Source organism: Pristiophorus japonicus, chromosome 5 (genome assembly GCF_044704955.1).
Source record: "Pristiophorus japonicus isolate sPriJap1 chromosome 5, sPriJap1.hap1, whole genome shotgun sequence".
NCBI classification, from domain to species: domain Eukaryota; kingdom Metazoa; phylum Chordata; class Chondrichthyes; family Pristiophoridae; genus Pristiophorus; species Pristiophorus japonicus.
The window spans coordinates 79,773,067-80,926,499 of NC_091981.1; the positions used below are offsets into that span (position 1 = coordinate 79,773,067).

A 1,153,433-nucleotide genomic window follows, 5' to 3' on the forward strand; every position below is an offset into this window, starting at 1 on the left:
CCAGCATTCAGGGACTAACTTTGTATTGCACTTTTCTTTGACAGACAGGTGTCCGTCCAGCTTTCCCCCCCCCCCCAACCCCCACCCATACTGCACTTTTTTGACCAACAGGCGACAAGCCCCGCCCACTGTCCCTCCCCAGGCCTCGAATCATTCTGTCCACATGGTGCCGAGAAGGAGGACCTGAGACTCCACTGATTCCCTCGCCGACTCACTCCCCCCTGGACTCGCTCGGCCCGCCGACTCTCTATCCCCCCCCCCCAGGACTCGTTAAGCCCACCGACTCTCTTTCCTCCCCGCTCCCCCCCAGGACTCGGCTAAGCCCACCGACTCTCCCCGCCCCCCCCTAACCCCCCCAGGACTCGCTAAGCCCACCGACTCTCCCCCTGACCCCCCCCCCCAAGGACTCGATAAACCCACTGACTCTCTTTCCTCCTCCCCCCCCCAGGACTCGCTAAACCCACCGACTCTCTTTCCTCCTCCCCGCCCCAGGACTCGCTAAGCCCACCGACTCTCCCCGCCCCCCCCTAACCCCCCCAGGACTCGCTAAGCCCACCGACTCTCCCCCTGACCCCCCCCCCCCCAAGGACTCGATAAACCCACTGACTCTCTTCTCTCTCCTCTCTACCCCCCCCCCAGGACTCGCTAAACCCACCGACTCTCTTTCCTCCTCCCCCCCCAGGACTCGCTAAGCCCACCGACTCTCTTTCCCCCCCCCCCACCACACCCCACCCAGGACTCGCGAGGCCGACCAGGCCTCCCACTGAGCTACGAGCCCTGAACCTCCGACCGGGCCCCGAGCCTCCCGTAAGTCGCAAGTTTCGAGAGAGAGAGGCTGGTGTGAGAGAGGCTGGGCAGAGTGGGGGAGAGTGGCTGGGTGGAGCGAGAGAGGGAGTGGCTGGGTGGGGGGGGAGAAAGAGAGGGGCTGGGAGGAGAGAGAGTGTGAGTGGTTGGGTGGAGCAAGAGAGGGGCTGGGGAGGGGGGGTGGAGAGGGGCTGGGTGGAGAGAGAGGTGCTGGGGAGAGAGGAGGCTGTGTGTGGGGGAGGGGGTGGGGCGGTAGAGAAAGCAGGAGGGGCGGAGAGAGAGAGGCTGGTGTGGGTGGGGTGGGGGAAAGAAAGAGGCTGGGGGTGGGGGAGGGGGGAAATTGGAGGGGAGAGGGAACTCAGGAAAAATGGATCACGTTCTTTCAACCCCCTACAAGGAACATCGTTGGAGTGGATGATATCCAATAGTCACGGCAATGTCACTATTCACTTCACACAATGCCCCATCTATGGGGGAGCGGGGGGAGGGAGGATGCACTTGCTTGGATAAGGCCCTTCGGCTGGGGGAGGCATGCACGTGGACTGGGTGGGGTAAGGCACTTTGGCTGGGGAAGGCATGCACTTGGACTGGGGTAAGACACTTTGGCTGGCCCTTGCTATCTTCTGAGGAGCTCTGTCCTCTGTCGCTTCAGGAAGTCAAAGTGGATCGAGTTACAATTTGCAAAGTCAGTGAGACCTTGGGATCGTCCAGTGACACATTCCTGTGAAACTTCAGGGTGTGGCTTATCCTCCAAGGGGACCAATCAGAAATAAGGGGTGGAGCCTGCTGGCCATTTTTGCAGTACAAATAAGCGTGTCTTAAATTCAAGTCATAAATGGCTTGTTTGTCTTTTAGCTCACATTGCATCATAAACTGATATGGTATAAGACAATTACTTGGTACCCTATCAGTATCAGCTTTGCTCAGTTGGTAGATATCCTGTCTCAGAGTTGAGGGTTCAAGCCCTGCTCCAGGACTTAAGTTTATCAGCTTAAACTATGCACTGAAGTGCAATACTGAGGGAATGCTGCATTTCTATCAGTATCAGCTTGTCTCAGTTGGTAGCAATCTTGTCTGAGACAGGGATGAGTTTTCAAGCCTTGTTTCAGGACTTCAGCGTATACGTCAATGCAATACTGAAGGAGTTCCGCATTTCTAAAGGTGCAGTACTTCAAGCTATAATATATTAAAACAGGTCCTGTCTGCCTGTCTGTTCAAATGGGCATTAAAGATACCACTTTCTCAACCAAGTAGAGCAACTGATCATTCATCTCACTGCTGTTTATGGAACCTTTGTGTGCAAAATGGCTTCCACGTTCCCCTACATGGCAACAGTGATTTCAAAGTAGTCATTGTACGAGAAATGTTTCAGGAAGTACAAGCGATTTTATAAAGTGCTACATAAATGCAAGTTCCATCTTTAATTAAAAATATTTATTAAAATAATTAACCTTTTATGTGTCAGGTTAGCTAAATTTTGTGGCAGCAAATGTCATTCATTTCAAATACGTATGAACTTCAAAAGAATGTCACCTGTTCATTTCATGGTAAAATACATTCAACAGGCTTGCTGCCTCCAATTTGATTGCAGACATTTATTCAATAGATGCGTAACGACAGGTTTTGACAGTTGAGATTACCAGTGATCCGACTACTCCACATCAAAGCGGTCAGCAATTGTCACTTCCAAAGTGTATTTCAGAAGCTGCATTTCAGTCTAAAATAAAATGACAGACGTTTTTAGCTATTCCATGAGTGGTAGTTCTAATTCTATTTTATTAACAGTATGAAAAACAATGTGCTGCAACATAAACTGAATAACTAATTCTTTCATGAAAGCAGCCAATGAATGGCCTTCAAATATTATGGTCTGTGAAACAATTTTCCAATACATTTAGCTAAGTGTGTGTAGACATGTACAGTGATTTCACTAGAGGGAGCCAGTACAGCAGAACATTAGGTGATCATGGCAGTGACTATAACAGGATTGCCACAGCCCTTCTGAAGAATAAAAGAAGAAAAATCTGGGGGCAAGTAGTATAAATGGTAAATAATCTTTAGATATGTTCCTGGTAATTTTTTAAACAGCTTTGTTTACTAAATAATTCCATGTAGTCTCTGGATTCATCCATTTCAGCAGCTGAACATGGTGACCTGTATATAAACTGAGGGATCAGTTTCAGTGGCACCACTGGCATGAAGTCATACATAGGATATACGGCACAGTAACAGGCCATTTGGCCAAACCAGTCCATACCGGCGTTTTTAATGGCACAGAAACGGGCCATTCAGCCCAAACAGTCCATGTCGGTGTTTATGCTCCACTCGAAACTCCTCCCGTCTTTCCTCATCTACATTGATCAGCATAACCCTCTATTCGCTTCTCCCTCGTATACTTGCCTAGCCTCCCCTTAACTGCACCTATATTACTCGCTTCAACCACTCCCTGTGTTAGCGAGTTCCACATTCTCATCACTCTGGGTGATGAAGCTTCTTCTGAATTCCCTATTGGATTTCTTCCCCACAAGTGGAAACATTCTCTCTGTATCCCCTCTATCAAAACCTTTCATAATTTTAAAGACCTCTATTAAGTCACTCTTCAGCCTTCTTTTTCAAGAGAAAAGAGACCCAGCCTGTTCATCCTTTCCTGATAATGTAGACCCTCACAGTTCTGATATCATCCTTGTAAATCTTTTCCGCACCTTCTCCAGTGCCTCGAAGTGTACGCAGGACTCCAAGTGTGGTCTCACCAAGGTTCGCTACAGATTTAGCATAACTTCCCTACTTTTCAATTCTATATCTCTAGAAATAAACTCGTGTGCTTGGTTTGCTTTTTTTGGCCTTGCTAATCTGTGTCACTACTTTTAGTGATGTGCATATTTGTACTCCGAGATCCCTTTGCTCCTTTACCCCACCCAGACTCGCACCCTCCAAGTAATAAGTGACCTCCCTATTCTTCCTACCAAAATGCAATACCTCACATTTATCTGTGCTAAATTTCATTTGCCAATTATATGCCCATTCTACAATTTTATTAATGTCCTCCTGCAATGTCTTGCAGTACTCCTCAGTATTATCCCCCCACCCCCAATTTGGTGTCATCCACAAATTTAGAAATTGTGTTTTTGATTCCAAAGTCTCAATCATCAATATAAATTCTGAACAGTGGTCCCAGCATTGATCCTTGTGGAACACCACTACCCACCTTCTGCCACTGTGATTAGCTACCCTTTGCCCCTACACTCTGCTTTCTATCTTGAAGCCAGCTAGCTATCCATTCTGCTACTTGTTCCCTGACTCTGCATTCTCGGACCTTGTTCATCAGTCTATTATGTTACCCTTTATCGAAGGCCTTTTGAAAATCTAGATAAATTGCATCTACTGCATTAACATAAGAAATAGGAACAGGAGTAGGCCATGGGGCCCCTCAAGTCTGCTCCGCCATTTAATACGATCATGGCTGATCCGATCATGGACTCAGGTCCACTTCCCTGCCTGCTCTCCATAACCCTTTATTCGCTTATCATTTAAGAAACTGTCTATTTCTGTCTTAAATTTATTCAATGTCCCAGCTTCCACAGCTCTCTGAGGCAGCGAATTCCACAGATTTACAACCCCCTGAGAGAAGAAATTTCTCCTCATCTCAGTGTTAAATGGGCGGCGTTATATATGTAAACTTGTATTTACTCTGTATAGCCACCAGAGGGCTCATCCCCTGGAGTCCCAAGGGATCCCATAATCCCTTAGGAGCACAGGTATTTAAAGAGGCCTCACAGGTTGGAGAGGTACTCTGGAGACCTGCAATGAAAGACTAAGGTCATACTTTACCTTGAGCTCACAGTGTTCAGTCTGACTCTTTCTCCATACATAACAAATGGCGACGAGATACAGATACTGAACCCAAAGATGCAGAGAACAGTGGGCATCCTGGAGAAATTTTCGGAGCCAGCTAATTGGGAAACTTTTGTGGAGCGACTCGACCAATACTTCGTGGCCAACTAGCTAGTTGGGGAAGAGAACGCTGCCAAATGAAGGGCGATCCTCCTCACTGTCTGTGGGGCACCAACGTATGGCCTCATGAAGAATCTGCTCACTCCAGCGAAACCCACGCAGAAATCGTACGATGATTTGTGCACACTGGTCAGAGAGTATTTGAACCCGAAGGAAAGCATTCTGATGGCGAGGTACCGGTTTGACACCTACAAAAGGTCTGAAGGCCAGGAAGTGGCGAGTTATGTCGCCGAGCTAAGACGCCTTGCAGGACATTGTGAATTTGAAGGACATTTGGAGCACGTGCTCGGAGACTTTTTCGTACTTGGCATTGGCCACGAAACCATACTTCGCAAACTTTTGACTGTAGAGACCCCAACCTTGAGTAAGGCTGTAGCGATAGCCCAGGCGTTCATTGCTACCAGTGACAATACTAAGCAAATCTCTCAGCACACAAGTGCTGCTATAAGTACTGTGAACAAAGTGATGTTGTTTTCGAATCGTAACGTACAAGGCAGGACTCACATGCCTGCAGCTGCACGTCCGCAGATGTCTCAGAATCCACCATCAAGGGTGATGAATGCAAGGCCATTAACACCTTGTTGGTGCTGCGGGGGTGATCATCGTTTCCATTCATGCCGATTCAAAGGATACATTTGCAAGGGCTGTGGAACAATGGGACACCTCCAACAAGTGTGCAGATGAGCTGCTAGGCCTGCTAAACCTGCAAACCACAACGTTGCAGAGGAGGACAGATCCACGGAGGATCACGACGAAACAGAACTTCTGATCGAGGAGGCAGAGGTACAAGGAGTGCGCACATTCACCACAAATTGTCCCCCGATAACGCTGAATGTTGAACTAAATAGACTCCCGATGTCAATGGAACTGGACACGGGCGCGTGCCAGTCCATCATGGGCAAAAAGACTTTTGAGAGACTGTGGTGCAACAAGGCCTCAAGGCCAGTCTTAACTCCAAATCGTACGAAACTAAGAACTTACACTGATTCCCGTAATTGGCAGTGCTACCGTAAAGGTCTCTTACGATGGAGTGGTGCACAAGCTACCACTCTGGGTAGTCCCACGCTGCTCGGCAGGAGCTGGCTGGGAAAGATACGCTATTGCCCGCTGACGACACTTCGTGTGCCCAAGTCTTAAACAAGTTCACTTCGCTGTTCGAACCAGGCATTGGGAAATTCCAAGGAGCAAACGTGAAGATCCACCAAATTCCGGGGGCATAACCCATCCATCAAAAGCTGAGAGCAGTACCGTACATGATGAGAGAAAGGGTAGCGATCGAGCTGGACTGGCTGCCACAAGAGGGCATCATTTCAACGATCGAGTTCAACGAGTGGGCCAGCCCGATCGTTCCTGTCCTCGAGGGAGATGGCACCGTCAGAATCTGTGGCGATTCTAAAGTACCTATCAATCGTTTCTCCCCACAGGACCAATATCCACTACCAAAGGCGGGAGGAAAGACGTTCACGAAGCTGGATCTGACTTCAGCCTACATGACGCAAGAATTGGAGGAATCATCAAAGAGCCTCACCTGCATCGACATGCACAAAGATCTTTTTATTTATAACAGATGCCCATTTGGAATTCGATTGGCGGCGGCGATATTCCAGAGAAACATGGAAAGCTTACTGAAGTTGGTCCCGCACACCGTGGTCTTCCAGGACAACATCTTGGTCACAGGTCGGAACACAGCCGAGCATCTGCAGAACCTGGAGGAGGTTCTTAGTCGACTCAACCCCGTGGGGCTCAGGTTAAAACGCTCGAAGTGCGTTTTCCTGGCGCCTGAAGTTCTTGGGAAGGAGGATTGCGGCAGACAGCATCAGGCCCACCAACGCGAAGACGGAGGCCACAGAATGTGACGGAGCTGCGGTTGTTTCTGGGACTCCTGAACTACTTTGGTAACTTCTTACCGGGTCTCAGCACACTGCTAGAACCACTGCATGTCTTACTACCAAAAGGGGACGAATGGGTTTGGGGCAAAAGCCAAGAAAATGCCTTTGTAAAAGCGAGAAAATTGTTATGCTCAAACAAATTGTTTGTGTTGTAAGATCCATGTAAGCGTTTGGTACTAGCATGTGATGCGTCGTCATATGGTGTCGGGTGTGTATTGCAACAAGCTAATGATTTCAGGAAACTGCAACCAGTTGCTTGTGCATCCAGGAGTCTAAGGCTGAGAGAGCCGACAGCATGATTGGGAAAGAAGCGTTAGCGTGTGTCTATGGGGTAAAGAAAATGCAACAATACCTGTTTGGGCTAAAATTCGAAATGGAAACTGACCATAAGCCACTCATATCCCTGTTTTCCGAGAGTAAAGGGATAAATACCAATGCATCGGCCCACATCCAGAGATGGGCGCGTACGTTGTCCGCGTACAATTATGCCATCCGCCACAGGCCAGTCACAGAAAACTGCGCCAGTGCTCTCAGTAGGCTGCCATTGCCCACCACAGGAGTGGAAATGGCGCAGCCCGCAGATTTAGCCATGGTAATGGAAGCATTTGAAAGTGAGAAAGCACCCGTTATTGCCCGGCAGATCAAAACCTGGACGAGCCAGGACCCCTTATTATCCCGAGTCCAAAACTGTGTGCTTCATGGGAGATGGTCCAGTGTCCCAGTGGAAATGCAGGAAGAGATAAAGCCGTTCCAGTGGCGCAAAGATGAAATGTCTATATAGGCAGACTGCCTTCTGTGGGGCAATCAAGTAGTGGTCCCCAAGAAGGGCAGAGACACCTTCATCAATGACCTCCACAGTACCCATCCAGGCATCGTATTGATGAAAGCAATAGCCAGATCCCACGTGTGGTGGCCCGGTATCGATGCTGACTTAGAGTCCTGCGTTCACAGATGCAATACATGCTCGCAGTTAAGCAATGTATCCAGGGAGGCGCTGCTAAGTTTATGGTCTTGGCCCTCCAAACCGTGGTCTAGGGTACACGTCGACTATGCAGGCCCGTTCTTGGGTAAAATGTTCCTTGTGGTTGCAGATGCGAGATAATGTCGGCTAGCACGTCCGCTGCCACTACTGAAAGCCTGCGGGCCTTGTTTGCCACACACGGCCTACCTGATGTCCTGGTGAGCAACAACGGGCCATGTTTTACCAGTGCTGAGTTCAAAGAAATCATGACCCGCAACGGGATCAAACATGTTACATCTGCCCCGTTTAAACCAATGTCCAATGGTCAGGCAGAGAGAGCAGTGCAAACCATCAAGCAAGGCTTGAAGAGGGTAACTGAAGGCTCATTGCAGACTCGCCTATCCCGAGTCCTGCTCAACTACCGCACGAGACCCCACTCACTCACTGGGATCCCACCTGCTGAACTGCTCATGAACAGAGCACTTAAGACAAGGCTCTCGTTAGTTCACCTGATCTACATGAACAGGTAGAGAGCAGGCAGCTTTAACAAAGTACATACCATGATCACGCAAATCTGTCACGTGAGATTGAAATCAATGATCCTGTATTTGTATTGCATATGGACAAGGTCCCAAGTGGCTTCCCAGCACTGTCGTGGCCAAAGAGGGGAGCAGGGTGTTTCGGGTCAAACTTTCAAATGGACTCATTCACCGGAAACATTTGGACCAAATCAAACTCAGATTCACGGACTATCCTGAGCGACCCATTTGAACCCTACCTTTTTTGACCCACCAACATACACACCAGTGGCAACTGGCACCACGGTTGACCATGAAGCAGAACCCATCATCCACAGCAGCCCAGCAGGACCCACCACACCAGACAGTCCAGCACGGCCAGCTGCACAGCAGCCCAGTGAGGGCCCAACAAATGATTCAACAACACCAGCTTTCACCCCAAGACAATCAATCAGGGCAAAAAGAGCCCCAGATCGACTCACAATGTAAATAGTTACACTATTGACATTGGTGCGGGGAGGGGGGGGCAGTGTTATATATGTAAACTTGTATTTACTCTGTAGAGCCACCAGAAAGCTCATCCCCTGCAGTCCCAAGGGATCCCATAATCCCTTGGAAGCACAGGTATTTAAGGAGGCCTCACAGGTTGGAGATGCACTCTGGAGACCTGCAATAAAAGACTACGGTCACACTTTACTTTTGAGCTCACAGTGTTCAGTCTGACTTTTTCTCCATACATAACAGGCGGCTCCTTATTCTAAGATTATGCCCTCTAGTTCGAGTCTCCCCCATCAGTGGAAACATCCTCTCTGCTTTGTCAACCCCCTTCATAATTTTATATGTTTCTATAAGATCATCTCTCATTCTTCTGAATTCCAATGAGTAGAGTCCCAACCGATTCAACCTTTCCTCATAAGTCAACCCCCTCATCTCTGCAATTAACCTAGTGAACCTTCTCTGAACTGCCTCCAAAGCAAGTATATCCTTTCGTAAATATGGAAACCAAAACTGCACGCAGTATTCCAGGTGTGGCCTCACCAATACGTTGTACAACTGTAGCAAGACTTCCTTGCTTCTATACTCCATTTACTTTGCAATAAAGACCAAGATTCCATTGGACATCCTGATCACTTGCTGTACCTGCATACTAACCTTTTGTGTTTCATGCACAAGTACCCCCAGGTCCTGCTGTACTGCAGCATTGCAATCTTTCTCCATTTAAATAATAACTTGCTCTTTGATTTTTTTTTCTGCCAAAGTGCATGACCTCACACTTTCCAACATTATACTTCCAAAATTTTTGCCCACTCACTTAGCTTGTCTATGGTGGAAATGGCGCAGCCTGCAAACTTGTTGATGGTGGCGCAGCCCACAGACTTGTTGATGGTCATGGAAGCATTTGAAAATGATAAATCACCTGTAATGGCCCACTAGATTAGGACTTGGACCAGCCAAGATCCTCTGCTGTCCCTAGTAAAAAAAACTGTGTGCTGTATGGTAGCTGGGCCAGCATCTCCGTTGAAATGCAAGAGCCAATCAAGCCGTTCCAGCGGCGAAAGGATGAGCTGTCCATTCAGGCAGACTGCCTGTTGTGGGGTAACCGCGTAGTGCTACCAAAAAAGGGCAGGGAGACGTTCATCTCGGATCTCCACAGCACACACCCAGGTATAGTAATGATGAAAGCGATAGCCAGATCCCACGTGTGGTGGCCCGGTATCGACTCTGACTTAGAGTCCTGTGTACAGCAATGCAGCGTATGTGCTCAGTTGAGCAACGCGCCCAGAGAGGCACCACTAAGTTTGTGGTCCAGGCCCTCCAGACCATGGTCGAGGATCCATGTCAACTATGCGGGCCCGTTTCTCGGTAAAATGTTCCTGGAGGTGGTGGATGCTTTTTCAAAATGGATTGAATGTGAAATAATGTCGGGAAGCACCGCCACCATTGAAAGCCTGAGGGCCATGTTTGCCACCCACGGCCTGCCTGACATACTGGTCAGTGACAACGGGCCATATTTCACCAGTGCCGAATTTAAAGAATTCATGACCCGCAATGGGAACAAACATGTCACCTCGGCCCCATTTAAACCAGCCTCCAATGGGCAGGCAGAGCGGGCAGTACAAACAATCAAACAGTGCCTTAAACGAATCACAGAAAGCTCACTCTAAACCCGCCTGTCCCGAGTACTGCTCAGCTACCGCACGAGACCCCACTCGCTCACAGGGGTGCCCCGGCTGAGTTACTCATGAAAAGGACACTTAAAACCAGACTCTCGCTGGTTCACCCCAACTTACATGATCAGGAAGAGAGCAGGCGGCAGCAACAAAATGTAAATGATGGTTGCGTCACTGTGTCACGGGAAATTGATCTGAATGACCCTGTGTATGTGCTAAACTATGGACATGGTCCCAAGTGGATCAAGGGCACGGTGATAGCTAAAAAAGGGAATAGGGTGTTTGTAGTCAAACTAGACAATGGACAAATTTGCAGAAAGCACCTGGACCAAACGAGGCTGCAGTTCACAGACTGCCCTGAACAACCCACAGCAGACATCACATTTTTCGAGCCCACAACACACACCCAAAGGATCAACGACACCACGCCGGACCAGGAAATCAAACCCATCACGCTTAACAGCCCAGCAAGACCAGGCTCACCTAACAGCACTGCAGGGCCAACAACATGCCAGCCCAGCGAGGGCACAGACAACACACCAGAACAGACATCTGTACCGAGGCGGTCCACCAGGAAAAGAAAGGCTCCCGACCGCCTCACCTTGTAAATAGTTTTCACTTTGACTTTGCGGGGGAGTGATGTTGTGTATCTGTAAAGCATGCACTCCCATGTTCCGCCACCAGGGAGCTCATCCCCTGAAGTCCCAAGGGATCCCTTGGAAGCACTGTATATAAGCCGGCCCCTAAGGCCTGTTCCTCACTCTGCAGTGTCTTATTAAAGACTGAGGTCACTGTTACTTTAACCTCCCTGTATGCAGCCTCATCTGTGTTAGGAACACAATAATGTGAACATCTCTTTAAAAACATCTTGACCACACTGTGGCTGATTGGAATTGAAGAGTTGTGTTCGTCGAGACATTCCTTGTTTGTGACCAATCGGTGGAAAACAGAGTTGTTGCAATGGGTCCTGTCCTTTCTCACCATCTCTTGGTGACCAATTACATGCAGCAGACTCGACATCGCCGAAGGAAAGCTCCACTGCATTATGTGCCCAATGAACGAAGTGACAGACAGATGAGGAGGACCAGACATTACACCCGCAAGTACAAGGAGAAGCATTTTTACTTCGACTTCCCCGACAACCGCTGCCTTCGGTGACTGCGCTTCCACAGAGGTTATCACTGAGGTGTGCCAGCTGATAAGGGCAGATCTGCAGCCTGCCAGCACCATCAGAACTGCACTGTTCATCGAGGTCAAAGTCCCCGCGGTACTGTCATTCTACGCCTCGGGTTCTTTTCAGGCCACAGCTGGCGACATTTGCAGACTTTCTCAGCATGCCACACATCGCTGCATTAGACAGGTCACTGAAGCCCTGTACGCATGCAGGAGGGACTTGATCAGCTTCCCTATGACCAGGGAGGCACAGAGTGAGAGGGCTCTAGGATTCTCCAGAATTGAAAATTTCCCCAAGGTGCAGGGTGCAATAGACTGTACGCACATCGCGATGCAGGCACCTTTTCAGGATACTGAGGTTTTCACGAACCGCAAGGGATTCCATTCCCTGAATGACCACATCCTGTGTAAGAGCACTGTATCTGACTTGTTTAACAAGGAGCCACAAGGTCAATGCTGATTGCTTGGGGACAAAGGATATGGCCTCGCCACCTGGCTGATGACCTCCCCTGCGTGACACCCACACCTAAGCCGAGAGGCGATACAATGAGAGCCACAGAGCAACTCGCAGTATCGTGGAGAAAACCATTGGAATGCTGACGCTGTGCTTTAGATGTCTGGAACACTCAGGAGGCGAGCTCCAATACCACCCTGAGCAGGTAGCTCAATTCGTGGTGGTGTGCTCCATGCTACACAACTTGGCTATCAGGAGGGGACAAGAATTGCCTGATGAGTCTGACAGTCCACCTCACCAGAGAGGGGAAGAGGATGACGAGGAGGCAGACGCTGACATCGGGCCAGACAATCAGGCTGATGCTGAAGCCATGCCCCCGCCCCCCGGTGGACTGCATGAAAGAGCCCATGGTGGCATGATAGCTGCAAGAGCTCATCAATAATTGCTTAGCCAGAAAGAACATTGGTGTTATTTACAAGGCTGACACACTGCTCGGTATGCAGGTCATACATCAATGGTGGGCATCACCTTGGTGACAGTTAAAGTTTAAGTTGGTTGAAGTTAAGTATGATTATACCCTTTGATGTAAAGGAATCACCAGCGTGTAATAGTGCAGCTATCTGAACCAATGCACTACAAGGTTTTGTTAAATAAAAGACATTTAAACCGAACATTAGTCTGAAATCATCAGTATTTCTGTACAAACCAACCCTTCGCCGCCTCCCCCACTGCTTCTCCTCCCCACCTTTACCTTTACCCTCCTGACTCAAAGCCGCCTGGCCAAGGAGGTCCTTGCTTCATTGGGCAGGGCATGGTGACGGTCAAAACGTTGCTTGGATGGATACGGGAGAGGACGGTCCCGAGGTGGGAACATGCTCCGAGCCATAAGCAAGATGTTGCTGCTAGCTCTCATATGTGGTTGGCAATGGGGGTGCATCACCTTCGGGTGCAGTGTGGCGCGCTGGGACCACTGGGAGTCCTCTGCCACCAGTGATCCTGGCTACCAGCTCCAGGGCATCCTCCATCCCTTCCATGTTATTTCTTATTTGTTGGACAAAAACGGTGCCAACAATGTTCTTGGTGCTTAGTAGGCTTTTTGCTGCTGGTGAATCTCCGTCGTTCCTCCCGTAACAGCCAAACAAGCACACACCACAGCCACACACGCTTTCAGTGCCTCTGAGCTCTCCCTCTCTGTCTCCTCTTCTGCGCATGCCATGGTGACCCTTGACCTCCAGAATCACGGGAAACGAGCGTTGCCATGCCGTTGCCAAGGACGGCCACACTTTACGGCAGAAGGTCAAAATATTTAACGCTACCGCCCATTTGATATCGCTCGCGGTAACGTCCATTTTCAAAAATGTAAACTAGGTGATTTGAGAATGGGCGAGAAGCCGGCGATCTGAAAACCCTTTTTGAACGCCCACGCCGGAAATAATACCCATTTTTGGGCGATTAGCACAAAAGTGGAGGTTCTAGCCCATCAGGTTTCAGACTATGTCATAAACTACCTAAACTATTTGCTAACTGTCCTCTGAAGCCAAAGATGACATTATTAGACAAGATAGAAAGGGCTGGGGGGGTTGCAGTATTGATTAAAGAAACTATTACAGCGGTGAGGAGGGATGATATGTTAGAGGGATCATCAAATGAGGCTATATGGGTCGAATTGAAAAATAAAAAAGGGGCGATCACACTGCTGGGCATGTATTTAGACCCCCAAACAGTGGGAGAGATATAGAGGAGCAAATATGTAGGCAAATTGCTGTGAAGTCCAAAAACCATAGGGTAGTAATAGTAGGGGATTTTAACTATCCAAATATTGATTGGGACAAATTTAGTGTGAAGGGTATAGAGGATGCGGAATTCTTGAAATGTATTCAAGAGAACTTTTTTTAATCAGTATGTAGCAAGCCCAACACGAGAGGAGGCGGTCTTGGATTTAGTTTTAGGGAATGAAGCTGGGCAGGTTGAAGGGGTATTAGTGGGAGAGCACTTAGATGCCAGTGAACATAATTCAGTCAGATTCAAGTTGGTTATGGATAAGGACAAAAATAGGCCTGGAATAAAAGTTCCGAATTGGGGAAAAGCTAATTTTGCTAAGTTAAGGAGTGATTTGGCCACAGTGGACTGGAAACAGCTACTTGTGGATAAATCAGTGTCGGAACAGTGGGAGGCATTTAAGGAGATCCGGAAGGCTCAGGCCAAACATGTGCCCTTAAAGAAAAAGGCTGGGAAAAATAATTCTAGAGCCCCCTGGATGTCTAGGGACTTACAGGGCAGGATTTTTTAAAAAAGGGACGCTTATGTCATATATCAACGGCTAAATACTATAGAATCTTTAGAGGAATATCAAAAGTTAAAAAGCAAGATTAAAAAGGATATTAGGAATGCTAAGAGAGCGCACAAGAAATTCTTGGCCAGTAAAATTAAGGAAAACCCTAAGATGTTCTATAAATATATTAAGAGCAAGAGGGTAACTAAAGAAATGGTAGGGCCTATTAGAGACCATGAGGGTAATCTTTGTGTGGAGGCGGAAGATGTTAGTAAGGTTCTTAAGGAATACTTTGCATCACCAAGGAAAGGGGTAATGCAGATACTGCTATTGAGGATGAGTGTGATATTCTGGATGAAATAAATATAGTGAGAGGAAGTATTAAGGGGTTTAGCAGCTTTGAAAGTAGATAAGTCCCCAGGCCCAGATGAAATGCATCCCAGGCTGTTGAGCGAGGTAAAAGAGGAAATAGCAGAGGGCTTGACCATCATTTTCCAGTCCTCTTTGGATCTGGGCATGGTGCCGGAGGATTGGAGGACTGATAATGTTTAAGGGAGAAAGGGATAGGCCGAGTAATTACAGGCCTGTCAGCCTAACCTCAGTGGTGGGAAAATTATTAGAAAAAATCCTGAAAGACATGAGAAATCTGCATTTGGAAAGGCAAGGATTAATTAGGGACAGTCAGCACGGATTTGTTAAGGGAAGATCGTGTCTGACTAACCTGATGGAATTTTTTGAAGAGGTAACCAAGAGGGTCGTTGAGGGTAGTGCGTACGATGTAGTGTATATGGATTTTTGCAAAACTTTTGATAAGGTCCCACATGGTAGACTGGTCATGAAGGTCAAAGCCCATGGGATACAAGGCGAAGTGTCAAGTTGGATCCAAAATTGGCTTGGAGGTAGGAAGCAAAGGGTAATGATTGATGGATGTTTTTGTGACTGGAAGGATGTTTCCAGTGGGGTGTCGCAGGGCTCAGTACTGGGTCCCTTGCTTTTTGTGGTATATATCAACGATTTAGATTTGAATATAGGAAGTATGATTAAGAAGTTTGCAGACGACACTAACATTGGCTGTGTGGTTGATAATGAAGAGGAACGTCATGGGCTGCAGGAGGATAGCAATCTACTGGTCAGGTAGGCAGAGCAGTGGCAAATGGAATTTAATTTAGAGAAGTGTGAGGTGATGCACTTTGGAAGGGCTAATAAGGAAAGGGTATACACATTAAGCAGTAGGCCACTTAATAGTGTAGATTAACAAAGGGACCTTGGAGTGCTTGTCCACAGATCCCCGAAAGCAGCAGGCCAGGTGGATAAGGTGGTTAAGAAGGCATACGGAATGCTTGCCTTTATTGGCCGAGGCTTAGAATATGAGCAGGGAGATTATGCTTAAATTGTATAATACTTTGGTTAGGTCACAGTTGGAGTATTGCGTGCAGTTCTGGTCGTCGTATTAAAAGAAGGAAGTGATTGCAATAGAGAGGGTGCAGAGGAGATTTACTAGGTTGCTGCCTGGAATGGAGAATCTTAGTTATGAGGACAGATTGGATAGGCTGGGTTTGTTAACATTGGAACAGAGGAGGTTGAGAGGAGACTCATTGAGGTGTACAAAATATTGAGGGGACTAGACATAGTGGATAGTAAGGGTCTATTTCCATTGACGGAGGGGTCTATTACGAGGGAGCATAGTTTTAAGGTGGTTGGTGGAAGGTTTAAATGGGATTTGATGGGGGCTTCTTTACGCAGAGGGTTGTGGGGATCTGGAACTCGCTGCCTGGAAGAGTGGTGGATGCAGAAACCCTCACCACTTTTAAGTGATGGTTGGATGGGCACTTAAAGTGCAGTGACCTGCAGGGTTACGGACCTAGAGCTGGTAATTGGGATTAGACTGGATGACCTTTTGTTGGATGCCGCAGATATAATGCTAAGTACTGCAGGGAATAGAATACGGCCAGAGTGATTTCCTAGACTAGTTTCGATCGCCTGTATGGGGTTGGAGAAGAATTCTCCCAGACTTTTTCTCCCTAAATTGGCCTGGGTTTTTAATCTGGTTTTTGCCTCTCCCAGGAGATCACATGGCTCCGGTTGGGATGGAGTGTAGAATGTTTTAGTATAAGGGATGTCGCAGTTGTGGTGAGGCAGATTGGTTGGGCTGGATGCTCTTTGCCTTTGCGTCATTGTTAATAGGTTTATACGTAACCTTTAGGGCTGCTGACCAAGGGCCATGTGGCTCTTTGTCGGCCGGCGCGGACACGATGGGCCGGAATGACCTCCTTCTGCGCTGCACATTTCTGTGTTTCTATTAAAGAAATAACTTGAATTTATGTCGCACCTTTCACATCCTCAGGCTGTCCCAAAGTGCTTTACAGCCAATGAAGTACTTTTGAAGTTTAGTCACGGTTGTAATGTAAGAAAACGTGGCTGCCAATTTGTGCACAGCAATGTCCCACGAACAGCAATAAGATAAATGACCAGATAATCTGTTTCAGAGATGTTGGTTGAGGGATAAATGTTGCCCAGAAAAATCAGGAGAACCTCCTTTTTCTTGGTGCCAAGGAGCTTTTGTGTCCACCCGAGAGGACAGATGAGATCTCAATTTAATGTCTCTGATTTAATAAACTGTTGGCACCTCAGAGTGCAGCATTCCTTCAGATCTGTACTGAAGTAATGTTTTACTAGTCAAAGGTGTTTAAACCTAAGTTGTGAAATACAGTGGAAATTTGTCAACAACTTAAACATTTGCCTTAAAGTAGTTGAACACAGCTATGAAGTACAAAGTGCTGGGAATGCTATAACTCAAAAACTGTGTCTAATTCACAACTACAAAACATTTACTGCAGGACTTAGTGAGATAACACAAAGGCAGATCATGCACAGGTTTCCATTTTTTGCAGTAACAATTCCAAACCATAAGATTACCACACTTTGGGCTCAATTTTCCCCAGTGATTTGCACCGTTTTTTGAGTAGGCTGCTTTTTTTGGCGTATTGAATTAAATTTTGCGAGTACTTTTTTTTCCAGACATTCCTCCTGCGATCTGCGCCGGCGTAACGGACTTAGTTACAATTTTTCTAGGCCAGTTTTTTTTCACCTCAGTTCCCTCATGTCTGCGCCGGATTTTTCAATTGTTCGCAGTTTGGCCAACATTTTTCTCCATTACGTTGGCGTATCTGGCCACTCCCAAAAAACCTTCTGGTGAGTTAAGAAACCAGCGCACATTCACAAATCTGCACTGAAAAGACACCGCTGTTTTTAAATCAAAGATTTTGGAGGGAGTCAAGAACACTGTCAAAATCAGTAATAAAGTTCAACTTTTTTTTACCTGTCAACGTAGAAGTGTAAATTTGTTGGATTTCACAAGTTTTCTCATTTTTTAAACTCACTCACACACCACCACCGAACATCTTGAAGAAGGCCTGGAGGGTTGTTGGTTTGGCTGGCAGAATTAGCCTTGCGTTCAGACACAGCAGCTCAGGGTTCGGTTACAAAACAAGCTGTGGGGGGCGGGGGGGAAGAAGAGAGAAAGGAAGAATAGCCGATCTTACAGCTTGTAGCCCGGGGAGGGAGCGAGATAACCGATCTTACGGCTTGTAGCTCGAGGAGGGAGAGGGAGAGAGAGAGAGCCAATCTTACGGCTTGTAGCCCGGGGAGGGAGATAGCCGATCTTACAGCTTGTAGCCCGGGGAGGGGAAGGAAGATTCAAGGAGGGGCGGGGGAGAAGAGAGAGATCACAAGACCTTTGTGTGTGGCCCATCTATAACAGACCTTGGGGAGAGAGAACTGCGAACCTGTGCTGCCTGCATTCCTGCCGTTTTGAGCTTCTTTGAAACTTTAACTAAGTATGGGGGCAATATGGACAACGCCATACCTTGGGTGAGTCTTCTGCATTATGGTGCTATGTAGGAGACAATTGATTAGAGCTCATCGCATCAAGAACATCAGAGCCTGTAGGGTGCTGGGCAGGAGGCCTTACCCACCTCGGGTATATCAAGACAGGCGTTCGTACCTGCACCTGAGTGATGCAGTCTGTGTCAGAAGGCTGCATTTCTGCAGAAGTTATCCGAGAGATCTGTGAGTTGGTCAAAGCAGACCTGCAGCCGAGAAGCGTCAGGAGGACTGCTTTGTCAGTTGAAATGAAGATTACAGCTGTACTTTCATTCTATGCCTCTGGATCGTTTCAAGCTACAACTGGGGACGTGTGCGCCATCTCTCAGCATGCAACACATGTCTCCATTCGCCAGGTCATGGCTGCACTGTACGCGCGTAGGAATTACTTCATAAAGTTTCCCATGACTGCCCAAGTAATCTATGAAGGGCTGTGGGCTTTTCAAGGATTGCTGGCTTCCCAAAGATACAGGGCTGCCTTTCGATCATCTTTGCAGGATTCCGAGATGTACAGGAATAGAAAAGGCTTCCAATCCATTAATGTGCAGCTCTTGTGTGACGACATGCATCGCATCATGTCAGTCGATGCAAGATACCCTGGCAGCACCCATGATGCATTCATCCTATACGACAGTGATATATCTGCCATGTTTCAGCAGCAGCCAGAAGGGCAGAGCTGGCTACTGGGAGACAAAGGGTACGGCCTCGCCCCCTGGCTCATGACGTCCCTATGCGTAACCCAGACGGAAACTGACTGCCAATACAACATGTCGCACATTGCAACGCGCAGCATCATTGAGAGGAGCATTGGCATATTGAAACAGCATTTCCGATGCCTGGACCATTCCGGCTACTTGCTGTACTCCCGAAACTGTCGGTCAGTTTGTTGTAGTGTGCTGCATGCTGCATAACTTAGCCATCATAAGGCAGCAGCACCTGGTAGTGGAAGACCCTCCTGCAGTGAGAGTGGCTGATGCTGAAGATGCAGGTGACGAGCAAGAGGAGGAGGAGGATGAGGAGGAGGATGAGGATGAGGATGAGGAGGATGAGGAAGCTACGCTCGTGCCTGAGGCCGGAGCATGACGGCTGAAGAGGGCGGGCCATCGTGCTCCTTTAACGATCGCTCGAGCCTTGCGCCAGCAGCTCATCTGTGAACGCTTTACTGATGCCTGAGGGCTCAGCAACAACTATTCCACATGGCTATGTCTATTGTTTGGAGCTGTTCCGCAATGTTGTGTTGATGGAACATGATTCAGTTTTAATGTAAAATATATTTTATTCAAAAGTTTACAATTAATAAAATTATTCTTGTATCAAACTTTAGTATCACTCTAAGATCACTTAAAAATCACTTATAAACTTGTACATTTACATAACTTACAAAAAACTTTTAATTTGAGAACAGTTACAACAGTAACAATAACAATAACAACAACAACAGGAAAGAAAGGCTGCAGCCATCTCTCATCCCCCTTATTCTAAGACCGCCCGCAGCGCTTGGTCTTGGACTCACCACCACCCCTGCCCCCAGGCAGTGGCGCAGTGTTTTTGGGCTTGGTACCAAGCTTATTCCTTTTAACATCTCGTGTACTACGCACCTCGAGGGTGGGGGGCGTCAGTGCCAGGCGGCAAGTTGGAGCGCCGAGGCGGCAAGTTAGAGGGCCCGGCTTTGGGCTCTTCAGAGGCTGGTGTGGGGATTGGAGTGGGAGTGACAGTTGATTCTGTCAATGGGCGCGGGATCTGGGTATGTTCCCTTATTGCAGCAGCTAACTCCAACATGCCGCCTGACAGTGTCTCAGTGGATTGCAACATTCACTCCCTAATGGCCAGTACTACCTCTCACATTCCCTCACTCAATGCCAATGTCGTGGTTTGCATTACCTCTGACATTCCCTCCCTCATGGCCACTAGTCCCTCACTGATGGTCCCGGCGAGTGTTGTTACTTCTCCCAACAGTCCCGCTACCTCATCACTCACCCTACCGATGGTGTCCAGGAGTGATCGAGTAAGGTCAATGCTCTCTGCACTCAATTACATCATCTGAACCACATCTGTTACATCCTGCATCTCAGGAGAGCGTGGTCGAGCTCTCCCTCCCCTCTCCCCATGGGTGTGGCTCGCACCAAACCACTGGAACCCGCAGCCTGGGATGGTGGAGCCCTGGGTGTGCCTCGCTGCAACCCAATGGAACCCACAGCCTGGGACGGGGGGACCCTGGGTGTGCCTCGCTGCACCCCACTACTGGGACCCACAACCTCGGACGGTGTGAAACCATGGAATGTCCCACCAACACTCAAACCACTAGTCATGGAAGGGGCCGTCACCTCCATAAGCGGCACCTCTTCAAAGTCAGTGCAACAGTGGGAGCTTCATCCAGCTCCAACCCCACCCGCTCACCCCCATGTTCTTGGTCTGGAGGGTTGGATTAGAAGACGTTCTCCTCTTCAGGCTCATCCTCGTCTGAATCTTCTTCTGCATTGTCAGGGTTGGCCTTAAGTTCTGCAAAAGATAACAGAACAGTCAAATGGTTAGCAGCAGAGGTGGGGGCAGAGTGGGTGGCATGAATAGGCTCACACATCACAGGCCAGGCTGCAGGCTGATTTGAAGGACGGCAATGAATTTGCAGGACTTACCCTCTCCCTCGAGTGTGGGCCCAGCTTGTGCAGTACTGATTGCTTTTTTCCAGGCAGGATCCATCAAAGCAGTGACCCTCTCTTCCAAGGGTGTCAGTGGGTTCAGATTAGCGGGCCTCCTCCTGATCGAGTTCTTTCCCTTTTGTTGTGTGCCACTTTCCTCTGCAAAGATGAAACTTTTTAAAGAGGGTGTCTTTCTGCTGGGTAGGACATATACAGCTGGTCACACTGAAAATGGCATTGAATAACTGAAAATATTACTTACTTACTACTTGACCACGGTCCTGCCATTTCTTTTTACACTGGATTCCAGATCTCATGGTGTTCACCATTGCGCAGTTTGGTTCCAGCGTTTCTTAATTTCTTTTGGTGGAACCTCTGCTGATGTGACCTCTGCTGACATCCAGCTCCTATAATCTGTTCTCAATCCACTTCTTCCAGCAAGAAATTCTTGGGGCTAGATTTGACACTTTTGTGCAGATCGCCCAAAAGTGGGCGGTATTTACAGCTTGGGCGGTAAAAATGAGTTTTCAGATCGCCAGCTTGTCGCCCATTCTCAAAGCCCCTAGTTTCCATTTTAAAAATTGGGAGTTACCGCGAGCGATCTGAAATGGGCGTTAGCGATAAATCTCTCTAACCTTCTACCGTAAAGTGTCGCCATCCTTAGCAACGGCATGGCAACGCTCATTTCACACGATTCAGGAGGTCAGGGGTCATCATAACATGCGCAGAAGAGGAGACAGAGAGAGGGAGCAGAGAGGGACTGAAAGGGTGTGTGGGTGTGGTGTGTACGTGTTTGGTTGTTGTGGGAGGCACGAAGGAGATTCACCAGTAGCAAAAAGCCTACTAAGCACCAAGAACATAGTTGGCACTGAGTTTTTGTCCAACAATTAATATATAACATGGAAGGGATGGAGCAGGCCCTGGAGCTGTTAGCCAGGAACATTGGTGGCAGAGAGCTCCCAGTGGTCCCGGAGCACGGCACTGCACCCCAAGGTGCTGCACCCCCATTGCCAACGACACGAGAGCCAGGAGCAATATCTTGTTTCTGGCTCGGAGTATGTTCCCACCTCGGGACCGTCCTCTCCCGTATCCATCCAAGCAGCGGTTCGGCTGTCATCCCCACCCTCCAATGAAGTAGCGCCTGGAGTTCCTCGGCCAGGCGGCATGGAGTCAGGAGGAGAAGGGGAAGGGGTAGAGGTGGGGATGAGAAGCGGGGCGCGAGGGAGGTGGAAAGGTGGGTTTTTACAGATATACTTATGATTACAGACAGATATTAGGTTTAAATGTTTTTTATCTAACATAACCTTGTTGCGGATTGGCTCAGATAGCTGCACCGTTACACACTGGTGATTCCTTATCAAAGGGTATAAGTACACTTAACTTTAATCAACTTAAACTTTAACTATCACCAAGGTGATGCCCACCAGTGATGTATGACCTGCACACCGAGCAGTGTGTCAGCCTTGTAAATATCAACATTCTTTCAAGCAGAGCGCTATTTATGAGCTCCTGACGCAAGAGTCTTGCAGCTATGATCTCACCACGGGCTCTTTCATGCGGTCTACAGGGGGGCGGGGGCTGGCTTCAGCGTCAGCCTGAGGTCATCATCCACCTCCTCGTCCTCCTCTTCCTCTCTCTCTCGATAGACCATCACATCCTTCTGGCAATTCTTGTCCCCTCCTGATAGCCAAGTTGTGCAGCATGGAGCACGCCACCACAAATTGAGCTACCTGCTCAGGGTGATATTGGAGCTTGCCTCCCGAGTGGTCCAGGCATCTAAAGCGCTGCTTAAGCACTCCAATGATTGTCTCCACGATATTGCGAGTGGCTCTGTGGCTTTCGTTGTATCGCTTCTCGGCTTCAGTGTGGGTGTCAGGCAGTGGGGTCATCAGCCAGATGACGAGGCCATATCCTTTGTCCCCAAGCATCCAGCATTGACCTTGTGACTGATTGGTAAACAAGTCAGATACAGTGCTCTCATACAGGATGTGAGCATCATGGATGCTGCCCGGAAATTTAGCATTCACTGCCATAATAATTTGCTGGCGGTCGACAACGAGTTGCACAGTGAGTGGAATCCCTTGCGGGTCATGAAAACCTCTGCATCCTGAAAAGGTGTCCGCATCGCGATGTGCGTACAGTCTATTGCTCCCTGCACCTTGAGGAAGTTAGCAATTCGGTAGAATCCTAGAGCCCGCTCAGTCTGAGCCTCGCTGGTCATAGGGAAGCTGATAAAGTCCATCCTGCGTGCGTATAGGGCTTCAGTGACCTGTCTAATGCAGCAATGTGTGGCATGCTGAGACATACCTCAAATGTCACCAGCTGAGGCCTGAAAAGAATCCGACACGTAGAACGACAGTGCCACGGTGACTTTGACCTCAACGGACAGTGCGGTCCGGATGGTGCTGGCAGTCTACAGATCTCCCCTTATGAGCTGACATATCTCACTGATAACCTCTTTGTGGAAGCCCAGTCTCCGAAGGCAGGTGATGTCAGGCAAGTTGAGGTAAGACTGCTTCTCCCTGTACTTGTGGGGGGTGTAACATCTGGTCCTCCTTGTCAGTCTGTCACATCTTACATTGAGTATTCTTGACGGCAAAGCTGACTCCATGAAGGTGACATTCTTCCTCTGGTTTTCCTTTCCAGAAAAGGTTATAAGCTCCACCATGTTCCTTCAACTGGCCTTCCCCTGCCCGCCGGGTCTCGCTTAGGGCGGCGATGTCAATGTCAAAATGTCTGAGTTCCCGGGCAACTATGATGGTGCGGCGTTCCGGCCTGTTGCTGTTGGATTGTCCATGAAGATCCTGACGTTCCAGGTCCCGAACTTCATACTGACGAAGTGGAAGATGCCTGTGCGTGAGTTCTTTTAACGTGTGGTGGCTGAGACGACTGGAGACCAGGCACAGCTGTATAAGCCTAATTGCCTACGGCGAAGTGTTGGCCGCAAGCTCGGCACCGGGTAGTGCCATTGGTGGGAGATGGCCCGAAGCTAGGTTGGGGGGCAGGTATTAGGAAGGTCACTTCCAAAGTTATTTTAAGAGTTAAAAGTTGATAAAAATTCTCAATTTGTTTAAAAAGTTTCTAAGAATTGTTAAAAAGTCTAAGATGTATTTTAGAAATTTAAAAATATTTCTAAATTGTTTAAAAAGATTCAGAGTTGACTAAAAGTTGATAAAAATTCGCAATTTATTTTAAAAGTTTCTAAAGGTTGTTAAAAAGTCAAAAATGTAGATCAATAATAGATGCTTAAAAGTATTTTGATTAAAAGTCTAAAATGTAAGTTTTAAAAGTTCTCTCAAATTGTTTAAAAAGTTTAAGAGTTGATTAAAAGTTTAAAAACTGATTAAAAGTTGGTCCCTTCAGCCGGTTGAACGCTGCCTCGGAGTCCCTTCGGCCGGTTCGACATCCCCCTGAATCTGTCAGCACAATGAACAGGTGATGTGCAACCACAGGGACAGGCGTGGGCCGGTGTGGATCCTTTCGGCCCAGGATAGAAGCGGGCTGGCGCGGGGTCCCTTCGGCAACTGCAAGGCAACGTTTGTTTGTCGTCCCGCTGGTCGACCGCCTCAAAGACTCCCCTCTGTGGGGTTAACGAACGCCTCATGACTCTTCGTTTCACCCTATCCCGGAGCCAATGCACCACAGTCATCAGTGCGTACGCCCCTACACTCGATGCAACGCATGAGGCCAGAGGGGGTTTTTATTCCAACCTCGAGACATCCACACGGACGACAAATTGATCCTCCTGGGTGACTTTAATGCCAGGGTCAGCAAAGACACAGTCCTCTGTGGAGTAATGATTGACAGAGAGGGAGTAGGGAAAGCCACTCCAGTGGTACTCTACTCCTGACAAAATATCTAGAACATGAACTCATCACAAATACCCTGTTCCGCCAGAGGGACAAACACAAGGCATCGCGGCAACACCCTCGCTCCAAACACTGGCATCTGCTTGACTATATCATCGTCCGAGCCAGGGATCGCAAGGATGTGCGCATCACCCGCACCATGATAGGAGCTGACGACTGCTGGACGTACCACCGTCTAATCCGATCCATCATCAACATTAACATAGCCCCAAAGCAGAGGGGACAGCAGAAGCAGTGCTGCAAAAAAGTTAATGCCGAGGCACTGAGAGACCCAGCTAAAAGAGCCCTATACAGCCAGCCCAGCGCCTCACAGCCAATCTGGCGTGCCTTCACTGAAGCATATGAAAGCTTGGGCGTTACGCTTAACATCCGTAAGACAAAGGTCCTCCACCAGCCTGTCCCGCCGCACAGCACTGCCCTCCAATCATCAAGATTCATGGCGTGGCCCTCGACAACGTGGACCATTTCCCATATCGCGGGAGCCTCTTATCTACAAAGGCAGACATTGGTGCGGAGATTCAACATCGCCTCCAGTGCGCTAGTGCAGCCTTCGGCCGTCTGAGGAAATGACTGTTTGAAGATCTGGCCCTCAAATCTACCACCAAGCTCATGGTCTACAGGGCTGTAATAATACCCACCCTCTTGTATGCATCTAAGGCATGGACGATGTATAGCAAGCACCTCAAGTCGCTGGAGATATATCACCAACGATGTCTCCGCAAGATCCTGCAAATCCCCTGGGAGGACAGGCGCACCAACATCAGTGTCCTCGTCCAGACCAACATCCCCAGCATTGAAGCACTGACCGCACTCGATCAGCTTCGCTGGGCAGGCTACATAGTTCACATGCCAGATACGAGACTCCCTAAGCAAATGCTTTATGCGGAGCTCCTTCATGGTAAACGAGTCAAAGGTGGGCAGTGGAAGCGTTACAAGGACACCCTCAAAGCCTCCCTGGTAAAGTGCGACATCACCACTGACACCTGGGAGACCCTGGCCGAAGACCGCCCGAGGTGGAGAAAGTGCATTCGGGAGGGCGTTGAGCACTTCGAATCACAACGCAAAGAGCATGAAATGGTCAGGCGCAGACAGCGGACGGAGCGGGCGGCAAACCAGCCCCACCCACCCCTTCCCTCAACGAATATCTGTCCCACCCGTGACAGAGTCTGTGGCTCTCATATTGGACTGTTCAACCACCAGAGAACTCACTTTGGGAGTGGAAGCAAGTCTTCCTCGATTCCGAGGGACTGCCTATGATGATGACATTGGACAGATGATGCTGTCGAGTGTACCTTCTGCCATCTCGAGTCTGCAGCATGTAAGTGGTCATCAAGAGAGGGTGAGAAAGGACAGGCCCCATTCCAATAGCTATCTGTTTTCCACTGGTTGGTCACAAAGAATGAATGTCCCAATGAATAAATGTCCCAATGAAGATACCCATCATACTGTGGACGATTGGAATTTAATAAAGATGTTTGTTCAGATGTTCACATCACCTCCAAAGACCTCCAGAACTCATCCGAACTCCCCCGAGGTTGAAGCAGAGCAGCCTTTTAAATGATGCAACATGTGATTTAGAACATGGCGTCCATGCCGCCGTGAGTAGTTCCGGTTAGTTGCACAGTTTCCCGGAGATTTTTTGGGCGAGCGATATTGTGGGCGAGATGTGTGCGAGATGGTGAAAGTGACGCTGGACGATCTCCTGGGCGTTCGTTTCGGCAAATGTGATCATTACGACGCCCATTCTGATGATTCCGCCCAAAAAAAGTGGTTGGGCGGTATTATTTTTTCCTGGCATTCCTACATGGGGAAAGTAACGCTCGCCGATAAGTGTCCGGAAAATGGACGTCAGTGTCCATTTTGTGGCTAAATGGCCGATATCTGGGTGTTATACCTCATTTTAGCTGTAAAATGGACGTTCAGTGGGCATTATGCGTGCAAAAAAAGTCTAAAATCTAGCCCTTGGTCCGCGTTGCATCTTGTATTGCTACAGTTGTGATTTTTCCAATGCTCTCACACAGCACTCCTTCTCACACAACTGGCTCTTTAAAAATGGCCGATTGCGAAATCCGAGCTGTACTGAGCATGCGCGTCCATTGGAACGTCAAAAATGTTTTTAAAAATTCCGCGCGTGCGCAGAAGGTGCAGCATTGTTTTTTGGCGCAGACAGTAGGCCCCACCCCTCGAGGAGACTGGACACATTGCACGGCACCAAATTAGAATTATACAGCGGGGAAAGTTTGGCAAAATATTTCTGGCGCGTTTCTGACCTAGAAAACCCGGCGTAACTCTACCAATACGCCAGAAAACGGGCTTGGGGAAAATTGAGCCCTTTACTCTTAATATTTAGAATAAATGACTTGGATTTTGACATCACTGGAATACATAACCCCAGATAATTTTTTCTCATTTCCATAGTTCAAGTTAGCTAGATCAAAAATACATTACAGAAATTGATCTTACATTCTCCAAAAACTTTTGGTGCAGCTCAACCAAGAGAGAAATGCTTACTTAGTGTTTTCTTACTGGACAATCATACTGGCTCTTCAGAGTGATTACATACTGCATTAATTTTCAGAAACAATAGAGCTTTTGTGCCCAAATTACTGGCATTAATGAAGTCAGTACAATGGCTCACTGCTCAGCACCCTGGATTATTTACATCTCTAATGAAACACCCCAGGTTGTATTTAGTAACAATGGGGGTCAATTTCCACTGAGTTTCTCCTGCTCATCTGTCATAACTACAGCAGAAGAGCTGCGGAAACTCAGGAAACAAGGGGAGAACTCCAATGGAAATTGGCCCCCAATATGTTTTTGGATATTACATGAAGCACAGAAGGCCCGGTAGACAAGCAATCACATCGCTACAGGTCATCGTACTGAATTAGTCATTTCTTTGTTTTTAAAGAAAACACTACATCAGGATTTTGACTGATTCATCAGACCCTGCAAGAACTCAATTCAAATTATTCACATGCTCTCGGATTGGCACTCCTTACGTCCTACAAAAAACCTTACTGGGGTGTGGTCAAATAGGTGCTGCCCTCTGATGCCTTATCCAAATGCTATTCTTCATGTGAGCTTAAACAGTGAGTGTTGATTTACATAAGAACATAATAGTAGCAGGAGTAGCCTGCTCTGCCATTTAATACGATCTTGGCTGATCTGATCATGGAATCAGGTCCACTTCCCCGCCCACTCCCCATAACCCCTTATCGGTTAAGAAACCATCTATCTCTGTCTTAAATTTATTCAATGTCCCAGCTTCCACAGCTCTCTCAGGCAGTGAATTCCACAGATGTACAACCCTCAGATCAGATCAGCCATGATCTTATTGAGTGGCGGAGCAGGCTCGAGGGGCTAGATGGCCTACTCCTGTTCCTAATTCTTATGTTCTCAGAGAAGAAATTTCTCCTCATCTCAGTTTTAAATGGGCAGCCCCTTATTCTAAGATTATGCCCCATAGTTCTAGTCTCCCCTATCAGTGGAAACATCCTCTCTGCATCCACCTTGTCAAGCCCCCTCATAATCTTATACGTTTCAATAAGATCACCTCACAATCTTCTGAATTCCAATGAGTAGAGGCCCCACCTACTCAAACTTTTCTCATAGGTCAACCCCCTCATCTCCGGAATCAACCTAGTGAACCTTCTCTGAACTGCTTCCAAAGCAAGTATATCCTTTCATAAATATGGAAACCAAAACTGCACGCAGTATTCATCATGTGGCCTCACCAATACCTTGTATAACTGTTACAAGAATTCCCTGCTTTTATACTCCATCCCCTTGGCAATAAAGGCCAAGATTCCATTGGCCTTCCTGATCACTTGCTGTACCTGCATACTATCCTTTTGTGTTTCATGCACAAGTACCCCCAGGTCCCGCTGTACTGCAACACTTTGCTATCTTTCTCCATTTAAATAATAATTTGCTCTTTGATTTTTTTTCAGCCAAAGTGCATGACCTCACACTTTCCAACATTATACTCCATCTGCCAAATTTTTACCCACTCACTTAGCCTGTCTATGTCCTTTTGGAAAGGTAAAGACAGGAAACCCCAACAGTCATAATGCCACTCCCAAATTCGTGCTTTGATAAGTGGCTTTCTTGTCACTTAGTGCTTTTAATTATTTTCTTCTCAAATTGCTTTAAACTTTAAACTCGTTTGTCCTTATTTTGCAATATCAGCTAAATTTTAGTTCTTTTCAATTTTATTTCTCTCATTTTTCTCCTCCTTCCTCAGTTACCTTGCATTTTTCAACTTCTCTTTTACTTCCTTCCATTTCTGTGTTATGAAACCCATGACCAGAGTCACAAGGCCATATGGAAAGCAAATATGATGCTACAGTGTATGGCTAGGACAGTTAAATACAAAACTAGAAATACGATACTTGCATTGTGAAAGGCCTTGGTATGTTGCATGCGGAAAATTGTCAAGTTTTGGAGGTTATTGGTGGAAGGGTGAAAACAGGCACTAAGTGTACTAATAAAATACACCTGTTGAAAGTATGCAATTTTGCGCCCCTAATTGCTGAATAGTATAATTTGCATTTGCCTGGAGGTACGAAAACAGACACCTGCAGGTTTAGCATTCAAGCACTGATTAGAAGTAATTATCGTGGAGCAGTGCATGTGGACTCCATGCACCCACTTCCACTTCTAACAGCATACTTCCGATGGCTCAGGGACAGAGGGAGAGGGTGCACAGGTTCTCTGACACGGCACTGGTGGAGGACGTCCAGAGGAGGAGAGATATCCTGTATTCGCAAGGGAAAAGGAGCCCACCTTGCCCCTCCTGTCTCTCTCTCTCCTGCAGCAGCTGGTGCTGCTCTGCCTGGCCTCGTATCCTCCTCCAGAACAAGGGGGTCCCCTTGCAAGATGCCCATGACCAAGCACTTCTTTTCTCCTGGTGACTCGTATAAGGTAGAGTAGCACAGCACTCGTTTCTTTTCAGGTGAAATTCACAAATTTCTGGAATAAATGTTTGAGGGTGCTGTTGAAGTCTTGACAAACTGTCACAAAAGTCCTCTTCAAACCTCCAGCGGCAAGTGAACTGTTATATATGCAGACTATATACTCTCTGTGTAGTCACTGTATAGTTGCATAAGACGGAGACTTGTTACCTGATGTACTATCAATAAGATTTACTGTGTGTATATACAATGCTGGCACCACTAGAGGGCGCAACTGTGGAGACGGGGGTTTCCTGCCCCTGTGGCAGAGGCTGTCCACCAGAGGGCACTGCGGTGAGAGACCTGAGGGTCACCTGCATAGGTGTGCAGGGCCCAATATAAAAGGCTGTCCACCATGCTTGTGCCTCACTGGAGTTACGAATAAAGGACCAAGATCACTACAGTTTGAGTACAACACATTGCCTCGTGGAGTCATTCATAAGCGCATTACAGACATAACATGAACAATGAAAGCTGAGCATGACTTTTAATAGTGCTTGAAATCCTCAGCAACGACTTGTTTACTCATATTCAGCTGATCGCTGTTAGGAGAGGGTGATGGTTGAAGCGCTCACCACCAAAATGCAATGCAACCCCTTTAATGAGCGCTAATAGGCAATTTAATTGCCAATCGGCCTCTTAACGATCCTAGGGTGCACTTCACTCCTTTCCTAAGTTGGAGCCTAGTGCTAAACACAGGCTAACTGGCACTGCAACTCAAGACCCCATCGTGGCCACTTCGGAGGCTCTTTAATGCCTGATGTATCTGGGGGAAAATCACCCCTGATATCCTCCACCATATACGAGAAGTTATCACAGTAATGCCAACCCCACTGTCTCATAAATCATGAGATAAACTCTTGAAAAATCATTAGATTTGGTAAGAAATCATGAGTTGCAATTTATTTCAAACATAAACCAATATAGATTGATAGTTCATTTATAAACCTCATTAGTGACTTTATCAGAGAGCTTGGGGATGGCTGAGAGAGGGCGTGGCGTGTGATCCGCTTGCCTCCGGCCGGGTCCCTAGCAATGCAGCCCATGGTGCGCACGAAGAACACAAGAACATAAGAACTAAGAAATAGGAGCAGGAGTAGGCCACTTGGCCCCTCGAGCCTGCTCCGCCATTCAATAAGATCATGGCCGATCTGATCATGGACTCGGGTCCACTTCCCTGTCCACTCCCCATAACCCCGTTACTCTCTTATCGCTCAAAAATCTGCTTCTCTGCGCCTTAAAGATATTCAACGACTCAGCCACTGCAGCTCTCTTGGGCAGAGAATTCCATAGAATTCCAAACCTCAGAGAAGAAATTCTTCCTCATCTCAGAGCGCTGGAACAATACATAGAAAATAGGTGCAGAAGTAGGCCATTCGGCCCGTCGAGCCTGCACCACCATTCAATAAGATCATGGCTGATCATTCACCTCAGTACCCCTTTCCTGCTTTCTCTCCATACCCCTTGATCCCTTTAGCCGTAAGGGCCACATCTAACTCCCTCTTGAATATATCCAATGAACTGGCATCAACAACTCTCTGCGGCAGGAAATTCCACAGGTTAACAACTCTCTGAGTGAAGAAGTTTCTCCTCATCTCAGTCCTAACTGGCTTACCCCTTATCCTTAGACTGTGTCCCCTGGTTCTGGACTTCCCCAACATCGGAAACATTCTTCTTGCATCAAACCTGTCCAGTCCCGTCAGAATTTTATATGTTTCTATGAGATCCCCTCTCATCCTTCTAAACTCCAGTGAATACAGGCCCAAGTCGATCCAATCTCTCCTCATATGTCAGTCCTGCCATCCCGGGAATCAGTCTGGTGAACGTTCGCTGCACTCCCTCAATAGCAAGAACGTCCTTCCTCAGACTAGAAGACGTGAACACAATATTCCAGGTGAGGCCTCACCAAGGCCCTGTACAACCTCCCTAGTAAGACCTCCCTGCTCCTATACTCAAAACCCCTAGCTATGCAGGCCAATATACCATTTGCCTTCTTCACCGCCTGCTGTACCTGCATGCCAACTTTCGATGACTGATGTACCATGACACCCAGGTCTCATTGCACCTCCCCTTTTCCTAATCTGCCACCATTCAGGTAATATTCTGCCTTCGTGTTTTTGCCACCAAAGTGGATAACCTCACCTTTATCCACATTATACGGCATCTGCCATGCCTTTGCCCGCTCACCTAACCTGTCCAAGTCACCCTGCAGACTCTTAGCATCCTCCTCACAGCTCACACCGCCACCCAGCTTAGTGTCAACTGCAAACTTGTAGATATTACACTCAATTCCTTCATCCAAATCATTGTTTATTGTAAATAGCTGGGGTCCCAGCACTGAGCCCCGCGGCACCCCACTAGTCACTGCCTGCCATTCTGAGAAGGACCCGTTAATCCTGACTCTCTGCTTCCTGTCTGCCAACCAGTTCTCTATCCACATCAGTACATTACCCCCAATAACATGCGCTTTAATTTTGCACACCAATCTCGTGTGGGACCTTGTCAAAAGCCTTTTGAAAGTCCAAATACACCACATCCACTGGTTCTCCCTTGTCCACTCTACTAGTTACATCCTCAAAAAATTCCAGAAGATTTGTCAAGCATGATTTCCCTTTCATAAATATGCTAACTTGGACCGATCCTGTCACTGCTTTCCAAACGCGTTGTTATTTCATCTTTAATAATTGATTCCAACTACTGATGTCAGGCTGACCGGTTATAATTACCCGTTTTCTCTCTCCCTCCTTTTTTTAAAAAGTGGTGTTACATTAGCTACCCTCCAGTCCATAGGAACTGATCCAGAGTCGATAGACTTTTGGAAAATGATCACCAATGCATCCACTATTTCTAGGGCCACTTCCTTAAGTACTCTGGGATGCAGACTGTCAGGCCCCGGGGATTTATCGGCCTTCAATTCCATCAATTTCCCTCACACAATTTCCCGCCTAATAAGGATATCCTTCAGTTCCTCCTTCTTACTAAACCCTCGGTCCCCTAGTATTTCCGGAAGGTTATTTGTGTCTTCCTTCGTGAAGATAGAACCAAAGTATTTGTTCAACTGGTCTGCCAGAATGGAATTGCTTTTCAGAAGGCTACAGATTTATATAGATTACTCGACAGCACGGGTGTAAAGCTGGCTGGAGATAAAGCCAGTGAGGGCTCAGGAGAACCTGACTTTGATCACTGGACAATTGGCAAACCTCCTCTCACCCCGAGATTTGAGGATTGGTGGGATTTGTCTCGACAGATTGGAGAAATGATGGAAGAAGGCTTGGAAGTCTGCTGATTCTAAGCTGAGGATACAGTGAATGCTCTGCCATTAAATGCAAGTCATGGCATGTGGGGTGGGGAAATCGCTGGCTTAAAAATGAACAAAGAATCTACCCCCGAATCCATTTCAGATTTAACGCAAATTTAAGCAATCGACTCAGACCTATTGAGCATTGCAGGCTGTGGATAAACCATTGCACTCCATAGGGTTCTTGAAGAATGCGTTGATGCAGGAATCTGGCTACTGCTGTTCGGCAACCAGTGATCCCTCAGAGATATCACGAGTCTGTGTTCAGATTGCCAGCCCAGTCACGGCTCAGGAACTTAGATCCCCTGCCAACCATCAGTGGCTGAATCATACGGAACAGAGAACTGCAATCTCCTCTCAAATAACCTCTCCTCCACCTATAAATATTGTTTTATGGGAAGAGATAGTGAACATCCACTAGCGAAGGTAGTTTCCAATCTCGGTGGCCAACACTGCTGTGCATTGACCTATCGGAGTCCCGCCCAGCATCATTCCCTGAGTAAATAAAACGCTGTTAAATCACGAGATTGCGAATTGGGTTACAGTTTCATTAAAAATCGCATGTCTTGTGATTAATTTGCGAGAGTTGGCATTACAGATATTACAATCCTGCAGAAGGTCCAGAGGAAGATCACCAATGTGATAACCAGACTCCGGTCACTTAATTATCGAGATAGGCATAGGGAACTGGAGCTTTTTCACTGAAGCATGGGCAACAAATTTGGCTCCCAATAGTTTTGGCCAGTTTTTGTAAAAAAAGGCTTCTGCCCACTTCCGCACTGTTCACCTTGTTGCTGAGGACAAAAGCGTGGGCATTATGTGCTGCGCCAGCAGTATGCAGAGTAGGCATATAACGTGGAACACTAATTTGACACACGACCTGTCATTTTGATGTCGCTGCTCCATTGAATGCCCTTTCCTAAACACAAACAGCTGAACATGTATTCAGCTGCACGGGGGGGCCCTCCCACCAGCGCTACTTAAAGGGTTACATCCAACTTGCAGGCAAGTTGATTGTTGCTTTTATACTGGTTCTTGCAGAGTTTGTCGGAGTACTGTTGCTAAAAATATTTTAAAGGTTGTTAAAGTGTGCAGAGAGTGCTGCTAGACGTTAGGAAGGCATTGGCTGCTACTGGAAGGCCTCCGAGTACACCACTTGCTCCCAGTCATGGGGACTCTACTTGTAGCCCCAGAGCAGGACGACGACTGTGCTGCCAGTGATCCTCAAGATGACCGTAGCCCTGAATGTTTTCACCAGCGGATCCTTCCAGGCTGAAACAGGCGACATAGCAAACATCTCGCAGTTCACCATCCGTCACAGCAACTGGGAGGTCAGAGAGGCTCTGTACACTCGAAGAGGAAAGTTCACCCGTCTTCTCTCTAAACAGAGAAGCAGGAGCGCGCACATGGCGAAGCTAGGATATTGGGCTTCCCCACGGTGCAGGGTGCCATCGACTGCACACACGTGGCTTTGCGGACACTGTATCTCAATGGTGAGATGTTCCATAACCGCAAAGACTACCACTCACTTAATGTGCCGTTGTTGTGCAATCATGCCCAGCACATCATGATGGTGAATGCCCGCTATCCTGGCAGCAGTCACGATGCCTTCAAGATGTGCCAGTCTGCTATGCCAGCAGTCTTCCAGTCACCACGTCGAACCAGAGATTGGCTGCTTGGCGACAAGGGCTATCTGCTCTCCACCTGGCTAATGACTCCCCTCTGCAACCCCACCCCTTGTGGCCAGTACACATATAATGAGTCATACTGCCACAAGGAACATCATCGAGCAGACCATTGGGGTGTGCAAGCAATGGTTCCGCTGCCTTGACCGCTCGGGAGGAGCCCTCCAGTACTTTCCAGAGCGTGTGTTCCAATTAATGGTGGTGCGCTCCAGTCGAGACTGGATCGACTGGGTCTGTATTCACTGGAGTTTAGAAGGATGAGAGGGCATCTCATAGAAACATATAAAATTCTGACAGCACTGGACAGGTTAGATGCAGGAAGAATGTTCCCAATGTTGGGGAAGTCCAGAACCAGGGGACACAGTCTAAGGATAAGGGGTAAGCCATTTAGGACGGAGATGAGGAGAAACTTCTGGTTAGCCTGTGGAATTCCCTACCGCAGAGAGTTGTTGATGCCAGTACATTGGATATATTTAAGGGGGAGTTAGATATGGCCCTTACGGCTAAAGGAATCAAGAGGTATGGAAAGAAAGCAGGAAAGGGGTACTGAGGTGACTGATCAGCCATGATCTTATTGAATGCTGGTGCAGGCTCGAAGGGCTGAATGGCCTACTCCTGCACCTATTTTCTATGTTTCTATGTTACTCCACAATTTGGCCATCATGAGGGCGCAGCCCTTGCCACCATGGGTTCTGCGACCACCTCAGGAGGAGGACACGAGTGAATAGGCTGTCCCTGAGTGCATCAGACTCTGGTTCCCCTGAATGAAACCCCAGATCCCCGTTGCTCAACGCTTCCCCACCTTGCCACCCCCATCATAGAACATCACAGCATCCTCTTGCTGAAATGAAAGCCACCACAAAACAAACATTCCAAACCACATTTATAAATCATTCAATACAATACTACATAACAAAAAGTTAACTAATCACCCTTGTGTATTTCCTTCGTGCCCGTCTTACATGTGCCTTTGCTTATCCAAGTGCTCCTACAAAGTGCTCCCCAGTGGCTGCAGCATGGCTGGTGGAAGGCTGCAGACTTCTTGGTGTGGGAGACCACGATGGCCTTGCAGCTTTGGGCCCAGAAGACCCGGCTGTAGACTGCACCACCTCGGCATGGGCGGCAGTAGTCTGGTTGGCTGGGACAGGCAACAGCAAGGGCACTGGCAGACTGGCAGGAATGGAAGTATGAACGCGGTCATCCTGAGAAAGGACAGCAGGTTTATGCTCCACAGAGCACTCCTCCTCAGTAATCCTAGTAATCTGTTAGAGGACAGATTGCTGTGACACCCTGCAAGCCCCTTTGAACACTGGCAGCAGTCTGAGCTCCATGGCAACAAGCTGAGCCTGAATTATGAAAAGACTGAGCTTCCACTGAAGCACTCGGACGTTGGGTCACTTCTGCATGTGCTGCAATGGAAGCTGAGATATTGGCCATCAGACCCTGCGTCATGACTGAGTCCACAAGTGCTTTAATGGAGTTGCCCATCAATTCCATCCTGGAAATCTTGGGCTCCAAGCTCTGCGCAAAGCCCTGTGCAAGATTGGTGCCAGACTCCTCAGTGCTCCTTGACCGGGACAGCAGGCTGGTCTGCCAATGCACCAAACATTTCTGTGTGCATGTCCATCACTCTTCTTCTGAAGGCCGTGCGATTGAAGTCCTCATCTGAGTCCTCTGCAGCTGAACTCGTGTGCAACCTCGCCCGCTGGGGATCTGGCATCTGCGCTATCATTTCCCCCTATCCTGGCAGCTGGCCACTTGTGCTTGGTGACTCACCAAGTGCAGATCCTGCCTCTATACTACCCTTCAAATAACCCGCATTGCCAATTTCTGAGCTGGTGCCTGCAAGTGTGAGATCGAGTGACTGTTTCTTCTCGATCACTCTCCTCTTTGCTTTTCCTGCACTGGCTGGGAGCTTGGAGTTCTTGGATATTTGAAAGGAGAAAGGCACATGGGTAGGGTTGTGGTGAGGGGAAGGTGTGAAAGCAAAATGCTTACACCATCAGCAGTTTGTAAGTGAGGAGATTGTGGGATGAGGGGAAAGAGTATGAATGAATCGTTATCAATGGTTTCAGCCTCGCCAATCGCCACAGCCTCAGTGACGGCCCCTCCAATGATGTCAAGCGCGGTCTCCTCCAGTGGGGTCAGGCTATGCAGACTTGCTCGTCCCCCGCCGATTAGCTGCTGCTGTCTATGGTTGTGAGCCACCTTGACCTGCAAGAGAGAGGTGCATCAATGAGTGTGGTGCAATCTATTTGGATAATGCGCCTGTCATGATTGAATAGCTGGAAGTGTGTGCATGGTGTTATGAGATGGCGTGAGGCTTGCAGCAGTGGTAAGTGTATGAGGGTGAGGTGAAGCTGTGAATGTTAGGTATGAGTCGTTATTGATCAAGATTTTGGTAGTTGAGTGATGGGGGTGTGGTGCATTGAGCAGTGTGAGACTAGTGGTGCTATTGGTAGGAGACGGCTTTTGAAGATTCATTCACTGACCTTGACCACCCTTGTGAAGTCATTAAACTTCATTCAGCACTGGATGCAGTTCCTCAGGGCAAGACTGCTGCCAGTGACTGCTTCAGCTGTTCTTATTGTGAGTCTAGAGGGCATACTGGCCCACTGCTGGTAGAGAACCTATCTCCTCCATTTTACCCTCTGCACCAATGCCTCCAGTGCTGCGTCTAGGTACCTAGAACCTAGGTGTCCAGAACTTAGGTGTCCTTTCACTGACCTGTTGAGCCATAACTATCTGACACAAACAGTTCTATGAGCTGCTGAAAGCAGTAAGCGCCTCCCCTTTCGTACCTCCAGCACAAATGTCTGCACTTACTTTCAACAGATGCCGGCCGATTGCGATCTCCGTGCCCGTTTCCGGGCCAATCAAATTTTTAGCCCATAAATTTTGAGAGAATACGATTGAGATCTTTGAAATGATGAGGGGCATGGATTCTGTTCAGGTGGATAAGTTATGAGTTGGATAGGACGAAGGGGCATCAGTGCAAAATAAAAAGAGGTCTAGTAGACACCAAGAAGTACTTTATTTTAGAGAGTCAGTGACCTCGAATTGATTGGCAAAACATGTAGTGACTATGGATTTGCGAGGGGCCTTCAAATCTGAACTGGATGGTTCCTATGATTGGAAGACTTCTTCAGCTATGGAAGGTCAATAAAGCTGTGACTAGTGATATCAGTTACTCCAGTGTCCGAGAACTTGGTTGATTGTCTTCAGGGATCAGAGAGGAGTTTCCCAGAGTTTCTTTCCCTCTCCCAGTAGATCATGTGATTTTAATGGGGGTGGCGTGGGGGTGTGGAAGATGGAGTTGATAGTGCATTTGCACTATGTTTAGACAGGACAGCCTAGATGAACCAGTTGGTCCTTTCCTGACCGTTTTCATATATTTCATTAAGACAGCAGGTGCTGAATGGGCCTGATGGAGTTCTGTTCAAGGAGTGAGGAACAATTGAACCGAGTCAGCTCTGAACGTTCCTCCAGATCTCCAGTAATCAGTTCTGGAAGGCATTGCCAGAGGTCTACAAACAAGCTATCTGCTCTGTCCTTTCTAGGTCTGTGAATGAAATGCAAAATGTTGGAACCTAACAAAAAAGAAAAGAAAACTATCCCCCAACATGAGCTGAAATGGTTATTGAAAGACTATATAGAACTGCCCCCAGTCACCAAGATCCACAGCGCTGCCCTGGACACTGTGGACCACTTCTCATATCTCGGGAGCCTCCTATCAACGAGAGCAGGCATCGACGACGAGATCCAACACCGCCTCCAGTGCACCAGTGCAACCTTCGGTCGCCTGAGGAAAAGAGTGTTTGAAGACCAGGCTCTCCAAACTGCCACCAAGCTCATGTCTACAAGGCTGTAGTAATACCTGCCCTCCTGTATGGCTCAGAGACATGGACCATGTACAGTAGACACCTCAAGTTGCTGGAGAAATATCACCAACGATGTCTCTGCAAGATCCTACAAATCCCCTGGGAGGACAGGCGCACCAATGCAGTCCTCGGCCAGGCCAACATCCCCAGCATTTAAGCACTGACCACACTCGATCAACTCCGCTGGGCAGGCCACATAGTCCGCATGCCACTCATGAGACTCCCAAAGCAAGTGATCTACTCAGAGTTCCTTCATGGCAAACGAGCCAAAGGTGAGCAGCGGAAACGCTACAAGGACACCCTCAAAGCCTCCCTGATAAAGTGCAACATCCCCACTGATACCTGGGAGTCCCTGGCCCAAGACCGCCCTAAGTGGAGGAAGTGCATCAGAGAGGGCGCTGAGCACCTCGAGTCTCAACGGCGAGAGCATGCAGAAATTAAGCGCAGACAGCGGAAAGAGCGTGCGGCAAACCATTCCCACCCACCCCTTCTCTCAACGACTATCCATCCCACCTGTGACAGAGTCTGTGGCTCTCGTACTGGACTGTTCAGCCACCAAAGAACTCACTTCAGGATTGGAAGCAAGTCTTCCTCGATTCCGAGGGACTGCCTATGATGATGAGAACATTGAAGCTATAGATGGTTAGATTTGGAATACATAATCTATGTTTTACTCAAGCTATTCCTTACCTATCCAATTTGGTACATGATTATGTATCATTGCTTACCTCTTCAAGACTTCTGGTGTGGCCAATCAAATTTAGATGGTTGACCATGAGATAGTATGGGTAAAGCGATGTATTCCTTACAAACAGATGCTTACAAAATTCAGGAACATTTCTTCCATTTTCCAGGGCATTGTAAAGGTGAATGGCTTTGTACAACATTAGAAACTTCATAGCTTCATAGATTCTTTGCTCAGTTACTTCATCTTCAACCAGATTTCCACATTCATTTGCTCTTCCTGTCTCACTTTCTATGCGACATATTGCTGTCCACTGTAAAAAGAGAAATTGTATAATTGTTCACACCGATATTTGTTTATTGAGAAGTTATGCCAATATGTTTTATCTATCATCCTTTGGAATAACTCAAATTACTGTGTGCAATATTATTGTACACTTAACACATTTGTATGAATCTGTTGTTTTAATAGAAGCATATTCCATTTATATTACTTTATTCCAATAAATTAAAACTTCTATTAAAATAATTAAAACATTTGATTCATACATGTATGGTAAACTGTAGAGTTTAATTTCCAAGCAATAGTTATATTTTTTTAAATTATGTTCTTTCAGTGTACAGAATCCAAAAATCTAAATTTTTAATAAAAACTGTCATTGGATAAGACTAGCTAGAAAGTAGATTCTCCTATTTTGAACAGCCGAGATCTGGTGATATCCTTGATTGGAATTTGAACATGATTTTCTGTAATACGAGATTCACTGGTTTCTAGTTTGCTTGCTGGTTAGACATCTTGTCATAGAGCAGAACTTAATGTTAAGGGGAGGGGGTTAGGCCGGAGGACGTACCCCCAGCAAGAGTTGCTGGATGGCCATTGTATGTGGGAATCCTGGGTAATCTCTCCTCTCCCTAGACATGGGGATGCCGAGACCAGTTAAGGAACCCTCACCCCTCAACCAGTCCCGTAATAAGTATTCTTGGGTTCTGGGCACCATTAACAGTCGCCACCACTGTCCCCACCCGCCCCCCCCCCCTCGCGTCCCCGTCCTCCCCCCTCCTATTAAAACACAAATATGTAATAAAATGCCTCAGATTTAATACCAAACCTTGTGAAGAGCCAGGGGAGCTTCTAGAAGTTTTTCCACAAGGCAGACTGGTCACGAAAGTAAAAGCCCGTGGGATCCAAGGCAAAGTGGCAAGTTGGATCCAAAGTTGACTCAGTGGCAGGAACCAAAGGGTAATGGTTAATGGGTGTTTTTGTGACTGGAAGGCTGTTTCCAGTGTGGTTCCGCAGGGCTCAGTACTGGGTGCCTTGCTTTTTGTGGTATATAGTCAATGATTTAGACTTGAATGTAGAGAGTATGATTAAGAGGTTTGCAGATAATACAAAAATTGGCTGTGTGGTTGATAATGAAGAAGAAAGCTGCAGACTGCAGGAAGGTATCAATGAACTGCTCAGCTGGGCAGAACAATGGCAAATAGAATTCAATCCGGAGAAGTGTGAGGTAATGCATTTGGGGAGGTCTAACCAGGCAAGGGAACACACATAAAATGGTAGGACACTGAGGTGTGTAGAGGAACAAAGGGACCTTGGAATCCATGTCCACAGATCCCTAAAGGTAGCAGGCTAGGTAGATAAGGTGGTTAAGGAATACAGAATACTTGCCTTTATTAGGCGAGCATGGAATACAAGAGCAGGAGGTTATACTGAACTGTACAAAACACTAGTTAGGCATGTAGATCTGGTCACCACATAACAGAAAAAATGTGATTGCACTGGAGAGGATACAGAGGAGATTGACGAGGATGTTGCCTGGACTGGAGAATATTACCTATGAGGGAAGATTGGTTAGGCTGGATTTCTTTTTTTTTCCCAATAGAGGAGGCTGAGAGGGAACCTTATTGAACTGTATACAATTATGAGGGGCATAGAGTGGATAGGAAGGACCTATTTCCCTTAGTAGCGGGGTCAACAACCAGGGGCATAGATTTAAAGTACAGAATCCGGACACCGGGCCGATCCGTGGCGGGATCATCCGGAAACCAGAAAATGTTCCAAAATCCCTCCCTCGGCCTTGGCCCGACCTCCGGCCGCCCGACCTCCCCTCACCTCAGCCGGACCTCACCCGGCCTCCCCCTGACCTCTGGCCGCCCGACCTCAGCCCGACGACACCCCCCACACCCCCCCAACCGACCCCCAGAACTCCGGCGACCTGACTGACCACCTCCCCCAACCTCCGGCGGATGACTGTCCTCCCCACACCCACCGACCTCCAGCGGCCTGACCGATCCCCCCCTACCTACCTTCCTCGACTCAGGCAAAGACGTTCCAAAATCCGGAATCCAGAACGGCCTCGGTCCTGAGGTTTCCAGATTTCGGACGTCACATCTGTAATTGGTAGGAGGTTTAGAGGGGATAGGATTGGAAATGTTTTCACCCAGACAGTGGTGGGGGTCTGGAACCCACTGCCTGAAAGGGTGGTCGAGGCAGAAACCTTTACCACACTTACAAAATATTTGGATGTGCACTTGAAGTGCCGTAACCTACAGGGCTCCGGACCAAGAGCTGGATAGTGGGATTAGACTGGATAGTTCTTGGTCAGTGGGCACAGACACAATGAGCCGAAAAGTCCTCCTTCCGTGCTGTAAATTTCTATGATTCTATGATTTTATGATCTTCTGACCCTGTTGTGAGGATCCGATAGTACCTTCCACTCTCCATGCTCCACTCATAAACCCACTCCAGCGCTCAAATCCCAGTCACTACCTGCCGTGGATTGCAATTAATGCAACTGGCAGGCTGCACTGTTTTAGGTTTATAGTGAGATCTGTGCATGGGGCCCCTGGCAGAGTCTCCATATTTAGATATCAGCCCTGGAGATTTATGTGTTAATGGAACCCTGATATCAATCTCACCTTCTGCTAGATCAACCAAGGATGAGCACTGAGTGTATCCAGAAGGATCTCTGTAGGTCCTATCATCAGATTGAAGGAAAATATGAACTCAAAAGGAGGGAAGTGGTTTAACATTTGAGGGGGGAAACTAATTGTTTTAAATGGTTCACACCTTTTAATTCTACACAAAACATCTTTCAACTTTGACACATCTACTGCTTTTTGTTTCTTTGTTTGACCCTGTGGCTTCGTTTATTTTCATAGAAACATAGAAAATAGGTGCAGGAGTAGGCCATTCGGCCCTTCGAGCCTGCACCACCATTCAATAAGATCATAGAAACATAGAAACATAGAAAATAGGTGCAGGAGTAGGCCATTCGGCCCTTCTAGCCTGCACCGCCATTCAATGAGTTCATGGCTGATCATTCCTTCAGTACCCCTTTCCTGCTTTCTCTCCAGACCCCTTGATCCCCTTAGCCGTAAGGACCATATCTAACTCCCTCTTGAATATATCCAATGAACTGGCATCAACAACTCTCTGCAGCAGGGAATTCCACAGGTTAACAACTCTCTGAGTGAAGAAGTTTCTTCTCATCTCAGTCCTAAATGGCCTACCCCTTGTCCTAAGACTATGTCCCCTGGTTCTGGACTTCCCCAACATTCTACGCGCATCTAACCTGTCCAGTCCCGTCGGAATCTTGTATATTTCTATGAGATCCCCTCTCATCCTTCTAAACTCCAGTAAATAAAGGTCCAGTTGATCCAGTCTCTCCTCATATGACAGTCCAGCCATCCCTGGAATCAATCTGGTGAACCCTCACTGCACTCCCTCAATAGCAAGAACGTCCTTCCTCAGATTAAGAGACCAAAACTGAACACAATATTCCAGGTGAGGCCTCACCAAGGTCCTGTACAACCGCAGTAAGACCTCCCTGCTCCTATACTCAAATCCCCTAGCTATGAAGGCCAACATACCATTTTGCCTTATTCACCGCCTGCTGTACCTGCGTGCCAACTTTCAATGACTGATGTACCATGACACCCAGGTCTCGATGCACCTCCCCTTTTACTAATCTGCCGCCATTCAGATAATATTCTGCCTTCCGTGTTTTTGTCCCCAAAATGGATTACCTCACATTTATCCACATTATACTGCATCTGCCATGCATTTGCCCACTCACCTAACCAGTCCAGGTCACCCTACAGACTCTTAGCGTCCTCCTCACAGCTCACACCGTCACCTAGTTTAGTGTCATCTGCAAACTTGGAGATATTACACTCAATTCCTTCATCTAAATCGTTAATGTATATTGTAAAGAGCTGGGGTCCCAGCACTGAGCCCTGCGGCACTCCACTAGTTACTGCCTGCCATTCTGAAAAGGACCGGTTTATCCCGACTCTCTGCTTCCTGTCTGCCAACCAGTTCTCTATCCACATCAGTACATTACCCTCAATACCATGCGCTTTGATTTTGCACAACAATCTCTTGTACAGGACCTTGTCAAAAGCCTTTTGAAAGTCCAAATACACCACATCCACTGGTTCTCCCTTGTCCACTCTGCTAGTTACATTTTCAAAAAATCCCAGAAGATTCGTCAAGCATGGTTTCCCTTTCATAAATCCATGCTGACTTGGACCGATTCTGTCACTGCTTTCCAAATGCATTGCTATTTCATCCTTAATGATTGATTCCAACATTTTCCCGACTACTGATGTCAGGCTAACCGGTCTATAATTACCTGTTTTCGCTCTCCCTCCTTTTAAAAAAAAATGGTGTTACATTAGCTACCCTCCAGTCCATAGGAACTGATCCAGAGTCAATAGACTGTTGGAAAATGATCACCAATGCACCCACTATTTCTAGGGCCACTTCCTTAAGTACTCTGGGATGCAGACTATCAGGCCCTGAGGATTTATCGGCCTTCAATCCCATCAATTTCCCCAACACAATTTCCCGCCTAATAAGGATATCCTTCAGTTCCTCCTTCTCACTAGACCCACTGTCCCCTAGTACATTCGGAAGGTTATTTGTATCTTCCTTCGTGAAGACAGAACCAAAGTATTTGTTCAATTGGTCTGCCATTTCGTTGTTCCCCATTATAAATTCACCCGAATCCGACTGCTAGGGACCTACGTTTGTCTTCACTAATCTTTTTCTCTTCACATATTTATAGAAGCTTTTGCAGTCAGTTTTTATGTTCCCTGCAAGCTTCCTCTCGTACTCTATTTCCCCCTCTTAATTAAACCCTTAGTCCTCCTAGGTTGAATTCTAAATTTCTCCCAGTCCTCAGGTTTGTTGCTTTTTCTAGCCAATTTATAAACCTCTTCCTTGGTTTTAACACTATCCTTAATTTCCCTTGTTAGCCACGGTTGAGCCACCTCCCCGTTTTATTTTTACTCCAGACAGGGATGTACAATTGCTGAAGTTCATCCATATGACCTTTAAATGATTGCCATTGCTTATCCACCGTCAATCTTTTAAGTATCCTTTGCCAGTCTATTCTAGCCAATTCACGCCTCATACCATCGAAGTTACCTTTTCTTAAGTTCAGGATCCTAGTTTCCGAAATAACTATGTCACTCTCCATATTAATAAAGAATCCTACCATGTTATGGTCACTCTTCCCCAAGGGGCCTCGCACAACAAGATTGCTAATTAGTCCCTTCTTATTACACATCACCTAGTCTAGGATGGCCAGCTCTCTAGTTGATTCCTCGACATATTGGTCGAGAAAAACCATCCCTAATACACTCCAGGAAATCTTGCTCCACCGCATTACTACCAGTTTGGTTAGCCCAATCAATATGTAGATTAAAGCGCCCATGATAACTGCTGTACCTTTATTGCACACGTCCCTTATTTCTTGTTTGATGCGGTCTCCAACCTCACTACTACTGTTTGGTGGTCTGTACACAACTCCCACAAGCGTTTTCTGCCCCTTGGTATTCCGCAGCTCCACCCATACCGATTCCACATCATCCAAGCTAATGTCCCTCCTTACTATTGCATTAATTTCCTCTTTAACCAGCAACGCCACCCCGCCTCCTTTTCCTTTCTGTCTATCCTTCCTAAATGTTGAATACCCCTGGATGTTGAGTTCCCAGCCTTGGTCACCCTGGAGCCATGTCTCCGTGATGCCAATCACATCGTATCCGTTAACTGCTGTCTGCGCAGTTAATTCGTCTACCTTATTCCAAATACTCCTCGCATTGAGGCACAGAACCTTCAGGCTTGTCTTTTTAACATACTTTGCCCCTTTAGAATTTTGCTGCAATGTGGCCCTTTTTGTTTTTTGCCTTGGGTTTCTCTGCCCTCTACTTTTACTGTTCTCCTTTCTATAGTTTGCTTCTGCCTCCATTTTATTTCCCTTTGTCTCCCTGCATAGGTTCCCATCCCCCTGCCATGTTCGTTTAACTCCTCCCCAATAGCACTACCAGACACTCCCCCCTCGGACATTGGTTCCGGTCCTGCCCAGGTGCAGACCGTCCGGTTTGTACTAGTCCCACCTCCCCCAGAACCGGTTCCAATGTCCCAAGAATTTTAACCCCTCCCTTTTGCACCACTCCTCAAGCCACGTATTCATCGGAGCTATCTTGCAATTCTTACTCTGACTAGCACGTGGCACTGGTAGCAATCCTGAGATTACTATTTTTGAGGTCCTACTTTTTAAATTTAGCGCCTAGCTCCCTAAATTCGTCTAGTAGGACTTCATCCCGTTTTTTACCTATATCGTTGGTACCTATATGCACCACGACAACTGACTGTTCACCCTCCCTTTTCAGAATGTCCTGCACCCGCTCCGAGACATCCTTGACCCTTGCACCAGGGAGGCAATATACCATCCTGAAGTCTCGGTTGCAACCACAGAAACGCCTATCTATTCCCCTTATAATCGAATCCCCTATCACTATAGCTCTCCCACTTTTTTTCCTGCCCTCCTGTGCAGCAGAGCCAACCACGGTGCCATGAACCTGGCATATTATTCATTTTGAATTGCCTGATCTCACTTGTGCTCACTGTAGCTCGGTGGAAATGTAGACAAGCAGTTTATATAGCATCGAGTCAAAAAATGCACCTTCTTCTGGAGCGTTTCCAAACACATCTCCAGTTTTTCAATGGAATTTCCACAAAGTTTATGTTCCAAACACCACTGATTTATCCAGTCATAGCCTTCCTGGGACAACTTTTTGGGAATCTATGGATGTGAAAACAAAGTTAGTTAATTGGTGCTATAATTCCAACAAATTTGGTCATGGCATGTTCACTGGGCTCATGAAATCTTTTCTTGTTTAATGCAAGTATAGTCTACTCCCTTTAATTTAAAGATGCTTAATTCGAATTATCGATTAATTCAAATTGGAAGTGTGCAAAAAAGTGGCTCCTGTCTGGATAATTAGATTTTCTTTCAAGCAAACATTGACTAATAAGTGTAAACTGTACAGTATATAATCAGAAGCAAAATACTGCAGATGCTGGAATCCCCAGCCCCCTCAGAGCCTGTTTCTTTATTTTTTGCTCTTTGTCTCTAATGGCAGTTGGTTATTATCCCACCATTCACATCCTATCTTGACTAATGTTTTTCTAACTCCTGGCATTACCATTTGAATTTGGGCCATCATCCCTTTTGTCTCTCTAATCTCTCTTGTCTTCCAACCTATCACAGATCTTCCCTTTTGTTCTTTCTTCCCCTCCCCCTTTCAGTGCTTTTCGAACACTCTCCAGTTCTGACAAAGGTTCATCGACCCGAAACATTAACTCTGCTTCCTCTCCACAGATGCTGCCTGACCTGCTGAGATTTCCAGTATATAATCAGCAAATTCAAACTGTGGAACAAAATTAAATCAGCCTAGCACTTTACAAGGGATGTCAAGACCTTGGAGAGGGTGCAGAGGAGATGGTACCAGGGATGAGGGAATTTAGTTATGTGGAGAGACTAGAGAAACTTGAATTGTTTTCTTGGAGAAAAGGTTAAGCGGAGATTTAGGAACACAAGAACAGGAGGCGGCCATTCAGCTCCTATACCTGCTTCCGCCATTCAATAATCTGTATTCTAACTCCATCCGTCTTGGGTCCATATTCCATTAATACCCTTGGCTAACAAAAATCTATCGATCTCAAATTTAGAATTATTAAACGAGTATCTACTACATTTTGTGGCAGAAAGTTCCACACTTCTACCACCCATTCCATGAAGAAGAGTTTCCTAACCCTTCTCCAGAATGGCCTGGCTTTCGTTTTAAGGTTATGGCCCCTTGTCCGAGACTCTCCCACCAGTGAATCGCTCTATCTACCCTATCAATTCCTTTCAAAATCCTAAAAACCTCAATCAAATCACCCCTGAGCCTTCTTTCGAGGGAATACAAGCCTAATTTATATAATCTCTCCTCATAATCGCTACCTTGGAGCCCTGGTAACATTCTGATGAATCTGCGATCCACTCCTTCCGAGGCCAATATATCCTTTCTAAGGTGCAGTGCCCATAACTGTATTAACCAGGGCTTTGTATAGCTGCAGCAAAACTTCCTCTCCTTTATATTTCCAGCCTTCTAGTTATAAAGTCTAACATTCCATTAGCCGTTTTGATTATTTTTTGGACCTGACCACTACATTTTAGTGATCTGTATACACAGACTCCTAAATCTCTTTGGACAGCCACTGTTCATAACTTTTCACCATTTAAAAAAATATCTGGATTTATCCTTTTTTGGTCCAAAATGGATGATCTCCCCATACCTGTATTGAAATCCATCTGTCAGTTTTGCCACTCACTTAATCTATCAATGTCTCTTTGTATTTTTATACTTCTGTCTACACTACTTATTATGTCAACAATCTTTGTGTCATCAGCAAACTTGGATATATGGCTCTGTATTGTTTTATCCAAGTCATTAATGAATAAATCTCTCATCGTGCTCTCTCCAAGCTCATTTTGTCCATGAGATTTATCTCCTGCTCACGTGACCCTATTCCCACCAAACTGCTGACCACCCAACTTCCCTTCCTGGCTCCCATGTTAGCTGATGTTAATGGTTCCCTCTCCTCGGGTACTATCCCCCTCCCTTTCAAATCTGTGTCATCACCCCTCTCCTCAAAAAAAACCACCCTTAGCCGCTCTATCCTTGCAAACTATTGCCCCATCTCCAACCTCCCTTTCCTCTCAAGTCCTTGAACAGGTTGCCACCTCCCAAATCCGTGCCCATCTTTCCTGCAATTCGATGTTTGAATCCCTTCAATCACGTTTCTGTCTCTGCCACAGTACTAAAACAGCCCTTATCAAAGTTACAAATGACATTCTATGTAGCTATGACTATGGTGAACTATCCCTCCTCATCCTTCTTAAGCTGTATCTCAACTGCATGCTGCTCTTCGGCAACATCATCCATAAACACATCAGGTTCCACACATACACTGATAACACTCATCTCTACCTCAACATTACCTCTCTCGATACCTCCACTGTCTGATTTGTCATACTGCTTGTCCAACACCTAGTATTGGATGAGCAGAAATTTCCTTCATTGTCTTCGGTCTCCGCCACTAACTCTGTTCCTAGCAACTGTCTGAGGCTGAACTATACCGTTCGTAACCTTGCTGTCATATCGGACCCCAAAATGAGTTTCTGACCAGATATTCGCTCCATCACCAAGACTGCCTACTTCCACCTCCACAACATTGCCTGACTCCATCCCTCCCTCAGCTCATCTGCTATTGAAACCCTCATCCATGCCTTTGTTAGCTCTAGACTTGACTATTCCAATCCTCTCCTGGCCAGCTTCGCATCTTCCACCCTCCGTAAACTTGAGCTCATCTGAAAACTCTGCTGCCTCTATTTTAACTTGCACAAGTCCCGTTCACCCATCGCCCCCGTGCTCACTGACCCAAATTGACACCCGGTCCAGGAACATCTCTATTTTAAAATTCTTATCCCTCCATGACCTCACCTCTCCCTGTCTCTGTAGAATACTCCAGCAATACAAGCCTTCGAGGTCTCTGCACTCCTCCAATTCTGGCCTCTTGTGTATCCATAATTTTAATCGTTCCACTATTGGCGGCTGTGCCTTCAGCTGCATGGGCCCTAAGCTCTGGAATTTTCTCCCTAATCCTCTCCACCTCTCTCTCTCTTCTTCTTTAACATGATTCTTAAAACCTTCCTCTTTGTCCAAGCTTTTGGTCATCTGTCCTAATATCTCCGTTTTTGGCTCAGTGTCAAATTTTGTTTGATAACACTCCTGCCTTGGAACATTTTACAATGTTAAAGGTGCTATATAAATGCCAGTTGTTGTTTTTGGATCTGGTCTACAGTACAAATAAGACAACTCCATTCAATCTTACTGCGCTGCATAGATTCAATAGTTAAACCTAGATAACAGGACAGAGGGAATCTCAACTTTCAACAACATGAGCAGGACTCAAATCCTCACTTTTCCGCTTGGGTAATTTGAAGACAATACAAAACTGTATACAATTTGACTTGTGAGGGTAGAACTGATTGCTGAAGCCCATGTATGAATATTTAATGCACTCGTACTAACTTCCCTCTGTGCTACCATCTGTTTTAAATGGCTAATGACTTGTATAAAAAGTCACACAAGTGCATATTACAAGTACATTAGCATTCAAATGTGAACTATGCTGATCAGAAATTCTACCCTGTGCAGTGTTTTGGAAATGCAATTGGAACTTGATTTTTTTTTAATTAGAAATTTCAAATTTTTACCCATCAGTCTCATGATCTTTACACATTAGGCTGGCAGAACAGTGCAATTGTGGATGCTAAGGTTGGATTAATACTATGGAGCTTTACTTCATTACTCTCAGGAGAGTGGTAAAAATATCACAGAAGTTATCTTCTTTTAGGTTTACTTGTGGTTGGTTGCCTCCATGCTGCTCCATGGCAGCATAATTTGGTCTGTAGAGGGAATGCATTTGGCTTTATCTTGTTCTAAATTTTCCTACATTCTTATAAACGGGGAGTTTTATCTCCAAAATCCAATGCTGAAAGTAAGAAGACTGCAGAAAGGGCTGGTAAAGACCGGTGGTTTGGGTCACTGGGAACTGGTGGTATAAACAAGGCAGTTTCACTACTGGAGTTTCAGCTTAATTTACAAGTGCTCAGACTGATGAGACTGACAGGCCCTAGCAAGCTGTTTGCTTTGTGAAGCTTTAGTATACTACACAAACTATATAGGACAATTGAAACATCAGTTATTGAAATTACCTGTGAAGCTTCCTCAGCCATTATCCAAGATGGGAGCTGCTTGCCTTTGACCAGTGCCTCACACATGACTTTCCTCAACTGATGATAATTATCATTCTTCAAATTTATAGAATGTAACACTGAGCTTTCAGCCTTATAAAAAAAAATGGCAAGATATTCAATTAAAAACCGCAACTTTAAATACAAATATTGGTACAAATATTATTAAAGTAAACTTAATAAATCTCAAAACAAACATTTTCCTGCCCTTGGTTTCAGTTCAATAATGTGGTGTTCCCCTTCTTAGATTGCCTCGAAGCAAAATTCAATTTATCCCACCCTACTTGTGTGGAGTCACCTGACTTTTGCTCAGTTCCTGCTAACTGACACATCAGAGATTGGTAATGTACCACATGGGCATGACCCATATTTTGTAACACTTTCTGTTCGCACATTGGAACAACAAAAACTTGCATTTATTTAGCACCGTTAAAGCACCGAGGCATAAAAGAAAAATGCCAAGGAAGGAGGTATCCAGATGGGTGGCCAAAAGCTTAATTGAAGAGGTGGGTTTTAAGGAGAGTGTTAAAGGAGGAAAGAGGGTGGATAGGCAGAGGGATTTAGGGAGGGAAGTCCACAGCTTGGGGCCAAAGTGCTAAAAGTACGGCACCCAATGATGGGCAACCCTACTGCCTTCGCCTCAAGAGGCTAAAATCAGGAATGGGGGTGGGGGGGGGGGTGATTTGCATGGCTGAAAAGGAAAGGACTTGCATTTACATAGTGCTTCACGGCCAATGAAGTACTTTGAAGTGTAGTCACTGTAGGGAAACATTGCAGCCAATTTGTGCTCCAAGGTTCCACAAACAGCAATGATTTTTTAGTGATATTGGTTGAGGGATAAATATCGTCCAGAACACCGGAAGATCTTTTACATCCATCTGAGGGGGCAGACGGGGATTTGGTTTAATGCCTCATCAGGAAGATGGCCTCAGACAGTGCAGCACTCCCTCGGTACTGCACTGAAGTGACAGCCTAGATTACGTACTCAAATCTCTGGAGTAAGGAGTGGGGCTTGAACCCACGGCCTTCTGACTAAGATCGAGAGGGCTACCACTGAGCCAAGGCAGACCCCTTGGAGGAGGTTAGAGATCATGAAGAGATTTAAACATAAGTATGAGAATATTAAATTTGAGGCATTGGGAGACCTGGAGCCAACATAGGTCAGCAAGAACCACAGCGATGTATAAGTGAGGCGGTGTAGGGTAGGATACAAGTAGCAGAGTTTTGGATGAGCTGAAGTTGATAGAGAATGCAGGATGAGAGAGCATTGGAATAGACTAAGCGGAATATGACAAAGGCATGAATTAAGAGTTTCAGCAGGAGGTAGGTGGAGGCAGGAACTGTTATGGAGATGGAAGTACACAATCTTTATGAGGGAGAGGATATAGGGTGGGAAACTCAGCACAGGATCGAATAGGATGCAGAGATTGCAAATAGTCTAATTTAGCCTGAGACATTGACCGCAAGGGGAATGGAATCAGTGACAAGGGTATGTAATTAGAAGACAATGGGTTCGGTTTTGCCAATATTTATCTTGAGGAAATTATGGCTCAGCTAAGACCAGCAGTCTGACAATACAGGGACAATGAAGGGGTTGAGGCAGGTGGTGGAGAGCTGGGTGTCGTCAGTATACATGTGGAAGCTGACCCCCTATGTCTAGAGAGGATGTCGCCAAGAACCAGCGTGTAGATGAGGAGGAGAGAGCCAAGGATAAATTCTTGAGGGACTTTGGATGTAATGGTGCAGAGACAAGGAGAGAAGCCATGCTGGAGGTGCTCTGGTTACGACTAAATAGGTAAGCGTGAAACTAAGCAACGGCAGTCCCGCTGAGCTGAACAGCACTGGAGGAGAATGGCATGGTGCACCGTGTCAAAGGCTGCAGAAAGGGTGGGGAGGACAAGTAGGGATAATGCAGCAGTCACAGAGGATGTCATTGATTAGGGCTGTTTCAGTGCTGTGGCAAGGATGAAAACCTGACTAGAGACATTCAAACAGGGATTTGTGGGAAAGATGATTTGGGAGGTAACAACTCATGAAGGAATTTGGAGAGGAAAGGAAAGTTGGAGATGGGATGGTAGTTTGCAAGAACGGAAGATTCAAAAATTGAGTTTTTTTTTTAAAGGAGGGGCATTATCAGTATTGAAAGAGAGGAGGATAGAACCTGAGGAGAGGGAATATTTACAATGTCAGCTGACATGGGGCCTGAAAGCAGGAGCTGGGCCTTATGGACAAGGTGAGCTCAAGATGGGATGGGGGAGATGGAAGAGAAACAAGACAAGGATTCAAGGCTAGGGCAGGGCGAGCCTGAGGGGTAAGTTTGGTTTGGTGGGAAGGGAGGGATACGGCAGGGACAGTTCAATAAATGGTCTCAATCTTAGTTACAAAGAAGTTCATGAGCTCCTCGCACTTGTTGGAAGTTTCAGGAGCTGATTGGTAGTGATAAAGAGGCAGGGATTATCTTTGCTCTCCAGGATGATCCTGAAATGATGGGTAGTTTTGGTAGAGGCCCAATAGTGCATGATATGGCCCAACTATATCTGGTGATAACTTGTGATAGGTGGCTAAACCAGATCGATGCCTGTTACACTCAAGCCTACAATCCTTGGACTTGAAGGATTAAGATGAAGGCCGTATAGGTGGTAAAACCAGAATGAAAGAGAGTAAGGCCTTGAAATTTAACATTGATAAATATCTGCCAATGCCACCGCAGGTCAGTGTTAACGTCTGCTGAAATTGATGGCGCTGACAGGACCAGTAAACTGTCACTGGTAGCTAATTAACATTAGCCTAGCGCTAAACTTAGTGTGCAAAGCCATTTTGGTGGTGGTCGTCCTGGCAGGAGGCCTAATGTAATGTGGCTATAGCATCATTGCAGCAAGAACAGTCTTCTCTTAAAGCCATGCTATCATTTCAGAAAGCAGTTCGGCCTCAAGGAGAACTGCCTTCTGAAATGCAAAAAATAAAAATCGTAAAAATATGCAGTTTCTAGCCTTTACAACTCAACTGCCTTCTGAAAAAAATTAACATTAAGAAGAATTCCCAAATGGGAGTTTTCATCTCTTAAAGCTGAATTGCTTTCGGCACCTAAAAATGCTAAAAGTGTTTCAGCAGTAACATTATCATCATAGGCAGTCCCTCAAAATCGAGGAATACATGCTTCCACTATAAAAGTGAGTTCTCAGGTGACTGTACAGTCCAATATGGGAATTACAGTCTCTGTCACAGTTGGGGCAGACAAGTCGTTGAAGGAAAGGGTGGGGAGTCTGGTTTTCCACACGCTCCTTCCGCAGTCTGCATTGGTTTCTGCATGCTCTCGGCAACGAGACTCGAGGTGCTCAGCGCCCTCCCGGATGCTCTTCCTCCATTTAGGGCCGTCTTGGGCCAGGTATTCCCAGGTGCCGGTGGGGATGTTGCACTTTATCAAAGAGGCTTTGAGGGTGTCCTTGAAATGTTTCCTCTACCCACCTTGGGCTCGCTTGCCGTGTAAGAGTTCCATGTAGAGCGCTTGCTTTGGGAGTCTCTTGTTGGGCATGCAGACGATGTGGCCTGCCCAGCGGAACTGGTCAAGTGTGGTCAGTGCTTCGATGCTGGGGATGTTGGCATGTCTATCCTCCCTGTGGATTTGCAGGATCTTGCGGAGACAGCGCTGGTGGTACTTCTCCAGCGCTTTGAGGTGTCTGCTGTATATGGTCCACGTCTCTGAGCCATATAAGAGGGTACTAACACAATTGGCTCAACAAGCAAGGGAAGGGGCCAGGGTCTTGTACTCAGCACTCCAGCTTTGTGCAGGGTCAATACTGCAAGAGAGGTCCTCTACCCACAGGGGCCAGGAGGCCCTCCAGAAAGAACGACGTGGGACCATATCACCCAAGCCTTCACGGTCAGCAGTGTCAGTCCCATGACCTGGTTCCAGTTCCCAAAGAAGCTTCATGACCTCAGACCAGTGGTCAGGGTAAATGCATCTTCAAATGCCATTCCCTACCAAATGCACTACTAACCTCACATACTTCTCAATGCATGACAAACCCTTCTCCCCCCCCCCCCCCCCCGCCTCAATCACTCACCTACCAACAATTTGTACTAAACACAAGGCACACCTCCCATTTCTAGCTTTGCCTCACTCCCTTAGAGGAGATGGTGCACGCCATTCTTGGCAGGGGCAAGGGTGAGCTCTTGGCCAGAGGCAGGACTAAAAGGATGCAAGATGCTGGTATCTTCATGCGTTATCCTCCTTCTCACATGCACCTCTTGCTTTCCCTGCCCTCCCCTCACCACAACTCCATTCTAGTGCCTTCCTCATTTCACGCATGCAAGAAATGCAGCCTGCCTAGCCAGTGGGTGACCAAGAAAAGCGAGAGGAGAGTGAAGAAGAAGAAGAAACACCATCACTTGATTTCACACTCCAGCCCCCAGTGCCTCAAGGTCGACCAGCAAGTCCATTTACAGTGTCCCCCACTGAAAGTCAGCAGCCTTCCACCAGTCATGCTCCAGCCACTGGAGTAGTACTGTATGACATTAGTATGATAGGCAAAGCACACACAAGACTGTCACTAAGGGAATGCATAAGGGTGATGAGTTGATTTTTTTGATGTCATATTGGATGGATTGAACTATAAAGTTGAATTGGAAAGTTTGCTTTGTGGTTTTTATTTCAGCATTGTGGCCAGGAGGACGCTGTGATGGTCAGTACAGAGGTATGGGACAAATGTTGAAAGGGGAATTGATGTTATGGCCACTGGAACCGGGATATCCATCACGGATATCGCAGCCACAAAGGGGCTGTCTGGGTTGCATCCTTCCTTCTGCATCTTCCTCTTCCCCTCTGCAAGTGGATGCTGGAAATCTGAAAAGCATAAAATGCTGGAAATACTCAGCCAGTCAGGCAGTATCTTGACTTGAGACATTGTTGCGTATGGAGAAAGAGTCAGACTGAACACTGTGAGCTCAAAGTAAAGTATGATCTTAGTCTTTTATTGCAGGTCTCCAGAGTGCCTCTCCAACCTATGAAGCTGTACCTGTGTCCTTAAGTGCCTGTGCTCCCAAGGGATTATGGGATCCCTTGAGACTCCAGGGGATGAGCCATCTGGTGGCTGTACAGAGTAAATACAAGTATACATATATAACAGACGTGAACTCTGTTTTTCTCTCGTCACAGATGCTACCTGACCTACTGAGTATTTTCAGCATTTTTTGTCTTCGCAAAGGCCTTCCTTTACCATCTAAGGCCTTGCAAGCATCCAGCAGCACTCCCTGCATGCACACTTCAATAAACCAGCCGTTATTTCAATAAAATTTTAAAAATCCAGTACAAAAGTTTAAATACAAACTTACCTGAAAGATGCGTGTGTCCCTTTAAGAAGTGCTGACAGTGGCTCAGTCTGCTGCACGCTCACTTTTCAGGGCGAGCTTATGGCCCAGAGCTTCGGTCAAAGTTCGCAGAGCATAATGTTAAAGTCTCCATATTTGCATCTCCAGGGTCAGCACTGCAATCAGCAGCGCTAAGGCCCTCACCAGAATGACGGACATCCAGTCCCGCACCAGAAAGGGGCATTAGAGTAGTGGCCGTCATTTTTCGCCAGTTTGCAGCGCTAACTCTTGGTGGTAAGGTAAGGAATTTCAAGCCCTAAAGGCTTTGGAAGGCACAAGGGCAAAATGAAGGTGATGGTGTGATTCGGAAAATCAACAGCTGCACAAGTATCGTGCTGAATGGAAGGCCAAAGGCTAGGGGCTGGATTTTCCGGTCGATTTCGTCCCGGAGCAGCGTGAAAGGCGCGATCCTCCGGTCGGGTTTTGCAGCAGCGCTGAGCAGCTGGGAATAGCTGCACCGGCTGTGTAATGCCCCTGGTTGTGACACCGGCGCGAGTTTTGAGTCTTGTGCGACCCGTCCACCCGGAAATGCGTCCGCAGTTACCGCCTGGGAAATCAGAGCGGTCCCATGATGGCAGAGAGTAAAGGTAATGTACTCCAAAAGTAAGAGTGACTGTTTTTTTTTAAATTTTGTGCGATGTGTGTTGTGATGGATTGGGCAATGTTTTAGGAATGTTTTGCTTTTTTTTTTAAGACTCTCCCCCTTAGCACCCTCCCCTCCCCCCCTTATTCCCCCACCCTTGGCCTGGCTCTTAGCTCGTGAGTTTCCCATCCTTGCGCCAAGAGAGGTGTACAATGCCTCCCTTAGCGCTGCGACTCCTGACGCAGGGCCCAGATGCCCAAACTTACATACTAAAGCGCAAACTATTCCCGGCTAGTAACTTCCCCACCCCGTCGCCACTATCATCCCAAAAACAGAAAAGCTGAAAATTCAGCCCTAGGTGTTCGAAAGTGCTGTTGTAAATGAGTTGGGGGAGAATTTTTCTGAGGATGGGCGCAGAAGGGACTGGGGTTGGAAGGGGGGATGTGTATAGTGAGAGATACAAGTGGTCGGAGATGGCCTTGTCGGTGATTGAGACCAATGGAGACACAGGAGACATCAAGATTAAGGTTGGCCATGAATATGGTTAGGAGAGTTTATATGGAGGATAGTGATGTCAGAGGAGAGAGAAGGGGAAGGCAGTGAAGTCAGAAGAGAGAGGGGAAGGGGAGATGAGCTGCCGGTTCAAATCACCAAGGGTAAGGAGTCTCTCAGTGTATTGTGTGAGGAAGGAGGATATCTCCAGGAGAAACTCAGGTTAGGGCTTGGGGGTGGGGCGGGGAGGAATGGGACACGCAATGGTAGACAACATGGGGGCTAAATTGGATAGCCCCCGAAAACGGGTGTGGGAATTATGATGCACGATTACCCAGTGCCCATTCAGTGTAATGCAGACAGCATGCCATCTTCATGATGCCTGCTCATTATAATGATTGCTGCATGCAGCCAGCGGGGGGCCCAATATTGTTACTTGCTAGCACTGTTTAAAGCTAATCTGCAGCTCTTAAAGGGAAAGTGCATTGTGGTTGCTGGAGGTGCTGACATCATTCAGAATAGTGCTGTGCAACAATCAACAATGGCTGACCATTGCAGAGAGCATGCCTCAAGGTTTCCAACACTGCACTGGAGGTGGAGGAGGTGGAAATGGAGAGCGATGTCCTATATCCTCAGGGGGGCAGGAGCCCCACTATACACATGATGAGAAGGCAGTTGGAACAGATAGCTGCGGAGGAAAGTGCCAGGAGTTTAGCCTTGGAGGACCTGGATGTAGTGCCACAAGACGTTTAACGATCTCACATGTGGACTAGATCAGTGAATACATCTCCAAATGCCATATCCTACCACTTGCAGCACTAGCCTCACACACTGTTCAATTCACCACACCCCCACCACTCACCTACCAACAACCTCTATCAATCTGGACTCATGCCTAACATTCATATGCTTCACCTCACCCTTAGCACTGTTGCAAGCCTTACATCCAGATCTCACAGCTTGCACACACTTCCAACTCTTCATCCATGACAGCCAAATCACCCAAAGATATTGCACCACAAGCACTGACACACTTTCCTCTCTCTTGCAGGAAAAGCTGGTGCACAACCTGAGGCAGCAGGAACTAACTGGAGTAGAGGTACGCCGGCATGTTCTAACCCCATGGAGGAGACATTACTGGCCATTATCAGAAGGGACATTGCTGAGGTCGTGGGCAGCGGTAGGGTTGAATCCATTGAAGATGATAGTATCCTCATACCTAATCCTCCTACTCACATCCCACTTCCCCCTCATCCCACAATCTCTTCAGACTTACAAGTTGCAGATGGTGTAAGCATGCTGTTCTTGATTTCCCCTCGCCCCAATGTTACCCTTAATCCTTTTCCTTTCAGATACCCAAGAACTGCAACCTGGTTAGGCAGTGGAGGAAGACTAAGAAAACAGTGATAATGATGAAGATACGCCATCACTTAATTTCACACCCGCAGCCACTAGCTCAGATACTGACACTGCGTATCTTAGAGGATAGCATAGAGTCATGATCTGCACGAGGTGAAACACCGGGCACAAGTGTGTTGCAACCAGGGCAGGGGGCAAGGATAGCGCAGGTGCCAGCTTTACAGAGGGTGAGGTCGCACTCGAGTTCTACTCCAGAGGACTCAGGTGAGGACTTCGATGGGCCAGGCTACAGAAGGCAGCTGATGGGTGTACACAACAAAATGCTTGGTTCAATGTCAAGGAACACGAGTCCAGCACTAACTTGGTACATGGCTTTGTGCAGAGCTTGGAACCCATCCTTTCCAGCATGATACTGGGGGCCAACTTGTGAACCCAACCATGATGCAGCGTCTGATGGCCGATGTCTCAGCTTCCATTGCAGCACAAGCAGCAGCCACTCAATATCTGAGTGCTGCAGTGGAAGCTCAGACTGATGTCATGCGAGCTCAGCTTGCTGCTATGCAAACTAAAACTGCTGTCATCGTGGCTGTGGATACCAGTGTTCAAAGGGGTTGCAGGGTGTCACAGCAGTCCAGCAATCTGTCCTCCCAACAGATTACTAGGACTGCTGAGGTGCCCCCGGGAGAGTGGCAGCGGCTCCAGGGAACAAGAATTTGCTGTTTTCTCGCTCACGACGACAACACTCATGATCCCACCACGGGCACACTGCCAGCGCCCTTGCTGTTGTCTGTCATCATCTTCGTCCCCCCTCCTCACAAAACAGCCGCTACCGAGCACAATTTGCCCCCCAAAGATTTTAAAAGAATGTCGACAGAGGTGGAATTTGATAAGATGCTTGAAAGAGAAAAAAAGTACCAGAGATGTACGGGAAGAGACCAAGGTGATAAGGGCAGTGACGGGTTGGGTGGGGGAGATGGTGACTAGTGCAGCCAGGTCAAGCTTCAGTCAAAGGCAGGATGTCAATGCAATGATCCACAATAAGGCCATGGATGGCAAGGATCTTGTTTCCGAGTGAACAGATGTTCTGGGGGGGGGCGGGGAAGGGGCGGAGAGCGACAGTGATTTATCCACTGGCTGAGTCCAAACGGGAAGCAGAGAATGGGCTAATGGACTGGGAAGGAGGTTGGCAAGGATATATGTTACCTATCTAATAGTAAGTGATTAATAGAGATAATGTATAGAGAATATCATCCCTGTAGCTACAATGGCAGAACACTGAGTTATCAATTATGATTAAATCTAGTCTTGTCTATTCTCACATTCAGTTTCACTCAAGGTCAAGTTTACAATCTTTATAAGAAAAGAAAAAATAGTTTCAGAAGGTTCCCTTCCTGTTAAATTGCACTGCGATTCTACAGGCTGGAGTATCACACCTTCCTCATTGAACATTGTTCTATAAGCAAGAAAATTGTGTGGGAGGAGAGTGGAATCACATAATCAAGTAATGCAAAACTCATTGGGGACTGAGAAAGCAGGTCCTCCTGTCAAAGATCCAATCAATCAAGGGTTGAACTTGTTTCCCCAACTTTATCCCTTTAATGCAGTTTGAAATAATATAATTTCCATTTTTGTATATGTTACCAATGAACTGGAAGCCTGAGTATTTTATGACATGCCACACTTTACAGCTCAGTTAAGTGAATATAGTACAATGTACATGGAATTGGATGCATGAAGCATAGACCCAGCCTCCCAACTGAAAATAGCATGGATAAAGTAGAATAGGAGAGCAACTCAAGAGGGAAAAAATAGAAGGAACTGACATTGGTATGTTCATAACATGCCTTCATGGGTAAACATGAATCAACTGGAATAGTTTCTGATGACTTCATACAAACACGTCACAAATACCTCCAAAATTTGCTGAGAGACCATTAAAGAATTATCATACACAAAAAACATCATTGATTACTTGGATAAATTCAATACAATGTTCTTCATCATCTTACCTCCATTCGAGTCGTGTTTTGTTGACTTTCATTCTGTAAAATGAGGTCATATTTTAGACCACTACCTAAAAGTGCCAAAAATCAAACAGAAAATGTCTTTTGGTATTGCATCATCATTCACATTTGAAAGTTTATTACTCTTGACTTCTTTACTACTGGTAGGATATTTTCTGACCACAACCCCCAAGTTAAAAAATATAATAGAGCGTAAAAATGAATGAGGCCATTCAGTTCATTCCATATGAGGCAGTATTCTGAAATTGTGTGCCAGACATTCACTTCTAGCTTTTCCTCGGCGTTTAACCATCGGAATCAGCAACTGTTTAGTGATCCACCAGTTTGTGCATTTATTAAACTGCTTATTCCATAATTTCACAAATGTTAGAAAAATATAGATGTGTATCATAAAAGATAACTGACAGTTCAAATGTATTACAAAGGTGTATGTTAGCACAACTTATTTTTCAATTAGAATGTACATAAATAACATGGCTGCAGTTTGGAGAAAATCCATTTCTAGGCCCACCATACACTGTCCCCCTTGCTCTCCAAGCTAATAGACAGCTGCACTGACAGCAGAAGTCTTGTGAACAGAAGAAACTAACAAGTGACAAAATACTTTCCACAAACTATTACACCATACTAGGACTGAAAATCCTTGGGCCATGATCCTGGCACTTACACTAGGGACACATCCATGGTACCCACCAATACTCCACCAGAGTTTACATAGGAACACAAAAGATAGATATATGGCACAGAAACAGGCCATTCGGCCAAACCAGTCCATGCCGACATTTATTCTCCACTCGAGCCTCCTCCCATTTTTCCTCATCTAACTATCAGCATAACCCTCTATTCCCTTCTCCCTCATATGCTTATCTAGCCTAAACTTGAATGTATCTATCTTCTTCTTAGGCAGTCCCTCAGAGTCGAAGATGACTTGCTTCCACACTAATATGAGTTCTCAGGGTGACTGATGAGTCCAATGCGGGACCTGCAGTCTCTGTCACAAGTGGGGCAGACGGTGGTTGAAGGAACAAGTGGGTGGGGTGCATGGGTTGTCGTGCGCTCCTTCTGCTTGGCTTCCGCTTGCTCCCAGCGAAGAGACTCGAGGAGTTCGGCGCCTTCCCAGGTACTTCTCCTCCACAAAGTGTCTTGGGCCAGGGATTCTCAGGTGTCAGTGGGGATGTTGCACATTTTCAAGGAGGCTTTGAGAGTGTCCTTGAAGCGTACGCTCTGCCCACCTGGGTCTCGCTTGCCGTTTTGGAGCTCTGAGTAGAGCACTTGTTTTGGGAGTCTAGTATCGGGCATGCAGACGATGTGGCTTGTCCATCGGAGCTGATCAATGCTTTGATGCTGAGGATGTTGGCCTAAGCGAGAACTCTGATGTTGGTGTGCCTATCCTGCCAATGGATTTGCAGGATCTTGCGGAGGCAGCATTGGTGGTACTTCTCCAGTGCTTTGAGGTGCTTGCTGCACATAGTCCCTGTCTCTGAAGTATATAAAAGGGTGGGTATCATTACTGCTCTGAAGGCCATGAACTTGGTGCCGGGTTTGAGTGCTGGTCTTCAAACACTCTCTTCCTCAGTTGACCGAAGGCTGCACTGGCACACTAAAGGCAGTGTTGGACTTCGTCATTGACGTCTGCCCTCATTGACAGTAGGCTCCCGAGGTATGGCAAATGGTCCACGTTGTCAAAGGTCTCGTCATGGATCTTGATAATCGGAGGGCAGTGCTGTATGGCGGGAGCAGGTTGGCGGAGGACCTTTATCTTACGGATGTTTAGTGTAAGGCCCATACTCTCGTTTGCTTCGATGAAGGTGTTGACGATGGTTTGGCGTTCGATCTCCAAGAGTACACAAGCATCATCTGCATACTGTATAATTCAATGACAGAGGATGGGACGACCTTGAATCTGGACTGGAGGTGATGGAGGTTGAACAATTTCCCGTTTGTTCTGTAGATTAGCTCCACTCCAGCGGGGAGCTTATTGAGGGGTAGATGGAGCATTGCAGCAAGAAAGATCGAGAAGAGCGCTGGTGCAATGACACAGCCCTGCTTGACCCCGGTCCGCAAGTGTATTGGGTCTGTGGTGGATCCATTGGTCAGGATCGCGGCTTGCAAGTCATCGTAAAGCAGGCGGAGGATGGTGACAAACTTTTGAGGGCAGCCGTATTTGAGGAGGACACTCCATAATCCCTCACGGTTGACAGTGTCGAAGGCGTTTGTGAGGTCAAAGAAGGCCATGTACAGAGGTTGGTGCTGCTCCCTGCATTTCTCTTGAATTTGACACGCGGTGAAGATCATGTCCATTGTGCCCCTTAGTGGGTGGAATCCGCATTGTGACTCTGGGAGGAACTCTTCAGCCACTGGAAGAAGGAGACTGAGGAGGATTCTTGCAATGACTTTCCCTGTGGCAGACAGCAGGGAAACTTCTCTGTAATTACCATAATCAGACTTATTTAGCCTAACCTTAAATGTATCTATACTAATTGCCTGAACTACTACCTGTGGTGGCAAGTTCCACATGCTCACCACTCCCTGGATAAAGAAGTATCTTCTGAATTCCTTATTTGACTTCTTGGTAACTATCTTATATTGATGGCCTCTAGTTATGCTCTCTTCCCCACAAGTGGAAACATTCTCTCTGTATTCCCTCTATCAAAACCTTTCATAATTTTAAAGACCTCAATTAGGTCACTCCTCAGCTTTCTTTTTTCAAGCGAAAAGAGACCCAGCAAGTTCATCCCTTCCTGATAGGTAAACCCTTGCATTTCTGGTATCAGCCTTGTAAAATCTCTCTCCACCCTCTCAGAGTCTCTATATCCTTTGTATGATATGGCGACCAAAATTGTACGCAGTACTCAAAGTGTGGTCTAATCAAGGTTCGATACAATTTTAGCATAACTTCACTACTTTTCAATTCAATCCATCTAGAATTAAACCCTAATGCTTGGTTTGCTTTTTTTGGCCTTGTTAGCCTATGTTGCTATTTTTAGTGATTTGTGTATTTCTACTCCGAGATCCCCTTGTTCCTCTACCCCACCCTCCACGTAATAAGTGACCTCCCTAATCTTCCTACCAAAATGTAATACCTCTCATTTATCTGTGTTGAATTTCATTTGCCAATTATATGCTCATTTTGCAATGTTAATATCTTCCTGTAATTTCTTGCAGTCGTCCTCAGCATTAACTATCCCCCACCCCCAATTTAGTGTCATCCACAAATTTAGAAAGTGTTTTTGATTCCAAAGTTTAAATCATGAATATAAATTGTGAACAACAGTGGTCCCAGCACTGATCCTTGTGGAACACCACTACCCACCTTCCGCCACTGTGAATAGCTACCCTTTACCCCAACTCTCTGCTTTCTGTTGAAGCCATTTAGGTATCCATTCTGCTACTTGTCCGAACTTCACATTCTCTGACCTTGTTCATTAGTATATTATCTAAGGCCTTTTGAAAATCTAGATAAATTACATCTACTGCATTACCCTTGTCTATTCTCTCTGTTACGTCTTCATAAAATTCAATGAGGTTGGTCAAGCAAGATTTTCCCTTTTGAAATCCATGCTGACTATTCATTATTATACATTGGTCTTCTAGATGTTCTATTTTCTCCTTCAGTAAGGAATCCATTATTTTTCCTACCACCGAAATTCCATGGACATGTTTTATCACCTTAAATATAGCTATTATGTTAGCTATCTGCCAATCCTGTCATTACATCTTTTTCTAATGAATTATTAAATATGTGTAGTAATGCCTCAGTTATCTATTCCCTAGATTCTTTAAAATGTGTGGATGTAATCCATCCAGACCAGTGTTTTTTCCCTCTGAGTTTGATTTATTTATTTAATATATATCCTCTTTTTATTTTAAATGCAGTTATTTCATTACTAATCTCATGATCCATCGTCATCATCATAGGCAGTCCCTCGAAATCGAGGAAGATTTGATTCCACTCTAAAAGAGCGTTCTCGGGTGGCTGTACAATCTAATGCAGGAATTACAGCCTCTAACAGGTGGGGCAGACAGTGGTTGAAGGAAAGGGTGGGTGCAGAACCTGGTTTGCCGCACGCTCCTTCCACTGTCTGCGCTTGGTTTCTGCATGCTCTCGGCGACGAGATTCAAGGTGCTCAGCGCCCTCCCGGATGCTCTTCCTCCACTTTGGGCTGTCTTGGGCCAGGGATTCCCAGGTGCCGGTGGGGATGTTACACTTTATCAAGGAGGCTTTGAGTGTTCTTGAAGCGTTCCATCTGCCCACCTGGGGCTCGCTTGCTGTGTACGAGTTCCGAGTAGAGCTCTTGCTTAGGGAGTCTGTTGTCGGGCGTGCGGACGATGTGGCCTGCCCAACGGAGCTGGTCGAGTGCGGTCAGTGTGTCCACCTCGCTCCCCGGTGAATACGGAGGCAAAATAATGATTTAAGATTTCTGCCCTCTTTCACTGTTTGTGGTATTATCATGTCCATCCCTTAGTGGCCCTATACCCATCCCAATATTCCTTTTTTAATTGATGTGTCTGTAATATATTTTACTATTTTGTTTTATGTTCTTTGATAATTTAATTTCATAGTTCCTCTTTGCCTTCCTAATTTTTTTTTGACTTCTTTCCTAATCTCTATTTTCCTTTATCATGCTCTCCCCTGCTGTCCCTGTACTTAATGTGTGCCTCTTTTCTTAAGCTCAATTTTTCTCATGACTTTATTGATCCACGATGTCTCATTAGTGTTTAGCTTTTTTTTGTGTTTTAGCAGAATATATTTTTCCTAGACTCTGTTGAACACCATTTTAAATGTTTCCCATTGCTGTTCTACATCATTGTTTGCTAATATTGTTGTCCATTTTATTTTCCCTAGTTCTATTCTCAGCCCCTCAAAATCAGCTTTTCTCCAAACTATTATCCTGGTCTTCGCCATACTTATGTACTTCTCCATTATTATTTCAAAGCGCATTATATTACGGTCACTATTGCCTATATGTTCCCCTACTTTTATTTCTCTTATCTGCTCTAGTTCATTCCGCATTACTAAATCCAATGGCGAATCCTCCTGTGTTGGTCCCTTTACATATTGGGTTGGATCAGAGTCGTGTACACATTGTAGGACTCCATTCCCTTATCCCCTTTACCAATCTCTTCTGTCCAATTAATAATTGGGTTAGTTGAAATCCCCCATGATTATTATTCTGATTTTTACCCATTTCTCTAATTTGTTTGCATATTTCTTCCTCCACCTCCCTTTCATTATTAGGTGGCCTATAGATTACCACCTATTAGTGAGATTATCTTTTATCTCTATCCATATGAATTCTATTTCTGTCTTGCTGATAGCTGCGTCACTTTTTTTGATGACCATTATGTTATCCCTAATAGATACAGCTACTCCACCTTCCCTTTTTCCCCTCTATCTTTTCTAAATATGCTATACCCTGCAATATTTAATTCCCAGTCCTGATTTTTTTCTTTAGCCATATCTCAGTAATCCCTACCATGTCTGGTTCCTCGCAACGCATGATTGCCTCCAGCTCCCCTGTTTTATTACAGACACTGTGTGCATTGCTGTACAGACAGTTTAACTCATTTTTAATAACAGTTCCTTTCACTTTATTTTTCGCCATCTTTTTACACTCCTGTTACATAGGATTACATAAGATACACGGCACAAAAACAGGCCATTCAGCCCAACTGTTCTATAACTCCATTTATTCCATTGATCAGCCATGATCTTATTGAATGGTGGTGCAGGCTCGAAGAGCCAAATGGTCTACTCCTGCACCTATTTTCTACGTTTCTATGTTTCCCTGGCCATCAGTATCCTCCCTTACTAGAGTCTTTTCCATGCTCTCCTTTCCGGTTTTTTTTATATTTAGACTGGTTTCATTTCTTTTAGATCCCTCCCCCATCTTACTAGTTTAAAGCGTTTGCCACCTCCCTATTTACCCAGCTAGGATACTCATTTCCCTAATTTGTTCAAGTGGAGCCCGACCCATCAGTACAGCTCCTTCCTGCCCCAGAACTGGTCCCATGAAAAGGAACCCCTCTTTCCCACACCAGCCACGTGTTAATTCTCCTGATCTGTCTGCTTCTATGGCAACTTGCCTATGACTCGGGCAATAATCCAGAGATTAGTACCCTCGAGGTCCTGCTTTTTAAATTTAAAGCCTAACTCCTGATACTCTTTCAGCAGGACCTCCTCCCTGCTCCTACCTATGCCGTTTGTTCCAACATGGACCATGGCAAGTGACCGTATTCTGGATAAAACTGTCCAGAAATTCCTCCCCCTCCCTTAAGTTTCAGAGTGTCTCTAACTCGCACTCCAGCTCAAAGACTCTGCAGTTCAGAGACATTTCCTGCAGATGTTCACAAACTCGTATATACTTACGATCCCGACACATAGCCTTCCCTGCCATTCTTTAGAGATTTTTATTTCTAAGTTTATTTAAATTAAAGATTTTAATCAAGTGATTATTTAGTTATATTATTAATTAGGTTATCTAGTTATGTTATTAATTTAATAAATTATTAGTTATTGTTCCCCAGCTCTATTGTTCCCCTAGCTTGGAGACAAAAAGTTGCGGGGTCAGTGAGCGGACACCTTCATTTTCTTGGGACTGATATGCCCACAGCACCATAGGCACCGCTTGAGAGCGCGTTGTGCTGAAACTCCAGTGCCTGCCAGTATCCGGGGCTCGAGTAGGCCGGGAGTGTCCCAAGACCCCCTAGTTAACCTATACACTATTTGAAGCTCCTTTTAGCCCTTCTGTTAATAGGGCTTACACTGAAACATGGAGAGAGAAACAAATGTGTCCATTTTTGGGATGTCAAAGTTATTTCCCTGGACTCCCCCCAGTGGGGCCCACTTGTGTCTTTCTAGAGGGCCGTATGCTTCACCGGATTCCAGTTTTATGCCTAATGCCATATTGGCCAGGAAAGTGGGAATTCCGTAACGTAGTTGACACTGTGAAAGGGCTGGTAGAGTTGCGCTACTGGTGGCAAGGATCTGCAAGTCTGAGCATTTGGAAAAGCAGCATTATTTTTCAGCAATATTTAATTTTATTGTGAAGAGTAATGCCTCCATTTTATATTTTTGTGATAAATATGATATAATAGATATCAATGTAGTACCCTTGGTACAGATTGAGATGTACAGTAGAATCATTTTCAAGGGACAAATCTATTTGCCCAAATACCTGTGCAACCAAACAGTACACAATACCCACTCAGCATTTTGGGTTAAAACAAAAATAGCTAGCCAATGCTTGCATAAATTTTTACAACACTGGAACAACAGGGGATCAGTCTACATATTACACTCGCTGTGGGTGCAGTCTGGCCTTGTAGTTTCTCACAATCAAAGCTGTGCTGTGCCATCTTTGAAATTTAACACACTAACTACATACTGAGGTACCTATACTGCTAACATTTACAAGTAAACATCCAATCAGTACCTGATTTACTGAGCCAACTTTTCTTAATGTCATCCACACTACGGTATAGATCTTCTTCATCACTACTGGATAAAATAGAAGACACAAAAATCAATGCACTGAAACATATTTCACACATGGACATCAAATATGAAGGGTAGAATCTATCTTCAAGTTCATCCATTTATCAGGTAACAATATAGGTCATAAATACAGCTTCACTCACTTATAGTATAAGAACATAAGAAATAGGAGCAGTTGTAGGCCATTTGGCCCCTCGAGCCCGCTCCACCATTTAATAAGATCATGGCTGATCTGATCATGGACTCAGCTCCACTTCCCTGCCCGCTCTCTATAACCCTTTATTCCCTTATTGCTCAAAAATCTGTCTATCTCTGCTTTAAATATATTCAATGACCCAGCCTCCACAGCTCTCTGGGTCAGAGAATTCCATTGATTTACAAATCTCAGAAGAAATTCTTCCTCATCTCAGTTTTAAATGGGCAGCCACCTAATACAGGCCTTATACAAGTAAATGAGGGGCCTAGCTTCTATATTAGGCCCTCTCACCAAAATTTGCTATCGCAGAGTGGAGAAGCCGGGCCAACAATGCAGCAAGCAGCCAAAAATTAATTTCTTCAAATGGGCGAGCCGCCAATAAAAGCACCAGCAACTCACCCAATTAATATTATTGAAGCCCGACGCCCACTTTGGAACGATCTTGGACACAAATTGGGGCCACATCACTGTCTTCACACCTGAAACCGGGCGCCAATGAATTTATACATCATTGTCTATGCAGGGCACCATATTTATCTCCAAAAAACAAGACATCCATATTCATATAATCTGCAATCAGTTGTCTCAGTCAAATCCAATTCATAAGAACTTAAGAACATAAGAATTCGGAGCAGAATAGGCCATACAGCCCCTTGAGCCTACTCCGCCATTATTATCATGGCTCATCTTTGACCTCAACTTCACTTTTCCACCTGACCCCATATCCCTCGAGTCCTTGTTTGTAATTTGCTTCAGATCTGTTCACGAGGAACAAAAACCAACCTCCACCCCTCTAAAAACAAACCCGAGTTATGGAATATCTATGGATCCATATTGAGAAAAGAATTTCTGAAATTATTTTAAAAAAACGATCAGTAGTATCTATGAGGAAAATATCTAATGTATCATGTTACTCCAGTTTAAAGCATAAATTTACAAGGCTCACATTGATTCAGATTCAATGGACTAATCAGTTTAGAAAAATATTGACTTATAGTCCAATGATTAAGTGACACATATTTTTGCCCTTGGCTGATCTGGAAGAGAATTTGCATACTGGTGCAACTTGTGTGGGTCAGGGATGGAGCATCCACAGGAATGAGTGAGATAAGGGCCCAGATATTAACAGGCTGAAAAAGGCCGAGGACGCAGAGGTCCTGCTGATCTTAACTGTAGCATCTCCTTAACATTTTGTAAGTCCGTCATCTGCCTGGCAATCGGCCAAATGGACAGCCTGGCCGGTTGGCGGGAGGCAACACCAGTGGCAGGAAGCCACTGCCGGGAACCCTTGGGGCTGGTAATCAGGAGGATGGGGGGGGGGGGGGGGGCTGAAAGAGTCAGCAATTGGGGCTGGGGGAACACTCCTGCTCCTCTTAGCCAACAAGCCCATAGGGACACTTGCATTGGGTCATATTCTAAGTATTTCACTTTTTAAACCCACCTGACCTGCTCCCACCCGTCACGGGTGATGGGTGAATAGAGGCCACGGTGTCTGTTGAAATTTTGGAGCACAGGTATGGTTGAAGTTCTTGTGCTTATACCTTAAAGAACTGTGCCTTTGAAAAAAGTATGCCTTTGACATATGCATTTTATACTTTTTGCCCTCCAAACACAAACTTAAAATGTGTGAAATTTAAAAAGATTTTAGAATCCAACATTGTTTACTATTTGGATACTGTTGGTGTTTTCCCATGTCAACTCCTCAACATGGTAAGATTTAAAACCGATTTAAAAAAAAGACTTGCATTTATATAGCGCCTTTCACGACCACTGGACATCCCAAAGCGCGTTACAGCCAATTAAGTACTTTTTAAAAAAGTTTAGTCACTATTGTAATAAGGAGTCGTGATAGCCAATTGCGCACAGCAAGCTCCCACAAACAGTAATGTGATAATGACAAGATAATCTGTTTTCGTGATGTTGATTGAGGGATAAATATTGGCTAGGGCACCGACGATAACTCCGCTCTTCTTTGACAGTGCCACGGGATCGTTTACATCCACCCGAGAGCAGGCAGGGCCTCGGTTTAACGTCTCAACCGAAAGACAACACTCCCTCAGCACTGCACTGGAGTCAGCCTAGATTTTCTGCTCAAGTCATTGGAGTGGGACTCTGAACCTACAACCTTCTGACTCAGAGGTGGGAGTGCTACCAACTGAACCACAGCTGACACTGTTACAAAGCAATTTTACTCCCCTGAAATATCATCCAACAACTGCTACCATTCTAATCATTCTGTAACATTAGCTTCTATTGATGTGTGAAGAGAAAAAGATTAGTGAAGACCAATGCAGGTCCCTTGCAGTCAGAATCAGGTGAATTTATAATGGGGAACAAAGAAATGGCAGACCAATTGAACAAATACTTTGAATCTGTCTTCACTAAGGAAGACACAAATAACCTTCCGGAAATACTAGGGTTCGAGGGTCTAGCGAAAAGGAGGAACTGAAGGAAATCCTTATTAGTCAGGAAATTGTGTTAAGGAAATTGATGGGATTGAAGGCCAATAAATCCCCAGGGCCGGATAGGCTGCATCCCAGCGTACTTAAGGAAGTGGCCCTAGAAATAGTGAATGCATTGGTGGTCATTTTCCAACATTCTATTGACTCTGGATCAGTTCCTATGGACTGGAAGACAGCTAATGTAACCCCACTTTTTAAAAAAAGGAGGGAGAGAGAAAACAGGGAATTATAGACCAGTTAGCCTGACATCGGTAGTGGGGAAAATGTTGGAATCAATTATTAAAGATGAAATAGCAGCGCATTTGGAAAGCAGTGACAGGATCAGTCCAAGTCAGCATGGATTTATGAAAGGGAAACCATGCTTGACAAATGTTATGGAATTTTTGAGGATGTAACTAGTAGAGTGAACAAGGGAGAACCAGTGGATGTGGTGTATTTGGACTTTCAAAAGGCTTTTGACAAGGTCCCACACAAGAGATTAGTGTGAAAAATTAAAGCACATGGTATTGGAGATAATGTACTGACGTGGATAGAGAACTGGTTGGCAGACAGGAAGCAGAGAGTCAAAATAAACGAGTCATTTTCAGAATGGCAGGCAGTGACCAGTGGGGTGCCGCAGGGTTCAGTGCTGGGACCCCAACTATTTACAATATACATTAATGATTTAGATGCAGGAATTGAATGTAATATCTCCAAGTTTGCAGATGACATTAAGCTGGGTGGCAGTGTGAGCTGTGAGGAGGATGCTAAGAGGCTGCAGGGTGGACAGGTTAGGTGAGTGGGCAAATGAATGGCAGATGCAGTATAATGTGGATAAATGTGAGGTTATCCACTTTGGTGGCAAAAACAGGAAGACAGAATATTATCTGAATGGTGACAGATTAGGAAAAGGGGAGGTGCAACGAGACCTGGGTGTCATGGTACATCAGTCATTGAAGTTTGGCATGCAGATACAGCAGGCAGTGAAGGCGGCAAATGGCATGTTGCCTTCATAGCTAGAGGATTTGAGTATAGGAGCAGGGAGGTCTTACTGCAGTTGTACAGAGGCTTGGTGAGGCCACACCTGGAATATTGTGTTCAGTTTTGGTCTCCTAATCGGAGGAAGGACGTTCTTGCTATTGAGGGAGTACAGCGAAGGTTCACCAGATTGATTCCCGGGATGGCAGGACTGACATATGAGGAGAGACTGGATCAACTGGCCTTGTATTCTACTGGAGTTTAGAAGAAAGAGGGGATCTAATAGAAACATAAAATTCTGACAGGATTGGACAGGTTAGAGGCAGGAAGAATGTTCCCGTTGCTGGGGAGTTCCAGAACCAGGTGTCACAGTCTAAGAATAAGGGGTAAGCCATTTAGGACCGAGATGAGGAGAAACCTCTTCACTCAGAGAGTGGTTAACCTGTGGAATTCTTTACCGCAGAAAGTTGTTGAGACCAGTTCATTAGATATATTCAAAAGGGAGTTAGATATAGTCCTTACAGCCAAAGGGATCAAGTGGTATGGAGAAAAAGCAGGAAAGGGGTACGGAGGTTGAATGATCAGCCATGATTTTATTGAATGGCGGTGCAGGCTCGAAGAGCCGAATGGCCTGCTCCTGCACTTAATTTCTATGTTTCCATTACCCATGAACTCATCAATGTCTAAATTAAAAACAAGAGTGTAGATATGTGAGTATGAGAAGTGTGTAAATCAATTGCCATATTTAACAGATTCATACCAGATTAGAATAAATCATGATATCATACAAGTTGCAAAGGCATCAATTATTACAACTATCTGGTATTAATATTTCATCTCTTTCAGAGTCCTCTTACATTAATCATTTTTTATGAGATTGAGTGGGTGTCCTTTATCTGAACCCATCAACAATTCCTTGAAAATGGTCATCATTACTGATAGTTGTTACTGATGGGATTTGAGTAGTTTAGGGAATGGAGAAACAGGGGTCGTAATTCGGTACCGCTGATTTTGAGGCGGTGTCACCAGCTGAGAGGATTTTTTTACTGCCAAGCGTTAGGCGCGGCCCCGAAACGCAAAATTCAGTTTTAGCGCCTGAAAAACGTATTTGCAGCATTAAGTCATGGCGTTGCACACTTACCTGGAGGCGGTAAGCGACATTGAGTGGCCCGTTAAGCAGGGCCTCGACATCCGGGCGTTAGGCAGCATTTTGAGCTGCGTCAGATATAGTGGCGCCACCTGGATTCCATTGAGGTGTTGATTGGCCGCCTCAACACCTCGTGCTTCGATTTGCTTCCTCCGCACTCACTCAGACGGTGAGGATGGCAGACCCAGCAGCAGCAGGTCAGCGTGCCCATCGGTTCTCGGGCGCCGCAGTGGATGCACTCCTTGTCCTGGAGAGGCGGTAGGAGTTGCTCAGGACAGAGCCTGGGAGACCACCACAACCGCAAACTTTCAGATGGCAATGGAGGGAAATCGCAGAATGAGTGTCTGTGAGTGACATGGTGGCCAGGACAGCCACTCAATGCCACAAAAAGTGGAACGACATGATGCGCTGGTGAGATTGAGTATCTTAAACTTTCAATGTCACCATGCTATGCTCTGAGCTCAATGTGCACTCTCTGCTCAATGTAGTGTTTCGGGATCCATGCTCTACATGGGTGATGCCAGATGCACGTTTCACATTTGAAGTCTCACCCACGCGCTGTGAACGTTCCTACTCGATTCTGCAAACCCAGCCCTGATGTTCTTAACTCCTCAGTCTTATCCGTCTGGAACAGGGTAGCCATCTCGTGGCCCCCTAATTTAAGCATTGCCACAGCAAGTCCACACAGCGAATGTAAGTTACCTCGAGCTGTGAAGACTCATACAGTAACATCTACTAAACTATGTAAGGCACTGATAGAAAGGCTCTGACTCAGACGTTCGCTTTAATCTCACAGGACAAGCTCACCTACAACCACAGAGAGCAGATAAGGACTGGAGGAGGAACTTACTCCGTTGCATGAGCGTGTCTCGGCCATGACAGGCATTCAAGTTGGCGGAGGGTGAGGCCGAACGCCCCCGGGACAGTGACGGTATGTTGAGTTCCTTTCAGTGTCCGGCAGGCTACTTAGGCCTGAAACCACAATCCTTCAGCTCTTTCCATGAGATTGGCATTCTCAAATGCTCCTGGCCTCCTCCCCAGCAGGTAACCAGTCTTCTATGAGTTTGTGCTTTCAGATGATCAACCAGATGCACCGGGGCCTTTACGACAGCCTTCCACTGGTGGAGATGCTGCCGAGGAGGAAGACAACGACTCCTGTTTCGATGTCACACAGGAGCCAGTGGAATCGGAGAGCGGGACAGCATCTTTGTTGAAGAAAGGATGGTCGGGGAGGCAGAAATGGGTAATGCTCCAGGACCCAGTGGCCTTCAGCAATGCCACGAGGAAGGGGAAGCCCGGGAGCCAGTTCCCCGGGTGGTGAGTACGCGCCTGAGTGATGCTCAGCAGCACTCTGATGATGAGCCGGAACTAGAGGTTGTCGCAAGACAATCCCTACAGTTGCATAGTGATCTGTTGGGTGCACTAGCAAGGGTGCCACAGAGTCTGGATGTGAGGATGGAGGAGTCCGCCTCATGCTATTGTAGGCCTGCAGACTATAGTGTGTGGTGGTATTAATCAGCTCTGCACTGTGCTGCAGTCGCAGTCAGTCTTCATGCAGAGGAAACTTGATTCCACAAACGCACTGACCGCTGCCACCCTGTCTAGAGCCTCCATCAGTTCAACAGGAGCTAATCTTACTGAACCCGAGCAGCAATCTGTGCTCACCCAGATGATGAGGCTCTGCCCCGGGAGTAGCACCATGACAGGCCTGTTGGAACCTGATGTCATCTCTTAGGACGACATCACTCCACCTTTGCACCTGCCGCTCTCTGCAACCCATCCACAATAGCGTGCTGTCGCCCATGCTGAGGTGAGGCAGTCCGCAGCTGGGCCTTCCAGGGCCCGAGCTGGTTGGGGACTTCCTCATAGGCCATCATGTGTGACTGCGGCTCCAAATCAGCAACAGACTACTAGCCTTGCTGCAGGCCCCGAGGCCCCATTGAGGAGTAGCAGCAGGTGTAGGGGGGGGGGGGGGGCAGGGGGAGGAAAGGAGTGGTAAAGCACTGTACAAGAGCAAATAAAGATCTGTGGGAAGGTGGCCACATCTCCTCACCTTGGTAAGATATGAACTCATAACTAGTTGCACTTGTATGACGCAGCAAATAATTGCTTGATAGTCAACAGAGATGGCTACCTTGTTGGAATGTGAACTGATGTCAATAGTTATACTTGGATGTCATTGAGAATGTTTGAAGGGATCTTGTGGGTGTGATTATTTGTTAGGGATGAAGGTGTTGTCTTGTGCTTGTTTTCAGCACAGCACTGTCAGGCTTCCTCCTTCTTGGCTGAAACTCCTCGTCTTCCCCGAGGTGGGTCATCCATCCCTGGTGGTAATAGCTAGCCCCTCATAATGGCCAGGCTGTGCAGCATGCAGCACAAAACAGTGAACATGGAGACTCTATCAGGAGTACTGAAATGCCCCTCTAAAGAACATAACATAACATAAGAAATAGGAGGAATAGGCTATCTGGCCCCTCGAGCGTGCTCCGCCATTTAATAAGATCATGGTTGATCTGATCATGGACTCAGCTCCATTTCCCTGCCCGCTCCCCATAACCCTTTACTCCCTTATTGCTCAAAAATCTGTCTATCTCCACCTTAAATATATTCAATGACCCAGCCTCCACAGCTCTCTGGGGCAGAGAATTCCATTGATTTACAACCCTCAAACAAAATTCCTCCGAATCTCAGTTTTAAACGGGCGGCCCCTTATTCTGAGACTATGTCCCCTAGTTTTAGTTTCCCCTCACCAATGTGTGGCCTCACCAATACCCTGTACAGTTGTACAGCAGGACTTCTCTGATTTTATACTCTATCCCCCTTGCAATAAAGCCCAACATTCCATTTGCCTTCCTGATTACTTGCTGTACCTGCATACTAACATTCTGTGTTTCATGCACAAGGACCCGCAGGGTCCCTCTGTACTGCAGCACTTCTCAATTTTTCTCCATTTAAATTATAATTTGCTTTTCTATTTTTTTTTCTGCCAAAATGGATAACCACACATTTTCCCACATTATACCCCATCTTCCAATGTTTGCCCACTCACTTAGCCTGTCTATATCCCTTTGCAGATTTTTTTATGTCCTCCTCACAATTTGCTTTCCCACCCATCTTTGTATCATTAGCAAACTTGACTACATTACACTCAGTCCCTTCATCCACGTCATGAATACAGATTGTAAATAGTTGAGGACCCAGCACTGATCCCTGCAGCACCCCACTAGTCACTGTTTGCCAACCGGAAAATGACCCATTTATCCTGACTCTCTGTTTTCTGTTAGTTATCCAATCCTCAATCCATGTTAATATATTACCCCCAATCCCGTGAGCTTTTATCTTGTGCAGTAACCTCTTATGTGGCACCTTATCAAATGCCTTCTGGAAATCCAAATACACCACATCCACTGTTTCCCCCTTATCCACCCTGCTCATTACATTCTCAGAGGTCCTGAAAATTTGTCAAACATGATTTCCCTTTCATAAAGCCATGCTGACTCTGCTTGATTGAATCATGCTTCTCGAAATGTTCAGCTATGCTTCCTTAATAATGGACTCCAGCATTTTTCCAACGACAGATGTTAGGCTAACTAGTCTATAGTTTCCTGCTTTTTGCTCTAGAGCAGTCAAGACAGCAGAAACATTGTTTCAGGATCCCGATAGTTTGCCTTATAATGATCCTGGTCGCGATATGACTGCTGTTATAGCATTGCTCGGCAGGGGTGTTGGGATTGGCAGGCGGCAACACCATATCCTTTGTCGCCGAGGAGCCAGCCACGGCCTTCATGCAGTGGCTGAAAGAGTCGCGGCACAGTGCTCTCCCACAGGATGAAGGCATCGTGGCAACTGCCAGGACAGCGGGCAATGGCACAGAGGATCATCTGCCTATGATCGCAGACCAGCTGAACTTTGAGGGAGTGGTATCCCTTGTGATTCCGAAACAGCTCTCCAACTTGGGGTGGGGCCCTCATTGCGTACAATCAATGGCCCCCTGAACCCTACGTCTTCCCTGGATATGCTGAATTTGATGTAGTCCATTCGTTTGCTATGGAGAGCGTCGGTCACCTGGCGAATGTAGCAATGTACTGCAAACTGCAAGATGTTGCATATATCACCGACATAGCATAGACGTGGAGGGCTGCTGTCACTGTCACTGACAGCGAGGTCCTGGTGCCGATGTGAGCTGCCAGATATGTCTGCAGGAGGTGGCAGAGCTCCGTTACCCCCTCCTTGCAGAACCTCAGCCTTCTTAGGCTCAGCTCCTCGGATACCTCAAGGTAAGAATAATGTGCACGGTAAACCCCGAGACCGTACGACCTCTTGCCCCGCCATCTGGGGTCTCTCCTCTGGCAAGCATCTACATTTGCTATAAGACATCTCTGCAGCGGGCGCCTTTCAAGTCTTTGCCGAGGACGACGTGGTGTGCGATCACTGCTCCCATAACTTTGCAGCGGTAACAATGATATGCTAGTTCCAAATTTATACGGTCTTCAACCCACCAATGTCTCCGAAATGCTAGCACTGAAGCTTCGGAGTCAGTAGCCGCAGGACGCCAGCACCTTCGAACTGTGGCTGCAACCCTCTTTAAATAAAGCCCCGGATTCGTATCCCCCACCTTGTGCACACCAACTTTTTCATGTGTCATCGCCGCCAGCCGGTAAGTGAGGCGGAAAAAGTGAATTTGACGAGACTGGCGCCAAGGAGACGTTGCACACATACTAACATCAGGATTTTCATGGCAGCAGTCAGCTAGGCAGCAAATCTTGAAGCCTTTGAATTTCCCATCAAGCAGCACCCACACCCAACACCACCGGCCAGCCGCTCACGCTCCGTTGCCTCCTCACTCAGGAGGCATCAGCTGGCGGTAGCAACCGAAATTTGACCCTAAAGTATTTCATCCTTCATAGACCATGGGCTAGAACATCCACTTTTGTGGTGGGTGATATTTCCGGCGTGGGCATTAAAAAAGGGTTTTCAGATCGCCGGATTCTCAACCATCGTCAAAGCACTTAGTTTCCACTTTTGAAAATGGGCGTTACCGCAAGCGATATAAAATGGGCGGTAGCATTACATTTTTTTGACCTTCTGCCAAAAAGTGTGGCCATCCTTAGCAATGGCATGGCAACGCTCGATTCCCACAATTCTGGAGATCAAGGGTCATCATGACATGCGCAGAAGAGGGGACAGAGAGAGCTCAGAGGGACTGAAGGCGTGTCTGGGTGTGGTGCAGCTGCTTTGAGAGGAAGGAAGGAGATTTTAGAGCTTCACAGCAAGAAGCCAAACAAAAAGTAGCTGTTGCCATCCACATATTTGACCGAATTTGGCCTACAATGGAGAGAGAGAGAGGAGGCATCACAGCACGCTGTGGAGACTGACGCTGGAGAGAGCAGTGAGGTGGGAGAGGAGCACATTGGAGAGCGCAAAAGAGCCAGGAGGTTCTCAAGTGAGACAAATGCCTCCCTCCTACAGGAGGTCGATTTACGCTGGGGTGATTTGACACACGGAGGGCATAGGAAGCACACCCCAAAGGCATACCAAAAGATATGGACCGAGATAGCAGAGGTGGTCTCGTCGGCGACCAACGAGGTGCGTGAGGGCATCCAATGCCGCAAACGATGGAACGATCTTGTGGGATCCACAAGAGTAAGTATTACATTGATTTACATGTACTTATATATTTATATAATTTGATGTGTAACATTTATGAGTGACTATCAGCAGATGTGAGGTCTTTCACTTTTATCGGGAATGTTTTACTCAAAGCCTGCAGTCACGGTGTATGTCTTTAGGTAAAGAATGATAATTATCATAATAATCATGATTACATCTGTCAGTTATGTGTTGTATCAGTCTCTGTGACATTACCTAGCAATGCTATCATGCAATGATCTCATGTCATGTTGTCCTGTCACCTTTTACAGAAGAAGCTATCGACGATGAGGTCCGTGCAGAGGCGAACGGGTGGGGGGCCACCAGTCCCCAGCGACATCACTGAAATGGAGGATCGGGTGCTCGTACTCGTGGGGAAGCACCCCCGAACAGCCACGGACGCATCTGCAGACCCTGAAGTGATGCCACATGAGTAAAGCTTACACCATTGCATGATGTAAAGTCAATAAATGCCACACCCACTCAATAGATGATTTCTAAAATTGTCATATAAATAATGATAGCCTAATGAAAATCATTGCAATGCAAATGTGTTGGTCATGAAATGTGATGGCTGCGATGATTTTGAGAGCGGTGGTGCTTTTGTTGTGCATATGCTGTGTATAGCGCTGGCTCAACTTGTCACCCTAGCACCCCATTCTCCTCTAATAACCACGTTTGTGTTTTGCAGCTCAGCCAGCAGCGCGGCCCAAGGCAAGACCACAGAAGCCAGAAGGTGGGGTCATGGGGCAGGAGTCGGCAGACGATCCTGCATCTGGTGCTGGGGAGCTCCGATTCTCGCCCGTCAATCCACTGGGTCTGTTCTCCACGGATGACAGCGCGGACTTTGAGGAACCTGCATCGCCACGCTCCAGAAGCCATTCCATCCCATGGCCATCTAGTGGTCCTCCGGTCATTCCCGCCTCCACTCTGGAGGTACTGGCCACAAACACCTCACCAGAGGGCACCCCATTTGTCCCCAGGACGGCGCTGACCCCACCGAGGTCCTGTGGACGTGGCAGGTCTGTTCCATGAGCGCCACATGACAGCGGAGAGATGGTACAGTTGTCCAGGAGGACTGTAAACATTGGTGACCAGCTCATCGAAGCATTGGGGGGCATATGCTGATAGCTGGCCACCATCTCCGGCACCACGACTGAGTACATTCCGTGGATGGCGGAGTACCTGGGTGCGATAGCCAGGAACACTGCTGGCACAGGCCTCTCAGTGGTCCCCGAGCTTGGCACTCCACCACTCGGTTTCTTACCACCAGTGCGAACGACAGAAGAGAGCAAGGACCAAGGTCCTGCTTCTGCATCAGAGAATGTTGCCCCCTTGGCACCCTCCGCTCCGGTACCCGTCCAACTACCGCATCTGCCTTCATCCCCCCTCAATGAGGCACCACCTGAGGAGCTCCTCGGCCAGGCGCCGTGACCAAAGAGGGGAAGGGGTAGAGGTGGGGAGATGAAGGGGAGGGGAGAAGGAAAGTGAGGTGCATGTCCGCAGGTGATGGCTGTGTTATATCTCCATCTGGGTGTATGCAATTTGTTGCAATGCATGGGGGCTGGGGACCATGCTCCTGCTTTGCCTTTGTATTCTGTGTTGCTGAACATGTTGAACATTTGATTGATGTCAACGGTGGAAAAAGTGGGGTGTGGGCGGGGGTTGGGTGTTACTGCTTGTGATGCTTATGATTTCAGACCAATGTTGGTATAAACTTTTTGTTACTGAACATAACCTTGTTGCGCATTGTCTCAGATAGTTGCACCGTTACACACTGGTGATTCCTTAACATGAAAGGGTTAAATACAACTTAACAACAATCAATGTAAACTGGCACCAAGGTGATGGGCACCATTGATGTTTGAGATGCACACACACACACACAGCAATGTGTCAGCGTTGTCACTCCCATCAACGCTCTTTCAAGAAAATCGATGCGCTATCAGCTCCTCACGGAAGAGTGGAATTTTAAAAATGCCAGCCATACTGCTGGCTTTCATTCAGAACAGTTCCACTTTTTGCGGGCGTTTTTTTGGGTGGGCAATGTGTGCGCGAGGTGGTGAAATTGACGCTGGGCGATCTCCTGGGCGTTAGTTTCGGTAAATATGCTCTTCACGACAAAAAAAAGTGGGCAGGCAGTAATATTGAAACTTGGCGTTAAATCAGTGCGGAAAGTAACGCTGGGCAATATTATGGGCGTTGATTTCGGCCATTCTGATGATTCCGCCCCAAAAAAAGTGGGCGGGCGGTAATATTTTTTCCCAGCGTTAAGCACATGGGGAAAGTAACGCTCAGCGATAAGTTTCCTAAACTTGAGCGTCAGTTTCCATTTTGTGGCTAAATGGGCGATATTTGGGTGTCATATGTCGTTTCAGATGTAAAATGGGCGTTAAGCATGCAAAAAAAATGCAGTTTCTAGCCCCATGTGCCATGCAAAAACAACCTACAAATTTACAATGATGGTGAAATTGACGCTGGCCGATCTGTTGCAGTCCATTATTAAAGAAGCAGTAGCAGGACATTTGGAAAAGCAAAATTCGGTCAGGTAGAGTCAGCATGGATTTATGAAGGAGAAGTCATGTTTGACAAATTTGTTGGAGTTCTTTGAGGATGCAAAGAACAGGGTGGATAAAGGGGATCCAGTGGGTATGGAGTATTTGGACTTCCAGAAGGCATTTGACAAGGTGCCACATAAAAGATTACTGCACAAGATAAAAGTTCACGGGGTTGGGGGTAATATATTAGCATGGATAGAGGATTGGCTAACTAACAGAGAACAGAGTCGGGATAAATGATTCATTCTCTGGTTGGCAACCAGTAACTAGTGGGGTGTCGCAGGGATCAGTGCTGGGACCCCAACTATTTACAATCGATATTAACAACTTGGAAGAAGGGACTGAGTGTAACGTAGCCAAGTTTGCTGATGATACAAAGATGGGAGCAAAAGCAACGTGGGAGGAAGATACAAAAAACCTGCAAAAGGACATAGACAGGCTAAGTGAGTGGACAAAAATTTGGCAGATGGAGTATAATGTTGGAAAATGTGAGGTCATGCACTTTGGCACAAAAAATCAAAGAGCAAGTTATTATTTAAATGGAGAAAGATTGCAAAGTGCTGCAGTACAGTGGGACCCGGAGGTACTTGTGCATGAAACACAAAAGGATAGTATGCAGGTACAGCAAGTGATCAGGAAGGCCAATGGTATCTTGGTCTTTATTGCAAAGGGGATGGATTATAAAAGCAGGGAAGTCTTGCTATAGTTATACAGGGAATTGATGAGGCCACACCTGGAATACTGCGTGCAGTTTTGGTTTCCATATTTACGAAAGGATATACTTGCTTTGGAGGCAGTTCAGTGAAGGTTTACTAGGTTGATTCCAGGGATGAGGGGATTGACTTATGAGGAAAGATTGAGCAGGTTGGGCCTCTACTCATTGGAATTCAGAAGAATGAGAGGTGATCATATCGAAATGTATAAGATTATGAGGGGGCTTGACAAGGTGGATGCAGAGAGGATGTTTCCACTGATGGGGGAGACTAGAACTAGAGGGCATGATCTTAAAATAAGGGGTCGCCCATTTAAAACTGAGATGAGGAGGGTTGTAAATCTGTGGAATTCACTGCCTCAGAGAGCTATGGAAGCTGGGACATTGAATAAATTTAAGACAGAAATCGACAGTTTCTTAATTAAGGGGATAAGGGGTTACGGGAAGCGGGCGGGGAAGTGGAACCGAGTCCATGATCAGATCAGCCATGATGTCATTGAATGGCGGAGCAGGCTCGAGGGGCTGCTTGGCCTACTCTGTTCATATTTCTTATGCTCTTATGAGATAGTAAATATAAATTGATATAGCTTTTTACATTTACTATTTTTATCCTGAGGTGAAAGGACAATGTTCTAACTCACTGAAACAATCAACCCTGTTGATCTATTCCAGTTCAAGCTGTAAGACCTATTTTCATTTACACAGTAACACCTCAATATTTGAAAAACCTGCATAACAATATTTGTTTATCTCATGAAAACAAGCTCAGTTGTGCTCTTCATAACATATCGGGGGTAATTTTATGAGTCCACACTGTCAGTGGAAAATCCTGCCTGCCAGCTATAGGGAGATTTGAGCATGCACTGCCTATAATTTTCTGGCTGAATTTCTGATAAACGTACCTGGTGGGCAAGGCTCCCCACTAGCAGTGTGGATTCATAAAATCATCCTCATACAATCCCAAGTTTTGGAATCATCTGTGCTGCTCCTCTTTGAATCCTCTTTAATGGATCAATGTCATTACAAAGACAGGGTTCCCAAATGGTGCTCAATATTCCAGATGTTCCATCACTAATGATCAAGTCACTGATTTGTGATTTTCAAAGAAAAATAGATGGAACATGAGATCCCAAAACACCAGTAAAAATCCCTAGATCCTATTTAATAAAAAAAATAATTTGACTTATTCTGTCGTTATATGGAGTGAGCTTTGGCAAAGTGGTAGTATTCCTGACTCTGAGTCAGAAGGTAATGAGTTTGAGTCCCACTCCAGATAGATCCAGTCAGCAGGGGACCAGAGCTTCGGCCTCCGAATAGTGGGCTAACATCCAATGGGGTATTCGTGTCTGATGACAAGAGAGTTTTGACTCTTTCATCAATTGCATCAGCCAGTCCTCCCTGGTCATGCTTACGATTTGTCCACATAAAAAAGGGTCTTCATTCTTCTTCGACAGCACTTCCTAAACCCGCAACCTCTACCACCTAGAAGGACAAGGGTAGCCTGCACATGGGAATACCATCATCTCCAAGTTCCACATCATCCCAACTTGGAAATATATCGCCGTTCCTTCATCATTGCTGTGTCAAAATGCTGGAACTACCTCATTAACAGCACTATGAGAGTACCTCCACCACGTGGACTGCAGCAATTCAAGAAGGAAGCTCACAACCACCTTAAGGGAAATTAGGGATGGGCAATAAATGTTGGTCTTGCCAGTGACGCCCACATCCCAGGAATGAATTTTAAAAAATTACGGATCAACCCAGAGCATTAGGAAAGAAGATAAATCATGACCTATACAAGGTTAAATTAACTTGTTTTGACTTAGCTCAATTAATTAATTGTAAATAACAGCCTTACAATGACTGGATACTTTGTGGTTGGTCATTAATCACAGCATCCTTTTCTGCCATTGCTAAGGAACGTTTCTTTGGTGTGTAAACCCCTCAATGTCTTTTTATATCATGATCTAAAGGTTAGCGCAATCACTGGCAACGCTTGTGCTAGTAATCGTCGTGCATTTACAATGGCTGAACACTAGTTTCAAATCAACAAGGAATAAACAAAATTGAAGAATGCAAGCTGTGTATGACACAGGCTGGAAAGAGGGATGCCTGACAATTTTATCCCACAGTCTCTCGAAACTGGCTAAGAAATAGCAAGAAAGTAAAGCAGAATGAAAGGATTTGAGCACCATGCCATACATAGAATGTACACTACAGAAACAAGCCATTCCACCAAACTGATCCATGCCAGTGTTTATGAGCCCAAGTTTCGGCCTGAGTTGTTCCTGTTTTTTTGGAGCAACTGGTTTAGAATGGAGTACCTTAGAAATTGCAATTCTCGGCATTTAGTTTGCTCCAGTTCTAGTCAGTTAGAACAGTTTCAGTTTGGAACAGATTATTTTTTTCAAAAGGGGGCGTGTCCGGCCACTTACGCCCGTTTTGAAAGTTTAGGCAGTGAAAACTTACCCCAAACTAATTTAGAATGGAGTAAGTGTAGATTTTTGTACACTCAGAAAAACCTTGCCTACACTTAGAAAATCAGGCGTAGGGAATGGGGCGGGGGGTTTAAAGGGAAGTTTACAAACATCAAACACTTCAGTTTTACAAATAAAAAATCATCAATAATAAATGATAAATACATCAATAAATCAACCAAAAAAATTAATAAAAATTAAAAAAAAATTAAAATTAATTAAAAAAAATTCTACTCACCGACTGCAGAACCGGGAGCCCTCCAACAGCGTGCTGGGACAGGGCCTCCCCAGTGTGTCTCTCTCTCTCACTCTCTGTCTGTCAGTGTCACTCGCTCTGTCGGTCAGTGTCGATGTGTTTTTGACAGCGAGGGGAGGAGGAGGGGGGAAAAGAGGAGGAGGAGGGGGGAAAAGAGGAGGAGGAGGGGGGAAAAGAGGAGGAGGAGGGGGGAAAAGAGGAGGAGGAGGGGGGAAAAGAGGAGGAGGAGGGGGGAAAAGAGGAGGAGGAGGGGGGAAAAGAGGAGGAGGAGGGGGGAAAAGAGGAGGAGGAGGGGGGAAAAGAGGAGGAGGAGGGGGGAAAAGAGGAGGAGGAGGGGGGAAAAGAGGAGGAGGAGGGGGGAAAAGAGGAGGAGGAGGGGGGAAAAGAGGAGGAGGAGGGGGGAAAAGAGGAGGAGGAGGGGGGAAAAGAGGAGGAGGAGGGGGGAAAAGAGGAGGAGGAGGGGGGAAAAGAGGAGGAGGAGGGGGGAAAAGAGGAGGAGGAGGGGGGAAAAGAGGAGGAGGAGGGGGGAAAAGAGGAGGAGGAGGGGGGAAAAGAGGAGGAGGGGGAAAAGAGGAGGAGGGGGGAAAAGAGGAGGAGGGGGGAAAAGAGGAGGAGGGGGGGAAAGAGGAGGAGAGGGGGAAAAGAGGAGGAGGGGGGAAAAGAGGAGGAGGGGGGAAAAGAGGAGGAGGGGGGAAAAGAGGAGGAGGGGGGAAAAGAGGAGGAGGGGGGAAAAGAGGAGGAGGGGGGAAAAGAGGAGGAGGGGGAAAAGAGGAGGAGGGGGAAAAGAGGAGGAGGGGGAAAAGAGGAGGAGGGGGGAAAAGAGGAGGAGGGGGGAAAAGAGGAGGAGGGGGGAAAAGAGGAGGAGGGGGGAAAAGAGGAGGAGGGGGGGAAAAGAGGAGGAGGGGGGGAAAAGAGGAGGAGGGGGGAAAAGAGGAGGAGGGGGGAAAAGAGGAGGAGGGGGGAAAAGAGGAGGAGGGGGGAAAAAGAGGAGGAGGGGGGAAAAGAGGAGGAGGGGGAAAAGAGGAGGAGGGGGGAAAAGAGGAGGGGGAAAAGAGGAGGAGGGGGGAAAAGAGGAGGAGGGGGGGAAAGAGGAGGAGGGGGGGAAAGAGGAGGAGGGGGGGAAAGAGGAGGAGGGGGGGAAAGAGGAGGAGGGGGGAAGAGGAGGAGGGGAAGAGGAGGAGGGGAAGAGGAGGAGGGGGGAAGAGGAGGAGGGGGGGAAGAGGAGGAGGGGGGGAAGAGGAGGAGGGGGGAAGAGGAGGAGGGGGGGAAGAGGAGGAGGGGGGAAGAGGAGGAGGGGGGAAGAGGAGGAGGGGGGAAGAGGAGGAGGGGGGAAGAGGAGGAGGGGGGAAGAGGAGGAGGGGGGAAGAGGAGGAGGGGGGAAGAGGAGGAGGGGGGAAGAGGAGGAGGGGGGAAGAGGAGGAGGGGGGAAGAGGAGGAGGGGGGAAGAGGAGGAGGGGGGAAGAGGAGGAGGGGGGAAGAGGAGGAGGGGGGAAGAGGAGGAGGGGGGAAGAGGAGGAGGGGGGAAGAGGAGGAGGGGGGAAGAGGAGGAGGGGGGAAGAGGAGGAGGGGGGAAGAGGAGGAGGGGGGAAGAGGAGGAGGGGGGAAGAGGAGGAGGGGGGAAGAGGAGGAGGGGAAGAGGAGGAGGGGGAAGAGGAGGAGGAGGGAAGAGGAGGAGGAGGGAAGAGGAGGAGGAGGGAAGAGGAGGAGGAGGGAAGAGGAGGAGGAGGGAAGAGGAGGAGGAGGAGGAGGAGAGAGAGGGAGGGGAGGAGAGAGAGGGAGGGGAGGAGAGAGAGGGAGGGGAGGAGAGAGAGGGAGGGGAGGAGAGGGAGGGAGGGGAGAGGGAGGAGGCTGAACGGGAAGCCGGGCCCAAGACTTCGGGCGGGGCCCGCCCCCAGCAAGAGTTAAAGGTCGGTGGCCGGGGGGAGCGAGAGGTCGTCGGAGCGGGAGCTTTGCGGGCGGTGGGGTGGGTGATCGTCGTCAGAGCGGGAGCTTTGCAAGGGGAGGGGGGGTCGTGGGAGCAGGAGGAGCAGAGCAGGAGCTGGGGAACTGGGGGGGGGGGGGGGGCGCGGTTGAGAGAGCCAGCTGGAGCCAGAGCAGGAGCTGGACGAGGGAGGTGCAGCCTGATCCTCGCAGCCCCAGTGAGGCCATTCGGCCAGGGCTAGGGGCTGCGTGCTTCGGGCCCCTCCCACACAGATTCAGGCACCTGGAGCTAATGCACATGCGCGCCCACTGTAGTGCACCTGTGCAGAGGTCCCAGCACTGATTTCAGCGCAGGAACCTGGCTCCGCCCCCTACAGCTCGTGCTGCGCTGCTTCGAGCTCCAAACGATCTGCAGGGAGCCGGAGAATCTGCAGGTATCTTTTAGGCGCACTTTCGGGTGCGAAAAACGGGTGTCCAGGACGGGGCTGTGCCGTTCTAGGCGCGGCCCGAAACTTGGGCCCTATAAGCCTAGTTCTACCTCTCTTCATCTAACCCTATCAGCATATTTTTCTATTCCTTTATCCCTCATGTGTTTATCTAGCTTCTCTTTAAATGCATCTGTGCTATTCATCTCAACTAATCCCTGTAGTAGCGAGTTCCATATTCTAACCACTCTCTGGGTAAAGAAGTTTCTCCTGAATTCCCTACTGGATTTATTAGTGACTGTCTTTTATTTATGGCACCTAGTTTTGGTCTCCCCACAAGAGGAGACACCTTCTCTATGACTACCTTATCACATTCTTTCATAAAAAGAAAAAGACTTGCATTTATATAGCGCCCTTCACGACCACTGGCCGTCTTAAAGCATTTTACATCTAATGAAGTACTTTTGGAGTGTCGTCACTGTAGTAATGTGGGAAACGTGGCAGCCAACTTGCACTCAGCAAACTCCCACAAACACAATATGATAATGATGAGATCATCTGTTTTTGTTATGTTGATTGAGGGATAAATATTGGCCAGGACATCGGGAATAACTCCCCTGCTCTAATACCAAAGATTTATATCAGTATACCCCTCAGTCTTCGCTTTTCTAGAGAGAAGAGCCCCAGCCTGTTCAATCTTTCCTGATAGGTAATAACCTCTCAGTTCTGGTATCATCCTTGTAATCTTTGTTGCACCTTCTGCCATGCCTCTATATCCTTTTTATAATATGGAGGACTGTGTACAGTACTCCCAAGTGTTGTCTAACAAAGATCCTATACAAGTTTAACATAATTTCTCTGCTTTTCAATTCTGTATCTCTAGAAATCAACACCAGTGCTTTGAATGCTTTTTATGGTCTTGTTAACCCATGTAGCTACTTTTAGTGATTTGTCTATCTGTAGCCCTAGATTCCTTTAATCCTCTACCCCATTTAGACTCTTATTTTCCAAGGAATATGTGACCTCCTTATTCTTCCTACCAAAATGCACCACTCACACTTATCTATATTGAAATTAATTTGCCAATTATACACCCATTCTGCAAGTTCACTAATGTCTTCTTGTATTTTGTTGCAGACTTCCTCAGTGTTAACTATACCCCCAAATTGGTGCTATCCGCAAATTTTGAAATTATACTTCCAATTCCCGAGTACAGATATTCTTGTACCAGTAATGCTGCTTTACAGTACCTGTTCCACTGCTTTGTGTTGCTAGTATCCCCACAGGTCACATCAGCATGGCAACCCTCATCATAGCTTGTGTAGATATCAAACATATCTGTTGGTTTCCCGATATACAGTTCAACGCTCCTTAAAGAAAGATCTTCAACACAATTATCTTCAGTTAAAATACCAAGTCTATCTTCTCTATTACTGGGCTGCAGCAGCAGATCAACAGAGTTGCTAGGAACATCCTTGTTGTTTTCACTCGTTAAGATTTTCCTGTGGTTTTCAGTCTTGGTGCCACTGCAGAAGTGTTCCTTTTCCTCAGATGTTTGCTCATTGGTTCTGTAATCTCTGCTAGATATGGTGTCCTCTTTAGATGTTAATCTGTCTTTGGTCAAGAGTTCTGTGTAAGTGTAACTCATGACCAATCCAGTGACTGATATTACAATAAAATAATACAATATATAATCTATTGCACAAGATATTCCTTGGATCCCAGCATATATCCAATTCAGAATCTGCACAATGTATTCCATTTCCAATGTTTCCCACATTGCAGGAAGCTGTAGCAAAAAGATAAATACACTGTAATCCTGCAAAAATTAAATAATTTTCAATTAGAAAAAGAAATTACTGATTTTAGCACCAAATCATTAAACATGGCATCGCTCATCATGGTTAAAGCAATGTGGAAATACATGTTAGTGTATATTAGCATATTTGATTTTTTTTTGACAAAAAGCCAACAGCAACAGAACTGCATTTAAGCGTGAACACTATAAAAGGATCGCTGCAATAGAGGAGCTTGAATTAAAATGTCCCTATTCTCACTTACCTGTTTCCTCCTAATATCGCGCCCCCCCCCCTCCCTCCCTCCCTCCCCCAACTCCAATGGCAATCGCCAGAAACTTGAACTCACCTGATGGCCCCACAGACAAGAAAAAACAGCAAATGCAGTCTGCCGGGGCAGAAACTGTTTAAGTGTGCATATGCATTTTAGATGCCCTCATCGCAAACATCAGAAACCCATAAATGGACCCACTTGATGAATCACAGTAAGCTGAAACTTCCCAGCATCTGCACCTGTAGCAATCTCCACCTCCTCACTGGACCTCACACTCACGAGTTCTCCCCTCCTTGCTAAGAAGAAACTCCAACTTCCCTGCCCGCTTCATAAGGAGGGCCCAAACTTGAGCCTTTTCCCACCAACTCTCTGATGCTGAAAAGAACTTGGAAGGAAGCTGAGCAGAATTGTCCACTCAGCAATTTTGATTGAAGATGAATACAAACACTTCAGCCTTGTCTCTTGCATTCATGTGTTGAGTTCGGTCATGGTTAAGGATGGGGATGTTCATTGCACCTCTTTCCATTACATGCCTATTGTCCAACACCACTGTCAACTGAATGTGGTAGGGCTACAGAGCCTTGCTTTGATCCAATGGGTGCAGAACCACTTAGCTTGGTCTACAGCCCGTGTTTATCATGCAAGCAGCCCTGTATTGTCAATTCACTAGTTTGGTGCCTGATGCAAAAGTATGTCTGGTGCTTCTGTGGGTACAGCCTTCTATACTCCCCATTGAATCAGCATTGGTCTCCCTGAGAACAGAGTTGTGCCAGACCAGGAAATTACAGGTAATGGCAGTTGTATACAAGTCTTGTACTTGTACAACACTCGGGCGCTTTACAAGAAGGTGCACCACTTTTATCTTTGTGAACCACAAAGTTACAGTTTATTTCCCATTAACATGTACACATTTCAAGTTGTTTCTACTAACAGATCTTGGTATTCTGGTTTAGGATTTATTCATTAATGAAGTAACAGTGTTAAAAACATTTCTAACCAAAAGTCCAGAAGAGTCCTTCTGATTGCTTGCCACTCTTTCAAGTGCATGTGTGCACTTGGATGATCTATGAGAGAGATCACACGGTTTCTTTATGATTACTGAGTATGGTTGAAGCCTTCCTCGACTGATGGAACACTGCTGGATACAGTTTACATAATTGACAATGAAAATCAGATCTTGATCTAACTAAAACATTTTAGTTTAAATAGGCCATTTTTAGTTGTGGTGCCCTCCTAATGGGGAAGACACTTGTTGAGTGTGTTTTTACATAGGATATACAGCACAGGAAAAGGCCATTCGGCCCAACCAATCCATGCAGCTGTTTATGCTCCACTCGAGCCTCCTTGTGTCTTTCCTCATCTAATTATCAGCATAACCCTCTATTCCTTTCTCCTTCATATGCTTATCAAACAACCCCTTAAATGCATCTATACCACAGGTATTCGCTTCAGCCACTCCTTGTGATAGCGAGTTCCACATTCCCATCACTCTCTGGGTAAAGAAGTTTCTTCTGAATTCTCCATTTGATTTCTTGGTGACTATCTTATATTGATGGCCTTAACTCTTCCCCACAAGTGGAACCACTTTCTCTGTATCAACTCTATCAAAACCTTTCATGATTTTAAAGACCTCTATTAGGTCACCCCTCAGCCTTCTCTTTTCAAAAGAGAGAACCAGCCTACTCATCCTTTCCGGATAGGTGGTATCATCCTTGTAAATCTTCTGTGCACCCTCTCCAGTGCCTCTATATCTTTTTTATATTATGGTGACCAGAATTTCACACAGCACTCCAAATGTGGTCTAACCAAAGTTCGATACAAGTTTAGAGGGAAATGTTGAGCAGGTTGGGCCTGTACTCATTGGAATTTAGAGAACGAGAGGTGATCTTATTGAAACATAAGATTCTGAGGGGGCCTGACAGGATAGATACTGCGATCAGGATGTTTCCCCTCATGGAGGAATCTAGAACTAGCGGGCATAATTCCAGAATAAGGGGTCGCCCATTAAATAGGAGATGAGGAGGAATTTCTTCTCTCAGAGGGTCGTGAATTTTTGGAATTCTCTACCCCAGAGAGCTGTGGAGGCTGAGTCGTTGAATATATAGAACGCAGAGATAGACAGATTTTGAACTACAAGGGAGTCAAGAATTATGGGAACAGGCAGGAAAGTGGATTTAGGCCCAGCTCAGATCAACCAAGATCTTATTAAATGACGGAGCAGGCTCAAGGAACCATATGGCCTACTTCTGCTCCTATTTCTTATGTTCTTAGCATAACTTCACTACTTTTCAATTCTATCCCTCTAGAAATAAACTCTAGTGCTTGGTTTTCTTTTTTTATGGCCTTGTTAACCTATGTCGATATTTTTAATGATTTGCGTATTTGTACTCCGAGATCCCTTTGTTCCTCTACCCCATCGAGACTCGCATCCTCCCTATGTGACCTCCCTATTTTTCTTACCAAAATGTAGATTTGTCCTGGTGGCATTGGGCATACCACAGTGCCACCCTATTAGCCTTTTCAAAGTAGTCGCAATGGTCCAGACAGGAAAAAATCCAAACAGGACAAATCAGCAATTAACAAATACAAGTGCAAGTAGCACCGAGTTGCCTGGGCTTTGTGAACTGGATCGTCAGGGCTTGGAGTCCCTATGCCCATGGATTGGACACCTCTGATTATGCAGTTGGGGAAGACAAATGTTCCAAGAGCTACTGAGCTAGGAAGGGAAAAATCAGCAGATTTGTCATTCCTGATTAATAACCAGAGGCTCCTGCGGGAAGGTATGGGTGTTGGGCGAAAACAGAATTGGGCTTGGTCCTGATGCCTCCCAATGGAACAATCTGTTGACACTCATTCTTTATTCTCACATATGTATAATACCAGATGGTTGCCAGTACCCATATAAGAATCACTGTAGAGTGTGTTTTCTCACCTTCAAAAGAGGGGAGAAAATTGGAAAACTGAATTAGCAAGTTGTGAACATCACAAGCTGCAGAATAATTTTTCTCTCTTCTTTTCTTATCTTTCTTTTTCTCCATCTTTCTGTATTTTTCTTTGCTTATTCATAGCCCACTTGGATGTGGGATTTGCTTTCTCTTGAAGAGCCAGAGAAAGAAAGAGCCAGCTGTGGAGGCAGGTCCATCCAGTATTTACAGCAGTAGCAAAAGCTCTTGGTTAAATGTTTAGGGTTATAGTTTCAATAAAGGGTCTGCATTATATTTATGATCACAAGGTTAGCCTACTTCCATAGGGATGTTTTGCTTTCTTTGGCTGTCCAGAGAGAGGAAAGAAAGAAAAATTCCAGAAATATTTCAGTTTCAAAAGCTACCCTCCCCTCCCTAAAGTGTGGAGCATTCTCCCTATAAAACTGAAACTAAGCTCTGTCCAATCCACTATGGACATATTCCTTAGGGGGCAAGAATAGGGAATTGTGATTGGTGGTATATACAGATTACAGTTGTCATTTAAAGACATCAACAATGATTAATATAATAATTCTACCATTTATTATTGATACTTTGCTAGAATACAAAATGTTATTTTTTTTCCAAGAAGTATAACTACTCATGTCTGGCTTAATATATTAGAGACCACAAAGGATGAGCTCTGCACCATGGAAGTCTCATCCCTCAAGTCCTCCCATCTGATATATACACACACACACCACAGGACATTTTTTTTGCTGAAGGTTTTTCTCTGAGGTGACACACTGCAGGAACCAGATATTCATCTAGTTGTGTGAAGGTGAGAGAGAATAGTAGTGATTATGGGAAATTCCCGGTTTCCATTGAATGCCTTCTCATAATAGTACAAATTAATTGAGATTGGGGAGAATTATACCTGCATCCAACCACTCCGTGGCACTGCCTATTAATGTTCCAACAAACTGCATCATTCAGACTTTTTTTTTTAAACTTTAGTTATTTGACTAGACACGTTAATTTCCCTATTTAATAAGTTGACAATCAAACTATCAATTGCATGATCAGTCTGACATTTGCTTTCTGAGCTCCTGCACCAATTCACAAACTTTCCAAAATAGACAGGAATGTATGCACTTAAAAAAAAGTTTAAAAAAATACTAAATCAACAAACTCTTTTTTGGGCAGGAGGTTACATTAATCGTGATACACTGAAAAAATAGCCTATACTTAGAATTTTATAAAGTATACACAACAATTAAACTTTACACGACAGCACCTAGCTACGTCATACCTAAGTGATTGTCAACAGGAGTTACAAATTCCAAATACATTCATTCTTGTGGTCTAACATTTTAGTTTAAGCTTTTTGTTTAATACTTGATCTGGAATCACATTTGCTTGCACAACATGCTAAAATATATTTAGAACTGTATTTAATGTAACAATCCTTCCAAAAAGAGGGACATTTTTATACACAGGAACGGAAGACCTGAAGCCTGCAGGGGGTGACGTCGAACGGAGGGACTGTGCTGTGAACTGCAGACACTCACCCAGCTTCCGTGTATCCTATGATGGTGGGAAATGAGTCGCCCTGTTCATACATAAATTGTAACAAAAACACTGCACTGAGCCAGAGAGCTCGGTGACACCGACTGCCTCCACCCGGACCGAGAATGTCAGGGCTCCTCTGAAAGTGAAAGTAAAATCATCTCAATGGTCCCAGTCTGCAGTGCAGTTTATTCGGGGAGCGTTGGAAAACAAATTAACTTTGGAGAATTGGAATTCAATTCCATGTTGACGCATTTAGTGAAATAACTGATTACAAATAATTTCCATAATGGGCACTCTACGCAGGGGTCCTCCCACTATTCATCGGGGACTTGGCCTGGAGGGTGGTGCACGGAGCAGTGCCGTGCAACAAATTTTTAAGCCGGTTCACGGACTCCCAGGCCGCCTGCAATTTCTGCGGTCTGGAGGAGTCCGTGTTCCATGTTTTTATTGAATGCACGAGGTTGCAGCCCCTGTTCCACTATTTGAAGGGGCTGCTCCTGAAATTCTGGCTGCACTTCAGTCCCACTCTCCTGATCTTTGGGCACCCTGTGCGGAGGGGAGCGGGTAGGTCCGAGGGCCTCCTCGTAGGACTGCTCCTGGGCACGGCCAAGGGTGCCATCAGCCGGTCCAGGCAGCGGGCGGTCGAGGGGGTCGTTCAACCTGACTGCCTGCCTCTCTTCCGCTCTTACATCCGGTCCAGGGTGTCCTTGGAGATGGAGCACGCGGTGTCCACCGGTACGCTCGCGGCCTTCCGCGAGAGGTGGGCACCGGAGGGACTGGAGTGCATCATCACGCCCGGCAACCAAATTTTAATTTGATTTTACGTTTTAAAGTTAATTTGTTTTAATTGCCGGTGCTTTTAGTGTCCCCTTCCCTTTTATAGGGGGCACTGGGGAAAAATTGTGATTTTAGTGCCCAAAAAAAAAACAAAAAAAAAAGAAAAAACACAAAAAAAAACACAAAAAAGGGGGAAAAAAAAAATGGGCCTTGTAAATGTCTGGAGTGTCACCCAGGTCGGGTGGCACCGTTTAATGTTTTATGTTTTCACAGATAAACTCAAAAGAGTTTCATTCTTGTGGTCTAACATTTTAGTTTAAGCTTTTTGTTTAATACTTGATCTGGAATCACATTTGCTTGCACAACATGCTAAAATATATTTAGAACTGTATTTAATGTAACAATCCTTCCAAAAAGAGGGACATTTTTATACACAGGAACGGAAGACCTGAAGCCTGCAGGGGGTGACGTCGAACGGAGGGACTGTGCTGTGAACTGCAGACACTCACCCAGCTTCCGTGTATCCTATGATGGTGGGAAATGAGTCGCCCTGTTCATACATAAATTGTAACAAAAACACTGCACTGAGCCAGAGAGCTCGGTGACACCGACTGCCTCCACCCGGACCGAGAATGTCAGGGCTCCTCTGAAAGTGAAAGTAAAATCATCTCAATGGTCCCAGTCTGCAGTGCAGTTTATTCGGGGAGCGTTGGAAAACAAATTAACTTTGGAGAATTGGAATTCAATTCCATGTTGACGCATTTAGTGAAATAACTGATTACAAATAATTTCCATAATGAAAAGCTATTCGTTGGCAAGTAGCCGCTTTAAACTGAGCTGGAGTGTGTAACTGTTGCATTTTGAATAAAGAAGTCAAAATTCATGTTGTTCCCCGGGGGGAACGCATGGTTTCATTTAGTTCCCAATCGCCGGGCTCCCTACCTGTTGTCCGCCGCTCCTCTCCGCTGGTTGCGGCGTGCTGCAACTGTCAATCACTGCGGGAAAGGCAGGGCAAGGACTGGGAGCTGGACACCTCCCGCTGCCAATCCATCGCAGCAGAATTGCTCAGCGTGAAGACTTAGACAAGGGTCAAAGGCGAATTGTGTAGTCAAATTGATTGGAGATTCAAAGGCTCATTAAACTCCCCTCCCCTGAAACTTTGGGTTGTCACAAACTCTGCTTATTCTGAAAACATAACTGAGGGTCCCTCAGCATTTTTCAAGGTCTATACTCGAAGCCTTGACGCGTCTTTTCTCTTAGAACAAATACTGACCCATCTGTTGTGTATTTTCACATAGGGTTGCCACCTTTGGTTAGAGGTATTCCTTTAGGTTTGATCACCTGGGTGGTTCTAACCACATGACGTCTGATCACAGGACATGCAAATATTGTATCTCTTTCTCTTTTGCGATATCCTTGAGGTCCGAAATTCAGCCTCCGGCTAAGGCCTGTTACCCCACGCGGCGGTGTTGTGTGGCTGCTGATTTGTGATCGAGTAGCTGTCACTTGCAAAATTCTCCTCGGGTTTTTTGCAGCAGTTTAGAGGTCCGCCCCTCTCCCCCCACTTCTGCCCCGCTCCTGCAGTTGCGTCGTTAAAGACGACATCAGAGGGCGCACCGCAGCCTCTCCGTCCCAGAAGCTAAATTCAGTTTTCGAAGTCAACCGGTCGCTTGTCGGTGACCCCGACAGTTTTTTGTGTCGGTGCACTGTGCCGGCTCAAGACCGCCAGCGAGCGGACTTTAAAGGCATGTTGCGTGCATCTCCATTTTTTTGCCCGATAATTTATGGGAGCTCTCCAAGCTCTTGTCACTCGCTCTTTTTATAGAGGCATTGGAAAGTATTAAAGCCAAGGAAGTGGCATACAGATTGGCCAGAAATAGCAGCGAACCCGGGGACTGGAAGAAATTTAGAAGGGCAAAGGAGGGCATAGGAGGACAAAGAGTTTGATTAGGGCAGGGAAAATAGAGTACGAGAGGAAGCTTGCAGGGAACATTAAAATGGACTGCAAAAGCTTCTATAGATATGTAAAGAGAAAAAGGTTAGTAAAGACAAACGTAGGTCCCGTGCAGTCAGAATCAGGGGAAGTCATAACGGGGAACAAAGAAATGACAGACCAATTGAACAAGTACTTTGGTTCAGTATTCACAAAGGAGGACACAAACAACCTTCTGGATATAAAAGGGGTCAGAGGGTCTAGTAAAAAGGAGGAACTGAGGGAAATCCTTATTAGCCGGGAAATTGTGTTGGGGAAATTGATGGGATTGAAGGCCGATAAATCCCCAGGGCCTGATGGTCTGCATCCCAGAGTACTTAAGGAGGTGGCCTTGGAAATAGCGGATGCATTGACAGTCATTTTCCAACATTCCATCGACTATGGAGTGGAGGGTAGCCAATGTAACCCCACTTTTAAAAAAAGGAAGGAGAGAGAAAACAGGGAATTATAGACCGGTCAGCCTGACATCGGTAGTGGGTAAAATGATGGAATCAATTATTAAGGATGTCATAGCAGCGCATTTGGAAAGAGGTAACATGTTAGGTCCAAGTCGGCATGGATTTGTGAAAGGGAAATCATGCTTGACAAATCTTCTAGAATTTTTTGAGGATGTTTCCAGTCGAGTGGACAAGGGAGAACCAGTTGATGTGGTGTATTTGGACTTTCAGAGGTCTTTTCACAAGGTCCCACACAAGAGATTAATGTGCAAAGTTAAAGCACATGGGATTGGGGGTAGTGTGCTGAAGTGGATTGAGAACTGGTTGGCAGACAGGAAGCAAAGAGTAGGAGTAAATGGGTACTTTTCAGAATGGCAGGCAGTGACTAGTGGGGTACCGCAAGGTTCAGTGCTGGGGCCCCAGCTGTTTACATTGTACATTAATGATTTAGACGAGGGGATTAAATGTAGTATCTCCAAATTTGCGGATGACACTAAATTGGGGGACAGTGTGAGCTGCAAGGAGGATGCTATGAGGCTGCAGAGTGACTTGGATAGGTTAGGTGAGTGGGCAAATGTATAGCAGATGAAGTATAATGTGGATAAATGTGAGGTTATCCACTTTGGTGGTAAAAACAGAGAGACAGACTATTATCTGATGGTGACAGATTAGGAAAAGGGGAGGTGCAAAAAGACCTGGGTGTCATGGTACATCAGTCATTGAAGGTTGGCATGCAGGTACAGCAGGTGGTTAAGAAAGCAAATGGCATATTGGCCTTCATAGCGAGGGGATTTGAGTACAGGGGCAGGGAGGTGTTGCTACAGTTGTACAGGGCCTTGGTGAGGCCACACCTGGAGTATTGTGTACAGTTTTGGTCTCCTAACTTGAGGAAGGACATTCTTGCTATTGAAGGAGTGCAGCGAAGGTTCACCAGACTGATTCCCGGGATGGCAGGACTGACATTTCAAGAAAGACTGGATCAACTGGGCTTGTATTCACTGGAGTTCAGAAGAATGAGAGAGGATCTCATAGAAACGTTTAAAATTCTGACGGGTTTAGACAGGTTAGATGCAGGAAGAATGTTCCCAATGTTGGGGAAGTCCAGAACCAGGGGTCACAGTCTAAGGATAAGGGGTAAGCCATTTAGGACCGAGATGAGGAGAAACTTCTTCACCCAGAGAGTGGTGAACCTGTGGAATTCTCTACCACAGAAAGTTGTTGAGGCCAATTCACTAAATATATTCTAAAAGGAGTTAGATGTAGTCCTTACTACTAGGGGATCAAGGGGTATGGCGAGAAAGCAGGAATGGGGTACTGAAGTTGCATGTTCAGCCATGGACTCATTGAATGGCGGTGCAGGCTCGAAGGGCCGAATGGCCTACTCCGGAATCTATTTTCTATGTTTCTATGTTTCTATTGAATGCTAGTGGCCTGGGGGCCTCAATCTGTACTCCACAGAGGTCTCATTGTGGAGGTTGAGCTTGCAGAGGCAATGGGCTCAATACTGACAGTAGAAAGCCTCGCACATTGTGCGCAGCAGGGAGGCACGCAGAGAAGGCGGCGCCATCAGCAGTAGCTCCACAAGCAGTGGGCAAGGGATGCAGCAGCCATTGATGCCCAAAATAGAGAAGGAAATGGCGACAGATCTCAATGCAGAGAGGTTGCCCAGGAAGGACCTGCCGTGAGGAGGAGGATCAGGTACGCTCCCCCCCCACCCCCCGCCACCCCCCCGCACCAGATAGTAGGCGAGATAGAAAGAAGGCAGGATGCACAGGAGGCAGATGCTCGGCAGCAGCAGGCTGCAGAGGCCGAGGGGCATGAAGAGGATGTGGGAGAAGGCAATGAGCCAGCTGCCATAGGAGAAGCCGACCATAGAGTTGGGGGAAGAAGGCCCTATCGTGCAAGGGTCTACAGGCAGCAGTTTTCCTTCATGGACCTTACGATGACCAATGTCTCCGCAGGCTTAGATTCAGGAAGGATATCGTAAGAGAGCTTTGCAATCTCCTGCGGCAAGATCTGCAGCTTCAGACAAGGCTGAGGAGAGCTCTGAGCATCAAAACCAAAGTGACCATGGCACTAAATTTCCATGCTACTGACTCCAATCTACCACTTAAGACATTTCGAACATTTCTCAGTTCTCTGCCCATTGCTCCATCCATCAAGTGACAGATGCTCTCTATAAGAGAAGGCATGAATACATTTCTTTCCCGATGGGCAGGGAGAAGCAGATGGAGTGGCAGACCGGATTTGTGTGCATTACGGGCTTCCTCAGGGTTCAGGGCGCCATTGACTGCACCCGCGTCGCATTGAGGGCGCCGCAAACCAGTGCGCAGATATTCATCAACCGAAAGGGATTCCAATTGCTCAGCTTGCAGCTGATGTGCGACCACCACCACAAGATCATTGCAGTTGATGCCTGGTATCCTGGCAGCAGCCACGATGCCTTCATCCTGCGCCAGACTGGTGTGCCCGGCGTGTTTTCTGGGCCAAACCAAAATTACGGGTGGCTGCTTGGTGACAAGGGCTACCCATTGTGCACTTAACTGCTGACTTCCCTTCGCAACCCCAGGACTGCTGCAGAGCAAGCTTACAATGACTCTCATTCAGCCACCAGGTGCCTAATTGAGCAGTGCATCGGGATCCTTAAGCAGAGATTCCTTTACCTGGACCGCTCTGGTGGAGTTTTGCAGTACTCGCCTGAGCGCGTCTCCCCATTCGTGGTCGTCTGCTGGATGTTTCACAACCTGGCAATAAAGAGGGGTCAGCCATTGGAGGACAAGCCAACAGAAGCACCTGAGGAGGAGGACCAGGAGGAGGAGGAGGAGGAGGACCAGGATGAGGAGGAGGAGGAGGACCAGGAGGATGAGGAGGAGGAGGACCAGGATGAGGAGGAGGAGGAGGACCAGGATGCAGGTCGGTGGCCACACAGGAGACATCGTCGCCGTCAAAACCCTGCAAGGGAAGTGCAGACCCATCTCATTGCTGTTCATTTCCGATGAGTTAATGGCCACTTCACCCTTCATCTTTGCATTTAGATGTCCATTCCAATTAGCTCTTTCACTCATCATTGCCGACAGTGAAATGATACACCTGCACAGCTATGGGAACACAAAATAAAGATTTATTACAGAATAAAGAAAGGTGCAAAAAACATACACATAATCATTTCTCACCCTTGTGCATCTCCTTGTAACCCTTCTCACGCAAACCTATTCTGGAACTATGCTGCAGTGTCTCCCCTGTGATTGCTTCATAGGTCTGGGAAGGCTGCTGTCTTTCAGGTGTAGAAGTTACAGATGTCCTTCTAGATGGCCCTCAACTAGCTCTGGCCCTGGAAGGGCCGGCTGCAGACTGGACAGCACCCTCCTCGGTACGTTCAGTCAGCCTTGGCTCGGGCGAGTCCATGGTTCTTGGCAATGTCATTGTGATGGGGCTGGGGTCAGGAACGCTGTGATTCTGAGAGAGCACATCATCATCATCCTGGTCCGATGAGCCTACACCACTTACCGGAGGCAGCACATCACCATCGGCACCAATTTGAGGGACCACAGGTCGGTGGTGAGGCCTGACACCGGAAGGTCCCCCGTGGACCCAGCCACGATGGCAACAGTCAGGTCTCGCATGGCATCCAGATGAGACTGCATGAGAGCAGACACAGTCTCGATGGCACCAGAGGCGACAGCAATAAGACGCTCTGTGGCCTGTTGCCCAGAGTAGATAAGAAGATAAGAGCATTCTGAGCATCCAGGGCTGCGGCCATCCTATCGAAAGCAGCACTCAGACGCTCGTTCCTTTGTGCCTGTGCTGTAATGGCAGCTGCCACATCCCCAATGAGTCACGGCATCACAGCTGGATCCATACGGTCTCTCTGGGAGTCCACCATCGTCTGCACACTGGCAATGATTGGCTCCATGGTGTGTGTAGAGCTGTCTGCAATGCGGGAGGCGGACTCCTGCATGCTGCTGACCACTTGCGACAGGCTCTCTAGCACCCGCAACATCTGGGAATGCATGGCCTCCACCCATCTTTCATAAGCCCCAACATCGATGGACTAGTCTGAGTCCTCGTCAGCAGAACTTGCGTGCACACTCGCCCTCCACCCCCCGGAGAGATGGCATCTGAGGTTCCCTTTGCCCCTTACCATGCTGCAACCGCTAGGCCCTGGTACAACACCCACTGTAGACCCCTCTGCTATCTCTAACTGACCCAACCGCATATTCCCAGTATCTGAGCTGGCGCGTGTGACTGTAGGAAGCAATGACGCAGTGCTGCCAGCAGTGTCCCCCTCTTCCTCCGCCTCATCGGACGTTGCGCCAACATATGGCGTGGCCTCCAGGGTATCGTCCAGGCTTGCGCTCCCAATGGTCTCTAGGGTGTCGGCATGGCCATGGCTGCCAGTGCCCTCAATGCTGTCATCCAGGCTTTGGCTCCCAATATCAGCAGCAGCCTCCTCATGGCCACGGCCCTCAAAGCTGTCTTCCTGGCTTGCCGTCCCACTCGAATCAGCGCTCTGTCCCTAGTCTAGGTGCACTCTCGGGCTCTCATCTGCAAGCATAAATGGCACAAGGGCTGCAGTGAGGGGGAGGTAGGGCATTGACACATGCAGGCTGCAACTTGCACACTATCATAAGCAAACGCGCGGTAGGCACTGGCGCTTTCAGGGAGAGATAGCATTAAAGGAAGGCCTTCACTTACCCATGCTGCCCACAGTGGGATCGGCATGACCGGCGGCCACAGGGAAGGCAACATGTGGGCCCACTAGCGCCTGGACCCTTTCTTCCAGGGAAGTGAGCTGCTGTATATCTGCCTTGCCACCACCAGTCCTCTGTTGCTCCACATGGCTGTGAGCAACCTTCGCCTGCAAAACAAAGAAGGCTTGCTGAGTAGCAGTGTCATGAGGCCTCAGCAATGAGTGCACAAGTGTGTCCCTGACATGCAGCTGTAACTGGGACATGAAAGGGAGCCTCCATTGTGAGAACACACACATATATATGCTGGCCTCAACAATCAAATGCTGCTTCAGTGACTATATAGTGAAGGCAGGAAATAAGAGAAGGTGAAGAAGAGGCTCGCAGATGGCAGGTCAGGAGTTGGGGGAACATGTACTCACTTTCATCAGGTGGATGATGTCATTCAGCCTTTTGTGGCATTGGGTCACTGTCCGGTCATGAATGGAGGTCCCCAAGACCTTCTCAACAATCTCTCTCCAGGCATTCATGAACATATCGCGAGTCGGAAAATCTGCTGGCCCCCCTTGCTACTGCTGCATTAGCCATGGCTTCCACTCAAATGGCTTCCCTGCTCAGGGTCTAGTTGCAAACCCTGCCCTTTAAGAAGGCCAAGGAGCAGCTGTCTCATTAGCAGCAAATCAGCAGTAGGTGTATTTCACGGTCCAAACGCAACTACGCACCCACACCGCTACAAACTGCCAATTCCCACCAATACCGCTCCACTCCATTTTTTCAGCAAAAATGCTAAATTTCGCTCCAATGACCGCTGCAACCATTGACCGGCACAAACCGGTAGGTGCACCCCATTTCGGGCGGAGGTGAATTTCTACCCCGTGCACTCTGGTTTGGACTCAGGCTCTGTGTGGAGGTGACAACTCTGAACATGAAACATGGACACAATGGCCGAAATGGCCTCCTTCCATGTTGTAAACTTCTATGATCAGTCAAAGCAGATCAAAACCAGCTGGCATAAAATGACTTTCACCAAACCGAGAGATCTCACAAAGGGCAGTGGGACAGTGTTTGGGGCATTTTTTCATCCTAAACTCAACTCATCACCAATATTTCTAAACTGGGTTTGCACTCAATAAAGGAGAGTTTTCATAGAATGATAGAAATTACAGCACAGGAAGAGGCCATACGCCACCTGTACCTGTGCTGATGCTCTCTCTCTCTCTCTCTCAGAGAGAGAGAGAGAGAGAGAGAGACAGCATTTATTGCCCATTCCTAATTGCCCTTGAGAAGGTGGTTGTGAACCTCCTTGAACCGCTGCAGTCCATGTGGTGAAGGGACACCCACAGTGCTGTTAGGGAGGGAGTGCCAGGATTTTGACCCAGTGATGATGATGGAACAGCGATATAATGCCAAATTGTTTCAAAAAGCGTTATCAAACAAAATCTATGCATGGCCTCACACATACCTATCTCTGTAACCTCCCCCAGCTCTACAACTCTCCGAGAACTCTACATTCCTCCCATTGTGATCTTTTGTGCATCACCAATTTCCTTTGTCACATCACCAAGCTCTGCAATTCCCTCCCTAAACCTTTCCGTATCTCTACCTCTGGTCATCCTTTAAGACGCTCCTTAAAACCTACCTCTATGACAAAGCATGTTGCAGCTGTTATCTTAAACAGTGTTCTGTTTTTCACTTGAGTATTAATGAATTCAGTCTTCTGGTTTTAATGATTTTATTCTTTAAATTCAGCACAAAAAGCAATTTACAAGCGGTGTATGAAGTTAGAACACGCGAACCTAGGCTTCGCTCTTTTCATGCTCCCTGAACAAAGGAAAAAGGTTTAATTATATATTGTTTTCATATCAAACTGGAACTGGCATATGTTAGTCTCTGGCTGCTGTTTGGTCCAGAGACACAAGTCTACATTTTCTTCAACAATGTTAGATGCACGTAAAGTACTGTGCCTTGCTGTGGTAAACATAACCCTTCTAGTCTCCAGACATTCTTATCATAATATAACATTTCTAATCCAAACATTCTACTATGAAAATATCCTAGGCCGGTTGATTGTGAAGTGAAATCTGTATCTCTTTCTCTCTAATGATACCAACCACATTTGTCCCCTATATTGAATGAACTAAACATGTACATCTTTCAGAAGCCAACATGTCCTACTATAAAAAAAAATTCCCCGATGGGTTACATTACCTCTTTATATCCTTCTTTGTCTTTAATAATCCTGGCTTTCTTTTATTGCCATTGCTATCTCCTCACCTTTCCTTGTTGTGCGAGGACACTTGGGGAAGAGTGACCATAATATGGTAGAATTCTTCATTAAGATGGAGAGTGACACAGTTAATTCAGTGACTAGGGTCCTGAACTTAAGGAAAGGTAACTTCGATGGTATTAGATGTGAATTGGCTAGGATAGACTTTCGAATGATACTTAAAGGGTTGACAGTGGAAAGGCAATGGCGACATTTAAAGATCACATGGATGAACTTCAACAATTGTACATCCCTGTCTGGCGTAAAAATAAAACGGGGAAGGTGGCTCAACGGTGGCTAACAAGAGAAATTAGGGATAGTGTTAAATCCAAGGAAGAGGCATATAAATTGGCCAGAAAAAGCAGCAAACCTGAGGACTGGGGGAAATTTAGAATTCAGCAGAGGAGGACAAAGGGTTTAATTAGGAGAGGGGAAATAGAATATGAGAGTAAGCATGCAGGGAACATAAAAACTGACTGCAAAAGCTTCTGTAGATATCTGAAGAGAAAAAGATTAGTGACGACAAATGTAGGCCCCTTGCAGTCAGAATCAGGTGAATTTATAATGGGGAACAAAGAAATGGCAGATCAATTGAACAAATAATTTGGTTCTGTCTTCACTGAGGAAGAGATAAATAATCTTCCGAAAATATTAGGGGACCGAGGGTCTAGCGAGAAGGAGGAACTGAAGGAAATCCTTATTAGTCAGGAAATTGTTAAGGAAATTGATGGGATTGAAGGCCGATAAATCCCCAGGACCTGATAGTCTGCATCCCAGAATACTTAAGGAAGTGGCCCTAGAAATAGTAGATGCAATGGTGGTCATTTTCCAACATTCTATAGACTTTGGATCAGTTCCTATGGATTGGAGGGTAGCTAATGTATAAAATCACTTTTTAAAAAAGGAGGGAGAGAGAAAACAGGGAATTATAGACCAGTTAGCCTGACATCGGTAGTGGGGAAAATGTTGGAATCACTCATTAAAGATGTAATAGCAGCGCATTTGGAAAGCAGTGACAGGATTGGTCCAAGTCAGCATGGATTTATGAAAGGGAAATCATGCTTGACAAATCTTCTAGAATGTTTTGAGGATGCAACCACTAGAGTGGACAAGGGAGAACCAATGGATGTGGTGTATTTGGACTTTCAAAAGGTTTTTGACAAGGTCCCACACAAGAGATTAGTGTGCAAATTTAAAGCACATGGTATTGGGGGTAATGTATTGACGTGGATAGAGAACTGGTTGGCAGACAGGAAGCAAAGAGTAGGACTAACCGGGTCCTTTTCAAAATGGCAGGCAGTGACTAGTGGCGCCCGCCCACCCCGCGGGTGACATCACCAACATGGCAGTGATTTGAGCTTCACTGCAAGTGGGAGCTGCAGCCGCGAGAAAATATCCCGAGAACCGAGCCCCACTCCCGGCCTCTGCCCTGCCCGTCTCTTTCTCTCTCTCAATGTCGGATAACCAGAGCTGGAATTCTTCTTCCGAAGGATCTGGACATGGAGTCCGGCTGCCTGTTGAGCTGTGCGGGATACTGAGCAAGTGGACCAACTATATCCTTGGCTGGCAGGACCGATGGGTGGTTTTAAAAACCAATACTCTGAGTTACTATAAATCTGAGGATGAAATGGAGTATGGTTGTAGGGGATCACTCTGTCTGAGCAAGGCTGTCATTATTTTCAGGTAGTCACTTACTGCGATTGAAAGGCTGCATTAGAGGGAGCAGCATGCGGTGGCCTGCCCGGAAATCGGCACGGTCCCGGCCTGCAAGACCATCAGCAGGCTGGGAACAGCTTGTGGCGGCATACCACTGCAAGAGGGCAACGGCTGCGAAGCCAGGTCGCTGATTGCAGTGCGAGCAGGCACAGCAGGAGGGGCGAAAGAGCGGCAAGAGTTTGTCGATGGAAATGACCGGGGCCCAGGAGAGTCATGATTCTGGAGCCCAGAAGAGAGGAGGGCCCAGGGGCAGCACGGGCCAGCCCACACTGCGATACGTGTGCGCACTAGGTCCGTGCACCAGAGCTCGTCTCTAGTTGTCTTGGTTAATCCTTGCCACTGGACCAAGATCTAGCTCTGTCAAGCCCGTGTGATGGCTGGTGTGCAACGGCCACCGCACATTAAAAAAATCCATGCACAGGCATCTCCCACCAAGATGTAGTTCGGGATCTGGAATCTTAGGTCCTTCATTGAAACACCTGTGAACTCATTCCTTTTTGGCATGGAAGCAAGTCATCCTCGCTTCGAGGGACTGCCTATGATGATGATGACCGCAAGGTTCAGTGCTGGGACCCCAGTTATTTACAATATACATTAATGATTTAGACAAAGGAATTGAATGTAATATCTCCAAGTTTGCAGATGACACTAAGCTGGGTGGCAGTGTGAGCTGTGAGGAGGATGCTAAGAGGCTGCAGGGTGACTTGGGCAGGTTAGGTGAGTGGGAAAATGTATGGCAGATGCAGTATAATGCAGATAAATGCAAGGTTATCCACTTTGGTGGCAAAAACACAAAGGCAGAATATTATCTGAATGGTTTAAAAAGAGGCAACTTGTGCAGAGCACGGAGTGCAGCAGCATAGAGTGGCATTCATGAATTTGGCAAGTGGGTGAGTTCGGGCAAGTGGGGGTGGCAGGTGCTGTTTTGTCTTGTTTTTCCTACCAGTGCTGACACGAGAGCAGCTGATAAGGAGTGCGAGAGTAGGAGACGGAGGCCCAGAGACCAGTGCAACCAGCTGCAGACAAAGATAGATGGGTGCGAAATCGAGAGGTGACGTCACAGCCAAACTGGTAAGTGGTTGGCTGTTCGACTGGTAAGTATAACTCTCTTTTAGACTGACTTGTAGATTGGTTTAATTGGCAGCGAACTACTAAGTAGCTGTTTGATGTTTAAGTACATTTTAGTAAGTAAATTAATTTAAGGGTTAAGTCATGGCAGGAGAGCTCAGACCTGTGTCATGCTCCTCCTGTGCTATGTGGGAAATCAGGGACACTTACAGTGTCCCTGACTACTATGTGTGCGGGAAGTGTGTCCAGCTGCAGCTCCTGACAGACCGCATGACGGCACTGGAGCTGCGGATGGACTCACTCTGGAGCATGCGCGATGCTGAGAATGTTGTGGATAGCACATTTAGTGAGTTGGTCACACCGCAGGTAAGGGTTAGGACAGATAGTGAATGGGTGACCAAGAGACAAGGCAAGAGCAGGAAGGTAGTGCAGGAGTCCCCTGCCGTCATCTCCCTCCAAAACAGATATACCGTTTTGGATACTGTTGGGGGAGATGACTTACCAGGTGAAGGCACCAGCAACCAGGTTCATGGCACCATGGGTGGCTCTGCTGCACAGAAGGGCTGGAAAAAGAGTGGGAGAGCTATAGTGATAGGGGACTCTATTGTAAAGGGATTAGATAGGAGTTTCTGCGGCTGCAACCGAGACTCCAGGATGGTATGTTGCCTCCCTGGTGCAAGGGCCAAAGATGTCTTGGAGCGGCTGCAGAGCATTCTGGAGAGGGAGGGTGAACAGCCAGTTGTCGTGGTACATGTAGGTACCAACGATATAGGTAGGAAGCGGGAAGAGGTCCTAAAATCTGAATTTAGGGAGCTAGGGGTTAAATTAAAAAGTAGGACCTCAAAGCTAATAAACTCTGGATTGCTACCAGTGCCACGTGCTAATCAGAGTAGAGGGAGCAGGATAGTTAGAATAAATACATGGCTTGAGCAGTGGTGCAAGAGGGAGGGATTCAAATTCCTGGGACATTGGAACCAGTTCTGGGGGAAGTGGGACCTGTACAAAAGGGATGGTTTGCACTTGGGCAGGACTGGAACTGATGTCCTGGGGGTAACATTTGCTAATGCAGTTTGGGAGTGTTTAAACTAATATGGCAGGGGGATGGGAACCTATGCAGCGAGACAGGGCGAAGTAATATGGAGTCAGAAACAGATGGTAGAAAGGTAAAAAGCAATAATGGAAGGCCGAGTAAACAAAGGCAAGAAACAAAAAGGGCCACACGACATCATAATTCTAAAAGCACAAAGGCTGTTAAAAAAACAAGCCTGAAGGCTTTGTGTCTTAATGCAAGGAGTATCCGTAATAAGGTGGATGAATTAACTGTGCAAATAGATGTTAACAGATATGATGTGATTGGGATTACAGAGACGTAGCTCCAGGATGATCAGGGCTGGGAACTCAACATCCAACGGTATTCAACATTCAGGAAGGATACAATAAAAGGAAATGGAGGTGGGGTAGCATTGCTGGTTAAAGAGGAGATTAATGCAATAGTTAGGAAGGACATTAGCTTGGATGATGTGGAATCTATATGGGTAGAGCTGCAGAACACCAAAGGGCAAAAAACGTTAGTGGGAGTTGTGTACAGACCTCCAAACGGTAGTAGTGATGTTGGGGAGGGCATCAAACAGGAAATTAGGGGTGCATGCAATAAAGGTACAGCAGTTATCATGGATGACTTTAATATGCATATAGATTGGGCTAACCAAACTGGAAGCAATATGGTGGAGGAGGATTTCCTGGAGTGCATAAGGGATGGTTTTCTAGACCAATATGTCGAGGAACCAACTAGGGGGGTGTTGTGTAATGAGAGAGGATTAATTAACAATCTCGTTGTGTGAAGCCCCTTGGGGAAGAGTGACCATAATATGGTGGAATTCTACATTAGGATGGAGAATGAAACAGTTAATTCAGAGACCATGGTCCAGAACTTAAAGAGGGGTAACTTTGAAGGTATGAGGCGTGAATTGGCTGGAATCGATTGGCAAATGATACTTAAGGGGTTGACAGTGGATGGGCAATGCAGACATTTAGAGACCGCATGGATGAACTACAACAATTGTACATCCTTGTCTGGCATAAAAATAAAAAAGGGAAGGTGGCTCAACCGTGGCTATCAAGGGAAATCAGGAATAGTATTAAAGCCAAGGACGTGGCATACAGATTGGCCAGAAATAGCAGCGAACACGGGGATTGGGAGAAATTTAGAACTCAGCAGAGGAGGACAAAGGGTTTGATTAGCGCAGGGAAAATAGAGTACGAGAGGAAGCTTGCAGGGAACATTAAGACGGACTGCAAAAGCTTCTATAGATATGTAAAGATAAAAATGTTAGTAAAGACAAACGTAGGTCCCCTGCAGTCAGAATCAGGGGAAGTCATAACTGGGAACAAAGAAATGGCAGACCAATTGAACAAGTACTTTGGTTCGGTATTCATTAAGGAGGACACAAACAACCATCGGCTATAAAAGGGGTCAGAGGGTCTAGTAAGAAGGAGGAACTGAGGGAAATCCTTATTAGTCGGGAAATTGTGTTGGGGAAATTGATGGGATTGAAGGCCGATAAATCCCCAGGGCCTGATGGACTGCATCCCAGAGTACTTAAGGAGGTGGCCTTGGAAATAGCGGATGCATTGACAGTCATTTTCCAACATTCCATTGACTCTGGATCAGTTCCTATGGAGTGGAGAGGAGCCAATGTAACCCCACTTTTTAAAAAAGGAGGGAGAGAGAAAACAGGGAATTATAGACCGATCAGCCTGACATCGGTAGTGGGTAAAATGATGGAATCAATTATTAAGGATGTCACAGCAGCGCATTTGGAAAGAGGTGACATGATAGGTCCAAGTCGGCATGGATTTGTGAAAGGGAAATCATGCTTGACAAATCTTCTGGAATTTTTTGAGGATGTTTCCAGTCGAGTGGACAAGGGAGAACCAGTTGATGTGGTGTATTTGGACTTTCAGTAGGCTTTCGACAAGGTCCCACACAAGAGATTAATGTGCAAAGTTAAAGCACATGGGATTGGGGGTAGTGTGCTGACGTAGATTGAGAACTGGTTGGCAGACAGGAAGCAAAGAGTAGGAGTAAATGGGTACTTTTCAGAATGGCAGGCAGTGACTAGTGGGGTACCGCAAGGTTCTGTGCTGGGGCCCCAGCTGTTTACACTGTACATTAATGATTTAGACGAGGGGATTAAATGTAATATCTCCAAATTTGCGGACGACACTAAGTTGGGTGGCAGTGTGAGCTGCGATGAGGATGCTATGAGGCTGCAGAGTGACTTGGATAGGTTAGGTGAGTGGGCAAATGCATAGCAGATGAAGTATAATGTGGATAAATGTGAGGTTATCCACTTTGGTGGTAAAAACAGAGAGACAGACTATTATCTGAATGGTGACAGACCTGGGTGTCATGGTGCATCAGTCATTGAAGGTTGGCATGCAGGTACAGTAGGTGGTTAAGAAAGCAAATGGCATGTTGGCCTTCAGAGCGAGGGGATTTGAGTACAGGAGCAGGGAGGTGTTACTACAGTTGTACAGGGCCTTAGTGAGGCCACACCTGGAGTATTGTGGACAGTTTTGGTCTCCTAACTTGAGGAAGGACATTCTTGGTATTGAAGGAGTGCAGCGAAGGTTCACCAGACTGATTCCCGGGATGGCAGGACTGACATATCAAGAAAGACTGGATCAACTGGGCTTGTATTCATTGGAGTTCAGAAGAATGAGAGGGGATCTCATAGAAACGTTTAAAATTCTGACGGGTTTAGACAGGTTAGGTGCAAGAAGAATATTCCCAATGTTGGGGAAGTCCAGAACCAGGGGACACAGTCTAAGGATAAGGGGTAAGCCATTTAGGACCGAGATGAGGAGAAACTGCTTCATCCAGAGAGTGGTGAACCTGTGGAATTCTCTACCACGGAAAGTTGTTGAGGCTAATTCACTAAATATATTCAAAAAGGAGTTAGATGAAGTCCTTACTACTCGGGGGATCAAGGGGTATGGCGAAAAAGCAGGAATGGGGTACTGAAGTTGCATGTTCAGCCATGAACTCATTGAATGGTGGTGCAGGCTCGAAAGGCCGAATGGCCTACTCCTGCACCTATTTTCTCTGTTTCTATGTGACAGATTAGGAAAAGGGGAGGTGCAACGAGACCTGGGTGTCATGGTACATTAGTCATTGAAAGTTGGCATGCAGGTACAGCAGACGGTGAAGAAGACAAATGGCATGTTGGCCTTCATAGCAAGAGGATTTGAGTATAGGAGCAGGGAGGTCCTACTGCAGTTTTACAGGGCCTTACCGAGGCCATATCTTGAACATTGTGTACAGTTTTGGTCTCCTAAACTGAGGAAAGACATTCTTGCTATTGAGGGAGTGCAGCGAAGGTTCACCAGACTGATTCCCGGGATGGCAGGACTGACATATGGATCGACTCAGAACATAAAAACATAAGAATTAGGAACAGGAGTAGGCCATCTAGCCCCTCGAGCCTGCTCCGCCATTCAAAAAGATCATGGCTGATCTGGCCGTGGACTCAGCTCCATTGACCCGCCCGCTCCCCATAACCCTTAATTCCCTTATTGGTTAAAAATCTATCTATCTGTGATTTGAATACATTCAATGAGCTAGCCTCAACTGCTTCCTTGGGCAGAGAATTCCACAGATTCACAACCCTCTGGGAGAAGAAATTCCTTCTCCACTCGGTTTTAAATTGGCTCCCCCGTATCTTGAAGCTGTGCCCCCTAGTTCTAGTCTCCCCGACCAGTGGAAACAACCTCTCTGCCTCTATCTTGTCTATCCCTTTATTATTTTAAATGTTTCTATAAGATCACCCCTCATCCTTCTGAACTCCAACGAGTAAAGACCCAGTCTACTCAATCTATCATCATAAGGTAACCCCCTCATCTCCGGAATCAGCCTAGTAAATCGTCTCTGTACCCCCTCCAAAGCTAGTATATCCTTCCTTAAGTAAGGTGACCAAAACTGCACGCAGTACTCCAGGTGCGGCCTCACCAATACCCTGTACAGTTGCAGCAGGACCTCCCTGCTTTTGTTCTCCATCCCTCTCGCAATGAAGGCCAACATTCCATTCGCCTTCCTGATTACCTGCTGCACCTGCAAACTAACTTTTTGGGATTCATGCACAAGGACCCCCAGGTCCCTCTGCACCGCAGCATATTGTAATTTCTCCCCATTCAAATAATATTCCCTTTTACTGTTTTTTTTTCCAAGGTGGATGATCTCACATTTTCTGACATTGTATTCCATCTGCCAAACCTTAGCCCATTCGCTTAACCTATCTAAATCTCTTTGCAGCCTCTCTGTGTCCTCTGCACAACCCGCTTTCCCACTCATCTTTGTGTCATCTGCAAATTTTGTTACACTACACTCTGTCCTCTCTTCCAGGTCATCTATGTATATTGTAAACAGTTGTGGTCCCAGCACCGATCCCTGTAGCACACCACTAACCACCGATTTCCAACCCGAAAAGGACCCATTTATCCCGACTCTCTGCTTTCTGTTAGCCAGCCAATTCTCAATCCATGCTAATACATTTCCTCTGACTCCGCATACCTTTATCTTCTGCAGTAACCTTTTGTGTGGCACCTTATCGAATGCCTTTTGGAAATCTAAATACACCACATCCATCGGTACACCTCTATCCACCATGCTCATTATATCCTCAAAGAATTCCAGTAAATTAGTTAAACATGATTTCCCCTTCATGAATCCATGTTGCGTCTGCTTGATTGCACTATTCCTATCTAGATGTCCCGCTATTTCTTCCTTAATGATAGTTTCAAGCATTTTCCCCACTACAGATGTTAAACTAGCCGGCCTATAGTTACCTGCCTTTTTTCTGCCCCCTTTTTTAAACAGAGGCATTACATTAGCTGCTTTCCAATCCACTGGTACCTCCCCAGAGTCCAGAGAATTTTGGTAGATTATAATGAATGCATCTGCTATAACTTCCGCCATCTCTTTTAATACCCTGGGATGCATTTCATCAGGACCAGGGGACTTGTCTACCTTGAGTCCCAATAGCCTGTCCAGCACTACCTCCCAAGTGATAGTGATTGTCTCAAAGTCCTCCCTTCCCACATTCCCGTGACCAGCAATTTTTGGCATGGTTTTTGTGTCTTCCACTGTGAAGACCGAAGCAAAATAATTGTTTAATGTCTCAGCCATTTCCACATTTCCCATTATTAAATCCCCCTTCTCATCTTCTAAGGGACCAACATTTACTTTAGTCACTCTCTTCCGTTTTATATATCGGTAAAAGCTTTTACTATCTGTTTTTATGTTTTGCGCAAGTTTACTTTCGTAATCTATCTTTCCTTTCTTTATTGCTTTCTTAGTCATTCTTTGCTGTCGTTTAAAATTTTCCCAATCTTCTAGTTTCCCACTAACCTTGGCCACCTTATACGCATTGGTTTTTAATTTGATACTCTCCTTTATTTCCTTGGTTATCGACGGCTGGTTATCCCTTCTCTTACCGCCCTTCTTTTTCACTGGAATATATTTTTGTTGAGCACTATGAAAGAGCTCCTTAAAAGTCCTCCACTGTTCCTCAATTGTGCCACCGTTTAGTCTGTGTTCCCAGTCTATTTTAGCTAACTCTGCCCTCATCCCACTGTAGTCCCCTTTGTTTAAGCATAGTATGCTCGTTTGAGACACTCCTTCCTCACCCTCAATCTGTATTACAAATTCAACCATACTGTGATCACTCATTCCGAGAGGATCTTTTACTAGGAGATCGTTTATTATTCCTGTCTCATTACACAGGACCAGATCTAAGATAGCTTGCTCCCTTGTAGGTTCTGTAATATACTGTTCTAAGAAACAATCCCGTATGCATTCTATGAATTCCTCCTCAAGGCTACCCCGTGCAATTTGATTTGACCAATCGATATGTAGGTTAAAATCCCCCATGATTACTGCTGTTCCTTTTTCACATGCCTCTATTATTCCCTTGATTATTGTCCGCCCCACCGTGAAATTATTATTTGGGGGCCTATAAACTACCCCCACCAGTGACTTTTTCCCCTCACTATCTCTAATCTCCACCCACAATGATTCAACATTTTGTTCATTAGAGCTAATATCATCTCTCACAACTGCCCTGATATCATCCTTTATTAACAGAGCTACCCCACCTCCTTTCCCTTCTTGTCTATCTTTCCGAATTGTCAGATACCCCTGTATGTTTAATTCCCAGTCTTGGCCACCCTGCAACCACGCTTCTGTCATGGCCACCAAATCATATCCATTTGTAATGATTTGTGCCGTCAACTCATTTACTTTATTTCGAATGCTGCATGCGTTTAGGTAGAGTGTTCTAATACTAGTTTTTAAACCATGATTTTTAGTTTTGACCCCTCCTGCAGCCCCTTTATATTCATACATATTGTCCCTTCCTATCACCATGTGGTTTACACTTACCCCAGTGCTACTCTGCTCTGTTGCTTCCTGCCTTTTGCATTCTTTCTTGTGGTCCTGTTCATCTGAGCTCTCACCCACTCTAACTAGCTTAGAGCCCTCTCCTGGGTTCCGAATACTCCTCGCATTGAGGCACCGAGCTTTCAGGCTTGCCTTTTTATTACACTTTGACCCTTTAAAATTTTGCTGTACATTGGCCCTTTTTGTTTTTTGCTTTGGGTTTCTCTGCCCTCCACTTTTACTCATCTCCTTTCTGTCTTTTGCTTCTGTCTCCATTTTGTTTCCCTCTGTCTCCCTGCATTGGTTCCCATCTCCCTGCCATATTAGTTTAACTACTCCCCAACAGCACTAGCAAACACTCCCACTAGGACATTGGTTCCGATCTTGCCCAGGTGCAGACTGTCCGGTTTGTACTGGTTCCACCTCCCCCAGAACCGGTTCCAATGCCCCAGGAATTTGAATCCCTCCCTGCTGCACCACTGCTCAAGCCACGTATTCATCTGCGCTATTCTGCGATTCCTACTCTGACTAGCACGTGGCACTGGTAGCAATCCCGAGATTACTACTTTTGAGGTCCTACTTTTTAATTTAGCTCCTAGCTCCTTAAATTCGTCTCGTAGGACCTCATCCCTTTTTTTACCTATGTCATTGGCACCAATGTGCACCATGACAACTGTCTGTTCTCCCTCCCTTTTCAGAATGTCCTGCACCCGCTTCGAGACATCCTTGACCTTTGCACCAGGGAGGCAACATACCATCCTGGAGTCTCGGTTGCGGCCGCAGAAACACCTATCTATTCCCCGTACAATTGAATCCCCTATCACTATCACTCTCCCACTCTTTTTCCTGCCCTCCTGTGCAACAGAGCCAGCCACGTTGCTGCTGCTGCCCTCCCCTTACTAGGCTTATATTCACTGGAATTTAGAAGAATGAGAGGGGATCTCATAGAAACATATACAATTCTGACGGGATTGGACAGGTTAGATGCAGGAAGAATGTTCCCGATGTTGGGGAAGTCCAAAACCAGGGGTCACAATCTAAGGATAAGGGGTAAGCCATTTAGGACCGAGATGAGGAGAAACTTCTTCACTCAGAGAATTGTGAACCTGTAGAATTCTCTACCTCAGAAAGTGGTTGAGGCCAGTTCGTTATATATATTCAAAAGGGAGTTAGATGTGGCCCTTACGGCTAAAAAGATCAAGAGGTATGGAGAGAAAGCAGGAATGGGGTATTGAAGTTGCATGATCAGTCATGATCATATTGAATGGTGGTGCAGGCTCGAAGGGCCGAATGGCCTACTCCTGCACCTATTTTCTATGTTTCTATGTTTCTATGTTTTCTATGTCCCTCATCAATTTCCTCATTCAACATAATGCAATTGCCAGGATCCCAAATGCTATTATTTGGGCTATCACCAATCCCATCTGAAATAATCTAACCCATACGTGTAACTCCACACCGTTCATGATTTCCTCGTTTCTTAATTGTCTATTCTATTTGTTTATTATTTTTCAGCATATGCGAGGTTCTCATTCTGTAGATTATGGATTTCAAATTGAGGGATGGAGTGCTTATATAACATTGATTGTGTGAGCTTGCTTGAATCGTCTCATTCTCCAAAACCTCTTCACTTGTAAGTTGGTCACATTATTGTGATGTACCAGCACCAAAGTGTTAACATTGATTTGGGTTTTCCCCAGCTGGAAAAACAGAGAATCAATATGAATCAGTATGAATCTTGTTAACCCAACAGTCATAAAAGCAGCTGTGGTGGTCACACAGTATCTTTCTTTGCCTTTATAGGCTATATTAGGCATCACTCTTCCCAGATCTTACAATTGGGTGATTCCTCATCAATTATAAACCTGCAGGAGTGGTATATTTTTGTAATGACTCAAGAGTTTGGTTACTTTAAATTCACTCAGGTGCAACCTGCTGCATCTTTATTGCAGCCCAAGAGTGCCTGCGTGACAAAGATACCCAGCTGATATGCAGGTGACCAAGCACACATGCCACATGCATACAGCCCGATGATCTCCGACCGCGGCGCCCTCTGGTGTCTGGTGACCCCCAACCATTAATACATAACAACATCCCCCTTTTAAAATCTTAACAGTGTTTTTACAAATTAAGACGGTTTGGGGCTTTCCTCTCACGAGTTGATTGTCTCAGTTCAACTTTGGCTCTGGGCAAGCATTCTGAGTCCATTGAGACTGAGGGCTGAGTAGCCGATCTGATGGGAGTGGTCATGACCAAATCAGAGACTGAAGGTTCAGAGTCAGTAATGTCAGCAGAGTCCTCTGATGGTCATTGACTGCATCTTCCTCACTCGGTTCCAGTTCATTCGTGTGCCATAGCTTAACCTGGTCAAGGTGTTTCCTGCATGTTTGCCCATTCTTGAGCACTCTGTTACCCTCCTTTGCTGTAATTGTGCCGGCGATCCACTTTGGATCCTGACCATAGTTCAGTACATCAACTGGATTGTTGATCGAGATGTCACATGACATGGCAACACGATCATGACACCATTGCTGACTTTGACGTCTGTTTTCAACACAATCATTCAAATCAGGATGAACAAGAGAAAGCCTGGTCCTGAGATTTCTCTTCATCAGTAGTTCAGCAGGAGGAACCCGAGTAAGCGTATGAGGTCTTGATCTGTAACTGAATAATATACATGACAACCGTCTCTGCAGTGAGCCCTGAATTACACGTTTCACACTTTGCTTGATCGTTTGAACGGCATGCTCTGCTTGACCATTAGAAGCAGGCTTGAATGGAGCTGATCTCACATGTCTGATGCCATTGAGTTTCATGAACTCCTGGAACTCAAGACTTGTGAAGCAAGGTCCGTTGTCGCTAACATCAATGTCAGGCAAACCATGAGTAGCAAACATAATACAAAGGCTCTCAATGGTAGCTGTAGATGTTCTGGATGACATAATAACACAATCTATCCACTTAGAATAAACATCTTTCCTAGGAACGGGCCTGCAAAATCAATGTGGATCCTCGACCATGGTTTGGATGGCCACGACCAAAGACTCAGCAGAGATTCAGCTGGTACTTTACTTAGCTGCATACAAGTATTGCACTGATGCACGCTTGATTCCAGATCAGTGTCAATTCCAGGCCACCATACATGAGACCTAGCAATGGACTTCATCATGACAATACGAGGATGAGTGCTATGAAGTTCACGTACAAATTTTTCTCTACCTTTCTTAGGCATGATTACACGATTACCCCACAGTAAACAGTCTGACTGAATGGACAGCTCATCCTTGCGACGGTTGTAAGGTTTGGTCTTCTCACGCATCGCTATAGGTATGGCAGACCAATCACCACTGAGTACACACCGTTTTACAACCGATAAAATAGGGTCATGGCTGGTCCAGATCCTAACTTGTTGAGCAGGGGTTCCTTCACTCTCAAAAGCATCCATTGCTAACAGTTGATCTGCAGGTTGAGGCATCTCCATCTTAGTTGTGGGTAAGGGCAGACGACTCAGTGCATCGGCACAATTCTCAGTGCCAGGTCTATGACGGATGACGTAATCAGCGGCAGACCTTTGAATGCAGGACGATGCATTGGTATTAATAGCATTGTTTTCCGCAAACAATGAAATGAGTGGCTTGTGATCCGTTTCTAGTTCAAAACGAAGACCAAACAGGTACTGGTGCATTTTTTTTTACCCCATACACACAGGCCAAAGCTTCTTTCTCTTCCATACTGTAAGCTCTTTCTGCTTTAGACAGACTTCTCGAAGTATACACAACAGGTTGTAGCTTGCCCGATTCATTTGCTTGTTGGAGTACGCAGCCAACCCCATATGATGAAGCATCACAGGTCAATATAAAATGCTTACACGGATCATAACGAACAAGCAACTTTTTTGAACATAGCAGATTCTTGGCTTTCTCAAAGGCTGTATCTTGAGACGCACCCCAGACCCAGTTGTCGCCTTTTCATAGTAGCACATGCAGTGGCTCTAGTAAAGTGCTCAATCTGGATAAGAAATTAGCAAAGTAGTTGAGTAGCCCAAGGAACGAACGCAGCTCCGTCACATTCTGAGGCCTGGGTGCATTTTTGATGGCCTCGGTTTTCGAATCAGTGGGCCTGATGCCATCAGCAGCAATCTTCCTCCTGAGGAATTCGACTTCAGGTGCCATGAATACACACTTTGAGCGTTTCAGCCTGAGTCCCACATTGGCCAGAAGCTGTAGGACTTCAAGATTGTTCAGATGTTCAGCAGTGTCGCGACCTGTGACTAGAATGTCATCTTGAAACACGACAGTTCTAGGAACGGACTTCAGTAAACTCTCCATATTCCTCTGAAATATGGCTGCAGCTGAACGAATCCAAAAGGAGACGAACAGTCCTTTATGGGTGTTGATGCAGGTGAGTTTCTTCAAAGTGTTGACAAGCTCCTGGGTCATATAAGCCAATGTCAGATCCAGTTTCGTGAATGACTTTTCACCAGCTATCATGGCGAACAGGTCATCAGACCTCGGTAACAGATACTGATCCTGTTTCGAAAATCGGTTAATCATAACCTTGTAGTCTCCACAAATCCTGACAGTGCCATCACTCTTCAACACAGGAACAATGGGACTAGCCCACTCGTTAAACTCGACCGGTGATATGATCCCTTCAAGCTGGAGTCTGTCAAGCTTAATTTCAACCTTCTCCCTCATCATGTACGGAACAGACTGAGCTTTGTGATAGACAAACCTTGCATTGGAGTCCAGGTGAATCTGCACCTTGGCTCCCGTAAAATTACCAATGCCCAGTTCAAACAAAGAAGGAAACTTTTTCAATACTTGAGCACACAAAGTATCATCCACCGAGGACAACATCTTGACATCGTTCCAGTTCAGCTTGATTTTCTCGAGCCAATTCCTGCCGAACAACATTGGACTATTACCTGGGATGATCCATAATGGTAGCTCGTGAACCACACCGTCATATGACACCTCGATTGCTGCACTGCTGAGCACCGGTATGTATTCCTTAGTGTAAGTACACAACCTGGCATTGACTGGACTCAGCTTCGGTTTCACATCTTTAGTATCCCACAGCTTGTTGAATGTCCTTTGGCTCTTTATCGACTGGCTCACACCCGTGTCCAGCTCCATTGATACAGGCACGCCATTCAGCTTCACATCAGGAATGAATACAGTCCAGTCACTTCCTCCTCGGGTTGCGTATCCTGAACTGGTCCTCATCAACCACGTGGTGAGCCGCACCACGCTTGCTCCGTTGTTGACACATCCTGTGAAGATGCCCCACTTTCGAACATCCATTGCATGAGTATTGTCTAAACCGACACTGATGAGGCCAATGATTGCCCCCACAATGCCAATAGGGTGAAATCTGGTTCAAACCAGTTGGCGGGCTCTGAGCAACGGCAGGTTTTGCGTAAGCAGCTCTGCCCGAAGATGACGCCATCTTGTTTAAAGTACTTGCCGTGGAACTCTGACTCATCGATGATATCTGCCTCAAATTATCATCCGTCATCATGCATACCTGGGCGGTCGCGATGGCCTTTTTCAAATCCAGCGTCTCTGCAGTCAACAGCTAAGGATCGCATCATGGCTGATGTCTATCATGAAGACATCATGCAGCATGTCTTTCAGCCTGTTCCCGAACTTACATGGCTCAGCAAGACGTCGCAGGTTGGTGACAAATCCCGACACGACCTGGCCCTCAGCACGAACATGCATGTAGAAACGGTAGCGTGATATGATGATCTCCTCTTTTGGCTTCAGATGGTTACCCACCAATGTACACAATTCCTCGTGCCCTTTTTCTGCCGGACGTACAGGCGAGAGAAGTTTCTTCATGAGGCCGTAAATTTTCAGACCACAAACAGTGAGCAGAACTGCTCTGCGCTTAACTGCGTAGGTCTCTGCCTCCATGCCGTTGGCCACAAAATACTGATCCAGGCAGTCGACAAAATCCGCCCAATCTTTGTCCTCCACGAATCTCTCCAGGATTCCAACAGTGCCCATTGTGCATGCGAAGGTTCTTAAGTTACCTCGTCGCCAATTGTAATGACTCAAGAGTCTGATTATTGTAAACTCACTCAGGTACAACCTGATCCATCTTTATTCCAGCCCAAGAGTACCTGCATGACAAAGACACCCAGCTTATATACAGGTGACCAAGCACACATGCCACATGCGTACAGCCCGATGACCTCCGATCGTGGCGCCTTCTAGTGTCTGGTGCCCCCCAAGCATTAATACATAACAGTTTTCGTACCACATCACACCTACAAACTCAAGTGGTCCCATTTAGGGTGTAGCACTCTATGTCCGGTGCTATCCAGGTTCCAGCGTTCTTCATCAGATGGCTTGGGTATGTATCGGGTATATTCCAGAGTCTTTACTCACTTTGATAGACTCTCCTGGGTCATCATAGGCCCTCGGAATTGAAAAAGACTTGCTTCCACTCTAAAAATGAGTTCTTAGGTGACTGAACAGTCCAATACGAGAAACACAGTCCCTGTCACAGGTGGGACAGACAGTTGTTGATAGAAAGGGTGGGTGGGATAGATTTGCCGCACGCTTTTTTCGCTGCCTGCACTTGATTTCTGCATGCTCCCGGCGATGAGACTTGAGGTGCTCAGCGCACTCTCGGATGCACTTCCTCTGTGGTGTCCCTGCACCATACTACAAACTCACACGAGGCATGTACTGCAGACACAGTCACTACGTGACCTTAACCTTTATTCCCAGGACCAAGGAGTCCTGACCCTGGGTGGGACCTTCCCTTTTATACCTGGAAACCCAGGTGAGGAGTGTCTCCCACAAGTTCACTCCCTGTGGTCAGGGTGTGCATTTCTAGGGTATAAGTACAGTGTACAGGAGTTGCATGAAGGTTACAGTTACATGAAGATTACCGTTGCATGATGGTTACATACATGACATCACCTCCCCCCTTATGTCTTTTTGTGTCAAAGGTTAAGACTTTCAGGAGGTCTTGGCTCCGGTGGCTGAGCCTTCGCATGCGTCTCTGTCACCTGAGGTGATTCCGGCCTGTCCAGGCTGGCCGCAGGGACTGTGCATGCTGTGAATTGTCCTCGTTGCTTGTCCACTGGCAGTGATATGGGTGACATCTCATGCTCTTCTTCGGGTTCTTCCGTGTCTATGCTGAATCTTTTCTTCACTTGGTCCAAGTGTTTGCGGCATATCTGCCCATTGTTTAGTCTGACCCTATGACTCGATTCCCTTCTTTGCCAATTACTGTGCCCTCAAGCCACTTGGGTCCCAAAGCATGGTTAAGAACAAATACCGGGTCATCCATTTCTATACACCTCCCCCTTGAGTTTCGATCATGGAATTCGGTTTGGGACTTGCCCTCAACAATGTCTGCCAGGGCTGGGTGAATGAGGAACAGCCGCGTTTTAAGCGTGCGTTTCATGAGGAGTTCCGCTGGCGGGACTCCCGTGAGCGAGTGCGGGCGGGACCTGTAGGCCAGCAGGAGGCGCGATAGGCGGTACTGAAGGGAGGGTCCTTGGATGCGTAGCATGCCCTGTTTTATGACTTGGACCGCCTGGCCATTAGAAGCCGGCTTGAACGGCGCTGTACGGACGTGTTTGATACCATTGCCCGACATAAACTCCTGGAATTCATGGCTGGTGAAACATGGGCCATTGTCGCTGACCAGGATGTCCGGCAAGCCGTAGGTCGCGAAAACCGTACCCAGACTCTCCACAGTGATGGATGTCAGGCACGAGTTTAATATGATGCACTCGATCCATTTCGAGTATGCATTGACAACGATCAGGAACATTTTCCCCATGAATGGGCCCGCATAGTTTACGAGAAGATGTGACCATGGCCTGGTGGGCCATGGCCACGGGCTGAGTGGGGCCTCCCTGGGGGCAATGCCCAGCTGGGCATACATCGTGCACCTGCGAACCCAGTGTTCCAGGTCTGAGTCAATCCCCAGCCACCATACATGTGACCGGGCAATGGCCTTCATTAACACGATGCCAGGGTGCTCGCTGTGGAGTTCCCTGATGAACGCTTCCCTTCCTTTCTGGGGCATGACTACCCGGCTGCCCCATAGCAGGCAGTCGGCTTGGATGGAGAGCTCATCCATCCGCCTCTGAAACGGTCTGACCTCCTCGGGGCATGCCCTGTGTGCGGGCACCCAATACCCAGTCAGGACACATTTCTTTATCATGGATAGGAGGGGGTCTCTGTTGGTCCAGAGTTTGATCTGGCGGGCTGTGATGGGGGAGCCCGCAATGTCAAAAGCCACAAAGGCCATGACCATCTCAGCGCTTTGCTCCGCTGCCCCCTCGGTGGTGGCCAGTGGGAGCCTGCTGAGCGTGTCAGCGCAATTCTCCGTGCCTGGCCGGTGCTGTATGGTGTAGTCATATGCAGCCAGCGTGAGAGCCCATCGCTGTATGCGAGCTGACGCATTGGCATTGACAGCCTTGCTGTCAGACAACAGGGATGTTAACGGCTTGTGGTCCGTCTCTAGCTCGAACCATCTACCGAAAAGGTACTGGTGCATCTTTTTCACACCGTAAACACAAGCGAGTGATTCCTTTTCGACCATGCCGTAACCACGCTCTGCCTGGGAGAGTGACCTGGAGGCATAAGCCACCGGTTGGAGTCGGCCGTCGTCATTACCCTGCTGCAACACACACCCAACCCCGTAGGACGATACATCACATGTCAAAACCAGTTTTTTACAGGGGTCATACAAAGTCAACAGTTTGTTAGAACACAGCAGGTTCCTCGCCTTATTGAAAGCCCGTTCTTGTCAGTGCCCCCAAAGCCATTCACAACCTTTACACAGGAGCGTGTGTAACGGCTCCAACAATGTGCTTAAGTTCGGCAGAAAGTTCACGAAATAGTTCAAAAGTCCCAGGAATGATCGCAACTCCGACATGTTGCCAGGCCTGGGCACCCGGCAGATCACCTCCGTTTTTGATTCAGTGGGCCGGATCCCGTCTGCCGCAACCCTCCTACCCAAAAACTCGACCTCTGGGGCCAAAAACACATACTTGGCCTTTTTCAGCCGCAAACCGACCCAGTCCAGTCGGCATAGCACCTCCTCCAGGTTGTGGAGGTGTTCCTCGGTGTCTCAACCTGTTATAAGGATGTCGTCTTGGAATACGATTGTTCCAGGAATGGATTTGAGCAAGCTTTCTGTCATGTATCTCACACTACTGTACATAACTGTATCTTACTAAGCTATACATGACTGTTACTAGATATGACCTGTAACCACAAGCATACTTTACCACCAGGGGTGCACTTGCAGGAGACACTGCATACCTGTTCCACACAGGTATATAAAGGCAGGTCTCAGGCAAGTGTGGCACTCGAGAGCTGTGAAATAAAGCTGTGCAGGTCCTGAGTGACCTTGACTTCAGTATGTGCCTTGTGTAAGTCTGTACTGCAGGGTCAGGACTTTACAGTGGCGATGAGTTACGGGATCACAGAATCCACAGAATGGCTACCAAAGGCTCAGATGAGAAATACAATGCTGGAGACAATTGGAAGGACTTTATAGAAAGGCTCCAGCAAAGCTTTGTAACCAAAGACTGGTTGGGCGATGATAAGGCAGACAAGAGAAGAGCCCATCTCTTGACCAGCTGTGGCTCGAAAACATACGCCTTAATGAAGGACCTGCTGGCACCCGAGAAACCAGCAAGCAAGTCATTTGAGGAGTTGAGCACACTGGTGAGAGACCACCTGAAGCCAGTGAGCAGCCTACACATGGCCAGACACAGGTTCTACAACTACAGACGCTGTGTGGGCCAGAGCATACCCAACTTTGTGGCGGAACTTCGGAGGCTGGCTAGTTTATGTGAGTTCTCCGATGAACTAAGGAGAGAAGTACTGAGACTTTTTTATTGAAGGAATAGGCCACGCAGGCATATTCCGAAAGCTTATAGAGACCAAGAACTTGACCCTAGAGGCAGCAGCACTGGTCGCACAGACATTCTTGGCAGGAGGAGAAGAAACGAGGTTGATCTATACTGCGGGTACGACAACTAACGAAACATCGGAACAAGGGGTTCACAGCGTGAAACAAGCCGCTACCCCCACACATAGACAAAGGCAGGAGAGCAGGCCTTCAACAGCAGGCAGTGGCGCCAGAAGCCATCAAGGGCCACATGAACGGCCGTTCACACCTCATCAACCCACAATGCGAGCAATCAACTACAGACTGAGAGAAGCTCAAGAGAGATCAGCCAGACGCAGCTCATCCTTTGGAAACAATGGAAGCGGTCTGTGCTGGAGATGTGGGGGAAGGCACTCAACAAGGGGGTGTCGATTTCAGCATGCTGTTTGCAGAAACTGCAACTATACAGGGCATCTGGCTCGCATGTGCAGAAAAACAGCAGCTCGGCTGGTATACGAATTGGAAGAGTTGGAAAGCGGACCAGAAGATGGTGGGGACAGTGCCCGGGACACCGAGGTACAGCGGGTCAACACGATCAATGTCCACTGTTCTAACAACAAACGCCTCCAATAATGATGAGGATCCTACTCAACGGGATACCCTTCAACATGGAACTGGACACGGGAGCTAGTCAATCTCTCATTAGCGTCCAACAATTTGAACAGCTGTAGCCGCACAAAAGCAACAGACCAAAACTCACAAGGGTCAACACCAAACTAAGAACCTATACCAAAGAAATCGTCCCAGTCCTTGGCAGCGCCATGCTCTCAGTCACACACAAAGGGACGGTGAACCGACTTCCCCTGTGGATTGTCCCCGGAGATCTCCCAGCACTGTTGGGGAGAAGCTGGCTGGCAAAACTAAATTGGAAATGGGATGATGTTCACGCCATGTCATCAGAGGAACGGATCTCTTGCTCTACAGTTCTAAGTCGTTTTGAACATCTCCTTCAGTCAGGTGTGGGCTAAAGTTAAAATCTACATCACATAGGATGCCAGACCGGTCCATCACAAGGCTAGAGCTGTGCCTTATGTGATGAGAGAAAAGATTGAACATGAACTGGACTGGCTTCTGCGGGAAGGCATTATCTCACCCGTGGAATTTAGCGACTTGGCAAGTCCCATCGTCCCCGTCATGAAGCCTGATGGATCCGTACGAATCTGTGGGGATTACAAGTCTACCATAAACAGAGTCTCCCTACAGGACCAATACCCGCTGTCCAGAGTGGAGGACCTATTTGCCATAGTGGCTGGAGAAAAACTTTTCTCGAAACTAGATCTCGCATCTGCGTATATGACGCAAAAACTGACCGAAGAGTCTAAGCTACTCACCACCATCAACACACATCGAGGCCTTTTTATGCACAATCGATGCCCATTCGTCATCAGGTCGGCAGCTGCTATATTCCAGCGCAACATGGAGAGTCTGCTCAAGTCCATCCCGGGGACGGTTGTGTTTCAAGATGACATACCCATCACGGGCAGGGACACCGACTCCCATCTCCGCAATTTGGAGGAAGTACTAAGTCGACTGGATCGGGTAGACCTAAGAGTTAAGAAATCCAAGTGTCTGTTTCTCGCACCCGAGGTTGAATTTTTGGGCAGAAGGATTGCCACTGATGGAATCCGCCCAACAGAATCCAAAACCGAAGCAATTCGTCTGGCACCCAGGCCCCGGAATGTCTCGGAACTGCGCGCCTTTCTCGGGCTACTCAATTACCTTGGGAACTTTATGCAGAACTTGAGCACGCTGCTGGAGCCTCTCCACATGCTACTCAGAAAGTGGTGCGATTGGTTTTTGGGGGACGCCCAAGAACGCGCCTTCAATAAGGCACGCAACCTCCTATGTTCCAACAGTGTTTTGGCTTTTTTTGACCCAGGTAAAAAGCTAGTTCTTACATGTGATGCGTCAGCGTACGGGGCCGGGTGCGTTTTACAGCATGTCAATGATGCGGGTAAATTACAACCCATTGCTTATGCCTCCAGGTCACTTTCGTGGGCGGAGCGCGGGCACGGTATGGTTGAGAAGGAGGCGCTCGCGTGCATGTACGGTGTCAAAAAGATGCACCAATACCTTTTCGGGGCCAAGTTTGCGTTAGAAACCGACCACAAATACCTCACGTCCCTACTATCCGAGAGCAAGGCAATAAACGCCAATGCCTCGGCATGCATTCAGCGGTGGGCACTCATGCTGGCGTCTTACGACTACACAATAAGGCACAGACCAGGTACAGACAACTGTGCCGACGCATTTAGCAGGCTACCCCTGGTGACCACGGAAGGGTCCAACGAACAGGACTGTGAGATGGTCATGGCAATCAATGCCTTTGAATCCACAGGTTCGCCCATGACGGCTCGCCAAATCAGAGCCTGGATGACCAGCGACCCCACGTTGTTCTTAGTCAAAAGATGTACTTTAACTGGTGACTGGGCAGAGGCTCGCAATGCCTGGCCCGAGGAGATCAAACCTTTCCATAGGCGCATGCATGAACTATCACTACAGGCAGACTGCCTGATGTGGGGCAGCCGAGTAGTTATGCCCTTGCAAGGCAGTGAGGCGTTTGTCCGGGAGCTCCACCGCGAGCACCCAGGGATCATTCTGATGAAGGCCATAGCCAGATCCCACGTCTGGTGGCCTGGCGTTGACGCGGACTTGGAGCTCTGCGTCCAGCGGTGCACCATTTGTGCCCAACTCAGTAATGCCCCCAGGGAGGCCCCCCTAAGCCCCTGACCCTGGCCCACCAAACCGTGGTCGCGGGTGCATGTAGACTATGCGGGCCCATTCATGGGCAAAATGTTCCTCGTAGTCGTCGATGCATTTTCAAAGTTGACCATTTTAAACTCGCGCACCACCTCCACCACTGTGGAGAGCCTTAGAACCATGTTTGCAACGCACGGAATTCCTGACATATTGGTCAGTGATAATGGTCCGTGCTTCACCAGTGCATAATTTCAAGATTTTAGAGTTGACCACGGCATAAATCATGTTAAGACGGCACCCTTCAAGCCGGCCTCCAATGGCCAGGCGGAGCGAGCAGTGCAAATCGTTAAACAAGGCATGCTAAAAATCCAAGGTCCCACGCTGCAGAGCCGCCTGTCGCGACTGCTGCTGGCATACAGATCTCGTCCGCATTCGTTGACTGGGTTTCCCCGCGCAACTATTGATGAAACGGACCTTAAAGACTAGGCTCTCTTTAATCCTCCCAGACATGCATGAAATTGTTGAGGCAAAGCGTCAGAAGCTAACTGAGTACCATGACCGAAATTCAAGGGGGAGGTGGAATGAGATAGGGGACAAAGTGTTTGTGCTAAACTATGGCAGGGATACCAAATGGCTTGCAGGGACAGTAACAGGCAAGGAAGGAAACAGGCTACTGGTTGTACAAATGGACAATGGCCATACCTGCCGGAGGCATGTAGACCAAATAAAAAGTAGATTCACCAACAACACTGCAGAACCAGAGGCAGACTACAATGTGGAACTCACACCACACCTGGTGGACAGACAGAGGGAACAACCTGAGGAAAGGGCAGTCTCAACAGACAGCCCAGGCGAGATACCAGCAATCACACCGAAAGACAAACAGGCACCAAGGCAAACAACTGTACCACAACTAAGACGCTCCACGCGAGAGCGTAGACCCCCCTGAGAGATTGAATCTATAAAGACAATAAGACCTTGGGGGAGGGTGATGTCATGTATCTCACACTACTGTATATAACTGTATCTTACCATGCTATACATGACTGTAACTAGATATGACCTGTAACCACAAGCGTACTTTACCACCAGGGGTGCACTTGCAGGAGACACTGCATACCCGTTCCACACAGGTATATAAAGGCAGGTCTCAGACAAGTGTGGCACTCAAGAACTGTGAAATAAAGGTGCAGGTCCAGAGTGACTCGTGTAAGTCTGTACTGCAGGGTCAGGACTTTACACTTCCATGTTCCGCTGAAAGATAGCTGCCGCCGAATGAATGCCAAACGGACACCTGTTGTAGATAAATAATCCCTTGTGCGTCGTGATGGTGGTCAGAAGTTTGGATTCTTCAACCAGTTCCTGAGTCATGTAGGCCGAAGTGAGGTCCAGCTTCGTGAACAACTTGCCACCTGCCAGCGTGGCAAAAAGGTCCTCCGCTCTCGGGAGCAGGTATTGGTCTTGCAGCGACACTCGGTTGATGGTGGCTTTGTAGTCGCCACAAATCCTGACCAAGCCATCTGCTTTAAGGACAGGAATGATGGAACTTGCCCAGACGCTGAATTCAATGTCTGAAATTATGCCCTCTCTGAGCAGCCTGTCCAATTCACTTTCAATTTTCTCACGCATCACATACGGCACCGCTCTGGCTTTGTGGTGCACTGATCTGGTGTCCGGAGTGATGTGTATCACTACTTTAGTGCCCTTGAACGTTCCGACATCGGGTTGAAACAGTGATGCGAATTTTTGTAGGACCTGTGAGCATGAACTTTGCTCCACAGATGAAATGGTGTGCACATCCCCCCAGTTCCAATTCATCTCGGCTGGGCAACTCCTCCCCAAGAGCACGGGGCCATTTCCCGGGACAATCCAGAGTGGCAGCCGGTTCTGTGATCCATTATGTGTTACCACCAAGTTTGCACTGCCTAGCACTGCGATGATCTCTTTGGTGTAAGTCCGTAGCTGTGTGTCAATGCGTTCCAGTTTGGGCCTGCTAGCTCTGTGTGGTCATAGTCTCTCAAAGTGTTGGGCGCTCATAAGTGACTGGCTGGCTCCTATATCCAGCTCTATGTGCACCGGGATGCCATTCAATAAAACTTTCATCATCATGGGTGGCTTTTTAGTGTATGAGCTGTGGACGTCAGCCACGTGAACCCGCTGAACTTCAGCATCCATGGCTTTTCCCCAGGCATCATCCTGCATTGCAGACCTCTCGTCTGGTTCCTCTGTCTTGCAGATTAACCTCGCCACAGCCTTTTTGCACATCCTGGCCAAGTGTCCACTGATGTTACAAAACCTACATCTCAAGCCGGCGAGTAGCGTACACATGGCCCGGCACTGGTCCTACACACACCGGCGTCGGGAGGGACAATACATCTCGGACTTCATTGCGGATCTGCGGTGCTTGGCCAGTCTCTGTAAGTTCACAGACGCCTGCAGTGGGAAGATGTTCAGGGACTTTTTCATTGAGGGCATTAATCATGCCAGGATTTTCAGGAAGCTCATAGAGGCCAAGGACTTGACTTTAGAAGGGGCGGCGTTGATAGCTCAGACCTTCATGGCAGGGGAAGAGGAGACCGAGCTAATTTACGCGCACAGCTGGAACCTGCAGCTTTTCACAGTATGTCCACCCCCGCATCTCCAGCATGAGCTGAGATTATTGTTAACAAAGGGACTGTTACCAGGCATTCCTCTCTGATTGCCCATTTGGTTGTTTCGAAGCACTCTGATGGTGGGTGTTAATGGTCCCATCGTGGGACGCATTGTTCCTCATGACGGCGTGAATTGCTGATCCCCTTTCCATTGTCCCTGTTGCGGGCCCACCCTAGAGTCTGTTGCTGCCTGGGCAGTTTCGAAATGCCCTTGACTGCCTGCGGGGTCTAGCCGTGTTCACAATGTTAACTCCCTGGTGCATCGCCACGTTGGGACCAGGGCTGTGTGTGTAAATGAGCTTGGTCTTCTCTTCCCCTGCCATGAAGGTCTGAGCTATCAACGCCGCCCCTTCTAAAGTCAAGTCCTTGGCCTCTATGAGCTTCCTGAAAATCCTGGCATGATTAATGCCCTCAATGAAAAAGTCCCTTAACATCTCCCCCCTGCAGGCGTCTGTGAACTTACAGAGACTGGCCAAGCGCCGCAGGTCCGCAACGAAGTCCGAGATGTATTGTCCCTCCCGACGCCGGTGAGAGTAGAACCGGTGCCGGGCCATGTGTACGCTACTTGCTGGCTTGAGATGCTCACTGATCAGCTGGCTGAGCTCTTCAAAGGACTTGTCTACTGGCTTTTGGGGTGCAAGCAGGTCTTTCATCAGCGCATACGTCTGTGATCCGCAGCTGGTCAGTAGATGCGCCCTCCGCTTGTCAGCTGCTGTCGCTCCCAGCCAGTCCTTCGTGACAAAGCTCTGCTGGAGTCTTTCCACGAAGTCGTTGCAGTCCTCACCCACACAGTAGCGTTCCTCTGTGCTACTGGTGGCCATCCTCGTGGTTCGGTGATTCCCGTTTCTCGTCGCCAAATGTGGTGTCCCTGCACCATACTACAAACTCACACGAGGCATGTACTGCAGACACAGTCACTACGTGACCTTACCCATAATTCCTAGGACCAAGAAGTCCTGACCCTGGGTGAGACCTCCCCTTTTATACCTGGAAACCCAGGTGAGGAGTGTCTCCCACAAGTTCACCCCCTGTGGTCAGGGTGTGCATTTCTTGGGTATAAGTACAGTGTACAGGAGTTGCATGAAGGTTACAGTTACATGAAGATTACCGTTGCATGATGATTACATACATGACATCCTCCACTTAGGGCGGTCTTTGGCCAGGGACTCCCAGGTGTCAGTGGGGATGTCGCACTTTATCAGGAAGGCTTTGAGGATGTCCTTGAAATGTTTCCTTTGCCCACCTTTGGCTCGTTTGCCGTGAAGGAGTTCCAAGTTGAGCGCTTGCTTTGGGAGTCTTCTGTCAGGCATGCGGACAATGGGGCCTGCCCAGCGGAGCTGATCGAGTGTGGTCAGTGCTTCAATTCTGGGGATGTTGGCCTGGTTGAGGACTCTAATGTTGGTGTGTCTGTCCTCCCAGGGGATTTGCAGGATCTTGTGGCGACATCGTTGGTGGTATTTCTCCAGCAACTTGAGGTGTCTACTGTACATGGTCCACGTCTCTGAGCCATACCGGAGGGGGGGTATTACTACAGCCCTGTAGACCGTGAGCTTGCTGACAGTTTTGAGGGCCTGGTCTTTGAACACTCTTTTTCTCAGGCGGCCGAAGGCTACACTGGCGCACTGGAGGCGGTGTTGAATCTCGTCATCAATCTCTGCCCTTGTTGATAACAGGCTCCCGAGGTATGGGAAATGGTCCACGTTGTCCAGGGCCGCGCCGTGGATCTTGATGACTGGGGGGCAGTGCTGTGTGGCGGGGACAGGTTGGTGGAGGATCTTTGTTTTACGGATGTTTAGCGTAAGGCCCATGCTTTCGTACGCCTCAGCGAATATGTTGACTACGACTTAGAGTTCAGCCTCTGTATGCACGCAGACGCAGGCTTCATCCGCGTACTGTAACTCGACGACAGAGGTTGGGGTGGTCTTGGATCTGACCTGGAGATGGCGCAGGTTGAACAGGTTCCCACTGGTTCTGTAGTTTAGTTCCACTCCAGCGGGGAGCTTGTTGACTGTGAGGTGGAGCATGGCAACGAGGAAGATTGAGAAGAGGGTTGGCACGATGACACAGCGCTGCTTGACCCCGGTCCGGACGTGGATTGGATCTGTGATGGATCCATTGGTAAGGATCACGGCCTGCATGTTGTCGTGGAGCAGGTGGAGGATGGTGACGAACTTTTGGGGGCAGTTGAAACGGAGGAGGACGCTCCATAGACCCTCGCGGTTGACAGTGCCAAAGGCCTTTGTAAAGTCAAAGAAGGCCATGTACAAGGGTTGGTGCTGCTCCCTGCATTTTTCTTGCAGCTGTCGCACTGCAAAAATCGTGTCCGTTGTGCCCGTAGGGGCTGAAATCCGCACTATGCCACAGTGAGAAGACAGTTCTTTATATTGTTTATGTATCGCGTATATTCCAGAGTCTTTACTCACTTTGATAGACTCTATTGGGTACAGTTCCCAAAGTTGACTCCCATTCTTTGCTAACAAGAGTAGTGCTAGTACCAATGGTATGATTTCCTCGTCCCCGTCCTCATTTCAGAAGGCCATAAATCATAAATACCAGTTCCATCTGGCGCATCATATTGTCATGGTTCCTTAGAACCATTTTCTCAGTTGGTCTTCATGAATAAACAAAGGGATTTGATTACCCTCTCTGTTGTCCAGTCCCTTCCATACCACATTCATCACAAATGTCACATAGAGGCTACACACAGTACCTCTAGTAAGATCTTGATTCTGGTTAGACTCATTGTTTGCCAATAATCTTTTTATTTGCCTCTTCATTACCTCATCATGTTCCCACATACTTTCTATATCTATTCTGTTTATTCCTGCTAATCGTGCCGTGGCTCCTATTCCTAGCCATTCTGTCAGCCTTCACTTTCTTTTTGATTTAAACTGATTCTTCTTATGTACCCCCCATCTTCCTCAGCCCTTGGTTCCTGTTTTCTATTCTTTACTAACACATCCTTTACTAATTCTCTTACCAGTTTGTCTATTAATTGTGAATAACTCGCTTCACATAATCTTGTTGACAGATTCAAGCTCGTGTTTAACACAACCGATACAACTTCAAAACGCATTGTTATATAATACATTTTCTGATTCAGTTTCTTCTAGTCCATTAACATTTGGGTTATTTTGCTAGATCAGACAGGTTGAGTTCATTTTGTGAGGTGGGATGTCTTTTCTTTGGTCCCACATATGTTTTAGTGTTATGATGATCACCAGCAGCGTTTGTACTTGGCAAACCAATAGTTAATATTACTTATCAACATAAGACATTTCTTACTTTAAAATAACCTATCGTTACCTTTTAAGTTTGTATTGAAGTCTTTTGCAATGTTCTTGAATCACTTTTTGTCCTAAACATAGAAACATAGAAAATAGGTGCAGGAGCAGGCCATTCAGCCCTTCTAGCCTGCACCGCCATTCAATGAGTTCATGGTTGAACGTGAAACTTCAGTACCCCCTTCCTGCTTTCTCGCCATACCCCTTGATCCCCCGAGTAGTAAGGACTTCATCTAACTCCCTTTTGAATATATTTAGTGAATTGGCCTCAACTACTTTCTGTGGTAGAGAACTCCACAGATTCACCACTCTCTGGGTGAAGAAGTTTCTCCTCATCTCGGTCCTAAATGGCTTACCCCTTATCCTTAGACTGTGCCCCCTGGTTCTGGACTTCCCCAACATTGGGAACATTCTTCCTGCATCTAACCTGTCTAAACCCGTCAGAATTTTAAATGTTTCTATGAGGTCCCCTCTCATTCTTCTGAACTCCAGTGAATACAAGTCCTAGTGTAATACTAACTCTTTAACCTATTAAGTCCATGACAAATTTGGTGTTTGAGGTCAGGACGTGTCCATCCTACCTGGTTTAGGGGAATCTTCCTGGTCTGCCACATACGGGACTCCCAATCTTGCCAAGGAGACCGCTTTAGGGTTCTTTCTCTATTAACACTGAAATTATGCTTTTGAGAGAATATGGGCTAGATTTTCCATTATTTTAGCATGCATACCACCCACTTAATGTCCATTTTAACACTGAAATGAGGTGTAATGCCCATATATCACCCAGTTAGCTACAAAATGGAAATTGATGCCCATTTCTCGATCACTTATCGCCGATACACTTGTAGCGTTACTTTCGGCATGTATGTAACGCCGATAAAAAATAATACCACCCGCCCACTTTTTTGGGGTGGAATCATCAGAATGGGTGAACCCAACACCCATAATATCGCCCAGGGTTACTTTCGGCACGTAATTAATGCTGAGATTCAATGATACCAACCGCCTACTTTTTTTTGTCGTTACCATCACATTTGCCGAATCTAATGCACAGTATATCGCCCAGCGTGACTTTCAGCACCTTGCACACATATCGGCCACAATCTTGCTCGCCGATAAAACCGCTGTGAAAAAGTTGAACTAATCTGAACTAATCACAGCGGTGTGAACGCCATTGTGTAAATCGCAGGTCACTTCATTGAAAAGGCTGCTTCAACTTCTGGGGAATTTGGATGTACTCTGGAGTTCTTTTAAGGTGATGTGACCATCTGAACAGACAGCTCATCATACTGTGGATGATTGGATTTTACTTTATGTGTCATAGTGGGGAAATTTATTGCCTGTGAACAATTGGCATTATACTTATAGTTTTTGGAATGGGGCCAGCCATTTCTCAGCCTGCCTTGATGACAATGCAGATGCTGCAGAGTACAAATGGCACAACGTCTAATCCACAGCATTATGTGCCCAATCTAAGACGTGCCAGACTGATGAGGAGGACCAGACCATACACCCACTGCACTTACAGGGAGAAGCAGTCTTACCTTGACTTATCCGAGAACACCTGCCTTCGGAGACTGCGCTTCCACAAAGTGGTTATCAGTGAGATATGCCAGCTCATCAGGGCAGATCTGCAGCCTGCCAGCACCTTCAGGGCCTCACTGTCCATCGAGGTCATGGTCACCGCAGCACTGTCATTCTATGCGTCCGGTTCCTTTCAGGCCTCTGCTGTCGACATTTGCGTTATATCTCAGCTTGCCATACATTGCTGCATTAGACAGGTGACTGAAGCCCTGTACGCACGTAGGATGGACTTTATCAGCTTCCCTATGACCACGGAGGCTCAGACTGACAGGGCTCTAGGATTCTATCGAATTGCTAACTTCGCCAAGGTGCAGAGAGCAATAGACTTTATGCTCATCGCCATGTGGACACCTTCTCAGGATGCAGAGGTTTTTCGCCACCGAAAAGGATTTCACTCCCTGAAGGTCCAACTCGTTGTCAACCACAAGCAGATAATTATGGCAGTGAATGCCAAATTTCCAGGCAGCATCGATGAGGCTCACATCCTGCGTGAGAGTGCTGTATCTGACATGGTTATCAATCAGCCACAAGGTCAATGCTGGATGCTTGGTGACAAATGATATGGCCTCACCACCTGGCTGATGACCCCTCTGTGTGACACCCACACCGAAGCCAAGAAGAGATACAACGAGAGCCACAGAGCCACATGCAATGTGGTCCAGAAAACCATTGGTGTGCTTAAGCAGCGCTTTAGATGCCTGGAGCACTCAGGAGGGGAGCTACAATACAACCCTGATCAGGCAGCTCAATTCGTGGTCGTGTGCTCCATGCTGCACAACCTGGCTATCAGGAAGGGGCAAGAATTGCCAGAAGGGACTGATGCTCCACCTCAGGAGAGAGAGGAAAAGGAGGACGAGGAGGTGGATGCTGACCTCGATCCAGACAATCAGGCTGACTATGCAACCATGCCCTCGCCCCCCTCCAGACCACATGAAAGGGCCCGTGGTGGCTGCATAGCTGCAAGACCCTTACTTCAGCAGCTCATAAATGAGCGCTTTGCCTGAAAGAACGTTGCTGTTATTGATAAAGCTGACACATGCTTGTGTGTGCAGTTCAGACATCAATGGTGGGCATCACCTTGGTGCCAGTTAAAGTTTAAGTTGATTCAAGTTAAGTTTAATTATACCCTTTCATGTTCAGGAATCACCAGTGTGTAACGGTCCAGCTATCTGAGACAATGTGCAACAAGATTATGTTGAATAAAAAACATTTAATGCGATCATTGGTCTGAAATCATAAGTATCACGGGCAAAAACACCCCATCCCCACCCCACTTTTTAGAACATTGATATCAATTAAATGGTCAATATGTCCAGCAACACAGAACACAAATGCAAACCAACAGGGTGGCCTCCTCCCCCCATACATTACAACAAATTGCATACACCGAGATGGAGATATAACACAGCCATCACCTGCGGACATGCACCTCACTTTCCGTTTCCCCCCTCTCCTTCTTCTCCCCACCTCTACTCCTTCCCCTCTTCACTCCACACCACCTGGCCGAGGAGCTTCTCAGGCGGTGCCTCATTGGGGGGGATGAAGGCAGAGCCGGTGGTCGCACGGATCCGGGAGGGGGGGGGGGGTACCGAGGTGGCAACATTATCAGATGCAGAAGCAGGATCTTGTTCCTGCCTCTCATGTGTCATTGGCACTGGGGGTGTGGAGCCTAGTGGTGGAATGCCGCGTTCCGGGACCACTGGAAGGCCTGTGCCAGCAGTGTTCCTGGCTATCACCTCCAGAGCCTCCGCCATCCGCAGTATGTACTCGGTCATGGTGCCGGAGATGATGGCCAGCTGTTGGGATATGCCCCCCAATGCATCTATGATCTGGTCACCTATGTCAACAGTCCTTGTGTACAACTGTACCATGTCTCCGCTCTCATATGGCACTCGTGGAGCAGACCTGCCGCGTCCACGAAACCTCCGCCAGGTCGGCATCATCCTGGGGACACCTGGGGTGCCCTGTGGTGAGGTGATTTGGGCCTGGTACGTCCAGAATGGAGGTGGGAATGGCCGGAGGTGCACTCGACGACCTTGGGATGGAATGCCTTCTGGAGCGTGGAGATGCAGGCTCCTCAAAGTCTGCGCTCTCATCCGTAGAGAACGGACCCAGCTCATTGACGGGTGAGAATCGGAGCTCCTCAGCAACAGATATAGAATCCTCCGGCGAACTCGGCCCCGCGCCCCCACCTTCTGGCCTCTGTGGTCTTGCCTGGGGACGCACTGCTGGCTGAGCTGCAAAACACAAATGAGGTTATTAGAGGAGGAGGGGGTGCTAGGGTCACAAGGTGATTACAGCACTACACACAGTATATGCATGACCAAAGCACTACCGGTATCAAAATCATCACAGACATCACACTTCATGACCATCAACACATTCTGCATTGCAATGATTCTCATGAGGTCAGCATTATTTCGAGGACACTTTTAGCAATCATCTGTCATATATTATTGTTCGGATATGAGTGGGTGTGGCAACTATTCACTTTACATCACGCAATGGTGTATACTTTACTCATGTGGCATCACTTCAGGCTCTTCAGCTGCTTGCATGGCCGACCGGGGGTGGGTCCCCACGAGTGCGAACACTCGCTCCTCTATATCGGTGAGGTCGATGATGACTGGTGGCCCCCCACCCATTCGCCTCTACTCGTCCCTATTCCACAAAAGCTTCTTCTGTAAAAGGTAACAACAGGATGACATGGCATGAGATCATTGCATGATATCATTGCTAGGTCACAGAGACTGATACACATAAACGGCAGATGTAATCATGATTATAATGAAAATTCTCATTGTTTACCTAAAGACCTACACTGTGATCGCAGGCTTTGAGTACAACATTCCCGGTAAAAGTGAAAGACCTCACATTTGATTTTAATCACTCATGGCACTTACAAATCAAATTATATAAATATAAAAGTACATGTAAATAAATGTTATACTTACTCTGGCGGATCCGTCAAGGTTGTTCCATCGCTTGCAGCAGTGGTTGCCCTCACGCACCTCGTTGGTCGCCAATGAGACCACCTTGGTTATCTCAGCCCATATCTTCTCGTAGGCCATTGGGGTGGGCTTCCCACATCCTCCCTGGGTCAATTGATCCCAGCGTGACTCGATCTCCTGCATGAGGGAGGCATTTGCCTCATCCGAGAACCTCCTCAATCTCTTTCATCCTCCCATTTGTTCCTCTCCCAACTCACTGCTCTCGCCAGTGTCAGTCTCCACAGCGTGCTGTGTCACCTCCTCCTCTCCCTCCATTATAGGCACCAAATTCGACAAAATATCTGGCTGGTAACAGCTAACTTTTTTCTCACAATTTTGTATTAACCTCAAAACTCTCCCTCCTACCTCCCAAAGTAGCCACACCACACCACATATGCCTTCACTCCATCTCTGCTCCCTCTCTTTCTGTCTCCTCTTATGCGCATGTAATGATGACTCCCGATCTCCTGAATCGCGGGAATCGAGCGTTGCCATGCCGTTGCTAAGGACGACGACACTTTACGGCAGAAGGTCAGAGAGATTTAACTCTAACGCCCATTTCAGATCGCTCGCAATAACGCCCATTTTATAAAATGGAAACTAGGGGGTTTGAAAATGGGCGAGAATTCAGCTATCTGAAAACTCATATTTACTGCCCACACCAGAAATAACACCCATTTTTGGGCGATCTGCGCAAAAATGGAAAACCTAGCCCTATACCTCGGTTTATCTCTTATTCCAAACCTAACTCTTTTGAGGTCCTCTGTTTCCTCATGGAGGTCGCTTCTCACTTGGATCCATGTTTTGTTATGGAGCCTGTAAGATATGGGCTCCTTCAGTTGTAGCTGATTTGTATACAACCATGGCCCCCTTGTCCCTGATTTGTTTGTTTTTAGCCTCGTACAAGCGTTCTTTGTTCAGCACTTAGTGGAGGCCTTGAAACTGATGACCATTCTAGTTGTAAGGAAATCCTAATTTGATCCGCAAACTCTTTACTTTTCATTTTAATCCCTCTGACAGGTAGCAGTGTGTTGAACTCTTTCCTGATTATTTCAAAGTCACTTTCTCGGTATGGAAAATTTGTCATGGCCTTGATGATGTTAAAAAGTTGTCTCACTGTCCTGAGCCACATTAGTTATTTCATGTTGTGCTGTTGTTGATAAAAATGAGCATGTCTGAGACCCGTTCTTCACTGCAAATTCAACATGCACTCCTGCATGCTAGTTACTTCACACCTAATACATTTGCACACACATGACATCTGATACAAGCCATTCTAGGGCTTTCAGATGATCTTATCAAAAGATCGTGTAGTGTCTGCAGATCTTTGCTCATCTCCCTCTGCATGGTCCCAATGTCTGAGATAGTGGCCAAGCTATCAAAGGCAGATTTCTTATTGTTCAGTATAGGCAATGACACAAACATCTCCAAGAGAAAGCTTATTAATTTCACAAGAGTGTACATCAATACCAGATTGCACCCAGATGATTTATTCTAATTCACCGAAGAACAATGATTTAAGAAAAATTCCCATTTGGTGGTGTAATTTTACTGTATTCATCTTCTATCTTCCCTCACTTCTTCTGATTCAATTTTATAAAGTATTCACCATTTCATTCGTGAGCTCCGGAGGAACTTTACTGTCTAATACAATATTATCATAATATCTTTAAAATATAGATCAAATGCTTCCACTTGGTCAAAGTTTTAAGACATTTTGTTTGTTGAATTTTATTTAACCGAACCTCTCCTTGTATCTTTTATTGTTCTAAAAGAACCTGACAATAAGCCAGATGGCAATTCAGTCTCCCCCAAAAAATGGAATTCTAAATAGATAGTTTGGACGGAACCACATAGACTGGACCTTTTCAAAAATAAAATGTGATTATTCCCTTAAATTTCAGATAAATTTCCCTTCCCGATTGCTTGAACAGCACAATTTATCTCATCAATTTTAATTTCACAAACAAATTATGCCCAGACTTTGTGAATTACAAAGGAGAGAAAAGTAACAATTGTGTTTGGATGTGAGTCGCTTATCTTCCCCTTTGAGCAATGTGTATTGGAAAACAACAAACGATCCCAATAGCTTAAAGTCTTAGGTCCAATTTTGTCACTACGCTGCGACATTCGATGTCTGCAGATAAATTCTTAAATTCTTAAAACTGCTGGATCTCTTGCTATGCCATCAACTTTCATACGGTCCGGGAAACTGTGGTCCCCTGTTTATAGGAAAAAAAGAAACAGAGAATCCATTGTAGCTCTGCTTAAGAGCCCAAGGGGTTAATTTGACAATTCATAATTTCCTTCTGTCACCATGGGGAAATATCCACTCAAATTAAGAAACTTAAATTTAATAACGCCCCATATAGATTTACATCCAGCAGTACAAAAGTGGTTCCTTGCTGAATTAAGAAAACAGCTGCCAGCGGAAAGAGTTAACTCCTTTGTAGAGTTATAAGAAGGCGGAGCAAAACATTGCGTCACTTCAGGTAAATTTAAGAAAACGTTCCCAAACGGTATCTTTTTAATATTGTTTTTCCTCGGTCATTGTATCTTTAAAAACTTGCACAAAATTTTCTGATGCAATTAAATTCATAAATAAATTTCAGCTCTTCCTTTAGTTCCAACTTTCAAAATGTGAGCCACAAAGGCACAAAAATGTAAAAAGAATTCTATACATATGAATTAAAAATCAGTTAAAACCAACAAAAATCATTATCAACATCACTATTAACTTCAAACATTCTAAGAGGGCTGGAAATTCATCAGCTTTCTGCCCATTTACCGCCCATTTTACCGCCCGTTTACCGCAGAAAAACAGTTTAGTGCTGAAATGCCACCCAAAGTAAAAATTACCGACCATTTACCGCCCAAATATCACCGGCGGAAAATTCATTAGTCATTTAACGCCGGCGATAAACAACACTACCTGCCCATTTTTTTCATAGTTATTTTGATGTCATTCAGTGTGCAATGCCTAAATACCACCCAAAGATACCGCCAGCGGTAAATTCATCAAATCTACCATTTTTACCGCCAGACTAAAATACTGCCCAGAAAACTCGGGTCTTACCTGATCGTAACTCAGCGGTAGGGACGCCATTTTGAAAATCAGAGGCTCTTAAAAGAAGGCTGATTGAGGATAGAAAGAGCTTAAAAGTTAAAAGAGTAGGATTTAAAGGGTATTAGAAGCTATTTGAGATTGTCTGAGCACATTGGAGTAAATTTAAAGGTCATTTGTGGTTATTTGAGGACATTTGAGGATACGAGGATATTTGAGGACATTTAAAGGAATTTTGCTGCCAATTTTGCTGACTACTTATATTAGTAAAAAGGGAGGTGCAACAAGACCTGGGTGTCATGGTACATCAGTCATTGAAAGTAGACATACAGGTACAGCAGGCAGTTAAGAAAGCAAATGGCATGTTGGCCTTCATAGCGAGAGGAATTGAGTATAGGAGCAGGGAGATCTTGCTGCAGTTGTACAGGGCCTTAGTGAGACCACACCTTGAATATTGTGTACAGTTTTGGTCTCCTAATCTGAGGAAGGACATTCTTGCTATTGAGGGAGTGCAGCGAAGGTTCACCAGACTGATTCCCGGGATGGCAGGACTGACATATGAAGAAAGACGGGATCAACTAGACTTATATTCACTGGAATTTAGAAGAATGAGAGGGGATCTCATAGAAGCATATACAATTCTGACAGGATTGGACAGGTTAGATGCAGGAAGAATGTTCCCGGTGTTGGGGAAGTCCAAACCAGGGGTCACAATCTAAGGATAAAGGGTAAGCCATTTAGGACCGAGATGAGGAGAAACTTTTTCACCCAGAGAATTGTGAACCTTTGGAATTCTCTACCACAGAAAGTTGTTGAGTCTAGTTCGTTGGATATATTCAAAAGGGATTAGGGGGTATGGAGAGAAGGCAGGAGTGGGGTACTGAAGTTGAATGATCAGCCATGATTATATTGAATGGTGGTGCAGGCTCGAAGGGCCGAATGGCCTGCTCCTGCACCTATTTTCTATGTTTCTATGTTTCTATGATGCGGAATAGAGCTGGAAGAAGGTTTATTGAAGAGTATTATGTGCCTAATCAAAGAGGTCACAGATTTATGAGGAGCAAGAGGCCTTACCTCCAACGAATTTACAGGAAACAGCGCTCATACCTGCACCTGTCTGATACACAGTGTGTTTGAAGGTTGCACTTCCAAAAAGAGGTGATCAATGTGATATGCCAGCTCATAAAGGCAGACCTGCAGCCTACCAGCACCAGCAGGACCACACTGCCCATCAAGGTGAAGGTGACTGCGGCACTTGCCTTCTATGCATCTAGCTCTTTTCAGGTATCAGCTGGGATATATGCTGCATTTCTCAGCACGCCACACATTGATGCATTCGCCAGGTAACTGATGCACTGTACACATGCAGGATGGACTTTATAAACTTCCCAATGATCAGGGAGGCACCGAGTGAGAGGGCTTTGGGTTTTGCACGAATTGATGACTTCCCCAAGGTTCAGGGTTCCAGTGACTGTACGCACATCACCCTATGAGTACCTTTACAGGAGGCAGAGGTGTACTGAAACCGTAAGGGATTCCACTCCCTGAACATGCAGCTCGTCTGTGACACATGCAGTGCATCATGGCAGTAAAGGCCAATTTTCCAGGGAGCATCCCTGATGCTTACATCTTGCGTGAGAGCACTATCTCTGACCTGTTTAAGATTCAGCCACAGGGTCACAGCTGGATGCTGGGGGACAAAGGATACAGCCTCGCCAACTAGCTCATGACCTTCCTCTGCCACACTCAGACAGAAGCCGAGCATCGCTACAATAACAGCCATATAGCCACACGCGATATCATTGAAAAGACAATCGGAGTGCTCAAGCAGCGCTTCCGATGCCTGGACTGTTCTGGAGACAGCCTGCAATACCACCCTGAGCAGGTCGCTGAGTTCATTGTGGTGTGCTGCATGTTGAAAAACTTAGCCATCATGAGGGGACAGGAATTGCCACAGGGGACTGCAGGACCACCTCAAGAGAAGGGGAGGAGGTCAAGGAGGATGAGGAGCCTGGCACTGAACCCATGCTACCCCCCCCCCTCCCCCCCGCACCAACACCACAGGGGAAGCCTCGTGGAGCTTTCGTGACTGCAAAACTGCTACGTCAACAGTTCATAAATAAACGCTTTGCTTGAATGGTGAGAGTTATAGTTCACCTTTGCCTGGCCACTGTATAAAACCCTTATAATGACTGTTAGCCCTCATTTTCTAAAAGTGAGTGAGACAATGTACAAGAATAGTTAAGTTGAATAAAAAGAGTTTTGTCAAATTTGAAATTTTGTAAAACTTTGAAAAATTAAAGTTAATAAATAATTTTTTTTAAATAAAATTTGTACACAAAAATAAAATTTTTGAACAAACAATAACAATAACAGTAGCAATAGTAACAAGAAAAATAACAAAACAACTAACACCCCCAACACCCCGCATCCAGCATCAATTTTTGAACAAACAATAATACCAACTGTAATAAGAACAATAACAAAAAACAACCAACATCCCCAACATCCCCCACCCAGCACCAATTTTACCTGTGGCCACCACTCCCACTGCCTTTCCCCCCTTGATTCTTACCCCCATTTGCTTCTTCCCATTACCCCTACCCCTGCCCGTACCCATGTTGGGACCTGGACATTGTGCAGCAGGGCATCCAGAGTGCTGCTGCTGTTGGGAGATAGTCAATGGCAGCGCCATGTGTGGGGGTACTGGAGAAGCTCGGGGTGTGGAAGACCCGACTTCTGAGACAGAAGTTAGATCTACCTCCCAACCCTCAGGTGCTGTCTGCTTGAGTGGTATGACACTGTGGAGTGCAGAGCCAAATGCCGAGACCATCAATTGCCGCATAGCATTGACGGACTCGGTGTTTTGCTGCACCGCCGCAATCAGCTCCGACATGTCCTCCGATTGCCGTGCGGATTGTGCGGCAATGTTCCCGGCTTTTCCACCCATGGCCTGGAGGAGCTCTCGACCGACATCAACTCTTGCCCTTGACAGTCCCACCATGTCCAAGTCGGCCTCTGCCTGTCTCAGAGCATACCTGCTTTGCCGGATCAACCTCCGCGGATGTGGCATACAGGCTTGAACACTCTGGGTGTGCTGTTGCACGTCGCTTGGTCCTGCTACTTCTGAGGAGGGGAACCCAAGAAAATTGGATCCCAATGATGAAGCGGTGGCCACAGGTAAAATATCAGAGCACAAAATAACCTCCTCCCTCTCCGCCACCACCTCCTCAACTGCTTGCGACATCTCCCCACAGCCCCCCCACCCCCCACCCCCACCACAACTGCTTGGAGAGGGTGCTCCGGGTGCCCCTCTTCGTCCTCTTGCTCCTCAACCTCAGACAGCCAATAGTGCCTGAAGGAGGCAGAGGTGGAGGATCCCGTGATGGGCTGGAGTGCATGCAACACCTCATGTGCAACTAGAAAACAAAATATAAGTTGTTACCAGCAGGGGAGGGGTCAGGATGGCATGAGTACGATCACATAGCGCAGGCTTATTCAGAGGACCACCCCTACTGCATTATATGTTGCCGAGAGACACTACATGAAATTAAGCTAACCCAAATGCACAGAAACTGCATGGCATTACATTACATGACCCCAGCATTACATTACGTTATATTGACATAACATTACATGACCGCAACACAGCCCAGGGATTATGCAGGACTTACCCTCCGCTGTCACTGGATCAGCACCACCATGGGTAGCCGTCCTGTTGTGTGCACTCAGCAGTGCTGCGGCGCACTCCTTCAGGTCCGTCAACTCAAAGATATTTAGTGGGCCTCCCCCTGTGAGCCGCTGCTCCGCACGATTGTTGGAAATCTTCTGCAAAGATGACAATAGCAATGTTTAACCAAATTGCCCATCTGCTCTTACGGCACACACAGGTAGCCACCTAAGCACTAGTAACATATTGGGCCCAAGTTTCCACATGATTCGCGCCTGATTTTTAGGAGCAACTGGTGGAGAACGGACTATTTTAGAAATCGCAATTCTCCACATTTTTTTTTCTGCAGTTCTAGTCAGGTAGAACAGTTCTAGTTTAGAACAGAATTTTTTCTTCAAAAGGGGGCGTGTCCGGCCACTGACGCCTGATTTGAAAGTTTCCACAGTGAAAACATACTCCAAACTAACTTAGAATGGAGCCAGTGAAGATTTTTGTAGAACTGAAAAAACCTGTTCTACACATTAAAAAATCAGGCGCAGGTTACAAATTAGGCGTCCAGAACGTGGTGGGGTGGGGGGAACTCATTAAATTCGACAATAAATCCTTATTTATACTTCTACAAATATTATACAAATAAATCCAACCTGAATAAACATTTATAAGCCAAGAAAAGATTAAATAAACCATCTTCCTACCTGTGTGAAAGTGCTTCAGCCAGGGAGAATTCTGCAGCTGTTCGTGCCGCTGAGCGAGGGAGGGAGAGGGAGAGAGAGGGAGGGAGAGAGAGAGGGGGGGGAGTGAGAGAGAGAGGGGGGGTCGGGGGAGCGGGTGTCGGGTCGGGGGGAGGGAGCGGGTGTCGGGTCGGGGGGGAGCGGGTCTCGGGTGTCGGGGAGGGGGGGGGTGGGGGGGAGCGGGTCTCGGGTGTCGGGGCAGGGGGGAGCGGGTCTCGGGTGTCGGGGCGGGGTGGAGCGGGTCTCAGGTGTCGGGGAGGGGGGGGTGGGGGGGAGCGGGTCTCGGGTGTCGGGTCTCGGTCGGGGCGGGGGGGGAGCGGGTCTCGGGTCGGGTCGGGGGGGGGGGGGAGCGAGTGTCGGGTCTGGTTGGGCGGGGAGCAGGAGCTGTCCGTGGGAGGAGCCTCATTCACGCAGCCCCAGTGAGGCCATTCAGCCAGGGCTAGGGGCTGCGTGCTTCGGGCCCCTCCCACACAGTTCGGCGCCTGGAGCTACTGCACTTGCGTGCCGACTGTAGCGCGCATGTGCAGAGGTCCCGGCACTGTTTTCATCGCAGGGACCTGGCTCCGCCCCCCCCACAGCTCGTGCCGGCTGCGCCGAGGGCCATAGGACCTGTAAGTCGGTGGAGACTACCGAGGATTTTTTTAGGCACCGTTTTCGGCGCGAAAAACGGGCGCCCAGCTCGGAGGGGCGCCCGTTTTTTTTCTTGTGGAAACTTGGGCCCATTGTGTGCATTTAATACAGTTCTTTGTTCAATGTCCCATTAATGTACCATTCAGCTGCACGTGGTCCATGAGGAACACATCTAAGTGCACAAACATCTTTTAAGATCTCAGAAACCCATCGTAATAAGATCATTCATGGCAAATAAGGCATGACACTAAGCCTACCTACATCAACAGGTGTCAGATTAACATTTTAAGTAATGAGGGAGAGCATGATTAAAAATATTACTTACTCTCGCGGCCGAAACTAGGTTGTTCCATCTCTTCCGGCACTGGTTGACTCCCCGATGGACTTGTGCCACTGAGGACATCGCCTCTGAAATATCGTGCCAGATCCTCTGGTAAATGGCCTGGTCAATTGACCTCATCTGGCCTCCACCTCAGACACCAGTGCCTGTTGGGCATCCAGGGTAAATCTCCTTACCCTCCTCCTCCCCTCTACCTCACATTCCACCTCTCCTTCTTTCTACATTTTATTTTGGTGTAATTCAAAACAATAGTCTGCTTTATGTGCAGTAATCCTTCTCTAATTACTATTTTTCTTCCTGTTTTGTTTAATTATCCTCTCCTGTCGACCAAAATATCCACTCTCCTCTCTCTCTCTCTCTCTCTCTTGGTGAAAACGGACCTTCTGCGCATACGCAGGTGAGGCCTGACCCCGAATCGCGAGAAAAAAGGACTTTGAGAAAAAATATTGTGCATGCGCAGAAGGCCCATTTTTCCCAGCCTCCAAAAACCCCCAGTTTTCCACGACTATGAATACCACCACCGCTGGACACATTCCTCTACCGCTACCGTTGGCCAACTTTTAATGAAAACGGCGGCCTTCGTTCTTAATGGTATTCTGGCAGTACTAAAAATGCAATCTGCGATTACTGCCGGAATACTGCCGAGAAATTGGCAGTGGTGGTACTTCACGAAATTCCAACCTTCTGTGAATCAATTCTGTTCCAACTATAAGATGTCTTCCCCTTTTTCTCAATGTGAAAGCCTCATGTCCGGAACTAGGGACTCTCACACAATTTATAATAACCAGGTTTAAATCTGGTTTTCATCATTTAACAGGTTATTTAAACCTCAGTAGTTCCAATTTAAGTCAGACCAATATTTTATTGACTAATCACAATACAGAACAGATAAAATAAAACCAAATAGCATGTGCTTACAGTAAATTACATCTTTCCTGTTCTATCTTCAGTTGCCTTTCCAAATGACTGTAAAAATATTGAATATAAATGAACAAAAAATTAGTTTCTTCTAACATTGGTCAATGTGATCAATCTGCAAATTTCTCTCTTAGTTCCCCTTAATCTCTTAATATCCCCCCTTTTTTAAATTCCAAGGAATACAACTGTAGTTTGTGTAATCTCTCCTTGTAATTTAACCATTGAATTCTGGTAAATCTCTGTACTCCCTCCAAGGCCAACATATCCTTCCTACGGTGTGGTCTAACCAGGGCATTGTATAGTTGTAGCATAACTTCTACCCCCTTGTATTTTAGTCTTTCAGGTATAAAGTCCAGAATTCCGTTAGCCTTTTTGATTATTTCTGATTTTAATGTTCTATATGGATGGATCCCCAAGTCTATTTGGACCTCCACTGTTTCTAGCTTTTCACCATTCAGAAAGTATTATCCTGTTCTATCCTTTTTAGGTCCAAAGTGGATGACCTCACATTTGCCTACATTAAGATCCATTTGTCACAGTTTTGCCCATTTATTCAATCTATGACTATTTCATTGAAATTTATGCTTCCATCTACACTGCTTAGACGGTTGCCTATCCTTGAGTCATCACATGTCATCTTTGAGACTTGCAATGGCAGCGCTTTGTAATTGTTCAAGCTTTGTAATTTGAAACAATAGCACGGGGTCTTGTAACAGGGTTATTTTAACTCGAATCCAATGTGTTGAGAAGTTCAAATTCATTTTCTACCATGTCAGCTGTAACTTCAAGGCTGAAGCTTGGGCTGGAACTTACCTTTTGTTAAACAAACTTCTTGTTTTGGCTCCGTGGACTAGACTTTCCATTAGTTTTGCATCGTTACCGCCCACTTAACGTCCATTTTAATGCTGAGATGAGGTATACCGCACAGATGTTGCCCATTTAGCAACAAAATGAAAACTAATGCCCATTTATCGCTCACTTTCGAGAATTAATAATACTGTCCGCCCATTTTTTTTGCCGTAAAGGTGAGAATAGCCGAAACTAACGCCCATATTATCGCCGAGCGTTAATTTCGGTATCTCGCCCACATATCGGCAAAAATATCACTCGCCGAAAAAAACGCTGAGAAAAAGTTGCTCTCACCTGACCTTAACCGAGTGGTCTGGACGCCATTTTGTAAATCGGAGGACATTTCATATAAAAGGCTGCTTCAACTTCTGGGGAGTTTTGATGTACTCTGGAGTTCTTTTTAGGTGATTTGAAAATCTGAACAAACATCTTATCATACTGTGGTTGATTTGAATTTATTTTAGGTGTTTTAGTAGGTAAATTTATTGTTTGTGAACAATAGGTATAATACTGATTGTTATTGTAATGGGGCCTGTAATTTCTCAGCCTGTCTTGATGACTGCGCACGTGCTGCAGACTAGAGATGGCAGAAGGTACATCGAAGAGCATTATGTGCCACATCAAAGAGGTAGCAGATTGCTGAGGAGGACGAGAACTTACACCCCACGCACTTACAGGGAGAAGCAGTCTTGCCTGAACTTGCCCGAAAACATGTGCCATAGGAGACTGCTCTTCTGGAAAGAGACTATCAGTGAGATATGCCAGCTCATCAGGGGAGATCTGCAGCCTTCCAGCACCATCAGGACCACACTGTCCGTTGAGGTCAAGGTAACTGCGGCACTTTCCTTCTACGCATCGGGTTCCTTTCAGGCCTCAGCTGGCGACATTTGTGTTATATCTCACCATGTCACACAATGCTGCATTCGACAGATCACTGAGCCCTTTATGCACACAGGATGGACTTTATCAGCTTCCCTATGACCAAGGAGGAACAGATTGAGAGGGCTCTAGGATTCTCCAGAATAGCAAACTTCTCCAAGGTGCAGAGAGCAATTGACTTTTTCAGGATGCAGAGGTTTTTCGGAACCGAAAGGGATTCCACTCCCTGAATGTGCAACTCATTATCGACCACCAGCAAATCATAATGGCAGTAAATGCAAAATTTCCAGGCAGCATCCATGATGTTCACATCCTGCGTGAGAGCGCTGTATCTGACATGTTTACCAGTCAGCCACAAGGTCAATGCTGGATGCTTGGTGACAAATGATATGGCCTCGCCACCTGGCTAATGACGCCCCTGCGTAACACCCAGACAGAAGCCGAGAAGCGATACAATGAGAGTCACAGAGCCACTCGCAATATTGTCGAGAAGACCATTGATGCCTGCACCACTCAGGAGCTGAGTTACAAAACCACCTTGAGCAGGTAGTTCAATTTATGGTGGTGTGTTGCATGCTGTGCAACTTGGCTATCAGGAGAGAACAAGAATTGCCAGAAGGGGCTGCCGGTCCACCTCTGGAGAGAGTGGAAGAGGAGGACAAGGAGGTGGATGATGACCTCGGGGCAGACAATCAGGCTGAGGATAAAGCCATGCCCCCGCCCCCTGTAGACCGCAGGGAAGGGCCCATGGTGGCTACATAGCTGCAAGACTCTTACGTTAGCAGCTCATAAATGAGTGTTTTGCTTGAAATAACGTTGGTGGTATTTACAAAGCTGCAAGACTGCTGTGTCTGCAGCTCACACATGAATGGTGTGACAGTTGAAATTAAAGTTGTTTCAAGTTACGTTTAATTATCTCCTTTCATGTTAAGGAATCACAAGTGTGAGAAAATGCGCAACAATGTTATGTTAAATAAAAAATGTTTAATGATAACATTTGTATAAATTCATAATTATAACTCTAAAAAACACCCCACCCCTCCCTCACCACACCCCACCCCACAACAAATTTATAACATTTATATAATTTATTAAAATCTTAACATTTCCAAGAAGACTACTAACACAAATAACACAAATGCAAACAAGCAAGGTACGCCTCTCCCCCTCCCCCTTCCCCAAACCTCCCAACATTTATTCACTAGCAACAAAAGCAACATCAATAATGTCACAACTCCTGCGGCCAGGCACCTCACTTTCTTTTCCCCCCCCGCATCTTCTCCCCACCTCTAACCCTTCCCCTTCCCCTCCCAACTCCAAGCCGCCTTGCCGCTGTGCTCCTCAGGTGCTGCTTCATTGAGGGGGATGATGGCAGATCCGCTGGTTGGCCGGATGCTGGAGAGGACATTCCGAGGAGGAGGGAATGTCCTCCGAGCTGGAAGCAAGAGCTTCCCCCTGGCTCACATGTGTCATTGGTAATGGGGGTGTGGCACCTTGTGGTTCAGTGCCGCTCTCCAGGACTACTGGTAGCCCTCTGGCACCAGCATTCCTGGCTATCATCTCCAGGGCCACCACCATCCACGGCATGTACTCGGTCATGGTGGCGGATATTGTGGCCAGCTGTTGTGATATGCCCTCCATTGTCTGGAGGATCCGCTGACCTATGTCAACACTCCTCCTGGACAAATGAAACATGTCCCCGTTGAGCTCTGCCGCTCGTGGAGCAATCCTGCTGCGTCAAACCAACCTCCGTGGGATCGGCGCCGGCATGGAGACTTCTTGGGGTGCCCTGCGGCAAAGTGCTTGGGCCTGCAACCTCCACGGTGGAGGAGGACATGGCCACAGGAGCACTAAATGTCATTGGTGTAGTAGACATGGAGCTTGTTTCTGCAGGTGTGATGTATGCAGCACTCAAATCACTGACTCCACACAGTCTGGTATTGTAGTAACTGCTGTGACCTTAGTTCTTTATTGTGTAACTCCAAAGTGCCCCTCAGGTGTGGTGGGCAGCCTTTTATACTCTGTCTTGCAGGTACTTTCAGGTCTCCCACCACAGCGCCCCTCTGTGGCGCACCATTGTACTTATACATTTAATGTACCTGGACAATACATAACATCTCACTCCCCCCCCCAGTTCCAAGAGCCATTGCCAGTAACCTCGGCCTTGTTGATCCTGGTTGATTTGTGAGTGTGAGTCCATGACCATCCACTTCCCTCTCCCCCCCCATGTAGAGATTATGCTTGTGATCCGGTGCAAGCATGTGGTATTAGCAGTCCTTACATGGGTGATGAAGTCACGAGTATAACCTCCAACAGAAAGCAGGTATACATGGACAGTACATTTGTATGGTACATATATTGTATGGTACAGATGTTATGTCAAAAGGTTGCATGTACACTGAACAGTTATTTAATCCCAGCTCACTGGGTGAGGTATGGTGGCGGTACACTGCCCCTTTTTGCCCGAGGTAATGGGCTGCGCTGAGACAGGGTATCGCAACTAGTGCGTTGCCTCTGTTCTCAGTAGTCGCCTTAGCGGCTCATCTGCAGCCGCTGAACCATTGCATGAATCACGTAAAATCGAAAATCGCCTTGGTCCATTAGGCATGTTAGTCACGGACCCCTTAACCCTTTTACTTGTACCTCGTGGTATTAACTCTTTTTGTAAATCATTCATATCCATCATTTTAAACACAGTACCCATATAGCATCAAAATATTAACTCTTATCCTAAAGCACGTCATCATACAAATCACATTACTCAATTAGACTCGCTCTTGCCTTACAAAAGTTTCTTTGTGGGGACCGCCAACGGTGTAAGGCCCTTTTAGGGCTCCCGGGTGCATTCCCCTTTTAAGACGCCATCTTGTGGTTCCCACGAGGCTTTCACTGGGCGCCGCCATTTTAGTTGCTCTGTTTGCCTTTGTTCTGCTGAACTCTGCTGCTCTTGAGCTCACTGGCATAGCGTTTTAGGAAGAACTAGAAGGGGTAAAGAAGGAAGAAAGAAGAAAAATGGCCAAGAACGATTGAATCTTGGAATCGTGGCAGAAATGGTTCTTTGGATTCGATCAGTCATAGTCCCTGTGGCCTCCGTAACTGCCATAACTGATGCTTAATCCGCCGCTCTGGCTCTTGTGCCCACCCGAGTAGCTGTCGCGTTCTCCCTGGTCATACCTGCCGCCGCTGTAACCTCCTCTCCTGCCATTCCGGCCACCGCTGTAGCCTCTGCCACCGCTGTAGCCTCCTCTCCTGCCATTCCGGCCGCCGCTGTAGCCTCCGCCGCCGCTGCCCGACTTTCTTTCCGCGTGGGCCCCCTCACTTTTTTTGGGCGGAATCAGCAGAATGGGCGATTGCAACCCTCATGTTATCATCCAGCGTTACTTTCCTCACGGAATTAATGCCGAGATTCAATATTAACGCCCTGTGACTGTTTTTTGTCATAAAGAGCATACTTACCCAAACTAGCGGCCATGGAGATCGGCCACCGTCAATTTCAGCACCTCGCACACATTCATCCAGAATATCGCCCGCTCAAAAAACGCCCACAAAAAATGGAATTAACCAGAACGGATGCCAGCGGTGTGGCTGGCATTTGTTAAATCCCACTCTTACGTGAGGAGCTGATATCGGAAAGATTTGCCTGAAAGAGCGCTGTGTGTGTGCAGCTCAGACATCAATGGTGCCCATCACCTTGGTGCCAGTTAAAGAGCAAGTTATTATTTAAATGGAGAAAGATTGCAAAGTGCCGCAGTACAGCAGGACCTGGGGGTACTTATGCATGAAACACAAAAGGATAGTATGCAGATACAGCAAGTGATCAGGAAGGCCAATGGTATCTTGGCCTTTATTGCAAAGGAGATGGAGTATGAAAACAGGGAAGTCTTGCTACAGCTACATAAGGTATTGGTGAGACCACACCTGGAATACTGCGTGCAGTTTTGGTTTCCATATTTATGAAAGAATATACTTGCTTTGGTGGCAGTTCAGAGAAGGCTCACTAGGTTGATTCCGGGGATGAGGGGGTTGACTTATGAGGAAAGGTTGAGTAGGTTGGGCCTCTACTCACTGGAATTCAGAAGAATGAGAGGTGATTTTATCGAAACGTATAAAATTATGAGGAGGCTTGACAAGGTGGATGCAGAGAGGATGTTTCCAGTGATAGGGGAGACTAGAACTAGAGGGCATGATCTTAGAATAAGGGGCCTCCCATTTAAAACAGAGATGAGGAGAAATTTCTTCTCTCAGACGGTTGTAAATCTGTGGAATTCGCTACCTCAGAGAGCTGTGGAAGCTGGGACGTTGAATAAATTTAAGACAGAAATAGCTTCTTGAACGATAAGGGGATTAAGGGGTTATAGAGAGTGGGCGGGGAAGTGGAGCTGAGTCCATGATCAGATCAGCCATGATCATATTGAATGGTGGAGCAGGCTCGAGGGGCCATATGGTCTACTCCTGTTCCTATTTCTTATGTTCTTATGTTCTTATTTTATGACAGAAGAAAAAAAAATACTGCTAACGCCCATTTCAGATCGGTCCCGCTAACATCCATTTTATAAAATGAAAACTAGGGTTTTTGAAAATGTTTGATAATCCGGCGATCTCAAAACACATAATATATCCGATGCTAGAAATAATGCCCATTTTTGGGCAATCTGCACAATAATGGAAAGTCTCGCCCTTCACATTTCCACACCAGCATTTGTAACTTAAATTGTCGTTCACGGTTTTTTTTCCAATTCTGGGTGCATAAACATAAATTAAAATGAGCATATCCAATCAACTATATTCGAACTTTTATGCAACTTAGAAATATAATTTCTAATGATTCTATTGATTTCTTATCTCTAACATTTCTTAACATTGTTTGAGTCTGTCACCTTTAATTCTGTCCCCTTTTAATATGAATCCACATCTGGACTGCTGAAAACGACACTGATTTCTTTCTGGCTCTGGTTCTTTCCCGTTTGGAGTTGGCCCCATATACTTGAAGTGACAAGTCACCCCTATTTTTACTTCCATTGATCACTGCAATGGGTTATGAACTCAAAGTGCCAAAATGTATGTGATATTCCCTGGTTGCAAGCTAATTAACACTCACCCACACTTGGAAAGTTTTTCCCTTTTTTTAAAAAGAAAACAAAACCTGCTGAAGACACTTATCCTATGACTTCCTCATAACAATCCTATAGGGCTAGAAATTCATTTTTTGGCCAGAGCTGTATTTTTTCGGCATTTTTCGCCAAAAATACCGCTAATCACACCGCCATTTTTTAAAGGCCTAAGTCTCATTACAAAATGCGCCCAGCGGTAAAATCGGTGTTGCACGAGGATTTGCAGCGGAAACCTCGGTCCTCGCCAGCTTTAGTCCGAGGCCGATTACCGCTGTGAGAGGGAGGGAGGAAAACAGAGAAAAAAAATAGCAAAAAACAAAATATAAAAATCACAAAACATTTACAAGACCCTTAACTAAGGGTTAAAATTTCCTATCAGCCCGCCAGCGCCCGATCGCTGCCCAAAAAAACGCTAAGACTGGGAAGATTATCACCGGCGAAAACATCCCCCCCAAAAATAAAAAAATTCGGCAAGCGAAAAATATGGGCCCTGTACCCCCATTCTAGGCAAAAAAGTGCAATTTAGGGTCAATTGGGCGGTTCGTAATCAAATTGGGCGAAAATTTAAAAAATCAATAAAACTTTACCCCGAGGCTGCAGGTTGGGTCGAACACGAGAAAAACAATAAAAATAATTTTTCAAAAAACATCAACTAACAAATCAAAAAAACATTCCCAAGACACTTTAAAATTAAATCACCACGGCACATTTTTTAAATAATTTGTAAAAACCAATTACTAACCTTTTTCTTGAAGAGCTAATCACCTACCGCCAAGCTTCGCTGATCCTCGTGGGCGTTTTTAAAAAACTTATCTACGAGTCACCGCTCAGCCAAATATCGCGCCAGGGCGATCTCAGCACGCCGGCGGTCCGCTCCGAGCGGTACCTCGGAATTGCCGGCATAACTCAGGTAAGGACATTTTCGCTCACCTGATTACCGCCCACCAGAAACCGGGTGGTAAGCCATTGGAAATTCCATCTAATCGTTGCAAAAAATTTTAAGAATAAAAACTTTGTTACCTATTTTGTAAGTCTTCATTCGTACCACCCTTTTAGGGGCTGCAATGCAGGTTTTTCTTGGGCGGTTTTCTTTGTCCAGAATACGGGTGTGCCAAACATCCAAACTACAGTGATAGTGGTATTTAAAGTCTTGCACATGGGTGTCACCGCGAGCGACATAAAATGGATGGTAGCGTTACATTTTTTTGACCTTCTGCCATAAAGTGTGGCGGTGCTTAGCAATGGCATTGCAACGCTCGATTCCTGCGATTCTGGAGGTCAAGGGTCGCCATGACATGTGCAGAAGAGGAGACAGACAGAGAGGGAGCTCAGAGGGACTGAAGGCATGGCTGGGTGTGGTGTGGCTGCTTTGGGAGGAAGGAGGGAGACTTTAGAGCTTCACAGCAAGTAGGCAAACAATAAGTAGGTGTCACCAGCCACATAGTTGACTGAATTTGGCCTATAATGGAGAGAGAGGAGGAGGCATCTCAGCACGCTGTGGAGACTGATGCTGGAGAGAGCAGTGAGGTGGGAGAGGAGCGCATTGAAGAGCGCAAAAGAGCGAGGAGGTTCTCGGATGAGGCAAATGTCTCCCTCCTGCAGGAGGTCGAGTTACGCTGGAGTGATTTGACACAGGGAGGATGTGGGAAGCCCACTCCAATGGCACACTAGAAGATATGGACCGAGATAGCAGAGGTGGTCTCGTCGGCGACCAACAAGGTGCGTGAGGGCAACCAATGCCCCAAACGATGGAACGACCTTGTGGGATCCGCAAGAGTAAGTATTACATTGATTTACATGTACTTATGTATTTACATAATTTGATTCGTAACAGTCATGAGTGACTATCAGCAGATGTGAGGTCTTGCACTTTTACCGGGAATGTTTTACTCAAAGCCTGCGGTAATGGTGCACGTCTTTAGGTAAAGATTGATAATTATTATAATAAGCATGATTACATCTGTCGGTTATGTGTTGTATCAGTTTCTCTGACAGTACCTAGCAATGATATCACGCAACGATCTCATGCCATGTCGTCCTGTCACCTTTTACAGAAGAAGCTATCGACAATGAGGTCCGTGCAGAGGCGAACGGGTGGGGGGGCCACCAGTCCCCAGCGACATCACTGACATGGAGGAGCGGATGCTCGTACTCGTGGGGAAGCACACCTGGACAGCCATGGACACATCTGCAGACCCTGCAGTGATGCCACGTGAGTAAAGCTTACACCATTGCGTCATGTAAAGTCTATAGATGTCACACCCACTCATATCCGAACAATCATATATGATAAATTATTTCTAAAATTGTCCAAGAAATAATGCTGGCCTAATGAAAATCATTGCAATGCACAATGTGATGATGGTCATGAAATGTTATGTCTGCGATGATTTTGATAGCGATGGTGTTTTTGTCGTGCATATGCTGTGTATAGCGCTGAACTCACCTTGTCACCCTAGCACCCCTTTCTCCTCTAATAACCTCATTTGTGTTTTGCAGCTCAGCCAGCAGTGCAGCCCAGGCAAGACCACAGAGGCCAGAAGGTGGCAGGAGTCAGCGGACAATCTTACTACATCTGGTGCTGAGACGCTCCGATTCTCACCCGTCAATCCGCTGGGTCTGTTCTCCACGGATGAGAGCGCGGACTTCGAAGAACCTGCATCGCCACGCTCCAGAAGCCATTCCACCTCAAGGCCATCTAGTGGTCCTCCGGTCATTCCTGCCTCCACTCTGGAGGGTACCGACCCCAAGCACCGCATTTGTCCTCAGGACGGCGCCGATCCCGCAGAGGCCTCGTGGATGCGGCTGGGCTGTTCCATGAGCACCACATTACAGTTGAGAGATGGTACAGTTGTCCAGGAGGACTGTAGACATTGGTGACCAACTCATCGAAGCATTAGGGGGCATATCCCGACAGCTGGCCACAATGACTGGGTACATTCTGCGCATGGCAGAGGCCCTGGATGCAATAGCCAGGAACACTGCAGCCACAGGCCTCTCAGTGGTCCCCCAGCGTGGCACTCCAACCTTAGGTGCCGCAGCACCATTGCAAACGACAGATGAGAGTAAGGGCCAAGATCCTGCTTCTGCATCAGAGAATGTTGCCCACTCGGCAACCCCCGCTCCCATACCCGTGCAACGACCGCATCTGCCTTCATCCCCCCAATGAGGCACCACCTGAGGAGCTCCTCGGCCAGGCGCCGTGGAGCGAGGAGGGTAGGGGTAGAGGTGGGGAGAAGAAGGGGAGTGGGGAAGGAAAGTGAGGTGCATGTCCGCAGGTGATGGCTGTGTTATATCTCCATCTGGTTGTATGCAATTTGTTGCAATGGGGGCTGGGGACCTCGTTCCTGCTTTGCCTTTGTATTCTGTGTTGCTGGACATGTTAAACATGTGATTTATGTCAATGGTGGAAAAAGTGGGGTGTGGGCGGGGGTTGGGTGTTATTGGCTGTGATATTTATGATTTCAGACCAATTTTGGTATTACATTTTTGTTATTGAACATAACCTTGTTGCACATTGTCTCAGATAGCTGGACCGTAACACACTGGTGATTCCTTAACATGAAAGGGTATAATTAAACTTAACTTCAATCAACGTAAACTTTAACTGGCACCAAGGTAATGGGTACCATTGATGTCTGAGCTGCACACACACAGTAATGTGTCAGTGTTGTCACTCACATCAGCGCTCTTTCAAGCAAATCATTCAGATATCAGCACCTCATGTAAGAGTGCGATTTAACAAATGCCAGCCACACCGTTGGCATTCGTGCAGAACAGTTCTACTTTTTGTGGCCGATTTTTGGGGCGAGCAATATTGTGGGCGATATGTGTGCGAGGTGGTGTAATTGACGCTGGGCGATCTCATGATCACTAGTTTGGGTAAATATGCTCTGTACAAAAAAATTTTTAAATATGGTCCCTAACCTTTTTTTTTCCGTTCTTCATACCTACCGTCGGGGCTAGACCTGCCTCTATGCAGCGGTCCTTCCCCCTGCTGGCACTGACTCCCACACGCACCAATCTGGCAGCTCAGCGGGCGGGAGGCCACTTACGCTAATTGGTCGCCAGCAGCCATCAGCGGGCAGTTCCCGGCGGTACTACCCTCCCGCCTGCTCCAGCCCAAGTGGAAAATGGCAAGGAGAGGAAAACGGCAGCAAAACTCGCCGGCAGTCAGTGACAGCAGGCGGCAGTGGGCAGAAAGACCACCAATATCGGGGCCTTAATCTTTTTCTTCTCTTCTGCTCTTCCCTGTCTCTCCTCTCTCCATTGCCTTACTACCTCTCGATCCTTGTTTTCCTGCGACAAATTCTATAGTTCTCAATAAATTATTTTGGTATCCTTCAATTTTCCCTGCATCTAGGCTATTGTTTCTGAAGAATTCAGCAGCTGGACGTGTAATTGATGCATCTCCAACAGTTGGTTGGCGGCTAATCTCCATTCTACCTGTACAGCACCAATTCATTTTCAATCTTTGTACTTCTGCCTGTAGAGTCTGAGCCTGGCTATTCTCTTTAGTGAATTTTTTATTCAAACTAGTTAATATTTGCACCATTGCCATTATGCAATTGGCCTGTCATGCTTTCTTAGTTTTTTCATTTACATTTTGATTCTCACACTTCATTGAAAGGTCTCTATAAGGGTCATTAGTGTCACCCTTCTTGTTATGAATGTAAACATTGTAATTGTGTAAGACTTGCCACCAGAGGGCGCAATTGTTGGAGGCCCAAGGGTCACCTGCATAGAAACATAGAAACATAGAAAATAGGTGCAGGAGTAGGCCATTCGGCCCTTCTAGCCTGCACCGCCATTCAATGAGTTCATGGCTGAACATTCAACTTCAGTACCCCATTCCTGCTTTCTCGCCATACCTCTTGATCCCCCTAGTAGTAAGGACCTCATCTAACTCCTTTTTGAATATATTTAGTGAATTGGCCTCAACTACTTTCTGTGGTAGAGAATTCCACAGGTTCACCACTCTCTGGGTGAAGAAGTTCCTCCGCATCTCGGTCCTAAATGGCTTACCCCTTATCCTTAGACTGTGACTTCTGGTTCTGGACTTCCCCAACATTGGGAACATTCTTCCTGCATCTAACCTGTCTAACCCCATCAGAATTTTAAATGTTTCTATGAGGTCCCCTCTCATTCTTCTGAACTCCAGTGAATACAAGCCCAGTTGATCCAGTCTTGATAGGTCAGTCCCGCCATCCCGGGAATCAGTCTGGTGAACCTTCGCTGCACTCCCTCAATAGCAAGAATGTCCTTCCTCAGGTTAGGAGACCAAAACTGTACACAATACTCCAGGTGTGGCCTCACCAATGCCCTGTACAACTGTAGCAACACCTCCCTGCCCCTGTACTCAAATCCCCTTGCTATGAAGGCCAACATGCCATTTGCTTTCTTAACCGCCTGCTGCACCTGCATGCCAACCTTCAATGACTGATGTACCATGACACCCAGGTCTCTTTGCACCTCCCCTTTTCCTAATCTGTCACCATTCAGATAATAGTCTGTCTCTCTGTTTTTACCACCAAAGTGGATAACCTCACATTTATCCACATTATACTTCATCTGCCATGCATTTGCCCACTCATCTAACCTATCCAAGTCGCTCTGCAGCCTCACAGCATCCTCCTCGCAGCTCACACTGCCACCCAACTTAGTGTCATCCGCAAATTTGGAGATACTACATTTAATCCCCTCATCTAAATCATTAATGTACAGTGTAAACAGCTGGGGCCCCAGCACAGAACCTTGCGGTACCCCACTAGTCACTGCCTGCCATTCTGAAAAGTACCCATTTACTCCTACTCTTTGCTTCCTGTCTGACAACCAGTTCTCAATCCATGTCAGTACACTACCCCCAATCCCATGTGCTCTAACTTTGCACATCAATCTCTTGTGTGGGACCTTGTCGAACGCCTTCTGAAAGTCCAAATATACCACATCAACTGGTTCTCCCTTGTCCACTCTACTGGAAACATCCTCAAAAAATTCCAGAAGATTTGTCAAGCATGATTTCCCTTTCACAAATCCATGCTGACTTGGACCTATCATGTCACCTCTTTCCAAATGCGCTGCTATGACATCCTTAATAATTGATTCCATCATTTTACCCACTACCAATGTCAGGCTGACCGGTCTATAATTCCCTGTTATCTCTCTCCCTCCTTTTTTAAAAAGTGGGGTTACATTGGCTACCCTCCACTCGATAGGAACTGATCCAGAGTCAATGGAATGTTGGAAAATGACGGTCAACGCATCCACTATTTCCAAGGCCACCTCCTTAAGTACTCTGGGATGCAGTCCATCAGGCCCTGGGGATTTATCGGCCTTCAATCCCATCAATTTCCCCAACACAATTTCCCGGCTAATAAGGATTTCCCTCAGTTCCTCCTCCTTACTAGACCCCCCGACCCCTTTTATAACCGGAAGGTTGTTCGTGTCCTCCTTCGTGAATACCGAACCAAAGTACTTGTTCAATTGGTCCGCCATTTCTTTGTTCCCCGTTATGACTTCCCCTGATTCTGACTGCAGGGGACCTACGTTTGTCTTTACTAACCTTTTTCTCTTTACATATCTATCGAAACTTTTGCAATCCGTCTTAATGTTCCCTGCAAGCTTCTTCTCATACTCCATTTTCCCTGCCCTAATCAAACCCTTTGTCCTCCTCTGCTGAGTTCTAAATTTCTCCCAGTCCCCAGGTTCGCTGCTATTTCTGGCCAATTTGTATGCCACTTCCTTGGCTTTAATACTATCCCTGATTTCCCTTGATAGCCACGGTTGAGCCACCTTCCCTTTTTTATTTTTATGCCAGACAGGAATGTACAATTGTTGTAGTTCATCCATGCGGTTTCTAAATGTCTGCCATTGCCCATCCACAGTCAACCCCTTAAGTATCATTCACCAATCCATCCGAGCCAATTCACGCCTCATACCTTCAAAGTTAGCCTTCTTTAAGTTCTGGACCATGGTCTCTGAATTAACTGTTTCATTCTCCATCCCAATGCAGAATTCCACCATATTATGGTCACTCTTCCCCAAGGGGCCTCGCACAACGAGATTGCTAATTAATCCTCTCTCATTACACAACACCCAGTCTAAGATGGCCTCCCCCCTAGTTGGTTCCTCGACATATTGGTCTAAAAAACCATCCCTTATGCACTCCAGGAAATCCTCCTCCACCGTATTGCTTCCAGTTTGGTTAGCCCAATCTATGTGCATATTAAAGTCACCCATTATAACTGCTGCACCTTTATTGCATACATCGTGCAAGGGAGTATAAAAGATTGTCTGCCATGCTGCTTAGGCACTCTGGAGTTGTATTAAAGAGACTATGGTCACATCAGTTTTAGCTCACAGTACTCAGTCTTGGGAGTTATTCCATACTTAACAATTGGCGATGAATAATAGATTACAAACTTTCACATGGTCATGGCTGCCGTTGGTATTTTAAAGAGATTTGTAGAGGGTGATGATCGGGAAGCCTTCGTTGAGCGTCTCGACCAGTACTTCGTGGCCAACGAGCTGGATGGGGACGATACAGCGATCAAGCGCAGGGCGATTCTCCTCAATATACGCCCTCATCAAGATTCTGCTAGCACCAGAGAAGACATATACAGAGTTGTGTACGCTGGTTCGGGAACACCTCAAGCCGAAGGAGAGCGTCCTAATGGCCAGGTATCGCTTCTACACGCACCACCGCTCCAAGGGCCAGGACATGGCCAGTTATGTCGCCGACCTGAGATGCCTTGCAGGAACTTGCGAATTTGCTGGATTTTTGGGGGAAATGCTGCGGGACTTTTTTGTGTTTGGCATCGGCCACGAGGTCATTCTTCGCAAGCTGCTGTCCGCCGAATCCCTAGACCTGAGCAAGGCCATCACGATAGCCCAGGCATTCATATCCACGAGCGATAATACCAGACAGATATCTTCCCAGCATCGAAGCTCACCGGCAAGTACTGTGCATAAAATAACATCGCTAGCAGGCAGAACTGCATATGGCAGGGCCTACACGTCTGCAGCTGCAAGACCTAGGATGACTCAGAGTCCGCCATCGGGCATGGCTGCAAATCCATTAGCATCATGTTGGCGCTGCGGGGGTAATCATGAAGTCCATCAATGTCGATTCAAGCACTACGTGTGCAAACGCTGCGAAACAATGGGGCATCTCCAGCGAATGTGAAAGAGTGCTGTGGCTCGCCACGTGGCAGAGTCGGCAGAGGATGATCGATCCGGCACGGATCACGAAGAACAAGCAAGAGAGGCAACTCAAGCCAAGGAAGAAGTGTATGGGCTACACACCTTCATCACCAAGAGCCCTCCAATTATGCTGAAAGTCAAACTGAACGGTATGTGGTATCAATGGAGTTGGACACCGGGGCGAGTCAGTCAATTATGAGCCAGAAGGCTTTTGAGAAACTGTGGGGCAACAAGGCACAAAGGCCCAAACTGAACCCGATTCAGACAAAGCTGCGCACCTCCACCCAAAGAGCTCATAGCAGTCATTGGCAGTGCGGCAGTTAAGGTATCGTACGATGGAGCTGTGCATGATTTATCACTGTGGATTGTACCAGACGATGGCCCCACGCTATTCGGCAGAAGCTTGCTGGGAAAGATTCGATGGAACTGGGACGACATCAAAGCTCTATCTTCAGTGGATGATGCCTTGTGCGCCCAAATGCTGAGCAAGTTTCTGTCGCTATTTGAACCAGGCATCGGCAACTTCACAGGCGCCAAGGTGCAGACCCATCTAATCACCGATGCAAGGCCCATTCATCACAAGGCTCGAACGGTTCCATATATGATGAGGGAGAAAGTCGAGATCGAACTGGACAGACTTCAACGAGAGGGAATCATATCGCCAGTCGAAGTCGAGTTCAACGAGTGGGCCAGTCCGATTGTTCCGGTGTTGAAAAGCGATGGCACGTTCAGAATCTGCAGATACTACAAGGTAACAATCAACAGAGTCTCGTTACAGGACTAGTACCCGCTACCCAAGGCGGATAACCTGTTCGCAACATTAGCAGGGGGGAAGACGTTCACCAAGTTGGACCTAACCTCTGCTTACATGACACAGGAGCTGGCTGAATCTTCGAAAAGATTGACGTGCATCAACATGCACAAAGGACTCTTTATATACCACAGGTGCCCTTTTTGGGATTCGCTCGGTTGCTGCCATCTTCCAGCGGAACATGTAGAATCTGCTGAAATCAGTTCCGTGCACCATTGTGTTTCAAGACGACATCCTGATCACCGTTCGTGACAGCACCGAACACCTGCACAACCTGGAAGAGGTTCTAAAGTGACTGTACAGAGTGGGACTCAGGCGGAAACGCTCCAATTGTGTTTTCCTGGTGCCAGAGGTCGAATTTTTGGGAGAAAGATTGTGGCAGACGGCATCAGACTCACGGACTCAAAGACAGAGGCCATCAAGAATGCACCCAGACCACAGAATGTGAAGGAGTTGCATTCGTTCCTGGGACTCCTCAACTATTTTGATAACTTTCTACCCGGGTTAAGCACTTTGCTGGAACCGTTGCACATGTTGCTACGTGAGGGTTTTGGGGGAAAATCTCAAGAGACAGCCTTTGAGAAAGCCAGAAACCTACTTTGTTCTAATAAGTTACTTGTACTGTATGACAAGTGTCAACGATTTGTGCTAGCTTGTGATGCATCTTCGTACGGGGTCGGCTGTGTGTTACAGCAAACCAATGTATCGGGCAAATTTCAACCGGTTGCATACGCATCTAGAGGTCTGTCTAATGCTGAAAGAACCTACAGTATGATCGAAAAAGAGGCGTTAGCATGTGTATATGGGGTTAACAAAATGCACCAATGCCTATTTGGACTTCGGTTTGAGCTTGAAACCGACCACAAACCGCTCATTTCGCTGTTTTCAAAAAGCAAAGGTATAAACAACAATGCTTCGTCCCGCATCCAAAGATGGGCACTAACATTGTCTGCCTATGACTATGTTATCCGCCACAGACCAGGCACGGAGAACTGTGCTGATGCCCTCAGTCGGCTATCATTGTCCATTACCGAGGTGGAAATGGCTCAGCCCGCAGACTTGCTTCTGGTCATGGATGCTTTTGAGAGCGAGGGGTCACCTGTCACTGCTCGCCAGATCAGGACCTGGACCAGCCAGAATCCTGTGCTATCACTTGTAAAAAATTGCGTCCTCAATGGGAGCTGGTTGGCCATTCCCGGGGAAATGCAAGATGAAATTAAGCCGTTTCACCGACGCAAAGATGAAATGTCCATGCAGTCGGATTGTCTCTCATGGGGTAATAGCGTGGTTTTGCCAAAAAAAGGCAGGGTAACGACTATACGTGCCCTACACAATACCCACCCAGGCATAGTCATGATGAAGGCTATAGCCAGGTCGCATGTTTGGTGGCCCAGCATTGACTCGGACTTATAGTCATGCGTACACCAGTGCAACACGTGCTCACAACTGAGCAATGCACCATTGAGTCTGTGGTCATGGCCCTCAAAACCGTGGTCCAGGGTCCACGTAGATTTTGCTGACCCCTTTCTCGGAAAGGTGTTTCTAGTTGTAGTGGACGCTTTCTAAATGGATTGAATGCGTAATAATGTCATCCAGCACATCCACTGCCACCATTGAAAGCCTCCGGGCTATGTTCGCCACCCATGGTTTGCCCGACGTCCTTGTCAGTGACAATGGACCGTGTTTCACCAGCTCGGAATTCAACAAGTTTATGACCCACAATGGCATCAAGCATGTCAGGTCTGCCCCGTTTAAGTCCGCATCCAACGGTCAAGCGGAACGGGCAGTCCAAATCATCAAGCAGAGCTTGAAACGCGTGACGGAAGGCTCCTTGCAGACCCGCTTATCTCGTGTTCTGCTCAGCTACTGGACGCGACCCCACTCGCTCACTGGGATTCCCCCTGCAGAATTGTTAATGAAGAGATCAAATTGAATGCTACTCATATGTTCTTTTATCCTGAGTCCTGTTGTGTCGCCTTGGTTTGTGGATGGTGAAAGTAGACTACTTCCTGTCCCTGAGCTCGATCGCGATTTAGTTTTTGATAATTGAGGTTCGACATCAGTTCCATTTCGACGCCCCTGGTTTTCAAACAGCAACAAGATTAGGTCCTTCGCTCGTCTCATCAATGTTGTCTTAAACGGTGTTCTGTTTTTCACTTGAGTAGTAATAAATTCCGTCTTCTAATTATAATTTAGCTAGGAGCTAAATTAAAAAGTAGGACCTCAAAAGTAGTAATCTCGGGATTGCTACCAGTACCGCGTGCTCGTCAGAGTAGGAATCGTAGGATAGCGCAGATGAATACGTGGCTTGAGCAGTGGTGCAGCAGGGAGGGATTCAAATTCCTGGGGCATTGGAACCGGTTCTGGGGGAGGTGGGACCAGTACAAACCGGACGGTCTGCACCTGAGCAAGACCGGAACCAATGTCCTCGGGGGAGTGTTTGCTAGTGCTGTTGGGGAGGAGTTAAACTAATATGGCAGGGGGATGGGAACCAATGGAGGGAGACAGAGGGAAACAAAAAGGAGACAAAAGCAAAAAACAGAAAGGAGATGAGAAAAAGTGGAGGGCAGAGAAACGCGAGACAAAGAACAAAAAGGGCCACTGTACAACAAAATTCTAAAAGGACAAAGGGTGTTAAAAAAACAAGCCTGAAGGCTTTGTGTCTTAATGCAAGGAGTATCTGTAATAAGGTGGATGAATTAACAGTGCAAATAGATGTTAACAAATATGATGTGATTGGGATTGCGGAGACGTGGCTCCAGGATGATCAGGGCTGGGAACTCAACATCCAGTGGTATTCAACATTCAGGAAGGATAGAATAAAAGGAAAAGGAGGTGGGGTAGCATTGCTGGTTAAAGAGGAGATTAATACAATAGTTAGGAATGACATTAGCTTGAATGATGTGGAATCTATATGGGTAGAGCTGCAGAACACCAAAGGGCAAAAAACGTTAGTGGGAGTTGTGTACAGACCTCCAAACAGTAGTAGTGAGGGAGGGCATCAAACAAGAAATTATGGGTGCATGCAATAAGGGTGCAGCAGTTATAATGGGTGACTTTAATATGCACATAGATTGGGCTAGCCAAACTGGAAGCAATACGGTGGAGGAGGATTTCCTGGAGTGCATAAGGGATGGTTTTCTAGACCAATATGTCGAGGAACCAACTAGGAGAGAGGCCATCTTAGACTGGGTGTTGTGTAATGAGAGAGGATTAATTAGCAATCTCGTTGTGCGAGGCCCCTTGGGGAAGAGTGACCATAATATGGTGGAATTCTGCATTAGGATGGAGAATGAAACAGTTAATTCAGAGACCATGGTCCAGAACTTAACGAAGGGTAACTTTGAAGGTATGAGGCGTGAATTGGCTCGGATTGATTGGCGAATGATACTTGAGGGGTTGACTGTGGATGGGCAATGGCAGACATTTAGAGACCGCATGGATGAACTACAACAATTGTACATTCCTGTCTGGCATAAAAATAAAAAAGGGAAGGTGGCTCAACCGTGGCTATCAAGGGAAATCAGGGATAGTATTAAAGCCAAGGAAGTGGCATACAAATTGGCCAGAAATAGCAGCGAACCCGGAGACTGGAAGAAATTTAGAACTCAGCAGAGGAGGACAAAGGGTTTGATTAGGGCAGGGAAAATGGAGTACGAGAAGAAGCTTGCAGGGAACATTAAGACGGATTGCAAAAGTTTCGATAGATATGTAAAGAGAAAAAGGTTAGTAAAGACAAATGTAGGTCCCCTGCAGTCAGAATCAGGGGAAGTCATAATGGGGAACAAAGAAATGACGGACCAATTGAACAAGTACTTTGGTTCGGTATTCACTAAAGAGGATACTAACAACATTCCGGATATAAGAAGGGTCAGAGGGTCTAGTAAGGAGGAGGAACTGAGGGAAATTGTGTTGGGGAAATTGATGGGATTGAAGGGCGATAAATCTCCAGGGCCTGATGGACTGCATCCCAGAGTACTTAAGGAGGTGGCCTTGGAAATAGCGGATGCATTGACAGTCATTTTCCAACATTCCATTGACTCTGGATCAGTTCCTATCGAGTGGAGGGTAGCCAATGTAACCCCACTTTTTAAAAAGGAGGGAGAGAGAAAACAGGGAATTATAGACCGATCAGCCTGACATCAGTAGTGGGTAAAATGATGGAATCAATTATTAAGGATGTCATAGCAGCGCATTTGGAAAGAGGTGACATGATAGGTCCAAGTCAGCATGGATTTGTGAAAGGGAAATCATGCTTGACAAATCTGCTGGAATTTTTTGAGGATGTTTGCAGTAGAGTGGACAAGGGAGAACCATTTGCTGTGGTATATTTGGACTTTCAGAAGGCTTTCGACAAGGTTCCACACAAGAGATTATTGTGCAAAGTTAAAGCACATGGGATTGGGGGTAGTGTGCTGACATGGATTGAGAACTGGTTGTCAGACAGGAAGCAAAGAGTAGGAGTAAATGGGTACTTTTCAGAATGGCAGGCGGTGACAAGTGGGGTACCGCAAAGTTCTGTGCTGGGGCCCCAGCTGTTTACATTGTACATTAATGATTTAGACGAGGGGATTAAATGTAGTATCTCCAAATTTGCGGATGACACTAAGTTGGGTGGCAGTGTGAGCTGTGAGGAGGATGCTATGAGGCTGCAGAGCGACTTGGATAGGTTAGGTGAGTGGGCAAATGCATGGCAGATGAAGTAAAATGTGGATAAATGTGAGGTTGTTCACTTTGGTGGTAAAAGCAGAGCGACAGACTATTATCTGAATGGTGACAGATTAGGAAAAGGGGAGGTGCAACGAGACCTGGGTGTCATGGTACATCAGTCATTGAAGGTTGGCATGCAGGTACAGCAGGCGGTTAAGAAAGCAAATGGCATGTTGGCCTTCATAGCGAGGGGATTTGAGTACAGGGGCAGGGAGGTGTTGCTACAGTTGTACAGGGCCTTGATGAGGCCACACCTGGAGTATTGTGTACAGTTTTGGTCTCCTAACCTGAGGAAGGACATTCTTGTTATTGAGGGAGTGCAGCGAAGGTTCACCAGACTGATTCCCGGGATGGCGGGACTGACCTATCAAGAAAGACTGGATCAACTGGGCTTGTATTCACTGGAGTTCAGAAGAATGAGAGGGGACCTCATAGAAACGTTTAAAATTCTGACAGGTAGATGCAGGAAGAATGTTCCCAATGTTGGGGAAGTCCAGAACCAGGGGTCACAGTCTAAGGATAAGGGGTAAGCCATTTAGGACCGGGATGAGGAGAAACTTCTTCACCCAGAGAGTGGTGAACCTGTGGAATTCTCTACCACAGAAAGTTGTTGAGGCCAATTCACTAAATATATTCAAAAAGGAGTTAGATGTAGTCCTTACTACTCGGGGGATCAAGGGTAATGGCAAGAAAGCAGGAATGGGATATTGAAGTTGCATGTTCAGCCATGAACTCATTGAATGGCGGTGCAGGCTAGAAGGGCCGAATGACCTACTCCTGCACCTATTTTCTATGTTTCGATGTTTCTATAATCATTTTATTCTTTAACTGAAGCGTAAAAAATAATTTACAAGCAAAGTATAGTCACAGATAAAGCACACGAACTTAGGCATGGGTCTTTTCGTGCTGATTGAACAAAGGAAAAAGCTTATACCTATACACTGTTTTTATATCAAACTGGAACTGGCATTGCTGAATATGGTAGTCTCTGGCTACTGCTTGGTCCCAAGACACAAGTCTACATTTTCTTCAACATACATCAACAACATTAGATGCACGTAAAAACACCTTTGCCTTGCTGTGGTAAGCATAATCCTTCAAGTCTCTAGACATTCTTATCATAACATAACATTTCTAATCCAAACATTCTATTGTGAAACTATCCAAGTCCGATTGGTTGTGAACACTAGCTATTGCTAAGTGAAATCTGTATCTCTCTCTCTCTAATGTTACCAACCTATACTGAAAGAACTAAACATGAACACTTTTCAGAAGCTGAATTAACCAAGTTACATATGCCAACAGCAACCAGTCCTAATATCTCCTTATGTGACTCAGTCAAATGTCGTCTTCTCATCATCATAGGCAGTCCCTCGGAATCGAGGAAGACTTGCTTCCACTCTTCGCATGAGTTCTTAGATGGCTGAACAGTCCAATACGAGAACCACAGTCTCTGTCACAGGTGGAACAGACAGTGGTTGAAGGAAAGGGTGGGTGGGGAGTCTGGTTTGCCGCACGCTCCTTCTGCTGCCTGCGTTGATTTCTTCATTCACTCGGCGACGAGACTCGAGGAGCTCAGCGCCCTCCCGGGTGCACTTCTTCCACTTAGGGCGGTCTTTGGCCAGGGACTCCAAGGTGTCAGTGGGGATGTCGCACTTTATCAGGGAGGCTTTGAGGGTGTCCTTGTAACGTTTCCGCTGCCCACCTTTGGCTTGCTTACCGTGAAGGAGTTCTGAGTAGAGCGCTTGCTTTGGGAGTTTCGTGTCTGGCATGTGAACTATGTGGCCTGCCCTGCGGAACTGATCAAGTGTGGTCAGTGCTTCAATGCTGGGGATGTTGACCTGGACGAGGACGCTAACGTTGGTGCGTCTGTCCTCCTAGGGGATTTGTAGGATCTTGCAGAGACATCGTTGGTGGTATTTCTCCAGCAACTTGAGGTGTCTACTGTACATGGTCCACGTCTCTGAGCCATACAGGAGGGCAGATATTAATACAGCCCTGTAGAGCATAACCTTGGTGACAGTTTTGAGGGCCTGGTCTTCAAACACTCTTTTCCTCAGGCGGCCAAATGCTGAACTGGCGCACTGGAGGCAGCGTTGGATCTTGTCGTCAATGGCTGCTCTTGTTGATGGGAGGCTCCCGAGATAAGGGAAGTGGCCCACGTTGTCCAGGGCCACGCTGTGGATCTTGATGACTGGGGGGCAGTGGTGTGCAGCAAGGACAGGTTGGTGGAGGACCTTTGTCTTACTGATGTTTAGCGTAAGTCCCATGCTTTCGTACGCCTCAGTAAATACGTCGACTATGTCCTGGAGTTCAGCCTCTTTGTGTGCACAGACACAGGCATCGTCCGCGTACTGTAGCTGTATGACAGAGGTTGGGGTGGTCTTGGACCTGGCCTGGAGACGGCGAAAGTTGAACAGGTTCCCACTGGATCTGTAGTTTAGTTCCACTCCAGCGGGGAGCTTGTTGACTGTGAGGTGGAGCATGGCAGCGAGGAAGATTGAGAAGAGGGTTGGGGCGATGACACAGCGCTGCTTGACCCTGGTCCGGACGTGGATTGGGTCTGTGATGGACCTGTTGGTAAGGATCACGGCCTGCATGTCGTCATGGGGGTATCCGAAACAGAGGAGGACGCTCCATTGACCCTCGCGGTTGACAGTGTCAAAGGCCTTTGTAAGGTCGAAGGAGGCCATGTATAAGGGCTGGCGCTGTTCCCTGCATTTTTCCTGCAGCTGTCGCGCTGCAAAAATCATGTCCGTTGTGCCCCGGAGAGGACGAAACCCACAATGTGACTTCGGGAGGAGCTCCTCGGCCACAGGGATAGCTGTCTGCTATGATGCACCTTGGGACGTTTTACTATGTTAAAGATGCTATATAAATGCAAGATATTGTTGTTAATAGGTTAGCCAACAATAAAGACCAGACTTTGAAAATGTTTCTTGAGTTTACACTCAGTGAGTACATATTTTTTCATATTGTGAATGAACTCAGTAGCACGACTGGGTCTATCTGATGCCAGTTTGGTGGGATGCACTATTGGATTGGAATTCATGAAAAGTCTTGGCTCCCAGATTTCACTCAGTACATGGATTAAAGTTCAATGATGTATAATAATTAAAGTAATTATTTTAAACCAAAAGCACAAAAGTGAAAGAGGAGAGTAAAAAACAGCAGTGAAAGAGAAGAAAGACATTTTTTGCCAACTGTATCCCAGACATACCTTAGCTAAGAGGGGCATTAAAAAGATGAGAATTCTTATGGCCCAGCCCAAAAACATTGAGATCCGCTGAAAGAAAATAAAGAAATATTTGCATTTATATAGCACCTTTCACAACCTCAGGGCGTCCCAAAGTGCTTTACAGCCAATGAAGTGTAGTCACTGCTGTAATGTAGGAAATGCAGCAGCCAATTTGCACATAGCAAGCTCCCACAAACAGCAATGTGATAATGACCAAATAATCCAATTTAGTTGAGGGATAAATATTGGCCAGGACACCTGGGATAACTCCCCTGCTTGTCTTCGAAATAGTGCCGTGGGATCTTTTACATCCACCTGCGAGAGCAGACAGGTCCTCGGTTTAGCGACTCCAAAAGATGGCACCTCCGCCAGTGCAGCACTCCCTCAGTACTACACTGCAATGTCAGCCTAGATTTTTGTGCTCAAGTCTCTGCAATTGGACTTTTAACCCATAACCTTTTGACTCAAAGGCAAGAGTGCTACCAACTGAGCCAAGCCTGACACAGAAAGTTTTGTTCAAATTTATTGTTATGAATGTGTGTTTGACCTCCCTGGCATATGGTTTGATATAGGACCTATAGTTTTAGAATCATAGAATCATTGAATATTACAGCTCAGAAGGAGGTTTTTTTTTGGTTCATGGTATGTGGACGTAACTGGCAAGGCCAGCATTTATTGTCCATTCCTAATTGCCCTTGAGCCGCCTTCGTGAACCACTGCAGTCCGTGTGGTGAAGTTAGTCCCACAGTACTGTTAGGGAGTCCCAGGATTTTGACCCAGCGACAATGAAGGAAAAGCAATATACTTCCAAGTTAGGATGGTCTGTATCTTAGAGGGGAACTTGGAGTTAGTGGTGTTCCCATGCACCTGCTGCCTTTGACCTTCTAGATGGTAGAGGTCACGGGTTTGGGTGATGCTGTCCAAGAAACCTTGTCAAGTTGCTGCAGTGCATCTTGTAGATGGTACACACTGTAGCCAAGGTACACCGATGGTGGAGGGAATGAATGTTTAAGGTGGTGGATGGGCTGCCAATCAAGCAGCTGCTCTGTGCCAGGTGTTGAAATTCTTGAGTGTTGTTGGAGCTGAACTCATCCAGGTGAATGGAGAGTATTCCATCACACTCCTGACTTGTGCCTTGTAAATGGTGTAAAGGCTTTGAGGAGTCAGCAGGTGAGACACTTGCCGCAGAATACCCAGCCTCTGACCTGCTCTTTTTGCCATAGTATTTATGTGGCTGGTCCAGTTAAGTTTCAGGTCAATAGTGACCCCCAGGATATTGTTGGCGTGGGATTCGGTGATGGTAATACCGTTGAATATCAAGGGGCGGTGGTTAGACTCTCGGTTGTTGGAGACAGTCATTGACTGGCACTTGTGTGGAGCGAATGTTATCAGCCCAAGCCCTGAATGCCATTCAGGTCTTACTGCATTCGGACATGGGCTGCTTCATTGTCTGAGGAGTTGCGAATGGCACAGAACATTGTGCAGTCATCAGTGAGCATGCCCACGTCTGACCTTATGATGGAGAGGTCACTGATGAAGCAGATGAAGTTAGTTGGGCCGAGGACACTGCCCTGAGGAACTCCTGCAGCGATGTCCTGGGGCTGTGATGATCGATCTATAATCACCACAACCATCTTCCTTTGTGCTAGGTATGACTCCAGCTAATGGAGAGTTTTCCCCCTGATTCCCATTGACTTCAGTTTTACTAGGGATCCTTGATGCCATACTCGGTCAAATGCTGCCTTGATGTCAAGGGCAGTCACTCTCGCCTCACCTCTGGAATTCAGCTCTTTTGTCCATGTTTGAACCAAGGCTGTAATGAGGTTTGGACCTAAGTGGTCCTGCCTGGCAGCGGTGAGCAAGTTATTGGTGAGTAAGTGCCATTTGATAGCACTGTCGACAACACCTTCCATCACTTTGCGAATAGGCTGATGGGGTGGTAATTGGCTGAATTAGATTTGTTCTGCTTTTTGTGGACAGAACATACCTGGGCAGTTTGCCACATTGTCAGATAGATGATAGTGTTGTAGATGTACTGGAACAGCTTGGCGAGAGGCGTGGCTAGTTCTGGAGCACAAGTCTTCAGCATTACAGCCGGTATATTGTTGGGGCCCATAGCCTTTGCTGTATCCGGTGCGATCAGTGGTTTCTTGACATCACGTGGAGTGAATCGAATTGACTGAAGACTGACTTCTGTGATGCTGGGTTCTGAGGAGGAGGCCGATATGGATCATTCACTCAGCTCTTCTGGCTGAAGATGGTTGCAAATGCTTCAGCCTTGTCTTTTGCACTCATATGCTGGGTTCCGACATCATTGAGGACGGGAATATTCATGGCGCCTCCTCCTCCCATTTGTTGTTTAATGGTCCACCACCATTCACGACTGGATGTGGCAGGACTGCAGAGCTTTGATCTGATCTTTGATTGTAGGATGGCTTAGCCCTGTCTATAGCATGCTGCTTCTGCTTTTGAGCATGCATGTAGTCTTGTGTTGCTGCTTCCCCATTTATAGGTACATCTGGTGCTGCTCCAGGCATGCACTTTTTCCCCATATCCCTGCAATTTATTCTCCTTCAAGTATTTATCTAATTCCCTTTTGAAGGCTACTATTGACTCTGTATCCACCACCCTATTAGGCAGTGCATTCCAAATTCTAAGCATTCATTGTGTAAAAATGTTTTTCCTCATGTCGCCTCTGGTTCTTTTGCAAATCACCTTAAATTTGTGCCCTCTCGTTATCGATCCTTCAGCCATTGGAAAAAGTTTCTCTTTATTCACTAAATCTAAACCCTTCATGATTTTAAACATCTCTATCAAATCTCATCTTAGCCTTCTCAGCTGCAAAGAGAGCAACCCCAGCTTCTCTAGTCTATTCACATAACTGTAATCCCTCATGCCTGGAACCATTCTCGCAAATCACTTCTGTACCCTCTGCAAAGCCTTCACGCCCGTTCTAAAATGTGGTGCCCAGAAGTGGGCACAATACTCCAGCTGGGTGCGAACTAGTATTTTATATAAGTTTATCATAAGTTCCAGGCTTTTGTACTCTATTCCTCTATTTATAAAGCCCAGGATCCCATATATTTTATTAATTGCTTTGTTAACCTGTCCTGCCATCTTCAAAGATTTGTGCACAAGCATCTCCAGGTTTCTCAGTTCTTGCACTCTCTTTAAAATTATTCCATTTAGTATATGTTATGTATTTAACCCCTTGCAACCTGTATCACACTACCACCAGAGGGCCTACCTGTTGGAGTCCCAAGGGATCCCAGCATCCCTTGGGAGCACTGTATATAAGCAGGCCACCCACGAGGTACCTGCATGCTGGAGTCTTATTAAAGGAGTTAAGGTAACACTTGCTCATTGTACACAGTATTCAGTTTCATCCTTTATTATGAACACATCAATTGGCGACGAGGTAACGAACAACCGCGCGAAAATGCAAAGAACAGTTGGTATCCTGGAGAAATTCTCAGAAGGGGATGATTGGGAGGCCTTCGTGGAGAGGCTCGACCAATACTTTGTGGCCAACGAGCTGGAAGGGGACGAGAACACTGCCAAACGAAGGGAGATCCTCCCTACTGTCTGTGGAGCAACAACTTATGGCCTCATGAAGAATCTTCTAGCTCCGGTAAAACCAACAACTAAATCCTATGAAGAATTATGTACGCTGGTCCGGAAGCACTTAAATCCTAAGGAAAGCATTTTGATGGCGAGATATCGGTTCTACACATGTCAACGGATAGAGGGCCAGGAAGTGGCGAGCTATGTCGCCGAACTAAGGCGTCTCACAGGACATTGCGAATTTGAGGGATTCCTAGAACAAATGCTTAGAGACTTTTTTGTACTGGGCATTGGCCGTGAGGTAATCCTTCGCAAACTGTTGAATGTTGAAACTCCGAATCTAAGCAAAGCCATAACGATAGCCCAGGCATTTATGTCCACCAGCGATAACACCTGTAAAGTCCTTACTCTACAGCATGAAACCACACGAGGCACATTCCAGGGACAAGGCCACTCTGTGACCTTCTCTTTATTACAGGACTCCAGAAGTGATGACCCTGCGTGGGACCTCCCTTTATATACCTGTGTGATCAGGTAAGGAGTGTCTCCCACAAGTTCACCCCCTGTGGTCAAGGTGTGCATCTAAGTTGAGTGTATACTGTAATACAGTGGTGCTACATTGTAGTTACAAACATGACATCACCTTCCCCCCCCCGCTCCCAAAGTCTTACTGGGATCTTAGGTTTAGTTTTTCAGGTGGTGTACGCTCCCTTGTGGAGCGCTGCAGTTGGGGCTCTGGTTGTTGGACATTGACGTGAGTGTCTGTCACCTGTGGTGATTCCGGCCTGTCCGGGCTGACCTCAGGGACTGTGCATTCTTCTGATTGCTCTTGTTGCTCGTTCACTGGCGGTGGTGTGAAATCCATCTCATGGTTTACTTCAGGTTCCTCCGTGTCCATGCTGAACCTTTTTTTCACTTGGTGCAGATGCTTACGGCATATCTGGCCATTGTTGAGTTTTACCACGATGATCCTATTCCCCTCTTTGCCAATACAGTCCCCTCAAGCCATTTGGGCCCCATGGTGTGATTGAGGACGAATACAGGATCATTTATTTCTATACATCTCCCCCTTGAATTACGGTCATGGTACTCATTTTGTGACTTGCGCTTGCCCTCAACTATGTCGGTCAGGACTGGGTGGATGAGGGACAACCGAGTTTTGAGTGTCCGTTTCATGAGTAGCTCTGCGGGCGGGACCCCTGTGAGCGAGTACGGGTGGGATCTATAGGCCAGCAGGAGGCGCAATAGGCAGCAATGTAGGGAGTGTCCTTGAATCCTGAACATACCTTGCTTAATGATTTGGACTGCCAGTTCCGCCTGGCCATTGGAGGCCGGCTTGAACGAGGCAGTCCTGACGTGGTTGATGCCATTGCCCGACATAAACTCCTGGAATTCATAGCTCGTGAAACACGGGCCGTTGTCACTAACCAGGATGTCCGGCAAGCCATGGGTTGCAAAGATCGCACATAGGCTTTCCACGGTGGTGTATGACGTGCATGAGTTCAGGATGATGCACTCGATCCATTTCGAGTACGCATCTATTACAATGAGGAACATCTTCCCCATGAACGGGCCCGCATTGTCAACGTGAATGCATGACCATGGCTTGGTGGGCCAGGGCCACGGGCTGAGCGGGGCCTCTGTGGGGCATTACCCAGCTGGGCACAGTGTTCCAGGTCTGAATCAATTCCAGGCCACTAAACGTGTGACCGGGCAATGGCCTTCATCATCACAATGCCTGGGTGCTCGCTGTGGAGTTCCCTGATGAATGCCTCCCTGCCCTTCTGGGGCATGACTACCCGGCTGCCCCATAGTAGGCAGTCGGCTTGGATGGAGAGTTCATCCATCCGCCTGTGGAGCGGTCTGACCTCCTCAGGGCATGCTCCGTGTGCGGGCGCCCAATCCCCAGTCAGGACACATTTCTTAATCAAGGATAGGAGGGGATCTCTGTTTGTCCAGGTTTTGATCTGGCGGGCTGTGATGGGGGAGCCTGCACTGTCAAAGGCATCGACAGCCACGACCATCTCAGCACTTTGCTCAGCTGCCCCCTCGGTGGTGGCCAGTGGGAGCCTGCTGAGTGCGTCGGTGCAGTTTTCAGTGCCGGGCCGGTGCCAAATGGAGTAGTCATAAGCAGCTAGCGTGAGGGTCCACCGCTGTATGCGAGCTGATGCGTTGGCATTGACAGCCTTGCTGTCTGACAACAGGGATGTGAGTGGCTTGTGGTCCGTCTTTAATTCAAACTTCCTACCGAAGAGGTACTGATGTATTTTCTTTTACACCATAGACACATGCAAGCGCTGCCTTCTCGACCATCCCATATCCCCGTTCTGCTTGAGAGAGCGACCTGGAGGCATAAGCCACAGGTTGTAGCTAACCCTCAGCATTATCCTGCTGCAACACGCACCCAACCCCATAGGACGATGCATCACAAGTCAGAACTAAACGTTTATAGGGGTCGTACAGGGTCAACAATTTGTTTGAACAAAGGAGGTTTCGTGCCCGATCAAAAACCCGTTCCTGACAGTCCCCCCAAAACCAATCACAACCCTTACATAGGAGCACGTGTTGCGGCTCCAACAACGTGCTCAAGTTCGGCAGAAAGTTCCCGAAATACTTCAACAGTCCCAGGAATGATCGCAGCTCCAATGTGTTTCAGGGCCTGGGTGCTCGTCGAATCGCCTCTGTTTTGGATTCGGTGGGCCGAATCCCATCTGCAGCAACCCTCCTGCCCAGAAACTCAACCTCAGGAGTTAAAAACACACATTTAGACTTCTTGAGTCGCAGGCCTACCCGGTCCAGTCGGCGTAGCACCTCCTCCAGGTTGTGGAGTTATTCCTCGGTGTCTCGACCCGTGATGAGGATGTCGTCCTGGAATACGATTGTTCCAGGAATGGATTTAAGCAGGCTTTCCATGTTACGTTGAAAAATCGCGGCCGCTGATCGAATGCCAAATGGGCACCTGTTGTACGCAAACAGTCCCTTGTGCGTTGTGAAGGTGGTCAATAATTTGGAATCGTCGGCCAGTTCCTGAGTCATATAGGCTGAAGTGAGGTCCAACATGGTGAACAGCTTGCCGCCTGCCAGCATGGCGAAGAGGTCCTCCACTCTTGGGAGCGGGTATTGGTCTTGTAGGGACACCCGATTGATAGTGGCCTTGTAGTCGTCACAGATCCTGACAGAGCCATCCGCTTTTAGAACGCTGAATTCAACAGGCGAGATGATGCCCTCTCGCAACAGCCGGTCCAACTCGCTCTCGATTTTCTCCCGCATCACATACGGCACCGCTCTGGCTTTGTGGTGCCTTTGAAAGTCCCGATGCCCGGTTGAAATAGTGACTCGAATTGTTGTAGGACTTGTGAGCACGAACTTCGCTCCACCGAGGACATTACGTGAACATCCCTGCATTTCCAGTTCATCTCGGCTAACCAGCTCCTCCCCAACAGAGCGGGACCATTGCCCGGGACAATCCAGAGTGGCAGCCGATTCACTATTGTGTGTGACATCCATCATTGCACTGCCTAGCACCAGAATGATTTCCTTGGTGTAAGTCTGTAATTGTGTCTTGATACGTTTTAATTTGGGTCTACTGGCTTTGAGTGACCATAGCTTCTCGAATTGCTGAACGCCCATGATTGATTGGCTGGCCCCAGTGTCCAGCTCCATGTGTACTGGGATGCCGTTCAACAAAACCCTCATCATCATTGGTAGCGTTTTGGTGTATGAACTGTGAATATTCGCCGCATGGACCCGCTGAACCTCAGCGTCCATCGATTTGCCCCAAAAGTCATCCTGTCTCACAGAACCCTCTTCTGGTCCCTCTGTCTCATTTATCAGTCTGGTTGCAGGTTTTCTACACACTTGAGCTAAATGGCCACTGAGATTGCAGTTTCTACAGACAAAATGTTGGAATCTGCAAGATCTGGCTGAGTGTTTTCCCCCACACCTCCAGCATGAGTTAAAGTTTCCATTGTTAGGGACAAAGGGACTATGGCCAGGAATTCCGCGCTGACTGTCCCTTTGACTGCTCTTAAGTACCCTATTAGTGGGTGTCAATGGCCCCATCCCGGGCCACATTGTCCACTGTGATGGCGTGAATGTCCATTCAGCCTGCCATTGTCTCTGTTGAGATCCTGCTCTGGGATCTATTGCTGCCTGGTAAATGTTGGACTGCCCCTACCTGCCTGCGGGGCTCTGAGTAGCATTGATGATGTTGACTCCCTGATCCATCGCCGCGTTAGAGGCAGAATTGTGCGCGTAAATCATTTTTGTCTCTTCCTCCCCCGCCATGAAAGTTTGAGCCAACAATGCTGCCGCTTCCAAGGTCAAGTCCTTGGTCTCAATTAACTTGCGAAAAATTCCCGCATGACCGATACCCTCGATAAAGAAGTCCCTTAGCATCTCTTCCCTGCAGGCATCTGTGAACTTACAGAGGCTGGCCAAACGCCGGAGGTCCGCTACAAAGTCCGGTATGCTCTGTCCTTCACGGCGTCGGTGGGTGTAGAATCTGTGTCGAGCCATGTGTATACTGCTCGCCGATTTGAGGTGCTCCCTGATTAATTTGCTGAGCTCCTCAATGGTTTTGTCCGACGGCTTTTCGGGTAATTTTGTCCCTAATTGTTAAGTTCACATTGTTTTTGTATATGGTAAATAAAAGTAGCCCCATCACAGCCCTACTCACCACATCTTACCAGTCCAATAACTTTCTTTCAGCCTTAAACTTTGCTTTGCCCTCCAATTATCTCTCTATCCTTCTGGCCACAGACCGCTTACTTCCATTTGCCATTATCTTTGCCATAAATTGATATGTGGCACATTTTAATCCTTACTGCCTTTATAACCCTATCTGTTCACTCAGTTATTCTGGTAGGTTGAACCTCTCTTATCCGGGACTCTTTGATCTGGCACCACCCCTCGTTCGGCATCATCCCTGGCAGTGGGTGGCGCATGCACAGATAATTGTTTTTCGTACTCACCAATATTCTCTGTTCTCCTGAAGATAGAGATTCCTTCCTCAGTACGGTTCTGAAGGCACTGATTGCCTATGTGGCCTTGACAGTGGTGGGTATTCAAGTCGGAGGGGTGGGGGGAGGGGGGGCACGGTGCGGGGGAAGTTCATCCTGTACTGCTAATAATTATATTTTGAATTAAATTATAAATAAAAGCTTGATAAAAGTTATTTTTTTAAAGAAATCCCCTAGCAAGTTTTTCGCTTTCCTGCAGCCACAGAGCTGCCATAGCTCCCCTTCATTACTTTAAATGTTCTAGGAGTGAGTCTTGGAGATGTACATGCTGGTGTATCCTGTGGGGTAAGCCATGGCTGGGCAGTAGGAGGCCAAGCGTTGCAGAGGCATCGAAGCTGGGCCCAAAATGCTGACTTCCCCTCGTCCGAGGTTCAACCTGTAGGGTTTATATATATCATTCGGGTGGCCATTGTTCACAAATTAACTGAAGCAATGAGCATCAGCAAATTATTTGACTGTGGTGGGGGGGTAGGGGGGGGAAATTGGTGGGGGCGTTCAATTCAGTGAACACTAATCTTCCCCGCACTTAAAATTCATACACATGCAATTTCTAAAGGGAGTCACCGTAGAAATCAGGAGTGGGAACCAGGGCTGGTTTCCTGCCTCCAGTCTAGGAGTGCAAAGGGCAATTGTAATATCGCTACTGCTGAATTCAATCAACTCAGCAGGATGTGAACACTGAATCTGGGATATTCCTGGTATATGGGGGAGATTTTCAACATTCACCCATATCGGGCTGGAGGTGGACGGAGTGATTGACCTATTCACCTGATACCAGTAGACTGGGTCTCATTTGCATTAGGCTGGTGAGCTGCCGAGCACTCGCTGATCCAGGGCACAGGAAACCCACTGTATAGTGTGGGCTGTGCCGAACGCCATCTTGGTGAGGGCATTAGCACACATGCAGGGAGTGTTCGCCAGAAGTATGCAGAGTCTGCAGGTCATGACGTTGCTGATTTGACGCCAACACTGCCATTTTGGAGCTCCATTCTCCACTTAACTCTCTGACCACGCACAGCTGACCACGAGTTCAGCAGCAGGAAGGACCCCACCAGCGCTATTTAAAGGGATCACCAACTACTTACAGGTTAGTTGTTGATTGATTTCTACAGGCTCTTGTTGCGTTTGTAGAAGTGTTTGGTAGTTTCTAGAGTTATTTAAAATTACTAAAGTCAACAGGGAGTGGTATGGCAAGTGCTGAAGGACTTGGTCCTGACTTCAAAGATTCTGCACAGACCACTTATTCCCAGACATGGCTGCAGTAGTAGGTATTCCACTTGGCCTGCAGCATGACAGGGAGAAGGAACAGAGGTGACACAGAGCAGGACAAGCTGCTGGAAGAGGGAGGAGGAGGAGGAGGGCTCTCAGCAGGAGGCCATACCTGCTCATGGTGTTTAGGGAGCAATTCTCCTACCTGAACTTCAGCGAGGAACAGTGTGTCAGACGTCATACTTCACGAAGGACATCCTCACTGAAATCTGCCACCTGCTGCAGCCACAACTGCACCTCAGAGCAGGGCGAGGACCGCATTGCCAGTGGTGTGAAGGTTACGGTGGCTATGAACTGTTGTTATGCATCGCACTCCTTCCAGGGTGGAGCAGGAGATATTTGTAACATCTTCCAGTCTGCCATGCACTATTGCATAAGGGAAGTAACTGAGATTATGTATTCCGAGAGAGCTGAATATATTTCATTCTCTCTTGCCAGAGATCAGAAGGCAGACGAGGCTTCCCCAAGGTGCAGGGTGCCATTGACAGCAAGCACTTCGCTTTGCGGGCACCGCAAGTAAACTCTGAGATGTACCGCAACCGAAAGGGATTCCACTCTCTCAATGGCCAGCTAATGTGCGATCATAATCAGCGAATCATGCAAGTAAATGCCCAGTATCCTAACAGCAGTCATTATACCTTCATTCTGTGGCAGTCCGCTATGCCATCTGCATTAGCGTCACCACGACAAAGCAGTGGGTGACTACTGGGCAACAAGGGCTATCCGTTAACAACATGGCCTTTGAGTACGGCTGCACATACGTGGACACCATGCATATAACAAAGGCCATTCTGCCACACAAAATATTATCGAGCAGACCATTGACGTGCTGAAACAACACTTCCGCTGCCTGGACTGCTCTGGAGAAGCCCTGCAGTACTCAACAGAGCTGATGTTGGGATTCATGTGGTCTGCTGCATGTTGCACAACCTTGCCATCATGAGGGCACAGCCCTTGTCACCAGCTATATAGTGACCAGCTCAGGAGGAGGTGGAGAAGGAGAAGGAGGAGGAAGAGGAAGAGAAGGAGGAGGAGGAGGAGGAGGAAGAGGAGGAAGAGAAGGCAACCCAGGTAGCCCCTTTCTGTCTAGACTGTCTGTGTCTGACTCATCCGGGTGCGATACCAGTAAACATAACCCCAATTCCCCATTCACCAACAGTCCCATGCCTTACCTTCTCTCTGTCACTGTCACTGACCATCACAATGCAAATATAAAAGTCAACACAAAATAAACATTCCAAACCAAATTTAGAAATCAAACCATGCCGATACTAATCACCCTTGTGCATTCTCTTCGTGCCTGTCTTCCGTGTGCCTTTGCCTGTCCTAGTGCTGCTACACAGTATTACCCGAATGGCTCCAGCATAGCTGGTAGAAGGCTGCTGACTTTCTGTGGGGGAGACTTCAGATGGTCTTGGAGGACGACCTCGAGCAGCTCTGGGCCTAGGATGCCCAGCTTCGGACTGTACCACCTCGGCATAGGCAGCAGCAGTCTGGGCTGGCTGGCTGATTGGTAACAGCAAGGGCACTGGCAGAGTGGCAGTGGTGGGAGGATGAATGGTGTCATCCTGAGAGAGGACAGTAGGTTCATGCTCCATGGAACCATTGTCACTCTCCTAGGGCAGATCCTCAGCAGTCCTAGTAATCTATTGGAGGACAGGTTCCTGGACTGCTGGGACACCTTACAAGCCCTTTTGAACACTGGTAACTACGGCAGCTAAGATGGCAATAGTCTGAACTTGTGTGGCAGCAAGCTGACCTTGCATGACAGAAGGCTGAGCTCCCACTGCAGCACCCTGACGTTGGGTGGCTTCTGCTTGTGCTGCAATGGAAGCTGAGACATCGGCCACCAGACGCTGCATCATAGTTCAGTCCACAATGTGCTAGTGGAGATGGCCACCACTTCCTTGCTGGAAAGGATGGGTGCCAAGCTCTGCGCAAAGCCCTGTGCCAAGTTGGTGCCTGACTCTTCCATGCTCCTTGACATTGCATGCAGGCTTTCTGGCAGGCCTGTGAATGCACCAAGCATCAGCCTTTTTCTGTAGCTCACCCCAAAGTCCTCATCTGAGTCCTCTGCAGTAGAACTCATGGGCAACCTCACCGTCCGGCAAGCTGGCACTTGTGCTATCCTTGTCCCCGGCTCTGACTGCAGGCCACTCGTGTCTCACCACATGCACATCCGGCCTCTAAGCGATACTCTAAAATATGCCGGGTGTCAATATCTGAGCTGGTAGCTCTGAGTGTGAAATCGAGTGACAGTTCTGTGCTTCATCAGCACTACCTTCTTCCTCTTCACCTGTAGCCCTGCAACCACTGCCTGTCCATGTAGCAGTTCTTGGTATCTGAAAAGGAGAAAGGCACAAGGTTAAGGTTGCGGTGCAGGGAAGGGAGAAAGTAAGAGGTGCATGCTTACACTATTTGCAGATTTTAAATCAAAAGACATTGTGGGATGAGGGGGAATGGAGGATGTGAGAAGGAGGATTCGTTAAGAGGATACTGTTGTAATGTATGTAGCACTCAAATCACTGACTCCACACAGTCTGGTGTTGTAGTAACTGCTGTGACCTTGGTCCTTTATTGTGTAACTCCAGAGTGCCCCTCAGGTGTGGTGGTCAGCCTTTTATACTCTGTCTCGCAGGTACTTTTGGGTCTCCCACCACAGTGCCCCTTGTGGCGCACCATTGTAACTATACATTTAATGTACATGGGCAATACATAACATCTCACCCCACCCCCCACCCCCCCCCCCCGTCCCGAGTTCCAAAAGCAAATTGCCGGTAACCTCGGCCTGGTTCGTCCTGGTTGATTTGTGAGTGTGAGTCCATGATCATCCACTTCCCTCTTCCCCCACATGTAGAGATTATGCTTGTGATCCGGTGCAAGCATGTGGTATTTGCAGTCCTTACATGGGTGATACAAGTACACAAACATAATCTCCAGTGGAAAGCAGGTACACATAGACAGTACATTTGTATGATACATATAGATGCGTTGAAGAGTTATATCAAAAGATTGCAGGTACACTGAACAGTTATTAAATCCCAGCTCCACTGGGTGAGGTGTGGTGGCGGCATACTGCTCCTTTTTGCCCGAGGTAATGAGCTGCGCTGAGACAGGGTATCGCAACTAGTGCGTTGCCTCTGTTCTCAGAAAATAGTTGCCTTTTGCGGCTTGTCTGCAGCCGCTGAACAATTGCATAAATCATATAAAATCAGAAATCGCATTAATCCATTAGTCATGTTAATCATGCTTCCTGTGCTGCTATCCGATCCGAAGGTGGAGGCCTGCTCTGCCTGTGAACACGGGGGACAGCAGTCTGTGGAGGAATGAAGTATTCCCAGCTCCCACGGACCTTCCCCATCCATTTCTTGCCGAGTAGCATCGGCACATCGCCTGCAATGATCCACAAAGTTAAACCGTGCGTCTCGCCCCCGTGAGATACCTGCACATCCGCTCTTCCAAGGACAGGTATCAGTTCCTTGGTGTAGGTGCGCAACTTCACCGTGACCAGGACCAGCTTGGGTCGTGCAGCTGGGTTGATCCACAGTTTATCAAAAGTTTCCTGACTCATCAGCGACTGACCCAACTCCGTGTCCACTTCCATACTCACTGGGACTCCGTTAATCTTGACTTCACTTGGGCTGAATCATCAGTATACATATACAGTCCAAACGTATCATCTTCTTCTACCTGGGGCTGGGATGCCCGTCGAGCCAAACCGCAATGCTCCTCACTGGACAGCAGATCATCCCCCATCTCCTCAGCCACACGGTGAGTCGTGTTTCTTTTGCACATACGCTGAAGGTGGCCTTTCCTGTGGCAGGTATTGCATGTATACTCCGCAAACCTGCACCGGTGAGCCCCATGGCTTCCTGCGCAGCGTCAGCATGGTGCTACTCGATTAGCCCCTCTCGGAGGACTCTGAGTTCCAGGACCCTGAGGTCCGTGCTCTCTGCCCTGGGCAGAGCCACGTTCTGCAGTTTTGTCCGTGACGGGCGCTATCCTGTGAATAGTACCTGCCGGGTTCGAGACTGTGTGGATCATCTGCTTGGTGCTGCAAGTCGAGGTCATAAATGCCCGGCTGATGTTGATGGCTTGCTGCAGGCTGACTGTAGGTTCAGTAGATAGCAGCTTGTGAAGGAGACCCTCATGGCCAATCCCCATAACAAAGATGTCTCGCAACACCTCGCTAAGTTGTGTGCCAAAATCACACGACGCCGCAAGTCTCCTGATGTCCGCAGCATATTTTGTGACATCCTGGCCCTCAGGTCTGCAGTGGTGGTAGAATTTGTGCCTGGCCGTGAGGATGCTCTCCTTCGGTTTCAGTTGGTTATGAATGAGTTCAATCAGCTCCTCATATGACTTGTCCTTGGCGCTCACGGGTGCCAGCAAATCCCTGACGAGACGGTAAACCTCCTTGCCACAACTGGACAGCAATATCGCCTTACGCTTCTCTATCAGTGCGTTCGTGTCCCCCGTCAGGTTGTTTGCTATAAAATAGTACTCGAGCCTTTCCGTAAAGACATCCCAGTCATTACCCTCTGTGAAATCCTTTAGCATGCCCAAATTAGCCATGGTTGCGTGAAGAGCTCATCCGTGTCCTTGTCGCCAATTTGTAATGTATGTAGCACTCAAATCACTGACTCCACACAGTCTGGTGTTGTAGTAACTGCTGTGACCTTGGTCCTTTATTGTGTAACTCCAGAGTGCCCCTCAGGTGTGGTGGTCAGCCTTTTGTACTCTGTCTCGCAGGTACTTTCGGGTCTCCCACCACAGTGCCCCTTGTGGCGCACCATTGTAACTATACATTTAATGTACATGGACAATACATAACAACCGTCATCTTCGATGGTTTCAACCCTGCTCAGCAATGGCAACTCCAATGATGGCGAGCACCGTCTCCTCCATTGGGGTAAGGTCATGCAGGTACGCCTGTCCCCAGCCGGTTAGGTCTTGCTGCCTCTGGTTATGCGGCAACTTGTCCTGCAAGAGGTAGGGAAATGTGTCAGTAAGTGTGGTGCAAACTGTTTGGGTGATGTGCCTGTCATGGTTAAATAGCTGACAGTGTGTGCAAGTTGTGAGATGTGTGGGTGTGAGGATTGCAGCAGTGCTAAGTGTGTGAGGGTGAGTTGAAGCTATAAATGTTAGGTATCAGTCATGATTGATATTGTTGGTAGGTGAGTGATGGGGGTGTGGTACATTGAGCAGTGTGTGAGGCTAGTGGTGCAGTTGGTGAGATGAATTCACTGACCTTGGCCACTTGTTTGAGGTTTTTGCGACACTGCCTCGAGGTCCTTGGGGCTTGACTTCTGGCATTGATCGCCTCGCCTACCTGCTCTCACTGCCTTCGTAGAGCTGTCTGGAGGGCCTCCTGGCCCCTGTGGATAGATAATCTCTCTCCTCCACCAAGGCCTCATGTGCAGCATCTGAAAATCTTAGAGCATGGTCTCTCCCCTTAAGAACATAAGAAATAGCAGGAGTCGGGCATTTGGCCCCTCGAGCCTGCTCCGCCAGTCAATAAGATCATTGCTGATCTGATCTTGGCCTCAACTCCACTTCCCTCCCCGCTTCCTATGACACTTGACTCCCTTCAGTATCACTGTCCTTGCAGGACAGTCCCTCTCACCCAGCCACATCTAGCACCTGCTCCAACCAGAATGCATCTCATATTTAAGAGGTACAGGCTGGCTTTAAGTAATGCAGACTAACTTTAAGTGGTGTTAGCCTTTCATGGACTTGGGCCTTCCGCTGAGGTGTGCAGCCCATTCGACAGCACATTTAGCGCTGGGCTGCACGCTACAATCATTTGAATTATTAAGCAGCATGAATAATTTAAAGCAGTATGTGCAGGTTAATCACGCAGAGCGATCCCCACACCTGTTTTCAGAGGCTATCGAATTTAACACCCCTAGACTCAGAAATTCAATACAAACTGATCAAATCTGCTCATGAGATTGAACTAGGTGGAATTAGAGGAAGCAGCACAGAAAATACAGAATGAGTTGAACAAAATAAATATGTGGGCAAATAAATGGCAGCTAAAATTTAATGTAAAGTACTGCACGTAGGAAGGAAAAATAAAGAGCTTACGTACTTCTTGAAATGTGGTGAAATAGCTCAGGATGAGCTGAAAGAATTGGAGGAGTCTTAGTATTTTTGACACAGGGAATGGCTCCATAGTAGTTATGTTACTGGACTAGTAATGCAGAGGCCTGGATTAATGATCTGAAGATGCAAGATCAAATCCCACCATGGCAGCTGAAGAATTTAAATTCAGTGAATTAAATAAATCTGGAATAAAAAGCTGGTTTCAGTCATGTTGACCATGAAATTATCAGATCGCCATAAAAACCCATCTGGTTCACTAATATCCTTTAGGTAATGAAATCTGTTGTCCTTACCTGGTCTGGCCTATAAGTAACTTCTGACACACAGCAATGTGGTTGAATCTTAACTACCCTCTGAAAAGACTTAGCAAGCCACTCAGTTGAAACAAACTGCTATGAGAAACAAAAATAAGAATAAAACCAGACAGGCCACCTGGCATCGACTTAGGCACCGGCTTCACACACAACAAAGGCTCACCCGACACAGTTGACTCTGCAAAGTGCTCCTCACTAACATCCGGGGATTTGTACCAAAATTGGGAGAGCTGTCCCACAGATTAGTCAAGTAACAGCCTGACATAGTTATACTCACAGAATCATGCCTTTCAGCCAATGTCCCAGACTCCTCCATCACCATCCCTGGGTATGTCCCACCAGAGGTGGCAGCACAGTTTGGAGGGAGTAACCCTGGGAGTCCTTAACATTGACTCCAGACCTCTCATAGCTTCAGGTCAAGCATGGGCAAGGAAACCTCCTGCTGATTACCACATAACGCCCTCCTTCAGGTGATAAACCATGTTGAACACCACTTGGTAGAGGCACTGAGGGTAGCATGGGGACAGAATGTACTCTGGGTGGGGGACTTCCATTACCAAGAGTGGCTTGGTAGCACCACTACTGACTGAACTGGCTGAGTCCTGAAGGAAATAAATGTCAGACTGGGCTTGTGAAAGGTGGTGGGACACAAGGAAAAAACCTAATTGACCTCATTCTCACCAATTTACTGTGGGTGATGCAACAGTCCATGACAGCACTGATAGGAGTGATCACCGCACACCCTTGTGGAGACAAACTCCCGTATTCACACTGAGGACACCATCCATCATGTTGTGTGGCACTACCAGGGTGCTAAATGGGATAGATTCAGAACAGATCTAGCAGCTCAAAACTGGGCATCCATGAGGCCCTGTGGGCCATCAGCAGCAACAGAATTGTATTCCACCACAATCTGTAACCTCATGGCCTGGCATATCCCTCACTCTACCATTACCATCAAGCCAGGGGACCAACCCTGGTTCAATGAAGAGTGCAAAAGAACATGCCAGGAGAAGCAGCAGGCATACCCAAAAACTAGGTGCCAACCTGGGGAAGCTGTAACACAGGACTAGTATTAGGCAGTCCCTCGTATCGAGGATGACCTGCTTCCACATCAAAAATAGATGAGTTCACAGGTGTTTCAATGAGGGACCTGACAATCTAGGTCCCAAACTACATACTAAAGGGTGGAAGATGCCTGTGTATGGATTGTTTTAACATGGGGTGGCCGTTGCACACCAGCCACCACACGGGCTTGACAGAGCTAGGTCTTGATCCAGTGGCAAGGGTTAACCAAGACGATTGGAGACGAAGCTCTGCTGCACGGATCTAGTGCGCACGCCTGCTCCTAATATCCATAGATCACAGTGTGGGTTGGCCCGTGCTGCCCCTGGGCCCTCGCCTCTTCTGGGCCCCGAACTCTCACTGCTCCTCTGCCTCGATCAAAAATGGAGCAGTCAGAAACAGGACATCAATTAGTCTCCTCTTAGCTTGGAGACATCAAATATCAACACTGTTATTTGAAATATCAAAATATTAAACTCCAGCCTAGTTGAAGGGTTATTAACATCAGCAGAAACAAACGGCAACTAACAGAATGAACACGATTCAGTAGGATGTGAATAACAGCAGCAACAACAGCAGAATCCAAACCCTGCAGTCACTTGTGAACTCACTGGTGTTTCAGCAGGTTAGATAACTGAGTGAATCCCTTCCCACACTCCAAGCAGGTGAACGGCTCTCCTCAGTGTGGACTCGCTGGTGTGTCAGCAGGTTGGAAGAGTGAGCGAATCCCTTCCCACACTCAGAGCAGGTGAACAGCCTCTCCCCAGTGTGAACTCGCTGGTGTATCAGCAGGTGGGATGAATGAGTGGGGGGACTGTGGGAAGTGATTCAATTATCCATCACGGCTGGAAATTCATTGGCGCAGTCACACTGGGGAGAGATTGTTCACCTGCTGCATGAACTCGCTGGTGTATCAGCAAGTGGGATGACTGAGTGAACCCTTCCCACACACGCAGCAGGTGAACGGTCTCTCCTCAGTGTGGACTCGCTGGTGTGTCAGCAGGCTGGAAGAGTGAGTGAATCCCTTCCCACACTCAGAGCAGGTGAACAGCCTCTCCCCAGTGTGAACTCGCTGGTGTGTTAGCAGGTTAGATAACTGAGTGAATCCCTTCCCACACTCAGAGCAGGTGAACGGTCTCTCCTCAGTGTGAACTCGCTGGTGTGTCAGCAGGTTAGATAACTGAGTGAATCCCTTCCCACACTCAGAGCAGGTGAACGGTCTCTCCTCAGTGTGAACTCGCTGGTGTGTCAGCAGGTGGGATGACTGAGTGAACCCTTCCCACACACGCAGCAGGTGAACGATCTCTCCCCAGTGTGACTGCGCCGATGAATTTCCAGCCGTGATGGATAATTGAATCACTTCCCCCATTTCCACGATTTCTCCGTGGTTCGGGTGTCCTTGTGTCTATCCAGGTTGGACGATCAGTTGAAGCCTCGTCCACACACAACACATGTACGGTTTCTCCCCACTGTGAATGGTGCGATGTTTTTTCAGGCTGTGTAACTGGTTAAAGCTCTTTCCACAGGCAGTGCACTGGAACACTCTCACGCGGGTGTGTGTGTCTCAGTGCTTTACCAGTCACACTGATGTTTGAAATCTGTTCCCACAGACAGAACAGACAAACATTTCTCCTTCCACATTCAAAGGCCGATAATATTCAGATCCTGAGGAATCAAGTGATTCCGTCAAATCTTGACGTGATGTTTAGTTTGAGTTTCCCGTCTGCAAATCCTCCCTTTCTAATACCTGACAGGCCGACTCAGGATCTACTCCTCAAGCACTGTGATTGGTTGCAGAACACGCTGCTCCCTGGGCCCTCCGGCCTCTGAGCTCTCTTCCTGTTGGTTTCCAGGGCAATCAATCACCACTCGCCAACATTGCACTGCCAGATGAAGTTGAGGGCCTCAGAGGAAGAAATAAAATGAGGCCGTGAATCTGAGTCTGCCCATCCGGGCCCCCGTGGCGAGATTGAGCAGTTGGGCGGAGCGTGCTCGAGGGAGCTGCAACACAGGACTACACACGTGCTAAACAGCGGAAGCAGCATGCTATAGACAGAGCTAAGCAATCCCACAACCAATGGATCAGATCAAAGCTCTGCAATCCTGCCACATCCAGTCGTGAATGGTGGTGGACAATTAAACAACTAATGGGAGGAGGAGACAGAACCCAGCACGCAAGTGCAAAAGGAAAGGCTGAAACGTTTGCAACCATCTTCAGCCAGACGTGCCAAGTGGATGATTTATATCGGCCTCCTCCTGAGGTCCCCATCATCACAGAAGCCAGTCTTCAACCAATTTTCTTCACTCCACGTGATATCAAGAACAGGCTGAGCGCACTGGATACAGCAAAGGCTATGGGCCCTGACATTGGCACAACATTAGCATCTACCCAACAATGTGGTAAACTGCCCAGGTATGTCCTGTCCACAAAAAGCAGGACAAATCCAATCCAGCCAATTACCACCCCATCAGTCTATTCTCAATCAGCAGCAAAGTAATGGAAGATGTTGTCAACAGTGCTATCAAGGGTCACTTACTCACCAATAACCTGCGCACCAATGCCCAGTTTGGGTTCCGCCAGGACCACTCAGCTCCAGATCTCATTACAGTCTTGGTTCAAACATGGACAAAATAGCTGAATTCCAGAGGTGAGGTGAGAGTGACTGCCCTTGACATCAAGGCAGCATTTGACCGAGTATGGCATCAAGGAGCCCTAGTGAAATTGAAGTCAATGGGAATCAAGGGGGAAACTCTCCACTGGCTGCAGTCATACCTAGCACAAAGGAAGATGGCTGTGGTTGTTGGAGGTCAATCATCTCAGCTCCAGGACATTTTCGCTGCACGAGTTCCTCAGGCAGTGTCCTAGGGCCAACCATCTTTAGCTGCTTCATCAATGACCTTCGTCCATCATAAGGTCAGAAGTGGGAATGTTCACTGATGGTTGCACAATGTTCAGTTCCATTTGCAACTTCTCACACAATGAAACAGTCCATGCCTGCATACTGCAAGATCTGGACGACATTCTAGGCAGATAAGTATTTCCAACAAGCGAGAGTGTAACCACTGCCCTTTGACATTCAACAGCATTACCATCGCCGAATCCCTCACCATCAACATCCTGGGGTTCACCATTAACCAGAAACTTAACTGAACCAGCCACATAAATAACGTGGCAAAAAGAGCGGGTCAGAGGCTGGGTATTCTGCGGCGAGTGTCTCACCTGCTGACTCCCCAAAGCCTTTCCACCATCTACAAGGCACAAATCAGGAGTGTGGTGAAATACTCTCCACTCACTTGGATGAGTACAGCTCCAACAACACTCAAGAAAATCGACGCCATCCAGGACAAAGTAGCCCACTTGATCAGCACCCCATCCACCACCTTCAACATTCACTCCCTCCACCACCAGCGCACCATGGTTGCAGTGTGTACCATCTACAAGATGCACTGCAGAAACTCGCCAAGGTTTCTTCGGCAGCACCTCCCAAACCTGCGACTTCTACTATCTAGCGGGACAAGGGCAACAGGCACATGCAAACACCACCACCTCCAAATTCCCCTCCAAGTCATACACTATTCTGATTTGGAAATATATCGCTGTTCCTTCATCGTCGTTGGGTCAAAATCCAGGAACTCCCTCCATAACAACACTAGGAGTACCTTCATCACAAGAACTGCAGCAGTTCAAGAAGGACACGTTTATTTATACTGACAAAATGGCCAACATGCTCCATCCTTTGTTTCTATTGGTCCCCTTGGAGGATAAGCCACACCCTTAAGTTTCACAGGAATGTGGAACTGGAACCATCCATCCCAAGGTCTCACTGACTTTGCAAATTATAACTCGATCCACTTTGACATCCTGAAGTGGCAGAGAACAGAGCTCCCCAGAAGACAGTAAGGGCCAGCCAAAGTGCCTTACCCCAGTCCAAGTGTATCCCTCCCCCAGCCAAAGTACGTTACCTCAGACCAAATACATCCCTCCCCCAGCCAAAGTGCCTTACCCCAGTCCAAGTGTATACCTCCCCCAGCCAAAGTACCTTGCCCCAGTCCAAATACATCCCTCCCCCAGCCAAAGTGCCTTACCCCAGTGCAAGTGCATCCCTCCACCCGCCCCTCACCATTGATTGTGTACGGATTGTAACAGGTTTATTGGGTATGAAGTGAATAGCAACAGTGCCGTGACTTCTGTATATCATCCACTCCAACGATGTTCCTTGTAGGGGGTTGGAAGAACGTGATCCGTCTTCCCCGAGTTCTCTCTCTCCCCTCCGACCACCCCCCCCCCCCCTCCGTGTCTTTCTCTCTCTCTGCCCCAGCCTCTCTCTCTCTCTTCCCCCCCAGCCTCTCTCCCCCCCCCCCACCCCCCCAGCCTCTCTCTCTCTCTCTCCCAGCCTCTGTCTCTCTCCCCAGTCTCTCTCTCTCTCTCTCTCCTCCAGTCTCTGTCCCCCCACCCCCAAGCCTCTCTTTCGCCATCCGGACCCCCCCCCCCCCCACCGCCATCGGGCCCAGAACTGCCGCCATCGGCCTCCTCCTGCCGCCATCGGGCCCAGGCTGACCGAGGGGGAGAGAGTTTGAACCTCAGGTCCTGCTTCCCGGCACCACGTGCATGGAATGATTCGGTCGGGGGTGGTGGTGGTGGGGGTGGGGGTGGGGCGGAGGGCTGAGCTTGACAGGGGGTGGGGTTTGTTGCCTGCCAGTCAAAAAATAGCAGTACGGGCAGGGGGGCTGGACAGACACTCAACTGTCAAAAAAAGTGTAGTACAAATAGTTAGTCCCATTCAAAAAGTTGGCTTACCACCACCTTCTCAAGGGCTATTAGGGATGGGCTATAAATGCTGGCCTTGCCAGTGACACCCACATCTCATGAATGAATAAAGAAAAAGATACATTCAACCAATACAAACAGGAATCAAAGCCAACAGAATGTTGATCTATATGCTATAGCTCCATCACTTGCCCTGAACAAACCAAACCTTGGTCTCTCCCCCTCACCCCTTTCCTTTAAAATCGTAATTGTCTTCTACTCCCCAAACCCTACCTTGAGTTTTGCCCCAAGCCATCCTCCCTGTATTCCTTTCTTAACTACTACACTGAGTGACTCCTCATCTCCTTCTCAGCTCCCCATGCGCTCTATCTTCTGAATTTACTGCCCTTCTGTTTTTCCTAAATCTCTCCCTCCATATAAACTCTCCTATCTACATCCACGTCCACCCCTTTGCTTTTGTTGTGGACTCTCTACTCTATTGGTTCCCTGTCGCTCAGCACCTCTAATTTAAAATTCTCATCCTATGTTAACTCCCTTCATGGGTTCACTCCTCCCTAACTTCATCCAGCACTACAACCACAACTCCTTGAACTCTCTGTTCCTCTGACTCTAGCCTTTTGTGCATAAGTACAGGAGTTGGCCATTCAGCCCCTTGAGCCTGTTTTGCCATTCAATTAGATCCTGGCTGATTAGTATCTTAACTCCATTTAGCCACCTTGGTCCATATCCTTTAATACCATGACCTAACAACAATCTATCAATGTCTGTTTTGAAATTTTCAACTGACTTAGCCTCAACAGCTTTTTGGGGGAGAGAGTTCCTGATTTTCACTACCCTTTGTGTGAAGGAGTGCTTCCTGACAGCACTCCTGAACAGCCATACTTGAGAGCAGGACATGCAGACATTGTTTGAAATGACTAAAGACAAATTTAAGACTAGTATCTGAAAATTCCTTTTCACACAAAGTGTGATCAACACTTGGGATGGACACCCAGATCAATTAATGGAGGTGAAAACCCTGGAATAATGAGAAACAATTGTGATGCAATGGGGAGATTTTTTCTGGATGGATGAATTAAAATGATCAAAATGGGCCCAATGGCCTTCCTCATTCATAATAATTTTTGATCTATAATATCTCAATTCTTTTGTGTTTATTGAAAGTAATCATCATCATAGGCAGTCCCTTGGAATCGAGGAAGACTTGCTTCCACTCTTAACATGAGTTCTTAGGTGACTGTACAGTCCAATACGAGAACCACAGTCTCTGTCACAGGTGGGGCAGGTAGTCGACTATCTGAAAGTAATAGATACATGCTGGGCACCCATTGATTACAATATTCATACAATGAACAAGGCAAACATGTGAAATTGCAAGTGTATTATGATATCTGGAGTCTTTTTGAATAAATAGCAAATTCAATGGGTCGCCCTGTATATAGTTATAATGGAAAATCAATTCTAACTTTATTTTCCATGAACTGTATTAGTCTAATACAGGATACTGTATAAAAAGAATTATGTGTTGAAGGAACATCCTCACCACCAGTATGATTGCAGATTTGATCGCTGTGCTGTGTTATCCATTCTCAGCCAAGGGGACAATTGGTCTCAGCTTCCCTAGGCTATTCCTCTTGTAATGTTTTTGTACTGAGCTTGTTTATCTAACTTGGTCAATTGGATGTATTCTACAATGATAATTCTGAAGCTTTGGCATTGATTTCATAATAACAGAACATTTGGGTGTTATTTCAAATCCAGCAGGTGGCAGCCATATTTTCCATTACACTGTGAGCAATATGTAATCGTCTAGAGAAAACAGGCCTCTACCTAATATATTCAACCCCAGCTATTACATTTCAGTGTTATAATGGCTTTAAAAAATAGATAAATATTTAAGAAAAATCAGGCTTGGTGTGTCGGTGTGGAACCAAACCATACAATCCCTGGTCTGTGCTGAGTTATTTGGTTTCAGCATGGGCAGCAGTAAAGGGTGCAATAATTGGCTATAGACTTCCAAGACCAAAGAGGTTATAATCAGTCCCTAGTGATCTTGGATGTTGGGTGAGGACCAAATGTGGCCAGGTTGGCCACACCACACTATAACATGCCACTTTGAGGGGTCTAAAAGATCCTTCTTAGTTTAAAGAATTTGTGAAACAACAAAAAAATGATGGAGGTTTTCTGACAGTTATGCAGCCTTGAGACTGGGCCTTTGTCCACCAAGTTGCCAATGGATGAACAGTTTAGATATACACTATCAATATACTGGCTGTTTAAGCTCTTTAGGCGGTGGCTCTGACAAAGTGAACATAAGGATAACACAAAAAGATTAATGAAAAACATTTTACAGAAATAGAGATGTTACACAGAAATGAGATAAACAGTGGCCCGTAATTTGTGGTCAGCAGCGAAGCGAAGATGTTCGCCGCTAGCCCCGAAGGTGCCCACAAAGATCTCGCAATCTCTGTGCCGAGAGGTTTGGCTTTTTCGACATTCAGTTGAGATCAGTGCTGTGTCGTGGGAATCCCATAGCGTGAGCTGCTGTGACGTCAACAAGCTGTCTCAGCAGTCAATCTCAATGCAGAATTCTCTCAGACCAGGAACCAGGAAGTGAATAAGCACCCTTTATTCTGACTTTTAAAAAATGTTATAGAGAGCAAAACAAAGATTGGTGCTTTTTTTTAAGTTTCTTGAAAATTGTTATTTTTATTTAAATGGAGAAATTTGACACTTCACAAACTTAAAATTAGTTTTTCAGAGAAATAATGTTTATTTACCAGTCAATACATTGTTAAAACCCCAGTTACACCTAATCCAACAAGGTCTAACTTTTAATGGAGTATTTAACAGCGATATTACCTGGGAAGAGTCAAAGTTTCATCAGTTTCACTGATTTCCTGGAATACACATTGCCAGCAATGGGGTGGGGAGTGGGTGGGGTGGGGGGGGTTGGGGGGGGGTGTGTGGTGGTGGTGCAGTGTCGGAACAGTGAATGACTGACCGTAACTGCAGGATTTCTCTGTTCGGATGCGCATGCACCAAATCCTGGCCACCAAGCTGCAATCATTTTTATTTGTTCATGGGATTTGGGCGTCGCTGGCAAGGCCAGCATTTATTACCCATACCTAATTGACCTTGAGAAGTTGGTGGTGAGCCGCCTTCTTGAATTGCTGCAGTTCATGTGGTGAAGGAACTCCCACAGTGCTGTTAGGGAGGGAGTTCCAGGATTCTGACCCAGCGACTATGAAGGAACGGCGATATATTTTCAAGTCAGGCTGGTGTGTAACTTGGAGTTGGTGGTGTTCCCATTTGCCTGCTGCCTTTCTCCTTCTAGGTGGTAAAGGTCACACGTTTGGGAGGTGCTGCCGAAGAAGCCTTGGTGAGTTGCTGGAGTGCATCTTGCAGATGGTACACACTGCAACCACGGTGCGATGGTGGTGGATGGGGTGAGGTAATGCATTTGAGAGGGCTAACAAGGCAAGGGAAAACACAACAAATGGTAGGTTATTGAAAAGTTTAGAAGAACAGAAGGACCTTGTAGTGCATGTCCACAGATTCCTGAAGGTAGCAGGACAGGTAGATAAGGTGGTTAAGAAGGCATACGGGATAATTTCCTTTATTAGCTAAGGCATAGAATATAAGAGCAGGGAGGTTATGCTTGAATTGTATAAAACACTAGTTCAGCCACAGCTAGAGGACTGTATACAGTTCTAGTCACCAAATTACAGGGAAGACGTTATGAGGATGTTGCCAGGACTGGAGAATTTTAGCTATGAGCAAAGATTTGATAGGCTGAGGCTGTTTTCTTTGGAACAATGGCGGCTCAGGGGGGAGACTTAATTGAGGTGTATAAAATTATGCGGGGCCTAGATAGAGTGGATAGGAAGGACTTATTCACCTTAGCAGAGGTCAATAACCAGGGTGCATAGATTTAAAGTAATTGGTTGATGTGTATTAATGACTTGGACTTGGTTGCACAATTTCAAAATTTGCAGAAGACACAAAACTTAGAAGTATGGTGAACAGTGAGGAGTATAGTGATAAACTTCCAAGCAGACAGGTTGGTGGAATGAGCGGACACGTGATAGATGAAATTTAACGTAGAAAAGTGTGAAGTGATGCATTTTGGTAGGAAGAACGAGGAGAGGCAATATAAACTAAAGGTACAATTCTAAAGGGGGTACATTAACAGAAAGATCTTGGTTTTTTTGTGCACAATTCGTTGAAGATAGCAGGGCAGGTTGAGACATCGGTTAAAAAAGCATACGGAATCCTAGGCTTCATAAATAGAGGCATAGAGTACAAAAGCAAGGAATTTATGATAAACCTTTGTAAAACACTGGTTCAGCCTCAACTGGAAAATTGTGTCCAATTCTGAGCACCACACTTTAGGAAGGATATGAAGGCCTTAGAGAGGGTGCAGAAAAGATTTATGAGAATGGTTCCAGGGATGAGAGACTTCAGTTACATGGATAGACTAGAGAAACTGGGATTGTTCTCCTTAGGGCAGAGAAGGTTGAGAGGAGATTTGATAGAGGTGTTCAGAATCATGAGGGGTATGGACAGAGTAGATAGAGAGAAACTGTTCCCATTGGTGGAAGGGTCGAGAACCAGAGGACACAGATTTAAGGTGATTGGCAAAAGAACCAAAGGCAACATGAGGAAAAACTTTTTTACACAACAAGTGGTTAGGATCTGCACTGCCTGAAAGTGGAGGCAGACTCAATCGTGGCTTTCAAAAGGGAATTGGATAAGTGCCTGAAGGAATAAAATTTGCAGGGCTACAGGGAAAAGGTATGGGACTGGGACTAGCTGAAGTGCTCTTGCAGGGAGCTGGCACAGGCTTGATGGGCCTCCTTCTGTGCTGTCCGATTCTATGATTCTATGACATAAGGGAAAAAAAATTACACAGCGAGTTGTTATGATCTTGAATGCACTGGCTGAAAGGGTGATGGAAGCAGATTCAATAATAACTTTCAAAAAGGAATTGGATAAATATTTGAAGGGAAATATTTGCAGAGCTATGAGGAAAGGGCAGGGGAGTGGGAATAATTGGATAGCTCTTTCCAAGAGCTGGCACAGGCACGGAGGGCTGAATGGTCTTCTTTGGTGCCATATCATTCTGTGATGTTGGGAGTCTATATGGATCCCAGAGGACTCTTATGCACTCTCTCTGGTTATAGCAGATACAACATTTATCGGAGAAAGAAAGATTAGATTAAGAGAGTGATAGTGAAGATTCAGAAAGGAACAGAAAAAAAATTTAAATGGCATTTTTAAAATCTCCACAAAAAATTCTAAACCTGAAGGAATGAGACTCCACACTTGTAATAGTGAATTTTCAGTGCCATAGCAGTTCATTGGCAGTCATTAACACTTATCATGTTAAAAAGGTATTTGGGTTTGTAATTACTAACCCCAAATATCTGCAGCGTGTTTAGTTTGCATCTACCGTGCAAATACAGCAATACTTGCATCGGAGGATGCTCAGAGAAGTTTAACTAGGTTGATTCCGGAGATGAGGGGGTTGACTTATGAGGATAGGTTGAGTAGGTTGGCTATACACATTGGAGTTCACAAGAATGAGAGGTGATCTTATTGAAGCATACAAGATAATGGGCCCAAGTTTCCACACGCGCCTAGAACGGCGCAGTCCCGACCTGGACGCCCGTTTTCCGCGCCTAAAAAAATCCTCGGTATTCTCCACCTACCTGCAGGTCCTCTGGCCCTCGGCGCAGCGCAGCATGAGCTGTGGGGGGGGCGGAGCCAGGTTCCTGTGCTGAAAACAGTGCCGGGACCTCTGCACATGCACGCTACAGTCGGCACGCAAGTGCAGTAGCTCCAGGCGCCGAACTGTGTGGGAGGGGCCCGAAGCACGCAGCCCCTAGCCCTGGCCCAATGGCCTCACTGGGGCTGTGTGGATAAGGCTCCTCCCACGGCCAGCTCCTGCTCCCCCCCCCCCCCGACCAGACACTCGCTCCCCGCCCCCCTCCCCGCCTCCGGACCAGACCCGACACCTGCGCCCCCCCCCCCGACTGACCCGACTCGAGTTCCTGTTCCCGCTCCCCGCCTCGACCCGCGCTCCTGTTCCCGCTCCCCGCCCCCCCAACTGGACCCGACCCGACCCGCGCTCCCGCCCCCCGACCCGACCCCCCCCCCCCACTGGACCCGACCCGACTCCCACTGGACCCGACCCGACTCCCGCTGCCGGACTGGATCCGACCTGATCTTCCTCCCTCTCCCTCTCTCTCTCTCCCTCCCTCGCCCCCCTCTCTCTCTCCCTCCCTCTCTCTTCCCCCCCCCCCACCGACCCGAACCGAACCGAACCTCCCCGACCCGACCCAACGCCACCTACCTGTAAATCTGTTGCTGGGGACGGGCCCTGCCCGAAGTCTCGGGCCGGCCCGTTCAGCCTTCGGTCCCGAAAGGCCTGCCTGAAGCACTTTCACACAGGTAGGAAGATGGTTTATTTAATCTTTTCTTTGCTTATAAATGTTTATTCAGGTTGGATTTATTTGTATAATATTTGTATAAGTATAAATAAGGATTTATTATAGAATTTAATGACTTCCCTTCCCCACCCCCTCCCCCCCATCTCGTTCTGGACGCCTAATTTGTAACCTGCGCCTGATTTTTTAATGTGTAGAACAGGTTTTTTCAGTTCTACAAAAATCTTCACTTGCTCCATTCTACTTTAGTTTGGAGCATGTTTTCACTGTGGAAACTTTCAAATCAGGCGTCAGTGGCCGGACGCGCCCCCTTTTGAAGAAAAAATTCTGTTTCAAAGTAGAACTGTTCTACCTGACTAGAACTGCAGAAAAAAAAATGTGGAGAATTGCGATTTCTAAGATAGTCCGTTCTCCACCAGTTGCTCCTAAAAATCAGGCGCAAATCATGTGGAAACTTGGACCCATAGAGGGGGCTCGACAAGGTGGATGCAGAGAGGATATTTCCACTCATAGGGGAAACTAAAACTAGGGGACATAGTCTTAGAATAAGGGGCCACCCATTTAAAACTGAGATGAGGAGAAATGTTGTCTCTCAGAGGGTTGTAAATCTATGGAATTCTCTGCCCCAGAAAGCTGTGGAGGTTGGATCATTGAATGGCAGATGGAATACAATGTCGGAAAGTGTGAGGTCATCCACCTTGGGAAAAAAAACAGTAAAAGGGAATATTATTTGAATGGGGAGAAATTACAATATGCTGCGGTGCAGAGGGACCTGGGGGTCCTTGTGCATGAATCCCAAAAAGTTAGTTTGCAGGTGCAGCAGGTAATCAGGAAGGCGAATGGAATGTTGGCCTTCATTGCGAGAGGGATGGAGTACAAAAGCAGGGAGGTCCTTTTGCAACTGTATAGGGTATTGGTGAGGCCGCAACTGGAGTACTGCGTGCAGTTATGGCCACCTTACTTAAGGAAGGATATACTAGCTTTGGAGGGGGTACAGAGACGATTCACTAGGCTGATTCCGGAGATGAGGGGGTTACCTTATGATGATAGATTGAGCAGACTGGGTCTTTACTCGTTGGAGTTCAGAAGGATGAGGGGTGATCTTATAGAAACATTTAAAATAATGAAAGGGATAGACAAGATAGAGGCAGAGAGGTTGTTTCCACTGGTTGGGGAGACTAGAACTAGGGGGCACAGCCTCAAATACGGGGGAGCCAATTTAAAACTGAGTTGAGAAGGAATTTCTTCTCCCAGAGGGTTGTGAATCTGTAGAATTCTCTGCCCAAGGAAGCAGTTGAGGCTAGCTCATTGAATGTATTCAAGTCACAGATAGATAGATTTTTAACCAATAAGGGAATTAAGGGTTATGGGGAGCGGGCGGGTAAGTGGAGCTGAGTCCACGGCCAGATCAGCCATGATCTTGTTGAATGGCGGAGCAGGCTCGAGGGGCTACATGGCCTACTCCTGTTCCTAATTCTTATGTTCTTATATATTTAAGGCAGAGATAGACAGATTTTTGAGCAATAAGGGAGTAAAGAGTTATGGGGAGTGGGCAGGGAAGTGGAGTTGAGTCCATCATCAGATCAGCCATGATCTTATTGAATGGTGGAGCAGGCTCGGGGGGGCCTGCTCCTATTTCTTATGTTCTTACGTTCATGATATTCAATGCATTTGAACGGTGAGGCAGACAGCGATTTGCCGTTTTTGCAAAGCTAACGGCGGAGCGGTGCAACTCGGACAGCAACTTTTGGGTTTTTGCATTTAACTGCGAATCTGCCTTTGCCTGAACTTGCTGTACCATTTACGTAAAATAATGGTGAGTGCCATTAGCCTCACTATTATTTTGACAGCAAAGTCCAGTCCAAGATACCTGTTCCAAAATTCCTGTCAAAACAGTTGTGTGTCTGTACTGAACCTGAAACTGAGGTCTCTTTATAGTATAGCCAGTGTCTTCAACTGCACACAGGATGGCAGCTCCCTAGGGGGCTCCGCTGTTCAACGCCGGCCCCGGAGTCTCTTCGGTCAACTTGGAGCCGGCTTTGGCGGCGACCCCGGAGTCCTTTCGGCTGGCGGCCCAATCGGTGGAGACAAAAGCAGCTGGAGGAGCTGCGGCGGAACCAGTTGGACGCATGGCGCGGGTAATGGCAGCAGCCACTCTGATTTCTCTCACGACCCTTTGAGTAGCTAAAATGGAGCAGGGCCCCAGCGTCCCTCATCTCCACCCCTCAGATCTCCCACCACTTCTCCTGAAGGCCGAGCTTACGGTCCATACAGTAGAGCATGGTCTCCAGTCGTCTCGGACTCCCTTGCCACTGGACCAAGACCTTGCTCTGCTAAGCCCGTGTGGTAGCTGGTGTGCAGCGGCCACCCCAATTGAAAGAACTCAGACACAGGCATCTTCACCTTTCACCCAATAAATGAACAGTCACCTGTCATGGCCAACTTTCAGTACAAGGACTTGACTCATCTAATGAGTTTGAATGAAACTGCACACGTTGAAAAGCTGTCCATAATAGAAGGCAGGTATTACATCAGTTGATCATTGGGAAGCAGCTATAATATTCTGCATAAATTTTGAAACTTGGAGTTGGCATTGGCTGGAAGTTGGGACTGAATCAATTGAGATTAGACACTGTAATTTTAACTGGGGTAAATTTGATGGGATGCAGTGTGTTGATACCCAAGATGGGAGCGGTGATTCTATGAGAAAAGTTTTACAACCATTACAACAAAATAAACTCAAATAAAATGTTTTTGATGAATTCAAGAGATTACAGGTCAACTTGGACTGTAGAACAGAATCAAAGAAACTGGTATGTAATGACTTCACTCATCCTGAGAGATAAAGAATAGACCTATGATGGGAGTAAATGAACTGAAAGCATAGCCCAGAATGATGTTTTGTATAGAATGGAGTGGGAGAGTGTATAGCGATAGCTACAAGAACAATGTCCATAAATTAGTTTTCTCTGGAATTTCTCTTATTTGCATTTAGACACTGGACAAATGAGAAAGAATAGAGAAATTAGAATATTTTAGTTGCAACAAAACTTTAGTGCTATATTATAGGATTAGACTTCAACAAAAAGTATGTATGGGGCATCATTGTGATTATTAGTGATAGACAGTAAATGTGAACTCGTACAGATGTTGTTAGACTTGGTCTTGATCTGACAGATAGGCCCCGATATTAACGGGGAGGTGGGCAGTGTGGGGAATCCCGGTACCGAGTGAAGAACATGGACAGGCCATGGAGGTTCTGCTGGGCATAATGACAAGGCCTCATTTAAATAAAAGTATGCAGTGTCCCACCGGACACCTGGCCAGATTAACTACCTGGTCGTCGCGCGGGATGGGGGAATGTTCGATAAGAGGCTGCAGCCGGGGATCCATGGGAACGGTTCCCGGCAGTTAGTGGTGATTTTAGGAGGGGAGGGCCTCTGGCCGTGATCGGGGTGAGGAGGAAGGCCGACACTATCGGGACAACAGTGGCCGGGTGCAAGGGAAGCCCAAGGCTTCATTGTTAAGCCCGGAGGAGCACTCCTGGCCCACAAGGAAACCTGAAATCTAACTTTTGAACTTGCCTTCTGGCCCAGGATCCGATTCCCGACAGGTTTGCCTGACGGTGGAGCTGACTCTGCCCTCAGTTTGAATTTGTAGATCGAATCCTGATGACATCATCAGACCCAGTCTGCATATTTAAAACAGGACCCCATTTCATTCCTGCAGGTGTCCAGCACGGAAGAGCAGTTTAATATCAGGGCAGGAAAGCAGCAGTATCTGAGTGGATAAGTGACACGTTATTTTAACTGCTCTCCCTGCTCGGTTTCCGCCAAGTTGGGGGAAGAATTAAAATCAAGTGTGCGTTAGGATCTCCTTAGAGATGCACCAACGTCTTGAAAAATTGTTGACGTACTTTTCTTCTCCTACTTGCATATAAATGCACAATGAATGGTGTAAATCATTTTCAAATGCATCATAGTTGTTCTTTCTATCCAAATAAAGCCTTCATAGGATGGGTCCTTTAGAGTTCAAAACTGGCAGGCATATTGCTGGTTAACTCCACATAAACATTGTATGGACAGTTGTGCAAATCAAGGTTTGTCTTTCTTTGGAACCATTTTAAAAGCGATTATATTGCACACCTTTTATCATTATTTTCTCAGTAGCTCCAATAATAACCCTCTTCTTCACTGAATCACAAGGAATAGACAAACTGAAACGGATGCAGGAAAAATAATAATCTGTGTTGCATACGTTTAATTTTAACAAACAGATGGCAGAGAATTTTTTTTACAGCACATATTCGGCGAAATACTTAATGGATGCTGTACAAAAGAAATATACATGCAAAAATAGATTTCAAACTTAAAATGATGAACAGGCTATAATACATTCAAAAATAATGCGAGGTTGACGTGACAATACATCCAGTTTTGAGTTCCTGTTTTCCTTCCCTCGCAGATTTGAAAGAAAAAGACTTGCATTTAAATAGCGCCTTTCACGACCACTGGACGTCCCAAAGCACTTTACAGCCAAAGAAATTTGTTTCTTGACAATACAAGTTTATGCTTGATATAAACATACTGCATAGCTAAAAAATACTGAGTTTGGTTCATTGTTCATGTTCCACAATAACTAGATTGTGATGCAATTCCTAACGGTCAAATACTTTTCTAAAAGGTCAGCGCGATAAAAAAATCAAACGACTGTATAGTTTGCAGTACGAAGTACGTAATTTTTTAATATTTATTACAGGTACAACAGAGGTCTTCATAAATAGAGTTGCATAAAATGTTAAAGCCACAACATTGCACATGATATGAATTAAAACATAAAATACAATGAGTGCATTTACAGTACATATTCCTCCTTAACTGCTCTGCAATCTGATTGGCAGGTGCAACTCCAAAATCCCCCTCCAGAAATAAAAGAGCATTTGCGGCTTGACTTGGGGGAATTTGGGGGGAGGGTTCCAGAATGGCAAACCAGCATTAAAAATACAGACTGAAGGCAGATAACGGTCTTTATACAAGTAAGGCTTATATATAATCAGAGCAACACAATTTGTTTGTATTATACGCAAAAGGTCCGTGGTTCAACTTGCAGCAGTAAAAACTTGAGCCGTATCTGGCTAAATGCAAGGGATTATAATTTAAATATATCAGTGACACAATTGGAAAGTTTTATGATCAGTAAAAATCAGATGTTTCACAGAAGGGCATTTTATATTCAGTGGCTGTCTTGGTTAAAATCAGTCAAGGGGGAAAATTTTAAAGCAAAATGGTGTTCTTTGTTGGCTAATTTTTAATCACATAATTAATGTTTCAAACTCCAGCAAGTTTAATTAAATATAATAACAATGATGATTTGTTCACTAAGTTTTCCTAGGCGATGTGTGAAAAATGGTTTCCAGCGATCAGAAACAGAATACTGTCAAAATAATGAGAATTCAGCTGGTTGTGTAGAGCTTGTGTAGTCTTCCCCACCAGCTTTGCATTGCATGGGTGGTACTGAATTCCAAGTACTTTTGTGCAAGTTTCCTTGGCATGCAATTCCACACAATGACACATGTATATAGCAGCTGATATGCTGTCAGTTTTATTTCAAGTCAACAGCTGACTGGCTGAAGACAGTCTCCAACCTTATTGGCAGGTGAAAGAGAATGAGCAAAAAATCTCCACATTTGGGTCACACTCTTGGCAAGAGTCTACTTTGTAAGAAGGTCTTTATACTACCAACTGGCCGAACATCATTCTGGTGCTTGCGCCGTTCAATGAATGAAGTCAGTCTTGACGTGTTTAGTGTTTCGGTATTTTTGTTGACACCTGGCTGCAGCCAAGGCTCCTGGAGGCACACTGCAGCCGAAGGACGTTTGTTTGGATCTCCCTGCAGTAAGAAGCAAACAAATTCTTTGGCAGCTTGGCTGACCCCTTTGAAGTAGTCGTCAGGGAAGCTGAAGTCCAATCGGCAAATGTTTAAACATGTTTCCTCAACACTCTCATCCAAAAACGGAGACACACCGCTAAGAAGTACGTAGGCAAGTACCCCAACACTCCAGGTATCTGACGTAAGACAGGCAGAATTTCCTAAAATAATTTCTGGAGCTGCAAACTCAGGGTTTCCCAACAACTGGTGGGTGTAATATGTTGTGGTTAGCTGCATGGTATCCCCAAAATCAGCAAGCTTGATGAGTGGTTTGGCTCTGCTGTGGTCCACCAGCACATTTTCAGGCTTTAAATGATGGAAACATATCAGATTAGTAACAGAAAACTCACTAACCCAACAGCTTACCATAATAAACCAATAATAATTCACTAAAGAAATCATTTAACAAGCACATATATTTCAAGGTACGATTTCATTAGTACTAACAAAATATAGTTTCAATTTCTCACTTTTTAAACAGCACTGACTGAGAAGGAAAAAGGCAGCACACTGAATTCGCAACAAGCTGCGCCATGAAATGGTTGGATGCAAGTTGGAATAAAATACTGGGCCATATTTTGCTGTGAGCAGCGAACGTTTGTTAGACTTGCACATGCCCACTGACTTTCTGTGGGGTTTTGCACAGCAAGTTGCTGTCAGCGGGACATAGAAACGGTACAGCTCCTAAAGGGCATTTGGGACTTGTGTGAACAGGACAGCAACTGTGTAGCTCCTTAATCAATCAGATTGAAGAATCATTAATGAGCAGCGCAGAGTCTGAACCATGAAGTTGTTAGAAATTAGGGCTGCCTAAAATGTATACGGTTATGTGAATGAAACTGTGATGTGAATAATACTTTGTTTAAATGATTGTATGTTTTTGCTCGATACAAGTAAGGGGTTAATGTATAAGTTGTCTTTTACTGGAACTGCTTAAGTTTAATTTTCCTGGAAAATGGGTGTGAGACAAGGGGAAGACAGTCCTCAATATGCTGTAATTGGTCAATTACAGAAAGCATGTGTAATGGTTGTGAGGACACCTGATAGGTGAGAGATAACATGAAGGTTGGCCTCTTTCCATAGCTTAAACAAAGAATTCGACATACCATTGGGCACTTTGTTTTAAGGGGATCCTCCCTCTATGGGTTAAATAGTCCTGTCCATATTCTACCCCAGGCCCACCCCTAAAAAGAGAATAAAAGCAAGACCTGAAAAACCCTTAGAGTAGGCAGTGGAGTGAAGAGCTCCCGAGGGTGGATACCATGCTGATTCTGGTCTAACACTCGGGTAGTTCAAGGAGAGAGAGAGAGAGACACGTGAGACAAGAAGGAGAGCTGTTCGATTGGGTCCTGTACCAGCTGCTTGTCACAGTTGTATGTTTTTGCTGTATAACTAGTGTGTTATACTCCGATTAATCGCAATATACCCACCATATTGGTTTGCACTCGAGCCTCATTATTTGAAAGACGAGAGATAAGAATCTCAATAAATTATCATAGCATGGTTACAGCACAGAAGGCCATTCGGCCCGTCGAGTCCGTGCCAGCTTTCAGCTAGTCCCACTCCCCTGCCCTTTCCCCGTAGCCCTGCTACTTTTTTTCCTTTGAATACTTATCCAACTCCCTTTTGATAGATAAGATTGAGTCTGCCTCCAGCACCCTTTCAGGCGCTGCATTCCAGATCTTAACTACTTGCTGTGTAAAAAAAGGTTTTTTCTTACATCGCCTTTGGTTCTTTTGCCAATCACCTTTAATCTGTGTCCTCTGGTTCTCAACCCTTCTGCCAATGGGAACAGTTTCTCTCTATCTACTCTGTCCAGACCCCTCATGATTTTGAACATCTCTATCAAATCTCCTGTCAATCTTCCCTGCTCCAAAGAGAATAATCCCAGCTTCTCCAGTCTATCAGCATAACTGAAGTCTTTCATTCCTGGAATCATTTTCGTAAATCTTTTCTGCACCTTCTCTAAGGCCTTAACATCCTCCCTAAAGTGTGGTGCCCAGAATTGGACACAATACTCCAGTTGAGGCTGAACCAGTGTTTTATACAGATTCATCATAATTACCACACTTTTGTACTCTATACCTCTATTTATGAAGCCCAGGATCCCGTAATCCTTTTAACTGCTTTCTCAACCTGCCCTGCCACCTTCAACGATTTGTGCACACACACCCCCAGCTTTCTCTGTTCGTGCAGCCCCTTTACGATTGTACTATTTAGTCTATATGTCCTCTCCTCATTCTTTCTATCAAAATGTTTCATCTGCAATGTGTCTGCCTATTTTACCAGTCTGTCAATGGCTTCCTGAAATCTATCACTCACCTCCTCACTGCTCACTATACTTCCAAGTTTTGTGCATTTGCAAATTTTGAAATTGTGCCCTGTATACCCACAGCCAAATCATTAATATATATCAAGAAAAGCAGTGGTCCTAGAACCAGACCCTGGGCATCACCACTGTATACTTTCTTCCAGTCCGAAAAACAATTGATCACCACTACTTTCTATTTCCTGTCACTTAGCCAATTCCGTATCTATGCTGCTACTGTCCCTTTTATTCCATGGGCTTCAACTTTGCTGGCAAGCCTATTATGTGGCACTTTGTCGAATGCCTTTTGGAAATCCATGTACACTATGTCAACCATATTATAGCTCTGTCAAGCCCGTGTGGTGCTGGTGTGCAACGGCCACCACACGTTAAAAAAATCCACGCACAGGCATCTTCCACTGTCCAAGATGTAGTTCGGGATCTGGAATATTAGGACCTTCATTGAAACACCTGTGAACTCATCTCTTTTTGGCGTGGAAGCAAGTCATCCTCTCTTCGAGGGACTGCCTATGATGATGATCTCTCTGTTACCTCATCAAAAAACTAAATCAAGATGGTTAAACACAATTTGCCTTTAACACCTGAAAAGGGTGGTAGAGGCAGGGACCCTCACCACATTTAAAAGATACTTGGATGTGCACTTAAAGTGACGTAACCTACAGGGCTATGGACCAAGAGCTGGAAACTGGGATTTGGCTGGATAGCTCTTGGTCGGCCGGCCGGCGTCGACACGGTGGGCTGAAATGGCCTCCTTCCATGCTGTAAATTTCTATGATTCTAAATCCATGCTGGCTTCCCTTAATTAATTCGCACCTATCCAAGTGATTGTTAATTTTGTCCGCGATTACTGTTTTGAAAAGCTTCCCCACTACCGAGGTTAAACTGACTAGCCTGTAGTTGCTGGGTTTATGAACAATGGTGTAACATTTGCAATTCTCCAGTCCTCTGGCACCACCACTGTTTATCTAAGGAGGATTGGAATATTATGGCCAGTACCTCCGTGGTTTCCATTCTCAATTCCCTCAGCATCCTAGGATGCATCCCATCCGTTCCTGGTGATTTATCTACTTTAACATAGAAAAATAGAAGTCTATAGTGCAGAAGGAGGCCATTTCGGCCCATCGTGTCCGCGTCGGCCGACAAAGAGCCACACGGCCCTCGGTCAGCAGCCCTGAAGGTTACAGAAAAACCTATGAACAATAAACAACGTCAGAAAGATAAAGAGCATCTGGCCCAACCAGTCCGCCCCACACAACTGTGACACTCCCTACACCGCAACATTCTACATCCACCCCAACCGGAGCCATGTGATCTCCTGGGAGAGGCAAAAAAACAGATTTAAAAACCCAGGCCAATTGGGGGAAAAAACCTGGGAAAACTCCTCTCTGACCCATCCAGGCGATCAAAACTAGTCCAGATCATCACTCTGGCCATATTAGATTCCATAATGTACTTACCATCGTGTCTACGCCAGCCAACAAGAGGTTATCCAGTCAAATCCCAAATACCAGCTCTAGGTCCGTAACCCTGCAGGTTACAGCACTTCAAGTGAAGCCAGCCTTTCTAATACCAATTCTTTATCAATTTTTATCTCATCAAGTGTCTCCACTACCTCCTCCTTCACTATGTCCATGGCAGTATCCTCTTCCTTGGCGAAGACAGATGTAAAGTACTCTTTTAGTAACTCAGTCATACCCTCTACCTCCATGCATAGGTCTCCCTTTTGGTCCCTAATCTTCCTCGCCCCTCCTCTTACTACCCTTTTAATATTTATATGTTCTCTCGCAGGTCGGGGGACCACGATGTTCCAGGGCCCGTTGCTCCAGCTCTTTCACTTCCCGACCTGCGATATGTGTGCGCGCGCGCGAGGTTCGTGCAGCAGAGCAGGTCTCCAGTCGTCTTGGTTAACCCTTGCCACTGGACCAAGACCTAGCTCTGTCAGGCCCGTGTGGTGGCTGGTGTGCAACGGTCACCACACGTTAAAAAATTCACACACCGGCGTCTTCCATCCCCTCAATTGGAGTTCAGGACTGGAACATCGGGTCATTCATCGAAACACCTTTGAACTCGTGGAAGCAAGTCATCCTCGTTCAAGGAACCGCCTATGATGATGATTATGATGATGACTATTTATATGCCTACAGAAGACTTTTGTATTACCTTTTATGTTGGCTGCCATTCTATTCTCATACTCCATTTTTGCCCCTCTTAATTTTTTTTTTCACTTCTCCTCTGACCTTTATTTATAGCCTGATTCTCAGATGTATTTGCAACCTGACATCGGTCATACGCGCGCTTTTTCTGCTTCATCATATTCTCTGGGGTGGAAATTCGGTCGCGTCTCTGTTGCGAAGTTAAACCAGGTGCAGTGGTAAATTTTGCGCCGGGAAATGGTTTGCGTCTCCAGCCGCAACATTCACCAGCTGGGCCCTCAGTTTGGAACGTAGCACTACAGGAGGCGCTCCATCCCTCTTTTAGGGCGCTAGGCCGGCTGAGCCACTGAAAATCCTGAGCTAAACAGCCGATCTGGAGCGTCCTAACAGAGGCTTTCGTGGAAAAAAAAAACTGAAAAAAACCCACCAAAAACATTCCCAATTCATTACTGACGTGACCCCAATGTAAATCGCAAAAAGAAAAACAATCACAGTTACCTGAGGTAGACATTCTGTCTCTCACTTTGGCCATTATAGCTTGGAACGCCAGCTTTCACCGATGTTCCCACTAGGGCGTGCTACGGAGCGGGGCGTTCCAAATATTGAGCCGGTGTCGCAACCAGAGGCGTTCCACACTAGCTCGCCTCTCCCGGGCTGTACTGCCACGCACCCCTGCAAACTCGGCACCGAATTTACCGCTGGGATGCTGGAAGCTGGCTGCCCGGGTGCAAGTGCTTTCCACTGCCATTGCCGGCCCTCTGGGGCTTTAGGAGGGGCGGCAAAAGGTGAAAATCCAGCCTCCATCTCTTTCGTCACTGCCTGTTTAGCTGCCCTGTTTTTCCCGAGAGGGAATGTACCTGAACTATTTCCTCTTTAAAGCAGCCCATTGTTCCATTACGGTTTTGTCTGCCAATCTTTGATTCCAGTTTACCCGAGCCAGATCCGTTCTCATCCCACTAAAATTGGCCTTCCCACAGTTAAACATTTTTACTCTGGATTGCTTCCTGTCCTTTTCTATAGCTAATCTAAATCTTATAATACTATGATCACTGTTCCCTGAATGTTCACCAACTGACACTTGCTCCACTTGACCTACCTCATTCCCCAGAACCAGATCCAGCAATGTCTCCTCACTCATCAGGCCAGAAACGTACTGATAAGAAAGTTTTCCTGAACACACTTCAGAAATTCTTCCCCTTTCTCAGCCCTTTACAATATTACAATCCCAGTCTATATTAGGATAATTGAAAGCTCCCATTATTACTACTCTATAGTTCTTGCACCTCTCTGTAATTTCTCTGCAAATTTGCTTCTCCGTATCTTTCCCACTATTTGGTGGTCTATAGAATACATCTAGAAGTGTATTGGCACCTCTATTATTTCTTAACTTTAGCCATATAGATTCTGTCCTTGACCCCTCCAGGACATCCTTTCTCTCCAGCACTGTAACATTCTTCTTAACCGATACTGCCACACCACCACCTATTTTTCCTTCCCTATCCTTCCTGAACACCTTATAACCAGGAATATTTAACACTCAATCATGCCTCTTTTTTGAGCCAGGTCTCAGTTATTGCCACAACATTATAGTCCCATGTGGCTATTTGTGCCTGCAGCTCACTTCCCTTGTTTACTATGCTTTGTGCGTTCACATACATACCCTGCAAGCCCATCTGAGACCATCTTGTATTCTTTCTTAGTTTGACCCCACCTAATACCTTACCATTTTTTACTTTAGTGCTTATTACTTTAGCACTTTATTTCCCCTTTCTAGTGTTACATCCTGGTGCCCATCCCGCTGCCAAATTAATTCAGACCCTCCCCAACAGCACCAGCAAACCTCCCGCGAGGATATTGGTTCTGGCCCTGTTGAGATGCAACCAGTCCGGCCTGTACAGGTCTCACTTCCCCCAGGACTGGTCCAAATGTCCCAAGACTCTGAAGTACTCCCTCCTGCACTATCTCTCCAGCCATGCACTCATCTGCTCTATCCTCCTATTTCTATACTCACTTGCATGTGGCATGGGGAATAATCTGGAGATTACTACCTTTGAGGTCCTACTTTTTAATCTCTTTCCTAGTTCTACAGGACCTCATCCTTCTTTCTACCTATGTTGTAGGTACCAATATGGACCACGACCTCTGGCTGTTCACCCTCCCCCCTTAGAATGTTCTGCAGCTGCTCAGAGACATCCTTAACCCTGGCCCCAGGGAGGCAACATACCAGAAATGCTTGTCTGCTCTCCTAACTATCGAATCCCCTACCAACTATTGCTCTCCCACTCTTCTTTCTCCCCCCCACCCTACCCCCGTACAACTGAGCCACCCGTGGTGCCGCAGACTTGACCACCTCCTGAAACGTACTATCCACATAGCTCTCAGCCTCACGGATGCACCGCAGTGACGCCAGCTGCTAATCAAGCTCCAAAACCCGGAACTCGAGCTCCTCCAGCTGACGACACCTCCTGCACGTGATTGTCCAGGACATGCGAAGCATCCTGGATCTCCCACATGGCACAGGATGTGCATTCCGAGCCAAGCCAGGAGTGCAAAAGGGTTATTGTGGAGAAATGAGTTAAAGACGGACTTGTGCTATAAACACTAAAGGTACCAGGCATTGTGAAACCAAAAACAAAAAGGTGGATGTGTATTATAGAAACAAAGTTGCGAACAGTCGCTCGGATAAGATGGGAGTCCTGGATGCCCAAGTGATGATCGGAATAGTACAGAGTGACGAGAAGAGTTGCTCTGAGATTTAGGGCGAGATAGCGTCCCAGGTTGGTGCAAAGAAATTTAAAGTTAAGGAAGCCAGAAATAGGCTGGCTTACGCAACCCACCTCTGTGCTAAGCATGGAGACTAAAGAAATGAACAGGTGAGAGAGGAGAAGTATAAAGAGCAAGAGAGAGTGAGAGATAGAAACATAGAAAATAGGTGCAGGAGTAGGCCATTCGGCCCTTCGAGCCTGCACCACCATTCGATAAGATCATGGCTGATGATTCCCTCAGTACCCCTTTCCTGCTTTCTCTCCATACCCCTTGATCCCCTTAGCCGTAAGGGCCATATCTAACTCCCTCTTGAATATATCTAATGAACTGACATCAACAACTCTCTGCAGTAGGGAATTCCACAGGTTAACAACTCTCTGAGTGAAGAAGTTTCTCCTCATCTCAGTCCTAAATGACCTACCCCTTATCCTAAGACTATGAACCCTGGTTCTGGACTTCCCCAACATCGAGAAAAATCTACCCGCATCTAACCTGTCCCATCCCGTCAGAATATTGTAAGTTTCTATGAGATCCCCTCTCATCCTTCTAAACTCCAGTGCACAAAGGCCCAGTTGATCCAGTCTCCCCTCATATGTCAGTCTGGCCATCCCGGGAATCAGTCTGGTGAACCTTCGCTGCACTCCCTCAATAGCAAGAACGTCCTTCCTCAGATTAGGAGACCAAAACTGAACACAATATTCCAGGTGAGGCCTCACTAAGGCCCTGTACAACTGCAGTAAGATCTCCCAGCTCCTATACTCAAATCCCCTAGCTATGAAGGCCAACATACCGTTTGCCTTCTTTACCGCCTGCTGTACCTGCATGCCAACTTTCAATGACTGATGAACCATGACACCCAGGTCTCATTGCACCTCCCCTTTTCCTAATCTGCCACCATTCAGATAATATTCAGTCTTCGCGTTTTTGCCCCCAAAGTGGATAACCTCACATTTATCCACATTATACTGCATCTGCCATGCATTTGCCCACTCACTTAACCTGTCTAAGTCGCCCTGCAGCCTCTTAGCGTCCCCCTCACAGCTCACGCTTCATCCTTCATCCAAATCATTGATGTATATAGTAAAGAGCTGGGGTCCCAGCACTGAGCCCTGCGGCACTCCACTAGTCACTACCTGCTATTCTGAAAAGGACCCGTTTATCCCAACTTTCTGCTTCCTGTCTGCCAACCAGTTCTCTATCCACGTCAGTATATTACCCCCAATACCATGTGCTTTGATTTTGCACACTAATCTTTTGTGTGGGACCGTGTCAAAAGCCTTTTGAAAGTCCAAATGCACCACATCCACTGGTTCTCCCTTGTCCACTATACTAGTTACATCCTCAAAAGTTACATCCTCAGAGGGGAAAAGATCTAAGCTGCATGCTCACCCCTCTGAGAACTCAGCAAAAGGAGGAAAAAAAACAGGGAATTAGGGAATAAGTTGCTGAGACAATTTATAAGGCGAAAAAGAGAAACTTAATGTTACAACCGACAGGGAAGCTTTCAGCTTCTGTGCCGGGAAAAATAAAACACAAGATTTGCTGAGTGAAAGGAATCTTAAAGAATGCTGGAATTTCAGTTTGTGTTAAAGTTTTCCTGACTATGAATGTTTAAGAAGTTACAGTATTCCTTTTGTCTGAAAATCTGTTTTTAGACAAAAGTGACTGTTAGGTTTGTTTTAGCTCCATAGAGCTAAAAGCTGTTTAATATTTCATAGTCTTGTCTTGGATGTTGGAAGTTTTAAGAAAGTGTGCATATGTTAAGTATGTTTATTTCAATTTAAGATTGTGCACCTAGAAGTGGGAGAAACTTTGTGATCTATATTTTAAATTAAAGACGCCGTCAGCCTCACCATTATTTTCACAGCAAAATCGAGCCCAATGTAAATGAGGTCTAAAATGGATCTAACCCACACTAAGCCTGCATATTTCATTTTCTATTATATTAAAAGTAGTGTTATTATAGTAAATTTTATAATTGGATTACAAAATATAGATCAGAATTTGGTGTTTTTGTAAGGTATTTATTATTTTTCTGCTCTTTGTTTTCACTGGACTTGTGCTACACATTATCTCTGCATAAGATGGGGGAACCCAGGTTTCTGCCATTGCCTCTGCAAAATCAGAGTAATTGTGGGAGACCTTTCCTCTGGTTTCCCATTCTTCTCGACAGAGGTACCTGGCCCTTACTTAGCACTTTCTTGCAATGCATGACTGAAGTTGGCAACTGAGAATGTTAACCCATATCCTACCATTCCACAACACGGATTTATGAAAGGGAAATCATGTTTCACAAATCTGTTAAGAGTTTTTTGAGGTTGTAACTAGTAGAATAGATAAGGGGGAACCAGTGGATGTGGTGTACTTGGATTTTCAGAAGGCATTCGATAAGGTGCCATACAGCAGTTATTAAACAAAATTAAGGCTCATGGGATTGGGGGAAATATACTAGCATGGATTGAGGATTGGTTAATGGACAGAAAACGGTGGAAATAAAGGGGTCATTTTCAGGTTGGCATGATGTAACTAGTGGGGTGCTGCAAGGATCAGTGCTTGGGCACCTGCTATTCACAATCTATATCATTGATTTGGATCAGGGGACCAAATGTAATATATCCTAGTTTGCTGAAAAAGGGCAAGAAAAAGAGTGGGACAGCAATAGTGATAGGGGATTCAATGGTGAGGGGAATAGATAGACATTTCTGCGGCCGCGTCCGAGACTCCAGGGTGGTATGTTGCCTCCCTGGTGCAAGGGTCAAGGATGTCTCGGAGCGGGTGCAGGACATTCTGAAATGGGAGAGAGAACAGCCAGTTGTCGTGGTGCACATTGGTACCAACGACATAGGTAAAAAAAGGGATGAGGTCCTACGAAACGAATTTAAGGAGCTAGGAGCTAAATTAAAAAGTAGGACCTCAAAAGTAGTAATCTCGGGATTGCTACCAGTGCCACGTGATAGTCAGAGTAGGAATCGCAGGATAGCGCAGATGAATACGTGGCTTGAGCAGTGGTGCAGCAGGGAGGGATTCAAATTCCTGGGGCATTGGGACCGGTTCTGGGGGAGGTGGGACCAGTACAAACCGGACGGTCTGCACCTGGGCAGGACCGGAACCAATGTCCTAGGTGGAGTGTTTGCTAGTGCTGTTGGGGAGGATTTAAACTAATGTGGCAGGGGGATGGGAACCAATGCAGGGAGACAGAGGGAAACAAAAAGGAGGCAAAAGCAAAAGACAGAAAGGAGATGAGGAAAAGTGGAGGGCGGAGAAACCCAAGGCAAAGAACAAAAAGGGCCACAGCAAAATTCTAAAAGGACAAAGGGTGTTAAAAAAACAAGCCTGAAGGCTTTGTGTCTTAATGCAAGGAGTATCCGCAATAAGGTGGATGAATTAATTGTGCAAATACATGTTAATAAATATGATGTGATTGGGATTACGGAGACGTGGCTCCAGGATGATCAGGGCTGGGAACTCAACATTCTGGGGTATTCAACATTCAGGAAGGATAGAATAAAAGGAAAAGGAGGTGGGGTAGCATTGTTGGTTAAAGAGGAGATTAATGCAATAGTTAGGAAAGACATTAGCTTGGATGATGTGGAATCTATATGGGTAGAGCTGCAGAACACCAAAGGGCAAAAAACGTTAGTAGGAGTTGTGTACAGATCTCCAAACAGTAATAGGGATGTTGGGGAGGGCATCAAACAGGAAATTAGGGGTGCATGCAATAAAGGTGTAGCAGTTATAATGGGTGACTTTAATATGCACATAGATTGGGCTAGCCAAACTGGAAGCAATACGGTGGAGGAGGATTTCCTGGAGTGCATAAGGGATGGTTTTCTAGACCAATATGTTGAGGAACCAACTAGGGGGGAGGCCATCTTAGACTGGGTGTTGTGTAATGAGAGAGGATTAATTAGCAATCTCATTGTGCGAGGCCCCTTGGGGAAGAGTGACCATAATATGGTGGAATTCTGCATTAGGATGGAGAATGAAACAGTAAATTCAGAGACCATGGTCCAGAACTTAAAGAAGGGTAACTTTGAAGGTATGAGGCGTGAATTGGCTAGGATAGATTGGCGAATGATACTTAGGGGGTTGACTGTGGATGGGCAATGGCAGACATTTAGAGACCGCATGGATGAATTACAACAATTGTACATTCCTGTCTGGCGTAAAAATAAAAAAGGGAAGGTGGCTCAACCGTGGCTATCTAGGGAAATCAGGGATAGTATTAAAGCCAAGGAAGTGGCATACAAATTGGCCAGAAATAGCAGCGAACCTGGGGACTGGGAGAAATTTAGAACTCAGCAAAGGAGGACAAAGGGTTTGATTAGGGCAGGGAAAATGGAGTACGAGAAGAAGCTTGCAGGGAACATTAAGGTGGATTGCAAAAGTTTCTATAGGTATGTAAAGAGAAAAAGGTTAGTAAAGACAAACGTAGGTCCCCTGCAGTCAGAATCAGGGGAAGTCATAACGGGGAACAAAGAAATGGCAGACCAATTGAACAAGTACTTTGGTTCGGTATTCACGAAGGAGGACACGAACAACCTTCCGGATATAAAAGGGGTCAGAGGGTCTAGTAAGGAGGGGGAACTGAAGGAAATCTGTATTAGTCGGGAAATTGTGTTGGGGAAATTGATGGGATTGAAGGCCGATAAATCCCCAGGGCCTGATGGACTGCATCCCAGAGTACTTAAGGAAGTGGCCTTGGAAATAGCGGATGCATTGACAGTCATTTTCCAACATTCCATTGACTCTGGATCAGTTCCTATGGAGTGGAGGGTAGCCAATGTAACCCCACTTTTTAAAAAAGGAGGGAGAGAGAAAACAGGGAATTATAGACTGGTCAGCCTGACCTCAGTAGTGGGTAAAATGATGGAATCAATTATTAAGGATGTCATAGCAGTGCATCTGGAAAATGGTGACATGATAGGTCCAAGTCAGCATGGATTTGTGAAAGGGAAATCATGCTTGACAAATCTTCTGGAATTTTTTGAGGATGTTTCCAGTAAAGTGGACAAAGGAGAACCAGTTGATGTGGTATATTTGGACTTTCAGAAGGCTTTCGACAAGGTCCCACACAAGAGATTAATGTGCAAAGTTAAAGCACATGGGATTGGGGGTAGTGTGCTGACGTGGATTGAGAACTGGTTGTCAGACAGGAAGCAAAGAGTAGGAGTAAACGGGTACTTTTCAGAATGGCAGGCAGTGACTAGTGGGGTGCCGCAAGGTTCTGTGCTGGGACCCCAGCTGTTTACATTGTACATTAATGATTTAGACGAGGGGATTAAATGCAGTATCTCCAAATTTGCGGATGACACTAAGTTGGGTGGCAGTGTGAGCTGCGAGGAGGATGCTATGAGGCTGCAGAGTGACTTGGATAGGTTAGGTGAGTGGGCAAATGCATGGCAGATGAAGTATAATGTGGATAAATGTGAGGTTATCCACTTTGGTGGTAAAAACAGAGAGACAATTATCTGAATGGTGACAGATTAGGAAAAGGGAAGGTGCAACGAGACCTGGGTGTCATGGTACATCAGTCATTGAAGGTTAGCATGCAGGTACAGCAGGCGGTTAAGAAAGCAAATGGCATGTTGGCCTTCATAGCGAGGGGATTTGGAATACAGGGGCAGGGAGGTGTTGCTACAGTTGTACAGGGCCTTGGTGAGGCCACACCTGGAGTATTGTGTACAGTTTTGGTCTCCTAACTTGAGGAAGGACATTCTTGCTATTGAGGGAGTGCAGCGAAGATTCACCAGACTGATTCCCGGGATGGCGGGACTGACCTATCAAGAAAGACTGGATCAACTGGGCTTGTATTCACTGGAGTTCAGAAGAATGAGAGGGGACCTCATAGAAACGTTTAAAATTCTGACGGGTTTAGACAGGTTAGATGCAGGAAGAATGTTCCCAATGTTGGGGAAGTCCAGAACCAGGGGTCACAGTCTGAGGATAAGGGGTAAGCCATTTAGGACCGAGATGAGGAGAAACGTCTTCACCCAGAGAATGGTGAACCTGTGGAATTCTCTGCCACAGAAAGTAGTTGAGGCGAATTCACTAAATATATTCAAAAGGGAGTTAGATGAAGTCCTTACTACTTGGGGGATCAAGGGTTATGGCGAGAAAGCAGGAAGGGGGTACTGAAGTTTCATGTTCAGCCATGAACTCATTGAATGGTGGTGCACGCTAGAAGGGCTGAATGGCCTGCTCCTGCACCTATTTTCTATGTTTCTATGTTTCTATGATACAAAGCTAGGTGGGAATGTAAACATAGAAAATAGGTTCACCAGATTGATTCCTGGGGTGGGGGGGTGGGGGGGGGGAGATTGTCCTATGAAGAAAGATTGAGTAGACTAGGTCTATATTGTCTAGAGTTTAGAAGAATGAGAGGTGATCTCATTAAAACATACAAAATTCTTACAGGGCTTGACAAGGAAGATGCAGGGAGAATGTTTCTCCTGGCTGGGGAGTCTAGAACCAGCGGTCACAGTCTCAGAATAAGGGGTTGGCCATTTAGGACTGAGATGAGGAGAAACGTCTTCACTCAGAGGGTGGTGAATCTTTGGAATTCTGTACCCCAGAGGGCTGTGGAGGTTCAGTGTTTGAATATATTCAAGGCAGAGATCAATAGATTTTTGAATATTAAGTGAATCAAAGGATATGGAGACAGTGCAGGAAAGTGTAGTTGAGGTAGAAGATCAGCCATGATCTTATTGAATGGCGGAGCAGGCTTGGGGGGACGAATGGCCTACTCCTGCTCCTAATTCTTATGTAAACACTGTGCCATAACACTGTGCCATAGAGAAATTTGACACCTTACAGAAATTCAAAGTAAAAGAACGAAATTATTCTCATTATTTGCAAGATATGTCAGTAATGATTAACAGCAGTGTAGTGCATCAGTAAAAACAATGACCACTCTTTGAGATATGAATTTTACAAAGCTGTTGGAGTGAGCTGATATCACCAACCTTTATATCTAGGTGAGCTATTCTGCAGTTGTGTAGATACTGCACGGCTTCCAGAGTCTCTTGGAGGTATGATGCCACCTTCTCTTCAGTCAGATTCCCCCACTCGATTATGTAGTTGAGAAGGCGACCTTGGTCTGCTCTGAAAAATAAAATGACCAATTAATTTAACAAACACTATTTTGTAATTATGGTGAAAAAAATTATATTTTTTTAACCTTTTTTAAAAATGTATTTCCCCTCTTTTAAGACTTAGTATGCACTGATCCTGAGGACAGGCAAATGATCAGCTCTTACATCCCTATCATTACCGCTCTCAAGCTAACCACAAAGAGATGTGCAAGGTCGACTAGGATGAGGCACCTTTCAATTTTCCCTACTTGCATTCTGAGATGTAACTGACCGCCTCTTGAAATCGCTCAATAGATGGTATCGCTAAGATCTGAAGTTGGACCTGTTCAGAATTGCTAGTGTAAACCTTAGGCCAGAATTTTGCCTATCTTGGCGGGTCTGGTGTGGACGGGTTGCGACCTTGTTGCTGAAAATGAACTTATGTTAATAGGGCCTATTAAGCTCGCCCAGCGCGTTACCCGGCCCAATTAAATGGAGCAGGTCTGGTGACATCATTCATGGCATGTTTTCAGCCAGGATCTTTAAAGGGACAATAGCCACATTAGATTTGACATTTAATCTAACATAGTGCTGTTAGTGCACTACTGCATTGGAGTGCTGCAAACACTGACAATGACTGCACAAAGGCAGAGAGCTGCACCCAAGTTCTCTGATGACTCCCTCCAAATGCTTCTGGAGGGAGTCAGAGATCGCAGGGAGGTCCTCTTCCATTCCAATAAGGTGGGTGGGGGGTTGAAGTGACCTCCCCAAGAGACCAAAACAGCATGGTTGCAGATTGCGAGGTCACAAGCAGGGATGTGGTCAGGAGGACCTGGGTGCAGTGCTGCAAACCTTTCAATGATCTCAATAGGGAAACGTTAGTACCAAGCCACACTTAACCTCATCCTGCTGTGCCTCTCAGCACATCCCCATCACTTTGCCTTCCCAACCCTACTTCTGTACATCCTTACTCATACCAACATACCTTGTATGTCCATCCATCTCGCTCTCTCTCTATATTATCACATCCCCGTCTCACTAGCCATGTCTCCCACTCACCCTCATCCTAGTGCAATCATAATTGCCTATGAAGCTTTTTGGGACATCTTGACGTCGTGAAAGGCACTATAGAAATGCTCGTTCGTTCGATATTTTACCAGTTAGTTTAAAATATTTTTCTTGGGTCGAAGTTTTACTAACAACACACAAGGATAGTCACTTGGGTATTTTATTCAATGTTCATGTAAAGTTTCTGTTAATGTAGTGTTAAACATAAAAATATTTATTTTCAACACTTTCCGATCTTGGACAGATTTGTGTGCACCTTTGGAAGTGGCTTACAGTGAGTTAATCAGCTGGAGCAATTGCCACGAAACTCCCGCCTCAGGTTGACAGACGTGCTTCCATGCAGCGTGGTTCCCGTGACCATGCAGTTAAATTTAAAAAGTAAGTTTTTTAAAAAGCATGTTAAAGGTCTGGCAACTAGCTATTGATCATCTCAATTGGGTCGCCTGCCACTGATGGTCGTGTTGGCTCCTCGATGACAGATGTGCCTGGGGGAAAGGTGCGTGGGGCGGGATGACAGCAGGTTCCTGACCCATCCGACCCGCCATCGAATGCACCCGTTACCACCCAGAAAATTCCGGCCTTAGATTCACAGTTCTATAGTACAGTGCTTGTGCACTTTATTTAAAAAGTAAACAAATACTATAACATTTTCAGGACATCAACACTAAAAAATAACTTTTTAAAGGGGAAACAAATCAACATTGAAGAAATTACGAGTTTGGCAAATCTGATACAAACACTGAGCTTTGAGGCAGTGGCGTAGAAAATTTCTGTTGATGAATTCTGCTTTTCTTTACATTATATTTAACCCAAATATTGATCACTGATAGCTTCAGCACTCTGCAGAGTTCATTATTTCCACAGGACTCAAAATGTTCCTGAAAACGTACTGCAGAAATCCCAGCATGTCTTTTCAGTTTCTAAACTCATTGCCCTTCTACCCAAGTAAAATATTTTAAACTAACTGGTAAAATAACGAACAAACGAGCATTTCTATAGTGCCTTTCACGCATCATGATGTCCCAAAACACTTCATTAGCAATTATGTACTTTTGAAGTGCAGTAATGGAGTAACTATTAGCTGGCCAAAGTTGCCTAAATGGGCAGAACTGGCGTAGGTGGCTGGTAACGCCCCTTTTTGAGAGAAAAAAATAACTTAATAAAAACGTAACTAAGTGAGTTACGCTGGTGCAAATTGATTGGGAAAACTGGGGATTTTTAAGTTACGCCAGAAAAAGGTTACTCCAAAAAAAATGGAGCAACTCCTGGCCAAAATTGAGCCCACAGTGAGGTGTACAGATCAAGTCTGGAATTAGTTTTGTACCATAAATTTATGTGCAATCAAGGTAATATTGTAATTCCTACATGCTACAGCTAAATGTACTTTAGGTTATCTGATTATCTCATTGCTGTTTGTGGGACCTTGCTGTGCACAAATTGTCAGCTGTGTTTCCCTACATTACAACAGCGACTGCACTTCAAAAGTACATAATTGCTACTTAGGCCAGCGTATGTGGCCACTTCAGAAAACCCTAGCAGAGAGTTAAAGAAATCGGCGCAGGTAGGTACATCGGAGGCCATTCGGCCTGGGATAGGGATGGGAAGCGGAGAGGACGTGGACCTGAACCAACCAAGCTTTAGGGAACAGCCATCCTTCCTTCGCACAGTTAAAATAAGAAATAAAAAATTAAATTCCTACCTTCATCTTCAAAATGCAATGCAGCTTTCTGCACTCAGCCTGGGCTAGGGTCGGGGCAACGCAATAGGAGGCCACTCGGCCTGGGCTAGGGGCGGGAGCAATGGAACTGGCCGGCTGAAATTCAACGGAGGGGCTGCGGGGGGGGGGAGGGGGCGGAGGGAGGGAGCGACCTGGCGAGCATCGGGGCCCACAGAGAGGAGGCTGAAAATCAACGGAGAGGCTTGGGGGGAAGGGAAGGAGGGAGCGACCTACCTGGCAAGCATCAGGGCCCATTGCCAACTCCCAGTGCTACTGCGTATGTGCGGACATTACCACTATCCACTGCGCATGTGCAGAAGTCCTGGCACAGTTTTCGGTGCAGAACGCTGGCTCCGCCCCCCGAGTCTACTGGCCACGCTGCGCGGCTGCAGTGAAGAGGCCAGGCAGTGGCCAAAGTTGCAGCATTTTTTTCCGGCGCATCTCGGCACGTAAATAAGCGGCGCAACTCCGGTAAGTGTGCCGAAAAACGAGCTCGGCCAAATTTGGGCCCCATGACTTTTTATTTAACAGCACATTTTTACATTTGAGATTTGTAAATATTTTCCCTCATACACAGTGCAAATGTTAGCTATCTCTCAGAAATACTATTTTTTTAGAAATATTATTTAAAACCAGTATATAAATATGTGTTGAGAAAATTTACAGGAAAACAACACATCTGATTGCGATAACCACATCAACAGCTTGGAGAAGATCAGCAACGGTTCATCAGAATTCAAGGACTTAATTATGGTTAAGAGACTGGACAAACTTGGCTTATATTCCCTAGAGATGAGGAGGTTAAGGGGTGATCTGATCAAAGAGTTTAAAATCATGAAAAGAATTGCTAAGGTAGATAAGGAATGTCTTTTTCCTCTTGTGCGAATCCAGAACAAGATGACAATCTTAAAATTTGAACAAATCCAGTTAAAAGTGAATCCAGGAAAAATGTCTTCACACAAAGTGTTGAGAGAATGTGGAATTGAGATGTTTAAAAGGGAGGTAGATACTTACTTGGGAAATAAGGGAATTTAAGTAATTGAAAAAAGAGCGGGAGAGTTGGAATTAAAGACTTTCATGACCACCAGATGTCCCAAAGTGCTTTATAGCCAATGAAGTACTTTTTGAAGTGTAGTCACTGTTGTATTGTAGGAATTAGAAGATAAAGTTCTGATTCCTACAATACAACTAATAAAATGGCAGAGCAGACTTGAAAGGCTGAATGGTTTACTCACAGTTCCCACGTAAGAGTTACTGCTGACATAAAAATACAATAATCCTTTCTCCACAACACACACAGTACGTATAATATGACACCAGCGAGTGAGTTTGTGGATGTAATCTCATCTCAAGGAGTTAAGATGATGGCCATAAACTGCTCAAACCTTGTCTACAGGGTTTATGATTTCTGAATTGCTTCATTGGATTATATTAGTCATGCAGTTAGCTCCCAGGTATTTATTACTCTGTATGGAACTGATAACGTATATGTTCATATTACTCCACTTAAAATATACTCTTAAAGCTGATGGAATTTGGGGATTTTTTTTAAAATTTAAAGACTATGGGGATGAAATTGCGCCCTGATTGGGCGGCAAGTGGTCGGCGCGCAGCAATGAGGGGTCTCCGAGCATGGGGTAGCGCCCCCCCACCCCCGGGCGAAAAGTGTCTTCCGCCCAGGCCTCTGAAAAAGGGGAAATTTCTCCTATATATACGCACATAAAATTTATAATTCTATCCTTGATGGGATCATTAAATAAAAACAATTAAATCAGTTAGTCACAGATGCGTTTTTAGTAACCAGACAGTAAATCTGTATTGCTTTATATGTACACATAGTAATATTATATTTTACTAAATGACTATTTGATATAATAATCAGACCTGTTTTTTTGGCAAATAATATTTGCTTTTATCCAAAATATACACACATCCTTGTGATGCAGCTACCATCTGTTATTTTCACATGCCAAAGCACAAGATGTCACTTGTGTATTAGCAACTTCTCAACAGAATAAAAGAGAAGTGTATTTTGCTGAATTGCCGCACAAAGCAAAATGTTATAAATCTGCACCCTAATTGCTGTGTCTCAGTTGTTCTTTGTTACCCTCATTTCTGCTTCAGAATTGTTAGAGGCAGTCAGCGCACAGACATTCATGTCACAGGATGTTTCACTGTATTAAGTGTGCTATATAAATAATGCCAGTTGTAGTTGTTGAAAGAGACTTCTTCATATCACATCAGGGGTGCTACTCTAAATATTTCCCTCCAGACTTCCACTAACCAGCAAGTTTTAACACATATATCATGGTAACAAGGGCAAGTAAGAGACATTGGTAATTATCAAGCGATCTCCCTTTGTATAATTTAGGATTATAAATAACAAATCAGTGGAAGGACCTTTCCCTTTAAACAATCCATGTAACAGGGAACACATCACCACAGATGCTGTATCCTGTTATTCGTAAGCTCTAGGAAGTCTACAATCATGAATTTATGTTTTGTCTTCAGCCACTCATGACCTTTGTGAATTCTACAGCTGCCAACAACACATTTATGTGAATGTTCACAGCAGTAGAATTATTGTCAGTGAGATGGAAATGGTAAATTCAGCCATCACAATAATCTTTTGTCAATTTTTTGAAAAAACTCAGAAGCAACCATGAAAATTCTGGTTTTGTGGAAATTAAACATTTTAATAAGTTCTATGCCTACAGAAATTGAATGATCAATCCAATGCTGAGGCAACACCACAACAAGACTTTATTACAGGTTTTTCAATTTCTGTTTTTAAACATAAAAATTCTTGCCCGAAAACTGGTAGAAGCTTGTTTCAATTAAGAGGTGTACATTTACAAATCCTAAAGGAAATGTTAATCTTACCCATGGAAACCCGCAGCCTTAAAACGAAACAGAATGTACCTCTTATTACAATGGAGAATGAAAAAGTACTATATAAAAGTGAAATATTTTGACAAACAAAACATATGGATAGATATCGTAGAGGGGTATTCAGGAACATTTTAGTAACCTGCTTTTTCTGAGTATGTAAAATTTTTCTGCCTTGTTTCTTTTTGCCTGTTCTGCTTGAAATTTATTACTGCACCGTAAAAGTATATGGCCTAGAGATTTGACCGTGCAGTGCCTGTTTTTCGGCGCTAAATACATTGATTATTTTGATGAACACAAAAAGGCTGCATACAAAGAAATCTTGACTTAAAAAAATAAACAGATGGTGATGACATCATACAAACAGTAAGCCAAATTAAGACTTCTGCAAAAATCTGGTTGAAATACTCAACTGTGAATACATGCAGAATGATACAATTTTTGAAAAGCTTAAAATAATTTTACAATAGGGTAGTAATAGTAGGGGATGTTAACTATCCTAAGATGTACTCAAGGCCTGCGTTCACGGTGTACGTCTTTAGGTAAAGAATGATAATTTTCATAATAAACATGATTGCATCTGTCGGTTATGTGTTGTATAAGTCTCTGTGACAGTACCGAGCAATGATCTCACGCAATGATCTCATGCCATGTCGTGCTGGTGTTATCTTTTACAGAAGAAGCTTTCGAGGAATAGGGCCGAGTAGAGGCGAACGGGTGGGGGGCCACCAGTCATCAGCGACCTCACCGACATCTGGAAGCGGGTGCTGGCACTAGTGGGGAGCCACCCCTAGTCGGCCACGCAAGCAGCAGCAGAACCTGATGTGATGCCACATGAGTAAAGTATACACCATTGCGTGATGTAAAGTCAATAGGTGCCACACCCACTCATATCCAACCAATAATATATGATAGATGAATGATAAAAGTGTTATCTAAATAATGATGGCCTCATGAGAATCATTGCAATGCAGAATTTGGTGGTGGTCATGAAATGTGATGTCACTGGTGATTTTGATAGTGGTGGTGCTTTTGTCGTGCATATACTGAGTAGCGCTGGAATCACCTTGTGACCCTAGCATCCCCTTTCTCCTCTAATAACCTCATTTATATTTTGCAGCTCAGCCAGCAGCGCGGCCCCATGCAAGAACACTGAGCTCAGAAGCTGGGGGCACGGGGCCAGACTCGCCGGACAATCCTCCATCTGATGCTGAGGAGCCCCGATTGTCGCCCGTGGATCTACTGGGTCCCTTCTCCATGGATGATAGTGCTGACTTTGAGGAGCCTGCATCGCCAAGCTCCATAATGCAGTCCACACCAAAGACATCTAGTGTTCATGCGGCCATTCCCACCTCCACCGTGGAGATACCGGGCCCAAGCACCTTGTCACAGGGCACCTGAACTGTCTCCAGGACGGCGCTGACCAAGCGCAGATTGGTTCGACGTGGCAGGTCTGCTCCATGAGTGGCAGATCTGAGCGGGGATATGGTAGACTTGTCCAGGAGGAGTGTTGAGATAGGTCAGCAGATCCTCCAGACAATGGGGGGCATGTTCCAACAGCTGGCCAGCATGTCCACCACCATGACAGAGTATGTGCCCCGGATGGCGGAGGCCCTGGAAGTGATAGCCAAGAGCACAGGTGGCAGAAGCCTCCTAGTGGTCTCGGAGCGTGGCAGTGCACCCCATGGTGCCGCACCCCCATTGCCAATGACACGAGAGCCAGGAGGAAGATCTTGCTTTTGGCTCAGAGCATGTTCCAACCTCGGGACCGTCCTCTCCCCTTTCCGTTCAAGCAGCGGTTCTGCCGTCATCCCCCCTAATGAAGCAGCGCCTGAGGAATTCCTCGGCCAGGCGACTTGGAGTTAGGAGGGGAAGGGGTAGAGGTGGGGAGGAGAAGCGGGGGGGGGGGGGGGGGCGGCGGTGAAGGAAAGTGAGGTGCATGGCCGCAGGTGTTGCCTTGGTCATATTTTTATGTTGTTGGTGCTATTTTGTTGGGAGGTTTGGGGCAAGGGTGAGGGGGCTACCTTGTTGTTTTGCATTTGTGTTCTGTGTTGTTGGAAATGTTGACCATTTTATTGATCTAAATGCTATAAATTTGTTGTGGAGTGGTTTGGGGTGTTTTTTACAGTTAGAATTATTATTTCATACAAATTTTCTCATTAAATGGTTTTTATTTAACATTGTTTCAGATAGCTGCACCATTACACACTGGTGATTCCTTAACATAAAAGGGGATAATTAAACTTAACATGAATCAACTTAAACTTTAACTGTCACCAAGGTTATGCACACCACTGACGTATGAGCTGCAGACACAGCAGTGTTGCAGCTTTGTAAATACCAGCAACATTATTTCAAGCAAAGCGCTCATTTATGAGCTGCTGACATAAGAGTCTTGCAGCTATGTAGCCACCACAGGCCCTTTCCTGCTATCTAGAAGGGGGCGGGGGCATGGTTTCAGCATCAGCCTGATTGTCTAGCCCGAGGTCAGCGTCCACCTCCTCGTCCTTCTCTTCCTCTCCTGAGGTGGACTATCAGTCCCTTCTGGCAATTCTTGTCCCCTCCTGATAGCCAAGTTGTGCAGCATGGAACACACCACCACAAATTGAGCTACCTGCTCAGGGTGGTATTGTAAGTCGCCTCCCAAGTGGTCCAAGCATCTAAAGCGCTGCTTAAGCACTCCAGTGGTTTTCTCGATGATATTCCATGTGGCGCTGTGGCTCTCGTTGTATCGCTTTCTCGGCTTCTGTCTGAGTGTTACGCAGCAGGGAGGGGGGGGGGTCATCAGCCAGGTGGCGAGGCCATATCCCTTTGTCACCAAGCATCCAGCATTGACCTTGTGGTTGACTGGTAAACATATCAGATACAGTGCTCTCACGCAGGATGTGAGCGTCATGGATGCTGCCTGGAAATTTTGCATTTACTACCATAATAATTTGCTGGTGGTCGACAACGAGTTGCACATTCAGGGAGTGGAATCCCTTTTGGTTCCAAAAAACCTCTGCATCCTGAAAAGGTGCCCGCATGGCGATGTGCGCCTTGGGGAAGTTAGCAATTCGGTAGAATCCTAGAGTCCTCTCAGTCTGAGCCTCCCTGGTCATACGGAAGCTGATAAAGTCCATCCTGCATGCATAAAGGGCTTCAGTGGCCTGTCGAATGCAACAATGTGTGGCATGCTGAGATGTAGCGCAAATGTCGCCAGCTGAGGCCTGAAAGGAACCCGATGCATAGAAGGAAAGTGCCACAGTGACCTTGACCTCGATGGACAGTGTGGTCCTGATGGTGCTGGCAGGCTGCACATCTCCCCTGATGAGCTGGCATATCTTACTGATAACCTCTTTGTGGAAGAGCAGTCTCCTAAGGCACGTATTATCGGACAAGTTCACGTAAGACCGCTTCTCCCTGTAAGTGCGTGGGGTGTAAGTTCTCGTCCTCCTCAGCAGTCTGGCACATCTTAGATTGGGCACATATGCTGTTGAATATACCTTCTGCCATCTCTAGTCTGCAGCATGCAGGCCCCATTCCAATAACTATCAGTATTATACCTATTGTTCACAAACAATAATTTTTCCCACTAAGATACCTAAACTAAATTCCAATTGTCCACAGTATAAGATGTTTGTTCAGATGTTCAAATCACCTTAAAAGAACTCCACAGTACATTAAAACTCCCCAGGAGTTGAAGCAGCCTTTTAAATGAAGCAACCTGCGATTTACAAGATGGCGTTCATACCGCTGTGATTAGTTCAGATGAGTGTAACTTTTTCACAGCGGTTTTGTCGGTGATAAATATTTTCGGCGATATGTGTGCGAGGTGCCGAAAGTCACGCTCGGCGATATTTTGGGCGTTAGTTTCGGCAATTCTGATCTTTACGACAAAAAAAAGTGGGCGAGCGGTAGTGTTAAATCTTGCCGTTAATTACATGCCGAAAGTAACGCTCGGCGATATTTTGGATGTTAATTTCGCCCATTCTGATCTTAACACCAAAAAAAAGTGGGTGGGCGGTATTATTATTTCTTGCCATTAAGTACATGCCGAAAGTAACGTTGGGCGATAAGTGGGCGTTATTTTCCATTTTGTGCCTAAATGGGCGATATCTGGGTGTTAGACCTTATCTCAGCGTTAAAATGGACATTGAGTGGGCAATAGCGATGCAAAAAAAGTGGAAAGTCTAGCCCCATGTTTCTGAAACATTCCAATGCAGCAAGATTTTGTTGTGTTCATTACATTTGTGTGGATTTTCTTGTAGCCATGCCACACTGCAACAAAAGCCCTAAATGTTTACAGATCTAGACTTCAAAACGTTTGCCAGTGGGCTTTAATAACATTTGGGCACTCAAAGATATAGGCTATCAAAGAAACACAGTGCTCCATTTCAGAAAAGGTTAGTGGGAGCAGAATCTGCTGCTTTGAAGTGAAATAGATAACAGAGAATTCAACGGGGCTATAGTAATTTTCACTTACAGTTCTAGTATGACTATGTAGTTGGATGAAGTTTCAAAGGTATCCAGAAGGCCAATGAGCTGGGGATGCTGGAGATTCTGCATAATTCCAAGTTCATGAGTAACCTGGTCCCGTTTCATCATTTTTTTGTTGATGAACTTTGCAGCCACCTCTCGTTTAGTTCCTTTTTGGTCACATCTTTTAACCACAGAGAACCTACCCCTGGAACAAAAACAAATTACTGTCAATTTAATTGTCGACTATATCTCACTAGCTATTATTCAAATATACACATAGTAAACACTCGTGTTCAACATATTTCATTTTTTAAACAATTGGAATTTAAACAGTTGTGGGTATATTATCATTCATAGAGTGGTGGGTTCAAATTTTAAGCCAGGACTTGAACCCATAATCTAAGATGATACTTCAGTGTAGTTTTGAGGGAGTGCTGCATTGTCAGAGGTGCTCATTTTTGAATGAGACATTACATGTCTGCCTGTTCAGCTGCATGTTAAAGATCCCATTGCAGGATTCAAAGAAGAACAGAGAAGTTCTCATGGTGTCCTAGCCAACATTCATCTCATTGTTGTTGTGGGATCTTGATGTGTACAAATTGGCTACTATGTTTATCTACATAACAGTGACTCCCCATTTCAAAAGTAATATAAATGCAAATCTTTGCTTCAGTTTAGAAAGAAAATTAGAACAAATCAGAACTACCAAGAAATCTGTAACAGATAATTTGCAATCATGTTGTTAAAGCAGACTCGAATGAAATAAATCTCAATTACTGTGTCTTATTGGCCTGGAGTTTGCAGTCCAGATGAAGGCGAACTGGCAGCGTTTGCAGTTATTACGCATTTGAAATTGACCGCAACGGGATTTCCTGAAGTGCCAGCCTGTCATTCACTGCTCCTCCATAGGGTGCGCTGTGCCCCCCCCACCCCCCGACAGAGCCGGCAATCAGTGAAATCACTCAAAGCAGGGAAAATTGTGAAACCTTTGGCTCTTCCGCAGTAATTACACTGTTAGGTTTCCTCACTAAAAGTTAGATCAAAAGGGATTATGTGTAATTGTGGTTTTAACAGCCTGATAAAACTAATTTTAATTTTGTGCAGTTCAAATTTATCCATTTTAATAAAAATTAATTTTTTTTTAAGAAACTTTAAAAAAATGTTGTTCATCTTTATTTTAGGTTTGCCTTTTCCCCATGCTCTCTCTAACATTTAGAATTTTAAGAGCTTACGCCCTTGTTTGCTTGTCTGAGAATTCTGCATTTTGTTTGGTTGTTTCGAGATCTTGTTGATGTCACAGCCACTCACGTTTGGGGATCCCCACTATACTCTGTAGATTTGAATTACTTGTCGGAAAACCCAAACTTCTTGACACAGAGATCATGATTTCTTTGTGTGAAGTTTACTTCGGGGCCAGCGGCGATTGCCTTTGCTTCGCCGCTGACCACAAATTCCAGGCCAACATCTTCCAGCAACACCATCATAACAGCATAAGAACTAAGTTATATGGTTTATGTTCGGTCACATATAGGGCTGAGTCATTAAATCCTTAATAGCAGCATCTGAAATATGTCCACAAGAAAATTTTAAAACAGAGTAACTTCACTCTGTTTCACTTCATTGTCAAGAATGAAACACATCTTCAAAAGCTCCAGAAACTCTTGTTTACTCCACTACACTGAACAGACTAGGTTTATATAATTTACAATTGTGGCTCTCCAGTATTTTAATTACAATCACACGTTTATTCTATGCTTCTTAAACAATTATACACCACAAGTCACATATTGGTCATGTGGAATAACTGAACTCAGAGTAATAATTAATTACTGATGTGAATGTCAACCCTTTAAAAGGCCATCACTATTTATCATAGCTAACACAAACTTAGGAAAACAAGTGGAATAGGGTCTTGTGGAAAATTAAAGTATTAAAAATCTGAATCCTGACCTGAACCCACCTCCAAACCTGCCACTTCCGGTTTTAACGGAGGCGAGTCGGGGGGCGGCAGCCAATCCGCTGTGTGAAACCCATCACCTAATGCAAGGCGAGGACTGCTGCATCCAGGATGCAAGTGTCTTTATACGAGGCCTCCGATCATACTCCCAGGCCTCAGATCGTCCCACAGGTGTCTGATCCCTCCACGAGGACCCCCTGCCACCCAGCCTTCCTCGTACTGCTCCCGGCTCCCGATCTTCACCAGGCCCTCCGCTGCTCCCAGCCCCTCACCGACACCCCCCAGCCCCGCACCACGTGCTGCTCCCAGCCCCCGATTCTCACTGACCGCCCCCCACCTCTGCACCACATGCTGCTCCCAGCCCCCGATCCTCACCAACTCCCCCCCCACCCCACTGTTCCCAGCCCCGATCCTCACCGATCCCCCTCCCCACTGCTCCCAGCCCCCGATCCTCACCGACCCCCCCCCACCTCTGCACCACATGCTGCTCCCAGCCCCTATCCTCACCGACTCCCCTACCCCCCCCACCACATGCTGCTCCCAGCCCCCGACCCTCACCGACCCACCCCGCCCCCGCACCACGTGCTGCTCCCAGCCCCCGATCCTCACCGACCCACCCTGCCCCCGCACTACCTGCTGGTCCCAGCCCCCGATCCTCACCGACCACCCCCCACCACGTGCTGCTCCCAGCCCCCGACCCTCACCGACCCACCCCGCCCCCGCACCACGTGCTGCTCCCAGCCCCCGATCCTCACCGACCCACCCCGCCCCCGCACCACGTGCTGCTCCCCCCCCCCTCCACACTGCTCGCAGCTGCCGATCTGCACTGATCCCCCCCATACCTGCACTGCTCCCACCGCCGATCTCTTTAGACTCTCAACCGCCCCACCCACCACGGTCCGTGTTGGTCCCAGTTCCCGATCCCTTCGGACCATCCCCACCCAGATACCTTCAGACACCCCCTGCTCTTCTGGCCACCGATTCCTTCAGGCCCCCCAGCCCCCATCACTCCTCATCCCCCGTCCCTGGCTGCGATCCCTCCCTCCCTCTCTCCTCTCTGCAGGCTACTACGGCACGCCTGCTGGCCCAGAGCCAGCCAGCCTCTCAATCTGGCTGGCTTTGGGTGGGAAACTGAGGCTTCCCATGCAAACCAGGCCCTGCCATTAAATTTGGTATCCCAATCTCTTCAGATACACCCCTTCTCCTTATTGTGTTCCTAACACAGATGAGACTGCATACAGGGAGGTTAAAGTAACAGTGACCTCAGTCTTTATTAAGACACTCCAAAGTGAGGAACGGGCCTTAGGGGCTGGTTTATATACAGTGCTCCCAAAGGATGCTGGAATCCCTTGGGACTTCAGGGAATGCACTCCCTGGTGGCGGAACATGAGAGTGTATGCTTTACAGATACACAACATCACTCCCCCCCCAAAGTCAAAGTGAAAACTATTTACAAGGTGAGGCGGTCGGGAGTCTTTCTTTCCCTGGTGGACCACCTCGGTACACATTTCTGTTCTGGTGTGTTGGCTGTGCCCTCGCTGGGCTGGCGTGTTGTTGACCCTGCAGGGCTGCTGGGTGAGCCTAGCCTTGCTGGGCTGTTGGGCGTGATGGGTTCGATTTCCTGGGTCCGGGGTGGTGTTGTTGATCCTTTGGGTGTGTGTTCTGGGCTCGACAAAGGTGGTGTCTGCTGTGGGTTGTTCAGGGCAGTCTGTAAACCACAGCCTTGTTTGGTCTAGGTGCTTTCTGCAAATTTGTCCATTGTCTAGTTTGACTACAAACACCCTACTCCCTTCTTTAGCTATCACCGTGCCCGCGATTTACTTGGGACCATGTCCATAGTTTAGCACATACACAGGGTCATTCAGATCAATTTCCCGTGACACAGTGGCGTGACCATCATTTACATTTTGTTGCTGCCGCCTGCTCTCTACCTGATCATGCAGGTTGGAGTGAACCAGTGAGAGTCTGGTTTTAAGTGTCCTTTTCATGAGTAGCTCAGCCGGAGGCACCCCTGTGAGCGAGTGGGGTCTCGTGCGGTAGCTGAGCAGTACTCGGGACAGGTGGATTTGGAGTGAGCCTTTTGTGACTTGTTTAAGGCTCTGTTTGATGGTTTGTACTGCCCTCGCTGCCTGCCCATTGGAGGCTGGTTTAAACAGGGCTGAGGTGACATGTTTGATCCCATTGCGGGTCATGAATTCTTTAAATTCGGCACTGGTGAAACATGGCCTGTTGTCACTGACCAGTATGTCAGGCAGGCCGTGGGTAGCAAACATGGCCCTCAGGCTTTCAATGGTGGCGGTGGCGGTGCTTCCCGACATTATTTCACATTCAATCCATTTTGAAAAAGCATCCACCGTCACCAGGAAAATTTACCGAGAAACGGGCCCGCATAGTCGACATGGATCTTTGACCATTGTCTGGAGGGCCAGGACCACAAGCTTGGTGGTGCCTCTCTGGGCGCGTTGCTCAACTGAGCACATACGCCGTACACAGGACTCTAAGTCAGATTCAATACCTCGCGTTGCAGCCTGTCCAGCTCGATTTGTACTCTCTCCCTCATCATGTGTGGTACCACTTGCGCCTTGTGGTGAATGGGTTGTGCCTCTAGGACCAAGTGGATCCGCACCTTCGCACTGGAAAAGTTTCCAATGCCTGCCTCAAAAAGGGAAGGAAATTTGTTAAGAACCTGGGTACATGAGGCCTCATCGACATGTGATAGCGCTCGGATGTTATCCCAGTTCCAGCGGATTTTGCCCAGCCATCTCCTTCCAAGCAGTGTGGAGCTATCGCCCGGGACAATCCAGAGTGGCAGTACGTGCACCGTAGGTGACCTTGACCATAGTGCTGCCCAGGACAGTGAGAATCTCTTTGGTGTACATTCTCAGTTTCGTGTGGATGGGGCTCAGGGTTGGTCTGAGTGCCTTGTTGCACCACAGTCTCTCAAACCTCTTTTTACTCATGATGGATTGGCTAGCGCCAGTGTCCAGTTCCATGGCTACGGGTAAGCCATTCAATTTTACATTTAGCATTATATGTGGACATTTCGTCAAAGATGCATGCACTCGGTGTACTTCAGCATCTGCCTCCTCTGTCTGAGGCTCGAAATTGCTTTGATCCACCATGGACCGATCTTCCTCTGCCACGTGGTGGTTAGCAGGTTTTGCAGAGCTTGCAACTCGTCTGCAAGCTCGTTGGAGGTGCCCCATTGTTCCACAGCTCTTCCAAACATAACCTTTGAAGCCGCATGAATAGGCTGAATGGAAGCCTCCACAATGCCAACAAGGTGTGAATTGCCTTGCATTCATCCTTTGTTGCGGACTCTGAGTCATCTGGGTCACCTGAGGCAGTTGCAGACTGGTGGGTTCTGCCCTGTACATTTCTGCTCGCAAACACAGTTCCAGTTAATTTGTGAACATTGCTAGCACTTGTGTGCTGAGAGATTTGTTTGGTGTTATCACTGGTGGACATAAACGCGTGTGCTATCGCAATGGCCTTACTGAGGGTCGGTGTCTCTACAGTCAAAAGTTTTCGTAGGATGGTCTCGTGGCCAATGCCCAGTCCAAAAAAGTCTCTGAGCATTTGCTCCAGGTAGCCATCAAACTCATTGTCCTGCAAGTCGCCTTAGCTCAGACTTCAGATCGCTGGCACGTGTAGAACCGATACCTCGCCATCAGCACGCTCTCCCTTGGGTTAAAATGCTCCCGAACCAGTGTACACAGCTCCTCATATGACTTATCTGTGGGTTTCACCGGAGACAGAAGATTCTTCATGAGGCTGTAGGTCGGTGCCCCGCAGACCGTGAGAAGGACCGCTCTCCTTTTTGCAGCGCTTCCTTCTCCGTCCAGCTCGTTGGCTACAAAGTACTGGTCTAGCCGTTTGACATAGGCTTCCCAGTCCTCACCCTCCGAGAACTTCTCCAGGATGCCCACAGTTTGCTGCATCTTTGCGTTGGATTCGTATATTCGTCGCCAGTTATTGTGTTCCTAACACAGTTGAGACTGCACACAGGGAGGTTAAAGTAACAGTGACCTCAGTCTTTATTAAGACACTCCAGAGTGAGGAATAGGCCTTAGGGGCTGGCTTATATACTGCTCCCAAGAGATCTCTTGGGACTTCAGGGGATGCACTCACTAGTGGCGGAACATGGGAGTGCATGCTTTACAGATAAACAACACTCCTCACCCACCCCCCACCCCCTCCCCCTCCGCCCCCCAGCTCCCCCATTAAAATTCAGCCCAAAAACAAAAGGACATAGTCATTACAATATTTATAAAGTAACATGTACTTAGAATCATGTAATCATAGAATAGTAAAGCACATTCGGCCCATCGAATCCAGGTTGGCTCTTTCGAAGATCAATCCAATTAGTCCCACTCCCCTGCTCTTTCCCCATATCCCTGCAACTGTTTCTCCTTCAAGTATTTATCTAATTCCCTTTTGAAGGCTACTACTGAATCTGTATCCACCTATCAGGCAGTGAATTCCAAATTCTAACCACTCGTTACATAAAAAGGATTTTCCTCATGTTACTCTGGTTCTTTTGCAAATTACCTTAAATATATGCCCTCTTGTATCGATCCTTCAGCCATTGGAAACAGTTTCTCTTTATTTACTCTATCTAAATCCTTCAGGCTTTTCAACACCTCTATCAAATCTCATCTTAGCCTTCTTTAGTCCAAGGAGAACAACCCCAGCTTCTCTGGTCTATCCTGTAAGCATCGGCTCCCCAAGGAGTGTTGGATATCTGGACATTGCGTTTTCATATTTCTCACTGCAGAAAAAAGCTGGCAGTCTGTTGTGGGAGGTACTTTTCCATGTTGTACTCGTGGTGGTCTGGGAAGTTACAATGGCCAGAAGGCAATGCATCACAGGTAATGGGCAAAGATGGAGGGTCCATTGTGAAGCAATGTAAGCTGGTCAGTGATCAAGCCATTACCTGGAATGGGATAATCCCGAGAGGCGGGAAACCAGAACAAAAGAAAGCCATTAAGCCCCAGACCGGTTGGAAGTGAAACCCCATCACCAGCCATCACTGGAATATGTGGAGGCCCGATCTGCGAGAGACCATCAGCGGCAGGTCGGGGCTATAAAACGGGCGGCGAGCAGCAGCCTGGGAGCAGCATGGCGGCGTACCACTCCAGGGAGCAGCGCGAGCTGGTGCAGGAGGGCAACGGCAACGAAGAGTGACGTCAACAAGGTCCAGGTCGGTGATTGGCGCGTGGGCAGGTGCAACAGGAGTGATGAGATCGGAGCGAAGGACCGGCGAGAGACTGTGGAGGGATGTGATCATGACTCAGGGGAGGCGTGAGTTCGGGACCAGCCCACACTGTGATATGTGCGCGCACTGGGGCCGTGCAGCAGAGCACGTCTCCAGTTGTCTTGGGTAATCCTTGCCACTGGACCAAGACCTAGCTCTGTCAAGCCCATGTGGTGGCTGGTGTGCAACGGCCACCACATATTAAAAAAATCCACACACAGGCATCTTCCACCCTTGAGGATGCAGTTCGGGTTCTTCTTGTGAACTCATCCTTTTTTTAGGCGTGGAAGCAAGTCATCCTCGTTTCGAGGGATGATGACACATGGGCCATTCAGACAGAAGCCTCGATCAAAACAAGGAAAACTTTATTGGGCCAGAAGAAGCAAACAAACAGGTTCCTCGAATTTGGCCAGAAAAGGCAAACAGACTTTGGATATAAAAGGTGGCCGCATGGCCATAGCTCTCTCTTTTTGCTCTCACTTGCTTCACCTCTATAAGGACCGAGCATTTCGTCTGGGACGGAGAAAGGAAATCACTTACAATCCTCATCCCTGGAATCATTCTAGTAAATTTCTTCTGCACCCTCTCCAAAGCCTTCATGCCCTTCCTAAAGTGTGGTGCTCAGAATTGGACAATACTCCAGCTGGGGCCGAACTAGTGTTTTGTATAGGTTTAGCATAATTTCCTGGCTTTTGTACTCCATGACTCTGTTTATAAAACCGAGGAGCCCATATGCTTTATTAACACCAGCTCTGATGAAGGGTCACAGACCCGGAATGTTAACTCTGTTTCTCTCCACAGATACTGCCTGACCTGCTGAGATTTCCATTATTTTTTGTTTTTATTTCAAATTCCAGCATCTGCAGTATTTTGCATTTGCTTTATTAACTGCTTTATTAACCTGTCCTGCCACCTTTAAAGATTTGTGCACAAACACCTCTCCCCGGTTTTGTTCGTGTACCCCCTTTAAAATTGTGCAATTTAATGTGTATGGTCTTTCCTCATTCCAAAATGTATCACCTCACACTTCTCTGCATTGAATTTCATCTGCTGAGTATTTATCCATTAGAGCCTGTGGAATAAGTTCGGAGATTTAGCTATGCACTTAAAAGTTTAGTTTGACACTTCTGAATTGCTTTACTCTAAATATGAATTAACTTAGACAAGTTTAATACTTTACTTTCTCTGAGCTTTATTTCAACAGATTCCCTTGCATTCTCTTGTTATAATGCTGTACCAGTGTAATTAATGAGGCCCAATATTAACCTGGAATATGGCCAGTTTCCAACAGACCACACTTATCTATTTGCTTTTTTTATGGGTATATTTGAACTTCTCTTTAGTGGTTTGGTAGTTTTCCAAGTGTGCTCCGATCCATAGACCTAGCTCTGTCAAGCCCATGTGGCGGCTGGTGTGCAACGGCCACCACACATTAAAAAAATCCACGCACAGGCATCTTCCACCCTTCAACATATAGTTCGGGACCTGGAATATTAGGTCCTTCATTGAAACACCTGTGAACTCATCGCTTTTTGGAGTGGAAGCAAGTCATCCTCGATACGAGGGACCGTCTATGATGATGATATGAGTCCCTACTAATCATGTTAATCTCAGATTCACTGTCCTATGAAACAAGATACATGGGGCTGCTGAGTACTGTTACCATTCTTCACTGAAATATATAGGGCTCAATTTTCCCCAATGCCCGTTTCTTTTGGTCTCGAGTACTCCAAAAAAATAACTAGCAACTTTTTGAAATTGTCGCCATGCAGCCTATCCTTTAGCTTTGCGAGGTGGCGCCAAAAAAAGGATGCCCCCTCCCCCCTGCGCATGCACGAGACAAAAAACATGTTTGTGACGTGACTGCTATGGGTGCACATGCCCAGTACAGCTCCCAGTCTGCATTCGGCCTTTTTTAAAGAGCCAGTTGTGTGTGAGAACTTTAATTCTCATTGGAAAAATCGGAATTGCAATACAATATGCAATGCAGCTCAAGGACCAAGAATTTTTTACAGGATGAAGTGGAGGCACTAGTTACTGTAATTGAGGCCAGATGGCACAGGCTGGACACCAGCAGAGGTCACATGAAAGTTTCACCAAAAGAAAAGAAGAAACACTGGAACCAACTTGCAGAAGATTACTGTGCAATGGTGACCACCCAGAGGTCTGACGGCCAGTGCAAAAAGAAGTGGCAGGACCTTGGTCAAGTAGTTAGTGAAAGTAATATTTTCATTTATTCAATGGAATTGCAATTGTAAATGTGACCATCTGTATATGTCCCACCCAGCAGAAAGACACCCTCTCTAAAAAGTTACATTTTCATCTTTGCAGAGGAAGGTGGTACACAACAAAAGGGAAAGAACTCGAACAGGAGGAGGTCCGGCAAATCTGCACCCACTGACACCCTGGAAGACAGGATCGCTGCTTTGATGGGTCCTGCCTGGAGAAAAGCAACCACTACTGTACAAGTTGGGCCCACACTCGTGGAAGAGGGTAAGTCCTGCAAATTCCGCAGTCTGGCTTTGCTAAATGTTAAATACTGTGCGGGCTACCCATGCTTCAGTTCATGGGGATGTTTCCGTCAGCTATGCTTCAGTTGATGCAAAGTGCTATCATTCATCGTGGTCCTTCAAATGAGCCTGCTGCCTGCACTGTTTGAGCCTACTCATGCCATATCTCCTCTGCTGCTAACCATTTGTCTGTTCTGTTATATTTTGCAGAACTTGAGGCCAACCCTGATGAGGCTGAAGCCGATGCAGAAGAAGATTCAGACGTGGATGAGCCTGAAGAGGAGAACATCTTCCAATCCCACCTTCCAGACCAACAGCATGGCGGTGAGGGTGAGGGTGAGGTGATGAATGAAGCCCACACTGTTGTACTCACTCTGGAGGAGGAGGAGGTGCAGGTGCCACCCATTGAGGCACATTCCATGGTTTCTCACAGTCCGAGGCTGGGGATTCCAGTGGGGTGCAGCGAGGCACACCCAGGGCCCCATCGTCCGAGGCTGCGGGTCCCAGTGGGATGCAGCAAATCACACCCAGAGCCCCACCGTCCGAGGCTGCGGGTCCCAATGGGATGCAGCAAGGCACACCCAGGGCCCCACCGTCCAAGGATGCGGGTCCCAGTGGGATGGAGTGAGCCACACCCAGGATGAAGAGGGGAAGGAGAGCTCGACAGCAATCTCCTGAGGAGCAGGATCTAACAGATGTGGATCAGATGATGGCAATGAATGCAGAGAGCATTGAACTTACATGATCACTCATGGACACCATCAGTGGAGTGGGTGATGAGGTATCAGGACTATCGGGAGAAGTAACAACACTCTCACGAGAAATGGGAACACTGTCCGGGAACATGAGGGAGGGAATGTTCCAGGTAGTTAACACACTGTTGATGAACATGAGGGAGGGAATGTCGCAGGTAGCTGATACATTGTTGGCGAACATAAGGGAGGGAATGTTGGAGGTAGTTGAGACACTGTCAGGGCACATGGGGGAGGGAATGCCAGAGTTAGCTGCTGCAATAAGGGAACATACCCAGACCCCACACCCATTGACAGAATCAACTGGCACTCCCAGTCCAATCCTCAGACCAGCCTCTGAAGCGTCCCAAGCTAGGTCTTCCACATTATCGCCTCCCCTCCCCCCAAATCAAGAAGTGCGCATTACCCGAGATGTTCGAAAGAATAAGCTTGGTACCAATTCTAGAAACGCTGCGCTACCGCCTGCGGGCAGGGGTGGAGTCAACAAGACCAAGCGCAGCGGGCAGTCTTAGAATAAGGTGGAGGAGAGATGGGTGCAGCCTTTATTTGCTGCTGTTGTTATTATTGTTGTTACTGTTTTAACTGTTCTCAAATTAAAAGGTTTTTGCAAGTTATGTAAATTTACAAGTTTAAAAGTCTGTAAGTGATCTTAATGTTTTTAAATGATCTTAGAGTTTGTAAGTGATATTAAAGTTTGTAAGTGATATTAACTGAATACTTTAAAATTTGATACAAGAATATTTTTTATTAAAGTTAAGTACAAACAAGTGTTTGTTAAACTTTTGAATACATTATATTTTAACTTATAACTAAATCATTTCCATTATTTGTTCCATTATTAACACAACATTTTGAAGTAAAGAATCATTTCCATTATTTGTTCCATTAACACTACACAACATTACGGAACAGATCCAAACAGTAAACATGGTCCATTTGGAATAGTTGCCGTTGAGCCTTCAGGCAGCAAAGCGTTCATTGATGAGCTGCTGGCGCAAGGCTCGAGCAATCGCTAAAGGGGCACGACGGCCCGCCCTCCTCCGTCGTCGTGCTCTGGGTTCAGGGAGTTGCATGGCTTCCTCGGCCTCCTCCTCGTCATCTGCATAGTCCTCCTCATCATCAGCCACTCTCACCTCCGGTGGGTCTTCTACTACCAGCTGCTGCTGCCTCATGATGGCAGCATGCAGCGCACAACAGTGAACTGACCGATAATCTCGGGGAGTACAGCAAGTAGCCTCCGGAATGGTTCAGGTATCGGAAACGCTGTTTCAAGATGCCAATGGTCCTCTCTATTATGCTGCGCATTGCAATGTGCGACATGTTGTATTCCCGGTCAGCTTCCGTCCGGATTATGCGTAGGGGTGTCATGAGTCAGGTGGTAAGGCTGTACCCTTTGTCTCCCAGCAGCCAGCTGCTCTGCTCTTCTGACTGCTGCTGAAACATGGCAGATATAGCATTCTCGCATAGGATGAACGCATCATAGATGCTCCCAGGATATCTCGCATCAATTGACATGATGCGATGCATGTCATCACACACAAGCTGCACATTCACGGAGTGAAAGCCTTTTCTGTTCCTGTACATCTCAGAATCCTCCAAAGGTGCTCGCAAGACGATGTGGGTACAATCAATGCAGCCCTGTATCTTGGGGAAGCCAGCAATCCTGGAGAAGCCCACAGCCCTTTCACGCATTGCCTGGGCAGTCATGGGGAACTTTATGCAGTCATTCCTCCGGGCATATAGTGCAGAATTCACCTGCTGAATGCAGATATGTGTTGCATGTTGAGAAATGGTGCACACATACCCAGTTGTGGCCTGGAATGATCCGGATGCATGGAATAAAAGTGCAGCTGTACCCTTCACTTCAACTGATAAAGCAGTCCTGACGCTTCTAGGTTGCAGGTCTGGTTTTACTAACTCTCAGGTCTCAGTTACAGCTTCTTTATGGAAACGCAATCTTCTCACACAGTCTGCATCACTCAGGTGCAGGTATGAACGCCTGTCTCGATATACCCAACATAGTAAGGCCTCCTGCCTATCATCCTACATGCTCTGAGATTCCTCATGTGATGACGTTGAATCAATCGTCTTCTCCGCAGCACCATCATGCAGAAGGCTTGCACGAGGTATGGCATTGTCAATATTGTCAGTAAGGTAAATTGTACCTTTGCAAGAAGCTCAAAACAGCAGAACAAGTTCTTTGTTCTCTCTCTCCCCAAGGTTGATGCCCTAGTATGGACCACACCCAGGTCTGCGCAGGCGCAATAGGCTTGCTTAGAACGGGAAGCTAGGCATTCAAATGAGGACATTTGGGGCAACAAAGTCTAATGCAATTCTTTAATTTAAAATTTTTTTTCAAAGTACCACCCCACTACCGACCAAACGTCTCCTCACCGGGCTCAAGGGTCGGCCGGCAAAACCGCTCACTGGCACAGACACAGGGGCTCGGCAAACACCCCCCCACCCCCCACCCACCCACGAGCTTCCTTTGATGCTGCTGCATAGTGTAAGGGTCCTCATCCCTTCAGTTCAGCCACCACCACCCCCCATCTCCGCCGGGCTTCTTTTGAAGCCGAGCCCCTGTGTCCAGGCGAGGGAACGATTCTGCATCTGAGTGATGCAGACCCCTCGAGCCCGGTTTGGAGACGTTCGGTAGTGGCGTGGTACTTTGAAAAAAATCCAAAATTAAATAATTGCATTAGACTCCATTTTCTGCATTTTAAGTTTGAAAAAATTAAGCTTCATGATGCATATTTAATGTGTTCTTGACTCCCTTCAAAACTTCGCCTAAAAAAAATGGCGTCTTTCTGCACCAATTTTTTAATGTGCACTGGTTTTTCTTAAGTGCCTAGAAGGTTTTTTGGGAGTGGTCACATACGCCGTCCTAGGAAAAATGTAAGTTGGCCAAACTTGCATAAATGTGAAAAACTAGCACAGACATCACGTTACGCCCCCTATGACACAAAAAAAAATGAACCTAAAAAAATCGTAACTGAGTTACGCTGACGCACAATCTTTGGGGAAACTTGAATATTTTAATTTAGGCCAAAAAAAGCGGCGCACGCCAAAAAAAAGGCACAGAAAACTAGGGAAAATTGAGCCCATAGGAAGTAACCACTTATTCTGCATTGCTAGAGGACACTCATAGGACTTGAGATATCTTTTCCATTGAAGAGGTTGCTTTAGGAAAGTAAAGGATGGCATGCCATCTGCTTTAAGCTCTTCTTGGTAGTTCTAATTTCTTTAGTTTTTTGTTAGACATGTATCTTAGTTGTTTTTTTTATTAGAGAAAACAGTGTTTGAAAAATCTAAATGATCATATATTATAAAGTTCTCAATGTGTTTTACATATGAGTGTCTGTGACACAAATTAAATCTGAATGGTGCATCAAACAACAAGAGTATTGATCAAGGTAAGGAAACGATGTACCACATACAAGAAACTGACAGGACTACTGAGAGTTTGTAGAGGACAAAATGGGACTGAAGGCTTTTCAAAGAAAAAATAAGATCAATGGGAATGATGGGAATGGAAAAGTTACCTGCCAATTTCTGCTACTTCAGTGTAAATAGAATCAAAGTTATCCTTCCAGATGACCCGTATTCCATCACTTCCAGGTCCTGAAAGATGAATAAAGAAACCATTTCTAATATTAATCAAGTCGGAGTTTAAGAAATTAATTCAATTTCTTCTTTTGAAGTGAAAGCAGCCAGAATATCAATGATTCCATCCACTAGCTTCAAAGAATCATATCTGCAAATCACCTATTTTACCTATTGTACATTTCCACATAATACTGTGACACTTGATATTTGAAGGTACATAGAGCATTTGAAGCACTTAGCCAACAGGCAGGTTGCTTTTTATCTCCTCTAAACACCTGCTCATTTTCTACTTGCCTCTGTATACTATGGGCTGGAAATTTGGTGATTTTGCGACCAGGGTTTTGGTGCTATTTCACCATTTCTGGCAGAAAATTCGGTGATGTTTTGTGGCGGTGGTTTTCAAATACCGCTGGAGAGAGGACCGCCGCCTTGCAAGACTCGAAATATTGCTTTCGCCAAAAATTTAGCTGAGCGCATCCGTATTTTGCACGAAAAATACCGACAGGGAAAAACCTGTCGTAGCAGGCCTGCCAGCAGCGGAAAGTATAAAGACCTGCAAAAAGGTCAGTTAAAGTTTTTATTTTTTAATTCTTTTGCAGCGATTTGAGAGATAAATGTCTTGTAAATGTTTTGTGAATTTTTCATTTCCAATTTATTTTTTAGGTGTTTTTCCGCCCTCCCAAGGCCCAACTTGCAGCGGTATCGGCCTCGGACTAAAGTTGGCGAGGATCAAATTTCCAGCCCCCAGTGATTAGATTAATTACAGCATACGGAGGAGGTTGAGCATTCTTAATTCTAGATAACGAAGCAGCATTATTTTACAGATTACTGGCTGGATCGGCAGAGCTGGAGATTTGAGTGGAGTGAGTGGTCAGGGATGTAGGGAAATAAAAGACTTATAGTAACGTAGTAAATAATCCAAGGGAAGTGAGAAAGTAAACTGGAAAATTTATGGTTGAGGCATAATGAGGGGGAAGATCAGAGACCATCGTGGATGAAAGGGAGAACAAATCAATTGTTATTATTTGCAAGATTATCTCAGATTACATAGAATACACAGAAATTACGACACGGAAACAGGCTATTCGGCTCCACCAGTCCATGTCAGATTTATCCTCCACACAAACAAATAGTTCAAATCACATTTACCCACCCTATTCTCATATCCCTTCATCAACCTATTTCCCTCAGCATTCAGATTTCCCCAGTTTACCTCTAACCCTTGTATCAGCATCTACTGCCCTGGACAAAATTACCCCCCCCCCAGCTTCCTTCCCAACACATAATTTAAATTGCAACTTTCTCTCCTCTGGCTCTTCATGAGATTGTTGTTCCTGTCAACTTACTCAAAGACTCGCACTGTCTAGCTCTTGTGCTGCTACTGCTCAGCATCTGTTTTTCACCTTCGTGAAGGGCCTTGTGACATTTATGACATTAAAAACACTATGGCCTGTATTTTGCAGTCAGCCATGTAGGAATGGCGCTTTCCATCACTACTCTGACAGCTGCCCGGAGAGTTTTTGCAGGCTTTTGAGCGTAGACTTGCTGTCGTCGGGCATCTGATCTAATGTGGTGGCCTCTACAAGGGTTCTGTGGCGTGTCTAGAGCAGGGAAAAGTAACAGCGAGGCTCTTCAACCAATCGGATTGAAGAATTCTCACTGAGACACGCAGATCCCGATACTGACTGGGGCGGGTTGCGTAAGCATGTGGGGGAGGAGTTTTGATCGGGAAACCCGGAAGTCCAGTTTTCCCCGCAAGCTGTGGAACATGTGTCTTTTTTAAAAAAAACAGGATCTCCGCCTGGAAGTCAGCCTGATTGACATCCTGTCGGATGGGGAACACTCTCGTGGTCGCAGGAGCTGATACGGAGCCTGCTGCTACATTAGTGGAAGCGTGGGGATTTGAACCCTGAGGGATGGTTTTTGGATGGGGGGGGCGCGGGGGGCGATGGTAGGGAAGGTGGTGAACTGGGGGGCCGGGGAGAAGCACTCCTGCTCCTCCTGCCCCACAAGCAGTGCTGTAAAGGCACTTACCTTTTCCATGAAGCAGTCCTCGCTTCCCTTTAGCTGCCGGGTTAAACCTGGAAGACAAGTTAAATCTGAGGCACATAGCCTCACCTTAATATTTAAATGGAGTTGGTCACCTGCCCCCGTCCCACCTTCGTTAAACTCGGAATTGGGCGGGTTGGAGGCGGTTTGAGATTAATACATTTTTTACATCTCACTCGACTCCAACCCACCCATTTTTGGGGGTTAAACTTACATCCGCAGAGTCTAAACCAGGAAGTATGAACTTGGAAATAAAAATATATTTCAATCATGTACAGAAAGCAAAATAAAAATTGGGTAAGGAAGATGAGATTAAGAGAGAGATAAAAGAGACACAGCAATAGCAAAAAAAAATATTTTAATGAATTAAAAAAAAAATCTCCAACACTAATTTAATTCTCACTAATAACTACACTTGTAAAATTAAATTTTCAGGACCAGAGAAGTTGTTTGGCAATAATTATTACTTATGCCATTAAAAATTCACTTACTCCTGAATGCACCAGTACAAACTTTTTCTGCGGTGTTTAGTAGTTAACTGGTGGGTAAGTACCGCAACTTAACAGATACGGCATTGAAATAAATGTGAAGTATGGAAGATCTCCACAAGACTGAGTACTATGAGCTAAAACTGATGGTACTGCGGGTAATGTACTGACGTGGATAGAGAACTGGTTGGCAGACAGGAAGCAGAGAGTCGGGATAAATGGGTCCTTTTCAGAATGGCAGGCAGTAACTAGTGGAGTGCCGCAGGGCTCAGTGCTGGGATCTCAGCTCTTTACAATATACATTAACGATTTAGATGAAGGAATTGAGTGTAATATCTCCAAGTTTGCGGATGACACTAAACTGGGGGGCGGTGTGAGCTGTGAGGAGGATGCTAAGAGGCTGCAGGGTGACTTGGACAGGTTAGGTGAGTGGGCAAATGCATGGCAGATGCAGTATAATGTGGATAAATGCGAGGTTATCCATTTTGGGGGCAAAACACAAAGGCAGAATATTATCTGGATGGCGGCAGATTAGGAAAAGGGGAGGTGCATCGAGACCTGGGTGTCATGGTTCATCAGTCACTGAAAGTGGGCATGCAGGTACAGCAGGCGGTGAAGAAGGCAAATGGTGTGTTGGCCTTCATAGCTAGGAGATTTGAGTATAGGAGCAGGGAGATCTTACTGCAGTTGTACAGGGCCTTAATGAAGCCTCACCTGGAATATTGTGTTCAGTTTTAGTCTCCTAATCTGAGGAAGGACGTTCTTGCTATTGAGGGAGTGCAGCGAAGGTTCACCAGACTAATTCCAGGGATGTCTGGACTGTCATATGAGAAGAGACTGGATCAACTGGGCCTTTATTCACTGGAGTTTAGAAGGATGAGAGGGGTTCTCATAGAAATGTATAAGATTCTGACGGGACTGGACAGGTTAGATGCGGGAAGAATGTCCCCGATGTTGGGAAAGTCCAGAGCCAGGAGACATAGTCTTAGAATAAAGGCCATTTAGGACTGAGATGAGGAGAAACTTCTTCACTCAGAGAGTTGATAACCTATGGAATTTCCTGCCGCAGAGAGTTGTTGATGCCAGTTCATTGGATATATTCAAGAGGGAGTTAGATATGGCCCTTACGACTAAAGGGATCAATGGGTATGGAGAGAAAGCAGGAAAGGGGTACTGAGGGAATGATCAGCCATGATCTTACTGAATGGCGGTGCAGTTTCGAAGGGCCGAATGGCCTACTCCTGTACCTATTTTCTATGATTCTATGACCTAGTCTCTTTAATACAACTCCAGAGTGCCCAAGCAGCATGGCAGGCAACCTTTTATACTCCCTTGCACGAGGTGTGCAGGTGACCCTTGGGCCTCCAACACTTGCACCCTCTGGTGGCAAGTCTTACACAGTTACAATGTTTACATACATAACATCACTCCCCCACCCCTCCCGAAAGTCTTTGATACAAGTTATTTACAAGTTGAGACAATCCGGGGCCCTACGCTCCCTGGTTGATCATCTGAGTTCAAACTCTGGCATGGGTGAGTTGGTCGGACCATTGCTGCACTGCGACGCGGCTGGTCTGACAGGACTGTTGGGAATGGTGGGTTCATCCTCTTGATTGACCGCGAGGTCGATTGCTGGTTGGGTGTGTGTTGGTGGATGATGGTGATGTCCTCTTCAGGTTGTTCCTGGTTGTCGGTGAACCGCAGTTCGGTCTGATCCAAATGCTTTCTGCACGTTTATCCATTCAATAGTTTGACTACAAACACACTATTCTCTCCTTGGCTTAGACAGTGCCAGCAACCCATTTAGGACCATGACCGTAATTCAGGACAAACACAGGGTCGTTAATATCAATGTCACGTGTTACAGCCGCACGTTCGTGGTACATGTTTTGCCGGTGATGCTGATCATTTAGATCCGGGTGGACTCGGGAGAGCCTGGTTTTGAGTGCTCTCTTCATTAACAATTCTGCAGGGAGAATCCCAGTGAGCGAGTGAGGTCGCGTCCGGTAGCTGAGCAGAACCCGAGATAAGCGGGTCTGCAAGGAGCCTTCCAACACGCATTTCAAGTTCTGCTTGATAGTTTGGACTGCCCGTTCCACTTGGCCGTTGGATGAGGGCTTAAACGGGGCAGACCTGACATGCTTGATGCCATTGCGGGTCATAAACTCGCTGAATTCCAAGCTGGTGAAACATGGTCCATTGTCACTGACAAGGACGTCGGGCAAGCCGTGGGTGGTGACCATAGCCCGAAGGCTTTCAATGGTGGCAGTGGATGTGCTGGATGACATGATTACGCATTCAATCCATTTAGAGTGAGGGTCCACTACAACTAAAAACATTTTTCTGAGAAAGGGGTCAGCAAAATCTACGTGGACCCTGGACCACGGTTTGGAGGGCCATGACCACAGACTCAATGGAGCCTCCCTTGGTGCATTGCTCAGTTGTAAGTACGTGTTGCACTGGTGTACGCATGACTACAAGTCCGAGTCAATACCGGGCCACCAAACATGTGACCTGGCTATAGCCTTCAACATGACTATGCCTGGGTTGGTATTGTGTAGGTCGCGTATAAATGTTTCCCTGCCTTTTTTTGGCAAAACCACGCTATTACCCCATAAGAGACAATCCGACATTTCTTTGCGTCGGTCGGCTGGAAACGGTCGACCAGCTCCCATTGAGGACGCAATTTTTTTTACAAGTGATAGCACAGGATCCTGGCTGGTCCAGGTCCTGATCTGGCGAGCAGTGACAGGTGACCACTTGTTCTCAAAAGCATTCATGACCAGAAGCAAGTCTGCGGGCTGCACCATTTCCACCCCGGTATGGACAATGGTAGCCGACTGATGGCATAAGCACTGTTCTCCGTGCCTGGTCTGTGGCGGATAACATAGTCATAGGCGGACAATGTTAGTGCCCATCTTTGGATGCGGGACGAAGCATTGGTGTTTATACCTTTGCTTTCTGAAAACAGCAAAATGAGCGGCTTGTGGTCGATTTGAAGCTCAAAGGTATTGGTGCATTTTCCTAACCCCATATACACATGCTAACGCCTCTTTCTCGACCGTAGTGTAGGCTCTTTCAGCCTTAGACAGACCTCTAGATGCGTATGCAACGGGTTGAAGTTTGCCCGACACATTGCTTTGCTGTAACACACAGCCCACCCCGTACGAAGATGTATCACAAGCTAGCCCTAATTGTTTACACGGGTCATACAAGTAACTTATTAGAACAAAGTAGGTTTCTGGCCTTCTCAAAGGCTGTCTCTTGAAATTTACCTCAAACCCAGTCGTCACCCTTACATAGAACATGTGCAACGGTTCCAGCAAATTGCTTAACCCGGGTAGAAAGTTACCAAAATAGTTGAGGAGTCCCAGGAACGAACGCAACTCCGACACATTCTGTGATCTGGGTGCATTCTTGATGGCCTCTGTCTTTGAGTCCGTGGGTCTGGTGCCGATTGCCGCAATCTTTCTCCCCAAAAATTCGACCTCTAGCGCCAGGAAAACACACTTGGAGCGTTTCAACCTGAGTCTCACTCTGTCTAGTCGACTTAGAACCTCTTCCAGGTTGTGCAGGTGTTCGGTGATGTCACGACCGATGATCAGGATATCGTCTTGAAACACAACGGTGTGCGGAACCGATTTCAGCAGATTCTCCAGGTTCCTCTGGAAGATGGCAGCAGCCGAGCGAATCCCAAAAGAGCACCTGTGGTATATAAACAGTTCTTTGTGTGTGTTGATGCACGTCAATCTTTTCGAAGATTCAGCCAGCTCCTGTGTCATACAGCCGGAGATTAGGTCCAACTTGGTGAACGACTTCCCCACTGCTAACGTTGCGAACAGGTCATCCGCCTTGGGTAGCGGGTACTGGTCCTGTAACGAGACTCTGTTGATTGTTACCTTGTAGTCTCCGCAGATTCTGACCATGCCATCGCTTTTCAACACCGGAACAATCGGACCGGCCCACTCGTTGAACTCGACTGGCGATATGATTCCCTCTTGTTTAAGTCTGTCCAGTTCGATCTTGAGTTTCTTCCTTGTCATATATGGAACCGCTCGAGCCTTGTGATGAACGGGCCTTGCATCGGGAAGAAGATGAATCTGCACCTTGGCGCCTGTGAAAGTTGCCGATGCCTGGTTCGTATAGCGACGGAAACCTGCTCAGCATTTGGGCACACAAGGCATCATCCACTCAAGATAGTGCTTTGATGTCGTCCCAGTTCCATCGAATCTTTCCCGGCCAGTTTCTGCCGAACAGCATTGGGCCATCACCTGGTACAATCCACAGTGATAAATCATGCACAGCTCCATCGTAAGATACCTTAACTGCCGCACTGCCAACGACTGGTATGAGTTCTTTGATGTAGGTGCGCAGCTTTGTCTGAATCAGGCTCAGCCTTTGTGCCTTGTTGCCCCACAGTTTCTCAAAAGCCTTCTGACTGACTCGGTCCCGTGTCCAGCTCCAGTGATACCGGAATACTGTTCAATTTGACTTTCAGCATAATAGGAGGGTTCTTGGGTGTGAAGGTGTGTACCCCATACACTTCTTCCTCGGGTTGAGTTGCCTCTCTTGTTTGTTCTGCTTGATCCGCGCCGGATCGATCATCCTCTGCCGACTCTGCCACGTGGTGAGTCGCAGCACTCTTGCGCATTCGCTGGAGGTGCCCCATTGTTTCGCAGCATTTGCACACATCGTGCTTGAATCGACATTGATGGGCTCGATGATTATCCCCGCAGCGCCAACATGGTGCTAATGGATTTGCATTCACGCCCGATGGCGGACTCTGAGTCATCCTAGGTCTTGCAGCTGCAGACGTGTAATCCCTGCCATATGCAGTTCTGCCTGCTAGCGATGTTATTTTATGCACAGTACTTGCCGGTGAGCTTCGATGCTGAGAAGATATCTGTCTGGTATTATCGCTCGTGGATATGAAAGCCTGGGCTATCGTGATGGCCTTGCTCAGGTCTAGGGATTCGGCGGACAGCAGCTTGCAAAGATTGACCTCGTGGCCGATGCCAAGCACAAAAAAAGCATTTCCCCCAAAAATCGAGCCAATTCGCAAGTTCCCGCAAGGCATCTCAGGTCGGCGACATAACTCCCCACGTCCTGGCCCTTGGAGCGGTGGTGCGTGTAGAAGCGATACCTGGCCATTAAGACGCTCTCCTTTGGCTTAAGGTGGTTCCGAACCAGCGTACACAACTCTGTGTATGTCTTCTCCGTTGGTTTCTCCGGTACTAGCAGATTCTTGATGAGGCCATATATTGTGGACTCACACACTGAGGAGAATCGCCCTGGGCTTGACCACTGTATCGTCCCCATCCAGCTCGTTGGCCACGAAGTACTGGTTGAGACATTTAACAAAGGCTTCCCAATCATCACCCTCTACAAATCTCTCTAAAATACCAACGGCAGCCATGACCACGTGAAAGTTTGTAATCTGTTACTCGTCGCCAATTGTTAAGTATGGAAGAACTCCACAAGACTGAGCACTGTGAGCTAAAACTGATGTGATCGTAGTCTCTTTAATACAACTCCAGATGCCTGAGCAGCATGGCAGACAACCTTTTATACTCCCTTGCACGAGGTGTGCAGGTGACCCTTGGGCCTCCAGCAGTTCCGCCCTCTGGTGGCAAGTCTTACACAGTCACAATGTTTACATACATAACAGCATCTATTGGCGATATTCTGTTATAGCGCAGCTTGTGGAGGAGTGGGGTATCTCTGACAGCAACTTCCAGATTTTCATGTTTAAATGCGCATGTGCGGATGTCAGAAATTGCTGCCCAATTTACTCTGTAATAACGGTGAATGCTGATAGCTTCACTATCATTGCAAAATCCAGGCCTATGTAAATGCACATCATTATTATTACATCCTAGGGTTCTAATACTGCCTTCGGAGTGTTTTTTTTAGTCATTCTGAGGATCTGGGCTTCTCTGGCAAGGCTGGCATTTACTTCCAATGCCTAGTTGCCCTGAGCAGGTGGTGGGGGGTCTTCTTCAGAGAATCATAGAAAGTTACGGCACGGAGGAGACAATTCAGTCCATCGTGTCTGTGCCGGCTGAAAGAAAGCTATCTAGCCGAATCCCACTTTCCAGCTCCTGGTTCGTAGCCATGTAGGTTACAGTACTTCAAGTGCATATCCAAGTACTTTTTAAATGTGATGAGGGTTTCTAACTCTACCACCTTTTCAGACAGTGAGTTCCAGACCCCCACCACCCTCTGGGTGAAAAATGTTTCCTCAACTCCCCTCTAATCCTTCTACCGTAACTCTATGCCCCCGGTTATTGACCTCACTGCTCAGGGAAATAGGTCTTTCCGATAGACTCTATCTAGGTCCCTCATAATTTTATACACCTCAATTAATTCTCTCCTCTGCTCCCTCTGTTCCAAAGAAAACAACCCCAACCTGTCCAATCTTTCCTCATAGCTAAAATTCTCCAGTCCAGGCAACATCCTCACAAATCTCCTCTGTACCCTCTCTAGTGCAATCACATCTTTCTTGTAATGTGGTGACCAGAACTGCATGCAGTACTCTAGCTGTGGCCTAACTAGTGTTTTATGCAGTTCAAGCATAACCTCCCTGCTCTTGTCTTCTATGCCTCGGATAATAAAGGCAAGTATTCCGTATGCCTTCTTAGCCACCTTATCTACCTGGCCTGCTACCTTCAGGGATCTGTGGACATGAACCTTTGTTCCTCTACACTTCTCAGTGTCCTACCATTTAATGTGTATTCCCTTGCCTCGTTAACCCTCCCCAAATGCATTACCTCACATTTCTCCGGATTGAATTCTATTTGCCACCTATCTGCCCACGTGACCAGTCCATTGATATCTTCCCGCAGTCTATAACCATCTTCCTCACTATCAACCACATGGCTAATTGTCGTATTATCTGCAAACTTCTTAATCATGGCTCTTACATTGAAGTCTAAATCATTGATATATACCACAAAATCAAGTTATCTACATCTGAGCCCTGCGGAAACCCACTGGAAACAATCTTCCAGTCGAACACTACTCTTTGCTTCCTGCCACGGAGTCAATTTTGGATCCAACTTGCCGCTTTTCCTTGGATCCCATGGGCTTTTACTTTTCTGACCAGTCTGCCATGTGGGACCTTGTCAAAAGCCTTGCTAAAATCCATGTAGACCACATCAAACGCACGACTCTCATCAATCCTCCTTGTTACCTCCTCAAAACAGTCACTCAAGTTAGTCAGACATGACTTTCCCTTAACAAATCTATGCTGACTGTCCTTGATTAATCCGTGCCTTTCTAAATGACGATTAATACTGTCCCTCAGAATTTTTTCCAATAATTTGTCACCACCGACATTAGGCTGACTGGCCTGTAATTACTCGTGAACTCAGAGACGAGTGTGCTACCAACTGAGCCACTGGTTGACACTCAAAAATAGGCAATGGACGTTGTCATTAATTCAGATAAACACTGAGGATGTAAAACTTCAGTAACTGCAAAAGTCAATAACTAGTCAGTAACTTATGGGATACTCTGGAACAAGCTATTAAACAGCCTTTTGTAATGTTGTCTCCTAAGAAACTAATAACACATGCCATAGAGCCCTTAGGGAGAATAATTTAGATCAATTGGATTATTACATTATCAAGACAATAAAAAAGCTCAGAAATCTCACCTAGAACTCGCAGGATTGCAGAAGAGGAGGCTGATCCCACATCATTTACGGCTACACACGTGTAAGTGCCATCATCGTCAGTGGTCACATTGAGTATTTTAAGTGTAGCTTCACCAGAATCACTGCAACCACCATCACATAAGAAAATGATCACATTAGTTGTGAAACTATCCCGAAAACCAGCAACATACTTTCTCGTAACAGAAGATTTGTCCTTTACCTGTACATAATGTTGTAATGGCCATCATTGCTTAAAATGCTGTGGTCTGGGGCCTTCCATGTTATTGCAGCTTTGGGACGACCACAGACTTTGCATTTCAGTGTAACTGTCTCCCCTGTCTCACAGGTCACATCAGTCAGTGGGTTGATGAACTCAGGGGGAACTGGGGGAAAAAATAATTTGCAGAATTAATTAGTAAATATGTAATACATGAAAAGCTGCAAGGAAAACATGAAGTACTTTACAATATAATCCTATTCCAACTGAGACATATGACTGTTGCATAGATGGCACACTCACTTTCATATGAATAAGGTTAAGTATTTACAAACCAGTAACGTTACAACCAGCTACATTTTTTCAATTAACCGGGATAGTATTACAAGAATTTGCTTGACATTTTATAGGCTTTTATAATTCTATGCCATGACTCTCCTGCCGAAAAAAATGTGAGTGTCCCATGGCAGGAAAGGACAAAAGTTAAAGCAATGGGCAGCACAGAGCTGACATGACATAAGGAATGGGCAAAATTAGGCTGAAATTGACAATAAACCAGATGAGAGTTTCCACTGCACACCATTGCCTCTGAACTGTCTGACCCAGAGATGAGGTTATGACAGAAACAAGTCAAAGTGAAGATTTATTTTGCTAACTAGAGCCTGAATTTAAGATCTACCCAATCTTGATGAGTGCAAACAAGGTAATAAGTGTATCCAAGTGTAGCGATTCCCAGTCTCCTGTTAGAGATTCCTTATCGGTACGCAATTCTGATACATTACTGCAGAATATTATATAGCAAGACCAAAAAAGAACTTAAACGTTTGGCCCAAACTACGCCGTCCAATTGAAAATAGCTAGGGGCCAAAATTGCCCCCTGACTAAGATTAGGCGCACTTAGCGATATTTAAGATTTTTCTCCGCCCCAATCTGCTGAGGGACGGAAGTGCCCTTCGGTCGGGTCAGGCTCTCCAACGAGCTGTCAGCGTCGCACTGATGACGTCAGCGCAACGCTGACGTGCCACATCGCGCTGCTGCGTCATAATGTCCCTTCCCTTCAGTTAAGGTGGGGGGGGGGGGAGGCGCGGCGCGAGCTCTGCAAGAAGTTTCGTTAGGGCCCACTAGGCCACCAGGGAGGATTTTGGCCTGGACAGCAGCCTGGAACCCAAGAGGGGGTGCAGGGCTGCCTGTTGGTGGTCCGGTCGAACCCATGGTCACCATTGTCGCCTTGGCAGTGCGCCCTCCCCAGCGCACACAATTTCCCGCAGGGGAAAGCTGTCAGTGGCATCGGCCGATGGCGGTGCAGCTTCTACGGGGCAATTTCCCACTGGGGTCAGTAAGGGGGTCACTGCCAGTTGGTGTGGGGTTGGCGCGTGCCCGACAGGGTGGGCAGCATGGGCGGCACAGAAACCTGTTCCTGCCGCTCACGGCCTGGGGGCAATTTCAGATGGGTTGGCCCATCCGCCTGCCCTCGGAGGCGGTAATGGAACTTAAAGAGGGGTGGACTTTCAACCCCCTAATATAGTGGGCACAGAGCTTGAAGACATAGCTGTGTGAAATGCAAACAGAGTGGTAGCTGAAAATTTGATGATAGTGGGAATTTGGTGGAGAGGAGGAAGGTGGTTTCTCACACCCAACTCAAAAGGAATGCAGCTGCAGAACCCAAGAATTCTAAGGTAAGTATCTAGTTTAAGTTATTTGTGTTTAGCATCTCAGTGGTTCTTGTTAAGCTTGAGTAAATAATTTAGGGCTAGACTTTCCACTTCACTGTCTATCGCCCAAAAAATGGCCTTACTGATCGCTGGGACATAGCCCAGTTTTTAGATATTGATTTTCTACTCGGCGATAGGCCAGCGATGTGAAATGGGCGATGCGAAAGAGCGGCGATGTGACGTTCGCCCACCGAACGGCCAGCGATGAAGGAAGGCCAAAGCTTCCCCAGCAACGGCCTACTACGCATGCGATTAAAAACATTTTTTTTTTTTACTTGACTGGTTTTCCCGCGTTTCGGGAGGTCAGGGGTTACCCACACAAAGCACAGGGAGGGGCAGAGAGAGAGAGAGAGAGGATAGAGAGAGAGGAGGAAGGCAGTGACAGAGAAAGAGTTTAATTAAGTGGTTGAATTGTGAAAGAGTTTAAATAAGTGCTTTAATTGTAAACACTTTGCAATATTTAAATGTTTTTTTGTGAACACTTTACAATATTTCAAAACATTTTTTAAGTATGTCGGATTTGTATCATGATGCTGAGGGGGTGAGGAAGAGGGCAAAGCCCTTTAGTGATGAGGCCAATGAGGCCCTAGTCAATCAGGTCCGCGTAACTCCCACAGGGTACTGATCTTCTCGGGAGGGGCGGGGGGAGTGGGACCATGGCTAGATCGCCAGGCTGATTGGCCTCCCCGAGGTCCTCACTAGCCTCCTCTTCCACCTCCTCCTCCGCCTCTTGCTCCTCGCCGGTTGGCTCTTCTGTCTTCCCTCCTTCTGGAGATGGACCTGCAACCCCATCTGGCATTAGTTGTCCTCTCCTTATAGCTAGGTTATGCAGCATGCAACACACCACAATAAACTCAGCGACCTGGTCAGGGTGGTACTGTAGGCTGCCACCAGAGTGGTCCAGGCATCTGAAGCGCTGCTTTCGGACTCCAATTGTCTTTTCGACGATGTTGCGTATTGCTATGTGGTTTTCATTGTAACGTTTCTCTGCTTCAGTGACGGGATTACGCAGTGGAGTCATCAGACAGCTGGCAAGGCCATATACCTTATCCCCCAACATCCAACTGTGACCTTCTGGCTGATTGGCAAACAGGTCAGGGATAGCACTCTCACGTAGGTTGTGTGCATCATCGATGCTGCCAGGAAATATAGCATTTACTGTCATGATTATTTGGTTGTGGTTGACAGCCAGCTGCACATTCAGGGAGTGGAATCCCTTTCTGTTGGGAAACACCTCCACGTTCTGTAAAGGGGCTTTCAGGGCAATGTGCATGCAGTCTATTGCTCCCTGCACTTTGGGGAAGTTTGCTATTCTCGAGAAACCCAAAGCCCTCCCGGTCTGTGCCTCCCTGGTCATAGGGAAGCTTATAAAGTCCATCCCGCGAGCGTAAAGGGCTTCAGTCACCTGCCGAACGGAGCAGTGTGTGGCATGCTGAGAGATATGACAGATGTCACCAGCTGAAACCTGAAAGGATCCCGACGCGTAGAAAGACAGTGCCGCAGTAACCTTCACCTCAACGGGCAGTGTGGTTCTGATGGTGCTGGAAGGCTGCAGATCCCCCTTGATGAGCTGGCAAATCTCATCGATGACCTCCTTCCGGAAGCGCAGCCTCCTAAGACTCGCTTTTTAAGACAAGTTGAGTTAAGATTGCGTTTCTTTGTACCTTCGTTGGCTGTACCCTCGCCTCCTCTGTCTCCTCTGTTTCTGTCGACGCATTACTTTGCCACCTCTTCGATTGATCCTTTCAGAAACCAGTGTGCGAGCAGTTACGAGTAATGGCACAGAAAGTATAGGCCCCATCACTATCAATAATTATTTTCACTTGCTATAAATGCACTTTTCGGTAAAAAATGCCTAATCTACTAAGCTAATATTAGTACAATTAAATATAAGTATAAATCTGAGTGTATCTATCCATAAAAGACCCTTAAATAACTCACAAATATCTTAGCTCGATTTTTTTTAGCTGCCTCCTCCCTTCCTCCGAAATTCAAAATGGTTCCATAGTGCCCAGTTCGGTCAGGAAAGCCCGGAAAAGCAACTAATATACAGCGATGTTCTCGGCGAGTGATCAGCCCGGCAATGTGACGACGATGTGCCGGAAGTTCAAATCGGTGATGTGCGGGCGATCAGCTCGGCGAAGTGAGCCGAAACTTGGGGGCTTAATTTTCCGGCGATGTTGAGGCCTGAGTTTCCATTTTCTGCTCAAAATGGGCGATAGACATCTGTTTTGGGCGATATATGGGCGATGTATGGGTGATGTGAGGTGGAAAGTCTAGCCCTAAGTCTTTGGTTAGCTCACTTTGAGAAGTGAATAGAAAAATAGCAATATATAAGAAAGAGAAAAGACTTGCATTTATATAGTCTTTCACAACTTCAGGACGTCTCAAAGCACTTTACAGCCAATGAAATACTTTTGAAATGTAGGCGATAGCCAATTGTGTACAGCAAGCTCCCACAAACAGCAATGTGATAATGATCATATAATCTGTTTTAGTGATGTTGATTGAGGGATAAATATTGGTCAGGACACTGGGGATAACTCCCCAGCTCTTCTTCGAAATAGTGCCATGGGATCTTTTATGTCCACCTAAGAGAGTAGACAGGGCCTTGGTTTAATGTCTCATCCAAAAGACGGCACCTCCAACAGTGCAGTACTCCCTCAGCACTGCGCTGGAGTGTCAGTCTAGCTTTTTGTGCTCAAGTCTCTGGAGCAGGACTTGAACCCATAACCATCTACTCAAAGGCGAAAATGCTACCCAATGAACCACTACTGACACCCAAGTTTAGGACTAGTTAACAACAATTATATAAATAATCACCTTGTATCTAAGGAGTTTATTTTAAATTTCTAATTAGAATGAAGGGACTTCTGAGACCCGTAGCTTGCAATTCCTGCGCCATTTGGGAACTTCAGGATGCTTTGTGTGTTCTGGAGGCCCATGTTTGCAGGAAACCTCATCAACAGCTCAAACTCATATTGAGGGTTTCTGTGCTTGAGGGGCAGCAGGATTCATTGCAGGGCACACGGCTGGCTGAATGTTTTCTGGATCGCAGGTTCCCGAAGGTGGTCACCTGAAAGCCAGACAGAATTCAGGGTGGCCACGCGGAAAGATCATCATCATCATAGGCGGTCCCTCGAAACGAGGATGACTTGCTTCCACGCCAAAGAAAGCATGAGTTCACAGGTGTTTCAATGAAGGATCTGAACTACATCCTGAAGGGTGGAAGATGCCTGTGCGTGAATTTTTTTAACGAGGGGTGGCCGTTGCACACCAGCCACCACACAGGCTTGACAGAGCTAGGTCTTGGTCCAGTGGCAAGGATTACCCAAGACAACTGGAGACCAGCTCTGCTGCACGGACCTAGTGCGTACACGTATCGCAGTGTGGGCTGGTCCGTGCTGCCCCTGGACCCCTGGCCCCGAACTCGCGCCTCCCCTGGGCCCTGATCACGTCCCTCTACAGTCTCTCACAGCTCCTTCGCCCCGACCTCGCTGCTCCTGCTGTATCTGCCCACGCTCCAATCACCGACCTGGATCTTGACGACGTCACTCTTCACAGTTGTCGCCCTCCTGCACCAGCTCGCGCTGTACCTTGCAGTGGCATGCCTCCACGCTGCCCATGGCCGCCACTCGCCGCTCCTTTTATGGCCCCGACCTGCAAAGGAACATCAGCGGCAGGTCTGGGCCATAAAAGGAGCGGTGGCGGAAAGATAGGAAGAGGAGGGCAGTGCATGAATCCTTCAGGAGTGTGGCACTCTCAAACTAACATTCAGCTCTGAATACTGGTGAGGGTGATGACACCTCGAAAGAGTGCAATCCTCAGCCTGGCACTGTCAGGCAAAGGACTGCACGGGGGGTACAGCAAAGTGTAGGAAGGAAGCAGAATTTTCATCATCGGTATGTATCCTGTCCAACGTGGAAAGAGGCATGACTGGACCTAGTCCTGGGGAATGAAGTAGGTCAAGTGGAGATTGTCACAGTCAGGGGGCACCTCGGGAATCATAGTGATCATAGCATTGTAAGGCTTAGATTAGTTATGGAGAAGGAGAAGGAGCAATCTAGAACAAAAATACTTAACTGGAGGAGGGCTAATTTCAGTGAATTGAGGAGGGCTCTGGCCTGTGTAAGTTAGAGTCAAAGACTGGCAGGCAGAAATGTAATGGAGCAATGGGTGACCTTTAAATAGGAGATGGTTTGGGTACAGTCTAGGTACACTTCCATAAGGGGGAAAGAGAGAGGGCAACCAAAGCCAGAGCTCTCTGGATGACAAAGGAGTTAGAAAGTAGGATGAAGCAGAAAAAGGGGGTGTATGACAGACATCAGCTTGATAATACAAGGGTGAAACAGGCGGAATATAAAATGTATAAAGGACAAGTTAAAAAGGAAATAAGGGGCAAAGAGACACTAAGAAAACAGATTGGCAGCTAACATAAAAGCAAATTGAAAGGCCTTCGATAGACATATTAACAGTAAAAGCGTTGTCAGGGGAATGGTGAGGGTGATTAGGAACCAAAATGGAGATTTATTGGTGGAGTGAGAGTACTTACCAAGGAAGTGGGACTTTGCCAAAGCTATGTTAAATGAGGAGATTGCCGGTTTACTGGATGAGATAAAAATAGATAAAGAGGAGGTACTAGGAAGGCTGGCGGTACTTAAAGTAGATAAGTCACCCGATCTAGATGGGATACATCCTAAGTTGCTGAGGGAAGTAAGGGCAGAAATTGTGGAGGCAATGGCCACAATCTTCCCATCCTCCTTAGATACGGGATGGGGCCAAAGGACTGGAGGATTACAAATGTTACAACATGTTCAAAACAGGGGAGAAGGATAAACCTGGCAATTACAGGTCAGTCAGTTTAATGTTGGTGGTGTTTTTAGAAACAATAATCCGGGAGAAAATTAACAGCCACTTGGACAAGAATGGACTAATAAAGGAGAGCCAGCACAGATTTGTGAAGGGAAAATCGTGTTTGACTAACCTGATTGAGTTTTTGGGTGAGGATAGATGAGGTAGTGCAGTTGATGTTATGTTTTTGGACTTTCAAAAGGCGTTTGATGAAGTGCCATTTATTAGTACCACGCTGCACCGCCATAGTTGATATTGACATCGCCGCCCTAAGCGAACCCCAGCAGGCAGGGGAAGGCCAGCTCAAGGAACAAGGTGGAGGTTACACCTTCTTCTGGAAAAGGAAGAACGCCGCCTCCACGGAGTCGGCTTTGCCATCAAAAACGAGCTGGTCGACCGCCTCAAAGACTCCCCCTGTGGGGCTAATGAAAGCCTCATGACTCTTCGACTCACCCTATCCCGGAACCAGTGCGCCATAGTCATCAGTGCGTACGCCCCAACACTCAATGCAACAGATGAGGCCAAAGAGGGTTTTTACTCCAACCTCAAAAAATCCCTGTTCTGCATCCCCACGGGCAACAAACTGATCCTCCTCGGTGACTTCAACGCCAGGGTCGGCAAGGACACAGTTCTCTGGGAGGGTGTGATTGGCAGAGAGGGGGTAGGGAAAGCCAACTCCAGTGGTACCCTACTCCAGACAAAATGTCTAGAACATGAACTCGTCATCATCAACACCTTGTTCCGCCAGAGGGAGAAATACAAGTCATCGTGGCAACACCCTTGCTCCAAACATTGGCATCTGCTCGACTATGTCATCGTCCGAGCCAGGGATCGCAAGGATGTGCGCATCACCTGTGCCATGACAGGAGCCGACGACTGTTGGACGGACCACCTAATCCGATCCATCATTGACATCAACATAGCCCCAAAGCGGAGGGAGCAACAGAAGCAGTGCTGTAAAAAGTCAATGCCGGGGCACTTAAGGACCCAGCTAAGAGAGCCTTATACAGTCAGCGCCTCACAGCTAACCTGGCATGCCTTGATGACCCCGAAATGCAGAATGCCCACAGCGCTTGGTCTGCCCTCCATAACCAGTGCTTGCAAAGAGACGTTCCGTCAGTCAACCAGGAAACACCAGGACTGGTTTGATGAGAATGATCAGAAGATCCAAGAGCTAATAGATCGCAAACGCAGGGCATTTCTGAATGCAAGCGCAGGGCATTCAGGCGCAGAGCCTGAAACAACAACCCAGCAAAGCAGCATTACAGACGGCTCAAGGCTGAGGTCCAATAAAAAACCTGGGACTTAAAGATCAAGTGGTGGATGGAGAAAGCACAGGAGATACAGCAGCTGGCTGACAGCCATGATGTGCGAGGATTCTTCATCACAGTCAAGGCAACCTACAGTCCAAACACCCAAGACCCCACCCCGTTCCTGACCAAGAACGGGAAAACAATCATCAAGGACACCGAGTCAGTCAGGGCCTGCTGGAATGAGCACTTCGAAGATCTCCTCAATTGAGACTCTGCCTTTGACTCGAGTGTTCTCGACTCCATCCCACAGCATGCTACCCGCCACCACCTCAGTAAGACTCCAACACTGCACGAGGTAGAAAAAGTCATAAGACAGCTTAAAAACAACAAGGCTACGGATACGGATCAAATCCCTGCTGAGACACTGAAGTATGGCGGAGAGACACGGTTGGCGCAAATACATGACCTCATCTCTCTCATTTGCAGGGAGGAGAGCATGCCGGGAGATCTCACAGATGCAGTGATCGTGACCATCTTTAAAAAAGGGGACAAGTCCGTTTGTGGCAACTACAGAGGAATCTCCCTGCTATCAGCCACCGGGAAAGTCGTCGCTAGAGTCTTTCTCGACCGTCTTCTCCCTGTAGCCGAGGAGCTCTCCCAGAGTCACATTGCAGATTTCATCCCCTATGGGGCACAACGGACATGATTTTTGCAGCGCGACAGCTGCAGGAAAAATGCAGGGAACAGCGCCAGCCCTTATACATGGCCGTCTTCGACCTTACAAAGGCCTTTGACACTGTCAATCACGAGGGTCTATGGAGCGTCCTTCTCTGTTTCGGATACCCCCAAACGTACGTCACCATACTCCGCTTGCTCCACGATGACATGCAGGCCGTGATCCTTACCAACGGATCCATCACAGACCCAATCCACGTCCAGACCGGGTCAAGCAGGGCTGCATCATCGCCCCAACCCTCTTCTCAATCTTCCTCGCTGCCATGTTCCACCTCACAGTCAACAAGCTCCCCGCTGGAGTGGAACTAAACTACAGAACCAGTGGGAACCTGTTCAACCTTCGCCATCTCCAGGCCAGGTCCAAGACCACCCCAACCTCTGTCGTCGAGCTACAATACGCGGACGATGCCTGCGTCTGCGCACATACAGAGGCTGAACTCCAGGACATAGTCGACGTATTTACTGAAGCGTACGAAAGCATGGGCCTTACGCTAAACATCAGTAAGACAAAGGTCCTCCACTAACCTGTCCTTACCGCACAGCACTGTTCCCCAGTCATCAAGATCCATGGTGTGGCCCTAGACAACGTGGGCCATTTTCCATATCTCGGGAGCCTCCTAATCAACAAGAGCAGGCATTGACGATGAGGTCCAACACCGCCTCCAATGCACCAGTGCAGCCTTCGGCCGCCTGAGGAAAAGAGTGTTTGAAGACCAAGCCATCAAAACTGCCACCAAGCTCATGGTCTACAGGGCTGTAGTAATACCCGCCCTCCGATATGGCTCAGAAACATGGACCATGTACAGTAGACACCTCAAGTCACTGGAGAAATACCATCAACGATGTCTCTGCAAGATCCTACAAATCCCCTGGGAGGACAGACGCACCAACGTTAGCGTCCTCGACCAGGCCAACATCCCCAGCATTGAAGCACTGACCACACTTGCTCAGCTCTGCTGGGCAGGCCACATAGTTCGCATGCCAGACACGAGACTCCCAAAGCAAGCGCTTTACTCGGAACTCCTTCACGGCAAACGAGCCAAAGGTGGGCAGCGGAAACGTTACAAGGACACCCTCAAAGCCTCCCTGATAAAGTGCAACATCCCCACTGACACCTGGGAGTCCCTGGCCAAAGACCGCCCTAACAGGAGGAAGTGCATCCTGGAGGGCGCTGAGCACCTTGAAACTCGTCACCGAGAGCAGGCAGCGGAAAGAGCGTGCGGCAAACCAGTCCCACCCACCCCTTCCCTCAACGACTATCTGTCCCACCTGTGACAGGGACTGTGGTTCTCGTATTGGTCTGTACAGCCACCTAAGAACTCATGTTACGAATGGAAGCAAGTCTTCCTCGATTCTGAGGGACTGCCTATAATAATGATAATGATGATGATGACGACGACATATTAGGCTTGTTAGCAAAATTGAAGCCTATGGGATAAAAGGGACAGCAGCAGCATGGATACAAAATTGGCTAATGGATAGAAAACAGAGTTGTGGTGAATGGCTGTTTTTCAGACAGGAGGGAGATACAAAGTGGAGTTCCCCAAGGTTCAGTACTAGGAACCTGTGCTGTTTGTGATATACGTCAATGACTTGGACTTCAGAGTACAGGGCACAATTTTGAAATTTGCAGACGACACAAAACTTGGAAGTGTAGTAAACACTGAGGAAGTTAGTAATATACTTCACAAGGCTGGTAGAATGGGCGGACACATTGCAGATGGAGTTCAACGCAGAAAAATGTGTGGTGTCACATTTTGGGAGGCAGAATGCTAAATGGTACAATTTTAAAGGGGGTGCAATGGCTGTTCTCAGGTGTGCAACTGTGGAAAAGCTCAGGAAAATTACATTGTAAAAGGGAAAGAAAATAATAGTGTATTGTGCTGAATCACTTCACTTCTACTCAGCAACACTCTGCATGTGGAATTGTTGACATGAATCCATGTCTTACAAATCCACAGCATATGGGAGCAGCAACCTGCTGTACAAAACCCCAACCTTTAAAAAAAAAAATGTTTATTTGTGCTTTATGAAGTGTGAGAAGTTATTTCAATAACTTACCATCATAGATATAATTAGGGTTCAGGAGCTGAAAAGAAAATGAGAATAATTTAATACATATAGTTGTACAATTTATTAATTTTTCATTCCTGAAGTTCTCTGCCTTTGCACAAACAGTTTTGAAATCTCCAAAGTTTTCTGAATTAACAGGACCTTTTATTATTAATCTTTATTGCAGTGTTTGCATTTCTCACACCTTTCACATTAATATCTGAAAAAATGTCAGTAATGTAATGGCCAGAATATGAATACCATAGACAACATTAGGTTAACAGTAAAATTCATTTTAAGCAAAATATTTGCTTTGGCATAACTTTTATTCATTACATAGTCGAATGGGAAACAATCTTGACAGTGGTTACTAGGTAGTCTCAGTCTTAAAAAGCCGACTCCTTATCCTGAGACTACACCTCCTAGTTCTAGACTCTCCAGACAACTGAGGGACACGATAACATAAGAACATAAGAATTAGGAACAGGAGTAGGCCATCTAGCCCGCTCCGCCATTCAACAAGATCATGGCTGATCTGGCCGTGGATTCAGCTCCACTTACCCGCCTGCTCCCCATATCCTTAATTCCCTTATTGGTTAAAAATCTACCTATCTGTGACTTGAATACATTCAATGAGCTAGCCTCAACTGCTTCTTTGGGCAGAGAATTCCACAGATTCACAACCCTCTGGGAGAAGAAATTCCTTCTCAACTGGGTTTTAAATTGGCTCCCCCGTATTTTGAGGCTGTGCCCCCTAGTTCTAGTTTCCCCGACCAGTGGAAACAACCTCTCTGCCTCTATCTTGTCTATCCCTTTCATTATTTTAAATGTTTCTATAAGATCACCCCTCATCCTTCTGAACTCCAACGAGTAAAGACCCAGTCTACTCAATCTATCATCATAAGGTAACCCCCTCATCTTCAGAATCAGCCTCGTGAATTGTCTCTGTACCCCCTCCAAAGCTAGTATATCCTTCCTTAAGTAAGGTGACCAAAACTGCATGCAGTACTACAGGTGCGGCCTCACCAATACCCTATACAGTTGCAGAAGGACCTCCCTACTTTTGTACTCCATCCCTCTCGCAATGAAGGCCAACATTCCATTCCTTCCTGATTACCTGCTGCACCTGCAAAGTAACTTTTTGGGATTCATGCACAAGGACCCCCAGGTCCTTCTGCACCGCAGCATGTTGTAATTTCTCCCCATTCAAATAATATTCCCTTTTACTGTTATTTTTCCCAAGGTGGATGACCTCACACTTTCCGACATTGTATTCCATCTGCCAAACCTTAGCCCATTCGCTTAACCTATCTAAATCTCTTTGCAACCTCTCTGTGTCCTCTATACAACCCGCTTTCCCACTAATCTTTGTGTCATCTGCAAATTTTATTACACTACACTCTGTCCCCTCTTCCAGGTCATCTATGTATATTGTAAACAGTTGTGGTCCCAGCACCGATCCCTGTGGCACACCACTAACCACCGATTTCCAACCCGAAAAGGACCCATTTATCCCGAATCTCTGCTTTCTGTTCGCCAGCCAATTCTCTATCCATGCTAATACATTTCCACTGACTCCGCGTACCTTTATCTTCTGCAGTAACCTTTTGTGTGGCACCCTATCGAATGCCTTTTGGAAATCTAAATACACCACATCCATCGGTACACCTCTATCCACCATGCTCGTTATACCCTCAAAGAATTCCAGTAAATTAGTTAAACATGATTTCCCCTTCATGAATCCATGCTGCGTCTGCTTGATTGCACTATTCCTATCTAGATGTCCCGCTATTTCTTCCTTAATGATAGTTTCGAGCATTTTCCCCACTACAGATATTAAACTAACCGGCCTATAGTTACCTGCCTTATGTCTGCCCCCTTTTTTAAACAGAGGCGTTACATTAGCTGCTTTCCAATCTGCTGGTACCTCCCCAGAGTCCAGAGAATTTTGGTAGATTATAACGAATGCATCTGCTATAACTTCCACCATCTCTTTTAATACCCTGGGATGCATTTCATCAGGACCAGGGGACTTGTCTACCTTGAGTCCCATTAGCCTGTCCAGCACTACCCCCCTGGTGATAGTGATTGTCTCAAGGTCCTCCCTTCCCACATTCCTGTGACCAGCAATTTCTGGCATGGTTTCTGTGTCTTCTACTGTGAAGACCGAAGCAAAATAATTGTTTAAGGTCTCAGCCATTTCCACATTTCCCATTATTAAATCCCCCCCTTCTCATCTTCTAAGGGACCAACATTTACTTTAGTCACTCTTTATATATCTGTAAAAGCTTTTACTACCCGTTTTTATGTTTTGCGCAAGTTTACCTTCGTAATCTATCTTTCCTTTCTTTATTGCTTTCTTAGTCATTCTTTGCTGTCGTTTAAAATTTTCCCAATCTTCTATTTTCCCACTAACCTTGGCCACCTTATACGCATTGTTTTTTAATTTGATACTCTCCTTTATTTCCTTGGTTATCCACGGCTGGCTATCCCTTCTCTTACCACCCTTCTTTTTCACTGGAATATATTTTTGTTGAGCACTATGAAAGAGCTCCTTAAAAGTCCTCCAGTTCTAAATCATCATTTAGAAAGACACGGATTAATCAAGGACAGTCAGCATAGATTTGTTACGGGAAGGTCGTGTCTGACTAACTTGATTAAATTTTTTGAGGAGGTAACAAGGAGGGTCTATGAGGATAGTGCGTTTGATGCAGTGTATATGGATTTTAGCAAGGGTTCTGATAAGGTCCCACATGGCATACTGATCACAAAAGTAAAAGCCCATGGGATCCAGGACAAAGTGGCAAGTTGGATCCAAAATTAGCTCAGAAGCAGGTTGCAAGGGTGATGGTTGATGGGTATTTTTGTGACTGGAAGGCTGTTTCCGGTGACGTTTCGCAGGGCTCAGTACTAGGTCCCTTACTTTTTGTGATATATATCAATGATCTAGACTTAAATGTAAGGGGTATGATTAAGAAGTTTGCAGATGATACTAAAATTGTCTGTGTGGTTGATAATGAAGAAGAAAGCTGCGGACTACAGGAAGCTATCAATGTACTGGTCAGGTGGGCAGAACAGTGACAAATGGAATTCAATCCAGCGAAGTGTGAGGTAATGCATTTGAGGAAGGCTAACCAGGCAAGGGAATACACATTAAATGGTAGAATGGTAGGACACTGAGAAGTGCAGAAGAACAAAGGAACCTTGGAGTGCAGTCCACAGATCCCTGATGGTAACAGGCCAGGTAAATAAGGTGGTTAAGAAGGTACACTGAATACTTGCCTTTATTATCCGAGGCATAGAATACAAGAGCAGGGAGGTTATGCTTGAACTGTATAAAATACTAGTTAGGTTACAGCTAGAGTACTACGTGCAGTTCTGGTCACCACATTACAGGAAGGATGTGATTGCACTAGAGCGGGTACAGAGGAGATTTGTGAGGATGTTGCCTGAACTGAAGAATTTTAGCTATGAGGAAAGATTGGATAGGCTAGGTTTGTTTTCTTTGGAACAGAGGAGGCTGAGGGGAGACCTTATTGAGGTGTATAAAATTATGAGGAGCCTAGATAGAGTGGACAGGTCTGACCTTTTTCCCTTAGCAGAGGGGTCAACAACCAGGAGGCATAGATTTAAAGTAATTGGTAGAAGGTTTAGAGGGGATTTGAGGGGAAATTTCTTCACTCAGAGGGGGTGGTGGAGGTCTGGAACTCACTGCCTGAAATGGTGGTAGAGGCAGAAACCCTCACCACATTTTAAAAGCACTTGGATGTGCGCTTGAAGTGCTGTAACCTACAGGGCTGTGGACCAAGAGCTAGAAAGTGGGATTAGGCTCGATAGCTCTTTGTCGGCCTGTGCGGACAAGATGAGCCAAAATGGCCTCCTCCTGTGTTGTAAATTTCTATGATTCGAAGGGAAACAATCTCTCAGCATCTACTCTGTCAATCCCCCTCAGAATCTTACATGTTTCAATCAGATCACCTCTCATTCTTCTAAACTCGGAGAATATAGGTGCAATCTACTCAATCTCTCCTCATAGGACAACCCTCTCATCCCATGAATCAATCTAGAAAATCTTCATTGCACCGCCTCTAAGGCAAGTATATCCTGTCTTAAATAAGGAGTGAAAAACTGTGCACAGTAGTCCAGGTGTGGTCTCACCAGAACCCTGTACAATTGTAGCAAGGCTTCCTTACTCGTGTACTCTACGCTTCAGCAATAAAGGCCAACATGCCATTTGCCTTCCTAATTGCTTGCTGTACCTGCATGTTAACTCTCTGTGATTCCTGTACAATGCCTCTGAACACCAACATTTAACAGTTTCTCACATTTAAAAATATTCTGTGTTTATATACTTCTTACCAAAGTGAATAACCTCAAATTTCCCCACATTATACTCCATCTGCCACCTTATTGCCTACTCACTTAACCTGTCTATATCCCTTAGCTGCATCCTCTTCACATTTTGCTTTTCCCGTAGCTTTGTATTGTCAGCAAACTTGGATACGTTGTACTCGGTCCATTCATCTAAGTCATTAACATAAATTCTACATAGCTGAGGCCCAAGCACTGATCCTTGCGGCAACCCACTAGTTGCAGCCTGCCGATCTGAAAATGACCTGTTTATCCCTACTCTCTGTTTTCTGTCTGTTAACCAATCCTTTATCTATGCTAATACATTACCCCTGTAGTCAGGCCTGCAGGAAGAACGCATTTAACTTCAAGTAAGCCAACAGTTAAAGGGTTAATAGGCTGTACTGTGAAGGCAGTTTTGTAATTGACCAGCCTCGTATGAACTTGATGGCCACGGCCCAACCAAGGGGTCAAGTTTCGGGCTGTGCCTAGAACGGCGCAGCCCCGTGAGCCATGCCTGATTTCCGTGCTCAAAACCGCACCAAAAACTTAACTCGGTATTCTCCACTCCCTCAGGTCGATCCAGGCCTTTGGCGCGGCACAACACAAGCTGTGGGGGGCGGAGCCAGGTCCCTGCGCTGAAAACAGTGCCGAGAACTCTGCACATGCGCGCTACAGTGGGCGCGCATGTGCAGTAGCTCCAGGCACCCGAAACTGTGTGGGAGGGGCCCGAAGCAAGCCGCCCCTAGCCCTGGCCGAATGGGCTCACTGGGGCGGCGAAGATCAGGCTGCACCTCCCTCCTCCAGCTCCTGCTCTGGCTGTGGGCTTCAGCTTCTTCCCCTGTTCAGCTCACGCTCCCTCTGGCTCTCTCACCCCCACCCCCCAGCTCCCGCTCCGCTGCCCGACCCCCCCCAGCTCCCGCTCCGCTGCCCGCTCCCCCCACCAGCTCCTGCTCCGCTGCCCGCTCTCACCCTCCCCCCCCCCCCACCCCAGCTCCCGCTCCACTGCCCGCTCCCCCACCCCCCAGCTCCCGCTCCCTCTTCCTTCGGCGGGGCCCACCCGCCCGGCATCTTGCTGGGGGCGGGCCCCGCCCAAAGTCTTCGGCCCGCCTTCTTCACGTCGGCTGGGCCCATTCAGCCTCCTCCCTCTCCTCTCTCCTCTTCTCCGCACCCCCCCTCCTCTCCCCCTCCCTCCCTCTCCTCCTCTCCCCTCCCTCCCCCTCTACTCCCTCTCCCCCCTCCCTCTCCTCTCTCCTCCCCTCCCCTCTCCCCTCCCCTCGCTGTCAGAAACACATAAACACTGACAGACAGAGAGAGAGACAGACACACTGGGGAGGCCCCGTCCCAGCATGCTGTTGGAGGGCTCCCGGTGCTGCAGTCGGTGAGTAGAAACTTAAGTTTTTATTTATTTTTTAAAAAAAATTTTATTAATTTTTTTTGATTGATTTATTGGTTGATTTATTTATCATTTATTATTGATGGCTCTTTATTTGTAAAAGTGATGTGTTTCATGTTTGTAAACTGCCCTTTCTCTCCTCCCCGCCCCCCCCCGATCTCTCTTCCCTACGTCTGATTTGTAACTTACGCCTGATTTTCTAAGTGTAGGCAAGGTTTTTCTGAGTGTACAAAAATCTACACTTACTCCATTCTAAGTTAGGTTTGAGTAAGTTTTTACTGCCTAAACTTTCAAAACAGGTATAAGTGGCCGGACACGCCCCCTTTTGAAAAAGAAAATCTGTTCCAAAATGAAACTGTTCTAACTGACTAGAATTGGAGCAAACTAAATGCCGAGAATTGCAATTTCTAAGATACTCCATTCTAAACCAGTTGCTCCAAAAAAATAGGAGCAACTCAGGCCGAAACTTGACCCCCAAGTCTGGAGTGGTCGCCTCATCCTTTTGAAATGCTAATGTAAACCTTGTTGCAGGAGTGAAAAACCCATTCGCCAACCTTTCAAATGTTGATAGACCTGAAACTTTTACCCATAAAAACATTTGTTTGATAATGTTTGAACATCGAACAGAATGACATGTCTTTGTGTGATAATGGACTATTCACTGACCCAGGATAGGGAGGTGATCAAATGGTACATCAAAGGGGGGATTGCTTCATTCATTGTCACGGGTAGAACCGTTGTATTATAAAAAAGGTGTGTTTAGGGACTAATCTTGGCAACTTGCAAGGGAACTATGGGCGGAGTTAGTCAACCACACACATGGAAACATGCTCCTCTGAATGACCCCTGGGGCGAGTAATATTTAAAGTTATTGTTTGAAGTTAAAGGGAACAGTCCAGTGACGTTTGTTATCAATAATATAATAAACAGTTAAAAGAATACTGAGTTGTGAGCCGTGACCATTGTTACCCCACCCAGACGGGTTCAGGTTGGATTCTGGAATTAAGGAAAGAGAAAGATGAGGGTTCATCTACCTACACCCCCAAACCCATGCGCCCTTATCTTGCTTAACAACCTTTTATGTGGCATCTTATCAAATGCCTTTTGGAAATCCAAATATACTACATCCACTGGTTCCCCTTTATCTTTTTGCTATGTGAAATACCCTGGAATATTTAGTTTCCAACCTTGCAATCATGTCTCCATAATAGCTATTAGATCTTATGCATTTATCACTATTTGTGCCACTAATTCATCTATCTTGTTACGAACGCCTCGTGCATTCAGGTAAAGAGCCTTTATCTTTAACCGTTAACCATTATTACCTGCTTTCATTTTATTGGCTGATGCACGATTACCTTTAAACTCTCTGTCCCTTCCTGTCACACACTGCTGATCTTTATTCAATTCGCTACACTGCTCCATTGCCTTGTCTCTTTAGATTTCTAAATTTCCCCTCACCTGACCCCTCCCCACCCCTTTTTTAGTTTAAAGCCCCTAGCTACTGCACTAGTTATTCAATTCACCAGGACACTGGTCCCAGCCCGGTTTAAATGGAGACCGTTCCCATGGAACAGCCCCCTCTTTCCCCAGTACTGCTGTCAGTGCCCCATGAATCGAAACCTCTTCTTCACACTCTACACTTTGAGCCATGATCTGCTTATCCCTATGCCAATTTACACATGGCTCAGTTAACAATCCAGAGATTATTACCTTTGAGGTTCTGCTTTTTAATTTGGATCCAAGTTCCCCAAACTCTCTCAATAGAACCTCATTCCTAGTTCTACCTATGTCATTGGTTCCTACATGGACCATGACAACTGGACCCTCCCCCTCCCACTCCAAATTTTTCTCCAGCTGTGAGGAGCTATCTTTAACCCTGACACCAGGCAGGCAACATTTCGGAAGTCCTGGCCGCAGCTACAGAAAACAATATCTATCCCCCTGATTATACTGTCCCCTACCACTACAACATTCCTTTTCACCCCCCCCCCACTTGAATGGCTTCCTGTACCACGGACCCACGGTCAGTTTGCACATCCATCCTGCAGACTCTGCCCTCATTCACACAGGCAGCAAGAACCTCATACCTGTTGGAGAAGAGTAAAGGATGACACTCCTCCAGCACTGCACCTGGGGTCTCCTTACCTGCCTGAGTTGCAGTTTCACCCTCCTATCCCTGACCACTAACCAGACCTGTACCACTACCTAACCCAAGGAGTGTAACTGCCTCCTGGATCAAAGTGTCCAGGTAACTCGCCCCCTCCTTGATGCCCTGCCATTTCTGCACCTCGGACTCCAGCTCAACAACTCTGAGCTGAAGTTCCTCGAGTTGCAGACACGGCCGTCTGGGATCGCAATGCTCTCCATAAACTCCCACATGCTGCAGTTGTGGCACACCACCTGCACTGCCACAGAAACATAGAAAATAGGTGCAGGAGTACGCCATTCAGCTCTTTGAGCCTGCACCAATATGATCATGGTTGATCATGCAACTTCAGTACCCCATTCCTGCTTTCTCTCTATACCCTTTGATCCCTTTAGCCGTAAGGGCCACATCTAACTCCCTTTTGAATATATCTAACGAACTGGCTTCAACAGCTTTCTGTGGTCGAGAATTTCACAGGTTCACAATTCTCTGAGTGAAGAAGTTTCTCCTCATCTCGGTCCGAAATGGCTTACCCCTTATCTTTTGACTGTGACACCTGGTTCTGGACTTCCCCAACATCGGGAACATTCTTCCTGCAGCTAATCTGTCCAATCCCGTCAGAATTTTATATGTTTCTATGAGATCCCCTCCCATTCTTCTAAATTCCAGTGAATATAAGCCTAGTCGATCCAGTCTTTCTTCATATATCAGTCCTGCCATCCCGGGAATCAGTCTGGTGAACCTTCACTGCACTTCCTCAATAGCAAGAATGTCCTTCCTCAGATTAGGAGACCAAAACTGAACACAATATTCAAGGTGTGGCTTCACCAAGACCCTGTAGAACTGCAGTAAGACCTCCCTGCTCCTATACTCAAATCCTCTCGCTATGAATGCCAACATGCCATTTGCCTTCTTCACCGCCTGCTGCACCTGCATGCCAACTTTCAATGACACCCAGGTCTCGTTGCACCTCTCCTTTTCCTAATCTGTCACCATTCAGATAATATTCTGCCTTCCTGTTTTTGCCACCAAAGTGGATAACCTCACATTTATCGACATTATACTGCATCTGCCATGCATTTGCCCACTCACCTAACCTGTTCAAGTCACCCTGCAGCCTCTTAGCATCCTCCTCACAGCTCATACTGCCACCCAGCTTAGTGTCATCTACAAACTTGGAGATATTACATTCAATTCCTTCGTCCAAATCATTAATGTATATTGTAAATAGCTGGGGGCGCAGCACTGAACCTTGCGGTACCCCACTCGTCACTGCCTGCCATTCTGAAAAGGACCCTTTTTTTCCTATTTTTTGCTTCCTGTCTGCCAACCAGTTCTCTATCCATGTCAATACATTATCCTCAATACCATGTGCTTTAATTTTGCACACTAATCGCTTGTGTGGGACCTTGTCAAAAGTCTTTTGAAAGTCCAAATACACCACATCCACTGGTTCTCCCTTGTCCATTCTACTAGTTACATCCTCAGAAAATTCTAGAAGATTTGTCAAGCATGATTTCCCTTTCATAAATCCATGCTGACTTGGACCGATCCTGTCACTGCTTTCCAAATGCGCTGCTATTACGCTTTTAATAATTGATTCCAACATTTTACCCACTACCGATGTCAGGCTAACCAGTCTATAATTCCCTGTTTTCTCTCTCCCTCCTTTTTTTAAAAAGAGGGGTTACATTAGCTACCCTCCAATCCATAGGAACTGATCCAGAGTCTATAGAATGTTGGAAAATAACCAGAAATACATCCACTATTTCTAGGGCCACTTCTTTACTCAGGGATGCAGACTATCAGACCCTGGGGATTTATCGGCCTTTAATCCCATCAATTTCCCTAACACAATTTCCTGACTAATAAGGATTTCCTTCAGTTCCTCCTTCTCGCTAGACCCTCGGTCCCCTAGTATTTCCGGAAGGTTATTTGTGTCTTCCTCAGTGAAGACAGAACCAAAGTATTTGTTCAATTGGACTACCATTTCTTTGCACCACTTTAGGTAGTGGTACAGAATCACCTGATTCTGACTGCAAGGGACCTACATTTGTCTTCACTAATCGTTTTCTCTTCACATTCCTATAGAAGCTTTTGCAGTCAGTTTTTATGTTCCCTACAAGCTTACTCTCATACCCTATTTTCCCCCTCCTAATTAAACCCTTTGTCCTCCTCTGCTGAATTCTAAATTTCTACCATCCCCTTAGAACCCGGTTTTAATTATTTAATTAATTAAATTTTACGTATTTAAGTCATTTAGCTTCCAGTTTAGTTTTTAATGATTTACTAGATATAGTTTAAGTTCTAGGTAGATGAAATTAAATATTTTCCTGTCACACAAAGCACTCCCAAGTATTGGTGGCAAAAAGCAGCACCTTAGTCGACACCAAATTCTCATTCTCTCCAAATTCCCAAGTTCAACAGTCTGTTTAAGTGCACTCCATTTAAGACACCTCCCATCTTTTCTACCTCGTTTCACCCTATCAATATATCCTTCTATTCCTTTATCCCTTATGTACTTATCTAGCTTCCCCTTAAATACATCTATACTATCACCTCAACCACTCCATGTGGTAGTGAGTGCCACATTCTCACTCTGATTAAGTTTCCTCTGAATTCCTTATTAGCCAGTATGACTGAAATAAAAGAAAAGCCAAAATTTGTTTTAGCTGCATAAAAATCATAAGTCTATTTTTAAAACAGACAGTTCAGTAACTTCAAGTTGAACCTGTTTATGTTATACTTCTGCATTTTGAGAATATATAAATGGCAGTTATTCTACATGTCTTTCATTGGCACAAAGCAACTTTTATTGTGTACAGGTTTTATAATTTTAAAAATGTAATTTGCAGCTGGTGAACCCAGCTGTATTCATGGGCCCAAGTTTCGGGACGTGCCTAAAACGGCGCAGCCCGGACCTGGACGCCCGTTTTTCGCGCCAGAAAGTGCGCCTAAAAAGAACTTCCAGATTCTCCGGCTCCCTGCTGGTCTTCTGCAGCCGGGCGCAACGCAGCACGAGCTGTTGGGGGCGGAGCCAGGTCCCTGTGCCGAAAACAGTGCCGGAACCTCTGCACATGCGCGCTATAGTGGGCGCGCATGTGCAGTAGCTCCAGGCGCCCAAAGCTGTGTGGGAGGGGCCCGAAGCATGCAGCCCCTAGCCCTATGGCCTCACTGGGGCTGAGTGAATAAGGCTGCCTCCCACGCCCAGCTCCTGCTTCCTCCGGACCCGACTCGACTCCCGCTCCCCCCCCCCCCCCCCCCCGGCGACCCGATCTCCGCGACTCTCTCTCCCCCCGTCCCCTCCCGGACCTCCACGACTCTCTCTCACCAACCCCCCCCACCCCGGACCTCCGCAACTCTCTCTTCCCCCACCACCCCTCCCGAGACCCGACACCACCTACCTGTAATTCTAGCCCGAGGTTTTGGGCCCGGCCGTTCAGCCTCCTTCTCTCTCTCCCCCCTCTCTCCTTCCCTTCTCCCTCCTCTTTCCCTCCCTCTCTCCATCCTCTCTCCTTCCCTCCCTCCCCTCTCCTTCTCCCCCTCTCCCCGCCCCCCACCTCCCTTCTCCCACCCCCACCTCCCTCTTCTCTCGCTGTCAGAAACACAGACAGAGAGTGAGAGACACACACACAGACAGAGAGAGAGATAGAGACACTGACAGAGACACACTGGGGGGACCGTCCCAGCACGCTGTTGGAGGACTCCCGGTGCTGCAGTCGGTAAGTAGAAAATGTTTTATTTATTGATTTTTAAATTTTAAAAAAATTTTTATTAATTTTTTTTTGATTGATTTATTGGTTGATTTATTGATGTATTTATCATTTATTATTGATGATGGCTCTTTATTTGTAAAACTGAAGTGTTTAATGTTTGTAAACTTCCCTTTAAACACCCCCCCCCCCATTTGTAACCTACGTCTGATTTTCTAAAATGTCAACAAGGTTTTTTCGAATGTACAAAAATCTTCACTTACTCCATTCTAAGTTAGTATGGAGTAAGTTTTCACTGCCGAAACTTTGAAAACAGGCGTAAGTGGCCGGACACGCCCCATTTTGCAAAAAAAATTCTGTTCCAAAGTGAAACTGTTCTAACTGACTAGAACTGGAGCAAACTAAATGCCGAGAATTTGAATTTCAAAGATACTCCGTTCTACACCAGTTGCTCCAAAAAATCAGGAGCAACTGAGGCTGAAACTTGGGCCCTATGTGTTTAAGCATGCATGTGTAAGAACTGTGCCCTGTCTGACTAGCAAACAGTGTGAGCAGGCAGCATAATTGTTGTTTCCTTCTGCTACTCTAAAAATGGCACAAGTATCATAACTGCAGCGAAAGACCTGCAACTCATTCACCAGGTTCTAGAGCAATTATCAGAATATTGCACTGTGGCATTTTGTAATGACTGTTAGTTGATATTTCAAAAGCAGATGGAATATTGAGTATATTTTGCATGGCCTCTTGCTAGTGCACAATACACACACTGCTAAGGCAGCTAACCAGGTAGATGCATTTCTGATGGTATTTACTTACTAGTGTATTATGGAATATTCTTCACTGAATTCATGATATTAGCCCCAATCTGAGGGAAAATAAAAAAACTAAGCCCAGGTACTTGCCCACAACGTAGGGGAAAATTGAAATGAGTTGTCCCATTGCTGCTTTCGCAGATCATCCTGCTGTCATTTCAAGAATGACATTGACAGAGGCCTGTTCATGTGTTGCGAACCTGCTTAAATCTGAATGGTGTATCAACAAGCAAGGGAGATAAAGGGTGGTTTACCCATATATTTGAGCGCTAAAATAAGAAGCAAATAAAGGATGGGTGCTCCAATTAAAAGATTTCTAAATGTATATTAAAGTAGTTCCAGGATTTTCTAATTAATTGAAAGTGGCAACATTGTTATATTTTTATTTATAGTGTGAAACTGGCCAAACTGCACAATCGACAATTTTTGCAGTTTGTTAACAGTTGTGAGTTTAGTTAAAGTTAACAATCAGAAACACAGGCCAAGGTGAATTTGACCTAATTGACTGAATGTTTGACCAAACTTAGTCAGCAAAGCAATTAGCTTTACTGAAGCCAAATATCTAGCATAAAAGCGTGCTTGAAGTGACGGATGTAAAATGTTCCAAATACTACACATTACAGACAAAAATAATCCACATACACTTAAGAAATTCAAATAATAGTTTTGCAGTTATAACTTATTTTACACTGTTTTGCTATTTTAACATACACGCCAATCCATTTCCTACTGATCATAATCAGTTATATGGAAGACATTTTGTCTGAGAAAATCAAGGCACGTAAAGAGAAAAACCTTCATTATTCTACCCATACTCTCAATCAGATTCACAGACAGTACAAATACAAACTTAAAAAATACAAACATCGAATGAAATATTAGCAGCAGATGCAGAAATATTAAAATAATTTAGCATTTTTTTTATACTGATCCTGTAGAATCAAGTTTCTTTGGGGATACTGAACATGCAACAATTTCACCTGGGCCCTATATTAGTTGTTAAGCAATTAGGAGTTGGAATGTATACTGGTCAGTAAGTGGGTACAGGGGCTTCTGAGTCCTAGTTATCTAAATGCAGACCTACTGCTTCCCTTTAACTGTCTGCAACATACACAACTGCTTTCCCCTACTTATCTTGATGGCATGTGCAATTAACAAAGAAAATTAAGTAGTATGTTATGGCATTTGTGCATGCATAATCATTTTTTACTCCCACTTTATATTTCACAGGTTAGTCAATTAGTTAGTCGCCAAATGAGTTTGGAGAAGGTGGAGATACTGCAGTGAGGCACAACTTGATTATAAGTGGGAATTGGCAGTGAATGCATCTCCCATCCACTCCCAAAAAAGTAATTTCATTTACCAAAGAGAAATGGACACAAAACCTTTCAGTGATAATGGTTTGCTTGTGAAAACTTTGTTGGAATTGTAATCTCATTGTCGGTATGTTTAGCCTTTAACTTTAAAAGATGCTGGATGGAATGTGGTCTGATACACCATTGTGGAGATTTCCAAAGAAGTACTTTAGCCAATGGCTGGTACCAGGACCTACCTTAACTGATACCTTATTGGGTAATCCTTCTCGTGACTTTCGGAAGCCGTTCTCCAGCTTTCCTTCTTTCTTGCCATCTTTATCCTTCTTTTCATTTTTCTTTCTTAAACGGAGTGCAGTGTGCCAAGATGTTGACTTTCTAATGTTGCCAAATTTCAACCCAGAGAGGACAGGAGGAAGAATAACATATCCCATTTTAGAAATTCAAATGTAAAAAACATTGATAATCAGGGCACATAAAACACACTCTATTAGTGATAATATTTACTTTGGGGTGCAGCACATTGGAACACCAACATACTGACTCAGAGTGATGGGATGTGGGTTCTCCCACACACTGATGGAAATGACTGGAAGCACTTCCCCTGTAGCCGGGGGCGGGGGAAACGGAGAGTAATTCCCCAAGTTATTCTCATCTAGCTCCTAGCAACCATTTCAAAACAGCAATGACAGTGATATAGAAGGAGTACAACTTTCAGCTTCTTTCTCACAGATGGTGCGTGCTGTGGATAGAACAAGGGAGGCAAATGATGAATAAAAAGGTGACTCCCCAACCCCCACAAAGTACAATAACTTTAACCACCTCTCACATAGTATCGTTGAACATAGTCTGCCATTACAGGTTTTCCGCAGTCTCACTAATTTATGGCCAATTTCTAGTATATATAAACAGTGGTTTAATTAAATGTATAGATCAAGAACAGCTAGCAGCTATTCAAATCAGGAATTTAAAACATTTTAGTAGCTTGATGTTGGCAGTGATGTTTGCCTCACAGTGTTACTTTATATTTTGGAAATCAATGAAGTCACATTATAAAACTGCTTGATTTTAAATGTAAAGATAATAATGGGTACCATACCACTCAGTGGGGAAATGTACCACGAGATGTGGTATTAAGACATATGGGCCAGGAAAGTTCCAGGTTCAATTCCCAGTGTGTGTTAAGGTCACTGATCTTAGTTGGGGCAATATAATTGGCCTCAGTGCTCCTGGATTAGAGATGGGGAAAGGGGAAAGCAGTCAGCCCTATTGCTTCTGATTGCTATCCAGTGATCTCTGCTGGAAAGTGTGCATGTGTGACTTGGGCTAAGGTGAGGATGAGGTAAATGCTCTTCCTCACTACAACACTCCTTGTCAATATTGACTGTCAAGGCTCGCCCACAAATTACAATCACTTGCATCAGGTACCAGAAAGTTGCCAGCATCCATGTAGCCATATCTCAGGCAAGAGAGGATAGGAGAAAATTAGGAAAAAGAATCGAATCCTTGCCTACTTGTCATTAGGTGTAACGAATCTTTTCTATATTTTCAAATAAGAGAGACTTTTTTGGATGATTTGGAAGAAATTGTCTGAGAGATTGACAATTTAGAGTTATGCAACCAAACTATAAATGAAAACAGACTAACTTTAATGTTCCTTCAGGGTTGTCTGGGATTATAATAGTTGTGTGACCTAGTACATAGCCAGGAATCCATCCCTCAGCTGCAGGGCACTGGTCAGTGGCTGCCCGAAACACCAAAAACATGTTCTGTTGGTTGCTGGCCAGGATCTGTACTACCTCGCCCTGGCAGACATTGATCTCATCCTCTTTCACGGCGGTGTAATCATGTGTTACCAGCATGGTGGAGATATTACTGCTGCTGCTACTTTCACTCTACAGGGGAGGAAAAGACAAGGTTGGAAAAATAAAATGCGCTTCCGAAGCAGTTCATATAATAATAATGCACAAATTGGTAATTTAAACAGGGTTCACTGCTTTAATTTCACAAAGAAGCTGCTTCCCCTTTCTCCGCCATTAAATAAAAAATGGCTTTAAACATGAACCTGATTTTATTAGCTTGTAACACTTCAAATAATGTGAGTAATAGTCTTGTTTTTATTAAGACTTACACAAATACACAGATACAACAAACTGACAAGTAAAACATTAAAAATGGCCACAGCACATTGGAAAATATCTGTTCAGGATTCTAATACCTTTAAACAATAAAGGAAAATGTTTCAATCAGATAATACTTCTTTTGGGATGGAAGATGTACTCGTTTCCTAATATCTACCTCTCCAGTGTAACTGTAATCAGCTCTTTTACATTGGCCACTCGAAGATTAAATATGCAGTTTTAACAAAGATGAGAAAACTCTGGACTGTTTGCAAGTTTTGGGTATTCCCCATTTTGATAAGCCTAAAACTAATACTTTAAGAATAAAATGCTGCCACTTTCCAGTTTATTTTAAAAGTGACTAATTGTTTTCCTCCTTTCTTTTTCCACCAATGTTTTCTCTTCCCTTCTTCCTCTTGAAGGGTTGACTCTTTGTTGAGGTATGGTTCCAGAGGTAGCAAATACCTCAGTTACTTGGTACAAGTGGTTAGACTGCATGTATTCACCAATGGGGGGGCATCACAGCTAAACCCAATTCTGTCCCCAATTGGTGTCCACACAGGCTCATTTCCAGCAGGAATTGGTGGACTGTGGTCAGGAGTAGGAACATTGGCTTACTTCCCCTTCCCTTAGCCAGAGATATTGAAGCCAATTGTAGTGCCTCTACCGCTGCCCTAGCTAAGCTCAGTACAAACTGTGGAACAGAGCTGTGACCTTCCTGATCTGTATGGCTCAATTACTTAATGTGTTAAAAACCAATTGAGCTGTTGAGGGAGCTCTTCACAATAATACGACCTCCCTATACATGACTCAAACAACTTATGAAAGAGTGATAAGTAGCCCTTATTTTAGTAATAGCAGGACAGTTCCAGGAAACAATAAAAACATATTGACAAAGTAATGTTTCATAAACAAGGCCTGCCAAATTCAAATGTACCCCTTCTCCATAAATTTGTAGTTGGAACAGAATTTGGAGAAGTGGTTTTAAGTTCAATTTCTAACTTTGTCCTTTATAGTATTTAGTGTTTAGTTTATTTAGTACCACTATAGGTTATTTTAAAACCTAATAGCCTGTTCCATTTGTGCTATTAAGTTTAAAACTAGTGGGGACTTGCAAGGACTCAATAATACCTATCAAGGAGCATTTATATGCATCTGACACAGTGAGAGCGAGGCTACATATGGATATAAAACAAATAATTCAGCTGGAAATCACATGTTGTAACTGGCAAAAGGGAGGAATAATATTGTTTGTTTTCCATTGAATACCCTGTTTTTACTATTCATATTTCCTCAGTCAAGAAGATGGGCAGGCAAGCTGCTGTGTGGTCTATGCAACTACCCTTCATTAGGTAGCTGCGAGGAAGTGAAGAACATGGATTAGAGTGATTCACACTCTTATCTCTTTGTGTGTCAGAATTGTTTCACCTCTGCTTATGATGTATTCTTTCCTGCACCATGCCTCAATAACCCAGTTGTCATTAGGTTATTTATGGCATGTACCCGTGTCTGTGGCATAGTGTATTGGTAATATCAATATTCTTCCCCTTTGCACTGCCTGGAGGAGGAACAGAAATATAAGATTTTTTAAACAAATTCTCATGCAAGAGAAATATCTGCCTTAAATTTTCTGTGCTTAATGCATGAAGTCAGGCCATTATTATGAAGAAGAACCATGTTGTTCAACCAAGGTGAAGGTGTCATCAAAGTGACTTCCAGTTTCTGACCACAGTGTTTCACAATTTCATTCCCACCTATATGACAACTCAGCACCACGAGTACTCTGCACATTTTAATTGTGGATTACATACGACCATTTTTGACATACAAAATACAACAAGAATAATTTTTTTTTCAAAACACAACTGGTACAAAGTTGCTCCCTTAATTGAGACAGAAAAAACATACAAATTGAAACAAACAAAGATGAAGGGGAAAAAGGAAAGTTAAAGACTAGAAAATGTAAAGTGGAACAGCGGAATGCCGTAGTTTACATATTATTTTAGCATCTGCTAATGCATCAAGAAGCACACGCTTTGAAGCAAATTGGATCAATACAGTGGAACTTAATATCCTATCCAAAATGCCATGCTTGGAAACTGAAGGGACATGCAATGCATAGTAAGCATGCAAGAGTTTAAAAGAAATAAGCTAGGCAAAAAAATATAAGTAACAATGTTTTTGAGAATTTTGTTACACTGTTCAGTGAAACATTTTCATCCTGATTATTTGCATTATAATTGATACAATGATTTCTAATCAACGAATGATGGAAAAATAAACAAATTTTGGAAAGACATTAGATAAAATTGCTTTTTCTTCGGAAAGGAATACTGTGTCCCATACCCATAAGATAAAGCATTACAGATTTACAAGATGTTGAAAAACAAAATGTTTGTGAAGACTTCCGTGATTAAAAAAAAAATTAATCTGAGACTGTCAGTGCATTAAAACCTTCAGATGTAATAGCACCCTTAAGCAGTTTCAATGTCTTACATTGTAAGCTGGACAGCTTCTTGAACAGAGGACTCCATATGTCAGCTTCAGAAACTGGGCTGAACAAGATGGGGAATGAAGCATTGAATCAGCAACTGGCAATAAAAAAAAAAGTTGCAACTAGCAAATTTAAAGTAGCGCTACCAGTCCAGAGAAATGCACCGTTAATATATGCAGTATGTTGGTCTATAAGGGAAAAGGGTGAAGCTGCAGGTGTTTTTTTTTGCCAAAAGTTGAGTAGCTAGAAGTTTGTAAGTATCTGCATTAGTTGTTATTTGCCTTCTGCAAGGGAGGCAGTTGCAAAGCAGTGATTAGTAGATGTTTAGGCTGATAAGTTTTTTTTTTAAAAAGATCTTGACAGGTAGACAGTCACAGCGATGAGTAGTTAGGCAAGTTTTTAAAGTTTCAAAACAGCAGTTTTTTTGCAGAGCCAGGAGGAATTAGTACGGAGAGTGATACTGACGCACAGAAGGAGAGCGTGGGAAGGTTTTAGAGGAGCTCACAGGACAGACGTGCTCCGCTCTTACCCCGTTGCTCTGGGTGGAATGCACCGACTGCTCGCTGGTCGAGGAGCACGTGCTCATACGATCAGTGTCCTTGCTGTGCGTGGAGTGGCGGTGGACCTGGCGCTGCAGGGAGTCCATGTCCCCTGGGAAGGTGAAGGAGCCGGGGCGGCTGGCAGGTGAAGCTGGGTGTGAGCTCCAGAAGGAGCCCTTAAGAATCGGACTGCTGGGAGGGAAGGGTTCTTTGCTGAAGGGAGAGGAAGGGAAGGTTGTAGACAGCGGTGAACTCAAGGGTGAAGTGGTGCCTGGCCGTTGCTTTCCTATTGTCAGAGAGCTCACACTCCCTCTTGGTGACCGGTTCTCTTCTAGACTACCTCGTAATTCCTTTAGGCTTCCATCTCCTGTGTTGGTGAGCGGTCCTAATGTTTTCCTGGGGCTCTCAAGGACTTTTGTCCTAGGAATCTGTTCCAAGTCCCTTTCGCTGTTTTCTCGTTCCAGGTGCCTGTCAGATTGGCTGCAGCCAGAATCTAAGGTGTTGTTGAGGGTCGTCAGGGTAGGGTTGCGAGCAGACATACCTGTCAATCTGTCTGCCTCTGCCTGGGCCGAGGCAGCAGAGGAGACCAGGACTGGGGAATGGTGCCGGATGGGTTGGGGGATCCGAGATGGTCTGGAACGGCTTGTGCTGCTCATTCCACTACAGCTATTGGGTCCACTAGGGCCGACATGGTTCCTCTGGTACTCAATCGGAGATGTCAAAGCTGAAGCCAAAAAGAGATTAATGAGACAAATTAAACATTGTAAGGTTGGGATGAATGATAAGTGTGGATTAGAAAGGCTTTCTCAAGGGTCATTCTCAGCCATTTTCAAATATTTTCTGATTATGTGAATACAGTACTTTTTGTGAGGATAATATCATGTATGTTTATCACTGACATGGATTAGAAAAATAACTCATTCATAACAGGTCAAATTCAGTGATGTATTGAGACAAATGCAATTTCTTAAAAAGTTCAAATTGCAGAGGACTGCCGATGGAAAGAGTTAAATAATTGATCAGTATCCTTTCTATAACTTTACCACAGATGAGAATGCTGCAGCAAATTTCTACAGGGAACTCTTATACAGGAGCAGCCCATTCAGCTCCTCAAGCCTGCTCTGCCATTCAGTTACATCATGGCTGATCTGTACCTCAACTCCATTTACATGCCTTAGCTTCACATCCTTGATACCCTCATCCAGTAGGTGATTTTGAAAAATGTAATTAGAACACAGCTAAAGCTGAATCACCACAGCATACCTGTGCATTTGAAATAGTTTTCCAGTTTTTTGGGACTCAAAATTGGCCCACCTCTTTTTTCGGCGCGCTCACCGGAGATGCACTGCTTTTCTGCGTTGAAAAGTGCTCCAAAAAAAAAAAAATCGCTTCCCATTGTGGCCGCTGTCCGGCCTCTCCCGGGTCTTCGCGCAGCGTGGACAATCGGGTCGGGGGCGGAGCCAGCGTCCCGCGCTGAAAACAGTGCTGGGAGGTCTGCACATGCGTGTTGGAATGCGCAGTAGCTCCTCGCCCCCAGCCTCTCAGTGTGCATGCTGCAGCGTGGGACCCGATCATCATCATCATCATCATACCGGCTGCTGGTGCGTCCCGCCCCTATCCCAGGCCAAGTGGCCTATGCAGAGGTCAGTCCGCTGTCTTCCCGGGCTGAAGATGAAGGTAGGGTAGGACTTACTTCTATTTTTTAATTCGGATATTTTGAAAAAATTATGTAAATATGTTTTGTCTCTTGTGAATAGTGGTAACCATTTGTCAAGCCTATTTACCTGGTGCTATTGTGAAAGAAGAACATAAGTGACGGAGAAATACTGAGAGAATATCTTATTTATTGAAGTAGACTTTATTTAGATAATATGGGCTCAATTTTGGCCCAGTATAATCATTGAAAACAAATAGTTGCTAAATTTAGTTGTGAGAATAGGGCAATTTAATTCAACTATCTTTTACTTCTTTGATTTTTGTAGTTTAACCTTCCATGAATGCTTCTGTTGTATAGTAAATTAACTTTGCGAAGTTTGTCATATGATGTCCTGTATAGCTGTTGGATTCTATTCACATTCTTTAGTCAAGTCATTAAGTTCTGCTTGCCTCCGACGTACCTACCTACACTGATTTCTTAACTCTCCGCAAGGGTCAAAAGTGGCCACATACGCTGGCCTAAGTAGATTTGGAGTAACTATTAGCTGGCCAAAGTGGCCTAAATGGCCAAAACTAGCGTAGGTGGCCCCTTTTGAGAAAAACTAAACTGAACTAAAAAAATCGTAACTAACGCACTTACACTGGCGCGAATTGAATGTGCAAAATGGGATTTTTAAGATAATCCATAAAAATCAAGTTGCTCCAAAAAAAACGGAGCAACTCCTGGCCAATTTTGAGCCCCTAGTGCTGAATTGGCTTAATTCACAATATTTACTGATTACACTGAAGAAGTGTTAAATTTTAATGTTAGGAAGTGGCTACATTTTCAAATGCTTTAAAGTTAAAAAGCTGCTCTTGCTAGGGAATCCATGGATGGTGGGATGCAAGTTCAATCTTCCTCTCTGCTAAGTTCCCAATTTCAGCCATGTTACTGTGGGGATATAATATTTCCAAATGTGAGGAAGGATGATAATCGGTGAATTGAGTGCACCTTATAGTAGCTAATTCATAGAGACCACTTCCTCTCCCCCTTGGCCACAGTTGCTCCATCTCTTGGGGAAATCAGGACTGAAAAATGGGATGGGGGGGAAAATAAGACTTCACCTAATATAATTTAAAAAATTGTTTTACAAAACCATTAAACATTCTAACATATCCACGCTCCACAAAAATATAGTAAACACCATTTATGCCTATACAAATACATTTATATATAATTAAATAATGTCCATGAAAACACCAGTTTAAATAAAACTCATAATCACTATTATTTTCATAGAACCCTTGGGGGAAGAGAAAATATCAGCCTGTAAGTTCCAAGACAGTGGAGAACATTACAGCCTAGCCGTAAATGATTTAATGCCATACTGACTAGACTAACCTGAATATAGTCTACAAATCACAATGTGGGTTGTGTAATAACTAATGTAGATGTATATGTTTGAAGAGTTAACAGGGAAGAAAAACAATGAGGTTATGTTCTTCTTAAGAAAAATCTGTAAGTACCATTTAAAAAGTTCCGCTGGTTTTCCAGAATTTGGTTGATTTCATGGATCCACATTTGTCGGACTGTAGGATTTGATGCTTGTAGAATGTAGGTTTCCACACCGCCTTCAGCTGATCGTGAGGTAAGTGCAAATTTACATGGATCATTATCCACAATCTCTTCCAGGCCAAGGCAACTCACCTGGAACACAAACCAATAATCTCTCATGCATTAAATGGCCTGACTTCTTGGTCCAGAAGATCACATTTTATCTACCTAAAATGCCACTAGTCAAATCATTCATACATAGGTAAAAATTCCACTTGTGTGCTTCATGACATATTGCAAAATTGTTTAACCCCAGGCCATGATTTTTGTCTATTAAAATTAATGGACAGAGAATAATGGTCTGTCAGTGCACAATTTCACAGCAAGTGCTTTTGGCTTATGTTGGGAGCACAGCAGAATTTTTACCCTATAATATACTAACACTTATACCCTGTGTTGCAAGGTCAGACTATTTCTTTAATGTAATATATTCATTTAGAATATAATTATATAAAAAATTATTCCAACAATACTATTTTTAAACAAATGATGAGAAAATTATTTTTAAATGGCATATTGAATCTGAAAACTTTATACAGAACAATATGCAGACAGGTGAGACAGCATCTTCATTAAAGAGTGATGCTCAAACAGTTTATAACCATTATTTGAACCCTGAAATTAGATTAGCACCTAATAACTATGGTAACTTTTTTTTAGTAATGTATTCTATCGTTGCTGTAATGGTGGACATCGATGGTGACAATGTTCCAGCCAGCTGCTGATCCATGATGAATGAGCTCAGTGAAAGCTCAGACAACGGAGGCAGCGCGAGCCTGGAGCAGCTGGAGGGAGATTTAAACATCAGCATCTCCCCGACAACGGAGGCAGCGTGAGCCTGGAGCAGCTGGAGGGAGATTTAAACATCAGCATCTTCCTGACAACGGAGGCAGCTTGAGCCTAGAGCAGCTGGAGGGAGATTTAAACATCAGCGTCGCCCTGATAACGGAGGCAGCTTGAGCCTAGAGCTATTATCGGTCCAGTCAAGAGGACAATATGAGGAATAAAAATAATAAAATTATGACATCACAAGGATGGAGGACATTGGTTCTTCCATATTAATTGAATCACTGGACAGGGAATGAATCTTAAAGAAAGCTAATAACTGATTTAATTTGATTCAATTGCTGATTTCCTAATTTTAATTTAATTTGTAATTGTAGTATATATTATTTCATTTTGTTTAATTATAATTAATCTTTATTATACTGATTTTACTATTGTATACTCCTTATTGTATTATTTACAATGTAATTTGAATTTCTTTTCTTTTAGTTTTTTTCGCCTGTGTCTATCTGCGTGTGCATTTTGGACCCAAGCCGTTAATCTCTTTTTACACTTCCTTCTCATGCTTTTTCTCTCTTTCCCTCAATGGTCACTATCTAACCTGTTGTAAAATTGTTGTGAAGCACCTTGGGACGTTTTACTACGTTAAAGGCGCTATATAAATAAAAGTTATTATTATAAGGATTAACAAGTGTGATGTAATCACTGCAAGTTTACTGACTGATGACCAGAAAAAAACAGATATTAACAAACCTCTGCCAATGGCACTCTCTAATCAGGAGCTGGCAGGTATGAGAATGGTGTGGATTGATTTGTTCTCTGATTTATTTCTCCTCAAGGAAAGTGTCTTGTTTCAGCAGCCTACTGAGATCAGGAATGAGGCTGGATTGTACCATATTGATACATTAATACCTTGTGCCACCAAAAGCAAGAACATGGTTGTGACATTGGTGTTTAACTGTTACAATACCAGGAGTCACATGACAGTTTGTGCACAGTAACTCACCAATGGCGATATGGCAAATTTCACAGCGTGACAATCTGTGATTAGATTGCATGATACATCTGAAATGACTGACCTCCTTCAAAATGATACTACAATAGATTCAGCCATCCAAACTGGAGACCAAATCCTTTGTAGATTTAAAAGTCAGACATCAATTGGAGCATAAGCAAGATAGATAGCCATAAATAAATTAAATTTGCTTAAAATATATGGAGTAAATGCATTATTCTTGGTGTATTTATAATAGCATGAAAAGGTATCCTGGAACTCTACAGATAGAATATTGGATTACCTTGACACTGTTTTTAAATAAATAGCCAGGCATGGAGAAGCCTTTTTTCTTATCTAAAGGCTCGCTGAATATTGCAATCTGCTCAAACAGGAAGACTCTCCGCTCTTTACTCCGTGAAAGAAGCCCAGCATCCTGGTCTGCAACAAAGAATGTGTCCTGGAGAAGCAATCTCCCCTGGGCTATAATTTTGCCCTATAAACAGAGAGAAAAACATCATCTACCTTTGCAATTCCATAGATGAATTCAGTATGTCCAATATAAAGATTGAAAAAAATACCTCAATCGCACAACTCAAAAAAGGGCTGTGTATATAGCCAAAAGGAACTGACACATCTAATGGTTTAGATTTGCAGTAAATGAATGAACTGCCCCGGTTCCCTGTCTAACCACCTCACCCTTTTTGACTTAGCTGCAGCCTTTGACACAGTTGACCACTCTATCCTTCAACGCCTCGCCACTGTCGCCCAGTTGGGTGGGACTGCACTTGCCTGGTTCCATTCTTATCTAATCGTAGCCAGAGAATCGCCCATAACGGCTTCTCTTCCCCCCCCCTGCTATTTCTCAGCTACATGTTGCCCCTTGGTGACATCATCCGGAAACAGAGTGTCAGTTTCCACATGTACGCTGATGACACCCAGTTCTATCTCACTATCACTTCTATCGACCCCTCCAGAGTTTCTAAATTGTAAGACTGCTTGTCCGACATCCAGTTCTGGATGAGCAGAAATGTTCTCCAATTGAATATTGGGAAGACTGAAGCCATTGTTTTCGGTCCCCGCCACAAACTCTGTTCCCTAGACACTAATTCCATCCCTCTCCCCAACTTCTGTCTGAGGCTGAACCAGACTGTTCGCAACCTTGGTTTCATATTTAGCCTGAAATGAGCTTTTGACCACATATCCGCAGCATAACTAAGACTGCCTATTTCCACCTCCGTAACATCGCCCGTCTCCGTCTTTGCCTCAGCTCATCTGCTGCTTAAGCCCTCATCCATGCCCTTGTTATCTCTAGACTTGACTATACCAACGCACCTAACGGGCTAGCCTCCCACATTCTACCCTACATAAACTAAAGGCGATCCAAAACTCGGCTGCCCGTGTCCTAACTCGCACCCATCACCCCTGTGCTCGCCAACCTACATTGACGTCCTGTTAAGCAACGCCTCGATTTCAAAATTCTCATCCACATGTTCAAATCCCTCCATGGCCTCGCCCCTCCCTATCTCTGTAATCTCCTCCAGCCCCACACCCTAACCGCCCCCTTCCCCCGCAGCCCCCCCACCCCCGAGATTTCTGCGCTCCTCTAATTCTGCCCTCTTCAGCATCCCTGATTGTAATCACTCAACCATTGGTGGTCGTGCCTTCTGTTGCCTAGGCCCCAAGCTCTAGGACCCCCTGCCTAAACCTCTCCACCTCTCTTTCCTCCTATAAGACGCTCCTTAAAACATACCTCTTTGACCATGCTTTTGGTCACCTGAGCTAATTTCTATTTATGCGGTTCAGTATCAAACTTTTATTGCATAATATTCCTGTGAAGTGCCTTAGGACGTTTCACTACGTAAAAGCCACTTTATAAATACAAGTTGTTGTTGTTGTCTATGCGGAGATCACAATCTGATTAGTAAACCATACTTTTCTCAAACATAGAGAAGAGAAATTCTCATTCACACTGCAACTATCTCTTACAGGATAACTATGGTACATCAAAACTGATTTTTAAACAATGCAGCAAGCTAAGTTATTCTGAAGGGTTACATTATAATCCTCTTGAGGTTGGTTGTATCATTATACATTAATTATGTTGTTGTGAAGTACCCAAGGTCCTGAAAATTATTATACCTTTACAAAATACCAAACATTACAATATATAATTTAAAAAATCACCCATTTAAACTCATGCTATTTTCATCCTTGATGTTTTGCTTGATGTGACACATGGAATATTACACAATAAAACAATGCACCTCAGATTTAGAAAATGAAGTCAAGCCATTGCAAATAACAACAGGGACGGCTTTCCTAAAACAGAATGAATGAGGGAACAAACTGTCAAATTTACATCAAATCCTTGCAGCCGTCCAACATTCATCATATCGTTGCATCGTTTTGGTACAACGCACATGACCTCCACAGCTTTCTATATATAAAAGACAAAGGAAAGAAAGTAGCAGGTTTTAACATTCGCAGCTATTACTAGTTTAAGGCATTTTGATAAATATATAAAAAATATATTGTCATCCTTTCATGTGTATCTTTCTTAATTGTATTATTCTCTGCTGGTTATGAAAAGTAAAATTAGAAGTCCTTATGGTTAAGGTTACATTCGCTTACATTACATGTTCTGAAAACCTATTGCATATAGAATTTTCCCTTTCTCTTCATTAATAGTCTCCCAGATCCTTATTTTCCACTTTCTCCTATCACCCTCACACACTTAATTCACAAATGCAAAAAACAGGGAGTCAGATTAAGCTGTGCCCCAAACAGCTGCCAAACATTTATTTAAATTGGCCAATATGAGACACGATGGATTTCTACTCTTGCTCTGGAAACACATCATGGCCTCTGATATGTCCTTTCATTCTACAGTACAAATGCACACGAGGCCCATACTTGAGAGAAGGTCACTCTGTGACCAGTAACCTTTATTCCAGCACTGAAGTGATGAAGGTGGGTGGAGCTTCCCTTTTATACCTGAAAGTCCAGGTTAGGAGTGTCTCCCACAAGTTCACCACCTAGTGGTCAGTGTTCTCACGGTATACAACTTAGGTCAGTTTATACATGGATTACAATGACAGTTGAATACATGACATCACCTCCCCCCCAAAGTCTTATTGGGATCACAGGTTAAGTCTCTCTGGTGGTTTACGCTCCCTTGTAGAGTGCCTGAGTTGGGGCGCCGGTCGTTGGGTGCTGGCCTGAGTGTCTGCCGTTTGCGGTGCCTCAGGCCTGTCCGGACTGCCCACAGTGACTGGGCTCTCCTCCACTTGGTTCTGGTGATCGGTCACCTGTGGTGGAGTGAACTCTACATCGTGTTCTTCCTCTGCTTCTTCTATGGGTTTGCTGAACCTCCTTTTTGTTTGATCCACGTGTTTGCGGCAGATTTGTCCATTGGTAAGTTTAACTACCAGAATCCTATTTCCCTCTTTGGCAATCACAGTGCCTGCGAGCCATTTGGGCCCTGCAGCGTAGTTGAGGACAAAGACAGGGTCATTGACATATATACATCGCGCCCTCGCATTCCCGTCATGTTAGTCACATTGTGACTGGCGCCTGCTCTCAACAATTTCTTTCATGGTGGGGTGTATGAGGGATAACCTGGTTTTGAGCGTCCTTTTTATTCGCAGCTCTGCGGGTGCAACCCCTGTGAGCGAGTGTGGTCGGGATCTATTGGCCAACAGGAGGCGTGATAAGCGGCTTTGTAGGGAACCCCCCTTGGATTCTGAGCATCCCCTGTTTGATCATCTGCACTGCTCGTTCCGCCTGGCCGTTTGAGGCCGGCTTGAACGGTGCTGTTCTGACATGGTTGATACCATTTCCTGCCATGAAGTCCTGGAACTCGATGCTTGTAAAGCACGGGCCATTGTCGTTGACCAAGACGTCCGGTAGACCATGGGCGGCGAACATTGCCCGTAGACTTTCTACCGTGGCAGAGGATGTGCTTGAATTGAGAATGTCACACTCGATCCATTTGGAGTAGGCGTCTACTACAACCAAAAACATTTTTCCCATGAAAGGAACTGCGTAGTCCACATGGATGCGTGACCACGGCTTGGCGGGCCAGGGCAAAGGGGGGCTTCCCTGGGCACATTGCCCAGCTGGGCACACTTGTTGCACCTACGAACACAAAGTTCAGGTCTGCATCTATCCCTGGCCACCAAATGTGTGACCTGGCAATTGCCTTCATCATGACAATGCCCAGGTGCTCCTTGTGGAGTTCTCGGATGAACACCTCTCTGCCCATCTGGCGGTTACCCCATAGTAGGCAATCGGCCTGAATCGAGAGTTCATCCTTGCGCCTGTGAAATGGTTTAAATTCCTCAGGGCATGCCCCGTACGTGGCTGCCCAGTCCCCATTCGGGACACATTTCTTGACTAAAGACAGTAGTGGGTCTCTATTAGGCCAGACTTTGATCTGACGGGCTGTCACGGGTGAGCCTTCGCTTTCGAAAGCTTCAACAGCCATGACCATCTCAGCAGCATGCTCGGTTGCCCCCTTGGTGGTGGCTAGTGGGAGCCTGCTGAGTGCATCGGCGCAGTTTTCAGTGCCTGGTCTGTGCCGAATTGTATAGTCATAGGTGGCTAACATGAATGCCCACCTCTGTATGCGGGCCGACACATTTGCATTTATAGCCTTGTTGTTGGCCAAAAGGGACGCAAGGGATTTGTAATCTGTCTCCAGCTCAAATTTCCTGCCAAACAGGTACTGGTGCATTTTTTTTAAAACTGCATATACACATGCAAGCGCTTCCTTTTCTACCATCCTGTAACCCCTTTCTGGCTGGGACAGACTCCTGGAGGCATAAGCTACCGGCTGTAACTGAGCCTTGGCATTGACATGCTGCAACACACACCCGACACCATAGGACGACGCATCGCGCGTTAAAACAAGTTTCTTACATGGGTCAGATTGTTAGAGCATAACAAGTTGCGTGCTCTATCAAAAGCCCTTTCCTGGCTGTCCCCCCAGACCCATTAGCGAGCTTTGCGTAGAAGTACATGTAGCGGCTCTAACAGCGTGCTCAATTTGGGAAGAAAGTTACCAAAATAGTTCAGGAACCCCAGGAACAAACGCGGCTCCGTCGTGTTATGGGGTCTGGGTGCTCTCTGGATCGCTTCCGTTTTGGACGCAGTCGGTCTGATCCCGTCTCTGCTACCCTCATCCCCAGGAATTCTACCTCTGGAGCTAGGAAGACGCACTTCGCCTTTTTCAGTCGCAGACCTACCTGGTCCAGTCTGCGTAGCACCTCCTCCAGGTTGTGGAGGTGTTCTTCAGTATCGCGACCCCTGATGAGGATGTCGTCTTGAAAAACCACCGTCCTTGGAATCAACTTGAGGAGACTTTCCATGTTTCGTTGAAAGATCGCGGCGGCCGAACGAATCCCAAACGGACATCTGTTATACTCAAACAACCCCTTGTGTGTCGTGATGGTGGTCAGCTTCTTCGACTCACTCGCCAGCTCCTGGGTCATGTAAGCTGAGGTCAGGTCCAATTTTGAAAAAAGTTTGCCATCGGAGAACATCACAGAACACCCGCTCTCAGTAGCGGGTACTGGTCTTGGAGTGACACCCAATTGATGGTGGCCTTGTAATCGCCACATATCCTGACCGACCCATCCGCCTTGAACATCGGCACAATCGGACTTGCCCAGTCACTGAATTCGACTGGCGAGATGATATCTTCCCTCAGCAGGCGGTCCAATTCGCCTTCTAATTTTTCCCGCATCACGTACGGCACCGCTCTGGCCTTGTGGTGTACTGGCCTGGTGTCCGGGTTTATGTAAATCACTACCTTGGTCCCCATGAAAGTGCCGATGCTGGGTTGAAATAGTGAGTCAAATTTGTCCAGGACCTGTGAGCATGATATTCGCTCCACAGAAGAAATTGCATTGACATCGCCCCATTTCCAGTTCATGACAGCAAGCCAACTCCTCCCCAGCAGTGCGGGACCGTCCCCTGGGACAATCCAGAGTGGCAACATGTTCTCCGAATCTTTGTGGGCCACGACTACCATGGCACTGCCTAGACCCGGAATGACCTCCTTTGTACATGTCCGTAGCTGTGCGTCAATCGGCAATAATTTTGGCCTCCTGGCCTTGGAAGCCCACAACTTGTCGAACTGTTTGATACTCATCAGGGACTGGCTGGCCCCCGTGTCTAGCTCCATTGATACTGGGATGCCATTGAGGAGCACTTTCATCATTATCGGTAGCGTCCTGGTGTATGAACTGTATATGTGCTCCACATGAACTTGCTGAACTTCAGCTTCCAGCGATTTCCCCCAGTGTCCATTTGGCCTCGTAGGGCTTACAAAAAGGGACAAAGGGTTTGATTAGGGCAGGGAAAATGGAGTATGAGAAGAAGTTTGCAGGGAACATTAAGACGGATTGCAAAAGTTTCTATAGATATGTAAAGAGAAAAAGGTTAGTAAAGACAAACGTAGGTCCCCTGCAGTCAGAACCAGGGGAAGTCATAACGGGGAACAAAGAAATGGCGGACCAATTGAACAAGTACTTTGGTTCGGTATTCACGAAGGAGGACACGAACAACCTTCCGGTTATAAAAGGGGTCGGGGGGTCTAGTAAGGAGGAGGAACTGAGGGAAATCCTTATTAATCGGGAAATTGTGTTGGGGAAATTGATGGGATTGAAGGCCGATAAATCCCCAGGGCCTGATGGACTGCATCCCAGAGTACTTAAGGAGGTGGCCTTGGAAATAGTGGATGCGTTGACAGTCATTTTCCAACATTCCATTGACTCTGGATCAGTTCCTATGGAGTGGAGGGTAGCCAATGTAACCCCACTTTTTAAAAAAGGAGGGAGAGAGAAAACAGGGAATTATAGACCGGTCAGCCTGACATCGGTAGTGGGTAAAATGATGGAATCAATTATTAAGGATGTCATAGCAGTGCATTTGGAAAGAGGTGACATGATAGGTCCAAGTCAGCATGGATTTGTGAAAGGGAAATCATGCTTGACAAATCTTCTGGAATTTATGAGGATGTTTCCAGTAGAGTGGACAAGGGAGAACCAGTTGATGTGGTATATTTGGACTTTCAGAAGGCGTTCGACAAGGTCCCACACAAGAGATTGATGTGCAAAGTTAGAGCACATGGGATTGGGGGTAGTGTACTGACATGAATTGAGAACTGGTTGTCAGACAGGAAGCAAAGAGTAGGAGTAAATGGGTACTTTTCAGAAAGGCAGGCAGTGACTAGTGGGGTACCGCAAGGTTCTGTGCTGGGGCCCCAGCTGTTTACACTGTACATTAATGATTTAGATGAGGGGATTAAATGTAGTATCTCCAAATTTGCGGATGACACTAAGTTGGGTGGCAGTGTGAGCTGCGAGGAGGATGCTGTGAGGCTGCAGAGCGACTTGGATAGGTTAGGTGAGTGGGCAAATGCATGGCAGATGAAGTATAATGTGGATAAATGTGAGGTTATCCACTTTGGTGGTAAAAACAGAGAGACAGACTATTATCTGAATGGTGACAGATTAGGAAAAGGGGAGGTGCAAAGAGACCTGGGTGTCATGGTACATCAGTCATTGAAGGTTGGCATGCAGGTGCAGCAGGCGGTTAAGAAAGCAAATGGCATGTTGGCCTTCATAGCAAGGGGATTTGAGTACAGGGGCAGGGAGGTGTTGCTACAGTTGTACAGGGCATTGGTGAGGCCACACCTGGAGTAGTGTGTGCAGTTTTGGTCTCCTAACCTGAGGAAGGACATTCTTGCTATTGAGGGAGTGCAGCGAAGGTTCACCAGACTGATTCCCGGGATGGCGGTACTGACCTATCAAGAAAGACTGGATCAACTGGGCTTGTATTCACTGGAGTTCAGAAGAATGAGAGGGGACCTCATAGAAACATTTAAAATTCTGACGGGGTTAGACAGGTTAGATGCAGGAAGAATGTTCCCAATGTTGGGGAAGTCCAGAACCAAAGGTCACAGTCTAAGGATAAGGGGGAAGCCATTTAGGACCGAGATGCGGAGGAACTTCTTCACCCAGAGAGTGGTGAACCTGTGGAATTCTCTACCACAGAAAGTTGTTGAGGCCAATTCACTAAATATATTCAAAAAGGAGTTAGATGAGGTCCTTAATACTAGGGGGATCAAGGGGTATGGCGAGAAAGCAGGAATGGGGTACTGAAGTTGCATGTTCAGCCATGAACTCATTGAATGGCGGTGCAGGCTAGAAGGGCCGAATGGCCTACTCCTGCACCTATTTTCTATGTTTCTATGTTTCTACATCGGTCCTGTCCTCCTCGTACATCAACCTGGCTGCAGGCTTCCTGCACATATGCGCCAAGTGACCACTGCCGTTGCAGTTTCTGCAGGTATATTGCTGATACCTACAAGCTCTGGCTGTGTGTTTGCCTCCACACCTTCAACATGAGCCGTTGTTGGAAACAAAAGGTCCATTACCAGTCAATCGTCTCTGACTGTCTCTGTAACTGTCCTTAAATGTACCATTGACAGGTGTTGATGGCCCCATTACTGGCCGCATTGTCCCTTGTGATGGCATGAATCGCCGTTCAGCTAGCCATTGTCTCTGTTGAATTCCCCCTTTGGGTTCGATTACATGCTCGGGCATGTCCGATTGCCCTTGGAGAACTGTGTGCTGCGTTAACAATGTTGACCCCCTGTCCATTTGCTGCATTTAAACCAAGATTTTTGTCAAACATCATTCTGGTCTCTTCCTCACCTGAGATGAATGTTTGGGCCATCAAAGCCGCCGTTTCCAGGGTCAAGTCTTTGGTCTCAATCAGTTTCCTGAAAACCCCAGCATGCTCGATGCCCTCAATAAAAGTCTCGCAGCATCTCCGCTCTGCATGCATCTGGGAACTTACATAGGCTCGCCAGTCGCCGGAGGTCTGCCACGAAGTCTGGAACGCTTTGCCCTTCTCGCCGCCGGTGTGTGTAAAACCGGTGTCTCGCCATGTGCATGCTGCTCGCCGGTTTAAAATGTTCCTCGAACAACTTACTGAGCTCTTCAAAAATCTTGTCCGCCGGCTTCTCTGGCGCTAGAAGGTCCTTCATCAGGGAGTACGTCCTGGATCCACAAACCGTCAGGAGATGAGACCTGCGTTGGTCGGCCGAATCCTGACCCAGCCATTCCTTAGTGACGAAACTTTGCTGTAGTCTCGCAATAAAATCGTCCCAATCATCACCAACACAGTACCGCTCGTCTGTGCTGGTAGTGGCCATGCTCGCGTGGTTTAAATCCCAGTTTCTCGTCGCCAATGATATGTCCTTACTATACAGTACAAATGCACACGAGGCCCATACTTGAGAGAAGGTCATTCAGTGACCAGTAACCTTTATTCCAGCACTGAAGTGATGAAGGTGGGTGGAGCTTCCCCTTTTATACCTGAAAATCCAGGTTAGGAGTGTCTCCCACAAGTTCACCACCTAGTGGTCAGTCTTCTCACGGTGTACAACTTAGGTCAGTTTATACATGGATTACAATGACAGTTGAATACATGACAGCCTCAATTTGAACTGGGGGGTGAGGGCAGGAGGTAAATCCCCACAGGGTGCTCAGCACGAGGCCTGGGCCAATTTAACTCCCAAGCATCATTTAAATATTGCAGCACTGTCTCCCTCCAGCGGCAAGACTAACATCAGGGTTGGTGGGCAGCAGCGGGAAATTGGGTCGGGAACCTTAGGATGCTGGGGAGCTAAAGGAGCGGTCCTTGGTACCAAGGGCTTTGGCAGCCAATTCCAGCGTGTAGAAGGAGTAACAAGGCTGGGGAGGTCCAAGGACTGAGGAGCCTGGGGGAAGCCCACAAGAGTTTCACACAAAAGTACATTTTCAAAATTTATCGTGGTCTCTTCTGGCCAGTCGGTGCCTCCCTCCCCAGTTTGGCAGTTAGATTTGATGTTGCGGCATCAATTATGTCATTTGGCCGCGACTTTTGAATTTACATCTGGCCCCCGCCTGCCTGTAGCGGGAGCCTCGGCTGCATTGTAAGTCGGCGAAGATTAAATGGCGCCTGACGGGAATGGAGCAACCTCAAACCAGTAAATGGACTCAGCCAAATATTAACCTCTCCCATGTACCATTCTCGCCGGGCAAGGGGATTAAAATCAAGGACCATGTCTTTCCCCAGAGAACTCAAATGATATTGCAAAACTTAGTCCTATCACTTCATGGAACACAGCAGCAATATTAGTTCTTTATTACCTTGTACAAGTATAGTCTTTTGCTGCAAAATAGGCAAAAAGCATGCCACGCCAAATTAATTATACCCTTTGTAAAAAGCCGGCATCTATATTATACTGACTTCTAAACTAACCATACTGCTTATGTCATGTTTAGTCTCTGCTCAGTATGTTTAAGATTTAGCTTTCAATTGTCTGTGCATTTAGCCAAGTATGCACAATCGAGAGGGAAAAAATGTACACATACCCTACTCTAAAGTAATATGAACAGTATGCTACTTGCTCGTGTTTAGTGAGCAAACTAGAAAATCTTGTGAAATTTACTTACAAAGCCACGTACTGAATGAATACGTCCATTCATCATAGAGATACTAACAAGCTAAGGCATCAGTATGTAAAATAATACATTTCCCATAAAAAATACAATTAATAAAATTGGGCTTTCATGATGCAGGTAGGCTGTGGACTAACCATCCAAAATATCTGTAGTCAACTCTGACTGCACAAATACAAGCAGTCATATCCATAGGCAAAGTGCACTTGTATGTCTCTTAAAAATGTGACAGATGTAAGAGGCAGCAATTTGCAGCAACAAAACTTTTTTTTTTTTGATTACACCTCTGTGAAGCGCCTCGAAAAGTTTTTCTATGTTAAAGGTGCAATATAAATGTACGTTTTTGCGATATGTATAGATTTACATATTGTCCTATGGGTAAAATAGTTTATTCAATTTAACGATGCTATGTAGTTTGAGATTATATATTGATAATTTTTCCATTACATGCTAATTATCAATTTTGCTACTGGTGTGATAAAACAATACCTCCAGCTCTGTTGTGTCTACGGCAGCCTTCCTGGAGAATTTAAGGAAGTCCTGCACACAGAAAAGAAACATAATTAGTCAATGTGTCTCTGCTAATCCAGAAACCTAGTCTCAAATAATTATCCCCATATTGTTGAAGTTCAAGAAGAAATTTTCTAACATTATACCAACTGCTTTCCCCTCAACATTGCATAGCTTATTTGTCATTTTCATTGTCAAACAATTATTTAAATATATTCAGAATTTCCTTAATGCATTTTAATATCAGAGGATTTCTACAATTATATCAGTGGACTGTTCACAAAATCTTTTGGCTAATATTATAAATATGAAAAGTCTTAAAGTCGTCATAATGTAATTTAGATTGTAGAATCAAATCCTAGAATAACTACTGAAACAGATGTAATATAGAATGCATTGTATGTTCAATTGCAGGCTTCCCATGAAGCACGTACCTTTAGCAGGAGCTGGTATTTCATTATCCGTTGCACTGGTTTTATTAGCAGGTCTGTAAGTTGCAGTCGATGACCAAGTCGCTGTTTTAGGTCCTTAAGATCAAATTTTAAAATATGATTGAAATCTGATTTTTTATGCAGGTGTAATAAAGATGCTTCTTTTGTTACTCAGATTCTATTTTTCTTCATCTCAGTTGCATTATATTAAGTACCACACATACTGGATGATTATCTTTAGAGTCTTAAACATAACTGCAGATGTACAGTAGAGCAAACACAATCATAAAAATGCCACAGATTCAAGACTTGCAGCTTTTTGCAAATATTATCATTGCCTTGAATTATAATATAAAGTATCTCCTGCATTTTAGAATGCCAACAGATCGGGCACAAGCTGGACACCCTTGCTGGTGAGTTCCTCACTTAAGGAAGTGGCCATAGAAATAGTGGATGCATTGGTGATCATTTTCCAACAGTCTATCGACTCTGGATCAGTTCCTATGGACTGAAGGGTAGCTAATGTAACCCCACTTTTTAAAAAAGGAGGGAAAGAGAAAACGGGTAATTATAGACCGGTTAGCCTACTATCAGTAATAGGGAAAATGTTGGAATCAATTATTAAAAATGAAATAGCAGCACATTTGGAAAGCAGTGACAGGATCGGTCCAAGTCAGCATGGATTTATGAAAGGGAAATCATGCTTAACAAATCTTCTGGAATTTTTTTGAGGATGTAACTAGTAGAGTGGACCGGGGAGAACCAGTGGATGTGGTGTATTTGGACTTTCAAAAGGCTTTTGACAAGGTCTCACACAAGAGATTGGTGTGCAAAATCAAAGCACATGGTATTAGAGGTAATGTACTGACATGGATAGAGAACTGGTTGGCAGACAGGAAGCAGAGAGTCGGGATAAACGGGTCCTTTTCAGAATGGCAGGCAGTGACTAGTGGGGTGCCGCAGGGCTCAGTGCTGGGACCCCCAGATCTTTACAATATACAGTAATGATTTATATGAAGGAATTGAGTGTAATATCTCCAAGTTTGCAGATGACACTAAACTGGGTGGTGATGTGAGCTGTGAGGAGGATGCTAAGAGAGTGCAGGGTGAATTGGACAGGTTAGGTGAGTGGGCAAATGCATGGCAGATGCAGTATAATGTGGATAAATGTGAGGTTATCCACTTTGGGGGCAAAAACACGAAGGCAGATTATCTGAATGGTGGCAGATTAGGAAAAGGGGAGGTGCAACGAGACCTGGGTGTCATGGTTCATCATTCATTGAAAGTTGGAATGCAGGTACAGCAAGCGGTGAAGAAAGCAAATGGTATGTTGGCCTTCATAGCTAGGGGTTTTGAGTATAGGAGCAGGGAGCTCTTACTGCACTTGTACAGGGCCTTGGTGAGGCCTCACCTGGAATATTGTGTTCAGTTTTGGTCTCCTAATCTGAGGAAGGACGTTCTTGCTATTGAGGGAGTGCAGCGAAGGTTCACCAGACTGATTCCCGGGATGGCAGGACTGACATATGAGGAGAGACTGGATCAACTGGGCCTTTATACACTGGAGTTTAGAAGGATGAGAGGAGATCTCATAGAAACATGTAAGATTATGACGGGACTGGACAGGTTAAATGCGGGAAGAATGTTCCCGATGTTGGGGAAGTCCAGAATCAGGGGACATAGTCTTAGGATAAGGAGTAGGCCATTTAGGACAGAGATGAGGAGAAACTTCTTCACTCAGAGAGTTGTTAACCTGTGGAATTCTCTACCGCAGAGAGTTGTTGATGCCAGTTCATTGGATATATTCAAGAGGGAATTAGATATGGCCCTTACAGCTAAAAGGATCAAGGGGTATGGAGAGAAAGCAGGAAAGGGGTACTGAGGTGAATGATCAGCCATGATCTTATTGAATGGTGGTGCAGGCTCGAAGGGCCGAATGGCCTACTCCTGCTCCTATTTTCTATGTTGCTATGTTTCATCTCAGTTATGCTGCTGTGAAAAGGAAATGTCTGAAGGACAATCAATCTGAGGCTGCTCAAGCACCTCTTAGTTGCTCAGAGCCGCATTGGAAGTAGCTGGAAAGAAAACCACAGTGGTCTAGCCTGGGGAGGAAAGGGTAAGTGGGAAGAAAACAGGGGACTTCATATTCTCAAAGCAATGAAAAGTGCTGATTTTGTCTCAATATACAAACCACAATATTTCATAACAGAAAAACACAGAATAGAGAATATTTCACATAAAAGCATTATATTAAATCTGAGCTTGTTCAAGTTCTGGCAATATCAAATGTAAGTATCAAATCTCACATCTATAATCTTTACTTAAAACAAAATATTTCCAAAATTCTCACCTCAAAATAGGTATCAATATATTCAGACACAATGTACTCAGATTTGGGCTTATTTTGACAGTAAACTATATACATATGTAGTCTTCTCTCCTTTGTTGTAGATGGGAGAAATAGAAAAAGTTGTAAGTAACAACATTAAAGAAAAAGTACATTTTTTAATAAATAGCTAAACTTACTCTTTCCTTAGCTATCCTAATTGGAGGAAACACCTTCAGTTTAGATTGCCTGCTGTCATTATGGCTTGAATTGAATTTCCCAGAAAACCCTGCTGGCTGGCATTACCATGCTTGCCCTGCTACATATATCAAGATGTGAGAAACTATTAAAAGAATGAAGCTACAATTATGCCTTGTTAAAGAAAAATCAACAGGTAAATCTATCATTGAATGTCAAGAGTACACTGAACATTTTGGTCTGTTAGTAATGAGTACTTTGCTGTAATAATGGCCTGACTTTGTGGCATCAATCAGACTGAATTAAATTGTGCTGTACGATTGTAAAAAGCATCCAAATCTGGAAGGCTGAAATCGTTTTTCTGTAGTTACTGTGGCAATATAAAATCTCTGCTTTTTAACTATTCTTTGTTTAAAAAGGGAAGGATGGGAAGGAGGAATTTCTTTTTTTGCAAAAATTGCAGCTTACATGTTTGACAAAGAGGGAAGCTAGCTTATCAGGATCCTCGAGGCACTTCTCCAGCTCGCCAAGAAAGAAGCTAAGAATCAACAAAGAAAAGAACAAAAAATGAATTACACAATAGGCAAGATTTTGCTGTCAAATTAACCGTAAGGCTAATGGTGCTCACTGTTATTTAAGCATAAATGGCACAGCAACTTGAGGCGGAGAACAGATGCGTGGTTAAATGTAAATATCAAAAAGTTGTAGTCCGAGTTGCGCTGCTCCGCTGTTAGCTTTGCAAAAACGGCCTTACCATCGAAGTGTATTGAATGCCATGTAGTTGCTGCATTTGCGTGGTAGATACAAACTAAACTCACCACAGAAAGGTGAGGTTCAAGCGTCAAGTATCCTTTTACAACGTGATAATTAATTCCTGCCAATCAACCTCTCTGGTACTGAAAATTAACTATTACAACTGTGGAGTCGCATTCCTTCAGGTATTAATTGTTGATGAGAGATTTCAAAAATGACAAATTTAAAAGTATTTTTTTTCACTTTTCCTTTCTGTCTCTTATCTCTCTCTTAATCAAGTCTTTCTTTCCCCCTCTATTTCTCTTTCTGTGCCCGATTTGACATTGAATTCACTCACTCTAATTTAATTTCCTTCTCAGTCTTTGCCTTGTTAATTTCACAATCCTTCAATCTGATTGTTTAAGGAGCTACACATTTGGTTGTCCTGTTCACTCAGGTCTTAGATGCCCAGTTTTCCTCGCTGCCCCATTATTAACTTGCACTTTCAACAACTTATTGGGCTAAACGTTTTGAGCTGAAGGGTGCAGGGGCAAATCTAAATAACAACACCCGTTGTTAGATGCCCTGCTACAGCAAAATCTGGCCCAAAATGCCTTTTGCTAAAACACTACTATGCTAGTAGAATGCAGGTGGAAAATGTTTGTTCGTTTTTAATATTAATCATTTTGCACTTGAATGAAGGAAATCTTGCTTGGCTAAGCGAGCTTTCTCAAGAGCCAAGCGAAACAGAAGCTCTTGGGAGGACTGTACCATATTGGGGTTGTATCTACAACAACAACTTACATTAATCTGGCAGTTTTAACATAGTAAAATGTCCTAAGGCACTTCACAGGAGTGATTATCAATCAAAGTATGACACCAAGCCACCTAAAGAAATATTAGGATAGGTGATCCAAAGCTTGGTCAAAGAAGTAGGTTTTAAGGAGCTTCATGAAGGAGGAGAGAGATGTAGCGAGGGGGAGAGGTTTAGGGAGGGAATTCAAGAACATAGGGCCTGAGCAGTTGAAGGCACGGCCACCAATGGCCTATGACAATAGATCCAATCTGTAAGACATCAGAAGGCTAAGCAGTTCTCAGATAAGAAGGTCCAAGAACCAAGTTTCCTCAGCCAGAAAGGAACTACTAAGATGACTGGTGTAATCTTTTGCTTGGGACTGGGTAAGAAAAGAAGTGAAGAGAAAGCCCTTTCCAGGAGACTATGGAACCATTAATTCCACAACTTGACTGTCCTGACTCCTACGACTAGCTACCTGAAATCTCTGAAGAAAGATTATTTCCTCTAATTGTGGAAGCAGTAATAAGAGATTATCAATTTAAAATTGTCACACAGAAAGTGAGGAGAGAGCTTACATGAAATTTCTTCACACAGAGAATTGTTGGAGCATGAAATGCTTTGCCATAAGGCAGAGACGATGGAGAAGGGATAAGTATTTGAAGCAGAGGAAGATGGAGGGCTATAGGGAGAGAGTGGGTCAGTGAGATTTGTTTCGGATTGCTTCAGCAAAGAGCTGACAAAGACATGATATGCCGATTGGCCTCCTTCTGCACTGTAAGCTGCCTTAAGATCTCTTTTTAGGTAACCTTCCTGCTTGAAGATTTAAGTCTCTTGATGGAAAGTTATCTTTTATAGGTGAACCATATCCTTATTAAGGACATTCACTGTGACATTCAGTGTTATGTGACATGATTGAGTGGCCAAGGTCGTGATGTTTTGCTGGCATCAGTTGTCATGATATTGAGGGGAGTACAGTCATCCTATGAAATGAGGTCCCACTTGTCTGTAGATGGTCTGATGTAGTCCTCTAACATCAAGCTTGCCAGCAGTAATACTGGAAGAGAAAGCAGCCAAGCCTACTTCCTTTCTGAATCTTGACTGTACTTCTTGTCTGAATTTGAATATAATGCTTCCTTTGGCACAAAAGATTCTTTCCGTGATTTGGAAAGCAGGATGTTACGCCACACATGAAGTGGTGCGAAACTTCCAAAGCTTCCCAATGTACCTTGAATTGGCTGCTCAACAAACTTATCTGAGAGAAGAATCGCCTAAAGTCTGAAGTGTTGGTGAACAACAAAATCTGATATTTTGGTACAGTAGCGACTGCTAGTATTAGATGTGAATAAGGTTATGCATGGTTAACGAATAGAAATTCTGCACTGACTGACTTGCGCCATGACCTGACCTAGAAATGTTTGACGCAGATTTGTGATGCAAAGTTAATAAAGAATATTTTTTTCCCCCCAACACCACACTCTAATAAGCACAAAGCAATGAAAATAAATAAGTTTACATACTCTCTGTGCCAGTCGTAGATCTGATGTATGTTACCAAACACAATTTTATCTTTTCCCTTCATATCATCAGGGACACCGTCTTCCTTCATCACTGTTATGTAGCCCTGAAGAGAGAAAGAGTGGGCTGAATAAACACTCTTTGTTCTATTAAACTTCTGCCTTGAAATTGGGCTGGATTGCCGGCCTTGATGTTTTTGGGGCAATACTGGCGGCGGGGCGGGAAAGTTAGTGTCCTGGAATAATTTGCACCTCAGTACATAAGTTTGGGCAGCTGGGCCCTGAGTCAGGGGGCGCAGCGCGAAGGAGGCGTTGTGCAGGACGTTAGGATGGGAAACTTCTGAGCTAAAGAGCAGGGCCGGGAGTGCTCAGAGTGATGCTTGGGGGGGAGGGGGGAAAACTAAACAAAAAACACAAAAACATTCCCAAAACATTCCCCATGCCACCATAACACAAACCACAAAATTTAAAAAAAACAATCACTTAGGAGTTAATTCTCTTCGCTGTCGGAATTGTTTGACTGCCTGATTTCCCAGGCGGTCAGTGCGTACGGGTCGGGCAAGAATCAAAACTCGTGCCGGTCTCGCAAACAGGGGCGTTGCACACTGGGTGCAGCTCAGCGCCACCGCTAAACCGGAGCCGAGGATCACTGCGGGGCGCTGAAGGCTGACCGTCCAGCCAAAACACCTCACTGCCACCATTGACGTCACTCTAGGGTGAAAAACAGAGCGGAGAAGACCCGAAAATCCAGTGCATAAACTTGTACACATTTGTCATGGAAAACAGTCGTGGCATTCACAATTGCATTTGTGTACAAGCAATAAATTGAATTGGTGATTTACTATTGCTGTTGTTACACTGATGGTGACAATACATTATCGGCACTCTTTGTGCAGTGGTGTGAGGATGAAGCACACAAACATGCTGCATATGACTGGGATGAGGGCAAGCTGCAATATATTTTCCATTGATTGAAAAAGAAAAGATGGTCCAGTTTGCTGTTTATTACCTGAAGCAAGTAGTCCAAATTTATGATGAAATATAAATAGACAAGAAGTGAGCTTGCACCAGAAGTAGTTATACTTCACTGGTATGAAGCAAAGCCTTTGGAAGGTCGGTTTATTTAAGCGGATACATTCAAGATCAAGTTGGCATGCATCAGGAGTGTTGTGCTGCATGTTTTCCACCTGGATAATTAAAATTTTCACCACAGAGCTCATGCTAAATATGTTATATAATGACGGCATCTGTTGCTTTTCAAAATATGGACATCAGGATTTTTTAGTTATAAAGTACAGACTAAATGCATAAAATTAGCAATTTCTTACAAATCATACACTAACTCACCTCTACCACGCATCCCAGGTCCCGTACATAATCGCGCTCAGTTTCCACCAACTCCTGTAAGACATAGCTAGAAGAAAAGACCAAGAGGGAAAAATTGAATAATTGTGATCTTAAGGCGCTAATATCGCCTGGGCGCTAATTTTAATGCTGGAAATTTTTTAGCGCTGGCGGCTGCAAAATTGTTTGTTAGTGCCCCAAGAGTGGAGTGGAGTGTTCCACACTTTTCTTTGGGCGCTAAGCCGGTAGAGCTACTTAAGCTCTGGCGCTAAAAAATCAGCAGCATAGCGCTATAAGAGCGGGATCGCTGCAAAATAAATGTTTCTTAAAAATTACAAATCTCATTTTAAACATCAAGCACCTCAAATGAAGTTAAACCATAGCAAATAAAATGAAGTAAAATCACTAAAACTTACCTTGCTTCACTAATCCCTTTCATTAGCGCCCCGGACAGCTCTGCAGGCCAACTTTATCCGGCAAAATTAGCGCCAGGCGTTAAGGCCGACGAAAATATTAAAGTTGGCTTCTGTGCTGCTACACACCGACGCAACATTCCCTGGTGCTAATTATTAGTGCCACCGCTAAACCCCAATCAAGTTGATGAATGGCGCTGATATCGCTGCGTGCAGGCGTTCACCCTTTAGCGCCCCTCACAGCTGGTGCTAAGCTGTTCAATTTTAGCCCCAAGATTATAAAATTAGATTATATTTTATGTGGATGTGGCGATATTTAAATACCTTTAAACCCACCTAATAACGTTATATGGAAGCTATAAACTAAAATATATATATTTTTCATTAAGGAATAATTCTGTTCTACCCTAAATACTGACTGCAATAATTCCAATTGTAGCCCACGTTACAAATCTTAGCTTGTCTAGTAACTACATTTATGGCTCAATCTACAATTAAACACACAGAAAATTGCCAAATCTCTGATTGGATAATGGTCTGAAACTAATTCCTCTGAAATGAATTTCCCAATTCAAGATCATTGAAAAAATGCTATTTTGTTAATCAAAGATGACTTACTGGCGCCTCTTTAAGGAACTAGATTTCCTTTCTTCCATTTCATCAATGGGAGAGGAGGAGGAAGTACACAGCAGAGAGTTGTCAGATGGGTTGAAAGATGGACTGCTGCTGTCTGCCTGATCAACAGATAGGGACGTTGGACGATCCTCCAGTGCCTGCATGTTTTTTTGGATGAGTAGAGGAGGAAAAAGCATTGAATATTTTTAATAGCTATAACATAAGGGAAAATAATGAAAGAAAAAAATTAAAATAGCGTAATTCCAAACATCCATTAGATTGCCCTGTCACCATATTTACGTTACATTTTAAAATATAATTATTTGGGATGTGGGCACTAGCAAAGCCGACATAAATTGCCCATCTCCAATTTTCCTCCAGATGATGATGTTGGGCCTTCTCCTTAAACTGTTGCAGTCTCTGTGGTGAAAGTACCTCCACAATACTGTTATCTAGGGACTTCCAGCATTTTACCCAGCGACAATAAATCATTGGTTACTGGATGGAGTGGGGGATATCACACTGATTGCCCTTTCATGACTGAGACCTGAGTTTGAATCCAATCCTGACAAATAAGATGAAAGTCACCTCTGTCATATCTTGTGGGCAAAGGACCACAGCACTGCTTGTAATTTGGCAGAAATTGGTGAAAATTGGCAATCAGACTCAGAATAGCCATAAGGAGAACTAATATGGGAAATACGAAATTCATGATAATACATTAAAGGGTGCTCTTCTGAGGTTGGAATTAAGCTATGCTGAATCAGACAGTGGGTTTAATGCTAGTGTGAGTGCTAATCATTGGAAAGTGTTCCATTTCCCAGCATGGATATCTTCACTATGAGGAGCACCAAAAACCCTAAAATATAAATGTAAAAGAGTAAGGTTTAGACCACATATTGCTAATTCTCAACTTTTTTGGACCCACTTACATGAAGAAATGGCATATACACTGTTGGACTAAACATTCAAAGACAATATTGAGTGGTAAAAAATATTTGGGAGAGTCTGCTTGAATTTCATTTGTGACATTAAATGGGTAGTGTTTTGAGGTAATATCTCTTACCATTTTACTTTTCACAAGTTCTTCAATAGCACTAACAAGCTCTGCTGCGCTGGGCGTCTCTGAGCTTGTGGGGCGCACTGATAAACGAGAGGACGTCTGAGAAAGAAGATATAGAGAATGTTCACTGACAGAATAATGTGACTATTGGGAACTCCTGCACTGATAGTAGCTAAAGAAAAAATAAACAGAACATTACAAAAATACTGTATTTAATAGCTTATGAAGGGTATCCAGAAATTTTATTAAACAATTGTTGAGTTTTACTTTTTTTTTTAAAGGGGACAAGGCTCACCATTTCTGAGGCATCCTCAAAGTACATTCGCATGTATGGATTTGTTTCCAGACCAGGACTGCAGGAATTTAGGAGAACTCTGGCCTCAAAAGCAATCTGACGTCAACTTATGTCTAGTTGCATGGAATTGCATGTAGCTGGTAGAATATTGGGGAACCAAAAGTAAGGATTTCTGGGTAGGGACACTTAGTCAATCAGAGTAAAGTATAAGTACATGGCTTTTATGTGCTTCATGTACCATTAAGTGCACAACAGACTGGATTTCCACATAATGACTTTTAATAGAAAAGGAAAGGTATTTGCGACACAGGAGGTTCATTCAGCACAACAAACAACTTCCAACATTAATTCTTTTTTTTTGAAAAAAAAAGATTGATATGGTTAAGTTGAACCTTGCAACAAAGCAAGCTTCACACAAATTTTGGCCAATATGGCATAGAAACAACAAAAGCAATTTAAGAACAAAAGGGCCAAGACTGGGGAAGCATAATGATTTAAATAGAAAGATACGGAAACTGAGAAAATACAGAGACAGAACATAAATCAACATAATGCTGTGATAAGAGTACATTTAAAAAAAGAGAAAACAAAGCAATTAGTTATAGCATATAAGTTATCTTTTCATATAATGAACAGACTTCATGTGATACGCCATGACAAACTAAATATTCTTCAGTAACTACAAATTTCTGTGAAGTTATAAGCAGACTGTATGCTAATTAGTTAGGAAATGTCTAGCACTGGAAGTCAAAACCGCTGATTTAAACTTCAGTTTTAAATACAATGAAAATAATTTCTCTTTCATTGTATAATGTTAGTCTTAACACCTAATATTCACTATTTATGTATGCATTGTATGGTCAGCAATGTAAGAATTATGTTACTGAAGGGAAATTTATTTTGATCTGGTCAGATTTTCATTATTTGTTTACATAGTTGAAAAAAATACATTTTTCTATGTTTTACTTACGGTGCTAAAGATCAATACGTCAGGGATTTAATTTACTTTAAATTGTATGGGGAATTAAACATCAAGAAAAAAATCTTTAAAATTAAATATTTAGATCAGAAACTTTGATTTTTGAAAGATACGCCCGACTGGTGTACCTCACAAATATTATAATTAGCCCTTTGTTGATTAAATATGTAGGCTGTGATGGTGATGCCTATCTTACCTTATCATCCTGGGAATCAGGCTGGAGAAGACTGTGTTGCTGAATTGCCATTGGAGGGGGAAGAGGCACTGCATCTGCCCCCTCTTCACCTTCCTCTTCCCCACAGCTCTGCATTCCCGAAGAAGAGGATTTTGACAGTGTACCACTACTGAGTCCTTCATTCCGGCCCCTCTGTGAAAAAATATCAATACAAGTAAAACCCTGGGTCACCAGTGCAAACTAGTTGTTAAGTACTGCATAATGAAAGCAGTTCTGCAAAAAGATATTCAAGCCACGTGTACTTATATAGGGCCCAAATTTGGCCAGAAGTTTCTCCATTTTTTTTGGAGCAACTTGATTTTTCTGGAGTATCTTAAAAATCCCCATTCTACACATTCCAAAAGGGGGCGTTACCAGCAACCTACACCTGTTTTGGCCATTTAAGCCAGTTTGGACAGCTAATAGTTGCTCCAAACTAACTTAGGCCAGGGTATGTGGCCACTTGTGGCCCGCACAGAAAACCCTTGCGGAGAGTTAAGAAATCAGCACAGGTAAGTACATTCTAAAGCACCAAGCACTAAACAAAGCACAAAAATAAGCATTCAATAACAAATAAAAAATACAAAGAAGCAGAGAGGACCTACACCGAGCACCAAGACTTACAAAGTACTAAACAAAGCACAAAAAGTAATAAGCAATTAATTAATAAAAAATAGAAGGAACCCTGCACCTAAAGCATCAAGACCAAAGTAACAATCAATCAATCAATAACAAATAAAAAATAGAAGTCCTACCAAAACACACCCGGAAGGTAGCGGGCCGCCGATGAGGGAGACCATTTGGCTAAGGCTAGGGGCGGCACGCTTCAGCCCCTCCCACACAGCCTGCAGCACACTCTCAGATTCTGGGGACGAGGAGTTACTGCGCACTCTAGCGGCATGTGCAGAGTTCCCGGCGCTGTTTTCAGCGCCAGGATCTGGCTCCGCCCCCAAATCCAGTGGCCACCATCGAGGAGAGGCTGGGAAGCGGCGAAGCTCGGCCCGAAGATTTTTGGAGCACTTTGAGGTGGACAAAAGCGGCGCACCTCTGGTGAGTGCGCCAGAAATCTGTACTGACCAAATTCTACCCCATAGTGTAGAGCTCGGTTCTGCAGGTGCAGGCAGTTTCTAATTTTATTGGTGAGATTTGGAATTTTTTGTCAATTTTATTAACCTAGATTCCACTATGGAATTGCGTGTCTGGATTCTGCTGTATTTTAAAATTGATCATTTCTGTCTTATCTTTTTATCTTCTGAAGTGAATACAGATCTTTTTAGCTAATTTTTCTCCTCCAACTCTAAATTTGATAATCTTGGTTAACACATTCTTGCAGTTTAATTACTAACAGGTCTGTTTGATCCTCTGCTCTTTAGACTCCTATAAAACATATGGTTATGAAGATATCTCTCCCACTGCCCACAAGATTTTGTCTCCAAGCTAATGCCAGTCCTATGCTGTTTATTATTGCTAGTCTACCTTTCCTTCTTGGAAATCTTCTAGGGTTCACTCTATCCCTAAGAAAGGTGAACCCACTGATACTTCTAATTACTGCTCTATTGCTGATATACCAGTACTTTATTAAACTTACGGAATTTGTTGTTAACTGTCAAATTAACCATCACTTTGAAAGTTCTGATCGTTGGTAAGATTTTCAGCAAGGTTGTTCTGGTGGTAATTTTATTGTCCACATTATGGGGGAGAAATTCGGATCAGTTGTGCGCAAACGACTTTGCGACTGGGCGTGGCGCTGCTAACGACGGCAGCAAAATTTGGCGGTTGTTTACTGCCCCAAACGGAACGCATCCCGTAAAGCTGTCGCTGTCATCACCGTACGCAGTGCCCCGGACCCTAAATTGGATATCGCCCCCTAAAGCTGCGCCAGGCGATGACAGCGACAGTTTTGTGTGTACCGGGCAGCCAGCCGCTAGTGGGGCGAAAGTTAAAGGGGAGGTTGGCTGATGTTCCTAAAGAAAGGCTGGTTTTCTTGTGCACCCTGTTGCCGCTTTGGGATCTGTGCCACGATCGGTCAGACCGGCACTGTTTGCGTGCCAAGCTGTTGGCATGGCACCCCCGATAGTCCAGGTAGAACCCTCTTTTCCTGCAGAGTATGCAGCTTAGGCCCTTACCTTTAATTCAGGGAAGAGCCCCTCCTACGCGGCAGCGCTATGCAGCCCAAAGCGTAGCACTGCTGAGCTGTGCGCGCTGCTCCCGGGTCGTCCGCCCCAGAAACGAAGTGGAGTGCTTGATCCTTTCGGGGGCAGTAATCCAAATTTCTTCCAAGAGGCGAGACTTCTGCGCCTGGTGGAAAGTCTTGCGCCTCTTGACTGTTACTGCCCCCAAACGGAACTCACCTGAATTTTTAGCCCTGTATGTTTCTGGAACTCTGCTCCTGAACAGTTTTGGTCATTGGACATCTTCAAATCTTTTTACAGGCACTTCCAAACAAGTAATCATAAGCAGTTCATCAAACCTACGTTCATGACCATTTAGTTTCTTTCCAAAGTTTTAGATGGTGGCTCATCCTTCAACATGTTTTACCATTAACTCAGGAGTCTCTGTCCTTTTAGTAACCTCCTTTATTCATCATTCAACACAATTCCACTCTACATTCATCAACTTCCTTCAGATTGCACAAACTCAGTGATCACAATCGCTAGTTCTTCTGGCAGTAGAAGATTGAATCACTATATTGAGACCTCAACCAAGCTCTTCCATTGGGCAATAAATACTTGTCGCTCAGCAGCTGACCAACAGCTATCACCTCTTACCTTTGATGGTTCTATTGTTGGTGCTTCTTTATCTATTGACACTCTTTCTCACCAATCTCACATGGAATACCCACATTTCTTCCATTGTTAGTTATCCTTAAAGAAGCATGGTTTCCATTTCATCCCACTTAATTTTCCTTTAACTCATAACTGTCTATGAATTCCAAGTCTGTCCAAGACTTGAATACTGCTCCTATATCTGAAAGGCTCTTTTAACATCTTACTTGCACTTCTAGATAGGATACACACAAAAAGCTTGTTGTATGATAGGTAATACCTGCCATTTTGTATTTTATCAATAATATTATGTTTAGTGCTCCTCTGAACTTTTACATTTTGTCTCTTCAAAGCTGCAAAGATGCCATCCTATGCACTCGTTCTCTTCTTGGCATCCCATAATGTTGAAATTATGGCTCATCATAGTCTCCTATTTTAACTCATTCTTTTCTATAATTCTAAAACTGTGGAACTTTTTATGCCACCATTCTTTCCTACCTTCTACAATCCTTATGCTTTTAAAATTCAAGCTTGGCATCACCTAAATACTGCTTTGCAATTTGAAAGATATTCAACAGAGTGGGATGTTTCTGTTAAAGCATCAGGGGTTGTTGTTATTAGTGCATAAAAATATCACAAAATCACCAATTATCAAAATAAACTGAGAAATATGATATATTTAGATAGTTTAAAATTATGTAATTAACTTTATAATGTTTGTGTTTAAATTCTGGCCAGATGAAACCTGTTTTATAGGTTTTAGAAAGAAAAATGCAATGCCTTTTTGACTTTCTGCGTTTTTAAATCATGTCGCAATTTAGCCTGCTTAAATTGGGCAAAGTTTCAACCAGATTTTTAAGTTATCTGTTACTCACCTCATCTACAGTTTCTTCCTGAGGTGTAGCAGCACTCTCATCAGAGTCTTTCTGAGCTCCAGTATCGGCACTTTTCCGGACATCCCTGCTCTTTTTATGTTTGTGAGCCAGTTTCTTCACATGACCATCTGCTTTTCCACTGCTGAGACGCCTTACAGGGCTGGTGAGCCATTTCCGTAGTGTGTTACCAGGGCGCTTTGGGCCTGGGGAGCTCTGCGTTGTACTCACAGAGTGGGGTTGAAGTGAGGTCACTGAGGCAGGAGGACTTGCATCATTGCTGGACACTGAAAGCGAATCTGTAGAGCACACACAATAAAGATAACACTGGATTCATAAGTGACAAAGTATTAGATTTATTTTGGAAAGCCATTTTCTTCAGACAGAACAGTTGTCAATGAACTACAATAAACAGTAAGTACACAATATTCACAAATGCAAACTATTCAAATATTGTACAATCCTACTTTAGATTCCATCTGCTTCATTTCTTTTTTTTAAAGTGTTGACAACCACAGTCATCTCCCATAAGTCATTTAACTGACTCACTTTACAATTTCCCCTTTCCTATAGGAAGTAACAAGTCTGCACTCAGCACTTCCGTTGATAGACTAGATTTGAGCGGAAGTTCATTACGTTGGATGCTAAGATGATAGTGCTCGGGTACCATAGGGAGGGACTTGGGTTGAATGACCTTTTCGCGTTCTCGCCTTTTTTGTGTTGTGTGGTGCATTCTGGGAATAAATGGGTTAAAACATAGACAATTGGATCTAAATCTTTACATATACTTTTTCGTTGAACAAAAAAATTCTTTGCCAGTTCATGAAAATATCCTATATTGCACACCTTCATCTAAGTTGCTGTTTACCCAATATCCTAGAAATGCTCACAGTAGTGGCAGCTACTGCTTATAATTTCTTCGAACATGGTGTACTTGACAGTTAGAATCATAGAATCATATAGCACAGAAGGATGCCATTCGGCCCATCATGCTTGTGCCGGTTCTTTGAAAGAGCTATCCAATTAGTCACACTCCCCTGCTCTTTCTCTATACCCCATTCCAGATCATCATAACACACTGCATAAAAAATGTCTCTTCATCTCTGTTTTTTTTTGCCAATTATTTTAAATCTGTGTCATCTGGTTATTGCCCCTCCTGCCACTGGAAACAGTTTCTCCTTATTTACTCTATCAAAACCCTTCATAATTTTGAACACCTCTATTAAATCTCCCTTGAACGCCTTCTGCTTTAAGGAGAACAATCCCAGCATTTAACACTTGGCCATTGCTTATTCTTGCTGGAAAAAACATTGGTCAGCGGTAAAGGAATGGTGTTCGCTTCAAAGAAAGTTGGCCACAATGATTTAGTGGGCACTAGAGCGTAGACTTCCACTTTTCCGATGTCAGTTTGAATTTGGTGCTTTCTATAGGGGATCTACGGCATCCAGCAACAGGGCATGCAGCAGGCAAGCTGATCAACCAATCAGATTGAAGAATTTTCAGACAGCAAAGCAGGAAGTAAAAAGCAGGGAATATAAAGTGATACATAAGCGACGTCTAAATCATTCAATCTGCAAAGACTGCAACAGTGCATCCTGTGGAGGAGCATGGTATCACTGACAGCATTTTCCAGATTCCATGTTTATCTGTGCATGTGTGGACGGCAGAAGTTGCTGAGAGTTTTACACAGTAATAACAGCAAGCGTTGACAGCCTTGCTGTTATTAGTACTGCAAATTCTAGACCATTATTCTCACCTGCGTGCACACATTTTTCCTATGGACTGTTTAGACCACCTACGCTACACAGTACACCAATCTGAGATTACTTCAACAGCCGCAAGACAGAAAACCTCTGTAAACTGACACAAGCAATTGGGTGATCAACTTTCATGTTCCCGTGTACATTCAAAGATGGGAAAACAGAGGGCTTAACGCATCCTCTTTCATGAGTTAGTGTATAAGTGAGTAGTTGGAACATACAAATTCTTCTCTCTCTTGTCCCTTAAATACATCTATGCTATTTGCCTCCATGTGGTAGCGAGTTCCACATTCCCACCACTCTGTGTGAAGAAGGTTCTTCTGAATTCCTTCTTGTATTTATTAATGGCAGTCTTATTTTTATAGGCCCTAGTTTTGAGCTCAGCCTCGCGGAAACATCTTCTCTATGTCTACCCTGTCGAACACCTTCATAATTTTAAAGACCTCTATCAGGTCACCCGTCTTCTCTTTTCTACAGAAAAGAGCCTGAGCCTGTTTAGTCTTTCCTGATATAGGTTGGACCTCCCTGGTCCAGCAGCCTTGGGACCAGAGAATTTTCCAAACCACAGGAGGTCAACTGGTGACAAAGCTGTGTTCTGTGCATGCGCTGAGCAGAAGCCTACTGCGCAGCATTTAGTCACTCAGTTTAAAAAAAATCCTCAGGCCCAGCTTCGGCGCCTCAGTCAGCCAGCTTCCCTTCCCTTCGCTTTCCTTGTCCGGCCCGCTTACCTCAATGAATACCAAAACACCTTAAAATATCACATACATACACACAAAAAAAACTAGAGATCGGAGATAAAGTGGAGGATAAAGTCAAGGAGAGATGCCAACCCTTACCCATGATCCTACTCCCGGAGCCAGTCCGTGTGTAAACCGCGAGCAGAGCCTGACTGGTGGAAGTGGCAGCCTCCTCTCACCGAGACACACACACACACAACAACCCCCCCGAGACAGGGGTGGGGAAGGGAAAATGTCGGTTCAGCCCGGTGCTGCAGCTTTCAGAGCATGCGTGCCCGCTGCCAATCAGGCAAGGAGAGGTGGTCTCGGCAGTGAGAAGCACGTGTCAAACCACAGCATCAGCCAGTGTGTAAAACCTCCAGTTGGCTAGGGCAAGGCTGTCAAGATTTGTTTTTTTTCCAATGAACGCCACCCACACCGGGACTGATGCCAGACCAGGGATGTTTCCAGACTAACAAGGTACAACCTGTAGTTGTACCCTCTCAGTTGTGGCATCATCCTTGATAATCTTCTTTTCACATTCACCAATGCTATTACATCATTTTTGTAATATGGAGACCAGAAATGTATACAGTACACTGTGGGGCTGAAATTTCCCCCCTCCTTCAGCTCCATTACCGCCTCTAAAATGCAGCAATGGAGCAGATAGGCCTCAGCGACCGGGGGTAGACAGATGGGTCGACCCATCCGAAATTGCCCCAGGGCCGGGAGCGGCGCCAACAGATTTCCGCGCCGCCCCTTCGGGCACGCGCCAACAACCCCCTTACATACCCCAGTGGGAAATTTCCCCACGGGAGTGCTGCCGCCGCTGGTCGGTGCCACTAACAGCTTTCCCCTGCGGGAAGTTGTGTGTGCCTGGGTGGCACATCCGCCCTAAAAGCCCTTTGTTGCAGTTAATTAGGATGTCAATTGTGACCCTGTTAATAGCAGTTTCAGTATTGTGGCAGGGCGGAAGCCGGATCGGAGGGATTCAAACAAGAGTTCTGGGAAAGATGGGCACAGATTTGGAAGGCGACAACACATTCAAGAACTTTGGAGAGGAAAGGGAGGTTGAGATGGGGCGACAGTTTGCAAGGATGGAAGGGTCAAGGATTGTTTTTTTTGAGGAAAGGGGGGGATGCTGGCAGATTTGAAGGAAAGTGTAACAATACCGGAGAAGAGAGAACCTTTAACAACATCCGCTAACATGTGACACATACAACTATCTGCTTTGTCGTAACTGCAAGATCATACCATTTTGTCAAATAAGAATAATTAGCATAATCAGTGAAAGATGCACAATTTAAAAAAAATCAAAGTTATATAGCTGCAGAAGTAGCAAATTTGATTTGGAGAATAATTCTACCATGATATCAGCATTTTTTAATCAAGATTCAAAAGTCGAAAAAAATAACCAGTCTTTCTGGTTTCAAACTAACCCTGAAAATCTCCAAGTCCAAAAACTTGTTTAGCTCCAAAATGTAAATATTTAAAAGTGATAATTTATAAGCTTCTTTCTCATTGTTTGCTCGAAATGTTCCAACGTCCAACATTGGACACTAAATCATGTATAAGCAGTTCATAGCATTCCCTTGCAAATCACTGATCCCGTTCCATATGGACCATGAAACTTTTTTTTCCCTTTTATATAATTTAGTGCCTCATCTTGTAACCGATACAGGAAGACAGCATCAGGGCTATGCTATTTTATTTGTAACACAGGTCTGACTCCCAACTGTGGCTGAAGCAAAAGGTCAAAGGATTCAGTAACAACATACATCTGGTTCTGTTTAACAGAAAGGAGGGCAAGAGTAAGAAGCTCAACAGCCATATATCCCCCTTCGCCTCCCTTTCACATCTGGTTATTCAGTCCCCAAGCCTACTGATGAAGTCACAGTTCATACAAAGTCCACACTGGTCAGTGAGTTATAAAGCTGAGAGTACTGATCATATGCCAAAGTCAACACAGTCTTTCATAATATATGAAGCACATGAGTGGGCCTAACCTTACTCATAACGGATCAGATCAAAGCTCTGCAGTCCTGCCACATCCAGTCGTGAATGGTGGTGGACAATTAAACAATTAACGGGAGGAGGAGGCTCCATAAACATCCCCATCCTCAATGATGGTGGAGCCCAGTATGCAGGTGCAAAAGACAAGGCTGAAGTGTTTGCAACCATCTTCAGTGAGAAGTGCGAAGTGGGCGACCCATCTCAGCCTCCTCCTGATGTCTCCACCATCACAGAAGCCAGTCTTCAGACAATTCCATTCACTCCACATGATATCAAGAAACGACTGAGCACACTGGATACAGCAAAGGCTGTGGGCTCAGACAACATCCCGGCTGTAGTGCTGAAGACTTGTGCACCAGAAATAGCCACGCCTCTGGTCAAGTACAGCTACAACACTGGCATCTACTCGACAAGTGGAAAACTGCCCAGGTACGTCCTGTCCACAAAAACAGGACAAATCCAATCCAGCCAATTACCGCCCTATCAGCCTATTCTCAATCATCAGCAAAGTGATGGAAAGTGTCTTCGACAGTGCTATCAAGTGGCACTTACTCACCAATAACCTACTCACTGATGCTCAGTTTGGGTTCCACCAGGACCACTCGGCTCCAGGCCTCATTACAGCCTTGGTCCAAACATGGACAAAAGAGCTGAATTCCAGGCAACATTTGACTGAGTGTGGTATCAAGGATCCCTAGTAAAATTTAAATCAATGGAAATCAGGGGAAAACTCTCTGCTGGCTGGAGTCATACCTAGCACAAAGGAAGATGATTGTGGTTGTTGGAGGTCAATCATCTCAGCCCCAGGACAATGCTGCAGGCATTCCTCAGGGCAGCATCCCAGGCCCAACCATCTTCAGCTGCTTCATCAATGACCTTGCCTCTATAAGGTTGGAAATGAAGATGTTCTGTGTGTTCAGTTCCATTTGCAACTCCTCAGATAATGAAGCAGTCCATGTCCGCAAGCAGCATGACTGGGACGACATTCAGGCTTGGACTGATAAGTGGCAAGTAACATTTGCACCACAAATGTGCCAAGCAATGGCTATTTCCAATAAGAGTGTCTAACCACCACCCCATGACATTCAATGACATTACCACTGCTAAATCCCGCACCATCAACATCCTTGGTGTTACCACTGACCAGAAACTTAACTGGACCAGCCACATAAATACTGATGTGACATTATTTTCTCAGAGAGTACAATATTAAATGACCCATTTATTCAGCAATCCATTCAGATACCAGTTATGACATCATTCAAACAGGTTCAACTGTCATCTTGGACCATTTTATATCAGTAGTTAAATGTCTGAGAACAGTGAGGCAAAATTTTGAAGATATTTAAACTTCCTAGCTTTGAACGGTGAACTCTACCTTTGTTCCATCGGGATCACCGACCCTTTCTACGCGTCTGAAATAAAAACCATAAAAATAGAAAGCTTTTCAGAGTTAAAAATACAGAACTTCAAGCAGATTTTCATTCAAGAGTTCCATTGACTCTTGTTTTTCAAACTGCTTCAAGAGAAAGAGAGTTTTAGTTAAAATCTATATATTCCCAAAACATCCAAATAACACTCCATTCATCATCATCATAGGCAGTCCCTCGGAGTCGAGAATGACTTGCTTCCACTCAAAGTGAGTTCTCAGGTGACTGAGGAGTCCAATGCAGGACCTACAGTCTCTGTCACAGATGGGGCAGATGGTGGTTGAAGGAAAGGGTGGTCGGGGAGTCTGGGGTGACGCACGCTCCTTCAGCTGTCTACGCTTGGTTTCTGCTTGCTCTCGGCGATGGGACTCGAGGTGCTCAGCGCCCTCCCGGATGCTCTTCCTCCAATTTGGGTGGTTTTGGGCCAGGGATTCCCAAGAGTCGGTGGGGATGTTGCACTTTGTCAAGGAGGCTTTGAGGGTGTCCTTGAAGTGTTTCCTCTGCTGTGTCGAAGCTCCGCATAGAGCGCTTGCTTTGGGAGTCTCGTGTTGGGCATGCGGATGATGTGGCCCGCCCAACGGAGCTGATCGAGCGTGGTCAATACTTTGATGCTGGGGATGTTGGCCTGAGCAAGAACACTGACGTTGGTGCATCTGTCTTGCCAATGGATTTCCATCAAGGCATCAAACGCTGCTCTTCAGTTGACACATTAGATAGTATGCTGCAGCAATGGCTGAAGCAACCATTTCCTGGACAAGGTTTTCTTCTTTCCACCTACCAGACAAGACTGATGAAAATACCAAAAATAATAGGGAACCAAGGACTGAACAAGAGTGAGGAATGTAGTAATTAAGATCAATGGAGAAAAAGTACTTGAGAAACTAATGGAACTAAAAGCCAACAAATCTCCACGACCTGATGGCCTATATCCTAGAGGTGGCTGCAGAGATAGTGGATGCATCGGTTCTGATCTTCCAAAACGGTCCCAGCAGATTTGAAGGAGCAAATGTAACACCCTTATTCAAGAAAAAGGGGAGAGAGAAAACAGAGAACCCCTACAGACCAGTTAGCCAGGCATCAGTTGTCAACAACAACTTGTTTTTTTATAGCACCTATAAGGTAGTGAAATATCCCAAGGCGCTGCACAGGAGTATTATGAGATAAATAATTTGACACTGAGCCACATAAGGAGAAATTAGGGCAGGTGAGCAAAAGCTTGGTCAAAGAGATAAGTTTTAAGGAGCGTCTTGAAGGAGGAAAGAGAGGTGGAGAGGTTTAGGTACGAAATTCCAGAGCTTAGGGCCGAGGCAACAGAAGGCACGGCCACCAGAATTAGAGGGCAAAATTAGTGGAGCGCACACATCTCAGTGGGTTGTGGGGTTGGAGGAGATTACAGAGATAGGGCGGGGTGGGGCGAGGCCATAGAGGGATTTGAAAACAAGGATGAGAATTTTGAAATCGAGGCGTTGTTTAACCAGGAGCCAATGGAGGTCAGTGAGCACAGGGGTGACAGGTGAGCGGGACTTGGTGCGAGTTAGGACACGGGCAGCCGAGTTTTGGATCACCTCTAGTTTACGTAGGGTAGAATGAGGGAGGCCAGCCAGAAATGCGTTGGAATAGTCAAGTCTTGAGATAACAAAGGCATGGATGAGGGCTTCAGCAGCGGATGAGCTAAGGCAAGGACAGAGACGGGCGATGCTACGGAGGTGGAAATAGGCAGTCTTAACTATGCTGTGGAAAAGTGGTTGAAAGCTCAGTTCAGGGTCAAATATGATACCAAGATTGCGAACAGTCTGGTTCAGCCTCAGACAGATGATGGGAAGAGGGATGGCTTCAGTCTTCCCAATATTCAATTGGAGAAAATTTCTGCTCATCCAGTACTGGATGTCGGACAAGCAGTCTGACAATTTAGAGACCTAGGAGGTGTCATAGTGAGGTAGAGTTGGGTGTCATCAGTGTACATGTGGAAACTGATGCTGTGTTTTTGGAAGATGTTGCCAAGGGGCAACATGTAGATGAGAACTAGGAGGGGGCCAAAGAGAGATCCTTGGGGGACACCAGAGTTAACGATGCAGGGGCGGGAAGAGAAGCCATTGCAGGAGATTTTCTGGCTTCGATTAGATAGATAAGAATGGAACCAGCAAGTGCAGTCCCACCCAGCTGCACGACAGTGGAGAGGCGTTGGTGAAGGATAGAGTGGTCAACCGTGTCAAAGGCTGAAGAGAAGTCAAGAAGGATGAGGAGGGATAGTTTGCCTTTGTCACAGTCACAAAGGATGTCATTTGTGACTTTGACGAGAGCTGTTTCGGTAATGTGGCAGACATTGAAACCGGATTGGGGGGCATTCAAACATGGAATTGCGGTGAAGATGGGCACAGATTTGGGAGGCAACAACACGTTCAGCTTTGGAGGGGAAAGGGAGATTGGAGATGGGACAGTAGTTTGCAAGGACGGAGGGGTCGAAGGTTTTTTTTTGAAAGGGATGATGACAGCAGATTTGAGGGAGAGGGGCACAGTACCTAAGGAGAGAGAACCGTCAACAATGTCAGCTAACATGGGAGCCAGAAAAGGAAATTTGGTGGGAATGGGGGTCAAGGGAGCAGAAAGTGGGTGTCATGGACTGGATGAGCTCGGAAAGGTCATGAGGGGAGATCAACGAGAAACTGGAGAAAGGTGTGAGGTCAGGGCTAGGGCAGGGGGGATCCTTCGAGGAAGTTTGGCCCAGTGGGCTAGGGGAAGGAAGGGAAGGGGCGGCCGAACGGATGGCCTCAATCTTAGAGACAAAGAAGTCCATGAGCTCCTCACACTTATTGTCAGAGGTGAGGGTGAAGGCTGAGGAGAGATAAAAAGACGGTTAGCAATGGAGAATAAAAGCCAGGGTTTATCTTTACATTCCAGAATGATTTGGGAATAGTGAGCAATTTTGGCAAACGAGAGCAGGACCTGATAATCATTTATGTGGTCCAATCGGACATGGCAATGAATGGCTAAACCAGTTGTCCGCCATATCCATTCAAGTCTACGTCTCTTAGACTTAAGGGAGCAAAGATCAGGGCTGTACCAGGGGAAGGGGGCCAAAGTTAAAGAGAGTAATTGTTTAAACTAGGACTAGGGCATCAAAGGTGGTGGTGAGGGTGTGATTGAGCAGATCGGTAGCTGCAGAAATGTCATGGTGAATGGAGGGCCAAAGACTGGACAGTTGGGAGTTCATAAGTGCAGTTGTAAGAGTCGGGAGAGAGTTTTTTCCAGGGGCGGATACAGAAGGAGGTAGGGTGAGGGTGGGGGTGAAAGGGGGATGTGTGTGGAGAGTGATATGAGGAAGTGGTTAAAGATGGCCTTATTTGCAATTGACACGATGGGAGTAGCAAGGCCACGAGAGATGGCAAGGTCGAAGAGTGGTTGTGAATATCGGCTGGAGAGTTTATATGGAGGGAGAGATTAAGGGAGGGTAGTAGGTTCGTGAACTCAGAGAGAGAGCATGATGAATTGTGATGGAGGTTGAAATCACCAACGATGAGAAGTCGTTCGGTGCAGAGACAAAGGGAGGAAAGTAGTGAAGAAATATCGGTAATAACATTTTTTGGGACTTGGGTGGGCGGTAGAGAACAAGAATTTTAAATGAGAGGTGAGGGGGTGGAATAAGGTGAGATGCTCAAAGACATCAGTTGTCGGGAAAGTGCTGGAACCTAGGGCATTTTGAAAATCATAAAATGATTAGGCAGCGTCAACATGGCTTTATGAAAGGGAAATCAGGTTTAAAAAATTTATTAGAGATTTAGAGGATGTAACAAGCAGGCAAGATGAAGGGGAACCAGTGGATGTAGTATATTTTAATTTCCAAAAGGCATTTGATAAGGTGCAACATAATAGGTTGTTACCCAAGATAATGGCTCATGGGGTTGGGGGCAATATATTAGCATGGATAGAGTATTGGTTAATAGACGGAAAACAGACAAACGGGTCATTTTCAGGTTGGCAGGCTGTTACTAATGAGGTGCCGCAAGGATCAGTGCTTGGGCCTCAGTTATTTACAATTTTTTTGATGGCTTAGGTGAAGGGCCTGAGTGTAATGTATCCAAGTTTGCTGACAATATAAAGCTAGGTGGAAAAGTAAACTGTGAGGAGGACACAGAGAGCCTGCAAAGGGATATAGACAGGTTAAGTGAGTGGGCAACAAGGTGGCTGATGGAGTATAATGTGGGGAAATGTGAGGGTATTCACTTTCCTATTAAGAATAGAAAAACAGAATCTTTTTTAAATGGAAAGAAACTATTAGATGTGGTGTTCAAAGAGATTGAGGTGTCCTCATACAGGAAACACAGAGTACGCAGGTACAGCAAGCAATTAGGAAGGTAAATGGCATGTTGCCCTTCATTGCAAGAGGGTTGAAGTACAAGAGTAAGGGGGGTCCAAATTTACCCCCACTGGAAACAGGATACACCTACTGTGTTTCAGCTGTTTTCACCGCCGCAATGGATGCGGTGGCCTCTTGTGCGAAATTCAGTTCTTTGTCTTTTTTTTCCAGCGGGGCGGAAGCCGGTCATAATGGGGGCAGAAGTCGGGGTGGGAGCAGAGTGTCCGTCAAACTGGGAGTGGAAGCGGCGTGTTCGTCAAATTGGGAGCGGAAGTGTTCGCCGCTGTCAGTCATTAGAGTAGCGCTTATGATGTCATCACTCTGGCACGTCGCCATGTCTCTTCCAGGGGAGGGCCGCTGCAAGCTCTGCGATTAATTTAGTTAGGTCCACTGGGCCACCAGGGAGGGTTTCGGTCGGGTCAGCGACACCCAAGAGGGGTTGCCACGCTGCCTGTTGGCGGCCCGGTCGAACCTGGGGGCATAATTGTCGGACCGGCCAACAAAAAAAAATAAGATGGCGGCCGCGGCAGTGCACCCTCCCCTTTAATGGCGGCCTCACCACCATTTTGCAGACACTACAAACACAGTGCACCGACAAAAAAAGCGGTCGAAGTCAGCGAGTGGTGAGCCGATGATTACTGAAGATAAATTTCGCTTAGGGCGGGAGATCGGCGCTGCACGCTTTGATGAGGCACTTAGGAGGGCTCGGCAGCAGTGGGGTGGAAAAGCCGAGGTGAATTTCGCGAGCGATGGCCATTTGACAAAAAATCGTCGGCCATTCGACTTTGCGGCATGGTCAACGCTTTCTGGCAATAACAGGCCTTATCGGAAGGCTGAATTTCGGCCCCATACAAGTCTTGTCAGAATTGTACAGGGCTGTGGTAAGACTACACACCTGGAGTACTGTGCACATTTGTGGTCTCCTTATCTGAGGATGGATATACTTGCCTTACAGGTGGTGGAACGAAGATTCACTCGATTGATTCCTGGAATGAGAGGGTTGTCCTATGAGGAGAGATTGAACAGATTGAGCCTATTTTCTCTGGAGTTTAGAAGAATGAGAGGTGATCCCATTGAAACATATAACATTCTGAGGAGGTTTGACAGGGTAGACGCTGAGAAGATGTTTCCGCCGGCTGTAGAGTCTAGAACAAGGGGGCATCTCAGTTTAAGGGGTCGGCCATTTAAGAGGAGAAATTTCTTCACTCAGAGGGTTGTGAATCTTTGGAATTCTCTACCACAGAGGGCTGTGGATGTTAAATTGTTGAGTACATTCTCAGCAATTTACAATCTATATCAATGATTTGGAAGAGGGGACCAAATGTAATATATCCAAGTTTGCTGATGATACAAAGCTAGGTGGGAATGTAAGTTATGAGGAGGATGCAAAAAGACAGGGATATAGACAGGCTAAGTGAGTGGGCAAGAACATGGCAAATGGAATATAATGTGGAGAAACCTCGAGTGTGAAAGCAGTTGAGACTTGAATTCTATTTTGATTCCTCGTTGTGATGTGAATTCTATTTTGGCTACAAGAGCCCCTCAATATACTTTCGCCCATATTTTGTGGTGGGTGTGGCAGCATACTCAGAGTACACCGCCATACCTCCTTTGAAATCCACTGCAAGTTCGGCATCCCGAACTTGCCGTCTGTCAATGTACACATTGACAGGCCATCTGCATGGCCCACGAAAAAGTACTTGCTGGCACAGAGTTAGGCTACTTGCCCACTAACGGCCCAGCAATTGCGTATGGAAAGGTTACGGTTGATGCAATCAGACACCATGGTTAAATAAAGTCACGAGAAAAATTGAGGGTAAGGAAAGAGACATAAATTAAGTACATGGACAGCAGGAGAGAGCATAATAAGGGAAAATATGAAGAGATTGAGAGAGAAATAAAAAAAATATTAGGAAGTTGTAATGTATTTGCTTCATGGATTCTTTGCTTAAGAATTCATAGCAACACTCTGCATTAAGAACGAGTTGGTTTATTAGCAAAAGGTTTAACAATTACACTACATAGTAGCAGTTCATCCACCAGGCTCACAACCACCTGCCTCATCATGGATCCCCTGAACCCAACTGACTGGGGTTTTATTGCGTCTTGTGAACATCACGTGACTGGTTAAGTCACTCAACTCAACAGCTCAACAAACCTGTGAGCATACTCACGGGTGCATACATTACGGAAAGCAAAGAAGAATTATGAAATTAAATGATCAAGGAACATAAAACAATTAACAGTAAAATATTTTACAGGCACATCAATAAAAAGATCAGATGTGAATAGGGCCACAAACAGATGGACAGGATAATACCACTGGCAGTGATAGAGAGATGGCAGAAATATTAAATAATTATTTTGCCTCAATATTCACCAGGGAGATAGAACAGGTGGACAAGACATTGGATCATGAGATTAGCAATAAAATAACTGCATTTAAAATAAAAAAGGAGGGGCCGAAATTGCCCCCTTTTTCAAGGCCCATTACCGTCTCTAAGGGGCGGTAAGGCCGTTCCGACCGGGGGCAGGTGGATGGTGTGACCCATTCGAATTATCTGCCCGAAATGGGGCGGAGGGCAATTCTCTTTCCCCCGCTGAACCCCCCTCCCCGGACATATATTGAACAAACTAATCAAACTCAAAGAAGAACAAAATCCTGGATTACATCCGAGCCTTTTAAAAGAATCTAGGAAGAGGTAGCAGAAGCATTACTACACATATTTAATAATTCATCAGAAAAAGTTGTAGTGCCAGAGGGCTGGCAGGTAGCTAACATAATACCTATATTTAAGAATGGAGCTAGAACACGTCCAGGGAACTACAGGCCAGTCAGTGCTGGGAAAAATAATGAAATCCCTACTAAAGGAGAAAATAGAAGAACATCTCGAAGTCAAAAATATAATAATAGTCAGCATGGATTTCAAAAGGGAAAGCAATGCTAGCGGCTATCACTAGTATCTTATAAAAATATGTTACCACCCATTGTAATTTAGTAAACCAATACAGTACCTGTACTAAAACTAATGAACCTAGGTTACCTCAGGTAACTATAACTACAGACTTGAACTCTGATGGAATCTTTAAATAGACGTTAAACAGAATTTTCTAGGAACAAGAAGGCACATCCTGCAAGATCCTTCGACCTTAAGACATAGCAGAAATTAAGTAAATATCATTTTTAAGGTACTAGCTGGGTCTAAGTTGCTGTTCTACAGCTTCACAATTAGTATACTGTGAATCAGATTATTTTATATGAGATTCCAGTATTTTTAATACTGTTTGAGGACTGCATTCACAATTATATCTGTTTCCCTGCGAAAAGCAAAAAACAGAGGCCTTGACTATCTACTATTATATCATAACTGTATGCAAACTTACATACAGAATGAAATGAAACATTAGCTATATTTTTCTAAACCCTTTCTACTGTGACAAAATGCAATTATTAGTTTTTCCATTAATTCAAATAATAATTCATAAATAAATACTTTATTTAATATATTTTTAAATTCTACTCAAACGCTGGGAATCAGAGAAAACAAAGGATTTATCTTGAAGGCATTGGAGAAACAATTTATCATACAGTTCCGATAAAACCAACAGAAATACAGCTGTAAAACATTTTTGCTTGTGAAAATGTCACAGTGGAATACTGCACATTACCAGAGAATGTTTAACACTCAGATAGACCAGCCTGACCACACCATAAATCTTGGAGGATTACCCTTGTGATATAGTTCTTCAATTACTCTTGTACAGGAGTTGCCAACCCTCTCTTCTCTCCCATTTGCAGTTCATTTGAAAAATAGACAATTAGGCTTGTGTAAATATAGTTTATTTCAAATACATAGAAACATAGAAAATAGGTGCAGGAGTAGGCCATTCGGCCCTTCGAGCCTGCATCACCATTCAATAAGATCATGGCTGATTATTCACCTCAGTACCCCTTTCCTGCTTTCTCTCCATACCCCTTGAGTTCTTTAGTCATAAGGGCCAAATCTAACTCCCTCTTGAATATATCCAATGAACTGGCATCAACAACTCTCTGCGGTAGAGAATTCCACAGGTTAACAACTCTCTGAGTGAAGAAGTTTCTCCTCATCTGAATCCTAAATGGCCTACCCCTTATCCTAAGACTATGTCCCCTGGTTCTGGACATCCCCAACATCGGGAACATTCTTCCCGCATCTAACCTGTCCAGTCCCGTCAGAATATTATACGTTTCTATGAGATCCCCTTTCATCCTTCTAAACTCCAGTGAATAAAGGCCCAGTTGTTCCAGTCTCTACTCATACGTCAGTCCAGCCATCCTTGGAATCAGTCTGGTGAATCTTCGCTGCACTCCCTCAATAGCAAGAACGTCCTTCCTCAGATTAAGAGACCAAAACTGAACACAATATTCCAGGTGAGGCCTCACCAAGGCCCTGTACAACTGCAGTAAAACCTCCCTGCTCAAATCCCCAACTATGAAGGCCAACATACCATTTGCCTTCTTCACTGCCTGCTGAACCTGCATGCCCACTTTCAGTGACTGATGAACCATGACCCCCAGGTCTTGTTGCATCTTCCCTTTTCCTAATCTGCCGCCATTCAGATAATATTCTGCCTTCGTGTTTTTGCCCCCAAAATGGATAACCTCACATTTATCCACATTATACTACATCTGCCATGTATTTGCCCACTCGCCTAACCTGTCCAATCACCTTACAGCCTCTTAGCATCCTCCTCACAGCTCACACCGCCACCCAATTTAGTGTCATCAGCAAACTTGGAGATGTTACACTTAATTGAATCATCTAAATCATTAGTATATATTGTAAAGAGCTGGAGTCCCAGCACTGGGCCCTGTGGCACTCCACTAGTTACTGCCTGCCATTCTGAAAAGGACCCATTTATCCCGACTCTTTGCTTCCTGTCTGCCAACCAGTTCTCTGTCCACGTCAGTACATTACCCCCAATGCCATGTGCTTTGATTTTGCACACCAATCTCTTGTGTGGGACCTTGTCAAAAGCCTTTTGAAAGTCCAAATACACCACCATCCACTGGTTCTCCCTTGTCCACTCTGCTAGTTACATCCTCAAAAAATTCTAGAAGATTTGTCAAGCATGATTTCCCTTTCATAAATCCATGCTGACTTGGACCGATCATGTCACTGCTTTCCAAATGCGCTGCTATTTCATCCTTAATGATTGATTCCAACATTTTCCCCACTACTGATGTCAGGCTAATCGGTCTATAATTACCCGTTTTCTCTCTCGCTCCTTTTTTAAAAAGAGGTGCGACATTAGCTACCCTCCAGTCCATAGGAACTGATCCAGAGTCAATAGACTGTTGGAAAATGATCACCAATGCATCCACTATTTCTAGGGCCACTTCCTTAAGTACTCTGGGGTGCAGACTATCAGGCCCTGGGGATTTATCGGCCTTCAATCTCATCAATTTCCCTAACACAATTTCCCACCTAATAAGGATATCCTTCAGTTCCTCCTTCTCACGAGACCCACTATCCCCTAGTACATTCGGAAGGTTATTTGTGTCTTCCTTCGTGAAGACAGAACCAAAATATTTGTTCAATTGGTCTGCCATTTCTTTGTTCCCCATTATAAATTCACCTGAATCCGATTGCAAGGGACCTATGTTTGTTTTCACTAATCGTTTTCTCTTCACATATTTATAGAAGCTTTTGCAGTCAGTTTTTATGTTCCCTGCAAGCTTCCTCTTGTACTCTATTTTCCCCCTCTTAATTAAACCCTTTGTCCTCCTCTGTTGAATTCTAAATTTTTCCCCAGTCCTCAGGTTTGTTGATTTTTCTAGCCAATTTATATGCCTCTTCCTTGGATTTAACATTATCCTTAATTTCCCTTGTTAGCCACGGTTGAGCCACCTTCTCCGTTTTATATTTACTCCAGACAGGGATGTACAATTGCTGAAGTTCATCCATGTGATCTTTAAATGTTTGCCATTGCTTATCCACCGTCAATCCTTTAAGTGTCCTTTGCCAGTCTATTCTAGCGAATTCACGCCTCATACCATCGAAGTTACCTTTCCTTAAGTTCAGGACCCTAGTTTCCGAATTAACTGTGTCACTCTCCATCTTAATAAAGAATCCTACCATATTATGGTCACTCTTCCCCAAGGGGCCTCGCACAACAAGATTGCTAATTAGTCCCTTCTTATTGCACATCACCCAGTCTAGGATGGCCAGCTCTCTGGTTGATTCCTCGACATATTGGTCGAGAAAACCATCCCTAATACACTCCAGGAAATCCTCCTCCACCGCATTGCTACCAGTTTGGTTAGTCCAATCAATATGCAGATTAAAGTCACCCATGATAACTGCTGTACCTTTATTGCACGCATCCCTTATTTCTTGTTTGATGCTGTCCCCAACCTTACTACTACTTTTTGGTGGTCTGTACACAACTCCCACTAGCGTTTTCTGCCCTTTGGTATTCTGCAGCTCCACCCATACCGATTCCACATCATCCAGGCTAATGTCCCTCCTTACTATTGCATTAATTTCCTCTTTAACCAGCAACGCCACCCCGCCTCCTTTTCCTCTCTGTCCATCCTTCCTAAATGTTGAATACCCCTGGATGTTGAGTTCCCAGCCTTGGTCACCCTGGAGCCATGTCTCCGTGATGCCAATTACATCATTTGCATTAACTGCTATCTGCGCAATTAACTCGTCCACCTTATTCCGAATACTCCTCGCATTGAGGCACAGAGCCTTCCAGGCTTGTCTTTTTAACACACTTTGCCCCTTTAGAATTTTGCTGTAATGTGGCCCTTTTTGTTTTTTGCCTTGTGTTTCTCTGCCCTCCACTTTATTTCCCTCTGTCTCCCTGCATAGATTCCCATACCCCTGCCATGTTAGTTTAACTCCTCCCCAACAGCACAAGCAAACACTCCCCCTAAGATATTGGTTCCGGTCCTGCCCAGGTGCAGACCGTCCAGTTTGTATTGGTCCCACCTCCCCCAGAACCGGTTCCAATGTCCCAGGAATTTGAATCCCTCCCTTCTGCACCACTCCTCAAGCCACGTATTCATCTGAGCTATCCTGCGATTCCTACTCTGACTAGCACGTGGCACTGGTAGCAATCCTGAGATTACTACTTTTGAGGTCCTACTTTTTAAATTTAGCTCCTAGCTCCCTAAATGTGTCTCGTAGGACCTCATCCCGTTTTTTACCTATATCATTAGTACCTATATGCACCACGACAACTGGCTGTTCACCCTCCCTTTTCAGAATGTCCTGCACCTGCTCCGAGACATCCTTGACCCTTGCAGCAGGGAGGTAACATACTATCCTGGAGTCTCGGTTGCGGTCGCAGAAACGCCTATCTATTCACCTTACAATCGAATCCCCGATCACTATCGTTCTCCCACTCTTTTTCCTGCCCTCCTGTGCAGCAGAGCCACCCACGGTGCCATGAACTTGGCTGCTGCTGCTCTCCCCTGATGAGTCATCCCCCTCAACAGTACCCAAAGCAGTGTATCTGTTTTGCAGGGGGATGACCGCAGGGGACCCCTGCACTACCTTCCTTGCACTGCTCTTTCTGTTGGTCACCCATCCCCTATCTGGCTGTGCACCTTTAACCTGAGGTAAGACCAACTCACTAAACGTGCTATTCACGTCATTCTCAGCATCGTGGATGCTCCAGAGTGAATCCACCCGCAGCTCCAGTGCCGCAATGCGGTCCGTCAGGAGCTGGAGGCAGATACACTTCCCGCACACTGGAAGCGTCCCTGACTTCCCACATAGTACAGGAGGAGCATAACACGAGTCCGAGCTCTCCTGCCATGTCTTAACCCTTAGATTAACTTAATTTGGCAACAACAATGCTAAAGGTTAAATACTGATAAAGAAAAGAAAAATAAAAGCTACTTAAAAATCACCAGCCAATCACTTACCCCCTTGGCTGTGATGTCACCTTTCAATTTCTTTCTACTTCTTTTTTGCCTTCTCTCTCTGCTGTAGCTGCACTGGCTGGTCTCTCCGACTGACCACGCTGATCCACGAACTGCTGGGCCTTTTATAGGCCGCTCCCGTTCCGACCCCCGCCTCTCCGGCTGACCACGCTGGTCCCTGAACTGCTGGGCCTTTCATAGGCCGCTGCCGTTCCGACTCGCGCCTCTCCGACTGACCACGCTGGTCCACGAACTGCTGGGCATTTTATAGACCACTGCTGCTCTGACTCCCGTCTCTCCGACTCACCACGCTGGTCCACGAACTGCTGGGCATTTTATAGACCGCTGCCGCTCCGACTCACCAGAGTAAAATTTGGATTTTTTTTAAAGATTCCAGCCAGCTTGCTAATCCTGTATAGACTGGAGCTGTGCTTCACTTGTTTTTGAAATACGGTTATCTTGGTCTGAAGAAACTACCTCCAGATGTTTATCTTTGACCTTGGCACACAGCTCATACTGCCCAGCAGTTCTGACTGCCTGGTACTCTGATGAATTTGCTGGGGAAGGAGGTGTGCCCACCCAAAATTCAAACACTTCCTGCCAGTTCAGTCTTGAGTTTTATTGCAGCTCTTTGGTCATTGGCTTGCAACTGGGCTGAATCTTCATGGAAATATGAAATAAGTATACTTTCTCTATTTGTACAAAAATAGGAATGGCCATTTGGGAAAGTGAAATAATAATTACAACGACTTCTTAGGTAAGAAAATTGCAAAATCTTTTGCCTAGACATGAAAAAGTTACTTGGGCAAAGTAGAGAAGAATAATCAACGCAAAAACGAAAGAAAAAGCAGAGATGATAAAAGAAGTAGGGAAAATTTATATATACTAGAAAGTCTTCCAGGGCATTGGAGTCAGAGCTATCTTTCTTGCTAACTGGAATTCTTTGGAAGAATGGATTTCAGTGCTGACAGTTGGAGGAGATGATGATTACAACAATATTAAGGAAGGAAACAGATTTAAGTTGCTAAGAGCCCAAATAACTGGAACTTCTGGAATTGATCAAACTGAACAGGTACTTTGAAAGTCTGTTGGTTAGTGGAGTTCTAACTGCAGGTGGTAAATCAATGTCATGGAGCCATGTTATTGTGTCACTAATTGCTCTAATCTTGCTTTTCTTTGCTCCTAGTACTGTTTAAGTAATCCATTCACCATGAAATCCAAACCTTGATAAAGAGATAATAAAATAAAATGTAAGCAATACTAGTCTTTCCTGCATCTAATTAGTCACGTCCAACCAAATCTCTGCCAAAATTGTTTTCTTCTGTACAAAGATTATTACAATGAAATATAAGAACATAAGAATTCGGAGCAGGAGTAGGCCATAGGGCCCTTCGAGCCTGCTCCGCCATTCAATAAGATCATGGCTGATCTTCGACCTTAACTCCACTTTCCCGCCTGATCTCCACATCCCTTAATTCCCTCGAGTCCAAGGGATCGAAATTCGTTTTATTACGCCGCCCATTACCGCCGGAGAGGCGCGGCAAAGACCTACCGTCGGCGGTGAGCAGCATCCACACCTCAGTGGAAATTGAGTTGCTTATTAGTGGAGGTGCCTAGAGGTAATGCTGTGCCCTGTAATGCCACCCACATGGTGATGTTGTCCAGCGTACAACGCCCCCTTGGCGCCGCTGCTGCGCTTCTTGGTGTGTACAGAGGCCTAACGGACAGGTGTCCATACAGTCAAGAAAAAGTGGAGGGAATATCGCGGTGCTCCTGCGGAATCGCCCAGAGATCAAGATACGCTTTTTTCTTTATTTATTTCATCTTCTATTCATTAGTTGTACCAGTGGGGAAGTATGTGTGTGGCTCGGACAAGTTTTCGGGTTTTTTTCTCCCCACTTTTCCAGCTCGCATGCCAGCAGCCTTCTGTCACGAAATTCAGGCCTCCCGAGCTCCCGCCCTGTTAGCACCCGAGGATGAGTGTGCAACGCCACTTTTAGCGCTGCTCTCTTATCTTTGGGCGTTAAAACTGAATTTGACATTTTGAGGCTGCATCTAACGCCCGTCGCTTAAATCAGCACTCGGGTGGCAACAAGGCCTCAAATACGGCGATAGCGAATTTCAACCCCCAAATATTCAAACAAGTTGTACTTCTGTGGTATTAGTAGATATAATACTACCAAAATAATGCACAAAAGCTGCAGCATGACCACACTGCTTCTATGAAATCAGACAGAATTCCATCCCCACCAACTTATTGATTTTGTTTCTTTCAAGAATAGAAAGCGGTATGCATAAAACATGTTTGTAGCGCCTAGTTGTTATCCAACCATAAAAATGTACAAAAGAGGACAGGATAAGATCAACTCATCCAATGAGCCCATCCCATCCTGGCGAGATGTAACCTCTGCACAATCAGGGTGAATCGAAAGTAGAGTGGAAGAATTTGGTGATGATAGGAATCGGTGGAGAGGAGGAAGATGGTTTCTCGCGTCCAACTCAAAAGGTGAATTCTAAGTTAAGCATCTAGGTATCTAATACTTTTTTCTTTGTGTTTAGTATCTCTGTAGTTCTTGTTAAACGTGGTAAGGATTTTGTCTTTTTTCTCTAAGTTAAGTCTGTGAGTTAAACTAAAGTTTAGTTAGTAGTCTATTAAATAGAGGCATGGCAGGGAACCTCAGTCCCGTCGAATGCACATCCTGTGCCATGTGGGAAGTCCATAATGCTTCTCGTGTCCTGGACAACCACATGTGCAGGAAATGTCTTCAGCTGGAGGAGCTCATGGCTGGCATCACTGCAGTGTATCCGCGAGGCTGAAAGCTTCATGGATAGCACGTTTCTGGAGGTGGTCACCCCGCAGCTTAAGAGTTTGCAGGTAGAGAGGGAATGGGTGACCACCAGACAGACAAGGAAGACCAGGCAGGTAGTGCAGGAGTCCAGTGAGTGCATTTTGCTCTCCAAACGGTATTCTGTTCTGAATACTGGTGAGGGCGATGGTTCTTCTGGAGAGTACAGCCAAAGCCAAGTCCAAGGCACCATGGGTGGCTCAGCTGTGCAGGAGGGGAAGAGGAAGGTCAGAAAAACAATAGTGATAGGGGATTCAACAGTTAGGGGAACAGGCAGGCATTTCTGGGGCCGCAGATATGACTCCAGGATGGTTGGTATGTTGCCTCCCTGGTGCCAGGGTCAAGGATGTCACTGAGCAGTTGCAGGCCATTCTGAGGGGGGAGGGTGAACAGCCAGAGGTAGTGGTCCATATCGGTACCAATGACATGGGTAGAAAGAGGGATGAGGTCCTGCAGGCAGATTTTAGGGAGCTAGGAAAGAGATTAATAAACAGGATGTCAAAAATAGTAACGTCCGAGATTTACGAAAATGTTACCAGGACTGGAAAATGTTACCTATGAGGAAAGATTGGATTGGCTGGGGTTGTTTTCTTTGGAACAGAGGGGAAACTTGATTGAGGTGATTAAAATTATGAGGTGCCTAGATAGATCGGATAGGAAGGATCTATTTCCCCAAGCAGAAAGATCAATAACCAGGGGGCATAGATTTTAAGTAATTAGTAGAAGGCTTAGAGGGAAGTTGAGGAGAACATTTTTCACCCAGATGGTGGTGGGGGTCTGAAAGAGTGCTAGAGGCAGAAATGCTCATCACATTTAAAAAGTACTGGCATATACATTTGAAGTGCTGTAACCTACAAGGCTACGGACTAAGAGCTGGAAAGTGGGATTAGGTTGGATAGCTCTTTTTCGGCCGGCACAGACATAATGGGGCAAATGGTCTCCTTCCGTACCGTAAATATCTATGATTCTATGCACAGCATCAGCTCCTTGGAAATTATTGTTACATACTTTTCAAGTATAAAGCCCCAGTTCTCTGAAGGCTCTTCGAATATTACTAAGGCCTGACCAAGGTCTTATACAATGAAAAGATAGCATGTCTTGTCTGATAATTAATTGTTATGCAAAACATTCTAACACATGGCTGTACCCTATTTTCTTTCAATAGCAGCTTCACAGCATGGATCTTCAATGACTCATGCAATATAACCCTACATGGTGCACACATGCATGGAGCTGCCCCTACCCAAGTGCATAATGCTACAAGATGGGCGCTCCGGCCACAGATGCTTTAACAGTGACCAAAGATCAGTAACAGGGCAGAAAACTCGCACACAACTCCTGTTGACAGATGCACCTTGCCCCATTTAACAAGACTATGTTCTGGCTGTGAGAACACACTCCAGGTAAGTGGCTGATATGAACTTATGACTGAAAAGCTCAGATGTGGGACCTGCCCGATATTGATGACTCTGAACTGGACTCGGGATCCACATCTTTGAACATTCTCTGACAACCACAGATTTCAGCAAAGTAAGGAGATGACACATCAAGACTGACCTGCGCATCATAGACTGGGGGAGAAACGCCCTGCTTTTATTCTAGACTGGTTGGAATTCTAACAGTGGAATCTTGCAATCTGGAACTAACCCTAACCCTAACCCTAAATTAATAAACACCAGCGTACAAAATACGCCAATTCCGGTCGGTGCGTGCTCCAGTCGGCAAGGTAGGACTTCTAATTTTTATTACTTGATTCATTTATTGTTATTTAAAAATTATGATGGTTTCTATGCATCTTTATGGTTAAAAGTGAAGTGTTTAATGCTTTGTAAAATCCCCTAACTTCCCTTCCCCCCCCCATCTCTCGCTACCTGCGCATAATTTATAAAGTGTAGGCAAGGTTTTTCTGAACATACAAAAATCAACACTTACTCCGTTCTAAGTTTCGCTGCCTAGACTTGCAAAACAGGCGTAAGTGGCTCGTAACGCCTCCTTTTGAAAAAAAAACTGTACTAAAACGAAATTATTCTAACTAACTAGAACTGGAGCAAACTAAATGCCGAGAATTGCGATTTCTAAGATACTCCATACTAAACTAATTGCTCCAAAAAAAGAGGAGCAACTCGAGCCCTATGTGTTATTGCATTTTCAAAGTGCCAGTGAAAACGCTTTTCACATGACCTAATGTACTTTAAACTAAGTGCATTCATAACTTTTATCAAACATTTCCCATATTTCATGTAAATTATGTCACATTACACTCTTATTACTGCAATTGTTTTCCATTGAAAAAATGTTTGAAGAGAATGTGTGAAGTCTGAACTTAAGAAGCCATACAATTTAGCAGGCAAAGAATTATCCTCAGACTCTGGCATTTTCACTTTACTGTTACATTTGGTCAATATTCAATTTTGTGAAAACCAAATCTATTTTGAGATAACATTAATGATATAAATGCTGAGCTCTCTCGCTCAAAATGTGGAGAGATTTACATTACTTTTAAAAACATTTTTTCTTCTTTATGGCAGCCGAAAAGCAAATTATTAGAGACCAATTGGCCTGGAATCAGATCTAAGTATACAAGTAACAGCATTCAAAACATTTTTAGATTTTCTACTAAGAACTGTTTCTACATGTTATTCAATCTACTATCTTATGCAGCGGGTTTAATATACAGTTTTATGTACGTAGAGGCTTTTTTGAAATTTCAGCATAGATTCCATTCTGCATCTTTGGACATATGTCTACCTTTCCAAAATTGTGGAGACAAAAAATGAAACAAGGCTCTTTGATGAAAATAATTTTCACGGGGAGTAACCATAGGTTTGCTTGCTGTGAATACGCGTCTGCATTGCAACAGACAGAAAAGACTTTATTTGACTATTCTAAAGAATCAACGTCAAACCAGAGAATGGATCGATTTCCCATTGCCACCAGAAGAACTAGAAACCTAAACACATAATTCAATCTATGATCCTATTAAAGAGATTGTTATGATGGCATTTATATTGTGTGATGTGCACAATGTGTGTTGCATGCTTTGTTACGGCAGTGATTTGATGACAGAATCTAGAATTTGCTTTATGTTCTTGTTGATCACAACTGGATTTGTACCAATTTAATTTTGGAAGCTGTTTCTTACTGCTATGCTTATAATAATCACAGCCATATCTGATTTGTCCAAATATTCTTTATAGGATGACTTTTAATTTACCAGTATAGTTTGATGCAGTAGCTCCTTGATGTTTTTCCAAGTTAGCCAAGGGATACCTAGTAACTCTAAGCAACGTACTTTCGAGATTGCTGGATGTGTGACCTTCATCTTTCCGCCTTTCAACAATTCTGTGGTGCATTTTTGTACTCCTTAAAGGAAATTTCAGTGTTGGCTATACCTAGACTGCCATCACTTTGATCTACCACTCAGTCACTTTGGCCGAGATTTTGCTCACCTCAGCAGGTCTGTGGCGGGCGACGTTAGTGGCGGCTCCAGACCATGTTGTTGGCTCCATCCCGCTCTGTGAAATGAATTTCCCTTGATTGGGCTTGTTAAGTCTGATATGCGCATTTCCTGGCCAATTAGAGAAAGCAGGTCTGGTGACATCATTTAATGATGCTTCATTGGCTAGTTTCCTTAAAGGTACATTGTCCAAATTTATTTTGATATTTGTGCTGTCAGTGTTCTATAGCACTGAGGTGCTGCAAACACTGACAATGACTGCACCCAAGCTCTCTGGAGGGAGTCACGGCACGCAGGGAGGTCCTCTTCCCTTCCCATGGACAAAAGAATCCTCCCCAGGAATGTGGTCAGGAGGATCTGGGTTCAATGCCGCAAACGTTTCAATGATCTCAGTAGATCACGAGATGTTAGTGCAAAGCCTTACTCAACCTCATCCTGCTGTGCCTCTCCTCACATCCCCATCACTCTGCCTTCTCTACTCCTGCACATCCTTACTCACACCAACTTACCATGGATCTCCACCCATCCCTCTCTCTATCTATATTATCACATCCCCATCTCACGAGTCACCCCTCACACTCACCCTCATCCTAATGCAATCATATCAACTAACAACACATAAGGATAAGCACTTGGGTGTTTTATGCAATGTTCATGTAAAGTTGCTGATGCCCTCTGTCCTGTGCAACATCAGTTGATTGCAGAGAAGGTTGGTGTTGTTGTTGGTGAGGTCCAAGGTGAGAGTGTGTAAAAGGTGCCCATGCTGATGGAATAAATGGCAGGTGAAGTAGAGATGACAGAAGCGATCTGTCAATGGTGAGAGAGGTAATGAGGTCAGACTGGATGGAGACTTGTGTAAAGACTTGCAGCATTTTGAATCTGTTGTGGAAATGCAGTGAGGAACAGCCTGTGGATGAGGGAAGATTTCTTTGTAAGGTGGGAGCTTTTACTTTACATTTGAAGCTGTCAACTCAACAGCTGATTCAATGGTCACTGAACTTATGCCTCAGCTTGACAGACATGGTTCACCACCAGCATGGACCCTGTGGGCGAGTGTCCAATGCAAAAATGTAAGCTGAAAATCGTTCTTAAGTTGCTCTAAACAAGCCACTAATTACCTGAATTGGGTCACCCACCGTTGCCAGTCAGGTCTGCTCAGTACTGATAGACCTGACATCAGGGAAGGCGCATGGGAGTGCATTGACAGCTGGTTCCCGGTCCGCTGTCAAAAATATCAAATTTCCCACCTGACCCACCACCAATCCCACCTGCTGACCCATATGGAGAATTCCAGTTTTAAAATTAGAGGTAATCTGTTCCAGCCTACTGTGCCCACACCTAGTTGCTGCTCTTACTTGATGAGCTTCAGGACTGTGCCTCAGTGTTTTGCTGGCTTCAAATCGACTCAGCTGCTGTGTTGAGTCCAAGACAGAAATTCACTTTCTCCTGAGCTGAAGTCCATTTCTCGACGGGCTTCTAGGATTTGCTGTGAACCACCTTCATTGCTGCTTTCTACTGAGACTGTATTCTCTGCTGGACTGTATCTATTCCATTACCTGGTCTGCTTTTGTAGGCTCTGTTTTCTACTCTTATGCTGAGAATTTCTCACTCAATGCTGACCTAGCTACAATATGTTCATACTGGTTCCGATCCTGCTCGGAATTATCTAGTGTGCTCCTTACCTCCCGACAACTGTTTTCAAACCAGCTCTCAGCTGCATTATTCCCGTGGATTTACCATTCACCCTCTCCTCGCTTCCTGGACTTCACTGCTCTTGGTCCTTGGGTTTCATTCCCTCTGCTCCATAATCCACTGCTGGTGCACACTGCTAATTTGTGAGGCTACTATGCATCTCCGCTGGATCAATCCCTATTGGCTCATGATGGACTCTTCATTCTTTTTCATCCCTCTGTTTCCACTGGACAACTTTCAGCAACGTCCCCAATGATACCCTGACCCTCAAACAGTTCAAGGAATCCCCCTCTTCCCAAAACTCTCTCCGAACTGGACAATGATTTGTTGGTGCTCCAAGCTGACTCCTCCCCGTCTGCAAGTTAACTTCATGCCATCATATGCTCTCAGACTTTAACTGTGAACTCTCTCATAATGTCTCCTCCATGTCCATTATTTATAACTAAGACTTGTCTGTCCTAATCTTTGCCATTCCTATGTAACCTAATTCTCTGTGTATCCAGTAATTTGTGCATTTTGGCTGCTGCTCCAGACCTGAGCTTATTCTTCTAACTTCCTTCTTTTTTTCTCCCTCCGTCAGGTCCTGCTCTTTTATTTACTTCCCTTACTGTCACCCAATCACGCAACCTTTTATTTCTCCCCTCTCAGCTACTCCCTGCCACCTGTCTTTCGGATGGGATGTTAAACCGATGTCTGCCCTCTCAGGTGGATGTAAAAGATCCCAGGTCACTGTTTCGAAGAAGAGCAGAGGAGTTGTCCCCGGTGTCCTCAATCAACCCTCAATCAACATAACAAAACAGTTTATCTGGTCATTATTGCATTGCTGTTTGTGGGAGTTGCTATGCGCAAATTGGTTGCCCGTTTCCCACATTACAACAGTGACTACACTCCAAAAGTATTTCATTGGCTGTAAAGCGCTTTGAGATGTTCAGTGGTCATAAAAGGCGCTATATAAATGTAAGTCTTTCTTTCTTTATTTCTATCCCCCCCCCCTCAAATCCCTACTGTAACTTCTACCTTCCTATTCTCCTGCTGATCTCAGACTTGGATAAGTCCAAAGCTATCTTTCTGTTTCTCTCTTGACATTCTCTGAAGAATCCATCCAGGCACTCACCTGAATATGAAGACAGGAGGTGCAGGAAAACCGTTGCTGGACATCACTTGTCCCCCACCTGACCTTATACTCCCCCACCTCCCAGCCTCACTGTAGGTCAAGTGCTAGAGTCCTCACCAGCTGAATTGTCATCATCTTCATGCACTGCCTCTTTGGGTGCGATTGGCCCCCCCAGCACACCACTCATGTCCCAATGATGGAAAAGGACCAATTTCACACGGTCCTCTTGTGCACCAGTTTTGGCATGACAGTTCATGGATACTGTTGGATTTGCACCTGAAGTTGGGTGAGAACCAAGTTCTCGGCAAATTAGTTTGTCTGGGGATCTATTTCTATTAAATATATTTAGAAAACATTTTGGAGGCTACTATAATGTCCCAGTGCATAACTACGATGTTCCTGGTGGCACTGAGCCTGAATTATCAGGAAGATCCCAGGTTAGACCTTGTTTTGTTCCGAATTATCCAAACTTAAGTAAAGATGTGAGGGCATTTGGATAAGAAAGGCACTAAAATTGCACTCAGTACCTTCAGGCTAAGAAGGGCTGCTAGCTGGGAATTATGTTCCTGAATACCATCTAGCAACCTCTGCTGGAAAGTCCATCTGTGTGGATGTTTTGTGAGGGCACAATTAGTTGTGACATCCCTTCCCCCAATCAAATAGCGGCCTTTGACTCATGTGAAGAATGGCCACTTGACTGATGTGTCTACAGAATTATACTCTAGCAAGGCTTACTTTTAAAAGAGGGGAGAGAGGAAAAAGATATTTACAATGGATGAATCTGTATTCTCTGTGATCCATTAGTTTTATTTGTCTCTGTGATCTATTAGTTTTCCTGGTAATAATGACAGGAATTCTTTTCTGATGCCTGGCAGCTAGAGCCTGTTTTGCATCATGTGGATCTCTAAATATATATATTGCATATAGATTAAGTGTGTCTTTTTAGTGTTTCTTTTCCTGAAAAGATCCTTAAGCTAGTTTCAAAAGTGCCATGGACGTTCTCAACAGAATCATAAGTTGCCTCAGGCAAGCTCTTAACAAGGAGGCTTTGCAAAACTCCACACAATTTAGCTATAATTATTGGCTTCATCTTTAGTCATGTAATTATTCTTTCTCTTTGGTCCAAAGTTGGGCAGCAGGGAGGGATTCAAATTCCTGGGGCATTGGAACCGGTTCTGGGGGAGGTGGGACCAGTACAAACCGGACGGTCTGCACCTGGGCAGGACCAGAACCAATGTCCAAGGGGGAGTGTTTGCTAGTGCTGTTGGGGAGGAGTTAAACTAATATGGCAGGGGGTTGGGAACCAATGCAGGGAGACAGAGGGAAACAAAAAGGAGACAAAAGCAAAAGACAGAAAGGAGATGAGGAAAAGTGGAGGGCAGAGAAACCCAAGGCAAAGAACAAAAAGGGCCACTGTACAGCAAAATTCTAAAAGGACAAAGGTTGTTAAAAAAACAAGCCTGAAGGCTTTGTGCCTTAATGCAAGGAGTATCCGTAATAAGGTGGATGAATTAACTGTGCAAATAGATGTTAACAAATATGATGTGATTGGGATTACAGAGACGTGGCTCCAGGATGATCAGGGCTGGGAACTCAACATCCAGGGGTATTCAACATTCAGGAAGGATAGAATAAAAGGAAAAGGAGGTGGGGTAGCATTGCTGGTTAAGGAGGAGATTAATGCAATAGTTAGGAAGGACATTAGCTTGGATGATGTGGAATCTATATGGGTAGAGCTGCAGAACACCAAAGGGCAAAAAACGTTAGTGGGAGTTGTGTACAGACCTCCAAACAGTAGTAGTGATGTTGGGGAGGGCATCAAACAGGAAATTAGGGGTGCATGCAATAAAGGTGCAGCAGTTATAATGGGTGACTTTAATATGCACATAGATTGGGCTAACCAAACTGGAAGCAATACGGTGGAGGAGGATTTCCTGGCGTGCATAAGGGATGGTTTTCTAGACCAATATGTCGAGGAAGCAACTAGGGGGGAAGCCATTTTAGACTGGGTGTTGTGTAATGAGAGAGGATTAATTAGCAATCTCGTTGTGCGAGGCCCCTTGGGGAAGAGTGACCATAATATGGTGGAATTCTGCATTAGGATGGAGAATGAAACAGTTAATTCAGAGACCATGGTCCAGAACTTAAAGAAGGCTAACTTTGAAGGTATGAGGCGTGAATTGGCGAATGATACTTAGGGGGTTGACTATGGATGGGCAATGGCAGACATTTAGAGACCGCATGGATGAACTACAACAATTGTACATTCCTGTCTGGCGTAAAAATAAAAAAGGGAAGGTGGCTTAACCGTGGCTATCAAGGGAAATCAGGAATAGTATTAAAGCCAAGGAAGTGGCATACAAATTGGCCAGAAATAGCAGCGAACCCGGGGACTGGGAGAAATTTAGAACTCAGCAGAGGAGGACAAAGGGATTGATTAGGGCAGAGAAAATGGAGTACGAGAAGAAGCTTTCAGGGAACATTAAGACGGATTGCAAAAGTTTCTATAGATATGTAAAGAGAAAAAGGTTAGTAAAGACAAACGTAGGTCCCCTGCAGTCAGAATCAGGGGAAGTCATAGCAGAGAACAAAGAAATGGCGGACCAATTGAACAAGTACTTTGGTTCGGTATTCACTAAGGAGGACAACATGATCGAAAAAGAAGCGTTAGCGTGTGTTTACGGGGTAAAGAAAATGCATCAATATCTGCTCGGGCTCAAATTTGAACTAGAAACTGACCCTAAGCCGCTTATATCCCTCTTTTCTGAAAGCAAGGGGATAAATACGAATACATCGGCCCGCATCCAGAGATGGGCGCTCACGTTATCCACATACAACTACGCCATCCGCCGCAGGCCAGGCACAGAAAACTATGCCGATGCTCTCAGCAGGCTATCATTGCCCACCACAGGGGTGGAGATGGCACAGCCCGCAGATTTAGTCATGGTAATGGAAGCATTCGAGAGTGAGCAATCACCTGTTACCGCCCGACAGATTAGAAAAAACTGGACGAGCCAGGATCCCTTACTGTCCTTAGTAAAAAACTGTGTGCTCCATGGGAGTTGGTCTCGTGTCCCGTTAGTTGGTCTAGCATCCCGTTAGAGGTGCAGGAAGAAATAAAGCCGTACCAGCGGCGCAAAGATGAAATGTCTATACAGGCAGACTGCCTCCTATGGGGAAATCGGGTAGTGGTGCCAAAAAAGGGCAGGGATACTTTCATTGGTGATCTCCACAGCACCCACCCAGTCATCATAATGATGAAAGCGACAGCCAGATCCCACGTGTGGTGGCCCGGTATCGATACAGACGTAGAGTCCTGTGTGCACAAACGTAATACATGTTCACAGTTAAGCAAGGCACCCAGGAAAGCGCCACTAAATTTATGATCCTGGCCCTCGAAACTGTGGTCCAGGGTCCATGTCGACTATGCTGGCCCATTCTTGGGAAAAATGTTCTTAGTGGTTGTAGATGCATACTCCAAATGAATTGAATGTGTGATAATGTTGGCAAGTATGTCCGTTGCCACCATTGAAAGCCTACGGGCCATGTTTGCCACGCACGGCCTGCCTGATATCCTTGTAAGTGACAATGGGCTGTGCTTTACCAGTGCCGAGTTCAAGGAAGTCATGACCCGCAATGGGATCAAACATGTCACATCTGCCCCGGTTAAACCAGCGGCCAATGGTCAGGCAGAACGAGTAGTTCAAACAATCAAGCAGAGCTTGAAAAGCGTAACTGAAGGTTCACTGCAGACTCGCTTATCCCAGTTCTGCTCAGTTACCGCACAAGACCCCACTTGCTCACTGGGGTCCCTCCCACTGAACTGCTCATGAAAAGGGCACTTAAGACAAGGCTCTCATTAGTCCACCCTGATCTACACGAACAGGTAGAGAGCAGGCGACTTCAACAGAATACATATCATGATCGCACAAATGTGTCACGCGAAATTGAGATAAATGATCCTGTATTTGTGTTGAACTATGGACAAGGTCCCAAGTGGCTTCCTGGCACTGTCGTGGCCAAAGAGGGGAGTCGACTCACCAAAACCAGCATTTGCACCGAGATGATCAACCAGGGAAAGGAAGGCCCCAGATCGACTCACATTGTAAATAGTACACTATTGACATTGGGGGGGGGGGGGGGGGGGGGGGGGAGTGTTGTTATGTATGTAAACCTGTAAATACCATGTCTAACCACCAGAGGGCTTATCCCCTGGAGTCCCAAGGGATCCTCACAGGCTGGAGAGGCACTCTGGAAATCTGCACCTTACTTTGAGCTTGCAGTATCTAGTCTGACTCTTTATTCGAGACATAACAAAACCGAGATCAGCATCACACACAATTCTGCTTTCTGAAGATAGGTTTGTGATTCATGGGAGCTTGCTTTCTACAGATGCTATTAATGTGTCTATGCCCTTGTTACCTCTAGACTTGACTATTCCAACGCGCTCCTGGCTGGTCTCCCACATTCTACCCTCTGTAAACTTGAGGTCATCCAAAACTCTGCTGCCTATGCCCTAATTCGCACCATCCCGTTCACCCATCACCCCTGTGCTCGCTGACCTACATTGGCTCCCGTTTAAGCAAAGCCTCGATTTTGAAATTCTCATTCTTGTTTTCAAATCTCTCCATGGCCTCGCCCCTCCCTATCTCTGTAATCTCCTCCAGCCCTACAATCGTCTGAGATACCTGCGCTCCTCCAATTCTGGCCTCTTGAGCATCCCTGATTTTAATCTCTCAACCATTGGTGGCCATGCCAAGGTCCTATGCTTCGGATTTTTTTCCCCTAAACCGGTCCGCCTCTCTTTCCTCCTTTAAGAAGTTCTTTAAAACCTACCTCTCTGATCTGTCCTAATACCTCCTATGTGGCTCAGTGTTAAATTTTGTTTGATTACACCCCTGTGAAGTGCCTTGGAAATCTTACTGCGTTGAAGGCGCAATATAAATACAAGCTGTTGTTGTTATGCAATTTGGCCCTCCAATTTTCTCATCTTACTCAGCCAACAAGGGAGCAACTTTGCTGGAGAATAGGTAGTGGCAGTGGACACACACCAGTGCCTTGCACAATAGTTGATTTTCTAGTTCTGATGAAAGGTCATCAACTTTAAACATTAACTCTGTTTCTCTCTCCACAGATGCTGCTTGACCTGCTGAGTGTTTTTCAGCATTTACTGTTTTTATTTTTATTTCAGATTTATTTTTGTTTTGTGCATCGACTTTACTTTGCTTTTGTTTTAGTCTATTTTCCGTAATTAAATCTGGGCACTTCATTGCTCGTGCCCTCCCCAAACGTCACCCAGCATACTCATATATGGATTTCCAAAAGGGGTCATTGAATATTAATCAGAAGTGGGAACCCTGACTAATTTTTTCTTCTTGCTGGCCCATAAGGTGCTAAAGCCAATTATGGCAACACTATTTTTGCAGCACAATCTGGGATTCAAACCTAAAATCTTTCTAGTTTGTGTGGCTCAGTGGCATACTATTTAATGGTTCTCCAGTGAGCCACTTGAATGGAACTGCAGTTTAAGAAAAACATTTACTAATAAAGAGTTGTACCATCTTGTAATCTACAAAAAAGAGATAATCTTAATGAAAAAATACCATTTTATCACTTATATGTTTCTCAACATGAAATCTGGTATGTAACTTGCACTGTCAGTGTTATTAATGTTGTTTAAAAATAAGGGAGTGATTTACAAACTGATACAACTTCAAGGAGCTTTATCAAAATGGTAACTCTAAGACAGGGGAGTGACTTATGCGCAGGTTTAATATATAAACCAGATCTCTGATTTCCTGAAGCCATCACTCAAATAGAACAGTTAAATATGTGAATGAAACAGACCCATTACAATTGATTTATTCTATTTCATATCTCATGCACAAAATACAACTAATTTTATTATATAGCTACAGAAACATAAAGATGGAACAGAATTCAATGTGCAAAGGCCAAAATCGTAAATAGTAAGGGTATGGAGCTGCAGGATACATTAACTATTCCATTGCTGAGTTATACAATACATAAATTACTTTGTGCACTCATCACTTTCTTCTTTATTACTTTGTATTTCTCCAGCAGTATAAATATGAAGCTCTGTTTCAGTAATGGATACAGCCAATTAAATAAAAATACTGCTCGTGAATACCGTTTTAACCCGCCTGTTTTTAAAAAGTCTAAAATAGATCCTACCATCGTGTTCATAAGAATTTTTTCAAAGACACAAAAAAGGTAAAAACCTGACTCTTACCTAAATCAAGAATCCAGAACTTGCAGTTGCTGGAGGGTCTGGGACTACAAGAAGAGTTCACAGAACAAACAGATTGCAGTGTATGGATCTCTTTTCTGCCTTTTGGCATGGTTAGGGCTCAGCAGCTGATAGCATCCAAGTTAAATATCGAAGAGATTGCACTCCTCTTTATCCTACACCTCTTCTTCAAGCTTTTCACAGAAATGCTTTCATTGTTTAATGTTCTTGATCCATTATCATGACTTCATGAAGCAGCAATTCTCTCCTGAGGGATACTATCCACAGAGTGACTCAGACACAGCTCTGGAGGTTAAGCCTCCCATCTGGGGTAGTTATGCATGCATGATTCACAGACTACCGTAATTACTTTAGTTACAGCTCCAAACTGCCATTTTTTTTAGTTGTATTCAGTATGAAAAGCCACTAAACTAAGAAATATGTGCAATATTTGTTTAGATACACTAAGTCTGATGAAGTTTACTACTCTATTGACTCTGATTTACTGATTACATTCTGTTCAAGCTGCACTTTGAGGGGTGTTGGCATTTTGAATCAATTTGATAAACAACTACATGTATGTACATATTGTTCTGATAAATCAGAAATTGGAAGCTTTTTCTTCTTTTAAAAAAAAGAAATTTAAAATATGCACACTTTTATTTAATCAAATCAAAAAGGTAATGGGCTAAAAAATTGAATAGCTTAGTGCCACCCGTGAGGCGTGCAGCGATATCAGTGCCGCTCGACAATTTAATTGGGTTTTAGCGGCAGCGATAATAATTAGAACCAGTGAATGTTGTGCCGGTGTGTAACGTCCTGGAAGCCAACTTCAATGTTTTCGTCTGCCTTAGCGCCTGACGCTAATCTCGCCAGTGAAAGCTGGTGTGCAGAGCTGTCCATGGGCACGAATGAAAGGGATTAGAGAACCAGGTAATTTTTAGTGAATTTACTTCATTTTATTTCCATGATATAATTTTATTTGGGGTGCTTGATGTTTAAAATAGGTGATTTGTAATTTCTTTTCTTTTTTTTCTTTTGCAGCGATCCTACTCTTAGAGCATTATGATGCTGTTTTTTTAGCATCAGAACTTCCGTAGCGCTACCAGCTTAGCACCGATTTAAAGTGTGGAACGCTCCACTCCACTTTTGGGGTCTAACAATCAATTTTGCAGCCGCCGGCGCTAAAAAACTTCCGTTCTAAAATTAGTGTCCCTGCGATAATGGCCCCGTATCTTCAATTTTTCCCCCAATGTAAATTTAGTAAAATTGGAAAAACAACACACTATCCTTAATAAAACAGAAAATGCTGGAAATCTCAGCGGGTCAGGCAGCATCTGTGGAGAGAAACAGAGTTAACGTTTCGAGTTGACGACCCTTCGTCAGAATTGGAGAGTGTTCGGAAAGAACAGATTCTTAACAAGGACTGAAAGGGGGAGGGGAAGAAAGAACAAAAGGGAAGGCTGTGATAGGATGGAAGGCAGGAGAGATTAGAGACACAAAAGGGATAATGGGCCTAATGCCAGGAATTAGAAAAACATTATTCAAGATAGGATGTGAATAGCGGGATAATGACCAGCTGCCATTAGAGACAAGCAGAAAAAAAGAAACAGGCTCTGGGGGGGGGGGGGGGAAAGAGAGGAATGGGGGAAAGGGAGCCAAAGATTGGCAGCGGTTACGCTCTGAAATTGTTGAACTCGATGTTGGGTCCAAAAGGGTGTAAAGTACCAAAACGAAAGATGAGGTGCTGATCCTTGAGCTTGCATTGAGCTTCGTTGGAACAGTGTAGGAGACCGCGGACGGAGAGGTCAGAGTGGGAGTGGAGTAGAGAATTAAAGTGACAGGCGACCGGAAGCTCAGGGTCACACTTGCGGACTGAATGGAGCTGCTCCGCAAAGTGGTCACCCAATCTACACTTGGTCTCCCCAATGCAAAGGAGACCACATCGTGAGCAGCGAATACAGTATACTAAAATGAAAGAAATACAAGTAAATCGCTGTTTCACCTGGAAAGAGTATTTGGGGCCTTGGACAGTGGGAAGGAAGGAGGTAAAAGGACAGGTGTTGCATCTCCTGTGCTTGCACGGAAAGGTGCCGTGGGAAGGGGAGGGGGTGCTGGGGGTGACTGTGGAATGGACCAGGGTGTCGTGGAGCGAGTGGTCCCTTCGGAATGCTGAGAGGGGAGGGGCGCATATACCATTTCAATTCAGCCCATCATCCCTTTTGTCTCTCTAATCTCTCCTGCCTTCTACCCTAATTGAACAAATATTTTGGTTCTGTCTTCACTAAGGAAGACACGAATAACCTCCCGAAAATATTGGGGGACCGAGGGTCTAGCGAGAAGGAGGAACTGAGGGAACTGAGGAAAATCCTTATTAGTCAGGAAATGGTGTTAGGGAAATTGACGGGATTGAAGGTCGATACATCCTCAGGGCCTGATAGTCTGCATCCCAGAGTACTTAAGGAAGTGGCCCTAGAAATAGTGGATGCATTGGTGGTCATTTTCCAACACTCCATGGACTCTGGTTCAGTTCCTATGGATTGGAGGGTAGCTAATGTAACCCCGCTTTTTAAAAAAAGGAGGGAAAGAGAAAACAGGGAATTATATACTGGTTAGCCTGACATCGGTAGTGGGGAAAATGCTGGAATCAATTATTAAAGATGAAATAGCAGCGCATTTGGAAAGCATCGGTCCAAGTCAGCATGGATTTATGAAAGGGAAATCATGCTTGACAAATCTTCTAGAGTTTTTTGAGGATGTAACTAGTAGAGTGGATGAGGGAGAACCAGTGGATGTGGTGTATTTGGACTTTCAAAAGGCTTTTGACAAGGTCCCACACAAGAGATTAGTGTGCAAAATTAAGGCACATGGTATTAGGGGTAATGTATTGTCGTGGATAGAGAACTGATTGGCAGACAGGAAGCAAAGAGTGGGAATAAACTGGTCCTTTTCAGAATGGCAGGCAGTGACTAGTGGGGTACCGCAAGGTTCAGTGCTGGGACCCCAGCTATTTACAATATATATTAATGATTTATACGAAGGAATTGAATGTAATATCTCCAAGTTTGCAGATGAAACTAAGCTGGGTGGCAGTGTGAGCTGTGAGGAGGATGCTAAGAGGCTGCAGAGTGACTTGGACAGGTTAGATGAGTGGGCAAATGCATGGCAGATGCAGTATAATGTAGATAAATGTGAGGTTATCCACTTTGGTGGCAAAAACAGGAAGACAGATTATTATCTGAATGATGACAGATTAGTAAAAGGGGCGGTGCAACGAGAACTGGGTGTCATGGTTCATCAGTCATTGAAAGTAGGCATGCAGGTACAGCAGACAGTAAAGAAAGCATGTTGGCCTTCATAGGGAGAGGATTTGAGTATAGGAGCAGGGAGGTCTTACTACAGTTGTACAGGGCCTTGGTGAGATCACACCTTGAGTATTGTGTGCAGTTTTGGTCTCCTAATCTGAGGAAGGACATTCTTGTTATTGAGGGAGTGCAGTGAACCAGACTGATTCCCAGAATGGCAGGACTGACATATGAAGAAAGACTGGATCGACTAGGCTTATATTCATTGGAATTTAGAAGAATGAGAGGGGATCTCATAGAAGCATATAAAATTCTGACAGGATTGGATAGGTTAGATGCAGGAAGAATGTTCCCGACGTTGGGGAAGTCCAGAACCAGGAGTCAGTGTCTAAGGATAAGGGGTAAGCCATATAGGACTGAGATGAGGAGAAACTTTATCACACAGAGAATTGTGAACCTATGGAATTCTCTACCACAGAAAGTTGTTGAGTCCTGTTCGTTGGATATATTCAAAAGGGAGTTACATGTGGCCCTTACGGCTAAAGGGATCAAGGGGTAGGGAGAGAAGGCAGGAGTGGGGTACTGAAGTTGCATGATCACCCATGATCATATTGAAAGGTGGTGCAGGCTCGAAGAGCCGAGTGGCCTGCTCCTGCACCTATTTTCTATGTTTCTTTTGTTCTTCCCTCCCCCTTTCAGTGCTTGTTAAGAATGTGTTCTTTCTGAACACTCTCCAGTTCTGACGAAGGGTCATCGACCCGAACCGTTAACTCTGCTTTCTCTCCACAGATGCTGCCTGACCAGCTGAGATTTCCAGCATTTCCTGATTTTATTCCAGCATCCGCAGTATTTTGCTTTTGTACACTATCTATCCTGATCGGGATGGCTTCTAGAATGATTCTAAACATAATATAAAAATAAATATCTGCAGAGAACAGAACTGAAGTTTGGTTTGGCACGTTTAAAACTAGAAATGCTTCTTATTTCATCTTACTTTTTGTAAGAGTTTTGTACTGCAGCTATCTCTGCAATAATCTGATTCAGTTAGTGCTTAATTCAGAATTGCAGGAACCCAATGCATGACACAAATGATGCATAAAATAAAACAAAACAATCCAGTTTTAAAAAAAACAATTTGAACAGACTTTCCACTATTATTAGCCAGCATTATTAGCAAAACTCAGAGTAAAGAAGTTCTTTGCAGGAGATGTGGTAAAAGCCAAATGATGTCAACAAGAATATAGAGGCTGAAGTATTCGACTTACGCATAACATTTTGAAAGTGGAATTGCTAAAGATGCTCAGTTAATGTATATTAACGGTATTACTTTTCAAATTCATCTAAAACTAGATTATTCCACAAACTAATTCCAGAACTGGTAACATTCTCAACTAGTCAAAGGATCTGTTGTTAGTATGATATTAGATTATCATTGTTGATTAATTTAGTTACAAAAATGTTTACTTTAGTAATATTTCATTATTATGTGGGGTGTTACGATTGAAACAGCAGAATTACTAACAGAGTTTCATTTTTCAGGGTAAGGGAAAAAACAGGCAGCCTCACAGTGCAAATGTTAACTGTAATAACAGTACTAACACGATAAAATGTTCATGACTATCATATTCTTCAGACCACTAAATGGTCTTTAAACAGGACTATTGGAAGCAGAAATTCACTAAGTTATTGCACTAGCATGAAGCAGCAATTTTGTAGATTAATTACTTAAATCAGATATCCAGGAGCAATATAATTATTATTCAACTATTAATACTTGTTATACTGCAATTATATATATATGGTTTGGTATACATATACAGGTATAACGTACCGAAACCAGAAACCTCAGGACCGAGGCCATTCCATTTTTTTCCGGATTTCGGAGAAGAAATCCGACGTCCCGAATCTGGAAACCTTTGGGCCAAATTTTTATTTCCGGATTTCGGAGACAATCCGATGTCCCAAATCTGGAAACCCCTGGACAGGTTACCATCTGAGTTTTGGCACTCTCCTGGCCCAGTACAGCGACAGGTAAAACCTTTCGGTGCAGCCCTGCCAGCAGCGGTAAGTTAGAAAAGCTGCAAAAAAGGTAAGTTATCATTTTTTTTTGCAGCGATTAGTTAGTTAAGGGTCTTGGTAATGTTTTTGGAAGTTTTTTTGAATCCCCTCCTCGCCGTCACAAGGCCCCTCTTGCAGCGCAAACGACCCCGCACTACACTTGGCGAAACTCGCATTTTGCGCCACAAATAATTGTGCAACGCCTCCCTTTGTGATGCACCCCAGCGAAAATAAGTAGCGCAGCGAAAACAGTAATTTTCATGTATCGCTACCATTTTCGCCCAGAAACCCCAAAATCAGAAAATCCAGCCCAAAACCTGATCACTTGAAGGTCTTGCGTTCTGTATTTGCATATATACAGGTCGGTACATCCAAACCGCAGTTCAGTTGAAGGCTTAAGGCTGAGACTGGACTTAGAGTGTACAGTAAGATGATTGGGAGAGAACATATTTGACTTGTATAAAAAAAACTACAAATCTATAAGTCAGAATAATTTTTTTGCCACCACAGACCTATTTTAGTTCTGGATGGCTTAAACCTATATTTACTGCTTGCCATATAGAAGCCATGCACAATGAGTGCAATTTTATATGTTCTTTAGTTCGTGCATTAAATTCACATTAATATGATAAGACTGAATGGGATTAACAAAATTATAAACTAATCAAGAAAACAAGATCAAAAAAGCATTCAGAAACAATACACAGTAACCTCACGGTATTGTTGTACCAGAAATGGCTTGCCTCCGATCACAATTTGCTAGTTAAATAGCTAATGCGAGCTATAATTTTATATTTTCTATATCCCTATAAATTCTATTTTAACTAAGGAAATGCACTGCAGATTAGTCATGAAGTTCGTAAGAAATACTTCCAACCACTCATCTAAACTAGCACAGATGTGTGCAGTGAACCTTAGCTGCAGTGAAGACAATTCATCTTTCACATACTGACTTGTTATGCAAAATTAAACCATACTCCCTCACAGAGATTGTCACTTGATCCCATGCTCAATACATAAGAAACAGCAGATCTGATTCTAGCTTGTTCTAGCCTTGCTCTGCTTAAAGACCAAATTAACCCTAAAGGGCTAGCTGCACGCCATAACATTAGAAACACATTTGTTATAATGAAAAGCCATGTGGACTTGCTGCTCATATGCCATCAACTGTTTGTGCTTTTTTCCATTCAGACCATGGCATATTGTCGTTAGCTGCTTTTATAAACACTGCGTCAATGTGCACTATACTTTAAGCTTGGGACCTTAAATTCAGTTGGTGTCAGGCAAGGAAATGAAAAGATTCGTGCCAAAATTTATCACAAAGTTCTGCTCTTTTTCTGAACTGGTTTACAGAAACAAGTAACCTCTCAATTTGCTCTGGAGACTTTACTTTACAACAACAACTTGTATTTATAGAGCGTCATTAACGTAGTAAAACATCCCTAGACCCCAAGACACAAACTTTGACACCAAGCCACATACGGAGAAATTAGGATCGGTGGTCAAAAGCTTGGTCAAAGAGATAGGTTTTTAGGAGTGTCTTAAAGGAGGAAAGGTAGAGAGGTTTAGGGAAGGAATTCCAGATCTTTAGGGCCTAGGCAACAGACGGCACAGCCACAAATGGTTGAGCGATTATAATCAAACTTAACTTTAAAGATAGGGTGGATTTAATCTTAGAATAACGTATGTAGAATAAAAAGGTTGAAACATGGCACATGCATCGTAGGAACCTGGCTCTAATATCACATCTAGTCCATAAATGGGTTTCTTTGTGACCACAATGCCAACATGACAGACAAAGATGTTGCTGTTCTGGGAGGTAGTTTTTGCTGAGTTTACTTTTTCTGCAGTACTGAAGAGATGTAGAGTGGACCCTTCCTATATAATTTACATACTGCATTACTTCTTCTCATTGCTTCATTCACTATGGCCAAAAACAAAGAAAGCTTTATTGGAGAACTCTTCCTAAAGTTTCAGACTACAGACCCAGGCTTTCAACTGTGAAAGCATTAGCACAGCAGTCAGCAATAACATTTTGGACAAGCTGGAGACAACATACATGGTTAGTAAGAAAGCAAACCTGACAGCACCCTAAACTATTTCATCTAAATAGGTGAAATTTTGTTTAAGTATTTTTTCATACGACAGCAAAGAATGACTAAAAAAGCAATAAAGAAAGGAAAGATAGATTACGAAGGTAAACTTGCGCAAAACATAAAAACGGATAGTAAAAGCTTTAACGGATATATAAAACGGAAAAGAGTGACTAAAGTAAATGCTGGTCCCTTAGAAGATGAGAAGGGGGATTTAATAATGGGAAATGTGGAAATGGCTGAGACCTTAAACAATTATTTTGCTTAGGTCTTCACAGTGGAAGACACAGAAACCATGCCAGAAATTGCTGGTCACAGGAATGTGGGAAGGGAGGACCTGGAGATAATCACTATCACTAGGGGGGTACTGCTGGACAGGCTAATGGGACTCAAGGTAGACAAGTCCCCTGGTCCTGATGAAATGCATCCCAGGGTATTAAAAGAGATGGCGGAAGTTATAGCAGATGCATTCGTTATAATCTACCAAAATTCTCTGGACTCTGGGGAGGTACCAGCGGATTGGAAAGCAGCTAATGTAACGCCTCTGTTTAAAAAAGGGGGCAGACAAAAGGCAGGTAACTATAGGCTGGTTAGTTTAACATCTGTAGTGGGGAAAATGCTTGAAGCTTTCATTAAGGAAGAAATAGCGGGACATCTAGATAGGAATAGTGCAATCAAGCAGACGCAGCATGGATTCATGAAGGGGAAATCATGTTTAACTAATTTACTAGAATTCTTTGAGGATATAATGAGCATGGTGGATAGAGGTGTACCGATGGATGTGGTGTATTTAGATTTCCAAAAGGCATTCGATAAGGTGCCACACAAAAGGTTACTGCAGAAGATAAAGGTACGCGGGGTCAGTGGAAATGATTTGGATGGATAGAGAATTGGCTGGCTAACAGAAAGCAGAGAGTCGGGATAAATAGGTCCTTTTCGGGTTGGAAATCGGTGGTTAGTGGTGTGCCACAAGGATCAGTGCTGGGACCACAACTGTTTACAATATACATAGATGACCTGGAAGAGGGGACAAAGTGTAGTGTAACAAAATTTGCAGATGACACAAAGATTAGTGGGAAAGCGGGTTGTGTAGAGGACACAGAGAGGCTGCAAAGAGATTTAGATAGGTTAAGTGAATGGGCTAAGGTTTGGCAGATGGAATATAATGTCGGAAAGTGTGAGGTTATCCACCTTGGGAAAAAATCAAAAAAAGGGAATACTATTTGAATGGGGAGAAATTACAACATGCTGCGGTGCAGAGGGACCTGGGGGTCCTTGTGCATGAATCCCAAAAAGTTAGTTTGCAGGTAATTAGGAAGGCGAATGGAATGTTGGCCTTCATTGCGAGAGGGATGGAGTACAAAAGCAGGGAGGTCCTTCTGCAACTGTATAGGGTATTGGTGAGGCTGCACCTGGAGTACTGCGTGCAGTTTTGGTCGCCTTAAGGAAGGATATACTGGCTTTGGAGGGGGTACAGAGACGATTCACTAGGCTGATTCCGTAGATGAGGGGGTTACCTTATGATAATAGATTGAGTAGACTGGATCTTTACTCGTTGGCGTTCAGAAGGATGAGGGGTGATCTTATAGAAACATTTAAAATAATGAAAGGGATAGACAAGATAGAGGCAGAGAGGTTGTTTCCACTGGTCGGGGAGACTAGAACTAGGGGGCACAGCCTCAAAATACGGGGGAGCCAATTTAAAACCGAGTTGAGAAGGAATTTCTTCTCCCAGAGGGTTGTGGATCTGTGGAATTCTCTGCCCAAGGAAGCAGTTGAGGCTAGCTCATTGAATGTATTCAAGTTACAGATAGATAGATTTTTAACCAATAAGGGAATTAAGGGTTATGGGGAGCAGGCGGGTAAGTGGAGCTGAGTCCACGGCCAGATCAGCCATGATCTTATTGAATGGCGGAGCAGGCTCGAGGGGCTAGATGGCCTACTCCTGTTCCTAATTCTTATGTTCTTATGATCACAAATGTTATTCGAGCATTTAAATGATAGATTGTTCCAGCATTCATAACATTGTAACCATTCTCCTTCCTCCCTCCATAACATAAGGTGAATCTGAATTATAGTTGTTGTTTATAGACTTCTTCAAAATATGCAGAAAGGGCAAATTCAGCAACAAATACACATTTTTCAAGAGTGCAGACAGGAAATCAAGATGCTCTTACAATCAGCAATTTTCAGGGACCAAAACTTGAATTTTATTTCCTTATAATGTCATTTCAACTGAGTCTCAGAATACCAAAACTCAATGTGCTATTTTGTATGCTAGAGTGTGAGGTTTCAGAAAGGGGAAAATAAGAATGCTGCTGATTTGATTAAAAGTTCAAATATTGAGGTTCAAATTTACATGAAGTCAGATAAGGCTATTGTAACAGTTCATTTGAAAGTGAGTACAGGTGCAACATCCTGAATCCAGAACTCCGAAAACCAGAATTGTTCGAAAACCGGACATTTTTAGGCAAAACCCCAAATCCAGCACAGATTTGGTCGAGGATTCCGGATTTCAGACAAGAAAATCAAGTCTGAAATCAGGAATCCTTGACCGAATCCGTGCGGATTTCGGGCTGTGCCGGATTTCGGACCTCGCCGCTCAAAACCCGGCACGGATTCAGTCGATGATTCCGGATTTCACACTACTTATTTTCTTGGCTGATATCCGGAAAAAAAACAAAAAGCGGAACAGACTCAGTCCCGAGGATTTCTGACGATGTACCTGTACACAGATTATATAGAGTAGCAAAATGTTTCAGTTCATCATTTAAAGTGGGAGGAATGTCCAAAAGGAGTACTTCCGTTCATTGCAGATCCCATCTCTATGCGAAAAAGATTGATAAACATATTACAGGTAGAGCTTCCGAAATCCGGAAACCTTGGGACCGAGGCCGTTCCGGATTTTGGGTATTTTCAGATTTTGGAACGTCTTTACAACATCCTGAATCCAGCACCGCCCGGGCCAAGGTTCGTGTATTTCCGGATTTCGGAATGTCTTTCCGACGTCTCGAATCCGGAAACACCTGGGCTGAGGTAAGGGGAGAGGGCAGGGGGGCAAGGATGGAGGGGGTGGCCCAGCGGGGGAGGCGAGTCCAGCGGCCTAGTGGGGGAGGTCCCGAGGCGGAGGGTTGGCGGCGCGGGGACGGGGAGGGGGGTGGGGGGTGGCGAAGGGTCCAAATTTCAGAACATTTTCTGGATTCCAGACGAGCCCGCCACAGAGCGGCCTGGTGTCCGGATTCCGGAACATTCAAAATTTCAGAACTCCAGATTTCGGACGCTCAACCTATAGTACTAAACTATAATTGAATATCTTGCTTGGTGAAGATCCATCAATTCAAGTTTGTTTCTTTTTAAAGCAATTTGGTGATATCAAGTATCATCATCAGAGGCAGTCCCTCAGAATCGAGGAAGACTTGCTTCCACTCTTTAACATGAGTTCTTAGGTGGCTGAACAGTCCAATACGAGAACCACAGTCTCTGTCACAGGTGGGACAAATAGTCGTTGAGGGAAGGGGTGGGTGGGACTGGTTTGCCGCACGCTCTTTCTGCCTGTGCTTGATTTCTGCATGCTCTCGGCGACGAGACTCGAGGTGTCCTCCCGGATGCACTTCCTCCACTTAGGGCGGTCGTTATCCAGGTGTCAGTGGGGATGTTGCACTTTATCAGGGAGGCTTTGAGGGTGTCCTTGTAACGTTTCCTCTGCCCACCTTTGGCTCGTTTGCCGTGGACAAGTTCCGAGTAAAGCGCTTGCTTTGAGAGTCTCGTGTCTGGCATGCGAAGAATGTGGCCTGCCCAGCAGAGCTGATCAAGTGTGGTCAGTGCTTCACTGCTGGGGATGTTGGCCTGGTCGAGGACGCTAATATTGTGAGGAGGGGGAGGGGAGAGGGGGGGAAAAGGGGGAGGAGGGTAAAGGGAGGGGGAAGAGGAGGAGGGGGGAAAGAGAGGGAGGGGGGAGAGGAGGAGGGGAGGAGAGGAGGGAGAGAGGGGAGGGAGAGAGGGAAGGGAGACAGGGGAGGGGGAGGGAAGGGAGACAGGGGAGGGGGGGAAGGGAGGGAGGGGGAGAGCAGGATGGGGGGGAGAGCGGGGGAGAAGGGGGGGAGAGGGAAGGGGAGGAGGAGGGGAAGGGAAAGAGGGGAAAGGAGGGGGAGGGGGAGAGGAGGGAGGGGAGGGGGGGAGAGAAGGGAGGGAGGGAGAAGGGGGAGGAGAAGGGAGGGGGGAGAGGAGGGAGGGGAGGGGGAGAGGAGGGAGGGGAGGGGGGAGAGAAGGGAGGGGGGAGAAGAGGGGGAGGGGGGAGAGGAGGGAGGGGAGGGGGGAGAGGAGGGAGGGGGGAGAGAAGGGAGGGAGGGAGGGGGAGAGAAGGGAGGGAGGGGGAGAGAAGGGAGGGAGGAGGAGAGAAGGGAGGGAGGAGGGTGGGAGAGAAGGGAGGGAGGGGAAGAGGGAAGAGAGGGAGGAGGGGGGGGAGGGGGAGAGAGGGAGGGCTGAACGGGAGTGGGTGGGGGAGCTGAATGGGCCCCGCCCCTGACGAAGAAGAAGCCGGGCCGCCGCCGGCACTTCAGGCAGGGCCCGCCCCCAGCGAGATGCCGGGCGGGCCCCGCCGACGAGGGGGGGCAGGGGGCTGAACGGACCCCGCCGCCGCTGACGTGGAAGCCGGGCCGCCACCGCCGACACTTTACTAATCTTTTCCTTTTTACATACCTATAGAAGTTTTAGTCTGTTTTTATGTCTCTCTCTAGTTTATTCTTGTATTCTAATTTCCCTTTCTTTATCAATTTATTGGTCCTCTGCTGAATTCTAAAATCCTCTCAATCCTCAGACTTACTACTCTTTTTGACAACATATTGGGGCCAATTTTCCACATGGCTGATTTTTGGCGCAGATGTAGATGTACGTCCGATATTTTAGTGGGCGTCTAGGCCAAAAAAAAAGTTGCAAGTTTCGCTGGAGCAAACTTTCATTTTGGAGCGACGCAGATTGTCCTTAAGCTCTGTGGGTGGAGCTTAAGGTCTGCGCCGAAGAATTGAGGTTGCCAGGGTATCGAGGGACACGGGATTTCTCCTGTAGTATCATTGCTGATTTTTCTCTCCCCAAGAATTTCTATTTTCATAACAGGTGTAAGCATTCCAAGAGTCTAATTTTTAAAAATTGATCTGTCTCTTTGTAAACTCAACCATGACGGCCCCCCTGCCCCGCTTCTATCCTGGGCCGAAAGGCTCCCCCGCCCCCGTGTCTTCAGCTCCGCTAAAACAATGGCGTCTTCTCTGCTCCGATTTTCTTAAGTGCAGGTAAGATTTTTCAGAATGGTGCACTGCTCCGTTTTTCAAAAAAATACTACTTGGCCAAACTCGCTTAAATGGCAGCCCCAGTGACGTCAAAAAATCAGATAATAAAAAAAATCGGCTGTAAGTAGCTTAGGATGGTGTAGAAACTTTGGCGAAACATGCAGATTTTAGTCCGCTCCAAAAAATCCAGTGTAGGCCAAAAAGACGGCGCAGAATGGTGGTGAAGATTCAGCCCTATAAGCCTCTTCCTTTGATCTAATACTATTTTTAACTTCTCGTTAGCCACGGTTGGACCACATTTCCTGTGGCGTTTTTGTGCCTTAAAGGAATGTATGTTTGTTGTGAATTATGTATTAATTCTTTAAATGCTATCCATTATTTGTCTACTGTCATACCGCTTAATGTACATAGAAACATAGAAAATAGGTGCAGCAGTAGGCCATTCGGCCCTTCGAGCCTGCACCACCATTTAATATGATCATGGCTGATCATACAACTTTAGTACCCTATTCCTGCTTTCTCTCCATACCCCTTGATCCTTTGAGCCACAAGGGCCACATCTAACTCCCCTCTGAATATATCTAACGAACTGGCCTCAACAACTTTCTGTGGTAGAGAATTCCACAGGTTCACAATTCTCTGAGTGAAGGTGTTTCTCCTCATCTCAGTCCTAAATGGCCTACCCCTTATCCTAAGACTGTGTCCCCTGGTTCTGGACTTCCCCAACATCGGGAACATTCTACCCGCATCTAACCTGCCCCGTCCCGTCAAAATCTTGTATGTTTCTATGAGATCCCCTCTCATCCTTCTAAACTCCAATGTATAAAGGCCCAGATGACCAAGTCTCTCCTCATATGTCAGTCCAGCCATCCCGGGAATCAGTCTGGTGAACCTTCGCTGCACTCCCTCAATAGCAAGAACATCCTTCCTCAGATTAGGAGACCAAAACTGAACACAATATTCCAGGTGAGGCCTCACCAAGGCCCTGTACAACTGCAGTAAGACCTCCCTGCTCCTATACTCAAATCCCCTAGCTATGAAGGTCAACATACCATTTGCCTTCTTTACCGTCTGCTGTACCTGCATGCCAACTTTCAATGACTGATGAACCATGACATCCAGGTTTCGTTGCACCTCCCCATTTCCTAATCTGCCACCATTCAGATAATATTCTGTCTTTGTGTTTTTGCCCCCAAAGTGGATAACCTCACATTTATCCACATTATACTGCATCTGCCATGCATTTGCCCACTCACCTAACCTGTCTGTCACCCTGCAGCCTTAGCGTCCCCCTCACAGTTCACACCGCCACCCAGTTTAGTGTCATCTGCAAACTTGGAGATATTACACGCAATTCCTTCATCCAAATCATTGATGTATATTGTAAAGAGTTGGGGTCCCAGCACTGAGCCCTGCGGCACTCCACTAGTCACTGTCTGCCATTCTGAAAAGGACCCGTTTATCCCGACTCTCTGCTTCCTGTCTGCCAACCAGTTCTCTATCCACGTCAGTATATTACCCCCAATACCATGTGCTTTAATTTTGCACACCAATCTCTTGTGTGGGACCTTGTCAAAAGCCTTTTGAAAGTCCAAATACACCACATCCACTGGTTCTGACTTGTCCACTCTACTAGTTACATCCTCAAAAAATTCTAGAAGATTTGTCAAGCATGATTTCCCCTTCATAAATCCTTGCTGACTTGGACCGATCCTGTCACTGCTTTCCAAAATGCGCTGCTATTTCATCCTTAATAATTGATTCCAACATTTTCCCCACTACTGATGTCAGGCTAACCGGTCTATAATTACCTGTTTTCTCTCTCCCTCCCTTTTTAAAAAGTGGTGTTACATTAGCTACCCTCCAGTCCATAGGAACTGATCCAGAGTCGATAGACTGTTGGAAAATGATCACCAATGTATTCACTATTTCTAGGGCCACTTCCTTAAGTACTCTGGGATGCAGACTATCAGGCCCCGGAGATTTATCGGCCTTCAATCCCATCAATTTCCCTAACACAATTTCCCATCTAATAAGGATATCCTTCAGTTCCTCCTTCTCACTAGACCCTCGGTCCCCTAGTACTTTTGGAAGGTTATTTTTGTCTTCCTTCGTGAAGACAGAACCAAAGTATTTATTTAATTGGTCTGCCATTTTTTTGTTCCCCATTATAAATTCACCTGAATCCGACTGCAAGGGACCTACGTTTGTCTTCACTAAGCTTTTTCTCTTCACATATCTATAGAAGCTTTTGCAGTCAGTTTTTATGTTCCCGGCAAGCTTCTTCTCGTATTCTATTTTCCCCCTCTTAATTAAACCCTTTGTCCTCCTCTGCCGAATTCTAAATTTCTCCCAGTCCTCAGGTTTGTTGCTTTTTCTGGCCAATTTATATGCCTCTTCCTTGGATTTAACACTATCCTTAATTTCCGTTGTTAGCCTCGGTGGAGCCACCTTCCACGTTTTATTTTTACTCCAGACAGGGATGTACAATTGCTGAAGTTCATCCACGTGATCTTTAAATGTTTGCCATTGCCTATCCACCGTCAACCCTATAAGTATCATTTGCCAGTCTACTCTAGCCAATTCACGCCTCAAACCATCGAAGTTACCTTTCCTTAAGTTCAGGACCCTGGTTTCTGAATTAACTATGTCATTCTCCATCCTAATAAAGAATTCTACCATGTTGTGGTCACTCTTCCCCAAGGGATCTCGCACAACAAGATTGCTAATTAGTCCTTTCTCATTGCAGGTGCAGGCTCAAAGGGCCGAATGGCCTACTCCTGCACCTATTTTCTATGTTTTCTATTACACATCACGCAGTCTAGGATGGCCAACTCCCTGGTTGGTTCCTCGACATATTGGTCTAGAAAACCATCCTTAATACACTCCAGGAAATTCTCCTCCACCGCATTGTTACCAGTTTGCTGAGCCCAATCAATATGTAGATTAAAGTCACCCATGATAACTGCTGTATTGCATGCATCCCTTATTTCTTGTTTGATGCTGTCCCCAACCTTACTACTACTGTTTGGTGGTCTGTACACAACTTGCACTAGCGTTTTCTGTCCCTTGGTATTCCGCAGCTCCACCATACCGATTCCACATTATCCAAGCTAATGTCCTTTCTTACTATTGCATTAATTTCCTCTTTAACCAGCAACGCCACCCCACCTCCTTTTCCTTTCTGTCTATCCTTCCTAAATGTTGAATACCTCTGGATGGTGAGTTCCCAGCCTTGGTCACCCTGGAGCCATGTCTCCATGATGCCAATTACATCATACCCGTTAACTGCTATCTGCACAGTTAATTCGTCCACCTTATTCCGAATACTCCTCGAATTGAGGCACAGGGCCTTCAGGCTTGTCTTTTTAACACACTTTGCCCCTTTAGAATTTTGCTGTAATGTGGCTCTTTTTGCCTTGGGTTTCTCTGCCCTCCACTTTTACTTTTCTTCTTTCTATCTTTTACTTTTGCCCCCATTCTACTTCCCTCTGTCTCCCTGCATAGGTTCCCATCCCCCTGCCGTATTAGTTTAACTCCTCCCCAACAGCACTAGCAAACATTCCCACAAGGACATTGGTTCCGGTCCTGCACAAGTGAAGTGTTTAATGCTTTGGAAAATCCTTAACTTCCCTTCCCACCCCCCATCTCTGGCTTACCTGCACCTAATTCTGAAGTGTACGTAAGGTTTTTCTGAGCGTACAAAAGTCGACACTTACTCCGTTCTAAGTTAGTTTGGAGTAACTTTTCGCTACCTAAACTTGCAAAACAGGCGTACGTGGCTGGTAATGCCCCCTTTTGAAAAAAAAACAGAACTAAAATGAAAGTAAACTAAACTAATTCTCTAGAACTGGAGCAAACTAAATGTCGAGAATTGCGATGTCTAAGATACTCCAAACTAAACTAGTTGCTTCAAAAAAAAGGAGCAACTCCACCCGAAACTTGAGCCCATTTGAGCCACGCATTTAATCCTCTAATCTAGATAGAATGGTTGACACTGGACAAACATTGATAAGCATCCTACAATGGCAAGCTGCTCTTTTTTAGCTGGTTAAACTCCAGCAGTACTTCTGTAGAGCTGAAGATTCCTAAGCCCTCACCAATTTATGTTTAAATTCTGTGGGCTTCTCACAGAAATTATAGCTCAGGAAGCCATTTAACTCATTGGCCCCGATATTTACTGGGGTGCGATTTCCAAATGGGGGGAGGAGTTCTGTCCAACGCCAGGAAGTTTTAACACCACAGCGTACATATATATATTTTTTACTGCTTATTTGTACTGCCAAAATGGCCACATTGTCTCTGATTGGATCTCCATTATCACATGACCTATTGCTGATTGGTCCCCTTGGAGGATAAGCCACATCTTGAAGTTTCTTTGGAATGTATAACTGGAACCTCCCAGCCCAACTTCTGACTAACTTTGCAAAGTGTAATTTGATCCATTTTGACTTCAGAAGCCAGAGAGGATAGATCTCCCCCAACCCAGCAAAAACCTTCCAAGCTCCAGCCAAAGTCCATTACCCCAGCATAAATGCATCCCTTCCCCAGCCGAAGTCCATTACCCCAGCGCAAGTGCATCCCTACCCCAGCCGATCCCTTACCCCAGCGCAAGTACTGCCTCCCCCGGATGATCCCTTACCCCAGCGCGTGCATGACTTTACCCACCTCCCCCGCCACAGATGGGGCATTTAGTGTGGGTCACGGATTGTTAACAGATTGATTGGGTATGAAGTGAATAGTGAGTGTCATGACTTCTGGATTTCAATCACTCCAACGATGTCCCTTGTAACACACGCACCGAGCTTTCCGAAAAATTTGGTGTGGGTGTAAAGGGGGTTGGAAGAACTTGATCCTTCTTCCCCCTCTCCTCTCTGATCCCCTCTCCCACTTCCCTGTGTCCCTCCCTCTCTCTCTCCCCACCATTTCCCCCCCCCTCTCTCCACCCCCGTGTCTCTCTGCCCCTCCCCCCCCGTCGCGTCCCTCTCTTCGCCCCCCCCCCCCCCACACCCCCCGGTCGCGTCCTTCTCTCTCCACCCGTGTCTCTCTTTCTCTGCATCCCCCCCCGCATCTCTTTCTCTCTCTCCACTCCCCTCGTGACTCTCCCCCGTGCACCCCCCACCACGTGTCTTTCTCTTCCCCACCACCCCCACCATGTCTCTCTCTCTCTCTCTTCCCCCCCCACCCCCCGGACCGTCTCTCTCTCTCCTCCTCCTCCCCCCCCCCCCCCACCCCACACACCCCCAGCTTGGAGGAACAACGTGGTCAATTGCGGGGTTGCACTTCCGGTTTCGGGTGGCGGGGGCGGAGTCCAGAGGGCGCAGACCACAGAAGGCAGAAAAAAGACAGTACAAATAGTTACTCTGTTTCTTCAAAGCCCTCCCGGTAAGTTTGTAAAAGCAACCTGGGAACTTACTGATCTGGGTTGTTATTCAATTTAGAATGAATTAAACTGTATTGTGAAACTGTAAAACATGCTGGGCAATGTATTGGGTTTATTTGTTGTTGAAAGTGAGAATTCGTCTTTTTAGGTTTCTTGGTCCCCCAACACCAGATATCATAGCTACCAAGATGGTGAGTAACATGTTGCCAGGCCTCCACTGCTTCTGTGCTGAACCTAGCTGGTAGGAGCTATGTAGAATGACCAGGAATAACCCTCCTTTTTTACGGAAGCACCAGACCCCATTTGCTGCCTCTCCAGTGAGATGTAACTGAGATTGGTGTTCCAATATGAGCCATAACAAAAAAAATTTGGAACCATTATATTTGAATAGTACATTACATTATGATTAATAATTCAAGAAGTGACAATATTTCAGAGATGCATGTTAATGGATTCTCTTCAGCATCATTCTTCTTTTGTCTCATCAGGAAATAAACATAAAGCTCGCAAGGTCAGTATCGCAGCTTTGAAAAATGGCACTAATGCTTCCCAGCTTTCAAAAAATTAACTTTAAGGCTCCAGGAAGGAAGTATAGCGCTAAATCAAGCGCTCAACTTCCTTCTTGGAGCACTAAAGGACGTAGATAGGGCAGAGACCTCAGCAGCGATGCAGACTGGGCCGTGCAGCGCTGCTGCATTCAAAGAGCCCTTCCCTCCCTTAAAGGGAAGGGCCATCACTGCAGGCTCTGCAATTTCAAAGTCACCTATCTGGACCACCAAGGCAGCGGTGATCCCGCAAATCCCTGAACAATCGCGGACATGATCCCACGAAGAAAACGGCAACAACAAAGTGACGGTTTTTAAAAAACATACCTAGGCCACCTCGCCTTTAATCATCATCCCCATTGCGGCTGGCCACCCGATCTACACCTCCTGCAGCTGCCAGTGCTTTCACCCGACGTTGCTGCAGGGGGCAGAAGCGAATTTCAGATCCAGGGTGCTAAGGGGGCGATGCGCATCACAAGTAGATGTTACTGCACCAGCAATTAATGGGGAAGGTGTGTCAAAGGTGAATAATTTTTGTGCAGAGTATGCTTCTATTCTATAGAAAAAAGTCAATTATTTTCTTTGACAATTTTATACCCACCTGGAGAATCTCAAGTCAATTTTCCTCCTTGTTCGGCTGTTCTGGTAATATCATCCTGGAGCAGTTCCATTAGAAATAGGAGATATAACTGTGGACCAGCCTTCAGCCATAGGATCTTGAGAAATCATACTATAGGCTGGGCACTAGGATCTCTTACCAGCCTATAGAGAGACAGAGTTGAACTGAGATGTCGGTAAATACTATTGAGTATATTATTTTTTTCACTATAAAATTTTGGAGTACTTTGAACAAAAAGTATCTCCCTAGACTTGACTTTCTCTCTAAGCATCAGATAACCAATATTTGAAACTATTTGAACATCTAAATAGTGAGAAGCTAGGAACTGTAGAAAGTTCACGTACAGAAATCACTAAAAACACGTGGATTGGTTCAAAAAACATTTTAAAGGCCAATGGAATGTTGGCATTTAGCTCATGTGGGCTGGAATATAAAGGGGTGGAAGTTATGCTCCAATTGTATAGAGCTCTGGTTAGAGTAATCTGCAGAGAGAGGTCTTAAACGGAGTGGAGTTAAACAGAGTGGTTTATTCAGGAATTTGGAAAGAGTGGGAATTCGGAGAAGAGGGGAAGATTAATTTAAAAATTAAAAATAGGTAAGTGATATTTCACAGAGGCAGCGGACCTGCGTGGGAGCAGCAACGGGAGCTCAGGCGGAGGCGGAGGCTTAAAAGGCAAGGCTCAACAGGCAACATTCAAAAGGGACATCAGAGTTTAAAAGTGACGCCGGCACAAGGGAAGTAGCTAATTGGTGAGTGTTTTTTTTTCTCTCTGTTAAGTTAAGGCAGCTTATAAAGGCAATGGCGGCGGCTAGATACTCCAGGGAGCAGCGCGAGCAGGTTGGTGACTGCGACGAAGTGGAACTGGGCGACTACATTAGATGTCACAGGAAAGCAGGGACGTGATTGGTTGGTGAGTTCCGTCTCCTTTCTTGCTTAATTGTTTAATTAGCTGTTTTCTAAATAGCAGTAGTGTGTGTTTTACTAAGGGTTAGAATTCTGTGGCATTGGTGGGACTAAAAATAAACCGTAATGAATTAATTAAATACATTAAGATGGAAGGACGGGTGATGTGTCAGTGCTGCAACATGTGGGATCTGGTGGACCCCATTGAGGTCCATGGCGGCCATGTCTGCGCTAAGTGTCTGTAGCTCGAGGAACTTCGGCTCCGCATTAATGAGCTGGAATCCGAGCTGCAGACACTGCGACACATCAGAGAGGGGGAGAATTACCTGGACACTGTTCCAGGGGGTAGTCACACCTCTTAGGTTAACTAACTCAGATTTGGCTAGTGGTCAAGGACAGGCAGGTGTGACTATGAGTAAGGAAGGTATGGGGATCCAGGAGTTAGTGATGAAGGAGCCTCGGCCCTTGCTCTTGTCCAACAGGTTCGAGGCTCTTACTCCCTGTGTGGACGAGAGCAGGGACTGCAGGGAGGATGAGCAAACTGACCGCAGCACCATGGTACAGGAGGCCATTCAAGCGGGGGGAGTAAAAAGAAACATTGTAGTAGTAGGGGACAGTATCATTAGGGGGATAGATACAGTTCTCTGCAGATGTGAGCGAGAGCCCCGAAGGCTGTGTTGCCTGCCCGGTGCCAGGGTTAAGGACATCTCCTCAGGGCTAGAGAGGAACTTGGAGTGGGAGGGGGTAGATCCAGTTGTCGTGGTCCATGTGGGTACCAATGATATAGATAGGACAGACAAGAAGGTTCTGGTAAGGGATTATAAGCAGCTAGGGGCCAAATTAAAACCACAAAGGTAATAATCTTTGGATTACTACCCGAGCCACGAGTAAATTTACATAGGTTAAGATCAGAGAGCTAAACTCGTGGCTCAAAGACTGGTGTGGGAGAAATGGATTTTGGTTCCTGGGGCACTGGCACCAGTACTGGGCTAAGAGGGAGCTGTTCCGTTGGGACGGACTCCACTTTGAACATGCTGGGGCTAAGGTCCTGGTGAACTGAATAACTAGGGCTGCAGAGAGAGCTTTAAACTAGTTATTTGCGGGGGGGGGAGGGTTCAGGTGAGCAGAAACCTAAAAGCTCAAAGAACAAGGTGAAGGCAATAGAGCAGGGTAGCATTGGGGGAAATTAAAACCAGAGCGTGACAGGAAGGGACAGAATCTATAAACATAAGAATGTATCAGAAACTGGAGCCACAGCAGGAGAAAATGGTAAGAAAACACATTTAAAAGCTCTTTATCTGAATGCACGCATCATTCGTAACAAATTAGATGAGCTGTCGGCACAAATAGTTACAAATGGGTATGATCTGGTAGCCATAACAGAGACGTGGTTGCAAGGGACCAGGACTGGGAACTAAACATTCAGGGGTGCTTGACAATTCAGAAGGACAGACAGAAAGGAAAAGAAGGAGGGGTAGCTCTGTTGATAAAGAATGGAATCACTGCAATAATGAGAAAGGATATTGACTCAAATGATCAGGATGTTGAAACAGTTTGTGTGGAGATAAGAAATAATAAGGGAAAAAGTCACTGATGGGCGTAGTCTATAGGCTCCCGAACAGTAACAACTCTGTTAGTCGGAGTATAAACCAAGAAATAGTGAGTGTATGTAAAAAGGGAACAGCAATAATCATGGGTGATTTTAACCTCCATATTGATTGGACAAATCAAATTGGTCAGGGTAGCCTTGCGGAAGAGTTCATGGAGTGCTTAAGGGATGGGTTCGTATGTAACGGAATCAACCAGGGGGCAGGCTATCTTAGATCTGGTCCTGTGTAATGAGACAGGATTAATAAACCATCTCCTAGTAAGGGATCCCCATGAAATGAGTGATCATAGCATGGTTGAATTTCAAATTCAGATGGAGGGCGAGAAAGTTGGATCTCAAACCAGCTTAAATAAAGGAGACTACAAAGGTATGAGGGCAGAGTTGGGAAAATAGATTAAAGTGTAGTACTGTTGATGAACCGTGGCGTACATTTAAGGAGACATTTCTTAACTCTCAAGAAAAATATATTCCAGAGGAAGAAAGGGTGCAAGAAAAGGTAGCCATCCGTGGCTAACTAAAGAAATAAAGGATGGTATCCAATTAAAAACAAGGGCAGACAAAGTGGCCAAAACTAGTGGGAGGTCAGAAGATTGGGAAGCTATTAAAAGCCAGCAAAGAACGACTAAAAAAATGATTAAGAAAGGGAAGATAGACTATGAAAGTAAACTAGCACAAAATATAATAACAGATAGCAAGAGTTTCTATAGGTATATAAAAAGGAAAAGAGTGGCTAAAGTAAATATTGGTCCCTTAGAGGACGAGACCGGGGAATTAGGATGGGGAACATGGAGGTGGCAGAAATGCTGAACAAATATTCTGCATCAGTCTTTACGGTAGAGGTCATTAAAAATATACTAGTGGATAGTCAAGGGGCTATAGGGGGGGAGGAACTTAACACAATCACAATCACTAAGGAGATGGTACTCAGTAAGATAATGGAACTAAAGTTGGATAAATCCCCTGGACCTGATGGCTTGCATCCTAGGGAAGGGATTGTGGATGCATTGGTTGTAATTTACCAAAATTCCCTGGATTCTGGGGAGGTCCCAGCAGATTGGAAAACTGCAAATGTAACGCCCCTATTTAAAAAAGGAGGCAGACAAAAAGCAGGAAACTATAGACCAGTTAGCCTAACATCTGTGGTTGGGAAAATGTTGGAGTCTATTTGTTACGCTGATAATAAAGGATGAAACTGAGTACTGTGAGCAATGAGTGTGACCTTAGCTCCTTTAATTAGACTCCAGAATGCAGATACTGCGTGGGTGCTTATATACAGTGCTCCCAAGGGATGCTGGGATCCCTTGGGACTCGAACAGGTAGGCCCTCTGATGGTGGTGTGATACAGGTTGCCAAAGGTTAAATACATAACATCACTCCCTCGTAAAATCAATAATACACTTATTTACAGGATGAGACGATCTGGGGTTTTTCGCTCCATTGTCGATCGCCTCGGTACAAATGCAGGTGTGGGTGAGTTGGTTGGATCGTCACTGGGCTGCTGTGCAGCCGGCCTTGCCAGTCTAGGATCTACGTTGACTACGCGGGGCCATTTCTAGGCAAAATGTTCTTGGTTGTCGTGGATGCTTATTCAAAATGGATTGAATGTCTAATAATGTCGGTAAGCACGTCCACCGCCATCGAAAGCCTACGAGCCACGTTTGCCACACACGGCCTGCCTGATGTCCGAGTCAGCGACAATTGGCCGTGTTTCCCCAGTGCCGAATTCAAGGAATTCATGACCCGCAATGGGATCAAGCATGTCACATCTGCCCGTTCAAGCCTGCATCCAACGGCCAGACAGAACGGGCAGTCCAGACCATCAAGCAAAGCTTGAAACAACTGTCGGAAAGCTCCCTGCAGATCCGACTGTCCCGAGTTCTGCTCAGCTGCCGCACCAGACCCCACTCACTCACCAGCGTTCCCCCAGCCGAGCTGCTCATGAAAAGGGCGCTCAAAACAAGGCTCTCTCTTGTCCACCCTGATCTCCATGATCACGTTGAGAGCAGGCGGCATCAACAAACTATGTACTATGATCGCGCAAATTTGTCATGCGATACTGAGGTCAATGATCCTGTGTTTGTACTCAATTATGGACAAGGTCCCAAATGGCTCACTGGCACAGTCACAGCCAAAGAGGGGAGTAGGGTGTTTCAGATCAAATTGGCCAATGGACTAACGTGCAGAAAACATTTGGACCAAATCAAATTGCGGTTCACCAACAGCTACGAATAACCCGAAGAAGACACCACCAACTTTGACCCTCCAACACACACACACACAAAGTGGCAACTGACATCATGATTGACCACAAAGCCAAACACACCATCCCCAGCAGCCCGGCAAGGCCGGCTGCCCAACAACCCAGTGAATAACTAACCAACTCACCCACACCCGCATTTGTACCGAGATGATCGACAAGGGAGCGAAAAGCCTCAGATCGTCTCACCTTGTAAATGATTGTATTGTTGACTTGACGGGGGAGTGATATTACGTATTTAACCCCTTGTAACCTGTATTACACTACCACCAGAGGGCCTACCTGTTGGAGTCCCAAGGGATCCCAGCATCCCTTGGGAGCACGGTATGTAAGCAGGCAACCCACGAGGTACCTGCACTCTGGAGTCTTATTAAAGGAGCTAAGGTCACACTTGCTCATTGTACGCAGTACTCAGTTTCATCCTTTATTGTGAACACATCACTATTTGCAGTGAAAAACATTTCTAGCCGCTCCACATATGCTCCAAAACTTTCACGTCGCATTGAAACTTCCCCAAGCGCCCTATTATTCTCTTAGGCACAGCCATCTGGACTCTGGCAGTTCAGCCAAGTGTGCTTGTAATTTACCTTGGCAGTGTGAGCTGCGAGGAGGTGCTAGGAGGCTGCAAGGGGACTTGGACAGGTTAGGTGAATGGGCAAATGCATGGCAGATGCAGTATAATGTGGATAAATGTGAGGTTATCCACTTTGGTGGCAAAAACAGGAAGGCAGATTATCTGAATGGTGACAGATTAGTAAAAGTGGAGGTGCAACGAGACCTGGGTGTCATGGTACATCAGTCATTGAAGGTAGGCATGCAGGTACAGCAGGCAGTAAAGAAAGCAAATGACATGCTGGCCTTCATAGCTAGGGGATTTGAGTATAGGAGCAGGGAGGTATTACTGCAGTTGTACGGGGCCTTAGTGAGGCCTCACCTGGAATATTGTGTTCAGTTTTGGTCTCCTAATCTGAGGAAGGACATTCTTGCTATTGAGGGAGTGCAACGAAGGTTCACCATACTGATTCCCGGGATAGCAGGACTGACATATGAAGACAGACTGAATCGACTAGGCTTATATTCACTGGAATTTAGAAGAATGAGAGGGGATCTCATTGAAACATATACAATTCTTACGGGATTGGACAGGTTAGATGCAGGAAGATTGTTCCCGATGTTGGGGAAGTCCAGAACCAGGGGTCACAGTCTAAGGATAAGGGGTAAGCCATTTAGGACCGAGATGAGGAGAAACTTCTTCACTCAGAGAATTGTGAACCTGTGGAATTCTCGATCACAGAATGTTGTTGAGGCCAGTTCGTTAGATATATTCAAAAGGGAGTTAGATGTGGCCCTTACGGCTAAAGGGATCAAGGGGTATGGAGAGAAAGCAGGAACGGGGTACTGAAGTTGCATGATCAGCCATGATCATATTGAAGGTTCGAAGGGCTGAATGGCCTACTCCTGCACCTATTTTCTATGTTTCACTACGGTGAGTTTATTTTAAACATAATTTAATTTTTTTTTTTTTAAATTGGAATTTTATTTTCCCTCGAAGAATTTATTAATTTTAATTATGTGAGGTGTGTTTTTTATTATGTGTGTTTAGTGTGATTGTTTTTTTTCCTCATTAATAGCAATGAGATACGGAGTTCCCATTGCTACTAATGGGATTGCTGTGGAATACACGTGACTGCATTTTCTGTGTTCGAAGCTGGAGGACGGGAGCGCGCTTTGCAGCACGGGAAGAGAAGGCCACCCCACCGGAATCCCATGATCCTCTGGGACCAGGTACTTTTGTAAAAATTCTCAGGTCAGAGGCGTTCGTCCGAAAGAAGCCTCCGACCGGAAGTTCAGGGCCATATACTTGCTGGGAAATTAAGAGGGAAAAATATCTGAAAACTTAGGATGTAATTAACTTTTAGTTTTCAAGAATTGGCAGGGGAAGCAAGGTTAATTCTGGCGCCACAGTATATGGTAAGGGAAAGAGACAATGCAAGATTAGATCAGAGCAGGATAGATTTATTGTGCAAAACATTTCTCAATTTCCCCATTTTTAAGGCATTTTGTTGTCAATGATGTGGACCTTCCCAGACTGAGAGATTGGGAGATAACGTGCTTCTGAGTTTTCTGTCAAAGCTGCTTTAACCCACTAATTTCTAAAGGGAAACATCCAGGTTACATGTCTGCTTCAGTAGTGCAACACACTGTCTGGAAGTTGTCGGCAAATACCATTGTGTGGAATTACGTTGCAGTACATTAAAAGGCATGTGCCACTCACACTCAGTAGAAATCTTAGTTCTGAACATCAGTACGGTGAACAAAGTCCCAGCTTTGCAAAAGTAGTGGTCAAAATTTGCACCCGATTTAAAAAAGAAATTCAGGAGAAGCTTCATTGAAAAAATGGGTGCCTTCTAGCTGGAAAGTGCGTGTTTTTTTTGGTCTTCTACAATTCTCCTGCTAAAACATGAACACGAGAACAAAATAAAACTGCTTGGAAAATAGACACCCAACATGTCCCAGAATACTGGTCTGAGTTATGATGCAATCAACATATATCTTTATGCTGTAGACTGCCTACTCTTAGCAATCTACAGAATACCTCATCATGTCAAAAATCCAAGAATAACAAAAACTAAAAAAAAGATAACATTGTCAACTATCTCCCTGTCCCAGTGTTCATGAAGGAGGTTGTGGAAACCACTGGAAAGTCCATTCTTGATGAAAAGGAAAGTACAAAGTTTAGATTTTCATTGTTTACGCATAATCTGTTGGTACAATACAGTTGTGCAAATATAAAATAAAACATTTGAATCCATTGTTAACCACATGTAGACAAAATATTTAAATTACAGCAATTGATGCCCTCTTTGGAATATTTGGTACTGCAGGGACAAGTACTCCTTGTTACGAAACGCAGAGCCTGAACTGTTAGAAGCTGTATTGGGTTACCTTGTGTCCCTCAGGAGAAAGTTATCTGTGTGGCTGAATCATAATTAAACTATAGAACATTCCACTGGTTTTAGGGACTTTTAACCAAAATCACAGAGCTGAAAACATTTTTGAAATTCCAAATGTTGGTTTTTGGAATGGGATGTCCAGACAGTTCCCTGGATGCTAATTTTCTCAAGGAATTCCTGTAATTATTGAAAGTCATTAACTAAAGCAGTGGTATTTTTAAATGGCCCTGGGTCTTGCTGAAAACTTTCCCTTCACTTGTGGCCCTTGCAGCTCATTGTGTAGTAAAAGGAGGGGTGGGGCAGATTAGGGACCAAAATGGACCTACGCATGGAGGCAGAGGGTATGTTGAGGTTAATGAGGGCTTTGAATCTGTCTTTACCAAGGAAGAAGATGCTGCCAAAGTCATAGTGAAAGAGGAGGTAGTTGAGATATTGGATGGGATAAAAATTGGTAAAAAGGAGGTACTAGAAATGCTGGCTGTACTTAAAATAGATAAGTTACCAGGACCTAATGGACTGCATCCTAGGATGCTGAGGGAAGTAAAGATGGAAATTGCGGAGGTACTGGCCGTAATCCTCTAATCCACCTTAGGTACAGGGGTGGTGCCAGAGAACTGGAGAATTGCAAATGTTACATCCTTATTCAAAAAAGGGTGCAAGGATAAACCCAGCAACTATAGGCCAGTCAATTTAACCTCGGTACTGGGGAAGCTTTTAGAAATAATAATCTCGGACAAAATTAACAGTCACTTGGACGTGTGGATTAATTAAGGAAAGCCAGCACGGATTTGTTAAAGGCAAATTGTGTTTAACTAACTTGATTGAGTTTTTTTATGATGTAGCAGAGAGGGTTGATGAGTTGATGTGGTGTATATGGACTTCCAAAAGGTGTTTGATAAAGTGCCACAAAATAGGCTTGCCAACAAAGTTAAAGCCCATGGAATAAAAGGGACAGTGGCAGCACGGATATGAAATTGGCTAAGTGACAGGAAACAGAGAGTAGTAGTGAACGGTTGTTTATCAGACTGGAGGTGGTGTTCCTCAGGGGTGGGTACTAGGACCACTGCTTTTCTTGATATATATTAATGACATGGACTTGGGTGTACAGGGCACAATTTCAAAATTTGCAGATGACACAAAACTTGGAAGTATAGTGAACAGTGAGGAGGATAGTGATAAACTTCAAAAGGCCATAGAACAGGCTGGTGGAATGGGCGGATACGTGGCAGATGAAATTTAACGCAGAAAATTATGAAGTGATACATTATGGTAGGAAGATTGAGGAGAGGCAATATAAACTGAAAGGTACAATTTTAAAGAGGGTACATTAACAGAGAGACCTGGGGGTATATGTGAACAAATCATTGAAGGTGGCAGGACAGGTTGACAAAGAGGTTAAAAAGGCATAAAGGATCTTGCGTTCCATAAATAGAAGTATAGAGTACAAAAGCAAGAAAGTTATGATGAACTTTTGTAAAACACTGGTTCGGCCTCAACTGGAGTATTGTGTCCAATTCTGGGCACTGCACTTTAGGAAGGATGTGAAGGCCTTAGAGAGGGTGCCAAAAAGATCTACAAAAATGGTTGCAGGGTTGAGGGAATTCAGTTACATGGATAGACTAGAGAAGCTGGGGTTGCTTTCCTTAGAGCAGAGAAAGTTGAGAGGAGATTTGATAGAGATGTTCAAAATCATGAGGGGTCTAGACAGAGTAGATAGAGAGAAACTGTTCCCATTGGCAGAATGGTTGAGAACTAGAGGACACAGATTCAAGGTGATTGTCAGAAGAACCAAAGACAACATGAGGAAAATCCTTTTTACACAGCGAGTGGTTAGGATCTGGAATGCACTGTCTGAAAGGGTGGTGGAGGCAGATTCAATCGTGGCTTTCAAAAGGGAATTGGATAAGTACCTGAAGGAAAAACATTTGCAGGGCTACGGGGAAAGCTGGCACGAGCTCAACGGGCCGGATGGCCTCCTTCTGTGCTCTAACCATTCTATGATTCGATGATTGTATCTCTAGGCTTCCATTCATAGCTATGATATTGCCAGATCCACAATTTAGTGCTATTGCCCCTTTTGTAAGCCAAGGAGAAAAAAATAAATTGTGCTATTAGAAAGTAGGGGTTTCCCAACATCCACTATAGGTCCTGTAGTTTTAAGAGAAAAGTTAATCCTGTGCCTCCCGACTACCCCCTTCCCCCTGGGTGAGGAAGTGCAGCATATTGCAGTGCTCAGAATGGTCTTTGAGCAAGATAATAAGATTGTGACATAAACTTATTGAAGTATACTGAATTATATAAATGGTATTTGACTTATTTCAATTGTGAAATCTATGTATGTTCATTCCTCCCGTGATTGTCTTTTTATAGTTAGGGAATTAATTCTTTAATCCATCTGTTCCCATCTCCCTCCACCAGCTAAGTCACCGGGCCAAGGGTAATTGGTAGTGGAGGGAGGTCTGTTACTGCTTGGATTAAATCTTCAGATGTGCAAGAACTTGAATTGATGATGGTCAAATCTAAAAATGAATTCCAAGCGTCTTTAAAAAAAATGTAAGCATCTGGATAGGAGAAGATCAGGATAAAACCACACACAACAGATAAATCACAGAACCATAGAATATTACAGCACACTCAGCCTATCATGCCTGTGCCGGCTCTTTGAAAGAGCAATCCAATTAGTTCCACTCCCCTGCCCTTTCACCATAGCCCTGCAATTTTTTTTTTGCCTTCAAGTATTTATCCAGTTCCCTTTTAAAAGTTATTATTGAATCTGCTTCTATGTTCTTATGATTCTATGGTAGTATGATTCTAAAAGTAGTAGGAAATATTTAAACCAGTTATCAATAAAGTTCAGGTGAAATATATTCCTCCAAAAAACATGAATGAACTAGCCAATAAAGAAACACTATGGATGAATAAAGAGATAAGGGTAAAATTGAAATTGAAGAAAAAGGAAAATAAGTGTCTAAATGGGGTAGAAGTGTAGAGGGATCTGGGGTTACAGATACACAAATCACGAGAAGTAGCGACGCAGGTCAATTCTAGTGGGATAGAATTGAAAAGCAGAGAAGTCACGTTAAATTTGTATAGAACGTTGGTTATACCACACTTGGGAGTACTGTGCACAGTTCTCGACTACATATTATATAAAGGATACAGAAGCATTGTAGAAGGTGCAAAAAAGATTTATAAGGATGATACCAGAACTGAGACATTATAACTATGAGGAAGGACTGAACAAGCTGAGGCTCTTTTCTCTCGAGGTGACCTGATAGAGGTCTTTATGAAAGGGCTTGATATGGTAGATATAGAAAAGATGTTTCCACTTTTGGGGAGACCAAAACTAGAGGATATAAATACAAGACAGTCACTACTAAATCCAATGGGGAATTCAGGATAAACTTCTTTATCCAAATAGTGGTAAAAATGAGGAACTTGCTTCACATAGAAACATAGAAAATAGGTGCAGGAGCAGGCCATTCAGCCCTTCTAGCCTGCACCGCCATTCAATGAGTTCATGGCTGAACATGAAACTTCAGTACCCCTTCCTGCTTTCTCGCCATAACCCTTGATCCCCCGAGTAGTAAGGACTTCATCTAACTCCCTTTTGAATATATTTAGTGAATTGGCCTCAACTACTTTCTGTGGTAGAGAATTCCACAGGTTCACCACTCTCTGGGTGAAGGAGTTTCTCCTCATCTCGGTCCTAAATGGCTTACCCCTTATCCTCAGACTGTGACCCCTGGTTCTGGACTTCCCCAACATTGGGAACATTCTTCCTGCATCTAACCTGTCTAAACCCGTCAGAATTTTAAACGTTTCTATGAGGTCCCCTCTCATTCTTCTGAACTCCAGTGAATACAAGCCCAGTTGATCCAGTCTTTCTTGATAGGTCAGTCCCGCCATCCCGGGAATCAGTCTGGTGAATCTTCGCTGCACTCCCTCAATAGCAAGAATGTCCTTCCTCAAGTTAGGAGACCAAAACTGTACACAATACTCCAGGTGTGGCCTCACCAAGGCCCTGTACAACTGTAGCAACACCTCCCTGCCCCTGTATTCAAATCCCCTCGCTATGAAGGCCAACATGCCATTTGCTTTCTTAACCGCCTGCTGTACCTGCATGCTAACCTTCAATGACTGATGTACCATGACATCCAGGTCTCGTTGCACCTTCCCTTTTCCTAATCTGTCACCATTCAGATAATAGTCTGTCTCTCTGTTTTTACCACCAAAGTGGATAACCTCACATTTATCCACATTATACTTCATCTGCCATGCATTTGCCCACTCACCTAACCTATCCAAGTCACTCTGCAGCCTAATAGCATCCTCCTCGCAGCTCACACTGCCACCCAACTTAGTGTCATCCGCAAATTTGGAGATACTGCATTTAATCCCCTCGTCTAAATCATTAATGTACAATGTAAACAGCTGGGGCCCCAGCACAGAACCTTGCGGCACCCCACTAGTCACTGCCTGCCATTCTGAAAAGTACCCGTTTACTCCTACTCTTTGCTTCCTGTCTGACAACCAGTTCTCAATCCACGTCAGCACACTACCCCCAATCCCATGTGCTTTAACTTTGCACATTAATCTCTTGTGTGGAACCTTGTCGAAAGCCTTCTGAAAGTCCAAATATACCACATCAACTGGTTCTCCTTTGTCCACTTTACTGGAAACATCCTCAAAAAATTTCAGAAGATTTGTCAAGCATGATTTCCCTTTCACAAATCCATGCTGACTTGGACCTATCATGTAACCATTTTCCAGATGCACTGCTATGACATCCTTAATAATTGATTCCATCATTTTACCCACTACTGAGGTCAGGCTGACCGGTCTATAATTCCCTGTTTTCTCTCTCCCTCCTTTTTTAAAAAGTGGGGTTACATTGGCTACCCTCCACTCCATAGGAACTGATCCAGAGTCAATGGAATGTTGGAAAATGACTGTCAATGCATCCACTATTTCCAAGGCCACCTCCTTAAGTACTCTGGGATGCAGTCCATCAGGCCCTGGGGATTTATCGGCCTTCAATTCCATCAATTTCCCCAACACAATTTCCCGACTAATAAAGATTTCCTTCAGTTCCCCCTCCTTACTAGACCCTCTGACCCCTTTTATAACCGGAAGGTTGTTTGTGTCCTCCTTAGTGAATACCGAACCAAAGTACTTGTTCAATTGGTCTGCCATTTCTTTGCTCCCCGTTATGACTTCCCCTGATTCTGACTGCAGGGGACCTACGTTTGTCTTTACTAACCTTTTTCTCTTTACATACCTATAGAAACTTTTGCAATCCGCCTTAATGTTCCCTGCAAGCTTCTTCTCGTACTCCATTTTCCCTGCCCTAATCAAACCCTTTGTCCTCCTCTGCTGAGTTCTAAATTTCTCCCAGTCCCCAGGTTCGCTGCTATTTCTGGCCAATTTGTATGCCACTTCCTTGGCTTTAATACTATCCCTGATTTCCCTTGATAGCCACGGTTGAGCCACCTTCCCTTTTTTATTTTTACGCCAGACAGGAGTAGTTGAGGCAAATAGCATAGATGCATTTCAGGGGATGCTAGATAATCACATGAGGGAGAAAGGAATAGAAGGGTAGTTTGATAGGATTAGATGAAGTGGCTTGTGTGAAGCCAAAATGCTGGCATAGACCAGTTTGGCCGAATGGCCTATTTCTGTGCTTTAGACTCGATGCAACACTTTCAGTTAGTGTATTCCTGATCATAAGAACTCACTGTGAAAACAATTCTCATCTTGTTGTTTCTTTCGCCAATTATCTTAAATCTGTGTCCTCTGTCCTCAACCCTTCTTCCCCTGGAAACAGTTTCTCTTTACTCTATCAAAACCCTTCAGGATTTTGAACTTCTATTAAATCTTCCAGTAACCTTCTCTGCTCTAAGGAGAACAATCCCATCTTCCCTAGTCTCTCCACATAACTGAAGTCCTGTATCCATGGTGCCATTCAATACATTTCCTCTGCACCCTTTCTATGGCCTTGACATCCTTCCTAAAGTGTGGTGCCCAAAATTGGACACAATACTTCAGCTTGGGCCTAAGCAGTGATTTATAAAGGTTTAGCATAATGCCCTTGCTTTTGTGCACTATGCCTCTGTTTATAAAGCCAAGGATCCCATATGCTTTAATAGTCTTCCCAACTGGTCTTGCCACATTGAAGGTTGGTGTATGTACATTCCTAGATCTCTCTGTCCCTGCAACCCCTTAAAATGTTAACATTCAGTGCCTCTCTTTATTCTTCCGACCAAAGCATAATTTCACACTTCTCTGTTAAATTTCACCTGCCAAGTGTCTGCCTATTTCATCAGTCTGTCTATGCCCTCCTGAATAGGGGTATAACATTTGCAATCCTTTAGTCCGAAGGAAGATTGTGGCTAGAGCCTCTGCTATCTCCATCCTTACTTCCCTCAGCAACTTAGGATGTATCCCATCCGGAATGGGTAACTTTTCTACTTTGAGCACTGCCATTCTTTTAAGTACTTCTTCTTAATCTATTTCTTATCCTATCCAATTTTTCTGCTACCTCCTCCTTTACTGTGACATTGGCAGCACCCTCTTCTTTAGTGAAGACAGATGCAAAGTATTTATTTAGTACCTCAGACATGGCATAAGAACATCAGAAATAGGAGCAGGAGTAGGCCATACAGCCCCTCGAGCCTGCTCCGCCTTTCAATAAGATCATGGCTGATTCGATCATGGACTCGGGTCCACTTCCCTGCCCGCTCCCCATAACTCCTTATTCCCTTATCGTTTAAGAAACTGTCTATTTCTGTCTTAAACTTATTCACTGTCCCAACTTCCACAGCTCTCTGAGGCAACGAATTCCACAGATTTACAACCCTCAGAGAAGAAATTCCTCCTCATCTCAGTTTTAAATGGGAGGCCCTTTATTCTAAGATCATGCCCCCTAGTGGAAACATCCTCTCTGCATTCACCTCGTCAAGCCCTCTCATAATCTTATACGTTTCGATAAGATCACCTCTCATTCTTCAGATTTCCAATGAGTAGAGGCCCAACCTACTCAACCTTTCCTCATAAGTCAACCCCCTCATCCCCGGAATCAACCTAGTGAACCTTCTCTGAATTGTCTCCAAAGCAAGTATATCCTTTCATAAATATGGAAAGGTTTTCCTTTTGGTCCCTAATCAGTCCCACCCTTTGTTTGAAAACTCTTTTACTTTTTATATGCTTATACAAAACCTTTGAGTTCCCTTTTATGTTACCCGCTAATCTATTCTCAACAACTCTCTTTGCCCTTCTTATCTCCTTTTTCAGTTCTCCTCTGTACTTTTTGTACTCAGCTTGGTTCTCTACTGTATTATGAGCCTGACATTTATCATAAGCCTCCTTCTTCTATTTCATTTTAATCTCTATATCTTTAGTCATCCAGGGAACTCTCGCTTTGGATGCCGGTCCTTCCCTCCTCCTTTTCGAAATGTGTCTATTCTGTACTCGAACTATCTCCTTTTCGAAGGCTTCCCATTACTCATTTGATGTTTTATACCTATATTTCAGAGAGGAAAAACAGTTTGCTTTTGTAGAAAATTTCCAGCCAAGAATTTGTCAGCTCCAGCACATGATGAGTTTTCAGCTTTTCAAATTGTGAGAAAAGATGTTTTTCCCCAGCAGTCACTCAGGGGATTAGTACAAAACTTTACTGAAACTAATGTAATGGCACAGGAAACACAGGAATGCGGTAATCCCAAACCTCTTAAATTTACACATATGTTCTGGGAAACAGAAAATATATTGGCCAACAGTCCTTTGGAGCAGTACGGCTTAAGTAGGAGACATCAGAAAACATTTTCCAAATTTAAGAAACAACAATGTTTTCCTTTATATGATTTGCTCTGTATGATTTCACATTCAATTTCATGCACATAATGAAAATGAGGTAGACCATAATCTTGATGCCAGATTTGAGCTCCTGGTCTTCGAACACTCTCTTCCTCACACGACCGAAGGCTGTGCTGGCACACTGGAGGCGGTGTTGGACCTCGTCGTCGATGTCTGCCCTTGCTGATAGTAGGCTCCTGAGGTATGGAAAATGGTCCACATTGTCCAAGGCCGTGCCGTGGATTTTAATGACCAGGGGGCAGTGCTGTGAGGCCACAAGATGGCAGCACTACTGCCCTTATAATGATGAACTGTGATTAAATATCTTGCATATTCAGGGAAACACACAATGTTCATTTCTGATTAAATAATTACAATTGAAATGCTCTTTTCCAAGATAACTGTTTGTTTGTAGATTAAACATAAAATAATTAAATAGAAAACATTTATTCCATTGCCCTTGATCGAGCAACTAAAACAAATAAGGGTAAAATTTCCACTGTTCATCTTTAATAGTAAAATCATAAATGTAAAACACGGTAGCATGAAACAAGCTCATAGTGTATAAGAAATCCATTTTACACCGTGTCTGGGTTTCTTTTCCACTGACTTCAATGGAAAATAATTCATCACCATAAAGTCTCATTTGTGATTACAGGTGTGACGTCCGAAATCCGGAAACCTCAGGACCGAGGCCATTCCAGATTCCGGGTATTTCCGGATTTCGGAACATCTTTGCCTGGGCCGAGGAAAATAGGTAGTGGGGGGGGGGGTTGGTCGGGCCGCTGGAATTCTGTCGGCTGGACCGCCGGAGGTCGGGGGTGTTGGTCGGGCCGCTGGAGGTGTTGGTCGGGCCAAGGCCGTGGTGTCGGTCGGGCCAAGGGGGTGGGAGGGTCAGATGGCCAGAGGTCATGGAGAGGTTGGGCCGAGGCTGGGAGATCGGAAGTCGGGCCGAGGCGGGAGGCCAGGTCAGGGCCGGGGAGGTCGGGCGGCCCGAGATGGGCGAGTCCGGATTTCGGAACATTTTCCGGTTTACGGACGAACCCGCCATGGATCTACCCGGTGTCGGGATTCCAGAACATTCCCGATTCTGGAATTTGGACGTCGCACCTGTACTTTGTAAATAGTAAACATCGGAAATTTATTACAGTAAAAATATTAAAATTGTCCAGAACAGTGCACATGTTCATATCCTTCTGAAAACTCAAAATCTCCATTCACAATTGATGTTACATTAAAATAACAGGTTTTGTTTGGTCAGCTAGGTGTCAGACGTGTGCAGACACCTACCACCAAGGAAAAGAATATCCAGAGAGGAAGATGGGAAATCCATTCATGTAAAAATGTTGTTTTCCCAATGTGAAATGCACTCTAATCCTGCAGGGAAGCAGCGGACTCAATTACATTTTTTGTCAAGTTTTTGCTATACAACACTCCTGTGAAGCGCCTTGGGACATTTTACTACGTTAAAGGCGCTATATAAATACAAGTTGTTGATGTTCTCGGAAATCTAGACACCTTAGGTAGGTTGGCAACGGCTAAGATTTAAGGACACCCAAGTGCAGGCAGGGGTATTGCTGGAGTTGAACCAGCTAAAACCATGCATCTTACTATCATGGAGCAATGGTTAGCTTGCAAAGCTGTCTGCAGTCATATAAGAAAAATCTGTCTGAATGCAAATTTTATGGTGTTTCTTTAAAAAAAATAAACCACAGCCAGTTCTATTCCTTCTACAGATTACCTGGTTGAGAGACTGGCAAAATTTGCCCACTGTGGGAATCACAGGTATGTGAATGTCAATGGAGATAGGGATTTGCATTCAGATCTCTCTAATTTGGAGGCCAATTTTCCATGGATGCTGCTTCCAAACTGCCCACAAGGACAAATTCAACATTAACCAGAGCTGACAACATCGTGCAAATTCTAGGTTTGACATTTTCAGTTGTGACTCAGCCCTATGTTCAAAGTATCACCTCCGCCCAAAAACAAAATATAAACATGGTTAAAAACAGCAAGTAGTGTGACATAGGTTGCCTGACCCTCCACCTAATCCCTCTTTGGGTGCTTTTTCACTCTGCCTTCTCTTCGGTTCTCTCTTACTTAGTGTGCCCCTGTGCTTTTTTCTTTTGACTAGATTTATTTTTTCTTCCCAGTCGTCTTCCGATTTATAAGCATGCACATTATCTTACCACTTGATTCTGTGCTTAAAGTAAATTGTTGCCCAGGGTGGAAGTTTATTTCATGAAAAAAACAATGCCACAAGGGCAGTGGGTTTTCTTTCGGTTTTGCTTCAAAAAGACTTAACATTTCATTTTGAATAGAAAAAGAAGCCGATTTAAATATGCCACAGAGACGATGGTGGTGAATCAGAAGTGGCGCAGCCAATGGCCACTAAAGGTCACAAATCATATCGCACCTTTGTAAGATTGTCAATACTCAAAACGATCAAGATTAGTGAATTAAGAAAGGAAAAGTAACATTCATTTTGATAGCTTTTAATTTGTTTAGTAGTAACAGCTTTTAATTTTGATTAGTGGCAGGTGGTGAGGGAATCAACACGAGGGAAAAACCTACTTGACCTCGTCCTCACCAATCTACCTGTCGCAGATGTATCTGTCCATGACAGTATTGGTAGCAGTGACCACCGCACAAGTCCGTGTGGAGGCGAAGTCCTGTCGTCACACTGAGGACACCATCCATCATGTTGTGCCGCACTACCACCATACTAAATGGGATAGATTCAGAACGGATCTAGCAGCTCAAAACTGGGCATCCATGAGGTGCTGTGGGCCATCAGCAGCAGCAGAATTGTATTCCAACACAATCTGTAACCCGGCATATCCCTCACTCAACCATTACCATCAAGCCAGGGGACCAACCCTGGTTCAATGAGGAGTATAGAAGAGCATGCCAGGAGCAGCACTGGGCGTACCTAAAAATGAATGCCAACCTGGGGAAGCTGCAACACGGGACTACATGCATGATATACAGTGGAAGCAGCATGCTATAGACAGAGCTAAGCGACCCCACAACCAACGGATCAGATCAAAGCTCTGCCGTCTAGCTAAATCAAGTCATGAATGGTGGTGGACAATTAAACAACTAACAGGAGGAGGAGGCTTCATGAACATCCACATCCTCAATGATGGCGGAGCCCAGCAAGCAAGTGCAAAAGACAAGGCTGAAGTGTTTGCCATCATCTTCAGCCAGAAGTGCAGAGTGGATGATCCATTACAGAAGCCAGTCTTCAACCAATTCAATTCTCTCCATGTGATGTCAATAAATAGCTGACCGCACTGGATATAGCAAAGGCTTTGGGCCCCGACAAAATCCCAGCTGTCGTGCTGAAGACTTGTGCTCCAGAACTTGCCTCGCCTCTAGTCAAGCTGTTCCAGTACAGCTACAATGCTGGCATCTACCCAATATGGTAAAATGCCCAGGTATGTCCTGTCCACAAAAAGCAGGACAAATCCAATCCGGCTAATTACCACCCCATCAGCCTACTCTCAATCATCAGCAAAGTGATGGACGGTGTCATCGACAATGCTATCAAGCAGCACATACTCACCAATAACCTGCTCACTGAAGCTCAATTTGGTTTCTGCCAGGATCATTTGGCTCTAGACCTCATTACAGCCTTGGTCCAAACATGGACAAAAGAGCTGAATTCCAGAGGTGAGGTGAGAATGACTACACTTGACATCAAGGCAACATTTGACCGAATGTGGCATCAAGAAGCAAATGTGTCTAGTTGCAACACCAACGTTCTGATTAGTCCCCTGGGAGGACAAAACACACCCAGCAGTTTCTTTAGATTGTGTAATTAGATCCTCCCTGCCTACGTAATCAGTTACTTTGCAAAGTGTAATTCGAGCCATTCTGACTGCCAACTCCAGACAGAACAGAGCTTACATGCGACACACAGAACTAACCCTCGCGGATTAAGACCTCCTATCCCCCAATCAAGTTTCTGCCCCCACCGCCCAAGTTCCTGACCAACCCAAGTTCCTGACATTCTCCCCCTGCATAAGTGCCTGACCACCCCCCCCCCCCACCCCCAGGTTACTGCTTTCACCCCTTTTATCAAGTTCCTTCCCCCTCCCCCATGGATTCCTGACCTCCCATTGCCCAAGTTCTTGCCCCCCCGGGTTCCTGACCTTCTCCCCCCAACAAGTTCCTGACTTTCCCTCTGCGCAAATAATCACTCCGTGGTAAAACTAAAGTCAATGGCAATCAGGGGGGAAACTCTCCACTGGCTTGAGTCATCCATAGCAGAAAGGAAGATGACTCTTGTTGTTGGAGGCTAATCATCTCAGCCCCAGGATAGCATTATAGGAGTTTCTCAGAGCAATGTCCAAGGCCCAATTATCTTCAGCTGCTTTATCAATGACTTTCCCTTCATCATAAGGTCAGAAGTGGGGATGTTCGCCGATGATTGCACAGAGTTCAGTTCCATTCACAACTCCTCAGATAATGAAGCATACCATGCCCGCAACCAGCAAGATCTGAACGATATTCAGGCTTGGGCCATAAGTTGCAAGTAACATTTGTGCCACAAAAGTGCCTGGCAATGACTATCTCCAACAAGAGAGAATCTAACCACCGCCCTTGACATTCAACGGCATTACCTTCGCCAAATCCCCCATCATCAACATCCTGGGGGTGGGGTCACCATTTACCAGAAACGTAATGGGACCAGTCACATGAATACTGTGGCTACAGGAGTAGGTCAGAGACTGGGTATTCTGCAGCGAGTGCCTCACCTCCTAACTCCCCAAAGCCTCTTCACCCTCTACAAGGCACAAGTTAGGAGTGTGATGGAATACTCTCCACTTGCCTGTATGAGTGCAGCTCCAACAACACTCAAGACAGGACAAAGCAACCCGCTTGATTGGCACCCCATCCACCACCTTAAATATTCACTCCCTCCACCACCGGTGCACCGTGGCTGCAGTGTGTAGCATCTACAAGAAGCACTGCAGCAACTCATCAAGGCTTCTTCGATAGCACCTCCCAAATCTGCGACCTCTACCACCTAGAAGGACAAGGGCAACAGGTGCATGGGAACATCATAAGCTCCAAGTTCCCCACCATCCTGACTTGGAAATATATCGCTGTTCCTTCATTGTTGCTGGGTCAAAATCCTGGAACTGTGGGAGTCTCTTCACCACAAGGACTGCAGCGGTTCAAGAAGGCGGCTCACCATCTTGTCGAGCATAATTAACGATGGGCAATAAATGCTGGCTTTGCCAACTACACCCATATCCCAGGAATGTTTATAAGGCTGACTGCTTGTAACGCCTTCATCTCACACTCGCATCAGGTGCTGATTCGTGTATGCAAAGACTCACTTTAGCCACAGTAATACAGGGCCAAGCTGCTGTATACCCGATGTACTGGGTTCAAGTTTAATGCACATGGAGACATAACCCCAGGAAATAAACTCTCTGTAGCTGTTATTCTATCTGACAGAGAAGAATATTTCACAGAAAATCTTACAGTGGCCCTCTAACTTAAAGGGAATCGAATTCTTTGCTTAAGCCTCTCTAGAAACAGCACAACAATATCCATTTACTAATCAGACCGAACAATTCCACGGTCGTCATTCTTAGTCTCAATGACTGAGGTGTGTGCACGCCTTTCTTCGGCAGCATGCCTGCAAACGGCTAAAAAACAACTGCCGTAAATCAAGGAAATTTGCTATCACAGCTGTTTTGAATGGTATGGGGGGGGGGGGGAGAGAAGAGAATTCCAATTAACTTTTACCTGTTTCCATAAAGATCTAGGCACAGCAGCACAAATGGCAAGTAAAGAGCATAACTCACTTACACCATACTTTCCAGGAACTTCTGGGCAAGAATAATGGCATACACCATAAATGCCTCATTATGATGGCACAAATTCTCAAGAAATTCCAGGCCATTGCTTTAGAACAATTTTCCTGTGCATAGACACCCAACTCCATCACACCCACCCCCCTCCCCATCCCACATAAATTGCTGTAATTTCCACATGCATGTACAATTTTAAAGTAGGAACAACATGTATTTTTTTTGCAACTCTACATTATGGGAATTGGAATCCTCCATTATAATCAAATCACAATCCTCAGCTGGGAATAAGATTGTATTACTGCATGGGAGTTGTTAGATTTGCATTTCCACAAACAGTTTGTACATATTCAGCATCAATATTATGACAGAACGAAACACAGCAGAATCTTTATCTGCCTTATTGTGGGGCCCTAGTAGATAATAGAAATTAGTAATGACAATGGAGAGTTCCCAAATTATAGTTTTTATTAGAGATGAGGTTTAGATGTGTTGCTTATCTTCACCCACTTGCTTCAGTCTTCTCTAACAGTGTTCCCCTGTGTTACTCTGCTTTTTCTGGCATGATCACAGTTGGCACAGAAAAAATTGAACTAGCAGCTCAATTTTTTTCCATGCACCCACTTGTGACTTCAGCCATTGGACCTGTGCATCCCCAATGCCAAAAATAGACACACACAGGTTCAGAAGTGAGTGCTAAAGGCAATGTGCTTACCCTCCAGCAAAGCTGTCAATGGTTTATACTATCAGTGAAGCTGGAATGGACTCGATGCTGCTTTTGCCACTTATCTCTGTAGTTGGGAGGCTGTGAGTTTTGGCTGTCTCTCTTGGGTCTGAGGGAAGTCCAGTGGCTGGAGTTGCAGGTGGGTGGCAGTGGAGAGCTCTGAGCCAGCAAATCAATTAATTATTCTAGTGCCAGCTAGCTTTGCCGGCAGGAGCAGAATGGACATAGCCCTGACCCGAGAACCACTCAGCTCCTAAAATGAGGATAATAAGTCTGGATAATTGGGGTTCCACTGTAAATCCAAATACATAAAAACTAAACACAAATACCTTGTATGGCTTATTGACTTCTAAACACCTCATGACGGTGAACCAGATTCCGCATTATGATTTTCCCATCTTTCCATCAGCAAAGGTAAACAAAATATAAACAGGAATCATAATTAATCAATCCTACCTTTGTGGTTGAAAATGCCCTCCATTTCCATACTGCTACGCGAATGTGCAATACATAGAACACTGCTAGGAACCACTCCTTCTGCAGCAGGGGATCGATCAGTCGTCCGCACCAGGCACCAATCCGGCTTATCATGAGGCCTCTCTAAAACCTCCACGGTCTGACCACGGCGAATGCTCAGCTCATTGCTGTTGGTTGCTGAGAAATCATGGATGACGACTGTTAACTCGCACCCACCAGACAGCTGTGCGGAGGTAAAGAAACACACAAGTGATGCAACATACTGACCCTGACAAAAATAACATCTTTTGAGACCTTTCCGAGCTCATCCTGTCCATGAGACCCACTTCCTGCTCCCTTGATCCGATTCCCACCAAACTGCTGACCACCCAACTTACTTTTCTGGCTCCCATGTTAGCTGACATTGTTAACTGTTCTCTATCCTCAGGTACTGACCCATCTCCCTCAATTCTGCCGTCATCACCCCTCTCCACAAAAAAACCCTTGACCCCTCCGTCCTTGCAAACTGCCATCCCATCTCTAACCTCCTTTTCCTCCCCAAAGTTCTTGAACGTGTTGTCGCCTCCCAAATCCGCGCCCATTTTTCCCGCAATTCTATGTTTGAATCCTCCAATCCGGTTTCCGCGCCTGCCACAGTACAGAAACAGCTTTCAAAATCACAAATTACATCTTTTGTGACTGTGACAAGGGCAAACTATCCTTCCTCATCCTTCTTGACGCCGTTGACACGGTTGACACTCTATCCTTCTTCAACGCCTCACCACCGTCATCCAACTGGGTGGGACTGCACTCACCTGGTTCCATTCTTATTTATCTAATCGTAGCTTCTCTTCCCACTCCCGCATCGCTACCTCTGGTGTCCCCTAAGGATCTATCCTTAGCCCCCTCCTATTTCTCATCTACATGTTGCCCCTTGGCGACATCATCCGAAAACACAGCTTCAGTTTCCACATGTACGCTGATAACACCCAGCTCTACCTCACTACAACTTCTCTTCACCCCCTAAATTGTCAGAGACTGCTTGTCCGACATCCAGTTCTGGATGAACAGAAATTTGCTCCAATTGAATATTGGGAAGACTGAAACTATTGTTTTCGGTCTCCGCCAGAAACTCTGTTCCCTAGCCACTGACTCTATCCCTCTCCCTAACTTCTGTCTGAGGCTGAACCAGACTGTTTGCAACCTTGGTGTCATATTTGACCTTGAAATGAGCATTCGACCACATATCCGCAGCATAATGAAGACCGCCTATTTCCGTCTCCGCCCTTGCCTCAGCTCATCCGCTGCTGAAACCCTCATCCATGCCTTTTACCTCTAGACTTGACTATTCCAACGCACTCTCCTGGCAGGCTTCCCACATTCTATCCTACGTAAACTAGAGGTGATCCAAAACTCAGCTGCCCGTGTCCTAACTCGCACCAAGTCCTGCACACCCATCACCCCTGTGCTCGCTGACCTACATTGGCTCCCAATTAAGCAACACCTCGATTCAAAATTCTCATCCTTGTTTTCAAATCCCTCCATGGCCTTGCCTCTCCCTGTCGCTGTAATCTCCTCCAGCCCCACAACCCCCCACCCCCGAGATGTCTGCACTCCTTTAATTCTGCTCTCTTGAGCATTCCTGAATACAATCGCTCAACCATTGGTGACCGTGCCTTCTGTTGCCTAGGGCCTAAGCTCTGGAATTCCCTGCCTAAACCTCTCCGCCTCTCTTTCCTCCTTCAAGACGCTCCTTAAAAACCTCTTTGACCGAGCTTTTGGTCACCTGCCCTAATTTTTCCTTATGCAGCTCGGTGTCAAATTTTTTTATCTCATAATACTCCTGTGAAGCACTACATTAAAAGTGCTATATAAATACAAGTTGTTGTTGTTGTTGACAGAAGAAACTTACTACCTCCAGAAGGAACTGCTACCAAGAAGCATGATGCAACTTTCTTAAATAAATCAGATGCCACAAAATATTTAACCATTACATAGAACAAATCACACAATTTATTTCCAATACAATCATTCAAAAAAGCTTGTGTCAGAAATCTAAACTAAACACTTTTTTTACATTTCTACCAGTGGATATTTTCAGAGTTGGCATCTAGGTTGAAGAGGAGACTGGCCTGCAGTGCAGTGGTGTCATTGTGCATAAGGTGGTCTGGATGGAGGGGTCTCTTGGATCGGTTTGCGATGCCACCGTCTCCTTCATGGATACCTCATTTATGCAAGTTCCCCACTTTGCTATCTCAAGGTGTCAGCAGTGGCTTAGTGGTAGCATTGTAGCACCTGAGTGAGAAGGTTGTGAATTCAAATCCCACTCCAGAGACTTGAATGCATATCTAGGCTGACACTTAAGTGTATTACTGAGGGAATACTCCACTGTTGGGCGGTGCAGATGAGATGATAAACCGAGACCCAGTCTACCCTCTCAAATGGATAGGAAGGATCCCATGACACTATTCGAAGAAGAATAGTGGAGTTCTCCCCAGTGTCCAGGACAATATTTATCTCTCATCCAACATTCCTAAAAAAGATTATCTGATCATTATCTTATTGCTGGTTGTCGGACTTTTCTGTCCATGTTTCCTACATTACATTAAGGAATTCTTTACTCAGAGTGTATAGAATGTGGAATTAATTGCGCAATGGAGTGATTGAGACAATTAGCACAGATGAATTTAAAGAAAAGCTAGATTAGTATAAGGAATAGAAGGTATGTTGATAGGGTGAGATGAAGTAAGGTGGGAGGAGGCTCGTGTGGAACATAAACACTGGCATAGACCTGTTGGGCCGAATTGCCTGTATCTATCCTGTAAATTCCACGTAATACAACAGTCACTACACTTCAAAAAAAAGTACTTCATGGGCTGTAAAGTGCTTTGGATATTCTTGAGTGGTGAAAGGCATTATATAAATAAATGTTTGTTCTTTGTTTGCTTGAAGAAATCTTCTCCACTGGTTGTGAAGCCCAATCTTCTTTCTGAACTTATGTAGTTTGGAACTGGCAAGTTACTGCTATTAAGGCCAATGGTGAGCTCCCAGTCGTGCTTGAATTCCCAGCACCATCCAAAGAGTCTCTCTCGCTCTTCTCTCTCTCCTTCCCATCCAAGAACTCAGACGGGCAGAAATCCAATGGACTGAGGTGCGTGAGGTTGAGTTACAGGGAAGGGAGTCTGAGACCTGGAGCTTTAAAGTAACAGAACCCAGCGTGGGATAATGTGGACCCAATTCTGGGAGCAGAGCTACAATATTCAGGACAGTACTTCCTGGACTGGAGTGGAACATATAGTGGTCGCTGAGAGAATGGGGGATTTGGTACCAAGACCAAGGTTGGGCTGCAGAGTCACTGGCCATGGAGCAAAATCACAGCTGCTGATAATCTTACACACCCAAAGCTCACATTTAGCAGTAATAAGGATCGAGTTTGATTGTGTGACAAGGTAAAACATGTGATAGCAAATCGACAAGCCATTTTACATCTCTCCCGGCAGGCTGCCGATTTGCGATCCCCTATTTTACACTATCGTACAAGTTAAAATCTACTCTATGATACCATGTCTCAATAATGGCACTCAAAGCAGATGGACACAATCATTTAGTGCCGTTTTTATATATATATATATATATATCTAGACTGCTTTAACTATTCAGGTATTGTCCTTTTAATTAAACTGTACAGCTCCTTTAATTACTCCTACAAAATGTGGTGGTATGTATAGCTTTTTTGGGTTTATCAGTCCAAACACAAAGTATTACATTTGTTAAGAATGTAACATCCTGCCTCTCTTACATTACAACAGTGATTACATTGCTTTGAGACATCCGGTGGTCGTGAAAGGTGCTATATAAATGCAAGTCTTTCTTTTTCTTTTCTCTGCTCGTCAATCACTTCTGATGAAAACTACACGTCCTTGTAGATGAGGCTGACAACAATGTGTGCATGTGTGGGCAGAAGTTTTTCTGCGCAAGTTTTCCACAAATATACCAGTTACAAATTTTGGGTCTGCCTTATACATCATCTCAAGGACAAAGGTGCTGATCACTCCAAGCATCTTTTAGTAAGTAGTGTGCCCACACAGCCCAGTATCTAATTGTAGAATAGCATAATCCAGGGATGTAAGAGTAAGATCTCTTGTGATCTGAACTGAATATTGTATCTTTAACACGTGCCATTCTCCAATCTTTCTGAGTGCGACTAAAACAATTAGTGAGAGAAGGCCAATTACGAATTAATTTCTGCTTTTTTTTTTATAAATAGCAAGTGAATGTATAGAGAAACTGATTCAACTAACTACAGAAATCTGAAGAAGAAGAAAACTAATAAAAATGCACCACACTATCCCCAAGTGTGGGCTTGCTTTATTTTTCCTGGTCACCCTCCGATTCTGATCAGTTCTGGGCTTCAAATGAATGAGCTTCCCCTCGCTAGATCAGCCTTCCTCCCTGGACCAAGCTGGGTGACTGACTTATTATACATCCCTTTATCCTCGACTGCATTCGCAGTCAGTGAGAGAGCTGCTCTTCAGAATCCTTCACCAAACAAAAATTCACCAGTAGGCCTGCCAATAAAGATGGCTAATCTGCTAATCCCAATCTCTTTCCATGAAAAAAAAGAGAGAAAAAAAAAATGACCTCACCATTTGCTATGTTAGTAAGGCAATAGATGTTTACATATGTACTAGGAACCACACTGCCTTTGGAGTCATGTACTTCAAATCAGATGAATGTAATATATGGGGTTTCAAACATGGGCATGTTTGTGATATTTAGTCTGACCATGGTGGTGGTTACTATTTGAAGCACAGGTTTAGTGGACTAAAAGATAATCTTTCATCTATGCTTTTCTAATGTCTCACATAATAAGACTTCATGTAGTTATCGTCAAAGTGGTTAAGATAATGATTCCCCTCCCCCACCCCCGAGTATTTCAGTTCTGCACCTGCCTAAGACAGACATCTATATATTGGTACAGGAGGTGGGTTCACTTGGTGTTACCTACACCAAGCTCTAATTAATCATTCAGCCAATTTTCTGCAATCCAATTGGTTCTTTACAAGATATAGATCATTCAGACCGCATAAAAGGTTATAAAGAGAAGGACTCAATCTTTTAATACAAAGAAAGATACAAACAGCAAGCAATTAGGAATGCATATGGCATGTTGGCCTTTATTGCAAGGGGGTTGGAGTACAGTAGTAAGGAAGTCTTGCTATAATTGTACAGGGCTTTGGTAAGACCACACCTGGAGAATTGTGCCCAGTTTGGTCTCCTTATTTGAGGAAGGATATACTTGCCTTAGAGGTGGTGCATGAAGGTTCACTAGATTGATTTCTGGGATGGGGGGTTGTCCTATGAGAAGAGATTGAGTAGATTGGGACTATGCTCTCTGGAGTGTAGAAGAATGAGAGGTGATCTAATTGAAACATATAAGAGGGGGATTGACAAGGTAGATGCCGAGAGGTTGTTTCCACTGGCTGGAGAGTCTAGAACAATGGGGCATAGTCTCAGGATAAGGGGTCGGCCACTTAAGACTGAGATGAGTAGGAATTTGTTACTCAGAGGGTTGTGAATATTTGGAATTCTATACACCAAAGGGCGGTGGATGTTGAATCGTTGAGTATATTCAAGACTGAGATCGATAGATTTTTGGACTCTGAGGGAATCAAGGGATATGGAGATCAGGTGGGAAAGTAGTGTTGAGGTCGAAGATCAGCCATGATGTTATTGAATGGCGGAGCAGGCTCGAGGGGCTGTATGGCCCTCTTGTGTTCCTAATTCTTATGTTCTTTAATTCTTATGTTCTTAAAGGCATGGATTATATTTCTATGAAACCTTTACAACAACCAGGGATTAGTGTATCTAAACCTAAATAAATTAAATAGGAAAGCAAAAAAGCATCCTCAATGGAATAAGTCTGTGCATTTTATTTGCATATTTGTAACAAGACTGATTTCTAAGAAACATTTCAATAAACAGGGTCACATATGCATTAGGAATCATAGAAAACACGCAGAAAAAATATGTCTGACCCTCTTGCCTACTAGAAGTGGTTGTGAGCAGCAGCAATTTCATCAATATTTACTCAATACTACAAATGAAATACAGTATGTAGAAGCCAATTTTTTAAAATTAGTGATTGTTGCTATAGCAGCAATGACGAACAGGGTATGAGAGCAGATGAGCAGTGATAAACAAAGAACATCCATGTTGTAGTATTAAAGGTTTATTGCCTGAGAATTCTACTTTTAATCTGTTTTTATTTTTAGCTGATATCATTTCAAAAATCAAATATTTAAACATTGGTATACGAATGGTGGGATGGAGTGGAGGGAAAGGGAAGAGAGAATGAGTTCAAGTTGCACATTTTTTTAAATCACAAAGTCAGCACATTAGAGCAGATTTTCTTGCATGTCGCGGCAGATTTTATAGCACAAATCAGAACATTATAATCCCACTACGTGAAATGCTTTGAAAGATTTACCCGCATAAACGCACTAAGCTCACAGTTTCTGCTCTCAGATCAGCTGAAGAAATGGTGTGTATTTTGCCGTAATTGCCTAAAATGTATAAGCACATTATTATATAAGGTCAAAATTAATGAGCATTTTGAAATGCATGAATTAATCAAGAACAGACAGCAAGGATTTGTTAAAGGCAAGTTATGTTTGACAAATTTGTGAGTTTTTTGAGGAAAGGTGAGGGAATTGGATAGATGAGGGAATGCAATAGATGTAGTGAACGTAGATTTTCAAAAGGTGTTCGATAAAATGTCTGACAGGTGTTTTTTAATTTAAATTTGAGGCGCATGGTCAAAAGGAATTGTAGCAACACGGATAGAAAATTGGCTTGCAGATAGGAAACAAAGGGTTAGGGTTAATTGATGTTGCTCCTGTTGGGTAAAGGGTGTAAGTGGTGTATCCCAAGGATCAACAACATTAATAACTTGCCTTTAATGTGGGAACACATCCCAAGGTGCTTCACAGGAGCGTGATCAGACAAATATTGGCACTGAGCCCAAGGAGGAGATATTATGATGGGTGATTAAAAGTTTGGTTAAATAGTTGGGTTTTAAGGAAGTACTTAAAGGAGGAAAGAGAGCTGGAGAGATTAAGGGAGGGAATTCCAGAGCTTAGGGCCTAAACGGCTAAAAACATGGCTGGCAGTAGTTGGGGAGGTGGGGGGTAGGCAAAGGAAGTGGGGGCTGCACAAGGGGCCGGAGTTGGAGGAACGCAGAGTTATAAGAGGGTTGTAGGGTTGGAGATCACAGAGATATGGAGAGGCAAGGCCATGGAGATTTGAAAACAAGTATGAGAATTTTAAAATCAAAGTTTGGTGGACCATGAGCCAATGTAGGGCAGAAAGCTCAGCAGAAACGGGTGAGCGGGACTTGGTGCGAGTTAGTACATGGGAGGCAGTTTTGGATCACCTCAAGTTTATGGAGGTGATCCAAAACTAGGGAGGCAGGCCAGGTGTGCATTGCAATAGTCAAGTCTAGAGGTGATAAAGGCATGGGTGAGAGTTTCAGCAGCAGGTAAGTTGAGGTTAGGGTGGAGATGGGCGATATTAGTAAGGTGGAAATGGGCAGTCTTAGTGATAGAACAGATATGAGGTAGGAAGCTCAATTCATGATCAGATATGACACCAAGATTGTGAACAGACTTGGTCAACCATAGACAATGGAAAGGGAATGTAGTTTCTGGCATGAACCGAAGACAATGGCTTTGTCTTCCCAATATTTCATTGGAGGAAATCTCTATTCATCCAGTGCTGGATGTCAGACAAGCTGTCTGATATTATAGAGATGGCGGAGTGTCCAAGAGAGGTGGAGGAGAGACAGAGCGGGTATTATCAGCGCACTTGTGAGTGGTGAGTGGGACCTGGTGCCGGGTAAGATATGTACAGCAGAATTTCGGATAAGATTAAGTTTATGCAGGGTGTAAATGGGAAGACAGCCAGAAGAGCATTGGAATAGTTGAGCCAGGAGTTGATAAAGGGTTTCAACAGCAGACAAGCTGAGGCAAGGGTGAAAACGGGCGATGTTATGAAGGTGGAAGCAGGCGGCCTTTGTGATGGAGAGGATATGGGGTCGAAAGCTCAGTTCAGAGTCAAATTCTCACATTACATTACAACGTTGACTACACTTCAAAAGTACTTCATTGGCTATAAAAACTTTTAGGACAGCCTGAGGTTGTGAAAGGCATTATATAAACATATGTCCTTTCAAATAGGATGGAAAGTTTGCAAACAGCCTGGTTCACCTTGAGACAGTGGCCAGGGAGAGGGATGGAGTCAGTGGCTGGAGAAACAGAGTTTATTGCGGGGGTCTTCCCAATGTTTAATAGGAGGAAATTGAGGCTCATCCAGGACTTGATATTGGACAAGTAGTCTTACAACAGAGGCAGTGGATGGGACGAGAGAGGTGATGATGAGGTCGGTGTTATCAGCATAAATGTGGATGATGTCACCGAGTCACTGCAGAGTCCACTTTTGTTCTTGACATATAAACAATTTGGACATAGGTGCAGGGAACATTATATTGAAATCTGCTGATGACATGAGTGTGGGGGGTTGGTGGTTGGCAAAGAGCAAGGTGTAGTGCAGAAGACTTCAACAGAACATAAACAGATTAGCAGAATATGCAGACAGGTGGCAGATAGAATTTAATGCAGACGTGAGGTAAAACTTCTTAGGCTATATAAGGGAATTAGCTGGCAGATTTTGGGTCGGATAAGGAATTGGTTGCTTAATTTTAGACACGATCGTTATCAATGGCAGTGGTTCGGCATAGAGATTGGTTACGACTGAACTCCCACCGGCATTGGTGACAGGGCCATTTCTCTTCATCATCTTTGTGATCCAGTTGAAGGTATTAGGGGAACTGTCTGCAAGGTCATGCATGATACAAAGATCTGTGCAGGTGTTATGACCTTAGATGAGAAAAATGGATTACATGCAGATCTAGATGAGATAGTGGAATGGTCCTGCATCTGGCAGATATCATTTAAATCTCGTTTCATGCACATGGGTAGAGCCAAACACGTGTTCGCCATGCAGAGTTGCAAGCTTAAGACTGTTGAGCGTGTTATTGTACATGAATCTATGGAGGTTCACGAACAGTGCTGTGAGGATATTGCAAAAGCAAACAGAGTGCAAGGGTGTATTACAAGGGGATTAAATACAAGACAAAAAATATACATTATCCTTGTATAAGGACACAAAGTATTATACTGTCCTCATATAAGACAATAGTCAGGCCTCATTTAGAATACTGGGGGTAACTTTCCACTTGGGGGAGGCATAAAACTGGTGATATCAGAATTGCCAATTGTTATCCACCCTGCTATATTTTCATTTCCATTGACTTCAACGTATAGGAAGTATAACGGGCGGCCAATCTAAACCCGCAAGTTTTGCCAAAGTTGAAAGTTAGCCCCCCCTCACCCCCATTCTGTGTCCAATTTTTCCCTCCTCACATGGTGGGTGATATAGAAGCCCTGAAAAAGCTTTAGAAGTGGGCCAGTGGATTGATATCCAGTTTAAAGGCCCCTATAGTTACCACAATACGATGAGACCTGAATCTAGCAAGTGTTGATAACCCTGTCTAAAACACACATGGGTTGGTAAGGTAATTAATTGTTGAACCAATTAACATTAATCTATAGTTGAATGGTTTCTCAATTTTGTTTAAACATATATAACCCCAAAATATCTCTTCTTGTCCCAGCTGTCTTCTATCCATTGTAGAGATTGATTGATTTGTTCATACTAAATTCTCTGAAACTTATCCAAAATGCTGTCCAAATACAATGAATGTAAAGAAATGCAAACAAGCAAATATTTTAAACAGAAAATCTCATTGATGAATTATAAACTTTACCACACATTTTCCTGATTATGTGATGGAGTGAAAGACAATCCACTAAAGCTTTCTTTAATTGTGAATAACTTATATGGAATTTGTAGAGATTAGATGAAAAAAGAGAGTAGAAAAGATTATTTATAATTAAGGAAAACCATATGATGAAATAATGACAGGAAACATTTTAAGTAACAGAGGATGTGAGATTGGTCTATTCTAATGGAATTTGTAAATTGGGCACAGTGTAAAATGGGCTGCCGAATCGCAATGAGCCTTTTTTGCACTACTGATGTTGACCAATTTTACCCCGAGTCTCTCATTTTCCACCACTAGTGGATCCTCGCTGGCTTGTGGAGGATAACAAAAATAGGAAACAAGCAAAACATTCGATACTAACGGACTTAGATGTCCTGTGGCATTTCTGATGGGACTTGAAGTATGGTTTCTGACATTTATCAAGGTTCCATCACAGCAAATTTGATGAAATAATCACAAGACTGACAAGTAAAAAATATGACATCTTAAAAAGATTCAGGGCCTCAGATACATTTGCAATAGAATTTTATTTACCCACAACTTTTCAAAATTCATTTAAGATGTAAGTAACTTTGTTCTTCTCTCCTCAAAACCTCTTATTCAGCTATTTTTCATGATATATATTATTTGCCCTACCACCCATGATGGATTTGTAGTATTTCCTTTAGATACTTATTTGTTTTAATCTTCTCCATCCCCAGAAAGATCTTTCTTCTCATTTGTATTTTTCAGATGGATTTGTAGATTTTGCTAAAGCAATTGTCAGTGTAATGCAGCACTAAGGTGGTTTTCCCAAATTAAGGTCTCCAATGACCAGCAATTTGAACAAGTGGTCAATTACTATAGTGCAGGCCTAACTACATTATCTAAGTTCAGCATTAAAGCCTTTCTGACCCCAGTGCAAACATCAGTCAACCTATCCCAAAGTAAGACATTTATCTCAAACTTATTTAAATTAAAGTCTTAAATTTAATAAAATGCTAAAAAAAACCCTGATGTTTTATTCCCCCTCCTCCTTGCATTGCATGGTTGTTTTTTGTGAATCTTCTGTATGACTGATTTGAGATTGTTGTTCTGAAAACTGGGTGGTTCTACAGAAAAGATGTGAAAACTCCAATTATGGTGCTTCCTCTCCCGTTCACATGCACACATTTGTCAATAGAAGCTATAACTCTCTGGGACTGAGTTCAATTTGAAGGATTCAAGGTCTGAGAATAGAATGGAACAAAACCCGTCAACATAAAAAGAGCAGGCCTGAGGTTCTTGAATCTTTTTTTAATTTGTTATGAGGATATGGAAAAGACTGCATTGATTGCCCATCTCTAGTTGTCCTAAGATAGCGATCAGCCTTTTTGAACTTCTGCAGTCCTTGTGATGATGATGCTCCCATAATGATGGTAGGTAGAGATTCCAGGATTGTGACCCAGTGGCAAGGAGGAAACGACAAAACATGCCCAAGTCAGGATCGAATACAACTTGGAGGAGAATGTGGATATGATGGCGTTCATACAACATTGCTGCTCTTTTTCCTCTTAGTGGTAGCGGTCATAGAAGATAGAAGTGCTGTTGAAGTAACCTTAGTGAGTATCAGCAGTGCATCCTGTTGATCGTATATATTGCATCCACAGTAAGCCGGTGGCGGATGGGAGAATATTGAGTCCAGTGCCAGGGCGCCATTCAAGTGAACTGCTGTGTCCTGGGTGGTGTCGACCTTCTTGAGTGTTGCTGTGGCTGCACCTATCCAGGTGAGTGGTGAGTATTCCATCACAGCCTTGAGCCTTGTTGATGGTGGAAAGGCATTGAGGGAGGTGAGCCACTCGTTGCAGAGTACCCAGTTATGTAATAACATCATAGCATAGAAATTTAATTTCGAAAAAAGATAGTGACAACTTGCATTTATATAGCAGTACAAAAAAGTTGCAAAGTGCTTACGAGGGTGTAATCCAAAAGATTAGCACTGAGCCAAAAGGAGCAGATACCAGAAGGGATGACCAAAAGATTGGTTCAAAAGATGGGTTTTAAAGGAGAAGTAGGTAAGAGGATGAAGTAGCGAGGGAATTCCATAGCGTGGGGTCTAGGCGACTGAAGGCGCAGCCATAAATGATTGGGGAGGGATGCTTAAAAGGCCAGAGTCGGAGGAGCAGTGTTCTCGGAACAAGGGAGTTTTAAGGCAGGAGGAGGTAACATGATCGGGAGGGGCAAGGCTAAGGGATCTAGACATGAGAATTTGAGGGAATGGGAGCCAATGTAGGCCAACAAGGACAGTGATGATGAGTGAGTGGGACTTGATGCGGGATAAAATACAGGCAGCAGAGTTTTGGATGAGCTGTAGTAGATGAACAATAGGAGCCTGGCCAGGTGAACATTAGAATTGCCAAGTCTGGTGATCGTAGGCGGTTTTCGTGACAAACAGGATATGGGGCCACAAACTCAAGTTTAGATTCGAATTGAACACCAAGTTGTGAACAGAGTGGCTTAACCTAATACAGTGGCAGTGGAAGGGTTTGGAAACGGAGGAGAGGGAATCCGTTGCAATGTCAGGTAGCATGGGGGCTAGCAAGGTTTGAATGATCAACAATTTAGTTTTAATGGGTCAAGGGAGCAGCAGGTGAATGTCATGGGCAAGATGAGTTGAGTGAGGACAAGGGGGAGAAAAAAAAGAGAGAAAGATAGGGTTCAGGGCTAGGGCAGGAAGGTGGAGCCTTGGGGGGTGGGGTGGGGGAGGGCTTGCTCGGTTAGTAATGGGATGATTGAGAAGCAGCAGAGGCAGTTGAATGGATTGTCTCTACCTTAGTGATAAAAAAAGTCCATGAACTCCTTGTACTTGTTGGAGGCAAGGACTGAGGAAGCAGGGAGACTGGTTTAAGGAGAAGGTGATAGCGTAGAAAATAAGCCAGGGGTTATCACTGGTTTCCAGGATGTTCCTAAGTTGTGGTCAGTTTTGGCAGAGGAGAATGAGACCCGATCTGGGAGATGGATGGCAAACCAATTGTGTGCTAGATACAGTCAAAGCTGTACACTTTAGAGGTAGAAAACTTGGGGACCATACCAAGGGACAAGGGCAACAAAGGTGAAAGTGAGGGAATGATTGAGCAATTCGATGGCTACAATTCGATGGCTACAAGAGTATTGCAACAAATGGAGAGCCAATAGCTAGACAGTTGGGATTTTGAAAGTGAAATCAAAGTGACTTGGGAAGAGGCATTTGTGAGTTGTGTAGGATAGAACATGGCTATTTAAAGGACAAAGAAAATTATTGGTTTATTTTGTGGTAGCTGCTTTTTTTGATTGCTAGTTTTTTCACAACTGCATTCATAGCTTTTGGGTGAATGCAAATGTTTGTAAAGAGACACAGTGAATTCTTTAAAAAAAAATGAGTGTTTTGTGATGAGTACATAGTTAGTCAATAGGGCACTTGAGCTAATCAGCATGGTTTGCTTACCAGATTATGTCGTCATTTTTTTGATCATTGGGACATTAGAAACAACCAGAACTTGCTGCCGTTCAGAGGCTTTTAAGGTGAGAACTCAGACAGATTTTCCCATGCCTTATGCATTTGCCATTAGATGCAAACTCAAGTCTGTGGCCACAGAAAGCAACATTTGATACAAAAAGACTTCCTGTGCTCCCAGTTACCGTTAAGATCAAACATGTATTTGCACAGCTGTCTAGCTGCACACTGATATGCGAGACACCAGAAAAATCTATAGAACTTTAGGTTTATGCTATAATATTAAGAAAGGAAAAGTTCTTTGCCAGTTCACTTAGAAAGTAATAATGTGCAGAACATTTGTGCTGAAGACATCTAGTTGCAGCTGAAGTGCTGCAGCCAATGGGGTCAAGTTTCGGCCTGAGTTGCTCCTATTTTTTTGGAGCAACTAGTTTAGAATGGAGTATCTTAGAAATTGCAATTCTTGGCATTTAGTTTGCTCCAGTTCTAGTGAGTTAGAACAGTTTCATTTTAGAACAGATTTTTTTTCCCCCAAAAGGGGGCATGTCTGGCCACTTACGCCTGTTTTGCAAGTTTAGGCAGTAAAAACTTACTCCAAACTAACTTAGAATGGAGTAAGTGTAGATTTTTGTACGCTCAGAAAAACTTTGCCTACACTTAGAAAATCAGGCGTAAGGAAGAGAGATGGGGGGGTGGGGGGGCGGGGGAGGGAAAGGGAAGTTTACAAAAATGAAACACATCACTTTTACAAATAGAGAGCCATCATCAATAATAAATTATAAATAAATCAATAAATCAATCCAAAAAAATAAAAAAATAAAAAATAAAAAAATTGTTAAAAATCAATAAATAAAACATTAAATTTCTACTCACCAACTGCAACACCGGGAGGGCTCCAACAGCGTGCTGGGATGGGGCCCCCCTAGTGTGTGTGTCTCTCTCTCTGTCTGTCTATCTGTGTCAGTGTCTCTCTCTGTCTCTCAGTGTCTATGTGTTTCTGACAGCGAGGGGAGGGGGGGGGGGGAGGAGGGGGAGGGAGGGGAGAGGTGAGGGAGAGGGGGGGAGAGAGGAGAAAAAGGGGGGAGAGGAGCGAGGGAGAGGAGAGAGGGAGTGGAGAGAGGGAGTGGAGAGAGGGGGGAGAGAGAGAAGGGAGAGGGGGAGGGAGAGGAGAGGGAGGGAGAGGAGAGGGAGGGGAGGGAAGGGAGGAAAGGAGAGGGAGGGGAGAGAGGAAGGGAGGGAGGGGGGAGAGGGAGGGAGGGAGGGAGGAAGAGGGAGGAGGCTGAACGGGTCCGGCTGACGAGAAGAAGCCGGGCCGAAGACTTCAGGCGGGGCCCGCCGAAGACGTGAAGAGGGAGCGGAGCAGACCTGAAGGGGGGTGGGGTGGAGTGGCAGCTGGGGGTGGGGGTGGGAGAGAGCCAGAGGAAACGGGAGCTGAACAAGGGGGTGGTGGGGGGAGAGCCGGAGCCAGAGCCAAAGCAGGAACTCGAGGAGGGAGGTGCAGCCTGATCCTCGCAGCCCCAGTGAGCCCATTCGGCCAGGGCTAGGGGCGACGTGCTTCGGGCCCCTCTCACACAGTTTCGGGTGCCTGGAGCTACTGCACATGCGCACACACTGTAGCGAGCATGTGCAGCGGTCCCGGCACTGCTTGTGCTGCGCTGCGCCGAGGGCCTGGATCGACCTGAGGGAGTGGAGAATACCGAGGTAAGTTTTCGGCACGGTTTTGAGCGCGGAAATCAGGCGTGGCAGTGCCGTTCTTGTCGCGGCCCAAAACTTGACCCCAAAATTTCTGTGTCACATATGACCCAAATGGCTGCACACAGTCTTCAGTATCTCTGTCAAGCATTAGAAAATTAATAGATTATTTGTTTTTGATGTCTAGTATTAAAGACTTGATGAAAGTTATTTGGCAAAACCTCCAAATAGGATGAGACAATTGTCACTGCATCATTTGGCCTCGTTTGTGCTGTCCTATTCTATGTTTTGAGTACCTAATTGTGTATACACTTGACATATACACGTGCTCAGCAAGAATCTGTTTAATAATACACCTTGCAAACTAACGAAAACAAAACTTTGATCCTGCAATCATAAATCAGGAGTCACCTTAAATAGCTTCAGCTCTGCCTGACGATGAGATACAATTAAATGCACATTGCAATCCTAGAACAGTAGGCATAAAAAGGAGTGATTCCTCTTTTATATCAATCAGATAATTAGAGGACTAGCACAATTCTCAGGTGCTGCATTGCATGTATCTAACAAACTGCTGATGAGGCTTAAACAAGAAATATACAGTCAAAATGGATATTGCTTTCAAGATGTAATAGAAAAGTCATCTTTGAAGCTGCGCGACTAATAAATTGAAGCTTCTTTGGGCTGGATTTTCGGTCTTCTACTGCCCCTGTTAGCGCCCCGGAGGGGCGACAATGGCAGTGGTAAGCACTTTCATGTGAGTGGCCAGTGTCTAGTGCCCCACCGGGACTTTCGGTGTCGGTTTCGATGGGGCGCAGAGCATTACCGCCCGAAAGAGGCGAGCCGGTGTGCAACGCCCCTGGTTGCGACACCGGCTCGATTTTTGGCAGCTCCCCGATCCATAGCGCTCCGTAGAGCACCCTGCTGCGACCGCCTGTGAAAGCGGGTGGCTAAGCTGTAGCGGCCGCAGTGAGGTAAGTAATGTCGACCTCAGGTAAGTGTGATTGTTTATTATTTATTTTTTGAGATTTATGTTATGGTGGCAGGAATTATTTATTGGGAATATTTTTGGTGTTTTTTTTTCAGGTTCCTCACCCCCCTGCCCCCAGCCTGTCTTAGAGCGCTCCGAGGCTGGCTGTTTAGCTTGGGATTTTTGTTTGTTCAGCCGGCCTAGCGCTCTAAGAGAGGCGTGTAATGCTTCTCTTAGCGCTCCATCCCACACTCGGCCCAGCTGATGAAGTTTGCTGACCGAGGCGCAAACAGTTCCTGGGCGCAAACTTTACTGCTCCCTGAAAATCCAGTCCGGAGTGTTTTACTAACAATTATATTACAAGAAAATGTGACCACAAATGTTTCAGGTCATAAAAACATACATAAACATAAGAAATAGAGCAGGAGTAGGCCATTTGGTCCCTCGAGCCTGCTCCGCCATTCAATAAGATCATGGTTGATCTGATCTTGGCCTCAACTCCACTTTCCTGCCCGTTCCCCATAACCCTTGACTCCGTTGTCTGAGTGGAACATGGAGGTTGGAAAATATGAACCAGGGGCCGAACATTTTAATGAGCTCCTGGAGAACCTACATAATGATTACTGAAGTAGACTCAATAAAATTGATAAATTAATCTGACCAATTTGTTTGAGGTGATTTTCTATTTCCAGTGAAATCATCACTCAGAATGAGAAAGGTACAAAGATCGAGGTGGGGTGTGGGAGATGGAGGACTCATGCAGTGCAATGCCACAGGAATCTATGAGTGTCATAAATGATTAATTGTTCACTAAATATTTATTTAGGATTTTACTTATAGTTTGGTAGAATATGATAGGTGTAGGGTTTGGGAAAATAGACATATAGTCATGCTTAGTTATTAGTGCTGCAATTCTCGATAATTCTATAATAAATTTAAATTATCAAATCTAATATTTGGTGGAAATAACTGACAAAATTAGAACAATTGCATCAAAATGATGAGTGTCTTTTTGAAATGAAAGCAGCCATAATTCCTGATGCACTTAGAAAAAAAATTACAAGTCATTAAACACCAGAAAGTGCCAGTGTAACTGCTTGTGTCTTGTATTTGAGTATTTGATTGGCTAACATAAGGATAGGCTGACTTAACATAAGAACATAAGAATTAGGAACAGGAGTAGGCCATCTAGCCCCTCGAGCCTGCACTGCCATTCAACAAGATCATGGCTAATCTGGCCGTGGACTCAGCTCCACTTACCCAGCCGCTCCCCGTAACCCTTAATTCCCTTATTGGTTAAAAATCTATCTATCTGTGACTTGAGCTAATATTCAATGAGCTAGCCTCAACTGCTTCCTTGGGCAGAGAATTCCACAGATTCACAACCCTCTGGAGAAGAAATTCCTTCTCAACTGGGTTTTAAATTGGCTCCCCCGTATTTTGAGGCTGTGCTCCCTAGTTCTAGTCTCCCCGACCAGTGGAAACAACCTCTCTGCCTCTATCTTGTCTATCCCTTTCATTATTTTAAATGTTTCGATAAGATCACCCCTCATCCTTCTGAACTCCAACGAGTAAAGACCCAATCTGCTCAATCTATCATCATAAGGTAACCCTCTCATCTCCGGAATCAGCCTAATGAATCGTCTCTGTACCCCCTCCAAAGCTAGTATATCCTTCCTTAAGTAAGGTGACCAAAACTGCACGCAGTACTCCAGGTGCGGCCTCACCAATACCCTATACAGTTGCAGAAGGACCTCCCTGCTTTTGTACTCCATCCCTCTCGCAATGAAGGCCAACATTCCATTCGCCTTCCTGATTACTTGCTGCACCTGCAAACTAACTTTTTGGGATTCATGCACAAGGATCCAAAAGAGTTTCATGCACAAGGACCCCCAGGTTCCTCTGGGCCGCAGCATGTTGTAATTTCTCCTCATTCAAATAATATTCCCTTTTACTGTTTTTTTTCCCCAAGGTGGATGACCTCACATTTTCCGACATTGTATTCCATCTGCCAAACCTTAGCCCATTCGCTTAACCTATCTCAGGATAAAGGGTTGGCCATTTAGGCCTGAGATGAGGAGAAATGTCTTCACTGGTTGTGAATTTTCTATCCCAGAGGCTTAGTCGTTGAGTATGTTCAAGGCTGAGATCGATAGATTTTTGGACTTTGAGGGAATCAAGGGATATGGGGGTCGGCAGGAAAGTGGAATTGAGGTCGAAGATCAGCCATGAGGAACAGTTATTGAATAGTGGATCAGGCTCAATAGTCCACCTGGCCTACTCATTCTCCTATTTATTATATTATAAATAGTCTTTCTTCTGAATGAAACTGAATGAGTAAGGAAAGGAAAATCCAGAAGTTTACTTTTTGTATTTGAATTCTAGTCAAGAGGACTAAAGCAAGCTTAATTGTCCATTGTCACTTTATGCTATTGTCACCAAGTTGCAATTTGAAATTAAATAGTATTGAATTCACATATTCAATAAGAAAAATAATTACAGGCAACAGTATATGGACAAGAGAGCTTTGTACATTTCCTGAAGCCTACTGTTCTTCTATGTACCAGGGAAAAAATAAACCTTATATCAATACCTAGTGGCAGTGACAGAAAACCACCCAGTAACCAATAATTACAAAATAACGTGCTAATATTTTCCAAATATTATCAGCAATGACCAATGTGATTCTTAAGGTCAATCCTTTGCAATTCACAAAAGAAAGCTGGAATCTAATACTTTAGACCCACCCCATACTAAAAAAGAACACTGAGAAAGTGAAAGAATTGTCACATTTATTTTTTCACCACAAAACACCAAAATGTTTCATGATCATTGAACACTGGTTCAAAAAACAGTAGTTATTAATATTGAAAACACTACAAATGTTATATGTAATTGTTCTGTTAAATCCAATTGATGCAATGAAAGACATGCCATGTGCATTTTTTAAATAACTTGAATACTGTAGTAACTAGAAAAAAGCTAGATAATTGAAACTTTTATTGAAGATGGGCTACAGAAGGAAAATGAGTAGATTTAATGATCGATGTATTTTATGGTAGTGAGTCAGACTAAGAATACCATGTGTGTATAAAGGCAAGGTTTTAGTAAATGTTTTAAAATGATAGCATTTTATTTTAAGATTAAGACACGGAAATTGTAATGACATAACATGACCCACAACTGCTTGGTTGGTGTGTTAATGTTGTGGTTTGAACGGGGGAGCTGGGGAGATCCGGATGCTGATCAAATTGTATGATAACCTCAAATAGTGCTGGGAAGTTTTTGATATGTGCTACAAGTTAGGCTTTCATAGTAAGTCTGTGCTGTAAATTGATTGTGGATTGCACAAGTTTCACATTCCACTGTATATTTGCTGCATGTTGTTAACTCCACCGTGGATTATAATCCATTTGATGGTAACCAGGTTGTTGCATTCCGTTAACACACTAGGGGAAAATTAATAACAATACTGTCTGTTTTGCTTTTAGACGAGAATCCAGCAGTGATAACTGTTAAAGGATCTTTCATATCATGTATGTAAAAGACTTGGTGGAATCTGGCTTGATTTAGAAGAGTTATCCAACAGTACAAGTGATAGAACTCAACTAATTAAAATGCACTCATAATGTGAAAGTTAAAATGTTTGTGCATCATGAAAGTAGCGAGTCTGTGGGTGGTACAGAAGGAAGTTTGCATGAGGTAATCATCAGATTGATGCCGGTGGACAATGAAACAACTAACAGAAGGAGGAGGCTCCATGAACATTCCCATTCCCAATGATGGAGAAGCCCAGCACATGGGCACAAAAGACAAGGCTAAAGTATTTGCAACCATCTTCAGCCGGAAGTGCCCAGTGAACGATCCATTTCAGCAACCCTCTGAGGTCCCGACCAACACAGATGCTAGTCTTCAGCCAATTCAATTCACTCCACATGATATCAAGAAATAGCTGAGTGCACTGTATACAGCAAAGGCAAGGGGCCCCTGACAACATCCTGGCTGTAGGGTTGATGACGTGCTCCAGAATTAGATGCGCTAGCCAAGCTGTTCCAATATAGCTACAACACTAGCATCTACCTGACAAAGTGGAAAATTGTCCAGGTATGTCCTGTCCACAAAGTATGACCAATCCAATCCGGCCAATTACCGCCCCATCAACCTACTCCATCATCAGCAAAGTGATGGAAGATGTCGTCAACAGTGCTATCAAGTGACACTCACCAATAACCTGCTCACCGATGCTCAGTTTGGGTTCCGCCAGGAGCGCTTGGCTCGACACCTCATTACAACCATGCTCCAAACATGGAGTTAAGAGCTGAATTCCAGAGGTGGGATGAGGTCAAGGCAGCATTTGACCGAGTGTGGCACCAAGGAGCCCTAGTAAAATTGATGTCAATGGGAATTCGGGGGGAAAACTCTCCATTGGCTGTAGGCTTGACAGGGTAAATACAGAGAGGATGTTTCCCCTCATGGGGGAATCTAGAACTAGGGGCATAGTTTCAGAATAAGGAGTCGCCCATTTAAAATGGAGATGAGGAGGAATTTCTTCTCTGTGGGTTGTGAATCTGTGGAATTCTCTACCCCAGAGAGCTAGACAAATTTCTGAACGATAAGGGAGTCAAGGGTTATCGGAAGTAGGCAGAGAAGTGGAGTTGAGGCCAAGATCAGATCAGCCATGATCTTATTAAATGGCGGAGCAGGCTCGAGGGGCCAAATGGCCTACTCCTATTTCTTATGTTCTTATGGATTGCTAGACTTAGAACACTATTCAGCTTATATGACATTGAGAATAATTTCTCTTTTATCAAAAATACCACCAGGAAAATTGACGAGAAGAAAAGTTCGAATGCAATTTTCCAACATGTGTAACTTTGACTTGGATAAAACTGATGGACGACAACTATTCAATTGGATTAAATTGAAGATAAAAGGATTCAAACAACTCTGGGTTCTGTTTTACTTTTGTAAAAAAGAATGGAAACGCTGTATGTATTTACTTTAAAAATTCACAATGTATTTTAACTGAATATATTATGGTTGAAATTGCCTCTATAGAATACTACATCCATCAGCTTTCAAAAATCAAGTGTTTTGTTTCCATACCATTGTTATTTTTCACTTATTCATTACAATTTGCATTTACCTCTTGGTGAATTTATTGTGAACTTTTATAATGACTGACCCTGCCCCCAATTAGAAGGCAACATTTTACTAAGTGAAAAAATGCAACTAAGCTCACAAAGCTTTCTAATGACTCATTATTAAACTTACGGTGAATATTTTGTTTTCGACTTTGCAAAAATGGCATGATGACAAATTACTGCACTTAGGTATATATAACTCAAGTGTGTAACATTTCAGAATCCACAGCCAGTTCCTAACACAGTTCCATATAATTGACATCTGTTAAGTGTTTACCAAATACGAGTATATTCTGATCATTATGCATGGAGTGAAAACCATAGGCAGCTTGCAATTAAAGCAATTAATGTCTTCAGTCTGTCAACTGAGCTTTTCTTATACAATTGGATAATGTTTTACGGTATTTAAATACAAAGGTCAGCCATCACCTCAGATTACAACTTTCAATTTTTATTTTCAATTAATTATTAAGCTGAGTTGTTCATATTTAATTGAACATATACTGCTGATTATTTTGTGAAACTACATTATGAAACAAAAAGGCAACAAACTTCCTTTAAACTGTGTACATCTACATTTTCATTTCAGTTCTCTACATTTCCCTGATAAAAAAAAGCATATCTGAGATTAGTACAATTTCATAACAAGATTGTAGTGCACAGTTGTTCCCCCGCCCCGCAAAAAAATTTGAGTGCCACTACTTGTTACAATATGGCTCCAAGATTGTCATTCACTTTCTAATACCTTACCCAAATGTCCATTATTCCTGAGCGAGCATTGGCTTCCATTTCATTTTCGAAGTGTAATCTTAAATGAAGTAAATGACTTAAAATATCAGTCTGCTTATTTTGATCACCTGCAAGCATGATGCCAAATTAAAATATTAAAAATATTTCTCTTTTTTACTAACCCAAACAAAATGAAATAGATAACACTGCATGTGAAACAAAAACAAGGTTTGTAGAAATTAAGTTGAACAGTGATATATAACTTGACATATTGTGTTACACCTGTCAAGCTTGGCAAATGTAGACATTTTTTAAATGGGCACTATTTTCTCCCTTGGGTCTATAAATGCAAATTATTATTTTGGATCAAAGTGGATGTAAATAATTTTTATAAACCCCTCATCCACATACTCAATATGTCAATACTCAAAGTTTAATAAAGCAACAGAAGATTTTTATGTTATTAAAGGAAAACATTTGAACTGTGCAATCTATAACAGATCCTGGAGATATTTGAAGAAAAAGTCCTTTCACAAAATATACTTTATTCTCTTTCATATTTGCTCCCAAAATTGGATAATTTCAAGAAAGTGTTCTTAATTATTCCGGACTATTTGAGTTGCACAGAAATGAAAATCACAGAATGTTTGCAGGAGGAAGTCCAAACTAGCAGAAAAGGAATAGGCCAGCGTTCAAATCTATGGATATTAAGTGTCCTTCCACCTCATGTAAATGTTTAACACCACTGAAAATAAAATTTGAATGTCGCAGAATTGAAAATTCAACCATCTACATGGGCCTCAATTTTCCCCAGTGATTTGCGCTGTTTTTTTTGGCCTAAGTTAAAAAACCCAAGTTTGCCCGATCAATTTGCACCAGCGTAACTCAGTTAGTTACGATTTTTTTTAGGAATTCTATTTTTCAGCCAAAGGGCGTAACCTGTCACCCGCGCCAATTCTAGCCAGTTAGGCAAGTTTGGCGAGCTGAGAGTTACTCCAGTTTTTCTTAGGCCAACGTATGTGGCCTCTGTAGAAAAACCTTCTGGTGAGTTAAGAATTCGACGCCGATAAGGAAATCGGCACAGCTAAGTGCCGCAGATGCCCGGATAGCAGCAGTGGGAGAGGTAAGAAAGAGAGGAGGGGGGTGGTGAGGGGGGTGGTGGGGGAGGAGGGGTAAGCCTTTCAGGTATAGTTAGGTGCAGGGAGGAGGCCATTTGCCCTAGGATAGGTGTGGGGGAGTGGACCGAAAGGCCAGTTGGCTTGGGATAGGTGCGGGGGAGTGGACCGGAAGGCCATTTGGCCTGGGATAGATGCGGGTGAGCGGACTGGGAGGCCACTCCGCCAGGACTCGGTGCTGGGGAGCAGACCGGGAGGCCACTCAGCTAGGGCTAGGTGCGGGACCGGGAGGGAGGAGACCACTCGGCCAGGGCTAGGTGCGGGGGAACGGACCTGGAGGCCACTCGGCCAGGGCTAGGTGCGGGACTGGAAGGGAGGAGACCACACGGCCAGGGCTAGGTGCGGCACCGGGAGGAAGCAGGCCACCCGGGAAGGGCTAGGTGCGGGACTGGAAGAGAGGAGACCACTCGGCCAGGGCTAGGTGCGGCACCGGGAGGAAGCAGGCCACTCGGCCAGGGCTAGGTGCGGGGGAAGGAACCTGGAGGCCACTCGGCCAGGGCTAGGTGCGGCGGTGCGGAACTGGAGGCCCTTCAGCCTGGGATAGGAGTGGGGATTGGCATCGGTGGGGGGGGGAGGGGGAGACTTTAATAATTTAATGGCGGTTAAGTTGCTGCAATGTATTTTAAGGTGCTTGGTAAGTTGCTGCAATGTATTTTAATGTGCTTGTGCAGGTTATGAGCTGGCTGTATGTTTCACTTTCCAGCCTCAGCCCGCATTGTGTCCCTGGTTACCATGGCAACCTGATCATTTTGGCGCAGATCAAGGCTCCACTCCCAAAACTAAAGGACAAGCTAGGCTGCGCCCGTTCAAATGAAGAAATTAAACGGGGAAATTTGGAACTTTTTTTTGCGTACTTAGGCCCCCAAAAAATGTGCGTAACTCTTCAAGTACGCCAAAAAAAAGCTTTGGGGAAAATTGAGCCCATGGTGTTGCGATGTTATAATAGGACTTACATAAATATTCAGAAACATAGAAAATAGGTGCAGGAGTAGGCCATTCGGCCCTTCGAGCCTGCACCACCATTCAATAAGATCATGGCTGATCATTCACCTCAGTACCCCTTTCCTGCTTTCTCTCCATACTCCATGATCTCTTTAGCCATAAGGGCCATATCTAACTCCCTCTTGAATATATCCAATGAACTGGCATCAACAACTCTCTGCGGTAGGGAATTCCACAGGTTAACAACCTTCTGAGTGAAGACGTTTCTCCTCATTTCAGTCCTAAATGGCCTACCCCTTATCCTACGACTATGTTTTTTGGTTCTGGACGTCCCCAAAATGGGGAACATTCCTCCCGCATCTAACCGGTCCAGTCCCTTCAGAATCTTATATGTTTCTATGAGATACCCTCTCATCCTTCTAAACTCCAGTGAATAAAGACCTAGTTGATGCAGTCTCTCCTCATATGTCAGTCCAGCCATCCCTGGAATCAGTCTGGTGAACCTTCGCTGCATTCTCTCAATAGCAAGAACGTCCTTCCTCAGATTAGGAGACCAAAACTGAACACAATATTCCAGGTGAGGCCTCACCAAGGCCCTGTACAACTGCAGTAAGAACTCCCTGCTCCTATACTCAAATCCCCTAGCTATGAAGGCCAACATACCACTTGCCTTCTTCACCGCCTGCTGTACCTGCATGACAACTTTCAATGACTGATGAACCATGACACCCAAGTTTCGTTGCACCTCCCCTTTTCCTGATCTGCCGCCATTCAGATAATATTCTGTCTTCGTGTTTTTGCTCCCAAAATGGATAACCTCACATTTATCCACATTATACTGCAATTACCCACTCACCGAACCTGTCCAAGTCACCCTGCAGCCTCTTAGCGCCATCCTCACAGCTCACACCGCCACCCAGTTTAGTGTCATCTGCAAACTTGGAGATATTACACTCAATTCCTTCATCTAAATCATTGATGTATATTGTAAAGAGCTGGGGTCCCAGCACTGAGCCCTGCACAAGTTACTGCCTGCCATTCTGAAAAGGACCCATTTATCCCTACTCTCTGCTTCCTGTCTGCCAACCAGTTCCCGATCCACTACATTACCCCCAATACCATGTGTTTTGATTTTGCACACCAATCTCTTGTGCGGGACCTTGTCAAAAGTCTTTTGAAAGTCCAAATACACCACATCCACTGGTTCTCCCTTGTCCACTCTGCTATTTACATCCTCAAAAAATTCCAGAAGATTCGTCAAGCATGAGTTCCCTTTCATAAATCCATGCTGACTTGGACCGATCCTGTCACTGCTTTCCAAATGCACTGCTATTTAATCCTTAATGATTGATTCCAACATTTTCCCCACTACGGATGTCAGGCTAAATGTTCTATAATTACCCGTTTTCTCTCTCCCTTCTTTTTAAAAAAGTGGTGTTACATTAGCTACCCTCCAGTCCAAAGGAACTGATCCAGAGTCGATAGACTGTTGGAAAATGATCACCAATGCTTCCACTATTTCTCGGGCCACTTCCTTAAGTACTCAGGGATGCAGACTATCAGACCCCGGGAATTTATCGGCCTTCAATCCCATCAATTTCCCTAACACAATTTCCCGCCTAATAAGGATATCCTTCAGTTCCTCCTTCTCACTAGACCCACTGTCCCCTAGTACATTCGGAAGGTTATTTGTGTCTTCCTTCGTGAAGACAGAACTGAAGTATTTGTTCAATTGGTCTGCCATTTCTTTGTTCCCCATTATAAATTCACCTGAATTCGAGTGCAAGGGACCTACGTTTGTCTTCACTAATCTTTTTCTCTTCACATATTTATAGAGGTTTTTGCAGTCAGTTTTTATGTTCCCTGCAAGCTTCCTCTCGTACTCTATTTTCCCCCTCTTAATTAAACCCTTAGTCCTTCTCTGTTGAATTCTAAATTTCTCCCAGTTGCTTTTTGTAGCCAATTTATATGCCTCTTCCTTGGTTTCAACACTATCCTTAATTTCTCTTGTTAGCCACGGTTGAGCCACCTTCCCCGTTTTATTTTTACTCCAGACAGGGATGTACAATTGCTGACCTTCAAATGTGATCTTCAAATGTTTGCCATTGCTTATCCACCGTCAACCCTTTTAAGTATCCTTTGCCAGTCTATTCTAGCCAATTCACGCCTCATACCGTCGAAGTTACCTTTCCTTAAGTTCAGGACCCTAGTTTCCGAATTAACTGTGTCACTCTCCATCTTAATAAAGAATTCTACCATATTATGGTCACTCTTCCCCAAGAGGCCTTGCACAACAAGATTGATAATTAGTCCTTTCTCATTACACATCACCCAATCTAGGAGGGCCAGCTCTCTGGTTGGTTCCTCGACATATTGCTCCAGAAAACCATCCCTATTACATTGCAGGAAATCCTCCTCCACCGCATTGCTACCAGTTTGGTTTGCCCAATCAATATGTAGATTAAAGTCACCCATGATAACTGCTGTACTTTTATTGCACACATCCCTTATTTCTTGTTTGATGCTGTCCCCAACCTCACTACTACTGTTTGGTGGTCTGTACACAACTCACACTAGCGTTTTCTGCCCCTTTGGTATTCCGCAGCTCCACCCATACCGATTCCACATCATCCAGGCTAATGTCCCTCCTTACTATTGCATTAATTTCCTCTTTAACCAGCAACGCCACCCTGCCTCCTTTTCCTCTCTGTCGATCCTTCCTAAATGTTGAATACCCCTGGATGTTGAGTTCCCAGCCTTGGTCACCCTGGAGCCACATCAAGTCCGTTAACTGCTAGCTGTGCAGTTAATTCGTCTACCTTATTCCGAATACTCCTCGCATTGAGGCACAGAGCCTTCCAGGCTTGTCTTTTTAACACACTTTGCCGGTTTAGAATTTTGCTGTAATGCAGCCCTTTTTGTTTTTTGCCTTGGGTTTCTCTGCCCTTCACTTTTACTATTCTCCTTTCTATCTTTTGCTTCTGCCTCCATTTTATTACCCTCTGTCTCCCTGCATAGGTTCCCATCCCCCTGCCATGTTAGTTTAACTTCTCCCCAACAGCACGAGCAAACACTCTCCCTGGGACATTGGTCCCGGTCCTGCCCAGGTGCAGACTGTCCGGTTTGTACTGGTCCCACCTCCCCCAGAACCGGTTCCAATGTCCCAGGAATTTGAATCCCTCCCTTCTGCAGCACTCCTTAAGCCATGTATTCATCTGAGCTATCCTGCGATTCCTACTCTGACTAGCACGTGGCATTGATAGCAATCCTGAGATTACTACTTTTGAGGTCCTACTTTTTAATTTAGCTCCTAGCTCCCTAAATTCGTCGCGTAGGACTTCATCTCATTTTTTACCAATATCGTTGTAGTCTATATGCACGATGACAACTGGCTGTTCACCCTCCCTTTTCAGAATGTCCTGCACCCGCTCCGAGACATCCTTGACCCTTGGACCAGGGAGGCAACATACCATCCTGGAGTCTCGGTTGCGGTCGCAGAAACGCCTATCTATTCCCCTTACAATCGAATCCCCTATCACCATAGCTCTCCCACTCTTTTTCCTGCCCTCTTGTGCAGCAGAGCCACCCACGGTGTCATGAACTTGGCTGCTGCTGCTCTCCCCTGATGAGTCATCCCCCTCAATGTACCCAAGGAAATAAACGAGAGTATCAAATTAAAAACCAATGCATATAAGGTGGCCAAGGTTAGTGGGAAACTAGCAGATTGGGAAAATTTTAAACGACAGCAAAGAATGAATAAGAAAGCAATAAAGAAAGGAAAGATAGATTACAAAAGTAAACTTGCGCAAAACATAAAAATAGATAGTAAAAGCTTTTACCGATATATTAAACGGAAAAGAGTGACTAAAGTAAATGTTGGTCCCTTAGAAGATGAGAAGGGGAATTTAATAATGGGAAATGTGGAAATGGTTGAGACCTTAAACAATTATTTTGCTTCGGTCTTCACAGTGGAAGATACAAAAACCATGCCAAAAATTGCTGGTCACGGGAATGTGGGAAGGGAGGACCTTGAGATAATCACTATCACTAGGGGGGTCATGCTGGACAGGCTAATGGAACTCAAGGTAGACAAGTCCCCTGGTCCTGATGAAATGCATCCCAGGGTATTAAAAGAGATGGCGGAAGTTATAGCAGATGCATTCGTTATAATCTACCAAAATTCTCTGGACTCTGGGGAGGTACCAGCGGATTGGAAAGCACCTCATGTAACGCCTCTGTTTAAAAAAGGGGGCAGACAAAAGGCAGGTAACTATAGGCCGGTTAGTTTAACATCTGTAGTGGGGAAAATGCTTGAAGCTATCATTAAGGAAGAAATAGCGGGACATCTAGATAGGAATAGTGCAATCAAGCAGACGCAACATGGATTCATGAAGGGGAAATCATGTTCAACTAACTTACTGGAATTCTTTGAGGATATAACGAGCATGGTGGATAGAGGTGTACCGATGGATGTGGTGTATTTAGATTTCCAAAAGGCATTCGATAAGGTGCCATACAAAAGGTTACTGCAGAAGATAAAGGTACGCGGAGTCAAAGGAAATGTATTAGCATGGATAGAGAATTGGCTAGCTAACAGAAAGCAGAGAGTCAGGATAAATGGGTCCTTTTCGGGTTGAAAATTGGTGGTTAGTGGTGTGCCACAGGGATCGGTGCTGGGACCACAACTGTTTACAATATACATAGATGACCTAGAAGAGGGGACAGAATGTAGTGTAACAAAATTTGCAGATGACACAAAGATTAGTGTGAAAGCAGGTTGTGTAGAGGACACAGAGAGGCTGCAAAGAGATTTAGATAGGTTAAGCGAATGGGCTAAGGTTTGGCAGATGGAATACAATGTCGGGAAATGTGAGGTCATCCACCTTGGGAAAAAAAAACAGTAAAAGGGAATATTATTTGAATGGGGAGAAATTACAACATGCTGCGGTGCAGAGGGACCTGTGGGTCCTTGTGCATGAATCCCAAAAAGTTAGTTTGCAGGTGCAGCAGGTAATCAATAAGGCGAATGGAATGTTGGCCTTCATTGCGAGAGGGATGGAGTACAAAAGCAGGGAGGTCCTGCTGCAATTGTATAGGGTATTGGTGAGGCCTGCGTGCAGTTTTGGTCACCTTACTTAAGGAAGGATATACTAGCCTTGGAGGGGATACAGAGACGATTCACTAGGATGATTCCGGAGATGAGGGGGTTACCTTATGATGATAGATTGAGTAGACTGGGTCTTTACTCGTTGGAGTTCAGAAGGATGAGGGGTGATCTTATCGAAATATTTAAAATAATGAAAGGGATAGACAAGATAGAGGCAGAGAGGTTGTTTCCACTGGTCGAGGAGACTAGAACTAGGGGGCACAGCCTCAAAATACGGGGGAGCCAATTTAAAACCGAGTCGAGAAGGAATTTCTTCTCCCAGAGGGTTGTGAATCTGTGGCATTCTTTGTCCAAGGAAGCAGTTGAGGCTAGCTCATTGAATGTATTCAAATCACAGATCGATAGATTTTTAACCAATAAGGGAATTAAGGGTTACGGGGAGCGGGTGGGTAAGTGGAGCTGAGTCCACGGCCAGATCAGCCATGATCTTGTTGAATGGCAGAGCAGGCTCGAGGGGCTAGATGGCCTACTCCTGTTCCTAATTCTTATGTTTTTATGTTATGTTATGTTCAAAGCGGTGTGTCTGTTTTGCAGGGGGATGATCACCGGGGACTCCTGCACTACCTCCCTTCCACTGCTCTTCCTGTTGGTCACCCATCCCCTATCTGGCTGTGTACCCTTTACCTGCGGTAAGACCAACTCGCTAAACGTGCTATTCACGTCATTCTCAGCATTGTGCATGCTCCAGAGTGAATCCACCCGCAGCTCCAGTGCCGCAATGCTGTCCGTCAGGAGCTGCAGGCGGATACACTTCCCGCACATCGGAAGCGTCCCTGACTTCCCACATATTACAGGAAGAGCATAACACGTGTCCGAGCTCTCCTGCCATGATTTAACCCTTAGATAAACTTAATTTGGCAACAACAATGCTAAATGTTACTTACTGATATAGAAAAGAAAAAAGAAAAGCTACTCACCAATCAACAGCCAATCACTTACCCACTTGGCTGTGACGTCACCTTTCGATTTCTTCTTTCTTGCCTCCCTGCTGCATCTGCACCGACTGACCTCTCCGACTCATGAACTCCCGAGCCTCTCCTCAACACTGGACCTTTTGTAGGCCGCCTCGATCTCCCCGCTCCACCTCTCCGACTCACGAGCCTCTCCTTGATGCTGGGCCTTTTGTAGGCCGCCTCGATCTCTCCGCTCCGCCTCTCCGACTCCCGAACTTCCGAGCCTCTCCTTGATGGTGGGCCTTTTGTAGGCCACTTCGATCTCCCCGCTCCGCCTCTCCGACTCACGAACTCCCGAGCCTCTCCTCGACGCTGGGCCTTTTGTAGTTTTGCTTCCCAATAGGCCCAATAGGCAATGTTTAATATTTTGGACACAGTCTCTCAAAATAAAAAATCTATCTCTGTTTTAAGTATATGAAGTGCCAAGGAGGTCCAAGGATTTCCCTGGGCACTTTTATACTTCATGTGATGTCAAACCCAAGTGGTGTGATGTAACCTCTGCAAGGCAATCTCTCGCCACTGAAATGCGGAGTCAGATCAGAACCTAATTCTGTAATCATACTGCCACCCTTATTTTTTTTTTTAAATAACTCTATGCAAAGTAATTATTTAAGAGAACCGACTAATGTCAATTATACACCCTCTTCGTAATCACTATCGTTCACCCTCAACACACACAAGTGCTTTTTAAAAATGCTCTGCATTATTTCCTGTGGTGCGTTCTGCTGAAATACCTGTGGATATCTGCATGCAATAATAATGAAGGATACAAATACTCATTTCATCCCAGAGACAAAAATCCTCTTTCATCAACTGTATCAAAAGTACATGAAGCAAAATTACCGTTTCTACAATTTATGATGACCTTTCACCAACTCAAACTTCACTGGGCTTTACAATCTTTTAAAACTTTAATTAGAAGTTATGACCAAGGTGGCAAACCAGTGCTGGGAATTGTTTTGTTGGGCTCTTGTTTTTGCAAAGATAAATGAAATGAAATATAAAATGCTATTCTTTTCTTGATTTTGGCTTAGAAAGTGTACAGTTTAATTCAATGATTAACTTACATTGGGTTTCAACTTAGGTTTGGACAGCATTTTAATTTCACATATTAAAAATATCAAATTAGAAGAAAGTAATGTCAATAAAGATTTCATATTTTATTGCACAGTGCACTGGCAATGTAGTTTATCTATAAATCAAATACCAGTTGTAAAATTTATATTTTTATACTCTTATCTATGGATGAATAAGTGGCAATAAATTAACAAACTGAGGTTTATACAGTATAGGCAAATGCATCTGCTTCTTATTTGCCTATTTTGTGTACCTTAATTTCTGTTTTGAAAAATATATAGGTTAGGATCTCATGCAGTGTCCAAAATAAAGGAGAGCAATACATTAAGTGCACGAAATAGCATTTCATCTAACACATGAATTCTAATATGCTAACACTGTCAATAAATCAGTCATGTGAGGTGTTTAGCTTTTAAATATCCACTTCTCATTGGATTCCCTTATTAGAATATCCAATTAACCAGGACAATTCTAATGCAGTATTAGTATGTTGTGGCAATAGGAGCTTTGCACTAAACGTACAACTGTAATAATTTAAAAAATGGCATAAGAATGAAGCACTAAGAATGAAGTGTCTTTCTATAAACCAAATTAGAATTGATGAAAGAGTCGTATTTAAGATAGAATGCTCTGTATTTGTAACAAGATTAATTGAAAGGTTAAGCGGATAACTTGAAAGATCACAGTTGATCTATGTATCTGTGGATGGAGACACTGCTGAATCTAACTTTAAAGGAGGCATGGATACTTGATATTGTAAAAGAATAAAAAACCTGCATTTATATAGCGCCTTTCATGATCTCAAACTGTCCCAAAGTACTTTACAGCCAATGAAGTACTTCTGAAGTGTAGTCACTATTGTAATGTATGAAACGCAGCAGCCAGTATGTGCACTGCAAGCTCCCACAAGCAGAAATGTGATTATGACCAAATAATGTTTTTTAGTAATGTTGGTTGAGGGATAAATATTGGCCAGGACACTGGGGAGAACTTCCCTGCTCTTTTTCAAATGGGATCTTTTATGCCCACCTGAGAAGTCAGACAGGGACTTGGTTTAACGCCTCATCCGAAAGATGGCACCTCCGACAGTGCAGCACTCCCTCAGTACTGGAGTGTCAGGCAAGTTCAAGCTCAGTTACGGTTGTGCAGGCATTTTAACTGGAAGTTGCTGCATTGTGGACACTGATCCCGAAGGTAACTCGGTGACTCTAAATATTGAAACACACTGGGATCTTATGCTTGCGGTGATTAAAACAAACTGAAATGTTCTACATACTTTGTAAAATTTAAAATTGTTAATCCTGAAGCTATTTTGTGAAACTGAACTAGATTGAATGATTAAAACAAAAACGAAGAAAATCTCTCAAAGAGTAGACAAAATCTGAACTCCCCAATTTCCACTTGTGAAGCACATACTACTGCTCCTTCTGAATTAGACCGCAGATTATGACTTGGATTTTCTTTGTGCTCTATATCAGAAGAATCATTTTCATCGTACGCACACGCACTTATTCAAACTGTAAAGATGTATGAATCAGTGAAAGGTCAATTATCTAAAAGCAGGAGTTATCCTTGTAACACTGTGACTCACCTACAAATTGTTACATGTTCACTCAAGAGACATTTTTTGAAACCACTATGAATTATATTGAATCACACAGTAAGTAAAATGAAGACGCAAATTATTTCACTATAAATTCACTGTAAAATCAAAGAGCAATGTATTACATTATTTATAGCAGTTTCCACCTAGGCTAAGATCTAAACTATTTAAATATCAAAACAATGGTGTTTCAGCTCAGTGGCTATGGAATTAGTTTAGGATTAACCAAGAACAAGCATCATAAATAGAATTTAAAACATATTTTCTATGTTTCTATATCTTGATGAAGAAGAAATAATTTGATGTTACTTTCCACAATCATACAGAGAGTCTGCTATTAATCAGGTTTTATTAAATGGGCTCTATTGGGCAAGTACTAATCTATCATTAACTCTCTCATTAGTGTGGCCATTCAGCAAATCATTATGGTTAACCCACAGCATGAAATATTACTTTGAATGCAATTCCATACATTGGCAAAACTAGCTTTTTTGAAGACAAATAACATTTTTAGCTATATGAAAAGCATATGTGTTTCATTCACAAACTCATGATGAACTTTAGCCTGCTAGAAGAACAAAATCTTATATAAATTTGGTAAATGGTTAAGGGTTAATGTATCATCTATACCCTTTAAGATATGCATATTGCACAAGGTAGGTGCAACAGAAATTTCAAGAATGGAAAGTCATAAATTGAAGAGGAACAAAATCAGTTGATTAAGGTTAAATTATTCACTTCTACAGACAATATTATGCAATTCTAAAAGGACACATAATTATTGCAGAAGTATTTGACTACTGGAGTTAGATTAGGTAATACTCTGTTAGCTGTAAAACAATATTTATATATTTTACTTGATATAAAGTCATGCCCATCGTCGAAGTATAAACTGTGGTACAAGAAACTTACCCAATTTTGATGAGGCACAGCTAATGAGCTCAGAAGCTGGGTCACAGACTCCATACTTCTACTTGCACTTCCAGTTGAATTGTTTAAATCCTTCATTGTTTTCTCGTATTATTATAAAGTCTAAGATTGCTTCAAAGGCATATTTGCACCCACATTGGTTAGGATCCTTTGCTTATTTCGCAGCAAAGAGGAGCTATGCGCATGCCTGAGGATTCTGAACATAATGGGTACTCTTTTCAATTCCCTTCACTTTAAAGCCAAGGTATTAACATAACTGAAGGGCCCTGTATTCATGCAACATCCAACTGAGGGCACATGTAGTCAGACAAGAATAGTGCCTGATGATTACTCTTAACTGCTGCACTAATTATTGTAAAACAGTTTTTCCTACCTTCAGCTAATGGGTCTGCATTAAAAGCAGTGAGTGGGCAGTGGCTTCATTATTTAACTTATCGTTCAATACCGAGGACCTGCCCTCAACTATATAAAAATATTCAGCCAAATCCACCAGAAAGAGGATGGATGAAAGAAAATCTATCATAGAATCATAGAAATTTACAGCATGGAAGGAGGCCATTTCAGCCCACCGTGTCCGTGCCAGCCAGTCAAGAGCTATCCAGACTAATCCCACTTTCCAGCTCTTGGTCCATTGCAATGAGCCAAATGTCGGATTCAAGTACCTGCCCTGGACACTGACCACCGACGAAACAGCCCTTGCCAATGTGGCGAGCAGCGCACTTCTGACATGAAATAAACACAAGCATGGACGTCTGCCAAATGGGTGCAGTCCCAATCTAATTTCTATGCCCAATTAGTTTCAAATCCATGCAGTTAGGTTTCCTAATTTACAAAAACAACTGTAATTTCCCCCACCCCCACACACAATATTTCAAAGTTTCATACTTAAAATTGTATCTCTCTCCAGTAACTAGAACTGTAATGTTCCATGATGTAATCTGATAGAAAATAGGAATCCAACAAACTTATAGCCTTCCAGTGAAAAGGGAACAGTCTTTTAAGCAATCAAATGAATATCATAAACTTTACTGTCAATACAGGAAAAATAAATCCATGAATCTCTTAATTCATTATGAGAGGTATGATCACAGAGACTCTTTCCCATTAGGCAGGCACAATATTGCAAGTCATTCCTAAGGTTGATTTGTGATGGGCAATATAAGTTGCACAACACATTCTCGCATTTCACCTTTAACTTCAATCTAAATTTTGGCTGACCTTCATGCTTAGCCTTCTCTGAGCTCAATTGGGCCAAAAGGCTGAGTATTGTCCAGGGCTGAGCAATGCTCCCCCTAATTTTTGGGGGGTGACTGGTCTCTTTAAGGGGCTGCGAGCCCATTCAGTTTTGGGCATGCGTGAAACTTAACATTAGAAAAGCTGGTCCCAGGCTGCGTGGGACTGGCAGAGAGCTGCGCGGTTGCACAGCTTAGAAGGAACTTTGTGGCTGCAGTATCTAGCTAAACACTTTACCACTCACCACTTAACTAGAGTCCAAGGTATGCCACTCAGAGAATCACAGAATGACTAAGCATAGGAGGTCATTCGGCCCATTGTGCCTGCTCTTTGAAAGAGCCACCCAACTGATCCCACTCCCCTGCCCTTTCCCCATGGCCCTGCAATTGTTTTCCCTTCAAGTATTTACCCAATTCCATTTTGAAAGGTACTATTGAATCTGCTTCCACCACCCTTTCAGGCAGTGCATTCCAGATTACAAAAATTCATTGCATAAAAAAACATTTCCTCATGTCGCCTCTGGTTCTTTTGCCAATCACATTAAATCTATGTTTTCTGGTTGCCAACTCTCCTGCCACTGGAAATTGCGGCCTTGCAGTCAGCAGCGAAGCAAAGGCCTTCGCTCCACACAAGGATCCCTCGATCCATGTGTGAGAACTTTGGGTTTTCCGACCTTGAATTCAATTCAACAGAACTTAATGGGGATCCCCTAGTGCGAGCTGCTGTGATGTCAACAGACTGTCTAAGCAGCCAAGCAAAACTCAGAATTCTCACAGACAGCGAACAAGGAAATTAAACCCTTTAAATTCCAACTTTTTAAAATAGTTAGAGAGAGCAAAAGAAAGATTGGGGTTCTCACAAAGTGAAAAGGCAAACCTAAAATAAAGATGCACAAACTTAAAAAATTACACACTGCACAAAATTAAAATTAGTTTACCAGGCCCGTAACATTTGTTTAGCAGTCAATACGCTGTTGTAACCCCAGTTACACATAATCCCTTTGCGTCTAACAGCGTAATTACTGCGGAAGAGCTGAAGTTTTCGTCAGTTTCAATAATTTACGAGATTTCACTGATTGGCGGCTGTGTGTGTGGGGGGGAAGCGCAGCCTGTTTCGGAGCAGTCACTGACAGACCACAACTTCGGGATTTCCGCATGTGCTAACTCCTAAAGTTGTGGGCAGTTTCAAAGGTGGAAAGACGGTGAACGCTGAGAGTATGCCATCTTCCCAACCTCAAATTCCGGGCAATTGTATTTTTTAAAAATTATTTCAAATGCTACTTTCTTTTCGTTCACATAGCATCTATCAGCAGATACAATGTTGACCTCTGAAGGCAGTGGAGCATTTGGTGTAGCACTGCGATTCTACAGTGGTTTCCCCAAGGGCAGGCACAACTCATTCTAAGTAGTGGCAGAATTGGACTAAGGTAATCTCTGGAATCAAATCCATGGTCAATTAGTGGACGGAAGATTTCCCTTACACCGTATCTCATTTTGTCCTCACAGGCTCACCTTTCCCAAGGCTTTATATAGAAACTGTATTGGAATGGGATGGTGCATTGCCCTGTCCTTTTTGGAATGAAGGGCTGAACCCAGTTAAGAGTGATAGGATGGATATTTAATTTTTGGTGCCTGGAAATGTCCTGAGTGAAACTGATTTATGCAGTCACAATTCATTTTGCAGTCTGCAAAAACCTACTCAGAATCCAGCATTAGTTGTCAGTCACACTCAAAAATATCACACAGTGGCTCGTGTAGTATAATTTTTTATCCACTTTTATTTCTTCTAGTCATGGTTAAGGAACAGTTTAATCCTGCATCTAATCTACTCTACCCGAGCTTGGGAAGGGGTAAGAGGAAAGAGACCTTACTGATACTAGGTGAAAAAAATTGGCAGTTTCTATCCTAGTACTGCCAATAAATGAAGGGTATCAACTCTACTTAAAAAGAGAAAGGGATAAATCAGGTAACTATAGACTCGTCAGCCAAATATTGGTAGTCTGCAAGTTTCCAAAAGTTATAATATGGATATAATTAGCACTCATTTAGAAAGACTTGGGTCAATTAAAGACAACCAACACAGATTTAGAAAAGGCAAGTCATATCTGACAAATGTAATAGAATTATTTGAGGAAATAACAGTGTATTGGTAAAGGAAATGCAGTGGATATTGTGTATGTTGATTTTCAAAAGATGTTTGATAAGGTGCCACATAGGAGGATTGTTGATAAAATTAAGATTTATAGCATTAAAGATAATGTAGCTGAATGGATAGGATAGTGGTAAATAAATAGTGGTTAATGGATGCTTTTTAGACTAGATGTGATGTAAATAGTGGTGCCTCCCAAGGGTCAGTGTTGGGACCATTGCTTCTATTTCTTTCTCTCTTGCTCTCTGGACACAAAAATAAGTAGCATGGTTAACTGTGAACAAGGCTGTAAGCAATGTCGGAATGACAGAGACTGGTTAGCAGAGAGCAAACTCTGGCTCAGTGGTTGAATTGTCTCCTTCTGTGCTATAAAATTCTACGATTTTATGAAATTCAGCAGTAAAAATGTATAGAAATTGTGAAAAATAAAACCATAGCCTATTATTTGTTATTCATAATGGAAATAAATATACTATTTATCTGCAGTGCTGAAAATGGAGGTAGAGACAGCATAAAGGAAAGCATTAAAAAAGCAGTTAGTCTCCAGGCACAGTTTAAATGTTGGAGTCTGAAATGGCTGATTGACAATCACCATAATACAATGAAGAACTGTTTTGAAAAATGCTTGGCTTGGCGAGATAAATGCAAAAATACAAACATATTCTGTTCAATAACTGGCTTTAATTGAGGATTCCTATACAAAGCAAAAAACAAGAGAGAGAATAGAGTTTGGTTATTTTGTGCCAAATTCTACAGTGACCTAGATGTTGTGGTCAGCAGTGATCGAACAGAGCTCGCTGTTCATTAAACTTACCTTCAGACTTTCTCTGGGCTTTTGCACTGCGTTTTGCGTAATTAGAGGGGCAAACAGCATGTGCTCGTTACAGGGGATCTGGGACCTGTGTGAATAGGGCATGCAATGGTGAGTCTCCTGAACCAATCAGATTGAAGAGTCCTTTATGAGACACCAGTCTAAACCCGTAAGTGTAATTCATTATCAAATCATGTACAGAAAGTGAAATAAAGAGAGGGAAAGAAAGATGGGATTAAGAGAGATATAAAAGCAGAAATAAAGGGTTAGAAATTGCATAGCGCCCCGTTTGGGGGGCTAACCTTTTCGGGAGCGCAAAAGTATTGCTGGGCGCTACACAATTTCAGCGGACGCAAACTTTCGGTTTGGTGCTCCAGGAGGGAAGTAGAGTGCTAAATCAAGTGCTCCCACTTCTCTTGGAGCGTTAAACGGAGCAAGAGGGACCGTAGCAGCAGACGCTGCACAATGTCCCGTGCAGTGCTGCTGAAATCATGGGCTTCTTCCCTCCCTTAAAGGGAAGGGTCAATGTTGACGTGATTTGAAGGTAAGCCTGGAATGGTGGGGGGGATGGGACCTGCGATCCACGAAGAGCAGCCCCAAGCATTGTATGAGAGCGCAGGGCTGTTCAATCGTGCCATGGGAAAAATTCAAAAAGCAGCACATAGGATTCAGAATAAAATTTTGGCCTACCTGGCCACCAATGCCTTTAATTACCGCTCCCCAAGCGGCTGGCCGAGGTCACAACGCCTCCTGCAGCTGCCATTGTTGATGCCCGGTGTTGATACAGGGGACGGAAACTAATTTAAGATCCCTGGCGATAACAGGGCACTGTGCACCGAATGACATCATGATCTCCGAGGCGCAGGAGATAGAGCCGGTAATGTTTAGCAGCAGCGCAAACGCGACATGCAAGTTCGCGGACATCGGTAATTTTGCCGCACCCGGTCGATAAGCCGTTAGCGCTCCCATGGAGACGCATAGGCGGCCAATTTCTCCCCCATCAAGTAAAAGAATATTTAATTAAAAAAAAAATCTCCAACAATAATTAAAATCTAGAGGAATGAGATGCCACATTTAAAGTACATTTTCAGTGCCAGAGAGACTGGTTGGCAGTAATTAAAACTTATCACACCATTAAAAATTCATTTTCACTTGAATAGATCAGCCCTAACTATTTTTGGTGTGTTTAGTGGTTATTTAGGTGGTAAGTACTGCAACTTCACACTCTTCCAAGTATGTGAATGCTGAGCCTCTTGGCGAGATATCGGAATAATGAAGCTTCTGGAGGAGCAGGGCAACTTGGACTGCAACTTCCTGAGTTCCACCCGATGTGACTATTTGTACGAACGATTTTCTTGTCCTTCTGCATCTGCGTCCTCTGGACCCTGCCCCCTGCCAGGTACCCGCAATTGGCCATGTTGATTCCAACCACGTTGCCCGACTGAACCGCCAGCTGCTCACCCTTCGCTCCCTACTGAGCTGCATGCTGCCGAGCCTGGAGTCCCCCGCTGAGCAGTGAGCGGGGGGGGGGAGAGAGAGAGAGAGCCGGCGGGCAACCGGGGTGGGAGTGGGGGGGGGGGGGGGGTGGGGGGGTGGTGAGAGAGAGAGAACCTGGTTTTTTTGGGGGGAGGGGGAAGGCGAGAGAGCCTGGTTTGGGGGGGAAGCGAGAGAGCCTGGTTATTTCGGGGGGGGGGGGGCGGGGAGAGAGAGAGAGACACGAGGGAAGAGAGACAGGCGGGGGGGAGAAAGAGAGAGACACGGGGGAAGAGAGATGGGGGGGAGAAAGAGAGGGAACTCGGCAAAGACAGATCACATTCTTCCAAACCCCTTTACATCCACACCCGATTTCTCGAAAAACTCAGTGCGTCAGTGACATCGTTGGAGTGGATGAAATCCAGAAGTCACGACACTGTCACTATTCACTTCATACCCAATAAACCTGTTAAAAATCCGCACACAATGCTCCATCTATGGTGGGCTGGTTGGGGGGGGGGGTGAGTAAGATCATGCACTTACGCTGGGGAAGGGACTTTGGCTGGGGGAGGGATGTGTCCTTTCTGAATTCTGAAGTCCAAATGGATCATGTTACAACGTGCAAAGTTAGGCTGGGCGGTTCCATTTACACATTCCAGAGAAACTTCAGGGTGTGACTTATCCTCCAAGGGGACCAATCAGCAATAGGTCATGTGATAATGGAGAGCCAATTAGAGAAACGGCTGAAATTCAGTTAGTACAAATAAATGCATCCATTTCCAACTTTAACTATGCATGTGCAGATATTGGATGTTACTGTCCGATTTACTCCTTAATAACAGTGAGCACTGATAGCCTAACCGTTACTTTTACCGCAAAATCCTTGCACTTATATAGCGCCTTCCACAACTTCAATGATGTCCCAGTGAAGTACTTTTGAAGTGCAGCCACTGTTGTAAAGTATTATTATTAATGTTGGAAAAACTGAATTTATCTTTCAGAGGACAATCTACAAACGGTATCGGACATATCTATAGAGCTGGATGGAATGGTATGACAGCTGGCATATTCTGTCAATCTGTGCAACTAAAAATCATAGTGCAAATAATTCCTGCAATCTATAAATCTATTTGCATTTACTTCATTTTAATACAGATTGGATAGGAAATTTTCTACGATGTTATGATTATTGTAAAGGAGAAAATGGAAGAACATCTAGAAACAAAAAATTTAATAATAAAGTCAGCATGGATTTCAAAAGGAAAATCTTGCTTGACCAACCTTATTGAATTTTTTGAAGAGGTAACAGAGAGAGTAGACAAAGGTAATGCGGTAGATGTAATTTATCTAGATTTTCAAAAGACTTTCGATAAGGTACCCCATAATAGACTAATGAATAAGGTCAGAGAATGTGGAGTCAGGGGACAAGTAGCAGAATGGATAGCTAGCTGGCTTCAAGACAGAAAGCAGAGAGTAGGGGTAAAGGGTAGCTATTCAGAGTGGCAGACTGTGGGAAGTGGTATTCCACAAGGATCAGTGCTGGGACCACTGTTGTCACACAATTCATATTAACGATTTTGATTTTGGAATCAAAAACACAATTTCTAAATTTGCGGACAACACCAAATTAGGGGGGGGGGGGGGAAAGAGTGTCAATACTGAGGAGGACTGCAGCAAATTACAAGACAACATTAATAAACTTACAGAATGGGTATATAATTGGCAAATGAAATTCAACACATATAAATGTGAGGTATTGCATATTTGAATGGACCGCGCAGCCTGTTAAAGGGGCTGCTCACCCAAAAAAAATTGAAGGGATCATTTGGTGCAATATACTTGGATTTTCAAAAGGCCTTCGATAAGGTAACGCATAGTAGACTCATGACTAAGGTCAGAACATGTGCAGTCAGGGGACAAGTAGCAGAATGGATAGCAATCTGGCTGCAAAGCAGAAAACAGAGTTACTCAGACTGCCAAAAGGTGGGAAGTGGTGCTCCACAAGGATCAGTGCTGGGACCACTGTTGTTCATAATTTACATTAACAATTTGAACTCGGGAATCAGAAATACAATTTCTATATTTGCGGATGACACCAAATTGGTGGGTGTAGTTAATGCAGAGTACATCAAAATACAGGACGACATTAATAAATTTGCAGAATTAGCCTGTAATTGGCAAAAGAGCTTCAATATAGATAAGTGATATATTCTGGTAGCAAGAATAAGGATGCCACATACTCTTTGGAAAGCAAGTGTCTAAATGGGGTGGAAGAGCAGAGGGATCTCGGGTTTCAGATACACAAATCACTCAAAGTGGCAACGCAGGTTAAAAGGCCATAAAAAAAAGCAAACAAACCACTGGGGTTCATTTCTAGAAATTGAATCGAAAAGTAGAGAAGTTATGTTAAATCTGTATAGAACCTTGGTTAGAGTACTTGGAGTAGTGTGAACAGTTCTGGTCTCCATATTATAAGGAGGATATAGAGGCACTGGCAAAGGTACAAAAAAGCTTTACTAGAATTAGGCTGGGTCTCTTCTCTAGAAAAGAGAGGTGACCCGACAAAAGTCTAAGATTTTGAAAGGGTTTGATAGTGTAGACGTAGAGAAAATGTTTCTACTTTATAAGCTAGTCACTATTAAATCCAATAGTGAATTCAGGAGAAACTTCTTTGCCCAGAGAGTGGTTAGAATGTGGAAGTTGCTATCACAAGGAGTAGTGGAGACGACCTGCATAGATGCATTTAAGGGGAAGCTAGATAAACATGAGACACAAATAGCAAAATACTGCATATGCTGGAATTTGAAATAAAAACAGAAAATGCTGGAAATACTCAGCAGGTCAGGCAGCATCAGTGGAGAGAGAAACAGAGTTAACGTTTCAGATCTGCTAATGAAGGATCACAGACCTGAAACGTTAACTCTGTTTCTCTCTCCACAGATGCTGTCTGACCTGCTGAGTATTTCAAACACATGAGGGAGAATGGAATTGAAGGATATGTTGCTGGGGGTTAGATGAAGAAGGGCGAGAGGAGGCTCGTGTGAAGCATAAACACCAGCTGGAAAGTTGAGCCGAATGGCCTGTTTCTGTGCTGTAAATACTTTATAATACTATGTACTATGTAATCTCTTCTTCGCCAAACATGCTGGCTAAATTTGCCGCTATTTTTTCAGCAGGATTTGGGCCATTAACACATAGGGATAGAGTTTCCCTGTTGGGTGCAATCGGCAATTCTGGCGCAAATTGCGCCCATTTTGAAAAGAGTTCACGCACCCTCCCCAGCCAAGTTCCACTCAAACCCATTTGCATATCGCCAAAAGCAAAATCTGTCACAATCCAGCACAATTGGGAAGCATTGTAAAACGAAATTTTAAAAAAATTGCTTTAAAAAATATTCCTTGATATATATTTAAGAGTGGTAATTTGGATAAGTTGGATGAATACAGCTGAAAATGGGTTTATCACAAAAAATAAGCATTTTAAATCAGTATCAGACCACAACCTGTAAGGTTAAATGGCTGAAAATGATTTAAAAAAATATACAAAACTATTTTATAGTTAGATTTCAAAAAATAAATTTCAAAACATACCTATTACTGTTCAGCTTAATTTTTGGATCCTCCTCATAGGCCTGCAAACGAGAGCAATTAGCAGAAACTCCCAATGGTGATTAATTCACATTGGGTCATGGCCAGTTTTGTGGCAGGGGGCAGGTCTGTTTTTAACACGATGCTTTTTAACTTGTGCAACAATCTTGGCAACTCGATATGCGCCGAACGAAGTTTACGCTTAAAATTCCACAATCTTTTGCGCCAATATCGGGGAATTGTGCCGATAAAACCAGCGCAACTGATTGGAAACTCCAGGCCATAGTGTTAATGAGATTTATCTCTGGCACTCAGTTTTGACAAAGGATTTCCAGTGGTGTTTCAGCTTACTGCATTCAAATTTTGTTCTTTAAAGGTGGGCCTTGCTAATTTTAGCCTTAAAATTTGTAGTATGACAGTAGTTAAATCCTAATGTGAAGTGAAGACCTTCTTCAACTGTTGGAAGGCTTTTTGACCACAGGAGAATCATATCAGAGCTTCATTCTTTCCTCACCCAATGTCCAGATAATGTCCTGAAGTACTTCGATGCTTCTAAAGCTTCAGTGTCACTTTCAACTGAAACATTATGAAATTGTGAGCCACAAGAGGGCTTAAGGAAATAAGGTGTGTGTTGAAATTGGAGGCCTGGCTTTAAACCATTTAAATATCCTTAGTTCTGGTTATAGGCCAGGAAAATGAATCTATAGCCAGCCTTCTTTGTCTTCTTACAAGCAACATTTTTCTCTGTGAATAACACTGAAGGTACAAGAATGTAGACAGCATAAGTGGCTTTTTTTTGATTTGGAGCTTTTCAGTACCAGCACAATAATCATAAATTACAATTTTAAGTAGGTTTTTTGTTGATGCAAGCAATACTTGTTGGTCTTTTGCATGCAACATACACCTAGGCTTCCACCTTCCTCTTTGCAGCCCATCTGTGTGCTCGTGTACAGTAATCTTTCAAGAATTGTAGTGGCATTTTGGCAGCAAAATAAAATATTAAATAAGCTTAACACATTTCAGTTTCTGATCACAAATTCATCTACATGATGCTGCTGACCTCTAATTTCAAAAGGTTAAGAAAATCCTACCCGTTGGTTAAAATGCATTTATAATTGTGAAGAGTAGTATTTCTGGAGTCAAACCGTAAAAGCCTCATGTTGCTTGGTTGAACATTACAGAATGTTGCCTACCTTGTCACTGTCCAGAGTGTTCTGTGAGGTCCGTGATGCAATGGAGATTGTGTCGGGCTGACTGCTTGCATCTCCCTGACTGTCTAGTTCTTCTCCATCCCTGAAATTAAAAAAATAATGAATAGTCTCGTAGGGCTAGAATTTCCAGTGCTTCACCGGCCGGTTTCTTGACGGTATTGGCCGTTTTGGGCGAGAACTGGATCGTCGAAAAATTCCCCAGCTGAGTTCTGCCGGCGGTTTCGAAGTACCGCTGGGGAGCGGACCACCGGTGTGCAGCGTCCATAGATCGCCCTGGCGCAATTTTTTTTTGGCTCAGCGGTGACCCGTAGGCAAGTTGAAAAATAACTGCCCACAAGAATCAGCGGAGCTGGGCGGTAGGTAGCTAGCCCTCCAAGAAAAAGGTAAGTAATTTTTTTTTACTAATTATTTTAAAATTGTCTTGTAGTGATTTAAGTGAAAGGGGTCCTGAGAATGTTTTTATGATTTTTTATTTTATATTTTTCTCCTCCGAGGCACAACCCACAGCCCGGTGTAAACTTTTAGTAAATCTATTCATTATCGTCCATTTTTTTTTGAAGAACCGTCCAATCGGCCCAAGATTCTATTTTTTTGCCGAGAATCAGTGTGTAACGCCCATTTTTTTCGCTGGGCGAATTTTGTTTTCATTTTTGGGGTAATTTTTCACTGCCGATAATTTTGGGAACCTTAGCGTTATTTTGGGTGGCAATCGGGGACTGGCAGATTGTTTGGAAATTCTAGCCCATTGTCTTTAGAACTTCTGATGAATTTTAACAGAGGTGATCCCTTAATTGTCATAAATCACCTATTATAGCATTTTTTTTGTTGCTATCACATGTTCAATTAGTAGATGACATTAAATCTCAATAAGGTGGACGTGCCCCCCACCTGCCCCAAATAGAAATATATGTTTATAGTAATGATGTTTGCCAATTGGATATCATTCTTGACCCATTCATTCTCACCAGCTATTGCCATCTTTATCCTTCCTTTCCTCTCTAAAGTCCTTGAACTTGTTGTCGGCTCCCTGCTCCATATCCATCTCGAACAAAACTTGCCCGTTAGAATCCCTTCAGTCCATTTCCACCCTGCTCATGGCACTGAGACCACCCTGACTAAACTTCCAAGTGACATCCTGTGTGACGACTATGATGCGTTATCCTTCCTTGTCTTTCCTAATTGCTCTGCAGCAAACAACCTAACAACATAGTTGATTATGCCTTTATTGCCATTATTTTATCCTATTCCAGTGGTCTATCCGCTGACCTTGAGCACACAATCTAGCCTAATATTTCAGTGCAATATCGAGATAGTGTTGTTAGAGGTGCTATCTATCAGATGAGATGATAAACTAATGCCCTATCTTCCTGTTCAGGCAGATGTCAAAGATGCCATGGCACCATTTTAAGAACAGGCCAGTTCTACAGTGCTCTGACCAACATGTATCCCTCAAACAACAACTTGCATTTATATAGTGCCTTTTACATAGTGATATGTACCAAGGTGCTTCACAGAAGTGTTATCAAACAAATTTGACACCGAACCACATAAGATAATTAGGATAGATGACCAAAAGCTTGGTCAAAGAGGTAGGTTTTAAGGAGCGTCTTCAAGGAGGAAAGAGAAGTAGAGAGGCGGGAGATTTTCGGGAGGGAATTCCAGAGCTTAGGGCCTAGGCAGCTGAAAGCACGGCTGACAATGGTGGAGTATTTAATATCCAATCTTGTCTTTTTTTGAGCCAGGTCTCCATTATTGCCACATCATCATATTCCCATGTAGCTATTTACGCCTGCAGCTCACCAACCTATGCTTTGTGCGTTCACATACATACACTGTAAACCTATCTTAGACCATCCTGTGTTCTCTCTTAGTCTGACCCCACCTAATACCTTACGATTTCTTGCAATTAGTGCTATCCGTCTCTCCCAATCTTTTGTGCCCTTTGTTTCTGTTATGTATGCAACCCTATGTAACCAGCATTCTACTGCCATCGGAGGGTGTATCTGTTGGAGTCCCAAGGGATCCCAGCATCCCTTGGGAGCACTGTATATAAGCAGGCCTCCCATGCTGTATCAATACTCTGGAGTTAGAATAAAGAGACTAAGGTCACACTTACTCACGTCTACAGTACTCAATCACATTACTTTATTCTGGACATAACAACTGGCGACGAGATAACGAACCATCACGCGAAAAGGCAAAGAACTGTTGGTATCCTGGAGAAATTCTCAGAAGGGGATGATTGGGAGGCCTTCGTGGAGCGACGCGACCAATACTTCGTGACCAACGAGCTGGAAGGGAGTGTGAACGCTGCCAAACGAAGGGCGATCCTCCTCACCGTCTGCGGGGCAACAATCTATGGCCTCATGAAGAATCTTCTTGCTCCGGTGAAAGCAACAACCAAATCGTATGAAGAACTGTGTACGCTGGTCTGGGAGCACTTAAATACGAAGGAGAGCGTTCTAATGGCAAGCTATCAATTTTACACATGTCAACGGTCTGAAGGCCAGGAAGTGGCGAGCTATGTCACCGAACTAAGGCGCCTTGCAGGACATTGCGAATTTGATGGATTCCTGGAGCAAATGCTAAGAGACTTCTTTGTGCTTGGCATTGGCCATGACGTTATCCTTTGCAAACTATTGACTGTTGAAACACCGAACCTGAGCAAAGCCATGATGATAGCCCAGGCATTTATGTCCACCAACGATAATACCAAACAAATTTCGGAGCATAAAGATGTTTCGGCAACTTCTGTACACAAAGTAATGTAGTTTTCAGGCAGGAATGCATATGGCAAAACGTACATGCCTGAGCTGCAGCACGAGCTCAGATGACGCAGAGTCCGCCATCAATCGTTAATGTGAGGTAGTTAACACCTTGTTGGCGCTGCGGAGGTGATCATCGAGCCCATCAAAGCCGCTTCAAACACTATGCATGCAAAGGCTGGGGAACAATGGGACACCTCCAACGAATGCGCAGACGAGCTGCAAACCCTGCAAACCACCACGTTGCAGAGGAAGACCGATTCATGGCGGATTAAACTGAACTAGAGACTCAAACCGAGGAGGCAGAAGTGTACAGGTACACAGCTTCACCACGAAATGACCACCGATCATTTTAAAGTTGAACTGAACGGAATTCCAATATCCATGGAATTGGACACGGGTGTGAGTCAGTCTATCATGAGCAAAAAGGCCTTCGACAGGCTGTGGTGCAACAAGGCACACAGGCCCAAGCTGAGCCCCATTCACACCAAGCTGAGAACTTACACTAAAGAGCTGATCCCTGTAACTGGCAGTGCAGCAGTAAAAGTCTCCTATAATGGAGCAGTGCACGAACTCCCACTATGGATTGTACCAGGAGATGGCCACTTACTGTTCGGCAGAAGCTGTCTGGGAAAAATCCACTGGAACTGGGACGACATCCGAGTGCTTTCGTCCATCGACAATGCCTCATGTGCCCAGGTTCTGAGCAAGTTTCTGTCGTTGTTAGAGCCAGGCATTGGAAGTTTCTCGGGGGTGAAGGTGCAGATCCACTTGATTCCTGGTACACGACCCATCCACCACAAGGCACGGGTGGTGCCATATATGGTGCGAGATAAAGTGGAGATCGAGCTAGACAGTCTGCAACGAGAGGACATCATTGCGCCGGTGGAGTTCAACGAGTGGGCCAGTCCGATTGTTCCGGTTCTCAAGGGCGATGGCACGGTCAGAATTTGCGGGGACTATAAAGTAATGATTAACCGTTTTTCACTGCAGGACCAGTGCCCACTACCCTAGGCAGACGACCTATTTGTGACGCTGGCTGGAGGGAAGACGTTCACCAAGATGGACCTGACCTCGGCCTGCATGAGGCAGGAGCTGGCTGAATCTTCAAAAGGCCTCACCTGCATCAACAGGCACAAAGGTCTGTTCATCTGCAATAGATGCCCGTTTGGGATTCGATCGGCCGCGGCTATTTTTCAAAGAACATGGAGAGTCTGCTAAAGTCGGTTCCGCGCACCGTGGTTTTCCAGGACGACATACTGGTCACAGGTTAGGACACCATCGAACACTTGCAGAAACTGGAAGAGGTTCTAAGTCGGCTAGATCATGTGGGACTCAGGTTGAAACGCTCGAAGTGTGTTTTCCTGGCCCCAGAGGTCGAGTTCTTCGGGAGAAGAATCGCGGCAGACGGCATCAGACCCACCGACGCCAAGATAGAGGCCATCAAGAATGTGCCGAGACCACAGAACGTGACGGAGCTGCGGTCATTCCTGGGACTCCTCAATTATTTTGATAATTTCCTACCCGGGTTAAGCACCTTGCTAGAGCCTCTACACGTGTTGCTACGCAAGGGAGATGACTAGGTATGGGGGAAATCACAAGATTTGAGAAAGCCCGAAATCTGTTATGTTCAACAAACTGCTTGTCCTGTATGATCCTTGTAAACGTTTAGTGCTAGCTTGCGATGCGTCTTTGTACAGGGTTGGGTGTGTGTTACAACAAGCAAACGAGTCGGGGACATTGCAACCGGTCGCTTATGTGTCTAGGAGCTTGTCCAAGGCCGAAAGGGCCTACACAGCATGATTGAAAAAGCTTTGGCATGCGTTTACGGGATTAAAAAAAATTCCTCAGTATCTGTTTGGGCTTAAGTTCAAGTTAGAAACTGACCATAAGCCGCTCATATCGCTATTCTCAGAGAGCAAAGGTATCAATACCAATGCCTCTGCTCACATCCAAAGATGGGCGCTCACGCTGTCTGCATATAACTGTGTCATTCGCCACAGACCAGGCACAGAGAACTGCGCTGACGCCCTCAGTCGGCTACCATTGCCCACCACCGGGGTGGAAATGGCACAGCCTGCAGACTTGCTCTTGATGGATGCATTTGAAAACGAATAGTCACCTGTCGCCAGTCGGAAGTTATAGCAGATGCATTCGTTATAATCTACCAAAATTCTCTGGACTCTGGGGAGGTACCAGCGGATTGGAAAGCAGCTAATGTAACACCTCTGTTTAAAAAAGGGGGCAGGCAAAAGGCAGGTAACTATAGGCCAGTTAGTTTAACATTTGTAGTGGGGAAAATGCTTGAAGTTATCATTAAGGAAGAAATAGCGGGACATCTAGATAGGAATAGTGCAATCAAGCAGACGCAACATGGATTCATGAAGGGGAAATCATGTTTAACTAATTTACTGAAATTCTTTGAGGATATAATGAGCATGGTGGATAGAGGTGTATCGATGGATGTGGTGTATTTAGATTTCCAAAAGGCATTCGATAAGGTGCAACAAAAGGTTACTGCAGAAGATAAAGGTACACGGAGTCAGAGGAAATATATTAGCATGGATCGAGAATTGGCTGGCTAACAGAAAGCAGAGAGTCGGGATAAATGGGTCCTTTTCGGGTTGGAAATCGGTGGTTAGTGGTGTGCCACAGGGATCGGTGCTGGGACCACAACTGTTTACAATATACATAGATGACTTGGAAGAGGGGACAGAGTGTAATGTAACAAAATTTGCAGATGACACAAAGATTAGTGGGAAAGCGGGTTGTATGGAGGCTGCAAAGAGATTTAGATAGGTTAAGCGAATGGGCTAAGGTTTGGCAGATGGAATACAATGTCGGAAAGTGTGAGGTCATCCACCTTGGGAAAAAAAAACAGTAAAAGGGAATATTATTTGAATGGGGAGAAATTACAACATGCTGCGGTGCAGAGGGACCTTGTGCATGAATCCCAAAAAGTTAGTTTGCAGGTGCAGCAGGTAATCAGGAAGGCGAATGGAATGTTGGCCTTCATTGCGAGAGGGATGGAGTACAAAAGCAGGGAGGTCCTGTATAGGGTATTGGTGAGGCCACACCTGGAGTACTGCGTGCAGTTTTGGTCACCTTACTTAAGGAAGGATATACTAGCTTTGGAGGGGGTACAGAGACGGTTCACTAGGCTGATTCCGGAGATGAGGGGGTTACCTTATGATGATAGATTGAGCAGACTGGGTCTTTACTCGTTGGAGTTCAGAAGGATGAGGGGTGATCTTATAGAAACATTTAAAATAATGAAAAGGATAGACAAGATAGAGGCAGAGAGGTTGTTTCCACTGGTCGGGGAGACTAGAACTAAGGGACACAGCCTCAAAATACGGGGGAGCCAATTTAAAACCGAGTTGAGAAGGAATTTCTCCTCCCAGAGGGTTGTGAATCTGTGGAATTCTCTGCCCAAGGAAGCAGTTGAGGCTAGCTCATTGAATGTATTCAAGTCACAGATAGATAGATTTTTAACCAATAAGGGAATTAAGGCTTACGGGAAGCGGGCGGGTAAGTGGAGCTGAGTCCACGGCCAGATCAGCCATGATCTTGTTGAATGGCGGAGCAGGCTCGAGGGGCTAGATGGCCTACTCCTGTTCCTAATTCTTATGTTCTTATGTTACGGCCCGCCAAATCAGGACCTGGACCAGCCAGGATCCTTTACTGTCCCTTGTAAAAAAAACTGTGTCCTCCAAGGGAGCTGGTCCAGCGTCCCAGCGGAGATGCATGAAGAGATCAAACTGTTCCAGCGACGTAAAGATGAAATGTCCATGCAGGCAGACTGTCTTTTGTGGGGTAATCGTGTGGTTTTGCCCAGGAAAGGCAGGGAAACGTTCATACATGACCTACACCGTACCCACCCAGGCATAGTAATGATGAAAGCTATAGCCAGATCCCATGTGTGGTGGCCCGGCATCGACTCAGATTTGGAGTCTTGCATGCGCCAATGCAACACTTGCTCTCAACTGAGCAATGCACCCAGGGAGGCACCGCTAAGTTTGTGGTCATGGCCGTCCAAACCGTGGTCTAGGATCCACGTTGACTTAGCTGGTCCGTTTCTAGGCAAAATGTTCTTGATTCTTGTGGATGCTTATTCAAAGTGGATTGAGTGTGTAATAATGTCTGTAAGCACATCCATTGCCACCATTGAAAACCTACGAGCCATGTTGGCCACACACGGCCTGCCTGATGTCCTTGTCAGCGACAACGGGCCGTGCTTCACCAGCACTGAATTCACGGAATTCATGACCCGAAATGGGATCAAGCATGTCACATCTGCCCCGTTCAAGCCTGCATCCAACAGCCGGGCAGAACGGGCAGTCCAAACCATCAAGCAAAGCTTGAAACGGGTGTCAGAAGGCTCCCTGCAGATCCGCCTGGCTCGAGTCCTGCTCAGCTACCGCACCAGACCCCACTCGCTCACCGGGGTTTCCCCAGACGAGCTGCTCAAAACAAGGCTCTCTCTCGTCCACCCTGATCTCCATGATCACGTCGAGGGCAGGTGGCATCAACAAAGCATGTACCATGATCACGCAAATTTGTCACGCGATATTGAAGTCAATGACCCTGGTGTTTGTACTCTACTATGGACATGGTCCCAAATGGCTTGCTAGCACTGTCATCACCAAAGAAGGGAGTAGGGTGTTTCAGGTCAAACTTTCAAATGGACTAACTTGCAGAAAGCATTTGGACCAAACCAAACTGCGATTCAGACAGCCACGAGCAACCTGAAGAGGACACCACCAACTTCGACCCTCCGACACACACACACAAGTGGCAACCGACATCATGGTTGACCACGAAGTTGAACTCATCACCCCAGCAGCCCAGCAAGATCAGCTGCGCAGCAGTCCAGTGAAGAACCAACCAACTCATCTGCACCTGCATTTGTACCGAGACGATCGATTAGGGAGCGAAAAGTCCCAGATCGTCTCACCCTGTAAATAAGTGCATTATTGACTTTGGGAGGGAGTGATGTTATGTATGCAACCCTATGTAACCAGCGTTCTACCACCACCAGAGAGCGTATCTGTTGGAGTCCCAAGGGATCCCAGCATCCCTTGGGAGCACTGTATATAAGCAGGCCTCCTATGCTGTACCAACACTCTGGAGTTAGAATAAAGAGACTAAGGTCACACTTACTCACGTCCACTGTACTCAATCACATTACTTTATTCTGGACATAACAGTTTCTCCTTTCTAATGTTCCTTCCTGCTGTCAACCCCCTGCCAACCTAGTTTAAATCCTCCCCAACAGTACTAGCAAGCCCCCGGCGAGGATATTGGAACCTGCACTGTTGAGGTGCAATCTGTTCACCATGTACAGGTCCCACCTCCCCCAGAACCAGCCCCAATACCCCAGGAATCTGAAGCCATCCCTCCTGCACCATCTCTCCAGCCACACATTCATCAGCTCTATCTTCCTATTTTTATACTCACTCACGCGTGACACTGGGAGTAATCTAGAGACTTTTAATCTCTTTCCTAGCTTCCTAAAATCTGCCTGCCGGACCTCTTTCTACCTATGTCGTTGGTACCAATATGGACCACGATCTCTAGCTGTTCACCTTTCCCCCTCAGATATGTTGTGCAGCCGCTCAGTGGTAGATAGCAGTCTGCTCTGAAACTTAAACTAAGTTTACAACGACGTAATTCCTCATCTGTCACTCCCTCACCTATAGAGTTAGCTAACTCAAACATAATGCAGGTGCACAAAAAAAGTCAGTCAGTCAAAGGATGGCAGATTGAGTCCTTCAAGTATTACCACCATTTACAATACAATTTTGCAGCATTATGGAAGGGCTGTTCTGCCTCATCAAAAATATATTCCAAGAGAGTGATAGTTTACTCTATGTCTTATCAATGAAGCTATTATCAGTATGTTTAATAAGTCACTCGCACTTGCTTGTGTTTCAGTAAGGTAAAAGTTAACTACAGCAATTATTAAGAAGCAGTTGCTGGACTTCACATTTTAACAGTTTCCACTCTAACAGTAATATACCGGGCAGCCTTTTTACAGCATTTATCCCGGACTTATTTTGTGCATCTGTACCATATTTGAGGCCACAATCTCCATAGGTGAGGGAGCGATAGATGAGTAAGTAGGTTGTTGTAAATGTAGTTTTAGTTTCACCACTCAACAAGCGTATAATTAAGTTGGGCATTTACATAGAAGGCAGGTGTAAATGGTGTCACAAAGATGACTGAAAGATTACACATCCCATTCCATGATTTAAAAAAAAGTATTTGCTTAACACTCAATGTACACTAAGTATTGATGCTATCTTAGTTTACTAGCTCAATAGGCAGAACAAGTACCAACCTGATGTGTGATGCCACAATATACCAGCACTCACCTCCTCACTTTATGTTTATGAGATGTAGGTTTGGGCAGGTGAATTGCTTCTTTCAGTGCACCTTTCAGATGAATGGTCCTTTCCTGTATAACTTCTCGTATATGTTTGATCCAATCTTGCTTATTTTCAATGCTCGATGCCTTCATCACAAACAGTAACATTCATGACAAAAATGTACACACGAAAAAATAACTGAGGTGAAAGATTTCCTCTGCACACTGTGCGTAAAGGAATTGTAAAGCAGTTGTTTATAAATGGATTTCATCTATAAATGATTTCATTATGTATAGCATATAGTGGAACTCTTCCCTCAGGTTTTACAATTTAAATCTTGCAAAAGTGCACATTATTTACAAAGGTTAATAAATCTAAAACGGTGTGGACAATTAAATAATAATCTGTTGCTTTACTATAATGAATAAATTATTAATTAATTCAATTGGTCTACTGCATTACTATCTTATTGTTGAGGCGCACAATCTCAACCAATGTCTTGGTCAAAAGCCAATCTTATGATTGGTGCAATACCATGGAGTGATGTAACTAAGTTATGCATGTGGGTTTCTTCAGATGGGAAGCTTTTGGGTTCCATCATGCCAATAAGGGCAGCTGAAGAGTGGAAGCTCGGCACTTACCAAAAAAAAAAGAAAAAAGAGGACCAGCAGTTTTACTTTAATAAGGCTCTTTTACTTGCTGTATGGAAGGGGTCCTAATCTTGATTCATATTACCATTTTTTCATGGAGAACAAGGAAAAGAATTGCTGGAATTCTTTGAGGATGTAACGAACGGGTGGATAAAGGGGAACCAGTGGATGTGGTGTATTTAGACTTCCAGAAGACATTTGATAAGGTGCCACATAAAAGGTTACTGCACAAGATAAAAGTTCACGGGGTTGGGGATAATATGTTAGCATGGATAGAGGATTGGCTAACTAATAGAAAACAGAGAGTAGGGATAAATGGTTCATTCTCAGGTTGGCAATCAGTAACTAGTGGGGTGCCGCAGGGATCAGTGCTGGGATCCCAACTATTTACAATCTATATTAACGACGTGGATGAAGGGACCGAGTGTAACGTAGCCAAGTTTGCTGACGATACAAAGATGGGAGGAAAAGTAATGTGTGAGGAGGACACAAAAAACCTGCAAAAGGAGCTAGACAGGCTAAGTGAGTGGGCAAAAATTTGGCAGATGGAGTATAATGTTGGAAAGTGTGAGGTCATGCACTTTGGCAGAAAAAAAAAATCGAAGAGCAAGTTATTATTTAAATGGAGAAAGATTGCAAAGTGCTGCAGTACAGCGGAACCTGGGGTCCTGGTGCATGAAACACAAAAGGTTAGCATGCAGGTACAGCAAGTAATCAGGAAGGCCAATGGAATCTTGGCCTTTATTGCAAAGGGGATGAAGTATAAAAGCAGGGAAGTCTTGCTACAGCTATACAGGGTATTGGTGAGGCCACACCTGGAATACTGCGTAGTTTTGGTTTCCATATTTAAGAAAGGATATGCTTGCTTTGGAGGTAGTTCAGAGAAAGTTCATTAGGTTGATTCTGGAGATGAGGGGGTTGACTTATGAGGAAAGGTTGAGTAGACTGGGCCTCTACTCATTGGAATTCAGAAGAATGAGAGGTGGTCTTATCGAAACGATGAGGGGGCTTGACAAGGTGGATGCAGAGAGGATGTTTCCACTGATGGGGAGACTAGAAATGGGGGCTTAATCTTAGAATAAGGGGCCGCCCATTTAAAACTGATATGAGGAGGAATTGCTTCTCTCAGAGGGTTGTAAATCTGTGGAATTTGCTGCCTCAGAGAGCTGTATAAGCTGGATCATTGAATAAATTTAAGACAGAGATAGACAGTTTCTTAACCGATAAGGGAATAAGGGGTTGTGGGCGGGGCAGTGGACCTGAGTCCAATGATCGGATCAGCCATGATGGTATTAAATGGCGGAGCAGGCTCGAGGGGCCGTGTGGCCTACTCCTGCTCCTAGTTCTTATGTTCTAAGAGATGGTACAGTCCAGAATATCAGTCAACATTCAACAACTGAGCAGAGTATGAATGGATTTCATACAAATTTATTGGAAAAATGTCAAATTCTACAAAAAGATAATTACCTTTAAAACAATTTTGTTGTCTGAAGTCGGAGTCCGTCCAACCCACAATGCAAACTTGCAATGATCTCCTTCAACATGTTCTGTGACCCCAAGTTCTGAGGTCTGTAAAACAAAGGAAAATATTAGCTCAGTTCTCACTTGTTTTCTAACTGATTATGCATGCACTGGCAAGAAATGCTTATTTTACACAGCTATTTTCTACAGTATTATTGCTACAGCAATTACATTTTTGATTGAACTGAAGCAGAATATGTACATGTACAAAACTAACAAAATAAAAACACTAAATAGTAATATTAAAATGATAGCTGACTGGATGAACGGAGTATGCTGTCCAATGACCTTCAGAGAACAAGCACCAAAAATGTATTGGAATGGCTGCACCAAAATATAACACAATTATGTTATTTCACTTGAAGAATATTGAGAATGCTGAGCAGAAGAAATATAATGCCATGTTGAGTTTATATATGGATGTGTATTCAAGGCATGGTAAATTATATTCATTACTCTGAGGGTTTATACTAGTGGCATACTAGCCAAAAATATTCCAGAAAACAAAATGTTTACTTTGGTTTATATTGTATAATGTAAAGCATTTTTTTGTACCATGCATTTTTGTGGGATGGACGACAGATCATTACTATATGTTGCCATGTATTCAACATATCCAGTCATGCTGCCACTTGAATTAATTCCTTAAGATCAATTAGCCATGGAGTGTGAACTTTCATGACTAAATTGATCTTTTTGCAGTCAGAGATCACAGAGAAGGAAATAAGGTAAACAAAAACAATGCTAAATTATATATTTAATATATGCCAGAATAAACAAATTCACTGGGATTTTAAAAATACTTTCCTAAGTGTATCTACATATTCATTATTTAAAATATTAATAACATACCCAAAAATGTAAAAATAACTGATATATTGTACCTCTGCATTTAAGCCTGATGCAATGTAGAAAATAAAGATGTAATTGTGCACCTTGAAAATCTGAGTGCTTTGTTATCTATTTGACTATTTTAACCGACCTAGCCAGTGTAATTTATTAATACAGGTTAAACCTCTCTTATCCGGGACTCTTAGCCAGCACCACCCCTCATCCAGGACCACGCGCAGAACGAGACCGTCAAAATCCCATTCACCAATATAATCTTTCTCCTCAATCGGCTGCCTCCTTCTCGTCGCCCTGCAGCCACAGGCCTCGGGCCGGCCGCTCCTCCCCACAGCGCTCCCTCCAGGGGGTCGGGCCGACTCTTCGAGGCCCGCTGGGGCCCGCCGACTCTTTGGGGCCCCCTGCACACTGATTGGCTGACTGACTGACTTACCCCAGCAACAGCACTTAAAGGCGCAGTCCACCCAAACATGTGACCACCCCTCATCCGGCAAAATCCCTTGTTCGGGACAGGCCAGGTCCCAAGGGTGCCAGATAAGGGAGATTCAACCTGTACTTCTAAAGATAGTATCTTATTGTTCAAATGTTTACTCTCAGTACACACAGAAGCCATGTACAGCGTGAATCGATATTACAATTTACTCTGTTATTCATCCAAATAATTTTAACTTTCAAATATGTTAACGGTGATCCTGTTTTTTGTATGATCTTGAAATGACATGAAAGATTGCTACGGGACAAATGTGGAACTAGCTAGTAATTCTCAGGCTTGGCGACAAACAACTTTTATTACATTTGAAGAGATCAAGGCTAATTTCTACTTAAATAAATACTTAATTTAAGGCTGCAGACAGGTCCAGAAGGACGATAAGGGATACCTTTGTCACAGTTTACCTTTGTCACAGTCACATTTGTGACTTTGATGAAAGCCGTTTTGGTTCTGTGGCAGGGGCGAAAACCAGATTGAAGGGATTCAAACATTAAATTCAGGGAAAGGTGGTCACTGGTTTGAGAGGCGACAACATGTTCAAGTACTTTGGACAGGAAAGGGAGATTGGAGATGGGATATGGGGCGACAGCAAACAAGCAAAGTGGGGTCAAGGGTTGTTTTTTTTGAGGAGAGGGGTGATATCAGCAGATTTGAAGGAGAGGGGAACAGTACCCGAGGAGAACCGTCAACGATGTTAGCTAACACAGGAGCCAAAAAAGAAAGCTGCGTGGTCAGCAATTTAGCAGGAATAGGGTCAAGTGAGCAGCACATGGGTCTCATGGACAAGATGAGCTTGGAGAGATCAAGAAGGGAGATCAAAGAGAGACTAAAAGATGTGAGTTTAGGGCTGGGGCTAGGGCAGGTGGGAGCCTCAGATGAAGTTTGGCCCTGTGGGCTAGTTGAAGAAAGGGAACTCGCAGAGGCAGCTGATCGGATGGTCTCAATCTTTGAGACCAAGAAGCCCATGAGCTCCTCACACTTGTTGTTGAAGGTGAGTGTGGTGGAGACAGGGGAGAGGGGTTCAAGAAGACGGTTAGCAGTAGAGAATAGTAGCTGGGGGTTACTTTTGCATTTCAGAATGATCCTGGAATAGTGAGCAGTTTTTGTAGACAAGAGTAGGAACCGATAATGTTTTATGTGTTTGAGCCAGATCTGGCGGTGAATGGCTAAACCAGGTGTCCGCCACATACATTCAAGTCTGCGCCCTTTTGACTTGAGGGAGCGAAGATGAGGGCTGTACCAGGGGGAACGGCCAGCCTGGGAGAGAGTAATGGTTTTAATAGGGACCAGGGCATCAAAGGTGATGGTGAGAATGTGGTTGAGCAGATCGGTGGCTGCAGAAATATCATTGTTAAAAGAGGGCCAAAGTATGAGTTTTGAGTTGATAAGTGCAGTTGTAAGAGAGTTTGGAGAGTTTTTTCCAGGAGCGGATGCAGAAGGAAGTAGGCTTGGAGTGGGTCGAGAGCAATACAAGGAAATGGTCAGAGATGGCTTTATCTTATGACTTAGTCGCCATATTATGAGATTCAACATCCCCATGGCATTTTTAATGTAAAATCCCTACCCCAACCCTTCAGCACTCCTCGACATTCCTACCTTCTACCGCGGTCTCAGGTTTGACTCCCTATTAGATAAGCCTACATCTTTCCCATGTGCCTTTCTTGGCAACCTCCTTAGGGCCCATTAAGGCACTCGTCATTGCCTCCTTACGACCAGTAACCCCAACTGCCCCATCTTACTCACTTGCTGACCCTGCTCCCCAGCACGCCTATCGAGGGCTGATCTTTCATACCTCCTTCCCGTCCCACTCACTGCTCCCAATGTTGACGCTGTGGACTCTGCCAGTGGATCAGCTATCACCATCCCTCTCTGCATCTACCTCCGGAATGTCCATTCACTTGTGAACAAGGCACTTGCCATCCATGAGCTGAATGTGGATGATTGCATCAACTTCATAGCCTTGATGAAAACCTGGCTGAGGGGTGATGACTAATGCTCCCCATAATTTATTTTTGGGTGCATGGCCCCTTTGAGGGGCTGAGTGGCCTATACACAGGTTCGAGCATGTGCGAACTTTAACATGGGAAAAGCCAGTCCGGGGTTGCGCTGGAATGGCAGACAGCTGCTTGGCCGAGCAGCTCAGAGGGAACATTGGTGATGACACCTTCTATTGTGTTCCTAACACAGATGAGACTGCACACAGGGAGGTTAAAGTAACAGTGACCTCAGTCTTTATTAAGACATTCCAGAGTGAGGAACAGGCCTTAGGAGCCGGCTTATATACAGTGCTCCCAAGGGATGCTGGGATCCCTTGGGACTTCAGGGGATGCACTCCCTGGTGGCGGAACATGGGAGTGCATGCTTTACAGATACATAACATCACTCTCCCCCGCCCCCCCCCAAAGTCAAAGTGAAAACTGTTTACAAGGTGAGGCGGTTGGGAGCCTTTCTTTCCCTGGTGGACCGCCTCGGTACAAATGTCTGTTCTGGTGTGTTGGCTGTGCCCTCGCTGGGCTGGCGTGTTGCTGGCCCTGCAGGTCTGCTGGGTGAGCCGGGCCTTGCTGGGCTGTTGGGCGTGATGGGTTTGATTTCCTGGTCCTGGGTGGTGTTGCTGATCCTTTGGGTGTGTGTTGTGGGCTCGAAAAAGGTGGTGTCTGCTGTGGGTTGTTCAGGGCAGTCTGTGAACCACAGTCTCGTTTGGTCCAGGTGCTTTCTGCAAATTTGTCCATTGTCTAGTTTGACTACAAACACCCTACTCCCTTCTTTATCTATCACCGTGCCCGTGATCCACTTGGGACCATGTCCATAGTTTAGCACATCTACAGGGTCATTCAGATCAATTTCCCATGACACAGTGGCGCGACCATTGTTTACATTTTGTTGCTGCCGCCTGCTCTCTACCTGATCATGCAGGTTGGTTTTAAGTGTCCTTTTCATGAGTAGCTCAGCCGGGGGGACCCCTGTGAGCGAGTGGGGTCTCGTGCAGTAGGTGAGCAGTACTCGGGACAGGTGGGTTTGGAGTGAGCCTTCTGTGACTCGTTTAAGGCTCTGTTTGATTGTTTGTACTGCCAACTCTGCCTGCCCATTGGAGGCTGGTTTAAACAGGGCCGAGGTGACATGTTTGATCCCATTGCGGGTCATGAATTCTTTAAATTCGGCACTGGTGAAACATGGCCCGTTGTCACTGACCAGGATGTCAAGCAGGCCGTAGGTGGCAAACATGGCCCTCAGGCTTTCAATGGTGACAGTGGCGGTGAAGGTGCTTCCCGACATTATTTCACATTCAATGCATTTTGAAAAAGCATCCACCACCACCGGGAACATTTTACCGAGAAACGGGCCTGCATAGTCGACATGGATCCTTGACCATGGTCTGGAGGGCCAGGACCACAAACATAGTGATGCCTCTCTGGGCACGTTGCTCAACTGAGCACACATGCTGCATTGCCGTACAAAGGACTCTAAGTCAGAGTCGATACCGGGCCACCACACATATGATCTGGCTATCGCTTTCATCATTACTATTCCCAGGTGTGTGCTGTGGAGATCCGAGATGAACGTCTCCCTGCCCTTTTTGGGTAGCACTACGTGGTTACCCCACAACAGGCAGTCTACCTGAATGGGCAGCTCGTCCTTTCGCCGCTGGAACAGCTAGATTAGCTCTTGCATTTCCACGGGGATGCTGGCCCAGCTCCCATGCAGTACAAAGTTTTTTACTAGGGACAGCAGAGGATCTTGGCTGGTTCAGTCCTAATCTGGCGGGCCGTGACAGGTGATTTATCATTTTCAAACATCCATGACCATCAACAAGTCTGCGGGCTGCGCCATCATCAACAAGTTTGCAGGCTGCGCCATTTCCACCCCCGTGGTGGGCAATGGTAGCCGACTGAGAACATCCGCACAGTTCTCGGTGCCTGGCCTGTGGTGGATGGTATAGTTATACGCTGATAGCGCGAGTGCCCACCTTTGTATGCGGGCTGAGGCATTAGTATTTATCCCCTTGTTTTCAGCGAACAGGGATATGAGGGGCTTGTGATCGGTTTCCAGCTCAAATTTGAGGCCAAACAGGTACTGATGCATTTTCTTTAACCCGAACACACACTAATGCCTCTTTCTCAATCATGCTGTAGGCCCTCTCGGCTTTAGACAAGCTCCTGGAAGCATAGGCGACGGGTTGCAACTTCCCCGCAACGTTAGTTTGTTGTAATACACACCCGACTCCATACGACGATGCGTCACATGCTAGCACAAGTCTTTTACACGGGTTATACAATACAAGCAGCTTGTTGGAGCATAAAACGTTTCTGGCTTTCTCAAAAGCAATTACTTGTTTTTTTCCCCATACCCAATTCTCACCTTTACGCAATAACACATGTAGGGATCCTAAAAGGGTGCTTAACCCCGGTAGGAAGTTACCAAAATAGTTGAGGAGTCCCAGGAACGACCGCAGCTCCATGACATTCTGTGGCCTGGGCGCGTTCCTGATAGCCTCTGTCTTGGCTTCTGTGGGCCGAATGCCATCCGCCGCGATCTTTCTCCCCAAAAACTCCACTTCTGTTGCCATGAAGACGCATTTCGACCTCTTCAGCCGCAGTCCTACGCGATCCAATCGCTGGAGGACCTCCTCCAGGTTTTGTAGGTGCTCGACGGTGTACGGCCCGTGACCAATATGTCGTCCTGAAAAACCACCGTGTGTGGTAACGACTTGAGTAGGCTTTCCATGTTTCTCTGGAAGATTGCTGCAGCCGACCGAATTCCAAACGGGCATCTGTTGTAGATGAACAATCCCTTGTGCGTGTTGATGCAGGTGAGGCCCTTCGAAAACTCCTCCAGCTCCTGCGTCATGTAGGCCGAAGTCAGGTCGAGCTTGATGAACGTCTTACCTCCTGCCAGCGTCGCAAATAGGTCGTCTGCCTTAGGTAGCGGGTATTGATCCTGTAGCAAGAAATGATTAATAGTTACTTTATAATCGCCGCAAATCCTGACCGTGCCATCACTTTTGAGCACTGGAACAATCGGGCTGGTCCACTCGCTGAATTCCACTGGGGAGATGATGCCCTCGATTTGCAGCCTGTCCAGCTCGATTTCCACTCTCTCCCTCATCATGTGAGGTACCGCTCGCGCCTTGTGCCTCTGGGACCAAGTGGATCCGCACCTTCGCACTGGAAAAGTTTCCAATGCCTGGCTCAAAAAGGGAAGGAAATTTGTTAAGAACCTGGGTACATGAGGCCTCATCGACATGTGATAGCGTTCGGATGTCATCCCAGTTGGAGTGGATTTTGCCCAGCCAGCTCCTTTCAAGCAGTGCGCGGCCATTGTCCAGGACAATCCAGAGTGGTAGTTCGTGCACCGTGCCCTCGTAGGTGACCTTGACCATGGCGCTGCCCAGGACAGTGATAAGCTCTTTGGTGTACGTTCTCAGTTTCGTGTGGATGGGGCTCAGAGCTGGTCTGAGTGCCTTGTTGCACCACAGTCTCGCAAACATCTTTTTACTCATGATGGATTGGCTAGCGCCAGTGTCCAGTTCCATGGCTACAGGTAAGCCATTCAATTTTACATTTAGCATTATAGGTGGACATCTCGTCGAAAATGTGTGCACCCCGTGTACTTCAGCATCTGCCTCCTCTCTCTGAGGCTCGAAATTGCTTTGATCCACCATGGACAGATCTTCCTCTGCCACGTGGTGGTTAGCAGGTTTTGCAGAGCTTGCAGCTCTTCTGCAAGCTCGTTGGAGGTGCCCCATTGTTCCACAGCTCTTGCAAACATAACCTTTGAAGCGGCATGAATGGAAGCCTCCACAACACCAACAAGGTGTGAATTGCCTTGCATTCATCCTTTGTTGCGGACTCAGTCACCTGAGGCCTGCTGGCAGTTGCAGACTCGTGGTTTCTGCCCTGTACATTTCTGCTCGCAAATACAGTTCCAGTTAATTTATGGACATTGCTAGCACTTGTGTGCTGAGAGATTTGTTCGGTGTTATCACTGGTGGACATAAACCCGTGTGCTATCGCAATGGCCTTACTGAGGGTCGGTGTCTCTACAGTCAAAAGTTTGCGTAGGATGGTCTCGTGGCCAATGCCCAGTACAAAAAAGTCTCTGAGCATTTGCTCCAGGTAGCCATCAAACTCACATTGTCCTGCAAGTCGCCTTAGCTCGGCGACGTAGCTCGCCACTTCCTGACCTTCAGATCGCAGGCACGTGTAGAACCGATACCTTGCCATCAGCACGCTCTCCCTCGGGTTAAGATGCTCCCGAACCAGTGTACACAGCTCCTCATAAGACTTATCTGTGGGTTTCACCAGAGCCAGAAGATTCTTCATGAGGCTGTAGGTCGGTGTCCCGCAGACCGTGAGGAGGACCGCTCTCCTTTTTGCAGCGCTTCCTTCTCCGTCCAGCTCGTTGGCTACAAAGTACTGGTCTAGCCGTTCGACATAAACTTCCCAGTCCTTACCCTCCGAGAACTTCTCCAGGATGCCCACAGTTTGCTGCATCTTTGCGTTGGATTCGTATACTCGTCGCCAGTTATTGTGTTCTTAACACAGATGAGACTGCACACAGGGAGGTTAAAGTAACAGTGACCTCAGTCTTTATTAAGACACTCCAGAGTAAGGAACAGGCCTTAGGGGCCGGCTTATATACAGTGCTCCCAAGTGATGCTGGGATCCCTTGGAATTTCAGGGGATGCACTTCCTGGTGGCGGAACATGGGAGTGCATGCTTTACAGATACACAACACCTTCCCCCTCAATAAAGCATCCCCACCTAGCTATACCTTCCACCACTTACCTGCACAAACCACTCTTCTGGTAGTGTGGCTTTAATTACCAAATCAGATCTTGGTCTGTCTCTGTCCCCTTACTCCTCTGGCATGTTTTTCCTCCTTTGAGCATCTCACCTTGTTCCACCCCTCTCGCCTCTCATTTGAAATCCTCGTTCTCTACCTCCTACCAAAGTGCCAGTTTTCTCGCTAAGATATCTTCACTGCTTTGCTCCCTCAGCCTCTGCACTGAGCGACTTCTCATCCTCGGTGATTTCAACCTTCATCTCAACTCATGCTATTTCTCCTCTGAGTTTACTGCCCTTCTATCCTTGCTTAATCTCTCCCTCCATATAAACTCCCCAACCATATTCACAGCCAGTTCCTTGACCTTGCCACGTGGATTTGCTACTCACATTGTGTCAATCACAGATAAGACAATCTCTGATCAATTCCTTGTATCGCTCTTCACCCACATCACTTTCCCTCCTCCGCCTCAACCCTACTTCCTTTTGTGTCCGCCCCTGGAAAACCCTCACTCTCAATTCACTTACAACTGCACTTTGAAAATCCCAAGTGTCCAGCCTTTGGCCCTCCATTCACCACAACATTTCTGCAGCTACTGATCAGCTCAACCACACTCTCCCCTCCACCTTTGATGCCCGAGTCACCATTAAAACCATTACTCTCTCTCACTCTGGTCATTCCCCCAGTATGGCCCTCAGCTCTGCCCGCTTAAGTCCAAGATATGCAGACTTGAACGCATATGGCGGGCAACTGGATAGCCATTAATCGTCAGATCTGGCTGGACCACATAAAGCATTATTGGGTCCTGCTCTTGTCTGCCAAAACTGCTCTCTATTCCAGGATCATCCTGAAATGCAAAGATAACCCCTGCTTCTTTTCACTATTACAAATTGTATTTTTAAACCCCTCATCCCTGGCTCCTTCATCCTCACTTCAAAAGTGTGAGGAGCTCATGGACCTCTGTGTAGCTAAGATTGAGACCATCCGTTCAGATGCTTCTGCCCCTTCCCTCCCTTCACCTAACCCACTGGAGCAAACTTCACTCCCTCACCCTGCCCTAGCTTCTCGCCTATCTCCCCTCATGCCCTCTCCGAGTTCATCTTGTCCATGAGACCCACCTCCCACTCCCTCGAGCCTATTCCCAATAAAATGGTGACCACCCAAATTCCTTTTCTGGCTCCCATGTTAGCTGATATTGTTAATGGTTCTCTTTCCTGAGGTACTGTCCCCCTTCCCTTCAAATCTGCCATCAACACGTTTCTCCTCAAAAAAACCTTGACTCCTCTGTCCTTGCATCTCCATCTCCAACATCCATTTCCTCGGCAAAGTCCTTGAACATGCTGTCGTTGCCCAAATCCGTGCCCATCTTTCTCAATTCCATGGGCCTGAAATCCCGGTGCTTGGCTTCCCAGAGCGTTCGCCAGAATATAGTAAACAAGATCCGTATCTATTTTTTGCTGCTGCGCCCTCCAGCAATCCCAGTCAGAGGCCTCCTCTCCTGCACATCGGATCGCGTTCACATCTTGCAGATGCGCAGGGAGAAGCTGCACTCATACTTACGGAGTTCCCATTATTATGAATGAGATACACACCCACCTCCCCACCCCCAAACACCAAAACTAAAATAAAAAATATTTAAAATAATTACTTATTTAACATTAATTTAAATTAAAGTTAATAAACGTGTTACAAATTTTTTTTTCCCGATTTAAAAAAAAAAGTTTTTTAATTAGGGTTTAAAATAAACTTACCTTAGTGGGCAGGGTTTTTAACAGAAAAAATTGATTTTAAATTTTATTTTTATATGTTTTTTTTATATGTTTTAAAACTCTTACGCTGATTTTTTAAGGACATTCGCTGGGCAAGCAATGGGTAAACTTGACAGATCGGAAAATCCGGTGCATGAGCATCGCGTGCCGAAATCTTGCTTTTGCGATGCCTTCCCGGGTCCGCACACACTCCGCCGGAAATTCAGTGCCCATGTTTGAATCCCTCCAATCAGGTTTCCGCATCTGCTACAGTATGGAAATGGCTTTTATCAAAGTCACAAATTACATTTTATGTGATCGTGGTAAACTATCCATCCTCTTGACTGCCTGCAGCCTTTGACATGGCTGATCACACGACCCCCACCAATGCATCTCCTCCGTCATCTAGCTGGGTGGGACTGCACTATCCGGGTTCCATTCTGATCTATCCAGTCGTAGCCAGAGAATCAGCTGCAATGGCTTCTCTTCCCGCTCCCCCACTGTTACCTCTGGTGTTCCCCAAGTTTCTATCCTTGGCCCTCTCCTATTTCTCATCTACATGCTGCTCCTTGGCGACATCATCTGAAAACAGATCAGGTTCCACATGTATGGCACCCAGCTCTATCTTACCACCACCTCTCTCGAACCTGCCACTGTCTGATTTATCACACTGCTTGTCCAATATCCAGTCCTGGATAAGCAGAAATTTCCTCTAACTAAACATTAGGAAGTCCAAAGCCATTGACTAGTCCGACCTCCCATTTTCCACCCTTTATAAACTTAATCTCATCCAAAACTCTGCTACTCGTATGCTAACTCCCACCATGTCCAGTTCACCCATCACCCGTGTGCTCGCTGATCTACATTGGCTCCTGGTTGAGCAGCGCCTCGATTTTAAAATTCTCATTCTTGTTTTCAAATCCCTGCATGGTCTTGCCCCTAGCTCTGTAACCTCCTCCAGCCCTACAACACTCAGAGATATCTGCACTCCTCCAATGCTGGCCTCATGCGCATTCCCGATTTTAATCGCTCCACCATTGGCGTCCGTGCCCTTCCCTTCCAACAGCTCTCAGCTCCTTCGCCTCTCTTTCTTCCTTACAGCCTACCTCTTTGAACAAGCTTTTGATCATCTGCCCTAGTATCTCATTATGTGGTTCGGTGTCAAATTTTGTTTGATAATGCTCCTGTGAAGATCCTTGGGATGTTTTACTATGTTAAAGGTGCTACATAAATGCAAGTTGTTGTTGTAAAAATAATGGAGAATATAAATCATGAGGCTGCTTTAAACTTTTATGCGTATACAAAAAGAAAAAGGAGAGGGCTTGCAATATGCAGTGACTGTTCAATGAGAATTATTAAAGAAAACTAAAGGGAGGAGCCCATGGAGGGAAATATACACGACATGGAAAAGATCGCTTAATGTAAGACAACTTCAACGACAGATATCTATGACTTGGTTGAGAGCGCACATGGCCGATATTCTACATTATATGGAGGATTACCAATGAAGCAATCCCACCCCAATAAAAATAGAAACTGCTGAAAATGCACAGCTGATTGATCAGCAACGGAAAGAGAATGATTAGTTCCATCTGAAACAGTAACCTTTCATCAGAGTTCAAACTTCTCTGCTCTGGTGAACAGTCACATCCTAAATCTTTCTAATCAGTCACATCCTTAACTACACAAGGCTGCATTTACATCCTCATTCTGGAGCACCAGCATAACAACTTCCAATATTGTACTTACAAGCAGCTTGTGTTTATAGATATATTTACTCCTCCCATTAGAATCTTTGATTTCCTTGCTGAAGATGAGTGACATTTCGAACAGGAAGAGGTGTCTCTCTCGGCCTTTGCGGATCAAAGATTTAGGATCCCACACTTGGAAGGATTCTTGGAGGATTAGCTCTCCTTGGGATTCCAGATTCTCATCAAAGCCTGATAACAACAACAACTCTTTCATATTTTTTCTTTAAGATCCAATCACAAGTCATTCCTATTACATTCTGATTTTGCTGAAAAAGGCCTTTGTGCAAATATTCCGATCAAGTAAGAAGATATTCTTCATGAATGTGCCTTTACATTAAACACAATGAACATATTACTTATTTTCCTCTAAACGGCATGGAAGTCTGTTTTATTGCAGAAGTGTTACATTTCAAGGAGGAATTTTGCTATGACTTTACATGGCCAATAACTTCAAGCAGATACTATATAAAATCTGAATAAATAAGGCAACTTTCAATAATTTCACACAATGTAATTTTTACTTCGAGATATTAACCAAATATAGGCACCTAGACATGAAATGAAAAATAAGTTATCACTTTTGGCCAATTTCAGAAGAATTTTGAACCTTAGTGTTCAGCTGTAAATGAAAGACGTACCTTCTAGCATGCTGAGATGCATGGCATCATTGGCTCGCTTTGGCACACTCAGCATCACCTCCAGGCCATCTTTAATTTCTCCCTTTCCTTCTTCACAACATGTCAACAGTTCCTACAAGTTAAGAAAACCAGAAAGAACTCAGCTTTATTACTATTTAAAAGTAGAGACACAGAAATTCTAAAAGATCTAGTTCCACTGAACTGATTTGACACCTTTCTTGATGTATTAAAAGTCTAGGCATCAATACAAAATACACCAACAATAACATGCAGATATGGTGAAATAGCATATTTAGTTCTGGTATGCATTCTAATACAAGCAGAGCTGCCCATCTGTAATAAATATGCAGATTCATCACTCATGTAAGCAGTTAGAAATGTTACATTTTAAGTTCTGCAACACTACTGGTTAGTCCTGTTTTAAAACATTTCCAAATGTTACTTCCTCCTACCTTTAAAAGTAGCTGATATTTTGTTATTCGCTGTACAGGTTTGATAAGATAGGAAGAAATCGAGTTGGCCAGTCCATGACGATGTTGTATTTCCTATTTTTTTTTAAAAAGACAAGTATTTTTTGATTGCAAAAATCATACAGGAGTTAATACTGAAAATATAGAAGAAAAATGCATTCACAGTGTAAATCAATTTAATACGTACAAACAGTCCTCATCCCTTCCAAATTTTGATAGCTGAAAATCTATCGAGAAAACCTGCATTCTGTTGGCACATCTTCAAGAAACATTGGGGTTTAAATTCAACATCGTTGCTCCTGTTTTCCAGGTGTAAAATGGGCACAACGATAACGAATTTAGCAGGGCAGAGCCTGCGCACGGTCTACATGGGCATTTGGGCACTGATAAACGAATTCGCGACTTTTTGTCAGGCAGCCCTGGTCTTTCTGTTCTGGTGTGCCGTTTGCTATGCAAACACTGGAATCACACCCAATTTGGGTCACCAAATTCTACACGATTTTTTGTGATTGATTTCTGACAAGCCTAGCACTGATGTGTTTTTCATTTTTAAACACTGTAGTCCATGTTATTATCACAGAGAGGAAGGGGGTGTAGACCATCCTGAAACCCATAGGTCAAGGTTTTCTCCAGCATACAGAGATTCTACACTGAAATTTCAAAGTCTGTGACTTTCCAATCCACTCCCCATCCCAAACCATGGTACTGAGTTTTCAATCCCAATGAAGTCATATTGAGAAATTAACAGGAAGCCAAGTCTTTCCCCACAAGGAAGAGGAAAAAATGAATGGGATCGTTTTCACCTGTACGTAGCATTATTAGACCAGAGAGCAGGTTGCCTGCCTGTCTGGAACATAGGAATAAGAGTAGGTCATTCAGCCCCTCTAGCCTATTTCCCCCCCCCCTCCCGCCTGACCCCATTCTATTAGATCATGGCTGATCTATATCGTAACTGCTTCTACGCGCCTTGGTTCTGTAACCCTGAATGCCCTCGCCTAAAAAAACTCTATCAACCTCAGTTTTGAAATTTTACTGAAAGAAAGTTAAGATCTTATTACTAAAAATGATCCTTATACTGAGAATGAACAGGAAGGGTTAAAAACCAACAAACACATGAATGGTACTGACATCGAAGTATGCTCCTGCATGCTCCAATATGAGCTGGGTGGAGTCTGGCTTGTTCCTACAATATGTTACGTACATCTGGAACTTGTCAGCCTGTTTAGAAAAAAAAGACAGTCACAAACCACATTCTTATTGGCTCATTAGTCAAATTCTAAAGGAATGTTAACATCTGGAGCATCAGTTTATGTGGGAAAAATAAAATTAAACAAAAATCATGTTAATAACTATCTTGAGACAACAAAAATGCAGAAACAAGCCTAGCATTTCAGTCAAGAAAATAATGGTTTTTAAATGCGGCATAATAGTAAGATATGTGTATGTAGACAGGCAGCTATGATGTACACCTTCATACTGGTCACCTTTTACAGAGGAGATCAAGCATCATCCCTTCGCTTGTGTGAGGACGGAAAAAGGACAATCTCAGGATTTTTTCAAAAACAAATTGTGTATTGTATTTTACACTGCCCTGCCTTGCATTTTGGCAAGTCTTTTTTAAGCAGAAAATATGTATACAGTACATACAAGAAGAAAAGCCAGCGTTAGCATATAACTTTCAGGACCACATAAACATCACAGCAGGTACCAGCCATGGCTCAGTAGTAGCACTCTTGCCTCTGAGGCAGAAGATTGAGGGTTCAAGTCCCACTCCAGAGACATCAGCACATAATCTAACGCACACACTCTCTGCTGAGGGAGTGCTGCACTATTGGAGGTATCGTCTTTCAGATAAGACGTTAAGCCAAGCTCCTGTCCGCCCTCTCAGGTGGATGTAAAAGTGGCCATTACACTATTTTGAAGAGGAGCAGGGGAGTTCTCTCTGGTGTCCTGGCTAATATTTATCTTTCAGTCAACATCATTAAAAAAAGATTATCTTGGTATTATCACATTGACGTTTGTGGGACATTGGCTGTTAAACGCTTTGGTACATCCTGATGTTGTGAAAGACGCTTTATAAATGCAAGTCTCCCTTTCTTTTTCAGTAAACATGACATTATAATGGTCATCCATGACAGGAATTACAAAATGTTTATGCAAAATCCATGAATCAAGGGTGTTTGGTGGGGGGAGGGGTTGGAAAAGAGAATACTCTGCAATTTCTTTGTTTAAGGAAACCCAATGGCACTTTGGATTAAAGCTCAATAACGTTGCTGTGACATACAATGATAAGCTGCTCCCTTGCAGCTTAGCAGGCAAATGTACCATTGGTGTGGTCATGATAGATCAACTGGCATTGATATAGCTCCTTTAACATCGTAAAATGTCCCAAGGCGCTTCAGAGGAGCGAATATCAAACAAATTTGACACAAAGCCACATCAGGAGATATTAGAACAGATGAACAAAAGCTTGGTCAAACAGGTAAGTTTTAAGGAGCAACTTAAAAGTGAGGAGAGAGGTACATAGGTGGAGAGGTTTAGGGAGGGAATTCCAGAGCTTAAGGCCAAGGCAGCTGACTGCCAATCGTGAAGTGAAGAAATTCGGGGATGCGCAAGAGGCCAGAATTGGAGGAGCACAGAGATCTCAGAGGGTTGTAGGGTTGGAGAAGGTTACAGAGATAGGGAGGGGCAGAGCCATGGAGGGATTTGAAAACAAGGATGAGAATTTTAAAATTAAGGCTTTGCCGGACTAGGAGCCGATGTAGGTCAGTGAGCACATGGGTAAATGGGTGAATGGGACTTGTTGAAAGTTGGGATATGGATAGCAAAGTTTTGGATGAGCTGTAGGGTACAAGGTGGGTGGCCGGCCAGGAGAACATTAGAAGTCAGGTCTGGAGGTAACAAAGGCATAGATGAAGGTTTCAGCAGATGAGCTAAGGCCGGGCGGAGTCAGGTGATGTTACAGAGGTAGAAGTAGGGGGTCCTTGTAATGGAGAAGATATGAAGATGCAAGTTCGGCTCAGGGTCAAATAGTTGCAAACAGTCTGGTTCGGTGTCAGACAGTGGCCAGAGAGAGATGGATTCAGTGGCTAGAGACCGGAGTTCATGGCGAGGAATGGCTTCAGTCCTCCCAATATTTAATTGGAATACATACAGAACAGGAAACCATGTTTGATTCCTGATCTGTTTGCTGATGTCAGTGACAGCAGAAGTGGGGACACCAAAGGTGGGCTAGTGAGGGGGGCGGGGTTGAAAATCAGCTACTGTCCCTGTTATATCTTGAGTAAAGAGTCAGACTAGATACGGCAAGCTCAAAGTAAGGTGTGACCGTAGTCCTTTATTACAGATCTTAGAGTGCCTCTCCAGCCTGTGAGGCCTCCATATATACAGGTGCTCCCAAGGGATTTTGGGATCCCTTGAGACACCAGGGGATAAGCCCTCTGGTGGTTAGACATGGTATTTACAGGTTTACATACATAACAACACTCCCCCCACCCTCCCAAAGTCAACAGTGTAACTATTTAAAATGTGAGTTGATCTGCGGCCTTCCTTTCCCTGGTTGATCGTCTCGGTGCAAATGCTGGTTTTGGTGAGTGGTTTGTTGGGCCCTCGCTGAGCTGCTGTGCAGCTGGCCTTGCTGGACTGCTGGGGATGGTGAGTCCTGCTGGGCTGCTGCGGGTGATGGGTTCTGCTTCGAGGTCAACCGCTGGGTCAGTTGCCACTTGTGTGTGTGTTGGAGGGTCGAAAAAGGTGGAGTCGATAGTGGGTTGTTCTGGATGGTCCGTAAATCTGAGTTTTGTTTGGTCCAAGTGTTTCCTGCAGGTGAGTCCATTTAAGAGTTTGACCACAAACACCCTACTCTCCTCTTTGGCCAAAACAGTGCCAGGAAGCCACTTGGGACCTTGTCCACAGTTCAACACAAATACAGGATCATTTATCTCAATTTCGCATGACACTTTTGCACGATCATGATATGTATTCTGTTGAAGCCGCCTGCTCTCTACCTGTTTGTGTAGATCAGGGTGGACTAACGAGAGCCTTGTCTTAAGTGCCCTTTTCATGAGCAGTTCAGCGGGAGGGACCCCAGTGAGCGAGTGGGGTCTTGTACGGTAACTGAGCGGGACTTGGGATAAGCGAGTCTGCAGTGAGCCTTCAATTACCCTCTTCAAGCTCTGCTTGTTTGAACTACTTGTTCTGCCTGACCGTTGGATGCTGGTTTAAACGGGGCAGAGGTGACATGTTTGATCTCATTGCGGGTCATGACCTCCTTGAACTCGGCACTGGTAAAGCACAGCCCATTGTCATTTACAAGGACATCAGGCAGGTCGTGCGTGGCAAACATGGCCCGTAGGCTTTCAGTGATGGCAGCGGATGTGCTTGCCGACATTATCACACATTCAATCCATTTGGAGTATGCATCTACAACCACTAAGAACATTTTTCCCAAGAATGGGCCTGCATAGTCGACATGGACCCTGGACCACGGTTTGGAGGGCCAGGACCATAAACTTAGTGGCCTGGGTGCATTGCTTAACTGTGAACATGTATTACGTTTGGGCATGCAGGACTCGAAGTCTGCATCGCTACCGGGCCACCACATGTGGGATCTGGCTATCGGTTTCATCATTACAATGCCTGGGTGGGTACTGTGGAGATCACAAATGAAAGTGTCTCTGCCCTTTTTTGGCACAACCACCCGATTACCCCATAGGAGGCAGTCTGCCTGTATGGACATTTCATCTTTGCGCCACTGGTTCGGCTTTATTTCTTCCTGCATCTCTAACGGGACACTAGACCAACTCCCGTGGAACACACAGATTTTTACTAAGGACAGTAAGGGGTCCTGGCTCATCCAGGTTCTAATCTGTCGGGCGGTAACAGGTGACTGCTCACTCTTGAATGCTTCCATTATCATGACTAAATCTGCGGGCTGTGCCATCTCCACCCCTGTGGTGGGCCATGGCAGCCTGCTGAGAGCATCGGCACAGTTTTCTGTGTCTGGCCTGTGGCGGATGGCATAGCTGTATGCGGACAACGTGAGCGCCCATCTCTGGATGCGGGCCGATGCATTCGTATTTATCCGCTTGCTTTCAGAAAAGAAGGAAATAAGCGGCTTATGGTCGGTTTCCAATTCAAAATTGAGCCCGAACAGATATTGATACATTTTCTTTGCCCCGTAAACACACATTAACGTTTCTTTTTCGATCATACTGTAGGCCCTCTTGGCCTTAGACAGACTTCTGTATGCATAAGCAACCAAGTTCATTAGCTTGTTGCAATACACACCCGACCCCATACGACGACGCATCACATGCTCGTACCAAATGCTTACATGGATCGTACAACACAAGCAATTTGTTTAAACATAACAGCTTCCTAGCTTTCGCAAAGGCATTTTCTTGGCTTTTACCCCATACCCATTTATCTCTTTTACGCAGTAGAGTGCAGTGGTTCTTACAATGTGTTAAGACCTGGTAAGAAGTTACCAAAATAGTTCAGGAGTCCTAGAAACAACCGCAGCTCTGTCACGTTCTGTGGCCTTCGAATCAGTGGGCCTGATGCCGTCTGCCGCGATTCTTCTCCCCACTTCAGGCGCCAGGAAAACGCACTTAGAGCATTTTAGCCTGAGCCCCACACGATTAAGAACCTCCTCCAGGTTCTGCAGGTGCTCGACGGTGTTCCGACCTGTAACCAAGATGTCGTCCTGGAAGACCACGGTGCGCGGGACCGACTTCAGCAAGCTTTCCATGTTCCCCTGGAATATCGCCGCGGCCGATCGAATCCCAAACGGGCATCTGTTGTAAATGACGAGACCTTTGTGCGTGTTGATGCAGGTGAGGCCTTTCGATGATTTCTCCAGCGTCTGCGTCATGTTTTCCCTTCCGCCAGTGTTACAAATAGGTCGTCTGCCTTCGGTAGCGGGTATTGATCCTGCCGTGAGAAACGATTGATAGTTACTTTGTAATCACTACAGATTCTGACGGTGCCGTCTCCCTAGAGGACTGGACCAATCGGACTGGCCCACTCATTGAATTCGATCGGCGAAATGATGCCCTCTCGTTGCAGCCTGTCCAGCTCGATCTCCACCCTCTCTCTCATCATATAAGGTACCGCTCTCGCCTTGTGATGGATGGGCCGCGCCCCCGGAATCAAATGGATCTGCACTTTTGCTCCCTGGAACTTCCCGAAGCCTGGTTCGAACAGCGAGGGGAACTTGTTTAGGACCTGGACCAGAGGTGTCCTCGACGGACGAGAGCGCTCGGACGTCGTCCCAGTTTCAGCATATCTTTTCCAGCCAGCTCCTGCCAAACAGCGTGGGGCCATCGCCCGGTACCACCCAGAGTGGTAACTCGTGCACCGCTCCATCGTAGGAGACGTTTACGGTAGCACTGCCAATTACGGGAATCAGTTCCTTTGTGTACATTCTCAGGTTAGTACGAATGGGAGTCAGGGCTGGCCTTGAGGCCTTGTTACATCATAATTTATGCTCATTATTGATTGGCTTGCGCCCGTGTCCAGCTCCATGGACACCGGGAGTCCATTTAATTCAACCTTCAGCATTATCGGGGGACACTTTGTGGTAAATGTGTGCACCCCATATACCTCTGCCTCCTCGGTCTGAGGCTCTGGTTCGTCGTGATCCACTGTGGATCTGTCCTCCTCTGCAACATGGTGGTTTGCAGGATTAGCAGTTCGTCTGCACATACGTTGGAGGTGTCCCATTGTTTCACAGCCCTTGCAAACATATCCTTTGAAGTGGCATGAATAGAAACGATGATCACCTCCACAGCGCCAACAAGGTGTTAATGGCCTTGTATTCACCACCCTTAATGGTGGACTCTGAGTCATCTGCTGACGTGCAGCTGCAGGCGTGTAAGCCCTGCCCTGTACATTTCGATTCGAAAACAACATTACTTTGTTCACAGTACTTGCAGTAGCACTCGTGTGCTGAGAAATTTGTTTGCTATTGTCACTGGTGACGATAAACACCTGGGCTATCGCTATGGCTTTACTCAAAGTTGGGGTCTCCATAATCAAAAGCTTGCTAAGTATTACTTCATGGCCAATGCCAAGTACAAAGAAGTCCCTGAGCATGTGCTCCAAGTGTCCTTCAAATTCGCAATGTCTTGCAAGGCGCCTTAGCTCGGCGACGTAGCTCGCCACTTCCTGGCCATCAGACCTCTTGTACGTGTAGAACCGATACCTCGCCATCCTTCGGGTTTAGATGCTCCCGGATCAGTGTGCACAACTCATCGTATGACTTGTCTGTGGGTTTCGCTGGAGCGAGCAGATTTTTCATGAGGCCATACGTTGGTGCCCCGCAAGCGGTGAGGAGAATCCTAACCTTAACCCTTCGTTTGGCAGCGTTCGCTTCTCCTTCCAGCTAGTTGGCCACGAAGTATTGGTCGCATCGCTCCACGAAGGTTTCCCAATCATCTCCCTTTGAAAATTTCTCCAGGATGCCCACGGTTCTCTGCACTGTTGCGGTGGGGCTCGTCATTTGTATCTCGTCGCCAGTTGTTATGTCTTGAATAAAGAGTCAGACTAGATACTGCAAGCTCAAAGTAAGGTGTGACCGTAGTCCTTTATTACAGATCTTAGAGTGCCTCTCCAGCCTGTGAGGCCTCATTATATACAGGTGCTCCCAGGGGATTGTGGGATCCCTTGGAACTCCAGGGGATAAGCCCTCTGGTGGTTAGACATGGTATTTACAGGTTTACATACATAACAGTCCCCCTTCAAACCCCCTTGGTGAATTGTGCTGGAAAATGTGCATGTAAACATCAGGTGAAGAATAAGGCAGACATTCCTTGTCGAGCTTTACACAAGACGAATAGCCCCTTGAATGAGATATCAAGAGAGGTGCTATTGCTTATAGTTAACCCAAACTAAGAGTCACTGCTACAGTGGAAAAAGTCATTTTGTTTTAATAAAGGACGACATTTGTGCCATTTGTTGGACCCGTCTGAATCATGCTGCTTGGAGGTTGTGCAGAGCAGTAGCCAGAGAGTGTAAATCAGTACCAATCATTAATTGCTAGTGTCTAGCTAAAGATCCGTATTGATGGAGGCCTCTTTACTGTTCTCTTGTCTGAGAAAAGTGCATAAACAAGGAAAATTACAGCGTGAGAGCAGCTGAGGAAAAACAGTTGCCAAATGACGTTTTATTTTCAGTATAATCATGAACAGAATTTGAAAGAATGAAAGTTTAGAATTTGTATTTCTCTATTAATCCATAGTCATATGTATTTATTTTTGCAACACAGGTGTTTTCTAATATAACTTGTTACCCTGTGTTATTTGACAGAATTTTAAAGGAAATCTTGTGTTTCCATTAGTCATAAACCATCGACATAACAAGTAGATTGGGATGAAATGTATATTAACACGATCTGCATTTTTAAAGTGCCTTTACATAACAAATGTCCCAAAGTACTTCACAGAGATGACAAGACACTATTTAGTAATAGGAGAACATTAAAAGAGGAAGTGATTAAGGAAGCTTTTGAAGGATAGTAGAGAAGCAGCAAGATGGATGAGTTCAGGGAGAGTGTGAAGACAAAATGGCTGAAGGGGAGGGTGATAAACAGAAGGCCAGAATCAGAGGACGGTAGAGCATGGGAAGGGGTATAAAGCTTGAGAAGGCTGCAGAGTTAGTGTGGGTCAAAGCTGTGGAAAGATTTTATGAGCAAAGATTTGAAATTTAATGTTTTGGGGGACTGAGAACCAATGTACAAAAGAACTAATCAACCTAGATTTTCTGACTCATACTGACACACTCACTCATTTGAGCTGCATTAGAATTGGAAAATCTAGACTATCATATCCAATAATATCTCACATAATCCTTTATCAATTTTTTTTTTTATCAGGTACTTTTCTAATTCTCTCTTGAATTTGTTGATACAAGTCAGTCCCCACTGCCTCCCTTGGTAGTCCATCTCAAACATTTAACACCCACTAAATTGTTAAATCTAAACTGTCTGTTCTAATTTTGGGGCTGTGCCCTCTGGGTGTAGAATCTGCGATTATATTAAACATACTGACATTTATTTTGTGTATACCCTTTATGATCTTGAATACAACATAGGTCGGCAGGGAAAAGGGATAGGGGCCAGGATTTTAATACAGGCCCGAATACAAGCAGCTAATTTGAGAGTTTATGGAGGGTAGAATTTAGGAGGGCAACAAGGAAGGTTTCGGTGAAATTGAATCTAGTGGTAACAAAAGCAAGAAGGGTGGAGACCAGAAAAAAGGGTTTCAACAGGAAGTTTTGGTAGAGCTGGACATCGAGCTAGGAGGTGATGACACATTCAAGGACCATAGAGGAAAAGTTGTTCGTTGGAGAGGATGGATGAGCCAATAGTGTTCCTTTGAGATTGTTTTAGAAGGAAGCAGGCTGGCACCTGTGGAAAGGGAGCCATTGATGATATCAACTAGAGTGGGTTGGGGGTGCGTCAAGGGAGCAGGATGAGGAACTTGGAAAGGGCAAGGGAGAGGTGCGAGAGAAACTGCAGTGCAACAGGGGATTACAACTGGAATGTTTGGGAGACTAGGTTTTGGGAGACTAGGTTAAGTCAGACTAAGTGGTGAATGATTTGACTAAGTGAACAATAGGCATACTCTTGAGGCCCTCTGACTTGAAGAAATGGAGATGGCGGGGGGGGGCGGTGACAAGACAGGGTAGCAGGGGTGGAAGATGGGGAGTTAGTTGAAGAGCACAAGGGTGTTAAAGGCAGAAGCAAGGGAGAATTTAGCAGGTCAACAGCAGCAGAGGAACTGTGAAAAGTAGAGGATCATGTCAGCACAGCGGTGATGACGTCAGCGTGATGTGGACGTGCCGCGCTGCAACATCCCTCCCCTTCAGTTAAAGGAGAGAGATGCTGCGAGGCTGTCGTGGAGCCACCAGGGAGGGCTTCAGCCGGGCCAGAGGCTGCTCAGGAGTCGGCCGACAATGAAAACAAAATGGCGACCACGCCACCCAGCCACAGGCAGTTTCCCGCCTTGTGAAGCCATCAGAGGCACCAACCAGCGGCGGCCACGCTCCCGCGGGGAGTTAAGTGGTTGCCGCCAGGCGGTAAGGGGACTCTGGACAGGCGGAAACTCGTTCCTGCCGCACCCGGCTCGGGAGCCTGTCCCCGGGCAGAAAGGCCTTACCGCCCCATTAGAGGTGGTAATGGGCCTTAAAGAAAGGTGCAATTTCCCCTCCCTCAGTCTCATGTTAATATTTACACGGAATATACAAGGAAACATTCAGTTCTCCAGGCACACTACCCTCTGTAGGACAATGCAATATTCAGCTGAATGTTATATTTAGAATGTCATAGAAGTGAACTTCTATTAACTCATAAGGCACATTATCCTGCACTCTCATTCCATTTAAACAACAGCTTGTTCACTTTCAACATCAGAGAAATTCTTGGAGATTTAGAATGATGATGCTATTTGTCAATTTTGATTTGGGTGTGAGAATGATTGGAACCCATTTAAATATATGGACTTGTGATTCTTGTTTTTTAAAAGAAGTGGCAAACATCAAAATAGCTCAGATTTTTAAACAAAATTAGGTAATCATGAGTTCTTAGCAGGGCTGAATACTTTTAATAGAATATACATGTGAACTTTCATTAACTTGCTATGCCTATTGTCCCAGCTGGAAAATGTGAATATACCAGTCCACTAAGAGAAAATCAAAAAACTTTTTGTTGATCGGCAGATCTCAAGATTTTTCATCTATGAATGTTAATTATTTTTATCATATCTAAACTTGGCACCAGGAAAAATATTTTCCACTGCATCTTAGAATATACTATACAAAATTTTGATGATGGTAACTGCATTTATTCAGCTGATACCTGGAAAATCAACAACTTCAGCTCTTCTAAGAGCAAGAATGAATGGAGAAGACTTCACAGGGTGGCATACTGGTAAGCTGTTTGACTGTGAGGCATCACAGCCAAGCACAATCCTGTCTTCATCTGATGCCCACATGTGCACACCAGAAGTCACCGTCTGGTGATCAGAAGCAGGAACTCTGGCTGATTTTTCCATTCCTTAGACCACAGGACAAAGGGTAATTTTTGCAACCTTACTACTGCTCTAAGATGTGCTAACAAAGTAGCATGGACAACAGTGGAAGGCTCAGATACACCTGCTTTTCACAACTAATCCTTCAGGGAGCTCCAACAAAGTATTTTAACTTATTCTGATAAATAGATGAATTTTTTGGATACCAGGATGAGTCGTTGATAAGCCAATTTCTAATTGCAACATCGAATATGATTCATGGCGTGGTAAAGATCCAACAATTTTTAATATATTGGCACTCAGATATACAGTGGTGAAGAATATTACTTTTGTACTGTATAAATAAATATTTTAACTGTAAAGCTACACTGCAGCAACTGTCTATCGTAGTGCTATAATTTTTATAATTACCTTGTGCAAAGAGGCCTTGAAAGTGACAAATGACTTACCCAGGTGACGAAACAATGACCCACATCTTCTGGCAACTGCTCATACTTCTCCAGCTCTTTCAGAAATAAACTGCAGAGATATTTTGAAGTACGTAAAATCAAACAATTGAAAAATATAATTTAGATTACAGCTTACAACCAGGATGGTCTGCAGTCAAATCAATATGATGAGGATATCATGCCAGTCATATTACAAAGGGTTTGCAAAGGAGGTGTACAATGTTGTGATATCAAGAATTCAAATTATAACCCTCAATTTATACTGCACTATTTATATATTTCCTTTAAAAAAATAAAGTATGTTTATGCTAAAGGTAGAATGGTTCACTTTTATTTCTCTATATAATCTATCTCTATCGACACTCTTTACTGTACTAATATTTCCATTGCTCAAGTTTGTCTTGTAAACTGAGCATGAGTTGTAGACAAATCAGCTAATTTCATCCAAACCAATGGTATCATTGGAACTAGGGTATGTATGTCTCTCTCATTTAGCTGTAGCTATGGAAAAAGCTTATGAAGCATGCACTTTGGGAAAGCCTCAGATAATTCATGATAAAACTGGAAATGTGAGAAGGCTCAGGAATCTTCCTTGAAAGTAGTCAGAGTAATACTGGAGATCACTCAACAAAATGAAAATTAAATACAAATACATTAATTAATTTAGAGTAAATATAAACATCTTCTAGAATAAATCTGTGCTATTTTAGTATCTGTATACTTGTCCATGGCACCACTGCCCACATCTTATCCTGCATTAAGTCCCATTCGTTTATCACCTTCCATCGCTGGCCTCCAGTGCCTCATTATCTCCAATTAATTCAAATCCTCATTTGTAAATCTTTCCATGGCTTCAACCCATTCTATCTCTGGAACTTTCTCTAGCTGGTGCCTTCTGTTTCCAATTCTGGTCTCTGTGTATCCCCCCGTTCCTTCGCTCTACCTTTTATGGCAGAGCTTTCAGCCAACTTGGCCCTATACTCTAGAACTCTCTCCATAAACTATCTCTTTCCCTAACTTCAAAAACATACTCGAAACCTATCCCTTCAACTCTGGCATTTGTCACCTCTCCTACTAGTGCTCAGCATCTGTCGCTGTTATGTGCCTAGACTCTCAAGGCAAGTTATTGTTGATTATAATTTCAAAACATGCATTTTGCACCAGCAATACATATTAGGTGACTTTTCAAGTGAGCTTTAGATCAGGACAATGGTAAGGGTGTTTGCAATCATATGTAAAGTTCCTTCTATTTCATTATTTTTAATTCATCCAATGTCTGATGATGGACAAATAAAACCTATATAAACACAGTTCCCAATTAATTTATTACGAAGAAAGAACTGAGTTTGATGAGAATGAAGCCCTTCCCAAGTTTGGTGATATAATTCAATACTATCCTTGTGTATTAATGGGGCCACGAATTTATGTTCAAATACAGAAAGATTTCAAACAAATCAATTGCTACAATGATAGTTCTAAAAGTCTTCAATGTTGCTGAGAAGATTTGGAAATGATCCCACCTGACCTCTGGCAGCTTTTCACAGCATGACTACGATCGGGTCACTCAGTGGAGTAAGGCATCAAAATAACATTTCACCATTCCATGGTGGCATGCAGGCCTATTCCAAAACACTACCCTTTGACAAAGCATTTTGAAGTTTTTGAAATGAGAATTTAGTATTCTTGGATAGACACCACAAAAACATAAATCTTTTAGCATTTCCACCCCCAGTTCCACTCGAACCAGAATGGATGATTTGAAAAACAAATGTTTCTGGTTTATAGTGCAATTTGTTCGTAGAACTTGCAAATGTGAGCTGTGCAAAAAAACTGCTATGTCATATATCAAGCATACTTACTTATTATGGAATTCATAGATTTCCTGCATGTTACCAAATATTACATGTTCTTTATTTACAATCCCAGGTGGAATTTCATCTACACCACTGGTCATTTCCCAGAGATATGTCTAGTTTAGAAAAAGAAAAACATTTTTGAGGGATGTACACTGAGCACAGTAATTGTAAACAGTTATTTCTTTATAACAGTGAAACATAATTAACTACTTTACGACTAAAAATGTTAGGAATTCCTAATGAAAAAGGTCTCTCTCGATTGGGTAAGAGAAAATTACCTTTTGAAAAAGGAAAAACTTATCTTCCAGGTTAAAGGATAGAAGGATTACCTTTCATTCTTCTCAAAGCTATATTTGATAATGTTTAAAGTGTGTTACTTTCAAAAATTCATACTTTAACAATATTTTCAAGTTTCTAAGCAAGATCTAGATCTGTAAATAACGTCATTTCTGGCTCTGACCATCAATAATAAATGGTGCCAATGGATAACAGATTAGTTTGTACATAGTAAGATGGACAAATGTTCAGAAGGAAAGAAACTGATTCTGCAAAATTACTGCAACCATGGATAAAAAAACATTAGGATTAGAAATTTTCAAAAATATTGCATATTTGTAGAGTATTTCAGCTTTAACTGATTCTTGAAACAGGAGACTACATCTATGCAAAAGATCACAACATTTTTCCAAACTAACTTTTAGGGCCCAAGTTTCCACATGATTTGCGCCTGATTTTTAGGAGCAACTGGTGGAGAACGGACTATATTAGAAATCGCAATTCTCCACATTTTTTTTTCTGCAGTTCTAGTCAGGTAGAACAGTTCTACTTTGGAACAGAATTTTTTCTTCAAAAGGGGGCGTGTCCGGGCACTGATGCCTGATTTCAAAGTTTCCACAGTGAAAACGTACTCCAAACTAACTTAGAATGGAGCAAGTGAAGATTTTTGTAGAACTGAAAAAACCTGTTCTACACATTAAAAAATCAGGCGCAGGTTACAAATTAGGCGTCCAGAACAAGGTGGGGGGGGGGGGGAGAGAAGTCATTAAATTCTATAATAAATCCTTATTTATACTTATACAAATAAATCCAACCTGAATAAACATTTATAAGCAAAGAAAAGATTAAATAAACCATCTTCCTACCTGTGTGAAAGTGCTTCAGACAGGCCTTTCGGGACTGAAGGCTGAACGGGCCGGCCCGAGACTTCGGGCAGGGCCCGTCCCCAGCAACAGATTTACAGGTAGGTGGCGTTGGGTCGGAATGGGGCGGTTCGGTTCGGTTCAGGGGGAGGGAGGGAGAGAGAGGGGTGGAGGGAGGGAGAGAAAGGGGGTGAGGGAGGGAGAGAGAGGGGGGGAGGGAGGGAGATAGAGGGGGGAAGGGAGGGAGAGAGGGGGAGGTCAGGTCGGATCCAGTCCGGGGGCAGGGGAGCGGGAGTCGGGTCGGGTCGGGTCGAGTCGGGACGGGGAGGGAGCGGGAGCAGGAGCGCGGGTCGGGTCGGGTCGGGGGGGGGCGGACGGCGGAGCGGGAGTCGGGGGGGGGGGCCGGGTCAGGGGGCGGGAGTCGGGTCCAGTCCGGGGGAGGGGGGGGAAGCGGGTGTCGGGTCGGGTCCGGGGGGGGGGGGGGGGGGGGGAAGCGGGTGTCGGGTCGGGTCCGGGGGGGGGGGGGGGGGGAAGCGGGTGTCGGGTCGGGTCCGGGGGGGGGGGGGGGGGGAGAGGAGAGCAGGAGCTGGCCGTGGGAAGAGCCTTATTCACGCAGCCCCAGTGAGGCCATTCGGCCAGGGCTAGGGGCTGCGTGCTTCGGGCCCCTCCCACACAGTTTCGGGCGCCTGGACCTTGCCCACTGTAGCGCGCATGTGCAGAGGTCCCGGCACTGTTTTCAGCGCAGGGACCTGGCTCCGTCCCCCCGTGTTGTGCTGCGCCGAGGGCCAGAGGACCTGCAGAGAGGTGGAAAATACCAAGGATTTTTTTAGGCGCACTTTGTGGCGCGAAAAACGGGCGTCCAGGTCGGGACTGCGCCATTCTAGGCGCGTGTGGAAACTTGGGCCCTTAATATCAACCATAAAAATCATTAAATATACCAATCACTCAATAAGTGGCAAAGACACCTGAGTTATAGGATTTTTGCAACATAGCATATTATTTCTACAAGTGTAGCCTACAAACAGTTATAAGAGAAACTTACTTCCAAACACTCTCGAAGATCTCGTACATAAGCTTTTTCAGTTTGGATCAGTTCAGCCATAATGAATCTGAGGACAAAGGGATAGATTACATTGTCAGAATTTATAATTATTATTTTCCAATGGTTTAAAAGTAATATTAATCAATTCCCACTTACCCACCTGACTTACAGAAATCAAACCCGCGTTTAGGCGTTTAACAGTCTTAAGGTTGCATTATTTACCATTTATACATAACTTTAAAGCGGAGCAGACAACATAGTTTGGGTAACATGTTCTACCATTTCTATTTGATAGAATAGCTTCCATTTTACAATAAAATGTTTGAATTTACAGTGCTTTATCAAACTTAGTTAAAATGCCCATGACTACAGATTGGTAAACATGTAAAAGGAGCAGATTCTGTAAAACAATTAAATACAAATTAATTGTCTTACATCAGGACTGAAAATCTCAGAACAACAACTTGAGAGAAATCAAAACATACTCTTTCCTGCGAGCTGATTTACGCCTTTCTTCATTAAGCTCATGGGCGGCGTCACGGAGTTTCACCTCTGAACCAGGAGCACTCGCTGGGATGATGTCCAATTGTAAATCTTTGCTCTGCATTGGGAGGTGGAGAAAAGCGTACAGGAGTTCTCTAAACACATGTGATAAAGATATAAGGCTCAATTTTGGCCAGGAGTTGCTCCGTTATTTTTTGGAGTAACTTGTTTTTTCTGGCGTAACTTAAAAATCCCCATTTTGCACATTCAATTTCCACCAGTGTAAGTGAGTTAGTTCCGATTTTTTTAGTTTAGCTTTTTCTCTCAAAAGAGGGCGTTACCAGCCACCTAAGCCAGTTCTGCCCATTTAGGAAACTTTGACCAGCTAATAGTTATTCCAAATCTACTTAGGCCAGCGTATGTAGCCACTTCAGAAAACCCTTGCAGAGTTAAGAAATCAGCACAGGTAGCTACATCGGAGGCCATTCGGCCTGGGCTAGGGGCGGGCAGGAGAACTGATAGAAATCATCCAGGCAGGAGCACTATCAGTTCTCCTGCCTGCCTGCCCAGAGCCCTGGCCGAGTGAGTTTCAAAAGACTAAAATTTAATTTGGTCACTAATAAAGAAACTTAATGACTAAAGATGTGAATAGGATCAAACAGCTATACAGGGCATCATATGACAAACTTTGCAAAGTTAATTTACTATACAACAGAAGTATTCATGGAAGCTTAAACTACAAAAATAAAAAAAGTAAAACACAGTTGAATTAAATTGCCCTAATCTCACAACTAATTGAAACAACTATTTGTTTGCAATGATTATACTGGATCGATCGCACCGGGAGGCCATTCGGCCAGGGCTAGGGGCCAGCGGGCGGGCAGGAGAACTGATAGAAATCATCCAGGCAGGAGCACTATCAGTTCTCCTGCCTGCCCGCTGGCCCCTAGCCCTGGCCGAGTGGCCTCCCGGTGCGATTTCTAGATGATTAAAGCTTCAAATCAACTCCCCCTACTCACAACAACATTTGGCCGGCACCGGGTCCCACATACAGCGGCTGCAGCAAGACACGGAGAGGCTGGGGGCGAGGAGCTACTGCACATGCACGGACACTTCACTACACATGTGCAGATGTCCTGGCACTATTTTCTGGCACAGGACGCTGGCTCCACCCACTACTTGATTGGCCACGCTGCGCAACCACAGGGAGGAGGCCGGACAGCGGCCAAAGTGGGGAGAAACTTTTTCGGCGCACTTCTGAACGGAGCAAAGCGGCGCAGCTCCGGTAAGTGCGCCGAAAAACGGGGTGGGCCAAAATTGAGCCCAATGAAAGTAAAAGGACAGACTATCCAGTTGCCGCATTAACTCACCGGCTTGGAGTCTGAGATCCCCAGTGCTTTTTCTAACGCTACACGATATTTCTCCATGCGAAGGGAGAAATCCCGATATCGCTTATCTACTGCTGTGACCCAATTTTTGATTTCCATTGCATGGGAGTGCCCTTTTTCACAAAAGCCATCAGCCAGCTGTATCAACAGCTTTACACGATCTTTGGTTTGCTGTAAATAAGAACAGAAACAAGTTTAAAATGTTGGCACTGCCATTTTCTTTTTATGAATAGCCATGACAACTCAAGCATGAACAGTAAGATTACCTTGTGTATGAACATAAGAAGATAAGAAATAGAAGGAGTTGGCCTGCTCTGCCATTTAATAAGATCATGACTGATCTGATCATGGGCTCAGCTCCACTTCCCTGCCCACTCCCCATAATCTTGCACTCCCTTATCGTTCAAAAATCTGTCTATCTCCATCTTAAATATATTCAATGACCCAGCCTCCAGAGCTCTCTGGAACAGAGAATTCCACAGATTCACGACCCTCTGAGAGAAGAAATTCTTCCTCATCTCAGTTCTAAATGGGCGACCCCTTAATTCTTAAACTATGCCTCCTAATTCTAGATGCTCCCACAAGGGGAAACATCCTCTCTGCATCTACCTTGTCGAGCCCCCTCAGTATCTTATATGTTTCAATAAGATAATGTCTCATTCTTCTAAACTCCTATGAGTATAGACCCAACCTGCTCAACCTTTCTTCATAAGTCAATCCCTTCATCTCAGGAATCAACCTCGTGAACTTTCTCTGAACTACCTCCAATGCAAGTATATCCCTCCTTCAGGAGTCCAAAACTGTATGCAGTACTCTAGATGTGGTCTTATCTGTACAGTTGTAGCAGGACTTCCCTGCTTTTATACTCCAGCCCCCTTGCAATAAAGGCCAACTTTTCATTTGCCTTCCTGATTACTTGCTGTACCTGCATACAATCTTTTTGTGTTTCATGCACAAGGATACCCAGGTCCCTCTGTACTGCAGCATTTTGCAATCTCTCTCCATTTAAATAATAATTTGCTTTTTTATTTTTCCTGTCGAAGTGGATAACCTCACATTTTCCTACATTATACTCCATCTGTCAAATGTTTGCCCACTCACTTAGCCTGTCTATATCCCTTTGCAGATTTTTTGCATCCTCTTCGCAACTTGCTTTCCCACCCATCTTTGCATCATCAGCAAACTTGGCTATATGACACTCAGTCCCTTCATCCAAGTCATTAATATAGATTGTAAATAGTTGACGCCCCAGCACCGAATCCCTGTGGCATTCCACCAGTTACCATTTGCCAACCCAGTTATCCCGACTCTCTGTTTTCTGTTAGTTAGCCAATCCTCTATTCATGCTAATATATTACCCCTAGCCCCGTGAGCTCTTATCTTCTGCAGTAACCTCTTATGTGGCACCTTATCGAATGCATTCTGGAAATCCAAATACACCACATCAACTGGTTCTCCCTTATCCATTCTGCTCGTTACATCCTCAAAGAACTCCAGCAAACTTGTCAAACATAATTTCCCTTTCATAAAACTATGCTGACTCTGCTTGACTGTATTATGCTTTTCCAAATGTCTTGCTACTGCTTCCTTAATAATGGACTCTAGCATTTCCCAACGACAGATAGGCTAACTGGTCTATAGTTTCCTGCTTTCTATCTCCCTCCTTTTTTTAAATAGGGGCTTTACATTTGCGGTTTTCCAATCCGCTGGAACCCCTCCAGAATCCAGGGAATTTTGGTAGATTGCAACCAACGCATCCACTATCTCAGCAGCCACTTATCCACTATCTTTGCAGCTAGTAAGAGTTACATATATTAGAACATTGATATTATGGGTTAAGTAAAGGTGTTATTGTCATACAAGACCATTTGAAAAGCAATGCCAAGTTGCAGGTAAGTTGTATGATACTTAACAAACATAACCCCGCATATAACAGCACAAGAAGTTAAACTAACCAAGAAAATAAATAGCTAGAATTAATAAGAGGATATAATGTTACATCCTTAAACATCATTAATCTGGCAGCAATTACACTACATTCACTAGAAAGTGCAACCTGGCATAACTGCCCTCAAATTCTTCATCCATGATAGCTTTTGAATGCTCAAATCCTCAAATTATTGAACTGAAATTCAGGCACTGAACGTCTAATTTTCAAAATGGAGGTACATTTTTCCCCATTTACATCTGTGCCTTATGTGGAAACTCAGCTATCAAAGGTTTCAATACATGTTCATCATCAACAGATTAAACTTCAGAACTCAGGCCCCTATTCCACATAAAAATACTATAGCAAAATAAAAATCCAGGCTTTGTTCCACTTATGGGCTGAATGTACAATGTTCTTTCAAACACAGGCAGTCTGCTTACCTTTGCAGTAATTTGGAACTCTTCATGTTCTTTTAAAAGCTCTTGAGTGTGTGGGATGCTGGAGCCTGTGGATGTGTGTGTGGACAGATAAAACTCCCCAGTATCATGGATCCACTCCAGAGCCTACAAATAATTGAAGCGTACTATGTCACATGAAGAGGTATTTACAAAAGTAAATTTAAATCACATTAAATGAGGACCAATATACACTAACTATAACATTTTTAGCGTTAATTTTTCAGCAATGTTGGATTAAACACTTCTGGATATACTTTTCACCTGCAGTACTTGAATGTAGTTCCATCTCTTTCCACACACTCAGTGTTATCATATTACATTCTAAACTACATAATGAGACATTATAGCATGTATATACTCACTTCAGCAAGGCTGTGTTAAATCTTTCTGAATTATTACAATGTCTAATCATTGGTCTGTGACAATCTCTAATGTTTTGTTGATACATAGATTTCTCTACATTTTAGCGTACTCAGAAGACCAGACTGTAAAGTGTACAGCATTTACTGGGCAAGAAGCTGCTACAGGCAGTTAGGGTCAGTTACAATATTACAACTTGAACGCCGTATTTTCTTATTTATGTCTTCATTCAATAGGGTTGAAACTCAGCTTAGTCAAGTATATAAAAGTTAACAATTCAAAATTACTCAGTGAGTGGCACAGGTTGCTGCAAATCAGTACATCTAGATTGTGCACTTTACACTTCAAACATTCTTTTACTAATCTAATGATTTCTAGTCCAGATTACTAGTGGAGCTGTGTATTTTCAGAGTTAGGGTTGTTTACTAGACTGAGTACAGAAATACTAGATTTTAACACTTACTTTCCCTATTAGTGTGAAAGATATTTTCCATAATATTTACATAACACGAATCATGCTTTAATATAAATTTAACCGATTCTAAATGATATGTTTATTTGTTTGTGTGAAATGTAAATACATCTGAGCAATCTAACCATATAACATAAAATAAATTAGTCGATTGTTATCTATTTCACATTTCATTCTCAGGTAAAATATTTTACTTTTGTCTGCATGATGGAAAAAGCAATGGTATTGAAAAAACATAAATATTCAAACTTACTTAAGACTGTGCTTTCATTACGTACATGGCATTTATTTAAAGTTAAATTTGTCATTGTTAACTCAAGAATGGAAAACTGCTTAAGTGTGAAAGATAAGTGAGAAGTACATTCCTCATTATTTTTTTTTCCAAACTTCTATTGTCCCAGAGTTAAAATTTATTAAAGGGGTTTCAAATAAAAATGAAAGTGCAAGAAATTGAATCTTTTAAAATGACTGGAAGTACACAGGATGTCTGTTAGAATCTACCAAGAGAAAAGACAGGTTCTAATGCTTCGGGTTTGTACACATTTTCTGTTTTTGTGTCAGAAGCGTTTCATTTGCTTAACAGTGGAAAATAATTCTAATAGTCGACTTGAATTAATAACAACTTCTTAATTAACACAAAACCGCTACGAAGTACATTACTTACCTGTTTAGCACTCCTCTCAAAGACCACATACTGCTGGCACTGGTCCAGTCTCTTCTTCCTCATGGTCCAAAAATGCAACACCCGATTCTCCCTTTGCAATAACTCGTTAAGAATGTCTGTAGCATGCAAAGATGTTACCACATTAACATTCAGAAAGTCGATATGATTATACCAATTTGAGTTCAAATAAGAAAATAAATCTGCAAGTTAACAAACAGGCAGAGGATGTAATTAACAGTAGGGGTGTACTACAGATCCCTAGGAAAGATAATGATTCACTTTTATATGGTGCCCTTAATATAGAAAAGCATTCCAAACACTTCATAGAGGCGCAATCAAAAATATTAGGAGAGGTCAAAGAGGTAGATTTTAAGGAGAGTGTTAAAGGAGGAGGAGGTGATGGGAGAGATTTAAGGCCTAGGCAGCTGAAGGCACGCCCCTTAATGATGGTGTAAGGGGAAGGGAGGAAGATGTACAAGAGGTTAAAGTCAGAAGAATGCAGAGCTCAGGGGCAAGGCTTGTAGGGCGGGAGGCGTTCACAGAGAGACAAGGGTGAGGCCAGCAGAGCAGGCACCAGTGATCTCTTGCTCGACTCCAATGGAGCCAACAGGAAGTAAGGTTTTGGGTACAGGAAGTGCATACAATTGTAAAATTTTTCATGAGACACAGATGTTGTACCCAGGAAAAAATACTTAAATAAACATCCTCAAAAATGAATGAACACACCAATTAAGATGTGAAGGTGGAGAGGTCGGAGGTCCGAGAGTTCGAGAATTCGGAGGTCCGAGAGGTCGGGAGTTCGGAGGGCCGAGAGTTCGAGAAGTCGAGAATTCGGAGGTCCGAGGGGTCGAGTGGTCGGAGGTCCAAGGGGTCGAGTGGTCAGAGGGGTCGAGCGGTCGGAGGTCTGAGGGGTCGGAGGTCCGAGGGGTCGCGTGGTCGGAGGTCCGAGGAGTCGAGTGGTCCGAGGGGTCGAGCGGTCGGAGGTCCGAGGGGTCGAGTGGTCAGAGGTCCGAGGGGTCGGGCGGTCGGAGGTCCGAGTGGTCGGAGGTCCGAGGGGTCGGCGGTCTGAGGGGTCGGCGGTCCGAGGGGTCGCGTGGTTGGAGGTCCGAGAGGTCGCATGGTCGGAGGTCAGAGAGGTCGCATGGTCGGAGGTTCGAGAGGTCGTGTGGTCGGAGGTCCGAGAGGTCGAGTGGTCGGAGGTCCGAGAGGTCGAGTGGTCGGAGGTCCGAGGGGTCGAGTGGTCGGAGGTCCGAGGGGCCGAGTGGTCGGAGGTCCGAGAGGTCGAGTGTTCGGAGGTCCGAGAGGAAAGTCATGGGCTGCAGGAGAATATCAATCTACTGGTCAGGTGGGCAGAGCAGTGGCAAATGGAATTTAATTCAGAGAAGTGTGATGTGATGCACTTTGGGAGGGCTAATAAGGAAAGGGTATACATATTAAGTGGTAGGCCGCTTAATAGTGTAAGATGACCAAAGGGACCTTGGAGTGCTTGTCCACAGATCCCTGAAAGTAGCAGGCCAGTTGGATAAGGTGGTTAAGGCGGCATACGGAATGCTTGCCTTTATTGGCCGAGGCATAGAATAGAAGAGCAGGGAGGTTATGCTTAAATTGTATAATACTTTGGTTAGGCCACAGCTGGAGTACTGCGTGCAGTTCTGGTCACCGTATTATAGGAAGGATGTGATTGCACTAGAGAGGGTGCAGAGATTTACTAGGATGCTGCCTGGAATGGAGAATCGTAGTTATGAGAACAGATTGGATAGGCTGGATTTGTTCTCATTGGAACAGAGGAGGTTGAAAAGAGACCTCATTGAGGTGTACAAAATATTAAGAGGCCTGGACATAGTGGATAGTAAGGGTTTATTGCCATTGGTGGAGGGGTCTATTACGAGGGGGCATAGCTTTAAGGTGGAAGGTTTAGAGGGAATTTGAGGGGAGGCTTCTTTACGCAGAGGGTTGTGGGGATCTGGAACTCGCTGCCTGGAAGAGTGGTGGATGCAGAAACCCTCACCACTTTTAAGAGATGGTTGGATGGGCATTTGAAGTGCCGTAACCTGTAGGGTTACGGACCTAGACCTGGTAATTGGGATTAGACTGGATGACCTTTGGTTGGACAGCGCAGATATAATGGTAAGTACTGCAGGGAATAGAATACAGCCAGGGTGATCTCCTGGACTAGTTTCGATCGCCTGGATGGGTCGGAGAGGAATTTTCCCAGATATTTTTCTCCCTAAATTGGCCTGGGTTTTTATCTGGTTTTTGCCTCTCCCAGGAGATCAAATGGCTCTGGTTGGGGTGGAGTGCAGATGTTTTCAGTATAACGGATGTCGCAGTTGTGCGAGGCGGACTGGTTGGGTTGGATGCTCTTTGCCTTTCCGTCATTGTTCATAGAAACATAGAAACATAGGTGCAGGAGTAGGCCATTTGGCCCTTCTAGCCTGCACTGCCATTCAATGAGTTCATGGAACTTCAGTACCCCCTTCCTGCTTTCTCGCCATACCCCTTGATCCCCCTAGTAGTAAGGACTTAATCTAACTCCCTTTTGAATATATTTAGTGAATTGGCCTCAACAACTTTCTGTGGTAGAGAATTCCACAGGTTCACCATTCTCTGGGTGAAGACGTTTCTCTTCATTTCGGTACGAAATGGCTTACCCCTTATCCTTAGACTGTGACCCCTGGTTCTGGACTTCCCCAACATTGGAAACATTCTTCCTGCATCTAACCTGTCTAAACCCGTCAGGATTTTAAACGTTTCCATGAGGTCCCCTCTCATTCTTCTGAACTCAGTGAGTACAAGCCCAGTTGATCCAGTCTTTCTTGATAGGTCAGTCCTACCATCCCGGGAATCAGTCTGGTGAACCTTTGCTGCACTCCCTCAATAGCAAGAATGTCCTTCCTCAAGTTAGGAGACCAAAACTGTACATAATACTCCAGGTGTGGCCTCACCAAGGCCCTGTATAACTGTAGCAACACCTCCCTGCCCCTGTACTCAAATCCCCTCGCTATGAAGGCCAACATGCCATTTGCTTTCTTAACCGCCTGCTGTACCTGCATGCCAACCTTCAATGACTGATGTACCATGACACCCAGGTCTCGTTGCACCTCTCCTTTTCCTAATCTGTCACCATTCAGATAATAGTCTGTCTCTCTGTTTTTACCACCAAAGTGGATAACCTCACATTTATCCACATTATACTTCATCTGCCATGCATTTGCCCACTCACCTAACCTATCCAAGTCACTCTGCAGCCTCATAGCATCCTCCTCGCAGCTCACACTGCCACCCAACTTAGTGTCATCCGCAAATTTGGAGATACTACATTTAATCCCCTCGTCTAAATCATTAATGTACAATGTAAACAGCTGGGGCCCCAGCACAGAACCTTGCGGTACCCCACTAGTCACTGCCTGCCATTCTGAAAAGTACCCATTTACTCCTACTCTTTGCTTCCTGTCTGACAACCAGTTCTCAATCCACGTCAGCACACTACCCCCAATCCCATGTGCTTTAACTTTGCACATTAATCTCTTGTGTGGGACCTTGTCGAAAGCCTTCTGAAAGTCCAAATATACCACATCAACTGGTTCTCCCTTGTTCACTCTACTGGAAACATCCTCAAAAAATTCCAGAAGATTTGTCAAGCATGATTTCCCTTTCACAAATCCATGCTGACTTGGACCTATCATGTCACCTCTTTCCAAATGCACTGCTATGACATCCTTAATAATTGATTTCATCATTTTACCCACTACTGAGGTCAGGCTGACCGGTCTATAGTTCCCTGTTTTCTCTCTCCCTCCTTTTTTTAAAAAGTGGGGTTACATTGGCTACCCTCCACTCGATAGGAACTGATCCAGAGTCAATGGAATGTTGGAAAATGACTGTCAATGCATCCACTATTTCCAAGGCCACCTCCTTAAGTACTCTGGGATGCAGTCCATCAGGCCCTGGGGATTTATCGGCCTTCAATCCCATCAATTTCCCCAACACAATTTCCCGACTAATAAGGATTTCCCTCAGTTCCTCCTCCTTACTAGACCCTCTGACCCCTTTTATATCCGGAAGGTTGTTTGTGTCCTCCTTGGTGAATAGCGAACCAAAGTACTTGTTCAATTGGTCTGCCATTTCTTTGTTCCCCGTTATGACTTCCCCTGATTCTGACTGCAGGGGACCTACGTTTGTCTTTACTAACCTTTTTCTCTTTACATATCTATAGAAACTTTTGCAATCCGTCTTAATGTTCTCTGCAAGCTTCTTCTCGTACTCCATTTTCCCTGCCCTAATCAAACCCTTTGTCCTCCTCTGCTGAGTTCTAAATTTCTACCAGTCCCTGGGTTCGCTGCTATTTCTGGCCAATTTGTATGCCACTTCCTTGGCTTTAATACTATCCCTGATTTCCCTTGATAGCCACGGTTGAGCCACCTTCCCTTTTTTAGTTTTACGCCAGACAGGAATGTACAATTGTTGTAGTTCATCCATGCGGTCTCTAAATGTCTGCCATTGCCCATCCACAGTCAACCCCTTAAGTATCATTCGCCAATCTATCCTAGCCAATTCACGTCTCATACCTTCAAAGTTACCCTTCTTTAAGTTCTGGACCATGGTCTCTGAATTAACTGTTTCATTCTCCATCCTAATGCAGAATTCCACCATATTATGGTCACTGTTCCCCAAGGGGCCTCGCACAACGAGATTGCTAATTAATCCTCTCTCATTATACAACACCCAGTCTAAAATGGCTTCCCCCCTAGTTGGTTCCTCGACATATTGGTCTAGAAAACCATCCCTTATGCACTCCAGGAAATCCTCCTCCACCGTATTGCTTCCAGTTTGGTTAGCCCAATCTATGTGCATATTAAAGTCACCCATTATAACTGCTGCACCTTTATTGCATGCACCCCTAATTTCCTGTTTGATGCCCTCCCCAACATCACTACTACTGTTTGGAGGTCTGTACACAACTCCCACTAAAGTTTTTTGCCCTTTGGTGTTCTGCAGCTCTACCCATATAGATTCCACATCATCCAAGCTAATGTCCTTCCTAACTATTGCATTAATCTCCTCTTTAACCAGCAATGCTACCCCACCTCCTTTTCCTTTTATTCTATCCTTCCTGAATGTTGATACATAGGTTTATATGTAACCTTTAGGGCTGCTGACCAAGGGCAATGCAGCTCTTTATCGGCCGGCATGGACACCAAGAGCCGAAAAGGCCTCCTTCTGCGCTGTAAATTTCTATGTTTCTATGTTTGAATAAAAATAAAAGTAAACTACACCAAGCTTACAGGCCAAAAAGAGTGATCTGGGAGGAATATAGGAATTTGCTAAAACGTGAAAAGCAATATTAGAAGTGGAGAGAGAACACTGAAGATGAGTACAATTGAAGACGTTAAAAGGTATCAGAACTATAAAACCACAATTAGAAAGGAAGTTAGAATAGCAAAAGATAAACGTATCAGTGAAGGTAAAATAGTTTAAGTATTAAATGAACATGTTTTTCTGGAAGTGTTGTTTAAGAACATAAGAAATAGAAGCAGGAGTAGGCCATCTGGCCCCTCGAGCCTGCTCCGCCATTTAATAAGATCATGGACTCAGCTCCACTTCCCTGCTCGCTCCCCATAACACTTTATTCCCTTATCGCTCAAAAAATCTGTCTATCTCCGCCTTAAATATATTCAATGACCTAGCCTCCACAGCTCTGTGGGGCAGAGAATACTATAGATTTACAACCCACAGAGAAGAAATTCCTCCTCATCTCAATTTTAAATGGGCAGCCCTTTATTCTGAGACTATGCCCCCTAGTTTTAGATTCCCCCATGAGTGAAAATATTCTCTCTGCATCCACCTTGTCGAGCCCCCTCATTATCTTATATGTTTCAATAAGATCACCTCTCATTCTTCTGAACTCCAATGAGTATAGGCCCAATCTACTCAACCTATCTTCATAAGTCAACTCCCTTATCTCCGGAATCAACCTAATGAATCTTCTCTGAACAGCCTCCAATTCAAGTATATCCTTCCTTAAATACGGAGACCAAAACTATACACAGTACTCTCGGTCTGGCCTCAACAATACCCTGTACAGTTGTAGCAGGACTTCTCTGCTTTTATACTCTATCCCCCTTGCAATAAAGGCCAACATTCCATTTGCCTTCCTGATTAGTTGCTGAACCTGCATATTAACTTTTTGTGTTTCATGCACAAGGACCCCCAGGTCTCTCTGTACTGCAGCATTTGCAAGTTTTCTCTATTTAAATTATAATTTGCATTTCTATTTATTTTGCCAAAGTGGATAACCTCACATTTTTCCACATTATACTCCATCTGCCAAATGTTTGCCCACTCACTTAGCCTGTCTATATCCCTTTGCAGATTCTGTGTGTCCTCCTCACAATTTGCTTTCCCACCCATCTTTGTATCATCAGAAAACTTGGCTACATTACACTCAGTCCCTTCATCCAAGTCATTAATAACCCTAACCCAGCACCGATTCCTGCGGCACTCTACTAGTTACTGTTTGCCAACCAGAAAATGACCCATTTCACCCGATTCTCTGTTTTATGTTAGTTAGCCAATCCTCTATCCATGCTAATATATTACCCCCAACCCTGTGAACTTTTATCTTGTGCAGTAACCTTTTATGTGGCACCTTATCGAATGCCTTCTGGAAATCCAAATAAACCACATACACTGGTTCCCCCTTATCCACCCTGCTTGTTACATCCTCAAAGAACTCCAAAGAAAGGATAATACTAACTTGCCATTCAATTTCTGTCGTACACTGTATCGCGGAGAAGTTTGAAGACATGACAGTTATTTGACAATTATGGGGCACTTACAACAGGCAAATCTTTTGGTCAGTTCATACATTTCCTAGGGTGCTGAAGGAGATCAGGGAGGAAATTGTGGGGCATTGGTAATGTCATGAAAGAACCATTAACTACTGGTGATGTTCTGCAGGACTACATATAATCAAAAGCAAAACCTAATGTCAACAACAACAACAAATGGAATCCCCAAGAGATCGACATGTATAACACTGGATTTAGAAGGGAAAGATGTTGCCTTACTTCTTTAAATATGTTACAGATAAAGTGAAAAGTGAATATTGTGAATTTGGACTTTCAGACAGTTTTTGACAAAGTTCCATATTGAAGTCTTCCAATTAAACTAAACGTCACAGGAATATGGGACTGAATTAGAAACCAGCTAAAAAGAATAAGAAACTGAAAGCATTTCTAAGAGGTGTAATGCCAGACTACGGGTGTAAGGGGTTCAGTGAAATTCCAAAAGGGTCAGTACTAATCTTTATAAATAATCTGGACACCAAACTAACTGCAGGATGATCAAATATACTGATGACAGAAAAGGAGGGACAGCAGTAGAGACAGAGGATACAGAAAAAAATGTGAAATGGAATATATGTCTCAGTCAGGACAGTGTGCAACTTGGAGGTAATGGTGTCCCCATGTACTTGTACCCCTTGTCCTTATCGGTGGTGGAGGTCGTGGGATTAGGAGGTGCTGCAGAAGAATACATAATGGAGCCACAGAATTATGGTAGTGGAGGGGGTGGATGTTAAGGCCAGTGAATGAGGTGCTGATCAAGCAAGCTGCTTTGTCTTTGGTGGCGTCGAGCATCTTGAGTGTTGTTACAGCTGCATCCATCAAGCAAGTGGAGAGCTTTCCATCACATTCCTGACTTGTGCCTTGCGGATCATAGAATCATAGAAAATTATGACACAGAAGGAGGTCATTCGGCCCATTGTGTTTGTGCCGGTCGAAAAAGAGTTACCCAGCCTAATCCCACCTTCCAGCACTCGGTCCGTCTTTAACTGCACATCCAAGTACCTTTTAAATGGGAAGAGGGTTTCTGCCTCTACCACCCTTTCAGGCAGTGAGTTCCAGACTCCCATCACCCTCTGGGTGAAGAAATGTTTCCTCATCTCCCCTACAATCCTTCCACCAACTACTTTAAATCTATGCCCCTGATTATTCACCCCTCTGCTAATGGAAATAGGTCCCCCCTATCCACTCTATCTAGGCCCCTCATAATTTTATGCACCTCAATTAAATCTCACCTCAACTTCCTCTGTTCCAAGGAAAACAACCGCAGCCTATCCAATCTTTCCTTATAGCTAAAGTTTTCCAGTCCTGGCAACATCCTCGTAAATCTCCTCTGCACCATCTCTAGTGCAATCACATCCTTCCTGTAATGTGGTGGAGATGCTTTGGGGAGTCAGATGGCGAGCCACTTGCCACAGAACCTGTGCCTCTGACCTGCTGTAGCCACTAGCTTGATCCAGTTGAGTTTCTGATCAATTGTGACACTGAATCGTGATGCTGAAGGTGGGCAAGGCGGTGTTGGCAACGCCATTCCCTGTCAATGAGCGGTGGTTAGGCTCTCTCTTGTTGGAGATTGCCATTGCTTGGCACTTGTGTGGCATGAATGTTACTTGCCACTTATCAGTTCAAGCCTGAATGTTGTCTAGGATGCGCTGCATTGCAGGTATGGACTGCTTTATTAGCTCAGGGATTACGAATGGAACTGAACACTGTGCAATAACAGCCCTACTTCTGAACTTATGATGGCGGGAAGGTCATTGTTGAAGATGGTTGGGCCTAGGACACTACCTAGGAAGTCCTGCAGCAATGACCTGGGGATGAGATGACTGGCCTGCAACAACTGCAACCATCTTTCCTTTGTGCTAGATACGAGTCCAGCAGTGGAGAGTTTTTCCTGATTCACACCGACATCAATTTTACTCGGCTCCTTGATGCCACACTCGGTTGAATGTTGCCTTGATGTCAAGGCAGCATTCTTGGCAGCATGTCACTCTCACCTTACCTCTGAAATTCAGCTCTTTTGTCCATGTTTGGACCAAGACTATAATGTGGTTTGGAACCGAAAGGTCCTGGTGCAACCGAAACTGAGCATCGTTGAGCAGGTTATTGGTGAGCAAATGCTGCTTGATGGCACTATTGACAACTCTTTCCAATACTTCGCTGATGATTGAGAACAGATTGATGGGATGCGCAACGGTGAGGTTGGAATTGTCCTGCTTTTTGCAGACAGGACATTCCTGTGCAATTTTCCACATTGTTAGGTAGATGCCAGTGTTGTACATGTACTGAACTAGCTTGGCTTGAGATACGGCTAGTTCTAGAGCACAGGTCTTTAGCACTGCAGCATAGTTCTATCCATAGTTTTTTTTCAATACTTCACGATGTTTCAGGTATTTGCATTGGAAAAGAGAATAGGAATAAATTTCTGATATGCCAGAAGGAGAGAAGGGCAGGTCATAATAAACATGTCAGTATGTTTCCTGTCTTGATATGATACAAAATCTAAACTATATCACTAATTGATTAAATACAACAGGCAAATATCCATTACACACTTCCTACTGATGGAAATTAGCTCAGGTCATTCCTCCTCTCTCTAGCTCCGCAAAAGAGAGCGAGCGAGCCCGAGGGGAAACAGTGTGAGCGTCAGTGAGAGCGAGTGTGAGGGGAAACAGTGTGAGCGTCAGTCAGAGCGAGTGTGAGGGGAAACAGTGCGAGAGTCAGTGAGAGCGAGTGTGAGGGGAAACACTGCGAGAGTCAGTGAGAGCGAGTGTGAGGGGAAACAGTGTGAGCGTCAGTGAGAGCGAGTGTGAGGGGAAACAGTGCGAGAGTCAGTGAGAGCGAGTGTGAGGGGAAACAGTGTGAGCGTCAGTGAGAGCGAGTGTGAGGGGAAACACTGCGAGAGTCAGTGAGAGCGAGTGTGAGGGGAAACAGTGTGAGCGTCAGTGAGAGCGAGTGTGAGGGGAAACAGTGTGAGCGTCAGTCAGAGCGAGTGTGAGGGGAAACACTGCGAGAGTCAGTGAGAGCGAGTGTGAGGGGAAACACTGCGAGAGTCAGTGAGAGCGAGTGTGAGGGGAAACACTGCGAGAGTCAGTGAGAGCGAGTGTGAGGGGAAACACTGCGAGAGTCAGTGAGAGCGAGTGTGAGGGGAAACACTGCGAGAGTCAGTGAGAGCGAGTGTGAGGGGAAACACTGCGAGAGTCAGTGAGAGCGAGTGTGAGGGGAAACACTGCGAGAGTCAGTGAGAGCGAGTGTGAGGGGAAACAGTGTGAGCGTCAGTGAGAGCGAGTGTGAGGGGAAACAGTGTGAGCGTCAGTGAGAGCGAGTGTGAGGGGAAACAGTGCGAGAGTCAGTGAGAGCGAGTGTGAGGGGAAACAGTGTGAGCGTCAGTGAGAGCGAGTGTGAGGGGAAACACTGCGAGAGTCAGTGAGAGCGAGTGTGAGGGGAAACAGTGTGAGCGTCAGTGAGACCGAGTGTGAGGGGAAACAGTGCGAGAGTCAGTGAGAGCGAGTGTGAGGGGAAACAGTGTGAGCGTCAGTCAGAGCGAGTGTGAGGGGAAACACTGCGAGAGTCAGTGAGAGCGAGTGTGAGGGGAAACACTGCGAGAGTCAGTGAGAGCGAGTGTGAGGGGAAACACTGCGAGCGTCAGTCAGAGCGAGTGTGAGGGGAAACACTGCGAGAGTCAGTGAGAGCGAGTGTGAGGGGAAACAGTGCGAGAGTCAGTGAGAGCGAGTGTGAGGGGAAACAGTGTGAGCGTCAGTCAGAGCGAGTGTGAGGGGAAACACTGCGAGAGTCAGTGAGAGCGAGTGTGAGGGGAAACACTGCGAGCGTCAGTCAGAGCGAGTGTGAGGGGAAACAGTGTGAGCGTCAGTGAGAGCGAGTGTGAGGGGAAACAGTGTGAGCGTCAGTCAGAGCGAGTGTGAGGGGAAACAGTGTGAGCGTCAGTCAGAGCGAGTGTGAGGGGAAACACTGCGAGAGTCAGTGAGAGCGAGTGTGAGGGGAAACAGTGTGAGCGTCAGTCAGAGCGAGTGTGAGGGGAAACACTACGAGAGTCAGTGAGAGCGAGTGTGAGGGGAAACACTACGAGAGTCAGTGAGAGCGAGTGTGAGGGGAAACACTGCGAGAGTCAGTGAGAGCGAGTGTGAGGGGAAACACTGCGAGAGTCAGTGAGAGCGAGTGTGAGGGGAAACAGTGTGAGCGTCAGTGAGAGCGAGTGTGAGGGGAAACAGTGTGAGCGTCAGTGAGAGCGAGTGTGAGGGGAAACACTGCGAGAGTCAGTGAGAGCGAGTGTGAGGGGAAACAGTGCGAGAGTCAGTGAGAGCGAGTGTGAGGGGAAACAGTGTGAGCGTCAGTCAGAGCGAGTGTGAGGGGAAACACTGCGAGAGTCAGTGAGAGCGAGTGTGAGGGGAAACACTGCGAGCGTCAGTCAGAGCGAGTGTGAGGGGAAACACTGCGAGAGTCAGTGAGAGCGAGTGTGAGGGGAAACACTGCGAGCGTCAGTGAGAGCGAGTGTGAGGGGAAACACTGCGAGCGTCAGTCAGAGCGAGTGTGAGGGGAAACAGTGCGAGAGTCAGTGAGAGCGAGTGTGAGGGGAAACAGTGCGAGAGTCAGTGAGAGCGAGTGTGAGGGGAAACACTGCGAGAGTCAGTGAGAGCGAGTGTGAGGGGAAACAGTGTGAGCGTCAGTCAGAGCGAGTGTGAGGGGAAACAGTGTGAGCGTCAGTCAGAGCGAGTGTGAGGGGAAACAGTGCGAGAGTCAGTGAGAGCGAGTGTGAGGGGAAACAGTGCGAGAGTCAGTGAGAGCGAGTGTGAGGGGAAACACTGCGAGAGTCAGTGAGAGCGAGTGTGAGGGGAAACACTGCGAGAGTCAGTGAGAGCGAGTGTGAGGGGAAACAGTGTGAGCGTCAGTCAGAGCGAGTGTGAGGGGAAACACTGCGAGAGTCAGTGAGAGCGAGTGTGAGGGGAAACAGTGTGAGCGTCAGTCAGAGCGAGTGTGAGGGGAAACACTACGAGAGTCAGTGAGAGCGAGTGTGAGGGGAAACACTGCGAGAGTCAGTGAGAGCGAGTGTGAGGGGAAACACTGCGAGAGTCAGTGAGAGCGAGTGTGAGGGGAAACACTGCGAGAGTCAGTGAGAGCGAGTGTGAGGGGAAACACTGCGAGAGTCAGTGAGAGCGAGTGTGAGGGGAAACACTGCGAGAGTCAGTGAGAGCGAGTGTGAGGGGAAACACTGCGAGAGTCAGTGAGAGCGAGTGTGAGGGGAAACAGTGTGAGCGTCAGTGAGAGCGAGTGTGAGGGGAAACAGTGTGAGCGTCAGTCAGAGCGAGTGTGAGGGGAAACACTGCGAGAGTCAGTGAGAGCGAGTGTGAGGGGAAACACTGCGAGAGTCAGTGAGAGCGAGTGTGAGGGGAAACAGTGTGAGCGTCAGTGAGAGCGAGTGTGAGGGGAAACACTGCGAGAGTCAGTGAGAGCGAGTGTGAGGGGAAACAGTGTGAGCGTCAGTGAGAGCGAGTGTGAGGGGAAACAGTGTGAGCGTCAGTGAGAGCGAGTGTGAGGGGAAACACTGCGAGAGTCAGTGAGAGCGAGTGTGAGGGGAAACACTGCGAGAGTCAGTGAGAGCGAGTGTGAGGGGAAACACTGCGAGAGTCAGTGAGAGCGAGTGTGAGGGGAAACAGTGTGAGCGTCAGTGAGAGCGAGTGTGAGGGGAAACACTGCGAGAGTCAGTGAGAGCGAGTGTGAGGGGAAACACTGCGAGAGTCAGTGAGAGCGAGTGTGAGGGGAAACACTGCGAGAGTCAGTGAGAGCGAGTGTGAGGGGAAACACTGCGAGAGTCAGTGAGAGCGAGTGTGAGGGGAAACAGTGCGAGGATATATTGAGAATCAGAGTGCGAGCTGAACGCGGCAAACTGAGAAAGAAATCCAAAAGTGATGTCACTGCCGCAGAGGGAGCGGATTGGTGGGTAATATGTAAGTGTTTGTTTGTTTTATTAAATTATTTGTTTTTTCACTAAATAGTAGTTTCTATCGTGGTTTAGATTTATAGATATAATTTCCAGTGCCTTTACTTAACTGTATCCGATGTTAGTATCTCAAGCTGGAATTTTCCAAGAAATAAAACAGGTGATTTTGCAGCGTGGGGGCAGCTAAATTGTTAAAAGTGTCATACCTGACCTGATCCCACCTCGAACCGGCCCACTTTTGGTTTCCTCGAAGACGGGATGGGGGGAGGGCAACCAATCTGCTGCCAGGAGGCGTTACCGTAATTTACATTTTGTAATGAGGCTGAAAGCCTCTATTTTTCCTTCCATTTTCAATTTAACTGCCTGTGAACGAATTGTGTGAAGCCTGGCAGTTAAACCAAAGCAGGGACTGTTGCATCCAGGAGGTAAGTGGCTTTATACCTATGTCCTGGATCCAGGGTCCCAACCATATCCACCATCTGCAATTGGAGACCCCTCCCACGTGGCCTCCGACCGCATTCCGAGGCCTGCCCCGACCTTCTCCACCCCCAGGCCTCCCCTCCCAACGATGATGATGAAGCCAGCCACGACTCCCCGACCTCCGCCGATCTTTAGCCCCCCCCCGGATCCCTGCTTCCCTGCCGATCCCCAACCAGCTCCAATCGCCTCCCGATTGCTCTCCCCCACCGATCCTCTCTCTTCTCCCGATTGCCAGCCCCCGCCGATCCTCTCCTCCCTCACAATCCCTCCACCGGACCAACCCCTTGTAACTGAGCCCTACCTGCCCGCGCGCAACCAGTATCTCAAACTGGCTGGATGCGGGCAGGAAACCGAGGCGTCACATTCAAATTAGACCTTGCCGGTAAAGTCGGCAGGACCTGCGGGAATTGAGAAAAATAGCAAAAGTGACGAAGGAGGTAACGAATTTCTGATATGTATACAGGAGAACTTTCTTGATCAATTTGTCTCCAGTCCAACAAGGAAGCAGTGTTGGAACTGTTTCTGGGAAATGAAGTAGGGCAAGTGAGTGTGTTGCAGGAGGAGATCATCCAGCTAACAGTGACCACAACATCATTCAGTTTAAAATAATTATGGAGAGAGTCCAGAAAATATTGACGGTAATGATGCTCAATTGGGGAGGAGCTAATTTCAGTGCTTTAAGCAGAGACCTAGCACAAGTAAATTGGAAAATGTGATTGCAAGATAAAACAATATCAGAGCAAAGGAGAACATTCAGAGAAGAGATAGCTCAGGTACAAACTAGGCATATTCCTTTTATAGGGAAAAGGTACAACATTCAAAGCTAATGCACCCTGGATGACAAAGAAAATAAAAGTTAAAATAAAAATGAAAAGGGAAGCTTATGACAAATGTCAGGAGCAAGATTCAGTTCATATCCAGAAAGATTATGGAAAGTACAGGAAGGAAAAAGTTCATATGGAAGGCAGAGAGAGGTTATGAGAAAAAATTAGCAGACAGCAGTAAACTGAACCCTAAACATTTTATAAACATATAAAATAGTAGTTTTGATAAGGATAGTTATAGGCTTTAGGATGACAGACATGATGGTGAAATGGGCAGAAGCATGGCAGATGGAGTTCAATGCGGAGAAGTGTGAAGAGTTGGACTTTGAGATGACTAGTATGGAAAGATACAATTTTGAAAAATAGATGAGCAGAGACCTTGGTGTCCATACACACAAATCCTTAAAAGTGGCAAAGCAAGTTGATAAGGTGGTTATAAAAAGCATATGGGTTACTTGGGTTTTTAAATAGAGGGATAGAATATAAAAGCAAAGAGATCATGCTAGAACTTTATAAGTCACTGATTAGGCCACAGCTAGAGTACTGTAGACAATTCTGGGCACCACACTTCAGGAAAGATGTAAAGGCCTCAGAAAAGGTAGCGAGGAGGTTTTCCAGGATGTTACCAGGGATGAGGGACATCAGTTATGAGGAGAAGCTGGAAAAGTTAGGATTGTTCTCCTTGGAACAGTGAAGATGTCTTTATGATGAGAGGTTTTACTAATCATAGAATGGTTACAGCACAAAAGACGACCATTCGGCCCATGCTGACTCTCTGCAAGGGCACCTCTGCTAGTCCCATTCCCCTGCCTTTTCCCCGTAGCCTTGTAAATTTTTTTCTTTCAGGTGCTCATCCAACTCCCTTTTGAAAGCCGTGTTTGAGTCTGCCTCCAGCACCCTTTCAGGCAGTGTATTACAGATCCTAACCACTCGCTGCGTAAAAATGTTTTTTCTTATGTCGCCTTTGGTCCTTTTGCCATTCACCTTAAATCTGTGTCCTCTGACTCTTTGGCCAATGGGAACTGTTTCTCTCTATCTACTCTGTCCAGATTCATGATTTTAATCACCTCTATCAAATCTCCTCTGAATCTTCTCTGCTCTAAGGAGAACAACCCCAGCTTCTCCAGTCTATCCATGTAACTGAAGTCCTCCATCCCTGGAATCATTCTCCTAAATCTTTTCTGCACCCTCTCGAAGACCTTTACATCTTTCTTAAAGTGCGATGTCCATAATTTGACACAATAGTCCAGTTGAAGCCGAACCAGTATTTTATACATGTTCTTCAAAATGTTCACACTTTTGTACTCTATACCACTATTCATGAAGCTCTTTTTAACTGCTTTCTCAACCTGCCCTACCACGTTCACCGATTTGTGCACATATATCCCTAGGTCTCTCTGTTCATGCACCCCATTTAGGATTGCACCCTTTAGTTTATATTTCCTCTCCTGAGTCTTTCTACCAAAATGTATCACTTCACACTTTTCTGTGTTAAATTTCATCTGCCATGAGTCCACCCATTCTACCAGTCTATGTCATCTTGAAGTTTATCACTATCCTTCTCACTGTTCACTATAATTTCAAGTTTTGTGGCACCTGCAAATTTTGAAATTGTGCCCTGTACACCCACATCCAAGACATTTATATCAAGAAAGGCAGCAGTCCTAGTACCGTACCCCTGGGGAACACCACTGTATACCTTCCTCCAGTCCGGAAAACAACTGTTCACCCTCTGTTTCCTGTCACTTAGCCAATTTCGTATCCATGCTGCCACTGTCCCTTTTATTCCATGGGCTTCAACTTTGCTGGCAAGCCTATTATGTGGCACTTTGTCAAATGCCTTTTGGAAATCCATGTACACCCACATCAACAGCATTGCCCTCATCAACCTTCTCTGTTACCTAATCAAAAAAACTCGATCAAGTTGGTTAAATACAATTTGTCTTTAACAAATCAGTGCTGGCTTTCCTTAATTAATCCACACTTGTCCAAATGACTGTTAATTTTGTCCCTGATTATCGTTTCTAAAAGCTTCCCCACTACCGAGGTTAAACTGACTGGCCTGTAGTTGCTGGGTTTATCTTTACACCCTTTTTTGAACAAGAGTATAACATTTGCAATTCTCCAGTCCTCTGGCACCACCCCCGTTTCGAAGGAGATTTGTAAGATTCTGGCCAGTACCTCCGCGATTTCTTCCTTCACTTCCCTCAGCGTCCAAGGATGCATCCCATCGGTCCTGATGACTTATCAACTTAAAGTACAGACACAGCCTTTCTAGTACCTCCTCTTTATCAATTTTTATCACATCCAATATCTCAACTACCGCCTCTTTCACTATGACTTTGGCAGCATCTTCTTCCTTGGTGAAGACAGTGCAAAGTACTCATTTAGTACCTCAGCCATACCCTCTGCTTCCATGCGCAGGTCTCCTTTTTGGTCCCTAATCAGCCCCAACCCTCCTCTTATTACCCATTTACTATCTGTATGCCTATAGAAGACTTTTGGATTATCTTATATTGTTAGCTGCCATTCTATTCTCACACCCTCTCTTTTCCCCTCTTATTTTCTTTTTCACTGCTCCTCTGAACTTTCTATATTTAGCCTCATTCTCAGATGTATTCTTGACCTGACATCGTCATACACACTCTTTTTCTGCTTCATCTTACTCTCTATCTCTTTCGCCATCCAGGGAGCTCTGACTTTACTTGGCCTACCTTTCCCCCTAGTGGTAATGTACCTTGTCTGTACCCAAACTATTTCCTCTTTAAAGACAGCCCTGGTCCACTGCAGTTTTGCCTGCCAATCTTTGATTCAAATTTACCTGGGTCAGATCCGTGCTCATCCCACTGAAATTTGCCCTCCTCCAATTAAGTATTTTTACTCTAGATTGCTTCCTGCCCTTTTCTATAGCTAATCTAAACGTTATGTTACTATGATCACTGTTCCCTAAATGTTCACCAAATGACACTTACTCCACTTGATCTATCTCATTCCCCAGAACCAGATCCAGCAATGCCTCCTTCCTCGCTGAGCCGGAAACATACTTACCAAGAAAGTTCTGCTGAACACACTTCAGAAATTCATACTCCTCTCTGCTCTTTACACTATTATCCCAGTCTATATTAGGATAGTTGAAGTCCTCCGTTATTATTACTCTGTAATTCTTGCATCTCTCTTTAATTTGTCTGCGAATTTGCTCCTCCATATTTTTCCCACTAGTTGGTGGACTATAGAATACACCTAGTAGTGTAATGGTACCTCTATTATTTCTTAACTCTAGCCATTTAAATTCTGTCCTTGACCCCTCCAGGACATCCTCTCCAGCACTTTAACATTTTCCTTAACCAATACTGCCACATCACCTCCTAGCTTTCCTGAACACCCTTATCGAGGAATATTTAATACCCAATCCTGCCCTTTTTTGAGCCAGGTCTCCGTTATTGCCACATCATCAGATTCCCATGTGATTATTTGCACCTGCAGCTCACCAACCTTGTTTACTATGCTTTGTGCGTTCACATACGTACACTTTAAACCTATCTTAAACTATCCTGTGTTCAACTTTGTCTGACCCCACCTTACTATTTCTTGTTTTAGTGCTATCCATCTCTCCCAAACCTTTGTGCCCTTTGATTCTCCTTTCTAATACTACATCCTCATGTCTATCCCTCTGCCAACTTGGTAGAGAGAGAGAAAAACGATTCATTTCGGTGATTGCTTCAATTACCAGAGATCATAGATTCAAAATCATTGGCAAAAGATCTAGAAGGGAAATGAGGAGAAATATTTTCCTGAGAGTTGTCAGGATCTAGAACGTTCTACCTAAAAAGGCGGTGGAAGCTGATTTCATATATGATTTTAAAAGGGAGTTGGACCGGCATTTGAGGATGTGGAACTTAGAGGGTTATGGACAAAAAGTGGGGATATGGGGCTAAGCACGACTACTCTTTCTAAGAGTCAGCACAGGCACAATGGGCCGAATGGCCTCCTTCTGTGCTGTACGCTTCTATGATTCTATGATAAAGCTCCAGTCTTCTATCTGCAGTAAAAAAGCTCTTACTTTTTACTTGCTGCTCAGGTGCTTTGACATGACTCATCATTCCTGGCATGTTTACACTGTTTCGATGGAGATACTTCAGGAAAACATCAGCATTCCTCCTTGCTAAAGTGCAGGCCTTTAAGAAAAGGTTAACTAAAATTAACCAAAGAAACGAAATAGTCCATATGTCACTTGCTTAGCTCAATTTTGCACACACATACACAATTTTAATGCTGTCCACATATAAAATATAACGATCCGCTTTAAATGGTTCATGCCCACTTGACATTTGATTATGAATCATTAAATATTACTAATATTACTAAACAGTACTAATAAAATTTAACAGGGGTGATTTAAAATATTCATTCTCAATACCACGAAGGAGGAGCCAGCAGCAAGCATGGCTCTTTACCAAAGCCCCCACATGAGGACCTGGATTCAGTTGGGAATGAGTAAATATGGTACCTAGCAGTAGACCTGGGCATCAAGCACAACCAGGTGACTGGCATGACAGAAGCTGCCATGTGTAGATCCTTCCAATATGCTGAAAGCAGATGGCCACTGCTTGATTGATGAGGCAACTTTGAGCCTTGGGACGACAGCTGCTAGTGTTATCTGTAGGCCGGGTATGAGAACAAGTGCTTGCATATCCGGGGTTTTGTGCCTACAAAGTTTGGTTTGTAGAGAAATAAGCAGCTGCTGCTAAAACTTTGAACCTCCAACAAGTGGAACCACCATTCAATGGGTATCGTTTCTGTCTATGTTGTGGTCTGAAGGATGGTGGACTCACATTTCATGCTAAATGGCATTGCATTTGAGGTGCTCCACACACCTGCAGTCCACCGAGAGAGGACTAAAACCCTTGCAAGAATAGACCTGCCCTTAGGGGTTGGGATTCCATGCTAATCTGCAGGTCAAAGTCCTTATAGGGTAGGGTGGTCCCAGCTGGACAAGCAGCAGGACGCTTATTGGGGATCTGCACTGTTAGGCTGTGTGGTTTTAGCTAGTTATACTCCACAAGTACCCCTGTGCAAACTTGGCTTGGATTGGCCAAGCTGCACCTGACGATTCTGATGTAAAGTTTCCACATCATCCCTTTTTGAATTTTATTTATGATTATTTTACACGGGGTCTCAGTACTTCCTCTATTCTGTCTGAACAATGCTTCTGATTTCCTATTATACCTTTTTTTATTTCCCACTCCAGGCAAGCTTGTGGCTTCTGTGATCCCTTGATATACAATTATATTTGTGATAAATTTACAGTCATTGTGTTATAAATTAATATAAAAATCATAGTGTGAGAAGCAGGAGTTCGGGAGGTGAGCGGCCTACAAGAGGCCCATCAGTGAGCAGCGGGAGTTCGGGAGGCGAGCGGCCTACAAGAGGCCAGCCAGTGCAGCTACAGCAGGGAGGCAAAAAAGTAGAAAGAAATCGAAAGGTGACGTCACAGCCAAGGGGGTAAGTGATTGGCTGGTGATTGGTAAGTAGCTTTTCTTTTTTCTTTTCTTTATCAGTGAGTAACATTTAGCATTGCTGTTGTCAAATTAAGTTTATCTAAGGGTTAAGTCATGGCAGGAGAGCTTGGACACGTTTTATGCTCCTCCTGTACTATGTGGGAAGTCAGGGACGCTTCCGGTGTCCTTAGCGACTACGTGTGCGGGAAGTGTAACCGGCTGCAGCTCCTGACGGACCGCATTGGAGCTACGGGTGGATTCACTCTGGAGCATGCACAATGCTGAGAATGACGTGAATAGCACGTTTAGTGAGTTGGTCTTACTGCAGGAAAAGGGTACACAGCCAGATAGGAGATGGGAGACCAACAGGAAGAGCAGTGCAAGGAAGGTAGTGCAGGGGTCCCCTGTGGTCATTCCCCTGCAAAACAGATACACCACTTTGGGTACTGTTGAGGGGGATGACTCACCAAGGGAGGGCATCAGCAGCCAAGTTCATGGCACCGTGGGTGGCTCTGCTGCACAGGAGGGCAGGAAAAAGAGTGGGAGAGCGATAGTGATAGGGGATTCAATTGTAAGGGGAATAGATAGATATTTCTGCGGCCGCAACCGAGACTCCAGGCTGGTATATTGCCTCCCTGGTGCAAGGGTCAAGGATGTCTCGGAGCGGGTGCAGGGCATTCTGAAAAGGGAGGGTGAACAGCCAGGTGTTGTGGTGCATATAGGTACCAACGATATAGGTAAAAAAAGGGATGAGGTCCTACAAAACGGATTTAGGGAGTTAGGAGCTAAATTAAAAAGTAGGACCTCAAAAGCAGTAATCTCAGGATTGCTACCAATGCCACATGCAAGTCAGAGTAGGAATCGCAGGATAGCTCACATGAATACGTGGCTTGAGGAGTGGTGCACCAGGGAGGGATTCAAATTCCTGGGACATTGGAACCGATTCTGGGGGAGGTGGGACCAGTACAAACCGGACGGTCTGCACCTGGGCAGGGCTGGGATCCAATGTCCTTGTGGGAGTGTTTGCTAGTGCTGTTGGGGAGGAGTTAAACTAATACGGCAGGGGGATGGGAACCTATGCAGGGAGACAGAGGGAAGTAGAATGGGGGCAGAAGCAAAAGATAGAAAGAAGAAAAGTAAAAGTGGAGGGCAGAGAAACCTAAGGCAAAAACCAAAAAGGGCCACATTACAGCAAAATTCTAAAGGGGCAAAGTGTGTTAGAAAGACAAGCCTGAAGGCTCTGTGCCTCAATGCGAGAAGTATTCGGAATAAGGTGGACGAATTAACTGCGCAGATAGCAGTTAACAGGTATGATGTAATTGGCATCACGGAGACATGGCTCCAGGGTGACCAAGGCTGGGAACATCCAGAGGTATTCAACATTTAAGAAGGATAGACAGAAAGGTAAAGGAGGCGAGTGGCATTGCTGGCTAAAGAGGAAATTAATTCAGTAGTAAGAAAGGACATTAGCTTGGATGATTTGAAATTGGTATGGGTGGAGCTGCGGAATACCAAGGGGCAGAAAATGCTCGTGGGAGTTGTGTACAGACCACCAAACAGTAGCAGTAAGGTTGGGGACAGCATCAAACAAGAAATAAGGGTACAGCAGTTATCATGGGTGACTTTAATCTACATATTGATTGGGCTAATCAAACTAGTAGCAATGCGGTGAAAGAGGATTTCCTGGAATGTATTAGGGATGGTTTTCCAGACCAATATGTCGAGGAAGCAACCAGGGAGCTGGCCATCCTAGACTGGGTGATGTGTAATGAGAAAGGACTAATTAGCAATCTTGTTGTGCGAGACCCCTTGGGGAAGAGTGACCATAACATGGTAGAGTTCTTTATTAGGATGAAGAGTGGCACAGTTAATTCAGAAACTCGGGTCCAGAACTTAAGGAAAGGTAACTTCGATGGTTTGAGGCATGACTTGGCTAGAGTAGACTGGCAAATGATACTTAAAGGGTTGACGGTGGATAGGCAATAGCAAACATTTAAAGATCACATGGATGAACTTCAGCAATTGTACATCCCTGTCTGGAGTAAAAATAAAACGGGGAAGGTAGCTCAACTGTGGCTAACAAGGGAAATTAAGGATAATGTTAAATCCAAGGAAGAGGCATATAAATTGGCCAGAAAAAGCAGCAAACGTGAGGACTGGGAGAAATTTAGAATTCAGCAGAGGAGGTCAAAGGGTTTAATTAAGAGGGGGAAAATAGAGTACGAGAAGAAGCTTGCTGGGAACATAAAAACTGACTGCAAAAGCTTCTATAAATATGTGAAGAGAAAAAGATTAGTAAAGACAAACGTAGGTCCCTTGCAGTCGGATTCAGGTGAATTTATAATGGGGAACAAAGAAATGGCAGACCAATTGAACAAATACTTTGGTTCTGTCTTCACGAAGGAAGACACAAATAACCTTCCAAAAGTACTAGGGGACCGAGGGTCTAGTGAGAAGGAGGAACTGAAGGATATCTTTATTAGGCAGGAAATGGTGTTAGGGAAATTGATGGGATTGAAGGCCGATGAATCCCCGGGGCCTGATAGTCTGCATCCCAGAGTACTTAAGGAAGTGGCCCAAGAAATAGTGGATGCATTGGTGATCATTTTACAACAGTCTATCGACTCTGGATCAGTTCCTATGGACTGGAGGGTAGCTAATGTAACACCACTTTTTAAAAAGGGAGGGAGAGAGAAAGCGGGTAATTATAGACTGGTTAGCCTGACATCAGTGGTGGGGAAAATGTTGGAATCAATTATTAAGAATGAAATAGCAGCGCATTTGGAAAGCAGTGACAGGATTGGTCCAAATCAGCATGGATTTATGAAGGGGAAATCATGCTTGATAAATCTTTTGGAATTTTTTGAGGATGTAACTAGTAGAGTGGATATGGGAAAACCAGTGGATGTGGTGTATTTGGACTTTCAAAAGGCTTTTGACAAGGTCCCACACAAGAGATTGGTGTGCAAAATCAAAGCACATGGTATTGGGGGTAACATACTGACGTGGATAGAGAACTGGTTGGCAGACAGGAAGCAGAGAGTCAGGATAAACGGGTCCTTTTCAGAATGGCAGGCAGTGACCAGTGGAGTGCCGCAGGGCTCAGTGCTGGGACCTCAGCTCTTTGCAATATACATCAATGATTTGGAATGAGGAATTGAGTATAATATCTCCAAGTTTGTAAATGACACTAAACTGGGTGGCAGTGTGAGCTGTGAGTGGGACGCTAAGAGGCTGCAGGGTGACTTAGACAGATTCGGTGAATGGGCAAATGCATGGCAGATGCAGTATAATGTGGATAAATGTGAGGTTATCCACTTTGGGAGCAAAAACACGAAGACAGAATATTATCTGAATGATGGCAGATTAGGAAAAGGGGAGGTGCAACGAGACCTGGGTGTCATGGCTCATCAGTCATTGAAAGTTGGCATGCAGGTACAGCAGGCGGTAAAGAAGGCAAATGGTATGTTGGCTTTCATAGCTAGGGGATTTGAGTATAGGAGCAGGAAGGTCTTACTGCAGTTGTACAGAGCCTTGGTGAGGCCTCACCTGGAATATTGTATTCAATTTTGGTCTCCTAATCTGAGGAAGGACGTTCTTGGTATTGAGGGAGTGCAGCGAAGGTTCACCAGACTGATTCCCGGAATGGCCGGACTGACATATGAGGAGAGACTGGATCAACTGGGCCTTTATACATTGGAGTTTAGAAGGATGAGAGGGAATCTCATAGAAACATACAAGATTCCGATGGGACGGGACAGGTTAGGTGCGTTGTAGATTGTTCCCAATGTTGGGGAAGTCCAGAACCAGGGGACAGAGTCTTAGGATAAGGTGCAGGCCATTTAGGACTGAGATGAGGAGAAGCTTCTTCACTCAAGAGAGTTGTTAACCTGTGGAATTCCCTACCGCAGAGAGTTGTTGATGCCAGTTCATTGGATAAATTCAAGAGGGAGTTAGATATGGCCCTTACGGCTCAAGGGATCAAGGGGTATGGAGAGAAAGCAGGAAAGGGGTACTGAGGGAATGATCAGCCATGATCTTATCGAATGGTGGTGCAGGCTCGAAGGGCCGAATGGCCTATTCCTGCACTTATTTTCTATGTTTCTAGTACTGCTGAATTGCATTCAGCTTTCACTGCACTGGCCCCACTAAGTCCCATTCAGGTGGTAGTCTGGCAGTTAAGTAACATTTTGTGGGTACCAGTATAACAGCTGGTGCTGATGCAAAATCCTCAAATCCAGTGTATGTTGTGACATATTGACATTGTTCTATATCAACCTAACATGACAAATCCATCCCCATCAGCACACAGACTTTTTTTTATTCGTTCCTGGGATGTGAGCGTCGCTGGCAAGGCCAGCACTTATTGCCCATCAATAATTGCCCTTGAGATGGTGGCGGTGAAGGTACTCCCTCAGTGCTGTTAGGGAGGGAGTTCCAGGATTTTGACCCAACATCAATGAAGGAATGGCGATATATTGCCAAATCAGGATGGTGTGTGACTCGGAGGGGACATTGGAGGTGGTGGTATTCCCATGTGCTTGCTGCCCTTACCCTTCTCGGTGGTAGAGGTCGTGGGTTTGGGAGGTGCTGTCAAAGAAGCGTTGGCGAGTTGCTGCAGTGCATCTTGTAGATGGTGCAGCGGTGATGGAGGGGGTGAATGCTTACGGTGGTGGATGGGATGCCAATCAAGCGGGCTGGTTTATCCTGGATAATATCGAGCTTCTTGAGTGTTGTTGGAGCTGCACTCCTGCAGGCAAGTGGAGAGTATTCCATCACACTCCTGCTTGTGCCTTGTAGATGGTGGAAAAGCTTTGGGGAGTCAGGAGGTAGGATACCCAGTCTCTGACCTGCCCTTGTGGCCACAGTATTTATGTGGCTGGTCCAGTTAAGTTTCCTGTCAAAGGTGACTCCCAAAGGTGGGGGATTCAATGATGGTAATGCCGTTGAATCTCATGGGGCGGTGGCTAGACTCTCGCTTGATGCAGACTCTCATTGCCTGGCACTTGTGTGGCGCGAATGTTACTTTCTACTTATCAGCCTAAGCCTGAATGTCATCCAGGTCATGCTGCATGCGGGCATGGACTGCTTCATTATCTGAGGAGTTGTGATTGGAATTGAACACTGTGTAATCATCAGCGAGCATTCCCACTTTGTGTTGTAGGTAGATCTAATGTGTACAGATGAGCTATTTTCCACAAAATTACGTGCTTTGGTAACTTTTGCAATTCAGAAAACCATTGCACATGTGTAGGTATGTACACATGCTGTGACATCACATTTGTGTTTTCAATGTTTGCATCACAACGTTCGTCAGTCCCGGATGTGCGTACGTGATGTCACCACTCAATGTATGTGTATGATGTAATTCGTGCAATATGCTCATATCTCGTGATCTACAAGGAGCTCGAGAATTTGGGTAAAAAAAAAATCTGTTCTTAATCACTCTTATTGGTGCAAATCGGTAAAAAAACAATTTTAAAGGTCTCTTTTCCACTTATGTCTAGAAAAGGACTTAAACGGAACTGTTGTGCATAAGTATTAAATATTGTATGTGATATCTTTTAAATGTTTATTGGATATTTCCACAAATATCCCTTCCCCCAATGAATATCTATTTGGAAATGATTAATAGTGAACAAATGGACACTGTGTTTCCACCTACTTTGAGAAAGGCTTCCTTTTGTTCTAGATGCTTGCTGATCATGGGTGTCACGTGATCACACTCTGAATTTGGACCAAGCTTATCGATTCCTCCACACCAGTCCTCTTCTCGTTTGTACTCCTGCTCCAGACTCTCCAGAACACTGCAGACCTATGCACAGAAACCAAATAGCAGTTGCTAATTCAAATAAAGCCTTTCATTAGAGACTGACAGCAATATAATAACATTACTGTGCCTTGATCAATGATCTGTGAGAAGCGGAAGGCTTTTCACGGTTGAACATCTAATTTACTGATACAGGTGGAGCATCTGAAATCCGTGGAGAAACCTCGGGACTGAGGCCGTTCCGGATTTCGCATATATCCGGATTTTGGAACGTCTTTCTGATGTCCCGAATCTGGAAATGCCCGGGCTGAGGTAGGTAGGGTAGGGGGAGGGCGGCTGGCCAAGAAGAGGGGGGATCGGGCGGCCGAGGTAAAGGGCTGCGTGGGTGGGGAATGGGGTGAAGGTCGGGCGGGCCAAGTCAGCCAGAGTTCGAGTGGCCGAGACGGGGGGGGGGGGTGGCCGAGGCCTGGGGAAGTCGGGCGGCCAAGGTACAGGAGGGGAGATCGGGCGGCCAAGGCGGAGGGAGGTCAGGTGGCTGAGGCAGGGGACCGAAACGGGGGAGGTCCTGCGACCGAGGCAGGGGGTCGAGGCTGCTGGAGGTCGGGCGGCCGAGGGGTGGGCGAAGGTCGAGCGGCCCGAAGTCGGGTGGCTGGGGCAACGGGGGCTGGGGAAGGTCGGGTGGCCGAGTCCGGATTTCGGAACATTTTCTGGTTTCCGGACGTCCCCATCATGGATGGGCCTGGTGTCCGGATTCCAGAACGTTACGAATTTCAGAATTCCGGATTTCAGATGCTCAACCTGAATTGCTTATATTAAAAAGAAACTATGTTCTTAATATGAATAATACTCCCTTATTTTGGTTTCATACCAAAAAATAAAACTTCATTTTATATCTTGGCCACTGTTGATATTTTCATAGTCCCCAAAGGTAATATTTTACCCAACTGAAAAATGTCAGAAGCACAAAATAACACTTAATAGTTCACATTACGTGAAACATAATGCATTCATGTTGAAGAATGTTTTTATCTTCAGCACAGCAAAAAAAAATACATTAAAAAAAATCAAAATACTCAAGATGAAAGCTCAAGTTTTTCTGTGAGCAGACTTATGAGGTCAATGATTTGGATATTCTCAGAGCTAATTCTGAAGATTCAATCCTGCTACTTGTTATGCAAGTCTCCCTAGACCAATCGGGAACAGAACTGCATGTTCACCTCCAGACCGTCAAGAAAATGATGCACAATGCTGACCAATCAGTATGCAGAACCACTAAGGATAATCAATGTATATTATGTCATCACGTCCTCAGCAAACCAGAACTGCTAGAAATCCAACTATGCATACTAAAACAGACAAATGCATACTGGCCTGCCAGATTTGGTCCCCCATTTACTCATTGGGGAAATTAGTTCACTTCCAATCAAAATGACCACATTTTAAGTTAAAAATATTCATTAGTTTTAGCTCCAGGAACATTTGGCAGCTGCCAGCCATGAAAATGTATGGTGGTCATGGATGCCTAAACAGAGGGACATACATGAAAAAAAAGAAAGCGCCAAGAGTTTTCCTTCAGGTACTTATCCAATTCCCTTTTGAAAGCCACGATTGAGTCTACCTGCACCACTTTTTCAGGCAGTGCATTCCATATCCTAATGTGGCAGGGTCGGTTGAGAAAGCAGTTAAAAAAGCATACAGGATCCTAGGCTTTATAAATAGAGGCATAGAGTACAAAAGCAAGGAAGTTATGATGAACTTTTATAAAACACTAGTTTGGCCCCAATTGAAGTATTGTGACCAATTCTGGGCACTGTACTTTAGGAAGGATGTGAAGGCCTTAGAGAGGGTGCAGAAAAGATTTATAAGAATGGTTCCAAGGATGAGGGACATGGATAGACTAGAGAGGCTGGGGTTGTTCTGCTTGGAGCAGCGAAGGTTGAGAGGAGATTTGATAGAGGTCTTCAAAATCATGAGGGGTCTAGACAGAGTAGACAGAAACTGTTCCCATTAGTGGAAGGGTCAAGAACCAGAGGACACAGATTTAAGGTAATTGGCATAAAAACCAAAGGCGACAAGAGAAAAACCTTTTTTAAGCTGGGAATGGTTAGGATCTGGAATGCACTGTCTGAAAGAATGGTGGGGGCAGACACAATCATGGCTTTCAAAAGGGAATTGGATAAGTACCTAAAGGAAAAACATTTGCAGGGCTACAGGGAAAGGGTGGGGGAGTGGGACTAGCCAAAGTGCTCTTGCAGAGAGCTGGCACGGTCTCAATGGGCTGAATGGATTCTAGTTCACACTCCTGATCTAGCGATCCCCGTTGCAAGTGTATGTGTCAAAAAATCTCCCGTAAACAGTGGAGAACCAAGGGTCTAACGAGAATGAGGAACCAAAAGAAATTAGTATTAGTAAAAAAATTGTACTGGAGAAATTAATGGAACTGAAAGCCAATAAATCCACTGGACCTGTTGGTTTTGAAAGAGGTGGCTTTAGAGATAGTGGATGCATTGGTTGCCATCTTCCAAAATTCCATAGATTATAGAACGGTTCCCGCGGATCGGAAGGTAGCAAATTTAACCCTGCTATTTAAAAGAGGGAGAGAAAAAACGGGGAACTACAGACCAATTAGCCTGACATCAGTAGTAGGGAAAATGCTAGAATCTATTATTAAGGACGTGTTAACAGGGCACTTAGAAAATAATAATAGGATTGGGCAGAGTCAACAGGAATTAATGAAAGGGAAATCATGTGTGACAAATCTGTTGCGTTTTTTTGAGGTTAAGAACATATAAGAAATAGGCGCAGGAGTAGGCCATTTGGCCCCTTGAGTCTGCTCCACCATTCAATAAGATCATGGCTGATCTGATCTTGGCCTTAACTCCACTTCTCTGCCTGTTCCCCATAACCCTCGACTCCCTTATCCTTCAAAAATCTGTCTGTCTCCACCTTAAATCTATTCAATGACCCAGCCTCCACAGCTCTCTGGGGTAGAGAATTCCAAAGATACACGACCCTCAGAGAAGAAATTCCTCCTCATTTCCGTTTTAAATGGGTGACCCCTTATTCTGAAACTATGTCCCCTAGTTCTAGATTCCCCCACGAGGGGAAATATCGTCTCTGTATCTACCCTGTCAAGCCCCCTCAGAATCTTATCAATTTCAATAAGATCACCTCTCATTCTTCTAAACTCCAATGCGTATAGGCCCAACCGGCTCAACTTTTCTTCATAAAACAACCCTTTCATCTCAGGAATGAACCTCGTGAACCTTCTCTGAAATGCCTACAATGCAAGTATATCTCTCCCAAAATAAGGAGACCAAAACTGTCCGCAGTACTCCAGGTGTGGTTTCACCAAAGCCTTGTACAGTTGTAACAGGACTTCCTTACTTGTCACGAGCAGAATAGATAAGGGGAACCAGTGGATGTGGTGTATTTGGATTTTCAGAAGGCATTCGATAATGTGCCACACAAAAGGTTATTAAACAATATTAGGGCTCTTGGAAGGGGAGGTAATATACTGGCATGGATTGAGGATTGGTTAATGGACAGAAAACAGAGAGCAGGAATAAACGGGTCGTTTTTGGGTTGGCAGACTACATGTAACTAGTGGGGTACCGCAAGGATCGGTGCTTGGGCCTCAGCTATTCACAATTTACATCAATGATTTGGATGAGAGGACCAAATGCAATATATCCAAGTTTGCTGAGGATACAAAGCCTGGTGGGAATGTAAGTTGTGAGGAGGATGCAAAGAGGCTTCAAGGGGAAATAATCAGGCTAAGTGAGTAGGCAAGAACATGGCAAATGGAATATAATGTGGAGAAATGTGAACTTACTGAGGCCGAAATTCAGGGTCTCAGAGACCCGTTGATGCCCGTTTGCAGCGGCCATTCCTAAAAATCGAATGGCCGCCGCTTTGGGGTCAACAGGCCAACCCGACCTAAATTCAGGTTGGGGATTTTTCGGCCTGGACCCCATTCTGCCCAAGTAATTGTACCACCAATTTAAAGCAATAACAAAATACTTACTAGCGATTTTCAGCTCCATCTGTCGATCCCCTGCCACGTGGTCCCCCCGGCAGGTTTTTCTGCCGGTGCACCATCTCCAAACTGAGTGGGGCCCGGCAGCGCGGTTGTCCTTAAAGGGGAGGGCCCGCTGCCGCAGCCACAATGGAAACATTTTTGCTGGCCGACTTACTGGTCGCCCGGAAAAATACTGCCCCCAGGTTCGGCCTCTTGGGTGCCAGGCCGCTGGCCTGGCCGAAGCCCTCCCTGGTGGCCCAGTGGCTAAAGTTAAAAAATGATAGGGGAGAGAGCGTGGTGACACACATGCGCTGTGACACCACCACTGCCCCGAGCAACCCATTTTCAGCCAGTCAGCCTGGCTTTGAATCTAAGGCCCGCCCCATTATGATCAATTTCCTGTAGGACTTTGAAAAAATGTCCATATCCTAAAAATGGATCTACTTACCGTACCAGGAGTTCCCGCGGTAAGTACCAGTCAAAAACTCACAGGTACACCTGAATTTCAACCCCATCCACTTTGGTAAGAACAATGGATAAGCAGCGTATTTTTTAAATGCTGAGAGATTGGGAAATGTTGGTGTTCAGAGGGACCTTGGCGTTATGCAGGTACAGCAAACAATTAAGAAAGCAAATGGTATGTTGGCCTTTTTTACAAGAAGATTTGAGTATAAAAGTAAAGGGGGCTGAAATTCACCATCCCCAAAGGGACAGCTACTGTAGGGTTTGGGCGGCCGATCGAAAAAAATGAAGTATAATGTGGATAAATGTGAGGTTATCCACTTTGCTGGTAAAAACAGAGAGACAGACTATTATCTGAATGGTGACAGATTAGGAAAAGGGGAGGTGCAATGAGACCTGGGTGTCATGGTATATCAGTCATTGAAGGTTGGCATGCAGATACAGCAGGCGGTTAAGAAAGCAAATGGCATGTTGGCCTTCATAGCGAGGGGATTTGAATACAGGGGCAGGGAGGTGTTACTACAGTTGTACAGGGCCTTGGTGAGGCCACACCTGTAGTATTGTGTACAGTTTTGGTCTCCTAACTTGAGGAAGGATGTTCTTGCTATTGAGGGAGTGCAGCGAAGGTTCACCAGACTGATTCCCGGGATGGCGGGACTGACCTATCAAGAAAGACTGGATCAACTGGGCTTGTATTCACTGGAGTTCAGATGAATGAGAGGGGACCTCATAGAAATGTTTAAAATTCTGACGGGTTTAGACAGGTTAGATGCAGGAAGAATGTTCCCAATGTTGGGGAAGTCCAGAACCAGGGGTCACAGTCTAAGGATAAGGGGTAAGCCATTTAGGACCGAGATGAGGAGAAACTTCTTCACCCAGAGAGTGGTGAACCTGTGGAATTCTCTACCACAGAAAGTTGTTGAGGCCAATTCACTAAATATATTCAAAAAGGAGTTAGATGTAGTCCTTACTACTCGGGGGATGAAGGGGTATGGCGAGAAAGCAGGAAGGGGGTACTGAAGTTGCATGTTCAGCCATGAACTCATTGAATGGTGGTGCAGGCTCGAAGGGCCGAATGGCCTGCTCCTGCACCTATTTTCTATGTTTCTATGTTTTCTATGCCACGGTCATGTACTTTTCTCTTCCCGAGCCATATTCAGCTTGGGGGGGATTTGAACAGTCCTCACTTCCGCCAGAAACGGCGGGATGAAGCCACTGTAAAGGAGGGTTTCCCGCAGTAAGGTAAGCAGCGGGCGGGCCACTGGAAAACAGCCACCACAGCAATTTTCACCTACAAACAGATAGGACTTCTTCAGGCAGTGTCCCCGCGAGGTAGTCAGTCGGTGCTCGAACGAGACACCGCTGGAGTTTTGCCGTGATCGGGGCCCTTTGGTAGGAAAATAGTTTTATTAATTTTAGTGTTTTTATTTCAGACTCATTCATCCGCAGTATTTAGCTTTTCAGAGAGTTTTATTAATTATTCGTGTTTTTATGTCATATTCCATCTTCTGCAGTATTTAGCTTTTCACGTAGTTTTATTACTTGTTTTGGTTCCACTAAACCTGCTGAGTGCTGCTTAGAGGTTTGCACATACTTTTGTATAAATTTCAGGTCTGACTCTTTAGTGGAGACCTGTGGGCTGCAGAGACCTGCTTGACAGGGATCACTCTGAGAATGGGAGGTATGTTGGGAGGACGACACCTGGTACACCTGGTCAGAAGCAGGGCGGCACACAGAAGAAGGCATTACCGTCAGCACCGTGCAGCGGGCAAGGGAGGTAGTAGCCATGATTCGTTCATGCTGCGCCAGACTATTGTGCCCACCGTCTTCACCGGCCCGAATCAGGATTGCGTTTGGCTGCTTGGGGACAAGGGATATCCCCTGTCCACTTGGCTGCTCACTCCACTGCGGAACCCCAGGACAGTGCCAGAGCATGCATACAATGACGCTCATTGTGCCACCAGGTGCATCACTGAGCAGTGCATAGGCATCCTTAAGCAGAGGTTCCCGTGCCTGGACCACTCTGGTGGCACCTTGAGGGGACAGCTGCTGGAGGATGAGCCAGCAGTAGAAACCCTTACCTGCATGCTGAATTTCTCAGTGGTGATAACGGTCAAATTAAGACAGCCACACCGCTGAAAAATCCACTTTGGAAGGGTTTATTAGCGCTGGAACGCAATAGTTCACTTTTGGAGCTGAGTATGGGCTGGCCCAGCCACAAAACAATTTTGCCGCTAATGGCCACAAAAAGGTGGGGGAAGCACCAGCTTTCCAGCGGTATTGAATTTCGGGCCCACGATGTCTCATTACAATTATATAGGGCCCTGGTGTGACCACACCTGGAGTATTGTGTACAGTTTTGGTCTCCTTACCTACCATGGAGGGAGTGCAACGAAGGTTCACCAGACTGATTCCTGGGATGGGATTCTTGAGTCCTATGAAAAGTGATTGAGTAGACTAAGCCTATACTCTCTAGAATTTAGAAGAATGAGAGTTGACCTCATTAAAACATACAAAATTCTTAAGGGCTTGACTGGTTAAATGCAGGGAGGATGTTTCCCCTGCCTGGGGATCTAGAACTAGGGATCATAGTCTCAGAATAAGGGGTCAGCCATTTATGACTGAGACAAGGAAAAATTCTTCACTCAGAGGGTTGTGAATCTTTGGAATTTTCTACCCCAGAGGGCTCAGTCATTGAGTATATTCAAGACAGAGATCGATAGATTTTTGGATATTAAGGGAATCAAGGGATATGGGGATAGTGTAGGAAAGTGGAGTTGAGGTAGAAGATCAGCCATGATCTTATTGAATGGCCTACTATTTCTTATGTTTGCGCACACGCACATGAATATTGGGTGATGACAGGGTTGTGCAGTCAAGTAGCCCGCCTACTCTCACCACCGAAGCTCCCACATGAATAATAACCACTTGGGAAAGCTATTGAAGGGTATATGGCACTCATGGAATAATCATTCAGGAAGAAATCAACACTTTAGGAAAAGAGGGTAGAGCATAAAAAAAGATGGAAAATGTTGATTAAAACAATGCATTTGAAAAAAAAAGACAGGCCAACAACTCAAGAGACAATTCTATGTGAGCAATTTCAAGACTCCTCAATTTCAGTCATTTCAGGTTTGGAATTTATCCATACTGTTTTGGATCCTGACCCCCTAATCTTACATTGTCCATTCCAATTGTTTATTTACTTGCAATAAAGACATTCATAGTTTTCTCAATAGTTTACCTTTATGGATTCACGATCATCCAGAGAATAATGGAAATGCCTCATTAATAGTGTAATATACAGATAACCACAGTATAGCTGTGGTTCTACAGCTTATTCAAATTTCTGCTATGGCATCATTGATATTTTTAAAGCAGTCTTGTTTCCAACTTACTGAACAGCTAAAAGCAGTTTTTATTTTTTCATTGTTGGACAAGGCACCCATAACTAATAGTTAAATATGCTCATTTTCATTTATTTTGCTTCTCTGCCCTCCACCCTTCGCCACCATAAAAATAGACAGTGGGCAGGTAACTCTTGTGCATTTTTGCCTTTGATCCAGTCCCTTGGAGATGTGTGAGGATGACGATGGTTAGATATACCCTTCAGCAATCCTTCTGAAGCAGATTTTCTCAAGTTAATGACGCCAAATAAGATCAGAAACCCAGTACATATAAATCACAGAAGAAAAACCTAACTCTGATAACTCTTTAGAGCGATACACCAAAGTAGTATGCAACTTGAGTATTGAACTTTCTTTAATTTTTAACCATCTCCATTAAAAAAGTTGCAAATCTTTAGATGTTTATGAGCTACAGTACCAACCGCACCCACTCCCCCCCCCCCCCGCTCACCACAACTTGATGTGTGCTATTAATCCAAAGCAACTTTCCACAATAATGGAATAGATGGAATCATAGTTCACATTTTATGTTAATATAATTAATAATAATTATAAAGGTTAAATTTGAACTCAGGGCTGCACATATCCAAGCACTTTACTGTACTGCAGCTTTAAGACAGCATCGCTTTCATTCTGATGTTGTAAATTAGGTTTGTAGCAGTAGCTATAGCTGCACATTTGTTGATTCACATGTTTGTGCTACTTCATGTTAGTATCATTCAGCATTACCTTTTAATTTGCCTCCACACAATGGGCAATTTGCTAGCTTACTGAAATACCCAATTAATGAAGGACCTTGTACCATCATACTTGTGCAATGTAGCCATACACTGAAGATTTGAGTCAAGACAAACCACCTCTTGTACAGGCTTTTAGAATTATTTGTTTACCTGTTCAGAGGTTTTATAGAATGCCACAGAGGCATTGACAAGTTTCAACCGATCTTCCATCTTCAGCATGAGCTGTTGCCAATTGGAAGCCACCTTCTCTGCACATTCACGGATCATTTCCATATCATAGTGATTAGCCTGCAGCATGCCTTCTGCTTTTTGCTGTACTTGAAGCGCACTTTGATGGGTTTTCTATTACAAAGAAATGATAGGAATGTCAGAAAATAATTTAAAATTTCATCCATGAACTTTTTGTGTAAGTAGAACTCGACAATCTAAGTAGTTCCAACTAAATTTGTTGTTTAAATGTACTTTATTTTTGAGGTTATATTAACTGAGCAGATGTGCTTTTAAATGATCACGGGCACGGCTTCCATTTTGGAGAAAATTTAACAACACTGCAAGCAATCTTTTCAAAAATGTTTCTAGGCACTAATACAAAGAAAATCCTAAACACCAAATTTAGTTCATGTATATTTTTCAAATGGTTAATGGCAATTTAAAAATGGTTAAAAATCAGCAACTTTACAGCCTCCAAAATATACATCCTTTTATAACTTCTGAGAACCAGAACAATGGGAACTGACAGCTGAAAAACAGATTTGATCATTATAATTAACAGTCAAGAATGAACTTCAGCATCTTTTGATTCACTAGGCTGATTCTGGAGATGAGGGGGTTACCTTATGATGATAGATTGAGTAGACTGGGTCTTTACTCCTTGGAGTTCAGAAGGATGAGGGGTGATCTTATAGAAACATTTAAAATCATGAAAGGGATAGACAAGAGAGAGGCAGAGAGGTTGTTTCCACTGGTCGGGGAGATTAGAACTAGGGGGCACAGCCTCAAAATACGGAGGAGCCAATTTAAAACCGAGTTGAGAAGGAATTTCTTCTCCCAGAGGGTTGTGAATCTGTGGAATTCTCTGCCCAAGGAAGCAGTTGAGGCTAGCTCATTGAATGTTTTCAAGTCAAAGATAGATAGATTTTTAACCAATAAGGGAATTAAGGGTTACGGGGAGAGGGCGGGTAAGTGGAGCTGAGTCCACGGCCAGATCAGCCATGATCTTATTGAATGGCGGAGCAGGCTCGAGGGGCTAGATGGCCTACTCCTGTTCCTAATTCTTATGTTCTTATGTTCTTATCTTAGGTTCTTCAGTGATATCCAGGTTGGAGGAGCCAGGGACTGCATGGCTCTATGGTCTTCAAGATTGGCGAAATACAGTTTTGTCTGTTGCAGTGCAGAAAGTGCAGATTGATTGATAAGATTAGTCAGCATAGGGAGGAAAGAGTCAGACGCTGCTGGGAAAAAGTATCTATCCGTCAGATTGCACATTGTATTACAGGTTGAGCGTTCAAAATCCGAAGTTCAGGAATCCGTAATGTTTCACAATCCAGATACCGGGCCGATCCGTGGCGGGGTCGTTCGGAATCTGGAAAATGTTCCGGAATCTGGACACCCTGCCAAATCACTTACCGCTGCGAGCCGGGCCCAGGGAAAATGCAAAAATCGAAAACTCACAGGAATTAAAAAATTAAAACTCCAACCCACCTCACCTTCCGGGTCTTCACATCATTAGGTACCGCTGCTCCTGGGTCCGCAATGCAGGCCCCTCCGGGCGTCTTCCCTTGGCCAGAACACAAGTGCGCCAAAACTGCAAAGCACGGCAACCATGGCACCCCCCAGCCTTGAACACCGGCAGTTCGCCTAAAGTTATCGCTGCAAGACCCCGGTGAAACCCTGCAAACGGCACTTCCCTTCTCTACAAGGGAATGATCCAAGTTTTCCTTTCCCCTCCTTCTGCCACTCTGGTCACAATGCTCCACACAATTCCTGCATTTTTTATTCTTTCACCTTTTCCACTATTTACTTCCAGAATTAAATCCAAACAGCGTCAATTCATCGTACTCCTCCGATTGAAACCGTGAGTTAACTGGCCCAGTCCTGGAAGCGAAAGCAATCGCTGGCGATTTTCCACACTGTATTTTGGGGGGTTACTTGTGCTGTGAGTAAGAAATTTTGATTGAAGTATCGCTGTTTATTTTCATCAAATGGCTGTCCGAAAACCGGACACGCATACTGCAGCTCCCCAAACCAACCAGTCCCTGCCTGCCCCCAAATGAAACCGTGTAAATCTGGAGCTGCGATCGGATTGCAACACCCCCTGACCCCGAATGGAGTCGGAAACACCTTCTGAAATCCGGAAATACCTGAACCTCGGCTCGGGAGTTTCTGGTTTCAGGATGTCAGAAAGACGTTCCGAAATCCAGAAATACCCGGAATCCGTAACGGCCTCGGACCCGAGGTTTCCGGATGCTCCACCTGTACCAATTTTTATCATTTGATGCCAGAATTTTGGTGCCTTTTATCTGAAAACTTGGGAACCAATAAACCATTTCCACTATTCCCTAAATGAGTCAATGAAGTTCCTCATTTCAACTGTATGTCGGATAAAGGTGCAAAGCAAATAAAGACGATGGACAAATATCAGAAGGCAAGTCATCAACTGATGCTGTCATTCGCCTCCCAGCAGAGAGATCGAAACATCCATCAGCAGGAATCTTGTAGTAGGCCATTGGTCTGCTCTCAGTGTAGGCTGGTGTGTACTGTGGAAAAATGTAAGAAAAGGGATGGGAAGAGAAAACTAAGAAATGGCAAAAGTGGTGGAGATAATGCCAATTTCCAGGTGTTCTCATCCAAGCTGTTAACAACCGCCATCACAACTGCAGAAGATCAGTCTATCAGTTGCGATGACCACCAATTAGTTTACTCTCTCAAACAACAGCAGCAGCAGCAGCAGGTCTACACCACTGAAACAAAAATAGAAATTGCCCCTTTCTATAAGAGCCATGACTGCCTCAAAGAGGCGGCCACGGGGCAGTAAGGACTCACCATTTAGTCGGTGCAGAGTCACCAACATTTTATAAATTTCCCTCCATGTTTTTGCCTGCAGTGATGGTCACCTTGCCGCCCATGTAGCTGCCCCGTCGGGCACGCGCTGACCCCCTTTCCGCTCTGCGTGGGAAATTGCCTCTCGGGAGCGGTTCGGCTGCCAGTCGGTGCCCCTGCCAGCTTTCCTCTGCAGGAAGCTGTGTGTGCCTGGGTGGCACGACCGTCCTGCCGCAGCCACCATTTTATTTTAATTGTCGGCCGACTGCCAGGTTGGGCTGACAATGGTGGCCACGGGTTCAGCCAGGCCACCAGCAGGCAGTCCGGCACCCCCTCTTGGGTACCAGGCTGCTGGCCCGGCTGAAACCCTCCCTGGTGGCCCAAGGGTTGCCACTAAAGTGGCTGCAGAGTTTAACTGAAGGTGAGGGATGTTGTGACGCGTCAGCGCGATGACTCGGAGCGATGCCTGCTCCGACCCACCGGCACTTCCTCCATCCTGACAATAGCAACACCACTCCAACCGAAAAAAATCAACTAAGACCTGAAAATTGCCATGGATTGGGGCGGAGAAAAGTCTTAAATAATGGCAGATGCGACCCGTTTGGGGAAGAGGGCAATTGTGGCCCCCTTGTTTTTACTCCTCCCAGTATTCAGCATCCCAAGCCGTTTACGAAATTATATTAACGTTCTTAAAAGAGAGCTTGGGTACAGAGCAAACAAGAACAACCCATTTCAGAGAAAAGGTTAGAAAAACCATCAAAAGACTCACTTAATATGGATTTGACTCTGGTTTCCCTCCAAGAGTCCACAATTTGGCCACTGGACAGTACTCAATTGAATATATAGTGTAAAATATTTATATTTTTCTTTTGCTAGACCCACGTTAAAATGGAATTCAATATTTATGGTTTCTCTGCTGGTAATAAATAGTCTCTTTTTGATCATATTAACCCAGAGAGTGGTTAGAATATGGAACTTGCTTACCACAAAGAGTAGCTGAGGTGAATAGCATGGATGCATTTAAGAGGAAGCGAGATAAACATCTGAGCGAGAAAGGAATAGAAGAATATGTTGAAAGGGTGAGTTGCAGTCGGGTGGGAGAAGACTCGTGTGGAGCATTAAATACCAGCATGGACCAGTTGGGCTGATTGGCCTGCTCCTGTGCTGTACATTCTATATAAGTTTGTGACTAATCCTATTACATAGCAAATAGACATCTGCTGGTTTTAGCAACATAGCAGCAGGAGGAAAATGATACTGTGATAATAAGAAAAAGCCGCCTAACTATAATGAATCCCGTGAACGACAGTATCCCACTGAGGAGAAAATAGGGCTCAGCAGAGCTCCATTACCTGGGGTAAAAACAGCAAAGTTTGATACTGGTGTGAATCCCCTCAGAACTAGTTATAAGAGTGGCAGCACGTCTACATTATTTCTGATAATTTCCCACTTGCAGCCCCCATTTCAAGGCACATCTAGGCTCTGCTCCACAGTACCACATAGTGGCACAGCACTGTAAAAAAAAGCTGGTTACCCTGAACTAAGCTCATGCATTCCTTGATCAGCAGTTTCAAATGGCCTGTCAGCTTTTCCAGCTTCCCTCTCAGTGCAGTATTGTGTATGATATGAGAAAAGGAAGGGAGCAAAATATAAAATATCTTACAATCCACAAAACACTATTATTTATCTTGATTTTGAGTGCTTTGCTATTAAAATAAATCTGATAAAACTAGCTTTTTCAATAGCCAATTTCAGTAGTTTATCAAAATGCTAAAGTCCAATTGTTTCAATTAACTCCCCAACAGTTCCCAATACAAATATATAAATAATTTGTTGACTCCATTTATGAACTTAGACTTCAGATAGTGCGGAAGATTTTAAAGATTGACTGTATAAATGTAGAAAACAGCTGTCCAATAAGAATTAGGTAAATTATCTTATTAATTGGACAATTCTTCTAGTGCCACGCATTTTTATACAATTATTTTCTTTTCTGCTGCTCACCAACAACAACTTGCATTTATATAATGCCTTTAAATGTCCCAAGGCCTTTCACAGAGGTGTTGGGAAAATCAGATGCCAACACCGAGAGAGATTTGCGAGGGGTGATGAAAGGCTTTATCAAAGAGGAGGGATTTAAGGAGGATCTTAAAAGAGGGGAGGAAGTGGAGAGGCGAAGAGATTTGGGGATGAAATTCCAGAGACTGGGACATAGGTGACTGAAGGCACTGTCACCAATGGTGAGGCATAGGGGGATGGAAGGCTGGAATCAGAGGAACAGAGAATTTCGGAGATGCGGGGTGGGGAGGTTAGAGGTAGAAAAAGGCAAGGTCATTTAGGAGCAAGGACAAAAAAATCAAATTTGAGATCATGGTGAACTGGGGGCTAATGCAGGTCAGTGACGAAAGGACTAATGGGCGAACAGCATGATAGGATTAGCATAGATTTGGACAAGCTGAAGTGTGTGGATGGAGGCAGATTGAAGGCTGATAAGGAGTACATAGGGGTAGTCAAGTCTGGATGTAACAAAGGCACAAATAGGGTTTGAATGTCTGAATGGCTGAAGTAGGGGCACAGTTGGGCAATGTTACAGACATGGTAGTAAACTGTCTTTGTGATAGAGCAGATAATCACCAATTCCTGTCTACCTGGGGGGATGGATGAATAGACTTTTCCATGACCTCCCTCCCTAGCATCATAACATGGAGCACTTTGCTCCTCCATAACATTCCATGTACATCCTAGCTAACTACTACTAAAGTCACCGAGACCAACAGAACTGAAGAGGAGAGATTGCCAATTCTGAGATTTAAGCTCAAAGCTTTGTGCTTGGGAGTCAAGCCGTGTATATGTTAAGATGTGGGCTGCCAAAACAAATAGCTCCTATTTCGGGACATAACCATTCTCTTTTGGTTTGAGGAAAAGAAGTCTTGATATTTTGAACCATGTATGAAATGCTTGAAATACATTACAGTTTTAGACTCGGAAAGTATCAGAATATCTCTAAATTGCTCTTAGACACAATTAAGTTGTTCACCAGTATAATAATAGTACATTATTGATAGAAACTGTCTTACCTCAATGGCATGTTGGAACTGCTCATGCTCACGTTGTAGCTGCTCAGCTTCCTGAAGTGAGCTCGCAGTGATGAGGCCTGCATTTAGCATGGATTCTCCATTCCGAATCCAACCCAGTACCTGCAACAATAACAAATAAATAAACTGATGGCGTACAATGAGGCTTCAGTTGTCAAAGAGATGGGTTTTAAAGAAGAACTTAAAGTAGGAGCAGGAGGTGGAGAGGCAGAGAGGTTTAGGGAGGGAGTTCCAGAGTGTAGGGCCTTGACAGCTAAATCCGCCAATGGTGGGGCAAGGTGGGGGAGGAATAGACAAGAGAATATTGGAAGAGTCAGCAACTCACTGTTAATACCATTAGTGCCAAAATGTGTTGCCTAATACAAGGCATTAGAATGATGTAGATCACTTCAACTAAATTACAAGCTGCAGGACACACAAAACTTTTCAGATTTCCCCTATGATCATTTTCTTTTAGTATCAGTACACTACATATGAAACAACACGTTTACAACATGCTGCATTTAGCATTATCAGTGAACAAAATGCAAAATCAGAACAGAACAGTTACAGTTGAGAGTACCCCACCCCCACTGCAAAAATGTAAATGGGAGCATAATTATAGAACTGTGTGTGACTACCTGGAGTACTCCAGATGAAAGTATAAACAAGAATTAACTAGGCTATGACACCTAAAATCCTGGGTAAGTGGTTCTTGCTGCCTGTGTGGTTGAGGACAAAGTCTGCAGGGTGGATGAGCAAACTGACAAAGCCACCGTGGCACAGGAGACCATTCAAGTGTGAGGGGGTGGGAGTGAAAAGGAAAGATGACCTCTATGCTGTAGGGGCCAGCAGTCAGGGGGATAGATACTGTTCTCTGCAGCCGCGACTGGGAGTTCTGAAGGCTGTGTTGCCTGCCAGTGTTAAGAATATTTCCTCACAGCAGGGGGAGGAGTTAGAGTGGGAGGGGGAGGATCCAGTTGTTGTGGTCCACGTAGGAACGAACGACATGGGCAGAACTAGGAATTGGGTTCTGCAGACAGACTTTGAGGAGCTAGGATTCAAATTAAAACGCAGAACCTCAAAGGTAATAATCTCTCAATTGTTCCCTGAGCCATGTGCAAATTGGCATTGGGACAAGCAGGTCAGAGAATTGAATGCGTGGCTCAAAGAATGGTGTGGGCGGAAGGGGTTTCAATTCATGGGGCACTTGCACCAGGACTGGGGAAAGAGGGAGCAGTTCCTTTGGGACAGGCTCCACTTAAAGAAGGCTGGGACCAGTGTCCTGATGGATCAAATAACTCGAGCTGCAGATAGAGTTTTAAACTAAAAAGAGTGGGGGAGGGGTCAGGTGAGGGGAAATTTCAAAATCTAAAGAGAGAAGTCAAGGCAATGGAGTAGTGTAGCAATTTGGGTAAAAATAAGGACACAACTATTTGTACTAATGGCTGCCGTGTCTCTGATTAGCTCTCCATTATGACCTATTGCTAATTGGTCCCCTTGGAGGATAAGCCACACCCTGAAGTTTCTCTGGAATATGTAAATGTAATTTAATCCATTCTGACTTCAGAAGCCATAGAGGACAGATCTCGAACAACCCAGCAAAAGCCTCCCAAAATCCAACCGAAGTCCCTTACCCCAGCGTAAGTGCATCCCTCCCCCAGCCAAAGTCCCTTGTCCCCATATCCTCCCCCCGCCATAGATGGGGTACTGTGTGCATATTTTTAACAGGTTTATTGGGTATGAAATGAATAGCGACAGTGTCGTGACTTCTGTATTTCAAACACACCAACGATGTCCCTTGTAATACACGCACCAAACTTTCCAAGAAATCGGGTGTGGGAGTAAAGGGGGTTGGAAGAACGTGATCCGTCTTCCCTGAGTTCTCTCTCTCCAGTCTGATACACCCCACCCGCGTCTCTCCCTCCTTCCCCTTCAGGTTCTCTATCTCTCTCTTTCCTCCCCGCCCCACTACCAGGCTCTCTTCCTCTCTTCCTCTCTCTCTCTCTCTCTCTCTCTCTCTCCCCTCTCTCCCCCCTCTCCCTCCCCCGCCCAAATAGGTTTTCTCTCTCTTCCCCACCCCCCCCTCCCCAGGCTTTTTCTTCCCCCTCCCCGGTTCTCTCTTCCCCGCCCCCCATCAGGCTCTCTCACCCCACTCCCCTCTTTGCCCCCAACCCCCGACTCTCTCCTACCACCCCCCACCCCCCCCAGCTCTCTCTCTCCCCCCGCTGCTGCTGCCGGTTGGCCGACCCGGCGAGACAGCACGGTCAATTGCGGGGGCCTCATTCCGGTTCTGGCCCACTTCCGGTTCTGGCGGGGGTGGGGGGGGGGGGGGGGGGGCGGGAGCGTTGTGGGGAACTGAAGATCGTTAGTACAAATAAGCACTTCGTAAAAATAAGCACGATGTGACAGGAAGGAACAGAGAGTTTAACAATAATAGTGCATCAGCAAAAAAGAGCAAGTTATTATTTAAATATTTATGAAAGGATATACTTGCTTTGGAGGCAGTTCAGAGAAGGTTCACTAGATTGATTCCGGGGATGAGGGGGTTGACTTATGAGGAAAGGTTGAGTAAGTTGGGCCTCCATTCATTGGAATTCAGAAGAATGAGAGGTGATCTTATCGAAACGTATAAGATTATGAGGGGGCTTGACAAGTGGGTGTAGAGAGGATGTTTCCACTGATGGGGGAGACTAGAACTAGAGGGCATGATCTTAGAATAAGGGGCCGCCCATTTAAAAAAGAGATGAGGAGAAATTTCTTCTCTCAGAAGGTTGTAAATCTGTGGAATTCGCTGCCTCAGAGAGCTGTGGAAGTTGGGACATTGAATAAATTTAAGCCAGAAATAGATAGTTTCTTAAACGATAAGGAGATAAGGGGTTATGGGGAGCGGGCAGGGAAGTGGAACTGAGTCCATGATCAGATCAGCCATGATCTTATTGAATGGCAGAGCAGGCTCGAGGGGCCATATGGCCTACTCCTGTTCCTATATCTTATGTTCTTCTGGAAGATGAAAGCAGGGAATAATGGAAAAAAGTTCAAATCAATCTTTATCTGAATGCATGAAGCATTTGTAACAAGATAGACAAATTAGTGGCAGAAATAGAGATAAATGGGTTTGATCTAATCGCCATTACAGAGATGTGGTTGCAAGGTGACCAACATTGCGAACTAAATATTCCAGGGTACTTGACATTTCGAAAAGACATACAGAATGGAAAAGAGGGATGGGGTAGCCCTGATAATAAAGGATGACATAAGGTCAGTAGTGAAAAAGGAGCTTGGCTTGAAAGGAGAATCAGAATGGGTGAAGGGCAGAAAACACTGGCGGGAGTAGTTTATAGGCTCCTTCACAGTCTATACCATTGCGCAGAGTATTAATCAAGAAATAATAGGAGCTGGTAAAAATGGTAATGCAATAATTTGGGGGAGTGGGGGGGATTTTTAATCTTCATCTGGACTGGGCAAATCAAATTGGCAAAGATAGTCTGGAGGACGAGTTCATGGAATACATTCGGGATAGTTTCCTCGAACAATACATCGTGGACCCAACCAGGGAACAGGCTATTTTAGATCTCGTATTGTGTAACGAGACAGGGTTAATTAGGAATCTCATAGTAAAGGGCCCTCTGGGAAAGAGTGATCATAATATGATAAAGTTTGAGAGCAACATACTTCAGTCAGAAACTAGAATCTTAAACTTAAATAAGGTCAATTACATCGGTATAGGGAGGGGGGGGTGCGTTGGCTAAAACAGATTGGGAAATTAGATTAAAAGGTATGACAGTAGAAAAACAGTGGTAAACATTTAAAGAAATATTTCAAAATTCTCAACGTATATACATTACATTGAAAAATAAAAACTCGAGGAAAGTGATCCATCCTTGGTTAACTAAAGAAGTTCAAGATAGTATTAGATTAAAAGAAGTTTATAATGTTGCGAAGAATATGGCCTACATCCTCGGGTTCTAAAAGAGGTGTCTGCAGAGATAGTGGATGCATTGGTTGTGATCTTACAAAATTCCCTCGATTTTAGAAGGGTCCCAGTGGATTGGAAGGTAGCAAATGTAACCCTGCTATTCAAGAAAGGAGGGAGAGAAAAAACAGGGAACTACAGGCCAGTTAGCCTGACATCAAGTGTCAGGAAAATGCTGGAATCCATTATTAAGGAAGTGGTAACAGGGCACTTAGAAAATCATATGATTAGGCAGAGTCAACATGGTTTTATAAAAATGAAATCGAGTGTGACAAATGTATTAGAGTTTTTTGAGAATGTAACTAGCATGATGGATAAAGTGCATCCAATGGATGTAGTATATTTTCATTTCTAAAAGTCAATCGATAAGGTGCCACCATAAAAGGTTGTTACGCAAGATAAGGGCTCATGGGTTTGGGGGTGATATATTAGCATGGATAGAGGATTGGTTAACGGACAGAAAACAGAGAGTAGGGATAAATTAGTAATTTTCAGGTTGGCATGCTACAACTAGTGGGGTGCCGAAAGGAAGAGTGCTGGGGTCTCAGCTATTTACAATCTATATTGATGACTTAGATGAAGGGATCGAGTGTAATGTATCCAAGTTTGCTGAAGATACAAAGCTAGTTGGGAAAGTAAGCTCTGAGGAGGATACAAAGAGCCTGCAAAGGGATAAAGACCGGTTAAGTGAGTGGATATTAAGGTGGCAGATGGAGTATTGTAATGTCTATAAGCTTGTAATGTTTGTAGCTCCACACTATGGATGTGGACGTATTGTGTACTGCAACTGCAGAGTTAATAATAAACAGAACCAGGCTGTTCCGGAGGCTTCCGAGAGAGCTGCCTGCCATGTTAGGCGCTGTGTGTGCTGTGCTCTGTGAATATATCACATTTGGCGATGAGATGGGATTTTTCGGATGATTTAAAGCTTAAATTTGTCAGCCAGCCGACAGAGAGACTTTGAAAGTTTCTATCTTTGGAAAAACCTACAAAAATCCGAGATAAAATACAGCACACAGTGTGAACAGCTAGAGATTAAAATGGCAAGTGTAATGGGACATTTGGGTGAATATAGACACAACCGGGAACGTTTTAAAGCGTATGTGGATCGGCTACAAATGCTTTTCACTGCAAATAACATAATCGAAGTTCCAGACAATGCAGTCCAGAACAGTGATCTTCTTATCGGAGACAGGTCCGGCATTGTATGAAATGCTGGTAAATCTGCTTGTGCCTGACGAGCCAAAGGACACAACACTTAAGAGATCTTAACGAAGCTGGAGCAGCACTATAATCCCAAACCGTTAGAAATTGCTGAAAGCTATCGTTTTGGGATTCGGAATCAAAAGGCTGATGGAAGTATCAGTCATTACATCGTAGCATTAAAAAAGCTATCGATGCACTGTAATTTTGGAAACTTTCAAAACCGCGCATTATGGGATCGTTTTGTTTGTGGGGTGAAAAATGATGCGATCAGAAGGAAGTTATTGACGACAGATGACTTGACTTTTGAGATTACTTGTCAGACAGCGAGGGCGATGGGCATGGTCGAACAATATTCCCGAGAATTAAATAATAATTACAGTCGGCAGTCAACCGAGGTAAATCACCTGCAGATTCAAATTAAAAGACGGTAGGGGCCCAAAGTCTCAGAAACTGGAAATTCTAACAGAGCGTCGAAGTCGTGCTATAGGTGCCTGGGACAACACATTGCTCAAAGTTGTCCATACGTGAAGGCAGAGTGTTTTTTCTGCAGAAAGACTGGGCATCTTGCAAAGGCATGCCGACTGAAGGGTAAATCAGCGTTCAAAGCTATGAGTAGAAATCCCAAGAGACTACATAGCATGGAAGAGCATGGATGAGGAGATGTTAGAGTTACACGTCATCAGGAGCACGAGGTTAACGGACAGCGATTCGGAAAGTATCAAAATCCAAATAGCTGTTGCGGGATTCAAGATACCAATGGAAATTGACATGGGTGCATCTGTGAGTGTAGTATTGGAGTCGCTGTACCTCGACAAATTGCGTGATTTCCAACAGGAGAAATGCTAGAGCTGCGAGGCTACTCTGGAGAGAAAATTCCTGTGGTAGGTCGTATCACGGTACCGGTGAAATATAAAGATCAATTTCAGAACTTACCTCTAATAGTAGTGAAAGGAGACAAGCCTGCCTTACTAGGAAGAAATTGGTTGAGCTCACTGAAGCTGGATTGGAGTAAGATTTTCTGTGTGGAAGCGAGATTTTCATCAACGGATGAGGTTATCAAGAAGTATCCGAAGGTGTTCTGTGAAACGGGCAGTCCGATCCAAGGCTTCAAGGCGAGTGTCAGGGTACAGAAGGACGCTAGATCGGTTTACTACAAGTCACGTTCCGTACCATATGCACTCAAGGAGAAAGTTGAGCAAGAACTCAAAAGACTAGAGACCGAGAACATTATTTGTAAGATAGATCGATGTAATTGGGCTACACCCATTGTTGCTGTATCTAAGTCCGATGTAAAGGTAAGATTGTGTGGTGATTATAAAGTAACCGTAAACCAGGTTCGAGAGGGTAATGTCCCCAATACATTGCCGAATATAGAAGATTTGTTCACAACACTGACAGGTGGTCAGATCTTCTCAAAACTGGATCTTACAAATGCCTACTTACAGCTTGAACTAGATGAGGAGTCCAAGTCATGTTTGACTACATTCATCTAGGCCGATATCAATTTAATAGGCTACCGTTTGGAGTGTCTTCCACTCCTGTCATATTCCAAGGGGTGATGAACCAAATTTTACAAGGTATTGAAGGGGTCGTATGTTATTTGGATGACATACTAATTTCAGCACCAAATAGGCAAATTCATAATAACATACTGAATGAAGTCCTCAAGCGGCTAGAGAAGCATAGAGTACGAGTGTCTGCTCATAAGTGTGAGTTATTTAAAAACTCAGTGGAGTACTTAGGGTACAGAGTAGACAAAGATGGTTTACATCCGACCAAGGAAAAACTGGATGCAATCAGAAATGCACCCACTCCCAGGAATGTCACTGAAATTCGTTCATTCTTGGGTCTTTTGAACGATTATGGGAAGTTCCTACATTAAAAAATCAGGCGCAGGTTACAAATTAGGCGTCCAGAACGAGGTGGGGGGGGAGGGGGGGGAAGGGAACTCATTAAATTCTACAATCAATCCTTATTTATACTTCTACAAATATTATACAAATAAATCCAACCTGAATAAACATTTATAAGCAAAGAAAAGATTAAATAAACCATCTTCCTACCATCGCTTCAGCCATCGTTCGAAGGAAACCGCCGTTTGTTGCCGCGCAGGGGAGGGAGGGGAAGGAGACAGCGGCTTGTTGCCGTGGAGGGAGGGGAGGGAGGGGAAGGAGACAGCGGCTTGTTGCCGCGCAGGGGAGGGAGGGGAAGGAGACAGCGGCTTGTTGCCGTGGAGGGGAGGGAGGGGAATTAGACAGCGGCTTGTTGCCGTGGAGGGAGGGGAGGGAGGGGAAGGAGGGGAAGGAGACAGCGGCTTGTTGCCGTGGAGGGAGGGGAGGGAAGGGAAGGAGACAGCGGCTTGTTGCTGCGCAGGGGAGGGTGGGGAAGGAGACAGCGGCTTGTTGCCGTGGAGGGAGGGGAGGGAGGGGAAGGAGACAGCGGCTTGTTGCCGCGCAGGGGAGGGAGGGGATGGAGACAGCGGCTTGTTGCCGTGGAGGGAGGGGAAGGAGACAGCGGCTTGTTGCCGCGCAGGGGAGGGAGGGGAAGGAGACAGCGGCTTGTTGCCGTGGAGGGAGGGGAGGGAGACAGCGGCTTGTTGCCGCGCAGGGGAGGGAGGGGAAGGAGACAGCGGCTTGTTGCCGTGGAGGGAGGGGAGGGGAAGGAGACAGTGAGAAAGGAAGCCTCAGTGCTGATGGCAATGTGGTTTTATTAAAAAATGTTCAAAAATTAAACAGCTACAAAGAACAACAAACATGGCCGAGTGCCAATGTTTTTTTCACACTGAGCATGCACGAACGCTCCAACGCGCACGCGCAGCGTTGCCGGCAGGAAAAAAACTAATTTAAATAGTACCCGCCCCCTCCCACTTACAAAATGGGCGCGAGTGTAGGCCCCGCCCCCCTGGGCGCCGCGCCAAACAGACAAGGAGCTGCAAAGCGCTCGAGAATAGCGCGTTTTTTTTCTGGCGCCGTTTTAGGCGCGAAAAACGGGCGCCCAGCTCGGAGGGGCGCCCGTTTTTTATCCTGTGGAAACTTGGGCACTATATCCTGTGTTATGTATAAAAATGAAAGTTATGTATGATGTTTGTTATAATAACTTCTTCATTAAGGAGGGAGAAGTGTAATGTCTGTAAGCTTGTAATGTTTGTAGCTCCACACTGTGGATGTGGACATATTGTGTACTGCAACTGCAGAGTTAATAATAAACAGAACCAGGCTGTTCCGGAGGCTTTCGACAGAGCTGCCTGCCATGTTAGGAGCTGTGTGTGCTGTGCTCTGCGAATATATCACAAGTATAATATGGGGAAATGTGAGATTATTCACTTTGGTAGGAAGAATAGAAAAACAGAATATTTTTGAAATGGTGAGAAACTATTAAATGTTAATGTTCAGAGATATTTGGTGTCCTTATACAGGAAACACGGAAATATACATGCAGATACAGCAAGCAATTAGGAAGGCAAATGGCATGTTGGCCTTTATTGCAAGGAGGTCTTTTTTGGAGTATAAGAGTAAAAGTCTTCCTACAATTGTACAGAGCTTTGGTGAGACCACACCTGGAGTATTGTGCAGTTTTGGTCTCCTTATCTGAGGGAAGGATATATTTGCCTTGGAGGCAGTGCAACGAAGGTTCACTGGACTGATTCCTGGGATGAGAGGGTTGTCCTATGAGGAGAGATCGAGTAGATTGGGCATATACTCTTTGGAGTTTAGAAGAATGTAAGGTGATCTCATTGAAACATACAAGATTCTGAGAGGGATTGACAGGGTAGATGCTGAAGGGTTGTTTCCCCTGGCTGGAGAGTCTATAATGAGAAGGCATGATCTCAGGATAAGGGGTCGGCCATTTAAGCTTGAGAAAAGGTACAGTGGGAGCATAGATATGAAATTGGCTAAGTGACAGGAAACAGAGAGTGGTGGTGAATGGTTGTTTTTCGGACTGGAGGAAGGTATACAGTGGTGTTCCCAAGGGGTCGGTATTAGGACCATTGCCTGTGTTAGCATCATGCATTCCCAGGTCTGGTACAGCATGCCAAGATGTACAGAAAAACAACTTTCACTGCACCCAAATCTGAAGTAGAACCTCAGAACAGCAACTCCTAACCCATCAATGTGAGATTTCCAATTTTCCCCCATGTGAATGCTGCTGATCAAAAAACAAATTCACTCACATTTTTGGTCATAATCATGCATAGCACCCTGAATGCTAACCTGTTTGACCTCAGCCTGTAGGTGCCTCAGCTGCACACACTGCTCTAAGTGCCGGCGGTGCTGCTCTGCGGTAAGATCCAGCTCCTGCTGCTTCTCATGAAGAAATTCTAACAGGTCCTGCACACGAGTTGCCATGTCGACATCTCTGTCGCAGGTTAACTCAACACCTGAAAGGCAACAGCAAATACTAAACTTAATTTATTTGATCATTTTTTTTAGTTCCTAAACATCTGCCCTCCTCTCCTCAAAACACAGACTCCTTGCTTGGTTACGGTATCATTTAGGTTTCTAGTTTATTTAAATTGTTCTTTAACCAAGAGCAAGTGTTCATAGTCTAAAGATTTCTAGGTTCTTCGCAACAACTTTATAACCAGTGTTAACAGACTCACAAGAGCGACTCGCCCTCTATTATTCTCTGATCCTGTCAAGAAGCAGTATTACTTATTATCTATACCAGATAATCTGCTGAGATAAGGAATTCACTGGCTATAAGATTGATCTTTTATGGGAGACTAATTTCTATCTGTGTCAAGCAGTGCAGGTTAACGTTGTGCTCACTGACAATCCTTCAAACTGTTTCAATATGCTGTGTCATTGGTGTGCTGGATGCGGGTTGATACCAATAATTCATGGCAATTTCCTCGTTTCAACTACACTTCAAGCCACTTTTCTTCAAGGAGAGAAAATCTGAGGGACAGACAGTCTTGACCACTTCTCTGCACCTTCTAGTGGCCAGCTAAAAATTGGCATTAGTGGAGGCCGAGGAGGAGTTCTTCAAGCCATCCTGTCAGCTGGGAAAACACATGATACAGGGAGACTATGATAAAATATCAGAATTTAAAATAAAATGGACATCGCTGTTTTCCTCATTAAGTTGAAGAAGCTGAAGTCATAAGCACGTGCTGACTCAACAAGAACTTTTAATATCATAAAATGCGTGTAAAGATCCATAACTCGGAAACTGTTACCTATTTCGGTTTAGATACCTTATAATGGCCCAGCTGTTAATATGCTCTCCTTTTTGTGTACGTCTGCATCCATAAAACAGGAAGTACTTTAATCATAAGATTTTAACAAAAGGAACGAGGCACAGAATAATACCTTTCCATTATAGGTAATATGAACCTCTGTCAAAATCACAAACTATAAATGCACCCCTTGCATGCTGCTAAACCCTATTTCATATTTTCGTAGCAATCCTCAAAGAAAAACTGCAGCAAGTTATAAAAGTAAAAAAGATAATTTGTTTCAGTTAATAGAGGCTGTTACTAGCAATATCCATGTTTCAGAATTACCAATCAATTAAAATTAGCTACTATTTAATTAAATTTGGGAAGCCCGAAACTATTGTCTTCTGTTCCCACCACAAGCTCTGTTCCCTAGCCTCCAAACCCATCCCTCTCCCTGGTCATTGTCTGAGGCTGAACCAGACTGTTCGCAACTGTGGCATCTTATTTGATCTCGAGCTGAGCTTCTGACCCCATATCCTCTCCATCACCAAAATCACCTACTTCCACCTCTGTAACATTGGCCATCTCCACCCTTCCTCAGCTCTTAATCTGCTGTTGAAACCCTCATCCAAACCTTTGCTACCTTAAAACTCAATATTTCAATGCTCCCCGGTCGGCCTCTCCACCTTGCATCCTCTGTAAATTTGAGCTCATTCAAAATTATGAGTGACCCCTATGTCAACTGTCCAATTGAAATGATTTGTCAATGTGGATACAGTCTAGTCCCTTCATTATTTCATTATTTAAAGACCTCAATCAAATAGTCTGAGTTTGCAGTTAAAAACACAATGAGCAGGGGCATACCTGAGCCCTGTACTTCATTCACATACTGGAGTAACTCCTGTCCCTGGTGGATGACGTCAAAGGTCAAATTGTTCATGGTTAGGGCTTTATCAGCGTGGTGCTGCAACCTCTGTTCAGCAAGGGTCAAATCCTCAGTGTCAAAGTCATTCATCTGTTGAGACAGCTCATCATTCCAAGACTCGAGATCTGAAATGATCTGAAAGAAGCAAGACGTCATACATTATGGAAAACCATGCTGAAATGGTGCATTAACTTAAATGAAATTTTCATCTGGAAGGAATACTTCCAATGCGATGAACATCGATTTGTTACAGTTTAGCATCAAAAACGTAACACGGTCACACAGACACTGGTTTATGTACAGTGTTAATATATAAGAATGTTACAAATAATAATATTCTATATTGAAACAAACACATCAAATGAACACTGAGCTGCAATATACAACAATCTTTACGCAGAGAGGAAAGATGTACAATTAAACTCATTAAAAACATCAATTACTACGACATTCATTTATACACTTGCTCAGTCTCACAACAAAATCAAGCTAAAATATAATTTAATCTCAGTTCTCAGTTGAAACAGTTTCATTTAAATTACACTAACATTCATTTATGAAGGTCAAAGTTAGGAATATCAGTCTTTTAACAAAAGCAGAATTTTTGAAGTAATCACTTCATTGTCGAGGTTTGGCTCTGCGTTATTTAAAATATAAAAACGTCACCTTTTGTAAACTACCGTAATTTCACAAAATAATCCTCACTTCAATAGAGCCAGAAACTCAACTTTCAAATCTATATATGTTTTTTTTAAAACCCCGTGTGGCCTGTATGAACATGCCTTCTGGCCTAAACTCTGCAGCATGAGATGCAGCTGGTCATATTTTTCCACTGGCTATCTAACAACCCTGCAGTAAAACCAATTAGCTTGGGTCAGATCCTTTCCCGGCATTTCTTACTAAATTAATTTAATGCATTGCACAAACATGTGACAAAAATAGAATTACGGAATTTGGAATCTAGGAATACAGAAAATAGTTGAAAACAAGGCGGGTCATTTTCAACCTCGCAGCCTAGGCGGTAACCTGATGTAGTGTCTGCCTGATTTTCATTCCATTAAAATCAATAAAGGGCGAGCGATCCACATCCCAGGTCACTGCTTAGGTGGCAAAGTTGAAAAATTAACCCCTAAATGTCAAAAAGGAAGTTATCCCAACCCCACTCTATGGATTATTTTCAATAATTCATCATTCTCTACAGGTAAATCTATAAATGGACACTGACTGCCAATTCATATTTACACAGACTCACATGTAAATACTGATCCTCTCACCCTTACAGATGAACTTCACAATCACCTGTTTACACATACAAACACAGCCCAATCCATTTCCACGCTTACAAATCTTACCTGTGAACTGTAGGGAAATTGGAACTGGCCAACCTTCTGCAAAAAAAGTCACACTTATAACCCAGACACAGATGTAACCTAAATCACATCCAGACAAATTGACTGGTTCATTTTGCATAGCCTATGTGAGTTAATTTTGTGAAATTACGGTACTGTTCTGAAAGGCAGCACAGCTCAAATTACACACCAACAGAAATTGATTTAAAATAATAGCATTACTTTAGCACATGTGCAGTAATTTTGATGTGATAAATTGTTACTATATTTCCTTTGCCTTTCCAATTTTCTCCCTCCTCTGCTGAAAGTATCAACTCCTGCTGCGGAATAGTTCCTCACAGCTAGGTGCCCTCCAGCATGTCGCCCATTATTATCATTCTTCATGTGTCAATATACACAGTGAAGGTTGGCAAACTATTTTACTGTAGTGGACATCACAGCTGAGTGCAATTTTGGATTCACTCAATATCCAACACATACTTTCTAGCAAAGATCACCACTGGGAGTGAAAAGCTTGACTGTTTTGGTGCATTGAAGCCAATTATAATGCTCGACAGAGAATCATCATCATATGCAGTTCCTCGAAACGAGGATGACTTGCTTGCTTCCACGCCAAAAAGGGATGAGTTCACAGGTGTTTCAATGAAGGACCTAATATTCCAGGTCCCGAACTACATCCTGAAGGATGGAAGATGCCTGTGCATGGATTTTTTTAATGTGTGTTGGCCGTTTCACACCAGCCACCACAGGGGCTTGACAGAGCTAGGTCTTGGTCCAGTGAATAGCTGACTTGGCATAAACCAGAGATTGAACCTGGGATTTTCTGGTCAGGATGGTGCGATATCACATCGGGATCAGATTTACTTACTAAGCTATTAGGAACATTACTTCATTTCAAATACTTAAAAAAAATTGCCCTTTATTTACCATGCATTGCTATTAGAAATAAAATGCAAACTGTTCTCTTTTCCCTTGAGGTTAGAAGACAAAGCTATAGCGATTGTTTGTTCTTGAGCAGTTACAGCGGGGGAGGGGGGGGGGGTAGAGAAGAGAGAAAGGCAGGGACAAAGAAAAAGGATGTGGATAAACAAACACTGGCCACCTTCCCTTCATAATATGCTATTCACCGAGCAACTACAGAAAGTAGAGATCCACAACCTGGATGATTAGGGATGATACACTGAGACAAAATACCTTGACTCTCTTTCTCTAAAAAGAAAATGGTTCCCTTTTCAAACTTTCTACTTGTTTGTTAGCATATTCTGACTTTTACTGTCAATTATTAATGCACATCACTACACTTACATGTGACATTCCAAATAAGATTGTTGGAAATGTGCAAAAAATATAAAATTGTAAAATGTCTGGAAGATCGTCATGAAAGAGTATTAAGTAATTTTAGAGTATATTAATCCGCAGCAATCTAGTGGAAATATGAACTTGACCACCAGTTAAAAATCCATGCTAAAGATTCACTCTCATGAATGAAGAAAATGACTGGTTGTAATTCGATCATTCAGTTGTCTAGCAACAGTTCATTAGTGCCCTTAAAACAGCAATCATAGAAACACAGCTTTTAAGAATCGGCACTGCAGTTGTTTATCTCATGAGTGAAGTGTTTTTTTTAATGGATTAAACTATGCATCAACACATACTCTCTCCAAGCATCCAGGCCAAGGAGCAACTTTATTGAGCTTATGAAAGATTAAGTAATCCCTTCTGATCACTGCTGATCAACAGCTAACATTACGAAGCTACTGTCCATCTTTAAAAAAGTGGACAAGTCCGACTGCGGCAACTACAGAGGAATCTCCCTGCTATCAGCCACTGGGAAAGTCGTCGCTAGAGTCCTCCTCAACCGTCTTCTCCCTGTGGCCGAGGAGCTCCTCCCGGAGTCACAGTGCGGATTTCGTCCTCTCCGGGGCACAACGGACATGATTTTTGCAGTGCGACAGCTGCAGGAAAAATGCAGGGAACAGCACCAGCCCTTATACATGGCCTTCTTTGACCTTACAAAGGCCTTTGACACTGTCAACCGCGAGGGTCTATGGAGCGTCCTCCTCCGTTTCGGATGCCCCCAAAAGTACGTCACCATCCTCTGCCTGCTCCATGACGACATGCAAGCCGTGATCCTTACCAAAGGATCCATCACAGACCCAATCCACATCCGGACCGGGGTCAAGCAGAGCTACGTCATCGCCCCAACCCTCTTCTCAGTCTTCCTCGCTGCCATGCTCCACCTCATAGTTGACAAGCTCCCCGCTGGAGTGGAACTAAACTACAGAACCAGTGGGAAGCTGTTCAACCTTCACCGTCTCCAGGCCAGGTCCAAGACCACTCCCACCTCTGTTGTCAAGCTACAGTACGCAGACGACGCCTGCGTCTGCGCACACACAGAGGCTGAACTCCAGGACATAGTCAACGTATTTACCGAGGCGTATGAAAGCATGGGCCTTACGCTAAACATCAGTAAAACAAAGGTCCTCCACCAGCCTGTACTCGTCGCACAGCACTGCACCCCAGACATCAAGATCCACGGCGTGGCCCTGGACAACGTGGACCACTTCCCTTATCTCGGGAGCCTCCTATCAACAAGAGCAGGCATTGACAACGAGATCCAACACCGCCTCCAGTGCAGCCTTCGGCCGCCTGAGGAAAAGAGTGTTTGAAGACCAGGCCCTCAAAACTGTCACCGAGCTCATGCTCTACAGGGCTGTATTAATACCCGCCCTCCTGTATGGCTCAGAGACGTGGACCACGTACAGTAGACATCTCAAGTCGCTGGAGAAATACCACCAATGATGTCTCCGCAAGATCCTACAAATCCCCTGGGAGGACAGACGCACCAACATTAGCGTCCTCGTCCAGGCCGACATCCCCAGCATTGATCAGCTCCACTCTGCAGGCTACATGGTTCACATGCCAGACACGAGTCTCCCAAAGCAAGAGTTTTACTTGGAACTCATCCATGGCAAACGAGCCAAAGGTGGGCAGAGGAAATGTTACAAGGACACCCTCAAAGCCTCCCTGATAAAGTGCGACATCCCCACTGACACCGGGGAGTCCTTGACCAAAGACCGCCCTAAGTGGAGGAAGTGCATCCAGGAGGGCGCTGAGCTCCTCGAGTCTCGTTGCCAACTGTGGTTCTCGTATTGGACTGTACAGCCACCTAAGAATTCATGCTAATAGTGGAAGCAAGTCTTCCTCGATTCCGAGGGACTGCCTATGATGATGATGACTGTCGCTTTTAAAGTGACAACTAATTAGTAAAACCACATTATGATTGATCATGGTAAAAAGTGATAAAAAGTGTACCAACAAGTTTGGAACAATTCTTTTAAGTATCAAAGTTTGCTGAATTCCTTGGTTGTGTTTTTCTTTTAAAGATTTATTACCAGTACTGGTTGTATGTAGAATGAAGTCATGTCAAAAATCAGCTCTGGTAACAAAGCAGCAAAATTTTAAAGACCAGAATTTGCCTGCAGCTGGTTCCAACTGTAGTGTAAAGACATATCACTACAGTTTCTTTCGGAGTGCAGGAAGACAGTTATTTAAGGGATATATCAGAAAATAATTTCCTCAAATGTTTCTGTGGTTTAACGTGAATCTAAATTGGATTAATTTCACGTTAAAACAAGCAATGTTATTTGTCCAATGGTTACTGAATTTGGGTGAAGCCCTTAAAAAGGGAACCAGTGTCAAATCTAAGAATTTACAAATAGGATTAATGTTTGGACTCCTTTAGTTATTTGGGAGGCCAAACATACATAGATGTTTTTAAAAAATCTACTTGTTTTTTGTAAGCATTTATTGAGTCAAGCACTGAAGACACACAGAGGCGGAACAGAAATAACAGATGAGAATTGGTGTTGTTGATTGGTGCATAGGGAAGTAGAAATTAAAGCAAGCTGGGAATTATTGGAGGCTAGAGAAACTTGGACTTTTTGACCTAGGATAAAATTTTGGCAAGCAACAGCTAACTGTAAGAAAGGAAGCACAACAAGAGAAACTATGCTTACATGCATCTCTCACATGATAGGATCGAGTGTTGGGAGTCTGACAGCTGGAAGTGATGGGCAAAATCAGAAAAATGGAAAAACTTGGATTTATAAAGTGTATTTCACGACCTCAGGACTTTCCAAAGCGCCTTACAGACAATGAAGTATTTTTGAAGTGCAGTCGCTATTGTAATGTAGGAAACACGGCAGCCAATTTTCGCACAGCAAGTTAACCAAAACAGCAATGTGATAATGACCAGATAATCTGTTTCTTTTGATGCTGATTGAGGCATAAATATTGGCCTGAACCCTGGGGGTAACTCCCCTGCTCTTCTTCGAAATAGTGCCATGGGATTTTTCACATCCACCTCAGAGAGCAGACGGGGCTTCATCCAATGATGGCATTGACAGTGCAGCACTTCCTCAGAGTGTTTGCCTGGATTTTTGTGCTCAAGTCTCTGGAGTGGGAGTTGAACCCACAACCTTCTGACTCAGAGGCGAGTGTGCTACCAACTGAGCCATGGCTGACAACCTGTTTTAATCTCTCTATCCTTTTTAAAGCAGTATTATTTGATTTGAAAGTTAAAATTTTAAATATTTTCCATATGAACAAAGATTGGATTTGTTTTGATTAAATATTTATTTTTTTCAATGTGAAGGTAAAAATATCGATATTTCACTGAGTTTAGCAACTATAGTGACATCAACACTGCATATTGTCACAGTAGTTGCCAGCACCATGATTCAGAAAAACCATCACATATATTATAACTATTAATTTGTCATATTAACACGTGACAATACTTGTGAAGAAATCAACAGGATTTCACCCCAAAATTGACACTCAGCTAAATATGCAAGATTAACCACTTTGCAATAAAATCAATTAAAAATAAGTTAAGGTGACTGTGACTGCAATCTTGTTGGGCTTTTGATCACGAGGTTAGTTAAAGGGATCTGAGAGAACTTTATCTGATTGGTGTGACAAGATAGCGACAATGGTGCGACCTGCCAAAATGCTACTAGGATATGGGTGTGTCTGAGACTACCTGCCTCGTCGTTTAGGAGATGACATGCACAGCAGAGTAAATGCAACATACTTTCTCACAAAGGAAGGAAGGACAAAACCAAAGGGATAGAACCAAAGAGATAGCAGCATGTAAATATTTTCCCCAAGAATTACAGAGATCAATGAGTTAAAGCAGATGTTTAAGCAAACCTATATTTTCTGCTATGTGACACCTACATCTATTGCATCCCGCTCAAATACTCGGAGTTGAAGAAAGAGATCCAACTTGATCTTGCGCTCCTGAAAGAGATCTTCCATCTGAGCCTGGGCTTCATCCAGCTGCTGAAGAACACTCTCTATGTGATTAATGGAGCTGTTGTGTGGAGTCTTGTTACTTGAAATGGCAGAATCCCTAATAAGAAGAAATAACAGTAAGGTGATTGCAACAGGTAGTAACATAGGCCCCAAGTTTCCACATGATTTGCTCCTGATTTTTAGGAGCAACTGGTGTAGAACGAAGTATCTTAGAAATCGGAATTCTCGTCATTTAGTTTGCTCCAGTTCTAGTCAGTTAGAACAGTATCACTTTGGAACAGAATTTTTTTTTCAAAAGGGGGCGTGTCCGGCCACTTACGCCTGATTTCAAAGTTTCGTCAGTGAAAACTTACTCCAAACTAACTTAGAATGGAGTAAGTGAAGATTTTTGTACGCACGAAAAAACCTTGTCTACACTTTAGAAAATCAGGCATAGGTTACAAATCAGGCGTAGGGAATGGTGGGGGGGCGGTGTTTAAAGGGAAGTTTACAAACATTAAACACTTCAGTTTTACAAATAAAGAGTCATCATCAATAATAAATGATAAATACATCAATAAATCAACCAATAAATCAATCAAAAAAAATTAATAAGAAATTATTATTTTTTTTTAATCAATAAATAAAACATTTTCTACTTACCGACTGCAGCACCGGGAGCCCTCCAACAGTGTGCCGGGATGCCCCCCTCAGTGTGTCTCTGTCAGTGTCTCTATCTCTCTGTCTGTCTGTGTGTCTCTCATTCTCTGTCTGTCAGTGTCTGTGTTTCTGACAGCGAGGGGAGGGGGAGGAGGGGGGTAGAGGGAGAGAGGGAGGGAGCAGAGGGAGGGAAGGGGGAGGGTAGAGGGAGAGAGGGAGGGAGCAGAGGGAGGGAAGGGGGAGGGATGGGGGAGAAGGCGGAGGGATGGGGGAGAAGGCGGAGGGATGGGGGAGAAGGGGGAGGGATGGGGGAGAAGGAGGAGGGATGGGGGAGAAGGGGGAGCGATGGGGGAGAAGGGGGAGGGATGGGGGAGAAGGGGGAGGGATGGGGGAGATGGGGGGAGGGGGGAGAAGGGGGAGAAAGGAGATGGGGGGAAAAGGAGATGGGAGGGAAAGGAGATGGGGGGAAAGAAGATGGGGGAAGGAGATGGGGGGAAGGAGATGGGGAAAGGAGATGGGGGGAAGGAGATGGGGGGAAGGAGATGGGGGGAAGGAGATGGGGGGAAGGAAAGGAGATGGGGGGGAAAAGGAGATGGGGGGGAGAAAGGATATGGGGAGGGGGGAGAAAGGAGATGGGGAGGGGGGAGAAAGGAGATGGGGAGGGGGGAGAAAGGAGATGGGGAGGGGGGAGAAAGGAGATGGGGGGGGAAAGGAGATTGGGGGGGAAGGAGATTGGGGGGGAAAGGAGATGGGGGGGAAAGGAGATTGGGGGGGGGGGGGGGAAGGAGATTGGGGGGGGGGGAAGGAGATTGGGGGGGGGGGGAAGGAGAAGGGGGAGGGAGGCTGAACGGGCCGGGCCCGAGACTTCGGGCAGGGTACGTCCCCAGCACCAGATTTACAGGTAGGTGGCGTTGGGTCGGGTCGGGGGGGTGGTGGGAGGGAGGTCGATTCGGTTCGGTACGGGGGGAGGGAAGTCAGGTCGGGGGGAGGGAGGTCAGGTCGGATCCAGTCCGGAGGCGGGATGCGGGTGTCGGGTCCGGTCCGGGGGCAGGCGGGGGGAGCAGGTGTCGGGTCAGGTCCAGGGGCGAGGGGCGGAGCGGGTGTCGGGTCCGGGGGGCGAGCGGGTGTCGGGTCCGGTCCGGGGGCGGGGGGGGGCAGGAAGCGGGAGTCGAGTCGGGAGGAAGCAGGAGCTGGCCATGGGAGGAGCCTTATGCCTGCAGCCCCAGTGAGGCCATTCGGCCAGGGCTAGGGGCTGCGTGCTTCGGGCCCCTCCCACACAGTTTTGTGCGCCTGGAGCTACTGCACTTGCGTGCCCACTGTAGCGCGCATGTGCAGAGGTCCCGGCACTGTTTTCAGTGCAGGGACCTGGCTCCGTCCCCTACAGCTTCTGCTGCGCTGCGCCGAGGGCCAGAGGACCTGCAGGGAGGTGGAGAATACGGAGGGTTTTTTTAGGCGCACTTTGTGGCGCGAAAAACGGGCGTCCAGGTCGGGACTGCACCGTTCTAAACTTGGCGCGGCTCGAAACTTGGGCCCATAATGACTGAATTCCTGATGTATTTTGCAAGCACATATCTTTAAATCCTTTGAAGTCGTCACTTAGAAGTCTTGTTGAGTTTTCCATTTAGCATCCTATTGTACTATTGGTAAGATGTAAATACAGTAGTCATATTTCAAGTGAGAAGTGCACTGTAACTTCTAAAGAAAAATACTGTTTGGGACGTTTCGCTACGTTAAAGGTGCCAAATAAATACAAGTAGTTGTTATTAATGAGAAGTGATTTATCTGAGACAGTTAGCTTCTTCTGATCAGGTGTGGCAAAGTTAAATGCAGAGTCAAATTACCTCATCTCTGCCCCAATTATGTGACTCGACCCTAACCTTAGAAAAGCACCCTCAATTGCATCAGTGTGCCATTTTTCAATTTTCCACATCAGTTGTCCTATGACTAAGTGAGATTGCCAACTTAGTGCAAATTTAGGGACAGTATTGTGTTCTGGGCCCATGCTTATAAAGAACTGAATTGGTACTATCCAAATTCATTGCATGTAAACCTCTGAGCCACGGGCTACTGATTTAAGATGATTCAAGTCAAATTCCATTTTATTAAATAGGATTCTGGGATTTTTACCAGTTGTTTTAACCCAGAGGTACTGAGGTCAACTGTGGTGCCATTATTGCTACACTGGCTGAGAAGAATGAATTCAGCACAGACAAGAATCCAAAAATAATACTGCTTCATTTTATGGTATTTTTAAAATAGAAAGCAGGTGCTCCTTCAAATCATGCCTGGGTAACAATTTATTAATCGTGGTATAGATGTAGAAAACAAATCGCTCATGTGACTGAACATGGAAGGCGTTATGTAGAGAGCAGGCTTCCCATTTCAAAAGCAGTGAACAGGATCAACGTTCTTGATAGAATTATTATTATAAGAACATAAAAAATAGGAGCAGGAGTAGGCCATTTGGCCCCTCGAGCCTGCTCCGCCATTCAATAAGATCATGGCTGATCTCATCATGGACTTTATGGTAGAGGACACTAACAATATCCCAACAGTGGATAGTCAAGGGGGTTTGGTGGGGGGGGGGGGGGGGGGAAGTACTTAACACAATCACAATCATTAAGGAGGTGGTACTTAGTAAGGTAATGGGACTAAAAGCAGATAAATCCCCTGGACCTGATGGCTTGCATCCAAGGGTCTTAAGAGAAGTAGCGGCAGGGAAAGTGGATGCATTGGTTGTAATTTACCAAAATTCCCTGGATTCTGGGGGGGGGGTCCCAGCAGATTGGAAAAAGGAGGCAGACAAAAAGCAGGAAAATATATACCAATTAACCTAATATCTGTGGTTGGGAAAATGTTGGAGTCCATTATTAAGGAAGCAGGAGCAGGGCATTTGGAAAAGCAAAATTTGGTCAGGCAGAGTCAGCATGGATTTATGAAGGGGAAGTCATGTTTGACAAATTTGCTGGAGTTCTTTGAGGATGTAACGAACAGGGGGGATAAAGGGGAATCCAGAAGGCATTTGACAAGATGCCACATAAAAGGCTACTGCACAAGATAAAAGTTCACGGGATTGGGGGTAATATATTAGCATAGATAGAGGATTGGCTAACTAACAGAGAGTCGGGATAAATGGTTCATTCTCTGGTTGGCAACCAATAACTAGTGGAGTGCCGCAGGGATCAGTGCTGTTTACAATCTATATTAACGACTTGGAAGAAGGGACTGAGTGTAACGTAGCCAAGTTTGCTGACGATACAAAGATGGGAGGAAAAGCAAAGAGGCTGCAGGAGGACATAGACAGGCTAAGTGAGTGGGCAAGAATTTGGCAGATGGAGTATAATGTTGGAAAGTGTGAGGTCATGCACTTTGGCAGAAAATAAATCAAAGAGCAAGTTATTATTTAAATGGAGAAAGATTGCAAAGTGCTCCAGTACAGCGGGACCTGGGAGTACTTGTGCATGAAACACAAAAAGATAGTATGCAGGTACAGCAAGTGATCAGGAAGGCCAATGGTATCTTGGCCTTTATAGCAAAGGGGATGGAGTATAAAAGCAGGGAAGTCTTGCTACAGCTATATATGGTATTGGTGAGGCCACACCTGGAATATTGCGTGCAGTTTTGATTTCCATATTTACGAAAAGATATACTTGCTTTGGAGACAGTTCAGAGAAGGTTCACTAGGTTGATTCCGGGGATGAAGGGGCTGACATATGAGGAAAGGTTGAGTAGTTGGGCCTCTATTCATTGGAATTCAGAAGAATGAGAGATGATCTTATCGAAACGTATAAGATTATGAGGGGGCTTGACAAGGTGGATGCAGAGAGAATGTTTCCACTGATGGAGGAGACTAGAACTAGACTAGAACTAGAGCAGCTTCCACAGCTCTCTGAGGAAGCAAATTCCACAGATTTACAACCCTCAGATGAAATTTCCCCTCATCTCAGTTTTAAATGGGCAGCCCCTTATTCTAAGACTATGTCCCCTAGTTTTAGTTTCCCCTATGAGTGGAAATATCCTCTCTGCATTCATGAAGTATACTAGCCAGTCCTGATTAAGAAAAGTTTATGGTGATACTTATGCCACAAATTTTAACGAAGAAAGGTATGCCATACTTCAGCTGCATATTGTGTAACTATGACATCACACACAATTCACTGCCCATGAAACCTCATGAATTTTTACTCAACATAGGATTTATTTCATGCAATAATTTATTCCATATTCTCATGTGACAATTTCATCAGGTTACTGTTAGCACGGTCTTTTATAATTCAGAGGAAACATTGACGACTAACTGGAATTAAATCAAAGGATTCAGATGATCAGATCACATGTGAGACTAAATGGATAAAAGGCCTGTGTTTTACTGTAGCCATCTAGACCCCCAAATCTGATGACTGCCTTCAAATTTCATCAAGTTTTTACAGTTATTTTCAATTGAAAGAACTGGGGTCGAAATTGCCCCTTTCTATAAAAGCCATGACTGCCTCAAAGAGACAGCCATGGGTCGGTAAGGACTCACCGCTCGGTAGGCATGGAGTGGCAACATTTTGAAAATTGCCCTCCTTTATTATTGGAGCAGTGCACGGGATCGTCCCAGCCATCTACCCGCCCTGCTGGGCACACACCAATCCCTTAACGACTGGTGGCAACTCCCTTTCCGCCTCGTGGAAGTAGCTCGGCCGTGGGTCGGTACCCCCGATAGCTTTCCCCGGCGGAAGCTTCTTATGGCTGGGTGACACTTCCGCCCTTAAAGGGGTGGGCGCACTGCCATGGCCTCCATTTTATTTTAATTGTCAGCCAACTGCCAGGTTGGCCCAACAATGGTGGCCACGGGTTCGGCCGGGCCACCAAAAACCCTCTTGGGTACTGGGCCGCTGGCCCTGCCAAAACCCTCTATGGTGGCCCAGTGTTTGCCATTAAAGCGGCTGCAGAGTTCGCAGAGGTCCTCCCCTTTAACTGAAGGGGAGGGACGTTGTGATGCTTCTGCGTGACGCAGCACCTCTGTGTTGCGCTGACTTCATCAACTCGCGCTAATGACTCGGAGCGGTAGCCATTCCGCCGCACCCGCACTTCCGCCCCGCTGATGACCTCACATCCGCCCCACTGGGGAAAAAAAAGTACTGAATTTCGCAGGATTATCCGCCCTACAGAACACTTAGAAAACGGTAAATGCGCCCTGTTTGGGCAGAGACCAATTTCAGCCCCACTGCCTGTAAGACTTACTTTTTCAAGAATTCCCTCTCCCCTTATTAAAATTAGAACAAAAAATATGCTGGAAATACACAACAGCTTCATCAGCATTTTGCAAAGGGAAGTGACAGGATCTATTGAGTCTTTCCAGTATTTTCTATTTTTATTTCAAGTTTCCAGTAGGTCATACTTTATTTATTTTTAGCCCCCATTTGACTAATTTCTGTGTGCCATGCACCTTTCATAAACTCACAGCTGAGTGTAGAAGTAAGTATTAGCGGAGAGATCGATGGAAATATGTGTAAGATTGGGGTGATTGATTTTCTCTCCTTGTTCCCTGAAAGGAAGGACCTGACTCATGGTCTGTATGTATACCCAGTTGAGTTTGACAAGTGATATATTTTTCAGATAGCACATACTTCCTGTAACTGTCATACTTAACTTCCTGTAACATTTTCTCCATCACACTTTGTGGATAACATCCCCAGTATTATAAAACAATATCCAATGCCTTATATATATAAAATTAAGTTGTTCATTTGATTTTGTGGCTTTGTTCGACAAGGTCCTTTATTATGCTGATGGTTAACACTCATCCTACATTGCTGAAAGAGGATGACATTTATACTAAATGATCACTAATATTACTTACGTTTATCAAAACATTGTTTGACTTTTATTACAAATTTCTTTTATATCCAGTACATAATGTTTTAAATGCATCCCAATGAGAAAGAGAGAGAATATACCATTCTTCAACTATATTTTTCATCCTAATGCTGCAGTTCAGTCTCAAAAAGAATATACTTAACTTCTGTAATAAGTTCATTTTTACTTTTGCTCATTTCGTTCAAATTCTGGGAGATTGCTATCTTTGACCCGACTCCCCAAATTTACAGAGCTATAACAGCTCCCTTATCCCAGTGACAGAAACGTATGCCCGGTTTTTCGTCCATCTATAATCCTGCCACCAAGATAAGAGATGGGGATTTAGCTGTGCAAATGGACACCAGGCTCCAAGAATTCAAACTAAATGAGACAGTGACAAACCAAAAGGATGTATCAACCTGATTACCAACCTCAACTGTTGGATTAAGTCCTCCCCTTCTTTGATGACATTCACTGTCACTTGCAGTGTGGTCTGCTGCTGCTGCCCAAAACGTTTGATCAAATCCTGCACTGCCTCCACAGATTCAGCATACACATCATCCAGGAGCTCCTTCTGTAAATCCTCCAGCCACGTCCAGAGCTGCAAAACAGCAAACACCCACAGGCAAAACATTAACAATGTGGAATATAATAGAGGACTTTGATTGAGAACAGGTTTGAGAGGACAACTACTCTGCTGTACATATCTCTGTAAAGCTCCAGTTGAAGTGATTTCCTGCCACACAAGATTAGGTTTTTTTGTGTGGACGAGTGACGGGAGAATTGTCTCATCAGATTTCTAAAACAACAGACCTATTTCTGATGTATTTCCTGCTTTTCCAGCAGCCAACCACAATCAGCACTGGCTTTCCACTCAAAATTTATTGCAAAGTGATCTACTAATGGACTTTATAGAGCACCAACAATTTGCACTGTTGCTCTTGTTTAATCAACATGTTCACCTTATGAGGTTCAAGCTCAAATTTTCAATTATGGACATGGTTTAAACTGCTGAGATTACACTGAGATGAAAACAACATAAAGAAGGGGGCAGCTTCAGAAGAAATCTCTCAGCAAATGGTCAAATCAAAGTGTAAAACTCCACACTACTCTGAAAATATGTTACTTAACATGTGGGCAAGCAAGGTCACAGGATGGTGCATTAACTTGCAACACCATGGAATAGTAGAACCCAGGCTCGACACTCCCAATCTGCCAAGTTCCTGATAAGCTGCAATGAAATGAGAGGGATAGGAGGAGAAGGGAACTTCTTCAGTGCACTCTTACTTTTCTGCTGCCTGATGGCCAAAAGTCACATTATCTGGGATCTGGGAGAAAGGCTACTCCAACTTAATCTCATTTTTGTAGCTGTTGCTAGTCACCCCAGCAGATCTTTCAAGGGGGAGAGACACACCATGATGGTTTCAAAGTGTATTAAATTACAGAAGCAGCTCCAGAAGAACGAAGATGCATTTTGCCCTCCTCTACCATTTTTTTGCCCCAGTTTTCTTCCTGTATCCCAAGGGCACGTTTGCTGGAGCTCCATTGCCACAGATACCAGCAGCCCTCTCATACTTCACCCGAGAGGCCATTCTTCATATGTGTCCTATGAGCAGGTTCACAGCGAAAACTCATGGCTGAGCCCAATCCTGCCCTCCTCCAACATCCACACATCCCTAAGATCCTTGACTGGCAGTACTAAACGTACAATACACTCAGCTGTTCTAATAAAAGGATGCATTATATTTCTCCTCCCTTCCAACTTTGTCATACTTACATTCAACTCACATCACTTCCCTTGGTAACTCTAAGCTTCTCAACCATTGCATTGTTATACCAACAATATACCAATAACAGCTCGACATGCTTAGCACAACAAACATAGTGACTAGCACTATTGCAAATTTTATAGAACAAAGAAAATGCCATTAAGTGCCTGGAATTGTAACTGAAAGATCACAAGGTCAATTTAAACTCCCCCCCCCGCCTCACGGAAACCAGGCAGAGGACAGTTAAAAAGCAGTGGGGGACTTACCCACTACTTTCCCACCCCGATCTGACTGACTGCAGTTTTAAACCTTGGGTCTCCCTGCCCTAGGTTCCCCCCATCCCCCCCACCCCCTCTCCCGACCAGGACTCCTCTCCGGAGCACTTAGCTTGTGCCGGGAACCGTACCCCTGGGTACCCGGCAGCACCCTTCGGCCTCTCGATTTTAACGGCTGGGCACCCACTTCCTACTGACTTCAGGATTATTTTGGTCAGTCGGTCGGCAAGCTGCGCGATAATGAGGCACGACCGTTGAAATCAGCTTAGCCTTCCTGGATGGTCTTAAATGCACGCTTTGCCCCGTTCCTGCCTGGGAGTTAAAATTGAGCCCAATATTTCCAAGGAATATCTGATGGGAATTGTAAATGCTTGGTAATAGCCTACAGGTTTCAACAATGTACTTCATTTCCACCTCATCTAATGCTCAATTTAGCCCTAAAATTTAAGCAAATGATATTTATGTCATGTGGCAAATGAGTATTTCACCGGATTTTTGGGGAGGGATACAGTTTTGCATTTGATTCCAATTCATGATCTGAAGGAGTACTGTAATTTTAAAAATGAACTAAACAATGTAATTTTATTACAGGCAAGATATAATTTCACAACACCCTATTTCTAAGTGAGGTCACTCTTCTCCTAGTACAGGAAACATAGCATAGAAGTTATATTCCAACAAACAAGATATATTTATCATCACATGTTAAGTATAGGAAACTGGTACCTCCCTTTGTGGGTCAGCACAACAACAACAACTTGTATTTATATAGCACCTTTAATGTAGTAAAACGTCCCAAGACGCTTCACAGGAATGTTTTAAGACAAAACAAATAAATTTGACACCGAGCAACAAAAGAAGAAATTATGGCAGATGACCAAAAGTTTGGTCAAAGAGGTAGGTTTTAAAGAGTGCCTTAAAGGAGGAAAGGTTTAGGGAGGGAGTTGCAGAGCTTGGGGCCTAGGCAGCTGAAGGCACAGCCACCAATGGTTGAACAGTTATAATCAGGGATATTCAAGCGGGAAGAATTTGATGAGTGCAGACATCTCGGGGAGGGGGGGGGGGGGGGGTTGTGAGGCTGAAGGAGATTACAGAGATGGGGAGAGGCGAAGCCATGGATTTGCAGACAAGGATGAGAATTTTGAAATCGAGGCATTGCTTAACCGGAAGCCAATGAAGGTCGGCGAGCACAGGGGTGATGGGTGAGCAAGTCTTGGTGCAAGTTAGGACACGGGCTGCTGAGTTTTGATGACCTCAAGTTTACGCAGGGTAGAATGTGGGAGGCCAGCCAGGAGTGCATTTTTAGTCAAATTTAGAGGTAACAAAGACATGGATGAGGGCTTCAGCAGCAGATGAGACGGGCAATGTTACGGAGGTGGAAATGGCCGGTTTTAGTTATGCTGCCGATATGTGGCCGGAAGCTCATTTCAAGGTCAAATATGACACCTAGGTTGCGAACAGCCTGGTTCAGCCTCAGACAGATGCTAGGGAGAGGGATAGAGTCGGTGGAGGGGTAGAGAATGCAGTTTGTGATGGGGACCAAAGATAATGGTTTCAGTATTTCCAATATTTAATTGGAGAACATTTCTGCTCATCCAGTATTGGATGTCAGACAAGCAGTCTGACAATTTAGAGACTGTCGAGAGAAGTGGTGGTGAGGTAGAGCTGGGTGTCGTCAACGTACATGTGGAAACTGACGCCGTGTTTTTGGATGATATCGCCAAGAGGCAGCATATATAGATGAGAAATAGATCCTTGGGGGACAACAGAGGTAACGATGCGAGAGTGGGAAGAGAAGCCATTGCAGGATAAGAATGGAACCAGGTGAGTGCAGTCCCACCCAGCTGGACAGTGGTGGAGAGGCGTTGGAGGAGGACAGAGTGGTCAACTGTGTCAAAGGCTGCAGACAAGTTGAGAAGGATAAGGAGGGATACCTTTGCCACAGTCATAAAGGATGTCATTTGTGACTTTGATGAGACCCGTTTCGGTACTGAGGCAGGGGCGGAAACCAGATTGAAGGGAAAAATGGGCATGGATTTGGGAGGCGACAACACGTTCAAGGACTTTGGAGAGGAAAGGGAGTTTGGAGTTTGGGCGGTAGGTTGCAAGCACAGTGGGATCAAGGGTTGACTTTTTGAGAGTACAGTCCATAGCTCTTTCACAGTGCTTCTCGATAGATACCAAAATGTACCACATTGAGGATATGGCTTCCCACTTCAACTGACCAATTGCTTGTAAAAAGCTCTAACGTGCACTTTTTCTTAAAATTTGCATAATGGGTGTATTCTAATTGAAGATAAAGTTCAACAGGAAAACTTGATTCATACTGCAATCGAAACAACAGTCCTCAATTCAGAGCCAAATGCATTGGAATAAGAGCAAAATATTTTATATGTACCAATTATTGTACATACCTATCAATGGGAACATTTGTTAAAGGCTGGTTTCCAGCCTCAACATTGAGCTCAACATTTTCAGATCATAACCTCTGCCCCATTTTTTTGGACAACAGCTGTTGATAATGATTCAGCCATTCTCATTTACACCTCCTCTGGTCTGATCTTTTGTTTATTTGTTCCATGACCATCTCCCTTTTGCCTTGCACCATCATACCTTTTGTCATTTAATGTCCTTGGAATTTATGCTCCTCCTGTGCTATGTGGGAGGTCAGGGACGCTCCCAGTGTCCCTGACTGCTACATGTGCAGGAAGTGCATCCAGCTGCAGCTGCTGACAGACCGCATTGCGGCACTGGAGCTGCGCATGGATTCACCCTGGAGCATCCGCAATGTTGAGGATGTCGTGAATAGCATGTTTAGTGAGTTGGTTGCACTGCAGGTAAAGGTTACTCAGACAGATAGGGAATGGGTGACCATCAGGCAGAGCAGTGGAAGAAAGGTAGTGCAGAGGTCCCCTGCGGTCATCCCCCTCCAAAACAGATACACCAACTTGGGTGCTGTTGGGGGGGGGATGACTCATTAGGGAAGGGCAGCAGCAACCAAGTTCATGGCACCATGGGTGGCTCCGCTGCACAGGACGGCAGGAAATAGAGTGGGAGAGCTACAGTGGTAGGGGATTCTATTGTAAGGGGAATTGATAGGCGTTTCTGCAGCCGCAATCGAGACTCCAGAATGGTATGTTGCCTCCCTGGTGCAAGGGTCAAGGATGTCTCGGAGCGGCTGCAGCGCATTCTGGAGGGGGAGGGTGACCAGCCAGTTGTCGTGGTGCATATAGGCAACAACGATATAGGTAAAAAAAAAAACAGGATGAGGTCCAACAAGCTGAATCGAGGGAGCTAGGAGTTAAATTAAAAAGCAGAACATCAAAGGTAGTAATCTCAGGATTGCTACCAGTGCCATGTGCTAGTCAGAGTAGAAACAGCAGGATAGCTAAGATGAATATATGGCTTGAGGAGTGGTGTAGGAGGCAGGGATTCAAATTGCTGGGACATTGGAACCGGTTCTGGGGGAGGTGGAACCAGTACAAACCAGACAGTCTGCATCTGGGCAGGACCGGAACAAATGTCCAAGGGGGAGTGTTTTCTCGTGCTGTTGGGGAGGGGTTAAACTATTATGGCAGGGGGATGGGAACCTATGCAGGGAGACAGAGGGAAGTAAAATGGGGGCAGAAGCAAAAGATAGAAAGAAGAAAAGTAAAAGTGGAGGGCAGAGAAACCCAAGGCAAAAATCAAAAAGGGCCAAATTACAGCAAAATTCTGAAGGGACAAAGTGTGTTAAAAAGACAAGCATGAATGCTCTGTGCCTCAATGCAAGGAGTATTCGGAATAAGGTGGACGAATTAACTGCGCAGGCAACTATTAACGAATGTGATATAATTGGGATTACGGAGACATGGCTCCAGGGTGACCAGGGCTGGGAACTCAACATCCAGGGGTATTCAGCATTCAGGAAGGATAGACAGAAAGGAAAAGGAGGTGGGGTAGCATTGTTGGCGAAAGAGGAAATTAACGCAATAGTAAGGAAGGACATTAGCTTGGATGATGTGGAATTTGTATGGGTAGAGCTGCGGAATACCAAAGGGCAGAAAACACTAGTGGGAGTTGTGTACAGACCATCAAACAGTAGTAGTGAGGTTGGAGACAGCAACAAACAAGAAATTAGGGATACGTGCAATAAAGAAGGGTACAGCAGTTATCATGGGCGACTTTAATCTACATGTAGATTGGGCTAACCAAACTGGTAGCAATACGGTGGAAGAGGATTTCCTGGAATGTATTAGGGATGGTTTGCTAGACCATTATGTTGAGGAGCCAACTAGAGGGCTGGCCATCCTAGACTGGGCAATGTGTAATGAGAAAGGACTAATTAGCAATCTTGTTGTGCGAGGTCCCTTGGGGAAGAGTGACCATAATATGGCAGAATTCTTTGGTAAGATGCAGAGTAACACAGTTAATTCAGAGACAGAGGAAAGGTAACTTCGATGGTATAAGACGTGAATTGGCTAGAATAGATTAGCGAACGATACTTAAAGGGTTGACGGTGGATAAGCAATGGCAAACATTTAAAGATCACATGGATGAATTTCAACATTGTACATCCCTGTCTGGAGTAAAAATAAAACGGGGAAGGTGGCTCAACTGTGGCTAACAAGGGAGATTAGGAATAGTGTTAAATCCAAGGAAGAGGCATATAAATTGGCCAGAAAAAAACAGCAAACCTGAGGACTGGGAGAAATTTAGAATTCAGCAGAGGAGGACAAAGGGTTTAATTAGGAGGGGGAAAATAAAGTATGAGAGGAAGCTTGCTGGGAACATAAAAACTGACTGCAAAAGCTTCTATAGATATGTGAAGAGAAAAAGATTAGTGAAGACAAATGTAGGTCCCTTGCAGTCAGAATCAGATGAATTTATAATGGGGAACAAAGAAAGGGCAGACTAATTGAACAAATACTTTGGTTCTGTCTTCACAAAGGAAGACACAAATAACCTTCCGGAAATATTAGGGGGCCAAGGGTCTGGCGAGAAGGAGGAACTGAAGGAAATCCTTATTAGTCAGGAAATTGTGTTTGGGAAATTGATGGGATTGAAGGCCGATAAATCCCCAGGGCCTGATAATCTGCATCCCAGAGTAGGTAAGGAAGTAGCCCTAGAAATAGTGGATGCATTGGTGATCATTTTCCAACAGTCTATCGACTCTGGATCAGTTCCTATGGACTGGAGGGTAGCTAATGTAACCACACTTTTTAAAAAAGGAGGGAGAAAGAAAACAGGGAATTATAGACTGGTTAGCCTGACATCACTAGTGGGGAAAATGTTGGAATCAATTATTAAAGATGAAATAGCAGCGCATTTGGAAAGCAGTAACAGGATCGGTCCAAGTCATAAAAGGGAAATCATGCTTGACAAATCTTCTAGAATTTTTTGAGGATATAACTAGTAGAGTGGACAAGGGAGAACCTGTGGATATGGTGTATTTAGACTTTAAAAAGACCTTTGACAAGGTCCCACACAAGAGATTGGTGTGCAAAATTAAAGCACATGGTATTGGGGTAGTGTATTGACGTAGATAGAGAACTGCTGGCAGACAGGAAGCAGACAGGCGGGATAAACGGGTCCTTTTCAGAATGGCAGGCAGTGACTAGTGGGGTGCCGCAGGGCTCAGTGCTGGGACCCCAGCTATTTACAATATACATCAATGATTTAGATGAAGCAATTGAGTGTAATATCTCCAAGTTTGCAGATGACACTAAGCTGGGTGGCAGTGTGAGCTGTGAGGAGGATGCTAATAGGCTGCAGGGTGACTTGGACAGGTTAGGTGAGTGGGCAAATGCACGGCAGATGCAGTATAATGTGGATAAATGTGAGGTGATCCACTTTGGTGGCAAAAACATGAAGGCAGAATAGGAAAGGGGGAGGTGCAACGAGACCGAGGTGTCATGGTACATCAGTCATTGAAAGTTGTCATGCAGGTACACAGCAGGCGATGAAGAAGGCAAATGGCATGTTGGCCTTCATAGCTAGGGGATTTGAGTATAGGAGCAGGGAGATCTTACTGCAGTTGTACAGGGCCTTGGTGAGGCCTCACTTGGAATATTGTGTTCAGTTTTGGTCTCCTAATCTGAGGAAGGACGTTCTTGAGGGAGTGCAGCGAAGGTTCACTAGACTGATTCCCGGGATGGCAGAACTGACATACGAGGAGAGACTGGATCGACTGGGCCTGTATTCAATGAAGTTTAGAAGAATGAGATGGGATCTCATCGAAACATATAAAATTCTGACAGGACTGGACAGGTTAGATGCAGGAAGAATATTCCCAATGTTGGGGAAGTCCAGAACCAGGGGTCACAGTCTAAGGATAAGGGGTAAGCCATTTAGGACTGAGACGAGGAGGAACTTCTTCATTCAGAATTGTTAACCTGTGGAATTCTCTTCCGCAGAGAGCTGTTCTTGCCAGTTCGTTAGACATATTCAAGAGGAAGTTAGATATGGCCCTTACAGCTAAAGGGATCAAGGGGTATGGAGAGAAAGCAGGAAAGGGGTATGATCAGCCATGATCTTACTGAATGGCGGTGCAGGCTCGAAGGGCCGAATGGCTTACTCCTGCACCTAGTTTGTATGTTTCTATGTTTCTTCTGCCTTCCACCCAATCACATACCTTCCCTTTTGTTCTTTACTCACCGTCTCCCTCCCCGCCCCCGCCTTTCCCTGTCCCTGCACTTGCTTAAAATCTGTTACATCTCTACCTTTTTCCAGTTCTGACAAAAGGTCATTGACCTGAAACATTAATTCTGTTTCTCTCTTCACAAATGTTGCCTGACCTGCTGAGTATTTCCAGCATTTTCTGTTTGTGTGTGTACTGTATAACATTAATTTTCCTTTAATGTGGAAAAACATCTCGAGGTGTTTCAAAGTTGTGATGAAAAAAATAGGAACAGTTTAGACGGGGCTTGGAAATTTGCATATTTAAAATTTCTACTTGCCTGATATTGAGGGCCACTTGACTTGTCATACTTTATATATCAATATTTTCCATTATAAGTTCCTGTGACAACATTTATAATAGAAACACCTGTATAATCCAGCCACTGGGTTACCACAATTTTTTCAAAATGCTTTAAAAAAAAATGTAATTCACCATCTTTTTCCCCTCAGTAACTGAGATTTGTAATGTCCAAATAAGGAACTAAAAATTAAAAAAATACACCTCACAATAATATGATTAAATTTATCCATTAAATTGTCTTTTGTGGCTTTTAAAAACATTGTTAAAGTTTTAACTTGAAAGATTAGCCACTCCCGAAAGCTTGGGCATGATACTTTCGGTCGGAGCTATGACTGTGAATTAAATTTGGATTGTGCCATTTAAGCATGTGCAATATACCTAATTTTCCAGGATGCATCAGCACCTTGCAGTTAGATATACTGATGGAATATTTTTTCATTAGCTTCTAGCAGAGCCTGATAGAGGGGGAACCAGCAACAAGAAGACAGCAAAGACCAGCAAGAGAGATCATATTCTCTGACTTCCCTTGTGCAACGCCATGGAAAATTGATAAATTTATGTCTAACTTGCATTTTATCCATCACACACCAGAAGCAAAATAATCTCAAGAAAATAAAAACAGAGGTCTTAGGAGTCACATCATGACCTAGGCAAGTGCCTAATGTAAAAACTTCAGATGCAGATTCCAATCCTTGGCAGAACTTAAAGCGCTTAAACACAGAAGATACTGCCTCCCCGCAACACAGCGTAAAGGAAAGTAGCTAAAAAAATTATTTAATGTCCCCCCAAAAGTTATGAAATGAGCTCACCTCTGAGGATCCACCCAGGAGTTCCAGGAAATTCCTCTCAAATAGAGCATCTAATACTGATCTTACCCAGGAACATTAGGAAACTTTCTGTCTGAGCAGCTGAAGAGGCACCCCTTACACCCATAGAAGACAGGAGTATAATTACTGGTCCCAGCAAAGGTTACTTCTTTCGTCAGAGAGGACAAAGATCCCAGCTGAAGTAGAGCCATTGCTATAAAAATACTCTGAACGAAGAGCATGGAACAAACCCTGTTAGCAGATTAATTACTACGAGCAGGGTGACTAGTCAACAAAACACCTGGTGTATAACCTCCCTCACTCCCAATTCACCAAGGAGCTGGACTCCCTAATTTGGAATGAGATCCCAGTAGCAATAGAAACATTCAACACGAGAAGGCTCCTAGCCTAGATGGCTACATTATCAAAATCTACAAGGTAAAAAACGTTCCCCAACTGACTGTAACTCTTCCACCACGATGAAGAGACAAGCATTCTCCCAGAAACTTTCACAGTAGCAACAATTAACACTAATCCACAAAAAAAAACTATGGTCCAACCAGCTCATCTTGCTGCTATATTACTGCTCAACACAGACTACGGAAAATTGTTTAAGAGCCTAGTCAGCAGATTGGATGCAGTTCCCCGACTATTATCAACGCCAGTCAAACAGTGTCACCACTCAAGAGTGCAGGATAAGTTTGCAAATGTGGTCTCAGGAATTTCTAATGAAAACAGTTGACACTATGTATGTGTAGAGATGAGACTTTGAATATATATTAAATAGATATAGTTAATGAAAAATAAAATGCTGTCTCACCTCTTTGACATGGGTATGAAAAGAGACCGACATATCCAATAAGATCTTTCGCTGCTCCACTCTTCTCACAAAGTCCTGAATCCGATCTTCCAGCTGATGGGCTGCCTGGTAAATCTCTTCAGGGTCACACTCCCCAGTCTGAGCCAATTGCTCTGCTGCTTCCAGGAGTTTATCTGCATTGGTGTATGTGTTCTGAAGAAGAAAATGATGTTTCTATATTTCCTAGAATCATTTAACTGAACTCTGTAATACAATATCAATTAAATAAAATGTTGCTAACTCCCAACAGGATCTGCTGTGTTTATTCAAAAATGTTAACTTGCTATATTTAATAAGTCGTTTGGTTGTTTTGGAAACTTGGAGAAAACACAAGAAAATTTGGACAGATTTTGTGGAAGTTCTCATCTCAGTTTAATTATGGACTGAATGCTATATTTCCCTAACGTGCTGGCGCTCTACAGATGATAAGGTGCAATTCGCACAATTCCTTACATAATGAGCTTCTAATTTTTGTTGTGCCACGAAGAGGATGAAATGAGTGAAAGCTAGGCACTAGAGATAGGGAGAAAGAATGAGTGAGTGTGCATGTGTGTAAAAGATGGAATGAATTACTTAGTTCATGATGGGCAAACCCAGTGCAGGAACAGCATATAACGCTATATTTAGAATATATTTATATTAGGAACCATCTATATTTGGAAACACATTTGATATTTGGTGATGAACACTTTTAACATTGATTCTACTACTAAACTCACCAGCAATGCAGGACAGTTTCTTTAAATGTGCTTTATGAACAACGTTCACCATCATAACCGAACAAACCAGTTGCTGGCATCTACAAACCCCCTGCAGTGTACCCTACTTCAACTTTTCTAGCTAGGAAATGAAAACCATTTGTCATTGGAGGTGCTTGGTGGTGAGAAACTGCACTAACTTTTGTAGTGGTGGTACATGTACAAGATTTTGGGCTCAATTTTCCCCAGTTATCTGCACCATTTTTTTGTCGTGCGCCGCTTTTTTTGGCCTAAATTAAAATATCCAAGTTTCCCCAAAGTTTGTGCGCTAGCGTAGCTCAGTTAGTTACGCTTTTTTAAGGTTAGTTTTTTCAGTTCAGCTTCCGCTGGGCTCGGCTTCAAAAGAAGCCTGGGGAGGGTGGGGGCGGGTGGAAGCTGAACTGAAGGCATGAGAAGCCTTACACTATGCAGCCGCATCAAAAGAAGCCCAGGGGTGGGGGTGGGGGTGGGGGGGGGGAGGGGGGTGGGGGAGGGTTTGTCAAGCCAGTGTCCGAGAGAGGAGCGATTCTGCTGGCCAACCTCAAGCTCAGTGAGGAGATATTCGGTTGGTAGTGGGGGGTTCTTTGAAAAAAATCTAAAATTAAAGAATTGCATTAGACTTCGTTGCCCCAAATGTCCTCATTTGAATGCCTAGCTTCCCGTTCTAAGCAAGCCTATTGCACATGCGCAGACCTGGTTGTGGCTCATACTAGGGCATCGACCTTGGGGAGAGAAAGAACAAAGAAGCTTTAACCCCTTGTCCTGTTTTTGAGCTTTTTGCAAAGATACAATTTAATTATGGGGGCAATATTGATAATGCCATACCTCCTGCAAGCCTGCTGCATGACGGTGCTGCGGAGGAGACTGTTGATTCGATGTCATTGCATGAGGAACCTCAGAGCATGTAGGATGATGGGCAGACGGTCTTACCCACGTCGGGTATATCGAGACAGGCGTTCATACCTGCAACTGCAGACTGTATCAGAAGGCTGCGTTTCCGCAAAGAAGGTGTAACCGAGATCTGTGAGTTTATAAAAGCAGACCTGCAACTTAGAAGCGTCAGGTGGACTGCTTTGTCAGTTGAAGAGAATGTTACAGCTGCACTTTCATTCTATGCATCTGGATCATTCCAGGCCACAACTGGGGCTGTGTGCGCCATTTCTCAACATGCAACACATATCTGCATTCGGCAGGTGACCGGAGGAATGCCCGGAGGAACGACTACATAAAGTCCCCCATGACCGCCCAGGCAATGCGTGAAAGGACTGTGGGCTTCTCCAGGATTGCTGACTTCCCAAAGGTACAGGGCTGCTGCACTGATTATATCCACATCATCTTGCGAGCACCTTTGGAGGATTCTGAGATATACAGGAACAGAAAAGGCTTCCACTCCGTGAATGTGCAGCTTGTGTGACGACATGCATCGCATCATGTCAGTTGATGAGATACCCTGGGAGCACCCATGATGCGTTCATTCTACGCAAGAGCGCTTTATATGCCATGTTTCAGCAGCAGCCAGAAGGGCAGAGCTGGCTGCTGGTAGACAAAAGGTACGGCCTCGCCACCTGGCTCATGCTGTCCCTACGTGTAACCCGGACAGAAGCCGACCAGGAATACAACATGTCACACATTGCGACATGCAGCATAATAGAGGACCATTGGCATCTTGAAACAGCATTTCCGATGCCTGGACCATTCTGGAGGCTACTTGCAATACTTCCCTGAGATTGTCAGTCAGTTCACTGTTGTGTGCTGCATAGCTTAGCCACCATGAGGCAGCAGCAGCTTGTAGTAGAAGACCCACCTGAGGTAATGGTGGCTGCTGATGAGGAGGAAGATGCAGATGACGAGGAGGAGGAGGTGGAGAAGGACAAGGAAGCCATGCAACTACCTGAACCCGGAGCACGACGGCGGAGGAGGTCGGGCTGTCATGCCCTTTTAACGATTGCTCGAGCCTTGCACCAGCAGCTCATCAGTGAGCACTTTGCTGCCTGAAGGCTCAGCGGCAACTATTCCAAATGGACCACGTTTACTGTTTGGACCTGTTCCGTAATGTTGTGTTGTGTTAATGGAACAAATAATGGAAATGATTCAGTTATAATTTAAAATATATTTTATTCAAAAGTTTAACACTTGTTTGTACTTACCTTACTTTAATTAAAATATTTTTGCATCAAACTTTAAAGTTTTCAGTTAAGATTACTTACAAACTTTAAGATCACTTACAAACTCGAATATCACTTACAAACTCTAAGATCCCTTAAAAACTTTAAGCTCACTTACAAACTTTTAAACTTGTAAATTTACATAACTTACAAAAAACTTTTAATTTGAGAACAGTTACAACAGTAACAATAATAACAACAACAGCAGCGAAGAAAGGCCATCTCTCCTCCATCTTATTCTAAAACCGCCCGCTGCGCTTGGTCTTGTTGACTCCAACCCTGCCCGAAGGCGGTGGTGCAGAGTTTCTCGGGTTGGTACCAAGCTTATTCTTTCGAACATCTCGCGTAATGCACACTTCTTGATGGGGGTGGGGGTGGGGGGGGCAGCAGGCGGTAATGTGGAAGGCCTGACTTGGGCCTCTTCAGAGGCTGGTCTGGGGATTGGAGTGGGAGTGCCAGTCGATTCTGTCAATGGGCGCGGGGTCTGGGCAGGTTTCCTTATTGCAGCAGCTAACTCCGACATTCCCTCTCTCATGTGCCCTGACAGTATCTCAACTAGCTGCAACATTGCCTCCCTCATGTTCGCTGACAGTGCAGCAGCTACCTGCGACATTCCCTCCCTCATGTTCACCGATAGTGTGTCAACTACCTACAACATTCCCTCACTCATGTTCAATGACATTGTATCAGCTGCCTGCGACATTCCCCCCCTCATGTGCCCGGACAGTGTTCCCTTATTTTGTGAGTGTGGTTACTTCCTCCGACAGCCCCGATACTGCATCACCCACCCCACTGATGGTGTCCAGGAGTGATCATGTTAGGTCAATGCTCTCCGCACTCATTGCCAACATCTGAACCACATCTGTTGGAGTGCTGTTGCGCTCTCCTTCCCCTCCTCACCCGGGGTGTGGCTCACTGCACCCCACTGGAATCCCCAGCCTCAGACTGTGAGAAACCATGGAATGTGCCAACACTCATACCACTCAGGAAAGGGCCTGGCAGCTCAATGAGCGGCACCTGCACCTCCTCCAGAGTGAGTATAACAGCGGGGACTTCATTCATCCTCTCCCCTGCCCCTCCACCCCCATGCTCTTGGTCTGGAAGGTGGGATTGGAAGATGTTCTCTACTTCAGGCTCGTTCGCGTCTGAATCATCTTCTGCATTGGCTTCAGCCTCGTCAGGGTTGGCCTCAAGTTCTGCAAAATATAACGGAACAGACAAATGGTTAGCAGCAGAGGAGGGGGCAGGGTGGCATGAGCAGGCTCATTTGAAGGACCACGATGATAGCACATTGCATCACCGAAGCATAGCCTACGGAGACATCCCCATGAACCGAAGCATGGCTAGCCGCGCGGTACTTAACATTTAGCAAAGCCAGACTGTGGAATTTGCAGGACTTAACCTCTACCTCGAGTGTGGGCCAGCTTGTGCAGTGATGGTTGCTTTTCTCCAGGCAGGACCCATCAGAGCAGCGACTCTGTCTTCTAAGGGTCTAAGTGGGTGCAGATTTGCTGGGCCTCCTCCTGTTTGAGTTCTTTCCCTTTTGTTGTGTGCCACCTTCCTCTGCAAAGATGAAAATATAACTTTTTAGAGAGGGTGTCTTTCTGCTGGGTGGGACATATACAGATGGCCACATTTACAATTGCAATTCCATTGAATAAATGAAAATATTACTTACACTAACTACTTGACCAAGATCCTGCCATTTCTTTTTGCACTTGCCTCCAGACCTCGGGGTGGTCACCATTGCACAGTAATCTTCTGCAAGTTGCTTCCAGCGTTTCTTCATTTCTTTTGGTGAAACTTTTGTGACACCTCTGCTGGTGTCCAGCTTGTGCCATCTGGCCTCAATTACAGTAACCAGTGCCCCCACTTCATCCTGTAAGAAGTTCTTGGTCCTTGAGCTGCGTTGTATTCTGTATTGCAGCTCCAATTTTTCCAATGAGAATTAAAGTTCTCACACACAACTGGCTCTTTAAAAATGACCAATTGCAGACCGGGTGCTGTACTGGGCATGCATGCCCATGGCAGTCATGTCAAAAACGTCCTTTTTTTTTGCGCATGCGCAGAAATTAGGCTCCGCCTCCCGAAGCTAAAGGGCAGGTTGCACAGCGCCAATTTCAAAAATAGAATGGGAAAACTTGCTTGTTACTTTTTTTTGGAGTAGTCGGGGCTAAAAAAAAGGGCATAATTCTTGCAATACGCCAAAAAATGGCATTGGGGAAAATTGAGCCCCTTAAGTGTATGCTTGGAGATATGTTGTCTTTTAATAATGATGAAGCTGTTATGCAAAATCATCTGCAGTCTGCATCTTAAGTGTTAACAGTGTGGTGGGCAAGGTACTGGACCAGCAACCCAGAAGTTGAGAGTTTAAATCCCAATATTGCAAGTTGTTAAATAGATTTCAACAAATCTGGTAATTTGTGGACTGGCAAAAAAAAACATGAAACTTGCTGAATTTCTGTAAAACCCCATTTGATTCTCTATTGTCCTTCATTTCTAGGAAGATAACCAGCCATCCCTACCTGGCCTGGCCTACACATGACACCAGTCTCACACTGTTGTTTGTTAAAGCCCTCTCAAGAGGCCTACTAAGCCATTCAATTATAAAACAGTCTATACCATCAACTTCTCAAACGAACTAGGGAAAGGCAATAAATGAGCCCACATCCAGAGAACAAATAAAAAAAAAACCTCTGTCTTCAGTCACTCCCTCACAATCAAAGCAAACTAATTTAATTTGTGCATTTAGATGGCTGTTCGATGCTGAGCTGGGAAAACATCCAAGGGATTTGGTCTTTCAAAAAGTATTCATCATAGGCAGTCTCTCGGTGACTGTACAGTCCAATATGAGAACCACAGTCTCTGTCACAGGTGTGCCATTAGTCGTTGAGGGAAGATTTGGGTGGGACTGGTTTGCCGCACGCTCCTTCCGCTGCCTGCGTTTGATTTCTGCACGCTCTCGGCAACGAGACTCGAGGTGCTCAGCGCCCTCCTGGATGCGCTTCCTCCACTTTTGGGATTGAAGGCCGATAAATCCCCGGGGCCTGATAGTCTGCATCCCAGAGTACTTAAGGAAGTGGCCATAGAAATAGTGAATGCATTGGTGATAATTTTCCAACAGTCTGTCGACTATGGATCAGTTCCTATGGACTGGAGGGTAGCTAATGTAACACCACTGTTTAAAAAAGGAAGGAGAGAGAAAACGGGTAATTATAGACCGGTTAGCCTGACATCAGTAGTGGGGAAAATGTTGGAATCAATCATTAAGGATGAAACAGCAGCGCATTTGGAAAGCAGTGACAGGATCGGTCCAAGTCAGCATGGATTTATGAAAGGGAAATCATGCTTGACAAATCTTCGAGAATTTTTTGAGGATGTAACTAGTAGAGTGGACAAGGGAGAACCAGTGGATGTGGTGTATTTGGACTTTCAAAAGGCTTCTGACAAGATCCCACACAAGAGATTGGTGTGCAAAATCAAAGCACATGGTATTGGGGGTAATGTACTGACGTGGATAGAGAACTGGTTGGCAGACAGGAAGCAGAGAGTCGGGATAAACGGGTCCTTTTCAGAATGGCAGGCAGTGACTAGTGGAGTACCGCAGGGCTTAGTGCTGGGACCCCAGCTCTTTACAATATACATTAATGATTTAGATGAAGGAATTGAGTATAATATCTCCAAGTTTGCAGATGACACTAAGCTGGGTGGCGGTGTGAGCTGTGAGGAGCATGCGAAAAGGCTCCTGGGTGACTTGGACAGATTAGGTGAGTGGGCAAATGCATGGCAGATGCAGTATAATGTGGATAAATGTGAGGTTATCCATTTTGGGGGCAAAAACACGAAGGCAGAATATTATCTGAATGGCGGCAGATTAGGAAATGGGGAGGTGCAACGAGACCTGGGTGTCATGGTTCATCAGTCATTGAACGTTGACATGCAGGTACAGCAGACGGTAAAGGCAGCAAATGGTATGTTGGCCTTCATAGCTAGGGCATTTGAGTATAGGAGCAGGGAGGTCTTACTGCAGTTGCACAGGGCGTTGGTGAGGCCTCACTTGGAATATTGTGTTCAGTTTTGGTCTCTTAATCTGAGGAAGGACGTTCTTGCTATTGAGGGAGTGCAGCGAAGGTTCACTAGACTGATTCCTGGGATGGCGGGACTGACATATGAGGAGAGACTGGATCAACTGGCCTTTATACACTGGAGTTTAGAAGGATGAGAGGAGATCTCATAGAAACTTACAAGATTCTGACGGGATTGGACAGGTTAGATGCGGGAAGAATGTTCCCGATGATGGGGAAGTCCAGAACCAGGGGACACAGTCTTAAGATAAGGGGTAGGCCATTTAGGCCTGAGATGATGAGGGGAAACTTCTTCACTCAGAGAGTTGTTAACCTGTGGAATTCCCTACCGCAGAGTTGTTAATGCCAGTTCATTGGATATATTCAAGAGGGAATTAGATATGGCCCTTGTGGCTAAATGGATCAAGGGGTGTGGAGAGAAAGTAGGAAATGGGTACTGAGGGAATGATCAGCCTTGATCTTATTGAATGGTGGTGCAGGCTCGAAGAGCAGAATGGCCTACTCCTGCACCTATTTTCTATGTTTCTATGAAGGAGTTCCGAGTGGAGTGCTTGCTTTGGGAGTCTCATGTCTGGCATGCGAACTATGTGGCCTGCCCAGCGGAGCTGATCAAGTGTGGTCAGTGCTTCGATGCTGGGGATGTTGGCCTGGTCGAGGACGCCAACGTTGATGCGTCTGTCCTCCCAGGGGATTTGTAGAATCTTGCAGAGGCATAGTTGGTGGTATTTCTCCAGTGACTTGAGGTGTCTACTGAACATGGTCCATGTTTCTGAGCCATACAGGAGGGCGGATATTACTACAGCCCTGTAGACCATGAGCTTGGTGGCAGTTTGGAGGGCCTGGTCTTCAAACACACTTTTCCTCAGGCGACTGAGGGCTGCACTGGTGCACTGGAGGCGGTGTTGCATCTTGCCGTCAATGCCTGCTCTTGTTGATAGGAGGCTCCCGAGATATGGGAAGTGGTCCACGTTGTCCAGGCCGCGCCGTGAATCTTGATAACTGGGGGACAGTGCTGTGCGGTAAGAATAGGCTGGTGGAGAACCTTTGTCTTGCTGATGTTTAGCGTAAGGCACATGCTTTCGTACGCCTCAGTAAATACGTCGACTACATCCTGGAGTTCAGCCTCTGTATGTGAGCAGACGCAGGCGTCTTCTGCGTACTGTAGTTCGACGACAGAGTTTGGGGTGGTCCTGGAGATGGCAAAGGTTGAACAGGTTCCCACTGGTTCTGTAGTTTAGTTTCACTCCAGCGGGGAGCTTGTTGACTGTGAGGTGGAGCATGGTAGCGAGGAAGATTGAGAAGCGGGTTGGGGCGATGACCGTTTGATCCCGGTCCGGACATGGATTGGGTCTGTAATGGATCCGTTGGTAAGGATCACGGTCTGCATGTCGTTGTGGAGCAGGCAGAGGATGGTGACAAACCTTTGGGGGCATCCGAAACGTTGGAGGACGCTCCATAGACCCTCGTGGTTGACAGTGTCAGAGGCCTTTGTAAGGTCGAAGAAGGCCATGTATAAGGGCTGGTGCTGTTCCCTGCATTTTTCCTGCAGCTGTTGCGCTGCAAAAATCATGTCCGTTGTGCCCCGTTGGGACCGAAATCCGCACTGTGACTCCGTAGTAGCTCCTCAGCCACAGGGAGAAGACGGTTGAGGAGGACTCTAGCGACAATCTTCCCAGTGGCTGATAGCAGGGAGATTCCTCTGTAGTTGCCGCAGTCAGACTTGTCCCCTTTTTTAAAGATGGTCATGATCACTGCATCTCTGAGATCTCCCGGCATGCTCTCCTCCCTCCAGATGAGAAAGACGAGGTCATGTAGTCGCGCCAGTAGTGCCTCTCCACCATACTTCAGTGCCTCAGCAGGGATTCCATCCGCTCCCGAAGCCTTGTTGTTCTTAAGCTGCCTTCTGGCTTTTTCTACCTTGTGCAGTGTTGGGGTTATAATGAGGTGGTGGCGAGTAGCATGCTGCGGGATGGAGTCGAGAACACTTGAGTCAAAGGCAGAGTCTCTGTTGAGGAGATCTTCGAAGTGCTCCTTCCAGCGGGCCCTGACTGCCTCAGTGTCTTTGATGACAGGATAGTCAAAAACAAATGAGCTGATATGGGAGAGCCAGTATGGATTTGTAAAGAGTAAGTCATGTCTATAGAACCTAATTGAATCTTTTGAAGTGGTAACAACATGGCAGATAAGGGCGTGTCCATGCATGTTATTTATATTAACTTCCAGAAGGCATCGACAAATTCCACATAAGAGACTATTAAGAAACACGTTTGGAACTGGATGCAACCTATTGGCTTTTATAGGGAATTGGTTAGCAGGTTGGACACAGAAAAGGAATAATGGGTATGTACTCAAGTTGGCAGGATGTGACTTGTAGTCTCCCCCAGGGATTTGTGCTCAGGCCGCAGCGTTTCAGTATATAAATTATTTGGAAGAAGAAATTGAGAGCCATATATCTGTTTGCTGACGACAATAACTTAAATTTATATAGCACCTTTAACATAATAAAACGTCACAAGGCGCTTCACAGGAGTGTTATATAAAAAAAATGTAAATTGACACCGAGTCATACAAGGTGTTAGGGCAGATGGCCAAAAGCTTCATCGAAGAGATCGTTTTTAAGGAGGAAAGAAAAGTGGCGAGGCGGAGAGATTTAGGGAGGAAATCCCAGAGCTTAGGACCTCGGCAGCTGAAGGCACGACTGCCAATGGTGGAGCATTTAAAATCAGGGATGTTCAAAAGGCCAGAATAGGCGGAGTGCAGAGGTCTAGAGGGATTATAAGGCTGGAGGAGATTACAGAGATGAGGAAGGGCAAGGCCATGGAGGGATTTGAAAACACAGATGAGAATTTTAAAATTGAGGCGTTGCTTAATTCGGAGCCAATGTAGCTCAGCTAGCATAGGGCAGATGGATGAGCGGGATTTGGTGCGAACTAGCACACGGGCGGCAGAGTTTTGGATGACCTCAAGTTCATGGAGGGTAGAACTAGGCAGTGCGTTGGAATAGTAAAGTCTAGAGGTGACCCAATTGAGATGATTAACCACTAGTTGTCCAACCCTTAACAGGTTTTTTTAGACTTACTTTTTAAATTTAACTGCATGGCCACAGGAACCACGTTGCTCGGGAAGCCCATCTATCAATCTGAGGCGGGAGTTCCATGGCCATTGCTCCAGCTGATTATTTGACAGCATAAAAGCTCCCACCTGTGAGATAATCACTTTCCTCAGGCAGAAGCTGTTGCTCAGTCCATTTCCAGCACAGATTCTGTAGGCTGCAAGTCTTTCCAGCAAAGTCTCCATCCAGTCTCACCTCATTGGAAGAACTCTCACCATGCTTCTGTTATCTGTACTTCACCTACCATCTATTCCATCAACATGGGTGCCGTTTATACTGTCTCACCTTGGTCTTCAGAATCGGACCACGATCAGCCCCAACACCAGGAACCACCAACCTTCTCCACAATCACCTGAAGTTGCACAGGACAGAGGGCATCAGCACCTGAGCACATTGATGCCCGGGAGGCCAAAGATGGCCTCATCATGGCTAGATTTGGTTAACTTTACGCTGTATACCCATATGACTGCTACATGATGCGCCAGGTTGGCATCACCCCACACAGCATCCCTACAAGAACCAAGCCATTCTTTTCACGCTCATCACCATTGCTGTGGGTAGGCGTACCGTTATGCTTCACCATTCACTACAACTTACTAAGCCACTTCCAAAGGTGCACACAAATCTGTCCCAGGTTGAAAATAAAGATTTTTATGTTTGGCATGAGATTAACAGATTACGCAAGGATGAGGGTGAGTGGTGGCAATTGAGATGTGGATGTGATAACGTAGATAGAAAGAGGGATGAGTGGGAGTAGCAAGGTTTACTTTGTGTGAGTAAGCATGTGCAGGAGTAGGTTAGGGAAGGAAGAGTGAAGGAGATGTGATGAGAGCCATAGCAGGATGCAGTTGAGTGTGGCTTTGAACTAACGCTTCCTGCTCTAATGAGATCATTGAAACGTTTGCGGCACTGCACCCAAGTTCTCCTAAACACATTCCTCCTCGTGACCGCCTCTGGAATGTGCAACCAGGCTGTGTTAGTCTCCTGGTGAGGTGTCTTCCACCCATTGTAAGGGAAGAGGACCTCCCTGCGATCTCTGACTCCCTCCATAAGCATATGGAGAGAGTCATCGGTGAACCAACCAGGGGGCAGGCTATCTTACATCTGGTCCTGTGTAATGAGACAGGATTAATAAACAATCTCCTAGTAAAGGATCCCCTTGGAATGAGTGATCATAGCATGATTGAATTTCAAATTCAGATGGAGGGTGAGAAAGTTGGACCCCTAATCAGCATACTAAGCTTAAATAAAGGAGATTATGAAGGTATGAGGGCAGAGTTGGGTAAAGTGGACTGGGAAAATAGACTAAAGTGTAGGACGGCTGATGAACAGTGGTGTACATTTAAGGAGATATTTCACAACTCTCAAGAAAAATATATTCCAGTGAGGAGAAGAGGGTGTAAGAGAAAAGATAGCCATCCATGGCTAACTAAAGAAATAAAGGACGGTATCCAATTAAAAACAAGGGCATACAAAGTGGTCAAAACTAGTGGGAGGATAGAAGACTGGTAAGCTTTTAAAAGCCAGCAAAGTACGACTAAAAAACTGATTAAGAAAGGGAAGATAGACTATAAAAGTAAACTGGCACAAAATATAGAAACAGTATATAAAAAGGAAAAGGGTGGCTAAAGTAAATGTTGGTCCCTTCGAGGACGCGACCGGGGAATTAGTAATGGAGAACATGGAGATGGCAGAAACTCTGAACAAATATTTTGTATCAGTCTTTACGGCAGAGGACACTAACAATATTCCAACAGTGGATAGACACGGGGCTACAATGGGGGAGGAACTTAACACAATCACAATCACTAAAGAGGTGGTACTCAGTAAGATAATGGGACTAAAAGCAGATAAATCCCCTGGACCTGACGGCTTGCATCCCAGGGTCTTAAGAGAAGTAGCGGCAGGGATTGTGGATGCATTGGTTGTAATTTACCAAAATTCCCTGGATTCTGGGGAGTTCCCAGCAGATTGCAAATGTAACGCCCCTATTTACAAAAGGAGGCAGACAAAAAGCAGGAAACTATAGACTAGTTAGCCTAACATCTGTGGTTGGGAAAATGTTGGAGTCCATTATTAAAGAAGCAGTAGCAGGACATTTGGATAAGCAAAATTCGGTCAGGCAGAGTCAACATGGATTTAAAAATATTAATATTAACTATTTACAATATACATTAATGATTTGGATGAGGGAATTGAGTGTAATATCTCCAAGTTTGCAGCTGACACTAAACTGGGTGGCGGTGTGAGCTGTGAGGAGGACGCTAAAAGGCTGCAGGGTAACTTGGACAGGTTAGGTGAGTGGGCAAACTCGTGGCAGATGCAATGTGGATAAATGTGAGGTTATCCACTTTGGTGGCAAAAACACGAAGGCAGAATATTATCTGAATGGCGGCAGATTAGGAAAAGGGGAGGTGCAACGAGACCTGGGTGTCATGGTACATTAGTCATTGAAAGTTGGCATGCAGGTACAGCAGGCGGTGAAGGCGGCAAATGGTATGTTGGCCTTTATAGCTGGGGGATTTGTGTATACGAGCAGGGAGGTCTTACTGCAGTTGTACAGGGCCTTGGTGAGGCCTCACCTGGAATATTGTGTTCAGTTTTGGTCTCCTAATCTGAGGAAGGACATTCTTGCTATTGAGGGAGTGCAGCGAAGGTTCACCAGACTTATTCCTGGGATGGCAGGACTGACATATGAGGAGAGACTGGATCGACTGGGCTTGTATTCACTGGAGTTTAGAAGGATGAGAGGGGATCTTATAGAAACATATAAAATTCTGATTGTACTGAACAAGTTAGATGCAGGAAGAATGTTCCTGATGTTGGGGAAGTCCAGAACCAGTGGACATAATCAAAGGATAAGGGGTAAGCCATTTCGGACTGAGATGAGGAGAAACTTCTTCACTCAGAGAGTTGTTAACCTGTGGAATTCTCTACCGCAGAGAATTGTAGATGCCAGTTCTTTGGATATATTCAAGAAGGAGTTAGATATGGCCCTTATGGCTAAAGGGATCAAGGAGTATGGAGAGAAAGTGGGAAAGGGGTACTGAGGGAATGATCAGCCATGATCTTATTGAATGGCCGAATGGCCTATTCTTGCACCTATTTTCTATGTTTCTATTATTTCTATGTTTCTATGAAGGGGAAGTCATGTTTGACAAATTTGCTGGAGTTCTTTGTGGATGTAACGAACAGGGTGGATAAAGGGGAACCAGTGGAGGTGGTGTATTTGAACTTCCAGAGACATTTGACAAGGTGCCACATAAACAGTTACTGCAGAAGATAACGGTCACTGGGGTTGGGGGTAATATATTAGCATGGATAGAGGATTGGCTAACCAACAGAGAACAGAGAGTCGGGATAAATGGTTCATTCTCGGGTTGGCAACTAGTAACTAGTGGGGTGCCGCAGGGATCAGTGCTGGGACCCCAACTATTTACAATCTACATTAACGATTTGGAAAAAGGGACTGAGTGTAACATAGCCAAGTTTGCTGACGGAACAAAGATGGGAGGAAAAGCAATGTGTGAGGACTCAAAAAATCTGCAAAAGGACATAGACAGGCTAAGTGAGTGGGCAAAAATTGGCAGATGGAGTATAATGTTGGAAAGTGTGAGGTCATGCACTTTGGCAGAAAAAAATCAAAGAGCAAGTTATTATTTAATTGGAGAAAGATTGCAAAGTGCCGCATAACAGCAGGACCTGGGGGTACTTGTGCATGAAACACAAAAGGATGGTATGCAGGTACAGCGAGTGATCAGAAAGGCCAATGGTATCTTGGCCTTTATTGCAAAGGGGATGGAGTATAAAAGCAGGGAAGTCTTGCTACAGCTATACAGGGTATTGGTGAGGCCACACCTGGAATACTGCGTGCAGTTTCGGTTTCCATATTTACGAAAGGATATACTTGCTATACAACTCAGAGAAGGTTCACTAGTTTGATTCCGAGGATGAGGCGGTTGACTTATGAGGAAAGGTTGAGTAGATTGGGCCTCTGCTCATTGGAATTCAGAAGAATGAGAGGTGATCTTATCGAAACATATAAGATTATGAGGGGGCTTGACAAGGTGGATGCAGAGAGGATGCTTCCACTGATTGGGGAGACTAGAACCAGAGAGCATGACCTTAGAATAAGGGGCCTACCATTTAAAACACAGCTGAGGAGGAATTTCTTCTCTCAGAGAGTTGTAAATCTGTGGAATTCATTGCCTCAGAGAGTTGTGGAAGCTGGGACATTGAATACATTTAAGACAGAAATAGGCAGTTTCTTAAAAGATAGGGGGATAAGGGATTATGGGGAGCAGGCGGGGGAGTGGAGCTGAGTCCATGATCAGATCAGCCATGATCTTATTGAATGGCGGAGCAGGCTCGAGGGGCCATATGGCCTACTCCTGTTCCTATTTCTTATGATCTCATGTTCTAACCTGGGTGAAGCTCTCTGCCTCTGTGCAGTCGTTGTCAGTGTTTGCAGCACTACGCTGACAGCACTATGTTAGATTAAACATTAAATCTAATGTGGCCATGGTTCCTTTAAAGATCCCGGCTGAAAATGCATCATGAATGACGTCTTCGGACCGCTCCATTTGAATTGGGCCAGGTAACACGCTGGGCGGGTTTAATAGGCCCTATTAAGGGAAGTCCATTTTCAGCAGTGGGATAGAACCAGCAGCGAGGTCGCGACCTGCCATCACCACTGCCCGCACCAGACCTGCCTAGGTCAACAAAATTCCGACCAATGGCTTCGGTCTTCCCGATATTTAATTGGAGGAAATTTCTACTCATACAGTGTGGGATTTCAAACAAGGAATCTGATAGTCTATAGATGGTGGAGGATTCGAGAGAGGTGGAGGAGAGGTACAGTTGGGTATCATCAGCGTATATGTGAAAACTCACGTTGTGTTGCCGGATGATGTCACCGAGGGGCAGCATATAGAAGAGAAATAGGAAGGGGCGATTGATAGATCCTTGGGGGATACCAGAGGTGACAGTGCGGAATCGGCAAGAGAAGCCATTGCAGGTGATTCTATGGTTAAGGCTGGAAAGATAGGAATTAAACCAGGCGAGTGTAATCCCATCCAGCTGGACGACAGTGGAGAGGCGTTGGAGCAGAATTTTATGGTCAATCGTGTCAAAGGTTGCTGACAGGTCCAGGAGGACAAGAAGTGACCTTTGTCGCAGTCAATTAGGAAGTAATTTGTGACCTTGGTACGAGCAGTTTCGGTACTGTGACACTAAGTTGCAACACTACGTCAGGTGGCACAGTAAATAAGAACATAAGAAATAGGAGCAGGAGTATGTCATTTGGCCCCTCGAGCCTGCTCCGCCATTCAATAAGATCATGGCTGATCTGATCATGGACTAAGCTCCACTTCCCTGCCCGCTCCCCATAACCCTTTACTCCCTTATCACTCAAAAATCTATCTCCACCTTAAATATATTCAATGACCCAGCCTCCACAGCTCTCTGGGGCAGAGAATTCCATAGATTTACAACCCTCAGGGAAGACATTTCTTCTCATCTCAGTTTTAAATGGGCAGCCCCTTATTCTGAGACTATGTCCTCTAGTTTTAGTTTGCCCTATAAGTGGAAATATCCTCTCTGCATCCACCTTGTTGAGCCCCCTCATTATCTTATAGGTTTCAAAAAGATCACCTCTCATTCTTCTGAACGCCAATGTGTATTGACCCAACCTACTCAAACTATCTTCATAAGTCAACCCCCTCATCTCCAGAATCAACCTAGTGAACCTTCTCTGTACAGCCTCCGATGCAAGTATGTTCTTCCTTAAATACGGAGACCAAAACTGTACGCAGTACTCAAGGTGTGGTCTTACTAATACCCTGTACAGTTGTAGCAAGACTTTTCTGTTTTTATACTCCATCCTCCTTGCAATAAAGGCCAACATTCCATTTGCCTTCCTGATGACTTGCTGTACCTGCATACTAACTTTTTGTGTTTCATGCACAAGGACCCCCAGGGTCCCTCTGTACTGCAGCACTTTGCAATTTTTCTCCATTTAAATTATAATTTGCTTTTCTATTTCTTCTGCCAAAGTGGATAACCTCACAATTTCCCACATTATACTCCGTGTGCCAATTTTTTCCCCACTCACTTAGCCTGTCTATATCCCTTTACAGATTTTTTGTGTCCTCCTTACAATTTGCTTTCCCACCCATCTTTGTATCATCAGCAAACTTGGCTATATTACACTCGGTCGCTTCATCCAAATCATTAATATAAATTGTAAATAGTTGAGAACCCAGCACTGATCCCAGTAGTACCCCACTAGTCACTGTTTGCCAACTGGAAAATGACCCATTTATCCCAACTCTCTGTTTTCTGTTAGTTAGCCAATCCTCTATTCATGCTAATATATTACCCCCAACCCCATGAACTTTTATCTTGTGCAGTAACCTCTTATGTGGCACCTTATCGAATGCCTTCTGGAAATCCAAATACATCACATCCATTAGTTCCCCCTTATCCACCCTGCTCGTTACATCCTCCAAGAACTCCAGCAAATTTGTCAAACATGATTTCCCTTACATAAATCCATGCTGACTCTGCTTGATTGAATTTTGCTTTTCCAAATATCCCGCTACTGCTTCCTTAATAATGGACTCCAGCATTTTCTCAATGACAGATGTTAGGCTAACTGGTCTATAGTTTCCTGCTTTTTGTCTGTCTCCTTTTTTAAATAGGGGCATTACATTTGCAGTTTTCCAATCCGCCGGGACCACCCCAGAATCCAGGGAACTTTGGTAGATTACAACCAATGTATCCACTATCTCTGCAGCCACTTCTTTTAAGACCCTAGGATGGAAGACATCAGGTCCAGGGGACTTGTCCACCTTTAGTCCCATTATTTTATTGAGTACTACTTCATTAGTGATAGTGATTGATTATCCACTATTGGGATGTTTTTACTGTCTGATAGTGTAGATGGGAGCAGAAAATTACAAAGAGACATTGACACATTAACCGAGTGGGGGAAAATGGCAGTTGGAGTGCAATGTGGGAAAGTGCGAGGTCATCCATTTTGGACCCAAGAAAGATAGATCATATTTTTTTCTAAAAGATGAGGTGTTAGGAACTGTGGATGTGCAGAGAAATTTAGAGGCCCAAGTACAGAAATCACTAAAAGCCAATGGACAGGTACAAAATATAATTAAAAAGAAGAATGGAATGTTGGCTTTTATCTCAAGAGATCTGAAATACAAAGGGCTGCAAGTTATGTTACAGCTGAACAGAGCTCTGGTTAGACGTTATCTGGAGTACTGCGTTTAGTTCTGGGCACTGCACCTCAGGAAGGATATATTGGCCTGGGGTGGGGGTGGGGGAGGGTGCAGTGCGGATTCACCAGAATGATACCAGGACTATAAAGTTTAAATTATGAGGACAGGTTGCACAGACTAGTCATGTAGTCCCTTGAATATAGATTTATGGGGACTTTGGATACTAAGGGAACCAAGGGATATGGGGATACTGCGGGAAGGTGGAGTTGAGATAGAAGATCAGCCATGATCTTATTGAATGGCGGAGCAAGCTCGAAGGGCCTATTCTTGCTTCTATTTCCTATGTTCTAATGGTCTAATTGAGATATTCAAGATGAGAGGAACTATTTCCTCTGGTCGGAAAGTCCAGAAAAAGAGGGGGGGTGGGGATTAGAGCCAGTCAGTCCAGGGGTGATGTCAGAAAGCATTTGTTCATACAAAGAGCAATGGAAATATGGAACTCTCTCCCCAAAAAGCTGTCGAGACTAGGACAATCGAAAATATCAAAACTGAGATTGATAGATTTTTGTTAGGCAAAGGTTAATGTTTACGGAACCATGGTGGGTATATAGGGGCCAAGTTTCGGCCCGAGTTGCTCCTGTTTTTTTGGAGCAACTGGTTTAGAATGGAGTATCTTAGAAATTGCAATTCTCGGCATTTAGTTTGCTCCAGTTCTAGTAAGTTAGAACAGTTTCAGTTTGGAACAGATTTTTTTTTTCAAAAGGGGGCGTGTCCAGCCACTTACGCCCGTTTTGAAAGTTTAGGCAGTGAAAACATACTCCAAACTAACTTAGAATGGAGTAAGTGTAGATTTTTGTACGCTCAGAAAAATCTTGTCTACACTTAGAAAATTAGGCATAGGTTACAAATCAGGCGTAGGGAATGGGGGGGGGGGGGTTAAAGGGAAGTTTACAAACATTAAACACTTCAGTTTTACAAATAAAGAGCCATCATCAATAATAAATGATAAATACATCAATAAATCAACCAATAAATCAATCAAAAAAAATTAATAAAAAATAAAATAAAATTTAAAAAATCAATAAATAAAACATTTTCTACTTACCGACTGCAGCACCGCGAGTCCCCCAACAGCCCCCCCCAGTGTGTCTCTATCAGTGTCTCTATCTCTCTGTCTGTCTGTGTGTGTGTCTCTCACTCTCTGTCTATCAGTGTCTGTGTTTCTGACAGCGAGGGGAGGGGGTGAAGGGGGGTGGGAGGTAGAGAGGGGTGGGCGTTAGGGAGGGGGAGGGGGGGAGGAGGAGGAGAAGGGGGGGAAGGAGAAGGGATGAAAGGAGAAGGGGTGGGAAAGGAGGGGGGAAGGAGAGAGGAGGGAGGGAGGGAAGGAGAGAGGAGGGAGGGAGGGAAGAGAGAGGAGGGAGGGAGGGAAGAGAGAGGAGGGAGGGAGGGAAGGAGAGGAGAGTGAACGGCCGGGCCCAAGACTTCGGGCTGGATTTACAGGTAGGTGGCGTCGGGTCTTGGGTCCCGGGTCCGCGGAGATCGGCGGGGGGGGCGGGCGGAAGAGAGAGAGAGTCGCGGAAGTCGGGTCGCCAGGGAGGGGAGGAGTTGGGGGAGCGGAGGTCGGATCCGGGGAGCGGGAGCGGCAGTCAAGTCGGGTCGGGTGGGAGGTGAGCCTTATCCACGCAGCCCCAGTGAGGCCATTCGGCCAGGGCTCGGGGCTGCGTGCTTCGGGCCCCTCCCACAGTTTTGGGCGCCTGGAGCTACTGCACATGCGCACCCACTGTAGCGCACATGTGCAGAGGTCCCGGCACTGTTTTCAGCGCAGGGACCTGGCTCTGCCCCCCACAGCTCATGCTGTGCCGCGCCCAGCCCCAGAGGACCCCTGCAGGGAGCCGGAGAATAGGTGAGTTTTTTTTAGGCGCACTTTGTGGCGCGAAAAACGGGCGTCCAGGTCCGGGCTGCGCCATTTTAGGCGTGGCCCGAAACTTGGGCCCATAGAGTTAAAATACAGATCAGCCATGATTTCATTCAATGGCAAAACAAGCTCAAGGAACTGAATGGCTTACTCCTATTCCTATGTTCCTAACTGAAGCATGGGAATAAATCATTAATGCAAAAAGCAGAGATAATTTTTAATTTAAAAAACCTGTAAATGGCACAAACCATGACTATCAGATTATCATATACAAACTATATTAAAACTCCCAAGCACAACTTCTCTGATACACTGCTCCTTTGGCTCAAAGTATTAAGGACTAAATTAATCTGAAGCAGGATGCAGATACTGATTTTAGTTCCAGTGTTTTCATTTATTAAAATCCCTTCACATCACACTCTTGAGATTAACCTTCCATATATTGTAAAGAATGTTTCTGTGAGATGCCAATGAGTTTAAATTCTCACTTTTAGGTTTTCGTACTTAGTTTCAAAGGCCATTTAGATAGCTTCTTGTTTGATCCTTTTAATTGTCTGATCATTACACCTGAGGCTGTCAAATACTGTTCTGCTTAACAGTCATCTGATCTTACAAAGGCATTTCAATATTTGTATCTATGGAGTATATTGTTGAATGTAACATCAACTGGTTACACACACACTCCACTCACAGGCAGTTTTGATGTCCTCTTCTTTAAAACTGTAGCTAGTGCCAATGACCTTATCTTGTGTTGTTGGATACAGAGTAATCAGTCGGTATTATGTTCAACAATGCATTCTGCTCACTGGCACCTTAAACATACAGAACTTAAATTTTAAATAGAAGTGTGTGTAAAGAGCTAGGGAGCAGACCAGAGATAGACAAGATTTTTGAGCGATAAGGGAATAAAGGGTTATGGGGAGCGGGCAGGGAAGTAGAGCCGAGTCCATGATCAGATCAGCCACGATCTTAGTAAATGGCAGAGCAGGCTCGAGGGGCCAGGTGGCCTACTCCAGCTCCTATTTCTTATGCTCTTACGAGGAAAATAAATTAGCTGGTCACTGCATATTCGGCAGTGCATACTCCGATTACCAGCTCCCAAATAATTTTGCTCCCATCCCCAGGTGGGTGGGAGATTTGGGGCTCAGGCAAAAAGAAGTCTGTCAACAATTCTATGCTGGAGTTACCTGTATAAGATACTAGTCTTTGCTTTGCAAACGCAACAGATTAGCAGTAATGTAGAGAACAGATAGTCTATGTTTCAAGTGTGTACACCCTTTGAGGAAATGCACCTGAAATACAGAATGCTCTCTCCACAGATGCTGACTAATCTGTTGTGCATTTCCAGCTTTGCATTTACTATTTTTGTTTCAGATTTCCAGCATCTGCAGCGTTTGCTTTTTACCTAGCAGTAATATACCTCCAATCAGAGTCTATTGTTTCAGCACAGGTAAGAACAAACTGTAAAACTTTTTCTCATGCTGAAACTAACTAATCTGATTAACGCAGCAATAGCATGGTGGCCCCGACCTGCGAGAGACCAGCAGCGGCAGGTCGGGGCCATAAAAGGAGCGGCGAGCAGCGGCCATGGGCAGCGTGGCGGCGTACCACTTCAGGGAGCAGCGCGAGCTGGGGCAGGAGGGCAACGGCGGCGAAGAGGGACATCATCAAGGTCCAGGTCGGTGATTGGAGCGTGGGCAGGTACAGCAGAGAGCGGCGAGGTCGAGGCGAAGGAGTGGTGAGAGAATGTAGAGGGATGTGATCGGGGCCCAGGAGAGGCGTGAGTTCGGGGCCAGAAGAGGCGAGGGCCCAGGGGCAGCATGGGCCAGCCCACACTGCGATATGTGTGCGCACTAGGCCCATGCAGCAGAGCTGGTCTCCAGTCGTCTTGGGTAATCCTTGCCATTGGACCAAGACCTCTGTCAAGCCTGTGTGGTGCCTGGTGTTAAAAAAATTCAAGCAAAGGCATCTTCCACCCTTCTAGATATAGTTCTGGACCTGGAATATTAGGTCCTTCACTGAAACACCTATGAACTCATCCTTTTTTGTTGTGGAAGCAACTGCCTATGATGTTGATGATGAGCTACTGATCATTAGAAACAGAGCTTTGTCAAAGACAGTCAGACCATGACTAGATTACAAGAAATCCTGAGTGGTCTCCGATGGTCCCTTTAAGGGAGCAGCACGGCAGCCTGACCCAGCAGTCTGCACGGCCCCCGGCCTGCGAGCACCATCGGAACAGGCCGGGGAGCAGAAGGAACAGCGTGGCGGCATACCACTCCAGGGAGCAGCACGTGCTGGAGCAGGAGAGCAATGGCAGCGAAAAGGGACGTCATCAAGGTCCAGGTCGGTGATTGGGCAGGTACAGCAGGCGCGGCGAGGTCGGGGCGAAGGAGCGGCGAGAGACCGTAGAGGGATGTGATTGGGACCCAGGAGAGGCGTGAGTTTGGGACCGAGGGCCCAGGGGCAGCACGGGCCAGCCCACACTGCGATATGTGTGTGCACTAGGCCCGTGCAGCAGAGCTGGTCTCCAGTCGTCCTGGGTAATCCTTGCCACTGGACCAAGACCTAGCTCTGTCAAGCCCGTGTGGTGGCTGGTGTGCAACGGGCACAGGCATCTTCCACCCTTCAAGATTTAGTTCGGGACTTGGAATATTAGGTCATTCATTGAAACACCGTGAACTTTTTGTCGTGAAAGCAAGTCATCCTCGATTCAAGGGACTGCCTATGATGATGATGACAAGAAACTAAAAAAAAAAAAATCTTACTGCATAACATGACTCAAATATAATGGGGCAGTAGCAATAACAAAATGTGTAATTTGGACAAACATAGTCATCTCAATGAATTTATGATGGAATTAAGTCGGTTGACAGAAGTCCAAATAAGGATAAGAAAAAAGCAGCAAATGACAGAAATCAAATCCCTGTACAGAAAATGATGGAATTACACATTAGCATCTGAAAAGAGAAACGATAGGTTAACATTTCTGGTGTTGACCCTTTTTCAGTTTCCAGTATTTTCTGTTTTTATTTTCTTTAGCATCGACGAGGGGTTAATGAAAACCAATCTTCAGGTTCAGTGAAATAGATTTCTAATTCAATAAGCTGAGGTCAACCACCACCAGATGGTGCTGTAGTAACAAAGCAACATTTTCAAAAACAGTATTGATTGTAAGAAAGGCAAAAACTTGCTGTTACTTCAGTGGCAAGTGAGACTACTTGTAATCAGTGTCTTTACTTTCAGTATTAGCAACTCTCGCAATAGAGACGCGATGCTCGGAAAAAATTACATAATTTACGCATGCACAAAAAAAATCATCGAAGCCGCCGTCTGCTGCATGGCCCCCCAACACCCTGGCATGTCAGTCACAGCCTGCCGCAAGCGGGAGAAGAAGCTGGTGCGGGAGCCGGGAGCTGGGCGCGCAGCCTCACAACCGGCAGTGCGAGCAGCGCAGCTCGACCTACATCGACATCATGTCGACAGCTTCATCTGCACAGCGTGCAGTGTATCCTGCGAATGCCGCCCGGCCGCTTGGGAATGCCTATACGGGGAGTGGGTACAGTAATACTGTTGCCGCGTTATTCAGTGTCCCGATTGCTGGACACTACACTCATCCCTTGGTCATTTGGGTTAACACAAATTAGATAACGGTGGTCAATAACTGGAAACACGCAGCCAGTTGATCAGCAGGTGATTCAGGATAACAAGTTAGTTCTGACTCCTGTCAGTGTTCAGTAACTGGCGGGCCTTCAGATTTATTGGCTTTAATCTTTGGCAGGAGAGCATTTCTGTCATTGTCACCATAGAAGCTGGAGTCCATTCAATCCGTCGTGTACGTCAGCTCCTTGCTAGGGCAATCCAAAAACAAATCCCCTTGCGGCACTCTCTCCGCCCTGTATTATACATTTTTTCATTAAAAGACGCAATATTCTCTGCCTCAAACTATTCCTTTTGGCAAAGCATTTCATGTTCCAACAGCAATCTGTGCAAATAAATTTATCTTAACAAATATGAAGAAAGGCTTGGAAAAATAAAAGCAATTTTTTGTGAGAACACAGAAGATTAAATTTGCTTTGATAGAGATGTTTTGAAATAATGAAGTCGGTAGAATGAGGTGTGTTTCCAAAGATTTTGGGGGCAAGGGTGTTCTAGACTAAGGTGACACAACATTTACACAAACGATTGTGAGGCTGAAGAATGCAACATTTAAGAATAGGTGGTTGCAGGAAAGGGGAATAAAGCCACGAATGAGGTTTATAAACCAACTGTCAATCTATATTGCAAAAGCAAAATACTGCGGATGCTGGAATCTAAAATAAAAACAGAAAATGCTGGAAATCTCAACGGATCAGGTAGCATTCGTGGAGAAACAGTTAAGCATCTATGGAGAAACAGGGTTAACGTTTCTCGATTCTTTTTTTCTCCCCTTGTCCACTCTCTTCCCACCTACATCCGCGACTCCTCCAACACCCTTTGCCACTTCAACAGTTTCTAGTTTCCTGGCCCCGTTTCCTTTTCACTATGGAAGTCCAAGCCCTCTACATTTTTATCACCCACCAGGATGGCCTTAGGGCGCTCTGCTTCTTCCTCGAGCAGAGGCCCCAACCAGTCCCCATCCACCACCACTCTTCTCCGCCGAGCTGAACTTGTTCACAAGACAAACGTAGGTCCCTTGCAGTCAGAATCAGGTGAATTTATAATGGGGAACAAAGAAATGGCAGACCAGTTGAACAAATACTTTGGTTCTGTCTTCAGGAAGGAAAACACAAATAACCTTCCGGAAATACTAGGGGACGGAGGGTCTAGAGAGAAGGAGGAACTGAAGGAAATCCTTATTAGTCAGGAAATTGTGTTAGGGAAATTGATGGAATTGAAGGCCAATAAATCCCCAGGGCCTGATAGTCTGCATCCCAGAGTACTTAAGGAAGTGGCCCTAGAAATAGTGGATGCATTGGTGATCATTTTCCAGCCGTCTATCGACTCTGGATCAGTTCCGATGGATTGGAGGGTAGCTAATGTAACACCACTTTTTAAGAAAGGAGGGAGAGAGAAAATGGGGAATTATATACCGGTTAGCCTGACATCAGTAGTGGGGAAAATGTTGGAATCAATTATTAAAGATGAAATAGCAGCGCAATTGGAAAGCAGTGACAGGATCGGTCCAAATCAGCGTGGATTTATGAAAGGGAAATCATGCTTGACAAATCTTCTAGAATTTTTTGAGGATATAACTAGTAGAGTGGACAAGGGAGAACCAGTGGATGTGGTGTATTTGGACTTCCAAAAGGCTTTTGACAAGGTCCCACACAAGAGATTGGTGTGCAAAGTTAAAGCACAAGGTATTGAGGGTAATGTACTGACGTGGATAGATAACTGGTTGGCAGACAGGAAGCAAAAAGTAGGAATAAATGGGTCCTTTTCAGAATGGCAGGCAGTAACTAGCAGGGTGCCGCAGGGCTCAGTGCTCGGACCCCAGCTATTTATAATATACATCAATGATTTAGATGAAGGAATTGAGTGTGTTGTGTATCTGTAAAGCATGCACTCCCATGTTCCACCACCAGGGAGCTCATCCCCTGAAGCCCCAAAGGGATTCCAGTATCCCTTGGGAGCACTTTATATAAGCCGGCCCCGAAGGCCTGTTCTTCACTCTGGAGTGCCTTATTAAAGACTGAGATCACTGTTACATTAACCTCCCTGTGTGCAGCCTCATCTGTGTTAGGAACACAATAGAGTGTAACACCTCCAAGCTTGCAGATGACACTAAGCTGGGCGGCAGTGTGAGCTGTGAGGAGGATGCTAAGAGGCTGCAGGGTGACTTGGACAGGTTAGGTGAAGGGGCAAATGCATGGCAGATGCAGTATAATGTGGATAAATGTGAGGTTATCCACTTTGGTGGCAAAAACACGAAAACAGAATATTATCTGAATGGCGGCAGATTAGGAAAAGGGGAGGTGCAACGAGACCTGGGTGTCATGGTACATCAGTCATTGAAAGTTGGCATGCAGGTACAGCAGGTGGTGAAGAAGACAAATGGCATGTTGGCCTTCATAGCTAGGTGATTTAAGTATAGGAGCAGGGAGGTCTTACTGCAGTTGTACAGGGCTTGGTGAGGCCTCACCTGGAATAGTGCGTTCAGTTTTGGTCTCCTAATCTGAAGAAGGACGTTCTTGCTATTGAGGGAGTACAGCGAAGGTTCACCAGACTGATTCCCGGGATGGCAGGACTGACATATGAGGAGAGACTGGATCGACTGGGCCTGTATTCACTGGAGTTTAGAAGGATGAGAGGGGATCTCATAGAAACAATATAAGATTTTGACGGGACTGGACAGGTTAGATGCAGGTAGAATGTTCCCAATGTTGGGGAAGTCCAGAACCAGGGTACACAGTCTAAGGATAAGGGGTAAGCCATTTAGGACCAAGATGAGGAGAAACTTCTTCACTCAGAGAGTTGTTAACCCTTGGAATTCTCTACCGAGAGAGTTGTAGAGAGTTGTTGATGCTAGTTCGTTGGATATATTCAAGAGGGAGTTAGATATGGCCCTTACAGCTAAAAGGATCAAGAGGTATGGAGAGAAAGCAGGAAAGGGATAATGAGGTGAATGATCAGCCATGATATTGAATGGTAGTGCAGGCTCGAAGGGCCGAATGGCCTACTCCTGTACCTATTTTCTATGTTTCACACATTGAACAACTTCTCCTTTAACTCCACTCACTTCCTTCAAAGTAAAGGTGTTGCTATGGGAATCTGCACGGGTCTTAGCTATGCCAGCCATTTCGTAGAATATGTAGAAAATTCTTTGTTCCCGTCCTACTCGGTTCACCTCCATCACCTCTTTTTCCGGTGCATTGAAGACTGTATTGGTGCCGTTTCCTTCTCTCGCCAACTACAAAATTTCATTTACTTTGCATCCAATTTCCATCCTTCCCTCACCATCACATGGTCTATCTCCGACTCTTCTCTTCCCCAACTTCTGTGTCTCCATTTCTGGTGATAGACTATTGACAAACATCCACTATAAGCCCACTGACTCCTACAGCTATCTGAACTACACTTCCTCCCACCTCGCATCCGGTCAGGACTCAATTCCATTCTCCCAGTTTCTCCATCGCATCTGCTCCGACAACGCCACCTTCCACACTAGTTGCCCCTGACATGTCTTCCTTTTTCCTCAATCGAGGATTCCCCTCCGCGATGGTTAACATAACCCTCAACCATGTCCATTCTCCCACACCTCTGCTCTCACCCCTTCCCCTTCCTTTCAGAATCATGACAGGGTTCCCCTTGTCCTCACCTTTCACCCCACCAGCCTCCACGTTCAACGGGTCATCCTCCTCCACCATTTCCGCCACCTCCAGCGTGATCCCACCACCAATCACATCTTCCCCTCCTCTCCCCTCTCAGCATTTCGAAGGGACCGCTCCCTCCACGGGATCCTGGTCCATTCCGCGGTCACCCCCATCACCCCCTCCCATTCCCACAGTACCTTCCCGTGGAAGCGCAGGAGATGCAACACCTGCCCTTTTACCTCCTCCCTTCCCACTGTCCAGAGCCCCAGATATTCCTTCCAAGTGAAACAGCAATTTACTTGTAATTCTTTAAATTTAGTATACTGTATTCGCTGCTCATGATGTGGTCTTTTCTACATTGGGGAGACCAAACACAGATTGGGTGATTGCTTTGCAGAACACCTCTGTTCAGTCCATAAACATGACCCCGAGTTGTCACTGTAATTCCCCACTGCATTCCTCTCCGACATCTCCGTCCTCGGCCTGCTACACTATTCCAATGAAGCTCAACGCAAGCTCGAGGAACAGCACCTCATCTTTCATTTAGGCACTTTACAGCCCTCTGGACTCAACATCGAGCTCAACAATTTCAGACCATAACCTCTGCCCACATTCTGCTTCTTTTACTCCTTTTTTTTAAAATCCCCCCCCCCCACCGATCTTATGGGTTTTTTTTCTGTTTCCCATGGCAGCTGGTAATTATTCCGCCATTCACACCCTATCTAGACTCATCTTTTTCTCACTTCTGCCATTACCATCTCAAGTCAGCTCATCATCCCTTTTGTCTCCCTAATCTCTCCTGTCTTCCACCCTATCAAAGACCTTCCCTATTGTTCTTTCCTCCCCTCCCACTTTCAGTGCTCCTTCAGAATCTGTTCATTTTGAACATTCGCCAGTTCTGACGTAGGCTCATCAACCTGAAATGTTAATTCCTTTTCCCTCTCCACATATGCTGCCTGATCCGCTGAGATGTCAATCTATATTCGTTTATGCTTGAAAAAAATAGCGACTCGTGATTTCTATATCAAATCTCATGATTTTTAAGAGTTTGTCTCCTGATTTATGAGGTGGTGAGGTTGGCAATCCTGTTACTTTAAATGCTGATTTAAATCCATGAGCGGCTCACTTTAGGACAAAAAGGCCTGGATCAGAATTTTGTTTTAGAGGTCAACATCTGTAAATCACAGGCCAGAGAACAAAATAGAGTCTCTAGAGGAGGATTTGGGGGGCGTGAGTGGGGAGAACAAAAGCAAATTCCATCTATACGTTATTATTCTTAATCTACAAAGCAAGTATTTTCTTCAGGGTAGAAAGTCCAGACAAAATATATTGGGAATTCTTGTCACCATGGTGCTGACATCGAAGACGAGGTTCAATACTGCCTCCAGTGCAGCCTTCGGCCGCCTGAGGAAGAGAGTTTTCGAAGATCAGGCCCTCAAATCTGGCACCAAGCTCATGGTCTACAGGGCTGTAGTGATACCCGCCCTCCTGTATGGCTCAGAGACGTGGACCATATGCAATAGACACCTCAAATCGCTGGAGAAATACCACCAACGATGTCTCCGCAAGATCCTGCAAATCCCCTGGGAGGACAGATGCACCAATGTTAGTGTCCTCGATCAGGCCAACATCCCCAGCATCGAAGCACTGACCACACTCAACCAGCTCCGTTGGGCGGGCCATACTGTTCGCATGCCTGACACAAGACTCAAAGCAAGCGCTCTACTTGGAACTCCTGCACAGCAAGCGAGCCCCAGGTGGGCAGAGGAAATGCTTCAAGGACACCCTCAAAGCCTCCTTGATAAAAATGCAACATCCCCACCAACACCTGGGAGTCCCTGGCCAAAGACCGCCCTAAGTAGAGGAAGAGCATCTGGGAGGGCGCTGAACACCTCGACTCTCGTCGCCGAGAGCATGCAGAAAGCAAGCGCAGGCAGCGGAAGGAGCGTGTGGCAAACCAGACACCCCACCCACCCTTTCCTTCAACTGTCCCACCTGTGCCAGCGACTGTAATTCCCGTATTGGACTGTTCTGTCACCTAAGAACTCACTTTTAGAGTGGAAGCAAGTCTTCCTCGATTTCGAGGGACTGCCTGTGATTGATTGATTGATTGATCCTTTCTTCAATATGGAAACCAAAACTGCACGCAGTATTCCTGGTGTGGCCTCACCAATATAACTAAACTTTTGTGATGTTTGACAAATTTGCTGGAATTCTTTGAGGATGTAACGAACAGGGTGGATAAAGGGGAACCAGTGGATGCGGTGTATTTGGACTTCCAGAAGACATTTGACAAGGTGCCACGTAAAAGGTTACTGCACAAGATAAAAGTTCACGGGGTTGGAGGTAATATATTAGCATGGATAGAGGATTGGCTAATTAACAGAAAACAAAGTAGGGATAAATGGTTCATTCTCGGGTTGGCAATCAATAACTAGTGGGGTGCCGCAGGGCTCAGTGCTGGGACCCCAACTATTTTACAATCTATTAACGACTTGGATGAAGGGGCCGAGTGTAACGTAGCCAAGTTTGCTGATAATACAAAGATGAGAGGCAAAGCAATGTGTGAGAACGACACAAAAAACCTGCAAAAGGACATAGACAGGCTAAGTGAGTGGGCAAAATTTGGCAGATGGAGTATAATGTGGGAAAGTGTGAGGTTATGCACTTTGGCAGAAAAAAAATCAAAGAGCAAGTTATTATTTAAATGGAGAAAAATTGCAAAGTGTTGCAGTACAGTGCATGAAACAGAAAAGGATAGTATGCAGGTACAGCAAGTGATCAGGAGGGCCAATGGAATCTTGGCCTTTATTGCAAAGGGGATGGAGTATAAAAGCAGGGAAGTCTTACTACAACTGTACAGGATATTGGTGAGGCCACACCTTGAGTACTGTGTACAGTTTTGGTCTCCATATTTAAGGAAAGATATACTTGCATTGTATCCTGTTCAGAGAAGGTTCACTAGCTGGATTCCAGAGATGAGGGGGTTGATTTATGGAGATAGGTTGTGTAGATTAGGCCTATACACATTGGAGTTCAGAAGAATGAGAGGTGATCTTATCGAAACATACAAGATAATGAGGGGGCTCGACAAGGTGGATGCAGAGAGGATATTTCCACTCATAGGGGAAACTAAAACTAGGGGACATAGGCTCAGAATAAGGGGCTGCCCATTTAAAATTGAGTTAAGGAGGAGTTTCTTCTCTCAGGGGGTTGTAAATCTATGGAATTCTGCCCCAGAGAGCTGTGGAGGCTGGGTCATTATCTCTGCCTTAAATATATTCATTAGACAGATTTTTGAGTGATAGGGGAGTAAAGGGTTATGGGGAGTGGGCAGAGAAGTGGAGCTGAGTCCATGATCAGATCAACCATGATCTTATTGAATGGCTCAATGGGCCAAATGGCCTAATCCTGCTTCTATTTCTTATGTTCTTATGATCTTAAGTCAGAAAACAAAGTTGAGATCAAAAGATTGAGTTAATGTTGAAGAAATGTTATGACTGTGAGAACTGAACTTATTTTAGCACACAGTAAATTAACACATTTGCCATTAATTTTTAGTGAGACTTAAAAATAAAAATAAGGTTTTAACTATTATAAATTGGTGTTGCTCATGCTGTTTATGGCAATGTTTAAACTCGTTGATGACATTTTCTGATCATGTTTCTCTCTAGAACATTTTCACATTTTATTTAAATGATATAAAGATTATTCCAGAAGATTATCACCCTGGCTTCCCCATCAGAGCCAACATTCTGAATTGCAACGAGTCTGACCATACAGTAATAGGAAATCATGGATGCATTACACTCATTGGGCCCAAGTTTCGGCCTCAGTTGCTCCTGATTTTTTGGAGCAACTGGTGTAGAACAGAGTATCTTAGAAATTCAAATTCTCGTCATTGTGTTTGTTCCAGTTCTAGCATGTTAGAACAGTTTCACTTTGGAACAGAATTTTTTTTTCAAAAGGGGGCGTGTCCGGCCACTTACGCCTGATTTCAAAGTTACGGCAGTGAAAACTTACTCCAAACTAACTTAGAATGGAGTAAGTGAGGATTTTTGTACGCTCGAAAAAACCTTGTCTACACTTTAGAAAATCAGGCGTAGGTTACAAATCAGGCGTAGGGAATTGGGGGGGGGGTTTAAAGGGAAGTTTACAAACATTAAACACTTCAGTTTTACAACTAAAGAGCCATCATCAATAATAAATGATAAAAACATCAATAAATCAACCAATACATCAATCAAAAAAAATGAATAAGAAATAATTTTTAAAAAATCAATAAATAAAACATTTTCTACTTACCGACTGCAGCACCGGGAGCCCTCCAACAGCATGCTGGGATGCCCCCCCAGTGTGTCTCTGTCAGTGTCTCTATCTCTCTGTCTGTCTGTCTGTGTGTGTCTCTCACTCTCTGTCTGTCAGCGTCTGTGCTTCTGACAGCGAGGGGAGGGGGAGGAGGGGGAGGGGAGGGAGGGAGGCAGAGGGGGAGGGAGGGAAGGGGGAGGGATGGGGGAGAGAAGGGGGGGGAGGAGAAGGGGAAGGGGGGAGGAGGAGAAGGGGAAAGAGAAGGGGGGAGAGGAGAAGGGGAAGGGGGGAGGAGAAGGGGAAAGGGGGGAGAGGAGAAGGGGAAAGAGAAGGGGGGAGAAGGGGAAGGAGAGGGGGGGAGAAGGGGAAGGAGAGGGGGGGAAAGGAGAAGGGGGAAAGGAGAAGGGGGGAAAGGAGAAGGGGGGAAAGGAGAAGGGGGGAAAGGAGAAGGGGGGAAAGGAGAAGGGGGGAAAGGAGAAGGTGGGGGAAAGGAGAAGGGGGGGTAAGGAGAAGGGGGGTGGTAAGGAGAATGGGGTGGAGGGAAAGGAGAAGGGGGGGGAGGGGAGAAAGGAGAAGGGGGAGGGAGGCTGAACGGGCCGGGCCCGGCCAGGCCCAAGACTTCGGGCAGAGCCCGTCCCCAGCACCAGATTTACAGGTAGGTGGCATTGGATCGGATCGGGTCCGGGGTCGGTAGCGCAGGTCGGGGTCAGTGGGGGGGTTGCGGTCGGGAGCACGGGTCGGGTTGGTTCGGCTGGGGGCAGGAGAGCGCCAGGCGCCCTCGGGGGCAGAGGGAGGTCGGGTCCGGGTGGAGGTTAGGTTGGTTCGGGGAGCGCGGGTCGGTTCGGGTCGCGGAGGGGAGGGGGGGGCGGCAGAGGGAGGTCGGGTCGGTTCGGTTTGTGTCGGGGGGGGGGGAGGGAGAGGGAGGTCAGGTCGAGTGGGGGGGAGCGCAGGTCGGGGGCGGGGGCGCGGGAGTCGAGTCGGGTCGGGAGGAAGCAGGAGCTGGCCGTGGGAGGCAGCCTTATGCACGCAGCCCCAGTGAGGCCATTCGGCCAGGGCTCGGGGCTGCGTGCTTCGGGCCCCTCCCACACAGTTTTGGGCGCCTGGAGCTACTGCAGATGCGCGCCCACTGTAGTGCGCATGTGCAGAGGTCCCGGCACTGTTTTCAGTGCAGGGACCTGGCTCCGCTCCCTGCAGCTCGTGCTGCACCGCGCCCGACTCCAGAGGACCAGCAGGGAGCCGGAGAATATGTAAGGTTTTTTTAGGCGCACTTTGTGGCACGAAAAACATGCATGTCAGCTACCAAATTAATATGGAGGAAGATGGATCAGCTGGCTTGGGGTAGATAAGTGCATGTTAAAACAATTCTAGTACATTCAAAAAGGGCACAGTGTAATTGCTGAAGAAAATATGAAATACTTTTCCTTTACTTGCTCTTAAATATTGTATCATACTTTAGTTTTGCAGTCTTCACATCATATAAACTCACAAAGGGCCCAAATTTGGCTAGTACAGATTTCTGGTGCACTCACCAGAGGTGCGCCGCTTTTGTTGAACTTCAGGCTGAGTTTGGCCACTCCCCAGCCTCTCCCCCATGGTGGCGTAGTGTGGCAACTAGATTTAGGACAGAGCCAGGTCCCGGTGCTGAAAACAGTGCCGGGACCTCTGCACATGCACGCTAATGTGTGCGCGCATGCGCAGTAGCACCTCACCCCCAGAATCTGACACAGGCTGTGTGGGAGGGGCCAACGCTCGCCATCCCTATTCCGGGCCGAGTGGCCTGCTGCACAGGCCGGTCGCTGAGGGCTGCAAGAGACAGGTTGATTGGGAGGGGGGGCGGAGAGTTTTGATCGGGGGTGGGTGGGTGGGCGGTGGGAGAGAAGAGGAGTTTTTCGCGAGGGGGGGGGGGTGTGTGGCTGAAGAGTTTTGATCCGGCAGAGGGGGCTCCTCCCCTGGCCAGGGCGGGCCCGCTGTGGATCTCTTCCCCCCCCCCACACCGCCCCACTCCGTTAAGATGCCGCGTTCACCACCCACCACCCCCAGCCGCCTGCCCAACCTGCCACGTTGAGTCTACTCCCTGCCTCCCCCCCGTTCAGATGCGGTGTTCTCTCGCACCTATCTCAGGCCAAAGGGACTCCCGCATGGTCAGCCACTGCCGAGTTTAGTTGAAAGTAGGATTTGCGTCAGTTCTTTATTTGTTAATTTAATTATTTACTTCAGTTCTTTATTTTTTATTGAATGCTTATTACTTTTTGTGCTTTGTTTGGTGATTGGTGTTGCTTTAAATGTAGTTACTTGCGCTGATTCCTTAACTCTAGGTAAGGTTTTTCTGTGCGGACAGAAGTGGCAACATACGCTGGCCTCAGTTAGTTTGGAGCAACTATTTGCTGGCCAAACTCGCTTAAATGGCCAAAACAGGCATAAGTGGCTGGGAACGACCCCTTTTGAAAAAAAAAACTAAAAAAAAACAATTAACTCACACTGGCGCAAATTAAATGGCCAGAATTGCAACTAAATAGATACTCCAGAAAAATCAAGTTGCTCCAAAAAAAACGGAGCAACTCCTGGGGAAATTTGGGCCATTGGGTTAGAGTTTCCCTAACCTGTTTTTCTGGAGCCCTCACCCGAGGTGTCCGCCGCCAAGCACGCCGAAAAAAAGGCGTCCGCATTCTGGCCGCTCCCCAGTCTCTCCTTGGTCGTGGCGCAGCGTGACCCAATGGATTGGGGGCGGAGCCAGGTCCCAGCACTGAAAACCGTGCTGGGACCTCTGCACATGCACGCTAGAGTCTGCGCGCATGTGCAGTAGCTCCTGGCAGGCCGTTTCTACAAACACGCGCTGCAGGCTGTGTGGGACGGGCCTGAAGCACGCCGTCCCTAGCCCTGGCCAATTGGGCTCCCTCATTGGCGGCCCGCTGCATTCCCTAAGGTAGGTCTTTTATTTTTTATTTGTTATTTACTGATTGCTTATTACTTTGGTCTTGGTGCTTTAGGTGCAGGGTTCCTTCTATTTTATTTGTTAATTAATTGCTTACTTTTTGTGCTTTGTTTGGTGCTGGGTGGTGCTTTAAATGTAGTTACTTGCGCCGATTCCTTAACTCTAGGTAAGGTTTTTCTGTGCGAACAGAAGTGGCAACATACTCTGGCCTAAGTTAGTTTGGAGCAACTATTTGCTGGCCAAACACCTAAAACAGGGGTAAGTGGCTGGGAACACCCTCTTTTGAAAAAAAAACAAACTAAACAAAAACCTAACTAACTCCTTACACTGGCACAAATTAAATGGTCAGAATTGCAACTAAAAAGATAGTCCAGAAAAATCAAGTTGCTCCAAAAAAAAAAAGGAGCAACTCCTGGAGAAATTTGTGCCCAGTGTTTAATCTGGTGAAGCCCTCTGAAACATGGTGATTTCTGAATTAGGTTTCCAAATGACAATGTCTCACTGTCTAACATAATGGCATTAAATACCATAAAAGTTAAAAGCCATTCCATTTTTTAAATATCCCAAATAGCTAAAAATACAATATTTTGATTAATGAGGATAGTTATGGTGCATAATGTGAAAGTCCTGCTTTTATAGGAGTACACTGGTTCCTCCCTTATTCTGCAAATTTGCAAAAACACTAGCAAAGTGTCAGAGATTGGGAATTGGAGACAACTTAAATGTAATAGCGAGGCAGAAAAAAAAGTTTTTTGTTGGGAAGGAGAGGGACATAAGTATCCGCTGCAGCCAATGTTCCCATTACGCTGTGTGGCTGCACAGCAGTCCCACGCAGGCCACTCACAGCTTTTTAATGCAATGAATGGGCCGCGCAGCCCGCTAAAGGGACGGTGCACCCCAAAAAAAATTAGATGGAACATTGGCTGCAGCTGAGAACTACGCCTTCAAATCACTACAAATAATACTACTACAATTTAGTAATAAAATCCACTACTTGTTTCTGTGCAACTGCTAGTAAATTACATAAAAATAAAATATGTAGAATTGAAGGAAGTACAAACAACTGAGCTCGAGTTCAAAGAATTAATACAAAATAAACACTAGACATAGCATGTGGAATTTCAAAATGTATACAAAGAAACTTAACCAATGCTATTAAGGAAGTGAACAAAATAAAATTACCACTTATACCTGCCCCCTATAGATGTTCAGTAGTCTCAGGAATTTGGTAGAAATGCTGAATCAGGGCTATTCATGGGCTAATTTCACAGGAAGACTTTTAACTGGTGATAGTACTGGTGATGTACTGAACAACTGCAGTTGTCAAAAAGTAAAAATACAGCAGAATTTCAGGTGGCAGAAAAAAAGGTGCTGTAAATCTGAAGTAGAAGATTCTGTAACATACAGCTGTTCCATCAGTATCTCAGGGAAAAAACATGTTTTCAGATGTGATTGAGCAAATGTGCATTTCCAGCATTTACTGTTGAATTCAGCTGGCGATACTATCCATCACCAACATGTGGGTCCTGTGCATCTCTTAAAAAAATTCATAGTATTACATCTTCACCCTCCAGCCTGCATGAGTAAAGATATTTTAATACAGGGTTTGCATATCCTCACCTGTGCAACTTCTTCAAAATCCTCATGCCGTTTTTGTAAAGCCCTGGCTCTATGCAGTGATTTCCCCACTCCAGTGTGTTTGCTGAGAAAGGCTTCTCCATGGTTTTCAATCCAGTCCAATACCTGCAACATTTAATGAAAGCACTGAATTATGAACCCACTGTTAGATATTTTGTCCAAAGCAATGATCATAATATGAATTCTAGTGATGATCAATAGATTCTCAATTTTGTAATAAATGTAATCAGCGATTAAGATAAAGGACATTATTAGTTAAATAAATCTCCTCTCGTTTATCAACCACAGTCGACATGCTTTGGACTGCCACAATTGAAGGGAAACAATGAAGACACCAACTGATGTGCCTTTAACATAGAAAAAAGTCCCAAAGTACTTCAGAGGTACTGTTTGTTTAATATGGGGTTTCATAGATGGTATATTTATGGCCTGAGATTTTTAGTTCCATTATTCCTTACAGTAAAAACCAGTGTAAAATTCTCACTTGCATACAGGCTTTTATGACCTGGAAACTTGGTGATGTGTTTATGCACTGATGCAATTGTTAAGCATCAGCCTGACATAGTCATACTCACAGAATCAAACACTTCAGCCAATGTCCCGGACTCCTCCATCACCATCCTGTCCTGGCCCACGAGTAGAACAGGTCCACCAGAGGTGGCAGCACAGTGGTATGCAGCCAGGAGGGAGTGGAGCTGGGAATACTCCATGAAGTCTCATGGATTCAGGTTGAGCGTGGGCAAGGAAACCATCTACCACCCTCCCACAGCTAATGAATCAGTACTTCTCGATGTTTAGCTCCACTTGGAAGAAGCACTTAGGGTAGCAAGAGTACAGAATGTACTCTGGGTGGGGGACTTCAATGTCCATCACCAAGAGTGGCTCGGCAGCACCACTACTTACCTAGCTGGCCGAGTCCTGAAGGACATAGCTGCCAGATTGGGACTACGGCAGGTGATGCGAGAACTAACACGAGAGAAAAAACCTATTTGGTCTCATCTTCACCAATCTACCTATCGCAGATGCATCTGTCCATGACAGTATTGGTAGAAGTGACCACCACACAATCCTTGTGGCGATGAAGTCCCGTCTCCACACGGAGTACACCCTCCATCGTGTTGTATGGCATGACCACTGTGCTAAATGGGACAGATCTAGTAGCTCAGAACTGGGCATTCATTAGGCGCTGTGAGCCACCACCAGCAGCAGAATTTATTCCATCACAATCTGTAACCTCATGGCCTGGCATATCCCTCACTCTACCATTACCATCAAGCCAGGGAACAACGTTGGTTCAATGAAGAGTGTAGTAGAGCATGTCAGGAGCAGCACCAGGTGTATCTAAAAATGAGGTGCCAACCTGGGAGAGCTGCAACACAGGACTACATGCATGCTAAACAGCGGAAGCAGCCCAGATCCCACAACCAACGGATCAGGTCAAAGTTCTGCAGTCCTGCAACATCCAGTTGGGAAGAGAAGGCGCCATTAACATCCCCATCCTCAATGATGGCGGAGCCCAGTACGCGAGTGCAAAAGACAAGGCTGAAGCGTTTGCAACCAGAAGTGCCGAGTGGATGATCCATCTGAACTCTTCCTGCAGTTCCGACCATCACAGAAGTCAACCTTCAGCCAATTCGATTCACTCTAGGTATAATCAAGAAACAGCGGAGCGCACTGGATACAACAAAGGCTATGGGCCCTCACAACATCTGGGCTGTAGTGCTGAGGACGTGTGCTCCAGAACTAGCCTCGTCTCTAACAAGCTGATCCACTACAGCTACAAAAACACCATTACCCGACAATGTAGAAAATTGGCCAGATATGTCCTGTCCACAAAATGCAGGACAAATCCAAGCCAGCCAATTACCGCCCCATCAGTCCACTCTCAATCATCAACAAAGAGATGGAAGGTGCCGTCGACAGTGCGATCAAGGGCACTTACTCACCAATAACCTGTACCGATGCTTAGTTTGGGTTCCGCCAGGACCACTCAGCTCCAGACTTCCATTACAGTCTTGGTCCAAACATGGATAAAAGAGCTGATTACTAGAGGCGAGGTCAGAGTGACATCAAGGCAACATTTGATTAAGAGTTGCATCAAGGAGCCCTAGTAAAATTGAAGTCAATGGGAATCAGGAGGTAAACGCTACACTGGGTGGAGACATACCTAGCACAAAGGAAGATGGTTATTGTTGTTGGAGGTCAATCATCTCAGCCCCAGGACATGGATGCAGGAGTTGCTCGGGACAATGTCCTCGGCCCAACCATCTTCAGCTGCTTCATCAATGACCTTCCCTCCATCATAACGTCAGAAGTGGATTGCATTCACAACTCCTCAGATAATGAAGCAGTCCATGCCCAAATGCAGCAAGACCTGGATGACATTCAGGCTTGGGCTGATAAGTGTCAAGTAACATTCGTGCCACACAGTGCCAGGCAATTACTATCTCCAACAAGAGAGAGTCTAACCACTGCCCCTTGACATTCAATGGCATTACCATTGCCTACTCCCCCACCATTAACCAGAAACTTAACTGGACCAGCCATATAAATACTGTGGCTATAAGGGCAGGTCAGAGACTGGGTATTCTGCGGCGAGTGTCCCACCCCCTGACTTCCCAAAACCTTTCTACCATCTATAAGGCACAAGTCAGGAGTGTGATGGAATACTATCCACTTGCTTGCATGTGTGTAATTACAACAACACTGAAGAAGCTCGCCACCATCCAGGACAAAGCAGCCCACTTGATTGGCACCCCATCCACCACCTTAAACATTCACTCCCTTCATTACCAGTGCAACGTAGCTACAGTGAGTACCATCTACAAAATCCACTCAGCAAGGTTTCTTCAACAGCACCTCCCAAACTCACGACCTCTACAGGGACCATCTAGAAGGATAACAGCAACAGACACAAGAGAACACCATCACCTCTAAGTTCCCCTCTCAGTCACACACTATCCTGATTTGGAAATATATCGGCATTCTTTCAACATCGTGGGTCAAAATCCTGGAAACTCCCTCCCCACCAGCAGTATGGGAGTACCTTCACCACACGGATCACCACCCCCTTCTCAAGGGCAATAACTACTGGCCTCACCAGCGCTGCCCATATCCCAGAAACAAATTTTTAAAAAATCTATTGATCTCAGTCTTAAAGATTTGAATTGACCCAGAATCCACAGCCTTTTGCAGGAGTGAATTCCAGATTTCCACTACCCTTTATGTGGTCTACCCAAATTTACTAAATGTGGCCACCTGGAAGACCCGGTAAAATCTTTGTTGTTGCTCTGATCAAACAATCTAATGGTGAGTTTACACTATACAAAAATATTTATATTATGGGACTAACTGTGAAGTTCCCCCTCCCACACTGCCCGTACTGCACTTTTTTAACCAACAGGTGACAAGCCCCGCCCCCCTCCCGGCCGAATCATTCCATGCGTGTAGTGCCGAGCAGCAGGACCTGAGGCCTCGATGGCGACGGGAGGGAAAGAGACAGATGGAGTGACATTGGGAGAGAGAATGAGACAGAGGGAGAGAGAGGTAGCAAGAGAAAGAGAGTGAGAGACATTGTAGAGGCAACTTCTTCTGATCACTCTTTGTATCTCAGTATCTGGTTTATAGTCCTCAGTTTCTCTCACAGTGTAGAGGGAGCTTTACTAGAGAGGGCGGCAGGCTTGGGCCCGATGGAGAGAGAAGTGGGACCCCGAACCAGAAGTGGAACCCTGTGACCGACCGCGCCTCCAGCTGAGTTGCGAGCCGCGAGCCTCTGACCGGGCCCCGAGCCGTGCATTAACCGCGAGTCCCAAGCGGGTGATGAAGAGAGAGCGGGGGGGGGGGGGGGGCGGGGGGGAGGAGAGAGTGTGCTCGGGGGAGGGAGGAGTGAGCGAGCTCGGAGGATGGGGGGAAAGGGAGATCTTGGGGGAGAGTGAGAGGCTGGTGGGGGCTGGGAGGGAGAGGAAGAGAGACGGGGGGGGGGGGGGGGGGGAAAGGAAGAGAGACGGGGGGGGGGGAAAGGAAGAGAGACGGGGGGGGGAGGGAAAGGAAGAGAGACGGGGGGGGGAGGAAGAGAGACGGGGGGGGGGGGAAAGAGAGGGTGGGGGGGGGAGAAGAGAGGGTGGGGGGGGGGAGAAGAGAGGGTGGGGGGGGGAGAAGAGGCGCTGGGTGGGGGGGGGAAGAGAGGCTGGGTGGGGGGGGGGGAAAGAGAGGCTGGGTGGGGGGGGGGGAAGAGAGGCTGGGTGGGGGGGGGGGAAAGAGAGGCTGGGTGGGGGGGGGGGAGAGAAGAGAGGCTGGGTGGGGGGGGGAGAGAAGAGAGGCTTGGGGGGGGGGGGAGAGAAGAGAGGCTTGGGGGGGGGGGGAGAGAAGAGAGGCTTGGGGGGGGGGGGGAGAGAAGAGAGGCTTGGGGGGGGGGGGGGGAGAGAAGAGAGGCTGGGGGGGGGGGGGAGAGAACAGAGGCTGGGGGGGGGGGGGAGAGAAGAGAGGCTGGGGGGGGAGAAGAAGAGAGGCTGGGGGGGGGAGAAGAAGAGAGGCTGGGGGGGGGAGAAGAAGAGAGGCTGGGGGGGGGGGAAGAAGAGAGGCTGGGGGGGGGAGGGGGGAAGAAGAGAGGCTGGGGGGGGGAGGGGGGAAGAAGAGAGGCTGGGGGGGAGGGGGGAGGGGGGAGAAGAGAGGCTGGGGGGGGGAGAAGAGAGGCTGGGGGGGGAGAAGAGAGGCTGGGGGGGGAGAAGAGAGGCTGGGGGGGGAGAAGAGAGGCTGGGGGGGGTGAGAAGAGAGGCTGGGGGGGAAGGGGGAGAAGAGAGGCTGGGGGGGGAAGGGGGAGAAGAGAGGCTGGGGGGGGAAGGGGGAGAAGAGAGGCTGGGGGGGGAAGGGGGAGAAGAGAGGCTGGGGGGGGGAAGAGAGACTGGGGGGGAAGGGGGAGAAGAGAGGCTGGGGGGGGGAAGAGAGGCTGGGGGGGGGAAGAGAGACTGGGGGGGGGGAAAGAGGCTGGGGAGGGAGAGAAGAGAGGCGGGGGGGGGAAAAGAGAGGCGGGGGGGGAAAAGAGAGGCGGGGGGGGGGAAAGAGAGGCTGGGGGGGGGGGAAGAGAGGCTGGGGGGGGGAGAAAAGAGAGGCTGGGGGAAAGAGAGGCTGGGGGGGGTGTGGGGGAAAGAGAGGCTGCGGGGGGGGTGGGGAAAGAGAGGCTGGGGGGGGGTGGGAGAAGAGAGGCTGGAATGGAGGGGGGAGAAGAGAGGCTGGGGGGGAGGGGGGAGAAGAGAGGCTGGGGGGGAGGGGGAGAAGAGAGGCTGGGGGGAGGGGGAGAAGAGAGGCTGGGGGGGAGGGGGAGAAGAGAGGCTGGGGGGGAGGGGGAGAAGAGAGGCTGGGGGGGAAGAGAAGAGAGGCTGGGGGGGGAAGAGAAGAGAGGCTGGGGGGGGGGAAAGAGAGGCTGGGCTGGGGGGGAGAAGAGAGGCTGGGGGGGGAATAGAGGCTTGGGGAGGGGGTGGGGGGGAGAGGTTGAGGGGGTGGGGCGAGAGAGGCTGCGGGGGGGGGAGAAAGGGGGGAGATGGGCTGTGGGGGGGGCGAGGGTGGAGATAGGCTGTGGAGGGGGCGAGGGGGGAGATAGGCTGTGGGGGGGGCGAGGGGGGAAGATAGGCTGTGGGGGGGGCGAGGGGGGAAGATAGGCTGTGGGGGGGGCGAGGGGGGAAGATAGGCTGTGGGGGGGGGCGAGGGGGGAAGATAGGCTGTGGGGGGGGCGAGGGGGGAAGATAGGCTGTGGGGGGGGGCGGGGTGGGATAGGCTGTGGGGGGGGGCGGGGTGGGATAGGCTGTAGGGGGGGCGGGGTGGGATAGGCTGTGGGGGGGGCGGGGTGGGGTAGGCTATGGGGGGGATAGGCTGTGGGGGGGGCGGGGGGGAGAGGCTGTGGTGGGGGCGGGGGGGGGGGGGAGAGGATCTGTGGGGGCGGGGGGGGGGGGAGGCTGTGGGGGGGGGAGGCGCGGCGGGGGGGGGGGAAGGAAGAGGCTGCAGGGGGCTCACGGGAGCTTGTTTTGTGCATGTTCTCGGTAACGAGTCCCGAGGTGCTCAGCGCCCTCCCAGATGCTCTTCCTCCACTTCGGGCGATCTTTAGCCAGGGATTCCCAGGTGCCAGTGGGAATGGTGCACTTTATCAAGGAGGCTTTGAGGGTGTCCTTGAAATGTTTCCTCTGCCCACCTGGGGCTCGCTTGCAGTGTAGGAGTTCCAAGAAGAGCGCTTACTTTGGGAGTCTTGTATCGGGCATGCAAACAATGCAGCCTGCCCAACGGAGCTGATCAAGTGCGGTCAGTGCCTTGATGTTGGCCTGACGGAGAACATTGATGTTGGTGTGTCTATCCTCGCAGGGAATTTGCAGGATCTTGCGGAGGCATCGCTGGTGGTATTTCTCCAGCGATTTGAGGCATCTACTGTATATGGTCCACGTCTCTGAGCCATACAGGAGGGCGGGTATCACTGCAGCCCCGTTGACCATAAGCTTGGTGCCAGATTTGAAGGCCTGGTCTTCGAACACTCTTTTCCTCAGGCAACCGAAGGCTGCGCTGGCGCACTGGAAGTGGTGTTGGACCTCATCGTCGATGTCTGCTCTTGCTGATAATAGGCTCCCGAGGTATGGAAAGTGCTCCACGTTGTCCAAAACCGCGCCATGGATCTTGATGACTGAGGGGGCAGTGCTGTGTGGCGGGGTCAGGTTGGTGGAGGACCTTTGTCTTACGGATGTTTAGTGTAAGGGCCTGCTTTCATACATCTCGGTGAAGATGGTGACATGACTTGGAGTTCAGCCTCTGAATGTGAGCAGACGCAAGCGTCGTTCGCGTACTGTAGTTCGACGACAGAGGATGGGATGGTCTTGGATCTGGCCTGGAGGCGACGGGGCCTCCATGTTTCTCCAGGCTGCTGCTCGCCGCTCCATTTATGGCCCTGACCTGCCGCTGGTGTTTCCTCGCAGGTAAACTATAGCAACCTACTGGCCAATTTGCAAATCTGTTTAGTAATGGATTTACCTAATGTTGTCTAATTTGGAAATTAACAACTGCCTAAAGTAAACTGACAAATTCCTTCAGTGTGGAATTATAAATGAAGCTTCAGCATTATGATTTTCTGAGACAAGTGCCATGAATATAGCAAGAACATCCCAAGACGCTTCACTAATAAGATCCGTTAAGTTTACCACTATTGCATGCTGTTCACTAATTCTCTGTCCTAACAAGAGCGAGCAAAGCCACATAATGTGTTCATATGCACAGCCAAGTATAAATTATTGTCCTCCATTGGCAAAAAAATAATAGCAGTATACAATTTGGGGAGAATGTGTTTGTTTGAAATGTAAGAAAGCCTGGTTAAAAAAAAGTTTGTTGTTCAGAACTACTGTCTTATGTATCTGATTGAAATAATCCACAAAATAATCGGTGAGATATTGCTAGTAAGGAAAACTTACGCTCACAGCAGCCCAAAGATTTAAAAGATTCTGAGCCATATTCCAAATCCTGCATAGAAACAAGCTGAGGGAAAGGAGTTCACACTCCCAAAATATATTTCATAAACTGGGATCATTGGGTGCTCCCCCATTGTAGTTTGTAGTGGCAGGAAATACAGCAAACAGAATTCTTAGTCAGCTTGGAGAATATCACTGATGAACCACAATTTTCCATAATGGGTAAAATGGGGTTGAATGTGCAGGTTTGCTTGAGGTGTGCAATCCCTCCCCCTTAATTTGAATGGGCTACAGGCACAGGGAAGGCTTGCCCAGAAAGCATGCTGTGTGGCACAATTATCTGGGGGAACAGAAAAACCAGTGAGGCAGCAGCTAGCCATTATAAATCACGTGATCTGGACCAAAAAGTGGAGAAATTGATTTCAATAGCACAGCGGAGACATGTGGGCAACACTGCTCCTTTGATGCTCAAGAGTTGCAGGTCCTGCTGCACGGTGCATTCTTCAGTAAAAGCAGAGATGCAAGCTGCATAGAGGAAGGTTGCTGACCGAGTCTCTGCAGTCATCCAGGTCCCTTACACCTGGGTGCAAATGAGGAAAACATTTACTGGTCTCATGTGAGCCAATCAAGTATGGCACAGACATATATGGTCAGATACTAACAGATCATTAATTGACTTAAAAACCTCTTTGCATGTGGTCCATAGAATTGATATGAGAAACCCTGATGCCCACATGGGTGCCTTCTGCAACAACTTGCACTTGAAGGAAACATACCACCCAGAGAAAGCTCAGAGTCCTGTCAGCTGATGCTTCTTTCCATGGGGAAACTGATGAAAGTGTTGCCCCTTGCAAACACAGCATCCGTAATCTGCTTGATGCAGGTGTGCACCGCAGAATGCTGGCTTGACATGTCCTTGGGGTGGCTTGGAAGGATCTGGTAACATAGAAACATAGAAAATAGGTGCAGGAGTAGGCCATTCGGCCCTTCGAACCTGCACCACCATTCAATAAGATCATGGCTAATCATTCACCTCAGTACCCCTTTCTGCTTTCTCTCCATACCCTTTGATCCCTTTAGCCGTAAGGGCCATATCTAACTCCCTCTTGAATATATCCAATGAACAGGCATCAACAACTCTCTGCGGTAGGGAATTTCACAGGATAACAACTCTCTGGGTGAAGAAGTTTCTCCTCATCTCAGTCCTAAATGGCTTACCCCTTATCCTTAGACTATGTCTCCTGGTTCTAGACTTTCCCCAACATCGGAAACATTCTTCCTGCATCTAACCTGTCCAGTCCCGTCAGAATTTTATATGTTTCTATGAGATCCCCTCTCATCCTTCTAAACTCCAGTGAATAAAGGCCCAGTCGATCCAGTCTCTCCTCATATGTCAGTCCAGCCATCCCTGGAATCAGTCTGGTGAACCTTCGCTGCACTCCCTCAATAGCAAGAATGTCCTTCCTCAGATTAGGAGACCAAAACTGAACACAATATTCCAGGTGAGGCCTCACCAAGGCCCTATACAACTGCAGTAAGATCTCCCAGCTCCTATACTCAAAACCCCTAGCTATGAAGGCCAACATACCATTTGCCTTCTTCATCACCTGCTGTACCTGCCTGCCAACTTTCAATGACTGATGTACCATGACACCCAGGTCTCGTACCTCCCCTTTTCCTAATCTGCCGCCATTCAGATAATATTCTGCCTTCGTGTTTTTGCCCCAAAGTGGATAACCTCACACTTATCCACATTGTACTACATCTGCCATGCATTTGCCCACTCACCTAACCTGTCCAAGTCACCCTGCAGCCTCTTAGTATCCTCCTCACAGCTCACACCGCTACCCAGTTTAGTGTCATCTGCAAACTTCATATTGCGCTAACCCATTCCGAATGCTGTCTTGTGTGTCATCCTGCAGCAGATGGTACAACTGTGGCAATCTGACTTTTGGGAGACTCGAATGAGTGTAGTTGGAACACCTCAGGACTCATTGCACTTGCATTTGATAGCCCCTCATGATCTCCTCTATCATTTAGAGCATCCAGCAAATTTTAAAACCAATGCTCATGACTTCATATGGTGCCATTTAAATGTCAAGTATTAAAAGATTGGGAGATTTTTTTGAAATGGTAGAGTTCCCAGCAGAAATGAATTAATACATTGAACAAAATGCAGCAGAAATGTTTACAAAATGCAAGAAAAATCGCTTTTCCATTAATAAGGACCTTTATTACCTTTGAGCCGTGCTTGATTAAGTCATGCACCAGCATCCCTGATATGCTAATTTCAAATGGGTGAACAGCATGACTTAGGCAGTCTCAGCCACAGCTGGGAATTCCAACAAGACGCCTCATTTAAATACTCAATGTAAAGCAGGTTCAAGCATGTCAATAACACAACCTCATGTATGCATTCGTAATCACTGGATGGGAAATCAGGTATTCATAGCAATGGGCCCTGCTTGTGAGACTCCACTTTGCCTCAGGCAAGCCCCGTGGGGTTCAAGGGAATTACTAGAATAAGAGGCCTGCCTCCAATTTCCCTCATTTTCTTCCATCATTTATGTTGCAGTTGCATCACAAGCTAAGAAAATATTGTAGTGCAATTCAAAATAAAGACATTTTGCCACATTTTTTTTTAAACAATTGCAGTGTTCCTTTGAACTTAAAGTTTGCAGATCAACAGTGCAATTACATTGCTTGGACCCATTGATACTACAGACAGTTCACTAATTCATGGAAAACAATGCATTCAAGGAATTCAATTCCTAAAACGCCAGTAAAAATTCTGGAATTCTAGGTCAGAAAAAGAGAATTTAACTTATTCAAACACAACACCCCAGTGGCCTTACTTGTAAATTCAGATAATTGTAGAATTACATACATAGGATTTATAGCACAGAAACAGGCCATTCGGCCCAACCAGTCCATGCCGACATTTATGCTCCACTCGAGCCTCCTCCCATCTTTCCTCATCTAAATCTATCAGCATAGCCCTCTATTCTCTTCTCCCTCATATGCTTGTCCAGCCTCCCCTTAAATGCATCTATGCTATTCTCTTCAACCACTCCCTGTGTTAGCGAGTTCCACATTCTCGCAACTCTTTGGGTAAAGAAGTTTCTTCTGAATTCCCTATTGGATTTCTTGGTGACGATCTTGTATTGATGGCCCCTAGTTATGCTCTTCCCCACAAGTGGAAACATTCTCTCTCTATCCAATCTATCAAAACTTTTCATAATTTTAAAGACCTCTATTAGGTCACCCCTCAGCCTTCGTTTTTAAAGAGAAAAGAGACCCAAGCCTGTTCATCCTTTCCCGATATGTATACCCTCGTATTTCTAGTATCATCCTTGTAAATCTTCATTGCACCCTCTCCAGTGCCTCTGTATCAGAACTGCACTTAGGACTCCAAGTACGGTCTAACCAAAGTTCGATAGATTTAGCATAACTTCCCTACTTTTCAATTCTATCCCTCTAGAAATAAACCCTAATGCTTGGTTTGCTTTTTTTTAATGGTCTTGCTAATCTTTGTTGCAACTTTTAGTGATGAGTGTATTTGTACTCAGAGATCCCTTTGTTCCTTTACCTCACCTCGACTCGTATCTTCCAAGTAATAAGTGACCTCCCTATTCTTCCTACCAAAATATACTACCTCACTTTATCTGTGTTGAACTTCATTTGCCAATTATTTGCCCATTCTGCAAGTTTATTAATGTCCATTTGTAATTTGTTGTAGTCCTCCTCAATATTGACTAACCCCCCCCCCCCCCAACCCCTCAACCCCTCAACTTGGTATCATCTGCAAATTTAGAAATTGTGTTTTTGATTTCAAAGGCTAAATCGTTAATGTAAATTGTGAACAGCAGTGGTTCCAGCACAGGTCCTTGTGGAACACCACTACCCACCTTCTGCCACTGTAAATGTAAAACCCTTTACAAATTACATCCTTTGTGACTGTGACAAAGGTAAACTGTTATACAGGTAACTCTCGATTATCCGGGTCCCTCGGGGATCGGGCTATTCCGGGAAAACGATTTTGTCGCTAGGGCGACTGCACGTACTTGGCGAAAATGTTTGCGTCCCAAATTTGACGTGGAAAGGTAAAAACGTGGGCAAGGACACGGTGAACCCTATTGTGTTGGAAGCGGATATTTTTAAACTCTCTGGAGTGGGAACATTCAATAAATAATTCATTGCACCCAGGGCTGCAGTTACTCACTGATGTCAGCGCTTTCGTGCAAAATGTGGACGGTGCAGAAAGTGGTCAACGCAGGACTGTGTGTGAGGTGGGTTTAATGCTCGTGTGCAAGAGCACGTTAAAGAGTAGTTTGGACAGGAGCTTTGCATTGCTTTCTGTTGCAGTTGGGATCAGCTTGTTTTCGGGTGCTGAGATTAGAAAAACAGCGAAATGTCCATCTCGGTGCATCTGTACACAGGACACTATCACAGTTTTTAAAAGTGCAGTTGCAGCGGGTTCTCCATTAGATCCGTGTACAGATAGTCGAGAGTTGTCTGTATATGTAAAACTGTAAATACTTTGTTTAACCACCAGAGGGCTCATCACCTGGGTCCTAAGGGATCCCAGAATCCCTTGGGAGCACCTGTACACAAGGAGGCCTCACAGGCTGAAGAGGCACTCTGGAGACCTGTAATAAAGGACTGCGGTCACACATTACTTTGAGCTGACAGTATCTGGTCAGATTCTTTATTCAAGACATAACAACTGGCAACGAGATACAGATGACGAACCCCACTGCAACAATGCAGAGAACCGTGGGCATCCTGGAGAAATTTTCGGAGGGAGATGATTGCAAAACCTTCGATGAGCGACTCAACCAATACTTCGTGGCCAACGAGCTGGAAGGAGAAGCGAACGCTGCCAAACGAAGGGCGATCCTCCTCACCGTTTGCGGCGCACCAACATATGGCGTCATGAAAATTCTGCTCACTCCAGCGAAACCCACAGAGAAGTCATACAATGATTTGTGCACACTGGTTCAGGAGCATCTAAACCCGAAGGAAAGCGTTCTGATGGCGAGGTACCAGTTCTACACGTACAAGAGGTCTGAAGGCCAGGAAGTGGCGAGCCATGTCACCGAGCTAAGGAAACTTGCAGGACACTGTAAATTTGAAGCACACTTGGAGCACATGCTCAGGGACTTCTTTGTACTTGGCATTAGCCATGAAGTAATACTTTGCAAACTTTTGACTGTAGAGACCCCAACCTTGAGTAAAGCCATTGCGATAGCCCAGGCGTTCATCGCCAGCAGTGCCAAAACCAAACAAATCTCTCAGCATATGAGTGCTACTGCAAGTACTGTGAACAAAGTAATGTTGCTTTTGAATCGTAACGTACAGGGTAGGACTCACATGCCCGCAGTTGCATGTCCGCACATGTCTGAGTCTACCATGAAGGGTGGTGAATGCAAGGTCATTAAAACCTTGTTGGCGCTGTGGAGGTTATCATCGCTTCCATTCATGCCGCTTCAAAGGATACGTTTGTAAGGACTATGAAACAATGGGACACCTCCAACGTATGTGCAGGCGAGCTGCAAGCCCTGCTAATCCTGCAAACCATCATGTTGCAGAGGAGGACAGATCCACGGTGGATCACGACGAACGAGAGCCTCAGACTGAGGAGGCAGAGGTATACATTTACCACAAAGTGTCCCCCGATAATGCTGAAGGTTGAATTAAATGGACTCTCGGTGTCAATGGATCTGGACATGGGCACGGGCCAGTCCATAATGATAAGACTTTCGATAAATTGTGGTGTTGCAAGGCCTCAAGGCCAGTCCTGACTCCCATTCGTACTAAACTAAGGACGTACACAAAAGGAACTGATTCCCGTAATCGGCAGTACAACTGTAAAGGTCTCCTACGATGGAGCGGTGCACAATTTACCACTCTGGATAGTACCGGATAGTACTGGGAAAGATACGCTGGAACTGGGACAACGTCCGAGCGCTCTCGTCTGTTGATGACACTTCATATGCCCAGGTCCTAAACAAGTTCCCCTCGCTGTTCGAACCAGGCATCGGGAAGTTCCAAGGAGCAAAAGTGCAGATCCACTTGATTCCGGGGGCGCGACCCATCCATCACAAAGCGAGTGCAGTACCGTACATGATGAGAGAGAGGGTGGGATCGAGTTGGACCAGCTGCAAAGAGAGGGAATCATTTCGCCGATCGAATTCAACAAGTGGGCCAGTCCGATTGTTCCAGTCCTCAAGTAGGATGGCACCGTCAGAATCTGGTGATTACAAAGTAACTATCAATTGTTTCTCCCTGCAGGATCAATGCCCGCTACCAAAGGCAGACGACCTATTTGTGACGCTGGCGGGAGAAAAAACGTTCACGAAGCTGGACTTGACCTCGGCCTACATGACACAGGAGCTGGAGGAATCGAAAGGCCTCACCTGCATCAACACGCACAAAGGTCTCTTCATTTACAACAGATGCCCCTTTGGGATTTGATCAGCCGCGGCGATATTCCAGAGGAACATGGAAAGCTTGCTGAAGTCGGTCCCACGCACCATGGTCTTCCAGGGCGACATCTTGGTAACAGGTCTGGACACCGTCGAGCACCTGCAAAACCTGGAGGAGGCTCTTAGTCGGCTTAATCGTATGGGGCTCAGGTTAAAACGCTCGAAGTGCGTTTTCCTAGCGCCTGAAGTGGAGTTCCTGGGGAGAAGAATCGCGGCGGACGGCATCAGGCCCACCGATTTGAAGACAGAGGCAATCAAGAACGCACCGAGACCACAGAATGTGACGGAGCTGCGGTTGTTCCTAGGACTCCTGAACTACTTTGGTAACTTCTTACCGGATCTTAGCACACTGTTAGAACCACTGCACTCTTTTACTGCGTAAAAGAGATGAATGGATATGGGGTAAAAGCCAAGAAAATGCCTTTGAGAAAGCTAGGAAGCTGTTCTGCTCAATCAAATTGCTTGTGTTGTATGATCCATGTATTAGCATCTGATGCGTCGTCATACGGTGTTGGGTGTGTATTGCAACAAGCTAATGAATCAGGGAAATTGCAACCGGTTACTTATGCATTCAGAAGTCTGTCTAAGACCGAGAGGGCCTACAGTATGATCGAAAAAGAAGCGTTAGCATGTGTTCATGGGGTAAAGAAAACGCATCAATATCTGTTTGGGCTCAAATTTGAATTGGAAACCGACCATAAGCCACTCATATTCCTCTCTTCTGAAAGTAAAGGGATAAATACAAATGCATCGGCCCGCATCCAGAGATGGGCACTCACGTTGTCCGCATACAACTTTGCCATCCGCCACAGGCCAGGCACAGAAAACTGTGCCGATGCTCTCAGTAGGCTACCACTGCCCACCACAAAGGTGGAGATGGCAGAGCCCGCAGATTTAGTCATGGTAATGGAAGCATTAGAGAGTGAGCAGTCACCTGTTACCGCCCGACAGATTAGAACCTGGATGAGCCAGGACCCCTTACTGTCCTTAGTAAAAAAAACTAAGCTCTACGGAAGTTGGTCTAGCGACCCGTTAGAAATGCAGGAAGAAATAAAGCCGTACCAGCGGCGCAGAGATGAAATGTCCATACAGGCAGATTGCCTCCTATGGGGTAATCGGGTAGTGGTGCCAAAAAAGGGCAGGGACACTTTCATTAGTGGCCTCCACAGTACCCACCCAGGCATTGTAATGATGAAAGCGATAGCCAGATCCCACGTATGGTGGCCCGGTATTGATGCAGACTTAAAGTCCTGCGTGCACAAATGTAACACATGTTCACAATTAAGCAATGAACCCAGGAAGACGCCACTAAGTTTATGGTCCTGGCCCTCCAAATCGTGGTCCAGGGTCCATGTCGACTATGCAGGCCCATTCTTGGGAAAAATGTTCCTTGTGGTTGTAGATGCGTACTCCAAATGGATTGAATGTGAGATAATGTCGGCAAGCATATCCGCTGCCACTATTAAAAGCCTGCGGGCCATGTTTGCCACGCACGGCCTGCCTGATGTCCTTGTGACAATGGGCCGTGCTTCACCAGTGCCAAGTTCAAAGAGTTCATGACCCGCAATGGGATCAAACATGTCACATCTGCCCCGTTTAAACCAGCGTCCAACGGTCAGGCAAAGCGACCAGTGCAAACAATCAAGCAGAGCTTGAAGAGGGTAACTGAAGGCTCACTGCAGACTCGCCTATCCCGAGTCCTGCTTAGTTACCGCACAAGACCCCACTCGCTCACTGGGGTCCCTCCCGCTGAACTGCTCATGAAAAGGGCACTTAAGACAAGGCTCTCGTTAGTCCACCCTGATCTACACAAACAGGTAGAGAGCAGGTGGCTTCAACAGAATACATATCATGATCACGCAAATGTGTCATGCGAAATCGAGAATAATGATCCTGTATTTGTGTTAAATTATGGACAAGGTCCCAAGTGGCTTCCTGGCACCGTCGTGGCCAACGAGGGGAGTAGGGTGTTTCAGGTCAAACTTTCAAATGAACTCACCTGCAGGAAACACTTGGACCAAACCAAACTCAGATTCACAGACTATCCAGAACAACCCACAATAGACTCTACCTTTTTCGACCCTCCCACACATACACAAGTGGCAACCGACCCAGCGGCTGACCACGAAGCAGAACCCATTACCTGCAACAGCCCAGCAGGACTCACCACACCCAGCAAGGCCAGCTGCGCAGCAGCCCAGCGAGGGCCCAACAAACGACTCACCAAAACCAGCATTTGCACCGAAACGATCAACCAGGGAAAGGAAGGTCCCAGGTCGACTCTCATTGTAAATAGTTATACTATTGACTTTTTGGGGGGGGGGCGTTGTTATATATGTAAACCTGTAAATACCTTGTTTAACCACCAGAGGGCTCATCCCAAGGGATCCCACAATCCCTAAGGAGACCTCACAGGCTGGAGAGGCACTCTGGTGACCTGTAATAAAGGACTGCGGTCACACATTAGTTTGAGCTTACAGTATCTGGTCAGATTCTTTATTCAAGACATAACATAAACTATCCCTCTTCGTCCTTCTGGACCTGTCTGCAGCCTTTGACACAGTTGACCACTCCATCCTCCTCCCAAGCCTCTCCACCAATGTCCAGTTGAGTGGGACTGCACTCACCTGATTCCATTCTTATCTATCTAATCGTAGCCAGAAATCCCCAGCAATAGCTTCACTTTCCACTCCCACATCGTTACCCCTGGTGTTCCCCAAGGATCTGTCCTTGGTCCCCTCTTATCCTCATCTATATGCTGCCCCTTGGCGATATCATCCAAAAACACAGAGTCAGTTTCCAGATGTACGCAGACGACGCCCAGCTCTACCTCTCCACCACTTCTGTTGACTCCTGCTTGGTATTTAAATTGTCAGATTGCTTGTCTGACATCCAGTACTGGATGAGCAGAAATTTTCTCCAATTATATACTGGGAAGACCGAAGCTATTATCTTTGGTCCCCGCTACAAACTGCGTTCCCTAACCACTGACTCCATCCCTTTCCCTCTCCCTAGCATCAATCTGAGGGTGAACAAGACTGTTCGCAACCTCGGTGTCATATTTGACCCCAAAATGAGTTTACAGCCACATATCCGTGGCATAACTAAAACCGCCTTTTTCCACCTCCATAACATTGCCCACCTCCGCCCCTGCCTCAGCTCTTCTCCTGCTGAAACCCTCAAGCATGCCTTTGTTACCTCTAGACTTGACTATTCGAACTCACTCCTGGCCAGCCTTCCACATTCCACACTACATAAACTTGAAGTCATCCAAAACTCAACAGCCCGTATACTAACTCGCACCAAGTCAAGATCACCCATCACCCCTATGCTTTCTGACCTACATTGGCCCAAAGTTAAACAACGCCTCAATTTCAAAATTCTCATCCTTGTTTACAAATCACTCCATGGACTTGCTCCTCCCTATCTCTGTAACCTTTTTCAGCCTCACCATCCCACAAGATGTCTGTGTTCCTCAAATTCTGGCCTCTTGAATATCCCTCATTATAACTGCTCAAGCATCGGTGGACGTGCTGTCAGCTGCCTGGGCCCTAAGCTCTGGAACTCCCTCCCTAAACCTCTACGCCTCGCTACCTCTCTTTCGTCATTTAAGACGCTCATTAAAACCTACCTCTTTAAACAAGTTTTTGATCATCTGCCTTAATTTCTTCTGTGGCTCGGTGTCAAATTTATCTGTTTGTCTGTAACACTGTTGTGAAGCGCCTTGGGACATTTTACTAATAATAAAAGTTATTATTATTCACTTCTAATCTCTGCTTTTTGTCTTGAAGCCAGCTAGCTATCCATTCTGCTACTTGTCCTGACTCCGCATTCTCTGACCTGAATTCATTAGTCTATTATGGGTACCTTATCGAAGGCCTTTTGAAAATCTAGATAAATTAGATCTACTGCATTACCATTATCTTCTCTCTCTGTTACCTCTTCAAAAAATTTAATAAGGTTGGTCAAGCAAGATTTTCCCTTTTGAAATCCATGCTGACTGTTTATTATTATACTTTTTGTTTCGAGATGTTCTTCTATTCTCTCCTTTAGTAGGAAGTCCATTATTTTTCCCATCATCAATGTTAAACTGATTGGTCTATAATTCCTTGGACATGTTCTATCCCCCTTCTTAAATATAGGTACTACCTTAGCTATCCGCCAGTCCTCTGACACTACACCTTTTTCTAACAAATTATTAAATGCTATCACTTCCCTAGATTATTTAAAAATGCATGGATGCAATCCATCCGGACCAGGGGTTTTATCCTCTTTGAGTTTGATTAATTTATTTAATATATCCCTGTTTTAATTTTAAATGCACTTATCTCATTACTCATCTGATCATTCAATGTCATGGCTACCTGTTCTATCTCCCTGGTAAATACCGAGGCAGAAATATTAATCATTATTTTGCTATCTCCCTATCATTATCTGTGGTATTGTCCTGTCTATTCCCATCCCGACAGTCCTTTTTTATTGATGTGCCTGTAAAATATTTTACTATTCTATTTTATGTTCTTTGATAATTTAATTCCATAGTTCCTCTTTGCCCTCCTAATTGTTTATTTGATTTCTCTCCTAATCCCTTCATTTTCGCTCTTATCATGCACTCCTCTGCTGTTTATGTACTTAATGTATGCCTCTTTCCTTACCCTCAATTGTTTCCTTATGTCTTTATTCATCCATGGAGTCTCATTCGTGTTGGTTTGTTCTTTCCTTTTAGCAGAATATATTTTTCCTGCACTCTGTTGAACACAGTTTTAAATGTTTCCCATTGTTGTTCTACATCGTTGTTTGCCAATATTGTTGCCCATTTTATCTTCGCAAGTTCTATTCCCAGCCTTTCAAAAATCAGCTTTTCTCCATACTTATGTCCTTCTCAATTATCATCTTAAAGCGTATTATATTATGGTCACTATTGCCCAGATGTTCCCCTACTTTTACCTCTCATATCTACTCTGGTTCATTCCCCATTACTAGACCAAATAGTGAATCCTCCATTGTTCGGCTTTTTACATATTGGGTTAGAAGGGAGTCCTGTACACATTGAAGGAACTCCAATCCGTTAGCCCCTTTACCTACCTCTTCTGTCCAATTAATATTGGGATCGTTGAAATCCCCCATGATTGTTTTTCTGTTTTTTACTCAAAAACTGTAAGCACACCATTGCTTTAGTTTTATATCAAGAGCAGCAGCAAAACCTTTGCACTCACTTGGTGTACATCCTGTTGGAAAACACAAAGCTGGAGACGCTGGTGGAGTCGAACCTTTCGATGCTGCCAGATGTTCTCCAGCTGTCGCTGATGGTGGAGGACCTCGTGAATAATGTCCAAGACATGATGAACAGCCTTTGAATAATTGGCTGTTGCCATTAATGAGTCAGCACTGCCAGGGGTCAGAGGTCGCTGGAGTTTATCCAGCAGAGCTTTCCCATCTTGACTCACCTGCATAAGTTAAAACATCATGAACATGAACTAAAAATTAAACTACATATATAAAAAAACAAATTAAAATCTAAACTGATCTAAAGTGAAATCAAACTAAATCAGGAATCACTGAAAATACATTAATGTATTTTCTAAGTTTTACAGTTATTTACTAACCTTTTATATTTAGGATTTAAAGGAACATTATATGCATTTTTCCTTCCTCTTCTGGAGGCAGTACATAGTGGGATACAGTTCTACAGGGGCAGCATTTTTTATTTGTGAGCCAAGACAATGAGTGTCAGAAGGCTTTTTGGCTGTGGCGAACTCCAGATCTGAGTCTGATCCTGTTCTCATCCAATGTCCATAAATTCAGATATTGCCACTAGATAGCACAGGTGTTTGGATGACTTTTCTCTCCACAGTTCAGGTGCACTGAGGTGCATGTAAATTACAGTTCCTCCGCAAAGCCTGACTAACTCAACATAGCTTGGGAATCCAATCTGGGACCTTCTGGTCTGTATTTTTAGTGCTATACCATACGGTGCGCCTTTACCAACAGGTCATCGGGGAACTACTTAATTTAATTTTCAACAAAATGTTAAACTTATCCTGCTTCAGGGTATTGTTTTGGAAACAAATTTAGAAGTGCATTTATAAATTGTTGTGCAACACACTCTCAACTACAGTGGTCCCCAAAAAGGATGCTAAGCCATAGGAGAGATTAGATGGGGGGTGGCAAGAGGTTGGTCAAAGATGTGGGTTTTAAGTTAAGTCTTAAAGCAGAAGAGGCAGAGGAGTTTAGGGAAGGAATTCCAGAGATTGAGATCTATCTGGTTGTCAATGGTGGGACATGCACAACAGACCAGAGTCAAAGTAATGAAGGGTTTGCGGAGTTGCAGTGCTGGAGACAGTTACAGAGGGAGGGAAAGGTGAAGTGATTTGAACACAAGGAATGGAATTTTAAATGTGAGGCGTTCAGGCGCACCGAGAGCCAATGTAGATCAATGAGGACAGGGACATGCATAAGTGTGACTTGGTGTGGTACAGGATATGGGCAACAGAGTTTTGGATGAACAGACGTGTGTGGCAGGTGAAGGTTGGCCAAGAGAGCATTGGTGTAAACAAGTCTGGCAGTGACAAAGGAACATACGAGAACTTCCATCAGCAGATGGGCTGAGGTAGGGATGAATGCAGATAATGCAGCAGAAGTAACAGTAGGGTCTTCATCATGGAGAGGATGTGTATTTCGAAGCTTAACTCAGGGTCAAAGACTCCATGATTGCAAACAGTTTGGTTCAGTGTGCGATAGTGGCTGGGCCAGTGGATGGATTTGCTGGCACGAGTAGGGAGCTTGGGATAGCTGAAGTTTTTCCAATATACAGCTGCAGGAAAGTTTGGCTCATCCAAGACAAGCTGTTGGACAAGCAGTCAGACAGCACAGTGGAGGGGTTGACAGTGGTGGTGGAGAGATAGCATTAGATATATTCAGGAAATACGTGAACTAAAAACAGAAAATGCTTATTTTGGGTCATCGACCTGAAACATATGGGCTCAATTTTCCCCAATTATCTGCGCCATATTTTTGGCGTAAATTAAAATCTCCAAGTTTCCCCAAAGTTTCTGTGCCAACGTAATTCACTTAGGTACGATTTTTTTAGGCTACGTTTTTTTAACCTCATTGGGGGCGTAACCTGCCACCCATGCCAATTCTGGCCATTTAAGCAAGTTTGGCCAACTAAGATTTTTTTTTAAAGATGCCATATGTGACCGCTCTGAAAAACCTTCTGGGCAGTTAACAAAATCAGCACAGATAAGAGAATCAACGCAAAAGATCCAGTTCCACGGCCGGGACAGCAGCGACGGAGAGGGGGAGGCATTCGATGAGGGCCAGGAGTGGCACTGGCTCCGGGGAGGGGCGGCCTTTCAGCCTGGGCTAGAAGCGGCACAGGCACCAGGGGAGGGGAGGCCTTTCGGCCTGGGGTAGGAGCAGCACTGGCTCTAGAGGGAGGGAGGCCTTTCGGCCTGGGCTAGAAACGGCACCGGCTCCAGGGGAGGGGAGGCCTTTCGGCCTGGGGTAGGAGCAGCACTGGCTCCAGAGGGAGGGAGGCCTTTCGGCCTGGGCTAGAAACGGCACTAGCTCCATGGGAGGGGAGGCCTTTCGGCCTGGGGTAGGAGCGGCACCGGGCACCAGCTCTGGGGGAAGGGAGGCCTTTCGGCCTGGGCTAGGAGCGGCACCAGCTCTGGGGTTAGGGAGGCCTTTCGGCCTGGGCTAGGAGCGGCACCAGCTCTGGGGTTAGGGAGGCCTTTCGGCCTGGGCTAGGAGTGGCACCAGCTCTGGGGTTAGGGAGGCCTTTCGGCCTGGGGTAGGAGCAGCACTGGTTCTAGAGGGAGGGAGGCCTTTCGGCCTCGGCTAGGAGCGGCGTGGGCTACAGGGAGAGGGAGGCCTTTCGAGCTGGGCTAGGAGCTGTGCCGGCTCCAGGGGGAGGGAGGTCTTTCAGCTGGGCCAGGAGCGGCGCCGGCTCCAGGGGAGGGGAGGCCTTTCGGCCTGGGCTAGGAGCGGCACCAGCTCTGGGGTTAGGGAGGCCTTTCGGCCTGGGCTAGGAGCGGCACCAGCTCTGGGGTTAGGGAGGCCTTTCGGCCTGGGGTAGGAGCAGCACTGGTTCTAGAGGGAGGGAGGCCTTTCGGCCTCGGCTAGGAGCGGCGTCGGCTACAGGGAGAGGGAGGCCTTTTGAGCTGGGCTAGGAGCTGTGCCGGCTCCAGGGGGAGGGAGGTCTTTCGGCTGGGCCAGGAGCGGCGCCGGCTCCAGGGGAGGGGAGGCCTTTTGGCCTGGGCTAGGAGCGGCACCAGCTCTGGGGGGAGGGAGGCCTTTCGGCCTAGGCTAGGAGCGGCACCAACTGGGGGGGGGGGGGCTTTCCAATTCATATCGTTTACAGGATAGACTTTTGGCACAAAGACTCTTTAAAATTTTCATGTTGCTAAGCTGTTGCCTTAAATAGCTGCAATGTGAAAGGTGCTTGTGCAGGTTCTGTGAGCTGGCCAGATTGTCTTGTATGTTTCACTTTCCAGCTTCAGTCCGCAGTGTCCCCCTCGTTACCCTGGCAACCCAAATTTTTTGCCGCACATCTTAGGCTCCACCCACAGAGCTTCAGGACAATGTGCACTGGGGTCACAAGTTAACACAGGGAAACTTTCAACTTTTTTTTGCCGTAATCGGGCCCAAAAAAAACAGACTCAACTCTTCAAAGAAGCAAGAAAACGGCACTGGGGAAAATTGAGCCTATTAACTTTGTTTCTCTATTCACAGATGCTGCCTGACCTGCTGAGTAATTCCAGCATTTTCTGTTTTTATTTTAGATTTCCAGCATCAGCAATATTTTGCTTTTTGAAAGTAAATATGTAGAAGGTGCTCTATTTGTTTACAAAGCAAACATTAGATACTAAAAGAAAATTTAAACTTAGCATAATCCTTTTAGTGACAGAATTGCTAAAGGTCTACCTCAATATTCTCCCTCAAAATGAAGCCATGTTACTCCTTTAACAGTAATTGTTCCTGCAAAAATTTTCATGGGTGTTAGTTTTTAAAAAAAATTATTATACACAATATATTGTGTGTGAAAGCTGCAGAGAGCATGTGTATCTGTTCAGTGGAAAGCAGCCTACCAGTTCATCAATCTAATAAAAATGTAACTCTAACTGCCCATTGTATAAATTATAGACTTTAATATTCCAAACTCTACTTCTAGTTTGTAAAGAGTACAGCTTGCATTCCTGGATTAAAGAGGTAAAAAAAAAAATCAGCCAAACTTCTTGCTCTTGACTGCTATCCACTGGTCCCTGCTGGAAATTGCACAAGCATGCACGTTGATTGAAAACAGGATCCAGCTTGGCTGCGATAATCTCACAATCGAATCAGCTAACAGTTTCTGTTGACCTTTACTTATTAAGAGTGACCACTCATGACTGCTGGAACTCATGAAATCACAGCACATCAAGACTTAGTTTCAGAAGAGGGTAAAAAAGTTAGAAAAATAATTATAAACATGCCATCCCTTTTAAAAATGCAAATTGTAGTAAATTCTGAGTTATTGTAGACAATTTTGATTCATTTTCTGATCACTTATAAATCCACACTTTATAAGAAACCGTATAAGAAAATCTAGGCACAAATTATTTTTGGTTATCACAAATCAAGCATAATAAAGTCTAGAAACAAAATTCACTCCTAAATAATAAATACAATGTTTATTTTCCCTATATAAAGCAACTATGACAAAGATTATAATTTGATAAACTTAAATTCAAAAAACAATCAGTGCCAACAAACTACTGACTTGGAAGTCTCAGAATGGAGTCTTCATTTATACCACAGACCTCACAGATGAACATTTTGAATTTCCTAAACACGTGTGAAAACAACGGCATAAGCATGGTGTAATGCCAATCTTCAATATAGAAGATCGAGGAAATTTGCAAGTAAGTGACTTAATACAGTTTTTATGCCTGTGTTCCCTTTTGCGACAATTCAGCGAAACCTCTGTCAAAACCCTCTGCCTTGCATTAATAAAGCTCCATCACCCATGCAAAAGACTAAGGAAACACCAGTTCTGATTGGGGTGTAAATTTATGTCCGAAGGTTTAGAAACATAGAAACATAGAAAATAGGTGCAGGAGTAGGCCTTTCGGCCCTTCGAGCCTGCATCACCATTCAATATGATCATGGCTGATCATGCGACTTCAGTACCCCATTGCTGCTTTCTCTCCATACCCCTTGATCCCTTTAGCCATAAGGGCCACATCTAACTCCCTTTTGAATATATATATCTAACGATCTGGCCTCAACAACTTGCTGTGGTAGAGAATTCCACAGGTTCACAATTCTCTGAGTGAAGAAGTTTCTCCTCATCTCGGTCCTAAATGGCTTGCCCCTTATCTTTAGACTGTGACCCCTGGTTCTGGACTTCCCCAACATCGGGAACATTCTTCCTGCATCTAACCTGTCCAATCACGTCAGAATTTTATATGTTTCTATGAGGTCCCCCCTCATTCTTCTAAATTCCAGTGACTATAAGCCTAGTCGATCCAGTCTTTCTTCCTATGTCAGTCCTGCCATCCCAGAAGTCAGTCTGGTGAACCTTCGCTGCACTCTCTCAATAGCAATAATGTCCTTCCTCAGATTAGGAGACCAAAACTGTACACTATATTCACGGTGTGGCCTCACCAAGGCCCTGTACAACTGCAGTAAGACCTCCCTGCTCCTATTCTCAAATCCTCTCGCTATGAAGGCCAACATGCCATTTGCCTTCTTCACCGCCTGCTGTACCTGCATGCCAACTTTCAATGTACCATGACACCCAGGTCTCGTTGCACCTCCCCTTTTCCTAATCTGTCACCATTCAGATAATATTCTGCCTTCCTGTTTTTGCCACCAAAGTGGATAACCTCACATTTATCCACATTATACTGCATCTGCCATGCATTTGCCCACTCACCTAACCTGTCCAAGTCACCCTGCAGCCTCTTAGCATCCTCCTCACAGCTCACACTGCCACCCAGCTTAGTGTCATCTGCAAACTTGGAGATATTACATTCAAGTCCTTTGTCCAAATCATTAATGTATATTGTAAATAGCTGGGGTCTGAACACTGAACTTTGCGGTACCCCACTAGTCACTGCCTGTCATTCTGAAAAGGACCCGTTTATTCCTACTCTTTGTTTCCTGTCTGCCAACCAGTTCTCTATCCATGTCAATACATTACCCCCGACAACATGTGTTTTAATTTTGCACACTAATCTCTTGTGTGGGACCTTGTCAAAATCCTTTTGAAAGTCCAAATACACCACATCCACTGGTTTTCCCTTGTCCACTCTACTAGTTACATCCTCAAAAAATTCTAGAAGATTTGTCAAGCATGATTTCCCTTTCATAAATCCATGCTGACTTGGACCAATCCTGTCGCTGCTTTCCAAATGCGCTGCTATTTCATCTTTAATAATTGATTCCAACATTTTCCCCACTACTGATGTCAGGCTAACCGGTCTATAATTACCTGTTTTCTCTCTCCCTCCTTTTTTTTAAAAAGTGGTGTTACATTAGCTACCCTCCAGTCCATAGGAACTGATCCAGAGTCTATAGAATGTTGGAAAATGACCAGCAATGCGTCCACTATTTCTAGGGCCACTTCCTTAAGTAGTCTGGGATACAGACTCTAGCTGCAGCTAGATCCAAAGTCGTATTTCTGGTGTTTAATAGGGAATTTTGATTTTTTAATTTCACCTGAGTTGTATTTTCTTGTATCTCTGAATGCATTTTTAATGCACCAGAATGAGTTACATTAGAAATTAAAAAGCTTCCATGGTTTCATTTCCTTAAATATGCTGTGCCTAATGTGTATAAATGATGGTTTGATACTTCAATCTTTAATTTTTCATGTATAAAGTGGGACTTAAAGAAGGAATATGGCATAAGTTCCACGCTTTCCTTGAGCCCTGATTGTTTATGCTGGTATCTGCTCGTTTACTTTACATTCTGGCATATGCTAATGAATTGGTCTGGAAATTTCAGTGTAAGTACTGATCAGCAAGATGATCATTGAAACCTGTGTTAAATTTGGCATAACTGTTTCCCATTTACCGAACATCTTGTTATTTGCTCAGCATTTGTTCACTTACCTCAGAGTACGCCAATGTTATTTGTTCATATAAACCTTGGTGATGATGAATGGAATCTTCCAAATCCTGCAGTTCAGAGGGAAGCTCCACCTCTCCACAGGCCTTACACCATGTATCCACATTGCTCATGTACTAGGGAATAAAAATCCACGGTCAATGATGGATGTTTATTGTACCTTGTTCTGAAAAAGTTTCTGTGTTTCCTTATATTTTATTTTTAATGACATAGAAATTTTAGTGCAACAGAGCAGAAATGTTTTTAAACATTTATTAGGAAATCTCCCATGCCATTACTTGCAGCAAGTCAGGGTGTAGACTATCTTAAAAGGCTAGGAACAATATATCATGTAAAGTGTAGATATAGCCCTTTAAGAGGCTGCTGCTTTTAAGTAAACACCGGATGAGTTCATATAGATGTCAATTAAGATGCTCCCTTTTGTTTATACTTTACTTTGAAGTACGACACATAACCATTGATCTGCTCCTACGTGTAATGAATCCCACTGCTCCTGCCCTCTTTCCACAAAGCCCTGTATCATCATCTGCTCGAAATATTTGTCCAATTTTTCTTTAAAAGATGCAATGGTTTCTATTTTAACTACTCTCTGTGGAAAAGCATTCCATGCTCAAACAACCCTCTATATTTAGAAAGTTCTCCTCACTCTCTCAGATAACATTATCTTTGTGATAATTTTACATTGGTATACCCCCAGTCACTGACTCTCAAATCAGAGAAAATAGTCTTCTCATTCACTATCATACTCATTCATAATTTTAAAGAATCTGTTACATTTCCTCTTAGCTTTCTCTGCTCCAGTGGAAACTCCGAGTATCTCAAGTTTCTCCTCATTATTACAGTTTCCATTCCCATCATCATCTGGTAAAACAAGGGGTATGGAGAGAAAGCAGGAATGGGGTACTGAAGGAATGATCAGCCATGATCTTATTGAATGGTGGTGCAGGCTCGAAGGGCCGGATGGCCTACTCCTACACCTATTTTCTATGTTTCTATCTATGCTATAAGTTCCCTATGGCTTTTGATAATTTTAAATTTATGTCCTCTAATTATCAGCTCGCCAACCAGTGGAAAGTTTCTTTTACGATTTACTTCATCAAAATCTCTACCAGATCTCTTATTTTTTCTTTCTCTCTTAACTAAAGCCTCATAACCCTGGTATCATCTCAGTGCATCTCTTCTCAATCCTCTTTATGGCCTTGGCATCCTTCCTAAAGTAAGGTACTTAAAACTGGACAATATTCTATCTATAGGCTAAATAATCATTTGTATTGATTTAGCATTACCATCTTACTCCGTCCCAATATATAAAACCTAGATTCCCACATGCTCTTTTATAGCTTTATCAACGTTCTCCCACTTCTAAAGATGTGTGTATCTGAACCCCTCAGTCTCTCTGCTGCTCTACTTTTAAAGTTATATCATTTGGTGAAGGTGCCCTTTCCTTATTTTTCCTCCCAAAATGTATTGCCTCCCATCCCACCACATTTTCATCTGGTATCTATCTGCCCAATCTACTAATCCTTATCTTCCTGTAGTTTCATACGGTCCTCATCACAATTAATTCTGCTTCCTGTTTTTGTGTTGCCTACAGATTGTGTCCCTTATACCAGAGTCCAGATCATAATATGCACACACATTGAGAAGAGCAATAGTCTCAACTACTGATTCTGAGGACACCAATATTTACCTTCCTCCAGCCTGAAAAACATCCATTAACTTTGAATCTTTGTTTTCTGTCCTTTGGTCAACATCCTATCCATTCTGCAATATTCCCATTAATGACTTAATTATATTAACAAGCCTCCTTTCTAGCACCCTCCAAACACATTTGGAAAATCCATATACACAACAACCACTACACTTCCTTTATCAATCAACTCGGGTATTTCCTCAAAGAACTTGATTATATTTGTCAGACATGACTTGCCATTTAAAAATGTATGCTGGATACACTTAGTTAACCCATGACGTTCCAGACAAGTATGAATTTTATCCTTTATTATGGCCTCTAGAAACCAACCTACTACCAATGTTAGGCTGACTGGTCTGTGGTTATCTGGCTTTCACTTTTTCCCTTTTTGAATAGAGGTGTTACATTGGAAAACCTGTAATCTCCTTGCACAACTTCCACTTCCCAAGGTGTCTTAAAGACTTTGGACAAAGCCTCTGAATTGGATATTGGCTGATTTTCACATCAAGACAAAAAATGCTTATATAAAGTGCTTAATACATTGATTGGCAAAAAGGGCTTAACACATAGGCTTTAGCAAGGCTGTACAACATTTAAATGAATAGATCCAGACTTTTGCAATTCATTTAAGTGTTGTATTTATTTAACAGGGACAGCTAGCATTGGAAAAGATAGAAAATGGGTTTGTGCATGGAGATTTTATTCCCTCATACATTTTATTATTTTATTAATTATTCATTTAAGTGGGCTTGACTGCAGTGAGACAAAAGCAAAATACTGCAGATACTAGAAATCTGAAATATAAACAGAAAATGCTGGAAATATTCAGTAGGTTAGGCAGCATCTGTGGAGAGGGAAGCAGAGTTTCAGGTCAATGACCTTTTGTGAGAACTGAAAAAAATTAGAGATATCTCAGATTTTAAGCAAGTGCAGGGGCAACGAAAGGGCAAGGGAGGAAAGAACAAAAGGGAAGGTCTGTGATAGGGTGGAAGGAGATTAAATGACAAAAGATATGATAGTACAATGCAAAAGGAGATGGTAATGGGACAAGTAAAGAAACAAAAGATAAGTCTAGAAGAGGTGTAAATGGGAATGGCAAAATCATCAACAGCTGCCATGTGAAAAAATGGGGGCAGATATTTTGAGTCCAGAAGGCTGAAAGTGCCTAATTGAAATAGGAGGTGCTATTCCTTCAGCTTACTGTAGTCAGTTCTGTTTCCTTTAAAGAATTTTCTCCCCCAATTTTATCCTGGGTAAGATTCTGCAGGGTAAGGTTCTGCAGGTGCCGACATCCCTCTGGTCTCACCCAAATAGCCATTCTACGTATCTGAGCCTAGACAGATAGCAGTCTCGTACTTATCTAACATACACACGTACAATTAAATGATTATAGATAGCAAACGGGAGCAAGAACTTGCTGATTTTTTTTGCCTCAGCTGACACAACATTTTCTTACATTCTTGCCACCCCCACTCCAATATCCCACCCAACTGCACATTTTCTCCTTATACTACTGACCCATACTAGGATGCAGTTCCACATGTAGTAGCATCCCTTGGTATTTGGCCCAAGTATGTGAGCTTTGGATGGGGAGTTTTTGCAGGATATTCAGCTGTGGGCCTACCAGTCAAGCCTGATCTGTCCTTGCCCAGAGGAGAGCATGACTGGATAACTGGCCTTTAAACAAGAGAATTAACTCTGGCAGGCAAACACAAAGATCAATTATAAATGGACTACCAAATCCCTTTCATCTCTACCAAGACAGCATTGGCTAAGATCAGTTAATTCATCAAGCACCTGGGATTTTATTGGTCTATATGGGCTCTGTATCACGACAAGCAGTAAGTTTAGTTGCACTGAGCCATTGGGGAGACCCAACTCCATTTTTGTACATATTTTACTTCTAGATCTCCATTGCTCACAATTTTCAACAAATAGCACTACATCAGAAGAAATTATATGGATGTTGAGATGGATTTCTCCTTTCCAAATTTTCTCTGATGAATAAATGTCTTCAAAAGTTAATATTCAGCTCTGCTCACTAGTGCAGATTTCTTATTGGCTCCTTCATACATACTACTATGATGGTTGCAATCTGTAGCAGCAGGGGTTTAAGTCACAATTAATGTTACACAAAAGGGTTCTCTAAGAAAATTTAACTTCATGCAACAATGTTTCATAAAAATGTATAAGAACAATTTGCTACTAGTAAGATCCAGAGACTTGAACACAATCTTCAGTGCAGTACTGAGGCAGTGCCAAGATGGTCGGAGGTACTGTCGTGTGGATAAGACGTTAAACCGAAGCCCTGTCTGTATTCTCAGAGGGACAAAAAAGAACCCATGGCCCTATTCAAAGAGGAGCTGGGGAGTTCTCCTAGAGATCTGGCTAATATTCAGTATTTATCCTTCAACCATCACGAAAACAAATTATTTGATCATTTATCTCATTGCTATTTGAGGGATTTTGCTGTCTGCAAATTTCCTGGCACTTTGGGATGTCTGGAGGTCGTAAAATTACTTATTTAAGTAGGAGAGAAAAAGGTCTATAAGCCCACCGACTCCCACAGCTACCTGGACTACACTTCCTCCCACCCCACATCCTGTAAGGACTCCATTCCATTCTCCCAATTTCTTAGTCTCCATCGCATCTGCTGACGATGCCACCACCCACACTAGTGCCTCGGATATATCTTCCTTTTTCCTCAACCGAGGATTCCCCTCCATCGTGAATAATGTAAGGTTACACACTTGTCAAGAAGGCAAGAAAGAGGCCACAAACTAAAAATTGATTAATTTGATTTAATACAAGCTTTTGGGATTGACTGGACAAAGGGAGAAAAAGGCACCAGCCTGGGGCAGGTGATGACTCATCACCAATTAAGGACAATCTCTGCAGTTGAGAACCAGACTGGTTTTATGCATAGAAACAATGGGTCGGATACATTTGATATGAACCAACCGAAGAGCCCCTGAACTGTTTGGCCAGAGAGAGAAAAACAATTCTCTCTGGAGACTCCAAGTCTGCAAGGGACCAGAACAACAAAGGGACCCCACAAGGTGTACATTTTTGGAGAACGGGGTACTTAAGATGAGGAGTTATCTTTTGCCCAGTAGACTCCCTGTGCAAACTGGGGACATCCAGGTTCATCATCACAGTCAATCAAACGAATCACCACAAACAACGTATCGATCCGAACACATTATCGGAAGCCACAGCGCAGCGGGGGTATTATTCATAAAATGCATATAAGTATTCGAGCTAGAAGCAGCTCAGAAGGGAGAGAGGTACGGAAGCGAAGTATGGAAGCAAGCAGAAAGGAACAGAACAGAAGAGAAGGACCAGAAGAGGGAACAACTGGTCACGGAACCAATGACCACGAACCTACAATCTACGATTACAGCTACAAACTGGACGGGTGATTGTATATCTTGTCAATTCTCTCAGAAGTCTAGTTCTGTAGTTTTTAGTTCGTTTTTGCATAATAAAACTGATACTGGGTTAAGCCTAAACTTTGCGTCACGTGTTGTCCTTTTTCCTGTAATTCCCGAGGTCTTCGGGTCAAGGTAGAGTGTAAAACAAATACCCTGCAATAACATGGCCCTCAACCATGTCCGTTCTATTTCCTGTACTCACCCCTTCCCCTCCTTCGCAGAACCAGGACAGGGTTTCCCTTGTCCTCACCTTTCACCCAACCAGCCTTCACGTTCAACAGATCATCCTCTGCCATTTCCGTCACTTTCAGCGTGATCCCACCACCAATCACATCTTTCTCTACCCTCCCCTTTCAGCATTCCGAAGGGACCGCTCCCTCCGCGAAACCCTGATCCACTCCGCAATCACCTCCTCTTCCCACAGCATCTTCCCGTGCAAGCGCAGAAGATGCAACACCAGCCCTTTAACCACCTCCCTTCCCTCTGTCCAGGGTCCCAAATACTCCCTTCCAGGTGAAACAGCGATTTACTTGTACTTCTTTCAATTTAGTATACTGTATTCGCTGCTCATGATGTGGTCTCCTCTACATTGGGGAGACCAAATGCAGATTGGGTGATCGCTTTGCAGAACACCTGCAATCAGTCCGTACACATGACCCCGAGCTTCTGGTCGCCTGTCACTTTACTTCTCCACTCCCACTCTGAACTCTCCATCCTCGGCCTCCTACACTGTTCCAATGAATCTCGAGGAATAGCACCTCATCTTTCGTTTGGGCACTTTACAACCTTCTGGACTCAACATAGAGTTCAACAATTTCAGACCATAACCTCTGCCCATATTTTTTTTCCCTTTTCTCCTTTTTTTGACAACCCCCCCCCACCACCTTTTCTTTCTCTCTTTCCCATGGCAGCTGGTGATGATTCGGAATCATCCTAACTTGTTCCATTGCCATCTCATTTTTCCACATCATCCCTTTTGTCTCTCTAATCTCTTCTGCCTTCCACCCTATCACAGACCTTCACTTTTGTTCTTTTCTCCCCTCCCCCTTTCAGTGCCCCTGCACTTCCTTAAGAATTTGTTACCTCTCGAACCTTTCCAGTTCTGATGAAGGATCACAGATCTAAAATGTTAACTCTGTTTCTCTCCACAGATGCTGCTTGACCTGCTGAGATTTCCAGCATTTTCTACTTTTATTTCAAATTTCAGCAGCCGCAGTATTTCGCTTTTGTTTTGGAGAAAAAGGTCTTCTGCTTTGAGCATTCAAATATTGAACAAGATGTTAAATAGACAGTACTGTCTACGAATACAGAGATATAATTAGCTCTTCAATTGGATTTACATGTAATCTCAAGCATTTGGGTTGTACTTGCCAATAAAATTATTAAATAAACATCAGTAACCTTAAAGAGAAACTCCTTACTGAACTACTTGAACTGTATTCGCGACCATCACATTTGCCTTTCACTACAATATTTGTTCAGTTACCCACCTTACCCAAATGGGTATTTTCAAATTTGTAACGGTGGATCATCATCATCATCATAGGCAGTCCCTCAGAATCGAGGAAGACTTGCTTTCACTCCTAAAGTGAGTCCTTTGCTGGCTGAACAGTTCTATGCGAGAGTCACAGACCCTGTCACAGGTGGGACAGACATTCATCGGGGGAAGGTGGGACTGATTTGCTGCACGCTCCTTCCGCTGCCTGTGCCTGACCTCTTCACGCTCGCGGCGTTGAGATTCGAAGAGCTCAATGCCCTCCTGCATGCACTTTCTCCATCGAGGGCGGTCTTTGGCCAGGGACTCCCAGGTGTCAGTGGTGATGTCACTTTACGAGGGAGGCTTTGAGGGTGTCCTTGTAACGTTTCCGCTGCCCACCTTTGGTTCGTTTGCGTGAAGGAGCTCCACATAGAGCAATTGCTTCGGGAGCCTCGTGTCTGGCATGCGAAATATGTGGCCTGCCCAGCGATGCTGGGGTTGTTAGCCTGGGTGAGGACACTAATGTTGGTGTGCCTGTCCTAGGGGATTTTCAGGATCTTGCGGAAACATCATTGGTGATATATCTCGCCTGCGTCTGCGCATATTCTGAGGCTGAACTCCAGGATATAGTCGATGTATTCACCGAGGCATATGAAAGCATAGGCCTTACGCTTAACCTCCGTAAGGCAAAGGTCCTCCACCAGCCTGTCCTCGCCGCACAGCACTGCCCTCCAGTCATCAAGATTCACAGCGCGGCCCTCAACAACGTGGACCACTTCCCATACCGCGGGAGCCTTTTATCAACAAGAGCAAACATTGATGAGGAGATTCAACACTGCCTTCAGTGCGCCAGTGCAGCCTTTGGCCACCTGAAGAAAAGAGTGTTCGAAGACCAGGCCCTCAAAATCTACCACCAAGCTCATGGTCTACAGGGCTGTAGTAATACCTGCCCTCCTGTATGGAACAGAGTCATGTACAGAAGCCACCTCAAGTCGCTGGAGATATATCACCAACGATGTCTGTGCAAGATCCTGCAAACGATGGATATATAAAGGGGGCAAAAGTTTTGCTTTGGACACAATCGGTGCAAATTGCGCTCATTCCCGTCAGAATGTTATATGTTTCTATGAGATACCCTCTCATTCTTCTAAATTCCAGTGAATATAAGCCTAGTCGATCCAGTCTTTCTTCATATGTCAGTCCTGGTGAACCTTCGCTGCACTCCCTCAATAGCAAGAATATCCTTCCTCAGATTAGGAGACCAAAACTGTAAACAATATTCAAGGTGTGGCCTCACCAAGGTCCTGTACAACTGCAGTAAGACCTTCCTGCTCCTATACTCAAATCCCCTAGCGATGAAGGCCAACATGCCATTTGCCTTCTTCACCGCCTGCTGTACCTGCATGCCAACTTTCAATGACTGATGTACCATGACACCCAGGTCTCGTTGAACCTCTCCCTTTCCTAATCTGCTGCCATTCAGATAATATTCTGCATTCATGTTTTTGCCACCAAAGTGGATAACCTCACATTTATCTACATTATACTGCATCTGCCATGCATTTGCCCACTCACCTAACCTGTCCAAGTCACCCTGCAGCCTCTTAGCATCCTCCTCACAGCTCACACTGCCACCCAGCTTAGTGTCATCTGCAAACTTGGCGATATTACATTCAATTCCTTCATCTAAATCATTAATATATATTGTAAATAGCTGGGGTCCCAGCACTGAACCTTGCGGTACCCCACTAGTCACTGCCTGCCATTTTGAAAAGGACCCATTTATTCCTACTTTTTGCTTCCTGTCTGCCAACCAGTTCTCTATCCATGTCAATACATTACCCCCAATGACATGTGCTTTAATTTTGCACACTAATCTCTTGTGTGGGGTCTTTTCAAAAGCCTATTGAAAGTCCAAATACACCACATCCACTGGTTCTCCCTTGTCCAATCTACTAGTTACATCCTCAAAAAATTCTAAAAGATTCGTCAAGCATGATTTCCCTTTCATAAATCCATGCTGACTTGTACCGATCCTGTCACTGCTTTTCAAATGCGCTGCTATTACATCTTTAATAATTGATTCAAACATTTGCCCCAATACCGATGTCAGGCTAACTGGTCTATAATTCTGTGTTTTCTCTCTCCCTCCTTTTTTAAAAAGTGTGGTTACATTAGCTACCCTTCAATCCATTTCTTAGTAAATTAAAAAATATACTTAAAAGCTTTTAAAATATGCCAATTAGTGCCCTTGCACCTAAAAAAGCTTAATTTTAAGAGCCTCCTCAGAGTCCCGCGAATGGGCGCAATTAACGAAAACTGGTGATTAGTTCATCCTGGGGGTGTAGCCGTTTTGTGGGCAAGGCCGGCTTCTAGCGCATTGTTTTTCAAACTAGCTCAGAAGATCACAGAAACTCGACTTGCGCTGAATATAATTTGAGCTTAAAATTCTGCGATCAGCCGATTTCAGTTAAATTGCACTGAAAAAAAGTGCAACCTTGTGAAGACTCCTGCCCATAAACTTTTGAACCAGGAGATCACATGGCTCCGGTTGGAGTGGAGTGCAGTATGTTTCAGTGTAAGGGGTGTCGCAGTTGTGGGGGGGCGGACTGGTTGGGATGGGTGCTCTTTACCTTTCCGCCATTGTTCATAGGTTTATATGTAACTTTCAGGGCTGCTGACCAAGGGCCGTGCAGTTCTTTGTTGGCCGGCGCGGGCACGATGGCCCGAAATGGCCTCCCTGTACTGTAAAAAAATTTCTATGTTTCTATTATCTGAATTTTGAGTGCACAACCCCCAGCTTTGTTGTTTACTTAAGATATCCTCCCCAGATTAACTTCACAGTCCATTTTTATCTTTCTAAGCCTGCACCACAATTATATTTTTAGATGCTCCAATTTAAGCTCCCCCTCTTTTGCTCTTCCCACAGCTTTGTAAATGCCATTCAGTGATTAAGACTTCAGGAGGCATGGTGAATGCTGCTTGGTGCTTCCCCACACCAACATTTGAAGCACAGCAGAAAAGGTGAGTGTAAACCTACACCTTTCCAATTTTTGGAATCTCTTATTGGTGCACTGATATTCCCCGAACTCTACCTGTGGTTTTATGTACATCAATCCCTCAAACAATAATTACAGATCTATGAGAGTAACGCCAGATAACAATGAATTCACATGTTACATATTTGTCACTAAAATTACTTTCTGGTGGACAAATCTGGTTATAACAAACTTTCAAATTAGATGCATTGCCACACTTTATTATGCAGGTTCCAGTCCATGAACCATGTAACCTAAGGGTTTTCAGCCTTGAAAACAGGTGATGAGATGGAATTTCATAATACAGGTTGAACCTCCCTTATCCGGAACCACCGGTAGCACATGCGCAGACTCAGACATAACAAATTGAAATCACTGCTGACTCCCGCAATCGCTGCACCCCCCCCCCGCCCCCCACCCTATGATCTCTCTGCCACACTCCCAGCCACAAGCCAGCCAGCCCCAATATCCCCTTGCTCAGTATCTGAACCATCCAATTTAATGTCACCACCCCTCGTCCGGAAAAATCCCTTATCCGGAACAGGCCAGGTCCCGAGGGTTCTGGATAAGGGAGGTTCAACCTGTAGTATCTAAAATAGTAACTGATGTAGAAAAAGTAAATCTGGAACACAACTTCAATGTAAACCACAACAGCAGCAGAAGTGAATACAATTTCAAACTGGTAAAAGGGAAATTCAAGACTGATAGAATAAACTTCCAGGAAGGTTAGTGGAAACAAAAACTATGGAACTATCGAGACACATTTGGATTCAGTGCAAGGAGATTTTAGGTTTATCAAGCTGATGAGTCAAGATAAACCAAATAGCCCTCCTTATCTGTATTTATCGTGTTCAAGTCAGACCTGCAATCTTTAGGTCATTAGCCATGCTTGGTGTTAAATGTACACTTTTACAGGAAGCACCATATAAATCTCATCTGGCTGTGATTGGCTTAGTTATAAACACAACTAGCATTAAAGCGCCTTGGGATGTTTTACTACATTAAAAGCGCTATATAAATTATTATAAAGTTATTAATATTCGCATGGCTTTTGGCAACTGTGACCAATTGGCAAAGTGGACTACTAAGTGAAATAAATTAAATCCTAATAATTAACAGCAGCAAAGTGACAGGCTACCATCTTAAATCTCTTTAACAGGATAAAACATTAGATGAATGGAGCTGTTTCTTCACCAAACATTATGACTTTCATTCACTAGAAGACCCTTCATGGCGCGATTCACAGTAAGTCGGATGATACACTTTTTCATAAAGATAGAAGTGTTATTCCATCTAATGCACAATATATTATTCTATTCTTATGTTTAACAATACTATGCCCCTGTCTTGCCCCATAAAGGTCACAAAATCTATTACTATAAAGAGGCATATTCTAATGCAAATTAGTGGCTAATTCTTCTTAGGCATGTTTTGAGCTTACTTATGTTATTATTTGTCTCTAGATTCTCAAGGCCAGAAAAACCAGCAAGCAATAATACTCGCAAGGATAAATGGGTCATTTTCCAGTTGGCAAACGGAAACTAGTAGGGTGCCACAGGGATCAGTGCTGGGGCCTCAACAATTTGCAATCTATATTAATGACTTGGATGAAGGGAACGAGTGTAATGTAGCCAAGTTTGCTGCTAATACAAAGATGGGTGGGAAAGTAAGTAGTGAGGAGGATGCAAAGAATCTGCAAAGGGATATAGACAGGCTAAGTGATGTGGGAAAGTGTGAGGTTATCCACTTTGGCAGGAAAAATAAAAAAGCAAATTATTTTTTAAATGGAGATTACAAAATGCTGCAGTACAGAGGACCCTGGGGGTTCCTTGTGCACGAAACACAAAAAGTTAGTATGCAGGTACAGCAAGTAATCAGGAAGGCAAATGGAATATTGCCCTTTATTGCATTGGGGATGGAGTTTAAAAGCAGAGAAGTCCTGCTACAACTCTACAAGGTATTGGTGAGGCCACACTTGGAGTACTGCATACAGTTTTGGTCTCCGTAGTTAAGGAAGAACATACTTGCATTGGAGGCTGTTCAGAGAAGTTCACTAGGTTGATTCCGGAGACGAGGAAGTTGACTTATCATCATCATCATCATCATCATCGGCAGTCCCTCGGAATCGAGGAAGATTTGCTTCCACTCCGAAAGTGAGTTCTTTGGTGGCTGAACAGTCCAATGCGAGAGCCACAAACCCAAATCCCCTGGGAGGACAGGCGGACCAACATCAGTGTCCCCGATCAGGCTAACATCCCCAGTATGAAGCACTGACCACACTCGATCAATTTCGCTGGGCAGTTTATTCTATCAGTCTTGAATTTCCCTTTTACCAGTTCGCATGCCAGATACGAGACTCCCGAAACAAATGCTTTATGCGGAGCTCCTTCGAGATAAATGAGACCAAAGGAGGACAGCGGAAACGTTACAAAGACATCCTCAAAACCTCCCTGGTAAAGTGCGACATCACCACTGACACCTGGGAGACCCTGGCCGAAGGCCGCCCGTGGTGGAGAAAGTGCATCCGGGAGGGCGCTGAGCTCTTGCGAGTCTCAACGCAGAGAGCATGAAGTGGCCAAGCGCAGGCAGCGAAACGAGCGCACAGCAAACCAGCCCCACCGATCCCTTCCCTCGACGAATGTCTATCCCACCCGTAACAGGGTCTGTGGCTCTCGTATCGGACTGTTCAGCCATCAAAGAACTCACTTTGGGAGTGGAAGCAAGTCTTCCTCGATTCCGAGGGACTGCCTATGATGATGATACAGGTGGGACAGACATTCGTCGAGGGAAGGGGTCGGTGAGGCTGGTTTGCCGCGTGCTCCTTCCGCTGCCTGCACTTGACCTCTTCATGCTCTCGGCGTTGAGACTCTAAGAGTTCAACGCCCTCCCGGATGCACTTTTTCCATCTAAGGCGGTCTTCGGCCAGGATCTCCCAGGTGTCAGTGGTGATGTCGCACTTTACCAGGGAGGCTTTGAGGGTGTCCTTGTAACATTTCCGCTGCCCACCTTTGACTCGTTTGCCATGAAGGAGCTCTGCATAGAGCATTTGCTTAGGGAGTCTTGTGTCTGGCAGCAAAGCTGATCGAGTGTGGTCAGTGCTTCAATCCGGAGGATGTTAGTCTGGATGAGGGCCCTGATGTCGGTGCGCCTGTCCTCCCAGGGGATTTGCAGGATCTTGCGGAGATATTGTTGGTGATATATCTCCAACGACTTGAGGTGCCTTCTATATATCGTCCATGTCTCTGATCCATACAGCCCTGTAGACCATGAGCTTGGTGGTAGATTTGAGAGCCTGGTCTTCGAACACTCTTTTCCTCAGACGGCTGAAGGCTGCACTGGCGCACTGGAAGCGATGTTGAATCTCCGCATCAATGTCTGCCTTTGTTGATAGGAGGTTCCCGAGATATGGGAAGTAGTCCACGTTGTCGAGGGCTTCGCCGTGAATCTGGATGAATGGAGGGCAGTGCTGTGCGGAGAGGACAGGCTGGTGGAGGACCTTTGTCTTACAGAGGTTAAGCGTAAGGCCCATGCTTTCATATGCCTCGGTGAATACATCGACTATATCCTGGAGTTCAGCCTCAGAATGTGTGCAGGTGTCATCAGAGGATAGGTTGAGTAGGTTGGGCCTATACACATTGGAGTTAAGAATGAGAGGTGATCTTCTTGAAACATGTAAGATAATGAGGGGCTCGACAAGGTAGATGCAGAGAGGATGTTTCCAATCGTGGGGGAATCTAGAACTAGGGGGCATAGTTTAAAAATAAGGGGTTGCCCACTTAGAGTTGAGATGAAGAGAAATTTCTTCTCTCAAAGGATTGTAAATCTGTAGAATTCTCTGCCCCAGAGAGCTGTAGAGGCTGAGTCATTGAATATATTTAAGCTGGAGAAAGACAGATTTTTGAGCGATAAGGGAGTAAAGAGTTATGGGGAGCGGGCAGGGAAGTGGAGCTGAGTCCATGATCAGATCAGTGATGATCATATTGAATGGCCTACTCCTGCTCCTATTTCTTATGTTCTTATGAATGCCTCCGACCGAAAAAAATCTACGAAAGTACCTGGTGGTCCCGGAGGAAGATAGGATTCCGGACGGAGGCCTAGATTCGCTGCGCAGCGCAAGGGAAGATGTCTTTCAAGTACGTACGTATGCACATGCTGGAGTCACGTGGGCCTGCACTATCTAGTATTCTCATTGATAAAAATGGGAACTTCGTTTGTATGAGTTCCCATCACTATCAATGAGAATAACCCCCTAAAACACAGGAACACAGCATTATAAAAAAAACACATTTAAAATTAATTGAAATTAAATGTAATTAAATGTTTTAGAAAAAATTATATTTTTTGGAATTTTTTTGTGTCTGTTTTAATAGGGTTAAAAATAAATTTACCTTAATAGACAGGGTTTTTAATATAAAAATGAATGTTTACATTTCATTTTTGTGTGTTTTAAAAGTGTTATGCTGGTGAAAGTAAGCTATGCGCCTGCTTTTACCCAGCGTAAAAGTTTGAAGGACATTCACTGGGCATGAGTTGGGCAAATAGCCCAATCTCTCCCATGTAGATGTCCTTCTCCCGGGGATGCGGAGGATCTGTCTAGAGAAATATTGACAAATTGGAAAATCCGGTTTTTGGCGCATGCGCATCGCACCCCGAAAACCAGCCTTTGTGAGGCCTCACCAGGTCCGTACGCACTTCGGAAAAGGCCAGAATTTTCAGCCCATAATGTCATTGCATTCAATGATGAATTCAATGTCTCAGCAGATGAATGATAACAACCCATATTAAAATATTTGTTCCGATGGAAAACCAAAATGGTAAAAGGGAATACATTTTAATATATGTTTTAAATTTACATTTTAATTTAAATACTTTACATTTCCAAAATTGAATGGATTAGAGAAAGCTCATAGTAAACGAGAACATTTTGTAAATCTTTTTCTACAACTATCATATTAACAGCATGTGACCCATGAATAATAAATAATCCAAAACAAGGAGGATCCCTGGATAAAAATTTAAATTCAAGTAATAGTGGTGTAGAAAGAGGCTTCCATGGTATTTACAATTCTCCTGCTTTCTTTAACCTACTAGAGGATAATAAACTGTCACAGTAGCAGCAGTACTATGTGATCCTATTTTACATTTTAAAAAGTGCATATTGTAAAGCTAAATTGCAAATGATGAACCCCAATCAAAATTTGCACATGGCTTAGAATGTCGTAAAAATCAAAACACATTTTTGTAGAATGACATTTTAAAATTTTAATTGGATCTATTGCTAGATATTTTGATAGAGGCATGGAATGGTAACGGGTAGCTGCAAATTATAACATTTTTAAAACTAAATATGCTCCACATTTGACTAAAGCCCTGCCTAACTGCTTGGCATTTACAAATTATTCCAATGTTTGTGAAACAGGAACTACAAAGAAACCTGAAGAATAACAGCAGAAATATACACATTTTTCTTTCTGAAAAAAAAAGTAAAATGTCAATAAAAATATAGAATACAGGTAGAGCATCCGAAATCCGGAAACCTTGGGGACCGAGACCGTTCCAGATCTTGGGTCTTTCTGAATTCCCGAATCCGGAAATGCCTGGAGCGAGGTAATGCTGCGGGGGAGGGAGAGGAGAGGGGTGAATTGGGGCTGGGGCTGCGTCGGGCGGCCGAGGCTGAGGTGAGGTCGGCCGGCCGAGGCGGGGTGAGGTCGGGGGGCCGAGGCGGGGTGAGGTCGGGCGGCCGAGGCACGGTGAGGTCGGGCGGCCGAGGCGGGGTGAGGTCGGGCGGCCGAGGCTGAGGTGAGGTCGGCCGGCCGAGGCGGGGTGAGGTCGGGGGGCCGAGGCGGGGTGAGGTCGGGCGGCCGAGGCACGGTGAGGTCGGGCGGCCGAGGCGGGGTGAGGTCGGGCGGCCGAGGCGGGGTGAGGTCGGGCGGCCGAGGCTGAGGTGAGGTCGGCCGGCCGAGGCGGGGTGAGGTCGGGGGGCCGAGGCGGGGTGAGGTCGGGCGGCCGAGGCACGGTGAGGTCGGGCGGCCGAGGCGGGGTGAGGTCGGGCGGCCGAGGCACGGTGAGGTCGGGCGGCCGAGGCGGGGTGAGGTCGGGCGGCCGAGGCACGGTGAGGTCGGGCGGCCGAGGCGGGGTGAGGTCGGGCGGCCGAGGCACGGTGAGGTCGGGCAGCCGAGGCACGGTGAGGTCGGGCGGCGGCAGCCGAGGCGGGGTGGGGTCGGGCAGCCGAGGCACGGTGAGGTCGGGCAGCCGAGGCACGGTGAGGTCGGGCAGCCGAGGCACGGTGAGGTCGGGCAGCCGAGGCACGGTGAGGTCGGGCGGCCGAGGCGGGGTGAGGTCGGGCGGCCGAGGCACGGTGAGGTCGGGCAGCCGAGGCACGGTGAGGTCGGGCGGCGGCAGCCGAGGCGGGGTGGGGTCGGGCAGCCGAGGCACGGTGAGGTCGGGCAGCCGAGGCACGGTGAGGTCGGGCAGCCGAGGCACGGTGAGGTCGGGCGGCCGAGGCGGGGTGGGGTGGGGTGAGGTCGGGCGGCGACAGCCGAGGCGGGGTGAGGTCGGGCGGCCGAGGCGGGGTGGGGTCGGGCAGCCGAGGCGGGGTGAGGTTGGCCGGCCGAGGCGGGGTGGGGTGGGGTGAGGTCGGGCGGCGACAGCCGAGGCGGGGTGAGGTCGGGCAGCCGAGGCGGGGTGAGGTCGGCCGGCCGAGGCGGGGTGGGGTGGGGTGAGGTTGGGTGGCCAAGACAAAGGCTGACGGGTCCGGATTTCGGAACATTTTCCAGATTCCAGACGACCCCGCCAGATTGGCCCGGTGTCCGGATTCCAGACCACTCCTAATTTTAGAACTCCGGATTTCAGACGCTCAACCTGCATAACATCTAAACAAATAGCAGAATGTAATCTTAGGTGTGTGCCTGGACATTTATAACCACTGAGACCATTAAATCCCATTTTGCCACGGTTCATTTGGAGATACAAAAATTCTCTGTGGTAATTAGTTGAGCAGAATCTATACTATTTGCTGGGCAAATTTTATCTGGCTTTTACATTAAATACAAATAGACTATTGCATTAGGAACACAAAATCAACCACTAGGTATTCAGCTACTTGAAAAAATTATATTTGTTACTCTCTTCTAAATATGCCAACTAAGACTTGTGCATAGTCGAGAAAAACAGGCTTCCATTTCATTACAGTATCCCATTTTAGTCAAATGTCTCATTATCTGTAATTTTGATGTATATTTTTAAGTTAGAATCTCAGCAATGTGTTTTGCTGCCAACTAACAAAGATGTTTGGCACAGGGTGTAATAACAGCTGACTATTTTCATAATAACAGGAAGTTATACTAGTCTGGCTTGCCCAGTTGAAAAAACTCTACAAAAAGCCTAGTCATAGAATAAAGCACCCAAAAAAACAGAATGGCTAACAAGTTGACAGACTGTCCATATAAACAACAGTTGCATAAACTATGAACAGTTACTGACCTGCTCAGCTTTCTGATGAAAGACAGCAGACATGTCAAGCAAGGTGCTGCGCTCATCTAGTGCTGCTGCAAATGCCTTCCACTCCAGCTCCAGCTGACTGGCAATCTGCTTGATTTGCTGAGATGCATAATGGTTAGATTCCAGTAAACGATTGGCCACTGACATGATGCGGTTGATGTTTACATATACATTCTGTGAAAAAGCACACAGAGCAAACAACTGTTGGTTTTTTATCAAATAAGCAATGTTATTTCCAAATGTTCGGCAGTTTGGATAATGTATTTGTTTTTTGTTGTGATGGTTACAGTAACATTTCACTTTGTTAATATATTATGCAAGTTAACATAACCTTTTGGTAATGGTAAAAAGCAACATGTAATGAATCATCACATCTCATGAGTTTAGGAATTAAAAAAAAAAAGAAACGTAAATCTAATTTTCACTTTTCTTAAAACAAATGCTAAAGAAGGGATTTAAATTAGTCAAAAGGAAACTATTTATATGAAACAAAATCTTTGGTAAAGCCAACCCTGTGTGGAACAAAATCTCACCAACCTCGTAACAAAATTTTAACGTTGCTAACGGGCATTCATTATATTAAAGGTCCACTGTAATTATATTAAGATATGGCAAGGCCAATGCCGTACCTTCAACTTTAACACTGTGATTTGTTCTGCCACCATAACCTGCTAGCCACTAAAATTTAACTTTAACAATTCACAAGAACAAATATTTTAAGAACATGTAGCTAGAAGTAAAAGTTAATGTGTAAAAATAGTTCTGTAGCATTTCAGTAAGTTGAAGGTGACTTTTCTGCTTAACTAAATATATTTTAATCCTCATTACAATGTGATGTCCAAGAGTCAGTCATGACAGTTACAAGCAATAATCTCTGGAAATGCCACTCAAGGCATGTTGGAGACTGTGGGTATTACGGAACATTTTCAGCGCCATTATTTTACAGTGACTGAACAAAGAGTTACCCAAGAGCCAAGACAGAGAAAATGAAACTTAGTCAAAAGGAGAAACAGAGAAAATAGTCTCAGAAAAATAACAAGCATACAGAAATAGAAAACATGGAAATTGAGTACAAGACAAAAAAAAGTATCAGACATAGGCTAGAATTTCGGTTGTCGGCAAAAATGGTAGTTTTGCGGCAAAATTACCATTTTAGCTGCGCCACTGTTTTTAGGCCTAAATTTCGTCCGTTACTTATGCAGCGCATCAGTAAACTCAGCGTTGCACGAGGATTCGTGGCGCAAACTGCGAGTTTCGGCAACTTTAGTCCGAGGCCGGTAACGCTGCGAGATGGGCCTGGGGGGGGGGGGGGGGGGGGGGGGGGAATTGCAAAAAACATTCACAAACATTCACCCACTAAATTGCTGAAAAATAATGTAAAAATAAAAACTTTAACTTAACTTTTTTGCAGGTCTTCATACTTACCGCTGCTGGCAGGGCTGCACCGCAGGTTTGACCCTGTCGGTATTCTGGGCATGGCAAAGAGTGCCAAAATTACAAAAGTAACCGCAGTCAACAGTGTTGCACATCGTTTCACATCGGCGCACCTCTCTCCGGCGGTTCTTGGAAGCGCCGCCGTAAAAAGTTGGCCAAGGATCCTGCCGGCTGGATTTTCACCACGGAGGGTCAAATCGCGGCGAAAACCCGGTCGCAAAGTCAGCAAAATCTAGACCATAGAGTGGAAGGAAAGAGAACGAAAGAGAGACGGAAGGTAAGAGAGAAATTGCTAAATAGCCAGTTAGTTAAAACCGGTTCTTTAAACAGCTGACCACAAGCAGTTTAAAACTGGGTGCTGGTTGCACGGAATGCAGCAGCTCAGAATGAGAAAAGAGAGTTTGGTAAGTGGGAGAGTTCGATGAAGTGGGGGCGGGAGGTGTTGCTTTGCCTTGTTTTTCTAACTTTTTCCACAGAGCAGCAGCGTACCTGAGAGGGAGCAGACCGAGGCCCGAGAACGAGGATAAAAGCCACAGCAGACCACAGCATACGGTCAATGTGATCTGAACTAGTTTCGATCGCCTGGTTGGGTCGGAGAGGAATTTTCCCAGATTTTTTCCCCCAATTGGCCTGGGTTTTATCTGTTTTTTGGCCTCTCCCAGGAGATTGCATGGCTCCGGGTGAGGACATCACAGGTAAGGCAGGTAAGTGATTGGTAGTGATTGTGGGCTAAGTTTTTCTTTTAAATGAACATATAGCATAAAACTAAATTCTAAAAGCTAACCTTTATTTGTTTAACTAATTTAATAAACTATATAAGGTAAATACTTGATTAACGCTAAACTAATTAATTAAATTAAATAATGGGAAAACAGGAGATGTGTTGCTGGTGCAATATGTGGGAGCTTCTGGACGTTTTGGTCCAGGGCGACTACATCTGCGGTAAGTGTCTGCGGCTCGACGAACTTCGACTCCAAGTTGAGGAGCTGGAGTCCGAGCTGCAGACATTGCCAGACATCAGGGAGGGAGAAAGTTACCTGGACCTTTTGCTCCAGGAGGCAGCCACACCCTCTAGATTAAATACTTTAGAATTGACACGTGGTCAGGGACAGGAGGGTGTGACTGCGAGTGAAGCAGGTAAGGGGATCCAGGAGGTAGTATTGCAGGAGCCTCAGTCCCTGCAATTGTCCAATAGATTTGAGGTTCTTGCAAAACCCTTGTGGACAAGTGTGCAGACTGCAAGGTGGACGAGCAGACTGACCAAGGCACCGTGGTGCAGAAAGCCATTCAAGTGGGGGGAGTAAAGAGGCAGGTGGTTGTAGTCGGGGACAGTATAGTTACGGGTTCTCTGCAGCTGAGAGCGTGCATCCCGAAGGCTGTGTTGCCTACCAGGTGCCAGGGCAAAGGACATCTCCTCCGGGCTGGAGAAGAACTTGGGAGTGGGAGGGGGAGGGGGAGGGGGAGGATCCAGTTGTCATGGTACACATAGGTGATGTTTTGCTGAGAGTTTGAACAGCTAGGGACTAAATAGAAAAGCAGAACCACAAAGGTAATAATCTCTGCATTATTACCTGAGCCATGAATAAATTGGCATAGGGTCAATAGAATCAGGGAGATGAATGCGTGGCTCAAAGGTTGGTGTGGGAGAAGTGGGTTTCGATTCGTGAGGCACTGGCACCAATACTCGGGAAAGAGAGCTGTTCTGTGGGGACGGACTACGCCTGAACTATGCTGGGACAAGAGTTCTAGGGAGATAGACAGGGCTTTTAACTAAATAAGGGGGAGGGGGGAAGAGGACGGTCACAGTGGAGAGAAATATAGAATGCAAAAGAGAAAAGAAAAGGAAGCAATGCAGGAAAGTGATTGTGGTAAGGATAACCAGATTATGTCAGGAAGGAACAAAAGTGTGCACTAACAAATAGGGTCCAGGTAAGAAAAAACAGCGATAAGGCAAATAGGGCTATAGTACAAAATAATGTTAAAATGTCTAATAATGTTAAAAAGACAAATTTACAAGCATTGTATCTGAATGCACGAAGCATCTGTAATAAGGTAGACGAATTAACACGCAAATAGATGTAGTTGCAATTACGGAGGCATGGTTGCTGGGTGACCAAGGTTGGGAACTAAATATCCAAGGATATTCGATACTTAGAAGGACAGGCAAAAAGGAAGAGGGGCCGGTGTGGCGTTGTTAGTAAAGGATGAAATCAGAGCAATATTGAGAAAGGATACTGGCTCAGAAAATCAAGATGTAGAATCAGTCTGGGTGGAGCTAAGGAGCACCAAGGGGCAGAAAACATTGGTGGGAGCTGTCTATGGGCCTCCAAACAGTAGTGGTAGTATAGGGGACGGCATCAAACAGGAAATTTGAGATGCATGTAGCAAGGGTACTACAGTAATCATAGATGACTTTAATCTACATATAGACTCGCCAAACCAAATTAGTAATAATACTGTGGCAGATGAATTCCTGGAGTGTGTACGAGATGGTTTTTTAGACCAGTATGTTGAGGAGCCTACTAGGGAACAGGCTATCCTAGATTGGGTATTGTGTAATGAGAAGGGGTTAATTAACAGTCTTGTTGTGCGGGGTCCTTTAGGGAAGAGTGACCATAACATGATTGAATTCTTTATTCAGATGGAAAGTGAAGTAGTCCAATCCGAAACTAGGGTTCTAAATCTAAACAAAGGAAACTACGAAGGTATGAGGAATGAATTGGCTATGATAGATTGGGAAGATTCATTAAAAGGCATGTCGGTGGATAGGCAATGGCTAACATTTAAGGAACAAATGTATGAATTACAACAGTTATACATTCCTTTCTGGTGTAAAAGCACAAAAGGAATAGTGGCCCAACCATGGCTAACAAAAGAAATTGTAGATATATTAGATTCAAAGAGGAGTTATACAAAGTTGCCAGAAAAAGTAGCAAGCCTGAGGATTGGGAGCAGTTTAGAATTCAGCGAAAAAAGACCAAAAGATTGATTAAGAGGGGTAAAAAGAGGGTATGAGTGTAAACTTGCAAGGAACATATAAACAGACTGCAAAAGTTTCTACAAGTATGTAAAAAGAAAAAGATTAGTGAAGACAAATGTAGGTCCTTTACAGACAGAAACAGGAGAATTTGTAATGGGGAACAAGGAAATGGCAGAACAACTAAATCTGTCTTCACGGAAGAGGGCACAAATAACATCCCAGGAATGCTAGGGAACCAAGGGTCTAGTGAGCAAGAGGAATTAAAGGAAATCATTATTATAGTAAGAAAACAGTGCTGGAGAAACTAATGAGACTGAAGGCTGATAAATCCCCAGGGCCTGATGATCTGCATCCCAGAGTACTAAAAGAGGTAGCCATAGAAATAGTAGATGCATTGGTTGTCATCTTCCAAAATTCCATAGATTACGAAACAGTTCCTGAAGATTGAAAGGTGGCAAATGTGACCCCAATATTTAAAAAAGGAGGGAGGGAACTACACACCGGTTAGCCTGACATCAGTATAAAGGAAAATGCTAGAGTCTATTATAAAGGATGTGATAACGGCACACTTAGATAATATCAACCGGATTAAACAAAGTCAGCATGGATTTATGAAAGGAAAATCATGTTTGACAAACCTACTAGAGTTTTTGAGGATGTAACTGATATAGATAAGGGAGAACCAGTGGATGTAGTGTATTTGGATTTTCAGAAGGCCTTTAATAAAGTCCCACATAAGAGGTTAGTGTGCAAAATTAAAGCACATAGGATTGGGGGTAATGTATTGGCATGGATTGAAAATTGGTTAACTAACAGGAAACAGAGAGTAGGAATAAACGGGTCTTTTTCGGGTTGGCGTGGAGTGACTAGTGGGGTACCACAGGGATCAATGCTTGGGCCCCAGCTATTCACAATATATATATAAATGATTTGGATGAGGGAACTAAATGTAATATTTCCAAGTTTGCTGACGACACAAAACTAGGTGGGATTGAGAGTTGTGAGGAGGATGGAAAGACGCTTCAAGGTGATTTAGATAGGTTGAGTGAGTGGGCAAACACATGGCACATGTTTTGGTTGGAAAAACATAAGGACAAAGTATTATTTAAATGGTGATGGCTTGGGAAGTGTCGATGTACAGAGGGACCTGGGTGTCCTTGTACACCAGTCATTGAAAGCAAACATACAGGTGCAGCAAGCAGTTTGGAATGCAAATTGGATGTTGGCCTTCATTGCAAGAGGATTTGAGTACAGGAGCAAGGATGTCTTACTACCGTTATACAGGGCCTTGGAGAGACCACACCTGGAATAGAGTGCACAGTTTTGGTCTCCTTACCCAAGAAAGAATATACTCGCCATAGAGGGAGTGCAGCGAAGCTTCACCAGACTGATTCCTGGGATGGCAGGACTGTCATATAAGGAGAGATTGGGTCGACGAGGCCTGTATTCACTGGAGTTTGGAAGAATGAGAGGGGATCTCATTGAAATGTATAAAATTCTGTCAGGGTTGGATAACTGGCTGGGAAGTCTAGAATAAGGGCTCACAATCTCAGGATAGAAACATAGAAAATAGGTGCAGGAGTAGGTCATTCAGCACTTCGAGCCTGCACCACCATTCAATAAGATAATGGCTGATCATCACCTCAGTACCCCTTTCCTGCTTTCTCTCCATACCCCTTGATCCCTTTAGCCGTAAGGGCCATATCTAAAGCCCTCTTGAATATATCCAATGAACTGGCCTCAACAACTCTCTGCGGTAGAGAATTCCAAGGGTTAACAACTTTCTGAGTGAAGAAGTTTCTCCTCATCTCAGTCCTAAATGGCTTACCCCTTATCCTTAGACTGTGTCCCCTGGTTCTGGACTTCCCCAACATTGGGAACATTCTTCCTGCATCTAACCTGTCCAGTCCCATCAGAATTTTATATGTTTCTATGAGATCCCCTCTCATCCGTCTAAACTCCAGTGAATACAGGCCCAGTCGATCTAGTCTTTCTTCATTTGTCAGTCCTGCCATCCCGGGAATCAGTCTGGTGAACCTTCGCTGCACTCCCTCAATAGCAAGAATGTCCTTCCTCAGATTAGGAGACCAAAACTGAACACAATATTCCAGATGAAGCCTCACCAAAGCCCTGTACAACTGCAGTAAGACCTCCCTGCTCCTATACTCAAATCCCCTAACTATGAAGGCCAACATGCCATTTGCCTTCTTCACCGCCTGCTGTACCTGCATGCCAACTTTCAATGACTGATGTACCATGACACCCAGGTCTCGTTGCACCTCCCCCTTTCCTAATCTGCCGCCATTCAGATAATATTCTGCTTTGTGTTTTTGCCACCAAAGTGGATAACCTCACATTTATCCACATTATACTGCATCTGCCATGCATTTGCCCACTCACCTAACCTGACCAAGTCACCCTGCAGCCTCTTAGCATCCATCTCACAGCTCACACCGCCACCCAGCTTAGTGTCATCTGCAAACTTGGAGATATTGCACTCTATTCCTTTATCTTAGTCATTGATGTATATTGTAAATAGCTGGTGTCCCAGCACTGAGCCCTGTGGCACCCCACTAGTCACTGCCTCCCATTCTGAAAAGGACTCGTTTATCCCGACTCTCTGCTTCCTGTCTGCCAACCAGTTCTCTATTCACATCAATACCTTACCCCCAATACCATGTGCTTTAATTTTGTACACCAATCTCTTGTGTGGGACCTTGTCAAAAGCCTTTTGAAAGTCCAAATACACCACATCCACTGGTTCTCCCCTGTCCACTCTACTAGTTACATCCTCAAAAAATTCTAGAAGATTTGTCAAGCATGATTTCCCTTTCATAAATCCATGCTGACTTGGTCCGATCCTGACACTGCTTTCCAAATGCGCTACTATTTCATCGTTAATAATTGATTCCAACATTTTCCCCACTACTGATTTCAGGCTAACCGGTCTATAATTACCCATTTTCTCTCTCCCTCCTTTCTTAAAAAGTGGTGTTACATTAGCTACCCTCCAGTCCATAGGAACTGATCCAGAGTCGATAGACTGCTGGAAAATGATCACCAATGCATCCACTATTTCTAGGGCCACTTCCTTAAGTACTCTGGAATGCAGCCTATCAGGCCCTGGGGATATATCGGCATTCAATCCCATCAATTTCCCAAACACAATTTCCTGACTAATAAGGATTTCCTTCAGTTATTCCTTCTCACTAGACCCTCGGACCCCTAGTATTTCCGGAAGGTTATTTGTGTTTTCCTTCGTGAAGACAGAACCAAAGTATTTGTTCAATTGGTCTGCCATTTCTTTGTTCCCCATTATAAATTCACCTGATTCTGACTGCAAGGAACCCACGTTTGTCTTCACTAATCTTTTTCTCTTCACATATCTACAGAAGCTTTTGCAGTCAGTTTTTATGTTCCTAGCAAGCTTCCTCTCATACTCTATTTTCCCCCTCCTAATTAAACCTTTTGTCCTCCCTCTGCTGAATTCTAAATGTCACCCAATCCTCAGGTTTGCTTTTTCTGGCCAATGTATATGCATCTTCCTTGGATTTAACACTATCCTTAATTTCCCTTGTTAGCCACGGTTGAGCCATCTTCTCCGTTTTATTTTTACTCCAGACCGGGCGATGTACAATTGTTGAAGTTCATCCATGTGGAAGCCAAGTCACTGAATATATTTAAGAGGGAGATAGATAGATTTCTAGAAACAAAAGACACCAATGGTTATGGAGAAAAAGCGGGAATATGGTGTTGAGATAGAGGATCAGCCATGATCATATTGAATGGCAGTGCAGACTCGAAGGGCTGAATGGCCTACTACTGCTCCTATTTTCCATGTTTCTATGAAAGTGAGGGGTAAGGAGAAAAGGATGGAGGGAGAGAGCCAAAAAGGAAGAGGGGAGAGAACAGAAGAAAGGAGAAACAGACTTGGAGTAAGAGATACAGAAAGGTAGAGACAGACAATTAAACAAACTTTTAAAAGGAGAGTGAGTCAAAATAAGTAAAAAAATAAACAAAGATACTGAGACTGCCTGAGACACATACAAGGAGAGAAAACAAGGAGAAAGTGTGGAAAACAAACAGGAAAACACAGAGCATGAGAGAAAAAACAGAGTTGGAAACAATTAGAAAGACAGTTACAGAAAGAGCATTTGAATTTTTGTTCACAAACAGTGTAAAACAAGTAGTATGCCTAAAGTGACATAGCTAATTATTCTGTTATGTAATTTGTTCATGAGTATTTACTAAGTACACTTGTGACATCTAATGGCAGAACACAATTACTGCACCATATTTTAATATATCCTGACAGCCGATCCCATTTCTAACGCCACTTCTAATGCTTTCTACGCTGTCTAATTAGAATGTCAACCACAATTGGACACTTGTACATGTGACTCAATTTAACACAATCTTGCAGTGTTAATTATCTATTGCAACACCACTCAAAATATGCTAGTTATTAAAAAAAACAAAGTTTCAAACAAAACCACAGGCAATTAATTTGACAGTAAAACTGATGCAAATTTGTATCACTTTATAATTTCCCAACGAATTTTATATTAAATTACAATTGAATATATCTCTTCCAAAAATTCAATAAAGGTGCGTTTTAACTTTTTGGAATGAATGCAAAGCTACTTATTCCATTGAAAAAATCAGCAACTAAAAGGAATTTAAAGTTTTATCATTAAATGTCCCATTCCTCCTCTTATTCTCTCTCCCAAAACATATTACTTCCCATTTTTCCATGTTAAATTTTATCAGACCAATCTACTAAAGATGCTTACCTGTTAAAATGTTAACCATTTTCCATAAATATATAATGGGGCAGAATTTGCAGTCGGTATGATGACATACCGTCTTTGAAATTGACCACAAGTTCGGGATTTCCATGCGTTAAATTCTAAACTTGCAATCTGTCTAAGTTCCGACTGGACAGATCATCCACTGCGACTGTCAAGTCCACATTTGAAATGATATGCTGGCGCAGAGTTGGGCTAATTGCATCAATTGCACAACAATTGCACAGAAAAATGCCATACCTGTTTGCACAGTGTAAGGGGAGAGAGGATGAGAAAATTGCACAAATAATTCAAGAACACCACATAAAAGCGCCGTGCATCAACCTACCAGGCAGCTGTAAAGGCTCGATTTGAGGGATGAGATTGTTTTAATCTTTTTTTAAATCTTGTATAAATCTTCCAGTAAATAACTGTACTTACTCCAAAGTATTTCCTGTGCTTTTTAAAGCCAAGTATTATACTTGCCAAATAAATAATCATACCGTTTAATTTACAAGTTGATTGATGTCAGGCATTGGAGACTTCGGTTTCCTGATTGGCTAGTGTGGCTAGTGAAAGGAGCACCATGTGATCCCAGGTACGCTTATGCAAAACGGTGTGCCTCTGGGATCCGCGGGCTGCTACGCTGCACTCAACTCTGCAGCATTTCAAAGCAAGTTTTTGTTTGGTGCCTCACAACAGATAAGTGCGGATTTCGTTCGGAGCTCAACGCCATACTCCTTAGCTACGCCACTGACCACAGTTTCAGGGCCAACATGAGGTAGCACCACACTCTCCCCATAGCTCTGTATCTTTCTCTGCTTCAAATATTTATCCAAGTTTCCTTTAAAAGATGCAATGGTTTCTGCTGTGTGCTCTGTTTCTCCTAACCCGTCTCCTCAGACTTACTGAGGCTATTAAATTGATGATCCATCGTCACCGTATTTCCAAGCACCTTATTCAGTACATAAAACTCTTCTTAATTGTAAAAATCACAATTAAACATCTTCTTACCTTCTCTGCCCCAGTGAAAATAATCCTAGCATCTCAAGCCTGTCCTTAAAATCATTGCTTCCCATCCCTGACATCGTCCTGGAAAATCTACAACGTCCTTTTGTAACAGTTTGCCCAAAACAGCAAATAGTACTCTAACTATGTTTTGCACAAACTGATCATTACTTCATTATTCTTGTACTCTTGTGTCCCTATATATAAAAACTAAATGTTTTTGGTCTTTTTATTGGCTTTCTCTACCTGCACTTGGAGAGTTGTGTATTTGAACCCCTTTGGGCCACGATGAATGGGTCACTTTGTTCAGTCATACTCTTCAGTGTCTTTCTAATGGGTTTTTATTGTCTTTTCCTCTTTTGAGATCCAAATTTTTTAGTATTACTACCTTATTATCAAAAGTTATTCGATCCAATTGCTCCACCTCCTCCTCTTATTCTCTTTTATTCCTAATATCTTGTAAAAAAAAATGAATATCAGTAGTTACTTAGTATCTCTGCCATTATTTTACCTTTCATGAGATTTCCTTCTTCATCTCTATTTGTCTCAAACCTATTTTTAACTATTCTTTCACTTTGTAGGTGTCCAGGAAATCTTAGGCAATGTTCCTTCATGTTCTCAGTTAATCTTTCTAATCGTTATTGTTCTCCTTAATATTTCCTATATTCTTTTGTATTGTTATCCCCAAATTCATCATATGCCACTTTTTTTTTTAAAGTCACATTTTAATTTTATTTACTCTTCCATGGATTGTGAGTTTTTGTTGCACCTGCTTTATTTCTTGAAGACCATATCTTCTTGTATCCTAATCATCTCCGGTTAGAAAGTTTGCCAATGTTTGTTCACGGTCTTATCTGTCAATTTATTTTTCCAATTTATCTGGGCTAGTTCCTTTTTCATCTAGTCAAATGCTCAAGAGCACACTTCTAGTTCGACTCTACGACACAGGAAAGATGGGATAGAATGCAGGATTCTCCTTCTGTTCCACAAACTAGATTTTCATACACTCATCACTTTAATGCCTCTGCACCCTTCATGCTTTTTGGACAAAATCTTGAGAATACCTCTCATTTGCCAGGGTAACTTTCCAAATTTTAGAAGTCACCTCATTGATTGTTACTGATCAACTGCATTGTCAATTAGTAGGATACAAGCTTATATCCGCAATTCCTCACAAAGCAAGGTGTATATTGAAACTTCATTGGCCTGGATTTTGCGATCAGCCGGCATCCAAATAGAATTCAAACTTACCTGATGGGGACACTCCTTCGCGAACTTGCTGTTTGACACTGCGTACTAGAGAGCAGCGTAATGGCCCACGGATCTCAGGAGCACAGCGTGTGCGGAAGCACACCTGGGATTTCGTGGGCCTGGTGCTCCAATAATCAAACAGAAGGTCTCTCATTTATAATCTCCAGAAAATAAAAAAAAAACCCTCATTACTAGAGCTTTCCAGGATAAACATCTATACTTTCAGTTTTGATTTTATTTAAGCTTATGCTCCACATAGATGCCAAAAAGAAATTATGCAGCAACCACTTCGTCCAAACTTTTCATGGACAAAAATACTTTCCATGGACAAAATCCTAAAATGCTTCCATTTCTGGCCTCATAAATATTTCTAAATGAATTTCGTTTGTCAGGAGGTATCCCCATGCGCTCTGGAAAGCTTGTTTCCACCAGCTGCAAAATTTTCATACATAATTTCTCGGCAATTGGTGGAGAATTAGCCCAACACTGTGCCAGGAATGAGGTTTTCTGGTCGGTGCGGATGATCTATCAAGTCGGAACTTGACAGATCGCACATTCAGGATATAGCACATGAGGAAATCCCGAACTTGCTGTGCATTTCAAAGGCGGTACATATCCACCGCAAATTCAGGCCCAATGTGCTTCCTAGATAAGTGAAGGATTTGCCAAGTTCTCATCTAGCCAGCGTGCTGTTACCAAGGACTTGAAATACTGAAACCCACTTGCCCTGCCCCATGGTGCTTCACAACAAGGAGGTCGAAACATGATATTTGCTTTTTCGTTCACATCAGTACTTCTCCCCTCCATTCTAAGAATCGTCACTGCAAGGGAAAGGAGCAATACTATGTAAAGTACACTTCCCAAAAAATCTTTAATTATATATCTTTTCCCTATTTGCAAGCTTATTAATAGTCTCGTAGAGATCCTCAAATCTGTAATTAAAATCTAAATTTTTAACATATTTTTCCCTAATTCTAAAAGAGGAAAAAAACTAAATTAATAAAACTATAAACTAGCAATCTTATTAAACTACAACCTAGCAAAGCTAAAGAATGAAAATTGTAAAGTGTAATTAGTTATGATTATGTTTCAACGGCTCACAAAAGTTTGCGCATTCCCAGACATAAAAAGAGATGAGATAAAACTGTAGACAACTGTAAAGTCTCCCTGTTCTTTGCCTTGCATTTCTCGCAATAAGTATGCTTTTGTAGTAACAAGACCACTTGTAACGCTGCACCTGCTCTGCAGTCAGCAGAAAGTCCAAAGCAGTGTTTTTGCAGAACAGTAGCTTTTAGAGAAATACTTAGTGTCATTTAACTCTTGCAATCCCTAATCCCACAAATACCCTGAAAAGCCCATATTCGTACAGACCTCCCGAACATGAAAATGACCTGCATGAAAGATTCATTTAATGAACCTATATCCAGTCTGGCTCCACTAAATTCAGCAAGGAATTGCTATCTTTCTCATTCTTGGTGAGTATAATCTGCTTTATTTTGAACTGTACCCAGTTGTCTGATTAAAACTCAAAGCTGTATCAAGCTTAAGTCCATAATATATATCAGATATTTATTTTAAAACATGATTCATATTAATATAATTGCACACTTTGGGCTGGATTGTGCGGGGGGTAAGTGGTGGCGGGTCAGGTGGAAAAGTGATTTTTTTTCCCCCTCCGTGGGTCAGGACGCCACTGTGAACCCGCCACCACGCACCTTTACCAAATGTCGGATCTGTCAGCGCTAAGCAGACCCGACACGCAGCGGCGGGGGAGACAATTAAAATCATTAATGGCTTGTTCAAAGCCACCTAACAGTGCTTATTTCACAGCTTTTTGAATTTGACATGTCGCCCACCTGTGCCTAGACCTCGTCTGTGAAGCTGAGATGGGAGGTCACTGGCCATTGAATCAGCTGATGAGTTGACAGCTTCAAATATCAGGTCAAAGCTCCCAGCTGATTAAGAAATGTTCCCTTAATCATTAGCTACTCTAAACTGCATTTCCACTGCAGATTCAGAATGCTGTAAGTCTTTACACACGTCTCCATCCAGTCTGACCTCTCCCACCATTGGCAGAATGCTTCTGTCATCTCTCCTTCACCTGCCATCTATTCCATTGGCACAGGTGCCGCTGAAACACTCTCATCTTGGTCCTCAGAATCCCAATACAATCAGCCCTAACACCAGCATCATCAGGCACACCAGCAGCACCAACAACCACCTTCTCTACAATCAACTGATGCTGCACAGGATACAGGGCATCAGCACCCAACCACATTGCTGCCCGGGATGCCAGGGATGACCTCACCATGGCCAGATTTATTTTACTTGATGCTGCACACCCTGGCGCCAGATTGGCACCACCCCACACTAACACCATAAAGCATCCCTACAATGCCCAAGCCATTCCATTCACACTCATCACACAAGTCTGTCCCAAGAACGCAAAGTGTTGAAAATAAAGGATTCAATGTTTCACACCACATTACCAGAAACTTTGCATGAACATTGGATAAAACACCCAAGTGCTTACCCTTGTGTTAGTTGGTATGATTGTATTAGGGTGAGGGTGAGTGCGAAGGGTGGCTAGTGAAATGGGGATGTGATAATGTAGATAGAGAGGGATGGGTGGAGGTGCAAGGTAAGTTGGCGTGAGAAAGGATGTGTAGGGAAGCCAGAGTGATGGGGATGTGATGAGGGGCACAGCAGGATGAGGTTGAGTATGGCTTTGTACTAACGTTTCGTGATCTACTGAGATCATTGAAACATTTGTGGCACTGCAACTAGGTCCACCTGACCACATCCCTGCTTGTGCCCTCCTCTGCAATGTGCAACCAGGCTCTGTTGATCTCCTAGGAAGTTCTTTTCCACATTTGGGAGGGGAAGAGAACTTCCTTGCGTGCTGTGACTCGGAGCCATGACAGAACCTGGCTGCAGCCCTGCACCTCTATGCAGTGCTTGTCAGTTTGTGCAGCACCTGAATGCTTTAGAACACAGGCAGCACACATGTCAAATTAAAGTTGGCCATGGTCCCCTTAAGGAAACCGGCTGATGAAGCATCATCAAATGATGTCACCAGACTCGCTTCCTCTAATTGGCCAGGAAACGTGCTGGGTGAGCTTAACAAGGAATGGAAAATTCATTCTACACAGCGGGCTGGAGCCAGCGAGGCTGGGACCCGCCACCGACATCACCCACCATGGACCCGCCAATGTTCATAAAATCTTTTGTCACTGTAAGTTAAATACACAGAATGGTTTATACGAACATCTTTCAACTAATGATAGCAAGTTTCAATGTGTACGAGGCACAAAGATTTACTGGCCCTCAGTAAAAGTAACACTATTTATTGCACATGACAGAAATTAAACTCTATTGTGCCTTATACAGAACAGGAGAGTACTGGAAGAAGTTTGTAAAATGGCTCCAAAAAGACACTTTTTTCATGCATAAGCACAGTAAAACATGAGAATGCAGTGATGAGTTTATGCTGCACACCAACTGTAGACCAAGGCTAAATCTACATGACTAGGTCTAATGAGGTTTGTCGCACAGGTTTTTACCTACTTCTGCTCCTTAAAGCTGTAAAAGAAATAAGAGGGAATTGACTTCAGTCCCAAGAGAACAATTATCTTCAATAAACCACCGTGGCGCTCAGAAAATTAGTTCAACTAAACGTTGCTTTCCTGTGAATAATAACTCCAAAATGTTTTTCTCAAAGTATTGCCTTTGATTTTGCTTTTCTGTGTGTACAACCTTTGTCACACAAAACATACTAAAACAATTCTAACCATTTATTTTCAAGAATTTAAAGAAGCAGTTTTCAACATTCCAACTTTCAGCTTCCAGCTTTTTCTTCCTCCCCAATATAATACACTTACTCTCCAGTAACACAGTGCTTTCTTTAGAGTTATAAAAATTACATCAATCTGAAAATGCCAATTTTAATGACAATACAGGAAGATGCTGTAAATCTGTCATCAGTGTGACAAGAGATCCTAAATAATCTTAGAGATTTCACTTGTGTATCTCTTGTGACATTGTTCACAGATAATAAAATTGGCTTTGTGGTTGATAATGAAGAGGAAAGTCATAGGCTGCAGGAGGATATCAATCTACTGGTCAGGTGGGCAGAACAGTGGCAAATGGAATTTAATTCAGAGAAGTGTGAGGTAATGTACTTTGGGAGGGCTAATAAGGAAAGGGTATACACATTAAGCGGTAGGCCACTTAGAAGTGTAGATGAACAAAGGAACCTTGGAGTGCTTGTCCACAGATCCCTGAAAGTAGCAGGCCAGGTGGATAAGGTGGTTAAGGCGGCATACGGAATGTTTGCCTTTATTGGCCGAGGCATAGAATACAAGAGCAGGGAGGTTATGCTTAAATTGTATAATACTTTGGTTAGGTCACAGTTAGAATACTGCGTGCAGTTCTGGTCGCCATATTATAGGAAGGATGCGATTGCACTAGAGAGGGTGCAGGGGAGATTTACTAGGATACTGCCTGGAATGGAGAATCTTAGTTATAAGGACAGATTGGATAGATTGGGTTTGTTCTCATTGGAACAGAGGAGGTTGAGAGGAGACCTCATTGACGTGTACAAAATATTGAGGGGCCTGGACATAGTGGATTGTAAGAGCTCATTTCCATTGTGGAGGGGTCTGTTACAAGGGGGCATAGTTTTAAGTTGGTTGGTGGAAGGTTTAGAGGGGATTTGAGGGGGGGCTTATTTACGCAGAGGGTTGTGGGGATCTGGAACTCGCTACCTGGAAGAGTGGTGAATGCAGAAATCCTCACCACTTTTAAGAGATGGTTGGATGGGCACTTGAAGTGCAGTAACCTGCAGGGTTACGGACCTAGAGCTGGTAATTGGGATTAGACTGGATGACCTTGTGTTGGACGGCGCAGATATAATGGTAATTACTGCAGGGAATCGAATACGGCCAGGGTGATCTCCTGGACTAGTTTCGATCGCCTGGATGGATCGGAGAGGAATTTTCCCAGATTTTTTCTCCTTAAATTGGCCTGGGTTTTTATCTGGATTTTGTCTCTCTCAGGAGATCACATGGCTCTGGTTGGGGTGAACTGTAGAATGTTTCAGCATAAGGGGTGTCGCAGTTGTGTGAGGTGGACTGGTCAGGCTGGGTGCTCTTTGCCTTTCCGTCATTGTTCATAGGTTTATATGTAACCTTTAGGGCTGCTGACCAAGGGCCGTGCGGCACTTTGTCGGCCGGCGTGGACACGATGGGTCGAGATGGCCTCCTTCTGCGCTGTAAATTTCTATATTTCTATAAAAATGTATTAATAGCCAATAAATAAATCTATGACCCTTTTCTACCCATCTTACATGCATCAGTAACTACCAATAATTCTCACATTTATCATCAGATACTGTGTATGTTTCAGATTTGCTTCATTTTATTTGCCTATTTTTGGGGAAGCACAATATCATCACGTACTGTTATTAAGTGTTCAGATATTAGTTCACAATTGCAGTTTTCCACAAGGTTCATTCCTCACTTCAGCTAACCTGTTGTAAAGAGATACCAAGCAACGTTCAGCTATTTTCCCTTGGCAAGGGATGAAAAATTGAAGTGACAGTCACTCTGTTGGCTGCTGTTGAAAATGTCCAAATCAACAGTCATAGAGCAAAAAAGTCACATTGCTTTGCTGTCCTCTCAACAGGGAAAAATGTACTGAATACATGTAATGATATGGCTTTTATTTTATTCACAAAGCCAGATCCCCTCTTGCATAAAGTAAAGGTAGTTAAGGGCCTCAGTTCTGCCCATAACTTCCATTAGCAGTAACCCATGTTTTCCCAACAAGTGTATTGCTTCTGCCGTGCAGATTTTTAATCTATCCCGACATGCTAAGCTTACCTCTATGAAAGCAACTGGATTTAAATATTGGTAAAAGATGGATATGAATTCAGTAATCTACAACCAGAGGTAAGAAACTACACTGTCAAGATATCTAAATACCTTTTCAAAATGTTTTATACTGTTTTTCACAGCAAAATGCTCCAGTGACCATATTTCACTTTAAAACTATTTATTGACCAGTGTAAAAATCACTGTATTACAACAACTTGCAATGTTATAGCGCCTTTCGTGTAGTAACAGACCAAGACGCTTCACAGGAGTGTTTTCAAACAAAATTTGACTGAGCCTAAGTGACCAAAAGCTTGGTCAAAATAGGTTTTAAGATGCGACTTAAAGGAGCAGAGATAGGTCGAGAGGTTTTGATTGTGGGGGGGGGTCGGTTGAGGGAGGGAATTCCAGAGCTTAGGGTCTAGGCAACTGAAGGCACAGCTGCCAATGATGCAGCGATTAAAATTGGGGGTGTGCAAGGGGCCAGAATTGGAGGAGCGCAGAGATCTGGGAGAATTGTAGGGCTGGAGGAGATTACAGAGATAGGGAGGGGCGAAGCCATAGAGGGACTTGAAAACAAGGATGAGAATTTAAAAATCGAGGTATTGCCGGATCGGGAGCCAATGTATATCCACCTTGTTGTTCGAGAATATGCAACAACCACCAAGGAACTCAATCCTATTTTGTGTATAATTCTATTTATAGTGATTAATCAAGCTTATTGTTCCATTAATCACAAATACAAAACAAGATCTTCATTTCCACACAAAAATGTAACATGCTAGTGGATCTTTTGTCAGGTCGAAGTGAATATTCCTCAGTCCATTAGGGATGCTGCAGGAATAGCTTTGGAGATCTGCAGCTTCTGGAACTTCTCAAGCTCCATCTAAAGGGTGAAGTGTGCCATCATCATCATAGGCAGTCCCTCGAAGACTTGCTTCCACTCCAAAGTGAGTTATTTGATGGCTGAACAGTCCAATACGAGAGCCTGTAACAGGTGGGACAGACATTCGTCGAGGGAAGCGGTGGGTGGGGCTGGTTTGTCGCGCGCTCCTTCCGCTGCCTGCGCTTGACCTCTTCACACTCTTTACGTTGAGACTCGAAGAGCTCAACGCCCTCCCGGATGCACTTTCTCCACCTAGGGCGGTCTTCGGCCAGGGTCTCCCAGGTGTCAGTGGTGATGTCGCACTTTACCAGGGAGGCTTTGAGGGTGTCCTTGTAACGCTTCCTCTGCCCACCTTTGGCTCGTTTACCATCTAATGGTTAAAGTGTGCCACTACAGGTATGAGTGAAGGTGGTTTGAATAGTTTGTAAATATTTCTGGCAAGTGGTGAAAAACAGTCCAAAAAGCTTGAACACAGATCATCACCCATTAGTTGGAGCTTTAGAAGTTCCAGAAGCTGCAGATCTCCAAAGCTATTCCTACAGCATCCCTAATGCACTGAGGAATATTCACTTCGACTTGACAAAAGATCCACGAGCATGTTACATTTTTATGTGGAAATGAAGATCTTGTTTTGCATTTGCATAGGAAAAGCATCTTAATGGGCAAAGGGAGCAGGAAGCACTAGAGGGGGCAAAATAGGTTGCATGGGATAGGTGGAGTGCCAGGAACAGCCTCCATAATTGATCTCTCAGAGAAAAACACTCAAGGTTTTGTGAATCATTTACCTAAACATAGAAAGGGGGAAACTGAAACTAAGAAAGAAAAAAATGATGAATAATTGTACCAAACAGGAGGACGGTTGGGAATATTGGCAGTGTCCTGGAGGTTGTGAATAATAGTGCTGCTGTAAGTCTAGGTATGAGGATCTGCAACTTCTGAAACCTATGATGTTGCATCTAGTGGAAGTATGTGGCAGAAGTGATTGTGTGTCACAGTGGTGATGCCCAAATATGGAGTGTGTGACATACATAGTAAATTTAATACAATATAAATATGTAGATAAAACTGAACAATTGAATTGGTGGACATTAATGCGTGAAGAAAACCATATTCCCAAAGTCTCCGATATCTATTAAATTGCAGCAGTATCCATTCAGACAGAAAGTATCACGGATGATTCATTACTAAAATAGCATCCACCGTGGAGTGAATTGCACAGCTATAACCTAATTGGGGCTAAAGATGATGCCATTAGACATGAAAGCCTGAATTGCAGTATTGGGTTACAAGTTTTGCTTCAACCATGGTATCTTATTTTGCAGAGCATGTGCTATATAATGAATATTAACTTGAACCATTTTCAGGATTTCTTGACATTTGAAAGTATCTCATTTTAGTGCAGTGTTGAATGGTATTCAAAGAACTCTTTGCACCAAATGATTTCCTATAAGGGGAAATTGTCCATTTTTATTGGAAAATCTCTTGCTGTTGATTATAAGAAAACCCAATACATAGTACAGAATCTAATGGAAAACAGATGCTTATTGATTAAGAGGACATGGATAAGTGATACGATTATCCTGAATCAGTACAAACAAGCAAGACATTGCTATGTCAAATTTGTTCCAGCTGCAACTGAATACAGTCACATTCCCTCTGGCAGCAACTCAAAATGGTTTTACAGCCTGTCAAATATGGTTATAGGGTGAAGCAGCCATCATTCTATGCATCACAGCCCAACATAAAACACCTTTCTTCACGTGAAATAGATGGCTTATGTCGTCATGCAGAGTAACAGCAAAAATTAAGAGTGTTAAATTAGATAGCACAAGATAAATCGACATTTAACTGTTTTAATTAGATTAGCTGTATGCTCGTAATTTTTCAAAATGTATAAACTTAGCATATCATCTTTCTTCATGAGAGCAGTTTTCAAAATGTCAAATTACAATTCGGGAATCATACAGCTCTCTCTTCAGATGAGCTGCCCAAGAGTGAGCCATTTGTTCTGCCATACTATTATGCTCTATTAGGGAAGTAGGTCAGGTTGCAAGTGCATGGGAACTTAAAGCTGCAGTAGAGAAAGGAACGTTTAAGGGAACTATTCATTTTGCATTGCAAAAAATAGATACAAAAATATTTGGTGTCTTTTTTAAAAAAAATTCTATTTAGAATGGAGACCTCCTATGTTGGCAGTGTACCCAGCAAAAATATGCTCTCAGGTATGTCCAAAGATATGACCCAGTGGAGCCATATTGGATGCCTGTCTATCGATGATTCCATGGAACTGTCCAGCAGCGAAAAGACTCTGGCGCCACTGAAGGATAGAAAATTCATCTTCAAAACATTTTTCTACCTGTTATTATTATACATTGAACAAAAAGCACTCCTTATAGACTTTCATTCCTCCTTTACCACCCTGCAAAATGGTAGTGATGGTGGAATAGCAAGATTGCTACTCTGATTTCACCCATTTTTTTTAAATTAGATAATATTTGGCAGATTTTGAGCGGTAACATTGAAATATTAACAATTCCATTACCAACAATGTGACTATATATGTTTTCATACAAACCCCTTTCTGTGTCTTCACATGCCTTGTACTACGCATCATTAAGGCGGCAAGCTACCTACCCCATGGCTCTGAAATTGGCCAGGTGACTCTTCCTACAATTTTCCGAATCTATCTATAGGAAAGCACTTGACCGCCAATGCCACAACAACTTGCATTTATTTAGTGCTCTTAATGTAGAAAATTTTCTAGAACCAAAGGAGGTATTAGATAGGGTGGTTAAAAGCTTGGTCAAAGAGATGGGTTTTGAGGATGAGGGCGAGGTGAAAGGATTTGGGATCGGTAGCTCAGATTGGGATCAAATAGGATGCGGAGAATGCAAACAGTTTGGTTCAGCCTGAGATACTGGTCACGGTGGGGAGTGGAATTGATGGCAATTTCCTAAATACAGTACCACTAATGTCAGAACCTCAATGTGTGGGAATACAAACCCACGTTCCTCTGTACCATCACAACCTACCTAGCAATACATTATATATTTTCCACCCTTTCCCTCCGTGTAAATGTACAGTGACCTCTGGTAATCCACAGCTCCAGAGACCAAAAGCCCAACAGTATCTCAATCAAGTTATCTATCAGTTTAGACAGTTCTGTTAAACCTCAAGTCATCAGAGCTAACCCCAATTCTGTCTCGACTCAAGATGTACAAACCTGCACTTCTATCAGCAATTAAGAGCAAAAATCCAAGACAGTTTTCACCTCCACAGCCCAGAGATGCCAAGGTCTTTATTAATGTTAAACACACTCAACCACTGGGTCCTCCAATACATTATTTAATAAATGCATGTAGTTTGGACAGTATAAAACCTGAAGATCTGAATCAAAACCGTTGTATATAATGTGTGCCCTCCATTAATTTTCTCCATTTGTTTTTTTCCATTTGTTCCTGGGATGTGGGCATCGCTAGAGCACAAGTCTTCAGCACTACAGCCGGAATGCATTCGGGGCCCATAGCCTTTGCTGTATCCAGTGCACTCAGCTATTTCTTAATAGCAGGTAGAGTGGATCGAATTGGTTGAAGACTGGCTTCTGTGATGGTTAGGGACCTCAAGAGGAGGCAGAGATGGATCATCCACTCGGCACTTCTGCTGAAGATGGTTGCAAATGCTTCAAGCCCTGTCTTTTGCACTCGCGTGCTGGGCTCTGTCCAGCCATGAGGTTACAAATTGTGGTGGAATACAACACCTTTTGGATGCCTAGTTCTGAGCTGCTAGATCTGTTCTGAATCTATCCCATTTAGCACAGTGGTCGTGCCACACAACACGATGGAGGGTGTCCTCCGTGTGAAGACGTCTCCACAATGACTGTGCAGTGGTCACTGCTACCAATATGGTCATGGACAATACGGTCTGCGACAGGTAGATTTGTGAGGACTAGTTCAAGTAGGTTTTTTTCCTCGGATTGGTTCCTTCACTACCTGATGCCGGCCCAGTTTGGCTGCTATGTCCTTCAGGACTCAACCAACTAGGTCAGCAGTTGTACTACCGAGCCACTCTTGGTGATGGACATTGAAGACCCCCACCCAGAGTACATTCTGTGCCCTTGCTACGCTCAGTGCTTCTTCCAAGTAGTGTTCAGGAGGAGTACTGATTCATCAGCTGAAGGAGGGCGGTAGGTGGTAATCAGCAGGATGTTTTCTTGCCCATGTTTGACCTGAAGCCATCAGACTACATGAAGTCCAGAGTCAATGTTGAGGACTCCCAGGGCCACTCCCTCCCGACTGTATACCACTGTGCCGCCACCTCGGTGGGTCTGTCCTGGCAGTGAGGCAGGACATACCCAGGGATGGTGAAGGAGGAGTCTGGGAAATTAGCTGAAAGGTATGATTCTGTAATATGGCTATGTCAGGCTGTTGCTTGACAACTCTGTGGGACGGCTCTCCTAATTTTGGCACAAGTTCCCAGATGTTTGTGAGGAGGACATTGCAGGTTTGAGTGGGCTGGGTGTGCCTTTGTCATGTCCGAAGCCGGTGCCTAGGTCGATTCCGGGTGGTCAGTTCGGCTTTATTCTTATTATTGTTTTTTATAGCAGTTTGTTGTAACTGAGTGGCTTGCTAGACCATTTCAGAGGGTAGTTAAGAGTCAAACACATTCCTGTGGGTGTGGAGTCATATATTGGCCAGGCCAGGTAAGGACAGTAGATTTCCTTCCCGAAAGAACATTAGAGATACTAGTTTTTTTATTCCAGATTTATTTAATTAACTGAATTTAAATTCCACAGCTGCCGTGGTGGGATCTGAGCTCACGTCTCCGGATCATTAATCCAGGCCTCTAACTTCAGGTCAAACATAGGCAAGGAAACCTCCTGCTGATTACATCCTACTGCCCTCCCTCAGCATAAAAAGACAATCTGTTTCTGAGGGAATCCAAGCAATAAAAAAACATCACTTGTCTTATTCATTAGTGAAATATATCACAGTTCTTCACCAGGCACTTCTCTTTTTGCCCCAACTGAAAAGTAGAAAAGCAGAATTTATTGCATCAACTTTTATTTGTTTCACATCTATAGGCCCTTACCATGCAGTTCATTGCAAAGTGATTGTGCTGTGTCTGAAGTTCCATCGCGTGCTGATGAGTAGCTCCAATCTCTGTGTAGCTGTTCAAAAAGAGGCCTTTGTTGTGAGAGATCCAGTCAAACATCTGGAATAGAAGGAGGAGATTTATTAGGCACATTGAATCTCAGTTAGCTTTCTGAATTAGCATTATTCAACAGGCATGTATTGGTGTGTTTATGATATCTGAATGATGCACACCAAAAATGAAGGCAACCTTACTAGGCACATATTCTTGTGTTTCTTCTTCATTCAGCATCCTTCACATACCATAGGTACACAAGAGTCATTACCCTAACTATTATGACACTCTGTCAGAGGTATTGTGTGCTGCAGCTAAATCTAAAACAGTAATAATGAGAAATGTGTGAGCATTACTCCATGTGCTAGACTTGTAAGTGCTATTAGTTGAGAGACGACCATGAAGCACCCATGCACATTTGGAAAACTGTGAGATTATGACAGAAGGCATGATTTGGGACCTTCCTGGGGATCGTTAATAAATTGATTGACAGAAATTGGCTAGAAACATAGAAAATAGGTGCAGGAGTAGGCCATTCGAGCCTGCATCACCATTCAATAAGATCATGGCTGATCATTCACCTCAGTACCCCTTTCTGCCTTCGCTCCATACCCCTTGATCCCTTTAGCCGTAAGGGCCATATCTAAAGCCCTCTTGAATATATCTAACGAACTGGCCTCAACAACTCTCTGCGATAGATAATTCCACAGGTTAACAACTTTCTGAGTGAAGAAGTTTCTCCTCATCTCCGTCCTAAATGGCTTACCCCTTATCCTTAGACTGTGACTCCTGGTTCTGGACTTCCCCAACATCGGGAACATTCTTCCTGCATCTAACCTGTCCAGTCCCTTCAGAATTTTATATGTTTCTATGAGACCCCTCTCATTCTTCTAAACTCCAGTGAATACAGGCCCAGTCGATCCAGCCTCTCCTCATATCTCAGTCTTGCCATCTCGGGAATCAGTCTGGTGAACCTTCGCTGCACTCCCTCAATAGCATGAACGTCCTTCCTCAGATGAGGAGACCAAAACTGAACACAATATTCCAGGTGAGGCCTCGCCAAGGCCCTGTACAACTGCAGTAAGACCTCCCTGCTCCTATACTCAAATCCCCTAGCTATGAAGGCCAACATGCCATTTGCCTTCTTCACCGCCTGCTGTACCTGCATGCCAACTTTCAATGACTGATGTACGATGACACCCAGGTCTCTTTGCACCTCTTCCTTTCCTAATCTGCCGCCATTCAGATAATATTCTGCATTCATGTTTTTGCCCCCAAAGTGGATAACCTCACATTTATCCACATTATACTGCATCTGCCATGCATTTGCCCACTCACCTAACCTGTCCAAGTCACCCTGCAGCCTCTTAGCATCCTCCTCACAGCTCACACCGCCACCCAGCTTAGTGTCATCTGCAAATTGGAGATATTACACTCAATTCCTTCATCCAAGTCACTGATGTATATTGTAAATAGCTGTGGTCCCAGCACTGAGACCTGTGGCACCCCACCTGTCACTGCCTGCCATTCTGAAAAGGACCCGTTTATCCCGACTCTCTGCTTCCTGTCTGCCAACCAGTTCTCTATCCACGTCAATACATTACCAATACCATCTGCTTTAATTTTGCACACCACTCTCTTGTGTGGGACCTTGTCAAAAGCCTTTTGAAAGTCCAAATACACCACATCCACTGGTTCTCCCTTGTCCACTCTGCTAGTTACATCCTCAAAAAATTCCAGAAGATTTGGCAAGCATGATTTCCCTTTCATAAATCCATGCGGACTTGGACCGATCCTGACACTGCTTCAAAATTCGCTGCTATTTCATTTTTAATAATTGATTCCAACATTTTCCCCACTACTGATGTCAGGCTAACCGGTCTATAATTCCCCATTTTCTCTCTTCCTCCTTTTTTTAAAAAGTGGTGTTACATTAGCTACCCTCCAGTCCATAGGAACTGATCCAGAGTTGATAGACTGTTGGAAAATGATCACCAATGCATCCACTATTTCTAGGGCCACTTCCTTAAGTACTCTGGGATGCAGACTATTAGGCCCTGGGGATTTATCGGCCTTCAATGCCATCAATTTCCCTAACACAATTTCCTGACTAATAAGGATTTCCTTGAGGTTTCTCCTTCTCGCTAGACCCTCGGCCCCCTAGTATTTCCGGAAGGTTATTTGCGTCTTGCTTCGTGAAGACAGAACCAAAGTATTTGTTAAATTGGTCTGCCATTTCTTTGTGCCGCATTATAAATTCACCTGATTCTGACTGCAAGGGACCTATGTTTGTCTTCACTAATCTTTTTCTCTTCACATATCTATAGAAGCTTTTGCAGTCAGTTTTTATGCTCCCAGCAAGCTTCCTCTCATATTCTATTTTCCCCCTCCAAATAAAATCCTTTGTCCTCCTCTGCTGAATTCTAAATTTCTCCCAGTCCTCAGGTTTGCTTCTTTTTCTGGCCAATTTATATCCTTGGATTTAACACTATCCCTAATTTCCCTTGTTAGCCACGGTTGACCCACCTTCCCAGTTTTATTTTTACTGCATAGGGATGTACAATTGTTAAAGTTCATCCATGTGATCTTTAAATGTTTGCCACTGCCTATCCACCGTCAACCTTACAGGTCTATTTTTGCCTCTCAGGATGTTGGGGGTGGGTGTGGAGGGGAGGGGGAGGGAGGAAAGGAGGATGCAGGAATATGGGGTTGAGTTCAGTAAAAAATGAGGGGTAGCATGTATTTGGCCATATTGGTAATCTGTGTACTCAGGATAAGAAAAGGCAACCAGTCAACATAGTTCTTATTGATTTGAAAAGTCACTGACAGCTCATGGGGTCAAGTCAATCCTGTGGTGTGCCGTGGCTCCGTTTCATTTTTTCTGGGGCAGGGTGCCAGTATCACCTTTGTTTCCTCAAGTCCTCCCCGCTAATGGGAGCTGTAGAAGTCTGACAAAGGGGAATCCCGAACTGTGTGGATGACTGTAAAAGTAGAAGTGAGTAACCCCCATATTGGGTACCGAATACAAATCCAGGATTGTTTCAAGATCCTTTCTTGGGCTGCGGTTCAGGAGTTCTATCAATGTCTGTCAGAGGGATATTTATGCTTGATTCAACTACTCTTGAGGGAGTATAATACCCAATGCTTACTTACTGGTGGTGTTGATGCCTCCGAGCCAAGGAGGTCCCTACCTAAGGGAAGTCCCATGTTATGAGACTCAGAGGGTTGTGAATCATTGGAATTCTCTACCCAAAGAGCTGTGGATGCTCAGTCATTGAGTATATTCAAGGCTGAGATAGATAGATTTTTGGACTCTCAGGGAATCAAGGGATTATGGTGATTGGGCAGGAAAGTGAAGTTGAGGTTGAATCAGCCATGATCTTATTGAACGGCGGAGCAGGCACAAAGGACTGTATAGCATTTGCCTGCTTCTAATTCTTATGTTCTTATGTAATCTTCTGTTTTCTACTGCTTAAGATCCCTAGCCACAATAATAGACACATCATAGCACCAAACTACAAATTAAAAACTACCAAGTTTAAAGCGCATTGCTCATTCTGCATTTTTACTGAGTTCTTTTCAACACCTCGAAATCTGCTCAAATTTGACTTCCCAATCTCCTGAATTCTCTGCCTTTAGGACTGCACAACTCCATTGGACTACACTGTAAGGCTTAGCTGTTGTGACTCTGCTCCTCAGTCGTTTAAAGCTTTACGGTAACCTTTTCTAGCTTAGAGTCCACCTCCCACCTGTTGCTGAAACCCGCTGACCTGACTGCAATCCTGTTTTTGTTTTCAGATTTGCAGCATCTGCAGCAGCTTATTTTTTTCTTTTCTGCAAATGTATTGCTGCAATACTTAGCTGCTTCTAGTGGCAAACATCAACAACTAAATGTTGCTGTAGGATAGCATGTAATATAAAAGGTTAACAGCATTTAACATAGGTTAACAGCCCCTATTTAAAAAGGAGGCAGGCAAAAAGCAGGAAACTATAGACCAGTTAGCCTAATATCTGTGATTGGGAAGATGTTGGAGTCCATTATTAAAGATGCATTAGCAGGACATTTGGAGAAGTAAAATTCGGTCAGGCAGAGTCAGCATGGATTTATGAAGGGAAAGTCATGTTTGACAAATTTGCTAGAATTCTTTGAGGATGTAACGATCAGGGTGGATAAAGGGGAACCAGTGCATGTGGTGGATTTGGACTTCCAGAAGGCATTTGACAAGGTGCCACATAAAAGGTTACTGCACAAGATAAAAGTTCACGGGGTTGGGAGTAATATATTAGCATGGATAGAGGATTGGCTAATGAAAAGAAAACAGAGAGTAGGGATAAATGGTTCATTCTCGGGTTGGCAATCAGTAACCAGCGGGGTGCCGCAGGGGATCAGTGCTGGGACCCCAACGATTTACAATCTATATTAACGACTTGGAGGAAGGGACCGAGTGTAATGTAGCCAAGTTTGCTGTAGATGGAGGAAAAGCAATGTGTGAGAGGACACAAAAAATCTGCAAAAGGACATAGACAGGTTAAGTGAGTGGGCAAAAATTTGGCAGATGGAGTATAATGTGAAGTCATGCACTTTGGCAGAAAAAAAATCAAAGAGCAGGTTATTATTTACATGGAGAAAGATTGCAAAGTGCTACAGTACAGCAGGACCTGGGGGTACTTGTGCATGAAACAAAAAAGGTGAGCATGCAGGTAACAGCAAGTGATCAGGATGGCCAATGGAATCATGGCCTTTATTGCAAAGGGGTTGGAGTATAAAAGCAGGGAAGTCTTGCTACAGTTGTGAGGCCACACCTGGAATACTGCGTGCAGTTTTGGTTTCCATATTTATGAAAGGATATACTTGCTTTGAAGGCAGTTCAGAGAAGGTTCACTAGGTTGATTCCGGAGATGAGGAGGTTGACTTTTGAGGAAATGTTGAGTAGCTTGGGCCTCTACTCATTGGAATTCAGAAGAATGAGAGGTGATCTTATAGAAACGTATAAGATTATGAGGGGGCTTGACAAGGTGGATGCAGAGAGGATGTTTCCACTGATAGGGGGAGTCTAGAACTAGAGGGCATAATCTTAGAATAAGGGGTTGCCCATTTAAAATTGAGATGAGGAGAAATTTCTTCTCGGAGTTGTGGATCTGTGGAATTCGCTGCCTCAGAGAGCTGTGGAAGTTGGGACATTGAATAAATTTAAGACAGAAATAGTTTCTTAAACGATAAGGGAATAAGCGGTTATGGAGAGCAGGTAGGGAAGTGGACCCGAGTTCATGATCGGATCAGCCATGATCGTATTAAATGTCGGAGCAGGCTCGAGGGGCCGTATGGCCTACTCATGCTCCTAGTTCTTATTTTCTTATGATATAGGTAAAGAGTATCATGGGTTAATTAGTGCAACGAGTGAGAGAGAGAGAGAGAGAGAGAGAGAGAGAGAGAGTGAGCGAGCGCACAGCATGTGCCAGAGACAATGGAGTGGAGGCACTGCTGCACCATTGCTGGTAGGAGGATGCAATCAGAATCATAGAATGATTCAGCACAGAAGGAAGCCATTCGGCCCATTCGTGCATGTGCTGGCTCTTTGCTAGAGCTATCCAATGAATCCCACTCACCTGCTCTTACAGCACAATAAATTTATATGAACAGTTTTGATTAAAAATGTGGATAAAGGAATTTATAAAGCAAGTATAAAAATTAGGAAAGAATGTATAACTTTAAAGTATGATTCAAACATGACTGCATGCTCTGGTTTAATTATCCCCTGCCTTCTAATCCTGTTTCACCTGAGGATTACACTTGATCTTGACTCCACGGGACATCAACTAGTAATATATTAAAACCGCTACGTGCATCACATATTCCATTGAAAAGTCCAATGTAAACATTTCCTGTAGGATATACCATGTTAAGATGTAAAAATATTTCCCCATAATGCCAATAAATGGTGCATTAGACCAGGAAAGTCACACTTGACTGTCAGATTACAATCACAATCAGTATTCTGCAGGTTACTGATCCGTTCCTATAGATTCAGTGCCGCTGTAGCTCTCTTTTCTTAATTGATGAGTTTAAAATAATATTTTTAATCATTTTGACTTTTATATTTTTAAACTAAAATCTTAATTGGTTAGCGGGTAAAGTACTGCATTCAGTTCTGGGTACCGCATCTCAGGAAGGATATTTCATGGCCTTGCAAGGTGTGCAGCAGGGATCCACCAGAATGATACGGGAGCTAAAAGGCTTAAACTATGACCACCATTTGCATAGATGAGATTTGTATTCCCTTTACTGTAGAAGATTAAATTGAGGTGTTTAAGATGATTAAAGGAATTGATAGGGGAGATCGAGAGAAACTGTTTCCTCTGTTGGGGGAGTCCAGAATAAGAGGCATGACCTTAAAATTAGAGCTGGGTTGTTCAGGGGTGATGTCAGGAAGCATTTCTTCACACAAAGTGCAGTGGAAATCTGGAAAACTCTACCCCAAAAGCTGTTGAGGCTAGGTCAATTGAAAATTTCAAAACAGATTGATAGATTTTTGTTAGGCAAGGTTATTAAGGGTTACAGAACATGGCGGGTAGATAGAGTTAAGATACTGATCAGCTACGATGTAACTGAATGGAGGAACAGACTCGAAGGGTTGAATGGCCTATTCCTGTTCTGTTTATATGAGTTGAAGGTTTGTTTTCTTGCCCATTTCCTGCCACCACTAATAGCTCAGGGCTCTAAATTGTTAAGAATTGCCCCTTTGCGGCCTGGTCGTGGGCTGGTAGTTCGCACCCCACTGGCAGCGCTCACCCCCTGCTCGCATAAGTTCACCCGCCACCCCCAAGAGATCATGGAAAATTATCATTTTTATTTTCATATATACAAATATATATTTTTGATTGAGAGGAAAAAAATAACTTGCATTTATATAAAGCTCCCATCACACCCTCAGGACATCCCAAAGCATTTCACAGCCAGTGAATTGCAACAATATCACACAGAAGCAAATTGTATAAATAACTAGTTAACCTGTTTTTGTGGTGTTTAAAATCTAACTTTTGGGCAGACCCCAGCTCTTTTTACAATTGTGCCTGAACAGGCAGACAGGACATCAGTTTAATGTCTCATCCAAAAGACAGTATTCTGACAATATAGCACCCCCTAAGTATGGCACTGAAATGTTAGCCAACAAAATGAACCTCTGACTCGGAGGCTATCATTGAGCCAAGCAGGCACTTAGCTGTTTGTGTGCGTTTCATATTTTTATAATTTGTTGCCGTAAATTATTGACCCGCTGCTTTTGTGCAACCCAGCTCAATATTTGGTGGCCCACTTCCCAAGGGATTTTGATCAGACCCGGGTCCAAGGGGTGGCAGCAGAATATCTCCTGCACTGCCCCAATGTTGTTTTGTGCATCTCCCCACTTGAATGTCTGTCCACTTTCCAGACCTTGTCATTGTAGACCAAATGCCCCTCTTTGCCATGCACCTCCCTATCACAAACTTTTTGATTTGATCCCCACTGTTCTAAACCTCTCCCCTTCACCACATGATTGTAAATTCCCTCTAATGCATCTTCTTGCTTCCCTTTCCAGAATTTCCCCCTCCTCGTCAATCTCTCTGCATCGATGTGCATCTCATCCCCTTCTCTTTTGTGGATCTTCCAGATCCTCGGCCACAGTAACAATTTTCATCATACATTAAGTTTGGCAAAAGGTGGCAATGCTTGACCACTGGTTGACTTTGTGGTCTGGCCTTTTGGTGATTCAATGCCGATGATGATTCACTTTTCGACGCACTTCCAACTTTTTGCTCCCATCGAAAATATTCCAGGCTTTGAACCTTCTGTGGACAATGTTATGTATTTAACCCCTTGTAACCTGTATTACACTACCACCAGAGGGCAGTACCTGTTGGAGTCCCAAGGGATCCCAGCATCCCTTGGGAGCACGGTATATAAGCAGGCCACCCATGAGGTACCTGCACTCTTATTAAAGTAGCTAAGGTTACACTTGCTCATTGTACACAGTACTCAGTTTCATCCTTTATTATGAGCATAGCAATTGACGACGAGGTAACGAACAACCGCGCAAAAATGCAAAGAACAGTTGGTAGCCTGGAGAAGTTCTCAGAAGGGGACGATTCAGAGCCTTCGTGGAGAGACTCAACCAATACTATGTGGCCAACGAGCTGGAAGGGGATGAGAACACTGCCAAACAAAGGGCAATCCTCCTAACTGTCTCTGGGACAACAACTTATGGCCTCATGAAGAACCTTCTAGCTCCGGCAAAACTAACAGAGAAATCCGAAGAATAATTGTGTACACTGGTCCGGGAGCACCTAAATCCTAAGGAAAGCGTTTTGATGGCGAGATATCGGTTCTACACGTGTCAACAATCGGAGGGCAGGAAGTGGCGAGCTATGTCACCAAACTAAGGCGCCTCGCAGGACATTGTGAGTTTGAGGGATTCCGAGAACAAATGCTTAGAGACTTTTTTGTACTGGGCGTTGGGAGACAATCCTTCGCAAACTGTTGACTGTAGAAACTCCGAACCTAAGTAAAGCTATATCGATAGCCCAGGCATTTATGTCCACCAGCGACAACACCAAACAGATTTTGCAGATTAAAGACGTTTCGGCCAGTACTGTGCATAAAGTAACGTCGGTTTCGAGCAGAAATATACATGGCAGAACGTACACGCCGACTGCTGCTGCCCGACCTCAGATGATCCAGAGTCCGCCATCAATCGTTAATGCGAGACAGTTAACACCTTCTTGGTGTTGTGGAGGTGATCATCGGCCCATCAATGCCACTTCAAGCACTATGCGTGCAACGGTTGCAGAACAATGGGACACCTCCAGTGAACGTGCAGGCGAGCTGCAAACCCTGCAAACCACCACGTTGCAGAGGAAGATCGATCCACTGTGGATCAGGCTGAATTGGAGACTCGTATCAAGGAGGCAGACGTGTACGGGGTACACACATTCACTACGAAATGTCCACCAATAACGTTGAAAGTTGAACTGAACGGTATTCCAGTATCTATGGAACTGGACACGGAGGCAAGTCAGTCCATAATGTGTACAAAGGCCTTCGACAGGCTGTGGGGCAAAAAGGCACCCAGGCCCAAGCTCAGCCCCATTCACACCAAACTAAGGACTTACACCAAGGAACTAATCCCTGTAATTGGCAGTGCAGAAGTCAAAGTCTCCTGTGACGCAGCAGTACACGAATTCCCGCTGTGGAATGTGCCAGGGGATGGCCTCACGTTGTTTGGCAGAAGCGGGCTGGGAAAAATCCGCTGGAACTGGGACGACATCTGAGTGTTTTTGTCTGTCGACAACGCCTTATGTGCCCATGTTCTGAGCAATTCCATCGTTGTTCGAGCTAGGCATTGGAAGTTTCTCGGGGGCGAAAGCGCAGATCCATTTGGTTCCCGGTACGCAACCCATCCACCACAAGGCACAGGCGGTACCGTACATGATGCATGAGAAAATGGAAATTGAGCTGGACAGGCTGCAGCGAGAAGACATCATCGCGCCGGTGGAATTCAACGAGTCCGATTGTCCCGGTACTTAAAAAGAGGATGGTACGGTTAGAATTTGTGGGGACTATAAAGTAACGATTAACCGTTTCTCGCTGCAGGATCAGTACCCGCTACCCAAGGCAGACGACCTATTTGCGACCCTGGCTGGAGGAAAGACGTTCACCAAGCTGGACCTGACCTCGGCCTACATGACACAGGAGCTGGAGGAGTCTTCAAAAGGCCTCACCTGCATCAACACGAACAAAGGTCTTTTCATCTATAACTGGTGCCCGTTCAGGATTCGGTCGGCTGCGGCAATCTTCCAACAGAACATGGAGAGCCTGCTAAAGTCGGTTCCTCGCACCGTGGTTTTCCAGCTCGACATATTGGTTACAGGTCAGGACACCATTGAGCACTTGAAGAATCTGGAAGAGGTTCTTAGTCGGTTGGATTGCATGGGGCTCAGGTTGAAACCCTCGAGGTGTGTTTTCCTGGCACAGGAGGTCGAGTTCTTGGGAAGAAGAATCGCGGCAGACGGCATCAGACCCACCGACGCCAAGACGGAGGCCATTAAGAACGCGCAGAGACCACAGAACGTGACAGAGCTGCGGTCGTTCCTGGAACTCCTTAATTATTTCGGTAATTTCCTACCTGGATTAAGCACCCTGCTAGAACCCCTACATGTGCTACTGCGCAAGGGAGACGACTAGGTATGGGGGAATTCACAAGACGCTGCCTTTAAGAAAGCCAAAAATCTGTTGTGATCCAACAAACTGCTTGTCCTGTTTTACCCTTGTAAAAGATTAGTGCTAGCTTGCAATGTATCGTCATACGGGGTCGGGTGTGTGTTACAACAGGCTAACAAATCGGGGATCTTGTACCGGTTGCTTATGCGTCCAGGAGTTTGTCCAAGGCCGAAAGGGCCGACAGCATGATTGAAAAAGAGGCTCTGGCGTGCATTTACGGGGTAAAAAAAATGCACCAGTACTTATTTAGCCTGAAATTTGAGCTTGAAACTGACCACAAGCTGCTCATATCGCTGTTCTCTGAGAGCAAAGGGATTAACACCAATATCTCTGCCCGCATCCAAAGATGGGCGCTCACGCTGTCGGCATACAACTATGTAATCTGCCGCAGACCGGGCACAGAGAACTGCGCTGATGCTCAGTCAGCTACCATTGCCCAAATGGCAATGTGGAAATAGCACAGCCAACGGGCTTGCTCATGGTCATGGAGGCATTCGAGAACGAAAAGTCCCCTGTTACGGCCCGCCAGATCAGGACCTGGACCAGCCAGGATCCTTTACTGTCCTTGGTAAAAAAAACTGTGTCCTCCATGGGAGCTAGTCCAGTGTCCCAGCGGAGATGCAGGAGGCGATTAAGCCGTTCCACAGGCGCAAAGACGAAATGTCCCTGCAGGCGGACTGTCTGTTGTGGGGTAATCACGTGGTCTTGCCCAAGAAAGGCAGAGATACATTCATATGTGAACTGCACAGCACCCACCCAGGCATTGTAATGATGAAAGCCATAGCCAGATCCCATGTGTGGTGGCCTGGCATCGACTCAGATTTAGAGTCATGCGTGCGCCAGTGCAACACTTGCTCTCAGCTGAGCAATGCACCACTAAGTTTGTGGTCGTGGCCCTCCAAACCGTGGTCGAGGATCCACGTGGACTATGCGGGCCCATTTCTCGGCAAAACGTTTTTGGTTGTCGTGGACGCTTACTCAAAACGGATTGAATGTGTGATAATATCTGTAAGCACATCCACGGCCACTATTGAAAGACATGTTTGCCACGCAGGGCTTGCCTGATGTCCTAGTCGGCGACAATGTGCCGTGCTTCAACCAGTGCTGAATTCAAGGAATTCATGACCCGCAATGTGATCAAACATGTCACATCTGCCCCGTTCAAGCCCACATCCAACGGCCAGGCAGAACGGGCAGTTCAGACCATCAAGCAAAGTTTGAAATGTGTGTCGTAAGGCTCCCTGCAGACTCTGCTGTCCCGAGTGCTGCTCAGCTACAGCACCAGATCCCACTCACTCACCGGGGTTCCCCCAGCTGAGCCGCTCATGAAAAGGATGCTAAAACAAGGCTCTCGCTTGTCCACCCTGATCTCCATGATCACGTGGAGGGCAAGCGGCATCAAAGTGTATACCATGACCGCACAAATTTGTCACGCGATATTGAGATCAATGATCCTGTGTTTGTGCTCAATTATGGACATGGTCCTAAATGGCTCACTGGCACAGTCACAGCCAAAGAGGGGAGTAGGATGTTTCAGGTCAAATTGGCCAATGGACAAACACACAGAAAACATTTGGACCAAATCAAATTGCGGTTCACCAACAACTACGAATAACCCGAAGAAGACACCACCAGCTTTGACCCTCCAACACACACACACACACAAGTGACAACTGACATCATGGTTGACCACGAAGCCGAACTCACCATCCCCAGCAGTCTGGGAAGGCCGGCTGCCCAACAGCCCAGTGAAGAACTAACCAACTCACCCACACCCGCATTTTTACCGAGATGATCGACAAGGGAGCGAAAAGCCCCAGATCGCCTCACCTTGTAAATAAGTGTACTGTTGACTTCACGGGGGAGTGATGTTATGTATTTAACCCCTTGTAACCTGTATTACTCTACCACCAGAAGGCCTACCTGTTGGAGGTACCTGCACTCTGGCGTCTTATTAAAAGGAGCTAAGGTCACACTTGCTCATTGTACACAGTACTCAGTTTCATCCTTTATGAGCATAGCAGACAATGCCACAGGCAATTTACTAATATATAAATTAAAAAACAGAACTTTATTTTTGGGTCTTCACTTCACATACCTTCTTCTAGGCTCCATTTTCTGATAATGCTTATAAATCTCTTACAAATAAGTTTATCAGCACTTCTTTATTCTCATAATTTATTCTGAATAATCAATTAAAAAGATGCTAAACTTATAATGTATAAAATCAAATTAAATTCATGAATCTAGACCAGGAATAAAATAATCTCTCCAAGACCAACAAAGGTCGTTAATGTATCCTGAGTGGTTCATTTATTCTTACCTTTTCTGCATCTTGTTCAAAGAGCCTGAGCTGAAAGCACTGATCCAGTTTCAGCTTGCGTATATGCCACATCTGATGCAGATGTTGCCTGGTTGAGTGCAGTCTATCCAGCATACTGGACACTTTTGGTACAAGGCCCTGAAAGTCTACATTCCCTGATATGGAGTTCTTATGGGGAAAACTTCCACTGCTTTGAATCCTTTGCAGCAATTTTTGCCCTTCGAGGTCCAACTCTTCAATTGGAGCTTTGATGACTTTCTTCTTCAGTAGCGTATGCTCATCTATCATCTTTCTAGCTCCTTCCAAGTCCTGAGGGAAGTCTTTTTTGGCTAGCATCTCCTGCAGTTCTTCCAGTCTGGACAACATGTGTGATGCATTGCTTATGAAGTCCTCAAAGGCCACACGGATTTCAATCCACTCCTCATGGTTGTACTCCAAACAGCCATCAAACTCTGGAGTGAGCTGGGATGGGTCAACAACTTTGGTAAGACCTTCTATGGACACCATGTTGGTCTAAAAACAGGTAGAATAAAAAGCATGGGTTATCCTAGCCAGTTTATAACTCACAATTGAAGATTACACTTTAGTGATATACATAATATAGCCCAGGGACCACTTGCAGGTCAACTTCCATTCATCTCGGCAGCACTCTTGCTCTGTTTTCCACAGCTGGGATTCAGAGCTTTTTCCTCTATTCTACTGTACAGAGAGAGAAAGCAAGGGAATACATTTAGGAGGCAGGACTCGCTCAATATCGATCGAACAAGATAAGTGCTATAGTTCAAAAATACTGGTCCTAAAGATTCCTCTCCACTACCGTGGGGAAATGCCGAGCCATTATTTTGCAAATATGCACGATGGTTTGTTTCAAAACAGGAACACATTAAGTACGATTTGGTGGCTCAAATCCATGTCCCATGCAGTGTTTTGGAGCATTCCTGAAAGCGGCCACAGCAAAGTAGTGATTGTGATTTTGGTATTAACAAAAACTTAAGAACAGGCACTGCACTAAAGGGTTCATTCTTTGCAGATTATTTGTAAAACAATTAACTGGAAAACATTGCAACCTTCTATGGTTTTCATGGTTCTTATTTGCTAGGAAAGTGAAGTAACCATTGCAGTTTTTTTAATTAAATTAAAAACTGGTTTCCATTTTAAACTTTACCTTGTACCTTTTTCTATATTTAGCTCATAATTCATTTAATTGGAAACATCAGGTAGAAAAAGCACACATAGATTTTCAGAACATGGTTAAAGAGGGCTCTTTTTTTTACATTGTCCATATGCCAATAACTGGATTTTTTAATGCTGTTACATTAATACACTAAAAATAGAACTGATCACCAATATGAGTCTATACCTTAAAGAGGAGGAAGAGATAATTAAAATGGGGGAAGGGGGACGGGGGACGAGGACATTGCATCACTGCCAGGACTAAATTCAGACTTTATTTGCTGCCATTACTCCGCAATCTCCCTGCACCATTCGATATAAGGTGGATTATGACATTTTCTTCAATTGTTTCTCCTCCATTGTTTACTTCCATAGAACTGGCCTTGCGTAGATCCACTACTGTCCATCCAATTGTAGCCAACACCTGTGAAGCAACAGCTGCACCTCCTACAGCTTTTATACTTAGCTCCTCTCCTCAGCTACTTGCTGCCCCTTGGCAACATTATCCACAAACACGGGGTCAGTATGCTGATGATACCCTGCTCTACTTTTCCATCATCTCCTCTCTTTACTACCTCCATACTACAAGACTGCCTATCCAACCTCAAGTCATGGATGAGCAATTACGCAACACTAGGAAGACTGAAGCTATTGTTTTCGGCCCCCGCTATAAACTCCATGTCTTTCATTGGTCACTCACTCAAATTGAGCCAGACTATCCAAAACGTTGGTGTCCTCTTGATCCTAAATTGAGCTTTAAACCCCAAATCATGTTCATCACCAAGATTGCACACCCCCATCCCTTGCTGAAACCCTTATCCTCGCTTCTGTCGCATCTCGACTCACTTATCCCATTGCCTATCTTTCTGACTCCCCATCCTCCACACTCCGCAAACTCCAAGTTGCTCAAATGCAACCACCTACACAACCTGTCCCACATTAAGTCCCTTTTGCCCATCACCCTTGCCTCTCTGACCTGAAATGGCATGTTGTCCTCCAACATGTTAAACTCCTCATTCTCATTTTCAAATTCCTCTATGTCCTTGCCCAGCCCTCTCTCTGCAACTTATTTATCCCCCATCGAGCCCGACACTGCATGGGTTCCGGCATTTTCTATGTTCCTCTCTCCCTTGGATTTCGTTCCTCCCCTAAACCCTCAATGTCTCTAATTCTCTCCAACAGTTGAAAAGCCCTTTAAAACTCTTCTTTTCAACCAGACTTTCAGTAACCATGCCCTCTCACCATCCTAATCTCTCCTGCCACAGCTCAACATCTGTCCCTCAAAGTTGTTGTTGCATGAACGTATGCTGGAAATGAAAAGCGTGCTGTTGTCATGTAGTTAACAAAAAAAATATTTTCATGTGACTGGGCTCCCAGTAAGCATGTTGTGATGTTGTGAACTATAGTGGCCTTTGCATTGCAGTCCCACTCTCGGAAGAGTTAGCTGACTGCGCCATTCTCCCACGTTTGGCTTTAGTAATGTGCAGCCAATTTTTAGAAACCAGTGTGCAGAGTAGTGACATGCCAAAACAAGCTGCTATATTTTACTAGCCTCAACAAGACTGATTTCAGTTGGGAAGACCAAAAAAAAAAAAAACAGGTCTTTGCCACCATTCTAAAAAAAAAGGAACAGATTTGACTTTGATATGGCTGCTCACTGGGGGAGACCTATGCTGCAGGACCTGTTGACTAAAGAGCAAATTAAAAGCAGCTAAAGACGAACTAAACATTGCATTCCACCAGGAAGCACAATGAACTGAACATTACTTTGCCACACCAAAAATACAACTGAAAAATAGGTTACCCTGTGATTGTTCTACTCAGCCTGGGATTCTTTGTGGATGAAAATTTTATAATGGGAGAAATTAATGGGACTGAAAGCCGATAAATCCCCTGGACCTGATGGCCTACATCCTAGCGTTTTCAAAGAAGTGGCTATAGAGATAGTGGATGCATTGGTTGTCATCTTCCAAAATTCAATAGATTCTAGAAAGGTTCCTGCGGATTGGAAGGTAGCAAATATAACCCCGCTATTTAAGAAAGGAGGGAGAGAGAACATGGGGAACTACAGACCAGTTAGCCTGACATCAAAAGTAGGGAAAATGCTAGAATCTATTACTAAGGATGTGGTAACAGGGCACTTAGAAATTAATAATAGGATTGGTCAGACTCAACATGGATTTATGAAAGGGAAATCATGTTTGACAAATCTGTTAAGAGTTTTTTGAGGTTGTGACAACCAGAATAGATAAGGGGGAACCAGTAGATGTGGTGTACTTAGATTTTCAGAAGACATTCGATAAGGTGCCACACAAGAGGTTATTAAACAAAATGAGGGCTCCTGGGATTGGGGTAATATAGCTGCATGGATTGAGGATTGGTTATCGGACAGAAAACAGAGAGTAGGAATAAAGGGGTCATTTTTGGGTTGGCAGACTGTAACTAGTGGGTTACCGCAAGTATCAGTGCTTGGGCCTCAACTATTCACAATCTATATCAATGATTTGGATGAGGGAACCAAATGTAATATATCCAAGTTTGTTGATGATACAAAACTAGGTGGGAATGTAAGGTGTGAGGAGGATGTAAATAGACTTCAAGGGGATATAGACAGGCTAAGTGAGTGGGCAAGAACATGGCAAATGGAATATAATGTGGAGAAATGTGAAGTTATCCACTTTGGCAGGAAAAGTAGAAAAACAGAGTATTTTTAAAACGGTGAAAGATTGGGAAATGTTGGTGTTCAGAGGGACCTGGGTGTCCTTGCATACAAATCACTGAAAGTTAACATGCAGGTACAGCAAGTAATTAAGAAAGCAAATGGTATGTTGGCCTTTATTACAAGAGGATTTGAGTATTTAGATGGGTTTACACAGGTTAGATGCAGGAAGAATGTTCCCAATGTTGGGGAAGTCCAGAACCACAGTCTAAGGATAAGGGGTAAGCCATTTAGGACTGAGATGAGGAGAAACTTCTTCACCAGAGAGTGGTGAACCTGTGGAATTCTCTACCACAGAAAGTTGTTGAGGCCAATTCACTAAATATATTCAAAAAGGAGTTAGATGTAGTCCTTACTACTAGGGGGATCAAGGGGTATGGCGAGAAAACAGAAATGGGGTACTGAAGTTGCATGTTCAGCCATGAACTCATTGAATGGCGGTGCAGGCTAGAAGGGCCGAATGGTCTACTCCTGCACCTATTTTCTATGCTTCTATAAGAGAACAGATGTCTTACTGCAATTATATCGGGACCTGGTGAGACCACACCTGGAGTAGTGTGTACAGTTTTGATCTCCTTACCTGAGGAAGGATATACTTGCCATAGAGGAGGTACAATGAAGGTTCGTCAGACTGATTCCTGGGATTGGGGGATTGTCCTATAAGGAGAGATTGAGTAGACTTTCTCCTATTTTCTCGAGAGTTTGGAAGAATAAGAGGTGATCTCATTGAAACATATAAAATTCTTACAGGGCTTGACAGGGTAGATACAGGGAGGATGGTTTCCCCTGGCTAGCGAGTCTAGAACCAGGGGTCTCAGTCTCAGAATAAGGGGTCGGCCATTTAGGACTGAGATGAGGAGAAATGTTTTCATTCAGAGGGTGGTGAATCTTTGGAATGTTCTACCCCAGAGGGCTGTGGATGCTCAGTCGTTGAGTATATTCAAGACAAAGATCAATAGATTTTTGAATATTAAGGGAATCAAGGGGTATGGGGATAGTGCAGGAAAGTGAGTTGAGGTAGAAGATCAGCCATGATCTTATTGAATGGTGGAACAGGCTCACAGGACCAAATGGCCTACTCCTGCTCCTAATTCTTATGTTCATATGCTCATATAATCAAACTGAAAGTGAAAAAGCACAATTCATCAGAAGAAATTCATTAGCTGGTCCTCCGGTACTCTAGCACCAACAGCTCATGAGACCAGTTTCTTAAACCTCCCCCAAACACTGTTTAACTAGGTTAAACAATTATATCGCATTATAATAATGGATGTGTTTTCACAAAATATGTTTAGAAACTTCAGGCATTTCCCAACATTATCAAAATGGCTGTGTCTTGTGCACAGACAACAGCATGGCTGAAACCTAAAATAAGCTTTAAACTTTTTGTGTAAGAAGGAAACACATAAGCTAAATTACTTTAAGCTGAGGAGCATAAAAACTGTTTTTGTTATTAGTCTAATATCTTTTCCTGAAAGTACCTCAAACTCGAACTTTGAGCTGCCAAAGTTAGTTCTCTGCTTCTGCCAGAAGTTGTCCGGCTTGATGATCAGTGCAACGTGAATACAGCCAGGAAATGACTCCTGTAGAATCTTCAGCAGCGGTTTGATGGAGTCCCATTTGGATCCACGCATGTCAACTATCACTGTGAACCCTCGCTTACACACCTCCTCACTAGAGAAAAGAAAAACAAATCACATTCTGAGTATAAATATTTTCAAGACAATCAGATAACATAACATGAGAATAGCAGCAGCAAATGAAGAACAACAGTGACATGATTTTGGATTTTGGTTCAGCAATTATATCGCATCATAACAATTTAATCAAAGTTTTTGGGGGTCAGAGAAAGAGTATAAAATTACATTGTTTAAATACATGACCTGTAAAAACTTCTGCTGTCCGTCTCATTTTTTTGTCAATTTTATTACTTCCTTCTTACTTGAACTCCTTGCTCAAATATGGTGCTGCAGATACTGGGCACCCTCCATCTTCTAGTACTCAGCCATGTGGTTATCATTCATATGTGAGCCCAGACAGCAAGCGACAGCAGATTTATATGAGCATCACAGCCAAGCCTGAGGCTGTCCTCAACAAATGTCCAAACAAGCATTTCTAGCAGGGGCCCTGGATAATGATTAGGAGTGGGGCCCATGTCAATTTCTCTCTTCCTTAATGAAGATTACCAAATCAATTTCAACACCTCTATCACCACCTTGGTTGAGATTAGCTGCTGCAGCAGAATAGGGACCAAACATGGGATCTTTGCATCTATATCCTTAGATGAGGTCAAGGAGGATAAGGAGTGATAGAGCACCATGGTCACAGAGACAAAGGATGTAGTTAGTGACTTAACAAGGGCAATCTTGGTACAGTGGGCAGGATGTGGGAGAAATAGGAACGGAGCTGGGTGACTCCATTCGGAGGTGGGCTTGATCCATCCCAGATCAGCAAGATGAAAGTCTTTTCACTAGACTGGCTTCAGAGGTCCTAAGTGAAATGAATTTGGCTAGTCTTAACCCAGTTTCTTGTGGACACCAATCACTGGCTCAAAATTGTAAACCTCATTCATAATTATGACAGCTTCTATTTCCCAATGAGTTTGGTTCAGTTAAAGAAAGAAAGACTTTGATTTTTATCACAGTGTCCGCTGTGGCTCAGTGGGTAGAATACTCACCTCTGAGTAAGAAGGTTGTGGGTCCAAGTTCCACTCCAGGGACTTGAGCACAAAAACATCTAGGTTGACTGTGGATGGGCAACGGCAGACATTTAGAGACCGCATGGATGAAGTACAACAATTGTACATTCCTGTCTGGCGTAAAAATAAAAAGGGGAAGGTGGCTCAACCGTGGCTATCTAGGGAAATCAGGGATAGTATTAAAGCCAAGGAAGTGGCATACAAATTGGCCAGAAATAGCAGCGAACCTGGGGACTGGGAGAAATTTAGAACTCAGCAGAGGAGGACAAAGGGTTTGATTAGGACAGGGAAAATGGAGTACGAGAAGAAGCTTGCAGGGAACATTAAGGCGGATTGCAAAAGTTTCTATAGGTATGTAAAGAGAAAAAGGTTGGTGAAGACAAACGTAGGTCCCCTGCAGTCAGAATCAGGGGAAGTCATAACGGGGAACAAAGAAATGGCAGACCAATTGAACAAGTACTTTGGTTCGGTATTCACTAAGGAGGATACAAACAACCTTCCGGATATAAAAGGGGTCAGAGGGTCTAGTAAGGAAGGGGAACTGAGGGAAATCTTTATTAGTCGGGAAATTGTGTTGGGGAAATTGATGGGATTGAAGGCCGATAAATCCCCAGGGCCTGATGGACTGCATCCTAGAGTACTTAAGGAGGTGGCCTTGGAAATAGCGGATGCATTGACAGTCATTTTCCAACATTCCATTGACTCTGGATCAGTTCCTATGGAGTGGAGGGTAGCCAATGTAACCCCACTTTTTAAAAAAGGAGGGAGAGAGAAAACAGGGAATTATAGACCGGTCAGCCTGACCTCAGTAGTGGGTAAAATGATGGAATCAATTATTAAGGATGTCATAGCAGTGCATCTGGAAAATGGTGACATGATAGGTCCAAGTCAGCATGGATTTGTGAAAGGGAAATCATGCTTGACAAATCTTCTGGAATTTTTTGAGGATGTTTCCAGTAAAGTGGACAAAGGAGAACCAGTTGATGTGGTATATTTGGACTTTCAGAAGGCTTTCGACAAGGTCCCACACAAGAGATTAATGTGCAAAGTTAAAGCACATGGGATTGGGGGTAGTGTGCTGACGTGGATTGAGAACTGGTTGTCAGACAGGAAGCAAAGAGTAGGAGTAAACGGGTACTTTTCAGAATGGCAGGCAGTGACTAGTGGAGTGCCGCAAGGTTCTGTGCTGGGGCCCCAGCTGTTTACATTGTACATTAATGATTTAGACGAGGGGATTAAATGCAGTATCTCCAAATTTGCGGATGATACTAAGTTGGGTGGCAGTGTGAGCTGCGAGGAGGATGCTATTAGGCTGCAGAGTGACTTGGATAGGTTAGGTGAGTGGGCAAATGCATGGCAGATGAAGTATAATGTGGATAAATGTGAGGTTATCCACTTTGGTGGTAAAAACAGAGAGACAGACTATTATCTGAATGGTGACAGATTAGGAAAAGGGAAGGTGCAACGAGACCTGGGTGTCATGGTACATCAGTCATTGAAGGTTGGCATGCAGGTACAGCAGGCGGTTAAGAAAGCAAATGGCATGTTGGCCTTCATAGCGAGGGGATTTGAATACAGGGGCAGGGAGGTGTTGCTACAGTTGTACAGGGCCTTGGTGAGGCCACACCTGGAGTATTGTGTACAGTTTTGGTCTCCTAACTTGAGGAAGGACATTCTTGCTATTGAGGGAGTGCAGCGAAGGTTCACCAGACTGATTCCCGGGATGGCGGGACTGACCTATCAAGAAAGATTGGATCAACTGGGCTTGTATTCACTGGAGTTCAGAAGAATGAGAGGGGACCTCATAGAAACGTTTAAAATTCTGACGGGTTTAGACAGGTTAGATGCAGAAAGAATGTTCCCAATGTTGGGGAAGTCCAGAACCAGGGGTCACAGTCTGAGGATAAGGGGTAAGCCATTTAGGACCGAGATGAGGAGAAACTTCTTCACCCAGAGAGTGGTGAACCTGTGGAATTCTCTACCACAGAAAGTAGTTGAGGCCAATTCACTAAATATATTCAAAAGGGAGTTAGATGAAGTCCTTACTACTCGGGGGATCAAGGGTTATGGCGAGAAAGCAGGAAGGGGGTACTGAAGTTTCATGTTCAGCCATGAACTCATTGAATGGCGGTGCAGGCTAGAAGGGCTGAATGGCCTGCTCCTGCACCTATTTTCTATGTTTCTATGTTTCAGTGCAGTGCTGAGGAAGTGCTGCACTGTCGAAGGTGCCGTCTTTCGGATGAGACGTTAAACCAAGTGGATTACATAAATTCAAATCTTTCTTTCCTTTTAAATAGCGCCTTTCATGACCACCAGTCATCTCAAAGCGCTTTACAGCCAATGAAGTACTTTTTTGGCATGTAGTCACTGTTGTAATGTGGGAAACACGGCAGCCAATTTGCACACAAGCCAGCTCCCACAAGCAGCAATATGTTTTTTTGTTATGTTGATTGAGGGATAAATATTGGTCAGGACACCGGGGATAACTCCCCTGCTCTTCTTCAAAATAGTGCCATGGGATCTTTTACGTCCACTTGAGAGCAGACGGGGCCTTGGTTTAACGTCTCATCCGAAAGACAGTACAGCATTCCCTCAGTACTGCACTGGAGTGTCAGCCTAGATTTTTTAGATAGATAGATAGTTAGAAGCACCTCTTCCAAGGATATAGTTCAGGCATATTGGGCCCAAGTTTCCACATGATTTGCGCCTGATTTTTAGGAGCAACTGGTGGAGAACGGACTATCTTAGAAATCGCAATTTTCCACATTTTTCTTTCTGCAGTTCTAGTCAGCTAGAACAGTTTCACTTTGGAACAGAATTTTTTCTTCAAAAGGGGGCGTGTCCGGCCACTGACGCCTGATTTCAAAGTTTCCACAGTGAAAACGTACTCCAAACTAACTTAGAATGGAGCAAGTGAAGATTTTTGTAGAAGTGAAAAAAACTTTGTCTACACATTAAAAAATCAGGCGCAGGTTACAAATTAGGCGTCCAGAACGAGGTGGTGGTAAGGGAAGTCATTAAATTCTACAATAAATCCTTATTTATACTTATACAAATATTATACAAATAAATCCATTTATAAACATTTATAAGCAAAGAAAAGATTAAATAAACCATCTTCCTACCTGTGTGAAAGTGCTTCAGGCAGGTTCAGTCAGCTCAGCGGTGTGGCGTCGTTCCCGCGAACGGGAGGTAGCCGTTCCCGACAGCGGGCGGGGAGGGAGGGAGTGAGGGCCAGACCGACCGACCGCAGCGCGGGGAGGGGGGGGGGGGGGGCAGCCGTTCCCGACAGCGGGGGGGGGGGAAGGAGACAGTGAGAAGGCTGCAGGAAGCCTCAGAAGTTGAGCAGCCATTCCCGACGGCGGGGGGGGGGGGGGGGCGGCCGTCGGGAAACGACTGCCTCAACTTCTGAGGCTTCCTGCACCTTCTCACTGCTGCAAGAAGCCTCAGTGCTGATGTGCTGATGGCAATGTGCTTTTATTAAAAAATGTTCAAAAATTAAACAGCTACAAAGAACTACAAAAATGGCCGAGTGCCAATGTTTCCTTCACACTGCGCGTGCGCGAACGCTCCAACGCGGACGCGCAGGGTTGCCGGCACGAAAAAAACTAATTTAAATGGTACCCGCCCCCTCCCACTTACAAAATCGGCGCGAGTGGTAGGCTCCGCCCCCCTGGGCGCCACGCCAAGATGCCATGGAGCTGCAGGGCGCTCCAGAATCGCGTGTTTTTTTTCAGGCGCTGTTTTTGGCGTGAAAAACGGGCATCCAGCTCGGAGGGGCGCCCGTTTTGTAGCGTGTGGAAACTTGGGGCCATTGTTACAGCAGAATAAAATTAATGTTTCTCTATATCCAGTTGTTCTATACTTGGCTTTGGAATACTTGATGCTGGCACTGATTGCTGAAAAGAGGAAAATACCTCGTTACCTTCAGCACTGACATCTGTCAATCTGATGGGCACAAAAATTACTTTAATATAAATCAGAAAATCCGTACATATGCTTGTATATAGGGCTCTTTCTGATGGGAACATGAGGAATTCCAGATCATCATCATCATCAGAAGCAGTCTCTCGGAATCGAGGAAGACTTGCTTCCACTCTTAAAATGAGTTCTTATCGAAACATAGAAACATAGAAAATAGGTGCAGGAGTAGGCCATTTGGCCCTTCGCACCTGCACCGCCATTCAATGAGTTCATGGCTGAACATGCAACTTCAGTACCCCATTCCTGCTTTCTCGCCATACCCCTTGATCACCCGAGTAGTAAGGACTTCATCTAACTCCCTTTTGAATATATTTAGTGAATTGGCCTCAACTACTTTCTGTGGTAGAGAATTCCACAGGTTCACCGCTCTCTGGGTGAAGAAGTTTTGATCTTTCAAAAGTCTTTAGATTCTAGAACTGTCCCAGTGGATTGGAAGGTAGCAAATGTACCACTGCTACTCAAGAAAGAAGGGAGAAAACAGGGAACTACTGGCCAGTTAGTCTGACATCAGTTGTCGGGAAAATGCTGGAATGCATCGTTAAGGAAGTGTTATTAGGGCACTTAGAAAATCATAACATGATTAGGCAGAGTCAACATGGTTTTATGAAAGGGAAATCGTGTTTGACAAATCTATTAAGAGTTCTCTAAGAATGTAACTAGCATGGTAGATAAAGAGGATGTTGTATATTTGGATTTCCAAAAGGCATTCGGTATGAAAGGTTATTACACAAGATAAGGGATCATGGGATTGGAGGTAATGTATTAACATGGATAGAGAATTGGTTAACAGACAGAAAACAGAAAGTAGGGTCTTTTTCAGGTTGGCAGGCTGTAACTAGTGGGGTACCACAAGGATCAGTGCTGGGGCCTTGGCTATTTACAATCTATATTAATGACCTAGATAAAGGGATTGAGTGTAATGTATCCAAGTTTGCTGATGATACAAAGCTAGGTGGGACAGTAAGCTGTGAGGAGAACATATCTGCAAAGGGATATAGATAGGCAGAGAGAGGTAGTAACGTGGCAGATGGAGTATAATGTAGGGAAATATGAGGTTATTCACTTCGGAAGAATAAAAAAACTATTTTTTAAATGGTGAGAAACTTTTAAATGTTGGTGTTGAGAGAGTTTTGGGTGTCCTTGTGCAAGAAACACAAAGCTAGCATGCAGGTACAGCAAGCAAAAATGAAGGCAAATGGCATGTTGTCCTTTATTGCAAGGGGGTTGGAGTATAAGAGTAAGGAAGTCTTGCTACAATTATACAGGGCCTTGGGGACACCACACCTGGAGTACTGTGCACAGTTTTGGTCTCCTTATCCAAGGAAGGACATACTTGCCTTGGAGGCTGTGCAATGAAGGTTCACTCGATTGATTCCTGGGATGAGAGGGATGTCTGATGATGAGAGATTGTGTAGAATGGGCCTATACTCTCTGGAGTTTAGAAGAATGAGAGGTGATCTCATTGAAACATACAAGATTCTGAAGGGGATTGACAGGGTAGATGCTGTGAGGTTGTTTCCCCTGGCTGGGGTGTCTAGAATTAGGGGGCATAGTCTCAGGATAAGGGGTAGGCCATTTAAGACAGAGATGAGGAGGAATTTCTTCACTCAGAGGGTTATGAATCTTTGGAATTCTCTACCCCAGAGGGCTGTGGATGCTGAGTTTCTGAATATATTCAAGGCTGAGATAGATAGATTTTTGGAGTCTAGGGAAATCAAGGGATATGGAGATCGGGTGGGAAAGTGGAATTGAGGTCGATGATCAGCCATGATCTTATTGAATGGCAGAGCACGCTCAAGGTGCCATATGGCCTACTCCTGCTCCTATTTTTTATGTTCTTAAGGGAAAAGATGTCTTCGCTATCAAAAACATAAATACTGACAAAAGAGGAAACATTTTTGAGTGCGCTTCAAGAACTGCATTTGGATCCGGAAGACAACATGTATTTATTTGTGTAAGATATTTGATGTTTATTGAAAAGCAGTATCAGGCAAACACTACATGATAACAATGACAGAATATAAACCAATACTTCACGACTGTACAATATTACTACAACTGTGGTATATATTTATTATATAGCTAAACACGAGTTCTGCAGCTGGTCTCTGTTACACAAATAGTAGCTTCTCAGCACTATTGAAACACTAGCTATGGCCAAAATGTGAATTGTGACAAATTCATCTACTTCTTAAAAAAACAGCATTAATAATTTCCAATCTTCTTCAGAACATAGTGTACTTCTGTTCACAAAAGGTAGAAGATGAAATCAGAATCTTTAAAAGATGAATCATGAATGAATGACCATTGAAAAAATACACCAGCATGAAATTTTAAATGCAAGTTAACAAGACCAACCAATACCACAAATAACTACCAAATTCCCAACTACACAAAGCCTTGCAAAAGTGCATTTAAGCAATGTAGACTGCCTCTACAGTACCACTTTCCTTGGTGTGGGAACAGTTTGAGGAAATTGGCTAGCAAATTATTTAATGGAGAAAAAGTGTGAAAAGGCACATCAAATAATGCTACCAATCATTGTAATGTTTGACCACAGTTTTAAACATGCTGAGCATTTGGGACAGCCACATGGACAACAGCTTGGAATATTCTTTTCAATTTTTAGAGTCGAAAGTCCAATAAATTTACAAAACCGTTCACATTTTTCACACAAATAAAACAGCTCAGTGGCAGGAAGCAAAGAGGAATGGTCGATAGGTCGAATGTAAGGCTGTTTCCAGTGGGATTCCCCAGACCTCAGTATGGGGTCCCTTGCTTTTTGTGGTATGTATAAATAATTTAGACTTCAATGTAGGGGGCATGATTAAGAAGTTTGCAGATGATACAGAAATTTGCCATGTGAGTGACAGTGAGGAAGATAGCTGCAGACTGCAGGAAGAGATCAATGGATTGGTCAGGTGGGCGGGAAAGTAGGAAATGGAACTTGATCTGGAGAAATGTGAGGTGATGCATTTGGGGAGGGCTAACAAGTCAAATGAATACACAATAAATACTGAGAAATGGAGAGGGACCTTGGAGTGCATGTCCACAGATCGCTGAAGATAGCAGGAAAGGTGGTTAGCCAAGGCATAGAATACAAGAGCAAGAGAGGTTATGCTAGAACAGTATAAAACACTAGTTAGGCCACAGCTACAGTACAGCGTACAGTTCTGGTCACCACATTACAGGAAAGATGTGATTATACCAAAGAGGGTAGAGAGGAGATTTACGAGGAAGTTGCCAGGACTACAGAATTTTAGTTATGAGGAAAGATTGGATAGGCTGGGGGTTGTTTACCTTAGAAACAGAGGAGGCTGAGAGGCCTAGATAGAGTAGATAGGAAGCACCTATTTCTTTTAGCAGAGAGGTCAATAACCAAGGGACATAAGATTTAAAGTAATTGGTAGAAGGATTAGAGGGGAGTTAAGGAGAAATTCTTTCATCCAGAGGGCGGTGGGGCTCTGGAACACACCACCTGAAATGGTGGTCGAGGCAGAAAACCTCATCACATTTAGAAAGTACTTGGATATGCACTTGAAGTGACGTAACCTACAAGTCTACGGACCAAGAGGGACTAGGCTGGATAGCTCTTTGTCGACCGGCGCAAACACGATGAGCCAAATGGCCTCCTTCTGTGCTGTAAATTTCCATGATTCTAAAGAAGTGAATATGCAATGAGTCCACCACACCCCAATATCCATTTCATGTTTAGGGATTATTGGACCAATATGTCGAGGAACCAATTAGGGGGCTGGCCATCCTAGACTGGGTGATGTGTAATGAGAAAGGACTAATAAGCAATCTTGTTGTACGAGGCCCCTTGGGGAAGAGTGACCATAATATAGTAGAATTCTTTATTAAGATGGAGAGTGAACAGTTAATTCAGAGACGAGGGTCCTGAACTTAAGGAAAGGTAACTTCGATGGTATGAGACGTGAATTGGCTAGAATAGACTGGCGAATGATACTTAAAGGGCTGACGGTGGATAGGCAATGGCAAACATTTAAAGATCACATGGATGAAATATAACAATTGTACATCCCTGTCTGGAGTAAAAATAAAACGAGGAAGGTGGCTCAGCCGTGACTAACAAGGGAAATTAAGGATAGTGTAGGATCCAAGGAAGAGGCATATAAATTGGCCAGAAAAAGCAGCAAACCTGAGGACTGGGAGAAATTTAGAATTCAGCAGAGGAGGACAAAGGGTTTAATTAGGAGGGGGAAAATAGAGTATGAGAGGAAGCTTGCTGGGAACATAAAAACTGACTGCAAAGGCTTCTACAGATATGTGAAGAGAAAAAGATTAGTGAAGACAAATGTAGGTCCCTTGCAGTTAGAATCAGATGAATTTATAATGGGGAACAAAGAAATGGCAGACCAATTGAACAAATACTTTGGTTCTGCCTTCACTAAGGAAGACACAAATAACCTTCCGGAAATACTAGGGGACCGAGGGTCGAGTGAGAAGGAGGAACTGAAGGAAATCCTTATTAGGCGGGAAATTGTGTTAGGGAAATTGATGGGATTGAAGGTCGATAAATCCCCGGGGCCTGATAGTCTGCATCCCAGAGTACTTAAGGAAGTGGCCCTAGAAATAGTGGATGCATTGGTGATCATTTTCCAACAGTCTATCGACTCTGGATCAGTTCCTATGGACTGGAGGGTAGCTAATGTAACACCACTTTTTTAAAAAAGGAGGGAGATAAAACGGGGAATTATAGACCTGTCATCAGTAGTGGGGAAAATGTTGGAATCAATTATTAAAGATGAAATAGCAGCGCATTTGGAAAGCAGTGCCAAGTCAGCATGGATTTATGAAGGGGAAATCATGCTTGACAAATCTAGAATTTTTTGAGGATGTAACAAGTAAGAATGGACAAGGGAGAACCAGTGGATGTGGTTTATTTGGACTTTCAAAAGGCTTTTGACAAGGTCCCACACAAGGGATTAGTGTGCAAAATTAAAGCACATGGTATTGGGGGTAATCTACTGACATGGGGATAGAGAACTGGTTGGCAGACAGGAAGCAGAGAGTCGGGATAAACAGGTCCTTTTCAGAATGGTAGACAGTGATTAGTGGGGTGCCGTAGGGCTCAGTGCTGGGACCCCAGCTATTTACAATATACATCAATGATTTAGATGAAAGAATTGAATGTAATATCTCCAAGTTTGCAGATGACACTAAACTGGGTGGCGGTGTAAGCTGTGAGGAGGAGGCTAAGAGGCTGTAGGGTGACTTGGACAGGTTAGGTGAGTTGAAAAATGCATGGCAGATGCAGTATAATGTGGATAAATGTTAGGTTATCCACTTTGGTGGCAAAAACACGAAGGCAGAATATTATCTGAATGGCGGCAGATTAGGAAAAGGGGAGGTGCAACAAGACCTGGGCGTCATGGTGCATCAGTCATTGAAAGCTGGCATGCAGGTACAGCAGGCGGTGAAGGCGGCAAATGGTATGTTGGCCTTCATAGCTAGGGAATTTGAGTATAGGAGCTGGGAGGTATTACTGCAGTTGTACAGGGCCTTGGTGAGGCCTCACCTGGAGTATTGTGTTCACTTTTGGTCTCCTAATCTGAGGAAGGATGTTCTTGCTATTGAGGGAGTGCAGCGAAGGTTCACCAGACTGATTCCCGGGATGGCAGGACTGACATATGAGGAGAGACTGAATCGACTGGGCCTGTATTCACTGGAGTTTAGAAGGATGAGGGGATCTCATAGAAACATATAAAATTCTGACGGGACTGAACAGGTTAGATGCAGGAAGAATGTTCCCGATGTTGGGGAAGTCCAGAACCAGGGACGCAGTCTAAGGATAAGGGGTAATCCATTTAGGACTGAGATGAGGAGAAACCTCTTCACTGAGAGAGTTGTTAACCTGTGGCATTCTCTACCGCAGAGAGTTGTTGATGCCAGTTCATTGGATATATTCAAGAGGGAGTTAGATATGGCCCTTACAGCTAAAGGGATCAAGGCGTATGGAGAGAAAGCGGGAAAGGGGTACTGAGGTGACGATCAGCCATGATCTTATTGAATGGTGGTGCAGGCTCGAAGAGCCGAATGGCCTACTCCTGCACCTATTTTCTATGTTTCTATGGAGAGTCACCTGCCTGCAACCTACATTATGAAGAAATCTAGGGTAAATCCTCAGCGGTCATATTTTGAAATCACTTAGGAAATGCACAAGTTAGAAATTTTATAAACAAGTAATAAAAAGTTATTTTCAGATTTCTAGTTTGCGGTCTCAGTCTTCCACTGTGTTGCAAACAATTTCATTTCTGCTGCAGCCCAAAGATTTACAATACAGTGATGCAAAGTACAACAAAATAAATTAATAGCCAACTGATATGGAGATGGTAAATCACATCTCAAAATTATGTTTTGAATTATATTTAACAGGAACATATCAACTTTGATTTCTGCTACATTACACAATGTACTTCAACAGTTTATTCACTAAACTTCAATGTAAAAGCACACACAAAGATCACCATTAATTATTCAGTTCATCCTTTTTGAAGTAACCAATAACCAACATACCAATTCTCGTTGAATAAAATAGAACACAAATCTTTCGGTTTAAAAAATTGATTGTATAGCATGTGGTTTACAGTACAGATAAAGAATACAAAGATGTACAAATTTAAAAAAGTAAATTTTATAACTATGGGAATAGATATGGAGAACATTAATGGGAACAGAAATTTGTATTTATAAGCGCCTTTATCATAGAAAACTGCCCTCAGATGCTTCAGAGAGGACAAAAGGAGTAGGCACTAAGCTTCTGTGGGTGAGTTCGGAGAGATGACAAAAAGCTTGGTCAAAGAGATGTATTTTGTAAGCTTTTAACGGTGGAATGGAGTTTAGGGAATTTGTTCCAAAGTGTAGTCAAAGCAGCTGAAAGTTCTGCCACCAAAGGTGGAATGGAGAGAGAGAGAGAGAGAGAGAGAGAGAGAGCGCACAGGAGTCAGTCGAACAGAGCACTCGGGAGAGAAAAGAGGTTCTAGAGGTAGGGTGAGCAAAACAGAATGAGAAAATAAAGTAGAAGAAAAACAGAATTTTAAATGTCGTGGAAGGAAAATATAGCCTTGTGAAAGAAATCATAGCAAGACTTCAACCAGGAAATAAAAAGGAAAGCACAAATGCTGGAAATCTAAAATAAAAACAGAATGTAGTCTAAATGCACAGCAGGTCAATCAGCATCTGAAATTAGAGATACGTTGGTGCTTTGAATGTGATTCTTCATCAGTTCTGTACTGAAAAGATTGTTATTTGAGCCCTAGATCATAATGACTATACAAATAGGTCAAAAATATTAAAGGGAACTAAAGTGAAATATTTGAGAAGATGCAAAAAAACAAAATGCAATGAGAATTGAGTTTACAAATCAGTTGAGGCTTTCCAAAATGCTGATCATGAGAAGTAAAAGGACAAGAGAAAAGTTATCTGCACATAGCAGTAAAAGAGATACAAAGTAATTATTTTCTATTTATGTAGATGTCTAGGCATTAAAAAAAATCTAAACTTGTATCAATCTCTGATGAGGCTACATTTGGAATAGTCAAAAGGACAGAGACTTGTTGGGGACTGTTCATAAAAGGAAGATTCTGGGACATAGGGGTCAAGTTTCGGCCTGAGTTGCTCCTATTTTTTTGGAGCAACTGGTTTAGAATGGAATATCTTAGAAATTGCAATTCTCGGCATTTAGTTTGCTCCAGTTCTAGTTAGTTAGAACAGTTTCAGTTTGGAACAGATTTTTTTTTCAAAAGGGGGCATGTCCGGCCACTTACGGCTGTTTTGAAAGTTTAGGCAGTGAGAACTTACTCCAAACTAACTTAGAATGGAGTAAGTGTAAATTTTTGTACGCTCAGGAAAACCTTGCCTACACTTTACAAATCAGGCATAGGGAACGAGGGGGGGGGGGAAAGGGAAGTAATTAAATGCTACGAGCATTCAACAGTCTTACTTATACAAGTAAAGAGCCATCCTGAATAAAAAATTATAAACAAAGCAAAGACAAAATATTGAATATTCTAACCTGTGTGAAGCAGCAGCAGCCTTCAAGCTGCAGTGCTTCAGGCAGGCCTTCCTTCCCTGTAGGAGACAGGGGCGACGTCAGTGGCTCGACGGCAGCCGAAGACACAGCAAGCAAGCAGCCTTCGAGCTGCAAGGGAAGCTGAGGCCATTCGGCCAAGGGATAGGGGAGAAAAGCAGCACTCACTGATTTCAGCAGGTGATTTCTTCAACAGTATTGCTAAAAGCACTCCTTCAAACACCAAAAAATCACTAAAATTCAATCCCAAACCTTTCCATGGGTTCAACAGACAAATGAACACTTTCTTTAAGTCCCTTTAAAAATGGCCAAGTGCCAATGTTTATGGGCTACAGCGCGTGCGCTCCAACGCACACGCGCAAGGCTGCCGGCACGACGTTGTCTCATTTAAATTAGCCCCGCCCCCCCCACCACTTGTAGAATCGGCGCGACTCTGTGGCTCCACCCCCCGCTGCTGTGTGCGCACCGTGCCGAGCTCCCAGGTACCTGCAGGGAGCCGGAGAATCTGGAGGTATTTTTCTGACACACTTTTAGGCGCGAAAAACAGGCGTCCAGGTCTTCACCCCTTAGTGCTCACAGTTAGGGGAAGAAATTCACAGAGCTGAATTTGTTTTCATTGGATTTGTAAAATGTTGATTTAAGTTATTTGACTTTTACTTAGTACTAGAAGTCATAGATGGGAGTTCTGACAAAAGGTCATCGACCTTACACGTTAACTGTGTTTCTCTCCCCACAGATGCTGCCTGACCTGATGAATGTTTCCAGCATATCTTGTTTTGAAGTCATAGATGGTTCTTGTGTTGCTGTGATGAGGGGTAGGCAGTTAAGATTGAATTATGAAGACCGAAGCAACAACTTCAGCCAGCACCACCAACTCCAGATACTCGCCACAGATTCCATCCGCCTACCTGGGCACTTTCTCAGGCTGAGCCAGATTCTTCACACCTTTAGAGTTCATCCAAAACTCTGCTGTCACATCCTATCCCATTTCCAAGTCCTACTCGCCCAACATCCCTTTCCTGATCTACACTGGCATACCTCAAATTTAAAAATTCTCAGCATATTATTTAAAGCCTTGCTCTTCTCTATATAATCTCTTCCTCATATCTCCGGTCTTTGGATTCTAGCCTGTTCCGCATTTCCCCTCCCTTCAGCCTCCTCGGCCCCACCCACAATCTGGAATTCCCTTCCCAAACCTCTCCACTCTCCCCCATTTCCTCCTGCAAGCTCCTTCTTAAAACTAACCTTGTGAAAATTTCTAACATCTCCTTCTATGATTGCATCCATTTTATTCACTGTGCCTCTGTGAAGTGCCTTAGGGATTTTTTTTCTACATTAAAGGCACTATATAAATCCAAGTTGTTTCTATTCTTGTTGCAATTGGAAAACTGCACTATCTCGGCATGTTTGAGTGTGTGGAAACACATATTTGGATCAGCATACTAAATTCAGAATTTTGGTACTCCATCATGCAGGCCACTGTCACCAGTTTAAACAAAAATAAAAGACTTGCATTTATATAGCGCCTTTCACAACCATCGGATATCCCAAGGTGCTTTACAGCCAATTAAGTACTTTTAAAGTTTAGTCATTATTGTAATGTAGGAAATGAGGCAATTTGTGAACAGCAAGCTCCTACAAACAGCAATGTAATAATGAACAAATAATCTGTTTTTTTTTTAAAAAAGAGATGTTGATTGAGGAATAAATATTAGCCAGAACACCGGAAATAACTCCCCTGCTCTTCTTTGAAATAATGCCAAGGGATCTTTTACATCCATCTGAGAGTGCAGTTGTTTCATAACTCTCAACAAAAATATATTCCAAGACTTTAAGAGAAGGGAGAACCATCCGTGGCTAACTAAGGAAGTAAAAGATGGTATCAAGTCAAAAACAATGGCATACAATGTTGCCAAGATTAGTGGGAGGCCAGAGGATTGGGATATTTTTTTAAACCAGCAAAGGACGACTAAAAAAATAAAGAAAAGATGGATTATGAAACAAGCAAGAAATATAAAAACAAATAGTAAGAGCTGCTACAGGTATATAAAAAGGAAGAGGATAGCTAAAGTAAATGTTGGTCCCTTAGAGGATGAGACTGGGGAATTAATAATGGGGAACAGGGAAATAGCAGAGACTTTGAACAAATATTTGGTATCAATCTTCACGGTAGAAGACACTAAAAACATCCCTATAAATAGATAATCAAGGGGCTATAGGGAGGGGGAAAACTTAAAAACAACCACCATCACTAAAGAAAAAATACTCGGCAAAATAATGGAACTAAAGGTGGACAAGTCCCCTGGACTTGATGGCCTACATCCTAGGGTCTTAAAAGAAGTGGCTGCAGAGATAGTGGATGCATTGGTTGCAATCTACCAAAATTCCCTGGAGTCTGGAGAGGTCCCAGCAGATTGGAAAATTGCAAATGTAACACCCCTATTTAAAAAAGGAGGGAGACAGAAAGCAGGAAACTATAGACCAGTTAGCCTAACATCTGTCGTTGAGAAAATGCTGAAGTCCATTATTAAGGAAGCAGGACATTCGGACAATCATAATATAGTCAAGCAGAGTCAGCATGGTTTTATGAAAGGGAAATCATGTTTGACCAATTTGCTGGAGTTCTTTGAGGATGTAACGAGCAGGGTGGATAAGGGGGAACCAATTGATGTGGTGTATTTGGAGTTCCAGAAGGCATTTGATAAGGTGCCACATAAAAGGTTACTGCACAAGATAAGAGCTCACGGGGTTGGGGGTAATATATTATATGGATAGAGGATTGGCTAACTAACAAAAAACAGAGAATTGGGGTAAATGGGTCTGTTTCCGTTTGGCAAAGAATAATTAGTGGGGTGCCACAGGTATTGGTGCTGCGGCCTCAACTATTTACAATCTATATTAATGACTTGGATGAAGGGACTGAGTGTAATGTAGCCAAGTTTACTGATGATACAAAGATGGTTGGGAAAGCAAGTTCTGAGGAACAAAGAATCTGAAAAGGGATATAGACAGGCTAAGTGAGTGGGTAAACATTTGGCAGATGAAGTATAATGTGGGAAAGTGTGAGGTTATCCATTTTGGCAGGAAAAATAAAAAAGAAAATTATTTAAATAGAGAGATTACAAAATGGTGCAGTGCAGAGAGACCTGCCGGTCCTTGTGCATGAAACACAAAAAGTTAGTATGCAGATAAAACAATTAATCAGGAAGGCAACTGGAATGTTGGCCTTTATTTCAAGGGGGATGGAGTATAAAAGCAGGGAAGTCCTGCTACAACTGTTATGTAATGATGTGTGTATCGTCCCAGTACCTTAAATGTAATGTAAGCACTATGCCACACCACAGAGGGCGCTGTGGTGGGAAACCCTGGTAGTACCTGCAACAGGTGCTATATAAGGCTGACCACCACACCTGAGAGGCACTCTGGAGCTGAACAATAAAGGACGAAGGTCACAGCAGTTAGATTTACACCAGACCGTGTGAAGTCAGTGATTTGTGTGCTACATACACCACAACAACTGTACAGGGTATTGGTGAGACCACACCTAGGAGCCGAAATTCAGCGTCCCTGAATGGACGGCTACCGTGGGGTTTGGGCGGCCAATCGGTATTCAGCTTGGGAAGGATTTAAGTGGTGTACACTTCCACCAGAATAGGTGGGGTGAAACCGCACTAAAGGAGTTAGTGGCGTGGTAGGTAAGGTCAGGGAGGGCCACTGGAAAACGACAGTTCTGCCGCAATCGGGTCCATTTGGTGGGTAAATGGTTTTAGTAATTGTTTTGGCTCCATTATACCTGCTGAATGCTGCTCAGAGGTTTTCACAGACTTTTGTACAACTTTCAGGTATGACTCTTTAGTGGAGGCCTATAGGCCTCATTGTGGCCTGCAAATACCTGCTTGGCAGGGTTTACCCTGAGGATGGGAGGAGTGTTGGGAGGGTGACACCTGGTCAGAAGCAGGGCGGCACGCAGGAGAAGGCATCGCTGTCAGCACCGTGCAGAGGCACAGCGGGCAAGGGAGGCAGCAGCCATGGCTGCACAACAGAGAGAAAGGCTTGCAGATGTGCGCAGACCTGCAGCTAGACAGGGTGGCCAGGAGGGAGATGGCATCAGAAGGGTGAGGGATGCTGACCCCTCCCCCCCTCCAAATACTGGGAGAGGAGCCTTTCCAGCAAGAGACTCCAGAGGAGCCTGATAATGAGGACCAAGGAGATGGCCAGCAGGCAGCTGCCAGGGGAGGTGGCCAACACAGACGTGGGGGAAGGAGGCCATGCCCTCAAAGGGTCTACAGACCTCAGTTCTCTTTCCTCCAGTTCAGTGATCAACAATTCCTGTGACGATTTCGGAAAGAAGTACAGGTGGGACGTCCAAAATCCGGAATTGCAGAATCCGAAATGTTCTGGAATCCGGACTGATCTGTGGCGGGGTCGTCCGGAAACTGGGAAATGTTCCGAAATCCGGATTCCCCCCGCCTTGGCCCGACCTCTGGCCACCCGGCCTCAGCCCGATCGAAATCCCTGACCGACACCCTCAACCTCCGGCGACCCGACCGACCTCACCCACCCCCCCACCTCCCACAAACCCCGGCCTGACCCCACCCCCCACAACCTCGGCCTGACCAACCCGGCCTGACCGACCCCCAGAACTCCAGCGGCCCGACCGACCGCCCCTACCTACCTTCCTCGGCCCAGGCAAAGACATTCCGAAATCCGGAAATACCCGGAAGCCAAAACGGCCTCGGTCCCGAGGTTTCTGGATTTCAGACGTCACACCTGTACTCAGTACATTGTCCTGCGAGAAGATCTGCAGCCTCAAACAAGGCTCAGGACTGCCCTCACCACGGAGACCAAGGTCACCATCACCTTGAATTTTTATGCCACAGGGTCTTTCCAGTCTGCCATTGCAGATATTGGCGACATCTCACAATTCTCAGCACATCGGTGCATCCGGCAGATCACAGATGCACTGTACAGGGGAAGGACCCAGTACATCTCCTTCCCGATGACAAGGGACAAACAGGTGGAGCAGCAGGCCAGATTTGCCCGAATGGCAGGCTTCCCGAGGGTGCAGGGTGCCATTGACTGCACACACGTTGGGCTGAGGGCACCACATCACCCCAAGATCTTTGTCAACCGCAAAGGTTTCCACTCGCTGAATGTGCAGCTCGTGTGTGACCACCAGTGTCGGATCCTGGCAATTAATGCGAGGTACCGAGGCAGTAACCATGATTCGTTCATTCTGCGCCAGACCAGTATGCCAGCCATCTTTACCGGCCCGAATCAGAATTGCGGTTGGCTGCTTGGGGACAAGGGATATCCCCTGTCCACTTGACTGCTCACTCCACTGCGGAACCCCAGGACAGTGCCAGAGCATGCATACAATGACGTTCATTGTGCCATCAGGTGCATCATCAAGCAGTGCATAGGCATCCTTAAGCAGAGGTTCCGGTGCCTGGACTGCTCTGCTGGTATCTTGCAGTACTCTCCTCAATGGGTCTCCATAATCGTCGCGGTTTGCTGCATGCTGCACAACCTGACCATTGTGAGGGGACAGCCACTGGAGGTCGAGCCAGCAGTACCACCTGAGGAGGAGGAGAAAGAGGAGGCACAGGAAGAGGAGGATCCCCGTCGCCCCAGAGCTACAAGGTGTCGTCCCCATTGCAACCTTGGAAGGGAGGTGCAGCTCCGTCTCATAGCTGCTCGCTTCAGATAATCCTATCTACATATGACCCTTCAGTTCCCACGGTCAACGGCCATCGCAATGAGTGCCTTAACGCAGAATTGCCCACTGCCAAATGAAACCCCTGGCCAGATATATGTGCTAAAAATAAAGATTTATCAAATTATCCAAATCACTACAAAACCAGAACATAAATAATACTATAATAATTTTTTACCCCTGTGCATCTCCCTATAACACCTGTTACATGTGACTACCCTAACACTACGCCTAACTGTCATCCCTGTGGTTGCATCCCTGTGGCAGGTCCGGGAAGGCTGCTGTGGTTGTTGTTTGGGACCTACAGCTGTCATTCTAGGACGCCCTGGAACACCTCTAGGCTTGGAAGGGCCGGGTGTAGACTGGCCAGCACGTTCCTGGGAGGGTGCGTCCTCACAGAAATGGAAGTGCCCGACACTTCCCCTGCAATCTCCCTCCATACATTATGTACTGGCGGTCTGCCAGGTCTTCCCAAGTCAGGAAACAGTATTCTTCTTCTGTCCTCCACTGCATCAGTGTCTCCAGCTCCATATCAGTGAACTTATTGGCTCTCCTTGTATCTCTTACACAAGCCATCCTTCCAAACTCCTCCCCCCCCCCCTCAGGGCCTTGCTGCTCTCTGGCATTTAAAAAGGCCAGGAAGCAGCTGGCTCGTTAAAAACCCTTACCTGCATGCTGAATTTCTCAGTGGTTATAACACTCATATTAAGACAGCCACACCGCTGAAAAATCCACTTTGGAAGGGTTCATTAGCGCTGGAACCCATTTTTTCATTTTTGGAGCAGCCACGAAAAAATTTCGCCGCTAATGGCCCCAAAAAGGTGGGAGGAGTGCCAGCATTCCAGCGACGCTGAATTTTGGACCGCTAGAGTACTGCGTACAGTTTTAGCCTCCTTATTTAAGGAGGGATATACTTGCATTGGAGGCAGTTTAGAGAAGGTTTACTAGGTTGATTCCTGAGATGAAGTGGTTGATTTATGAAGAAAGGTTGAGCAGGTTGGGCCTATACTCATTGGAGTTTAGAAGAATGATCTTATTGAAACATATAAGATACTGAGGGGGTACGACAAGGTAGATGCAGAGAGGATGTTTCCACTCGTGGGGGAATCTAGAACTAGGAGGCATAGTTTAAGAATAAGGGATCGCCCATTTAGAACTGAGATGAGGAGAAATTTCTTCTCTGACGGTCATAAATCTGTGGAATTCTCTGCCCCAGAGAGCTGTGGAGGCTGGGTCATTGAATATATTTAAGGTGGAGATAGATAGATTTTTGAACAATAAAGGAGTGAAAGGTTATGGGGAGCAGGCAGAGAAGTGGTGCGGAGGCCATGATCAGATCAGCCTTGAGCTTATTAAATGGCAAAGCAGGCTCAAGAGGCCAAATGGCCTACTCCTGATTATGTTATGTTCTTATGTTCAGACTGGGCCTCAGTTTAAGTCTCATCTGAAAGACGGCACCTCCGACAGTGGAGAACTCCCTTGCAGTACTGCACTGGACTGTCAGCCTATATTTTTGTACTCAATTCTCTGGGGTGTGAACAATCCATGTTAGGTTTATTTTCAAATGATCGGTTGGAAGTATTTTACATTTCCATATATTACTAAGAAGGCAAGAGTAATAATACAATGACATGAACCATATACTAACTATTATTGTTAAGGATATTAGTTCTCTAATAAGAATCCTTAAATTCAAATCTTTTTCACAGGTTAATATCTCTGTTTCAAGGTTTAGAAATCCTTTGCTGAATGCTACTCAGTCTCCTTGAAAAGTCATTAGCAGCTTTATATATTTAAGTCCTGCAGATTAAATAAAATTCCTTAATGAATTCACCAATTTTCAGCAATTCTCCCTTTCTGATTGGTTACTAGAAATAGCAAGGATTAATTATATTAATTCCACTTTCTCATTACAATTATTAAGAACACCAGACATTGTGCCCTCACTTTTGATTGACTTTAAAAATTAATCCAAATTAGGCCACCAAAAAGTAATACAGCATTTTGAAATCTCATGATAAATTAAAAATTGCTCTAGTTTCTATAACCGTCTAAATGTGCTGAAATTAATCTATACTTATTATCCGCTATCAATGCATATCTGTTCATTTTCATTCCAGGAAAATCCTTTCCTCAGATAAGCTGTATTAATCAAATCAGAAACAAAATAGCAGAGGTTATAGTTTATTTCTAGTGTGAGCTCTGACTGCAATTTTGAATCAAAGCTGGAGAATCCATAATCAAAGATATGGAGAGATGAGGTAAATATGCCAAATCTGGGCCATCAGAAGTGGAGCATGATGACACTGAAGCTCTGCTTCTTCTTTCTCAGTAGAATATAAAATGGGCCTATACTTTTTGGAGTTTAGAAGAATGAGAGGTGATCTCATTGAAACATTCTGAGAGGGCTTAACAGAGTAGATGCTGAGAGGCTGTTTTCCCTTGGCTGGATAGTCTAGAACCAGAGGACATAGTCTCAGGATAAGCGGTCAGCCATTTAGAACTGAGATGAGGAGAAATTTCTTCACTGAGCGAGTTGTGAATCTTTTGAATTCTCTACCTCAAAGGGCTCAGTCGTTGAGTATGTTCAAGGCTGAGATCAATAGATTTTTGGACTCTAAGGGAATCAAGGCATATGGGGATCGGGCGGGAAAGTGGAGTTGAAGTTGAAGATCAGCCATGATATTGAATGGCGGAGCAGGCTCAAAGTACTGTATGGCCTACTCCGGTTGCTATTTCTCATGTTCTTATGATCTACCATCCCTCACTCCAGTCCTAACATAACTTACAAATATTCCGCATGAAACTTTGTGGATCAAAAGCATTAAGAAAATAATATAAATTTAACTTAAAATACAATCAGGTCTTCTTTAAGATGTCCAGTGGTCGCTATATAATTCCAAGTCTTTCTTTCTTTTTAAAACTTTGGAAAGTATTACTGAAGTGTGCAGCACAATGTTACTCATCAAATTTAACATTTGTAAATGTGCGAAGTCTTTCTAATGCAAAAAAAAGAGCATCCAATACCCGATTAAATGCAAAGAAAATCACCATCTTTAAGTCACGTGGATGATATTCTGGAACATATGTCACAGATACTTGCAATCCTATATTGCCAGTCACGAGGCACTACTTTTCAATGCTATCGATTTACTCAGCATCCCTTTAATATATTTCACTAGCATCTATGATATATGTTTGGTAGAATATTTATCCTTTCATTAATGGCTCACATTGAAGATAGTGAATTAGAGTTCTGGAGGGAAAAAAGTGATCTCTTGTAAGACAGATAGTTGTACTGATATAAAATTCCTAACAGGTACATTTTTCAGAATAAATGCAGTGCATTTGTCATACCTGGGGATATTAGCTAAATAGGAGATAAGCCGCCTGAGATCTTCTTGTCTTATTCTATCATGGTTGCTACGTGCTGGAAATGTCAAGACAGGACCTCCACGCTTATCTCGTCCACCTGCAGAAAAAAAATCCAAGAACAGATAAAGACATGCAATTTTTCAGTTTTCTCTGAAAAGAATTCCTGTAGCAAATTTCCTTACCAATATATTTGCAAAGAATTTGGCCTTTTTACAAGGGATTTAAGTGTTAAAAAATGCAACGACCCCAAATAGAGCAAAATATTTATTTAGCAAAATATAATATTTATAGCTCCAACACCAGTACCAGTCTGAGATGGCCATTGGACTAGAAAGCATGCAAGGCTGGACTGATGACCCTACCCACGTTTCGCTAGTAAGTGCCTGATCTCTACACAGAAGTGTCTCCTCACAGCAGTGCAGCATAGATCAACCATATGTCAGACCTAAAATGGGACAATAGTACCACTCTCCCTCAAGTGAAAATTCCTCACCACATAGGTGTTAAGTACCCAAATAAAGTCAGTCTCATCATATGGTAAGTACTGCAGTGAGTTTTCTTTTTCCTTTAACTGGATCATCTAGGATAAGGTTTCAATCTTTGGTAAGTTTTCCCATGTTTGTCAGTTTCTGTTTGTCAGAAGAAATATCTGTATAGTGCACTATGTGAAGATCATTTCTACAGCAGATGTGACCATTACATCTACCTTGCAGGAAATAATATGCTCAGAATAGCTAAATGATGATGGCCAGTGGCCTGCAATTAATTGTCATGCATCCAATTGGCAGAAAAGTGATCACTTGGTGCTGGCACATCATCTAACTTTTATTTAAAGTATAATATTACATGCAAAACAGTCTCAATGAAATACATGATAGATTCAAAATCTGTCTAGTATTAGTTCAAAATCAATGATATAATTTATCTTTTGATTTTAGATCAAATTTTAGCTGGGTCAGAATGGGAAAATGTAATTGGTTTCTGTAAACTGTTGGGTGAAAAGGGTGTATTGCCTTTCTGTCTATGTGAAGACACTGCCATTTTAATTTTCATTAGGAATTTGCTCCTGGCTGTGTAAATTTTGGATTTCCCTTTGAACGACAACTAACCAAATTATAGATAATTTTCAGAACAGAAAACGAATTTGCAGTTTCTTATCATATAGTTGCTTAGAACTGAACCAACTGATCAGTATACGCTGATGACATCCAGTTCTACTTCTCCAATCATCTTTCTCAAATCCTCCATTGCCCTCGTGCTATCACAAACGCTGTCTTTGTCCTTCATCATAAACTCAATGCTCTCACCATCAACTCTGTCTCCTTCCCCAGCCACTGTCTCAGATGAACCAGACTGTTTGAAACCTTGGCATCTTATCTGATCCTGAGCTGAGCTTCCGATCCCATACCCTCACCATCACAATGGCTTCCTACATCCACCTCTCTAATATGACCTGCCACTGCTCCTACCTCAGCCCATCTGGTGCTGATCCCTCCAGATTCGACTATTCCAATGCTTTCCCGACCAGCCTCCCATGCTCCACCCACTGTAAGCTTTAGTTCATTCAAAACACTAAGATTTGTAGTGAACAGAAATACGGTGGTGTTAGGAAATAGCCTGAATTGCAACAGCCTGTATTACAAACCTGATTCATGTGTAGAATTCTTGTATATTCAACCATTTGTTATTATATGGAACGCCAAACAAAAAATATTTCCCAGTTATTCAAACCACTGAGTGCATTCACTCCAGGATCATAAATCATCATTTCTACACTAATAAGTTCTTGTTAAAATATTTGTTATAGGATCTTTTAAGTTAGATTGAGTTGTCCCATGAGTGATCAAGTTTAAGGTACAGAAACATAGAAACATAGAAACATAGAAAATAGGTGCAGGAGCAGGCCATTCAGCCCTTCTAGCCTGCACCGCCATTCAATGAGTTCATGGCTGAACATGAAACTTCAGTACCCCCTTCCTGCTTTCTCGCCATAACCCTTGATCCCCCGAGTAGTAAGTCTTTAAGAAGTTGCCAGATTCCTCTTGAAGGAAATGATTTACTTTTATAACATTAATAAATAGAAGCAGCACATCACCAGTGTGTCCTTAACAGGACTGTTAAACTCTAAACTAAGACCATTCTAAAGTCTGCAGTTGACTGGGGCATCCTTCGATGCGAATCTGGAATTTTGTCCTGGCTCAAAATCTTGACAGGCCACTAGTAAATAAGAACCGTCAGCCTTGCTTTGTGACTAAATACCTGCAGATGAATGTGTGGTAACCAAAGTCAAATTATAATTCCTCCAAGTGGCTTTGGATATCACTACTGCAATAGGTCTCATCAGCCACTATAGCATCACATCACTGTCAAAACATTACAGTACATGTTTATCATTATTATTCATCCCATGTTTTAGAATCAATTTTATTAATAAAGTGCTATGTGCTTAATTTAATACTTAATTGAATAACCTTGCAGTAACAAAGTTATCCATGCAGGAATGCTTGCACATATTTCATGGAAATTTCTAAAGCTGGTGACGAATGATTGATGGGTCAGATTGGCTGAAGTAATACTTCACTTTTGATAGCTGCATTATCAAGAGAAAAATGTTGCCTTTAATTTCAGAAGTCAGGACAAGTTTGTTCAAGTATAGTTCAGAGTATCCAACAGTTGTGACTGTTCTCAGTAGTATGTGAACAGTGTAATCGAAGCCAGTAATACTCAACCGCGGGTCCATGGTCCCGAGGGGGGGTTTCGGATTTCAGGGGATCCACCAGTTGTCGTGTCCCATCAATATACATGGGGCACTACTGATGTTTATGGCATAAACATCAGTAGTGTCCCCTGTATATTGAGACGAGTGGAATAGTCTCAGCAATACAAAGCCTGTGCATGCACAGTCAATTCAGCTTCTTACCGCTGGACAGGATTTGTATGGTTAGACAAGTCCTTTTGCGTCACTGACTTTTACAGCAGTATTTATCTCAGTAAGTTTCTTTTGATCCAGCCTGATTCGCTTCCACGTTCATGGCCAACTCATCGCTTTTAACTATTAAATAAAATAGCAGGAGTTATAAATTCTCTTCCGAGGTATGAAAACCCAAGTTCGGAGTGGGGAAATCCGCGAGTTAGTCCGGCGTCACGTGGGCCAAGGTAGCGCGGGCCTTCATTTCAACCCTTTTCTTTCGCCTCACGTGCAGCCGCCCTGTGCCAGTTGGAAGCCGCTCGCGCATTGTAAAAGAGATCATTGTTTCCTGATTAAACTGGTGTTTGAAACAGAGAAGGAGCGCCATCAATGGAAAGAGTGTGGCCCAGGTTCGGATATTTCCGGATTTCGGAACGTCAGCAGGGGGATATTCGCCGAGCGATGAGGTCATCGGCCAGAACCCCGCCGCCGAAGTGTTCGGGTGTTCCCCGCCGCCGAGGTGGTGTTTGGGCGGGTCCCGCTACCAGAGAAGTGTTCGGGTGTGCCCCGCCGCCGAGGTGGTGTTTGGGCGGGTCCCGCCGCCGAGGTGGTGTTGGGGCGGGCCCCGCCACCAGAAGTGTTCGGGTGTGCCCCGCCGCCGAGGAGATGTTCGGGCGGGCCCCGCTACCAGAGAAGTGTTCGGGCGGGCCCCACCGCCGGGAAAGTGTTCGTGCGGGCCCTGCCACCGGAGAAGTGTTCGGGCGGGCCCCACCGCCGGGAAAGTGTTCGGGCGGGCCCCGCTACCAGAGAAGTGTTCGGGTGTGCCCCACCGCCGGGAAAGTGTTCGGGCGGGCCCCGCTACCAGAGAAGTGTTCGGGCGGGCCCCACCGCCGGGAAAGTGTTCGTGCGGGCCCTGCCACCGGAGAAGTGCTCGGATGGGGCCCTGCCACCGGGGAAGAGTACTGGCGGGCCCCACTGCCGCGGGGGTGGTCAGATGGGGCCCACCGAAGAGCTGGTCAGGCGACCCCATCGCAAAGGAGGTGTTCGGGCGCGCCGCCGAGGACGCCTCGAGGTAAGAGCAGTGGTGGCGAGGCGAGGCGAGGCCCGAGGTCGGGCAGCGGTGAGGCGACGGACGATGAGGCGAGGCCCAAGGTCAGGCAGCGGCGGAACCTCGAGGTCGGTAGGGTCAGCTTGTCCGGATTCCGGAACATTTTACAGATTCCAGACGACCCTGCCGCCAATCGGTCCGGAGTCCGGATTCCGATGCTCCAGATTTTGGACGCTCAACCTGTACACCTTTGAGATAACTGGGTCACGATTGGTTGCTCTAACAATCTCTTCAGCTGTGACTGGCAGTTCATCAATATATGAAAAATAGAACACTTCGTCCCTATCGGGTGTAACTTGTGATGGGGAAGGCAATCTAAACATAGCATCAGCATTACTGTGATCAGCTGATCGTTTATATTCAATATCATGTGTATATGCTGACAAAATCAAACCCCATCTCTGCATTGGGGCTGCAGCTAATGTTGGAACTGGGGACTTTGAATGGTGGATTGCTGTCAGGGGCTTATGGTCTGTAATGATGGTAAACTTACGACCATACAAGTATTTGTGGAACTTCTTGACCCCAAAAATTAATGCCTAAGCTTCCCTTTCAATTTGCGCATAGAGATCACCGCTCCAACTCCATAGAGGGGCATCTCATGCGAGCTTGATCTCCTTAGATACATCATAGTGAACTAACATGGTACTCTCTACCAATTTGCTTTTACACTCCTTGGATGCTGTATCACTTTCTTCTGACCACTTCCAATGGACCTGTTTTTTCAATTGTTCATTCAGTGGATGTAATACTGTAGCCAAATTTGATAGGAACTTCCCATAATAGTTCAAAAGACACAAAAATGATCGAAGTTCAGTGACATTCTTGGGAGTGGGTGCATTTCTGATTGCATCCAGCTTTCCCTTGGTTGGATGTAAACCATCTTTGTCTACTCTGTACCCCAAGTACTCCACGGAGTTTTGAAATAACTCACACTTGCGAGCAGACACTCCTACTCTGTGCATCTCTAGCCGTTTGAGGACTTCATTCAATATGTTATTATGAATTTGCCTATTTGGTGCTGAAATTAGTATGTCATCTAAATAACATACTACCCCTTCAATACCTTGCAAAATCTGGTTCATCACCCCTTGGAATATGGCAGGAGTGGAAGACACTCTAAATGGTAGCCTATTAAATTGATATAGCCCTAGATGAGTATTTATAGTCAAGCATAACTTGGACTCCTCATCTAGTTCAAGATGTAAGTAGTCATTCGTAAAATCCAACTTTGAGAAGATCTGACCACCTGTCAGTGTTGTGAACAAATCTTCTATATTCGGTAATGTATTGGGGAGATTACCATCTAGGACCTGGTTTACGGTTACTTTATAATCACCACACAATCTTACCTTATCGGACTTAGGTACAACAACAATTACATAGATTTATCTTAGAAATAATGTTATCAGTCTCTAGTCTTTTGAGTTCTTGCTCAACTTTCTCGAGTGCATATGATACGGGACATGGCTTGCAATAAACCGATCTAGCGTCCTTCCGTACCCTGACACTCGCCTTGAATCGAACTGCCTGTTTCACAGAACACCTTCGAATAATTCTTGATGACATCATCCTTTGATGCAAATCTCATTTCAACACAAAAAATCTCACTCCAATCCAGCTTCAGTGATCCCAATCAATTTATTCTTAGTAAGGCAGGCTTGTCTCCTGCCATTACTAATAGAGGCAAGCTCTGAAATTGATCTTTGTATTTTGCCGGTACAGCAATACGACCTACACAGGAATGTTCTCTCCCGAGTAGCCTCGCAGCTCTATCTTTGATTTCTCCAGTGGGAAATCATGCAATTTGTTGAGGTATAGTGACTCCAGTACTACACTCACGGATGCACCAGTGTCGATTTCCATGGGTATCTTGGTTCCTGCAACATCTATGTGGATTATGATACTTTTCAAATCGCTGTTAGTTAACCTCGTGCTCCTGATGATGTGTAGCTCTAAAACCTCCTCGTCCTGTTGTTTTTCTTCCATGCTATGTAGTCTCTGAGGATTTCTATTTATAGCTTTGAAAGCTGGGTTACTCTTCAGTCGACATGCCTTCGCAAGATGTCCAGTTTTCCTGCAGAAGAAACACTCTGCCTTCACATATGGACAACTTTGAGCAATGTGTTGTCCCAGGCATCGATAGCAAGACTTCAATGCTCTGTTACCATTGCCAGTTGCTGAGACCTTGGGGCCCAACTGCCTTTTACTTTTAACTTGCAGGCAATTCATTTCGGTGGTCTGACAACTGGAAATAGTATGAAATTCTTGGGAATATTGGTTGACCATGTTCATTGACATAGCTGTCTGACACGCTAAATCAAAAGTTAAGTTAGGCGTTGTCAATAACTTTCTTCTGATCGCATCATTTTTCATCCCACAAACAAAGCGGTCACGCAATGCTCGGTCCTGAAAGTTTCAGAAAGTACAGTGAATAGATAACTTTTTTATGCTACAATGTACTCACTGATATTTTCTTCGGTTAACTGATCTTGTATTCCGAAACGATAACTTTCAGCAATTTCCAGGGGCTCAGGACTTAGAATCTGCTTAAGAGTTGTGTCCTTTGGCTTGACAGGCACAAGCAAATTTTTCAGGGTTTCATACACCTCGGGCCCTGCTTCAGTTAAGAAAAATCGGCCATTGTCTTTCCAACACCACCCGGTTATGGTTTTCATCATTGGGGACTTTGATGATATTATTTGCGGTGAAAAACATTTCTAGCCACTCCAATATGCTCCGAAACTTTCACGGTCGCGTTGAAACTCCCCCAAACGCCCTATTATTCCCATAGGCGCAGCTATCTGGACTCTGGCAGTTCAAACAAGTGTACTTGTAATTTACTTTGGATTTGTAGCTGTTAATCAAAACTCTCAAAGTCTCTCTGTCAGTTGGCTGAATCCTCCACCAACAAAAATTGCAGCTTTTTTTTTCCCGATTATCCCATCTTCATTGTTATATCTTCAGTACAAATGTGACAAGGTGCCACATAAAAGGTTACTGCACAAGATAAAAGTTCACGGGGTTGGGGGGTCATATATTAGCATGGATATAGGATTGGTTAACTAACAGAAAACAGAGAGTCGGGATAAATGCTTTATTCTCTGGTTGGCAACCAGTAACTAGTGGGGTGCCGCAGGGATCAGTGCTGGGACCCCAACTATTTACAATCTATACTGATGACTTGGAAGGGACTGAGTGTAACATAGCCAAGTTTGCTGACGATACAAAGATGGGAGGAAAAGCAATGTGTGAGGACACAAAAAATCTGCAAAAGGCTAAGTGAGTGGGCAAAAATTTGGCAAATGGAGTATAATGTTGGAAAGTGAGAGGTCATGCACTTTGGCAGAAAAAAAATCAAAGAGCAAGTTATTATTTAAATGGAGAAAGATTGCAAAGTGCCGCAGTACATCAGGACTTGGGGGTACTTGTGCATGAAACACAAAAGGATAGTACGCAGGTACAGCAAGTGATCAGGAAGGCCAATGGTATCTTGGTCTTTATTGCAAAGAGGATGGAGTATAAAAGCAGGGAAGTCTTGCTACAGCTATATAATGGATTGGTGAGGCCACACCTGGAATACTGCATGCAGTTTTGGTTTCCATATTTACGAAAGCATATACTTGCTTTGGAGGCAGTTCAGAGAAGGTTCACTAGGTTGATTCCGGAGATGTGCGGGTTGACATATGAGGAAAGGTTGAGTAGGTTGGGCATCTACTCAGAAGAATGAGAGCTGAGCTTCTCGAAACGTATAAGATTATGAGGGGGCTTGACAAGATGGATACAGAGACGATGTTTCCACTGATGGGGGAGACTAGAACTAGAGGGCATGATCTTAGAATAAGGGGCCGCCCATTTAAAACAGAGACGAGGAGAAATTTCTTCTCTCTGAGGGTTGTAAATCTGTGGAATTCACTGCCTCAGAGAAGCTGGGACATTGAATAAATTTAAGACATAAATAGACAATTTCTTAAACTATAAAGGGATAAGGGAGCAGGCGGGAAAGTGGAGCTGAGTCCATGATCAGATCAGCCATGATCTTATTGAATGGCGGAGCAGGCTCGAGGGGCCGTATGGCCCACTCCTGCTCCTATTTCTTATGTTCTTATGTGCTAACTCACAAACACACACACAGCCTTAAGATGGCAGAACACTCCGGAATTCCAGTCAGATGACCTGTTCCCTCGATTTGTACACAGCACTGGCTGCAGTGCCACAGTAGTCCACAGGTGGAGCTATATATATTACACCATCTTAAGGGCAATTAGGGATGGGCATTAAATGCCGGCCTTGCCAGCGACACCCACATCCCATGAACCAATAAAAAATAGACTTTCCAGTCTCTGTGCCTGCGACAAGGCCATAATAATCGGGGTCAGGTGTGATTTTCTCTTTCCATGTCTTCAGTAGGAATTAATAAAATAGCATAAGGTGTTATTATTTGCCTCGTATCTCAGACTCGGAGCTTTATATTTGTGGCCATGTGCTTCTCTGATGGACGGATAGGCCTAGTCTGGCACTTGTGTCCTTAGAGATACCGCTGGCTATTTGTGAAAGGTTTGGGGAGGATAAAAGAGGAGGGCTGCCTTTGTCACTAAATGTTGGATGGGTAAAGTCGCTCAGGGTCCTGTTTATTTCTCCATTTCTCTTATGTGCCTTCGCCATTACTGGTGCTGTTAATTCAAGTCGCTGGCAATCACCGCAGTGTTGGGGTTTGGTATTGGAATAAGAGGGAAGTTCTGTTTCTGAAATGGAGGATGTGGACCTGGAATTTTAGTACAGTCGACTGAGTGTGCACAAGACTAGCCTGTATTGAGCACTGCACTCGTTGCTCCTAGTTCATTTCCTGTTAAGCAAATGTTTGATGGGGTGGAGCAGACCTTGGCAACAGATGGGCACATAATATAAATTTAGGCTAAAAACAAAAAATGCTGTGAATACTTAGCAGGCCAGGCAGCATCTGTGGAGAGGGAAAGAGAGTTAATGTTTCAGGTTGACGACCTTTCGTCAGACCTGAAACGTTAATTCTGTTTCTCTCTCCACAGATGCTGATTGATCTGCTGAGTACTTCCAGCATTTTCTTTTTTTATTTCAGATTTCCAGTATTCACAGAATTTTTCTTATGTAAATCTAGGACTCAATAAATTCTTCTTTATATAAAGTGTTGAGAACCCCGATCCAAGTCTTGTCCAAGTAATTTAAGCTTGGAGAAGCAAAAATATGCATGGTGTTGGGCAAGACATTAGGAAAAAACGCCTGAAAAACTAGAAGATTTTAAATGCCTTACTGAAGATGTGTTACAGAGGCTGGAACCAGCATAATGCAGAAGATGGAACAGCTCTCGATCTCATAATTAAAACTTCTACTTTATCAAAGAGGTTGTACAATTTTATATTAGCATCATCTAATATATGGACAAAGAGCAAGGGAACATTTAGTATCCATTACTTAAAGAAACCAAAAAGGATTAAATTTGCCAAGCATGTAGTGTGATTTCCGAAACTAGATGTTACTGTTATTGAGCTGAACTAAGCTAAGGCTGAGATACTATAATTCTGAACTGAGCGACTCATTGCAAAGTAGAAAATATAATTCTGGAACGAAAATCATCCTTTTACTGAATCTGGGTATATAATCGATCAAGGAGTCTATTTTTTCTGGTTAAAATTGAAAAAAAACTGTGTCGAGGTGAAGTCCAAGGCACAACAGGGAGTAAAAGGCACAGTAGGTTAGAACACCCTTCCCAGAATATCTGGATGCCTCAGTGGATAAATGCACTGTGGTGGGAATCCCTTGTCCCCATTAAAACCATTACTCTCTCTCCCTCTGCTCGTTCTCCGTGGTACGGCCCTCATCTCCATTCCCAGGACATCGGCTTGAACATTTATGGCAGACAACTGGTATAGCCATTCATCGCCAGATCTGGCTGGACCACATAAAGCATTAATTGGGTCCTGTTCGCCTTGAATAAAACTGCTACATTATTCCAGGATCATTTTGGAATGCAAAGAAAATCCCTGGTTTCTCTTCTCCACTATAAATGGTCTTCTTACACACCTCTCCCCTGCCCCTTCCACCCTAACTTCAACAATATGTACAAGGAACTCAAGGACTTCGAAACATAGAAATCTACAGCGCAGAAGAAGGCCACTTCGGCCTATTGTGTCCATGCCGGCTGACAAAGAGCCACACAGCCCTCAGTCTGCAGCCCTGAAAGTTACATATCTTCCCTTAACAAATCCGCGCTGACTGTCCTTGATTAATTCTTGCCTTTCCAAATATAATTACTCGGCCTATCACTTTCCCCCTTCTTAAACAAGGGTACCACATTAGCAGTCCTCCAGTACCATGTTCAAATCCAAAGAGGAATGGAAAATGATGGTCAAGCCCTCTGCTATTTCCTTTTTTACTTCGTTCTACAGCCTGGGATGATGCATTTCATCCGAGCCTGGGGACTTATCTACTTTCAAAGCTGCTAAACTCCTATAAATTCCCAGAGGTGGGAATGCAACTACTGCATCAAAGGCTCACTCAATGACATCCTATGTGACCAAGACCGTGGAAACTATCCCTCCTCATCCTTCTCGACCTGTCTTATGGCCTTCGACACAGTTGACCACACCATCATCCTCCAATGCCTCCCCTCCGCCATCCAGCTGGGTGGGACTGCCCTTATCTGGTTCCATTCTTATCTATCCAGTCGTAGCCAGCGAATCCCCTGTAATGACTTCTGTTCCAGCTCCTGCACCATTTCCTCTGGAGGACCCCCCCCCCCCCCCCCGAAAGGACCCATCTTTGGCACCCCCTACTATTTCTCATCGACATGCTGTCCCGCGGTGACATCATCGAAAAACATGGCATCTGGTTCCACATGTACGCTGGCAGCATCCAGTTCTACCCAACCACCACCTCTCTCAATCCCTCCACTGTCTTTGATTTGTCACATTGCTTGTCTGACATCTAGTACTGGATGAGCTGAAAGTCCCTCCAACTAAATATTGGCTTCGGTCCCCACCACAAACTGTGGTCCATAGCCACTAACGCCATCCCTCTCCCTGGCCACTGTCTGAGGCTGAACCAGACCGTTCACAACCTTGGTTTTACATGTGACCGCAAGGTGCGCTTTCAACCACATATCTGCTCCATCATCAAGACTGCCTATTTCCACCTCCATAACATTGCCTGATTCCGCCCATACTTCAACTCATCTGCTGCTGAAACCATCATCCATGCCTTTGTTATCTCTAGACGAGACTATTCCAATGCTCTACTGGCTAGCCTCCCACCTTCCACCCTACATAAACTTGAGCTCACAATCCTACCCACATCCTAACTCGCACCAAGTCCCATTCATCCATCACTCCTGTGCTTGCTGATCTACACTGGCTCACAGTAGAGCAACACCTCAATATTAAAATTCTCATTCTTATTTTCAAATCCCTCCATGGCCTCGCCCCTCCCTATCCCTGTAACCTCCTCCAGTCCTACAACATTCCCAGATCTCTGAGCTCCTCCAATTCTGGCCTCTTGTGCATCCCCAATTTTAAACACTCCCACCATTGGTGGGTGTGCCTTCATCAGCCTAGACCTTAAGCTCTGGAATTCTCTCCCTAAACCTCTCCGCCTGTCTACCTCTCTTTCCTCCTTTAAGATGTTCCTTAAAACCTACCTCTTTGACCAAGCTTTTGTTCACCTGCCCTAATTTCTTCTTGTGGCTCGGTGTCAAATTTTTTTTAGTAACACTCCTGTGAAGTGCCTTGGATGATACACTACATTCAAGGCATATATAAATACAAGTTGTTGTTATTGTTGTTAAATTCTAACTATACGGTTCTATACTGTTACAAAGGGCTGTAGAAATTGGTGAAATTAGAAAGAAGTCCGGGTAATATTGTCTTCGGTAGATAATTCCCCGCACTTTGACCCTTGCCTACTTTTCAGCTCAGTTCCATGAAGAGTTTGCTGGAAAACAATATTTTAAACTAACTTTTAGATCTTGAGAGAGTTGTTTGGCACAACAGACTAAATTTTAGTTAAAACTGTGAAAGTGAACTGGACTGTCCGACACAAGCTACTGACCTGGTGAAATTACAAATATCAGCACTGGAGGCTGTGGTTTGTTCCATCAATGTTGTACAAGAAAATAATTTAATAGCTGCATAGCAGAAGGAACATAGAAAAAAAGACTTGCATTTATATAGTATCTTTCACGACTTCAGGTTGTCCCAAATGCTTTACAATCAATGAAGTATTTTGAAGTGTAATCACTGTTATAAGTTAGGAAATGCAGTAGCTAATTTCCACGCAGTAAAGTCCCACAAACAGCAATGTGATAATGACTAGATCATTTGTTTCAGTGATGTAGGTTGAGGGCTAAATATTTGCCAAGACACCGGGGAGAACTACCCTACTCTTCTTTGAAATAGTGCCATGGGATCTTTTACGTCCACCTGAGAGGGCAGACTCAGTTAACGTCTCATCTGAAAAGATAGAAACGAAAGAAAATAATGGCACAAAACACAGACATGTATGAAAACTTATAGGGAAAATCAAGAATATAAAAGAAAAATTAAAAAAAAATAAAAGGTGGAGAATATTGAGATTAGTCACAGGAAGGATAAATTTGTTTTATCACATCAGATCACCATACACGTAGTGTTTTGGAACTCGGGTGCTGTAGACACAATACACTTAGTTCCACTGTTCTGGTGAAGACTATCAAAACTCTCTCCCGCTCTTTCCTCCTTTAAGATGTCCCTTAAAACCTACCTCTTTGACCAAGCTTTTGGTCATCTGTCCTAATATCTCATGTGGCTCGATGTCAAATTTTGTTCGATTACGCTCCTGTGATGCACTTTGGGACATTTTACTACTTTAAAGGTATTATCTAAATACATGTGTTCTTATTGGTGGTTGTGGTGTGATACAAAGGCCAGTAGGTCTCAGGTTCGATTTGTGATCTGAACTGAGATAGCTAATCTCACCTCAAGTGTTTTACGTGTGATAAATGGTTCATTCTCTGATTGGCAACCAGGATAACTAGTGGGGTGCCGCAGAAATCAGTGCTGGGACCCCAACTACTTACAATCTATATTAACGACTTGGAAAAAGGGACTGAGTGTAACGTAGCCAAGTTTGTTGACGATACAAAGATGGGAGGAAAAGCAATGTGTGAGGAGGACACAAAAAATCTGCAAAAGGACATAGACAGGCTAAGTGAGGCTTCACCTGGATCGGGAGCATTTTAGGTCGTTCGGCAGATTGTCCCAGAGTTTCTCGAAGGCCTCCTGATTCATCAGTGATTGGCTCGCCCCTATTTCGACCTCTATCGAGACTGGAACACCGTTGATTTCGACTTCCATTTTCAACGGAGAGCTCTCAGTGGAACAGGTAAACACTCCGTACACCTCTTCCTGGGGCTGAGCTGCCTCCTGGACTCTCTCTTCGTCTTCATCAGCGCTGGAGCCCGGGCGATCGGCCAACGCTTCAGCGACGTGGTGAGTAAAATTTCTCTTACACATGCGCTGGAGATGGCCTTTCGTGTAACAGCCTTTGCAAGTATAGTCTCTGTATCAGCACTGGTGGCCCTGTGATGGGCCTGGCCGGTTGGCCCTATGTGGCCGACTCGGTTGTGGGACTCGGGGTAGCAGTCTTGCCTCTCAAAGGCGCCAGTCAGTTCACGGTACTTGCCGGGTTAGAGTCCTGGGGGTGAGTCATCATCCTCTTGGAATCGCAGGCCGAGCCCATGAATGCCTGGCTGACGTTGATTGCCTTCTGCAGGGTGACCATGGTGTCTGCAGAGAGCAGCCTGTGGAGGAGACCCTTGTGGCCAATTCCAATAACAAAGATGTCCCTCAGTGCTTCGGTGAGGTGGTCGCCAAAATCACATGGTGCAGCCAATCGTCTCAGGTCTGCAGCATATTTTGCGATTTTCTTGGCCTTCGGGCCGCCGGTGTGTGTAGAACCGGTGTCTGGCTGTGAGGATGCTCTCTTTAGGCTTGAACTGTTCCTGTATCATCGTTACGAGCTCCTCGTACGTTTTGGTTGTCGTCTTCTTTGGGGCTAGCAAGTCCCTGATAAGGCCATAAACGGTGGGTTCACAACTGCTGAGCAGGATAGCTCTGCGCTTTTCAGCTCGCGAGGTCGGTGTCTCCAGCCAGATCGTTCGCAATGATGTAGTGTTCGAGCCTTTCCACAGAGGCATCCCAAATCTTTCCCATCGGCAAATTGTTGAAAGTTGCCATGGTTAGCCATTTTTCGCGTGGAAATTCATAATCTCGTCGCCAGTTATTGTGTCTGTAAGCACTGTAGTAATGACTCCACGAGGTAAGGTATTATACTTGAACTGTTGTGACCTTAGTCCATTTATTGCAGCTCCTGAATGAGGTACAGTAAGGCGAGCTCCCTTTTATACTTGGTTATCTGCAGTGTGCAGGTGACCCCGAGGTGGTACAGGCATAGTGTATACAGTGTGAAGATACATTCAGTGGTCTTATGTAACTGTACATTGAGTGTACAATGTATATACATACACAACAAGGGGGTTGACTTATGAGGAAAGGTTGAGTAGGTTGGACCTCTACTCATTGGAATTCAGAAGAATGAGAGGTGATCTTATCGAAACATATAAGATTATGAGCGGGCTTGACAAAGTGGATGCAGAGACGATGTTTCCATTGATAGGGGAGACTAGAACTAGAGGAAATGATCTTAGAATAAGGGGCCGCCCATTTAAAACTGAGATGAGGAGGAATTTATTTTCTCAGAGGGTTGCAAATCTGTGGAATTCACTGCCTCAGAGAGTTGTGGAAGCTGGGACATTGAATAAATTTAAGACAGAAAGAGACAGTTTCTTAAACGATAAATGGACAAGGGGTTAAGGGGAGCGGGCAGGGAGATGGAACTGAGTCCATGATCAAATCAGCCATGATCTTATTGAATGGTGGAGCAGGCTCGAAGGGCCGTATGGCCTACTCCTGTTCTTATTTCTTATGTTCTTATGCGTTCTTGGGCTAGAGCGGGCAAAAATCAGCCAGGCTTCCCACTCTTGATCATTTCCTATGCTTCATTTTAGATCCATGGATAGCTAGCTACTGGAAGATAATTGGACATCAGGTGCAAAGACTGAACACGTCAGCTGTGATCCCCTTCATGGTCAAGCATCCGAGTAAGACTCTCAGATAAAAAATTGGCATTTGGATGAGGAACTAGAGGACAGCCACTATCTGTGGAGCTCTACCATAGCAAGAGTCAGTACCACCAGGCGAAAAGGCAACAAATAAGTCGGGAATTGGATTTAAACAAAACCTCAATGAGGTTTCTAAAAGCTGTAAAGTTTCTAAATTAAACTAATCTTTGGCAACCCATCGAAGCAAATCTCTAGGCCACAAACTTCACATAATTTGACACAGGTGGTTAGTTCCTGTGAACAAAAGGCATTTAACAATATTGCAATAAAGGATATCTTTCTCAGGATGAGGTAATGATACACCGGTGGAGCACAGTAGGAGAATTCTCACTTTTTTCCTGCCCTGGACTATATCTGACCAGGGCATGTCTCATACAAATACTAGATGCCAAAAGTGGGGAGAAAAAGTGCTCTTTCACCAACATCTTGAGAAATGGAAAAATTCTCTTTTTTAAGCATGTGTTTGAAGTCTATTTTCAAGCTTTTTAATTATAACTTTTGAACAATGCTATTTAAATATGTGCAACGTTCTTTAATTAATTCAACGTCTCACATTTCATGATTAGATACACTGGATCATTCATTAAAAGCATTGTATTGAAATAATCAAACGAGGCTCTGAGAATGGGGACTTTTATCATATATTGGTACTCATTCCATCAGCATTCAATAATTCATCTACAGCATGGATTGCATCACACATTAAAAAGTTATCCCTCTCAATCTTAATACATTGCCACTTTGATAGTAAAATACAACCATAGCTATATATATATATATATAGATATATATATATATATATCTATAAAATGTGGATGTGAACTTTAAAAAATATAGTTTACAACTGAGAACAGTTCGCCTTACCCGAGAGGAATGCAATCTTCTCCTTCAATATTGGAAGGACTTCCATCGCCTTCATCTCCTCATTTTTACGAAAACCTGAAAAGCAATTTGTTTAAAATTAGTGAAAAGCCATTTCAACCAATTTATTTCAAGTGTTTAACACACATCTAGAGAAAGTCTATAGTTTCCCAAATCTATTATTTTAAATGCTACATTACAATACCAATTGGCAGTTAATGCTATTTTTAAATAAGATGTTTTTGTACCTGTGAACACTTTGTTAAAACTATGTCTTAATCCAAATAAAAGGCACAATTAGTTCTGCAATAAACTATTAATAGCAGAAATCTAGAAAATTTGCTGAAATTAATATGCAGATTTTTGCCAATGAGGCTATGTCAGATTCTCTTGTGTTTCAGTCTTTCTGTGGAACAATTATTGTTCACCTTCAGTGTCTCTGCCACTGGTACACTGTATTATGTAATTCTAAAAGAAAGACGTTAAGATTTAATTTATTCCCATCATGACCAAGAAAACATTTACCTGCTAATTATAATATTGTGGTTCTCCAAGCCATGAAAGTGGTGACTGGAGATGATATGCAGTCCCTACCTTCACCCCGACACCCTCAAAAGCAATATGTCCTTCTTTTATGTAGCAGATATCTATTTGAAAGCATTTTTACATATTTTCACCCATGTTCTTTTCTTTTACTCCTCCTTAATAGTGACAATGCATTGCTATACTCCTTAGCAGGGATGATACCACTCTGAGGCATGGAGAGTTACATTTAATGCAAAGGAACATGACCACGAACCAGAATCCCTGGCACTTAACTAGTATGATTTGTCTACCTACTCCCCCATCACAAGGAAGTTCTAGTACCTTTACAATTGATCACTTTTCATCTACTCTAGGTTTGTTGAAAAAGGCAATTTAACTTGGATTGCAAGCACAGACCGAGGACATATTTCTGCAACAAGAACTTTAATATAGAAAAACATCCCGTCACTTCACAGAAGTGTAATCAGACAAAAATAGCCAAATGAGACATTAGGAGGGGTAACCAATAGCTTGATTGAAGAGATGGGTTTTAAGGAGGTTCGTAAATCTCAGCGTCAAACTCGGGTTTGTGGTAAGGTGGTAAGAGAACCAACACGAGGGAACATAAGAACATAAGAAATATGGGCAGGAGTAGGCCATAAGGCCTCTCGAGCATGCTCTGCCATTCAATAAGATCATGGCTAATCCGACCATGGATTCAGTTCCACTTCCCCGCCCGCTCCCCATAACTCCTTATCCCCTTATCGTTTAAGAAACTGTCTATTTCTGTCTTAAATTTATTCAATGTCCCAGCTTCCACAGCTCTCCGAGGCAGCGAATTCCACAGATTTACAACCCTCAGAAGAAATTTCTTCTCATCTCTGTTTTAAATGCCTACTTTACCTAGTCCTCACCGATCTACCTGTCGCAGATACATCTGTTCATCACAGTATTGTTGGGAGTGACACAGTTCACACTGTGTTGTGTGGCACTACCACTGTGTTAAATGGGACAGATTCAGAACAGATTTCGCAGCTCAAAACTGGGCATCCTTGAGGTGCTGTGGGCCATCAGCAGCAGCAGAATTCCACAATCTGTAACCTGAAGGCCCAACATTTTCCTCACTCTACCATTACCATCAAGCCAGGGGACCAACCTTAATTCAATGAGGGTTATAGACCAGCATGCCAGCAGTAGTACCAGGTGTACCTAAAAATGAGATGCCAACTTGGTGAAGCTACAACACAGGACTAGACAGAGCTAAGCAATCCCACAACTAATGGATCAGATCAAAGCCCTGCAGTCCCGCCACATCCAGTCGTGAATGGCGGTGGACAATTAAACAACTAACATAGAAACATAGAAAATAGGTGCAGGAGTAGGCCATTCGGCCCTTCGAGCCTGCACCGTCATTCAATGAGTTCAGGGATGAACATGCAACTTCAGTACCCCATTCCTGCTTTCTCGCCATACCCCTTGATCCACCTAGTAGTAAGGACTTCATCTAACTCCTTTTTAAATATATTTAGTGAATTGGCCTCAACAACTTTCTGCGGAAGAGAATTCCACAGGTTCACCACTCTCTGGGTGAAGAAATTCCTCCTCATCTCGGTCCTAAATGGCTTACCCCTTATCCTTAGACTGTGACCCCTGGTTCTGGACTTCCCCAACATTGGGAACATTCTTCCTGCATCTAACCTGTCTAACCCCGTCAGAATTTTAAACGTTTCTATGAGGTCCCCTCTCATTCTTCTGAACTCCAGTGAATACAAGCCCAGTTGATCCAGTCTTTCTTGATAGGTCAGTCCCACCATCCCAGGAATCAGTCTGGTGAACCTTCGCTGCACTCCCTCAATAGCAAGAATGTCCTTCCTCAGGTTAGGAGACCAAAACTGTACACAATACTCCAGGTGTGGCCTCACCAAGGCCCTGTACAACTGTAGCAACACCTCCCTGCCCCTGTACTCAAATCCCCTCACTATGAAGGCCAACATGCCATTTGCTTTCTTAACCGCCTGCTGTACCTGCATGCCAACCTTCAATGACTGATGTACCATGACACCCAGGTCTCTTTGCACCTCCCCTTTTCCTAATCTGTCACCACTCAGATAATAGTCTGTCTCTCTGTTTTTACCACCAAAGTGGATAACCTCACATTTATCCACATTATACGTCATCTGCCATGCATTTGCCCACTCACCTAACCTATCCAAGTCGCTCTGCAGCCTCATAGCATCCTCCTCGCAGCTCACACTGCCACCCAACTTAGTGTCATCTGCAAATTTGGAGATACTACATTTAATCCCCTCGTCTAAATCATTAATGTACAGTGTAAATAGCTGGGGCCCCAGCACAGAACCTTGCGGTACCCCTCTAGTCACTGCCTGCCATTCTGAAAAGTCCCCATTTACTCCTACTCTTTGCTTCCTGTCTGACAACCAGTTCTCAATCCATGTCAGCACACTACCCCCAATCCCATGTGCTTTAACTTTGCACATTAATCTCTTGTGTGGGATCTTGTCGAAAGCCTTCTGAAAGTCCAAATACACCACATCAACTGGTTCTCCCTTGTCCACTCTACTGGAAACATCCTCAAAAAATTCCAGAAGATTTGTCAAGCATGATTTCCCTTTCACAAATCCATGCTGACTTGGACCTATCATGTCACCTCTTTCCAAATGCACTGCTTATGACATCCTTAATAATTGATTCCATCATTTTACCCACTACCAATGTCAGGCTGACCGGTCTATAATTCCCTGTTATCTCTCTCCCTCCTTTTTTAAAAAGTGGGGTTACATTGGCTACCCTCCACTCGATAGGAACTGATCCAGAGTCAATGGAATGTTGGAAAATGACTGTCAATGCATCCGCTATTTCCAAGGCCACCTCCTTAAGTACTCTGGGATGCAGTCCATCAGGCCCTGGGGATTTATCGGCCTTCAATCCCATCAATTTCCCCAACACAATTTCCCGATTAATAATGATTTCCCTCAGTTCCTCCTCCTTACTAGACCCTCCGACCCCTTTTATATCCGGATGGTTGTTTGTGTCCTCCTTAGTGAATACCGAACCAAAGTACTTGTTCAATTGGTCCGCCATTTCTTTGTTCCCCGTTATGACTTCCCCTGATTCTGACTGCAGGGGACCTACGTTTGTCTTTACTAACCTTTTTCTCTTTACATATCTATAGAAACTTTTGCAATCCGTCTTAATGTTCCCTGCAAGCTTCTTCTCGTACTCCATTTTCCCTGCCCTAATCAAACCCTTTGTCCTCCTCTGCTGAGTTCTAAATTTCTCCCAGTCCCCAGGTTCGCTGCTATTTCTGGCCAATTTGTATGCCACTTCCTTGGCTTTAATACTATCCCTGATTTCCCTCGATAGCCACGGTTAAGCCACCTTCCCTTTTTTAGTTTTACGCCAGACAGGAATGTACAATTGTTGTAGTTCATCCATGCGGTCTCTAAATGTCTGCCATTGCCCATCCACAGTCAACCCCTTAAGTATCATTCGCCAATCTATCCTAGCCAATTCACGCCTCATACCTTCAAAGTTAGCCTTCTTTAAGTTCTGGACCATGGTCTCTGAATTAACTGTTTCCTTCTCCATCCTAATGCAGAATTCCACCATATTAACGGTAGGAGGAGGCGCCTTAAACATCTACATCCTCAATAATGGCAGAGCCCGGTATGAGTGTAAAAGACAAGGCTGAAGCATTTGCAACCATCTTTAGCCAGAAGTGTTAAGTGAATGATCCATCTAGGCCTCTTCTTGAAGTCGTCACCATCACAGAAACTGGTCTTCAAACAATTTCCATGTGATATCAATAAACGGCTGAGTGCACTGGATACAGCAACGGCTATGGGCTCCGACAACATCCTGGCTGTCGTGCTGAAGATTTGTGCTCCAGAGCTAGTCACACTTCTAGCCAAGCTGTTCCAGTACAGTTACATCGCTGGCATCTACCCAACAAAGTGGAAAATTGCCCAGGTATGTCCTGTCCAGAAAAAGCAGGGCAAATCCAATCCGACCAATTACCGCCCCATCAGTCTACTCTCAATTATCAGCAACATAATGGAAGCTGTTGTCAACAGTGCTATCAAGCAGCACTTACTCACTAAAAACCTACTCAATGATGTCCAGTTTGGGCTTCACCAGAACTACTCGGCTCTAGACCTAATTGCAGCCTGGGTCAACACATGGACAAAAGAGCTGAATTCCAGAGGTGAGGGTGATTGCATTTGGACATCAAGGCAGCATTTGACCGAGTGTGGCATCAAGGAACTGAACCCTAGTAAAATTGATGTCAATGGGAATCTGGGGAAAAATTCTCCACTGGCTAGAGTCATACCTAGCACAAGATGGTTCTGGTTGTTGGAGACCAATCATCTCAGTCCCAGGACATAAGAAGATAAGAAATAGGAGCAGGAGTAGGCCATACAGCCCCTTGAGCCTGCTCTGCCATTTAATACGATCGTGGCTGATCCGATCAAGGACTCAGGTCCACTTCCCTGCCCACTCCCCATAACCACTTATTCCCTTAACGGTTAAGAAACTGTCTATCTCTGTCTTAAATTTATTCAATGACCCAGCTTCCACAGCTCTCTGAGGCAGCGAATTCCACAGATTTACAACTCTCAGAAGAAATTCCTCCTCATCTCAGTTTTAAATGGGCGACCCCTTATTCTAAGATTATGCCCTCTAGTTCTAGTCTCCCCCTATCAGTGGAAACATCCTCCCTCCATCCACCTTGTCAAGCCCCCTCACAATCTTATACGTTTCGATAAGACCACCTCTCATTCTTCTGAATTTCAATGAGTAGAGGCCCGACCTACTCAAACTTTCCTCATAAGTGAACCTCCTCATCTCCGGAATCAACCTAGTGAATCTTCTCTGAACTGCCTCCAAAGCAAGTATATCCACTCTTAAATATGGAAACCAAAACTGTATGCAGTATTCCAGGTGTGGCCTCACCAATACCATGTATAACTGTCGCAAGACTTCCCTGCTTTTATACTCCATCCCCTTTGCAATAAAGGCCAAGATTCCCTTGGCCTTCCTGATCAGTTGCTGTACCTGCATACTAACCTTTTGTGTTTTGTGCACCAGGACTCTCAGGTCCTGCTGTACTGCAGCACTTTGCAATTTTTCTCCATTTAAATAATAACTTGCTCTTCAATTTTTTTTCTGCCACCGTACATCACTTCACACTTTCCAACATTATACTACATCTGCAAATTCTTTTCTCACTTACTTAGCCTGTCTATGTCCTTTTGCAGGTTTTTTGTGTCCTCCTCACATATTGCTTTTCCTCCCATCTTTGTATCATCAGCAAACTTGGCTACGTTACATTCCGTCCCTTCAGCCAAGTCGTTAATATAGATTGTAAATAGTTGGGATCCTAGCACTGATCCCTGCGGCACCCCACTAGTTACTGATTGCCAACCCGAGAATTAACCATTTATCCTGACTCTGTTTTCTGTTCGTTAGCCAATCCTCTATCCATGTAATATACTACTCCCAACCCCGTGAACTTTTATCTTGTGCAGTAACCTTTTATGTGGCACCTTGTCAGATGCCTTCTGGTAGTCCAAATACACCACATCCACCGGGTGTTCCCCATTATCCACCCTGTTCGTTGCATCTTCAAAGAATTCCAGCAAATTTGTCAAACATGACTTCCCTGACATTACTGGCGACGTTCCTCAGGGAAGTGTCCTAGGCACAACTATCTTCAGCTACTTCATCAATGACCTTCCCTCCATCATATGGTCAGAAGTGGGGATGTTGGCTGACGATTGCAGAGTGTTCAGTTCCATTCACAACTCCTCAGATAATGAAGCATTCCATGCCCGCTTGCATCAAGACCTGGGCAACATTCAGGCTTGCACTTAGTGGGAAGTAACATTCGTGCCGCACAAATGTCAGGCAATGGCCAACTCCAAAAAGAGAGTCTAACCACCGCCCCATGGCATTCAAAAGCATCATTGAATCCCCAATCATCAACACCCTGGGAGTCACAATTAACCACAAACTTAACTGGACCAGCCACATAAATACTGTAGCTACAAGAGCACATCAGGGGCTGGATATTCTGTTGTGAGTGATTCACCTCCTGACTCCCCAAAGCCTTTCCACGATCAAAAGGCACAAGTCAGAAGTGTGATGAAATACTCTCCACTTGGCTGAATGAGTGTAGCTCCAACAACACTCAAAAAGCTCAACACCATCCAGGACACTGCAGCCTGTTTGTTTAAGGTGATGGATGGGGTGATAATCATTCACTCCCTTCACCGCTGGTACACTGTGTCTACAGTGTATATTATCTACAAGTTGCACTGCAGCAACTTGCCAAGGCTTCTTCAACATCAACTCCCAAACACACGACCTCAGCCACCTAGAAGGACAAGGGCAGCAGACACATGGGAGCGTCATCACCTGCAAGTTCACCTCCAAGTTACACACCATCCTGACTTGGAAATATATCGCCATTCCTTCATTGTCGTTGAGCCAAACTCCTGGCACAACCTACCTAACAGCACTGTAACTTCATCACACAGACTGTAGAGGTTCAAGGCGGTGGCTCACCACCACCTTCTCAGGAGCAATTAGGGATGGGCAATAAATGCTGGCCTTGCAGCAATGCCCACGTCCCATGAATGAATTAAAAAAAAATAACCATCTTATTTTTCATTTTACTGGATAACTGAGCGTTGATTTTAAATCACTTAATCATTTAAAACTATATTTATACACATCCTATGCCAAAATAAAAGACCACTGCATTGATCTAAGATTTTTTTTTTAAAGCTTTTAACTCCCTGATGGGAACAAGTGCAGAACATAAAAGAACCACTGATATTTGAACTAGAAGTATCAAATTTCACTATAGAATGTGGACAAATGTCCAGCTGAAACTGTATAAAGTTGTACTGAGTTGTATTAGACATGTCCACTTTAAATAGCAAAGTATTGCAAATGTGGAAATCTGAAACAAAGAGAGAAAATGGTGCAAACACTTGGCACGTCAGATAGCATCTATGAAGAAAAGAGCCAAATGAATGCTTCTGGTGTGATGAGTGCTAACTTGTCCATCCCCACCACAGATGCTTCAGACCTGCTGAGTGTTCCCAGCATTTTCTGTTCTTGGTTTTGCCACTTTAAAGATTGCTCTTTTCAAGTTCAAAACTGATAGGTCATTAAGGCTGTGGCATTACCTTTTCATCTTTTATCATGGAAGAAAACTTTAATCTTTTTGGTCTCTATATCACTACCACAATAGCAGTTTAAAAAAAAGTGTTTTGTAGCTAGAAAATACTTGGTGTACGTAACAATTTTTGGGGCTCTTTTCTGATCTTCCTCATTGTTCAGTCCCGTTTTTGTTGAAAAGACGAACACACACTGAACTCATGACATGCTGTGATGGTTGGATTAATTATCATAACTGTTTCTACCAGACTTGTGCGCGTTGAACTTAAATTCTCTCGTCATCATCATAGGCAGTCCCTCGAAATCAAGGAAGACTTGCTTCCACTCTAAAAGTGAGTTCTTAGGTGACTGAACAGTCCAATACGGGAATTAGTCTCTCACAGGTGGGACAGACGGTCATTGAAGAAAAGGGTGGGTGGGGAGTCTGGTTTGCCGCACGCTCCTTCCGCTGCCTGCGCTTGCTTTCTGCATGCTCTCGGCGACGAAACTCGAGGTGCTCAGCGCCCTCCCGGATGCTCTTCCTCCACTTAGGGTGGTCTTTGGCCAGGGACTCCCAGGTGTCGGTGGGGATGTTGCATTTTATCAAGGAGGCTTTGAGGGTGTCCTTGAAACGTTTCCTCTACACCAACACCAACAGGGTTCATTAAAACAGTTAATGCAGCTTGTTCCTACTTTGACTATAAAAATTCATACACACAAAAAAAATGGAATCTTCCTAGTGCCAAACTGGAGCAACAAACCATGCTTTGCTCACCACTCACAGTCCCTTGTTTGCTAATGTGTGGGATATTTCACGAACACAAATGGATCCTCTCTTCTGCTGAATATGAAGGAATTTAAGTACTCAAGTGTGGAATTACCGAGAGTTGTTCCAAATTACTCAATATTCTAATGCATCAGTGATCTTGTAAATCGTCACCCAAGAAAAATGTTTTATTTAAGTTACAGAGTTAAAAAGGACCCAGGCAATTACAGTCTAAAATATGTCTAAAATCAATAGCTGGGTAAAATAATTGAAACTATTCTAAGGGATAGGCGGGAGAAGTATCTGCATAGCAATAATTTAATAAGAAATGGACAGCCTGAATTTAGAAGTTCAAGATCCTGCCTGAAAAAACCTTCTTGAATCCTTCGCACATATGATAAAGTTGACAGCTGAAATTACCCAAATATAGTTTATTTCGACTTTCAGCAAGGGTAATGTTTCATGTCAAAAAATTATAATGAAACTAAAAGCTACAGGAATTCTGGGTAGAACAATGCAGCATAAGAAGTTGGGGAAAAAAATAGAACACAGAATACTTGAGAGGTATAATGTCAGAGTGAGCAAAGATGCTGAGTGTAATTGTGCAGTCGACAGTGCTTGTACCTCTCTTGTTTCGAATCTGTGTTGATGATCTGGATATTCAAAGCAATTTGCTGATGACATTAAAATGAACGCACTTATTTGCACTAGCAAAATGCTCTGGTTGGCTCTCCATGATCACATGACCTGATTGTTGATTGGTCTCCTTGGAGGATAAGACACACACAGCAGTTTCTCTGGAATGTGTAATTAAAACTGCCCAGCCCAAGTTCTGAGTGATTTTGCAAAGTGTCATTCGACCCATTCTAACTGCCAATTCCAGACAGGATAGAGCTAACCCATCCCAGCCCAAGTTCCTGCCTCATCCCAGCCCAAGTTCCCGACTCCCCCCAGCACAAATTGGCGGGAGGGACATAAATTAAGTATCTAAAAAATTAATGCGATAGATAAAGGTTATTCAGAATATTACTCCAAGGTCAGAGAAGTAGTCCACAGTGCATAAATTTAAATTCGCAAAAGGTAAATTTAAATACTCCCAGTACACTACTGGAGATAAAAAATCTGGAATCACTCAAAAGTTATTAAGATGCTGTCGTGGGAACATTAATTTATATGGGAGGAGAATCTGGCCTCCCTCACCTATCTATGTCTTAATCCAAGAGTGAAAAATGTTTTCAGTAATCTGCCAGACAAGGCAGGAGACACAAAATAATTAGGGTTATTCATAAGAACGTAAGAAATAGGAGCAGGAGTAGGCCATGCGGCCCCTCAAGCCTACTCCGCCATTCAATAAGATCATGGCTGATCATCGACCTCAACTCCACTTTCCCGCCCAATCTCCATATCCCTTGATTTCCCTAGACTCCAAAAATCTATCTATCTCAGCCTTGAATATATTCAGAAACTCAGCATCCACAGCCCTCTGGGGCAGAGAATTCCAAAGATTTACAACCCTCTGAGTGTAGAAATTCCTCCTCATCTCTGTCTTAAATGGCCTACCCCTTATCCTGAGACTGTGCCCCCTAATTCTAGACACCCCAGCCAGGGGAAACAACCTCACAGCATCTACCCTGTCAATCCCCTTCAGAATCTTGTATGTTTCAATTCGATCACCTCTCATTCTTCTAAACGCGAGAGTATAGGCCCATTCTACACAATCATCAGACAGCCCTCTCATCCCAGGAATCAATCTAGTGAACCTTCATTGCACAGCTTCCAAGGCAAGTATATCCTTCCTTAGATAAGGAGACCAAAACTGTGCACAGTACTCCAGGTGTGGTGTCCCCAAGGCAAGACTTCCTTACTCTTATACTCCAACCCCCTTGCAATAAAGGGCAACATGCCATTTGCCTTCCTTTTTGCTTGCTGTACCTGCATGCTAGCTTTCTGTGTTTCTTACACAAGGACACCCAAAACTCTCTCAACACCAACATTTAAAAGTTTCTCACCATTTAAAAAATATTGTTTTTGTTATTCTTCCTTCCAAAGTGAATAACCTCTTATTTCTCTACATTATACTCCATCTGCCACCTTACTGCCTCTCTTAGTCTATCTATATCCCTTTGCAGATGTGTTCTCTTCACAGATTACTGTCCCACCTAGCTTTGTATCATCAGCAAACTTGGATACATTACACTCGGTCCCTTCATCTAGGTCATTAATATAGATTGTAAATAGCCAAGGCCCCAGCACTGACCCTTGCTGCACCCCACTAGTTACTGCCTGCCAACCTGAAAAAGACTTATTTATCCCTACTCTGTTTTCTGTCCATTAACCAATCCTCTATCCATGCTAATGCATTACCTCCAATCCCATGAGTCCTCATCTTGTGTAACAATCTTTTATCTGGCACCTTATCGAATGCCTTTTGGAAATCCAATTATATTACATCCACTGGTTCCCCTTTATCTACTCTGTGAGTTGTATCCTCAAAAAACTCGAATAAATTTGTTAAACACTATTTCCCTTTCATAAAACCACGATGACTCTGCCTAATCTAAGTGCCCTTATACCACTTGCTTAACAATGAATTGCAGCATTTTCCCGACGACTGATGTCAGGCTAACTGGCCTGTAGTTCCCTGTTTTTCTCGCCCTCCTTTCTTAAATAGCATTACTGTATTGCATTTGCTACCTTCCAATCCGCTGGGACCATTCTAGAATCGACGGAATTTTGAAAGATCAAATCCAATGTATCTACTATCTCTGCAGCCACCTCTTTTAGAACCCTAGGATGTAGGCCGTCGGGTCCAGGGGATTTGTTGGATTCAGTAATATGTCAGGAGGTATTACTTGACTTGCAAAATCAAGTAATGCCATAGTAAATCACAACCTGGCTGTTCAATAAACGTAATTAGTTTGTGTATAAGAATTTTATATCAACAATATAAAAACAAAAAAACTTGTGAATTGTTTTACTTGTTCCAAAGGTGCTGTAATTTAATAAATAGTTTGAACTATTGTGCAGTACATTTTTCAAACTCTTGTTTAAAAGTTAATAGACATAGGGCTAGACTTTCCATTTATACCGTTACCGCCCGTATCTCGGCGGTATGAACTTCTCGACTTTTCAATACCGCCGAGATCCGAAGCCGCTAGTTTCGGCTTTTTTCCCCGGCAGTAGTGGTAGTGGGCGGGCGGGAACGGTCTACTTTCCTCGTGTAAGGCCGGTGTCCTTGGCAACGGCCTTTCTGCGCACGCGCGTTTTTGTTTCTTCTTTTTCTTGCGATTCGGGGGTCGGGGTCAACCCATGCGTGCGCAGATGAGGAAGGGGGGGGGAAAAAGAGAGCGAGAGGGAGGAAAAATCATTAACAGTCTGTTTGATAGCTTATGTTTGATGTTCTTGTGTGCCTATATCTTTGATTGCATACAATAGCATACTATACTATACACAATATTGCAGCATATTATAAATATTATTAAAAATTATTATAAATATTATAAAATGATATCGAAGAGCAGTTGATGGTCGAGGCAAAGGTAAGAGAGAGGAAGAGGACAAAGAGATTTACCATGGACGCCTAAGTTGCCTTGGTCCACGAAGTGGAGGCAGGGTGGGACCAATTAACCTGGGATGCTCGTGGAAAACCCGGCCCGCCCGTATATCAGTGAATATGGGCAGTGATTGCTGAGGCGGTGTCCTCGGTTGCCCAGGTCAGTCGGGGGCCAGTCCAGTGCCGCAAGCGCTGGAATGACCTTGTTTCTGCCGCGAGAGTAATAACTTTAATCATGCACTGACTCATTACTTAAAATGTAAAACTGCCATCTTGTGATTTTGTTAATCTTGGTAAACTTGATGTTACACACTATTACTATCAACGATGTTATTATATTGTTTTCCTGTAATTAATAAGATGTGTTCATCAAGCATCATTAATGGGACAGCGTTGAAAGGCATGGGTGGGTAATTGTGGATGCCTATCTGTGTGCTGCATCACTTGCATGCTAACGGTGCATTAACGGGACAGTGTTGAAAGGCATTGGGGGTGGGTACTAGTACCTGGGCAATTATCTTACACCATGCTATTTTCATCTTCTCAGAAAAAATCTCTTTCAATAGAGGTGAGCGTCAGCGCACTGGAGGACGGCCGGCAAGAGCTGGAAGAGCTCACGGATCTGGAAGAGCGGGCCGTAGCCCTCACAGGAGCACATGATCGCTCAGCCACCTGTGGGGGTGCAGACCCGATGCTGGCGCCACGTAAGTCATCATAATCCCCGGGCCGTGCAGCGTTCATGTAAGATAGTCATGTGAACATAATGTATAAATAATGCCAAGTGATGTAATGTAATGCTGAGACCAATCACGAAATCTTATTATAATGCCATGCAGTCTCTCTAAATTCTGTTCATGATCATTGCATGTAGCATGTCTCGGTGATATATAATGCAGTATTGTTGCTCCTCTACATATGTCTGCGCAATGCAAGAGTTAAAATGTCCCCTTGACCCTCCCTCCCTTCCCCTTCTGCTTACCTCTTCGGTTATGTTTTCTAGCTGACCAGGAGCATCAGTATGCAGTGCCGATTGTAGTGCTTTTGACCGGAGAGGACACCGAAGAGGAGGAGGATGACGACGACGAAACCATCCGGCTTTTCGAACCCCCCCTCCCAGAATGTACCGTTGGATGTAGAGGGGGGAAGGCAACTGAAGGGTCCATAATAACTGCGACCACCTCTTCCTCAGCCGAATTCACATTTCATGGATTGGACTCCGAGGAAGTGGCGGGACCAAGCGGCAGTGCACACCGAGTGCTACAGCCACCGTGCCGAATCTGCAGATTGGGCAGGGGAGGTGTGCTCGAAGACAGGCAGACGCCAACCTGGACATGGTTGCGCTGTCTAGAGCTCCTCCAGGCAATTGGCGGACTAGCCGGAAACATTGCAGCGCAAACAGCACACCAATCGGAGGACATGACAGCACTGATTGCAGTGATCCCGTTGATGCCATGCAGGAGACGCTGGAATCGGTCTACGACACTGAACCCCAAGGTATCATACCACTCCTGCCGACAGCACATGGGAGTCAGGATCATGGCAATACTTCTGACTCCGAAGGTCAAACCCTCCCTCTTCTCAAGATTCCCCACACATGGCGCTGGCACCGCCCCGCACCCCTCGCCCTGCCCCCTACAGCAGCAGCGCTCGGGGCACCCTGCTGCACAACGTTATTTAAAAAGAAATACGTTCAAATAACCCTAACCCATTTGTAGAACATAAACTATTTTTAATCACCTTCCTCTACCACTTCCTGCTGTCTCCTCTGCCACAATGGTCCCAAAATACAACCATCCCCACATTGCTGGGACTAATTGATGATAACCTCTAAACTATTTCAACTTAGCACTGCACAATTCCAAACTCTACTGCCAAAGATTCATTCTGTTTCCAAATCATTTAAGAATATTTGAAAGATTATTTTAAATATGTACATAAGAGCTGTATTGCTGAACAGTAAGAACCTGAACATCAACAGGTGCTTCTCTCTAATCTTCAGTAACATAATTACAGTACAGATATTACCCAAAGGGAGAAGTTGTTCCAGATGCAAGTTCCGTGGCAGGTAAACAACAGGAGCATTCTGTTGCCTACATTCTCTGGAGCACATTTCAGCCCAGTCCGATAAAATAAGTAACATCAATACACAAATGTGCAAAAGTAATAAATTATGAGAACTGGAACAGTCATCCAGTTATGCCAACTTCTAAATAGTGGTAAGAAAGCCAAATGTAGGCAGACGACAGTATTGTGTAACATGCATTTAATTATCAAATTTAATCAAGAGCCCAATTTGTATTTGTTTGGATTTTCAAACATCCGAGGCCGGATCTTGCTGGAGAAATAATGCCATGTTAACGTTGCATGCCAGTATTAATGCACAAATAGGTCAGCAAGTTCAGAGGATTAAAAGATTCGCTTGTGAGCTGCGAATCTCCAGAACTTGCAAGTCGATTTACACCGCCCCACCGTTTGCTTCACACAAATGGCAGTTCACCTTTAGCCACCCTGTTATTTTCAAGAACTTGCTGGATTTGCACATTCATTGCCCATTAAACTCGCCACAGGTTAAGTCTCAGTCATTACGGCATAGAAGGAGACCATTCGGCCCATCGAGTTCATGCTGGCTCTCTATAGAGCGTCCTATTCCCACGCTCTATCCCTGTAGCCCTGCAAGTTTATTTCCCTCAAGTGCCTATCTAATTTCTTTTTGAAATCATTGATCTTGTCCGCTTCCACCACTCGCTACGTAAAAAAGTTATTCCTCACCTCCCCCCTGTATCTCTTGCGCAAAACATGAAATGTGTGTCCCCCTCATCCTTGTACCCATCAGCTAATGGGAACAGCTTTTCTTTGTCTATCTTCTCTAAACCTGTCATAATCTTGTACACCTCTATCAAATCTCCCCTCAACCTCCTTTGCTCGAAGGAGAACCCCAGCTTCTCCAACCTAACCCTGTAGCTAAAATCCCTCATCCCTGGAACCATTCTGGTAAATCTCCTCTGCACCCTCAAGGACTTTCACATCCTTCCTAAAGTGTGGTGACCAGAACTGGATGCAATACGCCAGTTGTGGCCTAACCAGAACTTTATAAAGGTTCAACATAACATCCCTTCTTTTGTACTCAATACCTCTATTTATGAAGGCCAGGGTTCCATATGTTTTGCTAACTACTCTCAATATGTCCTGCCACCTTCAAAGATCTATGCACATGAACCCCCAGGTCCCTCTGTCTCTGCACACTCTTTAGAACTGTGCCATTAAGTTTATATTGCCTCTCCCTATCCATTCTGCCAAAATGCATCACCTCACACATCTTTATTAAATTCCATCCGGCACTTGTCTGCCCATTCTGCCAGCCTAACTATGTCCTGTTGCAGTCGATTGGCAGAATCCGTTTGCCACACCTCCAAGTTTGGTATCAGCAAATTTTTTAATTTTACTCTCTGTTCCAATATCCAAGTCATTTATATGTATCAAAAAAAGCAGTGGTCCTAGCACTGACCCTAGGGAACACCACTGTCCACCGTCCTCCAATCTGAAAAACAACCTTTCACCACAACTCGCTGTTTTCTCGCTTTAGGCCAATTTCTTATCCAAGCTGACACTGACCTTACTATTCCATGAGCCTCAATTTTGTTAATCAGCCTTTTATGTGGCACTTTGTCAATCATCTTCCTAAAATCCATACAGACAACATCCACTGCATTCCCTTCATCAAACCTCTGTTACTTCATCAAAAAATTCAATTAGATTAATCAAACATGATCTGCCTTTTACAAATCCGTGCTGGCTCTCTTAATGTTTAAACCTCTCCAAGTGCCTGTTAATTTTTTCCCTGATTATTGTTTCTAAAACCTTACCCACCATTGCTGTTAAACTGATCGGCTTGTAGTTACTATGAATGTCCTTACATCCTTTCTTGATCAAGGGGGTCACATTTTCCACTTTCCAATCCTCTGGTACCTCCCCTGCATTTAGCGAAGATTGGAAGATTATGGAAAGCTCTTCCGCTATCTCCACCCACTTCCCTTAGTAACCTAGGATGCAAGCCATCCAGACCAGGCGACTTATCCACTAAGCATTGCCAGCCTTTTCACTATATCCGGCCTATCAATTTTCACCCCATCCATTATCTCTATCATCTCCGCTTCTACCGATATTTTGTCAGCATCCTCTTCCTTGGTAAACACCAATACAAAGTACTCATTAAGTATTTTAACCGTACCCTGTGCCTCAAAGCAGGTATCACCTTCTTTGTCCCAATAGGCCCCACCCCTCCTCTTACTATCTGCTTACTATTTACATACCAGTCGAAGATTTTGGGGTTCCCTTTTATGTTAACTGACATTCTATTCTCATATTCTCTCTTTGCCAGTCTTATTTTCCTCTTCACTTCCCCTCTCAACTTATTGTATTTGGCCTGGTTCTCGCTTGAAGAATTCACCTGACATGCATCATACATTCTCTTTTTTTTTCATCATATTCCCCATCTCCCTTGCCATCCAAGGAGCCCTAGTTTTGGTTCCCCTACCTTTCCCTCTTGTTGAATGTATCTAGCCTGTACCTGAAACATCTCCTCCTTAAAGATCACCCATTGTTCCAGTCTGGTATCAACAGTGTAAGTACTTTTTTAATGATGTGATTAATTGTTAATGCAATGCCAATCAACCGCTCTGGCCTAGAAATATAACTATTTAAATTGTGGAGCATCATCCCTTCAGGTGGTAAACTGTTGAGATTTTAAAAATGTTGAGAAAAAAATTCTTATTTACCTTTCAGCCTCTTATTTTTCTCTCTTTCAATCCAATCTTTCTTCCTCTCTCTTTACTTTTCTTTCTCTACCAGATTTGACTTTAATCACCCAATTTCTTTCTCCGTCGTTCTTCTCAATCCTTGAATCTCACTGGTTCAGGAGATAGACTGTTGGTCCTGCCGTTCATGGAGGTCCCAGATGTCCCATTGCCCTCGCCGTGCCGTTATCATTGAGCTTTATTGAACTGAAGGGTGCAGAAAAAAGTCTAACTAGCCAGGCTCGTCCTGCTCCAGCAAGTTCCAGCCCGTTGTAATAGCACTTGCCATTCCTTACCCCCAACCCCCCCAAAAAACACCTTAAACTCCATTGCAGTTCTCCTGATGGTGCCACTGTGGCAATAAACCATACAAAGGAGACACCATGCTCAATTGGTCAGATCTGGGCTGAACTAAGCTAACTGATCACATCCAGGGTGGCAGCAGTGGTACTACAAATGATTTTGCCCTTGGGCTAGGATATGGCAAAATATGCCAGAATTCTTGCTCCCTTGCTGCCAGCAGTAAAGTGATTCTGGGAAGAAGTGTGCGTGTGTCTGTGTGCGCATATGCACTGGTTGATCATAGGATCTGGCTGGTGGTCAAACAGATGTTGGGGGAAATGCTGTAATCCTCAGGCTCTCAAACTCAGTCCACCTAGGAGATGGAGTTAATCAATTAAATTAAAAACAGCCACAATTATTTTTGGTTGTCAATTTAATCAAAACTACAATAAAAAATTCAAATTGTTCCTGTAACGTCATACTCTGGGTTACAGTTTTGTATCAAAATAATGCTCAAAGTCATATTGGAAAACAGTACTGAATGTTTGTACTGCACACTACATTTTTGATCCAAACCAGAATGAATGCAAATGAATGTCAAGGAATTAATGTCAGAACATAAATATTCACATTCGTGCACTTAAAATCTGATTAAGAAAGCACATTTGGGCTAAACACAGGAAACGTACTATGCTTTGAAACTGCAACAGAAGCAAAATAGAAAGCACCCAATTCCAAGTGCATTAATCAATGAGTCTTGAGGGCAAGTAAGTGATATAAAGGGAAACATCTCAAACCTAAATTCTAGGACTTGAGGTGCAGTGCAGAGGGAGTGCTGCATTGTCTGATATGCCACCTTTCCAATTAAACGTTAAACTGAGGACCAATCTGCCTGGTGAGGTGGAAGTAGAAGATCCCATGCCACTATTCGAAGAAAAGCAAGGAGTTCCCTTGGTGTCCTGACAAATACCACCAAAAAGAGATTATCTGGTAATTGACTCATTTGCCGTCTGTAGGACTTGTTGAGCACAAATTGGGGATTACATTTGCCTGCACTTCAAAAAGTAATCCATTGGACGTAAACACTTTGGGACATGATACGGTGTTTTATAAATGTTATTTCTTTCTCCACACCCAATTGGTGATGGAGGTTTTCACCAATTGCAAAATCAATGGCTCAAACGACAGAGCAACCACAGCAAAACCCGATCCGTAAAGCAAATACGGCTGCATAAAAGCAAAAGGTTCCTATATATATAAAAACATAAGAATGCACAGTTGACAATACCAGCCTCTACCAATGCCATTCCACTATTGTCCAGATTGATTAAACTGCCCTCACTTGGTTCCACTCTTACCTATCTGATATCCAAAACATCTCCAACACAGGTATCTTTTCCTGCCCTTGCATCATTACCTCTGAAGCTCCCAGCCTATTGATAATCGCTTCCTCTTCCTCATTTACACGCTGTCCTTAGTTAAATTATCTACAGGCATTGGATCACGTACATTGCTGAAACCCACCTCCATTCCTCCACCACCTGTCTTAAAGCCCTCCACTGGCTCTGTGCTGTCAAACTACTTGTCTGACCATCAGCCTTAGATGAGCCACAACTTCCTCCAGCTAAACATTGGGAGGACCGAAGCCATCATCTTCAGCCTCCACCACTAACTCTCCTCTGATCACCGTCTCCGGCTGAAACAGAATGTTAACTACCTCGGCGTTCTATTCGACCTTGAGATGGGCTTCCAACACAGATCCTCTCCATGACAAAGGCTGCCCACTTTCACCACTGAAAGATCACGTACCTACGTCAGCTCACCTTCCATATAGCAATTTGACGAAGAGCCATCCCCAGGGAACTTGGTGTCTTCCCAGCTCACTTAATAGTACTCTCACCTCTGGGTCAGAAAGTTGTGGGTTCAAGTCCACATCAGGATGTGAGCAGATAAACTCAGCTGACACTGTCCTGAATTACTGAAGTGCATCACTGTCAGGTGTCATTTTCTGGATGCCTGTTCCTTTGAACATAAAAAATACTTTGTGCTACTCAAAGAGGAGCATTCACTAATGCTCTTCCCCCAACAAATAGCACTAAAAACAGATTAATTGGTCATACATCTTAGTTGTTTTTTGTGGGAAGTTGCTAATGCAGTCTGGCTACCAAAAGTCAAAGCACTCCAAAGTACTCACTGTGTGAAGTATGTCAAGACAATTTGACATCACAATAAAGTGCTATAATCAATGCAATTTATTTTCTTTGTGTTGTGCATATCGTAGCAGCTGCTGCAGAGTGATATTGAGAGAGGCCTGGGAGTTGGTCAGCTGCTCTCCCATCTCAGCCTTGAGTGGTCCAAGAAGATTAAAAACACATCAAGTGATTCAGTTCCTCGATAATTTTTGAATACCTCTGGAAAAAATTGCCAAGTTTGAGTTAAAAAAAAGTAGCTGAAAATATATCTCTTCAATACTGATACTGAGGGACGTTTTAACAAGCCATGTACTGATGCAGTACAGCAGTTTCAGCCGGTTAGAACTAGACTATGTATGTGAACTAGATTCTAAATCTCGACAGAGCTGGCACCATAAATAACTGTACTAGTCCACCCATGTATGTCTTATCAATTACTGAACCAGCATCCTTGGCACAAAACAGGGCTGAGGTCATCCAGTCAAACTCGGTTACACTGCAAGATTGCAGGAAACTGTCATGAAATTTACTGCAGTAACTGCAGTGAGCACTGTCCGAAGACAGTTAAGAGATTTCCAAGAACCTACAGAACTAATTATGGGACTATACAACAACCAAGTGTTCACTGACTGTGCCTCAAAATGTTACTACATGAATACAAAAGGTTTTCTGCTGTTGCCGGAGATAATGAGCTGTTGGCCCAGTCAGTCCACAGTTAGAATTAAGTGATGGCTCCTGTTCCTCAACAGAAATTATGTTCTCATAATTTACAGTTGTTAACACAGGGGCCTTTAAAAATAGAAAATGACACATACACCCAATGTTTTGTTCACCACAATTATATCAAAGCTTAGAGGGTTAAATTATGGGAACAGGTTGCATAAACTTGGTTTGTATTTCCTTGAATTTAAACAATTGAGGGATGTTCTAATCAAGGTGTTTAAAATGATAAAAAGATTCAATAAGAGTAGATACAGAGAAATTACTTCCTCTGATGGGGGAATCCAGAATAAAGGGGCACAAGCTTAAAAGTAAAGCTAGACCATTTCAGAGTGAAACCAGGAAGCATTTTTTTCCCCACTCAAACAGTCATGGAAATCTGTCATTCTTGCTTTCAAAAGACTGGTTGCTGCGTCAATTCAAATTTTCAAGAGATAGACTATTTTTTATTTGGTAAGGGTATCAAGGGATATGGATCAAAGGCAGATAAATGCATTAGGGGTAGAAATCAGCCAAAATCTTATTGAATTGCGGAATGGACTCGAGGGGCTGAATGCCCTATTCCTGTTCATATATAAATGGAAAACACATGGGGATACACATGAAGTTTAATTCAAACAATGTTCTTAAAATGCGAAATTAAATCAGGGGAGGACTGCCTTCTTGCCAGACAATCACATTTTATTTTAATCAACAGCACATTCATGGTATAATAAGTAATTTATGTTCAAATATTAAATTCACTTTCATCCCGCAACACAGAGATACTTCTTCATTATACAGAGTAAAACTGAATAAGTAGCAAAGTTAACATAATTCCTTTTTTCACTGACTGTCAGCAAGATGTACATAAGTCATGAGTGATACATCAGATAAGTGTTTAAATAATCCCAAACATCAGCTATATCGTGCATCACTTTGTAGAAGGCACAAGATTCTCTCTTTCTCCTCATCTTTTGTCTTCTTTCTTGAAAGCATCAATTCCTTTTTGTAGTATACTTCCATGAATGCCATTCATGTCTGAGTACATTGTCCAAAGTGCCTTTCTTCACGGGTAAGAATTGGCAGGCTCTTCCGTTGTGAAGGATATTACTCCCAAGTCCAGCTATGTTCTTATCAGATGTACACACACACACACACACACATATTCCTACACAGCGAGGTGCACAATCCCTGTTTTTTTTTCTTCCTCAGAGCACTGAGGCCAGTTGTAGCACTTCTGGATTAAATCATTAACTCAACACAAACTGGTCTGTAACTAGCTGAACCATCAGGGGAGCCTACTGGATTTCTTCTAGATCATGCTCATTTTCAGTGTTAATCTTTTGAGTCTAGATATCTCACTTAATTTACTATGAAGATTAGCAGGAAGAGAGGAGCGAAGAAAGGACAAATCACCAATTTAAACAATCTTCATCATGAAACTTAATGTCAAGAAGTGCTTCACCCACACCCACCCCCCCCTTCCAAACTCCAACTCCATTACAAAAATCTTTGGCTCTTATTTATAAATGAGAAGAGGAAATAATAAAATCAGGGGAATAGTTAAGTGGTGGGCACGGCAGATTTACACCTGATCAAGTGGAAGTTTTGAGGTGAAAAGCTCAAGAGATGTAGCACACAGATAATACCATTAACACAGTTCTCCTTTGAGAAATGTTGGGAGTTTTTTGTAACGTAGACAAACAAAGTAGAACACAAAGTACTGTTAGTTATCTGAAAAATCTCAGTTTGAAGATGGTGCAGTGTATGATATCAGCACTGCACGTGAAATACACCTGCTTTCTTCATTTGGCGAGCTCCTGCCAACAGGAGGAGGCAGTCAGCAGAGACAATGTCCTTATCCAAGAGAAGAGGCAAAACTGAAGGACGTTCATCTTGAGTGCGCTTGTATGTATCCTAGCAACTACTTTACTACACCACACCCAAAACCAGAATCCTGGGAGTAGGTTGATTGTGACAGACAACTCAGCTGGGAAATGATGGATAGTAGAGGGAGTTATTTTTTCTAGGGGTGCGGTGGGGAGGAAAGAAGAATGATTTTGTTTGGTGACATAAAGGGAAAGCATTTGAAGGGAGTATTGAACCACTTTCAACACTGCTGTTCAGAGCTCTCCCAATGTTATGCGTCAATGGATATGATGCGATTGGGATTACAGGGACGTGGCTCCAGGATGATCAGGGCCGGGAACTCAACATCCATGGGTATTCAACATTCACGAAGGATAGAATAAAAGGAAAAGGAGGTGGGGTAGCATTGCTGGTTAGAGAGGAGATTAATGCAATAGTTAGGAAGGACATTAGCTTGGATGATGTGGAATCTATATGGGTAGAGCTGCAGAACACCAAAGGGCAAAAAACTTTAGTGGGAGTTGTGTACAGACCTCCAAACAGTAGTAGTGATGTTGGGGAGGGCATCAAACAGGAAATTAGGGGTGCATGCAATAAAGGTACAACAGTTATCATGGGTGACTTTAATATGCATATAGATTGGGCTAACCAAACTGGAAGCAATACGGTGGAGGAGGATTTCCTGGAGTGCATAAGGGATGGTTTTCTCGACCAATATGTCGAGGAACCAACTAGGGGGGAAGCCATCTTAGACTGGGTGTTGTGTAATGAGAGAGGATTAATTAGCAATCTCGTTGTGCGAGGCCCCTTGGGGAAGAGTGACCATAATATGGTGCAATACTACATTAGGATGGAGAATGAAACAGTTAATTCAGAGACCATGGTCCAGAATTTAAAGAAAGGTAACTTTGAAGGTATGAGGCGTGAATTGGCAAGGACAGATTGGCGAATGATACTTAAGGGGTTGACTGTGGATGGGCAATGGCAGACATTTAGAGACCGCATGGATGAACTACAACAATTGTACATCCCTGTCTGTCGTAAAAATAAAAAAGGGAAGGTGGCTCAACCGTGGCTATCAAGGGAAATCAGGGATAGTATTAAAGCCAAGGAAGTGGCATACAGGTCCCCTGCAGTCAGAATCAGGGGAAGTCATAACGGGGAACAAAGAAATGGCAGACCAATTGAACAAGTACTTTGGTTCAGTATTCACTAAGGAGGACACAAACAACCTTCCGGATATAAAAGGGGTCAGAGGGTCTGGTAAGAAGGAGGAACTGAGGGAAATCCTTATTAGTCAGGAAATTGTGTTGGGGAAATTGATGGGATTGAAGGCCGATAAATCCCCAGGGCCTGATGGACTGCATCCAAGAGTACTTAAGGAGGTGGCCTTGGAAATAGCGGATGCATTGACAGTCATTTTCCAACATTCCATAGACTCTGGATCAGTTCCTATCGAGTGGAGGGTAGTCAATGTAACCCCACTTTTTAAAAAAGGAGGGAGAGAGAAAACAAGGAATTATAGACCGGTCAGCCTGACATCAGTAGTGGGGAAAATGATGGAATCAATTATTAAGGATGTCATAGCAGTGCATTTGGAAAGAGGTGACATGATAGGTCCAAGTCAGCATGGATTTGTGAAAGGGAAATCATGCTTGACAAATCTTCTGGAATTTTTTGAGGATGTTTCCAGTAGAGTGAACAAGGGAGAACCAGTTGATGTGGTAATATTTGGACTTTCAGAAGGCTTTCGACAAGGTCCCACACAAGAGATTAATGTGCAAAGTTAAAGCACATGGGATTGGGGGTAGTGTGCTGACATGGATTGAGAACTGGTTGTCAGACAGGAAGCAAAGAGTAGGAGTAAATGGGTACTTTTCAGAATGGCAGGCAGTGACTAGTGGGGTACCGCAAGGTTCCGTGCTGGGGCCCCAGCTGTTTACATTGTATATTAATGATTTAGACGAGGGGATTAAATGTAGTATCTCCAAATTTGCAGATGACACCAAGTTGGGTGGCAGTGTGAGCAGCGAGGAGGATGCTATGAGGCTGCAGAGTGACTTGGATAGGTTAGGTGAGTGGGCAATTGCATTGCAAATGAAGTATAATGTGGATAAATGTGAGGTTATCCACTTTGGTGGTAAAAACAGAGAGACAGACTATTTTCTGAATAGTGACAGATTAGGAAAAGGGGAGGTGCAACGAGACCTGGGTGTCATGGTACATCAGTCATTGAAGGTTGGCATGCAGGTACAGCAGGCGGTTAAGAAAGCAAATGGCATGTTGGCCTTCATAGCGAGGGGATTTGAGTACAGGGGCAGGGAGGTATTGCTACAGTTGTACAGGGCCTTGGTGAGGTCACACCTGGAGTATTGTGTACAGTTTTGGTCTCCTAACTTGAGGAAGGACATTCTTGCTGTATCATATCAAGAAAGACTGGATCAACTGGGCTTGTATTCACTGGAGTTCAGAAGAATGAGAGGGGATCTCATAGAAACGTTTAAAATTCTGACGGGTTTCGACAGGTTAGATGAAGGAAGAATGTTTCCAATGTTGGGGAAGTCCAGAACCAGGGGTCACAGTCTAAGGATAAGGGGTAAGCCATTTAGGACCGAGATGAGGAGAAACTTCTTCACCCAGAGAGTGGTGAACCTGTGGAATTCTCTTCCACAGAAAGTTGTTGAGGCCAATTCACTAAATATATTCAAAAAGGAGTTAGATGTAGTCCTTACTACTAAGGGGATCAAGGGGTATGGCGAGAAAGCAGGAATGGGGTACTGAAGTTGCATGTTCAGCCATGAACTCATTGAATGGCGGTGCAGGCTCGAAGGGCCGAATGGCATACTCCTGCACCTATTTTCTATGTTTCTATGTTTCGAACTGGGTTAGTGGGTTCTCACTTTGTATAAACTCATTCAAGCAACCCAACAGAAGAACTTGTACAGAATAAGTTGTGTCCAAAGTCAAATCACTTCATCTGCACATTAAAACATGGTGTTGACATCTGGGAAAAATTTCCCTGGAACGACCCAGCCACAATGTTCCGCGTGTTTGGTGAAGCCTGAACATGTTGAAAAACTCTTTGTCTCCTATTTATAAATCAGGGAGGGAAGTAATAAAATCTGAGGAGTAGATAAGTGATGGGCACTGTAGCTTTATACCTGGTCAAGTGAAAGTTTCTGCAGATTTTTTTTTAAACTGCCAGGACACAAAAACGCTATAAAGTTGAAGGGGTGTAGAACCATAGCAACATGTTGCAGGCAAACTAAATTCTCCAATCAAACTGCTCCAATATGGGAAAGGCTTGCATTGCAGCATTCACTAGACTGTTCACAATACTTTTAGATATTATTTCATTACAAGTCAAAACATTTTGTATGTGCACACAATACAGCCATTGTGATATAGACCTCTGACCATCCCAATGACCCTCAGCCAGGCCTCGGTTTTCTCACCACCTCACCGAAGGGCGTTGCTCAGTGCTGAGCTGTCGATTCACATCCCGCCGTAGGCAACTAGGCTCATACAGCAATGCCTGGTCTCCAGTCATCTTGGATCCCCTTGCCACTGGACCAAGACGTTGCTCTGCTAAACCCGTGTGGCAGCCAGTGTGCAACGGCCACCCAACGTTAAAAGAACTCATGCACAGGCATCTCCCACCCTTCAAAATGAAGTTCGGGACCTGGAACTTCAGGACCCTCACAGACAACTTCAACAGTGACAGACCGGAACGCCACACCGCCATCGTGCCCGGGAACTTGGACGCTTCGATGTCGACATCGCCGCCCTAAGCGAGACCCATCGGGTAGGGGAAGGCCAGCTCAAGGAACAAGGTGGAGGTTACACCTTCTTCTGGAAAGGCAAACCAGAAGAAGAGCGCACCTCCATGGAGTTGGTTTCACCATCAAGAATGAGCTGGTCGACCACCTCAGAGATTCCCCCTGCGGCATTAGTGTACATCTCATGACTCTCCGACTCACCTTATCCCGGAACCAGTGCACCACAATTATCAGTGCGTACGCCCCAACACGCGACGGAACAGATGAGGCCAAAGAGGAATCTATTCCAGCCTCGAACAATCTCTGTCCCCAGCCCCGACGGACGACAAACTGATCCTCCTCGGCGACTTCAATGCCAGAGGCGGTAAGGACACAGACCTCTGGGGAGGTGTGATAGGCAAAGAGGGGGTAGGGAAAACCAACTCCAGCGGTACCCTGCTCCTGACAAAATTCCGAGAACACGACCTTGTCATCACCAACATCTTGCTCTGCCAGAGGGACAAGTACAAGGCATCGTGGCAACACCCACGCATCAAGCACTGGCATCTGCTCGACTACGTCATCGTTCGAGCAAGGGATCGGAGCAGGAGCAGACGACTGCTGGACGGACCACTGCCTAATCCGTTCCGTCATCAACATTAATATAGCCCCAAAACAATGACGGCAACAGAAGCAATGCCGCAGAAAAATCAACGCCGGGGCATCAAAAACCCAGCTAAGAGAGCCCTATACAGCCAGCACCTCACTGCCAACCTGGCGACCCTCGATGGCCCCGAGACACAGAGTGCCCACAGCTCTTGGTCTGCCCTCCAAGCCACCATAATCAGTGCCTGCGAAGAGACACTCGGTCACTCAACCAGGAAATACCAGGACTGGTTTGATGAGAATGACCAGGAGATCCAGGAGCTAATAAACCGCAAGCACAGGGCATTTCTGAACTGAAAGCAACAACCCAACTTGGGAGCAGCAAAGCAGCTCTACAGACGTCTGACGGCCGAAGTCCAACAAAAATCCCGTGACCTAAAGAATAGATGGTGGGTGGAGAAAGCACAGGAGATTCAGCAGCTGGCCGACAGTCATGACGTGCGAGGGTACTTCACTGCAGTCAAGTCCACCTATGGCCCAAGCACCCAAGGCTCCACCCACTGCTGGCCAAGAACAGGGAGACACTCATCAAGGATACCGAGGCAGTCAGGGCCCACTGGAAGGAGCACTTCGAAGATCTCCTTAATCGAGACTCTGCCTTTGACACGAGTGTCCTCGACTCCATCCCACAGCATGCTACCCACCACCATCTCAGCAAAACCCCAGCCCTGCACGAGGTCGAAAAGGATATCTGTCAGCTCAGGAACAACAAAGCATCAGGAGCAGATGGAATCCCCGCTGAGGCACTAAAGTATGGTGAAGAGGCACTACTGGCGTGAATGAATGACCGCATCTCTCTCATCTGGAAGGAGGAGTGCATGCCTGGAGATCTGAAATGCCGTAAAAAAAGGGACAATTCCGGCTGCAGCAACTACAGAGGAATCTCCCTGTTGTTGGCCACTGAGAAAACCATCGCTAGAATCCTCCTCAACCGTCTTCTCTCTGTGGCTGAAGAGCTCCTCCCAGAGTCACAATGTAGATTCCATCCACTACAGGGCACAACGGACATGAGCTTCACGGTACGACAACTGCAAGAGAACTGCAGGGAACAGCACCGACCCTTGTACATGGCTTCTTTGAGCTAACAAAGGCCTTTGACGCTGTTAACTGCGAAGGATTATGGAGCGTCCTCCTCCATTCCGGCTGCCCTCAAAAGTTTATCGCCATCCTCTGCCTGAACCACAACGACATGCAAGCCGTGATCCTGACCAACGGATCCACTACAGACCCAATCCATGTCCGAACCGGGATCAAGCAGGACTGCGTCATCATGCCAACCCTCTTCTCGATCTTCCTTGCTGCAATGCTCCATCTCACGTTCAACAAGCTCCCTGCTGGAGTGGAACTAAACTACAGAACCAGTGGGAACCTGTTCAACCTTCGTCGCCTCCAGGCTAGATCCAAAGACTGTCCCATCCTCTGTCATCGAACTACACTGCGCGGACGACGCTTGCGTCTGCGCACATTCAGAGGCTGAACTCCAAGCCATCATCAACATCTTCACTGAGGCGTACGAAAGCATGGGCCTTACACTAAATATCTGGAAGACAAAGGTCCTGCACCAACCTGACCCCGCCACACAGCACTGCCCCCCCGGTCATCAAAATCCACAGCGCAGCCTTGGACAACGTGGACCATTTTCCATACCTCGGGAGCCTACTATCATCAAGAGCAGACATAGACAATAAGGTCCAACACCACCTCCAGTGCGCCAGTGCAGCCTTCGGTCGCCTGAGGAAGAGAGTTTTCGAAGACCAGGTCATCAAATCCGGCACCAAGCTTATGGTCCACAGGGCTGTAGTGTTACCCACCCTCCTGTATGGCTCAGTGACGTGGACCATATACAGTCGACACCTCAAATCGCTGGGGAAATGCAACTAGCGATGTCTCCGCAAGATCCTGCAAATCCCCTGGAAGGATAGACGCACCAACATCAGTGTTCTCGATCAGGCCAACATCCCCAGCATCGAAGCACTGACCACATCTGACCAGCTCTGTTGGCCGGGCCACATCGTCCGCATGCCCAACACAAGATTCCCAAAGCAAGCGCTCTGTTCGGAACTCCTACATGGCAAGCGAGCTCCAGGTGGGCAGAGGAAATATTTCAAGGACACCTTCAAAGCCTCCTTGATAAAGTGCAACATCCCCACCGGCACCTGGGAATCCCTGGCACAAGACCACCCTAAGTGGAGGAAAAGCATCCAGGAGGGCGCCGAGCACCTTGAGTCTCGTTGCCGAGAACATGCAATTAGCGACAATTACGACGAACTTTAAATTGTTGCAACATTTGTAATATTTTTGTATCATTTTCTAAATGTTCCGCTTTTTTTTCCCACTGCCTCACACTGGAGTACAGCTCATTTCGTGCCATCGGCCTCCTGGTACCTTATCCCAGTGACGATTTTGTGTATGTAAACATAGTCAGTGTCCATAGATCTTTGATCAAAATAATTAATTTTAATATTTTTTCTCCTTTCTTGTACTTTCTTCATGTTCAGCTTTCCTGAAATAAACCCACGTGACTGAATGACAAACTAACGGAAATATCAAGATTTCAAAAGTTTCGGTAAAATTTGAAAATATTGTAACCAAGAACATTTCAGAAGCAGAGAATGTTTGCAGTATAGCATACAATATACTTGAATGTTTACAAGGTGACTTTTACAAATATTTTACTCAAAATTTTGCTTGAGATATTCATATTTTGTCTTTTCTGTAATACTTCATAAAGTCAGTTCTGATTAAGTTTGGCTAAATATCCCAACACATTAAGTTATGGAAATACCTCCAATATATGCAGCCAATCAGAGCTACTGTACATTTCTGCATCACAAAACATGTCCTGTGTTTTATCATTCATTAGTCAGTTCTAAAGAACTGAATCATAAATTACCTCTACCACATTCAACATTCCATATGCAGAAAAAAAATCTCATTCACCACTTTCCCAAAAAATGTTTTGCCGCTGTATACTTTTAAATGTGAGATCAGCAGAAATATGCACAATAATGTCTTTGTAGAACCAATTTCCTGTAATCGGATTTTAATAAACCAGCTTTTACTAATGTTTTATCCTTATTGGTCTGAGTGGGGGCGGAGAAATGTGTGACCGTCAACTCGGAGCCTCAGTTTTTAATATTTTGTGCTCACCTCCACACCAACAGACACAACAGTAAGCCTGAAAGGAACCTGGGGGGAAAAAAACCTAAGCCAACTGACAAAATGGAGGATGGAAATGAGAATAAAGGCAAGTCATCTAAGCCATCATTCAGCAAAGTGCAAGCAGGGTCACCAAAAATCAAATACTGAATGCACCACACAGTATGCAACTCCACGTGAATGTTGGAAAAACTAGTGACAATTTCACACACTTCTGCATGCCTTACGGATGAGATGTTAAACCTCTCAGGTGGATGTAAAAGATCCAATGGCACTATTCGAAGAGGAGCAGGGCAATTCTCCCTGGTGTCCTGGCCAATATTTATCCTTCAACCAACACCACTAAAAACAGGTTATCAGGTCAGTTATCCCATGGCTATTTGTGGGATTTTGCTGTGCGCAAATTGGCTGCCATGGTTCCTACATTACAACAGTGACTACACTTCAAAAGTACTTCATTGGCTGTAAAGCACTTTGGCATGACCTGAGGTCGTGAAATGTGCTCTCTAAAATGCACGTTTTTAATGTTTTGTCCAGCACTCAAATTCAATCATCCTGGGCAGCTACCCAGAATTCCACAATAACAATCAACACCTTCTCAATTCCCTTAGATACATTCCCTTGTCTGAAGAGATTTCCCAACTAAACTCACTGCACCACACAAACCAGCACCGTCTGAATGCCAGAGACAAAAAAGCACATTCCTTTATTCCTTCAAAGGTCTTTTGAAGATGGGACTCACCCATAAGAATAATCTGATATATTAAAGCTGGAACAATCTAGGATGAGAAGGTTAGAAAGACCCAAAAAGTAATACCTTCCTTCCCCTTCTGTCTTCATTCACTCCCTTCAAAGTGACTGCTATTTAGCCAAAAAGATGCACAATTCAAGTTGACACGTTAGATCCCATCAACATCCAAACCCCAACGGAACATACCACCACTGCAAGAAGACGTTTGCAAACTTGCAAAATGGGGGTGTAAATGGCAAATTAATTTCAATGTCGGTAAGTGTGAGGTGATGGATTTTGTTGGGAGGAAGGAGGAGGCATATGGAGGCCACACACTCCATGGAAATAAGAGTCCAAATGGAGTAGAGGAGCAAGAGATCGAGGGGTACAGATTCTCAAATCATTGAAAGTAGTAGTGCCGGTTAACAAGGCCAAAATAAATGCAAACAGAACACTGACGCTCATTTCTAGAGGAATAGAATTGAAAAGCAGTGAAGTTATGTTAAATTTACATAGAACCTTTGTTACACCACATTTGGAGTATTGTGTACAGTTCTGATCTCCATATTACAAAAAGGATAAAAGGGCACTGGAGAAGGGGTGAAAAGATTTACAAGGATGATACCACAACTAAGATGATATAACTAACTATCAGGCAATACTGGGGCTTTTTTCTCTAGAAAAGTGATGGTTGAGGAGTGACTTTAAAATTATGAAGCATTTTGATAGGGTAGATAGAGAAAATGTCTCCGCTTGTTGGGAATCCAAAACTAGGGGCCATAAATATAGGAGTGTCACTAATATAGCCAAGGATTTAAGGAATTCATGAGAAGCTTCTTTACCCACACAGAGTGGTTAAAATTTGCAAATTGCTACCACATGGAGTAGTTGAGGCAACTAATTTCCTCCCAAATAAAGTAGATATAGAGATTACTTCGAGAGCTGTCGTGAATTAAATCATATTAACTTACAATTTCTCAAATACAAATAATGGCAGACATGAAAATTACGCACACTTGTACTTAAGGGGGTGAGTTTAAGTAGGCCGTTTCTGACACACTTTCCTCCGAAATAACTGAGGAGAGTGATGCATTGACCACTACTCAAAGTTTATGCCACAGCAAATGCTTTATCTGCCATTCACAAACTTCTGCTACATACATCTTGGAATCAAGTCCTGTTTTCTCCAACGTTCACAGACTGCCGATTTTACAGAACAGAATATGACTTTCACTCTTTGTAATGCAACGTACACATTTTCTTAGCCCAAATATACAAAGGGAGCAAAGGGAGAAGAAACAAAAAGCTCAACAGGAAGACTGTTGTGTAAAAGGGAGCAATTTGGCAGAAAATATCACCATGTTAAATAAATATACAAACTGTGAAAATTAATCTAAGGGGAAAGCTGGTTTATGTGGGTCACAGTCTAGAGGTAACACTGCATATGAATTGCAGCTGTTCGGACTACCTTGCACCCTTGGAAAAGGTATTATGTACAGAGCAGATCCGGATGTAATTCCATTGTCTTCAACAGTTTCTGCTGTACTTAGAAAAAAAGCAGAGATCTCAGTTGCATTCATTGACCTGGAATTTACAGTAAACATAATGGTGAGGCTATCAGCACTCACCATTATTAAAGAGTAAATTGGACAGAAATTTCTGCTGACTGCATATGCACAGTTGAACACGGAAATCAGTAAGTTTGTGTCCAAGTTGCCCTGCTGCTCCAGAAACTTTGCTATACGGGTATCTCACTGAGAGACTCGGCATTAAACACATGGAAAGGTGTGAAGTTACAGTACTTACATGATAGATACCCACTAAACACGCCAGAAAAGGTTAGGGCTTGTCCATTCCAGTGTAAGTAAATTTTTAACGGCCTGATAGGACTTAATTACAGCAAAACAACGGCACCGAAAATTAACTTTTACAAGTGTGGAGTCTGATTCCTTCAGACTGTTGGGGATTTTAAAAAAATTAAAAATTTCAATTTGTAAAAACTTTTTCTTGCTGTCTCTTACCTCTCTCCATTAATCCCATCTTTCTTTCTGTACATGATTTGGCATTGAATTCACTATTCTAATTTACACTTTCTAGCTCAGAATCTGCGCACCTCATTAAGAATGCTTCAATCTGATTGGTTATGGAGATACACAGATCGTGCCCTGTTCACACAGGTCCCAGATCCCCTGCAGAGAGCGTCATACTGATTACATAGAATTTCATAGGATATACGGCACAGAAACAGGCCATTTGGCCCAACCAGTCCATGCTGGCATTTATGTTCCATTTGAGTCTCCTCCCGTTTTTTCTCATCTAACTCTATCCGCATAACCCTCTATTCCCTTCTCCCTCGGATGCTTACCTTGCCTCCCCTTAAATGCATCTATACTATTGCTTCAATCACTCCCTGTAGTAGCGAGTTCCACATTCTCACCACTCTTTGGATAAAGAATTTTCTGCTGAATTCTCTATTGGATTTCTTGGTCACTATCTTGTCTTGATGGCCTCTAGTTATGCTCTTCCCCACAAGTGGAAACATTCTCTCTGTATCCAATCTACCAAAACATTTCATAATTTTAAAGAACTCTATTAGGTCACCCCTCAGAGTTCGTTTTTAAAGAGAAAAGAGACTCAGCCTGTTCATCCTTACCTGATATGTATACCCTCACATTTCTGGTACCATCCTTGTAAATCTACTCTGCACCCTCTTCACTGCCTCTATATCCTTTTTATAATATGGCAACCAGAACTGTACGCAGTACTCTAAGTGTGGTCTAACCAAGGTTCGATACATGTTTAGCATAACTATCCTACTTTTCAATTCTATACCTCTGGAAATAAACCCTAGTGCTTGGTTTGATTTTGTTATGGCCTTGCTAATCTGTGTCGCAACTTTTAGCGATTTGGGTATTTGTACTCCCGAGATCCCCTTGTTCCTCTACCCCACCTAAATTCTCATCCTCTAAGTAATAAGTGGATTCTCTATTCTTCCTACCAAAATGTAATACCTCACATTTTCTGCAAGTTTATTAATGTCTTCTTGTAATTTGTTGCAGTACTCCTCCGTATTGACTATCCACCCCAACTTGTGTCATCCGCAAATTTAGAAATTGTGTTTTTGATTCCACAGTCTAAATCGTTAATATAAATTGTGAACAACAGTGGTCCCATCAATGATCCTTGGGGATCCCACAACCCACCTTCTGCCTCTCTGAATAGCTACCGTTTACCCCTACTCTCTGCTTTCTTTCTTGAAGCCAGCTAGCTATCCATTCTGCTACTTGTTCTCTGACTCTGCATTCTCTGATGTTGATCAGTCTATTATGGGGTACCTTATCAAACGCCTTTTGAAAATCTAGATAAATTACATCTACTGCATTACCATTGTCTACTCTCACTGTTACCTCTTCAAAAAATTCAATGGGGTTGGTCAAACAAGACTTTCTCTTTTGAAGTTCATGTTGACTATTCGTTATTATATTTTTGGTTTCTAGATGTTCTTCTATTTTCTCTTTTAATAGGGATTCCATTATTTTTCCTACCACCAATATTAAGCTGACTGGTCTATAATTCCCTGGATATGTTCTATCCCCTTTCTTAAGTATAGGTATTACTTTAGCTATCCGCCAGTGTTCTGGCACTACATCGTTTTCTAACGAATTATTAAATGTGTGTAGTAAGGCCTCTGCTATCTCTTCCCTGTATTCTTTTAAAATGTGTGGATTCAATCCATCCAGACTAGGGGTTTTATCCTCTGAGTTTGATTAGTTTATTTAATATATCCCCTCTTTTTATTTTCAACGTACTTATCTCATTACGAATCTCATCATCCAATGTCATGTCCACCTATTCTATCTCCCTGGTAAATACTGAAGCAAAATAATTATTTGATATTGCTGCCATCTCCATCGTCGCCTGTGGTATTATCCTGTCTTTCCTTTAATGGCCCTATTCCCATTCCAACTTTCCTTTTTTTTTATTGGTGTGCCTGTAAAATATTTTACCATTTTGCTTGATGTTCCTTGATAATTTAATTTCATAGTCCCTCTTTGCCCTCCTAATTGTTTTTTTGACTTTTCTCCTAATCTTTTCGTATTCTCCCTTATCATGCACTTCCCTGTATGCCTCTTTCCTTACCTTCATTTGTTCCCGTATAGCTTTATTCATCCATGGAGTCTCATTAGTGTTTAGTTTGTTCTTTCCTTTTAGCGGAATATATTGTTCCTGCATTCTGTTGAACACCATTTAAAATGTTTCCCATTGCTGCTCTATGTCGTCTTTTGCCAATATTGTTGCCCATTTTATTTTCCCGAGTTCTATTCCCAGCCCTTCAAAATCAGCTTTTCTCCAATCTATTACCCTGGTTTTCATCTTAGTGTGTTATATTATGGTCACTATTACCTAGATGTTCCCCTACTTTTACTTCTCTTATCTGCTCTGGTTCATTCCTCATTACTAGATCCAATAGCAAATCCTCCCATGTCATGCTCTTTACATATTAGTTTAGATAGGAGTCCTGTACACATTGTAGGAACTCCATTCCCTTATCCCTTTTACCTACCTCTCCTGCCCAATTAATATTTGGGTCGTTGAAATCCACCATGAATATTATTCTATGTTTTTTTACTCATTTTCATAATTTGTCTGCATATTTCTTCCTCCGCCTTCCTTCCACTATTAGGTGGTCTGTAGACTACAACTATTAGTATGATTGGTCCTTTAGTATCTTTTATCTCTATCCATATGGATTTTATTTTTGTCTTGCTGATAGCTACATCACTTTTTTCTACTGCCATTGTGTTATCCCTAATAAGTACAGCTACTGCACCTCCCCTTTTTCCCTCTCTATGTTTTCTAAATATGTTATACCCTGCAATGTTTAATTCCCAGTCCTGATTTTTCTTTAGCCATGTCTCAGAAATGGAATTCTATTCACAGCAAGTGCAGAGTCTGTGGGCAAGTGTAATGAATGGCTGGCGCTGTTTGTTTGCCGCTGACCGTAAAATCTAGGCTATTGTGTACACCAGCAGCATACCAAGGTTTTAGAGGAATGCAGTAGAGTACAGGTCAGTTAAATGGACAATTCAACAAAAATTTCAATTTTGGCATTTCATTATCTAGGAGTTTCTATGAAAACAATCTAAAAATATTGTGCTTAAAATAATCTTCACATGCTATAAAAGAGCTGGCAAACTGTAGATATCAACTCTTTCAGTTCACAAAACTGTTCTGTAATCAATTGCCGATCAATGCTTTTTTTAAATGTCTGAAACATCAAAATTGTACAGTACTGTGTACACATCCAGATGGGTAATATTCTGAGTAAAGATTCTGCATTAATGTTTAATCTAGTGATCATGAAAATGCTTTTATTTTATACTGCCACACTGATATACAAGTAATTTTACTCAAGAAGAAAAATCTAACTTTTTTTTTTCCTGTCAATAAAATCAACAATGCTATCTATGCAGGAACAGAGAATATTATGCACAGCAGTACTTCACCCACCACAAACAAATTCACATTAACCTTCCTCTATATGTTAAACACATATTTCTCCACAGCATAAAATCTCAGAATACAAGCCGACGGTAATTTATATGCCTTTCAATCAAGTAACTAGTAATTCAGAATTCTCAAAGGCAGTAATGAGATATACAATAAAATACCTTCTTTGCCAAAGATCACCTTCATCTGCTTTAAAAAAAAAGACGCAAGCACCACCACGCACATGCAACTAACAGCAAATCAGCATGACAAAGAGAGCGCTGTGGTTTCAATTATACATTCTTGCAAACAGAAGAGAGAAAATTGAACCTGATAGTACGAAGTTCTCCTCCTTGTCCTCTTTATACAAGAAATCTTAACTCAAATAGGTCATTTTAATTCCACTTAACATAATCCATGACGTATCTTCTGCTTTTACACAGCAGCAGGCTGACTTCTCCTGAGGGAAAACTCAATTTAGTCCAAACACTGGTGCCTGTGGTGTGCTGCTGATTTCAACTGCGTCATGCACATGTTTTTTAAAAATTCAATATATAACCACTAGCAAGGAGAGGTTACTCATAGTGTTGGTTTTCTCCACATTCTGTAAATTACAACCCTAAATATTTAATTACCAAATTATTATGGATTGGGTAGTCTAAAAGGCAATTCTTCCTGCAACAAACAGGATATTTAATGGATGACTACCTAAAATTTTCAAAAATATTGCTGATAGTTACAGTGAACTGAAGGACAAAACAGTAGTTTAAATGGGAGCACTATCACCTACAAATTCCCCTCCCAAGTTACACATCATCCTGACTTGGAAATATATCGCCATTCCTTCATCGTCACTGGGTCAAAATCCTGGAACTCCCTCCCTAACAGCACTGTGGGAGTTCCTTCACCACATGGACCGCAGCAGTTCAAGAAGGCGGCTCATCACCACCTTCTCAAGGACAATTAGGGATGGGCAATAAATGCTGGTCTTGCCAGCGACACCCACCTCCCAGAACGAATAATAAAAAAACATTAATGTTATTGGGTACATTTTTGCTACTATTGAGCCACAATTTTTTTTTACTTGACCTTTGGCAATTAACTATGCAATGACTGAGGGATAGGACATCTGGTCTATACCACAGAGTGACTATGAAGCAATTTCCTGATCCTCTGAGCCAAACCTACATCTACTGGCCAGTGTAATCAGGTCATTAAATGCAGACAACCTATTGCTTCTAAATAATATTAAAAGTACTGAAATAACAAAATTGCATTTTCATAGCAGCTTTCGCAATACGCAGGACAATTCAAAGCGTAGTTACTATTGTTTTGTGAGCAAGTGCGACAGTCAATTTGTGCTGATCAAGGTGCTACAAACAGCAGAGAGAAAAATAACTAGGTGGTATTGGTTGAGGAGTAAATGTCAGCCAGGACACCAGAGCTCCCCTGATCCACTTCAAATAGTGCCATGGGATTCTTAACATCCACTTGAACAGGCCGATAGGAAATCGGTCTCAAGCGAAAGACAACATATCGCTGACAATGCAGTACTCCCTCAGTGCTGCACTGAAGTGTCAGCCGAGCATTTTGCATTCAAGACCTGGAGAGGGGCTTGAAACTAAAGTGCTCTGATTCAATGATGAAAGTGCTACCATTGAGCCAGGTTGATACTCCTAAATGGCCTCAAACTTTTCCAAAGATTGTCCCAATCTCCCTCCATGACTTTTAGCAGGAGATCATCAGACCCTCCAGGGAAACAGCATAAAAAGCTAAAAATGGCTGTTGACACCATATTACTTGGTTCTGCCAATATCCCACCAAAGTTATGACAGGAGATCAGGACAATCCCCATGGAAATTCAGTGCCAGTATTTTAGTGCTGAGATTTTTTTTTAAATCACAACTAATTTTTTTTGAAAACTTACTCAAGCTGAGCTCAGAGGAAAGATTAGAATAAACAGAAATATAAAGCCTGTAATTATATCCAAAAGTTACATATGTTAGGGTCAAGTTTCGGCCTGAATTGCTCCTATTTTTTTGGAGCAACTAGTTTAGAATGAGGTATCTTAGAAATTGCAATTCTCGGCATTTAGTTTGCTCCAGTTCAGTTAGAGCTGTTTCATTTTAGAACAGATTTTTTTCCCAAAAGGGGGCGTGTCCGGCCACTTCCGCCTGTTTTGCAAGTTTAGGCAGCAAAAACTTACTCCAAACTAACTTAGAATGGAGTAAGTGTAGATTTCTGTACACTCAGAAAAACCTTGCCTACACTTAGAAATCAGGCGTAGGGAACGAGAGATGGGGGGGTTTACAAACATTAAACACTTCACTTTTACAAATAAAGAGCCATCATCAATAACAAATGATAAATAAATCAATAAATAAACCATTAAATCAATCCAAAAAATTAAAAAATAATATTTAAAAAAATTAAAAATCACTAAATAAATAACAAATTATTTCTAATCATCTAATGCAGCACCTGGGAGAAGAGAGGGAACGGGGGGGAAGAGAGAAGAGCGGGGACGGGGGGAGAGAGAAGAGCGGGGACGGGGCCAAAGAAGAAGAGCGGGGGGGGGGGGGGGGCGAAAGAAGAAGATGGGGGGGGGGCCAAAGAAGAAGAGCGGGGGGGGGGGGGGCGAAAGAAGATGATGGGAGGGGGGAGAAGAAGATGGGGGGGGGGAGAAGAAGATGGGGGGGGGGGAGAAGAAGATGGGGGGGGGGGAGAAGAAGATGGGGGGGGGGAGAAGAAGATGGGGGGGGGGGAGAAGAAGATGGGGGGGGGGGAGAAGAAGATGGGGGGGGGGAGAAGAAGATGGGGGGGGGGGAGAAGAAGATGGGGGGGGGGAGAAGAAGATGGGGGGGGAGAAGAAGATGGGGGGGGAGAAGAAGATGGGGGGGGAGAAGAAGATGGGGGGGGAGAAGAAGATGGGGGGGGAGAAGAAGATGGGGGGGGAGAAGAAGATGGGGGGGGAGAAGAAGATGGGGGGAGAAGAAGATGGGGGGGGAGAGAAGAAGATGGGGGGGGAGAGAAGAAGATGGGGGGGGGAGAAGAAGATGGGGGGGGAGAAGAAGATGGGGGGGGAGAAGAAGATGGGGGGGGAGAAGAAGATGGGGGGGGAGAAGAAGATGGGGGGGGGAGAAGAAGATGGGGGGGGAGAAGAAGATGGGGGGGGAGAAGAAGATGGGGGGGAGAAGAAGATGGGGGGGAGAAGAAGATGGGGGGGGGAGAAGAAGATGGGGGGGAGAAGAAGATGGGGGGGGAGAAGAAGATGGGGGGGGAGAAGAAGATGGGGGGGAGAAGATGATGGGGGGGGAGAAGATGATGGGGGGAGAAGATGGGGGGGGGAGAAGAAGATGGGGGGGGAGAAGAAGATGGGGGGGGAGAAGAAGATGGGGGGGGAGAAGAAGATGGGGGGGGAGAAGAAGATGGGGGGGGAGAAGAAGATGGGGGGGGAGAAGAAGATGGGGGGGAGAAGAAGATGGGGGGGAGAAGAAGATGGGGGGGAGAAGATGATGGGGGGGAGAAGAAGATGGGGGGGAGAAGATGATGGGGGGGGAGAAGAAGATGGGGGGGGAGAAGAAGATGGGGGGGAGGGGGGAGAAGATGGGGGGGGAGAAGAAGATGGGGGGGGGAGAAGAAGATGGGGGGGGAGAAGATGATGGGGGGGGAGAAGATGATGGGGGGGAGAAGAAGATGGGGGGGGGGAGAAGAAGATGGGGGGGAGGGGGGAGAAGAAGATGGGGGGAGGGGGGAGAAGAAGATGGGGGGGGAGGGGGGAGAAGATGATGGGGGGGGGGGGAGAAGAAGACGATGAAGCCGGGCTCTGCTGAGGACTTCGGGCGGGGCATGCACGTAGTAGATGCCGGGCCGCTGTGGGCAGCGCCCACCCCAACAAGAGGCCGTGGGCCCTGCCAACGACAAGCTCCCAGGAGGACTTCGGGCGGGGCCACCCCTAGCAAAATGCTGGGGGGTGGGGGGGCGGGCCCCTCCGACGCTGGATTCCCAGGAGAACTGCGGGCGAGGCCGCCCCCAGCGAGAGGCTGGGCGGGCGGACCCCGCCGCCAGGTAAGATGCGTCAGGCTACTCGGCCCAGGATAGGGGCGCGTCCCTTTGGCCTGGGATAGCGTCGTCGCCCCAGAGACAGGACGCGCTGGGCGGGCCGGGAACTACTGCGCACACGCGCAACTGCCAGCACTGTTTTTGGTGCAGGGCTGTAGCTCTGCCCCCAGCAGCTCCTGCTGCGCCACTTCGAGGTGGAAATGGGCCTACAGCTATCGGAGAATCACGAGGTTAAGTATTCGGCGCAATTTTTGTTCTATAAATTAGGCGAGCCTCTCCAATGTGCGCCGTTCTAGCGGGCATCCGAAACTTGAGCCCGTTGTGCCTTCAACAAAAACTAATTTGGAGGAACATGATGTTTTGGACAACAGCAGTAAAAATCTGGAACACAATGGTCAGAGTAGCTCAGTAGGTAAAAGATTAAAAATAACTTCGAACATTTGACCAAGCCGCTTTATCTGAACACTAGAACAAGAGCATCCTTTTGTAATATCTTACTTCTAAATAAACTGAAATATGTTCCAGGCAGGGGCAATGCCATCGCGGTTAATGTTAATAATTAGAAGGCTGCAAAAAGTTCCAACCTATTCCAACATTAATTTGGAATAAAGCACCTTGGAACACAAACATATTGCAATATTGAAACAGGCTGCTCTCTGAATAAAGTATTATTATACTGTAGATCCAGGTGGAACACCGCGGTGCTTCATTGCATTTGTACTCTCTGTATAATCCTTTGACACAAGATTGCCCAAATGTTACGATAACCACAGTAGTTCTTTAATGGTTTCAAGAATTTGGAATAGATGGCAAATTGGCCTGCAGGATGTGGGCCTTAAGATTAATTATTATTTACTTCTTGGGAGCTGGTAACTGAAAAACAGAACCCTATTTGTGAAAACACTATTTGGATTTGTTCGCCTATAAAGGTCATTATCCTAATTTGTTGTTACTCATCACCCCAGTTGTAAGCTATTAATGCTACAGAAAAATGTTACCAACAAGTGCTAGCAAGCTACTAACAGTGCAACCCCTGGAGGAGAGCTTGGAAAGCCCTCCAAATATTACTCAGGGGAAATAATCAGTTAATCAAGTACAAAAAGACATCAAAGAGGGGAGAAAAAACAATCATCTTCATAAACTAAAATATTATCTCAGCAACTCACTAATCCTGGGTTTTTCAGTTAACTGCACATCATCATAGGCGGTTCCTCGTATCGAGGATGACTTGCTTCCACGCCAAAAAGGAATGAGTTCACAGGTGTTTCAATGAAGGACCTAATATTCCAGGTCCCGAACGACATCCTGAAGGGTGGAAGGTGCGTGGATTTTTTTTAACGTGTGTTGACCGTTGCACACCAGCCACCACATGGGCTTGACAGAGCTAGGTCTTGGTCCAGTGGCAAGGATTAACCAAGACGACTGGAGACCAGCTCTGCTGCACGGGCCTAGCGTGCACACAATCGCAGTGTGGGCTGGCCCATGCTGCCCCTGGGCCCATGTCTTTTCTGGCCCCAAACACACACCCTCTCCTGGGCCCCGATCATGTCACTCTACAATCACTGGCCGCTCCTGCGCCCCAACCTCGCCACTCCCGCTGTACCTGCCCACGCTCCAATCACCGACTGGACCTTAATGCAGTCTAATCCAGTCACCCTCTTCGTTGCCGTCGCCCTCCTGCACCAGCTTGTGCTGTACCTTGCAGTGGTATGCCGCCACACTGCTCCAGGCCGCCGTTCCTTTTATGGCCCCAACCTGCCGCTGATGGTCTATCGCAGGTCGGGGCCGCTGCGCCGTTAACTGCACAGTACATTGAGAACTTCAAAATATAATTTTTATTAATACCAATGTTGTTTTACATAACTTATGATTGATAACATTTATTCAAAAGCGCTGACTGGAAACCCACTGAAACATGTTTTAATAAAGCTTACTTGGCAGGTGCTGGCTGGAGGCAATGCTGTTAAGAGTTATTGGCATTGCGCACTAAAGCACTACGTGTAGAGTAACACATGACAAAAATGACTGCACCTCAGACATGTATGCAGGCTCAGCTATGATGAGCAGGTAAAAATGCATGTGTCTGTTCAGGGGAGAAAACAATTTCCTGGGACCCGCAGCATACCAGCAATAATTCTATTGAATTACAAACGCTGCTGCTTTAAACAGCTCTCATGACGAAGCCTGGCACCTCTGGCTGTCAGTATGGTAGCCAATTACAACACTTCTAACCACATGATCAATAGGTGTGGAGCTGAGTAGATTAAGTCATCCTCTCCCCGCACCTCCGCCCACAGTCCTGTGGGAGCCACAGATTCTGAGCATTATCCAATCACTCTGCAGTAAGCACAGCTATCACCCATGCTGTATATCTGGTCAGGTTATTTCCAAGTGGTCACAGCTGCAACTTGCAACACTTAATCCAGTCGGAAGGAGAAAATGCTAGCACTGCTAATTGGCTACTGCCACCAGAATGCAACAGGAGCACTCTGTGAGTCTCCCAGTACAGATGGGCACAGTGCTATGTACTTTAAACCATTAATGTTGATTTTACATTACAAACTGTTTCTAATTGAAGAGGTTTTATAATAACTGGCGTTGTGGAATCCAGCCCACTTATGGTGCTTCATAGTACTAAAAACACAAAAAACAGCTGCACTGCTGGTTTGCATGGGTGGGATGAACTTTAACTTTCCTGCAGCAGGAGAAAATGGGAGGCGGTGCCACTGGCAGCTGGCTGAATGTGCTCTGTTGCCTATGGCAGCACAGTAAAAAATTCCCTCAAGATAGGTCTCCACTTCCCTAAAGGCAGTAGCACTGCTTTATTTATCTTGCAGGGCTGCCACCAGGATCAGTATTGTAATGTTACTGCAGTAGAATATGTTCAGTATTATTGTTTTCCTTGAAATATTTATTTACATTTTTTCACAACAATTTTCTCCATTCTGCTCTCCTGAAGGGGTTGTTGAATACCGATCAGGGTCAGAAAAAAATGTCCCCTCCCAAAACCAAGGTGTGAAGTTCACCTAACCTTGCTGGGCTATGGTTCCACTGACAGCAATTATCCGCCAATACATTGTCAAAGTAGCTACAATATCACATATGAGCCTGAACAGTGAGCATTTGTGAGCATTGCTGGGCAATGTACCATGAGGGGCATCACTTCAAGCCTGAACATGTACTCACTTGATATTCATGTATTCATACTTTCAGCAGGAGTTACTGTATACTGATCAGGAGAGGGAGTCCTGGCTAATTCTCCCTTCTCTAAAACAGGACACTGAGGCAAACTACACTGCTCCTACCTCGGTCCTGGCTGCGAGCTGCTAACTCGGACTGGAGATCGACTGCGTTTGTATGGCTTAGCTACTCACTAGCTAAGTTCACTGAGCCATTGGAAGAAGTTAAATATAGCATTTCTAATACTTTACTGGGATCTTTGCATTAACAATTTTTTTTGTGTGAATTAGTTGCTTAACTAATTTTTAACCACTAACTTCCACTTTGCTATCTTACATTGCAAATTAAAATTATTGAGAATTAATTTTTTTTGCTGAAAATCCATTTCACATTATCAGTAGAGACTATATTCAGTATAGATTACCGTTTTTGGAGTATTTACAATTTAGAACAATAGGTTTTGATGAAAAGGACCAATAAGATTCAAGCAGATTTTTGTGTTTCATTAAGGCAGTGCAAAAACAACACTTCTGAGAACTATTTAAGCTTTACCTCACTTATTAGACTCTTGAGAAATACAAAGTAAATCAGCAAAAATGAAATACCACTGATCCATTTTAAATGGGATCTAATATAGTGCTGGAATAATGGATTGAGTTTTTGCTTTCTAACATGGGCTATATATACTATACCAGATAACTTATGCTTATTCAGTTACTAATGTTTGTAGTAAAATGTGTTTGTTTAGTAAAATACATGTAAATAATTACATAAATTTTAACATTTTCAACCAGCAGTAAAGTATCAACCAAGTAGAGCAGACACTTGGTTAAAGTAAGCACACACCCTTTTATCCAGTTCACTGAGGTGCTTTTCCCCCTTCCTGACATTTGTAACCCTAGAAACTTGTGAAAATTAGGGTCACAGTAGTCATCCGAATAAATCAAAGGATATTCAAAACTTCATTGACAAAATATTTTTTTCCACAAGCAACCTGTGTGAATCCTTCTTGTGTGGGTTAGACACTCAGAGCCAACTTGAACTTGGACCTACCCCCTATATTTATACTGAAACTAAGTGCAATAAATATAATCCAACAAGGTAAATTGTTTAAAAGCTGCCTGTTTATTTTATGTAAGGAACGTTTACACCTTTTGTTGAAGTGGGGCAAATAAAAACGATCGAACATGCCAACTGGACTGCGTGACAAGGGAAAGGAATGAAGAAGGCTGAACAGGGATAGATTTAAATCTGTACAAATGTGAAACATAACTCTTGCGATCTGATGCATACAGGTACCACCAATTCAGAATGCAGAGATACGGCCAAATACTGTGTTCAAGGAATCATATTATAACCAATTTCACGTATAATCTAAACCTCTGAAACGTAGTACAACCAGAGCACAAGTAACATTATTGAGAACAGATCAATTGAGTCCTTGTTCAAGAGTTTTAAAGATTGAAATGTGAAAAGTCTGGAAATAAATGAAAACAAATTTACTGCAGCAATGCTTCTGTATTGGTCTTCAGTACCATTTTAGTTGTGAAGTTTGAAATCCATCAATAGAAATATATTGGCAGGGCATAATTATAACTTGTTTAGTTAATTATGCCCAATGAATTGTATTGAAAAGCGACAGGCAATTGGAGACTACTGAAGCACCATGTGATAGTGAGAATAATTGAAGAAATGTTTATTAAGAAATTGCATCAGAATAAAATTCATTACGGGAGCGGGTTCATTAAAAATATTTTTAAAATGCCGGGAAAGGCTGGTGAGAAAGCTGGGAATTTTTTTTTAAGTCTTAAGGGAGCGAGCCGGTGAGAAAGCCGGGAAGGGAGCAGGCTGGTGAGAAGGCAGAGAAGGAAGCGGGCTGGTGAGAAAGCCGGGAAGCCGGAGCACTTATTATCAGATCCTCCTTCTGATGTGGAGATCATTATATATTTTTTAATTTGGGACCGGATAGTTATGCCCAGAATGCTTCCGGTTCATTGGCAGGAGTCACTCCGTAAAATAAATAGATTTTTTTTTAATCTTCACTTTCTGAAATATTAGATAAAATACATTGTTACTTTGGGCAACAATCTCATGCTGTAATTTTTACACCCTCTGAAGTAACAATTCCGTGACAAATAACTTTCATTTTCATAGTTTCCTACTGTATAGAGATAGCAATATTAGATTCTATTTGCATTAATTATTTTGGTGTAGCCTGTAAATCACGGCAAAAATTTGAGTTGAAAGGTCATTATGCGATAACACATTAAACCCGGCTTATACTTCACAGACCCAAAAGACTGAGTTCAACTCAAATTAATTGAGACTTCTCCAGCCCCAGTTAGTGTGTGTGGGGCTTCTCTAAATCAGTTTTTAATGCCAGGGAACCAAATTAACTTAACTGCATAAATGCATGCATTAATTTTCAGTTCCTAATACAAGTCCGGAGAGATTAGCATCAGTTGTTTCAGGTGGCATGAATCAAACTGAACAAAGTGGCAAGTTAAAGGGTGGGATGGAGGAGGAGAATAAGGGATAAACATAAAACACAAGAAATAGGAGGAGTAGGTCACACAGCCTCTTGAGCCTGCTCTGCTATTTAATAAGATCATGGCTGATTTGATCATGGACTCAGCTCCACTTCCCCGTCCGCTCCCCATAGCCCCTTATCATTTAAGAAACTGTCTATTTCTGTCTTAAATTTATTCAATGTCCCAGCATCCACAACTCTCTGAAGCAGCAAATTCCACAGATTAACAACCCTCTGAGAGAAGAAATTTCTCCTCATCTCCGTTTTAAATGGGCGGCCCTTTATTCTAAGATCATGCCCTCTAGCTCGAGTCTCCCCAATCAGTGGAAACATCCTCACTTGTCAAGCCCCCTCTCAATCTTTTACGTTTCGATAAGATCAGCTCTCATTCTTCTGAATTCCCTTGCGTTACATTTGCAGTTTTCCAATCTGCTGGAACCTCCCCAGAATCCAGGGAATTTTGGTAAATTACAGCCATTGCATTTACAGGGAGAAGATGCATAAATAATATATTAGAATAAAATATATGTATTTATCTTTGCCTCACTTTTACATGAGAGTGAGATAAACATGAACAGATAGATACACTTTCTTTCTACATTGTTCACAGTTTCTGGATTCAGGGGTTGGATCCAGGTTAGGGGGAAGGGATAAATAACTTTCTCCTTTGTAACATTATTTCCAAGCCCATTAGACTTTTAAAAAGTGTTCAATCTTCAGCCTGGATTGTGTTAACAACGCAACTATATCATATCTGTTGGAACTATATATGTGTTTCCATTGTCTGATGAAGAGCTTCACAATCCAGAGAAGTGTGAGGTAATGCATCTGGGGAGGTTTAACAAGGCAAGGGAATACACATTAAATGGTACGACACTGAAAAGTGTAAAAGGAACAGATCCCTGAAGGTAGCAGGCCAGGTAGGTAAGGTGGTTAAGGCGGCATATGGAATACTTGCCTTTATTAGTCGAGATATGGAATACAAGAACAAGGAGGTTATGCTTGAACTGTATAAAACACTGGTTAGGCTGCAGCTGGAGTACTGTGTGCAGTTCTGGTCACCACATTACAGGAAAGATGTGATTGCACTGGAAAGGATGCAGAGGAGATTTCCAAAAATGTTGCCTGGACTGGAAAATTTTGGCTATGAAGAAAGGTTGGAGATGCTGGGTCTGTTTTCTTTGGAACAGAGGAGGCTGAGGGGAGACCTGATTGAGGTATATAAAATTATGAGGGACCTGGATAGAGTAGATAGGAAGGACCGGTTTCCCTCAACAGAGGGGTCAACAACCAGGGGCATAGATTTAAAGCAATTGGGGGGAGGTTAAGGAGAAATAGGAGGGGATATTTCTTCACCCAGAGGGTGGTGGGGGCTCTGGAACTCACTGCCTGAAAGGGCGGTAGAGACAGAAACCCTCACAACATTTAAAGAAATACTTGGATGTGCACTTAAAGTGCCGTAACCTACAGGGCAACGGACAAAGAGCTGGAAAGTGGGATTAGGCTGGATAGCTCTTGGTCGACCGACATGGACACGATGGGCCAAAATGGCCTCCTTCCGTGCTGTAAATTTCTATGATTCTATGACAACTGTAAATGTAACTATTTAGAGAAAACACAATTTTAAAAGTACAAATGCAATAATCTAGATGCGCTTTACTCATTCATGCATTATGCTTTCTTCCTCTTCACCTCGCCTCCTTGCAATTTTTGAATCAGAGTCTCAAGTTCTTTCTTTGGACCTTCCTGAATGGAGGGCAAGTATGTAGATTCAGCTCTCAAACATACTTGAACCCGAATTACTGGAGACTGCAGTATCAGTACAACATACATAGAATGTACAGCACAGAAACTGGCCATTCAGCCCAACTAGTCCATTCCTGGACTAGGAATTGTACATTCCTGTCTGACGTAAAAATAAAAAGGGAAGGTGGCTCAACCGTGGCTATCTAGGGAAATCAGGGATAGTATTAAAGACAAGGAAGTGGCATACAAATTGGCCAGAAATAGCAGTGAACCCGGGGACTGGGAGAAATTTAGAACTCAGCAGAGGAGGACAAAGAGTTTGATTAGGGCAGGGAAAATGGAGTACGAGAAGAAGCTTGCAGGGAACATTAAGGCAGATTGCAAAAGTTTCTATAGGTATGTAAAGAGAAAAAGGTTAGTAAAGACAAACGTAGGTCCCCTACAGTCAGAATCAGGGGAAGTCATAACGGGGAACAAAGAAATGGCAGACAAATTGAACAGGTACTTTGGTTCGGTATTCACTAAGGAGGACACTAACAACCTTCCAGATATAAAAGGGGTCAGAGGGTCTAGTAAGGAGGAGGAACTGAGGGAAATCTTTATTAGTCGGGAAATTGTGTTGGGGAAATTGATGGGATTGAAGGCCGATAAATCCCCAGGGCCTGATGGACTGCATCCCAGAGTACTTAAGGAGGTGGCCTTGGAAATAGCAGATGCATTGACAGTCATTTTCCAACATTCCATAGACTCTGGATCAGTTCCTATCGAGTGGAGGGTAGTCAATGTAACCCCACTTTTTAAAAAAGGAGGGAGAGAGAAAACAGGGAATTATAGACCGGTCAGCCTGACCTCAGTAGTGGGTAAAATGATGGAATCAATTATTAAGGATGTCATAGCAGCGCATTTGGAAAATGGTGACATGATAGGTCCAAGTCAGCATGGATTTGTGAAAGAGAAATCATGCTTGACAAATCTTCTGGAATTTTTTGAGGATGTTTCCAGTAAAGTGGACAAAGGAGAACCAGTTGATGTGGTATATTTGGACTTTCAGAAGGCTTTCGACAAGGTCCCACACAAGAGATTAATGTGCAAAGTTAAAGCACATGGGATTGGGGGTAGTGTGCTGATGTGGATTGAGAACTGGTTGTCAGACAGGAAGCAAAGAGTAGGAGTAAATAGGTACTTTTCAGAATGGCAGGCAGTGACTAGTGGGGTACCGCAAGGTTCTGTGCTGGGGCCCCAGCTGTTTATATTGTACATTAATGATTTAGACGAGGGGATTAAATGTAGTATCTCCAAATTTGCGGATGACACTAAGTTGGGTGGCAGTGTGAGCTGCGAGGAGGATGCTATGAGGCTGCAGAGTGATAGGTTAGGTGAGTGGGCAAATGAATGGCAGATGAAGTATAATGTGGATAAATGTGAGGTTATCCACTTTGGTGGTAAAAACAGAGAGGCAGATGTGGAAATGTATTTTTATCTAAGCTGATACCATACGGTATTTGTGTGCTCTTTGCAATATATATATATCAAAATGGAGTCCTGGCCCTTCCAGAGCTTTCTGCATTTTAGCAGTCAGCTTGCATAAACAGCTAAACCTGGTTTGAGATGGCTGATGGCCATCAGACAGCTAGGAGACAAGTCATGCTGAGACAAGTACCCCCCCCCATGGTGCTTTCCTATTGTCTACATGACAGGAGTTCCATGTCACCCCACCCTTATCTTCCAGACTCAAACCACCAGCCATTATCTCTTGCAGAGACCTCATCCATTTGATGCAAACAGATAAACTGACCAGGAAATTGAACAATCCTGACACAATACAAGACAGGTGATAGCCCATTACCTATGACTCATGGAGTAATGGCCGGCTGGCCAACTGATAACCCTGACAAAAGGAAATATCTGGAAACCATGTCAGGACCAGGATATAGTAATTAACTCTTTATCTGTATTCACTGACTGTGAGACAGAGCAATACACAGGGAGAGGCCATAACTTGGGTTTTACTGTATAAATATCTCGTTAAACTGTACCATTTCGGAGGTGTTCACTTAGCCCTTGACTGAGTGTAACCTGCCCCTTGTTAGCAAGCGAATTAAAGAAACTTCTACCGGAGCTGTAAGTGTAGGAGTCATTCTTTTCGGAGGTCGAGATTTCGACACAGACTATGATCTGAATGGTGACAGATTAGGAAAAGGGAAGGTGCAACGAAACCTGGGTGTCATGGTACATCAGTCATTGAAGGTTGGCATGCAGGTACAGCAGGCGGTTAAGAAAGCAAATGGCATGTTGGCCTTCATAGCGAGGGGATTTGAGTACAGGGGCAGGGAGGTGTTGCTACAGTTGTACAGGGCCTTGGTGAGGCCACACCTGGAGTATTGTGTACAGTTTTGGTCTCCTAACTTGAGGAAGGACATTCTTGCTGTTGAGGGAGTGCAGCGAAGATTCACCAGACTGATTCCCGGGATGGTGGGACTGACCTATCAAGAAAGACTGGATCAACTGGGCTTGTATTCACTGGAGTTCAGAAGAATGAGAGGGGACCTCATAGAAACGTTTAAAATTCTGACGGGTTTAGACAGGTTAGATGCAGGAAGAATGTTCCCAATGTTGGGGAAGTCCAGAACCAGGGGTCACAGTCTAAGGATAAGGGGTAAGCCATTTAGGACCGAGATAAGGAGAAACTTCTTCACCCAGAGAGTGGTGAACCTGTGGAATTCTCTACCACAGAAAGTAGTTGAGGCCAATTCACTAAATATATTCAAAAGGGAGTTAGATGAAGTCCTTACTACTCGGGGGATCAAGGGGTATGGCGAGAAAGCAGGAAGGGGGTACTGAAGTTTCATGTTCAGCCATGAACTCATTGAATGGCGGTGCAGGCTCGAAGGGCCGAATGGCCTACTCCTGCACCTATTTTCTATGTTTCTATGTGTTTATGCTCCACGCAAGCCTCCTTCCACCCCACTTCACCTAACCCCATCAGCAAAACCTTCTACCTCGCACAGGAGCCAACCCAGTTCAAAGAGAAGCAACTTTATCAGCAGAGAAACTGCTGGACAAGATGTTGTGGGTAAAAATTCCTGTTTGTTAAATCTATATTGTGCATTTTACTTTAAAGCATAAATTTGATATCAAACAAAATTTGGCACCAAGCCACATAAGGAGATAGTAGGACAGATGACCAAATGCTTGGTTGAAGAGGTAAGTTTTAAGTTCAGTCTTGAAGGAGGAGAGAGGTAGTGAGCCGATAAGGTTTATAGAGGGAATTCCAGAGATTAGTGTTAAGCAATTTAACCCTCATAGTTTTCAATTTACTTCTATGAAAAGCTTGTGGAAGATAATTTTTTTTCATTACTTTTTGATATTATGAGTTCTTTGGCACGACAGATGAGATTTTAGTTGATAATCTGAAAGGGGCTCCAAACCAGAACATATGGAGGATACCTATGGTTATCAGCATCATCATCATCATAGGCAGTCCCTCGGAATCGAGGAAGACTTGCTTCCACTCTTAACATGAGTTCTTAGGTGGCTGAACACTCCAATACGAGAACCACAGTTTCTGTCACAGGTGGGACATATAGTCGTTGAGGGAAGAGGTGGGTGGGACTGGTTTGCCGCACGCTCTTTCCGCTGCCCGCGCTTGATTTCTGCATGCTCTTGGCGACGAGACTCGAGGTGCTCAGCGCCCTCCCGGATGCACTTCCTCCACTTAGGGCAGTCTTTGGCCAGGGACTCCCAGGTGTCACTGGGGATGTTGCACTTTATCAGGGCGGCTTTGAGGGTGTCCTTGTAACATTTCCGCTGCCCACCTTTGGCTCGTTTGCCGTGAAGGAATTCCGAGCAGAGCACTTGCTTTGGGAGTCTCGTGTCTGGCATGCGAACTATGTGGCCTGCCCAGCGGAGCTGATCAAGTGTGGTCAGTGTTTCAATGCTGTCCTCGACCAGGCCAACATCCCCAGCATTGAAGCACCTATGGTTATATACAACAATCAACTGTATTCTTTTTAAAGGAAACTAAAAAATAAAGTGACTTGCCAAATGAACTGAAGAACTTAGATGTATGTTTAAACAACTGGTATTTTCTGATAGTGTTAATTTTAACACTGATAGTTTACACTGGTGTTAAAATAACGCACTCATGAAGTCCAGGCTGGTATCTCACCATCGGATTTCATTTTAAAACAACATTACAAGTAACTGTAATTAGCAACATCTTTCTTCTATTCTGTCCTCTCCTTCTTAAAATGTTTTAAGAAATGATCTTAAATGTAACCATAATGTTAATCATGTTAACTGCTTGATTTTGAAAAGGATTCCGGAGAGTGAGCTCTTTCTTGATATCTTCCACTGTTCTGGTGAAGACTATGAACTAAGTGCACGCTGTGTCTGCAACACCCAGGTTCCAAAACACCACGTGTATGGTGGTGAGATAAAACAAGCTCATCCTTCCTGTGACTAATCTCAATATACTCCACTTTTATTTATTGTTTTCGCTTTTCTTTTATATTCTTGATTTTCCCCTATACATTTTCATACATGCCCGTGTTTTGTGCTATTATTTTTTTTCATTTCTATCCTTCTTTCTGACGTTAAACCAAGTCTGCCCTCTCAGGCACTATATTGAAGAGGAGCAGGATAGTTCTCCCTGGTGTTCTGGCAAATATTTAGCCCTCAACCTCCATCACTGAAACAAAATATCTGGTCATTATCACATTGCTGTTTGTGGAGCCTTACTGCTGCATTTCCTATATTGACTAATCTTCAAATTACTTCATTAGCTGTAAAGCGCTTTGGGAAAACCAAAGATCGTGAAAGGTGCTATATAAATTATTTTCTTGCACAACACAGCCACCAATGCTGATTTTTGTAATTTCATCAGGTCAACAGCTTGTGTCATGCAGTCCAGTTCCCTTTCACAGTTTCAACTAAAATTTAGTCTGTTGTGCCAAATAACTTTCACAAGATCTAAAAGTTCGTTTAAAATATTGTTTTCCAGCAAACTCTTCATGGAACTGAGCTGAAAACTAGGCAAGGGTCAGAGTGTGGGGAATTATCTACTGAAGACAATGTTACCCGGACTTCATTCTGATTTCACCGATTTCTACAGTCCTTTGTAACTATAGAACCAGAGTTAGAATTTAACAACAACTTGTATTTATATAGCACCTTTAATGTAGTAAAACGTCCTAAGGCAAGTCACAGGAGGGTTACAAAATAAAATTTGACACCGAGCCACAGGAGGAGAAATTAGGGCAGATATCAGAGAGGTAGGTTTTCATCGAGGAAGACTTGCTTCCACTCTTAAAATGAGTCCTTAGGTGGCTGAACAGTCCAATACAAGAACCAAAGTCCCCGTCAAAGGTGGGACAGATTGTCGTTGAGGGAAAGGATGGGTGGGACTGGTTTGCCACACGCTCTTTCTGCTGCCTGCGCTTGATTTCTGCATTCTCTTGACGATGAGACTCAAGGTGCTCAGTGCCCTCCCGGATGCACTTCCTCCACTTAGGGCGGTCTTTGGCCAGGGACTCCCAGGTGTCAGTGGGGATGTTACACTTTATCAGGGAGGCGTTCAGGGTGTCCTTGTAACATTTCCTCTGCCCAACGTTGGCTCGCTTGCTGTGAAGGAGTTCAGAGTAGAGCGCTTGCTTTGAGAGTCACATGTCTAGCATGCGAACGATGTGGCCTGCCCAGTGGAGCTGATCAAGTGTGGACACAGCCTCCAGTGCGCCAGTGCAACCTTCGGCCGCCTGAGGAAGAGTGTGTTTGAAGACCAGGCCCTCAAAACTGCCACCAAGCTCATGGTCTACAAGGCTGTAGTAATACCTGCCCTCCTGTATGGCTCAGATACATGGACCATGTACAGCAGATACCTCAAGTCGCTGGAGAAATACCACCAACGACGTCTCCGCAAGATCCTACAAATTCCCCGGGAGGACAGACGCACCAACATCAGCGCCCTCGACCAGGCCAACATCCTCAGCATTGAAGCACTGGTAGGTTTTAAGGAGCGTCTTAAAGGAGGAAAGAGAGGTAGAGGAGTGGACAGGTTTACGGAGGGAATTGCAGAGCTCAGGGCCCAAGCAGCAGAAGGCACGCCATCAATAGTTGAGCGATTAAAATCAGTGATGCTCAAGAGGCTAGAATTAGAGGACCACAGATAACTTGGGGGGAGGTGGGGGGCTGTGGAGCTGGAAGAGATTACAGAGATAAGGAAGTGCGAGGCAGGGGATTTGAAAGCAAGGAGGAGAATTTTTAAATCAAGGCATTTATAACCTGGAGCCATAGTAGGTCAGCGAGAATAGGGGTGATCTAACAAATGAACGGACATGACCTTTACGGCGCAACACCTGCAAGAGAAATGCAGGGAACAGCATCAACCAGTGTGAGCGAACAGTGTGGTTCAGCTCAGACAGATGTTACAGAGGATGGAGTCTGTGGTTGTGGAATGGCGTTTGTGGTGGAGTTCGAAGACAATGACTTCAGTCTTTCCAATATTTAGTTGGAGAAAATTTCTGGTCATCGGGCAAGCAGTCTGACAATTTAGAAACTGTGGAGGGCTCGAGATAAGTGGTGGTGAGGTAGAGCTGGGTGTTGTCAGCGTACGTGTGAAAACGTGTGTTTTCAGATGATATCGCCAAAGGGCAGCATTGTGATGAGAAATAGAAGGGGGCCAATGATAAGATTCTTGGGGACACCAGAGGTAATGTTGCAGGAGAGGGAAGAGAAGTCATTGCAGGTTATTTTCTGGCTATGGTTAGATAGATAAGAATGGAACCAGGCAAGTGCAGTCCCATCAGGCTGAATGACGGTGGAGAGGCATTGGAGAAGGATGGAGTGGTCAACCATGTCAAAGGCTGCAGACAAGTCGAGATGGGATAATTTACCTTTGTTGTAGTCGTGTAGGATGTCACTTGTGACCTTGATAAGAGCCGTCTCGGTAATGTGGCGGGGTGGAAACCTGATTGGAGGGATTGAAACATGGAGTTCTGGGAAAAATGGGCATGGATTTAGGAGCTGACAACTTTTTCAAGAACTTTGGAAAGGAAAGTGAGGTTGCAAGGACGGAGTGGTCAAGAGTTGTTTTATTTTGGAGGGATGATGGCATATTTGAAGGAGTGGGACTGTACCTGAGGACAGAGAACCGTTAACAATATCAGCCAACACAGGAGCCAGAAAAGGAAGTTGGATGGTCAGCAATTTAGTGGGAACAGGGTCGAGGGAGCAGGAAGTGGTTCTCAGGGACAAGATGAGGAGAGAGAAACTGGAGGAAGATGCGAATTCAGGGCTAGGGCAGGGGGGAACCTTAGAGGAAATTTGGCCCAGTGGGCTAGGGAAGGAAGGGAAGTGGCAGAAGCAGCTGATCGGATAGTCTCAATCTTAAAGACAAAGTCATCCAGGAGCTCCTCACACCTGTTGCTGGAGGTGAAGAGAGGGAGGGTTAAGGCGACAATTTGCAGTAGAGAAAAGGTGGAGGTTATGTTTGCATTCTAAAATGATCCTGGAATAGTGAGCAGTTTTGGCAGACAAGAGCAGGACCCGATAACACTTTATGTGGTCCAGCCAGACATGGCGGTGAATGGCAAAACCAGTTGTCTGCCATATCCGTTCAAGTCTGCGTCCCTTAGACTTAATGGAGCAAAGTTGAGGGCTGTACAATACAGAATGGCCAGGGTGAGAGAGATAATGGTTTAGTAGGGACTAGGGCATCAAAGGTGGTGGTTAAGGTGTGGTTGAGCAGGTACCTACAGAAATGTTGCGGTGAATGGAGGGCCAACGGCTGGACAGTTTCATAAATGCAGTTGTGCGTTGAGGGAAAGTTTTTTCCAGGGATGGACACTGAAGAAAGTAGGAGGGGGGGGGGGGGGGGCATAGAGAACAATACAAGGAAATGGTCAGAGGTTGCCTTATCTTCAATTGACACAATGGGAGTTGCAAGGCCACGTGAGATGGCAAGGTCAAGGGGGTGGCCATGAATATGGTTGGGGAGTTTACATGAAGGGAGAGATTAAGGGAGGATAGGAAAATTCAATGAAAAATTAAACGAGAAAATAATTTTAAAATAACACTGGATAGCGCGGAGTAACTTTTGTACGGATGGCCGTTGAAGTAGGTGCACTACTGGAACAAAGTTGTAACAGAAAGTGTAAAACATTAGCTACTAACGTTTTACTGGGCTATTTGGTAGATATATGTGAAAAGCTCAATAAATGTAACACTTCTTTGTAAGGTAAGAACTGTAACATTTTTATTATGCACCCAAGTACAGCGCTTTGCCAAAAAAATAGCCTGTACTATGGAGTAGCTATGTGCTGCAAGACTATGGCCCAGAATTTGCGGTCAGCAGCGAACCAAAGGCACTTGCCACTGGCTCCATAGAAAACTGTACTTCCCGCATTGGACTGTACAGCCACCCGAGAACTCACTTTTAGAGTGGAAGTAAGTCTTCCTCAATTCCGAGTGACTGCCCGTTATGATGATGAGAAAGCTGCCCACAGAGATCTCGCAATCTCTGTGGCAAGAAGTTTGTCGTTTTTGACATTCAATGATTTCAGCGCTCTGTACTGGGAATCCTGAGTGCGATGCTGCTGTGACATCAACAAGCTGTCTAAGCAGCCAATCACGTTGCAGAATTCTCAAGAAGCTGTTTTTAATCGGGACTTTTTTTTAAATGAAAGAGCGAAACAAAGATTGGAACTATCACATGGGTATAAGGCAGAACCTGAAATATCATGAACAAACTTATCAAAACGAAAAATGTTTGTTTTTAAATTGTAATCATCATAATGGAGAAATTTGACAATCCACAAATATAAAGATTTGTTTTTCAGAGCCATAACGTTTGGTTAGCAGACTATACGTTGTTAAAACCCCAGTTACACCTATTCCAACAAGGCTTAACATTTAATGGGGTATCTAACAACGATATTACCGTGGAAAAGCTCGTTTTCATCAGTTTCGCTGATCGCTGGCTATGGGGAGGTCCACAGTGCAGCCAGTGGCAGAGCAGTGAATGATTGGCCACAACTTCAGGATTTCCACATTTATATAGGCTAAATCCTGAAGTTATGGTCAGTTTCAGAGGGGTAATACTGGCGAACGCTGTTAGTTCACCGTTATTACCCACCGCAAATTCCAGGCCAATGTAACTGTGCACTGTGAAATTTTGGCCCTAGAGATTAAAGGTGTAGCTTTTTCCCCCAAAAGAGGCAAATTAATTGCAGGATTTCGTCTGGGTTCAAAATCTATTTTCAGAGGACTTGGTAGTAATAGTCAAGATTACCAAGAGTCTAAGAGAATTGAATTGACTCTGCTGGTGACTCTGTTTTGAGCTAACTTTAGTTTTGGCTCTCAATTCAAAAAGAGCTCCCTGAATTGTCCCCAAAGACACGTTGAAACACACTGAGTCAAAGTGAAAAAGTATCTGTGTGTAGTGGGTTTTGCTTTGCTTACATCAAAAACAAGTATTGAAACCGCTTGAATGTCGGGACTGATTTGCAATTGAAATTCTGCATGAGCCATAACCAAACTCATTCTGCTCAGAGACAAATGAGAGTCATCAGGTGTTATTTTATGTTCAAATTTATTCCGTAGCTAACTGTGCCACAGATACAACGTCTGAAATCCGGAATCCTCGGGATTGAGTCCATGCCGGTGTTTGGATTTTGCCGGATTTCAGACAAGAAAATCAATAGTCTCAAATCCAGAATCCTCGGGACCGAATCCGTGCCGGATTTCAGGTTTTGCCATATTTCGGAGTTCGCCGCGGACCGAATCCCTGCCAGATTTCGGACCTCGCCGCAGACCGAATCTGTGCCGGATTTTGGGTTTTGCCGGATTTTGGACCTTGCCGCCCGTCGATCCTCCGCTCCTCACTGCTTGTCGAAATGTCCGGTTTCGGAATTACGGATTCAGGACGTTACACCTGTCTTGATCTACATTAGCCGAGAAAATAAAATCCTCTTGTTCTTTGAAAAAGTACTGTTTCTTAGACTGAGGGGGGGGGGGCACGCATGGGAGATGAATCGCTAAAGAGTGGGGGTGGGGGGGGGCTCAGCAAAAAAAAAAAGTTTTGGAACCTCTGCTTTAGAGAATTGGCTACAGGTACAACGTCTCAAATCCGGCAACCTCGGGACCGAGTGCATGCCGGTTTTCGGACAAGAAAATCTATGGCCGAAGTGCGCACGGACCCGGCGATGCCTCACAAAAGCCAGTTTTCGGGGCGCGATGCACATGCGCCAAAAATCGGCTTTTCCGATCTGTCAAGATTTCTCCGAAGAGGATCCTCCACATCCCCGAAGCCATCAACAAGTCCAGCTCACCGGTGTTTGGACAATAATTCCAGAATATCAATGGGATTTTCTCAAAAATGTCCAGTTTTCAGTCAATTTCAACTTTCGTACAGTTGGATTTGAGACTTGTACCTGTACTTTTAAAATCAGAAACAAACAATAATTATGTGCTGCATAATTTACAGGGAGTATACTTTAGTATTCCTCCACCTTGTTATGTGCACACACCATGGGCTCAATTTTCCCCAGTGATTTGCACTGTTTATTTTGAGCAGGCTGCTCTTTTTGGCCCAAGTTGAAAATCTACAGTTTCCCCAATCAATTTGCACCAGTGTAACTCAAGTTAGTTATGATTTTTTTAAGTCCGTTTTTTTTTCCAGCCAAAGGGGGCATAAGCAGCCACCTACGCTACTTCTGGCTATTTAGGGAAGTTTGGCCAGCTGTGAGCTACTCCAGTTCTGATTAGGCCAGCATATGTGGCCTCTCCAGAAAAACCTTCCTGAGAGTTAGAGAGAGTGTTAGAGAGAGAGAGAGAGAGAGAGAGAGAGAGAGCGTGCGTGCGTGCGAGTGAGTGTCCCGTGGACCGAGAATGGGACCGGACCGGGAGACTGGGGATCAACAATGGGACTGGACTGGCAAGACTTTTGGGCAGGGTTGGAGCTAAGTTGCTGCTATGTCTTTTTCAATTCTTTTAATGTGTTGGGAGCTGGCTGTAAGCTTCAGCTCGCATTGTGTCCCTGGTTACCATGGCAGCCCGATCTTTTTGGCGCAGATCAAGACTCCACCCCCAAAACTAAAGATCGGGTTAGGCCACGCCAAAATGAAGAAAGCCAACGGGGAAACTTAGAAGAACATTTTTTTTTGCGTACTTGGGCCCCAAAAAATCGGGCATAACTTTTCAAGTACACCAAAAAAATGCTTTGGAGAAAATAGAGCCCATTATTTTAGATACTAAAATTGTTCTAATTGAAAAGTTTCAATTACAATAATTATCCTGCATCAAGAATTTACTTTGTTTGCAGCAGTAACTTTTTTTGTAGAGGAACAGGGGCAAATATTTAAATCAAGTCACATTACAATTAGTCTCACACGAATAAGAATGTGATTATATCATAATTTATCTGAATATTCTGATCATACTGAACATGGCTCAAAACACTACTGGTGATATTAAAATAAAATTATACAATACCAGTGTCTTCTAGTCCAAGGGCTGCCAATTTTGTGGCACATAAGCAACTCAAAGATGCATAATCATTAGAAATATTCACGTAGACATTAGTCAAATCACAAACTCGGTGACACAAACATCAACTTTGTGACTTAATTGGTAATCATTTTAATGGCAACATTAAAGTTAATGTCACACTAATCAAATCCTAATTTCCCTGCCATCCATTCTCGAAAATTCCACGTTCAAACTGTGGGAAAAAAATGCAATAGCACAGCACATGACCTCACAAATATGTCGTTAAACAGCAAGAATGGTGTTTTAAACTATTTGAACAATTAATTATCAAAATGTGACATATGTATTGTACAAACAGATCACATTAGGTACGAGTGGGGTTTATGAAAAATAAACCATGTGTGTCACGACCAACATAACTCACTCTCGCACTCATCTGTTCTGGAGCCAGCAACCAGTTTATTTTCTATAAACTATTGTCCCCCAACATGCATCCTGTATATATTTTATGTATGTATACATATGTATATAACTATACATAATGTCACTTTTGTTCTGGTAACTGCCATTTCCATAAACTTGATATTGTCAAGATAATCATTAGGACGTCAGAATAAGAACCTCATATGATACACTCACTTCTAATAGCCTGTAATGGACATGAAAGATCATAGGTTAGGAGAAATCTGCAAGTTTAAAAACTAACATGATACACTTTTGCAGCAGTAATTATGCTTTGTCCTTTCACTGCTTTTAAACCATGTAACTTGCTGGAGACAGCAATTCCTGCAGCCAAATTTGTAACAGTTCATTGAGCACCATCAGTGGATTTTCACCTGCTCATTACTACCAGAGCTCATGACTCAAAGAAATATATCAACCACATACTCAATATTCCTTTAGAGACATCAGAAAGAAGATGTGTGAATCAAATCCATTCATGATGTATTTTCATTACTAGAAACTAAAACATTTACTTACCAGAATGCAACACTGTGCTTTGCATGTTAGTGGGGGATGGCCTCTGTGTTTTTCCAGGAGGAATAGTTACTTACATCAAAACATAATGGGGCAGAAATTCCTCTCGAGGACTTCCCGCGGGCAAAGCACTAAATCATAGACATAAAATGCGCACTTTACCTGAAGCTGCTGCGCCCGCTCGAGTTCCTGGTACACAGGCCTCTTCCTGCGCGTTGCAGCGCGTGCTTGCTGATTTGTAAGTTACGAATCTCCTATTACTATGAATGAGAAAACCCCCAAAACGCACAAACACTACATAAAACATTTAAAAAACACCTCACACAATACACTAATAGTTGTTATACATGGTTTTTTTTAATTGCCAATTTTTAAAAAAAGTTAGGGTTCGGGTTTAAAATAACATTACCTGAGTGGGCAGGATTTTAGCATAAATGTTTTTTTTTAAATTTGATTTTAATCATGTTTTTTATAGGTTTTTAAACTCTTACACCTGTAAAAGTAGGCTATGTGCCTGCTTTTTCAGGCGCAAGATTTTTGAGGCAAGATATGGGTAAGATATGGGTAAATACCACAATCCTGACAATACAACTGTCCTCGCACTCGATATGTCTAGGATCTGTCAAGTTCCAGCTTGACAGATCGGAAAAGCTGGTTTTCAGCGCATGCGCATTGAAAACCAGCTTTCCCGATGCCTTCCCGGGTCCGTAGAAAACTTCGTACGGGCCCAGGACGTCAGAATTTCTACCCAATTGTCAATCAAAAGAAAACACGCCACCTTGTAACAGAAGGTCGAGAGGTCAGCACCACCAGGGTTTGCTTTTGGTCCAGAACCAACGTGAAATGTTTGCAGTAATTTCAAGAATGGCCATGAATCCACTCAGCATACAAAAAGTCACAAAATCACGGCAAGGACACAGGCCTCTAGTTCCTGCTCTATACATTCAGAATCTCTCTGAATGATTCTGTATAGTCCTGCTCTTCCACACAATTCCACAAAACTAGCAGCATGCCAAATATTTGTTCAGCTGAAAGTACTACTGAACATCATTGTCGATGACCGTGTTTAATCCACTATTATAAAGAGATATAACTTGAAAGTTAATTAAATCAGACTTTACTTGCTACTGGAGATTTATTGCTATCAAAAATAGACTTAATATATATTTTAAAAACTACAAATGGAAATGATCAGTTTCTCACAGCACAGCATTCTCTAATACAACATAAATCCACGGCTTATCAGAATGGCTCCCCCCATTTCCCAAAATATTTGCTAAATCAAATAGTGGTGCAGTTTTAATTCTCAGACTTTACAATTGCAATGACAACTACAAATGCAACAAATGACATTCTTTGTGACTGTGACAAAGGTAAACTATCCCTCCTTGTCCTTCTTGACTCATCTGCAGCCTTTGACATGGTTGACCACTCCATTCTTCTCCAACGCCTCTCCATCGCCGTCCTGCTGGTTGGGACTACACTCCCCTGGTTCCATTCTTATCTATCTAATCGTAGACAGAGAATCACCTGCAATGGCTTCTCTTCCCGTTCCCGCATTGTTACCTCTGATGTCCCCATAGATCTATCCTTGGCCCCCTCCTATTTCTCATCTACATGCTGCCCCTTGGCGACAGCATCAGTTTTCACATATACGCTGACGATACCCAAGCTCTACCCCACCACCACTTATCTCGAGACCTCCACGGTCTTTAAATTGTCAGACTGCTTGTCCGACAGGCAGTTCTGGATGAGCAGAATTTTTCTCCAATTAAATATTGGGAAGACCAAAGCCACTGTTTTCAGTCCCCGCCACAAACTCCGTTCCCCAGCCACCAACACCAGCCCTCTCCCTAGCATCTGTCTGAGACTGAAACACACTGTTCACAACCTTGGTATCATATTTGACCCTGAAATGAGCTTCCGACCACATATTAGCTAAGACCGCCAATTTTCACCTCCATAACATTGCTCGTCTCCACCCTGCCTCAGTTCATCCGCTGCTGAAACCGTCGTCCATGTCTTTATTACTTCTCCCTCCCACCTTCTACCCTACATAAACTTGAGGTCATCCTCTGTTACCCGTGTCCTAACTCGCACCAAGTCCCGTTCACCCATCACCCCTGTGCTTGCTGACTGACATTGATTCCGGGTTTTCAAAATTCTCATCCTTGTTTTCAAATCCCTCCATGCCCTTGTCCCTCCCTATCTCTAATCTCCTCCAGCCCCACAACTTTTGGTCATCTTACCTAATTTTCTCCTTACGTGGCTTGGTGTCAAATTTTTTGTCTTATAATACTCCTGTGAAGCGCCTTAGGACGTTTTACTACAATAAAGGCGCTATATAAATGCAAGTTGTTATCAGCAATTAATTTTCTATGAACCACATTCATCAACTTTGCTTCAAATTGCCACCGTTAGTAAACAGTAATGAAAATCCAAAGTACTGCATCTGCCATTTGTTTGTAGAATTATACTGTTTATCCAACAGGCATAGACCTGTGAAATATCACTAATCAATATACAGGCACAGCACTCAGAGCAGAGCTCTGTCATACTTAAGTACCACACAAATTTATAATATTAAGCAGGCTGTTTCAATAACAGAACTGTATGCCTAAATTTGGTAAGATTGCTGATATTGCAATTCCACCACCTGCAATTTTTTACCTCATTAATCCCTCATTCTTGAAGGTAATACTGCAATATATTTCCATGGGTACCGAAGTGCTAAAGTAATCTTGTCCCATTGTCTATTCTTCAATGACTGTAAGCAAGGTGGGGGGCATCACACCAGAGCTCATCTTAATGTGCACTAACCATGGGCACTTTTCAGCGGGATAAGCTCTGGTGTGATGTAACACTTCTGGGAATCAGCAATACTACAATTTTATTGACCTCACAAATAAAAAGTATATAATTGGAAAATAGGCCCAACCCCAACATTGTCATTAAACTTGCTGACAAGGACAGCATTGTTTTTGTTTGGCAAACTAGCCTCAACCTTGCGGAGGCTGAGCACCAACTTTCCGACACCTCCTCCTGGACCATCACCCCACCACTGAACATCAAGTCATTGTTTCCCAGACAGTCACTGGCCTCATCTCCTCTGGAGATCTTCAAACTCAAAGTGTCCCAAGCCCATACAGCCCATTTCTACCTCCTTCCCAAAATCCACCAACAGGACTGCCCTTGTAGACCTATCATTTCAGTCTGTTCTTGCCCCACAGATCTTGTTTCTTCCTATCTTGACTATTTTTTCTCCCCCTGTCCAGTCTCTTCTCACCTACATCCGCCACTCTTCCGTCGCCTTCCACCACTTAACAGTTTCCTGGCCCTACCCATCTCCTTTTCACCATGGATATCTACACCTCCATCCCCCACCAGGATGGCCCAAGGGCTCATACTGGAAAATGTCTTCATCTTTGCTTCCCATTTCCACCCCTCCCTCACTATTAAGAACTAGTTTGTTTATTAACAAAGGTTTATCAAACTACACATTACCAGTGTGTAGCTCACAACTGCATACCTCATCGTGGATGACCTAGACCCAACTGACTGGGGTTTTATTAAGTCTTATGAACATCACGTGATTGGCTAAGCCACTCACAATGCAACAGCTTTACAAACCTGTGAGCATACTCACAGGTGCATACATTGCACCCCTAAGCTGTTCCCGCGAGGCTGCGCACCAGGTGTTGCAAGTGCGCGACCGGCGTGCAGACGCTCTTTTTAATTGCTCGTTCTTTAGGTCCACAGGAACGGGTTTCAGCGCCTGCGGGCTGAACCCCGCGACAGGCCTAACCCCAGGGTACTTCCTGTGGGCGCTGCAATTAACCACACAGCCATTTGTGCGGCCTTCTGCACATGTGCGCAGTATCCCAGAGCCGCGTAAGCGCATTACCCAACAGTTGCGGCCTTACAGTGTGGCCACATTTTCTTCAGCTCTGTGGGAAAACTGGCTGGGGAGAGAAGAGAGAGAGAGAGAGAGAGAGAGAGGGGAGCTGGGAGGAAGGAGGAGAGAGAGAGAGAGAGAGAGAGAGAGAGAGAGAAAGTAATTCTGGGGCAGAGAGAGACTGGGAGAGAGAGAGAGAGAGAGAGAGAGAGAGAGACATGTTACATGGGGGGAGCGGGAGGGGTGCTGGTTCAAGAAGACAGTATTTATTAATGGAAGTGTTTGAAGTTGAAAATACGATACCCAATGTGTTCAATTCTTTTTAATATTATGAACTAAAGACTACTGCACTTTATATTTGTTGACTGTCTAGTTGAATTGTGATTAATATTCTAATCACTTATGTGGACATACAACATATCAGCACTGTAGGAAAGCAGCTGCTCCTGCTGCTTTTGCAGTCATTGGTATAGTGACATGAGGGATGGGCTAATACTTTGAAAACTTTAAAATTAATACTAATTGCACGAATAGATATGCCTCTTTCAGCTCACTTTGTGTTTTTGGATTGTTTGTTGATGCATAACCATGTAACTGAGTGACGTTTCTGACGTGTTATTGCATTATTACAGTTCTTTTATATTCCAGTCATTTCTGGTGCTTTTTAAAAAATACTGTTTGTACATGATGAACTAAAAGCTTTTAATTAATTCTACCATAAGCAAACTTTCAGAATGGGCATGTAAATGACAAATTAATTTCAATATAGATAAGTGTGAGGTGGTGTATTTTGATAGGCGGAATAAGGAGGCTACCTACTCCTTGGAAAATAAGAATCTAAATGGGGTAGAGGTGGCAAAGGGATCTGGGTATGGCTTCACAAATTTATTAAAAGTAGCAATACAGGTTTAAAAAAGCCATAAAAGTGCAAATCAAGCACTGGGGTTCATTTCTAGAGGAATAGATTTCAGAAGCAGAATTCCTAAAATGCATTCAGGAGAACTTTTTTAGCCAGTATGTAGCAAGCCCAACAAGGGAGGGGGCAGTTCTGGATTTAGTTTTAGGGAATGAAGCTCGGCAGGTGGAAGGGGCATCAGTGGGAGATCATTTTGGCGCTAGTGATCATAATTCAGTTAGATTTAGGGTAGTTATGGAAAAGGACAAAGACAGACCAGGAATAAAAGTTCTCAATTGGGGAAAAGCCAATTTTGCAAAGCTGAGAGGTGATTTAGCCATAGTGGACCGGAAATAGCTACTTGAAGATAAATCAGTGTCAGAACAGTGAGAGGCATTCAAGGAGGAAATCCGGAGGGTTCAGAGCAAGTATATTCTCTTAAAGAAAAAGGGCGGGACTAACAAATCTTGAGCCCCCTGGATGTCAAGGGACACACAGGGTAGGATAAAGGGAAAAAAGGAGGGCTCAATACTGCAGAAACTCGAGAGGAATATAGCAAGTGCAGGGGTACAATTAAAAAGGAAATTAGGAAAGCAAAGAGAGCATGAAAACATTTTGGCAAGTAAAATCAAGGAAAACCCAAAGATGTTTTATAACTACATTAAGAGCAAGAGGATAACTAAAGAAAGAGTAGGGCCTACTAGAGACTATAAAGGTAATGTGTGTGTGGAGGCGGAAGACGTGGGTATGGTTCTTAATGAATACTTTGCGTCTGTTTTCACAAAAGAGAGGGGCGATGCAGACATTGCAGTGAGGGAGGAGGAGTGTGAAATATTAGATTAAATAAACATAGTGAGGGAGGAAGTATTAAGCGGTTTTGCAGCTTTGAAAGTGGATAATCCCCAGACCCGGATGAAATGTATCCCAGGCTGTTAAGAGAAGCAAAATAGGGCATAGCAGAGGCTCTGAACATCACTTTCCAATCCTCTGTGGCTACAGATGCGGTGCAGGAGGATTGGAGGATTGCTAACATGGTACTTTGTTTAAAAAGGGAGAAATGGATAGACTGAATAATTACAGGCCCAGTCATCCTAACCTCAATGGTGAGAAAATTATTGGAAAAAATTCTGAAGGACAGGATAAATCTTCATTTAGTAAGACACGGATTAATCAAGGACAGTCAGCATGGATTTGTTAAGGGAAAGTCGTGTCTAACTAACTTGACTGAATTTTTTTGAGAAGGTAACAAGGAGGGTCGATGGGGGTAGTGCGTTTTATGTAGTGTATATGGATTTTAGCAAGGCTTTTGATATGATGGCACACTGGTCATGAAAGTAAAAGCCCATGGAATCCAGGGCAAAATGCCAAGTTCGATCCAAAATTGGCTCAGAGGCAGGAAGCAAAAGGTAATGGTTGATGGGTGTTTTTGTTCCAGTGGGGTTCCACAGGACTCAGTACTAGGTCCCTTGATTTTTGTGGTATATATCAATGATTTAGACTTGGATGTGCCCTTGGACATGCCGTAACCTACAGGGCTCCTGACCAAGAGGTGAAAAGTGGGATTAGGCTGGATAGCTCTTTGTTGGCCGGCGCAGAGACGATGGGCTGAAATGGCCTCCTTCTGTGGCCTCCTTTATATGATTCTATGAAGCAGGGAAGTTATGTTAAACCTGTATCGAACGTTGGCTGATTGTTTCATTACTGTATATATGCTTTTAAGTGGTTGCTGTTGCAGTCGTCGTTGTAAAAGTTGTTGCAGTAAAAGTTGTTGTTGTAAAGTTTGCCCACGGACTGAAAGGTCATGCTCAAACGAGTTCATGGCCTGCTCAGTACAAAAAAGAATTAGAGGGAACATTGGTACCAGAGGTGTTTGGCACCCATACTCCTGAAGGGGTCAGTCACTCAAGCGAAAGAGGGGGATGAAAACTGGCAAAAAAAAATTTGCACCCTTTTGTTTTTCTGCCTATTTTGGTTTATTGTTTCAGAATAAGTGTTTAAACAATTAATGCTGATGACATCATTGGGAGAACTTAACTGGCTTTAGGGGTTTACTAAGCTCAACAGTGCTAGTAAGCTGAATTATCGCACGGTCAAAATGACACAATTAGTGAAGCACCACTGAGTTAATGATTATATTTTACAGCTCCCTTATATCATTGAACACAATAGTTCTTCAAGAATGTAATTCCCCAGTGAGATCATTAACCTCACCAAAGCCAAAAATACCAGAAATAAGGAGTGATAGTGAGTGAAGCAGCTGTGCATCAAAGAATATCCCTGCAGTTATCAGCTTTGACTTCTTGCAGCATTTCAGTATTACACTTTTTAGTCCTGGTGAACAAATTTATGCAGATTTAGGCAAGGAAGATTACTTGCTTTCAGATGTCCCTGATTTCAATGTATCTGTACTTCCATTTTTATATTGAAGTAAACCATTTCCATCTTGAAATTTAGGTTGCAATAAATCAGCAAGCAATATTTAATAAACCCATACAGGGTGAAATCCTCCCAATGCAAATTCAATTGGGGTCAGATAATTTAACAACATTTTAAACAACCATATATACTATTTAAACAAATGCAATATTAGAATTCATCTTTGATATTTTATATACATAGAAAGGAAAAATTTGGTGTCAGTCTAAACTCAAAAAATATACATAAAAATGTTCATTGTTTCCGTGATTTGTGAAATAAAAACAGGTATATATCCATTTATTTAGTGTCTGGCCGAATGACTATAATAAGTCAATGGCAAATACAACAACAACAATTTTCATTTAATGCCTTTAGTGTAGTAAAAACACAGGAAATCGGTTTAATAAAAACACATGATTCAATAAACGGGTATGCTGAATGTTTAATATAATCCTTTTTGGAGGTTTTTGTAAAGCATAAATAATTAATTTAAATGATTCATATTAGTCCACGGCACAATAGTGCATATGCTGTGACTGTTTACACAAGATTCCAACTCATTGAATTGGGTTTCCATCAGGCCAGTTTATTCAATTATAGGAATTTTGAGATTGTGCTGTATTATTCCACACTTTCAGGAAAAGCTCAGTTATTTACTACATAGAACAATTTTTATGTGCCCCTCTTTTAAATCTCTGAGCCACGCACAATTCCCCCATCAAATAGGCTTCTAAATATGCTACTCAGTAACTGGTCATTAGAAGTGTAAGTGAGGTCGGCTCTCTGCTACTGTTTGTGTAGCAAATCAGTCACATTGTTGATTCGTAAAGATTTCACCTCATCTCAGGATCTGGTTTTAGATTACCATCAAAAGAAACATGGGAGCAGGTTGCCTACTTCACAGTCACAAAAGCAGAGGGAGACCCAAGATAAACAGGAGATGTAAAAAAAAGGGAGAAAATGCATTAAAATGGAGAATCGGCTGGCAGAAAACGTTATTTTTGCCCTAGGTGGTCTTTCAGTGACATTACACTGTCTCATTTTTATATGCATAATTTTTTCCCAGTCTTGCACAAGATGACTGTATACAACAGAAAATCCAAGAGAAAACCTAAATGTTGCTCGAAAGACATTTTGTTACGATCTAATGTTTGCATCAGTGAAAGCATGTATGCAATGTAACTAGACTAAGATTTTTGTGAATTCTGAAACCCTGTATATCTGTTGCTCTTATCATTTGCTGTTCTCCAAGTTTAATTCAACAGTTTTTGTCACTTCTGAAGATGTTGTTTGCAAGAGTAGTGAAACAGATTTTACTTTTTTGTTCATTTTTTTATCTTTATATTTCCCTTTTCAACCCCCAATCTAAACTTTGCTTAATTTCTCACCTTTCAGTTCTGGTATAGGATATACAAATAGACACGCTGATAAAAACCATCAATGCACTTCAGGACTGTGTGAGCAAGGAGGGAACAGATTGATTCTGTGATCTAATTTTCCACTTTTCTCCTCACCCAAGAACATCCAGTTGAATCTATGATTATTATATCATGAGCTGCTTCTTTCTCCACTACCATTTGTTAATCCCGTCCGCTGCCCCCCTGAAAAAAAGTCCGTTACGATCAAATACACTGTATACAGCATATACACTATTGCGCCATGGACTGATGAGAATCATTTGAAGTCATGCCATTAATTATTTATGCTTTTCTGTTACATCCCCCTTTTCAACAAATATGGATCCAGCAATTTTTTTTAGGGGGTCAATTGATCCAACATCACTGAGAATATGTTCCAATATTTGAATGCTATTAAAATCTAAAATTTACCAATAACCAAATAGCACAATGGACAACATTAAATCTTCAAGCAAATAACATGTTTGTTTTCATCTGGAAATAAAAGTAAACAAGATCTTGGCTCGAGACCCTCAATGTCTGCAACATACTGCACAATGATGTTATTGCTATGGTGCCAATCCACCGTTAGATTTCTTGATAGGAGAGAAACACTGCAACCTACACCTATAATCTGTGGACAACAATCTCTGCTCTACTCTATACACGGAACTCCCCTACTCTGTTCCCAACACTCAACATCTATCTCTGTTTTCCTTCAAGTTCTCTTTAGATTTCTTTCCCTGCTGCTGTTGTAAAGAGAATACCCCCATCCTAAACATAAATACTAAGGCAGATCCAAGATACCATAAATGCTGTGCTTTCAAATGCTTATGCATTCTAGAAACTCAAGCGACTGAGCAAAGTTTACTTCTAGTGTCAGCTGTGGCTCAGTGTGCTGCACACTTGCCTCCGAGTCAGAAGGTTATGTCCCACTCCATGCACTTGAACACATAAATCTAGGATGACACTCCAGTGCAGTACTGAGGGAGTGCTGCACTGTCAGAGATGTCTACTTTCGGATGAGATGTTAAACCGAGGCCCTGCCTGCTCTCTCAGTGGATGTAAAAGATCCCATGGCTCTATGTCAAAGAAGAACAGGGGAGTTATCCCTGGTGTCCAGGCCAATATTTATCCCTCAAATCAACATAACAAAAAGAGTTTATCTGGTCATTATCACATTGCTGTTTGTGGGAGCTTGCTGTGCGCAAATGGCTCCTGCGTTTCCCACATTACAACAGTGACTACACTCCAAAAGTATCTCATTGGCTGTAAAGCGCTTTGAGATGCATAAAAGGCGCTATATAAATGTAAATCTTTCTTTTTTCTTTTGTTATCACAAGGACATTATACCAAGTATGTTACCAAATAACAATTTAAGAGGCAAAAACTTGTTCTTGTGCATTACATTACTTGCACTCTTGAAGTTCATCACCAAGATGGAAATAGTAATCAGCAACTCCAACTACTCAAAATACAATATTCACTTTACTCAGTACTGTTGCAAAAAAAAAGAATCATTAAAATGCAGTCCAGTAAGTGACCTAGCTGTGCTGGATCTCACCAAACTGAAAATAGGCCTGAACTTTGAAGCAGCGACTTCATTCACAAAGATGAATCAGTAGCTAGTCTTTTATTGCAACTAAAAATATTCATCTTAATTAAAGCAGTCTGAATCATAGCCAAAGATATTCTGACTTTTAAATAAAGTAATAAATTCCTTTGGAAAACTATTTACTGAAAAGTATATTTAGAGGTTTGCCTCAAAACAGTTTTAAATGTCACACCTTATGATAATTCCCCTCCATCTCAAACAAATGTCTCCCCTTTCCTCTCCAAAAAGTGTTGACATATGGTTCCATGGGCACTGATCACCCTCCGATACCTTGCCCAGGTAGCCATTTATTCATGTGCAAACCTTGGCCATGAATATTGCCATGTTATTCAGAGACTAGGGTCCTGAACTTAAAGAAAGGTAACTTCGATGGTATGAGACGTGAGAGTGGCGAATGATACTTAAAGGGTTGATGGTAGATAGGCAATAGCAGACAGTTAAAGATCACATGGATGAACTTCAACAATTGTACATCCCTGTGTGGCGTAAAAATAAAATGGGGAAGGTGGCTCAACTGTGGCTAACAAGGGAAATTAGGGATAGTGTTAAATCCAAGGAAGAGGCATATAAATTGGCCAGAAAAAGCAGCAAACCTGAGGACTGGGAGAAATTTAGAATTCAGCAGAGGAGGACAAAGGGTTGAATTAGGAGGGGGGAAATAGAGTATGAGAGGAAGCTTGCTGGGAACATATAAACTGGCTGCAAAAGCTTCTATAGATATGTGAAGAGAAAAAGATTAGTGAAGACTAATGTAGGTCCCTTGCAGTCAAAATCAGGTGAATTCATATTGGGAAACAAGGAAATGGCAGACCAATTGAACAAATACTTTGGTTCGGTCTTCACTACGGAAGACACAAATAACCTCCCGAAAATACTAGGGGACCGAGGGTCTAGCGAGAAGGAGGAACTGAGGGAACTGAGGAAAATCCTTATTAGTCAGGAAATAGTGTTAGGGAAATTGATGGGATTGAAGGCCGATAAATCCCCAGGGCCTGATAGTCTGCATCCCAGAGTACTTAAGGAAGTGGCCCTAGAAATAGTAGATGCATTGGTGGTCATTTTCCAACATTCAATGGACTCTGGATCACTTCCTATGGATTGGAGGGTAGCTAATGTAACCCCACTTTTTAAAAAGGGAGGGAGAGAGAAAACAAGGAATTATAGACCAGTTAACCTGACATCAGTAGTGGGGAAAATGCTGGAATCAATTATTAAAGATGTAATAGCAGCGCATTTGGAAAGCAGTGACAGGATCGGTCCAAGTCAGCATAGATTTATGAAAGGGAAATCATGCTTGACAAATCTTCTAGAATTTTTTGAGGATGTAACTAGTAGAGTGGATAAGGGAGAACCAGTGGATGTGGTATATTTGGACTTTCAAAAAGCTTTTGACAAGATCCCACACAAGAGATTAGTGTGCAAAATTAAGGCACATGGTATTGGTGGTAATGTATTGACGTGGATAGAGAACTGGTTGGCAGACAGGAAGCAAAAAGTGGGAATAAATGGGTCCTTTTCAGAATGGCAGGCAGTGACTAGTGGGGTACTGCAAGGTTCAGTGCTGGGGCCCCAGCTATTTACAAGATATATTAATGATTTAGACGAAGGAATTTAATGTAATATCTCCAATTTTGCAGATAACACTAAGCTGGGTGGCAGTGTGAGCTGTGAGGAGGATGCTAAGAGGCTGCAGGGTGATTTGGACAGGTTAGGTGAGTGGGCAAATGCATGGCAGATGCAGTATAATGTGGATAAGTGTGAGGTTATCCACTTTGGTGGCAAAAACAGGAAGGCAGATTATCTGAATGGTGACAGATTAGTAAAAGGGGAGATGCAACAAGACCTGGGTATCATGGTGCATCAGTCATTGAAAGTAGGCATACAGGTACAGCAGGCAGTTAAGAAAGCAAATGGCAGGTTGGCCTTCATAGTGAGAGGATTTGAGTATAGGAACAGGGAGGTCTTGATGCAGTTGTACAGGGCCTTGGTGAGACCACACCTTGAGTAGTGTGTGCAGTTTTGGTCTCCAAATCTGAGGAAGGACGGTCTTGCTATTGAGGGAGTGCAGCGAAGGTTCATCAGACTGATTCCCAGGATGGCTGGATTGACATATGGAGGAGAGACTATCAACTGGACCTTTATACATTGGCGTTTAGAAGAATGAGAGGGAATCTCATAGAAATATACAAGATTCTGACGGGACGGGACAGGTTAGATGCAGGTAGATTGTTCCCGATGTTGGGGAAGTCCAGAACCAGGGGACACAGTCTTAGGATAAGGGGTAGGCCATTTAGGACTGAGATGAAGAGAAACTTCTTCACTCAGAGTTGTTAACTTGTGGAATTCCCAACTGCAGAGAGTTGTTGATGCCAGTTCATTGGATATATTCAAGAGGGAGTTAGATATGGCCCTTACGGCTAAGGGGATCAAGGGGTACTGAGGGAATGATCAGCCATGATCTTATCGAATGGTGGTGCAGATTCGAAGGGCCGAATGGCCTACTCCTGCACCTATTTTCTATGTTTCTTTGTTTCTATGATAAGGGGTAAGCCATATAGGACCGAGATGAGGAGAAACTTTTTCACCTAGAGAATTGTGAACCTATGGAATTCTCTACCACAGAAAGTTGTTGAGTCCTGTTCGTTGGATATATTCAAAAGGGAGTTAGATATGGCCCTTACGGCTAAAGTGATCAGGGGGTATGGAGAGAAGGCAGGAATGGGGTACTGAAATTGCATGATCAGCCATGATCATATTGAATGGTGGTGCAGGCTCGACAGGCCGAATGGCCTGCTCCTGCACCTATTTTCTATGTTTCTATGTTTCTATTTGAGTACTCAAGGCATCACTGCCAGCCCAATCCTGTCCACACCAGACATCTGTACAAGCCCATTTTCAGCAGACTTCACTGAATAGTGATCCAGAGTTGAATCCTTCTTAACACAGGATTCCAAGGTAAATTATACCATCCCTGCCCACTACCCCAGCTGAGATCAGCTAACTGAGCAGAAACTTGAAATTGAAGCAAGGACTCTTATGATTTCTGTAGTTCTATGGGGAAGTGCCGAGCAGCCATTGAGAAAGCATCTGGTGCAACTTTTCTGTTGCAGTTCTCTACCGTCATTTTTCCATCATGGCATTTCATTGCAGATGCTTTCAGTGCAGATTTTGCCTTTTTATAATGTCACCATGCCTTTTGTTCAAAAATAACTTTAAAAAAATTCTCGTCTATAATTTCAGTCCTCAGCACTCTTTCAGCAGTTACTATGCTTCTGTATTACGTCTTATATTCCAGATTCACACATTAGATTTCCAGGTATGAGAAACTGCTCGCCCAAACAAGTGATAGGCTTCTGCCAGAAACAACTGAACATCTGTTTTTATACATTAAAGATCTGGTGAGAACAAGAAGAGTAAGATGGAGTTAAGATACAGATCAGTCATGATCTAATTGAATGGCGGAACAGGCTTGAGGGGTTGAATGGCCTATTCCTGTTCCTAGGTAACACTTCCTTTGGAAAACTTGAGCATTTCTATATGTACGCAGCTGCAGTGGTTCCCTAGTATTTATTACACCCTAAAATTGGAAAGAAATATATGCTGTAACAGTATAGGTTTCATTTTCTTTTTTAAATTAATAGGTTCCTGACAGTAATAATAATTGCCAGACACTCTGATTCACTGTAATACAGAAGTGGTATTACCACTGTCCCGGGAAAATTACTGCAGCGCAAGATAAACTGACAATTTTAACTATTTAATAATTAATAATCTGTATCACTTAACATGTTCCAGAATGCAAATTGGATACATTCATGCAAAGAATGCATTTCAGGCAAATATTTGGATACGGCAGAACTCATTCTTCAATGTGTCGCTGTCCTTTAGTCATGTGGGCACCACAATAAGACACTTAAACAACAGCTACAACAAAATACGCCCAAGTTATTTTCTGTAGATTATTCAGTTGTACCAATATTAAGAGTCCCCACAAAAAGTTGAGATATTGGATTTCAACCTGAGGTTTCTCCCGTTCTCAACCCTGCTGCTAAAGGGGGCATCAAACACAAGGGACCATAAGAGGGTGAACAGATTAAACTTCAAAATCACATCTGTTCTATACTGAGAAGCTATCATCAGACTACAACACAGTTGAGTACCACCCTCTTCATGTTGATTGCCCTTTATTTAAATCTGCATTGCAATTCAGAATTCTAACACTTGGAAATCTGAAATATGAAAATCTCTATATTCACTACTCATCATTACAGACTCCATTGCAGGCTTGGGTATCGATATTTTATAGAGAAAAATGAACCATTGGCTCACGCCCTAGTGCAGTACTTGGGGACTGCTGCATTCTTGGATATTCCTGTACTTCGAATTAGATGTTAAACCGAAGCTCCATCTACCTGTTTGAGTGGATGTTAAAGATCCCACAGCACTATTGGAAGAAGAATAAGGAGTTCTCAGTGTCCTGGCCAACACTGCCCTCTCAGTCAACATCACCAAAAAGCAGATTAACTGGATCATTCATCGAATTTGTTGTTTGTGGAATCTTGCTGTGTGCATACTGGTTGCTGTATTTGCCTGCATATCAGTAACTACACCTCAAAAGTTGTCTGTGAATTGCTTTGCAACATCCTAAAAATCTGAAAGGCGTTATAGAAATACAATCTTTTATTTCTTTTTCCCCATTATAATACTGAGCACCATATTGTTATACTCACTGCCCCTCATTACATTCTCCGTAACAGTCACAGGTACTAAAAGCTTGGGTATTGTTCCACAGTCCCAAGTTCAGTATTTCCTTACACTCACTGCCCTCATCACATTCCGCACTACAGTTCAGATGCAAACTATATACACACACACACATCAATACTCAGTACAGAAATCTAGCCATATAATTGCATCAGAGTTTTTTTTTATTAAACTGTTACCCTGACTCTGTGGCCATGGCCCAGGCATATATTGCAGTATTTTTTTCATTCGTTCGTGGGATGTGGGCATCACTGGCAAGACCATCATTTATTACCCATCCCTAATTGCCCTGGACACAATGGTGGTGAGCTACCTTCTTGAACCGCTGCAGTCTGTGTGGTGAATGTACTCCCATAGTGCTGTTAGGTAAAGTGTTCCAGGATTTTGACCCACCACAATGAAGGAACGTCAATATATTTCCAAGTCAGGATGGTGTGTAACTTGGAGAGGAACTTGCAGGTGATGGTGTTCCCATGTGCCTGCTGCCCTTGTCCTTCCAGGTGGTAGAGGTCGCATGTTTGAGAGGTGCTGTTGAAGAAGCCTTGGCGAGTTGCTGCAGTGCATCTTGTACATGGTACACACTGCAGCCACGGTGGTGGTGGATGGAGTGCCAATCAAGCGGGTTGCTTTGTCCTGGATGGTGTCGAGCTTCTTTGGTGTTGGAATAGTACTCATCCAGGCAAATGGAGAGTATTCCAGCATACTCCTGATTTGTGCCTTGTGGAAAGACTTTGGGGAGTCAGGAGGTGAGCATCTTGCCACAGAATACCCAGCCTCTGACCTACTCTTTTTGCCACAGTATTTGTGTGACTGGTCAAGTTAAGTTTCTGGTCAATGGTGACTCCTAGGATGTTGGTGGTGGGGAATTTGGCGATAGTAATGCCATTGAATGTCATGGGGCAGTGGTTAGACTCTCGCTTGTTGGAGATAGTCATTACCTGGTGCTTATGTAGCAAGTAACATTTGCGCCACACGTCAGCCCAAGCCTGAATGTCGTCCAGGTCTTGCTGCATGCAGGAATGGACTGCTTTATTACCTGAGGAATGGTGAATGTAACGGAACACTGCAATCATCAGCGAACATCCCCACTTCTGACCCTATGATGGTGTAAGAATCAGCAGAAACATCGACAGCATCAGCGTAAACATTTTGGACTTTACGTTTTGGACATTGCTTTTCCATATTTTCTGTTATTGCAGAAGGGCAGACAGCGGACTGGGATAGGTCCAGACATGTTCCACAGGAATACACATCAGGTGGGCGGGGATGGGTCAATTGCTGAAATCGCAGGAAGATGGCAGATGGAGGACCCTTTTGTCATGTAATGGGTACCCATCAGTGTGAGATCGGGTAAACTGGTCAGTGCTCAAGCCATCAAAATGACTGAGAGCTGCGGAGCACGGGAACCTCAGGACAAAGGAAGCTATTTGGCCACCCTGACTCGTTGGAGCCTTTATCCCCAGGAACAGCCCAGTAACAAAGGCACAGGCCGAAGATGTGATTCATTGCTTTTAGTTGGACTGCCTCAGGCAAAGGACTGATTTTTGGCGTGAAAATTCAGAAGCATTTTTCACGTATAAGAGACGGCAGTTTGCAGCCATCTCTCTCTCTCTCCTCTTCTACGTACTTGCTTCGTTCAACACACTCAAGGACCGAGCACTCTGTCTGAGACGGAAAGAAGAAACCACCATCTACAAGCAGAGAGCTTCCCTCATCGGGAGAAGCAGCGAGTAAGCCAGAGGAGTAACTGGTGTGCATTATTCCCAGCCCACACCTCCTTCAGGCCACCGCATAGTGTGAAGGGGTGTTGTGTGTCCCAACCAAGCCTTAGGGGTTTAGTGGGGAGGTTTCTGCGCGGATCATAGGCGTATGCACAGTCCGTTGGACAGATTCAGTGGTGCCCTATTGAGCCAAGCAGAGGTATTTTAGTTGTGGGTACTTCACGATAAGGGCCTGTTCGGACGGGTCAGTGTTGTGTGTTGTACTGTGTTTTTTTGTTTCACACCACCAGGGTGTATTTTACTGGAAGCAGGGGTGTACTTTAACTTGAATAAAAGCATTGTGACAGTTGAGACTAAAAGATCTGTCTACAACTGTGTATTCTGTTCATCACTATAATTCCCGGATCTAGAACTGTTGTAAGGGGGGTGATTCAAAACCACCAAGAGCAAAACCACTTACAATGGAGGGAAGGTCATTGGTGAAGCAGCTCAAGGTGGTCTAGAGGTGACAATGGCATGGATGAGGGTGATAGGCTGAGGGGTGGGGGTGGACAATGTTACGGAGGTGGAGGTAGACAGTCTTTGCAATGGAGAGATAGGGGGCCAGTAGTTCAACTCAGGTTTGACTTGGATGCCAAGGCTGTAAACAGTCTGGTTCAAAAGCTTCAAAATAGTATTTTGCACTGTTGGAATAAAACTAACATACTATTCATAAAATATTCATTGTAATTATCATTTGAATTGTTTATTAATATGTTGATGATTACATTTCTTGCAATCACCCATATCGATGTTGAAAAATTTTACAAAAATGCAGAGCATTTATGGTTCGAAGGCAGGATTCTTAAACAAAACACTTGTCTCATACTCCAAACACGTAAAAAAAAAATTTGGGGTGGGGGGGGGTAATTAGTCATTCAAAACCATCTGGCGCATTGTTATTATTATTTGGAAATGGTTTTACTGATGAATATTTGAGTGCTGTATGATCAAACAGTTTTTTTTTGTCAGAGTATACACTCGGGTATTTCTCCAGAACTTCAACAATGACATAACCATGTGTGCAGATTGCTATCACACTTTATGGGCAGAGTACATTGACCACTGTTGGCAGAAGAAACTTAGAATTAAAAACTATGCGGCTGAAATTAACGGTAACCTTCCAGGGCCGGAACTTCCTGCACCCAGTCCGGAAGTCTCACTCCAGACACGGAATTAGTCTACGCCCTGAAATGAAGCGGAGTGCTGTCTCAAGCACTCCCCTTCATTGGAGGGTGCTCCTGGGGCGGCAGCACGGTGCTACAACACCCCTACCCTTCAGTTAAAGGGGACGGCCACTGTACACTATGCAGGCCCTTCGGTGGTTGCTATTGGGGGTGTGATTGACCGAGCCAGCGGCCCGGCACCAAAAATGGAGTGCTGGACTGCCATCGACTGGCCAACCCAAAAGCCAACCGACAAAATAAAATGGCGGGCCAGGGCCCGGCCTTCACTTGAAGGGGCATCCCGGCGGCGGCCATCCATCAGTTTCACATCTCATGAAGCTGGCGTTGCCATCTGCTCGCGGCCCAATTTCCCCCACAGGGCGCAAAGGGGTCACCAGATTTACACCGGCCCGGGACGCTAATCATGGGGCATGGCGCGGCGCTGCCGGGACAGCACCACAAATCTCTGGGGCAATTACCCCGCGGCGCTAGCACCTTCCTCCCCCGGGCGAAAACAACACTGCGTCCCATAAGCGCAACAGGGCTATAAAAGGGTACAATTTTGGCCCCTTATGTTCTAAAAATAACCAAGAACAAAGAACAGTTAAGAGAATGATTTCAAGACCATTATAAAATGCTGACTTTATTGTCACGCTTAATGGTATCTGATGACTTTAATTAGGGGTTTATAAACAGTTAGTAATTATTCAATATTGTATCATGCAACAAAAAAGTAAACTACAACATGTCCAAAATGCTTCCTAGTGTTTTGTGACTGCACACAGCAATCCTTACTGCTTGATGCATGACAACATTCACAGAAGATGGTTTGTGACATCATTATTATAGACACTTAGAAAGGCAATCTGCAGTTGAAAACTAGGAAATTCTTCATCCTGTATGTAGTATTTATTGGATGTATAAAATCAGCTTTGGAACATTTCTTTATTCACAGAATTCTTGGAAGGACTGAATAATTGCTCTTTTGTTTGGCTGCTCATTTGGTGTTCAAATCCTGTGGCACTCACTCAGTATTTTGTTAAAAAAATTTCTGGTCTTCTAGATATTCAAAATACCACGGAAATATAAGAACATAAGAAATAGGAGCAAGAGTAGGCCATTTGGCCCCCACGAGCCTGCTCCACCATTCAGTAAGATCATGGCTGATCCAATCATGAGAGCAAATATCTCACTGTGACACACTCATATACACTGACATTAATTCTTCTGACAGGTGACATTATAAAAGGTCACACTGCACATCACACATGTTAAATACATTTGATTCATTTACATTCCTTTTGAAATGAAGTCTATAACCAGAGTGGCTGAAGGAAAAAAAAAGGAAATTAAATTTGAACTGACCAAAATGTTGGCCCCAATGGATAAACTATAGTTCAGCAGATAAATCACGGGCTCAGCATATAAATGAGCTAAATTGTAAGAAAGATCTGAAATGATCTATTACTTTGATACCTTATCAATTTTGTGTGCTTTTATTACCCTTTCAGAAATAAAAAGGATTTCCTTCAGGTCTGGACTATTAGTCAGCCACATAATTTCAGGTGAGGTCAAAGGCCAGATTTCTACCCACTGTACAGCAGTCTCCATTTTGAGTTGTCAAATGGCCAAGCATGGAGACAGTCTGACTTCATCTCTTCCATCAAAGCACAGCTGTGGACTAGCACAGACCTCCCTTGAGGCATTTATTATTAATGAAATTCCCCAACTCGCTGATCAATGTACTGCAGACAGCTGAGGACAGTGAGACAACTAGACTGACCAGTGGTCTGATCACAGGAACAGGAAGCAGCAAACAGACTGATAACCTGGCCCAACATTAAAGTTGAAATCTGACTCAGAACAAATTAAAGCTGTAAAGTTAGATACATAACAGCTTATATTAATTAGATCCTGTTTAAAGTTCTCCTATTTGTACAGTTAAACATTCTTTCAATATTGGTATTACTAACAAAATGGTACAAAAATTCTGTTTCAGCATCCCAGAGTTAAGAAGGGAAAAATCAGCTCGGATTCCAGCTCGTGGTCACTATGCAGCAACCCCTGCTGGAAATGCGTGTAGGGACAATGAAAGAAATGGGCTCACCAGTAATATTCCTGCAGTCAGACAGCCTGCCAATGTTCACTGTCTAGGCTAAATAATGGAAGTAGTAAGTACTCGAGTGAGGTAATGGTCAGTAACCATTGCTCGTTGAATTCCACCCCATCAGTCAGTGCCTTCAGAAGTGGAGATGGTGAAGAGAGATAAATTGATGAAAAACAGAAGATTTATTTAAATTTGGGGCTCAAAGCAAGGATTATGGATATCAGCACTGTCTTCAAAAAGTTCTTGTGCGTGAAAAGTATGAATGTATATTAGGACAACAATACTGAGTTTGGAAAGGAGGATATACATAAGAAAGCATAGAATGAGAAAAATCAATGCAGCCATCAAGTCTATTTCTTCCACATACCATCAATAACATATCTGATCATGAACCCTATGCCATTTTTTTTAATCAACGAAACAAAAGATCTGCAAAGTTTCTCCCTAACCTCCAAAGACAGTCAAGCAAAACTCCATAATAACTAAGATCATTTATGCCACTTATATTTAAGTTTGGTCGGTTACTTTACAGTTAACATTCTATGGACATCGCAGCATAGGAATTGATATGTTTGATAATGTATTGTTGTCAGAGAGTAGATTTCTCAGGGCAGCCACAAACTCATTCTCTTTGCATCTCTCCCCCACTCCCCCCCTCCCCCGCACATGACATTTTTAGCCCCCAGCTATTAAAAATGTTGCAAATTTATACAAATTTTGTCAAGAGCATTACTCCGTTGCTTTGTTCCACAGACTAGGAGACTCCATTCTAATCCCAGGCTTAATTAGCATTTGCACTCGCTTCCCCCAGACAGTAAGTCGCTGATCTCAGCTGGATCATCAATTGCAGCACTGAACAAAGCATAGACAAAGTGCCGAGACAACTGGTTGCACTTAAGTACCCCACCTCCCCCTTTACTGACATGCCACAGAGGGTATCGGTCGACACGATGTAAATCTATGCAGTTATTCAGTTATTCCAACAGGCAGTGTCTAGGTTACACGGCCCTGGGAGGCAACAAAGAGAAGATTCTGGGGATAAACATTTTCCATTTACAATTTCTCAAAGGAAAATATTTCATTGGTTTAATGGTCGCAGTGGCAGAAATATTACATATCCTGGCTGGCGCGAGATATGAACTTTAAAGTTCGATCAGTTTCTCTTCTCCAGCCCCCCTGCCTAAATGTTAACCTAAATAACTTTCTATGTGGGGATGGTAAACATAGACCTTTTTCATTTTTCTTTCTAGATATCAGCTCTATTAAAATTAGATTACCAGAACTCGTCAATCTGGTTAATAATATTCTCCGAATGCAACCTTTGTGCAATACTGTGGAGTAGAGGCAAAGGAAAAATGTTCAATGATGAAACATATAAACATTCACCAAAGCTACTCAAATAAAGGAATTCAGGGATTATCCAACTTGGTACAGAAAAATACCAGCACACTATGAAATTCCCTTCCCCACCATAGATGTGCTGCTGTACCACCCCTCCCCCTTCTCCCTTGGGCCCTGCACAACACAAACCAACTGCTCTTCCCATTATCCATGTAATGATATCGTCCAGCACTGCTGCACTCCATATTATAGCATAACATTAATTTATGTATAAAAAATGTATATACGGCAGTATAATGTGCACTTAGTCAATCAGTGCAGGAACACAAAGCAACCAATTCATGCTTACGGCAAAATAATAGAAATCTAAGCCAGACAAATGATTAGATTTAGTTGCTTTCGAAAGTCTACACAGAGCAGCTCATTTGTAACAAATATACCCCATCAAACTCACTTCACCAGTTTGTGCTGAGTTAGCTTGTCTCAGCATCAGCTGGAACATTGGCCGAGACTTCCTTATTCATATTTCCCCAAGCCCGTTTTCTGGCGTATTACCAGAGTAATGCCAGTTTTTCCTAGGCCAGAAATATTTTGACAAAATTTCCCCGATGTAAAATTCAATTTTGGTGCCACGCAGCGTGTCCAATCACCTCGGGGGGTGGAGCCGGATGTCTGCGCCAAAAAACGAAGCTGCACCTTCTGCACAGACGCGGGGGGAAAAAAGTTACATTTTTGACATCGTTCCAATGGACGTGCATGCTCAGTACAGCTCGGACTTTTAAAGAGCCAGTTGTGTGTGTGAGAAGGAGTGCTGTGAGAGCATTGGGAAAATCGTAGCTGGAGCAATACAAGATGTAACGCAGTGCAAGGACCAAGAATTTCTTACAGGAAGAAGTGGAGGCACTAGTTACTGTGATTGAGAACAGATGACAGGAGCTGGACAACAGCAGAGGTCACATAAAAGTTCCACCCAAAGAAATGAAGAAACGCTGGAACCAAGTTGCAGAAGATTACTGCACAGTGTTGATTACCACGAGATCTGGAGGCCAGTGTAAAAAGAAATGGCAGGACCTTGGTCAAGTAGTTAGTGTAAGTAATATTTTCATTTATTCAATGGAATTGCAATTGCAATTGTAAATGTGACCAGCTGTATATGTCCCACCCAGCAGAAAGACACCCTCTCTAAAAAGTTGCATTTTCATCTTTGCAGAGAAAGGTGGCACATAATAAAAGGGAAAGAACTCAAACGGGAGGAGGCCCAGCAAATCTGCACCCACTGACACCCTTGGAAGAGAGGGTCGCTGCTTTGATGGGTCCTGCCTGGAAAAAAGCAATCAGTACTGCATATGCTGGGCCCACACTCGAGGGAGAGGGTAAGTCCTTCTAATTCATCATGGTCCTTCAAATCAGCCTGCTGCCTGGCCTGCGATGTGTGAGCCTACTCAGTCCACCCACCCTGCCCGCTTCTCTGCTGCTAACCATTTGACTGTTCTGTTATATTTTGCAGAACTTGAGGCCAACCAAATGATTCAGGATGAGGCTGAAGAGGAGAACATCTTCCAACCCAACCCTCCAAGCTAAGAACATGGGGGTGAGGAGGAGGGGATGGAGCTGGATGAAGCTCCCACTGTTGTACTGACTTTGAAGAGGTGCTGCACATGGAGGTGACAGTCCCTTCCGTGACTAGTGGTTTGAGTGTTGGTGGGACATTTCATGGTTTCACACCTTCCGAGGTTGCGAGTCCCAGTGGTGGGGTGCAGTGAAGCACACCCAGGGCCCCACCTTCCGACGTTGTGGGTCGCAATGTTAGGGTGCGAGCCACACCCATGGGGAAAAGGAGAAGGAGAACTCTCCTGAGGTGCAAGGTCTAACAGATATGGTTCAGATGATGTCACTGAGTGCAGAGATCATTGACTTTACCCAATCACTCCTGACGCCATCAGTGGGGTGAGTGATGAGGTAGCGGGACTGTTGGGAGAAGTAACAGCAATGACCGAGAAATGGCAACGATATCCAGAACCATCAGTGAGGGAATAGTGGCCATGAGGGAAGAATTTTCAGAGGTAGTGCAAACCACGTCACTGATCATGAGGGAGGGAATGTTGCAGGTAGTTCCGACAGTTTTGCTCAACATGAGGGAGGGAATGTTGCAGGTCATTGAGACACTGTCAGGGAGCATGAGGGACGGCATGTTGAGTTAGCTGCTGCAATAAGGGAACATGACAGAATCAGCTGTCACTCCCACTCCAATCCCCACACCAGTCTCTGAAGAGCCCAAAGCCGGGCCCTCCAACTTGCCGCCTGACACTCCCCACCCTCAAGAGGTGCGCAGTACCCGACATGTTAGAAAGAATAAGCTTGGTATCATCTGTAGTGGGGAAAATGCTTGAAGCTATCATTAAGGAAGAAATAGCGGGACATCTAGATAGGAATAGTGCAATCAAGCAGACGCAACATGGATTCATGAAGGGGAAATCATGTTTCACTAATTTACTGGAATTCTTTGAGGATATAACGAGCATGGTGGATAAAGGTGTACCGATGGATGTGGTGTATTTAGATTTCCAAAAGGCATTCGATAAGGTGCCACACAAAAGATTACTGCAGAAGATAAAGGTACGCGGAGTCAGAGGAAATGTATTAGCATGGATAGAGAATTGGCTGGCTAACAGAAAGCAGAGAGTCGGGATAAATGGATCATTTTCGGGTTGGAAATCGGTGGTTAGTGGTATGCCACAGGGATCGGTGCTGGGACCACAACTGTTTACAATATACATAGATGACCTGGAAGAGGGGACAGAGTGTAGTGTAACAAAATTTGCAGATGACACAAAGATTAGTGGGAAAGCGGGTTGTGTAGAGGACACAGAGAGGCTGCAAAGAGATTTAGATAGGTTAAGCGAATGGGCGAAGGTTTGGCAGATGGAATACAATGTCGGAAAGTGTGAGGTCATCCACCTTGGGGGAAAAAAAACAGTAAAAGGGAATATTATTTGAATGGAGAGAAATTACAACATGCTGCGGTGCAGAGGGACCTGGGGGTCCTTGTGCATGAATCCCAAAATGTTAGTTTGCAGGTGCAACAGGTAATCAGGAAGGCGAATAGAATGTTGGCCTTCATTGCAAGAGGGATGGAGTACAAAAGCAGGGAGGTCCTTCTGCAACTGTATAGGGTATTGGTGAGGCTGCACCTGGAGTACTGCGTGCAGTTTTGGTCACCTTACTTAAGGAAGGATATACTAGCTTTGGAGGGGGTACAGAGACGATTCACTAGGCTGATTCCGGAAATGAGGGGGTTACCTTATGATGATAGATTGAGTAGACTGGGTCTTTAGCCATGAACTCATTGAATGGCGGTATAGGCTAGAAGGGCCGAATGGCCTACTCCTGCACCTATTTTCTATGTTTCTATGTCTATGTTTCTATGTTACTCGTTGGAGTTCAGAAGGATGAGGGGTGATCTTATAGAAACATTTAAAATAATGAAAGGATAGACAAGATAGAGGCAGAGAGGTTGTTTCCAATGGTCGGGGAGACTAGAACTAGGGGGCACAGCCTCAAAATACGGGGGAGCCAATTTAAAACTGAGTTGAGAAGGAATTTCTTCTCCAGAGGGTTGTGAATCTGTGGAATTCTCTGCCCAAGGAAGCAGTTGAGGCTAGCTCATTGAATGTATTCAAATCACAGATAGATAGATTTTTAACCAATAAGGGAATTAAGGGTTACGGGGAGCGGGCGGGTCAGTGGAGCTGAGTCCACGGCCAGATCAGCCATGATCTTGTTGAATGGCGGAGCAGGCTCGAGGGGCTAGATGGCCTACTCCTGTTCCTAATTCTTATGTTCTTATGTAAGCCCAGAAACACTGTGCCACTGCCTGTGGGCAGGGGTGGTGGAGTGTCCAAGACCAAGTGCAGCGGGCGGTCTTAGAATAAGGGGGATGAGAGATGGGTGCAGCCTTTCTTTGCTGCTGCTGCTGCTTTTATTATTATTGTTATTGTTGTAACTGTTCTCAAATTAAAAGTTTATCAAGTTTTTAAAACTGATCTTAAAGTAAAGTTTGATACAAGAATAATTTTATTAAAGTTAAGTACATTGTAAACTTTTGAATAAAATATATTTTGCATCAAAACTGAATCATGTTCCATTAACACAACACAACATTACGGAACAGCTCCAAACTGTAAACATGTCCATGTGGAATAGTTGTCGCTGAGCCCTCAGGCATCAGTAAAGCATTCACGGATGAGCTGCTAGCGCAAGGCTCGAGCAATTACTAAAGGAGCACGATGGCCCACCCTCCTCCGCCGTCGTGCGCCAGCCTCAGGCACTCGCATGGCTTCCTCATCGTCCTCCTCCTCCTCCTGCTCGTTACCTGCACCTTCCACATCATCATCATCAGCCACTCTCACCGCAGGTGGGTCTTCCACGACCAGGTGCTGCTGCCTTATGATGGCGAAGTTATGCAGCATGCAGCACACAACAGTGAACTGACCGACAATCTCAGGGGTGTACAGCAAGTAGCCTCGGGAATGGTCCAGGCATCGGAAACGCTGCTTCAATATGCCAACGGTCCTCTCAATGATGCTGCACGTCGAAATGTGCGACATGTTGTATTGACGGTCAGCTTCCGTCCGGCTTACGCGTAGGGGCGTCATAGAAACATAGAAACTTTAAGTGCCCATCCAACCATCTCTTAAAAGTGGTGAGGGTTTCGGTATCCACCACTCTTCCAGATCCCCACAACCCTTGCGTAAAGAAGCTCCCCTTCAAATTCCCTCCAAACCTTCCACCAACCACCTTAAAACTATGCCCCCTCGTAATAGACCCCTCTACCAATAGAAATAGGCCCTTAGTATCCACTATGTCCAGGCCCCTCAATATTTTGTACACTTCAATGAGGTCTCCTCTCAACCTCCTCTGTTCCAATGAGAACAAACCCAGCCTATCCAATCTGTCCTCATAACTAAGATTCTCCATTCAAGGCAGCATCCTCGTAAATCTTCTCTGCACCCTCTCTAGTGCAATCATGTCCTTCCTATAATACGGTGACCAGAACTGCACACAGTGCTCTGACTGTGGCCTAACCAAAGTATTATACAATTTAAGGATAACCTCCCTGCTCTTCTATTCTATGCCTCGGCCAATAAAGGCAAGCATTCCGTATGTCTTCTTAACCACCTTATCCACCTGGCCTGCAACTTTCAGGGATCTGTGGACAAGCACTCCAAGGTCCCTTTGTTCATCTACACTATTATCCCCTTTCCTTATTAGCCCTCCCAAACTGCATTACCTCACACTTCTCAGAATTAAATTCCATTTGCCACTGTTCTGCCTACCTGACCAGTAGATTGCTATCCTCCTGCAGCCCATGACTTTCCTCTTCATTATCAACCACACAGCCAATTTTAGTGTCGTCTGCAAACTTCTTAATCATACTCCTTTTGTGATATATACCACAAAAAGCAAGGGACCCAGTACTGAGCCCTGCACAACCCCACTGAAAACATCCTTACAGTCACAAAAACATCCATCAACCATTACCCTTTGCTTCCTATCTCTAAGCCAATTTTGGATCCAACTTGCCACTTTGACCTGGATCCCATGGGCTTTAACCTTCATGACCAATCTACCATGTGGGACCTTATCAAAAGACTTGCTAAAGTCCATATATACTACATCGTACTCACTCCCCTCATCAACCCTCTTGGTTACCTCCTCAAAAGATTCAATCAGGTTAGTCAAACACAATCTTCCCTTAACAAATCTGTGCTGACTGTCCCTAATTAATCCTTGCCTTTCCAAATGTAGATTTATCCTGTCTTAGAGGATTTTTTCCAGTAACTTTCCCACCACGGAGATTAGGCTGACAGGCCTGTAATTACTCGGCCTATCCCTTTTTCCCTTCTTAAACAAGGGTACCACATTAGCAGTCCTCCAATCCTCCAGCACCATGCCCAAATCAAGAGAGGACTGGAAAATGATGGTCAAAGCCTCTGCTATTTCCTCTTACTTGCTCAACAGCCTGGGAAGCATTTCATCCGAGCCAGGGGACTTATCTACTTTCAAAGCTGCTAAACCCCTTAATACTTCCTCTCTCGCTATATTTATTTCATTCAGAATATCACACTCCCCCTCGATAGCAGTAGCTGCATTGCCCCTTTCTTTTGTGAAAACAGATGCAAAGTATTTGTTAAAAACCTTCCCAACATCTTCCGCCTCCACACAAAGATTACCCTCATGGTCTCGAATAGGCCCTACATTTTCTTTAGTTACCCTCTTAATCTTAATATATTTTTAGAACATCTTAGGATTTTCCTTAATTTTGCTAGCCAATAATTTTTCATGCTCTCTCTTAGCATTTCTAATATCCTTTTTAATTTTGCCTCTTAACTTTCTATATTCCTCTAAAGATTCTATAGTATTTAGCCATTGGTATGACATAAGTGTCCCTTTTTTTTCTTTATCCTCCTCTGTAAGTCCCTAGACATCCAGGAGGTTCTAAAATTATTATGCGCCCCTTTTTCTTTAAGGGCACATGTTTGGCCTGAGCCTTCCGGATCTCCTCCTTGAATGCCTCCCACTGTTCAGACACTGATTTACCCACAAGTAGCTGTTTCCAGTCCACTATGGCCAAATCACTCCTCAACTTAGCAAAGTTAGCTTTTCCCCAATTCGGGACTTTTATTCCAGGCCTATCATTGTCCTTATCCATAACCAACTTGAATCTGACTGAATTATGGTCACTGGCACCCGAGTCCTCTCCCACTAATACCGCTTCAACCTGCCCAGCTTCATTCCCCAAAACTAAATCCAAAACCGCCCCTTCTCATGTTGGGCTTGCTACATACTGACTAAAAAAGTTCTCTTGAATGCATTTCAAAAATTCCGCACCCTCTATACCCTTCACACTATATTTGTCCCAAACAATGGGACCCTTATGTCATGAGCCAGGTGGCGAGGCTGTACCCTTTGTCTCCCAGTAGCCAGCTATGCCCTTCTGGCTGCTGCTGAAACATGGCAGATATAACGTTGTCGCGCAGGATGAATGCATCATGGGTGCTGCCAGGGTATCTTGCATCGACTGATATGATGCATATTGTCACACACATTAATGGAGTGGAAGTCTTTTCTGTTCCTGTACATCTTGGAATCCTTCAAAAGGTGCTTGGAAGGCAATGTGGGTACAATCAATGCAGCCCTGTACCTTTGGGAAGTCAGCAATCCTGGAGAAGCCCGCAGCTCTGTCATGGATTGCTTGGGCGATCATGGGGAACTTTACGAAGTCATTTCTACGCACGTACAGTGCAGCTGTGACCTGTGTTGCATGTTGAGAGATGGTGCACACACCCCCAGTTGTAGCTTGAAACGATCCGGAGGCACAGAAAGAAAGTGCAGCTGTAACCTTCACTTCAACTGACAAATCAGTCCTCCTGATGCTTCTAGGTTGCAGGTCTGCTTTGACCAACTCACAGATAGATCTTACTTACAACTTCTTTGTGGAAACGCAGCCTTCTGACACAGTCTGCATCACTCAGGTGCCGGTATGAATGCCTGTCTCGATATACCCGAAGTGGGTAAGGCCCACTGCCCAGCACCCTATGGGCTCTGATGTTCCTGATACGATGAAGTGGAATCAATATCTCTTACGTAGCACCATGATGTAGAAGGCTCGCACAAGGTATGGCAGTATTGCCCCCATACTTAAATTTAACCTTTGAAAGAAGCTCAAAACAGCAGGAAAGAAAGAAGCACAGGTTCGCCGTTGTATCTCTCCAGGTCTGTATGGATGGACCACACCCAAAGGTCTGGTGACCTCTCTCTCTCTCTCTCTCTCTCTCTCTCTCTCTCTCTCCTCCTCCTCCTCCTCCTCCCCCGCCACCCCCACCACCCCCACCCCACCCCACCCACGGCTTATTTTGTAGCCGAACCCCGAGCCGCTGTGTCCAGGCGCGGGGCCGATTCTGCCGGCCAAAGCTACGACCCACCAGCCCTGCTTCAAGATGTTCGGTGGTGGCGTGCAGAGAGTAAAAAAAAGAGAAAACTTCTGAAATCCAACAAATTTACACTTCTACGGTGACGGGTAAAAAAAAAATTGAACTTTATTATTGATTTTGTCCGTGTTCTTGACTCCCTCCAAAATCTTTGATTTAAAAACAATGGCGTCTTTCAGTGCAGATTTGTGAATGTGCTGGTTTTCTTAACTCTCCATAAGGTTTTTGGGGAGTCGCCAGATACACCAACCTAAGAGAAAAAAATGTTGGCCAAACTGCAAACAATTGAAAAAACCGGCGCAGACATGATGTAAAAAAAAACTGTCCGGCACAGATCGCAGGAGTAAACTTGGAAAAAAATTAATACGCCAGGAAAAACGGCGCACGCCAAATAAACGGTGCAAATGACCGGGTAAATTGAGCCTTTTGTATTAAAGGCTAACGTACCATTTGCTTTCCTAATTGCTTGCTGTACCTGCATGTTAACTTTCTGTGATTCGTGTGCAAGGACACCCAGGTCTCTCTGAATATCAACATTTCCCAGTCTCTCACCACTTAAAAAATATTCTGATTTTCTATTTTTCCTACCAAATTGGATAACTACACAAAATCCCACTCGAGGAACTTGAGCACATAAATCTAGGCTGACACTCCAGTGCAGTGCCGAGAGAGTGCTGCACTGTTGGAGGTGCCGTCTTTCGGATGAGACGTTAAACTGAGGTCCCGTCTGCTCTTAGGTGGACGTAAAAGATCCCATGGCATTATTTCGAAGACGAGCAGGGGAGTTATACCCGGTGTCCTGGCCAATATTTATCTCTCAATCAACATAACAAAAAAAACAGATTATCTGGTCATCATCATATTGCTGTTTGTGGGAGTTTGCTGTGCGCAAGTTGGCTATCACGTTTCCTACATTACAACAGTGACTACAGTTCAAGAGTACTTCATTGGCTGTAAAGCGCTTTTAGATGTCCAGTGGTCATGAAAGGCGCTATATAAATGCAAGTCTTTATTTCTTAAGATGAGCAAGATACCGAACATCCATGTAATCCTACTGCAGGACAGGAGATGATAAAATTTGTTTGGGAGGTGGCATTCAAAGTGCTGATGTGAAGCAGAAGTCAAAACAGTTGAATAAATCATGTGTGTGGACTTTTATTAAATGAGGTCGAAGATTCTCAGCAATAAGAAATATTTCCTACTACCAATCAACCTAGTTCTAAAGTTAACAGCCTATCCACTTGGACCAAGTCAAATCCTTTCATTATTTTGAAAACCTCAAGTAAATCTTCTCGCAGTTTACGCTTTTGAAAAGTAAAAAAGGATCCAACTCTCTCAGCAAATCCCGATAACTGAAGGCCCTTAAACTAAGGATGACCTTTTTTGGGGGCTTCTATATACCACACCCGAGAGGGAAGCAAATGTGACTGCAGGTTTCAAAAGTACTTCTAAACGCAACATTTTTTTCCAACTAACTTCTTTTGATTAAAGTAAGCTGAGCTTACATAAAACATGTGATCTACAATTTTTATTACAAAATTAGTTTTAGGTTTGACACTTCACAATTTCTATCCAGCTTCCGACACTTTGCTCAATATCAATTTTAATTTAAAAAATTAAAACTAGTATATTTACAGCCCATTTAAGAATCTATTGTTTTGAACAGTTACTAAACTTTAGGTGGGTTCAATATCCAGTATTATCACTAACAAATTCTTGATCGAGTTTTTTGATGAGGTAACAGAGAGGGTTGATGAGGGTAATGCAGTTGACGTAGTGTACATAGATTTCCAAAAGGCGATCAACAAAATGCTACATAATAGGCTTGCCAGCAAAGTTGAAGCCCATGGAATAAAAGGGACAGTGGCAACATGGCTACAAAGTTGGCTAAGTGACAGGAAACAGAGAGTAGTGGTGAACGGTTGTTTTTTGGGGCTCAATTTTGGCCAGGAGTTGCTCCGTTTTTTTTTGGAGTAGGCTGCTTTTTCTGGCGCAACTTAAAAATCCCCAGTTTACCCAATCAATTTGCACCAGCGTAACACACTTAGTCACGTTTTTTTTTAAGATTAGTTTTTTTTTCTCAAAAGGGGGCGTTACCAGCCACCTACGCCAGTTCTGGCCATTTAGGCAACTTTGGCCAGCTAATAGTTACTCCATTTCTACTTAGGCCAACGTATGTGGCCACATGAGAAAACCCTTGCGGAGAGTTAAAGAAATTGGCGCAGGTAAGTACATCGGAGGCCATTCGGCCTAGGATAGGGGTGGAAGCGGAGAGGATCTGGACCAACCAAGCCTTAGGGAACAGATTGCTTTTAGCTCCTTCTTTCGCACAATTAAAATAATAATAAAAAGTTCAAGTCCTACCTTCAGCACTCGGTCCGGGACTCTCAGAACGCACACAGGAGAAGTCACAGAACTCACTGGCAGGCAGGCAGAACTCACCAGGAGGCCACTCGGCCTGGGCTAGGGGGCGAGAGAACAGAGAGGCCACTCGGCCTGGGCTAGGGGGTGGGAGAACGAACAGAGAGGCCACTCGGCCTGGGCTAGGGGCGGGAGAACGAACAGAGAGGCCACTCGGCCTGGGCTAGGGGACGAGAGAACGAACAGAGAGGCCACTCGGCCTGGGCTAGGGGTGGGAGCGATCAAACTGGCCGGCATCGGGGCAGTATCAAGCCTTCAAAATGTTATTAAAATCCACCTTATTTACTGCTTGGTGCTGAAAAAGGGAACAAAACTTCATTTTGGGCATCCAGTGTCAGAAAAAAGCACAGCTAGATGAGGATTAGCAAAGTTAAATGGAATATAAAAAGCTTGTATTTTACCTTGATGTCATTTGGCAGCGGAAGAAATGCTAGGTAAAGACAAAATTCATTTCATCCGACCTATCCTTATTAAAAGTCTTTATCTGTCTCTGTTCAGTGCTGTGCCTCAGTAACCTTCCTCATGCTGGCTATTGTTTTCAGAACAGTGCCCGATCTTGTAATGGCCGATTGCCAACGCGCAGCGTTACTGCGCATGCGTGGCTATCACTAATCTCCACTGCGCATGTGCTGACGTCCTGACACATTTTCCAGCTCAAACTTTTCCAGCAGGCTCCACCCCCCCCCACCCCACGAGTCGACTAGCCACGCTGCCAACTGCAGTGAAGAGGCCAGACAGCGGCCAAAGTTGCAACATTTTTTTCTGGAGCGTCTCCGGATCTACTTAAGCGGCACAACTCAGCTAAGTACACCGAAAAATGGGCTCGGCCAAAATCTACCCCTTGGACTGGAGGAAGGTATACAGTGGTGTTCCCCAGGGGTTGGTTCTAGGACCACTGGTTTTCTTGATGGATATTAATGACTTGGATGTGGGTGTACAGGGCACAATTTCAAAATTTTCAGATGACACAAAACTTGAAAGTATCGTGAACAGTGAAGAAGAGAGTGATAGACTTCAGAAAAACAGACAGGCTGGTAAAATGTGCGGACACGTGGCAGATGCAATTTAACGCAGAAAAATGATAGAAAGAATGAGGAAAAGGACACAAGCTAAACGGTACAATCCTAAAGAGGTCACACGAACAGAGAGACCTGGGGGTATGTGTGCAAAAATCGTTGAAGATAGCAGGGCAGATTGAGAAAGCAGTTAAAAGGGCTTATGGACTGATGACTTCATAAATAGAGGTAGAGAGTACAAAAGTGTGGAAATGATGATGAACCTATATAAAACACTGGTTCGGCACCAACTGGAGTATTGTGTCCAATTCTGGTCATCACACTTTAGGAAGGATATGAAGGCCTTAGAGAAGGTGCAGAAAAGATTTAGGAGAATGACTCCAGGAATGAGGGACTTCAGATACATTGATAGATTGGATAATCTGGGGTTGTTCTCCTTGGAGCAGAGCAGATTGAGAGATTTGATAGAGCTATTGAAAATCGTGAGGGGTCTGGACATAGTAGATAGAGAGCATACGTTCCCATTGGATCGAGAACCAGAGGACAGAGATTTAAGGTGATTGGCAAAAGAACCAAAGACGATGTAAGAAAAAACTTTTTTTTACGCAGCGAGTGATTGGGTTCTGGAATGCACTGGCTGAAAGGATGGTGGAGGCAGACTCAATCTTATCTTTCAAAAGGGAGTTGGATTAAGTATCTGAATGCTACGGGGAAAGGGCAGGGTAGTTGGACTAGCTGAGAGTCGGCACGGGCTCAATGGGTCGAATGGCCTTCTTCCATGCTGTAACCATTCTATGATTCTATACCTTTCCTAACACAAAAAGCAACTGACGCAATTAGCTACTGACAATGCCAGCCAACTCTGCAGAGCCTGACATGTAGTAGTGTGACTTCCTGCCAGCTGCAGCACTCACAATGATACGAATGCATGCGTTTTAGGCACACTTCACAGAGACCAAACCAATTTTGCCTTTGCATGCTTTTTAAACAGTTGGAAATTTTGGAAAGGAAAGAAAGAAATTGAAGGAAATGCGTCACAGTGAGGGACTGTAAGTGGAAGACTGAGCAAACACTCTCAGTCATCGTTGTCTCACATCACACAAGAGGAGTAACATTCAGAGCGATTAGCTCACACAATCTTAATGAGCATCCAACTGAGAAAACAAAAAAAAAAGTTTGCCTCAATAACTCATGAATTTCAAAGCTAAACCGCTAATAGCAATAATGTAAAATGTGAATTATTAAACAACAATATTATACAAAGTATTAAAATATTCAATCATACCTTAAATGAGAAGGAACATCAAAGGGCAAGTACTATGAATGCTAAGCAGGTATCCTTAGATGTGCCCTAAATTTATAGCAAAGATTAGCAGACTGAAGGAAGCACATCTCTATTAACAGGCCAATGAGACACTGCACAGGCATGTAGTATCCATCATCATCATAGGCAGTCCCTCGGAATCGAGGAAGAACATAAGAACATAAAAAATAGGAACAGGAGGCGGCCATACGGCCCCTCGTGCCTGCTCTGCCATTCAATAAGATCATGGCTGATCTGATCATGGACTCAGCTCCACTTCCCTGCCCGCTCCCCATAACCCCTTATCGATTAAGAAACCGTCTATTTCTGACTTAAATTTATTCAATGTCCCAATGTCCCAGCTTCCACAGCTCTCTGAGACAGCGAATTCCAGAGATTTACAACCCTGAGAAGAGATTTCTCCTCATCTCGGTTTTAAATGGACAGCCCCTTATTCTAAGGTCGTGCCCTCGAGTCTCCCCCATCAGTGGAAACATCCTCTCTGCATCCACCCTGTCAAGCCCCCTCATAATCTTATACGTCTCGATAAGATCACCTCTCATTCTTCTGAATTCCAATGAGTAGAGGCCAAACCTACTCAACCTTTCCTCATAAGTCAACCCCCTCATCCCCGGAATTAACCTAGTGAACCTTCTCTGAACTGCCTCCAAAGCAAGTATATCTTTTCGTAAATAGGGAAACGAAAACTGCACGCAGTATTTCCAGGTGTGTCCTCACCAATATCTTATATAGCTGTAGCAAGACTTCCCTGCTTTTATACTCCATCCTCTTTGCAATAAAGGCCAAGATACTTGCTGATCACTTGCTGTACCTGCATACTATCCTTTTGTGTTTCATGCACAAGTACCCCCAGGTCCCGCTGTACTGCGGTACTTTGCAATCTTTCTCCATTTAAATAATAACCTGCTCTTTGATTTTTTTTTCTGCCAAAGTGCATGACCTCACACTTCCAACATTATGCTCCATCTGCCAAATTTTTGCCCACTCACTTAGCCTGTCTATGTCCTTTTGCAGATTTTGTGTGTCCTCCTCACACATTGCTTTTCCTCCCATCTTTGTATCATCAGCAAACTTGGCTACATTACACTCAGTCCCTTCTTCCAAGTCGTTAATATAGATTGTAAATAGTTGGGGTCCCAGCACTGATCCCTGCAGCACCCCACTAGTTACTGGTTGCTAACCCGAGAATGAACCATTTATCCCGACTCTCTGTTCTCTGTTCGTTAGACAATCCTCTATCCATGCTAATATATCAACCCCCAACCCCCTGAAGTTTTATCTTGTGCAGTAACCTTTTATGTGGCACCTTGTCAAATGCCTTCTGAAAGTCCAAATACAGCACATCCACTGGTTCCCCTTTATCCACAAAGAACTCCAGCAAATTTGTCAAACATGACTTCCCCTTCATAAATCCATGCTGACTCTGCCTGACCGAATTTTGCTTTTCCAAACGTCCTGCTACTGCTTTTTTAATAATGGACTCCAACATTTTCCCAACCATAGATGTTAGGCCTTGCGTCCATTCCTGAAGTGAGTTCTTTGGTGGCTAAACAGTCCAATACGAGAGCCAGAGACTCGGTCACAGGTGGGACAGATAGTCATTGAGGGAAGGGGGGGGTGGGACTGGTTTGCCGCACAATCTTTCCACTGCCTGCGCTTGATTTCTGCACGCTCTCGGTGTTGAGGCTAGAGGTGCTCAGCGCCCTCCCGGATGCACTTTTTCCACTTAGGGCAGTCTTTGGCCAGGGACTCCCAGGTGTCAGTGGGGATGTTGCACTTTATCAGGGAGGATTTGAAGGTGTCCTTGTAACGTTTCCGCTGTCCATTGTTGGCTTGTTTACCGTGAAGGAGCTCTGCGTAAAGCATATGCTTTGGGAGTCTCGTGTCTGGCATGCAAACTATGTGGCCTGCCCAGCAGAGTATCCAGCCATTTGCTAAAAGCATTGTGCAACCAATGGCCAAATGCTTGTGATGGCATTAGGTTTGCTCAATGCCATCAATTACCAGTCTCTACAGAAAACCAGTAATATAGCAGATGTTTTATATAGACCTCCTTGGTACCGGTTCTATTTTCAAATAATAAGGTAAAGAAAAGGAAAGAACTTGCATTTATATCGCACCTTTCATGATCTTGGGATGTTATAAAGTGCTTCACAGCCAATTAAGTACTTTTAAATTGTAGTACAGTAAGTAGTGTTGTCACTAGTGTAATGTAGGAAAACACAGAAGTGCAGAAAATGGGACGGACATGGACAAGGGCCATGTCCACCACCACCATCAATCATCATCATCATCATAGGCAGTCCCTCGAAATCGAGGAAGACTTGCTTCCACTTCTGAAGTGAGTCTCAGGTGACTGAACAGTCCAATACGGGAATTACAGTCTCTGTAATAGGTGGGACAGACAGTTGTTGAAGGAAAGAGTGGGTGGGTAGTCAGGCTTGCCGCATGCTCCTTCCGCTGCCTGCGCTTGTTTTGTGCATGCTCTCGGCGACGAGACTCGAGGTGCTCAGGGCCCTCCTGGATGCTCTTCCTCCACTTAGGGCGGTCTTTGGCCAGGGATTCCCAGGTGCCGGTGGGGATGTTGCACTTTATCAAGGAGGCTTTGAGGATGTCCTTGAAACGTTTCCTCTGCCCACCTGGAGCTCGCTTGCCGTGTAGGAGTTCCGAGTCTTGGGAGTCTTGTGTCAGGCATATGGCCCACCCAACGGAGCTGGTCGAGTGTGGTCAGTGCTTCGATGCTGGCCTGATCAAGAACACTGACCATGTAAGCATGGTCAACATTTTTGAAAGTTGCAGTGAGAAAACAAGGAGTTAAGACTTTGTTCAGTATTATGGTGGTATTGTTTCTTTGAGGCATTACTTAACTTATCTTGTGCACATTTCCGTGGTAAATTGATGGCTGTAAGCATCACAGGAAGACTTTCATGGATGATGATTATTAGTGAGGTCATCACTGAAGGTTTGCAGAGCGAGACAGCCTGCCACTGATTAGAGGGAGTCTGTGTGCAGTATTGGTTAGTCACAGTAGATGAAAACAGTGTTCTAGCCAGCTCAACCGCATGATTACTTTTCTATATAAAGTAGTGCAAATCACCCCCAAAATTGATGCATCAGAGGCAATGGAAAGCTCTATGCTAATGTACGAGCTCAGGCAGGTATTTTGTTTTTTGAAAGTTGCAAGAGGACCACGAGCAGAAACATTATCCTCCAGCTCCTCCGATACTGTACTGGGGAATTCAAGACACCAAACCATCTGATTTCCAAACCAACAGATTAACATGTTTATTTGCAACTCCCCCAATAGAGAAGAAATAACTACTCATTGGCTCGGATTTTGCATTATCATCATCATCATCATCATAGACAGTCCCTCAGATTCGAGGAAGACTTGCTTCCACTCAACATGAGTTCTTAGGTGGCTGAACAATCCAATACGAGAACCACAGACTCTGTCACTGGTGGGGCAGGTAGTCATTGAGGGAAGGGGTGGGTGGGACTGGTTCGCTGCACGCTCTTTCCGCTGCCTGAGCTTATTTTCTGCATGCTCTCAGCGATGAGACTCTAGTTGCTCAGCACCCTCCCGGATGCACTTCCTCCATTTAGAGCGGTCTTAATAAAGGTGAGGCTGGCAGCAGTCACCGTTACTATGGAGTAAATCAGACAACAATTTCTGGAGTAGGCACATGCGCAATTAAACACAGAAATCCAGAAACTGCAGTCCAAGTTACCATGCTCATCCACAGGCTGTGCTATAAAAGAACCTCGCTGATGTATTTCAATATTGAATCTATGCATGAAGTTGGGGTACTTACCCACTAAACACGGCAGAAAAAGTTAGGGCTGGTGCATTCAGGAGTAAGTGAATTTTTAACAGCGTGATAAGTGATAATTACTGCCAAACAGCCTCTCTGTCCCTGAAAATTACATTTTACAAGTGTGGTGTCTCATTCCTTCAGAAGTTAATTAGTGCTGCAGATATAAAAAAATTTAAATAAACTTCTTTACTTTTTCTGTCTGTCTCTAATCTCTCACTCTTAATTCCATCTTTCTTTCCCAATCTTAATTTTGCCTTCTGTACATGATTTAAATCTAATTTATACTTCCTAGTTTGTACTCCGTGTCTGTGAGGATTCTTCAACCTGATTGGTTGAAGAACCTTGCTGTTTCTTGACCTACTCACACACGCTACAGATGCCCTGAAGAGGGTGTCACGCTGGATCAGACATCGCATTAGAGCACGTCTCCACTCAACATCGTGGACAGCTGTCAACGTAGTGAACGGCAAGTGCCGTTCAGTTGCCATTGACTGCAAAATCCAGGTCATTACTTTATCACAGCTTACCTTAGCTGTTTTACTCTCAGCTCAGTCAGAAGGCTCCATAATTTAGGCTGTAACTTCAGAGCAGTACTGAGTGCTGTATTGTCAGATACGCCATATTTCAGATGAAAAGTAAAAGTGAGGTTCCCTGCCCACCTGCGCAGGTGGACAAAAAAGATCTCATGAAACTATTCCAAGAAATGCAGGGCATTCCTTTCCGAACCAACATTCCTCCCTAAAATTAGAATATCTGGTCAATTTATCTCATTTGCTGATTTTGCTTTGACAATCAATGACTACACATCAAGTAATTAATTGGCTGTGAAGCACTTTGGGGCATCTGGAAGACATGAAAAGCACCATATAAATACAAGTTATTTCTTTATAGGCTAGCCTTAATATAAAAAAAAGGAACAGTTTTAAATTGGTTAAATTGTTAAACGAGCAGGCCCAAATTGCCTACAACACATTATATTGAGCAAAGTTTGAGAGGAAACAATAGTGGTATCAAATCATGATTTTCCAAAATTCTGTGGAAATAGGAATTCTACCAAAGCACTGGAGGGCAGTGAATAATACAACACTGTTCACTAAAATAGGGAAAGGATAGGACAAACCAATTAGCCTCACACTGGCAGCAGAAAGAAAATCATGAGAGATAACATTAGGGAGCACTTAGAAAGGTGAGCAATCAGGAACGGTCAACATGGATTTACAAAGATCAAGTCATGCTCGACTAATTAAATTAAATTCTTCAACATGATTGAGTGGATGGACAAATGCAATGGATATATCAGTATTTCAAAAAATGTCTGATAAAGTGCCACACAGAGATTTGTTATGAAGACTAAGTTCCATGTGATTAGAAATAAGCTGGTAGCATGGATAGTGGCATGGCTGAAGAACAGAAATGAAAGCGGAATTAAATGGATTTTTCTTAGATTGACAAGAAGTAGCTAGAAGCTCCCCCAAGGATCTCCAGTGGGACCTATCTTTTTCTCAGCCCGTGAATGATTTGGACATGGGCTCAGTCCATCCTATCTTGTCAAACTGTGCTCATGATATTAAATAAAAGGACAGCGCCAGACTGAGAATATCATGGAAGGACATGGATAGGCAAGAAAAGGCGGCCTGAGTTAGCCTTGGCTCAGTGGTAGTACACTCACTTCTGAATCAGAAGGTTTTGGATTCAAATCCTGATGCCATAATCTATACTAAGATTTCAATGCAATACTGAGAGACTGCTGAATTGCCAGATTGCCGTCGTTTGGATGAAACATTAAACGGAGGTGCAATTTGACTGTTCAGTTGGTGCTAAAGATCCGCTAGCATCACTCAAAGAACAGGCGAGTTCTCCCAGTATGCTGACCAACATTTATCCCTCAATCAACACCACCAAAAGCAGAAGAACAGTTCATTTGTTGTCTCATTGCTGTTTGTGGTACCTTTGTGTGTGCAAATTGTCTGCTGCTTTTGCTTACAGAACAGTGACTACACTTCAAAGGTAATTAATTAGTAGTAATCTTAATTCCATTCTATTGGGATGACATTAAAGATACTATATAAATGCAAGTTCATAAGCAGCTGCATAGCAAAAGCAGTTCAATGAATATAAAGTGGCACATTTTGGAGGGGGTGGAAAGAATAGAAATGGTAAATGCTAAACAGTAAAATTTCTCAATAGAGTGGATGGAGAGCCAGTAGTTGCAACAAATCTTGAAAAGCAGGTGGAAAGATATATATGGGATAAATGGGATTCCGGGTTTTATATGTACAAAAAGAGTAGAATCTGATTAGTTGGTTCGACTACAGTGGAAGTCTTGTGTGTATTTTTAAGCACCCCATATAGAAAATACACTGTAGAAATAAAAAGAGGCATCATGTAGATTCCCACTGGGATGATACCGGGTGTGAGAGGACGAGTTATGATGAGTGATTTGAACATCTGTGGCTGCATTTACTGGAAGAGGTTAAGGGGAGATTTAATGATGTGTTTAAAATTATCAAAAGGGGTAAAACAATAAAGATTACTTCCACTGGTAATAGAGGGTATAGTTTTAGGATTAACAGTAGAAGCATAACGGAGACGGTTACAAGGATTCTTTTTTACACAAAGGGTAATTAGAATATGGAACAAGTAGGCATTGAAACTTATTCAATTATGCTCAAGAGTTAATTAGGTAAAACGTTGAGGAAAAATGTAATATGAGAAAAAGCAGGAAAATGGGAGTAGAGTAGCTAGCTCGAGTGTGTAGTAAGCAGTGGCAGAAGCAAATAGGCTGAAATGGACACTTCTAGGCTTAAATATCATGATTCTAGTAAACAGGCTTCTTCTTAAATTTAATACAGCACAACATTCTTTACATTTTCATGAAGCAACTACATACAAGAGATGTTAACTGGCTACATACAAGGACAAGTTCATGCCACTGGCCAGGCATACACACACAATATATGAATAGCTCACGTTCAATGGCTGAGGGAGAGAGGAGTGATTGTTCAAAATACTATCAACATTAGCCAACTCCCCCAGAAACATAAATAAAAGTAAAATTAAATCTAATGCCATCATAAACTCTGTTGTACGCGAGAAAAAAAACAACTTGCAAGAAAAAAAGTGTATATTAATGATATAATTGATATGGAATGTATGTAATGAAGGTGAATTGTGTGTGTATGTATAAATGTCGAAAGTGAAGATTACAGACAAGCTGCGGTTTGAACTCAAGAGACAAGATGGATACCTCAAAGTTCAAGTCTCCTCTTCTGGGCAGAGCTTAAGGAACAAAAGGAGCATGACTTTGAAACCCATTGAAACTAAAAGGTGTTAACTGGAAAACAATTAACCTAATCAAGGAGCAGCACCAGTTACTCCAGTCGCATGTGAGAGAAAAACCAATAAAGAACTGCCCTGAAACTAAGACCCAATCCTGGGGTTTTGAGAAACAATGGATTTAAGAATATAAAAAGGCAACCCCTTAGCCTGTTCGTTCTCTTTTGTCTTTTCGGACTACGCGGCAAAGCAGGAAACCGCCCTCTCCACAAGACCTGACCAAGAAACAAGGAAGAAGGCCTCGTGCTTTGCTTGACAGAGGGAAGTATATGTCTGTGTAAATGTGTAACTCTTGTAATTAAAGTCCGTAAGATACTAACAGACTGCTGTTGTGTTCAATAGGCTCCGTGCATGTGTGTGTGTTTAATAAATTGTTTTAAAAGAATTGGTCTTGCTATCAATTAATGCCAGAGAGATTTAGAAATCTTACAAACTTCAATACATGAGTAGTCAGTAGTAAAATACATTTGAGTCAGGAGTCCATATACCCTGGTCCGATTCTAAATGATGCAAACCTATTACTGATCAACTCTGCTTTGTTAGATAATGTACTTAAAACGAGACCCACTCAAATACACATCTGTATATAGTGGCTAATCAGTTCTTGTTCAGCATTGATTCTCGGTGTGCTGTATGTTCAGCATTGATTCTCTGTGTGCTGGACATCAACAATGCAGAGCACACAGAGAATCGACACAGGCCACGATTTCAGTTTAGAAATGTGCAAATCCATCTGGGGGGCGCCAACACTTAACAGCGAGATTAGAAGATGCTCAGCAAAACATGAACAGGATCTTGTTCAGTAATATTCGGTTAATATCAACAGACAAAAGGTACAGACCTAAACAGGAGTTAAAAGCTCTCAGAAATTAATGAATAAAATCTCAATAGAAACCAACAAGTCATCTCTGTGTTCCTCTCTTTCATTTCAATCTCCATCGATCCAGATTTGTTTTTACGCTTTTAAATCTTTTGATTGTTTTAAATGAAGCACAAAAAGAAAATCTTCAGAACAATGAAATACGCAGAATGCTGCAGCTCGTTGCTGTTGCAAAGAGGAAATTTATTGAATAATTATTATTGTGTATAAAGATGGAATTTCCCCCTCCCCCAAGAGAAAAAATGTAACAGCATATTCCACCATAAACAGTAACTTTCAGACCTCCTGTTGCAAAGCTTTAGTCTAAGTTCTCACTCAAGAGTCAAAATGGAGACTCGAAATGTATGTTATGCTCATTATTTTTTTCATTTTAGTCATTTGCTAAGCATACACGATGAAGAATTTTGTTCATATAGTCAGGAATTTGTACAAGAAAAAATGAAATCAATAAAAAAAATGGAGGCACAAAAGTACCTTTATAGTACAAATTAATAAATTTTACTCCACATGCTTGCTAAAACAGACTTCTATTAAGTTAACTTAGCACAACATTTCTCAATAGTGAGTAATACTCACAACAAAGCTCCTTTGAAAAAGATGTTGATAGCGAGGTTTTGGAAACTTAGATGCAGGAGAAGTACATTGGCAAATGGAATTGCAAACTTGATGTGCATTACATATAATACAAACAAAACAAATGGATGAGAAAAGAGACTCCACATATTTCACAATTCCAATGGCCTGCAACACACCATCATATTGTAGTGAGAGGCACACCACTTATAATTCACACTTAACAATGCATTCTGTTTCAGGAGACCAATGTTTGTGCATGTCTTCTACTTTCATCACTTGTGTTGCCAGCTGGTCTATGCAGGTGTGTTGGGCTCTATTTTAAATATGTAGGCTCAAAGAAAGCATTGGAGAAAACATGAGGAACCTGCCCCCCATATTTACTCAATTCAAATCAGCTCCCGCATCCAGGTAAGGCTGTTGCTTCCTGGAACGTGCGCTTGTTTACACTATGGAGTGAGACTTGCACATCTGCAGTGCAAAAATACATCTGAGCTTCTCTAATCACCACTCCACTTCAAAATATGGAACTAGGTCCTATTTGTTCCTCTTCCAAGCAGAAGTGTGCCAACAATGAACGTTAACAAGAGCAGCTTGCACTTACCATGAATGTATTAAAAAATCCCAAGGAGCTTCACAGATGGGAAAGAAAATGGATGACAAAATTGTTTTTTTTATTGCATCCTATTCACTTTCTTACAGTAATTTTGCATTATTATTCCATCAGTGGATTTTTCGTCTCATCGGGAATGGTAGCACAGTGATTGAGCTACTGGACTAGTAATCCAGAGGTCTGGACTAATGATCCAGAGACATGAGTTCAAATCCCACCATGACAGCCGAGGATTTTAAATTCAGTTAATTAAATAAATCTGGAATAAAAAGCTAGCATCAGTGATGATGACCAAGTAACTACCGGATTATCATTAAAAACCCCTGTGGTTCACTAATGCCCTTTAGGGAAGGAAATCTGCCATCCTTACCCAGTCTGGCCTTTATGTGTCTCCATACCCACAGCAATGTGGTTGACTCTAAACTGCCCTCTGAAATGGCCCAGTCAGTTGTATAGGGATGGGCAATAAATGCTGGGCTTGCCAGCGACGACCACATCCAGTGAATGAATTAAGAAAAGCGAGACCCTTGCTCATATATTTAGTAAGGGAAATTATAGGGCCATTAAACTTTGCATCAGTTACAGAAAAAAGCATGACCACCTTGACAGAGATGGGGTTATTCAGGACATGCAACATTGCTTCTGGAAAAGAGTACAAGTTACTTGAGCACAGAACTAGGTTAGATGTCAGGGGGTTTTTTTCCTCCCAGAGGGTTACTGACCTTTGGAATAAATTCCCAGCTCGTGCAGTAGGTGCTTGCTGCAAACATTCAAAATGGAACTGGACAAATTCCTGGATGAGGCTGATAATGCTGTGTACAAAAGTTAAGTGGATTGTTGGGTAACTCATGGTCATTGTTTATCTCCTGGAACTCGTTTTTGATCACCTTCAGGAGTTGGAGTGATATTTACAGAATTCTTTTTTCCCTAGGTTTGGCCTAGGTTTTTTATGCTTTCCCCAGTAGACTATATGATTGCTAGTGGGTGGAGAGTACTGGGTGTCACGTTGCCGAGTCGCAACACGGCTGAATGTAACCTACACTCAATGGATGGCTGGTCTTTTACTGTCTGTATTTTGTAAGAAAAATTAAAATTAACTTTGATGTTATTTTCAATTCTGTCCTTCAAGTGAAGCATCCCAGGATGATAGTTTAAACTAATATTAATCAAACCAATACTGCCATTATATTATCCATATTCGTGCAGTCTAGCATCATTTCTGCAGTTGCGAGAATGTATGTGTGGCAATGATACTAACACATACCAATATGAACCAGAGTTCATTGTAAACACACGCAGAATACATCTTACTCACTCTCTGCACTGTTGGCATGTATATTACTGACTAAAAAGAGCAACTTGGTTAGCGATAAGAATGGGGCACAGCTTGGCACAAAATTATAGGAACAGCAAGAAAATCCAGGACCATGGTGAAATGCCAATGCCAGGATTGAGATACACTGGCCTCTCAATCAATACAGTAGTTGCTTTTATATTAGTCTTCCTTTAATTCAGATTCCCGGAGCCCGAATGCTGAGAGCCTCATGCCCATACTGCTGAATCTGTTTTTTGTAGACAAGCGGCACTTATACAACTAATTATACCTACAATTCTGCAATCAAAGGAATTATATAGCATACACAGCAGAAGCTAGCTCACTATTGCGGAAGACCAGCAATATGATTAAAAACGCCAATAAAATTGTCCCTAAATAGGCCTGACTGCAAAGAGGTCGGCCTAAAACGACATTATTGCCCACCTGAGCTATGATAACAAAATCCAATAGACCTTCAAAATATGTCTTCAAAGCTTATCAAATCATTCTTGTTTAACATTCTCAAAATGCAATACAATTTACAGGAAACTATGGATGTTACTATCCCACATGTTCACAGTTTAGAAAATTGCGTTAGAATACATGGGCTAGACTTTCCGCTTCATATCACCCATCTAAGGCCCATCTATGGTCCAAAATGGACCTCTGTCGCCCATTTTGAGCAAAAAGTAGAAACTGGGCCCAAAATATCGCCGGAAAAATAGGCCCCTAAGTTTCCACTTTGATCGCTGAGATGATCGCCCACACAAGGCCCATCCCAAGTTTCAGCACTTAGCATGCACTTCGCTGGGCCAATGCAAGGCCCAAAAGAGTGCTCAAAAATAGTTGCTTTTTCAGAGCCTTAGGAGGGAAATGGGCACTACGGACGCCATTTTTAGCCTCTGACGAAGGGTGGAGAATTGTTCAGAGTTATTTAGAGAGTAAAATTGATACAAATTGTACTCAGAAATTTGGAACAGGGAATATAAATAGGTATTATCACCTTATTTATGCATATATTGGAATTATTTATTAAATAGCTTTTACAGATTGAGGTTATTTAATGATATTCCGTGGGGAAACAGAACAAAAATCTGCATGAAGAACTGTACGTTGTAAAACTTATGCAAGTAAGAGAAGGTTCAAAAGTTGTAGAAATATATTTTTTATTAGCAAGGAACTAATGAACAACACCCTTCCCCCAACCCCCCACCAACCCATCCTTCCCTCCCTCCCTCAAAATCCCCAAAACGTTACAAGAAGAAGAAATGAACATTTTACAGAACGTGGCCATTTCAGTCATGACAACAAGTGACCATTTCAGTCATGACAACAAGTGACCATTTCAGTCATGACAACAAGTGACCATTACAGTGATGATAACAAGTGACCATTACAGTCATGACAACAAGTGACCATTACAGTTATGCCAACAAGTGACCATTTCAGTCATGACAACAAGTGACCATTTCAGCAATGATAACAAGTGACCATTTCAGTCATGACAACAAGTGACCATTTCAGCAATGATAACAAGTGACCATTTCAGTCATGACAACAAGTGACCATTTCAGTCATGACAACAAGTGACCATTTCAGCGATGATAACAAGTGGCCATTTCAGTCATGACAACAAGTGATCATTTCAGTGATGACAACAAGTGACCATTTCAGTCGTGACAACAAGTGACCATTTCAGTCATGACAACAAGTGACCATGCTGGGTTGTGTAAAATTTAGTTATGTTTAAATGTAACCCAATAACATTGCAGATTCTAGTAACTATTTAGATCATTAAATAATACATAAATATAAATTTCAACTACTCTCGCAGCTGCCAGTAGGCTGTTCCACTGTTTGCGACACTGGTCCGGTGTGCGCATTTCATTGGAGGCCGATGTGACTACGTCGGCTATTTCGGACCAATTCCTGCAATATGCACGGGGAGGAGGTTTTCCCTGCCCACCCTGTGTCAGATCCTCCCACCTGGAGCTGACAGCATTTACGAGGGCCTCATTTGCCTCTTCGCTGAAAGGTTTGGCCCTTATCTTTCCTGTACCTCCCTCTATTCTTTAAAGTTATCTGTAATTTGGATAAGACTTTCTGACGTGCTTCCCTTCTCCTCTCTCTCTCTCCAAGACCTACCCAGAGCTTCTGAGCATGTGTGAATACCCTTGACCTCTCAAAACGCGGGAAGAAGCATCAACCCGAAAAAAAAATCAACCTGCACATGCGCAGTAATGCGTTGCTAGGGAAGTTTTTTTTTCCCATTCACTTCCGTTTTCTTTGGGCGATCAGATGATCGCCGAGAAATGACATCGCCCATTTGACATCGCTGGGCTAAGGCAGAGTGGAAAATTGCAAAAAAAAAATGGGCCTTGAGCCGGCGATCAGCACGGGCAATAGGTCCCGCATCGCTGGAACAAGGGCCCATTTTTTTCGGCCTTAGCCTGAAAGTGGAAAGTCTAGCCCCATGTTTTTGGGGGGCAGGGGAGGGGTGAAATTGATTTACAATTTTCTACCTCAGCCTGGTTGTTGACCCTTATCCTACTAAATGTACAGGAATGCAATGTTTAATATCACTAATGCTTGGACTAGAGCTCTAAGCATTCACAGATGTATGAGCACAGAGTTCTCAGCAGGCTTTTTTCAAAAAGGAACCCAGCATCCGATTAGAGATCATTTATGTTTCAACAAAAGCTTTTTCCAAGTTATTAAGTTGGCAAATATAATTGCTTGATGAATGGTCACAATCATTAAATAAATTCCAGGCCCGGTTTTAACACCACAGGAAGACATAAATGCAATTGTTAAATATCAATAAAAATAACATAACAAAAAGTCATATGAAATAAAAATAAGGAAAATCTGACATTCATTAGGAAACAGCTTGAACGGTCGATGCTTACTATCAAGGAAAATAACCTATGATTGCTGCTACATTACATCTTACAAGCCTTCAAAGATTGTTACCAACTCTGTAGCAACAGACTGGCCCGGATTTTGCGGTCAGCTTGTTGCTAACCTCGAAGAAAGTTTCCCACAAAGTTTGTGGCATTGATTTCACCCTTTCTGACGTCAATTTCTTCTGACGCCATCTATGAGAGATCTCTGGGCTCCAGCAATAGTGATGTCATCAAGCAGGCTAAGCAGCCAATCACAGCGAAAAATTCTCACAAAGACAGCAAGGAAGGAAGTAAAATGCAGGTTTTATCATAAATTCATGGAATAATATAGAACAGAAGGAAGCCATTTGACCCATCGAGTCAGTGCCAGCTCTTTTGGAGAGCAATCCAGTAGTCCCATTCCCCCGCTCTTTCCCCCATCTCCCTGCAATTTCCCCTCCCCCACCCCCAATCAAGTATTTATCCAATTCCCTTTTGCCTATCAGGCAGTGCATTCCAAATCCGAACCACTCGTTGCACAAAAATGTTTTTATTTCATATCGCCTCTGGTTCTTTTGCAAATCAGATTAAATCTGTGACCTCTGGTGATCGACCCTTTAGCCATTAGAAACAGTTTCTCTTTATTTAATTTGTTTAAACCATTCATGATTTTAAACACCACTATAAAATCTCCTCTCAATCTTCTCTGCTTTAAGGAGAACAATGCCAGCTTCTCACGTCTATCCACGTAACTATAATTCCTCATCCCTGGAACCATTCTAGTAAATCTTTTCTGTACCCTCTCCAAAGCCTTCACATCCTTCCTAAAGAAATCCATTCACTTTCTAATAATTTTACAGAAAGCGAATAAAGATTGCGACATACACATAGGATTAAGGTAAAAACTGAAATATCCAACTTTTTTTTTTTAAAACGTAGTTTTTTACCGTAGATTTTTAAAATAATAAATTAAGTTATTTTTTAAAGTTTGATATTACTGTTTGGGGGGAGGGGGGGGGGGGGTTGGAGAGAGAGCGAGATCGCTGTGTGTGTGGTGAGGGGGGGGGGCGGGGAAATCACTGTAGGGGGTGAGACAGACTGGGAGGTGAGATAGACTGGAGGGGGGGGGTGGAGGGAGACTGAGGGTTGAGTGAGACTAGTAAGTGAGGGAGCCTAAAAAGGAGTAAAATAAGGCTTTATTAGACCATTTATATTATTGCCTAACATTAGAAAATACTACAATCCATTTAAAAATACATCAAACTGTGGAGAACTATAAAGATCTGTGTATATCAATGAAATCTGTCAGATCGGTGTCCAGACCACCCACTTAAGATCCAATAAGACCTGCTTTTTCAGGACGGTATTAAGATCCTGTGGTAAACGGATCTTAATGATGAAACTTCCATTTCGGGCGGTAATATATGGGCGGACAGTATCGAATACGGCCCGGCGGTAGGTAATGACTCTGGAATTTATCGCCGGGTGGTAAATGTGTTTAATTTTTTAAACGAAATTTGTATTTCTGGGCGGTAATTGGGCGTTAGTGGGCAGTAAGTTGCTGAATTTCGGGCCCTATGATTCTATTATCATGGAATGGAGGAAAATTAGTTTTACAGGGCCAGAGAGGTTGATCAGCAGTAATTATGACTTAGTATATTAAAAACTCAGTTACACTTCATTCAACAAGGATTAACTTTTTCATGAGTTTTTACAGCAAGAATAGTGCATAAAAAAGTTGATGTTCACGTCAAATCAAGTGATTTCTAACTGATTCCATTTGTGAGGACTGTGTTGGAGCAGGGCATCATTGGCAGCAACTTTCTGGGTGATGTGCGGACGGCAGAAGTTGCTGCCGGTTTTACAGAGTAATGATGATGAACACTGACAGTTTCACCACCGTTACAACCACAAATTCCAAGTCTTTTGAGTCTGATCAGAATGCTGGGTTGTGTTCTCATCAATGCATCATCCAACTACCCCACAAGAGACGAGAAAAAGAAAAAACCAACAACAACTTGTATGTGTATTTACAACAACAACTTGTAAAATCAGCAGCATGAGTTAATGCAGCAGATACATCATTAGCTGCCCACCTACCTTTTTAGATGAGGAAGATGGGATGTAATATGTGGGAACCTTTGAGAAGTTTAACATGCAAATTTCCCTTTCTGTTATCAGATCAACCAAAAAATGAGAAGATTGAAATTCATGGCAAAACAGAAGGTTGCATAAATTAAATCCTAATTATAGCTATGTCTTAGAATCTTATATCTATGTCTTGTTACAGCAACCAAGGTGCATTCATTTGATTAGCCCATTATCCACATTGCATAATGCTACTTGTTATCACCAGGTTTAGAACATTTTCCTTTGTGCTTAGGAGCTTTACAGCTGTGCTTTGTCCAAGATCATTATACTTAACGAGTTAAATATTGGATTATTGACAAATTATGCAGTTTGGGTAATATGTTAAAAGGCTATCTTAGAAATTCAAGTGGCTTAGTAAACTATTCAGGCTTTGCTCTCTCAGTCTACATCACTTGAGCCTACTGATTAGTTCAAACCAAACTAGCTATTATTCACCTGTACTCTAGTCAATAAAGCAACTTATTCCTTAAGAAAAACATAAGATACAATGCACAAAGGGATACAAAAAGCACTATGTGGAGCACTAACTTATTGAGACCCATTCAAGGCATCAATAATAACCAGTTGGAGCCCCTCCAGAATCAACAGCATCACAAAACCTTTTTACTGGCTCATTGCAACCAATAATAAAAATAAAACCAGTAACTGATTGTAGAAAGGGGCAGCCATCTACACACCAAAATACTTAATTCACCTTTCTACCTCCTGCCAGTTAAAGTTTACTAATTGATTTATTATAGTTATGTTCAGATGCAGTCTCATTTCTAGGGTTTAACTTTTGAGTATAAGTGTAGGATTTATTCTCTTCTCTTAGGCAGTCCCTCAGAGTCGAGGATGACTTGACTCCACACTAAAAATGAGGACACTCAAGTCGAAGACAGTCTTGGTTGAGGAGATCTTCGAAGTGCTCCTTCCAGCGAGCACTGACTACCTCTCTGTCCTTGATGAGTACCTCTCCGTTATTGGCCATCAGTGGGGTAGGGCCTTGGGTGCTTGGGCCGTAAACTATTCAGGCTTTGCTCTCTCAGTCTACATCACTTGGCTGAAGAATCCATACATGTCGTGGTTGTCGTTAGTTGCTGGATCTCCTGCGCTTTCTTCACCCACCATCTGTTCTTTAGGTTGAGAGTTTTTTGTTGGACCTCGGCCTGACAACGTATGCAAAGCTGCTTTCTTGAGTTCTGTTGTTTTTTCCAGTCCAAGAATGCCTTGCGCTTGCGGTTCATTAGCTCCTGGATATCTCTGTCGTTCTCGTCGAGCCAATATTGGTGTTTCCTGGTTGAGTGACCAAGCATTTCTTCACAGGAAGCCTTGAGGGCAGACCAGCCACTGTGAACATTCTGCATCTCTGGGTCACTGGGAGTCGCCAGTTTGACAGTGAGGTGCTGGCTGAACAGTACTTTCTTAGCTGGGTCGTGGATGCTCCAGCATTGATTTTCCTGTGGCATTGTTGCGGTCACTGTTTTGGGACTACGTTGATGTCGATGACAGAGCGGATTAGGCGGTGGTCCGTCCAGCAGTCGTCAGTTCCTGTTATGGCGCTGGACGCGGGTGATGCGCACGTCCTTGCGGTCCCTCGCTTGATGACGTAGTCTAGCAGATGCCAGTGCTTGGAGCGAGGGTGCTGCCATGAAGCTTTATACTTGTCTCTCTGACGGAACATGGTGTTGGTTATGACAAGGCCATGTTCTAAGCATTTCGTCAGAAGGAGTGTACCGTTGGAGTTGGTTTTCCCTACCGCCTCTCTGCCAATCACACCTCCCCAGAGATCTGGTGCCCTTTCCAACTCTGGCGTTAAAGTCACCCAGGAGGATCAGCTTGTCGTCTGTTGGTACTCAGGATAGGTATTGTTCAAGGCTGGAGTAGAACTCCTCTTTGGTCTTGTCTGTAGCTTCCAGTGTTGGGGCGTATGCGCTGAAGACCGTAGCGCACTGGTTCCGGGCTTGGGTGATCCGAAGAGTCATGAGGCATTCGTTTATCCCGCAAGGGGTGTCTTAGACGGCCATCTAGTCAACCCCATGAAGGCGGTGATCTTCTTCTGGTTTACCTTCCCAGAAGAAGGTGTAACCACCACCTTGTTCCTTGAGCTGGCTTCCCCTGCCCACCGGGTCTCAATTAGGGCAGCGATGTCTGTGTTGAAACATCTGAGCTCCCAGGCAACGATAGCAGTACGCCGTTCTGGTCTGTCACTGTTGGGGTTGGCCATGAGGGTCCTGACGTTCCAGGTCCCGAACTTCATTTTGGAGGACAGTAGGAGTATGTATGTTTGTATGCACTAGGCCTAATACAGCGGAGCCTGGTCTCAGTCATCTTGGACCCCCTTGCCACTGGACCAAGTCCTTGCTCTGTCAAACCCATGTGGCAGCTGGTGTGCAACGGCCAACCCACACGGGAACATAGAAATTTACAGCGCAGAAGGAAGCCATTTCGGCCCATCCTGTCTGCGCCGGCCGACAGCAGCCTTAAAGATTACATATAAACCTATGAACAATGACAGAAAGGCAAAGAGCACCCAGCCAAAACCAGTCCGCCTCACACAACTGCGACACTCCTTATACTGAAACATTCGACGCTCCACCCCAACCAAAGCCATGTGATCTCCTGGGAGAGACAAAAACCAGAGCCAATTTAGGGAGAAAAAAATCTGGGAAAATTCCTCTCCGACCCAAACAGGCGATCAAAACTAGTCCAGGAGATCACCCTGGCCGTATTCTATTCCCTGCAGTACTTACCATTACATCTGCGACGTCCAACAAAAGGTCATCCAGTCTAATCAGCTCTAGGTCCGTAACCCTGCAGGTTACTGCACTTCAAGTGCCCATCCAACCATCTCTTAAAAGTGGTGAGGGTTTCTGCATCCACTACTCTTCCAGGCAGCGAGTTCCAGATCCCCACAACCCTCTGCGTAAAGAAGCCCACCTCAAATCCGCTCTAAACCTTCAACCAACCACCTTAAAATTATGCCCCCTTGTAATAGACCCCTCCACCAATGGAAATAGACCCTTGTTATCCACTATATCCAGGCACCTCAATATTTTGTACACCTCAATGAGGTCTCCTCTCAACCTCCTCTGTTCCAATGAGAACAAACCTAGTCTATCCAATCTGTTCTCATAACTACGATTCTTCATTCCAGGCAGCATCCGAGTAAATCTCCTCTGCACCTTCTCTAGTGCAATCACGTCCTTCCTATAATACAGCGACCAGAACTGCACGCAGTACTCCAGCTGTGGCGTAACCAAATTATTATACAATTTAAGCATAACAAGCCCAGATTTCCCCAGGAATTGCTCAGTTTTTTTTTGGAGCAACTTGATTTTTCTGGAGTATCTTTTTAGTTGCAATTCTGGCCATTTGATTTGCACCAGTGTAAGTGAGTTAAGTTAGGTGGGTTTTTTTTAAGTTTAGTTTTTTTTTCCAAAAGGGGACGTTCCCAGCCACTTACGCCTGTTTTGATCATTTAAGCGAGTTTGACCAGCAAATAGTTGCTCCAAACTAACGTATGCCAGAGTAAGTATCCACTTTTGTACGTTATGAAAAACTTTGCGGACACTTTAGAAATCAGGCGCAGGTAACCAGAGGATTTGGGGGGGGGGGGGGGGCGGGGGGAGAAGTTAGAGGATTTTCCAAAGCATTAAACACTTCACTTTTAAAAATAAAGAACCATCATCAATAATAAATGATAAATCAATCAATAAATCAATAAATAAAAAATTAAAAGTTACTACCTCACCTACTGCAGCATACTTAGTCCGTGTAAAATGCTGATACTATTTGAGATACATAGACATTAATGGGGTAAGTTCTGGCAGGGTTGCTAATCCAAGAACAAAGGGTCCTGCCTCCTGAAAAGAGTGCTAGGTAAATGTGTCATATATGCATGCTCAAAGTAATTAAGTTTATGTACTGGAGTATATTATATAGACTGCCAACATTATTTCCTTAGCACTGCAAACAAAGTGGCCTAAATCTCCCTGTGTACACGCTCCATACTACCGTGTTGCCATGGGAACTGTTCAGGGAGCGCGGGAAGGCAGTGGCCAGCCTGTGCGGCAGGCCATTCGGCCCAGGATAGGAGCTGCGAACATCGCATCGTCCCTTCAGCCAGGGAAAGGGTCGCCCGGAGACAGGACGTGATGGGAAGGACAGGAGCTATTGCGCACGCGCGCTAACTCTACTGCGCACATGCGCACCTGCTGGCACTCTTTTCGGCGCAGGGCTGTAGCTCCACCTTACCCGCTGCTTCTGCTGCGCTGCGCAGAGTCCAAAGCAGGCCTGATCATGGTGGAGAATAGAGGTAAATATTAGGAGCGCTTTTCATTCTCGAAAGTCGGCGGACCTCTCGGAGGTGCGCTGTTCTACGGATCGGTTGAAACTTGGGCCCAACCTCCCTGCTCTTATATTCTATGACTCTGCCAATAAAAGCAAGCATTCCGTATGCCACGTTGTAAGAATTCACGCACAAGCATCTTTTCACCCTTCTCTTCTCTTAGGCAGTCCCTCGGAGTCGAGGATAGCTTGCTTCCACACTAAAAATGAGTTCCCATGTGACGGATGAGTCCTATGTGGGATCTACAATCTCTGTCACAGGTGGGGCAGACGGTGGTTGAAGGAACGGGTGGGTGGGGTGCTTGGGTCGCCGTGTGCTCCTTCCGCTGGGCTTCAGCTTGCTCTCGGTGTAAAGATTCGAGGTGTTCAGCGCCTTCCCGGATGCTTTTCCTCCATTTTGGACGGTCTTGGGCCAGGGATTCCCAGGTGGCGATGGGGATGTTGCACTTTTTCAACGAGGCTTTGAGGGTGTCCTTGAAGCGTTTCCTCTGCCCACCTGGGGCTCGCTTGCCGTGTCAGAGCTCTGAGTAGAGTGCTTGTTTTGGGAGTCTCGTATCGGGCATGCGGACAACGTGCCCCGCCCAACTGAGTTGATCGAGCATGGTCAGTGCTTCGATGCTGGCCCAAGAGAGAACGCTGATGTTGGTGCGCCTATCCTGCCAATGGATTTGCAAGATCTTGCAGAGGCAGCGTTAGTGATACTTCTCCAGTGCTCGCTTAACAGGAACATGATTACTCACCCTCAGTTGTGCAACTGTTAATTATAAATTTAAACTAAGAGTCCAGTGCTTAAAAAGAGTGAAGACCAATTTTGAATAATGTAGAAGTCTCAGCTGCTCTAACAATACTAATACAATAATGTTGCCAGTTGAAAAGTCATGTGAACTAAACATTGCAAAAACTTGATGGAACTAGAAAACCAAATGAATCCTTGCAACTATCTACAAAGCCCCAATGTAACCAGTGCATCATAGTGAACTGCTCTACAAAATACTTAAAAAAACATTTTTTGAATACAAAATCCTTGTCTCACTTTGACTGCTGCTAATCAATGCACACAGCAACCAGACCATCATGAGCTATGAGGATAACTTGGCAAGTTCTAGCCCATCTCTTATGGCTGGGAACTCAACATCCAAGGGTATTCAACATTCAGGAAGGATAGAATAAAAGGAAAAGGAGGTGGGGTAGCACTGCTGGTTAAAGAGGAGATTAATGCAATAGTTAGAATGGACATTAGCTTGGATGATGTGGAATCTATATGGGTAGAGCTGCAGAACACCAAAGGGCAAAAAACTTTAGTGGGAGTTGTGTACAGACCTCCAAACAGTAGCAGTGATGTTGGGGAGGGCATCAAACAGGAAATTAGGGGTGCATGCAATAAGGGTGCAGCAGTTATAATATGCACATAGATTGGGCTAACCAAACTGGAAGCAATACGGTGGAGGAGGATTTCCTGGAGTGCATAAGGGATGGTTTTCTAGACCAATATGTCGAGGAACCAACTGGGGGGAGGCCATCTTAGACTGGGTGTTGTGTAATGAGAGAGGATTAATTAGCAATCCCGTTGTGCAAGGCCCCTTGGGGAAGCGTGACCATAATATGGTGGAATTCTGCATTAGGATGGAGAATGAAACAGTTAATTCAGAGACCAAGGTCCAGAACTTAAAGAAGGGTAACTTTGAAGGTATGAGGCGTGAATTGGCTAGGATTGATTGGCGAATGATACTTAAGGGGTTGACTGTGGATGGGCAATGGCAGACATTTAGAGACCGCATGGATGAACTACAACAATTGTACATTCCTGTCTGTCGTAAAAATAAAAAAGGGAAGGTGGCTCAACCGTGGCTATCAAGGGAAATCAGGGATAGTATTAAAGCCAAGGAAGTGGCATACAAATTGGCCAGAAATAGCAGCAAACCCAGGGACTGGGAGAAATTTAGAACTCAGCAGAGGAGGACAAAGGGTTTGATTAGGGCAGGGAAAATGGAGTACGAAAAGAAGCTTGCAGGGAACATTAAGGCGGATTGCACAAGTTTCTATAGATATGTAAAGAGAAAAAGATTAGTAAAAACAAACGTAGGTCCCTGCAGTCAGAATCAGGGGAAGTCATAACGGGGAACAAAGAAATGGCGGACCAATTAAACAAGTACTTTGGTTCGGTATTCACTAAGGAGGACATTAACAACCTCCCGGATATAAGAGGGGTCAGAGGGTCTAGTAAGGAGGAGGAACTGAGGGAAATCCTTATTAGTCGGGAAATTGTGTTGGGGAAATTGATGGGATTGAAGGCCGATAAATCCCCAGGGCCTGATGGACTGCATCCCAGAGTACTTAAGGAGGTGGCCTTGGAAATAGCGGATGCATTGACAGTCATTTTCCAACATTCCATTGACTCTGGATCAGTTCCTATGGAGTGGAGGGTAGCCAATGTAACCCCGCTTTTTAAAAAAGGAGGGAGAGAGAAAACAGGGAATTATAGACCGGTCAGCCTGACATCGGTAGTGGGTAAGATGCTGGAATCAATTATTAAGGATGTCATGGCAGCGCATTTGGAAAGAGGTGACATGATAGGTCCAAGTCAGCATGGATTTGTGAAAGGGAAATCATGCTTGACAAATCTTCTAGAATTTTTTGAGGATGTTTCCAGTAGAGTGGACAAGGGAGAACCAGTTGATGTGGTATATTTGGACTTTCAGAAGGCTTTCGACAAGGTCCCACACAAGAGATTAATGTGCAAAGTTAAAGCACATGGGATTGGGGGTAGTGTGCTGACATGGATTAAGAATTGGTTGTCAGACAGGAAGCAAAGAGTAGGAGTAAATGGGTACTTTTCAGAATGGCAGGCGGTGACTAGTGGGGTACCGCAAGGTTCTGTGCTGGGGCCCCAGCTGTTTACATTGTACATTAATGATTTAGACGAGGGGATTAAATGTAGTATCTCCAAATTTGCGGATGGCAGTGCAGACGGTCCTCAAAGAAATGTGCGTACAGGTAAGTGTATGCCATTATTTTTGCTTGGGGAAAATTGTGGCCTATTTGCCCATCAAGACTCCTCCGTGATGAAGAAAAACGGAGGTTTCAAATTGAAGAGCGTGTCAAACAAACTGCTTGCATGAGTAGCTCTGTGTGATTAGCAGATCATTAATGCTTCTTCATGGACATATTCAGTATGACAATGCATACAAGTTATCAGCATTGTCATTTTAAATCAATTAGAAATTCTAGGTGTCTATGAGATCTGCCACAACCTTTACGTACGAAAAGATAAATATTTGTAACTTCACCCCAAGTAATTTAAAAAGTCGGTGTTTCAGAGCATTCCTTTTCGGTAATGTTCAAAATAATGCCCCACTGTGGCCTTATTCCGAGCGTTCATCTGAGAAACTAAGATCTTGCATTAATTATTTTTCTAAACTTGCCATTAGATGTGGATGGTCTCCCAACTTTGTTGCTACTTCCACCATATTTCCTAGGCTAAATACTAAAATATTTCTTCAATTAGACTCAGCGCCTACCACCCCCACTGTTCACTGAAAGCAATGCGCATCTGAGAGGGCTGGAACGTGACTTTATTCTAGATTTCTGCCAGGCTGCCTGAGGGGGAAGGGGGCACCTAAAAAAGGACTTACCGGAGTGTGAAAAAGTGGGGGAAAAAATTAAAAGCAGAAGGCCCAAGCTCATTTCAGTCTGTGCTGAGTTAGCTGATAACGGGCTTACAACTGATGACAGTACTCTGATTTGGGTCATGGGAATCAGTCAAGTCTCCCATGCCTCAGTGCCGTCTAGTGACCCCAGCTGAATGTGCATTCAAGCAGACATAGCCGGGTTGGGCTGTGTTGCCACATGGCTAAATTGTACCCCAACACACTTTTGTCAAGACTCATGCATGAATAATGATGGCCATTTGGGTGAGGTAAATGGTGTTCATGGAACCATATCTCAGCAAGGAGTCAGCACCTTCAGACCAGGAAGGGATGAGAAAAACTTGGCTGTTAGCTACAAGAAAGACTTTTATTGTAATCAAAGACCTAGTCTGCACAGCCAGTGAATTGTGCATAGTCCTTATAAGGGAAGGGAAAGGGAGAGAATATGAAGGGGGAAACTAGCATGCTGCTGAGAGGGTATGGGGTTAAAAAAAAGGAAAGAGAATAGTCCAATTAATGGCAAAACATATCAACTTGCAAAAAGCCTTAAACAAACAGCATCCGGCCTGTTGAAATTTACAGGTAACCTTTTAATTATTCCCTCAAAACACTTGTCAGAGTGTTTTGTTTTTTTAAGTACCATGGACAACTGTCCAAGGGTTGAAGTTGAAAGAGACCTAGGAATCTTAGTAGGCTCAACAACCAACATGGCCAACCGATACAGAACAACAATCAACAAAGTCAACAGAATTTTGAACTGTACATGAGAAAATCAGTAAAATACATGTCTGAGGAAGTTGTGAGCAAACTATGTAGTGCTCTGGTCTGACCACATCTTGAGAATTGTGTCCAGTTCTGGTCACCAAGAAACAAAGAACACATTCAAAACCTGATGGTAGCATAGAAAAGAACCATAAGGCTGATCCTAGCGTCAGGGGTCTGGTTATGAGAATGAACTGGAGAAACTTGGAGTATTCAGCCTGAAAGGAGGTGTCTGAGAAGTGATCTTAGGAGGTATACAAGATATTAAATGGTGCTGAAAAGGTTAATCTGGAAAACTATTTTAAAGTAAACTATGGAAAGAGGGCAGGAGGACACAGGTTCAAAATAATAAAAGGTAACTTTAGGACCGTATCAGAAAGTTCTTCATGCAGAAAGTGATCAACACTAGGAATGGAATTCCATGCAGAGTGTTGGCGGTGAAATCTCGGATCGCTTAAGAAACCATTAGGTGCAGCATAGGATTGTTTAGGATGGATGAAGTAAGAGAAGCTGAATGACCTTCATTAACCCCCAGTATGTTGCGATCAGACGTTATACATTATGAAGAGGTCCATATCACAACATAGTGACTATTAGCATCTCAGCTATCTTACCATTCCAACGACAGCATAAAGTCATACTGATACTAACCACTCCCATGCTACAAAGTTGGAGAGGCACATTTCCAGATATGTGGCCTCAAATGGGAGACAAAGGGGAAAAGCCTCCAGCTGAAGTCATACCTGGCACACAAGAAGAGAACTGCAGTTGTCGAGACCAATCATGGCAACCCCGATTCAACATGCTGTTGAAGTTCCCATGGGCAGCATCTTTGGCCCAACCATCTGAAGATGCTTCATCAATGAATTTCCCTCCATCATATATTGTCAGGAATAGGGCTGTTCCCTGATGATTCCAGTTTTCGTATCCATTCACAATTCCTCCAATTATAAAAAAGAGCTCATACTAACCTACAGTAGCACCTGGACGAAATCCAGACTTAGGCTGACAAGTGCCAGATTACATTCATGCTACATAAATGCCAGGAAGAGACCATCTGCAACACAGGGAAAAAAAAATTGTCTTTAACAGCACCACCATTAACAAGTCTCTCGTCATCAACATTTGGGCAAAGAGAAATAACCATTTACCAGAAGCTTAACTAGATCAGCCGCATCCAAATGATGGCCACAAGAGCAGGGCATTGACTGAGTATTTTGCGATGGGCAACTCGCCTCCTCACTCCTCTGCCTCTCCATCATCTACAAGGCTCAAGTCAAGAATGTATTGGGATGTTCAGCACTCAGCTGGAAGGGAGCAACCACAACACTCAAGAAGCATCCAAGACAAAGCAATCCAATAGATCGGCACTCCTGCCATTGATCTTAATATCCACCCTCACCACCACTGTAGTATGTACAATGCATTGGAGCAACTCACCAATCTTATTTCAACACCATCTCCTATTACCACGACCTCTACCACCGAGAAGGGCGAGAGCAGCAATATTGTAAGATCATCACCTCTAAGTCCCCGCAAGGTGACGCATCATCCTGACTTGGATATAGACTACCACTTCTTCATCGTCACCGGATCAAAGTTCTGGAATTCCCGATCTAACACCATGATGGGACAACCATCAGCACAAGGACTGCAACAGTTCAAAGAAAAGACAACCACCACCTTTTCAGGGCAATAAATGCCTTGCTAGTATTATCCACATCCCAGGAACACAAATATGAAAACATTGTAGATGGCAGTGCTAACAGGCCTAAACTGCCAGAAAGGATTTTAATGTTTCAACAGAGATGACAGTTAAGATATAAATGGTGGTACACAGCCCAACAAAGTTTGTTGCTTTAATTTTTAAAACTACTTTTTTGGTGAGCTTTTCAACTTCTGCTTCTGCTTCGAAACACACACCACTTATGCAAACCCAGCACTGACATAGATCAATTTTTCTGTTGGGTTGGATAGAACCCAAGAGATTTTGGCACATACGCTACAACTGTGGTATCAAAGCAGCATTAGGGACCTTGCCTCTGCTGTTTCTAACCAACAACGTAACTAGTGACAAGCTTGCATGCAAACTTCCACTAAATATCTACACTACACCAAACCACACCCAAATATTGCTTTACAATTAAATCACCATTTAAAAACATTTGACACCATATTGATTATTCAAATAAATCTTTACATTTGTCCCCAAATTAAATTAAATTTTGAAAAATGACATCTCAAAGCATCAATCTCCAAAAAATATTAAATCAAAAGGAATGTAGGTTTTTTAACTATCTGTGAGAAGCAATTAGCTCTTGATTCCCCTAAATACACACACACATCCTGAATCAACTGCTTTCAGGCTTCTAACGGTGCAGTGCCATCAACCAATCATCATCATCATCACAGGCAGTCCCTCGTGTCGAGGATGACTTGCTTCCACTACAAAAAGGGATGAGTTCACAGGTATTGCAATGAAGGACTGAATATTCCAGGTACCGAATTCATGTTGAAGGGTGGAAGATGCCTGTGTGTGGATTTTTTTTAACGTGTGGTGGCCGTTGCACACCAGCCACCGCACGGACTTGACAGAGCTCGGTCTTGGTCCAGTGGCAAGGAGTAACCAAGTCGACTGGAGACCAGCTCTGCTGCACGGCCTTAGTGCACACACATATTGCAGTGTGGGCTGGCCCGTGCTGCCCCTGGGCTCTCGCCTCTTCTGGGCCTCGAACTCACCGATCTTGTCGCTCCACGATCACTCACCGCTCCTGTGCCCCAACCTCGCTGCTCCTGCTGTACCTGCCCACACTCCAATCAGCGACCTGTGGTGTCCTTCACCATGGGCTTTGACACCTTGATTCTCACAGAAAAAAAACTTAATATATTCTACTTTTAAGTATGTTCATCTATCAACATTATGAACAGTGCTGTTCCTTAGGTACTCCGCTGGTCATAAGGGAGGAGTTCACAGGTATTGCATTTTGATTAGAATTGATACAACAGTTCGCCACCCTTTTTTATTACCATTTAACTAATCTAGATTTCAATTTACATGTGCCTTTAATGACTTGTTAAAAAGAAAATCAGGCACAGTTCATTTTGAACTTCATTCACTCACCCACGACATGATGGACCAGAGCAGTGTGGGTGGCCCAGATTATCCAACCTTCTAAGGAGCTACCTTGCCATGGTTAAAAGATCAAGAACTTAGCACATGGGTATTCAAAGTGAAAAACCAGATGTTACAATTCCAAGGAGCAGCATATTAAAATTATTTCGATGTACATGTGCAGCGCCTAAAATCTGGAACCCTCGGTTCGGAACGTCAGAAAGGGGGGTGTACCTGCCGAGGAGCGGTTCGGGGTGTTGGGCGGGCGGGGCCCCGCCGAGGTGGTCGCCGGGTGGTAGGGCCCCGCCGAGGTGGTCGCCGGGCGGTAGGGCCCCGCCGAGGTGGTCGCCGGGCGGTAGGGCCCCGCCGAGGTGGTCGCCGGGCGGTAGGGCCCCGCCGAGGTGGTTGCCGGGCGGGGCCCCGCCGAGGTGGTTGCCGGGCGGTAGGGCCCCGCCGAGGTGGTCGCCGGGCGGTAGGGCCCCGCCGAGGTGGTCGCCGGGCGGTAGGGCCCCGCCGAGGTGGTCGCCGGGCGGTAGGGCCCCGCCGAGGTGGTTGCCGGGCGGGCGGGGCCCCGCCGAGGTGGTTGCCGGACGGGCGGGGCCCCGCCGAGGTGGTTGCCGGGTGGGCGGGGCCCCGCCGAGGTGGTTGCCGGGCGGTAGGGCCCCGCCGAGGTGGTCGCCGGGCGGGCGGGGCCCCGCCGAGGTGGTTGCCGGGCGGGCGGGGCCCCGCCGAGGTGGTCGGCGGGCGGTAGGGCCCCACCGAGGTGGTCGCCGGGCGGGCGGGGCCCCGCCGAGGTGGTTGCCGGGCGGTAGGGCCCCACCGAGGTGGTTGCCGGGCGGTAGGGCCCCGCCGAGGTGGTCGCCGGGCGGGCGGGGCCCCACCGAGGTGGTTGCCGGGCGGTAGGGCCCCACCGAGGTGGTCGGCGGGCGGTAGGGCCCCACCGAGGTGGTCGCCGGGCGGGCGGGGCCCCGCCGAGGTGGTTGCCGGGCGGTAGGGCCCCACCGAGGTGGTCGGCGGGCGGTAGGGCCCCACCGAGGTGGTCGCCGGGCGGGCGGGGCCCCGCCGAGGTGGTTGCCGGGCGGTAGGGCCCCGCCAAGGTGGTTGCCGGGCGGTAGGGCCCCGCCGAGGTGGTCGCCGGGCGGGCGGGGCCCCACCGAGGTGGTCGCCGGGCGGTAGGGCCCCACCGAGGTGGTCGCCGGGCGGTAGGGCCCCACCGAGGTGGTCGCCGGGCGGTAGGGCCCCACCGAGGTGGTCGCCGGGCGGTAGGGCCCCACCTAGGTGGTCGCCGGGCGGTAGGGCCCCACCGAGGTGGTCGCCGGGCGGGCGGGGCCCCACCTAGGTGGTCGCCGGGCGGTAGGGCCCCACCTAGGTGGTCGCCGGGCGGGCGGGGCCCCGCCGAGGTGGTCGCCGGGCGGAAGGGCCCCGCCGAGGTGGTTGCCGGGCGGTAGGGCCCCACCGAGGTGGTCGCCGGGTGGGCGGGGCCCTGCCGAGGTGGTCGCCGGGTGGGCGGGGCCCTGCCGAGGAAGCCAATTGGAGCATTTGCACAAAAAATTCTCAACAATCTCTATGAAGAAAGAATGAGAGACAGAAATCATGAAAATGTTCAAAACGTTCCCTATTTTGCCTGACTGCAGCACTTTATGAGATGAGGTGCTGCCTAATACTTGCATTTAGTCAGCACTTTACCTCTTCAAAACATCTCAAAGTGCTTACACAAATAATTAATTTTGAAGTGCAGTGACTCTTGGGGAAAAATAAAAATAATACAAGCCTGCATCAAACTAATATCCAACTTACCGATCAGAATACTCCAGAAACCATGTGCAAAACATATACAGGTTGAACCTCTCTTATCCAGGTCTCCCTTATCCGGCACCATTCCCAGCTGCCGGGTGGCACATGCGCAGAACGCAGCCAGTCAAAATCTTACTCACCGATATAATCTTTCTCCTCGATTGGCTGCCTCCTCCTCATCGCCCTGCTGGAACTCCTGCAGCCACAGTCGCTCCTCCGCACAGCGCTCCCTCTGGGGGGGTCGGACCAACTCTTCGGGGCCCGTCAGCTCCGCCGACCTCCTCCGACTCCGACCCCCCCACCGACCTCGGGCCACCCCCACCCCCCCCCCCACCCGCCCCCCCGCCAATGACCTCTTCTCATCCTGCAAAATTCCTTATTCTGCACAGGTCAGGTACCAAGAGCGCCGGATAAGGAGGTTCAACCTGTACTAGAAAACATACAGAACTTTGATTACTGAAACTGAATTATCGTGATACTATGCACATTACAATAGCTCAATAGACTACATTTACCCAGTGAAAATGGAATGACTTACATACTGAAAAGAGATTTTTATACTGTATACCTGGGAGTTCAAGTAGATATGAATGGGATTTGGTCTGTCTCTGCTTTCAGCAAATTATCGACTCCCCAAAAGCTGCACATATTATATTTACACACTATTAAATAATCTTGGACACAAGCTGCACATGTATTAAATCAGTGGCGACTCAAATCAGGATTATTTACCTAAGTATGATATTAAGTAATTTGTTTTCAATCTCTTTGGGAGGTGTTGTTCCTAATAACAAAGTAAGAAGAACATAAACATGTATGCACATTTCCAAAATATACTTCAACTTAGAACACACAGCAATGGACAACGTCAAATATACCGCTGTTGTACAAACAGGATATCTGAGGGTGATCAACTTCCAAACATTAAGACAACTTCCAGAACTATAATCTGTTTCAGCATATTTTGTATCAGAGTTCCTGAAATCCATGGGCCCAAGTTTCCACAAGAAAAAAAACGGGCGCCCCTCCGAGCTGGGCGCCCGTTTTTCGCGCCTAAAAAAATCCTCGGTATTCTCCACCTACTTACAGGTCCTCTGGCCCTCGGCGCAGCCAGCATGAGCTGTGGGGGGGGGCAGAGCCAGGTCCCGGCGCTGAAAACAGTGCCGGGACCTCTGCACATGCGCGCTACAGTCGGCACGCAAGTGCAGTAGCTCCAGGCGCCAAACTGTGTGGGAGGGGCCCGAAGTACGCAGCCCCTAGCCCTGGCCGAATGGCCTCATTGGGGCTGTGTGAATGAGGCTCCTCCCACGGCCAGCTCCTGGTCCCCCCCGCCCCCGACCAGACCCGACACTCGCTGCTCCCCCCCCCCGCCCGCCGACCAGACCCGACCCAACACCCGCTCCCCCCGCCCCAGACCCGACACCCGCTCTCCCCCCCCCCGCCCCGAGACCCGCTCCCCCCCACCCCCGACTCACCCGACCCGCGCTCCTGTTCCCCGACCCGACCCTCTCTCTCTCTCGCTCTCTCTCTCTCTCCCCGCCCCCCCTCCCCCTCTCTCCCCGCCCCCCTCCCCCTCTCTCCCCGCCCCCCTCCCCCTCTCTCTCCCCCCTCCCCCCCCTCCCCCTCTCTCTCACCCCTCCCCCCCCTCTCTCTCTCTCTCCCCCGCTCAGCGACACGAACGGCTTGCTTTCTCCCCCCCCCCTCCCCTCCCCTTCCCCCTCCCCTCCCGCTCAGCGGCACGAACGGCTGCAGAATTCTCCCTGGCTGAAGCACTTTCACACAGGTAGGAAGATGGTTTATTTAATCTTTTCTTGGCTTATAAATGTTTATTCAGGTTGGATTTATTTTGTATAATATTTGTAGAAGTATAAATAAGGATTTATTGTCTAATTTAATGAATTCCCTTCCCCCCCCCCTCCCCCCCACCTCGTTCTGGACGCCTAATTTGTAACCTGCGCCTGATTTTTTAATGTGTAGAACAGGTTTTTTCAGTTCTACAAAAATCTTCACTGGCTCCATTCTACTTCAGTTTGGAGTACATTTTCACTGTGGAAACTTTCAAATCAGGCGTCAGTGGCCGGACACGCCCCCTTTTGAAGAAAAAATTCTGTTCTAAACTAGAACTGTTCTACCTGACTAGAACTGCAGAAAAAAAAGTGGAGAATTGAGATTTCTAAAATAGTCCGTTCTCCACCAGTTGCTCCTAAAAATCAGGCGCGAATCATGTGGAAACTTGGGCCCCATAAAACTACAGCAAATTATTTCCTTTCTGTACACAAGCATCCTCCCACTTATTTCTCTTGCCCAGGCTTCTTTCACCATTGCGAGAACCAGTGTCCAGGCTACAGACCTCTCCATATCTGCTGACCTGAGCAGCTGTCTTGCAGCTGGCAAGGTGGATGTCCAGAAGAGAGTGCTCCATTATTATAAATCCCCCACTTAAATTATCTGTCATTTTATGAAACTCAGCCAAGCTCAGCAGATAATAAATCATGGATTCAATCCTAGAGATTGTTTATCCATCCCTTCTGCATGGCATTTAAGCTCTCAGGAGCCCCTCACTTTCAAATGCTGGGCCTGGAGAAAAAATTATCAGTAAGGACACCAGTATGGTGAAAAAAAAAGTGTCTCTTTATGCAAATTACCGTAATCAAACAATGCATGGTGGTGTTCAATTTCATTAACTGCTATCTATATACTTGACTCGTTCGAAGGATGCTTGGCTGGCTCATCATGATCTAACCATGTACAACATAATTCACATTCACCAAAATGTTAAATCAAACTCTTGTCTGGACAGAGTTTGGTGGATACTACCATGCAGAGAGAAAACAAGCAAAAACATGAAAGAGACTTGCATTTATACAGCACCTTTCGTACCACCGTACGTCCAAAGCGCTTTACAGTCAATAAAGTACTTTTGAAGTGTAGTCACTGTTGTAATGTAGGAAATGTGGCAGCTAATTTGCACACAAGCAAGCTCGTACAAACAGCAATGTGATAATGACCAGATAATCTGTTTTTGTTAAGTTGATTGAGCGATAAATATTGACCAGGACACCAGGAATGCCAGAAACATGGGCTTGGGGGTGGGGGGAAAGGTCAAGCATTTGAGGCGTCGGGACAGGAACTAATTTTAGGGGGAGTGGGAGAACGTCTTAACCCGTGAGAATGAGCCCGGTCTGTTCCAAGTGGAGTCGGCAGTCAGAATGGCTGAAATTACACTTTGCAAAGTCACTGATGATGTCGTCAGGGCGGTTCTAATTACATATTCCAAAGAAACAGCTGGGTGTGTCTTATCCTCCAAGAGGACCAATCGGGTCTTGCAATCTTCGAAATAGTGCCATGGGATCTTTTACGGCCATCTGAGAGAGCAGATGGGCCTTGGTTTAATGTTTCATCTGTACTCCCTCAGTACTGCACTGGAGTGTCAGCCTAGACTTTGATGCTCAAGTCTCTGGAGTCACAACCTTCTGACTCAGAGGCAAGACTGCTATCTACTGAGCCACATCTGACACAGGAAAGAGGTATAAATGGTTCAGTCGGGTGAGTTAATTGGTAGGTACTGTGCTGGAATGGGCTAGAAACATTTTTTGCACTTGCCATTTTGTTGACAATTTTTATTTAAGCAAATTGGAAGCACGGCTGCTGAAGAAAGAAAGGGTCTTCAAGATGTATTTTTAAATAACCAACAGTTGCAAAGTGCAGCATGTGTAAAAAGAAAACTCCACCAATCATTCTTGTGTTGTACCAATCTGGGCAATGGTAAAATTGACTCAGAGCAAGGCTACTAAATTTTCGTGAAATGTCAACATACATCAACATCTTCCCCAAAGAATACATTCATGTTATTTGCTGCTTGTTGGTCAACTTCAAGGGACGCCTTTATTTGTAACACCTAAAGCTCTGATTGCTGATTGGTCCTCTTGCAGGATGAGACACACCCAACAGTTTCGCTGGAATATGTAATTAGAACCGCCCTGACGACATAATCAGTGACTTTGCAAAGTGTAATTTGAGCCATTCTGACTGCCGACTCCAAACAGAAGAGCTCACTTGGAACAGACCGGGCTCATTCTCATGGGTTAAGACGTTTTCCGACCCTCCCAAAACGAGTTCCTGTCCCGAAACCTCAAGTGCTTGACCTTTCCCCCAACCCCAAGCCCATGTTTCTGACATTCTCCCCCAGCCCAAGTGCCTGACCTTCGTCCCCGTAACCGGCCCAAGTTCCTGACCTCCTCCCCCTGCCTAAGTTCCTCCCCCATGGATTCATGACTTTCTTCACAAACAAGTTCCTGACCACAACACCCCCCACCCACCCACCCACAACCCCAAGCCATAGATGGGGCATTGTGTGGGGGTCACGGATTGTCAACAGGTTTATTTGGTATGAAGTGAATAGTGACAGTATCGTGACTTCTGGATTTCGTCTACTCTAATGATGTCACTTGCCACACATGCACCGAGCTTGCAGAGAAATCAACCAGGTAGGGGGAGGAGAGGGAGAACATGGTGCGGTTGTAAAGGGGGTGGGGTTGGAAGGTGGTGATCTGTCTTACCATCTGGATCGTGTTCTCATTCTCAACTCTTTCTTCCACCACCCCACCCCCTTTAGATCTAGATCACATTCTTCCCTCATCTCCGCTGTGCTCGCCATGCTCTTTAGCCACCACCACCACCGAGTTCCCTCTCTCCTTTTCCCCTCCGATCCCCTCGCTCCCTCCCACCCAGTCTCTCTCTGCCCCTCATCCCCTCCCACCCAGTGTCTCTCTCCCTCTCCCCTCTCTGTCTCTCACCCCCTCCCACCCAGTCTCTCTCCCTCTCCCCCAGTCTCTCTCTGTCCCTCGCCCCCTCCCACCCAGTCTCTCTCCCTCTCCCCCAGTCTCTCTCTGTCCCTCGCCCCCTCCCACCCAGTGTCTCTCTCCCTCTCCCCCAGTCTCTCTCTGCCCCTCGCCCCCTCCCACCCAGTCTCTCTCCCTCTCTGCCCCTCGTCCCCTCCCACCCAGTGTCTCTCTCCCTCTCCCCCAGTCTCTGTCCCTCCCCCCTCCCACCCAGTCTCTCTCCCTCTCCCCCAGTCTCTCTCTGCCCCTCGTCCCCTCCCACCCAGTGTCTCTCTCCCTCTCCCCCAGTCTCTCTCTGCCCCTCGTCCCCTCCCACCCAGTGTCTCTCTCCCTCTCCCCCAGTCTCTGTCCCTCCCACCCAGTCTCTCTCCCTCTCTGCCCCTCGTCCCCTCCCACCCAGTGTCTCTCTCCCTCTCCCCCAGTCTCTGTCCCTCCCCCCTCCCACCCAGTGTCTCTCTCCCTCTTCCCCAGTCTCTCTCTGCCCCTCGTCCCCTCCCACCCAGTGTCTCTCTCCCTCTCCCCCAGTCTCTGTCCCTCCCACCCAGTCTCTCTCCCTCTCTGCCACTCGTCCCCTCCCACCCAGTGTCTCTCTCCCTCTCCCCCAGTCTCTGTCCCTCCCCCCTCCCACCCAGTGTCTCTCTCCCTCTCCCCCAGTCTCTGTCCCTCCCCCCTCCCACCCAGTGTCTCTCTCCCTCTCCCCCAGTCTCTGTCCCTCCCCCCTCCCACCCAGTGTCTCTCTCCCTCTCCCCCAGTCTCTCTCTGCCCCTCGTCCCCTCCCACCCAGTGTCTCTCTCCCTCTCCCCCAGTCTCTCTCTGCCCCTCGTCCCCTCCCACCCAGTGTCTCTCTCCCTCTCCCCCAGTCTCTGTCCCTCCCACCCAGTCTCTCTCCCTCTCTGCCCCTCGTCCCCTCCCACCCAGTGTCTCTCTCCCTCTCCCCCAGTCTCTGTCCCTCCCACCCAGTCTCTCTCCCCCCTCCCACCCAGTCTCTCTCCCTCTCCCCCAGTCTCTGTCCCTCCCACCCAGTCTCTCTCCCTCTCTGCCCCTCGTCCCCTCCCACCCAGTGTCTCTCTCCCTCTCCCCCAGTCTCTGTCCCTCCCCCCTCCCACCCAGTGTCTCTCTCCCTCTCCCCCAGTCTCTCTCTGCCCCTCGTCCCCTCCCACCCAGTGTCTCTCTCCCTCTCCCCCAGTCTCTCTCTGCCCCTCGTCCCCTCCCACCCAGTGTCTCTCTCCCTCTCCCCCAGTCTCTGTCCCTCCCACCCAGTCTCTCTCTCCCTCTCTGCCCCTCGTCCCCTCCCACCCAGTGTCTCTCTCCCTCTCCCCCAGTCTCTGTCCCTCCCCCCTCCCACCCAGTGTCTCTCTCCCTCTCCCCCAGTCTCTCTCTGCCCCTCGTCCCCTCCCACCCAGTGTCTCTCTCCCTCTCCCCCAGTCTCTCTCTGCCCCTCGTCCCCTCCCACCCAGTGTCTCTCTCCCTCTCCCCCAGTCTCTCTCTGCCCCTCGTCCCCTCCCACCCAGTGTCTCTCTCCCTCTCCCCCAGTCTCTGTCCCTCCCACCCAGTCTCTCTCTCCCTCTCTGCCCCTCGTCCCCTCCCACCCAGTGTCTCTCTCCCTCTCCCCCAGTCTCTCTCTGCCCCTCGTCCCCTCCCACCCAGTGTCTCTCTCCCTCTCCCCCAGTCTCTCTCTGCCCCTCGTCCCCTCCCACCCAGTGTCTCTCTCCCTCTCCCCCAGTCTCTGTCCCTCCCACCCAGTCTCTCTCCCTCTCTGCCCCTCGTCCCCTCCCACCCAGTGTCTCTCCCCCTCTCCCCCAGTCTCTGTTCCTCCCCCCTCCCACCCAGTGTCTCTCTCCCTCTTCCCCAGTCTCTCTCTGCCCCTCGTCCCCTCCCACCCAGTGTCTCTCTCCCTCTCCCCCAGTCTCTCTGTCCCTCTCCCACCCAGTCTCTCTCTCCCTCTGTCCCTCGCCTCCTCCCACACACTCTCTCTCCCTCTCCCCTCCAATCCCTTCTCTCTCCCCTCCAATCCCCTCTCCCACCCCTCGATCCCCTCTCTCTCTCTAGTCTCTTTCTCTCCCCCACTCTCTGCCTCTATCTCCCCTTCCAGTATCTCCCTCTCTCCCAGTCTCCTGCTCGCTCTCTTTCTGCCCGACTCTCTCCCTCCCACTTTCTCCCTCCCACTTCTGATTTCCTCTCTCTTTCAGAAGGCCGCGAAAATTCTAGGCAAAAGTCCTCGAGATAACCCAAAAGCCCCAGAAGCAGCTCCAGCTCCAGGTTCGAGTGGCAATGAGCTCCACACGGTTCGTGGTTCGGGCGCACTTCCGGCTACCTCAAATATCGTACCGTACATGCGCAAAAGGGGGTGCGGGAGTCCCTGAATATTGGCCCTGAATTTGCAATCAGCGGTGGAGCGAAGGAGTATGCCACCAATATCCAAATGAAATCTTCACTTGTGTCGTGCGAACCCCCCCGTCAAGTTGCTTTCAAACGCTGCAGAGTTGTGCACAGCATAGTACCCCATGATCCCAGGAGTACAACATTGTGCGTAAGCAAACCTGGGGTCACTTCTTTCACTTCCTGACTTGTAGCCAATCAGGATACAAAGGAGATTGCAGATTTGCCCAAAACTAATTTTAAATAACAAATGCTATTTTATTCATAAATTACGATCATTTCAATAGTATTTAATACACAAACCAAGATTTCAACATTAATAGAATTTGATCAAACACTGAAAAGTATTGAGATACTTTTTACCGAAGGTGTTCTTAAAACCATAAAACTCTATTAGGATGCTTTTTATACAAAGCATGCAGCTGAATTAACATCGTCCCTTTAATTCTGGGCCATGACAACATAAACCTACAATTACAGTCTTATAGTCCTATCAAATTAGTTTCTCCTCTATTAGACTCATTAACTTTTGATTAATTTAAATAATCTAAAATTGAGAGTTTAAACGTCTGATAACATGAGGAAATCGTGAAAGTAAATAAAATCCTATTTAAATAGAAGTTGGGAAATAATTAAATCAAATCTACAAAAGGCTTTGGGGCAGCAAACACGGTGATACAAATAGGCCCCGTTTACAAAATCGAACAAATAAAAGTTTCTGTCAAGGTTTGTATCTGCTCAGACACAAACCAGTGCCTCATTGTTATGGGGGCTGTAGCATAAACCTAGCTTAACATTAATATAGCTTTCTCATCCCCCCCCCCACCACCCGCCCGCCCCCTTACGCTGTGCAACAGGCTTCCTGCGTCCGTTTGCGCTAGATGTAAAGATTTTCAGGGTAATTAAATCACAGCAGGTGGACAATTAGCCCAACTTTTCACCACCACGTTCATTTGTATGAAGAGGTGAAACGTGCAGCGAAGCCCATGTGCAGTCAGAACTTGAGGGATCGCAAGTTCGGGATTTAGCACATGCAGAAGTCCCGAACGTGCAGCCAGTTTCCATGGTGGTATGAAGGTGTATTCAGGGTAGGCCATCATACCAACCATGAATTCAGGGCCATTATTTTCCAATGAGGCTGAAGCACCATAGTACAATTCCTTTCTGTAAACATCACCCAACATTCTCAAAGAAATCCAAAAAAAAGGTGGGGACTTTTATGTAAAAAATATGAAAACTTTCATAATTTTATACCAAAAAGAATCCTTAATCCAAGCCTCAGATTAGGAGACCAAAACCATACACCATATTCAAGGTGTGGCTTTACTAAGGCCCTGTACAACTGTAGTAAGACCTCCCTGCTCCTATACTCTAATCCTCTCGCTATGAAGGTCAACATGCCATTTGCTTTCTTTGCTGCATGCTGCACCTGTATGCCAACCTTCAATGACTGATGTACCGTGACACCCAGGTCTTGTTGCACCTCCCCCTTTACCAATCTGTCACCATTCAGATAATAATCAAACCTCCTGTTTTTAACCACCAAAGTGGATAACATCACATTTATCCACAATATACCGCATCTGCCACAGAGACTAAAGTCCTGAACTTAAAGAAAGGTTACTGAGGAAGGACATTCTTGCTATTGAGGGAGTGCAGCAAAGGTTCACCAGACTGATTCCCGGGATGACAGGACTGACATGAAGAAAGACTGGATCGACTAAGCTTGTATTCAATGGAATTTAGAAGAATGAGAGGGGATCTCATAGAAATATAAAATTCTGACAGGATTGGACAGGTTAAATGCAGAAAGAATGTTCCCAATGTTGGGGAAGTCCAGAACTAGGGGTCACAGTCTAAAGATAAGGGGTAAGCCATTTAGGACCGAGATGAGGAGAAACTTCTTCACTCAGACATTTGTGGGCATGTGGAATTCTCTATCACAGGAAGTTATTGGGGCCAGTTCGTTAAATATATTCAAAAGGCAGTTAGATGTGGCCCTCACGGCTAAAGGGATCAAGGGGTATGGAAAGAAAGCAGGAATGGGGTACTGAAATGCATGATCAGCCATGATCATATTGAATGGTGGTGCAGGCTCGAAGGGCCGAATGGCCTACTCCTGCACCTATTTTCTATATTTCTTCCCGCCAGGCGATAAACTTTTATTTAATTCATTTTATGCACCCCAAACCGGGCACGGGGCAATTTTGCCTCCTTTGTTTTCTATTATAATAAAATTTAAAACTGCAAATCTGAGACAATTGTTTATATGCACAGTTGCTTGTTGCTGCTATGAATCCACCCCACAGTACGAAAGGGATGGATTCACAGCCTCACCTGCCAAGACTATCACAAGAAAACTTCTACCCAAGGCATTTCCGAAACAACAAAGAGGCATTGGAGCGCAATTATGTCCTAGGTGAAGTCAATAAATTTTCCGAATTATTTTTCTTGAACACAAATACTCAATGTTTCACCTGCAGCCAAGATTTGTCAAAATACATGTTACACAACCTTTATATTATCCAAGTTTCAACCATTAAGTCTTGAGCTGTAATAATGAGCCTCTGAACTATGGAGACCTTTTTTAAAAAAACTGGGTTGCAGGAATGTACATTCACATTTTATTAAGCCATTATACATATAGATCTAAAATTCATATATATTTTATGAAGCTATTAGAAATAGTGTACGGTCATATATTTTACGTACAATTCAGGATGCATTCACTATTTTATGAGGTCATTGTATATTTAGGTGTGCAATCATACACATTTCATGAAAGTCTACATTCCCATGCATAGTTTATGAATTGTCTGCATTCTGACTGCATTGTGCCTCCAGGAGAAAAGCGCCACAGCTGGGAGCCATGCAGGCCAGGGCTAAGACAGCTTTTTTGGTCCTGGGTTTTAAGGGTTAGTTAGGCTTGGTTACCTGCGTAATCATGGCCATGTTGGTTGGCGTCAGTGAGTATCAGGTTTTTGGGTCTTTCCAAATCTTTCTATCCTACACTGTTTACGCTCTCGCATTTTAGAAAGCAGAAAACGACTAAAAAAATAATTGAGAGGGAAGATAAGATTATGAAGGACAGAGGAAACAAGCAGGAAAAAAGGGTAAAAAGACAAATTTAAAAGCACTTTGTCTAAATGCACGTAGCATTCATAAGAAAATAGATGAGCTGACAGCACAAATAGATACAAATGGGTATGATCTGATAGCCATTACAGAGACGTGGTTGCTAGGTGACCAGGATTGGGAACTAAATATTCAGGGGTATTTAACAATTCAGAAGAACAGACAGAAAGGAAAAGGAGGTGGGGTAGCACTGTTAATAAAGGATGGGATCAGTGCATTAGTGAGAAATGATATTGGTTCAGAGGATCAAGATGTGGAATCATTTTGAGTGGAGATAAGGAATAATAAAGTCGCTGGTGGGTGGAGTCCATAGGGCCCCTAACAGTAGCTACATTGTTGGACAGAGTATAAATCAACAAGTAATGGAGGCTTGTAACAAAGGAACGGCAATAATCATGGGTGATTTTTAATCTTCATGTTGATCAGACAAAGCAAACTGGCCAGGGTAGCCTTGGAAGAATTCATGGAGCATATCTGGGATCGTTTCCTTGAACAGTACATTGCAGAACCAACCAGGGAGCAGGATATCTTAGATCTGATACTGTGTAATGAGACAGGATTACTAAATGATCTTGTAGTAAAGAATCCTCGAGGAATGAGTGGCCATAACATGGTTGAATTTCAAATTCAGTTGGAGGGTGAGAAAGTTGGTTCTCAAACCAGGGTCCTAAGCATAAATAAAGAAGACTACAACAATATGAGGGCAGAGTTGGCTAAAGTGGACGGGGAAAATAGACGAAAGTATGGCGCGGTTGATGAGCAGTGACAGACATTTAAGGAAATATTTCACAACTTGCATCAAAAATATATCCCAATGAGAAGGAAAGACTGTAAAAGAAGGGATAACCATCCATGGCCATCCGAAATAAGGGCGGGTATCAAATGAAAACAAAGGCATCCAATGTGGTCAAGACTAGTGGGAGACCAAGGATTGGGAAATTTGAAAAAGACAGCAGAAAACGACTAAAAAAATAATTGAGGGGGAAGATAAGATTATGAAAGTAAACTAGCACAAAATATAAAAGCAGATAGTAAGAGTCTCTACAGGTACATAAAAAGAAAGAGTGTGCCTAAAGTAAATGTTAGTTCCCTGAAGGATGAGACTGGGGAATTAATAATGGAGAACAGGGAAATGGCGGAGAGGTTGAACAAATATTTTGTATCGGTCTTCACAGGAGAAGACACTAAAAACATCCCAAGAGTGGATAATCAAGGGGCTATAGGTAGGGAAGAACTTAATACAATCATTATCATTAATAAAGTAGTACTAAGTGAAATAATGGGACTAAAGGTGGACAAGTCCCCTGGAACTGATGGCTTACATCCTAGGGTCTTAAGAGAAGTGCCTGCAGAGATAGTGGATGCGTTGATTGTAATCTACCAAAATTCCCTGGATTCTGGGGCAGTCCCAGTAGATTGGAAAACCGCAAATGTAACACCCATATTTAAAAATAGAGGCAGACAAAAAGCAGGAAACTATAGACCAGTTAGCCTAACATCTGTCATTGGGAAAATGCTGGAGTTCATTATTAAGGAAGCAGCAGCGGGACATTTGGAAAAGCATGATTCAATCAAACAGTCAGCATGGTTTTATGAAAGGGAAATCATGTTTAACAAATTTGCTGGAGCTCTTTGAGGATGTATTGAGCAGGGTGGATAAGGGGGAACCAGTGGATGCGGTGTATTTGGATTTTGAGAAGGCATTCAATAAGGTGCCACATAAGAGGTTACTGCACAAGATAAAAGCTCACTGGGTTGGGGGTGATATATTAACATGGATAGAGGATTGGTTAACGAACAGAAAACAGAGATAGATGGGATAAATGGGTCATTTTCCGGTTGGCAAACAGTGACTAGTGGGGTGCCACAGGCATTGGTGCTGGGTCCTCAACTATTTACAATCTATATTAATGACTTGGATGAAGGGACTGAGTGTAATGTAGCCAAGTTTGCTGATGATACAAAGATGGATGGCAAAGCAAATTGTGAGGAGGACACAAAAAATCTGCAAAGGGATCTAGAGAGGCTAAGTGAGTGGGCAAAAATTTGGCAGATGGAGTATAATGTGGAAAAATGTGAGGTCACCACTTTGGCAGAAATAATAGAAAAGCAAATTATAATTTAAATGGAGAAAAATTGCAAAGTGCTGCAGTACAGAGAGACCTGGGGGTCCTTGTGCATGAAACACAAAAAGTTAGTATGCAGGTACAGCAAGTAATCAGGAAGGCAAATGGAATGTTGGAATTTACTGCAAGTGGGATAGAGTATAAAAGCAGAGAAGTCCTGCTACAACTGTACAGGGTATTGGTGAGGCCACACCTGGAGTACTGCGTACAGTTTTGGTCTCCGTATTTAAGGAAGGACATACTTGCATTGGAAGCTGTTCAGAGAACGTTCACTAGGTTGATTCCGGAGATGAGGGTTGATTCCGGAGATGAGGGGGTTGACTTAGGAGGATAGGTTGAGTAGGTTGTGCCTATACACATTGGAGTTCAGAAGAATGAGAGGTGATCTTATTGAAACATATAAGATAATGAGGGGGCTCAACAAGGTGGATGCAGAGAGGATATTTCCACTCATAGGGGAAACTAAAACTAGGGGACATAGTTTCAGAATAAGGGGTCGTCCATTTAAAACTGAGATGAGGAGAAATTTCTTCTCTGAGGGTTGTAAATCTATGGAATTTTCTGCCCAGAGAGTTGTGGAGGTTGGGTCATTGAATATATTTAAGGCGGAGATAGAGAGATTTTTGAGCGATAAGGGAGTAAAGGGTTATGGAGAGCAGGCAGGGAAGTGGAGCTGAGTCCATGATCAGATCAGCCATGATCTTATTGAACGGCAGAGCAGGCTCAAGGGGCCAAATGTCCTACTGTTGCTCCTATTTCCTATGTTCTTAGACCATTCTCATGGGCGTGAGTGTTCATCTTTGCCTGGATCTCTAAGAAAGGATTTGCTTACATACAATTGCAAATCCTGTTTAGTATAATGGCTATGATTTTCTGAACTATTTTAAGCCATTAAAAAATTTCCATTTAGTTTTCAAAATTGCAGACTCACAATAGACCATGCTTAAAATATAAACACTGGAAGCAAATTTATGAATATACAATGAACAGTGAATAATACTGATAGGGTGACTGCAGGGTTTTCGTCTAAACTCCTTGGAATGGCAGAATGAAGAGATTATGGGCTCAATTTCACCCAAGCCCGTTTTCTGCCATATTTTCTAGGCCAGAAATGCGGCAGAAATATTTTGCCAAAGTTTCCCCGATGTATAATTCAAAGTTGGCGGCGTGCAGCGTGTCCAGTCACCTCGGAGGGTTGGGGCCTGCTGTCTGCAGCGAAAAAACGATGTTGCACCTTCTATGCATGCGCAACAAAAAAATATGATGTTTTTGACGTTATATCAATGGACGTGCATGTGCAGCACTGCTCCGGGTTGGCAATCGGTCATTTTTAAAGAGCCAGTTGTGTGAGAAGGAGTGCTGTGTGAGAGCATTGGAAAAATCGGATCTGCAGCAATGCAAGATGTAACGCAGTGCAAGGACCAAGAATTTCTTACAGGATGAAGTGGAGGCACTAGTTAACGTGATGCAGACCAGATAGCAGGAGCTGGATACCAGCAGAGGTCACATAAGAGTTCCACCCAAAGAAATGAAGAAATGCTGGAATCAAGTTGCAGATTACTGCACAGTGGTGACCACCACGAGATCTGGAGGCCAGTGTAAAAAGAAGTGGCAGGACCTTGGTCAAGTAGTTAGTGTAAGTAATATTTTCATTTATTCAATGGAATTGCAATTGTAAATGTGACCAGCTGTATATGTCCCACTCAGCAGAAAGACACCCTCTCTAAAAAGTTGCATTTTCATCTTTGCAGAGGAAGGTGGCACACAACAAAAGGGAAAGAACTCGAACAGGAGGAGGCCCAGCAAATCTATACCCACCGATACCCTTGCTGCTTTGATGGGTTCTGCCTGAAAAAAAGCAACCACCACTAAATAAGCTGGGCCCACAGTCGAGGGGGAGGGAAAGTCCTGCAAATTCCAGTCTGGCTTTGCAAAATGTTAAGTACTGTGCGAGCTAGCCATGCTTTGGTTCCTGGGGATGACTCCGTCAGCTACGCTTCAGTTGATGCAATGAGCCATCATTCATTGTGGTCCTTTAAATCAGCCTGCTGTCTGCGCTGTGTGAGCCTACTCATGCCACCCACCCTGCCCCCTCCTCTGATGCTAACCCATTTGTCTGTGTTCTGTTATATTTTGCAGGACTTGAGGCCAACCCTGACGATGCAGAAGATGATTCAGATGAGGACGAGCCTGAAGGAGAACAGCTTCCAATCCCACCCGCCAGACCAAGAGCATGGGGGCGAAGGGGTGGGGATGGAGATGGATGAAGCCCCCACTGTTTTACTGACTTTGGTGGAGGTGCAGGTGCCGCCTATTTAGGTGTTAGCCCCTTCCGTGACTAGTGGTTTGAGTGTTGGTGGGACATTCCATGGTTTACTAACGTCCGAGGCTGCGGGTACCAGTGGTGTGGTGCAGCGATGCACACCCAGGGCCCCACCTTCCAAGGTTGCGGGTACCAGTGGTGTGGTGCAGCGATGCACACCCAGGGCCCCACCTTCCGAGGCTGCGGGTCCCAGTGGTGGGATGCAAGCCACACCACAGGGGAAGGAGAGCTCTACCGTGCTCTCCTGAAGTGCAGAATCTAACAGATGTGGTTCAGATGATGGCAATGAAGCAGAAACATAGAAATCTACAGCGCAGAAGGAGGCCATTTCGGTCCATGCCGACTGACAAAGAGCTACAAGACCCTCGGTCAGCAGCCCTGAAGTTAATATATAAACCTATAAACAATGGCAGAAAGGTAAAGAGCACCCAGCCCAATCAGTCTGCCCCACACAACTGCAACACCCCTTGTACCGAAACATTCTACACTCCACCCCAACCGGAACCATGTGATCTCCTGGGAGAGGCAAAAACCAGATAAAAACTCAGGCCAATTGAGGGGTGGGGGGGTGGAAATCTGGGAAAATTCCTCTCCGATCCAGCCAGGCAATTGAAACTAGTCCAGATCACCTTGGCTGTATTCGATTCCCTGCAGTATGCATCATCATATCTGCGCCAGCCAACAAGAGGTTATCCAGTATAATCCCACTTACCAGCTCTAGGTCCGTAACCCTGCAGGTTACGGCACTTTAATTGCCCATCCAAGCACCTTTTAAATGTGGCAAAACCCATCAAAGCAGCAAGGGTGTCAGTGGGTGCAGATTTGCTGGGCCTCCTCCTGTTCGAGTTCTTTCCCTTTTGTTGTATGCCACCTTTCTCTGCAAACAGACCGAGAGTTCCAGACCCCCACAAACCTCTGCGTGAAGCAGCCTCATCTCAAATCCCCTCTGAACCTTCCACCAACCACCTTAAAGCTATGCTCCTCGTAATTGACCCCTCCACCAAGGGAAATAAGCCCTTGCTATCCACTATATCCAGGCACCTCAAAATTTTGTACACCTCAATGAGGTCTCCTCTCAATCTCTTCTGTTCCAATGAGAACAAACCCAGCCTAAGCAATCTGTCCTCAAAACTAAGATTCTCCATTCAGGCAGCATCCTAGTAAATCTCCTCTGCATCCTCTCGTGCAATCACGTCCTTCCTATAATACGGCGACCAGAACAGCATGCAGTACTCTAGCTGTGGCCTAACCAGAGTATTATACAATTTAAGCATAACCTCCCTGCTCTTGTATTCTATATCTTGGCCAATAAAGGCAAGCATTCCGTATGCCTCCTTATCCACCTGGCCTGCTACTTTCAGCAATCTGTGGACAAGCACTCCAAGATCCCTTTGTTCATCTACACTTTTAACTGGCCTAACACTTAATGTATATACCCTTTCCTCATTAGCCCTCCCAAAGTGCATTACCTCACACTTCTCAGAATTAAATTCCATTTGCCACTACTCTGCCTACCTGACCAGTAGATTGATATCCTCCTGCAGCCCATGACTTTCCTCTTCATTATCAACCACACAGCCAATTTTAGTGTCGTCTGCAAACTTCTTAATCATACTCCTTATATTCAAATCTAGATCATTGATATATACTACAAAAAGCAAGGGACCCAGAACAGAGCCCTGCAGAACCCCACTGGAAACATCTTTCCAGTCACAAAAACATCCATCAACCATTACCCTTTGCTTCCTACCTATAAATCAATTTTGGATCCAACTAGCCACTTTGCCCTGGATCACATGTGGTTTAACCTTCGTGACCAGTCTACCATGTGGGATCTTATCAAAAGCTTTGCTAAAGTTCATATACATCACATCGTACGCACTATCCTCATCGACCCTCCTGGTTACCTCCTCAAAAAATTCAATCAGGTTAGTCAAACACGATCTTCCCTTAACCAATCTGTGCTGACTGTCCCTAATTAATACTTGCCTTTCCAAATATAGATTTAGCCTGTCTTTCAGGATTTTTTCCAATAATTTTCCCACCATGAGTGGGGAGAGCATTGACCTTACGCAATCATTCTTGGACACCATCAGTGGAGTGGGTGATGAGGTAGCGGGACTATCGGGAGAACTAACAGCAATCTCACGAGAAATGGGAACGGTGTCCGGGACCATGAGTGAGGGAATATTTCAGTCAGCTGAAACCATGTCAGTGAACATCAGAGAGGGGATGTCATAGGTAGTTGAGACAGTTTTGCTCAACATGAGGGAGGGAATGTTGCAGGTTGTTGAGACACTGTCAGGGCGCATGAAGGACGGCATGTTGGAGTTAGCTGCTGCACTAAGGGAACACGCCCCGACCCCGCGCCCATTGACAGAATCAACTGCCAGTCCCACTCCAATCCCCACACCAGCCTCTGAAGAGCCCCAAGCTGGGCCCTCCACATTGCCGCCTGCCGCCTCCCCCCTCCTCCCTCAACAGGTGTGCACTACCCGAGATCTTAGAAAGAATAAGCATGGTACTAATCCCAGAAGCACTGCACCACCGCCTGCGGGTAGGGGTGGTGGAGTCACCAAGAACAAGTGCGGCGGGCGGCCTTAGAATAAGGTGGAGGCTAGATGGGTGCAGCCTTTCTTTACTGCTGCTGTTGTTGTTATTATTATTGTTACTGCTGTTCCATCATTTGTTCCATTAACACAACACAACATTATGGAACAGGTCCAAATAGTAAACATGGTCCATGTGGAATAGTCGTCGCTGAGCCTTCAGGCAGCAAAGCGTTCACGGATAAGCTAGTGGTGCAAGGCTTGAGCAATCGTTAAAGGGGCACGATGGCCTGCCCTCCTCCACCATCGAGCTTTGGGTTCAGGTACTTGCATGGCTTCCTCGTCCTCGTCATCTGCATCTTCCTCATCATTATCAGCCACTCTCACTGCAGGTGGGTCTTCTCCCACCAGTTGCTATTGCCTCATGATGGCTAAGTTATGCAGCACACAATAGTGAACTGACCGACAATCTCAGGGGAGTATAGCAAGTAGCCTCTGGAATGGTCCACGCAGCAGAAACGCTGTTTCAAGATGCCAATGGTTCTCTCTATGATGCTGTGCGTCGCAATGTGCGACATGTTGTAGTCCCGGTCAGCATAGGGGTGTCATGCTCCAGGTGGCGAGGCCGTATCCTTTGCCTTCCAGTAGCCAGCTCTGCCCTTCTAGCTGCTGCTGAAACATGGCAGATATAACGCTCTCGTGTAGAATGAACGCATCATGGGTGCTCCCAGGGTATCTTGCATCGACTGATATAATGCGATGCATGTCGTCACACATGAGCTGTACATTAATGGAGTGGAAGCCTTTTCTGTTCCTGCACATCTCACAATCCTCCAAAGGTGCTTGCAAGGCGACGTGGGTACAATCAATGCAGCCCTGTATCTTTGGAAAGCCAGCAATCCTGGAGACGCCCACAGCCGTGTTCTGAGGAAGTTCTACTTTGTATAGCTGGAAATGAACAGGCCCGAGATATCCTGTGATTTGAACAGCCAGCCTCTCAAGTTTAACAAAGAGCTTTGTATAAAATATAAACTAAACCGACCAGAAAGACTGTATATATTTGAAAACGAAGATTCAAAGATTCCCTCTAAAATGTGTTGCCAGGGTAACAATTTTTGGGGCATTTTAAAACTTTCTGTACAACTATGATATAATGTGATAGCTAGTAGAACAGCTTTAAGCAACCTCCTTTTCATCACAGTGCCTCTCACAACCAGTGGGTGGATTTCTGCACCAAGGGAGTAGTTTGTGTTGAATGAGTCTCAAAGAACTAGACTACCTGGCACTGCCACCGTTTCAAGCAGAGGTCATTCTGATTGGTAGAAACTTAAAAAAAATCTTAATTAGTACAGCAGTTTGGAGCACAAACACACATCATCAGGGAGTAATGGGACACTCCATCAAGTTGCTAATCTCAGTCAAATTGATGCGAGAAGCTGGGGAGCAGAAGCCAGGTGACACCGCAAGGGAAGGGGAAACCAGAGGCACGGGGTTGCTTTTATGAAATTCCTTCCACCAATTCATTGTGGCATTGTTAAGAGCCTGGGATCAGATGGCACACCCAACCTCTCAGATGTGTACAGCCAGTACACATCACAGGGAGAAAATAAAGGGTTTGCATGCCCTGAAGAAAAATTATTACACTCATTCTTTTTTGCATTCTTCAATAGACAATAACATTTCAACTGCTAGTTCAAGGAGTACTACTATTTTCACACTTTCTTCAGATGTTTTTTCTCACCACCACAAATACAACATTTCTATAATGAGCAAGATGGATTTGTGGAAAACCCAATACAAACTCTTCCATCAATGCCACTCTACCACCAGAACTGGAACATGCCCACAAGTGTCCCAGTGATCCACCCTCTGACATCCTATCTATGCAGGAAATGATTGCGCTCCACTCAGCATTTTAATGGTCCAGTTAGGATTTTGCTATGTGGGTTGTCAAAGAGTTTTAATACCAAAAAGTCTCTGAGTGCACGTGGTTTAACAAGAGTAAAAGTGAATGGCAACTGCATTCATTTCTAATGAAGAAAAATGTATCCCAGCGCATGTTGTATACGACTTTATAGTCAATTCATTTAGGATCTCAGTTTCTGATGACAAACAACAAACTGAGGAAACAAACCCAACAGGGACAGGAACACCTATGCCATAACAGTCATAATGATGAACAAGTCAGAAAAAATTTGGCCTCAAGTTCCCCAACTAAAGTTCTAGCATCTTTGTACCTTATATTTCTTTTTCATGCACAGAGTGCCAAAAGATCAACTCCAACTAGCTGGTGCAGTCACATTAGACTGCAGCAGCTCCCCACCACTGACTTTCAAACCTACTGACAGACACAATCACAATGGCCTGGGCAAGCAGCACACAATTTCTGCTTAATCACAGGCCGAATTTTTAATCATTGGATAAAACTTTTCTCATCGTCCAACTATCAATGGCTTCCCAGTGTCCTGTTTAAAAAATAACTCTTAATGGATCCAAATGAACCAACAGTTTGTTAGTTCTGCAGTCTCCAAAGACGGAATGTCAGCATGTGTCCAGTTTTATATCGTTAATTACTAGCGATTCCAGTAGAATCTCCATTTTGGAGTCACCCTATCAACATAATTTTCTACATATCCCAATTTTTAAAACCCTCCGATTGTGGATCTTGTGTAATAATACAGTAATATGGCAGCACAGATGCTGGTTTGGTATAAGATGATAAGAAACAGGAACAGGAGTAGGCCATTTAATACGAGCATGGCTGATCCGATCATGGACTCAGTTCCACTTCCCTGTCTGCTCCCCAGAACCCCTTAATCCCTTATCAGTTAAGAAATTGTCCATCTCTGTCTTAAATTTATTCAATGGCCCAGCTTCCACAGCTCTCTGAGGCAGTGAATTCCACAGATTTACAACCCTCAGAGAAGAAATTCCTCCTCATCTCAGTTTTAAATGGGCGGCCCCTTATTCTAAGATTATGCCCTCTAGTTCTAGTCTCCCCCATCAGTGGAAACATCCTCTCTGCATCCACCTCGTCAAGCCCCCTCATAATCTTAGACGTTTTGATAAGATCACCTCTCATTCTTCTAAATTCCAATGAGTATAGGTCCAACCTACTCAACCTTTCCTCATAAGTCAACCCCCTCATCTCCGGAATCAACCTAGTGAACCTTCTCCGAACTGCCTCCAAAGCAACTATATCCTTTTGTAAATATGGAAACCAAAACTGTACGCAGTATTCCAGGTGTGGTCTCACCAATATCCTGTATAACTGTAGCAAGGCTACCCTGCTTTTATACTCCATCCCCTTTGCAATACAAGCCAAGATTCCATTAGACTTCCTGATCACTTGCTGTACCTGCATACTAACCCTTCATAAGGACATAAGAAATAGGAACAGGAGTAGGCCATACGGCCCCTCGAGCATGCTCCACCATTCAATAAGATCATGGCTGATCTGATCATGGATTCAGCTCCACTTCGGTTGACGGTAGATATGCAATGGCAGATATTTTAAGATCACAACAATTGTACATCCCTGTCTGGCGTAAAAATAAATCGGGGAAGGTGGCTTAACAAGGGAAATTAGGAGCAATGTTAAATCCAAGGAAGAAGCATATAAACTGGCCAGAAAAAGCAGCAAACCTGAGGACTTGGAGAAATTTAGAATTCAAATAGAGGAGGACAAAGGGTTTAATTAAGAGGGGGAAAATAGAGTACGAGAAGCTTGCCAGGAACATATAAACTGACTGCAAAAGCTTCTATAGATATGTGAAGAGAAAAAGATTAGTGAAGACTAATGTAGGTCCTTTGCAGTCAGAATCAGGCGAATTCATAATGGGGAACAATGAAATGGCAGACCAAATAGAATACTTTGGTTCTGCCTTCACCAAGGAAGGCACAAATGACCTCCCGAAAATACTAGGGGACCGAGGGTCTAGCGAAAAGGAGGAACTGAGGGAAATCCTTATTAGTCAGGAAATGGTGTTTGGGAAATTGATGGGATTGAAGGCCGATAAATCCCCAGGGCCCATTAGTCTCCATCCCAGAGTACTTAAGGAAGTGGCCCTAGAAATAGTAGATGCATTGGTAGTCATTTTCCAACATTCCATGGACTCTGGATCAGATCCTATGGATTGGAGGGTAGCTAATGTAACCCCACTTTTAAAAAAAAAAGGAGGGCGAAAACAGGGAATTATAGACCGGTTAGCTTGACATCGGTGGTGGGGAAAATGCTGGAATCAATTATTAAAGATGTAGTAGCAGCGCATTTGGAAAGCAGTGACAGGATCGGTCCAAGTCAGCATGGATTTATGAAAGGGAAATCATGCTTGACAAATCTACTAGAATTTTTTGAGGATGTAACTAGTAGAGTGGATAAGGGAGAACCAGTGGATGTGGTGTATTTGGACTTTCAAAAGGCTTTTGATAAGGTCCCATACAAGAGATTAATGTGCAAAATTAAGGCACATAGTATTGGGGGTAATGTATTGACGTGGATAGAGAACTGGTTGGAAGACAGGAAGCAAAGAGTGAGAATAAACGGGTCCTTTTCAGAATGGCAGGCAGTGACTAGAGGGGTACCGCAAGGTTCAGTGCTGGGACCCCAACTATTTACGATATACATTAATGATTCAGACGAAGAAATTGAATGTAATATCTCCAAGTTTGCAGATGACACTAAGCTGGGTGGCAGTGTGAGCTGTGAGGAGGATGCTAAGAGGCTGCAGGGTGACTTGGACAGGTTAGGTGAGTGGGAAAATGCATGGCAGATGCAGTATAATGTGGATAAATGTGAGGTTATCCACTTTGGTGGCAAAAACAGGAAGGCAGATTATCTGAATGGTGATAGATTAGTAAAAGGGGAGGTGCAATGAGACCTGGGTGTCATGGTACATTCATTGAAAGTAGGCATACAGGTACAGCAGGCAGCAAAGAAAGCAAATGGCATGTTGATCTTCATAGCGAGAGGATTTGAGTATAGGAGCTGGGAGGTCTTACTGCAGTTGTACAGGGCCTTGGTGAGACCACACCCTGAGTATTGTGTGCCGTTTTGGTTTCTTAATCTGAGGAAGGACATTCTTGCTATTGAAGGAGTGCAGCGAAGGTTCACCAGACTGATTCCTGGGATGACAGGACTGACATATGAAGAAAGGCTGGATCGATTAGGCTTATATTCACTGGAATTTAGAAGAATGAGAGGGGATCTCATACAAACATGTAAAATTCTGACGGGATTGGACAGGTTAGATGCAGGAAGAATGTTCCCGATGTTGGCGAAGTCCAGAACCAGGGGTCACAGTTTAAGGATAAGGGGTTATCCATCTAGGACCGAGATGAGGAGAAACATTTTCACCCAGAGAATTGTGAACCTATGGAATTCTCTACCACAGAAAGTTGTTGAGTCCAGTTTGTAGGATATATTCAAAAGGGAGTTAGATGTGGCCCTTATAGCTAAAGGGATCAGGGGGTATGGAGAGAAGGCAGGACTGGGGTACTGAAGTTGCTTGATCAGCCATGATCATATTGAATGGTAGTGCAGACTCGAAGGGTCAAATGGCCTGCTCCTGCACCTATTTTCTATGTGCCTATGTCTCCCCGCCCGCTCCCCATAACCTCTTATCGTTTAAGAAACTGTCTATTTCTGTCTTAAATTTATTCAATGTCCCAGCTTCCACAGCTCTCTGAGGCAGAGAATTCCACAGATTTACAACACAGAAGAAATTTCTCCTCATCTCAGTTTTAAATGGGCGATCCTTGTTCTAAGATTATGCCTTCTAGTTCTAGTCTCCCCTATCAGTGGAAACTTCCTCTCTGCATCCACCTTGTCAAGCCCCCTCATAATCTTATACGTTTCGATAAGATCACCTCTCATTCTTCTGAACTCCAATGAGTAGAGGCCCAACCTACTCAACCTTTCCTCATAAGTCAACCCACTCATCCCCGGAATCAACCTAGTGAACCTTCGCTGAACCTCCAAAGCAAGTATATCCTTTCATAAATATGGAAACCAAAACTGTATTCCAGGTGTGATCTCACCAATACCTTATATAGCTGTAGCAAGACTTCCCTGCTTTTATACTCCATTTCCTATGCAATAAAGGCCAAGATACCATTGACCTTCCTGATCACTTGCTGTGCCTGCATACTATCCTTTTGTGTTTCATGCATAAGTACCCCCAGGTCCTGCTGTACTGCAGCACTTTGCAATCTTTCTCCATTTAAATAATAACTTGCTCTTTGATTTTTTTCTGCCAAAGTGCATGACCTCACACTTTCCAACATTATGCTCCATCTGCCAAATTTTTGCCCACTCACTTAGCCTGTCTATGTCCTTTTGCAGATTTTTTGTGTCTTCCTCACACATTGCTTTTCCTCCCATCTTTGTATCGTCAGCAAACGTGGCTACGTTACACTCAGTCCCGTCTTCCAAGTCGTTAATATAGATTGTAAAAAGTTGGGGTCCCAGCACTGATCCCTGCGGCACCCCACTAGTTACTGGTTGCCAACCAGAGAATAAAGCATTTATCCAGACTCTCTGTTCTCGATTAGTTCGCCAATCCTCTATCCATGCTAATATATTACCCCCAACCCCGTGAACTGCATTGCCAAATCTATGGGGCAGATCAAAAGCAAGTTTTTAAACTTCACATGGATATCCAAACAACATTAGAAGTGCAGTGACTTCTACTTATTGCAAACCTAGTTTCAGGTATGGTTATATCTGTACCAAGGATTGCATATTTATATCTCTACCATTACCAGTGATACAGACACCCTTCCTTCATTTGTATATCGCTTCAAGTCTCATTACTCTGAAATACTACACTATTCTGGGAATATTCTGCATACCAAATCATTTTTTTAAAATAATATATTACGTAGTAAAATAAATCTGTAATTTGTGTCGCAGTAGTTAATCATAGCATGACCATGGAACTTTGTTAATTAAATGACAGTCTGCATACTGTGGCCAATTCATTTTTGTAATATTGATTTCCCCACACACTTTCTAAATATAAATGAACAGATAGTTATTAGTAGCTCAAAGCAATCATCCTTACATGATAGCCTAGAAAATAAAATTGCAGAAAATCACAAAAATGCAATTAACCCAGTTAACTAAAGCGATACAAATCAAAACTCTAAGTGCTCCAGGCAGTGTAGCATGTTGACTACACCGCGCCATCCGTTGGTGGGACATGGATTTGAACCTGTAGTTACCCATAAGTTGATTTACTTATCTCAGCCATACAGCTATGGGTAAGGATCAAACAAAGGCCCATGGCAATTGGGGAGAGACAGTCACAGAAAATCACCTTGGGCTACTTTAAAATTTTCCCCCACCCGGCATCTCCCTTTCCCCTCCCAAATAGTCTGTTACAAAACAGCAATGCAACAGGCATTCTCGCTCTCCCAGTTGTGGAAGGTGGACAAGGAAAAATAAAAAAGCTAATTATTATTTAAATGGAGAGAGATTACAAAATGCTGCAGTGCAGAGGGACCTGGGGGTCCTTGTGGATGTAACACAAAAATTTAGTATGCAGGTACAGCAAGTAATCAGGAAGGCAAAAGGAATGTTGCCCTTTACTGCAACTCTCGTTCTTCTAAACTCCAATGAGTATAGGCCCAACCTGCTCAACCTTTCTTCATAAGACAACCCCTTCATCTCAGGAATCAACCTAGTGAACTGCCTCCAATGCAAGTATAACCCAGCTTATGAGACCAAAACTGTTCGCAGTACTCTAAGTGTGGTCTCACCAATACCCTGTACAGTTGTAGCAGGATTTCTCCACTTTTATACTCCATCCCCCTTGCAATAAAGGCCAACATTCCATTTGCCTTCCTGATTACTTGCTGTACCTGCATACTAACTTTGTGTGTTTCATGCACAAGGACCCCAGGTCCATCTGTACTGCAGCATTTTGTAATCACTTTCCAATTGAATAATAATTTGCTTTTTTATTTTTCCTGCCAAAATGGATAACCTTAAACTTTCCCACATTATACTCCATCTGCCAAATGTTTGCCCACTCACTTAGCCTGTCTATATCCCTTTGCAGATTCTTTGTGTCCTCCTCACAACTTGCTTTCCCACCCATCTTTGTATCATCAGTAAACTTGGCTACATCACACTCGGTCCCTTCATCCAAATCATTAATATAGATTGTAAATAGTTGAGACCTCAGCACCAATCCCTGTGGCACCACACTAGTTACAGTTTGCCAACTGGAAAATGACCCATTTATCCCGACTCTCTGTTTTCTGTCAGTTAGCTAATCCTCTATTCAAACTCCGTGAACTTTTATCTTGTGCAGTAACCTTTTATGTGGCACCTTATCGAATACCTTCTGGAAATCCAAATACACCACATCCACTGATTCCCCCTTATCCACCCTGCTCGTTACATCCTCAAAGAATTGCAGCAAATTTGTCAAAAACAATATCCTTTTCATAAAACCATGCTGACTCATGGCATCATGCGAAAGAAAGCTCTCTCCCCGATGGCTCAGTGCTCAGCATGGCAATGAGCTGTACATATTTGTGAAATGAAGATACAGGTACAGCGTCCGAAATCCGGAATCCTCAGGACTGAATCCATTCCGGTTTATAGGTTTTTCTGGATTTCAGACAAGAAAATCAATAGTCTGAAACACGGAATTCTCGACTGAACCCATGCTTGATTTTGGGTTTCGTCTCAAAAATGTCCGGTTTTCAGACAATAATTTTGGATTCCAGACGACCCCATCAGCTACACGCAAAAATTTCAGACAAGAAAATCAATAGTCTGAAACACGGAATTCTCGACTGAACCCATGCTTGATTTTGGGTTTCGTCTCAAAAATGTCCGGTTTTCAGACAATAATTTTGGATTCCAGACGACCCCATCAGCTACACGCAAAATGTCCGGTTTTTGGACAATTACGGTTTTCGGAGTTCTGGATTCGGGACGTTGCACCTGTACTACAATTGTGTCTCAGTGCATTTGGGCTCAGATGAGAAAATAACAAAACAAAAATAAGCCAGGGTTCCTCTTCACGATTCAGCAACTTCGACTGGAAAAATTTCATATGCAGATAGGATCTGGGTCAACTGTGATGCATCCCATGCCTAATAGAAACATAGAAAATAGGTGCAGGAGTAGGCCATCCGGCCCTTCGAGCCTGCACCACCATTCAATAAGATCATGGCTGATCATTCACCTCAGTACCCCTTTCTTGCTTTCTCTCCATACCCCTTGATCCCTTTAGCCGTAAGGGAAGATTTTCCTGATTACTATTAGCTGTAAATAATTGCCTGGGCAGAGTGCAGAGACAAAAATTGGGCAGGGCAGATTGCACACCCATAATGGAGCCCGTCCAATATTCTGTTCATTTAACCTAAATCTGCCACTCAAAATCTGTAGTCACATATGAAGAATGGCACCATAAGGATGGCTCCCAAAATATGTTCATGTCACAGAACCATTAAGCAGTGCCTTCATTAGAAGAGAAAAAGGAAGAAAAAACATTTTTTTTTCTAAATGAAGAGAAAAAAGCATTTTAAATGAAAGCAAGTAAATTACAAGTAGTGGATTTACTTAGGCTTCAGGTTCAGGTCAAATTTAATCTGATCTGCACAGATCTTTCAAGAGATATTCAATTCAAATTTCATCTCAACTCTCAGAACTACACAAGGGTGCATATGCTAATGAGACCCTTCCTACCTTGATCTCCTGGTATGAATACGACCATATCTGTGTTTTAGTCTTTGGTGCTGTATAAGCAGAATACTTGATGTGCATATGAACAGGGAAGCATTACTGATCCTCCATCCTGATCAGATTAGCCATTCACAGCACGTACACAGTCTACATGCAGAGACTGTAATAGGGCAGTGTGACACAATGATGACCAACAAAGAGTCTTATTGCATAGAATGAATCAACACTAGGTGTTTTGTACTAGTCAGATCTATGCAACAGTAATAAGACGACAGATTTAGATAATCTTGCCTCTTTTCAATGCAGCACTGGAAGGTGTAAATCAAAATGAGAAAAAGAAAATGGAACATAACCAGGTAACTGTTAGTCACAGAAAAGATTATCAAGGCACCTCACCTTGTGACCCATCTACAAAAAGCTTTTTGGCAGTCGTTTAGAGATTTTCTTCAATTTATTTCAAGTTGTACTGTAGAGCGCAACATGGCCTCAATTCATTGAATCTTGTTAAAAGACTCTTTCACCTCAGTTTTGAATAAATCCCCTGTAGTTTCTTTCTCAATAGAGGAATTCCTTCTAGTAAAACCTAGTTATTTATGTAAACTTCTTGGCCCCAAGTTTCCACATGATTTGCTCCTGATTTTTAGGAGCAACTGGTATAGAACGGAGTATCTTAGAAATCGGAATTCTCCACATTTAGTTTTCTGCAGTTCTAGTCAGGTAGAACAGTTTCACTTTGGAACTGAATTTTTTTTTCAAAAGGGGGCGTGTCCGGCCACTGACGCCTAATTTGAAAGTTTCCACAGTGAAAACGTACTCCAAACTAACTTAGAATGGAGCATGTGAAGATTTTTGTACGCTTGAAAAAACCTTGTCTACACTTTAAAAAATCAGGCGCAGGTTACAAATTAGGCGTCGGGAACGAGGTTGGGGGGGCGGGGGGGGGGGGGGGAAGGGAAGTCATTAAATTCTACAATCAATCCTTAGTTATACTTATACAAATATTATATAAATAAATCCAACCTGAATAAAAATTTATAAGCAAAGAAAAGATTAAATAAACCATGTTCCTACCTGTGTGAAAGTGCTTCAGGCAGGCCTTTCAGGCAGCGGTGTGGCGTCAGTGTCTCGGCGGCAGGGGCAGGCAGCAAGCAGCCTTCGAGCTGAGCTGCGTTGCTTGAGGCAGGCCTTCATTCCCCGCGAAGATGCAGCACCCGGACGGACTTGAGGCCATTCGGCCATGGGATTGCAGCGGCGTCAGTGGCTGGCCGGGAGCCGAAGAATCAGGAGCGGGCGTGAGGCCATTCGGCCACGCTTTAGGGGCGACGTCAGTGGCTGGCCGGCAGCCAAAGATACAGCAGCAGCCTTCGAGCTGTGAGGAGGACTGAGGCCATTTGGACAGGGAGAGGCAGCCACAGAGACAGTTTTATATTTAAATTTGCAGAATGGGTGCTGCATTGTCAACACCACATATTATGCAATGGTTTGCCATCAATTCACTGCATAGGAGAGAATTGATTAGACGCACCAGGAACGTCGTAGCCCGTAGGTTGATGGGCAGGAGACCTTACCCACGTCGAGAATATCGAACCAGGCGCTCGTGCCTGGACATGAGCGAGGCTGATTGTGTGAAAAGGCTGCGTTTTCGCAGAGAAGTTGTCACTGAGATCTGTGATATGGTGAGAGCAGATTTGCAGCCCAGAAGCAGAAGAACAACTGCCTTGTCTGTTGAAGTGAAGGTAACAGCTGCACTTTCTTTCTATGCCTCGGGATCGTTTCAGGCTACAACTGGAGATGTGTGTGCCATCTCTCAACGTGCAATACATGCCTGCGTTTACCAGGTCACGGCTGCACTTTATGCGCGAAGAAATGACTTCATCAATTTCCCAATGACCGCACAAGCGATCCATGAGAGGGCTGTGGGCTTCTTCAGGATTGCCGGCTTCCCAAAGGTACAGGGCTGCATTGATTGTACCCACATAGCCTTGCGAGCACCCGTGGAGGAATCTGAGCAGTACCGAAATAGAAAAGGTTTCCACTATCAATGTGCAGCTCGTGTGTGACAACAAGCAGCGCATCATGTCAGTCAATGCGAGATACCCTGGCAGCACCCACGATGCGTTCATCCTACGCGACAGCCTTCTATCTAACATGTTTGAGCAGCAGCCAGAAGGGCAGAGCTGGCTACTGGGAGACAAAGGGGCCTGACCACCTGGCTCATGACGCCCCTACGCGTGACACGGACAGAAGCTGACCGTCAATACAACATGGCGCACATTGCGACGCGCAGCATCATTGAGAGGACCATTGGCATATTGAAACAGCGATTCCGATGCCTGGACCATTCCGGAGGACAGTTGCAATACTCTCCTCAGATGGTCGGTCACTTCACTGTTGTGTGCTGCATGCTTCATAACTTAGCCATCATGAGGCAGCAGGAGCTGGTAGTGGAAGACCGACATGAGGGTCCAGTGCATGATGATAGTATTACGGAAGACCAGGATGTGGATGATAACGACAATCAGGAAAGCATGCAAGTGCTTGATGCCGGAGGAGGGCCGTCCATCGTGCCCCTTTAACGATTGCCCGAGACTTGCGCCAGCAGCTCATCCGTGAATGCTTCAACTACTGATGCCTGAGGGCTCTGCGATCACTTTTGCATATGGGCATGTTTATTCTTTGCAGTTATTCCTACGTTGTGTTGTGTTAATGGAACATGAAACAGTTTTAATGAAAAAATATTTTATTGACAAGTTAATGTCACTCTAATAAAATATTTGTCATATCAAACTATACTTTTTAATATGACTCTTGAAGATCCCAAACTTGTAAAGTTACAAAAGTTACAAAACACTTTCTATGTGAAAAATTTTACACTCTAAGATCACTTGCACTTCAAGATCACTTTTTAGATGCAAAATTAAATAATTTACAGAATGAGAGAGCATTTACACTATAAGATCACTTGAAAACCCTGAGATCATTTATATGTTGTAAAGTTACAAAACTTACAAAACAGTTTCAATGTGAAAAATCTTACACTCTGAAGAACACTTAAACTTCAGGATCACTTTTTAGGTGCAAAATTAAATACGATACAAAAATGAGAGAGCATTTACACTATAAGATCACTTAAAAACCATAAGATCCCTTATAAGTTGTAAAGTTACAAAACTTACGAAACAATTTCAATTTGAAAAACGCTACTACAGCTACATCAAGAACAAGAACAAAAGCAGCAAAGAAAGGCTGCAACCATGTCTCATCCATATCTCAGTGAATGTTCACTTCCTCATGGGGGTGTCATTTGATTGGCTGGGCTGTGTGCCCTTATTGCAGCAGCTACCTCAACCAGGCCCTCCCTGACGGCCTGAGCCGTCGATTGCACTCCCTCGGACATTCCCTCCCTAAGTTCCCGTGTCATTACTGCTATTTCTCCCGTCAGGACCGTCAACTCTTCACCTACTGCATTGACGCCACCGATGAGTGATCGGGTAAGCTCATTGGTCTCCATACCCAATGCCACAACCTGAGCCGCATCTGTTGCACGCTGCATCTCAGGAGAGCGTGTCTCCAATCTCCTTCTCCTCTGCCTGGGTCTGCCTCGTGGCACCACTACACTGGGAGGCGCGGGCACGGACGGTGGGATGCTCGGTGTTGCAAGCGGCACCACTACACGGAGGCGCAGGCTGGGACTGTGGGACGCTCTGTGTTCCAGACGGCTGAACTGGAGGGAGAGGCTCGGGTTGGAATGGTGGGATGCGCTGTGTTGCAGACGACAGCACTCAAGTGCGAGCCGTGGGCTGGGATGTTGGACGAATGGGTGTAAATTGCTCCATGATATCAGCAGCAACACTGGGACCCGAAGCGTCGGAATCAAAACCATAGTAGGTAGAACCAGAACCGATGCGAGAGGGAGGCGCAGGCTCGGACGGTAGTGCACTGACTGTAGAATGCTGCATTATACCAGCAGCACCACTGGGACCCGCAACATCGGAAGCGAAACTGAGAATGTGAATAGAAGAGTTGTGAATGTGTCAGTTGAAGAGGGTCATGGGAAGATGGCTTTTGTGAATGTGTCAGTCGAAAAGGATCATGGGAAGATAGCTAAAAGAAAATGTCAAGCTGCAATATTTGCAATGTCGACACAAAAAGGGGTTACTCAGAGTTGTGGTCAAACACAAGTTACGCGAAAAAGCAAAGTCAGGCATGAGTCAGACGAGGGGCTACTATAACCAGCCGTAAAATAGGGAAATGCTATGTAAAACGAAACTGTAAACACATCCCTGGAGCCCGCCCTATTTGGAGAGTTGTTAGCCTGCAATTGGGTATGCTATGGGGGAAGTCGACCAATGATTGTATAAACTGAGTGTCACTCGAATATGTTCTGCTGTAACAATGTATAAATATTGAGCTTTTGTACTGTTACGAGACTTGTCAAGAGAGAGGTGGACAGGCTCAAATCGAGGGTGTTCCCTTTATCTTAACAGGTCCCGGCCGGAGAATCTCTAATAAAGGTCTTATGTTGCTAAGACTAAAAGTGTTCGTGTGTCAGTGAATTCGCTGAAACAGATTGAAGGGAAAATAATCCAGTATCTACAAAACCATGGAAGATGGAACCAAGACCTATGCTAGGGGTTGAAACTCTGATGTCCCTTGATGGGGGCTCAAACATTAAATTGGATGCTCTCCCCTGCAGACATTTCAGTCATCGCTGCCATCATCCAGTCTGGATCGTCCGCAGCTGGTTGTACTGGTTCTTGTTCTGTACCCTCAGGATCCTCAGGGTTGGCAGCAGCAGCATCGTCATCATCATCATCATCATGTTCTGCAAAATACATCAGAACAGTCAAATGCTTAACAGCAAGGGAGGGTGCCGGGTGGGTGGCATGAGTACTCTCACACATAGCAGACCAGGCAGCAGGTTGATTTAAAAGGCCATGATGCATTTTCAGGACTTACCCTCTTCCTCGCTTGCGGGCCCAACTTGTGCTGTACCGATTGCTTTACTCCATGTCCGACTCATCATAGCAGCTACCCTTTGTTCCAAGGGTGTCAGTGGCTGCAGATTGGGCACGCCTCCTCCTGTCCGAGTTGCCTCCCTTTTGTTGTGGGCCAATTTCTTCTGCAAAGAGTAAAATATAACTTTTTACAGAGAGTGTGTCAGTCAGCAAGGTGGGACATACAGATAGCTAGGTTACAATTACGATTAAATTAAAAATGGGAAATATTACTTACACTAACTACTTGACCAAGGTCGTGCCATTTCTTTTTACACTGACTTCCAGATCTCCTGGTATGCACCACTGCGCAGTAATCTTCTGCAACTTGGTTCCAGCGTTTCTTCTTTTCTTTTGGTGGCACTTTTATGCAACCTCTGTTGCTGGTATCTAGCTCCTGCCATCTCTGCTTAATGACATTGACTAATATCTCCACTTCCTCATGCAGGAAATTTTTTGTTCTTGGTGGACGTTGATCCATTGCAAAGTTGAATTGGCACTTTTATTTCTTCAAACACACAGTCCTTAATTTGCAGGCACCGGTTCTGCAAGTTTAGCAGTGAAAAGCTGAACTCACTGATTTCAGCAGGTGATTTATTCAGCAGTGCTGCTAAAAGCACTCCCTCACACACAGAAATATCAAGAAAATTAAAATACAAGCCTCTGCAGGGGTCCAAGAAACAAATCTTCACTTTTTCTGCAGCACTTTTAAAAATGGCCGAGTGCCAATGTTTACTTCAGACTGCGCGTGCGCGAACGCTCCAACGCGCACGCGCTGGGTTGCCGGCAGCAAGAAGCCTCATTTAAATTGTACCCGCCCCCTCCTACTTACAAAATTGGCGTGAGTGGTAGGCTCCGCCCCCTGTGCGCCGCGCCAAGCAGACATCGAGCTCAAAGGAGCTCGAGAATACCACGTTTTTTTTCCGGCGCCGTTTTCGGCGCGAAAAACAGGCGCCCAGCTCTGAGATGCGCATTTTTCGCCGCGTGTGAAAACTTGGGGCCCTTGTGTTTAAAATTAAATGGTAGCACAAACATCTCTGCTAATTGCACCAATCTGCCACATTCATTTTTAGTACATTTAGCTAATGAACAAAAAACTGGTACAAGGTGAATTAAACGTTTAATTTGTTCAATGCTTTCAATGTAACCAACATTATGTATATTTGAGCAGCATAAACTATTTAAAAGAAATTAGAACTAAAATCTTCAGCACTGGTAAAATGTGACGAGACATATTCAGCTAACAAAAATATCAGCTATCTCCTAAGCAAAAATCTTTGCTCAAAGTCCTGTGAGCCAATCCTGAAAGATGAATCAATCCAGCATTTTTTCCTATAAAAGGGCAGTAATAGCAAACACTAAATGAAACATTTTGTCACCCCTGGCCCCAGGATAACTTCACTTGCTCAGATGCAAGGATGGTTCATTAAATTCAGTATTCTATTTTACAGGTACAGTTATATACATTACTGTTCATTCATTTCGGTATCTGATTGACTCCATCCCTCTCCCTAGCATCAATCTGAGGGTGAACAAGACTGTTCGTAACCTACGTGTCATATTTGACCCGGAAATGAGTTCCCAGCCACATATACGCGGCGTAACTAAAACCGCCTTTTTCCACCTCCATAACATTGCATGCCTCCACTCCTGCCTCAGCTCTTCTGCTGCAGGAACCCTCAATCATGCCTTTGTTACCTCTAGACTTGCCTACACCAACTCACTCCTGGCTGGCCTTCCACATTCCACACTACATAAACTTAAAGTCATCCGAAATTCAGCAGCCAGTGTACTAACCCGCACCAAGTCAAGATCACGAATCACCCCTGTGCTTTCTGACCTACATTGGCTCCAAGTTAAACAACGCCTCGATTTCAAAAGTTCTCATCCTGGTTTACAAATCACTCCATGGACTTGCTCCTCCCTATCTAGAGGGAGGAGAGCATGCCGGGGGATCTCAGAGATGCAGTGATCGTGACCATCTTTAAAAAGGGGGGGACAAGTCTGACTGCGGCAACTACAGAGGAATCTCCCTGCTATCAGCCACTGGGAAAGTCGTCGCTAGAGTCCTCCTCAACCGACTTCTCCCCGTGGCCGAGGAGCTCCTCCCAGAGTTGCAGTGCGGATTTCGGCCCCTACAGGGCACAACGGACATGATTTTTGCAGCGCGACAGCTACAGGAAAAATGCAGGGAACAGCGCCAGCTCTTATACATGGCCTTCTTCGACCTTACAAAGGCCTTTGACACTGTCAACTGCGAAGGTCTATGGAGTGTCCTCCTCTGTTTTGGATGCCCCAAAAGTTCGTCACCATACTCCGCCTGCTCCACGACGACATGCAGGCCGTGATCCTTACCAACGGATCCATCACACGCCCAATCCACGTCCAGACCGGGGTCAAACAGGACTTCATTGCCCAAACCCTCTTCTCAATCTTTCTCGTCGTCATGCTCCACTTTACAGTCAACAAGCTCCCCGCTGCAGTGGAACTAAACGATAGAACCAGTGGGAACCTGTTCAACCTGCGCCGTCTCCAGGCCAGATCCAAGACCACCCCAACCTCTGTCGTCGAGCTACAGTATGTGGACGACGCCTGCGTCTGCGCACAGAGGCTGAATTCCAGGACATAGTCGACGTATTTACTGAGGCGTACGAGGCCTTACGCTAAACATCCGTAAGACAAAGGTCCTCCACCAGCTTGTCCTCACTGCACAGCAGTGCCCCCCCAGTCATCAAGATCCACGGCGCGGCCCTGGACACCGTGGACCACTTCCCATATCTCTGGAGCCTCCTAGCAACAAGAGTAGGCATCGACGACGAGATCCACCGCCGCCTCCAGTGCAGCCTTCAGTCGCCTTCAGAAAAAAGAGTGTTTGAAGACCAGGCCCTTAAAACTGCCACTAAGCTCATGGTCTACAGGGCTGTAGTAATACCTGCCCTCCTGTATGGCTCAGAGACATGGACCATGTACAGTAGACATCTCAAGTTGCTGGAGAAATATCCTACAAATCCCCTGGGAGGACAAGCGCACAAACATCAACGTCCTCATTCAGGCCAACATCCCCAGCATTGAAGCACTGACCACACTCGATCAGCTCTGCTGGGCAGGCCACATAGTTCACATGCTAGACACGATACTCCCAAAGCAAGTGCTCTACTCGAAGCTCCCTCATGGCAAATGAGCCAAAGGTGAGCAGCGGAAACGCTGCAAGGACACCCTCAAAGCCTCCCTGATAAAGTGCAATATCCCCACTGACACCTGGGAGTACCTGGCCCAAGACTGCCCTAAGTGGAGGAAGTGCATCTGAGAAGGCGCTGAGCACCTCGCGTCTCAACGCCGAGAGCATGCAGAAATCAAGCACAGGCAGCGGAAAGTGCGTTTGGCAAACCAGTCCCACCTACCCCTTCCCTCAACAACTACCTGTCCCACCTGTGACAGAGTCTGTGGCTCTTGTATTGGACTGTTCAGCCATCAAAGAACTCACTTCAGAAGTGGAAGCAAGTCTTCCTCGATTCCGAGGGACTGCCTATGATGATGACGAATCTTTTTGAGTCACACAATCCCACAAGATGTCTGCGCTCCTCAATTTCTGGCCTCTTGAACATCCATTATAACTGCTCAATCATCAGTGGACGTGCCGTCAGCTGCCTGGGCCCCAAGCACTGGAACTCCGTCCCTAAACCTCTACGCCTCTCTACCTCTCTTTCCTCCTTTAAGAAGCTCGTTAAAACCTCTCTCTAAACAAGCTTTTGATCATCTGCCTTAATTTCTTCTGTGGCTCGGTGTCAAATTTATCTGTTTGTCTGTAACACTGTGAAGCGCCTTAGGACACTTTACTACGTTAAAGGCGCTATATAAATAAAAGTTATCTATTTTTAAGCTTCGTCAAAATATAGTTATAACAAGATTTCAGTGTTAAGGCACCTCACAGAGCTAGAAGTTCAGCTTGCACTGATTCCAAATTCCTATCATCGTATCACTAGCACAGTACATCCAACAAAATATTTTGTGCCTCTTTTAAACAATGAAAGGATCAATGCATAAAATACTGTAGATACTGTTGGAAGAAGAAATCTACCCCTATCTTTGAATCCTAATTTTGGGGGATACCAAAAGTAGGCAAACTGCTTTCATGGAGTCATCCAAAGCAATTTCCTGGCAGGTCAAGATGGCTCAAGTCATTAGACACTGCTTGAAAATATCTCATCAACCCATCAGCCTCCTCTTAAAGCACCCCTCCCACCCCGCTCCCTGGCCACCCACTTCAACCCATGACAAGAAATAATGAAAAATAACACAAAGGGGAAGAAATAGTCGTACACTTCAATATATTATTCAACGGTTTGTTCATTAGGAATTCTCTACCGCAGTTGAAATTCTTATCTAACCTGTAACAGTTTGTGTGTCCACATCAAGGGGTTATTGCTCATTTTACCACATAATGCATTGACAAAATAGTATTTTAGCCTAAAACTCCATAGTATAAAACTCCACAACCCTGCTTAAATCTTTCCAAAGAACTGTTCCATTAAAAGAATATTTTCTGGAAAGTTTTATAGCATACTTCCACAGTCCGAGTTAGCAATAAGCTCAGATGTACTGCATGAAGGAGAAGCAGGCTAATGATGTTGAAGCACAATCTTACATTACAGACTTAATAGCTCCAAAGCACAATAACGAGGGTTTTTTTTTAAATCATAAAAAAAATTATCCTCTTAAGTTCTTCCCACCTCTCGATAATCTGAAGCTGCACACCTCCAGTGGCCAAGTTTAAATAGAAGAATATAGCGATGAAGAAAATCTGCAATTCTATACAGTAATTAGACTTACTTTTATCTAAGCCATGATTGACTAGAGGCATTTTTACCTTGAGTGCCACTAATTTCTCCCATTGTCAATGGCATTCTCTGCCATAAAAGAGACATAACCAGATAACCCAGAACTAGGGATTGGAAAATGTTTCAATTCCCACGCTGAACTACAGTGACATTTAAAAAAAAACACACATCCTGAGGTCTCTCAAAGTCAAAGGCAATTTAGTGCCAATTGTTGCTCAATTGGGGGGTAATTTTGTTCTAAAGGCAGCTGCCTGCTAGAAACTGGACTAAAACTGGCCACATTCCTTTCATCCAGGGCAATTACAACCAACAAGATGGAAACATTTATTCTCATCAATTGGAGTTCGATTTTAACCCACACTCCAGCAGTTAATGACCATTACCTAAAGCACTGCATCAACAAATTCCTCATCATTCTGTTTGCTATTTATACCATATGAGGTAATCAAATTTGAAATTATAAGGTAGAGGGAAACTTACATAAAAAGTAAATTGCTCGAGTTCTCTAGTGGCATTGCCGGGATAGCTTATTTTTTAAAAAGTGCCATCTATCAATAATTTTGATGTCACTAAGTCATATAGTTTAGAACATCACGGATATTTTGTAATACAAATTCAGTATTCAGATATAATATTGGAACTTAGAGAGTGCAGTAAGTCTAATTACTGTAAAATTTAGTGTACAAATTGCACTTCTGTAAGGTTACTAATCTTCAGAAAAATACAGACCATGAACTAAAAATTAATTAATCCAAGCTTTTGGAATTTAATCCAAGCTTTTGGAATTTAATACAAGCTTTTGGAATCAAGCTGGACAATTAAGGACATTGTGGTCAGGAACTAAAACTGACTTCATGCATAATAACAATGGAGATGTTACGTGAGGCCTTGAACTTGATTGACCTGGGTGGAGAAAACAGCCCACTGGAGACAACAAAGGACCCTACGAAATGCAAATTTTTGGATAACAGCCTTCAGCATAAGGAAATATCCTTTGCATTGTCGACTCCGTGTGCAAATTAGTAGCTATTCAAACTCATCACCATAGCCAGTTAAACAAATCACCACTTCGATAATCGGATCTCGGCCCAGCAGGAAACTTATTCAAACCATGGATAAATATGCGAGCAAAAACCAGCTCAGCAAAAGGAGGACAGGAAGATGGAAGAAGGACAGGAAGACGGAAGAAGAGCAGGCAACAAAGGAAAGGAACAGAAGCTGCAGAGAACAGCCAGAAGACGAACCAACAGATTACGGAATCAAGGACCACGAATATGTCTAAAGTCAAGTTTCTCTCAGCAGTCTAGTCCTGTAGTTTTAGTCGGTTTTTGTTGTGTAATAAAACTGACACTGGATTAAGCCTAAATTTTGTGCCACATGTTGGACTTTCCCACTATAAGTTCCGAGGTCTAAGAATCAGAGTAGAGTGAAAAACAAACACCCTACACCTCCATGCTGTTACGTGCTCTAAATAGAGGACCATATGCATTTGTGCGCTACCTAACCACACGTGTAAGATATACATAGGGTAACGTTACATATGATAATTTATGCAAATTTTAGAGCAGCTTACTAGGATACAAAACTGATCACTTTCAAACATCCAGGACGTAAATAAGCTTTAAAAAGTAATGTTTTATTTTCCCCAAGCCAATTTTCACTCCCAGATTGGATGGGTGGATAAAGGAAAGTGATTGAAAGAATATGGTGGGTAAATGTGACTGGAACGATTTGGTTGCGTGAAAGGTAACCGTGGACACGGAGTAGTTAGGTTGAATGGGCTGTTTGCGTGTTTCAATTTCTCTGTATTTTTTCTCCTGGAGGTGAAGACTCCTTGCTGGAGTATAGCTCAAAAGGCATTCTCTCAAGTTGTAATTAATCATGCAAGGCTTTTGACAAGATCCCACATAAGAGATTGGTGTGCAAAATTAAAGCACATGGTATTGGGGATAATGTACTGACGTGGATAGAGAACTGGCTGGCAGATAGGAAGCAGAGAGTCGGGATAAATGGGTCCTTTTCAGAATGGCAGGCAGTGACTAGTTGGGGGCCGCAGGGCTCAGTTCTGGGACTCCAGCTATTTACAATACACATTAATGATGATTTAGATGAAAGAAGAGTGTACTATCTCCAAGTTTGCAGATGACACTTAGCTGGGTGGCGGTGTGAGTTGTGAGGAGGACGCTAAGAGGCTGCAGGGTGACTTCGACAGGTTAGGCGAGTGAGCAAACGCATGGCAGGTGCAGTATAATGTGGATAAATGTAAGATTATCCACTTTGGGGGCAAAAACACGAAAGCAGATTATCTGAATGGTGGCAGATTAGACAAAGGGGAGGTACAACGAGACCTGGGTGTCATGGTACATTAGTCATTGAAAGTTGGCATGCAGGTACAGCAGGCGGTGAAGAAGGCAAATGGTATGTTGGCCTTCATAGCAAGGGGATTTGAGTAAAGGAGCAGGAAGGTCTTACTGCAGTTGTACAGAGCCTTGGTGAGGCCTCACCTGGAATATTGTGTTCAGTTTTGGTCTCTTAATCTGAGGAAGAACATTCTTGCTATTGAGGGAGTACAGCGAAGGTTCACCAGACTGATTCGTGGGATGGCAAGACTGACATATGAGGAGAGACTGGATCGACTAGGCCTGTATTCACTGGAGTTTAGAAGGATGAGAGGGGATCTCATAGAAACATATAACATTCTGACAGGACTGGACAGGTTCGATGCAAGAAGAATGTTCCAGATGTTGGGGAAGTTCAGAACCAGGGGACATAGTCTAAGGATAAGGGGTAAGCCATTTAGGACTGAGATGAGGAGAAACTTCTTCACTCAGAGTGGTTAACCTGTGGAATTCCCTACCACAGAGAGTTGTTGATGCCAGTCCATTGGATATATGAGAGAGGGAGTTAGATACGGCCCTTACGGCTAAAGGGATCAGGGGGTATGGAGAGAAAGCAGGAAAGGGGTACTGAGGTGAACGATCAGCCATGATCATATTGAATGGTGGTATAGGCTCGAAGGGCCGAATGACCTACTCCTGCACCTATTTTCTATGCAAGTCTGGACATTGAGTATTACCAGCTTATTCGATCTCAGACAGCATTACAGCCAAGTCCCATCCTGTCCATACCCAGTGTCCGCATGTGCAAATTCCCATCAGAGGTCAAAGGATAGAAAATAGGAGCAGGAATCTGGATAGATTTTTTCTGCCCAAAGGGGACGGAGGCAAATTATAAAGCTCCTAATACCATCCTGGCTGTGTTCAATTAAAACTGCTTTTATATAAACAGATCATGTCTTGGGAGAGCGATATAACTATGCCACTCTTCTATATTTACGATTCTAATCTACAGCTGGTCTTCCAGTAAATCCGCTGCATTGTAGGACATTCAATGTGATATTTTGGCAAGTGCATACATGCAGTGACATTGTGCCAAGATATCACGAGAGAGATTAACAACATGCATTGATGATTTCATCAAGATGTTGCAACATGACATCACCAAGCATGCTGTGGCTGCTGTTGGAGCTGCATTTATTAACCCCAAGAAGACTGAGAAAAGTCAGCAAGATCTGTAAAATGCAGATCTTCCTATATGTGTCTCACTAAAAAAATCTGACAGATTTATTTTAACTTGACCAACTACTACAATATTTGGCCTACAGGAGTTAGAGACGAAAACCAACACGAAGATGATCAATATTTCAAAATTTAATAAACTTTTAATGGAATTACCTATTCAAAAAAACCTACAAGAGCTTTCGATAAAGATTCCGCAATGCTGGTAGGTTCTCTGGCTCACGTTATTGCTGAGGGTCTCAAAGAGCATTCCATTTTACTGGTAACAGGATGATGGTCTCCAACGAAGAAAAATAGGTCACCTGTGCATCCCATTTTATTCTGAATCTGGTAACGTTCAAACTCTTGTCAAACTCCTTCATAGCATCCTGCACCCATTCAACTATTTCAACAATCCAAGAAGTTTTATGCAATAGGCTATTATGCAATTCAGCACTGATCTGTCATTGATTCCGGGGCCTTCATTTTCTGGATGGCTCAGTGACTCACCAGATAAACTTACTGAGCCATTGGGGCAACTGTGAATATTTTCAATTGAAAAATGGCGTTCACATTCACTACTCTTATTATCAAACATAATAAAAAATAAACTGTTTTATCATATACAAACTATATTAAAAAGCTAAAAATATCTGCAGTAGTCTTTTCCTCACTTAATTGGATTTTTTTTTCTATGCTCAACAAGATGAGACGTGACAATGGATCACATTTCCAATCCAATATTGAGCACTTCCAGGTCAGCTACAGCATGATTAAATGCAGACTATTTCTATTAGCATGCTTTAACCTTAACCTGAAAAGGCAATGTCTACCGCATCGCTATGATTTATTTCTCACAACAGCCACCCCATCGCAATCACTTCATGAACTGCCAAACTATGGCCAGCGTTTTGTGACGGAAACTTGGTTACGACCACCCAAACTCATTTTACATAAGACCAACATCCCCTAGAAGCTGCACGTCTGCATGGCCACACAGTTCTCTGCTGGTCTCACGCAGCCCAGGACGGGCTTTTTCAGTGTTAAGTTTCATGCATGAATGGGCCACGCAGCCCCGAAAAAAATAAAAGAGGAACATTGCATAGGACCCTCATCAATTACATGGAGAATACTGGATAAGTGGTAATAAGACAACTATTTAACCAAGGAGTTCATATATTATTAACTATGAAATTGAAACTCATAACAGACGCCGGATGAACCTTCAGACTAGATTCCAGTCAGTAATTCTCCGACAGACATCCAGTACTTATTACACATGGTTCAAGAAGGCATGCATCCTCTCCAGCCCCCTTGCAAACCCTGTGCTTCATTTGTGTTGCTGATTAGGGCTTATGGGCCCAAGTTTGTCCCCTCTGCTAGAATGGCGCACCGCCATGAGGTGCGTGGACTTTGTAGTACAGAAACGGCGCCGATTTCTTACTTCCGTATTCTCCCCGTTGGTTCCAGGCCTGTGGCCTATGGCGCAGCGCATCGAAACGCGTGGTGGGCGGAGCTACAGCCCTGCGCCGAAAAGAGTGCCAGCAGTTGCACGGGTGCGCAGTGGAGTCTGTGCGCGTGCGCAGTAGCTCCTGGCCCTCCCAGCACTTCCGGTCTCCGCGTGACCCTATCCCAGGCAGAGTGGCCTGCCGCACAGACCGGCCGCTGCCTTCCCGCGCTCCCTGAACAGTTCCCATGGCAACATGGTAGTATGGAGCGTGTACACAGGGAGATTTAGGCCACTTTGTTTGCAGTGCTAAGGAAATAATGTTGGCAGTCTATATAATATACTCCAGTACATAAACTTAATTATTTTGTGCATGCATATATGACACATTTACCGAGCACTCTTTTCAGGAGGCAGGACCCTTTGTTCTTGGATTAGCAGCCCTGCCAGAACTTACCCCTTTAATGTCTATGTATCTCAAATAGTATCAGCATTTTATACAATGACTAAGTATGCTGCAGTAGGTGAGGTAGGAACTTTCAATTTTTTATTTATTTATTGATTTATTGATTATTTATTATTGATAATGGTTCTTCATTTTTAAAAATGAAGTGTTTAATGCTTTGGAAAATCCTCGAACTTCCCTTCCCCTCCCTCCGCTCCGCCCCCCCGCGCCATTTCTGGCTACCTGTGCCTGACTTCTAACGTGTCCGCAAGGTTTTTCAGAACGTACAAAAGTGGACACTTACTCTGGCCTAAGTTAGTTTGGAGCAACTATTTGCTGACCGAACTTGCTTAAATGGCCAAAACAGACAAGTGGCTGGGAACGCCCCCTTTTGAAAAAAAAACTAAACTTAAAAAATACCTAACTTACACTTACACTGGTGCAAATTAAATGGCCAGAATTGCAACTAAAAAGATACTCCAGAAAAATCAAGTTGCTCAAAAAAAAAACGGAGCAACTCCTGGGGAAATTTGGGCCCAAAGTGTTTGTTTCATACAACACAAAAAAAACGACAATAGAATATAAAGGCATTGTTTGTAATCTCTGGAATGATCACAATTAGATAATAAAATGGCACCATAACTTGTTGACATTCAAGTTAAAACTACACACTTAAGGCATTTAACTCACAGGAGAACAGGAAAAAGTATTGCATTGCTCAGTTTTTCTTTGCACTACAGCATACTAAGTCATCATGTAAAAGGAGACAAAAGCAGCCATCAGATCAGCCATAAGATAGCTGGAAAAAAAGATGGCGCATTAATTGTGGCAGTAATAGCAAAAGCTTTTTCAGCGAAGTCAGAAGACCATTAAGGAATGTATAGGGCCAAGAAAGAATACTGTCGGGAACATTCAAACTAATTCTCAGGCAGAGCTTCTAAATTATTATTTTGCACCAGTCTATTAATACTGTACATGATGCTTATATTCCAGATGAGAGGTGCTCAGTATTGAATAGCATTATTAAAATAAGACAGTAATGTCACCTTGAATAGATTAGGAAAGCTCAAAATTGATAAGGACCAAGGTCCAGATAATATCCATCCAAGGGTGATTAAAGAGATGGGACAAGTGCTCCATGAGCCCCTTGCCCTTAACTTCAATAGTTCAACAGAGTCAGGGATAGTTCCCTTCGACTGGAAACTAGCTCATGTAGTTGCTATTTTCTAAAAAAGGGGACAAATCAGAGCCAAGGAACTCCAGGCCCATCAGCCAGACATCCATTATTGGGGAAGATGCTAGAACGGATCGTAAGAGGTGCTCTTTATGATCAATGGGAAAGGGAAGGGGCCATTAGAATTTTACAACACTGCTTCCAAAAAATAGATTGTGCTTAACAAATTTGAAGAGTTTTTTTGTGGAAGTCACTAGGATAGTGGATGAGGGAAACCTGGTACACACTGTCTACCTGGACTTTCAGAAAGCCTTTGATAAGGTGCCTCACACTAGGTTACTGCAGAAGATAGAATCAAAAAGTTATAGTTATCGGATGTGGTTCAGCTAAGAGGCATGTTACTAGTGGTGTCTCCCCAGGATCGGTCCTGGGCCTAGTACACTTCATGGTTTTTATTAATAACCTGGACAGTGGTGTTGGGAGTCATCATCATATGTTTGCAGATGACACCAAAATCTGTGCAAGGGTTAAACCAGTGGAGGAGTGCAATCAAATCCAAAAATATTAATGTGTGAGGGGAGTGAGCCAAACAATGGCAAATGGCATTTGATTTAGATAAATGTAGTACCTGTATAAAAATGTACAATAATACATGCTGGTAGGGCCAACACAGAATATACGCATCATTTAGAGGGAACAATACTGAAAGAGGTTGAAAGTGAAAAATATCTTGCCGTTATTGTAGTCAGACGACACCCAGTTCTACCTCACCACCATCTCTCTCAACCCCTCCACTGTCTCTAAATTGTCACACTGTTTATCTGACATTCAGTACTGGATAAGAAGAAATGTCCTCCAACTAAATATTGGAAAGGCCAAAGCCATGGTCTTCGGTCCCCACCACAAACTTTATTCCCTAGCCACTGACTCCATCCCACTCCCTGGCAACTGTGAGGCTGAACCAAACTGTTCGCAACCTTCGTGTCATAGTTGACCCACGATGACCTTCCAACCAATTATCCACACCATTACTAAGACCACTATTTCCACCTATGTAACATCACCCGACTCCGCCCCTACCTCAGTTCATCAGCTGCTGAAATCCTCATCCTTGCCTTTATTAACTCTAGACATGACTATTCCAATGCACTTCTGGCTGGCCTCCTACGCTCTACCCTGCGTAAACTTGAAGTCATCCAAAACTCTGCTGCCCATGTCCTAACTCGCACCATTTCCTGTTCACCTACATCTGCTCCCAGTTAAGCAACGCCTCGATTTTAAAATTCTAGTCCCTAAGCTCTGGAATTCTGAAACCTCTCAGCCTCTCCATCTCTCTCTCCTCTTTCAAAATGCTCCTTAAAGCCTCTCTCTTTGACCAAGCCCCAATTTCTCCCAGTGTCTCAGTGTCAAATTTTGTATCGCTCCTTTGAAGCGCCTAGGGGCATTTTACGACATTAAAGGCGCTATATAAATACAACTTGCTGTTGCCAAATCTCTCCTAATGTTAATAATTAGTCATCAGGGCAGTAGAGCTCTGTGCTTCTGAACCTCCATTTTGGTGATGTTCTGACTCGAGTCACTGTGCCCTATAACAATATGGATTGAACCCCTACAGTTGGCCGATAACTGGTTTAGTAATGCTAAATGCATTCTACATAATGTTGAGCCCTACAACTCTCTGTTCCTCCAACTCTGGCCTCTTGTGCATCGCACCCCAACCCTTGTGGCTCAATTGGTAGCACTCTCACCAGAGTCTGAAGGTTGTGAGTTCAGGTCCTACACCAGAAACTGGAGCACAAAAATTTAGGCTGACACTCAAATGCATGTTAACACCAGGAATGGACTTTTGAAGTGCGTGTTATGCGAGTGGGAACTGGCTTCACTGGGAAAAAAAACTAGGCAGTCAGCTGTTGCGTGGGAGGATACAGGCATAAATAAAGAGCACTACTAATTGCTAGGAGCAGGGCCTGAGACTCAATTGGGCCAGGAAGAACATAAGAATTAGGAGAAGGAGTAGGCCATACGGCCCCTCGAGCCTGTTCCAAGTCCCCCATAATTATTGCATTACCTTTGTTACCAGCTCCTATTATTTGTTGATTAATACTCTGCCCAATGGTATAGCTGTTGTTCGGGGGTCTATAAACTACTCGAGTGTTTTCTGCCCCTTGCTATTTCTTATCTCCACCCATACTGATTCTACTTCCTGATCTTCTGAGCCAAGATCCTTTCTCACTACTATGAGATTGCCCAATGGAACTGGGAACCTTCTTTAAAATTGCTGAGAGCCATGCCTTAAACCCAATGGGGCCAGAAAAATATATATTTTTTTAAATATGATTATTGATTTTGTTAAACAGACTACTGAAAATTGACAGCAAACAACTTGAAAATATGAGAAGAGAAAATGCGCACAGTCACTGTAGATGAATATGCAAATATCTAAAGCACCATTAGCATTATTCATTTTTTGATCTTTGCCAACCAGTATAACATACTTCATCCATCTGATTTATTGCTTGGAGTAATTAAAGACATTTTTCCCCGAACAGGAAACCAAAACTTGTGGTGGAAAACACAGCGGTGAATTTATTTCAAGTAGAAAGCCCCTTTATGATCATAATATTTCCATGTACCAAGATCTCTGTCAGAACATGTATGGTTCCCTCAACAGAAATCACATGCAACTATTCCTTTCAAGTCACACTTCTTTTCTAATGTTTTCAAAGGACCTACTGAAGCAGTTTCTAATTCACTGGCCATTTCAAGAAATATTAAAAACATGAATCGGCTTAATGATTGAAAGCTCAGATAATTGCATTTTTTATTCACAACTGTCTTATTAGTTGATCCCAAGGCTGTCCCATCCGCATACCTAGCTTATATTGCGGAGCCACGTACTGCAATGTGGCAAACCTGCCAGTGCTCTGAATTCATCCTATTCATAATATAGGAAAGCAACATCTAAGCAACTGCATACACAAGATTCCAAATGAGCAATTATTCAAAAATTGTGGTTGAAACCGGGGGAAATCAGCGATGTTTTCTATATAGGTCAGTAATGAGAAGGATCAACCATCAGTAGCTAGAACAAAATGGTGGCCTGAGCATTCAGCTCATCGCACTAAAACTACACCTCATTCTGACCAATCGCAGATGGAATTGGCTAAATAAAGATGGATACAACTCCCTATAGGTTTTCAATTTTTCAATGCCAATTAGACTTGGAACAGGGTAAAATGACATTATTACTAAAATGAAAATGTCTAGTTCAAAATAAAATTATGGACCAGCCTAAATAAAACTTCAATTTCATATCTGCAGCAATATCCACCAAACTATGGAGGAGTGTAATTACACACATGTTGGGCTCAATTTTCCCCAAATTACCTGCACCGTTTTTTTGTAAATTAAAATTTCCAAGTTTCCCCAACGTTTCTGCGCCAGCGTAATTCACTTAGGTTAGTTTTTTTTAAGGCTACGAATTTTTTTATTTCATTGGGGGCGTAACCTGCCACCCGCGCCAATTCTGGCTATGTATGCAAGCTTGGCCAACTCCAATTTTTCTTAAGACGGAGTATGTGTCCACTCTGAAAAGCCTTCTGGGCAGTTAACAAAATCAGCGCAGGTAAGAGAGTCAGCGCAGAAGATCCAGTTCCAGGCTGGGACAGCAGTGGCAGGAAGGGAGTGTGTGTAATTATAACCTCTTTTACTTAAGGGTTCTGTAGTACTGTAACAATCTCCTTTTTGTCTTTAATCTTGAATTAACTTTAATCTGGGGCTTTTGGTCTGGTCTGTCCACCCTTTTGGCCTGGGCTAGGAGCGGTCCCGGCTCCGCAGGGGGCGGGGCCTTTCGGCCTGAGCTAGGAGCGGTACCGGCTCCGGGGGAAGGCCTCTTGCCCTGGGCCAGGAGCGATACTGGCTTCGAGGGGAGGGAGGCCTTTTGGCCTGGGCTAGGACCGTCGCCGGTCACTTACAGGGAGGGGGCCTTTCCAATTCAGTTTACTTTTGGCACAAATACTCTAATATTTTCATGTTGTTATGCTGCAAGGTGCTTGTGCAGGTTGCTGTGAGCTGGCCAGAACTCAGCCCTCAGTGTATCCCTTGTTACCCTGGCAACCCAATCTTTTTGGCGCGCATCTTAGGCTCCACCCACAGAGCTTAAGGACAATGCGCACCAGGCCACATTCACAAGTTAAAACGGGAAAATTTTCAACTTTTTGGGGGGCATATTCAGGCCCCAAATACGCCAAAAAATGGGACTGGGAAAAATTGAGCCGATTGTTTTACACATGGAGAGAATTAGCTACAGAGCAGGATAAGGATTTTTTTTTTTTTTAATTCATCACATTTCTGTTAATGGTGGTTATCATCACTTGCAAGATGGGCCAATTTTCCACATGGCCGATTTTTGGCGCAGTTGTAGAGGTAAGCCCGATTTTTTAGTGGCCGACTACGCCAAAAAAAGTTCCAAGTTTCGCCGAGATAAGCTTTCATTTTGAAGCGGCGCAGATTGTCCTCAAGCTCTGTGGGTGGAGCTTAAGGTCTGCGTCAAAAAACTGAAGTTGCCAGGGTAACGAGGGACACATGAAAGGCTGAGGCTACAAAGTGAAACATACAAGATGCAGCAAAACAGATGCAGGTACATATTACCATTGCCAAGATCGCTTCACTTTTGTTTATTGGAAGATTATAGTGACAAACTAGCATACTCTGCAATATTTCTTTAATTTTAGCTGAAACGGGCCTAATGAAACGAAAGTCATTCCACACACAATTGCACATTAGGTTATTGCTTTTTTGTAGAGCCCCGGTGCCGAATGCCGCCACCTGCCGCTGCTATCCACGGCCAAAATGCCTCCCACCCCAGGTATCGGTGTCGCTCCCTATCCTGGTCTGAAAGGCCCCCCGCCCCCGGTGCCGTGTCTTGAGCTTTGCTAAAACAATGGCGTCTGCTCTGCGCCAATTTTCTTAAGTGCAGGTAGGGTGTTTCAGAATGGTGCACTGCGCCGTTTTTGAAAAAATCCTACTTGGCCATACTCACTAAAATGGCCAGAAATGGTACAGCCGGCAGCCCCAGTGACGTCAAAAAAATCGGGAACTAAAAAAATCAGCCCCATGTAGTTTAGGAGGGCGCAGAAACCGTGGCAAAACTTACAGATTTTAGTCTGCTCAAAAAAACAGCGTAGAATGGTGGCAAAAATTCAGCCCGCAGTTACTGCAAGAAAAAACAATTGAAACAAAACAAGACTGATTTCCATTATGTTTAGGAACTTGCACGTCGAACTCTTCTAGAAGATTCAGCTCCACAGATACAACCAGCTGGAATTACTCAGATGAAACATTCACACACAAAGTGGCACACATAACCAGCAGAAAGAATGCCAAATTCCCCAAATCTGACAAGACTAAGGCCCAAATATTTGATATCACTTTTAGGAACTGCTAATAGCTTGTAGCTATGGATTGTCCAACTGTAAACATTCTGAATTATAGAAATTTACAGCCGGAAGGAGGCCATTTTGGCCCTTGTGTCCGTGCCACCCAACAAGTGGCTATCCAACCTAATCCCACTTTCCAGCTCTAGGTCCAGAGTCCTGCAGGTTACAGCAGTGCAAATGCACATCCAAGTACTTTTTAAATGTGGTGAGGGTTTCTGCCTCTACCACCCTTTCAGGCAGTTAGTTCCAGACCCCCACCAAGAAATTTCTCCTCAAATCCCCTCTAAACCTTCTACCAATAACTTTAAATCTATGCCCCTTGATTGTTGACCCCTCTGCTAAGGAAAATTGGTACGTCCGATCTAGGCCCCTCATAATCTTATACACTCAATAAGGTCTCCCTCAGCTTCCTCTGTTCCAAAGGAAACAAACACAGCCTATCCAATCTTTCCTCAAAGCTAAAATTGTATAAAGCTAAAATTATATAAACATCTGTTCCCTGTAAACAGTGTTTACATGCCAACTTAAAGTGTTCCTTAGATTCAGTGACCCAACCAATTCTAAAAGTTTAGAAAATCATATGAACATTAAAGTTGCCCGAAATAACACTTGAAACAAGACTGGTCTATGGCCAACCCAGTTCCAGCATTCCACATGCCATACATAGCTGCAACTTTCAAGCTCAGAAATAGATCAGTGTGGTCACTACAATTGTGACAACTGGAAACCCAGATTTGGATCCAAGTCGGTGTGTGCATCTCTGGCCTGGACAATAGTACTGTAACAGCTGAAAGAACCTGCTTTTCCACCATAAAGATTTAGTGTTCTAGTAAATTTTATTTTCTAGTAAATTTGAGGAGGGTACAATATCTACCACATACTTATCTATGCTAGTAATGGATGTCATAAGCCTGCTAACCAGAGAGCACAGCTGGAAAGTTGGCCATTATATTTCAAGCACATTGTGGATCACGTATGTTTAATCAGTCTCAAAAATGTTAGCTTTGTAAATGTATAATTAGTGGCACTTTACTCAAAACATACACAGAGGGAACACAAAGTACATCAAACACAAAAGAATGTCATGAAGCTCCAGTGATAAACAGAATGCTCATTTTATAACTACCTATAGTGGACCTCTGGTGTTCAAGAACCAAAAGGTGTTAAAACTTGGATTTGTAAATCACTTTACAATCCTAACAAAATACAGGAGGATCTGTAAAGTTTATCGTTGCTTTAACCCATTAAATAATCACACCAGACTCTCGACTTAAGTAAATAAAAGCATATTCCGTTTATCTACGAGGCTCACTTATGCTTCTTCAGTGCTGCCCAACAAATTATCCTTAATCCTACTTTCCAGTCAACCCATAAATGGCTATTCCAAAACAGCATGAATGAATGCTGCTTCAATGAGAATGAAACTGGAGGAGAAAATGAGAGGCTGCTTCCACTAATGAACATGCTAGCTATCAAAGTCTCAAGCTCCACTGACCCTGGGTTAGTTGTGGAATCTGCACGTAATAAAGCTACATAGCGGAGGTAGCAGTATTAGCAAAAAAACTTTTCATAACCTCAGTCATTATCTAGTTTGCTGCAGGGATACAGAAGAAGCAAAGTTGGGCCCTGGTCCACCAACACTAAGCCATGAAAACCCAAGGGAGGCCAGAGAATTGATGATGGGTAGGAAAGAAGGATCTATTCCATCATTGCTCTATAGATTCTAGTTTGTATTTTGAACAATTAACTTTTTACAGAATGAAATCCAGCGCAACAAATTCAGCCAGCTGGGTGGGGGGGGGGGGGGGGGAGGGGGTGACACATATTCTGCTAGGACTGTGGAAGTCACCAAGGTTACAGTACATACACTTGAGCACCACTTTGGAATGCTCACCTTAAGCATTCAAATTGCTTTTTATTGGATATATCAAAATAAAATCCTTATAAATACTTTCAAAACTGCAAAGCATCTAAAATAAACAGCATTCAGAGATAGCATATTACACATATACATATGTATATTACAGTGCAGAAAATGCTATTATTCATAAATCCAAATGTAATAATACTCAATAATACAATGGGATGCAAAGTTCATTATATTCAACTCCTTCAACTAGCATGAGCCTATAATAAGAGTGCCGAGTCACATATATTAAGATTAGTGAGTTTGGACAATGAACCTGTTATGTATGCATGCCAACAATGTTATGATGTACTGCAACACTGAATGTATCTTCACCCTGTATACACCTTACCTGTACACCAGAGGGTGCTGCTGATGGAGACGCAAGAGTCACCTGCATATTGCAGGTAACCCAGTATAAAAGGGAGCTCACCTCTTGGTGTCCTTACTCTAGGAGCTGTAATAAAGGACTACAGTCTTCACAGATCAAATGCCATAATCCTGCCTCGTAGAGTGATTAACAGTGCCTACATATACAATAGAACCAGTGCCAACTTCTTCACCTACATTTGTTTATCTCCTAAATACGCTGGTAAAAGCTTGAAAGTAGTTTTAGGATTAATTCAAACAAAGAACGTGTTTCATGCTGTGCCTTGAAATTATTGTACTATAATAAAGCTCCATTACAAAACTATAACTTCAAGCATAGTTACAACTGAAATTTTGAAAATAAGACAACTTAAAAAAGTGAGGTTTGGCATTAGGGTCTGAACATGAAATAGATATGGTTGCACTAAAAAAAATAATACAGAACAGGAGACCATTTGGCCCATTGAGTCTGCAAAGGCACTTTCGAAGAACAATCCAGTTAATTCCACACCCCCGTTCTTAGCCCATTTCCTGCAATTTTTTCTCCAAAGTATTTATCCAATTCCCTTTTAAAGGGTATTATTGAAGCTATATCCACCACCCTATCAGGCAGTGCATTCCAAATCCTAACCACCCAGTGCGTGAAAAAGGTTTTCTTCGTGTTGCCTCTGGTTCTTTTGCCAATCGCCTTAAATTTATGCCCTCGGGTTATGAACCCTTTCAGCCATTGGAAACAGCTTCTCTTTATTTACTCTATCTAAACCCTTCTTGATTTTAAACACTGCGATCAAATCTTCTCTTCGCCTTCTCTGCGCTAAGGAGAACCCCATCTTCTCTAGTCTATCCACGTAACTGTAATCCCTCATCCCTGGAATCATTCTGGTAAATCACTTCGGTACCTTCCAAAGCCTTCATGAGCTTCCTAAAGTATTACAATTAACTAGAACTTCACAGTCAACCCCTGTACAGTCACACATTGTGACTTCAACTGTCCGTGGGTGCTCGGAATTATTTCAAATCACCGCACACTGCAATTATAACAAACTCAGCACACACAAATCCAAGTTACTAGGAGTATTAGCAGTAAGTAGTGTTATAACATATTAGGAGCAGGAGCAGCAAGAGACTGTGGAGGGACGTGATCAGGGCCCAGGAGAGGCGGGAGTTCAAGTACAGGGGCAGCATGGGCCAGCCCACACTGTGATATGTGTCACACTAGGTCCGTGCAGCAGAGCAGGTCTCCAGTCGTCTTGGGTAATCCTTGCTACTGGACCAAGACCTAGCTCTGTGAAGCTGGTGTGGTGGCTGGTGTGCAACGGCCACAACATGATAAAAAAAATCCACGCACAGGCATCTTCCACCATTCAGGATGTAGTTCAGGAGCTGGAATTTTAGGTCCTTCATTGGAACACCTGTACTTATCTTTTTTTGGTGTGGAAGCAAGTCATCCTCGTTTCGAGGGACTGCCTATGATGATGATGAACATATCAGGAAGAGTTAAAAACAATCTGGCACACACTGGAATCAACTATGCCGAATAATAAAGATACATTCATGATTATCATCTGCTTACTTCATCATTTAGTACAGGTTTCTTTTCACAACTATATGATCAATGATTAAAGTTCCAGTTGCTAATGTTGGTTTAAAAATCAAATATTCAAGGTTCTGTCTGAAGTACACAATACATTCTAGAAAATTTAATGAGTGTACATTACATTACATCAGAATTTTAGATCCGATTATACGGAGAGTCCATCAAACATCAGCAATTTCCTTAGCCCCAGGAATTGATGTTCTCTTGAGACTAATTTCAATGAGAGCGCTCCACTTTCTGGTTGTTTTGCCAGAAAAGAAAGAGGGATTTAAAGATCCACTCTCCAAAACTTTGGGAACAGCAGCAGGAGCAGACAGATATGAGAGAACCGGCGGCAGCAGAGCACTTCAATAAAGCCCGAGGCTCGAGGCCCAGACCGAGCTAGTTGGAAACAGCAGCAGGAGCGGACAGACCTGAGAGAACCGGCGGCAGCAGAGCGCTTCAATAAAACCCAAGGCTCAAGGCCCAGACCGAGCTAGTTGGGAGCAGCAGCTGGAGCAGACGGACTGCTTTCGAATCAAGAGTTCGAAAAACATCAGGGAAAAAAAAAATCGAAGTGTTCGTGAGAGGCGGGAGTTCGAGAAGGCAGCAGCTAATAAAGGCCCAGCAGTTGGGTATCTGGGGAGTTCGTGAGAGGCGGGAGTTCAAGGAAGCAGCGACCTATAAAGGCCCAGCATTCAGATATCCAGGGAGTTCGTGAGAGGCGGGAGTTCAAGGAGGCCAGCCGGTGCAGCTGCAGCAGGGAGGCAAAAAAAAGAGGTAGAAAGAAATCGAAAGGTGACATCACAGCCAAGGGGGTAAGTGATTGGCAAGTAGTTTTTCTTTTTCTTTATCAGTAAGTAACCTTTAGCATTGTTGTTGCCAAATTAAGCTAATCTAAGGGTTAAGTCATGGCAGGAGAGCTCGGACACGTGTTATGCTCCTCCTGTACTATGTGGGAAGTCAGGGACGCTTCCGGTGTCCCTGACGACTACATGTTTAGGAAGTGCATCGGCCTGCAGCTCCTGACGGACCGCGTTGCGGCGCTGGAGCTGCAGGTGGATGTACTCTGGAGTATCCACGATGCTGAGAATGACATGAATAGCACGTTTAGTGTGTTGGTCTTACCGCAGGTAACCGGTACACAGCCAGATAGGGAATGGGTGACCAACAGGAAGAGCAGTGCAAGGAAGGTAGTGCAGGGGTCCCCTGCAGTCATCCCCCTGCAAAACAGATACACTGCTTTGGGTACTGTTGGGGGGGGGGGGGATGACTCATCAGGTTAGGGCAGCAGCAGCCAAATTCATGGCACCGTGGGTGGCTCTGCTGCACAGGAGGGCAGGAAAAAGAGTGGGAGAGCTACAGTGATAGGGGATTCAATTGTAAGGGGAATAGATAGGCGTTTCTGCGGCCGCAAATGAGACTCCATGATGGTATGTTACCTCCCTGCTGCAAGGGTCAAGGATGTCTCGGACCGGGTGCAGGGCATTCTGAAAAGGGAGGGTGAACAGCCAGTTGTCGTGGTGCATATAGGTACCAACTATATAGGTTAAAAAACGGGATAAGGTCCTACAAGACGAATTTAGGGAGCTAGGAGCTAAATTAAAAAGTAGGACCTCAAAAGTAGTAATCTCAGGATTGCTACCAGTGCCACGTGCTAGTCAGAGTAGCAATCGCAGGATAGCTCACATGAATATGTGGCTTGAGGAGTGGTCCAAAAGGGAGGGAATTCAAATTCCTGGGACATTGGAACCGGTTCTGGGGGAGGTAGGACCAGTACAAATCGGACAGTCTGCACCTGGGCAGGACCGGAACCAATATCCTAGGGGGAGTGTTTGCTAGTGCTGTTGGGGAGGAGTTAAACTAACATGGCAGGGGGATGGGAATCTATGCAGGGAGACAGAGGGAAGTAGAATGGGGGCAGAAGCAAAAGATAGAAAGAAGAAAAGTAAAAGTGGAGGGCAGAGAAACCCAAGACAAAAAGCAAAAAGGGCCACATTACAGCAAAATTCTAAAGGGGCAAAGTGTATTAGAAAGACAAGCCTGAAGGCTCTGCGCCTCAACGCGAGAAGTATTCGGAATAAGGTGGACGAATTAACTGCGCAGATAGCAGTTAACGGGTATGATGTAATTGGCATCACGGAGACATGGCTCCAGGGTGACCAAGGCTGGGAACTCAACATCCAGAGGTATTCAACAGTTAGGAAGAATAGACAGAAAGGAAAAGGAGGCAGGGTGGCATTGTTGGTTAAAGAGGAAGTTAATGCAATAGTAAGAAAGGACTTAGCTTGGATGATGTGGAATCGGTACAGGTGGAGCTATGGAATACCAAGGGGCAGAAAACGCAAGTGGGAGTTGTGTACAGACCACCAAACAATAGTTGTAAGGTTGGGGACAGCATCAAACAAGAAATTAGGGATGCTTGCAATAAAGGTACAGCAGTTATCATGGGTGACTTTAATCTACATATTGATTGGGCTAACCAAACTGGTAGCAGTGTGGTGGATGAGGATTTCCTGGAGTGTATTAGAGATGGTTTTCTAAACCAATATGTCGAGGAACCAACCAGGGAGCTGGCCATCCTAGACTGGGTGATGTGTAATGAGAAAGGACTAATTAGCAATCTTGTTATGGTCACTCTTCCCCTAGGGGTCTCGCACAACATGGTAGAATTATTTATTAGGATGGAGAGTGACACAGTTAATTCAGAAACTAGGGTCCTGAACTTAAGGAAAGGTAACTTTGATGGTTTGAGGCGTAAATTGGCTCGAATAGACTGGCAAATGATACTTAAAGGGTTGACGGCAGATAGGTAATGGCAAACATTTAAAGATCACATGGATGAACTTCAGTAATTGTACATCCCTGTCTGAAGTAAAAATAAAACGGGGAAGGTGGCTCAACCGTGGCTAACAAGGGAAATTAAGGAGAGTATTAGATCCAAGGAAGAGGCATATAAATTGGCCAGAAAAAGCAGCAAACCTGAGGACTGGGAGAAATTTAGAATTCAGCAGGAGGACGACAAAGGGTTTAATTAAGAGGGGGAAATTGAGTACGAGAAGAAGCTTGCCAGGAACATAAAAACTGACTGCAAAAGCTTCTATAGATATGTGGAGAGAAAAAGATTAGTGAAGACAAACATAGGTCCCTTGCAGTCAGATACAGGTGAATTTATAATGCGGAAACAAATAAATGGCAGACCAATTGAACAAATACTTTGGTTCTGTCTTCACGAAGGAAGACACAAATAACCTTCGGGAAGTACTAGGGGAGGGTCCAGTGAGAAGGAGGAACTGAAGGATATCCATATTAGGCGGGAAATTGTGTTAGGGAAATTGATGGGGTTGAAGGCCAATAAAACCCCGGGGCCTGATAGTCTGCATCCCAGAGTACGTAAGGAAGTGGCCCTAGAAATAGTGGATGCATTGGTGATCATTTTCCAACAGTCTATCAACTCTGGATCTGTTCCTATGGACTGGAGGATTGCTAATGTAACACCACTTTTTAAAAAAGGGAGGGAGAAACTGGGTAATTATAGACCGGTTAGCCTGACATCAGTGTTGGGGAAAATGTTGGAATCAATTATTAAGGATGAAATAGCAGCGCATTTGGAAAGCAGTGACAGGATAGGTCCAAGTCAGCATGGATTTATGAAGGGGAAATCATGCTTGACAAATCTTCTGGAATTTTTTGAGGATGCAACTAGTAAAGTGGACAAGGGAGAACCAGTGGATGTGGTGTATTTGGACTTTGAAAAGGCTTTTGACAAGAGATTGGTGCGCAAAATCAAAGCACATGGTATTGAGGGCAATATTCTGACGTGGATAGACAACTAGTTGGCAGACAGGAAGCAGAGTAGGGATAAACGGGTCCTTTTCAGAATGGCAGGCAGTGACTAGTGGAGTGCCGCAGGGCTAAGTGCTGGGACCCCAGCTCTTTACAATATACATCAATGATTTAGATGAAGGAATTGAGTGTAATATCTCCAAGTTTGCAGATGACATTAAACTGGGTGGCGGTGTGAGCTGTGAAGGGGATGCTAAGAGGCTGCAGGGTGACTTGGACAGGTTAGGTGAGTGGGCAAATGCATGGCAGATGCAGTATAATGTGGATAAATGTGAGGTTATCCACTTTGGGGGTAAAAACACGAAGACAGATTATCTGAATGGCGGCAGATTAGGAAAAGGGGAGGTGCAACGAGACCTGGGTGTCATGGTTCATCAGTCATTGAAAGTTGGCATACAGGTACAGCAAGCGGTGAAGGCAGCAAATGGTATGTGGCCTTTATAGCTAGGGGATTTGAGTATAGGAGCAGGGAGGTCTTACTGCAGTTGTAGAGGGTCTTGGTGAAGCCTCACCTGGAATATTGTGTTCGGTTTTGATCTCCTAATCTGAGGAAGGACGTTCTTGCTATTGAGGGAGTGCAGCGAAGGCTCACCAGACTGATTCCCGGGACGGCAGGACTGACATATGGAGGAGAGACTGGATCAACTGGGCCTGTATTCACTGGAGTTTAGAAGGATGAGAGGGGATCTCATAGAAACTTATGACATTCTGACAGGACTGGACAGGTTAGATGCAGGAAGAATGTTCCCAATGTTGGGGAAGTCCAGAACCTGGGGACACAGTCCAAGGATAAGGGGTAAGCCATTTAGGACCGAGATGAGGAGAAACTTCTTCACTCAAGAGTTGTTAACCTGTGAAATTCCCTACCGCAGAGAGTTGTTGATGCCAGTTCGTTGAATATATTCAAGAGGGAGTTAGATGTGGCCCTTATGGCTAAAGGGATCAAGAGGTATGGAGAGAAAGCAGGAAAGGGGTACTGAGGTGATGATCATCCATGATCTCATTGAATCGTGGTGCAGTTTCGAAGGGCTGAATGGCTTACTCTTGCACCTATTTTCTATGTTTCTATACTTGCCATAGAGGGTGTGCAACAAAGGTTCAGCAGACTGATTCCTGGGATGGGAGATTGTCCTACGAGGAGAGATTCAGTAGACTAGGACTATATTCTCTAAAGTTTAGAAGAGAGGTGATCTCATTGAACCATACAAAATTCTTACAGGGCTTGACAGTGTAGATGCAGGGAGGATAGTTCCCCTGGCTGGGGAGTCTCGAATCAGGGGTCACAGTCTCAGAAGACGACCATTTAGGACTGAAATGAGGAGACATTTCTTCACTTAGAGGGTGGTGAATCTTTGGAATTGTCGACTCCAAAAGGCTGTGGAGGCTCAGTCATTGAGTATATTCAAGACAATTAAGGGAATCAAGGGATATGGGGATAGTGCAAGAAAGTGGAGTTGAGATTGAATATCAGCTATGATCTTATTGCATGGTAGGGCAGGCTCAAAGGGCCAAATGGCCTACTCCTACTCCTCTTTCTTATGTTATCATCTTCTAAGATACTCATTAGTCCCCCAAAGATTGTACTTTGCTCAAGACGTTCTCAACACGAGATTGTGATCTTCAAAAAAAAAATCAGTATCACAGCAACTGAAGCAGATCTTTTTTGAAGTTAATGACTGATAAAATGGCTCTGTGCTGCCACATATAATAGACTTGGGAAATATGTAAATTTAGCCATTTTTACCAAGGATTTTACAGCTCTATTAGTAAAATAGTCATTATTTTTTTTTAAATAAAAGTCATGGGATTAGGTGCCATTGTAGGTTAGCACAATATCCTTTCACAACTATACTCCTGGTCAAAATCCAGTCATGGCTAATGGAAAGAAAATTTGTTGCTTTTATACTGGTTTTGTGACATTAGCTTCTGAACGCACATTACTGGGTCAACTCAGCAGTCAGTATTGGTGAATCTGGCACGTTAGCTTCAGTTGCACAGGGTTTATGTATTGGGAGTCAACAGCACTGATATGGCATTAAACCAATAGAAAAGCAGCTCAAGTATCCTCTGATCTACGTGAAATGAGTTTGGATCATCCATACCAAGGGCCCAAATTTCGGATGTCCTCCCAGAACGGCGCACTCAGAGAAGCCCGCCTATTTTTTAGAATTAAAAAAAGAGCCTAAAACTTACCTCGCGATTCTCCGAGTCCAGCAGGCCTGTTTCACAGTCAACGCAGTGCAACACAAGCAGCTGGAGGCGGAGCTACAGCCCTGCGCCAAAAAGACTGCTGGTAGCTGCGCTTGTGCGTAGTGGAGGCTGCGCGCGTGCGCAGTAGCTCCTGACCCTCCCAGCGCGTCCTGTCTCCGAGCAACCCTATCCCTGGCCGAAGAGGCAGCGCCCCTATCCCGGGCCGGGTGGCCTGCCTGTCCTTACCTCCTCGGTGGCAAGCCCGCCGCCCAAGCAGTACCTCTTCGGCGGCGGGGCCCACCCGACCAGCTCTTCAGCAGGCTGTTGGAGGGCTCCCGGTGTTGCAGTAGGTGAGTAGAATTTTTTAATTTTTAATTTATTTATTTATCATTTATTATTGATGATGGCTCTTCATTGGTAAAAGTGAAGTGTTTAATGCTTTGTAAAATCCCCGAACTTCCCTTCCCCCTCCCCCATCTTTTGCTACCTGCGCCTAATTTATAAAGTGTTGGCAAGGTTTTTCTGAGCTTATTCCATTCTAAGTTAGTTTGGAGTAACTTTTCGCTGCCGAAAGTTGCAAAACAGGTGTACGTGGCTGGCAACGCCCCCTTTTGAAAAAAACTGTACTAAAACGAAACTATTCTAACTGACTAGAACTGGAGCAAACTAAATGCCGAGAATTGCGATTTCTAAGATACTCCGTACTAAACTAGTTGCTACAAAAAAATAGGAGCAACTCAAGCCGAAACTTAGGCCCCCAATTCCTAAAAGGTGTAGGTTCGCAACACAAAACTGTGCATAATTCAGCACAAATTGACAGTTTGGGAGACACTGTGATAATGGGAAATGAAAACCGCAATAATGCAGGTCAGAGTGCACATTTGAACATGGTGAAATCAAAGCACACTGTTAAGGCAGAATGCACACGCAGCTTTAGCTTGCATATAAAACTTGTTATACCTGACCTTGAAGTGCTCAATGAAAACAACCAATGTAATCCACAATCCACAGGCTTTACAGTGATGCCAACAAAAGTAATGATTTAAAAGATATAATTTTTTGCATATTTCGTCATTTAGAAGACCAATACAGCAATATTAAAAGATCAGCAGTTGGGTGGAGTAGAAGAGAATGGATGGCAGCAGAGATATTAGAAACATCTGGAAGGCAGAAACTCAAGACAATCAGTTGTGAAGTGAAGTACAGCACGACAGTAAGGATTTTATTCAAATGACTGTTGTCCTTCAATCTTTTGTGCCAATTCTGAATACCTTGTCTAGAAAACCAGCTTTGTGTGAGTACTGTTTTCCATTTCCAAATTAACAACACCAACAACTATGTCGGAATAAAGAACAAATAACATAAAATAGATACTAAACACAGAAAAATATCGATTCACAGTTGAGATGACATATTCGTCATCCTACATTAAATGACTAACCCCTGTTTTTGAAAGGAAATTTCAATTATTGCCCCCAAGATTACAGTAACTTCCTGACTCATGAAGTCATTTCTCAGGATTAAAACAACCACTGTCAAAAAACTTCTTTCATGATTCACTTCCATTAATTAACATGAGTAATTTACCACTTTCATTACCAAATACACCACAGCTTGTTACTTTCAAATTCATAATATGTGACTGGACAGTCCAGAAATAACTTAGTACATGTATTTAGGCAGGGCATAGATAGCGGAGGTCGGTTGGAAAGAGGTCGGCCGGAGGGGTGGGGAGAAAGAGCGTGGAGGCCAGGGACAAGGGCGCGGAGGCCGGGGGAGAGAAAATCACGGATGAAGGGGGGAGGGGGGGGAAGAGAAGGGAAATTGCGAGGGTTGGGGAAAATCGAGATTTGAAGATTCGGAGATTGGGGGCGGGGGGGGGGGGGGGGGAGCCAGAGATCCCCTGGCCCAAAACCAGTGCTGTAACTGCACTCTCTCCTTATGGATCTGGCCCTTCCCACTTCCTTTTACCTGCCGGGCTTCCCGAGCCCCTGGAATTCCAGCCTACATTAGATAAAAGTAAAAATCCTGTTAGAATGGAGACAGGCAGCCTCCTTAAAAGCTTTTCCTGACCGACCCACCTCTTTAGAGCAGAGTGGTCACTGCTTCCCAATCAGCTGCCGTTGAAACCAGAAGTGGGCGAGTTAGGACCAGGTTTGAGATTTATAAAAATGTTTTACTTCCCACCTGCCCCAAACCCACCCACCCATCCTTGGGGGCTAAAATTCCCCCCACCCCCCATGATCACTATCCAGAAACTCACGGGTAGAGAGAGCGGTGATGGCCTGCAGATCACACAGTCCATTCAAGACTCAGAATAATAACCATTTAGTCACCGTACCAATGGAAAATGATCACAGTAAGGAATCAGTCCCTTCAGCAAAGATAGGGAGAAAATCAGGAAGAGAAATAAAAACAATGTTGCAGCAAGTAACGTTCCCACTTATGACTGGATGTCATGACATCCCCACTCATCATTCCACAACAAACACACCGAAAAACCAGAGTAATTTCTGACGATTTCCTGATCTTTATTTTACAGGACAACCAAATATATTTAAATAATGCAGTTACAGAACTACGCAACATCCCTTTTACTATGCAAGTATATACATCTTTCACTACTACAGAAAGCGGTGGCTGACAAGGACCCTTCCTTGCTGAAGGCACATGGCATATAAACAGATAAATAGTAAATGCAGAGATTTAGAACAACCTTCGACATATGGGGTACAAATAACTCCGAAGAAAGACAATTTTATTTATGCAGCGATGAGTTATTAATATACATAGAGATTATTACATCAAAAAACTGAACATAGGAGACATGCTGTACATCTGAGGAACACAACCCATGTTTCCTGAGGCAATAAATATCACAAGTTTCACTCCACAGGTTGTAGCTAATGAAAAATTATGTTTGATGACAGTACAGAAGCATATACTTCTACATTTTATTTATTAGTTGCAGTTCAACATTTCTTTCAGTTATCATCCCTTAAAATGATCTTAAGTACATACTGACCATTCAAGGGTATGTTTGAAATGTATAAAATTCTTAGAGGGCTTGATAGGGCAGATGCCGAGAGGCTGTTTCCCCGGCTGGAGAGTCTAGAACTAGGGGTCATTGTCTAAGGATAAGGGGTTGGCCATTTAGGACTGAGATGACAAGCAATTTCTTCACTCAGAAGACTGTGAATCTTTGGAATTATCTACCTCAAAGGGCTGTGGCTGCTCAGTCGTTGAGTATATTCAAGACTGATATTGATAGATTCTTAGGCACTAAGGGAATCATGGGATATGGGGATAGGGCTGGAAAGGAGTTGATGTTGAGGTTCAGTTGTGGTCTTATTAAATGGCGGACGGGCCATACGGCCTACTCCTGCTCCTATTTATTTCTTAAAGATGGAGTATAATGTGGGAAAATGTGGGGTTATTCACTTTGGTAGGAAAAATAAAAAAGCGAATTACTATTTAAATGGGGAGAGATTACAAAATGCTGCAGTACAGAGGGATCTGGGGGTTCTTGTACATGAAACACAAAAGGTTAGCATGTGGGTACAGCAAGTAATCAGGAAGGCAAATGGAATGTTGGCCTTTATTGCAAGGGGGTTAAGAGTATCCAACTGTACAGGGGCGTTGGTAAAACCACACCTGGAGTACTACATACAGTTTTGGTCTCCTTATTTAGGGAAGGATATACTTGCATTGACGGCAGTTCAGAAAAGGTTCATGAGGTTGATTCCCGAGATGAAGGGGCTGTCATATGGAGAAAGGTTGAGAAGGTTGGACCTATATTCATTGGAGTTTAGAAGAATGAGAGGTGATCTTATGGTGGGGAAGTGGAGTTGAGGCCAGGATCAGATCAGCCATGATCTTATTGAATGGCGGAGCAGGATCGAGGGGCCAAGTGGCCTACTCGTGCTCCTATTTCTGATGTTATGTTCTTAAGTTCTTGTGTTATATTCTTATGTTGAACTGATTTTGTTTTAAGAAGGGGGCAGGGGGAGGAAATCTAAAGTGACTTGCCAATTTTTATTTCAGAAAAATCTCTGGGAATCACGAGCTGCATCGGCATAGAGCACTGGTGAATCAACAGGGTGCGTCATAGAAAATAGGACGTATGTGCCCAGTCAAACTTCCTCACACAACGATTGCTGTCAACCGGAGCTGTTAAACTCCTCCCCACAGGAAAGGAGGGAATATCCAAAAGGAATCATTCCCAGGCTACTCTAAGTCGTAGCAGCACCAGAAGATGTCCATCCTATGTATGAGCTCTTAGCCAAGGAATAGGACTAGTCAGAAATAATGAAGAAAAAATGGCAGGTTAATTCACTCTAGCAGAATACAGCTATAACTGTGATCCATTTGAACCCAATGCATTTCACTATCTTCTAGGGCTACTGGTGATATACCTTTGGATCCTGACAAGAGATCACTATTAACTTGTATGTTGCATAGCATTGTGCCTGTAGAGTATTACCAACAGAGTCTGTTTCAATTCGCAGTTTATGGACAATTGTCCAATCTGCCTGCACCTTCATCGGGACAAAATCCTTTTACCTGGCCCTATTTCCTGGAATTTTGTGAGTAGTGCATCAATATAGGGCCCTCCTATTCCAGTTGGACAACCTAAATGCTCTACGTGGATGATGGAACTGAGAAACTCAGGAATTTATTTACACTGGGGAGCTGCATCTTCATGTTCATCTTCCACAAGAAATTTACGATCATTACTGTTTTGTCCACGTTTGGTCCTACTGCACTTTGGGAAGCTTTACTGCCACGAGATGAGTGATTCAGAGCTTCCCGAAGATAAGCCCAACTCTTATTAGGCACCCATTAAGAATGGGCATTTAGGCTAGGTACCAGGGCAGCTGGTACTCATGGGACAAAGTGTCAGGACGAGTCAGCACCTTCAGGAAAGAACGGAACAACAATGGAGTTGGGGAAAGAAAAAATAACTTTGACCTCTTCTATCCCTTTGATCAGCCTTTAGCCAATGCATATGCTCATCCAATGTACATGTTATTTCATCCTCGCTCACCTCCTTTCCTGACAGTGGAGTCATACTGCTGTATAGGTGCCAACTGTTGCACTCTACTCTCCCCAGGTGGTCATTCCTCACATCCAAGCTTAAGCATTCTGTGTGGGCAGGCTATTCAATCTAATCTCACCTGACTTGCAACAAGCAAGCCTAATCCTGGCCTCATCCAATGTGATTTCCAGCAATAATTTCTGAATAGCAATCAAGAGATGGAATCTTTCACTGCCCTAGTATAAGGACGCTGAAAGCAACTATAGTAATCCTACTGCCACCCTCATGGCGATTAGTTAATTCAGCATTGAATGAACCTGGCATCTTCCTGGTCTGTACAGCAAAGTGCCATACTGGACACTATTCTTACCAATGAATCAATAAGGGCAGCACCAGTGCATACATTTTGATGATAAGGGAGGTTCAACCTGTATTCAGAACTCCCTTGTACAGAATCACCCATCATCCAGAACCATTCCCGGCCACCGGGTGGCGCATGCGCAGAACTTAGACATAAATAAATTGAAGTCCTTCCTCGCTGCCAACTCCCGCAATCATTAGCCTGACCCCGCGATCCACCACCGCCATCTCCCACCCCCCATGATCTCTCTGCCGCACTTCCAGCCCCAAGCCAACCAGCCCCGATATCCCCTTGCTCAGTACCTGTATCATCCAATTTAACATGACCACCCCTCATCCGGAGAAATCCCTTTACCGCCAGGCCGGGTCCCGAGGGTTCCGGATAAGGGAGGTTCAACCTGTACATCATTTTGTTGCAATTTCATCCTTACATTACACCAGTGTTGTCACGCTAAGCACTAATTTCATTATTATTCATGCAAAGGGGGTCAATTAAGATTTTAATCAACAAATACATTCAAATGCGAGGTCTACCAACAAAACACGATAATCGGTTTACTGTATTACGAACCTAAGAAATAGGACCAGGAGTATGCCATTTGGCTCCTCAAGCCTGCTCCACCATTTAATAAGATCATGGCTGATCTGATCATGGTCTCAGCTCCATTTGCACCCGAGGTGTGGCCTCACCAATACCCTGTACAGTTGTAGCAGGACTTCTCTGCTTTTATACTCTATTCCCCTTGCAATAAAGGTTAATATTCCATTAAAATGGGTTAAATAATTAAGCACTGGATACATTTTTGCTGTGGTTACTGGAACCTAAAGGGATTTTTATACTGCACTAGTACTGCTGGGTTCCACAAGCACAGTTCGCACACAACTACCTGCAAGCCAAGTGTAGAAGTTGCTAAACAGGTCAAGCCAGTTTTAGCAAAAACCGCTGTTTTTTAAAAAAAAATGACTTTTAGTTCATGTATTCAGGATGTTCCAAAGCACTTTACAACCAATAAATTACTTTTGAAGTGTGGTCACTGTTGTTATGTAGGCAATGACAGCAACTGATTTACACACTGCAAGTTGCCACAAACAGCAATTCACAACACAAACTTAGGAGCAGGAATAGGCTATTCAGCCCCTCAAGCCTGTTCTGCCATTCAATTAGATCATGGCTGATCTGTATCTCAACACTATTTACTCGTCTTGGTTCCATAACCCTTAATACTCCTTGCCAGCAAAAAATCAATCAATCTCAGTTTAGAAATTTTCAATTGACCTACAGCTTTTGGGGGGAAAAGTATGTTCCAGAAATTCACTATCCTTAGTGTGATGAAATACTTCATGATATCAGGTCTGAATGCCCTAGCTCTAATTTTAAGGTTATACCACCTTGTTCTGGACTTCGCCAACAGAGGAAATAGTTTCTATCTATCTAACCGGTCAACTCCTTTAATGATCTTAAACACTTCAATTATATCACCGCTTAGTCTTCTATACTCAAGGCAGCACCCTCGCTCCAAACACTGACACCTGCTTGATTATGTCATCGTCTGAGCTAGGGATCGTAAGAATGTGCGCATCCAGCGGACGACTACTGGACGGACCACTGTATAATCTGATCCATCATCAACATTAACATAGCCCCAAAACAGAGGGGTCAGCAGAAGCAGTGCTGCAAAAAAGTCAATGCCGGGGCACTTAAACACTCAGCTAAGAGAGCCCTATACAACCAGCGCCTCACAGCTAAACTGGTGTGCCTCTATGACACCGAGATGCTGAATGCCCACAGCGCTTGGTCTGCCCTACAGGCCTCTATAACCAATGCCTGTGAAGAGACACTTGGTCACTCAACCAGAAAACACCAGGACTGGTTTGATGAAAATGATCAGAAGATCCAAGAACTAATAGACCGCAAGCGCAGAGCCTCAAGCAACAACCCAACTCGGGAGCAGCAAAGCAACGTTACAGATGGCTCAAGGCTGAGGTCCAACAAAAAACCCGGGACCTAAAGAACAGGTGGTGGATGGAGAAAGCACAGGAGATACAACAACTGGCCGACAGCCACGATATGCGAGGATTCTTCATTGCAGTCAAGGCCACCTATGGTCCAAACTCCCAAATCCCCACCCCGTTCCTGGCCAAGAACAGGGAAACAATCATCAACAACACCGAGGCTATCAGGGCCCGCTGGAAGGAGCACTTCGAAGATCTCCTCAATCGAGACACTGCCTTTGACTCGAGTGTTCTCGAATCCATACCGCATCATGCGACCCGCCACCACCTCAGTGAAACCCCAACGTTGCACGAGTTAGGCAAAGCCATAGGACAGCTTAAAAATGAGGCTACGGTGCGGATGGAATCCCTGCTGAGGTATTAAAGTATGGCAGAGAGGCACTGTTGGCACGGATACATGACCTCATCTCTCTCATCTGGAGGGAGGAGAGCATGCCGGGAGATCTCAGAGATGCAGTGATCGTGACCATCTTTAAAAAAGGGGACAAGTCCGACTGCGGCAACTACAGGGGAATCTCCCTATCAGCCACTGGGAAAGTTGTCGCTAGAGTTCTCCTCAACCATCTTCTCCCTGTGGCCGAGGAGCTCCTCCCGGACTCAGTGCGGATTTCGTCCCCTACGGGGCACAATGGACATGATCTTTGCAGCGCAACAGTTGCAGGAAAAATTCAGGGAGCAGCGGTAGCCCTTATACATGGCCTTTTTCGATCTTACAAAGGCCTTTGACACTGTCAACCATGAGGATCTATGGAGCGTCCTCCTCCATTTCGGATGCCCCCAAAAGTTTGTCGCCATCCTCCGCCTGCTCCACGATGACATGCAGGCCGTGATCCTTACCAATAGATCCATTACAGACCCAATCCACATCCGGACCGGGGTCAAACAGAGCTGTGTCATCGCCCCAACCCTCTTCTCAATCTTCCTTGCTCCACCTCACAATCAACAGAACTAAACTACAGAACCAGTGGAAAGCTGTTCAACATTTTCAGTCTCCAGGTCAGGTCCAAGACCACCCCAACCTCTGTCATCGAGCTACAGTAAGTGGACGCCGCCTGTATCTGCGCACACACAGAGGCTGAACTCCAGGACTGGCTGACGTATTTACCGAGGCGTACGAAAGCATGGGCCTTAAGCTAAACATCAGTAAGACAGAGGTCCGCTACCAGCCTGTCCTCACCGCACAGCATTGCCCCCAGTCATCAAAGTCAACGGCATGGCCCTGGACAACATGAACCACTTCCCATATCGCGGGAGCCTCCTATCAACAAGAGCAGGCATTGACGAGATCCAACACCACCTCTCCAGTGTGCCAGTGCAGCCTTTGGCCGTCTGAGAAAAGTATTTGAAGACCAGGCCCTCAAAACTGCCACCAAGCTCATAGTTTACAGGGCTGTATTAATACCTGCCCTCCTGTATGGCTCAGAAACATGGACCATGTACAGTAGACACCTCAAGTCACTGGAGAAATACCACCAACGATGTCTTCGCAAGATCCTACAAATCCCCTGGGAGGACAGACGCACCAACGTTAGTGTCCTCGACCAGGCCAACATCCCCAGAATTGAAGCACTGACGACATTTGACCAGCTCCGCTGAGCAGGCCACATCATTCGCATGCCAGACACGAGACTCCCAAAGCAAGCGCTCTACTCGGAACTCCTTCACGGCAAACGAGCCAAAGGTGAGCAGCGGACACGTTACAAGGACACCCTCAAAGCCTCCCTGATAAAGTGCAACATCCCCACTGACACCTGGGAGTCCCTAGCCAAAGACCGCCCGAAGTGAAGGAATCGTATCCGAGAGGGCGCTGAGCACCTCGAGTCTCGTCGCCGAGAGTATGTAGAAATCAAGTGCAGGTAACGGAAAGAGCGTGCGGCAAACCAGTCCCACCCGTGACAGACTGTGGTTCTCGTATTGGACTGTACAGCCACCTAAGAACTCATGTTAAGAATGGAAGCAAGTCTTCCTCGATTTCAAGGGACTGCATATGAGGATGAATCTTTTTTGGTGGTGTTAGTTGAGGAATAAATGTTGATCAAGACACGGGACACTGTTTTACATCTGAATTGCAGCCAGCTTTGTGAGCTCCAGCATGCAGAGCATAGCAGCACTAACACAAGTATCGCACAATATAAAAATATCTTTAAAAAATAGGAAACCAGCTTTAGTCATCCTCCTGTTAGATTTGAAGATAAAAGCAGAGGAACTTTCACCTACAACTGCACTAATGAAAGCCTTACCAGTTAAACACAAATAGAACATGTTGAAAATGCACAGGCCAATCTGCATTTAAAAGATCAGTTAACTCAAAGCCTCCCTGATAACGTGCAACATCCCCACCGACACCTGGGAGTCCCTGGCCAAAGACCGCCCTAAGTGGAGGAAGTGCATCCGGGAGGGCGTTGAGCACCTCAAGTCTCATCGCCGAGAGAATGCAGAAATCTGTCCCACCCATCCCTTCCCTCAACGACAATCTGTCCCACCTGTGACAGGGATTGTGCTTCTCATATTGGACTGTTCAGCCACCTAAGGACTCATTTTAAGAGTGGAAGCAAGTCTTCCTCGATTTCGAGGGACTGCCTATGATGATAATGTTTTAGTGGAGTTATATATTTTTGTTTCAGTTGCCAACAGTCCTGCTGTGCATTTGCAGCAGTTTCTGTTTTTATTTCACAGTTCCCGTATTTGTAATTTTCTATCGCTATATACTTACTGACAAAACCTGCACTATCGAATGTTTTGTGATAAGTATTCTTTTCACTAATATTAAACCAGTGTAACCCGTTTCCTTATGATGCAGTCAACAACGACTTAATAGGATTACTGTTCTAAATGGCATCCTTGGAATTTTGGAATTTCAGTATATGAAAGACTATGTTATGGCACGGATTCAAACTACAGAGTGCTAATTAACCCTGTGAAACCAAACTTTAATGGGAACCATAGGTATTTAATAAATCACTTCTCTATTTACTGAATAACCTCAAGTATTTGCATATCTGACCATCTTTCATGAATTTGAATGTGCAGTTCAAACCGTTCTAGAATTCCTAACAATGGCATTACATAAGAAATAGGAGCAGGAGTCGGTCATTTGTCCGGAGCCTGCTCCAGCATTCAATAAGATCGTGGCTGATCTGATCCTCCACTTCCTCGCCCGCTCCCCATAACCCTCGTCTCCCGTATCATTGAAAAATCTGTCTATCTCCATCTTCAAAGACCCAGCCTCCACAGCTCTCTCGGGTAGAGAATTCCAAAGACTCATGACCCGCAGAAGAAATTCCTCCTCATTTCTGTTTTAAATGGGCGACCCCTTATTCTGAAACTATGCCACCTAATTCGAGATTCCCCCACGAGGGGAAACAACCTCTCTGCATTTACCCTGTCAAGCCCCCTCAGAATCTTATGTTTCCATAAGATCACCTCTCATTCTTCTAAACTCCAAGCAATATCGGCCCAACCTGCTCAACCTTCATCTCAGGAGTCAACCTCGTGAACCTTCTCTGAACTGCCTCCAATGCAAGTATATCCTTCCTTAAATAAGGAGACCAAAACTGTATGCAGTATTCCAGGTGTGGTCTTACCAATGCCCTGCACAGTTGGAGCAGGACTTCCCTACTTTTATACTTCATTCCCCTTGCAATAAAGGCCAGCATTCCATTTGCCTTCCTGATTACTTGCTGTACTTGCATGCTAACTTTTTGCGTTTCATGTACAAGAGCCCCCAGATCCCTCTGTACTACAGCATTTTGTAATCGCTCCCCATTTAAATAATAATTTGCTTTTTTATTTTGTCTCCCAAAGTGGATAACCATATAATTTTCCCACATTATAGTCCAAATGCCAAATGTTTGCCCACTCACTCAGCCTATCTATATCCCTTGCGTCCTCCTCACAACTTGCTTTCCCACATATCTTTATGTGCCCAACTTCGTGAGAGGCTCGGGAGTCGACGAGATGCGGAGCAGGGCGATCGAGGCGGCCTACTTAAGGCCCAACCGTGAGAGGCTCGGGAGTCGGCGATAGGTGGAGCAGGACGATCGAGGCGGCCTACTTAAGGCCCAACTTCGAGAGAGGCTCGGGAGTCGGCGATAGGTGGAGCAGGACGATCGAGGCGGCCTACTATATGCCCAACTTCGTGAGAGGTAGCTTGTGCAGCTGCAGGGAGAAGGCAAAAAGAAGAAAGAAATCGAAAGGTGATGTCACAGCCAAGGGGGTAAGTGATTGGCTGGTGATTGGCAAGTAGTTTTTCTTTTTCTTTTCTATAGCAGTAAGTAACATTTAGCATTGTTGTTGCCAAATTAAGTTAATCTAAGGGTGAAGTCATGGCAGGAGAGCTCGGACACGTGTTATGCTCCTCCTGTACCATGTGGGACGACGCATGCGGGAAGTGTATCCGCCTCCAGCTCCTGACGAACCGCGTTGCGGAACTGGAGCTGAGGGTGGATTCACTCTGGAGCATGCACGATGCTGAGAATGATGTGAATAGCACATTTAGTGAGTTGGTCTTACCTCAGGTAAAGGGTCCACAACCAGATAGGGCATGAAAGACCAACAGGAAAAGCAGTGCAAGGCAGGTAGTGCAGGGGTCCCCTGCGGTCATCCCCCTGCAAAACAGATACACCGCTTTGGGTACTATTGGGGGGGATGACTCATCAGGGGAGGGCAGCAGCAGCCAAATTCGTGGCACTGTGGCTGGCTCTGCTGCACAGGAGGGCAGGAAAAAAGAGTGGGATAGCAATAGTGATAGGGGATTCGATTGTAAGGGGAATAGATAGGCGTTGCTGCGGCCATAACCGAGACTCCAGGATGGTATGTTGCCTCCCTGGTGCAAGGGTCAAGGATGTCTCGGAGCGGGTGCAGGACATTCTGAAAAGGGAGGGTGAACAGCCAGTTGTCGTGGTGCATATAGGTACCAATGATATAGGTAAAAAACAGGATGAGGTCCTACGAGACGAATTTAAGGAGCTAGGAGCTAAATTAAAAAGTAGGACCTCAAAAGTAGTAATCTCAGGATTGCTACCAATGCCACGTGCTAGTCAGAGTAGGAATCACAGGATAGCTCAGATGAATACATGGCTTGAGCAATAGTGCAGAATGGAGGGATTCAAATTCCTGGGACATTGGAACCGATTCTGGGGGAGGTGGGACCAGTACAAATCGGACGGTCTGCACCTGGGCAGGACCGGAACCAATATCCTAGGGGGAGTGTTTGCTAGTGCTGTTTGGGAGGAGTTAAACTAATATAGCAGGGGGATGGGAACCTATGCAGGGAGACAGAGGGGAATAAATTGGAGACAGAAGCAAAAGATAGAAAGGAGAATAGTAAAAGTGGAGGGCAGAGAAACCCAAGGCAAAAAACAAAAAGGGCCACTTTACAACAGAATTCTAAAGGGTCAAAGTGTGTTAAAAAGACAAGCCTGGAAGGCTCTGTGCCTCAATGCAAGGAGTATTCAGAATAAGATGGACGAATGAACTGCACAGATATGATGTTATTGGCATCATGGAGACATGGCTCCAGGGTGACCAAGGCTAGGAACTCAACATCCATGGGTATTCAGCATTTAGGAAGGATAGACAGAAAGGAAAAGGAGGCAGGGTGGCGTTGCTGGTTAAAAAGGAAATTAATGCAATTGTAAGGAAGGACATTAGCTTGGATGATGTGGAATCGGTATGGGTGGAGCTAAGGAATACCAGAGGGCAGAAAACGCTAGTGGGAGTTGTGTACAGATCACCAAATAGTACTAGTAGTTAGGTTGGGGACAGCATCAAACAAGAAATAAGGGATGTGTGCAATAAAGGTACAGCAGTTATCATGGGCGACTTTAATCTACATATTGATTGGGCTAACCTAACTGGTAGCAATGTGGTGGAAGAGCATTTCCTGGAGTGTATTAGGGATAGTTTTCTAGACCAATATGTCGAGGAACCAACCAGAGAGCTGGCCATCCTAGACTGGATGATGTGTAATGAGAAGGGACTAATTAGCAATCTTGTTGTGCAAGGCCCCTTGGGGAAGAGTGACCATAATATGGTAGAATTCTTTATTAAGATGGAGAGTGACAAAGTTAATTCAGAAACTAGGGTCCTGAACTTAAGGAAAGGTAACTTTGATGGTATGAGGCGCGAATTGGCTAGATTAGACTGGCAAATGATACTTAAACGGTTGACCGGCAATGGTAAACCTTTAAAGATCACATGGACGAACTTCAACAATTGTACAGCCCTGTCTGGAGTAAAAATAAAACGGGGAAGGTGGCTCAACCGTGGCTAACAAGGGAAATTAAGGATAGTGTTAAATCCAAGGAAGAGGCATACAAATTAGCCAGAAAAAGTAGCAAGCCGGAGGACTGGGAGAAATTTAGAATACAGCAGGAGGACGACAAAGGGTTTAATTAAGAGGGGGAAAATAGAGTACGAGAGGAAGCTTGCAGGAAACATAAAAAATGACTGCAAAAGCTTCTATTGATGTGAAGAGAAAAAGATTAGTGAAGAAAAACATTGGTCCCTTGCAGTCAGATTTGGGTGAATTTATAATGTGGAACAAAGAAATGGCAGACCAATTGAACAAGTACTTTGGTTCTGTCTTCACAAAAGGAAGACACAAATAACCTTCCCAATGTACTAGGGGTCCGAAGGTCTAGTGAGAAGGAGGAACTGAAGGATATCCTTATCAGGCGGGAAATTGTGTTTGGAAAATTGACGGGATTGAAGGCCGATATATCCCCAGGGCCTGATAGTCTACATCCCAGAGTACTTAAGGAAGTGGCCCTAGAAATAGTGGATGCATTGGTGATAATTTTCCACAGTCTATTGATGCTGGATCAGTTCCCATGGACTGGAGGGTTGCTAATGTAACACCACTTTTTAAAAAAGGAGGGAGAGAGAAAACGGGTAATTATAGATCAGTTAGCCTGACATCAGTAGTGGGGACAATGTTGGAATCAATCATTAAGGATGAAATAGCAGCACATTTGGAAAGCATGCTTGACAAATCTTCTGGAATACTTTGAGGATGTAACTAGTAGAGTGGACAAGGGAGAATCAGTGGATGTGGTGTATTTGGACTTTCAAAAGGCTTTTGACAAGGTCCCACACAAGAGATTGGTGTGCAAAATTAAAGCACATGGTATCGGGGGTAATGCACTGACGTGGATAGAGAACTGGTTGGCAGACAGGAAGCAGAGAGTCGGGATTAACAAGTCCTTTTCAGAATGGCAGGCAGTGACTAGTGGAGTGCTGCAGGGCTCAGTGCTGGGATCCCAGCTCTTTACAATATATATTAATGATTTGGATGATGGAATTGAGTGTAATATCTCCAAGTTTGCAGATGACACTAAACTGGGTGGCGGTGTGAGCTGTGAGGAGGATGCTAAGAGGCTGCAGGATGACTTGGACAGGTTAGGCGAGTTGAAAAATGCATGGCAGATGCAGTATAATGTGGATAAATGTGCGGTTATCCACTTTGGGGGCAAAAACACGAAGGCAGAATATTATCTGAATGGCGGCAGATTAGGAAAAGGGGAGGTGCAGCGAGACCTGGGTGTCATGGTTCATCAGTCATTGAAGGTTGGCATGCAGGTACAGCAGGCGGTGAAGATGGCAAATGGTATGTTGGCCTTCATAGCAAGGGGATTTGAGTATAGGAGCAGGGAAGTCTTACTGCAGTTGTACAGGGCCTTGGTGAGGCCCCACCTGGAATATTGTGTTCAGTTTTTGTCTCCTAATCTGAGAAAGGACATTCTTGCTATTGAGTGAGTGCAGCAGAGGTTCACCAGACTGATTCCTGGGATGCCAGGACTGACATATGAGGGGAGACTGGATCAACTGGGCCTGTATTCGCTGGAGTTTGGAAGGATGAGAGGGGATCTCATAGAAACATATAACATTCTGACGGGACTGGACAGGTTAGATGCAGGAAGAATGTTCCCGATATTGGGGAAGTCCAGAACATGGGGACATAGTCTTATGATAAGGGGCAAGCCATTTAGGACTGAGATGAGGAGGAACCTCTTCACTCAGAGTTGTTAACCTGTGGAATTCCTTGCCGCATAGAGTTGTTGATGCCAGTTCATTGGATATATTCAAGAGGGAGTTCGATACAGACTTTGTGGCTGAAGGGATCAAGGGGTATGGAGAGAAAGCAGGAAAGGGGTACTGAGGGAATGATCAGCCATGATCTTATTGAATGGTGGTGCAGGCTCAAAAGGGCCAGATGGCCTACTCCTGCACCTATTTTCTATGTTTCTATATCAGCTGCAAATTTGGCTACATTGCACTCGGTCCCTTCATTAATATAAAAATTGTAAATAGTTGAGGCCCCAGCACCAATCCCTATGGCACCCAACTAGTTACAGTTTGCCAACCTGAAAATGACCCATTTATCCCGACTCTCTGTTTTCTGTTAGTTAGCCAATCCTCTATCCACGCTAATATATCATCCCCAACCCCGTGAACTCTCATCTTGTGCAGCAACCTATCAAATGCTTTCTGGAAATCTAAATGTACATCATCTGGTTCTCCTTTATCCACTCGTTCCATCCTCAGAGAACTCCAACAAATTTGTCAAACATGATTTCCCTCTCATGCCGACTCTGCTTGACTGCATTATAATTTTCTCAATGTCCTACTACTAGTTCCTTAATGATGGATTCCAACATTTTCTCCAATGACAGATGTTAGGCTAACTGGTCGATAGTTTCCAGCTTTCTGTCTCCCTCCTTTCTTAAATTGGGGTGTTACATTTGCAGTTTTCCAGTACACTGGGACCTCCCCAGAATTCAGGGAATTTTGGTAGATTACAACCAATGCATCCACTATCTCTGTAGCCACTTCTTTTAAGACCTTAGGATGCATGCCATCAGGTCCGGGGGACTTGTCCACCTTTAGTCCCATCAGTTTGCCTAGTACTTTATCTCTAGTGATAGTGATTGTTTTAAGTTCCCCTCCCGCAATAGCTCCTTGATCATCAATTATTGGGATGTTTTTAGTGTCCTCTACCATGAAGACCGATACAAAATATTTGTTCAAAGTTTCTGCCATTTCCCTGTTTCCCCATTATTAATTCTCCAGTCTCATCCTCTAAGGGACCAACATTTACTTTAGCTACTCATTTCCTTTTTATATACCTGAAGAAGCTCCTGTCTGTTTTTATATTTCTTGCTAGTTTACTCTCATATGCTATCTTCTCTGTCTTTATCACTTTTTTTCGTCGTCCTTTGCTGATTTCTAAAAATTTCCCAATCCTCTGGCCTCCATTGTCCTTCACAACATTGTATGCCTTTGTTTTCAATTTGACACCATCCTTTACTTCCTTAGTTAGCCAGGGATGGTTCATCCTTCTCTTAGCATCTTTATTTCTCACTGGAATAAATTAACCTTATCTGCACCTCATCTGGCAAAAGTTACTTGCAAGACAAAGCTGTTTGAAGCTGGTTTACAGAAAGCTGGTCTTGGCACCAAGTTAACATTTTTTTTTTTAAGCAAGAACCCCTCCTTTCAAATAAAGAGCTTGTTATTTATCAACTTTGTCCTCTTCAACTGGTATGGAATGCATACAGCAAACTTGTCAATTAGACATCAAATTGGCCTCCAAACTCAGTTTCCCTAACCCCGCTTCTATCTCTTTCCCAAGGTCCACAAACAGGACTGCCTTGTTTCCTGTTACCCATCGTTTCAGCCTGTTCTTGCCCCACGGAACTGATTTCTTCCTATCTTGTCTCTACTTTTTCTCTCCTTGTCCAGTCTCTTCCCACCTACATCTGCCACTCTTCCAACACCCTCACCACTTTAAGTTTCCAGTCTCTTGGCACCATCCATCTCCTTTTTTCTATGGACGTCCAATCTCTCGACACCTCCATCCCCCACTAGGACGGCCTGAATGCCCTCCGCTTCTTCCATGAACAGAGGCTAAACCAGTCCCCATCCACTATCACCCTCCTCCACCTGGCTAAACTTGTTCTCACATTGAACAACTTCTCCTTCATTCTACTCACTTCCTCCAATTAAAAGGTGTTGCTATGGGAACCCATATGGGTCCGAGCTATGCCTGCCTTTTCGTGGGATATGTAAAACATTTAGTTTCAGTCCTACTCAGGTCCCGTCCCTCACTTCTTTTTCTCGTGCATTGCTGACTGTATCTCCCCAAACTGTAAAATTTTATTCACTTTGCTTCCAATTTCCATCCTTCCCTAGCCTTCACATGGTCCATCTCAGCTCCTCCCTTTCCATATCTACTCTCGTGCCTTCCACCCTGTCACTCACAGCCCTGCTCTCTTGTCCTTTCCTCCCCTCCCCCCCGTACTTACTTAAAACCTGTTACATCTCAACATTTTCCAATTCTGATGAAAGATCATCGGCCTGAAATGTTAACTTTGTTTCTCTCTCCACAGATGCTGCCTGACCGGCAAAGAATTTCCAGCAATTCTGTTTTATATCAAAATCGGGCAGCTCTAGCAAGAAGCAGCAAAAAGAACCTTATTTAAAAAGCAAGATTTATTTTGTTTGCATATATGCACACAGTTTTCTACCTCTTGTTGAGCTGTGTAATCGATTTAGTTTAGAGCTCAAATGTACAATATTCTGCATTTAATCACCTAGATCACAAAATTGAAGTAATCAAGCTATTCTGCAATTCTACTGGTGAGCAATGATGTGTGTCCGGCGTTGCACACAATAATATTGAAGTAAATTGCTATACAAATTCACTAGCAACAAGTTTAGGAATGAATATAGTGTTCAAACAGGAAATTAGGGATGCGTGCAATAAAGGTCATCATCATATCATAGGCAGTCCCTCGGAATCGAGGAAGACTTGCTTCTACTCCTGAAGTGAGTTCTTTGGGGCTGAACAGTCCAATACGAGCGCCACAGACTGTCACAGGTGGATCAGATGGTCGTTGAGGGGAGGGGTGAGTGGGACTGGTTTACCACGCGCTCTTTCCGCTGCTTGCGCTTGATTTCTGCATGCTCTCGGCGATGAGACTAGGAGGTGCTCAGCGCCCTCTTGGGTGCACTTCTTCCATTTAAGGGTGGTCTTGGGCCAGGGACTCCCAGGTGTCAGTGGGGATGTCGTACTTTATCAGGGAGGCTTTGAGGGTGTCCTTGTAGCGTTTCCGCTGCCCACCTTTGGCTAATTTGCCGTGAAGGAACTCCAAGTAGAGCACTTGCTTTGGGAGTCTCGTGTCTGGCATGCGGACTATGTGGCCTGCCCAGCGGAGCTGATCGAGTGTGGTCAGTGCTTCAATGCTGGGGATGTTAGCCTGAATGAGGACGTTGATGTTGGTGCGCCTATCCTCCAGGGGATTTGTAGGATCTTGCGGAGACATCGTTGGAGGTGTCTACTGTACATGGTCCATGTCTCTGAGCCATACAGGAGGGCGGGTATTACTACAGTCTTGTGGCAGATTTGAGGGACTGGTCTTCAAACACTCTTTTCCTTAGGCGGCCGAAGGCTGCACTGGCGCACTGGAGGCGATGTTGGATCTCATCGTCAATGCCTGCTCTTGTTGATAGGAGCCTCCCGAGATATGGGAAATGGTCCACGGTGTCCAGGACCGTGCCATGGATCTTGATGACTGGGGAGAGCAGTGCTGTGCGGGTGAGGACAGGCTGATGGAGGACCTTTGTCTTACGGATGTTTAGCGTAAGGCTCATGCTTTCGTACGCCTCAGTGAATATGTTGATTATGACTTGGAGTTCAGCCTCTGAATGTGCGCAGACGCAGGCGTTGTCCGCTTACTGTAGCTCGACGACAGAGGTCTTGGACCTGGCCTGGAGATGATGAAGGTTGAACAGGTTCCCACTGGTTCTGTAGTTTAGTTCCACTCCAACGGGAAGCTTGTTGAGTGAGGTGGAACATGCAGCGAGGATGCAGCCCTGCTTGACCTCGGTCCAGACATGGATTGGGTCTGTAATGGATCCGTTGGTAAGGATCTCGGCCGGCATGTCGTCAGGTGGAGGATGGTGACAAACTTTTGGGTGCATCCGAAATGGAGGACACTCCATAGACCCTCGCGGTTGATAGTGTCAAAGGCCTTTGTACGGTCAAAGGCGGCCATGCATTTTTCTGGCAACTGTCGTGCTGTCAAAATCACGTCTGTAGTGCCCCGTAGGGGACGAAATTCGCACTGTGCCTCCGGGAGGAGCTCCTCAGCCACAGGGAGAAGATGGTTGAGGAGGATTCTCGCAACGACTTTCCCAGTGGCTGATAACAGGCAGATTCCTCTGTAGATTTCTCTGTAGATGTCCCCTTTTTTAAAGATGGTCACGATCACTGCATCTCGGAGATCTTCCGACATGCTCTCCTCCCTCCAGATGAGAGAGATGAGGTCATGCATTCGCACCAACAGTGCCTCTCCGAAATACTTCAGTGCCTCAGCGGGGATTCTATCCGCTTCCGTAGCCTTGTTGTTCTTAAGCTGTCTTATGGCTTTTTCTACCTCGTGCAGGGCTGGGGTTTTACGGAGGTGGTGGCGGGATGGAGTCGAGGACACTCGAGTCAAAGGTAGAGTCTCGATTGAGGAGATTTTCGAAGTGCTCCTTCCAATGGGCCCTGACTGCCTCGGTGTCCTTGATGAGTGGTTGTCCGTTCTTGGCCAGCAGTGGTGTGGGGCCTTGGATGTTTGGGTCATAGGCGGCCTTGACTCCTCGCACATCATGGCTGTCACAGCTGCTGTATCTCCTGTGCTTTCTCCATCCACCACCTGTTCTTTAGGTCCCGGGTTTTTTGTTGGACCTCAGCCTGGAGCCGTCTGTAATGCTGCTTTGCCGTTCCAGCGTTGAGTTGTTGTTTAAGGCTCAGAAATGCCCTGCGCTTGCGATCTATTAGCTCTTGGATAGCTTGATCATTCTCATCAAACCAGTCCTGGTGTTTCCTGGTTGAGTAACCAAGCGTCTCTTTGCAGGCACTGGTTATGGAGGCCTGGAGGACAGACCAAGCGCTTTGGGCATTCTGCGGCTCGGGGTCGTCAAGGCACGCCAAGTTAGCTGTGAGGCGCTGGCTGTATAAGGCTCTGTTAGCTGGGTCCTTAAGTCCTCTGGCATTGACTTTTTTGCGGCACTGCTTTTGCTGCCCCGCTTTTGCTGCCCCCTCCGCTTTGGGGCTATGTTGATGTCAATGATGGATCGGATTGGGCGGTGGTCCATCCAGCAGTCATCGGCTCCTGTCATGGCGCGTGTGATGCGCACGTCCTTGCAATTTCTGGCTCGGACAATGACATAATCGAGCAGATGCCAGTGCTTGGAGCGAAAGTATTGCCACAATGCCTTGTATTTGTCCCTCTGATGGAACAAGGTGTTGATGATGACAAGTTCGTGCTCTAGGCATTTTGTCATGAGTAGGGTACCACTGGAGTTGGCTTTCCCTACCCTCTCTATGCCAATCACTCCCCCCCCAGAGGTCTGTGTCCTTGCCAACCCTGGCGTTGAAGTCACAGAGGAGGATCAGTTTGTCGCCCATGGGGACGCAGGACAGGGATCTTTCGAGGTTGGTGTAAAAACCCTATTTTGCCTCATCAGTTGCATCGAGTGTTGGGGCATACGCACCGATGACTGGTGCATTGGTTCCGGGATAGGGTGAGTCGAAGAGTCCCGCAGGGGGAGTCTTTGAGGCGGTCAACCAGCTTGTTTTTGATGGCGAAGCCGAATAAAGGTACAGCAGTTATCATGGGTGACTTAAATCGACATATAGATTGGGCTAACCAAACTGGTAGCAATACAGTGGAGGAGGATTTCCTGGAGTGTATAAAGGATGGTTTTCTAGACCAATATGTCGAGGAACCAACTAGAGAACTGTCCATCCTAGACTGGGTGTTGTGTAATGAGAGAGGATTAATTAGCAATCTTGTTGTGCGAGGCTCCTTGGGAAGAGTGATCATAATATAGTAGAATTCTTCATTAAGATGGAGAGTGACACAATTAATTCAGAGACTAGGGTCCTGAACTTAAAGAAAGGTAACTTTGATGGTATGAGGTGTGAATTGGCCAATATAGATTGGCAAATGATACTTAAAGGGTTGCCGATGGATAGGCAATGGCAGACATTTAAAGATCACATGGATGAACTCCAACAATTGTACATCCCTGTCTGGCGTAAAAATAAAACAGAGAAGGTGGCTCAACCGTGGCCAACAAGGGAAATTAGGGATAGTGTTAAATCCAAGGAAGAAGCATGTAAATTGGCCAGAAAAAGCAGCAAACCTGAGGACTGGGAGAAATTTTGAATTCAGCTAAGGAGGACAAAGAGTTTAATTAAGGGGGGGGGGGCGGAAAGGGGGAATAGAGTATGAGAGTAAGCTTCCAGGGAACATAAAAACTGACTGCAAAAGCTTCTATAGATATGTGAAGAGAAAAAGATTAGTGAAAACAAATGCAGGTTTCCTTGCAGTCAGATTCAGGTAAATTATAATGGGGATCAAAGAAATGGCAGACCAATTGAACAAGTAAGAAAGACACAAATAACCTTCCGGAATTACTCGGGGACCGAGGGTCTAGCAAGGAGGAGGAACTGAAGGAAATCCTTATTAGTCGGCAAATTGTGTTAAGGAAATTGATAGGATTGAAGGCCGATAAATCCTCAGGGCCGGATTGTCTGGAAGGGAAATCATGCTTGACAAATCTTCTAGAAAATTTTTTGAGGATGTAACTAGTAGAGTGGATAAGGGAGAACTAGTGGATGTGGTGTATTTGGACTTTTTAAAGGCTTTTGACCAGGTCCCACACAAGAGATTAGTGTGCGAAATTAAAGCACATGGTATTGGGGGTAATGTATTAACGTGGATAGAGAACTGGTTGGCAGACAGGAAGCGAAGAGTAGGAATAAACGGGTCCTTTTCAGAATGACAGGCAGTGACTAGTGAGGTACCGCAGGGTTCATTGCTGGGACCCCAACTATTTACAATGTACATTAATGATTTAGACGGAGGACTTGAATGTAATATCTCCAAGTTTGCAGATAACACTAAGCTGGGTGGCAGTGTGAGCTGTGAGAAGAATGCTAAGAGGCTGCAGGGTGACTTGGACAGGTTAGGCGAGTGGGCAAATGCATGGCAGATGCAGTATAATGTAGATAAATGTGAGGTTATCCACTTTCGTGGCAAAAACAGGAAGGCAGAATATTATCTAACTGATGACAGATTAGGAAAAGGGGAGGTACAACAAGACCTGGGTGTCATGGTACATCAGTCATTGAAAGTACGCATGCAGGTACAGTAGGCAGTGAAGAAGGCAAATGGCATGTTGGCCTTCATAGCGAGAGGATATATGAGTGCAGGAGCAGGGAGGTCTTACTGCAGTTGTACAGGGCCTTGGTGAGGCCACACCTTGAATATTGTGTTCAGTTTTGGTCTCCTAATCTGAGGAAGGACATTCTTGATATTGAGAGAGTGCAGCGAAGGTTCACCGGACTGATTCCTAGGATGGCAGGACTGAAATTAAGACAGACTGGATCGACTAGGCTTATATTCAGAATTTAGAAGAATGAGGGGATCTTGTCGAGATCTTGTCGGACAGGTTAGATACAGGAAGAATGTTCCCAATGTTGGGGAAGTCCAGAACTAGGGGTCATAGTCTGAGGATAAGGAGTAAGCCATTTTGGACCGAGATGAGGAGAAACTTCTTCACTCAAGAGTTGTGAACCTGTGGAATTCTCTACCACAGAAAGTTGTTGAGGCTAGTTCATTAGATATATTCAAATGGGAGTTAGATGTGGTCCTTACGGCTAAAGGGATCAAGGGGTATGGAGAGAAAGCAGGAATGGGGTACTGAAGTTGCATGATCAGCCATGAATTTATTGAATGGTGGTGCAGGCTCGAAGGGCCGAATGGCCTACTCCTGCACCTATTTTTTATGTTTCGATGTTTCATTGAGCCAATAAATAGAGACTGGTTTGATTGTTACTGTAGCGAATAATTATATCTTTTATCTTTCAATTTCTTGCTTTCTCTGCTGAAGCTGCACAAATGTGCTTGGATACGGGTCAATGGGCACTGGGAGTCCTCCACAACCTCCTCTCATATGGATGTGCTTCATCCAATGAGCCTAAACATGAGTGCCAGTAGACTAACTGACCACAAGGGTTTTTTTTTTTGGGGGGGGGGGTGATGACTACACATCAAAAGTAATTCATTGGAGAAAAACCTTCATAATACTATTAAAAATGCAAACTAAAATATGGCAGAATTAAAAGCTGGCATATTCTAAATCAGTAGAAGTTAAAACATTCTCTCTGGTGTTCAGAAATCTCTCAGATTGTCCATTAATGGGAGGCCTTTACATGTGTATTTAATGACTACTATCCTTTCAACATAAATGGTGCCTTTCCTTTTAAACTCAGATCATGCCCTAGGCACATTTTTTTAATCTTATTTTCTGCAGACAGTAGTCAACATTTTCATTAAGCTATTACGGCAGTATTTCTGTATCTGCTTCAACACAACAAGATAAGTATTGTAGAAGTCAAGTGACAAAAAACATTTTGCAGTCTATATTATAGCACACCCTTATCTTCAGCAAAATGACCCATAGATCCAACACTATCAATGCTTTTTCTACTATCTTGTTAAAATAATTCTTGTCTAGGGACAGCAAACTCCGTGCACTGTTCTCCTCTTTTAAACATTTCTATTAGATGCCACCATGTGTAGTGTTCATGTGGAGAGCTGACTGCAACTGCTCAGGCTCAGCTTACTTAGTTTACTTCATCCAGCAGATCTGTAAACTGACATTTTCATGAGTCTACATTGCAGTCAGTTCACTGCACCTTGAGTTATTTACATTAAGGAGTGCAGCCAATGGAAGGAAAATCTGCTGTTACATCTGACTCATTATTTCCCCATATTGAGCAGCTGCTTCGAGCATTGATCTTGAAAATCAGTGTCTGTGCTGCGATTCTCAATAAAATCTTTCATGGCTGTACCTTCGCACACCCGATGTTGTCATTCAAAGCTTGAAAAGGATTTGGTGGACAAGGCTGGGAAATCTCAAAGATGAAATGCTCCACAGGATGATCTTATTGAATGGTGGAGCAGGCTCGAGGGGTCAAATGGCCTACTCCAGCTTCTATTTCTTATGTTCTTATAATGCTCGTTAACCAGTCCCACCTGATCAGCTTCATTCTTGTCAATCAGAGGCTACAGTCCAAAACGTATTGATTTAGCTGTGACCCAAGCTCCTTTAGTATCAAAGTGCCTTACTGCACCAAGTTATACTCTGTTAGTACTGTAATTCAAGTGTGGTCCGAGTTCAGGTCTCCACATTAAAAAAAGGATTTAAAAGCACCAGAGAAGGTGCAAACAAGATTTACAAGGACGGTACCAGAATGGAAAGGTTTTACCTATCAGGAAAGACTCAACAGGTTGGGGCTCTTTCCTCTAGAACGGAGAAGGCTGAAAGGTGACCTGATAATGATCTTAAAGACTTCTAATTGATTTGATAGGGTAGACGTAGAGAAGATGTTTCCACTTGTGCGGGAGTCCAAAACAAGAGGCCATAGAGAAGATATTCACTAATAAATCCAATAGGGAATTCAGGAGAAACATCTTTACCGAGTGTGTGGTTTGAATGTGGAATTCATTATCACAGAAGTAGTTGAGGTGAATAGCACAGATGTATTTATGGGGAAGCTAGATAAACACATGAGGGAGAAAGGAATAGAACGATATGTTCACTGGGTTAGATGAAGTAGGGTGGGAGGAGGCTTGCGTGGAGCATAAACAGTGGGATGGACCAGTTGGGCCGAATGGCCTGGTTCTGTGTTGTACATTCTATGTTAGCATCACACACTTGACACTGGAGGCTCAACTATATTAGAATATAAATGAGACAGCATGCCCATGACTCTGGAGGTACCAACTGGTGAGAGTAGGATGGGACAGTTGGGATTGCTGCTCGCAAGGAGACAGCAACGAGTGCCTCGATGGGCCCTTCGCAGGATGCTAAGAGAGGCACAAAGGGAAGCTGTAGGTTTATCTAAGAGGGAGTCAAGCTTTGGACAGCAGCAGGAGTGTAGGAAGGCTGAAGAGTAATTAAGGATTGGGGTAGGGAATTGGGAGGACAGCGTAACCAAGAGAGGAGAGATAGAGCTGAAAGGAGGCATGACAACAGAAGAGAGCAGTAAGGTGGGGGGGGGGCGGGAAATGGAGAGAAAAAGAAAAGGGGAAGAATGTGGAAAAATAAATGAATGGCTGTTGCTCTGAACCTGAGCCAATGTGCGCACGTGAAAGGACACAGGGAAAAGCTGTTACATAGGCCTGATTATGTAGTAATTAATGGGATACATATTTCCTGGTAGCAGGGAATAGGTTGGAGACAATAGTAGGGAAACCAGGGTCAAAGTCAGAGGCCCCATGGAGGGACAAAGCCAACGTAAGCAGGATGGAGTCGGCACGGGACATCAACGGACCGCTGTCTAAATTCAGAGACAGGTGTAGCAGTGAAATCCAGAAGCTATTTGAAGGGTAGAGAGTTCGAAGTTGGAGGTTGTTGCCGTCAGAATGCGAGTCGGTAGTGGTGCAGAAAGATGGCGAAATTGACCCAAGTTGGTGGTCACCGTAGGTAAATGTAAAATGTAAAACCACGAGTCAGCGACCAGCAAAGCTTGACAACCAGTCAAACGAGTCACCGGAAAACAAGTGAAGCAGCAGCTGCTAGCCAGATGCCAACAAAACTGAAAAACCAGTAGAGCCAGTGCAGCAGAGAGAGCCACAGTTCAAAAGTTATTAAAAAAAAAAATCTTTTAGCAGCAGAGTTAGAGACACAGCTGGTAAATCTTAGGGCTAGACTTCAGGTACATTTATCGCTCATAAGCGCTGAGATGCAGGTGATCGCCCATATTTGCTGAAAAGTGGAAACTTGCACCCGATTATAGCCCATTTATCGCCAGCGCAATTTTTGGCAAACATGAGCGAGCTGCATTGCAGCCTTTTTTTTTTTAAATGTCATCCTTGTGCAAGGCCAAGAATAGCCCACATTATTGCCGAGCGCTACTTTCGGCATTCCGCCCATAATTTGCCCAAATGATCGCTGACCCAAAAAGACACTGAAGAACAGCTGCAATCACCTGACTAACTCACCACTACTGACGCCATTTTGTAACTCAGAGGATCTTTAATAAAAGGCTGCTTGAAGTGCTTGTCAGGAGAAGCAATTTGTATGTGATTTTAAGGGCCTTGTTGACTTGCCAATCTAATCACATTTTATTTGTTGAGGACAAATTAAGGGCATTTGTGGTGTAATTTCTCAACCAGTATTGATGACTAATCACATGCTGCAGAATAGAGATGGGGAAAGGTTTATTGGAGCATTGTGTGCCCAAAGAGGTGACAGACTGCTGAGGAGGCAACGTTATACCCAACGCATTTACATGGATAAGCGATCATACCTGGACTTGTCTGATAACATGTACTTTAGAAGACTGCACTTCCGAAAGGAGATCAGTGAGATATGCCAACTAATTAAGGGAGATCTGCAGTCTACCAGCACCATCACGACTGCACTGCCCGTTAAGGTTACTGCAGCACTTTCCTTCTACGCATCGGGCTCCTTTTCAGGCCTCAGCTGGCGACATCTGCGGTATCTCTCAGCACGCCACACATTGCTGCATTCGACAGGTGACTGAAGCCCTTTATGCACACAGGATGGTCTTTATTAACTTCCCTATGATCAGGGAGGCACAGACCGAGGGGGCTTTGGGTTTCTCGAGAATAGCAAACTTCCCCAAGATGCAGGGAGCAATAGACTGTACGCACATCACCCTGTGAGCACCCTTACAGGATGCAGAGGTGTTTCAGGGATTCCACTCCCTGGATGTGCAGCTTGATGTTCAGCACAAGCAAATAATCATGGCAGTAAATGCAGATTTTGCAGGGAGCATCCATGATGCGCACATCTTGCGTGAGAGCACTGTCTCTGACATGTTTAAGAGTCAGCCACAAGTTACGGTTGGATGCTGGTGGATAAAGGATATGGTTTTGCCAGCTGGCTCATGAACCTCCCCCCCTCCTCCCCCATGCAAGTCCCAGACAGAAGCTGAGAAGCGCTACAACAAAAGCCATATAGCTACACGCAATATCGTCGAAAAGACAATTGGTGTGCTAAACAGCGCTTCAGATGCCTGGACCACTCAAGAGGCAACCTACAATACCACCCGGAGCAGGTTGCTAAGTTCATTGTGATGTGTTGCATGTTGCATAGCTACCAGGAGAGGACAACAATTGCCAGATGGGATAGCCGGTCCACCTCAGGAGAGAGAGGGGAGGCGGAAAAGGAGGATGAGGACTTCGGGGAGGACAAGCAGCCTGGCAAGGAAGCCATGCCCCCCCCCCAAAACACTGGAAAAGCCCCGTGGTAGTTACGCAGTTGCAAAACTCTTGCGTCAGCAGCTCATAAAATAAATGCTTTGCGTGAAGTTACGTTGGTTACAGTTATGTTATGTTTCATCCTTGCTTAGCCATGGCTTCCAATCATTGTATTGATGTTTTACTGTACTTTATTAGAAGACACTTAATTATAAACTTAAATAAAAATGTTTAATAATTGAACATGTAATCTTGAATTTTAACAACAAACCACCCCCCCTGCCCGCCAACAGTCAACATTTTTAAACAGAATATAACACCCTCCCACCATCCCCAACAGTGAACATTCAACAACATTTTTTTTATAATATACAGGCCTGCCCCCCCCCCCCCCACCTCCCACCTGCGCCTTGACCCCGCCCCCCTCCGTTTCCCACTAACTCCCCGAGTAATGGGACCAAGACGTCTTGCAGCAGAGCACCTCAAGGCCTGCTGCTGTGTGGAGGCAGGGGGGAGGGTGGTGACATTAGCAGAATGACCTCAGTGGCTGGAGAAGACGTTTGCGGAAAAACATCTTCAGAGTCAGAAGGTGGTTCTTCCTCCGGTCTCGCATCTGTCGTGGTGATTGGTGGTACGGCACCTTGGGGTGCAGCGCTGTCTCCCGAAACTATCGCATGCCGCAAGGCATCAACAGAGTCGGTCATTCGCCCCATTGCCGCAGCTATCCGCTCCATGCCCTCCGTTATTCGCACAGACAGTGTGGCAATGTTGCCGGTCAACCCACCAAGCACCTGGAAGAGCTCTCGACCGATGTCGACACTCGTCCTCGACAGCAAGACCATGTCTTCATTTGCATCTGCCCATCGCAGTGCATGCCGACCTCACCGACTCAACCTCCGCAGGATCGGCGTGGGCACTGGACGCCTTGGAGTAGCCTGCTGCAAGCCGCTTGGCCCCGCAATTTCATCCATGGAGGATGACATGGCCGCAGGTACCACAGATGACAGCTCTGGCTCATCATCCTCCTCCTCAGTTTCCTGCTTGTCGCCCGTGGTGATGACGACCTGCAGTGGTAACGGTGTTGGTGCAGGGGCCTCCCTTTGCACCTGGGGACTCTGGGGAGCTGCAAAACATAATTGAGGTTATTAGATGAGAAGAGAAGACATGAGAATGCTTGCACGACGCTGGTATATGTACGAGGAGCAACACTACTGCAATAAATGTGAATGAGAGATGTTACATATTAACATGAGTACAGAAGCTGCATGCATAACATTACATCATTCATCTATTATAATGAAATGCCATTAAATTACCAATGCTTTACACATTACTCACGTGGTGCAACAATGGGATCTGCACCACCACGGGTGGCAGAACGATTGTGGGTGCCCACTAATACTGCAGCACATTCTTCAAGTTGGTGAGCGGGTGGAGCTCAGCGGGCCCTCCTCCGGTCCGCCTCTGCTCCACATGATTCTTAGATATCTTCCTCTGCAAACGTGACAAGAGCATGGCATAAGCTAACTGACTAGGTACTGTTACGGAAACACAACAGATATTGTAATCCACAATTAGTCAATCCACATTCTATTCATCCATAACTTTAACGTCATATGCTAATACGGTTTGTATCCACAATGGATGCATGATTATAACATTTGCATTCAAAGAAAATATTTAGTAAGATCGTGTTTAGGAACAAATGCTTGACACCAAGCAGCTCACGTACAATCTCCAGGAAAGGCCCCTCCCACGGGCCATGTCATTCGGCGCCTGAGGGGAGGTAGGTGGTTTATTTGAATTGATGGTGGTCCCCCAGGAGGCTGGTGAGCTCAGCAATGACAGGACTATAATGTGAGGGGGCACCCTGTCCATGGGCTGTGCTCGGAGACCTCCGTGTGGCCAGAGCTAATGTCCCAAAGTGTCCAAGGGCAGACAGTGAGCCAGGGCAGCTCTCCACTAGTCCAGGCTGGGTCACAGAGTGACAGCAGCCGGAGAGACACAGTCTGGGTAAAGGTGACTGGACCCCTCAGTGCTCAGTCATGCCCCATCCACCAACGTAACCAAAAAAGGAGACAGTGTCCAAGTTAAAGACTTGCTCACAGCATACAAAAATTCTCCTTCGAAACCAAAGTGGTAGAAGTGCCGAATGTTTGCGATCTGTCAGTTTCCAGTCATTCCTTTAAATTATAATACTGTTGATTAAATGCAAGGCATTTCAGCAAAATTAGACTTAAAGGACGCAGGTTCTGACCCCAGTCCAAATCTTAGCAGGGAAACTACCCAAGTTTACCCAGCCTAATTACAATCCGGCAGATTTAAATTATAATTAATTCACTGCACCATTACAATGTAAAATGCAATAATTTAATACTTACTCTTGCCAAAGCAACCAGTCTGTTCCATCTCTTGCAGCACTGGTCTGCCTCACGCCTATCGTGGGCCACAGATGATACAACGGCAGCGATATCTTGGGGGCTGGGGTGCTCCCATGCCCACCCCGGGTTAATTGGTCCCACCTATTCTCCACCTCATTAACGAGGGCATCATTAGAGAAGGCTTTCGCCCTCCTTCTCTCCGACAGCAGTATGCAGCAGGAGGAGCTATCACTAGACATGTTTCACCTGAACAGACTGCTTCCCTTCTCTCTCCTGAGCATGCACAGATGACCCCTGAACTCGAATCGCAGGAAAACTTCTTTGCTAAAGAAAAACCTGTATGCGCTGAACGACCGTTGCTATGGACGCCAGCATTGCACAACTGAATATAATCGCTACGGCCCATTTCACATCGCTACGGCTATCATCCAAATAAAAAAGGCGAAACTAGCGGTTTTTAAAAATGGCCGATATTCTAGCAACCCTAAATAATTAAAAAAGCACTAAGTCTGGAAATATCGCCCAAGCGATCATAGTGCCCTTAGTGTAATCCAGTGCAGAAGCGTCGTGGTGTAACCCAGTGTAGTTCAAAGCAGAAACATAGTCTAGATATCCAGAGAAGTCCAGGAGATTTTGGATCCAAATTTGATGACCACATATACATATTTGAAAAAATAATTCAACAGCTTAAAACTTGAAGCGACTGAATAGCAGAGTAGTCACAGCCACTGAGTCAAACAGTGTAGTCAGTGGAGCAGCGTCGTCATGTTGGCAGAGAAGTCCAGATGATGGAAGTCAAGTTTCAGCAGTTGAAAGAGTTCAGGGAGAACAAAGACACACAGGGTCAGGGGATGGCCAATGGACTCTGCAGGGGTAGCTTTAAACTTGTAGTTTGGGTTGAAATGCCTTCACTATCAGAGCCAGGGTATCTTCAGCAATGGAAGAAAGGAGATTGGGGGAAGAAAGGGCAAAGGATGACCAAGGTTACACTTGGAGAAGAGCAGCTCAGTAAGGAGCTGTTGTCCCAGGAGCCATCTTCTTATGAATACAATAGAAAGAAAAAAAAAAAAAAGAGTATCAATCAAACCAGAGTTTTTTTTCCCCCTTTCTCCAATGGCAGCTGGTCATTATTCCACCATTCAAGCCCTACTTAGACTAACCTTTTTCTAACTTCTGACATTACCATTTCAATTCGGCCCATCATCCCTTTTGTCTCCCTAATCTCTCCAGCCTTCCACCCTATCACAGACCTTCCCCTTTTGTTCATTCTTCCCCAACCCCTTTCATTGTTTCTTAAGATTTGTTCTTTTCGAACATTTGCCAGTTCTGACAAAGGGTCATCGACCTGAAACATTAACTCTTTTTTCTCTCCAGATGCTGCCTGACCCACTGAGATTTCCAGCATTTTCTGTTTTTAAACCACTGAGGTGTTAATCATTTGCATCATGTAAATCTGTATGAAACGCTTTGGGACATTTTTTTCTAAATTAAGCGTGCTATAGAAATGAAAGTTGCTGTTAACATATATTCACCTGGTCTACTCCATGCTTCTCAGAAAATAAATAGTATCCAGAGACTAACAGGAGAGATAAAGGGCCCAAGTTTCCACACGATAAAAAACAGGCGCCACTCCGAGCTGGGCGCCCGTTTTTCACGCCTAAAAAAAAAAACGCGCTATTCTCGAGCGCCCTGCAGCTCCTTGTCTGCCTGGCGCGGCGCCCAGGGGGGCGGAGCCTACACTCACGCCGATTTTGTAAGTGGGAGGGGGCGGATACCATTTAAATTAGTTTTTTTCCTGCCGGCAACACTGCGCGTGCGCGTTGGAGCATCCGCGCACGCGCAGTGTGAAGGAAACATTGGCACTTGGCCATTTTTGTAGTTCTTTGTAGCTGTTTAATTTTTGAACATTTTTTAATAAAAGCACATCGGCTTCTTGCAGCCTTCTCACTGTCTCCTCCGCCCCCCGCCCCCCCCACCCCCTCCGGGAACGAACGGCCGGCTGTTTCTCTCTCTCTCCCTTCCCTCCCCTTGTGGAGAATTGCGATTTCTAAGATAGTCCGTTCTCCACCAGTTGCTCCTAAAAATCAGGCACAAATCATTTGGGCCCAAAACGAGGGCAAATTGGCCAGATGTAGTGGACCCAATTTACACCTTTGAATGGCACTGAATTTTGCAACTGGTAAGCAAATTGCCTGTTATAAAACTAAGCCATACAGACGAAGAAGGTATCAGATTTGATCAACAGTTACCCGATCCCAGTTGTGTCAGTGGTAGAGGTAATACAAGTGACCTCAGAGCTCCTGGTAAAGAATGGGAAGGCGAAGAGGAGAAAAAATTAAATCTAGCTCGGGCTTCTGCTGCCAGTGGATTCTGGTGGTAAGTTTGCATTTATGGATATCAGGTAAGAGGGGGAGCAGGCTTGGATGCGATACCTCTAGTGATAAAATAGACTGCCAATGCTCACTGTTTAGGATCACGCATGAAGCACGGTATTTGGAATGAGTGATCACAGCATGATTGAATTTCAAATTCAGGTGGTGGGTGAGAAAGTTGGATCTCTAACCAGCGTACTAAGCTTAAATAAAGGTGACTATAAAGGTATGAGGGCAGAGTTGGGTAAAGTGGACTGGGAAAATAGATTATAGTGTAGGACGGTTGATGAACAGTGGTGTACATTTAAGGAGATATTTCACAACTCTCGAAAAATATATTCCAGTGAGGAGGAAAGGATGCATGAAAAGAGAGCCATCCATGGCTAACTAAAGAAATAAAGGACAGTATCCAATTAAAAACAAGGGCATACAAAGTGGCCAAAACTAGTGGGAGGACAGAAGCCTGGGAAGTTTTTAAAAGCCAGCAAAGAAGGACTAAAAAATTGATTAAGAAAGGGAAAGTAGACTATGAAAGTAAACTAGCACAAAATATAAACACAGATAGCAAGAGTTTGTATATGTATATAAAAAGGAAAAAGGTGGCTAAAATAAATGTTGGTCCCTTAGAGGACGTGACCGGGGAATTAGTAATGGGCAACATGGAGATAGCAGAAACTCTGAACAAATATTTTGTATCAGTCTTTACGGTAGAGGACATTAACACTATCCCAACAGTGGATAGTCAAGGGGCTATATGGGGGGGGTGGGGGAAAGAAACTTAACACAATCACAATCACTAAGGAGGTGGTACTCAGTAAGATAATGGGACGAAAGGCAGGTAAATCCCCTGGACCTGATGGCTTGCATCCTAGGATCATAAGAGAAGTAGTGGCAGGGATTGTGGATGCATTGGTTGTAATTTACCAAAATTCCCTGGATTCTGGAGAGGTCCCAGCAAATTAGAAAACTGCAAATGTAACGCCCCTATTTAAAAAAGGAGGCAGACAAAAAGCAGGAAACTATAGACCAGTTAGCCTAACATCTGTGGTTGGGAAGATGTTGAAGTCCATTATTAAAGAAGCAGTAGCATGACATTTGAAAAAGCAAAATTCAGTCAGGCAGAGTCAGCATGGATTTATGAAGGGGAAGTCATGTTTGACAAATTTGCTGAAGTTCTTTGAGGATGTAACGAACAAGGTGGATAAAGGGGAACCAGTGGATGTCGTGTATTTGGACTTTCAGAAGGCATTTGACAAGGTGCCACATAAAAGGTTAGTGCACAAGATAACAGTTCACTGGGTTCGGGGCAATGTATTAGCATGGATAGAGGATTGGCTAACTAACAGAAAACCGAGTCGGGATAAATGGTTCATTCTCTGGTTGGCAACCAGTAACTAGTGGGGTGCCACAGGGATCAGTACTGGGACCCCAACTATTTACAATCTATATAAACGACTTGAAAGAAGGGACTGAGTATAACATACCCAAGTTTGCTGACGATACAAAGATAGGAGGAAAAGCAATGTGTGAGGAGGACACAAAAAATCTGCAAAAGGACATAGACAGGCTAAGTGAGTGGGCAAAAATTTGGCAGATGGAGCATAATGTTGGAAAGTGTGAGGTCATGCACTTTGGTGGCAGAAAAAAAAAATCAAAGAGCAAGTTATTATTTAAATGGAGAAAGATTGCAAGGTGCTGCAGTACAGCAGGACCTGGGGGTACTTATGCATGAAACACAAAAGGATAGTATGCAGGTACAGCAAGTGATCAGGAAGGTCAATGGTATCTTGGCCTTTATTGCACAGGAAATGGAGTATAAAAGCAGGGAAGTCTTGCTACAGCTATATAAGGTATTGGTGAGATCACACCTGGAATACAGTTTAAGTTTCCATATTTATGAAAGGATATACTTGCTTTGGAGGCAGTTCAGAGAAGGTTCACTAGGTTGATTCTGGAGACGAGGGGGTTGACTTATAAGGAAACGTTGAGTAGGTTGGGCCTCTACTCATTGGAATTCAGAAGAATGAGGGGCCTTAACAAGGTGGATGCAGGGAGGATGTTTCCACTGATGGGGGAGACTAGAACTAGAGGGCATAATCTTAGAATAAGGGGCCACCCATTTAAAACAGAGATAAGAAGAAATTTCTTCTCAGAAGGTTATTAATCTGTGGAATTTGCTGCCTCAGCTGTGGAAGCTGGGACATTGAATATATTTAAGACAGAAATAGACAGTTTCTTAAGCGACAAGGGGATAAACGATAAGGGAATGGCCAAAAAAAGCAGCAAACTGAGGACTGGGAGAAATTTAGAATTCAGCAGAGGAGGACAAAGGCTTTAATTAGGAGGGGGAAAAGAGAGTATGAGTGTAAGCTTGCAAGTAACATAAAAACGGATTACAAAAACTTCTACAGATACATGACGAGAAAAAGATTAGTGAAGACAAATGTAGGTCCCTTACAGTCAGAATCAGGTGAAGTCATAATGGGGAACAAAGAAATGGCAGACCAATTGAACAAATACTTTGGTTCTGTCTTCACTAAGGAAGACACAAATAACCTTCCGGAAATACTAGGGGAACGAGGATCAAGCGAGGAGGAACTAAAGGAAATCCTTATTAGTCAGCAAATTGTTTTCGGGAAATTGATAGGATTGAGGGCCAATAAATCACCAGGGCCTGATAGTCTGCATCCCAGAGTACTTAAGGAAGTGGCCCTAGAAATAGTGGATGCAGTGGTGATCATTTTCCAACATTCTATAGACTCTGGATCAGTTCCTATGGACTGGAGAGTATTTAATGTAACCCCACTTTTTAAAAAAGGAGGGAGAGAAAAAAAGACATGGAATTATAGACCGGTCAGCCCGACATCGGTGGTGGGGAAAATGTTGGAATCAATTATTAAAGATGTAATAGCAGCACATTTGGAAAGCAGTGACAGGATCGGTCCAAGTCAGCATGGATTTATGAAGGGGAAGTCATGCTTGACAAATCTTCTAGAATTTTTTGAGGATGTAACTAGTAGAGTGGACAAGGGGGAGCCAGTGGATGTGGTGTATTTGGACTTTTTAAAGGCTTTTGACAAGGTCCCACACAAGAGATTAATGTGCAAAATTAAAGCACATGGTATTGGGGGTAATGTATTGACGTGGATAGAGAACTGGTTGGCAGACAGGAAGCAGAGAGAGTAGGAATAAACGGGTCCTTTTCAGAATGGCAGGCAGTGACTAGTGGGGTACCGCAAGGTTCAGTGCTGGGACCCCAGCTATTTACAATATACAATAATGATTTAGATGAAGGAATTAAATGTTAAAACCTCCAAGTTTGCAGATGACACGAAGCTGGGTGGCAGTGGGAGCAGTGAGGAGAATGCCTTGGACAGGTTAGGTGAGTGGGCAAATACATGGCAGATGCGATATAATGTGGATAAATGTGAGGTTATCCATTTTGGTGGGCTGTTTATTATCTGAATGGTGACAGATTGGTAAAGGGAGAGGTGCAATGAGACCTGGGTGTCATGGTACATCAGTCACTGAAGGTTGGCATACAGGTGCAGCAGACAGTGAAGAAGGTAAATGGCATGTTGGTTTTCATAGCGAGAGGATTAGAGTATAGGAGCAGGGAGGTCTTACTGCAGTTGTACATGGCCTTAGTAAGGCCACACCTTGAATATTGTGTACAGTTTTGGTCTCCTAATCTGAGGAAGGACATTCTTGCTATTGAGGGAGTGCAACGAAGGTCCACCAGACTGATTCCCGGAATGGCAGGGCTGACATATGAAGAAAGACTGGATCGACTAGGCTTGTATTCAATGGAATTTAGAAGAATGAGAGGGGATCTCATAGAAACATATAAAATTCTGATGGGATTGGACAGGTTAGATACAGGAAGAATGTTCTTGATGTTGGGGAAGTCCAGAACCAGGGGTAATAGTCTGAGGATAAGGGGTAAGCCATTTATGACCAAGATGAGGAGAAACTTCTTCACTCAGAGTTGTGGGCAGCTGTAATTCTCTGCCACAGAAAGTTCCTGGGGCCAGTTAGATATATTCAAAAGGTATTTAGATTTAGCCCTCACGGGTAAAGGGATCAAGGAGTATGAAGAGAAAGCAGGAATGGGGTACTGAAATGCATGATCAGCCATGATCATATTGAATGATTTTGCAGGCTCGAAGGGCCGAAAGGCCTACTCCCACACCTATTTTCTATGTTTCTATGTTATGGGGAGCAGGCGGGGAAGTGGAGCTGAATCCATAATCAGATCAGCCATGATCTTATTAAATGGCGGAGCAGGCTCGAGGGGACGTATGGCCTACACCTGCTCCTATTTCTTATGTTCTTATAAGGAACTATGGCGTGGCCAGTTGTACTTCAGCAGTCAATGTCTTCCAGGGGGTTGGTGGGGGGGGGGGGGGGGAAGGGAGATGGAAACAAAAACTATATGTTCCAACTTCTTTCCTTCTCATTCCCCTTGCATTTTTTTGCTTTTTTACCAGCAGCATGTTTGAATTTTTCTTTCCAATTTCTATTTTCCTGAATCATTCCTTCATGTTCTTAGCCTCTCATTTTTAACCCTGTACAGCTGTCTGGGTGATAGCTCCATAGGTATTGAGCACCCCTGGTACCTCAGCGAAATAGGCTTGGAGTACTGCAGGCTATTCAACTGTACAGATGATACAGTCAAGCATGATTCTGTCCAAACTTGATTACCACATATACATATTGAATAGGAGGCATCTGTATACTATTCAAGAGTAGAAACCCTAGACCATTCACCATCCCTAACCCAGGAGCAGGAACCCTGGCCAATTCGCCCTCCCTTCACTGAGGCCAACGGAGCACCCTGACAAATTCAGCACAGATCGAGGACCAAACCTGGGACCTTCCTCATCTGTATGGCTTAGCTACTCACTGGCTAGACTCATTGAGCCAGCTGCTTAGTCTATATTTTTCTTTAACATTTTCTCTCTTCAATTTTGCCTATGTAAGTGCATTTTGTTTCTAGTCTCTTACTGAAATAATAGCAAAAATGTTTGTTTTATTGATAACAGCTATGCAAAATTCAGGAAGACCAATGCTTTTGTCTTATTTTCATCTTACTGATGCTTGCTCACTGTTGTTTGCACTGCTGTCCTTCAAAATAGTGAGGAAAATCTTTCTTCTAGCACTTAGTCACTTCCTTTACCAAATTCCATTCTCCCCCAAAAATTGTCTTCCTTGAACAATTGCTTTATCATTTCCTGTCTGAATCACAGCTCTCCTTCCTCCCTGAAATAGAAACATCACATCTGATCACAAGCAACATTCACTTTAATTTATTAATTTAAAAAAAATGACTACCAGCCAATGCTATAAAACAACAACTTGTATTTCTACAACGCCTTTAACGTAGCAAAACATCTCACAACACTGCACAGGAGTACAAGATAAAAAATGACACCAAGCCACATACAGAAAGATTAGGGCAGCTGACTAAAAGCTTGGTCAAAGAATTAGGTTTAAAGGAGCATCTTAAAGGGGTAGAGGTAAAGGGGTTTAGGCAGGGAATTCCAGAGCTTCGGGCCTTGGCAACAGAAGGTATGGTTATAATCAGGAATGCTCAAGAGAGTAGAATTAGAGGAGCGCAGATATCTCGGGGGGGGGGGGGGGGCACTGGAGGAGATGAGAGAGAGAGAGAGAGAGAGAGAGATAGGGAGGGGCGAGGCCATGGAGGGATTCGAAAACAAGGATGAGAATTTTGAAAATCGAGGCATTGCTTAACCAGGAGCCAATGTCGGTCAGTGAACACAGGGTGATGGGTAAATGGAACTTGGTGAGTTGGGATACGGGCAGCCGAGTTTTGGATGACATTAAGTTTGCGTAGGGTCGAACGTGGGAGGCCAGCCAGTCGTGTGTTGGAATAGTCAAGTCTAGAACAAACAAAGGCATGGATGAAGGTTTCATCAGCGGATGAGCTGTGGCAAGGGCGGAGACCAATAATCAGAATAATTAAATGCAATGGTTAGTATCCCTTGAAATACAGAAATATAACAGAATGGCTGTTAATTAGCTGAATAAAATATCAAGAAAATGATGCATCATAGTTGAAGGCTATGAATTGATTTACAATCAACAAGTTACTAATACACCAGTTACTAAGTCAAAAAAGTTTATTTTCTCTTGCTAGCATCAGACAACTTCCTTTTCCGAAGTATTCTGGAGTTCAAACAAAGATAACATGCACAATCACCTGACAAATTGCAATATTTGCAGACAGGAACCAAGTAACTGGTTACGGTCAGCAACATCAGTTACTAAAAGAATTGAGTTTTGACAAAGAGTCCGCACCCTAAACATTAACTGGCTTATTTGTTTCACATGTGCTGCCTAACCTGCTGAATATTTCCACCATTTTCTATTTTTTTCCCCATTGATTGCTTCTACTCCGTTCCCCGTACTCTTATTTAAGCATTTCACTTTGATAATTCTTGGCATCAACAGCAAGCATGTGAAAAGGTAAAGCCTTTTAAACACAGCAGTATTTTGTTTCTGCAGTTATCATATATTGTGGACAAACTGAAACTGGGATGCGAGGAAAGTGAAAACACTACTGTTACAAGTTGAACCTCCCTTATCCGGAACCCTCGGGACCTGGCCTGCTCTGGATAAGGGATTTTTCTGGACAAGGGATGGCAACGTTAAATTGAATGGTACAGGTACTGAGCAAAGGGATATTGGGGCTGGCTGGCTTGGGGCTGGGAGTGCGGCAGAGAGATCATGGGAGGGCGGTGGTGGATCGCGGGGTCAGGCCGTGATTATGGGAGTTGACAGCAAGTAAGGACTTCAATTTGTTCAGGTTGGAGTTCTGCGCATGTCCCACCCGGTGGAAAAGGGAGGTTCAATCTGTACATGCCTCCTAGCAATGGCCTCAAAAGTAGCAACAGTGAAAGCTTGGGTCAGCTGCATACGCGAATAGCTGGGAAGAAAACAAAGAATCTCATACACAACTTTCAGAATCTTTTTTTTTAAAACTTCAGCTAATATTATATTACATTGCTCAGACTATCCAGATCCTTTTCTGCATCCTGGAGGCCAAACATGTAATGCATTCCACGTACACCATCGAACAATGACAACGGCATTTTGGAGGTTACATTCATTAAAATAATGTAACCACAATTGAATTACTACAGATAACTTCATAATGCAGAGCTACGGAACTAAATTCATTCTTGTTAACACATTACAGTTTTAATGGACCAAACCCAAATGCAAAGATTTTCATACTCAGGGTTGAATGCCACTCCAACAATTACAACTTGCATTTATATCACGTCTATAATCAGGCAAAAATTGACAAAGAAAAAAAGGAGACATTAGGAAGTGTGACAAGAAACTTGGTGAAATAGTTTTAAGACGGGTCTTAAAGAAGAAAGAGGGGGTAGAGAAACAGCGATTTAGGGAGGGAATTCCAAGGTTATGGCCGAGACAGCTGAAGGCACGGCTGCCAATGGTGCGGCAAAGTGGGAGGGGGATGGTCCAGAGGTCAGAGCGAAGGAATGCAGAATTCTCGGAGGGTTGTAGGGCTGGAGCAGATTACAAAGATAGGGAGGAATGAGGCCATGGAGAGATCTGAAAACAAGAATGAGAATTTTAAAATCAAGATGTTACCGGAGTGGAGCCAATGTAGGTCAGCAAGCACAGGGGTGATGGGTGAACAGGACTTGGTGCAAATTAGAATACAGGTAGCAGAGTTTTGGATGAGCTCAAGTTTACTGAGGGAGCAAGGTGGGATTGGAATAGTCAAGTCCAGAGTTAACAACTCTGTGGATGAGGGTTTCAGCAACAGATGAGCTGCGGCAGGGGCAGAGACAGGCAATGTTAGAGGTGGAAGTAAGCGGTCTTGCTGGAGGAGGATATGGGATCAGAAGCTCAGCTCAGAGTCAAGTAGGACACCCATTTGTTTTGTTCATGCACACCCAGTGCCTTCATGAGAATGTGCTTTGTAAACCCAAATTTATTCTGGTAAATATTCATAATTTTAGTATGAAAAGACAAAAAGATGTGCAAATTACTTACATATAACCAACTTTGCTCTTTGCATTCCACAATACATAAAAATATTTTATTGAATTACAGAAAATCTGTGCATCTTGTCACTTCAGGATTGATCATAACTATAAACAAAAAATTATTGTACATTGAATATCTGTCTTGGTGCTATATTTAAGTCTGTCCTACCATTTGGGAGGCTTATAAAAACATTATAATGGGCTCAATTTTCCCCAAAGCTTTTTTTGGCATACTTGGAGTGACACCGTTTTTTGGGGGCCCAAGTACGCCAAAAAAATGTTCTAAGTTTCCCCGTTGGATTTCTTCATTTTGGCATGGCCTAACCTGTCCTTTCGTTTTGGGGGTGGAGCCTTGATCTGCGCCAAAAAGATTCTCCCTCTTGCTGCTGCTGCACCGATTTCTTTAACTCTCCAGAAGGTTTTTTTGCAAAGGCCACATACGCTGGCCTAAGCAGAACTGGAGTAACTCTCAGCTGGCCAAACTTGCCTAAATGGTCAGAATTGGTGTGGGTGGCAGGTTACGTATGCCCCTTTGGGTGAAAAACACCTACCTAAAAAAGTTACTAACTGAGTTATGCTGGTGCAAATTGATTAGGGAAACTTTTTTTTTAAAACTTAGGCCAAAAAAAGCAGCCTGCTCCCAAAAAAAACAGCACAAATCACTGGGGAAAATTGAGCCCAATGAGGGGTGGAATGCAACTACTAACATTTGTCACTGGTTCGTCAAAACAAAATTAAATTATGTTACCTTCCAGGAACAGCCTAGCTCTAATTTCAAGGTTTTGCTCTTTGTTCTGGACTTACCAACCAGTAGAAATAATTTCTCCCTAGCAGCTGAAATAATTTCTCTCCATCTACCCAATCAACTTTTAATCATTTTAAACACCTAATCACTTTAATCTACTATACTTAAGGGAATACAAGCCTAGTCCATGCAACCGGTCCTCATAAGTTAACCTTTTTATCCCCAGTATCATTCTGGTGAATCTGCACTACCCCTGCCACTCACCCAAGGCCAATATATGCTTCCTACGGTGCGGTGCTTCGAACTAAACGCAGTACTCTAAATAAATAGTGTTTTATATAACTGTAATGTTACTTCCACCCTTTTGCAGTCCAGCCCCCTTGAGATAAAGACCAATGGTCCTTTAGTCTTTTAACTTATTTTTGTACCTACCCACTAACTTTTAGTGATTTCTGTACTTGGACACCTAAATCTCTCTGCTTCTCCACAGCCCCTAGCTTATCACAATTAAAAAAAAAATAGCAATGTGGTAAATGACGAGCTAATCTGTTTTGGTGGTGTTGGTTGAGGGATAAATGTTGATCAAGGCACAGGACACTGTTTTAAATTTGACGCAGCCAGTTTTGGGAGCCCCAAGCAAGAGGAACCTGGGAGCACCAACACAAGTGTCAGGCAACAACATTTGGTACTGAACATTAGAGCAGTATTTCTTGAGAAATATAACACAAGAAATAGGAGCAGGAGTAGGCAACCAGCCCTTCATGCTTGCTCCGCCATTCAATGAGATTTTCGCTGATCTTCAATCTCAACTCCACCTTCCGCACTATCCTAACCCTATATCCCTTGGTTTCCTCAGAATCCAAAAATCTGTCGACCTTGGTTTTGAGTATACTAAACGACTGAGCATCCACAGCCCTTTGAGTGAAGAAATTTCTCCTCATCAGTCCTAAACAGCCTACCCCTTATTTTAAAAATGCAACTCCTAGTTCTAAACTCCCTAGCCAAGAAAAACATCTACCAAGCATCTACCCTGTGAAGCCCCTTAAAAATGTTATACATTTCAATGAGATCACCTTTCATTCTTCTAAACTCTCGGGAATACTGGCCTAGTCTATTCAATCTGTCCTCATAGGACAACACCCCACCCCCATCTCAGGAATCAGTCTAATGAACCTTTGTTGCACTCCCTCTAAAACAAGTATATCCTGCCTTAGGTAATCATCATCATCATAGGCAGTCCCTCGAAGCGAGGATGACTTGCTTCCACACCAAAAAAGGATGAGTGCACAGGTGTTTCAATGAAGGACCTAATATTCCAGATCCAGAACTACATCCTGAAGGGTGGAAGATGTCTGTGTGTGGATTTTTTTTTTTCACGTGTGGTGGCCGTTGCACACCAACCACCACACGGGCTTGACAGAGCTAGGTCTTGGTCTAGTGGCAAGGGTTAACCAGAACGACTGGAGACCTGCTTGGACCAAGTGCACACATATAATCACAGTGTGGGCTGGCCCATGAGCCCCGAACACGTCCCTCTACAACCAAAACTGTACACGGTACTCAAATCCTTCTGAAATTAACGCTAACATATCATTTGCTTTCCTAATTGCTTGCTGTAACTGCACGTTAACTGTGTGATTTCTCACTATTTAAAAAAAATATTCTTTTCTATTTTTCCTACCAAGGTGAGCACTTGGTCCGTGCAGCAAAGCAGGTCTCCAGTCGTCCTGGTTAACCCTTGCCACTGGACCAAGCCCGTGTGGTGGTTGGTGCGCAACGGCCACCACACATTAAAAAAAACAACTTCACATTTCTCCACGTTATATTCCATCTGCCACTTTCTTGCCTTCTCATTTAACCTGTCGATATCCTTTTGCAGCCTCTTTGCGTCCTCCTCACAACTTAATGTCCCCAGCTAGCTTTGAATAGTCAACAAACTTGGATACATTGCCAGACTTCAGGACGATCGGTGGCAGTTTTGTCCGGAATCTGTAAAATGTTCCAGAATCCGGACCCACCCACCCTGCTGACCTCAGGCCTCCTCAGCGGGGCCCTGCCAGAGCTCCTCCTCAGCGGGGCCACCTCACCCAACAACATCCTCGGTGGGGCTGGCCTGACGGACAACATCCTCGGTGGGGCCAACTTGACGACGACCTCCTCGGCGGGCACCAGACTGCCTGAACAGCTCCCCTTTGACGTTCCGAAATCCGGAAATACCGGAACCTGGGTTCAGGTGTTTCCAGATTCGTGATGTCAGAAAGACGATTGAAAGTCCAGAAGAGCCCGGAATCCGGAATGGCCTCGGTCCCTGAGAATGTGTAAAGAAGGGTTGCGAATGTGGTAGATGGATAGAGAATGTGGCAAAAGGATGGAGATAGGGAATCATGGGAAAATAGCTAAAGAAATGTCAAGATGCAGACAACTGCAGAATCGACAGGAAAAAAAAGGGGTTACCAAGAGTTGAGGTTGAGGTTAAACACGGGTCATGAGAAAGACGCAAGGCGGCACAAAGAAAGAAAGCAATCCTAGATAGGAGGGGAAAAAGTAATGGCTTTTACTGATAAGGAGGAAGGGAAATTAATTGGGTTCTTTACTGATAAGGGAAGACAGTGTAGCGAAGCTATAACTAATCTGACCCTAACACCAGCCCTAATTGGGAGACTTTCTTGCCTGCCATTGAACGTACTCAGGGGGGAGGAAGAAAGGGATTGGATAGACCAAGTGCTAATCAAATGTGTTCTGTTTTGAAAATGTATAACTGTTGTTGTTTCGCACTGAAAAGGGGCTTGTCCAGAGGAAGGTAAACAGGCTCTGATTGAGTGTGTTCCTTTGTCTTGACAAGTCCCGGCCGGAGAATCTTCAATACAGAAAAGGCAAGAAGGTGTTCGCGTCAGTGTATTCGCTGAAACAGATTGAGGGAAAAAGAATCCGTATTAACATCCCGAGGGTTCTGGATTTTAGGCACCGCACCTGTAATATAGATTGTAAATAGCTCAGACCCAAGCACTGATCCTTGCAGATCCCAAGTTACAGCCTGCCAACCCAAAAAAAGTCCCATTTATCCCTGTTCTGTGTTTTCTGTCTGTTAACTGGTCCTCAATCCATGGTAATACATTACCTCAATCCCACGAGCCCTAATCGTGTGTAAAAATCTCTTCTGTGTCATCTTATCAACTGCTTTTTGAAAATCCAAATACAATACTGCCCCCCGCCCATTTATCTATCCTGCAAGATACAACCTCAAAAAACGAAGCACGATTTCCCTTTCATAAATCTGTGTTGACTCTGCCCAATCATATTATGTTTCGATGTGCTTTGATACTACGTCACTAGTAATAGGTTCTAGAATTTTCCCTACTACTGATGTCAGGTCAACTGGCCCCGTTTTCTTATCTAGTGGAGTTACATTTTCTACCTTCCAATTCACAGGGACCATTCTAGAATCTAGGGAACTCTGGAACATCATAGAGCCACAGAATGGTTACAACAAGAGGCCATTTGGCCCGTCGAGTCCATGCCGGCTCTGCAAGAGCTCGTCCCAATCTCCCGCCTTTTCCCTATAGCCCTGCAATTTTTTTCCCCTCCAGATACTTATCCAATTCTCTTTTGAAAGCCACAATTCAGTCTGCCTCCACTACCTTTTCAGGCAGTGTATTCCAGATCCTAACCACTCGTTGCGTAAAAAGGTATTTCCACATGTTGCCTTTGGTTCTTTTGCCAATCACCATAAATCTGTGCGCTCTGGTACGCAAACATTTCGCCAATGGGACCAGTTTCTATCTATCTACTCTGTTTAGAACCCTCATGATTTTGAGCACCTCTACCAAATCTCTTCTCAACCTTCTCTGCTCCAAGGAGAACAACTCCAGCGTCTCTAGTCTATCCAAGTAACAGAAGTCCCTCATCCCCAAAATCATTCTCATGAATAAATCTTTTCAGCACCCTCTCTAAGGCCTTCACATCCTTCCTAAAAAGTGTGGTGGCAGAATTGGACATAATACTTCAATTGAGGCCGAATCAGTATTTTATAAAGGTTCATCATAAGTACATAAGAAATAGGAGCAGGAGTAGGCCATACGGCCCCTTGAGCATGCTCCGCCATTTAATACGATCATGGCTGATCCGATCATGGACTCAGGTCCACTTCCCTGCCTGCTCCCCATAACCCCTTAATCCGTTAAGAAACTATCCATCTCTGTCTTAAATTTATTCAATGTCCCAGCTTCTACAGCTCTGAGGCAGCGAATTCAATGATTTACAAACCTCTGCGAGAAGAAATTTCTCATCAGTTTTAAATGGGCAGCGCCTTATTCTGAGATTATGCCCCCTAGTTCTAGTCTTCCCCATCAGTGGAAACATCCTGTTTGCATCCACCTTCTCAAGCCCCTTCATAATCTTATACGTTTCGATAAGATCACCCCTCATTGTTCTGAATTCCAATGAGTAAAGGCCCAACCTACTCAACCTTTCCTCACAAGTCAACCCCTCATCTCCAGAATCAACCTAGTGAACCTTCTCTGAACTGCCTCCAAAGCAAGCATATCCTTTCTTAAATATGGAAACCAAAACTGTACACAGTATTCCTGGTGTGGTCTCACCAATACCCTGTATAACTGTAGCAAGACTTCCCTGCTTTTATACTCTATCCCCTTTGCAATAAAAGCCAAGATTCCATTGGCCTTCCTGATCACTTGCTGTACCTGCATACTAACCTTTTGTGTTTCATGCACCAGGACCCCCAGGTCCTGCTGTACTTTGCAATTTTTCTCCATTTAAATAATAACTTGCTCTTTGATTTTTTTCCACCACTTTCCAACATTTTACTCCATCTGCCAAATTTTTGCCCACTCACTTAGCCTGTCTATGTCCTTTTGCAGGTTTTTTGTGTCCTCCTCACACATTGCTTTTCCTCCCATCTTTGTATCATCAGCAAACTTGGCTATGTTACACTCTGTCCCTTCATCGAAGTAGTTAATATAGATTGTAAATAGTTGAGGTCCCAGCACTGATCCCTGCGGCACCCCACTGGTTACTGATTGCCAACCCGAGAATGAACCATTTATCCCGACTCGGTTTTCTGTTAGCCAATCCTCTATCCATGCTTAATATTACCCCCAACCCCGTGAACTTTTATCTTGTGCAGTAACCTTTTATGTGGCGCCTTGTCAAATGCCTTCTGGAAATCCAAATACACCATAATCCACTGGTTACCCTTTATCCACCCTGTTCGTTACATCCTCAAAGAATTCCAGCAAATTTGTCAAACATGACATCCCCTTCATAAATCCATGCTGACTCTGCCCGACTAAATTATGCTTTTCCAAATGTCCTGCTACTGCTTCTTTAATAATGGACTCCAACATTTTCCCAACCACAGATGTTAGGCTAACTGGTCTATAGTTTCCTGCTTTTTGTCTGCCTCCTTTTTTTTTTACAAATAGGGGCATTTCATTTGCATTTTTCCAATCTGTTGGGACCTCCCCAGAATCCAGAGAATTTTGGTAAATTACAACCGATGCATCCACAATCCCTGCTGCTACTTCTCTTAAGATCCTAGGATGCAAGCCATCAAATCCAGGGGATTTATCTGCCTTTAGTCCCATTATCTTATTGAGTACCACCTCCTTAGTAATTGTGATGGTGTTAAGTTCCTCCCCCTCATAGCTCTTTGACTATCCACTGTTGGGATATTTTTAGTGTCTTCTACCGTAAAGACTGATTGAACAAATATTTGTTCAGAGTTTTTGCCATCTCCATGTTCCCCTTCACTAATTCCCCAGTCTTGTCCTCTAGGGGACCGACATTTACTTTAGCCATTCTTTTCCGTTTTATATACCTGTAGAAACTCTTGCTATCTGTTTTTATATTTCGTGCCAGTTTACTTTCATAGTCTATCTTCCCTTTCTTAATCATTTTTTGAGTCATTCTTTGCTGGCTTTTAAAAGCTTCCCAATCTTCTGTCCTCGAGTTTTGGCTACTTTGTATGCCCTTGCTTTTAATTGGATACCATCCTCTATTTCTTTAATTAGCCACGGATGGCTATCTTTTCTTTTACACCCTTTCCTCCTCACTGGAGTATATTTTTCTTGTTATGAATTATCTCCTTAAATGTACGCCACTGTTCTTCAACCGTCCTATACTATAATCTATTTTCCCAGTCCACTTTAGCCAACACTGCCCTCAACTTCCTTGCTATTGAACTCTATGCCTCTATTTATGAAGCCCAGGATCCCTTATGTTTTATTAACCGCTTTCTCAACCTGCTCTGCCACCTTCAACAATTTGTGCACACACCTCCTCCCTCTCCTTCCCCCCCCCCCCCACCCCTCTCTGTTCATGCACCCCCTTTAGGATTGTGCCCTTTAGTTTATATTGCCTCTCCTCGGTCTTCCTACCAAATGCATCCCTTCGCACCTTTCCATGTTAAATTTCATCTGCCATGTGACCGCCCATTTCACCAATCTGTCTTTAACTGAAATCTATCACTATCCTCCACACTGTTCACTATACCTTCAAGTTTTGTATCATCTGCAAATTTTTAAATTATGCCCTTTCTACCCAAGTCCAAGTTATTAATATATATCAAGAAAAGCAGAGGTCCTGGTACCTGGGGAACACCACTGTATACCTTCCTCTAGTCTGAAAAACAACCGTTCACTACTATTCTTTGTTTCCTATCACTTAGCCAATTTCGTATCCATGCTGCCACTGTCCCTTTTAATCCACAGGCTTCAACTTTTCTGGCAAGTCTATTATGTGGCACTTTATCAAACCCTTTTGGAAGTCCATGTACCCAAGCTCAACCGGATTGCCCTCATCAACCCTCTCTATTACCTCATCAAAAAACTTGATCAAGTTAGTTAAACAAGATTTGCCTTTTAACAAATCTGTGCTGGCTTTCCTTAATTAATCCACACTTGTTCAAATGACCGTTAACTTTGCCCCTGATTATTTCTAAAAGGTTCCCCACTACTGAGGTTAAACTGACTGTAGTTGCTGGCTATATCCTTGCACCTTTTTTTGAACAAGTGTGTAACATTTGCAATTCTCCAGTCCTCTGGCAGTCCCCTTATCCGAGGATTAGAAGATTATGGCCAGTAACTCCACGATTTCCTCAGCATCCTAGGATGCATTCCATCCAGTCCTATTGACTTAACTTTAAGTACAGACAGCCTTCTAGTACCTCCTATCAATTTTTATCCCATTCAGTAGCTCCACTACTTCCTCTTTCACTATGACTTTGGCTGCATCTTATTCCTTGGTGAAGGCAGATGTAAAGTACTCATTTAATACCTATGCCATGCCCTCTACCTCCTTGCATAGGTCTCCCTTATTGGTCCCACCCCTCCTCTTACTACCTATTTATTATTTAAATGGCTATAGAAGAATTTTGAATTCCCTTTTATGTTAGCTGCCAATCTATTCTCATACACTCTCTTGGCCCTTATTTTCTTTTTCACTTCCCCTCTGAACTTCCTATATTCAGCCTGATTTGCACTTGTATTCTCAACCTGGCATCTCTGTCACACATTCTCCTTTTCTGCTTCATCTTACTCTCTCTTTCATCATCCAGGGAGCTCTGGCTTTAGTTGCTTTAAATGTAATGGGAATGTACCTAAACCATCTCCTCTTTAAAAGCAGCCCATTGTTAAATTACAGTTTTGCCTGCCAATCTTTGATTCAAATTTTTTCAACCAACTGAAATTTGCCTTCCACCATTTTATTCTAGATTTCTCCGTCTTTTTTCATAGCTAATCTAAACCTTACGATACTATGATCACTGTTCCCTAAATGTTCCCCTACTGACACTTGCTCCACCTCATTCACCCTGAACCAGGTTCAGCAACGCCTCCCTCATTCCTCGTTTGGTCGGAAACATACTGATCAAGGAAGTTCCCTTGAACACACTTCAGAAATTCTTCCCCCTCTCTGCCCTTTACATTATTACTACCCAGGCTATAATCAGGATAATTGAAGTCCCCATTATCACTACTCTAGTTCTTGCACCTCAGTAATTTCCCTGAAAATTTGCTCGTCTACATCTTTCCCACTAGTTGGCGGCCTATCGAATACACCTAGTGGTGCAATGGTACTCTATTATTTCTTAACTCTAACCAAATAGATTCTGTCCTTAACCCCTCCAGGACATCCTCTCTCTCCCCAACACTAACATTCTCCTTAACTTCCACCCGACCTCCTTTCTTTCCTTCCCTAACTGCCTGAACACCTTATATCCAGGAATATTTAAAACCCAATCCTGCCCTTTTTTGAGCTAGGTCTCCGTTATTGCCACAACATCATATTTTCATGTGGCGATCTGTGCCTGCAGCTCACCAACCGTTTTTAAACAGGCTTCGTGCATTTATACACCTGCACTATAAACCTCTCTTAGCCTGACCCCATCTAATACTGTACTATTTCTTACTCTAATGCTATCTGTCTCTCCCAATCCTTTGTGCACTTTGTTTCTCCTTTCTAATGCAATACAGCAAAACCAATGCATCCACTATTCCTGTAGCCACCTTTTTTAAAACCCTGGGATGTAGGCCATCAGGTCTAGGGGATTTGTTGGCTTTTAGTCCCATTAATTTCTCCAATAATACTAATTTCTCCAAGTTCCTTATTTTCACTGGACCCTTGGTTCCCAGCTAATTCTGGAATGTGTGTGTTTTCTACCATGAAAACAGATACAAAGTATTTGTTTAATGTCTCTGCCATTTCCTTATTCCCCATTACAATTTCTCTTGTCTCTGCCTGTAAGGGACCCATGTTTACTTTCACTAATCTTTTCCTTTTTACATACCTACAGAAGCTTTTACAATCTGTTTTTATATTTCTTGCTAATTTATTCTCATTCTATTTTCTCTTAGCATTCAGCAAAAGATGACCAAGAAACTAAAATCCTCCCAATCCCAAGCCTCTTCTTTTAATCTAATACTATCTTTAACTTTGCTTGTTAGCCATGGTTGGACCAATTTTCCCATGGTGTTTTATTCCTTAGGGGAATGTATATTTATTGTGAATGATGAATTGTTTCTTTAAATGTTTGCCATTGCTTATATACCATATCTTTTAATCTAGTTTCCCAATCTAATTTAGCAAACTCACCCCTCATACCTATATAGTTTGTTTGTTCAGATTTAAAACCCTAGTTTCATACTTCACTAAATCACTCTCAAACTCAATGTAACATTCTATCATTATGATCACTCTTCCCCATAGGCTCCTGTACTACAAGGTACTTAATTAACCCAGTCTCATTGCACAATACTAGATCTAAAGTAGCCTGTTCTCAAGTTGATTCCTCAACATATGCCTACCTTTGATCAACATTAAAAATGTATCTCTAAAAGCAACAAGTCCAAATGGAATTAATAGAAGAGGGATAACATTAAACAATTAAATGTCAGAAGATGCCATTTTAGCAAAGTAACCATGTCCTCATGAGGTCTTCAGAGTTTGTTCGATTTAAAGGTTAAGCCTGCTGTGGGCTAATCTCGCCAACCTCCTCCCGATCCCTCCCTGCTCTGCCCCTTTGGACTTTGCCAGTAAATTAGGTATCATCGCCCCTCTCCGCATTTCCATTCAAAATGTGCGTTCACTTGTAAATAAGGGCCTTGCCACCCATGACCTTATTGTGGACAATCAAATTGACATAATGGCATTGACGGAGACATGGTTGAGGGGTGATGACATTTTCCCCCTTAATGAAGCTTCCCCACTTGGTTATACTTTCCATTGTTTGCCATGCCCAAACCGCCCTGGTGGTGGTGTTGTATCCCTTAGCTCAAAAATCACCCCTTGGTCTGTCTCCCTACTCCTCTGGCAATTCCTCCTCCTTCGAGCATCTCACCTTGTTACACCCCTCACGTCTTGCTTTTAAAATATTTGTTCTGTACCATCCATCCAAATAACACACCAGCTTTCTCAGAGATATCTTCTCTGCTTTCCTCCCTCTGCACCGAGCGACTTCTCATCCTCGGTAATTTCAGCGTTCATCTCAACTCTTCTTGCTCCCTCTCCTGAGTTCACTGCCCTTCTTTCCTTTCTTAATCTCTCCCTTGATGTACACAGCAACCCCCTCGATCTTATCACCACACGTGGCCTCGCTATCTCCACCACAAGTATGACAGATAAGGCAATCTACAACCATTTCCTTATATCACTCTATACCCATATTCCCCACGTTTTGTGCATCCGCCTTGGGAAAAAATTCTCCCTCAAGTCCCTTACCACTGCGTTTTCTAATTCCCAACTATCTAGCATTTGACCTACAACTTTTCATGACATTTCTGCAGCTGACTTGTTAAATCACACCCTCTCCGCCACCTTTGATGCACTTGTCCCAACTAACATTATTACATTCTCTCGCCCTAGTCATTTCCCCAGTAAATCCCTCATCTCCGCTCCCTTATGTCCAATGGGACGCGGACTTGAACGTCTTTGGCGAACAACTGGTCTAACTATCCATCACCAGATATGGTTAGATCATATAAAGCACTACCAGGTCCTGCTCTCCATCACTAAAACCGGCCACTATTCTAAAATCTTCCAGGACGGAAAAGATAACACCAGGCTTCTCTTCTCTACTACTAACCATCTCCTCAAACCACACTGCCCTGCCTCCTCCCTCATCAACAATAAATGTGAGGAGTTCATGGTCATCTTTGCTAAAAAGAACATCTCTTCAACTGCCTCTACTGCTTCCCTCCCTTCCCCTAGCACACCAGGCCTTACTTCATCTCAATTTCCCCCCCCCCCCCCCCCACCCCAACTCTAAATTTGCATATCTCTCTGGTTTCTCGCCTATCACCCCTCTTGCTCTTTCAAAGCTCATCTCATTAATGAGACCGACCTGCTACTCTCAACCCTATTCCTACTAAATTGTTGACTAGTCAATTTCCCTTCCAGTTAGCAGATATTGTTAACGGTTCTCTCTCCTCAGGTATTATCCCCCTTTCCTTCAAATCTGCCATCATCAACCCTCTCCTTAAAAAACAACCCGCGACCCCTCCGTCTTTACAAACTATCGACACCATTTCCAATCTCCCTTTTCTCCCCAAAGTTCTTGAGCGTGTTTTTGCCTCCCAAATCCGTGCCCACCTTTCCCAGAACTCCTTCTTGGAATCCCTCCAATCAGGCTTCCGCCCCTCTAAAGTACCGAAAAGGCTCTTACCAAGGTCACAAATGACATCCTAATCGTCTGATAACGTTAAACTATCCTTTCATGTCCTGTCTGCAGCCTTTGACACGGTTATCCACAAAATTCTGCTCCAGTGCCTCTCCTTTGTTGTCCAGCTGGATGGGACTGCACTGGTCTTGTTCCATTCCCATCTTTCTGGCCATCGCCATGGAATCACTTGCAATGGCTTCTCTTCCCGATCCCATACCCTCACCTCTGGTATCCCCCACTGATCTATCCTTGACCCCCTCCCATTTCTCAGCTACATTCTGCCCCTCAGTGACATCCGGCGACACTATTCCAGGGTCATTCTGGAATGCAAAGATCGCACCGGCTACTATTCTCCACTGCTAACCATCTCCTTAAACCCCTCTCCCCTGTCTCCACCATACTCACCTTCAACAAGTGTAAGGAGCTCATGGACCTTTGTCTCAAAAAATTGATACCATCCGATCAACTGAGAGTTCCCTTCCTTTCCCTAGCCCACCAGGCCAAACTTCCTCTGAAGTGCCTGCCTTCCCTAGCCCTAAACTTGCACCTTTCTCTTTGATCTCCCCTCGACCTGTCCACGCTCATCTTGGCCATGAGACCCACTTCCTGCTCCCTTGACCCTATTCCCACTAAGCTACTAACCACAACTTCCTTTTTTGGCTCCCAAGTTAGTCAACATTTTTAAATATTCTCTCTACTCAGGCACGGTCCTCCTCTCCATTAAATCTGCCGTCATCACCCTCTCCTCAAAAAACAATCCTTGACCCCACTGTGCTTGCTAGCTACCACACCATCTCCAAACCCCCTTTTCTCTCCAAGTCCTTCAACATGTTGTTTGCCTCCTAAATCTGTGACCATCTTTCCCGTAACTCCATGTTTGAATCCCTTCAATCTGGTTTCTGCCCCTGCCACAGTAACGAAACAACTCTCAAGTCACAAATGACATCCTTTGTGACTGACGAAAGTAAAATATCCCTCCTCATCCTTCTGGACCAGTCTGCAGCCTTTGATATAGTTGACCACTCCACCTTCCTCCAATGCCTCTCCACCATTGTCCAACAGGGTGGGACTGCACTTGCCTGGTTCCATTCTTATCTATCTAATCGTAGCTAGAAAATCTCCTGCAATGGCTTCTCTCCCCACTCCCACATCGTTATCCTCTGGTGTCCCCCAAGGATCTATCCTTGGCCCCTTCTTATTTCTCATCTATATATACTGCCCCTTGGCGATATCATCCGAAAACAAGGAGTCAGTTTTCAGATGTAGGCCGACGATACCAAGCTCTACCTCCACCACTTCCTTCGACCCCTCCATAGTCTCTAAATTGTCAAAGTGTTTGTCCGACATCCAGTACTGGATGAGCAGAAATTATTCTCCAATTAAAAATTGGGAAGACCAAAGCCGCTGTCTTTGGTTCCCGCCACGAACTGCATTCCCACTCCCTAGCAATCTATCCGAGGCTAAACCAGACTGTTCACAATCTAGACAGCATATTTGACCCTGAACTGAGCTTCCGCCCACATATCCGCGGCGTAACTAAAACCGCCTATTTCCACCACCGTAACATTGCCCACTTCCGCCCCTGCCTCAGCTCTCCTGCTGCTGAAACCCTCATCCATGCCTTTGTTACCTCTAGACTTGACTACTCCAACGCACTCCCACATTCTACACTATGTAAACTGGAGGTCATCCAAAACTCAGCAGCCCCTGTCCTAACTCGAACCAAGTCCCGATCACCCATCACCCCGGTGCTCGCCGACTTACATTGGCTCCCGGTTAAGCAACGCCTCAATTTCAAAATTCTTGTCCTTGTTTACAAATCCCTCCATGCCCTCCCCATCTCTAATCTCTTTCGGCGTCACAATTCCACGGGATGTCTGTGCTCCTCAAATTCTGCCCTCGAGCATCCTGATTATAACTGCTCAACCATCAGTGGCCGTGCCTTCAATGCTTGGGCCCCAAGCTCTGGAACTTCCTCCCTGAACCTCTCTTTCCTCCTTTAAGAGCCCCCTTAAAACCTCTCTCTCCAACCAAGCTTTTGGTCATCTGCCATAATTTCTTCTTCTATGGCTTGGTGTCAAATGTATGTTTTGTCTTATAACACTGCTGTGAAGCACCTTGGAATGTTTTACTAAGTTAAAGGCGCTATATAAATAAAGGTTGTTCTTGTTGGCAAGTTGCAGCAATGCATCTTGTAGATGGAACACACTGCAGCCATGGTGCGCCAGTGGAGCAAGGAGTGGTTGTTTAAGGTGTGGATGGGGTGCCAAACAGACTGATTTGTCCTAGAGCGTGTCAAGCTTTTTGAGCTACAAGTGGAGTGTATTTCATCAGACTCTTGACTCGTGCCCCTCATCGCACAATACCCAGCCTCTGAGACCTGCTCTTGCAGCCACAGTATTTATTTGGCTGCTCCAGTTAAGTTTCTGGTCAATCGGGCCCAAGCCCCCACCTCAGGATGTTGATGGTGGGAGAATTTGATAATGGTAATGCGACTGAATATGAAGTGGGAGGTGGTTCGACTTGTTAGAGATGGTCACTGCCTGGCACTTGCCATTTATCAGCCCATGCCTGGATGCATGCAGCACGCACTGCTTCATTATCTGAAGAGTTGTGAATAGAATTGAACACTTTACATTCCTCAGCGAACATTTCCACTTCTGACCTTATGATGGAACAAAGGTCATCGATGAAGCAGCTGAAGATGGCTGGGCCTAGGACACTGCCCTGAGAAACTCCTGCAGCGATGTCCTGAGGCTGAGATGATTGAACTCCAACAATCACAGCCATCTTCTTTTGTGCTAGATATGAACATAACATAATAGAAGCAGGTGTAGGCCATTTGGCCTCTCGAGCCTGCTCCGCCTTGATCTGATTTTGGCCTCAACTCCAATTCTCTGCCCACTTCCCATAACCCTCAACTCCCTTATCGTTCAAAAATCTGTCTATCTCCACCTTAAATATATTCAATGACCCAGCCTCCACAGCTCTCCGAGGGTTGTGAATCTGTGGAATTCTCTACCCCAGAGAAGAAATTCCTCCTCATCTCCATTTTAAATGGGCGACCCCTTATTCTGAAACTATGCCCCCTTGTTCTAGAGTCCCCCATCCTCTCTGTATTTACCCTGTCAAGTCAATGACTACAGCCATTGGAGAGTTCTCTCCTCTTCCCCCTCCCCTCCTCTTCCCTTTCTCCCCCCCCCCCACCCCCAAAATTCCCATTAACATCAATTTTGCTAGGGCTCCTTGGTGCCACATTCAGTCAAATGCTGCCTTGATCTCATCCCACCTCTGGAATTCAGCTCTTTACTCCATGTTTGGAGCAAGGCTGTAATGAGGTCTTGAGCCAAGCGGTCCTGGCGGAACCCAAACTGAGCATCGGTGAGCAGGTTATTGGCGAGTGTCACTTGATAGCACTGTTGACGACATCTTCCATCACTTTGCTGATGATGGAGTAGGTTGATGGGGCGGTAATTGGCCGGATTGGATTGGTCATGCTTTGTGGACAGGACATACCTGGACAATTTTCCACTTTGTCAGGTAGATGCTAGTGTTGTAGCTGTATTGGAACAGCTTGGTTAGCGCATCTAATTCTGGAGCACGTCATCAACCCTACAGCCAGGATGTTGTCAGGGGCCCATTGCCTTTGCTGCATACAGTGCACTCAGCTATTTCTTGATATCATGTGGAGTGAATTGAATTGGCTGAAGACTAGCATCTGTGTTGGTCGGGACCTCAGAGGGTCGCCGAAATGGATCGTTCACTGGGCACTTCCGGCTGAAGATGGTTGCAAATACTTTAGCCTTGTCTTTTGCGCTCACGTGCTGGGCTTCTCCATCATTGGGAATGGGAATGTTCATGGAGCCACCTCCTTCTGTTAGTTGTTTCATTGTCCACCGCCATGAATCTGATGATTACCTCATGCAAACTTCCTTCTGTACCACCCACAGACTCGCTACTTTCATGATGCACAAACATTTTAACTTTCACATTATGAGTGCATTTTAATTAGTTGAGTTCTATCACTTGTACTGTTGGATAAATCTTCTAAATCAAGCCAGATTCCACCAAGTCTTTTACATACATGATATGAAAGATCCTTTAACAGTTATCACTGCTGGATTCTCGTCTAAAAGCAAAACAGACAGTATTGTTATTAATTTCCCCCTAGTGTGTTAACGGAATGCAACAACCTGGTTACCATCAAATGGATTATAATCCATGGTGGAGTTAACAACATGCAGCAAATATACAGTGGAATGTGAACTTGTGCGATCCACAATCAATTTACAGCACAGACTTACTATGAAAGCCTAACTTGTAGCACATATCAAAAACTTCCCAGCACTATTTGGGGTTATCATACAGTTTGATCAGCATCCAGATCTCCCCAGCTCAAACCACAACATTAACACACCAACCAAGCAGTTATGTCTTAATCTTAAAATAAAATGCTATTATTTTAAAACATTGCCTTTATACACACATAGTGGTATTAGTCTGACTCACTACCATAAAATACATTGATCATTCAATCTACTCATTTTCCTTCTGTAGCCCATCCTCAAAAATTTCAATTATCTAGTTACTACAGTATTCAAGTTATTTAAAAAATGCACATAGCATTTCTTTCATTGCATAGGGGCGAGCATGCTTTATAGCGGACTTTTGGAGTTTGTAAATTAAAAAAAAATCAGCAAATATCACCGTGAAACTGAATCACCAAATTTGAAATATATAGTTAAAAATTCTGGATCACCACATGGGTAAGTCTTGCCCTTAAATGTCACTGAAGCAAACTAGTAAATGCAGCATCTAAGCTACAAGATTTAAGTACAAATATTTTGTTTACTAGATATCCATTGTGGAAAGGGCCTATTGGAAGAAAAACTCGAACTCTTACAGCTAAATGTCAATCTGATTCAAGAATGCAAAATAGAAGAAAAAAATCATTGATGGAGCACGTAATGGGTAATGAACTACAACAGATAAGAGAAGAGTAGGGCCCAAGTTTCAGCTGGAATTGCTCCTATTTTTTGGGAGCAACTACTTTAGTTTGGAGTATCTTAGAAATCGCAATTCTCGGCATTTAGTTTACTTCAGTTCAGTGAGTTAGTTTGGTTTAGTTTTAGTTCTGTTTTTTTTCCCCAAAAGGGGGCGTTACCAGCCACTTACGCCTGTTTTGCAAGTCTAAGCTGCGAAATGTTACTCCAAACTAACTTAGAACGGAGTACGTGTCAACTTTTGTACGCTCAGAAAAACGTTGCGTACACTTTAGAATTAGGTGCAGGCAAGCCAGAGATGCCCGGGGGAGGAGGGGTGGGGAGAAGTTAGGGGATTATCCAAAGCATTAAACACTTTACTTTTAGCAATAAAGAGCCATCATCAATAAATGATAAAATCAATAAATAACAAAAATAAAAATCAATAATTCAATAAATAAAAAATCACTGCAGCATCTAGCAGTTCGGGAGCCCTCCAACAGCACACGCAGCCCTGCCTGCCAAGGAGCTGGTCGGGCGGGCCCCACCGCCAAGGGGGTGCTCGGGCAGGCCGGCAAGGAGGCCTCGAGATATGGGCAGTGGCGACAAGGCGAGACCCAAGGTCGGGCAGCAGCGAGGCGAGGGACGGTGAGGCAGGCAAGCCACTCGGCCAAAAATAGGAGCGGCGAACATTGCGACGTCCTTTCGGCCAGAGATAGGGTTGCCCGGAGACAGTACTTGCTGGGAGGGCCAGGAGCTATTACGCACACGTGCAGACTCCACTGAGCACGCGCGCAGCTGTCGGCACTCTTTTCGGCGCAGGGCTGTAGCTCCGCGCCGAGCCGACTGCTAAACAGGCCGGCTGAACACGGAGAATTGCGAGGCAAGTTTTAGGCGGCTTTTAATTCTACAAAATAGGCAGCCTCTTCAGAGGTGCGCTGTTCTGCAGGACAGCCAAAACTTGGGCCCTAGGAGAGTATCTTAGTAGTAGTGATCACAACAGAGTAAGGTTCAAGATTAGGATCGAGAGTGACAAGAGTACAAAGAATAAGGTAACAGATTGGAAAAGAGGATGAAACCAAAGAAAGTAAACTGGGAGAAAATCTTGAAAAACAGAGGCAGAGAAACTATAGTAAATCTTCAAATGGGTAAATCAATAGTTCAAGAGAAATGTATTCCACTAAAAGCCAAGAACGAGCAAGCTAATTATGAATGAAAAGTAGTAAAGACAAAATTGAAGTTAAAGAAAAAGACAAAAGAAGTTCTTATACTAAAGGATAGGACAAAGGGGAATTCAAAGAGCTCAGGAGAGAAGTTTTTTTTTTAAATCAGAAAGGCAAAGAGAAATTACAAAAATCAAATTATCAAGGAACATACAAAGAAATAATAAAGTATCCTCTCAACACAAATAACAAAAGGAAAATTAAAGCAGGGATAGGGACACTAAAGGATGAGAAAAATAAACTCACAGGTAATGACTGAGAAATAGCAGAAGTATTAAATAATGTTACCTTGCATTTTACTAAAGATAATTAAATGGACAGTTCACTAGAGGATGAGTTTAAAAATAATTAGTACAGTTAGGATAGAAAGGGATAAAATAATTGACAAACAAATCTAAAAGAGGATAAAATCCCAGGTCCAGATGGTGTGCACCCATTCATATGCAAGGAAACTAAGGAGGAGATAGCAGAGGCACTAAATCAAAGTTTGACAAGAGAGGGGATAGTTTCACAGTACTGGTGAACAACTAATGTTGTTCCTATATACAGAAAGGGATATAGAACAAAGCCTGGGAACTGCAGACCGGTCAGCTTAACGGCGGTGATAGGAAAGATACTGGAATTGATACTAAAAAAGTGTTAAGATCAAGATACAGAAAATATAATTTTAAAAGTCAGCAGGGAGGGACTCCAAAAGGCCAAGTCATGCTTAACTAACCGGATAGAATTCTTTGAAGTGGTAACAGAAAGAGTAGACATGAGTAATGCAGTAGATGTCATGTACTTGGATTTTCAAAAAGGAGTTTGATAAGGTACCTCAAGGCAGACTCATGACAAAGGTTAAAGCAAGTGGAGTCAGGGGAGAAATAACTGAATTGGCTAAAAAATAGAAAGCAGAGTATATGGGTAAAGGGTAGTTATTCAGATAGGAGGAAGGTTGAAAGCAGTGTTCCACAAGGATCACTGCTGGGACCAATGTTATTCACAATTTACCAGATCTGGACCTAGGAAAAAGCAACTCAATATCAAAATTTGCAGAGGATACCAAACTGGGGAGGGGTATAGCTAACACTGAGGAACAATGCAACATAATCCAAGAAGACATTAGAAAACTTGCAGACTGAGCAGTTAAGTGCAAAATGAACTTTAACATAGATAATTGAGGTAATGCACTTTGGTACAAAAAAAATAGAAACATCACCTACACCTTAGAAAGTAAGAATCTGAATGGGGGAGAAGGCCAAAGGGAGCTAGGGATACAGGTGAACAAATCATTAAAAGCAGCATCACAGGTCAGCAAAGCAATTAGAATCATAGCATCATAGAAATTTACAGCACAGAAGGAGGCCATTTCAGCTCATCATGTCCGCGCCGGCCGACAAAGAGCTATCCAGTCTAATCCCACTTTCTAGCCCTGTAGGTTGCGGCACTTCAAGTACACATCCAAGTACTTCTTAAAATGTGGTGAGGGTTTCTGCCTCTGCCACCCTTTCAGGCAGTAAGTTCCAGATCCCCACCACTCTGGGTGAAGAAATCTCCCTTCAAATCCCCTCTAAACCTCCTACCAATTACTTTAAGTCTATGCCCCTGGTTGTTGACCCCTTCTGCTAAGAGAAATAGGTAGGTCCTTCCTATCCACTCTATCTAGGCCTCTCAATTTTATACAGCTCAATAAGGTCTCCCCTTAGCCTCCTCTGTTCCAAAGAAAACAAATGCTGCCTATCCAATCTTTCTGCATAGCTAAAATTCTCTAGTCCAGGCAACATCCTTGTAAATCTCCTCTGTACCCTCTCTGATGCAATTACATCTTTCCTTTAACGTGGTGACCAGAACTCCACACAGTACTCTAGCTGTGGCCTAACTAGAGTTTTATAGAGTTCAACCATAACATAAGAACATAAGAAATAGCAGGAGTAAGCCATTTGGCCCCTCGAGCTTGCTCTGCCATTCAATATCATGGCTGATCTGATCATGGACTCAACGCCACTTCCTGCCCGCTAAAAATCTGTCTATCTCCACCTTAAATATATTCAAATGACCTCGCCTCCATAGCTCTCTGGGGCAGAGAAGTCCATAGATTTACAACTTTGAGAGAAGAAATTCCTCCTCATCTCTGTTTTAAATGGGCGGCCCCTTATCCTGAGACTATATCCTCTAGTTTTAGTTTCCCCTATGAGTGCAAATATCCTCTCTGCATCCACCTTGTTATTTTATATGTTTCAATAAGATCACCCCTCATTCTTCTGAACTCCAATGTGTATAGGCCCAACCTATCCTCATAAGTCAACCCCCTCATCTCCGGAATCAACCTTATGAACCGCCTCCAATGCAAGTATATCCTTCCTTAAATACGGAGACCAAAACTGTCGCAGTACTCAAGGTGTGGCCTTACCAATACCCTGTACAGTTGTAGCAGGACTTCTCTGCTTTTATGCTCTATCCCCTGCTCTTGTATTCTATGCCTCAGCTAATAAAGGCAAATATCCCGTATGCCTTCTTAACCATTTTACCTGCCTGGCCTGCTACCTTCAGGGATCTGTGGGCATGCACTCCAAGGTCCCTTTGTTCCTCTACACTTCTCAGTGTCATACCACTTAATGTGCATTCCTTTGTCTTGTTAGCCCTCTGCAAATGCATTACCTCACACTTCTCCGGATTGAATTCCATTTGCCACTGTTCTGCCCACCTGACCAGTTCATTGATATCTTCCTGCTAACATAGCATTGGGATTTATTACTAAGAGTATAGATTTTAAAAGTAGGGAAATTATGTTAAGCTTGTATAGGATACTGGTCAGGGTACTTAAGAGTATTGTGCACAATTCTGATCTCCATACTATAAAAAAAGGACATAGAAGCACAGGAGAAAATGCAGAGAGTATTTTCAGGATTGTACCAGAACTGAGAGATTACAACTATCAGGAAAGATGAACAGGTTGGGGCTTTGTTTAGAAGAGAAGACTACCCGATACCGGTCTTTAAAATTATGATTGGGTTAGACAGGGTAGATATGGAGAGAATGGCAGGATTTTGCAGTAAAAATGGTGTGACTAAAGAGTAAATTGGACTGCACATGCGGTTAAATGCGTAAATCAGGAAGTTGCTGTCCGAGTTGCCCTGTTCCTCCAGTAGATTTGCGCTTTTTTTTTTTTTTTTTTTTTTTTTAAGTATCTCGCCCAGAGACTTGTCATTGAAACATATGGAAGTGCGTGATGTTGTGGTACTTGCACGATAGATTAGCTGCGAATGTGCGAAAATGTATAGCAATGGAGACAGTGAAGTGAACAAAGGAATCATGGAAGGATAACCAAAAGAATGTCAGACTGCAAATGTTACAACATTGGCACGAAGAGCAGACTTGCTCAAGGTCTTGGTTACTAGTCATGCCGGTAAAGTTGTAGCAATAACAAGCAATGGGTGAAAAGCTCTTTGTGCAAAAACAGTTGCTGTTACACATAACCACTTGCCCGTATCTAATTGGGCAAGGAAGGCTAGGTGTCAGCTCATGAGTGGACAAAGGGAAGGAGGGATCACAAAAGGATAGGGTGAACTGAATGTCCCTCAATTGTATTACGTACCGAAAGTGTATAACCGTTGCGTCCCTACATTGTAACGGGGCTTGCCCGAGGGAAGTGGGCGCACTCTGAGGGAGAGCGTTCCTTTGTTCTGATAAGTCCCGGCCGGTGAAACAATTAATAAAGTCTGCTTTGTTATAAGCTGCTATGGTGTTCGCGTGTCAGTGTATTCGCTGAAACAGATTGAGGGAAAAAGAATCCGTATTAACATAGCCACCAAACTCACCAGAAAAAGTTAGGACTTGTCCATTCCAGTATATGTAAAGGCATGATAAGTCTTAATTACTGCCAAACAACCTCCCTGGCACTGAAAATTAATTTTTACAAGTGTGTAATCTCATTACTTCAGATTTTTATTTTGTTGGCGATTGAAAAGAAATTAAATTTTTTTTTTTACATATTCTTTGTCTCTTATTTTTCTCTTAATTCTACCTTTATTTTCCTCTCTTTTGCTTTCTGTATATGATTTGGCATTGAATTCTAACTTACACTTCCTGGTTCAGACTCTGCAGGCCTCACTAAGGATTCTTCAATCTGATTGGTTAAGGAGGTACACAGTTGATTACTCTGTTCTCACAGGTCCCAGATACCCTGTAATGGGCACCACGCTGTTTTGGCTTTCTATTAGCCGCAAGTCCCATAGAAAGTCTGTGGGCAAGTGTATGTGTAGTGCACAGCTAGTGCTGTTCATTCGCCGCAAAATCCGTACCAATGTTTCCACTTGTGGGAGAATCCAAAACTAGGGGCCAGAAATACAAAATTGTTTCTAATAAATCCAATAGGGAAAGAAGAAGAAATGTATTTTCTCAGAGTGGTTACAACGTGGAACTCGCTACCACAGGAAGTGGTTGAGGTAAATAGCTTAGATGTTTTCAAAAGGAAATTAGATGAGTACATGAGGGAAAAGGGAATAGAAAGACATGCTGAAAGGCTGAGAGGAGGCAGCTAGAATGGGAGAAGACTCGTGTGGATTATAGACACCAGCACAGACTCATTGGGCTGAATGTCCAGTTTCTGTGCTGCATATTCTATTTAACACTAAGCCCTGGATCTTGCGGTGGGTAATGACGGCGAACTCTCAGCATTTATCATTACACCTCTGAAACTAACGGCAATGTCAGGATTTAGTGCATGCGCATTCAAACATGGAAATCCTAAAGTTGGGGTCAGTCATTCGCTGTTTTAACACAGGCTGTGCTATACAGCACCATCTCTCCCCACCCCCCACCAGCAATCAGTAGAATCACGAACTGACGGAAACTGGAGCTTTTCCGTGCTAATATCGTTGTTAAATACCCAATTATAAATCTTATTGGAATAGATGCAACTGGGGTTTTAACAGCGTATTGACTGTTAAACAACCATTCTAGCCCTGAAAGACTCATTTTTATATATTTGTGGAATGTCAAATTTCTCCATTATGATCAATAATACAATTTTTCTTATATAAATGTTTTTTTTTTCAAAAGTCTGTATGATATTGCAGCTTCTACTTTATCTCCATGTGAAAGTCACAATCTTTATTTCACTCTTTGCAACATTTTTAAAAAGTGAGGATAAAAGCTGCTTTTTATCTCCTGGTTTACTGTCTGAGAATTCTTCAATGTGATTGGCTGCTTTGGGACAGCTTGATGATGTCACTGCTGCACCGCACTAAGAATCCCCTATTCACAGCACAACAATCAATTACATATCGGAGGTCTCTATGGGCAGCTTTCTTAGAGGGCAGCGGCAATCACCATTGCATCGCCGCTGACTGCAAATTATGGGCCATTCTATATAATTAATAACCCAATGACAAATTTCCTGTCAGACAATTTAAAAACACAGCTCAGAATATAGCTACAGATATAAAGATGTAAGTCAGGGTGCACTAAATAGGCTGAAAGACCTTTCCTCATTCCTTCCTTATCTACAGCAAGTATCTAATGTCACTAATTCAGCAGCATAAATCTCTGCACACCTATGAACAAGCATATTTCTACTTAACAAAAAGAGATTTAAATGAAATTGCAATCAACACATTTTTCAACTTCACATTAATTGTAGCTACATTGTTCAACCAACTAAAGCTGTTAGTGTGATTACAAGTTTTGTATAACATTGAAAAAAATGATAGACAATGGAAAGGAAGCTTAGCCATACAGAAGTTTGGATTTTGGGCCTGTCATCCAACCAGAGAGGTGGAGGGTTGGGAAATAAGTCAGTGTATTTTGTAACATTCTGAATTCAGAGGGTAGGAGAAAAATAAAACATGCAGAACTAAAAATATTTACAAAATTTACATTTTACATCAGAAGCCCCTATAGAGGTACCATATATTTAGCTCATTCTTGATTTTTTTTTTAAAAAAGACATAATTCATTCACTCATACCCAGGTGAAAATAGAGTATGTTATTGCTGTCAAGGATTACATACGATACTAAATAGAACTCAATGAATACTAATCTCAATTACTACTATTCTTCCCCCAGAAAGGACCAAGTACAAATAAGGATTGGCTTATTACACAATCCAAATTTGTTCAGAACATTTGGCTCAATGCAGTTTCATAGATACAGTTTCAATAATCAGTTTGTGAGAAGTTTCAACAAAGCAACATTAGAAACATTTCACTTATCAGAAGGTTTCACCCATATTTACAATCCACAATTGGCAAACAGGAAGATCTTGTGTGGTACATTGCATGACAGCCAAATTAAATTGCAAGAATGAGAATTCAGGTGTCTGGAATGATGGTAGATTCTTAAGATTATATGATCCCAAAATCAAAAAAACTGAAGTGTCTAATTGTTGAAATTATCAGCGTTCAAATACAAGTTACTGATAAGACAATTCACTTTATGGTGGTGTACTTTTTCTGTGTGTGCATGCAGTGGACTGTGTAGAGAGCAGTAGATTCAAAGATCTCTTCCACAAAGGTGAAGCAATTTTAGTAAAAACTTTGATTTATGTCTAGATTATATGTATCTCTCAATTTAGTGAAGATAATAAATTTCAACAAAGGCTAGATAATTCTTCACGCTACTCAACGGTTAGAAACAAAAAATTATAAAATCTGATTCTCTCCAAGATTAGCCATGCTGGAGTACACAAATCAGACTGATAAAGATGTTCAAACATAAAAGATTCATGTTTGTGATGGTGTATTTTTTCAACACTTTTTTTTTTAAAAACCTCCACACACACACATCAAGTTCTATAAGATTCAACATATTTCAATAGCAAGACAAAAACAAGCAACGTACATCCAATGTCCACCCAAGTTTGCGACTGGATGTCTGTTTTCAGTGGGGTTCCACAGGGCTCAGTATTCAGTCCCTTATTTTTTGTAGTATATATTAATGATTTGGACTTAAATGTAGGAGCATGATAAAGAAATTTGCAGATGATACAAAAATTGGCCGTGTGGTTGCCAGTGAGGAGGAAAGCTCTAGACTGCAGGAAGATCGATGAACTGGTTAATTGGGCAGAAAAGTGGCAAATGGAATTCAATCCGGAAAATTGCGAGGTAATGCACTTGGAGTGAGGACAAGGTATGGGAATAAACGATAAATGGGAGGATACTGAGAGGTATGGAGGAACAGAGTGACCTTGAGGTATATGTCCACAGATCCTTAAAGGGAGCAGGACAAGTCGATAAGGTAATTAAAAAGGCATATGGAATGCCGAGGCAGGGAAGTTATGCTGGAACTGTACACAACACTAGTTGGGCCAGTTTGAGTACTGCATGCAATTCTGGTCACATTATAAAAAGGATGTGATTACACTAGAAAGGGTGAAGAGGACATTTACGAGGATGTTGCCAGGACAGGATAACTTTAGCTATGAGGAAAGATTGAATAGGCTGGGGCTGTTTTCCTTGGAACAGAGGAGGCTGAGGGGAGATTCAATTGAGATGTGAAAAATGATGTGGAGTCAAGATACAGTGGATAGGAAGGACTTGTTTCCCTTAGCAAAGGGGTCAATAACCAGGGGGGATAGATTAAAGTAGTTGGTAGAAGGATTAAAGGAGAGGAGGAAAAATGTCATCCAGAGGGTGGCAGGCATCTGGAACTCACTGCCTGAAAGGGTGGTAGAGGCAGGAACCCTCATCACATTTAAAAAGTACTTGGATGTGCACTTAGGGCTACTAACCTAGTGCTGGAAAGGTGGAATTAGGCTGGGTAGCTCTTTTTCGATTGGTACAGAGATGATGGGCCAAATGGCCTCCTTCTGTATCAATCTTTCTATGATTCTATGTAGAAACCCCTAGTTTGTAAACATTTAGGGGCCATTAACAACTGACCATTTTAGCAACCTCTTAGGGCAGGCGAGAGTTATGTTCCACTTCTACAAACATTATTCTAAAACAAATCAGTTTTAGTAACTTTTAAATAAGGGTAAGAAAAAGCAGACCTCTTTGCTCCCTTCTGAAAAAGATGACAACAGGTGGACTTTTGAACCCAATGGAAAACACTATCCTCCTCCAAAGAAAAACTGGTGCTCATTTTTTTAAATTATCACTGAGAAAAAAACAAACAAGATTTGTTTCTCCATCTATCTTCTTTGTTACCAAGCCCAATTTTTTTTTAATAAGAGCAACACATCAATAACTGTTGGAATGTTTTTGTGGATGATCCTGGTTCGTAGATGAACATATAAACCTACAGATTCAATCAGAAGCCTCAGAGATTCAGGCCAGGCTTAAGATGTTATTACTGGTTAGCCTTCCAGTTACTGCAACACTCAAAATCGTTCTTCAGAACACAATGCAAAAAACAAACAAGCAGAGAACCCATCTCTGGTCAGATTCATGTCTGCTGCAGCTTCTAGTATGGATCTTTAAATCCAGATTGGTCTCCACTACATTTCATAAACTTTTAAATTTTCCACAATTTCCATCTTCTCACAAAGAGACTCCCCCCCACCCCCCTTTGTTATACATATTGTTTCTAGCTCCACTCCATATATTCCCTTCTCCTCTACTCTCAAATGTGTAAGCAATCAGCAATTTCACATCCAAAGTCCCTATAATTCTCCATCGCATCATCTTGTACTTCCCTCCTCTATACATCCAAGTCATACATTGAAAACCAGTGTTCCAAGTCTCTCCCACACATAGAAACATAGAAAATAGGTGCAGGAGTAGGCCATCCGGCCCATCGAGCCTCCACCACCATTCAATAAGATCATGGCTGAACATTCCTTCAGTACCCCGTTCCTGCTTTCTCTCCAAAACCCTTGATCCCTTTCGCCGCAAGGGCCATATTTAACTCCCTCTTGAATATATCCAATGAACTGGCATCAACAACTCTCTGCAATAGGGAATTCCATAGGTTAACAACTCTGAGTGAAGAAGTTCCTCCTCATCTCAGTCCTAAATGGCTTACCACTTATCCTAAGACTATGTCCCCTGGTTCTGGACTTCCCCAACATCGGGAACATTCTTCCTGCATCTAACCTGTCCAGTTCCGTCAGAATTTTATATGTTTCTATGAGATACCCTCTCATCCTTCTAAACTCCAGCTATTACAGGCCCAGTAAATCCAGTCTCTCCTCATATGTCAGTCTTGCCATCCCTGGAATCAGTCTGGTGAACCTTCGCTGCACTCCCTCAATAGCAAGAACATCCTTCCTCAGATTAGGAGACCAAAACTGAACGCAATATTCCAGGTGGGGCCTCACCAAGGCCCTGTACAACTGCAGTAAGACGTCCCTGCTCCTATACTCAAATCTCCTTGCTATAAAGGCTAACATACCATTTGCCTTCTTCACCGCCTGCTGTACCTGCATGCCAACCTTCAATGACTGATGAATCATGACACCCAGGTCTCACTGCACCTCCCCTTTTCCTAATCTGCCGCCATTCAGATAATATTCTGCCTTCGTGTTTTTGCCCCCAAAGTGGATAACCTCACATTTATCCACATTATACTGCATCTGCCATGTATTTGCCCACTCGCCTAACCTGTCCAAATCATCCTGCAGTCTCTTAGCACCCTCCTCACAGCTCACACCGCCACCCAGTTTAGTGTCATCTGCAAACTTGGAGATATTACACTCAATTCCATCATCCAAATCATTAATATATATTGTAAAGAGCTGGGGTCCCAACACCGAGCCCTGCAGCACTCCACTAGTCACTGCCTGCCATTCTGAAAAGGACCCGTTAATCCCGACTCTCTGCTTCTTGCCTGCCAGCCAGTTCTCTATCCACGTCAGTACATTATCCCCAATACCATGTGCTTTGATTTTGCACACCAATCCACTGGTTCTCCCCTGTCCACTCTACTAGTTACATCCTCAAAAAATTCCAGAAGATTTGTCAAGCATGATTTCCCCTTCATAAATCCATGCTGACTTGGACAGATCCCATCACTGCTTTCCAAATGCGCTGCTATTTCATCCTTAATGATTGATTCCAACATTTTCCCCACTACTGATGTCAAGCTAACCGGTCTATAATTACCCGTTTTCTCTTTCCCTCCTTTTTTAAAAAAAGTTGTGTTACATTAGCAACCCTCCAGTCCATAGGAACTGATCCAGAGTCGATAGACTGTCAGAAAATTACCAATGCATCCATTATTTCTAGGGCCACTTCCTTAAGTACTCTAGGATGCAGACTATCAGGCCCTGGGGATTTATCAGCCTTCAATCCTGTCAATTTCCCCAACACAATTTCTCACCTAATAAGGATATCCTTCAGTTCCTCCTTCTCACTAGACCTTCAGACCCCTAGTACATCCAGAAGGTTAGTTGTGTCTTCCTTTGTGAAGCCAGAACCAAAGTATTTGTTCAATTGGTCTGTCATTTCTTTGTTCCCCATTATAAATTCACCTGAATCCAAAAGGAGTCAAAAGGAAGAGCTCCCTCCCCATTCCTCTACTCATAGCATCCTTTCCATTGTTCCATTTTGTCTCCCCCACTCAATTCCCCATTTCTCCCATTCCCTGCTCTCATCCCCCATCTCCCCTCCTCCATTCCACCAAGCTTTCCCCTTTTCTCTCTCTCTCTCCAATCCTCCTCCTTGCACTCACTCCAAAATTCTACTTTCTATTGCCCCTCAATCAACTGCCTCTGTCGGTTCACCATTTCTCTTGCCTTTCTCTCATTCCAATTTCCACCCTCTCCCTTTTCAAAGTCTCCAATTATTTTTCTCACATCACTCAACAACTTTATTTGAAAGCTCCTCCAATGTTTCAGTTGGTTGGTTCACTGTCCACTAGAAGTCAGAAGATCCCAAGTTCAATTCCCTGTCTGTACAAAGTCAGCAGATCTCTGTCAAGCCAGCAGTAACACTATAATTGGCTCGTGAATCCCTGGGTTGGAGAGAAAATATAAAATCAGCCCTCCTCCTGATCACAATTCAGTAACCTGCTGAAAAAGTGCACGGGAGTGTCAGGTAAGGTCAGAATTAAGCTCAGTTGTGATGCTTGCTGATACTATCTTAGCTCACACATGATTTTAAGGTTAAAGTCAATAAATACCCAATGGAGGATGAATCCCCAAATTAATCCCTAGTCCCCTACTCTTATCCATCCATGTCCCTTCATTCCCTCTCATATGTCTCTGCTCCCTATTCTCTTCTACCCTGTCTCTGTCCATTTCAATCTTTTCTCTATTCCTTCTTCCTATCTACCTCTTTAACCTAATTCATTCTTCTGCATCACCTCTTTTTCTCTATCTATTCAGTTCTTCCACACTTCTCGTTCTCTAGCTTCCTTTAGCATCTTCGTCATCCTTTCTCCATCAACCTCCCATTCCCTTTTCCCTCCTTGTCTCCTCCTTCCCCCATCCCCCTCTCTCCTTCTCCCTAACCCTCAATCGTCTCTTCTCATTTCCTTATCTGCCCTTTTATATCCTTCTATCTTCCTCCCCTTCTCCTCCCTGTCGGACCCGCACTCAGTACATCTGTCCACAATCACTGGGCCCAGCCCAGCTCCCAGAGCCAGGCTGCAGTCCCGCGTCTCCCAGTCACTCACCCGATCGGAAAAACGCGGCGATATCGGCGTCTCCGGCCGCGTCCTCCGCCCCCTCGGCAGAGCTCATGTTGACGGCGGCGGCAGCGGCGGCGGCGGCCTCCTCCTCCTCCTCCTCGGTTACAATCCTCCCGTGAAGCGGGGATCCCGATCCCGACCGGCAGCCGCCACCACCAAGCGGAGAGCGCGCGACACCGACGGAGAAAGCGCCGCCACCTCTACCAGCTCTCCTCCATCTTGGAACCGTGAGTCACCGTCCGGCACACATCGGCAAGCATCGGCAACTTCCGGAACTCCAGCCATCCCGTCCCATCCCAAGGTCACTGCTCCTCCAGCAGGAAGGAGCCGGCAAGCGGCAGCAACCAGAACACCACACAATGTGCAAATACAAAGATACGGCGATGCGCCGAGAGACACAGGGCTGCAAACACAAACAATGTACAAATTGATCCTTTGGCAATATTCGGAGAGATACAAACTCTCGCAGGTGCATGGTATGCAGAGACAGAAAGAGATACAATTTAATACACTACCACTAATCAAAGATACCAACACAGAGAGCATACCGATAAGTGGATTGGAAACAGAATTGTTACATATGTAAACCTGAAAATATTTTCACAATCCCTTGGGTACTTAAGGAGGCCTCACAGGCTGGAGAGGCACTCTGGAGACCTGCAATAAGAGTAAGGTCACACTTTACTTTGGTCAGACTCGTTATTCATACATAACAAGAATAAAGAAAGACTTGCATTTATATAGCGCCTTTCACGACGCAGCAGCCAATTTGCACACAGTAAGCTCCCAAAAACAGCAATGTGATTAATCCCTGAACACAACAAATATTAGCCAGGACACAGGGGATAACTCACCTGCTCTTCAAAATCGTGCAATGGGATCTTTCATGTCCACCTGAGAAAGCAGACAGGACCTCTTTTTAATAGCTCATCCACTGCACTGGAGTCTCTGATATGTCCTTACTATATAGTATAAATGCACATGAGGCCCATGTTTGAGAGAAGGTCACTCTGTGACCTGTTACGTATATTACCAACACCTCAACTGATGAAGGTGGGTGGAGCTTCCCCTTTTATACCTGAAAGTCCAGGTTAGGCGTGTCTCCCACAAGTTCACCCCCTTGTGGTCAATGTTCTCAAGGTGTACAACTTAGGTCAGCTTATACATGGGTTAAAATGATAGTTGAATACATGACATCACCTCCCCCCGCAAAGTCTTATTGGGATCACAGGTTAAGTCTCTCTGGTGGTTTACGCTCCCTTGTAGAGTGCCTGAGTTGGGGCTCTGGTTGTTCGGCGCTGGCCTGAGTGTCTGCTGTTTGCAGTGCCTCAGGCCTGTTCGGACTGCCCACAGTGACTGGGCTCTCCTCCACTTGGTTCCGATGTTAGGTCACCTGTGGTGGAGTAAACTCTACGTTGTGTTCTTCCTCTGATTCTTCTATGGTGTTGCTGAACTTCCTTTTAGTTTGATCCATGTGTTTGCGGCAGATTTGTCCATTGGTAAGTTTAACTACCAGAATCCTATTCCCCTCTTTGGCAATCACAGTGCCTGCAAGCCATTTGGGCCCTGCAGCATAATTAAGGACAAAAACAGGGTCATTGACATCAATACATCGCGCCCTCGCATTCCTGTCATGGTAGTCACATTGTGACTGACGCCTGCTCTCAACAATTTCTTTCATAGTCGGGTGTATAAGGGATAACCTGGTTTTGAGCACCCTTTTCATTAGCAGCTCTGCGGGTGTAACCCCTGTGAGCGAGTGTGGTCGGGATCTATTGGCCAACAGGAGGCATGATAAGCGGCTTTGTAGGGAACCCCCTTGGATTCTGAGCATCTCCTGTTTGGTTATCTTAACTGCTCGTTCCGCCTGGCCGTTTGAGGCCGGTTTGAACGGTGCCATTCTGACATGGTTGATTCCATTGCCTGCCATGAAATCCTGGAATTCAGTGCTTGTGAAGCACGGGCCATTGTCGCTGACCAAGACATCTGGTAGACCATGGGCGGCGAACATTGCCCGTAGACTTTCTACCGTGGCAGAGGATGTGCTTGAACTTAAAATGGCACACTCAACCCATTTGGAGTAGGCGTCTACTACAACCAAAAACATTTTTCCCATGAAAGGACCTGCATACTCCACATGGCGGGCCAGGACCAGGGGCTAAGGGGGGGCTTCCCTGGGTGCGTTGCCCAGCTGAACACACATGTTGCACCTGCGAACACAAAGTTCCAGGTCTGCATCTATCCCTGGCCACCAAACGTGTGACCTGGCAATTGCGTTCATCATGACAATGCCCGGGTGCTCATTGTGAAGTTCTCTGATAAACCATCTCTGCCCATCTGGGGCATGACTATTCGGTTTCCCCACAGTAGGCAATCGGCCTGAATCGAGAGTTCATCCTTGCGCCTATGAAACGGTTTAAACTCCTCAGCTTTCGAAAGCTTCAACAACCATGACCATCTCAGCATCATGCTCAGTTGCACCCTTAGTGGTGGCTAGTGGGAGCCTGCTGAGTGCATCGGCGCAGTTTTCAGTGCCCGGCCTGTGTCGAATTGTGTAGTCATAGGCGGTTAATGTGAGTGCCCACCTCTGTATGCAGGCCAGTGCATTCGCATTTATGGCCTTGTTGTCAGCCAAAAGGGACGTTAGGGGTTTGTGATCTGCCCCCAGCTCAAATTTCCTGCCAAACAGGTACTGGTGCATTTTTTTTACTGCATATACACATGCTAGCGCTTCCTTTTCTACCATCCTGTAGCCCCTTTCTGCCTGGGACAGACTTCTGGAGGCATAAGCTACCGGCTGTAACTGACCATTGGCATTCACATGCTACAACACACACCCGACCCTATAGGACGACGCATCGCACGTTAACACGAGTTTCTTACACGGGTCATATACGTTAACAGTTTGTTGGAGCATAACAAATTACATGCTCTATCAAAAGCCCTTTCCTGGCTGTCCCCCCAGACCCAATCATGACCTTTGCGTAGGAGCACATGTAGCGGCTCTAACAGCATGCTCAATTTAGGAAGAAAGTTACCAAAATAGTTCAGGAGCCTCAGGAATGAACTCAGCTCTGTCGTGTTACGGGGTTTGGGTGCTCTCTGGATCGCTTCCGTTTTGGACGCAGTAGGTCTGATCCCGTCTGCTGCTACCCTCCTCCCCAGGAATTCTACCTCTGGAGCTAAGAAGACGCACTTCACCTTTTTCAGTTGCAGCCCTACCCGGTCCAGTCTGCATAGCATCTCCTCCAGGTTGTGGAGGTGTTCTTCAGTATCGTGACCCGTGATGAGGATGTTGTCTTGAAAAATCACCATCCTTGGAATCGACGTGAGGAGGCTTTCCATATTTCGCTGAAAGATCGCGGCGGCCAAACGAATCCCGAACAGACATCCGTTGTACTCAAATAACCCCTTGTGTGTCGTGATGGTGGTCAGCTTCTTTGACTCACTCGCCAGCTCCTGGGTCATGTAAGCGGAGGTCAGGTCCAATTTTGAAAAAAGTTTGCCACCGGATAGCATCGCAAAGAGGTCCTCCACTCTCGGTAGCGGGTACTGGTCTTGGAGTGACACCCGATTGATGGTGGCCTTGTAATCGCCACATATCCTGACCGACCCATCCGCTTTGAACATAAGACCATAAGAACATAAGAATTAGGAACAGGAGTAGGCCATTTAGCCCCTCGAGCCTGCTCCGCCATTCAAAAAGATCATGGCTGATCTGGCCGTGGACTCAGCTCCACTTACCCGCCCGCTCCCCGTAACCCTTAATTCCCTTATTGGTTAAAAATCTATCTATCTGTGATTTGAATACATTCAATGAGCTAGCCTCAACTGCTTCCCTGGGCAGAGAATTCCACAGATTCACAACCCTCTGGGAGAAGAAATTCCTTCTCAACTCGGTTTTAAATTGGCTCCCCCGTATTTTGAGGCCGTGCCCCCTAGTTCTAGTCTCCCCAACGACTGGAAACAACCTCTCTGCCTCTATCTTGTCTATCCCTTTCATTATTTTAAATATTTCTATAAGATCACCCCTCATCCTTCTGAACTCCAACGAGTAAAGACCCAGTCTACTCAATCTATCATCATAAGGTAACCCCTTCATCTCCGGAATCAGCCTAGTGAATCGTCTCTGTACCCCCTCCAAAGCTAGTATATCCTTCCTTAAGAAAGGTGACCAAAACTGCACGCAGTACTCCAGGTGCGGCCTCACCAATACCCTGTACAGTTACAGCAGGACCTCCCTGCTTTTGTACTCCATCCCTCTTGCAATGAAGGCCAACATTCCATTCGCCTTCCTGATTACCTGCTGTACCTGCAAACTAACTTTTTGGGATTCATGCACAAGGACCCCCAGGTCCCTCTGCACCGCAGCATGTTGTAATTTCTCCCCATTCAAATAATATTCCCTTTTACTGTTTTTTTCCCAAGGTGGATGACCTCACATTTTCTGACATTGTATTCCATCTGCCAAACCTTAGCCCATTCGCTTAACCTATCTGAATCTCTTTGCAGCCTCTCTGTGTCCTCTACACAACCCTCTTCCCCACTAATCTTTGTGTCATCTGCAAATTTTGTTACACTACACTCTGTCCCCTCTTCCAGGTCACCTATGTATATTGTGAACAGTTGTGGTCCCAGCACCGATCCCTGTGGCACACCACTAACCACCGATTTCCAACCTGAAAAGGACCCATTTATCCCAACTCTCTGCTTTCTGTTAGCCAGCCAATTCTCTATCCATGCTAATACATTTCCACTGACTCCGCGTACCTTTATCTTCTGCAGTAACCTTTTGTGTGGCACCTTATCGAATGCCTTTTGGAAATCTAAATACACCACATCCATCGGTACATCTCTATCCACCATGCTCGTTATATCCTCAAAGAATTCCAGTAACTTAGTTAAACATGATTTCCCCTTCATGAATCCATGTTGCGTCTGCTTGATTGCACTATTCCTATCTAGATGTCCCGCTATTTCTTCCTTAATGATATCTTCAAGCATTTTCCCCACTACAGATGTTAAAACTAACCGGCCTTTTGTCTGCCCCCTTTTTTAAACAGAGGCGTTACATTAGCTGCTTTCCAATTCACTGGTACCTCCCCAGAGTCCAAAGAATTTTGATTCATTTGGTTGAGCACCGGCACGATCGGGCTCGCCCAGTCACTGAATTCAACTGGCGAGATGATGCCTTCCCTCAGCAGGTGGTCCAATTCGCATTCTATCTTTTCCCGCATCACGTACGGCACCGCTCTGGCCTTGTGGTGTACTGGCCTGGCATCCGGGTTTATGTGAATCATTACCTTGGCCCCCATGAAAGTGCCGATGCCAGGTTGAAATAATGAGTCAAATTTGTCCAGGAAACTGTGAGCATGATATTCGCTCCACAGAAGAAATTGCATTGACATCACCCCATTTCCAGTTCATGACAGCAAGCCAACTCCTACCCAGTAGTGCGGGACCATCCCCCGGGACAATCCAGAGTGGCAACCTGTTCTCCGAATCTTTGTGGGTCACGACTACCGTGGCGCTGCCTAGCACCGGAATGATCTCCTTTGTATATGTCCGTAGCTGTGCGTCAATCAGCAATAATTTTGGCCTCCTAACCTTGGACACCCACAACCTTTCGAACTGTTTGATACTCATCAGGGACTGGCTGGCCCCCGTGTCTAGCTCCATTAATACTGGGATGCCATTGAGGAGCACTTTCATCATTATTGGTGGCGTCCTGGTATATGAACTGTATATGTGCTCCACATGAACTCGCTGAACTTCAGCTTCCAGCGATTTCCCCCAGTATTCATTTGGCCTCGTAGGGCTTACATCGGGCCCGTCCTCCTCGTACATCAACCTGGCTGCAGGCTTCCTGCACATAAGCGCCAAGTGACCGCTGACGTTGCATTTTCTGCAGATTGCTGATATCTGCAAGCTCTGGCTGGCCTCCACACCTCCAGCATGAACTGGTGGCCCCGTTGTTGGAAACAAAAGGTCCATTACAAGTCGATCGTCTCTGACTGTCTCTGTAACTGTCCTTAAGCGCACCATTAACAGGTGTTGATGGCCCCATTACTGGCCGCATTGTCCATTGCGATGGCATGAATCGCCGTTCAGCTAGCCATTGTCTCTGTTGAATTCCCCCTTTGGGTTCGATTACATGCTCGGGCATATCCGATTGCCCTTGTCTGCCTAGAGAACTGTGTGCCACGTTAACAATGTTGACTCCCTGGTCGTTTGCTGCATTTGAGCCAAGATTTTTGTCAGACTTCATTCTGGTCTCTTCCTCCCCTGAGATAAATGTCTGGGCTATCAGAGCCGCTGCTTCCAAGGTCAAGTCTTTGGTCTCAATCAGTTTCCTGAAAACCCCAGCATGCCCGATGCCCTCAATAAAAAAGTCTCGCAGCATCTCCGCTCTGCATGCATCTGGGAACTTACATAGGCTCGCCAGTCGCCGGAGGTCTGCCACGAAGTCTGGAACGCTTTGCCCTTCTCGCCGCCGGTGCGTGTAAAACCGGTGTCTCACCATGTGCATGCTGCTCGCCGGTTTAAGGTGTTCCCCGATCAACATACTGAGCTCTTCGAACGTCTTGTCCGCTGGCTTCTCTGGCGCTAGAAGGTCCTTCATCAGGGAGTACATTCTGGATCCACAAACCGTCAGGAGATGAGCCCTGCGTTTGTCGGCTGAATCCTGTTCAACCATTCCTTAGTGACAAACCTTTGCTGTAGTCTCTCAATAAAGTCGTCCCAATCATCACCAACACAGTACCTCTCATCTGTACTGCTAGTAGCCATGCTCGCGTGGTTTAAATCCCAGTTTCTCGTCACCAATGATATGTCCTTATTATACAGTATAAATGCACACGAGGCCCATACTTAAGAGAAGGCCACTCTGTGACCAGTTACCTTTATTCCCAAGTGATGAAGGTGGGTGGAGCTTCCCCTTTTATACCTGAAAGTCCAGGTTAGGTGTGTCTCCCACAAGTTCACCCCCTTGTGGTCAAGTTCTCAAGGTGTACAACGTAGGTCAGCTTATATATGGGTTACAATGATAGTTGAATACATGACAGTCTCAGCCTAGATTTTTGTGGTCAAGGCCCTGGAGTGGGACTTAAATCTTGAACCCACAATCTTCTGACTCAAAGACAGGTGTGCTACCCACTGAGCCACAGCTGACACATACAACATACACGAATTGGAAACATTCACAGCAACCAAAGTCACAAATATATATTGTAAACAGAAATACAAAATATACAGTATTGTGCTAGAAATGTAACTAATTTACAAGTTAGATGCATTCTGAATATGCAAAGATACGGCATACATGTTATAAAGCATATGAATATATTTATGGTAAAGGGTGGAAACATACACACTTTCCCAACTGGGTACATTCATAATAGCCAAGGCTGCAAAAAAACACAATTGTATAAATGTGCAGCAAAAACAGAAAAATACACAATATAGAAATAGATGCAATATAGAAATACAAATTTGCAATATAGTTATACAAACACAGTTTAAGATTCAGATACATTCGGGATAAATGCAACTGCACAATTTATTGATCGATGCATCATAAACAGATAGGGATAAACATATAAAATGTACAAATTAGATGCATTTGCAATATAGAGATATAATTATGCATAAATACAATTATATTGTACAGAAAGGTAAAACTGTACAAAATGAATGGATTAACAATATACGGATAGACTGATTCATAATATGCAGAACCATACAAAATACAATATACGGAAAGACACATCCTTTCTATAGTATACAGAAAGAAACCTACAATTTATCGATTGATAGACACATAGAAACATAGAAATTAGGTGCAGGAGCAGGCCATTCGGCCCCTCGAACCTGTACTGCCATTCAAAAAGATCATGGCTGATCATTCAACCTCAGTACCTGTTTCCTGCTTTCTCTTCATATCCCTTGATCCTTTTGGCTGTAAGGGCCATATATAATACCCTTATGAATATACTTAACGAACTGGCTTCAACAACTTTCTGCGGTAGAGAATTCCACAGTTTAATCACTCTCTAAGTGAAGAAGTTTCTCCTCATCTCGGTCCTAAATGGCTTACCCCTTATTCTTAGACTGTGACCCCTGGTTCTGGAACTCCCCAGGAACATTCTTCCTGCCTTTAACCTGTCCAACCCCGTGAGAATGTTATATGTTTCTTTGAGATCCCCTCTCATTCTTCTAAACGCCAGTGGATACAAGCCCAGTTGATCCAGTCTCTCCTCATATGTCCGTCCTGCCATCCTGGGAATCAATCTGGTGAACCTTCGCTGCACTCCCTCAATAGCAAGAACGTCCTTCCTCAGATTAGGAGACCAAAACTGAACACAATATTCCAGGTGTGGCCTCACCAAGGCTCTGTACAACTGCAGTAAGACCTCCCTGCTCCTACACTCAAATCCTCTAGCTATGAAGGCCAACATACCATTTGCCTTCTTCACCACCTGCTGCACCTGCATGCCAACCTTCAATAACTGATGTACCATGAAACCTACATCCCGTTGCACCTCCTCTTTTCCTAATCTGTCACCATTCAGATAATATTCTGTTTTCCTGTTTTTGCCACCAATGTGGATAACCTCACATTTATCCACATTATACCGCATCTGCCATGCATTTTCCCACTCACCTAATCTGTCCAAGTCACCCTGCAACCTCTTAGTATCCTCCTTACAGCTCACACTGTCAGCCAGCTTAATCTCATCTGCAAACTTGGAGATATTACAATCAATTTCTTCAACTAACTCATTGATGTATGTTGTGAATAGCTGGGGTCCCAGCACTGAACCCTGCAGCACCCCACTGGTCACTACCTGCCATTCTGAAAAGGACCCGTTTATTCCGACTCTCTGCTTCCTGTCTGCCAACCAGTTCTCTATCCAGGTCAATACATTGTGCTTTAATTTTGCACACCAATCTCTTGTGTGGGACCTTGTCAAAAGCCTTTTGAAAGTCCAAATACACCACATCCACTGGTTCTCCCTTGTCCATTCTACTAGTTACATCCTCAAAAAATTCTAGAAGATTTGTCAAGCATGATTTCCCTTTCATAAATCCATGCTGATTTGGACTGATCCTGTCACTGCTTTTCAAATGTGCTGCTATTTCATCTTTAATAATTGATTCCAACATTTTCCCCAACACCAATGTCAGGCTAACTGGTCTATAATTCCCTGTTTTCTCTCTCCCTCCTTTTTTAAAAAGTGGTGTTACATTAGCTAGTCCAGTCCCTAGGAATTGATCCAGAGTTGGTAGACTGTTGGAAAATAATCACCAATGCATCCACTATTTCTAGGGTCACTTCCTTAAGTACTCTGGCATGCAGCCTATCAGGCCCTGGGGATTTATCGGCCTTCAATCCCATCAATTTCCATTACACAATTTCCTGACTAATAAGGATTTCCTTCAGTGCCTCCTTTTCGCTAGATCCTCAAACCCTTAGTATTTCCGGAAGGTTATTTGTGTCTTCCTACGTGAAGACAGATCCAAAGTATTTGTTCAATTGGTCTGCCATTTCTTTGTTCCCCATTATAAATTCACCTGATTCTGACTGCAAAGGACCTACGTTGGTCTTCACAAATCTTTTTCTCTTCACAGATCTGCAAAGCTTTTGCAGTCAGTTTTTATGTTCCCTGCAAGCTTCTTCTCATTCTCTATTTTCCCCCTCCTAATTAGATTCTTCGTCCTCCTCTGCTGAATTCTAAATTTCTCCCAGTCCTCAGGTTTGCTGCTTTTTCTGGCCAATTTATATGCCTCGTCCTTGGATTTAACACTATCCCTAATTTCCCTTGTTAGCCACAGATGAGCTACCTTCCCCGTTTTATTTTTACTCCAGACAGGGATGTGCAATTGTTGAAGTTCATCCATGTAATCTATAAATCTCTGCCATTGCCTATCCACTGTCAACCCTTTAAGTATCATTTGCCAGTCTATTCTATCCAATTCACGATGCATTGTACACAAGGAGATATAGCATATGCAATAAGCATACAGAGAGATGCATATACATAATACACAGAGTCACTGAATTGTTATCAGATTCAGCATGCACAATATATGAATTGAATATAGAATATACAAATATAGGATGGATGGATAGAATAATCGATGGAAAGATAGGTGAATGCAGAACAAATTCAAAGAGTCATAAGCCTTATCTTCAGTTAATTAAATATGCAAAATTGGAAAAACTAGGACTTTTCAGCCTTGGAAGGAAGTGAGTAAGAGGTTAGTTTATAGAGGTATAATAAGATAAATTATATAGAAAGATTCCAAAAACTATGTTAAACTAAATCTTAGAAGTAGACACCAGTCAAACCAATAAAAGACAAACTTAGGATTGATGTCAAGTAGCTTTTCTTTATACAAAGTGAACAACACATTGGCTAGTGTTGTCAAAAATCCAGAAATCAATTAAGAAACAGTTAAATGCCATGTCGGAGGACTGTGTGGGATGAGCTAAGACCTAATAACTTTTCCTTTCTGTATCAATCTTCTGATCTTGTGATCTGGATTGATACCTATAGACTATAGATAGATATGCAGAAGTACTCTTCTTCCTTCTTCAGCGTCCCCCGGAGTCAGGGATGACTTGCTTCCACACTAATATGAGTTCTAAGGTAACTGATGAGACCAATGCGGGATCTACAGTCTCTGTCACAGGTGGGGCAGGTGGTGGTTGAAGGGACAGATGGGTGGACTGCTTGGTTTGTTGTACACTCCTTCCACTGTTTGTGCTTGGCTTCCGCGTACTCCCGACGAAGAGACTCGAAGTGTTCGGTGCCTTCTCGGATGATTTTCCACCACTTTGAGCAGTCTTGGGCCAGGGATTGCCAAGAGTCGGTGGGGTGTTACATTTTTTCAAGGAGGCTTTGAGGGTGTCCTTGAAGCGTTTTCTCTGCTCTCCTGGGACTCACTTGGCGTGACGGAGCTCGGAGTAGAGTGCTTGTTTCGGGAGTCTAGTAGTATCAGGCATGTGGACAATGTGGCCAGTCCTTCGGAGCTGATCGAGCGTGATCAATGCTTCGTTGCTGGTAATGTAGGCCTGAGAGAGAACATTGACGTTGTTGCACCTATCCTGCCAATGGATTTGAAGGATTTTGCGGAGGCAGCAGTGCTTTGAGGTGCCTACTGTACATAGTCCATGTCTCTGAAGCATATAGAAGGACGGGTATCACTACTGCTTTATAGATCATAAGTTTGGTGCTAGGTTTGAGATCCTGGTCTTCGAATACTCTTTTCTTCAGGCGACCGAAGGCTGCACTGGCACACTGAAGGTGGTGTTGGACTTCGTCATCGAGGTATGGAAAGTGGTCTACATTGTCCAAGGTCTTGTCATGGATCTTGATAATCGGGGGGGCAATGCTGTGTGGCAGGGGCAGGTGGGTAGAGAACCTTTGTCTTACGGATGTTTAATGTAAGGCGCAGAATCTCCTAACCTTCACAAGAACACGAGAAATAGGAACAGGAGTAGGCCATTTGACCCCTTGAACCTGCTCCGCCATTTAATAAGATCATGGCTTAACTGATCAGAGAAGAGAACATTTTCTGCAACTTTTCTACTTTACAAGACAGTCCAATATATTGAAGTAAATGTCCCCCTTAATAGTTGTTCTTAGGTCTCATAAGTTCTATGAATCTATCTAGAATTTCATGAAAGTTGTTGATAGGCTTGTGGAATTTAAATATAGATTCCCTTCCCACCGTCCAGGGCCCCAAACACTCCTTCCAGGTGAAACAGCGATTTACTTGTACTTCTTTCAATTTAGCATGCTGTATGTGCTGCTCACGATGCGGTCCCCTCTACATTGGGTGAGGCAAAATGCAGTTTGGGCGATCGCTTTGCTGAACACCTTCATTCAGCTTACAATCATGTCCCTGAGCTTCCGGTCACCTGTCACTTTAATTCTCCAGCCCACTCCCACTCTAACCTCTCTGTCCGCGACCTCATACACTATTATAAAAACATTTGCTCGAGGAACAGCACCTCATCTTTCAATTAGGCACTTTACAGCCTTCTGGACTCAACATTGAGTTCAACAATTTCAGATCATAGCCACTGCTCCCATTTTTTCGGATAGCACATGGTGGTAATGGTTTTGCTTTTGTCATTTTCAGCTCCTCTCGAGCCATCTTTTATCTCTTTGCTTGTCCCATTACCACCCCCTTTTTGCCTCGCATCATCATCCCGTTTGTCATTTAATCACACCTGCCTTCCACCCTATCACAGACCTCCCCTTTTGTTCTTTCCTTCCCTCCCCTTTTCCCAGCCATGTACTTGCTAAAAACCTGTTGCATCTCTAACTTGTTCTAGTGGGCACGCAGGTACAGCAGGCGGTAAAGAAGGCAAATGGTATGTTGGTCTTCATAGCTAGGGGATTTGAATATCGGAGCAGGGAGGTCTTAATGCAGTTGTACAGGGCCTTAGTTAGGCCTCACCTGGAATATTGTGTTCAGTTTTGGTCTCCTAGTCTGAGGAAGGACGTTCTTGCTATTGAGGGAGTGCAGCGAAGGTTCACCAGACTGATTCCAGGGATGGCTGGGCTGTCACATGAGGAGAGACTGGATTAATTGGGCCTTTATTCACTGGAGTTTAGAAGGATGAGAGGGGATCTCATAGAAACGTATAAGATTCTGACAGGACTGGACAGGTTAGATGCAGGAAGAATGTTTCCGATGTTGGGGAAGTCCAGAACCAGGGGACATAGTCTTAGGATAAGGGGTAGGCCATTTAGGACTGAGATGAGGAGAAACTTCTTCACTCAGAGTTGTTAACCTATGGAATTCCCTACCGCAGAGAGTTGTTGAGGCCAGTTCATTGGATATATTCAAGAGGGAGTTAGATATGGCCCTTACGGCTAAAGGGATCAAGAGGTATGGAGAGAAAGCAGGAAAGGGGTACTGAGGTGAATGATCAGCCATGATCTTATTGAATGGCGGTGCAGGCTCGAAGGGCCGAATGGCCTATTCCTGCACCTATTTTCTATGTTTCTATGTTTCTATCATGGACTCAGTTCTACTTCCCTGCCCACTTCCCATAACCCTTTATTCATTTATCGCTCAAAAATCTGTCTTTCTCTGCCTTAAATATATTCAGTGACCCAGCCTCCACAGCTCACTGGGGCAGAGAATTCCACAGATTTACAACCCTCTGAGAAAAAATTCCTCATCTCAGTTTTAAATGGGTGGCCGTTATTCTGAGACAATGTCCCCTAGTTTTAGTTTTCTCTATGAGTGGAAACTCTCTGCATTCAATTTGTTGAGCCCTCTCATTATCTTATATGTTTCGATAAGATCACCTCTCATTCTTCTGAACTCCAATGAGCATAGTCCCAACCTACTCAACCTATCTTCATAAATCAACCCCCTGATCTCTGGAATCAGCCTAGTGAGCTTTCTCTGAATAGCCTTCAATGCAAGTATATATTTCCTTAAATATGGAAACCAAAACTGCACACATTACTCCAGGTGTGACCTCACCAATATCCTATACAGTTGTAGAAGGACTTCTCTGCTTTTATACTCTATCTTGCTTGTAGTAAAGGCCAACATTCCATTTGCCTTTCTACGTGCTGTACCTGCATACTAACTTTTTGTGTTTCATGCACAAAGACCCCAAGGTCCCTCTGAACTGAAGCACTTTGTGCAATTTTTCTCCGTTAAAATTATAATTTCCTTTTCTATTTTTTCTGCCAAAGTGGATAACCTCAAATTTTCCTACATTATACTCCATCTGCCAAATTTTTGCCCACTCACTTAGCCTGTCTATATCCCTTTGCAGATTTTTTGTGTCCTCCTCACAATTTGCTTTCTCACCCATCTTTGTATCATCAGCAAACTTGGCTACATTATACTCAATCCCTTCATCCAAGTCATTAATATAGATTGTAAATAGTTGAGGCCCCAGCACCGATCCCTGCGACCATCATCATCATAGGCAGTCCCTCGGAATCGAGGAAGACTTACTTCCACTCTTGAAGTGAGTTCTTTGGTGGCTGAACAGTCCAATATGAGAGCCACAGACCATGTCACAGGTGGGACAGAGATTCGTCGGGGGAAGGGACGGTGGGACTGATTTGCAGCACGCTCCTTCCACTGCCTGTGCCTGACCTCTTCACGTTTGCGGCGTTGAGATTCGAAGAGCTCAACACCATCCCGGATGCACTTTCTCCACCTAGGGCGGTCTTCGGCCAGGGACTCCCAGGTATCAGTGGTGATGTCGCACTTTACCATGGAGGCTTTGAGGGTGTCCTTGTAACGTTTCCGCTGCCCATCTTTGGCTCGTTTGCCGTGAAGGAGCTCTGCATAGAGCAATTGCTTCGGGAATCTTGTGTCTGGCATGCCCAACAAAGCTGATCGAGTGTGGTCAGTGCTTCAATGCTGGGGATGTTAGCCTAGGCGAGGACACTGATGTTGGTGCGCCTGTCCTCCCAGGGGATTTGCAGGATATTACGGAGACATCGTTAGTGATATATCTCCAGTGACTTGAGGTGTCTTCTGTACATCGTCCATGGCTCTGATCCATACAGGAGGGTGGGTATTACTACAGCCCTGTAGACCATGAGATTGGTGTTAGATTTGAGGGCCTGGTCTTCCAACACTCTTTTCCTCAGACGGCCGAAGGCTACACTGGCGTACTGGAGATGATGTTGAATCACCGCATCAATGTCTGCCTTTGTTTATAAGAGGCTCCTGAGGTATAGGAAGTGGTCCACGTTGTCGAGGGCCCCGCCGTGAATCTTGATGACTGGGGGACAGTGCTGGGCGGTGAGGACAGGCTGGTAGAGGACCTTTGTCATGGATGTTAAGCATAAGGCCCATGCTTTCATATGCCTCGGTGAATACATCGACTATATCCTGGAGTTCAGCCTCAGAATGTGCGCAGATGCAGGCGTCGCCCGCGTACTGTAGCTCAATGACAGAGGTTGGGGTGATCTTGGACCTGACCTGGAGGCAGTGTAGGTTAAACTGGTTTTGTATTTTAGTTCCACTCCAGCGGGGAGCTTGTTGGCTGTGAGGTGGAGCATGGCAGCGAGGAAGATTGAGAAGAGGGTTGGAGCAATGACGCAGCCCTGTTTGACTCCCGGTCCGGATGTGGATTGGTTCTGTAATGGATCTGCTGGTAAGGATCACGACCTGCATGTCGTCGTGGAGCAGGCGAAGGATGTTGACAAACTTTTGGGGGCATCCAAAACGGAGGAGGATGTTCCATAAGCCTTCACGGTTGACAGTGTCAAAGGCCTTTGTAAGATCGAAAAAGGCCATATATGCGACCATTTTTCCTGCAGCTGTCGGGCTGCAAAGATCATGTCCGTTGGGCCCCGTAGGAGACGAAATCCGCACTGTGATTCTGGGAGGAGATCCTCGGCAACAGGAAGAAGACGGCTGAGGAGAACTCTAGCGACAACCTTCCCAGTGGCTGATAGCAGGGAGATTCGCCTGTAGTTGCCTCAGTTGGACGTGTCCCCCTTTTTAAAGATGGCCACGATCACTGCATCTCTGAGATCACCCGCATGCTCTCCTCCCTCCAAATGAGAGAGATGAGGTCATGTAACCGTGCCAACAGTGCCTCTCCGCCATACTTTAGCGCCTCAGCAGGAATTCCATCTGCACCCGTAGCCTCGTTATTCTTGAGCTATTTTATGGCTTTGTCTACCTCGTGCAGTGTTGGGGTTTCACTGAGATGGTGGCGGGTCGCATGCTGCGGGATGGAGTTGAGAACACTTGAGTCAAAGGCAGAGTCTCGATTGAGGAGATCTTCAAAGGGCCCTGACAGCCTCATTGTCCTTGATGAGTGTTTCCCCGTTCTTGGCCAGGAGTGGGGTGGGGCCTTGGGAGTTTGGACCAGTGGTGGCCTTGACTCCAATGAAGAATCCTCGCATATCTTGGCTGTCGGCCAGTTGTTGTATCTCCTGGGCTTTCTCCATCCATCACCTGTTCTTTAGGTCCCGGGTTTTTTGTTGGACCTCAGCCTTGAGCCGTCTGTAATGTTGCTTTGCAGCTCCCGAGTTGGGTTGTTGCTTGAGGCTCAGAAATGCTCTGCGCTTACGATCTATTAGTTCTTGGATCTCCTGATCATTTTCATCAAACCAGTCCTGATGTTTTCTGGTTGAGTAATCAAGTGTCTCTTCACAGGCACTGTTTATGGAGGCCTGGAGGGCAGACCAAACGTTGTGGGCATTCAGCATCTCAGGGTCATCAAGGCACGCCAGATTAGCTGTGAGGTGCTGGCTGTATAGGGCTCTCTTAGCTGGGTCTTTAAGTGCTCCGGCATTAACTTTTTTGCGGCACTACTTCTGCTGTCCCCTCTGCTTTTGGGTTATGTTAATATCGATGATGGATTGGATTAGTCGATGGTCCATCCAGCAGTCGTCAGCTCCTGTCATGGCGCGGGTGATGTGCACATCCTTGCGATCCCTGGCTCAGACGATGACATAGTTGAGCAGGTGCCAGTGTTTGGAGCGAGGGTGTTGCCACGATGCCTTGTATTTATCCCTCTGGCGGAACAGGGTGTTGGTGATGAGGAGTTCATGTTCTAGACATTTTGTCAGGAGTAGGGTACCACTGAAGTTGGCTTTCCCTACTCCCTCTCTGCCAATCACGCCTCCCCAGAGGGCTGTGTCTTTGCCAACCCCAGCATTAAAGTCACTTAGGAGGATCAATTTGTCGCCCGTGGGGACGCGGGACAGGGATGTCTTGAGGTTGCAATAAAAACCCTCTTTAGCCTCATCCGTTGCGTCGAGTGTTGGGGCGTATGCACTGATGACTGTGGCACATTGGTTCCAGGATGGAGTAAGGCGAAGGGCCATGAGGTGTTCGTTAACCCCGCAGGGGCATCTTTGCAGTGGTCGACCAGTTCATTTTTGACGGCGAAGCCAACGCCATGAAGGCGGTGTTCTTCCTCTGGTTTTCTTTTTCAGAAAAAGTTGCAACCTCCACCATGTTCCTTGAGCTGGCCTTCCTCTGCCCGCTGGGTCTCGCTTAGGGCAGCGATGTCGATGTCAAAACGTCTAGGTTCCCGGGCAACTATGGCGATGCGGCGTTCCAGCCTGTTGCTGTTGGAATTGTCCATGAGGGTTCTGACATTCCAGGTCCCGAACTTCATATTAACAAAGTGGAAAATGCCTGTGCGTGAGGTCTTTTAACATGGGGTGGCCGCTGCACACTGACAACCACATGGGCTTAGCTGAGCAAGGCCTTGGTCCAGTGGCAAGGAGGTCCAAGATGACTAGAGACTGCTGTATAAGCCTAATTGCCTACAACGAGGTGTTGGCCGCAAGCTTGGCCCTGAGTAGCGCCATTGATGGTAAATGGCCAGAGGCTTGGTTGGGGGCCGGCATTAGGAAGGTCAGCTGTCTGCGGGGGTTCCCAGGGATGTTTTGGAGAGTTTCTTCCAAGGTTAAAAATTTCCCTAAAGATTTCCACATTATTTTAAAAGTTTAAGAGTTTAAAAGTATTTCGAAATTATTTTTTTTGAAGTTACACAGGTTGATTGAAGGTTTAATAAATAGATTAAGAATTGATTAAAAGTTGATTAAAAAAAGTCCAAAATGGAAATCAAGTTGTTTAAAAGTTAGTGTTCACCGCTAGCGACCTAGAGCAGGTACAGCCCGTCGTTGGACTCGGAGTGCAAGGCTGGGCCAGGCCCTCTGGCCGAAGGGATCTGGAGTGCGAGGCTGGGTCAGGTTGGCTGGCTGAAGGGATCCAGAGTGCGTCGTTGGGCCAGGCCTGCTGGCCGAAGGGACCCGGAGTGCACCGATCCCTGTGGCACCCCACTAGTTACTGCTTGCCAACCGGAAAATGACCCATTTATCCAGACTCTCTGTTTTCTGTTCATTAGCCAATCCTCAATCCATGTTAATATATTACCCCAAACCCCATGAACTTTTATCTTGTGCAGTAACCTCTTATGTGGCACCTTATCGAATGCCTTCTGGAAATCCAAATACACCACATCCACTGGTTGCCCCTTATCCACCCTGCTCATTACATCCTCAAAGAACTCCAGCAAATTTGTCAACCATGCTGACTCTGCTTGATTGAATTATGCTTTTCCAAATGTCCCGCTACTGTTCCCTTAATAATGGACTCCAGCATTTTCCCAACGACAGATGTTAGGCCAATTGGTCTATAGTTTCCTGCTTTCTGTCTGCCTCCTTTTTTAAATAGGGGTGTTTCCAATCGACTGGAACCTCCCCAGAATTCAGGGAATTTTGGTAGATTACAACCAATGCATCCACTATCTCTGCAGCCACTTCTTTTAGGACCCTAGGATGCAAGCCATCAGGTCCAGGGGACTTGTCTGCCTCTAGTCCCATTATTTTACCCACTACTACTTCTGAAGTGATAGTAATTGTATTAAGTTCCTCCCTCCCTATAGCCCCTTGATTACTCCCTTTTGGGATGTTTTTAGTGTCTTCTACTGTGAAGACCGATACAAAATATTTGTTCAAAGTCTCTGCTATTTCCCTGTTCCCCATTATTAATTCCCCAGTATCATCCTCTAGGGGACCAACATTTACATTAGCCACTCTTTTCCTTTTTATGTACCTGTAGAAACTCTCACTATCTGTTTTTATATTTCATGCTAGTTTAATTTCATAATCTATCTTCCCTCTCTTTTTATTTTTTTCGTCATTCTTTGCTGGCTTTTAAAAGTTTCCCAATCCTTTGGCCTCCCACATTGTATGCCCTTGTTTTCAATTTGATACCATCCCTTATTTCCTTAGTTAGCCATGGATAGTTATCCCTTCTCTGACAGCCTTTCCTTCTCATTGGGGTATACTTTTGTTGCGAGTTATGAAATATCTCCTTAAATGTCTGCCACTGCTCATCAACCGTCCCACTCTTTAATCTATTTTCCCAGTCCATTTTAGCCAACTCTGCCTTCATACTTGTGTAGTCTCCTTTATTTAAGCTTAGAGATCCAACTTTCTCACCCTCCAACTGAATTTGTAATTCAACCATGTTATGGTCACTCATTCCTGGAGGATCCTTTACAGGGAGGTCGTTTATTAATCCTGTCTCATTACACAGTACCAGATCTAAGGTAGCCTGCTCCCTGGTTGGTTCCGCAATGTACTGTTCAAGGAAGCTATCCCGGATACACTCTATGAACTCCTCCTCAAGGCTACCGTGGTCAATTTGCTTTTTCAAATCAACATGAAGGTTAAAATCACCCATGATTATTGCCACTCCTTTTTTTGCAAGCCTCCATTATTTCTTGATTTATACTCCGTCCAACAGTGCAGCTACTGTTAGGAGGCCTATAGACTATGCCCACCAGTGACCTTTTCCCCTTATTATTCCTTATCTCCACCCAAACTGATTCAATATCTTGATCTTTTGAGCCAATATCGTTTCTGTTATGTACAGAGAAAAAGTCAGACTGAACACTGTGAGCTCAAAGTAAAGTGTGACCTTCGTCTTTTATTGCAGGTTTCCAGAGTGCCTCTCCAACCTGTGAGGCCTCCTTAAATACCTGTGCTCTCAAGGGATTATGGGATCCCTTGGGACTCCAGGGGATGAGCCCTCTGGTGGCTGTACAGAGTAAATACAAGTCCACATATATAAAACACTCCCCCGCCGCCCCCCCCTCCCTGCCGCAAAGTCAATAATGTAACTATTTACAATGTGAGTCGATCTGGGGTCCTTCTTGCCCTGGTTGATTGTCTCGGTGTGAAAGCTGGTATTGTTGAATCATTTGTTGGCCCCTCGCTGGGCTGCTGTGCAGCTGGCCTTGCTGGGCTGCCTGGTGTGTTGGGCCCTGCTGGGCTGCTGTGGATGATGGGTTCTGCTTCGTGGTCAACCGTGGTGCCGGTTGCCACTGGTGTGTATGTTGGGGGATCAAAAAAGGTAGGGTCCAAGGTGGGTTGCTCAGGATAGTCCGTAAATCTGAGTTTGATTTGGTCTAAGTGTTTCCGGTAAATGATTCCATTTGAAAGTTTGACCCGAAACACCCTGCTCCCCTCTTTGGCCACGACAGTGCCAGGAAGCCACTTGGGACCTTGTCCAAAATTCAATACAAATACCGGATCATTGATTTCAATCTCACGTGGCACATTTGGGCTATCATGGTATGCACTTTGTTGGAGCCGTCTGCTCTCTACCTGTTCATGTAGATCAGGGTGAACTAACGAGAGCCTTGTCTTAAGTGCTCTTTTCATGAGCAGTTTAGCAGGTGGAATTCCAGTGAGCGAGTGGGGTCTCGTGCGGTAGCTAAGCAGGACTCGGGATAGGCGAGTCTGCAGCGAGCCTTCAGTTACCCTCTTCAAGCCTTGCTTGATAGTTTGCACTGCTCTCTCTGCCTGACCATTGGACGCTGGTTTAAATGGGACAGATGTGACATGTTTGATCCCGTTGCAGGTCATGAATTCTTTGAACTCAGCACTGGTAAGACATGGCCCGTTGTTGCTCACCAGGACATCGGGTAAGCCGTGAGTGGCAAACATAAGAACATAAGAACATAAGAATTAGGAACAGGAGTAGGCCATCTAGCCCCTCGAGCCTGCTCCGCCATTCAATAAAATCATGGCTGATCTGGTCGTGGACTCAGCTCCACTTACCCGCCCTCTCCCCGTAACCCTTAATTCCCTTTTTACCTATGTCGTTGGTACCAATGTGCACCACGACAACTGGCTGTTCTCCCTCCCTTTTTATAATGTCCTGCACTCGCTCGGAGACATCCTTGACCCTTGCACCAGGAAGGCAACATACCATCCTGGAGTCTCGATTGCGGCTGCAGAAACGCCTATCTATTCCCCTTATGATTGAATCCCCTATCACTATCGCTCTCCCACTCTTTTTTATGCCCTCCTGTACAACAGAGCCAGCCACGGTGCCATAAACTTGGCTGCTGCTGCTCTCCCCTGATGAGTCATCTCCCTCAACAGCACTCAAAGCAGTGTATCTGTTTTGCAGGGGGATGACCAGATGGGACCCCTGCACTACCTTCTTTGTACTACTCTTCCTGCTGGTCTTCCATTCCATGGCCCGCAGGCTTTCAGTAGTGGCAGCGGACAAGCTAGCCGACATTATCTCACATTCAATCCACTTGGAATACGCTTCTACAACCACAAGGAACGTTTTACCCAAGAACGGGCCTGCATAGTCAATGTGTACCCTCGACCATGATTTGGAGGGCCACGACCATAAACTTAGTGACACATCCCTGGGTACATTGCTTAACTGTGAGCATGTATTACATCTGTGCACGCAGGACACTAAGTCCACATCAATACTGGGCCACCACACGTGGGATCTGGCTATCGCTTTCATCATTGTGATGCCTGGGTGGGTAAAGTGGAGATCACTGATGAAGGTGTCTCTGCCCTTCTCGATTACCCCACAGAAGGCAGTCTGCCTGTTTAGACTTTGTGCCACTGGAATGGCTTAATCTCTTCCTGAATTTCCACTGGGACACTGGACTAGCTCTCGTGAAGCGCACAGCTTTTGACTAGAGATAATAAGGAGGCTTGGCTTGTCCAGGTTTTGATCTGCCGGGCAGTGACAGGTGATTGCTCACTCTCAAATGCTTCCATAACCATGTCTAGATCTGCGGGCTGCGCCATTTCCACCCCTTTGGTGGGCAATGGCAGTATGCTGAGAGCATCGGCGCAGTTTTCTGCGTCTGGTCTGTTGCGGATGGCGTAGTTGTTTGTGCACAACGTGAGCGCCCGTCTCTGGATGCAGGCCGATGCGTTGGTATTTATCCATTTACTCTTGGAAAACAGGGATATAAGTGGCTTATGGTCAGTTTCCAATTCGAATTTTAGCCCAAACAGATATTGATGCATTTTCTTTACCCCATAGACACACGCTAACGCTTCTTTCTCAATCATGCTGTAGGCTCTCTCTGCCTTAGACAGACTCCTGGATGCATAAGCAACCGGTTGAAATTTCCCAGAATCATTAGCTCGTTGCAATACACACCCGACGTCATATGACGACGCATCACATGCTAATACCAAACACTTACATGGATCATACAACACAAGCAATTTGTTCGAGCATAACAATTTTCTCGCTTTTATAAAGACATTTTCTTGGCTTTTGCCCCAAACCCATTCGTCCCCTTTTCATAGTAAGACATGCAGTGGTTCTAACAGTATGCTAAGATCCGGTAAGAAGTTACCAAAGTAGTTCAGTAGTCCCAAAACGGCTGCAGCTCCATCACGTTCTGTGGCCTCGGTGCGTTCTCGATTGCCTCTGTCTTCGCGTTGGTGGGCCTGATGCCGTCCGCCGCAATCCTCCTTCCCAAGAACTCCACTTCAGGCGCCAGGAAAACGCACTTCGAGCATTTTAACCTGAGCCCTACACGGTTGAGTCGTCTAAGAACCTCCTCCAGGTGCTGCAGATGCTCGACTGTATTCCGACCTGTGACCAAGATGTTGTCCTGGAAGACCACGGTGTGCGGGACTCACTTCAGTAAGCTTTCCATGTTTCTTTGGAATATCGCCGCCACTGATCGGATTCCAAACGGGCACCTGTTGTAAACAAAAAGACCTTTGTGCGTGCTGATGCAGGTGAGGGCCTTCGATGATTCCTCCAGTTCCTGCGCCATGTAGGCTGAAGTCAGATCCAGCTTCGTGAATGTCTTTCCTCCCGCCAGCGTTGCAAAGAGGTCATCGGCATTTGGTAGTGGGTATTGGTCCTGCAGGGAGAAACGATTGATAGTTACTTTGTAATCACCACAAATTCTGACGGTGCCGTCTCCTTTGAGGACACGAACGATGAGACTGGCCCATTCGTTGAACTCGATTAGTAAATGATGCCCTCTCTTTGCAGCCGGTCTAGCTCGATGTCTACCCTTTCTTTCATCATGTACGGTACTGCTCTCGCCTTGTGATGGATAGGTCGCCTCCCCGAAATTAGGTGGATCAGCACTTTTGCTCCTTGGAATTTCCCGATGCCTGGTTCGAACAGCGAAGGAAATTTGTTTAAGACCTGGGCACACAAAGTGTCATCATTTGTTTAAGACCTGGGCACACAAATTGTCATCAGGGGGCGCCAGTGCCCGGACGTCGTCCCAGTTCCAGCATATCTTTCACAGCCAGGTCCTGCCGAGCAGCGTGGGACCATTGCGCGGTGCCACTCAGAGTGGTAGCTTCTGCACCGCTCCATCGTAGGAGACCTTTACGGTAGCACTGCTGGTTACAGGAATCAGTTCTTTAGTGTAAGTTCTTCGTTTCATGCGAACTGGAGTTAAGACTGGCCTTGAGGCCTTGTTGCTCCACAACCTTTTGAAATTCTTTTTGCCATGATGGACTGGCTCGCGCACGTGTCCAGCTCCATTGACACCAGAAGTATATTTAGTTCAACATTCAGCATTATCGGGGGAAATTCATGGTGAATATGTGCACCCCATGTACCTCTGCCTCCTCGGTCTGAGACTCTGGTTCATCGTGATCCTCCGTGGATCTGTCCTCCTCTGCAACATGGTGGTTTAAACAGTATTTGCAGCTCGCCTGCACACTCGTTGGAGGTGCCCCATTGTTCTACAGCCCTTGCAAATGTACCATTTGAATCGGCATGAATGGAAACAATGATCACCCCTGCAGCACCAACAAGGTGAAATGGCCTTACCTTCATCACCCTTGATGGTGGTCTCTGAGACATTTGTGGACGTGCAGCTGCAGGTATGTGTGACCTGCCCTGTATGTTACAATTCGAAAACAACATCACTTTGTTCACAGTACTTGGAGCAGCACTTGTGTGCTGAGAGATTTGCTTCGTATTGTTGCTGGTGGCAATGAACGCCTGGGCTATCGCTATGGCCTTACTCAAGGTTGGGGTCTCCATAGTCAATAGTTTGCGAAGTATGGTTTCGTGGCCAATGCCAAGGACGTAAAAATCTCTGAGCATGTGCTCCAAATGTCCTACAAATTCGCAATGTCCTGCAAGGTGTCTTAGCTCGGTGACATAACTCACTACTTCCTGGCCTTCAGACCTTTTGTAGGTGTAGAACTGGTACCTTGCCATCAGAACGCTTTTCTTCATGTTCAAATGCTCTCGGACCAGTGTGCACAAATCGTCATACGATTTCTCCATGGGTTTCGCTGGAGTGAGCAGATTCTTCATGAGGCCGTACGTTGGTGCCCCACAGAACGCTTCCAAACGACCTTCGTTTGGAACTGTTCTCTTCCCCATCTACGTCGTTGGCTACGAAGTATTGGTCGAGTCGCTCCACAAAAGTTTCCCAATCTTCTCTCTCCGAGAATTTCTCCAGGATGCCCACCGTTCTCTGCATCTTTGGGTTCGCTATCTGTACCTCGTCGCCAGTTGTTATGTATGGAGAAAGAGTCAGACTAAACACTGTGAGCTCAAAGTAAAGTGTGACCGTCGTCTTTTATTGTAGGTCTCCAGAGTGCCTCTCCAACCTGTGAGGCCTCCTTAAATACCTGTGCTCTCAAGGGATTATGGGATCCCTTGGGACTCCAGGGGATGTGCCCTCTGCTGGCTGTACAGAGTAAATACAAGTTCACATATATAAGTTTTTCACTGACGCACTGATCTCATCCTTTATTAACAGAGCTACCCCACCTCCTTTTCCTTTCTGTTTATCCTTCCGAATTGTCAAATGTCCCGAATATTTAGTTCCCAGCCTTGGTCGCCTTGCAACCACGTCTCTGTAATAGCTATCAGATCATACCCATTTTTATCTATTTTGGCATCAACTCATCTATTTTGTTACGAATGCTGCGTGCATTTATATAAAGAGCTTTGAAATTTGTTTTCGGTGAAGGTGTCAACGATGGTTTGGAGTTTGGCCTCCGAGCGTGCACAAATGCAAGCGTCATCATCATACTGTAGTTTAATGACAGATGTTGGAACAACCTTTAATCTGGACTGGAGGCGACGGAGGTTGAACAGTTTCCCATTTGTCCTGTAGATTAGCTCCACTCCACTCCACTAGGATCATAGGAACAAGAGTAAGCCATTCAAACCCTCAAGCTTGTTCTGCCATTCAATTAAATTAAGGCTGAGCTGTATCTTAACTCCATCGAGCAGCTTTGGTACCATAACCCTTAATACCCTTGCCTAACAAAAATCTATTAATTTCAGTTTTGAAAGTATCAATTGAACTAGCCTCAACAGCTTTTTGGGGGGGGAGAGTTTTCCAGATTTCCACTAAACTTTGTGTGAAGAAATGTTTCTGATATCACCTTGGAACAGCTCAGCTCTAATTTTTAGGTAATGCCCCCTTGTTCTTTACTCTCCCCCCAGAGGAAATAGCGTCTCTCTATCTAACTATCAAATCCTATAATCTTAAACATCTCAATTAGATCACTCCTTAATCTTCTATATTCTAGGGAATACAAGTCTAGTTTATGAACCCTGCCCTCATAATTTAACCTTTTTATGAATCTGTACAGTTAACAGATTAATAAGACACACACTATACAAATCACACACTATACAAATAGGCAAATACATAAAATAAACAAATAAAAGTACAATTTCAAGATGTATAATACAGATACATACCTGCATACAAAATACAGGATCCTAATTCATAATACAGATATATGTATATATTTATACACACAATATACCAATCTATGCATGATCTAAAATATATATATGAAAATTGCACAGCTACAAATATATATAGATACACACACAGCACTAAAATCTTAGAAAACCTATGTAGCTGATAACATCATATGATAATTATCTTTTCTATGTGGGATACAGAATTATTCCACATATTAAGATAACTACCAAATAAGAATGACTTTCCTACAGACCACTGTCACTTGAAAAGAAATCAAACAGATCTATATTCATTCTTCGCACCAGCGAGCATCAGCTGTAAGCTTAGCAACATCTTGCATGACAACTGACTTGAGTTTTTTGTGACATCAGTAACACAAACAAAGCATGCTTGCACTATGCAACTAACCCAAAGTAAAAATAGAGCATCTTTATACAGGCTCTCAAGGTCCATGAGCATCCTACCAGTCACCATGCCAACAAACTGCATATACTCTTACAACCCTTTATCACTGCTCCCTCATTATCCTTACTACTCATTAAGAAAGATGCTCACACAGTGAGACTAATATATATTGCCTTTATTGGTACTATTTTGAATTACAGTATTTCACTTAATAGCCTGTAGCTCTCCAGATTCTTCTCTAATTTAATTTATTGTCATTAAATAAACCAACCACCAAAAGCAAATCAAATAATACAAGCCTCCCCACCATGTTGTAATAACTAGCTGGCATACATTAACTTCTTCATGCTACCTTCTTCTTATACCACTTGCCAACTGATGATGTCACATAAACTGTAAAAAGAATTGTTGGAAAGCATCCTGGAGTGCTACCTCACAATATTTCACTCTGCACAAGAACAAAACTCTACCATATCGAATCAAAAGTCTATTGCTAAAAAGTAAATTTATTTTAAAATTTAAAGAACATATCTTGAACCTCAAGTGTATGCATCATATGAATAGAATATGAGAGCACAATGACAACTCAGTTGACAAGTTGTCTGTCTTGTTTAGATCTGCACCATATAGACCAGGAAGGCCTGGTCAATCCCTGGCCAGCGATGAATTAGCAAACAGGTTAAAAGTGCCTTTATCCCCAAAGTGAGAGTAATGTCAAAGCACAAATAAGAGGTGAAATGTGTGTGGCCTACCTTTAATCTTCTGGTGAGGTCACGGACTTTGGCTGCCTCCAGCTAAGCTCTATGACCCACAGCCTTGCTCAATTGACATCCACGATAAGGAAAGAGGACCTCCCCCATCTGCTCCATTTCTCACAGCAAGTGCACAATGCTGTCATCGTCAAAGCTATGCTAGGAATCAGAATCATGCCGACAAGTGTCCTCTTGCCCCGCTCGAGCATGTGTTTGTCAGAGGAGGTTATTTACATGGTACTGGCAATCACCTGCACCTCTAGCAGCTATCCCCAGAATTACACACTGTTGCCAGCAGCATCTAAAAAAGAAAATGTTTTTGTCAAACTTCCTCTTCAGGTTTTCAGGCTAAATACAGGTTGTGGCCCCATAAATGCCATCCCTGAGTTGTTAGCCAATTCTTTCTGGGTGTACTGGCCGCCAACCTTCTAATCAGCATTTCTCAGTCCTGGACCATGAGAACTCCCATGATTGGGAGTCACTACCCCCAGCTGCACTTCTCCATATCAATGGCCCAGTGGGTGACTCTAAACATAGGTTAAAGGAAATTCATGGCCAAGTTTGTGGCCCATCTGCCGCACTCCTAGAGTTGCGACGGGAATGCATTGGAAGGCCGTGAAATTTCAATTACTCTATAGGGAAGATACACGCAATGTAAGGTGGCCAAATTAGGTGTGTCAGATCACCAACACCACAAGGCTCCTCATAGAAAAGTTACAATGAAGCAAACTTCTTCACAATGCTAATACACTGCAGACTTTACCTCCAAGCCATTGGAATGCTACTCAATTTCTTTTTTTTTGAAAACTCTAGCTTGGTTAGATCGACCTCAAAACATCTGGGGGCCGAAATTGCCCTTCGCTCTGTTTGGGGCGGATAATTGGAATTATTTGGTGAATTACCACCCCAATAGATGGGGCGGGGAATAGAAGGAGATTGCCCCCTTTTCTTCTAAAAAAAATGTTTGGGGCGGCAGAGGGGTGGAAGCTGGGTGGAAGATGGGTGGTGTCATTAGCACCACGCTGAGCACGTCAACGCACGTTGATGACGTCAGCGTGATGTGGACGTGCCACGTCGCGCTGACGCTTAGCAACATCCCTCCCCTTCATTTAAAATGGAGCGAAGCTGCGAGGCCCTACTTGGTGCTCACTGGGCAACCAGGGAGGACTTTGGCCAGGCCAACGGGCCAGCACCCAAGAGGGGGTGCCGAGCTGCCTGTTAGTGGCCGGGCCGAACCCATTGCCGCCAGTGTCGGGCCGATTGCAGAGTCGGCCGACAATTAAAATAAAATGGTGGCTGCAGCGGTGCGCCCTTCTCTTTAAGGACAGACGCGCTGCCCAGCCACTGGCAGCTTCTCATCACACGATTATTTGAGGGCAATATCGCTTCCGGGCGGGGACCAGGCGGTGTGCGTTCTAATAACGTCACTACCGCCGTTCGCATAGGAGCGGAACAGATATCTTCTCCATCTCAAAAAATCAGGAGGGCATTGTCCCGATCGTCGGAGAGTCTGCCCCCCCCATAACTGTTCTTAAAAAAGGGGGCAATTTTGGCCTCCTGGGCTTTTTAACAAAAAGGTAATATTCATAATAGAACAAACTGAAACTAAGGAATTATTAGTTTGAGAAATCTACAGTTGCTAATGAACACAGTTTACGTTTGGCTTCCGCTTGCTCCTGCGAAGAGGCTCGAGGTGTTCGGCACCTTTCACAGATGCTTCTCCACATTTTGAGCGGTCTTGGGCCAGGGATTCCGAGGTGACGGTGGGGATGTTGCAATTTTTCAAGGAGACTTTGAGCGTCTCCTTGAAGTATTTCCTCTGCCCATCTGGGACTTGCTTGCCATATCGGAGCTCTGAGTAGCGTGCTTGTTTTGGAAGTCTAGTATCGGGCATGTGGACAATGTGGCCCGTCCATCGGAGCTGATCGAGCATAGTCAATGCTTTGATGCTGGGGATGTAGGCCTGAGCGAGAACACCGACGTTGGTGCGCCTATCCTGCCAATGGATTTTCAGATCTTGCGGAGGCAGCGTTGGTGGTACTTCTCCAGTGCTTTGAGGTGTCTGCTGTATATAATCCATGTCTCTGAAGCATATAGGAGGGCGGGTATCACTACTGCTCTGTAGACCATGAGCATGGTGCCGGGCTTGAGATCCTGATCTTCAAACACTCTCTTCCTCAGGCAACTGAAGGCTGCACTGGCACACTGAAGGTGGTGTTGGACTTCGTCATTGATGTCTGCCCTTGTTGACTAGGCTTCCGAGGTATGGAAAGTGGTCCACGTTTTTCAAGGCCTCATCATGGATCTTGATAATCGGGGGGGTGGGGGGGGGGGCAGTACTGTGTGCGGGGGTAGGTTGGTAGAGAAACTTTGTCTTATGGATGTAAAATGTAAGGCCCATACTCTTGTACGCTTCGGTGAAGGTGTTGATGATGGTTTAGAGTTCGTCCTCCGAATGTGCGTAAATGCATGCGTCGTCTGCATACTGTAATTCAATGACAGAGGATAGGACGATCTTGGAACTCGACTGGAGGCGATGGAAGTTGAACAATTTCCTGTTTGTTCTGTAGATTAGCTCCACTCCAGCGGGGAGCATATTGAGGGTGAGATGGAGCATTGCAGCAAGGAAGATCAAGAAGAGCCTTCGTGCGATGACATAGCCTTGCTTGACCCCTGTCCGCACGTGTATTGGGTCTGTGGTGGATCCGTTGGTCAGGATCACGGCTTGCATGTCATCGTGAAGCAGGCGGAGGAGGTGACAAACTTTTGAGGGCAGCCGAATTTAAGGAGGACGCTCCATAATTCGGGGAGCGGAAGAGCGAGGAGGAGGAGCAGCGTCGAGTCGGGAGGCCTACAAGAGGCCCATCAGTCGCAGTCGGGGAGCGGGAGAGCAAGGAGGAGCAGCGTCGAGCCGGGAGCCCTACAAGAGGCCCATCAGTCGCAATCAGGGAGCAGGAGAGCGAGGAGGAGGAGCAGCGTCGAGTCGGGAGGCCTACAAGGGGCCCATCAGTCGCAGTCGGGGAGCGGGAGAGCAAGGAGGAGGAGCAGCGTCGAGCCGGGAGCCCTACAAGAGGCTAGCTGGTGCAGCTGCAGCAGGGAGAGAAAATAAAAAAGAAGTAGAAAGAAATCGAAAGGTGACGTCACAGCCAAGGGGGTAAGTGATTGGCTGGTGATTGGTAAATAGTTTTTCTTTTTCTTGTCTTTATCAGTAAGTAACCTTTAGCATTGTTGTTGCCAAATTAAGTTTATCTAGGGGTAAAGTCATGGCAGGAGAGCTCGGACATGTGTTGTGCTCCTCCTGTACTATGTGGGAAGTCAGGGACGCTTCCGGTGTCCCTGACGACTACATGTGAGGGAAGTGCATCCGCCTGCAGCTCCTGACGGACCGCATTGCGGCACTGGAGCTGCGGGTGGATTCACTCTGGAGTATCCACGATGCTGAGAATGATGTGAGTAGCATGTTTAGTGAGTTGGTCTTACTGCAGGTAAAGGGTACACAGCCAGAAAGGGAATGGGTGACCAACAGGAAGAGAAGTGTAAGGAAGAGAATGCAGGGGTCCACTGCGGTCATCCCCCTGCAAAACAGATACACCGCTTTGGGTACTGTTGGGGGGGGATGACTCACCAGGGGAGGGCAGCAGCAGCCAAGTTCATGGCACCGTGGGTGGCTCTGCTGCACAGGAGGGCAGGAAAAAGAATGGGAGAGCTTTTGTGATAGGGGATTCAATTGTAAGGGGAATAGATAGATGTTTCTGCGGCCGCAACCGAGACTCCAGGATGGTATGTTGCCTCCCTGGTGCAAGGATCAAGGATGTCTCGGAGCAGGTGCAGGGCATTCTGAAAAGGGAGGGTGAACAGCCAGATGTCGTGGTGCATATAGGTACCCACGATATAGGTAAAAAACGGGATGAGGTCCTACAAGACGAATTTAGGGAGCTAGGAGCTAAATTAAAAAGTAGGACCTCAAAAGTAGTAATCTCAGGATTGCTACCAGTGCTACATGCTAGTCAGAGTAGGAATCGCAGGATAGCTAAGAGGAATACGTGGCTTGAGGAATGGGGCAAGAGGGACGGATTCAAATTCCTGGGACATTGGAACCGGTTCTGGGGAAGGTGGGACCAGTACAATCCGGACGGTCTGCACCTGATCAGGAACGGAACCAATATCCGAGGGGGAGTGTTTGCTAGTGCTGTTGGGGAGGAGTTAAACTAATATGGCAGGGGGATGGGAACTTATGCAGGGAGACAGAGGGAAGTAGAATGGGGGCAGAAGCAAAAGATAGAAAGAAGAAAAGTAAAAGTGGAGGGCAGAGAACCCTAAGGCAAAAGGCAAAAAGGGCCACGTTACAGCAAAATTCTAAAGGGACAAAGTGTGTTAGAAAGACAAGCCTAAAGGCTCTGTGCCTCAATGCGAGGAGTATTCGGAATAAGGTGGACGAATTAACTGCATAGATAGCAGTTAACGAGTATGATGTAATTGGCATCATGGAGACATGGCTCCAGGGTGACCAAGGCTGGTAACTCAACATCCAGGGATATTCAACATTTAGGAAGGATAGACAGAAAGGAAAAGGAGGCGGGGTGGCATTGCTGGTTAAAGAGGAAATTAATGCAATAGTAAGCAAGGACATTAACTTGGATGATGTGGAATCGGTATGGGTGGAACTACGGAATACCAAGGGGCAGAAAATGCTAGTGGGAGTTGTGTACAGACCACCAAACAGTAGTAGTAAGGTTGGGGACAGCATCAAACAAGAAATTAGGGATGCATGCAATAAAGGTACAGCAGTTAATCTACATATTGATTGGGCTAACCAAACTGGTAGCAATGCAGTGGAGGAGGATTTCCTGGAGTGTATTAGGGATGGTTTTCTCGACAATATGTCGAGGAACCAACCAGGGAGCTGGCCATCCTAGACTGGGTGATGTGCAATGAGAAAGGACGAATTAGCAATCTTGTTGTGCGAGACCCCTTGGGGAAGAGTGATCATAACATGGTAGAATTCTTTATTAGGATGGAAAGTGACATAGTTAATTCAGAAACTAGTTAATCCTGAACTTAAGGAAAGGTAACTTCAATGGTTTGAGGCGTGAATTGGCCAGAATAGACTGGCAAATGATACTGAAAGGGTTGACGGTGGATAGGCAATGGCAAACATTTAAAGATCACATGGATGTACTTCAGCAATTGTACATCCCTGTCTGGAGTAAAAATAAAACAGGGAAGGTGGCTCAAACGTGGCTAACAAGGGAAATTAAGGATAGTGTTAAGCCAAGGAAGAGGCATATACATTGGCCAGAAAAAGCAACAAACCTGAGGACTGGGAGAAACTTAGAATTCAGCAGAGAAGGACAAAGGGTTTAATTAAGAGGGGGAAAATAGAGTACTAGAAGAAGCTTGCCGGGAACATAAAAACTGACTGCAAAAGCTTCTATAGATATGTGAAGAGAAAAAGATTAGTGAAGACAAAAGTAGGCCCCTTGCAGTTGGATTCAGGGGAACAAAGAAATGGCAGACCAATTGAACAAATACTTTGGAAGGAAGACACAAATAACTTTCCGGAAATACTCGGGTCAGAGGGTCTAGTGAGAAGGAGGAACTGAAGGATATCCTTATTAGTCAGGAAATTGTGTTAGGGAAATTGATGGGATTGAAGGCCGATAAATCCCCGGGGCCTGATAGTCTACATCCCAGAGTACTTAAGGAAGTGGCCCAAGAAATAGTGGATGCATTGGTGATCATTTTCCAACAGTCTATCGACTCTGGATCAGTTCCTATGGACTGGAGGGTAGCTAATGTAACGCCACTTTTTAAAAAGGGAGGGTGGGAGAAAGCGGATAATTATAGACCGGTTAGCCTGACATCAGTAGTGGGGAAAATGTTGGAATCAATTATTAAGGATGAAATAGCAGCGCATTTGGAAAGCAGTGAGAGGATCGGTCCAAGTCAACATGGATTTATGAAGGGGAAATCATGCTTGACAAATCTTCTGGAATTTTTTGAGGATGTAACTAGTAGAGTGGACAAGGGAGAACCAGTGGATGTGGTGTATTTGGACTTTCAAAAGGCTTTTGACAAGGTCCCACACAAGAGATTGGTATGCAAAATCAAAACACGTGGTATTGGGGCTAATATACTGACGTGGATAGAGAACTGGTTGGCAAACAGGAAGAGAGAGTTGGGATAAACGGGTCCTTTTCAGAATGGCAGGCTCTGACTAGTGGAGTGCTGCAGGGCTCAGTGCTGGGACCCCAGCTCTTTACAATATACATCAATGATTTGGATGAAGAAATTGAGTGTAATATCTTCAAGCTTGCAGATGACAGTAAACTGGGTGGTGGTGTGAGCTGTGAGGGGGACGCTAAGAGGCTGCAGAGTGACTTGGACAGGTTAGGTGAGTGAGCAAATGCATGGTAGCTGCAATATAATGTGGATAAATGTAAGGTTATCCACTTTGGGTGCAAAAACGTGAAGACAGAATATTATCTGAATGGTGGTAGATTAGGAAAAGGGGAGGTGCAACGAGACCTGGGCGTCATGGTTCATCAGTCATTGAATGTTGGCATGTAGTTACAGCAGGCAGTAAAGAAGGCAAATGGTATGTTGGCCTTCATAGCTAGGGTATTTGAGTATCGGAGCAGGGAGGTCTTACTGCAGTTGTACAGGGCCTTGGTGAGGCCTCACCTGGAATATTGTGTTCAGTTTTGGTCTCCTAATCTGAGGAAGGAAGTTCTAGCTATTGAGGGAGTGCAGCGAAGGTTCACCTGACTGATTCCCAGGATGGCTGGACTGGCATATAAGAGAGCCTGGATTAACTGGGCCTTTATACATTGGAGTTTAGACGGATGGGAGGGGATCTCATGGAAGCATACAAGATTCTGATGGGACGGGACAGGTTAGATGCGGGTAGATTGTTCCCGATATTGGCGAAGTCCAGAACCAGGGGACACAGTCTTAGGATAAAGGGTAGGCCATTTAGGACTGAGATGAGGAGAAACTTCTTCACTCAGAGAGTTGTTAACCTGTGGAATTCTCTGCCGCAGAGAGTTGTTGATGCCAGTTCATTGGATATATTCAAGAGGGAGTTAGATATGGCCCTTACAGTTAAGGGGATCAAGGGGTATGGAGAGAAAGCAGGAAAGGGGTACTGAAGGAATGATCAGCCATGTTCTTATTGAATGGTGGTGCAGGCTCGAAGGGCCGAATGGCCTACTCCTGCACCTATTTTCTATGTTTCTATGTTTCTATGACAGTGTCAAAGGCCTTTCTGAGGTCAAAGAAAGCCATGTACAGAGGTTGATGCTGATCCCTGCATTTTTCTTGAATTTGGCGCCCGATGAAGATCATGCCCATTGCGCCTCTTAGTGGGCGGAATCCGCCGTGCGACTCTGGGAGGAGTTCTTCAGCCACCTGGAGATGGCGATTGAGGAGGATTCTTTCGATGACTTTCCATGTGGCAGACAGCAGGGATACTCTTCCGTAAGTATGTGTGTGTGTGTATGTGTACTTGACCCATGCAGCAGAGCCTGGTCTCCAATCATCTTGGATCCCCTTGCCATTGGACCAAGACCTTGCTCTGTCAAGCCCGTGTGGTAGTTGGTGTACAACAGCTACCCCACAGTAAAATAATTCACGCACAGGCATCTTCCACCTTTTAAAATAAAGTTCAGGTCCTGGAACATCAGGACCCTCATGGACAACCCCAACAGCGACAGACCGGAATGCCATACTGTTATCGTTACCTGGTACTCAGACGATTCGACATAACCGCCTTAACCGAAACATGCCGTGCAGGGGAAGGCCAGCTCAAGGAACAAGATGGTGGTTACACCTTCTTCCAGAAAGGCAAGCCAGAAGAAGAACACCTTCGCCATTAAAAAAAATGAGCTATTTGGGTGTCTCAGAGACTCCCTTTGCGGGACAAACAAACTCCTCATGACCCTTTGGCTCAACCTAGCCTGGAACCAGTGTGCTATCAGTGCGTACATCCCAATACTGGAAGCTACAGAGGAGACCAAAGAGGAATTCTACTCCAGCCTTGAACAATTCCTGTCCCGAGTCCCAATGGGCGACAAGCTGATCCTCTTTGGCGACTTTAACACCAGAGTTGGAAAGATCACAGATTTCTGGGGAGGTGTGATCGGCAGAGAGGGTAGGGAAAACCAACTCCAACGGTACACTCCTCTTGACGAAATGCTTAGAACATGGTCTTGTCGTAACCAACACCTTGTTTCCTCAGAGAGACAAGTAAAAGGCTTCATGGCAACACCCTCGCTCCAAGCACTGGCATCTGCTAGAATACATCATCGTCCGAGCGAGCGACCGCAAAGACGTCCACATCACCTGCGCCATGACAGGAGCTGACGACTGTTGGACTGACCACAGCCTAATCCGCTCTGTTATTTCCATCAATGTAGCCCAAAACAGCGGCGGCAACAGAAACGCTGCCACAGGAAGATCAATGCTGGAGCACTCAAAGACCCTGCTCAGAAAGCCCTCTTCACAGCCAGTGCCTCACAACCAACCTGACGACTTCCAGTGAACCAGAGACGCAGAGTGTCCACACTGTCTGGTGCACTCCACCAGGTAACATCAAGACTGATTCGATGAGAATGACCAGGACATCCAGGAGTGAATAAGCCACAAACGCAAGGCATTCTTGAATTGGAAATAGCATCACAACTCGAGAGCAAGAAAGAAGTTCTATAGAAGTCTGAAGGCTGAGGTCCAACATAAAACTCACGACCTAAAGAGCAGATGGTTGAAGAAGTAATTCAGTCAGGTGAGAAGAAGCAATGGTGCAACTGCCTTGAGAAAGGGCGAGAGGATTCTTAGATGAAGTACTGGAGACCTTGATCCTGGGGATAGAACATCGACGAGATGTCCTTTACCTGCACGGGGACAAGAGGCCTTCAAACGTCATCAGCAGAAGGATCTGGGAGGAGATTGTACAATCCATCATGGTGATGAGTGCTGTCTCCAGGACCTGGAACCAGTGCTGCAAAAAGTTTAATGACCTCACACGGCTGGTCAAGGTGAGTGAAGGCTTTAGTAAATGCCATATCCCACCATGTGCAAAGGAAGGAAAGAAAATGAAGTACTTTTGGAGTGTAGTCACTGTTGCAATGTGGTAAACATGGCAGTCAATTTGCGCACAGCAAGCTACCACAAACCACAATGTGATAATGACCAGATAATCTGTTTTCAATGTTGATTGAGTGATAAATATTGGCTAGGACATCGGAGAAAACTCCCCTGCTCTTCTTTGAAATAGTGCTATAGGATCTTTAACATCCAGCTGAGAGAGCAGATGTGGCCTCGGTTTATCGTCACCAATGAAAGACAGCACCTCTGACAATGCAGCACTCCCTCAATTCTGCACTAGAGTATCAGCCTAGATTTTTGTGCTAAAGTGTCTGGAGTGAGACCTGAACCCACAACATTCTGACTCAGTGGAGAGAGTGCTACCAACTGAGCCACAACTGACACTGCCATTTTTTGAGCTCACACACTGTTCAATGCATCGACCAACAATCTCTAGCTATCACCACTCATACCTCCCAATCATGGCTTCACTTCATTTACCACTGCTGCAACACTCACACCCACATCTCACAGCTTGCACACACTGCCACCTATTCAACCATGGCAAGCAGCTCACCCAAACACATTGCACTACACTCACTGACATACTTCCCTTTCTCTTCGAGGCCAAGGTGGCACACAACCACTACGAGCAACAGCAGACGGGAGGTGGCCAAGTGAGGATTCAAAACTGAATAGACCTATTCGGCCGATTCTGGTCTTTTGAATGTCCCCGATTTTAAATGTTCCACCATTAGTGATCATGCCATTAACTGCCTTGGTCCTAAGCTCTCGAATTCCCTCCCTTAATCTCTCCGCCTCTCCACTTCTCTTTCCTCCTTTTAAGATGCTCCTTAAAACCTACCTCTTTGACTAAGCTTTTGGTCATCTGCCTGAACATCTTATATGGCTCGTTGTCAAATTTCTTTTGATAGCACTTCTGTTAAGTGGCTTGGGACGTTTTATTATGTAAAAGGCCCTATATCATTATAAGTTGTTGTTATTGTTGTTGGAGGAATCAGTGTTCCAAATTATTGGAGAGGCTGTGACAGAGTCCGTGGCGAGCGGAAAAGTTCAAAGCATTGCTGATGATGATGGTATTGTCACACCTAATCCTTCATCTCACATCTCACTTCCCCTTCATTCCACAATCCCTTCTCACTTACAAGCTCCAGATGCTGTATGCATCGATATATTGCTTTATACACTCCCCTCACCACAATACAACCCTTGTGCCTTTCTGTTTTCAGATACCCAAGAACTGCCAGCAACCCAGCCTGTCCCTGAACATGAGGCACACACTGATGGGGGAGAAGACGTGGGAGGTACCGGCACTGCATCTGACACTCGCAGGCACCAGCTCAGAAAAAAGCCTATGGGCTAGAACCTCCTCTTTTTTGGCCGGCTTAGTGTCCACTTAACACCCATTTCACCACTGAAATGACGTATAACGCCCATATATCACCCATTTTAGCACAAAATGTAAACTGGCGGGCATTTTTCAGAAACTTATCGGCGAGTGTTACCTTCCCCATGTGCTTAACACCGAGAAAAAATATTACCGCCTGCCCACTTTTTTGGGGCGGAATCAGCAGAATGGGCGAATTCAACGGCCATAATATCGCCCAGCGTTACTTTCCGCATGGAATTAACGCCGAGATTCAATATTAACGCCCAGCGACTGTTTTTTGTCGTAAGGAGCATATTTACCCAAATTAGCGGCCGTGAGATCAGCCATCGTCAATTTCACCATCACGCACATATTTTACCCACAATATCGCTCGCCCTAAAAACCGCCCACAAAAAGTGGAACTAACCAGAATGAATCACAGCGTTATGGACGCCATGTTGTAGATCACATGTCACGTCCTTTAAAAGGCTGCTGTGCTTCAACCTCAGCGGAGTTCGGATGTACCCTGCAGGTCGTTGGAGTTGATGTGAACATCTGTAAAATCATCTTGACCACACTGTGACCGATTGGAATTGAAGAGGTGTGTTCGTTGGGACATTCCTTGTTTGTGAGCAATCGGTGGAAAACAGAGAGCTACTGCAATGGGTCCTGTCCTTTCTCACCCTCTCTTGGTGACCAAATACATGCAGCAGACTCGACATCGCCGAAGGAACGCTGCACTGCATTATGTGCCCAATGAACGAAGTGACAGACAGATGAGGAGGACCAGACGTTACGCCCACCTCAAGTAAAAGGAGAAGCATTCTTACCTCGACTTGCCTGACACCACCTGCCTTCGGAGACTGCGCTTCCACAAAGAGGTTATCACTGAGGTGTGCCAGCTGATAAGGACAGATCTACAGCCTGCCAGCACCATCAGAACTGCATTGTCCGTCGAGGTCAAAGTCACCGCGGCACTGTCATTCTAGGCCTCGGGTTCTTTTCAGGCCACAGCTGGCGACATGTGTGGACTTTCTCAGCATGCCACACATTGCTGTATTAGACAGGTCACTGAAGCCCTGTACGCACGAAGGAGGGTCTTGATCAGCTTCCCTATGACCAGGGAGGCACAGAGTGAGAGGGCTCTAGGATTCTCCAGAATTGCTAATTTTCCCACTGTGCAGGGACCAATAGACTGCACGTACATCGCGATGCGGGCACCTTTTCAGGATGCAGAGGTTTTCAGGAACCACAAAGGATTCCACTCCCTGAATGTCCAGCTGGTTGTCGACCACCAGCAAATGATACTGCCAGTGAATGCTCAATCTCCGGGCAGCATCCATGATACTCACATCCTGCGTGAGAGCACTGTATCTGATTTGTTTACCAATGAGCCACAAGGTCAATGCTGGATGTTTGGGGACAAACGATATAGCCTCGCCACCTGGCTGATGACCCCTTGTGTGATACCCACACCGAGGCCGAGGGGTGATACGAGAGCCACAGAGCAACTCGCAATATCGTGGAAAAAACCATTGGAGTGCTGAAGCAGCGCTTTAGATGCCTGGACCAATCAAGAGGCGAGCTCCAATACCACCCTGAGCAGGTAGCTCAATTCGTGGTGGTGTGCTCCATGCTACACAACTTGGCTATCAGGATTGGACAAGAACTGCCTGATGAGTCTGACAGTCCACCTCACCAGAGAGAGGAAGAGGAGGACGAGGAGGCGGATGCTGACATCGGCCCAGACAATCAGGCTGAAGCTGAAGCCATGCCCCCGCCCCCACTGTAGACCGCATGAAAGAGCCCATGGTGGCTTGATAGCTGCAAGAGCCTTACGTCAGGAGCTCATCAATGATTGCTTTGCCTGAAAGAACGTTGGTGTTATTTACAAGGCTGACACAATGCTGGGTGTGCAGGTGATACATCAATGGTGGGCATCACCTTGGTGACCGTTAAAGTTTAAGTTGATTGAAGTTAAGTGTGATTATACTCTTTGATATTAAGGAATCACCAGCATGTAATGGTGCAGCTATCTGAGCCAATGTGCTGCAAGGTTTTGTTAAATAAAAACATTTAAACCAAACATTAGTCTGAAATCAGCAGTATTTCTGTACAAACCAACTCTTTCCCCGCCCCCCCCACCCCCCGCCGCTTCTCCTCCGCACCTCTACCCCTTCCCCTTCCCCTCCTGTCTCCAAGCCACTTGGCCGAGGAGCTACTCAAGCGATGCTTCATTGGGCGGGGGGGGGGGGAGTGACAGCCGATGCTCTGCTTGGATGGATACAGGAGTGGACAGTCCCGAGGTGGGAGCATGCTCCGAGCCATAAGCAAGATGTTGCTACTGGCTCTCCTGTGCGGTTGGCAATGGGGGTGCATCACCTTAGGGTGCAGTGCAGTGCTCTGGGACCACTGGGAGCCCTCTGACACCAGTGTTCCTGGCTACCAGCTCCAGGGCTCCTTCATCCCTTCCATTTTAAATGTTATCGTTGGACAAAAACTTGGTGCCAACTATGTTCTTGGTTATTAGTGGGCTTTTTGCTGCTGGTGAAAATCCGTTGTTCCTTCCACAACAGCCAAACAAGCACACACCACAGCCACACACGCTTTCAGTGCCTCTGAGTTCCCTCTCTCTCTGTCTCCTCTTCTGCGCATGTCATAGTGACACTTGACCTCCTGAATCACGGGAATTGAGCGTTGCCATACCGTTACGGCAGAAGATCAGAAAAATTTAACACTACCGCCCAATTGATATCACTCTCGATAACGCCCATTTAAAAAAATGTAAACTAGATATTTTCAGAATGGGCGAGTAGCCGGCGATCTGAAAACCCTTTGTGAACGCCTATGCTGGAAATAACTCCCAATTTTGGGTGATAAGCTCAAAAGTGGAGCTTCTAGCCCCATAACTTTAGAGGTTAGTATAGAAGCGGGATATGCAAGTGGCGAGTCAGCAGGCACGAGTGGGCTGCAGCAAGACCAGGGGGAAAGGGTAGCTCGGGTGCCAACTCCATGTAAGGCGAGATTGCGCACGTGTTCTGCTCCATACGACTCAGATACTGAACTCAATTGGGTGGCCTTCAGAAGAAGGATGATGGGCATGCACACGGAAATGTTAGTGTCAATGGCAAGCCTACCAGAGAGCCTCTTGTCAGTGTCAGGGAAACATAGAAACATAGAAAATAGGTGCAGGAGTAGGCCATTCGGCTCTTTGAGCCTGCACCGCCATTCAATAAGATCATGGCTGATCATTCCCTCAGTACCCCTTTCCTGCTTTCTCTCCATACCCATTGACCCCCTGAGCTGTAAGGAACATATCTAACTCCCTCTTGAATATATCCACTGAACTGGCAACAACAACTCTCTGCGGCAGGGAATTCCATAGGTTAACAACTCTCTGAGTGAAGAAGTTTCTCTTCATCTCAGTCCTAAATGGCCTATCCCTTATCCTAAGACTATGTCCCCTGGTTCTGGACTTCGCCAACATCGGAAACATTCTTCCCGCATCGAACCTGTCCAGTCTCGTCAGAATCTTATACGTTTCTATGAGATCCCCTCTCATCCTTCTAAACTCTAGTGAATAAAGACCCAGTTGATCCAGTCTCTCCTGATATGACAGCCCAACCATTCCTGGAATCATTCTGGTGAACCTTCGCTGCACTCCCTCAATACCAAGAACGTCCTTCCTCAGATTAGGAGACCAAAACTGAACACAATATTCCAATTGAGGCCTCACCAAGACCCTGTACAACTGCAGTAAGACCTCCCTGCTCCTATGCTCAAATCCCCTAGCTATGTAGGCCAACATACCATTTGCCTTCTTCACCGCCTGCTGTACCTGCATGCCCACTTTCAGTGACTGATGAACCATGACACTCAGGTCTCGTTGCACCTCCCCTTTTCCTGATCTGCCACCATCCAGAGAATATTCTGCCTTCGTGTTTTTGCCCCCAAAATGGACAACCTCACATTTATCCACATTATACTGCATCTGCCATGCAGTTGCCCACTCACCTAACCTGTCCAAGTCACCCTGCAGCCTCTTAGCGTCCTCCTCACAGCTCACACTGCCACCCAGTTTAGTGTCATCTGCAAACTTGGAGATATTGCACTCAATTCCTTCATTTAAATCGTTAATGTATATTGTAAAGAGCTGAGGTCCTAGCATTGAGCCCTGCGGCACTACACTAGTCACTGCCTGCCATTCTGAAAAGGACCCGTTTATCCTGGCTCACTGCTTCCTGTCTGCCAACCAGTTCTCTATCCACGTCAGTACATTACCCCCAATACCATGTGCTTGCACATCAATCTCTTGTGCGGGACCTTGTCAAAAGCCTTTTGAAAGTCCAAATACACCACATCCACTGGTTCTTCCTTGTCCACTCTACTAGTTACATCCTCAAAGAATTCCAAAAGATTCGTCAAGCATGATTTCCCTTTCATAAATCCATGCTGACTTGTTCCAATCCTCTCACTGCTTTCCAAATGCGTGGCTATTTCATCCTTAATGATTGATTCCAACATTTTCCCCACTACTGATGTCAGGCTAACCGGTCTATAATTACCCGTTTTCTCTCTCCCTCCTTTTTTAAAAAGTGATGTGACATTAGCTACCCTCCAGTCCATAGGAACTGATCCTGAGGCGATAGACTGTTGGAAAATGATCACCAATGCATCCACTATTTCTAGGGCCACTTCCTTAAGTACTCTGGGAGGCAGATGATCAGGCCCCGGGGACTTATCGGCCTTCAATCCCATCAATTTCCCCAACACAATTTCCCGCCTAATAAGGATATCCTTCAGTTCCTCCTTCTCACGAGACCTACTGTCCCCTTGTACATTCGGAAGGTTATTTGTGTCTTCCTTCATGAAGACAGAACCGAAGTATTTGTTCAATTGGTCTGCCATTTCTTTGTTCCCCATTATAAATTCACCTGAATCCGACTGCAAGGGACCTACGTTTGTCTTCATTAATCTTTTTCTCTTCACATATCTATAGAAGCTTTTGCAGTCAGTTTTTATGTTCCCTGCAAGCTTCCTCTCGTACTCTATTTTCCCCCCTCTTAATTAAACCCTTAGTCTTCCTCTGTTGAATTCTAAATTTCTCCCAGTCCTCAGGTTTGTTGCTTTTTCTAGCCAAATTATATGCCTCTTCCTTGGCTTTGACACTATCCTTAATTTCCCTTGTTAGCCATGTTTGAGCCACCTTCCCCGTTTCATTTTTACTCCAGACAGGGATGTACAATTGCTGAAGTTCATCCATGTGATCTTTAAATGGTTGCCATTGCCTATCCACCGTCAACCCTTTAAGTATCCTTTGTCAGTCTATTCTAGCCAATTCACGCCTCATACCATCGAAGTTACCTTTCCTTAAGGTCAGGACCCTAGTTTCCAAATTAACTATGTCACTCTCCATCTTAATAAAGAATTCTACCATATTATGGTCACTCTTCCTCAAGGGGCCTCGCACAACAAGATTGCTAATTAGTCCCTTCTCATTACACATCACCCAGTCTAGGATGGCCAGCTCTCTAGTTGGTTCCTCGACATATTGTCCAGAAAACCATCCCTAATACACTCCAGGAAATCCTTTTCCACCGCATTGCTACCAATTTGGTTAGCCCAATCAATACGTAGATTAAAGTCGCCCATGATAACTGCTGTACCTTTATTGCACACGTACCTTATTTCTTGTTTGATGCTGTTCCCAACCTCACTACTACTGTTTGGTGATCTGTACACAACTCCCACTAGCGTTTTCTGCCCTTTGGAATTCCGCAACTCCACCCATACCGATTCCACATCATCCAGGCAAATGTCCCTCCTTACTATTGCATTAATTTCCTCTTTAACCAGCAACACCACCCTGCCTCCTTTTCCTTTCTGTCTATCCTTCCTAAATGCTGAATACCCTTGGATGTTGAGTTCCCAGCCTTGGTCACCCTGGAGCCATGTCTCCGTGATACCAATCACATCGTATCCGTTAACTGCTATCTGCGCAGTTAATTCGTCCACCTTACTCCTTGCATTGATGCACAGAGCCTTCAGGCTTGTCTTTCTAACACACTTTGCCCCTTTTGAATTTTGCTGTAATGTGGCCCTTTTTCTTTTTTTGTCTTAGGTTTCTCTGCCCTCCACTTTTATTATTCTCCTTTCTATCTTTTGCTTCTGTCTCCATTTTATTTCCCTCTGTCTCCCTGCATAGGTTCCCATCCCGCTGCCACATTAAATTAACTCCTCCCCAACAGCACTAGCTGTCATGTATCTCACATTACTGTATATAACTGTATCTTACCATGTCTGTAACTGGATATGACCTGTAACAATAAGCATACTTTACCACCAGGGGTGCACTTGCAAGAGACACTCCATACCTGTCCCATTGAGGTATATAAAGGGAGGTCTCAGGCAAGTGCAGCACTGGAGAGCTGGAATTAAAGGTGCAGGTCCTGAGTGACCTTGACTTCAGCATGTGTCTCATGTAAGTCAGTACATTAGAGTCAGGACTTAACAGTGGCGACGAGTTACGGGATCACAGAATCCACAGAATGGCTACCAACAGCTCAGATGAGAAATACAATGCTGGAGACAATTGGGATGACTTTATAGAAAGGCTCCAGCAAAGCTTTGTGACCAAAGACTGGCTGGGCGACAATAAGGCAGACAAGAGAGGAGCCCATCTCTTGACCAGCTGTGGCTCGAAAACATACGCCTTAATGAAAGACCTGCTGGCACCCGAGAATCCAGCAAGCAAGTCGTTTGAGGAGTTGAGCACACTGGTGAGAGGCCAGCAAGCAGCCTACACATGGCCAGACACAGGTTCTACAACTACAGATGCTGTGTGGGCCAAAGCATACCCGACTTCGTGGCGGAACTTCGGAGGCTGGCTAGTTCATGTGAGTTCCCCGATGAACGAAGGAGAGAAGTACTGAGAGACTTTTTTATTGAAGGAATAGGCCACGCAGGCTTATTCCGAAAGCTTATAGATACAAAGAACTTGACTCTAGAGGCAGCAACACTGGTCGCACAGACATTCTTGGAAGGCGAAGAAGAAACGGGGTTGATCTATACTTCGGGTACGACAACCAACGAGGCATCGGAACAAGGGGTTCACATTGTGAAACAAGCCGCTACCCCCACCACAGACAAAGGCAGAAGAGCAGGCCTTCAACAGCAGACAATGGCGCCAGAAGCCATCAAAATCAAGGCCACATGAACGGCCGATCACACCTCATCAACCCACAATGCGAGCAATCAACAACAGATTGAAAGAAGCTCAAGGGAGATCAGCCAGACGCAGCTCATCCTTCGGAAACAATGGAAACGGTCTGTGTTGGAGATGTAGGGGAAGGCACTCAACCAGGGTGTGTCGATTTCAGCATGCTGTTAGCAGAAACTGCAACTACACAGGGCATCTGGCTCGCATGTGCAGAAAAACAGCAGCTTGGCTGGTATACGAATCGGAAGGGTCGGAAAGCGGACCAGAAGACGGTTGGAACAGTGCACGGGACACCGAGGTACAGCGGGTTAACACGATCAATGTCCACTGTTCTTACACCAAGACGCCTCCAATTATGATGAGGGTTCTACTCAATGGGATACCCGTCAACATGGAACTGGACATGGGGGCCAGTCAATCCCTCATGAGCGAACAGCTGTGGCCGCACAAAAGCAACAGACCAAAACTCACAAAGATCGACACCAAACGAAGGACCTATACTAAAGAAATCATCCCAGTCCTTGGCTGCGCCATGCTCTCAGTCACACACAAAGGGATGGTGAACCGACTTTCCCTGTGGTTTGTCTCTAGGGATCTCCCAGCCCTTTTGGGGAGAAGCTGGCCAGCAGAAATTAATTGGAAATGGGATGATGTTCACGCCATGTCATCAGAGGAACGGACCTCCTGCTCAACAGTTCTAAGCCGTTTTGAACATCTCTTTCAGCCAGGTGTAGGCACCTTCAAAGGGGCTAAAGTTAGAATCTACATCACACAGAATGCCAGACCGGTCCATCACAAGGCTAGAGCTGTGCCTTATGTGATGAGGGAAAAGATTGAAAACGAACTGGACCGGCTTCTGCGGGAAGGCATAATTTCTCCCGTGGAATTTAGCGACTGGGCAAGCCCCATCGTCCCCGTCATGAAGCCTGATGGATCTGTGGAAATCTGTGGGGATTACAAATCTACCATAAACAGAGTCTCCCTCCAGGACCAATACCCACTGCCCAGAGCGGAGGACCTATTTGCCACGTTGGCTGGAGGAAAACTTTTCTCGAAATTTGACCTCACATCTGCGTACATGACGCAAGAACTGACCGAAGAGTCTAAGCTACTCACCACCATCAACACACATCGAGACCTTTTTGTGTACAATCGATGCCCATTCGGCATCAGGTCGGCAGCTGCTATATTCCAGCGCAACATGGAGGGTGCTCAAGTCCATCCCGGGGATGGTTGTGTTTCAAGATGACATACTCATCAGGGGCAGGGACACCGACTCTCATCTCCGCAATCTTGAGGAAGCACTAAGTCGATTGGATTGGGTTGGCCTAAGAGTTAAGAAATCCAAGTGTCTGTTTCTCGTGCCTGAGGTTAAATTTTTGGGCAGAAGGATTGCCGCTGATGGAATCCATCCAACCGAATCCAAAACCGAAGCGATTCGCCTGGCACCCAAGCCCCGAATGTCTCGGAACTGCGCGCCTTTCTCAGGCTACTCAATTACTTTGGGAACTTTATGCAGAACTTGAGCACGGTGCTGGAGCCTCTCCACGTGCTACTCAGAAAGGGGTGCGATTGGTTTTGGGGGGACGCCCAAGAACGCGCCTTCAATAAGGCACGCAACCATCTATGTTCCAAGAGTGTTTTAGCCTTTTTTGACCCAGGTAAAAAGTTAGTCCTTACGTGCGATGCGTCAGCGTATGGGGTCGGGTGCATTTTACAGCACGTCAAGGGTGTGGGTAAATTGCAGCCCGTTGCTTATGCCTCCAGGTCACTTTCGCGGGTGGAGCGCGGGTACGGTATGGTTGAGAAGGAGGCGTTCGTGTGCGTGTACGGTGTCAAAAAGATGCACCAATACGTTTTCGGGGCCAAGTTTGCATTAGAAGCCGACCACAAACCCCTCACGTCCCTACTATCCGAGTGCAAGGCAATCAACGCCAACGCCTCGGCGCGCATTCAGCGGTGGGCACTCATGCTGGCTGCTTACGACTACACGATAAGGCACAGACCAGGCACAGACATCTGTGCCGACGCGCTTAGCAGGCTACCCCTGGCGACCACAGAAGTGTCTGACGAACAGGACTGTGAGATGGTCATGGCATTCAATGCCTTTGAATCCACAGGTTCGCCATTGACGGCTCACCAAATCAGAGCCTGGACGACCAGCGACCCCACGTTATCTCTAGTTAAAAGATGCGGTTTAACCGGTGACTGGGCAGAGGCTCGCAATGCCTGCCCCGAGGAGGTCAAACCCTTCCATAGGCGCATGCATGAACTCTCACTACAGGCAGACTGCCTGATGTGAGGCAGCCGAGTGGTTATGCCCTTATGCGGCAGGGAGGCGTTTGTCCGGGAGCTCCATCGCGAGCACCCGGGGATCGTCCTTATGAAGGCCATAGCCAGATCTCATGTCTGGTGGCCTGGCATTGACGCGGACTTGGAGCTCTGCGTCTGTCGGTGCACCATTTGTGCCCAACTCAGTAATGCCCCCAAGGAGGCCCCCCCTAAGCCCCTGGCCCTGACCCACCAAACCGTGGTCGCGGGTGCATGTAGACTATGCGGGCCCATTCATGGGCAAAATGTTCCTCGTAGTCGTTGATGCATTTTCAAAATGGATCGCGTGCACCATTTTAAACTCGAGCACCACCTCCACCACTGTGGAGAGCCTTAGAACCATGTTTGCAACGCACGGCATTCCTGACATATTGGTCAGTGATAATGGTCCGTGCTTCACCAGCGCAGAATTTCACGATTTTATAGTTGACCACGGTATAAATCATGTTAAGACGGCACCTTTCAAGTCGGCCTCCAATGGCCAGGCGGAGCGAGCAGTGCAGATCATTAAACAAGGCATGCTCAGAATCCAAGGTCCCACGCTGCAGAGCTGCCTGACGCGACTGCTGCTGGCATACAGATCTCGTCCGCATTCGTTGACTGGGGTTCCCCCCGCGCAACTATTGATGAAACGAACCTTAAAGACCAGGCTCTCGTTAATCCTCCCAGACATGCATGAAATTGTTGAGGCTAAGCGTCAAAAGCTAACTGAGTACCATGACCGAAATTCGAAGGGGAGGTGGAATGAGATCGGGGACAAAGTGTTCGTGCTAAACTATGGCCGGGGCCCCAAATGGCTTGCAGGAACAGTAACAGACAAAGAGGGAAACAGGCTACTGGTTGTACAAATGGACAATGGCCAAATCTGCCAGAGGCATGTAGACCAAGTAAAAAGTAGATTCACTGATAACACTGAAGAACCAGAGGCAGACTACAATGTGGAACTCACATCACACCTGGTGGACAGACAGGTGGAACAACCTGAGGAAAGGGCAGTCTCAACAGACAGCCCAGGCGAGATACCAGCAATCACACCGAACGAAACAGACAGCCCAGGCGAGATACCAGCAATCACACCGAACGAAAAACAGGCACCAAGGCAAACAACTGAACCACAACCAGGACGCTCCACGCGAGAGCGCAGACCACCTGAGAGACTGAATCTATGAAGGCAATAAGACCTTGGGGGAGGGTGATGTCATGTATCTCACATTACTGTATATAACTGTATCTTACCATGCTATACATGACTGTAACTGGATATGACCTGTAACAATAAGCATACCTTACCACCAGGGGTGCACTTGCAGGAGACACTCCATACCTGTCCCACTGAGGTATATAAAGGGAGGTCTCAGGCAAGTGCAGCACTGGAGAGCTGGAATTAAAGGTGCAGGTCCTGAGTGACCTTGACTTCAGCATGTGTCTCGTGTAAGTCAGTACATTAGAGTCAGGACTTAACACTAGCAACACTCCCCCGAGGACATTGGTTCCGGTCCTGCCCTGGTACAGACCGTCCGATTTGTACTGGTCCCACCTCCCCCAGAACTGCTTCCAATGTCCCAGGAATTTGAATCCCTCCCTTCTGCACCACTGCTCAAGCCACATATTCATCTGAGCTATCCTGGAAGCAAGGAGGAGTCCGGCTCCATCGGTTAGTAATAGTCGGGGATTTTAACAATCCAAATATTGATTGGAACAAATTTGGTGTGAAGGGTATAGAGGGTGCGGAATTTTTGAAATGCATTCAAGAGAACTTTTTTAGTCAGTATGTAACAAGCCCAGCACGAGAGGCGGCGGTCTTGGATTTAGTTTTGGGGAATTAAGCTGGGCAGCTGGAAGGGGTATTAGTGGGAGTGCACATGGGTGCCAGTGACCATAATTCAGTCAGATTCAAGTTGGTTATGGATAAGGACAAGGATAGGCCTGGAATAAAAGTTCCGAATTGGGGAAAAGCTAATTTTGCTAAGTTAAGGAGTGATTTGGCTATAGTGGACTGGAAACAGCTATTTGTGGGTAAATCAGTGTTGGAACAGTGGGAGGCATTCAAGGAGGAGATCCGGAAGACTCAGGTCCTTAAAGAAAAAGGCTGGGAAAAATAATTCTAGAGTCCCCTGGATGTCTAGGGACTTACAGGGGAGGATTAAGAAAAAAAGGGACGCTTATGTCATATACCAACAGCTATATATTATAGAATCTTTAGAGGAATATAGAAAGTTAAGAGGCAAAATTAAAAAGTATATTAGGAAAGCTAGGAGAGAGCACGAGAAATTCTTGGCCAGTAAAATTAAGGAAAACCCTAAGATGTTCTATAAATATATTAAGAGTAAGAGGGTAACTAAAGAAAGAGCCTACACTATGTTCTGAGATTTGCATCAAGTATCTCGAGCTTCAGTAGTAGCTGTTGCTGCTCGAGCGGGGAGGGTTAATCTGTGGAAGAGGGGAAGCAGAATAATGCTCACTAGGAACATCCACCATAATCACACCTACATAGCAATCGGGGGCGGACTTGAGAACACCAAGTATGTGCTACCATTTGCTTTTATCTTGTGCTGAAACCCATCGAGGGCCTTTGAATCCTGAGTTAGATTTTGTTGTTGCTATTTTGTATTTATAGGGCAGTTTTAACTTGCAGTGAAATTGTTTTTGCTGAAATATTTCCATCGTCTTGTGCTTCAGAGACCATGAGGGTAATCTTTGTATGGAGGCAGAAGATGTTGGTAAGGTTCTTCAAATACTTTGCATCTGTTTTCACAAAGGAAAGGGGCAATGCAGATACTGCTATCGATGAGGAGTGTGATATTCTGGATGAAATAAATATAGTGAGAGAGAAAGTATTCAGGGGTTTAGCAGCTTTGAAAGTACATAAGTCCCCAAGCCCGGATCAAATGCATCCCAGGCTGTTGAGCGAAGTAAAAGAGAAAATAGCAGAGGCCTTGACCTTCATTTTCTGGTCCTCTTTGGATCTGGGATATGCTGCCGGAGGATTGGAGGACTGCTAATGTTTAAGAAGGGAGAAAGAGATAGGCCAAGTAATTACAGGCCTGTCAGCCTAACCTCAGTGGTGGGAAAATTATTGGATAAAATCCTGAAAGACAGGATAAATCTATCTTTGGAAAGGCAAGGATTAATTAGGGACAGTCAGCAGGGATTTGTTAAAGGAAGATCATGTTTGACTAACCTGATTGACTTTTTTGAGGAGGTAACCAAGAGCGTCGATGAGGGTAGTGCGTACGATGTATATATGGACTTTAGCAAGGCTTTTAATAAGGTCCCATATGGTCGACTGGTCATGAAAGTTAAAGCCCATGGGATCCAGGGCAAAGTGGCAAGTTGGATCCAAAATTGGCTTGGAGGTAGGAAGCAAATGGTAATGATTGATAGATGTTTTTGTGACTGGAAGGATGTTTCCAGTGGGGTTCCACAGGGCTCAGTACTGGGTCCCTTGCTTTTTGTGGTATATATCAACGATATAGATTTGAATATAGGGAGTATGATTAAGAAGTTTGCAGACGACACTAAAATTGGCTGTGTGGTTGATAATGAAGAGAAAGTCATGGACTGCAGAAGGATATCAATCTACTGGTCAGGTAGGCAGAGCAGTGGTAAATGGAATTTAATTCAGAGAAGTGTGAGGTGACGCACTTTAGGAGGGTTAAAAGGAACGGTAGTGTAGATGAACAAAGGGACCTTGGAGTGCTTGTCCACAGATCCCTGAAAGTAGCAGGCCAGGTGGATAAGGTGGTTAAGAAGGCATACGGAATGCTTGCCTTTATTGGCCGAGGTATAGAATATAAGAGCAGGGATGTTATGCTTAAATTGTATAATACTTTGGTTAGGCCACAGCTGGAGTATTGCTACAGTTCTGGTCGCCGTATTATAGAAAGGACATTATTACTAGAGAGGGAGCAGAGGAGATTTACTTGGATGGAATGGAGAATCTTAGTTTTGAGGACAGATTGGATTGGCTGGGTTTGTTCTCATTGGAACAGAGGAGGTTGAGAGGAGACCTCATTGAGGTGTACAAAATATTGAGGGGCGTGGGCATAGTGGATAGTAAGGGCCTATTTCCATTGGTGGAGGGGTCTATTACGAGGGGGCATAGTTTTAAGGTGGTTGGTGGAAGGTTTAGAGGGGATTTGGGGGGGGTTTCTTTACGCAGAGGGTTGTGGGGATCTGGAACTCACTGCCTGGAAGAGTGGTAGATGCAGAAATCCTCACCACTTTTAAGAGATGGTTGGATGGGCACTTAAAGTGCAGTAACCTGCAGGGTTACGGACATAGAGCTGGTAATTGGGATTAGACTGAATGACCTTTTGTTGGACGGTGCAGATATAATGGTAAGTACTGCAGAGAATTAGAATACGGCCAGGTGATCTCCTGGACTAGTTTCGATCGCCTGGATGGGTCGGAGAGGAATTTTTCCAGACTTTTTCTCCCTAAATTGGCCTGGGTTTTGATCTGGTTATTGCCTCTCCCAGGAGGTCACATGGCTCCGGTTGGGTTGTGTAGAATGTTTCGGTGTAAGGGTTGTCGCAGTTGTGTGAGGTGGACTAGTTGGGCTGGGTGCTCTTTGCCTTTCCGTCATTGTTCATAGGTTTATATGTAACCTTTAGGGCTGCTGACCAAGGGCCGTGCGGCTCTTTGTCAGTCGGCGTGGACACGATGGGCCGAAATGGCCTCCTTCTGTGCTGTAAATTTCTATGGACTAGAACCTCCATTTTTTTGCCTGCTTAACGCCCACTTAACGCCCATTTTACCGCTGAAATGATGTATAACGCCCATATATCACCCATTTGGGCACAAAATTGAAACTGACGAGCATTTTTAGGAAACTTATCGCCGAGTGTTACTTTCCCCATGTGCTTAACACCGAGAAAAAATATTACAGCCTGCCCACTTTGTTTGGGGCGGATTCATCAGAATGAGCGAAATCAATGCCCATAATATCAGCCAGCGTTACTTTCCGTATTGATTTAATGCCGAGATTCAATATTAACGCCCGCCCACTTTTTTTTGTCATAAAGAGCATATTTACCGAAATTAGCGGCCATGAGATCGTCCACCGCCAATTTCACCACCTCACATACATATTGCCCACAATATCGCTCACCCAAAAGACCGCTCAGAAAAAGTGGAACTAACCGGAACTAATCACAGCGTTATGGACGCCATGTTCGAGATCACATGTTGCATCCTTTAAAAGGCTGCCGTGCTTCAACCTCGGCGGAGTTCGGATGTACTCTGCAGGTCATTGAGTTTGATGTGAACATCTGTAAAAACATCTTGACCATACTGTAACCGATTGGAATTGAATGGGTGTCTTTGTTGGGACATTCCTTGTTTGTGACCAATCGGTGGAAAACAGAGAGGTACTGCAATGGGGCCTGTCCTTTTTCACACTCTCTTGTTGACCAATTACATGCAGCAGACTCGACATCGCCGAAGGAACGCTCCACTGCATTGTATGCCCAATGTATGACGTGACAGACTGATGAGGAGGACCAGACGTTACACCCCCCCGCAAGTACAAGGAGAAGCATTCATATCTCAACTTGCCCGACACTACCTGCCTTCGGAGACTGCACTTCAGCAAAGAGGTTATCACTGAGGTATGGCAGCTGATAAGGGCAGATCTGCAGCCTGCCAGCACCATCAGAACTGCATTGTCCGTCGAGGTCAAAGTCACCGCAGCACTGTCGTTCTACGCCTCGGGTTCTTTTCAGGCCACAGCTGGCGACATTTGCGGACTTTCTCAGCATGCCACACATTGCTGCATTAGACAGGTCACTGAAGCCCTGTACGCATGCAGGAGGGACTTGATCAGCTTCCCTATGACCAGGGAGGCACAGAGTGAGAGGGCTCTAGGATTCTCCAGAATTGAAAATTTCCCCAAGGTGCAGGGAGCAATAGACTACACACATCGTGATGCGGGCACCTTTTCAAGATGCAGAGGTTTTCAAGGAACCGCAAGGGATTCCACTCCCTGAATGTCCAACTGGTTGTCGACCACCAGCAAATTATACTGGCAGTGAATGCTCAATTTCCGGGCAGCATCTATGATGCTCACATCCTGCACTGTATCTGACTTGTTTAACAATGAGCCACAAGGTCAATGCTGGATGCTTGGTGACAAAGGATATGGCCTCGCCAACTGGCTGTTGACTCCCCTGCGTGACACCCACACCGAAGCCGAGAGGCAATACAATGAGAGCCACAGAGCAACTCGCAATATCGTGGAGAAAACCATTGGAGTGCTGAAGCAGCGCTTTAGATGCCTGGACCACTCAGGAGGCGAGCTCTAATACCACCCTGAGCAGGTAGCTCAATTCGTGGTGGTGTGCTCCATGCTGCACAACTTAGCTATCAGGAGGGGACAAGAACTGCTTGATGAGTCTGACCGTACCTCACCAGAGAGAGGAAGAGGAGGAGGAGGAGGCAGACGCTGATATCGGCCCAGACAATCAGGCTGATGCTGAAGCCATGCCCCCGCCCCCCTGTAAACCGCATGGAAGGGCCCATGGTGGCATGATAGCTGCAAGAGCTTTATGTCAGGAGCTCATCAATGATCACTTTGCCTGAAAGAACGTTGGTGTTATTTACAAGGCTGACACAGTGTTGGGTGTGCAGGTGATACATCAATGGTGGGCATCACCTTGGTGATAGTTAAAGTTCAAGTTAATTGAAGTTAAGTGTCATTATACCCTTTGATGTTAAGGAATCAACAGCATGTAACGGTGCAGCTATCTGAACCAATGCGCAACAAGGTTTTGTTAAATAAAAAACATTTAAACCAAACATTAGTCTGAAATCATCAGTATTTATGTACAAACCAACCCTCCCCGCCCCACCTCCCCCTGCTTCTCCTCCCCACCTCTACCCCTTCCCCTCCCCCTCCTGACTCCAAGCTGCCTGGCCGAGGAGCTCCTTAGGCGATGCTTCATTGGGTGGGAGTGGGGCGACGGACGAACTGCTGCTTGGATGGATACGGGAGAGGATGGTTTCGAGGTGGGAGCATGCTCTGAGCCAGAAGCAAGATGTTGCTGCTGGCTCTCATGTGTGGTTGGCACTGAGGGTTTGGCACCTTGGGGTGCAGTGTTGCGCTCCGGGACCACTGGGAGCCCTCTGACACCAGTGTTCCTCGTTACCAGCTCCAGGGTCTCATCCATCCCTTCCATGTTATATCTTATTTGTTGGACATAAACTCGGTGCCAACAATGTTCTTGGTGCTTAGTAGGTTTTTTGCTACTGGTAAATCTCCCTCGTGCCTCCCACAACAGCCAGACAAGCACATACCACAGCCACACATGCCTTCAGTCCCTCTGAGATCCCTCTCTCTCTCTGTCTCCTCTTCTGCGCATGTCATGATGACCCTTCACCACCTGAATCACGGGAATCGAATGTTGCTATGCCGTTGCTAAGCACGGCCACACTTTACGGCAGAAGATCAAAAAAATTTAACGTTACGACCCATTTCATATCGCTCGAAGTAACGCCCATTTTCAAAAATGGAGACTAAGTGCTTTGAGAATGGGCGAGAATCCGGCGATCTGAAAACTCTTTTTTACCGCCCACGCCGGAAATAACGCCCATTTTTGGGCGATAAGCACAAAAGTGGACGTTCTAGCCCTAAGTTTCTATGTTTATATTGCACAGGGTTTGCGCAGTGCTTGCAGCCTGTGATTTCCAGGATCGAAATGATGGACAAGTCCAAGAAAGACCTTGTGGATCCAAATATCCTGGCGAGTGTGATGAGCGATCTTGCAGCTTCCATTGCAGCAAAGCCAGAAGTGACCCAACGTATGCTAAACATAAATAGATAAGAAATAGGAGCAGCAGTAGACCATTTGGCCCCTCGAGCCTGCTCCGCTATTTAATAAGATCATGGCTGATCTGATCATAGGCTCAGTTCCACTTCCCTGCCCTCTCCCCATAACCCTTTACTCTCTTATCGCTCAACAATCTGTCTATCTCCGCCTTAAATATATTCAATGACCCAGTCTCCACCGTTCTCTGGGGCAGATAATTCCAGAGATTTACAACCTGCTGAGAGAAGAAATTCCTCCTTATCTCAGTTTTAAATGGGCGACCCCTTATTCTGAAACTATGCCCCCTAGTTCTAGATTCCCCCATGAGTGGAAATATCCTCTCTGCATCTACCTTGTCGAGCCCCCTCATTATCTTATATGTTTCAAGAAGATCAGCTCTCATTCTTCTGAACGCCAATGAGTACAACTTGCTCAACCTATCTTCATAAGTCAACCCTTTCATCTCAGGAATCAACCTAGTAAACTTTCGCTGAACTGCCTCCAATGCAAATATATCCCTCCTTAAATAAGGAGACCAAAACTGTACACAGTACTCTAGGTGTGGTCTTACCAATACACTGTACAATTGTAGCAGGACTTTTCTGTTTTTATACTCTAATAAAGGCCAACATTCCATTTGCCTTTCTGATTACTTGCTGTACCTGCATACTAACATTCTGTGTTTCGTGCACAAGGACCCCCCAGGTCCCTCTGTACTGCAGAATTTTGTAATTTTTCTCGATTTAAATAATAATTAGCTTTTCTATTTTTTGTGCCAAAGTGGATAACTTCACACTTTACCACATTATACTCCATCTGCCAAATCTTTGCCCACTCACTTAGCCTGTCTATATCCCTTTGCAGTTTTTTTGTGTCCTCCTCACAACTTGCTTTCCCACCCATCTTTGTATCATCAGCAAACTTGGCTACATAACACTTGGTCCTTTCATCCAAGTCATTAATATAGATTGTAAATAGTTGAGGCCCGAGCACCAATCCCTGTGGCAACCTACTAGTTACTGTTTGCCAACCGGAAAATGACCCTTTATCCCGACTCTCTGTTTTCTGTTAGTTAGCCAATCCACTATCCATGCTAATATATTACCCCCAACCCCATGAACCTTTATCTTGTGCAGTAATGTTTTACATGGCACCTAATCGAATGCCTTCTAGAAATCCAAATACACCACATCCACTGGTTTCCCCTTACCCACCCTGCTCATTACATCCTGCAGAGAACTCCAGCAAATTTGTCAAACATGATTTCCCTTTCATAAAACCATACTGTCTCTGCTTGACTGTATTATGCTTTTTCAAATGTCCTGCTACTGCTTCCTTAATAATAGACTCCAGCATTTTCCCAATGACAGATGTTCGGTCTATAGTTTCCTGCTTTCTGTCTGCCTCTTTTTTTAAATAGGGGTGTACACTTGCGATTTTCCAATCCGTTGGGATCTCCTCAGAATCCAGGGAATTTTGGTAGATTACAATCAATGCATCCACTATCTCTGCAGCCACTTCTTTTCAGACCCTAGGATGCAAGCCATCAGATCCAGGGGACTTGTCTTCCTTTATACCCATTATTTTACAGAGTACTTTTTCTTTATTGATAATGATTGTTTTAAGTTCCCCCCTTGCTAATTATCTATTATTTGGATGTTTTTAGTGTCTTCTACCGTGAAGACCGATACAAAATATTTGTTCAAAGTCTCTGCCATTTTCCTGTTCCTCATTATAAGGGACCATTGTTTACTTTAGCTGCTCTCTTCCTTTTTATATACCTGTAGAAGCTCTTATTATCTGATTTTATATTTCTTGCTAGTTTACTCTCATAATACATCTTCTCTCTCTATTATTTTTTTATCGTCCTCTGCTGGTTTAAAAAAACATTCCCAATTCTCTGGCCTCCCACTAATCTTGCCATTGTTTTCAATTTGTCTTGCAAGCTTCTTTTCTGGTTTTCACTGTAAACATGGTATACAATGCAGGATACTTTGTCAGCTGCTGATCCTTATAACTGGAGACATGTTCATTTTCTTTTTTTCTTTTTGCCATATTACAGTGCTACAAGTATTGACCATTAAATGGGCCACATCTTAAACATAGCATCATGGAAATTTACAGCATGGAAGGAGCCCATTTCGGCCCATCATGTCGGCGCCAGTCAACAAAGAGCTATCTAACCTAATCCCACTTTCCCGCTCTTGGTCCGCAGCCCTGTAGGTTACGGCACTTCAAGTGTGTAGTGTATGGAGAAAGAGTCAAACTGAACACTGTGAGCTCAAAGTAAAGTGTGACCGTGGTCTTTTACTGCAGGTCTCCAGAGTGCCTCTCCAACCTGTGAAGCCTCTTTATATACCTGTGCTCCCAAGGGATTATGGGATCCCTTGGGACTCCAGGGGATGAGCCCTCTGGTGGCTGTACAGGGTATATGCAAGTATATATATATAACAACACTCCCCCCGCAAAGTCAATAGTGTAACTATTTACAATGTGAGTCAATCTGGGCCCTTCTTGCCCTAGTTGATCGTCTCGGTGTGAAAGCTGGTGTTATTGAATCATTTGTTGGGCCCTCGCTGGGCTGCCTGGGGTGTTGGGCCCTGCAGAGCTGCAGTGGATGATGGGTTCTGCTTTGTGGTCAACTGTGGTGTCGGTTGCCACTGGTGTGTATGTTGGGGGATCAAAAAAGGTAGGATCCAAGGTGGGTTGCTCAGGATAGTCTGTGAATCTGAGTTTGATTTGGTCCACGTGTTTCTGGTGAATGATTCCATTTGAAAGTTTGACCCGAAACACCCTGCTCCCCTCTTTGGCCACGACAGTGCCAGGAAGCCACTTGGGACCTTGTCCACAATTTAAAACAAATACAGGATCATTGATTTCAATCCCACGTGACACATTTGCGCTATCATGGTATGCTGTCTGTTGAAGCTGCCTGTTCTCTACCTGTTCATGTAGATCAGGGTGAACTAACGAGAGCCTTGTCTTAAGTGCTCTTTTCATGAGCAGTTCAGTAGGTGGGATCCCAGTGAGTGAGTGGGGTCTCGTGCAGTAGCTAAGCAGGACTCGAGATAGGCGAGTCTGCAGCGAGCCTTCAGTTACCTCTTCAAGCCTTGCTTGATAGTTTGCACTGCTCTCTCTGCCTGACCATTGGACGCTGGTTTAAATGGGGCAGATGTGACATGTTTGATCCTGTTGCGGATCATGAATTCTTTGAACTCAGCACTGGTAAAACATGGCCCGTTGTCACTCACCAGGACATCGGGTAAGCTGTGAGTGGCAAACATGGCCCGCAGGCTTTCAGTAGTGGCAGCGGACGAGCTAGCCGACATTATCTCACATTCAATCCACCCAAGAACGTGCCTGCATAGTCGATGTGTACCCTCAACCATGGTTTGGAGGGCCACAACCATAAACTTAGTGACACCTCCCTGGGTACATTGCTTAACTGCGAGCATGTATTACATCTGTAAACGCAGGACTCTAAGTCCGCATCGATACTGGGCCACCACACGTGGGATCGGGCTATCCCTTTCATCATTATGATGCCTGGGTGGGTACTGTGGAGGTCACTGATGAAGGTGTCTTTGCCCTTCTTGGGGACCACTATTCGATTGCCCCACAGAAGGCAGTCTGCCTGTATAGACATTTCATCTTTGCGCCACTGGAATGGATTAATCTCTTCCTGCATTTCCATTGGGACACTGGACCAGCTCCCGTGAAGCACACAGCTTTTGACTAGAGATAATAAGGGGTCCTGGCTTGTCCAGGTTTGGATCTGCCGGGCAGTGACGGGCGATTGCTCACTCTCAAATGCTTCCATAACCATGTTTAGATCTGCGGGCCGTGCCATTTCCACCACCGTGGCATCGGCGCAGTTTTCTGTGCCTGACCTGTGGCGGATGGCGTAGTTGTATGCGGACAACGTGAGGGCTGGTCTCTGGATGCGAGCTAATGCGTTGGTATTTATCCCTTTACTCTCGGAAAACAGGCATATGAGTTGCTTATGGTCAGTTTTCAATTCGAATTTTAGCCCAAACAGGTATTGATGCATTTTCTTTACCCCATAGACACACGCTAACGCTTCTTTTTCAATCATGCTGTAGGCTCTCTCAGCCTTGGACAGACTCCTGGATGCATAAGCAACCAGTTGCAGTTTCCCGAAATCATTGGCTTGTTGCAATACACACCCAACACCATATGACGACACATCACATGCTAGTACCAAACGTTTACATGGATCGTACAACACAAGCAATTTGTTTGAGCATAACAATTTTCTCACTTTTACAAAGGGTTTTTCTTGGCTTTTGCCCCAAACCCATTCATCCCCTTTTCATAGTAAGACATGCAGTGGTTCTAGCAGTGTGCTGAGACCCAGTAAGAAGTTACCAAAGTAGTTCAAGAGTCCCAGAAACGACCACAGCTCCGTTACGTTCTGTGGCCTCGGTGCATTCTCGATTGCCTCTGTTTTCATGTTGGTGGGCCTGAGGCCGTCTGCCGCAATCGTCCTTCCTAGGAACTCCACTTCAGGCACCAGGAAAACGCACTTCGAGCGTTTTAACCTGAGCCCCACGCGGTTGAGTCGACGAAGAACGTCCTCCAGGTTCTGCAGATGCCCGGCTGTGTTCCAACCTATGACCAAGATGCCATACTGGAAGACCACAGTGTGCGGGACCGACTTCAGCAAACTTCCCATGTGTCTCTGGAATATCGCCGCTGCTGACTGGATTGAAAAAGGGCACCTGTTATAAACAAAAAGACCTTTGTGCGTGATGATGCAGGTGAGGGCCTTCGATGATTCCTCCAGTTCCTGCGTCATGTCGGCTGAAGTCAGATCCAGCTTCGTGAACGTCTTTCCTCCCGCCAGCGTTGCAAAGAGGTCGTCGGCTTTTGGTAGTGGGTATTGGTCCTGCAGGGAGAAACGATTGATAGTTACTTTGTAATCGCCACAGATTCTGATGGTGCCGTCTCCCTTGACGACTGGGACAATAGGACTGGCCCACTCGCTGAACTCGATTGGTGAAATGATGCCCTCTCGTTGCAGCCGGTCTAGCTCGATCTCTACTCTTTCTCTCATCATGTATGGTACTGCTCTCGCCTTGTGATGGATGGGTCGCGCCCCCAGAGTTAGGTGGATCGGCACTTTTGCTCCTTGGAATTTCCCAATGCCTGGTTCGAGCAGCGAAGGAAATTTGTTTAAGACCTGGGCACACGAAGTGTCGTCAGCGAGCGATAGTGCTCGGACATCGTTCCAGTTCCAGCGTAACTTTCCCAGCCAGCTCCTGCCGAGCAGCGTGGGACCATCGCCCGGTACCACCCAGAGTGGTAGCTTCTGCACTGCTCCATCGTAGGAGACCTTTACGGTAGCACTGCTGATTACAGGAATCAGTTCTTTAGTATAAGTTCTTAGTCTCGTGCGAACTGGAGTTAAGACTGGCCTTGAGGCCTTGTTGCACCACAACCTTTCAAAAGTCTTTTTGCCCATGATGGACTGGCTCGTGCCCATGTCCATCTCCATTGACACCGTGAGTCCATTTAGTTCAACATTCAGCATTATCGGGGGACAATTCGTGGTGAATGTGTGTACCCCATGTACCTCTGCCTCCTCTATCTGAGGCTCTGGTTCGTAGTGATCCTCCGTGGATCTGTCCTCCTCTGCAATGTGGTGGTTTGCAGATTTAACAGGCTTAGCAGCTCACCTGCACACTCGTTGGAGGTGTCCCTTTGTTCCATAGCCCTTGCAAACGTATCCTTTGAATCGGCATGAATGGAAACAATGATCACCCCCGCAGCGCCAGCAAGGTGTTAATGGCCTTGCATTCATCACCCTTGATGGTGGACTCTGAGACATCTGCGGACGTGTAGCTGCAGGTATGTGTGACCTGCCCTGTTACGATTTGAAAACAACATCACTTTGTTCACAGTACTTGTAGCAGCACTTGTGTGTGAGAGATTTGCTTTGTATTGTCACTGGTGGCAATGAACGCTTGGGCTATCGCTATGGCTTTACTCAAGGTTGGGGTCTCTACAGTCAAAAGCTTGCAAAGTATGGGTTCGTGGCCAATGCCAAGGACGAAAAAGTCTCTGAGCATGTGCTCCAAATGTCCTTCAAATTCGCAATGTCCTGCAAGGCGTCTTAGCTCGGCGACATAACTCACCACTTCCTGGCCTTCAGACCTTTTGTAGGTGTAGAACCGGTACCTTGCCATCGGAACGCTTGCCTTTGGGTTCAAATGCTCTCAGACCAGTGTGCACAAATCGTCGTACGATTTCTCTGTGGGTTTCGCTGGAGTGAGCAGATTCTTCATGAGGCCATACGTCGGTGCCCCACAGACGGTGAGGAGGATCGCTCTACATTTGGCAGCATTCTCTTCCCATCTAGCTCGTTGGCCACGAAGTATTGGTCAAGTCGCTCCACAAAAGTTTCCCAATCATCTCCCTCCGAAAATTTCTCCAGTATGCCCACTGTTCTCTGCATCTTTGGGTTCGCTATCTGTATCTCGTCGCCAGTTGTAGTGTATGGAGAAAGAGTAATACTGAACATTGTGAGCTCAAAGTAAAGTGTGATCATGGTCTTTTATTGCAGGCTCCAGAGTGCATCTCCAACCTGTGAAGCCTCTTTATAAACCTGTGCTCCCAAGAGATTATGGGATCCCTTGGAACTCCAGGGTATGAGCCCTCTGGTGGCTGTACAGACTAAATGCAAGTATACATATATAACAAAATGCACATCCAAGTACTTTTTAAATGTGGTGAGGGTTTTTGCCTCTACCACCCTCAATCACATCTTTCCTGTAATGTGGTGACCAGAACTGCACGCAGTACTCTAGCTGTGTCCTAACTTGTGTTTTATACAGTTCAAGCATAACCTCCCTGCTCTTGTATTCTATGTCTTGGCTAATAAAGGCAAGTATTCCATGTGTCTTCTTAACCACCTTATCTTCATGGCCTGCTACCTTCAGGGATCTGTGGACATGCACTCCAAGGTCCCCTTGTTCTTCTATTCTTCTCAGTGTCTGACCATTTTGTTGTGTATGCAATAACTGTTAGACTGAGTACTGTTTAACTCCAAGAGGTGTAACCTTGGCTCTGCTTTAGTAAGACCCAAAGTGATTAATTTACAAAATGGCTGGCCTTTTATACTTGGGCTGCACACCGGTGCATGCAGTCCAATGACCTCCAACAGTGACGCCATCTAGTGGCTAGTGATCCCAAAAGTACAGACATGACAATACCCCCCTCTGAGATATTAACACAGTCTTTTACAAATTGAGACAGTCCAGTGTTTTATGCTCCCGGGCTGACCATCTCAGTTCAACTCCAGCCTTGGGTGAGTGTTCAGAGTCTGTTGTGACTGGTGGCTGGGTGGCTGACCTGGTGGGAGTGGCAATGGCCATGTCAGGGATTGAAAGTCCAGTTTCATTGAACATGTCAGTGATTGAAAGTCCTGATTCACTGATGACCACTGAGTCCTCTGATGACTCGGGGTAGGTTGGTTGGTCGTCGATTGTCTCTTCCTCCGCCTGTTCCGGTTCGTCTGTGTGCCGCAGCTTTGTCTGATCCATATGTTTCCTGCATGTTTGCCCATTTTTGAGCTTGACAATAAATACTCTGTTGCCCTCCTTGGCCATGACAGTACCAACGATTCACTTGGGACCCCGACGATAATTCAGAACATATACAGGATCATTTACAGAAATATCGTGTGACACAGCTGCGCGATCGTGATACCCTTGCTGACTTTGTCTTCTATATTCAACATGATCATTCAAGTCAGGGTGTACAAGAGATAGCTTGGTCTTAAGGCCTCTCTTCATCATTAGTTCAGCAGGTGAGACCCCGGTAAGTGTGGTCTTGATCTGTAACTAAACAGTATGCATAATGGGCGGGTCTGCAGTGACCCTTCGGTTACTCGCTTCATACTCTGCTTTATGATTTGGACTGCACGTTCTGCTTGCTCATTGGATGCAGGTTTGAACGGTGCTGTCCTTACATGTTTGATACCATTGAGTTTCATGAACTCTTGAAACACCTGACTGGTGAAGCACGATCCATTGTCGCTAACAACGATGTCAGGCAGACCATGTGTCACGAACATAACAGAAATTCTCAATGGTAGCTGTGGATGTGCTGGATGATATGATTATACACTCTATCCACTTCGAATATGCATCCACCACAACTAAAAACAACTTCCCCAGTAAGGGACCTGCAAAGTCTATATGGATCCTGGACCATGGTTTCGACGGCCACGACCATAGATTCAGCGGCGATTCCGCTGATGCTTTGCTGAGCTGCATGCAAGTGTTGCACTGATGCACACATGATTCCAGCTCGGAGTCAATTCCCGGCCACCATACACGAGACCTGGCGATGGCTTTCAGCATTACAATGCCTGGATGTGTGCTATGTAGCTCACGTACAAATTTCTCTCTCCCTTTCTTGGGCATAACAACATGATTGCCCCACAGTATACAATCCGACTGAATAGACAGTTCGTCTTTGCGACAAATGTAAGGTTTGGTCTCCTCGCACATTTGCTTGGGTATGGCAGACCAATCACCTTTGAGGATGTAACTCTTCACCACCAATAAAATCGGGTCCTGGCTGGTCCAGGTCTTAACTTGTTGAGCTGTGACAGGGGTTCCTTCACTCTCAAAAGCATCCATAACTAACAATATGTCCGCCGGTTGTGGCATTTCCACCTCCGGTGTGGGCAACGGCAGACAACTCAAAGCATCGGCACAATTCTCGGTGCCAGGTCTTTGGCGAATGACATAATCAGAAGCGGATAATTTCAGCGTCCATCTCTGGATACAGTATTGATACCTTTGTTTTCAGAGAACAGTGAAATGAGCGGCTTGTGATCTGTCTCCAGTTTAAACTGAAGACCAAACAGGTACTGATGCATCTTTTTAACCCCATACATACAGGCTAGTGCTTCTTTCTCTACCATGCTGTAGGCTCTTTCCGCTTTTGACAAACTTTTTGAAGCATACGCGACTGGTTGAAGTTTACCTGACTCATTAGCTTGTTGGAGTACGCAACCAATTCCATATGACGAAGCATCACAGGCCAAAACTAAACGTTTACATGGGTCATAATGTACCAGCAGCTTGTTAGAGCAAAGCAGATTAGTAGCTTTCTCAAAAGCTCTGTCTTGAGATGCACCCCACACCCAGTTGTCGCCTTTTCTTTGCAGCATGTGCAGTGGTTCTAATAAGGAGCTCAATTTAGGTAGGAAGTTACCGAAATAGTTGAATAGACCCAGGAACGAACGCAGCTCTGTCACATTCTGCGGCTTGGGTGCATTCTTGAAGGCCTTGGTTTTCGTGTCCGTGGGCCTCATGCCGCCAGCAATTTACCTCCCCAGGAATTCGACCTCTGGTGCCATGAAGACGCACTTCGAGCGTTTCAGTCTGAGTCCCACTTTGTCCAGACGATTTCGAACCTCTTCCAGGTTATTCAGATGTTCTCTGGAGTCACGACCTGTGATCAGGATGTCATCTTGGAACATGACGGTTCTGGGAACGGACTTCAGTAGACTCTCCATGTTCCTCTGAAATATTGCTGCAGCCGAGCGAATTCCAAAAGGGCACCTGTGATAAATAAACAGTTCTTTATGCGTGTTAATGCACGTAAGTCTCTTCGACGTCGCGACCAGCTCCTGTGTCATGTAGGCTGGTGAAAGTCCAGTTTGGTGAATGACTTCCCCCCCCAGCTAGCTTTGCAAACAATTCATCAGCCTTCGGTTACGGGTGCTTATCCTGTTTCGAAACCCAGTTGATCGTAGCCTTGTAGTCTCCACAGATTCTGACTGTGCCATCACTTTTCACCACAGGAACAATGGGGCTGGCCCATTCATTAAATTCAACCGGTGATGTGATCCCTTCACACTGGAGTCTGTCCAGTTCGATTTCGACCTTCTCCCTCATCATATACGGAACTGCTCGAGCTTTATGATGGACGGGTCTTGCAAACGAGTCCACGTGGATCTGCACCTTGGCTCCCGTGAAGTTGCCGATGCCTGGGTTCGAACAGCGAGGGGAACTTGTTCAATACTTGGACACATGTATCTTCCTCCGACGACAACGCCTTGATGTCGTTCCAGTCGCATCTGATTTTTTCAAGCCTGTTCCTGCCAAACAGCATTGGGCCATTGCCTGGGACAATCCATAGCGGTAACTCATGAACTGCACCGTCATATGACACTTTAATTGTGGCACTGCCAATCACAGTTATGAGTTCTTTGGTGTACGTGTGCAACTTGGCATTGACTGGCTCAGCCTGGGCCTCACAGCCTTAGTATCCCATAGCTTATCGAATGCCCTCTGGTTTATTATCGATTGACTCGCCCCTGTGTCCAGTTCCGTCGATTCCAGCACCCCATTAAATTTCACATTGATCATTATCGGTTTGCTCTTAGTTAGGAACGAGTACAGTCCATACACTTCCTCCTCTGGTATCTCGGATTGCGTATCTGGATCTGCGCTAGTCTGACCATCATCCTCCATGTGGTGTGTCGCTCATCTGTGGACACTTGCGTTGGAGATGCCCCACTCACAGACAGCCTTTGCAACTATATTGCTAAAATCGGCGCTGCTGGTGCCGGTGATTTTCCCCACAACGCCAACACGGAGAAATTGAATGCATTCCCGCTGGCGGACTTTGGGCAGCCACAGGTTTCGCGTATGCAGTCGGGTAGGCCCTGCCATGTGCCGCTCTGCCGCACGCTGAATCAATCATATTTAGAGTACTTGCCGAGTTTCGATTTTTCACTGATATCTGCTTTAGACTTCTATCCATCGTCATGCATGACTGAGCGATTGTGATGGCCCTGTTCAAGTCCACTGTCTCCACCGCCAGTAGTTTACGCAGGATCACCTCGTGGTTGATGCCGATTACAAAGAAGTTCTGCAGCATGTCTGCCAACACAGCCCCGAACTTACACAGTTCCGCTAGACGTCTCAGGTTGGCAACTAATTCCGCCACATTCTGGCCCTCTGAGCGAACGTGCGTATAAAATCTGTATCACGAGATTTTGTATCGTCTGGCTTAAGGTGGTCCTGTACCAGTGTACATAATTCTTCATATGTCTTCTCTGTTGGACTCACAGGCAGGAGTAGATTCTTTATCCGACCATAAACATAGAAACATAGAAACATAGAAAATAGGTGCAGGAGTAGGCCATTCGGCCCTTCTAGCCTGCACCGCCATTCAATGAGTTCATGGCTGAACATGCAACTTCAGTACCCCATTCCTGCTTTCTCGCCATACCCCTTGATTCCCCAAGTAGTAAGGACTTCATCTAACTCCTTTTTGAATATATTTAGTAAATTGGCCTCAACAACTTTCTGTGGTAGAGAAATTCCATAGGTTCACCACTCTCTGGGTGAAGAAATTCCTCCTCACCTCGGTCCTAAATGGCTTCCCCCTTATCCTTAGACTGTGTCCCCTGGTTCTGGACTTCCCCAACATTGGGAACATTCTTCCTGCATCTAACCTGTCTAACCCCGTCAGAATTTTAAACGTTTCTATGAGGTCCCCTCTCATTTTTGGACCTCAAACCGTGAGGAACACCGCCCCGTGCCGATCTGCGTTGCCGATCTCCTCCATTTTGTTGGCCATGAAGAACTGGCTCAAACGGCTCACAAAGTCTGCCCAATCTTCTCCTTCCACAAATCGCTCCAACAATCCAATTGTGCCCATTTTTGCATGCAAAGGTTCTTGTTGCCTTGTCGCCAAATGTTGTGTATGTAATAACTGTTAGATTGAGTACTGTTTAACTCCAAGAAGTATAACCTTGGCTCTGCTTTATTAAGGCCCAAAGTGACTAAAATACAAAATGGCTGGCCTTTTATACTTAGACTGCACACCAGTGCGTGCAGCCCAATGGCCTCCAATAGTGACGCCATCTAGTGGCTAGTGATCCTAAATGTACATACTTGACACATTGAACATGTATTCCCTTGCCTTGTTAGCCCTCCCCAAATGCATTACCTCACATGTCTCTGGATTGAATTCTATTTGCCACTGTTCTGCCTACCTGACCAGTTCATTGATATCTTCCTGCAGTCCGCGGCTTTCTTCTTCATTATCAACCATACAGCCGATTTTAATATAATCTGCAAACTTCCCTACATTCAAGTCTAAATCATTGATATATACTACAAAAATGCACCTCATATGTCACGTATATACCAAATATACCACATTAAGCACGTAATACTAATCCATCATAAGGTTCCTGATCTCCGCATGTTCAGACACTCTTATAGGGCGGCTGGTATCCTGGGCTCCTTAGTACAACTCATTTCAAAATTATTTTCCCTAAACCTTACTTGCAGGGCCAGTTTCCGATTCAGCAGGATGCAGGACAAGGCCATCATCATCTCTAGAATCAAGCAGTCATCCAGCAGTCACCCTTCCACTGCCTTCTAAGTGGGGGAGCATTTAGAAGGAGCATAAGGTTAGGGAAGTAGGAGGCACACCCCATGCACTATCACTGAGGCAAGGACTGGCAAAACATATTAAACACGTCTACACTTAAGGGTTAATAAAAGTTGCACTGACTGATACTTTGAGCATCTCCTGAATGTTCTTTTGGTTTGAGGCCAATTTAGCTTGTTAGGGATAAATTAGGTTGCATTCACGAATATTGCTGTGCAGCTGGGCCTAGTGGAGGGAAAGCTATATTTGCCATGGGGTTTGAGCACACATGGGGAGTACTTTTATGCACTGGTAGAAATAGACTATACATAAAATATTTGGACAATTAGATCTTGTTTGATTGCAGCAAGTGTCAGCAGCTTTTTCAACACACAATTCTGCTCCCTTGTGCTCATCTTCTCTCAGTTTTTCTTCTACTGACTGCTCTGTTGTCAAGTCCCTGTGCAGAGTAATGTTGTGGAAGACACAGCAGACAATAATAATCTACAAGCCTTGTCCAGGCTATACTGCAAATCCACACTGATTAATCCAAATATTGGAATTGCTGTTTTAGGATGCCAAAGAATAACTCTATGACCACTATAATTACATGAACCACATTGTACCTTTCCTCAGCACTTGTCCTTGTGCACTACACTAGCCTCCATTGCGCCACGCCAGCACAGTCTTCGGTCACCTGAGGAAGAGAGTGTTCGAGGATCAGCCCTCAAACCTGGCACCAAGCTTATGGTCTGCAGGGCTGTAGTGATACCTGCCCTCCTGTATGGCTCAGAGACGTGGACACCTCAAATCGCTGGAGAAATACCACAAACGATATCTCTGCAAGATCTTGCAAATCCCCTGGGAGGATAGATGCACAAACGTCAGTGTTCTCGATCAGGCTAATATCCCCAGCATCGAAGCACTGACCACACTCGACCAGCTCCGTTGGGCGGGCCACATTGTCCGCATGCCCGACACAAGACTCCCAAAGCAAGCATTCTACTCGGAACTCATACATGGCAAGCGCGCCCAGGTGAGCAGAGGAATCGTTTCAAGGACACTCTCAAAGCCTCCTTGATAAAGTGCAACATCCCCACTGACACCTGGGAATCCCTGGCCAAAGACCGCCCTAAGTGGAGGAAGAGCATCCGGGAGGGCGCTGAGCACCTCGAGTGTTGTCACCGAGAGCATGCAGAAAACAAGCGCAGGCAGCGGAAGGAGCGTGCGGCAAACCAGACTCCCCACCCACCCTTTCCTTCAACGACTGTCTGTCCCACCTGTGACAAAGACTGTAATTCCCGTATTGGACTGTACAGTCAGCTGAGAACTCACTTTTAGAGTGGAAGCAAGTCTTCCTCGATTTTGAGGGACTCCCTATGATGATGAGTATCATGAGCTACAGAAGCTCCAGGAACTTGAGCATATAAATCTAGGCTGACACTCCAGCGTAGTGCTGAGGGAACACTGCACTATCGGAGGTGACGTTAAACTGAGGCCTCGTCTGCCCTCTCAGGTGGATGTAAAAGATCCCATGTCACTATTTCGAAGAAGAGCAGGGGAGTTATCCCCGGTGACCTGGCCAATATTTATCCCTGAATCAATATAACAAAAAACAGATTATCTGATCATTATCACATTGCTGTTTATGGGAGTTTGCTGTGTGCAAGTTGGCTGCTGCTTTACAACAGTGACTACACTCCAAAAGTATTTCATTGGCTGTAAAGTGCTTTGAGACGTCCGGTGGTCGTGAAAGGCGCTATATAAATGCAGATCTCTCTTTCTTTCTTACAGCTGCAGGGAATAATATCCTTGGTATCCCAAAAGCTTTCCTGTCAATTTCCTTGGCCTTTCAAATAAAAATGGTACAATTGATTGTCACAGAACGAATGAATCAGGGAATCTGCCAGGGAAATGTGTATCTTCGTACATGATTCTGCTTCTGTGCTTGCAGACCACCTGTACATTGATGGAATAATTGTATTTTTGAATCATAGAATCATAGAATGGTTACAGCACGGAAGAAGCCCATTCGGCCCATCGAGGCAGTGCCAACTCTCAGTTAGTCCCACTCTCCCGTCCTTTCCCCGTAGCCCTGCAAATTCTTTTACTTTCAGATACTTATCCAAATCCCCTTTGAAAGATAAAACTGCCCCACCACCCTTTCAGACAATGAATTCCAGATCTTAATCACTCGCTGTGTAAAATAGTTTTTTCTTAAGTCGCCTTTAGTTCTTTTGCCAATCACCTTAAATCTGTGTCCTCTGGTTCTCGACCCTTCTGCCAATGGGAACAGTTTCTCTCGATCTACCCTATCCAGACCCCTTATGATTTTGAACACCTCTATCAATTCTCCTCTCAATCTTCTCTGCTCCAAGGAGAACCCCAGCTTCATCAGTCGATCAACATAACTGAAGTCCCTCATTCCTGGAATCATTCTCGTAAATCTTTTCTGCAGCTTCTCTAAGGCCTTCACATTCTTCCAAAAGTGTGGTGCCCAGAATTGGACACAATACTCCAGTTGGAGACGAACCTGTTTTATACAGGTGCATCATAATTTCTATACTTCTATTTATGAAGCCCAGGATCCCGTAATCCTTTTAACTGCTTTCTCAACCTGACCTGCCACCTTTAATGATTTATGCATACATACCCCCAGGTCTCTCTGTTCATGTACCCCCTTTAGGATTGTGCCATTTAGTTTATCTGTCCTCTTCTCATTCTTTCTACTCAAATGCATTCTGCGTTAAATTTCGTCTGCCACGTGTTTGTCCATTTCTCCAGCCTATCTATGTCTTCCTGAAGTCTATCACTATCCTCCTCACTGTTCACTATACTTTCAAGTTATGTTTCATCTACAAATTTTGAAATTGTGCCCTGTACACCCAAGTCCAAGCCATCAATATATATCAAGAAAAGCAGTGGTCCTAGAACCAACCCCTGGGAACACCACTGTAAACCTTCCTCCAGTCCAAAAAACAACCGTTCACCACTACTCTCTGTTTCCTGTCATTTAGCCAATTTTGTATCCCGGCTGCTACTGTCCCTTTTATTCCGTGGGCTTCAATAGGCTGGCAAGACTATTATGTGGCAATTTGTCGAACGGAAGTAAGTGTTATAGAAGAGGAAATGTGCTCATAAGCAATACTTTTAATACATAATAGATATGCTGCATCAGCATTGGGGAGGGTAGTGTCAGAAGGCCGGGATCAGAGGAAGCCAGGATGGGGGTTGGGGTAGAAGGGCTGGGATTGGAGGGTGTTGGAATTCCGGAGGGGTGTCGGAGATTCAGGGTCGGGAATCAGAGGCCGGAAGGAGGTCAGGGGCCAGGGGTCGGAAGGCCGGAGGTTGGGGGAGGAGGGTGGTCGTATATCAGAGGCCTCGTGGGCGTCGGGTTGGTGGCCTCATGGGGGGACGGGGGTGTCGGAAGGGTGTGATCGGAGGCTGCAAGGGGAGGTCGGAGGCCTCGTAGGGGAGATTGGGAGGTAGAACGGAACGGCTGGGGATGTCCGATCGCAGTGGGTTGACGAGGCAGAGTCACTGGATCCGGTAGGTAAGTGGAAAGGCACTTAGCTCCTGGATCGAATGGTCCTCACCTTTCTTTAGCTGCCGGGTTCCCCAAGACCCGGTAAACCAGGCTACCCAGAGATAAATTTTAAATGGTGCTTCAAAAAAAAGGAGGCATGCAGCCTCATTAAAATATTTGAAGTGTCAACCCACCCCCTGTCCCGCCTCCGTTAAAACTAGAAGTGGGAAGGGTTGGGGTTGGAATTCAGATTTCTAATACCTTAACCTCCCACCTGACACAATTGTGGACTGAATATCAGGAGATGTGACAGAGAATGCTCCCATTTGGCAAGTAAGGATCCTGCCACCTAAATATTCACAGCAGTTTCAATCTTGACAGGCACTAACAAAGCCATCCCTCTGCTGTAACTAGTCTCCAAGTCTGGATGCATGACTGTGCAGAGTTCAGGTATGGCTTCCTTTGGGAAATGATGTTGGCACTGGCAGGTTTCTTTAGCCAGGGCAAGTTAAGAGACCTGGCCCGGTATACAAGAGTATCTGTGTAAAGATGTGTCTGAATGAAGTGTCATGGTGGGCTGGGCAAAACAAAACTCATGGTCCACTTTCTGTGAAGCGAAGTTCACATTCTTATAAAATGAAAATTTTCAATGATGCAGCACATCTATTATGTATTAAAAGTATTGCTCATGAGCACATTTCGTCTTATATAACACTTACTTCCTGCAATGTTATATTCTCCTGTCTAATACACCTCCTCCAATCCTTGCCCTCCTCCTCCAGAAACTGCAAGTAGAGAAGCATGCAATTTGGAATAACATGGGGGGAAAATTGGGGTCGGAGGCTTCCTTCATACGAATGCCTCCGACCCGAAAAAAATCTCCAAAAATACCTGGTGGTCCCGGAGGAGTGTAAGATTCTGGTCGGAGGCCTAGATTCGCTGTGCGGCGCATGGGAAGTTGCCTTTCCGGTACGTACGTACAAGCTGGAGTCACGTGAGCCTGGACCACCAATCACTATGCAGTATTCTCATTGATAAAAATGGGAACTCTGTTTGTATGGACTCCCATTACTATCAATGAGAAAACCCCCTAAAACACAAAAACACTGCATATATAAATAAATAAAACACCTCACATATTTAAAATTAATTGAAATTAAATGTAATTAAATGTATATTTTTAGATTTTTTTAATGTGTTTTAATAGTGTTAAAAACAAACTTACCTTAATGGACAGGGGTTTTAATATAAAAATTAATGTTTAACTGTAAGTTTTATATGTTTTAAAACTCTTATGCTGGTAAAAGTAAGCTATGCGCCTGCTTTTACCAGGCGTAAAAGTTTGAAGGACATTCGCTGGGCATGAGTTGGGCAAATAACCCAATCTCTCCCATGCGGATGTCCTCCCAGGGATGTGGGGGATCTGTCAAGAGAAATCTTGACAAATCGGAAAAGCCGGTTTTCTGTGCATGCACATCGTGGCTTGAAAACCAGCTTATACGAGGCCTCACTGGGTCTGTGCGCACTTTGTATAGACACAGCGAGGCCAGAATTTTCTACCCATTAGCTGAAAGTTTAGGAGTGTTCTAACAACTCGAGCTGTGGAAACATTCAGTGACAAAAGATGTAGTACAGCTTTAAGTAGACATCAGGAAGACTCCAACAACTTCCTTTGTGTAGCAAGACCAAAACAATGCAGCATTAAGTAGTTCGTCAGATATACAGCAGTAACAACAAGGACTCGTTTTATACAGGCAGTCACCGTATTAAGTGGTACTACCACCTTCCAAATCACATTATGGAAAAGCTTCTCATTTAACTAAAATAATATGGGAAGCTGCGACCCAGTTGAGCATTTGGATGAGTTACCAGAGGGGGCAGATTTATTGTTATGTATGTAAACATTGTAACTGTGTAAGATTTGCCACCAGAGGGCGCAACCTTTGGAGGCCCAAGGGTCACCTGCACACCTCGTGCAAGGGAGTATAAAAGGTTGTCTGCCATGCTGCTTAGGCACTGTGGAGTTGTCGTAAAGAGACTAAGGTCACATCAGTTTTAACTCACAGTACTCAGTCCTGTGGAGTTCTTCCATACTTAACAATTGGTGACGAGTAACAGATTACTAACTTTCACGTAGTCATGGCTGCTGTTGGTATTTTAGAGAGATTTGTCGAGGGTGATGATTGGGAAGCCTTCGTTGAGCGTCTCGACCAGTACTTCGCGGCCAACGAGCTGGATGGGGACGATACAGCGATCAAACGCAGGGCGATTCTCCTCACCGTGTGTGGGTCCACAATATACGGCCTCATCAAGAATCTGCTAGCACCGGAGAAACCAATGGAGAAGACATGTACAGAGTTGTGTACGCTGGTTCTGAACCACCTCAAGCCGAAGGAGAGCGTCTTAATGGCCAGGTATCGCTTCTACACGCGCCACTGCTCCGAGAGCCAGGACGTGGTGAGTTATGTCGCCGACCTGAGACGCCTTGCAGGAACTTGCGAATTGGCTTGATTTTTGGGGAAATGCTGCGGGACATTTTTGTGCTTGGCATCGGCCACGAGGTCATTCTTTGCAAGCTGCTGTCCATCGAATCCCTAGACCTGAGCAAGGCCAATACGATAGCCCAGGCTTTCATATCCACGAGCGATAATACCAGACAGATATCTTCCCAGCATCGAAGCTCACGGGCAAGTACTCTACATAAAATAATGTAGCTAGCAGGCAGAACTGCATATGGCAGGGCCTACACGTCTACAGCTGCAAGACCTAGGATGACTCAGAGTTTGCCATCGGGCGTGAATGTAAATCCATTAGCACCATGTTGGCGCTGCGGGGATAATCATCGAGCCCATCAATGTCGATTCAAGCACTACGTGTGCAAAGGCTGCGAAACAATGGGGTACCTCCAGCAAATGTGCAAGAGTGCTGCGACTCACCACGTGGCAGAGTCAGCAGAGGATGATCGATCCGGCGCAGATCACGCAGAACAAACAAGAGAGACAACTCAACCCAAGAAAGAAGTGTATGTAGTACACACCTTCACCACCAAGAGCCCTCCGATCATGCTGGAAGTCAAATTGAACGATATTCCGGTATCAATGGAGTTGGACACGGGGACGAATCAGTCAATTATGAGCCAGAAGGCTTTTGAGAAACTGTGGGCCAACAAGGCACAAAGGCCCAAACTGAGTCCAATTCAGACAAAGGCGGTGCACCTGTACCAAAGATCTCATACCAGTCATTGGCAGTGCGGCAGTTAAGTTATCGTACGATGGAGCTGTGCATGATTTATCACTGTGGATTGTACCAGGCGATGGCCCAACGCTATTTGGCAGAAGCTGGCTGGGAAAGATTCAATGGAACTAGGACAACATCAAAGCACTATCTTCAGTGGATGATGCCTTGTGCGCCCAAGTGGTGAGCAAGTTTCTGTCGCTATTTGAACCAGGCATCAGCAACTTCACAGGCGCTAAGGTGCAGGTCCATCTAATCCCCGATGCAAGGCCCATTCATCACAAGGCTCGAACGGTTCCATATATGATGAGGGAGAAAGTCGAGATCTAACTGGACAGACTTCAACGAGAGGGAATCATATTGCCAGTCGAGTTCAACGAGTGGGCCAGTCCAATTGTTCCTGTGTTGAAAAGCGATGGCACGGTCTGTTAAGTTCAGAATAACTCCACGAAACTGTGTTGTAAGCTCAAACCATTGTGACCTTGGTCTCTTTAATATAACTCCAAAGTGAGGCAGCAGCGTGGTGGACTGTCTTTTATACCTACTTGCTTCAGGGTACACAGGTGACCCATAGGTCTCCCACAGATGTGCCCCCTAGTGGCAAGTCTTACACACAGGTGAGGTGCACATACATAACATCACTTCACCCAAAGTCTTGAGTACAAGTTATTTACAGATATCTTCACAGAATCGAAGCTCACCGGCAAGTACTGTGCATAAAATAATGCAGAAATGTACATAGTAGGGCCCACACGGCCGCAGAGGCCAGGCCTAGGGTGACTCAGAGGCCGCTGGGGAGTGCTAATGTGAATCTATTAACACCATGCTGGCGCTGCGGGTGCAGTCACAGTCCACCAATGTCGATTCAAGCACTGTATGTGCAAGGGCTGTGGAACAATGGGGCACCTCCAGCGAATGTGCAAGCGACCTCGGGCTCACCACGTGGTAAAGTCAGCAGAGAGCGACCGATCCAGCACGGATCGCGCTGAACGAGCAGGAGAGGCAACTTAACTGGAGGATGAGGAGGAAGTGTATGGGGTACACACCTTCACCACCAAAAGCCCTCTGATAATGTTAAAAGTCAAACTTAACGGCACTCCAGTCTCCATGGAATTGGACACGGGGGCGAGTCAATCGATTATGAGCCAGAAAGCTTTTGAGAAACTGTGGGGCAACAAGGCACAGAGGCCAAAACTGAGCCCGATTCACACTACGCTGCGCACTTACACCAAAAAACTCATACCTGTTATCGGCAGTGTGGCAGTGAAAGTATCGTATGATGGAAGGGTGCATGATTTACCACTATGGATTGTACCAGGCGATGGCCCAACGATCCGGTGGAACTGGGACGACATCAAAGCACTGTCCTCGGTGAATGACGCCCCGTGCGCCTAGGTGCTAAACAAATTCCCGGCGTTATTTGAGCCAGGCATTGGCAACTTCACAGGCGCCAAAGTGCAGATCCATCTTGTTGTTGGAGCATGGCCCATTCATCACAAGGCCCGAGCAGTCCCATATATGACGTGAGAGAAAGTCGAAATCGAGCTGGACAGACTTCAATGAGAGAGAATCATATCGCCAGTCGAGTTCAACGAGTGGGCCAGTCCAATCGTGCCGGTACTAAAGAGCGATGGGACGGTCAGAATCTGCGGGGACTACAAGGTGATGATCAACCGAGTCTCGTTACAGGACCAGTATCCGCTACCCAAAGTGGATGACCTGTTCGCAACGTTAGCAGGGGGGAAGTCGTTCACCAAGTTGGACCTAACTTCTGCCTACATGACACAGGAGTTGGCATCAACACGCACAAAGGATTGTTTATATAACCACAGATGCCCTTTTGGGATTTGCAGGGCTGCTGCCATCTTCCAGAGGAACATGGAGAGTCTGCTGAAATCGGTTACGGGCACTGTTGTGTTTCAAGACGACATCCTGATCATCGATCGTGACACCACCGAACACCTGCACAACCTGGAAGAGGTTCTAAGTCGACTAGACAGAGTGAGACTCAGGTTGAAACACTCCAAGTGTGTTTTCCTGGCGCCAGAGGTCGAATTTTTGGGGAGAAAGATTGCGGCAGACGGCACCAGACCCACGGACTCAAAGACAGAGGCCATCAAGAATGTCCCGAGAACAGAGAATGTGATGGAGCTGTGTTCGTTCCTGGGACTCCTCAACTATTTTGATAACTTTCTACCCGGGTTAAGCACTTTGCTGGAACCGTTGCACATGTTCTATGTAAGGGTGACGACTGGGTTTGGGGTAAATCTCAAGAGGCAGCCTTTGAGAAGGCCAGAAACCTACTTTGTTCTAATAAGTTACTTGTACTGTATGACCTGTGCAGTATGACCTGTGTAAATGATTAGGGCTAGCTTGTGATGCATCTTCGTATGGTGTTGGCTGTGTGTTACAGAAAACCAATGTATCGGGCAAACTTCAACTGGGTGCATACGCATCTAGAAGTCTGTCTAAGGCTGAAAGAGCCTACAGTATGATCGAGAAAGAGGCATTAGCATGTGTATATGGGGTTAAGAAAATGCACCAATACCTATTTGGACTTCGGTTTGAACTTGAAACCGACCACAAGCCGCTCATTTCGCTGATTACAGAAAGCAAAGGTATAAACACCAATGCTTCGTCCCGCATCCAAAGATGGGCACTAACATTGTCCGCCTATGACTATGTTATCTGCCACAGACCAGGCACGGAGAACTGTGCTGATGCCCTCAGTCGGCTACCATTGTCCACTACCCACAGACTTGCTTCTGGTCATGGATGCTTTTGAGAGCGAGGGGTCACCCATCACTGTTCACCAGATCAGGACCTGAACCAGCCAGGATCCTGTGCTATCACTTATAAAAAGTTGCGTCCTCAATGGAAGCTGGTCGGCCATTCCCGGGGAAATGCAAGATGAAATTAAGCCGTTTCACCAATGCAAAGATGAAATGTCCATCCCGTCTCTTATGGGGTAATCACGTGGTTTTGCCAAAAAAAGGCAGGGAAACATTTATACGTGACCTCACAGTCCCCACCATGGTGTAGTCATGATGAAGGCTATAGCCAGGTCGCACGTTTGGTGGCCCAGCATTGACTCGAACTTAGAGTCATGCGTACACCAGTGCAACATGTGCTCACAACTGAGCAATGCACCAAGGGAGGCTCCATTGAGTCTGTGGTCATGGCCCTCCAAACCGTGGTCCAGGATCCACATAGATTTTGCTGGTCCCTTTCTCGAAAAGATGTTTTTAGTTGTAGTGCATACTCTAAATGGATTGAATGCGTAATCATGTCATCCAGCACATCCACTGCCACCACTGAAAGCCTCCAGGCTATGGTCGCCACCCATGGCTTGCCCGACGTCCTTGTCAGTGACAATGGACCATGTTTCACCGGCTCGGAATTCAACGAGTTTATGACCCGCAATGGCATCAAGCATGTCAGGTCAGCCCCGTTTAAACCCGCATCCAACGGTCAAGCGGAACGGGCAGTCCAAACTATGAAGTAGAGCTTGAAACACGCGACGGATGGCTCCTTGCAGACCCACTTATCTCGGGTTCTGCTCAGCTACCAGAAGTGACCCCACTCGCTCACTGGGGTTCCCCCTGCAGAATTGTTAATGAAGAGAGCACTCAAAACCAGATTCTCCCTAGTCCACCCGGATCTAAATGATCATGTGGAAACCCGGTGTCACCGGCGAAACATGTACCACGATCACGCGGCTGTATCACGTGACATTGATGTTAACGACCCTGCGTTTCTCCTGAATTACGGTCATTGTCCTACATGGGTTGCTGGCACGGCCTTAGCCAAGGAGAGAATAGTGTGTTTATAGCCAAACTATTGAATGGACAAACATGCAGAAAGCATTTGGATCAGACCAAACTGCGGTTCACCGACAATCAGGAACAACCTGAAGAGGACATCACCATCATCGATCCACCAACACACACCCAACCAGCAATCGACCTCGTGGTCAATCAAGAGGATGAACCCACCATTCCCAATAGTCCTGTCAGACCAGCTGCACCGGAGTGCAGCAATGGTCCGACCAACTCCCCCATGCCAGAGTTTGAACTCAGACGATCAACCAGGGAGCGTAGGGCCCCGGATTGTCTCAACTTGTAAATAGTTTGTATCAAAGACTTTGGGCGGGCAGGGGGGGAGGGGTGGGGGGGGGGGAGTGATGTTATGTATGTAAACATTGTAACTGTAAAAGACTTGCCATCAGAGGGCGCAACTTTTGGAGGCCCAAGGGTCACCTGCACACCTCGTGCAAGAGAGTATAAAAGGTTGTGTGCCATGCTGCTTAGGCACTCTGGAATTGTATTAAAGAGACTAAGATCACATCAGTTTTAGCTCACAGTACTCAGTCTTGTGGACTTCTTCCATACTTAACATTTATGAATCATCATCATTAGGAAAGGAAGGGTTGACTGAAGAGAAAAGTGGAAGAAAATGGACAAAATATTGCACAACATTTTTTTCAAATTGTTAACTGTTGGTGTACATAGAATTTGTAACAAACCAGTTATTCATTTAACCGAAATTGAGTGCATTATGAAATTGCCTTAATTTGGATATTTTACTGTTTAAAAACAGAATTATCAACGTTTATACAAGCACAAATATATTCACAATTCTATCTCTTCACTTTGCTGGTTTAATTTACTCATGGCTCATTTGGTCATAATACTCAGACATTGGCAACTATTTGAAATTATATGTCAAGGAAAGAAAAATCAAAATCTGCCCTCAACTCCAAATAACAGAAGGTCATAAGAATTCCAGCAGAATCCACATCACCATAATCAACATCTATATCACTGTAGCCACAATAGTTTGATTTTATATTTACTACAGTCACAATCTATTACAGCTTTCTTTTTTATAAAAACAAGATTTGCAAACATATTTTGGATCTAGTAGATTTTTGTGCTATGGAGGACACCTTGGGCTGGATGTTCGGCTGATTTGCGCCCCATTTAGCACCTCAGCAGGGCGCACAAATGATTTTTTGGGGCGTGAAATGAGGTGCACAGGATTTTGCGCCTGAGCGGAACTTTCACCAAGGTTTTGCGGCGATGCTAAAACTTATCGCCCCGCTGCTGTTTTGACCACTTGGATGATGTAAATCATCTTGCATCGCTGCACCGGGCGGAACATTTGAGCATTTTGCCCGATTTAGCTTCTGCCTGAGAACCACACCCCCCCCGCCCCCAGAAAAACCAGGGTGCACCAGGTGCCAATGGCACCCTGTTGAAATCAGAGGAGAAAGTTGCAGTAGTGAGTGATGAACAAGATTGGAAGAAGAACGCCGTGTTACGGAATACTTTTGATTGTGAAGTTTATGTGAATTTCTAGTTTGTTTTATAAAGGACATTTGAGGACATTTTAAAAGATGGGGGGCATGCTATGTCGGGCACCAATAATCCTGGTGCTGGAACATCGTCCATATATCGCCCAAAATGGCCTGCTATCGCCCATTTTGACTGAAAAGTGGAAAGTTAGGCTGGAACCTCACCCAAATATTCTCCCCCCAACTTTCGGCTCACATCGCTGAGGTGATCGCAGAGGTGATTGCCTGCACATCGCCCACTCACCCTGCACCCCCCACCACCCAGCCACCCCCCACACCCCCGCCCACACCCCCCACATCCCCTGCCCCGCCCCCACCATCCCCTGCGCCCCCCTCGCCGACACATCGCAGGTCTGATTGCTCACCGGGAACATCGCTGGAGAATAGTTGCTTTTCCCGGGCCTTCCTCACAGAGCTGGGAACTAAGGACGCCATTTTGAATTTCGGAGGAAGGGAGGAGGCAGCTAAAAAACTCGAGCTTATAAATTGTGAGTTATTTAAGGGTCTTTTACAGATAGATCCACTCACATTTATACTTATATTTAATTATACTAATATTAGCATAGTAGATTAGGCCTTTTTTTTAACTAAAAAGTGCATTTATAGCAAGTGATAATAATATTATTGATAGTGATGGGGCCTATGGCTTCTCTGCCATTACTTGTAACTGCTCACACGCTGGGGTCTGAAAGGATCAATCGAAGAGGTGGCAGAGTAATGCGGAGGCAGAGGAGGCGAATGTACAACCAACGAAGGTACAAGGAAAAGCAATCTTACCTCAACTTGTCTGAAAACGCGTGTCTTAGGAGGCTGCACTTCCGGAAGGAGGTCATCGATGAGATATGCCAGCTCATCAAGGGGGATCTGCAGCCTACCAGAACCATCAGGACCGCACTGCCCATTGAGGTAAAGGTTACTGCGGCACTATCCTTCTATGCATTTGGATCCTTTCAGGCTTCAGCTGGCGACATCTGTGGTATCTCTCAGCGTGCCACTGCTCCTTTCGACAGGTGACTGAAGCCCTTTATGCTCGCAGGATGGACTTCCCACAGACCGGGAAGGCTTTGGGTTTCTCGAGAATAGCAAACTTCGCCAAGGTGCAGGGCGCAATAGACTGCATGCACATCGCCCTGAAAGCCCTTATACAGAACCCGGAGGTGTTTCGTAACAGAAAGGGATTCCACTCCCTGAATGTGCAGCTCGTTGTCGACCACAACCAAATTATCATGACAGTAAATGCTACATTTCCAGGCAGCATCCATGATGCGCACATCCTGCATGAGAGTGCTATCCCTGACCTGTTTGTCAATCAGCCAGAAGGTTACGGTTGGATGCTGGGGGATAAAGGATATGGCCTTGCCAGTTGGCTCATGACCCCCCTGCATAATCCCCAGACAGAAGCCAAGAAGCGTTACAACGAAAGCCACATAGCTACATGCAACATCGTTAAAAAGACAATTGGAGGGCTCAAGCAGCGCTTCAAATGCCTGGACTGTCATGTATCCAGACATGTTTACTGCTTGTACTATTACATATGCTGTGCCACCAGAGGGCACTACTATGGGAAACTTGTACACCATCTGTATGTCACTAAGGTGTGCCACCAGAGGCCACTGCAGCAGAAGATTTGTAGGTTACTTGTACAGGTGTGCCAGGCCTAGTATAAAATGCAGGCCACCATGTGTGATCATCACTCTGGAATTATATTAAATGGACTAAGGTTACTACAGTTCAAGTGCAATACATTGCCTCGTGATGCATCTAAAGACATAACAATTGGCGACGAGATTATGGACTTTCACGTGAAAATGGCTAACCTTGGTACTTTGCAGCAGTTCGCCGATGGTGATGATTGGGATGCCTTTGTGGAGAGTCTCGACCATTTCTTCACAGCAAACGACCTGGCAGGCGCTAATCTGGCCACACTGCTGATAAGCGCAGAGCTATCCTGCTAACCAGTTGTGGGCCCACCATCTATGGCCTCATCAGGGACTTGCTGGCACCAGCGAAGACGACGACAAAGACGTACGAGGAGCTTGTAACACTGATCCAAGAACAACTCAAGCCCAAAGAGAGCATCCTCACAGCCAGTTTCCTGGCCCGAAGGCCAGGAAATTGCAAAATATGCTGCAGACCTTAGGAGGCTGGTGGTACCGTGTGATTTCGGCAAACACCTCACCGAAGCGCTGCGGGATATCTTTGTCATCGGAATCGGCCACGAGGACCTTCTTCATAAGCTACTGTCTGCAGATACCACAGTCACACTGCAGAAGGCCATCACCATGAGCCAGGCATTCATGACCTCGACCTGCGGCTCTAGACGGATGACTCATCCTCAGGACTCAAATCCGGCAAGTACTGTACACAGACTGGCGCCTTCTAGAGGCTGGACTGTAGAACATGAATCTCCTCAGGGAAGAGAGAACAGGCCCCCGAGTCCCTTAACTCTGAGTCCGCCGAGGGGGGCTAATCGGTTAGCACCATGCTGGCGTGTGGAGGGAATCACAGGGCTCACCAGTGCCATTTTACAGATTATGTGTGTAAAGGCTACAGCACAAAGAGTCACCTCCAGTGAATGTGTAAAAGAAATAGGATTCACTGTGTTGATGAAGAGTCTGCAAAGGGCCATGAATCCAGCGCGTATTATGAAGAGGTGGTCAGAGAGGCAGCTCAGCCCCACGATGAGGTGTATGGTATGTTTACCTGCACCACAGAATATTCCCCGTTGAGGATGGAAGTCGAGATAAACGGCGTTCCAGTCTTCATGGAAGTGGACACGGGCGAGCCAGTCAGTAATGAATCAAGAAGCCTTTGAGAGGCTATGGGACAATCAAGCCGAACGACCCAAGTTGGTCCCAGTTCAGGCAAAGCTGCACATCTACACCAATGAACTTATCCCAGTCGTTGGTAGTGCGGATGTAAAGGTACTCCATGATGGTGTGGTGCACAAGTTACCACTGTGGATTGTTGCAGGTGATAGACCAACGCTACTCGGAAGAAGGTGGATGGAGAAGATCCATTGGAGCTCGGAAGATTTCATCCCTCCAGCGATCGACGTCCCCTGCGCTCAGAGACAAAGCAAGCCCCCACATGTGGTTAGATCTGGCACCAGAGAGCAGACCAGCACAGCACCCGAGGCACAGACCGCTCAGCATGACTGCGTGGAGATGATCCAGCTGAGATGACCCGAACGCACCTTCCAGGTTCCAGTGGCAGGACTCCGGAAGAAGAAAATCAGATCCAAAGGTGACTTCCCAGCTTCGCTGGCAGAACCTGGGGAGAAGAGGATCACAGCGATCGACATCGTGGATGGAAGAAAGGTGGCACCCAAACCACGAGGTGCAGCGCTGATGGAGCAGCACGTGGTACCAAGTGAAGAAGATGGTTGGGATAAAGATAGCAAGGCTCTCTTAAAGGAGGCCAACAACTCACCACACTTAAAGGGACAGTTCCATATTCTCAATCAATGTAATAGCAACTGTGAGTTAAATGTAAAGCTTGTAATTGATGATCAGAGTTTTTTACATGTTATAAGCAAAGAAAAGTCGTGCGATTGCGATTGAAGGGACAGTTTATCTACAATGAGTAATGAAACGTTGTGCGATGTAGGATTTCAACTGTATTCAGATAATGCAGCGGACAAACACCCATTGGGAGCACACAGGTCCAGCAGGCTACCCAATGCTGTAGCCTGCATCCCAGGGACCAGAGTGATGCACCATGGAGTGTGGCCACAAGCAGCTAATATAGACAAGCTGCAGAGCAAGCGATCTCAGTAGGGCAACGGCACCGGTATCGATACCCTGCCCCTGATCGGCTCCACCTCTCAGGCACCCAATGGCACCAACCTCCATGAGCCTGAAAGAGCAAACTGCGCTAAGGCGCAACCCCCCAGACCCTATCGCCACCAAGGCTACACCCGGGAACGAAGGGTCACCCGCAACGGTTCTCCCAAATAGGACCGGGATCAGCTAGGATCCCAAACCAAATAACGCCCAGGCAATCGAGTCAGTAGTTCCCTGTGCACTGCCAGACGACGGCTCCTGAGGGAGCAGCAGCGACCCGGGGCATAAGGAAAGGACAGGGAGGTCACAGGCATCTGTGAACCTGCCCGACGCTAGGAGCAATGGCAAAGGCCCCGAGAGCAGGCAACTTGAGCCAACCAGGTTCCCACTGCCAGCACTGGGCACCGCGCTGCCACCAGACTACCTGGGCACTATCCAGCAGTTCTGGAACTAGCTTGTCCTCACACACCGGTGCTGACACCAGTACTGATTCCAAGTATGTATCAAGAATGTATCTCACCAGTCGAATGTACTTGCCTCACAACTGAACCACAAATGTAAAGATGTTAATGCAATTTTTTTTTTCTGGACTTGAATGTATATGAATGTAATGAGCCACCGGCATAATCTATATGTTGGGGGGTGGGGGGGGGGGGGGAGAGAATGGAGTGGTCATGAACTCACAAACAGAAATCACCAGCACCTCTACTGCCAACGAAACGCCACCTACTCACCCAAGATGGAAACGACTCTCCAAGGGTCAACCAGATAGAGCTAAGCCCAGAGCACAGTCAATGTATGAGGGCGATTTGCACTAAGGACTTGGGGGAGAGTGATGTCATGTATCCAGACATATTTACTGCTTGTACTATTACATATGATGTCCACCAGAGGGCACTACTATGGGAAACTTGTACACCAGCTGTATGGTCACTAAGGTGTGCCACCAGAGGGCACTGCAGTGGGAGACTTGTAGGTTACCTGTACAGGTGTGCCAGGCCTAGTATAAAAGGCAAGCCACCATGTGTGATCATCACTCTGGAGTTATAGTAAATGGACTGAGGTCTCTACAGTTCAAGCGCAATACATTGCCTCGTGGAATCATTATCAGAGCATCGAAAGACACAACATGGATCACTCTCGTCAATAGTACCACCCTGACCAGATTGCTGAGTTTATTGTGGTGTGTTGCATGTTGCATAACCTAACTATAAGGAGAGGACAGCAAATGCCAGATGGGGCTGCAGTTCCACCTCCAGAAGGAGTGGAGGCGGAAGAGGCAGATGACGAGGAGCAGGAGGTGAAGGAGGAGGCTGGTGAGACCCTCGGGGAGGACAATCAGTCTGGCAATGAATCTATGATCCCACCACCACCCGCCCCGCCCCTTACGACACATTACTCACGAGACGCATAGCTAGGTTCCGCAAGACTACGGGTGTTGGCCGAACGGCTTCCATGGCCCACGAGCAGACTGCACGCTCCTCGAGGCCAGACAATGGTTGCAGCTGAGCAGTGCTGCCTCCGGTGCACCTCTGCTTGCTGCGGTTGTTAGATATCTTCTTCTGCAAACGAGAAAAGAGCATGGCATGAGCTAACTGACTTGGTAGTATCATTGAAACACAACAGTTTAAAATGTTACATGCAAATAGGATCAACAATTGATGCACGGTTGTAACAAAGCTCAGTGTGTTTAGGAGCTACAGCTTGACACATCTCTCTATATTGCAGCAGCCAGAGAGACTTAAAAAGGGTACAGGTTCATAGCCCTGTCCAGACACTAGCAGGGAATATATATATATATATATGTGTATATGCATGTATGTATGTAAATAATTTACAACATTTACAACAATTAATTAAATCAATACAATATAAAATCTGTACTTACTCTTGCTGACGACACCAGGCTGTTTCAGCATTTGTGGCACTGGTCAGGCCCCCTCGCCTCTTGGGGCATTGAGGAGACGACGTCAGCTATTTGTGCCCAAATCTTTCCGTAGGCCCGGGGTGGAAGTTTCCCACTGCCACCCCGGGTTAATTCAGCCCCACCTTGATTGCACCTCTTGGACGAGGGCCTCATTGGCCTCGTCGGAAAAGGGCTTTGCTTACACTTCCGGTGTCCCTGACGACTACGTGTGTGAGAAGTGTATCCGCCTCCATCTCCTGATGGACCGCATTGCGGATTTGGAGCTGAGGGTGGATTCACTCTGGAGCATCCACGATGCTGAGAATGACATAAGTGGCACATGTAGTGAGTTGGTCTTACCGCATGAGAAGGATCCACAGCCAGCTAGGGAATGGAAGACCAGCAGGAAGAGTAGTACAAAGAAGGTAGTGCAGGGGTCCCATCTGGTCATCCCCCTGCAAAACAGATACACTGCTTTGAGTACTGTTGAGGGAGATGACTCATCAGGGGAGAGCAGCAGCAGTCAAGTTCATGGCACCGTGGCTGGCTCTGATGTACAGGAGGGCATGAAAAAGAGTGGGAGAGCGATAGTGATAGGGGATTCAATCATAAGGGGAATAGATAGGCGTTTCTGCGGCCGCAACCGAGACTCCAGGATGGTATGTTGCCTCCCTGGTGCAAGGGTCAAGGATGTCTCCGAGCGAGTGCAGGACATTCTAAAAAGGGAGGGAGAACAGCCAGTTGTCGTGGTGCACATTGGTACCAACGACGTAGATAAAAAAAGGGATGAGGTCCTACGAGATGAATTTAAGGAGCTAGGAGCTAAATTAAAAAGTAGGACCTCAAAAGTAGTAATCTCGGGATTGCTACCAGTGCCACGTGCTAGTCAGAGTAGGAATCGCAGGATAGCACAGATGAGTACGTGGCTTGAGCAGTGGTGCAGCAGGGAGGGATTCAAATTCGTGGGGCATTGGAACAGGTTCTGGGGGAGGTGGGACCAGTACAAACTGGATGGTCTGCACTTGGGCAGGACTGGAACCAATGTCCTAGGGGGAGTGTTTGCTAGTGCTGTTGGGGAGGAGTTAAACTAATATGGCAGGGGGATGGGAACCAATACAGGGAGACAGAGGAAAACAAAAAGGAGACAAAAACAAAAGACAGAAAAGAGATGAGTAAAAGTGGAGAGCAGAGAAACCAAAGGCAAGAAACAAAAAGGGCCACTGAATATAAAGGGGCTGCAGGAGGGGTCAAAACTAAAAATCATGGTTTAAAAACTAGGATGAAAACACTCTACCTAAATGCACGCAGCATTAGAAATAAAGTAAATGAATTGACGGCACAAATCATTACAAATGGGTATGATTTGGTGGCCATTACAGAAACATGGTTGCAGGGTGGCCAAGACTGGGAATTAAACATACAGGGGTATCTGACGATTCAGAAAGATAGGCAAGAAGGGAAAGGAGGTGGGGTAGCTCTGTTAATAAAAGATGATATCAGGGCAGTTGTGAGGGATGATATTGGCTCTAATGAACAAAATGTTGAATCATTGTGGGTGGAGATTAGAGATAGTAAGGGGAAAAAGTCACTGGTCGGTGTAGTTTATAGGCCCCCAAATAATAACTTCACGGTGGGGCGGGCAATAATCAAGGGAATAATGGAGGCATGTGAAAAAGGAACGGCAGTAGTCATGGGGGATTTTAACCGACATATCGATTGGTCAAATCAAATTGCACGGGGTAGCCTGGAGGAGGAATTCATAGAATGCATACGGGATTGTTTCTTAGAACAGTATGTAACAGAACCTACAAGGGAGCAAGCTATCTTAGATCTGGTCCTGTGCAATGAGACAGGAAAAATAAACGATCTCCTAGTAAAAGATCCTCTCGGAATGAGTGATCACAATATGGTTGAATTTGTAATACAGATTGAGGATGAGGAAGTTGTGTCAGAAATGAGCGTACTATGCTTAAACAAAGGGGACTACAGTGGGATGAGGGCAGAGTTGGCTAAAGTAGACTGGAAACAAGGACTAAACGGTGGCACAATTGAGGAACAGTGGAGGACTTTTAAGGAGCTCTTTCATAGTGCGCAACAAAAATATATTCCAGTGAAAAAGAAGGGTGGCAAGAGAAGGGATAACCAGCCGTGGATAACCAAGGAAATAAAGGAAAGTATCAAATCAAAGACCAATGCATATAAGGTGTCCAAGGTTAGTGGGAAACTAGAGGATTGAGAAAATTTTAAGCAACAGCAAAGAATGACTAAAAAAGCAATAAAGAAAGGGAAGATAGATTACGAAGGTAAACTTGCGCAAAACATAAAAACAGATAGTAAAAGCTTTTACCGATATATAAAACGGAAAAGATTGACTAAAGTAAATGTTGGTCCCTTAGAAGATGAAAAGGGGGATTTAATAATGGGAAATGTGGAAATGGCTGAGACCTTAAACAATTATTTTGCTTCCGTCTTCACAGTGGAAGACACAAAAACCATGCCAAAATTTGCAGGCCACAGGAATGTGGGAAGGGAGGACCTTGAGACAATCACTATCACTAGGGGGGTAGTGCTGGACAGGCTAATGGGACTGAAGGTAGACAAGTCCCCTGGTCCTGATGAAATGCATCCCAGGGTATTAAAAGAGATGGCGGAAGTTATAGCAGATGCATTCGTTATAATCTACCAAAATTCTCTGGACTCTGGGGAGGTACCAGCGGATTGGAGAGCAGCTAATGTAACGCCTCTGTTTAAAAAGGGGGCAGGCAAAAGGCAGGTAACTATAGACCGGTTAGTTTAACATCTGTAGTGGGGAAAATGCTTGAAACTATCATTAAGGAAGAAATAGCGGGACATCTGGATAGGAATAGTGCAATCAAGCAGACGCAGCATGGATTCATGAAAGGGAAATCATGTTTAACTAACTTACTGGAATTCTTTGAGGATATAACGAGCATGGTGGATAGAGGTGTACCGATGGATGTGGTGTATTTAGATTTCCAAAAGGCATTCGATAAGGTGCCACACAAAAGGTTACTGCAGAAGATAAAGGTATGCGGAGTTAGAGGAAATGTATTAGCATGGATAGAGAATTGGCTGGCGAACAGAAAGCAGAGAGTCGGGATAAATGGATCCTTTTCCGGTTGGAAATCAGTGGTTAGTGGTGTGCCACAGGGATCAGTGCTGGGACCACAACTGTTTACAATATACATAGATGACCTAGAAGAGGGGACAGAGTGTAGTGCAACAAAATTTGCAGATGGCACTAAGATTAGTGGGAAAGCGGGTTGTGTAGAGGACTCAGAGAGACTGCAAGGAGATTTGGATAGGTTAAGCGAATGGGCTAAGGTTTGGCAGATGGAATACAATGTCGGAAAGTGTGAGGTCATCCACCTTGGGAAAAAAACAGTAAAAGGGAATATTATTTGAATGGGGAGAAATTACAACATGCTGTGGTGCAGAGGAACCTGGGGGTCCTTGTGCATGAATCCCAAAAGGTTAGTTTGCAGGTGCAGCAGGTAATCAGGAAGGCAAATGGAATGTTGGCCTTCATTGCGAGAGGGAGGGAGTACAAAAGCAGGGAGGTCTTGCTGCAACTGTATAAGGTATTGGTAAGGCCGCACCTGGAGTACTGCGTGCAGTTTTGGTCACCTTTCTTAAGGAAGGATATACTAGCTTTGGAAGGGGTACAGAGACGATTCACGAGGCTGATTCCGGAGTGAGGGGGTTACCTTATGATGATAGATTGAGTAGACTGGGTCTTTACTCGTTGGAGTTCAGAAGGATGAGGGGTGATCTTAGAGAAACATTTAAAATCATGAAAGGGATAGACAAGATAGAGGCAGAGAGGTTGTTTCCATTGGTAGCGGAGACTAGAACTAGGGGGCGCAGCCTCAAAATACGGGGGAGCCAATTTAAAACCGAGTTGAGAAAGAATTTCTTCTTCCAGAGGGTTGTGAATCTGTGGAATTCTCTGCCCAAGGAAGCAGTTGAGGCTAGCTCATTGAATGTATTCAAGTCAAAGATAGATAGATTTTTAACCAATAAGGGAATTAAGGGTTACGGGGAGAGGGCGGGTAAGTGGAGCTGAGTCCACGACCAGATCAGCCATGATCTTATTGAATGGCGGAGCAGGCTCGAGGAGCTAGATGGCCTACTCCTGTTCCTAATTCTTATGTTCTTATGTTCTTATGTTCTCTTCTGATCCCCCTCCACATTATCTGAGGAAGACATTCTTATTCTTACAATCTCTGGTAAGTAATAAGTAATTACATAATAAGTGTGTATAATTTTATCTCTTTTCTATCTCAAATTATCTAATAAATATCTCTGCTAAGTAATAGTAATTAAGTAAGTGTGTAAACTGTTATCTCTTATCTCTCCTCTCTTCTCTCGAACTCTACATTCCTCCTCTCCTTTCTCGCTTCACTTTCTCTCTTTCTCTCTCCCAACAGCCTTCTGTGCATGTGTGGATGACCCCTGACCTCCCAAAACGCGGGAAAACCTGTCATCAAAAAAAAACTTGCATGCGCAGAAGGCCTTTGCTAGGGAAGCTTTTGCCTTCCACATCGCTGGCCGTTCGCTGGTCCCATGTAACATTGCTGATTTTTCGCTTTGCCCATTTCACTTCACTGGCCTATCGTCGAGTCAAAAATCATGATCCAAAAAATGGGCAATGTTCCAGCGATCAGTAAAGCTGAGACATCGACCATTGCTGGAACATCACCCATTTTTGGGCAATAGCCAGCAAAGTGGAAAGTCTAGCCCATGGTTTCAAGCTGGAAGAAGGCTTATTATTGATCATTTGCAACATAATCAGATGTATGGGGAGGAGGCCTTACCCCCCACAGGGGGCTTTACAGAGAACATCACTCATACCTCGAGCTCTCTGAGGCACAGTGTGTTGGAAGGCTGTGCTTCCAAAAAGAGGTGGTCACAGAGATATGTCAGCTCATATAGACAGACCTACAGCCTACCAGTGGCAACAGGACTGCACTGCCCGTCGAGGTGAAGACGACTGTGACACTTATCTTCTATGCCTCTGGCTCCTTTCAGGCATCAGCAACCACAAGGCCAGAGCTGGCTGCCCAGGGACAAAGGTTATGGCCTCACCACCTAACTCATGACCCCCCCTCCCGAACCCTCAGACAGAAGCCGAGCATTGCTATAATGAGAGCCATGCAGCCACTCGCAACATTGTCGAACTCATTGGAGTTCTCAAGCAGTGCTTCTGATGCCTGGACCACTCTGGAGGCTGCCTGCGATACTCCCCTCAGCAGGTCTCTGAGTTCATTGTGGTGTGCTGCATGCTGCACAACTTAGCCATCTTGAGGGGACAGGAATTGCCAATGGAGATTGCAGAACCACCTTAGGAGAAAGGGGGTGGAGGAGGAGGAAGACGAGGAAGAGGAGCCTGGCGAGGAACCCATGCCACCACCACCGCAACCACCACCACAATCACAGGGGAGTCATCATGGAGATTTCGCTGCTGCAAAAGCTTTACGTTGGCACCTCATAATTGAATGCTTTGTTTGAAGAGTGAATGGCACTTTTGAACGTCGCCTGGCCACTCTATCCCACCATGTTGACTATTTCAGGCTTGAAGGGCTGAATGGCCTACTCCTGCATCTATTTTCAATGTTTTTATTCTGCAAATGAAACACCACACAGGAATGGTTAAGCTGAACAAAAAAAATGTGTTAAACATTATAACATTCTAAATTTTGTAACCATTATTGTGAGACTTAAATAAAATAAAATTAGCTGCATCCAACAGTGTGATAATTCAACAACATTATCAACAAAACAACATAATCCAGTGTAACATAATAATACTGTAACATAAAACATACGATGCATCCAGCATCAACAACATAATGTAGCAACATCATAAAAACATAAGAAATAGGAGCAGGAGTAGGCCATTTGGCCCCTCGAGCCTGCTCTGCCATTCAATAAGATCATGGCTGATCTGATCATGGACTCAGCTCCACTTCCCTGCCCGCTCCCCATAATCCTTTACTCCCTTATCGCTCAAAAGTCTGTCTATCTCTGCCTTAAATATATTCAATGACCCAACCTCCACAGCTCTCTGGGATATAGAATTCCATAGATTTACAACCCTTTGAGAGAAGAAATTTCTCCTCATCTCAGTTTTAAATGGGCGGCCCCTTATTCTAAGACTATGTCCCCTAGTTTTAGTTTCCCCTATGAGTGGAAATATCCTCTGCATCCACCTTGTCGAAACCCCTCATTATTTTATGTTTCATTAATATCACCTCTCATTCTTCTGAACTCCAATGTGTATAGGCCCAACCTACTCAACCTATCCTCATAAGTCAACCCCCTCATCTTTGGAACCTAGTGAACTTTCTCTGAATGGCCTCCAATGCAAATATATCCTTCCTTAAATCCGGAGACCAAAACTGCATGCAGTGCTCCAGGTGTGGCCTCACCAATACCCTGTACAGTTGTAGCAGGACTTCTCTGCTTTTATACTCTAGCCCCCTTGCAATAAAGACCAACATTCCATTTGCCTTCGGAATTAACTGCTATACCCACAAACTAACTTTTTGTGTTTCATGCACAAGGACCCCCCAGGTCTCTCTGTACTGCAGCACTTTGCAATTTTTCTCCATTTAAATTATAATTTGCTTTTCTATTATTTCTGCAAAAGTGGATAACCTCACATTTTCCCACATTATACTTCATCTGCCAAACTTTTGCCCACTCACTTAACCTGTGTATATCCCTTTGCAAATTTTTTGTGGAGTCTTGCTCACAATTTGCTTTCCCACCCATCTTTGTATCATCAGCAAATTTGGCTACATTACACTCGGTCATTAATATAGATTGTAAATAGTTGACGACCCAGCACCAATCCCTGCGGCACCCCACTAGTCACTGTTTGCCAACCGGAAAATGATGCCGACTCTCTGTTTTCTGTTAGTTAGCCAATCCTCTATCCAATCTAATATATTACCCCCAACCCCATGAACTTTTATCTTGTGCAGTAACCTCTTATGTGGCACCTTATCGAATGCCTTCTGGAAATCCAAATACATCATATCCATTGGTTCCCCCTTATCCACCCTGCTCGTTACATCCTCAAAGAACTCCAGAAAATTTGTCAAACATGATTTCCCTTTCATAAAACCATGCTGACTCAGCTTGATTGAATTATGCTTTTCCAAATGTCCCGTTACTGCTTCCTTAATAATGGACTCCAGCATTTTCTGAACCACAGATGTTAGGCTAACTGGTCTATAGTTTACTGCTTTTTGTCTGCCTCCTTTTTAAATAGGGGCGATTTTCCAATCTGCTGGGACTGCCCTAGAATCCAGGGAATTTTGGTAGACCAATGCATCCACTATCTCAGCAGCCCCTTCTCTTAAGACCCTAGGATGTAGGCATCAGGTCTAGGGGACTTGCCTGCCTTTAGTCCCATTATTTTACCTCGTACTGCTTCATAAGTGATAGTGATTATATTAAGTTCCTCCCTACCTATAGCCCCTTGATTATCCACTATCGATTGTCATATCCTGCCCCAGTACTTTTTCCCACCGTCTTTTGCCCACCTTCCCCTTCATCTCCCTTGCCTGCTGCTCTTTCCCAAAGTGGCACCAACATAGCGTGCAGCAAGGCAGCCAGATCGCTGCTGTGTTGGGGGGAGAGACAATGGAGATGCCGTCTGAGGACGCACTGGAACAGCCCATGGCGGAGAAGGCCCGGCTTCTGACTGGCTAGCCTCTTCATTGGCATTGCCAGTCATTAGTGGTTTGGGTGTGAAAGTGGAGAAAGCAGAGAGTATTGCGGCAGGTATGGACTGCAACACCTGCCCAATCTGAAGCACAGCTTGTGCCTGTGATGTGCCATCTTCCGCAAGGGTTCACGCCATTCTCTCCGGGACTCCACTATCACTGCTGGAGGCCACCAGCCTTGTATGGTCATTGATGGCCTTACAGGTATCATGGCTCGCACTGACAATACGTGACCCTACCTCCTTCATGGTCACTTTCAGACTGTCGATGCTAGCCGGAATCCTGCCCAAGACATCAAGGAGCTGACGACTGACCTGGATGCTCTCCCTGGACAATCCCACTGTTATGTCTCAAATAAAGCAATGTGACTGAGTACTGTAGACTTGAGTAATTGTGAACTTCGTCTCTTTATTCTTATTCCAGAGTGCCGGCACAGCATGGGAGGCCTGCTTATATGCAGTGCTCTTAAGAGATGCTGGGATCCCTTGGGACTCCAACAGATCTGCAGTCTGGTGGCGGTAGAATGCTGGTTACAAAGTGTTGCATACATAATATCACTCCCCCCCAAAGTCAATAGTACACTTATTTACAGGATGAGACGATCTGGGGCTTTCCATTCCCTAGTCGATCGTCTCGGTACAAACACAGGTGCAGGTGAATTGGTTGAGCCTTCGCTGGGCTGCTGCGCAGTTGGCCTTGCTGGGCTGCTGGGGATGATGAGTTCAGCTTCGTGGCCAACCATGATGTCAGTTGCCACTTGTGAGTGTGTCGGAGGGTCGAAGTTGGTGGTGTCCTCTTCAGGTTGCTCGTGGCTGTCTGTGAATCGCAGTTTGGTTTGGTCCAAATGCTTTATGCAAGTTAGTCCATTTGCAAGTTTGACCTCAAACACCCTACTCCCTTCTTTGGCTATGACAGTGCCAGCAAGCCATTTGGGACCATGTCCATAGTTGAGTACAAATACAGGGTCATTGACTTCAATATCGCGTGACAAATTTGCGCGATCATGGTACATGCTTTGTTGATGCCGCCTGCCCTCGACATGATCATGGAGATCAGGGTGGACTAGAGAGAGCTTAGTTTTGAGTGCCCTTTTCATGAGCAGTTCAGCAGGGGGAACCCCTGTGAGCGAGTGGGGTCTTGTGCGGTAGCTGAGCAGTACTCAAGACAGGCGGGTCTACAGGGAGCCTTCCGACACGCATTTCAAGCTTTGCTTGATGGTTTGGACTGCCCATTCTACCTGGCCGTTAGATGCGGGCTTGAACGGGGCAGATGTGGCGTGCTTGATCTCATTGCGGGTCATGAATTCCTTGAATTCAGCGTTGGTAAAGCACGGCCCGTTGTCGCTGACAAGGACATCAGGCAGGCCGTGTGTGGCAAACATGGCTCATAGGCTTTCAATGGTGGCAGTGGACGTACTGACAGACATTATTACACGCTCAATCCATTTTGAATAAGCATCCACAACAACCAAAAACATTTTGTCTAGAAACGGGCCAGCGAAGTCAACGTGGATCCTAGACCACAATTTGGAGGGCCATGACCACAAACTTAGCGGTGTCTCCCTGGGTGCATTGCTCAGTTGAGAGCAAGTGTTTAATTGGCGCACGCAAAATTCCAAATCTGATTCGATGCCGGGCCACCACACATGAGATCTGGCTATAGCTTTCATCATTACTATGCCTGGGTGAGTACTGTGTAGGTCGCATATGAACGTTTCCCTGCCTTTCTTAGGCAAAACCACACGATTACCCCACAAAAGCCTGTATGGACATTTCGTCTTTGCGCCGCTGGAACGGCTTGATCTCTTCATGCATCTCCGCTGGGTCGCTGGACCAGCTCCCATGGAGGACACAGTTTTTTTTACAAGGGACAGTAAAGGATCCTGGCTGGTCCAGGTCCTGATCTTGCAGGTCGTAATAGGTGACTTTTCGTTTTCAAATGCATCCATCACCAAGAGCAAGTCTGCAGGCTGTGCCATTTCCACCCCGGTGGTGGGCAATCGTAGCCGACTGAGAGCATCAGCGCAGTTCTCTTTGCCTGGCCTGTGGCGAATTACATAGTTATATGCAGACAGCGTGAGTGCCCATCTTTGGATGCGAGCAGAGGCATTGCTATTAATACCTTTGCTCTCTGAGAATAGCGATATGAGCGGCTTATGGTCAGTTTCTAACTCGAACTTAAGCCCAAACAGATACTAGAAACATAGAAACATAGAAAATAGGTGCAGGAGTAGGCTATTCGGCCCTTTGAGCCTGCACCACCATTCAATAAGATCATGGCTGATCATTCCCTCAGTACCCCTTTCCTGTTTCTCGCCATACCCTTTGATCCCCTCAGCCGTAAGGGCCGTATCTAACTTCCTTTTGAATAAATCCAATGAACTGGCATCAACAACTCTTTGCGGCAGGGAATTCCACAGGTTAACAACTCTCTGAGTAAAGAAGTTTATCCTCATCTCAGTCCTAAATGGCCTACCCCTTATCCTAAGACTGTGTACCCTGGTTCTGGACTTCCCCATCATCGGGTACATTCTACCCGCATCTAACCTGTCCCATCCCGTCAGAATCTTATATGTTTCTATGAGATCCCCTCTCATTCTTCTAAACTCCAATGTATAAAGGCCCAATTGATCCAGTCTCTACTCATATGTCAGTCCAGCCATCCTGGGAATCAGTCTGATGAACCTTTGCTGCACTCTCTCAATAGCAAGAACGTTCTTCCTCAGATCAGGAGACCAAAACTGAACACAATATTCCAGGTGAGGCCTCACCAAGGCCCTGTACAAGTGCAGTAAGAGCTCCCTGCTCCTATACTCAAATCCCCTAGCTATGAAGGCCAACATACCATTTGCCTTCTTCACCACTTGCTGTACCTGTATTCCAACTTTCAATGACTGATGAACCATGACACCCAGGTCTTGTTGCACCTCCCCTTTTCCTAATCTGCCGCCATTCAGATAATATTCTGTCTACGCGTTTTTGCCCCCAAAGTGGATAACCTCACATTTATCCACATTATACTGCATCTGCCATGCATTTGCCCACTCACCTAACCTGTCCAAGTCACCCTGAAGCCTCTTAGTGTCCCCCTCACAGCTCACACCGCCACCCACTTTAGTGCATCTGCAAACTTGGAGATATTACACTCAATTCCTTCATCTAAATCATTGATGTATATTGTAAAGAGCTGGGATCCCAGCACTGAGCCCTGCAGCAATCCACTAGTCACTGCCTGCCATTCTGAAAAGGACCCGTTTATGCCGACACTCTGCTTCCTGTCTGCCAACCAGTTCTCTATCCACGTCAGCATATTAACCCTAGTACCATGTGCTTTGAGTTTTCACACCAATCTCTTGTGTGGGACCTTGTCAAAAGCCTTTTGAAAGTCCAAATACACCACATCCACTGGTTCTCCCTTGTCCACTCTACTAGCTACATCCTCAAAAAATTCCAGAAGATTCGTCAAGCATGATTTCCCTTTCATAAAACCATGCTGACTTGAACTGATCCTGTCACTGCTTTCCAAATGTGCTGCTATTTCATCCTTAATGATTGATTCCAACATTTTCCCCACTACTGATGTCAGGCTAACCGGTCTATAATTACCTGTTTTCTCTCTCTCTCCTTTCTTAAAATGTGGTGTTACATTAGCTACCCTCCAGTCCATAGGAACTGATCCAGAGTCGATAGACTGTTGGAAAATGATCACCAATGCATCCACTATTTCTAGGGCCACTTCCTTAAGTACTCTGGGATGCAGACTATCAGGCCCCGGGGATATTCCCTTCAATCCCATCAATTCTCCTAAAACAATTTCCCGCCTAATAAGGATATCCTTCAGTTCCTCCTTCTCCCTAGACCCTCGGTCCGCGAGTATCTCCGGAAGGTTATTTGTCTCTTGAAGACAGAACCAAAGTATTTGTTCAATTGGTCTGCCATTTCTTTGTTCCCCATTATAAATTCACCTGAATCCGACTGCAAGGGACCTATGTTTGTCTTCACTAATCTTTTTCTCTTCACATATCTATAGAAGTTTTTATTTTCCCGGCAAGCTTCTTCTCGTACTCTATTTTACCCCTCTTAATTAAACCCTTTGTCCTCCTCTGCTGAATTCTAAATTTCTCCCAGTCCTCAGGTTTGTTGCTTTTTCTGGCTAATTTATATGCCTCTTCCTTGGATTTAACACTTTCCTTAATTTCCCTCGTAAGCCACGGTTGAGCTATCTTCCACGTTTTATTTTTTACTCCAGACAGGGATGTACAATTGCTGAAGTTCATCCATGTGATCTTTAAATGTTTGCCATTGCCTATCCACCATCAACCCTTTCAGTATCATTTGCCAGTCTATTCTAGCCAATTCACGCCTCAAACCATCGAAGTTACCTTTCCTTAAGTTCAGGACCCTAGTTTCTGAATTAACTGTGTCACTCTCCATCTTAGTAAAGAATTTTACCATGTTATGGTCACTCTTCCCCAAGGGGCCTCGCACAACAAGATTGCTAATTAGTCCTTTCTCATTACACATCACCCAGTCTAGAATGACCAGCTCCCTAGTTGGTTCCTCGACATATTCATCTGGAAAATACACTCCAGGAAATCCTTCTCCACCGCATTGCTACCAGTTTGATTAGCCCAATCAATATGTAGATTAAAGTCACCCATGATAACTGCTGTACCTTTATTGCATGCATCCCTAATTTCTTGTTTGATGCTGTCCCCAACCTCACTACTACTGTTTGGTGGTCTGTACACAACTCCCACTTGCGTTTTCTACCCTTTGGTATTCCGTAGCTCCACCCATACCGATTCCACATCATCCAAGCTAATGTCCTTCCTTACTATTGCATTAATTTCCTTTTTAACCAGCAACGCCACCCCGCCTCCTTTACCTTTCTGTCTATCCTTCCTAACTGTTGAATACCTCTGGATGTTGAGTTCCCAGCCTTGGTCATCCTGGAGCCATGTCTCCATGATGCCAATTACATCATACCTGTTAATTGCTATCTGCGCAGTTAATTCATCCACCTTATTCCAAATACGCCTTGCATTGAGGCACAGAGCCTTCAGGCTTGTCTTTCTAACACACTTTGCCCCTTTAGAATTTTGCTGTAATGTGGCCCTTTTTCCTTTTTGCCTTTGACTTCTCTGCCCTCCACTTTTACTTTTCTTCTTTCTATCTTTTGCTTCTACCCATATTCTACTTCTCTCTGTCTCCCTGCACAGGTTCCCATCCCCCTGCCATATTAGTTTAACTCCTCCCCAACAGCACTAGCAAACACTCCCCCGAGGACATTGGTTCCGGTCCTGCCCAGGTGCAGACTGTCCGGTTTGTACTGGTCCCACCTCCCCCAGAACCGATTCCAATGCCCCAGGAATTTGAATCCCTCCCTTCTGCCCCATTCCTCAAGCCATGTATTCATCTGAGCTATCCTGTGATTCCTACTCTGACTAGCAGGTGGCACTGGTAGCAATCCTGAGATTACTACTTTTGAGGTCCTACTTTTTAATTTAACTCCTAGCTCCCTAAATTCATCTTGTAGCACCTCATCCCATTTTTTACCTATATCGTTGGTATCTATATGCACCATGACAATTGGCTGTTCACCCTCCCTTTTCAGAATGCCCTGCACCCGCTCCGAGACCACCTTGACCCTTGCACCAGGGAGGCAACATACCATCCTGGAGTCTCGGTTCCGGCCGCAGAAACGTCTATCTATTCCCCTTACAATTGAATCCCCTGTCACTATAGCTCTCCCACTCTTTTTCCTGCCCTCCTGTGCAGCTGAGCCAATCACAGTGCCATGAACTTGGCTGCTGCTGCCCTCCCCTGATGAATCATCCCTCCCAACAGTACCCAAAGCGGTGTATCTGTTTTGCAGGGGAATGACCACAGTGGACCCCTGCACTACCTTCCTTGCACTGCTCTTCCTGTTGATCACCCATTTACTATCTGGCTGTGTACCCTTTACCTGTGGTAAGAGCCACTCACTTAATGTGCTATTCACGTCATTCTCAGCATCGTGGATGCTCCAGAGTAAATCCACCTGCAGCTCCAGAGCCGCAATGCGGTCCGTCAGGAGCTGCAGGCGGATGTACTTCCCGCACACGTAGTCGTCAAGGACACGGGAAGCGTCACTGACTTTCCACATAGTGTAGGAGGAGCATAGCACGTGTCCGAGCCCTCCTGCCATGACTTAACCCTTAGATAAACTTAATTTGGCAACAACAATGCTAAATGTTACTTACTGATAAAGAAAAGAAAAGAAAAACTACTTACCAATCACCAGCCAATCACTTACCCCCTTGGCTGTGATGTCACCTTTCGATTTCTTACTACTTTTTTTTGCCTTCTCACCCTGCTGCAGCTGCACCACCTGGCCTCCTCGACGTTGCTCCCCGGACTGACGGGCCTTTTGTAGGTCGCCTCGATCTCCCACTCTGCCTCCCGACTCGACGCCGCTGCTCCCCAGACTGACGGATCTTTTGTAGGCCGCCTTTTTTCACCTGTAAACGCATGCCAGAGCTTCTTTTTCAATCATGCTGTAGGACCTTTCGGCCTTGGATAAATTCTTGGACGCATAAGCGACCGGTTGCAATGTTCCCGATGTGTTTGCTTGTTGTAACACACACCCGACCCCATAAGAAGACGCATCGCAAGCTAGCACGAAACTTTTACATGGGTCATACAGAACAAGCAGTTTATTGAAACATAACAGATTTCTGGCTTTCTCAAAAGCAGTCTCTTGTGATTTCCTCTATACCCAGGTCATCTCCCTTGCGTAGCAACACATGTAGAGGTTCTAGCAAGGTGCTTAACCCGGATAGGAAATTACTAAAATAATTGAGGAGTCCCAGGAATGACCGCAGCTCCATCATGTTTTGTGGTCTCGGTGCATTCTTGATGGCCACTGGCTTGGCGTCGGTGGGTCTGATGCCGTCTGCCACGATTCTTCTCCCTAAGAACTCGACCTCTGGTGCCAGGAAAACACACGTTGAGCGTTTCAACCTGAGTCCCACACGATTTAGCCGACTTAGAACCTCTTCCAGGTTCTGCAAGTGTTTGATGATGTCCCAACCTGTGATCAATATGTCGTCCTGAAAAACCATGGTGCGCGGAACCGACTTTAGCAGATTCTCCATGTTCCTTTGAAAAATAACCGCGGCCGATCGAATCCCAAACGGGCAGATGAACAGACCTTTGTGCGTGTTGATGCAGGTGAGGCCTTTCGAAGATTCTGCCAGCTCCTGCGTCATGTAAACCGAGGTCAGGTCCAACTTGGTGAACATCTTCCCTCCTGCCAGCGTCGCAAATAGGTCATCTGCCTTGGGTAGCGTGTACTGGTCCTGCAACAAAAAACTTGTGTGACTTTGACAGGTTAGGTGAGTGGGCAAATGCATGGCAGATGCAGTATAATGTGGATAAATGTGAGGTTATCCACTTTGGTGGCAAAAACAGGAAGACAGAATATTATCTGAATGGTGACAGATTAGGAAAAGAGGAGGTGCAACGAGATCTGGATATCATGGTACATCAGTCATTGAAGTTTGGCATGCAGGTACGGCAGGTGGTGAAGAAGGCAAATGGCATGTTGGTCTTCATAGCTAGGGCATTTGAGTATCGGAATAGGGAGCTCTTACTGCAGTTGTACAGAGCCTTGGTGAGGTCACATCTGGAATATTGTGTTCAGTTTTGGTCTCCTAATCTGAGGAAGGACGTTTTTGCTATTGAGGGAATACAGCGAAGGTTCACCAGATTGATTCCCGGGATGGCAGGACTGACATATGAGGAGAGACTGGATCAATTGGGCATGTATCCACTGGAGTTTAGAAGAATGAGAGAGGATCTCATAGAAACATATAACATTCTGACGGGTTTGGACAGGTTAGAGGCAGGAAGAATGTTCCCGTTGCTGGGGAGTTCCAGAACCAGGGGTCACAGTCTAAGAATAAGGGGAAAGCCATTTAGGACCGAGATGAGGAGAAACTTCTTCACTCAGAGAATGGTTAACCTGTGGAATTCTCTACCGCCGAAAGTTGTTGAGGCCAGTTCGTTAGATATATTCAAAAGGGAATTAGATATGGCCTTTATGGCGAAAGGGATCAAGGGGTATGGAGAGAAAGCAGGAAAGGGATACTGAGGTTGAATGATCAGCCATGATCTTATTGAATGGTGGTGCAGACCTGAAGGGCTGAATGACCTGCTCCTGCACCTAATTTCTATGTTTCTATGTTTCTAAACGGTTAATTGTTACTTTATGGTCCCCACAAATTGTGACCGTGCCATTGCCCTTGAGAACTGCAACAATCGGACTGGCCCACTCGTTGAACTCAACCGACGCGATGATGCCCTCTTGTTGTAGCCTGTCCAGCTCGATCTCCATTTTCTCTCGCATTATGCTATTGCACCGCATGTGCCTTGTGGTGGATGGGTCGTGTACCGGGAACCAAGTGGATTTGCACCTTTGCCACAGAGAAATTTCCGATGCTTGACTCAAACAATGATGGGAACTTGCTCAAAACCTGGGCACATGAGGCATCATCGACGGACGAATGCACTCGGATGTCATCACATTTTCAGCGGATTTTTCCCAGCCAGCTTCTGCCGAACAGTGTGGGGCCATCTCCTGGTACAATCCATAGTGGTAGTTCGTGCACGGCTCCATCACAGGAGACTTTTACTGCTGCACTGCTAATTACAGGGATCAGCTCTTTAGTGTAAATTCTCAGCTTGGTGTGAATAGGGCTCAGCTTGGGCCTTTTTGCCTTGTTGCACCACAGCCTCTCGAAGGCCTTTTTGCTCATGATAGACTGACTCGCACCCGTGTTCAATTTCATGGAGACTGGAATTCCGTTCAGTTCAACTTTTAACATGATTGGTGGACATTTCGTGGTGAAGGTGTGTACCCCGTACACTTGTGCCTCTTGGTTCGAGTCTTCAGTTTGATCCGCCATGGATCAGTCTTCCTCTGCAACGTGGTGGTTTGCAGGGTTTGCAGCTCATCTGCACATTCGCTGGAGGTGTCCCATTTTTCCGCAGCCTTTGCACGCATAGTGTTTGAAGCAGCATTGATGGGCTCGATGATCACCTCCGCAGCGCCAGCAAGGTATTAACTGCCTTGCATTCACACTTGATGGCGGACTCTGAGTCATCTGAGGTCATGCAGCTGCAGGCGTGTACATTCTGCCATATGCATTCCTGCCTGAAAACAACGTTACTTTGTGTACAGTACTTGCCGATGCATCTTTATGCTGCGAAATTTCTTTGGTGTTATCGCTGGTGGCCATAAATGCCTGGGCTATCGTTATGGCTTTGCTCAGGTTCGGTGTTTCAACAGTCAATAGTTTGCGAGGGATAACCTCATGGCCAATGCCAAGCACAAAAAAGTCTCTTAGCATTTGCTCCAGGAATCCATTGAATTTGCAATGTCCTGCAAGATGCCTTAGTTCGGCGATGTCGCTCGCCACTTCCTGGACTTCAGGCTGTTGACATGTATAAAATAGATACCTTGCCATCAGAACGCTCTCCTTTGGATACAGGTGCTCCCGGACCAGCGTACACTGTTCTTCATATGATTTGGTTGTTGGTTTCATCAAAGCAAGAAGATTCTTCATGAGGCCATAGGTTGCTGCTCCGCAGACGGTGAGGAGGATCGCCCTTTGTTTGACAGTGTTCTCATTTAATTCCAGCTCGTTGGCCACGAAGTATTGGTCGAGTCGCTCCACGAAGGCTTCCCAATTATCACCTTGTGAGAATTTCTCCAGGATACCAACAGTTCTCTGCATTTTCACGTGATGGTTCGTTATCTATTACTCATCGCCAGTTGTTATGTCTCAAATAAAGCAATGTGACTGAGTACTGTAGACTTGAGTAAGTGTGACCTTATTCTCTTTATTCTGACTCCAGAGTGCTGGCACAGCATGGGAGGCCTGCTTATATGCAGTGCTCCCAAGGGATGCTGGGATCCCTTGGGACTCCAACAGATGCGCCCTCTGGTGGTGATAGAATGCTCGTTTCAAGGTGTTGCAAACATAACGCCCACCGTGTCCAGTTCCCCGTCTGCCTGTGTGTCAGCAGACCGACTTTGCTGACTCACCCTCCGGAGAGATGGCGTGCGGGATTGAACCCCAGCACTGCGTGGCTGCACACCACTGGTCCCTGAATCCCCGGATTCGTTGAACCCTGAGAACATCACATCCTCAGAGGAGCTGAGTGCCGATGGTGGAGCAGGGGTCGATTGATGCTGCTGCACCGGAGTTGGCTCATTTGTATCCTCTGCCTCCTCTTCCAGACGATGGTCTGACGTGGAATGGTCCCTTGAGGGTTGCTGCACCTGTGGCTGATCATCTGGAAGTAGAAAGCAAAAGTCGAGTGGTTAGCAGCAGGGGAGGGGGCAGGGTGACATGAGGAAGGTCGCATAGCACAGGCTCATGTGAGGGACCGCCGCTACACCATTCTATTTAGTCCAGAGACACTGCAGGACATTTCCCCAACCCTAGTCCAGAGGCACTGCCCCAACCCAGCCCAGGGAGTGTGCAGGACTAACCCTCAGTTTCCGAGCGGGGGGTCAGCGCCCCCAGTGACAGTTGCCTGACCTGTGACGCCGATGGGCCTGCCACTCTGTCTTCAATGTCTGTGAGTGGCAGGGTATGAGGCGGACCACTGCCTGTCCACACCTGCTTGCGCCGATTGTGTGACTTCTTTGCCTGCAAAGATGAAAATGGGAATGTTTATAAGAGGGTCCATCTGCTCTTGTGGCACAGATAGCCACCAAAGCACGTATACCATACTGTCTGAATGTAATATAGTCCTCTGTTTAATGGCCTTGGATGTTGCACATGGTTCATCAGGAAAGTTGCTCGCTCTTGGGCTATCGTTAACCCGCTGCGAAATGTTTGGCTCCACCGCGAATTGTGCCCGGAAACAGGCGAAATCACAAAAAGCCGACAATCCAGTCCAATGTCATCAAACTGTTTTGTGACAAGAGAAACAAATACCAAATGGAATTCAAATCATGACACCATGTTTAAATGTTCTATGTTGGGTAAGACAAAACTCAGGGTCACTTTCTATGAAACAGAGTTTACATTATTATAGAACGAAAGTTTGCAATTATTGGCTGATACAGCATATCTATTATATATTAAAAGTATTGCTTATGAGCACACTTCCTCTTGTGTAGCACAATTCCTGCAATGTTATATTCTCCTTACTACACTTTCCCCATCACACTTTCCTTGTCACAGCTTGTTAACTGGCTCAAAGTAAAACAGCACCAAATCAGAACTGAAGAGGTAGTTGAGGAGGTTTTCTGTAGGAGCTCACAAAGCATCAATGATTGCATCCTGGACCTTGAGAAAGAAAGAAAGAACTTGCATTTATAAAGCTCCTTTTATGACATCAGGTTGTCCCAAATGCTTCACAGCCAATGAAGTATTATTGAAGTGTAATCATTATTATAATGTAAAGAAAAAAAAGACTTGCATTTATATAGCGTCTTTCACCACCACCGGATGTCTCAAAGCACTTTACAGCCAACATGTACACAACAAACTCCCACAAACAGCAATGTGATAATGACCAAATCGTGTGTTTTTGTGAAGTTGATTGAGGGATAAGTATTGGCCAGGACACTGGGGATAACTCCCCTGCTCTTCTTCGAAATAGTGCCATGGGATCTTTTACGTTCACCGGAGAGGGCCTCGGTTGAACGTCTCATCCGAAAGATGGTATCTCTGATATGCAGTGCTCCCTCACTGAAGTGTCAGCTGAGATTTTTGTGCTCAAGTTCCTGGAATGGAACAAGGGGGCGTGGCAGTGACGCAGAGGCGAATGTGTTATCCACTCATCCCATCATCACCATAGGCAGTCCTTTGGAATCGAGGAAGACTTGCTACCACTCTAAAAATGAGTCCTTAGGTGATTGAACAGTCCAATATGAGAACCACAGTCCCTGTCACAGGTGGGACAGATAGTCATTGAGGGAAAGGGTGGGTGGGACTGGTTTGCCGCACGCTCTTTCCGTTGCCTGTGCTTGATTTCTGCATGCTCTCGGCGACGAGACTCGAGGTGCTCACTCCGTCCACTTCCTCCACTTAGGGCGGTCTTTGGCCAGGGACTCCCAGATGTCGGTGGGGATTTTGCAATTTATCAGGGAGGCTTTGAGGGTGTCCTTATAACGTTTCCTCTGCCCACCTTTGGCTTGCTTGCCGTGAAGGAGTTCCGAGTAGAGTGCTTGCTTTGGGAGCCTCGTGTCTGGCATGCGAACGATGTGGCCTGCCAACGGAGCTGATCAAGTGTGGTCAGTGCTTCAATGCTGGGATGTTGGCCTGGTCGAGGACGTTAACGTTGGTGCGTCTATCCTTCTGAGCCACAGCTGACACAAGGACTGTAGAGAAGAATGGCATTCACTTTTCGCACAGCAGGGTCCCACAAATGGCAATTACATAAATTATCAGATAATGTATTTTAATGATTTTGGTTGAGTGATAAATGTTTGGCAGAAAATCCTGTAACGCCATAAAACTGAATGTTCCTATCTTGCGACTGCCTTGCTAGGATGACAAAGGTGCTGTATTCCCCAGCTCTCCTGTAAAGTGCATCAGTCATCTGACATATAATACAGAAATCATCTGTGGTTGCCTGAAATGAGTCTTTGCCATAAAATTTGAAATTATTGGTATCTTCATAGCTACAGAAAGTGAAATGTGGGCTGATGACTGGAAGCATTGGTTGTAATTTACCAACATTCCCTGGATTCTGGGGAGGGCCCAGCAGATTGGAAAACTGCAATGTAATGCCCCTATTTAAAAAAGGAGACAGACAACAAGCAGGAAACTATAGACCAGTTAGCCTAACATCTGTAGGGAAAATGTTGGAGTCCATTATTAAAGAAGCAGTAGCAGGACATTTGGAAAAGCATAATTCAATCAAGCAGAGTCAGAATGGATTTATGAATGGGAAGTCATGTTTGAAAAATTTGCTGGAATTCTTTGAGGATGTAACGAACACGATGGATAAAGAGGAACCAGTGGATGTGGTATATTTGGACTTCCAGAAGGCATTTGATAAAGTGCCACATAAAAGGTTACTGCACAAGATAAAAGTTCACGGGGTTGGGGGGTAATATATTAGCATGGATATAGGATTGGCTAACTAACAGAAAACAGAGAGTCGGGATAAATGGTTCATTCTCGGGTTGGCAATCAGTAACTAGTGGGGTGCCGCAGGGATCAGTGCTGGGATCCCAACTATTTACAATCTATATTAACGACTTGGAAGAAGGAACTGAGTGTAACGTAGCCAAGTTTGCTGATGATACAAAGATGGAAGGAAAAGCAATGTGTGAGGAGGACACAAAAAATCTGCAAAAGGACATAAACAGGCTAAGTAAGTGGACAACAATTTGGCAGATGGAGTATAATGTTGGAAAGTGTGAGGTTATGCACTTTGGCAGAAAAAAAATCAAAGAGCAAGTTATTATTTAAATGGAGAAAGATTGCAAAGTGCTGCAGTACAGCGGGATCTGGAGGTACTTGTGCATGAAACACAAAAGTATAGTATGCAGGTACAGCAAGTGATCAGGATGGCCAATGGAATCTTGGCCTTTATTGCAAAGGACATGGGGTATAAAAGCAGGAAAGTCTTGTTACAGTTATACAGGGTATTGGTGAGGCCACATCTCGAATACTGCATGCAGTTTTGATTTATGAAAGGATGTACTTGCTTTGGAGGCAGATCAGAGAAGATTCACTAGGTTGATTCCGGGAATGAGGGGGTTGATTTATGAGGAAAGGTTGAGTAGGATGGGCCTCTACTCATTGGAATTCAGAAAAATGAGAGGTGATCTTATCGAAACATATAAGATTATGAAGGGGCTTGACAAGGTGGATGCAGAGAGGATGGGGGAGACTAGAACTAGAAGGCATGATCTTAGAATAAGGGGCCGCCCATTTAAAACTGAGATGAGGAGAAATTCGCTGCCTCAGAGAGCTGTGGAAGCTGGGACATTGAATAAATTTAAGACAGAAATAGACAGTTTCTTATACGATAAAGGGCTAAGGGGTTATGGGGAACGGGCAGGGAATTGGAGCTGAGTCCATGATCAGATCAGCCATGATCTTATTGAATGGCAGAGCAGGCTTGAGGGGCTGTATGGCCTACTCCTGCTCCTATTTATTATGTTCTTATGTTCTTATGACATTGGCTTCTAATCCTCTTGCAGCGTTGCCCTGCTGCATATTTGGTGAAGTGCTCACTTATGCACAACTCTTCAGAAAAGTCCTCATTTGACCTTATGGTCAAATATGTATATTCTGATGGGGTGCATCCTCCTCAAATGCTACTTGTCCTTCCTTTTCTCCAACCTGTACTGCTGCTCCTCCTCCTCCTCCATCATAATGGCAAGGAGTGGTATGTTCATAGGGAATTCCAAACCTGTTATGTATTTAACCCTTTGTAACTTGCATTACACCTGACCACCAGAGGGCCTACCTGTTGGAGTCCCAAGGGATCCCAGCATCCCTTGGGAGCACAGTATATAAACAGGCCACCCACGAGGTACCTGCACTCTGAAACCTTAATAAAGGAGTTAAGGTCACACTTGCTCATTACATACAGTATTTAGTCTCACTGTTTATTATGAGTGTAACAAAACCTACTCCTGCAAAGCCCTGCATGGAGAAGGAGGCGAAATTCTCCTATATTACACTATCAGAAGCATTCTGTGAAGGCAGAATGGCAAAACAAAAATCACTGCAAAAAGTAATTCCCAGCTGAAGAAATCATTAGGCAAGCCCCACACTCTTCAGCCTTAGAACCTTTGTCCATCTCAACTGAGGGTAGTAACAGCTGTGCCTTATAATTCTCAGTCTAAGTTACCCTGAGTTCTTTGTGGTTGTAAAAGCAGGAAACTTGGAGCTGCAGCACCACTTGCCCTTATTATAATATATGTAAATGAGCTCACTTGGGACTCGATGGGTAGATCACAGGAAGGGCCAAAATGCACGAGGGAATTTGGGATTACGATTTTTTGTTTTTAAACTGGTGTAATCAGCTTCCACCTCATCTTTCTGCCATAAAAGGTTAACTGCATTGATTATGTGCTGAAATTTTATTGAAAATAGCATGTTAATGCACCCCTCAGGCACTTACCTTAAACTATTACTTCTTGTATAGCATCTTGTTGTGTACTCTCAGTGGGGAAAAATTAAATACATTAATCAGTGGACCTTATATCACATTGGGGATAATTTAAACTTTTGTCGGTGGGTGAAAAATGGGTGACAGCGAACCGGATATTTCTCTTTGTGTCCTCCTCTCAGCTTATTTTCCCACCTAGTTTTGTATCGCCAGCAAACTTGGATACATTACACTCAGTCCCTTCGTGTAAGTTGGTCACTTCATCTAAGTCATTAATATAGATTGTAAATAACTGAGGCCCAAGCATTGATCCGTGCAGCAGCCTACTAGTTACAGTCTTCCAACCTGAAAATGACCCGTTAACCCTTCTGTTTTCTGTCCGTTAATCAATCCTCTATTCATGCTAATATATTCATCATAGGCAGTCCCTCGGACTTGCTTCCACTCTTAAAATGAGTCGTTAGGTGGCTGAACGGTCCAATACGAGAACCACAGTCTCTGTCACAGGTGGGACAGATAGTGGCTGAGGGTAAGGGAGGGTGGGACAAATTTGCCGCATGCTCTTTCCGCTGCCTCCGTTTAATTTCTGCATGCTCTCGGCAATGAAACTCGAGGTGCTCAGCATTTCCCCGGATGCACTTCCTCCACTTAGGGTGGTCTTTGGCCAGGGACTCCCAGGTGTCAGTGCGGATGTTGCACTTTATTAGGAGGCTTTGAGGGTGTCCTTGTAACGTTTCCGCTGCCCACTTTTGGCTTGTTTGCCATGAAGGAGTTTCGAGTAGAGCGCTTGCTTTGGGAGTCTCGTGTCTGGCATGCAGACAATATGGCCTGCCCAGCAGAGCTGATCAAGTGTGGTCAGTGCTTCAATGCTGGGGATGTTGGCCTGGTCGAGGACGCTAATGTTGGTGCGTCTGTACTCCCAGGGGATTTGTAGGATCTTGCGGAGACATCGTTGGTGGTATTTCTCCAGTGACTTGAGGTGTCTACTGTACATGGTCCATGTCTCTGAGCCATACAGGAGGGCGGGTATTACTACAGCCCTGTAGACCATGAGCTTGGTGGCAGATTATGGGCCTGGTCTTCGAACACTCTTTTCCTCAGGTGGCCGAAGGCTGCACTGGCGCATTGGAGGCGGTGTTGAATGTCGGCATCAGTGTCTGCTCTTATTGATAAAAGGCTCCAGATGTATGGGAAATGGTTCACGTTGTCCAGGGCCTCACCGTGGATCTTGATGACTCGGGGGCAGTGCTGTATGGCAAGGACTGGCTGGTGGAGGACCTTTACAGATGTTTAGCGTAAGGCCCATGCTTTCGTACGCCTCAGTAAATATGTTGACTATGTCCTGGAGTTCACCTCTCTATGTGCGCAGATGCAGGCGTCGTCTGCATACTGTAGCTCGCTGACAGAGGTTGGGGTGGTCTTGGACCTGGCCTGGAGATGGCGCAGGTTGAACAGGTTCCCACTGGTTCTGTAGTTTAGTTCCACTCCAGCGGGGAGCTTGTTGGCTGTGAGGTGGAGCATGGCAGCGAGGAAGATTGAGAAGAGGGTTGGGGCGATGACACAACCCTGCTTGACCCCGGTCCGGACATGGATTGGGTCTGTAATGGATCCGTTGGTAAGGATCACAGCCTGCATGTCGTCGTGGAGCAGGTGGGGGATGCTGACGAACCTTTCGGGGCATCTGAAACGGAGAAGGACGCTCCATAGCCCCTCGCAGTTGACAGTGTTAAGGTCGAAGAAGGCCATGTATAAGGGCTGGCGCTGTTCCCTGCATTTTTCCACCAGCTGTCACACTGCAAAAATCATGTCTGTTGTGCCCCGTAGGGGACGAAATCCTCACTGTGATTCCGGGAGGAGCTCCTCGGCCACAGGGAGAAGATGGTTGAGGAGAACTCTAGCGACAACTTTCCCAGTGGCTGATAACAGAGAGATTCCCCTGTAGTTTTTTTTTAATGTTTTATTCATTGCCAATCTTTCCAATTCTTTGTCAGATCAACTTGTCAGATCATAAACACCAAAGGTCACCTTGCGCACATCAATGATCACTCTGCACCAATGATTTTGCTCTTAGCCAAAAGGCCTAGAGCCAAAGCTGCACCGTTCCTGGAAGTACTGCAATACCAGGTTCGTGCCATGGAGGTGGACGGGGCAGGCCCCCCACCCACCTCCTATTTCCAAAAAGCATAGGAGAACCACCTTCCTGATCCAGGGAGAACCACTTTCTGGTCATGGTTACTCCCCTGTCAGGTCAGTTACGCATGATCTTAGCTAAAAGGCCGTAAAGCGATTCCCCTGTAGTTGCTGCAGTCGGACTTGTCCCCTTTTTTAGAGATGGTCATGATTACTGCATCTCTGAAACCTCCCGGCATGCTCTCCTCTCTTCAGATGAGAGAGATGAGGTCATGTATTCATGCCAACAGTGCCTCTCCGCCATACTTTAGTGCCTCAACAGGGATTCCAGCCGCTCCTGTAGCCTTGTTATTCTTAAGCTGTTTTATGGCTTTTTCTACCTCGTGCAGTTTTGGGGTCTCACTGAGGTGGTGGCGAGTAGCATGCTGTGGGATAGAGTCGAGAACACTTGAGTCAAAGGCAAAGTCTTGATTGAGGAGATCTTCGAAGTGCTCTTTCCAGCGAGCCCTGACTGCCTCGGTGTCCTTGATGAGTATTTCCCGTTCTTGGCCAGCAGTGGGCTGGGGCCTTGGGTGTTTGGACCGTAGGTGGCCTTGACTGCGATGAAGAATCCTCGCACGTCATGGCTGTTGGCGAGCTGCTGTATCTCCTGTGCTTTCTGCATCCGGGTTCTTTAGATCCCGGATTTTTTGTTGGACCTCAGCCTTGAGCCGCCTGTAATGCTGCTTTGCTGCTCCTGAGCTGGGTTGTTGCTTAAGGCTCAGAAATGCTCTGCGCTTGCGATCTATTCCTCTTGGATCTCCTGATCATTCTCATCAAACCAGTCCTGGTGTTTCCTGGTTGAGTGACTGAGCGTCTCTTCGCAGGCATTGGTTATAGAGGCCTGGAGGGCAGACCAAGTGTTGTGGGCATTCTGCATCTCTGGGTCATCAAGGCACACCAGGTTAGCTGTGAGGCGCTGACTGTATAGGGCTCTCTTAGCTGGGTCTTTAAGTGCCCCAGCATTGACTTTTTTGCAGCACTACTTCTGCTGCCCCCTCCGCTTTGGGGCTGTGTTAATGTCATCTAAGTCATTAGTATAGATTGTAAATAACTGAGGCCCAAGCATTGATCCGTGCGGCACCCTACTAGTTAAAGCCTTCGAACCTGAAAATGACCCGTTAACTTTTCTGTTTTCTGTCCGTTGCTCAATCCTCTATCCATGCTAATATATTACCCTCAACCCCATGAGTCCTTATCTTACCTTTTATGTGGCACCTTATCGAAGGCCTTTTGAAAATCCAAATATACTACATCCACTGGTTCCTCTTTATCTACACTGCTAGCTACATCCTCAAAAAACACGAATAAATTTGTTAAACATGAATTCTCTTTCATAATACCTTTTGACCGTGGTACCCCCCGCCCCTGACTACAGTGCTCTGGGCTTTCGTCCACTCGTAAGACTGACCCTGGCTGACACTCCGGTGAAATACTGAGGGAGTGCTGCACTGTTAGAGGTGCAGTTTTTCAGATAAGACATTATATCAGGACCCCATCTTCCCTCTCAGATCTAAAACATCCTCTATTTGGATAGTTCTCCCAGCAACCTGGCCAATATTTATCCCTCAACCAACATCACTAAAGAAAAACAGATTATCTTGTTATTTATCTTGTTGCTGTTTGTGGGACCTTAGTGAAAACACATCACGAGTACTACATTGGCTTTGAAGCACTTTGAAACATCCTGAGGTCATGAAAAGAGCTGTAGAAATGCAGGTCGGTTCTTATTATCCAGGAAGGGTTAATGTTCCACCCTTCGAGTTCAGGACTGGAATATCGGGTCCTTCGTTGAAACATCTGCAAACTCATTCCTTTTGGTGTGGAAGCAAGTCATCCTCGTTCGAGGGACCGTATGTTCCAGATTATGTTTTTGTTGGTTCCAATATATATATATTTTTTAAGCTATTCCTTTGTTTCATTACTATTACTTCTGATGAACTGAATAAATTAATGAGTAAGGAACACCAGTGTGCAGAATCTTGTTGCAACTAGCTTTTTAGAGTTTCCTTGGCAATACTACCTTCTAGTGGTGGTAAGTGACATTAAATTTAAATTTTCAAATAACAAGTCATGAACTTCAGTGGGAAATATAGATGGAGGAAGTGGTGGGGGCGGGGACACACACACACACCTGAGCCCCTGTTCTTTCAATGGACTTATTAAAGTGATTATGGTGTTCAAAAACAGTCATTCCTTAAAGTCATGTCAGTTTGATGAATCTCTGAATCTTAAAGTAATTTAGATTGTGCATCACCTCAAATGGAATTTAAGGAAAAATTTGTTTTTTGTTATCCTTTCTCCGAAGAGTCATCCCACTCTGGTCTACCTGGGCCATATATATACCTGATAAGGTGGGGAACTAATCTGCTTGCAGGTTTCCACTGAACATTGTACCATATCAAAATGGGTATCGGGGGCAGCCATATAATAAATTATCTAGTGATGTCGCAACAGTTCAATCTCAAGATTAATTAAAAAATGTAAGAGTTGTAACTTTAGATAGGCAAGGCTAGAATTTAGTGTTGATAGCAACTGGAATGACATTTTTGTGACTTCAACTTAGCATGAATCAAGAGTTACCATGGGTTGACCAGGAGCAGTTTATCGCAACACAGCATTCTTTTTAAATTCACTGAAAGACATCTACCTAGGACTAAAGCATTTTAGTTTTAACTGTTTCATTGCCAGGTAGCGCAATTAAAATTATATTTTAACAAATGACAACATCTATCGATATGTACATAAAGTACTAATTGTGGTACTTTATATGATGGAACGTCAAGCAACAGCCTGACAGAATCATACCTTTCAGTTGTAAGGGGGAGATGGGAAGGCTTCCTCTCCCACGAGCGGGCCCACTGATATAGAGGGTCGACGCTCGCCCCAGTCCACGTAGCAATTCTCGAAGTTAGCAGACCGAGACGGATGGCAAAGTATAACGATCTTTATTACGAACGTCCGGGAACACCTCTTATCACAGCTGCCTGTGAGTGGAGATGCTCCCCGAACAGCACAATCATACAACTTTTATACATTTCAAAACCCCTCTGTTCCCGGACAAGACCTCCCTAGATTTCTAATTGAACTACCTTATCAGTGCTACTTCTCTAATTGGACTACCTTATTAGTGCTACTTTGGATTGACAGGCCAAGACCCTCGTGACCACTTTAGGCCGTGACTAGAATGACTTCATTAGGTCGGAATTTGTTATACATTTCCTTGGTGCCTGTGAGTCGCCTCGAGCCTCTTCGCAAGGTCTTATCAATGTCTGTTTAGGTTCTCACATCGTATCCTGTCGGAATATTATTGAATTGATAACTTCTGGAGCCTTGGTACAAGGCCGAAGAGAGGCCTTTTACCTCCTTATGGGCCATTGCAGGAACCAGCACTTTAAACCTTGTCCCGCTGGTACCCCTAATGCCTAATTTCTCTTACACAGTCAATGTCCTAGACTCCTCCATCACCACTGGCAGGACTGACCCACCAGAGGTGACGACACAGTGGTATACAGTCGGGAGGGAGTGACCCTGGGAGTCCTCAACATTGACTCCGGACCCCAGGAAGTCGCATGGCTTCAGTTCAAACATGGGCAAAAAATCCTGGTGATTAGCACTGACTGCCCTCCCTCAGCTGATGAATCAGTACTCCTCCATTTTGAACACCACTTGGAAGAAGCATTGAGGGCAGCAAGGGCACAGAATCTACTCTGGGTGGGGGGCTTCAATGTCCATCAAATTGGCTGTGCGTTTGATAATGAAGAGGAAAGTCATGGAGTCAGGAGGATATCAATCTACTGGTCAGGTGGGCAAAATAGTGGCAAATAGAATTTAATTCGGAAAAGTGTGAGGTAATGCACTTGGGGAGGGCTAATAAGGAAAGGGTATACACATTAAACGGTACGCCACTTAGAAGTGTAGTTGAACAAAGGGACCTTGGAGTGCTTGTCCACAGAACCCTTTTTGGGAGGAAACTAAAACATTAAATCATTAAATTGTGTCCCCCCGATCTGGGGGACACACCAAACATTTTCAAGGCCCTTTTTTTTGTGTTTTTGTTTTTTTTTAGGTTTTTTTTGGGCACTAAAATCATATTTTTTTTTCTCCAAGTGCCCCCTATAAAAGGGGAGGGGGACACTAAAAACACCGGCAATTAAAACAAATTAAAGTTTAAAACATAAAATCAAATTAAAATTTGGTTGCCGGGCGTGATGATGCACTCCAGTCCCTCCGGTTCCCACCTCTCACGGAAGGACGCGAGCGTACCGGTGGACACCGCGTGCTCTATCTCCAAGGACACCCTGGCACGGATGTACGCACGGAAGAGTCAGGCAGTCAGGCTGAACGACCCCTTCGACCGCCTGCTGCCTGGACCGGCTGATGACACCCTTGGCCGTGCACAGGAGCAGTCCTACGAGGAGGCCCTCGGACCTACCCACTCCCCTCCGCACAGGGTGCCCAAAGATCAGGAGAGTGGGACTGAAGTGCAGCCAGAATTTGAGGAGCAGCCCCTTTAAATAATAAAACAGGGGCTGCAACCTCGTGCACTCAATAAAAACATGGAACACGGACTCCTCCTGACCGCAGAAATTGCAGGCGGCCTGGGAGCCCGTGAACCGGCTTAAAAATTTATTGCACGGTACTGCTCCTTGCACCACCCTCCAGGCCAAGCCCCTGATAAATAGTGGGAGGACTCCCGCGTAGAGTGCCCTCCATCGGGGACCCCCGCCTCCTCCGGATGGCAAGATGGTACGCCATGGCGTGTCCGGATGGCAGGCAAGGATGGCAAAGTTGAGAGTGTGCAGGAGCAGCCCGTACAGGAAACCCCTCCGCGCGGAACTGAAAGGCACGGAGGGGATTTCCCCGAGGAGGCTCAAGTTGTGAGGCCGGACGGGGGTCAGTTCGGACGGGATCTCCCCACGTGCTTGAGCCTCCTCGATGCACCTAACGGAGTCAGGGCCCAGAGCTGTTTTTAGCGACTCGATGGCATCGACCGCGCGGCGGACGTCGGCCGAATTTAGGCGCCGCGCCAGCGTGTCTGGCGCTATCCAGCTCGCTCCTCCACCATCGAGCAGGTCCCTGACCCTGGTCACCTCACCAGCCACAGCCCTCTCGTCCGACCGGCACCTAAAACCTCGGTCGTGGAGTACAGATTCCCGAGCAGCGGCTCCTGCAGGACAGCCGCCACTCCAGCCGTTGGAGAGCTGCGCTTGGTGGAGACTTTGTTCCAGACCCTGGTGAGTTCCTTGTAAAAGACAGGCAGCTCCTGGACGGCGGTCCTGACGCCCCCCAAGCTCACAAACAGGAGCTGCGTGTCGTAATTGAGGTCGCGCTGCTGGCGGAAGAAATACGTCGCCAGAGCACGCCACCTGGGAGGGGGCTTGACGTAAAGGTATCTTTGCAGGGTCTGAAGACGGAAAGTCGCGAGCTGGGCGCTGACGCACACCAACGACTGACCGCCCTCCTCAAGCGGGAGACTCAAGACCGCAGCAGAGACCCAGTGCTTCCTGTTGTTCCAGAAGAAGTCCACCAGCTTCTTCTGTATCTTGGTGACAAACGCAGGGGGAGGGGTCAAAGTGACCAGCCGGTACCACAGCATGGCGGCCAGCAGCTGGTTTATGACTAGCGCTCGACCCCTGTAGGACAGCACTCGGAGCAGTCCTATCCAGCGCCCTAGGCGAGCGGCGACCTTGGCCTCCAGCTCCTGCCAGTTCGCCGGCCAGGCTTCCTCGTCGGGGCTAAGGTAGACTCCCAGATAGAGGAGATGGGTCGTGCTCCAGGCAAAAGGCCTGAGCTCCTCCGGCCGGGAGTCCACCTGCCACTGACCCACCAGGAGTCCGGAACATTTCTTCCAATTGATCCTGGCGGAGGATGCGGCCGAGTAAATCTCCTGGCACTCACGCATCCTCCGCAGGTCAGCGGGATCCTCTACCGCGAGGAGCACGTCATCGGCGTAAGCCGAGAGGACGACCTCCACGTCCGGCCCTTGCAGAGCCAGTCCCATCAACCTCGTCCGCAGGAGGCGCAGGAAAGGCTCCACGCAGATGGCATATAACTGGCCGGACATGGGGCATCCCTGGCGCACCCCTCTCCCAAGCGAAGGGGCGCCGTCAAGGACCCGTTAACCTTAATCAGACACTCCGCGGCGGCGTACAAAAGTCGGATCCGGGCGACGAAATGCGTCCCAAACCCGAAAGTGCGCAGAGTTCCGAACAGATAGTCGTGATCCACCCTGTCGAACGCCTTCTCTTGGTCGAGAGATAGGAAGGCGACCGACAGAACAGCCTCCTGGGAATGATGGATGAGGTCCCGGACCAGATGGATGTTATCGTGGATTGTCCGGCCCGGGACCGTGTATGACTGGTCGGGGTGGATCATGTGGTCCAGCACGGCACCAAGGCGAGCAGACATCGCCCTGGCGAAGATTTTGTAGTCCATGCTGAGGAGGGAGACCGGGTGCCAATTCTTAAGGAGGCGGAGATCGCCCTTCTTAGGCAGCAGAACGATGACTGCCCTGCGCCAAGAGAGGGGCATCTCCCCGGTCGCCAGACTTTCCCCCAGGACCTGCACGTAGTTGCCCCCCAGGACGTCCCAGAATGCCCTGTGGAACTCCACGGTCAGCCCGTCCAGCCCCGGGGATTTTCCCCTCGAGAGCCGGTCGAGGGCACCGGTCAGCTCCGCCAGGCTTAGCGGAGCTTCCAGGTTTTTGGCGCCCTCCGGGCTGATCTTCGGCAGGTCCTCCCACAAAACTCTACGCGCTTACTCGCTGGACGGATCCGGAGAGAACAGAGCCCCGTAATATTCACCGGCCCTGTTGTTGACGCCCTCCGGATCCGAGACGAGAGAGCCGTCGTCGGCCAGCAGCGTCAAGAGCTGCTTACGGACACTCTGTCTTTTTTCCAGCGAGTAGAAGAAGGGGGAGCCGCGGTCCAGATCCCGCAGGAACTGGATCCGCGACCTCACGAACACGCCTCGGGACCCGACGAGCTGCAGGTCCTTCAGCGCGGCCTTCTTCGCTTCGTACACCGTCCGCAGGGCCGGGTCCTCGACGACTTGACCGAGACGGGATTCCAGGTCGAGCACCTCTTTTTCTCGGCGCCCGACCCTGGCCGCCCACCTCTTGGTCGATCCCCTCGCGTACTCTTGACAGAAGACGCGGACGTGAGCCTTGCCCACGTCCCACCATAGCCTCAAGGAGGGGAAGCCCCCCTGCTTCCTTCTCCAGTCGGACCAGAATCGACGGAACGAGTCCTGGAACCGCACGTCCTCCAGCAGCTGGTTGTTAAAGTGCCAGTACGCGGACCCCGTCCTCGCGCGGAGCGAAGCGAGCTCCGCCCACACCAGGTGGTGGTCCGAACACGGCACCGGCCGCATGGAGGCCGCCGGGACGCAGGAAACGTATGCTCGAGACACGTAAAGGCGGTCGACTCTAGACCATCCAACTCCAGGCCTCACCCAAGTAAAGGCGCTGGAGTCGGGGTGGAGATTTCGCCAGACGTCCACCAAGTCGAAGGACCCGACAAGGTCCCTCAACTTCTCGATCGCCGTCATGCTCTGCGGGGCACCTGAGCGGTCCCTCGCCTCGAGGGTGCAGTTAAAATCCCCCCCGAGGACAATGCAGTCGCCGGCGTTGAAGGAGCCAAGAAGAGTGGACACTTCTTCGAAGAAGTGCGTTTGCTGCGGGCCGGGCTGAGGGGCGTACACGTTCACGAGATGGAGCGGCACGTCCCCCAGGCGAACCGTGACGTGCAGCAAGCGGCCTGGCACGGGCTCCTCGACCCCCAAGATCTCCGGCTGAAAATGTGGGGCCAGCAAGATGGCCACCCCACAAGAAATGGCAGTGAGGTGGCTCATGCGGACCTCTCCTTGCCATTCCAGGAGCCACGTGGCTTCGTCTCCCGGAACGGTGTGGGTTTCTTGCAGGAAGCACACCGCATATTTCCCCTCCCGCAGGAGCGAAAAACTGTTAAATCTCCGGCGTGCCTCTCTGCCGCCGTTGATGTTGAGGCTGGCTATGGTTATCTTCATGACAAAAGCATAGTGCAAACTCTACCTAACCTATTGTGGGGGGGGAGTGGAGTCATTTTTTGACCTCCACTCCCTCAGCAGCCCAGCGAGGAACCCTTTGACCCGGCGCAGCTCAAGGCTTTGCGCCTTTGATAAGGGCCCGCCCGCGGCCATGGTTTTAGCGGCGGCGCGGACGGACGCGACGAGCAGCCCCGGCTCGGACCATCTTTCTCGGGCCAGATGGGCTCAGTTGCGTCGACCCTGGCTCTGGACCAAAACGTCCCGGAGTTCCTTTACAGGAATGAGGGGGGACTCAGCGGCGGGCACGAGGAGATCCACCGCCTCACTGGCGATGGACTCGAGATCTTCTCCCTCGTCCCCCACCGAGTCCCCGTCCCCCTCCGGGAGGTCGCCGCCAGCAGCCGGCCCGTCGAACGCACGAGGTACGGCAAATGAACCGGCCGCTCCAACCGGCCCTGGTTCTGCCCCGATCTCACCCCCAGGATCGTCGGCAGAGGAGTCCCCACTGGGCTCTTTTAAAAGTGGTGCTGGGTCAGGAAGCGACAGCGGAAGGGGTTCCTCCTCCGCCCCAGGAACCGGGGAACACGGAGAGACCTGGTTTAGGAAATTCTCCAGGTCCTCCAAGTAGGGGGTGAGGGTTGGTGCTCCTCCCCCTCCCCGCCATTGGATAAAGGCTGGGCGGGCTCAGGTTCGGCCTTTTCGGCCCCGCCCGCCTCAGTCCCCGGGACGCTCGACCCGGCGGCAACGCATTCCTCCGCTGGTCCCGCGCCCCCCACGACAGGCAGATCTTCAAGGCTTTTTTTTTGTGTTTTTTTTGGGCACTAAAATCATATTTTTTTTTCTCCAAGTGCCACCTATAAAAGGGGAGGGGGACACTAAAAACACCGGCAATTAAAACAAATGAAACTTTAAAACATAAAATCAAATTAAAATTTGGTTGCCGGGCGTGATGATGCACTCCAGTCCCTCCGGTTCCCACCTCTCACGGAAGGACGCGAGCGTACCGGTGGACACCGCGTGCTCTATCTCCAAGGACACCCTGGCACGGATGTACGCACGGAAGAGTCAGGCAGTCAGGCTGAACGACCCCTTCGACCGCCTGCTGCCTGGACCGGCTGATGACACCCTTGGCCGTGCACAGGAGCAGTCCTACGAGGAGGCCCTCGGACCTACCCACTCCCCTCCGCACAGGGTGCCCAAAGATCAGGAGAGTGGGACTGAAGTGCAGCCAGAATTTGAGGAGCAGCCCCTTTAAATAATAAAACAGGGGCTGCAACCTCGTGCACTCAATAAAAACATGGAACACGGACTCCTCCTGACCGCAGAAATTGCAGGCGGCCTGGGAGCCCGTGAACCGGCTTAAAAATTTATTGCACGGCACTGCTCCGTCCACCACCCTCCAGGCCAAGTCCCCGATGAATAGTGGGAGGACTCCCGCGTAGAGTGCCCTCCATCGGGGACCCCCGCCTCCTCCGGATGGCAAGATGGTACGCCATGGCATGTCCGGATGGCAGGCAAGGATGGCAAAGTTGAGAGTGTGCAGGAGCAGCCCGTACAGGAAACCCCTCCGCGCGGAACTGAAAGGCACGGAGGGGATTTCCCCGAGGAGGCTCAAGTTGTGAGGCCGGACGGGGGTCAGTTCGGACGGGATCTCTCCACGTGCTTGAGCCTCCTCGATGCACCTAACGGAGTCAGGGCCCAGAGCTGTTTTTAGCGACTCGATGGCATCGGCCGCGTGGCGGACGTCGGCCGAATTTAGGCGCCGCGCCAGCGTGTCTGGCACCATCCAGCTCGCTCCTCCACCATCGAGCAGGTCCCTGACCCTGGTCACCTCACCAGCCACAGCCCTCTCGTCCGACTGCCACCTAAAACCTCGGTCGTGGAGGTACGGATTCCCGAGCAGCGGCTCCTGCAGGACGGCCGCCACACCAGCCGGTGGAGAGCTGCGCTTGGTGGAGACTTTGTTCCAGACCCTGGTGAGTTCCTTGTAAAAGACAGGCAGCTCCTGGAAGGCGGTCCTGACGCCCCCCAAGCTCACAAACAGGAGCTGCGTGTCGTAGTTGAGGCCGTGCTACTGGCGGAAGAAATACGTCGCCAGAGCACGCCACCTGGGAGGGGGCTCGACGTAAAGGTATCTCTGCAGGGTCTGAAGACGGAAAGTCGCGAGCTGAGTGCTGATCGCCGTCATGCATTGCGGGCCACTGGAGCGGTCCCTCGCCTCGAGGGTGCAGTTAAAATCCCCCCCGAGGACAATGCAGTCGCCGACGTCGACGGAGCCAAGAAGAGCGGACATTTCTTCGAAGAAGCGCGTTTGCTGCGGGCCGGGCTGAGGGGCGTACACGTTCACGAGATGGAGCGGCACGTCCCCCAGGCGAACCGTTACGTGCAGCAAGCGGCCTGGCACGGGCTCCTCGACCCCCAAGATCTCCGGCTGAAAATGCGGGGCCAGCAAGATGGCCACCCCACTAGAAATGGCGGTGAGGTGGCTCATGCGGACCTCTCCTTGCCATTCCAGGAGCCACGTGGCTTCGTCTCCCGGAATGGTGTGGGTTTCTTGCTGGAAGCACATGGCATATTTCTCCTCCCGCAGGAGCGAAAAATTGTTAAATCTACGGCGTGCCTCTCTGCTGCCGTTGATGTTGAGGCTGGCTATGGTTATCTTCATGACAAAAGCATAGTGCAACCTCTACCTAACCTATTGTGGGGCGGGGGGGGTGGAGTCGTTTGTTAACCTCCACTCCTTCAGCAGCCCAGCGAGGAACCCTTTGAGCCGGCGCAGCTCAAGTCCTTGCGCCTTTGATAAGGGCCCGCCCGCGGCCATGGTTTTAGCGGTGGTGCGGACGGACGCGATGAGCAGCCCCGGCTCGGACCATCTTTCTCGGGCCAGATGGGCTCGGTTGCGTCGACCCTGGCTCTGGACCAAAAAGTCCCGGAGTTCCTTTTCAGGAATGAGGGGGGACTCAGCGGTGGGTCTGAGGAGATCCACCGCCTCACTGGCGATGGAACTCTAGATCTTCTCCCTCGTCCCCCACCGAGTCCCCATCCCCCTCCGGAAGGTCGCCGCCAGCAGCCGGCCCATCGACCGCACGAGGTACGGCAAATGGCCCGGCCGCTCCATCCGACCCTGGCTCTGCCCCGATCCCACCCCCAGGATCGTCGGCAGAGGAGTCCCCACTGGGCTCTTTTAAAAGTGGTGCTGGGTCAGGAAGCGACAGCAGAAGGGGTTCCTCCTCCGCCCCAGGAACCGGGGAACACGGAGAGACCTGGTTTAGGAAATTCTCCAGGTCTACCCAGTCCCCCAGCTCCAAAGTAGGGGGCGAGTGTTGGTGTTCTTCCCCCTCCCCGCCGCCACCCACCGGCCCAGCGTGTGGATGTATGTTAAAATTTTTTTAATTTTCATTTTCTGCCGAGTCAAGCAAGTCCCGGGGGAAGTTGGGTATTGGCTGGGCGGGCTCAGGTTCGGCCTTTTCGGCCCCGCCCGCCTCAGTCCCCGGGACGCTCGACCCGGCGACAACGCATTCCTCCGCTGGCCCTGCGCCCCCCACGACAGGCAGATCTTCCACGCCATCCCCGGGAGGCAGAGGCTGGACAGCCTCAACTGTCTCACCCTCCCCGGGGACAGATTCCTCTTGCCTATGGCGCAGTTTGGGGGCGCTGGTGGGGGACGCGGGACACGCGGCGGGCACCGACTCCTCCGCGGAGGGATGTTGTTCCCCCTCCGCCTCATTGGAGCGGCACCTCCTTTTGTTCCTGGGGGGGCGCGGAGGCAGGGAGACCTCCATGTCTGCCGAGGCCTCCCGCTCCACTCCCCCCTTTTTCTTATCTTGCCCGTGCCCGGGCCCCTCTGCGGTATTGGTCAAGGGCTCGGGCACGGGCTCAGGGCAACCCGCGCTCGCCGATGACAGGGTTGGGCCGAGCGCGGTGATCAAACTGTCTGGCGCACTGAGGGGACCCGCCTCTAGATGTTTCGCCTTCCTCCGCACCTTCTTTCCGATCGGACGTTCTCCCTCCCCCCCGCCGGAGGCCGTGAAAACAAAGGCCCCCGACGATGCCCGCGCACCCACGGCTCCCGGCACGCGGACGCTACTAGGGGGAGGGGTGGCGGCTGCGCCAGCCTTGGCCGCCCTCAGTGGTTTGGCGGCCTTGGAGGTGGGGCAGTTCTTACGAACATGCCCCACCTCCCTACAGGCATGGCACCGCACGCCGTCCGACGTCCAGAAGACGCGGTAGGCAGTCCCCTCGTGCACCACATTAAAACTACCCTCCGTCGTCTCCTCCCGCGCCAGCCGGACAAAGAGCTGGCGGCGGAAGGAGAACACGTGGCGCAGGCTGCTCTCCCTGAAGCCGAGCGGTATGGGGTTGATCCCTGACCTTACCTCCCCCAGTTGGTGTAGGTGAGGGAGGAGGAGCACAGCGGGAACAAAGGGCGGGATGTCAGAAAGGATGACCCTCTGCACGGTGGCCTCGAGAGGGTCCACCGGCAGGAACGTCCCGCCCACCGTGAGCCCCTTTTCAAGGGCCAGGGACACCGCCCGCTCCGACCCGAGGAAGAACACCGCCTTCCCAGACACCTTGGAGCCGACTACCCCAGCCATCGCCCGCACGCACTCCTCGATGCTCATTGTGGGGTGAGTGTAACTCTTGACCCCGTGTTTTTTTGTTATAAGTCTGAACGGTGGCAGGGCAGCAGGAGGCGCAGGAGGCGCCGTGGATGTGGATGCCGCCTGCGCGTACGTCTTAGCTGGCCCTGCCACCGGCGTGGATTGGGTTGCCATCACGGGGTCCCTTTAAGGGCTACACCCACCCCAAAGTCACAGGCCTTAATGTTCTTAAATTGGCCTGGTTTAAGTGTATGAGCAGCGGAGCTCTCAATGAGGCACACCTTTCTCCTAGTTGACAATTGGGGAGGGGCCTTGCTCCCTCTGCTCAGTTGTCTTAATTGTTTTTTTCAATTAGGAGGAAAGGGCTCTCAGAGAGCGAGGGGAGAGACAGAGAGAGTGACAGAGAGAGAGAGGGGGGTGGGAAAGAGGGAAGCTGTGAGGGCAGGTCTCCCCACACAGCGATGGGTGGGTGTTTTTCTGGGGTGCACTCCCCAGATGATGGAAAAACAAAACACAGTCTTATAGGATGGTCTTCGGGTGGGGGGAGAAGATGTCTTCACCTGGGACAGCTGGAGCCACCCAGGCACAGCACTCCCAACGATGTTAAATAAGGTGATTAATAATTCTTCAGCCAGGTAGCTCCAGTTATCCCAGGCTAGGCAATGGGGGAGGGGTGCTTCAGTGGTGTGTGGGGCCTAGCTGTAAGCAAGGCCCCCATACACACTTCCACACACACACACACCCCCTGCAATGTTCCGGGCCTCGAAGAAATCTTCTTTTCTCCCCCTACCAATAAAACAATGTCTTTAGGGGAATGCACCAACACCCACCTGAAGAATGTTGTAGAGTCTCCCTCCTTCCACACTGGATAGTTGTTGTTCTTGTTCCCCCTCTCTCCAACTCTCTATAGAAGTAATGAAGTTGTTGAATTTTCTGCACTCCTCCTCTCCCTCTGGATGGATTGTAATGAAGTAAGCCCCTTCCTCCTCTTCCTGGACTGTTTCACAGGGCTCACAAAGGCCTTCCAGGCAGGAGCAACAGCAGCAAGCTCCTTCTCACACTGCAACACCGCTCCAAATGATCAGGCCACGCCTCCAACAGCTCCACCCTTGTCCACAGATCCCTCAAAGTAGCAAGTCAGGTGGATAAGGTGGTTAAAAAGGCATACGGAATGCTAGCCTTTATTGGCCGAGGCATAGAATACAAGAGCAGGGAGGTTATGCTTAAATTGTATAATACTCTGGTTCGGCCATAACTGGAGTACTGCGTGAAGTTCTGGTCACTATATTATAGGAAGGGTGTGATTGCACTGGAGAGGGTGCAGAGGAGATTTATGAGGATGCTGCCTGGAATGGAGAATCTTAGTTATGTGGACAGATTGGATATGCTGGGTTTGTTCTCATTGGAACAAAGGAGGCTGAGAGAAAACCTCATTGAGGTGTATAAAATTTTGAGGGGCCTGGATATAGTGGGTAGCAAGGGCCTATTTCCCTTGGTGAAGGGAAAGTTTACAGGGGATTTGAGAGGAGGCTTCTTCACGCAGAGGGTTGTGGGAATCTGGAACTCACTGCCTGAAAAGGTGGTATAGGCAGAAACCCTCACCACATTTAAAAAGTGCTTGGATGGGCACTTGAAGTTCCGTAACCTGCAAGGTTATGGACCTAGAGCTGGTAAGTGGGATTAGATTGGATAACTTCTTGTTGGCTGGCGCAGATACGATGGTAAGTACTTCGGGGAATCTAATACGGCCAGAGTGATCGCCTGGTCTAGTTTCAATCGCTTGGATGGGTCGGAGTGGAATTTTCCCAGATTTTGTTTCCCCAATTGGCCTGGGTTTTTTAATCTGTTTTTTTGCCTTACCCAGGAGATCGCATGGCTCCGGGTGGGGTGGAGTGTAAAATGTTACGATACTTGGGTTATCGCAGTTATGTGGGGCTGACTCGTTGGACTGGATGCTCTTTACCTGTCCGTCATTGTTCATTGTTCATAGATTTATCTTTGTAAACTTCAGGGCTGCTGACCGAGGGCCATGTGGCTCTTTGTCAGCCAGCGTGGACACGATGGGCTTAAATGGCCTCTTCTCCGCTGTAAATTTCTATGTTTCTATGTTTCTATCACCAAGAGCAGCTCAGTAGCACCACTACTGACTGAGCTGGCCGAGTCCTGAAGGATATAGCTGCCAGACTGGGCCTGTGCAGGTGGTGAGAGAACCAATCTGAGAGAAAAACCTAATTGACCTCGTTCTCACCAATCCACCTGTTGCAGATGCATCTGTCCATGACAGTATTGGTAGGAGTGACCACCGCACAGTTCTTGTGGCGATAATGTTCTATTTTCACACTGAGGTCACTCTCCATTGTGTTATGAGATATTACCACCGTGCTAACTGGGATAGATTCAGAACAGATCCAGCAACTCTCAAATGGGGATTCATGAGGCACTGTGGGCCATCAGCAGCAGCAGAATTGTATTCCACCACAATCAAGTAACCTCATGGCCCGTCGTATCCCTCACTCTACCATAACCATCTAGCCAGGGGGCCAATCCTGGTTCAATGAATGTGGAAGAACATGTCAGGAGCAGCACCTAGCGTACCGAAAAATGAGGTGCCAACCTGGTGAAGCTACAGAACAGGACTGCATACATGGTAAACAGCATAAACAGCATGCTATTGACAGAGCTAAGTGATCACACAATGAATGGTTCCGATCAAAGCTCTGCAGTCCAGCCACATCCAGTCGTGAATGGCGGTGGACCATTAAACAACTAACGGGAGGAAGAGGCTCCATGAACATCCCCATCCTCAATGATAGCGGAGCTCGGCGTGTGAGTGCAAAAGAGAAGGCTGAAGCATTTGCAACCTTCAGGCAGAAGTGCTGAGTGGATGCTCCATCTCGGCCTCACCCTGAGTTCCCCACCATCACAGAAGCCAGTCTTCAGCCAATTTGATTTACTGCATGTGACATCAAGAAATGGCTGAGCACACTGGATACAGCAAAGGCAATGGGACCCAACAACATCCTGGCTGTCGTGCTGAAGGCTTGTGCTCCAGAACTAGCCTCGCCTCTAGCCAAGCTGTTCCAGTACAGCTACAACACTGGCATTTGCCCGACAAAGTGGAAAATTGCCCAGGTGTGCCCTGTCCACAAAAAGCAGGACAAATCCAATCCGGCCAGTTACTGCTGCATCAGTCTACTCTCAATCATCAACAAAGTGATGCAAGGTGTCATCAAGAGTGCTATCAAGCAACACTCATTCACCAATAACCTGCTCACTGATGTTCAGTTTGGGTTCTGCCAGAACCACTTGGCTCCAGACCTCATTACAGCCTTGGTCCAAACTTGGATAATATAGCTAAATTCTAGAAGTGAGGTGACAGTGACTGCCCTTGACATCAAGACAGCATTTGCCCAAGTGCGGCATCAAGGAGCCCTAATACATTTGAAGACACTTGGAATCATGGGGCAAACTCTACACTGGTTGGAGTCCTACCTCGCACAACAGAAGATGGTTGTGTTGTGGATGTTGGAGGCCAATTATCTCAACCCCAGGATATAGCTGCAGGAGTTCCTCAGGGCAGTGTCCTAGACCCAGCCATCTTCAGCTGCGTCATCAATGACTGTCCCTCCATCATAAGGCAGAAGTGGGATGTTTGCTGATGATTACACAGTGTTCAAATCTATTCTCATCTCCTCAGATAATGAGGCAGTCCATGCCCACATGCAACAAGACCTAGACAACATTCAGGCCTGGGCTGATAAGTGGCAAATAATATACGTGCCACATAAGTGCCAGGCAATGACCATGTCCAACAAGCGAGAGTCTAACCACTTCCCCTTGACATTCAATGGCATTATCTTTACCGAATCCCCCACCATCAACATCCTGGGGGTCATCTTTGACCAGAAACTTAACTGGTTCAGCCACATAAATACTGTGGCTATAAGACTAGGTCACATGCTGGATATTTTTGGCGAGTGACTCACCTCCTGACTTCACAAAGCCTTTCCACCATCTACAAGGCACAAGCCAGGCATTTGATGGAATACTCTCCACCTAGCTGTATCAGTGCAGCTCCAACAACACTCAAGAAGCTCGTTGTTATGTTTTCGGTATAACTTACAAACACACACAGGCTTTAAGATGACTGATAACTTCAGGAAGCCTGTCAGATGACCTGACCTGTTTATTCTTGTAAACAGCAATGGCTGTAATACCACAGTAGTCCACTGGGTGGAGCTATATATATTACACTTCTCCCTCCTTAATGAAGAAGTAATTATAACAAACAATCACCATACATAACTTGCATGGTTATACATAACAAAATACGTATTTCACTTATTTTGCCACAAATCAAGCTTAACCACTTGTTTTCTGTTTCAAAAAGGATACCTTCGCTCTTGATCAAAATCTTCCAAACATGGTGTCAAACTTAGACTCATTCTCGGCTGATCCTAAGGAAAGTTTTCTTCCTAGGGATGCCCTTGATTTATATTTGAACTCTCTCCAGCTTCAGACTGTTTGTCTGCCTGACTCAGACTGAAATTCTGACTTTCTCTTGGTCTTTTTCCAGTACATTTGATGTAGGATATGCTATTGGTACTCTACTTGTATCAAAACTATCTGATGAGTCAGAGGTAATTGAATCATTCCAATCTTCAACTCCTTACACATCTGTCGGTAAAATATGATCAATGTGAACAAACCTAAATTGTCCATGATCAAACATTGTGACCAAATATGTGCAAGGACCACATATCTTCACCACTTTTCCTGGTAACCACTTTAACCATTTATGGTGATGGTTCTTCACTCTCACCTTCTGACTTAATTTCACACTTCTCTCTTTTACTCTACCTCTAACATAATTCTCTTTCTAACTTAATTGTTTCTCATCTACAGAATGTGCCAAGTTTGGTTTTAACAACGAGAATCTGGTTCGTGGTTGTCGTTTGAGAAACAACTCTGCTGGTGTTCTGAGGAGTAGTATGATACGTAATTAGAAAATTAGCCAATTTGTGGTCCAATGACAACTGTCGTTTGTTTGGATTTGAATCCAACAACTGTTTGATGAGGGTGCGTTTTACATAGAAACATAGAACATAGGTGCAGGAGTAGGCCATTCGGCCCTTCGAGCCTGCACCACCATTCAATATGATCATGGTTAATCATGCAACTTCAGTACCCCATTTCTGCTTTCCATACCCCTGATCCCTTTAGCCATAAGGGCCACATCTCACTCCCTTTTGAATATATCTAACGAACTGGCCTCAACAAATTTCTGTGGTAGAGAATTTCACAGGTTCACAACTCTCAGAGTGAATAAGTTTCTCCTCATCTCTGTCCTAAATGGCTTACCCCTTATACTTAGACTGTGACCCCTGGTTCTGGGCTTCCCCAACATCGGGAACATTCTTCCTGCATCTAACCTGTCCAATCCCATCAGAATTTTATATGTTTCTATGAGATCCCCTCTCATTCTTCTAAACTCCAGTGAATACAGGCCCAGTCGATCCAGTCTCTCCTCATATGTCAGTCCTGCCATCCCGGGAATCAGTTTGGTGGACCTTCGCTGCACTTCCTCAATAGCAAGAATGTCCTTCCTCAGATTAGGAGACCAAAACAATACTCAAGGTGTGGCCTCACCAAGGCCCTGTACAACTGCAGTAAGACCTCTCTGCTCCTATACTCAAATCCTCTCGCTATGAAGGCCAACATGCCATTTGCCTTCCTCAGCGCCTGCTGCACCTGCATGTCAACCTTCAATGACTGATGTACCATGACACCCAGGTCTTGTTGCACCTCCCCTTTTCCTAATCTGTCACCATTCAGATAATATTCTGCCTCCCTGTTTTTGCCACCAAAGTGGATAACCTCATATTTATCTATATTATATAGCATCTGCCATGCATTTGCCCACTCACCTAACATTAATGTATATTGTAAATAGCTGGGGCCCAGCACTGAACCTTACGGTACCCCAGTAGTCACTGCCTACCATTCTGAAAAGGACCTGTTTATTCCTACTATTTGCTTCCTGTCTGCCAACCAGTTCTCTAACCACGTCAAAACATTACCCCCAATACCATGTGCTTTAATTTTGCACACTAATCTCTTGTACTGTTTGAAGCAGGGTGGTACGGTGGAACCGTGGTATGTTTCACACCATTTTTGCTCGTGAACTATGCAAATTCTTCTGAACAAAATTGTGGTCCATTATCAGAAACAATTTCTTCTGGGAGGCCGAATGAAGGAAATAATCATTGCAAAATGTCTAATGTTTTACTTGTTGTTATTTTTCACATTGGAAATACCTCGACCCATTTCGAATGGTTATCAATCACAATGAACAATTATTGTCCTTCGAGCTCAGCAAAATCGATATGTAACCTTTGCCATATGCTGGAAGGCCATTTTCATAGCTGTAATGGTACTGATGATGGTTTCTTGCTTACTGATCGACATGTTATACATTGACTGACGATGTACTCTATCTTTATCTAGACCTGGCCACCATAAGTAACTGCTTGCAAAACTCTTGGTCAAGCACATTCCCAGGTGCTGGGCATGAAGATCTCCCAATAATTTGGACCTGAATTTATTTGGTATAACCACTCTTGCACCCAACATGATACAATCTTTATCGACTGATAATTCATTCCTACGAATGAAGAATGGATGAATATCTTTGTCTGTTACCTGGTTTGGTCAGCCATTTGTGATGTAATCATACACCTTTGACATAATTGGGTCACGATTGATTGCTCTACCAATCTCTTCAGCTGTGAAGAGCAGTTCATCAATGTATGAAAAATAGAACACTTCTTCCCTATCGGGTGCAACTTTTGATGGGAATGGCAATCTAGACATAGCATCAGTATTACTGTGATCAGCTGATCATCTGTATTCAATATCATATATATATATGCTGACAAAATCAAAGTCCATCTCTACATTTGGGCTGCAGCTAATGTTGGAACTGGGGACTTTGAATGGAGGATTGCTGTCAGGGGCTTATAGTCCGCAACGATGGCAAACTTACAACCATACAAGTATTTGTGGGACTTCTTGACCCCAAAAATTAATGCCAAAGCTTCCCTTTCGATTTGCGCACAATTACATTCACTGACACTGAGAGTGCATGAAGCAAAAGCAATTGGTCTCTCCTTCCCACTATGTGGTATATGAGAGATCACTGCCCGAACTCCATAAGGAGAGGCGTCACATGCTAAATAGATATGGCATAGTGAACTAACATGGTGCTCTCTACCAATTGGCTTTTACACTCCTTGAATGCTATGTCGCATTCTTCTGACCACTTCCAATGGACCTGTTTTTTCAATAGTTCATTCAGTGGATGTAATACTGTAACACTGTAGCCAAATTTGGTAGGAACTTCCCATAATAGTTCAAAAGACCCAAAAATGATCGAAGTTCAGTGACATTCTAGGGGTGTGTGCATTTCTGATTGCATCCAGCTTTCCCTTGGTTGGATGTAAATCATCTTTGTCTACTCTGTACCCTAAGTACTCCACTGAGTTTTGAAATAACTCACACTTATATAGAAACATAAAAACATCGAAAATAGTTGCAGGAGTAGGCCATTCGGCCCTTCGAGCCTGCACCACCATTCAATAAGATCATGGCTGATCATTCCCTCAGTACCCCTTTCCTGCTTTCTCTCCATACCCCTTGATCCCCTTAACCGTAAGGGCCACATCTAACTCTCTCTTGAATATATCCAATGAAATGGCATCAACAACTCTCTGTGGTAGGGAATTCCATAGGTTAACAACTCTCTGAGTGAAGAAATTTCTCCTCATCTCAGTCCTAAATGGCCTACCCCTTATCCTAAGACTGTGTCCCCTGGTTCTGGACTTCCCCATCATCGGGAAAATTCTTCCCGCATCGAACCTGTCCCGTCCCTTCAGAATATTATACGTTTCTATGAGATCCCCTCTCATCCTTCTAAACTCCAATGTATAAAGGCCCAGTTGATCCAGTCTCTCCTCATATGTCAGTCCGGCCATCCCGGGAATCAGTCTGGTGAACCTTCGCTGCACTCCCTCAATAGCAAGAACGTCCTTCCTCAGATTAGGAGACCAAAACTGAACACAATACTCCAGGTGAGGCCTCACCAAGGCCCTGTACAACTGCAGTAAGATCTCCCTGCTCCTATTCTCAAATCCCCTAGCTATGAAGGCCAACATACCATTTGCCTTCTTCACCGCCTACTGTACCTGCATGCCAACTTTCAATGACTGATGAACCATGACACCCAGGTCTCGTAGCACCTCCCCTTTTCCTAATCTGCCGCCATTCAGATAATATTCTGCCTTCGTGTTTTTGCCCCCAAAGTGGATAACCTCACATTTATCCACATTATACTGCATCTGCCACGCGTTTGCCCACTCACCTAACCTGTCCAAGTCACCCTGCAGCCTTTTAGCATCCTCCTCACAGCACCACCCAGCTTAGTGTCATCTGCAAACTTGGTGACATTACATTCAATTCCTTCATCTAAATCGTTAATGTATATTGTAAAGAGCTGTGGTCCCAGCACTGAGCCCTGCGGCACTCCACCAGTCACTGCTTGCTATTCTGAAAAGGACCAGTTTATACGGACTCTCTGCTTCCTGTCTGCCAACCAGTTCTCTATCCATGTCAGCATATTACCCCCAATACCATGTGCTTTGTTTTTGCACACCAATCTCTCGTGTGGGACCTTGTCAAAAGCCTTTTGAAAGTCCAAATACACCACATCCATTAGTTCTCCCTTGTCCACTCTACTAGTTACATCCTCAAAAAATTCCAGAAGATTTGTCAAGCATGATTTCTCTTTCATAAATCCATGCTGACTTGTACCGATCCTGTCACTGCTTTCCAAATGCGCTGCTATTTCATCTTTAACAACTGATTCCAACATTTTCCCCACTACTGATGTCAGGCTAATTGGTCTATAATTCCCCGTTTTCTCTCTCTCTCCTTTTTTAAACAGTGGTGTTACATTAGCTACCCTCCAATCCATAGGAACTGATTCAGAGTCGAGAGACTGTTGTAAAATGATCACCAATGCATCTACTATTTCTAAGGCCATTTCCTTAAGTACTCTGAGATGCAGATTATCAGGCCCCGGGGATTTATTGGCCTTCAATCCCATCAATTTCCCGAACACAATTTCCCACTTTATAAGGATATCCTTCAGTTCCTCCTTCTCACTAGACCCTCGGTCCCCTAGTATTTCCGGAAAGTTATTTGTGTCTTCCTTCGTGAAAACAGAACCAAAGTATTTGTTTAACTGGTCTGCCATTTCTTTGTTCCCCATTATAAATTCACCTGAATCTGACTGCAAGGGACCTACGTTTGTTTTCACTAATCTTTTTCTCTTCACATATCTATAGAAGCTTTTGCAGTCAGTTTTTATGTTCCCAGCAAGCTTCCTCTCATACTCTATTTTTCCCCTCCTAATTAAACCCTTTGTCCTCCTCTGCTGTATTACAGAATTCTCCCAGTCCTCAGGTTTGCTGCTTTATCTGGTCCTCTTCCTTGGATTTAACACTATCCTTAATTTCCCTTGTTAGCCACGGTTGAGCCACCTTCCCCATTTTATTTTTACTCCAGACAGGGATGTACAATTGTTGAAGTTCATCCATGTGATCTTTAAATATTTGCCATTGCCTATCCACTGTCAATCCTTTAAGTATCACTCGCCAGTCTATTCTAACCAATTCACATCTCATACCATCGAAGTTACCTTTCCCCAAGTTCAGGACCCTGGTCTCTGAATTAACTGTGTCACTCTCCATCTTAATGAAGAATTCTACCATATTATGGTCACTCTTCCCCAAGGGGCCTCGCAGGACAAGATTGTTAACTAGTCCTTTCTCATTACATCTCACCCAGTCTAGGATGGCCAGCCTTCTAGTTGCTTCCTCGACATATTTGGTCGAGAAAACCATCCCTAATACACTCCAGGAAATCCTCCTCTACCGCATTGGTTATCCCAGTCAATATCTAGATTAAAGTCACCCATGTTAACTGCTGTATCTTTATTGCACGCATCCCTAATTTTTTGTTTGATGCCGTTCCCATCCTCACTATTACTGTTTGGTGGTCTGTACACAACTCTCACGAGCATTTTCTGCCCTTTGGTATTCCCTAGCTCCACCCATACAGATTCCACATCATCCAAGCTAATGTCCCTCCTTACTATTGCATTAATTTCCTCTTTAACCAGCAATGCCACCCCACCTCCTTTTCCTTTCTGTCTATCCTTCCTAAATGTTGAATACCCCAGGATGTTGAGTTCCCAGCCTTGGTCACCCTGGAGCCATGTCTCCGTGATGCCAATTACATCATATCCGTGAACTGCTATCTGCGCAGTTAATTCGTCTACCTTATTCCGAATATTCCTCGCATTCAGGCAGAGCCTTCAGGCGTGTCTTTTTAACACCCTTTGCCCCTTTAAGATTTTGCTATAATGTGGCCCTTTTTGCTTTTTGCCTTGGGTTTTTCTGCCCTCCACTTTTACTTTTCTTCTTTCTATCTTTTGCTTCTATCCCCATTCTACTTCCGTCTGTCTCCCTGCATAGGTTCCCATCCCCCTGACATATTAGTTTAACCCCTCCCCAACAGCACGAGCAAACACTCCCCCTAGGACATTGGTTCCGCTCCTGCCTAGGTGCAGACTGTCCGGTTTGTACTCGTCCCACCTCCCCCAGAACCGGTTCCAATGTCCCAGGAATTTGAATCCCTCCCTTCTGCACCACTCCTCAAGCCACGTATTCATCTGAGCTATCCTGCGATTCCTACTCTGACTAGCACGTGGCACTGGTAGCAATCCTGAGATTGCTACTTTTGAGGTCCTACTTTTTAATTTAGCTCCTAGCTCCCTAAATTTGTCTTGTAGAACCTCATCCCGTTTTTTTACCTATGTCGTTGGTACCTATATGCACCACGACAACTGGCTGTTCACCCTCCCGTTTCACAATGTCCTGCACCCGCTCCGAGATATCCTTGACCCTTGCACCAGGGAGGCAACATACCATCCTGGAGTCTCGGTTGTGGTCGCAGAAACGTTTATCTATTCCCCGTACAATAGAATGCCCTATCAGTATAGCTCTCCCTCTCTTTTTCCTGCCCTCTTGTGCAGCAGAGCCACCCACGGTGCCATGGACTTGGCTGCTGCTGCCCTCCCCTGATGAATCATCCCCCTCAACATTACCCAAAGCGGTGTATCTGTTTTGCAGGGGGCTTCATGTCTCCTCAGCATCGTGGATGCTCCAGAGTAAATCCACCAGCAGCTCCAGTGCCACAATACATTCTGTCAGGAGCTGCAGGCAGATGCACTTCCCGCACATGCAGTCGTCAGGGACACTGGAAGCGTCCCTGACTTCCCACATATTACAGGAGGAGCATAACACGTGTCCCAGCTCTCCTGACATGGCTTAACTCCTAGATGAACTTAGTTTGGCAACAACAATGCTAAAAGGTTACTTACTGATAAAGAAAAGAAAAAGAAAAAAGAAAAATTACTCACCAATCACCAGCCAATCACTTACTCCCTTGGCTGTGATGCCACCTTTCGATTTCCTTCTACTTCTTTTTTGCCTTCCCTCCCTGCTGTAGCTGCAGCTGCTGGCCTTTATAGGCCGCTCTGACGTCCCCGGACACCCGCTGCTCGCACTCCCGTCTCCACGACGAACCCTGGGCCTTTATAGGCCGCTCCGATGTCCCCAGACTCTTGCTGCTTGCACTCCCGCCTCCTCGACGAATGCTGGGCCTTTATAGGCCGCTCCGACCTCCCCGGACTCCCGCTGCTCGCACTCCCGTCTCCTTGACGAACGCTGGGCCTTTATAGGCCGCTCCGACGACCCGGACTCCCGCTGCTCGCACTCCCGCCTCCTCGACGAACGCTGGCCCTTTATAGGCCGCTCCGACGACCCGGACTCCCGCTGCTCGCACTCCCGCCTCCTCGACGAACGCTGGTCCTTTATAGGCCTCTCCGACGTCTCCGGACTCCCGCTGCTCGCACTCCCGCCTCCTCGACGAACGCTGGGTCTTTATAGGCCGCTCCGACGACCCGGACTCCCGCTGCTCGCACTCCCGTCTCCTTGACGAACGCTGGGCCTTTATAGGCCGCTCCGACGACCCGGACTCCCGCTGCTCGCACTCCCGCCTCCTCGACGAACGCTGGCCCTTTATAGGCCGCTCCGACGAGCCGGACTCCCGCTGCTCGCACTCCCGCCTCCTCGACGAACGCTGGTCCTTTATAGGCCTCTCCGACGTCTCCGGACTCCCGCTGCTCGCACTCCCGTCTCCTTGACGAACGCTGGGCCTTTATAGGCCGCTCCGACGACCCGGACTCCCGCTGCTCGCACTCCCACCTCCTCGACGAACGCTGGCCCTTTATAGGCCGCTCCGACGACCCGGACTCCCGCTGCTCGCACTCCCACCTCCTCGACGATTGTAGTCAATCATACTCTGTGCTTCTTCCGTTTGAGGATTTCATTGAATGTGTTATTATGAATTTGCCTGTTTGGTGCTGAAATTAGTATGTCATCTAAATAACATACTACCCCTTCAATACAATGCAGTACACTGGTCTAGCGTCCTTCTGTACCCTGAAACTCACCTTGAAGCCTTGGATCAGACTGTTTCGCAGAACACCTTTGGATACTTCTTGATGACATCATCCTTTGATGCAAATCTCGTTTCAACATGAAAAATCTCACTCCAATCCAGCTTTAGTGATCCCAACCAATTTCTTCCTGGGAAGGCAGGTTTGTCTCCTGCCACTACTAATAGAGGCAAGCTCTGAAATTGATCCTTGTATTTCACCGGTATGGTGATACGACCTACCACAGGAATGTTCTCTCCCATGTAGCCTCGCAGCTCTATCTTTGATTTCTCCAATGGGAAATCATGCAAATTGTCAAGGTATAGCGATTCCGGTACTACTCTCACGGATGCACCAGTGTCAATTTCCATGGGTATCTTGGTTCCTGCAAAATCTATGTGGAATATGAAACTTTTCGAATCGCTGTTAGTTACCCTCATGCTCCTGATGATGTGTAGCTCTAAAACCTCCTCGTTCTGTTGATTTTCTTCCATGCTATGCCATCTCTGGGGATTTCTACTTACAGCTTTGAAAGTTGGTTTACTCTTCAGTCGGCATGCCTTTGCAAGATGCCCAGTTTTCCTGCAGAAGAAACACTCTGCCTTCACATATGGACAACTTTGAGCAATGTGTTGTCCCAGGCATCGATAGCAAGACTTCAATGCTCTGTTACCTTGGCCAGTTGCTGAGGCCTTGGGGCCCAACTGCCTTTTACTTTTAACCTGCAGGCGATTCACCTCGGTGGTCTGACAACTGGAAATGCTATGAAATTCTCGGGAATATTGGTCGGCCATGTCCATTGACATAGTTGTCTGACACGCTAAATCAAAAGTCAAGTTAGGAGTTGTCAATAACTTTCTTCTGATCGCACCATTTTTCATCCCACAAACAAAGCGGTCACGCAATGCTCAGTCCTGAAAATTTCCGAAATTACAGAGAATTAATAGCTTTTTTAATGCCACAATGTATTTATTGATACTTTCGTTGGTTAACTGATCTCGTATTTCAAAACGATAACTTTCAGCAATTTCCAGGGGCTCAGGACTGTAGTGCTGAAAATCTGCTTAAGTGATGTGTCCTTTGACTTGACAGGCACAAGCAAATTTTTCAAGGTTTCATACACCTCGGGCCTTGCTTCAGTTAAGAAAATTGCCAACACCACCCGGTTATGGTTTTCATCATTGGAACTTTGATGCTACTATTTGTGGTGAAAAACAATTCTAGCCACTCCACATATGCTCCAAAACTTTCACGGTCGCATTGAAACTACCCAAAGCGCCCTATATTTTCCATAGGCACGGCCATCTGGACTCTAGCAGTTCAACAAAGTGTGCGTGTAATTTACCTTGGATTTTTAGCTGTTAATCAAAATAGAGAAGCTCTCAAAGTCTCTCTGTCAATTGGCTGAATCATCCACCAACAAAAATTTCAGGTAGGTTATCCGATGATCCTATCCTGCATCGCCAATGTTATGTTTTCAGTATGACCTGCAAACACTCGCAGGCTTTAAAATGGCTGATAACTTCAGGAAGCCTGTCAGTTGATCTGTCTATTCTTGCAAACAGCAATGGTTGTAATGCCACAGTAGTCCACTGGGTGGGGTTATATATATATTACACTCGTCACCTACCAGGATAAAGCAGCCCACTTGATTGGCACCTCATCCACCACCTTAAACATTCACTCCCTGCACACATTCACTCCCTCCACCACTGACTCTCCGTATCTGCAGTGCATACCATGTACAAGATGCACTGCAGCAACTCGCCAAGGCTTCTTCGACAGCACCTCACAAACCCACGGCTTCTGCCATCTTGAAGGACAAAGGCGGCAGGCACTTAGGAACACCACAAGCTGCAAGTTCCCCTCCAAGTCACATAACATCCTGACTTGAAAATATATTGCTGTTCCTTCATCATCACTGGTTCAAAATCCTGGAACTCCCTCCTTAAGAACACTTGGGAGTACCTTCACTATATGGACTGCAGCGGTTCAAGAAGGCGGCTCACCACCACCTTCTCAAGGGCAATTAGGGATGGGCAATAAATTCTGGCTTTGCCAGTGATGCTAAAATCCCATGAACTGATTAAATAAAATGCAATTATGCAATAAAAGGAATAATATCTAACGGATTTTATGTGCTGGCCATTGGCATCATTTCGTTAAAGTATAAGGTGTGCCATGGATTACATTTTTCAGGATGAATATTTAAACCCTGGAAGATTTATCTGAGGTAATTCTAGTGCACACCTGGTGGGAGCACACCTGAGCTGTTGAAATCATTGTTCACAAGAAACTGCACCAACGAGAACTAAACATATTGCAGTCAGCATTTCCAGATTAATGATATCACATATAACACGGAATTTTAAGTATGAAGCAACATGCATGTAACATTTTGTTATGGAAGAAGCATGCTTCCAATTTTATTCCTCCCAATCTGTTCTCTCCTTTCTTGAAGAAAGTGACAAGCACCGCCAAACCCCTGCTGTAATATGGCTCAGAGAAGGCTAGGACCAGGGTAGGGAAGATCCCGACCTCCATTGGGAAGTCTTGTTTGGCCTTGTAAGAGGCGGGACCTCTGCCCACCCCTTATAATTCTTTTAAATACCGGCAATTTGTCAATAGAATTCAACCACGTGCCCCCTTGTTAAAGGGGAACAACCACTGGAACCTGTAATTTAACAAAATATGTTTAAAGGAACCTTAATAAATCAAATTAAAATTTTGTTCCTGGTTGTGATAATCCACTCCAGCACCTCCAGCACCCATCGGTTGCGAAAGGCCTCAAGCATGCCGACAGACACATCATGCTCCATCTCCACGGACACCTGGGCGCAAACACAGACACGGAATAGAGGCAGGCAGTCGGGTCGAACGACCCCCTGCCTAACCCTTACAAAGCCAGATATAAGTGTAAATGATTGGAAAATGGACGCTGTGGCTCCACAATGGTTCTCCACTAATTTATTCTGAAATCCAATGTTAAATCAGTGCCAAAAGCACCTGTTGTTTACTAAATTTCAGAATGATTTAACAACATTTTTTACACAATTTTACGGTGTTCCCATGGGGATATTGTTCAATCATTTACCTGCCCATTTAAAATGGACATCCATGGTTGCGAGGGACTGAGCTGTGTACCAAAGTGGGTTTAAACAGCCCCAGTGGGAAGCTTTTAAAAGCTAGCAAAGAATGACTAAAAAAATGATTAAGAAAGGGAAGATAAACTATGAAAATAAACTAGCACACAATATAAAAAGATAGTAAGAGTCTCGAAAGGTACATAAAAAGAAAAAGAGTGGCTAAAGTAAATGTTGGTCCCTTAGAGAACAAGATCGGGGAATTAGTAATGGGGAACATGGAGATGGCAGAAACTCTGAACAAGTATTTTGTATCAGTCTTTACGGTAGAGGACACTAACAATATTCCAACAGTGGATAGTCAAGGGGCTATAGGCGGGGAGGAACTTAATACAATCACAATCACTAAGGAGATGGTACTTAGTAAGATAATGGGACTAAAGGCAGATAAATCCCCTGGACCTGATGGCTTGCATCCTAGGGTCTTAAGAGAAGTAGCGGCAAGGATTGTGGATGCATTGGTTGTAATTTACCAACATTCCTGGATTCTGGGGAGGTCCCAGCAGATAGGAAAACTGCAAATGTAACACCTCATATTCAAAAAAGGAGGCAGACAAAAAGCAGGAAACTATAGACCAGTTAGCCTAACATCTGTGGTTGGGAAAATGTTGGAGTCCATTATTAAAGAAGCAGTAGCAGGACATTTGGAAAAGCAAAATTTGGTCAGGCAGAGTCAGCATGGATTTATGAAGGGGAAGTCATGTATGACAAATTTGCTGGAATTCTTTGAGGATGTAATGAACACGGTGGATAAAAGGGAACCAGTGGATGTGGTGTATTTGGACTTCCAGAAAGCATTTGACAAGGTGCCACATAAAAGGTTACTGCACAAGATAAAAGTTCACGGGGTTGGGGTAATATATTAGCATGGATAGAGCATTGGCTAACTAACAGAAAACAGAGAGTCGGGATAAATGGTTCATTCTGTGGTTTGCAATCAGTAACGAGTGGCGTGCTGCAGGGATTAGTGCTGAGACCCCAACTATTTACAATCTATATTAATGACCTGGAAGAGGGGGCTGAGTGTAACGTAGCCAAGTTTGTTGACGATACAAAGATGGGAGGAAGGGCAATGTGTGAGGAGGACATAAAGAGGCTGCAGGAGGACATAGACAGGCTAAGTGAGTGGGCAAGAATTTGGCAGATGGAGTATAATTTTGGAAAATGTGAGGTCATGCACTTTGGCAGAAAAAAAATCAAAGAGCAAGTTATTATTTAAATGGAGAAAGATTGCAAAGTGCTCCAGTACAGCGGGACCTGGCGGTACTTGTGCATGAAACACAAAAGGATAGTGTTGTGTATCTGTAAAGCATGCACTCCCATGTTCCGCCACCGGGGAGCGCATCCCCTGAAGTCCCAAGGGATCCCAGCATCCCTTGGGAGCACTGTATATAAGCCGGCCCCTAAGGCCTGTTCCTCACTCTGGACTGAGGTCACTATTACTTTAACCCCCCTGTGTGCACTCTCATCTGTGTTAGGAACACAATAACTGGCGACGAGTATATGAATCCAAAGCAAAGATGCAGCAAGCTGTGGGCATCCTGGAGAAGTTCTCGGAGGGTGAGGACTGGGAAGCCTATGTCAAACGACTAGACCAGTACCTTGTAGTCAACGGAGAAGGAAGCGCTGCAAAAAGGAGAGCGGTCCTCCTCACGGTCTGCGGGGCACCGACCTACAGCCTCATGAAGAATCTTCTGGCTCCGGTGAAACCCACAGATAAGTTGTATGAGGAGCTGTGTACACTGGTTTGGGAGCATCTTAACCTGAGGGAGAGCATGCTGATGGCGAGGTATCGGTTCTACACGTTCCAGCGATCTGAAGGTCAGGAAGTGGCGAGCTACATCGCCGAGTTAAGGCGACTTGCAGGACAATGAGTTTGATGGCTACATGGAGCAAATGCTCAGAGACTTTTTTGTACTGGGCATTGGCCACGAGACCATCCTACGAAAACTTTTGACTGTAGAGACACCGACCCTCAGTAAGGCCATTGCGAGAGCGCAGGCATTTATGTCCACCAGTGATAACACCAAACAAATCTCTCAGCACATAAGTGCTAGCAATGTTCATAAATTAACTGGAACTGTGTTTGCGAGCAGAAATGTACAGGGCAGAAACCACAAGTCTGCAACTGCCAGCAGGCCTCAGGTGACCCACATGACTCAGAGTCTGCAACAAAGGATGAATGCAAAGCAATTCACACCTTGTTGGCGTTGTGGAGGGTTCCATTCAGCCTATTCATGCAGCTTCAAAGGGTATGTTTGCAAGAGCTGTGGAACAATGGGGCAAGCTCTGCAAAACCTGCTAACCACCACGTGGCAGAGGAAAATCGGTCCATGGTGGATCAAAGCAATTTTGAGCCTCAGAGAGGAGGCAGACGCTGAAGTACACGGGGTGCACACATTTTCGACGAAATGTCCACCTATAATACGAAACGTAAAATTGAATGGCTTACCCGTAGCCATGGAACTGGACACTGGCGCTAGCCAATCCATCATGAGTAAAAAGGTGTTTGAGAGACTGTGGGTGCAACAAGGCACTCAGACCAGCCCTGAGCCCCATCCACACGAAACTGAGAACGTACACCAAAAAACTTATCACTGTCTTGGGCAGTGCCATGGTCTAGGTCACCTACGAGGGCACGGTGCACGAACTGTCATTGTGGATTGTCCCGGGCGATGGCCCCACACTGCTTGGAAGGAGCTGGCTGGGCAAAATCTGCTGGAACTGGGATGATATCCGAGCGCTAACACATGTCGATGAGGCCTCATGTACCCAGGTTCTTAACAAATTTCCTTCCTCTTTTGAGCCAGGCACCTCACATGATGAGGGAGAGAATTGAAATCGAGCTGGACAGGCTGCAATGCGAGGGCATCATCTCCCCAGTGGAATTCAGCGAGTGGGCCAGCCCGATTGTTCCAGTACTCAAAAGTGATGGCACGGTCAGGATTTGCGGCGATTATAAAGTAACTATTAATCGTTTCTCGCTACAGGACCAATGTCCGCTACCTAAGGCAGACGACCTATTTGCGACGCTGGCAGGAGGAAAGACGTTCACAAGCTCGACCTGACTTCGGCCTACATGACGCAGGAGCTGGAGGGGTCTTCGAAGGGCCTCACCTGCATCAACACGCACAAGGGACTGTTTATCTACAACAGATGCCCGTTTGGAATTCGGTCGGCTGCAGTGATCTTTCAGAGAAACATGGAGAGCCTACTCAAGTCGGTACCACACACGGTGGTCTTTCAGGACGACATATTGGTCACGGGTCAGGACACTGCCGAGCACCTACAAAACCTGGAGGAGGTCCTCCAGTGACTGGATCGCGTAGGGCTACGGCTGAAGAGGTCGAAATGTGTATTCATGGCAACAGAAGTGGAGTTTTTGGGGAGAAAGATCACAGCGGATGGCATTCGGCCCACAGACATCAAGACAGAGGCTATTAGGAATGCGCCCAGGCCACAGAACGTCACGGAGCTGTGGTCGTTCCTGGGACTCCTCAACTATTTTGGTAACTTCCTACCAGGCTTAAGCACCCTCTTAGAGCCCCTTCATGTGTTATTGAGCAAAGGTGAGAACTGGGTATGGGGAAAAAAACCAAGTGATTGCTTTTGAGAAAGCCAGAAACATTTTATGTTCCAACAAGCTGCTTGTATTGTATAACCTGTGTAAAAGACTTGATCTAGCATGTGATGCGTCGTCGTACGGAGTCGGGTGTGTATTATAACAAGCTAACGTTGCGGGGAAGTTGCAACCTGTCGCCTATGCCTGCAGGAGCTTGTCTAAGGCTGAGAGGGCCTACAGCATGATTGAGAAAGAGGCATTAGCGTGTGTTTTTGGGGTAAAGAAAATGCATCTGTACCTGTTTGGCCTCAAATTTGAGCTGGAAACCGATCGTAAGCCCTTCATATCCCTGTTCGCTGAAAACAAGGGGATAAATACCAAAGCCTCAGCCCGCATACAAAGGTGGGTACTTGCGCTATCAGCGTATAACTATACCATCCGCCACAGGCCAGGCACCGAGAACTGTGCGGATGCTCTCAGTCGGCTACCATTGCCCACCATGGGGGTGGAAATGGCGCAGCCTGCAAACTTGTTGATGGTGGCGCAGCCCGCAGACTTGTTGATGGTCATGGAAGCGTTTGAAAATGCTAAATCACCTGTCACGGCCCGCCAGATTAGTCCTTGGACCAGCCAAGATCCTCTGCTGTCCCGAGTAAAAAACTGTGTACTGCATGGGAGCTGGGCCTGCATCCCCGTTGAAATGCAAGAGCTAATCTAGCCGTTCTAGCAGCAAAAGGACGAGCTGTCCATTCAGGCAGACTGCCTGTTGTGGGGTAACCGCGTAGTGCTACCCAAAAAGGGCAGGGAGACGTTCATCTCGGATCTCCACAGCACACACCTGCGTATAGTAATGATGAAAGCGATAGCCAGATCCCACGTGTGGTAGCCCGGTATCGACTCTGACTTGGAGTCCTGTGTACGGCAATGCAGCGTGTGTGCTCAGTTGAGCAATGCGCTCAGAGAGGCACCACTAAGTTTGTGGTCCTGGCCCTCCAGACCATTGTTGAGGATCTATGTCGACTATGCAGGCCCGTTTCTCGGTAAAATGTTCCTGGTGGTGGTGGATGCTTTTTCAAAATGGATTGAATGTGAAATAATGTCTGGAAGCACCGCCATCGCCACCATTGAAAGCCTGAGGGCCATGTTTGCCACCCACGGCCTGCCTGAAATACTGGTCAGTGACAACTGGCCATGTTTCAACAGTGCCGAATTTAAAGAATTCATGACCCGCAATGGGATCAAACATGTCACCTCGGCCCCGTTTAAACCAGCCTCCAATGGGCAGGCAGAGTGGGCAGTACAAACAATCAAACAGAGCCTCAAACGAGTCACAGAAGGCTCACTCCAAACCCGCCTGTCCCGAGTACTGCTCAGCTACCGCACGAGACCACACTCACTCACAGGGGTGCCCCCGGCTGAGCTACTCATGAAAAGGACACTTAAAACCAGACTCTCGCTGGTTCACCCCAACCTGCATGATCAGGTAGAGAGCAGGCGGCAGCAACAAAATGTAAACTATGGTTGCGCCACTGTGTCACGGGAAATTGATCTGAATGACCCTGTGTGTGTGCTAAACTATGGACATGGTCCCAAGTGGATCGCGGGCACGGTGATAGCTAAAGAAGGGAGTAGGGTGTTTGTAGTCAAACTAGACAATGGACAAATTTGCAGAAAGCACCTGGACCAAACGAGGCTGCAGTTCACAGACTGCCCTGAACAACCCACAGCAGGCACCACCTTTTTCGAGCCCACAGCACACACCCAAAAGATCAATGACACCACGCTGGACCAGGAAATCAAACCCATCACGCTTAACAGCCCAGCAAGACCAGGCTCACCTAACAGCACTGCAGGGCCAACAACACGCCAGCCCAGCGAGGGCACAGCCAACACACCAGAACAGACATTTGTACCGAGGCGGTCCACCAGGGAAAGAAAGGCTCCCGACCGCCTCACCTTGTTAATAGTTTTCGCTTTGACTTTGGGTGGGGGGAGTGATGTTGTGTATCAGTAAATCATACACTACATGTTCCGCCACCAGGGAGCGCATCGCTGAAATCCGAAGTGATTCCATCATCCCTTGGGAGCACTGTATATAAGCCATCCCTTAAGGCCTGTTCCTCACTCTGGAGTGTCTTAATAAAGACTGAGGTCACTGTTACTTTAACCTCCCGGTGTGCAGTCTCATCTGTGTTAGGAAAACATTAGATAGTATGCAGGTACAGCAAGTGATTAAGAAGGCCAATGGAATCTTGGCCTTTATTGCAAAGGGGATAGAGTATAGAAGCAGGGATGTCTTGTTACAGCTGTACAGCTTATTGGTGAGACCACACCTGGAATACTGCGTGCAGTTTTGGTTTCCATATTTACGAAAGGATATGCTTGCTGTGAAGGCAGTTCAGAGAAGGTTCACAGGTTGATCCCGGGATGAGGGGGTTGACTTATGAGGAAAGGTTGAGTAGGTTGGGCCTCTACTCATTGGAATTCCGAAGAATGAGAGGTGGTCTTACAAAAACGTATAAGATTATGAGGGAGCTTGACAAGATGGATGCAGAGAGGATGTTTCCACTGAAGGGGGATGCTAGAACTAGAGGGCAAGATCTTCGAATAAGGGGCCGCCCATTTAGAACTGAGATGAGGAGAAATTTCTTCTTTCAGAGGGTTGTGAATCTGTGGAATTCGCTGCCTCAGAGAGCTGTGGAAGCTGGGACATTAAATAAATTTAAGACAGAAATAGACAGTTTCTTAAACGATAAGGGGATAAGAGGTTATGGGGAGCGGGCAGGGAAGTGGAGCTGAGTCCATGATCAGATCAGCCATGATATTATCGAATGGCGGAGCAGGCTTAAGGGGCCTTATGGCCTACTCGAGGCTCCTATTTCTTATGTTCTTATGTTCTTATATGAAGATCTGTTGGAGACAAAAGGTGGGGGTTGGCAGTATTAGTAAAGGGATGTATCACAGCATCAGCATTTCCGTCACATCCCCTGTGATTAAATTGGTGAAACTGATGATGCAACCAACAGATCGAATCAGTGAACCTTCAAATGCTGGTTAACTCCTGCAAATTAATACACAAGCGAAATACTGCGGATGCTGGAACCTGAAATAAAAACAGAAAATGCTGGAAATCTCAGGCCCCCACTTCAATGAATTTCGAGCTTGGCACGATGCTGAGCTCTTTTTCCACCGCCTTTGCCTCCACTGCTTCAGCCAGAAATCTTCCCCGCACACAACTGACCCTTTCTCCAGTTTTCAGAATTCTCGCTCTACTTGGACCCCTCCCTCTGGCCTCTTACCCTCTCTATATCTCTTCATTGCAACGGCCGACAGGATATCGGCCGTCTCAATTTCTCTGCTCCACTCACTCACTCCAAACTACCTCCCACTGAACTTGCATCACTCCGCTCACTCAGATCCAACCACAACTTTGTCATTAAACCTGCTGACGAGGGTGGCACTGTTGTTGTTTGGCGAGCTGACCTCTACCTTGCAGAGACTGATCGACAACTCTCTGACACTTCCTCCTACCTCCCCCTGGTCCATGACCCCACCACTGAACATCAAACCATCATTTTCCAGACCATCACTGACCTCATCTCCTCTGGAGATCTTCCCTCCACATCCATCAACCTCAGAGTTCCCCAACCCCATACAGCCCACTTCTACCTCCTTCCCAAGATCTACAATCAGGACTGCCCCTATAGACATATTGTTTCAGCCTGTTTTGGCCCCACAAAACTTATTTTTTCCTATCTCGACTCTATTTTTTCTCCCCATGTCCACTCTCTTCCCATCTACATCTGCGACTCCTCTGACGCCTTTCGTCACTTGAACAGTTTCCAGTTTTCCGGCCCCAACCATCTCCTTTTTACCATGGACATCCAATTCCTCTACACTTCCATCCCCCACCAGGATGGCTGAGGTTGCTCCATTTCTTTCTCGAGCAGAGGCCCAGCCAGTCCCCTTCCACCACCACCCACAATAAAAGAAAGAATAAGGGGTCGGCCACTTCGGATGGATTGAGGAGAAACTTCTTCACTCAGAGTGTGGTAAATCTTTGGAATTCTCTACCCCAGAGGGCTGTGGAGGCTCATTCTTTGCGTATATTCACGACAGTGATTGATAGATTTTTGGATATTAAGGGAATCAACGGGTATGGGGATAGTGCAATAAAGTGGAGTTAAGGTAGAAGATCAGCCATGATCTTATTGAATGGCGGAGCAGGCTCGAGGGGCTGAATGGCCTACTCCTGCTCTTAATTCTTATGTTCTTATGTTCCTCCGCCTGGCTGAACTTGTTCTCACATTGAACAACTTCTCCTTTAACTCCACTCACTTTCTCCAAATTAAAGGTATTGCTATGGGAACCCACATGGGTTTTAGCTATGCCTGCCTTTTTGTGGGATATGGTGACCTCCTTTGTTCCAGTCCTACTTGGGTCCCCTCCCTCACCTCTTTTTCCGGTACATTGATAATTGTATCGGTGGCGTTTCCTGCTGTCGCCCTGAACTAGAAAATTTCATTCACTTTGCATCCAATTTCCACCCTTCCCTCGCCTTCACATGGTCCATCTCCGACTCTTCCCTTCCCTTCCTCGACTTCTCACTCTCCATTTCTGGGGATAGGCTATCGACCAGTATCCACTATAAGCCCACTGACTCCCACAGCTACCTGGACTACACTTCCTCGCATCCTGTAAGGACTCCATTCCATTCTCTCAGTTTCTCCGTCTCCGTCGCATCTGGTCTGACGACGCCACCTTTCACACTAGTGTCTCTGACGTGTCTTCCTTTTTCCTCAATCGAAGATTCCCTTCCACCGTGGTTAATATGGCCTTCAATCATGTTCGTTCTATTTCCCGCACCTCTGCTCTCACCCTTTCGCCTCCCTTTGAGAACCATGACAGGGTTTCCCTTGTCCTCACCTTTCACCCCACCAGCCTCCACATTCAACGGATCATCCTCCGCCATTTCCGCCACCTCCAGTGTGATTCCACCACCAATCACATCTTCCCCTCCCCTCTCCTCTCAGCATTCCAAAGGGATGGCTCCCTCCACAACCCCCTGGTCCATTCCGCAGTCACCACCCAGCATCCCCTCCCCTGCACATGGCACCTTCTTGCGCAAATGCAGAAGATGAAACATCTGTCCTTTTAACTCCTCTCTTCCCACTATCCATGACCCCAAATACTCCTTCCAGGTGAAACAGCGATTTACTTGTACTTCTTTCAATTTAGTTTACTGTGTTTGCTGCTTGCGATGTGGCCTCCTCTACATTGGGGCCAAACCAAGCTCAGGGTCCGTAAGTGTGACTCTGAGCTTCCGTTCGCTTATCACTTTAATTCCCCGCTGCACGCCCACTCCAACATCTCCGTCGTCGTCTCCGACACTGTTCCAATGAAGCTCAACATAAGCTCGAGGAACAGCACCTCATCTTTCGTTTAGGCACTTTACAGCCTTCTGGACTCAACATCAAGTTCAACAATTTCAGATAATGTCTGCTCATTTTTGGCTCCCTTCCCTACCCCGCTACCCCACTCCCTGCCCCGCCCCCGCTGCCGATCTTACGCTTTTTTTCTCTTTGTCTTCAATGGCAGCTGGTTATTATTCCACCATTCACACCCTATCTACACTAACGTTTTTCTAACTTCTGCCATTACCATTTCAATTCGGCCCATCATCCCTTTGGTCTCTCTAATCTCTGCTGCCTTCCACCTTATCACAGACCTTCCCTTTTGTTCTTTCTTCCCTTCCCACTTTCAGTGCTCCTTAAGAATCTGTCCTTTTTGAACATTTGCCAGTTCTGAAGAAAGGTCATCGATCTGAAACGTTAACTCTGTTTGTCTCTCCACAGATGCTGCCAGACCCGCTGAGATTTCAAGCATTATCTGTTTTTATCCTACTAATTAATGTTGAGGGTTCCGCAGCGGTGAAGCGTTCAATCAACAGCACTGTCGCTATCTGCCACAAGGTTGACATAATTTGCCCTGACAAAACTCACATTGCAAGATATGAATTTTTTCACTTCACTATTGATGGATTTGATTTGGTACGTCATGCACTTCATGTAAAGCGTAATTGAGCTACCCTATGTCTGTAATAACATCTTAGAGTCAACTCATGTCTTATCTTCTAATCAATGTGATGTCAAATATGTTGGTGGTTTCTAGATTGCCAACATTTATTAGCCACCAATCTCCTTCCATGTCTTTCTCACCCAGTAATCTACATTGGTGACTTTAATATGCCTTCATACAGATTCGGGTTACTCACAATGGAAACAGTGATTAGTTACAATGTTGACGGTCTAGTAACAACCTTACTCTGATTTGGAACGCATGGCACCTTTTGCTTTGCAAGATGGGGGTCAGACTATTCCCCTGACATCAGCTGGGTCATATCAATCAACAGTAACACACAACCAGCATCATGCTCTGTTCGTAACGACTTTCCACACAGTCAGCACCAACCATCACTTGTCCAATTTGATCAAAGTCACAAATGACATCCTCTGTGACTGTGACAGTGGTGCACGATCCCTTCTCGTCCTTCTCATCCTTTCTGCAGCCTTTGACACAGTTGACACCACCATAGAAACATAGAAACATAGAAAATAGGTGCAGTAGTAGGCCATTCGGCCCTTTGAGCCTGCACCACCATTCAATATGATCATGGCTGATCATTCACCTCAGTACCCCTTTCCTGCTTTCTCTCCATACCCCTTGATCCCTTTAGCCGTAAGGGCCATATCTAACTCCCTCTTGAATATATCTAACGAACTTCTCATCAACAACTCTCTGTGGTAGAGAATTCCACAGGTTTATAATTCTCTGAGTGAAGAAGTTTCTCCTCATCTCGGTCCTAAATGGCTTACTCCTTATCCTTAGACTGTGTCCCCTGGTTCTGGACTTCCCCAACATCGGGAACATTCTTCCTGCATCTAACCTGTCCAGTCCTGTCAGAATTTTATGTGTTTCTATGAGATCCCCTCTCATTCTTCTCAACTCCAGTGAATACAGGCCCAGTCAATCCAGTCTCTCCTCATATGTCAGTCCTGTGTAAGGGGAGCTTGGGGTATGGGTTCGAATCCACACTCCCCTTGGGTTCTGTATGTGCGATTTATGAGGGTGGGTGAATAATGAGGCACCAGACACAGTGGGTAAGAGTACAAAATGGCTCATGTTGTTTATTTGGAATAGCAAACACAAAGATAGAGGGCATAGGAAGAGGTCATAAAATAGCAGTAATGGCAAAATCTCATTCAACAACCCGAAAAATCTCACAGCAGGGAAGGGGAAAACAAGAGGTTAAAACATCCCACTCACACACAACCACACCTCCCACTCCCACCCGTCCTACCAATTCCTATCCTAAATTGAGTGTGTGAGGAGGTTTGGGCTATACTCACAATCCTATCAACTCCGGGGTTCTGTAACACTTATTTCAGCTCAGGGTCTCTCTGGGGTGGGTTTTATGTTGTTGTTCGGTTTTCCTCTTCGATGTTGCGTCGGTTTCTTCTATCTGCCTCTCGGTTATCGTCAGACTACAGCTGTGAATCCAGGTTATTGAACCAGGTGTCCAGGTCTGCACAGCTCTGCGTGCCCCAGCCTGATGCTTCGGCTATTCTCACCCTGTCCAGTGTGTTCAGGGCTAACAGCAGCACCTGCTGCCACTTACCAACCAGGAAGTTGGCTCGTGGGTTTTTAATCAAAGTTTGCAAAACGCTCTCAGCTCCTTTCCCCCCAGCAGCCAGCAGCCCTTTCAAGAACTGACCCCAAACTGTTTTTCTCCACAACTCCTGCAAGTCATTTCCTCTAACACCTTTCCTCCCCTGTGAACTCTGCCCACAACTCCTTTTGGTCCACAACTCCTTTTTGATCCACAACTGTTTTCTGGTCCACACCAACTGTTTTTCTGGTGGTTCTGTGTCCTATATTTGTATTCAATTCAGTTCTGGTCTTTTCGCGCTCAAACCCAGTGGGTGGTCCATTGTGTAAGTTTGGGCAGGGAGATAGCTTTGAATATTTAATCAGAAGATGTCACAGGTGCACGTAGGTGTGAGGACCAGGGTATTGTTACGGGGCAGATAGGTGCCTGAAAGTCTGTGGGTCCTTTGTTATAGTCCTGGGAGTCAGTGGGCCATTCCTGCAGTGATTCATAGTTTTGATTCAGAGCTATTGTCCATATTAATTAGGTAGATAGTGGCCCACATTCGTAGTTTGATTTGGGGGGGGGAAGTCATTTTCAAACTGGGCCGGGGAGTCCATATTGGTTGAAGATTTCCCCACTTCAGGCCCGACTCGACCCCTGATTGGCCTGCCAGAATGCACTTTTCTCCCATTGGCCAGTGCCTCTGTCTCGCTTGTGAGCCAGACTCCACAATGTCTGTATCCGCCCACACGTTTTCCCAGCCTGCTTTTACTTGGCCAAAAATGTTCATTTAGTGTATGGAATGATCCCATGTTAGTTTTCTTGTCCTTACGGTGTTTCAATGAGACCAAAACTGAACACAATATTCCAGGTGAGGCCTCACCAAGGCTCTGTACAACTACAGTAAGACCTCCCTGCTCCTGTACCCAAATCCCCTAGCTATGCAGGCCAACATACCATTTGGCTTCTTCACTGCCTGCTGTACCTGCGTGCCAACTTTCAATGACTGATGTACCATGACACCCAGGTCTCGTTGCACCTCTCCTTTTCCTAATCTGCCGTCATTCAGATAATATTCTGCCTTCATGTTTTTGCCCCAAAGTAGATAACTTCACATTTATCCACATTATACTGCAGCTGCCATGCATTTACTCACCATCTTCCTCGAACCCATCACCTCTGTTGTCCAGTGGAGTGAGACTGCTCTTGCCTGATTCCACTATTATTTATCCAATCATAGCTAGAGAGTCTCTTGAAATGGCTTCTGCTCACCCCAGCATCATGAACTCTGGAGTCCTCCCAAGGATCTATCCTTGGCCCCTCCTATTTCCCATCTACATGCTGTCCCTTGCGACATCGTCCAAAGACGTGATATCAGATTCCACATGTATACTATCTGACACCCAGCTCGTCATCACCTTTCTCGATCCCTCCACTGCCTCAGTGTTATCGAGTACTGCATCCATTCATCAATTAAATATTGGGAAGACCTAAACCATAGTCCTCCGTTCCCTAGCCATCGATTCCATCCACCTCCCAGGCCACTGTCTCAGGCTGAACCAGACTGTTTGCTACTTTGGAATCCTATTTTATCCTCTCTAGCATAAAGAGCACCTACTTCCACCTCGATAAAATCGTCCATCTCTGCTACTGGCTCAGCTTATCTACAGCTGAAATCCTCATTGACGCTTTAGTTAACTTTCCTGGCCCGCCTCCCATCTTCCACTCTTCATAAACTTGAGCTCATCCAAACCTCTGCTGCCCACACCAAGTCTCGCTCATCCATCACCCATGTGCTCACTGACCTACATTGGTTCCTGGTGCAGCAATGCCTCCATTTTAAAATTCTCATCCTCCTTAAAGTTCAAATCTCTCCATGGACTCGCCCCTCCCGATCTCTATAACCTCTGGCCTTACATAGCCATTTTCGCACTTGGGGAACTTGCACTAACAGCCACAGATACCTCCTTTCAGATGATTGTAATTGCAGACTCCAGTGTTTTCTTGCTGCCTATCCCAAATACCCCACCACTACTTTGTTATACGTGGCTCAGAAGGACCTCTAAATCTCTGCTGGAGAAATTTGTTGTGTGTGGCTTAGTTGCTGTTTCTCTGTTGTAAATAATTTTTGGCCCATTCTCTGTACCTAATCTGCTGCAGGGCTTTAATTTCAGTAGCTGAGCCTGTGCTCTGTCTCCAATCAGGTTTTCCTCCCCACCAGCATACGTAGTCACTGTCAGAAAGGAGTTGCATTTCCAGCCTGATTAACGATATGACCCTTGAATTTTGGATAGGGTCAGTGTCGCAAGGCATTGGGGTATGCATGGCCCGCCTTACTGCTCTTCCATTGGTAGATCAGACCCACTATGGTGTTGGGGTGATCATGTCCACTGTTTCGTCAGACGTCCAGTGAATTAAGGGGATAACCCAAAACTCAGTTAACACAGCATCATCATCATAGGCAGTCCCTCAAAATTGAGGAAGACTTGTGTAAAGTCCTTACTCTACAGTATGAAACCACATGAGATACATTCTGGGGACAAGGTCACTCTGTGACCTTGACTCTTTATTCACAGGACTCCAAAGACGATGACCCTGCGTGGGACCTCCCTCTTTATACCTGTGTGATCAGGTAAGGAGTGCCTCCCACAAGTTCACTCCTTGTGGTCAAGGTGTGCATCTAGGTTGAGTGTATACAGTAATACAGTTGTGTTACATTATGGTTACATTCATGACAACTTGCTTCCACTCCCAAAGTGAATTCTCAGGTGACTGTACAGTCCAATACGGGAATTATAGTCTCTGTCACAGGTGGGACAGACAGTTGTTGGAGGAAAGGGTGGGTGGGGAGCCTGGTTTGCTGCACGCTCCTTCTGCTGCCTGCGCTTGCTCTCGGCGACGAGAGTCGAGGTGTTCAGCGTCCTCCCAGATGCTCTTCCTCTACTTAGGGTGGTCTTTGGCCAGGGACCCCCAGGTGTCGGTGGGGATGTTGCAATTTATCAAGGACATGACATGATCTTTATGGCAGACATGATCTTTACGGCGTGACAACTGCAAGAGAAATGCAGGGAGCAGCACTAACCCTTGTACATGGCCTTCTTTGACCTTACAAAGGCCTTTTACATTGTTAATCGCGAGGGACTATGGAGCGTCCTCCTCCATTTCGGCTGCCCCCAAAAGTTTGTCGCCATCCTCTGCCTGCTCCACGACGACATGCAGGCTGTGATCCTTACCAATGGATCCACCACAGACCCAATCCACGTCCGGACCAGGGTCAAGCAGGGCTGCATCATAGTGCCAACCCTTTTCTCGATCTTCCTCGCTGCAATGCTCCACCTCACACTCAACAAGCTCCCCGCTGGAATAGAACTAAATGATAGAACCAGTAGGAATGTGTTCAACCTTCGTCGTCTCCAGGCCAGACCCAAGACCATCCCATCCTCTGTCGTCGAGCTACAGTACGCGGACGATGCTTGCTTCTGCGCACATTCAGAGACTGAACTCCAAGTCATCGTCAACACCTTCACCAAGGCGTACGAAAGCATGGGCCTTACGCTAAACATCTGTAAGGCAAAGGTCCTCCACCAACCTGACCCCGCCACACAGCACTGCCCCCCAGTCATCAAGTTAACCCAGTACCAATACTAAGGAACAAGCACTTGTAAAAAAATGTATAACATAACAATGTACATTTAATATGGGCACAGTTGTATCGATGTTATTGGCGCTGAGCCATAACCATTACACTGCTGTTCAATGGTTAGTTGTGAAATTTAATACAATAGATCAAGGGCTAGGATTTCAATGCATTAGCCATACCTGTTAGCGCCCAGGTGGGGTGATACCGGAGCGATAATGGGTTATCGCCCAGGCGCAGCGATTTTAGGGCCGCTTGTGAAATTCATTGTCATTTTACTAGCGGCGCTAATCCTTAGCGCCTGGCCCTGTAGTGTCACTGGGATCGTGACGTCAATGAGTGTGCAACGCCCTGCTAGCTCCCCATTCACAATATTGATTTGCTTCATTTCATTTAGCGGTTGCCGCTAGAAAAAGCAAGCACCTGGGATTGATGCTGCTGTGGCGATATTTGAAGGGATGAGCAAGGCCATTGGAAGGTTAGATTGATTGCTACCTTTTCAGATAGTGTTTTGACTGCTTTCAGATTGTGTACATCGTTGCTTTGTTGCTGCTCTTACAGTTTCTTCAGTAGCATTTCTTTGAACTTTTGCATCTGCTGCTTTGTCTCATTTATGGGTGCACCGCTGGCACTCCAACTTGCCATCAGGCAACTACTTCTGAGGTGGCAGCTACAGAACCAGATCATGCCAAATGTGGCCAGAGGCAGGGAGAGGGCCCGTAGACATCGCAACAGGTGGCCTTACCCTTCCAGGTTTTTCCGGGAGCACATCTCCTACATTAATTTGTCAGAGGAGCAGTGGCTCAGAAGGCTCCACTTCAGCAAAGAGGCAGCTCCTTCCAGGCTGCAGCAGGGGATCCTGGCAACACCCTCGTTCCAGGCACTGGCATCTGTTAGACTACATCATCTTTTGAGCGAGGGACCGCGAGGACGTTCGCATCACTTGCACCATGACAGGAGCTGACGACTACTGGACTGACCACCACCTAATCTGCTCTGTTATCTCCAGCAACGTAGCCTCAAAATGACAGGGGCAACAGAAGTACTGCTGCAAAAAAATTAACGCTGAAGCAGTCAAAGACCCTGCAAAGAAAGCCCTATTCAGCCAACGTCTCACAGCCAACCTGATGACTTCGAATGAACCGAAGCCACAGAGTGTCCATAGTGCCTGGTCTGCTCTCAAGTCCACATTAATTAGCACCTGTGAAGAGACTCTTGGTTACTCTACCAGAAACCATCAAGACTGGTTCGATGAGAACAACCAGGAGATCCAGCAACTAATAAACCGTAAATACAAGGCATTTTTAATTGGTTTTCAAACATATGAAACCACAACCAGCAACAATAGAATTGTTGAATTTTTAGAATTTTTTTGAGACGGTAACAAGTAGGGTCGATGAGGGTAGTGCGTTTGATGCAGTGTGTATATGGATTTCAGCAAAGTTTTTGATAAGGTCCCACATGGCAGACCAGTCACAAAAGTAAAAGCCCATGGGATCCAGGGCAAAATGGCAAGTTGGATCCAAAATTGGCTCAGAAGCAGGAAGCAAAGAATAAAGGTTGATGGGTGCTTTTTGACTGGAAGGTTGTTTCCAGTGGGGTTCCGCAGGGCTCAGTACTAGGTCCCTTGCTTTTTGTGGTATATATCAATGATTAGGGGTCGAAATTCAGTCCCCCCGTTTTTGAGGCCAGGCGGCAGTTGCCGCTGCCAACCACGAAATTCAGTTTTGCCTGAAGAGGGGATTGCACATTACTCTGGAGGCGGTAAACGGCGGTAAGTGGGACAGCAAGTGAGGCAGCAACATCCAGGCATCAATAATCATTTGTTACTGTGCCACAGACATACTGCGCCACTTAGATTCAATCGAGGTGGTGATTGGGCACAGCACCATCTTGTGCGTATCCTCATTTCCTTGGCACTCCATCACAGGGCGAAGATGGCAGATGCAGCAGCAGCTCGCCAGCACGCTCACCACTTCTTGGACGCCGCTGTCAACGCACTGCTTGACACCATGGAGAGGTGTCGAGAATTACTCAGGATGGAGGCTGGAAGGAAGTCACAGCCCCAAACATTTCAAAGGCTCTGGCGGGAAGTCGCTGAAATAGTGTCAGCGAGTGACACGGTGCCCAGGACAGCGACCCAATGTTGCAAGAAGTGGAACGACATGGTCAGGGTGAATATCTTTAACATTTAACCTGACCATGCCATACTCCGAGCTCAATGTGCAGTCTCTGCTCAATGTGAATGTGTCTGACCCCATGCCCTACATGGGTGAGGCCAGATGCAAGGTTCGCATTTGCAGCCTCACCCACTCTAAGGGCTTGCATGTGCTGTTAACTTTCCTACTCCGCTGTGGAGACACACCCCTCATCTTGTTACCTCCTCAGTCTTCATAACAGTCTGGAAGATGGTAGCCTCATTTTTAATGTTAGGTCCTCACTCCCTCATTCAAGCATTGGCACACGTACTCGCAGCTAATCGAACTTACATCGACCTTTAAAGACTCTCGTACACTAACAGGTTCTGAACGATATAAGGCACTTCGAAGAGAAAGATAGAAGGCCGCTAACTCTGATGTTCTTTTTAATATTGCAGGCCAAGCTCAGAAAGAATAAAAGAGACCAGATGCAGACCAGAGGAAGGGATTCTGAGGTGTAATCCCCAGCTGTGTCTCGGCCCTGATGGGAGCACAAGTGGGTACGGTGGCGGTGGGTCAGGCCAACCTCTCTTGGGACAGTGACGGTATGTTGAGTTCCTTTGCAGCCTCTAGCAGGCAAGTTAGCTCTGATACCACAATCCTTCACCACTTTCCATGAGACTGGCATTTCCGAATGCCTTTCCCAGTCCTAGTCCCCTCCCCTGCAGGTAACCACTCTTCTCTCGCTTTGTGCTTTCAGATGATGATTCAGACGGCAAGGGGCCTGCACGTCAGCCTTCCGCTATGGATGGCGGGGGAGAGGAGGAGGAGGTAGAGGACATCTCTCTGGATGTGACAGAGGATCCAACGGCCTCAGAGAGCGGGGCCAGCAGCTTTTTGGTGGAAGGCGTGGTCAGGGAGATGGAGGTGGGTGATGCTCCTGGACCAAGTAGCTTGCAACAACACCACTAGGGAGGGGAAACCAGGGGGCCAGCTCCCGGAAAGTGAGTGCACCTGAGTTATGCTAAGTAGCACTCTGATGATGAGCCTGAATTAAAGGATGTCACAAGACAGTCATTACAGATGCACAGTGATCTGCTGGATGCATTGGCAAGGGTGCCCCAGAGTCTCGCTGCACTAGCTGTGATAATGGAGGAGTCCACCTCAAGATTTGCACCTGCCTCTCAGCAGCCCATAGAGCCCATCCTTGGTAGATACCAACAGATGTTGGATACTTCAAGTGACCGCAGGGTCCCAGACATGGTGGCATGAGCTATGGCTCACGTAGCAGTAGCCATTGGGCACCAGGCCAATGCTATGGTAAGCCTACATACTGTCATGTCGTCAGTGCATGGTGGCATCAATCAACTCTGTGGTGTGCTGCAGTTGCAGTCTGTACTCATGCAGAACCAATTTGATGCCATGCAGGCACTGACCGCTGCCACCGTGTCTGGTGCCCCATCAGTTCAACGGGGACCTAATGTTGCCGAAGTACCCAGATTACTCCAGATGCTGAGGCTCTGCCTGGGAGAGTAGCAGTGTGTTGGGCCTATTGAAATGTGATGTCCTCTCAGGTCGACATCATTCTGCCCTTACCCCTGCCACTCTCTGAAACCCATCCACCACAGAGTGCTGCCGCCCATGCTGAGGTGATGCAGTTCGCAGCCGGGCCTTCCAGGGCCAGAAATGGTGGGGAATGTCCTGTTAGTCCGTCAGCTGTGGCAGCGGCGCCAACACAGTGACCTTTTACCAGCCTTGCTGCAGGCACTGAGGCCCCATTGAGGAGGAGCAGTAGATGTTGGAGGGGGGAGAAGGGAAGGAGTGGGAAAACACTCAGAAAGACCCGCTAAAGATGTGTGTGATAGTGGCCAGAGATGGTGACCTTGCTCAAATATGAACTCATGTAAATAGTTACGCTTGGATGAGCCACTAAAGAATTGTATGATACTGGCCAGAAATGCTGTCCTTGTTCGAATATGAACTCATGTAAATAGTTGCATGTGGGTGTGGGTGAGAATGTTTCAAGGGATCGTGTTTCCATTATTCTTTGCTGTGGATGATGGAGTCCTTTTGTGCTTCTTCACAGTAAACTATGGTTTTTGCTGTCAATAATAAATTCTTTCAATTTGTCACATTCTTGTCTTGCCATTTATGTACATGGAGGTTTGGAGGGTGGGACGCGATGTCCTCAGCAGATCGGCAGGTGAATAGGCTGGCCATTCGGCACATCTTGCGTCATTCACTGGAATCGATGTGCGATGAGTCTCTGATGAGCAGCCCTTGCAGCCGCAACAGTGTCAGGCTGCCTCCTCCTTGGCTGGAGCTCCTCCTCTTCCTTCTCATCATCGCCCTCCTCCTGAGGTACAGCTGCCATCTCTGCTGGTAATAGCTGGCCCCACATGACGGCCACAACGGTGAAGATGGAGACTCTATCAGGTGCGTACTGAAATGCCCCTCCAGAGCGGTCAAGGCAGCGGAAACGCTGTTTCAGAACTCTGATAGTTTGCTCAATAATGGTCCTGGTTGCGATATGGCTGGTGTTGCAGCGCTGCTCGGCAGGTGTGGTGGGATTGCAGAGGGGTGTCATCAGCCAGGTGGCGAGACCATATCCTTTGTCGCCGATGAGCCAGCCACGCCCTTCATGCGGAGGCTGGAATAGTCATGGCACACTGCTCTCCCGCAGGATAAGGACATAAGAACATAAGAAATAGGAGCAGGAGTAGGCCATTTGGCCCCTTGAGCCCCATTCAATAAGATCATGGTTGATCTGATCTTGGCCTCAACTCCATTTCCCTGTCCGCTCCCCAAAACCCTTGACTCCCTTATCATTCAAAAATCTGTCTATCTCCGCCTTAAATATATTCAATGACTGAGCCTCCACAGCTCTCTGGGAAGAGAATTCCAAAGATTCACCCTTTGAGAGAAGAAATTCTTCCTCATTTCCGTTTTAAATGGGCGACCCCTTATTCTGAAATTATACCCCCTCATTCTAGATTTCCCCACGAGGGGAAACATCCTCACTGCATCTACCCTGTCAAGCTCCTTCAGAATCTTACATGTTTCAATAATATCCCCTCTCATTTAATGAGAATAGACCCAACCTGCTCAACCTTTCTTCATAAGACAACCCTTCAACTCTGGAATCAACCTCGTGAACCTTCTCTGAACTGCCTCCAATGCAAGTATATCCTTTGTTAAATAAGAAGACCAAAACTGTACAGAGTACTCCAGGTGTGGTCTCACCAATGCCCTGTACAGTTGTAGCAGGACTTTCCTACTTTTATACTCCATCCCCCTTGCAATAAAGACCTACATTTCATTTACCTTCCCAATTACTTGCTGTACCTGAATGCTAACTTTTTGTATTTCATGTACAAGGGCCCCCCAGATCCCTCTGTAACTCAGTATTTTGTTATCTTTCTCCATTTAAATGAGAATTTGCTTTTTTATTTTTCCTAACAAAGTGGATAAACTCACATTTTCCCACATTATACTCCATCTGCCGGATTTTTGCCTATCTATATCTCTTTGCAGATTCTTTGCGTCCTCCACACAATTTGTTTTCCCATCTATATTTGTATCATCAGTAAATTTGGTGATATTATACTCGGTCCCTTCATCCAAGTCATTAATATAGATTGTAAATAGTTGAGGCCCCAGCACTGATCCCTGTGACACCCCACTAGTTACAGTTTGTGAACTTGAAAATGACCCATTTATCCTGACTCTCATTTTTCTGTTAGTTAGCCAATCCTCTATCCATGCTAATATATTACACCCAAAACCCCGTGAGCTCTTCTGCAATAACCTTTTATGTGGCACCTTATCGAATGCCTTCTGGAAATCCAAATACACGCCATCTACTGGTTCCCCTTTATCCACCCTGCTAGTTACACATCGTGGCACCTACCAGGATAGTGGGCATTGACAGTGAGGAGCATCTGCCTGTGATCGCAGACCAGCTGACTATTAAGCGAGTGGTAGCCCTTTCGATTGCAAAACACTTCTCCATCGTGAGGTGGGGCTCGCAATGCCACATGCGTACAATCAATGGCCCCCTGAACCCTAGGGAAGCCCACTATTCTGGCGAAGCCATGGGCATGCTCATCCTGGCTCTCCCTGGGCATGCTGAACTTTATTTAGTCCATTCATCGGCTGTAGAGAGTGTCAGTCACCTGCAGCAATTTACTGCAAACTACAAGATGTTGCATATATCACCTACAGGAGACTAGAAGGAGCCAGTAGCACAAAAGTTGAGGGCAACTGTCACTTTCACTGCCACTGACAGCGGGGTCCTGGTGCCGATGTTAGCTTCAAGGTCTGTGTGCAGGACGTGGCAGAGCTCGGTGACCACGTCCTTGCGGAACCGCGGCCTTCTTATGCACAGCTCCTCGGACATATCAAGGTAAGAGCAACGTGCATGGTAAACCCTACGTCTGTTCGGCCTCCTACCCCGAGATCTCCTCTAGTGTGGACCCACAGTGGCCTGATGCCGTCTCTGTAGCTGACCTGACCTGAATTCCACCAATGTTTGCGAAATGCTAGTTGTGAAGCTGAGTAGTCGCAGCATGCAAACACCTACGCACTCTGAGGAGAGAACGCAGCACTGACTGCGACCTCTGTGGCTTAGCTGCAACTCCCTTTAAATACCGCCCCAGATTCTTTACTTCGACTTGTGAACGCCAACTTTTTGTGGTGTTTTTCCCGCCAGCCAGGAAGTGACGTGGCAAAAGTGAATTTGGCCAGACCGCGCCAAGGAGGCATTGCAGACATACTGATGTCAGGATTTCCATGGAGTTAGTCGGCGAGATGGCAAATCTTTGCACCCTTGAAAAAGCAGAACCAAATTTCCTATCAGGCGGCACCACCGCCTAACGGTGCCGCCCAGCCGTTTACACCCCATTGCCGCCTCTGCCAGGCGGTGTCAGCTGGCGATAGCAACTGAATTTCGATCCTTTAGACTTGAATGTTGGGGGTATGGTTAAGAAGTTTGCAGATGATATTAAAATCAATTGTGTGGTTGATAATGAAAAAGAAAGCTGGAGACTACAAGAAGATATCAATGAACTGGTCAGGTGGGCAGAACAGTGGCAAAATGGAATTCAATCCAGAGAAGTGTGAGGTAATGCATTTGGGGAGGGCAAGGTAATACACATTAAATGGTAGGACACTGAGAAGTGTAGAGGGTCAAAGGGATCTTGGAGTGCATGTCCACAGATCCCTGAAGGTAGCAGGCCAGGCAGATACTTTGTTTAAGAAGGCATACGGAATACTTGCCTTTATTAGCCTTGGCATAGAATACAAGAGCAGGTAAGTTATGCTTGAACTGTATAAAACACTAGTTAGGCCACAGCTAGAGTACTGCATACAGTTCTGGTCACCACATTACAGGAAAGATGTGATTGCACTAGAGAGTACAAGGATGTTGCCTGGACTGGAGAATTTTAGCTTTGAGGAAAGATTGGATAGGCTGGGTTTGTTTTCTTTGGAACAGAGGAGGCTGAGGGGAAAGCTTATTGAGGTGTATAAAATTATAAGGACCAAAATAGAGCGGATAGGACAGACCTATTTCTCTTAGCAGAGGGGTCAACAACCAGGGGCATAGATTTAAAGTCATTGGTAGAAGGTTTAGAGGGGATTTGAGGGAAATGTCTTCACCCAGAGAGTGGCAGGGGTCTGGAGCTCACTGCCTAAAAAGGACTTGGATGCGCACTAGAAGTGCCATAACCTACAGGGCTACGGACCAGGAGCTGGAAAGTGGGATAAGGCTGGATAGCTCTTTGTTGGCCGGCACGGATATGATGGGCTGAAATGGCCTCCTTCCCTGCTGTCAATTTCTATGATTCTATGGGGCCAAAATTGGTGGAAGTTGCGCCCACAGCTGCCGAGGTTCTCTCAGAATTGTATTTTTTTGGGGCCGATTCCTCCGGAACCACTCATCTGCCGTCCATGTTCCGCCCGGTGGGAGATTGGTCGCGGAGAGTTCTGCCGGCGTGACGTCGCCCCGCCCGCCCATGCTGCATGATGGAAATTGACCATTTTGGTGAAGGATGATGGTGGCCTCAGATTAACCTGCTGCCTGCCAGAAGGATCCTGGCAAAATGCAGGTTTGAGCTGGCCGTGAGTCGGGTGGCAGGGAGAATGGCTCCAAGTGCTGCAGCTCTGCACATCGCGGGTATCGTGCAGATGCTGCAACATTATGAGTAGGGCTGCTAGAAAATGTTTGCTGGATGTTGTTTTAGTTTATTGATCATGCTCATGTTTAATTGGTATGTGATAAAAGCGACTAAGCTGATGGAAACTTTTTTTTACCTTGCTGAAACATCTTCATTTCGAACCACAATGGCCAAGGCCAAATAATTATCAATAACTGAAAAGTATGCAGCATGTCACATTTTGTAAAGCCACGCTCATTAATTAATTCTGTGACACAGTCCTTCTAAAAGTTCTCAGGGAAGCACAAAATATCACATAGAGGGTGAAAGGGTTAGGGTTAGAATGATCTATTGTAAGCCTGAGACAACTGCAGACTCTCACTGTTATGTATGTAAACTTTATGTGTGTAAGACTTGCCACCAGGGGAGGCACCTGTTGGAGACCCAAAGGTCACCTGCGCAGGTATAAAAGGCAGTCTACCATGCTGCTTCCTCGCTCTGGAGTTTCATTAAAGAGGCCAAGGTCACAACAGTTTGAGCTTACAGTATACAGTCTTGTGGAGTTATTCTGAACATAACAATTGGCGACGAGTAACAGATTACGAACTTTCACGCGGTTATGGCTGCCATTGGTATTCTTGAGAGATTTGTTGAGGGTGATGATTGGGACGCCTTCGTTGAGTGTCTTGACCAGTACCTCAAGGCCAACGAGCTGGATACGGAACAGACTGTGGTTAAGTGCAGGACGATTCTCCTCATCATTTGTGGGTTCACGATATATGGCCTCATCAAAAAACTGCTAGCACCGACGAAACCAATGGACAAGACATATGCAGAGTTGTGCACGCTGGTTCGGGAGCACCTCAAGCCGAAGGAGAGCATCTTAATGGCCAGGTATCGCTTTTACACGCTCCGAGGGCCAGAATGTGGCGAGCTATGTCCCTGACTTAAGACGCCTTGCGGGACCGTGCGTTTTTGCTGGATTTTTGGGGAAATGTTGCGGGACTTTTTCGTGCTTGGAATCGGCCACGAAGTCATTTTTCGCAAACTGCTGTCTGCCGAATCCCTAGATCTGCGCAAGGCCATCACGATAACCCAGGCTTAAAGAAGGGTAACTTTGAAGGTATGAGGCATGAATTGGCTAAGATAGATTGGCTAATGATACTTAAGGGGTTGACTGTGGATGGGCAATGGCAGACATTTAGAGACCGCATGGATGAATTACAATTGTACATTCCTGTCTGGCGTAAAAATAAAAAAGGGAAGGTGGCTCAACCGTGGCTATCTAGGGAAATCAGGGATAGTATTAAAGCCAAGGAAATGGCATACAAATTGGCCAGAAATAGCAGCGAACCTGGGGACTGGGAGAAATTTAGAACTCAGCAGAGGAGGACAAAGGGTTTGATTAGGGCAGGGAAAATGGAGTACGAGAAGAAGCTTGCAGGGAACATTAAGGCGGATTGCAAAAGTTTCTATAGGTATGTAAAGAGAAAAAGGTTAGTAAAGACAAACGTAGGTCCCCTGCAGTCAGAATCAGGGGACGTCATAACGGGGAACAAAGAAATGGCAGACCAATTGAACAAGTACTTTGGTTCGGTATTCACTAAGGAGGACACAAACAACCTTCCGGATATAAAAGTGGTCAGAGGGTCTATTAAGGAGGAGGAACTGAGGGAAATCTTTATTAGTCGGGAAATTGTGTTGGGGAAATTGATGGGATTGAAGGCCGATAAATCCCCAGGGCCTGATGGACTGCATCCCAGAGTACTTAAGGAGGTGGCTTTGGAAATAGCGGATGCATTGACAGTCATTTTCCAACATTCCATTGACTTTGGATCAGTTCCTATCGAGTGGAGGGTAGCCAATGTAACCCCACTTTTTAAAAAAGGAGGGAGAGAGAAAGCAGGGAATTATAGACCGGTCAGCCTGACCTCAGTAGTGGGTAAAATGATGGAATCAATTATTAAGGATGTCATAGCAGCGCATTTGGAAAATGGTGACATGATAGGTCCAAGTCAGCATGGATTTGTGAAAGGGAGATCATGCTTGACAAATCTTCTGGAATTTTTTGAGGATGTTTCCAATAAAGTGGACAAAGGAGTACCAGTTGATGTGGTATATTTGGACTTTCAGAAGGCTTTCGACAAGGTCCCACACAGGAGATTAATGTGCAAAGTTAAAGCACATGGGATTGGGGGTAGTGTGCTGACGTGGATTGAGAACTGGTTGTCAGACAGGAAGCAAAGAGTAGGAGTAAATGGGTACTTTTCGGAATGGCAGGCAGTGACTAGTGGGGTACCGCAGGGTTCTGTGCTGGGGCCCCAGCTGTTTACATTGTACATTAATGATTTAGACGAGGGGATTAAATGTAGTATCTCCAAATTTGCGGATGACACTAAGTTGGGTGGCAGTGTGAGCTGCGAGGAGGATGCTATGAGGCTGCAGAGCGACTTGGATAGGTTAGGTGAGTGGGCAAATGCGTGGCAGATGAAGTATAATGTGGATAAATGTGAGGTTATCCACTTTGGTGGTAAAAACAGAGAGACAGACTATTATCTGAATGGTGACAGATTAGGAAAAGGGAAGGTGCAACGAGACCTGGGTGTCATGGTACATCAGTCATTGAAGGTTGGCATGCAGGTACAGCAGGCGGTTAAGAAAGCAAATGGCATGTTGGCCTTCATAGCGAGGGGATTTGAGTACAGGGGCAGGGAGGTGTTGCTGCAGTTGTACAGGGCCTTGGTGAGGCCACACCTGGAGTATTGTGTACAGTTTTGGTCTCCTAACTTGAGGAAGGACATTCTTGCTATTGAGGGAGTGCAGCGAAGATTCACCAGACTGATTCCCGGGATGGTGGGACTGACCTATCAAGAAAGACTGGATCAACTGGGCTTGTATTCACTGGAGTTCAGAAGAGTGAGAGGGGACCTCATAGAAACGTTTAAAATTCTGACGGGTTTGGACAGGTTGGATGCAGGAAGAATGTTCCCAATGTTGGGGAAGTCCAGAACCAGGGGTCACAGTCTAAGGATAAGGGGTAAGCCATTTAGGACCGAGATAAGGAGAAACTTCTTCACCCAGAGAGTGGTGAACCTGTGGAATTCTCTACCACAGAAAGTAGTTGAGGCCAATTCACTAAATATATTCAAAAGGGAGTTAGATGAAGTCCTTACTACTCGGGGGATCAAGGGGTATGGCGTGAAAGCAGGAAGTGGGTACTGAAGTTTCATGTTCAGCCATGAACTCATTGAATGGCGGTGCAGGCGAGAAGGGCTGAATGGCCTGCTCCTGCACCTATTTTCTATGTTTCTATGTTTCTAATCATCGGGCCCATCAATGTTTATTCAAGCACTACGTGCGCAAGAGCTGTGGAACAATGGAGCACCTCCAGCGAATGTGCAAACGTACTGTGACTCACTACGTGGCAGAGTCGGCAGAAGATGAACGATCCGGTGTGAATCACGCTGAACAAGTCAGAGAGGTAACTCAACCCGACGCTGAAAAAGAAGTGTATGGGGTACACACCTTCACCACCAAAAGCCCTCTGATAATGTTGAAAGTCAAATTAAACGGCATTCCAGTTTCCATGGAATCAGTCAATTATGAGCCAGAAGGCTTTTGAGAAACTGTGGGGCAACAAGGCATAAAGGCCAAAACTAAGCCCGATTCACACCAAGCTGCGCACTTATACCAAAGAACTCATACCAGTCATTGGCAGTGCGGCAGTGAAGGTATTGTACGATGGAACTGTGCATGATTTATCACTATCGATTGTACCAGGCGATGACCCAAGGCTGTTCGGCAGAATCTGGCGAGGAAAGATCCGATGGTACTGGGACGACATCAAAGCACTCTCTTCGGTGGATGACACCTTGTGCGCCCAAGTGCTAAACAAATTCCTGTCATTATTTGAGCCAGACATCGGCAACTTCACAGGCGCCAAAGTGCAGATCCATCTAGTCCCTGATGCACAATGCGTTTATCACAAGGCCCCAGTGGTTCCATATATGATGCGAGAGAAAGTCAAGATCGAGCTGGACAGACCTCATCGAGAGGGGATTATATCGGCAGTCGAGTTCAACGAGTGGGCCAATTGTTCTGGTGATGAAAAGCGATGGGTGGTCAGAATCTGTGGGGACTACAATGTAACGATCAACTAAGTCTCGTTACAGAACCAGTACCCACTATCCAAAGCGGATGACCTGTTCGCAATGCTAGCAGGGGGGAAGTCGTTCACCAAGCTGGATCTAACCTCTGCTTACATGACACAGGAGCTGGCTGAATCTTCGAAAAAATTGACGTGCATCAACACGCACAGAGGACTGTTCATATACCACAGATGCCCCTTTGGGATTCACTTAGCTCCGGCCATCTTCCAGAGGAACATGGAGAGTCTGCTGAAATCGGTTGCTCGCACCGTGGTGTTTCAAGATGACATCCTGATCACTGGTCGCAACACCACCGAACACTTGCACAACCTGGAAGAGATTCGAAAGCGACTGGACGGAGTGGGACTCAGGCTGAAACGCTCCAAGTGTGTTTTCCTGGTGCCAGAGGTCGAATTTCTGAGGAGAAAGATTGCGGCGGACGTCATCAGACCCACGGACTCCAAGATGGAGGCCATCAAGAATGAACCCAGACCACAGAATGTGAAGGAGCTGCGTTCATTCCTGGGATTCCTCAACTATTTTGATAACTTTCTACCGGGGTTGAGCACTTTGCTGGAACCCTTGCATTTATTGCTACGCAAGGGTGACGACTGGGTTTGGGGTAAATCTCAAGAGACAGCCTTTAATAAGGTCAGAAACCTGCTATGTTGTAACAAGTTACTTGTATTGTATGACCCATGTAAACGTTTAGTACTAGCTTGTGATGCATCTTTGCACGGGGTCGGTTGTGTGTTACAGCAAGCCAATGTGTCAGGCAAACTGCAACCGGTTGTATATGCGTCCAGAAGTTTATCTAAGGCTGAAAGAGCCTACAGGATGGTTGAGAAAGAAGCATTAGCATGCGTATATGGGGTTAAGAAAATGCACCAATACCTATCTGGACTCCGGTTCGAGTTCGAAACCGACCACATACCGTTCATTTCGCTGTTCTCAGAAAGCAAAGGTGTTAACACCAATGTTTCGTCCCGCATCCAAAGATGGGCACTCACATTATCTGTGTATGTACAATGTATTTACTGTAACATTAGACCACTCAATGTATCTTCACACTGTATACACCATACCTGTACCACCAGAGGGTGCTACTGGTGGAGACTTAAGTGTCACCTGCACACTGCAGATAACCAAGTATAAAAGGAAGCTTACCTCACTGTATCCTCACTCAGGAACTACAATAAATGGACTAAGGTCACAACAGTTCAAGTACAATACCTTACCTCGTGGAGTCATTACGAGAGTGCTTACACACATAACAACTGGCGACAAGATTACGAATTTCCACGCGCAAAATGGCTAACCTTAGCAACTTTCAACAATTCTCTGATGGGGAAGATTGAGATGCCTTTGTGGAAAGGCTCGAACACTTTTTCATTGCAAATGACCTGGCGGGAGACGACCTGACCTCGCTGGCGGATAAGCGCAGAGTTATCCTGCTCAGCAGTTGTGGGCCCGCTGTCCATGGCCTCGTCAGGGACCTGCTAGCCCCAGCGAAGGTGACAACCAAAACATACGCGGAGCTCATAACAATAATGCAGGAACAGCTCAAACCTAAAGAGAGCACCCTCACAGCCAGACACCGGTTCTCCACCCACCGGTGGCCCGAAGGCCAAGAAATCGCAAAATATGCTGCAGACCTGAGATGATTGACTGCACCATGTGATTTTGGTGACCACCTCACCGAAGCACTGAGGGACATCTTTGTTATTGGAATCGACCACGAGGGTCTCCTGCACAAGCTGCTCTCTGCGGACACTATGGTCACCCTGCAGAAGGCAATTAAAGTGAGCCAGACGTTCATGGTCTCGGCCTGTGATTCCAAGAGGATGATGACTCACTCCCAGGACTCTAACCCATCAAGTATAATGAACCAAATGGTGCCTTTCAGAGGCAAGGCTGCTACCCCGAGTCCCGCAACCCTGAGTCCGCCACATAGAGCCGACCAGCCAGCCCCTTGCTGGCACTGTGGAGGAAATTACAGGGTCCACCAATGCCGATACAGAGACTATATTTGCAAAGGCTGTAACATTAAAAGTCATCTCCAGCGAATGTGTAGAAGAACTTTTACTCACCGAGTCGCTGAAGAGTTGGCCAATCACCTGGGCTCCAGCGCTGATGAAGACGAAGAGAGTGTCTATGAGGCAGCTCAGCCCCAGGAAGAGGTGTACGGAATGTATACCTGCTCCACCGAGAGCTCCCCGTTGAAAATGGAAGTCGAAATCAACGGTGTTCCAGTCTCGATGGAGGTCGACACAGGGGCGAGCCAATCGCTGATGAATCAGGCGGCCTTTGAGAAACTATGGGACATTCCCGCCGAATGACCTAACCTGCTCCCAATCCAGGTGAAGCTGCTCACTTACACAAACGACGCCATCCCAGTCGTTGGCAGCGCGGATGTCCAGGTGTCCTATGGCGGCGCGATGCACAAGCTACCTTTGTGGATCGTTGCAGGTGATGGTCCAACGCTGCTGGGAAGAAGATGGATGAAACAAATCCAAATCTGTTGGAGCTGGGAAAGCCTCCAGGCCCTGGCGATGGACGTTCTATGCGGCCCCAAATTTGGATCCATCACAGCACCTGAAGATCCTACCGTCCGACTCGACTGCACGGCGACAACACAGACCGCACAACTCAACAGTGAGATGATCCAATCCAAACGAACAGACCTCACCTTCCGGGCTCCAGTGGCAGGACTCCGAAGGAAGAAGATCGGAGCAGAAGGTAAATTCCCGGCTTCCGTGGCAGAACCTGGGGAGAAAAGGATCAACGCAGCCTACCTTGTAGAGAGAAAGAAGATGGCGCCCGTACCACGAGGTGAAGCACCTGAAATCAAGATGACCACGACCAGACCACAAGGGGCAGCATTGATGGAACAACATGTGATGCCAAGCATTGAACCGGATTGGGGTAAAGATTGCAAGGCCCTCTTAAAGGAGACCGGCAACCCAGCACAATTGCGAGAGGGATGGAGTACAAAAGCAGGGAGGTCCTGTTGCAACTGTATAGGGTATTTGTAAGGCTGCACCTGGAGTACTGCGTGCAGATTTTGGTCACCTTACTTAAGGAAGGATATACTGGCTTTGGAGTGGGTACAGAGACGATTCACTAGGCTTATTCCGGAGATGAGGGGGTTACCTTATGAGGATAGATTGAGTAGACTGGGTCTTTACTCGTTGGAGTTCAGAAGGGTGAGGAGTGATCTTATAGAAACATTTAAAATAATGAAAGGGATAGACGAGATAGAGGCAGAGAGGTTGTTTCCACTGGTCGGGGAGGCTAGAACTAGGGGGCACAGCCTCAAAATACGGGGGAGCCAATTTAAAACTGAGTTGAGAAGGAATTTCTTCTCCCAGAGGGTTGTGAATCTGTGGAATTCTCTGCCCAGGGAAGCAGTTGAGGCTAGCTCATTGAATGTATTCAAATCATAGATAGATAGATTTTTAACCAATAAGGGAATTAAGGGTTACGGGGAGAGGGCGGGTAAGTGGAGCTGAGTCCACGGCCAGATCAGCCATGATCTTATTGAATGGCGGAGCAGGCTCGAGGGGCTAGATGGCCTACTCCTGTTCCTAATTCTTATGTTCTTATGTTCAATTAAAGGGACAGTTCCACTCTTTGTACAGCGATGCCAGTGACACTAATGAAAAACATGTAATTAACAAATGCAAGTATCTAAATGTACCGTTGATCTGCGATGCCGGTGATACTAATGAAAAAGATGTAATTAACAAATGCAAGTATCTAAATGTAACCTTGTACAGCAATGCCGATAGTACACAGGAAAAAGATGTAATTGACAAATGCGAATTTGTAAAGACAACTAATAATGTCGAGTCGGCTGATTGCGGTCGGAGCAAATGTATCATGAATGCAAATGATGTAATGACGTGTGATGCCGGTTTCCACATGTACGCCGACAAAACTAAGGGAAACCTCCCGTGGGAAGCACCCAGGTCCAGCGGGCTACCCGATCATGTAGCTTGCACCTCCGGGACCAATGTGATGCCCCAGGGAGTGTGGCCACACACACAGAGGGAGCAAAGCCACTGCAGGGCCAGCGATCAGCAGACGGCACAGGCAACACCACTGGCACCCAGCCCCAGATCGACCCTACCCCTCTGGCCACCAGGGCCAGCACCGGGAGCAAGAGGCCAGCACCCTCCAGCCCTCCCGATGGGATCTGGGATGACCAGACTCCCATCACCGCTGAAGGGCAGCAAGGAGACCCTGCAGCCCTAAAAGGAGGACAGGGAGGCCACACATTCCTGTGGCTCTGCTCACCACTAGGCAACAACAAAGGACCTGAGACACAGCCAGGTGAGCAATCCGAGCTGGCAGGGGGCACAGTCCGGTTGCTTCGGAACAAGCGTCCTCACCCACCTGCACCCACACCCCAGGGGCAAGACTGTAATACCACGTATGTACCTTACTTGTTTCACGACTGCTGAACCCAAAAACAGTGATATAACTAATACTATTCTTTATTTTCTGTACATGTATGCCAGTGCAGATATCGAGCCACACACATGGTCTATTCATGGGGGGGGGGGGGGGGTGGGGGGAAATGGGGGTATGTAGCCATGGACACACATGGATCACACCCAAAACCCACACAACCCACACTATAACTTCCAACTGTCCACTGCTGACCATTTCCCAATGTTGTGGCAATAAAGACTTGGGGGTCTACAGGGAGAGAGCCATTCCCAAGCACAAACAAAGTGCAAGGGCTTTGGGCACTCGAGTCGAGGGCCAGACCACACAGTGCAAAAGTTAGTGGCACAAGACTCAGGGGGGAGTGATGTTGTGTATGTATAATGTATGTGTTGTAACATTAGACCACTGAATGTATCTTCACACTATATACACCATACCTGTTGGTACACCCATAATAAAGGATGACACTGAGTACTGTGTACAATGAGCAAGTGTGACCTGAGCTCCTTTAATAAGACTCCAGAGTGCAGGTACCTCGTGGGTTTCCTGCTTATATACTGTGCTCCCAAGGAATGCTGGGATCACTTGGGACTCCAACAGGTGGGCCCTCTGGTGGTCAGGTGTCATGCAGGTTACACAGGGTTAAATACATTACATCACGCCCCCGTGAAGTCAACAGTACACTTATTTACAAGGTGAGACGATCTGGGGCTTTATGCCCCCTTGTCGATTGTCTTGGTACAAATATGGGTGTGGGTGGGTTGGTCAGTTCTTTACTGGGCTGTTGGGCAGCCAGCCTTGTCGGGCTGCTGTGGATGATGAGTACGGCATCATGCTCAACATGATGCCAGTTGACACTTGTGTGTGTGTGTAGGAGAGTCAAAGTTGGTGGTGTCTTCTTCGGGTTGTTTGTAGCTGTTGGGGAACTGCAATTTGATTTTGTCCAAATGTTTTCTGTGTATTTTTCCATTGGCCAATTTGACCTGAAACATTCTACTCCTCTCTTTGGCTGTGACCGTGCCAGCGAGCCATTTGGGATCATGTCCATAATTGAGCACAAACACGGGATCATTGATCTCAATATCATGTGACAAATTTGTGCGGTCATGGTACACACTTTGTTGATGCCACTTGCCCTCCACGTTGTCACGTATTCTACTGTCATTGTAATCCATGTATAAACTGACCTAAGTTGTACACCGTGAGAACACTGACCACTAGGTGGTGAACTTGTGGGAGACACTCCTAACCTGGACTTTCAGGTATAAAAGGGGAAGCTCCACCCATCTTCTCCACTTCGGTGCTGGCAAATAAAGGTTACTGGTCACAGAGTGACCTTCTCTTTAGTATGGGCCTCATGTGCATTTGTACTGTATAGTAAGGGCATATTATTGGCGACGAGAAACTGGGATTTAAACCACTAGCATGGCCACTAGCAGCACAGACGAGAGGTACTGTGTTGGTGATGATTGGGATGATTTTATTGAGAGACTACAGCAAAGTTTTGTCACTAAGGAATGGCTGGGACAGGATTCGGCCGACCAACGCAGGGCTCATCTCCTGGCGGTTTGTGGATCCAGGACGTACTCCCTGATGAAGGACCTTCTAGCGCCAGAGAAGCCGGCGGTCAAGATTTTTGAAGAGCTCAGTAAGTTGATCGAGGAAAACTTTAAACCGGCGAGCAGCATGCACATGGTGAGACACTGGTTTTACACGCACCGGCGGCGAGAAGGGCAAAGTGTTCCAGACTTCGTGGCACACCTCCGACGTCTGGCGAGCCTATGTAAGTTCACAGATGAATGCAGAGTGGATGCTGCAAGACTTTTTTATTGAGGGCATCGGGCATGCTGGCGTTTTCAGGAAACTGATTGAGACCAAAGACTTGACCCTGGAAACAGCGGCTTTGATGGCCCAGACATTCATCTCAGGGGAGGAAGAGACCAGAATGATGTTTGACAAAAATCTTGGTTTAAATGCAGCAAATGGACAGGGAGTCAACATTGTTAACGCGACACACAGTTCTCCAAGCAGACAGGGGCAATCGGACATGCCCGAGCATGTAGTCGAACCCAAAGGGGGAATTCAACAGAGACAATGGCTAGCTGAACGGCGATTCATGCCTTCGCAATGGACAATGCGGCCAGTAATGGGGCCATCAACACCTGTTAATGGTGCGTTTAAGGACAGTTACAGAGACAGTCAGAGACGATCGACTGGTAATGGACCTTTTTTTTCCAAAACGGCTCATGTTGGAGGTGTGGAGGCAAACACACAGCCAGAGCTTTCAGGTATCAGCAATATATCTGCAGAAATTGCAACGTCAGCGGTCACTTGGCGCGTATGTGCAGGAAGCCTGCAGCCAGGTTGATGTACGAGGAGGACGGGCCTGATGTAAGCCCTACGAGGCCAAATCGACACTGGGGGAAATCGCTGGAAGCTGAAGTTCAGCGAGTTCATGTGGAGCACATATACAGTTCATACACCAGGACGCCACCGATAATGATGAAAGTGCTCCTCAATGGTATCCCAGTATCAATGGAGCTAGACATGGGGGCCAGCCAGTCCCTGATGAATATCAAACAGTTCGACAAGTTGTGGGCGTCCAAGGCCAGGAGGCCAAAATTATTTCCGATTGGCGCACAGCTACGGACATATACAAAGGAGATCATTCTGGTGCTTGGCAGCGCCACGGTAGTCATGACCCACAAAGGTTCGGAGAACAGGTTGCCACTCTGGATTTTCCCGGTGGATGGTCCCGCACTGCTGGGGAGGAGTTGGCTTGCTGTCATGAACTGGAAATGGGGCAATGTCAATGCAATTTCTTCTGTAGAGCGAATATCATGCTCACAGGTCCTGGACAAATTTACTCACTATTTCTACCTGGCATTGGCACCTTCATAGGGACCAAGGTAGTGATTCACAGTTAGATGTAGTCCTTACTATTAGGGGGAATCAAGGGGTATGGCGAGAAAGCAGGAATTGGGTACTGAAGTTGCATGTTCAGCCATGAACTCATTGAATGGCGGTGCAGGCTCGAAGGGCCGAATGGCCTACTCCTGCACCTATTTTCTATGTTTCTATGTTTCTAAACCCGGACGCCGGGCCAGTACACCACAAGGCCAGTGCGGTGCTGTACGTGATGCAGGAAAAGACAGAAGGCGAATTGGACCGCCTGCTGAGGGAAGGCATCATGTCGCCAGTCGAATTCAGTGACTGGGCGAGCCCGATTGTGCCGGTGCTCAAGGCGGATGGGTCGGTCAGGATATGTGGTGATTACAAGGCCACCATCAATCTGGTGTCACTCCAAGACCAGTACCCGCTACTGAGAGCGGAGGACCTCTTTGCGACGCTATCCGGTGGCAAACTTTTTTCAAAATTGGACCTGACCTCAGCTTACATGACCCAGGAGCTGGCGAGTGAGTCGAAGAAGCTGACCACCATCATGACACACAGATGTCTGTTCGGGATTTGCTCGGCCGCCGCAATTTTTCAACAAAACATGGAAAGCCTCCTCAAGTCGATTCCAGGGACGGTGGATTTTCAGGACGACATCCTCATTACGGGTTACAATACTGAAGAACACCTCCACAACCTAGAGGAGGTGCTACGCAGACTGGACCGGGTAGGGCTGCGACTGAAAAAGGCGAAGTGCGTTTTCCTAGCTCCAGAGGTAGAATTCCTGGGGATGAGGGTAGCAGCAGACGGGATCAGACCTATTGCATCCAAGACGGAAGCGATCCAGAGAGCACCCAGACCCCATAACATGACGGAGCTGCGTTCGTTCCTGGGGCTCCTGAACTATTTTGGTAACTTTCTTCCCAAATTGAGCACGCTGCCAGAGCTGCTACATGTACTCCTACGCAAAGGTCGCAAATGGGTCTGGGGGGACAGCCAGGAAAGGGCTTTTAATAGAGCACGCAATTTGTTATGCTCCAACAATCTGTTAACGCTATATGACCCATGTAAGAAACTTGTTCTAACGTGTGATGCGTCGTCCTGTGGGGTCGGGTGTGTGTTGCAGCATGTCAATGCCAAGGGTCAGTTACAGCCGGTAGCTTATGCCTCCAGAAGTCTGTCCCAGGCAGAAAGGTGCTGTGGGATGGTATAAAAGGAAGTGCTTGCATGTGTATATGCAGTAAAAAAAATGCACCAGTACCTGTTTGGCAGGAAATTTGAGCTGGAGACAGATCACAAATCCCTAACGTCCCTTTTGGCCGACAACAAGGCCATAAATGCAAATGCGTCGCCTGCATACAGAGGTAGGCACTCATGTTAGCCGCCTATGTCTATACAATTTTTCACAGACTGGGCACTGAAAACTGCGCCGATGCACTCAGCAGGCTCCCACTAGCCATCACCGAGGGGGCAACCGAGCATGCTGCTGAGATGGTCATGGCTGTTGAAGCTTTCGAAAGCGAAGGCTCACCCGTGACAGCCCGTCAGATCAAAGTCTGGACAAATAGAGACCCGCTATTGTCTCTAGTCAAGAAATGTGTCCTGAATGGGGACTGGGCAGCCACATACGGGGCATGCCCTGAGGAATTTAAACCATTTCACAGGCGCAAGGATGAACTCTCGATTCAGGCCGATTGCCTACTATGGGGTAACCGAGTAGTCATGCCCCAGATGGGCAGAGAGGCGTTCATCCGAGAACTCCACAATGAGCACCTGGGCATTGTCATGATGAAGGCAATTGCCAGGTCACGCGTTTGGTGGCCAGGGATAGATGCAGACCTGGAACTTTGTGTTCGCAGGTGCAACACGTGAGTCCAGCTGGGCAATGCGCCCAGGGAAGCTCCCCTTAGACCCTGATCCTGGCCCGCCAAGCCATGGTCACGCATCCATGTGGACTACGCAGGTCCTTTCATGGGAAGAATGTTTTTGGTTGTAGTAGGCGCCTACTCCAAATGGATCGAGTGTGACATTCTCAATTCAAGCACATCCTCTGCCACGGTAGAAAGGCTACGGGCAATGTTCGCCACTCATGGTCTACCGGACGTCTTGGTCAGTGACAATGGCCCGTGCTTTACAAGCCTTGAATTCCAGGACTTCAAGGCAGGAAATGGTATCAACCATATCAGAACGGCACCGTTCAAGCCGGCCTCAAACGGCAAGGCAGAATGAGCAGTGCAGATAATCAAACAGGGGATGCTCAGAATCCAAGGGGGTTCCCTACAAAGTCGCTTATCACGCCTCCTGTTGGCCAACAGATCCCGACCACATTCGCTCACAGGGGTTCCACTCGCAGAGCTGCTAATGAAAAGGACGCTCAAAACCAGGTTATCCCTTATACACCCCACCATGAAAGAAATTGTTGAGAGCAGGTGCCGGTCACAATGTGACTACCATGACGGGAATGCAAGAGCGCGATGTATTGATGTCAATGACCCTGTCTTTGTCCTCAACTACGCTGCAGGGCCCAAATGGCTCACAGGCACTGTGACTGCCAAAGAGGGGAATAGGATTCTGGTAGTTAAACTTACCAATGGACAAATCTGCCGCAAACACATGGATCAAACAAAAAGAAGGTTCCGTAACCCCATAGAAGAAGCAGAGGAAGAACACGATGTAGAGTTCACTCCACCACAGGTGACCAAACACCGGAACCAAGTGGAGGAGAGCCCAGTCACTGTGGGCAGTCCGGACAGGCCTGAGGCACCGCAAGCAGCAGACACTCAGGCCAGCGCCCAACAACCAGAGCCCCAACTCAGGCGCTCTGCAAGGGAGCGTAAACCACCAGAGAGACTTAACCTGTGATCCCAATAAAACTTTGGGGTGGAGGTGATGTCATGTATTCTACTGTCATTGTAATTCATGTATAAACTGACCTAAGTTGTACACCGTGAGAACACTGACCACTAGGTGGTGAACTTGTGGGAGACACTCCTAACCTGGACTTTCAGGTAAAAAAGGGGAAGCTCCACCCACCTTCTCCACTTCAGTGCTGGAATAAAGGTTACTGGTCACAGAGTGACTTTCTCTCTAGTAGGGGCCTCGTGTTCATTTGTACTGTATAGTAAGGACATATTACACGTGATCATAGAGATCAGGGTGGACAAGAGAGAGCCTTGTTTTGAGCGCCCTTTTCATGAGCAGCTCGGCTGGGGGAACCCCGGTGAGTGAGTGGGGTCTGGTGCGGTTGCTGAGCAGCACTTGGGTCAGCCAGGTTTGCAGGAAGCCTTCCGACACACGTTTCAAGCTTTGCTTGATGGTCTGAACTGCCCGTTGGATGCAGGCTTGAGCGGAGCAGATGTGATGTGTTTGATCCCATTGCGAGTCATGAATTCTTTGAATTCAGCACTGGTGAAGCACGGCTTATTGTCGCTGACTAGGACATCAGGCAAGCCGTGCGTGGCAAACATGGTTCGTAGGCTTTCAATAGTGGCCGTGGACGTGCTGACTGACATTATTGCCATTCAATCCATTTTGAGTAAGCGTCCACGGCAACCAAAAACATTTTGCCTAGAAATGGACCCGCATAGTTTTCGTGGATCCTCGACCACGTTTTGGAGGGCCACGACCACAAACTTAATGATGCCTCTCTGGATGCATTGCTCAGCTGAGAGCAAGTGTTGCACTGGCGCACTAATGACTATAAATCTGAGTCGATGCCGGGCCACCACACATGGGATCTGGCTATGGCTTTCATCATTACGATGCCTGGATGGATGCTGTGCAGTTCACATATGAACGTTTCTCTGCCTTTCTTGGGCAAAATCACGCGATTGCCCCACAATAGACAGTTCGACTGCAGGGACAACTCATCTTTGCATCTGTGGAACGGCTTAATCATCTCCTGCATCTCCACTGGAACACTGGACCAGCTCCCATGGAGGACACAGTTTTTTTTACCAAAGACAGTAAAGGATCCTGGCTGGTCCAGGTCCTGATCTGGCGGGCCATAACGGGTGACTTCTCGTTCTCGAATGCCTCCATGACCATGAGCAAGTCCACTGGCTGTGCCATTTCCACCCCGGTGGTGGACAATGGCAGCCGATTGAGAGCATCTGCCAGTTCTCTCTGCCCGGTCTGTGGTTGATTACATAGTTGTATGCCGACAATGTGAGCGCCCATCTTTGGATGCGGGCAGAGGCACTGGTATTAATCCCTTTGCTCATAGAGAACAGCGATATAAGCGGCTTGTGGTCAGTTTCAAGCTCAAACTTGAGGCCAAATAAGTACTGGTGCATTTTTTTCACCCTGTAGACGCACGCCAGAGCCTCTTTTTCAATCATGCTGCAGGCCATTTCGGCCTTGGACAAACTCCTGGACGCATAAGTGACCGGTTGCAAAATCCCCGATTCATTAGCCTGTTGTAACACACACCCGGCCCCGTATGACGACGCATCACAAGCTAGCACTAATAGTTTACAAGGGTTATACAGGACAAGCAGTTTGTTTGAACACAACAGATTCCTGGCTTTCTTAAAGGCAGCCTCTTGTGAATTCCCCCATACCCAGTCGTCTCCCTTGCGCAGTAGCGCATGTAGGGGTTCTAGCAGGGTGCTTAACCCAGGTAGGAATTTACCAAAATAGTTAAGGAATCCCAGGAACGTCCGCAGTTCCGTCATGTTCTGTGGTCGCGACGCGTTCTTGATGGCCTCCTCTTGTCGTCGGTGGGTCTGATGCCGTCAGCTGCGATTCTTCTTCCCAAGAACTCGACATCCTGTGCCAGGAAAACACACTTCGAGCGTTTCAACCTGAGTCCCACGCGATCCAACTGACTAAGAACCTCTTCCAGATTCTTCAAGTGCTCCATGGTGTCCCCAACCCGTAACCAAAATGTCGTCCTGGAAAACCACTGTGCAAGGAACCGACTTTAGCAGGCTCTCCATGTTCCGCTGGAAGATTGCCGCGGCCGACCGAATGCCGAACGTGCGTGTTGATGTGGAAGACTCCTCCAGCTCCAGCATTATATAGGCCGAGGTCAGGTCCAGCTTGGTGAACATTTGGACCTGGGTCGCAAATAGGTCGTCTGCCTTGGGCAGCGGGTACTGGTCCTGCAGCAAAAAACGGTTAATCTTTACTTTATAGTCCCCGCCAATTCTAACTGTGCTGTCCTCCTTAAGTCCCGGGACAATCGAACTGGCCCAGTCATTGAATTCCACCGGCGCGATGATGCCTTCACATTGCAGCCTGTCCAGCTCAATTTCCACTTTTTCACGCATCATGTACGGTACTGCCCGTGCCTTGTGGTGAATGGGTCGCGTATCGGGAACCAAATGGATCTGCACTTGCGCCCCCTGGAAGCTTCCAATTCCTGGCTTGAACAATGATGGGAACTTGCTCAGAACCTGGATACATGAGGCTTCGTCGATGAATGAAAGCGCTCGGATGTCATCCCAGTTCCAGCGGATTTTTCCCAGCCAGCTTCTGCCAAACGACGTGGGGCCATCCCCTGGCACAATCCACAATGGGAGTTCGTGTACTGCTCCGTCATAGGAGACTTTGACTTCAGCACTGCCAATTAAATGGATTAGTTCCTTGGCGTAAGTCCTTAGTTTGGTGTGAATGGAGCTGAGCTTGGGCCTGTGTGCCTTTTAGCCCCACAGCCTGTCGAAGGTCTTTTTACTCATTATGGACTGACTTGCCACCGTGTCCAGTTCCATAGATACTGGAATACCATTCAGTTCAACTTTCAACATTATTGGTGGACATTTCGTAGTGAATGTGGATCCAGTCCGAAACCCTCACAGCCTGTATTTGGCCCAGGTTATGGCGCACTTGTCCTATCATCTTCCTGCCATCGGCATGACAGATATCCCGTTTTACCCTGTTAGACGTGTCCTGATATTCTCGATCAATTAGGTGGTTAATAGTGGCTAGTGGCGGCATGTGCCTCCAATATTGTCAGTTCTTTTAATTGTATCTTGGAGGTTTCCTGCCCCAAGTCCACTCCTGTCCCGGCATACACCATGTGCTTCTGGAGTAATATCCGCCTGGTCTCTCTAAGACTCTCGGAGCTTGCCTTTACCAATTGGATATCCAGGGCATTTACAAGGAATGTGCCAGTCTTAACTCCAGTCAATACATCAGTGACTATTCCTCACTTGTGGCACTGGAACCCTGTTTGTCCCCAATATTGGGAGGCCCCCGAAGCGTCCCTTGCTTTGCTGAGTACTATGTCTAGCATCCTGATGTATAGTGCTCGTAACTTAGGGTCGCATTTCTCTGGCAAATTCAAGTCTGTTAGATTGACTATTACCTGGAGTATTTTATGGTGTACATTATCATACAACTGGGTCCCCTCTTCCGCTTGCAGAACCATGCCGCCCGGATTATTGGGGATAGACATGTCTCATCGTTTCACGCACAAATGTATTGTGTAGGCTCAAATCTTTGTGTGGGCCTAATGCACATAATGAAATCCTAAGGCTGGTATTGGACCAAATTCAAGATGACTCCCGGTCAAATATCCAACAATCTCTCACGATGTCTGATGTGACGTCTTCTATATTGATACCCCTGTACCGACCCTCCTTTGTAAGGCACCGCATATAGTTAGGACGTGGCCATACGTTTCTACAAGCATCTAATACCTGTGTCATCCCTGGTAGATACTCAAACTTAATCTGTACACATCTCTGATAGGTCCAGAAATTAGTCCATATTCTGTTGATACCACATTCAATGCACAAGGTCCTATTGCACCCTATTGCGACACCTAATATTTTGGGTTGGGTTCCCTTTCACCCGCGAAATGTTCGGCCTAATCCAAGGCGGGGGGGGTCTCTGTGCCCTCTTGCTGGAATATGTCAGTCAAATAGATTCCATCTCCTACGAGGACCTGTTGGCAATTCGAGTGTCCCTGATCCTCTGGATGTCGATTTCTCAGAAGGTGTTTTGTTCCGTGAGTCCAAAGTATTATCAGAACCACGATCCTCCAGGTCATCCTGTAAATAGGAAAAGGGGTGGACGCCCTTGGGCTATCCACTGCACGTCGGTGTATCTTTTCAACTGGGACCAATGTTTCCATCGTCCAACACCCTTAATATCTACACACGCGCATGTGTCGCTGCTTATGAATACCGCATATGGGCCGAACTAGCCAGGCAAATCCTGTTCGGGCCGGTAAACATTTTACCATTACCTTTTCTCCTACCTGTGGCACGTCTGCCGGTGATTCTAAATCCTCATCCTGGTCCGTACCTGCTTGCTGTTCCCTGACTTCCTGTCTCATGCCTTTTAACTGTTTGCTCAGTTCCATTACATATCTTCGAATGTGGTCCTTAAGTCCACTTCCCTGTAATTACTCCCTCAGGTAGCCTCATGGCCCTACCTGTCATGAATTTGTATAGGGTTAGACCCGTTGTACTGAGTTGCTCTCAGCCTCAATAGTATGGCAGGTAACAGTTCAGGCCAGGACTGTCCAGTATCTTGGATGGCTTTGGCCAGGGCTATCTTCATATTGCGGTTCATCAGTTCCACCATCCCCGAACTCTGGGGGTGGTAAGGGATGTGAAATTTCCGTTTGATGCTGAATGTGGTGCAAAATAACTTTACTACCTGCCCTGTGAAATGGGTTCCTTGATCAGAGTCAATTTAAGTGGGTATTCCCCAGCAGGGAATTACCTCTTCTGCAAGAATTCTTACTACCATGGTCATGGTGCAGTTTCGATTGGCGAATGCTTAGACCTGCCAAGTATTTTCTTCCTCGAGAGTTTGGCAGTAACCCAGTGAAATCAATTTGTATATTCTCCCACGGTCCCCGTGGGCATGGTTGATGAGCCATTCTTATTTTGATGGACTTTCCCGAATTACGTTGGGTGCACGTAATACATTGCTGGCAATACTTAGCAATGTCACGTCCCATTTCTAGCCACCACCAATCTCGGGAGGTACTTATTATAGAAACATAGAAACATAGAAAATAGGTGCAGGAGTAGGCCATTCAGCCCTTCGAGCCTGCACCACCTTTCAATATTATCATGGCTGATCATGCAAGTTCAGTACCCCATTCCTGATTTCTCCCCATACCCCTTGATCCCTTTAGCCGTAAGGGCCACATCTAACTCCCTTTTGAATATATCTAACGAACTGGCCTCAACAACTTTCTGTGGTATAGAATTCCACAGGTTCACAATTCTCTGAGTGAAGAAGTTTCTCCTCATCTTGGTCCTAAATGACTTACCCCTTATCCTTAGACTGTGACCCCTGGTTCTGGACTTCCCCAACATCGGGAACATTCTTCCTGCATCTAACCTGTCCAATCCCATTAGAATTTTATATGTTTCTATGAGATCCCCTCTCATTCTTCTAACTTCCAGTGAATATAAGCCTAGTCGATCCAGTCTTTCTTCATATGTCAGTCCTGCCATCCTGGGAATCAGTCTGGTGAACCTTCGCTGCACTCCCTCAATAGCAAGAATGGCCTTCCTCAGATTAGGAGACCAAAACTTCACACAATACTCAAGGTTGCGTCCAGCATGGTTGATGCCGTGGTGCAATTCCATGAACATTTTCCTTATACAGGAGGGGGCTAATACCTTTCCGTCCTTTCTCCACACGGAGTCCAACCTGGACACTCTTCCCTTCCTTTTCTATTCTGCTCTTTCTTTCTTACTAACGTCTGCATGTAATTTTTATATCCTCTTCCGTGGTCAGGCTGCATACTGGTTCTGCCTTGACTTCGGCAGATGTCACCGTCTCACAAGCAGCCTTGTCTGCAGCCTCATTTCCTTTCAGAATGTCGTCCACCACCCGCTGGTGGGCTTTTACCTTTAGTACCGCCACCTTGGCAGGTTTACTAGCAGCCTCTAGTATCAGCCTAATCCGGCCTTTATGTTTGATGGCCTCATCACCCGAGGTGATAAAGCCTCGTCTTCCCCAGGTGACCATGTAGTCATGTACTACTCCGAAAGCATACCTGCAGTCGGTATGAATGTTTACTGATTTTCCCCTCTGATGATATCAGGGCTTTGGTCAGGGCAGTTAGCTCTGCCACCTGTGCCAATAGTCCTCCCTCGAGTGCCCCTTGCACTTCAGACCCGAGCCTTTAACCTCTTTTTACACTTCCCACAAGTGTTTCAAAGCGCCTTGGGATGCTTTATTACGTTAAAGGCGCTATATAAATAAAAGTTATTATTATTATTATTATGTATGCATGCTTGTATTGTTATGATGTTCTGTAACACTGAATGTACCTTCACTCTGTACACACCTTACCTGTACACCAGACGGTGCTGCTGCTGGAGACCTAAGGGTTACCTGGACACTGCAGGTAACCCAGTATAAAAAGAAGCGCACCTCTTGGTATCCTCATGCTAGGAGCTGCAATAAAGGACTACAGTCTTCACAGTTTAAGTACCATACCGCTGCCTCGTGGAATCATTGATAAGGTGCCTACATACATAATAACTGGTGACGAGGTCACGACCTACATACACATGTTGAATCTCAGCACCTTTCAACAATTCATCGATGGGGAAGATTGGGACACTTTCGTGGAAAAATTGGAACATTTCTTCATAGCCAACGACAATGATGGAGAAACACCGGCTATGCTATTGAACAAACGCAGAGCCATCCTGCTTAGCAGTTGTGGGCTCACTATCCATGGCCTCATCAGGGACTTGCTAGCCCCAGCGAAGACAACAAGCAAGAGCTATGGGGAACTTGTAAGATTAATACAAGAGCGACTAAAACCCAAAGAAAGCATCCTCACAGCAAGGCACCGGTTCTAGACTCACTGGCGACCCGAAGGCCAAGAAATTGCTAAGCATGCTGCAGATTTAAGAAGATTGGCTGCACCGTGTGATTTTGGCGATCACCTTAACGAAGCACCAAGGGACATATTTATTATTGGAATCGGCCACGAGGGCCTCCTCCACAAATTACTCTCTGCAGACATCACAGTCACCCTGCAGAAGGCAATTAAAGTGAGGCAGGCCGACATGATTTTGGTCGGCGACTCCAGGCGAATATTGACCCACACCCAGGACTCTAATCCGACGAACGCAATGAACCGAATGGCTATTTCTAAAGGCAGAAATGCTGCCCCAAGTCCCGCAACCCTGAGTCCACCACATGGGGCAAACCGGTTAGCCCCGTGCTGGCACTATGGAGGAAACCACAGAGCCCACCAATGCCGCTACAAAGACTATACTTGCAAAGGCAGCAAAGAGAAAGGGCACCTTCAGAGAATGTACAGAAAAAGCTTTACTGATCGCGTCGCTGAAGAGTTGGCTGATCACCTGGGCTCCGACACTGATGAAGATGAAGTTGCTCAACCCCTGGAAAAAGAGTATGGAATTTATACCTGCTCCACCAAAAGTTTCCCGTGGAAGATGGAAGTAGACATTGATGGAATACCAGTTTCGATGGAGATCGACACAGGGATGAGCCAGTCTTTGATGAGCCAGATGACCTTTGAAAAACTTTGGATCAATCCCACCAAACAACCAAAACTGTCTCCTGTCCAAGCGAAGCTGCTCACCTACACCAAAGGTAAAATCCTAGTCGTTGGCAGCATGGACATCCAGGTCACCCAGGGCAGCGTGATGAACAAAATCCCCCTGTGGATCGTTGCCGGCGATGGTCCAACGTTGGATGAAGCAGGTCCTGTCATGTTTGTAACTACAATGTAACATCACTGTATTACTGAATACACTCAACTGAGATGCACACCTTGACCACAGGGGGTGAACTTGTGGGAGACACTCCTTACCTGATCACACAGGTATATAAAGGGAGGTCCCACTTCTGGAGTCCTGTAATAAAGAGCTAAGGTCACAGAGTGGCCTTGTCTCTGGAATGTGTCTCGTGTGGTTTCATGCTGTAGAGTAAGGACTTTACAGGTCCAAGTCGGTCGAAGTGATGACGGCCCCACATCCCACATTTACCAGGCAGCAATAGATCCCAGAGCAGGACCTCAACAGAGACAATGGCAGGCTGAACGGACGTTCATGCCATCACAGTGGACAATGCGGCCCGAGATGGGGCCATTGACACCCACTAATAGGGTACTTAAGAGCAGTCAAAGGGACAGTCAGCGCGGAATTCCTGGCCAGAGTCCCTTTGTCCCCAACAATGGAAACTTTAACTCATGCTGGAGGTGTGGGGCAAAACGCTTAAGCAGATCTTGCAGATTCCAACATTTTGTTTGCAGAAACTGCAATCTCAGTGGTCATTTAGCTCGAATGTGTAGAAAAAATGCAACCAGACTGATATATGAGACAGAGGGACCAGAAGAGGGTTCTGTGAGGCAGGATGACTTTTGGGGCAAATCGATGGATGCGAGGTTCAGCGGGTCCATGCGGCGAATATTCACAGTTCATACACCAAAACGCCACCAATGATGATGAGGGTTTTGTTGAACGGCATCCCAGTACGCATGGAGCTGGACACTGGGGCCAGCAGTCACTCATGGGCGTTCAGCAATTCAACAACCTATGGCCACTCAAAGCCAGTAGACCCAAATTAGAACGTATTGAGACACAATTACAGACTTACACCAAGGAAATCATTCCAGTGTGAGCCAGTGCAATGATGGCTGTCACACACAATGGGCTAGTGAACTGGCTGCCACTCTGGACTGTCCCGGGCAATGGTCCTGCTCTGTTGGGGAGGAGCTGGTTAGCCGAGATGAACTGGAAATGGGGGGATGTTCACGCAAATGGAGGGATGTTCACGCAATGTCCTCGGTGGAGCGAAGTTCGTGCTCACAAGTCCGACAACAATTCGAGTCACTATTTCAACCAGGCATCAGGACTTTCAAAGGCACTAAAGTGGTGATACACATCACCCCGGACGCCAGGCCAGTGCACCACAAAGCCAGAGCGGTGCCGTACATGATGCGGGAAAAAAATCGAGAGTGAATTGGACCGGCTGTTCGTTCCCGTTCTAAAAGTGGATGGCTCCGTCAGGGTCTGTGGCGACTACAAGGGCACCATCAATCGGGTGTCCCTACAAGACCAATACCCGCTCCCAAGAGCGGAGGACCTCTTCGCCACGCTGGCAAGCTGTTCACCAAGTTGGACCTCACTTCAGCCTATATGACCCAGGAACTGGCCGACGAATCCAAACTACTGACCACGCACAAGGGACTGTTTGCGTATAACAGGTGCCCGTTTGGCATTCGATCAGCGGCTGTGATTTTTCAATGTAACATGGAAAGCCTGCTTAAATCCATTCCTGGAACGATCGTATTCCAGGACGACATCTTCATCACGGGTTGAGATACAGAGGAACACATCCATAGCACCAGAGGAGGTGCTATGCCGACTGGACCGGGTAGGCCTGCGACTCAAGAAGTCTAAATGTACCTCTTTGGTAGGAAGTTTGAATTAGAGACGGAACACAAGCCATTCACATCCCTGTTGTCAGACATCAAGGCTGTCAATGCCAACGCATCAGCTCGCATACAGCGGTGGGCTCTCACGCTAGCTGCTTATGACTACTCCATCCGGCACCAGCCCGGCACTGAAAATTGCGACGACGCACTCAGCAGGCTCCCACTGAGGGGGCAGCTGAGCAAAGCGCTGAGATGGTCATGGCTGTCGATGCCTTTGACAGTGCAGGCTCCCCCATCACTGCCCACCAGATCAAAACCTGGACAAACAGAGATCCCCTCCTATCCCTAATTAAGAAATGTGTCCTGTCTGGGGATTGGGCGCCCGCACACAGAGCATGCCCTGAGGCGGTCAGACCGTTCCACAGGCGGATGGATGAGCTCTCCATCCAAGTCGACTGCCTACTATGGGGCAGCCGGGTAGTCATGCCCCAGAAGGGCAGGGGGGCATTCATCAGGGAACTCCACAGCGAGCACCCAGGCATTGTGATGATGAAGGCCATTGCACAGTCACACGTTTGGTGGCCTGGAATTGATTCAGGCCTGGAACACTGTGTTCGCAGGTGCACGACCTGTGCCCAGCTGGGTAATACCCTCAGGGAGGCCCCGCTCAGCCTGTGGCCCTGGCCCACCAAGCCATGGTCACGCATTCACGTTGACTACGCGGGCCCGTTCATGGGGAAGATGTTCCTCATTGTAGTAGATGCGTACTCAAAATGGATCGAGTGCATCATATCCTGAATTCATGCACGTCATCCACCACTGTGGAAAGCCTACGTGCGATCTTTGCAACCCATGGCTTGCCGGACATCCTGGTTAGTAACAATAGCCCATGTTTCACAAGCTATGAATTCTGGGAGTTTATGTCGGGCAATGGCATCAACCCGTCAGGACTGCGCCGTTCAAGCCGGCCTCCAATGGCCAGGCTGAATGGGCAGTCCAAATCATTAAGCAAGGTATGCTCAGGATTCAAGGACCCTCCCTACAATGCCACCTATCGCGCCTCCTGCTGGCGTATAGATCCCGCCCGCACTCGCTAACGGGGGTCCCGTCCGCAGAGCTACTCATGAAATGGACACTCAAAACTCGGTTGACCCTCATTCACCCAGTCCTGATCGACATAGTTGAGGGCAAGCGCAAGTCACAAAACGAGTACCATGACTGTAATTCAAGGGAGAGATGTATAGAAATAAATGATCCTGTATTCGTCCTCAATCACGCCATGGGGCCCAAATGGCTTGAGGGTACATTAATTGGCAAAGAGGGGAACAGGATCATCATGGTAAAACTCAACAATGGCCAGATATACTGTAAGCATGTGGACCAAGTAAAAAAAAGGTTCAGCATGGACACGGAGGAACCTGAAGAAGACCATGAGATGGAGCTCACACTACCGCCAGCGAATGTGCAACAAGAGCAATCGGAAGAATGTACAGTTCCTGAAGTCAGCCCGGACAGGCCGGAATCACCACAGGTGACAGACACTCAACGTCAGTGTCCAACAACCAGAGCCCCAACTGTGGCGCTCCACAAGGGAGCGTAGACCAGCTGAAAGACTGAACCTAAGATCCCAGTAAGACTTTGTGGGAGGGAAGGTGATGTCATGTTTGTAACTACAATGTAACATCACTGTATTACTGTATACACTCAACTGAGATGCACACCTTGACCACAAGGGGGTGAACTTCTGGGAGACACTCCTTACCTGACCACACAGGTATAGAAAGGGAGGTCATCACTTCTGGAGTCCTGTAATAAAGAGCTAAGGTCACAGAGTGGCCTTGTCCCTGGAATGTGGCTCGTGTGGTTTCATGCTGGAGAGTAAGGACTTTACAGGTCCAAGTCGTTCGAAGTGGACGGCCCCACATCCCACGCAGTCCTGAACTTGGATCTATCACTGCACCCAGAAATCCGAACGTCCAGCTCGACTGCGCGGCGATGACTTCACAACACCGTGGCGAGATCTCCAGAACCGAACATCCAGACTTCACCTTCCGGGCTAGGTAGGACTCCAAGAGAAGAATATAGTCGAGAAAAGTGGATTCCCGACGTCTATGGCCGAACCTGAGGAGGAAAAGATCACCACAGCCTATCTGGAAGAGAGCGAGAAGATGGCGTTTGCACCATGAGGCGAAGAACCTAAACTCAATATGGCCGCGACCAGACCATGAGGGGCAGCGATGGAGGAGCGACACGTGGCACCGAGCGGTGAACCGGATTGAAGACCTCTTAAAGAAGACCGGTAACCCAAAGAATTTAAAGGGACAGTTTCAATTTAAAGATGACAAGGAATTTAAAGTTAAAAATGCAGTTAGCGAGTGTAGGTATGATGATGTAACGAGGAATTGTGATGTTGGAGTAACTGATGAGAAAAATGAAACGAATGCTTCTGTAAGTAAGGTTAAGAACAAGTTTGTGATGCCTAATGATGATGATAGAAATTTCAAAATGACAAATGTAACCATGTATGGAGTGACCGTGATACAAGAAAGTGATGTAAATGCTGTAATTAAGAATGTAAAGGTTGTTAATAATGTAGACTCGACTATGTATGATCGGAGCCAATGTGTCATCTATACATGAGTAGACTGATAAAGGACATTGGTTCTGCAGGGACAATGCACTGACTGATCGACCCGCCGTCTATTCCCCGCACTGACTTACTGACCTGCCGTCAATTCCCATCACTGACTGACCGACCCGCCATCTATTGCCATCACTGACCGACTGACCCACCGTCTATTCCTATCACTGACCGACTGACCCGCCGTCTTTTCCCATCACTGACCGATTGACCCACCGTCTATTCCCATCACTGACCGACCTGCCGTCTATTCCCATCACTGACCGACCGATCCGCCGTCTATTCCCATCACTGACCGACTGACCCGCCGTCTATTCCCATCACTGACCGACTGACCCGCCGTCTATTCCCATCACTGACCGACCGATCCGCCGTCTATTCCCATCACTGACCGACTGACCCGCCGTCTATTCCCATCACTGACCGACCGACCCGACGTCTATTGCCATCACTGACTGACCGACCTGCCGTCTATTCCCATCACTGACCGACTGACCCGCCGTCTATTCCCATCACTGACTGACCGACCTGCCGTCTATTCCCATCACTGACCGACTGACCCGCCGTCTATTCCCATCACTGACTGACCGACCTGCCGTCTATTCCCATCACTGACCGACTGACCCGCCGTCTATTCCCATCACTGACCGACCGACCCGACGTCTATTCCCATCACTGACCGACCGACCCGACGTCTATTGCCATCACTGACTGACCGACCTGCCGTCTATTCCCATCACTGACTGACCGACCTGCCGTCTATTCCTATCACTGACCGACTGACCCGCCATCTATTCCCATCACTGACCGACCGACCCGACGTCTATTGCCATCACTGACTGACCGACCCGCCGTCTATTCCCATCACTGACTGACCGACCTGCCGTCTATTCCCATCACTGACCGATTGACCCACCGTCTATTCCCATCACTGACCGATTGACCCGCCGTCTATTCCCATCACTGACCGACCGACCCGCCGTCTATTCCCATCACTGACCGACTGACCCGCCGACTATTCCTATCACTGACCAACTGACCCGCCGTCTTTTCCTATCACTGACAGACTGACCCGCCGTCTATTCCCATCACTGACTGACCGACCCGCCGTCTATTGCCATCGCTGACCGATTGACCCGCCGTCTATTCCCATTACTCACTGACCGACCCGCCGTCTATTCCCATCACTGACCGATTGACCCGCCGTCTATTCCTATCACTGACAGATTGACCCGCCGTCTATTCCTATCACTGACTGACCGACCCGCCGTCTATTCCCATCACTGACCGACCGATCCGCCGTCTATTCCCATCACTGACCGACCGATCCGCCGTCTATTCCTATCACTGACCGACTGACCCGCCGTCTATTCCTATCACTGACCGACCGACCCGCCGTCTATTCCCATCACTGACCGACCGATCCGCCGTCTATTCCCATCACTGACCGACTGACCCGCCGTCTATTCCTATCACTGACAGATTGACCCGCCGTCTATTCCTATCACTGACTGACCGACCCGCCGTCTATTCCCATCACTGACCGACCGACCCGCCGTCTATTCCCATCACTGACCGACTGACCCGCCGTCTATTCCCATCACTGACCGACCGATCCGCCGTCTATTGCCATCACTGACTGACCGACCCGCCGTCTCGTCCCATCACTGACCGACTGACACGCCGTCTATTCCTATCACTGACTGACTGACCCGCTGTCTATTCCTATCACTGACTGACCGACTCGCCGTCTATTGCCATCACTGACCGACTGATCCGCCGTCTATTCCCATCACTGACCGACCGATCCGCCGTCTATTGCCATCACTGACTGACCGACCCGCCGTCTCGTCCCATCACTGACCGACTGACACGCCGTCTATTCCTATCACTGACTGACTGACCCGCTGTCTATTCCTATCACTGACTGACCGACTCGCCGTCTATTGCCATCACTGACCGACTGATCCGCCGTCTATTCCCATCACTGATTGAC

The 1,153,433-nt window shown here is 45.3% G+C and overlaps 2 protein-coding genes and 1 pseudogene across 4 annotated transcripts; all 3 read right to left on the bottom strand.

Moving 5' to 3' along the window:
• Positions 1–2,245: 2,245 nt before the first annotated feature.
• LOC139264383 (ubiquitin thioesterase otulin-like) lies at positions 2,246–94,681 on the bottom strand. The gene is made up of 8 exons (XM_070880750.1): positions 94,649–94,681; positions 87,635–88,173; positions 67,561–67,625; positions 60,110–60,174; positions 50,261–50,392; positions 46,118–46,237; positions 39,188–39,457; positions 2,246–2,521 (listed from the first exon to the last, which is right to left on the bottom strand). Exons 2-8 carry the CDS (start codon positions 88,162–88,164, stop codon positions 2,456–2,458), a joined length of 1,248 nt encoding a protein of 415 aa, XP_070736851.1. The 5' UTR covers positions 88,165–88,173; positions 94,649–94,681; the 3' UTR covers positions 2,246–2,455.
• Positions 94,682–202,883: 108,202 nt separating this feature from the next.
• Positions 202,884–963,821, bottom strand: LOC139264385 (triple functional domain protein). 3 transcript variants are annotated; one of them, XM_070880753.1, is made up of 58 exons: positions 963,594–963,821; positions 711,615–711,689; positions 695,529–695,643; positions 673,202–673,394; positions 667,829–668,341; positions 655,197–655,319; positions 631,872–632,063; positions 614,732–614,863; positions 607,847–608,077; positions 588,689–588,811; positions 553,246–553,437; positions 543,046–543,215; positions 536,054–536,228; positions 530,813–530,848; positions 529,400–529,595; positions 527,586–527,752; positions 518,196–518,315; positions 512,230–512,421; positions 503,345–503,494; positions 496,242–496,356; positions 478,077–478,192; positions 476,563–476,685; positions 474,175–474,363; positions 472,807–472,922; positions 472,322–472,388; positions 470,144–470,253; positions 468,285–468,354; positions 457,937–458,026; positions 456,791–456,883; positions 456,339–456,450; positions 455,699–455,889; positions 444,029–444,130; positions 441,918–442,057; positions 432,758–432,857; positions 388,576–388,819; positions 313,155–313,450; positions 309,497–309,667; positions 308,030–308,125; positions 306,967–307,121; positions 305,939–306,005; positions 304,595–304,698; positions 302,018–302,087; positions 301,376–301,465; positions 299,032–299,124; positions 298,577–298,627; positions 289,930–290,007; positions 287,872–288,063; positions 285,700–285,880; positions 282,528–283,261; positions 279,032–279,279; positions 277,636–277,762; positions 263,661–263,688; positions 253,052–253,214; positions 252,832–252,953; positions 242,574–242,652; positions 228,560–228,760; positions 218,313–218,451; positions 202,884–204,405 (listed from the first exon to the last, which is right to left on the bottom strand). In XM_070880753.1, exons 1-58 carry the CDS (start codon positions 963,658–963,660, stop codon positions 203,863–203,865), a joined length of 9,168 nt encoding a protein of 3,055 aa, XP_070736854.1. In that variant the 5' UTR covers positions 963,661–963,821; the 3' UTR covers positions 202,884–203,862. The 3 variants fall into 3 exon arrangements, with proteins under 3 accessions (XP_070736854.1, XP_070736853.1, XP_070736855.1); XM_070880752.1 differs by having other exon boundaries at positions 277,624–277,762; XM_070880754.1 differs by lacking the exon at positions 530,813–530,848 and having other exon boundaries at positions 277,624–277,762.
• Positions 963,822–1,073,342: 109,521 nt separating this feature from the next.
• Positions 1,073,343–1,073,543, bottom strand: LOC139264830 (U2 spliceosomal RNA; annotated as a pseudogene).
• Between the last annotated feature and the right edge of the window lie 79,890 nt (positions 1,073,544–1,153,433).

Coding starts and splice junctions, on each gene's coding strand:
- LOC139264383 (XM_070880750.1), bottom strand. CDS start 88,164: ATGTGGGAAACATTGGAAATGGAATACATTGTGCAGATTCTGAATTGG. Junction 60,175..67,560: donor AAGTTGGCTCAGTAAATCAG/GTACTGATTGGA, acceptor TGGCACTTTTAG/GTAGTGGTCTAAAATATGAC. Junction 39,458..46,117: donor TGGAAACGCTCCAGAAGAAG/GTGCATTTTTTG, acceptor CTCTTTTTACAG/TGGACAGCAATATGTCGCAT.
- LOC139264385 (XM_070880752.1), bottom strand. CDS start 963,660: ATGAGCTCTGCCGAGGGGGCGGAGGACGCGGCCGGAGACGCCGATATC. Junction 614,864..631,871: donor TTCATCAGAAAGCTGAGCAG/GTCAGTAACTGT, acceptor TTTATTCCCTAG/TACATGAGCAATGTGGATAC. Junction 308,126..309,496: donor CTGATTCCCAGGATGATAAG/GTAAGATAGGCA, acceptor CTTCTTTCTCAG/ACGTCCTCTCGTTTATCAGT.